This window comes from Bubalus bubalis, chromosome 14 (assembly GCF_019923935.1).
Source record: "Bubalus bubalis isolate 160015118507 breed Murrah chromosome 14, NDDB_SH_1, whole genome shotgun sequence".
Lineage (NCBI taxonomy): Eukaryota > Metazoa > Chordata > Mammalia > Artiodactyla > Bovidae > Bubalus > Bubalus bubalis.
Window position 1 is genome coordinate 81,871,795 of NC_059170.1, and position 1,153,433 is coordinate 83,025,227.

General features: G+C 39.5%; 2 protein-coding genes and 1 long non-coding RNA gene across 8 annotated transcripts in view; 2 read left to right on the forward strand and 1 right to left on the reverse strand.

Moving 5' to 3' along the window:
• Positions 1–72,287: 72,287 nt before the first annotated feature.
• PLCB1 (phospholipase C beta 1) lies at positions 72,288–922,145 on the reverse strand. Of its 6 annotated transcripts, none has more exons than XM_025264705.3 (33): positions 922,015–922,145; positions 895,641–895,718; positions 645,972–646,040; positions 370,665–370,802; positions 340,502–340,581; positions 338,178–338,231; positions 337,082–337,157; positions 328,193–328,293; positions 326,807–326,973; positions 293,737–293,883; positions 276,721–276,878; positions 264,054–264,136; positions 254,035–254,119; positions 252,573–252,750; positions 248,294–248,361; positions 245,855–245,951; positions 243,504–243,588; positions 241,605–241,729; positions 236,175–236,329; positions 230,865–231,029; positions 229,078–229,177; positions 228,178–228,282; positions 227,057–227,166; positions 210,277–210,409; positions 208,373–208,426; positions 204,690–204,909; positions 199,052–199,232; positions 176,206–176,282; positions 176,012–176,101; positions 175,544–175,601; positions 174,669–174,755; positions 163,711–163,837; positions 75,437–75,557 (listed from the first exon to the last, which is right to left on the reverse strand). In XM_025264705.3, the coding sequence occupies exons 1-32, from the start codon at positions 922,111–922,113 to the stop codon at positions 163,742–163,744; spliced, it is 3,519 nt and encodes a 1,172-aa protein (XP_025120490.1). In that variant the 5' UTR covers positions 922,114–922,145; the 3' UTR covers positions 75,437–75,557; positions 163,711–163,741. The 6 variants fall into 6 exon arrangements, with proteins under 6 accessions (XP_025120489.1, XP_025120490.1, XP_044784249.1 ...); XM_044928314.2 differs by lacking the exon at positions 75,437–75,557 and adding an exon at positions 162,406–162,451; XM_025264704.3 differs by lacking the exon at positions 163,711–163,837 and having other exon boundaries at positions 72,288–75,557.
• On the forward strand, positions 698,938–707,193 carry LOC123464911. The gene is made up of 3 exons (XR_006640015.1): positions 698,938–699,071; positions 706,495–706,637; positions 706,947–707,193. It is a non-coding gene; the product is annotated as an uncharacterized LOC123464911 (long non-coding RNA).
• Positions 922,146–1,110,167: 188,022 nt separating the features above from the next.
• TMX4 (thioredoxin related transmembrane protein 4) overlaps positions 1,110,168–1,153,433 on the forward strand; it is a 58,832-nt gene continuing 15,566 nt past the window's right edge. Inside the window, exons 1-6 of the mRNA XM_006059032.4 lie at positions 1,110,168–1,110,488; positions 1,126,577–1,126,692; positions 1,135,514–1,135,559; positions 1,137,311–1,137,439; positions 1,145,094–1,145,139; positions 1,152,638–1,152,739. Coding sequence (XP_006059094.2) covers positions 1,110,310–1,110,488; positions 1,126,577–1,126,692; positions 1,135,514–1,135,559; positions 1,137,311–1,137,439; positions 1,145,094–1,145,139; positions 1,152,638–1,152,739 — 618 coding nt within the window. The 5' untranslated portion in view covers positions 1,110,168–1,110,309. The remainder of the gene's footprint in view (positions 1,110,489–1,126,576; positions 1,126,693–1,135,513; positions 1,135,560–1,137,310; positions 1,137,440–1,145,093; positions 1,145,140–1,152,637; positions 1,152,740–1,153,433) is intronic.

Consider the following 1,153,433-nt stretch of genomic DNA (forward strand, 5'->3'; position numbering starts at 1 on the left):
TTCTAAAGGAATTTTTTAAAAAACAAAACAAAAACAAAACACAAGCACGACGAATTGGCTTTTTGGAGCTGTTGTTTAATCAACTTAATATATTTAAAATCTAATTTTTTAGACTCTAAAAATAATTTTTATACTTTTTCTAATGAAATTTTCTATTACACACAAACTGCAATGCATAGTACAACGAACTCCTATATACCCACCACCAGATTCAATGATTATCAAGATTTTGCCAAACCTGCTTCATCTATTTCTTTTCTTTTTTCTTAAGTTTTATTATAGATTTATTCCAGTATTCTTTCCTGGAGAATTCCATGGAGAGAGGAGCCTGGCAGGCTATAGTTCATGAGGTCACATAGAATTGGACATGACTGAGTGACTAACACTTGTATGTACTTGTATGAATTTTTTATGAAGCAAGTATCAGAAATGTCAATTTGTGCCTACACTGCAGTATAAACTGTAGTACTATGTACTATATATATGCATCCATAAAAATTACGGCCACTGGTTTCCACAGGATTAATGTCAGCTAATAATAAAAATAACCACTATTACATTATTGAGGAGTTATGATCTAGAAACTATGTATTGCTTCAGTCAGGGCATGTTTGTGACAAGAGACTGGAATTTCTTAGAACTAATTTTAAAAGCAGCATCTGTGCATCATTATCTCCCTGAACCAAGGGCAAAAGTATCTGGTCGAAACCCAAAGGCATGAAAGCAGGAAATGCAAAGTTGTCAGGAATAGAAGTTTCTCAGAGCCGTCATGTGTTTCTCTGACAAGTCTATAGCAAGAGAAATCTGGCCCCTCTGCTTTTGTTCTGTCTTATCAAATTTTGCATGTATCCACTACTCCTATACAGTCCTCAGAACTTGAGGGTGTGTGGTGAGGGAGTTGTTATAACAACTTCAGTCTGAAGCTCAGTTTTTAACAATGTGTTGCTGATTATACCATTCCTGAGATTCGCTGGTTTTGATGCTCAAGTTCCAAAGCTCTGGTTTTATGGGGTCATCTGTCTCTGGGTACAGTTGTTTTTTTCCCCTGTCTCATGTCTCTGATACTGGAGGATTCCAAAGGCAGGGCTCTGCAGTAAATGTTTAGCATAAATAGTAAAGCATAGGGAACGCTTTGTCTCCCTGGTTTCTATGGCTTATCCATAGAGGATGTGGATGCTTGAGGGACTGAGATGAGTGTGCAGCTTGGAGACAAGGGGAATGGTTCAACAGTGCTCCATCCAGCAGGAAGAGACTGCTTTCATTCTCTCCACATAAATATCTTGCTACATGTCTGTTCATTATCCAAACAGGTGACTCAATCTAAGTGCCTCAAATGAACGAACTAGAATTTCTGTTCCATTTTCAGTAATTGAGGGGGAAGGGTATGGTTGGCCCAGGACAGATTTGGCATTCAGTGTTCATGCTTTATGCCGTCAATTGTGGCCAGAGCAGAGAAGGTTGAGAAACCTGCCCCGGCTACCTCTGGAGCTGGGGGACAGTTCTCAGAGAAAGGACTTTGGGATGGGCAAGCACACCTAGAAGGTGTTTCTCGTCTCTAATTTAATCACCCTAGCATCTCACAAGGAAGATAATTTTATTCCCATTTTACAAAAAGTTTCACTGAGGCTCAGAGAATTGAAAAGACTACATGTGTAGAGGATGTGAATGAAGCTCTCCATGATGTCAAAGCTCACAGTCTTGCCAAACCCTAGTCTATATGATTCTCAATCTTTAATTTATTAATTCAATAATTGTTCCCTCAAGTCTGGAGGGCTGAGTACATTTTTAAAATAACCTCTATCCTATTAGAAAAGAGGAGTGACTATTTCTGTATTTCAATATGGGAGTCACAGAATCATTTTAACTATTAGGGTTCAGCTGAAAGGTTAGGAATATATTCCCTACAGATGGAACCCCAAGAATGATGAAAGTAACATTTTATCAAGGGATCAACAAACTTTTTTGTGAAGGGCCAGGTAGTAAATATTTTAGATTTTGTGGACCATAGGGTCTCCATTACAACTACTCAACACTATCGTTTTAGCAGAAAATCACTGAAGTGTAAAAATTTCATGTTACAAAGACAGTATGTGGGTGCATACTGTGTTCCAGGAAAACTTTCTTTGTGGACACTGAAACTTGAATTTCATACAATCGTCACATCACATGGTACCATTCTTCTTTTGATTTGTTTAAAGAAAGTAAAGAAAGTAGAAACTATTCCTAGTTCAGAAATAAAACAAAAACAGGTGGCAGGTTACATTTAGTTAGTGGGCTATAGTTTGCTAACCCATGGTTTAAATTATTCTCATCCTAATATTAGTTTATGCATACAATAAACATTGAGAAGACACCAGCTATATAATAGGCATTGTGGTGGGCACTGCATACATGATGAAAATAGATTTAGACTTTGCTTTTCTGGAACTCACCATTAGTGGGAATGCAATATTAGTCAAATAATCATGCCAAAATTTTTTTAAAATTCAGTAGTAATAAAGGCCACTAAAGAAAAGACAGAGGAACTTGAATATGATTTACAAAGGTAGGTGATCTAATTCAAGAGAGTCAGAGAAAGCCCTTATGCATTTAAGGTAATGTTTCTTGTCTATCCTATGGGCTCCTCAACGAAACTAACATTGCTAATTCCTCTACCGCACCGCCCCCCCACCCCCTCCATCACATGGTGCTATTGGCTCTGGGACAAATGGTTTATCTACTACGATTGTATCCAGATAGTCTTATCCACATTTGCAGCTACTTGGATTTTCACTGAGATAAGCTATCTTTACATTTGTTTCCACTGTTCAGTTCAGTTCAGTTCAGTTGCTCATTGGTGTCCGATTCTTTGAGGTCCCGTGAACTGCAGCACGCAAGGCCTCTCTGTCCATCACCAACTCCCGGAGTCCACCCAAACCCATGTCCATTGAGTCAGTGATGCCATCCAACCATCTCATCCTATGTCATCCCCTTCTCCTCCTACCCTCAATCTTTCCCAGCATCAGTGTCTTTTCCAATGAGTCAGCTCTTTGCATCAGGTGGCCAAAGTATTGGAGTTTGAGCTTCAACATCAGTCCTTTCAATGAACACCAGAACTGATCTCCTTTAGGATGGACTGGTTGGATCTCCTTGCAGTCCAAGGGACTCTCAAGAGTCTTCTCCAACACCACAGTTCAAAAGCATCAATTCTTCAGTGGTCAGCTTTCTTTATGGTTCAACTCGCATCCATACATGACCACTGGAAAAACCCATAGCCTTGACTAGATGGACCTTTGTTGGCAAAGTAAGGTCTCTGCTTTTTAATATGCTGTCTAGGTTGGTCATAACTTTCCTTCCAAGGAATAAGCATCTTTTAATTTCATGGCTGCAATCACCATCTGCAGTGATTTTGGAGCCCAGAAAAATAAAGTCAGCCACTGTTTCCACTGTTTCCCCATCTATTTGCCATGAAGTGACGGGACCAGATGCCACTGTACTTTATTTCATTTCTAACCAGCTGCTTTTTAATTTGTCCAGGATTATATTGAATTCTAGTCTTGTCCCTTGAGCCTTTTGGAACTCCATCTAGTTTCATCTTGCTTGCTGTTTTAATCCTTATTAATTCTCAATTCCTTCAGCTAGGCAATTGATAAAGATATTCTGCATCCAGAGTAAAATATTCTTCCCTCTTGGGTGCATAGTTCCAGTGCACAACCTAAGGATTGCTTATTCCATTTTCTTTGCTCAGAAAGGTAGCAAATAATTCATTTAGTTGGCACTAGTACAATGCCCAGCTTAAGCAAATGGGTCAGAATATCCCAGGATACAGTGCAAGGAAGTAAGATATCCTCATGTTCAAAGCATCTAGGGGCTTAATGCAGAATTGGTCACTGAAATGACTGATACTCATGTAAACTCTGAATTCACAGAATTGTAGCTATAAACATTGGATGTAGGGTCAAAAAACATAAGTTGAGATTTTAACCCTGCAACTTAACAGCTAGAAGACTGTGAGCCCTTCTAGGTTTTAGTTTCTTCAAATGGAGCAGTTAGATAACAATGCTTATTCTACATTATCAGATCAAGGATCTATTTTCATTACAGGGGAGCATCTTGTTACTTCTTTGATGATAAATATTGAAGAAATTTTGTTAGTTGTTTTGCATTTCTGTGACTACTTGTTGCATTCTAGATGCAGACCCCAGGGAACTTCAGTATAAGGAAGGAATCAGTTACATTTAACATAGTTATTGTTTTGGTCACATAGCATGACCAAAATGATTAGAAATTCATTGTTGTTCCTCCCCTCAAAAAGTGGGGTTTAACCCCCTCCCCTCTAACTTGGGTGGGGTTGTGTCTCACGTGTAACCAACAGAATGCAGCAGTAGTGATGCTGCACAGCTTCTGAGTCAGCGTCAGTTCTCCTGGGTTCTCAGGGAACACTCAAGCCAAGAAAATGGGTTCTTGCCAGAGTGCGACCTGGAGTGGGACTGGGCAGCTGCTCCTTTCATATGCCCTGTCCCACAGTGGCTGGAATGGCCCCTCTTCTTCACTCACACACACTGGGGAGCATTTGCTGAAAAATCCAAAGCTGCCAGTGCTGTGCTCGCAGGAGCATTGCTGCTGTGTTCACCTGTCTTGAGGCTACTGTAAAAGAAGGACTGAAACCCAGAGGCAAGGAGGCTTAATCCAAAACTTTAGAGAATCAGAGAATTCCTGACTCCAGAGACCATTAGTAAACAAGAGCTCACCCAAAAGTCTCCATACCTACACTGAAATCAAGCTCCACTGAAGAGCCAACAAGTTCCAGTGCAAGAAACACCATGCTAATTTTCCAGCAAAACAGGAACACAACTCTGAACATTAAAAGACAGGCTGCCCAAAGCCATGCCAAGACCATAGACACCCCAAAACACTACTGGACACTTCATTGAACTCCAGAGAGAAGAGATCCAGCTCCACCCACCAGAATGCAGACACAAGTGCCCCCAACCAGAAAATCTTGACAAGCCACTGGTCCAAACCAATCCACAGGAAGTAGACTCCACAATTAAGAGGAGCCATGAACTTCCAGCCTGCAGAAAGGGCACTGCAAACACAGCAATCTAAACAAAATGAAAAGGCAGAGAAATATACATCAGATGAAGAAACATGATTAAAAAACCCACCAAACCACATAAAAGAAGAGGAGATAGGGAGTCTACATGAAAACGAATTCAAAATAATGTTATTAAAGATGATCCAAAATCTTGAAAGCAAAATGGAGTTACAGATAAATAGACTAGAGATAAGAATTGAGAAGATGCAAGAAATGTTTAACAAGGACCTAGAAGAAATAAAGAAGAGTCAGTCAATAATGAACAATGTAATAACTGAGATTAAAAGCACTCTGGAGGGAACCAACACTAGAATAACTGAGGCAGAAGACAGGATAAGTGAGGTGGAAGACAGAATGGTAGAAACAATTGAAGCAGAGACAAAAATAGAAAAAAGAATGAAAAGAAATGAGAACAACCTCCGAGACCTCTGGGACAATGTTAAATACCCCAACATTCTAATCATAGGTGCCCCAGAAGTAGAAGACAAAAAGAAAGGGCATGAGACAATATTTTAGATAACAGTTAAAAACTTCCCTAAAATGGGGAAGGAAATAGCCACTCAAGTCCAAGAAACCCAGAGAGTCCCAAACAGGATAAACCCAATGCAAAACACCCCAAGACACATATTAATCAAACTAACAAAATTAAACACAAAGAGCAAATATGAAAAGCAACAAGGGAAAGTAGCAAATAACACACAAGGGCATCCCCATAAGGATAACAGTTGATCTTTCAATAGAAACTCTTCAGGCCAGAAGGGAATGGCAGGACATACCATGAAAGAGAAAAACCTACAACCGAGATTACTCAACCCAGCAAGGATCTCATTCAGATATGAAGGAGAAATCAAAAGCTTTACAGATGAGCAAAAGCTGAGAGAATTCAACATCAACAAATCAGCTCTTCAACAAATGCTAAAGGATCTTCTCTAGATGGGAAATATAGAAAAAGTTTATAAAAACGAACCCAAAATAACAAAGTAAATGGTAACAGGATCATACTTATCTATAATTACCTTAAATGTAAATGGGTTAACTACTCCAACCAAAGGACAAAGACTGGCCAAATGGATACATAAACAAGACCCCTATATATGCTGTTTACAAGAGACCCACCTCAAACATAGGGACACATACAGACTGAAAGTGAGGGGCTGGAAAAAGATATTTCATGCAAATGGGGACCAAAAGAAAGCAGGAGTAGTAATACTCACATCAGATAAAATAGACTTTGAAATAAAGACAATGATAAGAGACAAAAAAGGACACTACATGATGATCAAAGAATCAATCCAAGAAGATATAAAAATTATAAATATATATGCACCCAACATAGGAGCACCTCAATACATAAGGCAAATGCTAACAACTATGAAAGTGAAAACTAACAATAACACAATAATAGTGGGGGACTTTAATACCCCATTCACACCTATGGATAGATCGACCAAACAGAAAACTAGCAAGGAAACACAAGGTTTAATGGTACAATGGATCAGTTAGATCTAATTGATATCTACAGGGTGTTTCACCCCAAAACAGTGGATTTCACATTTTTTCTCAAGTGCGCAAGGACATTCTCCAGGACAGATCATATCCTGGACCATAAATCTAGCCTTGGTAAATTTTAAAAAATCAAAATAATTTCAAACATCTTTTCTGATCACAGAGGCAAGATTAGATGTCAACTACAGGAAAAAAAAAAAAAAAACTATAAACAACACAAACATATGGAAGCTAAACAGCACACTCCTGAAAAACCAATAGATCACAGAATAAATCAAAAAGGAAATAAAAATGTGCATAGAAATAAACAAAAATTAAAGCACAACCCCAAATCTATGGGATTTAGTAAAATTCGTGCTAAGAGGGAGATTCATGGCAATGCAAGCCTATCTCAAGAAACAAGACAAACATCAAATAAACAACATAAGTTTACACCTAAAGCAACTAGAAAAGCAAGAACAGAAGAACCCCAAAGTTACTAGAAGGAAAGAAATCATAAAAATCAGAGCAGAAATAAATGAAAAGAGAAACAAAGGAGACTATAGCAAAGACCAACAAAACTAAAAGCTGGTTCTTTGAGAAGATAAATAGAACAGAGAAATCATTAGCCAGACTCATCAAGAAAAAAAGGGAGAAGAATCAAATCAATAAAGTTAGAAATTAAAATGGAGAAATCACAACAGACAACACAGAAATACAAAGGACCATAAGAGACTTCTATGAACAATTATATGCAAATAAAATGGACAACTTGGAAGAAATAGACAAATTCCTAGAAAAGTATAACCTTCCAAAACTGAACCAGGAATAAATAGAAAATCTTAACAGACCCATCACACAATAAAAGCCATATATGACAAACCCACAGCAAACATTATCTTCAATGGTGAAAAATTGAAAGCATTTTCTCTAAAATCAGGAGCAAGACAAAGGTGCTCACTCTCACCACTACTATTCAACATAGTTTTGGAAGTACTAGCCAAAGCAACCAGAGAAGAAAAAGAAATAAAAGGAATCCAGATTGGAAAAGAAGAAGTAAAATGCTCACTGTTTTTAGATGGCATGATCCTCTACATAGAAAACCCTAAAGATACCACCAGAAAATTACCAGAGCTAATCAATGAATATAGCAAAGTTTCACGACATAAAATTAAGACACAGAAATCCCTTGCATTCCTATACACGAACAATGAAAAAACAGAGAAATTAAGGAAACAATCCCATTCACCACTGCAATGAGAAGAATAAAATACTTTGGAATAAATTTACCTAAAGAAATGAAGACCTATATATAGAAAACCATGAAGCACTGATGAAGAAAATCAAAGATGACACAAATAGATGGAGACATATACCGTGTTCATGGATTGGAAGAATCAATATAGTGAAAATGAGTATACTACTCAAAGCCATCTATAGATTCAGTGCAATCCCTATCAAGCTAGCAATGGTAATTTTCACAGAACTATAACAAATAATTTCACAATTTGTATGGAAACACAAAAAACCTCAAATAGCCAAAGCCATTTTGAGAAAGAAGAATGGAACTGGAGGAATCAGACTTCCTGACTTCAGGCTATACTACAAAGGTACAGTCATCAAGACAGTATGGTAATGGCACAAAGATAGGAATATAGATGAATGGAACAAAATAGAAGCCCAGAAATAAATCCATGCACCTATGGGCACCTTATCTTTGACAAAGGAGGCAAAAATAGACAGTAAAGAAAAGACAATCTCTTAAACAAGTGGTGCTGGCAAAACTGGTCAACCACCTGTAAAAGAATGAAACTAGAACACTTTCTAACATTATACACAAAAGTAAACTCAAAATGGATTAAAGATCTAAATGTAAGGCCAGAAACTAAGAAACTCTTAGAAGCAAACATAGGCAGAACACCCTTTGACATAAATCACAGCAAGATCATCTATGACCCACCCCCCAGAGTAATGAAAATAAAAACAAAAATAAACAAATGGGATGTAATTGAACTTAAAAGCTTTGCACAATGAAGCAAACTATAAGCAGGGTGAAAAGGCAGCTTTCAGATTGGGAGAAAATAATAACAAATGAAGCAACTGACAAAGAATTAGTCTCCAAAATATACAAGCAGCTCATGTAGCTCAATACCAGAAAAACAAACAACCTAATCAAAAAGTGGGCCAAAGAATTAAATAGATATTTCTCCAAAGAAGACATACAGATGGCTAATAAACACATGAAAAGATGCTCAACTTCACTCATTATTAGAGAAATGCAAATCAAAACCACAATGAAGTATTATCTCATGCTGGTCAGAATGTCTGCCATCAAAAAGTCTACAAACAATAAATGCTGGAGAGGGTGCGGAGAAAAGGGAACCCTCTTACATTGATTGTGGGGATGCAAACTGGTACAGCCACTATGGAGAACAGTGTGGAGAGTCCTTAAAAAACTGGAAATAGAACTGCCATATGTCCCAGCAATCTCACTGCTGAGTATACACTCTGAGGAAACCAGAATTGAAAGAGACACGTGTACCCCAATGTTCATCGCAGCACTGTTTACAATATCTAGGACATGGAAGCAATCTAGATGTCCATTAGCAGATGAATGTATAAGAAAGCTGTAGTACCTATAGACAATGGAATATTACTCAGCTATTAAAAAGAATGCATTTGAATCAGTTCTAATGAGGTGGATGAAACTGGAGCCTATTATACAGAGTGTAGTAAGCCAGAAAGAGAAACACCAATGCAGTATATTAACACATATATATGGAATTTAGAAAGATAGTAATGAAGATCCTATATGAATGGCAGCAAAAGAGACACAGTTGTAAAGAACAAACTTTGGACTATGTGGGAGAAGGCGAGGGTGGGATGATTTGAGACAATAACATTGAATCACGAATATTGCTATTTGTAAAATAGATGACCAGTGTAAGTTCAATGTATGAAGCAGTGCACTCAAAGCCAATGCTCTGGGACAACCCAGATGGATGGGGTGGGGAGGGAGGTCAGAAAGGGGTTCAGGATGGGCAGACACATGTGTATCCATGGGTGATTCATGTCCATGTATGGAAAAAATCACCATAATATTATAAAGAAATCATCCTCAAATTAAAATTAATTAATTAATTAAAAAAAGAAAGAAAATCAAGAAAACAGAGTAAGTCCCCTGCATATGAATGATTTCAATTCCAAGAGCACATTCCTAAGTCCAACAAAGTTAGCTTAGGTACCCAACTAACACAATTTTCTATATAGTACTGTAATGACTTATAATATTTTTCATACAAACATATAAAAAACAAATGCAAAAAATAAAGATAATGTTTTTAATCTTATAGTACAGTACCTTGGAAAGTACAGTAATCCAGTACAACAGCTGCATACAGGGGCTGGCACTGATTGAACAGGCAAGAAGAGTTGCTGACTGGAGGCGGGAGAGAAGGTGGGAGACGACAGAGCTAACAGACCATCAGCAATAGGAGGCAGAGGGCGAGCTGCCCTTTCACTCATGCCTGACATTGATGGCATAGATTCTGGTTCCTTGCTGGGTTCAATTCTATCTACTCTCTTGAAAAAATGTCCCAGTGATGTCTGGATAGTAGCTCTTTTTTTTCTCATCATAGATGACATGGTACCACTGGATTGCACTCTGAACAACTGCTGCAAACTTCATGTACCCTTTTACGTTTGGCTCCTAAGCCTCAAAAACCAACAGTGCCTCCTCAAATAAAGAAAATCCCATCGCCATTTCCTGCATATTGAATCTCCTCAGTTCTTCTTCCTCTTGTCTTTCTTTGTCCTTTCTCTGGGGTCCAATTCCATCAAATCTTCACTAGTAACCTCCTCATCTTCCATAGCAAGGAGTTCAATGAGGTTGTCCTCTTGCATATCTAGCTCCAGCTTATGTAATTGGACATGCAAACACACAGTCGCATCTTTGTAAGTTCTCAACTTGAAGGTTTTTATGTAGGAGACTTACTGTACCCAGAGACCGTCACACTGAGGAGGCATGTGTAAGTGCTTTGGTTACCAGCCCTAGCTGAGCCTGGCTGACAGCATGTCCCACTGGCCAGCCATTTGAGTGAGGCATCTTGGATATCCAGCCCAGCTGAACTTTCAGATGACTGTAACCCAGATATCACCTGATTGCAACTGCCTGAGAGACCCTAAGAAATAACTGCCCAGCTGAGCTATTCCTGAATTCCTGATCCACAAAACCAAAAACAAAAAAACTAAAGCTGCTATGTTTTTAACAGGGGGTAACCTGTTATGTAGCAATACTGTCAGCAGTAAAAACCAAAAATGCAGTAACAATACCAGATGGATATGATTGTAACCAACCAAGATGGTTGGTAAAGATGCTGGAAGTGATGGTGAAATAACATAGCTTTAAAATGTTACATTTACAGTTATTGATTGTGACTCAGTTTTGTCACCAGGGTAAACTCAAACAAAAAGCACGACAGAAGCACTGGGTTGAGGGCCAAGTCTTGGTGGCCTCCCATCCCCACTAGGGTGTTAGAGATAACATTTTATCCACAGTATTGACTTCTTTGAGCTTATAAATGTCATGACTGCTTTATACTGTCAAGCAAGGACTGGTTTTGCTTCCATGAATTATCTTTGAAACATAGACCACATTTGAACCTTAGTAACCACTTTAAAATGTGATGTTTGCCTACAAAACAAAAGAAAACTGCAATAGATGTGAAGGAAGAAGAGGATTCCAATTTCAAAAACATCTGTGTAAGCTCCATTTTTGTAAAATGGTTTTAATCTGGTTGAATTTAAAGATGACATATGACAAAACTCAAGATGCAATTTTTTTCTAAAGTATATGGGGAGTATCTGAGAGCTCATTCATTACCTGAGACCTGATTCATTACCTGAGATCTCTACAAGGGTCATTAAGTGTGTTGTTTGATTTTTGTTGTTTATTGAAATATAACATTTATATATATATATATATATATATATATATATATACTTTTTTTTTTTTTACTAAATATGGTTCAGTGATTTTTTTTTTTACTGCTCAACACTCCTAGGAAATTAGAGCCCAGGTATGAAAACAGAACATTGCCATTTCCCTAGGAGTCTGTCTGTATCTTCCTCCAGTTTCTACCTGTTCTAACTTTTAACACAATAAATTAATTTGTCTTGTTTTTGAACATCATATAAAAATGTCATAAATTATGTATTATTTTGTCTGGGTGTATTTTACTTGGTATTATGTTTGTGAAATTTGTACATGTGGTCAGATGCAACTGAATTTTGTTAATTCTCATTGCAGTATGGTACACCAGTATGCCAATATATAATACCATAATTTACTTACCCATTCTATTGATGGCCTCAATGGGTTTATAATATTTTATTCAGCTTAATGAAGAATTTTCTGCTTTAGCTGGAGTAAGTCCACTGAAGATCTTAAACATCCAATATGATAGTTTTTGGAATATGGGCTCACTATAATCTTATTGTTGATCTCCCGCCATGGAGAATTTCTGAATGGCAACCATTGTCTTTGATAATTTTTTTTTAATGGCAAAAGATGCAGAGCTGACTCTTTGTGTGCCATGTTAATGATCCTTGTTGAGTCATGGAAATCCTCTGGACCCAGCATCCATTAGTATACAGCTCTAAAAATGTCTATGCTTTCTGTTGAGGGTAAGTTTATGGCAAGAAAAAAATTGAACTAAGGAAATCATTGAGCTCATAAGGCTTCACAGGACCAACCAAATCAAAGTTCTGATTGCAGTTTACAGTGTTAGTGGACTCATGAAGAACAAGTTAATGTTAGCTTCAGAAGCCATGCTGTGCGGTAACTCTTTTTATGTGAAAATATCAAATGACACTACATTCATATTAGGAAATAGAATCCATGCAATTCACACCTGTTAGAAAAAAGCAAGCTCAATAAAACTTTCCAACAGCAATGATGATTGTGATAAACAAAGGAGATCTTTGGGGATCCATAAGGGTATAGGACGGAAACAGGCTGTGATGTCTCCCTACAACTTAGACCCCTATCTGACTAGTTGACTCTTCTTTTGTATAAAACTAGGGAACATTGTGTCAAACCTAAAGATTCTCTTTACTCAGACTCCTTAAGTCACAACTTTATGCAATGCTATTTTAGGAAGGATTCTACTTCTACACCCTCTAATTAATCTAGCATTAATTCTGCATGTTCACAATGTGAATCCATTTTTCCTAAAGTTAGTTTCTTAAAACCTAGACATTGCTTTTTGGCTTGGTTCATTTTGTGGTTTGCTGGGAGTGATTTTGTAATAACTGAGGGAATATTAACTGCTATTTCAAATAAGCCCCAAATATTAGTGGTTCAGACAACAGACATTTATTTCTTGCCCACACAGTAGTATAATGCAAGTATCCTTGGTCAGCAGATAGCCTTGAAGGTGACATCCAGGAGTCCCATTTGGTGCTTCTCCCTCCCCAGAGAGGAAGAAGTATAGAGACCTTTGAAATTTAGATAGCAAAAAAAGAGAGAAAAATAGAGAAGAGAATTGATTCTGGAAAGGACATACATCACCTCCATCCACAGGGAACTAATCATCTGGCCCTGGTGAGATGCAGAGGACTCTGGGAAATATAGTTTCTTTGTGGGAAGCTGCTTTTCAGTTAAGTAGGGAGCACAAATTTTGGTGGAGAGCTATCCATCTCTTCTATAGAAAGGATGGGATAGTACATTTTACCTTATTTTATAAGGAAAAATTATAAAAGCCAATGTGGGTTTTAAGTAAAGTATAAGATCTAAGACTTTAAAATTGGGTGTGCAAGTTGAGGTTTGACAGAAAACAACAAAATTCTATAAAGCAATTATCCTATAATTTAAAAATAAATAAATAAATAAAGTAAAAAAAATTTGGTGTGCAAAACTATATAATTTTACCTTTTATACTTCAGAATAACTTACATTTTGAAGCTTTATGCCTCTAGTATAGCACAATCATTTAATTTGGGGTGGGGGGCAGCTATCCAAGGTATTCCTTTTCCAAAATTATTTGGAAAAATTCTAGCATTCTAGAATTCTAGAGGGCAGGGAGCAGGGCAGGAATATTATCATTGATTCATCTGTTGACATAGGTCTTTGAGAAATATCCTCTATAGCAGAAAGTTTAGCTCTTCTCAGAGCATGGGGATTTTCATGGGTTTTCCCACAAATGAATCTCTTAGAAAAGAAATACTGAAGGGATGGCATTCTGTTCCTCTTTGTGCTCAGATCCCAGAATGCTCTCAAGCACTAATCTCCTAATCCTAATTCCAAATAGAGGAATTTAGTTAGAAATTTTAGCAAGAGAAATCCTTCTTCTTTCAAGTTTCTGGCCAAAATGTTCTATGTAAACTGAGATCCTCCCTTTTTTCCTGAAGTTTAGATTGTTCTTCAAACTTGCCAACTATATTACTGCCTTTGGACCTTCGCATTTTCCATCAATAATGGATATCCAGAACTTGAAAACAGTATTTGGGACCTAGTCATCAGTCATTAATTTGTGAGGAATGAATTACTTTCAAGACAGATCATACAATTTCCATTTTACAGAAAAATTCTGTGACTTCATAACGCTAAGAAATCTTCAAAAAAATTTCTAAAACTGGTAAATGAAAGGTCCAGAATTTTTTTAATTGAAGGATAATTGCTTTACAGAATTTTGTGGTTTTCTGTCATACATCAACAAGAATAATCCATAGGTGCAACTGTGTCCCCTCCCTCCTGAACCTCCCTCCCATCTCCCTCCCCACCCCACCCTTCTAGATTGTCACAGAGCACGTTAGGTTCCCTGAATCATATAGAAAATTCCCATTAGCTATCTATTTTACATATGGTATTGTAAATTTCCATGTTACTCTCCCCATACATCTCACCCTCTTCCTCTCCCACTATGTCCAAAGGTTGGTTCTCTATGTCTGTTTCTCCATTGCTGCCTTGAAAATAAATTCATCAGTGTCATCTTTTTAGACTCCATATATATGTGTCGGTATATGATATTTATATTTCTCTTTCTGACTTACTTTACTCTGTATAATAGGCTCTAGGTTCATCAACCTCTTTAGAACTGACTCAAATGTGTTCCTTTTTATGGCTGCGTAATATTCCATTGTGTATATGTACCACAGCTTCTTTATCCATTCATCTGTTGATGGACATCTAGGTTGCTTCCATGTTCTAGCTATTGTAAATAGTGCTGCAATGAACATTGAGATACATGGGTCTTTTTCAATTGAAGTTTCCTCAGGGCATATGCCTAGGAGTGGGATTGCTGGGTCATATGGTGGTTTTATTCCTAACTTTTTAAGGAATCTCCGTACTGTCTTCCATAGTGGCTGTATCAATTTACATTCCCACCAGCAGTGCAAAAGGGTTCCCTTTTCTCCACACCCTCTCCAGCATTTATTGCTTGTAGACTTTTTGATGATGGCCATTCTGACTAGTGTGAGGTGATATCTCATTGTGGTTTTATTTGCATTTCTCTAATAATAATAAGTGATGTTGAGCATCTTTTCATGTGTTTATTAGCCAACTGTATGTCTTCTTTGAAGACATGTCTTTTTAGGTCCTTTTCTCACTTTTTGATTGGGTTGTTTGTTGGGCTGTTTGTTTTTCTGGTATTGAGCTGTATGATCTGCTTGTATATTTTGGAAATTAATTATTTGTCAGTTGTTTCATTTGCTATTATTTTCTCCCATTCTGAGGTTTATCTTTTCACCTTGTTTGTAGTTTCCTTTGCTGTGCAAAAGCTTAGGTTCCACTTTATTTTTGTTTTTATTTCCATTACTCTAGGAGGTGGGTCATGGAAGATCTTGCTTTGATTTATGTCATCAAGTGTTCTGCCTATGCTTTCCTCTGAGTTTTTTATAGTTTTTGGTCTTACATTTAGGTCTTTAATCCATTTTGATTTTATCTTTGTGTATGGCATTAGGAAATGTTTCATTTCATTCTAATTTCATTCTTTTGCACATAGCTATCCAGTTTTCCCAGCACCACTTATTGAAGAGGCTAACTTTGTCCATTGTATATTCTTGCGTCCTTTGTCAAAAATAAGGTACCCAGAGGCACGTGGGTTTATCTCTGGTTTCTTTATCTTGTTCCATTGGTCTATATTTCTGTTTTTATGCCAATACCCTACTGTCTTGATGACTGTAGCTTTATAGTATAGTCTGAAGTCAGGAAGGTTGTTTCCTCCAACTCCATTCTTCTTTCTCAAGACTGCTTTGGCTATTCAGGGTCTTTTGCATTTCATTATGAATTGTGAAATTTTTTGTTCTAGTTCTGTGAAAAATGCCATTGGTAATTTGATAGGAGTCATATTGAATCTGTAGATTGTATTTGGTAGTATAGTCATTTTCACAATATTGATTCTTCCTACCCAGGAACATGGAATATCTTTCCATTTGTTTATGTCATCTTTGATTTCTTTCATCAGTGTCTTATAATTTTCCATATACAGGTCTTTTGTCTCCTTAAGTTTATTCCTAGATATGTAATTCTTTTTGTTGCAATGGTGAATGGGATTGATTCCTTAATTTCATTTTCTGATTTTTCATTGTTATTATATATGAATGCAAGTGATTTCTGTGTATTGACATTGCTGAATTCACTGATTAGCTCTAGCAATTTTCTGGTAGTTTCTTTTGGGTTTTCTATGTATAGTATCATGTCATCTGCAAACAGTGAGAGTTCTACTTCTTCTTTTCAGATCTGAATTTCTTTTATTTCTTTTTCTTCTGTAATTGCCATAGCTAGGACTTCCAAAACAATGTTGAATAATAGTGATGAGAGTGGACACCCTTGTCTTGTTCCTGATCTTAGAGGGAATGCTTTTAATTTTTCACTGTTAAGAATAATGTTTGCTGTGGTCTTATCATTTATGGCCTTTACTATATTGAGGTAGGTTCCTTCTATGCCCATTTTTTGAAGATTTTTTTTTATCATAAATTGGTGCTGAATTTTTCAAAGGCTTTTCTGCATATATTGAGATAATCATATGGTTTTTATCTTTCAATTTATTATATGGTGTATCACATTGACTGATTGATTGAGTATATTGAAGAATCCTTGCATCCCTGGAATAAATCTGACTTGATCAGCTTTTTAATGAAATCTGTTTGCTAGAATTTTGTTGAGGATTTTTTCATCTATGTTCATCAGTTGGAATTTTCTTTTTGTATGTGTTATTTTTGCCTGGTTTTGTTATCAGGGTGATTGTGGCCCCATAGAATGAGTTTGGAAGTGTTCCTTCCTCTGCAATTTTTGGAAGAGTTTCAGAAAAATAGGCATTAACTTTTCTCTAAATGTTTGCTAGAATTCCCTGTGAAGTCATCTGGCCCTCGGCTTTGGTTTTTTGGGAGATTTTTGATCACAGTTTCTATTTTGGTGTTTGTAATTGAGTTGTTTATGATTTCTATTTAGTCCTGGTTCAGTCTTGGGAGGTTGAACTTTTCTAAGAATCTGTCCATTTCCTCTAGATTGTCCATTTTGTTAGTATATAGTTGCTCATAATATTCTCTTATGATCCTTTGAATGTCTGTGTTGTCTGTTGTAACCTCTCCTTTTTCATTTCTAATTTTGTTAATTTGATTTTTCTCCCTTTTTTCCTTGATGAGTCTGGTTAGTGGTTTGTCAATTTTGTTTATCTTCTCAAATAACTGGCTTTTAGTTTTATTAATCTTTGCTAGTGTTTCCTTCATTTCTTTTTCACTTATTTCTGCTCTGATCTTTATGATTTCTTTCCTTCTGCTGACTTTGGGACTTTCTTGTTCTTCTTTTTCAAGCCACTTTAGATTTAGTTAAGTTGTCTATTCAATGCTTTTCCTGTTTCTTGAGGTATGATTGTATCACTATAAACTTCCCTCTTAGAACTGCTTTTGCTGAATTCCATAGACTTTTGGTTGTTGTATTTTCACTGACATTTGTTTCTAGGAATCTTTTGATTTCTGTTCTTATTTTTTCAGTAACATCTTTGTTATTTAGTAATGTATTGTTTAATCTCCATGACTTAGTGTTTCTCAGTTTTTTTTTTTTTTTTCCTCCCTGTAGTTGATATCTAGTCTCATAGCTTTGTGGTCAGAGAAGATACTTGAAACCGTTTCAATTTTCTTAAATTTAATGAGGCTTGACTTGTGGCCCAAGATGTGGCCTATCTTGGAGAAAGTTCTATGTGCACTTGAGAGGAAAGTGTATTCTGTATTTGGATGGAAAGTCCTGAAGATTTCAATTAGATCCATTTGGACTAATGTTTCATATAAGGTTTGTGTTTCCTTATTGATTCTGTTTTGATGATCTGTCTACTGGTGTAACTGGAGTGTTAAAGTCCCCCACCATTATTGTGTTAGTGTCAATTTCCTCTCTTATGCCTGTTAGTGTTTGCCTTATGTATTGAGGTGCTGCTATGTTGCATGCATAAATATTTACAATTGTTATGTCTTCTCCTTGGATTGATTCCTTGATTATGTAGTGTCCTTTGTCTCATAATATTCTTTATTTTAAAGTCTATTTTGTCAGAAATAAGGATTGCCTCTCTGGCTTTCTTTTGGTTTCCTTTCACATGGAATGTATTTTTCCATCCTTTTACTTTCCATCTGTATGAGTGTCTAGATCTGAAGTGGGTCTGTTGTAGGAAGTATATATATGGGTCTTGTTTTTGTATCCATTCCAGTCAGTTTGTATCTTTTGGTTGGTGCCTTTAATCCATTTACATTTATTGATACATACGCTCCTATTGGCATTTTCTTGGTGATTGTATTAACTGTGTTAAATGTTTCTTGCATTTTCTTCATTCTATTTTCAAGTCTTTAGAACATCTTTACTATCATTATTCTGAGTTCTCTTTCAGGTAGATTGCTTATTTGCTCTTGTGAGTTTCTACTTGTTCTTTCATTTGTGCTATATTTCTCTGTCTTTTCATCATTTTTATAACTTGCTCCACTTGAGGTCTCCTTTATCCAGGCTTTAGGGTTATATTCCTTCTTCCTTTTGATTTTTGCCCTTGGAGGGAACAGTTGGTTGAATGGTTTGTGTTGATTTCTTGTTGGGGTGGAGAAGGACATGGCAACCCACTCCAGTGTTCTTGCCTGGAGAATCCCAGGGACGGGGCAGCCTGGCGGGCTGCCGTCTGTGGAGTCACACAGAGTCAGACATGACTGAAGCGACAGCAGCAGCAGCAGCTTGTTGGGGTGGCTTGTGCCCATGTTCTCATTTCTGAGAGCTTAACCTGTCCCCCCTGGAGGCCTGGGGTCTTCTGCTGTCGCCTAGAGGTTGCTTTGTAGGAGTCGTTCCATATCTTGATGAATTTTTGACGTATTTGCGGGTAAGCTGGTGATCTCCCTGTCTTACTCCTCCACAATCTTCTTCTGCCTCTAGCTTCCACCTTTTAAAGGCAGCCACCACCAGGGCCAGTGTGATGATAATGGAGAATCAGGAGACCCACAATGCCTTCTTTCTGTAGTTCTGGGCTTTGTGAGGTTTTAGCTGAGTGTTGCTTTCTAGTAAGCTGATCTTGCTTCTGTCTTCAGGTATTTGCAGACACATCCACACACTAGCCTCTTACTCCCTCCTGAGAGTTCTAGAATTTTAACCTGGACAGTCAATCTGCATTCACATGTATTTTAAAAATATGTATAATATGTTGCTTTCTCCCAATTCATCTGCAGTGCCTTAGAGAGATTCCTGGACTTGGAATATGAAAAGTCTTTGTCTTAGTATATTTGTGATTTGGGGAAAATCACTTAGTCTTACTATGTCTCAGTTTCCTCATCTGCAGACTAGAAATAATGATGCATGTCTTACTGATGACTCGAAGGTTTAAATGGTTGTGCGTGCATGCATGCTCAGTTGTGTCCAACTCTTTTTGACCCCATGAACTGTAGCCCACCTGGCTCCTCCATTCATGGGATTTTTTAGGCAAGAATACTGGAGGTTTTGCCATTACCTCTTCCAGGTGGTGAGTTAAGGCAATTATGTCAGGTGTCTGTGGTTGCAACAATATATAACAGTGACAACCACACAGCCACAGTGGCATACAACAGTAAACTGATTGCTTACATATATGGGGTCAGCTGGGGTTCAGGTGAGCAACTCTGCTCTTGACTGGACTCATTTATGTATCTGGGGTTAGGCTAGCTGTCAGCTGATCTAGGCTGGCCTTGGCTGGGATGATTGATTAATTTGGTTCTGTTCCATTTATATCTCATCCTAGCAGGTTAGCCTGAAAATGTCATAATGGTGAGAACAAGGGCACAGAGGGTAACAGAAACAAGAAAATGCTCTTGAGCCAAGGCTCAGAAGTAGCACAACATTGCTTCTACTACATTCTGCTAACTGAAGCATGTCATACAGCCTAGTCCAGGCTTAAAGACTGGGGATATTGACTCTACTTCTTTAGCAAAGGGAATAGAATGGCAATTCACAAGGCCAAGGGCTTGTTTATACAGAGGAAAAACAATTGGGCCATTAACACAACATTTTCTGTAGTGATCAATAAAGTTTAGTTCAACCTGAGGGGCATTTGGGCACACTAAAAAACTTGGAATCTGTGGGACATTCATTCTGGAATCAGTTTCATTAACTCATTTAGCTTCTTCCTTTTCCTTTCCATAGGGTGAATTTCTAGCTACCTTCTGAAAGCGGAAAAGAGGATAGACACCTCTCAGTGGAAAAAGGCCCACTCATCTAATTGGAGACTGCCCCTTACTGCCAGAAAATCCACAGTGAGTAAATTACCAATGTCTATCTCACTCTGTCATTTCTCCCAGTGAAAGAAAAGTTGCTCTCTTGTTTCTAAATGAACTTAAAGCATTTCTATATTCAGAGGGCCAGGCAGAAATTCCATCAGTATAGTATCTAGGACAGTTAAGAAGCTCCTTCCTATACTGTCTCAGGGTCTAGTGAGCATGCCCTGGGTATTCTAGTGGACTTGCTCACTTCCTGACCCTTCTCTATTATACTGGCTCTGAAGACATTATGAGGTTAGGTGAGCTCCAAGCTCATGGGATAATGGAAGAAGCAATAGGCACTTCTACTCTGGACTCCTGTTTCTTCTCTTACAGAGTATATGAAGTAAAACACACCGCACCTTACAAGACTGATTTCCTTCTGAAATCTCCATCTGGTCTATCTGTAATCCTTGTAGTAACATAACTATGACTTTTTTCCCCTCAGTGAACAAATCGCCCTGACGCTGTTTGCTGAAAGAGAATTTGTCTCCTACCTGTTCTGGGCTTCATTGTTAAGTTTTTGTTACACTTCACCTGATTTTTCTAATTGTTTTGAGGTCTGTAGGTGAGTAGTGTTGATTTACAGGGTCGCTAAAAGTAATCAATAAGCAATCAGTAATAATAGAAAAGAGTTTTATCTGAGCCAAACTGAGGATTGTAACCTAGAAGCCACATTATCCCCAGATTACTCTGAGAAACTGCTCCAGAGAAGCATGGTTTTCAGTACAGTTTTGTATCTTGTCAGAACAAAGAACATTAAAATTGATGCAGCTACTGTGAAGACCAGTATGGAGGTTCCTTAAAAATTAAAAATAGAACTACCATGACCTAGCAACCCCACTACTGATACCCAGAGAAAACCATAATTCAAAAAGATACATGCATACCAGTGTTCATAGCAGCACTATTTACAATAGCCAGGACAATGGAAGCAACCAAAGCATCCATCAACAGAGGAATGGATAAAGAGGATGGGGCACATATATACACACAATGGAATATTATGCAGCCATTAAAGTGAGAGTTGCTCAGTTGTGTCTGACTCTTTGTGACCCCACAAACTATATAGTCCATGGAATTCTCCAGACCAGAATACTGGAGTGGATAGCCTTTCCCTTCCCCAGGGGATCTTCCCAACCCAGGGATTGAACACAGGTCTCCTGCATTGCAGGTGCATTCTTTACCTGCTGAGCCACAGGGGAAGCCCAGTGCAGCCATTAAAAAGCAACAAAATTGGGTCATTTGTGTAGACATGGATGGACTTAGAAACTGTCATACAGAGTGAACTAAGTTAGAAAGAGAAAAACAAATATTGTATATTAATGCATATATGTGCAATCTAGAAAAAATGGTATTGATGATCTTATTTGAAGAACAGCAATAGAGACACAGATATGGAGAACAAATGTATGAAAACCAAGGGAGCAAAAGGGAGTGGGATCAATTATATTGGAACTCACACACACACACACACACACACATATTTATGGGTGTGCTCAGCTGCTTCAGTCATGTTTGACTCTTTGTGACCCTATGTACTGAAGCCTACCAGGCTCCTTTGTCCATGTGATTCTCCAGTCAAGAATCCTGGAGTGGATTGCCATGCCTCCTCCAGGGGATCTTTGAGACCCAGGAATTGAACCTGAGCCACTGGGGAAATATATATCCCCTAGAGAAGGAAATGGATACCCACTCTTGTATTCCTGCCTGGGGAATAGCATAGACAGAGGAGACTGTTGGGCTCCAGAGGACTGGTGGACTACAGTCTATGGGGTTGCAAAAAGTCAGACATAACTGATCATCTTTCTCTTCTTTGATACTATGCATAAAATAGAAAACTATTGAGTGCCTTCTGTACAGCTCAAGGAATTCAGTGCTTTGTGGTGACCTAAATGGGAAGAAAATTCAAAAATGAGGGGTATTCGTATATGTATCCCTGATTCACTTTGCTGAACAGTAGAAACTAACTCAAGATTGTAAAGCAACTGTACTCCAATAAAAATTAGTTTTCAAAAAGAACAAAGAACATTAAATAAATCAAGGATATGTTCCTTTAAGATTAAAAAAAAAAAAAAAACCTAAAAAACCAGACTAGCACATATATACAGAGAGTCAGTATGGGCTTGGCACCTGAGAAGGGAGTCTTATTATTAAAGAAGTGCCAGAAATTCTTCCCAGGAAGGGAGGCATTTAATCTTTATTTTTAACATGGACATTATTTGTTTCTGGTCAATATGCCCTTTTGTTTAATAGTAAAAGAAGGTGTGCAATATATGTTTTCTAGGCCACAAACAGATTGTTCTAGTCAGTATAAAATTCAGTTAACTTGTGTGCAAGCCAAAATGGCTTCACCATAATTCAATGTATGAGAATTTCTTTTAACAATAACCCACTCCCTAAATCTCTTTCTGTACAGCAAGACCTCAATAGGTTAACTTCATCTTTTTTCCCATACATACTCCACCCATGTTATATATAAAACTATATTTTTATGAACCTGCTTTGTTGACTATATAATAATGAGCAATTTCCCTCTCCAATAAATTTTTGTCTATAATGTCCTAACACAACATCCCTTTGCACACATGGACAAAAATTCATTTAACCAAGTCTTTTGTTGAGGACCTAGATATTTTTTGGTTTGTCATGTTCATAAATGAAGGAGAAAGTTCTGAATGTCATATTTCTGCAACCAGTTCTTGCAGATGAGTTATTGTCATTGCATTCAATGTTTCCACTGTGTAGGGGATAGAGTTTAAAAGCTATTAAACCAGACACCTGGTTATTATCCCAGAGCTTCAATTTATCCTAATGAAGCCAGCCTGAAGTTCTCTACACAGGGAAGTCTGAAAACCTATATTCATGGGAAAAGATGGGTGGGAACTCTCCAGCCTCCTTCTATTCATCAGCATTTTCAATAATTGTGCTTCGCCCCCACTCCTCAGTAGTGTTATGGAAGAGGGAAGACAGATACTGCTATGCCCATCTTGGAGAAGGGGGTTCTGAAAATGTGAGTGCTTGGTCCAAGTCACACTCCTCAGAAGTCGTGGGATCTGTCCTCCAGCTCAGACTTTTTGACACTCAGCCTGCTGTTTTCCACTGCAGTGTGTTACAGGGACTTATTTGCAATAATAATTGTTGTAACAGGTAACTTTTATTAGACTTGTATTATATGCAAGATCATGTTCTCAGTGCTTTATATGTTTTAACTCCCTGAATATTCAAAACAATCATATGTAGTAGATGTTATTATTGTTGTTGTTATTTGCTGAGGTAGTGACTGGGAGAGATTAAACAATTTTTCAAGATCACATGGTAGATAGTAACAGAATGGCAATTCAAACTCAATTAAGAGATCAAGCTCTTAGCCTCTGTAACCCATGGATAAATATTGACTGTTAAATATAATTCAGGGTTATCATGAGGTTAGCCTGGAGCCTCACCTATCAATATTATTGCCATGCTAAATCCCAGGAAATTCCTCCTCCTCATCTTCTTTTCCCTTTTCATAATTCTCCTGTGAATACACGCACAATTGGAATGTTGCTTGAGCTAACTCCAGATCACAGAATGTCCTTTATCATCAAAACAAAGTAATCCCTTTTGGTAATCCTTCTACCCCCTACAAATCCCTTCTGGGCCAAATCTCCTTCAATCTTATTGCCTTCAGTTATAAATGATAAATTAATTGTTCATCTGTATTTTATTTCTTCTTGTTTAAAATATTATTTATTGTTTTCTTCTGATTGTAAAAGTAGTATACACTTACTGAAAAAAATATGAGAAACAGAAAAAGTATAGGCAATAAAGTAAAACCATCCAAAATCTCTCTGTACCTGAGAGATAACACCTGTTAATATTTTTTTCCTATCTTCTTCTGCACATCTTCCATAGAACTAGATCATACTGTAGTAGTATTTCATGCTGGCTTTTTTCACTTAATGTATCATGAACATTCTCATGTTTTATTAAGTACAATGTGGCTTCTAACAACTGCATAATATCCTATTGTATTAATTAATATAGTAATTTAATTAATACACATTGATGAGCATCATTTTACACACATCTGTGTCTTATTCCTGATAATTTTTTAAGGAATGATTCCTGGAAGTAAAATTGCTGGATCTAAAGTGCACACTTTCAGGTTCTCAGTGTACCAGTTGTCAAATTCTTCTCTAGAAACATGTACCAGTTGGCACATGTTTCCATATGGATTTAAAATGGTGCCTGGATCCTTTTTGAGTCTGTCTCTAAAGGACCAGAGCTCCTTGGTACTTTCTAGATCTACATCTGGCCAATCCAACCCCCGGGGATGACATTTGTGGTAACTATGGGGCCACATACACCCAGATCCCCACAGTCAGATAGACTCATCTCTGCTCACACTAAGGTTTTTATTGATCCCATTTCAAAATGACAAAAGGAGTCTAGCCCACCAGACACTTCTGTTCATGGGATTTTCCAGGCAAGAATACTGGAGGGAGTTGCCATTTCCGTCTCCAGACAAGTTCAGAAATACCTACAGACTTAGTAGGTAGAACTGGAACATGCATCATCAAAACTCTGCTAAAATAAAAGCTGAAAGTAAAGGTTTCAAAGTAAATGAAACCCAATCTTAACTGGTGTCTGTTCACTGAAATATTTATCAATATGTTAGATGCTGGACAGAAAGACACAGTGCCTGTCTTCAAGGAGGTAACAGTCTAAAAGTGGAAACAAAGAACTAGACCCATACAGAGAGTAAACCAGGGCATTTACAATAAGCAGAATAGTATCCAGGACTTTTCCTGTTGTCTTTGAATGGCAGATGGTAGGAGGTAAATACTACATAGACACTGAAGAGCTGCCAGACACATCTCACAGGGTCAGGACCAACTTTGCTTCAACTATCTTCTCATCCCTTCCCTATTGCAGCCTAAACAGTCTTAGTGGAATTTATTGGAGACACAAGGGTTGAGTTTTCAGTGGAAAACTACTCCCTCCTATGAGATGTGGGAAGGAGATACTCTTTCCTCCCCACAGCCAGGTGAGAAGGGCCTACGAGGCTTGTTACCTGGAAGCAAGAGGGACTTACTCGCTGTGCCTGACAGCTCCATATTGTGTAGTTCTGATCACTGACACTTTGCACAAGTGAAGGTAATTGGCAAGACATGGAGGGGAAGTAGAGCAGCCCTGCCTCCACTTTGGGCACAGAGAAGTTTTTAAGTTTTTGAATTTGGGTTATTTACCCAATGCGGGCCTGGTCTGGATCTGTCTTTCCATTACTCTGAATACTTGGGTGGCAGAGGGACCACAGCAGAAGTAGATTGTGAAGTGCACTGTGGGAGCTGGAGATGGGGAGATGAAGGGGTGTTCGATGAGCTCCCCTGGGAGCAGAGCCTCTTCCTGCCAGGGATCTGTGCCCTAGAAACAACTTCAAGGATGCCCCACCAGGAGTCGGCATTTGGACTACTAACCCATCAGGGCAGGATCACAGCAGCATCTGTGAAGATACCCTGTCTGCCATGGGTGTCTGGCTCATTGGCCATCCTCTCAGTCATTCTAAATGAGCAAGAATGACTCATCTAAGTGACATATTTCTATGCTTATGCAAAGCTGTGTCTGGAGACACTGTCCTGGCTGTAAATATGCAGACAAAAGTAGAGTTTGGTTCCTCAGAGGAGCTTGCCTGAAGAGGCGAATATGAGATCAGGTCATGAAACGCACACATTTTTCTTCCTCACAGCCAGTAACCTCAGGGTCAAGTCCTTGATGAAGGATGGTGATTACCCATCTGCTGTATCCAGGAAATTCAGCCTTTGCTCTTTCAAAGTGGCTTCAGCTATTTGACAATTTGCTTAGTTTTTCAAACTGCCTCAGGCTACTTTGTAAGTGTTGAGGCAAATTTCAGTTGTGTGTGTGTGTATCCCAGTTTGGGATGTGAAGATTTACACATGGACCGGGTACCTTAGATCAATACCACAGTGAGTGTGCTCTCATAAACAAATGACTACAGCTGGAGTGTAAGCTGACTAATCAGCAAGCATAGGTCAATGTTCAAGAAATTAACCCCAGTTTATTCTTATTCTTATATATAGATTTATGTTCTAAGGTCTCTGCAGTTAGGCAAAGCCCTAATTTGTAATGTCTATTTCAGCTATAAGCAGAAAAATTACCATCTGAAGTCAGTTAGGGAATCTCAGTAAACATTTATTTCTGTGATTTAAAAAGATAACCAAAGCTAATTTATTTTAAAGCACAAGAACAATAAAGCATTTTCCAAACTTATTATGGACATCTTCTGTGGGCTTGACGCTGAGGATACAAGGGGGAACAGAGTGGATGTGGTTTTGCCCTCAGAGAGCTCACAGTCTGGCAGAGCGTTTGCTTGCGGTGCTGATGGTCATTCCGGTAACTATTAACTCTTTCCCCATAATCACTATTTTGTTTCAATAATTCATGAATAAGTTGCCACAAAATGTGGCAGTCTAAAACAGTCACTTAATTTTTGCTCACCATCTTGTGGCTCAGAAATTGGGAAGGGTTCTCCTGGGGCTTTTCATATGGTTGAAGTCAAATATCTGGGGCAAGAATCATCCGATGGCCTGACTGATGTTTGATGCCTGATGGGTCTGAGGTCCATGGAGGCTCACGTGACTGTCAGCCAGAAGCTCATCTCAGCTGATGATGGGAGCAGCTCCATATGGCCTTCCCAGCATGGTAGTCTCAGAGAAGTTGTGTTTCTTGTATAGTAACTCTCTTTCCCAGAACAAGTGCCCTAAGAGAGGCCACAGAAGCTAGATAACCTTTCCTGACTCAGCTTTGGAAGCGGTATTCTTTTGATTTCAATCAAGTCACAGATTCAAGTGGAGGAGACGTAGAGCTCACCTTTTGATGGGAAGGGTCCCAAAGAATTTTGGGTCATGTTTTAAAACCACCACAATCATAATCTGAAAGAGAGATTTTTCAGGTGGTAAATGGTCTCCCAAGGTCTATATGACCATTTAGGGAACCTATTACAGCAGAGAAGGCTGAGACCATACTCACACAGGACTGGAATTTGAATCTACACCAAGATAGCCTCCTCCACTCTCTCTCCCTCTACAGTTTCTGCAACACTAATTGAAGCAAGTATTTCTCTACTTACTCCATTTGCTCTCAAGCTTCTTAACGGCTACTTTGGGACAGACGCCTGCGCCGTCACAACCAGTGCCGGCGCTGATGCTTGCAGCATTCTGGAAAAGGGGAATTTCACCCTGCTGAAACAAGAGCTTTCTTGTTCAGATTTGCCAATCAAAACCCAAATGAGCATATTTCTTCTTTGAACTAGTATAAAATTAAGAGCAGAGAAGTTAACAGTTATTAAGGACAGCAGGTGTCATATGCTTGTCATATTACACAAAACATCCCTGAGGTATATTCACCAAGTCAATCTATTTTTACCTATAACCTTTTTTACTTTCTAAGTGTAGACTTTCTCACATCTACCTGATGCCTTCCACTCTGGAAGGACTTTCCTAGGAAATAAGACATTCTCTGATGAAATTTTGAGGGTTCAGTTTTTTATGTAAGAAAATCTTTTATTACTAATATAACATTTTGACCTCATTGGAGGTAGAGATATTATTTAATATTATAGTATGTTCCCTACATATGAACAAGTTCTGTTCTGAGAGCATGTTTGTAAGTCCAATAAGTACAGAAAAGTCAGCCTAGGTACCCAGCTAACACAATCAGCCATATAGTAGTGTACAGTAATAGGCTTATGTTTCACACAAACGATACACAACAAACAAACACAAAAGATAAAGAAAACATTTTTAATCTTACATTACAGTACCTTAAAAAGTACAGTAGTACAGTACCAGCTGGCATTCAGGGGCTGGCATTGAGGAGGGAGAGGAGGTGGAGATGCACAGCTGAAGGAACGTCAGCAGTATGAGGTGGAGAGAGAGCTTCAATTTCACTCAGCGCTGACGCGATCGGACATGCGCATGCCGTTCACATCTTTGTAAGTTGACAGCCTGAAGGTTTGTATGTAGGGGACTTACAGGATACCACGTTTGCCACAGTCTCAGCAAGTAAGAAACTCTTGAGGCTCCTCTCTCCTTCCTGAATTGTCTAGAATTCCAGTGCAGATGGGTCACTAGCTCAGGTCAAGTGGTCAGCATTATTTCCCATGACCAAGCAGAGAGGGGTCCAGAGGACTTGGTCAGTTTAAGGCTTTTATGTGCTATCATGTGATGTCATTGCTAAACACAGCTCTTTGAACACTGCCCACTAATGTAGGATGGTGGTCTCAATCTTATAGGTGTTGGCATTATGCGCCACGTTAGTCTCTGAAAATCAGTTTTGTTTAGTGTTTATGCATGTATGTGCATGCTAAGTTGCTTTGGTCGTGTCCAATTCTTTGTGATCCTATGAACTGTAGCTCACCAGTCTCCATCTTCAAATATTATCACATTAGGGATGAGAGCTTCGATACGATTTTCAGGGGAACACTATTGGGTTATGATAGGCTTCCCAGGTGGCTCAGTGGGTAAAGAATCTGCCTGCAATGCAAGAGACGCAGGAGGTGCGGGTTCAGTCCTTGGGTCAGGACGATCGCTGAGCAGAGTTCCCTGTATCATACAGTAGGTCCTCGTTAGTTATCTATTTTGTACACAGTAGTGTATACATGTCAGTCCCAGTTTCCCAACTCATCCTGCCTCCTCTTCCCCCTTGATGTTCATACATTTGTTCCCTATACCTGTGTCTCTGCTTCTGCTTTGCAAACAGGCTCATCTCTATCATTTTTCTAGATTCCACATATGTGCATTAGTATACAAAATTTGTTTTTCTTTCTGACTTACTTCACTTTGTTTGACAGTCTCTAGGTCCATCCATGGAGGAGGCAATGGCACCCCACTCCAGTACTCTTGCCTGGAAAATCCCATGGATGGAGGAGCATGGTGGGCTGCAGTCCATGGGGTCGCAAAGAGTCGGACATGACTGAGTGACTTCACTTTCACTTTTCACTTTCATGCAGTGGAGAAGGAAATGGCAACCCACTCCAGTGTTCTTGCCTGGAGAATCCCAGGGACGGAGGAGCCTGGTGGGCTGCCTTCTATGGGGTCACAGAGAGTTGGACACAACTGAAGCGACTTAGCAGCAGCAGCAGCAGGTCCATCTACATCTCTCTTTACTTACTTAGATGTTCTTACAAAATATCACCACAATGCCAAGGAGTTTGGGTTTAGAAGATTTCCAAATACAGCCAGGCACAGAGCTAAACACCTACCTGCCTTTCACCAACTTCTAGATCATAGTTACCACCATATTAGGACTGTTCTGAAGAATTTGGTTTCCTTCTTTCTTGATAAACCCTGGTCAAGATCATCCTAGACTATTACAGAATCTTAGTGACTTAGAACTTCCAAAGACACAGGCCATCTCTAGATAGTTTGTCTTCTAGAATAGTTCTTGGTTCCCAGTGGAATCTTCCCAACGTTTCTAAGATAAACACAGTACAAACCAAAGGGCTGAGGAAAGGGCAAACTCTGGCCAAAAGGAAATAAGGATAATAGTGATGACAATAGTAACAAACAATACACCTTATGTGTTTACTATGTGCCAGGAAGCAACAGCTAGAACTGGACACGGAGCAACAGACTGGCTCCAAATAGGAAAAGGAGTACGTCAAGGCTGTATACTGTCACCCTGCTTATGTAACTTACATGCAAAGTACATTATGAGACACGCTGGTCTGGAAGAAGCACAAGCTGGAATCAAGATTGCTGGGAGAAATATCAATAACCTCAGATATGCAGATGACACCACCCTTATGGCAGAAAGTGAAGAGGAACTAAAAAGCCTCTTGATGAAGGTGAAAGGGGAGAGTGAAAAAGTTGGCTTAAAGTTCAACATTCAGAAAACTAAGATCATGGCATCCGGTCCCATCACTTCATGGGAAATAGATGGAGAAAGAGTGGAAACAGTGTCAGACTTTATTTTTGGGGGCTCCAAAATCACTGCAGATGGTGACTGCAGCCATGAGATTAAAAGACACTTACTCCTTGGAAGAAAGTTATGACCAACCTAGATAGCATATTCAAAAGCAGAGACATTACTTTGCCAACTAAGGTCTGTCTAGTCAAGGCTATGGTTTTTCCAGTGGTCATGTATGGATGTGAGAGGTGGACTGTGAAGAAAGCTGAGTGCCGAAGAATTGATGCTTTTGAACTGTGGTGTTGGAGAAGACTCTTGAGAGTCCCTTGGACTGCAAGGAGATCCAACCAGTCCATCCTAAAGGAGATCAGTCCTAGGTGTTCTTTGGAAGGACTAATGCTTAAGCTGAAACTCCAATACTTTGACTACCTGATGTGAAGAGTTGACTCACTGGAAAAGACTCAGATGCTGGGAGGGATTGGAGGCAGGAGGAGAAGGGGACGACAGAGGATGAGATGGCTGGATGGCATCACTGACTTGATGGACATGAGTTTGGGTGAACTCCGGGAGTTGGTGATGGACGGGGTGGCCTGGCGTGCTGCGATTCATGGGGTCGCAGAGTTGCACACAACTGAGTGACTGAACTGAGGCATTGTTCTAAGTGCTTTATATTTCTAACCCATTATATTCTCACAGGGATTTCTTATCTTAACAGATGAAGAAACTGAAACATAAGCAGGGCAGCAGCTTGTCCATGTGACATTGTTAGGAGTGTCACCAGGACATGGACCTACTAGGTATTTTGGCTCCAGAATTCAGGTTTTTACCTGGACTAAGCTGAATGGCATCCTTTAACAGTGGGCAAAGTTTGATCCATGGACCCACATCACCAGTAGGATCTGGGAGCTTGTTAGAGATGAGGAATCTCAGGCCCTTCCAAAAGCTGTTGATTCAGACCCTGTATTTTAACTCCAGGTGACTTTGATTTTGGACGTGCACAGCAGTAAATGGCAGCTTGCAGCAAGCAGCAGTGAGCAGTAGCTGGAAGTACTTTCCCAGACCAGGAGTCATAACCACTGGATCAGAGGGGCCGGCAGTGAGGGCTAGTGTCCCTAGTCCTTGCCTGCCTAGTCAAGAATGAATTCAGGTGAGGACGTACAAGATAAAGAGTAAAGTAAGCTTTTGAAAAGTGCATGCAGAAAGGTGCGTGGGCAGGCTGAGAGAGAGTCACACCTTTGGGAAGTTTAAATTCTTTAAAAGGGGCAGTTTTCTGGGACTTGTCTTCCCTCAGGTCCATCGTCTTGCTTTGTCCCCTCCCCTGGTTAATTTGCCTTAGGACCCTCGCTTGGGGTGTGCACACCCCTTAGCCAAGATGGATCTTGAAGTGAAGGCTTCTGGAAGGAGCAAGACTCCTTATGGCCTGGAATTATCCTCTGACTTTTGACTCCAAGGAGTGTTTCTGCATACGTGTCATGTCTCTCTTATCCTAGAAAGGGGGAAGTGGAGATCCCTTAATCCTTTGCTCAGACAGAGTTTTGCCTCTCTTTGTCCTTGCCATAATTATTTTCTTGAGATGCTTACAAGAGACAAAGACTGGCTATTTACCCTGTTTCTGCTATTACTTCCATTTCAGAGGGCAAACAGGAGACTGGTTGTAAATTCCTCACCTAGAGCCCACCTCTCTCTTGTCTCAGGAAATGCAAAGAAGAGGCTAGCTGATTGTAAATGTCCTACCTGGAGCCCATCTCTCTCCTTTGGGGCACATTCATGTTGGAGGAGTGCTGCTCCAGAGTGGTATTTGTCTGCTCACCTTAACTTTGCATAACTTAGAGTCATCCTAAACTCCCTTCCTTCCGTCATACCTGGCATCCAAGCCATTAGCAAATTCTGGCAACTGTTACTTAAAATACATTCAGAATCTAATACTCTTTCACCTCCCCCACTGCTATCACCCTATTCTAAAGCTCCATCTCTTCTCCCTGGATTTGTCAGTAGACTCCTTGTCTACTTCTGTCTTTCTGTTTGTCTCCCAACCAGCAGCCAGCCTATGAAGAAAGGGTGTCGTTCTACTTAGAACCATCATAGTTTCCTAGCCTACTCAGATCAAAACCCACAAGGCACTGCATAATGGCCCTTTGCTTTCTCCTCTGTGACCTCAGCACTTTACTCCTGCTCACTCTGCTCCATTCACACTGACTTCCTTACCCTTTAATATTGTAACAAACCACTCTGAAGTTCCCTTTTCACATGCACTGGAATCATCTTTCCTGCCTCTGTCTGCACAGCTTGTTCCCTCAGGGCTCCTGGTGCAGCCTTCCTCAGCTGCTTTGCATCAAGTAGCCAGACTCCCCCCATCCTAGCTTTTCTCTGTTTGCCTCTCCTCTACTGCACTTTACCAGCATCTGAATATTTTACACTTAACGTTTTTATTTATTGCCTCTTAGCTACACTGTAATATAAGGTCCACTCACTGCTACGCATGGTCCTGCGCACAGTAGGTGCTCAGGCACCTACTGTGAATGCGGTAATGAGTGAATGAAGGAGATACCTAAGTACTGAAGTGAGAGTTAAAGATAAGTAGGAAATGGCAGTTCCTATTTAAAAATTTTTTTAAAAAGTCATCCTTAGACCCTCCATAGGCTAAAATAGCAGATTTTGCTTTAGAGGATATTGTTGGTCCCATGGAAATAGCAGGCAATAATAAACAATTAAAAGTTCTTTTTGAGGCCAAATGAAGCAATGAAACAACTCTAAGTTTCTGCCTCCTAACCTAGATGGCTCAGAAGGTAGTACAGGGGTTTGGTTTGGTTTTTTAAAATTCAGCTCATCTAGGGAATGCTCTGATGGGTGGGGCTGTGGTGGTTTCATCTGGAACAGGCCAAGCAGCTGGTTGCTGGTTGACTGGCTGTCAGCTAGTCTTGGGTTCAGAATGTGCCAGAGACCATGTTGCAGCCTTCACGTGGTTTCCTTGTTTAGTCCTCATCACAGTTCGGTGGGGAACACGCAGTCTCTATGTTAAAGATGAATTAGCAGAGGGCATTGTGCATCCTGAGTCCCGTGGTTCTAAGAGTTAGGATTCCCGCTTCTGCAGAGCATTTCCCCTGGGCTCTTACTCAAGTCTTGTGATGCTCTGTGGGTGCTGGGGGCACGTTCCTTAACACCTGGTTGAAGAAGAGAGACCAAAGGTTCCTAAAACTTTAAAGACTGGGCTGAGATTTGGCACTGTATCAGGTGAGTCCTACTCTCTCACCTCCTCTCTCCACATTCTACCCCGTAACAAGAAGGTGACTAGATACTACTGGCAATTCTACGCTTCCAACAAAGAAGTAAATTCCAGCCACTCCCCAGAAGTATTGAATGCGAGGTATTCGTTACTTTGGAGAATTTAAAATGACCGTGAGATCTCCAGTGCAAATGAATCCACTCACCTGGGATTGGACTTAGCATAGCCAAATTTGCTAGTTTAAGAGGCACAGAAATCTGAATATCTCCTTTTTTTGCCGAAACTTGGCCTCTATTCACTGGTGCTGAATAGAAACATGGAGACAGTTTTGGGTGAAGTAGAAAAGAGTGACTTTTCTTGCTTTGCCCTACAAAGAGGGCCACAGTGGGCTAATGCCCCCAAGACTGTGTGGCCCATCTGGAGGGGGTAGTGAGTTTTACAGTGTTCAGGGAGCAGGGTGTGGTCAGCTCGTGGACAATTCTAGGATTAGTTGCCTTCAAGCTGAAGTTTCATGCATTATCAATCTCCTGGTTCCAACCAGTCTCGGGTCAATGTTCTTGTGGTCAGCAGTGTTCATCCAGAGGTCTGCTTCCTGTGAAAACAACTTAGGAATGTGTGTCTGCCTTTATCTATATTGTTCTGGAAACTGAGAGTTTGGTGGTTTGGCTATGTGGCAGAATTATGATCTAAACTGTTAGCAGTTTCCCAGCCCAAGAGCTATTTTGTTTCTACATCTTCAAATTTCCCAGCCATTAACTCTTGAGTCAGTCTTTTACTTCAATGTACATGGTTTCACTGTCTCCCTGTGGACAGGACCGGGGCTACATTGCTGGAAGGATGGAACGTCCCTGTGTGGTCCAGCTCCTATGGCGGTGCCCGGAAGCAGTTTCCCAGAATGCAGCGCTCACTCCCAGGGGTTGGCAAAGTAAGCCCAGGAAGCCAAGCCCAGCCGTGCCCATGCCTTTAGGGAGGGTTTAGGGCTGCTCTCTGCTACAAAGGGAAAGTTGAGCAGTTGTGACAGAGATCATAAAGCCCACAAAACTGAAAATATTTGCTGATTTTATAAAAATGTCCTACCTTCCCTTCAAACCTCAAAATGTCCTAGTAGATAGGACAGTGGCCACCTGGCTCCTCCTCCAAGGATCTGCGCCCTCCATAGGGCCTGCCCAGGGATCACTGCATGCTTACAGCTTTGATTGTGAGAAGTCCTGTCTCCTGCCTTCATGTCATCTCAGTATTCAGATTATGCTGGAGGACACATGCTTGCAGTGCAGAAGCTGTTCTTGCTGGGTCATTGTAGGGGAGGCATTTGGTGGAGGGGGAAGGGCTTTGCTTCCATATTAGCCCCAGTGCGACTCCACAGTGTTACAGCAACTGGGACAGTGGCCCACCTCTCAGCTGGGGAACCATGCAGGCAGCTCTCGGCCAAGCTGACTGAGGCTGCTTGGGTTCAACCCAGAGTTGGAGAGATGGGCCAGGATGCATGGAGGGCTCCCTGGGTTATTCAGGAACAGGGTTGGGGCTGGGTTGTGCACTGAATTTCTCAAGTGAAGACTGATCTCATCCTTGCTGGCAAAGCTGGCATAATTCTGGGTCAGAAGTGGCGGTGGTACCTAATTCTCTGTTGCCCAGCTTCAAGCTAGAGCTTGTGTTTCTCAGGGCAAGAAATACATGGGAGAGAGTATAATTCAAGTTAGAGATGATGGATGAATTTTAAGAATTTAACAAAATTCTATTCAACCCCCTGAATTCGTATGACCATTTCTTTAGGGACAGAGTTCAGATTTAATCAGATTCTTAAAGATATCAATGACCAAAAACCAGTTAAGTTTATAAGATTCTGTTTTTTTCCATAGAACCCATTGGATATGTTTTGTTGCTTCCTATATAAAATTCCTTAAGAATCAGTAAAATAGCCACAGAATCATATGGAACTTCTGAAAGTGATTTATCAGGCATTAGTTGAGTGTGTACTGAATGCCATTCATGGTACGCGTGTTTCAGTCAGTTTGGGCTGTTAAAACAAAGTACCACACTAGATGGCTTATAAACAACAAAAAAGCATTTCTTATAGTTTTGGAGGCTGGAAGTCTGAGATCAGGATGCAAGCTTAGTTGAGGTCTGGTGGGAACTCTTTTCTGGGTTTTAGAAACTATTTCTTTCTCACTGTATCCTCACATGGCTGAAAAAAAGCAAGCTAGTTCTGTGGCCTGTTCTTATAGAGGCACTTATTCCATTTGTGAGAACTCCATCCTTGTGACCTCTTCATCTCCTAAAGACCCTGCTTCCAAAAACCATCACACAGGAAGTTAGAGTTCAGATATGGAAGGGGGGCAGTATCTGCTACATGATTTGTGAGGTTCAGGGCAAAATGAAAGCACGGGAGCCTGTATAAAAGTTATTCAGAATTTTAAGACAGCGTCAGCAGTGTACTAAACCAAGCCTGGGCTTTGTGTGCCTACATGGGCTGAACAAAGTTTGAGCAAAGAATGCTCGAACTACTGCACAATTGCACTCATCTCACATACTAGTAAAGTAATGCTTAAAATTCTCCAAGCCAGGCTTCAGCAATATGTGAACCATGAACTTCCTGATGTTCAAGCTGGTTTTAGAAAAGGCAGAGGAACCAGAGATCAAATTGCCAACATCCGCTGGATCATGGAAAAAGCAAGAGAGTTCCAGAAAAACATCTATTTCTGCTTTATTGACTATGCCAAAGCCTTTGACTGTGTGGATCACATTAAACTGTGGAAACTTCTGAAAGAGATGGGAGTACCAGACCACCTGATCTGCCTCTTGAGAAATTTGTATGCAGGTCAGGAAGCAACAGTTAGAACGGGACATGGAACAACAGACTGGTTCCAAATAGGAAAAGGAGTACGTCAAGGCTGTATATTGTCACCCTGTTTATTTAACTTATATGCAGAGTACATCATGCAAAATGCTGGACTGGAAGAAACACAAGCTGGAATCAAGATTGCCGGGAGAAATATCAATCACCTCAGATACGCAGATGACACCACCCTAATGGCAGAAAGTGAAGAGGAACTAAAAAGCCTCTTGATGAAGGTAAAAGTGGAGAGTGAAAAAGTTGGCTTAAAGCTCAACATTCAGAAAACAAAGATCATGGCATCCGGTCCATCACTTCATGGGAAATAGATGGGGAAACAGTGGAAACAGTGTCAGACTTTATTTTTCTGGGCTCCAAAATCACTACAGATGGTGACTGCAGCCATGAAATTAAAAGACGCTTACTCCTTGGAAGGAAAGTTATGACCAACCTAGATAGCATATTCAAAAGCAGAGACATTACTTTGCCAACAAAGGTTTGTCTAGTCAAGGCTATGGTTTGTCCTGTGGTCATGTATGGATGTGAGAGGTGGACTGTGAAGTAAGCTGAGCGCCGAAGAATTGATGCTTTTGAACTGTGGTGTTGGAGAAGACTCTTGAGAGTCCCTTGGACTGCAAGGAGATCTAACCAGTCCATTCTGAAGGAGATCAGCCCTGGGATTTCTTTGGAAGGAATGATTCTAAAGCTGAAACTCCAATACTTTGGCCACCTGATGCGAAGAGTTGACTCATTGGAAAAGACTCTGATGCTGGGAGGGACTGGGGTCAAGAGAAGAAGGGGACGACAGAGGATGAGATGGCTGGATGGCATCACTGACTCGATGGACATGAGTCTGAGTGAACTCTGGGAGTTGGTGATGGACAGGGAGGCCTGGCGTGCTGCGATTCATGGGGTCGCAAAGAGTCGGACATGACTGAGCGACTGATCTGATCTGATCTGATCTGATGGGCTGAACACCCATGAAACCAGACTAAAGGAGGGAGATCTCACTGGATGGATTTTATTATGGAAATAGGAAGAAAGAGAAGGCACTGGAGTAGCTGAAATGTGGGAATGGGTGGAAATTTGGAATTGTCCTCAGGGGACTTGGAGATCATACTGACTATGGACTTGAAAGAGAGTTACTGGGCCGAGATAAAAGCCCAGCATTTGTCACAGAGCCCTACTTTGTAAGAATATGGTTGTGACTTTTCACTATTGGATTTCAGAAGATTAGTTATAGGGCTTTAAACAACCTGAATAGTAGGATGAGGCTTTTCTAGGTATATGTTATTGAAGATCAAAGGAACAAAAGAATAAAAGTTAGTAATCAGACTAGTAGGAATTACTAAATCCCTGATAATGGGTCAGGGGAATTACCATGCATAGAAGGTATTCATATAATGCCTGAGAGTTGAACAGCCTGTGGGTCAAGGTCTTAAAAAAAGATAAATAAATAAGTGTAGAAAAATGATGAAAAGGAAGGAAAATTGAAAGATTGTGGACTGAGATGGTGTCACTGGGATTTTAGATTGTAGGTGTGGAATTCTGAGTTTGATTAAGTCCAGGATCCAATTCTGTTGACTTGAGGCTGCTTGAAATGATAATGACTTGACTCACAGAACGTCAAACTTCAAAAAATGTAAATCTTAGGATCTAATTGAGACGAGTTATTCTCCTACACGGAAGGAGCGTCCTTAACTACATACAGCAAATTGGGTGTTGATAGATGCTGCTGCATATGGTGTGACAGATGGGAAAATCGGGGAATGTGTTCTTCCCTTGTCACAGACGTGTTTTCTTTTGATGGCTTTGCTCCTTTATGGGCACAGTTGTGCTTCTCACAGTTCTCATCTCCTCCCCTGTCTGCTGCGGAGAAAGGATGTGCCAGAGGGAATTGAGGAAGCTGGCTGGCATGTCACTGTGCAGGGAACCACAATACCATTTCTACTCTGATTTTGTAAATACATTTTTCAAAAAAGTGCTGCAGACCATGAGTTTACACACACTGGAGTCCATATATTAGGTCCTGAGGTCCCCTTCCCATTAAAACTCCTCCATAAGGCTAATGCTTTTCCTTGATTCTAACAGTGAAAATTAGTTTCTCCTGTTTTGTATTTTATAAGAAAGATTATGCAATATGTACACTTCTGTATTTGACTTCTTATGCTCAACGTTGCATTTATGAGACTTATCTATGTTGTTATATTAACTGGTTTATCCATTCTCATTGCTGTATAATATCTCCTTGTATAAATACACTACAACTTATTTGTCCATTCTTATAGGACACTTGAATTGTTTCTAGCTTGAGGCTACTAAGAAGAGAGTGGTTTCTTGTATGTCTTCTGTGAATTCTGTGAATACATTTCTTCCACCCCCTTCTTCTTTTGCCTTGAATCTTTCCCAGCATCAGGGTCTTTTTCTTCGCATCAGGTGGCCAAAATATTGGAGCCTTAGGTTCCAGCAACAGTCCTTCCAATGAATATTTAGGGTTTATTTCCTTTAGGATTGACTGGTTTGATCTCCTTGCAGTCCAAGGGACTCTCAAGAGTCTTCTCCAACACCACACTTCAACAGCATCAGTTCTTCGACACTCAGCTTTTTTACGATGGTCCAACTTTTATATTTATACATGACTACTGGAAAATCCATAGCTTTGACTATACAGATATGAATTTGAGCAAACTCCGGGAGATAGTGGAAGACAGAGGAGCCTGGCATGCTACAGTTCATGAGGCTGCAAATAGTTGGATATGACTTAGCAACTAAACAACAGCAACTTTTACATTTCTATTGTGTCTGTACTTAAAGTTGGCATTGCTGGTTCCCAAAATATACCTACATATTCAGTTTTACTCAATAATGTCAAATAGGTTTCAAAAATGATTGAGCTAATTTTCATTTTCATGGCACTGTAGGAAAGTCTCAGTTTCTCCACATCTTTGATGACATTGGTCTTATTTGTCTATTTAAACTTTAGTCAGTCTTTTCAGTTGTCCGGTATCACATTGTATTCCTTCCTATTTATCTGGTATGGGCCCAGGACTATGCTGGATTCTGAGGGATGCTCCCAATGTATTTGTCAGGACCTCTCTACTTGCAAGTGAAGGAAACTCAACTTGAACTGCTGTAAATAAACACAGAAATAGATTTTTTTTTGGTCTGAACTAAGCTATGGGAAGGAGGCTGAAGTGGAGACTTGAACACTGTCAGGACTCTTGGTCTTTCATCTTTGCCTTTATCTGAGTTTGCAACTCTAGTTTAAATAGTGTATGTACCTTGGGGGGATTTGGGGGCAACAGAATGACAAAATAAATGTAATTTTAAAAAAGTTTGGTAGTGATGTGTTGAACTGGGAATATGGAGACAGCAGGCTAAGGGGCTGGAGAATAGCCAGCCCCTGGATGTGGATATTTGGAAGACATTGCAAATATCAAGTTTCTGAAAACCTTGATAACTGAATGGTTCATCATTGTGAAAGTGGAGAAATTAGTCAAATTTGTTATGAGGGTAGAGTGATACTTGGCTTATAAGCATAAGCCTAAAATTAATAGCATCCATTTCTAATGGTGAATCACTTATTCAGGACAGAAAATTCAGTTGAGCACAGATCACAGCTTCTTCTGTCCTAATAAATATAGGATTGAGGGTTTGCTCCATTGCTGTGTAATATATAACCCCAACATTGGTGGCTTAAAACAACTGTAAAGATTTTCTGGTTATCTCTCATGATTCTGAGGGCTCAGAGGGCTCAGCTTGGCAGGGTAGCTCATGGGGCTGTGGTCATGTTGTCAGGGACGCTGATGTCCTCTGAAGACTTCCTTGGGCTTATATCTGGTGGTCAGAGACTGGGAGCTCAGTTGACAATGTCACCTGAGACACCTACACATGGTCTTCCCTTGTGGCATAGACCTCCTCACATCCTGGTAGCTGGATTCCAAAAGCAAGTTTCCCAACAGACCAAGGCAGAAGTAAGTGCCTTACTTATGATACAGTCTCAGAAGTCTTACAGTGTTACTCCTTTCTGTTCTGTTGGTAAAGGCAATCACAAAACATCTGTCCAGGTTCAAGGGGAGAGGAAACAGCCTCATGACTTGATGGAATGGATGCCACCATCACATTGTAAGAAGAACGTATGGGATGGGATTTGCTGGCCATCTTTGAAAAATAACAATTCAAAGGTGGAAGCAATTCCTATTTCTTCTCTTTTTTTGGTGTATTTCCAAGAATTGATAAGAACATGAACCAGAATGAGGGCAAAATGAATGGACAACAAAAGGAGAGATCAGAAGTATGAATTGTTGCCATAAGGATTTAACCAGATTTAAGATTCTGGACTGATATAGCTTTCTACCTCGGTAAAAGAAAAGTAAACTCAGAATGATGAAACTGCTGAGGTGAAGCAGGTCATTAGGGAATATCTAGCACATTCCCTCAACTCTAGACAAAACCAAGTGCAACACATTGCAAGGAGAGATTTTAAAATCACCCTGTCTGGAATGTACCCATACATGGAGATTCTATAGAATTTTTTGATTGTGTGTTGCAGGTTTATTAAAGAATTTGAAGCCTTTAAATTTTTTAAAATGCTATCAGTGTTTATATTTCCCTCACCATTATATCTCATGGTATCATTGCAACCTAGGTCTGAATCTGAAATATGCAAACAGATTCTGTCAATATCCATGGGGTGAAAAATCTGCTCTAAACCAAAATGTAGCTTTTCATTCTCTTAAATATTTCTCTTTCCTTTCCAGAAATATCTTACTGTTGCAGGAAGGGGAACCTCTTCCAGGGCTGGGGAGTGGGCTCTTGTCTAATGCTTGGGAATGAATTGTCTGAGGAGACAGGCATGTTGACAAAGATGCTTTATTGAGAAGGGGCTCCCCGGGCAGAAGGCACCAGGGTGAGGGAACCCAGGAGAACTGCTCCACCACATGGCTTGCAGTCTCAGGTTTTACAGTAAGGGGTTAGTTTCTGGGTTGTCTCTGCCGGTCATTCTGACCCAGGGCCCTTCCTGGTGGCTCACGCATTGCTGAGCCAAAAGGGATTCCAGCAAGTAGGATTCTGAGAGTTTGGTAGGACATGTGGTGTCTCCTTTTGATGTTTTCTGAATTCCTCCAGTTGGTGTGGCTTGTTAATTCCGTGTTCCTTTCCAGGACCGCCTGTTGTAAAATAACTCACGCCAGTGGTTTCTATGGTGCCCAGCCAGGGTGGGCGGTTTCAGTGTTTCCTCTAACACGAACGCTAGATATTCCAAGATCTGCTAACTATACAGCCACCACAATAATTGAGGCCGAAGAGGAGAATCTGTGTCCAGATAAAATTATTTGCAAAGAAAGTCTTTAATATAGCAAACTGATCATTGCCAAGATGCTCACTCATCCTCATCCTCTGGATAGCAGCCTCATTCTGTGGGGTTTGCCAAGCTGTCCAGCTGCCTCCTCTCCCATGTCTGTCTCCCTTCGTCTGTCTCCTCTTCTTCGCCTGTGTGACCGTAAGACCCTGGGCTCCACACAACTTGGTTTGAAAGTCATGGGTTCCCTAGAATTCTGAGCAGATGGGTAAGAATGATTAGGAGGGAGCTTTTGAAGTACTCTCCGCATGGCATCACCATCACTATCATCATCACTATTGTGATCATCTTTAGAAACACTAAAAACCTAAACCTGCATGTTCATAAGCTCCGTGCAAGGTCAAATAGAGAGGCAGTAAACAATTACCTCATTTGAAGAAAAAACAGCCCAGGCTGACAAGGCACAAAAAACAAAGCATGGGGGAAATAATTTCCCAAATTCAGAGTTAATATTAACACTTTTAATCTAGTCTATCCAAAGAACTTAATATCCCCAGTCAACAGTTCTAAGAGGGGGGAATGGGTCTGGGAGTGACCAGCTTTGCATTGATTTCAAATCCAAGAAGAGAGATGCAAGATCTGTGCTGGGCTATGGGAGTCTCCTCTTTGTTAGAAGTCCAACTTCCTCTTCTTAGGCCTAAGCTACCTCTCCGGGTATAGTGGGGCAGTCCATCACAGAGTCCTGTAAACTTCCCTGCAACCATGGCCTGCAGCCCAAAATATTGTTAAAAGGCAGATCCTGATTCAGTAGGTCTGGGGTAGAGACAACGTCCCATATTTATAATAAGCCCCTAGATGGTGTCCAAAGACCACACTTGGGGACAAAGTGTTTAGAGAGACATCCTTAGAGTGTTTGAATGCATTGATTTACCAGGTTACAACTACCTGAGCAAGAAAGAGAGTACTTGGAAATTTTTGGCTCATCAATTGGAAACAATGACAAATTACATCTACTTTCTAATACTTACTGGTGGCTAGACAAGGTTAATTACTGGTTATAAGTACTGATTTTAAAAAAATGAAAGAGGTTCTGTATATACTCCTGCATTGCAGGCAGATTCTTTACCATCTGAGGCAAAGCCTGACTCTATGCATACATGTATATATATATATAAAGAATATACTATATAATATTTAACATACTAAAGCAAACACACATATATGTGTAAATATAAAACTTATTCCATCCATCAAGAATTTGCCATTTAGGAATCTAGAAAGATGGTACTGATGAACCTTTATGTAGGCAGCTGTGGAGACACAGACATGGAGAACAGACTTACAGATGCTGGGGAGGGGAGGAAGGAGAGGGTGGGCTGTATGGAGAGAGTAACATGGACACATATACACTACCATATGTAAACTAGATAGCCAATGGAAATCTGCTGTGTGATTCAGGGAACTCAAACTGGGGCTCTGTAAGAACGTAGAGGGGTGGGATGGGGAGAGGGAAGGAGGTTCAAGAGGGAGGGGACATTTGTATACCTATGGCTGATTCATGTTGAGGTTTGGCAGAAATCAACACAATAATGTACAGCATTTATCCTTTAATTAAAAATAAATTAATTTTAAAAAGAATGTGCCATTTATACTTTCCTGTTAAACTAATGTAGAACAAGTTTCACAGTGGGCCTTGAAAAGAAAGACAAGGCAAACTAATTGCATCACTTTAGTCCCTTCATTTATGACATCAGCAAGAATGGATTGGGTATCTATTGTGTCTCAAGCATTGGAAGCCAAGTAAGATAATGTCCTTACCTTTGGGGCGGGGGATGGTGATTCAGAGTCTTGTGCAAGAGACAGATACCCGTTTCTAGGCAGTGTGGTACTGAAGTTCTCTCTCCATATGTCTGAGAAGACATTTCTGTTTACAAACTTGTTATTGAAACTTTCAACAAAGCAGGTGCAAAATGAGAAAGAATTCTTATCCTGGAAAGCATATGGCTGCAACAGATGACTGTTTTCTTAGTAGAGGAAACTGTCTAACAGTGAGAAAACGTCAGAAGCTTAAGTGAATGAAACGGAATCACAAATGCTTGACAACCTGCCAGATTGACTATCCTGTGAAAACTAATGTTTGTTGTTTTGAAATGATGTACTTTCTCTTTTTTTGAGGCCCTCTACTCAGTATGTGAGTTTAGTCTATGGCCAGTAGCTAAGCTTTCTCTCTCCTTGGTAGGTAATGACTTCTATGAAAAGCTCTGAGAGCTATTATGGATCGTGTCCACATAATAACTTCTTTCCTCTAAGAAGATTAAGTTTCGGCCTTTCTCTAATATCCTCAGATCAGTGACCAGAAAGTTTATCAAACTCTCCAGAACTGTGGCCAGCTCCTACAGAACTTCTGTGAGAGTTATTTAAAAATACAGGCATTGAGTTATGAAAATGACATCCCTTTTGCTGTGGTTATGACTCAAGGTTTCATTTTATCCTTCAGCACCCCTTCATTGGGTCCACAGATTCCATATGCTCATGCAGCTGTCCCGATTTCCTCAATTCAGAAAACCTCCTCTTGGGTTTGACACCAAGTTGGATAAATGGCAATCTATTCTAAAAATCCAGACATCTTGGTTAATGCTCTCCAAGGATCAGACATTTCAGGCATGGTTTTGATGGTCATATAAAGGAGGGAAAGACAAACTGAAGCTCAATGAAGTTCACAAGGGCCACCAACAGAGCAAACCTCCGAGCGGGACTTAGCAGGTGTATGGAGAGATTCAGACAGCTCCTTGGAATTTGCCCTTCCATCAGTGATGATCCAGGGAGTCTAACTCATCCCCCACTGTCTTTTTAAATTCTAACTGTACTCCTAGTACATGGGGAAGAACTCTCAACAATGGATGTCCTGCCTGTAGAAGTTGTGTGTGCATGCTTATTTGCTAAGTCCTATCTGACTCTTTGTGACCCCATGGATTATAGTCCCCTAGGCTCCTTTGTCCATGGGATTTTCCAGGCAAGAATACTGGAGTGGGTTGCCACTTGCTCCTCCCGGGGATCTTCCCATCCCAGAGCCTGAACCTGTGTCTCATGCATCTTCTGCATTGGCAGGCAGATTCTTTACCACTGAGACACTGGGAAGCCCTTTTCTCAGGGAGCTTTGATATTTCTTAAGTGTCAGGAGGAAAGTGAGGGAGCAAGTTCAAGAAATGATTTATCTACGTAATATTTCCCACCTGGACTGTCTCAGGATTAGCACAGGTTTATAGAGTGCCCACTTGTCTCCAGATTTCATGTTCACTATATCATTTAATTTTTTGTTACTTTTTAATGATAGATCCACTTTTGTTTATTTGCTTATTTAAAATTGTTGGTCATGCCCTACAGCATGTGGGATCTTAGTTCCCCGACCGGGGATCAAACCCTTGCCCCTGCACTGGAGATGGAGTATTAACCCCTGGACCACTGGGGAAGTCCGTGTATCACTTAATCTTGGCCATGATACTGTGAGGTAGGAACTTTTATCCCTGTTTTGTAGTTGAGGAAACAAGTTAACAAAAACAAAGGAACCTGTACAAATTCAAACAGCTAGTTAAGTGATGGGACTGAGTTTTGACCCAAGATCTTCAGGATGAAATTTTATTTTGTTAATCACAAATATGGCTTAAAATTTTTAAAAATTTTATATTGGGGTATAGTTGACTTACATTGCTGTGTTAGTTTCGGGGTACATACAGCCGAGTGATTTAGTTATACATATACATACGATACGGAGAAGGCAATGGCACCCCACTCCCATACTCTTGCCTGGGAAATCCCATGGACAGAGGAGCCTGGTAGGCTACAGTCCATGGGGTCACGAAGAGTTGGACACGAGTGACTTCACTTTCACTTTTCAGTTTTATGCATTGGAGAAGGAAATGGCAACCCACTCCAGTGTTCTTGCCTGGAGAATCCCAGGGATGGCGGAGCCTGGTGGGCTGCCGTCTATGGGGTCACATCGAGTCGGACACGACTGAAGCGACTTAGCAGCATACATATGATATTCTTTTTCAGGTTCTTTTCCCATGTAGGTTATAATAAAGTATTGAGTAGAGTTCCCTGTGCTATGTAGTAGGGCCTTGTTGATTATCTATTTCATGTAACACACAGTGTGACTTTAAATATGATGCTTGACCAAAGGGGCTTAGGGCCCAGCATAAAAAAGAACACTGGTCTGAGGCGTGGAAATTGACTAGAGCAAGTGTGCCCAGGACATACATTTCACGGATAATGTATCCATGGCCTCTGTACCTCCCAAGAAATCTCCTGTTTGTCCACTTAGGTTCTAGGCCTTGTGTGTGTGTGTGATTTTTGGAGAAATAGAAAGAATTGGAAGAAACACATATGGTTAAATAGTTGCTGGGATATTTAGGACTTCTAGAAACTGGTGATGGGGAGAAAACTGTCTCATGTGATAATATTTACCTCTACCTTGACACCTTTTGCCTCTTCTTGGATTCATTTAATTTTTTCTAAAAAAATTAGGGACTTGTGTTTCTTTGGAATATGATCACATACATTGATTGATAGCTGGCCATGGTCGTCCAGTTACCTCTGGGATCTACAGTGAATAGAGAATCGCTGAGGAGATCGGTCCTGTCTGTCAATCCACTCTGACTAATATTTGCTTCAAAGTTTTATTGTGCAGCTTGGTTCCAGGGTTCGCTATGAAACATTAGGGCAGCTCGGGGGGCGGGGCACTTCTGCTCAGGCTTGAATTCACAATAAGTTCACCTTGCTCCACAATTTCCTCAGAAAAAGATGTTTTAAAGGAGTTTGTGTCCTATCCCCTAGTCCCTTGACTCTGTCTTAGAGAAATGACACCATGAAAGTGGCTGACTTTTCTCCTTAGAATGCACAATGACAGTAGAATAAGCAAGCAACATTCATATCAAAGAACCTACTTTCAGATTTCTTCCATTAGGAGGACATCTCTTGATGAGCCTAAGAAGTTCTCCTGCACAGATTACATCTGTGAAACTGGCCAAGGATCACGTTCTGTGCAGAACAGGCTGCCTGGGAACAGAGACCAAGACAAAAGGAGGATGAAGACCTCAGAGGCAGGGACAGATGGGATGGGAAAACCTTATGGAAACTGCTCGTAAGTAATTACTTGAACATCTCATCTGAGGCATTTGAATGTCCTCACCAAGGTCATTAGCTGTGTATGGAGCAAAGTCTTATTTTTAAAGTTTGACGCAGTCCGAGGAATGCTTTGTTCCTAATTTAGAGCACTTGTACTGGGAGCTTCCAAGCCCCCGGCGTCCGCTGCCACCCACCGCGTGCTTTGCAGTGGGCCAGAGTCCGCTGGTGTTGAAGTCCCAGAGTTCGTCAGCCCCACAGGGAGCAAGCAAAGCCTGGGAGAGAGCTTATTTTGGGGAATTATTTAGAAAGAAAATGAGCTTTTGAAAAAGACCTCTTGGGTATTAGAATTTGGATTCTATTTCAGTAAGTATTCACTTCTCTCCCCTTTCTGTTGTGGGCAGAGGATTCTTTTTTGCTCTTTTAATTTTGGGATTGGCCTCCTAACTTACTTGGTTTATAACATGTTTGCAGGTAGGAGGCAGACAGAGGTCTTAACTGAACTTGTGCAGTTCAGCATGGCTCTTTCACCCTGGTGATTTTTCAGAAGAGCTTCTTTTGGGTAGCTGCCTCTCCTGTGAAGAGCAAATTTGAAATCAATGCATAGTCTAGTGGACCCACAGCCTAATGCAGAACCATGCAGCTGAATCCAGCCCAGATCTGTGATCTGTTAGGATGTTTATTACATAGCATTATGATAACGGTAGATGACTAATACATGGAGTTAATAATTTCTATTTTTTTTTTCTCTGTGGGGGTGGACGTTTATGTAGACTACTATGATAGAGTTAAAACTCCTTTCACACAAGGTATGGAAGGGAGCTTCAATTAGCTTCAATTTAGAATTCTGAGACCAAAGAAAGCAGAGGCTTGTGACACAGCAAGCCACACTCTAACACAAACATCAGTTGCCCTGAAGTGAGTCCACAGAGAGCCAGGGTTAGCAGACACTGAAAGGCAGTGTCAGAGCATTTAAGTTAATTTGGTCCATAAGCCTGAAAAATTCATCGAACCCCTCTGGCCCATACAGACTACCTTAAAAACTGTCTAAAGTGGGAACTTCAGTTGAAAATTTTAAAAAGTCAAATTTAAGTTGAAAATTTTAAAAAGTCAAATTTAAGTTGAAAATTTAACTTAAATTTTAAAATCTCTAGCATCTCTTAAAAAAAATCAGAATGCCAGAAAATGGTGAGCTCACATTTCTTGCCGATAACAAATGTGAGAGCTGAGTCGTTCCCCTTAGTTATGCTTTTCGGCTTGTGAAGTCCCTGCTGTGTTCTGTTACTCATTTTCAGCTGTCTAGTGTGATTCAGCTGCTTGTCTCATCCTTAAGGACTGGACATTGGGAATTGTGTAATCTCCTAACTCAACAACCCTCTCTTCCTTTTAAGGAAATCTACAGAGGTAAAGAAAGACCCCCTGTTTAGCTCAGAGGAGATTCTCAGTAGGGTGACCCTACATCAGTTTTGCCGCAGATAGTCCAGGTTGATGTCTCTTGTTCTGGGTTAGTTTACCAATTTGCATGAAAGGCTATGGAGGCCCATCTGGCAGGTGACACTGGCTTTTAGTACCTCAGATGCACCTCACATGCCTGTTCATTCAGTCTTTTGCTCACAGCATGATGGTCTCTGGTTGTTCAAAGTCTTACATGGTGCTCAAGGCAGAGGCTGTAACACCTAGCTGGCACTGGCCTCGGTAGTGATGTGCAGTTACTATCATCTCATTCTATTGGTCAGGATATCACCCAGATTCAGGGAACGGGACTTAGATACCACCCAGTGCTGAATGACTAGGCAGTTAGTGACCAGAGCCAAATCTGTTATTCCACTCAATGTGAATTCTTTCATTCAAAGAAGCCCTATCTGTCTCCATTCTCCATTTCACTTTTGATTTTTCCACTTGCATTACACATATTATATTATTAATGTATGAGCACCTGTGTATTCTAAGAGAAGTAAGCCAAGAATGGTCTTCTAAAGGTCTTAAAAAAATATTGGAATTATCTGCAAAAGTTGTTTGCACATAATTTGGACAGTCAGAGCTCTCTGTTACAGACATAGTTTAAGAATTTATTAAAGGGTTTAGATAGCTCATCACATCCCTAAAAGGGTCTGAGAACGAGGCTTGGAAACTACACAGCTAGGAACAACTCCAACGTTATAGCTCAGACTGCTCTGGGGAAGAACTCCTGCCTCTGCTCTTGGATGAACTCACCACACCTCACCAGCTGCCACGGAGCACAGTGCCAGGACCTCTACCCATGCTGTTTCTGAAAGCTCGCCATCTTTGCCTTTGTCCTAGCCAGAATGAATCTGGGACATCCCTGCTTCCAAATGCCTCGTACATTTGTACCTGAATGGTTGGTCCTAGGCCATGTGTCTGTACCATGGTTGCATCTATAGGAAGTGAATTTCTAGCTTCTCTTCTAGGGATATGCAGATTCATAAGGTGGAAAAATCCTCAAGCACAAAAATAGTGTTTATAAGGTACTGAGGAGGCAAAAAGCACAAAAAAGTCCACCATATGAATGTGTACATGCATGGACTTTTCTGAATCAAGGTTTCCTAGTTTTCATGCTATCTTCAGAGAGCGTCCGAATCCTTACCTAATAAGAATCACTGTTATATGGACTTCCCTTGCAGAGACACAAATCTGTGTGTTTGTGTCCATTTGTGTACATGAATCCTTTATACTTGTTAGAATTGAAGATTGTGAGGTTCAGTTTTCTACATCTCTCTACTCTAATACCATAACTCATTAGTAAAAGCCAGATGGATACAAGAGTGGTATTTTTGTTTATTGCTAAACCTGTTTTGTGTCCTCCTGTGGGATAATGGTAAAATATAAAGTTCACTAAAGCCTTGATTAACAAGAATGCTTATTTTAATAGATTTTTTGTTTAACTTTTACTTTGAGAACAGAATGGCAACATCAAAAGAAAACAAAAATCACAGACAGGATTTGTGCTAAAAATACCCTTTCTGGGGTGAGAGTAGCTTAGAATAAGATCACATTCAGCTCAGGTTTCTACAATTTCCAATACTTAATGCATAAGCAGATTCCTTGGAGGTGATTTAACTCACTATTTTAAAAAAACAATTAAAAAAAAAGTTGTTTTTAAAAAACAACTTTTCTACTATTAAAAAAAAAACAACTTTTCTCACTATTTTCTTGCTATTTAGGCAAAATGTAGAGTAAAACATTTTGGGAGATCCCAGACAATAGAAGTTAGATTCCAGAACATTAGAACTTAAAGAAACCACAAGTCTGAGACTTAGACAGGGTGAAGTGTTTTACAAGATTAGCCAGCTATGGCAGAGACTGAACTGAAACTGAAGACTTCTTATTCTCAATGTGGTATCCTCTCCTCTAAAACACCTCAGGAAGGTTTGTAACAAAGATTTTGTATCAGTTAGTTACTGCTGTGTAACAAACCACCTAAAAATTTAGCAGCTGAAAAAAAAATCATTTATTAATGTTTACAAGTATGCAGGTTGGCTGAGTGGTTCTGCTGCATTGGGCTCTCTCTGCCTCTTTAACTGGGCTCATTACAGGTCCATGTTCAGTGGTTGGTTGGCTTGGTGGCTTAGCCAGTCTTGGTTGGGCTCTATTACACATTATCTGATATAATGTCACATCTGGTGCTTCAGCTGGGAAAATTAGGTCACCTCTGCTTCATGAGGTTCTATTCTCCTGCAGGCTACACAGACCTTTTCTCATGGTGATCTCAGGGTTCCAAAAGGTAGAATCTAGTCCGTGAAATGGATTATTGGAATCATCCCTCTCCATTATCCAAAGCCCGTCTTAAAGCTTACCCAGATTCATGGTTGAAGATGAGACATCAGCCCCTTGAGGGCAGAATCTACTAAGTCACAATACCAAAACATAGCGAAGCTGTAAAAAATTAGTGCCATTTGTTTTCAATTTGTGTGTGTGTGTGTGTTTATCACTCAGTCATGTCAGACTGAGACCCATGAACTGTACGTAGCCCACCAGGCTCCTCTGTCCAAGGAATTCTCCAGGCAAGAGTACTGGAGTGGGTTGCATTCCCTTCTCCAGGGGATCTTCCCCATCCAGGGACTGAACCTGTCTCTCTTGCACTGCAGGCAGATTCTTTACCATCTGAGCCACCTGGGAAGCCCTTTAATCAATCTACCATAACTTAATTAATTCATTCAAACTTTATTGTCCTCTGTAATACTTTATTGATTGTGTCTGGCCTAGTGCTACAATAAGCATTAGGGATAATAAAGAATAAAGTCAATCCTCTACTTATTTCTTAGTCAAAAATATCATATAACCAAACCACTTGTTTTTTTTTATTTTATTTTTTTTAGGTAATTTGGTAACTCAGGATCAGTTTTGTTTGTTTTTTTTTTTTTTTAAATCACTGTCCTGAAAGTCTTTAGTCCTTAAATTTGATATTACACCTTCTATTAAAAATCATGCAAAAAATTCAAGAGTAAAATAGTGTGCATAAATTAAAATTGACTTTAGTGAGACTAATTTACTTCTCAGAGGTGCAGGCAACAGGGAACTGTCAGGCTAGATGAGTTTTTACACATCTCAGGGAGAAATTGGAGCCCTAAATGCTAAATTTAGCTTCCAGGGATATCATAGGTACATTTGACAATCTGAAGGTCTTTAGATTATATGGAGAGTTCTTGCCATTTCTATTTGATGTTTTACTATGTAATTGCTATTTCAGGTGAGATGTATGAGGAAGACTGTAGAACAACAAATGAGCCACTTAACTTTTAGACTCCGATTGACTAATACTAATTGGTTATTGGTAGCAATATTTTCATGTTATCCAGATGTAGGACCTGGTCTAGGCAGGACTGAGGATGTCCTTTAGGCAAATAGCTTAACATTTTCAAAATATACCCAAGAGAAACTGAGTAACTCTCCTGCAGAGAACAACTAAAATGTTAGATAAAGTAGAAACCAAAATATTTGCTTATAGGTAATGAGGAGATTGGGAAATGAAGAAATTTGGAAAGGAGTACGTCAAGACTGTATATTGTCATCCTGCTTATTTAGCTTATATGCAGAATACATCAGGAGAAATGCCAGGCTGGATGAAGTACAAGCTGGAATCAAGATTGCTGGGAAAAATACCAATAACCTCACATATGCAAATGATAGCATATTCAAAAGTAGAGACATTACTTTGCCAACAAGGGTTCATCTAGTCAAGGCTATGGTTTTTCCTGTGGTCATGTATGGATGTGAGAGTTGGACTCTGAAGAAGGCTGAGCACCGAAGAATTGATGCTTTTGAACTGTGGTGTTGGAGAAGACTCTTGAGAGTCCCTTGGACTGCAAGGAGATCCAACCAGTCCATTCTGAAGGAGATCAGCCCTGGGATTCCTTTGGAGGGAATGATGCTAAAGCTGAAACTCCAGTACTTTGGCCACCTCATGGGAAGAGTTGACTCATTGGAAAAGACTGATGCTGGGAGGAATTGGGGGCAAGAGGAGAAGGGGATGACAGAGGATGAGATGGCTGGATGGCATCACTGACTCGATGGACGTGAGTCTGAGCGAACTCCGGGAGTTGGTGATGGACAGGGAGGCCTGGCATGCTGCGATTCATGGGGTTGCAAAGAGTCGGACATGACTGAGTGACTGATCTCTCTCTCTCTGATGCAGATGATACCACTCTTATGGCAGAAAGTGAAGAAGAACTAAAGAGCCTCTGATTGAAAGTGAAAGAGGAGAGTAAAAAAGTTGGCTTAAAACTCAACATTCAAAAAACTAAGATCATGGCATTCAGTCCCATAACTTCATGGCAAATGGATGGGGAAACAGTGACAGATTTTATTTTGGGGGCTCCAAAATCACTGCAGGTGGTGACTGCAGCCACAAAATCAAAAGACACTTGCCCCTTGGAAGAAAAGCTATGACCAACCTAGACAGCATATTAAAAAGCAGAGACATTACTTTGTGACAAAAGTCCATCTAGTCAAAGCTATGGTTTTCCAGTAGTCATATATGGATGTGAGAGTTGGACTATAAAGAAAGCTGAGTGCCGAAGAATTGATGCTTCAGAATTGTGGTGTTGGAGAAGACAGTCCCTTGGACTGTGAGGAGATCAAGCTGGTCAATCCTAAAGGAAATCAGTCCTGAATATTCATTGGAAGGGCTGATGCTGAAGCTGAGGCTCCAATACTTTGGCCACCTGATGGGAAGAACTGACTCACTGGAAAAAACCCTGATGCTGGGAAAGATTGAAGGCAGGAGAAGGGGACGACAGAGGATGAGATGGTTGGATGGCATCACCAACTTGATGGACATAAGTTTGAGTAAGCTCTGGGAGTTGATGATGTACAGGGGGACCTGGTTTGCTGCAGTCCATGGGGTTGCAAAGAGTTGGACATGACTGAGCAACTGAACTGAACTATGTGGAGACAAGGGAGGTAACAAATAAGACAAATAGCAAAAAGCATAACCTTATAGCCTCAGAATTAGAATCTAACACATAATAAGAATAATTCAATATACTGAATGTTTTTTCTATGAAAAGAATGTACTCTTTTATTATTTCTGTTCACACCTGTTGTCTTAACTTTCAGTAATAAAATTCAATAAATTTGATTCCTTAATCAGAACAAATTGCTTTACACATTATTTACATTTTGCCAAAGTCTACAGCTTTGGAATAGAAAAAGCAAAGTATAGTATCAAGCATATTCAAGAGAAAATTCAGGTGTGGCCAGGTCTGGGTCTGCCCTTTGCTGTAGGTAACTGGGGAACCACTTAGGGAAGCAACTCTTGGAGGATCAAAAGGCATTAAATGCCATTTGATGCTGAGACCCTCTGTCCCGGTCTGGGTGAGTGTGAGTGCATATGCGTATGTGAGGCACTCACAATAAAAGGGAATTAAACCTTCCCTTTTTATCTGTACTGGGATACAGCCATACAATATGATTCATTTTTAGGAGATAACCTTAAAGATATACTTTTCTGGGAACAATTATAATCAAGAAAAAAGCTGAGGTTCCAATCCAATTGAATCTGGGGCAGAACTGGTTCCTGGGAACATGGTAGGTGTTTATTAAATTGTGTTAACTGAATGTTTGAAAAATGTTGGTACTGGAGTATTTAAAGCCTCTCCCAGTATAAGAATAATTCTATTTTTGCTCACTTCACTTATGAGTCTTTTTGGGGCTGAATTAAGCAAGACTGTAGCATTCAAGAAGGACAGGATGATTTACATTGGGAAGGTTAAAGGATTACTCAGAAGGTTAAAGAAAATAGGATAAATCCAGAGATGAAGGTATGGGGGAGAGAAAGCAAGAGCTTGAAATTTGGAGAGAAATACTTTTTCAATTTGAATTTATGTACATATACATATATGCATGTAGTTATTTATTTAATTTTTAAGCAGTGCCATGCTGCCTGCAGGATTTTAGTTCCCTAATGAGAGTTTGAACTCTGGCCATAGCACTGAAAACACTGAGTCCTAACCCCTAGACAACAAGGGAACTTCCAAAGATCCTTTATACCTGACAATCATATACAGAGAGACAAAAAGAAATGGGGAAAACAGTTTTAAGAGACTTTGTAGCATGTTATGAACCAAATCCTATTTTGGTATGTTTTATAGATATTTCACAACAAATTTATTTCCTTTGCAGCTATTTTTTGGATCTTGGACTGTTGCTGCTTTGAATGCAGTGCTCTCTGGAGAGTGAGCTTTCTAGCAATTTTAAATAAATGAAATGTACAACTGTCGGTTCTTATGAAGTAGAAATTTCTTTGAAATAAAGTGAAAGAAAGGAAATTATGATATCTTATTGATTCTAGAACACAGTTTTACGTTTTTAAAAATTGCTAACATTTTTAATTGAAGTCTCATTGATTTACAGTGTTATACTGCTTTCAGGTATGCAGCACAGTGATCTAGTATTTTTATAGATTGCTGCTGCTGCTAAGTCGCTTCAGTCGTGTCCGAATCTGTGTGACCCCATAGATGGCAGCCCACCAGGCTCCCCCATCCCTGGCAAGAACACTGGAGTGGGTTGCCATTTCCTTCTCCAATGCATGAAAGTGCAAGTGAAGTTGCTCTGTCATGTCTGACCCTTAGCGACCCCATGGACTGCAGCCCACCCAAATCCATGGGATTTTCCAGGCAAGAATACTGGAGTAGGGTGCCAGTGCCTTCAAAAGTTATTACAGGGAACAAGATGGTAGAGGAGTAGGTGGACGTGGAGTACATCTCTCTCCACGGATGCATCAAGAACACACCTTTAGACACAGAAGTTAATGCAGAACACCAGCTGAGAGTGGACAGGAGTACCTGACCAGCAGAAAAGAATATATAGAACCATGGAAAACTTGGTAGAATGAAGGAATTACGTATGGGGAAAAACAGGAGTGTTAGTAGGACTGGACCTGCCCTCAGTTGGGGAGGGGGCGGGGAACTGAAGCAGAGGTCCGATCCCCACATCAGGGCGGTTGTCTAAGTCAGAGGAGAAGTCATTTAAGGCTGAGAGTGAAACAGCTGATCTGTGGCAGCCTAAATAAAATGAGAATCAGACAGTCCTTGCTACAGCCCTACATACCCCAGACAGGGATGCAGGTCCCCTGGAAGGCGCAGTGGCTGGGAGCTGGAGTTTGGGGATTGTGGAGCGATCCCAGGGAAAGGGCTGCTGTTGACTATGGAGAGACGGATCAAGGGGATGTGAGGGAGGAGACTGTGGTGGGAAATGCCTGTGGAGGAAAGCCAGGCAGCCATGGAAGCAAGGCGCTACTGCTGAGTCACATGCAGAGGGTGGAGCCATCACCATAGCTTCTCTCTCCTCACACGCCAGCATCGGCAGCTGAACAATAGAGAGGCTGGCCCTTCAAACACCTGATGCACAGAACCACAGAGCAGGACCCCACCCTGGGTGCCCCTTTAAGTGACTGATGCATCGATCTGAAGGGTAGGGGCCCCAGCCAGGGGGCAAGCCTCTATGTTCCTGATGGCCTGAACAACAGAGAAGGACCCCAGGCAAGGGAGCCCTCTAAGTGCCCGAACTGGCAGAGCTATGGAGAGAGACTGGCCAAAGAGGCCTTCTGATGACCAGCTACAAGAGGCTTGAAAAAAGACTCTGAAAAGGCCGTAGCTCCTGTGGTGGAGGCAGTCCGTGTCCCTGCACACTTGGCGCCGCCAGAGTCCCTGCAAGCCAAGCAGCTGCACCACCTTCACACTCAAATCTCACTGGGCAGAGCTGCCACAGGCGAAAAAAAAATCTGTGTCTTCGTGCACAGGGTTGCTTCGGACGTGTCCAACTCTTTGCGACCCTGTAGACTGTGGCCTGCCTGGCTTCTCTGTCAGGGGGGTTCTCCAGGCAAGAATATTGGAGCATATTGGCCAATACTGGCTGTCATATCCTTCTAGAGCACTATGTTTCCTGCTGCCCTAGCCACCAACTCTCTTGAGTACCTGGTGCTGCCAGAACCCCTGTGACCCAAGCAGCTGCACAACCTCCACACCTGGACCTCAGAGGGGGCAAACCCAAGTCCTCCAGGGCAGCTTCAGGAGCAAACCCCATTGAATGATCCACATGCAGAGGTGGAAATAAAACCACAATTGAAACCCAGGGGCAGTGTGGCTAAGGAAGAAGACCCAAAACCTTCCCACCAGCTGTACAAACTGCAGATTAAAACCACATGATCAACTAGGCAGACTCTGTGTCTATGGATTATATAAAAGGGCATTGAGACAAAAGAAAAGTTCACACAAAAGAAAACACACTAATTCTGATAGCTGTGGACATTGGAGGCCAGAACACACAGGAGTAGGACCAGATTAGAACCTGAGCTGCCCCCACAGCAGGCAGAGATCAGCACAGTGTTGCAGGGCATCCTATGGAGGTGAGGTGGACTGTGACTCCCAGAGAGGGACTCTGACAGTGGTGACTCAAGAAAAACATTATTCTGGTGTTTTGACTTGTTCTGTAGATTTTTTGGATTTTTTTCCTTTCCCCCCCTTCCCCCACTCCCCGTGTTGTAGTTGTCGATTTTATTGGCACTATGAAATCTAATTAAGCTTTTGAGCTTTTTTTCCCTTCAGTCACATTTTATTATTGTTGCTATAAACCTCTGCCTCTACGTTGGGCTTTTGCCGTTCTGTGGAGTTTTCTCTTTTTTTAATCTTAATTTTTTAAATCTATAATTATTTTTCCTGCATTTATTCCTTTGTTTGCTTTTACTGCTGTTCTTTTCCTCTTGCAGTTAAACTTTAATGTATATAAATCTTCTTTATCTACCTCTATTTAACTTTGCATATCTATTCTTTCTTTCCTTTTCTCTCAACGTATTTGTTACTTTTGTTTTCATTGCTTTATTCTCCACTTGGCACCTTGCTCTAGTTTCTTTTTCCAGTTTGTGCCTTAGTGAGTTTTGTTCTTAACTGGTAAATATAATTTTTTATTTCCTTTGTTCACTGAGTCAATCTACTGTACTTTATTTCTGTTGGACTGTTTTGACTTTGCTTATGCGTGTATATGTATATGTGTATATACCATTACTTTAATTATTATTTGCCTGATTTTGTAACTGCCATTTATCTGGGGTTCATCTTTGGTTTATCATTTTTGGGTATTTGTTTTAATCTCACTTAATGCCATAACAAACCACTTGTGGAATCTTTGTTCCTGACCAGAGATCAAACCCTGAGCCTTTGGAGTGGGAGCACTGACTCCAAGACCCTAGACAGCCAGAGTAGTAACCTTAGGGAGTATTGAATAGTAAGAACTCACACAGAGACAAGACCCAGCATCACCCAATGACAAGTAGTACCCTGTGCAGGACACCTCATCTAAAGAACAAACAAAACAAAAATATAAACCAAATCATCAGGAGATAGGATTACCACCTCACTCAGCCTTGCCCATCAGAGGAAAAACAAACAAACAAATGAACAAACAAAAACTCAGCACAAATCTCACCCTATACAAAGCTTACACAAACCACTGGACCAATCTTAAAAGGGCAGAAATCAAAAGGAAGAAAGAATTAAACCTTGATGCCTGGGAAAAGGAGACCTAAAACACAGTAAGTTAAAAAAACAATGAAAAGGCAGAGAAATACTACACAAATGAAGGAACAAACTAGAAACACAGAAGTCCAAATAAATGAAGAGGAAATAGACAAACTAACTGAAAAAGAATTCAGAATAATCATAGTAAAGATGATCAAAACCCTTGAAAACAGAATGAAGAAAATGCAAGAATTAATTAACAAAGATCTAGAAGAATTAAAGAATAAACATACAAACAACACAATTACTGAAATTAAAAATACTCTAGAAGGAATCAATAGCAGAATATCTGAAGCAGAAGAATGAATCAGTGAGCTGCAAGATAAAATGGTTGAAATAACTTTTGAAGAGCAGAATAAAGTAAAAAGAATGAGAAGAACTGAGGATAGTGTCAGAGACCTCTGGGACAATATAAAATGCAGCAACATTCAAATCATAGGTGTCCCAGGAAAAGAAGAGAAAAAGAAAGAGTATGAGAAATTTTTTGAAGAAATTATAGTTTAAAACTTTCCTAACATGGAAAAGGAAAGAGTCAATCAAGTCCAAGAGGCACAAAGATTCCCATACAGGATAAATCCAAGAAGAAACATGCCAAGACACATACTAATCAAACTAACAAAGACTAAGCACAAAGAAAGAACATTAAAAGCAGAAAGGGAGAAGCAACAAGTAACATACAAGGGAAACCCCATACGTTTAACAACCGATCGTTCAGCAGAAACTCTGCAGGCCAGAAGGGAATGGTAGGATATATTTAAAGTACTGACAGGAAAAAATATACAACCAAGATCACCTTACCCAGCAAGGGTCTCATTCAAAATTGATGGAGAAATAAAAAGCTTTTCAGACAAGCAAAAGTTAAGAGAATTCAGTACCACCAAACCAGCTTTACAAAATGCTAAAGGGACTTATATAGATAAGAAATACAAGAGAAGAAAAAAGATCTACAAAATCAATCCCAAACAATTAAGAAAATGGCAATAGAAACATATTTATCAATAATTACTTTAAATGTAAGTGGATTAAGTGCTTCAACCAAAAGACATAGACTGGCTGAATGGGTACAAAAACAAGACCCATATATATACTGTCTACAAGAAACTCACTTTAGACCTAAAGACACATATAGATTTAAAGTGAGAGGATGGGACAATATATTCCATGCAAATGGGAAGCAAAAGAAATCTGGAGTAGCAATCCTCATATCAGATAAAATAGACCTTAAAATAAAGAATATTAAAAGTGATATGGAAGGACACTACATAATGATCAAGGGATCAATCCAAGAGGAAGACATAACAATTGTAAATATCTATGCACCCAACATAAGAGCAACTCAATACATAAGACAAATCTAACAAACATAAAAGGAGAAATTGACAGTAACACAATAATAGTAGGAGACTAACACCTTACTCACACCAATGGACAGATCATCAAAACAGAAAATTAATAAGGAAACACAAGTCTTACATGATACATTAGATGGGATGGAAGTAATATCTTCAGGACATTCCATCCAAATGCAGAAGAACACACCTTCTTCTCAAATGCACATGGAACATTCTCCAGGATAGACCACATCTTGGGTCACAAATAAAACTTCAGTAAATTTAAGAAAACTGAAATCATATCAAGCATCTTCTTCAACCACAACGCTATGAACTAGATGTCAATTACAAGAAAAAAACTGTAAGAAACACAAATACATGGAGATTAAACAACACGTTTCTAAATAACTAACAGGTTACTGAAGAAATCAAAAGGGAAATAAAACATTTTCTAGAAACAAACAACAATGAAAACATGACAACTCAAAGCCTGTGGGATGCAGCAAAAGCAGTTCTAAGAGGGAAGTTTATAGCAATACAATCTTAACTCAAGAAACAAGAAAAACATCTAATAGACAACCTAACTTTACACCTAAAACAACTGGAAAAAGAGGAACAAAAAAGCCCCCAAAATTAGTAGAAGGAAACAAATCAGAGCACAAATAAATGAAAAAGAAATGAAAGAAACAGTAGTAAAGATTAATAAAACTAAAGGCTGGTTCTTTGAGAAGATAAATAAAATTGACAAACTTTAGCCAGATTCATCAAGTAAAAAAGAGAGAAGAATCAAATCACCAAAATTAGAAATGAAAAAGAAGAGGTTACAAAAGACAATGCAGAACTATAAAGAATTATAAGAGACTATTATGAACAACTATATGGCAGTAAAATGGATAACCTGAAAGAAATGGCCAGATTCTTAGAAAAGCTCAATCTTCCAAGACTGAGCCAGGAAGAAATAGAAATTATGAACAACCCAATTACAAGCACTGAAACTGAAGTTGTGATTTAAAAAAATCTCCCAAAAAACAAAAGCCCAGGACAAGATGACTTCACAGAAGAATTCTATCAAACATTTAGAGAAGAGCTAACGTCTATCATTCTAAAACTCTTTCAAAAAATTGTAGAGGAGGGAACACTTCCAAATCCATTCAAGGCCACCATCACCCTGATACCAAAACAAAAGACAACACAAAAAAAGAAAACTACTGGCCAATATCACTGATGAACATAGATTCAAAAATCCTCAGCAAAATTTTAGCAAACAGAATTCAACAGCACATTAAAACTCTCATACACCATCATCAAATTGGGTTTATTCCAGAGATGCAAGAATTCTTCAATTACACACAAATCAATCCATGTGATACACCACATTAACAAATTGAAAGATAAAAACCATATGATAACCTCAACAGATACAGAAAAAACCTTTGACAAAATTCAGCACCCATTTATGATTAAAACTCTTCAAAAAATGGGCATAGAAGGAACCTACCTCAACATAGTAAAGACCATATATTATAAGCCTACAGCAAACATTATTCTCAATGGTGAAACAGTGAAAGCATTCCCCCTAAGATCAGGAACTAGACAAGGGTGTCCACTTTCACTACTATTCTTCAACATAGTTCTGGAAGTCTTAGTTACAGCAATCAGAGAAGAAAAAGAAATAAAAGGAATCCACATCAGAAAAGAAGAAGTAAAGCTCTTATTGTTTGCAGATGACATGATACTGTACATAGAAAACCCTAAAGATAATATAAGAAAATTATTAGAGCTAATCATTGAATTTAGCAAAGTTGTAGGATACAAAATCAATACACAGAAATCACTTGCATTTCTATATACTAACAATGAAAAATCAGAAAGAGAAATTAAGCAATCGATCCCATTCACCACTGCAACAAAAAGAATTAAATATCTAGGAATAAACCTACTGAAGGAGGCAAATTGTACACAGAAAATTGTAAGACACTAATGAAAGAAATCAAAGATAACATAAACAGATGGATAGATATTTCATGCTCCTTAGTAGGAAGAATCAATATTGTGAAAATGACTATACTACCAAATGCAATCTACAGATTCAATGCAATCCCTATCAAATTGCCAATGACATTTTTCACAGAACTAGAGCAAAAAATTTCACAATTCATATTCATTCACAAAAGACCCCGAATAGCCAAAGAAATCTTGAGAAAGAAGAATGGAGCTGGAGGAAACAACCTTCCTGACTTCAGACTATACTATAAAGCTACACTCATCAAGACAGAATGGTACTGGCACAAAATCAGAAATGTAGACCAATGGAACAAGATAGAAAGCCCAGAAATAAACCTATGCATCCATGGGTACCTTATTTTTGACAAAGGAGGCAAGAATATACAATGGGGCAAAGACAGCCTCTTTGATAAATGGTGCTGGGAAAACTGGACAGCTACATGTAAAAGAATGAAATTAGAACTCTTCCTAACACCTACACAAAGATAAACTCAAAACAGATTAAAGACCTAAATGTAAGACCAAAAACTATAAAATTCTTAGAGGAAAATATAGGCAGAACAGTCGATGACATAAATCAAAACAAGATCCTCTATGATCCACCTCCTAAAATAATGGAAATAAAAACAAAAGTAAGCAAGTGGGGCCTGATTAAACTTAAAAGCTTTTGCACAGCAAAGGAAACTATTAGCAAGGTGAAAAGACAACCCTCAGAATGGGAGAAAATAATAGCAAATGAAGCAACTGACAAAGGATTAATTTCCAAACTATATAAGCAGCTCATACAACTCAATACTAGAAAAACAACCCAATCAAAAAGTGGGGAAAAGACCTAAACAAACATTTCTCTAAAGAAGACATACAGATGGCTAACAAACCCATGAAAAGATGCTCAGCACTGCTCATTATTAGAGAAATGCAAATCAAAACTACCATGAAATATCACCTCACACTGGTCAGAATGGCCATCATCAAAATGTCTACAAACAATAAATGCTGGAGAGGGTGTGGAGAACAGGGAATGCTCTTGACTGTTGATGGGAATGTAAATCGATACAGCCACTATGGAAGACAGTATGGAGATTCCTTAAAAAACTAGGAATAAAACCACCATATGACATAACAATCCCATTCCTAGGTGAATACCCTGAAGAAACCAAAACTGAAAAAGACACATTACCCATTGTTCATTGCAGCCCTATTTACAATAGGTAAAACAAGGAAGAAACCTAGATGTCCATTGACAGATGAATGGATAAAGAAGTTGTGGTACATATACACAACAGAATATTACTCAGCCATAAAAAAGAACACATTTGAGTAAGTTCTAATGAGGTGGATGAACCTAGAATCTATTATACAGAGTGAAGTAAGTCAGAAAGAGAAAGATAAATATCATATTCTAACACATATATATGGAATCTAGAAAAATGGTTCTGAAGAATTTATTCACAGGACAGCAATGGAGAAACAGACATAGAGAATAGACTTATGAACATGGGGAGAGGGGAGGAGAGGGTGAGATGTATGGAAAGAGTAACATGGACACTTACATTACCATATATAAAATAGATAGCCAATGGGAATTTGCTGTATGGCTCAGGAAACTCAAACAGGGGCTCTGAATCAACCTAGGATGGGAGGGCGATGGGAGGGAGGTTCAAAAGGGAGGGTTCATATGTAGACCTATGGCTGATTCATGCTGAGGTTTGACAGAAAATAAAATTCTGTAAAGCAACTATCCTTCAATAAAAAATAAATTCTTAAAAAAGTTATTACAAAGTAATGAAGATAATTCTCTGTACTGTACAATATATCCTTGTTGGTTACCTATCTCTATAGATAGTAGTTTATATCTTTTTGTCCCATAGCCCTGTCTAGCCCCTCCTTCCTTTCATCTCCCCACTGGTAACCACTAGTTTGGTTTCAATATCTTTGAGTCTGTTTCTTTTATGCTATATGCATTTGTTTGTTTTATTTTTAGATTCCAAGAATAAGTGATATTATAGAATATTTGCCTTCCTCTGTCTGACTTACTTCACTAGGCATAATATTCTCTAGGTCCATCCACACTGTTGCAGATAGGAGAATTTCATTCTTTCTATGATTGAATAATATGCCATATCTTCTTTTCCCATTCATCTGTTGAGAGGACTTAGGTTGCTCCTGTATCTTGGCTATTGTAAATAAGGATGTTATGAACATTGGAGAGCATGCATTTTTTTTTAATTAGTGGTTTTTGATTTGTTCTGGTTATATACCCAGGAGTAAAAGTGCTTGAACATATGGAAGATTATATGATAGAGATCATATCGTAGATCATAAGGTGGAAAAGCTCTATACATTAGGCAAAAACAAGATCTGGAGCTACCTGTGGCTTAGATCATCAGTGCCTTATTGAAAAATTCAAGCTTAAATTGAAGAAAGTATGGCAAACCACTAGGCCATTCAGGTATGACTTAAATCCCTTATAGTCATAAGGGATTATACATTATTCACTGGAGGTGATGAATAGATTCAAGGGATTAGATCTGGTAGAGAGAGTGCTCGAAGAACTTTGGACAGAAGTTTGTAGCATTGTACAGGAGGCAGTAACCAAAACACTCCCAAAGAAAAAGAAATACAAGAAGACAAAGTGGTTGTCTAAGGAGGCCTCACAAATAGTTGAGAAAAGAAGAGAAGTGACAGGCAAAGGAGAAAGGGAAAGATACATCCAAGAAAAAGCAGAGGTCCAGAGAATAGCAAGGAGAGGTAAGAAAGCCTTCTTAAGTGAACAATGCAAAGAAATAGAGGAAAACAATAGAATGGGAAAGACGAGAGAGTTCTTCAAGAAAATTGGAGATACTGAGGGAAAATTTCATGCAAAGATGGGCACAGTAAAGGACAGAAGTGAAAGCCACTCAGTTGTGTCTGACTCTTTATGGCCCCATGGACTGTAATTCTCTAGGCCAGAATACTGGAGTGGGTAGCCTTTCCCTTCTCCAGGGGATCTTCCCAACCCATGGATCAAACCCAGGTCTTCCACATTGGAGAAGACTCTTGAGAGTCTCTTTCACTGCAAGGATATCAAACCAGTCCATCCTAAAGGAAATCAGTCCTGAATACTCATTGGAAGGACTGATACTGAAGTTGAAACTCCAAAATTTTGGCCACCTGATGTGAAGAACTGACTCATTGGAAAAGACCCTGATGCTGGGAAAGATTGAAGGCATTAGGAGAAGGGGACAACAGATGATGAGATGGTTGGATGGTATCATTGAGTCGATGGACATGAGTTTGCTCTGGGAGTTGGTGATGGATGGGGAAGCCAGGCGTGCTGCCCTCCATGGGGTCACAAAGAGTTAGACATGACTGAGCGACTGAACTCAAAGGGCAGAAATGGCAAGGATCTAACAGAAGCAGAAGAGATTAAGAAGAGGTGTCAAGAAGAACTGTACAAAAAAGGTCTTAATAACCCAGAGAACCATGATGGTGTGGTCACTCACCTAGAGCCAGACAGCCTGGAGTGTGAAATCAAGTGGGCCTTAGGAAGCATTACTGTGAACAAAGCTAGTGGAGGTGATAGAATTCCAGTTGAGCTATATAAAATCTTAAAAGATGATGTTGTTAAAATGCTGCAATATGATAGCAAATTTGGAAACTTCAGCAATGGCCACAGGACTGGAAAAGGTCAGTGTTCATTCTAAACCCAAAGAAAGGCAATGCCAAAATGTTCGAAATGTTTGAACCACTGTACAATTGTGCTCATCTCACATGCTGGCAAGGTAATGCTCAAAATCCTTCAAGTCGGGCTTCAGCAGTATGTGAACTGAGAAATTCCAGATGTACAAGTTGGATTTAGAAAAGGCAGAGAAGCCAGAGATCAAATTGCCAACATCCATTGGATCATAGAAAAATCAAGGGGAGTCCAGAAAAACATCTACTTCTGTTTCAATGACTACACTAAAACCTTTGACTGTGTGGATCACAACAAACTGTGCAAACTTTCTTAAAGAGATGAATATTAGACAACCTTACCTGCCTCCTGAGAACCTGTATGTGGCTCAAGAAGCAACAATTATAACCAATGCTCAGTGGGTAAAGAATCTGCCTACAATGCTGGAGACATAGAGATGCAGGTTTGTACCCTGGATTGGGAAGATTCCCTGGAGGAGGAAATGGCAACCAACTCCAGTATTCTTGCCTGGAAAATCCCATGGACAGAGGAGACTGGCAAGTTATAGTCCACGGGGTCACAAAAATTGGACATGATGAAACAAAACAATGGAATAATGGACTCGTTCAAAATTGAAAAAGGAGTATGTCAAGGCTATATATTGTCACCCTGCTTATTTCACTTCTATGTAGAGGACATCATGTGAAATGCTGGGCTGGATGAATCCCAAGCTGGAATCAAGATTGCCAGAGGAAATAACAACCTCAGAAATGCAGATATGAAAGAGCCTCTTGATGAGGGTGAAAGAAGAGAGTGAAAAAGAAGGCTTAAAACTCAACATTCAAAAAACTAAGATGATGATATCTTGTCATCAAGATGTCATGATGGCATCTTGCCATACTTCATGGCAAATAAAAGGGGAAAAAGTGGAAAGAGTGATTGGTTTTATTTTCTTGGGCTCCAAATCACTGCAGATGGTGACTGTGACCATGAAATTAAAAGACACTTGCTCTTTGGAAAGAAAGTGAAAGTCGCTCAGTCTTGTCCGACTCTTTGCAACCCCATGGACTGTATAGTTCATGGACTTCTCCAGGCCAGAATACTGGAGCCTTTCCTGCCAGAGTCCAGCCCCGGCTGATCCAGGGTATTCAAAGGAGAGACGGCTTCAGCGACCTATTCAAATGTTAATTAGAGATATAAAGAGTAATAGAATGAGGATAGCTCAGTAGGAAAATTCAGTGGAGAAAAGAGGCTGAGTAGCTTGGTTTACGCGGAAAATCAATATAACCTGTGACACCAGGTTAGCTCTGACCGCGGAGGCCGCAGGCGCCCTCTCGAATAGCGGAAGTTGCCCCACCTTAGACACCTTCTCGAGTGGGTCTTAGAAGCCCAGGCAAATAAATGGTCACAGAGGATTTCTGTGCTCCAAATGGAGACTCAGCTGGAAATTGAGGGGAAGAATGACATGGGGAGACCAAGCTTTGTTGAGCAAGGCCCGTAACTTTATTTTCAACAGGGGCTTTTACACCCTAAGTTACACATAGAGGACAATAGGGGATGCAAAGTCAGCAGTCTTTGATCCTTATCAAAAACCAGGGTTTCTGTCCTGCAAATTTATCGTATACAAATGGTTTAGGTGATTTACATCATCTTCTGGCCAGAAGGCCTATTAACATTTTATGACTCTTGACAAAGACTTACTTTCTCTAAGAGTAATTATTTTAAGGTTTGGCGCCATCTTCAGAAGGTGTTAGATAAAATTGCATTCCTATAGGGCAGATGTGTAATGGGTTTACAACAAAGGAAAGAATTTATTACCTTAAGGGTCTAAAGTTGCTAACACCAAGGCCACTACTTATTTTTTCTACATACCAACTATTAATTAATACACATTCAAGGATACAATACAGGGGATGTGAAAACTTGGCAGCAAGCATTGGCTCATCAATGAAATCTTTTACTATTTTTATTCTGACAGTTTCTAACTCTCTGAGAGGCTCTAAGCTATTTGAATATCTTAAGCTTCCCATGCCTCTCGAGGCTGGGAGACTGTAAAGAATCGTATGCATAGCTGTAGGAGTCCGGGTAAACTTGTCAGGCGAGTTAGAGAGCCATCTGAGGGGTTTGGATTTAAACACTCCTAATTGCCCAGGAACTTTATTTATTGGAGCTGTAAGTTAACTCTTTGACAGGGAGAGCGAGATGGTGGTGGCGGACAGCCCCCAGTAAAGTCAGAGGTGAGCGCATAAAGCAATAAAGTAGGCAGACTCTGGTTTTGGGGGGTAGATGCTCGAGAATATCCAGGGGGACTCCTGAGGCTCGATCCCGCCTTTGCGTATGCCGAGCCTCCTTCCTCATGACCTTTGTCACGAGTGGAATGCCTCACTGGCTCCCGGCACTTTCCCTTCTCCAGGGGAGCTTCCCAACCCAGGGATCGAACCCAGGTCTCCTGCATTGCAGGAAGATTCTTTACCAGCTGAGCCACAAGGGAAACCCAAGAATACTGTAGTGGGTAGCCTAGCCCTTCTCCGGTGGATCTTCCTGACCCAGGAATCGAACTGGTGTCTCCTGCATTGCAGGTGGATTCTTTACCAGCTGAGCTATGAGGGAAGCCCAGAAAGCTATGACCAATTTTGCTTGCTGTTGTTCAGCGGCTTAGTTGTGTCTGACTCTGTAACCCCATGGACTGCAGCATGCCAGGTTTCCCTGTCCTTCACCATCTCCCAGAGTTTGCCCAAACTCATGTCCATTGAGTCAGTGATACCATCAACCATCTCATTCTCTGTCATTACTTTTTCCTCCTGCTTTCAATCTTTCCCAGAATCAGGGTCTTTTCCAGTGAGTCAGCTCTTCTCAACAGGTGGCCAAAGTATTGAAGCTTCAGCTTCATCATCAGTCCTTTCAGTGAATATTCATGGTTGATTTCCTTTAGGATTGACTGGTTTGATCTCCTTGAAGTCCAAGGGACTCTCAAAAGTCTTATCCAGCAGCGCAGTTGAAAAGCATTAGTTTTTTGGCACACAGCCTTCTTTATGGTCCAACTCTCACATCCATACATGACGACTGGAAAGATCATAGCTTTGACTATATGGACCTTTGTTGCAAAGTACTGTCTCTGCTTTTTAATACGCTGTTAAAGTTTGTCACAGCTTTTCTTCCAAGGAGCAGGGTCTTTTAATTTCATAGCTGCAGTCACCATCACAGTGATTTTGGAGCCCCCAAAAATAAAGTCTCTCACTGTTTCCATTGTTTCCCCATCTTTTGCCATAAAGTGATGGGACTGGATGCCATGATCTTCGTTTTTTGAATGTTGAGTTTTAAGCCAGATTTTTTCACTCTCCTCTTCCACTTTCATCAGGAGGCTTTTTTGTTCCCTTTAGTTCTACCTCTACTTTCTTATAAATTCCATTTGCTTGAAATATTTTTCCATCTCCTCATTTTAATCCTCTGTGTGTCTTTACTCTGAAATTAGTCTCCTATAGCCAGCATATAGATGGGTTTTTTTGGTTTAAACCAATAAGCCACCCTTTGTCTTTTGATTGTGATGTTTATTTCATTGGCACTTAAAGGATTGATAAATATGTACTTTTGGAATTTTATTGTCTTCTCTTTGTTTTTGTAGTTCTCTGTTCATTTCTTCTTCTTTTTATTTCTTCCTCTATAGTTTGATGATTTTCTTTAGTAGTATGCTGGGATACACTTTTACTTTTAACTTTCTGAAGTTGGGGTGTGCCTTTATGTTTGATGATAAGTCATAGTTTTATTGGCAAGATTTTTCTAGATTATTGATATATTTCTTATTGACACATTGAGTTTTTTGATAACATAAGTTTGATAACATAAATTGTTAGCTTCAATTCTCAAAGGTTATGTGGTAAATATTTCCTTAGCAATATTCAAACTTTCACTTGTCCTTAATAAATTTCCTTCCATAAAAAATTCACTAAATCCCAGTGAATTCTGCCCATTTTTATGGGACTTAATTTTTAGTTTGTTCTTGAAAGGCAGAGTCAAATCTTGGAAAATAAACAAATACATGAGATTTCGTGAAAAAAAAAATAAGCAGACCAATTACTTTTTGGCTTCACATAGAAAATAACCAGGAGCATATTCCAAATTAACTCCAGGTATTCAGTAACCAAGGGAGGAATGATAATTGAGAGAGGCTTCTTAGATAAAGCTTTGGGATAGATAGGCACAAAAGCGATTGGAGGACAAAAATCAAGAAAGGGGACCCAGATTTTAAAATATTTACCCAATTAAAAACTCAAAAAGCTTTTGAATAGACATTTCTCCAGAAAAGATATGCATATAGTCAAGACACACAACATCATTAGTCATCAGGAAAATGCAAATCAAAACTGCAATGAACTACTTTTCACATCTACTAGAATGGTGATAATCAACATGACAGAGAATAACATGCATTGGCAAGGATGAGGAGAGACTGGACTCTTCGTACGTTGCTAGGGTTCTAAAATGGTGCAGCCACTTTGGAAAACTATCTGGCTGTTCCTCAAAAAGTTAAATGGAGTTAATATACAAATGAGCAATTCTACTTCTAGGTATATATCCAAGAGAACTGAAAACATTTCCATGCAAAAACTTGTACATGACTGTTTATTTATAAGTCAAAAAGTAGAAATAATTAAAATGTCCATCAAGGGATGAATTAAGGAATGAAATGTCTATAAAATGGTGCATTAGTCAGCTATTAGGAGGACATAACTACTGATTCATGTTGTAAACTGAACCTTAAAATTTTTGTGCCAAATGGAACAATCCAGACCCAAAAGGCCACAAATTATATAAATCTGATAATTTAAAATGTCCTGAGTAGATAAATCCACAGAGATAGAAGATAGCCTAATGATTTCTGGGGGTTAAAGAGAGGAGGCAGGGAAAAGGAAGAGTGGAAAGTGACTGTTGATGAAGATGGGGTTTCCTTTTGGGAAGATGAAAATGTTCTGAAATTAGAGTGGTGACTGATGAATAACTTTTGACTATACTAAAAGCTATTGAAAGGTGTACTTTCAAAAGATGAACTTTGTGTATGTGAATAAACTGCTAAATAAAACTGTAATTAAAAATATATGCAGAATGCCCAAAGAAACAACTGAACTGTACGTGAATTCCAGGGGACAAAGAATGGCTCCTGAGTTCACAGTTGTGGGCAAATTGGGGCTGTTAGTATATGCACTGGAATGCAAAGTGAGACTAGCTTTCTCCATCTGTGTTCCAGAATCTACTATTTGGTGACTGATGGACTTTCATCTGTCTCTCGCAGTGTTGTGTTTTGGGGTTGGTCTGGCAAGTAAGGGTGGTTCTGTGTGGTCTAGCCCTGTTATTAGAGAGCTGTGAATAAATAATACTGTAGCTTTGCATTAGTAACTCTTATTCTTCATATATAAATTGTTATTTTTTTCTACATTAGCACTAATAACTGGATAAGTAAACAAATTTATTCACAATAAATGAAAATTTACTGAGGGATTTAATTATGGTGTGTTTGGGGATGAGATGTGACGTCTGATATCAAAGGTTGTCAATGGAGGATGGGCCAGTATATTGCAGTTGGTACATACTCTATATGTGAAAGAAATTACATGGTTTTGATGGATTTATTGTGTCAGTGGCCACCCTGTGTCCACATCATTTTCTCTATAGCACCGTAGTATCCTTTTAATCTTAAACAGGACTGGTCTTGTGGCTTATGTTTACCAACAGAATGTGTTGGGTGTAATGGTGTGCTAGTTCTGAGTTTAGACTTCAAGAAGCCTTGAAGGCTTTTGAAAGGCTTTTGCTTGTTCTCTGGTTGCTGTCTTGGACACGTGAAAAACCCATTGCTAGCCTGCTGAAGGGTGAAAAAAATCACATAGAGACAAGCCAAAACAGTCTAGTTGTTCCAGCCAACATTCCAGACATGTACAATAGCCCAGCCAGGGTTAACCACCAGGAACTCATAGTTAACTGCAGGTTGACAGATGAGCCCAGATGAGATCAGCCTAGCCAAGCCCAGATGAGCAGAACCAGGTATGTATCTGTAGATTCACGATAAATAGAACATTTTTTAAAAAATATAACACTGAGTGTTGGAGGTGTTTGTAATGCAGCAAGAGATAACTGATAAAGCACAGATGAGGGGAAGCTTGGGCAGATCAATGAAAGCTTCCTAGAAGAAGTGAAATTTATTCTATAAACCTCAAGTTCAATTAGAGTTAGGGAAAAGAGAGAACTTGAGTGTGTGTATAAGTGTGTTTTCAGGAGGGTTCAAGGAAGGGAAACAGAAAGTACGAATCTAAGTAGTTGAGGGAATAGTATTTAAAAAGCCCAGAAGGTGATAAGGTAGGAGTGGAGAATTATGTACAAACCAAATCATGTAAGATCTTAAACATTTATTATGGGATTTAGACTTTATCCTGAAGACAGCTGGGGTTCTTTAAAGGCTGTTAATCTCAGTTTTGTTTCTATATGATCAGTCTGGCTCCAACATGTAGAAATGGCTACATGATTAAAAACTAGAGGCTGCAAACCATTTAGAACCTTGGCAGGTGGGAGGAGATGGAGGCTGAAACTAGCATTAGCAGAGGGGATAGAAAGAGAATGGATCCGCAGGCTATTCCACAGGGTTAGAACTGACCCAGGTTGGTGGATTATTGGAAAGGGGATGAGGTAGAGGGGACTGTCAGGGATGATGTCCACCTTTTGTCTTGGGCAACTGAATTGATAATGATTTTATTCTTTGATGTAGAAAACAAAGGCTATAAAGCAGGTTTGAGTGTAAAGAAATTCAGTTTGGTGCATACGGTATGTGGCAGGTTCAATTTTCCACAGATGGCTGTGCATATATTTTCATGTACTTCAATGTGAGTGACATTGCTCCCAAAGTGAAACGTGTGTGTGTGTGTGCATGCTTGCGCGCATGTGCTCCGTCTGACTTTTTGTGACCCCTAGACTGTTGTCCGCCAGGCTCCTCTGTCCATGGAATTTTCCAGGCAAAATACTGGAGTGAGTTAACATTTCCTCCTCTAGGGGATCTTTCCAACCCAGGGATTGAATTCACACCTCTTGCGTCTCCTGCACTGGCAGGCGGATTCTTTACCACTGAGCCACCTGGGAAGCATTTGGGGGTCTATGAGACATTCTCATAACTCATATGTATATTTCTTTTTCAAAAATCAATGTGGCAGACTCTTTTTTATCTTTTGTATAAGAAAATTTACCTCAAATACCCTGTCAGTGCTTGTCACATCCATTATTTGTCAAAAAATCCTTTGACAGTTTCGCCTTCCTTCCCTTTGGTCGAGGAAGGAAGGGAATAAGGGAGAGTCCTGAATGTAGGAGCAACTGGCAAGTTCAATGCCACTCCGGATGGAGGGGGTGGACTGACGGAGTGCTGACAACCAGGGCCTTGAGCACAGGCATTACAGCCCCTGGATTTCCTGCACAGGCACTAAAGCGCCCCATGAGGGTGGGCATTATGGCCCTAAAAACTGGCACCAGAGCTGCTCCCACCTTCCTGCCCATCAAAAGAAGCTTGCTCCCAACATCATGAAATAATAGCTGGGTTGTGTTAAGAAATTTTTATTGTTTCCTTTGGATTTGTGATGAAAGCACATAAAATTACAAGTGGAAGAAACATCATGCCACAAAATTGCATAGAATTATTACAAAAATGTGAATTATGCATTTTAAATAATTTGAGATAGAAGAACCAAAATATGTACATTTTAAGAGCTTCAAATATTTTGTCCTATCTTTTTTTTTCTTCTGAAAAGGCAAAAGTCACAATGTCCAATCCATCACAAACAATATTTATACAGTGCACAAGCGCAACATTAAATTCAAAGTAATGCAAGCAATGGCCCTTTCTTTTGGAATTATTTAACGACTGCTTATCTATCACAGGAGTATTAATTAATGTATGGTGATACTGAAATGTTATAATGAACTGTTAAAAACCAAAACCACATGGCATGTCATTAGAACTTTGAAAATTGGTTTACACTGCCAAAACCACGCTATTCTCAGTAGTGTAAAGGATCAGAGGGGCACAGTCTAATTTAATACACAGTTCTACTCTCTATTATAGGAAAACCACAGTACAGAATTTCACACATTCAACAAGGAACAAGGCAAATACAGAAAGGCACAAACTGCACACCATATAGACCCTTTTTCTTTATCTTACTCTAGTTCAAGTAATATTAATATTATTAAATGATAGTATCACTGTAGTAGTTTCAATGATGCAAGATGGACAGTGTTACACACTACCCCCACAACTGCAAAAAGTGTTACTGTACAGATTTAAAAATGTGATTACAGGAAATGGCCAAATACAAACGTATTGCAAAATGATTACAGTCACTAAGATAATGGAATCCAGCTACTAAAACAGTTTTGTGTAAGTTAAGGTTATTCAACTTCAGTCTATCTCTGGACTAAAATGTGATACGACATTCTGTAATAATCACCACTGTGTGTTTTGGTTATTAATGCTATTGTTAGTTCATTCTTCTGCAATTTTATACAGTCTGTAATTTTGTTTATAAAAATGCAGCATTCTATTTTGACCATTCTTGCTTCCTTATGATTAATGCCTTTCTTTCAAAGTGCAAAAGTTGAATGATTTACAAAAATGTTCTCATTCAGTAGAAGTGAAGCTTTATTAAGTGTCTAATTAACACCCCAAATCCTTTAGATCAAAATATAATCATCTCCAAAGGGGATGGGATTTTTTTTCCCCTTGTGTCTCCCTAGATGTGTTTTTTTAATCAAATACTCTTTCCTAATGTTTGAACTAAGCCTTCATTTTGATTAAAACTTAATTGTGATCCCTAGTTATTGCTTAAAGTTAAATAGAATAATTTTCATAAAAATATGAAATTCTTAAAACACAATTTTCAGGACACAACTAGCTTTTGTGTTTTAAAATGTTTTGCTAAGCTACAATCAGGCAGGTTTTTTTAAAGTAAAATAAAACTGAGCATCTTGCTTCAGGGCTTTAACTTCAACGTTACTTGTGTTACTCTCTTAATTATATTTTCCTCTATATAATTATTCTCTCTTACTTAAGACCTTTCAATAATGTTTTTGATCCATTTTATTATAATATAATTTGTTTCTCTTACACCACTTAACATAGGAACTTAATTAAAAAACTGTTAAGTGAATTAAATGTACACAGCAAATATATAATGAAAGATTTTTTAATGTGAGAAATAAGTTGAAATCTGTCAGACATAAAAGTTATGGAAAATACTAATACATTTCCATATTGCTGTCCTATATATTTTTGTATATTCTTACCATTAAAACAAGCTTAAAATACTTAAAATCCAGTTTTTGATCTTGCAAAATACACATCAAAATCATATTCTAAGTTTTCAATCTACCTCAACTTGCATCAAAATCTCTGTCAACTGTTTCTTAGAATTTTGATATAATTTAATATCTATATAATCGATATGTTTGACCATTTTCTTCTCTATATTGAATTTGGTTTTAAGTCTTGTGGAAGAGATTTGGGTCATTGCCAATTAAGAAACTCATATCCAAAGTCATATGAATGTGTGTGTGCTGTGTATGTGTATGCACTTATATGGCTGAGTGCATATATATATACATGGAGATTAACTTGTAACATTTATATGTAGGTCTGTGTAGTCTCTAGATAAATATTCAATCTTTATCTCTGTATTAAAATAAAGGAACCATAAAGAAGTCAGACAGCAAAATGACTGCTGGAACCTGTTCGCTCTGATTGAATCTCTGCTCAACAGACATTGGCTTAATGAGTTTTATTCAATTGAACAGATCTTTGCAGTTTTTAACGATTTTAGGCCAAGGACCAATGAATACCCAGACTCTGAGTGCAATAGTTGACTCAGATAGCACACTGCCTGGAAGTGTGCGGCCACCTTGCTCATGCAGCCAAATGTACAAGCCATGTTGTCAAGTCTGGAGATGGCTTCACTGAACATCAAGGCAGAAAGCCAGCTTATTAAGTCACTGTGGCATCCAATAAAGCCATATCAGCAACAAGTACATTGATGCCTCTATGATAAATAAATCAGCAAACAGCAAGCCACCAGTGCTTGCAAAGCAAAGGATGAAACAATTTAATACTCATGTCAATGCAAAGATATGGTAGCTGAGGGGCAGTTAGGGGAAAAAAAGCTCAAAGTTGGCTGTGCAATAGTGTTAAATAATGCTATGCATTTCTCAACTATTTCTATTACTTTGACATACTTTACACCAGAGCTTCAAATAAAAACATGAGCTTGCTTTTCTTCAAAGAAGACACTATCCTTCATTAAATGTTCCATGGAGCCTGGAAGTTACCTGCTTTGAATGTACTATTAGAAAGAAAACCAGAAGCCCACATACATGCACTCTTTACTAGCAGATCTGCAGTAGTTTCCACATGACACATGGAGCTTGGGCACAGGAAGCTGCATGGATCCTTCTGGAACTCTCCCTCCAGGTGGATTTTAATCTAAGGGATGCCTCTCAGGAAGATGCTCCTGGGCAGTGATCTTTGTAAGAAGAGAGAGTTTGATGGAGCTGAAGCGACAATGCGTGTTCTGAAGGCCTGGCAGGAATGATCACAGAGGGGTATCAAACTCTTTTCCTGGGTTTTCTCCTTCCAATTCTTCACTGGAAGGAGGCTTCTGGTTTAGTTTTCCAGAGTCTGAGGTCATCAGGGGAGGGGCAGAGCTGTGATTGCTGTCTTCACTAATCTTCCCTTTCATGGCTTCCTGCACAAATTCCAAAATCTCCAGGGGCAGCCTTTTGAACTTGTCTTGGTATTCCTGCTCCAGTTCCACCTGTAGCTGGGAGACAGCAAGAGACAGAGGGTGATTTTATGTCATTTAGGTTTCTATGAACACCCATGGAGGAGCTCCTTGAGAGATGGACAAAGACTGGGGAGGAATCAATTAATTTTAATGTCATCCACTGGTTCCCTACTATGGAAAATTCTTCAAGAGATGGAAATACCAGACCCCCTTACCTGTCTCCTGAGAAACCCGTATGCAGGTCAAGAGGCAACAGTTAGAACCAGACATGGAACAATTGCCTGGTTCAAAATTGGGAAAGGAGTATGTCACGGCTTTGTATTGTCACCCCACTTGTCTAACTTCTATGCAGAGTACAGCATGTGAAATGCTGGACTGGATGAATCACAAGCTGGAATCAAGATTTCCAGGGAGAAATACCAACAACCTCAGATATGTAGATGATACCATTCTAATGGAAGAAAGTGAAGAGGAACTAAAGAGCTTCTTGATGAGGGTGCAAGGAGAGGGTGAAAAAGCTGGCTTAAAACTCAACATTCAAAAAAATGAAGATCATGGCAACCAGTCCCATCACTTCATGGCAAATAGAAGAGGAAAAGCTGAGAACAGTAACAGATTTTATTTTCTTGTGCTCCAAAATCACTGCAGATGGTGACTGCAGCCATGAATTAAAAGATGCTTGTTCCTTGCAAGAAAAGCTATGACAAACCTAGATAGTGTATTAAAAAGCAGATACATCACTTTGCTGACAAAGGTCTGTCTAGTCAAAGTTATGGTTTATCCAGTAGCCATGTATGGATGTGAAAGGTGGACCATAAAGAAAGCTGAGTGATGAAGAACTGATGCTTTCAAATTGTGGTGTTGGAGAAGACTCTTGAGAGTCCCTTGGACTGCAAGGAGATCAGACTAGTTAATCCTAAAGGACATCAGTCCTGAATATTCACTGGAAGGACTGATGCTGAAGCTGATGCTCCAATACTTTGGCCAATTGATGTGAAGTCCCAACTCATTGGAAAATACCCTGATGCTGGGAAAGACTGATGGCAGGAGAAGTGGGTGACAGAGGGTGAGATAGTTGGATGGTATCACTGACTCAGTGGACATGAGTTTGAGCAAACTCCAGGAGGTAGTGAAGGACAGGGAAGCCTGGCGTGCTGCAGTCCATGGGGTTGCAAAGAGTTGGCCATGACTTAGCAACTGAACACCAGCAATAACAACTGGTTACCTATAGAGAAGATGTAAAACTGAGGTGAGTTGGACAAGTCATTTGTCCTTACCTAAAAATCAATTCTGAGTTATGTGTGGCAAAATAAAGCTAAAGGCCATTTATTTAATATAAATACATACATGCAGAGGTGGGTCTGCTGAAAAAGTTTACAGAAGTAATCTGCCATGATGTGAAGTTCTTAAATTTAGAGACTGGCAACTCCTGATAGCTGGGGGTGCAAAGTCAGCCAGAAGTCAGGCTGTGAGAGCCAAGGAGTCCACTGGAGTCGACAGATGGTCAAGGAGTGGGCTTTATGACGTGCAGCCTCACCCAGAGGCTGGGGAGCCAACACTTCTAAACAGGAGCTCAGTGCGTTTCACAAACCCAGCATAGTTAGGCAACCAACTTGAACTTCTATAGTGACTTCTTTTATCATCTCTTTATTCCTTTTTTAATTCTAATTTTTATTTTCCTTGTAAATTGTTTCAATTGCATTTTAAACTGCCTTCAGATTTATCTGTTTAATGTTCTGGAGAACTTTCAGTATTTCAAAATTATAGAACTTTTCTTCAAATGCAGATGTACAGTGGCCTCAGCCATAAAACAGGTAAAAGCCTGGAGTCTGGCTGAAATGGGGTGAGGGGAGGTGGGTGCTGCCTTCTGGGGAGCTCTGCTGAGCAGAGTTCAATTGAAACCTAGAATCTTGAATAAAATTCTCCTTGTTTATTGAATGGTAAGCAGGGAGCTTAATCTTAGAAGCCGCATGTGAGATCAAATGCTTTTTCTAAATGCCCAAGATCTTGCATTTCTCAGCAACTCACAGGTAATTCCCATGTGGATGTGGCTGATTGATCCCTGATTCAGACACCCTGATGATCTTCCTGTCCTGGTTCTACTCTGAGCTCCCAGTTTTGCTTTGGTCTTGACTTGGCTGTATGTCTTCCATCTGCAACTTCAGGGCAGTCTGAACCCTGGAACGCCGAGGGCACAGACAGTCCTCAGGGCACCTGCCCCACCATGTCCTGATTCCCTTTTCTCACCCACATTCTGGACAGCACCAGCAGCTTGAAAACATCCCCTTTAGTTCACTTGCTTTTTGTCCTTGCTTCTATGCCAGGGAAGTATGGCCAAACTTTGTTATTTAATACTGATCAGTAATCCCTTATCTGCAATTCTAAAATCTCCAAGGTTCTATAATTAAGAAGCTTAAAAATTTGTCACAAAATGGTCTTTGTGACACTAATTGATATAAGCCTATTTATCAGTTCAGTTCAGTCGCACAGGCATGTCTGACTCTTTGCAACTTCATGGATTACAGCACACCCGGCTTCCCTGTCCATCACCAATGCCCAGAGCTTGCTCAAACTCATGGTCATCAAGTTGGTGATGCCATCCAACCATCTCATCCTCTGTCATCCCCTTCTTCTCCTGCCTTCAATCTTTTCCAGCATCAGGGTCTTTTCCAATGAGTTGGCAACTTCACATCAGGTGGTCAAAGTATTGGAGCTTCAGCTTCAACATCAGTCCTTCCAAAGAATATTCAGGACTGAATTCCTTTATTATTGACTAGTTTCATCTCCTTGCAATCCAAGGGACTCCCAGATAGTCTTCTCCATCTCCACAGTTCAAAAGCATCAGTTCTTTGGTGCACGGTTTTCTTTAAGGTCCACGTCTCACATCCATACATTCAGTTGAGTTCAGTTGCTCAGTCATGTCCAACTCATGTGATCCCCAAAACTGCAGCACACCTGCCCATCCAATCATGACCACTGGAAAAACCATAGCCTTGACTAGGTGGTCCTTTGTTGGCAAAGTAATGTCTTTGCTTTTTAATACGCTGTCTAGGTTGGTCATAACTTTCCTTCCAAGGAGCAAGCATCTTTTAATTTCATGGCTGCAGTCACCATCTGCAGTGATTCTGGAGCCCAGGGAAATAAAGTCTGACACTGTTTCCATTGTTTTGCCATCTATTTCCCATGAAGTGATGGGACCAGATGCCATTATCTTCATTTTTTGAATGTTGAGTTTTAAGTCAGCTTTTTCACTCTCGTCTTTCACTTTCATCAAGAGGCTCTTCAGTTCTTCTTTGCTTTCTGCCATAAGGGTGGTGTCATCTGCATATCTGAAATTACTGATATTTCTCCCAGCAATTTTGATTCCGGCTTGTGCTTTATCCAGCCCAGCATTTTGCATGATGTACTCTGCATATAAGTTAAATAAGCAGGGTGACAATATACAGCCTTGTCATACTTCTTTCCCAATTTGGAACCAGTCTGTTGTTCCATGTCCAGTTCTAATTGTTGCTTCTTGGTCTGCATACAGATTTCTCAGGAAGTAGGTAAAGTGGTCTGGTATTCACATCTCTTTTAGAATTTTCTATAGTTTGTTGTGATCTGCACAGTCAAAGGCTTTGGCATAGTCAATAAAGCAGAAGTAGATATTTTTCTGGAATTCTCTTGCTTTTTTGATCATCTAGCGGATGTTAGCAGTTTGATCTCTGGTTCCTCTGCCTTTTCTAAATCCAGCTTGAACATCTGGAAGTTCACGGTTCATGTACTCTTGAAGCCTGGCTTGGAGAATTTTGAGCATTACTTTACCAACCTGTGAAGTGTGCGTTAGTTGCTCAGTTGTGTCCGACTCTTTGCGACCCCTAACTTGTGAGATGAATGCAATTGTGTGGTAGTTTGAACATTCTTTGGCATTGCCTTTTTTGGGGACTGAAATGAAAACTGACCTCTCAACTCCTGTGGCCACTGCTGAGTTTTTCAAATTTGCTGCAATATTGAGTGCATTCAGGTATGGCCTAAATCAAATCCTTTACGATTATACAGTGGAAGTGACAAATAGATTCAAGTGATTAGATCTGATAGACAGAGTGCCTGAAGAACTATGGATGGAGTTCATGACATTGTACAGGAGGCAGTGAACAAGACCATTCCCCAAAAAAGAAATGCAAAAAGACAAAATGGCTGTCTGAGGAGGCCTTACAAATAGCTGAGAAGAGAAGAGGAGCTAAAGGCAAAGGAGAAAAGGAAAGATATATCCATCTGAATTCAGAGTTCCAAAGAACAGCAAGAAGAGATAAGAAAGCCTTCCTCGGTGATCAACATAAAAGAAATAAAGGAAAACAATAGAATGGGAAAGTCTAATCTTCAAGAAAATTAGAGATACCAAGGGAACATTTCATGCAAAGATGGGCACAATAAAGGACAGAACCGGTATGGACCTAACAGAAGCAAAAGATATTAAGAAGAGGTGGCAAGCATACACAGAAGAACTGTACAAAAAGATCTTCATGACCCAGATAATCATGACGGTGTGATCACTCACCTAGAGCCAGACTTCCTGGAGTCTGAAGTCAAGTGGGTCTTAGGAAGCATCACTATGAACAAAGCTAGTGGAGGTGATGGAATTCCACTTGAGCTATTTCAAGTACTAAAAGACAATGCTGTGAAAGTGCTGCACTCAATATGCCAGCAAATTTAGAAAACTCAGTAGTGGCCACAGGACTGGAAAAGGTCAATTTCATTCCAATCCCATAGAAAGCCAGTGCCAAAGAAATGTTCAAACTACTGCACAATTGCACTCATCTCACATGCTAGCAAAATAATGCTCAAAATTCTCCAAGTGTGGCTTCAACAGTACATGAACCAAGAACTTCCAGATGTTCAAGCTGGATTTAGAAAAGGTAGAGGGACCAGAGATCAAATTGCCAACATCTGTTGTATCATAGAAAAAAGCAAAAGAATTCCAGAAAAACATTTACTTCTGCTTTATTGACTATGCCAAAGCCTTTGACTGTGTGGATCACAAGAAACTATGGAAAATTCTAAAAGAGATGGGACTACCAGACCACCTGACGTGCCTCCTGAGAAATCTGTTTGCAGGTCAAGAAGCAACAGTTAGAACTGGACCTGGAACAACAAACTGGTTCCAAATCAGGAAAGGAGTACAACAAGGCTGTATATTGTCAGCCTTCTTATTTAACTTATATGCAGAGTACATCATGGGAAGTGCTGGGCTGGATATAGCACAAGCTGGAATCAAGATTGCTGGGAAAAATACCAATAACCTCACATATGCAGATGACACCACCCTTATGGCAGAAAGTGAAGAGGAACTAAAGAGCCTCTTGATGAAAGTAAAAGAGGAGAGTGAAAAAGCTGGCTTAAAACTCAACATTCAGAAAACTAAGATCATGGCATCTGGTCCCATCACTTCATGGCAAATAGTTGGAGAAACAATGGAAACAGTGACAGACTTTATTTGGGGGGGCTCCAAAAGCACTATAGATGGTAACTTCAGCCATGAAATTGTAAGATGCTTGCTGCTTGCAAGAAAAGCTGTGACCAACCTAGACAGCATATTAAAAAGCAGAGACATTACTTTGCTGACAAAGGTCTATCTAGTCAAAGCTATGATTTTTCCAGTAATTATGTATGGATGTGAGAGTTGGACTGTAAAGAAAGCTGATTGCCAAAGAATTGATGCTTTAACTATAGTGTTGGAGAAGACTTTTGAGAGTCCCTTGGACTGCAAAGAGATCAAGCCAGTCAATCCTAAAGGAAATCAGTCTGAATATTCATTGAGAAGACTGATGCTTAAGCTGAAGCTCCAATAGTTTGGCCACCTGATGCAAAGAACTGACTCATTGGATAAGACCCTGATGCTGGGAAAGATTGAAGGAGAGAGGAGAAGGGGACGACAGAGGATAAGGTGATTGGATGGCATCACCAACTTGATGGACATGAGTTTGAGCAAGCTCCGGGCATTGGTGATGAACAGGGAAGCCCGACGTGCTGCAGTCCAAGAGGTCACAAAAAGTCAGACACTACTGAGCAACTCAACTGAACTGAACTGAGTGCGGCACTTTTACAGCATCATCTTTTAGGATTTGAAATAGCTCAACCGGAATTCTATCACCTCCAGTATTTTTGTTTGTAGTGATTTTTCCTAAGGCCCACTGACTTCGAACTCCAGGATGTCTGGCTCTACATAAGTGATCACACCATCATGGTTATCTGGGTCATTAAGATCTTTTTTGGTACAGTTCTTCTGCCACCTCTTTTTAATATCTTCTGCTTCCTTTATGTCCATCCATTTCTGTCCTTTATTTGCCCATCTTTGTATGAAATGTTCCCTTGGTATCTCTAATTTTCTTGAAGAGATCTCTAGCCTTTCCCATTCTATTGTTTCCCTCTATTTCTTTGCACTGATCACTTAGGAAGGCTTTCTTATCTCTCCTTGCTATTCTTTGGAACTCTGCATTCAGATGGATATATCTTTCTTTTTCTCCTTAGCCTTTTGCTTTTCTTCTCAGCTATTTGTAAGGCCTCCCCAGACAACCATTTTGCCTTTTTGCATTTATTTTCTTGGGGATGGCTTTGATCACCACTTCCTGTTCTGATGTCACGAAACACCATCTATAGTTCTTCAGGCACTCTATCAGATCTAATCCCTTGATTCTATTTGTCACTTCTACTTTATAATTGTAAGGGTATTTATAATCATAAGGCTATTTGTAATCATTGTTTAATCCCACTTCATGTGAATAGCCATACATGGTACTGTAGCTATATTAATTTGCTTGATTATGAGGGTGACCCAGGCCCCCTTGGGGTATATCATGCTTATGGTATATGCATCATATTCTCTTTCTAAAATCAGCAAATTTATGAATTTTGAAAAACAAGAGGCCCCAAGAGTCTTGAATTGTGGATATGTTTAAATGACCTTTTTTTTTCCTTTCATATCAAAAAGTACCTAATAAAATTGCTTGGCCTGAGTATTGAAAGTTCCCTATTCTCCTCAAATATTAAATGTCGGGCATTTATGAATATGTTTTGCTGGCATATGAATTCCAATCAGCCAGGAAGGAAGCGTGCTATGACAGTGATACCCACAGGGCCCTGAGGGTCACACTGCCATGATGGTCAAGTCACCTTCACACACAGCTCCACCCTCAGGGCCAGGGGACAAACCGTGGGAGGGTCAGACACAGACCATGGCCAGTTCCTCCCCAGGTTGGGGTTTTTACACTATCCCACTCAGGCATAAGTGAAATCTCAGTGTGGTGTCTGATGTTTTCCATTTACCTCCATCCTGACCTCATCATGGATTTGCCTCAGTTTTAGTTCAGCAACACAGACAATTGAAGTTTTGCTTCCAAGGAATGTAGGGAAAAGGAGAAAAGCATGGAGCCCTGTATTTAAGAAACAGCAGATTTCATTTAGGTTACTTTGGGCAGCTTTCAGCTATAAATATATTGTACCTGACCTAGCAACCAATTTCTCTTAGATGACTGGTAGACAAGACCCCATGGTGCCTGGTAGGCTGTTACTTTTTTTAATTTATGAAAAAAATAAAAATGACATGTGAGTAAATGCCAAATAAACACTTAAACTAACATTTTCTAATAATATTTTAATAATCTAATTTAATAATTATGATTTTGTACCCAGTTCAGATATGTGGCTATTTTTTCTCACACCACCAAGCAATTTTCTGTGACCAGCTGGGTGTCCTACAATTAAACTCAATTCTGACATGATTTACCTGGAGGTAGCATCAGATTGGAGAAGACAATGGCACCCCACTCCAGTACTCTTGCCTGGAAAATCCCATGGATGGAGGAGCCTGGAAGGCTGCAGTCCATGGGGTCGTTGAGGGTCAGACACGACTGAGCGACTTCACTTTCATTTTTCACTTTCATTCATTGGAGAAGGAAATGGCAACCCACTCCAGTATTCTTGCCTATAGAATCCCAGGGACGGGGGAGCCTGGTGGGCTGCCGTCTATGGGGTCGCACAGAGTCGGACACGACTGAAGTGACTTAGCAGCAGCAGCAGCAGCGTCAGAACACACAGTTTAGGGGCTCAGTCTACAAGACTGTGCCCTGCCCTCACCCCCACCCAACTTTAATGCCGATCTTAAGTCCAGGTTGCCACCTGTACTTCTTCCTGACCTGCTCTAGTTTGGAGGCTCCCAGAAGCCCCTCACTGGGATCCGTTTCTTTGAGAACTTAGCGAAACATTTTACTTACTAGATCATCAGTTTATTATAAAATGATTTAACTCAAGAACAGCCAGATGTACAGAACAAGGTATGGGAAAAAGGCACAGAATTTGCATGGCCTTTCCAGGTGGGCCCCTCTGCCCAGTCTCCACCTGTTCACCAACCTGAAGAGCTCTGAACCCAGTCCTTTGGGTTTGTGGAGGTTTCCTATGTAGTCATGACTGATGTCACTCCTTGCCTTTGGTGACTGAACTCCATCTCCAGACCCTCTTCTCTCTTCACAGGTTGAGAGGAAGTACCTGAAAGTATCAACCCTCCAATCACTAGAATGGTTCCCCTGATAACCAGTCCCATCCTTAGGTGCCTTCCCTAAATCACCTCCCTAACATAACAGAAGGAGAAGGCAATGGTAACCCACTCTAGTACTCTTGCCTGGAAAATCCCATGGACGGAGGAGCCTGGTAGGCTGCAGTCCATGGGGTTGCTAAGAGTCGGACACGACTGAGCGACTTCACTTTCACTTTTTACTTTCATGCATTGGAGAAGGAAATGGCAACCCATTCCAGTGTTCTTGCCTGGAGAATCCCAGGGACGGGGGAGCCTGGTGGGCTGCCGTCTATGGGGTCGCACAGAGTCGGACATGACTGAATCGACTTAACAGTAGCAGCAGAAGCAGCAACATAACAGAAGACACCTTTATTGCTTTTAATACTTAGGAAGTCCAAGGATTTCAGGAGTTCTGTGCCAGGAACTGGGATGAAGACCAAATGCATATTCCTTATTATAAATCACAATATCATGATAATAATAATAATCTAATTGTAATAATTTTTTAAATTTAAAAATTGATCCAATTGTGGCTAAACTATAATTTTGGTAGATTCCTCCTTTTATCATGGGTTAGTTTATTATGGGTTTATTATGCTCTAAACTATTGTAATAAATCCAAATGATTAATTTATAAGCTAAATTAAGTGTACATTAAATTGCCATATATTTCACTCTTTAAAAAGTCTTTTTATTTATTAGTGAATTACAAAAGTGCATTTATTATTGAATTCCAACTTAGAGCTTTTCTTTTTTTGTTTATTTTTCTTGTAAATGGAACACTTATTCATTGTAAGAAAACAGGAAAACTATGTAGTGCAAGATCTGGTTCTGTTTCCTAAAAGCCCCATCGATTAGGAATCTAGAGCTATTCTGGTCCAAGGGTTGCAAAGTCAGGTGTTTGGGGGAAAAGGCAAGTCAGGAAAAAGAGAGAAGTGGGCTGTGTGCAAGGAAGTGGGCACTGGGGAGGACACACCAGTCTAAAAGATCTAACAGGGGTGCCAGACCCTCAGCTCAGACAGAAGCTTGCCAGATTCTAATTTTCAAGAGAAGTCAGATATGCAAATTTTCATGTAAGATCTCCTGAGTTTTTATTACTGGCAATCAATTCAGTTCACACTCATGAGTCCTATTGTGGAGAGTTTCTAACTTCTCTCCCCATAGACTTAAATGTGACTGAGATCAAAGGACCTGAGAGTTTGGGTCCCACTGTGGAATTTCAGTTTGGATCCCTCTTCATTTTTTCTCCCTACAATCGTGAGCTCCACTGACCACCACCATTTGCTCTTGATTACTCCCTGCTCGTGACAAGGGGGATGATCTCCCATCTAATTGCCACCTTATGGTTCATGTACTCAAATACAGTGAGCTTCAGTTCTGTGCAACTCAAACTTTGTGTTCTGCATAGATGGACTGTACAAATGGGCAGCAATTCTTCACCCGTCCTTGTAGTCATAACCTTTGCAGCTCTTCCCACAAAAAGTGGGGCATATTTTTCATTTTCTGGGGGGGGGGGGGCTTTGTGATTTGCTTTGTCCAGTAGAATAAGCCAGAGACACAGTATGCAGTTCTGAGCCTAGACCTCAAAAAGCTTTGTGTGTTTCCACTCTCACTGCTGGAAGCTTATTCAGGTGTTGTGCGAAGAAGCGCAAGCTACCCTGCGGGAGGAGGAGACACATGGCCCAGTTATACTCTTTTCCATCACTTCAAACACCAGACATAAAAGTGGAGCTATTATAAACCAACCAGCCCTTAACTGACCCCTCAGCCAAACAGAGACTAGAGCCAGGCTACTGGGATCAGCTGGCCCAGATTAGAACTGCTGTGCCAGTTCACAGACTCATGAGCTCAGGAAGTGCTTGCTTTATGCCACTTAAAGTTTCATGGTTATTTGTTAGATGAACAGTATTATGACAATAACATAGTGGGGGGAATCCATGAATCACACACAATTTTATTCAGTTGGTGCCATCTTTTTATTGTTATGACCTCTAAACACATTGTTGAGGGAAAAATCACCGTAGAACAGACACATCGCCATGAGAAGGTTGATTTTGCAGGATATACCTTGGAGCTTGTCCATATTAGTAAACATGAGCTCCCTTGACCTTAGGTTTGTAAGCTCTATTTTTAGAAAATGGGAAAAAGAGGGAAGAACACTGTCAAATTTAACCTCCAATTTTAAGGCAAATTGTTACATTATACTCAGATATTAATACATAAAGGCATAGTCAGAGTTTGTTTTATAGACTGAGTTCTCCAATTTGACTATCTAGACTCAATTTCTACATTTCTTAGTTAACTTGATTTTTCAGAAGATGTTGCCCACTCATTGCTTCTGTGAACTCGGGAAAGTTAAGCGGGAAAAGGCAACACAGTCAAGTTCAAATGTGTTCGGTGCTCCCTGAGTACATTGTCCAACATTTTTAAATTCAGAGCTCTTCTGTCTCTGGTATTTTTTTCAGCTGCCTTAAGAAATAGAGATCTGATCTAGTTAAGCAAGGTTTTTAGATACATAAATATAAGTGAAAACCAAGGAGAAAGCAAAGTTACTCTTAAAGATTCATTTACAAATGAATTCAAACACTCAGTATAGCATAAATGTGTTATAAATAAAAAATAAGCCAGATGACTGAGTTATTAAAGTGATATAATCAAAACCAATTTTTTAAGGAAACAAATCAAAATCAGAGAATAATGAGCTACAATGGGATAATGAAGACAGAAGAACTACTGAAGCTTAAAAAAAATGCTACAAACAATTCACAGATATTAAGAAGATAGTCACAATTTGACCTCAAGTCCAACTCAAGTCATTTTACCCAATGAAGTATATCAAAGACCTTAACATAAAACATAAAGCAATAAGAATTTGCAGAGAAGACTTAGGGAAATAATTGTATAACCATGGGGCTTCAGAGGTGGCTCAGTAGTAAAGAATCTGCCTGCAAATCGGGAGCCACAGGAGATATGGGTTCAATCCCTGGTTCAGGAAAATCCCCTGGAGGAGGGCATGAAAACCCACTCCAGTATTCTTGCCTGGAGAATCCCATGGACAGAGGAGTCTGGTGGGCTACAGTCCATAGTGCTGCAAAGACTCAGACAAAACTGAAGCAACTTAGCATTCGTGTACACATAGAGACATTTTAAGCAAGAGAGAAAAATCATAAGCTACAAGTATTATAGGTATATTTATCTAAGTGAAAGTAGCCTTTTCTGGAAAATGGGCAAAACCCAAGCAGTTCATAGGAGAAGAAAAGCAAATATTCAATATTCAATATATATATGAGAAGATGTTCACTCTCACTAGCAATCAGGGATGTGCCATAGCCCAATGCCTTTTTAAAGGGCAATATACTGGTAAATTTTTTTTTTTTTTTTGAGATAAGCAATAACATCTAGTGGATAACTGACACTTTCAAACATTAGACAATAATCTGATAATATTTATAAAAAGGAAAAGGTACATAGCTCTCGACTCAGCACTCCACATTTGGGAATCTGGCCCAGAGAAATAAAAATACTAATTCGTAAGGATGGAAACACTAACATACTTACTGCAGCAGCTGCTGCTGCTGCTAAGTCGCTTCAGTCGTGTCCGACTCTGTGTGACCCCATAGACGGCAGCCCACCAGGCTCCCCCGTCCCCGCGATTCTCTAGGCAAGAACACTGGAGTGGGTTGCCATTTCCTTCTCCAATGCATGAAAGTGAAAAGTGAAAGTGAAGTCATTCAGTCGTGTCTGACTGTTAGCGACCCCATGGACTGCAGCCCACCAGGCTCCTCTGTCCATGGGATTTTCCAGGCAAAAGTACTGGAGTGGGGTGCCATTGCCTTGTCCTACTTACCGCAGCACTGTAGAGCCAAAAACTGAAAAAATAACAGCTAAGATAACAGCAATGAACACCCAGAAAAAAACTCTCAATAAATTTTTGCCACCTGTGTATTGTCATTGTTTATCATTATATTTTGGAGTGAATCATTTGAAAATAAATTTCAGACATCAAGGCACTTCACCCTTAAAAATAAAGACAATTTTCCTACCTAGTGGCAATATCTTAATCATTTAAAGAAATTAATAATTCCTTAATATTAGCTAACACCCATCCATGTTCAATTTTTCCATTACTCTTCCTAATTTTTTCTAGTTTTTTTTTTTTTAACTAAAATTCAAAGTTCATTTTTGCATTTGATTGTTATGTCTTTCTCATTCTTAGCACTTGAATTATTTATTGTTTTACATTTTTTTTATGACTTTAGATTTCTTTGAAGAACCCTCTTCAACTTCCTTGTGGAATTCCCACATTCTGAATTTGTCTGATTATTTCCTTATGGTGTCATTTAAGTTGATCCTAGAAACCCTAAATTCTCTGTAAACTGGAAGTTAAGAATCTAGGCTTGGTTAGAAGGAGATTAAACATTTGTTTGGGCAAGAACAGTCAGTAGGAACTCTTTTTGGGGTTGGCCAAAAAGTTCATTCAGGCAGAAAAGCCTAAAAGAACTTATTTAAAAAATTTTTTTTTAATTGGAGGGTAATTGCTTCACAAATGTGTTGTCCTCCGGGGTAAAACAAAGCAAATCGGTTGTAACTTCATCGAGCCTCCCTCTTGAGCCTTCCTACTAACCCCCTCCCCGTCCCACTGGTCATCACAGAGGGCCAGGCCAGGCTCCCTGGGTTATACAGCAGGCTCCACCAACTACCTGTTTTATATACAGCTGGGTGAGCTTTTTGTCCAGCCCAATATGTCTCGCGTTGCCTCAGGGCACCGAGTGCCAGGTGGTTGCATTATCTGGTTCTAAGACTGATCACTTGGCTAAAAGTAGTAACTAACAGACCTCAATTTTGTCTAATGTTTTTTCTTTTGAAATCAACACTTATTCTGAGGGGTAAAACTCTATCCATGTAAAATTTCCTTAGAGCCCTTTCATGAATGTGATGGGTCTTGCTTATCTCTTTGGAGGTAAACTCTTCCTTATTTAGCTAGCATTTTTCTGTAAGGAAGATGTGGAGATGAACTAGAATTCCTCCTCAAAAGGCAGGACAATCTTTTAATGATTTTTGTTTAATTACATATATTGTGGTTAAGGAGTTGGAACAATAATTATTTCAAAAGATGGCAACTGAGTTTTCTTTTTCTTTTCTTCCTTTGAAAATAACAGGAGATGATATTTTAATTTTTAATTCCTGTTGTCCAAATCAGTTGCAGCCATCATTCTTTCTGAAGCTCAAATTCTGCCACATGTGATCAGGGGGCTCCTTTCAGGCTGCCTCCTGGGTGCTTTTGCCATACACCCTCCCCTCTTAGTTTTTGAGCACTTGCTTGATTTTTTGAGGTTTAACAAGGTACCTCGGATATCGTGTGTATTTTCCTTGCCTCAGACCTGATGTCAGGCACTTTTCGAAGGAGCCTGTGCAGAAGGTAAGCCAAGCTCTGGGTGCTAAAACGTTGACTGCGACTGGATTGTCACTGTGTTTAGGCCATCTCAGGGGACAGAATGTGTATTTTGAAAAAATCATTAGCACATATTTCAAATTTAAATGTCACATAATAGAGTTTTTTCTTAACTTTGATTTTTTTATTTATGGTTTTAAAATTTTGTACTTTATTTGTATATTTGGCTTTCTGATAACATTAAGCTATTTACTTATTTGTTTTGAATAGAATACACTGAAATAGTTAGAAAATTATGATCTATCAACAAAATGCACATCTTTGTATGAAATGTCCCCTTGGTATCTCTAATTTTCTTGAAGAGATCTCTAGTCTTTCCAATTCTGTTGTTTTCCCTCTATATCTTTGCATGGATCCCTGAGGAAGGCTTTCTTATCTCTCCGTGCTATTCTTTGGAACTCTGCATTCAGATGCTTATATCTTTCCTTTTCTCCTTTGCTTTTTGCTTCTCTTCTTTTCACAGCTATTTGTAAGGCCTCGTCAGACAGCCATTTTGCTTTTTTGCATTTCTTTTTCTTGAAGATGGTCTTGATCCCTGTCTCCTGTACAATGTCATGAACCTCCATCCATAGTTCTTCAGGCACTCTATCAGATCTAGTCCCTTAAATCTATTTCTCACTTCCACTGTATAATGATAAGGGATTTGATTTAGGTCATACCTGAATGGTCTAGTGGTTTTCCCTACTTTCTTCAACTGAAGTCTAAATTTGGCAATAAGGAGTTCATGATCTGAGCCACAGTCAGCTCCCAGTCTTGTTTTTGCTGACTGTATAGAGCTTCTCCATCTTTGGCTGCAAAGACTATAATCAATCTGATTTCGGTGCTGACCTCCTGGTGAAGTCCATGTTTAGAGTCTTCTCTTGTGTTGCTGGAAGAGGGTGTTTACTATGATCAGTGCATTCTCGTGGCAAAACTCTATTAGCCTTTGCCCTGCTTCATTCCATACTCCAAGGTCAAATTTGCCTATTACTCCAGGTGTTTCTTGACTTCCTACTTTTCATTCCAGTCCCCTATAATGAAAAGGACATCTTTTTGGGGTGTTAGTTCTACAAGGTCTTGTAGGTCTTCATAGAACCGTTCAACTTCAGCTTCTTCAGCATTACTGGTTGGAGCATAGACTTGGATTACTGTGATATTGAGTGGTTTGCCTTGGAAACAAACAGAGATCATTCTGTCTTTTTTGAGATTGCATCCAAGTACTGCATTTTGGACTCGTTTGTTGACCATGATGGCTACTCCATTTCTTCTGAGGGATTCCTGCCCACAGTAGTAGATATAACGGTCATCTGAGTTAAATTCACCCATTCCAGTCCATTTTAGTTCACTGATTCCTAGAACGTTGATGTTCACTCTTGCCATCTCCTGTTTGACCACTTCAATTTGCCTTGATTTATGGACCTAACATTCCAGGCTCCTATGCAATATTGCTCTTTACAGCATCAGACCTTGCTTCTATCTACCAGTCACATCTACAACTGGGTATTGTTTTTGCTTTGGCTCCATCCCTTCATTCTTTCTGGAGTTATTTCTCCACTGATCTCCAGTAGCATATTGGGCACCTACCAACCTGGGGAGTCCCTCTTTCAATATCCTATCATTTTGCCTTTTCATACTGTTCATGGGGTTCTCAAGGCAAGAATACTGAAGTGGTTTGCCATTCCCTTCTCCAGTGGACCACATTCTGTCAGATGGGCTCGATAAAGGACAAAATGGTATGGATCTAACAGAAGCAGAAGATATTAAGAAGAGGTGGCAAGAATACACAGAAGAACTGTACAAAAAAGAGCTTGACGATCCAGATAATCACGATGGTGTGATCACTCACCTAGAGCCAGACATTCTGGAATGTGAAGTTAAGTGGGCCTTAGAAAGCATCACTATGAACAAGGTGATGTTCATAGTGATGAACATCACAAGGAGGTGATGTTGTATCACATTCTATCACAAGGAGGTGATAGAATTCCAGTTGAGCTATTTCAAATCCTGGAAGATGATGCTGTTAAAGTGCTGCACTCAATATGCCAGCAAATTTGGAAAACTCAGCTGTGGCCACAGGACTGGAAAAGGTCAGTTTTCATTCCAATCCCAAAGAAAGGCAATGCCAAAGAATGCTCAAACTATGGTATAATTGCACTCATCTCACACGCTAGTAAAGTAATGCTCAAAATTCTCCAAGCCAGGCTTCAGCAATACGTGAACCTTGAACTTCCAGATGTTCAAACTGGTTTTAGAAAAGGCAGAGGAACCAGAGATCAAATTGCCACCATCCACTGAATCATCAAAAAAGCAAGAGAGTTCCAGAAAAACCTCTATTTCTGCTTTATTGACTATGCCAAAGCCTTTGACTGTGTGGATCACAATAAACTGTGGAAAATCCTGAAAGAGATGGGAATACCAGACCACCTGACCTGCCTCTTGACAAATCTGTATGCAGGTCAGGAAGCAACAGTTATAACTGGACATGGAACAACAGACTGGTTCCAAATAGGAAAAGGAATACATCAAGGCTGTATATTGTCACCCTGCTTATTTAACTTATATGCAGAGTACATCATGAGAAACGCTGGGCTGGAAGAAGCACAAGCTGGAATTAAGATTGCTGAGAGAAATATCAATAACCTCAGCTATGCAGATGACACCACCCTTATGGCAGAAAGTGAAGAAGAACTAAAAAGCCTCTTGATGAAAGTAAAAGAGGAGAGTGAAAAAGTTGGCCTAAAGCTCAACATTCAGAAAACAAAGATCATGGCATCTGGTCCCATCACTTCATGGGAAATAGATGGGGAACAGTGGAAACAGTGTCAGACTTTATTTTTGGGGGCTCCAAAATCACTGCACATGGTGACTGCAGCCATGAAATTAAAAGACGCTTACTCCTTGGAAGGAAGGTTATGTCCAACCTAGATAGCATATTGAAAAGCAGAGACATTACTTTGCCAACAAAGGTCTGTCTAGTCAAGGCTATGGTTTTTCCAGTGGTCATGTATGGATATGAGAGTTGGATGGTGAAGAAAGCTGAGCGCCGAAGAATTGATGCTTCTGAACTGCGGTGTTGGAGAAGACTCTTGAAAGTCCCTTGGACTGCAAGGAGATCCAACCAGTCCATCCTAAAGGAGATCAGTCCTGGGTGTTCATTGGAAGGACTGATGCTAAAGCTGAAACTCCAATACTTTGGCCACCTCATGAGAAGAGTTGACTCATTGGAATAGACCCTGATGCTGGGAGGGATTGAGGGCAGGAGAAGGGGACAACAGAGGATGAGATGGCTGGATGGCATCACTGACTCGATGCACATGAGTTTGGGTGAACTCCGGGAGTTGGTGATGGACCAAGGAGGCCTGGTGTGCTGCGATTCATGGGGTTGCAAGGAGTCGGATATGACTGAGAGACTGAACTGACTGAATAAAATGACCAAGTGAAACTTGTAACTTTTTTGAAGTTCTTTTATTTTTTTTTCCCACGGAATACATCCCATGAAGAATGTAATTACATTACTCCTAAATTCACTTGAAACAATTATATTCTTTGCACAGTTGTGTTGCTTTGATACATACATCAGGTCATCGTTTTGGTTTGTTTTCTCATTAGACATTTTAGATTACTTCACTCTTTTCTTTCTTTGAGAGCCTCTGCTATATTTTAAACATTTAAGTGCTCAAAGCCTTTTTACCTTTTAAAAATATCTCTGGCCTTTTGGAAATAGATACAGTAATATGGTACTATAATTATCTTGCTCAAAGTATTTTGAAATTCAATGCTAAAAATTAGGAAAATGATAAAACAAGTAAACAAGCAAATAAAAATCGATGAAACTTAGAATCTATGTAAAATACAACAGAAGGCTTCCACTTAAAGAAATGTAATTTATCCAATAAATGTAAACCAATAAATTTTCCTGAAAACAGGGATATATAATTATGGTACTGTGATAAATGAAGAAAGTCGACATACAGGAGTATATGTATTGTGGTTATGAGAATATATTCTAAGAATATAGAATGATTTGGAAAGAAATCCTGATATATAAACTGTGGTGGGATTATGAATATTTTTATTTTTTACTTCTCATTTTATGATAATGTGATTATTTATTTTTAGCACAAAAATAACATTATAAAGGAAAAACAAAATTTTATATTTAAAAATACAAACTAGAAAAACACAAAATGCTGAATGTGGATGAGTGAACAGGAAAACCTGATGAAAAATTATTACAGAGACTATGGTATTTTAACTTTAACATCATCAATTAATTAGCGAAGAGGCTAGCAAAAACAAAAGCATAAAAAAGGGGGGTTCAGAGTGGATGGTTTCAAAATCAGTCTGAACAACCTTGCAAAGTTTTGTCTTATTTTTAGAATAATTGCATGAATTTGTACTTTGACCAAGAATAGAAATAACAGAATCACATAAAAATTACAGAGTGAGGTCAGTCAGGTTATCAGAGGATAGTCAGAAAATGGAATATAGGAAAATGGGACTACATTATATATCCCAATCATTCTTGGTTGTGTTTATTTGTTTTCCTCTAAATTTTTGTAGAATAAATTACAATGGGACTTTGAGTAAAAATGGCTGAGCAATTCCTTTTTCTGCTCCAAACAAAGGGAAATGCTAAATGAAACAGAGTATATTCATTTATTTAAATTTGTAAATGATTTCTTATATGAGAAAAGGAAACCCCAAAGTCATGGGGATACAGAGGAACTCAAAGCCAAAACGCTCATTGATGGCAAAGTAGATTGGCTATTTTGGGTGGTTTCATGTTCTAAGGAGATGGGGAGAAGGCCTAAGAACTTGGGATGTTGAAGTGCTGAAACTGAAGTCCCTGCAGAAAGCCTGGAGTCTCCACACTTGAAATGGGGACTCAGAAAACACAATCTGTAATCTTGGGGACAAGTTGAAGAAGCTAGTAATTCATGGGGCTCAATGGAGGAAAAATGTCAGCAACAAGAAATCAATAACCCAGACCATCACAGTAGTGAGAGAAATTTCCAAATTCACATTACCCCTGTGCAAGGGTACTCAGTGTCAATAAAACAAAGAAAAACTGTTCAAAAATTGAGACTTCTCAGGGGTTCATTGGCGAAGACCCTGAGCTTCCAGTGCAGGGGGCCTGGATTCCATCCCTGGTCAGGGAACCAGATCTTGCATGTTGCAACTAAGACCCAACACAGCCAAATTAAATACAATATTTTTAAAAAACTGTTCAAAAATTAATAAAACCCAAGAGTCTCAGAGCAGAGGCACAGCACGTTCAGACTATTTGGAGTCTCTACAACCCAAGATAGGAATAACCCCTGTAGATGAAGAATTCCCATTGAACTTGAACTCAAAGTTCAAAATTACAAACCACTCAGGTAAAATGCAGCATTTGTTCAACCTTGTGATTCAAAGTTGCTATCAGCAACGGAAATCTAAAGAAAACAAGTAAATGATGATCTGCTTATTTCTAGGTCAAAATGGAAAGTACTCCAGGCCAACATACAAATAAATGGAATAGTTCATGCTAATGTGGAAGAATACAATTAATTTATAATGGGTGTACATTTCTGATGCTTTTAATCAAGTGCTGGACTGTGGTGCATGCCTATATTTTTGGCAGATTTTTCCTAAATAATTACATCTTCTTGAAAATGATGTTAAAATGAATTTTCATCTTTTGAACAAATGCCAACAAACAATAGAGCCTGTTGCAAAGGGCAAGGAAAGCAACAACAAATTAAACTGATGTCATAGACCAACATAAGTGAATTCTTCATTGAGGGATAGATAAGATCCTCTGGCCACATAGGGTGGTTGCATTTTACTATTGACCTTGGGCAATTTATTTAATCTCTTGGAATTTGAATAGTCTCGTATATAAAATGTGAATAATAATATCAGTTTCCATAGACAAGGCTGTTATGGAAAGTTTAAATAAGATAATGCATGTTAAATAACTAGCATATTGTGCTTGCTTGTTAATTAATTTTGTGTAACTTTATCTCTGAAGAGAGAGAAAAGAACTCACAAATGAAAACATCCAGTACCCTGTTTACTAAGTGGTCTTTGTTGTTTCCATTTACATCATTTGAGTCATTATTTGGTCAATGCAAGATAATTATGGTACTTGTTAAATCTCTTTTTGGACTCTGTTCTGAGTTTCTGTTGATTTTTGAAGCATCTATCAACAAATAATATTTGTGAGCATCCTGATTGATGCAAGGTCCTATGTTTCATGCTGTGAAGAATGAAAACCTTAGAATCTTTCCAGAGAGACAAGCGATGTGGATGGGCACGTAAGTCAGGCTGAATGGCTGCCATGATAAGATGTGCTGCTGCTACTGCTGCTGCTAAGTCGCTTCAGTCACGTCCGACTCTGTGTGACCCCATAGATGGCAGCCCACCAGGCTCCCCCATCCCTGGGATTCTCTAGGCAAGAATACTGGAGTGGGTTGCCATTTCCTTCTCCAATGCATGAAAGTGAAAAGTCAAAGTGAAGTTGCTCAGTCGTGTTCGACTCTTAGTGACCCCATGGACTGCAGCCTACCAGGCTCCTCTGTCCATGGGATTTTCCAGGCAAGAGTACTGGAGTGGGGTGCCATTTCCTTTTCCATAAGATGTGCTATGGGTGTTAAACATGAAGAGTGGATCAGAGCCTTGAAGTGACTCGAGAAATACTTTATGAAGGAAGTGAAAGTCGCTCAGTCATGTCCGACTCTTTGTGACCCCATAGGCTATACAGTCCATGGAATTCTCCAGGCCAGAATACTGGAGTGGGTAGCCTTTCCCTTCTCCAGGGGATCTTTCCAACCCAGGGATCGAACCCAGGTCTCCTGCATTGCAGGAAGACTCTTAACCAGCTGAGCCACAAGGGAAGTGGAGCTTAAATTGTTGGGCTTTGTGGGAGTCTGCTAATACACTTGGTATTATCACTATCCTGGGGCAGAAGCTTTCAAACTTCTCCCCATGGGGCATATAATAGGTGAAATTTCCAGGATAGGGTACTGGAGCTCTCTAGCTATAACTTCTCTTCTATAAGTACAAGTTTATCTATATATGGATACATCTGTAAGTAGATATAGATATGTCTCTCTATATATCTATATCTTTGAGTCTGCTCTAATATATAAATTAAATCTTTACCAAATTTCTTTAGTGTATGTAATTAGCCACAGATTACAATGGAGGAGCCTTGTGGTCTGTGGTTGAGAACACTTTTTAAAAATATGGCTGCCTATTAGAAGCGACATGATAAGTTTCAGGTCAGTGCCTCTCAGAAGTTAATGTACCTACAAAGCACCTGATGATTTTGTTGAAATGCAGATTCTGATTCAGTAGATCTGGGGTGGAGGCATTGAGATTCTGCATTTCTAACGAGTTCTGGGGTGGTGCTGATGTTTCTGGTCTAAGGACCATTGTTTGAATAACATCACTTTAGACCAAGGATGTCCAACAAAGTTCTCTTTTTGGGTTTCCCTACTCAAATATTATTTCAAGATCTGGATTTATCTTTAAAAAACCCTCTTTTTGTAAATTTCATACCTCTGAATCTCTGAAGTTGGCCAGTGTTCAGATTTGGATTCAAAATATTTGTTGGTGGCTATTGAGTAAAGGCAGAATGAGGATTTTCCAGTCAATAGAAAGGAAAGATGGAGGGATCAAGGACAAAGTAGGCAACAGATCCAAGTGCTGAATCAGGGGTTTCCCTGGTTCACTGAATGTCCAGTGGTTAAGACTGTGCTTCCACTGCCAGAGGCATGGGTTTGATCCCTGGTAAGAGAACCCAGATCTCACATGCTGTGTGGCATGGTCAACCACCTCCCCGCTCCCCACCAAAAAAAACCACCACCAACAAAACTGAATCAAGCCATAGATCCAAACACTGAATCAATAAAAGAGGAAAGACAGGAGCTAGAGATCCCATGGTTTACTAAGCATAGTTCCTAACATGTATTTGCATTTTCAATTTTATTTCAAACCAAAAGCCAAATGAATAGCCTCTATGTGTTGTTGTTCAGTCACTGAGTCATGTCCAACAGGGTTCCTTGTCCTTCACTGTCTCCTGGAGTTTGCTCAAACTCGTGTCCATTGAGTTGGTGACGCTTTTGTGTGTAAACTCCTCTATACATACATATTCTCCATGAAACTGCCCATTGAGAAAAGTGGCTCTTCATACATCAAAGAAAATCAGATTCCTTTGACTTTTTTCCTAGCTCCAACCTCATTTCTTCTTCACTGTCCTTTCTGAAATAAATGTCTCTTGAAATGCTGCAATTTCCCAACTTAACCTGTAATTTATATCTTTTTGATTCTTAAAATGTATTTCATAATTTCTTTTGTAAGCAATTTACAGGTGTCTAGAGATTATTGTAGAAACCTTTGAAAGGGACATTAGCAATTATATAGTGAGCTCTTCTAAGATGAGGTAGTATTGGAAAGGAATTTTAGAAATTATATAGTCAAACCTTTTTTCCCCTTAGTACAAACCTGTGACTGAAAGAAGTTAAGTGGTTTTCTCAAGGACTTAGTTTGCTAATAGCGAAAGCAGGACCAGACCCTAGTTGATTCTCCTCTACAATAGACTGACTGGATTAATGGCCTGATGCTTACCTCTCCGTGTTTCCACCCACAGTCTTTGCCTTATAACTCTAAGTTTCTCTTAGGAAGGAGATAGAGTCTATTTCTCCACCACTTGAATATGAGGTGGTCAAACATCATTTTTGGCCAGTAGAATGTTAGCAGAAACCACCCAAGCAGACACTTGGGAAAGCAGGTGCACATTTCAGTTTTCACTCCTGTTATTCTGCCATAGGCATGGGAGCATGCCTAGACTAGTCTAGTAGAGGATGAGGCCTATGGAATAGAGCTCACCCCAGTCATCCCAGTCACACAGCCCAAAGATCAAAGAGCAGCTGACTGGTACCCGGAGGTGTGAACAAGTCTGGCTGATATCAGTAGAGTCACCTACAACCTACTTAATTAATCATAGATGTCGAACATGCCAAACTAAGACCAGCTATATTCAGCCCAGATCAGTTGAACTCTGAAAAGTCATGAATTAAATAAATATTGCATGTCAGTGAAGATTTGTGGTTTGTTATGCAGTGGTTATTGTAGCATTTCCCCATGACCCTCATAATTTCTCTGAAAAGTGTTCATGAAACTGTGGTGAAGGATACCAAAATCTGAGGATGTTTAAGTTCCTTATATAAAATGGTGCATATAGCATATGAGCATTCTCCCATATCCTTTAAATCACCTCTAGATTACTTTGAACAGTTAATACAATGTCAGTTCTATGTAAATGCTGTAAATTCAATGCAAATGCTATGTAAATTCTAATAGTTGCTGGCATATGGCAAATTCCAGTGTTGCTTTTTGGAAATTTCTGGAATTTTTTCCCAAAGATTTTCAATTTGAAGTTGGTTGATTCCACAGATATGGAACGCATGCATATAGAGGGTTGACTATACAAAAATGTAAGGCAATAATTATGACATTTGGTAAGCCACTTCATCCCAGCTAACCTGTGCATTCTAGACCTTGAAATTTTTGTGTTAGAATTGGAGTTGTTTTTGCTGTTCAGTCTCTAAGTCATGTCTGACTCTTAGCGACCCCATGGACTATAGCACACTAGGCTCCTCTGTCCTCCAGCATCTGGAGTCTGCTCAAACTCATGTTCATTGAGTCAGTGATGCTATATAACCATCTCGTCCTCTGACCCCGCCATCTCCTCCTGCCTTCGGTCTTTCCAAGAATCAGTGTCTTTTCCAATGAAATGGCTCTTCACATAGGTGGCCAAAGTATTGGAGCTTCAGCTTCAGCATCAGTCCTTCCAATTAATATTCAAGGTTGATTTTCTTTAGGATTGGCCAGTTTGGTCTCCTTGAAGTCTAAGGGATTCTCAAGAGTCTTCTCCAGCACCAGCTTGAAAATATCAATTATTCAGTGCTCAGCCTTCTTTATGGTTGAACTCTCATGTCTGTACATGACAACTGGAAGTACCACAGCTTTGATTAGATAGACCTTTGTCGGCAAAGTGATGTCTCTGCTTTTTAATATGCTGTTTAGGTTTGTAATAGCTTTTTCCTTCCAAGGAGCAAGCTTCTTTTAATTTCATAGTTGTCACTGTCCACAATGATTTTGGAGCCCAAGAAAATAAAATCTATCACTGCTTCCACTTTCCCCCTGTCTATTTGCCATGAAGTGATGGGACCAGCTGCCATGATCCTAATTTTTTTAATGTTGAGTTTTAAGCCAGCCCATTTACTCTCCTCTTTCACTTTCATCAAAAGGCTCTTTAGTTCCATGTTGATTTCTGCCATTAGAGTGGTATCATCTGCATATCTGAGGTTGTTGACATTTCTCCCAGCAATCTTGATTCCAGTTTGTGATTCATCCTGCCCAGCATTTCACATAACATATTCTGCATATAAGTACAACAGTTCTCCTTTCCCAATTTTGGACCAGGCCATTGTTCCATGTCTGATTCTAACTGTCACTTATTGCTCTGCATACAGGTTTCTCAGGTAACAGGTAAGGTGGTCTGGTACTCCCATCTCTTTTAGAATTTTCCACAGTTTGCTGTGATCCACAGAGTCCAATGGTTTAGCATAATCAGTGATGCAGAAGTAGATGTTTTTCTGGAATTCTGTTTTGCTTTCTCCATGATGTGACAAATGTTAGCAGTTTGATCTCTGATTCCTCTGCCTCTTTGAAACCCAGCTTGTACATCTGGAATTTCTTGGTTCATGTACTGCTGAAGCCTAGTTTGAAGGATTTGAATATAACCTTGCTAGCACGTGAAATGACCGCAAGTGTATAGTAGTTTGAACATGCTTTGGTACTCTTGTCTTATGGATGCCTGCTCTTAAAGCCTAGTGAAGTTGACTCTACCTAAAACAGAGTTCCCCTGCTGAGTTTATGATTAATCTCTCTATTCAAAACTTTTTTCCATTTCTTGTCCACCCTGGTTCCCTTTAAGACTGAGGAATACCAAAGAAAAGGGGAGATTGAAACTGAGCAGGACCCTGCTGGGCTCTCCTGGGTATAAAAGCCCCTCTTTGTCTCCTGTTTCTTGTTTGCAGGAAAAGCCTTTAGTTTTCTATATCTTCCTGAGTTCTAAAGAGCAGGCACAAGGAGTTACTAACTAGAGAAGTGAAGGAATGCAGAAACGAAGGAAACACATTTAAACAAGAAAAGAAATGATCATTTAAACAATAGTCAGTGACAAAACAGAGTCCTAGTTTCTGCTCAAGAGATATACACATGGTTTGACACATACCTGTGAGTTGTTCTGTAAAAAGTAAGATACCCCCACCCGGGGGGAGGATGGTGACTATATGCTGATCACAAGCACAGAGACTCCTGACTGATTGGAACTAGAAGGCTCATGGTTAAGATTCCTGTTAAGATCCCTGTTACCTCACCACCTACCAATCAAGAAAGTCACTTAACCTGAAGCCCTCACCTCAAATACTGTCTTAAAAAACCCTTCCTTGAAAGCCATTGGGAAGTTTGGGTCTTTTGAGTTTGAGCTGCACACTCTCCTTGCTTGGTGCCCTGCAAATAAATGCTGTACTTTGCTTCAGTACAACCCAGTGTTAACAGATTGGCTTTGCTGTGCAGCAAGCAAGTGGATCCCAGTGCGCTTGGTAACACTAGGAATTTTCTGTTTTCAGTTTGCTGCTTTCTGTAGGAAGACTCAACCAGGGCCTATCACAGCTGGGAATAAAAATGACTGTGAAAGAGAAAAACAATTTTGATTTTAACAAAATGATTAATCATGGTCCAGAGACACCCTGTCAAATGAAAGATGCTATTGTACTTAAAATACAGAAAGATGGTATAAATCTTTGAAGACCTGTGCTCCAAGCTATAGAAGCTAAGCAACTTGAATGAACACACATTTTGTACATTATTAACCATTATTTTTTAAATAAGGAAACTGAAGCCTACCATCTAAGCGGTCTAGGGCAGATTCAAGGTCTAAACATCAAATTCTTGCCTTCTAACTAAGGCTCCATCCCTACCATTCCAGGCCAATCTCCTCCTTCTGTAAAAACATGGTCTGTGAAGATTTTAATATTCTGCACGTTGAGAGAAGTATAACAAATAACTTCAGCATATTTCCCTTATGTGTCTAGGATTTTAAAGTTGCTGTCACAAATAACTGGGAAATGTCTTTTACTGAAAAGTGATGCTGAGGAGGGGTTTCATAGTATAGGGTCTAACTGATATGCTCTTTTAATAATAGAGTATACTGGGGAGAATGGATACTGGTACATGTATGTCTGAGTCCCTTCACTGTTCACCTGACACTACCACAACATTGTTAATTGGCTATACCCCAATAAAAAAATAAAAAGCTAAAAAAATAATAATAACAGAGTGTGGGCATACTTTGGAGATACTGTGGTTTCAGTTTCTGACCACCACAATAAAGTAAATATTGCAATAAAGCAGGTGCATTAACTTTTTGTTTCCTAGTATATATAAAAGTTACACTCAGACAATACTATGGTCTACTAAGTATACAAAAGTATTGTATCTAAACAACAATGTACATACCCTAATTAAAAATACTTTATTGCTAAAAATGCTAGCAATCATCTGAAACTTCCATGAATCAGAATCTTTTTGCTGATGATGCGTTTGAAATATTATGAGAATTACCAAAATGTGACACAAAAACAAAGTGAGCAAATGCTGTTATAAAAATGGTACTGATAGACTTGCTTGAAACAGGGCTGCCACAAACTCTCAATTTGTAAAAAAAATAAAAAATCGCTATTTGCAAAGACTGATAAGGTGATGTGCAATAAAACAAGGTATGCCTGTATGGGTTCATGGAAAATAATAACGGCTACAATCTGGCTGCAATTAGCCTGATTTATTTCTAAACCTTCACTGGGCTTTTCTGTTTGTGTCTGTCATGCTTGGAAGACACTGGATGTTCACTCCCCCTATGCAGTTTTTCAGTTTAGGATCTGTTTATTTGGTCAGCTGGTTATTTTCCTGTTTGCCATTAAGTGCAGTCTAATTTAATCAGACTATTTCTGTAAAGAGTCAGCTACTCCAAGAAAGGATAAGCAAATGGAAAATTGGAATAATGAAAAATTCTAGTTTAAAAGAGAAAATAAAGATCTCTTGGGATAGAACCTATCCAGTATATATAGCTAGTAAATTGCAATGAAATAGGGAACCACAAAATTAATGATGGTAACTCAGTGAAAATAGTAATTGCAGTTTTACTGTGTGTTTACTGTTTGTCATGCACAGTTCTTAGGACTTTTCATGTATGAATTGATTTAATACAGGAACATGAATTTCAAAATATCTAAATTCAGAAACAACATAAAGCTACATAAAGCAGTTTGGTATACAGCAATAGAGAAATACCAACACCTGTGGCCAAATGGAATTGTATTTCCTGTGTAAAATATTCAAATTAAAAAATGGTAACATGTACCAAAAGCCCAACAGAAGGCTCAATTTAGTCTGCAGTTTGTGGCTCCTGATTTAGCTGCTCTATAAAGAGCAAGGGCATGACAACAATGGGTGTTTTATGTCTACTGGAGGGATGCTAAGAAGACACCACCAGAAGAATCTCCTTCTCTCAACCACAGAAACCCTGAAAGAATCAATAAAAAGCCTCTGGTCAATGGAAATATAATGCCATTCAAGGACTAATTATTTTTAGATGAAGTGTGTACATTTTCTCCATCAAGTGGAATGCCACCAGCAGGGAAGAATTGAACTTGCATTTTGATTTCAATTCCTATGCTGAGTCATACTAGAAACAAATGTCTACAGTACAGATGGTGCTGTAATTGTTTCAGATAAGTGGGAGTCCCAGGGACTTGTCCTCCTGGCAGTCTTGGGATAGGAGCCCTTAAAACCTGCCAGAGTGGCCTCCCAAGGCTTTTTCTCAAGGAGGTCCTGCCCTGATGGGCCTCTCTTTGGATCAGTGTCCTCACCTGTACACACTTCTGTCTTAACTTCTTTTAATTCATAATTAGCCCCACTTGATCTCCAGCTAAAAATGCTCTTTCTTGACTCAAAGCCTGTGCATTTAAAAAGCAAGAGACAGACTGTGTCGAGCGTCCTTGAATGAACTCAGCCACGTCCCTGGAGAATGCTCTTCTCCTGATCACCTAAAATTAGTTTTGGTTTTTCTTTTTATAAATGTGTATTTCACAAGTGGTTAGCTGTACTTGGGTTTTATCAGGATAATTGATCTTGATGTTTAGGGAGTGAGTATTTTCTAGACAGTCACGCCTTCTAAACATGATGTTTATGTCTTCTGCCTAAAAGGCTGTGGTTTTAGGTTGACCATTTATAACTCGATCTGAGAGGAAACTAGACATTTGATCTCTTGGCCTCAGAGGGGTTTGGAGAAGTCTGGTTGTCACTCCTGAATTCTCTATCCAAGGTCAAGTTGGAAACTATGATGAATTTTCTTAGAGACAGTGAACTGAAACAAGGCCGAGAAGAAAGGTAAATGAAAGACTGGGGCCAGGCTATGATCACAGACAGTGGTCCTCGGGTCCTTGGTTACCAAGAGGAGCTGCCCAATCTTGCCAACTAGACTGCTCCATGTTTACTCAAAGTTGGTACATCTGATTTTTCAAAGAAAACTAGCAGTCTGGATCATCCTGTTAAATCTTCTGGTTTGTCAGTGTTAGCATTTATATTAGAAATTTAAAAAACACCTTGCAGGTCAATTTGCAATTTCTAGACTATCTGGGTACTATATTCTGTGGGTATGTCTTTGGACTTGATAGGTAACTACCTAGAAGTCTACCAAGGCCTCCCCACTCAGGAACTGGCTACCACCCTCTTTGCTGCATGAGTGGAGACATAACTGTATTGTGCTGGTGTCCTGAATCTGTGGCAGGATGCTCATCGTTGGGAAAAAGAAGCTCCTTATATATGAGATAAGCTTTTGACCCTATACTGCACCAAGCTCCTCTGTCCATGGGATTTTCAAGGCAAGAGTACTGGAGTGGGTTGCCATTTCTTTCTCCAGGGAATCTTCCCAACCCAGGGATCGAACCCAGGCCTCTCACATTGTAGACAGACGCTTCACCATCTGAGCCACCAGGGAAGTCCCTTTATATATGAGATAAGCTTTTGACCCTATTCTAGGCAGCTCCTCCAGAAGGAACTTGTTAAATAATTTGATGTCTATTTTCCTATTTCCTTCTTTATCAAAAGCTGGTGATATGACTACTAAACCCATGGGGTCTGGAATATGGAATCTGATAAAACTAATTGCAAGGTGTTTTTATAGAAATGCTCTTTCTAAAGTCTTTAAGGCCAGATTCTTTCTCTGATGGATCTCTTTCTTTTTTTGTTGTTCATGAAGTCTACAGAGGTGATTTGGAACACAAAGTGTTTGCTCTGCTGAATTTATCTTTGGGGTCTTACATCAAAAGCAAAAACTGAAAGTGAGAGTCACTCAGTCATGTCTGACTCTTTGCGACCCCATGGACTGTATGTAGCCTACCAGGCTCCTCTGTCCATGGAATTCTTCAGACAAGAATACTGGAGAGGGTAGCCATTTCCTTCTCCAGGGGATCTTTCTGACCCAGGGATTGAATATGGGTCTCTCTTATTACAGGTAAATTCTTTACCACCTGAGCCACCAGGGAAGCGCTTACATGAGTGGCAGTTAATTCATTGTCTACATTGTAGACAATGACCAGCCATCCCCTGAATTTACAGTCACCCTCCAAAGTGCTGTGCCTGGATGGCAGCTGCCTCGACAGGGACAGTGCTTATAGGTCCTCTTCACCATCTTCGCCCCTGGGATGGGGGGAGGCATTTGACCTGCTCTTGCAAATGAAATATCAGGATTGGCTTCTTCCAGGCACATAGGGGCATCTCTACTGTCTCTTTCCCTTTTCCAGCAGAGTCCTAGACAATGGAGCTACATAATGAAAAGGATATGGTTATCTAAATTACCACATGGAATCATGCTGTCTTCTATTGTTGAGAATCATTTATATATTTAATGATTAAGTCTTGCTAAGAAAGTAGCATCAGATTTGGAAACTATTTTGTAAACCTAAACACATTTGACGGTTGTCAGGGTACAATGTCAGATATAAGTACCAGATACAATACCATTGGACTCTGGATTATGGAGGCTGCAGCATTATAATCTTGGAAGGCAGGGACGCTTCTCATTCTATTCAGAAGTATGGATAACTGTAGAAGTGATTATACCATAGAAACCTTTGGAGTAGATTGCCCCTGACTCTCGGTCGGGTCCAAGCTGCGGCTCCTTAGTCCAGTCTAGGGTGGGGGCTGAGCCGGCCAGGGCCCCACCTCATCCCCAGTTCTGAGTTTTGCGTGACATATTTGGGACTAGGATGGCTCGCTGGCTGGCAAGGTCAACTGAGAACTAGAACTGGATTGGTAGAACCACGTAGCTTTCCCTAAATAGCCACTTATTCCTGTGTAAATAAAGATGCCCATGACCCATCAGAAGGGCTTTTAATCCCCTCAATTGGGTGATTTGAAGAAATCACCCAGGTTTTTGAAAGTAGCCTCAGGGTTATATACACCAGGAGACGGTTACCTCATGGGAAGGTGGAAGCAGAAAGTAAGATTTGGTAAATTAGCTCTGCTTGTTTTCCAAGCACATAAAAAAGGAATAATGTTTTAACATCGGTTTGCAATAATAATACTTAATTGGGAAGTCACCCAGTTCTGTCCTTACAAGCATAGCTTCATGATAGCCATAGACTGTATGTTCTGTATACATTTTAATACAGTGATAACAATGGAAGAAAATAGAGACTTCTTCACCCCCATAATTTCCTTGTAGAAGAGAAATAAAGATTGATGGAAAGTGATAATGCCTTTGGGATTCATAACATCAGCTCTTTCTTTTAGCTGTTAAAGTAGGTATATAAAGTACTCAAGATTTATTGTTAGGATTAGCCTCTAATTTTACTTTAAATGCAGAATAACCAAATATTTCCCAAGCAACTTTAAGAAGCTATCTTTACAGTATAAAATTGCCTAATAAATATGAATCATAAATAGGTGAAACATTTGTCATATCTATACATATTCCCTTAACCTTAACATAAATCATGCAACACAAATTATGTGAGAATGTATTAGTTAGCATAACACTGGCTGCTGTAACAAATTGCACCAAAATACGGTAGAATTCTATTTCTTTGTCATGTAACAATTCAGTGTGAGTGTTTCTGGTTGGTAGATAGCATGCTTCCACATGGAAACTTAGAGAACCATATCCTTTTCATTACATAGCTCCATCGTTGTGTAGGATGTCTAACTTGCTAACAAACACACACCCTATACTGCTACCTTCCTTTTCCCACCTCCCTTCCCTACATTCCACTAGTTTCCTGGAATCACTTCTCAGAATCACTGCATGTACTTAAGTCCATGTCTCAGGGTTTGCCTCTGGGGGTACCCAAACCAAGACATTAGCTCAGCTTTTGAATTACTAGCTGGCATATATTAGGTGGGCTTCCTTGGTGGCTCAGCGGTAAAGAATATGCCTGTCACTGCAGAAGATGAGAGTTAGATCCCTGGGTCAGGAAGATGCCCTGGAGAAGGAAATGGCAACTCACTCCAGTTTTCTTGCCTGGGAAATCCCATGGACAGAGGAACCTGATGGGCTACAGTCCATGGGGTTGCAAAGAGTCGGACATGACTCATTGACTAAACAACAAGAACAACATATAAAAATTGCAGGGGGTTTATTATAATTTTGAGATTGATGTGTCCCAATGTCTAATGCACATTGATATTATTTGACTTGCTTATAAACTACTTGAGCTGAAGATCTACCTTAAATCATTCAATGCCTAGATTTAGACTGAAAAAGCCATTCCTTTCTGAATCTACACAGATCTAACTGGTCTTGAAGTACATTATATTCAAGCAGATGCTTTTCCTGCTTTTTCCACTTGTGTCCCTGTTGAGGTGTATGAATTTTTTCAGTTAATCATTGGATTGCTAATGAATATTTATTGAGCACCTACTAATGTAAATGGTTGGCTCTGAGGTAGTTGGCTTGAGGAATCCTGAATAGTGTTTCACAGTTGTCTCTTAAGGGTTAGAAACTTAAAATATAATCGGTGAGCCAAGTCAAAGTTACAAAATAACATGAGCTATTCATACAAGATGAACTGCCCGTTCAGTATGTTTTATTGATTTGGGAGCTGTGAATCACTGTGGGGAGACCTGCCTCTGAGCTAATCCATCAAATTAAAGCTTCTAGTTACCATGAAAATGAACTAATCACCAGTGTCTTAAGCACAGAGAAGTTTCCTTTCACTAGGCCTTTAGCGATGTTCCTGTAATATTGTCAAATAACAATGACTTACTATGAATATTTATGAAGGTTTTATTATATGCTGGGTACTGGTTAAATGACTAACATGCATTATCTGCATCTATTACTTCTTTGAATTCGTACATTACTCTACGAGGTAAATACTACCATCAATTAGTGGCTATGTCACACAGCTGTAAATAATGAAGTCCGAATTCAAACTCTTATTATTACACTACGGTTTCTCTTATAATAACTGTCTCTTCTATTAAGCATGAGCAAGAAGCCATATATGTGTATTCCCTCAATGATTCACTAAAGCAGAAAGCTGGAAGGAGCTTTTTTACAGAATGGAGGAAGAATAAAGGCAAAATTGATATATGCTATCATGGTAGGTGGAATGGAGACAGGACATTATATTCTCTTTTCTTCCCTCTCCTGTTCCCACTGTGTTATCCAGGTCTTACCACAGTCAAGTAGATATTTATTCTGCTGAACTGTCCATAATCTTTGAAAAGATTTTACATGGTCTAATAGACTTCAACTTGGAGTCTACACTGGAAAAAAGACTTCAGTAAAAAACCAATACCTCAGAATTAGAGATTCTGCAAATAACCAGACAGATAAAGAAGAAGAAGAAAAAAAAAAAGCAGGTTCTTGAATTAATATAGGTCTGAGGTAAAAAATTCAAGAGGTTTTCCAAAGATAGCCAGAATGCCATCTCTAGAAGGAAAAGTTCTCCAACTCAGCTATGTGGGATAAAATCACCTTATAAAGCATTGCAACTCAAAGTACTTTTTTGCTTGTACTCAAAGTACATTGCTACTCAAAGTATCTTATCAAGCTTACCCCAGACCAAGAGAATCAGAATTTTTATTCTGAACAAGATCTCTAGGTAATTCATATGTATACAAAAGTTTGAGAAACATGGATTTAAATATATTTATTATTTTAAAAATATGGATATGAAGGGTTAAACTGAAAAATGTTTAAGTTGTGCTGTTTTGAAATATTTTCTATTTTTCAATAGATGTTATTTATAAGAAAGTTACAAATACAGGGCTTTTTTGAGATAAATTCAAGGTATTGAGCCAGTTAAGGATGAACCCTTTCTTCCTAAGTTCTGGCCTTAGAAGTGGATGAACCAACTAGGAATAAGAAGGGGTATCTTACCAGACACAGGGTGTTATGGAGTTATCGTAACCAAGAGGTCAGTTCAGACACACGGATAGACACGTTAACCAATGGAATGGGACAGGTGGCTAAGAAACTGGCCTGTGTATGTATGCAACTTTGATAATATGAACATGGTGACATGACAGATCATTGGGAAAAAGAGGAACTGATACATAAATATGTCTTTTAGAAGATAATATAAATAAATATAATTCAGACCTTGAGGGTAGTTAAGGATTGCTTAAACAAGCCTCAAAAGCTAACATTAAGCATTAAAACAAAAATTTTAACACTTAAACTTAAGAAATCTGTTAATCAAATGACCCTGTCAACAAAGTAAGAAACAAGTTATAAATTTGGCAAAGATGTTCACAACAGACACCTGACAAAGATGTAGTATTGAGAATATATAAAAATTTCTATAAAGCAATAAGATAAGAAAAAATAACCAGTTTTTAAAATGAGTATAAGAAAGGAATTTTACTTAAGAAACACATCTAGCCAAAACCAGAGTTACAGCAAAGAAACAGAAATGAGAATACATACGCTCATTCTCTTTACTCATCAGAGTAAGACAAACACCTCCATGAGATGTCATTGTATTCCCATCTTAATGGGAACTCTTTAGAAATCTGACTTGAATATTGACTGTTGGCAAGTGTCTGGATCAGGGTTCCTTATATACTGCTTAGGAAGTGTAAAATGATAGAGTTACTTTGGAAGACATTTGGCTTTGTCTTGTAAAACTGAAGATTCATATTCCTTGCTGCTAGGTCGCTTCAGTGGTGTCTGACTCTGTGCGACCCCATAGACGGCAGCCCACCAGGCTCCTCCGTCCCTGGGATTCTCCAGGCAAGAACACTGGAGTGGGTTGCTATTTCCTTCTCCAATGCATGAAAGTGAAAAGTGAAAGTGAAGTTACTCAGTCGTGTCCAACTCTTAGCGACCCCATGGACTGTGGCCCACCAGGCTCTTCTGTCCATGGGATTTTCCAGGCAAGAGTGCTGGAGTGGAGCAATTTCACAGTTTGGTACACAATCAAGAAAAAGTCTTGGGACTTCCCTGGTGACCCCGGGAATAAGAGTCTGCCTTACAGTGCAGGGGATGTGGGTTCAATCCCTGTTCCAGGAACTATAATCCCACACGCTGTGGAGCAACAAAGCCCAAGCCCACATGTGGCAGCTAGAGTCTGAGATTGGCAATGATGGATCCCACATACCGCAACTACGATCTGACATGCTCAAATAAATATATATATAAAAGAAAAACCTATATTAGGGTACAGGTGCAGGAACATTCATAGCAGATCTGGGTATCACAGTAATAAACGAAAAATCCCTAAAGTGCCCCTCAGAAGGAGAGTGGATAAACTGTAATATACCCATGGAGTAAAATGTTAGACTGCAAAACAAACTAGAGCCACATTCAACACTATAAACAGACATATTCAGATCTAATTAATTTTATTAAAAACTCTTATTATTACAAAAAAGATCTTCACGACCCAGATAATCATGATGGTGTGATTACTGACCTAGAGCCAGATATCCTGGAATGTGAAGTCAAGTGGGCCTTAGAAAGCATCACTACGAACAAAGCTAGTAGAAGTGATAGAATTCCAGTTGAACTATTCCAAATCCTGAAAGATGATGATGTGAAAGTGCTGCACTCAATATGCCAGCAAATTTGGAAAACTCAGCTGTGGCCACAGGACTGGAAAAGGTCAGTTTTCATTCCAATCCCAAAAAAAGGCAATGCCAAAGAATGCTCAAACTACCGCACAATTGCACTCATCTCACACGCTAGTAAAGTAATGCTCAAAATTCTCCAAGCCAGGCTTCAGCAATATGTGAACTGTGAACTTCCTGATGTTCAAGCTGGTTTTAGAAAAGGCAGAGGAACCAGAGATCAAATTGCCAACATCTGCTGGATCATGGAAAGAGCAAGAGAGTTCCAGAAAAACCTCTATTTCTGCTTTATTGACTATGCCAAAGCCTTTGACTGTGTGGATCACAATAAACTGTGGAAAATTCTGAAAGAGATGGGAATACCAGACCACCTGACCTGCCTCTTGACACATCTGTATGCAGGTCAGGAAGCAACAGTTAGAACTGGACATGGAACAACAGACTGGTTCCAAAAAGGAAAAGGAGTCCTTCAAGGCTGTATATAGTCACCCTGTTTATTTAACTTATATGCAGAGTACATCATGTGATATGCCAGGCTGGATGCAGCACTAGCTGGAATCAAGATTGCCGGGAGAAATATCAATAACCTCAGATATGCAGATGACACCACTATTATGGCAGAAAGTGAAGAGGAACTAAAAAGCCTCTTGATGAAAGTGAAAGTGTTGAGTGAAAAAGTTGGCTTAAAGCTCAACATTCAGAAAACTAACATCATGGCATCTGGTCCCATCACTTGATGGGAAATAGATGGGGAAACAGTGGAAACAGTGTCAGACTTTATTTTTCTGGGCTCTAAAATCACTGCAGATGGTGACTGCAGCCATGAAATTAAAAGACGCTTACTCCTTGGAAGGAAAGTTATGACCAACCTAGATAGCATATTCAAAAGCAGAGACATTACTTTGCCAACAAAGGTTCATCTAGTCAAGGCTATAGTTTTTCCAGTGGTCATGTATGGATGTGAGAGTTGGACTGTGAAGAAGGCTGAGCGCCGAAAAATTGATGCTTTTGAACTGCCGTGTTGGAGAAGACTCTTGTCACTTGGACTGCAAGGAGATCCAACCAGTCCATTCTAAAGGAGATCAGCCCTGGGTATTCTTTGGAAGGAATGATGCTAAAGCTGAAACTCCAGTACTTTGTCCACCTCATGCGAAGAGTTGACTCATTGGAAAAGACTCTGATGCTGGGAGGGATTGGGGGTGGGAGGAAAAGGGGACGACAGAGGATGAGATGGCTGGATGGCATCACTGACTCAATGGACGTGAGTCTCAGTGAACTCCGGGAGTTGGTGATGGACAGGGAGGCCTGGCGTGCTGCAATTCATGGGGTCGCAAAGAGTTGGACACGACTGAGAGACTGATATGATCTGATTATTATGCATAGCTGTTGTTCAGTTGCTCAGTCATGTCCAACTCTTTGTGACCAATGGACTGCAGCACGCCGGGCTTCCCTGTCCTTCACCATCTCCCAGAGTTTGCTCAAACTCATGTCCATTGAGCCAGTGATGTCATTGTATGCACAGAGAAAAGTACATATATCCTAAGTGTGATAGATTGATACTTTAAAAGGCCACACTTCTTCATTCTTCACCTGTGAATTTTATTTTTTGTCAATAGAAGATGACAAAAGTGACACTGTACTAGTTCTATTTCTCAAAAGGCCCCCTGTGCTTCCATTCTTGCTCTTTGAACACCATCACCAGCATATGAATAAGCTTGGGCTTGCCTGTTGTCAGATGAGGAGCTAGGTGGGGAGACCCTGAGCTCCCTGAAGCCGACCTAGACCAGCCTAGAGCCAGTTGACTCCCAATCCTGAAAGAGTGTCCAGCCAAGCTCAGCAGAGTTCAGCTGACATGTGAGTGACGTCGAGAAAGACCAGAAGAGTCCCAACTCTAAACCTTGTGACTAATGCTAAATGTTTATGGCTTAGGCACTGAGTTTTTGACTGATATTTGTTATGCAACCACAGATAATACAATAAGTCAATGGATTTATGCTTTTTCTTTCATAAAGTAAGCACACTCATTTAACCAGTGCCCAGATCAGGAGAACAAGAATAGCATTTGAGAAGTTTCCCTTTTACCATCTTTCAATTGCTAGTCACCCTGTCCCCCACTGAAAGTAACTATCCTTTTAACTTAATCTAAATGTAATAATATCATGTATGCTTTTGTATCTGGCTCCTTTCACATAATATATCACTTGTAAAAAGCATTCATTATGTTGTGTGCCATTGCAGACTATCCAGTCTCATGGCTGTGCAGTAGTCAATGATGTGACTATATTACACTCTATTTATCCATGTAACACTTGATGGACATCAGGCTGATTCCAACTTGGGACTATTACAAACAGTACAACTATAAACATTCTGGTATTTGTCTTCTGGTGACTATATGTGCACATTTCTGCATATATTATATTATATTGTATTATATTATAAACAGACCAGTGGGGCTTCCCTGGTTGCTCAGTGGTAAAGAACCTGCTTGGCAATGCAGGAGATGTGGTTCGATCCCTGGGTCGAGAAGACCCCCTGGAGAAGGCAATGGCAGCCCACCCCAGTATTCTTGCCTTGGAAATCCCAGGACAGAGCAGCTTGTTGGGCTGCATCTCTATGTGGTCTCAAAAGAGTCGGACATGACTTGGTAACTAAAAACAAAAACAACATATAGACCAGTATAGTCTTGTATGAACCACTGAGAAGGGTGTGTCGTGAACTAAGGATTATTATCAGGTGTACACAATTCTGTACACCTGATGTAGTATCAATTTAAAAATGTGTAGAGGTACCTAAATGAAGGATACAATTTGATCAGAAGGGCTCCCCAAAAGTCACCAATCTATGTGGCAATTTTATATTTGAAAAGATCGAAGACCATGAAGTTTAAATGACTTGGCCAAAGTCATTCAGATATTTTTCATGACATGAATCCACTGTGGAAAAACATTGTAAAGACAGTTTGGTTTTCTTTCTCTATGGTTTATGCATGGCATGAATTCTGTTTCCTTACAAATGCCAAGTTCTGATGTTGAAAATGTTGCCAACATAATGTAGCATTGGAGGTCTCAATTGCTTATTAAAATAAAATATTCCTGCTTTCTTCCGTTTGAAGTGTATTCTTACTTCAGATAAATTTTCTGAACTTTCTTATTGAACTTGCTGAACTTTCTTATCGAACTTGCTGGAGTGCAGAATGAGGAAATTATAAAAGTGGGCTTTTTGTTCTGTTTTGCCAGTAATGTCATTAATTGCATCACATTTCTTACATTTCTTAGAAGTTGGAGGCAATCCTGCCTGGGGAAGCACTGATGATTTGGGGTAAGCTCTGTTGCAGCTGGACAAACTTGGCCTTTATAGACTTCCCTCTTCAAGTTTAAATCAAGAGGAAGATTTGACCACAGAGTTTCAATGGAAAACTGGCATTGTTTTTCCATCACTTATTGCTTACCTAAGAGCACAATTCAAAGTATACTCTGGGCTTCATTTCTCTTATCAGACAATCGCCTAGAATTTGTGGGGGTGGATTTCAGGGAGGACCAGGCCTCTCTTCCCCCCTTTTCTGAAATGTCTGAATCTTTCTCTCTTCTAATCAAAAACTCAAGAATGTCAATAGAGAAAGATTTTCAGATCAATTTTACATTTTGATCACATTCCCTTCTTAATCTGATGTTTTTGCTACTTCCAAAGCAGAGAGAAATTCTAAATTTCACCACGCACACATCATTTAAAATCCCCCCCTCCCTGTTAGGTTATTTAAACTTTTCCTACATATCAATTAGTTTGAAATAATAAGTCTTTAGGCTATCCACTAATTGCTGCACTGTAGACACGATCTGTATTTAAAATTATGCCAGGAAAATTAAGCTGCAGCACAAAGGAGTCTTGGCTAACAGAGAAGGCGTCTTAGCCCTTCGGAGGAGCAGAGAGAGCTAACGGGGACAGGGAATACACAGGGGGCTCCTTTCCCAGTTTGTCATTCGCCAGGGTGAGATGTGAAAACAGACTGCTCCAGCTGTAGACTCCTCTTCCTTGCTTTACCGTTTGCATTTTGAATTCTTACTGTATTTGGTCATGCGAAGACAGAAGAAAACGGTTGTCAGCCAAATGTCCTTTTCTAGTAGAAATTTATTATAAATAGTCTCAAGGCAACTCGCCTTCATAATGAATTTCCCAACCTCTCCTCCCACTGCAAAAACAACACATCTTGGGCTGTGATCTTGGTTAATTTTGCAGGAGGTAAAGAGGATGGAGAGAGGAGAGGTGTGATAGCCAGCAGCCTTACCCATCAGTGCCTCGATTTTGGTAAACACGGTGGCTTTATTGGAAGAAATATCACTTACAAAGAAGAGGAGGTGGCAGGATTCCCTATAGCTGGCTGAAACCCCTGGCGCTTTGGGAGTTTCATAAACTTCCCTCTAACCCTCATCAAAGCTCTAAGTTGAGCTGAAAAAGGCCCGCTGACCTCTGTCCGACTCAGTCCCACCCTACTGAGCTGTAGTTTCAACAACTGAGAATTGTGGCATCAATTTTTAAAAAGGAGGATGGAAAGAAAGAAAATTAGAAGGTGACTCACAGGTGAATTTTTTCATACCCACCCCCCACCACCCCCAAAAAGGTTTCAGTTTATGGGTGTATATTTTGCCTTCAAGTGTTCTTGCCTGGAGAATCCAAGGGACGGGGGAGCCTGGTGGGCTGCCGTCTGTGGGGTCGCACAGAGTCGGACACGACTGAAATGACTTAGCAGCAGCAGCAGCAGCTCTCCCCTTTCCTCTCTGACTTCTTGTTTTTGCCTTGTTTTGCGATATATCATTTTGACTTCAGGTCTGGCAAAGGGAAGTGCTGCGGAGTCGTTCTCGCCCTCTAGTGGTGAAAGGCTACCTTAACGTGCAAGTCTCCCGGTTATCCTCAAAGGAGGATTCTATGAGATCTTTGTAAGCAGGAACGGCATACAGCGAATGAAGAAGCAAGTACATCTTGCTAACTGAGGCACAAAATAAACGGAGCTAGAGTACAGACATTCACAGACACAGTTCACGCCTCTGGCGTTTAGATGCTGAGTGTAGTTCCGTGAAGTGGCTTGGTGGTACCCCTCTCCTGAGTTGAGTTCTGCCGCAAAACAGATGCTGGACACTATTCTCCCCCTTTTTCAAAGTGAAAATCCTCTTTGAATTTCTTTAGGTTAGCCAAACAGGTCCTAATGTAGGTCTTTCATAAAAATGTAGCTGCATAAAGTGAACTTTGGAAAAGCGGGGGATCCTGTACTAGAAACAGTTTATGACAAGTAATGTTAGCACTTTCTTTGTAGAAGAATGCTTTTGCTGGACCCCACCCAATCATAATATGTCTCAGCACAGAAGATTGCTGAAGGGGCAGAAAACATCCCATTCTGGCTGTCATTGTTTAGGAGATTCACACAGAAGTAAGAGAATTTTTCCAGGGAAATTTCACACCCTTGCTTGTATTGAATTTATAACTTAGAGGCAGTTATCCTTAAGTCTTTACATTTTTCTCTGCTGTAAAGTGTTCAGAGCAGCACAACTCATAATAGTCCATCAAGAGTGAAATGGGTAAATAAATTGTGATGTATTCAAATACACCCAACTGTGGCTACATACAACAAATAAATGATGCCAGATGCAAAAGACTACAAACTTCATGGACCTCCCTGGTGGCTCAGATGGTAAAGAATGTAACTGCAGTGCAGGAGATCCAGGTTCTATCTCTGGGTCAGGAAGATTCTCTGGAGAAAAGAATGGCTACCTACTCTAGTATTCTTGCCTAGAGAATTCCATCCACAGAGGAGCCTCATGGGCTACAGTCCATGGGGTCATAAAAGAGTCAAACACAACTGAGCGACCATCACTTTCACAGACTGCATGAGTCTACTAATGTAGAGTTTCAAAACTTCAAAAAAAAAAAAAAATCACTAAGTTGACTGAAGTTGGAAAGATTACTTCACTATGGAGGTAGTATTGATTGGAGCTGAGGATAAAGGAGAGTTCTAGGACACTGATAATATTCTGATATATATTATAATATCAGAATTATAATATATATTATTTATTAATATATAATTATTATATATTAATAATATATTATTAATATATACCATATATATGATATTATATATATAATATCAGTATAATATCTTATATTGATATAAGTGGCAATTTCATTACCTTTTAAAAAATTTGTCAAGCTGTTCACTTATGGCCTGGACATTTAATGTTTCTTCCCATGTTTATTCCCTATGGAAATAAGTGAACATGGAAATACTCTATTTTACTTTTAATATGTCTGTCATTTATTTGAAATGCTTTCCCTGGATGAGCTACTTTTCAGAAACTTCAAAGTGTATACACATTTTTGTGCCATCTTGAAATGTGTCTGGTTGGTGGGGGTGATTATGAGGGCTACTTCCCACTCACCTGCTGAGGGAAGCTCATCTCTCCTTCCCGGTCCTTATCTCCCCACTGGTCTATGGATTGTTGCCCTGTTAAGGACAATGTGACTTCTGGTCACCACCCCGGGGCCATGCTAAAACCAGCGCTCACTTCCCGGACACTGGGGTGGCCCAGGGGCTGCTTGGATGTAATGCTGCCATATTAAGCATCCTCTGGGATATCTAGCACTAGGGAGGTAGAAATGACAGGCAAAAAGTATAAGAAAACAACAAACATTGCACAGAGAGGAAAGAGGGGAGGAAATCAGAAAGAAAACAATGCTTCTGCAGGTTTGTGAGGACTTCTGGTCCTTTCCCTTCTTAGGCTCTAAAAGTGACCCTTTTCATACTTAGCCAGTCAATCCCAGAACAAGGAATGCCTCTTAACTTGGGGTTCGTGATCTGTCTAGGACCGACCCCTTGATGATGTGCTTTCTGAGAGCAAGGGAAAGGTGAAGACCCACAGGCCCACCCTGAGGACGCTGAGATTCAGCCAGCTGTGCCTGCGTGGGTGAAGGTCCCCACTTCTCGGCCTGATGAGTCTCCAGAGGAAGGGGAAAGGGGCGATAGAACAAGCGGACAGGAGAGCTGGCGTCACTTCCGGGGAGCAGCCCAGGCCTGCCGGCAGCAGACTCTTCCCGGTTAGAGGGGGTGAGGGTTTCCGGGTTCTGGCCTGAGGATGGCTCTGTTGTCAATGAAGAGGTACAGCCTGTGATGGGGCAGTTTGCTCAAGCTCTTCAATTAACCGAAAAATAATCAACCTTTCTTTTGGGAGACCTAACGAGAAGATGCCAATGTCAGTAGTTACTATTTAGAAATGACGCTTGGTAATCGCAGGTGTGGCTGAAGTGACAATAATTGAGAGGCAGGAAAGAAGCACAAAATCAAGACAAAGTGCAAAGAGCTGATGGCTCTGATGGCAGAGCTGTGGTGATCATGGCAGACGTTACTAACCAACTGCGGCAGTCTCTCTGGGGGAGTCTGCATAGCCATGGAATCCTCATCAACATAAAGTGCCAGACGTCTACCACGATATGTTGGAGGTGGCAAGGAAGAAGAAACATGTCATCAGGATAAGACACTTGGGGACTAAAGGTTGGATGGGCACTTGGGGTTATTTGCCACCCAGTATAGCAGCAGCCAAGCAATGACTCTCTCTCAGGCTAGTGTGACCTGTTGAAGCAAGGTTCATATATAAGGAAATACTCATATCATAAATGACAAGGGATCTTGAACAACAGGAAACTTGCGGTTATTAATGATAAATACCTATAGAAGGAGGAGATGTAAAGTTTGGAGTATAAAGCAGGGGTGATGGTGGTGGTGGTATGTGTCTGTAAGGCAACAATGAAAGATGGTGATTTGGGCTACAGGGAGCGCATATGCTCAGCTAAAGTGGGAACCCACTGCTCTGGTCCAGCCAATCACTGCCAACTGGTGACATTGACTAAATGCAGCTGTGATCTCCAATATTTCAAAAGAAGTCAGAACATTTTAAAATAAGAAATCCCTTGATTTTTAGAAGTTAGAAATCAGTTCAAAGAGAAAATTATAGTAAAGAAAAAGTACTCTGACAACGGTGAGTCAGCTAAATTGTTTCTGCTGTTTATTTCAGCCTGGTTGTCTGTCTGCAACATCTGGCTCATGGATTTTGCTTGGAGTAGGATTTTCAGAGACAAACTTTGACAGCAGGCTGGGTAATTTCTTCAGATACTTAGGATGAGACTCACCAATCAATTGCCCTGGGGAGTTTAGCCTTTTATCTCTTCCTAACCAAGTAAAGGGAGCCTAGCCTTGTTTCTAAGGAACATTTGCCTCATCCATGATTCATGAGGGCTATTGATACAACTGCTGCTGCTGCTGCTAAGTCGCTTCAGTCGTGTCCGACTCTGTGCGACCCCGTAGACGGCAGGCCCACCAGGCTCCCCCGTCCCTGGGATTCTCCAGGCAGGAACACTGGAGTGGGTTGCCATTTCCTTCTCCAATGCAGGAAAGTGAAAAGTGAAAGTGAAGCCGCTCAGTCGTGTCGTGTCTGACTCTTAACGACCCCATGGACTGCAGCCTACCAGGCTCCTCAGTCCATGGGATTTTCGAGGCAAGAGTACTGGAGTGGGTTGCCATTGCCTTCTCCGATTGGTAAAACTACAGCCTCTTAAATGCCAAGCACATTTCTTAGCTCTATAAGCTCAGGGAGAAACTGTGTCTTGTGGGTGTTTTTGAGCAACTTGGTCCACCCTGAAGCTACAGGGTCTGCTCTTGCTGTGACAAACATTAACATTCACAGTGTCACCTCCTTTGGTATCAAGGGACAGAAACGCTGCTGGGAGTCACACAGCTCCCAGTTGAAAACAGTAGCACGTTTACTGCACATGTGAATTCTAGGAGGTCGTGGAGGGGAATGGTTTGGAGAAGGACTTCCAGGTTCCAGGTGCCTTGATTGACATCTCACCTCTGCCAGTGAGGAGCTGCAGGAGCTTGGGCCAGTAGCCAGTCTCTGAGTCTCAGTCTCAGTTTCCATGCATAACATGAAGATGCTGAATCAGCCCCACAGACAGAGTGGAAGGTCACAGAAGTCTCAGTGCTTAAGCCCCCAGAAAGAATTCATTCAAATAAGCTCTCTTTATTCAAAATCCTGAAGCCAAGGTGGGCTTTACTTTCCAGGGGAACATCCAGATGAAGGCAGTGCCCAGTTGGCTGTTTGGCTTCTCCTGTATTTCTAAGTCACATGTGATAAACAGCATTCTAGCAGAAAGAGCTCCCATAAACTGAGGGTGCAGCCCAGCCTAAATCTCTAATTTTCTCAAAGCTTGTGGCCACTCTCCTCAAATAAATAGTTTGGAAACTCTAGCTGTTTGGCTACCAAGCTCCCAAAACATGATGCATCTGCAAAAAGCATGATGAATTCCTGGTTTGACATTCCAAGTGTGGCCTCCTCAGTGTTGGGACACTCAGGTGGTGTGTCGTAAGAAATATAGTGGGTCTTTAGTTCTTACACAGTGCTCTTAAAACCCTTGGAATTTCCTAAGTGATTGGAGTGTCTTTATATCTGAGTTAATGCTGATGAGGTAACTTAGAGTAGGGCCCCTGGGTAATCTCAGAATGAGACTAATCAAAAGAAGGACCAAGTGATGACAGGGTTGGAAACTTCAGCCCCTAGTACCAATCACCAGGGAAGGAAGGAGTTAGCTTGAGAATGGTTTACAAAAACTTTTGAACAACTGTGTTCAGAAAGTTTCTGCATTGGAGAAACCTTGCTGGGAGGAGGGTATACCCTAGCTCCCAGGGACAGAAGGTCCTGCAGTCTGGATGCTTCCAGACCTTGCCCTGTGTGCCTCTTTATCCATTGTTCATCTGTACCCTTTTTAACAAACTGGTTAACGAAAGTGACATGCCTTTCTGAATTCTATGAGCCATTCTAGCAAATTGTCAAACCTGAAGAGGAAACTCCCAATTTATAGCTCATTGGTCAGAAGTATGGGGAGCTCAAGACTTGTGATGAGCATCTCAAGTTGGAGCAGACTTGTGGACAGAAACCTTAAGCTGTGGAGTCTGTGCTAACTTGGAGAAGTTAGGGTCAGAATTGAATGGGAGGACGCCAGCTGATCTCAGAAAATTGGCTGGTGTCATGAAACACATCACTGGGAAACCAGGCTTTCCTTCCCAAGTGGCTCTGGGTGCCCTTTCCAGGCCCACATAGTCTTCTTCCCTTAGTCAGTCCTCCTGAGGGCAGACCTTGCTGCCATTTTTCATATACCTAAGTCTGGGGCATCACCAAGGGAGGATGCTTGATGGGAATAAGGACGGATCTTGGACACATGTGCTGAGGTGCCCCCTCCTGTGGACAGAAGATCCTCTTGGATACAAGAAAATGAGTTGAGTGGGTGGTGAGGCATTCGAAGGGAAGGGAGAAGGCCATGGGTTGAGAGTCTCCTTTTGTCTTGGGTCCTGCCAATATTATGAAATGGGTGGTCTTGACCTTCTGAATCACAATCTAAGGATGGTGGCTGAGAACCTTGCTGGAGTGGTTGCTAAATTGATTTAAACAGAAGTACTTAACCTTGGCTGCACATTAGAATTGCCTGGAAGCTTTCAATATGACCAGGCCTTATCCCACACCAATGACATCAGGCTCTTAGGGGGTGGGTCCCAGGCATCAGCTCTTCTCAAAGCTCGCCTGTGATTGCAGTATTTAGCCAAGGGTGGGAGCCCTTGAGGTTAATAAGATTAGATGGATTGTGGGCCAGGGCTCAGTGTGACAGAGCTGGGGATTATTTTAGAGGGTAAATCATGGCATCCCTAAAAGTGTCAGCCTCCACCTGGCTTCAGCTGACTGAGGCCAGGCAGGAAGAAGGCTTGCTCTGGCCAGCTCATCCCAATTTTTAAGGGAAGCTCCAGGTGCTTACATGCGATTTCACACTTTGGATATGTTAGTAGCTAATTCTACACAGCAGTAGTGAAACAGCTACTGTCATGATTTGGTGTTTGGGCGTCTGAGTTAGAGTCTTCCTGCTCGCAGTGTAGTCCAAATAGTAGCATCGGTTTCACCTGGGAGCTTGTTATAAAGTCAGACTATAAAGGTAGACTTGTTATAAAGTCTACACAGACCTTGGAGAAGGAAACGGCAACCCACTCCAGTACTCTTGCCTAGAGAATCCCGTGGACAGAAGAGCCTGGTGGGCTGCCGTCTATGGGGTCGCACAGAGTCGGACACGACTGAAGTGACTTAGCGTGCATGCATGCCTTGGAGAAGGAAATGGCAACCCACTCCAGTACTATTGCCTGGAAAATCCCTAGTAGGCTGCAGTCCCTGGGGTCACTCAGAGATGGACACGACTGAGTGACTTCACTTTGACTTTTCACTTGCATGCATTGGAGAAGGAAATGGCAACCCACTCCAGTGCTCTTGCCTGGAGAATTCCAGGGACAGGGGAGCCTGGTGGGCTGCCGTCTATGGGGGTTGCACAGAGTTGGAAACAACTGAAGCGACTTATCAGCAGCAGCAGCTACACAGACCTACTAAATTAGAGCCTGCATTTTAATAGGATTGCCCAGGTGATTTGCATGCATGTTAAAGTTTGAGAAACACGGATTAGCAGGTTAAACAGTATGGTGGCAGCAAGGACCAAACTGTAGGAGTGCTTCCTTTATGTGCCACCCGTTTGCCTGAGTTTCCTGGTTGTAGAATTGTATACCTCCTGCTGTGTTACTTCAACAATCAGCGCCTGCCCCGGGAGGAGACTGGGCATCAGACGGCGCCTACAGCTCTGCTCTGTCTCCGCTGTTAACACCAATATTCGTGGTCTGTTGCTCATGTTGCTCTCCTACTTTTCTGAAAGGTGAAATGTAAGAGAAGCTCTTTTCCATCTTTAAAACATTCACATTTAGTTGTTCTTCCTTCCCTGCACTGTCCACTGAGGCACCTAGAAGGCTTTGTTTTAAACGTCCCGCTCCCTGCGCACAGCATGTTCACAGTTAGTGTTCACTTTATTTCCCGAGCATTCTTTCCGCTCTCAGCACCTTTGCTATCCGGATCATGCTCTTATTACGATTCAACTTAACTGATGAAAAACAGGCTTTCAGAAGCCTGGCGTAATGGAAAGAGAATTGACTTGGATGAAAGTTTAGCCAACTACAGTTTCAAAGTAAACTTCTTGGTATCTGGGCAACAAATGCAATTAAGTTCATTAGAGAGATATCAGTCTTGGAGTGGTGTGTTTATCAATTTTATTAAGCATGTTAGAATAATGAACCAACCCTTTAGCCTTGTGGACTTTCTTGACTATTGCTTATTTTCTATTTTGCTGATTCCTAGTTTCATTTTTTATATTTCCTTCCTTTTACTTTCTCTGGGTTTAAGGTGCTCTTTCCTTTTTACTTTCTTGAGATGGACGCTTAGAGTATTAAGTTTCTTTTTTAATACATACATATATATGTATGCATATGTATGTATATATACATGCATATATATACACATATATAGGTATACACACATACATGATGGAATATTACTCGGCCGTGAGGAAGCTGGCCCTGGTCATTTTATTCAGGCTTTGAGGATGTGGTAAAGTATGGTATTTGCAGTGGTCAAATTTCATTCTATTTTTACACTGATGTCATCATTTCCTTGTTTTGTCCTGATTTTATTACAGTTGGCAACAGTGGCCACACAAGCCAAGGTGCTTAAAACTACTGACAAAGGGTATTCATTCCAGCTATGAGAAAGGTTGGACGATGCTAATGTCTTATTTACATTTGCCCCCTTGTTACTCTAAAACAGAGACCATATCAGATAACTAGCTTTTGGCACCAAGCAAAAGAATCCAGTCAAAGCTGCTCCAAACAAGTTCAACATCCCTATAAAATGACTCCAAGATGTTACAACAAGCATGAATCACACATTCAAGGGCATGAGCTCAGTCAGTGGAGAACCTGAATTTGAAACTGCAGAACCTGAGAGCCTCCCACATATATATATACACAACCAACAGATATCATGACCTGCATAGTTCAGATTTATTTCCTTTAGTGACATTTACTCTGGAATCCTGCTCTTAATATATACTGGCACAGGTGTTAAGAATGGAAATTACAAACCAGGAGTGGCCTGCACACGTTTACCCAGAGCTTGCTGAAAAGCCCTTGCCAGCAAAGGATTTGTCTTATGGAAGAACAGAATTATGCAGGCAGAAAACACTCGGGATCCACCTGAACACAGAATCAACAGAACTGCTGATCCCAGGTACTATGATTGCTCTGATTTTTAAAAAATCAAGATTGGTTTTAGAAAGAAAAAGGTGAGAACACTAGCCTCATGATTCCCACAAGAGGAGAAATAACTTGTCTGTATTTATAACAGTAAGGAGAAGAGGTTCTTTTCTTTAAAATACAGCCATAGCTTAAGGTAATTAAGATAACATGATGGAGTGTATTGTTTGAGAAATCACTCCATATAGTGACTTAATTTCATTACTTACTTATTTTAAGGAAACTGCTCATGAGTTAACAACAGGCTACTTCTGCACATAGATTGCAATCCTAGAAATGCTGATAGAAAGGTTTTTATTAGTTGCTTTCTCTTTTTTTTTTTTTTTACTTATATTTGTGGATGCTATACCTGCATATAAAATAAAAACTGATTTCAATTTTAAAAAGAAGGGGAAGTCATTCAGTACCATGGGTGGCTCAGATCACATTATTCTTGATGAGATTCATTCTGAAGAGGTCTCTTACTAAATTAAAAAAGAAAATGAAATCAACTGAGGATTTCATGTTCAATTTGCTCTTACAGCATTTGTGAAATTATTGCCTCCAAAAAAAAAAAAAAAAAAGCATACTGACCAAAGTTATTGGGAAGTTTTGAAAGCCTGGAAGTTTAAAAGACAGAGTCCATGCTTTGCTCTGAGATAATTCACTCAACTTCCCAGTGCCTTTGAAGACTTCGCACCTTCCCTAGATGTTTGCAATATTCTTCTCCACCCAGCTTGCAATGCCCTTTCTCCTGTGCAGCTTCCATAGACTAATCACTCTTTCTTTTGCTGTTATTAAATTTTTGTCTACCGAAGGTCAGAGTCACACAGCCTGGCCCTTATCTCTTCTCATCATTTCACTTTGTTATATCACCATAATGAGATTACCAGCCAACTGAAAGCAGGGACCAGGTCCTTCATCTTTAGATGCTCACATTAGTTTTGGATTGGCTGATTGAGGTGCAGAGCTGTGCATGGGCTCAGACAGGAGAAGACCTATTAATGCTGCTTCAGAATAGTCTGCGAGATACTTTTGTGCCCTATGACAGCGCCGCAAATGCTGAAGAATTCTCAGCAGTGAAATGAGAACAAAACACTTGGCAAAGTATGTAAGAAAAACAACACACACATCGGCCTTGAATGTTTTGGAGTTCACAGCTTTAGCAGTTTCTTTTAGAAGTACTTAAAAAAAAAAAACTAATAATGAAAAGAAAGTAGGCTTTGGAGCCTGCTATAATCATGTCTGATGTCTTGTCCTACTACCTGTGTGTTGTGAGATCAGTCACTTAGCTGGTTTGAGCTTTTTGTTTCTTCATGGTGTGTGTGTGTGTGTGTGTGTGTGTGTGTGTGTGTGTGTAGTTGTGATAGTATCTATTTCCTGGGTTTACTGGGACATGACACATAATGTTAAATCCAGACCCCGCTGGATCATCCATTGAAGGCTGACCCTCCTCCAAGTAAGATGGAATTCTCCTGTCTAATGGTCTTTAAACTGAAGCATCTTCCTGGTTCTACAGCAACTTCTGGCTTTTGAATTTGAACTAGGACACCTACTCTGCAGATTTTGGACTTGCCAGCTTCCATAAGTGTGTGAACCAATTCCTTATAATAAATCCTTTTATATCTCCTATTGGCTCAGTTTCTCTGGAGAGCCACCTCCACCAGGTCACCCTCTTGGTTATGCCTTCCCCAGCCATCTTAGTAGTCAGGCTTCCCAGGTGGATCAGCAGGAAAGAATCTGCCTGCCACTGCAGGAGACGCAGGTTCAATCCTTGTTCCAGGAAGATCTCCTGGAGAAGGAGATGGCAGCACACTCCAGTATTCTTGCCTGAAAAACCCCATGGACAGAGGAGCCTGGAAGGCTACAGTCCATGGGGTTGCAGGGCTGGACACGACTTAGAGAATAGCAACAACAGTAAACCATCCTCGTAAGAATGGAGAACTTCCACTCCCCATCCCGTCTCTTCCTTTAATTTTGTCTGTAGTTTTTGTTTCCACCCATCATGTTATATATTTTGCTTCATTATTTTACTTATTACTTGCTTATGAGCACTTCATGGAAACAGACATTTTTGCCCATTTTCTTCCCTGCTGTATCCCCACCACTTAGAACTATGCCTGGCACACAGTAGATGCTCAATAAATATCTGTTGAATGAATGAACTTGAGAAAAAAGTACAAGAGTTGCTTTTTGCCAAATACTGTTTTTTGAGCTCTAGAGATTTCACACATACAATTTATAAGAAATGAGGTTGTAATGGTTTAGACTACTGCCACAGAGAATGTTCCAGATAAGAATGTGCAAGTGCGGGAAGGGAGAAGGACCTTCAAGATATCTTACCCAGAAAAGCAGACATTAGGAGAGGCTACCTCCTATAGGGTGGAGGGTAGTATCCCCAGATAGCATATTAGTTTCTTGTCATACATTAAGCGGGTTATTCTCTTACAGTTCTGGAGGCCAGAAGTCTGAAATCAAGATGTTGTAGGGAAGACCACACCCCTTCCAAAGGCTCTTGTGGAGAACTGGTTCCTTGACTCTCCCAATTTCTTGTGGCCGCCAGCTTTCTTTGACTTGGGCATTCAACACTCCAGTCTCAGCCTCTGTGGTCACATTGCCTCCTCCTCTTTTCTATGTGTCAAACCTATCCTTGCCTCACTCTTATAAGGACATGTACTAGTGGATATAGGTCCCACTTGGGAAATCTAGGATGACCTCTTCATCACAAAATTCTTCACTTAATTACATTTTCCAAGGGTCCTTTCCCCAAATAAGGTAATATTCATAGATCCAGGGAATTAGAATGTGGACATATCTTTTAGAGGACACCCTTCAATCCACCATAGTTTTGAAAAGAATTGGAGTTTGCTATGATTGTACAACAATTCTTTATTGTTTCCAGCTGCCAATATGGGGTGCTTTCTGAGGGATGTGAGTCTTTGTCCACATCTGCTTGGATTTCCCTAAGGACCCAGATTAATTCATGTGGTTAAATTTTAAACAACTACTTACTGAAGATCTTTGCTCAGGAAGCCATGTGTTGAAAGCATTATCAAACGTTTTCCTTAAAACAAGGAGTCAAGTGTGGGTCAGGCTTTCAGCCTAGATTCTTTCCACTCATTTCCCATAATCTTATGATAGGGATTCTTATAATCTGGCTCAAGAGCTATCATGTGCTTCAGTCCATGGAAAAGAAATACATTGCACTTTCCACTCAAGTTTACAAAATGTCAGTAGTCATCAAGATCATTTTTCAAGCCATGATACCATACAAGGACATGCAAAGAAATCCAAGTTCAGAATTTCTGGCTGTATTTCCTGGTGCTAGCCTTTATATCTCCTGACTGCATTTTCACCTTCCCCTGACATTCAGGAGACCTGAAACTTTTAAATAAAATTTAATTTGTTTAAAGTATTATAATGGACACTTTTTAGGACTAAGTGTTCCACAATTTACTTAAGTATCATATATAACTAACTCTCCACTTCTCTGATTAAGTATAAACAACTGTTCTATTTAAATTTTAAGACCACTAAATTTTATTGCAGCCAATAATAGTTTTTATTTTGCTGTTAGAAATGGAACCACTTAAGTCTTAGTCCACATCATCCCTAGGTCAATAACATGTTTATTACAAGGTCATATACAAATGGCAAGTAATAGCTACCAAGTGAATTCATTAGTCTGAACTTAACTTTCAAAATCCCATGAAAATTACATTTTAACTGGAAGAATGGGGAAGTATTTGTGAAACTTACTTCACAAAATTCATTAATCAAAAAATAAATTCCCATTTAAACTCTTTATTTCAGGGCTTAGCTTTTAAGAAAAAGAGGCACATTATAATAAAAGGAACTGGTGAGATTTACTCAACATCCCAATATCTAAGGTATGTCCTGAGGTCATTAGTGATGGACCTCACTCTTTTATAATGACCTGACCTTCATGCTGATAACCCGAAGGCACTGGAAGCCAAGGTCAAATCATGCAGTGATTTGTATAAACAGCAGGGAGAGTCTAAATAAGTCTTGAGAAGAGGAAAGGTCACTGGTTAGCCTCTGGTTGACATCTGGATGAAACCTGATGGGATGTCTTATCACGTGGCAGACAGGCGTGTGAGCCAGTGACAAAGCCGGGCTGCCCTCTCCCTGCGCAGGCTGTCCTGAACTTGAGCAGATGTCATACACTCTGAGTGCAGAGGGCCCCACCTTTGGAGAACAGCATTGCTTCTAAAGGTTGCATCTGGTCTCAGAGTCATCCCTGTGGAATCTGGACCAGAATATACCTTCTGCCTAGATATACTGATGCAAGCCTTTGGATACATTTGATTGCAATAACACATGGAGATTCACATTTAAGAGGTAACCATGAGACTCAAATATTTTTAAAAAGCAATTATACAGTTTTGTTTCATTTAGAAAGGGTGGTTGTTTTGTTACATAAAGGAACAGGGAAGTAATGAGTTAGCAGTCTGCTAATGTGTTCTTTATCTTTCTTCATCATTGGTTGTGGAATAGTCTTATTCTATAAAAGATATATTAGGTGACCCTTACTTCTGCTTTCTTCTCAAGAGCATAGACACAAATAGCCTTCTAACTAGTCTCCTGGTTCTCTTTTCTACTAGAATGGAAATTGGACCATGTATCTTCAATGGTTGCTATTGTCCTCTGAGTAAAATTCCAAAGCCCTTATGGCTTCTTACAGTGATCTGCCTGTTCTGGCTCCATGTTCCTCCTCAGCCTCATCTCTATCCTAATGGACTTCTTTCATTTCCGCCAGCAGTCCCCTCGCCTCTGGGCAGCCATACCTGCTCTCCCTCTGCCTGGAACCTCTTCTCACAACTTCTAGAGTCCTCACTCTTACTCACACCTGTTAGTGCCTCAGCATTCACATCCTCTAGGAATGACACATGGTGAAGCTAAGACTCTGTTTTATTATTAACAGGCTATTTCTTGCTACAGCAGTTATATATCAAAGACCACTGGTCCAATAAGCATTTAAAAAGAGACTTAGGGTTATAAACATAGACAATTTGAAATAATTATGAAAGACAGTTTGGCTTCATGATATTTTCTGACAAAGCCATCCATCTATCTGGTCTCAGGTACTGTATGTGGTGAAAAAGACCTAGTGCTTCCAAAACTGCCACTCTGTGCTCCAGTTCAATTCAGTTCAGTTGTGTCCGACTCTTTGAGACTCCATGGACTGCAGCACACCAGGATTCCCTGTCCATCACCATCTCCTGGCGCTTGCTCAAACTCATCATGGAGTTTGATGGACACATCAAGTCAGTGATGCCATCCAACCATCTTATCCTCTGTTGTCTCCTTCTCCTCTTGCCTTCAATCTTTCCCAGCATCAGGTCTTTTCCAATGAGCCAGTTCTTCGCATCAGCTGGCCAAATTATTGGAGTTTCAGCTTCAACATCAGTCCTTTCAGTGAATATTCAGGACTGATTTCCTTTAGGATTGATTGGTTGGATCTCCTTGCAGTCCAAGGGACTCTCAAGAGTCTTCTCCAACAACACAGTTCAAAAGCATCAATTCTTCAGCACTCAGCTTTCTTTATAGTTCAACTCTCAGATCCATACATGACTACTGGAAAAACAATAGCTTTGACTAGATGGACCTTTGTTGGCAAAGTAATGTCTCTGCTTTTTAATATGCTGTCTAGGGTTGGTTATAATTTTTCTTTCAAGGAGCAAGCATCTTTTAATTTCATGGCTGCAGTCACCATCTACAGTGATTTTGGAGGCCCCCCTCCCAAAATAAAGTCTCTCACTGTTTTCATTGTTTCCCCATCTATTTGCCATCAAGTGATGGGACCAGATGCCATGATCTTTGTTTTTTAAATGTCGAGTTTTAAGCCAAGTTTTTCACTCTCCTCTTTCACTTTCATCAAGAGGCTCTTTAGTTCTTTTTCACTCTCTGCCATAAGGGTGATGTCATCTGCACGTCTGAGGTTATTGGTATTTCTTCCAGCAATCTTGATTCCAGCTTGTGTTTCATCCAGAACAGCATTTTGCATGAAGTATTCTGCATATAAGTTAAATAAGCAGGGTGTCAATATATAGCCTTGACGGACTCCTTTTCCTATTGGAACCAGTCTGTTGTTCCATGTCCAGTTCTAACTGTTGCTTCCTGACCTGCATACAGATTTCTCAGGAGGCAGGTCAGGTGATCTGGTATTCCCCTCTCTTTCAGAATCTTCCACAGTTTATTGTGATCCACAAAGTCAAAGCCTTTGGCATAGTCAATAAAGCAGAAGTTGATGTTTTTCTGGAACTCTCTTGCTTTTTTGATGATCCAGCAGATGTTGGCAATTTGATCTCTGGTTCCTCTGCCTTTTCTAAATCCACTTTGAACATCTGGAAGTTCACAGATCACATACTGTTGAAGCCTGGCTTGGAAAATTTTGAGCATTACTTTACTAGCATGTGAGATGAGTGCAACTGTGCGGTAGGTTGAACATTCTTTGGCATTGCCTTTCTTTGGGATTGGAATGAAAACTGACCTTTTCCAGTCCTGTGGCCACTGCTGAGTTTTCCAAACTTGCTGGCATATTGAGTGCAGCACTTTGATTTGAAATAGCTCAACTGGAATTCCATCACCTCCACTAGCTTTGTCTGTAGTGATGCTTCCTAAAGCCCATTTGACTTCACATTCCAGGATGTCTGGCTCTAGGTGAGTGATCACACCATCGTGGTTATCTGGGTCATGAAGATATTTTTTGTATAGTTCTTCTGTGTATTCTTGCCAGCTCTTTTAATATCTTCTGCTTCTGTTAGGTCCATACTTTGTGCTCCAGTTTAGTTCAGTTCAGTCGCTCAGTCGTGTCTGACTCTTTGCAACCCCAGGAATTGCAGCCCACCAGGCCTCCCTGTCCATCACCAACTCCCAGAGTTCATTCAAACTCATGTCCATTGAGTCGGTGATGCCATCCAGCCATCTCATCCTCTGTCGTCCCCTTCTCCTCCTGCCCCCAACCCCTCCCAGCATCAGAGTCTTTTCCAATGAGTCAACTCTTCCCATGAGGTGGCCAAAGTACTGGAGTTTCAGCTTTAGCATCATTCCTTCCAAAGAACACCCAGGACTGATCTCCTTCAGAATGGACTGATTGGATCTCCTTGCAGTCCAAGGGACTCTCAAGAGTCTTCTTCAACACCACAGTTCAAAAGCATCTATTCTTTGGCACTCAGCTTTCTTCACAGTCTAACTCTCACATCTATACATGACCACTGGAAAAACCATAGCCTTGACTAGATGGACCTTTGTTGGCAAAGTAATGTCTCTGCTTTTGAATATGCTATCTAGGTTGGTCATAACTTTCCTTCCAAGGAGTGTCTTTTAATTTCACAGCTGTAATCACCACCTGCAGTGATTTTGGAGCTCCAAAAAATAAAGTCTGACACTGTTTCCACTGTTTCCCCATCTATTTCCCATGAAGTGATGGGACCAGATGCCATGATCTTAGTTTTCTGAATGTTGAGCTTTAAGCCAACTTTTTCCCTCTCCACTTTCACTTTCATCAAGAGGCTTTTGAGTTCCTCTTCACTTTCTGCCATAAGGGTGGTGTCATCTGCATATCTGAGGTGATTGATATTTCTCCCGGCAATCTTGATTCCAGCTTGTGCTGCTTCCAGCCCAGCGTTTCTCATGATGTACCCTGCATATAAGTTAAATAAGCAGGGTGACAATTTACAGCCTTGATGTACTCCTTTTCCTATTTGGAACCAGTCTGTTGTTCCATGTCCAGTTCTAACTGTTGCTTCCTGACCTGCATACAGGTTTCTCAAGAGGCAGGCCAGGTGGTCTGGTATTCCCATCTCTTTCAGAATTTTCCACAGTTTATTGTGATCCACACAGTCAAAGGCTTTGGTATAGTCAATAAAGCAGAAATAGATGTTTTTCTGTGCTCCAGGGATCTCAATAATAATTTCAAAATGGTTTCAGTAATAAAAAGTTTTATGCTAAGGTTTTTGTTTTGTTTTGTTTTATTTAAAAGCCAAATGGCTAAAATAAAGCCAAATAGCTTATACATTTCTAGTTTGTTCTACTCTCCCCATTCTTGAATATTAAATCAAGTAAATCAGATGCGTGTCAGTGGGAAATTTAAATGTCAAAATGGATGATATTTACAACTTCCCTTTTACTATGGAAATGCTGGATCAATGATTCCTTCCGGGAGTGCTCCTGTTAACATTCTAATGAATCAGGGACACTGGATATACCTGTTGGCTGGAGGATATAAAGAAAGTGCAAACTAAGGTAGGTATACAGGAATCAGGCTCTGAAATCTTAGAGACTGAAGTATAAGTGTTCATGTTCTTAAGCTGAATTCCCTCCAGCAGCCAACGACAGGTTGAGGTCAACTGACATGAGAGGTCAGTGGGCACACATTTCTAAGGGGAGACTTGTACACATGCCTGAACTTGAGTCATGCCCAGGAAAACCTAGACAGCAATCTTTGGGGTCATGGACTCTTCTTAATGATTTATTCCTATGAAGTCAATTAGGCTCAAAGCTAATGCTAAAGAATTAGAGGCTTAAACAAGAAATATATTTGCTGAGCATTTCCCCTGCCCCTCAGATACAATCTTGTCCAGCAACTTATCAAATGCGTAGGCTGGGCTCCCTATGGTGCTTTGTAACAGACCAGTCAACTCACAGATATAGAAGATACAATCCTACTCCTGCAGAAATTCTCGATAGCCTTGTGGCTATCTAAGAAATAGAGAATGACTTCATTAAGTTCTTGCATGGATTTAAGCCTGGCCTAATAAGAGACTACAAATTCGTCTTAGTGAATGTATTCTCAAGAGGTGGGAAGAGAGGATAGACTAAGAGCTGAAGGATACTGAGTTGGCTAGGTGCCACTGCAAACTAATTTTTCATTGTCTCAGCCATTAGCCTAAGAGAAGGTTAAAAAGATAATTGGCATTGCTGTCAAGAGGGTAAGCGAATTTCCTTGTTTCATATTGTCAAGCCTTTGAGAGAATATAATCTGCCTTTTGACAATGAGGAGGATAGTGGACCACAGAGAGAAGTGAGCTTTAGTCAGTATTTTTTAAAAAATTACAAAAAGACACTGAGAAAGCTGAGGGTTTGATGAAGCCCTTAGGATTCATGTTAAAGGTGACCTCCCAGTATTTCTGGAGGCTTAACACTCCAGTCACATCATAAAAGGCAGGGTGGTGTCCTACAGCAATCAAGTCAAGACATGGGTTCTGCACATGTGTTCTCTTCCTCTGATGTCCTTTTTCAAACCATACAGGTCAGCCTCTAGAAAAGCGGGTTGTGACACTGTTACAGGGAAGAATAAAACCTGACTACGTGTTGGATCTGTTTCTTTTACTTTAACCTTTTCTACTCATTGCTTCTGTTCACTGCAAGGACACTGTCTATACATAATGGCCTGTCTTAGGGAACCCTGCACTTCTGCCTGAAATGTTAAACCAAAATGCCTTTTGTTCAGGGAAACATCCTGACCCTGTACTCCTGTGAACGCATACAGGAAGTAGGAAATTAACATGTCTTTCCCTGAGGCCGGCCATTCCAGGAGATGTTTGCAAGACTTGTGACCTTTCTGCTTTACTGTCCCACTTCCTACCCTGCTGGATTCTATAAAAGAACCTGGCATCCAGACCCCAATAATGGTGATTTTGAGATGATCAGTCTACCATCTTTTCAGTCAGCCTGAAATAAAGTCATTATTCCTTGCCTCAATACCTCGTCTCCAGTGAACCGGCCTGGCATGTGGTGAGCAGAGTGAGTCTGGACTTGGTAACAACACTATTACCCTCCCTCCTTTAACTCAAAGGTGGGCAAACTTTTCTGAAGAGCCAGAGAAAATATTTTAGATTTTGCAGGCTTTAAGATCTCTATCATGGCTACTCAATGGGGCTGCTGCCAGGGGAAAAGTCAAAAACAGAATGAAAAGGATGGGGTTCAGCTGTGTTTAACAAACTTTATTTAATGACACTCAATTTTGAATTTCCAATGACTTTCCCTGCGGTCTAGTGGTTAAGACTCTCTGCTCCCAGTGCAGGGGCCCTGGGCTTGATCCCTGGCCAAGGAACTAGATTCCACATGCCACAACTAAGCATTCCCACGCCACAACTAAAGAGCCTGCCTGCATGCCACATAATGAAGATCAAAGATCCCTGCTGCAACTAAGTGCAACCACAGTAAATAAATACATATTTAAAAAAATAAAAGTTTCTTCCTTTGATTGTTTTTCAATCATTTCAAAATGTAAAACCATTCTTAGTTTGTGGGCTCTGCAAAAACTGGCAGCAGCCTGGATCTGATTCTTTCTTCAGTTCAGAGCTGTTTCATAGAACTTTCCGCAATGGTGGAAAAGTTGGATATTGGCACTGTCCAATACTGTAGACACTATTGAATTGTGGCCAGTATGATGGAATAACTTAGTTTTTAATTTTAATTAATTTAAAATTAAGTCACTATTTGTGGATTAGTGGCTTCCATGTTGGATATGCCGTTCCCTTATATTCTTTCCTACTATCTTGAAAAAACATTATTTCCTCTTACCTATATTAAAATGAACAGCAAAAGAAAGGAATACTACTTGCTGCTTAAGTTATATAGTTAGTGCTCCTTCTGGGGATATCACAGGTTGGTGTTTTGGTTTTAATTACACAGTAAATATGGGCAAACACACAGAGAACATGTGAATATCCATAGTGCACACAGGTACACATGAACACAATGCAGCTCTTTCTTGGCATGACATTACTACCATGTTCAGTGAATAAATAATCATGGAAAGAAAACCATGCTTATCAGTAAGGATCTTTCCATCTCATGCACTGCCTACTATGGAAACACAATATTGGACAATGAAAACCATTGTATAGCATGAACTTAAGCTTTTCTGTTGGTTTCTTCAATTATCTGTCACAAAATTCTATCCTTTCTTTAGCTATACTTTGCAATAATGAACTTGCAAAACTGACTGAATGGGTGTCCTCTTCTAAAATATGCAAAAGGATCATTTCTAAGTAAATGACAGTGAAAACTCCAGGTCATCTCAGATAAAATCTCAGAGCATCTCTGGGCAGCACCTTATGCAGATCTCACAGATAGATCAAAAAGAGAGTTGCTGCTGCTGCTGCTAAGTCGCTTCAGTCGTGTCCGACTCTGTGTGACCCCATAGACAGCAGCCCACCAGGCTCCCCCGTCCCTGGGATTCTCCAGGCAAGAACACTGGAGTGGGGTGCCATTTCCTTCTCCAATGCATGAAAGTGAAAGTGAAGTCGCTCAGTCGTGTCCGACTCTTAGTGACCCCATGGACTGTAGCCCTCCAGGCTCCTCCGTCCATGGGATTTCCAGGCAAGAGTACTGGAGTGGGGTAATTGACCCTTAAAAGACAAAAGCATAAAGTCACTAACATTTAAATGGGTTTGATAACAAGCAACATTTAGCAGGCATATAAAGTCCTATTCATGAAACTCTAACCCAATTATAAAATATCTATTTTGATTAAATCCATTTATGGTGAAACTTCTCCTATTATCCTTGGAAGAGGCAATTCATGGTTAACTAAGGAAATTCTAGAGTGAGAGATGGATGATAGTTGTCTATCCTTGGTAAAACAACACAAAACAAAACAAAATAATAGGAAAGAAGTGTAAGTTAGTTTTGGAAAAAAAAAGAAAAAGACTTGCCCCTGCAATCTTGCATTGTTTTCAGAATAACCCCAACCCAAGGAGCATCTTAAAATCTCTTCAAGGTTCCATCTGTGGTCTCTTCTCTCTTTTGATAGTCTTTCTCTTGGAAACTTCATTTCATGCTCAGGCATTCTTCCATTTTATATTATATATGATTTTCAAATCTTTTTTTTTCCTCCAGAAGACTTCTCTCAATTCCAAATGGATATATCTCACCATTTCCTTAACTTCTCTACTTAGATTTCAATCATACCATGTCCAGTACTGCCCTCTCCTCATCTCCAGCTTTTCTGTCTCCTGCCATTCTCTAGGCCAGTGTTAGATGACAATACTCTCCCAGTTGCACACACTATTAACCCACATCACTCCTTGACTTCTTTCTTGCACTACACTGTATCATTAACCCAGTACTAAGCTCTACCTCTCACATTCTTATACTTCTCTCCATCTCCAAGTCCATACCGTGAATGTCTCTTGCTTCATTGAGTCCTAACTAATCTCTTGCATCCTGTTTGACCTTTCCACCCTTCTATTTGTTCTCTACTTCAATCAGTAGAAACCTTTTCAAAACCTAAATCTGATCATATCACTACCTCTACCCAGGGTTAAGGCTTATTAGAATAAAAACCAACCTTGCTAAGGCAGCAACCAAGGTTGTATGGGTTTCACTTCTGTCAACATTTCTTTTCCCATCATACACTCTCCTCCTTGTTCTCTGTGCCCTACTGGTTCAGTTTCTTGAACACACTATGGTCTCTACAGCTACAATGTCTTTGCATGTACTATTTCTTATTTCTAGAAGGGCTTCCCTTTATTTTCTTGGGCTCCAAAATCACTGCAGCTATGAAATCTAAATTAAATTAGACAGTGACTAATGAAATTAAAAAATGAAATTAAAAAATGCTTGCTCCTTGGAAGAAAAGCTATGACCAACCTAGACAGCGTATTAAAAAGCAGAGTCATTACTTTGCCAACAAAGGTCTGTCTAGTCAAGGCTATGGTTTTTCCAGTAGTTATGTATGGATGTGAGAGTTGGACCATAAAGAAAGCTGAGCACTAAAGAAATAACACTTCTGAATTGTAGTTTTGGAGAAGACTCTTGAGAGTCCCTTGGACTGCAAAGAGATCAAACCAGTCAATCCTAAAGGAAATTAATCCTGAATATTCACTGGAAGGACTGATGCTGAAGCTGAAGCTCCAATACTTTGGCAACTTGATGTGAAGAACCGACTCATTGGAAAAGACCCTGATGCTGGGGAAAGGTTGAAGGCAGGAGGAGAAGGGGACAACAGCATCACCGACTCAATGGACATGAGTTTGAGCAAGCTCTGGGAGATGGTGATGGACAGGGAAGCCTGGCGTGCTGCAGTCCATGGGGTCATAAAGTGTCAACATGACTGAGTGACTGAACAACAACAGCAGCAAGGGCCTCCCTCCATCTATACACTCCCCCTCACTCCATGGATCTATAACATTTACTCAGTTATGTCCCACTGAGCTTCAGCTCTCAGTTCAAACATTACTTCAAGAAATTCCCCCTAATCTTTATCTTTCTATTAGATCATTCTGTATTTTTCTTCTTAGAACCATGTTTCTTTCCTACAGAGGTGTCTCATTCATTATGTGATTATTTTGTCTCATACATTTTTGTGATTATCTGCTTTTTGTCTATCTCTGTCACTTCTCTGAAGCTCCACTAGAGCAGGGATCATGTCTACCTTTACAGACCATGGTTTCCCAAGAACCTGACATGGTGCTGGCACGTCAATACATTTAAAAAATGTTTGAGTAGATGAGTGAGTGCAGCAATGAAGACCTGGAAGTAGTGTGATTGAGTCCGTGGAGGGCTCTGGATATGGGAAAGTGTATAATATCAACCTTCTTTGCAAGCCCAAAGTATTTCAAGGGGTTTTCTCCTCTATAGCTAGTTTTGACCTGTGACTCTGTGGCCCAACACCAATTAATATACAGGTTATTATGGTGTGTGCCAGAGAAGGCGATGGCACCCCACTCCAGTACTCTTGCCTAGAAAATCCCATGGATGGAGGAGCCTGGTAGGCTGCAGTCCATGGGGTTGCGAAGAGTTGGACATGACTGAATGATTTCGCTTTCACTTTTTACTTTCATGCTTTGGAGAAGGAAATGGCAACCCACTCCAGTGTTCTTGCCTGGAGAATCCCAGGGATGGGGGAGCCTGGTGGGCTCTAGTCTCTGGGTTCGCACAGAGTCGGACACGACTGAAGCGACTTTGCAGCAGCAGTAGCAGCATGGTGTGTGCTCTTGTGTACGGTTTACAAACTCAGTCCTTCTTGGCTCTAAATTACCTTTCTTATTTTCCCTTGATCTTATTTCCCTCATTTATTTTCTATTGATTTTTATCTTTCTATTCTGAACACACTATTTCAATCTGTATTCCATCTTATTGGAATCCTTTTATAAAATAACATTTATAATTATACTTATTAATCTCAGTCCTTACTGTACCAGTAAAGGTCTGAAGTTCAAATTGGGAACCAGTTCTGATGGTCAAAGGAAAACCCAGTAGCCAGTTGGATACACAAGCATCTCTGTCTTAGTATTATTATTATTATTTTTGTCCTTGAGGCTACTTGTAGTTTTTATCACACATTCTTTCTCATCTGCTCCCTGCTGTCCTTGAATGCCCCTGAATTTCTGGACATGCAACAAAATTAAGGTAAACGAAGCAGAGATAGGACTTACTCAGACTCATAGCATCCAATGAAAGTAATAGTGAAATCATACAGCCAGTATTTAAACCTGTGCTGTGATCTTTGGATTTACCTTCAATGCATTCTTCTGGGAGGGGGTAAATGTCCTAGGGTCTATGCTTGGTATATCAGCACTCTTTCCCAAGGTTCCCTCTCAGAGATATATTTGCATCCATCTGACATTGATTCATGTAACCAGATGGCAGAGGACAGAGCTGGATCACTTAACACAATGTGTGACCCACTTAGAAGTTGAACAATCTGTGATTTAATATTAAATAAAAGAATTGAGCTTTTGAGTTAAAAATGCAGATTGGTTTGTTGGTTATCTTATACTCAGCATGAATAGTCTGAATGCTGAGTGCATCGGTTTGACATAAAATGCAAAACTAATTCCCCAAGGATGGGTGATGGGATGTGTTGGTAGGTGTCATTACCAATCTAGTGCGGTGGTAACAAAAATCAATGAGAACCAAGAGTGCACATTTCAGCACCTAAGGGGCAAAAGGTCACTAGCAGACAACTGTGATAACCGATGGCATGGTCAATAGTGTCCTACAGTAGTTAGGAAGCACAAATTCCTCAAGGAATTTCTGAACTATCTCACAGAGATTGTAGAGGGTAACTGCACCCTTTATACCCTCTTGCTTTGAGCATGTTCTCTGTGGGAAAGGGTGTAAATAAAAAAAATATGAATGGAATCCGAGCATTCCATAAAAACAAAGATACAGTTGGGACGAGTGTCCCTACATCAACCAGTGAACCAGTTATGTTAAAAAATGGCCTTGTTCAAAACTGGACACAAATATGTCTAATCAAATGGTAACATTTTAGCATGATATAAAACTGGGTAGAGTGCATTGACTAGGAAGCTAATGTAGCATTGTATCAGGGATATTGCAGAAACTTCTTTGTTCTCCCCGGTCATTTCTCATCTTTCTTGCAACAGACCAAAAGTAGAAGCATGATTTCACTAATCAGTCTTGGAATTAAAAAGGGTTTTCTCAGCTGGGTTTTTCAATGACATTTATGAGGAAACATTTAGAGAGATATAGGACCATTATTTCAGAAACTGATGCAGTGACTCATGTTTTGTTGCCTCTTATTTTTTACTTTCTGGTGGAAGCTCTGGCATTTGGTGCTATGATGGCCTTTCTATCCTAAAGCTTTCGTTATCTCTGATACTCTCATCCTTTAATCTTCATGATGTCTTGAGGTGTCACTATGGAAATACCCCCAAATACCCTAAAACAGAAATACCCAGAATCTTGTCCTTAGTTCTTCAGTATCTTGGCCTCTAAATTACTCTGTTCTTGATTTTACACTGACCTCCACAAGCCCTTGCACCTAACAGCTGGAGCCCTGTCCATCCCCAGCGTGAGGTTCCTGGTACTACCTTTCTGTTCAACCTACATCCTAGCATCTAGTATAATGCCTAATAGATTAAAGATGACAAATACTTGTTGAATGAATGAAGGAAGGAAATGGCTCTTTGAAATTTAATGTTTCCCAAATTAAAAAAAAAAAATTATCCAGAGACAGACGAAATTATATGTAGAATCTAAAAACATGGTACAAATGACCTTATTTACAAGACAGAAATAGAGTCACAGATGTAGAGAAAAAACTAACAGTTACCAAAAGAGGGAAGAAGGGGTCGGGTTAAATTGGGAGATGGGTATTCATATATACACATTGCTATATATAAAACAGATATCCATAAGAACCTAATGTAAAGCACACGAAACTACTCAATACTCTATAATGACCTATATGGGAAAATAATCTAAGAAAGAGTGGATATATGTATAACTTAGCTGTACAGCAGAAACTAACACAATATTGTAAATCAATATACTCCAATAAAAATAAAAAGTGCTAAGATTTTTGCCCAAAATATTTAGCAAAAATATTAATTAATGCCTTTTTTTTTGAAGTATTTATTTATCTGGCTGTGCTGTGTCTTAGTTGTGACACTTGGGAATCTTTAGTTGGAGCATGTGGGGTCCAGTTCCCTGACCAGGGATCGAATCCAGGTCCCCTGCATCGGGAGCATGGAGTCTTAGCCACTGGACCACCAGGGAAGTCCCCATTATTTTTAATTGACAATCTATATGCCAACCTTAGTGAAACTGAAAGTTGATCAGTGAAGTCCGACTCTTTGCAACCCCAGGGACTATAGCCTGCCAGGCTCCTCTGTCCATGGCATTCTCCAAGCAAGAATACTGGAGTGGGTTGCCATGCCCTTCTCTGGGGATCTTCCCGACCCATATATCCTGCACTGAAGGCAGACTCTTTACCTTTTGAGGTACTCGGGAATCCGCCAAGTACTTAGGGCAAGACTAAAAGAGATGTGGCCCCTGTGCAGAAGTAAGGCCGCTAGCAAACACGTAACCACATGAACATGATAGGGGATAGTGCTGCAAATAAAAGGAAACAGACAGAGGCAATAAGAGTCTATTACGTAGTCTGAGAAGTTCTCTGTATGGAGTTGCTATTTGAACTGAGGACTGAAGAAAAAGGAGCAGCCATAGGGAAATCTGGAGGTGTGGTGGCTTGCAGCAGAAGGCACAGAGAGGACTGGAGTGTTGGGCTGAGCGGCACAGCAGGAGGGAGGAGCCAGACTGCAGAGGGAGTGAGGCGGCGGAGAAGCCCTCAGAGAAGGCGGACTTCATTCAATACTATCCGACACGCCCACAGGGAGGTTAGCAAAGGAGCGACTTGATCTGAGTGAGTTTATTTTCTCTTTCTACATGTAATCATGGCAAATCATTTCAATCCTAGGAAAAATACTAAAGATGGCAGCATATGAAGAATCCCACCTGTTAAATTGAATTTAGTGTGTCAAAACATCATGACTACTCTCTTTCTTTCTATTTAAAACTGATGTTTCTTAAATATTAAATAAATATAAAAGTGGGTAAAATACTCATAAGATATCAAGAACAGTTTATTACTAATTAATACCCATTGCTGCTGCTGCTGCTGCTAAGTTGCTTCTGTCATGTCCGACTCTGTGTGACCCCAGAGGCGGCAGCCCACCAGGCTCCCCCGTCCCTGGGATTCTCCAGGCAAGAACACTGGAGTGGGCTGCCATTGCCTTCTCCAATGTAGGAAAGTGAAAAGTGAAAGTGAAGTCGCTCAGTGGTGTTCGACTTCTAGCGACCCCATGGACTGCAGCCTACCAGGCTCCTCCGTCCAAGGGATTTTCCAGGCAAGAGTACTGGAGTGGAGTGGGTTGCCATTGCCTTCTGACCAGTTTATAAAACATTGGGCTTCAAGTTCTTATTGTGCCTCTCCACAATCTCATCTCTCTGACGACTCAGAAGGAAAAGCAGTCTAGGGTTTTGTTGTTTGTGTGCTTATCATTCCCACACTTAAAAAGTACTTTACCAAGTTTGCATTCCTAAGCAACATACTAATCTGCTTTGCAGGTTTTTAAACTCATAAAAGTGGAAGCATGTTCTCTGGCCACTTGCTTCCATTAAATACTGTGGTCCAGGTTGCTGTCTGTGGCTCTAAGTCAAATTTATTTGGTGGTGGTGGTTCAGTTGCTTAGTTGTGTCCAACTGTTGCCACCCCATGGACTGTATCCCCCCAGGCTCCTCCGTCCATGGGATTTCCCAGGCAAGAATATTGGAATGAGCTGCCATTTCCTTCTCCAGGGGAACTTCCTGACCCAGGGATTGAACCTGTGTCTCTTGCATTGCAGGTGGTCTGCTGCATTGCCAGCAGATTCTTTACTAACTGAGCCATCAGGGGAGCCCTTCATATTTATTTTGTTGCCATGTAATATTCTTGTGTACATACTATTAAAATTTCTTCATTCTATTCTTGAAGTATAGTTATTTCCAATTTTTGTTGGTATAAAGAGTATTGTTATGAATTCTTGCCCAGTTCTCGAGATGCATATAAGTGGGAACTTCTCTAGGGAGTTTCTACCCTGGTGAGGAATTTCCGGTCCTGGGAATGTATTATCTTCAGCTTTCTTAGATTGTGTCAAGTTGTTGCCCAGTGTATTTGGACCAGTTTACATTGCTAATGATAGCAATCTAGAACTGTCCTAGGCGTACCATTTTCTTGAAAATCACCTGACATCAGCAGACATATAACTTCTGCCAATCTGACAGTATACAGTAATATAACGTTATGGCTTAAATTTGCATTTCCTTAAGTACCAAAGAGGGTTTCCCTGGTGGCTCAGATGGTAAAGAATCCACCTTCAATGTGGGAAACCTGGGTGTGATCCTGGGTTGGGAGGATCCCCTAGAGGAGGGCGTGGCAACCCACTCTAGTGTTCTTGCCTGGAGAATCCCATGGACAGAGGAGCCTGGTAGGCTACAGTCCATGGGGTCACAGAGAGTCAGACACAGCTGAGAGACTCAGCACAGCACAGTTACCAGTGAAGTTCAGCCTACATATGTTACTGGCCATTTGTGCTTCTCAACCGAAGAAGCATGGAAGTTCTTGCATATTTTCCAATTGTTTGTCTTTTTCATTTTTTAATAGAAATTAAGTATATATTTTTATTTTTAAATTTTGAAGTAAGCACAAGCTGGAATCAAGATTGCCGGGAGAAATATCAATAACCTCAGATATGCAGATGACACCACCCTTATGGCAGAAAGTGAAGAGGAACTAAAAAGCCTCTTGATGAAAGTGAAAGTGGAGAGGGAAAAACTTGGCTTAAAGCTCAACATTCAGAAAATGAAGATCATGGCAACTGGTCCCATCACTACATGGGAAATAGATGGGGAAACAGTGGAAACAGTGTCAGACTTTATTTTTCTGGGCTCCGAAATCACTGCAGATGGTGACTGCAGCCATGAAATTAAAAGACGCTTACTCCTTGGAAGGAAAGTTATGACCAACCTAGATAGCATATTCAAAAGCAGAGACATTACTTTGCCAACAAAGGTCCGTCTAGTCAAGGCTATGGTTTTTTCCTGTGGTCATGTATGGATGTGAGAGTTGGACTGTGAAGAAGGCTGAGCGCCGAAGAATTGATGCTTTTGAACTGTGGTGTTGGAGAAGACTCTTGAGAGTCCCTTGGACTGCAAGGAGATCCAACCAGTCCATTCTGAAGGAGATCAGCCCTGGGATTTCTTTGGAAGGAATGATGCTAAAGCTGAAACTCCAGTACTTTGGCCACCTGATGCGAAGAGTTGACTCATTGGAAAAGACTCTGATGCTGGGAGGGACTGGGGGCAAGAGGAGAAGGGGACGACAGAGGATGAGATGGCTGGATGGCATCAATGACTCAATGGACATGAGTCTCAGTGAACTCCGGGAGTTGGTGATGGACAGGGAGGCCTGGCGTGCTGCGATTCCTGGGGTTGCAAAGAGTCGGACATGACTGAGTGGCTGATCTGATCTGATATAATTGTCATAATTTTTTCAATAGTAATTATATTTTAATTTTATAATTTATTTTTGAAGTATAATTGACATACTTTTTCTTAACCTATAGAAATCTTCTATATCTTATGGACATTAATTTTTGATGTTATATGCGTTGCTGTTACATTTTTCCACTTTCTTTAAAGAGTTTTATATATATATATATGTATACATATACATAATTTTACTTATTTATTTTCGGCTTTGTTGGGTCTTGGTTGCTGTGTGGGCTTTTCTCTCACTGCAGACAGTGGGGGCTACTCCCTAGCTGTGGTGTGTGGGCTCCTCACTGCAGAGTCTTCTCTTGTGGAGTGTGGACTCTAGGGCTTCAGGAGCTGAGGTGCTGGGCTCAGTATCTGTGGTTCCTGGGCTCTGGAGCACAGGCTCAATAGTTGTGGTGCACAGGCTTGGTTTTGCTCTGTGGCGTGTGAGATCATCACAGACCAGGGATAGTGCCCATGTCTCCTATAATGGCAGGTGGATTTTTCACCACCAAGTCACCAGGGAAGCCTTCCAGAGTATTTTGATGAACACAATATCTTTTAATTTAAGCCAAATTATCAATATTTCCTTTAATGTCCTGCTCTTTTTTCTTGATATTGTTAGAAAAAGCTTTCCCTTTCCCCAGTTCACAAACATACTCTCCGTTACCTTCTAAAAATTTATAGTTTTATATTTCATATTTAAGTCTTAAATGCATTTGGACTTGATTTTTGTGTATGATGTGAGGTAAGGATCCATTTTTTTTTTTTTTTGGCTTATCAATAACCAATAGCCCTGACAGCATTTCTCAAAAACCCTTAGTTTCTTAGATAAAATTTTGAGTGCCAATTTTATTATAAGTCACATTTTCACATCTCAGTACATTTGTTTATAGACCACCTATTGTGTCAATGTTCAAACTTGCCAAATTCCACCAATATATTAACTACTATATTTTCATGATGACTGTGTATGATAAGTCTTTATACTCATATTTTGTTCCTTTTAGGAGACTCAGCAACTTCTGGGCTTTTGCTTCTCCATGTAAATTTGGGAATCAGTTTGTCCAATTCTACAAATGTTGAGGGGACTTTTTTTTGGCATTGCCTTTAATCTATAGATCAATTTGGAAGAACCCATTTTTTATGCTATTGACTCTTCTAATTCATTAGCATATTATAATAGGTCTTCTTTGATGTTTTTCAACAGAGTGTTATATATTTTTCCATGATCTTTAATACATGTTGCTAAAATTATTATTGGGTACTGTATATCTGCTACAGTATTAGAAATTTTAAAATTATGCTAGCTGCCTATTGCTTACTTACAGATATGTAACTGGTTTTTGTATATTGATTTTATACACAGTAAATTTGCTAAACTCTTATTGATTAAAATAATTTTTATGGAAATCCTTTTTAATAGAGAATCATAGCAATTGCAAATTATATTTTTCTTCACATAATGTCTAATTGCTATACCACTTTTTTTTCCTTTTCTTTGATAGAAGGGAATAACAGTGGGCATCTTTATCTAAGAGGAATATTTTAAGTATGAAATTTCCCTTGGATTTGAGTTTTGTCTTGTTGTACATGCACATAAAAACATTATTAAAGTTTTCAATTGTGTTGTTTTATCTGAATTTTGTATATTTTAATGTTATTTTTGGACGGGTCTGCTTGAAATATTGATTGCTAAAAGAAATATGAATATTTTCTACTAGAGACGTAGATTCAATATTGCCAATGTTTTTGCTTTATCCATTGTAAGAGTGCACATTATTTTGTGCACAGAAGTTTAAAATTGTTATAGTCTGTTAGAGAACTGAAAATTTTACCATGACATAACAGCCCTCTTTCTTTTTGCCTTAAAATTCATTTTATTTGATACAAGTATATCCCAAACAGGTTTCTTTAGATTAGCATTTTCCTGGTATATTTTTTCTTTTCCTTTCCTAGCCCTCATTCTTCAGCTATGTTCTTATTAAACAAAATAACTAACTAAAAATAACAACAACAACAGTAACATAACAAAAAAGCTGAGCTGAAAATCTTTTATGTTTATAAATGGAAAAATTTAGCAGACATACTTATTTAATTCCTCTAACTAGGATATAGATTTATGATTTCCTTCAGAGAAGGTCCTCTTGTGGCAAACAGCCCTTCCTGCCACACTCTCACCCAAACATCTACAGTCATCTTGAGTTGGGTTGAAGGTGCATTTATTGCTTTCACTTTAAGTGATACTTTCCCTAGATATAAATTGCTAGATTAGCAAATATTTTCCTTCAGCACATTGATGATATCATCCCACTGTTTTTTTTTTTCTTCCATTGTTACTGCCAAGAAATCAATTATCTAATTTTCATTTCTCTTTAGTTGTTTTTAAGCTATTTCCTTTAAGATTTTAAACTTTTTCCTTTTCCTTCTGAAATATCAATGTGATGTATTTAGATATGCTGCTGCTGCTAAGTCACTTTAGTTCGTGTCCGACTCTGTGTGACCCCATAGAAGGCAGCCCACCAGGCTCCCGTGTCCCTGGGATTCTCCAGGCAAGAACACTGGAGTGGGCTGCCATTTCCTTCTCCAATGCATGAAAGTGAAAAGTGAAAGTGAAGTCACTCAGTTGTGTCTGACTCCTAGCGACCCCATGGACTGCAGCCTACCAGGCTCCTCTGTCCATGGGCTTTTCCAGGCAAGAGTATTTAGATATAGAAATGTTTAAAATGCTTCTTGATTAGGATTTCTGAATCTATGAGTTTGGGTCTTTCATCAATTCTGTCCACAACATATTTTGAATATTTTACTATCCTCATTTTTGCTCACCTCTTTTTCTCACTCTATCTTTCATGCCTCTTAATCTCTCTATTTTATTTTCTCTTTGACATTCTTCTATATTCCTGAGTCATATTATAGACCTCTTTTTAAATTGACTACTTTTCTCTCTATTGCTGGAACGATGCATTACATTTTAAATGTAATTATCTATTCAATTATAGAAATTCAGTTTGTTTTCAAACATACATCATTGTTTTCAGTCGACTGATCTTCACTCGTATTGTCAGTCTTAAACGTACTTGTTTAACATCGTGTTCTCATAATACCAAAATACTAAGTTTTTGTAGGGCTTGTTCTACAGTCTTCTGTTTCTGCTGTGGTTCTCACTCATGGACTTGCTCTATATTCATTGTAATTGCTTTGATGAGTTGATATTTCTTGGAACTTTAATAGCTTAAAGCCTGCTTTGAAAACAGCCTCTTTTATAGACAAACTGATTAGTTATGCCAGGAGACCAGAGGATTTCCAAGATGAGACAGATTTACACTAAATTCTGAATTTGTCAGGTGGTGTGAATTGAATTCAGGCTTCAAGTTCACATGAGGGAGAGCTTTTAATCACAAATTCTCAGGAAGGATTTTTTTCTACCTCTGTTTAAAATCCTAGTTGTGCGAGTAACAATTTTCTTGCAGTTCTTTGAGATGACGGCTTCTTTATTCATGCCGTCCCTGAGATTATGTGGCTTCTTGCAGTCCCAGGTTTATGTGGTGAGTCTATTACTAGACTTTCCACTTTCGCTTCATTTCCTGTTTTCCCATTCCTCATGCATCATGAAAAATCTAAGCTCAGTAACTGGCAGATAACTTCAAGGTGAAAGACAGCTTTACTGCTCTGTCTACCTCTCTGGGTACCTGCTTTCACTAGGAGCATGTTCTTTGAGCATTCCTTGATTTCTTTTCCATTCACTGACTTATTTAAACATATTTTAAAAATAATACAGAATCTTTGTTTTCATTGGAAACTCAGGACTCTCCAACTTGCTTTGGGACGTTTTTACATTTTAGATCCTATCAACAGCAGATGTAGGTTTTTATATGGCAGAGGAAAACAGGTGGCTTCAGGATTGCTTCAGAATCACTGTAATTCTACTAAAAACTAATCAAGTTTGAAGGGCTTATTATCAGAAATGCAGTGATATCTGGAAACCACCATGGCTCCTTTTAGTCTAAACCGGCTTTTTTAAAGCTAGAAAATGAGAAAAAGGGCACTATAAAGAAGTGGACCCAGATGGACACTTACAGAGAAGCTTAAAATTTCAAACAGTCTATTTAGAACTAACTTTTACCAGTAACGGAGTCTTTTACATTAAAATTCAGAATATTTTTGATAACCACATAATATATAGAGATATATTATTTTAAGAAATGCATGCAAATACATAATAGAGAGAGCATATAGCACCCTGCCCACCCTCTCCAATCTCAGCCCCTTCTTCAAGTTAACCACAGTTTAAAAGTTTGCTGTGTAAATGTCCAGAACTTCTATATCTATTCTTCATAGTCATATCTATACATATACACAGAAAGAAATACAGAGTTTGTTCTGCTTTTAAAAAATATATAGGTGGTGTCTGAACATATTTTAAAATTCTACTCTCTTGCTAAATGCCCAGATATATAATTCTGCATTAAATCACTTAATGGAGACTTTGCTTCACTCCCTCCAAACTTCCACTTTTTCTTAGAGAAGCCTGATCTCATTCTGACTTTCAACTTGTGACCTATAGTTTTCTTTCTGGAAACAGAAATTTCTCTGTTTTTGGTGCTCCAAAACTTCCCAGCTTTGGAACTTACTATAGATTTTTCCTTTCTTATTGTTGAGTCCTTCAATCTGTAACTAATGTCCTTCAATTGTGAAAATTTTTCCTATCATATTTCTTTGATAATTTGCTTCCCTTGGTTTTCTTTTTGGTTTCCGTCTTACAAGGGGGTCCTATGCTCTGGGTGCTTTGTTTTCTCCCTCTGTTTTTCTACAAAATCAGTTACCTCCCTTCTATTTGCCTTCTACCTTCCAATTGTATATTGATCTTCTAAACACCATTATCTCCTCCTTTGTATTCTTCGATTTTTTTTCACTATCATTTTATGAGAAACCACTTAAAATATCATTTCTAGGAATCTGTCCCACAGAAATATACAAGCCTCCTTAAGAATATTATACATAGTTTACATAAATATGTATGTAAAACCATATCTTATGGCTTCTGCTGTTTTGTATTTTACATGATTATTGTATGTATGTACATACATGTGTATGATTATTGCTACTACAGAAGAAAGTTGTTGACTTTTACTATTTAAATTGCATCCAGTGTCTGTCTGTCTGGATGCAAAAAATAATATTTTTTATGTAAGTTTTCATCTGTCCTCTGATCAACAGATAATTTAATATTCAAAATGTATAGGTCTTATTTCTTTCCTTGGGTCTCACTATAACTCGCTAAGATGCAACGTGATTGGGAGCAGAAAGGAGTGGGCTCAGGAAGACAAAGGAAGCAGGAGACTGATTTCTGGCCTGGTCCCTTCACTCCCTGTAAGTGGACCCTCTGGGCCTCTTTTTACATCTGCTAAGTGAAGGTGCCAGCTCAGCTTATTTCAAAACCCCTCGCACTTCTTGCTGTCTATGTAATTTTCTAAAATTTTCTACCTTAGGATCACCAGAGTTAGCAATAGCTCTGTTATCTCACCTTTGAATGATTATAAATTCAACTTGTCCACAGTCCATCAACACATTTTTCCATGAATAATGAGAACAGCAGAGCATGACACCAGAGTCTGAACACAAGATGTTGTCAGGTTGGTAGAAAAATCCTCTATTAAGTCAGGGCAGATAAATCAGATAAATCAATCAGGGAAAATGCTGTTCCTGGACACGGCAAGCAAGCCTTCAAGGTCATGTAATCAATTTTTCAATTAATGTGCTTCTCTGTCCTTTTAATTGTGTATAAATTAATAGCAGCTGAGAGTGAATAAAGAAAAGAACACAGAAGGAAGAAGAATGGAACAAACAACAAAATAGAGCAGAAATCACATTTATCTGATGTCTGCACAACAGAGAAGGGAAACGTGATCTGAAATCAAAGGGAGCTGGATTTTTCAAGTAGTGGGCATTATACCTGGGTATAATCAGGGTAGATACAGCTGTGTAGCAGGACACAGCAAGATGCGCTCATTTTAGAACATGTTTGCTGATGTCATAGTGGAAGTATGTGTATAATAACATTTACACATGTTTTTAAAAAGTCAATGGATTAACCAATTTAAGAGCTAGGTAATACACACGGTACAAAACCCAAAGTGAGTAAGAGGTTATTTAGGGGCACTCATACCCTCATTGTATTATAATACAATTTCACTGATAATAGGTCAGTAAGTTCTAACACAGGCTTCTTTAGATTAGAGATATGTACCCAAACAATGAGTAAGTCTGCTTCTGCTTACATATATTAATACATGCAATGTATGTAGAGAAAATATTTTAAATATATATAACATATTTAAATAAATAAATAAATATATGTATAAGTATGCATCATGGATGGATGGACAAATGGACTGCTTTAAAATCCACTGCCCTCCAGTTTCAAGAGATAAAAAAATATTAAAAAGAAAACGCATTTTCTATTTTACTCCTTGACATGTGAGTACTATAATTCCTAGATTAGAAATCTCTATGATAAAATAGTTCTCCATAAACAATTCCTAAGTTTTTCAACTAAATTAGCTCTAATCCTTAGAGAGAATGTTCCTGAAAGCCAGAATCCTGGTAACACAATGATAGAAGGCCGTTGAGGACCATCCCAAGTGTCTTTATTCTTCATCTTGGGCTCTTATAAAATCTCACATAATAGCTTTTACCCATGTTAGTTTGCCAATAGTATTTAAATACGCAGGAATAGTAAGTATGTAAATGATCATGATAAAACTCTGGCCAACACACTTTGTATATTTAGGTACAAAGCTTTAAAAAAAAGAAGTGATTATTTCTGAAAGTTGCAGCTGAGCCACAGTCCTGGGGATTGTGTCAGCATGGAGAGGAGACTGGCAGGCCAGACGGAAAGCTTTGCTGGCTTTGCGCCCTTGCTGGGAGGCACCTTCACCTATGGACGCATCTACAGGGTTAACCCGTTGAAATAACAGCAGAGAAGTGGCTGTCAAGAGCCAATCTTATTAATCTATTAGGAATATCTAATATTAGAGCTGCTTTTAACAGAAGGGTATTCTGAGCTCTTACATATGAAATGGGCATTAAAAATAAATTTCTTCAGAATTAAATTCAGCAGAATTGAGCATAATTTTCAGCCCCGAAACAGTAAACATTTATTTCTTCTTCTAAAAATAAGCATTTAAAAGGTTTTGACTAAAAATCTTGCTGAAGCATTTGAGCAGACTTCAATTTGGTAGAGAAGTTGATGGGCGAGAACAGGGAAAAGCTGGCGCCACCCAGGCAAGGATGCCTTTTGTTCCTGTGCGACCTAACCTTCATGAAACTGTCTGTCATTCACCTCACTACAAACATCTCTGTGTCACAGCAAGTGCTGGGTCAGGAGAGGACATGGTGTCCAGGGAACCTGCAAACAGGTTAGAAAACTCCCAGGTGGCCCATTCCTTTTCAAATGCCTCTGAGCGGCTGGCACTGCACAGCACAGTGCCTGAGCTCCCTGCCTGTGAAGTGGCTGTCATTTAAGTCACAGTGGAGGCACCTCCCCAAACCACTCTCCCTGGAGGTATAGGAGCTGTTCTTCCAATGACGGTGAGAGGAACTGTGCTGCTGCTGCTGCTGCTAGGTCGCTTCAGTCGTGTCTGACTCTGTGCGACCCCAGAGAAGGCAGCCCACCAGGCTCCGCCATCCCTGGGATTCTCCAGGCAAGAACACTGGAGTGGGTTGCCATTTCCTTCTCCAATGCATGGGAGTGAAAAGTGAAAGTGAAGTCGCTCAGTCGTGTCCGACTCCTAGCGACCCCATGGACTGCAGCCTACCAGGCTCCTCCATCCATGGGATTTTCCAGGCAAGAGTACTGAAGTGGTGTGCCATTGCCTTCTCCAGGAACTGTGCTAGCCTTCTATTAAAGGAAATGTCAGTTTCCTTAGAGTTGCTTCAAAATTCCAGTTCCCTATAGGGTTAGTCTTATGTTTCTTGCATGTATCACTCTCTTTAGCTAAAGTGCAGTCTTTCAAGATGTTCTTCCTATTTTCAATTCTCCAAGATGGTGGTTAAATCTCTATAGATCATGGGTCTTCAAAGTGGGGGAAGAGTTGGTGGTAGCTGAGACCCACTAGGCTTCCCTTACATTCCACAGGTCTCTGCTGTGAAGGGGCTGCTCTAGGTTTCTCCATGGACTAATGGCTACTGCCCATTTGGGATGATTGATTGATGGCTGCTGCTTTAGTCCATGGTCTGGACCAACTGACCTGGGGGAACTGCTTTGTCTTGTTCTTAAGCTTCTACCGGCCACTCCCACCACCACCATTTCCCATCACTGGGGCATTCAGAGACATCCCAGTCCTTCCAAGGCACACATGATATAGGAGCCAGGAGCTTTGCCCAGAATCTTCCAGATGCTGGCCCAGAGAGAGGAAATCATAGAGGTACATACACATCTCACCTCCTGCTCTATCCTCACTGCCCTTTCCTTCCCTACAATTCCTAGGGTTGAAAAAGGCAGGCCCTCCTCTCCCTGTGTCATATCCTGAGTCCTGGGGTGGGTGGTTAGTAAGGCTCTAGCCCTTCAGGCCTGGAATTAAAAGAAACTAAAGGAATTTGGAGAAATTCCTTTCTCTCTTGAAATCTCTCTTTTCCAAGATTTCTGGCCTGTTAATTAGGGTCTTCTTCCTTGCTGGCATCTGGTCCTATCATTTCACAGCAAATAGATGGGGAAGCAATGGAAAGTGAGAGACTTTACTTTTGGGGGCTCCAAAATCACTGCAGATGGTGACTGCAGCCATGAAATTAAAAGATGCTTGCTCATTGGAAGAAAAGCTATGACCAATCTAGACAGCATATTAAAAAGCAGAGACATTACTTTGCTGACAGAGGTCCATCTAGTCAAAGCTCTGGTTTTCTAGTAGTCATGTATGGATGTAAGAGTTGAACTATAAAGAAAGCTGAGCACAGAAGAATTGCTACTTTTGAACTGTGGTATTGGAGAAGACTCTTGAGAGTTCCCTGGACTGCAAGGAAATACAACCAGTTCATCCTAAAGGAGATCAGTCCTGAATATTCATTGGAAGGACTGATGTTGAAGCTGAAACTCCAATATTTTGGCCACCTCATGTGAAGACCTGACTCAATAGAAAAGACTCTGATGCTAGGAAAGATTGAAGGTGGGAGGAGAAGGGGATGACAGAGGATGAGATGATTGGATGGCATCACCAACTTGATGGACATGAGTTTGAGTAAACTCTGGGAGTTGGTGATGGACAGGGAAGACTGGCATCCTGCAGTCAATGGGGTCTCAAAGAGTCAGACATGACTGAGTGACTGAACAGAACAGAACTGAACTGAATTGATGTTGCACTCTCATTAAGATATCCTTCTTCTGCTGAATATTGATTCATCAGATGAAAACATAACCCTGCCAACCACTTCCCTGGAAGTCATTTATTTAGTAATCTCATGATAAACTAGCCTGGATCCTAGGTCACATGTGCTCACTCATCTCTTCTCAAGTGTGTCTTCCCTTGATTTCTGACATCCCTCGTTACTATTCCAGATTTCTGGGTTCCTTCAAGTCTGGGCTTTGAGAAGAGGGTTAGACAAGCTGTCTACTGTTCCTTGCCTCCAGCTCATCCCACTCTTGTTTCACTTTGCTCCCACCTTTCCTGTGATCCCTCACTCAAACCCAGGGCACCAATAACCTGGTCACTAAACTCAAGTGACACCTGGTCACTGAAGTAGCATCTACTCAGTTCTGTAAACACTATGGGTGCCTCCCTTCCTAGGGAGGCCTTTTATTTCTCTTGGTTTCCTTCCCAACTTACAGGGTGTACCTTTTTGTCCCTTTCAGGCTTTTTCTCCTCTACCAAACTTCTTAAAATGAAGAGTTGTCTGGAACCAAAGTCCTAGGGTATTTTCTCTTTTCCCTCTCTATGCCAAGGATCTTATCCATCCTATTCTTCAGTTCAATCTAGATTCACAATTCTCAAACATTTGCACATGTAGGTTATCTGAAGAAGTGAAAACTTCAAGTCACTTAATCTTTTCTGCTTGAATGCCTTCTTCTCTCATCACCCTCATAATAGCCTCATACAATATGCTGATGATAAAATAAATTGTAAATGAACAGGGTTGTAGTCAGAAAACAAGATGTACTGGGGTGTCAATTTGGAGTGAAAGACATGGGTAGGCACGTGACTCGGACAAACCACTTTTAACTCCTGGGCTGCAGAGTTTAGAGGCCATAGGTGTGACTTACTTTTAGTTTTAATAAAAGATTGAATGAGAATTGTGCCAAGTGACATTTCATTTTCAAAGTCTGAGCTACTTCTTACTGGCTTGGAAGAAAAGGGTAACATTGGAGTGAAATGTTTACTACAAAAAATAAAATTTCATCTGAAAGCTGTTATTTACCCCAGTAGTTTTCTATTTTATTTCATTTATTGTTACTTAAAATTGTTAGTAGAGACAAAAATGGCCTCTTTAAAATGAACAAGGCCAGTGTTGGCTTAGTATTCACTATGGGGTAGTATTAGCAGTGGGGGGGATATCGTTATAGCTGAGGCAGTTTTCCAGTGGAAGACATTGCTAAGTGGGTTAGAAAAATGTTGTCAATGCTTGGATTAGTTTTGAGGGGACTTTACTGTCGCTCTCCAATTTTTTTATATGTGCAGAGCCTGAGAGTTCACAGGTCAGAAAGCAGCATTGACTCCGGTGGAGGAAACATAGAAAAAAAGGTTTTAAAAGGTAATATATAAATATATATAAAGAAGGCTGAGTGCTTTCAAACTGAGTGCTTCAGAGTCCTTTAGAGAGCAAGGAGACCAAATCAGTCAATTCTAAAGGAAATCAACCCTGAATATTCATCAGAAGGACTGATGCTGAAGCTGAAGCTCCAATACTTTGGCCACCTGATGTGAAGAGCTGACTCATTAGAAAAGAGCCTGATGCTGAGAAAGACTGAAGGCAGGAGGAGAAGGGGATGACAGAGGATGAGATGGTTGGATGGCATCACCGACTCAATAGATATGAGTTTGAGCAAGCTCTGGGAGATGGTGAAGGACAGGGAAGCCTGGTGTGCTTCAGTCGAGTTGCAAAGGGTTGGACACGACTGAGCAACTGAACACCAACAACAATATCAATATTACATTTTAGTAGAAAGTTTAGTTTACAAAAGATGAGTAAGAATGTTTGCAAAAGGAACTCTGCATAATTCTGACAAAAACTTATGCCATAAACAGTTAAGATTTGTGTCAGTGGTATGCTGGTCAATATTAATAGGCCTTTCTCCTGGGGGAAAATAGCCTGATTTGTAGCATTTGTTGATTTGGTGTAAATATACCCCCTGTAGCCTATTTCAGGTGTCTAACATGATGCTCCTGAACTGCGAGTTAGGAAGAGGTGTGTGGTAGGGGTCCTTTGCGGTGACGCTACAGCCACCATAGATGTCACTTGACTCCAGGGCACATACGACAATGAAATGTCTTACCCAATTAGCAATGGTGACTTTGGGATATTTATTTGTTTTTTTCTCCTTTTCCTTTTTTTCTCTTTTTTATAAATTGAAGTACAACAATGTGTTAGTTTACAATATTATGTTAGGTGTACAGCAAAGTGATTTATATATATGTATATGTATATTCTTTTTCAGAATCTTTTCCTTTATAGATCCCTTTGTTTTTAGTATGATTTGTTTAACTCTAAATTTATATAATTTACTTTTTCCCTGGTGGCTCAGAGGCTAAAGTGTGTGGGAAACCCGGGTTTGATCCCTGGGTTGGGAAGATCCCCTGGAGAAGGAAATGGCAACCCACTCCAGTATTCTTGCCTGGAGAACCCCACGGATGGAGGAACCTGGTAGGCTACAGTCCACGGGGTCACAAAGAGTCAGACATGACTAAGCGACTTCACTTTTTCTTTTCACTTTTTAATAGTGTTTGTGTTTAACAACCAGCTCACAGAATCCCTGGAAAATTTTTAAATGAGTTCCTGTGAGCTAGTATAACCAACTCTAGCTCACCTCTAGTTTTTCCTCAGAAAAAAAGGAAAATCAATATTAATATTTGCTTAAGCAATATTGCTTAAGCAGTTCATCCTAAAGGAGATCAGTTCTGAGTGTTCATTGTGAGGACTGATGTTGAAGCTGAAACTTCAATACTTCGGCCACCTGATGCAAAGAGCTGACTCATTTGAAAAGACCCTGATGCTGGGAAAGATTGAGGGCAGGAGGAGAAGGGGACGACAGATGGTTGGATGGCATCACCGACTCAATGGACATGGGTTTGGGTGGACTCCAAGAGTTGATGATGGACAGGGAGGCCTGGTGTGCTGTGGTTCATGGGGTTGCAGAGTTGGACATGACTGAGAGACTGAACTGAACTGAAGCAATATTTAATTGCATTCAAGTTATGAGAGGTGGAACTTTGCTTTAGATTTTTTTTTTAACTTGCTAATTTTACAGAACCCTATATTATATGTTAATAGACCAATAAAATACAGGAATTAAAATCATGGTTTGCTAGATCAGTAGGTGATAGTTTTCTGCATACATATATTAACTGAGTGTGAGGTATGTATCTCCTCTCAGGGGAAAAAAAAAACAGAAAAAAGATATTTGTTTTTTGAATGATGTGTTTTATGAACTGAACTGTGTCCTCTCAAAATTCATATATTGAGGCCTCCGACACACTGACTGTATTTAGAAATGGAGCCACTGAGGAAGTGAAGTGAAGTGAAGTGAAGTGAAGTGAAGTTGCTCAGTTGAGTCCAACTCTTTGTGACCCAATGGACTGTAGCCCACCAGGCTCCTCGGTCCATGGAATTTTCAGGCAAGAATACTGGAGTGGGTTGCCATTTCCTGTACCAGGGGATCTTCCCGACCCAGGAATCGAACGCGGGTCTCCTGCATTGCAGGCAGACGCTTTACCGTCTGAACCACAGGGGAAGCCACGAAGGTTAAATGAAGTCATAAGGACAGGGCCCTAACCTGACAGAACCGCTGTTCTTATAAAAACAGGAAGATGTACAGAGTTTCTCTCTCTCTCGAGTGCAGGTCAAAGGCTGGGTAAGGACACAGCAAGAAGCCACCGCCTACAAGGAGACGAGAGACCAAGAGGCCTCACAGAAGCCATCCCTACTGGTACCTTGATCTTGGACTTCAGACTGCAGAATGCTGAGAAAATCATTTTCTCTTGTTTAGGCCACCCTGTTGGAAATATTTTGTGAGGACAGCTTAAGCTAAGTAATACAACATTAAATTATGAAATTATGTGCAACTCCACAGCAGTTGCATGATCCTTGCACTGCAGGCTTTTTCATGATGTCATGAGGAGTTCCTTCCCATCTGCTCCTCTGCTGGATAAACTCTGACTTCATCCTGTAGGTCAGGGATTACCAGCTCTGGGAAATTTTCCTAGCTTTCCCCAGGAAGAGTCAGCCCTTCCTCCGCTATAAACAGCTCTATTATAATGATGATAATAAGAGGTTGGTCCCAACACAAATCCTTTGTAGAAAGGTAGATTATACATTAGAAATCCAGATTCAGCATGTTACCATTCTGGGCTGTCCATATTTAGCCACTAGCAGCATGGAGCTGTTTATGATTAAATTTAAATAAAATTAAACATTCAATTCCTCAGTTACACTAATCACATTTTAAACATTAATTAACACCTGCGGCTACTGCACTGAACTCTGAGGCATGGAACATTTCCATCATTGCAGACAGTTCTATTGGACAGGGTTGCACTAGACTGTAAGCAATTTGTGGTGGGGCCACTGGGGGTGTGTGTGCTAAGGCTGCAATCTTATTACATCATTTTATTTCCCAGCACGTAGCCCAGTGCCTGCTAGGCAGTAGCATTCAATAAATAATTGAATTAAAAGAAAAAAAATTGATGCTATTTACATAGTTGTAGCCCCTTAAGCATTCATGGTTCCTAGAGACCAGAGAAATGAACACACATATAAACATTTATTTTTATTACTGACAAGTAAATGAAAACTAAGCAATTTCATTTTCCCTGGGATGAGAACACCCGTATGCAGCATTAAGATATAATTATAGAATTTCTCTCTCAGGTGTTCATATAGCAATCTATAGCTGTTAACTCAGAAGCCCAGTATTGATTCTAATTTCTTTTTTCTAGGTCATCTATGCTCCATTGTTCTATAACTGACCCTATGGACTCATTAAATCTTTCAGCACGATATTTATGCAAACCTATTTAATGAGTCCTCCAACACCTTGAATTCTCTGGATCTCATTATTTTAGTGCAAACTTCTGAGTTTAATTAACTGTATTCTTCATGGACTAAAGGAGACCATAAAAAGTCACACAGTTGGTACACAAGTTTCAGACAATCTCTTTGATGCCGCATTTAAAGATCCTCAAAAAGACACGGAATAACCCTTGGGAATCTCTTTGGGTATTTAGATATTCTACCTCTCAGAAACTTTTCTTTCTTGCTTAAGTCTTTCATTATTTAGACCAAAGCAGTTCTCCTCACTCTAACTCCAGAGCAAAAGGAAAACAGGGCCCCCCATCCTATGCTCTGGAGAAACCCCTTTCTGTGTTTTAACTCAGACATAAACATTAGACTGACCAAAAAGTTCATTTGGGAACTTTCTGGACAACCCAAACAATCTGAAAGGAGATACTGCTCTTCCAAGATGTTGCTTTGGATTTCCTAGTAATCTCAGGGTAAATACTAGGACTGAGTAGAAATATTATTTGAATGAAAAACTGAAAGCTGTAAAAATAATTCTTTAACAAATACAAATAGACCACAGAGCAGAGCCATGTGTGGACCCCAACTCCCTTCTCATAATCCAGGATGTGACTTTCCAAGTGGGAGAAGTAGGTAAGTTAATAAGGATGCTCTTCTAGAGCTGGGCAAAGAGGAGGATTTAAGAGGAGACAGTGTGAAGAGATGAGATGAAAGGTATTCTCAAGGGAAGCAAGCCCCCTCAGTCTCTGGTTGGTCTCAGCATCGACACACACAAGCTGGGTGTCTGTGAGTGGAGGCGCGAGGAGGAGGAGGAAAGACAAGATTGGGAGGAGGTAAGGATGTCTGACCTCAAACAGTGCTTTAAGGAGTGGGGTGGAGGGCGTTCACCAAGCATGGATCCTTTGAACGTACTCATGCAGGCCCCACCATGTCTGATTCCCTCCCACAATCCCCCCCTACCATTCCCACTGGATGCATCAGACACAGAAAACAGCTACCCATACCTCAAGCACAGGTTTCCTGGAGATGAGGCCTGTTTTCACTGGGCTGGAAGTTTTCTAACATCTAATCTTGGGAGAGGTTCTTCTCCAAGACATTTGTTAATAACAAGTGATTTTGAGAAACTTAATGTCCTGCCAATTCCTCTTGCTGTTGTGACCAATTTGGGGACTGAACCCCTGGCAACATTTGGTGGTGATTTGTAGATGCTGGGGTGTGCCACCAGCAAACAAGCTTTGTTCCATGTGACTGGTGTCTGGCCCTTCTAAACACCCAGAGACCTGCTTCCTGCAGCAGAGAGGCTGGGAGTCTCTCCATTTTACAGATGAGTATACTGAGGCACAGATGGTGTGCCCTTATTGCTTGCCTGTCCACGAGATGTTAGAAAGTGATATCACACCCCGACATCTAGATCACAAAATCATAGTTTCTGATATTCACTGCGGAGGCTGAAAGATTCAAAACATGGAGTCTCCAAGGCTTGACACTTCTTGTATGACTTTAATAAAGTAATTAAACTTTCCAAACTTTACTCAACTGTATAATGGCAAGAATAAGATGACACATGTGATACACTTTGAAGGTGTCGGCAACATAGTAAGTGCTCAGTAAATGCTGGTTGTTCTTGTTTTTATTATTTAAGTGTCAGGAAAAAATGTTAATGTGCTTCTATGGCCTTGAATTGCTCTTTTTTTTTTTTTAAGAGTGTGTAAGAACTGTGGTTTTTGTGTTCCCTATTAAAATAGGCATAAAGCAGACACTTAATGCAAATTGATGGTTTTCCAAAGCTTTATCATTGTCATTTTCAGAAATTAATTTTATTTACTTATTTTTGTTTTTATTATTATTGTTATTATTTAAATAGATCATTTTATAATTCTACCTAAAAGTTAACACATACATACAATGAGAAAACATCCTTTTTTGTTTTTAATCTTGCCCTATTTAGTGATTTATATTTATTAAAAAATAGTTAACTGAGTTAAAAAAATAATTAGTTGATAACAAGAAATATATTTTTTATTCCTGAAGGTTTGCATTCACAAATGAAAAGATGTGAAATTTCAAGTGTTTATATGATGAATATTTTTGGGATCAATTTCATAGCAAAAAAACCTCATTCCTTTCCAGCAAATGTGTGATAGTTTTAGGTACTATTACTTTTCATTATTCATTTTGTTTTTAACTTTATCAATGGAGATACATTTAAGGTGAAGAAGGGACATTTAGGGAAATATTGAACTTGGTCCTGAGAGACTTAGGTACGTTGATAAGTCCAAGGAAAAAGGGGTCTGGGGCTCTCAAGGAAGAGAAAAGGACAAACTTTTTTTCTACATTCACTCACCTTAGTCACATAGACATTTTTTTTTTCTTTAAGCCAAGAGCTAATGATTACACAACAAAACAACTCATCTTGCTCTCGAGGGTATGTTTTTCCTTAAACTCTGTACCAATGTATTCTGCTTGAGGACATGTTTCTCCTTAAGCAAGTGAAGTTGCTCAGTAGTGTCCTACTCTTCGCGACCCCATGGACTGTAGCCTACCAGGCTCCTCCGTCCATGGGATTTTCCAGGCAAGAGTATTGGAGTGGGTTGCCATTTCCCTCTCCAGGGGATCTTCCCAACCCAGGGATCGAACCTGGGTCTCCCACATTGTAGGCAGAGCTTTTACCATCTGAGCCACCAGGGAAGTCCTTCTTAAGAACCTTTTGACTAATCTTGTCATCTTAAAATGTAAATTGTAGGAGTAGATCTAGTAAGACCTTTACAAACTTGAGACATTCTTTTGATTTATTGTTAATAACTAATAGAAAAAGTATAGAACTCCCTTGCTAAGACCAGTGACAGGGTACTCTCCGTCCCCCTCTGACATCTGTGTTGGAAGCTTCCTCTGTCCTCTTTCACTAATAAAACTTCTGCCACACAAAAGCTCTGAGAGGTCAAGCCCGGTCCCTGATCCTGAAGTTAAATCTTCTTTGGAGACCATGAATCCGATACCCTTCACTGTAAGCTATCAGTACAAAATATACTTTCCATATACTGCTGTAAAAGAAGAAAATTTTGCTCTTTTGCAAATAGAAAAAGTGTAATTGTTTTAAATTTTAGCAATGAGATCTATTTTTCCATGGAAAGTGTGAAACTGGCTTATTTTTATGTTGCCTTTTTATATGTGGGAAGCTAAAGGGGTCAAACTAACGATGTGATTAGATAATTTTTTAATGTCCAGGTATTGTGGGAACCTCTTTCTCTTTTGAAAATAATTACTGTTGCTAAGCAGGAAGCTCACTCACATTCTGAAGGGAGATCAAATTGCGAACCAGCCATTACAAGTCTGATGGAGCACAGTGACAAAAATGTAACCTTTAAGTCTCTATTGCATTTGTTTTGAAAGACAAAACCCAAGTCATTTGTCTGTGATTCACTGTCATTCTGAGAGAATTCAGTACTCTACCTGGGGTATTAAATGTTTCACAATAACTCAAAAATACCAGGACCAGCAAGTGCAACAAAAAAGCAATCCAATGCTTATAATAAATGACTTTAAAGGCAGCCTAAACATTGATAACCCAATGAGGAAGACATCTTCAAGGTCTCCCTGACACCTTCCTGGGGAAATCTACTCACCCCTCCTACACCCCATCTTCCAATGCAAGCTTTATTACAAGGTCACTACAGGGACAAGATCATCACTGCTGGGAGGACATGGACAGAATTCATGGCCACGCTGTGGTTTGACTCTCAAATAACATTCTCTGCCCCTCTAGTGTCACAGTCAATCAGTTCAGTTGCTCAGTCATGTCCGACTCTTTGCGACCCCATGGACTGCAGCATGCCAGGCTTCCCTGTCCATCACCAACTCCCAGAGTTTACTCAAACTCATGTCCATTGAGTCGGTGATGCCATCCAATCATCTCATCCCCTGTCATCCCCTTTTCCTCCTGCCTTCAGTCTTTCCCAGCATCAGGATCTTTTCAAATGAGTCAGCTGTTTACATCAGGTGGCTGAAATATTGGAGTTTCAGCTTCAACATCAGTCCTTCAAATGAATATTCAGGACTGATTTCCTTTAGGATGGACTGGTTGGATCTCCTTGCAGTCCAAGGGACTCTCAAGAGTCTTCTCCAACACCACAGTTCAAAATTATCAAGTCTTTGGTGCTCAGCTTTCTTCACAGTCCAACTCTCACATCCATACATGACCACTGGAAAAACCATAGCTTTGACTAGACGAACCTTTGTTGGCAAAGTAATGTCTCTGATTTTTAATATGCTGTCTAGGTTGGTCATAGCTTTTTTTCCAAGGAGCAAGCGTCTTTTAATTTCATGGCTGCAGTCATCATCTGCAGTGATTTTGGAGCCCCCAAAAATAAAGTCTGCCACTGTTTCTCCATCTATTTGCCATTGAAGTGATGGGACCGGATGCTATGATCTTTGTTTTCTGAAAGTTGAGCTTTAAGCCAACTTTTTTACTATCTTCTTTCACTTGCATCAAGAGGCTCTTTAGTTCTTCTTCACTTTCTGCCATAAGGGTGGTTTCATCTGCACATCTGAGGTTATTGATATTTACACAGTCACAGTCAATAGTACAAAATAAAAAGATATCAAAGGGTCAGACTCTTGATTCGGCCAAAAAATTAAAACACAATAAAACATCATGAAGGCAGCGTAAAGCCTTTCCTTCCAGGTGCTTCAGCCAGAAGCATTAGATCCCTGCTATTCAAATGTGGTCCCTGGAGATGCAGCAGCCAGGATACCAATGGGAGTGAGTTAGAAATACAGATCTCAGATCCCATCCAGACCTCCTGAATCAGAATCTGCATTTTTTTTAAGGACCTCCAGGTAATTCATGATGCTCTGAGCTACAGCATCACTGTATGTGGCAATTGATGTAGAGGATGACAAAAAACTTATACCTCTTTCTCAGTAAAATAGCTGTTTCTCATTTATTCCTCAACATGTTTCTAAACTGCACTGCTTCACAGATCAACAAGTACTTGAAGACAAAACCATTATAAATCTCACTACAAATCTATTTTCAATGCATCAGAATAGAAGTTTGCTTTCTCTGTAATCATAACAAAGCCTCTTTTATCCCTGAAATGCACACCGATTGCAATGGCTTAGTTCATTTTCTTATTAGCAAATAGATATCATTATGTATTTCCTCTAGCAAGTTAAAAACCTCTTTAATTTTCAAGCTTCAATTTGTTCCACCTAGAAGTCCCTGGCCCAAGCTCCCTATTGGTGAGATAGTTACAAGAGTTCTTGGTTCTAAAGAATCAGTAAATCCTGAGATATCCCCTTAAGTCAAAGTACCATGCAGGAATACAACGACTTTTACTGGAGTTTTAAAAGGAGAGGTGTGATGAATTGAGTGGAGTGAATCAAGAAGATTTCCTGAGAGTTAATTTAACCCCATTGGATTTTAAGGTCATAAGATTGGAAACCAGTTCTTTGAGAAGGAGGAATTTAAAACATGTTTCAAAAGTGGAAATAATAGTGTGAGCGAGGAAAGATTAAGGACAAAGGGGAAGCCAGTATTGCAAAGAGAAAAACAAAAAGATGACAGAAGACAGCAATATGGAAGAAGGGAATTTACGACAGAAGAAGAGAGAACAGTGAGGAAGCAGTAAACACCCAAGGAAGACAGGCGAAGATGAGAGACACATCACCCACCCGACCACAACAGGAAAATGGTGAGAGTGTAGAGTGCGGAGCAGAGGTGCAGGGCCACGCACAGTGCCTGTAACCCGGTCGGCCACACGCCATCCTTCTCTTAAAAGTGCCCCCTCCCATCGTGTCCTACCTGGCCGGAAGGACACCGGTCTCACTGGTCATCACTTGAGAGCTTGAGGGTTGGGGGGAGTAAAGTTGGGGGAAACAGAGGGATCCTCATGGCAAGTTTCCGACAAGAATGAGGAGGAACCGTCCCCCTGTGTGGAAAAAAAGCGAGGCTGTCATTTTTACGACACTGAAACTGATTTCCGAGTCATCTGCTGTTTCAAATTCTCTGTCTGGGAGCTCTGTTAGAGTGCCTTCTAGAATGGAGATTTAAAAGCTCCAGTGCCTTTATGCTTCAACACTTCTGTCACAGATGCAATGGAATTGGCAATGGAATTTTCTTTGGTTCTTCCCTCCCTTTGTAGGGATTATATATTCACAACTACTGCTTTTGAGAAACTCTCCATGAAAGTCCACTACTGTCAAGAAACCTAAGAAAAGACTGCACTGAGTCACAGACAGTAGTTGAACAATACAGTCCAGTGAGTCTTTGCTTAACAGCTATACTTTTAGGGACTATACTTTCCTCTGGAAAAGACAGAACTATTTTTTAACATATGAAATTAGTTTCGTTATCTGTCAGCATAAGCAATTGAAAATTAAATTGAATTAAAAAAATATGCATTGAGCACCAGCTGTGAACCAGGCATTGTTCCTAGATGCCTAGAACTCAAGAGCATCAGTGAGTCAAAGCCCTGCCATCATGGAGCTTACTTTCTAATGGAGAGAAACCCATACTGAGTAATACACTAAGAAAGAAGTCGGTGAACTAAAGAGAGGTAATAAATGCTATAAAACCCAGAAAGTGTAGCAGAATAAAGGAGAGAGGTGATGCCAGGGATGGGAGGATGGACAAGGAGTGTAAACTTAAAGTGGTCACGGAAGGCCTCTTTGAAAAGACAGATTTGAGCCAAGACTTGAAAGGCAGGAGACAGTTGCCCAAGCAGACATGTGAGAAATGAATATTCTTGGCAGAAAGAATCTGTGCAGTAGTCCAAGGTGGAATTGGCCTGGCTTGTTGGGGCCCAGCGAGGAGCCCAGGATGGCCTGAGCAGAGAGGAGGTCAGTGAGGAGAGGCAGGGCTGCAGCTAAGTGGGGTCAGATCATGTCACACCTTGTCAATTCTGATTCTGAGATACAAAGGGAGCCGTGCAAGGATCTTGAAGAGTGGTCTGGTTTATGTTCCCAGAGGCTGACTCTGGCTGCTGTGCTGGGAACTGTCTGTGACTGGGCACGCATGGAAGCAGGAAGACCCCTTAGGAGGTTATTAAGAAATCCTGGTGAAAGATGGCGGTGACTGTACCGGATGATTGATCTGCAGTTGATAGCTTGATGGTTATAAACATGTCCTAACTGCTTTTATAATATTTTTCAAGACCTAGGGTTATTTTCATGTCATCAAAAACAGAGACTCCATAAAAATTTAAGACTTGAAACAGCTTATTCTGTATTTCCCCAACCTAGTGAAATCCTTTTCAACCAAAGCTAGAAGACAACATATTTATTTTTTAGTCACCAAATATATTACGTGCTATGCCTACTATCTTAGATATGATTTTTCCATTTATTAGCATAATTAGCTAGGTCAAAATCTGTTTTGATGACCAAATGATTAGGCACACTAAGCTTCCCCCTAAGTGCATCAAGTTGTATATGTGTGTGAGAAATGGCCATAAAGAGTACATAGTGGAAAATCCATCCAAACTATCAGAAACATGATAAACTGTTTAACTATTCTAGAGTCAGAAAAAGTTAAAACCAATTCTATTGATAAAACTCTTTGAAATATAAAATATTATTCGTCTTGGTTTCAATTACAAAATCAAAGATTTGTCAAATTCAAAGATTATTCTCAGCAAATGAGTATAGTAAATGCAGGAGCTTGTGTCAATTGCTTTTTGTTGACAGGAAATGTATAAGCAGGACTCTAAGTGGTAGGTAGATTTGTTATATTAATTTGGCCTTAATATGTGGAAAATAGAGAGAGTGACTCTTGTTCTGAGAAATTGCTTTCCTATCTGAATGGAAACTTTCTTCAGCATGTGCCCTTTTGCACTAGCCTTTTCTCTAGTTTCCACATACCACTTCATCAAAAATTTCAAAGCACTAACACATTTCCTTTTGGAACTTCTACAAGTAAATATTTGTCTTGGATTGAGTTTGGCCATTCTTACCCTGAAAATGTTGAAGGTCGTAGAAAGATCAGATATTGGTGTCCTGAGATCTATTAAATTTTACATTTAATAGTCTGTTTGATTATTTTTACTATGCTAGTTATATCAGAGCAGGGCTTTAAAAACAAACTGGAGCATGACAGAGGATGAGATAGCTGGATAGCATCACTGACTCGATGGACGTGAGTCTGAGTGAACTCCGGGAGTTGGTGATGGACAGGGAGGCCTGGTGTGCTGCAATTCATGGGGTCGCAGAGTCAGACACGACTGAGCGACTAAACTGAACTGAACTGAACTGGAGCTAAATTAGGAACAAAACATCTAATGACCATTGGCAAAACTCATATTAATCATGCACAGTGATAGGCACACAGTGTAGAAAGAAAAGTAAATCCAAAAGGTTCTGTGGGCCATCCATGGTTTTGGACTTCTGGTTTATGGCAGGTGGGTAGATGAAAGTCAGTGGAGTTGAAGTCCATCTTCTTTATTGATAGCATCTTTATTGATGCTAAACTCAGTGCCTGTTGGGAAGACTCAACTCCACCAATATAAATGTTATCTGTTATAGCAGGTGTTGAGTGTTGTCTTTGGATCCACTTTCCTCCATCCATTACACCCATCACCACACTCCCACACATTTTCTCATCCTTAGGAAAGGAAAATAAGGACAAAGGAAGGGAAAAGAAAGTTAATAGGGTGGAGGAAAAGGGGAGTAATCAATGGTGCCCAGGAGAATCTCAGTTCCAAATCTGTTTAAATCTCAAACTCAGTTGTCTTGTAGGGGGCAACAGATAACAGAGATGCATGCAGCAGCCTGGGGAATGCCCTGCAGGTCTGAGGAGCAGCTTCCTTTCAGTTCTAGAAATGTGTTTCCATGTTGGATCCCTGTAATCATATAATCCAATCTTTAAAGAAAGAAAAATTGAATAAGAAAAGTGCTGATTTAAAAATAATAGTGAGATGGTTTCATCCTGGCTTCAATCTGGCTAGGCTGGACATATGCCAGGGTTTCCTTTCTGTATGTTCCCAGTTAGAGTGGGTTGGAGGGCTGATTAGAAAGGCAGCAGCCACATAACAACACACATGCCTTGCAGCTGATCTGTTGACTTGTCCTGGGGTGAAGCAGCAACTGGGCCTGTAACCACTTTCTCTCCTGCTTGGGTCTTGCTTTAGTTGTTCTGACTCCTAGGCCAGCTAGGTGTGTGTGTGTGCATGTGTGTATTCAACCCTGTGACAGAATTTCAGCTTCTTCAGGTTATCCTGGTGGCCAAGCCCCACTGTGGTCTTCTCTTTCAGACTTCCTGCCAGCCAGGGTCCAGCATTAGACTGAGAGACGGCCTTGTGGAGACTGCACAGCCAGCCCCAAATTACATGAGCCAATCCCCTGTAACACATACACATAACCTCCTACTGGCTCTGCTTCTCTATTTGAACCCCAACTGGTACAGATGCTCACATGATGTCCAAACTGACATTAACCCCGATGCATTTTAGAAACACTATGTGGAAAATTTCTATTTCTGGTAATGGTTAGGTTATTTGGACCATTATTTTCATTGAAAAACAACTAGAAAAGCTGAATTTGATATTAAAACCATATTCTTTAAAGAAACTAAGAATCACAAAAATTTAAGGAATGATCAGGCCTAAACTCCAAGGAATGTCAAAACCTACACAGGTAATTTGCAGGGAAGTTGCTTTTTTCCTAAGAGGCTTTTGCTAATGTTGGAAATTTTGAATTTATCTTTTGACAGCCTTCTAGGATAAGGACAAAATTCAAAGAAAGCCTGTGGCTTGAAGGAATGAGGAATCTCACAGGAAACCTTTCCTACAATAAGCCAGACACACAAATCATAGATTTGAAAATAAAATAAATAGAATTTCTAGAATTAAATGAAATACAAAAGCTATAATTAACAGAGTGGATGAGTGAAATAGCAGTATAAACAAAGAATTAGGGAATTAGAAAAAGGACAAGAGATAAAATTGTCCACAGCACAAAGGATGGAAAATACTAGAAAGAGTTAAAAAAAGGAGAAAGAATAAGAAGGTCCATTCTATCTTATATGTAAATTATGTGATGGAAGGAATTTTTTAGAATACATATCAGAAATCATTTTACTGACATGATAGCTGAGATTTCACAGGACTAGTGAAATCTAACCATCCAGTCACCTCAAATGCTTATATAGATACATTAAAGGAATGTGCATAAAACATAAAGAAAATGACATAAAACATAAAAAAATATCTAAATGCATGCAAAGGAGGAAAAATACAGGTTATCACCAAAAGAATTACACTAAGATTTATAGTTAACTTCTCAGTAACAGGAGCAACTGGATGAATCTTATTTTCAATGTGCTAAAAGAAAATAACTGCCAACTTAAAATTTTATACCCAGTGAAAATTTTATACCCAGTGAAAGCTGCAGAATGAATGTCAAATGAAGACATTTACACACAGAAATGAAAACAAACAAACAAACAAACAAAAAAATCCAAGGAGTTTACCATGAGTAGACTCTATGAAAGGAATTTCTAAAGGATGTAGCAGATAATGATCCCAAATGGATGATCTGAGACACAAGTATCCAGCTAAGAAGTTTGTGAATATAAAGATAAATCTAAATGAATGCTGCCTATATAACACAAAATAATAATGTCTTGTGGGTGTAGAAATCTATATAATTAAATTTCAAAAATAAATCAAGAGGAGACAAATGGAGTTTAAAAAACTGTTTTAATGTTTGAATATTGCCCAAAGGATGTAAAGCATCCCTAAGCTTTACTTTAAAGAAAATAATGAATAGCTATATATATTTTTAAAAGGCAATTCTTCACATTGATAAAAATTAAAAGGAAATTTCTTCCAACCAGAAAAATAAAAAAACCAAACCAACGGACGGATCATCCAGTACTTGACAAAAAGTAAAACTGGTAAACAGCCAGTTTGCACTCTTTGGTCTGGCTTTTATGAGAGGGCCCAATGAATTCTGGCAGAGAGAATGCACATTTTTTCAGAGGATCAGAGAAGGCACAAATGAATCATGGAATATAGGAGCATCTACTTTAAATCCCTAAATTGGTCTTTCCCTGAACACTGGGAAGGCAGACTGAAATAACTGCGTGTAGGGTTCTACCTCAGGGCCCAGTGGTGGGTCTGACAAGACTAACTTCACACAGAGGGATGAGTTACTCACCCTGTTACAAAGATTTCAGAGGAGAAATGAGGAAAATCAGTCTATATTCCCCTGGTGAAGAGAGGGGGAGGGGGAAACAACAGTAGCTACATGATGAAATGTTCTTTGGGTAGAAATTAAAATGCCCTAAAGCTTCCTGGAATTCTCTCTTGCTGATGAGCTCAATTAAAACAGAAAACCTGTGTTCTAAGAAGCATCAAAGACAAATTAAGTGTCAGAGAAAAAGTAAATTACATATTTATCGACTTTTATGAGGTTATGGAGATGGTTCATTAAAAAGTCCCCTGAAAAGATGATTCTTCTCATAATGATAGCCCATAGCTGCAAAATGATCAATAGATATTGGAAGAACCACAGCAGATTCAGGGCAATTCCTGATTAATGATGCTTCAACGTGTTAAACTAAATCTCTTTGAAGTGTTCAAGAAAAAAGCAGATATCTTTTTCAGAATGAATCGATTCTGAGTCACACGCAACCACAAAAGGTGTTATTTCCTTGCACTGGCAGTTGGGTCCTTGAGTTGTTTCTAACACTGTTTGTACACATGAGCTCTTTCCTGCTGACTTTGGCAAACCCAAGTATGGACATCCCAAGGAAAGCAATTATGTCACTAAGTTGAAAGACTGGTTAGGGTTTATTGCATTCATCTTAAGAATTCTGAAGGTATAGATTTAAAAAAAAGAACACTTTGAATGAATCTAAAAACAGCAGACATTCAAAGACTGAATCAAATACCTGGCTGCAAATAAACATGCAGTTGAGCATATCTCCAGAATTTAGAACTCTATTGACAAGGAGCTGAGTATTCTTTCTTAAGAACTTAATAGATTTCCGTAGGATTTACGTACAGGAATGTACAATATAATGTTATGCCCAATTGAGGGCCAAAATGTTTCTATTGTATAAGTTGCCTTTAGGGATCATTTACTTCCAGTTTCCTCAACTCTCTCAAAAATTACACACAAAAGAAACAGACTTACTGAATCTCCTTTCAAATGTGAAAAATGGATTCTACACATAAGCTTTCACACTGGGTGGGGGCGGAGGAAGCTTGCTAAATTTGGTCCCTTACCAAATACATATCAGCAGGATGAAAGTTCTTGCCCATGAGTGGAAATGAAATGGATTTTTAACCCGGTTTTGACTGAGGCACCTTATTCTGTTCTGTTGTGCAACGGTAAAAATGTTTGGAACTTGAGTTGATCCTTCAAGATCGTAAGTACATGGTTGAATAAAAGGCTATATTTTCAATTAATCTACATCTGTTAACTAGCTCTAAATCTAGCCAGAATTCCTTGCCTCTGAAGAATGGTTGTTTTTGAGCAACTGGATTTTCAAATTTCTTTGGTTAAAAAAAATTTTAAACTTATTAGTTCACTTTTAAAGGAAATGTTTGGTTACCAAACACTTGGAAAATCACACAGATCGTGATTGTGGTTCAGGAAAACTGCAAATAGTGACACTTGGAGAAAAACAGGAATGGAAAAAGGGCATCTTCCTTGTTTAAGTGGAGGTTAAGAACAGAAAGTACGTGATCACAATCATTAGAAGAAGTGGATGAAGAGGAAGAAAATGATTGTGATCAACAGTCGGCAAAGGCCACTAATGAATGGGGAGAAATACGATGCCGTGTAGTGCATGATTTGCTGTAAGTGAAAGATTAGCCTTTCCTGCTTTCTAATTAAAAATTGTTTATCCCACCTGAAAAAAAACACTTGAAGGAGGAACTTTATTCTCTTCGGCAACTTCTGGCAAAGTTTGTCATCTTTCCTCTTCATAAAATTCAGTTCAGTTCAGTTCAGTCGCTCAGTCGTGTCCGACTCTTTGAGACCCCATGGACTGCAGCAAGCCAGACTTCCCTGGCCATCACCAGCTCCTGGAGCTTGCTCAAACTCACATCCACCGAGTTGGATTCATAAAATTGCAGCTATCTTACTATTACCTACTACATTGTCCATTCAATTTCCTTGTCCAACATTGAGTGATGAAAGTTTATAAATTTCTACATGTCATAAAATCACCCTGTCTTCTCATCTGTCTGACTGAATGGAACTCACTCAATTAACCTTTCTCTTAGATACTGTTGGTCACTGTCATTTCCTTGAGTTGCCCCTCTTTCTATTTTGTTTCTGCTTTTGTTAGTTTCCCTCCTATCTGTGTCAGGTTTTAAAGGGCATTCCAACACTGGATGTGAACAGGGATTATTTCAAAGCCAGTGCTCTTCTATTTTTGGTCCACATCCAGTAGTTACACGAGCAAGGAGGACTGCTCTTCTGGCCTGGCCTTTCACTTGCTCAGTTAGCCATCCTAGGTTTTGGTCCTCCATTTGACAGGCACTTGATCTTATTGTTTTATTCCACTGATAATTAGTGCTTCTTCTGGTCATGGTCATTTCCCTTTATTAGTCATTGTGTCCTACAATATTAAAAATCATGGTTTCTTATTACAGTGTGGTTCCAAAGCACATGTCATGCTTTCAAAGCACAAAATTTTTAGGCCCTGAAGAACACTTCTCAATAAATGCTTTAGTTGGACATAGAACCAATGATCTTCGAGGGCAACCTTCAAATCCAGACACAATAGGATGGTCATTAAGAGCAACCTCATGAGTGAAAAACAAAGAGAAACCATTATGGTACCTATTTGCAATAAAAAATAAAGACAACTGAATGACTAAAAATTCGTAAACACTTCAGATCTCTTTCTAAGGGGCCAAGAAAGAAATGGAAACTTGTTGTACATGTGGTAGGGCACATACAGTTAATTACCTACCCAACTGGTGTCTCTCCTCTTAACAAGAAAACATCAGTTTTGTTTAGGACCCTGGTGAGTGTGGAACTGAGGAGAAAGTGAACTTCCTCTCCCCTTCTGGGTAAGTCCTAATTATTTTAAGCCTATCATGAAAATTACACTCTCCTGCTTGTAATTAGTTTAGGAATGGGCATATGACACAATTCTAACCAATGAGGGGAGGCCTACTGAGGAGATTTAGGAAGTTTTCCTCAAACCTATAATCAGTTACAAGATGAAGACTATTTGCCTTTGAATAGTTTTATGTAAGGCTGTAATGCATGGAGCTATGGCAGCTATCTTGTAACTGTGGGTTTGCAGCCTGGGGATGAAAAGCAATAATATAAAATAAAACAGGTAAAATTCTGAAAATACTCTGATTCTTGATGAGGTTATTCAACCACTAAATTAACTATTCTTGAACTTTCATCACCTTTGAGCTTCCAGTAATATGATTTACTAAACATTATTGCATAATCCAGTTTTAACTGGGTTTTCTGTAAAGTTGTATGCACACTGACTGATGTATTATCCAACAGTTATTTGGTCTAATGTTTGGTTATATTAATGAAGACATTTACTACTGAAGTTGATTTTAATCATGGTGAACCAGAGCAGTAACATAAAACCTTTGTAAGGTTATTTATACTGAGATTTATGTAACTTAAACACATTTGTGATTGCATTTTATTTATGAGTAAAGTGGGCCTCTGAGGTGGTACTAGTAGTAAAGAATTTGCCTGCCAAGGCAGGAGGCACAAGAGACGTGGATTTGATCCCTGGATCAGAAAGATCCCCTGGAATATGAAATGGCAACCCACTCCAGTATTCTTGCCTGGAAAATTCCATGGGCAGAAATGTGCAAAGAGTTGGACATGACTGAGCACACACACACACACACACGTAGAGTAGTTGACATCTTTGGACAAAAATGAAAATGAAGCAAAACTGTGTGGGAATAACAACGTTTTCCAAGAGAGATTTTTTAGAAATATAAAAATTGGCTAGTGAAATATCAATCTTAAGCTAAGTATATCATACCAGTGTACAAAGCAATGACAAATTGGAATTCAGAAAACATGGATTGAAAATGTATGTATTTGAATATATCACTGGGTACTCATTATTGTTAAGGCATTTCTGAAATTTCAGTTGAACTTTGATCTCTTGTTCCAAACATTTGCAGTTCATGGGGTTGCAAGGAGTCGAACACACCTTAGCAACTGAACAAAAACATAAATATTTTTAAACATAAATTTTTTAACATAAATTTTAAACATAAAACATAAATATTCATGAACATAAGAATATTAAATATTCTTAGCCACCCTCTCAAGTTGATTATGCATTAGTAAGGTGGATACATTTTAACATAATTTTAGACATTGCAATGCTCTCTATTTAGGATTGATTTTATTTTTTAAAGGCTTAAATGTTTGGAGCAAGAGATCCAGGTTTGACTGAAATTTCAGAAACACCTTAACAATAATGATTCCCCAGTTATATATTCAAATACATACATTTTCAATCCTTGTTGTCTGAAACAGTATTAAATTGTATATTTATATAAAAATATAAAAATTAACAGCATGCCTCAGTAATTATTAATTCTTGGATTTTCCTCACAGTTAGAGAATCTATATTCCCAAGTCAAAAAACTTTGAATTAGCAACATTAAATAAAAGTTCTGTCCAACAAGTATGAAAGGATAAGAGCAGACACAACCACAAAAATGTATTAATATTTTAAATTAGCCACAAGAAACCTTTAAGAAGTAGACTGATGAATGGACTATTCAAAGAAACAAAAGTGACACTTGATCTTTGCAGGTGCTTAATAGCAGAGCCTGTTAAAGAAGGTATTTTAGAAGGTGTTTAGAAGAAGGTATCTTCTTCTGTTAAAGAAGAACAGGTATTCCTGTTCTTCCATCTATTTATGTAGATGGAAGAACAGGAAAACTGAAAAGCACACTTTTCACAAACAGAACAATAGTCAATGACAAATCAAAATTAATGGAATGATCTAAAACTGAGGTTTTGGCTGAGAGTATTTGATTTATATATATTTAGTTTAAATATATATATTTAAAGTTAATATTCATGAAACAATTGATTTTTACCAAATAAACATAAGGTAATTTTAAAGTGGAGCCCCAATAAACTATTATGGGGAAAAAATTATTTTCTTTCTGGTTTTTTTGTTTGTTTGTTTTGGCTTAAGAGAATATTTTGTTAGATTAAATACCAGGGTGATTTTGGTACAAGACATCCTCTGCTGGACAGAGCCTGACATTACAATATTACATCATCTGTTTAGAGCTACAGAGGCTTAGCTAACTTCTCTTTTCTTTCCTGGGAGGTAGGGGGTGAGGGGGTGGAGGGGGAAGGTGTGCTTTAAAAATATCTATGCCTGAGCTGCATCCAAGACTAACTAAAATCAAACTTCAGGATCTGAGTTTCATGTATTTGCAGTTTTTAAAGCTGACCAATATTGGGGAAGGAAATGGCAATCCACTCCAGTGTTCTTGCCTGGTGAATCCCAGGGACAGAGGAGCCTTGTGGGCTTCGGTCTATGGGGTCATAGAGTCAGACACGACTGAAGCAACTTAGCAGCAGCAGCAGCAGCAGCAGTGATGATAAATGCTTACTGAATATTGCTGTCAAGATTTTTGTCCATCATTGAGAAAGTTACATGACTTTCATGTGCAAGAACTGGTCTGAGACTGTGTGAGAGGGATATATGAACTAGGGAGGTTTTATTCTAATTAAATGGAAAGAAAATGAAGTTACTGTGTATGGTTATTTGGTTCAGTTTACCTTGGGCTTTTCATCCAGGATCTGCTGGCGGATTTCTTTGTGTTTCTCTACGAGTTTTTCTTGCCGTTTACTTTGTGCCTCTTCTAACTGTAAGACAGTTACAGAGAAAGTCATTTTCATCTAAACATTCAAGTGAATGTTTTCAGATCTCTGGCATGCATTTAACTATTTCACATCCTGGTCAAGAACTGTCCTTATAGGAGACATGTAAGTGTTGAAGCTGGGTGATGGGCACACAGGGGTGGCAGTGATATGACCATTGGATATACCATTTTCACAGCTTTGTTAATGTCTGAAAATCTCCATAATACCAATTAAAATTAATTAAAAACCTTCAGAAGTTGTCCTCTACCATTGGTGACAACTAAAGTTTCTCTGGGGCTTCCCTGCTGGCTCAGTGGTAGAGAATCTGCCTGCCAAGGCAGGAGACGTGGGTCTGATCCCTGATGTGGGAAGATGCTCTGGAGAAGGAAATGGTAACCCGTTACAGTATCTTTGCATGGGAAATCCCATGGACAGAGGAGCCTGGCGGGCTATAGCTCATGGGGTCGCAAAAGAGTCAGACACGACTTAGCAACTTAACAACAGCAGCAACAAAAAGTTCTTTTCAGGGAGGTCCCCTTGACATCATGTTTCTAGGTTCCTGACTCTAGAAAAGATTCTTAACATCTATCTTTAGATGAACCTTTTTATACAGAGGTTTGCAATTAAACTTGCAGAAACACTGATTACACACTGGCTGCTCTGGGCAGTTGCTCGGCTGGGTGCTGGTGATAAAGAATTACTGTGAAGCGTGGCATTTCCCTCCAGAGACTCACACAGTACTCATCAAACATGGTTTGCAAAAGAGAGAGGGATTCATGAACATGACATACCCTCTTGATGTACTGCACCACCTCCTGGATGTATGACCGGATCATCTCTGTCTTTTCCCTGAAAGTGAGTGACAAAGAAATCATTACATGAACTCATCCATCATCGGCAAACATGGGAACCGCAGGTTTCCAGATGAAAGTTTACGGAACTCTCAACTTTCTTCTTACTGCTGCAAGGAAGATACAACTTGTCAGCTCTGACAGAGGTCAGGTTCTACCCAAGGCACAAGCTCTATTTTCACTAAATGGCAGGAAGGCTGTCTGACAATATCAGAAGAGAAGATAGAGCTTTTTCCTTAGGGCCTGTGGGCACCTCAGTGCTTCACTGAAAACCCTTACAAAGTGGGTCTTTGGTAGGTTAATTTGAGGAGAAATTTCGCAGATAGGTCTTTGTACGGTTGAGCCGCTGTTATTCTGTATAGGACAATCCCCGAGTAAAAGGTGGGAGAAAGGGTTCTTTCTACTTACTCCTCCATCTGGCTTTTGTCTTTGGATTTTGCTTCTGTTATCTTCTCCTGCCTCTTTTTATCCATTTTCTTCTTTAATTCCTTCTTCTCTCTGAAGGCAAAATGGAAGCAAAAGGGAAAAATGCTCAATCCAACTGCAATTTGTACTTAATACATTTACATGTACAAATCCATTGTAAGAGAATGGAGGCTTACTTCTCACAGATTTCTTTGAGCTTCTTTAACTGATTATTCTGACATTCTTCAGCAACATCAGTCAATTTTTGAATAAGCTGTGGGGGAGGGGAGAAAAAAAACACGCCAGGTGGCTATTTTACATGATCACAAGCAAAGCACCCTTTCCCTCCCCCACCCCACATCAAACAGTATCTGAGGTTAGAAAAATCTGTGATTTTTCTTGATGTTTCTGTGCTATGTGTGCTAAGTCACTTCAGATGTTTCTGACTCTTTGAGACCCTGTGGACAGCAGCTCACCCAGCTCTTCTGTTCATGGGGTTCTCCAGGCAAGAATATGAGTGGGTTGCCATTTGCTTCTCCAGGTTAGCAAGAGTAACATCGTCAGACATTTTACAACACATAGGTAATAAGGAAATAATTGTAGACTATACACTATCTAGGTTTTAATACGTAATTCTTACTATTTCTTCTAATTAAGCAGGATTTCTTAGATGATTGGGCTTGCTTTTGCCAAGTGCGATGGCAGCTAACTGTGGCCGCAGGGACCGTTCCCTCTATGACTCACTAAACTATGACTGTGGCCATAGAGCCCACTTCCTGAACCTACATTTTCTTGGTTATAAATGAGATAGTCAATGCCTTTCTATCTTGGGGGTACTATGAAGTTTAAAATAAAAATGAGTGTGATACAAATGTAAGTTTGCCGAGGTCCAGCCCCGGCTGATTCAGGGAGTTCGAAGGGGAGACCGCGTCGGTGATTAATTTAAATATTCATCAAAGATATAAAGAGTAATAGAATGAGGATAGCTCAGTAGGAAAATTCAGTGGAGAAAAGAGGCTGAGTAGCTTGGTTTACGCGGAAAATCAATATAACCTGTGACATCAGGTTAGCTCTGACCACGGAGGCTGCAGGCACCCTCTCGAACAGCGGAAGGTGCCCCACCTTAGGCATCTTCTCGAGTGGGTCTTAGAAGCCCAGGCAAATTAATGGTTGCAGAGGACCTCCACGTTCCATATGGAGACTCAGCCGGAATGTGAAAAGAAAGAATGACATGGGGAGACCAAGCTTCGGTGAGCAAGGCCCGTAGCTTTATTTTCAACAGGGGCTTTTATACCCTAAGTTGCACATAGAGGATAATAGGAGATGTGAAATCATGCAAAGTCATCAGTCTTTGATCCTTATAGAAACCAGGGTTTCTTTCCTGCGAACTTATCTTATACAAATGGTTTAGGTGATTTACATCATCTTCTGGCCAGAAGGCTTATTAACGTTTTATGACTCTTGACAAAGGTTTGTCAACAGTAAGACTTATTTTCTCTAACAGTAATTATTTTAAGGTTTGGCGCCATCCTCCGAAGGTGTTAGATAAAGTTGCATTCCTATAGGGCAGAGGTGCAGTGGGTTTACAACAAAGGAAAGAATTTATTACCTTAAGGGTCTAAAGTTGCTAACACCAAGGCCACTACTTATTTTTTCTACATACCAGGTATATTAATTAATACACATTCAAGGATACTTGGCAGCAAGCATTGGCTCATCAATGAAATCCTTTACTAGTTTTATTCTGACAGTTTCTAACTCTCTGAGAGGCTCTAAGCTATTTGAATATCTTCCCGTGCTTCCCATGCCTCTCAAGGCTGGGAGACTGTAAACAATCGTATGCATAGCTGTAGGAGTCCATGTAAACTTGTCAGGCGAGTTAGAGAGCTATCTGAGGGGTTTGGATTTAAACACTCCTAATGCCCAGGAACTTTATTAACTGGAGCTGTAAGTTAACTCTTTATCAGAGAGAGAGCGAGATGGTGGTGGGGGACAGCCCCCAGTAAAGTCAGAGGTGAGAGCACAAAGCAGTAAAGTAGGCAGACTCTGGTTTTTGGGGGTAGATGCTCGAGAATATCCAGGGGGACTCCTGAGGCTCAATCCCGCCTTTGCGTATGTCGAGCCTCCTTCCTCATGACCTTTGCCACGGGTGGAGGTCCTCATGCCAGCTCCCGGCATAAGTTATAATCAACTGTGATTTATAATTCTTGGTTTCCAGTTATTATTCATTGCTTAATCACTTCAAGGATGATATGAGTTACCCATCTTGGAAACTGATGTTTTGCATCCTGTGTGGGCAACTTCCAAAGGGCACTGGAAATTCTCTTCTGTGCTACCATTTTGAATTTTGAATACATTGCTCTGATAGCAAGTATTTTGTCTTGCATTTATTTGCTTACCAGACTAAGCTTCAAGAGGGCAGTGGCTATGTTTTCAAATCCCCAGCTCTCCACAATTTCTAGCTTTCAGTAGGTGCTCAATAAAAGCTTGTCAATTATGGGAGAGTAACTGTGCCTTCCAAGCACTGCTCTTTCTTTATTCTACATGAAGAACCTATGGAACCTTCTGCCATTGCTTAGGCAGCAGTAGCACCTGGACTTAAGCCTTCTTACTGGTGCACCAAATAGATGGTGTGGACTTCCTGTTGAACATTCACCCTGTTCCCCAGAGATGGAGACTCTCATATACAGCTGCCACTTATATATATATATATATGGTAGCTACAACAGTAAAGGCAATATAATCATAACACTAGCAAACTTTCATTGATAATTTACACATGCCAGGCACAGTTTGATAAGTTTTAAATGTACTAACTTATAATATTTAACTTATTCAGTCCTAAGAGTTGTCCTATGAGGTCATATTGACACATGAGACTCAAATTTGGGGCTCAGGGCCACAGAGAGGTACTTGGCAGAACTGGGTATGTGTGTGTGCATGCATGCTAAGTCGCTTCAGTTGTGTCCAACTCTTTGAGACCTTATAGACTGTAGCCCATCAGGCTCCTCTGTCCATGGGATTCTCCAGGCAAGAATACTCGAGTGGGTTGCTAGGCCTTCCTTCGGGGGATATTCCAGACCAAGGGATCAAACCTGTGCCTCATTATTTCTCCTAGCAGGTAGGTTCTTTACCACCAGAACAACCACCTGGGAAGACCAGAACTTGGTACAAACCCAGATAAATTAGGCTCCCAAGCTTGTGGTTGTCACCACTTTCCCAAGCCACCTTTTTGTTATGATTTTAGAAATTGTTTTTAATAACCTCTTCTTATCTGAAGGAATAAAAGAAGCTGAGGGAGAAATTCTTTTACAGAATTGCCATAAAGAATCCACATTAACTTGACATTAACATGAAATTCAATGCACTCATCCGTGAGGCAGATTAAATCTGAACAAATATTAACTGGAGCTTGGGGCAGCAGAAAACCTATTTGATCATTCAAAAGACAGTACCTGATCATGACTGTCACAATTAAAGAAATCAAGAAATATTACATCCTGCTAATGCTATTTATCAAATGAGTTAGATGTAAAATCCCACTGTGCAGACTCTTGCCATTTCCTTGAGGATTCTCACAGCACCTCTATTCTAACTGAGAGGTACCCACAGGGCTTTCCCCTCGACAGGGGACCTTCCTCCTCCCCAGTTCAGCCCAAGGAATTACAGAGGGTAATCCAGGGATCCCCAACCTTGGTGGCAACAGCAGAATCTCTTGTGAGCAACTGCTTGAAAACACAGCTTTCAGGGCCTGTTCCTAGGCCTATTGCCACTACATGTTTAGGGACAGGGCCGGGGAATCAGTGTGTTCAAAGTCTCCTTCATTGATTCTGGATTCTTTGCCAGATATAGGGGGTCTCGGTGGTCTCTCATTTTATAGCCCCTGCTAAGTCTCTCAGCAGTGCTTCTGAATTCAGTGATATCCATGCTTCTGTTGCCATGTTCTCATCTCCAACGTTCAGCCTTGTCAAGGATCATTTCTTGATTTTGCCAGCTCCTGCTCACATTTACAGCTCCCTCCCACCCTCTTTCTCAGCAACATCAACATCCAGGCAGTTAAGCCACTGAGCCTGAGATCACTGAGCCCTTCAGCTCACTCAGTTCTGAGGTTGACTTCCATCTGTGTTCAGCGCCCCCACAGCTGCCAACACCAACCTCCCTCCCGTGCGCTGCACACCCTGGCCTTCCTCCTTGCTCCTCCCTTGGACCATCTGCGCTTGCTGCTTATTCTTTTCAGAGCTAGTTCCCACCTCCTGTGCTCCCAGAACACACACATTCATCTAAACTATTCAAATCAGCCACCATTCAGCAAATATTTGTCAAATGCTTACTTAATACCTGGCATTATTCTAGAAATTCTGAGCTATGCATTGGCTTTATAGATCCTGCTACTTGAAGTGTGGGACAGGATTCATCAGCATTGGCATTGCCAGGGAATGCAACAAAAAATGCAAGTTCTCAGCCCCTACCACTTTATATTAAATAAAGATCTGCATTTTAATAACATTCCCAGGAGATTCATGTGCACGTTATTGAAGAAGACGGAAACAGTGTAGAAACTGTTATGGACTGAATGTTGTGTCCCTCCCAAATATCAATAAATATATTGAAATCCTGACCCTCAATGTAAGAGGTGGGAACTTTGGGTGATTAGGAGCCTTCATGAATGGATTAGTACCCATAATTATAAAGCACCCCAAGAGCTCCCATACCCTTTCCACCACATAAGGACACAGAATAAAGCTCTCTATGAACCAGGAACTGGGCTCTCTCCAAACACTAAATCTACTGGCATCTTAATGTTGTACTTCTCAGCCTTCAGAACTGTGAAAAATAAATGTGCGTTGTTTAAGCCACCCAGGCTCTAAGGCACCCTTTCAAATTCCCTCTTCTCTGTCTCAAAAGAGCTGTGAAACTTTATCTTCATTGTCTTCATTACCCCAAACTCAGCTAGCTTCCTCAACCTCTGAGGCAGGGATAATGCTTTTTTCCTTGGTGGTCGTGAAAGCTGGAGACGGACATGCGATTCCACATGCACCACGTCACAGGTTCTTGGCCTGGTTTCCTTACCCCACCTTCCCTGAAAAAGGGGCTCCCCTCGCATTGCTTCCCATCTTCCCCCTCCTGCAGGAAGACCACCATTTCACTTTCTTCTCTCAAACTTTCTTCATATTGGACACATTCTTTCCTTTTGCCTAAAAACACATCTCTATTTTCTTATCCTCCAGAGCACTGAACTTTTGTTCCATCTTTGACTTTCCTTTTCTTTCTGTGCCTAAAATGGAAGACTGGCGGCTGCTTCCACAACTGTAATGCCCCACCCCACACCCTCCAACCCCACCATCTCGCTTCCACTCCAACCATTGGCATTTACCTGATTTCGCTTTAAGATTAGAAAAACTCTTTTGTTATTGAACTCATTGGCCAAGTCTCAGTAGTGAACTTTTTATTATTCTAGAGATCCACAAGTTTTTTTTAGTTCACAGTACCCTTAAGATCTCAATAATTTTTTCATGGCACCCCTGAGCCAAAAAAGAAGGAACAGTTCCATTTATCAAAAGATTAGGTTTCAATAACTTAATAGAAGTGCTTTGAACAGATTCCAATAGATGCTGCTGTTTCTTTCGAAAATGCAAACATCTCACAAGGCCCTTGTGAGTTCAACACGGTATCTCATGGTGCCACAGCACACGGTTTGGGAATCACGACTTTATCTTCTTGGTAGTATGTCAGCTGCCAACCACTCTCATAAGAAACTCTCTTCTCTTCCTTTACAGGATCTTTAACATTTCCCACATCAGTCTTCTCTGACTTTTAACTGCTTCAGTATATTTTTATGTCAATGGCCTTTGAGCATCTCTAGCTGAGGACAGCTCCCCAGCATCTCAACATCTCTCATAGAAGACGAGTCATCGTATTTTCCCATTAGGTATCATCACTCAGTTTAAAAAGTGTACATTACATTTGACTGGCCCCTTGAGTGATTACCCCATCTAGTGAGTCATGGGAATTTGTTCATTTATCTCATCATGAAGTATCTCTTAACTTTGTGTTCACAATACTCTATGCAGATTCTCATTAATCCTATCTGGACTTGGCAAGCATTCCCTCCTTGCCTTCAGTCTCTTCTGAATTTTTCTACTCCATACCAAATTGCATTTTTCGTATGTCCCAGAGTCTTAACTGGCTATCTATCCTCAAATATGTTATCTGTTGTTGTTGTTCAGTTGCTTAGTAGCATCTGACTCTTTGTGATCCCATGGACTGCAGCAGGCCAGCCTTCCCTGTCCTTTACCATCTTCCAGAGCTTGCTCAAACTCATATCCATTTTTGGATGGATGCCATCAAACCACCTCATCCTCTGTAATCCCCTTCTTCTCCTGCTTCAATCTTTCCCAGCATCAGGGTCTTTTTAAGGACTCAGCTCTTTGCATAAGGTGGCCAGAGTATTGGAACTTCAGCTTCAGCATCAGTCTTTCCAATGAATATTCAGGATTGATTTTTTTTTAGGATTTACAAGTTTCATCTCTTTGCAGTTGAAGGGACTCTCAAGAGTCCTCTCCAACACCACAGTTCAAAGCAACAATTTTTCGGTGTTCAGCTTTATGGTCCAACTCTCATATCCATACATGACTACTGGAAAACACTGTTTCCATTGTTTCCACATGTATTTGCCATGAAGTGATGGGACCGGATGCTGTGATCTGTTTTTTGAATGTTGGGTTTTAAGCCAGCTGTTTCACTCTCCTCTTTCACCTTCATAAGAGGCTCTTTAGTTCCTCTTCACTTTCTGCCATAAGGGTGGTGTCATCTGTATATCTGGAGTTACTGATATTTCTCCCAGCAATCTTGATTCCAGTTTGTGTTTCATATGGCTCGGCATTTCACATGATGTATTCTGCATAGGAAGCATCACTACAAACAAAGCTAGTGGAGGTGATGGGATTGCAGCTGACTTATTTCAAATCCTAAAAGATGATGCTGTGAAAGTGCTGCACTCAATATGCCAGCAAATTTGGAAAACTCAGCAATGGCCACAAGACTGGAAAAGGTCGGTTTTCATTCCAATCCCCAAAAAAGGCAATGCAAAGAATGTTCAAACTACCGCATAATTGCACTCATCTCACACACTAGTAAAGTAATACTCAAAATTCTCCAAGCCAGGCTTCAGCAATATGTGAACCATGAACTTCCAGATGTTCAAGCTAGTTTTGGAAAAGGCAGAGGGACCAGAGATCAAATTGCCAACATCTACTGGATCATTGAAAAAGCAACAGAGTTCCAGGAAAACATCTATTTCTGTTTTTTTGACTATGCCAAAGCCTTTGACTGTGTGGATCACAATAAACTGTGGAAAATTCTGAAGGAGATGGGAATACCAGACCACCTGACCTGCCTCTTGAGAACCCTATATGCAGGTCAGGAAGCAACAGTTAGAACTGGACATGGAACAACAGACTGGTTCCAAACAGGATAAGGAGTATGTCAAGGCTGTATATTGTCACTCTGGCTATTTAATTGATATGCAGAGTACAGCATGAGAAATGCTGGGCTGGAGGAAGCACAAACTGGAATCAAGATTGCCAGGAGAAATATCAAGAACCTCAGATATGCAGATGACACTATCCTTATGGCAGAAAGTAAAGAGAAACTAAAGAGCCTCTTGATGAAAGTGAAAGAGGAGAGGGAAAAAGTTGGCTTAAAGCTCAACATTCAGAAAACTAAGATCATGGCATCCGGTCCCATCACTTCATGGCAAATAGATGGGGAAACAGTGGCTGACTTTATTTTTTTGAGCTCCAATATCACTGCAGATGGTGATTGCAGCCATGAAATTAAAAGATGCTAACTCCTTAGAAGGAAAGTTATGACCAACATAAACAGCATATTCAAAAGCAGAGACATTACTTTGTCAACAAAGGTCCATCTAGTCAAGGTTATGGTTTTTCCAGTAGTCATGTATGGATGTGACAGTTGGATTATAAAGAAAGCTGTGCACCAAAGAATTGATGCTTTTGAACTCTGGTGTTGGAGAAGGCTCTTGAGAGTCCCTTGGACTGCAAGGAGATCCAATCAGTCCATCCTAAAAGAGATCGGTCCTGGGTGTTCAGTGGAAGGACTGATGTTGAAGCTGAAACTCCAATACTTTGGCCACCTTATGAGAAGAACTGACTCATTTGAAAAGACCCTGATGCTGGGAAAGATTGAGGACAGGCGTAGAAGGAGATGACAGAGGATGAGATGGTTGGGTGGCATCACTGACTCAATGGACATGGCTTTTGGTTGACTTCGGCCGTTGGTGATGGACAGAGAGGCCTGGCGTGCTGTGGTTCATGGGGTCGCAAAGAGTCAGACACAACTGAGTGACTGAATGGAACTGAACTGAACTGTTCCTGGGGTTCTCAAGGCAAGAATACTGAAGTGGTTTGCCATTCCCTTCTCCAGTAGACCGCATTTTGTCAGAACTCTCCACCATGACCCGTCTATCTTGGGTGGTCCCACAATGCATGGCTCATTGAATTTCATTGAGTTAGACAAGGCTGTGGTGCATGTGATCATATTGGTTAGTTTTCTGTGATTGTGGTTTTCAGTCTGTCTTTCCGAAAGAAAGGCAATGCCAAAGGTTGTTCAAACTACCGCACAACTGCACTCGTCTCACACACTAGAAAATTAATGCTCAAAATTCTCCAAGCCAGGCTTCAACAGTACATGAACTGTGAACTTCCAGATGTTCAAGCTGAATTTAGAAAAGGCAGAGGAACCAGAGATCAAATTGCCAACATCCACTGAATCATCAAAAAAGCAAGTGAGTTCCAGAAAAAACATCTATTTCAGCTTTATTGACTATGCCAAAGACTTTGACTGTGTGGATCACAACAAACTGAAAAACTCTTAAAAAGATGGGAACATCAGAACACCTGACTTGTCTGTTGAGAAATTTGTATGTAGGTCAGGAAGCAATAGTTAGAACTGGACATGGAACAACAGACTGGTTCCAAATAGGAAAAGAAGTATGTCAAGGCTGTATATTGTCATCCTGCTTATTTAACTTATATGCAGAGTACATCATGAGAAACACTGGGCTGGATGAAGCACAAGCTGGAATCAAGATTGCCGGGAGAAATATCAATAACCTCAGATATGCAGATGACACCACCCTTATGGCGGTGGTGAATGTGAATGTGAAGAAGAACTAAAGAGCCTCTTGAGGAAAGTGAAAGAGGAGAATGAAAAAGTTGGGTTAAAACTCAACATTCAGAAAACGAAGATCATGGCATCTGGTCCCATCACTTCATGGCAAATAGATGGGGAAACAGTGGAAACAATGACAGACTTTATTTTTGAGCTCCAAAATCACTGCAGATGGTGACTGCAGCCATGAAATTAAAAGACGCTTGGTCCTTGGAAAAAAACTTAGAACGAATCTAGACAGCATAGTTAAAAAGCAGAGACATTGCTTTGCCAGCAAAGCTCTGTCTAGTCAAAGCTATGGTTTTTCCAGTAGTCATGTATGGATGTAAGAGTTGGGCTACAAAGAAAGCTAAGCACTGAAGAATTGATGTTTTTGAGCTGTGGTGTTGGAGAAGACTCTTGAGAGTCCCTTGGACTACAAGGAGAGCCAACCAGTCAATACTAGAGGAAATCAGTCCTGCATATTCATTGGAAGGACTGATACTGAAGCTGAAACTCTAATATTTTGGCCACCTGATGCAAAGAACTGACTCATTTGAAAAGACCCTGATGCTGGGAAAGATTTTAGGCAGGAGGAAAAGGGGATGACAGAGAATGAAATGGTTGGATGGCATCACTGACTCTATGGACATGAGTTTGAGTAAACTCTTGGAGTTGGTAATGGACAGGGAGGCCTGGCATGCTGCAGTCCATGGGGTCTCAAAGAGTTGGGCACGACTGAGCGACTGAACTGAACTGTACTGACCCTGACCTTGGTGATAGTTCTGGTGCATCATGTCCAAGCCATGGTCTGTCTTGTTGAAAATACTTTTAAAACTACATAATTTTGATATTTAACAAGCTAAGCTTTGTTCCTTTAGGAACAAATGCCTTATTGTGAAATCCAGGCATGTGTTTTTTTTAATGTGGCTTTTGTATGCAATTAATGAAAGTAGTATTTCCCTAGCATCCCAAAAATGTGTTTTAAAAAGGATATCTGTGTTTAATATGACAAATGTCCTTCCACTCTGCCCAGTTTCCCTGTGTCTCCCCAACACTCCCATACTACAGACCCTTCCCTGTAACATTCTTCCTTTTCCAGCTGTTTTTAAAAACTCTTTTTTTAAAATTTTATTTTATTTTTAAACTTTACAATATTGTATTAGTTTTGCCAAAAACTCTTACTATAATTCTGCTCTTATAGCATTTACTGTTTTCATTTAAACTTCTTCTACTTAAATTCCAGGAGGCAGAGTGATTAATATTATAAATTTGTTAATAATACTGGTTTTCCAGTAGTCATGTACGGATGTGAGAGTTGGACTATAAAGAAAGCTGAGCACTGAAGAAATGATACTTTTGAACTGTTGTCTTGAAGAAGACTCTTGAGAGTCCCTTGGACTGCAAGGAGAGCAAACCAGTCAATCCTAAAGGGAATACATCCTGAATATTCATTGGAAGGACTGATGCTGAAGCTGAAACTCCAATACTTTGGTCACCTGATGTGAAGAGCCGACTCATAAGAAAAGGCCCTGATGCTGGGAGAGACTGAAGATGGGAGGAGAAGGGGACGACAGAGGATGAGATGGTTGGATGGCATCACTGACTCAATGGCCATTAGTTTAAGCAAGCTCCAGGAGTTGGTGAAAGACAGGGAAGCCTGGCATGCTGCAGCCCATGGGGTCACAAAGGTTTAGACATGACTGAGCGACTCAACAATCACAACATTGTCGGACTCACATTAAACTAGCAATGAGATTACATCTATGCATATATTTTCTGGTAAGGAGAAGCCTGTGTGCTGTTTTGGAAAGGAATAATACTAATATACAGGCTTCCCTGGTGGCTCAGCAGTAAAGAATCTGCCTGTAATGCAGGAGCGACAAGTTAGTTCCATGGGTCAGGAAGACCCTCTGGAGAGGGAAGGGCAACCCACTCCAGTATTCTTGTAGGGAAATCCCATAAAGAGAGGAGCCTGGCGGGCTACAGTCCATGGGGGTCACAAAAAGTTGTACACAACTGAGTGACTAAACAACAGCAACAATAATACTAATATACAGAGAAAATCAGGAGAGAGAGAGGTAGATAGGCAGACAGACATAGAAAGAGCTGTAAGTGATTTCTGGCAAGTGTCTGTCCACTCCTTCCCTCCTCCCTTGTCAGTCCTTTTAGGTCAGTCCTTTCTCACGTGATCTACTCTGTGTAATTTTATAGTACATACTCATCTTGTCCAAGTCCAATATAGGTTTCCAACACTTGCAACTGAGAGAATCTTGACAAAAATAAATAAACACATAAAAATTTCACCTCTTAAACCCTAAATAAGATGAAGGACTCTGAGTATTAGGCCTAGATTTCTATTGCATGAGGCATGAAAACTGAACCCAGAAGGATTTTTCACACAATAATTGAAGTGCTTTTTAACTAACCTAAGGGTACCCTCATTTCAATGTATTTTTAAGCAGACAGGCTCTACTCAAAGAGCCGTTACATCATATATTAGTCAGAAAACTCACCAAAGATAGAAAAGAACAAAGGATTAGTTTAGAATTCCTAGGGCAGAAAAATCAGGAGAGTACATGGTAAACTGAAATGCAGTAAATAACATTTAATTTTAACTTTTAATATGATTTTTTTTCTGACCCAAAGGAATAGACACATTTAAATCATTTTGCTTATTTATTTACCACTCATGACAACTCTCCTAGTTAAGTATTCCAAACCTTCTAAGGAATGAAAAAGAAGAGCCTTGGGGAATATAATGTCATGCTTATTCTCAGCTCCATGCTGAGTTTCACTTGGTTTAGTCATTTGAGGGTGAAAGAATGGTTTCCAAGGAGAATAATAATTCCTAACTCTAACTTGAAAGGGATTAAAAGAAAAAAGTATGTGGACAGAAATTGCCATGTTTGGAAACTCTTCTAAGAAGGATAATTTGGGGAAGTGGGCAAAGAGCCAACTATAGAATGTTCATGATTGCGTTCAGTTTTGTCCAACTCTTTGGGGCCCACGTACTGCAGCCCACCAGGTTACTCTGTCCATGGAATTTAATGCAAGAATACTTGAGCAGCTTGCCATTTCCTACTCCAGGGCTTTTTTTTTTTCCAACTTAGGGATCAAACCCACATCTCTTGTGTCTCTTGCATCACAGGTGGATTCTTTACCACTGCACCATCTGGGAAGCCCAATAGAATGTTCATCCTTCAGGCAAACTCATTTCCCTTCTCCTTCCACTCACAGCTGGAAGAGAGAGCACCTACTCTTGCTTTTTTAGAAACTTTTATTATTTTATATTGGAGTCTAGCTGACTAACAATGTTGTGATAGCTTCAGGCCATGGCAGACTGACCCAGCCATACATACACATGTATCTATTCTCCCCCAAACTCCCTTCCTGACCAGGCTGAGCAGACCTCCCTGGAGAGCACTTTCTTTTGTGCTAGTCAAAGCATCCATTCTGAGCTCTCATCATAATTTTTTTTCTATGAAGAATTAATTTATGTTGCTTCTAAACTAAATAACAATCTATGTATTAAACACATTATTGATAATTTTAAAACAAGGGGAATGTTTATACTGGGATGTAAATTGGCTTTTCAAATTGAGAAATATTCATTTATTCATTCCACTCATATTTTCTGAGCACCTATGATGTGCTGGATACTGTGTGATGCTCCAACTAGGAGCTGGTGGACAAGTCCTGTCCAGGTGGAGCTCATTTCACCCACCAGCTCCCTTCTCTTCTCCAAAGGAGGAGAAAGTCTTGGACTAAATGAGCAACCATCTTGATAATTTCTGAGGCAGTCTGTCATACCTATGAAATTAATTTCATTTTATATTTCCATAGCTAAACAGAATTTGGAGCTGCTCATTTGAATCTAAAGATTTAAAGAATCCTTGAAATTTCCTTTTTTACTTGCTGGGCAAAGCAAAAAATGAAAATCTGATCGCAACTCCTAATCAATGTCAATAAGTTGGCCTAATGAATCTATAACATTTAAAATTATTTTTCACTTTTGAAATATACCAAAGTAAATGTCAGTTTCTTAGTTTCTGGGAAATGTAAATGGGTCAATGTAGCATACTCCCTTGAATGATATTTCTGGTATTCTTTTATGAGGCTATCAACTGGAAATGCTTTGATGCATGAGACAGGGTGCTCAGGGCTGGTGCACTGGGATGATCCAGAGCAATGGGATGGGGAGGGAAGTTGGAGGGGGGTTCAGGATGGGGAACACATGTACACACATGGCTGATTCATATCAATGTATGGCAAAAACCACTACAATATTGTAAAGTAAGTAGCCTCCAACTAAAATAAATAATTAAAAAAAGAAAAAAAAAAGAAAAAAATCAAGAAATTTGGTAAATGAAACTCTGAATGAAGTTGAGATGTTTTATCACCGTAGATGATGCTTACATTTTGCTATCTTAACTCTTGAGCCTTGTTTCCTCATCAGTAAAATATGTCATCTAAATGATCTCTAAGATTCCTTTGATAAATTATAAAATTATGTTATTCTATCATTATAAATATTTTTTTTAGAATTCAATGATGATTTTAAAATGTCCTAAAATAATAAAAGTAGATATTTATGGCCATGAAATATTTATTTTAATGATAAAGGGAATTTATGTTATGATAAAAGTTTCATTAAAAATAATTTATATATAGCTTTAAGTAAAAATTTATAACAAGCAAACACTTATCCCTTTGTAATTGTAAAAGACTAATGAACTTACTTGTAAGAGTTTTGAAAAGTTGGTGAAACAACTATTTTTGATTTAATTGAAAGAAAAAGATTGCATAGGATCAAATCAGTTGGAATCATTACATCTGGTTAAACCAATTGGAAACAAAAATCCAAACCACCAAAATTTTAGGATAAGGCTTCACAATTCTGAAAGATGTCAAGACCATTTAATTTAGAATAAATGAAATAAACAAACATTGCTTATCAGTCAGATGTGGGAAAACAGCAATAACCTTTCAAACTGGAGGTTTTCAAATAATTAGCAAAGGAGACATGCCTAAAAGAAGCATGACTTGTCCTATGGATCATAACTGAAATAATGCAATAAATCAAGGGCTTAATATTTCAATGTGTGTATTCAGTCCCTCGGTTGTATCTGACTCTGTGACCCCATGGACTGTAGCCTGCCAGGCTCCTCTGTCTGTGGAATTTTTCAGGCAAGAATACTGGAGTGGGTTGCCATTTCCTACTCTAGGGCATCTTCCCGGTCCAGGGGTTGAACCCACGTCTCTGGCGTCTTCTGCATTATCAGGAGAATTCTTTAACACTGCACTGCCTGGGAAGCCCTTAATATTTCAGTAGTCCATTTGAAAGCTAGACCTAGAAGATCTGACCATGAAGATAAACAGCACAGCATGTTAGCTCCTTTTTTCCTTAATGCAAAATACATCATTTCAAACATCTCTCACTTACCAGATGGAGTGCAATGAGTCTTGTAATTCCAGAGAGCACAAACTAAATTATCAGACTTGTGGATTCTATTTTGGAATTATCCTTTCAGCAAAATTTCTTCTGTTCTCTAAGCTCCTTTAAGTTGGTACAAGACAAGACTATTATTTTCTTTGCCTTGGGGTGGGTTCTGTTTACTGACTTTTTCCCCTTCATCTTATCAATCAATCAATGTGTTATCAATTAACACAAAAAAATACACTAAGACATAGTGTGCATGCGCGCACACACACACACACCAACATTTGCTTATTGCTTTAAACTGAAATCCCTAATTATAATTTTAATAAATATGAGAGTTGAATGATCTCTGAAGTCTATAGAAGTCAGAGGGAAACTAGAAGTCAGAGGTAAACTTAACCACTATTCTTGTACAAACTTTTTCTTTTAGAAATAAGGATACAGACACTTAAAATGGTGAAATGATTTAGCTCAAGCTGCATAACTAAAAATGGAAGCCATGTCTTCTCACTGTAAATCTTGTGCAAACTGTCCTTTGATAAAGAATGGTGACTATGTTCTAGGCACGGTGTTAGGTTTTCCATGGATTATTTTATTGACTCTCACATCCAAACTATGAGGGCTATGTGTTGATTTTTGCAAAGAAAAGTGGCCCTAATTCTCCACCATTCCCTGAATTCACTCTTTGCAATGAGCTGCAGGTCCCCTGAAAAAGATAGTCTATTTCCCTACCCCTTGTATCTGGGTGAACCTTACAACTTGCTTGGAGGAAGACGTTATAAGACCTGTCAGGAACTTGCCCCCTTCTGCTTGCTCTCAATTAGAATCCTTTCCAATTTCCATACAGAGAAGCCCAGGTTAGCCTTGCTGGATGATGAGAGATGTGTGTCAGTCACCTGCCTGGACCAGCTGACAGTCAGCCAAACTTCAGGAGCAGAGCCTCTAGGTAACTGGCAACTGAACCACAGACACATGAATGAGCTCAGCCAAAAGTAGAAGATCCTTCCAGAAGAGTCAAGTTCAAATTGCTTCACAAAGAAACATGGACTAAATAAATAGTTGTTGTTTTAAGTTTTGAGGTGTTTATTATGCAACAAAGCTAACGAATATGGATGGGCATACTACTAGAAGGTTCGTCTGTCTTCGCAACTGTGTTCTTAACCATGGTGAGCCCCTGAGGGGTAGGGACTACATTTAGGCTGGGGCCATGGGAATCCCCCCACCAGTATAAGAGCTGTGGTAGGCCTTCAGTAACTATAGCTTATATGATTATATAAGCATATTTTACAGTCTCTAATTTGCCCAACTTCCCAAAATAATAAATTAAAAGACATAGCATAGACTCTGTAGGTCAAAAGAATAAGACAGTCCAACAGAAAAGTAGGCAATGGATATAAATTGTTTGTAGAAAAAAGAAATACAAATGGGCAATACACACAGGGAAATATGTTCATTTTTTATCATAATTAGATCAATAGAAATGACAATAAATATCATTTCTATATATTTATCCATATCTATCTATCTATCTGAGCTTCGCAGGTGGCACTAGAGTTAAAGAACCTGCTTGCTAATGCAGGAGACATAGAGACTCAGGTTCAATCCCTAGGTTGGGAAGATCTCTTGGAGGAGGGCATGGCAACCCACTCCAGTGTTCTCAGCACGCACTCACTCACCCACTCAATCTATCTATCTATCTAATCTAGAACAACATCAGTTCAATGAATTATGCAATGATGATCAGGAAGACTGACAAATAAGAACACATTCTGACAATTATTTCATTCTTTATTTCACTACTAAAGCCTTTTATTTATTTGTCATTTCTTTTTTGGTAGAGAAAGTAAAGTTTTCAGGAAAGCTAGATCATCTATTTCCCAAGAAAAATGACCTACATTAAAGTCAGAATATTGGAAGAAGACAGATCACAACACCACAGCCACAGTAGAGTAGTTACTTCCTGACACTGAAGTTACCCCTGGCACACATAGAACCAGAGACAGCAGAAACTCAAGACTGGCTTCCAGAAAGGCTGCAGCAACAAATGATGCTGACAGAAATCATCACAAAAGAAGATGCTGAGCTCCCTCAGTCTGTAACAGGACATCAAAAATTGCAATACAAGTTTATATTTGAATTCAAGCATTCCTAGCCAATCCATGTATTGTTAAAAAAAAAGGGGGGGGTGGCTTTTACTAAAAGCAGTGATTTGTGTACATTATCTCACTATTTTTTCTTAGAGTTCAATAAAGTGAGGATTATTCTTATCTCCACTGGACAGATGAGAAAACAGAAGCCCTGAGTGGTCACATAGCTACTCGGTATTTGACCCCACACCCCCACTCATCACCACTTACATCTTGATGGGCCGTTCCGTTAGCAGCTGGTCAGTATCCACCCAGGGCTTTCACTGTGAAACATAACTTTCATTCCCCAGAGTTGACGGGGAACTGGGGCACTCAGTGAACACTCAGCAGGTGCTACTGTGGGTTTGAGGCCTGAGACTGCTTGCTGATAGGATGGACAGGAGGGTATATGAGAATAATCCCCGCCATGAGATCCACGTGAAGGAAGGAGAAATGAACGGCTTGGAACACTTGGGATACAGAGTATGAGAAAGAGGAGGAAAGGTAGGGAGGAAAGCACACTAAGCCTCTGCAGAGGGTAAACAGAAGGGTGCTGTGAGAGGGGATGCCCCTGAAAGGGAGAAAGAGGAGGGAAGACAGAACAGTGGGTCTAACCCTGTGGCAACTGAGAAGCGACCCCATGGATGTCACTGTAAAACCTCTTTTCCTTGAGCTGTGGGTATTGTGCCTTGAATGTGATGCTGGGGCTGATTCTGAAAGTAATCAAGAACCCTCAGAGGGACGCCCTAAGAATTTCTCTTATCAAACTCACATTTAAAACTAAGACCTTATCCTAATGCTGTCAGGGTCATCCTATGGCAGCTGATGAAAAACAGGTAGGTTAGAGCAGATTCCCCAAACATAAGAGTTCTTTCCTGAACACAGAGCCTTCACTGGGTTCCACAAACCCCCAAGATATTTATGAAAATTTTTCAGAGGGTGCAAACACTTGAATGGGGTCAGAGAACTGACATCTTTATTTTCACTTACGCCCAACTGAAAGTGTTTGCTTCTATCATGAACACAGGCAGGAAATCACAGAGGGGATTTCTATCACATCTGTCCCCTTTATGACTAAGAGATAACCATTCAGCTTGATGGTCAAGGTGTGAGAAGTAGAGACATATTTTCTATCTCAACCTAGAACCTTATGCTTATTCTAAAATGCATTTTGAGCAAAGGCTCTAAAACCTGTTTCTCTAACTTTAAAGTATAGCAAGTCACCTGGGCTTCTTATCAAAATGCAAATTGTGATTTAGCAGGCCTGGGGTGGGACCTGAGACTCTGCATGTCTGCATGGCTTCAGGTGATTTGGGGATCGCACTGTGAGTAATTGGACTACAGAGCTGTTGGCACATAGAATTTTAAGGCTAATGATTCTTATTTGGACAGTAGAACAAGTCCTTTGAAGCTACAGAGTGTATCAACCTAGCCTGGTGTGCCTCCTACAAAAACATGAACAGTCACCTCAAAAATATTCTTTTGGTGTTTATTTTTATGGTTAGGCAAATTGTTCCCACACCTGTGTCTCTGTATCCGTTTGCTGGTATCTCTGTGGTTTCATTTCTCATGTGGTGTCATGACTGGAGTACACGTTCCCTGCGTGTGTGCTGATCACGCCTTTCTCCTCTGTATCTCCAGTGTCTATCAGAGGGTTTGGCAGATATTAAGTTGTAATGAATATTTGGCAGGGAGTTTATAGATGATGTGGTTTCTTTCTCAATCCTTGAACTGTGGGTTTACATTTGCATTTAATTCCCAAAGCAATTTTAGGAGATAAAATATCTTCTGCTTAATTTCCTCATCACCCAAATACTCCTTTTTACCTGCGGCCTACTTGCTGTTTAATTACACTTCCATTTGGCTCATTTAGCCTAAAAGGACAATTTTAATTCAGAACCATAACCAAAGATAGAATTGGCACTTCCAGGTGTCTTTCAATCAAAATACTTCCTGGTAGAACAATTTCTAGTTATTACAAATGGGGTTGATACAAAGTTCTAATCCACATGTCAGCTATAAAGACATGTCATATAAATTGAGGATGCTCTGAAATGGCTTTAAAATAAACTCTGTGTTGCTCTAAATCCAAGATATTTGGATCTGAGCCTTCTTAATAGCACCCACACAAGTGTGTTCAAAGGCACTGGGGCATTCTCTAACCCCAGATCCACAATCACAGTGGTGAAAGAGGCAGCATTTCAAGTAGGTTCCATACATTCGGCCTGAAAGGGCAGACTGGCTTGGACATATGCATTTGTTTTTCTGAAAACCCTTTAAAGCTTTCACTATGGACTCACTCATTCCTTCCTGGGGAGAAGGAGGCAGAAGCACATGTTCTGGGATTGTCACCTGCACTGGGCCCTTCCGGTGGGTTTTCCCACCTATAAGTTCAGCTTGGTCTTCTATGGCTCCCTGCCAACCTTCTCCTTCAGAGAAAAGTCTGTCCAGCAGCTTTCTATGCCCCATCTAGTAGTATCTGATGTGGTGTCAACACTCACGTAAAATTACCCCTGGGACTTTGAGCTCGTGTAGCTGTTTCTTGGGATTTCTGCACCTCATTTCTGAAACTCAAGTCTCCTTGTCCCCAGGAGGCCTTTCTGGAATGTTTGGGTTTCTGTTTCCACTCACACCCCTAATTTTTATTTCAGGAATCTGCTATGAATCCTGGGATTCCCTCTCATTCCACCATATCTCTTCTGAATAGCCATGTTTCTTTCCTTGGGGAAAGGATCCTGCTGTGGACTGGTGCTCTGAGGAAACTCCAAATGATTACGCCTGGATTGCTTAAGTCTTTGTGGTTCAAAAACTAACTAGTTCATCGTGGAAACTTGGGAAAGTCACTACATTTCTCTTAAGTTTTTAATCTGCAAAATGGGCTGACAATAGTACCAACTGGTAGTGTTCTGAAGATTAAATTGGATAATTTCTCTAAATGATTTAGAACAGCATATGGTTAATGGCAACCCACTCCAGTATTCTTGCCTGGAGAATCCCATGGACAGAGGAGCCTGGTGGGCTACAGTCCACGGGGTCGCAAAGAGTCAGACACGACTGAGCGACTTCACTTCACTTTACTTTACTATGGTCCCATGGGGAGTGTTCAATGCACAGTTGCTACTTTAATTTTTATGATTGTTATTATTTCTGGAGTCCTAGATATGGGGGACTGAGAAGACCAATGGTGGTAGACTGTAGCTCCCAAAGCTATTCTCTCCTGTTAAAATTCACTTGTACTTTCTCAGGTCTGGCAAGGCAATCTCTAGCTTATAGGAAACCGGACCTCTACCCAACTGTAATTTCACTGCTTGATCTTATTTCAATAGTTCAAAAATAAGGCAGCCCCTCAACAGCGTGTGAAGCTTTAAACATAAATCCTTGAGCCCACTGTTTGGATTTAGAGCAGTGGGTCTCAAAAGGGGGCCTGGGACCAGAAGTGTCAGAACTGCCAGCCCCACACTAGGCTTGCTGAACTGACAGTTCAGCACAGGGTCCAACAATCTGTGAGTTAACCACCCTCCAGGTGATTCTGATGCCTGCTCAGGTTGACACTAACTGACCAAGTGGAATCTGATTTTTGACAAGCTCCTCTTGTGGTTTTGACCTGCTCTTTCACATCCTATCATTGCAAGCTAGACCAGTGTTAGAACAAGAGCATTACCCTGAACCATCTAACACAGTCATGATGAAACCATCCATTGTTTACCACCTACCAGCAGAGAAAGCTTCAGAATTCTCTTACATGGAGAGGCCTCCAACAACGAAATGAACAAATCATATAAACACCTCTTAGAATCCATTTACCCTAGGTACACTAATTTCTATTACACTTACTCATTTGTTTTGTTTTTGGCATAAACTTATTTTCAAGGCTACTTTATTGCTTGATTCATTTAATTTACCTGTCACCAAACATTTATCATGTCCCTATTAGGTGTCAAGCCATCAACAGCAATGAAATGCAAGTTGATGCAGTCACTATGGAAAACTGTCTGGCGGTTGCTCAAAAAAGTAAAAGTAGACTTGCCACCTGATCCAGCAATACCGCTCCTGGGCATATATCTGGACAAAACTATAATTCAAAAAAATACATGCATCCATGTGTTCATAGCCAGTGGCTACTGGCTACTGGGGCTTCTCAGATGGCGTGGTGGTAAAGAAATCTGCCTGCCAATGCAGGAGACACAAGAGACGTGGGTTCAATCCCTGAGTCAGGAAGACCCCATGGAGTAGGAAGTCCAATATTCTTGCCTGGAAAATTCCATGGGCAGAGGAGTCTGGTGGTCTATACTCCAGGGGGTCGCAAAGAGCTGGACACGATTGAGCAGAGCACAGCACAGCACGGTGGCTATTGACAATAGCCAAGACAGGGAAGCAACCTAAATGTCCAACTGCAGATGAATGGATAAAGAAGATGTGGTACACATATACAAGGGAATGTTACTCAGCCATAAAGAAGTGAATTAATGCCATTTACAGCAAAATGGATTGACTTAGAGATTATCATACTAAATGAAGTTAAGTCAGAGAAAGACAAATACCATCTGATATCACTGATATATGGAATCTAAAATATGACACAAATGAACCTATCTAGGAATCAGACTCACAGACACAGAGAATAGACTTGTGTTTGCCAAGAAGAGGTGGGAGAGGGACACATTGTGAGTTTAGAATTAGTAATGCACAGTATTATGTAGAGGATGATAAGCGACAAAGTCCTACTGTAGAGCACAGGAAACTATATTTAACACCCTGTGATAGGCCATAATGAAAAAGACTTTTTAAAACATGTATGTATATATATAGTTGATGCTTTTGAACTGTGGTGTTGGAGAAGACTCTTGAGAGTCCCTTGGACTGCAAGGAGATCAAACCATTCAATTCTAAAGGAAATCAGTCCTAAATATTCACTGGAAGGACTGATGCTGAAACTCTAATACTTTCGCCACCCGATGTGCAGAACTGACTCATTTGAAAAGACCTTGATGCTGGGAAAGATTGAAGGCAGGAGAAGGGGATGACAGAGGATGAGATGGTTGGATGGCATCACCGACTTGATGGACATGAGTTTGAGCAAGCTCTAGGAGTTGGTGATGGACAGGGAAGCCTGGCATGCTACAGTCCATGGGGTCGCAAAGAGTCAAACACAACTGAGCAACTGAACTGAACTGATATATAATGGAATCACTTTGCTGTACAGCAGAAATTAATACAATATCATAAATCAACTATATTTCAATAAAGGGCTTCCCTGGTGGCTCAGATGGTAAAGAATCTGCCCACAATGCTGGAGACCCAGATTCCGTCCCTGGGTTGAGAAGATCCCCTGGAGAAAGAAATGGCAACCCACTCCACTGTTCTTGTCCATTATTCCATGGACACAGGAGCCTGGCAGGCTACAGTCAACAGGGTTGCAAAGAGTCGGACACAACCGAGCAACTAACACTTCACTTTCATTAAAGAAAAAAATGGAGTGTCACAATTACTGAGAAAACGTTTTGGAGGACAAAACTGATCATTCATGGAAATGGTGGCATTTCCTTTCATAGGGAGCCTTAGAAACTGAGTGGACAACATTCCATACTTACCACTTAAATATTGTCTTTTCTAAATCTAGGCAAGTGGATTGTATAAACTTTTCTGCTCTTTTTATACCACTGCAAAGCTACACTACTGCATAAAAAGTGAACCTTTATTTGCAGTATGTTCTTAATTTTCTTAAATATAACTGTTTTCCAATTCCTTGTAAGATTTTCAAAATATCCCCCCAAATGATTATAACCAAGAAATGAATTAGTGAAAATAAAAATAAAACATAGCCTCATTGGAGAATAGAGAGGAGTTCAGAAAAGATGTTAGAATAATGGAATTTACAAAATATTAGTATGGTGGATGCTATTTGTCTCATGTAATTTCCATTTCTAAGAAATGATGTCTTTGTTGCTTTTTAAAATCCAGCTCCTGAGTTTTGATCATGCTTTTATGTCAAGCATGTGTTAAATCACATGTCACAATATGGATCTGAGAAATGCATCTTACCTCTCTCTATAACCTGGTAACAAAATAAGATTATTCAATAAGGAAACAAAATGAAAGTGCCAGCCAAACTTGCTGCTGTCTCCTGTTATATTATCCAAATACATCAAACGTGTATACCTATGGCCAATCCATGTATGGTGAAAACCATCACAATATTGTAAAGTAATTATTCCTTCAATTAAAATAAGTTAATTTTAACAATATTCTTTATAGAGAAAAAGGTTTGGGTATAGACACATAAATCACATTTTTAAGGCTTACCAGTTTAATGTGTTCTCGCTTCTGGTATTTTTCGCTATAGTATTGCTCTTGTCGAAGATTAAGCAGCTGCTGCTGTTGTTTGTCCTTCAGATCTACTAACTTTTGGGTCATTTCGGCATCCAGGGCAGCAAGGTCTTGCTCAATTGTTGATGAGACGTGGTCAGGGCTACTGGGTTCTGATCTGCAGAGACAAAGAGCTCGGCTCACAAAATGCGCAGTTCAGAGCAAGGTAGAGAGAGGGCTGCTCACCAAAGTCCTTCCTAGAGAGAGGAATGTGTTTGGAAATAAATAGTCAATAAACCACTTGAGACAGAGGCTGATACCTCAAGGACAAGCTTAGCAAGAGAAGGTCTTCAAACAAGGAAAGTGGATGAAATTTGTGTTGCTCTACAAAGAGGTAGGGGCTGAAAAGGAAAACCAGGTATCTAGGGTTCCTCACGATGGTGCTGAAGAGGATAAACCTCCTTGGGAAAAACAATGTCTAATAAGGACTTTTTGAGGCTTTTGTTTTTTTAACATAGGATGTATAACACAATTCCCAGCTACATCTCTTCTATGCATTTCCTATACATTTCTCCCATACAGCATTGATAATGCTGTAGGGGAAGTTAAAAAGGTGCTGAATTTTGCTTCCAGATGATGCAGATTGACAACAGAGAGCATAGGCAGACAGCACGGCAACACTCCCACCTGACATGTTCTGTTTCTTGACATCTTTTAATAGCAAAGATTTGTCATTAACATTGTTTTCTCTGGGAGCTGAATCAACTTCATTGATATCTCCACCCAAATAGCACTTTGGTTCCAAGAGAAAGGAAGATGAATTGAGTTCAGTATAATATATTTGTCAAGAGCTCACTCTGTGCAAGGGGAGTTCCTTTGAGTTATTTATAGAGAATTACACAGATATTTAGAAACTTAGGACTAATGTTGAAACAAAACAAAGCAATTCTCACTAACTTATTATTGTGCTAAAGTATATAGTGTGGTTCCTTCAAATTTTGTGCTCTTACTTCTTTAGGTCAAATAGAAAGAGAGGCGGTGTTGGAAACAGTACTAAGAGCAGGTCTGTTCTTTTCATTTACATAGAAACCTCTGCAGGAAGAACCACCCAGAACATCAGATTCTGTCTCTGTGGTTTCACTTGTGACCAAGTGGAAGAGGTTTCTTGGATCAGCTGGTACTGATTCCTCTTGCTTTCTCTTTGAATTAGGCCAACACAATAGTGCCATATGGATAAGCAGTTGGTTGAAGCTAGTGTTAAGATCCTAATTTGTCCAATAAGGCATTCAGGATTCCCTCAAAGATCTAAACATCAGTATCGCATGGCAGCACTGAAGTGGCCCTCTATTCTGCACGAATATAAGTCTATTTATCAGCATCAGAGTGTTGGTGGGGTGACCTCCATCTTGGCACGAACATGAGATACATTTGTCATCTTCTGTAGCAGGAAGTTGGTGCAGCCAGAACAGAAAGGTGATGCTTGAATGAGTGACAGCCACCCCAGCAGAGGCACCAGGTTAACCTTTCGTGACCACTCAGCAGGTAACAGGGATGTTCTGCTTGGCTTCTGGCTTTCACAGTAAGCCAACTAGAAGGCACAACCACCTCCAGTTTGCATCTGAGGAAACTGAGGTTCAGTGAGGCAGCTTTCCTGAGGACACAGTACAAGGGAGCAGCAGTGCTGCTCACTATAGGACAGCCATCTAGAAACTGCAGTCTATGCTCTGGGAACAACACAATGCCCGATGGAAACTGTCTGAGTGATCTGCTCTTTGCATTAGGTGAAAGCTCAGTTGAGATGATGGGTATTTGAATAAGAAACTAATCTAATCTAATATTGCACACACGAAACTTACAAACCAATGTTACCGCAATAAAAAATACATCTCAAATGTAGTTATTAATTCATTTGAAAAGAACAAGCCCATTACATATTAATATGTATTAATTCCCTGAGCTTCCCTGATGGCTTAGATGGTAAAGAGTTGCCTGCACTGTGGGAGACCTGGGTTCAACCCCTGGGTTGCGGAGATGCCCTGGAGGAGGGCATGGCAACCCACTCCAGAGTTCTGGCCTGGAGAGTCCCCATGGACAGAGGAGCCTGGCACGGTTGCAAAGAGTCGGACACGACTGAGTGACTAAGCACAGCACACACACACATATATTAATATATTTTGTGAAAAATAACCATACTTTCTAAACACAAAGAAAGTTAGTGGGATTTTATGGACATTGCATCCATTTATTACTCTGAGGTGTTCTCAGGATTTTTACATGTATCATAGGGAGATGGACAATCAGATCTCAGTGGCTTTGCCTCTTGGAAAAAAAGTTTCTCCTGATGTATTTTCTGATGCTAGATGCTTAAGAATTTTTGTTTGTTTGTTGAAAGAAAGTATAGAAAAATAACCAAGGGATGATGTTTCTGCATCATCTTCAAAAACAAGGTTGAAGACATTATTCCCTGTTGCCTAATGTTGCCTGCATATGATCCAAGAGATGCATTGACTCTTTTTCTTTGTAATTTATTAGTGATACCAAGAAAATGTTTCTTCCTTTTAGAAAAGAAAGCAAGTTTCCTTTAACCAGATAAGGAGAATTATCTAACCCATATTTCCTTTTCTCAGAAGCTAAGAGCTAACTTCAGGGTTCAAGGACAGAAATTACATTAAAAGGTTAGTGCTGTCCAGTTGAAATATAATATGGGCCATGTATTTGATTTTTTTTGACATAGCTATCTTAAGAAGAAAAAAGAAATGAGTAAAATAAATTTTAATAATGTATTTTGCATAGCCTGATCATTTCAGTATAGAATTAAAGTAAAATCAATATATGTTAATTTTAAAACATGAGTTTTTTAGTGAAGTCTTTGAATTCTGGTGTGTATCTTGTACTTGAAAAACACTTTAATTACAGTGTCTCGCTGTTCGTGGCTGGTGACCCATGTACTAGGCAGCAGGTCTGGCAACTGGTAGACAGGCTGTGTGCATGTGTGTGTGTGTGCGTTTGGGTTTTTTTTCCTACTTTTATAGGATTTTTTTTATGTCTTCTATGATAAGTTACTTCAGTATTCTATTGGAAGTTTGCAGGATATTACTTATAAGTAAATAAATATAGGAATAAACAAATGCCTACATACATAGCACTAAAAGAGAAATTCAGGAGAAGTTTTAGGCCAAGCTTTGCTTGAACTGTTTGTAACTGTGGGTAAATGCCTTTAGTTTTCAGATTCCTCCTTGAAGAAGTGACAGCAGTTCACCTAGATGGCTTCTAAGGCTGCTCCAGGTCTAAAAAATGATGATTTTGCAGATTTTAAAAGCCCATGTACTAGATTTTGATTCTGTTAAAGTTAAGCACACGTTAAAACATATGTCACAAGATGCATCTGGAAAAGGCCTCTTACCTCCCTCTAACTTGGCATCAGGATTGGAATACTGAGTAAGGAAGTAAAAGGAAGGAATGGTACAGTCTGCCTGACTCAGTTTTTATGCTCTCATATTTTCCCACATTACCACCTTAGGCACACTGGGGTGATAACTGAATAGGTCATGTTCATTGCTATGTCCCCATTGGTTGAATGAATGTGTGAGAGATGCTTCTCCCCAGAACCATCTGAGTACCTGGAGCTGTGGGGCTTAGGCCCTGAAAAGGCATTATCTGGACAGAGGTTTGTGGGTTTCAGATAGGGCAGCAAAGGGTAGTAGAGATTCTCTTTTCAGTAAGACCAGTTGCCTCTTCAGTGAGGTTCTAGTCCACAGCAAAATGTCATATCCCCCAGGCTGCAAGTTGCATGCTCACTTGCTTCAGTTCAGTTCAGTTCAGTTGCTCAGTCGTGTCCAACTCTTTGCGACCCCATGAATCGCAGTACGCCAGGCCTCCTTGTCCATCACCAACTCCTGGAGTTCACTCAGACTCACGTCCATTGAGTCGGTGATGCCATCCAGCCATCTCATCCTCTGTCGTCCCCGTCTCCTCCTGCCCCCAATCCCTCCCAGCATCAGTCTTTTCCAATGAGTCAACTCTTCGCATGAGGTGGCCAAAGGACTGGAGTTTCAGCTTTAGCATCATTCCTTCCAAAGAAATTCCAGGGCTGATCTCCTTTAGAATGGACTAGTTGGATCTCCTTGCAGTCCAAGGGACTCTCAAGAGTCTTCTCCAACACCACAGTTCAAAAGCATCAATTCTTCGGCGCTCAGCCTTCTTCACAGTCCAACTCTCACATCCATACATGACCACAGGAAAAACCATAGCCTTGACTAGACGAACCTTTGTTGGCAAAGTAATGTCTCTGCTTTTCAATATGCTATCTAGGTTGGTCATAAGTTTCCTTCCAAGGAGTAAGTGTCTTTTAATTTCATGGCTGCAATAGCCATCTGCTGTGATTTTGGAGCCCCCCCCAAAATAAAATCTGACACTGTTTCTACTCTTTCCCCACCTATTTCCCATGAAGTGATAGGACCAGATGCCATGATCTTAGTTTTCTGAATGTTGAGCTTTAAGCCAACTTTTTCACTCTCCTCTTTCACTTTCATCAAGAGGCTTTTTAGTTCCTCTTCACTTTCCACCATGAGGGTGGTGTCATCTGCATATCTGAAGTTATTGATATTTCTCCCGGCGATCTTGATTCCAGCTTGTGCTTCCTCCAGCCCAGCGTTTCTCATGATATACGCTGCATATAAGTTAAATAAGCAGGGTGACAATATACAGCCTCGATGTACTCCTTTTCCTATTTGGAACCAGTCTGTTGTTCCATGTCCAGTTCTAACTGTTGCTTCCTGACGTGCATATAGTTTCAGTCATGTTCAAATCTTAGCAACCCCATGGACCGTATGGAACCCATCAGGTTCCTCTGTCCATGGGATTTTCCCAGCAAGAATACTGAAGTGGGTTGCCATTCTCTCCGCCAGGAGGTCTTGCTGACCCAGGGATGGAACTTGTGTCTCCTGCATTGTGTATCAGCTGCAATATAGCTAGTCAACCAGCTGGTCTTGGGCCTACAGGCTAGAACTCAAGGGTAGAACTTCCTGTGTATCTAGTCTCAAAATCTGGTCAAATAAAGAAATTCACAAGCAAAAGTGAACTGAGGGGACACCAGGGCTGTAGAGAGGGGAGGGGGTTGGGTGACTTTCCTTCTTGCAGTGGTATAGATCCAAAACATGGTACAAAACACTGAAAATTCATCAACTATATTCCAATGAAAAAAATCAAGTAAAAACCACAATATGACAATTTGCAAAGGAAGAAATATAAATTGACAATAAGTATACCAAAAATTCAACTTAATAAAGAAGTGCAGATTAAGATACTAAAACATCACTTTATCCTCGATCAGTTTGTACTTTCATATCTTGCTGATAGCTACAAACTGAAACAGAAATGTCTTTAAATTGATCTAGGGATCTCATTTCTAGAATTTTAAGAAAATAATTAAGAATATGTGAAAGATTTATCCATACATATTTATCACTACATTTCTTGCAATAGCAAATAATAAAAAACAACCCTTATGTTCAACAATAGAAAATCATTTAGATAAATTGTAGTTTGTCCATTAAAAAAAAAACATTGAAAATCCACGCAAATGACTCTCTTCCTTTATACTATAAAACAAGCAAAAAAGACCCATTCAACTTACTTTTTCTTATTGTCCTTTTTGGCTGTCTTTTCCAGAGCTGCTCTCCTTCTCAAGTAGTCGTTCTGGATTTCATTGTATTTCGTAGTGTGCTCTTTGATGAGGTCGGTGGTTTTCTTGTGGTGTCTCTTAACCAGGTCTTTCATTTCCTTGTAGTGCTTCTTTTGAAGTTTCACAAACGACTTCTGCTGCTTTAGCTCTTCAATCGTCTGCGCTTCTACTTCTGCAAAAAATGGGTATGAGAGCTGAGAGAGTGGGAGGGCTGGGCGGGCAGAGCCGCGGCTGCTGAGTAGTTATCTGTCTGACGCTGGCCCACAGGCTGGAGGGCAGGGCTTGGAGGTTGGACGGTACTCCCGGCTGCTGGCTATTGCTTGCTAACTTTGTGACTATGTTACCAAATTTCTCAGACTCAGTTTCTTTACTGTTAAGTTTTTTAAATGTTAGGGTTCCCCAGAAACAGAGCCCAAGGGAAGGATTCAGGCATGCGTGATCTACCGCGGGGGCCCTCAGGATGGGAGTGAGAGCAGCGGGTACAGAAGCAGCAGCAGCTGCTGCGATCTCGGCCGGGGTCTGCCTCTGCCTGACCCCAGGGGGCGCTCTGCAGCTGTGAACTGTACTACAGGGTCAGTTCCACCTTGAAGCAACATAATTGGCAATGTCAGTGGGAGAGGCATAAGCTCCCTGGAGAAGGGGCTTCCTTTCAGCTGGGGGCAAATTTCTTTCTTTTAATGAAAGACTTCCTACACAATCTTCATCTATCCCTGTGGTTTGCTGCTGCTGCTGCTAAGTCGCTTCAGTCGTGTCCAACTCTGTGCGACCCCAGAGACTGCAGCCTACCAGGCCCCCTCGTTCCTGGGATTCTCCAGGCAAGAACACTGGAGTGGGTTGCCATTTCCTTCTCCAATGCATGAAAGTGAAAAGTGAAAGTGAAGTCGCTCAGTTGTGTCAGACTCCTAGTGATCTCATGGACTACAGCCCACCAGGCTCCTCCGTCCATGGGATATGCCAGGCAAGAGTACTGAAGTGGGTTGCCATTGCGTTCTCCGTGTGGTTTGCTAATGTTTGCAAATAGCACTACACCAGCTTTGATACAAATCTTTGATGCCTAGAACATCAAATGCATCAGGGCATTGTCAGAGACACAGCTGTGTAACAAGTAGCTTAAAGGGATATAATGAGACATGCTGCATGATCGAGTACCTGACACAGCAGCTAGATATTTCTCAGATGAGAAATCCCTCTTCCGGATCAGTGTGCCTTCCGTGAAGGCAGTTTTCAAAAGCAGAGGAAGTTCTGAGCTGTTAGCAACCAACATTCACTACAGCTGGGAGCTGGGTGCACCAGATGGTAGAGGCAACTTGGGTGGGCACCAAAAGGATTCACTTCAAGGATCACACAATGTCTGTTTCTTAAGGTGGTTATGGTGATGATGAAAGAATTGATGCAGTTTTTAACAAATGTGTGCACAGGTTCTTGAGCACCATTTCTCAGGGGCACTATTCACAGGATGGACATAGTAGGTTTGTACGTTTCTCACAACACTGCTCCAGTATAAATCAGTAAGATGAAGGAAGGTCCTTACTGTTATTCGCCCAAAGGCACCATGAGGTTAGTGGCAGCTTACATAACTACATAGTGTTTTATTTAATGCCAAGAAAACACTTAATGTGACAGAGCTTGGTCTTAAAACAGTCTGCATTTTATTGATTTATTTAATCAATTTTAGAATATGCACTTAAAAATATGTTAACGTTTCTAAAACTAAGATGCATCATATAGTTAATAGATAGTCACAATTTGTTGGTGCTTTTCCTTCTTGGCACTCCATGAGTAACAGGATACCTGAAAATGGACGGTGCCTTAAATTCAATGAATTATCATTTATTTAGACCTGGACTAAGTCATGGTTCACATGTTTCCAATCCTTTGATGTGAACTTTCCACTTCTGGGAACAAAAATAAGTTATTATAAATATTTAGCACTGTCAAGAGATTCAGAGATAATATATGCCATGAATAACAACAGACCTAAATAGAAAATGGAATGTCTAGTGGATAAACATTGATATCAGAGTAATAATTTATGTTCTTAAATACTAAGGTCTTTAAGCAATTGAAATATGCTTCCCTTTTAATAATGGATCTATTCTCCTGACATTCAATTCCTTTTGAGAAAGAGGCCAGGGAGAGAAACACGTCCATTTGTTTAACAGTTTCCCTCAGGCCCGAGTGGACTTATTATGGTTGCATAATGACTTATTATGTTAAAATTTATAATCCTAAGGAATCACTGCCATTTTGGTGACATATTCAACCCCACTTCTTAAAAAATGATGTGCAATGTGTCAGCTGTGGCAAGTTTAGGAACAAGGTTCCAGGTGTTCCAATTTATGATTAAAAATAATCCCATTGAAAGTACTATTTTTTAAAAAATCTGTGGATAAAAGGCTACTTTTTGAATATGTCCTTAAACATAAAGATAATGTCCATTTATATAAGGAAATAGATAGCACTCATAAGCAAACCACCCTGATATAATCACTGCTAATATATCAATACAAATATCCACTTTTCATCTATGCATTTGTGTATTTTTAAATAATATTGCAATCATGCTCTGATTTATTTTTTCTCTTGTTTTATATGTGAACATTTTATTGTTTCTCATGGAATGAAGTCTATAAACACATGTTTTCTTTTCATACATTTCTAAAATAATTTTCATGCATATTTTATATGTTATTTTGGTGAAATCATAAATACACATTCCTTTCAATTTTCACAAAGTGAACAGGCTTCTATATCCACCACTTAGAACAAAATCAGGATATTATAGGACCCCAGAGGCCTCTTTGTGACTCCTGCCCTTGCGCCCACCCTCCATGTAGAATCCAAATCCTTGTTTCTAAGAACACAAATCACTTTTGCCTGTTTTTGAACTTTATGTAGCTGGGATCATAAAGAAAGTGCTCTTTTGTGCCTGTTCTCCTTTCTCCAACATTATGCTTATAAATTTTATCCATGTAGTTCTGTGTAATTGTAGTTTATATCTACAGATGAATCCTATTTTATTCTGTCACTAAACCACAATTTATTTATCCACTCTCCTGGTTATGGATATTTGGGTTGTTTACGGTTTGGGCTTCTGACCTGTAGTTCTGCTTTTGGTGTACATCTCTGTTGTATATTGGGCCAACATGCTACATAATGCTACACATTGCTCACTTTATTAAAGAAAGGTCATACCAATTTTAGTCCTACTAGTTTAAGAAACTTACTGACTATAAAGTAGTTGCAAACTGTATCATCATTCTTAAACACCGTGTATTCTATGGTCACAAATAGTCCATATTCTGCATTTCTAAAACATGCTTTATTGTGGGTACTTTGGGAAGACTGCATTCCTGTTCATTGGGTCACATTTCCAACATGAAACTATTCCTTGATTCCAAAATATATGAAAAGTATGTTATTTTTTATATCAATAAGGTCCTATCTACCAAGTATGGTTACTTCTCTGTGATTACATTATGTAACATGGGTTGAACCAGGATATATCTGTAGATGGTTTTAGAAAAGAAATACCAATCATGTTATATTTCAAAGATAAAATTTCCTCCCCTCTAAATACTTACACTGTGTAATATTCAGGTGCCTAAATCCATAGGGGGCAAGATGGTATTTACCTGTTAAAACACTCTGAATAAGATCTTCTGTTTTGGCAGGTGCCTTTACAGAACCTAAAATAAAAAGACAAAATAAATAGCCTCCTATAACTTTTAAAATTATCTTCTTCCTGTAAAACAACGTTTGGCTCTGGTCTCTGTTTCTTTATTACAGATTACAAATTCCTGAAGAAAATTATCCTAAAAACATTCTAAGACATGTCTTCATTTTGTAATTTTGTGTCAAACAAATTAAATGTGAACCTATATGCTCCATTTATAGAGAGAAAGGACATCTCTCCACTTTGAATCAAAACTCTGTCAACAAATTCAGTTTTGACAATGCTACTGCCACCTTCTGGCAAAATCAGGAGTGACACGTGAAGACCACTGGTAGGTCAGCAGGCAGGAACAAAGTTTCAGGCAAAACCTATTGGGTGCCAAAGTCACTGGTTAAAAGTTTAAGGAGAAACAGGATAGTCTCATGGTCTTGAAGTCTCTCCCCCAAGATATTTATTAACTATAAAGGGGAAAAGTACAACTCTAAGTGGAGGAATCAGGCAGGTGGCACCTTAATCAAGTGACCCAACATGAGGTACAGCAACATCAGGTATTCCTGACATGATGCTCTGAGAACAGCATCGCTTCTGTGACGTTCCTGTCACAAATGCACACCTCCAGTCTAACCGTGAGAAAACATCAGGCCAATCCAAATTGAGGTGCTGTCTACAAAATAACGGACCAGTACTCTAAAGGTACACAGGGCATGGAAAAATGAACAGACTGAGGGACTGTTGCAGATTCAAAGAGGCTAAGGACACATGACAATTAATACAGTGTGGGATCCTGAGTTCGAACCTGGAACAATAAAGACATTAGTGGAAGGCAGGTGAAGTTCAAAGTCTATGGTTTAATTCAAGGCATTATGCCAATGTTAATTTCCTGGTCTGACTCTGACCGATGTTAACACCAGAGAAGAGGAATCCATTTTTGTAATGTATTCTGTGTTATTTTGAAAATGATTCTAAAACACCCAGTTAAATCAAATGCTAAGTTTTATCCTACTCTCAAAAGCACAAGGTTATTCGCTATTTAAAAAACTTATTCATATTCTAGAAACACACAGAATGTTTGTATTTGGTACATAAAATCTTCATTTGAAAATATCACGTCTTGTTTATACTTGTCACTCTTTAATACTAATCTCAACAATCTCCTTTCTTAAGTAGCCTCAGTAGGAGCAGAGAAGCTAAAGGGAAGGATTTTAGGATCATGGAGAATGGTGTCAATTTTGCCTTCACTCTACATTAGCAATGTGGCCTTCAAGAAGTAACTTATTTCTGCAATTTAAAACTGCAATTTATTCATCTGTACTGTGGGGATGATGGTGGAATCAGTCCTCAGAGGCCTGGTCTGAGAGTGAAATGAGATAATCCATGTGAAAGGCTGAGCATGCTCAGCACGTGGTTGGCACTTAAAATTAGTGAAAAGTGAGTTGGAGAAAGATGGGAAGGAATTCTTGGTCGAGAGTTAATTTAGTGAAGCAGAACTAAGAATGTACTTCTAAAGCATAAAGTATAAGGTGTTTGAAGAACCCCTCACACACCCTGTCAGCAGATGGACCAACATCCATCACTAAATAAAGACATGGGGAATCTGGGTGATATTTTGTTTTGGTTTCACAAGTTATCAGCAGAGCCAGATGAGCACTTACGAGTCTCATAAAAAGGACTTACGAGTCCTTCTTTCTTTCCTCCCTCCCTTCCTTCCGTTATTCATCCCTCAGCAAACATTTCTGGACTGCCTCCTAAGTCCATGTGTCTCCCTAGCCTCATGATGCTAACTCAGTCATGCTGCCCGCTTTTAGTGTGGACACACTAGAGACTGCTGGTTACGTAGTGCAGCTCTTTCCTCGGAATGTTTACCTGGAGCTGGTTGGCTGTGCAGAGCCTGGGAGGGTGGTTTGGGTGTCAGGGACGTCGTGTGATTCACCCCGTTTTCTGCTGGAGTTGGCCTGGCTTCACTCGGAGCTTCTGATGGTGTTTCCCCAGGATCAGCCTAAAATCATAGACATACTTTCATTTTCCACACTTCTTACAGTTCTTTTGTTACCTTCTGAAACCCACAAAGTTACATTTGATGCCATTTCCACAACGCATTTGGACTCTGAAATTTCACATTTGAATCTATGTGGAAAGCAGGGTAAAAACAGCATGGTATTGAACCATGATTGTGGTAGGTTAATTGTATTAAAGTCCCAATATCTATGCCTTCCTGTGTTCTGGCCCTTGAGTGTGTCCTCCCACACTGACAGTGGAATTGAGCATGTGATTTGCTTTGGTCAAATGAAAGAGTAGCAAACTTAATGTAAGCAATGCATTGAAAAGCCATGTGCAAATGTTTCTTCTCTTTCTCAGACCCCTGCTATAGCCATGGAGCATGAGAATCCATGTGGAGGCAAGCTGAGTCACATAGGCAAGGACATCCTGAACCAGGCAGCCCCAAGCTGACCGTGGAAACTTAAGTGAGTCCAGCTCAGATGAACTGAGACTAGTCCAGATCAACAGAACTGCCCAGCTAACCAAATGACTCATGAACAATAATAAGCAGTTGATATTGTAAGCCACTAAATTGGAGGACTATTTGTTATGCAGCAGTAACCAACTGACAGTGGTTATAAGTGTTGATTTTAGAGTCAGACTTATCTGGGCTATAAGGCCCTGCCACTTATTAACGGTGTGATATTGAGCAAGTCACTTAACTGTGTGCCACTCATTTTTCTCATCTTTATTGATGAGGATATGTATTGGACTGGCCAAAAAGTTCGTTTGCATTTTTTGAAACACCTTACAAAAAAAACTCAAACTTTATGGCCAACTTGATATGTACTGGGGATCATATTGTCTACATTGTAATGCTGTTTAGAGAATCAAGTAAGTTACTATTTATAAAGTGCTTAGAATAATTCCTGGCACAGAGTATATATGTGCATGTTAAAGAGACAAAACATTTAAGCTTGTATAACACTACCAATGAATAATAGTAACAAATACATTAAGTGAAAGTGAAAGTGAAATTGAAGTCGTTCAGTCATGTCCAACTCTTTGCCACCCCATGGACTGTAGCCTACCAGGCTTCTCCATCCATGGGATTCTCCAGGCAAGAATACTGGAGTGGGTTACCATTTCCTTCTCCAGGGGATCCTCCTGACCCAGGGATTGAACCTGGGTCTCCCGCATTGGAGGCAGATGCTTTAACCTCTGAGCCACCAGGGAAGCCCCATTAACATGTATGAAATTTCAAGACTTCCCTGATGGCTCAGACGGTCTGTCTACAATGCAGGAGACCTGGGTTCGATCCCTGGGTGGGGAAGATCTCCTGGAGAAGGCAATGGCAACCCACTCAAGTATTCTTGCCTGGAAAATACCATGGACGGAGGAGCCTGGTAGGCTACAGTCCACAGGGTTGCAAAGAGTTGGACATGACTGAGCGACTTCACTTTCACTTTCTATGAAATCTCTACTGCATTCCCTATAGCAGCTAGTCTGCTATGCACTGTTCAGAGCAAACATTTAATGTTTGATGAATAAATGTTGATCTTAATAAAACAGTTGCCTCCATAATTATATACCATCTCAGTGGTGCTTTCTGGGGTTCTACAATTCTTTTCTCAGAATTACCTTCTGAGTTCAGGGCGGATTTTCCTGACAATGAGGCTACCCCAATGCTCTACTTTGTAGTATCATTAAAAATATAATTAGGAAATGGCCAGAAGTCATTTGGAACCCAATGTTATGACATTTTGTCATGTAATTACAGAAAGCAGGTTGTATTACAATAGCATTTTTAGAAAATGTAAGATGAGAATGAAAATAATTACTCTCATTGTCACAAGTGGCTTTTTTAAAATTTATTTTAATTGGAGGCTAATTACTTTACAATATTGTAGTGGTTTTTGCCATACAAGTGGCTTTTAATCTGTCCCCCAAAGCATCTTTAAAACATGTTCCAACACTACTTTTGGTGATGGATGGCGAACTTATTTTAATTCAGTGAACAATCCCTGTTTACCTACCACAGCCTGTTCTGCTCAGAGCTGTGACGCTGAGATGCAAGAGATAAGCTGGGGTCAGTGGTGATGGTGGGGCAGGGAGGCAAGAACCTAGGCCTGTGGAACTCATGATACAGAATGCTGGCTTCTGAAAGATGGCTGCTCCGAAGGGGGAAGTTCTGGTGTGTGTTATTCAGTTACATCCATCAGGAAAATTCTCCTTAAAATCATGATGCCCAGGAGGGGATTGCATATTTTTTGTTCAGCAAGAGACTGCAACCTGAAGGCTTATGGTTCCACTAGAGTGCATGGAAATGCTCACTAAGTGTTGCCAGATTTTAAAATGAAGGAGATTTTACCTTAATAAAATGGATTTCCTACTTCACTTGAAAAATCATATAGGGTACCACTGGACCTGCAATCTCACTCTGGATGAGAACAGAGGGGTTTCTGCTCCTTTAGCACAATTCCATCTTACTCATTTACCTGCCTTGGTCCTGTAGTCACTGGGTTTGCAGGAGACACTTGAGAAGAATGAACTATCAGAGATGTTTGACCACAAAATTCCTAAAGAAAGTATATTTACATTGCACAGAAGAGAGCTGAAGTAAAGGGAGTGCTGAAAAGAGGACTGGGTCATCAGCAAAGTTACCCCCAGCTTTGTCCTCTGGCTTGAATACTGGGAGGGAAAGTTTTCTACCTCCCAGTTGTAGGGGGCCTCCACTGTCATCAAACTCAGCCACCTGGGAAGTAGGGACAGAAGGTGCTCTGTTCCATGGGCAATCTGGAACCTGTTTATATCAGGCAGGTTTCTGTAACCATATGGGGAATAAACTAGATTCTTTCCGGTATGACAGCTGGCTGATACCAGCTGTCTGCAGGAAGACAGGGAAGAGGACAATTTTGATGGAGCAAAGAATGGAGGTGGTGGAAAGTCAGTTTCCATGAAGGCAATCATGTGTGGCTGCTTTTTGGCAATTAGGAGGAGTGTCAGGGGCCCTCAGGCTGGAGGCATATTCAAAATAAACACGGAAGGTTATTTCACCTGAATCCAGTTTTGCAGGTATTCCATGCAGATGTGTGCCCTTGGGAAATCAAGTTCAATCATTTAACTCTAGTTGAGATGCAGGAAATAGAAACCTCTGCTTATCAAGGGTGTATAAGACAAAGCCCTTACATTCCAGAAATTGATATAATGTATGAATTCAAAGACACTTTTAAAAAAGCAGATACATGTTGGCCTTCCCTTAAGAATCCACCTTGCAACGGAAGGGACACTGGTTGGATCCCTGATCTAGGAAGATTTCATATTCCTTGGAGCAACTAAGCCTGTGCACCGCAACGACTGAGCTCAGGCGCCCAGGAGCCGGTGCTCTGGGGAAGCCACCGCAGTGGATCGCAGACACAGGACAACAAAGCGAAACCCCCACCCCCCGCAACTAGAGAAAGCCCGTGTGCAGCAAGGAAGACCCAGCACAGCTGAAAAATAAATAGATTTTTTTTTTTAAAGCAGATTAACGTTGAGGAAATACAACTGGCAAAAATTTTGTAGTTACAACTGAGTATCAAGAGATCGTCAAAGCCTGGAGCTGGATTTGGGGCAGGCTCTGGATAAATGCTTGGTCCGGGGGTCCTGCTCCAGGAAGGGCAGGCTGCATCGCATACATAATCCCAGGGTCACGTGGGACCCCTCGCACTGTAACAAGCAATTGGTAGAAATGATGGAAATGAGCAAAGCAGACGAGATGGAATGTCACAGGGCGAAGCGAGGCTGTGCCCAGACCTGGAGAAGGAGCCGTTTAGAGCGGTGACTGCTTTCAGCCCGGGCTTCCAGGAAAGTTGGAAAACTGCGTTTTTGTCAGCTGTCTCCCATTTTAAAACCACTGAGAAGCCAAACAAAGCTCATCTTCAGAGTGCATTTGGCTGAGAAGCTGCGCACCTGGGCCCTGCGCTCGGAGGAGAGAGCTCGCCAGGATTTCAGTCGGTCCAGGCCAGCTGTGGACCCACCCAACGGCTGGAAACCGAGTGGGTGGGGCCACCTGCCTGCAGTCCCCGCCCACTTTCCTTATCGGGGCCAGCAAAGGAGGGCAGAATGCTGAACGCTAAGGACTCGGGGACCCTTGTGTAGACTGACCCTTGTCAGAGACCTCTTAGGATTTCCTGGAAACTGATTATAAGCTAGTGAGAATTTATAGTGGCATAAGCATCAGACTGATGCTTAGAATATGTTGCTAACGAAGGGCAGTATATACAGATTTGAATTGGCATCTCCCTGATGAAGATCACCATGTGCCAGACACTGTCACACATGCCAGCTTCATCTCAGCCAGCAGGGAAAGCAGTCACTCAACTCCATCAGACGGCGGAGATTAGTTGTTCAGTCGCTCAGTCGTGTCCGACTCTGCGATCCCATGGGCTGAAGCATGCAGGCTTCCCTGTCCTTCACCATCTCCCAGAGCTTGCTCAAACCATCAGGGGCATTAGTAAGTGTCTTTACTAAAGACTTTGTTAAAAGTCACTAGTAACTTGCTGGAAGCCACATTGTTAACAGGGGCATTAATGTTTGAATATATGTTACAGTCTAAAGTCTAGGTTTTTCTACCGCATTAGTTCACCCTCTATTCTGATAAGAGCAACTTAAGCAACCATAATGGTAACTTACTTTATTGATGAGATACAGAGATGTATAAATGTAAACATTATTCTCAAAGAGCTTACTCTGTTGCACTAAAAAAGCATTCGTGTATTAAAAATGAGTTAAATAAAGCAGCTAAACACAAGAATTTGTGGGAGGGAGCCCAATGCAATACTATAATTTCTAATATCATTGAAAGGTTGAATAATTCACATGAGATGAAATGCAAGAACCAGATCCCCTGCCCCACTCACAAGCATAAGTGGAAGGCAATACTTGTGACTTTATTTCTCCCCAGTCCAAATATTCTTTTTCATGAGTTAGAATAAAATAAACCTGCAATCCTTTCTCATTGCACTGGAAATTACAATAGAAACAAAAGAACTGGAAATATTTTCTCAATTTAATGGCAAGACTCTTGGGATCCAATTAAACAAATTTTCAAGGAAAGAAGTTTCAGAAGTTTATTTCACTTGCACTAAATTTTGCTTACGTGAGTAGAGAAAAATGAGTTACAACAGAAATAGTTCACTACTCTCCAGTGGCCAAGTGGAAGCATTACACTATTTTTCTTTCAAAACATGAAATAGTAGATGTTTTTAAAGCCAAGATTTTATAAAAAATATTTTTATCCTTCCTATTTCCAATATGAACAGAAAAATCTTAAAATATAACATAAGTGGATCAGTAAAAAATATAACTAGAAAGACCATTTTCACAAGTTTTAGAGAAGGAGGAAAGGCTACGTGGAATGCTAGCTAAAAAGACTTCAGTCCCAGGCATTAAAAATTGGGTCTGATGATGAAGCAATAGAGAACTAGGATTTAGGGAATTTAGTGAGGTTCATATGGTAAAGTAAAAGGTTTTCCAAATACCAGATGTGTGACTGGGCTATTGGTGGTGTTGGTGTTCTGCCTGAGTCATCTAAAAATACAAAAGTAATTACCCTCCAATTAAAATAAATCAATGAATTAAAAAATTAAAAAAAAAACCACAGTGCCTTCCATGTCATGGTTAGGATAATACTATCTTCACTCGGATTCCAGATGGGTGAGGGCAAGGGCAAAGTCATTAGTGTCTCCAGAATATTTAGGTCAAGGCTCATAATTTCACCATGTAGAGATCTAGTTCACTCAGGATTAATTCAGGCAGTGGAAGTGGCTACATCAAAACCAGCCTTTCCCTTAACAAAGAGCTTTCTTAAACACCTGTACAATTGGTACCTTAAATTTATATTACCTGAGTGAAATTAGATTATGTATCTGCCCCACATTTCTAAAAAATTTACATTTCTAAAACCTGTATCCTAATGTATGTGTTCTAAAGCACTGAGGGATGATGTATGCTAATATTTGCAGCCTACTTTTAAATGCATCAAAAATCAGATGGAATAATGAAAGAATAGAGGGGTTATATATGTGATCTATATATCCACATATAGATGGATATATACATGATAAAGAAAATGCATCAAAATTGGAATTGTGGAATCCAGGTGATATACGGGTGCTCTTTGTATAATTCTTTCAACATTAGTGCATGTTTGAAAATCTTTATAATACGTTATGACAAAGCCTCTATCTTTTTAAGAGTCCATCAGAGTGAGTTAGAAGCAAAAGACAGCTTTAAGGAGCTGAGTAAATTCATTTGTTGACTTCAGTTTTCGTCATCACATGTGTCATCAGCATTCAAAGAAACTATCAGCATTCACGAGGTATCTCTTTGATGAAGCCTTAGTGACAGCTGCAAGTTACATGCATATGTGTGAATTTTAATTAAAGTCAGTTTCTTCCTCCAGACTGTAAGGACTATAAAAGCATCTGATTTTTCTAATCATTATATCTCTATATTGCCCAGTATGGAAACTGACACAGTGTGTTAAAAAAAAAAACACAAAACTTTTATTAGAATGAATGCATGAAGAAATCGTTTGTTTCCTCCTCATGTATAATCAATAAATTATTAGTGACAGAGTCCTGAAATTAAAGAACCACTTAAATGTTATGATAAAAAGATATTTTTTGAATGAATGAATCAATGGGTGAAAAATATGAAGATGCTGCTCTTCCTGTTGTCTGTGGCTAGAGAATCATTTATTCACAGTTGCAATAATTTATTTAGAAGGAGATTAAATGATGACAGGACATAGCTCTGCTGAGTATTTTGTGTTGCATATGTTACTCTTTTTACCAAATTTAATTTATTGGAAATATTTTGATATAGTCTCCAAAGAAATCAGCAGAAACAAACTCTTTGAGTCAGGCAGAAATCATGGATTTCTCCTTTAAAGAAGTTGTGGACCAACCACACTTCACATTCATTTTTTTGTGTCTTTCATATTAATTAAGTGAAATCATTTGGCAATGACTATGGCCTATCACTCACAGAACATATTCTGGGTCTGTGATGACATGGAGGGTGGGATGGGGTGTGTGGAAGGGAGACGTGTATGCTTGTGGCTGATTCACATTGTTGTAGGGCAGAAGCCAACACAGCTCTGTGAAACAAGTATCCTCCAATTACAGAAAAAAACCATTCTGGACAATTCCCCAAGAAGAGTTTTTCCTGTCACCCTTCCCAGTTTCCAGACGACAGTTGAGAATGCATAGAATTCTTGACTTTGTAATTTCATTTTGATTCCATGTGGGGAGAGCCACGTGCTTGAGAGACAGATGTAGGGCTCCAAGCCAATGGTTCTCAACGTGTGGCCCCTGGACCAGCAGCATTAGCATTGATGCAAACTTGTCAGGATGCCAGTTCTTGGTCCATCCCAGATCTGTTGAACCAGAAACTGTGGGGGCAGGCCCAGTGATCTGTGTTTCTAGGAGCCATCCAGGTGATCCTGATTCACAATAATACTAAAGTCTGAGAGCTCTACTACTCAAGGTATGGTCCATAGCAGCACCGGTATCACCTGGAAGCTTGTTAGAAATGCATAATTTTGTGCCCTGCTCCAGACCTATTAAATCTGAATTTGCACGATAGCAAGATCTGTATGCAGATTAAAATTCGAGAAGTCTTGCTCTAAAGCAGAGTGAAAAACTGTCATTTTTTAAAATTAGTGCCAAATTCTTAAATAGTGGATAAAGTGTCAAGCTTCCATCTTGGAAAACTTAAATGACATCCAATGCCTTATTGAGTTTAAACACTATAACTTTTTGAGAGCACCACCTTGGACTTTTTGCTATTGGATTATTTTACTGCCGAAATTCACACCAGACCATAGGATATTTTTTGTCTTGAATAATTAAACCCATTGAAGATGCCCACTGTGCCACACACAGAACTAAGAAGTAAATGGTTTTAGATAAATTTCAGCTCACTTATAAGAGCATGCGTGAGAAAACTAAAAAAGTAGGCCTCTTGGAATAACCAAAATTTGAGTATTAGCAAATAGCTTTCTCTTTCAACATTAAAAGGACGTGAAGACCACTCACACACTTCACCTGTATCATGCACATACAGATGATAGAGGGCTAGCAGGCAGTGTACAAATTAACCTAACAGATACCACATATATAAACCTAACTCTTTGAAGAGTTAAGTGCTAATAATATCCAGTGATTTAAAGGAAGAAATCTTGACATTTGATTCAAAAGAAAACTGAATTCAAAGTATTACTATTTAAGGTAAATGTCTTATATTCCATACTCAGTCTTCCAGGTGACCTGCTAAAGGGGCCAGAGAGATGAATAAGGGCTAGTCCTTATTAAAGGTTAGTAGAAAACTACAGTTTTGTTATTGAGGTAGTGCGATGTGGTGTACCGTTGAGCTTTGCTACTCAAGGTGTGAGCCATGCAACGATGCTATCCCATCGCTGGGGCTTGTCAGAGATGCTGAGGCTCACATCCTAGCCGAGACACACTAAATCAGGGTCAGCATGTTGTCATGATGCCCTGCCCTGCACATAAACTCCCAGCAGTGTTGATGTAGAACGTGAGTTCTGGAGCCAGATTGCTTGGATTTCAATCTCAGTTCTGCTCCTTAGTATTTGTGTGGCACTGGGCAAGGAATAGAATCAGTCAGTGCCTCAGTTTCTTCATCTGTTAAATAGGAATAATAAATAATCATTAAGAAATATGGACATTTTAGGACTTAACATGTGTTAATAGATGAAAAGGGTCAGAATGGTGCCAAGTTCACAGTAAACACTCAGTAAAATATTTCTTCACTCCTTGTGCTAAAAAGAAGTCATGTTCAAATAGTGCATTTGGGATATTACATACTATTTTGCAGTCAAGCCACTGGATATTTACTTTATTCTCTTTAGAGGTTTATTTTGAAAAATAGAAAATAAAAGTGCTACTGATATCTCATTAGTGACATCGCTCAGTCATGTCTGACTCTTTGTGACCCCATGGACTGTAGCCTACCAGGCTCCTCCGTCTGTGGGACTTTCCAGGCAAGAGTGCTAGAGTGGGTTGCCATTTCCTTCTCCAGAGGATCTTCCCGACCCAGGAATTGAACCCAGGTCTTCTGCACTGTAGGCAGACACTTTACTGTCTGAGCTCATTAGTCATCTCTAATAACCACATTAAACTAGTAGAGCTGTGGAAAATTTATTTTTAATTAAGAACTTTTGTAAAGGAATACTATACATTCATAGAAAACATGCTAGAATGATGACCACCAAAAATGTTAATCTGATCTGCAAGATTACTGAGAGGCCTTTTTGTTTCTTTATTATGTTTTAAAATTTTTTACACCATTTTATCTAGAGAAGTAACTAAAAATATTATAAAGCCTTAGTAATGACTCAGATTAGGTAACATTCTATGACTTTACTAACCCACGATCCTGATTTATGACTTTAAAAGAGACAAAATAAATTCAGCAACTCAAATCTATTATTCCTTAATTTCTAATTATACACTGGAATTATATATATATATGTAACTATATATTTCTTTTCACATGATCTGAAACAAATGTCTATTGTTCAAAGCAATGGGGGAATTTTTAAATTTCCTACTTTTTTGGTTTGCCAATTACCTATGAAGATAATTTATTAGACTATTACAATTCTGGGAATATTTTGTAGTTCAATAATGTCTTTCATTTTCAAATAGAAATGACCTTTATAACTACCAAGTTAAAAGGATTATACTAAAAAAGTCTTTGCTGCTAAAATAGTGTCTCCAGTGTCTGCCATGTCCTAGATAGAATTTTCTTTTGAGAAAACCATAGTTACTTCTTTTCAGTGGCCTCATTCAAACAAACTTACATTATTACAAGACAGGATAAAGGGCATGCTGGTGTTCAAAGGTGTGAAATGCCATTTTTCTCCCAGCATTATATGGTAAGGGCAAATAATTTTTCTTCTTGAGTTTTAGAAATGAGGTCAGTTAAGGGTTTAGACATTTCAAAGGAAAAAATAAATGTATTTTCTACAGGACCATGTAAAATTTATGCGATTCAATGTGAAATTTATGCGATTCAATGCTTCTAAAATTATTTCTGAAACTGAAAATGTTCAAATATTATTTGAGTGTAACCAACTTTATACATTTACTGAAAATCCTTATGACCATCATTTTAGAGGAAGAACAAAAGTAATGTTGACCTAAAATTCTACTTCTGTATTTTTATATCCATTATTGTTATATTCTCCACAAATAGCTTTTATTTTTTCAAAAAATTAAAGTATAGTTGATTTACAATGGTGTTAGTTTCAGGTTTACAGTAAAGCAGTCAACTATATATATATTTCATATATATATTTCAGATTCTTTTCCATTATAGGCTGTTACAGTTCTGTTTGCTATGTGTGCTGTTTATCTATTTTATATATAGCCGTGTGTATCTGTTAATCCTAAACTCCTAATTTGTCCCTCCTCCCTTTCCCTTTGGTAACCATAAGTTTGTTTTCTACGTCTGTGGGTCTATTTCTGTTTTGGGAATTAGTTCATTTGTATCACTTCTTAGTTAAGTAAGACAGAGAAAAAAAATATCACATGATATCACATATACGTGGAATCCAAATAGCTTTTTGGTATGTGATATCTGCTTTGAAAGGACAGTGACATGAAAGATCTGCAGTCTCAAAGGCCTTAGGTCTCCTACTCTGCAAAGTGACATTTTTCTCATTAGAGAAACAGTCTTTAACTGTTTCATTACAAGGCTTTTACCTCTATTACTATATTATATAAGCTGCAATTGGTGGTGTCTTGAAATCTCTTCAAGTCAGAGCTTACTCCTTGGAGAAGATGGCCAACATCTAGGTACAAGTTGATGATATAGAAAGTATTGTTTTGAAATAGTAGCAAAACATAATTTTATCTGAAAATGCTTTCTTTAAACACCTATTTTTTTAAGAAAATAAATTGCATCCAGTTGATTAAAGAGATTCCTGTTTTCTAATTAGAGAAGGCTTAATAGTAATCTAATTATATCTCCACATATTATCTTTCGGAGAAGGCGATGGCACCCCACTCCAGCACTCTTGCCTAGAAAATCCCATGGACGGAGGAGCCTGGTGGGCTGCAGTCCATGGGGTCACGAAGAGTCGGACATGACTGAGCGACTTCACTTTCACTTTTCACTTTCATGCATTGGAGAAGGAAATGGCAACCCACTCCAGTGTTCTTGCCTGGAGAATCCCAGGGACGGGGGAGCCTGGTGGGCTGCCGTCTATGGGGTCACACAGAGTCGGACACAACTGAAGCAACTTAGCAGCAGCAGCAGCAGCAGCATATTATCTTTACCATGAATTATATTTTATGAAACATGTTATTAAGTTAAAGTCAGTAGAAGAGAAAAGAGTTTCAGAGCTTGGAATCCCACTGATATCTAAGGGGAGCCTTTAATTTCATATTGGTGTTTATATGAGTAAAACAAGAAATTCACTGAAATCGCTAGTCTTAATCTTTTCAAAGGCCATTACAAAGAAAAAAAAAAAAATCCTATCTTTGAAGAAACACTGAAATTAAAGATGTAACTATTGTCAAACATTTAAGTTCTAGTTCCCAGAAAAAAAAATCAGAAAGGGTATTCAATCTTTGGGATTCCTTATTAGCAGAATTGTACTTGGGATTCTTGTCTGCGTGATAAATTGAGAGGATGTTCTCGGGTGAAAACTGCAGGAAGTGAGGAAAACAGACTAAGACAGGGAAACAAGATAAAGCCAGAGTGGTTTGAGTTGGAGTCTAGCCTCGGCCTGACCCTGTAGCTGGCGGGCGGGGCGGGGCATGGGAGCTTGAACTGCAGCAGTGAGGGCGCCCATTCAGAAGCGAGAGTCAGAGGACACAGTCACCGCCTGGAAAGCACAATCTGCTAGACGTCTGATAGAATTGCAAGGCAGTTCCTATCAGCCTAGGCCAGGCTTCTGGAGAAGTGTGCGGCTGTGAGCTGTTTTCAGCCCACCCTGCAGCAGCCCTGCAAAGGAACTCTGGGCTGGTACCAGCAAAATCTGCTTACAGCATGGATGACATGCTTGCTCTCTGTGCCCTCTGGACCAGCCAAGCAGTGAGTGCTCAGACTAACTGCTCAAATTCAAGCAGTAGGCCTAAGTGGTGGTGTCTTTTTTTTTAAGTGGTGTTTTTTTTTTATTCAGTTCTTTTTAAAATTTATTTATTTATTAGATTGCAGGGTAATTACTTTACAATATTGTGATGGTTTTTGCCATACATCAACATGAATTGGGCTTCCCTGGTAGCTCAGCTGGTAAAGAATCTGCCTGCAAAGCAAGAGACCCTGGTTCGATTCCTGGATCATGAAGATCCCTGGAGAAGGGATAGGCAACCCACTCCAGTATTCTTGGGCTTCCCTGGTGGCTCAGACAGTAAAGAATCCACCTGCAATGTGGGAGACCTGGATTTGATCCCTGGGTTGGGAAGATGCCCTGGAGGAGGGCCTAACAAACTACTCTAGTATTCTTGGCTGGGGAATCCCCATGCACAGAGGACCTTGGCAGGCTACAGTCCATGGGGTTGCAAAAAGTTGGACCCAACTGAGCGACTAAGCACAGCAAAGCAACAACATGAATTGGCCACAGGTATACAAGAAAATGGAGAAGGCAATGGCACCCCACTCCAGTACTCTTGCGTGGAAAATCCCACGGACAGAGGAGCCTGGTAGGCTGCAGTCCATGGGGTCGCTGGGAGTCGGACACGACTGAGCGACTTCACTTTCACTTTTCACTTTCATGCGTTGGAGAAGGAAATGGCAACCCACTCCAGTGTTCTTGACTGGAGAATCCCAGGGACGGGGGAGCCTGGTGGGCTGCCGTCTATGGGGTTGCACAGAGTCAGACATGACTGAAGTGACTTAGCAGCACACAAGGAAAAGCTTTACAGACAAGTAAAAGCTAAGTGGCTTTTAACATATGAAAAAGAAACATATGCTAAACATAGGTGTCAAAGACACAACGTTGGAAGTAATTCATGTCTACTGTTAGATGTACTTTTCCAGGAGTGTAAAATTTCGCTAATACTCCATTTTCTGCATACAAAGAAAAACATTATTTATGAAACTTTCCAGGCCAACTTTAAATTTCATCAAACAGGACAGTATATTTATTGGTTCTATAGGATATGATGCTTGCAGTGTAAATAAGAGCCTGAAAAATTTTATTTTGACATTAGATATTTTTCTTTTTTTAAAGAATATTTATTTATTTGACATGCAGGATCTTCACTGTGACATGCAAGATCTTTCACTGTCGTGCATGGACTCTCTAGTTGTGGCACACAGGCTTAATTGCTCCTCAGACATGTGGCATCTTAGTTTTCTGACTACAGATAAAACCTGTGTCCCCTGCATTGCAAGGCAGATTCTCAACCACTGGACTACCAGGGAAAACCATATTTTTCTTTTTTCATTTCATTTTCTCTCACGTTCAATTAACATCTTAGATCACAAATTTCTAAAATTCTATACAAAAAACAAAGAAATAATCATAAATGTGCTAAAAAACATATGATGTTTGCTGCTGCTGCTGCTGCTGCTAAGTCGCTTCAGTCATGTCCGACTCTGTGCGACCCCATAGATGGCAGCTCACCAGGCTCCCCAGTCCCTGGAATTCTCCAGGCAAGAACACTGGAGTGGGTTGCCATTTCCTTCTCCAATGCATGAAAGTGAAAAGTGAAAGTGAAGTCTCTCAGTTGTGTCCGACTCTTCGTGACCCCATGGACTGCAGCCTACCAGGCTCCTCCGTCCATGGGATTTTCCACGCAAGAGTACTGGAGTGGGGTGCCATTGCCTTCTCCTATATGGTGTTTACTGAAGATCTATTTAAAATATTAAAGTATTCAAAATATCCAATAATAGAGATTAGAAAGATAATGTGCAGCTATGTAACAGAAGATTACAAAGTTATTAAAAGTCATGTCATAGAATATTTTATGACATGGAACTGTTTGCATTAAGTGAAAATAAAAGGTTAAAACACAGATTGTGAATATTATCCCGTTTTATGAAAAGTACTAATTGTGCATAAAAAGCCTAGCTGCATGTATACCCCTTATGTACAGTGCTGGGTGTCCCAGGTGCCACTAGTGGTAAAGAGCCGCCTGCCAATGCAAGAGACATCAGAGACGTGGGTTCAATCCCCGGGTCGGGAAGATCCCTAAGAGGAGGACATGGCTACCCACTCCGGTAATCTTGTCTGGAGAATCTCATGGACAGAGGAACCTGGCAGGGCTACAGTCCATAGCGTCACAAAGAGTCAGACATGACTGAAGTGATTTAGCACACATGCACGCACACATGTACAGTGTTATCTCTGTGTGGCTTGGGTGTTTGGATTAAAGGTGATGTATTTGGGATTTTTTTTCTCATTTCCATTTAAAAATTTTTCTATGACAAGCCTAGGTTTCTTTATTCTTTTGGAATAAGAAAAAGCTGATTTAATAATATCAACTTGAGTGGACTTGCTATTAAAGTCACCCAAACAAATTTCAAGGTTTTTTCCTATACTGATATTTCTCCAATTTTTCATCTGTTTTCCTGAATCTATCCTCTGAATATTCAAATGAAGTGTGAAAATAGCTAGTTTTTAATCACTATTTGTAATGTTTATGTCATCCCAATAATCATGAAATTCTATTTCAGCTTACATGGAAACTTCATATTTTTTTTTTAATAAACACATCAAAGATTTTATTCAACTCGTTGATTAATGACTAAATCAATCAGATGACAAGGCAAATTCACCAGGATTTTGAGGAAGCTTCATATTTTTAAACTTCACTTCTAATATTTCTAGGCCCTTTCTTACCTATTCTTTGCATTGTGACATCTAATTTAGAATAACACACCAATTATTTTGGGAATATGTATTATAATATATAAATATACAGTAATAATAGTTGACACTTTGTGACCTATACTACACAACAGGTACTGTGTTAAGTAACTTTTGTACTGTAAAAAATCACAAAAGCACTTTGAAAACCCTGTACTTTAAAGACAAAAGAAAACAACAAATGACTTGATGATCTGCCAGGAGCCGGCATATTGCATATTGAGTGAGGATCTGGAATAGCTCAACTGGAATTCTATCACTGCCGGGAGCCAGCGTGAGGCACTCCGCCCATGACAAAGGTCATGAGGAAGGAGGCTCGGCATACGCAAAGGCGGGATCGAGCCTCAGGAGTCCCCCTGGAAATTCTCGAGCATCTACCCCCAAAACCAGAGTCTGCCTACTTTCTGCTTTGTGCTTTCACCTACACCTCTGACTTTATGGGGGGCTGTCTCCCACTACCTCTCTCTGAAAAAAGAGTTAGCTTACAGCTCCAGTTAATAATTCTTGGATGTGACAGTGTTTCAACCTACAAACTCCTTTGGAAATCCTCTAGCCTGCCTGAATGGGTTTTTCTGGCCACATGTGATTGTTCAGAGCCTCCCAACTGTGAGAGGCAGGAGATGTTCTAAACTGCCTAAACACAGATTCCTTTGAGTAGTTAAAAGATTGATTAGAAATTGTATTGGTGAAGGGTTTTTCACTTGTTGGGCCAATGTTTGCTGCTAAGTCTCCATACTCCTTACCTACTGTGTCCTTGGCAGTGTATTGATTGATATAATGGGTGTATAGAAATGTAAAATCCAGCTTTGTCCAATGCTTTTTGGAAGGCTGGTGCCTGACTTTGGAATAATCACCTTTAGAGAAAAATAAGTTTCTTAAAATGTTAACAGGCCTCCGGGCCAGAAGATGATGTCAATCACCTGAACTTTTGCATATGATAAGTTTGAAAGCCTGGCTTACATTAGAACCAGGAACTGCTGTCCTTGCATGACTCCACCCCTTCCCCCATTATCCTCTATGCATACCTTAAGGTATAAAAACTACTTTGGAAAATAAAGTGCGGGCCTTGTTCACCAAAACTTGGTCTCCCCATGTCACTCTCTCTCCCAAATTCCAGCTGAGTCTCCATCTGGAGCGCGGAACCCACCATGCTTGCTAATTATGCCTGGGCTTCTAAGATCTGACCGGGGAGGCCTCAGTGTCTCCTCTCCTTCGGGAGAACGGAAGGACGCCTGCGGCCTACGTAAGTGGTACAAACTTCTTGTCTTGAAGTTTTATTGGTCTCCAGCGTAAACCAAGCTACTCAGCCTCTTTTCTCCACTGAATTTTCCTACTGAGCTATCTTCATTCTATTACTCTTTATATCTTTGATGAATAAATAATTAAATAGGTCGCCGACGCCGTCCCCGCTTCGAATACCCTGGATCAGCCGGGGCTGGACCCCGGCAATGATCATCTTCTTTTCTACATGTTTTATTCACCTTTAATCAACATGAAATGATCTAGAAAATTTCCCCTGAAACAGCAAGATGTCTACTGTTTAATGTGGTCACAAAAGAAGATGCTGGTGGTGGCCACAGAATGCCAAAAGAGAATGAAATATGAAAAATTCAGGGTATCTTCTAGATGTTTTGGGAGATGAGGCTGAACTCCACCAAAGTGGTTTTCCAGTGTTCTCTTTTCCTTTCCTGAGGGTGATGTTATGTAGGAAAAGCTAGCAACAAGATTTGGAAATCATGCTTCACACCATGCACAAGGCTAGAACAACCCTCTCACCTCTTTCTTCACTTCTTCTTCATCTTCCAGTGTTAAAGCAGCCAGTTGTTTAGCTCTCTGCTCCATCAGATTCACATATCGGATTGGATTTGACAAAGCTTCAATCACATCTAAATAGGAAAGAGACATTTTAGATTGATGGTCCTGGAGATACTGATTATCCACCATGCATCAATCTATCCATCCATCCCTTCATCCATCCATCCAGTCACCCATCCATCCATGTATTTGTTCATCATCTCTCTACTTGTCCATCCATTTACTGATTCACCATCCATCTTCCATCTTTCCATCTACCCATATAACTATCTACTTATCCAGCCAACACTTTGGAAATGGACAAGAGTCCACTGGCTGAACCTCAGGAAGAGAGAACTCAAAGGTCATCTCTGAGTCACACTGGACAAGCTCCAACTCAGGATGTGCCAGTGCTCCAAATTTTTAAGTTTTATTTGAGCATTTCATCCAATTCAGACATGGCCCACAAATTTGTCCTGTTTCCCACACTGGTGTTTCACAGGGGAGACATTTCCCATAAAAAGGCTGCTTTACAGACTGTTGAAACAACCCAGTGATTTGGCAATATGGGTATCATTTGAACATGATGCTGTCTAGCTGGAATGAGTTATGAGCTGCTGTCTTCAGATTGGACACCTGCTCCAAGACTACCATAGTCTCCACCACTTCCCAGGATCTTCCACTCAGGTACCTTGGCACCACAAGCATTTAAATGTATGATTCCAGGCTGACATCATCGTAAGTTAGTTTCTATAGTTTAGGATTTCACTCATAGAAAGGGTCAGGATTCTAAAACTGGCTGAAGGCAAATTCACTGCACAGACCTAGATAGACTGTATAGTATCAGGTAGCATTGGGTAGAAAGTACTGAACTCATGAGAATAATATTACCTATGGATAAAAATGCTCAATAATTTATTGAGATTTAAATTAAAATTTATTCACAAGGGTTTGATGAATTTACTTCTAAACATGCATACAAACATAAAGGTGATTCTGAGGTCACACTCTCTTGCCTTTGTTTAATCCAGTTTTCTTTCCACTGAGTCACAAAAATATGGATGACCCCAGATGGAGCTATCCTTCCGGGTTAGGTGGTTTACCTGCATATGTGTCTGGGACATAGTCCTTCACCTCTATGTAGACAAAGAGCGCTGGCAGCATCAGAGGCTGGTTCCTCTCGTTCCTCAGACAGATGTAGTGATAGCCTGGGGAGGGGGGTGACATGATACCGTGCATCACGGTTTCTTATAATGCGAAACATCTATTCGATCGGAGTACTTATTTCAGATGACTCTGGATGACCAACAGCTTACTTCTACCTCATTTTAATCATATGCTCTTGACTGATAGGGTATTATCTTTCTCATCAAAGAGGAAAATAATGTTGACTCTGATTTTTTTTCTCCCTTTCCAACCCTGTTTTTCCCCACAAGAGAATTTGAAACCATGTGTCACAGATTGAATTATCAGTCCAAATTTGTGCCCTGTACATGATTTCTTGGTTGGGGGGTTAGCCTGTTTGGACAATGGGATGTTAGTGATGTGTACAAGCAGAGGCTTCACACGCACTTGCAGATACAAGCGTGCATCCCACTGGGCTGCCGTGAGATGCCTGGGAGTGCAACTGCTTCTTCACCTGGAGCCCCTGCGTGAGCAGGCGTGGGAAGTCCACAGCCTCAAGCACAGCTTCACAGCCAAACCTCACCAAGCCCTACTACTCCACGCTTGTGAGCACGAAGATGAAACACCTTTTATAAGCCTTTTGATTTTCAGGTAGTTTGTTACACATAACATCTGGCAAGAGTTGACTGGCCTAGTAGTCATAGCGCATCACAAAAACATAATATTGCCAGATGAAATATATAATCTCATAATCCTTTTTACAGAGTGAAACACTAAAACAACAAATAGCTTCCTACATTGTTCTTTAATAACCTTCTAAGGCAGTGCTGATTTTCTTTACAACTTTGATAAAAAGTTTCCCACAATGCTAACCATACCTGGCCGAATTGCTTGTACTGGCAAGATTCGGTGACCAATAAATTTACCTCCTTCTTCATAAACTGCTATCCTCAGACAGGCTAGCGAAGGAAGAACCACCTATAGGACATTAAGAATACATGTGGTTACAAGAAGGAGTGACTCCCAGAAAGAATTAGAAAGGTAATATTCAAACAGGCCCTACTTTTCCAAATCCAAGTAGAAGTTTCTGCTGAGCAAATTGATAAAAAGTTAAGTTACTGCTCTATAATTTAGATTTTCAAAAAGAGAAGGATTACCAGAGATATGGCTTCATCTGTGTTTTATCACCTTTTCAAAATGAGGAATCTGTTCAACAAACAGACCATTTTCTTTTGACATGAACATTCTCAAGGCAGAAATGACAAAAGTTCTAGGTTTAAATACTGTGAGTTAATGGTTTAATTACAGTTTGAGCATTCACTATTATATTTTCAAAGCAAACTACCTTTGTACTTTGGAGCAAATGCAAAAATTATAAAGTAGCTTTCAAGGATAGCTTTCAGAATGAGATTGCTTTATTTATTTGTAAATTCCCAAATTAGCCATAAGTAGTACTCTTGCCTGGAAAATCCCATGGCTGGAGGAGCCTAGTAGGCTATAGTCCATGTGGTTGCAAAGAGTCAGACACAACTGAGCGACTTAAAAAAAAAAAATTGCTTACTTTTTTTTTTCTCTCAGTGTAAAACATCTGGAGTACATATGCAGCTATACTATATCAACACGTCAAGACCATGAAGCCAATTATACCTTAGATATGTATTTCTTTGGAACATAAGAAAACTAACATTTATTGACTACTTTCAATGGGTTAGATATTTTCTAAATGTTTTCAGTATATTTAGAAAATACTCATATAAGAATGCTATGATGTAGACAGTATTACTAAATCCAATTAACATAAAAAAAAAAGCTGGAGTGCAGAGATCTTTACCACAGATAGGATACCCTCTTTGCAGAAGACTGCCTTTGTAGATATTTTGGCCAGATAAAAGCAAAGTGATAAAGAGTGCACTCTACTTTCTACTGCACTTAATATCTTCCTTTTTGTTTAAACCATGTGTGAAAAAGATCTGTTTTTTGGTGAAAGCAGAGGGAAAGACAAGTTGAATGTAAAAGGTAACTCTATCAGATAGAATCCAGACAAGTTACAAAGACCAATGCCAGTGGTTGGAGATTCCAGGAGTTTAATTGCTATGCTTTTTAAAGGAAGCACGGACTTCCTTTATCTTGGCTACCGTATTACTCCCTATTTACCACTCTACTTCATTCGAATTATAGTGAAGATATATCATTTATCACTTGTATTATGAGAGGCTATGAGTTAAAATTACATGTTATTCTGGTCTTCCAAATGAGGTATCCTAGAATTAATTGATTCACAATTATGAAAAATCCAAACAAGCAATTCACAGAAATCTTGAGGTTTTCAAGATAGTTTTGAAAATGCTATTATATTATTAATGTGTAACTTCCCAAATGAAACAATAAGTAATTCCTCATTTCATATTTTTTCCAGTATGTTGCTGCTGTATAGAACACCTGAAATGACTCTTTGCGACTCCATGGACTCCTCTGTCCATGGGATTCTCCAGGCAAGAATACTGGAGTGGGTTGTCATTTCCTTCTCCAGGAGATCTTCTTGACCCAGGGACTGAACCCAGGTCTCCTGCATTGTAGGCAGATGCTTTACTCTCTGAGCCACCAGGTAAGTCATAAAACACCTAGAAGATGCATTAACATCTGACGTGAAGGACACAAGACCAACCTTTTTGAATACAATGGGTTCTTCTTCCCAGATGGGATTTACAGCGTTTCCTTGTGATGTTTTGGTCTTAAATGCCTTCCTCCTTGTGTCCACAGGCAAACCAAACATATCCACTTCCACATAAGTCCCGACTTTCTTATCAGAGAGAAACTGACCTGAAATAATCTAGAAAGTTTTTTTAAATTAAAAAAAAAAAAACTCTTAAAAAATGAATAACAATTATACAAGAGAAAACTTCAGGGAGGGACAAATGCTAATGATGAATGTTGAGCCATAATCAAAGTAAAACATAAACAACAGTACAATATTATTTCTTTTCTGGTTAAAGAATTGTTAGAAGAATAATGATAATGCCAGGATTAGGGGTTAATTAATAAGACAAAGTTGTATAGGGGTGAAATACATGAACAAGCATGAAAAGTTTGATGAGATTATGGCTTTTACATTTGAGAGATACTATCTATTAAAAGTTAAAAGTTGATTTTTAGAGCCAACTGAATATAAGGATTTTTCTAATACTTAATAACTTTATAAGAGAAAAAAATTCTCATTTTAGCATGATTCAGTTCAGTTCAGTTCAGTTGCTCAGTCGTGTCTGACTCTTTGTGACCCCATGAACTGCAGCACACCAGGCCTCCCTGTCCATCAAGAACTCCCAGAGTTTACTCAAACTCATGTCCATTGAGTCAGTGATGCCATTCAACCATTTCATCCTCTGTTGTCCCCTTCTCCTCCCGCCTTCAATCTTTCCCAGCATCAGGGTCTTTTCAAATGAGTCAGCTCTTCACATTAGGTGGCCAAAGTTTTGGAGTTTCAGCATCAACCTCAGTCCTTCACCATCAGTCTAGATCACCTGACCTGCCTCTTAAGAAATCTGTATGCAGGTCAGGAAGCAACTGTTAGAACTGGACACAGAACAACAGACTGGTTCCAAATAGGAAAAAGGAGTACGTCAAGGCTGTATATTGTCACCCTGCTTATTTAACTTATATGCAGAGTACATCATGAGAAACGCTGGGTTGGATGAAGCACAAGCTGGAATCAAGATTGCCAGGAGAAATATCAATAACCTCAGATATGCAGATGACACCACCCTTATGGCAGAAAGTGAAGAACTAAAGAACCTCTTGATGAAAGTGAAAGAGGAGAGTGAAAAACTTGTCTTAAAACTCAGCATTCAGAAAACTAAGATCATGGCAACCAGTCCCATCGCTTTGTGGCAAATAGATGGGGAAACAGTGGAAACAGTGGCTGACTTTATTTTTTGGGGCTCCAAAATGAAAATGAAAATGAAAATGAAATGAAATTAAAGGATGCTTACTCCTTGGAAGGAAAGTTATGACCAACCTAGACAGCACATTAAAAAGCAGAGACATTACTTTGCCAACAAAAGTCCGTCTAGTCAAGGCTATGGTTTTTCCAGTGGTCGTGTATGGCTGTGAGAGTTGGACTATAAAGAAAGCTGAGTGCTGAAGAATTGATGCTTTTGGACTGTGGTGTTGGAGAAGACTCTTGAGAGTCCCTTGGACTGCAAGAAGATCCAACTAGTCCATCCTAAAAGAAATCAGTCCTGAATATTCATTGGAAGGACTTATGTTGAACCATGATTGTAGATGAAATTAAAAGGTTGCTTAAGAGTACAACTTATCATCTCCCATAAATATTAGACTCTTTGATTTCAGAGCTAAAGCAAGAAAGAATCTCTGCTTTGTATTTGCTTGGTTGTTTTCTACCTAACTTTAAACCAGTTTAAATATTTTTAAATTTTAAACATATTTACTCAGCCATTAAAAAGAATACATTTGAATCAGTTCTAATGAGGTGGATGAAACTGGAGCCTATTATACAGAGTGAAGTAAGCCAGAAAGAAAAATACCAATACAGTATACTAACGCATATATATGGAATTTAGAAAGATGGTAACAATAACCCTGTATACGAGACAGCAAAAGAGACACTGATGTATAGAACAGTCTTTTGGACTCTGTGGGAGAGGGAGAGGGTGGGATGACTTGGGAGAATGGCATTGAAACATGTATAATATCATATATGAAACGAGTCGCCAGTCCAGGTTCGATGCACGATACTGGATGCTTGGGGCTGGTGCACTGGGACGACCCAGAGGGATGGTATGGGGAGGGAGGAGGGTTCAGGATGGGGAACACATGTATATCTGTGGCGGATGCATGTTGATATATGGCAAAACCAATACAATATTGTAAAGTTAAAAAATAAAATAAAATAAATTAAAAAAAAAGAAAAAAAAAGAGTACAAATTTAACACATAGCATAGTAGAAAGTCTAGGATTAAAAAAATCTTCTTGTTCATAAAATTCAATTTGACAGAGTAGTTATAATACCATGCTACTCCAATTCTGAAGATTGTTACACTTTAATAAAAAGCCAAAATAATGATAAAAGTACTAAAAACAAATACCAACTTTAAACTATTAAACTCAGTTTATCATCACTCCTAACTGCACTGGTTAACCATCCACATGATTGTGGTATCCTTTGCCTAGCTATAAAGCTAATGAATATTGTGGAATTAAATGAGGTTTTAAAACTACACGCTCATAATTTTCAGAATCTGAGGGGTTCTCGAATGTTATCAAGTTAATGGAGACAGACACGATGTCCTTCTGCTTTAACAACAGAGAGGGAAATGTGGAAAGCAAGTGTTGGTGGAACGGACTCAGTGATCTGTGTTATCTGATTGACAAAGCTTCACTTTCTGAGCTCCAGTCGGTGAAAGGAGACAGAATCACCAAGATGATGGCTGGGCTGGAAATGGACACAATGGCGGCCTGGGGATGGCCATGGTGACTGGGGAGGCCAACGGCAGCTGCATGCTGACGTGGTTAGAGATGCCACACAAGTTAGAAAGTTATGAGGAGGAGGCTGTTTACCCTGGGAATGCATTTACCCTGGGAAAATGCATTTCTCCTGAATATTCTCTGTGCCTGAGTGCATGAGACCTGCAAGGAACAATCTCTTTGTTTCCTTTGAGGTTCTACATGAGAACAACGTAGCAGACATTTTATAGTATGTTTGAAACTTCCAAGTTAAATGAGTCATGCTGGGAATTCAGATGCATCAAAGATGGTGTGTGCTTAAGATTTTTTTAAATGAGTTTTAAATTTTTTCTTTTCCTTTTTTTATCTTTATCTGCTCAGCATGTGGATCTTAGTTCCCCACCCAGTGATTGAACCTGCGCCCCCTGCATTGGCAGTGTGGAATCTTAACCACTGGACCCCCAGGGAAGTGACAATATGCTTAAGATTTTGATTAAAATAGACTTCTTAACTAAATGAATAACACTGAGCCTCAATGTTCTCATAAGTAAAATAGGATCATGGAACACCACCAGAGCTCAGAGGTCCACTCTGGCATTATAAAGTCTATGTCAGGGGATCAAAACAAAGGCAGTACTGGGTGGATGTGAGCTGCATTTTGGCTCCAGCCATCATGGTGAAGGCAGGATTCTGCTGCGGGGTCTCTGAGGCATTATGGCCTGTCCATTCAGAGGACACTGACATCTCCAGAGCAGTGTCTCCACTCTGGACTCGGGCAGCAGTGTACACCTGTCTGGGACTCAACTGTTTTCCCCAGTTTCTCTTTGTGTTTATTTATAATCACTTACACTGTCATGGTAGAATTTTCAAGAAAGAATAAACAACAAAGCAAATATATAAAACGAGATGAATGGTCAAACAAGGACAAAAGATTATTTTGATAAAATATCACTATCAGTTTGACCTGACTACAACTACAGTTAACAAAAATTCTACAACAGCATTTTATCCGCGAGTGATGTTTGAGTTTATCTTAATCAAACTTGACAGGAATTAAACATCCTTTGCTGAAAACAATTTCCTAAACTAAATATAATCTTGAAGCTCTAATTCTGCCAGCTCCACTTGGCAGATATATGGGGTGAAATAATTTCAAATGATATCATTGAGAAACACTCCAGTGCAACTTTATTTTTAATCTCTGGTGTAAATGACATAAATTTTAAAGTAAAAAAGGGTTCAACAAGCTTAGAATAGATATAAATTAGTGAAATTGTTATTGTTATTGTTCAGTCACTAAGTCATATCTCTTTGCGACCTCGTGGACTATATAGAGTACTTTTTTAACACAGTTTTTTATATGCTTTTGGTTTAGGGTCAATTGGAAAATTGCATTTATGCTTTATTAAAAAGGTTTCTTAGTGCTGCAATTATCCAGTTAAACAGAAAAGAAATGGAACTTTTAAAAAGTAAATGAAACTTAGCTGCAACAACCAATGGCTTATAGGGTTTTCATGTAAAAAGGTTTTTATAAAAATGATTTCCCATTTATAGTATTAAAAATATTTTCTCACAGCTAAAAAATACCTTGCATCTCCTGTAAAATCAATTTCAAAGACTGCAGAAATCATTTGCAATTAATTTTTTGAGGGTCAGATGTATGTTTAATGATATGATTCTTGTATTTAAGCCACCAGGGAAGCCCTTAATATCATTACTCACTATGTGTTATAAATTCCTGAATACTCTGATAGATTTTCAAAAGCCATGCTATGGTAACTGGAGGACTTTTATTCAATATTTAATAATTTATTTAGAGAATACCTTTATTTTCTCTAATTTTGCTCAGTGGCTAATTTTCCTAAAACTAACAGTGGGAGGCAAGACCACATTTCTCCAATATGAGTCACTGATTTTTGTGGTTTTGGCTTTCCTGGTGGCTCAGACAGTAAAAAATCCAGCTGTAATGCAGGAGATCTGGGTTTGATCCCTGGGTCGGGAAGATCCCTTGGAGAAGGGAATCCCCTCTCCATATTCTTGCCTGGAGAAACCCATAGACAGAGGAGCCTGGCAGCCTACAGTCCATGGGTTTGCAAAGAGGTGGACACGACTGAGTAACTAAGCACATACACACACACACACACACATACACACAGTTTTTGTGGTACATTTCTCTGTAGGATCTTTGCACCTAAAGAAAGGACTAGCCTTTCTTTAGGTGAATCTCAGCAACTTGCTTCACTGATTTTGGATCTAATTTTTAGCCCATTAAAAAGTGGGGCATCTTGTGCATATAGCTTTTGAAAACTTTTAAATAATTTTTAATATGAATATGAAAACTTTTAATGTGAATGAAAACTTTTAATATGAATATAACTTTTAATATTAAAACTTTTAATATGAACTTTCTGAAACTTTATTGGGAAGTAAACGCTTAATGACTAAATTACTTTACACAAAATAGGTGTGGTTGAAGACTTTTGCTGGGTACAGTTGTGTGATGGGGTGAACATACCTTAACAGATAAAGTGTTGGCCACTATGCCGTCCACGATGCCTTCTGTGAATGGATCAAAGTGCTTGTCAGGTCTCCTCATGAACTCCGGCTTCAGCCTGTAGCCACTCTTCCCATTGTATTCATACATCCCCATGTTTATCTGCATAGCCAGGTCTGTGAATAAAAGACACAAACCTTACTGGGACTGTATTTACACCTGGAGCAAGAACATAAGATTGTATTACAATACACTTCTGCTTCCTCTTTAAGAAGAAAGACTTATCATTATAGAAACTTAGAAAAAAAAAAAAAAAAAAAAAAAAAACTTAGGAAACAGACAAGAAAAAAAAACCAAGCTGTCATCTCCACACAGATTGGTGTATATTTTGTTTTTCTATTTAAAACATATTCATATATTTGAATATATAAATTATATGCAGTATGTCCATTTCATTAAATATTCATTTGCTTTAATTTTAACAACTGTATAAAATATTTTTGGATAGATATACCTGAATACACAGATTATACCAGGCCCCACTCTGGACATATTTATGTCTCTTCCAAATTTTTATCATTACATATAATGTTTTGATTTTACCACGTTGTTGTGGTGAAATCTTTGAAATCTTTGAAGACATCATTAATGATGCTTTTAGGAGTGAATTTTCTAGGTCAGAAAATATGTCTATTGCAAAAGCCTTTTGATAATTCTTACTAAGATGCCCTTCAGAAAGTTTAAATCTCCAATCCATGTTTTTGAGGATGGACTTCTTCATACTTAACCAACAGTAGATACTATAATTCTTTTTTTAATTTATAGGAAAAAAATTTTCTTTTAATTTTTTTTTTATTTGATTACTTACTACCAATATCTAATCACTCCTTGACTTGTTTCTAATGGACAAAGATTCCTGGTCAAAGTTTGCTAAGACTTGATCAATGTATGAAATAAATGTCTACATTATTTGCAATTGCTAGAGCTAAACAAACAAGCTTTAACGTCATAATGAATTTGAGAAGCTATCAATTTGTTCCAGATTGTCTGAGTTACAACTCATCTCTATTTAGACGGACAAAAAAGAATTTGATAGTAGAATTATTTCAAAGTTTCATGTAATGGAAAAGTAAGTGAATTTTTATTTATCATTTTGTAAGTTATTATGACTGTGATACCAAAATTGGATAAACTACCAAAATTATGCTTGAAAAAATTAACTTCAAAAGCCTAAAAATTAATTGCCAAGTCATATCTTCTAAAAAAACAATACATAAGCAAGTAGAATTTTTCTCAGGAACAAAACGATACTTACGTATTAGGAGATATATTAATAAAACATCACATTTCTCACAAAGAGGAAATGAACATATGATCATCCTGATAGATGCCAAGGAGACATTTAATAATACTCAACATAGATTCCTGAAACCGGTGCTGTCATTTAGGCCACGGGTAGGTCCCTTTAGTGTAAACGACTGTCTCAAGTCACAGCTACACCTACCCATAGGCATCATGATGCGAAATTCTCATTAGCGTCAAGATGAAGTGTCCACTCTTAATACTATTAGTCAATATTATTTTAGAACAGTCAGTCCAAGGCAAAGAAACACTGAACGGTAATAGAAAAGGAGAATTTCCTTTTCCATATATTAAACCATATTATTAAACATTATAGTAATAACAAGGTTATCGGCTCCAGGAAGGTGAAAAATTTATTAATGGAGAAGACTTATAAATTGAAAAAATGGACCCAAATTAACAATGACAAAGGCAACCTCTAGTATAAAAGACTGATCTCTTACCAAGATTATACATGAAAATTAAATCTGTGTAGATGAAAGGGTTAAATTACATGTGAAAAAGAAACTATGAAAGAAACAGGAGTAAGCATGGATTGATTTTCAGATGTGGAGCTTGTGATTGTGAGAGTAAACTAAGATTCCATAAAACGAAACATTAATCAATCCGATCTCATTTGTCCCATAAAATAAGACAACATGACTTTTATATTAAAAGTAGTGCTATAAATGAACAGAAAAATTGACAGCAGTCCTGAATCAAAGCACAAATGCAAAAATAAAAATCATATCATTCCATCATAGAGGATTGCAGTGCAGAAGTAGGAAGTCAAGAGATACCTGGAGTAAGAGGCAAGTTTGGCTTTAGAGTACAAAAGGAAAAGGGCAAAGGCTAAAAGAGTTTTGCCAAGAGAATACACTGGTCATAGCAAACACCCTCTTCCAACAACACAAGAGGATTCTACACATGGACATCACCAGATGGTCAATACAGAAATCAGATTGATGGTATACTTTGCAGCCAAAGATGGAGAAGCTCTAGACAGTCAGCAAAAACAAGACCTGGAACTGACTGTGGCTCAGATCATCAGTTCCTTATTGCAAAATTCAGACTTAAATTGAAAAGTGTAGGGAAAACCATGAGGCCATTCAGGTATGACATAAATCAAATCCCTTATGGTTATACAGTGGAGGGGATGAATAGATCTGGGATTAGATCTGGTAGACAGAGTGCTTGAAGAACTAAGGGCAGTAGTTCATAACCCTATTCAGGAGGCAGTGACTAAAACCATCCCAAAGAAAAAGAAATGCAAGAAGGCAAAGTGGTTTTCAGCAGGCTTTATAAACAGCTGAGGAAAGAACTGAAGCAAAAGATAAAGGAGAAAGGGAAAGATATACCCAACGAAAGGAGAGTTCCAGACAATGGCAAGGAGAGATAAGAAGGCCTTCTTAAATGAAGTATGCAAAGAAACAGAGGAAAACAATAGAATAAGGAAGACTAGAGATCTCTTCAAGAAAACTGGAAATATCAAGGGAATATTTCATGCAAGGATGGGCACAATAAAGGACAGAAATGGTAAGGACCTAAGAAAAGCAGAAGTGATTAAGAAGAAGTGGCAAGAATACACAGAACTATAGAAAACAGGTCTTAATGATCTGGAAAACCACGATGGTGTGATCACTCACCTAGAGCCAGACATACAAGAGTGTGAAGTCAAGTGGGCCTTAGGAAGCACTACTATGAACAAAGCTAGTGGTGGTAATGGCATCCCAGGTAAGTTGTTTCAAATCCTAAAAGAGGATGCTGTTAAAGTGCTGCACTCAATATGTCAACAAATATGGAAAACTAAGCAGTGGCCAGAGGACTAGAAAAGGTCAGTTTTCATTCCAATCCCAAAGAAGGGCAATGCCAAAGAATGTTCAAACTACTGTACTACTATGCTCATTTCACATGTTAGTCTGTTTATGCTCAAAATCCTTCAAGCTAGGCTTCAGTGGTATGTGAACTGAGAACTTTCAGATGTACCAGCTGGGTTTAGAAAAGGCAGAGGAACCAGAGATCAAAGTGTCAACATTCAATGGATCATAGAGAAAACAAGAGAATTCCAGAAGAACACCTACTTCTGCTTCAATGACTATGCTGAAGCCTTAGACTGTGTGGATCACGGCAAACTGGAAAATTCTTAAAAAGATGGCAATACCAGACTATCTTATCTCTTTAGAAACCTGTATGTAGGTCAAGAAGCAACAGTTAGAATCTGTCATGGAAACTCCCTGGTTCAAATTTGGGAAAGAAGTACGATAAAGCTGTATATTGTCATCCTGCTTATTTAAAGTATATGCAGAGTACATCATGTGGAATGTCAGGCTGGATGAATCACAAGCTGGAGTCAGAATTGCTGGGAGAAATATCAACAGCCTCAGATATGCAAGCGATACCACTCTACTGCCAAAAAGTGAAGAGGACCTAAAGAGCTTCTTGATGAAAGTGAAAGAGAAGACTGAAAAGGCAGGCTTGAAGCTAAGCATTCAAAAACTAAGATCATGGCATCTAGTCCCATCACTTCATGGCAAATAGAAGGGGAAAAAGTGGAAGCAGTGACATATTTGCTTTTCTTGGGCTCCAAAATCACTACAGATGGTGACTGCAGCCATGAAATTAAAAGATGCTTGCTCCTTTGAAGGAAAACTATGACAAACCTAGACAGCATTATTAAAAAGCAGAGACAGTACTTTGCTGACAAATGTCCTATAGTCAAAGTTATGGTTTTTCCAGTAGTCATGTATGGATGTGAGAGTTGGACCATAAAGACGGCTGAGGGCCAAAGAACTGAGAGTCCTTTGGACTGCAAGGACATCAAACCAGTCAGTCCTAAAGGAAATCAGTCCTGAATATTCATTGGAAGGACTGATGCTGAAGCTGAAGCTCTAATACTTTGGCCACCTGATGGAGGAGCTGACTCAATGCAAAAGACCCTGATGCTGGGGAAGACTGAAGGCAAAAGGAGAAGGGGAGCAGAGGAGGAGATGGTTAGGTAGCATCACTGACTATGATGAATTTGAATTTGAGCAAACTCCAGGAGATTGTGTAGGACAAACATGAATTTGAGCAAACTCCGGGAGATAACGGAGGACAGTGGACAGTGAGGAGAGTGGAGGACAGCCTGGGGTACTGCAGTTCATGGGGTTGCAAAGGGTTGCAGACTTAGTGACTTAACAACAACAAAAATAAGAGCGCAAACTTATAATGTTCAACTTCAACACTCAAAGAAATGAAATGAAAAAGAACAAGGAGATATTTGTCTGAATTATTACTATTATTTAATAATAATAATACTTAACCAAGAACACAAATGTGAGGGAAAAACATACCATACACTGCTGATTGAGAAGAAATCTCGTGCCACATTTTTGATGTACAATTTGGCATTGTACAAAGGCTCTTAAAACTTTCACTTAATTCTATTTTAGGAACTTTTCCAAAAGAACATTAAGAGATAAACTTGACAATTTATATTTCAGCCTGTTCTCAGGGCATTATTTATAGCAGAAAAAAAATGTCCTAAAGTTCAGTGATAGGAAATGTGCTTTAGTTAATTCTGAGATGTACTTAATATACAGCCATTAAAATTCATGTTTCCATATAATAAATATATATGAAGATATATATTTTAACAAGGTATTAAGTGAAAAAGCATGTATATGCATAGCCAAAAAACTTACAGATCACAAAGCCAGAAGTTAACAATGTTGAGAGAATCTCTGAGTGGTAACATTCTTGGAAGTTTTATTATTTTCTTTATACTTATTTTGAATTTATAATATTTTTTAGAATAAATGTGTATTACTTTTATTTTTTTATTTATTTTTTTTGTATTTTTGTTGTTTTTTTTGTATTAGTTTTAAAAGTGTAAACATTTGTTTGAAAATAAGTAAAACAAATCTAAATAAAGACATCTATAAACTATCAGAGATAATTCCTCAATATTCAAAATTTGCATTTTTTGTAATGATATTTTCTTTATGAAAATGTGTTTTGTTTGTTTTTTTCAATCCAGTCTGGCAGTCTTTCTCCTCCTTGGGATGATTTTCAGGCACTTGGAAATGTGGCTTTTATAGGATGGAAATGAATACTAACTGTGAGACTTACCCACTGTTTGGAAATTAAGGGCAACCATTTGGCAGCCTGCATTCCAGAAGAGCTGAGGCATATAGTTAGATGAATCCACGCGTGTTCCCTTTGGATATATCCTGCTAAGCTGCATTTTGTTATATCTGGGCCATCATGTTAAGTAGTGAATACAATTACAAATAGAATTAGCCAATAATACTAACTGAGAAGCTGCTTCCCATCTTTCTCTGAGGGGGAAATGAATTAAAGATGGATGATCTCATTGAACTAGTGAGTGAAATACGTAAAAAGCTTTCTGAACAAACAGAATAAATGTGCTTTTATAATACAAATGGAGCGTCATCTTTGCAGAGCCTTGTGGGTAAAAACTAATGAAGCAGCAAAAATGGTTGAGTCAATGCAATTTTTTGGAGATTATTAAGGACGGCTTAGTGATTAAGGACATAAAAGGAAATCCAAATGTAGCAAATCATGGGACAGGATGATATTGTGCTTGGCAGAAGCAGATAACATGAACTGTACAGCTATTTTTGAAATGCTCTCTGCTCATTTTCTTAACCTTCTCAGGAAATGCTCTTTGCCAAAACTATGGTACTCTTTATGACTGATAACAAGGTTAATATAGCACAGAAGATTTTGACTCATATTTTGATTCCTACCATCATCAATTTTCCATCCTGAGAACTTTTTAGTTAATGAATGATGCTATGTCTTTAAAACACAATTAACTATTGCTATTACCAAGCTTTAAAGACTGTTCCTGCCAATGCAGGAAATGCAAGAAACACAGGCTAGGTCCCTGGGTTGGGGAGATCAACCTGGAAATGCAACCTGCTCCAGTATTCTTGCCTGGAAAATCCCATGGACAGAGGAATCTGACAGGCTACAGTCCATGGGGTTGCAAAGAGTCAGACACGCCTGAGCAACTGAGCGCGCACACGCACACATTACCAAGTTTGGCAGAGGTTAGCTCAGGTTCTGGGCTTGACAGGGGACTTAGGCCAAAGAGGGTTTGAAATTTAATTCTGAAACTTGTTAGCTGTACGATCCAGGACAAGTTATTTCCCTTTTCTGTGCCTCAATTTCTTCATCTATAAAAGATATATGATTCCTACATCATAGGGCTGTTGTGAGGATTACATTAAGACATAACAGAGGTCTACCATGTAGTTGGTACTTATTGATTACTAATGATTATGTCTATTGTCACTTTGTTTATGGAGTTTACATCTGTTTCCTGTCCTATTGTTAATGAACTTTAAAGATGATATTTTTTCTTTTATATAACTAGGACATTTAATATTAATTTTATGAAAAAATTCTAATGTTTATGCCATTTTATTTTAATTCAGGAATGAAATTTAAAAATTGTCATCAGGAGTCTCAACAAAGCTGTTATTAGTAATATATATTTATTATATATATTATATATTATTAGTAATATATATTTATATTCTCATCATCCCAAGTATTTTCCAATTGGACGTCTATTACATGCAAGCATGTGGGACACCAGAAAGGTATCTCTATTATCTATATAATATTCTTTACGCACATCATATTTTATGTATGTATAAAGTACACACACACATTTTACATATGTGATCCCTAACCCAAACAGCAAGCCACAAAGCTGGTATCATCATTTCTGTTTACAGGTGAGAAAACTTGGAATTGCCAAGGGATAAAGAGCTTGATAGTGTGAAGGTAACCTTGAAATTGTCCTTTACTCCAAGGCCAGTTCTCTCCCACGGGCCAGACTATCCTTCTCACCACTGCATATGAAACCTGAAACTATTTATCACTCCCAAGTGACAGACTTTAGCCATTTCATGAAGCTTTTCCTTATAAAAGACAAAAATTAAACCAATAGCACAAGACTTCATTAATGTCAATTCAGCACACGTCCAAGGATACTCTACAAATTCCACCGGAGACTTTGTAAGTTGCTCAAGACCTTTGGTTTCCACAAAGGAAGACATCTCGAAGCTTCTATTTCTTTCTGTGTTAACGACAGCAAAAAAAGTGAGAAATAAAATTCAGTGTTATAAATAATAGCATATTAGAAGTAGGCAAATGTCCCATGAAACTGAGGGCAAAGACCCTCAAATAACTTTTATATTTAATTTTAATTTTCAGTCTTAGTTGTGTCTTCTAATATTTGCTACCTGGTTAAGTGTTGTGCAAGTTAGGGACACAGTGGCCTCAGTGTTAGAAGATGAATTTTAGATGTGGAGAGTGTGGCCAGGCAAGCTGATCTGTCAAAAGAGGACCTTTTGTTCTAAATCCATTTAGATTGGTTTCTTGAAGCCATCACTGAGAATTAACAGTACAGACCACAACCACATGTACATTCCTGCCAGATGTCAGCACTTGACTATACCCACATTGTCATCACCTCAAGCTTGTAGGTACCCTTTTGGTTGAAAGAACTAATGTGACCTTAGAATTTTGTTATTTTAAAGCAGAAGGATCCTTGAACATTTTCCAGTTGGATGGCCTCATTTTCAGATTACATGTCAGGGGCCACAGAGGTGAATATCCTAGAAGGTCTCAATATTCTTGGACACGGAGCAACATCTTGAAAGCGAAAGTCAAGCTTCCAATTAGAGTGAGAGAAACCAAAAGAAGTTATCTTAGTTTAGAAAGGCAAAGAGCCAAACAGCTTCTCTGACCTCTTTCCAACTAGAAATCACACTGCTACATATAAAGACATGTCACTTGGAGCTCAGTGATTTAAACCAAGTTACCGTCACGCATTGTTCCCTCTTTGATGCCCATTTTCCAGAATTAAAGCCTCATTTTTCTTCCCAGTCATTCCCGCATTCCTCCTTTATCCACCTCTTCACCTTCCCCAATTTAGTCAACTCTAAAGGAAACGCTTGCTTCTCTTGGTCAATCAAAATTCTACTTTCATATGACTATTTTAAGCACTGCTGTTAATTAAAATTAAGTTGCTTTAATAGGTTCTTTGTAAACTATGTGCAGTGTTCTTTTGGAAAAAGTGAGAAAATGGTGTAAAATATAAGGAGAAAGTACTTGTTTGTAAATCTTTGGCTGGTACTGTTGTTATCAGGCTCTTAAGGCCTAAATGTACCAGCTCCTTCCCAGTTTGGCTACTTGTCTGGGAGCTTTTGAATCATGAATTAAGCAAACATTTAGCAGCCAAAGACAGTCATAGTAATATAAAAATAACTACTTTATAGGATGTTGCACAGCTTGTGGTAAGAAGACTAGTAATTGTAACATCAAACAAACTGTTGAAATTTTTATGTCTAAACCTTATTGAAAGTTAGGCTTCCCTGGTGAGTCAGACAGTAAAGAATCTGCCTGCAATGCAAGAGACCCCAGTTCAATCCCTGGAGAAGGGAATGGCTACCAATTCACTATTCTTGCATGGAGAACTCAATGAACAGAGGAGCCCGGTGGACTACAGTCCATGGGGTCGCAAAAAGAGTCAGACATGACTGAGCACTTTGATAAAATGGCTCCTTTCTCTTGCATCCAGTATGAATGGGTTGTCGGATGAAGTAAAACATCAAGTGATGTGAAGTTAATTATATATTCCCCTAAGTATATAAAACATAGGCTGAATAAATGAAATGTGGGTCAACTGACTTGGTTCCATTTCTATTTATCAGGATCGATCAAGTCTCTGCTTCCTTTTAAAGGATGGCTAAATAGTTTATTTCAACACTGTCATTTATATAATTGCCCTGTGTGGTCACGAATGAAAAACAATGTAAAATCCTCAATTAACTGTACTCTGGTCAGGTATCTTTTAGATAATCATGTATAGCCTGTAGGTCTATTAAGAATTTTGGGAAAATATCATGGACTATGTTCTCATATGGTTATATAGATGTATACAATACATATAAATATATACTTATGTATATCTGGGGCTTCCCAGGTGGCCCTAGTGGTAAAGAACCTGCCTGCCAATGCAGGAGACTTAAGATACTCTGGTTTGATCCCTGGGTCGGAAAGATCGCCTGGAGAAGGGCATGGCAACCCATTCCAGTATTCTTGCCTGGAGAATCTCATGGACAAAAGAGCCTGGTGGGGTCTCAAAAAGCTGGACACGATGAAGCTACTTACATGTATGTTTATTTAGATATATAAAAATCAGATAGTAAAGACACGCATATATTAAAAACTTCATAGAATAGTTCTAATAAGGGTAATTTTTTTTGGTCTAATTATCTTGTGGGTATAAAATACTCATTATATACTACACCAGGGGTTTTTCTCCAGGGCAAACTTACTTTTTGAAATTTCAAATGACTCGAACTTGACTGGCTGGATATAGTTCACCAGATTAGACATCTCTTCTGTGGCCATGGCCTCGCTCCCTGCGGTCCCCTGAAAGCAGGAGTAAAAGCAATGTTCCCAGAGTCAGCATTATGTTAGTGAGGGTTGTTTTCCCAGGGCAATGATCAAATGACCCATGAGGGCAGAAAAGGATCACTCCTTTTCTGAAAACAGTTATTGCCAACAGAAAATGGATCAGAGGAGAAAGGAAAAGCAGCACCTCGCGTTACACAGTGAGGGGTGGGCCTGGGCGGCTCCCCGATCACCCAGTTCCAGCAGCGTCAGGACCACCCGAAAGCTCGCAGGAGGGCAGCCTCCCAACCCTCCTGAACCAGGATCTGTAATGTACTAAGGTGACCCAAACGCACAGCAAAGTCGAAGAAGCCTGGTGCTGTGTCCCGTCTGTCAAAGCAGGGAGTCTGCAGGTGATGTCTGAAGTTAATATATTGAGAATTCATTGTACAAGACATGCCGAGGGGTCACTGTGCCCGTGCCCCGCAACTACTGAAGCCCGCTCACTCTGGAGCTCCTGGATTGCAACTAGAAAATCTGTGCGCTGCCAGGAAACAGTCCCTCTGACACAACCAAGATCCTGCAGGCCACAACTAAGACCTGACACAGCCAGTTAAATCAATAGTTTAAAAAGAAGTCATCATACAATACGAAAATGAGCATGTAGGTGACCACTGGATGAATGGAAAATTGTTATTGAAAAGGGTCGCCAGTGAAAGTGGGTTGGGGTGGACAAACAAATATTGCTTTTCTTTAGAACCTTTCCGCTCGGCCTCCCTTCCTAGCTCCTGGGCGCCGATTAAGCAAGCAGCACAATGCATCTTTCCCGCTGGCTCAGTGGTAAAGAATCCGGCTGCAGTGTGGGAGAAGACAGGTTCGATCCCTGGGTTGGGAAGATCCCTTGGAGAAGGAAATGGCAACCCATTCCAGTATTCTTGCCTGGGAAATCCCATGGACAGAAGAGCCTGGTGGGGCCACAAAGAGTCAGACACGACTTAGCGACTGTACAACAACACATAGAAGGTCAGGAGCTCAGGTTCTAGAGCCAGTCTAGGGCAAGTTACTTAACTGTTCTGTGCCTCAGTTTGGTCACCTATAAAATCAGGAAAAAATTAGTCTCAATAACAAATAGAATTCTTGTGATTATTAAGTGTGTTAACTGATGTGAAAGAGCTCAGAACAGTGCCTGGCATATTAAAGCCTTATGTTACTTTAGCTAATATTAGCTATTATATAAATACCACTTTGATGAAGTTTTTAATAAAGAAGAAAGCCTACACTGCAGTACTGATATGGGCAGACCTCTTTAGGCTGATTTAACATTTTCTCCCACTTTTAGAAGGCAGAATACAAGGGAGACAAGGTTTCTTTTGAAAACTTCTGTAGCAAGATTAAGATTAAATGCTAATTAGGAAATAGCCATTGTAAATGGTTATCCAATTAGTAAGATAGTTTTAAAATGATCAAAAGTTACTGATAAAAAGTTTACACAATTGAAATAATTCTCAGGAAAAGCTACTTTGTAATAGTTTTTCTTCTGGGTATTAAGTTGAAATTTAGTGGGGAAAATATAATTAACAATTTAGGCTACATTAAGGAAATAATTATAAGAGGAAGAACACCATGTCAGAACAGCTTATTGTTATTTATCTTTATTAATTAAATTGTAAAGATATAATTACTGAGACATACTTTTCAATATATTTGAAAGCAGATTCAGTATAAATTTTTTGAACAGGACTCCTGCTAAAAGTTTTAAAATGTCAATTGACCTATCCTTGATTTGCTTCTAGAGTCTGTGCAATTAATACTTCTGAGTTATTTGGGGAATCTTGAACTTCTAAATATTAAATATACGTAAATATTCAGTAGAAATCTCTATTGGTTCCAAAATTATAAGAATGCGGAATTCCAAGAATGTCCAGTGGTTAGACCCCAGGCTTCTACTGTTGGGGCTTGGATTCAATCCTTAGTCAGGAAACTAAGATCCTACAAGCCAGGCAGCCAAACAAAGGTCAAAATCACCACGAGGAAATTAATGTCAAGTTTACAAACATTTTTCCAAACCTCATGTCTTCTCTGGACTTTGGACCATGACATCCATTTAACTGCCTCGAAAACTGAAGAGGGAAGATGGAGATCACAAATTTTGAATTCACCCTCAAGATACTACATTTGATGAAAGACAGCCTCAGCAAAACTGTTCCTTAGAACTTTGCTTAACACAATACTTGGTTTAGTGATCAATTTTGCATTTTTAGTTTTAAACTATTTTTACCACTAGATGGCAGAAGGTGACCAGAGCTACATTCAGAGTGAGCGGACTGGAATGGCAAGTTGGTGAAAAGTCTCTGACCAGAAGTCAAGCCCTAGAAACGTACCTCATCCATTGAAGACTTTTTACAGTCATCATCATCGTCATCATCGTCACTCTCTGTATCAGCTTCTCCTGTCAAATTTTAATAACAGATCATGAAGTAAACAAGCAATTACAGGTTTGAAGCACATGTGACATGTATATTTACCAAACATTTCCTTGAAAGTTGGCCTTTCACTAAAATTATCCTTTTGGATACTTAAATTTTATTAATTATAAAGCATTATACTGGGTTTGAATTTTTTTTCTAAATTTGATGTGTGAAATTTCCAAAATCTATAAAAGATGCTTGTCTTAGCATTTTTATCTATGTTTTGCAAAGCATATGGCATCTTTTACAGTTAGCTCTCTCTGGTACACATATCCTATCTTGATGTATACATCCTCTTTCAGGGTCTCTATGACCTAAAACAGAAAAACGATCACTTTTCCATCTTTCCCTTTTCTTCTCAGCCCTAACTCTTCATGTGATTCTTGGCCAGTGCTCAGTGACCTTGGCCAGAGAGGACCTCATGGGAGTGGAAGTAGAGGACAAGAGCTGGGACAGGAACAGGGGCTATAGCAGCAACCTGATTCTCCAGAACCATAAGGTACTGACTGTATCCTGTGATTTGCCTGCAGGCTTATTTGATGGAGGCACTGTTGTCTAAGGGTTTCCCGGGTGGCACTAGTGGTAAAGAACCTGCCTGCCAAAGCAGGAGACATGAGATGAAGGTTTGATCCCTCGGTTAGGAAGATCCCTGGAGGAGGGCATGGCAACCGACTCCAGTATTCTTGCCTGGAGGATCCCGCAGCCAGAGGAACCTGGCGGGCTACAGTCCATGGGGTCGCAAAGAGCTGGACACGACAGAAGCAACTTAGCAGGCACACAGGCATGAACTGTTGTCTAAACAGTGCATGTATCTTTGCAAATGGCATATTCTATTTAAAAGGGCAGAATGAAATGGATGAATCTTAAATAATTATGCATGGGAATCTCCCTCAATCAGATCTCATGCAGTTTCATATTTAGCCAATATGCTGGCATTTCAGTAGATTGTTTTTCTCTCCAAAGTTGAGGCGGATGTTTACATCCTTAATCATCATTACATACTTAAAGAGTCACATTGGCATGCAGCATTATGTTCTTCACAGCTCTGGGATTCAGTTAGACCCAGTGATATCAGTTACATAACAAGATTTTCAAGGAAAAAGTAATGAAAGCATACTTCTAAATTGTTTGATTTGACTTCCAGTGTCCAGACAGTGCAATAGCACAATAAACCCAGTAGATGGCAATCATGGCTCGACAACGAGGCAGCTTACATGGGCCAGCACCTCCCCTTCCTGCCATCTATAAATTAACTCCCCTGCTCGGGCTCTGTAAATGGCACTGCCACTGCCTCCAAGAAGCTTATTAATGTTTTCATTTGGCTGACAACGAGAGCAGTGGGCAAAGTATTCATGAAATAATCTTTAGAGGAAAAAGTTGTCTGGGACCAACATGGTTTATTATTTACGGCTTGTTTGTTAAAGAAAGCCACATATAACTGTTTATGAAGCTAATACTGTGTTAGTTAATAAGGGTGAATCAATTCCACTTTGAATAGAAAACACTGCTTATTCTATAGAGATACATTCTTTTAAGAGGTTGATGCAAAATTTCTTACAGTCAAATTTATTGTCTCAAGTTTTGGTAACCACTTTTTTTTTTTTTTAAATTAAAGAGGAGGTTCTTTTTATTGACTAATTTAAGTTGCTTCATGGTACAACAGACCAGAATTTCAAATAAGCATGCCATTCTCTGGTTTATGTGGGAAAGAAAGGATTTGTCATCCTTTACTCTATGAGTAGGGACCTGGTTTCTCCCTTAGATTTTGGAGGGAACTTGAAGGAATTCTGTTGCGTAATATTAATAATAATAAATTATCCTAGTTCTTTAAACAAGTGTACAGGCAAAGGGCTGGATCTCTTGGGGGAAGATCTCACCAATAGGTGCTAAGAAAAGTAGATTAGCTTTGGTATAAGAACTATTTCATTTTTCAAGTTACTTGATTTCCCAATACTGAGCACATCGACAAGCCAAATGGCAAATTAGTAGCGGTCTTTATTCAGGGGCCTACTTACATATATAAATGTCAAAAAATTTCCATCACAATAAATAAATATTGCACAACAGAGAATGGGGCTAGTTTAGGAAATCCACTGAATTACTAACAGATTGTGGCTCTTTCTCTGAATTAAGCAATAATGTTCATCGCCTGTAAAAATCGTCATTTGTGTTATGCATCCAGTTAATAAGAGGAAGAGAACTGGTGAAGGCAGATGGTAAAACAACAAGCTCCCACACACAAGGGAAGACTTGGTTTACTTGGTTTACTCAAGGGATAGAATCGTGCTGGGAAATCGGTGGCCTGTTAGTGACTTGCTTTCCAAAACTTCAAAAAGAACATTCTCACTGAGACTAGAAGTTATTTTTGAAAAAAGAATCAGAATTGTGTAGTTATGTTTTAAACACACTTTTAAAAACTACCAAAAAAATCTTTCTAGGAATTACATAATGTCTGTGGACAAGGATTTTAATGTAAACAATAAAAGTAATTGGTAACTATGATGGAAAAATAGAAGAAAAGATAAGTCAGGGTCTTGATGAATCTTTTTTTTTCTGATTTACCTAGAGTTTATATTTTAATTTTTTAAATTTATTTTTAAATCTTTTAATTGACATATGATAGATATACAGAGAAGTATGCATACCACATGTGTACAGTAATGGTACCCAGATCAGCAAACAAAATATAACCAGTGTTCAGAAGCCTCCTTGGGTCCCTTCCAGTCACCTCTTCACCAGGAGTAACCCTCTCTTGACCTCTAAAAGTCCTGGTTAGTTCTGCCATTTTTGTACTTTATATAAATGGGATCAGACAGTGGATACTTACTTTTGCATTTGACATCTTTTCCTCAACATTATATTTCTAAATGAGAGTCATCTATGTTGCTATGTGCACTGAAGACTGCTACACATTATTCCATGAGGTGAATATTGCACAATGTATTTATCTGTTGATGTGCTATTCTGAGTAGTGCTGCTTTAAGCAGCTCTTGCCCATACTTCTTGGTGAACATCTACATGTACTTCTGTTGGCTATATACCTAGGAATAGAATTCTCTGGGGTACAGGGGCTTCATATGCATCTGTTCAGTTTAGCTTCTGTAGACGCTGCCAAACCCTTTTCCAAAGCCACTGTCCCAATGTTAGCTAAATTTTTATTGAAGAACTTTCTAGATTCAAGCTTAAAGTTTGCTTCACATATTCAGCCTCCAATCAGGAGATCTTCATAATGCCATCACTTCAGATCTTTTCAGACTACCAAGATTCTGACTAGAACTGGAAAAAAACTTAGACTGAATGACAAATAATTCAAAGGAAATGGGTGACCACTCTGAATTCTTTTTTCATCAATCACAAAAGTCTATTTCAATTTAAATCTAATATGAAAATAAATGATACTAAACATCATCTAGTAGCTCTGGTAGATAATTCAAGTAACCTACCATTTACATTTTAAAAGAGTTCTGGAAAATATGGATGAACTGAATGACTCAGAACTCTTCAACAATGAGAATGCATTTGGTGACCATCTTGGGTCCAGATCTGCAGTTAATGTCAAGGGATCACTGTCCTGAGAAGCTTAAAAATCACCTGGCTCCTCCAGAGATTATTTGGCTTATATGGCGACCTCCCCAAAATGTCCATGTCCTGTGAACATCTCCTGTGTCCTGTGAATACACGGCACAGGGGACTTTTCAGATGAGATTAAGTTAAGGACCTTGAAGCGGGAGAGATTATTCTGGATTATCTGGATAGGTCCAGCGTAATGACGTGAGTTCTTAAAAGCAGAGGACCTTTTCCAACTGTGGTCCTAGGGAGACATGGTGACAGAAGAAGTGAAACGGGATCTTGCTAGCTTTGAACTTGGAGGAAGGGGGCCATGAGCCAACGGATGTGGGTTGCCTCTAGGAGCTGAAAGTGCAAGGAATGATTCCCTCAAGCTCCAGAAAGAGAAGCAGCCTTGCTGATGCCTGGAGTTTAGCTTGGTGAGGTCACGTGGGCCTCTGCCATGCAGAACTGGGGGCTCATATGTTTGTGCAGTTTTAAACCACTGGCTTTAAAACAGAAATAGAAAACCAACACAGTTTACTGTGCCCAGGTGGAAATGTTAAAAGTCCTTCTAAGTTACTTCCAGAGCAGCCGTTTTTAAACCCACACGTAACAGAGGAATGCGAGTCTACCAGCCTCTCACCGGCTCCTGGGGACGAGGGCTCAAACACACTGGAGGAGTCGCTGTACGTGTTGGAAGCTTGTTCTGAGAGCTTCTTCTTGCCACTTCCTTCTGACGACTTGTGTGATTTCTTCTTATTTTTCACCAAAATTTTGTACATTAAATCCATAGGACTTGGAAGGGGAACTCCAGATTCCAACTAAGAAAGAAAAACACATTCTTTAAAAACACTGACCTTTCCTTTCAGATTCTATCCCCAAACCCAAGGACTGCATTAGATACCACAAGCTTTTAGACTGTTCTTTACTACCTTCAACACAGCTCATTAAAGTATCTTATGTAGGGGCTGGTTCATAGCTCCTCACATGAAAGGTATATTTTAAATACTGTACCCTTTATTTTTCCACCAGAAATATACATGAATACAGCCACAGACATGTATTGAGTGATTTGGCCTGCTAACCTAAAGTTTCATGAGTTTTCTGTTGGGCATGAATCCAACCATCTTGATTTAGAACAGACTGGAAGGCCTCAGCTTGGATTATCAAAGGATGGAAACCTCTCACAGTGTGACTTCTGCCAGGAAGATGGCAAAGACAGGCAGGAGCTTCTGGGAAAGTCCTCAGAATCCACTTTTCAGATGATGCAGTTTAAAAGCAGCAAAGTCCCCATCCTGGCATGAGACTGTAAAGTGGCACATCTTCTTGGCCTTGGCAGAAGTGGACTGGGTGGCTTCAGATTTACCCACCGCCCTGAGATTCAAGCTGTTTGCAAGCCTTGGTTCTAGTGTATTCAGCTTGTACATCTAATGGGAAAAATAAATTTCCCATGAGAAGGATATTATATATCAGACAGCATGTGTGCAAGTCTCAAGACAGGTTATTTTTAGAAAGTCTATGGGCTTCTGTAAGCAGGTCCTCGATTCTTCACTTGCAACCAGTCTGATAACTGGTGTGAAAACAGGAGAGACGGGTGGAGACCGGGGCAGGGGCTGAGGAGGGAAGAGGCAACAAGACCATCTTTCTGCTGCTTTCCTTCCCAAAGCAAGGATACGGCCACACAACAGGGCGGCCTGGATTGTGCTGGGCACATGCGGGAAAGAGAAGCGTGGCCAGCAGGGGCAGGCTGGAATGTCCCCCACCGCCTTCAACGTCCTGTTTTCCTGGCCCGCGTCTTTCAGAGGTGAGGATCCTGGACGTGCTCAAGGCCTGCGCCCTGGGGCTCCCTCTGTGGGCGGATGCCCTGGTGGGGATTTTGCAGCCCCCGCTGGCTCTCGAGGGGCAGGGAGCGGAGCAGGGTGAGGGCAGAGGAGCAGTCAGACAGGGGTTTGCCCCCTCAGGGGCTCCCCGCCAGCCTCCCGAGGGCTCACGGTCAACTGCGTGACACACACCAAGACACAGACACACGGAGCGGGCTAAGGGAGCCCCCCTAAGCCGGTCATAGGGAGGCGTGCGCCCCTGCGGGACGGGCTCAGAACGCTTACCGGGTACTTGTCCAGCGGCTCCATGAGGAGGGCGTCGCCGAAGATGAGTCTGCAGTACTCCGCCATCTTGGCCTGCTGCTTCGGCCTGAGGGGAGAGAGGCGAAAGCGGGCGGGTGATGCAAGAGGCGCCTCAGCATGGCTGCACCATACCGGTCACAAGCAGACGGCATTCTTCCCCTTGCCGTCGGGACTGCTTTCATCTTTCCAAATTCCTGCTTGCAATTCCCACTTGTGTGGATGTGAATGCCACAGGCAGGTGGAGAGAGGAGGCTCTTCCACCGAGGACACAGATGGAGGGGACAGCAGGTCACCTGCCTATTCCTGGATGCTTGAATGTCCCAGGGTTAGAGACTCAGTCCCTTTTGGTTAATTTCCCAATTCTAAGTCAAATGCCAGATACTTGGGGGTAGAACTCATTCATGACTCTGTGAATTTTTGGGTGAGATTTGTCTAACAGATGGAGCTGCACTGCAAAGAGGTATTTAAAAGGAGGTGAAGAAACAGGGAGGAAGGTGGACAGAGAAAAAGAGAGAATCTAAAAATGCAGAAGTGAAAAGGCTGACAGGCAGAAGTGTGTCCACTTGGGAAAGGGCACTGAAGGAAAGACAAGTGAAGCAGGCATCTTGGGGAAGGGTGTCTGCAGCCCTTTTGTGCACAAGAGGGGCACAAAGGTGGTGTCAGCCTAATGAGGTGCCAGGGGAACTTGGTCTGATGGGAGAAGGCTGGAGCTGTTCAGTTGGTTGAGCTGAGTTCCAGGCTCTCAACCTCTCAGGGTCTATAAAAAATAGAGGAAAATAATTGTTCTTGGAAAGGGGCAGAGGATGCTGAGGAGATGAAGTGAAGTAATAGATGCAAACACCTTTGAAGAGGAAGATGATCCCAGTGCTGCAAGGAAGCCTCTGCCAGCTAGACCGGAGGAATGAGAGCTTGCTCATGTATAAACAGAGTTGATAAGAAGGAACATCCATAATCTTTCAAAACTGCTTCCCTTGACCTTTTAAAAAGCCATTCTCATTCTGTACGATGTTAAATATCATTATAAAGGTGTCCAATTCCATCAGGTTTTATGGACTGTGATTTTGATCTATAGGCTGTTGGACTCGATTTCCAATAGTTGTCTCTACGTGCTGCAATGTTAATACATTTTAGCAGAACTGGGGCTGTAGTAATAATAAGTAAGTGATAAAACTTCTTGACTACAGTTCAAATTGATTAACAAATGTAATTCTAATTTTCATTCCTTTTACCATGACTATTATACCTGGATCATGGACCGTGCTTTTTCCTGGGAAGGGGATGTTTTGGGGGTTCAAATCATATTGCAATGGATCCATAGGGAAAGCACTCTTCATATCCCCTTTCTAAAAAACATATATTTAGAGGACGTGTCAGATGAATTCTCTGGGCTTCACATTCAAGCCCAAGTTCACTACCTTCTTGAACTGCAAGGGGAGGCAAAGCAGAGCTTCACAGAACTTGCAAAACTCTACACGACAACTCCCAAATTCTTATGACACCTGTTTTGACCAGTTGGGGATTATCCTGTGTGACTCACGCAGCCTTTGGAATATCCTGCAGTTCTCCCAGCAGTATCACTGATGGAGGAAACCCTGCCAACTGAAGAACTGATCCTAAAAGCACTGGGAGTGGTTGTTAAAGGATAACGTGTTATAGTTGAGGGACAAGCAGAAGTGGCTGATTTGGCAGAGCATCCCTGGGCATTCACAGTTCAGATGCCTTTGCCCAAAAGACAGCTGGTTCCAGGGCTCCACCAAGCCAGTGGGCTCTGCAGCTGTAGATTAGAAAAGCCCATTGAGCCTGGGCCTACATGTTCCATGCTGCCCCAGGGTTCTCCAGGCGAGTGGAGTGGGTTGCCATCCCCTCCTTCAGTGAACCACGGTTTCTTAGAACTTTTCACTATGACGCGTCCATCTTGGGTGGCCCTGCACTGCCTGGCTCCTAGCTTCATTGAGTTACACAAGCCCCTTCACCACAGCAAAGCTGTGGTCCATGAACAACAATAACAATGTGAATAACAACAACAGCTACTTTCCAGGCTGCACAAAAGAAACTGTCCAACCCTTCCACTTCACTTTCATGGAATGATGCTCTGAAATGGAGTTTTTCTGTTCCAAGTGTGGTCCACAGATTAGCAGCATCAACAGGGCTTGGAGCTGGTTAGAAAAGCAGATTCAAGGCCTCCTGGGAAGACAGGCAAGTTCCATGTTGGAATCTCAGGTTCTGATCAGAAAGGAAGGAAAGAAGGGAGCAGGGCTCAGGGGTCTCAAGAGGCCCCCTCTGGAGGATTCTCATATACACTCAAGTTGGGGAACCACTGTGATGGGTGAACTGACTCACCAGGTTCCTCAAGGATGTCACTTTCCTTGAGGGTTGGAACTTGAGAGCCCCAAGTTCCTTTGCTCAGAAGCCTGGAGTGAAAAGGGAGGATTTATTCCCTAACACCCTGCTTTTGGGATTTCTAGTGGAGCTGTATCCTCACTCTTAGAGGAACTTCAGGATGATGTTCCAGGTGTCTCTAAACAGGTGGCAGGTAGACTCTGTCCTCTGTCATGCAGTCCCCAAATCAGACCCTGGGGAGGATTTTGCTAAACCAAAATCTTACTCGATTCCACTAAAGAATCAGCTCGGCTTTTAATGCTGCAGGTGCCAGAGCTCTGTCCCCAGGCCCCTGATTCACTGAGCTGGCAGTGGAGCCTTGGAACTTGCATTTGTAACAAGCCTGCAGGTAATAAACAGCTGGTTAATGAACCTCAGTGTTTAGAGCAGTGCTCTCACACTTCACCAAATCACCTGGAGTCTTAAGAAAATGAAGATTCCAAGGCAAAGACTGGGGTGAGGCCTGAGAGTCTGCATTTCTAACAAGCTCCCTGATCATGTAGATGCTGCTGGTCCATGGATCAACCACACTTTGGAGAGCAAGGATCTGTGTTTGACCTAAACTCTAAAACCTGCTTCACCATGAGCCAAGATGGGGATAACAAGAGGCAGTGTCCATGGATAAAGGAAGATGTGTTTGAAGATCAAACACACATGCACATCTAGAGGGGACCTAACTAGAACAGAAAGCAAACTAAGCAGAAGAAGTCAGAGGAGAACAAAGAAACTTTAATTGTGGGTCATAATTGCAGAAACAAGGCATTACATTTGCCATGAGAGAGCAAAAAAAAAAAAAAAAAAAAAAAAAAAAAAAAAATCCTAAAGCATTTAGAACATCAACACTGGCTACCATGGAGATACAGTGAGAGGAAAATATTCACAAATACATTTTGAGCTTCAGGCCACACCAGACTTATATGGACATGTTAAACATTGGCAAGGTGATCAGTTTTCTGACCAAGGAGCAAGCCCACATCATCCAAGGTGAACTAAACCAACCTCCGTCTCTATATATGAAATATATATGAAGGATATTTTTCATTGGACACATTTGGGCTCATTCCGGATTGCCTGGCCCTTTAAATGCCTTTAATGACTTGGCTGACTTGTTAACCAGAAATACAGTGGCTACTGTGATTGAGGAGGCCAGAGCCTCTCACTCACTTCATCATCAATACGCTACTGCCTTAAGATATCAATTCCAAATTCCCAGAGAGACTGCTCGAGAGATTGTGCGTTCTTGCTTACACTGCCCTACTGTTTCTAATAGTCTACCTATGGGAGTTAATCCTCGTGGTCTCAAACCTAACGTACTCTGGCAAATGGATGTAACTCATGTTTCTTCATTTGGAAAACTGTCCTTTGTTCATGTAACTGTAGATACCTTTTCTCACGTTATTATTGCAACTGCTCGTACCGGAGAGGCAGTTAAAGATGTGATACAACATCTCTTTACTTGTTTTTCATATTTGGGCCTGCCAAAAGCTCTGAAAACTGACAATGCTCCTGCTTACACTTCTAAGTCTTTTCAGGAATTTTGTATAAAGTTTCAAATTAAACATAATACAGGCATCCCTTATTATCCACAGGGACAAGCCATTGTGAAAAGATCACATCAAACATTAAAAATCCAAATTCAAAAATTAAAAGAAGGGGAGTTTAAGTATAGCTCTCCCCATCAAATCTTGCAACATGCTCTTTTCATAATAAATATTCTAAATACTGATCTGGCTGGAACTACTGCAGTGCTTTGTCATTGGTGCCTGGAACAATTAAATGCAAAACCATTAGTCAAATGGAAGGACCTCCTCTCAGGACAATGGAAGGGTCCTGACCCATTATTAACTAGCGGTCGAGGACGTGCTTGTATTTTTCCACAGGATACAGATTCTTCAATTTAGATTCGGGACAGGCTGATTCGCCATGTTGCAGACCCCCAGACATCCAGTTCCCCCATTGCTTTGATCACAAAAGAGGAGCCCTCCAGAAGGGGAGGCAAGATAAACATCGAGATCCCGGCGAGACCGACGGGGCTGCTGCAGCGCGAACTCCAACCAGAAAATAATTCTACTTATTCTGTTTTGGCTTGTCTACCCTCTCCTTATGTTTTTCTCTTTACCAACGATTCTGGAAAACTTAATGTACATATGACTTTCACTGGTGGACCCAATGTAGTGACTTGTGAACAATGTATGCTCTCGTCTTGTTTAAACCCTCAATATAATGTTTGCTCCTTTGTAGTGTTACAACGTCCACCTTATCTTATGATGTAACCACTTATTGATATAATGATAGTCTTGCTGTATTACAACAACTTCAGGATTTAATGCAATTGCAACGGTTTGTGGGCTTGATTATCCTGGGAAAAGCAGCTTTAATAACCACAACTGCTTCTGTTACTGCGGCAGCAATATCATTGACTCAACAAGTGCATACTGCCCAATATGTTGATACCATGTCTAAAAATGTTTCTTTAACTCTAGCAACACAGGAAGCTATAGATAGGAAATTAGAGATGAGAGTACACACCTTAAAAGAGGCAATAATGCATACTGGAACTGAGTTACAGGCTTTAAAAGTGAAAATGGCTCTGTCTTGCCACGCTAATTACTGGTGGATATGCGTGACATCTTTAAAGGTAAACGAGACAGATTATAAATGGGAGAAAATCAAAAATCATATCTCAGGTATTTGGAACAGCTCTGACATTGGCCTGGACTTAGGGAAACTTCATAATCAAATACAGACCCTGGAGCACTCTTGACTGGATTTTACCGCTGCTGGAGCAGCTAATGACTTTTTTCACACTTTCTCTAACTTCATTTCAGGAAAAAACATTCTGTCTAATATCTTTAGTTCTAATTTTGCTTCTCATAATCATTCTTCCTTGTATTGTCAGGATTCTTCGGCAGAACATTCAGAAGCTCGCGGCTGAGCTGCATCTGGCTGTTTTAAGAAATAAAAAAGGGGGAGATGCCGGGAGCTGGCATATTGCATATTGACGGCATATTGCATATTGAGTGCAGCACCTTCACAGCATAATCTTTCAGGATCTGGAATAGTTCAACTGGAAGTCTATCACTGCCAGGAGCCAGCGTGAGGCACTCCGCCCGTGGCAAAGGTCATGAGGAAGGAGGCTCGGCATACGCAAAGGCGGGATCGAGCCTCAGGAGTCCCCCTGGAAATTCTCGAGCATCTACCCCCAAAACCAGAGTCTGCCTACTTTCTGCTTTGTGCTTTCACCTACACCTCTGACTTTACGGGGGGCTGTCCCCCACTACCTCTCTCTAAAAAAAGAGTTAACGTACAGCTCCAGTTAATAATTCCTGGGTGTGACAGTGTTTCAACCTACAAACTCCTTTGGAAATCCTTTAGCCTGCCTGAATAGGTGTTTCCGGCCACATGTGATTGCTCAGAGCCTCCCAACTGTGAGAGACATGAGATGTTCTAAACTGTCTACAGATTCCTTTGCGCAGTTAAAAGATTGATTAGAAATTGTATTGGTGAAGGGTTTTTCACTTGTTGGGCCAATGTTTGCTGCTAAGTCTCCATATCCCTTACCTGCTGTGTCCCTGGCAGTGTATTGATTAATATAATTGGTGTAAGTAGTAGCTTTAATGTTTGTAACCTGGGACCCTTGAGTTAATTCTTTTTCTTGTTATAGCCCACCACACCTTTGCTCTGTAGGAATGCAACTTTATCTAATGCTTTTGGAGGGTGGCTCCTGACCAATCACCTTTAGAGAAAAATAAGTTTTCTAAAGAAAGTTTCTTAAAATGTTAACAGGCCTCCAGGCCAGAAGATGATGCAAATCACCTAAATTTTTGCATATGATAGGTTTGCAGGAAGAAAGCCTGGCTTACTGCATGACTCTACCCCTTCCCCCATTATCCTCTATGCATAACTTAAGGTATAAAAACTACTTTGGAAAATAAAGTGCGGGCTTTGTTCACCGAAACTTGGTCTCCCCACGTCGTTCTTTCTCTCACCTTCTGGCTGAATTATTCAGCCTCTTTTCTCCACTGAATTTCCTCACTGAGCTATCCTTATTTCAGCCTCTTTTCTCCACTGAATTTCCTCACTGAGCTATCCTTATTCTATTACTCTTTATATCCTTAATTAAAGTTTAATTAAGCAGTTGTTTCCTGATCCTCGCTGATGCCGTCCCCGCTTCGAATTCCCTGGATCCACCGGGGCTGGACCCCGGCAAAATCCCTTCCTATATATAAAGGATTTACAACTTCTGGCAATTAAGGACTTCATCCAAAATCTCACATTTCTCTGTGGCTGAACCAGGTGTGGTGGTTTCTTCACTTGAGTGTAGAGGAGAATTCTTTTAGTGAAAGTGCTAGTTTACAAATTACAAAGTAGGTGGCCCATCAGTTAACTGGGACTTGTAAAAAAATATGATTCAAAGTCTTACTATACAAATTCAAATACAGGTGTGGAGGTGAAGCTCAGGAATTCTGCATTTTATGGGGCTGTGACATGGCAGGGGGAGAACAGTAGTCAGCTGCTCACTGAAGATTTCTCCTTGTCTCATTGATAGGTAGTTTCAAATATTAGGAGAGAAAACCAAAAAAAATTCACAGGTTTCCTTCCTTTTTTTCCAATGTGGGTTTGTTTTGAAGGCATGGCTCAAGTGGGCTGGGACTAGGGTTCTGATTCTGGCATTTTGTATACACAGCACAAAGGAGAAAAAAATAACTGTTGCTAGAGACGGAGAAGGCGATGGCACCCCACTCCAGTACTCTTGCCTAGAAAATCCCGTGGAGAGAGGAGCCTGGTGGGCTGCAGTCCATGGGGTCGCTGAGGGTCGGACACGACTGAGCGACTTCACGTTCACTTTTCACTTTCATGCATTGGCGAGGGAAATGGCAACCCACTCCAGTGTTCTTGCCTGGAGAATCCCAGGGACGGCGGAGCCTGGTGGGCTGCCGTCTATGGGGTTGCACAGAGTTGGAGACGACTGAAGTGACTTAGCAGCAGAGATGGCATATAGGTTTCAGATATTTTGGGTGTGTGTGTCCTGTGTTGAGTAAGATTCTGTATCTGGTGTATCTAGTTCAGTGGAAAAGAGTGCTGTAACTGATGAATGGTATCCACCACTGGTTTGTTCAGCAATGAGGTGGGATGGCCCACGAGTCAAACATAACATTTTACCGGCAAAGGGGAAGCTTGTCAATTTTCTTGGGGTGTGTGACAGTCCTCCCAGGAAAGAACTGTAGCTGAATGATGTTGATATGTGTGTGAGGCTCAAGGACAATGGAAATAGGAAGCAAAAAACTTCCTCCCACAATAGAATTCAGCATCTCAGGATTTCACTGCCATTCCATCATCTCAGCAGTTTGGGATCAATATCATAGCATCCTAGGAAGGCTGTTTTCCTCATTTCTTTTGTTATTCATGCATTATTAATGAACTTTTAGCAGCTCAGTTTCTCATTTTTTTTTTTTTCCAACCTGAAAGGGCTGTATTAGGGGACAATCTTTTTTATTTTATGTCCACTGTAGATTTAGTTTTCATGCTCAGTTTTGCTCTCTGTATGATTGGGGTTGAAGACTAAAAAATATGCTGTGGTTAAGGTCATGAGCCACAAAAACATGACCACTTGCAGGCCGTTGCCTTGTGGAATGCTCTGCTTGTCTTTATCCATGTTTGGAATGCTCATGATCCTTTGGTTTAGGCTTGGGGGTGGTATTGCTTAAACAGATGAGTTTTGAAGCCACATTAGCCAAATTTAAATCCCCACTCTCACATTTTAGCTGCCTGGCCTTGGGCAAGTTACTCACCCTCCTTGGGATTCAGTTTCATCACTTGTAAAATATGGACAATGATAAAAATATTTATTTCTAGGAGCACCTGGGTTTGTGGTGAGGTTACATGAGCTAATGCTTGGAACCTTGCTTGGCACATAATATACAGTCAATAAACATTAGCTGTTGTTTAGTTTGTGGTGCTGGTGGTTGTTGATGCCTCTCTGGCTACATGGTAAAGTCCAATGACACTCAAGGGTGGACACTCAAGGATGGTACCAGAATTTTTCATTTTGTCTAACTTACATAGAAACATTTCTTGAAGAAAATGAGTGTACTAGACTTGGAGATATTTCCGCAAAAAGGAAAGGACAATCTTTCCAGGAAGTACTGTTCTTGAAAAAAAGGCATTGTTAGAGCCCAATTACAAATAGATGGGCCGAGATGAGGAAAGTCACATGCACATCAGAGTTGTCACGGCAAGTGAGGTACTAAATAGAGGAACTAAAGAGGTTCTCCTTTCATTAGAAAAGAAATTGCAATGAAACAGAACAAATGCTTTTCTCTTCAATTGCCCCTCAGGAGTGCAGGAGTGCTAGAAAAACTATGTGCCAAATGATTACATTATTCACTGGATGGTTGTTTCCTAATGAAATAGAGTCATGAGCTGGTAAATGTAGTATGGATTTCCTGAGGGCAAACTAGAAATACAAATAATTATAATTTGGTTACTTCTAAATAAGGTCTCTCTCCACATATATATAAACAAATGATTTAACTATTTTGAAATTGCTCAAGCTGAAATTCGGTCACTACCTAACTGGTTCTTTAAGGTTTAGTGAATTCTTTAAGAATTAGTGAATTGAAGCCTGTGTTGCAAATTAGTTGGACAAAGGGAATCAGTGGCCTGGAAAAGATTTTCTACTGAAAGGAGGATAAAAAGAGATCTAAGAAATCTGTGGGCCAACTTGGGATAGGTGTTGTAGGCTTTTAGTGGAGAAAACTGGCTTAGGTGGTAGCTTAGATGTTTGAATGAAACAGAGAGCCTCCCAAACGCTCTTGTGAGCAGTGACGGTCAGTACTAGTGACCATAGTGTCTGACTAGTCTTCAGACATTAATTCCAGAGACTAGAATTTTAGTTTATTGAATTTTGACTCAACGTAGATGAAAATCTTTCACTGTGAAGCTCTTTAGATTGAGTAACTGTATGATAAATTAATATGTACGTATCTGATGTAAATGTGCCCAACTCTGATCCTTTGCCTTAAAATGCATGAAAGAGGTAAGTAAAAATTACCTATTTTTTATGTGGCTCAGCAAAAAACTCACGTTGTTTTGAAATAAAATATTTACAAATATTAACAAATGGGAAACCAACAAAAATAGGAAGGAGGGAGAATTTGGTGGTCTGAGTTCTGTGTAAGTACAAAGTGGCAAAATATAATTAATATATTTAACTCACCTCCATCAGCTCTAGTGTGTACAGAACTGGCCATTTTAGGGTGGCAAAACTGACTATAAATTTGCACACAGTAGAAAGAGCTAATGGTTATAAGAGCAGCCACTGAAATAGAGACATGTATTATATAAGGAAATGGGTTTCATTTCATTGTAAAAAGAGGAGTCCTTAAATTAAAACCCTATCATGGCAAGAAAATAGATTCCACAAGTCCAATGGATCATTCTAATATTAATGAAATTTAAACCAATGAATCCCATCATATACAGATGAATATATGCCACTTAATATACAGCTTAATTGAGGAACAGCATTAATAATGTCAAATATCTTAAATCTGATGAACAATGATTAAACATGCTCTATCTGGAGAAAGGACTCACTACTGAATGTGCTGAATACTTACGAGTCGACATGGTTCTCAAATGAAAGCAGAATTGGAAAAGGTGAAGTCTTAAATGCACATTCAGCAATGGCTTCAATCACTTCCTAGAAATGAGAACATATGTATTCAATAAGCCAGAAGTTTAATGTGTCTATTTTTTTGAGTTAAACCCTTTAATGCCGTTGTCTTTTTCATTCATAGAATTGTATCAAATGGCCTAAAATAGCTAGAAGGGGTTTGCAGGCTGCTGGATTGTAAATTTTATTACTCTTATCTTAGCAAGATAAAAGAAAGAAAACTGGATTTGGGTGGAGGGGAGTCATAATTGTGAAGGGGAATGGTTCTCCTCTTTGGTAATTACATTTATTTTTTTCTAAATAATAAAAGAATTCGAATCTCATAAGAATTTTAGACAAAGAGAAGGCAAAATTTTTCATCCATAAATTCACCTGTTGAATCAAACCACTGCAGGCATTTTGTTATATTTATTTCTACAATTGTTTCTTGTGTATTTGCATAACTTAGTAAATATTTTATTTGTATTTTAATATTGTTATGAATATTGTTTATTGTTATGTTTATTGTTTATATTGTTATGAATATTTATTTTTATGTTTACTGTTTATATTGTTTAATATTGCTATGTATTGTTAATATTGTCATCCAAAGTATACAGCTGAAAATTGTTAATATTCACACTTTGCAATCATCTCCCCAGTCTAAGTTAAAACATTTACTCACCCCCCACAGAGCTATGTCCCCATTAGCAGTCACTCTACATTTTCCCAACCCCATCCCACACACTCAGACATAGGCAACCACTGATCCATATTCTGCCTCCATAGACTCACCTACTCCTAACATTTCAAATAAATGAATCATACGACATGTGGCCTTTTATGTCTGGCATCCTTCACTGAGCCTACTTTCAGGGTTCATCCACTCTGTAATATGTGTCAGTACTTCATTTTTCAATCTATTTTTTTTTTTTAATGTATAGGTCACAGCTTTAATATCTGTATACAATTTTAGGGAGTGGCAATATCATAATTTATTTAACCACTATCCAATTGTTGGACAGCCATATTTTAAGAGCTATCATTCAAATAATTCTCCAAAGAAACTCTTCATTTTCCCCTTTAATTTTGAATTATTTTTAAAGAATGAATTATCAGAAGGGGAATTACCAAATTAAAAATTAGAATATTTTTCTAGTCTCCTGTGTTTCTCCAAATTACTTTTCATCTTAGACTCCCTAGAATAACAGAGCAGCTTTCAATGCATATTCACCAACTTTGGACATTAGTTTTTCAAAATGTTTTCCTTGGTATTAAAGGATGGTATTAAAGGAGCTGGTATTAAAGGATGGATCTCATTTATTTTTAATTATATCACTGTCAATACTCTTGTGGCTTCACATCCTTTTTTTTTTTAATTTTGTTTACATTTATGCTTTACATCTTCTCCTTCCCAGTAGGAATTTTTACTCTGATTCCTTATGCCTGAGGCCTTTCCATTATCTTCTCTACCTTCTTTGAAGAATTCATAGCTTGCTTTCTATCCATGCCAGAAAGCTATTTCTCTGGCTGCAGAGTATAAATAAGGCTTTCTAATTCTAGACTGCATTTGCATATACCCTCTAAGAAGGAATTGACTGCATGGAGCAAAAGAATCACTCACTGTTTCTTAACAGTGAATTCACAGATTGCCTTTCATACATTATTTTAGTTGATACCATCAAAAATAAGTGTGCTATAAATAGCAAGCAATGGTCAGATTTTAAACTCTTTATTTGATTTATTTGAGTGTGGGCTTTGGATTCAAACAGGCTTGTATTTGAATCCTTCTTCTTAGCCTTACAAGCTGTGTGACCTTGAGAAAAATCACTTAATACCTCTGTACATTTAGCTTGCTGGCCTGCAAAGTGGGAGTAATAAGCCTCATTCCACAAGCCTGTGAGGATGCAGAGAGAGGAGATAAAGGACGCAGCATGTGATGGGCAGATAGTCTCAAGGGAACCAAGGTTACTTAACTTGCTGATGCCTCCCTCTCCATTCACCCTAAACCCAACTAATACAAACATAGCTGCCATTAGATGAGCGTTTACATTCCAGACAAAGATCTTATCTCATGTCATAGACATTCCCTAAGGAAAATACTGTATGTCATCTTACAGATTATAAAATGAAAACTCAAGAGATATTAACCAATATGCCCAAGATCACAGAGAAGAGAGTCCAAGAAACCCCAGGAAATTCTGTCTGACTCTAGAGTTTGTGCGCTTAACTATTTTGCTAAATCCCATGCAGCTAATTGGAGAGGGCAATGGCAACACACTCCAGTACTCTTGCCTGGAAAATCCCATGGATGGAGGAGCCTGGTAGGCTGCAGTCCATGGGGTCACTAAGAGTTGGACACGACTGAGTGACTTCCCTTTCACTTTTCACTTTCATGCATTGGAGAAGGAAATGACAACCCACTCCAATGTTCTTGCCTGGAGAACCCCAGGGATGGGGGAGCCTGGTGGGCTTCCATCTATGGAGTTGTAAAGAGCTGGACACGACTGAAGTGACTTAGCAGCAGCAGCATGCAGCTAATGACCTTAGACACCTAAGATCAAAGGCCTCGAAAGAATCACACAGCACTAGTCACAACAGCCAAGACATGGAAAAAACCTAAATGTCTGTTGACAGATGAATGGATAAAGAGGATGTGGTATATATGCTGCTGCTGCTAGGTCACTTCAGTCGTATCTGACTCTGTGCGACCCCATAGATGGCAGCCCACCAGGCTCCTCTGTCTCTGGGATTCTCCAGGCAAGAACACTGGAGTGGGTTGCCATTTCCTTCTCCAATGCGTGAAAGTGAAGTCGCTCAGTCGTGTCCAACCCTCAGCGACCCCATGGACTGCAGCCTTACAGGTTCCTCCGTCCATGGGATTTTCCAGGCAAGAGTACTGGAGTGGGTTGCCATTGCCTTCTCCGTGTGGTATATATATACAATAGAATATTACTCAGCCATAAAAATAACAAAATAATGCCTTCTGCAGCAACATGGATGCAACTAGAGGTTATCATATTAAATCAGAAAAAGACAAATACCATATGATATCACTTATATATGGAGTCTAAAATATGGCACAAATGAACCTATCTATGAAACAGAAACAGACTCACTGACATAGAGGTGAAACTTGTGGTTGCCAAAGGGGAGAAGAGAGAGAGAGGGGGCTGGATTGAGAATTTGGGGTTGGTAGGTGCAAACTGTTACTTATAGAATGGATAAACACCAAGATCCTACTGTATAGCATAGGAACTATATCTAATCTCCTGGGATATGCCATGATGGAAAAGAATATAAAAAAAGAATGTATATATGTATATATGTATATCACTGAGTCATATTGTATGGCAGAGTTTGGCAAAACATTATAAATCAACTATACTTCAATTAAAAAAAAAGAACTGCAAATAGATATCATAAGGGAAGTGGGTAGATATATGGGATAAAAGGGGGCTAGATTTTGTTTATTTCCTAAATTTGGCACTGTTTTATTGGCTACAGGCAAAGCACATGAGAGCCACTCTTGATTCCTCTTTCTATCACATCTTTTAATTCATATGTAATCCTGTCCAAATATATATTTGGAATATAACCAAATATTAGCACCTCCACCTCTATCATCCCAGTCAAAAATCCTTGTACTAACTGCTGGGATAGATTTTGTCGTCATCCCCACATAGTCACTCCCCTTCCTGTGATATCTGTTGATGGTGGGCATGGCCTTGTGCTTTGTTTTGGTTGTTTTGCATGTGAAAATGACACAGGGTTTTGTTGAACGGGTTTTAAAGAACCATCTTGGTTTTTGCCATTTTTCTTTTCTGATTGCAATGAGCCTGGTGATATCTCAGATTGGTGCTGCTTTTTCTGTATGGATTGCAGATAATATAGCAAGGAGAGATAAGAAAGCCTTCCTCAGTGATCAATGCAAAGAAATAGAGGAAAACAACAGAATGTGAAAGACAAGAGATCTCTTTAAGAAAATTATAGATACCAAGGGAAAATTTCCTGCAAAGATGGGCACAATAAAGGACAGAAATGGTATGGACCTAACAGAAGCAGATGATATTAAGAGAAGGTGGAAGGAATACACAGAAGAACTATACAAAAAAGATCTTCATGACCCAGATAACTACAATAGTGTGATCACTCATGTAGATCCAGACATCCTGGAGTGCAAAGTCAAGTAGGCCTTAGGAAGCATCACTATGAACAAAGCTAGTGGAGGTGATGGAATTATAATTGAGCTATTTCAAATCCTAAAAGATGATGCTATGAAACTCAATATGCCAGCAAATTTGGAAAACTCAGCAGTGGCCACAGGACTGGAAAAGGTCAGTTTTCATTCCAATCCCAAAGAAAGGCAATGCCAAAGAATGCTCAAACTACTGCATAATTGCACTCATCTCACACACTAGCAAAGTAATGCTCAAAATTCTCCAGACCAGGCTTCAACAGTACATGAACTGTGAACTTCCAGATGTTCAAGGTGGATTTATAAAAGGCAGAGGAACCAGCGATCAAATTGCCAACATCTTTTGGATCATCAGAAAAGCAAGTGAGTTCTAGAAAAACATCTACTTCTGCTTTATTGACTATACCAAAGCCTTTGACTGTGGATCACAACAAAATGTGGAAAATACTTAAAGAGATGGGAATACCAGACCATCTGACCTACCACTTGAGAAATCTGTATGCAGGTCAAGAAGCAACAGTTAGAACTGGACATGGAACAACAGATTGGTTCCAAATCAGGAAAGGGGTATGTCAAGGCTGTATATCATCACCCTGCTTATTTAACTTATATGCAGAGTACCTCATGAGAAATGCTGGGCTGGATGAAGCACAAGCTTTAATCAGGATTGCCAGGAGAAATATCAATAACCTCAGATACGCAGACGACACCACCCTTATGGCAGAAAGCAAAGAAGAACTGAAGAGACTCCTCATGAGGGTGAATGAGGAGAGTGAAGAAATTGGCTTAAAACTCAGCATTCAGAAAACTAAGATCATGGCATCTGGTCCCATCACTTTATGGCAAATAGATGGGGAACAATGGAAACAGTGAGAGGCTTTATTTTTTTGGGCTCCAAAAATCACTGTAGATGGTGACTGCCAGAATGAAATGAAAGGATGCTTGCCCCTTGGAAGAAAAGCTATGATCAACCTAGATAGCATGTGAAAAAGCAGAGACATTATTACTTTGCCAACAAAGTTCCATCTAGTCAAAGCTGTGGTTTTTCCAGTAGTCATGTATCGATGTGAGAGTTGGATTATAAAGAAATCTGAGGGCCAAATAATTGATGCTTTCGAACTGTGGTGTTGGAGAAGACTCTTGAGAGTCCCTTGGACAGCAAGGAGATCCAACCAGTCCATCCTAAAGGAAATCAGTCCTGAACATTCATTGGAAGGACTGATGCTGAAGCTGAAACTCCAATACTTTGGCCACCTGATGTGAAGAACTGACTCACTAGAAAAGACCCTGATGCTGGGAAAGATTGAAGGTAGGAGGAAAAGGGGACGACAGAGGATGAAATGGTTGGATGGCATCACTGACTCGATGTACATGAGTTTGAGCAAGTTCTGGGAGTTGGTGATGGAAGGAAGCCCTGGTGTGTTGCAGTCCATGAGGTCGCAGAGTTGGACACAACTGAGCAACTCAACTGAACTGAATTCCAGACCTGCATATCACCATTTAGGCCAATGAGAGGCCTGAAGGTGAGTGAAAACCCAAGGGCCTATCTCTCTTTGTGTTTGACCAATGAAATGCACACATTTGTAGAGTCCGTGTCCCCACCTGTCTGTCTTGTTCTCTGGGTGGCGTTCTCTCTATTCCCACAGTAGAGATTCTGGTGTGCCCTGAAATGCTGCTGAATTCTAGGTTTCCTAGACCTTCTTGACTCATGTATCCTGAGAAAGTGAAAGCGTTAGTCACTCAGTCATGTCCAACTCTTCACGACCCCATGAACTGTAGCCCACCAGGCTCTTCTGTCCATGGAATTCTCCAGGCAGGAATACTGGAGTGGGTAGCCATTTCCTTCTCCAAGTGATCTTCCCCATACAGGGATCAAACCCTGCCTTGGGGGTGGATTCTTTACCAACTGATCTACCAGGGAAGCCCTTTGTGTATCCTGCCTGCCCCTTTCCTGCCCCTGATATTGTACACATTTGGTCTTTGCATTTGACTGAGGGCCCCATGTTCACACTGAAGCCTCCAAACACACCAGTCACATCCTTCTCAGCTCCCACTGGGCCTCTTACCAAGACTGGGCTGAGTTTCATTTGCCACGTAGTGTGGCCTTCTGGCCTCTTCCTAGAGGTGAAGTGGAGGCCAAACGTTGTGTCTGGGCACTCCCCACATCCTCTATCATGACAGCTTTACAAATGACTTCATTCAACCCCCCACTTCACCCTGACTTAATAACGCCTTGCATATTTAATACTGCTACTATTTAAAAGTGTGGCTTTAAAAGTTTCAATTATAATGTCAGTAGCTAACATTTATAGAGCACTCACTATGTACCATGTATCATTCTAAGCCATGTTGTATATTAAGTAGGGTCACTGAATTCTTCCCTGGTGGCTCAGTTGGTAAAGAATCCACCTGCAATGTGGGAGACCTGAGTTCAATCCCTGGGTTAGGAAGATCCCCTGGAGGAGGGCATGGCAACCCACTCCAGTATTCTGGCCTGGAGAATCCCATGGACAGAGGAGCCTGGTGGGCTACAGTCTATGGTGTCACAAAGAGTCAGACACGACTGAACGACTAAGCACAGCACTGAATGCTCAGCACACCTCTAGGAGGTAAGCACTGTTATCACCCCCATATTCTACTGAGAAAGAGGCTGGATCTGTAAGGGAGCTTCCCCTGGTCGTGCAGGCAGTCAGTGCCGGAACCCCAGCCGGCAGCTCCAGAACTGCACTCTGAACCTCAACAGTCTCCTTGCTCTCTTCCTCCCAGCCTCGCCCTCCTCGCTCTCCCCATCTCCACCATAACTCTAGCCTTGGAAACCTTTCTGAACCTTTAAGCACTGCCGAATTTCATCTTACAATTTTACTAGTTATTTTTCAGTCGTTAACTCATGTCTGACTCTTCTTGTAACCCCATGGACTGTAGCCTGACAGGCTCCTCTGTCCATGGGATTTTCCTTCTGGGAGTGGGTTGCCATTTCCTTGTCTAGGGGATCTTCTTGACCCAGGGATCGAACCCGTGTTTCCTGCATGGCAGAAGGATTCTTTATACCTGAGTCACCTGGGAAACCCTAACAATTTTACTTGAGAGAACTTAAAAAACAAGTTCCCTGTGAGGGCTTTTGGTTTTTCATACCTTTGGAATACTTTGCATGGGGCACCTGAGGATGAGGATTCTGCTGAGGATGAGACCAGTCATAATTTTTAAGTTTGGTGCCAGGTTTGATCCCTCGGCCAGGAAGATCCTCTGGAGAAGGAAATGGCAACCCACTCCAGTATTCTTGCCTGGAAAATCTCATGGATGGAGCCTGGTAGGCTACAGTCCATGGGATCGAAAAGAGTCAGACATGACTGAGCGACTTCACTTCGCTTCACTTCACTTCTTTCACATAAGCTGTCCTTAGTGGACGATGGGCCTGAAAGTACCTTACTGGTTGATTGCCCCTTATTAAGCCAAAATCATTTTTTTCATAGATGTATAATACTGGACCAATAATCTATACACTATATGGCTCAATTACTAGCTTCCAGTGGGAAAAATTGCCCTTGAAATCCTTTATCCTTGACAGACAATAGCAGGGTGTATTTGGATATCCATTTTATGTGAGCATTTATGTAGCAGTTACATTGCATCCTAAATTATTATTACTTCTCTCAGAGAATGATGCTTTATTTCCAGAAATGCTCCATTTAACCACATACTCAAATTTAATATATTTTTATTATATACTTTATCACTTGACTCTGTTTTCCATCTTATATAATTGCTGGTTGTTACAAAGGAGCTGCCTGGGCTGGGGGAGGGGGGCAGGAGCAGCTTGGGGGTGGAGGAGGCAGGTGGGCGTCCAGGGTGGGAGGAAGGAGACTGCATGGGAACAGAAGGAATGCAGACCAAACTGCGAGTTACTATGTCATGACCATTGGAGAGACTAAGGCAGTGAGGCAAAGACATCAGTGGGCAGATATACGGGGTGTGTAATAAATGAATCCAGAATGCAAAATAAAAAGTCCTCCATAAAGAGGTTGAATTACAGCATGTCCACTTTCCCAGAACACACCTTTTTATTTTGGCCCAACAATAAATAGGCGGTAAATGCCAATAGGAACTTTTGCTGTGGGGATATATCATAGACCTCACAAAGCTTTCCAGATCACATAGACTTAGAGCAGATAAACTGTGTGACATAAAAATGATGGACTTTTGCACTTGGTTTATTCTGCTGCTGCAATAGACACTGTGGCTATAGAATATAGTCTAATTACACCATGCAGATCAGGTCCAAATATACAGGATAGCCCAGACAGGCAAACATTGAGAGAATTTTTTCACCACCTATCAACATATGGAATTTTACAGCAAAAATGGAGAAAAACAAAATTCATCTACCTGATGAACAGAGGCAAGAAAGACTAAAAATGAAGTCTCCACTATAATTTGTCTATTTGCTTGGGGATGGAAATAAAGTGAGAAAGTGTTAGTTGTTCATTTGTGTCTGATTCTTCGAGACCTCATGGACTGTAGCCCACCAAGCTCCTCAGTCCATGGAATTCTCCAGGCCAGAATACTGGAGTGGGTAGCCTTTCCCTTCTCCAGGGGATCTTTCCAAACCAGGGATCGAACCAGGTCTCCTACATTGAAAGCAGCTTCCTTACAGTCTGAGCCACCAGGGATGGAAAAAGTGGCAAAATTCTGTAAAGCAATTATCTTTCAATAAAAAATAAAAAATTTTATTGTTGCTCAGTTGTGTCTGACTCTTTGTGACCCCACAGCAGCATGCCAGGCTTCCTTTCACCAGTACCTATTATATGCCAGTTCTTTTTAAAAATTTTTTTAAAGATTTTTTTTCTGGACCATTTTTAAAGTCTTTACTGAATTTATTACAATATTGCTTCTATTCCTGTTTTGGTGTTTTGGCCACGAGCATGTGGTCTCTTAGCTCTCCAGCCAGGGATCGAATCCACACCCCCTGCATTGGATGGTGAAGTCTCAGCCACTGTACTGCCAGGGAAGGCCCTCTGCCAGACTCTTTTTAAAGTGCTTGGGAAAGATTAGAAAACAAAACAAAGATCCCTATTTTTATGGTGCTCAATGCTATTAGAAGGACACAGCTAATGGCGCTAATGGTAAAAAATCTGCCTGCCCATGCAGGTGATATAAGAGACACAGGTTTGATCCCTGGGTTGGGAAGATTCCCTGGTGAAGGAAATGGCAACATACTCCAGTATTCTGGCCTGGAAAATTCCAAGGACAGAGGAGACTGGTGGGCTACAGTCCATGGGTCACAAAGAGTTGGACATGACTGAGTGAACACACACACACAGCCAATAAAGAAGGAACTCAATAAATAACTGAGTAAATTAAGCAGAGTGTTAGAAGGTGCCACTTGGTAAATGGAAGAAATAAAGTGATGGGGAGCAGACCAGGAAGGTGGGAGTGGGTGTGATGGCTGGTCACAGTATTAAATAGGTCCCAGGAGGCCTCCCTGAGAAGGTGGCATTTGAGAAAGACTTCAAAGAGTTCCCTGGTGGCTCAGATGGTAAAGAATCTGTTTGTAATGCAAGAAACCCAGGTTTGATCCCTGGGCCAGGAAAATCCCCTGGAGGAGGGAATGGCAACCCACTCTAGAATTCTTGCCTGGAGAATTCCATGGACAGAGGAGCCTGGCAAAGAGTTGGACATGACCGAGCAACTGACACTTGCAAGGAGTTAAGTGGTGAGCCATGCAGATAACTGCGGGAAGACTGTCTCAGGCAGAGGCACAAACTGGCAAAGGCTGGGAGGTATCCCTGCTTAGCTTGGTCAAGAAATGGCACAGAGGCCCATGGAGCTTCAGCCCAGGGAGTCACAGGCAGGGGTACTGAGGGTGAGAGAGCACTGGGCCATGGCCCCGTTTCTCTTCTTACCCTTTATGAAAAGGTCACTGTACACAGTCGGTGCTGGAAAAGCAGGTTGCATGCTGATAATCAGGCAGAGCGGGGCTGGGACTTGGGTGAGGCAGATGAGGTGCCTAAGTGCAAAATTTAAAGAGATGCTCAATCTCAGGTGCCACCTCTGCATTTACACACCAGTGAGAATAGACACCTCTATAAGTTTTGCATGTAAGACATTTCGCTCACCTCCCTCTAGTCCTAATCCTGATGCAGAGAGTTCCTGATCTGTTTCTGCAAAACAGGCTGGCATTTCTATTCCTCAGACTCATCCCCACCCAGCACCACCACCAGACACTCACATCTCTGACAGAATTATCTATCCTGCAAACGCACAATAGCAGGAAGCAGAGCTGTGCCAATCAACCACCAGGATGACGAGTTTCCTGCTCTTTTTTGGCCGCACCTCACCCTCAACTGCCGTAGGCAGAGAGAGGAAGAAGAATTCTGAGCTAGATTTAGTTTTTTAGTCTCTAAATCTGTCAACAAGTGTGTGCATGTGGTTGAAAAATTGTGCTTCTGGAGCCCAGGAATAGATGCTCACCAGCCTGTGACTCTGGGGTCACAAATGTGATTGAAGGACCACTTGTAAGGTCAAGTGAACAGGGAGAGTCATTCCAAGCTGACTTGATGGCTGAGGCAAGAAGCAAAAGCTTCATAGAAAATAAATATGCCTTAGAATGTGCTTGGTGTTTATATTCCCTCTGTAGTCTCCCTTACCCCTAAAGGAACTCAAACAACCTTGAGGATTATAAATGTTTAAGAAAATATAATTGCTCCTCACATGGACTCATGAGTGGGTGGTGGGCAGGGCTGTGAGTGGCCCTCCTGGAGTGGGTATGTGCACAAGTCCATTGGTCCCCTAGCTCACAAGGCTTCCATCTGGATGTACTGTCTCGCATTGCATGATCCTCTTCATCCATCAACAGATGGATGAACCCAAATTGCATCCACTCCACACAATGGTTGTGTGTCCCCCACTTTTTAAAAAGATCCCAACAGGTTAGGGCTGGTATCTTAGCCGACAAGGGACCATGGCAGGAGATGCGAAGGTGGGGGACTACAGAAATGGAACCAAAACACATGGATCTTCCATTAAAGAAAAACCAAAAGACATTGAATGCTCACCCCATGAATGACCTGGTGAAGGTAATATTGTATCAATTTTACAGATGAAAAGTTAACTTACAGAACAATTAATATAATTTGTCTAAGGAGACCCAACTGATAAAAGCAAAGACAAGATTCAAACTTAGCTATGTTGATGCCCAAATTCATTGCTCCACAGTAAGATAGAATCAAATAGTTTTCTATTGCTTTTCTTTGATTACCAGCTCAATAAAGTCTGAGCAGTGAAATACAACAACAACAAAAAAAAAAGTGCTCAACTTCAGGAGCAGATAAAACTTCTAAAGATTTTCATCAGAATTAAGGTCAACCCCATATTAAACATTGATGTAAAATTTTGTGAAAGTGAAAGTCACTCAGTCATGTCTGACTCTTTGCGACCCCATGGACTATACAGTCCATGGAATTCTGCAGGCCAGAATGCTGGAGTGGGTAATTGCTATATAGTAACCTAAGTTTCAGAATACTTTGGCCACCTGATGTGAAGAACTGACTCATTGGAAAAGACCCTGATGCTGGGAAAGACTGAAGGCAGGAGAAGGGGACAACAGAGGATGAGATGGTTGTATGGCATCACCGACTAAATGGACATGAGTTTGAGCAAGCTCCAGGAGTTGGTGATGGACAGAAAACCTTGGTGTGCTGCAGTCCATGGGGTCACAAAGAGTTGGACACAGCTGAGTGACTGAACTGAAGTTTCAGAAATCATGAAAAGTCAATTTCATAACATAGTAAATACATTTTAAGGTGTAAATATTCCTTCTGAACATATATATGCTGTCAAGTAAAATATTAGGAAATCCATTTGTCTAAACTGAATCCTGGCTATCCCTTGAAAATCTTGGTTCTTTTTGCTGCCCTCTCAAATGATAGATGTTCATTTTATCACATCCCAAGTGTTCCAGGGCTAAAAGCTGGGAATTGGAAACTTTTTGCTCCCAATGCTCCCAATGTGGAGAAGGCAACCCACTCCAGTATTGTTGCCTGGGGAATCCCATGGACAGAGAAGCCTGGTGGGCTACAGTCCATGGGGCTGCAAAGAGTCAGACATGGCTGAAGCAACTTAGCACAGCAAATTCTTCATATATGTTGTATTTCACAATGACAAAATACAATTAAAAAAAGAGAATGTGCTAAATAGGCAAATAAATTGTTATTTCCTTTTATAAGACAGTTTCCTTAGATTTTGGTGATCAGTTCATCTGATGCCAATCACTCATGTGAAAACTGCTAAATTTTAGCCTCAGAAATTACAAATATGATTAATAGCCTATGGACTTAACTGTGATCCTTATACTGCTAAACCTGCTGAAACAGATTTTACCCAAAAAGGGGGTCAGGTCTCTCTAGCTTCTTCTCTTAGTAATATTCATTCACTCTACCTTGAAGGATATTTCTGTGGTCATGGTGAACCCATGGGTGATGACTGGCTCCTCTTCTGCAGTTCGTCCCTTCCAGCAGTCCAGCTCCACACAGCGACAACCAGACAGGAGCACTTGGCGATACATCTCAACGGAGGAGTTTCCAGCCAGCTGGCCAGCTGTAAAATGTCAATAAAATGAATCTCAGACTCCCACAAAGCAAGGAACACACTGATGGTTTCCTAGAAGAGATCTTCAACAATGGGAAAGCAAAGAGTTCAAGACCTTGAGTAGTTCTCAGCCTTTCTTCTGTCTCAACATACCAGAGGTAGTAACATAAACCCAAATGGAACTGTGGCCCCCTAGCAGGGGTTTGGAGAAGAGAGACTAGAAGGATATGTAACAATAACAGCAACTCATGTTTATTAACTGCTAACCATGTGCCAGCTATAATTCTTTGAACTTTATATATATTACTACATTCAATCTTCACAAAAATCTGCCCAATATAACTATCTTTGTTATTAAATGTCTATTTTCAGATAATAAAAATGGCATAGAACATTTTATTTGTCCAAGTTCCCAAAGCCTGTAAGTGGAAGATCAGGATTATAATTTCAAACCTCAGTCTTGTCATTCTGACCCTCCCTATGAATAAGTATTATTGACAGGCTCTTGTATTATACAAGTCAAACCTTCTGTCATTTTTGTCCAAGGCACAAATACTTAGCATAGCTAAACATTATCTTTGCAAAATGGAAATAACTTTGTAGAAATAAATTTAAATTTGACAAATGAAGTGTAAAATTTGTACTCTATAAGACACTGTTTAACAAAGTTAAACAAGACCTAGGTAAATGGAAATACATCCCATGTTCACAGAGCAGAAGACTTAAAATTGTTAAGGTAGCACTACATCTCAAGTTGATTTACAAATTCAATTCCCATAAAAATCTTATCTGTCTTTTTTGTACAAATTGATCCCAAAATTCATATGGAAATTTAAAGGACCCAGAATAGCAAAAATGATTGTAAAAAATAAGGACAAAGTTGGAAGGCTTCCCAGCTTCAAACTTAACTACAAACTCCAGTGATCAAGGCAGAGTGGTACTGGCATAAGATTAGACACATAGGTCAATGGAATAAAATTGGGACTCCAGAGATAAGCCCCCACAATTATGTTAAACTGACTGACATCTAGGGTTCTAAGACAATTCATTGCAGAAAATCATCTTTTTTAAGAAATGGTGCTAGGACAGCTGGATTGCCATATGGAAAATAGTGAAGTTGGATTCCTCTTACATCATACACAGAACACACACAAACACACACACACACACACACACACACACAATCAATGAAGCTCCTAACTGTATGGGCTAAAATAATAAAACTCTAAACAGAGAATGTAGAGGTAAATTTTTGTGACTTAGGTTAGGCAATTGTTTCATAGATATGACACCAAAAGTACAAATAGCAAAGAAAGAAAATAGACAAAATTTACCAAAATTAAAAACCCCTGGAAGCAGAACTGAAAATCTCTAGTAAAGTGATATGAATTGTATAGTCAACAAGCACCTGAGAAATCTGTGGGCAGGGGTAGAAGCCCAACTATTTCTGTTTCACTTAAGAAGTCAATGGAAGGTTGTAATTTCTTGATAAATGATTTATTTATTTATGGTTGCACCTTGCAGACTGCAGGATCTTGGCTCCTTGCCCAGGCCTTGAACTTGGTTCATGGCAGTTCAGCTCCAAGTCCTAACCATTGGATTACCAGGAAATTTCTTTGATAAATTTTTTAAAAGATTAATAATAAATAAGTTTTGAGGCAAGCCCACTACCATCAACACACAAATGGAAGTTTTTGGCTTTCCACATTAAGGATTTCCTGTGAGTTATATTCTATATGCCTCCATTTTTTCAGCAGTAATTTAAAAGTGATATATCAATGAAAACTGTCAAAAGGATTTTGAAATGGACAAGATCTTCTTAGTGGAGACACACAGGACAGAGAAAATGGGATTAAACCTATGGCTTAATTTTAGTTTTATATGCATCTCACAACATCCATTATCAGCATAGCAATAGGGTGACATTTTTCAGTTCTATAGAGCCCTAATAAATGCATGGAAAGGCTGATTAAGTAGGTTTGCAAAATCACTTTTCTTTACTGGAAAAAATAAGGCATTTTAAATACATAAATATTTGCAAAAGCAGAAATGCTGACAAAGTAACCTAGAAAGTTTCTGATGCTAGATAATTAATTTGCCATTTATAATAGCTTCAAAGTTTGTTGTAATAAAGATCTTTCTGCATAAACAAAAAAGGGAGAGTGGGAATGAAGGAAAAATGATGTTCATTTACATGTTAAACTTAAGGGAGGGCTACTTTAGCTAAAGAAGTGAAGAATTCAAATAATTAATCAGGTTAACTCATTAAAAATGCTAGCTCCTGCAGACAATTGCACAGCTATTCAAGAGTAGAGCAGATTTTCTTGTGTTCTACCTAGGATATTCTTTAAGTGTATTACTGACTATATCCAATACTGTTACATAATGTGCAATTTCATTAATATTTTGTTAAGTGTTACTAACTTTGGTAAGTAAGACCTAACAGAAAGACCTAACAGAAGCAGAAGATATTAAGAAGAGATGACAAGAATACACAGAAGAACTGTACAAAAAAGATCTTCATGACCCAGATAATCACGATGGTGTGATCACTGACCTAGAGCCAGACATCCTGGAATGTGAAGTCAAGTGGGCCTTGGAAAGCATCACTATGAACAAAGCTAGTGGAGGTGATGGAATTCCAGTTGAGCTATTCCAAATCCTGAAAGATGATGCTGTGAAAGTGCTGCACTCAATATGCCAGCAAATGTGGAAAACTCAGCAGTGGCCACAGGACTGGAAAAGGTCAGTTTTCATTCCAATCCCAAAGAAAGGCAATGCCAAAGAGTGCTCAAACTACCACACAATTGCACTCATCTCACACACTAGTAAAGTAATGCTCAAAATTCTCCAAGCCAGGCTTCAGCAATATGTGAACCGTGAACTTCCTGATGTTCAAGCTGGTTTTAGTAAAGGCAGAGGAATCAGAGATCAAATTGCCAACATCCGCTGGATCATGGAAAAAGCAAGAGAGTTTCAGAAAAACATCTATTTCTGTTTTATTGACTATGCCAAAGCCTTTGACTGTGTGGATCACAATAAACTGTGGGAAATTCTGAAAGAGATGGGAATACCAGACCACTTGACCTGCCTCTTGAGAAATGTGTATGCAGGTCAGGAAGCAACAGTTAGAACTGGATATGGAACAACAGACTGGTTCCAAATAGGAAAAGGAGTACGTCAAGGCTGTATATTGTCACCCTGCTTATTTAACTTCTATGCAGAGTACATCATGAGAAACGCTGGGCTGGAAGAAGCACAAGCTGGAATCAAGATTGCTGGGAGAAATATCAATAACCTCAGATATGCAGATGACACCACCCTTATGGCAGAAAGTGAAGAGGAACTAAAAGCCTCTTGATGAAAGTGAAAGAGGAGAGTGAAAAAGTTGGCTTAAAGCTCAACATTCAGAAAACGAAGATCATGGCATCTGGTCCCATCACTTCATGGGAAATAGATGGGGAAACAGTGGAAACAGTGTCAGACTTTATTTTTCTGGGCTCCAATATCACTGCAGATGGTGACTGCAGCCATGAAATTAAAAGATGCTTACTCCTTGGAAGGAAAGTTATGACCAACCTAGATAGCATATTGAAAAGCAGAGACATTACTTTGCCAACAAAGGTTCGTCTAGTCAAGGCTATGGTTTTTCCCATGATCATGTACGGATGTGAGAGTTGGACTGTGAAGAAGGCTGAATGCCAAAGAATTGATGCTTTTGAACTGTGGTGTTGGAGAAGACTCTTGAGAGTCCCTTGGACTGCAAGGAGATTCAACCAGTCCATCCTGAAGGAGATCAGCCCTGGGATTTCTTTGGAAGGAATGATGCTAAAGCTGAAACTCCAGTCCTTTGGCCACCTGATGCGAAGAGTTGACTCATTGGAAAAGACTCTGATGCTGGGAGGGATTGGGGGCAGGAGGAGAAGGGGACGACAGAGGATGAGATGGCTGGATGGCATCACTGACTCGATGGACGTGAATCTCAGTGAACTCCAGGAGTTGGTGTTGGACAGGGAGGCCTGGCGTGCTGCGATTCATGGGGTCGCAAAGAGTCAGACATGACTGAGCAACTGATCTGATCTGATCTGATCTGAACTTCGGTAAGGAAGTTCAGGAAACAACATTTAGAAGAATGACATAGCCCAAGGACATGACATAAACTGATTAGAACCAGTTCACGTCCAAAATAGTAGACAAGTCCACTTCCACTATACCTCAAACCTCAGAATACACTCATTGTAACACATGAGCAAGTTAAATGACACACCCACAGGCACCATGACAGCTCCAAGTAGTTGTTCAGTCACTCATCATGTCCGACTATTTGTGACCTCATGGACTGCAGCACACCAGGTTTCTCTGTCCTTCACCATCTCCCGGAATTTGCTCAAACTTATGTCCCTTGAGTTGGTGATGCCACCCAACCATCTTGTCCTCTGTAGTCACCTTCTCATCCTGTCTTCAGTCTTTCCCAGCATCAGGGTCTTTTCCAATGAGTCAGCTCCTTATATCAGGTGGCCAGAGTATTGGAGTTTCAGCATGAGTCCTTCCAATGAACATCCAAGACTGATTTTCTTTAGGATCTCCCTGAAGTCCAAGGGACTCTCAAGAGTCTTCTCCAACACCATAGTTTGCAAGCATCAATTCTTCGGCATTCAGCCTTCTTTATGGTCCAACTCTTACATCCTTACATGACTACTAGAAAAACCATAGCTTGAACTATACAGACCTTTGTCAGCAAAGTTATGTCTCTGCTTTTTTAAAAAAAATTTTATTTATTTATTTTTGGCTGACGGGTCTTCGATGCTGTGTGTTGGCATTCTTTAGTTGTTGAGGGGAGGCTACGCTCTGGTTGTGGTGCACAGCCTTCTCATTGGTTGTCTTGTTGCAGAGCACAGGCTCTAGAGAATGAGTTCAGTGGTTGGGGCTTAGTTCTCCATAGCATGTGGGATCCTCCTGGACCAAGGATCGAACCCATTTCCCCTGCATTGGCAGGCCAATTCTTAACCATTGGACCACCAGGGAAGTCCATGTCTCTAGGTTTGCCATAGCTTTTCTTCCAAGGAGCAAGTGTCTTTTCATTTCATGGCTGCAGTAACCATCCACAGTAATTTTGGAGCCAAAGAAAATAAAGTCTCTCACTGTTTCCATTGTTCCCCCATCTATTTGCCATGAAGTTATGGGACCAGAGCCATGATCTTCTTTTTTTGAATGTTGATTTTTAAGCCAGCTTTTTCATTCTCTTCTTTCACTTTCATTAAGAGGCTCTTTAGTTCCTTTTCCCTTTCTGCCATAGGCACGTTGTCATCTGCATATTTGAGGTTGTTGAGATTTCTCTCCACAATCTTGATTCCAGCTTGTGCTTCATCCAGCCTGGCATTTTGCATGATATAATCCAAGGTTGACCATCAAAAAATTGGGCAGTGGCCCAATTTCTGGAAATCTCTGCCCTTTCTCCCAAATAGTTGGAATAATCTTACCACTCATTAGCCCATGAAATTATCCAGCCCATAAAAATTAACCACACTACATTTTAGGGTTGCTCTTGCCTTCTGAGATGGTCTACACTCTGCCTGTGGAGTGTAATTCTCTCTAAATAAGTCCACTTCTTACCTATCACTTTGTCTCTCACTGAATTCTTTCTACAATGAGACATCAAGAACCAGAACTTCATTAAGTCTCGAGACCAGGTGTGTGATCTCAGTTAAAAGACTGTGGGCTCAATTCCATCCTGAGTTGCATGGTTTCACACTGAAGGTATATCTTACTTAACCCACAGCAGAGTGTTTGTCATAAAAGATTCAAAATGTTTCCAAAACAGTTTTTTTTAATTTGTTTGCTGCATATATATTTTTTATCATTCAAATAGAAGGGATTTGATATACTTTTTGAATGTTGATCAGTTAATATTTTGAAAGACATGGTAAGGCATGGAGTTGAGTTTGTGAGACAGAAAGATTCTGAGAAGAAAAACAAATCAAAACAAAGAAAGGGAAGGGGGAGAGTGTATATGTGTTTGTTTGTGTGTGAGTGTGTGTGTCTGTGTCGTGTTTACTGTTCAATATCTAAGACTCCCAAAATTTCTCTAAGGTAATTTGGTTCATTCTCAAAATGTACAATTTGTATTTGAAACGGAAACTTTTCAAAGGAAGCATTAAAAACCATACATTTATCCATAATTGTCTTATTGCTTGGAATGCATATTTGGTTCTCTGTGTTTTCCTTCATTTATGGAGCTTTTTTCCACATATATGAATTATTACTGATATTCTCCCCTACTCCATTTCTGCTTAAAGCCTCAAAGCTGGTTTATTGTTCTCTAAAATTTCTAACCCCTCATTATTATATTCCATCCACTCATTATATTTTCATTTGATTAGATCCGATAAATTGACCTTCTGGGGCCAGGGGATTGCTGTGGGTTAGGATTAATGATATGTCATGAGTCATTCAACCCTTGTTGTTTCTGAAACTAGTATCTGACATCATCTCTGCCTGGCTGTGAATATATTTTGGAGTACATTCCAAGCCCATGATTGAACTTTGGAACTGAAACTCTATCTCAGATTAATTCATAATACCACCCGGAGTCATAGCTCTGCACCTTTTCATTTGACTGCATTCATTTCGGGCAGCTGGTTCCATTTACTTGAGCTTTGTCTCAGATTATCCAAGGCATCCATAGTTGGAAGAGACCAAAAACTGAAAATAACAATTCATCCATTAACACAGTCTTCTGAGAAATTTCTCATCTTGTGGACTATGATGATTGATTGCCTATATTTACTATTATTTACTATCTTCTCTTCAACCTCAGGGAAAGAAGGTTATCCAATGTGATGCATTTGTTAATTCAGTGTCTTTCTTCAATAAACACTGTCTCCTTCAAAAAATAGAGATGGGATCATTTCTCCTTGCTTGAAATTCTGTGAAACCAACAGCTACACTTGAGAAAACTATTCAAAATACAGAGGATGTGTTGTTCATCCTGACCATCTCTAGGACTATTGGTTTGATCTGATCTCTCTCTTCCATATTTTCTCTCTGCCAACTTATACTTAAATTGAAGTATAGTTGATTTATCACGCCATGTTAATGGTACAGCAGAGTGATTCAGTTATACATACACACACACACACACACACACACACAATGTGTGTGTATATACTTTTTTACATTCTTTTCCATTATGGTTTATCACCATGAAGCTCTTTTGAAATAGACCCAATTGCCATGGGATGGCTTAGGCAAGGGGGAAAACAACTTTAAGCATATTCCTTATTGATTATAGGAGCCTCACCACTAGGGTCTATGCACATTCTCAACATTCTCCGTGGGAGGCAAATACTGGCGGCTTAGGATGCAAAAATGACACAAGACATCTTCCTTACCCGTACCATTTAGGCAGGGAGGTAAGTGTTGTATAAAGAAAGGAGAACTTTTTTTTTTTTAAGAGAACATTCTTATGTGTCAGGGAATTTAAACCCTCACCCCACTATCACACTTCTGGTTGTCATTTCTTCCTCTCTTTCCTTGGCAACAGAATAATCTGGTTAGGTTCTGATAAGCTTTAGGGTCTCCTTCCCAGGTCTGGGGTAAATCTCAATTCTTCTCAGCCAGTCATAGTCGTTCTGTGGCCCCTGCTAATGCTATTTGTAGGTCATTGCTATATGGTGTAACTCTGCTCTACATCCAGTAGGGAATAAAGGAAAGTCTACTGGATGGGGTGTGGGGAACCTCACTCACACAAAGGGCCACAAGACAGAGATGTCCCTGGGCCACACGTGGAGCTTATTTCTTAGGAGGCGATGCCCCGGGTGCACAGCCGTCTTGAAACTGTAAGAGGAGTGAAAAGATGCAAAGCATCTGAGTCTCTTACGACACCAACAATTCCTGATTTAATCAAACCTCAATCACTCTGCTTCTGGATTTCTTGTTGTATGAGGTAATACATTTCTTAATGTTTAAACCACTGAGTAATAGTTTCCTTTTACATAACCAGGTGGCACCAGTGGTAAAGAACCCATCCGCCAGTGTAGGAAACAGAAGAGACATGGGTTCCATCCCTGGATTGGGAAGATCCCCTGGAGGAGGGCATGGCAACCCACTCCAGTAATGTTGGCTGGAGAATCCCACGGGATGGACAGGTGACCCTCGGTCCATCAGGTCATGAAGAGTCAGACATGACCGAAGCGACTTGGCACACATGCACACACTTATCGCCTAAAACATACTGGCTGTTTCAACTTCCTTTCATTTTCTAAATGAAGAAGTTAAAGTTTATAAGAGTTCATTTACTTAAACACAAAATTAAACTTGGTCTGTTTATTATTTGCTAAGCTCAACTCTTCACATTCTACCACCCAACTTTCATTGGTCTGTGTGCTAACTAAAAATTGGCACTTGCCATCTGCCTCTACAAGACTTAGGTCACTAGTCACTGTAGACCTTCATACACACTGAAAGGAGTTCAGGGTGGAGACGACTCTATGCTCTGGGAAAAAACTGGCAGAACTGGTCTTCAGATACTTATATATCTTCAGGAGAAGATCTTATGAGCCCAATTGTTGCATCTTCTCATCCCTAGAAAAGCACTAAAATGTCTAACAGTGACATCAGCTCCTTGTGACTAGCAGCAAGCCTCTGTCAAAGCCTCCATAAGCCTCTGACCACACATACCCATCTTCACTAAAATCATAAATAATACTATCTTCCCTCTCTCTTTGGAGCAATTTCTCAGAGCTATCTGAAATGTTTCCCAGGCTATCATCCTGATTTTTCCCCCAATACAACTTAATTCACAACTTCAATCTTGTGCATTTTTTCAATTGACGTATGTGCTCTTTAAACAAAAAATAGATTATGAAAGGTTGCATATGCCAAGGACTAAATGAGTAGAAGAGATGAAGAGAGGGAGTGACAGTAAGCCAGGGTTGGTAGAGACTGACAACCAACCAAGGTTGGAATGACTGATTCTGACAAGAGTGAAACTATTTTAAAGGGTATAGGTATATTTTTAGAGCTTTTCTGCAGTCAAGAACATACATCTTAGGAGTCGAATAATCAGATAGTTTAATTCATTAGACTGATAGCTAAAAGCTCCAACGTAATGCTTTATTTCCTAAGCTGAATAAAAAATGTTAATTATTCAGAGATTTCCTAAGCTGAATAAAAAATGTTAATTATTCAGAGATAACATCACTTTGCTTTTCCTGAGTATCAGTTCAGTTCAGTCGCTCAGTCGTGTCCGACTCTTTGTGACCCCATGAATTGCAGCATGCCAAGCCTCCCTGTCCATCACCAACTTCCAGAGTTCACTCAGACTCATGTCCATTGAGTCGGTGATGCCATCCAGCCATCTCATCCTCCATCGTCCTCTTCTCTTCCTGCCCCCAATCCCTCCCAGCATGAGAGTCTTTTCCAATGAGTCAACTCTTCGCATGAGGTGGCCAAAGTACTGGAGTTTCAGCTTTAGCATCATTCCTTCCAAAGAAATCCCAGGGCTGAGTATATGGAGTATATGGAGTATATGAATTCCTGAGTATATGGAGCCATTATCTCCCACAAGCTGGAATCAAGATTACTGGGAGAAATATCAATAACCTCAGATATGCAGATGATGCCACTCTAATGGTAGAAAGTGGAAAGGAAGTAAAGAGCCTCTTGATGAGGGTGAAAGAGGACAGTGAAAAAGCTGGCTTGAAATTCAACATTCCAAAAATTAAGATCATGGCATCTGGCCCCATCACTTTATGGCAAATAGATGGGGGTAAAGTGGAAACAGTGACAGATTTTATTTTCTTGGGCTTCAAAATCACTGTGGACAGTGACTGCAGCCATGAAATGAAAAGATGTTTGCTCCTTGGAAGTAAAGTTATGATAAATATAGACAGTGTATTAAAAAGCAGAGACACCATGTTGCCGACAAAGGTCTATATAGTCAAAGCTATGATTCTTCCAGTAGTCCTGTATGGATGTGAGAGCTGGACCATAAAGAAGGTTGAGCACCAAAAAACTGATGCTTTTGAATTGCAGTGCTGGTGAAGACTCAAGAGTCCCTTGGACAGCGAGGAGATCCAACTAGTCAATCCTAAAGGAAATCAACCCTGAATATTCATTGAAAGGACTGATGCTGAAGCTGAAGCTCCAATACTTTGGACAACCGAGCAAAGAGCTGACTCACTGAAAAGGACTCTGATGCTGGGAAAGATTGAGGCCAGAAGGAGAAGGGGGGCAACAGGATGAGATGGTTGGAGGGCATCACCGACTCAATGGAGATGAGTTTGAGCAAACTCAGGGTGATAGTGAAGGACAAGGAAGTCTCAGCTGCTGCAGCCCATGGGGTCTCAAAAAGTCAGATATTACTTAGCAACTGAACAACAACATCTCCCAAACTGTTTGGAGTATGGAAAGATTTACTTAGAGCTGAAAAATTTTAGGTTGAAATGAATGGACACTCTTCAGTCCTGCTGCTGCTGCTAAGTCACTTCAGTCGTGTCCGACTCTGCACAACCCCATAGATGGCAGCCCACCAGGCTCCCCCGTCCCTGGGATTCTCCAGGCAAGAGTACTGGAGTGGTTGCCATTGCCTTCTCCAGTTCAGTCCTGAAACAATCTTGTTTTGAGTCATAAGGGTAGATTTCTCAAGGGAAAACAATAATTTAAACCATAATCACTACTTGACGTACTGCCAAGTCTATCCAAAACCCTAGAAAATGACCATTGTAATTAAAAATCTACTTATTTTGTGCGTGTATTTCTCTCAGTGATCCAATTTTATTTTTCCTTCTGGGTGTCTTGATAGTCAACAAAGGGGCAATAATGAGCAGGGAAATAGACATAATAATCAATAATGCATTGCTAAATGGATTGGTTTTTATACTGTATATTAATTTTTACACTTCCTTAGAATGCTCAAAAGAAAACATTTGAAATATTGAAATTCCCCTTTGAATTTAGACTGGCATTTCTCAGGAAATACTCCAAGGAGATAAGTTCTTAAAATGTTCCAAGGAAATAAGTAGTGTGGTCATGACTGGAGGGGGCAGGGGGTAGGATTGATCTTAACCTTAGTGAGAGTGTCTCTGTAAGTCTTTTTTCCTGTATTTGAAATATACTGCAGTAAGTGCCAACCTTTCTTTGTGCCTAGCATTTTAAAGGCTCATGTGAATAGAAAAACTTTTCTTTTTCCACCAAATACACCTTGTATGAAATAATGTTTCTATAGAAAATGTTTCTACTTCTTCTGGAACTGCTTGTAAAGTATAAAATCTAACTCATTTTCTAGATACTGATTTTAACATTTAACTGGATTCTATGGTGTTATTAAAATTTTATAATATTCATGATTGGCTTTTGGAAGTTTGAATTTCTATATTACAGATGTTCATATTTACCCAAAGATCTCTGAAAGATGAGTTGTACATGAGGTTTATCTATATAAAAACAAGGACACTAATAATATCATATGAATATCATACAAAGTAAAACCAAATTTTACCTCAAAAGAGGATTTCAGTCAAAATCTCAAGATCCTATATTAGAATTTATATGTCATTTTTATTTATTTATTTATTTATTTTTTAATTTTATTTTATTTTTAAACTTTACAAAATTGTATTAGTTTTGCCAAATATCAAAATGAATCTGCCACAGGTATACATGTGTTCCTCATCCTGAATCCTCCTCCCTCCTCCCTCCCCATACCATCCCTCTGGGTCATCCCAGTGCACCAGCCCCAAGCATCCAGTATCATGCATCGAACCTGGACTGGCAACTCGTTTCATACATGATATTTTACATGTTTCAATGCCATTCTCCCAAATCTTCCCACCCTCTCCCTCTCCCACAGAGTCCATAAGACTGTTCTATACATCAGTGTCTCTTTTGCTGTCTCGTATGCAGGGTTATTGTTACCATCTTTCTAAATTCCATATATATGCGTTAGTATACTGTATTGGTGTTTTTCTTTCTGGCTTACTTCACTCTGTATAATAGGCTCCAGTTTCATCCACCTCATTAGAACTGATTCAAATGTATTCTTTTTAATGGCTGAGTAATACTCCATTGTGTATATGTACCATAGCTTTCTTATCCATTCATCTGCTGATGGACATCTAGGTTGCTTCCATGTCCTGGCTATTATACACAGTGCTGCGATGAACATTGGGGTACACGTGTCTCTTTCCCTTCTGGTTTCCTCAGTGTGGATGCCCAGCAGTGGGATTGTTGGATCATATAATCACTCATTTGCTTTACTGGCAACACAATAATAACTGTAAGAAACTTGTTCAATATCAATGCAAGCAATAAAACTACAAAATACTGTTAACTTTTTCTCAGCAGCTCTGCTAAGTATTTTTAATCCAATTAATTTCTTCATTTGCCCTCCCTCTGATTAACTTGTTTAAGCACATATGAGGTAAAGAACTTGGCTTCTTTGTGTCAGTTGTGTTTGGGATGTTAGCATATTAATGGCCAATAGTTTTCAGAATTTAAAAATTGGGGAGAGTTGGTATACTTGGTCAGAAATCATGTATATCAGATGGTGGTGATATGAAATTATTGTTCAGAAATTTGGAGAGCGCTATTGGAGTTCTTTCTTCAATGAAAAATAGAGTGGACCCTTCACTTTTTTAGTAGCTGAAAGACCCACTTTCTGAAAACTATTGGCCGTTAATATGCTAACATCCCAAACACAACTGACACAAAGAAGCCAAGTTCTTTACCTCATATGTGCTTAAACAAGTTAATCAGAGGGAGGGCAAATGAAGAAATTAATTGGATTAAAAATACTTAGTAAAAAGCAGTTTAAAAAGCAGAGCTGCTGAGAAAAAGTTAACAGTATTTTGTAGTTTTATTGCTTGCATTGATATTGAACAAGTTTCTTACAGTTATTATTGTGTTGCCAGTAAAGCAAATGAGTGATTATGCATAATTTGGAAGGAATCAAGACTGATAAAGGAAGCACAGCTATAGAATCAAGAATTTAAATTGGAAGGAATAGAAATGGTTAAGTGAACTCTTGTGCCTTCACAAGAAAACAAAAAGTATCTTTTCTTGCTTTGTTCACTGAAATGGTCCAGAAACATTCCATAGCACAGGGTTCAAATTGCTGTTACCCATACACATATTTTTCACACACTAAAAGCAACAAGGACTCACTGAGGGTAAAGTCTGATTCCATGCATGGTGCAGGAAGGAACAAGGTGAGTCTGCAAGATCTCTATGTGCCAGAAAATAAGGACATCTTCAAAGATTAATGGGTCATGTGAAGAAGAGAGAGCAGCCAACCTAAAAAATGTTCCCACTGACCACAGCTGAGACAATCTAACATCAAAAGGAGAATAGAGGCTGTGGTTGAGTGAATCTACATAAACTCTGAAAACTTGAAGTCCATAATGATACACATTAATTGACACACCCAGTCAATCTTGCAACTCAATTGTTTTGGTACCATTGCCTCTTTTATTTTATGGCAAATAATATAGATACTAATGGACGTAAATATATTCATTTTTGGACTTAAAAGGGGCTATTTGTAAAATTACTGCATATTGTGACTTCTAGATGACCTGAACATACATTTTTATGAGTTTTGTGGTCCTAAGTATATGATGAATGCAAGATTCAATCATGTGTCAAAGTCTTCACAGTTACATTTCTTAGTATCCTATTAAGTCAAAGATCTAGACTCTTAACTTGAGCTTCCATGAAAGTGAAAGTGAAAGTCGGTCAGTCCTTTTCAACTCTTTGTGACTCCATGGACTATAGAATCCATGGAATTCTCTAGGCCAGAATACTGGAGTGGGTAGATCCTTTCCCTTCTCCAGGGGATCTTCCCAACCCAGGGATGGAACCCAGGTCTCCCACATTGCAGGCGGATTCTTTACTGTCTGAGCCACCAGGAAAGCCCAAGAATACTGAAGTGGGTAGCCTATGCCTTCTTCAGTGGATCTTCCCGGCCCACGAATTAAACCGGGGTCTCCTGCGTTGCAGGCCGATTCTTGAGCTTCCATAGACCTCCTTCTCCTTAGATGAGAAAAATGATTACATCTTTAACTCAAACCACCATGTGCAGCTTAACATTCTCTTCAGTTATGAATGTAGGTCACAAATCACTGTAGTATTAGTGGTACTATGACTTTGTAACTACTAGAAATCACAGACATTTTCATATCATATTTCAATTATTACAAATGTCACATGCATTATTTATGATTCTTAAAAATTGTGTTAATAAAATACATGTGATTTAAATGGTGCTAATAAAATATACACAACTGTATCACAAATTTGTTTTTTAATATTTGATAAAAATGTTTCAATGGAATTTATTTCCTCTTTAATTTTACATACATTATTTTATGTGTTTAACATCCTTAGAAGGGTTCATAGGCTTCACCAGAGTGCCATATACATCAATGGCACCAAATAAGATTAAGGATCTCTGAGAGGGAAAAAAATCCTTTACAAAGTCTTAACAATTTGAGTAGGAGCTGCAAAACTTTTGTAATAAGCCCAGGAAACTGAATCCAAGAAAGTGGGCTAAGTGGAGACTCTTCTTGAAGCTATGCAACCTGTAGTAATTTTAAAAGAAGACTAAAAATATTCTAACACTCCTCCTATTGAGGGTTGTGGTCTACGTCCCCTACCTTGAAACTGGGCAGGGTTGTGACTTTTTTGACAAATAAAGCAGTGACAGTATGGAACTTCAGAGGCTAAGTGCACAAAGACAATTAAGTTTCCTCCGTGTTCTTTGGGACACTTGCTTTGGCAGCTATAAGCTGCCATGTAAGATGCCCACCTAACCTGAGAAAGTCCAAGCTACACAGGGAGGACTTACAGGCAATTAGGTCAGCAGTCCTAACTAAGCCCAGCTATTGCGTTGTTAGCCCAAGTACCAGACATGCTTGTGGAGAAGCTTCCAGATGATACCCACAACCAAGGTGTTTGCATCACCCCAGGCATTGGCTTCCCAGCTAGAGCCCAAGACGACAGAGAACAGAAACAAACCATCTGCTCTGTGCCTTGTCTGAGTTCTTGACCTATAGAATATGGACCAAAATTAAATGGTGGCTCTTTTATGCCCATGAGTTTTTATGTAATTGGTTATACAAGAAGAGATGACCAGAATGGGTTTATGATGAGCCAAACATGAATCAATTAGTTTTATACCATGAATCTCTCTTAGTAGGCAATGTGGTTGAAACAAAACAGGCCACACAAATAGTCTGAGAGCCATCCAATTTTCAAGAAAATCATGCCGTTGCAGTTCAGTTGATGGTAGAACTCAGTATATGATTCTGACTAGATGGTCCAGGATCATATGGAACCATCCTGAGAGTGCCCATTCCAGCGGCCACATATCTGTCTAAGAGGCATTTCTACTCTAAGCTATTTTCACCAAGTATGGGCTACCAGGCCAATCCTGGATTTGATGCCAGCACAACATACATTTGTTTCTAGAGGAATGAATTCCTTTAAGGAATTTAGAAGAAAGAACTGCTTATTTGTCAGATGGCTGAGCCCTGTGAAAACCCCACAATTAAGTGCCTGGATCTCACTGCCATTACGTTCATGGCATTGCTGGTCTGTCTTGCTACACAAACCACATGTCCCCAGACAATAAGCCATAAACACATCTGAACCACCCCTAAGGCATGGTGAGCAGCTACTACTTACAGATACCAAATGAGACCCCAGACTTTACTTTGTTTGCATTATGGGTCTTAAGGTCTGACTATCTTATATCATTTGGATAATGGATTGTGTGAAGAAAGAGCATGCAAGGTTTTTAAAAGTCTTTTTTTTAAACTAGTAGGTCTTTTTTTTACAGTCTTTCCAAAGCTAGTAATCAGAGAGTATTCTGCAAGAAATATATTTTGATTATAAAAACATTTTTAGCTTATAGAAATTGGTATTTATTAAACTTTTAATTCTAAACTATGTAGAGATAATATATATGTATATATATATATGTTTTAATATTTTTTCTATTTAAAAATCTATTAAAAACTAGATTGTCAATCTACTCAATTTAGGGCCAAGTTAGGAAACATAGGGTTGCTTTTTTCCGCCTTTATTATAATATTTACAACAAAGTATAAGTTGTTGCCCACAAGAAATTTGTTTATGTCTAAAACCCTGTACCTTCCCTGGTGGCTCAGTGGTGAAGAATCTGCCTGCCAAGCAGGAGATGCAGGTTTGATCCTGGGTCGGGAAGATCCCCTGGAGAAGGAAATGGTAACCCACTAACCCACTCCAGTATTGTTGCCTGAGAAATTCTGTGGACAGAAGGGCCTGGTGTGATAAAGTCTATAGGGTTACAAAAGTCAGACACAACTTAGCAGCTAAACAACAGCAATAATAAAGCCCTGTCCACTTTGAGCAAAATTATTAATTTACCTTAAAGCCAAAGTTATTTAGGGTTTTGGAACTTTTCTGTAGATGAAAAACAGTCCAGAGAACTAGACAGGATAATAAATGGATTGAAGTCCATTGAAGAATGAATTCAGTTACATAAAAATTCCATTGGTCTGAAGATATCAGACATGGATAATTTCAGATGAGTTGCAAATGTAGGAAGTGTGTTACAGTATTCGCTGCTCAGTCGTGTGTAACTCCGCGACCCCATGGACTGTGGCCCGCCAGGCTCCTCTGTCCCTGGCGATCTCCAGGCAAGAAGGACATGTGAATAAACGATATTGTTACTTTTGGGAAGAATGTCTAGTCATGGAACCCCCAGTTCTCAGAGGATTTTTCACAGGAAGTGAAAGTAAATCCACTTCTGAACAACAGAAAGCAGAGGTTGGTGACATTCGATGAGACTGGCTACAATAATTGTCAAAGAACTATAAATTCATACCTGTGAGGTAGGTGTTGTGTGAGGAATTAATGAAATAGTGAGAAAGGGGCTGAGACATATCTTCATTCAAATCCAGTTTCTCAGGTGAAACGACTCCATTTTCTTCTCCACTCAGATAGCGCATAAATCCATCCACTGATATCTGTCCTAGAGGAAATCAAGAGTTAAGAGGAATGTGAATGTAATATTTTATGGGTTTCTGATATCATATTATTATTATTTTGCAGAAAACTCTGGTAGCATCCAAGATGGAAAACATTAGCCACAATTGCAATTTGATATGGATAAACAGTAGTCTAGGGTCATGCTGCTTTACTATACCTATCCCCAAATGCCAGAGATAATAGAGAAAAATGTAATTACAAGAGTCTCACAGACTTTCGGAGAATTTAAATACCTAAACATGGATCAACTGTTTTCAAAATATAAGAATGGTTACAATCCTATGCATGGACACCAAAATGTTTTTAGTGCTTACCTCTGCGTAGTAAAGTTAAGGGTACATTTCCCAATGTTCTCTCATAAAAACATGTTACTTTTATGATCAAAAGACTTATTCACACATGGTTGTATTATTTAAAATAATGTGAAAATGTTTTCAAATAATAATCTTTTTCCTCTGAAAAAGGAAATAAATATGACCATAACTGAGGAATAAAAATCTGAATGTTCATAAAAATGAAGGTCCTTAACATTTCTTATTTAGAATGACTTTTCTTCAAATGAAAGAAATATGACTCACACTTTAGTTTACTCAGATTCTATTTAGAATTTTTCTTTTGTTGTAATATTTCTGAGGTGACTAATACTAAATATTGAGATAATTCTTTATCATTACTAAAGTAATTTTTATATACTACATGGAGAGAACCATCATCACGGTTTTGGTTCATCATCATAGCTTGTTTCTTCAATATTAACAATCAAAGCCTCAAAACCCAACCAACCAACCAAAGAAACAAAACAAACACAACCACCAGTTCATTTGTGAATAGTGAAGATCTTTCTGGTAAATATTAGAGGATAGTATTTCTTTTTCCTTGTTGAAAAAGTTTTCTATTAATATAAAAGTAGTATATGTTTATGGAAGAAAAAATAGGAAATGACAAGAGCAGAGAGGGAAGAAAACTGAAATTTTTCTGAACATGCCTAACTCTTCATTCAGAGAGAATTCCTATTAAAATCTTAATATATACACTTCCAGAGGAAGAAATGTGTGTATGCATGTGTATGTATAGTTCTTTTATAAAGATGCAATCATATATATATATATACTGAAAAATATATTATGAACATCATCATATAATATTAATATTTATATTTTGAAAGTGAAGTTGCTTAGTCATGTCTGACTCTTTGCGACCCTGTGGACTGTAGGCCACCAGGCTCCTCCATCCACGGGATTTCCCAGGCAAGAATACTGGAGTGGGTTGCCATTTCCTTCTCCAGGGGATCTTCCCGACCCAGGGATCGAGCCCAGGTCTCCTGCATTGCAGGCAGAGGCTTAAACCTCTGTATTATAAAATATATAGAGCTATAACATGACTAACTAATATTCCATTATCTTTGGAGTTCTCATTTTTCACTAGTATAAATAATATTGTATTGAATACTCTGGTAGCTGAATCTCTGTATAAACTTTTTCCTCAGAATGAGTCTTCTGCAATAGAATTGCTGGTTCAAAGACTGCAAATTTTTCAGACTTTTAGTATACGTAACCAATTTGCTTTCTGTTAAAAGTTCTAGCAATTTACTCTTTCACCAGTGGTTTGCCTTCTCTTCATCCAGATGTCAAACTCAGAGGTAAAAACATGATAGCAGGGGGGTGGTACTAAGATGGCAGAGGAATAGGATGGGGAGGCCATTTTCTCCTCCAGAAGTTCATCAAAAGATCATTTGAATGCTGAGAAACTTCCACAAAACAACTTCTGAATGCTGGCAGAGGACACCAGGCACGCAGAAAGGCAGCTCATTCTCTTCAAAAGGATGTAGGACAAAATACAAAAGATAAAAAGAGAGACAAAAGAATTAGGGATGGAGACCTGTCCTGGGGAAGGAGACTTGAAGGAGAAGTTTCCAAACACTAGGAAACCCTCTCACCGGCAGGTCTCTGGGGAGTTTTGGAATCTCAGAGGGCATCATAACTGGGAGGGGGAAAAAAAATCCCCACAGACTATGTGTCTAACCACAACTCCCAGCGGAGAAGTAGCCCAGACACTCGCGTTCACCACCAGCGAGCTGGGGCTGAACAGTGAGGCACAGGCTGCATGCTTAGGGTAAGGGCTGGGCCTGAATGCCCTGAGGGCTGTCTGAGGGAGCTAACGTGAGATAGCAACCCAAACTGTGGGATAGCCAGAGAGAGAAACAAAAGAGAGAGAGAATTTTCCCACAAAAAGCTCAAATCTAAGGTACAGCCGGTCCACTCATAGAACAAAGGACTGAGAGATCACTACAGGAGAGCTAGCCAGCTACAGACCAGCCCAGCCCCCAACTCCCAACCCCCGGAGGCAGAGAGGCAGGCAGGCAACAGCCAGAGGCAGAAGGCAAGGGGCAATCTCGGCCCCAGAGATGGCATCCTCCACCAAACTGTGAGCAGGCTCCCAGTTGCTAACCACATCTTCCTGGGATTTTGGACAGTTGACATCCACCAGGAGGGGTGCAGTCAGAGATAAGTTCCTCAGAGGAGACACAAGGCACACCTGAGACGGCATTCTCTTGGCACACCCAGGAAACCAAGAGGCTGGGACAGGGGAGGTGCTAAAACGCCCTGCCCAGCTGGGAAGACTGCGCTCACCAAGCACCTGGTCGCCTGAGCTGCTCGGACCTGGGAAGGGGACAAATCGCAGGCCCAACCAAGTCTGTGCCTTTGTGGAGTACCTGAAAGTCTGAACCTGAGCAGATTAGACCTGGAAAGTGCATGCAACCCAGGGCCAACTTTAGACAGTTCCCTGCAGAGCAACCTGGAGCCTGAGCAGTGTAGACTGGGGAAGCACACATGCCGTGAGCAGCGGAAACCCAGTGTGGCCCAGACACTGCGAGCACTCCCCACACATGCCAGTATATTTGTTTGCAGTGCTCCTCCCTCCCCACAGCACAACTGAACAAGTGAGCCTAAATAAGTGACCACCTTTGCCCCCTTGTGTCAGGGTGGAAATCAGACACTGAAGCTACTTGTAAACAGAGGAAGCCAAAATAAACAAAGAAGAGGGAACCGCTCTGGAAGTGACAAGTGCAACAGATTAAAACCCTGTAATTAGCATTGACTACATTGGAAGGGGCCTATAGATCTTGAGAAGAAGTATAAACTGGAACAAGGAACTATCTGAAATTGAACTGATCCCACATTGCCCTCAACAGCTCCAGAGAAATTCCTAGATACATTTTTAATATTATCATTTAAAAAATTTTTAAGTTATTACTCCTTTAATTTTCATTTTGATAACCTATTACTTTGTAAAAAAAAAAGACTTTTTAAAGCAAATTCATATATATATATATTATAATTTTTGCAATTTTCTTTTGTTTTTTTATTATTGTATTTTTGAGAGTCTAACCTCTACTCTAGATTTTTAATCTTTGCTTTTTGGCATTTGTTATCAATTTTGTACCTTTAAGAATCTAATCTTCAGTACCCATTTTTACTTAGGGGTGTGATTACTGGCTTGATTGCTCTCTCCCCTTTTGACTCTCCCTTTTCTCCCCAGGTCACCTATATTTCCTTCCTCCCCCTTCTCTTCTCAACTCTGTGAATCTCTCTGGGTGTTCCGGGCTATGGAGAACACTTAGGGAACCTATTACTGGCTAGATCTGTCTCTCTCCTTTTGACTCCCCCTCCTCTCCTTCTGGTCACCGCTATCTCCTTCCTCCCTCTTCTCTTCTCTATGTAACTCCATGAACCTCTCTGAGTGTTCCAGACTGTGAAGAACAAATAGGGAATTGATTACTGGCTAGATTGCTCTCTCCCCTTTTGATTCACCCTCTTCTCCTCTTGGCCTCCTCTATCTCCCTCCTCCCTCTTCTCTTCTCCATGTAACTCTGCGAACCTCTCTGGGTGTCCCTCACTGTGGAGAATCTTTTCTCCATTAACCTAGATGTTTTGACATCTGTGCTGTTTGGATGGAGAAGTCTTGAGGCTACTGTAAGAATAAGACTGAAAACCAGAGGCAGGAGGCTTAAATCCAAAACTTGAGAACACCAGAAAACTCCTGACTCCAAGGAACATTAATCAACAAGAGCTCATCCAAAAGCCTCCACACCTATACTGAAACCAAGCTCCACCCAAGAGCCAACAAGTTCCAGAGCAAGACATACCATGCTAATTCTCCAGCAACATAGGAACATAGCCCTGCGCATTAAAATACAGGCTGTCCAAAGTCACACCAAACCCATGGACACTTCAAAACTCACTACTGGACACTTCATTGCACTCCAGAGAGAAGAGATCCAGCTCCACCCACCAGAACACAGATGCAGGCTTCCCTAACCAGGAAACCTTGACAAGCCACTAGTCCAACCCCACCCACAGGGAGCAAACTCCACAATAAAGAGGAACCACAAACTTCCAGCATACAGAAACACCACCCCAAACACAGCAATCTAAACAAAATGAAAAGGCAGAGAAATATTCAGCAGGTAAAGAAACATTATAAATGCCCACCAAACCAAACAAAAGAGGAGGAGATAGGTAGTCTACCTGAAAAAGAATTCAGAATAATGATAGTAAAGATGATTCAAAATCTTGAAAACAAAATGGAATTGCAGATAAATAGACTAGAGACAAGGATTGAGAAGATGCAAAAACTGTTTAACAAGGACTTAGAAGAAATAAAAAAGTGTTAATCAGTAATGAATAATGCAATAACTGAGACCAAAATCACTCTGGAGGGAACCAACAGTAGAATAACTGAGGCAGAAGATAGGATAAGTGAGGTGGAAGATAGAATAGAGAAATAAGTGAAGCAGAGAAGAAAAAAAGGAAAAAAAGATGAAAAGAAATGAGGACAATCTCAGAGACATCTGAGACAATGTTAAATGCCCCAACATTTGAATCATAGGAGTCCCAGAAGAAGAAGACAAAAAGAAAGGCCAAGAGAAAATACTCGAGGAGATAATAATGAAAACTTCCCTAAAATGGGGAAGGAAATAGCCACCCAAGTCCAAGAAACCCAGAGAGTCCCAAACAGGATAAACCCAAGGCAAAACACCCCAAGACACATATTAATCAAATTAATGAAGATCAAACACAAAGAGAAAATATTAAAAGCAGCAAGGGAAAAGCAACAAATAACACACACACAAGGGGATTCCCATAAGGATAACAGCTAATCTTTCAATAGAAACTCTTCAGGCCAGGAGGGAATGGCAGGACATACTTAAAGTGATGAAAGAGAAAAACCTACAACCCTGATTACTATACCCAGCAAGGATCTCATTCAAATATGAAGGAGAAATCAAAAGCTTTACAGACAAGCAAAAGCTGAGAGAATTCAGAACCACCAAACCAGCTGTTCAACAAATGCCAAAGATCTTCTCTAGACAGGAAACACAGAAAAGGGTTTATAAACTCGAGCCGAAAACAACAAAGTAAATGGCAACGGGATCATACTTATCAATAAGTACCTTAAATGTAAATGGGTTGAATGCCCCAACCAAACGACAAAGACTGGCTGAATGGATACGAAAGCAAGACCTCTATATATGCTGTCTAAAAGAGACCCACCTCAAAACAAGGGACACACACGGACTGAAAGTGAAGGGCTGGAAAAAAATATTTCATGCAAATGGAGATCAAAAGAAAGCAGGAGTGGCAATACTCATATCAGATAATATAGACTTTGAAATAAAGGGCGTGAAAAGAGACAAAGAAGGACACTACATAATGATCAAAGGCTCAATCCAAGAAGAAGATATAACCATTACAAATATATATGCACCCAACTTAGAAGCAATGCAAATATGTAAGGCAAATGCTAAGAAGTATGAAAGGGGAAATTCACAGTAACACAATAATGGGAAATTCACAGTAACACAATAATAGTGGGAGATTTTAATACCCCATTCACACCTATGGATAAACCAGCTTCCCTGGTGGCTCAGATGGTAAAGCGTCTGCCTGCAATGTAAGAGACCTGGGTTCAATCTCTGGGTCATGAAGATCCCCTGGAGAAGGAAATGGCCACCCACTCCAGTACCCTTGCCTGGAAAATCCCTTGGACGGAGGAGCCTGGTAGGCCACAGTCCATGGGGTCGCAAAGAGTCGGACATGACTGAGCGACTTCACTTTCACTTTAACACTTATGGATAGATCAACTAAACAGAAAATTAGCAAGGAAACATAAACTTTAAATGATGCAATGGACCTGTTAGGCCTAATTGATATCTATAGGACATTTCACCCCAAAACAATGAATTTCACCTTTTTCTCAAGTGCACATGGAACATTCTCCAGGATAGATCGCATCCTGGGCCATAAATCTAGCCTTGGTAAATTCAAAAATATTGAAATCATTTCAAGCATCTTTTCTGATCACAATGCAGGAAAAATAGATGTCAATTATAGGAAAAAAAATCTATTAAAAATACAAACATATAGAGGCTAAATAACACACTTCTGAATAACCAACAAATCATAGAAGTAATAAAAAAAGAAATCAAAATATGCATAGAAATGAATGAAAATGAAAACACAACAACCCAAAACCTATGAGATTCAGTAAAAGTAGTGTTAAGGGGAAGGTTCATAACAGTACAAGCTTACCTCAAGAAACAAGAAAAAAATCAAATAAATAACCTAACTTTACACCTAAAGCAAGTAGAAAAAGAAGAAATTAAGAACCCCAGGGTTAGTAGAAGGAAATAAATCATAAAAATTAGGGCATAAATAATTGAAAAAGAAACAAAGGAGATGATAGCAAAAATCAACAAAACTGAAAGCTGGTTCTTGGGGAAGATTAAAAAAATAGAGAAATCATTAGCCAGACTCATCAAGAAAAAAAGGGAGAAGAATCAAATCAACAAAATTCGACATAAAAATGGAGAAATCATAACAGACAACACAGAAATACAAAGGATCATAAGAGACTACTATCAGCAACTATATGCCAGTAAAATGGACAACTTGGAAGAACTAGGCAAATTCTTAGAAAACTAAAACCTTACAAAACTGAACCAGGAAGAAATAGAAAATCTTAACAAAGCTAATCATCACAAGCACAGAAATTGAAACTGTAATCAAAAATCTTCCAACAAACAAAAGCCCAGGACCTGATGGCTTCACACGTGAATTCTACCAAAAATTTAGAGAAAAGCCAAAACCTATCTTATTCAAACTGTTCCAGAAAATTGCAGAGGAAGGTAAACTGCCAAACTCATTCTATGAGGCCACCATCACCCTTATACCAAAACCAGACAAAGGTGCCACAAAAAAACAAAACTACAAGCCAATATCACTGATGGATATATGCAAAAATCCTTAACAAAATTCTAGCAAACAGAATCCAACAACATATTAAAAAGATCATACATCATGACCAAGTGGGCTTCATCCCAAGGATGTAAGGATTCTTCAATATTTGTAAATCAATGTGATACAACACATTAACAAATTGAAAGATTAAAAACCATATGATTATCTCAGTATATGCACAGAAAGCCTTTGACAAAATTCAACATCCATTTATGATAAAAAAAAAAAAAAACCTCCAGAAAACAGGAATAGAAGGAACATACCACAACATAATAAAAGCCATATATGATAAACCCACAGCAACATTATCCTCAGTGGTGAAAAACAAAGCCTTTTCCCTAAAGTCAGGAACAAGACAAGGGTGCCCACTCTCACCACTACTATTCAACATAGTTTTAGAAGTATTAGCCACAGGAATCAGAGAAGAAAAAAAATAAAAGGAATCCAGATTGGAAAAGAACTAAAACTCTCACTGTTTGCGGATCATGGCATCTGGTCCCATCACTTCATGGGAAATAGATGGGGAAACAGTGTCAAACTTTATTTTTTTGGGGCTCCAAAATCACTGCAGATAGTGACTGCAGCCATGAAATTAAAAGATGCTTGCTCCTTGGAAGGAAAGTTATGACTAACCTAGATAGCATATTGAAAAGCAGAGATATTACTTTGCCAACAAAGGTCCGTCTAGTCAAGGCTATGGTTTTCCCAGTGGTCATGTATGGATGTGAGAGTTGGACTGTGAAGAAAGTTGAGCACTGAAGAATTGATGCTTTTGAACTGTGGTGTTGGAGAAGACTCTTGAGAGTCCCTTGGACTGCAAGGAGATCCAACCAGTCCATCCTAAAGGAGATCAGTCCTGGGAGTTCATTGGAAGGACTGATGCTAAAGCTGAAACTCCAGTCCTTTGGCCACCTCATGCTAAGAGTTGACTCATTGGAAAAGACCTTGATGCTGGGAGGGATTGGGGGCAGGAGGAGAAGGGGACGACAGAGGATGAGACAGCTGGATGGCATCACCGACTCGATGGACATGAGTTTGAGTAAACTCCAGGAGTTGGTGATGGACAGGCCTGGCGTGCTGCGATTCATGGGGCCACAAATAGTCGGACACAACTGAGCGACTGAACTAAACTGAACTGAACCATCCTTGAATGGTAAGAGGTACATCACCTGTAAACGGAAAAACTGTTTACCCACAGTGTAAATTTTTTATATCCAATAAATTTCTCAAAATAACTGATGAGTACATTCCCTAATTCTGGAAACATTATAGTTCAATTGTCTTTTATATTTTACAGGAATTAATAAATAAATGAAAAGAAGAAATCTGGTTATTGGCTTTGAATGAGTGGAGCTACTTAAATGGAAATCTTAAATAGGAACAATTATCTGCACTACAAACTGCTTAAAAATCTACTCTTAACATGCACCTTGATTAATATCAATAATTACCAAAGGAAAAAGTGCTAAGATAGTTTCTCTTGCATTAGAAATGAGAAATGTGACATAACATTCCTTACACTGTTATATTTGTGTGACCAATTCCTAATAGAGGCAAAAGTTTATATCTTCAAATAACCATCACCTACCAAAGTGATCATTTCAATCATTCTGATTGATGAGTACTCTTCGGTTACTACCTTTGAAGCCTTCCTTTGAAATTCATTTACAGTGGAATGCCTATATTCTTTCAGACTGGTTTCAATTTTTGTAAGCAAACCAAAGTCAATGCCACTTAGGGCCAAAGTTATTTCAATAGGTAGTTTCCAACAATATTTTGAAACTTAAAACATGTAGCGGTAAAACATTTGTTAAAAAATTGAATTTCTTCCTAGTTTTCTATTTCATCCCTTTTATTAGTAGGAACAAAGATCATACAGCAGGAGTACAAAAGATGAAGATCTGGGATGCTTAAATTAAGCTTTAGAAGCCAGGGTGAAACAGCCTTGCTAGGATCAGGGCTACTAGGGCGCCAGGTCCTGGGTCTTTCCATGCTCTGCCTCATTGGGACTTTTTAAAATAGAAAAAATGGGTGTTATTTTTACTTATTTTTTTTTGTAAAGTGATTTTCAGTTTGTCATTTGAAGTTTGGGGTGGTCCTTCATCTGCATTGTGTACAATAATCATTTCACTCTGATTAATGCCATTTTGCCAGCTTCTTCTCAAATGAGTTTCCATTCCTCCCTCCCTCATCTCTTCCTTCTCCTCTGTCTGCTTACGTTCGACTCACTTAACATTTATTGAATCTCTGCAATGTAATGAATACATAGAAATGTAAAGCAGAGCAAAGCCTCTGCCTTCAAATAGATCATAATGTAACAGAAAATAAGACCATTCATCCCTTGAACAGCAGGCATGCACTACTCCAGAGCAGGACATGCATGTCTCTTTGTCATCCTTGGGAACTAACACGATTCTCTTTGCACAGTTGGTACAAAGTCAGCACTTACTTTGATGATTAGTGATTCAAAATAGAAGAGAAATGGTTTTGAAACTGGAAGATCACCAAGGATGGCATAATTTTGATTCTTTTTTTTTTTTTTTAATTTTATTTTATTTTTAAACTTTACATAACTGTATTAGATTTGCCAAATATCAAAATTAATCCACCACAGGTATACATGTGTTCCCCATCCTGAACCCTCCTCCCTCCTCCCTCCCCATTCCATCCCTCTGGGTCGTCCCAGTGCACCAGCCCCAAGCATCCAGTATCGTGCATCGAACCTGGACTGGCAACTCATTTCATACATGATATTTTACATGTTTCAATGCCATTCTCCCCAATCTTCCCACCCTCTCCCTCTCCCACAGAGTCCATAAGACTGTTCTATACATCAGTGTCTCTTTTGCTGTCTCGTACACAGGGTTATTGTTACCATCTTTCTAAATTCCATATATATGCGTTAGTATACTGTATTGGTGTTTTTCTTTCTGGCTTACTTCACTCTGTATAACAGGCTCCAGTTTCATCCACCTCATTAGAACTGATTCAAATGTATTCTTTTTAATGGCTGAATAATACTCCATTGTGTATATGTACCATAGCTTTCTTATCCATTCATCTGCTGATGGACATCTAGGTTGCTTCCATGTCCTGGCTATTATACACAGTGCTGCGATGAACATTGGGGTACACGTGTCTCTTTCCCTTCTGGTTTCCTCAGTGTGTATGCCCAGCAGTGGGATTGCTGGATCATAAGGCAGTTCTATTTCCAGTTTTTTAAGGAATCTCCACACTGTTCTCCATAGTGGCTGTACTAGTATGCATTCCCACCAACAGTGTAAGAGGGTTCCCTTTTCTCCACACCCTCTCCAGCATTTATTACTTGTAGACTTTTGGATCGCAGCCATTCTGACTGGTGTGAAATGGTACCTCATAGTGGTTTTGATTTGCATTTCTCTGATAATGAGTGATGTTGAGCATCTTTTCATGTGTTTGTTAGCCATCTGGATGTCTTCTTTGGAGAAATGTCTATTTAGTTCTTTGGCCCATTTTTTGATTGGGTCATTTATTTTTCTGGAGTTGAGCTGTAGGAGTTGCTTGTATATTCTCGAGATTAGTTGTTTGTCAGTTGCTTCATTTGCTATTATCTTCTCCCATTCTGAAGGCTGTCTTTTCACCTTGCTAATAGTTTCCTTTGATGTGCAGAAGCTTTTAAGGTTAATTAGGTCCCATTTGTTTATTTTTGCTTTTATTTCCAATATTCTGGGAGGTGGGTCATAGAGGATCCTGCTGTGATGTATGTCAGAGAGTGTTTGAGGCCACCATCACCCTAATACCAAAACCTGACAAAGATCCCACAAAAAAAGAAAACTACAGGCCAATATCACTGATGAACATAGATGCAAAAATCCTTAACAAAATTCTAGCTATCAGAATCCAACAGCACATTAAAAAGATCATACACCATGACCAAGTGGGCTTTATCCCAGGGATGCAAGGATTCTTCAATATCCGCAAATCAATCAATGTAATACACCACATTAACAAATTGAAAAATAGAAACCATATGATTATCTCAATAGATGCAGAGAAAGCCTTTGACAAAATTCAACATCCATTTATGATAAAAACTCTCCAGAAAGCAGGAATAGAAGGAACATACCTCAACATAATCAAAGCTATATATGACAAACCCACAGCAAACATTATCCTCAATGGTGAAAAACTGAAAGCATTTCTTCTAAAGTCAGGAACAAGACAAGGGTGCCCACTTTCACCATTACTATTCAACATAGTTTTGGAAGTTTTGGCCACAGCAATCAGAACAGAAAAAGAAATAAAAGGAATCCAAATTGGAAAAGAAGAAGTAAAGCTCTCACTGTTTGCAGATGACATGATCCTCTACATAGAAAACCCTAAAGACTCCACCAGAAAATTACTAGAACTAATCAATGACTATAGTAAAGTTGCAGGATATAAAATCAACACACAGAAATCCCTTGCATTCCTATACACTAATAATGAGAAAACAGAAAGAGAAATTAAGGAAACAATTCCATTCACCATTGCAACGGAAAGAATAAAATACTTAGGAATATATCTACCTAAAGAATCTAAAGACCTATATATAGAAAACTATAAAACACTGGTGAAAGAAATCAAAGAGGACACTAACAGATGGAGAAATATACCATGTTCATGGATTGGAAGAATCAATGTAGTGAAAATGAGTATACTACCCAAAGCAATCTATAGATTCAATGCAATCCCTATCAAGCTACCAACAGCATTCTTCACAGAGCTAGAACAAATAATTTCACAATTTGTATGGAAAAACAAAAAACCTCGAATAGCCAAAGCGATCTTGAGAAAGAAGAATGGAACTGGAGGAATCAACCTACCTGACTTCAGGCTCTACTACAAAGCCACAGTTATCAAGACAGTATGGTACTGGCACAAAGACAGAAATATAGATCAATGGAACAAAATAGAAAGCCCAAAGATAAATCCATGCACTTATGGACACCTTATCTTCGACAAAGGAGGCAAGAATATACAATGGATTAAAGACAATCTCTTTAACAAGTGGTGCTGGGAACTCTGGTCAACCACTTGTAAAAGAATGAAACTAGAACACTTTCTAACACCATACACAAAAATAAACTCAAAATGGATTAAAGATCTAAACGTAAGGCCAGAAACTATAAAACTCCTAGAGGAGAACATAGGCAAAACACTCTCTGACATAATTTTGATTCTTTTATCTGCTTAGGTCAAATCATATGAAATTGTTAAAATCTGACATTTTTAATCCACGTAAATGACAGTTTCATACAACTCAGTTTCTACTGCTATTCCTCAAAGCACACAGTAAATGCAGGTGTCTTTGGGGCCAACGAAGGAAGGTAATATGACTCCCGGAATAAAGTGTGCCCCAAGGAAAATTCACAAGTGTACACTTCTGGTGTGGCCAGACATATCACTGTTTATGGTGCTGCAGTGGACCCTGAGGCTGTGTATGTGTCTGGTATCTTGAGAATAAACATCCTTTGATCTGATCAGCAACTTGTAAAAGCAATTAAAACAAACTGTATGCCAATATGGTATGGGTAATAAGTTAATTTTAACTTTTTAGCCTCAATTTCTATGTATTGCTTCTAGTATCTTATGTTGAGAAAGGTTCTGAACCATGCTTGTGATTAATTTTGATGACAGTGATGGGTACAGGGTAGAAAAGTTATTCCCAAATGAGTATATTAAAATTATGGTCAATTTGTGCTCTGAAACATGCCAAAGAACATTTGTCAAAATTTTATTTACTTCATTAATGAGGAAATCAGGAACATGACAAATCCATTTCAAAAGAGGCTATGAAATATTGACACATACATATATGTATGTAAGCACCCCCCTTAAACAAACAAACAACACCAAAACCAAACTTATGAAAATATTGCTAAATTCAATATAAACCTGGTTAAAGTTCTATAGGTTAATTAAATGTATTATTTGGGTTATCTACTCTACCTTTGTTATTTCCTGGAAATTGAAGATTTTAACATAGTTTTTAGCATAGATTGACATCAGTAAAAAACAGAGTTAAGTGAGTCAGTGTTTGTAAAGATTATTTACAATTAATTGTATCAAATAATTTAAAAATCCCCAGTGAAGGAATTCGGAGAAGGCAATGGCAATCCACTCCAGTACTCTTGCCTGGAAAATCCCATGGACGGAGGAGCCTGGTATGCTGCAGTCCATGGGGTTGCTAAGAGTCAGACACAACTGATTGACTTCACTTTCACTTTCATGCACTGGAGAACGAAATGGCAACCCACTCCAGTGTTCTTGCCTGGAGAATCCCAGGGATGGGAGAGCCTGGTGGGCTGCCATCAATGGGGTCGCACAGAGTCAGACACGACTGAAGTGACTTAGCAGCAGCAGCAGTGAAGAAATTTGCCTTCACTGAATAAGGACATGTGAGTTTGGAGGACAGTTCAGAATATGATTGCAGACTGCAAGTAGGCAGACACCTGGGAGTAATTTTTCAATCCCAAAGCTTTGTCTTGCTAACTAAGGGAGCAAATATGCAAGTCTTTTAATGTGTCAAATGATTAGACAGGGATATGCTGAAATCAAGAAAAGCCAATGAAAAAGTAAAGATAGGGAGTTGGAGGTTTGTAAGTTACAAGGCATCAGCTAAAGGGGTCAAAAGTTCATTTGCAAAATGTAGATGTGTTTGGCATAATGAATTAGCCTAAAAATAAAGTTCTGACTAGCAAAAGCTTTCAGAAGAAAACACACCCTTTAGAGGATGTTCTTTCGTTGCATGTAACCAACAGCTGGAATATTGCTGTTGCTGTTGACTTAAATGCACCAGTACTTTTCCACCAATGTCTTAGTGCTTTTTGCAAAGCTGCTTACGATTTTTTCTTTCAGGTCCACTGAGGCATGCAGACAAAAGAAAAGCCTTGCGAATTAAGATGGGAAAAACAGTGTTTTTCTAAACAAATTTGTCAAAATTAGTAACAGTACAAGACATGTGGCTTCCTTTCCTGCCAGCAGTAACTGATCAGTGACAAATTCTTCAACTACAGGAGAGAAAATTAGATGGGCTCATATGTTTCTTTCAGTTCTAAAATTCTATGAATTCAAGTGGTTAACTATATTAGGGATAATTACCAGATAAAACAAAATGTCATGTATTAGAACGAGATTATGAAACATTAAACCAAAATTAAAAGCAATGTGATGATTTTCTGGAATAAAATCAACAGGAAAAGTTCAGAAGGATAATGCCGGCTGGCAAAGGCTAAAAATAAAGCCCTTTACATATTTTCTTAATAAAAGATTGATATGCTTCCAAGTGGACATGTCACTCTTATAATGGCACCTAAAGATCTTTATAAGCATATACATTATTTGAACTTCTTAGAACAAAGTAGGAAAAATACGTCTCTCACAGAATGTAGAAACAATGCTCTACGAAGCTTTTTGGTTCAAAAGAAGTTCTCATGTATATTGAGAAAAAAGGCTGGTGATCAAAAGTGAAAAGATCTGATTTCAATGGGGAGGAACCATCTTATAAAGGGATATGAGAGGAAAGTGGAATGACAAAATGATGGTCCCTAATGGCCATTTATACGACCTGTCATTTCTCAGCAATATCTTTACTGCAAAGAAACTGGCAAATGTCAGGTGGCTTTGGAATGTCAAATGCCAGGAACTGGACCTCTGCCTCCTTTGACCTCTCTGTCCCCTTATAGGTAGTGACTGAGGCTCCACTGGTGTCTTCCTGAACATGTCAGGTGCACTGGGACGACCCAGAGGGATGGAATGGGGAGGGAGGAGGGATGAGGGTTCAGGATGGGGAACACATGTATATCTGTGGTGGATTCATTTTGATATTTGGCAAAACTAATACAATTATGTAAAGTTTAAAAATAAAATTAAATTAAAAAAAAAAAAAAAGGAAGACAGAAATTTGAAATTCTGTTGTGACAAAAGGAGACCTTCCAGGGATGCTTTTATTTTTTTTTAATTAAAAAAAGTGTTTGTTTTTTTTTTTTAATTTTTGCTCTGCTGGGCCTTCGTTGTGGTGCACAGGCTCCTTGTTGCTGCTCTAGGGCTTTCTCTAGTTTCAGCAAGCACTACTATTCTCTAGCTGCAGGGCTTTTTTTAATGGCAGTGGCTTCTCATTGCAGTGTGCAGGCTCTAGGGCACAGGCTTCAGTAGGTGTAGTGTGTGGGCTCAGTAGTTGTGACTTGCAGACTCTAAAGTGCTGGCTCAATAGTTGTGGCACATGAGCTCAGGTGAGCCATGGTATGTGGGATCCCAGTTTCTGGACCAGGGATTGAACCCATGTCCCCTGCACTGGAAGGCAGATTATCAACCACTGGACCACCAGAGAAGCTTTTATATCTTACAGTAAATCTAGGACATTCAGTTGGATCCATTTCATGTTTACAAGTGCATGCCAAGGCCTTTAAATATATACTGGGGAACAAGCTATTCCATTGCCTTCTTTAAACCTGGAAGCATCCTGTGGACCTTTGGAACAATTAAGAATAGGAAGATCTGTGTCCAGAAAAGGGAGCTCTGGAGAACAGAATGGAACAATCTTTGCTTTGTGGACTTGTTTTCTTATTTTCTCAAGTCCTGACACTCACTATCTATTAATTTCTAGAAACCTACTTCTCACAGAACTTTCAAGCTTGACTTCCTGTTCCAGGCATCTAAGAAAAGATATTTCAGCTTAAGTCTCTACATCAAGAAGATACAGTTATCTAAACCTCTTTGCAATTTGTTCAAACATAATAAGTGTTCTCCCGGTTTCATTTTCAGTCACTTTTTTCCCACTTCTATTCTTTGTTGAATCTCTTTCATTTTTTCTAGACCATATCTTCCTCCTTCATATTTAGTCTTTTCATTTTAGTGTGAGCACATTTGTCAGTAGCTTCCTGGGAAAGGGTTCCTAGCTTTTAAATTTTTTGAGCCTTGGATGGTTAAAAATCGCTTCATGACTTTTGCATCCTTTACTGGATGGTTTAGTTGGGTATAATATTGTAGGTTGGGGAAAATTTTCTTTTAGATTTTTGACAGAAAATTGGCTTCATTGTCTTTTAACTTCTAGTATGGCTATTAAGAGATTTAAAGACTTATTGATTGATCATCCTGAAAACATATATGCCCTGTTTTCTTGGGGCTTCCCTGGTTGCTCAGAGGTTAAAGCGTCTGCCTGCAATGCGGGAGACCTGGGTTCAATCCCTGGGTCGGGAAGATTCCCCAGAGAAGGAAATGGCAACCCACTCCAGTATTCTTGCCTGGAGAATCCCATGGACGGAGGAGCCTAGTGGACTATGGTCCATGAGGTTGCAAAGAGTCAGACACGACTGAGTGACTTCACTTTCACTTTCCTGTTTTCTTATTTGTTTATTTTGTCTCTTTGGAAATTTCAAATATCTTATTCAGTCCCAGTTTCTTAAAATTCACAATGATGTGCTTTGTTATTGGTTTATCCCCTGTGCTGGATATTCTTGGAGCATTTGGAGTTGTAAAGCTATTTTCCTATTTGAAACATTTTTATAAATTATCTCTGTACTTATTTCTGTTCTTGCTATTCTGGAATATTTGATCAAATTATACATTTTTATACATATCCCTCCAAGTTTTCTTTTTATTTCCTTGCTTTACTCTCTAGGAGCTTTCCACAACTTTATTTCCAATTCTTCTTTGAGTGTTTTGTTTCTGTTACCCTCTATTTAATATCTAAAAGTCAGTTTATATTCTCTGACATTTCCTTTAAAAATAGCATTTTTTCCAATGGCTTAATATATTCTATTATCATTCTAAGCATATTAATGATATATGTATATTTGGAGTTTTCGTCTCACTACATATTCATTGTTTTCCCCAAGGTAGTTTTATTCCTACTTATTTCTACTTTTTAAGGAAGTTTTCCTTATATATCTAGTGATTTTTAATTGTCTGTTCATATTTAAAATTGGTGGACTAAAAAGTTAATTGGAATTTTCGTATCATCAATATATCTGAAAGTGAATCTTAAAAGTATGAGAGCTAATAAGGCATTATTGTAGAGGGATCATCAGTCTTTGTCTCTTTGGAGTAACCCCTAATTTCAGTACATTTAGGTCTTTCTTCTTGAGCTGATCAAGTCCTGAGAAATCTGTTTAATTACTTGCAGGGAGAATAAAAGCCTGGACGCCAGCCTTTCAGAGCCAAATGTGGGAAGAAGTAGCCAGTATGTTTATGATCCTTACATTGCTTTGCTTTCAAATGATAGGTAGCTCTGCTTTCACCTGGGGCTTTGTCTTCCCCAGACCCTCTGTTTTCTTGTCTCCAATAAGTGAGTCTTTAGTTTCCTCCCAGGTGGGAGTTCTGTGTGTGTGTGTGTGTGTGTGTGTGTGATGCACACATGCTTTGTCGCTCAGTTTTATTTGACTCCTTGAGGCCCCGTGGACTGTAGCCTGCCAGGTTCCTCTGTCCATGGAATTTTTCAGGCAAGTTCTGATTATTGCTTAAACAGCTGTCAATAGATTCTCCTTATTTTAGACTGTGGCTCTAAACCCACTTCAGAGGAAATTAACATGATCAATTTCTGAGACTTTTAAGGTTTTCACAGAATAACTTAGGTTGGTCCCCAAAGTCTCACACAGTAACCTATGATTAGTTTTCTCACATATGATATAGCTAGAAACCTATATGTAGCTGCCAAAATTATGAGGCTATTGTCTCTCATCCTATTATTATTTCCACCCTTGTTCAATTATGCCTTAAAATATCTCTTTTAATGCAATTTTTATGTAGTTTTAAGAGATAATTTAATTATATGAATATGTCTAGGCCATTCTATTTATCTTGATGTTCCATGATTTTTCTACTACGCCAGACTGCAAAATTTTGCTAATTAAGTTTAAAAAGTTAGATTTCATATGCTTTGTTCTTTAATCCTACTATTTTTAGGCAAAAAGAAATCAAATGAGAGAAACTGAAGGCTTTCTGTCATAGCCCTGCTTTACCTGGCCAGGGGTTCATGATGAATCTCCTTGGTTTTCTTTAATTCATATATTTTTGGTGAAAAGTATGCAGTGATTCATATCACCACAGATGGCATTGTATGGATAATTTGTCAGCCATATTTTCCATGCTGTATCTTTTCCCAGGCAGGAGGTCAGTCACAAAGGCAGTCTGAGCTCCCAGGTACTTATCAGGTGGGAGTATTTAATAGGTGAGATACTTCCTTTCTTCTAAGACCCTCTTACCCTGCTCTGATACAGGTGGCAACAAAGCATTATAACTTTGTCTCAGGGAATGGAGAGACAGAGGAGAAGTAAAACTAAAGAATACCTTTTCTATTTGGTTCTAAGGATACTCTATTGGGTTCCTTGTCCCCAAGTCTAGGGGACATCCCAAGTCCTAAGGGAGAAGCCTATGGATCCTTTCCCCAGAGATGCTCCAGAAATTTCCAAGCCCCCATATTCCCCATCAGCTGGAAAAACAGAAGACTTTTATTTTATTTTTTGGCCCTTTGGCATGGCGGTGACCTAGTTCCCAGAGCATAGATTGAACCTGCACCCCCTGTACTGGAAGTATGGAGTCTTAATCACTGGACCACAGGGAAAGTTTTATCTTTTTTCTTTCCCTCTGCCTAGCCCCTGAGGGAAGCACTAACAGTTCAGTTCAGTTCAGTTGCTCAGTCGTGTCCGACTCTTTGTGACCCCATGAATTGCAGCACTCTAGGCCTCCCTGTCCATTACCAACTCCCAGTGTTCACTCAAACTCATGTCCATCGAGTCGGTACTGCCATCCAGCCATCTCATCCTCTGTCGTTCTCTTCTCCTCCTGCCCTCAATCCCTCCCAGTATCAGAGTCTTTTCCAATGAGTCAACTCTTCACATGAGGTGGCCATAGTACTGGAGTTTCAGCTTCACCTTCGTTCCTTCCAAAGAACACCCAGGACTGATCTCCTTCAGAATGGACTGGTTGGATCTCCTTGCAGTCCAATGGACTCTCAAGAGTCTTCTCGAACACCACAGTTCAAAAGCATCAATTCTTCGGTGCTCAGCTTTCTTCACAGTCCAACTTTCACATCCATACATGACCACTGGAAAAAACATAGCCTTGACTAGATGGACCTTTGTTGGCAAAGTAATGTCTCTGCTTTTGAATATGCATAACTTTCCTTCCAAGGAGTAAGCATCTTTTAAGTTCATGGCTGCAATCACCATGTACAATGATTTTGGAGCCCCCCAAAATAAAGTCTGACACTGTTTACACTGTTTCCCCATCTATTTCCCATGAAGTAATGGGACCAGATGCCATGATCTTTGTTTTCTGAATGTTGAGCTTTAAGCCAACTTTTTCACTCTCCACTTTCACTTTCATCAAGAGGCTTTTGAGTTCCTCTTCACTTTCTGCCATAAGGGTGGTGTCATCTGCATATCTGAGGTTATTGATATTTCTCCCAGCAATCTTGATTCCAGTTTGTGCTTCTTCCAGCCCAGCGTTTCTCATGATGTACTCTGCATAGAAGTTAAATAAGCAGGGTGACAATATACAGCCTTGATGTACTCCTTTTCTTATTTGAACCAGTCTGTTGTTCCATGTCCAGTTCTAACTGTTGCTTCCTGACCTGCATATAGGTTTCTCAAGAGGCAGGTCAGGTGGTCTGGTATTCCTATCTCTTTCAGAATTTTCCAAAGTTTATTGTGATCCACACAGTCAAAGGCTTTGGCATAGTCAGCATTAAATGTCTAAAACCATGAAAATAGAAGCAGAGGACTAAAATAATTCACAGTAGAGTAAGTAAATCCTCAAACAATAAAAGAGTTGACTGTCCTGCCTGACATTGACATAAGTTACCTGCTCTATTAATACTTTCTCCTCCTAACTTCTTTGATCAGTATTGCTAGAATTTCTTTTGAAATTCACAAAAAGTTTATTGGAAAAAATCCATAGGCCCTTGCCTTCTACCCAGAAGCTTATAAAAGTGACTTTCAGTGACGTTAGATAACAAAAGCTGATGGTCCACCTTGAACTGATGAGGAGGCTGATGGCAAGTCCATAGCACCAGATTCACTCATGATACTTTACATGGGCTCTCTGACCAGGAGGGAAAAGGACAGCAGGGAATGGTTGTAAGCTAATCTCTAAACAAAATTCATGATTCATTACTAAGGTCCCCTGTTTTGAAAGTTCCTGGTCAGGCTCTTTCCTGTTCAGTGTATGTGTTTTACTGGGATGGCTACCTTGGAAATGACCTGATCATGGCATCAAAGCAGCAACATGGGACTGCTGCTGAGTTCATCCTGAAAGCAGACATAAGGGAACAGTGGCACAGTGCTAAAGTAAAAAACAATGATTATGCTGTGAAGGTCCAAAAAAAGATGATATGGTTGTCTATGTTAAAAAAAAAATGCTAAGAAAAAGAATGTATTCTTACTTGAAAGGAAATTACTATATATATGCGAGCAAGATGGTAAAGAAAAAGAGAACCAGCTTTTAAAGAGTTTAGTGAATTTAGTCTATTTCCTGTATAGTACTTAACAAATCTTTATATACTGTTTGTGTGCTTAGTCGCTTAGTCGTGTCTAGCTCTTTGTGACCCCATGGATTTGTAGCTTGCTAGGCTCCTCTGTCCATGGAATTCTCCAGGCAAGAATACTGGAGTGGACTGCCATTCCCTTCTCCAGGGGATTTTCCTGACCCAGGGGCTGAACCCAGGTCTCCTGCATTTCCAGAGGATTCTTTACAGTCTGAGCTACCAGGGAAGCCCATATAGTGTTTACTATAAGCAAATATTCATTCCATCCTCACAGTAACTCTATGAAGTGGGTGCTATTTTTATGCTTATTTTATGAATGAGAAACTCCAGGCAAGTAGCTTGCTCAAGGTCACATGGCTTACAAGTGAATAAAATGGGATTTGAATGCAAAGCCAGGTTTTGTGTCCCATGCCATTAACTACTATGCTATCCTGCTATAGAGCACATACTCTAGTACTGGAAAAAGGCATCCATAAATCATCACCATCATCATCATCCCAACAGGAAGGGCTAGCATTACCTGGGCAGTGATCATGTGCCAGGCGCAGAAATCCTATAAGAAAGGTACTTTTTAATTCCCATTTTCAGTTGAGCAAACTAAGGCTTAGAGAGGTTAGCAACTTGTCTAAGGTCACAGGGGTACTCAATTTGAGTGCTGGAGGCGGTGCCAGGACAACAGAAAGGCAGATGGTAGTGAGTGTGACTGACGATGTTTAATCTCCATAACTTTCCCAGCACTAGCCTGGATGAGAAACAAGGATGATGAAAAGGAGAGAACCCTGCCTCTGTAGCAGTTGGCGTCAATCTGGGCACCACAGATCAGTCCTAAAAATAGCCCCAAATGTGACCAAGGAAGCATTTTTTCCCATGATTTACTTATCTCTCCAAAACGTGTGACTTTAATCTTTCTGTTAAAAGAAGCTGGGCTCAGGCAGGACAAATGACCCATCTGACAGAGGCACAAGGAAGGATTAGCTCTTTGATTTGGCTTTGTCTATCAAGGTCTAAAATTCTTTTCCAGACTTAATTTACATTCTATTCTCTGCAAGTAATTTAGAGGCACCCGCTAGCATTTTTATTCTCCCAATCATGAGTCTAACTCTTAGAAAGAAAAATAAAACACAACAAAAACATGTTGTGCCAAGGCAAGGACACCAGAAGTGCTAAACAGAGGCTGTGATATTGCTTTGTGGGTTTTGAAAAAAAATATGCAGGTTACCTTTTAAAAGGAACAGCCAAATGCATGCAAATATTATCTTTCAAGGCTGGAAGCACAGAGAAATCTCTACAAATTATACTTTGGAAGACAGATGGCCTAAGAATCCTCACAGAGTTATCACACAGTTGAGATGGGCAAACTGGACAATATGTCTGTCAGCTAGCATGGCCACCAGCCTCACTTTTCGGAGTCAAATGCCAATTGGGCAGGATCTGGCATTCACATGTTTGGATGTCATTGGGATTAGGCAGTTGAAAATCCATTCATCATCATTCAAACCCTGCTCTTACTGTAATGATACCAGAGCATGTTGGAAAGTTACTGGTCCAACGGCTTAGCACCTCCTAAAACCACTTCCAAGCAGAGCCCTCAGAAGTAATTTCCTTGGCTCATATTGGTTCTCAGTGCTGTGACTGTGATGTGTGTCCTGCTAGACCAGCTAGGAGAAAGTAAGTGCAGATAGTTCAATATCCCAGGGCTCACCAAAATCTATTTGCCTGATTTCAGAAATAATCTATTAAATGCTCCCTTTTTAATTATCTTTTCTCAGGCACAAACTTTCCTATTATGTTTGCCAACTAGCTGTGTTTTTGTGTAGTATGTGAACTTTGCTGGCTTCTTTGTCTATTTTACCCATTTCTTTCCAATCCTGGAGTTACTATACTCTATAAATATCCTCACACATTATTATTTTATCTTAGGTTGGAAAGTGTCATGCATTCTTAATCTATCTTGATGGCAAAAACTGCTCGCTCGCTCGCTCTCTTTAGTCGCTCAGTCGTGTCCAACTCTTCCTACCCCATGGACTGTAGCCCGCCAGGTCCCCCTGTCCATGGGATTCTTCAGGCAAGAATACTGGAGCAGGTTGTCATTTCCTTCTCTCTATAACCGTAACTATATAAAAATACAAGCCCAAGATACCAATGATAATATGCATTAAATGGATATGCATTCTGCAGATCAACCTCATGACCCAGCTGTCATGGCTTCTGTGCCCCTGTATGTAGTTCTACTCGCATTCGGTTGAACTTGTTAATGTGGTTTGTATGGAAGTTCTTAATAATAACACCTCGTTTTGAATTAGCACTTTTCCTTTTTCAAAGTATTCTCACGTCTGCAATTTCTTTGCATCTCACTGTTCTACTTGGTAGGTAAGATGGCATTTTATTATTTAATAGGACAGATAAACTTTGACTGAGTGAGATTAAGCAGTTCTTTTAAGTTGACATGATTAGATAAGAACAAAATCCAGATTAAAACTCCACATTCTTTAACATGGGTTTGGAGTGTTTTTTTTTCACTAAATTTATGTAAGGGCTGATCGATCATTTAAAGATAGAGGTACACAGAGGGTAGGGAACCAGTCTATCACATTTTATTAGTGCACATCACATTGATCTATCAGAGGAGACCCTTCACAATGAATCTCAGTCATGTCCAACTCTGTGCAACCCCATGGACTGTAGCCTGCTGTGCTCCTCCGTCCACGGGATTCTTCAGGCAAGAATACTGGAGTGGGTAGCTGTTCCCTTCTCCAGGGGATCTTCCTGACTCAGGGGTCGAGCCTGGGTCTCCTGCATTGCAGGCAAATTCTTAACCATCTGAGCCACCAGGGAAGCCCACTGACAATAACACAAAGGAAGCCAAAATGTTCTAGATCCTCCACCAGGACGTCATGTTCCTTGGTTAAGATGGACATTGGTTTTGCCCAGGACTGAGATGATGATGCAATATTAATGGCTGCCTACTTTCTTCATTCTCACTTCCTATATTACTCTATTTGTGCTATCTGGGATCACATCTCAAATAAACTCTTTCGATTCTTCTCCCAGAGTCAGCTTCTGGAAGAATCTAAACAAAGAGAAATAACAACATGAATAAGAAGCATTTTAGGTTCCTTTTCTACATTTAAGGTAGAGTGTTAGGTGAGGAGTTTGATTTTTTTCAAACATCCTCATTTGTCTTCTTAAAATTGCGCTATCCCTACTCTGCAGGTAATTTTGCTTCTGTAACTGGAGTCCTACAGATGGCACTGGTTCAGAGAGACAGGCCTCCTACCATCTCTACAATGAATGAATGAAATTATTGGTCAGTCTCAGCTTCCTGACATTAATTCACCCTTTGCCATGGCATATATTGCAGCTTTTTTGTGAAGCATTAGGGTAGACAGCCTACATCTCACTTCATCTGGCTTTCTTGTGGTCATCATATATTTTCCATGGAGTTGATTCCCTTTGCATTCAATTTCCTTCCCGCTTATTTGGTATAAAATCAACTATCAGCCAAACTCAGCTGTGGCACATTTTGGGGCCAAGTGCCTGTGGCTTCAAGGCTTTTCTATAGCACAGTGCAACTGCTAAACTGTTTCTTCTAACTGAGTCATTGGCCTCCATCCCTACCCCTGCTGAGAAGGAAAAATGTGCAATACTGACTGCTAATGCTTTTTTGTGATGGGAGGTCTAGAGATCTAGAGGAAAACAGCCATTATCTGCTTTGTCCCAGTAGTTCTCACACGCAATGGCAACGCATCTTGGGAAGGCGTAATCTGATGAGGGAAAGACGTTTTAAAAAGACTTGGCAGACTGGGGTGGAATATGCTACCAATTCCCTTCCCCACCTCTTAAAACCTGCATTTGTTTTTGTCTTTTATCATATAAACAACCAGACTGGTTGTTTTCTGAACAGAGGCCATTTCAGCTGTGAATGAACCCAGTTGTGGCTTTCTGGCTAGAGCTGTGATTCTTAGCAGACACTGAGGTTACTGAGAGAAAAAGACCAGGACTCCTGGACCAGGCATTTGCCTTCCTCAAGCCCACTTCCTGCCTCCTGGGAAACAAGGAAATGCAATCAGAAAAGGAAATCCAAGGAAGTTACCAAGTGAACTAACAAACAATGGACTCATAATGGCTCTCTAGAAAAAAAAATATATTTTTTTCATTTCTGCCAATCTCAAATATTTCAGAGAAGTCTATGAACAGATGAAACACAGAGTTAAGAGGAGCTTGGAATATACTCACAGAAGCTAATGTCATTCTTCTATGACCTTCCACAGAGGTTAGAAAGTCAATAGGTTGGATTTAAATGGGCTCATAATCAGTAAAATACTAGAGTGGCTTTTCAGCAGCTTTTTCAGCATAGGAACTTAATTAAGGCATGAAAAGAACTGGCTTTATCACACAGCTTTTATCTGTCTTTGTCTTTTGGGAAGAAAACCTATCTTATTTGAGTTGACTCTGTTCATTGATTTCTGTTCTTTTATTTCTTGTATTACTACACAGATCATGCATATACAAATATTTAAGTGAATGCCACCTTAATGGTGAGACAGATCATTAGGCCAGTTAATATCTCCTCCAGATGAGTGGTTTTAAACTGAGCATCTTCAATCTCCTGGGGTTTGGCAGACGTGCCTTCAGAGGAAGGTATGGAGCAGAAGAGGAAACAGGAGTAGGGTAGCTATCTTCAGCTACAATTCATGGTCCCCAATTCAACCAAATAGTGCTTCTACTGGTTGGAAAAACCGAAAGGTTTTTCTTACACATTGACCAACGAGTGAGCCATTGTTAGAAGAAACAGACACAAATAAAAGTATGCTGTGTCAATGGCGGTCTGAAAACTACTGCTATGGATGCAAATTGCTAACTTCTAAATAGATGACACTGCCTTTTCTGAGCAAGTCCTAACAGAGGGCTCCACGTGGAGTCCAGAGTAGTGCAGAGAACTCTGCACTGGGACACAGAAAATACAGTTCTACTCTCAACATTGTTACTTCCTTAGCTGCCTCTTCTACGACCAGTGAGATAGGGCTAAACAGATAAGTTGCTTGTAGACAAGAGATCCTGTGATTTTGAGGCTTCCAGCCAGGACTTCAGGAGTGATAACAGCTAAGACCTTAGTGACAGGTGAGAAAGGATGAGCCATGAGCACAGCCCTTTATTTATTTTTTTCCCTCTCAGTGTTCAGCTACACTGACATTACCCATCTTTCACTTTAGATTCTGTTAAGGCCATTTGTAGAAAAGTGTTTGCTTTAGTTTAGGTTCTTCTAAAAGTAGGCTTTGAGATAAGGATTTGAGTGCAACAATGGAAGGTAACCTAGGAACTAATGGTTAGGGGAGTGGAGAAACAAGAAGGGAAGAAAAGACAGCTAATAAAGGGAATGTTATAAAGTAGGTTACAGTTGTTGGCAACTGGGTTTCAAACCTACTTGAGAGCTTTGGAGGATATGGAGAATACTTATTCAACTGTCCCACACCGTGGGCAAGGAAGAGAGGTACTACTTCCCGAGGGAAATTTACTCCTGGCGACATGAAGTCCTGGACACTTGGAGGCTGGCTGTAGTTGGGCTGAGAGAAAGACCTGGAGAGTTGCAGGAGATGCTGTGGACTAATTGGAACCATGAATGCCAAGGGATAGGGGATAAGCACTGATGTTTACTGGTGTTGGTATCATCCCATTTTACAGATGAGGAAACTGAAGTTCAACAAGACAAGTCAAAGTCACTTAACTGGCTTAACCATAACACAACACCAGCTTCTTTTTAAAATTATGGCATGTTTCACTTCTTGAGGATACATAATACACATTTATAAAAATAATCATCATTTTGATAACTTCTACCTAGTAAAGAGAAATGGTGCTGGGAAAATAATGATTTTTAAAATTCTAGTAGGAAAATTCAGTGTTAAAGTAAATAGTAAGATTCCAGTATAAATCTTTATACTTTAAAATATAATTATAATTCAACTTTAATAAAAATACACATAAAATATTTATTAAGTCAGAAATGAACATTTCTGCACAGAAATGACTTGCCATATTTTTTCAGGTTTCATCATCAAATGAGTCTAATTTATTATTAATTGCAATAAGTTAAATAAGCCTGTTAGCCAAGACATAGCAGCATTCAGGAAAGTCTTGTCCAATGTGCTGAATCTCACTTTTAGACCCATAAATGGGTTGAAATTATTTGGCATAAATACTAATTCTTATTTTTCATTAGTTCAGACCAACAAGAGTTCAATGGGCAACAGTTAAGATATGCAACCTTCTTATCATGAGCAACTTATTTAGTTCTTCCAGTAAATCTCTCAGAATATGTTCAAAGATGAGCAAAGTAGGGGGTGGAAACGGTCAAAGGTTTTAATGGCTTCCTAAGGTATCATAATAGGTGGATAAAGAGTGATGATAAGTTGTTGATTTCTGACCAGTTTTAGTGAGACCTGCTGTTTTATCTGCCTGGTGACTAGTCTTTTTTCCAGGTGGCACACCCAGGCTGAATTTCAGAGAACCACCTCTCTCCCACTCTCAGCCCAAGCAGTTTAGGTATCTGACTCTTTATTGGCTCTAGGGGGAGTCATGTGACCAGTGTTTGTCCAATTGGTATACTCCATCCTCCAGGCCACAGGGGTCCTAGTTCAGGAGTGGTCCTGGCTGGCTTTTAAACCATGCTCTGGTTTCTGGGATTTTGATGGAACTATGAGTAAGAGGAGTTTCTGCATACTGAGACTGGCAGGCCTGGAGCTGCTGGTGGCTTTCTTGCCAGGAGAGTCTGTCCAAGAATTACAGTCAGTACAGAGAACGTCACTGGGAGATGAAAGACGGGTCTTGAGGACATCATTTGAGCCCCTGGATAAAGTTATGCTGCAAGTCATTAACACACTCGCTTTTTGCCTTTATGCACCAATTATAAGCATATATGTTTATATGCATCAATTTCTTTCTGTGCTTCAGTTTCAGTTGTCATTTTTCAACTAAAGGAGTTCCACCTAATACTGCAGGCTGCAAGACTCCCAAACCCAGTGCCCAATCTAGCACACTCGGAGTGCTTCTTGCTGCTGATAATAATGACACAATATAGTTCACTTGTAGGAGTTTCTTAAAATGATATTGAAAATACAATGGGGTTATTTCTAGTGATGCAAATCATTATTCGTGTAGGTGGATTTGGAACAAAAATGCTTTCTATACCTGAACTTCTATTTGCTTGGTTTAAAACAAAATAGCTCTGCTATTATTCATTTTGAGTTCACCTATTAAACTATTAACTCACAGTATTTTAGTAATTTAATTTCAGCAAAGCAGGGAGGCTTTCATATGCCACACCTCGTAAAAATTTAAGGGAAAGAACATGTTAAAAAAGAAAATTACCTTGAAACATTTGCTAATATTATAATCTATTATATTAATTCAATTGTTTAACAAATAGTTATGAACACCTGCTTTTCACAGAAGAATTAAAGTATGAACAAATTAAACTGTTTTCTTTTGGTTTGGCAGCTTAAACAGTATTTGGTCTTCTTTCACAGACATAACTGCTGAATCTAGAGGTCTATAGGCTGTTACCTAAGGCACCAATACAATATTTCATTTTTCATATGAATTTTACTCACTGTCTTCCTTCTAAAGAGTTTAAGTGATAAAAAATTAACAGTTTAAGAAACATTAATCTTCAAACTTACATTCATGACTGTTCAATAGAGGCAGGGGTCATTGTGTAGCCCTATGTTAAGCATAGTTAGTCCTCAAGTGCAAACAACATGGTAAGGAAGAAACATTTGCTGACTTGGGGCCGCATGAATTTTTTAGTGTGTGATTTTAAATTGTAGAAATAAATCTAAAATCTAACTCCCTTGAGAACAGTAGCTTCTGCAACAAGATTCCAACTCAGTGCAACCCAAACACATGAACGTTTGGCCTTAGACAGCACAGAAACCTTCCAATTATTTATAAGCAGTGCATATCCACAGAGACCGAAACTCCAGCGTGGAGTGTGGGTAACACACTGATGGCAGCAGCTGAGAGCATCACCGATGCTCAGCTCTTCGGGCTTTCATTCCGTGCTTCCAGGTGCTGTGCCTATGCTCAGTCTTAGCCATTAGGCTTTTAGCTACATTAAAATTTTTTCACTTAAATGAAAATTACCTTCTATGTTAAAATTTTATAAAATGCACATAATACTAAACATTAGCATATGTCAAGTTTGTGTGTTGTCTATTTGTTTTACACCAGACTTTAGAATACGTTTCTTGATATCAGAGAGTATAAGTGCATTTTTGTTACTACATATGTATATTCTGGCTTCTCAGGTGGTGCTAGTGGTAAAGAACCCACCTGCCAATGCAAGATTAGCAGGAGATGTGGGTTTGATCACTGGGTGGGAAAAATTCCCTGGAGGAGGGCATGGCAGCCCACTCCAGTATTCTTGCCTGGAGAATCCCATGGACAGAGGAGCCTGATGGGCTGCAGACCATAGGGTCACAGAGTCGGACACGACTGAAGCAACTTAGCATGCCTGCTTGTATATTCTGTATGTATCTTATTCCCATTATTTTATATCAAATATAGGCAAATATGGAAGTGTTTTTCTCAGATTAATGAGACTGAGTTTGGGGGTCATTTTAATTAATGCTTGAACACATTTGAAGAACTAGGCAAAATGTAAAGTACAACAGAAAAAAATATAATATTAAATTTAACTACTTATTTTCTTAGGTGTTTATTGATTAAAATGGAAACTTACATTACCATATGTAAAATATACAGCCCATGGGAATTTGCTGTATGACTCAGGAAACTCAAACAGGGGCTCGGTATCAACCTCGAGGGGTGGGATGGGGCGGGAGATGGGAGGGAGGTGCAAAAGGGAGGAGATATATGTATACCTTTGGCTGACTCACGTTGAGGTTTGACAGAAAACAGCAAAATTCTGTGAAGTAATTATCCTTCAATAAAAAATAAATTAATTAAAAAAGATATTAGCTCATTGAAAATTAAAAACTGCTTTTTTGAAGAGTATCTTGGTATGAGATTTTTTTTTTTTTTAAACTTTACAATATTGTACTGGTTTTGCCATATATCAACATGAATCCGCCACAGGTATACATCTGATCTCCAAGACTTGGTTTCCTTCTTTGCAAAATGATAATGTATATTTTGAAAGTCATATAATAAATGAAAGCTAATTTCCTTGCATATCAATCAATGAAGCCATATAATAAATACTTTATTAAATTGTACTTTGTTGGACATATAAAGGAGTTCCTAAAAATACGTTAAAAGTCAAACATCAAATAATATGAACTGCAAAGTCAAAAAAAACTTTGAAAACATTTGGAAAAAATATCTCAAAGTCTTGGTTACTAAAAAATTGAAGTCTAATCCAACTATTTCTTATTACTACAAACACATATTTCAAAATTGTTATCCTTTTGACAATGTTACAACAGTTGCTAGAAAAACAAAACAATCTTCTCTAATCTTTGTTGTTCACATAAACAGAGCCAAAGCAGCAAACAAAATGACTTGGTGTGAGACATTACAAGTTCATCTTCCTATTGAAGTTTTGGGATTGAGAAATGAATACTGTGGTTAAAAAAAAAATCACATCAAGGCTACATGGAGACTTCACAATCAATTACCATATTAAGGTGTAGAAAAAATAAAGTTGTAGAAAAATAAATTAAATTGCTATTTTATGTCTTAAATATTATTTATTTATTTATTGGTTTTGTTTTGTAAGATCTTAATTCCCTGACCAGAGGTTGAACACAAACCCCCTGCAGTGGAAGCATGGAGTCTTAACCACTGGACCACCAGGTAAGTCCTCAGAGTTGCTTTATTAAATATACCTGAATTATATATGTCTGCATGATTATGGAATTTATATCTAGTATGGCTGTAAAACGGCACTAAACACTCTTGCATTTGCAAGAGTCTAATCTTAATTTCCATTAGAATCAAAATTGGTTTCTCGAGGATGACAGAGTTTTACAATAACCTATCAGAATATTTTCCTTTGTATCCTCTACTTTGTCTGAGTCATGTATGGGGTGTCACACACTAGATGAAGTACGGACCATCAGCAATGTGGTGTGAGGGGATGAGAAAAGGGCACAGTTTAGATTCTGAAGTGCCTCATTGGTTTCACAAGAGCTTTTTGTTTTCCTGGTGTCATGGGCTGTTTTTAGAAGTCTTGTCGGACTTGTTAAAACACTGTTAGTTATTTTTGGCGAAGTTTAGATTTCAGAAGGGAACGGTCAAGCTATCCATGAGAAATTTCCAAGGAGTCTCTAGTTTAATGATAGGGAGAAATCCCAACTCTATGGCACCAGGGAAGAAAGAGCATCAGATCTGAGGAGGCTGGAGGGCTGGCCTGGCAACACCAGCATGTGCTGTTGGGCCAGTCATTTCCTTCAATGTCAGCAATGGTAAGAATGATGCTACAACAAAGGCAAAGTGCCTGACAAAGAAGCTTAGACTAGAATGAACATATGTAAAGTAATAGAACTAAAAACTAAAGCAAATCATCTCTAAATTCTCAACTAATAACATGTAGAATAGAATTAATGATAAGATATTAGTTCGTTAGTGAAGTCGCTCAGTCGTGTCTGATTCTTTGCGACCCCATGAACTGCAGCCCACCAGGCTCCTCTATCCATGGGATTCTCCAGGAAAGAATATTACTTTGATATTAATAAATACTTCCATTTCTCATTTAGAGGACTAGTTCCAGAAAAAAATGCAATATGCTAAAATAACTTTTAAATCTACTTTTATGATAACTATTCTTATTAATGACCATAAGCTTACCAGAGCTGTTACTTATGAATTACTTGCATATTAACAGGAAATCTATTTCTTCTTAATAATTATTTAATTGCATTTTATTTTCTTTACTCCTTATGGAATATTGTCCAAGTTGGACAATATCTAGGCAATTTACAGTAACATCAGTAATAACATACTAATTTTCTCAGTGAAGGAATTTCAATCCAGATGAGACTTGGTCACTAGTGATAAAGGAAGAACTGATGATCCAGTTCAGAGACAATGATGCCACATATTAATACAATTAGGAACTCCTTGAAACTGAATTTTCATGATCTTATTTTTGCAAGTCTTTTCTCCAGAATCAAAGATATAAATATCTCAATAATTTTCAGGCAATTTAGTTCATCTATCTGATACCAGTTTTTTCCCCTTACAAACACTTATTTTTTTAAGCACAGAAGGACAAAGTTTAAAATATTTTTTCAAGTGGAAAAATTCAATAGTGTAAGCGAGAATAAGATAAGGTTCTAATGGATTGAATATTCTCTTCAGTCTTAGTGATTTAGAAATATCTGTGGGTCATGTCACAGAACTAGAAACAGAACCAAAAGGGTAATTTTTAAGATAGTGAGTTTCCTGTCTGAAGAAAGATGCATTCAGTCATGGGGAAAATTTAAAACAAAACAAATTATTAGATATTTAAAAAACAATATTGCATGCACGCTAAGTCACTTCAGTTGTGTCTGATTCTTTGCAACCCCATGGACTGTGGCCTGCCAGGCTCCTCTGTCCAGGGGATTCTCCAGGTAAAAATACCAGAGTTGGTTGTCATGCCTTCCTCCAGGGGATCTTCCCAGCCCAGGGATCAAACCCGCATCTCTTAAGTCTCCTGAATTGGCAGGTGGGTTCTTCACCACGAGCACCACCTGGGAAGTCCCCCAAATAATGTTACATACACATGTATACATAACAACAACACAAACATCACACAGTGATGGTGATGGCTTTGTCGCTCAGTCATGGCTGACTCTTTGTGACCCCATGGACTGTAGTCTACCAGGCTCCTCTGTCCATGGGATTTCCCATGCAGCAATACTGGAGTAGGTTGCCATTTCCTTCTCTAGGGCATCTTCCCAAGCCAGGGATCAAACCCAGGTCTCCTGTAGTGCAGGCAGATTCTTTACCAAATGAGCCACCAGATAAACATCACATACCAAACTTAAAAAAAAAAAACAAAACCCTAAATGACCCTTGGGTCCGTGACTATGAAGAGTGGCCCACTCACAATTAGAACTCGAGCCTCATTCTGGTGTGGGAAAAAGTGAACTGACCTTTTTTGGCGAGGCTGTTGTTAGGTTCATACTTCTCAATCAACACTTGGACTTGCTCTTGCTTTAAAGGTGGGTAAAGTATTTCATTTAGCCGGGGATCTCGCTGCTTGAGGTTGATAAAATCCATCATCTGATCAACTGTAAGGTATGGTTTGCTTTTGGCACCACTAAAAACAGTTAAACACCAGGAAATTAGCAGGTTTTTCTGTCAAGTCTCATGCATGTATTTGCATTTAGCAGCTCTGTAGAAATAAATGCCTGCCATACCTGGCAAGAGCATGCTATACTGGAATTCCTATCTTGCCCTAACACCCTGTGTTGCTCCATCACAACTGCTGTATCTCTGTGGGATGCAAACAATTTGCAATGACTGCCACCAAATCCCAATGCCCTTGAACTATACCAGATGCAAAAGAAAACCACAGTAGGGAACATGCGTTCTGTGTGTGAAGGTGCAGCACTCTAAAGAGAACACAGGTTATGGGTTGCTGTTTTGATTATGATGCTAAACTGGTTTAGTCATCAAATTCTCATATTCTGCTTAATCACCCTAAAGATGTATTTATTACTCATTACTAAAAAGAACCAATATGATTGGGGACATTTTCCTTTTCATTAAAATTATGTTTCAGCAAGAGTCAATAACTCTGAAATGTAGTGTGATTCAAACTTCCCATTTCAATCCTGTTGACAACCCAAAGACAAGTTCAGAGGTACAGATGTTGCAGATGTTCTATCAATTACTGATGGCAATGAACTCAGCAAAGTACTGTGCTTGATTTCCATATTAAAAAATCTTTATTTAGCTTATCAATTTTGGACTGGTCTGTCAGCATGTAGATTTCAGTATATCAAGAAAGTTAAATTGCTACTTCCCCATATTTGCCTTGGTGTTTTATTTGTTTCTTAAAAAAAATAATTTAAAAAAAGTAATGTCTGTATAATTTCTAATATAAAAGCAAATAATTTTTAGCTGGGGGGGGTTTAGTGATCTGAAATTCTCCTATCACTGATGCAATGCAGAGAAGTATGATGACAGGTTCCCGGTTCAGCATTCTTTCTACAGCATGAGTCTATCTGCAAAGACTCTTGCCTACATGCCACTCAGTTCTAGCCATAGTCTTCAAACCATGCAGAGACCCTCGAGAATATTAAGACAATGACACCCTGCAACAAGTCACAGCAAATTTCACTCATTACAAGCAGTGATTGAACCTCAGAGGTAGGAATGTGTGATGGTCTCCAACAAATGACTCAGAAACACTGCTGTTACTCATTGTACAAAGAATTGCTGACATCTCCCTCTACCACTCCGCTACAGCCACACTGAGTACCACTGAGTACCACTGTAAGCAGGAACAAATGGGTCAAAATGTATTCTCTTACAATTCAGAAAAGATGTTATCAATTTCAGGTCGAGGACAAAGGTTGTTCAGGAAAACTCTGTACACTTCAGGAGTGAAATCTTCTTGAGGTATCGAATCATTCTGGGGAATAAAATAAGAGGGTCAGTAAATGGTCTTTTTCTTCATTATCTTTCCTCCCTGTTTTGTCTCTCTTTCCTCCTTCCCTCCTCCTTTCCTCTTTCTTTTCTTTTAAGAGCTCAGGGTAAGCATTCAGAAAGCATCTATGGGCTGGCATTACAGGGACACTAGTTTTTGAGGTACCAAAAACTAATTTTCTGTTTTCTCATTATATTTTAAGCTTAAAAGTTTTCTCCTTCTGAAGGGATGTTAAGGCAATTTCTAAAGTAAGTTAGACCTAGTGAAACATGGTCTGTTCTGCAATTTTTTTCTTTTAGGTTGCTTTTCCTGATGACTTTAACCTCATTTTTAATTGTGATAAAATACACAGAACATAAATAAGTCATTTTCACCACTTTTTAAGTGTACAGATCAGTGGCATGAAGGACATTCACATTGCTTATGTGCTGTTTAGCAGACTTTTGAATGAATGTATTTCTCTTTCAAGAACCTGGAGAAAGATATTTTCAAAATGAAAACATAAAATTCCAATTTTGTGTCTTTTTTTTTTTTTCAAACAGTGTTCTTTCTTTTTTAAAGTAAACTGATAAGTTGCAACACAGTTTTCATAAGTAGGACACCAGTCATTATTGGTCACTGATTCCCCTCAGTCCTACTGTTTAGAAAGCAAGTCACTGATATAAAAACTGACTTCTGTGACTAAACTTTCTGTTTAGTGCGGCTGCCATGGAAACTGGAAGCATGTCTTCCAGCATTTGTTAACAGGAAGGACACTCTTCATGCTGCTTTTCCTATTTCGGGTATGTGTTTATATGATTATTTTTATTTTTAAGCCCTTAAATCAAAGAAAACATCCTTCCTTTTACCACATTCATATTTTTGTAAATATATTTTTATAGAAGTATCTAAAAATTATTGTCTGAGACTGCACTGCTTGCTAACAGATAAGAAAACTTAGCTCACCACTTGGCAAACAGCAGGAGCCCTATATTTGAGAAATGAATAAATAAAATAACATTTTCTTTACTAAATTGATTTATAGAGCAGGAAAAAAAGTCCATTTTGCAAAATAGCATTTTGAGACAACCAAACAACGCATATCATTTATATATAGCAAGAAGCATTAAATGATTAAGCTCAGTTATCTGGACACTAACTTTGAAATCATGAGTACAAGCAGCCAGTTCCAAGAAGGAAATTCCAACATATTGTTTCATGATGTTTTGCCACTCATAAAATGGGGAGAAGTTTAACCTATGAACAGGTTTCCAAAATTCCATTTAATTTACAAAGTGAGAGAAATCCTTTTGACTGGAGAATGTACACTTTTTTAACTGCCACACTCTCTGAGTTAGACACCCATGTCTCTTATAAGTAGCTTTGAAAATAGACAAAAATGAGCATTGCTATCATATTCTATGTCTGAGAGATACAGGGAAGAGAGATTTAAAAACAAATCTCAAGGAAATAATCAGTGCCTCATTTGGCCAACTCAAGCATCAGACTTTATTGGAGTTGATGAACTCCAAATTTGTTCTCTTATACTCCCCACTATTTCATTACTATTTAGAGCTCACTCTACTTCCCCTCCTCCTGATCTCACTAAAAGCATACAAGCAGATTTTGTCTAAGGTATCAATCATTGTCTTCCTTTTCTTACCGACTTCCTTTATTTTTCTCCTTTATTGTCTTAGCTTAAACCTCTTCCTCCTACACCAGGTTTTAATTTCCATTCTGTGCTACTCTCACACCATGCTTGTCTCCTGTTTCAGTTCTTATTTAACTTGGTTTTGTGCTTCCAGCTGTACAGTTTTCCGTGTTACTTGCTAACCTGCAGGCCGACACAAACTAGGACCTGTGTGCTGCTTGTTAACTGCTCAGGCTCTGTAGCATATAGCAGGTCCACAATAAATATTTACTAAATGAATGAATGTAATTTATGAAAAAGATGGAAGTTGATAGCAAATATGCTTCCCACAAGACATCAGATTCAACTAAAGCCATTTACAAAAGAGTCCATACACATCATTTCATAAAATGACATACTTTACTAAAACTCTATTTTTTTATTTACCAGCTATAAATTAGAACTTCTTACTAGAGGGGACACATTGATGAAATAATCTGAATAAACACAATATTACTTTTATTACCAGTCAGATGTTAGCACCCAGAAATGGAAAATGTTTCAATACAGTTTCATTTTTCTTTGGCCCAACTTGACTGATGAGGATACCCTTTGGGGTCAGTGGGTGAAAATGAGGGAAAAACGTTTTGGAGAAAAAAGTTGAAATGAGCATCACTGAAAGCTAAAGTGAAAGAATATGGAGGAGATATTGAGGAAAAATCTATGGTCAGTTAATAATTCCTTACATTTTAAGTAAGGCTGGAATGTGCAAAGATCATTCACATATTTTATTTTCCTGGATCTCATGATTTGGTAAAGTGGATAGAACAGACTCATTGTGTTTGAGCAGGACAAAACCCAGGGAGGATGCTCAAGAGCATACCAAAACGTCAGATACACTTCTGTGAACACTTCTTAACCAACCAGGTAGAGATGACACGTTCTTGTTTTGTGTGTCTGCAATCCACCTGCATATACCTTCTCTATAGCACCCACCATGCAGTTTCCTTTAGTTTTTATATTTCTGATCATTGACTAGACTGTGTGGTTTTTTAGAGCGCACTATCTCTTATTTAATTCCTTTGTGTCTCTAGAATAATGCCTGGCAGATAATATACACCTAATGGATATGGCACCAGACCTTAGGTCTGTCTTGTGGTCCAGGACTTCATTTACCTCATCATGCTGCTGCTGCTGCTGCTAAGTCGTTTCAGTCGTGTCCGACTCTGTGCGACCCCATGGACTGCAGCCTACCAGGCTTCTCCATCCATGGGATTCTCCAGGCAAGACCACTGGAGTGGGTTGCCATTTCCTTCTCCAAACCATGATTATTTGTTGCCATTACTATCAAACTTTTTTGGAGGAAGGATTAAGAAGGTCAATACAGTCTGAATCAGGCCCATTTATTCCAGAAACTACAAAGTATTTTCATTAAAAGTGGAGTTGCTTCAATTTGGTTGAATACAAAGAATCGACCTTCAGTACAATTTGAAGGTAGTACTGGTGGTGTTTACATTTCCAGATTCCAAAGACAGGTTATGAGATATCTACATGCCAAGTGAAAAATAACGAAGCGAGCCAGCCAGCCAAAGGCAAATATGATATCATTTATATGTAGAATCGTAACAAATGATACAAATGAACTTACATACAAAACAGAAATAAACCTGGAGGCATAGAAAACAAACTTATGGTCACCAAAGGAGAAAGGCAAGGAGGGGTAAACTAGGAGCTTGCGATTAATATACACACACTTCTGTGCGTAAAATAGATAACCAACAAGGACCTACTGCCTAGCACAAGGAGCTATACTCAATATTTCATGATGCTCTATAAGGGAAAAAAAGAATCTGGAAAAAAATACATGTACATAAAAAAGAGAGAGAAAGTCATGTATATGCATATAAATAATTCTCAGAGGATAATAAGAATAAATATTTATTGAGCACTTACTATATGCCAAGCATATAGTTCCAGGAGCTTTACTTGAATGCTTTCATTTAACTCCTTGTCAGCTCTATGAGGTTGGAATGGTTAGTGATCACTTTTACAGATACAAAGACTAAGGAGATGGGAGTTTACAAAACTTGTCTATGGCATCAAGTTGGTGGGGGCAGGTTTGCTATGTTTTAAATTAAGTTTTCTTGATTCCTCAACTCATGTTGTAATCCAGAAAACTAAATTTCATGCCAGTTTTTGAATATTATTTGTATTTTCTTATTTATATATTTATAGATTTAAAACACTGTAATAAATATTTAATATTCAGAAGTGTTATTGTAAACATATTCATTTCAGTGGACTCTAATGAATAAGGAGTCCACATGCACATTTTAGCTTGCCTAATAAATGAATCATTTTCCAGTAAATTTTGGATTTCAACCTGCTCTTAATATTTTTGTTCTAAAGAGATAAAACAAAAGTTATAACCAGAGAGGACATGAAATAATTACAAGTAAGCTACTGATAATGAACCAAATACTTAATGTGGTTCTAAAATGGAATTGTGTATTAGTGATTTTAACATTCACAGCTGAATAAGTAACTCTACTTCTAATTTACATTCTGGGTATAAGGTATAGGAGAAAGGCAACATATTGCAGTTATCCTGGGAGAAGTTCTTTTGTGAATTTCATTCATACTATTCTTTACTAAAATGTATCAAATTCTGTAAATCCAAAATAATCACTTTTTTGGGGGGGGAGTATTACATGTATGTTGATAGCTATAGTAAAATTTATTATTTAAAAAATACATAGATTTATTCCTATTTTCTTCATTAAAAGGCCAGTGCTATGCCAAGATTATAATGTGATTCCAAATGTCACTGAGCTTTTTTTCAAGTTAAAAAAGCCTTAAATCAAAGGGAATTTGGTGCAAGTAAATTATTTTCTGTTCTCAGAAAGCTTGTGGGCAAAGTACCAATTTTATGAATATGGAAAGGTCTCAAAGTTCTCACTGAAATATATATTTGGATTATTAATAGAAGACAGTCATTGTTTTGCCTCTCTTTTTACATACAGTACTACTTTTAAACAATTAAGGTAACTTTAACAAGCAATTGAAATAGCTAAAGGAGTACCCATTAAGGAGTGTGTTATTTCAATGGATCATGTTGGTCAGGATACAAGTTCAAGCACATTAATTATCCCTAACAATGTGCACAAAGATAATGTTAAAAAAAATCACAACAGGATGTCCACAGTATTTCTGGTAATGTATCTATTTACAGAACACAATTAAACCTAGTTGAACGGTTCAGTTCAGTTCAGCCACTCAACTGTGTCTGACGCTTTGCGACTGCTCTGTGACTGCCGCACGCCAGGCCTCGCCGTCCATCACCAACTCCCGGAGTTCACCAGACTCATGTCCACTGAGTGGGTGATGCCACCCAGCCATCTCATCCTCTGTCATCCCCTTCTCCTCCCACCTTCAACCTTTCCCAGCATCAGGGTCCTTTCAAATGAGTCTGCACGACCACGGGCTCTATGGGGCTCCCCGATATGTACTGCAATTAACACAATCTCCCATTTGTGTAACCTTTTCTTCTGTGAAGTGTTTAAAACACCCCTTGTCAGTATACCTTTGGTAATTAGTGGATATTTTCTAGAGCCAGTGTTCTGTAGATATGAAATTACAGCAAAGATTCAAAATATATAGCCAGTTCCAGGAAACATGTGTTTCCTAGCTCTGAAACTGACTTTGGTTTATAGATCGTTTCACAGCATCTAATTCTACCACTCCTCCAAGTAGAGTATACTTTACTGTGAATAATGAGTTTTAAAAATTTTATGATGGAGGTTGATTTTTTTTTTAATCTCCAATTTGTTTTCAGAAAATTGTCATAACATTTAATTTACTAAAGATAAATATGGTTTCAATTTAAACCCAACTCCTGCTATTTGAATCTCATTCTCCTTTAAAAATGTCTCCAGTTGACACCAGTTTGAAAGTGCAAACCTATAAATAAAAGACACAGTGGATTATAAAGACTCAATTTGTAATTATTGACTGAATTCTCAGAATCCAATTGTTTAGAAAGTTGTAATTTGCAGAGAACTGATTGATGGATTTGATTTTCTATTCAGTTTCTTCTATTCCTTTTTCCCTTAGCTAGATTTATAGTAACAAGTTAACATTTTTTATCTCCTCCCCCACCACAAGATGTTAGGTCAGATCAGGTAAAGGTCAAATCAGGAACAGCTACAGAGGAAACAAATTCTTTGCACATCTTTCTAAATGTTGCACGCTTCTTTTTTCATGCTTAAATACAGTGATATTTTTACAGTTACTTAAACTGGTAAACTTTTTCCAGACTCAGGGTGCTGCACACAGTTTTCTTTTTCTGGAATGAATTTCTCTTATTGTCAATAGCAATGCTCCATTCCATTTGTTCATGGCGTTTTCCCCAATTTACATGTGTCAGTTGAAATTTTTAACTGGCACCCCCAGAGAATGTATAGTCCTTGAATCCTGGGACTGGAATTTTATTTTTCTCACTACCATATTATCAGGGATGGAGGGCACACAGTAAGAGCTCAAGAGATACTCCTTGAGTCTGAATGGATAAAGAAGGTGTGGATAAAAATATAGTGGAATATATGTGGTGTATATAGTGGAATACCATTCATCCTTAAAGAAGAATTAAATAATGCTATTTGCAGCAACATGGATAGACTTGGAGAGCATCATGCTAAGTGAAATAAAATAGACAGAGAAAGAATACTATATGATTTTACTTATATGTGGAATATAAAATATGGCACAAATGAATCTACCTATGAAATAGAAACAGATTCAGAGATACCGAAAACAAATTTAGGGTTACCAAAGGGAAAAGGTGAGGTGAGGGGGAGATGAGGGGAGGGGTGGACTAGTGGTTTGGGATTAGCAGATGCTAAGTGTCAGACTTTATTTTTTTGGGCTCCAAAATCACTGCAGATGGTGACTGCAGCCATGAAATTAAAAGATGCTTACTCCTTGGAAGGAAAGTTATGACCAACCTAGATAGCATATTCAAAAGCAGAGACATTACTTTGCCAACAAAGGTCCGTCTAGTCAAGGCTATGGTTTTCCCAGTGGTCATGTATGGATGTGAGAGTTGGACTGTGAAGAAAGCTGAGCATCAAAGAATTGATGCTTTTGAACTGTGGTGTTGGAGAAGACTCTTGAGAGTCCCTCGGACTACAAGGAGATCCAACCAGTCCATTCTGAAGGAGATCAGTCCTGGGTGTTCTTTGGAAGGAATGATGCTAAAGCTGAAACTCCAGTACTTGGGCCATCTCATGCGAAGAGTTGACTCACTGGAAAAGACTCTGATGCTGGGAGAGACTGGGGGCAGGAGGAGAAGGGGACGACAGAGGATGAGATGGCTGGATGGCATCACTGATTCGATGGACGTGGGTCTGAGTGAACTCCGGGAGTTGGTGATGGACAGGGAGGCTTGGTGTGCTGTGATTCATGGGGTCGCAAAGAGTTGGACATGACTGAGCAACTGAACTGAACTGAACTATTATATTAATATATAGGATAAATAAATAACAAGGTTCTACTGTATAGCATAGGAAAAAACTATATTCATAGTGGAATTATTTTGCTGTAGAGCATAATCAACACACATAAATCAACGAATTTTCAATTAAAAGAATAAGAAAAAATACTACAGGTCAAATTTAAAAAAAGACATATTTGTTGAGTCAAGGACAGGATCTTAACTGTTACATCTTTCTGGCTCCAAAGCATGAAACAAAAGAGCAATAATAATAAGCTTGATCATTTTCTTTCGCTTATTAAAGTGACGCTGAAACATTTTGGGGAGCCCTTCCATAGTTCTGTCCTGTTTGCAGCATCAGCAACTTTTTCCACAGACAGCAAGAGACTGACAGCAAACAGTCACTCTTTCTTTCCTGTTACCTACAAAATCTTCATCTGTTTCATTTTTTTTCAAAAATATTCTCAATAAGAACTGGCCAACGCAACAGCTCTCGACACTTTTCATAACTTATTCACAATTTAAGAATGTTTTCTGAACTTCATTCAGTGCAACTTCAATGTTGCCAGTATGTTTCAAGAGACTCAGAGGTTCTTTCTTGGGTATAAGTGTTATTATTGCTTACTTGTTGCTTAGATACCAGGATAAAAATAATTTGTAAAAGAAAGGAGTGTTCTGCATAGAGGACAAGAAAAAGGTTTTATGTAATATACCCAGTTACCCCAGAAACAACAGTAAATTGTTTTAGAACCAAGTACGTAGAAATGCATTTAAATGAAGGCAAATTACTTTTTTTAGGAGGTTAATGTATACTGCTGCTACTGCTGCTGCTAAGTCGCTTCAGTCGTGTCCGACTCTGTGCGACTTCATGGACGGCAGCCCACCAGGCTCCCCCGTCCCTGGGATTCTCCAGGCAAGAACGCTGGAGTGGGTGCCATTTCCTTCTCCAATGCAAAATGCATGAAAGTGAAAAGTGCAAGTGAAGTCGCTCAGTCGTGTCCGACCCTCAGCGACCCCATGGACGGCAGCCCACCAGGCCCCTCCATCCATGGGATTTTCCAGGCAAGAGTACTGGAGTGGGGTGCCATTGCCTTCTCTGTAATGTATACTAAGTGCCTCGAATGCACTAGGCGAAAACCCAAAAGTATCTCACATCCTTGTCCTCTCATCTATCTGTCACTTAGGTGCAAAGTAGGCAATATCCAAAATGTTTTGATTCTGCACCCTTCCCAGACAAAGCCTTTTGAGCACTGCCCTGCATAGTATGCAAATAACATTTATTTATAAAAATGTACTGCCATTCTGTTTATTAACTTATCAGTCTTAAACCTAGCCTTTTAAAAGGAAGATAAAATGAAATTAATATTTTAAAATCCTCCTAATCATAATTCTTAATCATCAGTTAAATCTCAAGGAACATCAAGAAAGGATTTGTTATTAATGAGCAGCTTAAATTCTTGATAATGTTAATATTTTTTTGCCAACAAGGGGCTTTCTTATTGAAAATACTGGGATTACGGGATTGAAAAAGATACATAGAGACCCATATATTGTACATATTAACAAATAAGTCATATTTAAAAATGTTTGGATAATATCGGGGCATGATATATTTTAGTGTGATTATCCAGAGCTATTAAGCAGTGGTAATTTTAGGAAGGCATCATGCTCACCCTTGAAGATGGAAGACTACAAGCCTCTAATGCTGTCTCGACTCGCTTCCGGTCTGCTGAGAACAGGCGGTATATGCTGTGAAGGGAAAGCAGGCCAGGTGAGAGAGCTGCAGATGCCAGCCGCAACACCCCACTCACTCAAACCTCGGCATCCCTTACCTGTAAAGATTTAAAATATAACACTTGCTCCAGTATCAGCATCTGCGCTCTGAAAGATATATGTGTGTGCTTTCCAAAATCAAAGTGTCTAATAGAAAATTAATATTTTGAGACAATGATGACCCGATTAAAAACCATTGCATTAAAAATGCTTCTAGTATTAAGCTTTAAAATAAGTATCTTAACAATTTTGTTTCCTTGCTGCTACCCACTGCTCTGAAGGTGTACCTTGCTAATATTATTATTAATAAATAACTTTTTATGAGCAGAAGCTCACTGGTAGCTGTCAAAAGTTGAAGGCTTTTGACTGAATATGGTCTAGAAATGCACTTTTTTGGTCAGTGATTTTGCTTTAAAATATATAACTTAAATAATGGACAGTTTAATAATTTGGATTTATGGGTTCTATTGAAACATTAGGAAATCTATCACCCAGAAACCACCAGCCCCATGGGGAATCTGGTAGAGCTGAGTTATCCTTGTCTCTTTGAGACAGATTTCATTCTTCAGTTTTCCTTCTTGCCCCTGGCCTGCTTTGTCATGGATGTTCCCTGCCTAACTTCTGTTGACCTTTGAGTTTGCAACCCTTTTTTCAAGGCTAGTGTCATCTTGGAAGAAAGAGGCATCACAGTTGCCTAATTTCCATTCCTAGACTAGATCTGGGTCTCAGATGTTCTTTTAGGTTTAACAGCAAAGGTCTCCCATCCCCTCCACCCACTTCCTGCTTTGGAGTTCCTTGAAAGTGATGCCACGGGGAAGGAGGAAGCCCAGGAAGCCTCTGTGAGGAAAGCAGCTGCACCGATGCACATACAGCGCATGTGGGGCCTGGCGACCGCACAGCTCCAGGCTCCCCTGGACCAGAGCAGAGCCACGGCACAGATTCAGGTCTCTGAGGAAACAGAAAGAGAAAATAATGGGAATCGCTCGCACAGCTTACTTTTTGAGAGGAATGCGTCCTTCTGGAGTGACTTGCAGCTTAAGTTTAGTATACCTGTTGGAGAAGCAGAAAACAGTGTTTAATTTTTTTAAAAAAAGCTTTTTATTGAAGAATCAAATGCATAGAAAAAGGCTTTTTCATATGTACAGTTGGCTGAATTTTCAGCTATTGTCTAGGTTTCTGCAATCAGCACCCATATCAAGAAAAAGAATATTCTTATTTTAATAGAACCCCAGGAGCCCCTCTCATGCCCCTTCCAGAGCTGGTCCCCCAAGAGCAAACCATTATCCTGCCTTTAAACATTCACATTCATTTTGCACTTTACATAATAGAATCACACTCTTTTATGGCTTCTTTCACTCAATATTATGTTTTCAAGATCCATCCATATATTTGCTTTTCACTATGAATCTTTCCCTTTCATTGCTGTATGGTATTCCATTGTGTGAATATAAAACTGCACTTATCTCTTTCACTGCTTCTGGGCGTGTAGACAGAGAGAAGGCATAGGAAAGCTTCAGTTTGGTTCAGTTCAGTTCAGTTGCTCAGTCGTGTCCGACTCTTTGTGACCCCATGAATTGCAGCACGCCAGGCCTCCCTGTCCATCACCAACTCCCGGAGTTCACTCAGATTCACGTCCATCGAGTCGGTGATACCATCCAGCCATCTCATCCTCTGTCGTCCCCTCTCCTCCTGCCCCCAATCCCTTCCAGCATCAGTCTTTTCCAATGAGTCAACTCTTCGCATGAGGTGGCCAAAGTTTTGGAGTTTCAGCTTTAGCATCAGTCCTTCCAATGAACACCCAGGACTAATCTCCTTTAGAATGGACTGGTTGGATCTCCTTGCAGTCCAACGGACTCTCAAGAATCTTCTCCAACGCCAGAGTTTGAAAGCATCAATTCTTTGGCGCTCAGCTTTCTTCACAGTCCAACTCTCACATCCATATATGACCACTGGAAAAACCATAGCCTTGACTAGATGGACCTTGTTGGCAAAGTAATGTCTCTGCTTTTTAATATGCTTACAAACTCTATTGAGGAGTATATAACTGGGACACCAACTGCTCATGCACACAGCCATTCCATTCCTAGGTGTAGATGCAACAGAAATGCTTACAGCGTGTTCCCCAAAAGGCATGCTCTAGAATGACCATAGCAGCGATTCACAGGGAGATGCCTGTTGGAAGTGGACATCTGCAATAGGCATGATGAGCCAACTAGCTGTTTTACTAGCTGTAACGTGCTATGTCCATGTGTCACTTTACACCAACATTCTGTGTAGCGCAGCAGATTTTCCAGAAAGTCTGTTAGATGAAGAATGGTAAGGAGACAATTGAAACAACAACAAAAGCGGAATAAAGGGAGGAGGAGAGGGGAAGGCATGTAGGAATGGTCCTGAAGGTGACAAAGTAATGAGATGAGAGGATGACACGAAAGAGCATTCGAGTAAACCCGTGAAGTCCTGGTTAACAGCAAAAGAAATTCATGGAAAAGTATGAAAAAAATGTGGACTGGAGTCTTTGGTTTGGAATGATGGGTATGTCTTACAGAAGAGGGAAGACAGAAAGTTATTAAATAAAAATAGAGGACCACCTAGTAATGTTTCCATTTGTGGTTTTGATTTCAAGGCTTTCCAACCTCCTGAACATGCAGTGTCCAAACTGATCACAACCAGCTTTCCTACTTGCTCATCTGGCAGAAATCATTATTTTCCTTGGTCAAATAAATTTCAGAAAGACTATGTAATTCAAGAGTGACTGGGTACTCCTGATTTGCTTTTTTTCTTTTCCTTTTCATTCTGCTTTTTCCTTTACATTCTTTTTCTCCTTTCTTACTAACAGTTGCTATGATTGTCTAGAAGGACAGGAATCAGGACATCAGCTAACTGAATTAAGCTGCATCTATCAGAGATCTTAGACTCTGGAGAATTGAGTCCCATATGTTGTTCGTTCTCTTCCTCAGATTAATAATTGGTGCAATGCAGGCAGATGTAGGGCTGAAGACTCTCTGAGATGAATAATTTTTGATTCTGGGCATAGTTGCCAGGATTTAGAAGTATCTCCTTACTGAGTGTCAAAGGCATTGACATTCAGGCAAGCTCAGTGTAACACAGACTCTGAGTAGAGCTCAGAGGAAAGAGCAATCTTTACTGGAAGTATTCCAGTTCCAAGCAGTGAACCTATCAGTTCTCTAACAAGTCCCAGAGGGAAATTTATGTTTATCAATGTGAGAAGCCAGTGCAGTATAAACAAAAGACTCACAAAGGAGAAAGGAAACTGACTCAGATGAAGCAACACCCTTTGCAATAAAATTAGAGCTACTTACGCCTTTTCCAGAAATGCGTCCCTGGACATGTTTTGGGCCAGCAGGTTTGTTGCCAAACTGAAAACTTCATTTGTCCATTCCTGAAAAATGTGAATCACACTTTCATTAGCTTAAATACTGTGCAGTCATTAGACATATGTTTTTAGCGAGGCTACTAGGAAGACAAATTAGTTCAATTTGTATGCCTAAGGGTTTTTTTTCCCTTTTTTTCCCTCTGTTAAAATGACACAATTAAATTCAAATCACTGAATGACTACTCTTTTCCTAAGGAAATGTTATTTACCCATGAACAAAATTTTACCTGCTTTTTAAAATACCTACAGATAAAAAAAAACTGATATATTGCCTTTAATAACCAAGTATGTCTCACTCTTTTTCTTGCATTATTAACACATAGAGAATTTTAAAATGTAGTCAATTATATTTCCAACAGGGCTTCCCAGGTGGCGTTAGTAGTAAACAAGCCACCTGCCTATGCAGGTTTGATCCCTGGGTTGGGAAGATCCCCTGGAGGAGGAAATGGCACCCTGCTCCAGTATTCCTGCCTGGAGAATCCCATGGACAGAGGAGCCTGGCGGGCTACAGTCCATACGGTACCAAAGAATCAGGTATGACTGAAGTAACTTAGCACATATGCATATTTTCAACACATCTGCAAATAAGATCTTCCTATTTTACTACTCAAGTCAAAACAGCTACAACAGGGAATCTTTAAATGTTAATTACAGTTCTAGAAGTCTCTCAACTAGCTGCAGTCCCAGTGTCACACAATACTCAGTACTGTTCCCTCCCCTCAGCTCTGTCCATTCCTTACTGCTGCCCTAATCCCAATCCCTACCTCACACCATCCACCTCTGATTTCTCTTGGCATCCAAAAGAAAAAAAAAAATGCAAAAGAACAAATCTACAAAAAAAGCTGAAGTTCCATTCTGGGTGATGATTTGGAACACTCAACATTCTGGGCTGCAAAAAAAGTCTCTAAGAGAAGATGAGATAAGAGCTAAGTAATGTAATCATCTGATGTTGTAGTTGACTTGACTCCCTCTTCAATGTTCAACAGCTTTTCCATCTAATTTTGTTATTTCTACTATAGTTTTTATTGTTATTTTGTGTTTTGCCTCCTGGTTTATGATAATATGCAAATAATATGCCATCATGTAATACAGAAATAATAGAGGTAAAACTTGGGGTACCAAATGATGGGGGAGGGAAAGGGACACTCTAAGCAGAGTTTTGTGTGTTCGTTTTTATTTTAAAATATTGAGTTTATTTAGAAAAATCAGCACAATATAAACTGGCACACAAATAGTTATCAATGACAGATGCTCCTATCCATTCAAGTATAGATATGTAACTCCTTAAATTAAAGATCTTTAATTTTCTTGAGAGTCCCTTGGACTGCAAGGAGATCCAACCAGTCCATCCTAAAGGAAATCAGTCCTGAATATTCATTGGAAGGACTGATGCTGAAGCTGAAACTCCAATACTTGGGCTACCTGATGTGAAGAACTGATTCATTGGAAAAGACCCTGATGCTGGGAAGGATTGAAGGTGGGAGGATAAGGGGATGACAAAGGATGAGATGGTTGGATGACATCACTGAACCAATGGACATGAGTTTGAGTAAACTCCGGCAGTTGGTGATGGACAGGGAGGCCTGGTGTGCTGCAGTCCATGGGGTCACAAAGAGTCGGATACAACTGAGTGACTGAACTTAACTGAACTGAATTTTCCTTGACCATAAAGAAAGCTGAGCACCAAAGAATTGATGCTTTTCAACTGTGATGTTGGAGAAGACTCTTGGGAGTCCCTTGGACTACAAGGAGATCCAACCAGTCAATCCTAAAGGAAACCAGTCCTGAATATTCATTGGAAGTACTGATGCTGAATCTGAAGCTCTGATTCATATACTTTGGCCCTGTGATGTAAAGAACTAACTGATTGGAAAAGAACTGACTGCAGTGTGGTGTGCTGCAGTCCAAGAGTTGGCTATGACTGAGCAACTGAACTGAACTGAATTTTCCCTGAAGACTTTTAAATTCTGGGGTTATATAAAATTAAGCAAAAAACATTCCCATTAAGCACAGATCAATTTTGCACAAATAAGTGTGATCAAGCCACTTAAATTATCACCTGAAATAACTTGGACTTCAAAGAAAAATCTCAGATAACATTATACACCATATGTTCTGTAAAAAGATTCACATTATTCTGTGGGTTATAACTTAATGGCAGAATTTAGTTAGAATGGGGAGTAGCCTAAAATGAATTGGAAAAAAAGAAGGGAAGTTGTAACAAGAAAAGTAGAGTTGGGGAAAAATAAATTAAAAAAGAAAAGTAGAGTTTGGGGACTTCTGTGGTGGTTAACTGGTTAAGACTCCATGCTCAATTATGGGGGCTCAATTATGAAGCTGTCACAGTCCAGGTGAGAAGTATTGACACTCTACAGATTGTTAGTGGAGGGCTTGGGGAAGACAGTTCAGAAGAGCTATCAGTGAAGTAAATTTGATGGACACAGAGGAAAACTTTGGAATAACTCTTAATAGCTTTAAAATAAAATGTCCTCAGATTAGATTACTTTAAACTAAGAGTAATAACTACTGGCACTGATTTTCAAAATATGTTTCTGGTATAATACTTAATATTTTTCAGGTTAGGGGTCAAACTGTAGACTTTTCCAACTCCAAGGAAACCTTGAGTGTGTGTGTGTTAGTTGCTCAGTCATGTCTGACTCTGCAACCCCGTGGACTGTAGCCCGCCAATTCCTCTGTCCATGGAATTATCCAGGCAAGAATACTAGAGTGGGTTGCCATTTCCTTCTCCAGGGGATCTTCCCAACACAGGGATCAAACCCAGGTCTCCCACATTGCAGGCAGACTCTTTTTCACTATCTGAATCACCAGGGAAGTCCATGGCAACCTTACGCATTGGTAAAAGTATTTATAATTGAGGGCAGTGTACCATTTTGTATATTTACTGGGGGCCAATTGCACAACAGAAATAGGTACAGTGAAGGTATTATTAAGAGCTAGGGAGATTTAATTTGGCCTGACATTTAAGGTTGAAAGCTAAGACCTCTATTACATTCAGTTCAATAGAAATATAATGGGAGGTACACAAATAATTTAAAATTTCCAGAAGCCACTTTTTTAAAAGGTAGAAATAAACAGGTGGAATAAATTGAATAATAAATTTTATTTAACCCAATATTTCAAACATATTATTTGCCATATAATCAACATAAGATTATTGGGCAATTTTGTTTTCTTCTTATGCACTTGGTCTTTGAAATGAAGTGTCCATTCTGCACTTACAGCTATCTTAATTTGCACTGGCAACCTTTCAAGGGTTCAACAGCCAGACATAGTTGGGAGTTGTGGCTGCATTATTGGTCAGGACATGTCTTCTAGAGCCTTTGCTCTTTCTATGGGTTCTTTATAAAGCCAGTTGAAGGGCTGCATCATCACCACATTCACTGAACAGCCACAGCTCATTCAGAAAGTAAGGCATAACTTATTTCATCACATTCTCAGAATGTGAACATCTTAATTCCCAAGTATGGAATTCCTAGAATTCACTGATTTCCTGTAGCCTTTTGAGGTATGCAGAAGATCTGATCCAGCCTGAATCAAAGACTCAAGGTCTCAAGCAGTGACCAAGACAACTTTAGAAACAACATAATCCTTGGCTAGGTACTGGTGTCAGTCCATATTATATGGAGCTAAAACAGCATGGTATGTTGCAGTCCATGGGGTCACAAAGAGTGGGACATGACTTAGCAACTGTACAATAAAAAAACAGCATGTGTTTACTTTGGGCTCCCCAGAACCTGAGACAGGATTTAGGAGAAATGGGTTTATTATGAAGTGTTCTTGGGCAACATTATCAGGAAGTGAGCAGGAATGGGAAGGGAAGAGGCAGAAGGGTGAAGTACCAAGCAAACTCTGCAGATGGTAATTTTGGTGTAATTCTTCCCTGTGCAGAACACTATCAAAACTTGAACTTTCCGATGAGCAGAAAGGGAGCTGGAGTTTGAAGATCCCTGTGCCTAACCCTCTTGGAGGGCACAAACAAAATTTTGTGCACACCAGGACCCAGGAGAAAGGAGCAGCGACCACACAAGAGACTGACCCAGACTTGCCCATAAGTGTCCAAGAGGCTTTGGTGGAGGCGTGGGTCAGCAGTGGCCTGCTGCAGGGTCAGGGGCACTGAGTGCAGCAGTGCCTGGGACCTTTTGAAGGAGGTCGCCATTATCTTCATTACCTCCACCACAGTTTGGTCTCAGGTCAAATTACAGGGAGTGATCACAGCCCCACCCATCAATAGAAAGTTGGATTACAGATTTACTGAGCATGGCCCCACCTATCAGAACAACACCCAGTTTCCCCCTCAGTCAGTTTCTCTCATCAGGAAGCTTTCATACACTTCTTATCCTTCTCCATCAGAGGGCAGACAGACTGAAGACCACAATCACAGGAAACTAAGCAATCTGATCACATGGTCCACAGGCCTGTCTAACTCAGTGAAACTATGAGCCATGCCATATAGGGCCACCCAAGACAGATGGGTCATGGTGGAGTGTTCTGACAAAACGTGGTCCACTGGAGAAGGGGATGGCAAACTACTTTGTATTTTTGCCTTCAGAACCCCATGAACACCATGAAAAGGCAAAAAGATAAGACAATGAAAGATGAACTCCCCAGGTTGGTAGGTGCCGAAAATGCTACTGGAGAAGAATGGAGAAATAACACCAGAAAGAATGAAGAGATGGAGCCAAAGCAAAAACAACAGCCAGTTGTGGATATGACTGGTGATGGAAGCAAGGTCCGATGCTGTAAAGAGCAATATTGCATAGGAACCTGGAATGTTAGATCTATGAATCAAGGCAAATTGGAAATGGTCAAACAAGAGATGGCAAGAGTGAACATTGACATTTTAGGAATCAGTGAACTAAAATGGACTGCTGCTGCTGCTAAGTCGCTTCAGTCGTGTCCGACTCTGTGCAACCCCCTAGACGGCAGCCCATCAGGCTCCACCATCCCTGGGATTCTCCAGGCAAGAACACTGGAGTGGGTTGCCATTTCCTTCTCCAATGCATGAAAGTGAAAAGTGAAAGTGAAGTTGCTCAGTTGTGTCCGACTCTTAGCAACCCCATGGACTGCAGCCCACCAGGCTCCTCCACCCATGGGATTTTCCAGGCGAGAGTACTGGAGTGGGGTGCCATTGCCTTCTCCACAAAATGGACTAGAATGGGTGAATTTAACTCAGATGACATTTATATCTACTACTGTGGGCAGGAATCCCTTAGAAGAAATGGTGTAGCCATCATAGTCAACAAGAGTCCAAAATGCAGTACTTGGATGCAATCTGAAAAATGACAGAATGATCTCTGTTCATTTCCAAGGCAAACAATTCAATATCACAGTAATCCAAGTCTATACCCTGACCAGTAATACTGAAGAAGCTGAAGCTGAACAGTTCTATGAAGACCTACAAGACCTACTAGACTAATACCCAAAAAAGATGCCCTTTTCATCATAGGGGACTGGAATGCAAAGTAGGAAGTCAAGAAATACTAGAGTAACAAGCAAATTTGGCCTTGGAGTACAGAAAGAAGCAGGGCAAAGGCTAATAGAGTTTTGCCAAGAGAACACACTGGTCATAGCAAAAGCCTCTTCCAACAACATAAGAAAAGACAACCATGGACATCACCACATGGTCAACACCGAAATCAGATTGATTATATTCTTTGCAGCCAAAGATGGAGAAGCTCTATACAGTCAGCAAAAACAAGACCAGGAGCTGACTGTGGCTCAGATCATGAGCCAAATTCAGACTAAAATTAAGGAAAGTAGGGAAAACCACTAGACCATTCAGGTATGACCTAAATCAAATCCCTTATGATTATACAGTGGAGGTGACAAATAGATTCAAGGGAATAGATCTGATAGACAGAGTGCCTAAAGAACTATGAATGGAGGTTTGTGACATTGTACAAGAGGCAGTAATCAAGACCATCCCCAAGAAAAAGAAACACAAAAAGGTAAAATGGTTGTCTGAGGAGGCCTTACAAATAGTTGTAAAAAGAAGAGAAGTGAAAGGCAAAGGAGAAAAGGGAAGATATACCCATTTGAATGCAGAGTTCCAAAGAATAGCAAGGAGAGATAAGAAAGCCTTCCTCAGTGATCAGTGCAAAGAAATAGAGGGAAACAACAGAATGGGAAAGACTAGAGATCTCTTCAAGAAAATTAGAGATACCAAGGGAACATTTCATGCAAAAATGGGCATAATAAAGGACAGAAATGGTATGGACCTAACAGAAGCAGAAGATATTAAGAAGAGGTGGCAAGAATACACAGAAGAGCTATACAAAAAGATCTTCATGACCCAGATAATCACGATGGTGTGATCACTCACCTAGAGCCAGACATCCTGGAATGTGAATTCAAAGTGGGCCTTAGAAAACATCACTACGAACAAAGCAGGTGGAGGTGATGGAATTCCAGTTGAGCTATTCCAAATCCTGAAAGATGATGCTGTGAAAGTGCTGCACTCAATATGCCAGCAAGTCTGGAAAGCTCAACTGTGGCCACAGGACTAGAAAAGGTCAGTTTTCATTCCAATCCCAAAGAAAGGCAATGCCAAAGAATGCTCAAACTACCACACAATTGCATTCATCTCTGGCTAGCAAAGTAATGCTCAAAATTCTCCAAGCCAGGCTTCAAGAGTATGTGAACCATGAACTTCCAGATGTTCAGGCTGGAATTAGAAAAGGCAGAGGAACCAGAGATCAAATTGCCAACATCCACTGGATCATCGAAAAAGCAAGAGAGTTCCAGAAAAATATTTACTCCTGCTTTATTGACTATGCCAAAGCCTTTGACCGTGTGGATCACAACAAACTGTGGAAAGTTCTTAAAGAGATGGGAATACCAGACCACCTGTCCTGCCACCTGAGAAATCTGTATGCAGGTCAAGAAGCAACAGTTAGAACTGGACATGGAATAACAGACTGGTTCTCGATTGAGAAAGGAGTATGTCAAGGCTGTATATTGTCACCCTGCTTATTTAACTTATATGCAGAGTACATCATGAGAAACTCTGGGCTGGATGAAGCACAAGCTGGAATCAAGATTGCCGGGAGTAATATCAATAACCTCAGATATGCAGATGACACTACCCTTATGGCAGAAAGTGAAGAAGAACTAAAGAGTGTTTTGATGAAAGTGAAAGAGGACAGTTAAAAAGTTGGCCTAAAACTCAACATTCAAAAAACTAAGATCATGGCATCTGGTCCCATCACTTCATATCAAATAGATGGGGAGACAATGGAAGCAGTGACAGACTTTATTTTTGGGGGGCTCCAAATCACTGCAGATGTTGACTGTAGCCATGAAATTAAAAGACACTTGCTTCTTGGAAGAAAAGCTATGACCAACGTAGACAGCATATTTAAAAGTCAGAGATATTATTCTATCAGCAAAGGTCAATCTAGTTAAAGGTCTGGTTTTGCCAGTAGTCATATATGGATGTGAGAGTTGGACTAAAGAAAGCTGAGAGAATTGGACATAAAGAAAGCCGAGCACTGAAGAATTGATACTTTTGAACTGTGGTGTTGGAGAAGACCCTTAAGAGTCCCTTGGACTCTCCAAGGGTGAGTGATCCAACCAAGGTGATCCAACCAGTCCATCCTAAAGGAAATCAGTCCTGAATATTCATTTGGAGGACTGATGCTGAAGCTGAAGCTCCAATACTTTGGCCACCTGATGGGAAGAACTGACACACTGGAAAATACTGATGCTGGGAAAGATTGAAGGCAGGAGGAGAAGGCGATGACAGAAGATGAGGTGGTTGGATGGCATCAACGACTAGATGGACATGAGTTTGAGCAAGCTCCAGGAGTTGGTGATGGACAGGGAAGCCTGGCATGCTGCAGTCCTTGGGGTCGCAAAGTCAGACACAACTGAGCGACTGATATGAACTGAACTGTGCCTGTCAGTCTTGGGTCAGGGCTGCTGAAGGGGATGGCAATCCTCAGGCCTTTTCTGCTTTCCTTGATAGCAAAGGGGGTTCTGGCATCCAGAGGGCACAGCCAACAAAGAGACATGGGTGCAGGTTGTTGAAAGTTAAAGCCAGTCCCCACAGGGTGTTGTGTGTGAACTGGTGAAACGGTTGGAGGGGATCTGGGCAGGGCACTGCTATGGGCAGCAGCAGAATAACAAATTCCAGGACGTTTGTTTGTGTACCAGAAGAAACTACACTGTGTAAATGGGAGATGGGTAACCACAGGATCGGAGAACTGGTTCACACAGGTTCTGGAACCAGGCTGCTCAGACTTCCATGTGCATACAGATCACTTAATGATTCTTGTTGTTGTATAGATAGATGCTGATGTGGATGCTGGGGACTGGAGGCAGAGAATCCTCATCCCAGGGGAGGGCCATGCTGGAAGCAGGAGGATTTACAGCCCTGACCAAAAACTTGGTAGAAATGTTGGACTTTAAGCTCCACACCAAATCATCTGACTGAAACTCTGCATTTCCCCAAGAAACCTGTATATATTTCATGCATGTTAAAGTGTAAGCATTCTTCTGGGCCAGGGGCAGCACTTTGAGGAGCAACCCGCTCCAGGACCTGACTTAGGAAGCATTACTCTAATCTTTGTCTACTTGCTTCTCAGGCAAAGAAGGAAATAATTTTGGCTATTAGTTTTAGAATAACCCCAAAGCCCTTCCAGCTGTATTAAGAACAATGTGACTAAGAAGTGTGGCCAAAGCAGCTTAGAGCAGCCTTGGCTTATCATGAGATTATGACACAGTCTTAGCTTCAGGATAGATGGATCCTATACTGGCAGTGTTCTCATTTATCCAGTGCTGGGCCCTAGTTAGTATAGCTTTGGAAGGATGGCTTCTTATTTAATCTGGAGGATTTGTATTTCAACTTTCACAGGCAAAGTTCTGATGATTACCACTAAGCTGGGTTCAGCCCCTGCTGTCTAAATCCTGAAGCTCTTTAAGTTAAGTTTTCTGCCTTAGGATCAATCTCTTTTCCTGATGAGGACTACAGAGGCCTGAACTAGAGAAAACAGATCTAAAAATCACCTGTCATGGAATTTCATCTGGAGCTTAAATGCATGTGTTCTGTAAGATGACTTCGGCAATTCCCTCACCCCAGGGTCGTTACTGAGATCCCAGTCTTGACACTATTAAATTTTCCAGACCTGTTACAAAGTTGTTGTTCAGTCGATCAGTCACGTCCGACTCTTTGCCACATGGACTGCAGTGTACCAGACTCCTCTGTCCTCCACTGTCTCCCGGAGTTTGCTCAGATTCCTGTCCATCAAATCACTGATGCTATCTGACCATCTCATCCTCTGCTGCCCCTTTCTCCTTTTGCCTTCACTCTTTCTAAGCATCAGGCTCTTTTCCAGTGAGTTGTAGTCATGCTTCCTAAGGCCACTTGACTTCACACTCTGGGATGTCTTGCTCTAGGCAGATGACCACATCATTGTGGTTATCTGGGTCATTAAGACCTTTTCTACATCATTCTTCCATGTATTCTGGCCACCTCTTCTTAATGTCTTCTGTGTCTGCTACCTCCTTACTGTTTCTGTCCTTTACCATGCCCATCCTTGCATGAAATATTCCCTTGAAATCTCCAGTTTTCTTGAAGGGATTTTTACTCTTTCTCATTTTATTGTTTCCCTCTGTTTCTTTGCAGTGCTCACTTAAGAAGGCTCTCTTATCTCTCCTTGCTATTCTTTGGAACTCTGCGTTCAGTTTGTTAACCTTTCCCTTTCTTCCTTGCCTTTTGCTTCACAAAGTTACTCTACTTTTATTTCTAAAGTTATTTCAGTTCTGTCATTCTTGCCACAGGATTTATGTGTTTGGTTAATATTACTAACAATTGTTTCACAATGTTCAGTTACTCTCATTGGTATTGTTAAAGTATTTACTAGGCACCGAGGCACCGACTATTTACTATTAGTAGATACTTTGCATCCAACAACTTAATTCTCATAGTAATTCTCTGGGAGGCAGGTACTGTTATTAGCCTCATTTTACAGATGAAAATTTAAGGTTTCAAAGCTCTTATAAAACTTATTTATATCCTCAGAGCTAATAAAACAAGTTTGGGGTTAGATCACTGGTTTCTTAGGATCCTAATCCTATACTCTCAGATACTATGCTTTTTATCATTTTGTCCTAGATAATTCTAGGTTGGCTGAACCAACCCAGAGGGATGGAATGGGGAGGGAGGAGGGAGGAGGGTTCAGGATGGGGAACACATGTATACCTGTGGCGGATTTATTTTGATATTTGGCAAAACTAATACAGTTATGTAAAGTTTAAAAATAAAATAAAATTAAAAAAAAAAAAAAAGAAAAGTCCACTTTACTGTATTTAAAGCACTGATGTACAGTTGCTGCGGGCTAGGCACTGTTCTAACATTTTTGTAAGTAACTAACTCATTTAATCCTCACAATCACACAGTGAGATATTTAATGTTATTATCAGTCCATTTTTACCAATGAGAGAGCTGAGACACAGAGGCATTCAATTCAAGCGTAAAGTCTCACATCTAGTTACAGGCACACCTGAGATTTGAAACCAAGAAGTTTGCCTCTGGAGACTAAACACCTTACCACTATGTTACAGCAATGAAACAAAGTGCAAAGTTTATAAATACCTTACCACTATGTCATAACGATGGTAGAGGGGAATGACAAAAGGGGTGAGGTTGATCACAAAGTGTCAGTCCAAAGCCTTAGAACTTGGATAGAGGAAGTCACAGATTCAACTCAAACTTGACTGGACTAACATGAAGAGAGAGATTCAGTCCAAACTTTTGGATCTAGTCATGCCATGTCTACCAGTCATGCTGTTGTTCAACAAGTGTTCACAGCTCGGAGAACATTTCTCCTATTGGCAATTCACACTTCTTAACTTTTTGGCTCAACTTATGAACACAAGTTGATATTTCTGTTTGAAATACAGATATTTCTGTTTCCCATTGTTCTGATGCATGCTATCTTTAGTATTTAATGTATTTTTAATCTTTCCTTTTTTCAGCATTACATATCTCTGTTATACCTGAAAATGCAGAAAATAGTGTACCTAACACATATCCAATTTAACAAATGGTACTATTTTGCGATATTTGCTTTAGTGCTTTTTAACTGTTATATTCTTAAGACACTGGTGCAGACTTATTCTGTGTTGTTCTTCTGCTTGATTCCATTCATCTTGCTTTCCCAGGACCAAGCTCTATTTTGAAAAGTAGACATTAAAGAATATCTATTTTCATATGATATTCTGAGGACAATGGTCTTTATCAGTGTTCAACAAACCCCTGAAGGCTAAATCCAGCCTGCCATCTGTTTTTGTAAATAAAGTTTTACTGCTACACAGCCATGCTCATTCATTTACATATTGTCCATGGATGCTTTTGTTCTATAGGGGCCAAGTTGAATAGTTGCCAACAGAGACTCCCAAAGGGCAAAGTATTTACTGACTGGCCCTTAACAGAAAAAAATTTTGCCAGTCCTGGTATGGACTCCTATATGGCTATATAAAGTATTACATAAATCATATCAAACTGGATGCATCCTTTGGCCAGCTGCTATTTGCAATCAACATTATGTCTTTAAAATGTGTCCCTACTTCTTTAGATCAAAGTTATTAATTTTAACTACTAAACTATTCCACTATAAGAATGTGTGCTCAGTCGCTTCAAGTTTGACTCTGCGATCCCATGGACTGTAGCCCGCCAGGCTCCTCTGTCCATGGGATTTTCCAAGCAAGAATACTGAAGTGGGTTGCCATGCCCTGCTCCAGGGGATCTTCCCGACCCAGGAATTGAACCCATATCTCTGGCATCTCCTACATTGCAGGCAGGTTCTTTACCCACTGAGCCACCTGAGAAGCCCTCCAGTTGCTTCTTATATATATAAGAATATAAAATTTATTAATCCTTTCTTTTGTTGATGGACACACATGGTTTCTTTGCACAAACCAACTTCCTGCTGCCTCAAGCCACATCCAGAAGTTTCTCTCGGGTAACTACTATGGTGATATTTTCTTTGGATGTGGCATCTTCAGCAGTACCAGATGCCGCTGCTTGCTCAGCAAAGCAGTAAGGACCTTCTATGTTCCTTTTGGCAGTGTACAATACAGAGCTTGTATTTTCCTACATTTTAGAAAACACTTGCTATTATCAAGTGTTTGCAAATCTGATAGATGCAATGTGGGACCTTGGATTGGCCTTAATTGCCATCACTGATTTACCTGTCTGGTTGGCTTTGTTTAATTCCTGTCAGGGCTGTTCCACTTTATCTTTTCTGCAAATTTCCTGTTAACATTCATTTTTCTTTTGGTTATTTGTGCTTATTGTCTTTAAAAAGAAGAAAGTTTTGTTTGTTTGAGGTTTGTGCTCAAACACAGGGTGATAGTCATTCTCAGTCTTATTGAAAAAACAGAGACACATAGTGACTGTCTCGTAAATGCCACCTACGATCGTGTCATGCCAGGCACCCAGTTTACGGCTGTGACCTGATACCAAACAGCTGGAGTCACAGAGAAAAGGCAGAGTGTGAACTCTGTCCTCAGAAGCATGTATTTGTTCAGTGAGATCTTTGGGGAAATAAAAACATTCTAAAAGGAATACTGAATCAATCTCTCTGCATATATTGAATATAACCAATTATGAGCCAATGGTTACCCTAATGAAATAAAAGGAGTCACAAATGATAATCTAAAAGCAAGTATTTTCAAAGTACCTGATTTGGAAACCTCAATCTATGTTTTTTTTTTTTTTTTAAATAAAAGACTCTTGGAATAAATAATTTAAAATGGAATATTTTAATATTTGTGAGACATATGAAAGTCCTAACAATTTTAATAGCTTTCCATTATTTTTTAGTTTGTTGGCAAACTCCTATTGCCATAATTGATAATGGTGTCATTTCCATTACTTCTGCTCATCAGCAGGCAGCAGGTTGGGATTTGAGTAAGAAAGAACAATGCATGGCTCATTCAGGGTTGCATTGCCTGGCTGAGCATGTTTCTCTTACCTGCTGGCAGGCATCAGAATTCATCTTGCGATGCATTTGTCTTAATGGCACAGTAAAGAATGTTTTCATCATGAAAGATGGTATATGAGCTGCAAAGACTTTCATTAAAAGCAGAAAAGACTGAGTAGTAACCGAGTTTATGGGTCTATATTGAGTATTTAGAATTTTGGCAAAATTTCTGATACAGTTCCCCTGTTTTAGGTGGCAGTGCTGATCTTATACCTTACATTCAAAATGTTCACCTGATACAAATATAACATAATTACCAAAACAAAACAAAAACCAGGAAGCATATAACAACCCAATATTATCAGAGTTGGGATACTAGAAAAATCATATTACTCAAACGACATAATATCAGGAAAGGTGCATATTTTCAGACCATGTGATTCAAATATCTTTAGTCTATAGTTGCCAAAACCACAGCTCAAATTAGCCTAGGAAATATGAGAATTTGCCAAGGACACTGGATCATTCCTGTAACTGGAAGAAACATCTGACAAACTGCAGCAAAAAATTGTGTATTTATAAGATCATAAGGAGCCAGGGGCCTGAATGGCAGAAAGACTTTCTTCACTGCTTTTTCACTTCTCTCTCTTCCTGATATCACTACTTTCTTCCTGATTGACCAGCTTCTTCTCCATGGTCACCAATTGCACCAAGAATTGTCACATATGGCTCCTCTTATCACTAGAGAGAGTCTGACTGATTTCCTACTTCCAGTATGAAAAATCCTGGGAAAGGTCTCTGACTTGTTGCTCTGCCTCTAGAACAATCCATTTGGATGTCCATGAGAACCAGATCACTGGGCCTGGAAGAGAAGCAGTGAGTAGATGCATGAAGAGTATAGAAAACACTGCATATAGCCATTCATGGGAGTATATGAAAAAGCAGGAGGAAAAAAGGATATGCATTATCCCACAACCTGTGTGGGATCTCATAGCTCTGTAACCATTCTTTTTATATCCCAAGAAATAGATATGCACTTGATGACCTGAGTTGACAGCATGAGTGAATGAATCTGTAAATAAAAGGGAATTACATCCATGCTATATAATTTATGCTTTGTGAAATTCATTTTTATGTCTCCCTTGTTATAAGTATTAAGTCACCATGGTTTGCTCTGGTGTTTTGGATAATAGCTTCACACATTTCCTATTGTAATTTGAACTGTGCTAGAACAGGTTATAAGAACTCAGAGTCCTGTGCATGGCAATTTCCAATTAATAAAGTACAGAAGCTTTAGTTTTAGGGCCTAGAGCATCTACATTGGCTTCATAGATATGCTTTATGCTTTGTTCTGTTTGGGGCTGCTTTCTGAAGACTTGTTGCTCAATTATTTTTCCCTGGATAAGTGAAGCATGCTGTAATAAATGGTACCTGATGGTCTAAGGAAGAGTTCAGTGTTCAAGTGCAGTGTTCAAGATATGGATGCAAGAATCACACTTGGAGAGCTAACAGTCTAGTATATCCCTAATCCTGCTCTTACACCTTTTGACATTCTCCTGAGCAATGGGAAAAGCTTAATGTGGTAACAGCAAATTGAAAAAAATCTTGAGAGAATTCTTCAGAGGGGGGAGAAAAACCCCAGAAGAGCAACATACTTGGTACAGAGTGGAAAAAGAGAAAAATGTTTGCTTTGGTTATGTTTTCATGATGAGAGGTTTTCTGTTGTATCACTGTGAGTCTCATGTATTTTTGAGCATTAGCTGAGGTGACATCCACCTCTCTCTCCAGCTAGTTCCTGAGTCATTGTTTATTTGTATAACTGAGAAAATGTCCATCAAATGCCTCAGATGAAATTTCCAAAGCTTTGCTTCCATGGCGTTCATGTCACTCCACCATATTCTTGAAGTGGTTCTGTCCCAAATGCTCACCTCACTTTTACAAAAACACTTGCTATTATAAACCCTAAGCCTAGCAGTATCCATGCAAATTACTACCTTGATTGCATTTACCACGGTATTATGTATTATAGACAGTAAAAATGTATGTAACCAGGTTCTGAAATTATAATTGATACTATATTTTTTAAGCAAGTCTATTTGAGGAGATCAAATAAAAAAAATTTAAAAGAAAAAAAACAACAGCTAATTTCTTTAGTAAGATGCATATCAAAGCTGAAAAAAGAGGAGCAATCACAATTTCTTGGGAATTAAGTGGTGCTGCTTTTTGTTAAATGGAATTTGTTTGACAAAACCAAAACTGCAATCCATGAAACTGATTGGTAACTACACGCAGGTACTTGCTCATTAAAACTTAGTACACATAATTTTAAAATATAATTTTCTCAATTGGAAATCAATTTGTTTTAAATAAACTTAATTATGTCCACCTCCACGTTTATTTTAAAACTTTTTTCAAGCCAGATTCTTCTTTTTTTTTAATGAAGGAGTATTTGGCTCTTGGTAATTGACTCCACCTGTTAGTCCTTTCTCTCTGATAACTAGTCTTTGTCCTTGGTTCTGATGGCCTCACCTTCACTGCCTATGAAGGCAAAGGAAGGGTGAGTCTTAAACACAATCTGTGCTTGTCTTTTGATTTAAATTTACAATACTGATACCTGTTTATTTAACACTTCTCATTGACTCTTATATTGTTTATGCTTTTACTAGTTTATTTAAACATATATTTCATTGGGTTTCAGAACCCTACTCTGCCACTGCCTAGCTGTGGAACCCCTGCTGAGAGCTAATTTCCATTTTCTCCTTCTGTCCTGAATGAAATCTGACATTATTCAGGCCAGAAAATATAACTGAAAAATCTACTTTTTCCCAATGTCTCGAGCAGTGCGAGTGGCAAGGTGACACATGGTGAGTCTGGTGCCATCGGGAGTCTACTGGGAGGCTCTGAGAAAGTGTGGTTCCTGATTAGGGGTCCTGTCGTCTTACTGCTGGGAACACGAATAGCTGGAGTGGCAGAGGCATTCCTCTTAAATTTTGTGGGGTTTCTTTCATATTTATAAACAATATATTTGCAGTACTTTTTTTTAATTGACTGGTTTTAGAACTTAACTATTGATTTTCACTCTGGTTGATGAGGTTTTCTTAATTTATTTAATTGGAGCGTAATTACCACGCTGTGATGATTTTTGCCATGCATCAGTATAAATCAGCCGTAGGTATGCGTGTCTCCTCCACCTGGAAGCCTCCTCCCTCCCCACCCCATCCCCCTACACTGTCACGGAGCACAGGCTCCCGGTGCCCTGCTTCACACATCGGACTCCCACTGGTCATTTATTTCATGTATAGTAATGTATATATTTCAATGCTATTCTCACCCTCTTCTCTCACTGAGTCCAAAAGTCTGTTCTTTACATCTATGTCTCCTTTGCGGCCCTGTATGTAGGATCATCGGAGAAGGCAATGGCACCCCACTCCAGTACTCTTGACTGGAAAATCCCATGGATGGAGGAGCCTGGTGGGCTGCAGTCCATGGGGTCGCTAAGAGTCGGACACGACTGAGCGACTTCACTTTCACTTTTCACTTTCATGCATTGGAGAAGGAAATGGCAACCCACTCCAGTGTTCTTGCCTGGAGAATCCCAGGGACGGGGCAGCCTGGTGGCTACCGTCTATGGGGTCGCACAGAGTCGGACACGACTGAAGCGACTTAGCAGCAGCAGCAGCAGCATGTAGGATCACTGGTATCACCTTTCTGGATTCCATATATATGTGTTCATATATAGTATTTGTCTTTCTCTCTTTGACTTACTCTGCACTGATGAGGTTGCTGAGGTTTTAAATCTGTTACCATATCTCCCATCTCCCCTTCCTCCTTGGTCCTGATAGAATTGTCATCACTAGTTTTCTTTTCCCCATCACTATAACTTCAAGCCACATACTCAAACCACTTTGTAATCCACCAATTAAAGATAGTATCATTTGCTTCTCTGTTTGTGAAAGGAGGACATTTACCTGCAAATCTTTTCACCTCTGATTCTTGTTTAAATTTACTTTCTAACTTGTCAAAGTTGAAATATGTTTGTCTTATCCAGTATCCATAATTGACTTTAATATTTTGCATATAGATTGATTCTAAAAGTTTAAAACTAATAAAAATAAAAATTTACATGACTGTATAAAAAGCAAATGTACTTTTCTGTTGGGCCATATATTAGACTTTGATTATTTTACTTGCTGTAGTTACAACACAATGAACGACATGACTTTCAAAAGAGTACATTCCTAATACCAAGACAATATGGATCTTTTTTGACTGCTCTTTCTATTGTTGAAAATCCTGTATATTTTCAGCATGGTTTGAGTTTAAATAATGCATTTCTTATACATTTATCTCTTTTTCAACCTTAATTTTCTTTTAGGGAGAAGAAACTTAAGCCATTTGCATGTATCTTATATCTTCTAGCTTCCTACTCATATTTCCTGAACCTATTCCAATCCTACACTTTCTATTTCAGCTTCAAGACCAGCACCTTCCTTTAGCTCTAACTTATTTTCTTGTATTATGTTTTTCCTATTTTCCTCTCTTGTGCTTTCTCTTTTCATTGGCTACCACCCTAGCTAGACTGATTATACCTATATTTCTTATATCTTCACTTTTCTTATCCTTTTTTTATCTTTCACTTTCTAGTTGTTTGTTTGCTGCCTTCATTGTTGTTGTTTTGCTTGGTTCCACATTCTGAGACATTTCCCTCACCTCCTCTTTTAGTAGTGTAGTAGAATTTTTATTATTGTTCCATTATTTTATATTTTATTTCTAAGAGAACTTTCTTATTTTTGTTACCTGCTTTTCATAGTATCTTGTTCTTTTCTTAAGGGTAAAATATATTTAAAATTCTCTCTGAAGATACTTCCTAGTTTTTTTTTAAACTTTACTTAATTATACTAATGGGGCTTTCCTGGAAGCTCAGATGGTAAAGTGTCTGCCTACAATGTGGGAGACCTGGGTTCGATCCCTGGGTCGGGAAGATCCCCTGGAGAAGGAAACGGCAACCCACTCCAGTATTCTTGCCTGGAAAATCCCCTGGACTGAGGAGCCTGGTAGGCTAAAGTCCATGGGGTTGCAAAGAGTTGGACATGACTGAGCGACTTCACTTTATTATTACTTCTATTTTCTGTTCATCTTTTTGCATCCCTTATCAATCAGTATTGTAGCTTTTTTCAATAGCTTGTGGATATTTTATTGTCAGTTCCCATCTTAGATGGGGCAACAGAAGTGCTGGCTGGGAGCCCTGAGTATGGGAGTGGGGTTGACTAGCAGACTTCTTTTCCAGTGAGCATGTGGGTTCCAGCCACCATGGTGTGGTATCCACAAATGTTAGAATGAGAAGAACTTTACTCTGGACCCTGAATTCCAGTGCTACCCACAATGATACTTTTCAATCATTTATTCAATTTCATAAAAGACACACCACTCAAATTTTTGATACAGAAAGTAATTGGTTATTGATTATTCTATATGAGGATCAGGAGTAGGGAATGAAAGGCTGTTTTTTTCGCTCCCACTTCTTACTCCATGTTCTGCTGGGCTGGTGGAACTCAAGTCTGGAGCATCTCTTGATTGTTTCTGAGCAGGTCAGGGACTTTCTCATCTGTTACTCTCTATATAACCCAGACTGTGGTTTTCTCCACTATGACATCTCTTCATTTTTCTCACCCCCTGCAAACTTAGTGAAATATGTCATGTCCTAGTGACCTATCTTGTTCTCTGCATCATTGTGTATTTATGTTCCTTTATCATTATTTTCACAGTACCTCAAGAGAGATAAGATGTCATACCTGTGCTTGTTTTGCTGTTTTGGGCTAATACTATTTTAAAATTTGTGTCCAAAACCAAATTTCTGATCTTCCGAGATAGGAACATCTGGTTCTTTATTCCAATAAATTAAATTAAAAGAACCTCTGAGATCATCCTTAGCTCTCTCTCTCTCTTATGTCATATATCTGGTTCATTCAGTAAATCTTTTGGCTTCACATTAAAAATGTATCAGGAACCTAACCATTTCTCACCACCTCTATTCCAGGCACTCTGCTCTCCCTATCTCTGTTTCTATACCCTTACTTACAACTTTTCAACAGAGGAACCAGAACAATCCTGTCAAAATGTCACCCCAAATCCATCCCTTGCTCAAAACAATGTAATAGATACTTGTGTCATTAGAGTAAAATCATTCTCAGAGTGGCCACCTACCGCTATTTGGGTCACTTGCCGACACATCCAGCCTCTCCCTCTGCTCTCTCCCTGCTCATCATTCCCTCCACCAATGTGCTGGCTCATACCTGCCTCAGCACCACTCTCCTCTGTGATGACCACTTGACACACTCCATCATTTGCAATGTCTCCCTCATAGATCATCGTATCTTAGTGTGACTATGGCTGATGAACTGATTTATTTATTTATTTTATGACTCCATTTCATAGTCATTATTACCTTATTAGTTTTACCTCTGTATTATGTGCTTGTGTGTTTAGTGAAATATGTACTTATCACAGTCTGTGTTCAAATACTATTATACAATTTCAGGTAAAATGTGAGAACTTTACAACAGCATATTTCAATTTTCTCTTTCTATGCTTCAGACTATTGTTGGCACACGTTTAGTTCTAAATTTAAAATATACTACACAACATACTGCTATTATTTTCATATAGATTAAAAAAACTTTATTGAGATATAATTCATCCATCTAAAGTGTGAAATTCAGTTGTTTTTTTTTCTTTCTTTTTTTTAAATTAATTTATTTTAATTGGAGGCTAATTACTTTACAATATTGTATTGGTTTTGCCATATATCAACATGAATCCACCACAGGTGTACATGTTTCCCATCCTGAACCCCCCTCCCACCTCCCTCCCCATACCATCCCTCTGGGTCATCCCAGTGCACCAGCCCCAAGCATCCTATATCCTGCATTGAACCTGGACTGGTGATTCGTTTCTTATGTATCCCCCCAAATGCTTCCTATCTCCCTTCTCTGCTTTATTCCTTCCTAGCTCCTATTACCATCTTATTTATTTTGTTTATCATCACCCTACCCCCACCATTAAGTAAGCTTCATGAAGACAATCATTTTTGTTTATTTTATCCCCAGCACTCAAAACTGTGGCTGGTACAGAGTAGGCAATGAAGTATTTGTTGAGTGAATGATTATTATTATATAACCAATATATTAAAATGTAATTTTCAAAAAAAACTTATTCTTAAGGGCAGCCTATTCCTTGGGAGCATTTGATGCATTGGAAAGATAAACATAACAACCGATATTAAGGCAGTAGATGAAACAGATCAACCTGCCACTTTCAAAGGGTGTCAGGTATTTTTCCATAGTAATTAAGCATGGAAGCCAAGTTTTCTTAAATTTCTTCTTCCTTTCCAAAAATTATAGTTTTTTTAAAAAGTATTTTTGTGTCTTCTTTAAAGCTAGATACACAGGAAATACAATCAGGGCTTTCTCAGCTGCCAGAGAGGCAGAGGAATAAGGAGGAAGCAGCTTATTTCTGTTTTATTGGGTGACTGGAAAGAAAGGGAAGATGCTGCTGCTTAATCAGTTTCTGACTTCTTTCCTGGGGAAAAGCAGACTTGCATTCACAGTAGCCCACAGTCTGAAATCATGATTATTTCTGAGTCCTGGCATATATATCCTCCCTTAAGTTGGGCATTGATTCCTCTTTGTGGCACCCTTGAATCCTGCCTGGCTCAAAAGAAGCTCTCCTGGGGAAGGTGGGTAGGTATATTTTCTGCCACAACCAACAGAATAGCAATTGGTTGTTCTTATCTGGATGTAAGAAGAGATTAATTTCTGAATTGCCTTTTTTTCTTCTTCCTTTTTTAAAACGAATGCTTTTTTTTGGGGGGGGGGTGACTTTGAACTTTTAAACCTTTATATGGATGTTCCAGACAGGTGACATTTTCACAATTTAAAAGTTTAAAATATATATCCTTTATCTGCCCCATAATCATCTGAAATTCAAGTGCAGAATGTGGGGTGGATCTCATTTTCCAAAAAAGAACATCCACGACTATCAAACCCTAAGACTAACAGAGAAATATATGGACATGGTAAGAACTTGGGCCTTATTTATGATTGGATGAAGGAATATCCTAAGATGATATAGGTATGTCTTATTAATATGAGAAAGTGAGAATGCCAGTGAATGAAGATCTCATGAAACACAATAACCAAGAGGGCTAACTTTTCACATGTGTAAAAAGCAATATATATTCAATACAGTCATATTTTTGGCATATATATTCTACCTCCAAGGAGATCAGCACAGTTTTCCATTATGTTCCAAAGTATATTGCCGAAAAGAATATATGGTACCTTATTCTCTTTTTCTTCATCATTTTTTGTTTAAAAAGTCAAACTTACAGCCATTGTTCATCCACCATAAGTTGGTGCTAAATTCAAAATGAAAGTGAGATAAACTTAATTGTGTACAGAATACCTGTTAGTGTTTGAAAATTCTTATCTCAACATATATGTCCCCAGAATAAAAAGAAATATATGAACTTCATGTCTCTTGAGGTTATTTTTAAATATCTATACTATTAATTTGGAGGGAAGTCTAAGAAAAGTGGAAAGTTTTTGAGGAATCAAGTTCTGTATCAGGAGTGGTCAGAGGACTGAGACAGGACCATTCACTAGTCCCTCTTTCCCCTTTCTATTTCATTTAGTAGACTATAATTTCTTTTTCTTAAAAAGCGCCCCTTTTGTGGCACAATCTCTTATTCCCTTCCCTTAACCATCTCAATTATTTGGCCAGTTGAAGATATTTTTCCTTTTCTTCAGAAAAACGTGGTAACTGATGGGTAGAGGAGGAGGAGGACAATAAATGATTCTGGGTTGTGCTTGGAAGGATGAAGAAGGTGGAAGCCATTGGGCATCCTGGCAGACCTTGGAAGAGGCCCGTGTTCAGAGCAAGAAATCTGGAATAACTAGTTCAAGGGCCTCAATATTTTCAACTCAAAAACAAGGGGATTAGAGCACATGATGTTCAAAGCCACTAGAGCTCTATAATATTCCATGAGCTATTAACTGTTTTCAAGGACCCATCAGCTTTTTTCTTCCTTTCTTGGTCCTTCCGTTCCTGCACTCTGTCCTGTTTTCCTTTCTTCTTTCCTTTTTTAAACGTCCTCCTCTGCCCCCGCAGAAGACACATTTATTGGGTACCTATTATCAATTGAGACTAAGATAGATCTTGGGAACACAAATGACTAAACTATATTTTCTGACTTTGAGCAGCTCACAAATCCAGAATAGGGTGTCAGACATAGTGACAGATAATTATAGTGTGATAAATGCAATGGAAAATAGGCATGGGATGATCAAAGAAAAGGAAGAAACTCAGTTATTCATGGAAATCATGGGACAGAGGAGAGGCAGGTGAGTTGTATATACGATGAGTCCCTAAAGGAGGCTTGGAAATTCTGCTGATGGACAGAGTGGAGAAAGGATATCTAGGAAAGCACGTAAGTCCGAAGGCACTGGTTATGAAGGCAGGAGGAATCGCAAGTGGTTAGGAACTGCTGAGGCGGAATGGTGCTGGGTCCAGGTGGTGATTTGGCAGCTCCTAAGGGCACAGGCTATGCTTGTTTTCACCACTGGCAACTCCCTAGTGCTTGGCACATGCTAGGCCTTCAGAGAATATTTACTCACTAAATGAATGACAATGACATAGACAGAAAACTTCATTTTCTAGGTAATAATGCCACAGAAATGATTTGAAGTCTGATCAGGTTTGAGGCTTTTTAAGGATCATTGCTAACAGATAGACACGCAGAGTTGGAGAACAAGGAGAGAATTCTAGAAAAGGAGGTAGAAGGTAGTTACAGAGAAGACCTGTCATGGACTTGAACAAGATGGGAGAGGGTAGCAGGATGAGGAAGGAGAGGTGGGAGCTAATTAGGAAACTCAGAGAGCTTGCAACATATTTGGATGGAGGGTAATCAACTGGTGTGGATGAAGTTAAGGCAAGCTGCCAGATGATACTTCCCAAATGAGTGAACTAGACTCTCTATGATATTCATACCTGCTCAAGTAACAGGTGTTACCCCCAAATTCTAAAATATACCCTGAAGGCTGATGTCAGTATATAAAACATTTTTTTGGAGAGCTCATCTATTTTGTGACAGCTACTTCAATAGCTAACATTTGTGTGTGTGTGTGAATTGCTCTATTTCTTTTTTTTTAATTTTATTTTATTTTTAAACTGTACAAAGTTGTATTAGTTTTGCCAAATATCAAAATGAATCCGCCACAGGTATACATGTGTTCCCCATCCTGAACCCTCCTCTCTCCTCCCTCCCCATACCATCCCTCACCAGGTTCAATGCACGATAATAGCTAACATTTTAACAGAGATCCTCTATTAAACTTTTTCTTTTTTTTTTTGCATGAGTGAGTTAACATTTAAAAAACTAACTCAAACAGTTTGGAAAATTGGCAATATCCATCTAAGCTTTGGGCTTCCCTAGTGGCTCAGATGGTAAAGAATCTGCCTGTAATGCAAGAGACTCGGGTTTGATCACTGGGTTGAGAAAAATCCCCCGGAGAAGGGAATGGTTACCCTCTCCAGTATTCATGCCAAAGCTGAATCCTGTCTCTTGGGGTGATGGGCTATCTCGCTATCATAATGCACTGAACAAGGATCTGGGATAGGAACTGGGCAGGTGGATGAGTGTCCAGGGACCCAGCCATGGAAAGGGACCTGAACCCAGAGGAAGACATGCAGAAAATAATTTTAGATTTCTTAATCCAAATAGAGAAGGCTTCACCTCTGCTGCCTTTGCACACAGAGATTCTTCACTAATCATAAGACAGATTCCATTTCTTATTGAAACTTTTTGATGAAGAGAGGTTTCCCACTGGATCCTTGAGACTTGATAGCAAACACCAACATATTGCAATCCTGTGAATCCTGCCCCTGGTTCAGAGCAATCTGTTTTCCAACCCACACAATGGTGTTTAGGCTGCATGACTTCAGGAAGAAGCACAATTAGATGCCTCTGTGTCGCCTCCCACCTCAAAGGAAAGCAGAATATTAGAAAGAGGCACTAGAATTGGGCAGGAAGAAGAAAATTATTTTATGTTCAGACTCTTTGACCAATGGAAAAATTTGCATGGACCTGATAAATGGTTAACTTGTTCACATGATATAGATTTTTGGGTTGATTAAATGATCTGTCTTTTGCAGTCCATATTAACTTTACCAGTAAGATCATTTTTAAATATAATTTTATTTCAATTATTTATTTTGGCTGCACTGGGTCTTCATTGCAGCACCTGGCTTCTCTAGTTGCAGTGTGCAGGCTCAGTAGTTGTGACCAATGGGCTTAGTTACTCTGCAGGATGTGAGATCTTAGTTCTCTGACCAAGGATTCAACCTAGATTCCCTGCACTCGAAGCGTGCAGTCTTAACCACTGGACCACTAGCAAAGTCCTCACCAGTCAGCTCTTTAAAGAAATTCACCAACTGGTGCAGAAAAAGCTTTGAGGATTTAAAAGTTACTTAGGATACTTACTTACTTATGCTTAGCTACTGACTTCTATTCCCTTTGTCACCGAGAAAACAGAGGCAACCAGAAAACCTCCATCATTCCCTCTACCACAAGGACCGCCTACCAGCATCTCTACTGATGGACTCCACTTTTCCTCCTCTTATCAGTTAAGTGTCCTTGCTCCTGTCTGAGCCCAGTCCCTCTATTTGTGAACTAAGACAGATTCCACATTTTTTTTTTTTTTAACAAAGGACCAGAGAGTAAATATTTTAGGCTTTGTACTCCATATGGTTTATGTCATAATGACTCAACTATGTCTAGAGAAAGCAGCCATAGATAATATGTAAATAAATGGGTTTGTTGTGTTTCAATAAAACTATATGAAAACAAGTGATAGGTCAGGCTTGACCTCAGGCTGTACTTTCCTGAATGCTATACTAGGTCCTGCCACACTTGCCTACTTAAGGACACGCTCCAGCAGTTCTCCAACTCTCTTGTATTCTTTACCCTCCACAGGATCATTGCCACCAGCAGACATGCATGTTGTGGTTTCTCCCATCTTAAAACTATCTCTTGATCTTGCTCCCCTCTTCCAGCAATCTTTTCATCTTTCCCCTGCCTTTTACATCAAAACTTCCCACAAGAACAATCTCTTTTGTCTTCTTCATTTCTCTCCACTGATTCCTGAGCTGCTGCTGCCAAGTCGCTTCAGTCGTGTCTGACTCTGTGCGACCCCATAGAGGGCAGCCCACCAGGCTCCTCCATCCCTGGGATTCTCCAGGCAAGATTACTGAAGTGGGTTGCCATTTCCTTCTCCAAGGCATGCATGCTTGCTAAGTTGCTTCAGTCGTTTCCGACTCTGTGCGGCCCTATGGACAGCAGCCCACCGGGCTCCTCTGCCCACGGGATTTTCTAGGCAAAAATATTGGAGTGGGTTGCCATTTCCTTCTGCAGAGCCCACTCCAATAGACTTTTGATTCCATTATTCCACAAAGTTGCTCTAATCAAGGTCACCAGTGACCTCCATACCCTTGAATCTGACAGTCAGTTGTCAGCCTTCATCTTACTTGACCTGAGAGCAATAGCTGGCCCTGTTGATCACTCTCTTCTTGAAACACTGTCTTCCCCTGACTTCCAAACTCACAGACTTGCCTCACTGCCAGACCATTGACCACTCCTTGTCAGACTGCTTCTTCTGATTCTCTCTTATCCCCTCAATCTCTTCAAGTTGGCATATCAGTGACTCAGGCCTTGAACATTTTCTCTATCTACAGTTGCGTTCCGGCTGATCTCATCCTGGCTCATTAAATACTATCTATAACAGGATGACTTCCAAAATTGATGCATTCAATGCCAGGCTCATATATTTAACTGCCTACTCAACATGTCTGCTTGGGTATCTAATAATAATCTCAAACCAAACATAATCAAAGCTGAACCCTTGCTGTACACCACCAAATGTGCTCTACTTTAAATTCTCCCTTTGGAGTACGTGGTACTTCCATCCTTTCTGTCTGTTGGGTCAAAAGTCTAACATCATTCTTTATTCTTCTCTTTTTCTTACATGCAACATACAATCACAATTGTTCATGCTCTTGATGGTATCCTTAAGTAGATGTAGATACAGATACTCAGATTCCCTTCTTATCTCTACAAGCTCCCTCTTCCTTCAAGACACTAACAATCTAATTAAAATATTTCTATAGCTTCTTAACTGATCTTCCTGCTTCCATTATTGCCTCTTCCCTTGCCGTCAATCATTGACTGAAGAGTTGTCAGATCATGTCTATCACCTGCTCCAAACCCTCCAGTGGCTTCCATATCCCTCAAAATAAAGTCCTTCAAAAGCCTACACCACAAAACAAGAAATCAACTTCTATTGCCTTTACTAATTTCCTTTGCTGGTACCTCCAACTTTGCCAGGAGTCCTGTATTAATACCTGTGTGTGGAGTGTGTGGAGGACTGTTGGGAGTTAACAGTGGAGGGTAAAGGGAAGGATGATGATACCCTCCATCTCTCTGTAGCTCTGAGGAGGAATCAGGGCATCCCAGAGAGGGGGGCTGAAGTCAGGGACAACAAACACAGATGTGCTCATTGGTCCTCAAGGCAGTAGGAGATGCAGGAAGAAGTGTGAGACTCAGAGGACAGAGGTGAAACAAACCCCCTATTTTCCAAGTCTATTAAAGGGAGGTATCCTTTGAGGGAGCAGAGAGATCTGATCCTTAGGACACACAGGGTTGGCAAATTGTGCTGCACATCAAGAAGAATACTGTTGTTTAACTACAAAAGATACCACTTGTGTAGTCCAACCACAGAGGGAAAAATTTAAAGACACAGTTTTCTCCCCAATCCATCTTTGAAAGGAGTTACTTTGTCTAAAAAAATAAATAAAAAATTAAATCCCAAGTGATTTATGTAAGAAATAAAGCATGAAAATCTGGAAAAATATATTTAGGAAAGTTGAAGTCCTGGTTCTGACAAAAAAAATTAATTAACTGAACAGATTTCTCAGGAATCGATGATACTGTTGCAGTTGAGCAACTTCCTTCAGATTTTTGCCTTCTCTGAGCACTCCATCAAGAAATACTCCCCTTCCTCCACCATCACACACTCTTCTTCTGCTTTATCCCTCCACACAGACCTCCATCTGACCCACAATCAGTGTGCTTCATCATCACAATTTCTCTATTTTCTACAGAATGCTGTGTCCCTGACACTGGCACCGAGAAGGCACCTGGCAAATGCGTGTTGAATGAATGAATGAGTCCGAATCCCTTTGTCCACAATTTCTTCCAGAGACATCTGACTTTCAGAGAAGCTCAGGTTCCTGTTGGGCGTGCTATACAATGAGGTAAACTGTCTCCTTCGGTGCGGCCACTACACAAGGTACCATGTACGTTGGCTCCCGAGACGAAATAGAAGGTGTGATGTTATGAGACAGTACTGACAATTACAAGGGTGGAAATTAAGTTTTCAGAGCACATGGTGTTTGCAAATCTAAACCTTCTGGATGAGCAATTTCAATGGGGGAAAAATACCCTACAGAATATCACAGTCAGGGAAGGCAAAACATATTCTGTAGCTTCATTAATTATACCAGGCAAGTAGCTGCTGGAAAAATGTTTATAGATGTAGTTCTGACAGGGAATACTACAGGGCTTGCTAATCACAATCTCTAAAGGAAATTAATGAGCAGAAGACCACAGAGAGGAGAAAATTAAAATGTTTAGAACATAAGTGCACAAAGGTTTATTGTGACATAAAATATGCAGATTGGTTTGTAATATGAAATCTATATTCACTCATAGGAAAAGCCTCCCTGTAAGTTACTGTCATGTAGTAAATCCTTCTGACTGAGAGTTAATGAATATTATAAATTGGTCATTTTACTAAGAACTGAATATGATTGTGTTCTAGCAGTGATATTTTAAAATTATTATAGAAATATTTAGTATTTATTTATCTATGTTCATTCATCCATCCAATCATACATACATATACTGAGAAGTGAAGTGTATACACTCAACTGATTACCAGCTGGTACCGGAATAAGAATGATTGCAAAGCAAGTACAATGCGGCCACACAGACAGTGTTTCACCGAACTGAAGTCTCTCCAAGCACAAATTATACCATAGACGTAAACGGGTGACTTAGTACTTGAAGATATAAAATAGATTGAGTTTGTAAAACAGCCTCTAAAAAGTAGCTTCTCAAGACTTCAGAGTATCAAAACTAGATAGTATTTTATTCATTCCATTGTAAGAATTAAAGTTGCTATTATGCAACTTTTGGAAATAAACCTCTACCATATTCGGTAATTGATGCTTTAGAACTCTTGAGAATCCCTTGTACTGCAAGGAGATCACACCAATCAAACCTAAAGGAAATCAACTCTGAATATTCATTGGAATGACTGATGTTGAAGCTGAAGCTCTAATACTTTGGCCACCTGATGCGAAGAGCTGACTCATTAGAAAAGACCCTGATGCTGAGAAAGATTGAAGGCAGAGAAGAAGAGGATGACAAGGATGAGATGGTTGGATGGCATCACCGACTCAATGGACATTAGCCTGAGCAAACTCTGGGAGATGGTGAAGGACAGGGAAGCCTGGCATGCTGCAGTCCATGGGGTTGGGGTTGCAAAGAGTAGGACATGACTGGAGCGACTGAACAACAACAAATAATCACTAATAAATTAGAGGTCAGGACATATTATTTGGTGTATGTAGCTCAGAAAAATATCAGAGCACTGAAGGTCAAAAAATTATAGATCATAATGCTCAGACAATGAACACTGGCCTGACATGACCCCATAGTTGTCATCCATGAGGTGAGAAGCTATATAAGGCCACAGATATGACATTCAGATTTCAACTTTTACTTAGATTCATATACTTTTTTTGCCACTTAATTTATTTTTTAACTGAAGGATAATTGCTTTGCAGAGTTTTGTTGTTTTCTGTCAAACATCAACAATAATCAGCCATAGTTACAGCCATGTCCCCTCTTGAAAGAAACTGTATGTAGGGTTAGGATCAACATTGAAAGTGAAAGTGAAAGTCCCTCAGTCATGTCCAACTCTTTGTGACCCCATGGACTATATGGTCCATGGAATTCTCCAGGCCAGAACACTGGAGTGGGTAGCCTTTCCCTTCTCCAGGGGATCTTCCCAACCCAGGGATTGAACCCAGGTGTCCCGCACTGCAGGCGGATTCTTTACCAGCTGAGCCACAAAGGAAGCCCAAGAATACTGGAGTGGATAGCCTATGCCTTCCCAGTGGATCTCCCCAACCCAGGAATCAATCCGGGGTCTTCTGCATTGCAGGCGGATTCTTTACCAGCTGAATTACCAAGGAAGCCCCAGGACCATCATTAGTATCTTACAAACTATAATCATGGAAAAAGAAACCTTTCCCTTCAATATGTTCATTTCAAGCTCTTTTAATGGCAATTGAATAGTTTTAGAGAAATCATCAAATTACTTGAGTCCAAGTTGCCCAGAAGTTCATAGCTTCTTGTTTGATATACCCTGCCTTTCTTCTGATTATTTCTGTATTCGTCTGAAAGGCCCACTATCTTAGTAAATTAGAAACTCTTTAATGAAGAATCCTTATCTAATTCATCTTTCTAGTACATGGCTGAATAAATATTTTTTATTATTTTTTATTTAAATTTTTAAGAATTTTTCATCCTTTCTCATACTAATTGAGCAGTTACTATGTACATAATCATGGATTAGGTGCTGCCCATTGTAAAATAAATTGAATAGGTATTGAAAATGTCTGCCTTTGAGGAGACAGATGGAAAGAAGAAGGTAAGGCTAAGAGAAAATAAGTTGGGATAAGATGTTTAGATGAAATGGAATGTGGTTTCATCTATATTTTCTTTTGAAAAGAAATGATATCAAATGCCTAATTTCTAACGAAAAAATCCATAATTTTAAGTCAACGCCATTATTTGAAAGTATTTGAATCACACTTCTAATTGGCAGCGAGTTGATTTATAGATGGAATTTTAACACAAGATAAATATGATGAAAACTCAAAGTCTTTCAAAGGAATCAGGATAATATCATACGAATTCAGATTGAGGTGATCAGCTTCAAAGGTTTCAATCCACCATACCTTGGCCACTTCTTCTTGGAAAGCCACGAGGTTCAAATGGGAGATGTTCACTAAGTCAGGCCCATACACCACTGTGATCATGCGATGTTCCAGGCGCCCAATGTTCCCCACATCCAGAAGTTCACGTAATTTAGGGTCCTGGATAATAAACAAAGATGAAAAAATTAGTTAGCTAGAGATCCCAACATGGCAGCATAATTTCAGAAGAATTAGAGCTAGAATGCCCCCAAAACAAAGTTTCCTTTTATTCTTTGATTTTTTTAATTTTAAAATTTTTATTGAAGCACAGTTGATTGACAATGTTGTGTTAGTTTCAGGTGTATAGTAAAGTGATTTGGTTTATATATATATATATATATATATATATATATATGTAAAGCTTCCCTATGTAATATAACATTTTGGAGAAGGAAATGGCAACCCACTCCAGTGTTCTTGCCTGGAGAATCCCAGGGACGGGACCGGGCCTCGTGGGCTGCCGTCTCTGGGGTCGCACAGAGTTGGACACGACTAAAACGACTTAGCAGCAGCAGCAGAGACAGAGAGGGAGAGGGCAATGGCACCCGACTCCAGTACTCTTGCCTGGAAAGTCCCATGGATGGAGCGGCCTGGTAGGCTGCAGTCCATGGGGTCGCAAAGAGTCGGACACGACTGAGCGACTTCACTTTCACTTTTCACTTTCATGCATTGGAGAAGGAAATGGCAACCCACTCCAGTGTTCTTGCCTGGAGAATCCCAGGGACGGGGGAGCCTGGTAGGCTGCTGTCTATGGGGTCGCACAGAGTCGGACACAACTGAAGCAACTTAGCAGCAGCAGCAGCAGCAGAGACAGAGAGCGGAGAAGGCGATGGCACCCCACTCCAGTGTTCTTGCCTGGAAAATCCCATGGACAGAGGAGCCTGGTGGGCTGCCGTCCATGGGTCGCACAGAGTCGGACACGACTGAAACGACTTAGCTTAGCAAAGCTTCCCTGGTGGCTCAGACAGTAAAGAATCTGCCTGTAATGCAGAAGACCTAGGTTCATTTCCCGGGTCAGGAAGATCCCTTGAAGAAGGAAATGGCTACCCACTCTAGTATTCTTGCCTGGAGAATTCCATGGGCAGAGAAGCCTGATGGGCTACAGTCCATGGGTTGCAAACAGTCAGACATGACTGAGCGACTAACACTTTCACTTTTCATATGAATATATTCTTTTCCAGATTTTTTTTCCCTCATAGATTATTACAGGATATCTAGTGTGTATATGTTAATCCCAAGCTCCTAATTTATCCTTCCTCCCTCCTTTCTTCTTTGGTAACCATGTTTGTTTTCTATGACTGTGTTGTAAACAAGTTCTTTTGTATCATATTTTTAGATTCCACATATAGCAATATCATATGATGCTTGTCTTTCTCTGTGTGGCTTACTTCACTTAGTATGATAATCTCAGGACAAAGTTGCCTTTTATTCTTAATAGAAATTGGTATGACTTGAAGTCTCTCACCCCAGAAAAGCCCAGAGAGGTGAAACAACTTGCCCAAAGGTTGTGGAGAAAGGATTTCTGGATCAAGATTTATGATACTCATGGTATCATGGTAAGTGAAAGAAGTCAGAAAGAGAAAGACAAATACCGCATGATATCACTTACCTGTAATCTAAAAGTTCTGAAATCATAGTAAGAGAGATTATAGAGTGGTGGTTATCAGGAACTGGAGGATGGGAAAAAATGGGAAGATGTTGGTCAAAGGGTATAAATTTCCAGATATAAGGTGTGAACATCTATTGTCCAGCATGTGATTATAATTAATATTGATAATGTTATATTACATACTTGAAAAATAGGAGGGGAGTAGATCTTAAATGCTCTTACCAGAAGAAAAGAAGTGATAATTATGTGAGGTGATGGAGGTGTTAGCTAACACTCTGCTGGCAACCATTTTGCAATATGTAAGTGTAACAAACCAACATGCTGTGAACGTAAGCTTCCAAGGTGATGTCAGTTATATTTCAATAGAACTGGAAGGAAGACGTCTGCAGTGAAGATCATTCTGTCATTCAGTAACACATTTTTATGTGTCACAATTCTCCCTCGATTTCCTCCAATCAACCCATGAATTGAAATGCAAAAATCTCATCCCTCTCCTCATGGACACATTTTAAATGAAAAAGGTGGTTCTGGCAGAATCAAAGCATAGCAATGCCATCTAGGGCTGGGTCAGGAAATTAGCTGAGGGTGCAGCGCGGGCCACCTCCAGCATCAGCAATGGAGAAAGCGTGGCTGTGAGATGCAGCAAGATGCCAGCACAGGCGACTGCTGCTGTTCAGCTGCTCAGTCTTGTCTGACTTTTTGTGACCCCATGGACTGCAGCACACCAGGCTTCCCTGTCCTTCACCATCTCCTGGAGCTTGCTCAAACTCATGTCCATTGAGTCAGTGATGCCAGCCAACCATCTCGACCTTTGTTATCTCCTTCTCCTCCTGTCTTCTATCTTTCCAAGCACCAGGGTCTTTTCTAGTGAGTTGGTTCTTCACATCAGGTGACCAAAGTATTGGAGTTTCAGCTTCAGCATCAGTCATTCCACTGAACACCCAGGACCGATCTCCTTTAGGATGGACTGGTTGGATCCCCTTGCAGTCCAAGGGACTCTCGAGAGTCTTCTCCAACACCACAGTTCAAAAGCATCAATTCTTTGGTTCTCAGGCTACTTGATGGTCCAACTCTCACTTCCATAAACGAGATGGACTTTTGTTAGCAAAGTAATGTCTCTGCTTTTTAGTGCTCTCTCTAGGTTTGTCACAGCTTTTCTTCCAAGGAGCAAGTGTCTTTTGATTTCATGGCTTCAGTCACCATCTGCAGTGATTTTGGAGCCCCCCAAAATAAAGTCTGTCACTGTTTCCATTGTTTCCCCTTGTATTTTCCGTGAAGTGATGGGACTGGATGCCATGGTCTTAGTTTTCTGAATGTTGAGTTTGAAGCCAGCTTTTTCACTCTTCTCTTTCACTTTCATCAAGAGGCTCTTTAGTTCCTCTTTGCTTTCTGTCATAAGGGTAGTATCATCTGCATATCTGAGATTAGTGATATTTCCCCTGGCAATCTTGATTCCAGCTTCTACATATCCAGCCCAGCAATTTGCATGATGTACTTTGCATATACATTAAATAAGCAGTGTGACAATATACATCCTTGATGTACTCCTTTCTCAACTTGGAACCAGTCCATTGTTCCATGTCCAGTTCTAATTGTTGCTTCATGACCTGCATACAGGTTTCTCAGGAGGCAGGTGAGGTGGTCTGGTATTCCCAAATCTTTAAGAATTTTCCAAAGCTTGTTGTGATCCATGTAGTCAAAGGCTTCAGTATATAGTCAGTGAAGCAGAAGTAGATGTTTTTTCTGGAATTCTCTTGCTTCTTCTATGATCCAACGGATGTTGGCAATTTGATCTCTGGTTCCTCTGCTTTTTCTGAATCCAGCTCAAACAACTGGAAATTCTTGACTCACATACTGTTGAAGATGTGAGAGAATTTTGAGCACTACTTTGCTAGCATGTGAGATGAATGCAATTGTGCAGCCGTTTGAACATTCTTTGGCATTGCTCCTCTTTGAAGTTGAAATGAAAACGGACATTTTCTAGTCCTGTGGCCCCTGCTGAGTTTTCCAAATTTGCTGGCATACTGAGTGCAGCACTTTAACAGTATCATCTTTTAGGATTTGAAATAGCTTAGCTGGAATTCCATCACCTCCACTAGCTTTGTTCTTAGTGATGTTTCCTAAGGTCCACTTGACTTTGCACTCCAGGATGTCTGGCTCTAGGTGAGTGATCAGACCATCATGGTTATATTGGTCATTAAGATCTTTTCTGTATAGTTCTTCTGTGTATTCTTGCCACCTCTTCTTAATATCTTCTGCTTCTGTCAGGTCCATACCATTTCTGTCCTTTATTGTGCCCATCTTTGCATGAAATGTTCCTTTGGTATCTCTATTCTAGTCTCACAAATACTGGGATTTGGACATAGAGAAATTCTGCAGTCTTTGCAGAGCAGATGTTCTTTAGGAAATCAGAAGCATGTATCTTTTGGAGACCTAGACAGGCTGGGAAAAGGATGTTTCCAAAGTTTCTGAATTCATAATAAAATCTACCATAGTGCTCTGTTGGTTTGGCTGAATTTATTTTCCTTTCATAAGACAGGTCCTGAAGAAAATGAGAGGGTCATGCAGAAAACTAGCCTCAAATGAATCACTTAGCAAATTTGCAGCCAGCTTCTGAGCAAGGAATAACTTACATTCTTATTTATTTAACTACATGCTGGATCAACACAGCTTAATGACTTAGGCTGGCTATTCTGATCTCCCTTCTGAGGTTTTTATACACAGTACCCTTGTAAAGAAATAGAGAACTAGAAAAAACAAACAAACAAACAAACAAAAAAGAAGAAAGTACTATCTTTCTAGCTGAGCTATTTTATTTGGTGACATTAATTCTCCCTTTACTTAATAAACATTCTCCTCTGTTTGGCTGTATGAAGAGGAACCCTTTCAGGTAAGTTAGGAAGACAGAAAATCTCATTTCAAAGCTGCACTCAATATAACAGAAACTTCAATTTAACTAACACATTGATAATTTGTTAAGAACGTCAGGTTTCTGTGAAAGATCAAACGCTATCACAAAAACGTAATTTGCATGACCTAGAAAAGGAAAGGAATACAGTAAAAAAATACTGAACAAACAATCATAGCAAGAGGGGAAATTTTTATCATTTTACCATTAATGAAAAATTAAGGAAAAACGTTCAGGAAGAATGAACTTTTTCTGAAGGCTGATTAAAGAACGATACCAGCTGTTGTGTGAAACAATTAACTGCATCCCAGGTTTTGAACACCACTGAGGCAAGGTTCAGAGAGAAAGCACATTGATCAGTACTTAAATTTTTTTGGTGTACTTGAAGAAAATTATAATCCTCAGAAACCACCTGAAACTTGTAATTATAAAGCTCTAGTGATTATAGAGTTCATTGATATCCTTATTTCTACATTGAATGGGACGATTTGGGGGAAATGAAAAGGCTCTCTGACTTTGTACCGTTCCTTCCTTCCAGTGAGAGCCACGTGATCCATCCTCTGGCTCTTTTCTCTCTCAAGTATTTTCTCTTCCTTCTATACACTTTCCTGCCTGATTCACATGTCCATTAAAAATACTTTTGCCTACTTATTAAATCAATAGTTTAATATTGATTAAATCAATCAATAGTTGATTGATTCATGGATTCATTAGAATTTCCCTTGAGAAATAGGCAAGTAGAAAGCATCCAGAGAATGTGCCCAGAATAGAAAATAATTCTGGAAAAAGACTTCTAGAATTCTCACTCTCCCTAACAATACTGATAGGTACAGAATTTATAAGAAAGATGACTCTATGGAATTTCCATAAGTTTTCCCACTAATGACTGTTCATATATATTTTAAAAAGCTATTGGTTTTATGTAACTAAATTTTTGTAATGAAGTATTTAGGAGTGATATCTAGGATTGCGGGGATAATGCAGGCTGGCAAATGACAGTGATGATTGAACATGAGGGGTAGTTATTTGAGGATTTATTATTATATCCCTATGTATCTGAGATGAAAGTGAAAGTTGCTTGGTCATGAATGACTTTTTGTAACCCCATGGACTATACAGTCCATGGAATTCTCCAGGCCAGAATTCTGGAGTGGGTAGCCATTCCCTTCTCCACGGGATCTTCCCAACCCAGGGATAGAACCCAGGTCTCCTATATTGCAGGCGGATTCTTTACCAGTTGAGCCACCAGGAAACAAGTTAACAATTATACAATAAATGAAAAGATTATTGAGCATGAACTGGAGAAGCAAGACATTTGCAATGATTTTTTCAAGGGAAACCACACTAGTTTAGAGTTATGTAGTTCTGAAAGTAAACAGAGAAATCATTTAAATATATAAGAAGCAACTTTCTAATACCCTTTCTTGGTGATGGATCAGAATTTTTAAACTGTATCTTTCTTTTCCATCCTTAATGATTTTATTTCTCTTTAAAACTGACCCTTTTCTTCATCTGTTTCATTTTTATCAACACCAAACTTGGTTATATTAGAAATACCTTCCTGAAGACATGACTTCACTTTTCTTTTCCCCTAAACTCTAAGTTTTCTCATTTTGAACACAACAGCCCAATCCGATGTGGTAGCTTCAAGTCTCATTCTTCATTCCTGAGCAGATTGATATGTGAAGGGTATTTTCGAAAAAGATATTGATCCTTTCAAGTACCAAAAGTTGCCCTCTATTGTTTTCCGCAGAGGAAATCCTAGGAGAATAGGCAAAAGAGGGAAATCACCTGGAAGAATAAAGAGCAAAGGCACCCCGTGTTTGCAGAAACTTCTAAGTGGAAGGGCCTGAAAGTAAATGTGTCTAGGGAGTTCCTGGCAGTCAGTGGCTAGAACTTGGCGTTTTCACTGCCCGGCGTTTCAGTCCCTGGTTTGGGAACAAAGATCCGCATAGCACAGCCAACAAACAAATAAACACAAACAAACAAAAAATAAAATAAGCATGTCTAAACTATGGTTGTCTCTGGGGGACTGTTTCTCAGGTCTGGGGACATGAGTGGCTGCATTTCAAAAACAAACAAAATAAAACTATGCTGCAACAATAACACAAGTCTACAGACAATCTGCATAAACCCTCTCCCCAGAACCTATTCTACTAAGGAAATTTATATCTTGCTTCTCATTGATGGAATCTCCTGACCAGTTTTCAGAAAAGGATTTACCTACATGGGTTACTACGAGATTCAAACATATTTCTTAGTTCCTGAAATGATAAACATTCTTTGCAATTTTTACAAAGGAAAAAACAAGCTATCTCCACAACTCTATAAAAATATTAAATTTCTCTGTTGCAGAGCCTGAAAGAGTATAGCTCAGAAAAAAATCAGGTGAGGTGAACTTGGAATTTCTAGTTTCAGGAATCGGTCACTTAGGCCTACTCTCCCCAGAGAAGAGCCCTCATGTGTCTCCACAGCTGGAATTAGCCAGACCAACAAAGACTCCTGGCAGTTAAATGTACTTTTAAAGTTAAGTGCTGGATCATCTCTGTTGCCATAAAAGTTACAAAATAGAGACTGTCTGACTAAATAAACTCATTTTCTCTCAAGCATCAGGATTCATGATTAAATTACTTCAGTTCTACTGCAAAGAAAGCTAAACTGCTCAGATTAATGATTCCCATTTCTAGGAAAAAGGCAACTGAAAAAGTCAAGACTAGTCTACACCTGAGATAGTGTGTGTTACTATAATTATATCATTCAACATGGTTGAAATTAATAAAAGAGAGCATCACAAGCTAAAGGATGATTTTTAAAAGAGTCAAATTCCAGTTTCAACGTTCATTCTTTGATTTATATGACTTTTAAAGAAAAACTATTTGTAGTTCAGATATGCACAAAATAAAAAATCTTTTCAATACCTTTAGATTTCATTTTGACACAAGAAAACATTCTTGGTGCAGAAAACATACTTCACTCATTTTTTATCCCCATAAAATACATCTTGACTGGATGTTAGGCTTATGGAGGCAATTTACATATTAGGCTAATTTCATTCCTATCACTTAATACAGCGTTTTCAATCTGAATTACAGTTAAATGGATGTAACTTTAATCCATCATTTACATAAAAGCTAGGTATGTAAAAGTCTATTAAAACTCAGTACAGCAATCAGAAATGAAAGAGATAGATTAATTATTAAACTAAAGTGACGTTAGTATGTTTATGCTTTATTTAACTCTGTTGTGAAGGAAAGATATAAACTTATGCTGAGGATGGTTTTCCATAAAAGTCATGAATTTAATTTTTGACTTTCGGAAAATAAAAAAAATAGATGAATGAATCCTCTTGGAATCAGTACTTATTCTCACTGTAAGGTTTTGCTCTCTTTTCTACAAATGTCATGAGGAATACCATTCTCTTCTTAGGATGTACCAGTAGTTTAGCTCACACAGCCAGCAAGCCTTTTTGGATAAACACTCACCACGTGCGTGGACTGAACACCAAAATGCCGTGCCGTGAATACCCCCCTCCACAGAGGGGAAGACCTGGAGTACGTGCGAGCTGTGTGTGCACACCAAGTTGCTTCAGTGTGGTTGACTCTGCAGCCTTATGGACTGTAGACCCCCAGGCTCCTCTGTCCCTAGGATTCTCCAGGTAAGAATACTGGAGTGGGTTGCCATGCCCTCCTCCAGGGGATCTTCCCGACCCAGGGATCGAATCTGCATCTCTTATGTCTCCTGCATAGGCAGGTGGGTTCTTTACCCCTAGTACCACCTGGAAAACCCAGGTGGGTGTTGTTTATCCATTTTTTCCTGTAAGTGACAATGGGGGAGCTTGAATATTTTCAGCTCTTCTTTTAGATGGAAGGAAGAGTTAGGTGAGAATAGACTGACTATAGCAAAGGAAAGTGACTATCAGCAAATATTAGAAAGAAAAAGAGCAGTACCGACCTTCTTATCTTACAGAGGCATTATCATAGCAAGAATCCTTATGCTTGTTTGGATATAGTGGTGATGAAGTTGCATACAATCTCCACTGCACATGGGAGACTTCCATGTACGAGTAAAGAAATCTTTCAGTGGTGAAGAGAAATTTTAGTTGGCCTACCTATGCATATCCATCCAAAACAAAGTGCCTTGAAGATGCCGGATATTAGTTTATTGAGCTAAAAACTAACAAACTGTTGAAATATAAATATAAATACAACTTGATGGAGTTGATATAAAAATTGAGCAAATAGTTCAGATGGCAGAATAAACTTAAATAAACTGGCATCCGTTCAAGTCATGTTTCGTAGTGATAATTTAGGCAGCTCCTTAAAATACAAAATAATCCAAATGTGAAATTAAAATAGGAAAGAAATATGCTCTAATGGTGCCTCTTGTCTTGTTCAGAAAGAATGGAAGCTAAACAGCCAAGTTCAATCATTATTAGCACAATCATCTTTCAGTTCAGTTCAGTTCAGCCGCTCAGTTGTGCCCGACTCTTTGCGACCCCATGAACTGCAGCATGCCAGGCCTGCCTGTCAATCATCTTTATGGAATGTCAAATGCATGAAATATATAGCAGTTGTTTTTTTTTGAAAAGTCAGTGGGAAGAGTAGTCAGTTTCCTCCACCACATCTAGTCAGTATTTGTCAAACTGAAAAATTCTGAAGTATAGATAGCTTGTCATTCATTCCTCAAACTCTCCCCATGGCCTTCTTTGACACATGCAGCCACCACCTAACTGTCAGCTAAATTCATATGCACAGTCATTTCCACTCCAATGCATGAAGAGCCACACGTCCTGAGGGCTCGTGGTCTGTGCAAATCAGGCAATTAGCCCTCGTATCTCCCTTCCTGTTTAAAATCCACCATAGAAAGGTGACATGTAGTCCCCTTGAGCTTTGTGTGTGTGAGCTGCTTCTGGGTAAGTTTCAATATCACTGTGCCCAAGTTTTAGAATAATGAGGCCCGTTTGTTAAAAGAGTGCAGATAGTGTTTACTAAGTTGTCTCTAGGCCATGAGTCCTTTATTGGTTAGATTTTTTTTTTTTCCTATTTTGTTGTGGGATCTGCCTCCTTATATGGTATTTGACACAGTTAGAGGGCACCCACGGGGTTTCTGAAACCTCAGAATGTAAGTTAAAATTAAGCATATAAAAAAAGAAGGTCCAACAATTCCCTACTAATGACAAACACAAACAATACTCCCTTTGCCATTTCTGGAAAATCTGGGTGCTTAGCATAGATGCTAAGGACTTCTGACAGTTGGAGGGAGACCGTGGAAATTGTATCCTGTTTCACTGACTGAGTTTTGAGTGAGCCAGTTAAAAGTAATGCAACTTCTTGAGTTTTCTTAACCCTTCTGTGATTCAGTGTCTTTGTTACAGGAATAAATGAATAATTATATGTTAAGTGCTCAGGGCAGCACATAACAAGAAATCAATACTTGAAAAAGAAATCAATAGCCTGAAAATGAAATACAATATGGGGGCATCTACTGGATAATTTAATTTCTTAAGGGCACCAGAACATGTTAAAATATAGGTAGAAGCTGTAAATTTATAAATGTAAATATCAATATATGTCTTTCTTGGTAAGTCACAAAGTAGATAAATATATGTATACATTTATAAATATTTAGTTATAAATATATATATTTATATATATGTTTATTTATAAATATATATATTTATTTATCTACTTTGTGACTTACCAAGAAAGACATATATTTATATTTACATTTATATATTTACAGCTTCTACCTATATTTTAAACACACACACACTTAACTTTTATATTTTCCTTAACTTGCTCTTCCACAAGAAGCATAATTTAAAGAGTGCTAAAAGACACTTCTACAACTATTATGTTTCTGACTCCTATGTTTAACCAGCTTCAACTTATTTTTTCTGAGCTTCAGCTTAATTTTCACTCACATGCTTGATGATGATGCCTACTCACCTTAAAGCATTAGAGTGGTGATCACATTTAAATCTGCAACTGTACTGTGTCACATGTAAAGAAATAATTCATATATTTCTTATGATGACTGACATAATAAACTTATTTTAAGTATCACATGAAAAATAGCAGTGAAAAGACTGTAGGCTGCTTACCTCCTTCTCTCTCCTTATTAAAATTATAAAGAAATAGGAAGCTCAGGGGCTCCCCAGGTGGCACTAGTGCAGGAGACATAAGAGATGCAGGTTCGATCCCTGGGTCGGGAACATCCCCTGGAGGAGGGCATGGCAACCCACTCCAGCCTTGAGAATCCCATGGACAGAGGAACCTGGCAGGCTACAGTCCATAGGGTAGCACAGAGTCAGACATGACTGAAGCAACTTAGCATGCACGCATAGAAGTTTATAGGAGAGAAATTTTCCTGTCAATTTGTTATAGGAAAACTGAATGAGTTTGAAGTAAATTGGATAATTTATCTAGAACCCAAATATATTGGATTGGCCAAAATGTTTATTCAGATTTTTCCATAGCACCTTATAGAAAAATGCAAATGAACCTTTTGGCCAATCCAATAGATGGAATATGTGTCTATTAAAGATTCTAAAAATATTTCAAATTTTCAGATTTATATCCTAGTTTTATTCATATCTCTTTTCTTTTCCATTATTCTAGATAAATTAACTATATTCCATAATGAATAAAGATCAATAATATATTATTCATTCAGGAACATAGAGCTATAAAGCTCTTTATAATTCAAAGTCTGGAGGAGGTCTGATGCCTACTTTTACAAGAAATAACTGCTACTGCTACTGCTAAGTCACTTCAGTCGTGTCCGACTCTGTGCGACCCCATAGACAGCAGCCCACCAGGCTCCCCTGTCCCTGGGATTCTCCAGGCAAAAACACTGGAGTAGGTTGCCATTTCCTTATCCAGTGCAGGAAAGTGAAAAGTGAAAGTGAAGTTGCTCAGTCGTGTCTGACTCTTAGCGACCCCATGGACTGCAGCCTACCAGGCTCCTCCATCCATGGGATTTTCCAGGCAAGAGTACTGGAGTGGGGTGCCATTGCCTTCTCCGACAACAAATAACTAGTAGCATCTAAACAAGTCCTGTATTAAATATGCCTTTTAATGTACATGCTTCTCTTTGAAAGTAAGAAAATGTTTTCTAAAGCTCTTTGCTATCCATCCTTCAAAACAATTCAACATTTTACCTGAAGCCCAAAGTTGTCATCTCTAAGACTGCAACTTTCAATGAGAAAACAATTATCTTGAGAGTTATTTGAATGTTTCTAGTCAGTAATATTAGGCAGGTCAATAATATCTCCATGCCATTATGATATCACCAAGATTGTTAGTACATTTCTAAACAGGAATGAAATGAGAATTCAACGAGTTTGAAGCTCTCAAAACTTTACAAAAATTGTACAAAAAAGCAGTTAGGTATTCCCAGGACATTATTAGCCAATTCTTTGCATTTTACTTGTCCACGTGCACTTAGTTTTTTTAAATTAATTAATTAATTTTAATTGGAGGCTAATTAGTTTACAATATTGTAGTGGTTTTTGCCATACATTGACATGAATCAGCCACAGGTGTACATGTGTCCCCCATCCTGAACCCCCCTCCTACCTTCCTCCCCATCTCATCCCTCAGGGTCATCCCAGTGTACCGGCCCTGAGTGCCCTGTCTCATGCATCGAACCTGGACTGGTGATCTATTTCACATATGCTAATATATATGTTTCAATGCTATTCTCTCAAATCATCCCACCCTCGTCTTCCCCCAGAGTCCAAAAGTCTGTTCTTTACATCTGTGTCTCTTTTGCTGTCTCCCATATAACATCATCATTACCATCTTTCTCAAACCCGGGTCTCCTGAATTCCAGGCAGACACTTTAACCTCTGAGCCACCAGGGAAGCCCCATCTAAAGTCCATATATATGCATTAATATACTGTATTGGTGTTTTGCTTTCTGACTTACTTCATTCTGTATAATAGGCTTCAGTTTCATCCACCTCATTAGAACTGATTCAAATGCATTCTTTTTAATGGTTGAGTAATAGTCCATTGTGTATATGTACTACAGCTTTCTTATCCATTTGTCTGCAGATGGACATCTAGGTTGCTTCCATGTCCTAGCTATTGTAAACAGTGCTGTGATGAACATTGGGGTACACGTGTCTCTTTCAATTCTGGTTTCCTTGGAGTGAATGCCCAGCAGCGGGATTGCTGGGTTGTATGGCAGTTCTATTTCCAGTTTTTTAAGGAATCTCCACACTGTTCTCCAGAGTGGCTGTGCTAGTTTGCATTCCCACCAACAGTGTAAGAGGGTTCCCTTTTCTCCACACCCTCTCCAGCATTTATTGTTTGTAGACTTTTTGATAGCGGCCATTCTGACTGGAGTGAGATGGTACCTCATTGTGGTTTTGATTTGCATTTCTCTGATAATGAGTGATGTTGAGCATCTTTTCATGTGTTTGTTAGCCATCTGTATATCTTCCTCGGAGAAATGTCTGTTCAGTTCTTTGGCCCATTTTTTGATTGGGTCATTTATTTTTCTTGTATTAAGCTGCATGAGCTGCTTGTATATTTGTGAGATTAATTCTTTGTCAGTTGCTTCATTTGCTATTATTTTCTCCCACTCTGAAGGCTGTCTTTTCACCTTGTTTATAGTTTCCTTCATTGTGCAAAAGTGTTTAAGTTTAATTAGGTCCCATTTGTTTATTTTTGCTTGTATTTCCATTACTCTGGGAGGTGGGTCATAGAGGATCTTACTGTGATTTTTGTCAGAGAGTGTTTTGCCTATGTTTTCCTCTAAGAGTTTTATAGTTTCTGGTCTTACATTTAGATTTTTAATACATTTTGAGTTTATTTTTGTGTATGGTGTTAGAAAGTGTTCGTTTCACTCTTTTACAGGTGGTTGACCAGTTTTACCAGCAACGCTTGATCACTTTTAAAGTCATTTACTTTAACTTTGTTCTTAAATATCACTTACCCTCTTTTTCATCTTTTCTGCTCCTTCCCACTCTTTTCAGTCATCTTTTCTCTTCTCTATCAAAGTAGGCCCTGGGTGATTTTTTAAATCCTTTGGAAACTGGTAAACTAAATGTTTTGACATCATCTTAAGACGATTAACATTTAATGCATGGACTGTTTTAGGATGAATTTTAAAGTAACCCAGTTTCATATCAAGAGAAATCATCCTATTGTCAAGGATTAGCTCAAATTATTCCACTTCCTGAGTTCTCTAATTAATTCCTTCAAATATTTGCTTTATGATTAATTCATAACAAGCTGACTTGGGGGCTCAAAAATAGAGCAGTATATAAAATGGAATCAAGAGGATTGATTCATGCACTTTCGTTTTTTTTTTTCTTTAATGATTCCCATTCACTATTTTTCGTGCAAAATATGCTTTAGACAATACTGGAAGATTTCTTCAGAGTTTCATTTCAGTCTAGTGATTTCCTAGCATTGTTGGCAAATTTCAACAATTAAGGACAAAAATGGATTACACTGAACCATGAATAGGCTGGGCTTCCCAGGTGGTGCTAGTGGTAAAGAACCCGCCGGCCAGTGCAGGAGACATAAGAGACGCTTGTTCAATCCCCAGGTTGGGAAGATCCCCTGGAGTAGGGCATGGCAACCCACTCCAGTATTCTTGCCTGGAGAATTCCACAGACAGAGGAGCCAGGTGGGCTACAGTCCATAGGGTCAGAAAGAGTGGACACGACAGAAGCAACTTAAAACACACACGTGCAGAAATTGGTCGCCTCTTATGGTATGCTGGTACATATTTAAGGGTTTCAAAGGTAAAAAAGAAACAAAAACAAAACCCAAGCAAGCAAACAAGAACAAAGCCCCCACAGCCCTATGGGGGCCACAGTTGTGGCATTTCCTGCTTTTCATAGTGCGAATACTATCACCACAGCAAATGCGAGCTGCCTGAATAACATCACTGACGTCAGACGTGGAAAGAGATGTACAGCAGCACACTATTATATACTATTTCACTGTACAGATACAAGAGCTACGGGCAGCCTCGAGATCACAGATAATCATAAAATATAACACAATAAATAGAAAGCAAAGTTTTGAGCATTTATTACCTTTGTTTTTAATATAATTTCTTTGCTTGTAAATTCATCTTTTTGAATTTATGATAATGGCTATGTTTAATAACCAGGAACAAATTTAGGTCTGGGGGGGGAGTAGCTGGTATGGTCACGAACTGGGTTTTTAATATGCGAGTCTGAGGTGCCTTGGAGATCATTCCTCCTTGTGAAGGAATCTGATTGCCAGAGTCCTCTCTACCAGAGAATGGCTACAGAAAGAAAGCCCCTGACTTCAGGTTTACCCTGGATTAGATTCTAAATACAGCAAAACAACCTGCAGAGCAAGACGTCAAATGGATTTGTTACACTTTTCCTTCCATGGATTTCAGGTCATTGTTCTTTAACCTGTCAAATATATATTTTTTCCTTTGGTTCATATCATTAAAAGCATTTTATATTTATCACAATGTAGCCTAAGGAAGCCAAATGAAGTATATACATTTAAAGACCAATTTTTAAATGGCTTAAAGAGAGGTGACACATTTTGAATAGGTCTCCCCACAAGACAGATGATAACAAAGATTTCTGTGCATTGTTACATTTAGTTAGTGGAAGTAGATGATTGAATTATAAAGCACTTCATCAAACATACTGATTTCTAAGCCCATTATATTTTAAGAGGGTCATTTTGAATACTTATTTAGAATAAACAAAGCATCTTCAAAGTGTGATACATTAGATATTTATGTAACTATAACAAAAGAACTATGAATTAGTGTCTTTATTATGAATTTGATTTTACAAAATCCAAGTGATTTGCAAAACTCTTGAGTAATTTAGTGGTATTTCAAGTCAACATATAAAACAAAAATCACTTAAGCACATAGAATGGAATTTTATGCAGCATTTAGAAGTCATATTTATGATTCAATATTATATGTAAGAGCAACTCTAAGAAGTTATACACATATTAATAATGATCTCTGTTCATTTCCAAGGCAAACTATTCAATATCACGGATTTCCAAGTCTATGCCCCAACTAGTAATGCTTAAGAAGCTGAAGTTGAATGGTTATATGAAGACCTACAAGACATTCTAGAACTAACACCCAAAATAGATGTCCTTTTCATTATAGGAGCCTGGAATGCAAAAGTAGGAAGTCAAGAAACACCTGGAGTAACAGGCAAATTTGGCCTTGGAGTACAGAATGAAGCAGGGCAAAGGCTAATAGAGTTCTGACAAGAGAACACACTGGTCATAGTAAACACCCTCTTCCGACAACACAAGAGAAGATTCTACACATGGACATCACTAGATGGTCAACACTGAATTCAGATTGATTATATCTTTTGCAGCGGAAGATGGAGAAGCTCTATACAGTCAGCAAAAACAAGACCAGGAGCTAATTGTGGCTCAGATCATCACTTCCTTATTGCAAAATTCAGACTGAAATTGAAGAAAGTTGAGAAAACCACTAGACCATTCAGGTATGACCTAAATCAAATCCCTTATGACTATACAGTGGAAGTGAGAAATAGATTTAAGGGACTAGATCTGATAAACAGAGTGCCTGATGAACTATGGATGGAAGTTTGTGACACTGTATGGGAGACAGGGAACAAGACCATCCCCAAGAAAAAGAAATGCAAAAAGGCAAAATGGCTGTCTGAGGAGGCCTTACAAGTAGCTGTGAACAGAAGGGAAGAGGAAAGCAAAGGAGAAAAGGAAAGATATACCCATTTGAATGCAGAGTTCCAAAGGATAACAAGGAGAGATAAGAAAGCCTTCCTCACTGATCAATGCAAAGAAATAGAGGAAAATAATAGAATGGGAAAGATTAGAGATCTCTTCAAGAAAATTAGAGATACCAAGGGAATATTTCATGCAAAGATGGGCTTGATAAAGGACAGAAATAGTAGGGACCTAACAAAAGAAGAAGATATTAAGAAGAGGTGGCAAGAATACACAGGAGAACTGTACAAAAAAGATCTGCATGGCCCAGATAATCACAATGGTGTGATCACTCACCTAGAGCCAGACATCCTAGAATGTGAAGTTAAGTGGGCCTTAGGAAGCATCACTACTAACAAAACTAGTGGAGGTGATGGAATTCCAGTTGAGCTCTTTCAAGTCCTGAAACATGATGCTGTGAAAGTGCTGCACTCAATATGCCAACAAATTTGGAAAACTCAGCAGTGGCCACAGGAATGGAAAAGGTCAGTTTTCATCCCAATCCCAAAGAAAGGCAATGCCAAAGAATGCTCAACCTACCACACAATTGCATTCATCTCACATGCTAGTAAAGTGATGCTTAAAATTCTACAAGCCAGGCTTCAGCAATACGTGAACCATGAACTTCCAGATGTTCAAGCTGGTTTTAGAAAAGGCAGAGGAACAAGAGATCAAATTGCCAACATCCGCTGGATCATCAAAAAAGCAAGAGAGTTCCAGAAAAACATCTATTTCTGCTTTATTGACTATGCCAAAGCCTTTGACTGTGTGGATCACAATATACTGTGGGAAATTCTGAAAGACCACCTGACTTGCCTCTTGAGAAATTTGTATGCAGGTCAGGAAGCAACAGTTAGAACGGGACATGGAACAACAGACTGGTTCCAAATAGGAAAAGGAGTACATCAAGGCTGTATATTGTCGCCATACTTATTTAAATTGTATCCAGAGTACATCATGAGAAATGCTGGGCTGAAGGAAGCACAAGCTGGAATTAAGACTGCCAAGGGAAATATCAATAACCTCAGATATGCAGATAACACCACCCTTATGGCAGAAAGTGAAGAGGAACTCAAAAACCTCTTGATGAAAGTGAAAGAGGAGGGTGAAGAAGTTGGCTTAAAGCTCAACATTCAGAAAACTAAGATCATGGCATCTGGTCCCATCACTTCATGGCAAATAGATGGGGAAACAGTGTCAGACTTTATTTTTCTGGGATCCAAAATCACTGCAGATGGTAATTGCAGCCATGAAATTAGAAGATACTTACTCCTTGGAAGGAAAGTTATGACCAACTTAGACAGCATATTAAAAAGCAGAGACATTACTTTACCTAGAAAGGTCCGTCTAATCAAGGCTATGGTTTCTCCAGTGGCCATGTGTGGATGTGAGAGTTGGACTATAAAGAAAGCCAAGCACAGAAGAATTGATGCTTTTGAACTGTGGTGTTGGAGAAGACTCTTGAGAGTCCCTTGGACTGCAAGGAGATCCAACCAGTCCATTCTAAAGGAGATCAGTCCGGGTGTTCTTGGAAGGACTGATGTTGAAGCTGAAACTCCAATACTTTGGGCACCTGATGTGAAGAGCTGACTCATTTGAAAAGACCCTGATGCTAGGAAAGATTGATGGCTGGAGGAGAAGGGGACAACAGAGGAAGAGATGGTTGGATGGCATCACCGACTCAATGGACATGGATTTGAGTGAACTCCAGAAGTTGGTGATGGACAGGGACGCCTGGTGTGCTTCGGTTCATGGGGTTGCAAAGAGTTGGACATGACTGAGTGACTGAACGGAACTGAACTGATTGGGTTGGTGGAGAAGTTTGTCTGGGCTTTTCCATCACGTGTTTCAGAAAAACTAATGAACTTTTTGGCAAACCCAGTATTAGCAGTGCTCAGGCCTACATTGTGAGATGCTATTTTTTTCAAATGAAAATAAGTTTTGAATGTGAAGATGTTGCATACTCATAAAATGTCAACTAATTCAGAAAAGGGTAATGAAACTATATTAACTGTAAATTCCACCAGCCTGAGGCAACCACTAAAAATGTGTCAGAAAGCACCTTTTTAGATCAGTGTTGCCTAATAGAACTTTCTGTGTTGATGGCACTCTTATGTGTCTCTGCTGTCCAGTAGGGTTGCCATTAGTTACAATTAGTATTCAAGTACTGAATACTTGAGGCTTCCCTGGTGGTCAGTAAAGAATCTGCCTGCAATGCAGGAAACCTGGGTTTGATCCCTGGGTTTGGAAGATTCCCAGGAAGAGGGTATGGGAACCCACTCTAGAATTCTTGCCTGGACAATTCTAGAATTCCTGCACTGCAGGTGGGCTCTTTATCAGTGAGCCCCTGAGGAAGTGACCCCACGATATTCCATTATATAAATGTACCATGATTTATTTAGTATGTCTTTCATCACTGGATAGGTTTTACTTTTATAAGCAATACTTTAACAAACATCTTTGTATCTACATTATCATGTACTTGACTGAAGATCTGCTTGAGGTAGGGTCACGGGTATCTGCAATACCTGATCTGTACTGTGATGCATATTGCTAGATGCCCTCTCAAGTTTTTACTAATTTATAACTCCATAAATGCCTGATGAGGTCTCAAACGTGGGTTGTTGGCAATTTCATCTTTGATAGCTTACTGGAAGAAAGACAATATATTGTTATTTTGTTTTTAAAATTATTTGTGAGGATAAGTATCTATCTATGTATTGGCTATTCAGATGTCTTTTATAGTATGAACTGTTTGTCCAGGCTGTTATCTCATTCTAGTAGGATATTTCTCTTTCTGGTTAATTTATAAGAAGATTTTGCTTTTACTGACACTTTGCCTGGTATATATGTTGCAATATTTTTTTTTCCAAATGTGCCATTTGTCATAAATGCTTGTCATGATGCATTTTTCCTTGATAGAAAATTTTCAGATTCTGATATTCATATCTTTCAGTCTTTTCATTTATTTTCTGATATATTATCATGTGTGATATTACAGAAATAATTAGTTTATAAGAATTTATTTTTTCTCTATCCTTTCTGTAATTTGAAAATGTTTACAAGAATCATGCATTCTTAATACATTACTGTAATAACAAGAAAAATAAAATGAGGAAAACGCTTTTAAAAAAACTAAAAATCATGTTTTCTTTTAAATGGGAACTTGTGCTACCATTTTCTTTTCCATTGATAGATGGGGATTCACACATGTTAGACTTTGTAAGAGAATCTTATGCTATTGACTGAAGGTTACATATTAGTATAGAAGGGAGCAGTCTGTGAACATACATTCTGAATTTCCCCTTTGAGGTTAGTGCAATACCCATAGGGTTGCTTAATGAATACAGCTAATGTTCCTGAAGTCAGTACCCAAATGCCATCATTGTTGAATATACTTCTAGAAGTCCTTGAAATGGCTCTGCAATAATCATGCTCTAATACCTGAGTACTTGAAATATATACATGTATGCACATACACAGCTTTTAAGCATTAGATGGGATGCTGAAAAAAAATACTTGATAGTGGTCATTTTACATGACTGCTGTTTTTCCTATGTGTGTGGCACACAGCTTTTTCATGTTCAGGGGAGATTACAAATTCAACATAGTATTGGACATAACTTGAAGACCTTTAAACATCTTTTTTCTTTTAGACAAATAAAGATACTCATATTTAGATATGTAATACATACAGTAGAGCCAATATTCACAGTTTCAAGCTTCATTGCTTTATGGTTAAAAAGAAAGCAAATAGAATGGCCTTGCAGGCACCCACCTCACATCCAGATTCACTTCTACTTCTCTGTGAAGCCCTAACCTGTCTGGCTGACACACCATCCATGTAGGACCCACACATTTTTCCTGGAAGGTCTTTAACAGAAGGTAACTTTCTCCAGATCATCTCAGAAAATGCCCTTTGTTCAGAAGGAAGGGTGGCTTTTTCATTAATTGAGTTGGTAGTTTCCTTTTTGCATAATGAAGCTTTGAGAGGAAGGGGCTTAAAGCTCACAGGGCAGGCTACGGGGGTCCACAGATGCTGAGACCCAGCTGTAACTGGGGCAGAGGGGTCAGTGGTAACCTGCAGAGCTGCGGTATTCAGTGGGTCCGTGATAACCCAGGGCACTCAGGGAACACAGAGTGCTCCATGTAATGCTGCCAGATCTATAAGCAGAGGGTGATGGGCCTCCTCCAACTCTAGAACTCCGCTTGGTCATGGTAGAGGACAGGGCTCTTGGCTACGGAAAATAAGGCCATGAGAAGACAGGACCTGGAATGTATAGGGTACTGGGTTGAGTAGGGTCAGCTAGCTTTGGATTACACACCACCTTTTCTCTACTGTGCCCATCCAGTGAGCAACAAAGATGAGGCCTTCTGGTCAGCCTTCTTCAAGCTGACCTTCTGGTTAGCTTTTTGTATCTTTATATCACAGAATCCCAGGAAAACTGTGAATATTTACTTCTGGTGACCTTTAATATAAGAATTGATTCACCTATGTACAAATCAATATTCTGAGAGCTTTAAAATAATCACAAAAATGCTTTTTTGACCTATTCTTTCAGTTGTACTCTCTCCATTAATTTAACAAACTTTATGCTTCTATTTTCCTTCTCTATACTTTTGTTTTTCAGTCACTCAGCCATGTCCAACTCTGCAACCCCAGGGACTGCAGCACCCCAGGCTTCCCTTCCTTCACTATCTCCCGGAGTTTGCTCTGTATTAGTGCTATGTTAGCATCACGGCATACTCTTTGCTCTCAAAGTTCTGATAATCAGGTAGAGGAGAAATGTACATAGATGCTTAGCATGTAATGGGAGAAATGTTTTGGGAGCACTGAAGAAGGCCACTGACTGTATTTAAGGAAGTTAAAACCAGCTTTAAAGCTGGTTGGTTTTTCTTCTTTTTAAATTAATTTTTATTGGAGTACAGTCACTTTACAGTGTTGCATTCATTTCTATTATTCAGCAAAATGAATCAACTGTGTATACACACAACCCTCCCTTTGGACTTCTGTATATTCAGGTCACTACACCGCACTGAGTAGCGTCCCCTTGCTGTACAGTCGGTTCTCAGATCTATTTTATCCATAGTAGTATATATGTGTCAATCCAATCCCCCAACTCCTCCCATCCCCCCTATTTCTCCCTTGGTATCCATATATTTGCTCTCTACATCGGTGTCTTTAATTGTGCTTTGCAAATCAGATCATGTATGCCATTTTTTTCTGGATTCCACATGTATAAAGCTGGTTGGTTTATCAACAGAAAAAAAGTTGTCTCAAGACTATAGCTCTTAAGAGTTTGCAGACACATGAATAATGCTAAGGAACTGTTCTGAAAACATCAGTAGAAATACTTGGAATGCTGATCAAAGGGTCAGTGCTTTCTGCACACTCAGCCAATAAAGCTCCTTAAGCTGTGTTTGACAAATAAAATTACTTCCAGTTCATGTTATTAGCTTTCATGATAATCCTAGTCCTCATTAAAAAGTTGTTTTTATAGCTTCTACAAGTGAAAAATATATGGAAATCATGTTTTTAGGAATTGAGGAACTCATAATTTTGTTATTAAAATAAAGCGTTAATAGAGGCATCTAACATTTTCAGATAGACAACAAGGTAACTTGATGTGAATGAAATGAGTACATGGAACTCTTTCTTTATTTCATAACTAATAACTCAAGAAGATAGAGTCTGATGAGGCCATCTTGCATACATGTTCTCCTAACCTTTAAAACACAAGGGCTTTTACTTTAAAATAAAATTATGCACTAATATACAGCTTCACACACATACACATACATATATATATATATGTGTGTGTGTGTGTGTGTGTGTGTATATTATATATATATATTTTTTTTTTTTTCACCATCAGTTCAGTTCAGTCACTCAGTCATGTCCGACTCTTTGCGACCCCATGAATTGCAGCACGCCAGGCCTCCCTGTCCATCACCAACTCCCAGAGTTCACTCAGACTCACGTCCATCGAGTCAGTGATGCCATCCAGCCATCTCATTCTCTGTCGTCCCCTTCTCCTCCTGCCCCTAAACCCTCCAAGCATCAGAGTCTTTTCCAATGAGTCAACACTTCGCATGAGGTGTCCGATGTACTGGAGTTTCAGCTTTAGCATCAGTCCTTCCAAAGAAATCCCAGGACTGATCTCCTTTAGAATGGACTGGGTGGATATCCTTGCAGTCCAAGGGACTCTCAAGAGTCTTCTGCAACACCACAGGTCAAAAGCATCAATTCTTCGGCGCTCAGCATTCTTCACAGTCCAACTCTCACATCCATACATGACCACCGGAAAAACCATAGCCTTGACTAGATGGACCTTTGTTGGCAAAGTAATGTCTCTGCTTTTTAATATGCTATCTAGGTCAGTCATAACTTTCCTTCCAAGGAGTAAGCATCTTTTAATTTCATGGCTGCAATCACCATCTGTAGTGACTTTGGAGTCCCCCAAAATAAAGTCTGACACTGTTTCCACTGTTTCCACATCTAATTTCCATGAAGTGATGGGACCGGATGCCATGATCTTCGTTTTCTGAATGTTGAGCTTTAAGCCAACTTTTTCACTCTCCACTTTCACTTTCATCAAGAGGTTTTTTAGGTCCTCTTCACTTTCTGCCATAAGGGTGGTATCATCTGCATATCTGAGGTTATTGATATTTCTCCTGGCAATCTTGATTCCAGCTTGTGCTTCTTCCAGCCCAGCGATTCTCATGATGTACTCTGCATATATGTTAAATAAGCAGGGAGACAATATACAGCCTTGACGTACTCCTTTTCCTCTTTGGAACCAGTCTGTTGTTCCATGTCCAGTTCTAACTTGCTTCCTGACCTGCGTACAGGTTTCTCAAGAATATAGAGGGTTATATTCTGCCATAGCCCTCTATAAATTAAAATTAAAATAAAGTAAAAATTTAAGTATAAATTCCCTCAGTGATATGGAACATAGACTGATTTTTCTATAAAGCTTAAAAATATGATATATTTCTTAGATGCTTATAGTTTAGCTTTCATTTAAGGTTTTTTCTTTTTTGGTTGTCAAATTTCTTAAATTAAAATACAGTATTCTAAAATGAAACTTATTATCATGCTCATAATGAAGTTGTACCTAAAACTTACACTATATAAAAAAATATTAACTCAAAATAACTCAGAGATCTAAATGTAAAAATCACTAAATCCAAAATCACTGTATTTGGTAACTGCAGCCATGAATTTAAAAGACACTTGCTTCTTGGGAAAAAAAGCTATGATCAACCTAGGCAGCATACTAAAAAGCAGAGACATTACTTTGCCAACAAAGGTTCATCTAGTCCAAGCTATGGTCTTTCCAGTATTCATGTATAGATGTGAGAGTTGGACTATAAAGAAAGCTGAGTGCCAAAGAATTGATGCTTTTGAACTGTGGTGTTGGAAAAGACTCTTGAGAGTCCCAAGGAGATCCAACCAGTCCATCTAAAGGAAATCAGTCCTGAATATTCATTGGAAAGATTGATGCTGTAGCTGAAACTCCAATAATCTGGCCACCTGATGTGAAGAACTGACTCACTGGAAAAGACTCAATGAGTCTGGGAAAGACTGAAGGCAGGAGGAGAAGGGGCGGACAGAGGATGAGATGGTTGGATGGCATCACCAACTCAATGGACATGAGTTGGAGTAAGCTGTAGGAGTTGGTGATGGACAAGGAAGCCTAGTGTGCTGTAGTGCATGAGTTCGCGAAGAGTTGGACATCACTAAGTGACTGAACTGGACTGAAATGTAAAAGATAAAGCTACAAAAATCTTAGAAGAAAAATCTATGTGATCCTTGATTCAGCTCTGGTTTCTTAGACACTGAGAGCACAAGCAACAAAAGAAAAAAGAGATAATTTGGATTTCATCAAAACTGAAAACTTTGTGCTTCAAAGAACACCATAAAAGTAAAAAGTGATAGATGGAGAGAAAATATTTGTAAATTCTATATGATAAGAAATTTAATAGATACACTGCTGGGGCCATGGAAAATCCTGCAGTCACTTTTGAAAATAGCTTTGCAGTTCCTCAAGTTGCTAAACATAACATGATAATGTGATCCTGCAATTCCACTCCTATGTAGTCATCCAAGTGAAATAAAAACATGTACAAACAAAATCTTGTACATGAAAGCTCATAGTAGCAGCATTCAAAACAGCTAAGAAGTAGAAACAAAGTAAATGTCCATCTGCTGGTAAAACATGGTCTGTCTCCACAGTGAAATAGTATACTGCAATGAACAGCAACAAAGGATTTTACACAGAACAGCATGGGTGAATTTTGAAAATATTATGCTAAGCTAAAGAATCAGGTCACGAAAAACCATGTATTGTATGATTCCATTTACATTAAATCTCTGCTGCTGCTACTGCTGCTAAGTCGCTTCAGTCGTGTCCGACTCTGTGCAACCCCATAGATGGCAGCCTATCAGGCTCCACCGTCCCTGGGATTCTCCAGGCAAGAACACTGGAGTGGGTTGCCATTTCCTTCTCCAATGCATGAAAGTGAAAAGTGAAAGTGAAGTTGCTCAGTCGTGTCCGACTCTTAGCGACCCCATGGACTGCAGCCTACCAGGCTCCTCCATCCATGGGATTTTCCAGGCAAGAGTACTGGAGTGGGGTGCCATCTCTAGAATAGTCAAATCTATAGTGAAAGAAAGTAGATTAATAATTATCAGGGTCTGGTTGGAGGCAGGAAAGGGTGCGATTGTTCATGAGCACAGGAAAGGGTACAATTGTTCATGTTTTATAAGGTGAGAATATTCTTGGGGTGAATTAATTGGTGTGAGAATACAAATGTTCATCCAGGTGCCCCCTAAAGTATCTGTGTACCTCCATGATGCTGTGAAAAAATCGGCTCTATGTCTCAGACAGAAGACATGAGTAAATATGGAATTTAGCGTTTTTGGAGAAGGCATCAAAATATTGTTATTCTTGGTAAGTGAAGAGTTTTCTTGGACTAATAGTGAATTGAAGGGAAAGAAGATGCTTAAAACAATGGAGGCTAACTAGAAAGATGCCTTGTGGTCAGCATTTATAACAACCACAGCTTTTTTTTTTAAGCTTATTTATTTTATTTTTAAAATATAAATTTATTTATTTTAATTGGAGGCTAATTACTTTAGAATTTTAATGGATACTATTAGCCTTGCTCAATGACAACTCCTTTAGGCTAATCCTCACCATTCCCACTTTTTCCAAATGTTGAGGAGCTTCTAAACTGTCCATCTCCTCATTCTTAAGCTCTAAGCCACAGATAAAAATGTTCAAACTAGGACTAAATTCTTTGGGAAATATATAGTCACAGCCTGTGTCTATCTACTGGGAATATAATCCCCAGTAACCAACATTGTTTTTGTTCTACTGCCCAGCCTGCTCTGTAAATGAATGAAAAAATGCAAAAAAGTTGGAGGAAAAGAACACTTATCAACCAATAAAGTTTCTCTCATTGGGAAGGGAATCAGAGAAAGGTATTTAAATTTCCCTAAACTTAAAAGTCCTAGGAATGCTGAGGTCAGTTCTTTAGGGTATATTTAAAAGATTAGGGTGTCTATTTATATTTCAAAACATTTTAGGAACAAATATACAGTTCACCACTCTTGTGCAATTGATCAACAATTATGATTAAGTGAAATTTGAATTCATTCAAATATCTGAATCTTTAAATAAAACAAAGCTTTGTTTGGAGCCCCAAATAACTACCTCTAATTAAAAAAAAATTTTTACCCTCATTTAGTTATTTATTCAGAAAATATTTGAGTTTCTACAGTGTGCATTTCCCTATGCCAAATGACTCATATTTATGTTTTTATAAACTGTTTTTGAAGCGTCATATGAAAAGCATTAGTGTCTCATGCAACAAACCACTCTACTAATCAAAGTATCATTTTCTAAACATCAGGAAAATATTTCACTTGGATGTTTAGCAAATGTCACATGGTAATATAGAGCTATCTAATTTAAGGTGAGCATGATCAAGTCCTTTTGAGGCTGAAACAAGTTTGTCTTGTAGGTACCTCCTTTTATTTTAAGCTAGAGATGATTACATTTTGAAGCCCATTTACTATCTTAAGTAAGGTGAGGAATTTTGTATATCAACCTTATGGTAGAACCCCAAATCTTTACGAAATCCACAAGCTTATTCTCAAAGAAATATTTAATTTGCATGTGCTATCAGGTCTTCAGTACAGTTCAGTCACTCAGTCGTGTCTGACTCTTTGTGACCCCATGGACTGCAGCACATCAGTATTCCCTGTCCATCAGCAACTCCTGGAGCTTACTCAAACTCATGTCCATCGAGTTGGTGATGCCATCCACCCATCTCATCCTATGTCATCCCCTTCTCCTCCCACCTTCAATCATTCCCAGCATCAGGGTGTCTTCCAATGAGTCAGTTCTGCATATCAGGTGGCCAAAGTATTGGAGTTTCAACTTCAACATCAGTCCTTCCAATGAATATTCAGAACTGATACTCTTTAGGATTGACTGGTTGGAAATCCTTGCAGTCCAAGGGACTCTCAACAGTCTTCTCCAACACCACAGTTCAAAAACATCAATTTTCGGTGCTCAGCTTTCTTTATAGTCCAACTCTCACATCCATACATGACTACTGGAAAAACAATAGCTTTGACTAGATGGACGTTTGTTGGCAAAGTAACGTCTCTGCTTTTTAATATGCTATCTAGGTTGATCATAGCTTTTCTTCCAAGGAACAAGTGTCTTTTAATTTCATGGATCAGTCACTATCTGCAGTGATTTTGGAGCCCACCCAAATAAAGTCTCTCACTGTTTCCAATGTTTCCCCATCTATTTGCCATGAAGTGATGAGACCGGATGCCATGATCTAGTTTTCTGAATGTTGAGTTTTAAGTCAACTTTTTCCCTCTCATCTTTCACTTTCATCAAGAGGCTCTTTAGTTCCTCTTCACTTTCGGCCATAAGGGTGGTGACATCTGCATATCCAAGGTTATTGATATTACTTACTCCCTGCAATCTTGATTCCAGCTTGTGCTTCATCCAGTCCGGCATTTTGCATGATATATTCTGCATATAAGTTAAATAAGCAAGGTGACAATATACAGCCTTGACATACTCTTTTCCCAATTTGGAACCAGTCTGTTGTTCCATGTCTGGTTCTAACTATTGCTTCCTGACTTGCATACAGATTTCTCAGGATGCAGGTCAAGTGGTCTGGTATTCCCATCTCTTGAAGAATTTTCCACCATTTGTAGTGATCCACACAGTCAAAGGCTTTAGCAGAAGTAGATGTTTTTCTGGAACTCTCTTGCTCTTTCAATGATCCAGTGGATGTTGGCAATTTGACCTCTGGTTCCTCTGCCTTTTATAAATCTGGCTCAACATCTGGAAGTTCACAGTTCACGTACTGTTGAAGCCTGGCTTGGAGAATGTTGAGTATCAGTTTGCTAGCATGTGGATGCGGAGAAGGCAATGGCAACCCACTCCAGTACTCTTGCTTGGAAAATCCCATGGGCGGAGGAGCCTGGTAGGCTGCAGTCCATGGGGTCGCTAAGAGTCAGACATGACTGAGCGACTTCACTTTCACTTTTCACTTTCATGCATTGGAGAAGGAAATGGCAACCCACTCCAGTGTTCTTGACTGGAGAATCCCAGGGGCAGGGGAGCCTGGTGGGCTGCCGTCTATGGGATCGCACATAGTTGGACACGACTGAAGTGACTTAGCAGCAGCAGCAGCAGCAGCAGCAGCAGCAGCATGTGGATGAGTGCAATTGTGCGGTAGTTTGAGCGTTCTTTAACACTGCCTTTCTTTGGAATTGGAATGAATACTGACCTTTTCCAGTCCTGTGCCACAGTTGAGCTTTCCAGATTTGCTGGCATCTTGAGTGCAGCACTTTCACAGCATCATCTTTTAGGATTTGAAATAGCTCAAGTGGAATTCCATCACCTCTACTAACTTTGTTCTTAGTGTTGTTTCCTAAGGCCCACTTGACTTCACAATTCCAGGATATCTGACTCTAGGTGAGTGACCATATCATCGTGATTATCTGGTTCATGAAGATCTTTTTGCATAGTTCTTCTGTGTATTCTTGCCCCTCTTCTTAATATCTTCTGCTTCTGTTAGGTCCATACTATTTCTGTCTTTTATTGTGCCCATCTTTGCATGAAATGTTCCCTTGGTATCTCTAATTTTCTTGAAGAGACCTCTAGTCTTTCCCATTCTATTTTTTTCCTTTATTTCTTTGCACTGATCACTGAGGAATGTTTTCTATCTCTTCCTGCTATTATTTGGAACTCTGCATTCAGTTGGGTATATCTTTCCTTTTCTCTTTTGCCTTTAGCTTATCTTCTTTCCTAAGCTATTTGTAATGCCTCATCAGACAACCATTTTGCCCTTTTGCATTTCTTTACCTTGGGGATGGTCTGAAAATCCAGAGAGAATGAAGAGACAGAGCCAAAGTAAAAAACAAAACAAAACAAGAAAAAACACCCAGTTGTTGATGTGACTGGTGATGAAAGTAAAGTCCAAGGCTGTAAAGAGCAGTGTTGCATAGGAACCTGAAATGTTAGGTCCATGAATCAAGATAAATTGGAAGTGGTCAAATAGGAGATGGCAAGAGTGAACATTTGCATTTTGGGAATCAGTGAACTAAAATGGACTGGAATGGGTGAATTTAGCTCAGATGACCATTACATATACTACTGTGGGCAAGAATCCCTTAGAAGAAGTGGAGTAGCCATTATTGTTAACAAAAAAGTCCGAAATGCAGTACTTGGGTACAATCTCAAAAATGACACAATGATCTCTGTTCATTTCCAAGGCAAACCATTCAATATCACAGTAATCCAAGTCTATACCTCTACCAGTAATGCTGAAGAAGCTTAAGCTGAACAGTTCTATGAGGACCTAAAAGACCTTCTAGAAACAATACCCCCAAAAGATGTTCTTTTCATTATAGGGGAATGGAATGCAAATGTAGGAAGTCAAGAGCTACCTGGAATAACAGGCAAGTTTGGCCTTGGAGTACAGAAAGAAGCAGGGCAAAGGCTAATAGAGTTTGTCAAGAGAACATACTGGTCATGAATATTCTTCCAACACCCTCTTCCAACAACACAAGAAAAGACTCAACCATGGACATCACCAGATGGTTGATACCAAAATCCGATTGATGAAATTCTTTGCAGCCAAAGATGGAGAAGTTCTATACAGTCAGCAAAACAAGACCAGGAGCTGATTGTGGTTCAGATCACGAACTCCTTATTGCCAAATTCAGGCTTAAATTCAAGAAAGTAGGGAAAACCACCAGACCATTCAGGTATGAGCTAAATCAAATCCCTTACAGCGGAAGTGACAAATAGATTCAAGGGATTAGATCTGATAGACAGAGTGCCTGAAGAACTATGGAAGGAGGTTTGTGACATTGTACAGGAGGGTATTAGGTCTTAGAGTATGTGAAAATGGAATCTTCTGAGTTAGGCATGTTACTTATGTTTCGTGCTTTCTCTAACTATTTTAAGGAAATATTCATGAATTTATTTTAAGAGATAACCTACGCACATTAAAGAGTACAGAGTGCATTCATTTTAAGTCTACAGCTTGATATACATATTTTCTAGTCTCATTTATATCTATTTAAAAAATATTCTCATTCTTCAGTCTCTCAAATTCACTCATGTTTTATCATCCTGACTGCATTCATTCATTCAATGCATATTATTGAAGGCAAACATGTGCCAGAGACATGTAAACAACACATATAATGTTTATAGTATAGAAGAGCAATGGACAAACAACTATAATGAATAAGAAAATTCCAGAAAGAGATAACTCTATGAAGAAAATAAAGTGAGACGAGGTGAAATAGCAAGTAGATTGAGGTTACAGGGCCAGTTTTAAATGGAGTGCCAAGTGAGGGATCCATAGCAAAGCCCAGACTGCAGAAGAAGGAGCCACACAAAAGTCTGGAAAAGGATGTTCCAGGCAGTGGCGGTGCTCTGAGGTGGGAAAGCACTGGCTTATGCAAGGAACATAAAGATCAAAAAGGCTGGAATACAGCAGGAGAAGGGCACAGTGACCTATGGTGACGTTAATTGGGCTGGGCCATCATGTGGGCTCTTGTCAGGATGGAGTTTGGATTTGTATGCAAGTTCATTTGTGTGGAACACAGGAAAGCTGTTAAGCTTAATGCAGGGGGTTGACGTGATTTGATTTACATTTTAGGAAATTCACTTTGCCATGTGAAAAGCTGGAAACAGGAGGTCCATTTAGGAAGCTATTTCAGTCTATTTCATGGTGGTTGGATTAACGTGGAATAGGGATGGCAGTGGAGTCATTTTGGATGTGATCTGGACAAGAGGCAACAGGCCTTATTGAGGGATGGCATATAGTCACAGTGGCAGGTGGTGCTGAAGAAAGGAAGGAATTAGGGAGGTTTCCAGGGAGCCTTCTAATAGGGATGAAGGTGTTGCCATTTACCAAGACTGAGATTACAAAAAATGGATAAATTTAGGAGACAGGACCAATATTGCCTGAATAGACTGTTAGAAAAACTTCCTTAGTGATGTCTACCTTTGGGCATGTTTCTAGCAACTCATTCTAGACAAAAATCTTACTTACCAAAGCTGAGCTAAAAGAAAAGAAAATTTTTAACAGATCTCCAAATCAAAGCAAACTCTGAAATGGTTTTCAACTTCTTAAAGAAAGGTTCAGGGCTCATATAAGTTTGAGAGGAATTCTGTCAAATGTAATGTAAAATCAATTTTACATTAATAATTAGAAATAAAAATGAAATTACCAAGTTCCTTATTAAAAGCTTGACAAAGCTAGCATAAACAAAAACAGACCATTGACTTCTGAATATATAAATGTCTTAGAAAGAATAGTAGCATTTTGAGCTGGAGAGGGCAATAATAATTAAATATTACTTCTCATAGCAGTAGTGGTAATCTAATGCTGATCAAGTGTTTATTCTGCATCAGACATATTTTCATATAATATTCAGATAGGAAGACAACATTAAAAAGAATATTGGAAAAAATTGGAACAAATATTTGACAGATAAAGAGAAAGGTTGATATTTTTAGTGTAAACAGAGACCTTACATATCAATATAGTGGAAAAATAATCAGTAAAAGCACAAAAATGTAGGTATAAGGATGCTATGACAAACCTAGACAGCTAGACACTGTATTAAAAAGCAGACACATCACTTTGCCTACAAAGGTCCTTACAGTCAAAGCTATGGTTTTTCCAGTAGTCATGTACGGATATGAGAGCTGGACCATAAAGAAGGCTGAGTGCCAAAGAATTGATGCTTTCGAACTGTGGTGCTGGAGAAGAATCTTGAGAGTTCCTTGGACTGCAAGGAGATCAAACCAGTCAGTCCTAAAGGAAATCAACTCTGAATAATCATTGGAAGAACTATTGCTGAAGCTGAAGCTCCAACACTTTGGCCACCTGATGTGAAGAGCTGACTCACTGGAAAAGGCCCTGATGCTGGGAAAGACTGAGGGCAGAAGGAGAAAGTGGTGGCAGACACAGAGATGGTTAGATAACATTCCTGACTCAATGCACATGAATTTGAACAAGTTCCGGGAGATAGTGGAGGACACAGGAGATTGGCATGCTGTAGCCTGTGGGGGTCACAAAGAGTTGGCAATGACTTAGCAACTGAACAATGACAACTAAGGATATTAGTTCACAGTGATACAATGATTATATTCACTTGTGGAGAATTAATCAATTAATCTAGTAAATTAAATCTGTAGGCTGAAATACTAGGCAGCCTTTAAAGTGGTACTGCTAATATGGAAGAACACTTCCTGTCAAGGGAAATATGATATGCTAAGGGGAAAACAGGTTTCAAACTGGAATATGTTGTGCATTATTAACTGTAGTCTGTGTGGGCACATGTGCTCTGTGCTCACAAGATACAGTGGATGTTATTTCTTAGTTGTGACGATTCAGGAAAATTGTTTTCTATTTTTTATATTTGTCTGTATAATATTTCTAATATATAAATTATAATATTTCTAATATAAAATATATTTTTATATTAGAGATAGATAAATAGACAGTTGGGAGGTTTATATAATAAAATGTTAATTTAAGACTTAATCTTTGTTTTTCACTCTAAGTGAATCTTCATAAGATTTTTTTTATTTACTGAAAAAAATCTCCTAATGAAATTAATATATGTCCAGTAGCTAACAAATTCTTTACCCACAAAAGACAATACTTCAAGAATTTTATGATGCATAACTGTAGGGGACACTCTGAGAGCATATCATAAAAGATAACATCTATATTAGAGTCCTTAAAGACAATAAACAACAAGGTCCTACTCTACAGCATAGTGAGTGAACTATATTCAGCATGCTGTGATAAATCACTATGGAAAAGAATATTAAAAATTAAAACAAGTAGATTCCATAAGGAATAAAACTCTACTCATGGAATATATATAAATGTTTATATAATTGCTTTACAGTATCAGAAGGGGGGTCCTGTAGAACATTTTCTGAAATTAAATTTTTAAAGGCTCATTTTTATCCCTTCTGCCTCTTTTCTAATCCTCATGCTAACAATGATTAGCAACAAAAAATTTCCCCTGTTCTGTTTATAGTTCAAAATCCTGTTTGACTCATGAAGAAATTCTAGTAAGAAAATTTCCATGGCCAGCACTCAAATTAGTTTTATGAATACTCTATGTTCTACTGTATACTCAGAAAACTTCAGTAATCATGCAGTTAAACTGTACCACGTGTCTAGAAAAAATGTTAAAATTATGATATATCCCATATCAAATGATTATGGGTTAGAGAATTTTTTAATCTCTAGGTTTATGGTCTAGATTGGCATAACTAAGCAGTTGCATTTCAAAGTGCTTTCATTTTTATTGTATCTTTTAAAAACTGTGGTAAGAGTCACATAACAAAATTAACCATTTTTTAAGGTGAAGAATCCAGTGATATTTAGTACATTTGCAATGTTACACAACTGTTAACCTCTAATTAGCTCTAAAACATTTTCAGGACCCCAGAATAAAACCTAGTGTTCTAAGTAGTTGAAATTGGTCACTTTTACTTGTCCAACATAGATGGTCCTGAGGAAACCAAAACTGAAAGAGACACATGTATCCCTTTGTTCACTGTAGCACTATTTGCAATAGCTAGAACATGGAAGCAACCTAGATGTCCAACGACAGATGAATGGATAAAGAAGTCATGGTACATATACACAATTGAATATTACTCAGCCATAACAAGGAACACATTTGAGTCAGTTCTAATGAGGGGGATGAACCTAGAACCTATTATACAGAGTGAAGTAAGTCAGAAAGAGAAAGATAAATATCATATTCTAACTCATATATATGGAATCTAGAAAAATGGTACTGAAGAATTTATTTACAGGGTAGCAATGGAGACACAGACATAGAGAATAGACTTATGGACATGGGGAGAGGGGAGGAGAGGTTGAGATGTATGGAGAGAGTAACACAGAAACTTACATTACCATATGTAAAATAGATAGCCAACAGGAATTTGCCTTATGGCTCAGGAAACTCAAACAGGGGCTCTGTATCAATGTAGAGGGGTGGGATGGGGAGGGAGATGGGAGGGAGCTTCAAAAGGGAGGGGATATATGTATATCTACAGCTGATTCTTGCTGTGGTTTGACAGAAAACAGCAAAATTCTATAATGCAACTATCCTTCAGTAAAAAAAAAAAAATTAAAAAATACACACTGGATTTTGAAAACACTATAAAAAAGAATATAAAATACCCACTAATTATTTAAAAAATAGTTACATGCTGAAATGATATTTTGGATATGCTAGGTTAAATAAAATATTAAAATAAAAAAAAAAACAAAAGTGAAAGCTGCTAATTCTAAATGATGGAATTATTGGTTAGTATCAAGTTGAAACAAGTATCTATTAGTGCAAAAGTGGCTCTCAAACTTATATGTGCATCAGAATCACTTACAGGGTTTGTTAATACACATTGCTGATCCCCATTCCAGGAGTGTGATTCAATCAAGTGAGACCTGAGATCTTTCATTTCTAAGAATTTCCTAGAGGATGCTGGTCTTGGGATCAAAATTTGATAACCACTGATCTATGAATTCAGAAACAGTTGAACTGACAAACTTTGACTCTTGTTTCAGTGTTTAAGGCTCCCTTCTCTTTGTAGAGAGAGCAAATGGCCCAGTTGGAGCCAGTTGGTGATGCTAAAACCCACCATCAGGGATAGCTCAAAAACTATCTTGGGAGTTCCACTTCAGGGAAAGTGCAAATGTTAACTTGATTTTGGACTAGAGCCACTTTGAAAACCTTAAACATTGGGCTTAATCATAGATTTAGAGGAATGTATACCAAAAAAAAGGGCACTTGATTCTTGAAATGTATTTTTAGTGACAAGTTCCTTTCGTAGTGAGTTAAGTCAATGAGCAAAAATAATAAAAAATAAACAAAAGCATCTAGAATATTTCAGTTTTTCAAAATAAGTGAAAATTAACATTTCTTTCTTGCTAGAGCTGCTGCTGCTGCTGCTGAGTCGCTTCAGTCGTGTCCGACTCTGTGCCACCCCATAGATGGCAGCCTACCAGGCTCCTCCGTCCCTGGGATTCTCCAGGCAAGAACACTGGAGTGGGTTCTTGCTAGAGCACTTATCCTGTTTTCCATAGACAATAAATCTTTCATTCTTTATGGTTTCAGAGTTCTTAATACAGTTCAAATGATCCTACAATACAAACAATGTAGCGCTTTAACAGTGAGTTTTATATATCTGGGGTGTTTGAAGCCAAGGTGTGCTAAGGACAAAAAACAACACAAAAGCTATATGCTGGGCCTCTAACGGGGGATTTAACTGTTTTTGGAGCCCGGTTCTCCAATAGGCAAGCCTTTAGAAAAATTCTACTGCTTGGGAAGAGCAAGGAAAGATCTCAACTGAGATACCAGCTTTAAACTGTTCAGTTCACTTTTAGAAGCCATAGAAATTAAGCTCTTTTTAAAAAAGAAAAGCCTACATATTTGACACTACTGTAATTAATGTAGTGTAACTCACAGCACACAGGTTTTCTAAATCATCAAGAACAATAGATCAAGAGAACAATTAAGCATAATTTCTAAGCTTCTTTAAAGACTCTCTCTGTTTGCCCTTTCAGCAATGGAAGCTTTTCTGTTAATATTCTTTGACCTGAATGCATTCATCTATTAGAATCCTAAAAATTTTGATTTGGTTTCAGCTAGAATCCATGACCTCTGATTAATGGTTGTGTATTACACATTTTGTGGATAAAATACTTTTGGACAGGGATAGATAAGTCTATTCATGTTAATTCACCATTGACATTCAGTGTTTAATTCAATTTTCAGAAGTGATGATATTCCTGGCATTTCAGTAAACCCATTTTAATTAGTATCTCCAATCCTCTTTAAATGCCATTTTGTAGTTTATATACCTCCTTTAACTTAAGGCTGTTTAAGGTCTGTTTTAAGAAGCCTTCTTCTGGGATTTGCCAGTCAAACTTGCCTTTGTCTAATTAAAAAAAAAAAAAGGCCTCAAAACTTGGTATCAAACACTGTCCTTTATATAGAACATCCATATGGATATTAGAAAACTGTGCTTTGTCTTTTATGATCAGTTTTCAAACCAGTTTCATCAGACAAATTGAATTCTTATCTTAGAAAAGGTGATGCCCCACTTGAAAACGTGTTTACAATTTAAAAGAAATTTTTATGTGGACCATTTTTTAAATCTTCATTGAATTTGTTACAATAGTGCTTCCATTTTTTCTTTTTATTTGTTTTGGCTGTGAGGCATATGGGGTCTTAATTCCTTGACCAGAGAATGAACACATGCACCTTGCATTAGAAGGGAATGTCTTAACCACTGGACTGGCAGGGAAGTCCCTAAAATGTGTTTTTAAGAATGTGAAATTAGATGAACTTCAGGTCTCTTAAAGTTGAACTCATGCAGTTGTAGGAGATTAAACAGTAGCAATGGTGGTAGAGCTGGAAAAAGGGAAGGAGGGTGAGAGACATAAATAGAACCATGAAAGTAACAAGTTTTTCAGAACAAACCTTGTCTCAAAGTAAGGGGAGATCACACCAGTTAACATAAGGAGGTTTAGATGACTTGTCATTTCAAACTTGGCTCTCCATCAACGTCTAAAAGCTTTCCAACAAATATGGATGCCTCCACTTTACTCTGATACAAAGGAAACTAGCTCGAGTCATCTGGTTTAGAAATGACCCCCTGGGTGAGTTTGGCTTTGCCCCGTTGTTGTTGTTCAGTTGCTCAGTCATGTCTGACACTTTATGACCCCAGGGATGTAGCACACCAGGCTTCCCTGTCCTTCACCATCTCCTGGAGCTCGCTCAAACTCATGTCCATTGAGTCGGTGATGCCATCCAACCATCTAGACCTCTGTCACCCCCTTCTCCTCCTGCTTTCAATCTTTCCCAGCATCAGGGTCTTTTCCAATGAGTCAGTTCTTCACATCAAATGGCCAAAGTATTGGAGCTTCAGCTTCAGCATCAGTCCTTCTTATGAATATTCAGGATTGATTTCCTTTAGGATCAACTGGTTGGATCTCCTTGCTGTTCAAGGGAGTCTCAAGAGTCTTCTCCAACACCACAGCTTAAAAGCATCAATTCTTTGGTACTTAGCCTTCTTTATGGTCCAGCTCTCACACCCATACTTGACTACTGGAAAAACCATAGCTTTGACTAGAAGGAACTTTGTCCAAAAGGACAAGCAAATTTGGTTTCAATCGGTTTTTTTTTTTTTTTTTGAAATTATTTTGGTGGAGATTGAAGTGGTTATGTGAAATCTTACAATTTCAAAAGTGACTTGAAAAGTCACCTGATTCAATATTTCTGTTTTACAGCCATGGACTGGAACATTTAACAATGTTTAATAATCAGTCCATGGCCACCCTGCTTGGGAAAACTAGAACTCAGGACCTCTGACTTCATGCACAACTTGTTTCTTGGGTTTTAATTATTATGTTACATACACAAATGCCAGTATAAGCAATTCTGTGTTACTACTCCACTAATTTGAAAAATTTACAACCTCAGGTAAGAGTGTTATTAACTGGGACACAATGGTGACAAATGTCATTGTTGTTGTTCAGCCGCCCAGTTGTGTCCAACTCTTCCCAACCCCATGGACTGCAGCACGCCATGGGACACAATGGTGAAAATGTACAACTATGTTATTTCTCCCCCATGCAAGCTTGCAGGATGAGTGCAAGTACTCTCAAAAATAGAAAGAAAAATTAGAAAATGGAAAAACAAAAGACTCCCGAGGTCTTCAATAAGGGGTGTCTCTGCTGTCAGGTTTATTTTGCTACTTCATGTTTGGTTTTTTCTAACTCCTTGGAATGCCATGGAGTTCTCCCTTGGATGGGCTGGAATATATATATATATATATATATATATATATATATATATATATATTTTTTTTTTTTTTTCAGTCACACAGGATCTTATTTCCCCAACCAGGAATCAAATCCGTACCCCCTATATTGGAAGTATGGAGTCTTAACCATTGGATCTTCAGGGAAGTCCCTGGAATACATTCTTGTTGAAATTCCCCCTTACTTGAACCATAATGATATTATTATATAAGAAAGAATAGAATTAAACTACCACACTCCCTCTCGAGAGAGTCCCTGGCAGGGTACACAGTAAGAACAGTGCTGTGCATGGTCAGATAATTGTTTTAGTTTCTACCAAGTAATAATAACCCAACTCATTTAGTATAAGCTCTAGGAGAATTCTCTATTGGTAATGCTCAGAGCTAAGTGGATCCTTCATCATTTCCCTTTTGGAGTTCCCAACTGTTTTTATATTTTATAGCTTTGACATTAGTCTTCTAAAATAGCAAAGAAAGCAGATCACTTTTTGTTCTTAAGATTTTGGCACAGTTTTACAAACTATATAATGCTTTTGTGAAGTAAAAATACTTTCATCTACTAAAAGATATTTTTAGGCCTGCAAATTTAATAAAAATATCATCATTATATAACTTCTGAAAGCTCATCCTCTACACTTTTATGAACTCCTAAACTAAAACATACCATGTGATGCTGAAGACATATGTCTCAAAGATTCCACAGTGTATTTATATAAGGGTCTCCATGTTTATAGCTCAGAGTTTTGAGTTAATATCATGGTTCTGGATTTCTGGACTCACAAATTAAATTTGTGAGTGCTGTTTGCTTAAAAGGTATAGAGGGAAAATTAAATTGCTCTTAATCTAATTTTCATCAAAACAAATATTGCACAAATGTGAAAAGGAGACCTCTGGAACCTGCAAATTTAATATTACAAGTTTTTCCTATTTGAGAATGATCACTAGGGTCTATGGCACATTGGGATTTGTCATGGTGAGTATTAGACTATACAAGGCCATCAAGGAGTAGGGAAATTAGCAAGCCTGGCCTAGCCACTGGCCCATCATCTGCTTTTAAAGGCAAATTTCCTTTTCTACTATGTTTCATGTTGATAAGAAATCTTCCATCATTACATTTAGTTGTTTAACATGTTTTCTTTGTGAAAAAATGTGCCTAGAATAAAAGTCAAAGACTGAGATTGGTGAAATGATCCAGAAAGTTGACTCTTCAGACACATCTTCTGTGACATCAAGGACATGTCAATTCTGTAAGTCATACTGCTTTTCCAAAAGTCAGACAGTGGAAACAATATCATAAAATGTCTTTGACCCAGTTTAATTGACGTAATTAATCAATGAGGCATGTTTATTCACTAGGTCTGCATGCATTCCGGCGTGGGGGGGTGGTGGTTAACTGAATCTGGGGGTACTGAGCTGGGTGCTAGAGTGGATTGAAATACAGTATTGAATAGGACATGGTTCCTTCTCTCAAGGAGTTTTTACAATTTGGCAGGAAATATAAAATGTGAAAACCATGAAGAAGTATTAACAAACTGTCAAATTTGCATAGAGAGGAAGCAATAAATTTGATTCGATAGGAACTGGAAATAAGAGGTAGTGTCCAAATTTGAATTTAAAGAATGGAGAATATTGAACACATGGAGCTGTCAAGGAGCAGGAGATGTTAAGGAGCAGGGGTGCCCCAAGTTTGGAAAACAGTGGAAGTAATACTTAAAAAAATAGCATGAGGACTCAGAGGATAAAGACTTAGCTTGGCATTCTCAGGTCAGTTCAGTTCACTTGCTCACTTGGGTCTGACTTTTTGCTACCCCATAGACTGCAGCACGACAGGCCTCCCTGTCCATCATCAACTACCAGAGCTTACTCAAACTCATGTCCATCTAGTCAGTGATGCCATCCAACAATCTCATCCTCTGTCGTCCCTTCTCCTCCCAGCTTCAATCTTTCCCAGCATCAGGATCTTTTCCAACGACTCAGTTCTTCGCATCAGGTGGCCAAGTATTAGAGTTTCAGCTACAGCATCCATCCTTCCAATGAATATTCAAGACTGATTTCCTTTAGGAATGACTGGTTGGATATCTTTGTAGTCCAAGAGACTATCAAAAGTCTTATCCAACATGAAGTTCAAATGCATCGATTCTTCGGCGCTCAGCTTTCTTAATAGTTCAACTCTCACATCCATACTTGACTACTGGAAAAACCATAGCTTTGACTAGACGGATCTTTGTTGGTAGAGTAATGTCTCTGCTTTTTAATAGGCTCTCTAGGTTGGTCATAGCTTTTCTTTCAAGCTTCTAAGAGCAAGCATCTTTTAATTTCACCACTGCAGTCACCATCTGCAGTGATTTGGGAGCCCAAGAAAATAAAGTCTGTCACTGTTTCCACTGTTTTGCTGTCTATTTGCCATGAAGTGATGGGACTGGATGCCATGATCTTAGTTTTCTCAATGTTGAGGTTCAAGCAAACTTTTTCACTCTCCTCTTTTACTTTCATCAAGAGGCTCTTTAGTTCTTCACTTTCTGCCATAAGGGTGGTGTCCTCTGCCTATCTGAGGTTATTGATATTTCTCCTGGCAATCCTGATACCAGCTCATGCTTCCTCCAGCCCAGCATTTCTCATGATGTACTCTGTATATAAGTCAAATAACCAGGGTGACAGTATACTACCTTGACGTACTCTTTTCCCAATTTGGAACTAGTCTGTTGTTCCACGTCCAGTTCTAACTGTTGCTTCTTGACCTGCATACAGATTTCTCAAGAGGCAGGTCAGGTGATCTGGTATTCCCATCTCTTGAAGAATTTTCCATAGTTTGTTGTGATTCACACAGCCAAAGGCTTTGGCGTAGTTAATAAAGCAGAAGTAGATATTTTTCTGGAACTCTCTTTCTTTTTTGATGATCCAGCGGATGTTGGATCTCTGGTTCCTCTGCCTTTTCTAATCCAGCTTGGACATCTGGAAGTTCACGGTTCACGTACTGTTGAAGCCTGGCTTGGAGAATTTTTAGCATTAGTTTACTAGCGTGTGAGATGAATGCAATTGTGTGGTAGTATGAACATTCTATAAGGTTTTGTATGTCTTCATAGAACCATTCAGCTTCAGCTTCTTCAGCATTACTGGTTGGGGTGTAGACTTGGATTACTGAGATATTGAATGGTTTGCCTTGGAAATGAACAGAGATCATTCTGTCATTTTTGAGATTTCATCCAAGTATTGTATTTTGGATTCTTTTGTTGACTGGGATGGCTACTCCATTTTTTCTAAGGGATTCCTGCCCACAGTAGAAGACATAATGGTCATCTGAGTTCAGTTCACCCATTCCAGTCCATTTTAGTTCGCTGATTCCTAGAATGTCGACGTTCACTCTTGCCATCTCCTGTTTGGCCACTTCCAATTTGCCTTGATTCATGGACCTAACATTCCAGGTTCCTATGCAGTATTGCTCTTTACAACATCAGACTTTACTTCCATCACCTGTCAGATCCACAACTGGGTGTTGTTTTTTCTTTGGCTCCTTATCTTCATTCTTTCTGGAGTTATTTCTCCACTCTTCTCCAGTAGTATATTGAGCCCCTACAGGCCAACAGAGTTCATCTTTCAGTGTCATACCTTTTTACCTTTTCATACCAAGATGGAGGAATAGGATGGGGAGACTACTTTCTCCCCCACAAATTCATCAAAAGATCATTTGAATGCTGAGCAACTTCCACAAAACAACTTCTGAACACTTACAGAGTACACCAGGCAACCAGAAAGGCAGCCCATTCTCTTCGAAAGGAGGTAGGACAAAATACAAAAGACAGAAAGAGAGACAAAAGAGAGTCGGAAACCTGTCCTGGGGAGGGAGTTGTGAAGGAGAAGTTTCCACCCAGTAGGAAACCCTCTAACAGGCAGGTCTGTGGGGAGTTTTGGAATCTCAGAAGGCAACATAACTGGAAGAAAAAACAAAAAACCAATATAATACACAGCTAACCACAACTGCAGAAAAGAGAAATTTCCTGTGAAAAACTCTAACCTAACAACTTAATGGGCAGCCTGGCCCACTCACAGAACAAAGACTGAGTGACTACCAAAGAAGAGCTAGCCGGCTGGGTACTGGCCCCTCTCCGCAGAGACGCAGGCTTACAACAGCCAGAGTCAGAAGACAAGGGACTACTATAATCTCAGCCCCAGAGATGGCATCTTCCAGCCAACTGTGAGCAGGCTCCCAGCTGCTAACCGCGTATTCCTGAGATCCTGGATGGTTGATATCATCCAGGAGGAGAGCAGCCTGAGATCACTCCCCAGAGGAGACATACAGCACATCAGAGATGGTGCTCTTGCAGCACACTGGGAAACTGAGCGGCCAGGACCGGGGAGGTGATTAAGACACATGGCCCACCTGGGACAGTGTGCTCACCAAGCACCTGGTCGTCTGAGCTGCTCAGAGCTGGGAAGGCACAAAACGCATGCCCAACCCACAGAGACTGAGCCAAAAGTGTGTCTGAGTGCCTCCTGTGGAGGTACGGGTCAGCAGTGGCCTGCTGCAGGGGCTCCGGGTGCAACAGACCTGCAAGGGTATGGCATAAGCTCTCTTGGAGGAGGTTGCTGTAGAGCCAGCAGAACTTACACAGGACTGGGGAAATAGACTCTTGGAGGGCACAGACAAAACCTTGTGAGCACCAGGACCCAGGAGAAAGGAGCAGTGACCACACAAGAGACTGACCCAGACTTGCCCATGAGTGTCCAGGAGTCTTTGGCAGAGGCGTGGGTCAGCGGTGGCCTGCTGCAGGGTCAGGGGCACTGAGTGCAGCAGTGCATGCATGGGACCTTTTGAAGGAGGTCGCCATTATCTTCATTACCTCCACCATAGTTTGGCCTCAGGTCAAGCAACAGAGAGGGAACACAGCCCCACCTATCAATAGAAAATTGGATTAAAGATTTACTGAACATGGCCCCGCCCATAAGAACAACACCCAGTTTCCCCCTCAGTCAGTCTTTCCCATCAGGAAGCTTTCATGAACTTCTTATCCTTCTCCATCAGAGGGCAGACAGACTGGAAACCACAATCACAGGAAACTAACCAATCTGATCACATGGACCACAGCCTTGTCTAATTCAGTGAAACTATGAGCCATGCCATGTACGGCCACCCAAGATGAACGGGTCATGGTAGAGAGTTCTGACAAAATGTGGTTCACTGGAGAAGGGAATGGCAAACCACTTCAGTATTCTTGCCTTGAGAAGCCCAGGAACAGTATGAAAAGCAAAAACTTGGCATTCTAGGTTATGACAATTCACCCAAGACTGGAGGAAAAGGAAAAGAACTGAAGTCAATAAAGGTAAAAACTTGGTAGTTCTAAAAAGATGTATAATATGATTAAAGGTGTGGAGACATGAACCAACATGGTATACCAGAAATTAGACACTGCTGGGTTGTAACGGAGTAAAATGAGTATACAGCACCATGCAAAGAGAAGAGGTTGTAGTTTTTTCCCACTTTATCTCATCCTGAACAATTCTGCAAGAGGCTGGTCTAAGGATGAGTCAAACAGTGACGTCTTCTGAGGTGTGTGTATTTAAGTTAGTAAACTTGAGGAGTGGCAATGGAGTCTATCCCTTATGGCCCTTGCTCATATGATGGTACGGTGGCACTGGCTTGAGGTGTGACTTACCTCTGGCAGCTAAGAGATCCTGAAAGGATCTAGATTTGGGTCCTACAATTTGCAGATATGCATCCAGAACAGAAGTGCTAAGAGTCTGGGATGTGTTTTGCTCCAGAAAGTGGGCAAAATCTCCAAGGATCACATTGAGACTGTGACTATCATATGGGTAAGGGTGCCCAGTGGGGATGATGAGAGGGTGAGCTCTTCCAAGTAGCAAAAGGCTAATGAGTCTTGAGATAATGGTGGATGAAAGAGATGTTTGAAATAGGCAATGAAAGGTTACTATGACTTACTAGTCCTAGTATTAAGGGAAACAATTATTCCACAGATAAATGACAATCTAGGAAAATCTACAGTGTAAGGTCAGATGGTGGTTGCTTTTGGTGGGAAGATAATTGAGGGAGCTTTCTGGAGTACTAGATATGTTCTATCTCTATATAAGTGATGATTGTGTGTGTGTGTATGTGTCTATAAATTTATCAAGACATACCGCTAAGATTTAGTCACTAGACTCAATGTAATATATATTATATATATATATTATTATTATTATATATAGACTCAATGTAATATATATTATACCCTAATATTATACCCTAATAAAATATAAAATTTAAGAAGGTGAAGTCGCTCAGTCGTGTCCAACTCTTTGCGACCCCATGGAATGTCACCTACCAGGTTCCTCCATCCAAAATTTAAGACAGAGGAAACTAAAGATATGATATTCACAATTTCTGGTTCTGAATTCTACTGCCGATATGATTTATGTATTTCCATATTTATAGAATTCCTATTTGGAATGGATCAAGGCATCCTGCCAGTTACTATTCCTTCACATTTTGGATATCATCAAATTTTGCCACTTGTTTATAATCCTTATATGATCTATCCATGTTTTAAAAATACGTGTTACTTTTTAGAAAGTATTCAAAATGATTCTTATTAATAAACTAATTCCAGAAGTGTTCTTCCTGCAGTTAATTTACAAATGCAGATGGAAACTAATATTATTTTTCACTGCTAAAGTGCTTCATTTCATTTCTCTAAGGTCTTTGTATTTTGCCCCGGAAACACTCATTTAAATGCAGGTGTGAGGATGCATAAGCTTCTTAGCAGTGACTCATAGTGCTGACAGGCCCCTTTTTATGATTTTTCCAGACGGAGAGGAATGGTTCAGCATGTTAAGTAGCTACAGATGGTATAATTCAGCCCTTAATGGCTGCTCCATGTGATTGCCTATTGCCACTAAATTGCTCTACCTTAAATATCATGCGAATACACTGGAGTTTCATTTCTCCTTCTCTCAACTTGGTTAAACAAAGGAGGATCCAAAGTTCAAAATGCAAAATTGAAAACTCCCCTCAAAAACATTTTGAGGTTACTACTAGATATGTACAAAGGAAGGAGGGAGAATTACAAATGAGATTCCAGAAAGCTCAAGAATCAAAGGGATGCTCTTTGCTCAAAGGAAGGATGAAGATCAAAAGTTCTCTCGACAATTCATTAGTTAGCACATGAGATATACCAGGGATCATATGTTCATTCAATGGAGATTCTTCTGGACTGGGTATGATAAGTCATGTTCCCTAAAAGCAGAGCCTAAAATGGGGAGTCTCTTATGCTGTTTTTCAGATTCTCTTCCCTTCTAGGTTATTACAAAATATTGATTAGAGTTCCCTGTGCTATACTGTAGCTCCTTGTTGGTTATCCATTTTATATATAGGAGTTACATATGTTAATCCCAGACTCCTAATTTATTTCGTGCCTCTTTCCCCTTTGGTAACCATAAGTTTGTTTTCTATGTCTGTGGCTCTATTTCTGTTTTGTAAATGGGTTCATTTGTATCCTTTTTAAAAGATTTTATATATAAGTGATATCATATGATATTTGTCTTTCTCAGTCTGGCTTACTTTACTGAGTATGAAAATCTCCAGGTCAAGATGGGAACTCTTAAGCCAGTGATTTTTTAAAAGAGACTCTTGGGAAAAAAACACATAAGGAAATAAGAGAAGCAAGATGGGGAAGGGGAAGCAGGTGGGCAAGGATATGATTTCATCTGTGACTAGTCTCAGCATGATCCCAGAGGGAGTACTGGCACACACAGGGTACCGTAGTGTTGTCCCAGCTCGTGGCAGGAGGGCTGACCTTGGATGCTACTCCTATGAGTCAGTCTTTGGCTACAGGCCACCACTGGGTGCAGGATATTACCATCCATGCATTTCCAGGCAAGGCAGCTCCCATCAGCTGAGGACAGTTCTCAGATGAAGGGGGTGGCTAAGAGTTGTTGGCAGCCAGGACACACAGCATCTGGAGGATAGATGCACTGCCTTAGGAAAGGGATGGTGTGGAGCACCAGCTGCACCTCCATTGACTGAGCCCATCATGCAACGTCTGCCACACTTTTTCAACTCAGCTTTGGGCAGTGGTGTGCTTGTAAACATTTAAAACCCAGTTCTTGGGTGGCCCTGATTTGTAGTACTATTTGCCAATTTCTAGCATAGGAATTCTACCAGCATAGCCAATTCTGACCTATCAGCCTGACTCCCTAAATATGGAATTGGGAAGAAATGAGCAGAATTAGCTCTTGTGAGCTGATGTAAGTTGGTACCAGCATGACTCTGGCTTACAGCATTCATATTTTATTCCTTATCCTGCCAAATCAAGATTCATGGTCTTTGGAACTGAATGGTAGCTGAGATACCGAAGTTTGGAAGTCTAGATCTCTCTAATCCAGATTTCTGAATTCAGGTGGTATAGCAAAGCAGACCTAAGGGTGACCAGCCATCCTTGTTTACCTGGGCTATCTCAGTTTTGACACAGAAACTTTCTCTTGCATCCCAGGGAAACTCCTCAATCCTGGACAGGCAACCTTGGCTGGTAGGCCACTCTAGCATTCCCCATAAAGTGCTATATGTTTTAATATTGTTCTTTCTGATTGCCCATAGTAATTGTCTATATTATGCATTGCAACATTTAGCTCTGTTCTGATGAAAAGTTATTTGAACTCAAGATATCCAAAATGTAGCAAATTATCTTTATCCCCAAACTTATTCCTTATAATCATTTCCGAATGATCCGAGCAAGATTTTGAGTCATTCTAGGTTCATCTCTCATCTTCACCTTCCATATCCAAATGGTCACCAGATCACTTCTGTTAACAGTCATTGGCCAGAGCTAATTACAAGGCTCCAATTTAACTGCAAGGAAAACTGGGAAATGCAGGAAAGCATTTGGGACATGTAATTAGCACAGTGGTCTCAACTGCATGAGTGTGTACCAAGGACCAGGCGCTTCATTAGGTGCTGGGGAACGGATGTAGAAAAGACAGATAGAATCCCTACCCTAAGTAAGTACAGGATCCTCTATAGTAGAGCCCCCAAAACCTTTAAAAAATGAAGCTTTTTCATATTATTTTTCTGATTAAAACTCATAAATTGTCCCTTACTGTTGGTGGGGTAAATTCCTTAGTACAGCATTTAAGACCCTCCTTGATCGTGAACTTCCTGCTTAGCCTAATTTCTCACCACTTTTCCATAGGCATCCCAGGTTCTGGTCATACAGGAAGTGTTTTTAGCTCCTTATGACTAGCTCATTTCTACTTCTGTGGCTTTGAATATACAGTTCCCACTGCCTGAGATGTTACCCACACCCAAGCATCAAATTCATCCTTGAAGATCTATCTGAAGCTGTTTGTGACTCATTTCAACAGAGTTGACTTATAACTGTAGCTCAATCATTTGTTTTCCTATAATTTGTGCTCAGTAAATTGTGAGCCCCTTGAGAGTCTAAGTGCCATTTGATTAAAATCCCACAGCATTTATCATAGTGCCTGGCACATAGCAGGTACTAAATAAATCATCATTAAAGTGTATTTAGCTGACCCTTCCATCTACTTATCTGAGATAGCTTCTCCTGAAACATTTTTGTCCATTCAGAGAGTGTGTCATATATTTTTCATACACATTTAGCAGAATGCTAAGATAGGCCTGTGTTAATGTTGAACACAGGAAAAAAAAAAAATCCCAGAAAAAAGACAGGATAGCCAGAAGTCAAATGGGACTGAGAAATCCTTTAAAAATATTTTGAGAATGCTGTGGTCATTGTATCACCAGGGGGCCAGTTTACATGATTTTATGAAATAAAGTTGAGACTTACTGAACTCTCTCAGAACAGTAATATATTATTGCTTTAGGAATATAATTTTCAAATGGGGGTTGTATTAACCAAGCCTTTTTATTTTCTTCTCTTCTGATGTTTGACATCTCCTTAGGCCTTGATGACACTCAAGGGAGTGCCCCTTCCAGGGTTAACTTCCCAATCTAACTTCCTGGCCCCTTCCAGGCCTGTAGATAGTTTACCAAGAAGAGTAAACAGTTCATGCTGAAGGTTCATATACAAACCAACCAATTCAGAGCCACACCCCCAGTCCACCCCACTTCCTCTCTCGGGCCCTTCTACTCCCTGCCCTGATCACCCGGGCTAACGCTTACACCCCAGCTCCCACTGAAATTATTCAAACCAGCCAATCCTTGGCCTGCTGACCCCACGTTGCCCATTCCTTCTAGGAGAAGCCACAGTAATGGCTCTTGTCTACATTTTCCCTTTTCTTCTTTCTCCTTGTGACTGACCCTGCTGCTTCTCCATAAGGCCAATCGTGTCATGGTGTGTGCCCTCCTTTCAGGCACTATGAGTAGCAAACTGTCTTTCCAGTGGCAGCTGTCTTCTGATCTGTTGGTCTCACCATAACTATGAATAGTAAAACCTACATTGTAAAACAGGGGTGGGATCATCTTCCATGAGCCAGAATGTAGGAAGGACATATAGGCATGTAGGGTTCTAGTCCCCCATCAAGAAGATACAGGTGTGATATAAGAAGTAGATCATCTACAAAACGGCTGTCATGATTCTGCTCTCTGTAACAATGACCATGCAAGGTTCCCTTCCCTCATGTCTCTCCCACCCCAACGACTAACTCTGGGTTTGGCCAATGCGACAGCACTGAATGTGATGCTAACAGAGGTTTTAAAAGTTCCTGACCATTGGTCACACCCTCCCTTGCTGCTGGGAGCGCCTCTGCTACCATCTGAACAAATTCAAGCTGGCCCACTGGAAGACAAAAGATTTCTTGGCAAGGGGTCTCAGCTATCCCAGCTGAGAGCCTAGACATGTGAGTGAGGTCACTGCTGACAGGCAAGATGCTACCTCAGATTAGATCTGCCTCGTCAACCTGTAGAATAGTGAGAAATAATAAGCATTTATTGTCCCTTCTATTCCACGCAGCTGAGGAAACTGCCTTCCAGAGCATTACTAAAGTCTACTGTCATACCAGCAATTGGAAAAACTTCATATAATTCTAGAGAATTCAAGAGCAGGCCAGGTGCATTCCTCTGTATTTGTTCAATTCTTGTTATGGGAAAAAAATGAAGAGATCATAGTTTGAACGGTCTCAGAACTTACAAAAAAAAAAATCTATTGCATTTTTTACTTTAATTTGATACCATATCCTTAAAATAGAATCATGGACATATTTTAAGAATTTCTGTTCGTTGCCCAGGTGCTTTTATACTTATAATTAACAAGTGACAATTAATTATATATTTGCATATTGAGAAATCAAATTGTATCAGGTAGGAATTATCAATATTAATGCCATGGAATGAACTGCCCCAACAAACAATGGCTTAAAACAATAGGCAGCTCTTTGGTTCTCACTTCTGTGGGTGGGTTGTGTGGTTCTGCTGGTCCCGACCCGGCATGCTCACGTGCCTGCAGGTAGAACTGCTGTCAGCTGACTTAGGCTAGTCTTGGCTGAGACAGCTGTGGGTACCAGCTCTGTTCCACATGCTTCCTCTTCGAGCAGGTTAGCCTGGGCAAGTTCTTCTTATGGCATCTGAGGGCAACTCGAAGAGTAAGCCTGACTGCACTATGAATGCATGTCTGTGAATTTCACATTAGCCACCATTTCACTTGCCACTGTGAATCACATTGGTTGAGCTTGAAGTCAGAGCAGAAGGCAATTATAAAGTTACATGTCTAAGGGCATGGCTGTAGGGGGAGGAGCACATCACAGTGAAGAGCTGGGGCCAGGAAAGCAATCAATCTCCCAACAAAGCAAACAGCAGCAAGAATATCTAAAGGAAAATAGGTGCTCTGAAAACAAACTAGATTAATATTCTACCATCTGTCATGAATGCTTGGGAATGCAGACATATGTTTATTAAATTAATTGCACTGAACTAATATTTATTCCTATCAAGATGTTGTGACTGCTCCATTTTATTATTGATCTACTCACTTGTGATTATATATGAGAGGCTTAAAGAGAGCTTGAATCATTGCTTAAAGAACAGTTTGAATCAAGAGCTTCATTGCATGAAATTGTGATTTAGTTCTCAGGAATCCAGGTCACAGTTGAGTTCTTTTTTTGATGACCCTGACTGGTAATGGACATAGAAGAAAAGTGTACTGTTTAAAAATCTAGAGAAAACTGAAGAGTAAGAAAGGGATATTTTACCTAAGAATTTAATTTCATTTCTGCACTCTGGATAGTCCTTTAAACAATACTGGTTGGAACAAATTTGCATACAAGTTTGTAATATATTTACTCCTCTTATAAGTAACTTAGATATGTTCTCTATCATAACTTCTAATCATGATCCTTTTGACCATTCAACACATCCTTTGTTTCCATTGCTTATTTAGGAGAAGTTATTTCTTGTTGATTAATTTTTATGGGTCAGTATCTTTGTTCCCTTCACTCTGTGCCTCAACAGACTGAAGACTATTCAGTTCTGTTCATGTACAACCTTCACCGAAATATTGCTTTAATCATCCTGGAGAGAAAAAGGTATTATATAGAAGTGACTGTCTCAAGTCCATCCAAAGAAAGTTGGTTCATTCAGCAAAAATATTAATGGCAGATATAATATATACCAAGCACTGGATTGGCCTCTGGAAAACACAACACACACATGCACAATGTTGGCATTGTCCTTGCCTTGACTAAGCTATTCATCAGTGAAGACAAAGAAATGAGTACACCAAAGTAAATTACAAAGGCTTACAAAGGTTAGGATTATAGTTGTTAGTAAGTTTTATTAGAATAAAGAGATGAAAGAGCTCTCTATGGCCTAAAGGACCAGGTTTATTAGTTGCTGGAGCAAATTTTTAAGAAGTGATCACAAAGGCAGAGGCCTCACAGCCCACACTGCATGGACCCAGTTGTAATGAGAATCTGATATATATAAAAGCACAAGTGGTTTTCACAGGGCAGTTAAATACAGTTAGCAATAATGAGCTCCTTGGCATTTTAACTTTGAAAACAAAATCAAACAAAAATGACACAGGGAAAAAGCCAAAAGTAATTAATAACCTATAAATTAGTTTAGAGAAGAGAATTAGCATGGTTTTCTGTATATGCATTTCCTTTTAGTCTTTTTTTTAATTTAAATTTATTTATTTTAATTGGAGGTTAATTAATTTATGATATTGTATTGGTTTTGCCATACATCAACATGAATCTGCCACAGGTGTACACATGTTCCCCATCCTGAACCCCCCTCCCACCTCCCTCCCTGTACCATCCCTCTGGGTCATCCCAGTGCACCAGCCCCAAGCATCCTGTATCCTGCATTGAACCTGGACTGGCGATTCGTTTCCTATATGATATTATACACGTTTCGATGCCATTCTCCCAAATAATTCCACCCTCTCCCTCTCCCACAGAGTCCATAAGACTGTTCTATACATCAGTGTCTCTTTTGCTGTCTCGCATACAGGGTTATCATTACTATCTTTCTAAATTCCATATATATGCGTTAGTATACTCTATTGGTGTTTTTCTTTCTGGCTTACTTCACTCTGTATAATAGGCTCCAGTTTCATCCACCTCATTAGAACTGATTCAAATGTATTCTTTTTAATGGCTGAGTAATACTCCATTGTGTATATGTACCATAGCTTTCTTATCCATTCATCTGCTGATGGACATCTAGGTTGCTTCCCTGTCCTGGCTATTATAAACAGTGCTGCGATGAACATTGGGGTACATGTGTCTCTTTCAATTCTGGTTTCCTCAGTGTGTATGCTCAGCAGTGAGATTGCTGGGTCATAAAGCAGTTCTATTTCCAGTTTTTTAAGGAATCTCCACACTGGTCTCCATAGTGGCTGTACTAGTTTGCATTCCCACCAACAGTGTAAGAGGGTTCCCTTTTCTCCACACCCTCTATAGCATTTATTGCCTGTAGACTTTTGGATCACAGCCATTCTGACTGGCATGAAATGGTACCTCATTGTGGTTTTGATTTGCATTTCTCTGATAATGAGTGATGTGGAGCATCTTTTCATGTGTTTGTTAGCCATCTGTATGTCTTCTTTGGAGAAATGTCTATTTAGTTCTTTGGCCCATTTTTTGATTGGGTCGTTTATTTTCTGGAATTGAGCTGTAGGAGTTGCTTGTATATTTTTGCGATTAGTTGTTTGTCAGTTGCTTCATTTGCTATTATTTTCTCCCATTCTGAAGGCTGCCTTTTCACCTTGATTATAATTTACTTTGTTGAGCAGAAACTTTTAATTTTAATTAGGTCCCATGTGTTTCTTTTTGCTTTTATTTCCAATATTCTGGGAGGTGGGTCATAGAGGATCCTGCTGTGATGTATGTCGGAGAGTGTTTTGCCTATGTTCTCCTCTAGGAGTTTTATAGTTTCTGGTCTTACGTTTAGATCTTTAATCCATTTTGAGTTTATTTTTGTGTATGGTGTGAGAAAGTGTTCTAGTTTCATTCTTTTACAAGTGGTTGACCAGTTTTCCCAGCACCATTTGTTAAAGAGATTGTCGTTAATCCATTGTATATTCTTGCCTCCTTTGTCAAAGATAAGGTGTCCATAGGTGCATGGGTTTATCTCTGGGCTTTCTATTTTATTCCATTGATCTATATTTTTGTCTTCGTGCCAGTATCATACTGTCTTGATGACTGTGGCTTTGTTGTAGAGCCTGAAGTCAGGCAGGTTGATTCCTCCAGTTCCATTCTTTCTCAAGATCGCTTTGGCTATTCGAGTTTTTTTGTATTTCCATACAAATTGTGAAATTATTTGTTCTAGCTCTGTGGAAAATACCATTGGTAGCTTGATAGGAATTGAATTGAATCTATAGATTGCTTTGGGTAGTATACTCATTTTCACTATATTGATTCTTCCGATCCATGAACATGGTATATTTCTCCATCTATTAGTGTCCTCTTTGATTACTTTTAGTCTTTTAAATTTATTTTTTAAGCTTTTTTTTTAAAATACCAGCTCTTATCAGACTCTTTAGATACTAAACTAGGACACTGTATCATAAGATAATTTTAATTAATTTTTTCTTTTGCTAGAAGGTCATCAAAGAATATGTGAAACTGTCTTATGACTGAATGTGTTGCCTTCAAGACTGAAAAATATTTATCTGTGATACATCTACATATAATACATTATTTGATTGCTGGTATTTCCTTAACAGAATTTATTTTACCATTCATTCTTTATCCCCATCTCCTCTGTTAGGGTTCTCTACTTTCTTTCCATGACTTGATCTTATAGAATTAAGATCAATTCTGCAATATTATTTACTTCCTATAGTGACCTCTGTTTGGTCTTCATCTCAACTAGAGGTATCATTCACCATCACACATAGCTTTTAAAATCTCAGAAATTTAGGAGGTTTATAGAATATTATGTAGTTCTTTGAGGACTACCACTTAAAAAATTAAAACAAGAAATGGCAGGAAACATGATCCCACATTCAATTTTAGTTTGGCTAGATAAAGTTAAAAATGAGTGAATGCCTAAAAATATTACCAGGAAAAATGAGTAATGAATTCTTTCTAAGCCTTATATATCCATGTTATACAAATATTTCTAAAATGAATTTCCATTATTTAAGTGTGTGTGTATATATATATATATATACACACACATGTGTCTACTACTACTACTACTAAGTCACTTCAGTCGTGTCCGACTCTGTGCGACCCCATAGACAGCAGCCCACCATGCTCCCCCGTCCCTGGGATTCTCCAGGCAAGAACACTGGAGTGGGTTGCCATTTCTTTCTCCAATGCATGAGAGTGAAAAGTGAAAGTGAAGTCACTCAGTCGTGTCCAACCCTCAGCGACCCCATGGACTACAGCCTTCTAGGCTCCTCCATCCATGGGATTTTGCAGGTAAGAGTACTGTAGTGAGGTGCCATTGCCTTCTCCAATATGTGTCTATGTGTATACATATATACTTATGAAAGTAAATATACATGTACTTACATGAAAAACTGGGAAACTATAAATTTAAATTATTGTCTGGAAATACTGTTTGAAAGTATGTCAGTATTATGTTGTTTCCAAACCTTTTGCTAAAACTGAGAAAAGAGATTATTAATCTCTGTTTTAAAATTAAGAATATCTAGTCAGAGAGAGTTCTTTTATTCTCCTTGGTGTCTTATTTATTGTTTTATACTCTGCTCATCCCAGACAGAGGAATTGCATCAATAATGAAGATAGGTTCATAGGAAAGCCTTTAACAGTCTGTCACAGTCTTTGAACTCCTAAATAGCATTTTTAAAAATTAAGATATGAAATCAGGTTAAGTGCTTCAGGAGGACAAGCTAAGCTACTTGCCTTTCATGAAAATTAGACAGAAATCCCCAAACAATCAGATGTTTTTCAAATATTACAATTGTGAAGTAATTTATAAAATTAAAGCAATTATATTTCTTAAACAATTAAAAAAAAAAAAAAGCATTCTGCCCCTGAATATATGTGAGCATGTGTGATTTTAACTGGGATGATATTTTTATTGTATTGTATAAATTAGTCTAGTCTGTTAATGACCTAGTTATTATGCATATATTTGAAGTATGGGTATCCCCCATGAAGCAGAAAGACTTGGTCCTCACTCAATTTGATCAATCAGTTTCAAATGGTGTTTGATGTACATCTCTAAACTTGTTATTGGTGTAAAATAAAGAGATAAAACATAGCACGGACCATTTCTGAAGGTGGGTTGAATATCAACTCTTATACAATGTTGGGGGAAAGGCAAATCAAACCAAGATGATTATGGGTCAGAATTCCACCTGAAATCCAGCTTTAATTTGTAATTTCAAAATTTCAAACTGAAATCCTCATGTGCAGATGAACATGAGTCCCTCTGTGAGCACTCAGGTGAGTTGAGAAACAACCAAGAGTTTCCCCACTTATGGTCAATCAGTTCCGTCCACCAAAGTGATGACCAAAACACCAATCCAGGAGAATTTATTTCCAGATAATGTGCTAAGATGGGGTCACCACTTGGTCCAGGTCTAGTTCAAATGACAAAAGGAATGTTAGCCCCACTTCTTATAACTTTTCTTTGCCCAGTTTATGTCAGAGTCAAGAACAAAAACATGGCAGTCACAGGAAATCTATCTATCCCCAGATACATGCTGTGGGCACAATAGTCAGCTTTCATGGTAAGAGGAGAATGGAGAACTCCCCATGGGGTCCTGATGCTGTCTACTCAGGTCTCCGTGTCTGCTTCTGATTTTGGTTGGGACTAAATATAAGTTAAGCAGTTCCCACGTTGAATGCTTCACTTGAAAGTCCAAGACAGCTAATTTCTTAGACACACAATTCAATGATTTCCATAAGACTCATATATTAAAAATCAGGATGTCTGATTTCTCTATCACATCTGTGCATCTTGGAGCAAGTCACTAAGTGTTACTATGACCTCAATATGTTAATCAGTGATTTAGACTCAATGGCTGATTTTTTTTTCCTGTACTGGGTATTCATTTCAGTGCGTGAGCTCTCTCTCGTGGTGCATGGGCTTCCCTAGTTGTAACCTGTGGGCTCAGTAGCTGCGGCATGCATGGGCTCTCCATTTGTAGTGCACAGGCCTGGTTGCCTTGTGGCATGAGGGATCCTGTTCCGTGACCAAGGATTGAACCTGTGTCCCCTACATTGGCAGGTGGATTCTTAGCTACTGCACCACTAAGGAAGTCCCTCAGTGGCTGATTTCCAGTGGGGCTGTGGGAGGCCTCATCTGGACTATTAGCAACAAACACTGGAGGAACTCTGTTTTAACTTCCACATGTCTCCTTCCACCAAACCTGTACTGGCATCCTAATCATTCCCCCCGTTATCATTTTATTGTGTGTTTAGACTTGACCTCAACTGCCAGCCTTTGTATCTTTTTGGCTGGAGTGATTTTTTTGTGTCCAGAGACTGCTTAGTTTCTAGCAGCCTGGAAGTGCCACAGAATTAATATCCCCTAGAAATACCCTCAACCAGTGACTGAAGTAAGTTGATGGATAAATACTCTAGCTCCCTTGCATCTCAGGTGGGAAACCTGAGCTTTGTACTCAATCCCAATTTCCAGTTTCCAGTGGGATTGATTCTGGTTGCCCACGGTGGTAACTAGCTCAATAACACATCCTTTATTGACTATATTCCTTCCCTGTCTCACTTCCCCATCTCACTTTCCCAAACCTCCAGTGCTATTTCTTGAGAATTCCTTCAGAATAAACTATTTCCATTCAAATCCTTGACTAAGGACCTGCAACAAACTAAGATACTTTCCACCACTAACTGTTTTGCAGTGAAAAATAATTCAGAATCATAAATGTTTATTTTTCTATTTTCTATTGACTCTGACATTCTATGATCTGAAGATTCCCTTAGCATTTGCTGTGTACACTGATTGCTATTAATTTCTGAGATCTATTAATATATGCTTCAAACATGAATCAGACTATAAAAACAAAGTCTTAGAGGAAATTTAAAAAGATCCACATTTATCTTACTCTTCTTTTGCCCACTAAATGATGATCATCAACTACAGACAGCAAAGTGTAAGTGCTCAATTATCATGAAAAAATAGGCTTAAAAAGGAGTGGAATTCTTGGCTTTTTGCCTTGTCTACCTTTGATCATTCCCTGAAAGTCCTGACAGCAAATATTGCTGTAATGACCCACTGATTGGAGTATCACTCAGACAGAAACAATAAACGAACATTTTTTTAAAATAAAGGAAAAAAGAACTCATGATTTTGGGAGCTTGGAGCAAGGCTTGATTAGCAGAGATTGACATGACACTCAAAGTGAAACCATTTAGATGTTGATCATTTTACAGAGGGATCATAAGGATCACGTGGCCAGAGTCTAACACTCATGAATTAGACTGTGAATAATTGGGAATTCTTTTTGTTACTGATAGAAGTGTAAACTGGTACAACCACTTTGAAAAACAGATGTATATGTAAGCATCCATACATATATTTGTTTTAAAATAGAAAAATTATATTTAGAAATAGTCTAAATGTCCAATGGTTTAGAAAAGATTTATAAAATTTGAAGTAGGTTCAAGAGATCTTTTAAAGACATACACAGAGATTTGCCCTTCCCTGCTAGATATACTCCAGTATGTCTCACTGTTCTTTGCATGAAACTCAGATGAAATTACTATGCTTTCCAAAGTTCTACATAACCTGGTATCTATGAACTGCTCCAAACTCTTCTCGGCCCACACTCTTTTTCATACCCTATATCTTTGTTTCACAGGACTGTTGTTTCTCCAGAACCTCAGGATCCTTTGCATTTCTTTTAAAAATTTAATTGGAGGGTAATTACTTTACAATATTGTAATAGTTTTGCCATACATTGACATGAATTAGCCATGGGTGTACATATGTTCCCCATCCTGAACCTCCCTCCCATCTCCCTCCCCATCCCATCCCTCTGGGTCATCCCAGTGCACCAGCCCTGAGCACCCTGTCTCATGCATTGAACCTGGACTGGTGATCTATTTCGCATATGGTAATACACATGTTTCAATGCTATTCTCTCAAATCATCCCACCCTCACCTTCTCCCACAGAGTCCAAAAGTCTGCTCTTTACATTGTGTTTCTTTTGAACTTTAAGATAAGAGATCAGATAAGATATAGTTGCTCAATTGTGTTCAACACGTTGCATCTCCATGGACTGTAGCTTGCCAGCCTCCTCTTTCCATGGAATTCTCCATGCAAGAATACTGTAATATCGTACATGGAATGAGTCGCCAGTCCAGGTTCGATGCAGGATACTGGATGCTTGGGGCTGGTGCACTGGGATGACCCAGAGGGATGGTATGGGGAGGGAGGAGGGAGGAGGGTTCAGGATGGGGAACACAAGTATACCTGTGGCGGATTCATTTCGATGTTTGGCAAAACCAATACAATATTGTAAAGTTTAAAAATAAAATAAAATTAAAAAAAAATAAAAGACCAAAAAAAAAAAAAAGAATACTGGAATGAGTAGCCATCCCCTTCTCCAGGGGATCCCTTCCCAACCCAGGGTTCTAACTCAGGGTCTCCTGCATTGCAGACAGATTCTCTACTGCAACCATCTGAGCCACCAGGGAAGGCCTCTTATGCTAACAGACCTTCTTACCCTGCTATATTTAAAATGGATAACCAACAAAGTCCCCGTGCACAGGGAACTTGGCTAAATGCTATGTGGCAGCCTGGATGGGTGGGGAGTTTGGGGGAGAATGAATACATGAATAGGTATGGCTGAGTGGCTTTGCTGTGCACCGGAAACTATCACAACATTGTTAATCGTCTATATCCCAAAACAAATAAAAAGATAAAAAAAATACTAATGGACCTTCTTGAGCTATACCATGACTTTGTTTGCCTGGAAAGCTCTTCTCTTCATGAAGATCTCAACTTAAATGTTTTCTCCTTAAGAGTCCTTTAACCAACCTCTCCAAACAGAAAAAATTCATCTTGTTACTCTAACAGGCATCTTTCTTTAATTCCTTCACATCGTGTGTCTTGTTTATTCATTTATTTGTTTATTGTCAGTTTTCTCCCATGGAGATATCAGCTCCATGAGATCAGCAAGCTTACTTGTCTCATCTAATGCTGTGTATGTAGTAGCTAGAATAGTATCTGGAATCAGATTGGTACTTAGTGAATATGTATATACTAAATGTGTATGAACAAATGAAACAGCTTGGTGGCTCAGTTGTGCTTCCACTGGAGATGGGTGTGTATGTGTATCTATATCTGTGCATATATGTACCTACATGTATACATGTATATTTGCATACCATAGTAGGTATTGGCATTATTTCCTCAGCACTTATGCTCACTGTGTAATAGCCACCAATTTAGAATGGAATCAACCCATCTACAGTTGTAGAGCAGTCCCCTGATTGCCTTAAAGTCAGTCTTATCATCTGGCCATACTTTTGATTCAGTGATGGCCATGTTGTTGTTCAGTCACTCAGTCCTATCTGACTCTTTGTGACACCATGGACTGCAGCATGGCAGGCTTCCCTGTCCTTCACCATCTCCCAGAGTTTGCTCAAACTCATGTTCATTTGAGTCAATAATGCCATCCAACCATCTCATTCTCTGCGTCCCCTTCTCATCCTGCACTCAGTCTTTCCCAGCATCAGGGTCTTTTCCAATGAGTCAACTCTTTGCATCAGGTGGCCAAAGTATTGGAATTTCAGGTTTAGCATTAGTCCTTCCAATGAATATTCAGGGTTGATTTCCTTTAGGATGGACTGGTTGGATCTCCTTGTAGTCAAAGGGACTCTCAAGAGTATTCTTCAACACCACAGTTTGAAAGCATCAATTTGTTGATGCTCAGCCTTCTTTATGGTCCAACTTTCACATATAACTCAGTGGTGGGCATATAACTCAGAACTTCGGCATTTTGTTCAATGCTTGAGGAAGAGAAGTCCTATTCTGAGCCTCAACATGACCAAAACAACATCTAGTTCTAGTTTCTGCTGATATCAGAGTGACAACCAAGATAAGAGCCTGCTTGCATGTGAAGCAGACATTCCAGAAGGCAGAGTGAAGAGAAAGTAACCAACTAGATTCAACAAACTGACTGACATGCTGGATCAAGCCTGAAGCCCAACCATGGGCTTTCCAGTTACACAGGGCATTGGATTCATTCATTCACTGCTCAAGCAAGTACAAATTGGATTTTCTATTACTTGCAAATAAAACACTGTACTTGACAATGGCACTAAATTCTAATGTATATTTTCTTCTAGTAAATTTTAAAGCTGTTAAAACATAAGATAGTTGTAACCAGAATGCACATATAGCTTCATATAATTTTCTTCTAATTATTGTTATAGCATAAATATTGACTTTCATGCTAATTCTTATCTTCACAACCATAATCTTGTTGGTTATATAAATATCCACTGATTGCATATACTATAACTTAACCATTTGTCCATTTTTCAGACACAAAGGGTATTATCACTTATGCTTTAATTTCTTCTCAAAATTCTCCAAGCCAGGCTTCAACAGTACATGAACCATGAACTTCCAGATGGAAGCTGGATTAATAAAAGGCAGAGGAACCAGAGATCAAATTGCCAACACCTGCTGGATCATCAAAAAAGCAAGAGAGTTCCAGAAAAAACATCTACTTTTGCTTTATTGACTATGCCAAAGACTTTGTGTGGATCACAACAAACTGTGAAAAACTCTTAAAAAGATGGGAACACCAGACCACCTGAACTGCCTCCTGAGAAATCTATATGCAGGTCAAGAAGCAATAGTTAGAACTGGACATGGAACAACAGACTGGTTCCAAATCAGGAAAGGGGTACGTCAAGGCTGTATATTGTCACCCTGCTTATTTAATGTCTATGCAGAATACATCATGTGAAATACTGGGCTGGATGAAGCACAAGCTGGAATCAAGATTGATGAGAGTAATATCAATAGCCTCAGATATGCAGATGACAGCACCCTTATGGCAGAAAGCAAAGAGGAACAAAAGAGCCTCCTGATGAAAGTGAAAGAGGAGAGTGAAAAAGTTGGCCTAAAACTCAACATTCAGAAAACTAAGATCACACCATCCGGTCCCATCACTTCATAGCAAATAGATGGGAAAGCAATGGAAACAGTGAGAGACTACTCTTTTTGAGCTTCAAAATTACTGCCGATGGTGACTGCAGCCATGAAATTAAAAGATGCTTGCTCCTTGGAAGAAAAGCTATGACCAACCTAGACAGCATATTGAAAAGCAGAGGCATTACTTTGCCAGCAAAGGTCCGTCTAGTCAAGGCTATGGTTTTTCCAGTAGTCATGTATGGATGTGAGAGTTGGACTGTGAAGAAAGCTGAGTGCTGAAGAATTGATTTGTTTGAACTGTGGTTCTGGAGAAGACTCTTGAGTGTCCCTTGGACAGCAAGGAGATCCAACCAGTCACTCCTAAAGGAAATCAGTTCTGAATATTCATTGGAAGGACTGATGCTGAAGCTGAAACTCCAATACTTTGGCCACCTGATGTGAAGAGTTGACTCATTGGAAGAGACTCTGATGCTGGGAAAGATTGAAGGTGGGAGGAAAAGGGAATGACAGAGGATGAGATGGTTGGATGGCATCTCTGACTCAATGGACATGGGTTTGAGTAAGCTCTGGGAGTTGGTGATGGACAGGGAGGCCTGGCATGCTGCAGTCCATGGGTCACAGAGTCAGACACAACTGAGTGACTGAACTGAATTTAATTTCTTAATGCTTTTTTCTCAGAAATTTAATTATTACGTCATAATGTATGTAAATTGGTTTTCCTCTTGAAAGACAATGCCAAATTGCTCTTAAAAATGATTTAAATATTTAATACCATCAGCATTCTGCTTGTATTGGACTTTGTCACAATTTCACTTTTTAAAAAAATTTAAATGCATTTAATATTTGATTTCTTGTATATTTTAATTTGCATTTTCTCTGATTCTTAATGTTTGGATAATTTCTCATATATATTTTATCATTGATATTTATTCCTTTGGGAAACATTTGTCACTTTATAGTTGGAATTTATAGTCAGCTTTTCAGACTCACTGTGGCCAATGCTATCAGTATCCTAGCAATATCTTCTGAGTTCTCATCACTCCCATGTACCCAGATAAATGACTTTCACAGAAGACAACAGAAGCTCTTTGTTTAAGAGATTTGTTGCTGGTGCTCACTTGATCCAAGAATGGGATGAGCATGAAGTGCTCGACTCAAGTGCCCTTATACAAAGCACAAGCATCCATCATTCAAAATCTGATAGGAGTTGGCGTACAACTACCCCAGCTTTCTCTCCTTCATGTGGAAAACAGTGAGGCCAAGTCTTTACATTCTTGCTCAGAGCACCCCAGTGGGACTGAGTTCCAGTTGTCCATATTGTTAGTTTCTTGATGATTCATATCATGTTGGCTGCTTTCCCTTTCCTGCGTCATTTCTCACTCCTATATTGGTGCTTATTGACATCACCTTCCAAATAAATTCTGTGCTCAAAACCTTCTCCCAGTCTGTCTCTCTCTAGGGTATGCAACTTAAGACACACATCAGGTGAGATTTACTATGGTATAATAACTTAATACTTACAGATAATATAAAATCTTCCCTACTCTACATTAGAACTCAAGTTCAAAATGAAGCAATTCACTTTTCTTTAGAAATAAACAGAAGTACTTGTACAATGTACATTGGCTATTTAAAATTTCTTAAAACACATTCAAGAAAAAGAAGTAAAAATAGCTAATGATTTATTATGATTTTTAATCTAAAAGGAATATTTATTTGTTATATTGTAGCTTTGGGATTTGTTTGTTTGTTTGTTTTTCCCCTCTGGGGGAATTCTTAGAGTTTTTTTTTAAATTTTATTTTATTTTTAAACTTTACAATATTGTATTACTTTTGCCAAATATCGAAATGAATCCGCCACCGGTATACATGTGTTTCCCATCCTGAACCCTCCTCCATCCTCCCTCCCCATACCATCCCTCTGGGTCGTCCCAGTGCAGCAGCCCCAAGCATCCAGTATCGTGCATCGAACCTGGACTGGTGACTCGTTTCATACATGATAGTATACATGTTTCAATGCCATTCTCCCAAATCTTCCCACCCTCTCCCTCTCCAACAGAGTCCATAAAATTTCTTTCTCCCTAGGCTTTAGTCATCATGCTTTAAGGAAATCTTTTGAAAGGAAGGCAGCATCTGTTGCAATAACTAGGCCCTTTCATTAAATTTATCCTGTAAGAAAAACCCACACAGTAACTGATTTTTGACCTCAGTTCAAATAGAGCTTTGGCTAGGAAATTCTCAGAGGTAAAATAGCAAGAGTAATGGGAACTTTTCGTATTTTAAAGTTTTCCAACAATCACAATACACTTTTTTCCAGAATATATTTGGTTTGTGCTATTTGAAGTTCATCTGGGATTTAGGTGGTGTTTTACAGATTTTATGAAGAGTCTATTATTCAGGTATATATGACCTACTATTCTAAGGATACATAACATAAAAAGAAATTCTTCTTTCAAAAGATAGTTTGTTGCTAAGACAATATCACAGCTATACATGTGTATCCTTTCCAAATACTGCATTTTAGAACTTCTAACTTCTTCGGATATTTCAGTATGAGATCCATAATTCAACTGATCTTAAATTCCCTTTAAAGTACACATTTACTTCAAAGTCATGCCTTTGACTGCTAAGCCACAACTTCTAAATAATATTTTTAAAGACATTTTTACAACTTCAATGGGCATTTCAGCACTTGTTGCTTTTGAGGCAAATAGGAGCATGTACCACCTACAAATAATGATTATTGATTAACTTATTTCAAAGCATAATGAAATTGTTTCTGATGTGTACTAGTGATGTTACAGGCTTATAGACACCACAATACTCACTCAAAAGTATGAAACCTGTAAGGAAGATTTTGCCATTATAATTTAGAGAGTGTTCCATCCAGATCTTAACATTGTTGTAGAATATTGCACTTATGAACATCATGTGCTCAGGACTCGGGCTTTCTACAAGGCCAAAATGAGGTGTAAAGATTGGGATGTCTGAATAACTTAAGCTAAAAGCTGTTAGTATAATTGAGTGAAAGGGTTCAAGAGAGAGGGGGAGACTGAATGAAATCAGCACAGACCTCCACCAGAGCCGCTGTTCTAACAGTCCTCTTTATCTTGTAACTGAAATACTTGATCCCAGGTTTGGCCCATCCTAATCAGAGCTCAAGATTCAGAACACATCAATCAAGAGGCTTCCTGGAAACCTATATTAGCTTAGCTGGCTGAAAAGTCTACTCCCTTCCAATGTTTATGAGGCAAATTCCTAGGTCCATATCACATAATGGCTCCAAATACCAATAATACCCTCATTGTGAAAAACTAGATGTGGTCTGATCAAGTTACCTGATGCAGAGCCAGAGTCCCAAGTGCTGTTCCTGCTCCAGCTCTCCCGGCAGATCTAAACTGTCTGTTGCAGAGTAATCTGAGGAATCCCCAAGTACAACTGACACTATCAAAACTGGAGTATCAGCATATTCTGACTGGATCACAGAAAGGCTCTTCTATATAGATGCGATGTTTCCTGAATGTGTGGTTTTTAAACATCAGAAGTGAATTATACTCTCAAGATAGCTCAAGCTAGGTACCTGAGGTCCAGAAACTCTAAAACAGGCTCCAGCACCCTTAAGTACTATATAGTCACATATCATAGCTAATTGTGCACCAAATTTATGTCACATCACTGGGAATAGTCCAAGGAAACTCAATAATGCCTGTTTATTAAATTTCACGCTATGATTATCAAGCAAGCACAACAAAGCTAAAATATATTCTATGGGAACTTCAACTGCTTAAAAGGTGTCCAATGGAAATGTTATATTTATTTGGTGATATTTAAATAATGATCATCATCTCACTCATAGTCACATGATTCTGGAGAAATGTTATGTTTCACATTTCCAAAGATAAAGCACACATTATTCCATTATTTCTCAGCCCTGTTTGACTTTGAAGGTGCTGGGATATCTGTTGTCCTGTTTATTGTAAAAAGCAACTTTTAGGTGAAGTATGCACTTGATTCATAGACTAAAAAACACTGTAAGTGTGGGTTCACCCATTCACTTGGCATATATTTTTAAACTTATTTATTGTAATTGGAGGATAATTTACAATATTGTGATGGTTTTTGCCATACATCAACATGAATGGGCCATAGGTATACATGTGTCCGGAACCTCCCTCCTTCCTACCCTATCCCTCTAGGTCATCCCAGAGCACCAGCTTTGGATGCCCTGCATCATGCAGGGAACTCACACTGGTCATCTATTTTATATTTCAATGCTATTATCTCAAATCATCCCACCCTTGCCTTTTCCTGCTGAGTCCAAACATTCTTTATATATAATGATGTCTCCATCTATTAATGAGGTACAGGCTCATTTGAGGTACATTTCTCAAAGAAATACAGCTGACAAGTAGACAGTGGCTATTGTAAGGTTGTCAAATATACTGTGTAAAATTGGAAACAATTTGGAGGTTTAAAACTAATATAAAAATTAAAAAAGGAATTATTTAAAAATATCTATGTCATATTTAAATTATGTGTGTGTGTGCTAAGTCACTTCAATTGTGTCCGACTCTTTTGCAACCCCATGGACCGTAACCTGCCAGGCTCCTCTGTCCATGGGATTTTCCCAGAAAGAATACTAGAATGGGTTGCCATAACCTTCTCCAGGGGATCTTCCCAACCAAGGGATTGAACGCATGTCTCTGGCGTCTCCTGCCTTGCAGGCTGATTCTTTATTTAAGTTATGTAGTTGATAGCAAAAAATGAGGTGAAACTTTGGAACTGTTGAGTTTGTTTTTGTTTTCTTTCAATATATAAGAATTGATTTTCCTTCTTATGAAGCAAACCCAGAGTTGAGATCCAGGTTGATGTGGTGGCTTCATTCAGTAGGCATACAAATCTCTTGTAAATTTTGGCTCTACCATCCTTAGCAATGACTTCTGACTGCAAAGTCACTTCATGGTCCAAAATAGCAGTTGGAGCTTCAACCTTTACCTCTGTCCTACAGGCATCAGGAAAAACAAAGGGAGGACAAAGGGGACAACCTGGCCTTGGTAGACATACCCTGTTGGAAAAAACTTTAAAGTCCTACCTTATGCTTTTACCTACATCATGTTGATCATAAATTAGTCATACAACCAAACCCAGTCTTTCAGCTGATTACATTGCCACCGTGAATATTACTGAAAAAAAGTAGGGAAAGGATATTGGTTGAGCAAATACACTGTGTATTTGTGTATATATGTGTGCCCATTCAGACCAACTTTCCAGTCTTCCTCATCCTGCTATGGGCTCCAGGAGAGAGACCTCAATGATGTATAGCCACCAGCCTTCAATCTCTGGCTTCCCTTTGAGTTTGGACAATGAGACCCCCCAATGGGAGACTGAAAGTTGGGGGAGGGAAGTGAAAGAGCCTTTATTCCTTCTGCTCAAGCTAAGTCCAAACCCTTACAGATGGAAACTCGTTATTCTTCAAATGAGATCTTTTAACTCGATTTGTCTTCTTCCTTTGATAAAGTTATACCACCCCTCCCCATACTATTTTAAGAAAATCAAGTAGTTGCTTTTTAATTCTTAAGCAAAGTTTCAATTCATTGAGTGAATGCAAGTCTTATTTTCCAATTCACAGAAGGACTGTTACAACTGAAAATCATTTACAAATTATCTGCTTTCCTACCTTGTGGTTTAATATATTATGTACACTCCTTTTTTTTTTTTGGCTGTCAGCCTCAGAGGTCTACATTATAAGCCACCAGGAAGGTGCAGTTTCAGGCAAGTGGGAGAGGTAATGTCATTAATGGTCCACAGATTGGCCAGCAATGTGTCTCTCATAAAGGTGAGAGGATGTTTACTTTAACAATCCAGATCTCCATGCTGTACTTTTCCTGATTTAGAATTTATTCTAGTTAGTAAAAATAGAGTGTCACCCAAACTTAGTCATTTGAGATTAGAAATATTTTAGAAATTACTTCATTTCAGGGATTTCTAATATTAAGATTACCACCCCCCAATGTTGCCTAATTTAAATCCATGTTATGCTTATTAAAAATGCCACCCTTTTCTTTGAAGAGCTATTTCCTGTCCACAGAGGAGTCGGTGTACAATTTGGCTAAAAGACTGCATACCATTCTGTTGGGAGAGTTGGCTTCATACAAATTAATGCAGCAAGAGCAAACGAGATTGCTTTGGCATGGTCTTTGCTTAAATATGCAGCAAAAGCGAAAACTATTTCAATGAGCAGGGACACTTAGTCTGCTTTTTTGCTTTTATTGAAATAACTGCCTTTCCTTTCCCAAACTCTCAGATACACCCTTGCTTTACCAGGCCACAGATAAAGCACTGCTTTCTATAAAGCAGAAGTTCTCAAACACAACCATACATTTGGATCACTGAATAACTTTTCAGATTCCTAGTCCCTGGATTTCACTCCATCCCAAGTACATCAAGATCCTGGAGTGGGGCTGGACATTAAAACTTTTAAGGCACCCAAGGTGATTCCAACGTGCAGCCATGGTTGAGCACCACGGCTATAAAAGGACACGGTTCAAGGTGTGTGTAGAATGTGGGTTTAATTTATGTGTCCCACTCAGGCAGCCCTTCCTTACTTAGCTATGATGGAGTGTGGTTAAACAAGCTAAGAGCTAACTGAGCAAAGATCTTCTCCCTCCCCTCCATCTTTATTCACCCAGGGGAAAATCTGCTAAAAGGAAATCAGAAAGCATGCTAAGACTTTGTTTTATCTCATACCAGGGAGAATTTCTTGCTGCAAGGATATCAAATTGACTTAGCTCCATAATTTCAAGTGATGCAGTATGTGCGTGGGGGGTGACATATTAGCTCATGTGTGTTGACTGTAGTGAATGTTCTTCATTTTATACAAAAAATTCCATTAACTGTAGACTCGACTTTCTTTAAGGGATTTCTTATCAATTGCATTGATGACTTGATGTCAATTTGGTTACAATATAAAGCACGTTTATTCTATAAACTATAGTCTCCAATTGCATCTATTAATGAAAGTTAATCTTTGTGCAAACTGAGGCACTGAAACAAGTTTATGTACACAAACGAAAGGTAATGAGTAGAGGAAAAATGTTAAAAAAAAAAAAGAACACTTTACTTTTATTGACAGAATTAAGCCTTAGCAGTTATTTCAACATGACAGAACAGAAAGTGTTCTTGGACATCTACCTGAAATGTAAAACCTATTAGATTTCTAGTTTCCAGTGTTATGTGGGCTTGGTGCCAACTTGCGCTAACTAATAGACATATTTTCAAACTGCTTATGTCCCAACTGTCTTAGAAGTACAGACTAAGAATGCTGCTGCTGCCGCTATGTCACTTTAGTCGTGTCTGACTCTGTGCAACCCCATAGATTGCAGCCCATCAGGCTCTCCCTGGGATTCTCCAGGCAAGAACACTGGAGTGGGTTGCCATTTCCTTCTCCAATGCATGAAACTGAAAAGTGAAAGTGAAGTCGCTCAGTCGTATCCAACTCTTTGCGACCCCTTGGACTGCAGCCTTCCAGGCTCCTCCATCCATGGGATTTTCCAGGCAAGAGTACTAGAGTGAGGTGCCATCGCCTTCTCCAAGACTAAGAATGAGGGTCCCAGAATTATACATCATTCCACTGCTCAATACAAATCTTATTTACATGAGTCATAATTATATTATGTTCTAAGTTAAAGATACCAAATTTTACAATAGAAAATGTAAATCTAGTTCCATTACTTTAGGCTAGAAGATATAGTCACACACCACAATAAGATGGTAAAGTATACACAGAAGGCTCTCTAACTAAAAGATACATGAATAGGCAAATAATTTCTACCCATAGTGTTCAACACTCTACCTGAAACCATCCTTGACAAATCCCAGGTCATCTCTCCATGGCAATTTCCCCATCACTTGGCCTCTTAGACAGGACTCTGCTCATGTCTTCCCATAACTTGATTAATCCACACATTCATCTCTTGGACAGCTTAACTCTACTGACCATTAAGCTCTTTCTAGTGAAAAACCCTAATTATCCTGCTGATACGAGAGTTTATTCTTATTGTCATTCCTCAATGAACACAGTGAAAAGAAGACCATCCTGTGGCTTACTTAAAGATATTCTTGCAGAATTTGAAACTGCAAAATGTATGATTTGGATAAAACATACGCACATGGCCAAGATTGGATGGGAAAAAGTGTATGATTAGTTAGCTCTTTTTTTTTTTTAATTTTATTTTATTTTTAAATTTTACATAATTGTATTAGTTTTGCCAAATATCAAAATGAATCCGCCACAGGTATACATGTTTTGCCCATCCTGAACCCTCCTCCCTCCTCCCTCCCCATACCATCCCTCTCTTTTTTTGACCATGGTTGCTTTTATATTTTTGAGCATATTTAAAAGTTGATTTAAAGTCTTTTTCTAATACGTTCAACATCTGCTCTTCCTTGAGAAGAATTTCAGGTCATTTCTTTTTTTCCTGTGAATGGTCAGATGTTCTCGTTTCTTTGCATGCCTCCCTCATAACTCTTTGTTGAAAACTAAATATTTTGAATATTATGTGATGACTCTGAAAATCAGATTCTTTCACCTTCTCAGTGTTTGTTGTGGCTGCTTGTTATGGGCTGGAATTGTTTCTTTGTTTAGTGCATTTTATAAACCATTTATATTGTGGTAAAATATACATATTAAAATTTCCCATTTTAAGCATTTTAAAGCATATGGTCCAGTGGCATTAAGTGAACTCATATCGTTGTGCTGTGCTACCATCACTATCATCATCTCCAGAACTTTTTTATTTTCGCAAACCAAAACTCTGTCCTCATTAAGCAATAACTCCTCATTCTCCTCAGCAGCCCATGGAAACTACCACTTTACTTTTTGCCTTGAGAAATGGAATATTGCCTGCCATCTCAGTGAACCAAAGATGGCACATTCATCAGCAATTGCAGCCATCGCAGACGGTGAACTGGTGAGCCCTGAGGGAACGGGAAGGAAAGAACACCTGCCATCCAGCAGCCATCAGACTGCAGCCACTTCCTGAGGAGGGGGATGGGGCAAGGCTAGGTTAAATGTCACAGAGCTCTCATATAGTGTTTAAGTGGCGTTTGCCTTGATTTACCTTTTGCTTGGTTCCTTTAACTCTTTGACCATTTTTCATGTTTGATTATGATAAGTTTTACTGGTTTTATTGGTGTTTCTGTGGAGGAGTGGACCCTTGGAGTTCCGAACCTTCTATTTTTGCTGACTTTATCACTAAACCTCACATTTATAACTTTATACTTTTAATAGGGTTATTCAGTTCAGTTAAGTTCAGTCTCTCAGTCGTGTCCGACTTTGCGACCCTATGGACTGCAGGACGCCAGGCCTCCCTGTCCATCACCAACTACCGGAGTTTACTCAGACTCATGTCCATTGAGTTAGTGATGCCATCCAACCGTCTCATTCTCTGTCATCCCCTTCTCCTCCTGCCTTCAATCTTTCTCAGCATCAGGGTCTTTTCAAATTGGTCAGTTCTTTGCATCAGATGGCCAAAATTTTGGAGTTTCAGCTTTAGCATCAGTCCTTCCAATGAATATTCAGGACTGATTTCCTGTAGGATGGACTGGTTGGATCTCCAAGGGAGACTGGTTGCAGTCCAAGGGACTCTCAAGAGCCATCTCCAACACCACAGTTCAAAATCATCAATGCTTTGGCACTCAGCTTTTTTTATAGTCCAACTCTCAAGTCCACAGATGACTACTGGAAAAACTATCGCTTTGACTAGATGGACCTTTGTTGGCAAAGTAATGTCTCTGCTTTTTGATATTCTGTCTAGGTTGGTCATAGCTTTTCTTCCAAGGAGCAAGTGTCTTTTAATTTCATGGCTGAAATCACCATCTGCAGTGAATTTGGAGCCCAAGAAAACAAAGTCTGTCACTGTTTCCACTGTTTCCCCATCTATTTGCCATGAAGTGATGGGACCAGATGCTATGATCTTAGTTTTCTGAATGTTGAGTTTTAAGCCGATTTTTTCACTCTCCTCTTTCACTTTCATCAAGAGGTTTTTTAGTTCCTCTTCACTTTCTGCCATAAAGGTGGTGTCATCTGCATATCTGAGGTTAGTGATATATCTCCCAGCAATCTTGATTCCAGCTTGTGCTTTATCCAGCCCAGCATTTCTCATGATGTACTCTGCATATAAGTTACATAAGCAGGGTGACAATATACAGCCTTGACAGACTCCTTTTCCTATTTGGAACCAGTCTGTTGTTCCATGTCCAGTTCTAACTGTTGCTTCCTGACCTGCATACAGATTTCTCAGAGGCAGGTCAGGTGGTCTGCTATTCCCATCACTTTCAGACTTTTCCACAGTTTACTGTGATCCAGTCAAAGACTTTGGTATAGTCAAAAAAGCAGAAATAGATGTTTTTCTGGAACTCTCTTGCTTTTTCAATGATCCAACAGATGTTGGCAATTTGATCTCTGGTTGCCTTTTCTAAATCCAGCTTGAATATCTGCAAGTTCACAGTTCACATATTGCTGAAGCCTGGCTTGGAGAATTTTGAGCATTACTTTGCTAGCATGTGAGATGAACACAATTGTGTGGTAGTCTGAGCATTCTTTGGCATTGCCTTTCTTTGGGATTGAAGTCTTCCCTGGTGGCTTAGAGGTTAAAGCATCTGCCTGCAATGCAGGAGACCTGGGTTTGATCCCTGGGTCAAGAAGATCCCTTGGAGAAGGAAATGGCAACGCACTCCAGTATTCTTGCCTGGAGAATCCCATGGATGGAGGAGCCTGGTGGGCTACGGTCCACAGTGTCGCAAAGAGTTGGACGCAACTGAGTGACTTCACTTTCTCTGGGGTTGAAATGAAAACTGACCTTTTTCCAGTCAGTTTTAACCTTTTTAATAGGGTTGAATTGGATTCACACAGCAGGTCAAGCAGAGGATTATGATGTCAAGCCAGTGGTATGAGCTTTGAAGTAAAAGAGGCAGTTCTGATACAATCTGGACACACATCCCCTCTTTTTTCCTCTTCCTCTCAACTTACATCATATAATTCAGAAGCATGAGGTAAACACCAACTCACAGTCTAAGACCATCCACCACCACCTGGAGGGTGGCATCTCACTGAATGTAAGAACTTAGCTCGAGCTGTTTGAGGCAGGTTTTACAATGTAAGTACTTCTAAGACATACTTTCTCCCTCCTACTTGGTCTTAAGACTTCTCTGGCAAGGTCACACACTTGCATTTTCTATAAATTTCTGGCTGTATTTTAATTTTTAAGTGTTTCTCTCAAATGTGACAAGTTAAAAGCAAGTGGAAACAATTGCTTTAATGGTAAGTTTGGATCCAGTGTGTATATTAGGGTAGGTTAAGGTGCACGCTGTTATCACAAATGCTACAGGAGCTATTGGTTGTCAGGGCTTCATTACAAGCAGCAGAAAATTGCTTAAGTTGGAGGGGAATAGACTATAATTTCCATGTCTGCCCCAAATAATCAGTTACTGACAACTCAGACAATTCTTACCAATAAAGATAAATCCAACTTCCTCTATTCCATCAAAAATTAGCATATTATTTTCAGAAAGAATTTTCTGAGTAATTTCTAGACCCGACTAAAATTACACGAAAGAACAGTGAGTCAGTCATATGAATGAATTTTAAATAAAGAGAAATTTAATCAGTGACCATGACTGTCTGTGGATATGCTGAGCACCACATCTTTGCATGATCAAAGGTCTATCTGATAATAAGCAAAACATCTAGGTTAATGTTATGATTGAAAAATTCTTTGAATTAAAGATCTTTCTGTGATTTATGTCAAAGAGTGTTCTGCCTATGTTTCCCTCTAAGAGTTTTATAGTTTCTGGCCTTATTTTTCGGTCTTTGATCTATTTTGAGCTTTTCTGTGTGTGTGGTATTAGGGAGTAAATTTCATTCTTTTACATGTAGCTATCTAGTTTACCCAGCACCATGTATTGAAGAGACTATTAATGAAAATAAAAATAAAAACAAATGGGACCTAATTAAACATAAAAGCTTTTGCACAGCAAAGGAAACCATAAAATGAAAAGAAAACCCTCTGAATGGGAGAAAATATTTGCAAACAAAGCAGCCAAAAAGGGATTAATTTCCAATACATATAAATAGCTCATGCAGCTCAATATTAAAAAACAAACAAACCAATCAAAACTGGGCAGAGGATCTAAATAGAAATTTATCCAAACAAGACATACAGATGGCTAAAAAACACATGAAAAGATGCTATTCAGTTCAGTTCAGTTCAGTTCAGTCGCTCAGTTGTGTCCGACTCTTTGCGACCCCATGAATAGCAGCACGCAAGGCCTCCCTGTCCATCACCAACTCCCGGAGTTCACTCAGACTCATATCTATTCAATCAGTGATGCCATCCAGCCATCTCATCCTCTGTCGTCCCCTTCTCCTCCTGCCCCCAGTCCCTCCCAGCATCAGAGTCTTTTCCAATGAGTCAACTCTTTGCATGAGGTAGCCAAAGTACTGGAGTTTCAGCTTTAGCATCATTCCTTCCAAAGAAATCCCAGGGCTGATCTCCTTCAGAATGGACTGGTTGGATCTCCTTGCAGTCCAAGGGACTCTCAAGAGTCTTCTCCAACACCACAGTTCAAAAGCATCAATTCTTCGGCAGTCAGCCTTCTTCACAGTCCAACTCTCACATCCATACATGACCACAGGAAAAACCATAGCCTTGACTAGACGGACTTTTGTTGGCAAAGTAATGTCTCTGCTTTTGAATATGCTATCTAGGTTGCTATTAGAGAAATGCAAATCTAAAGTATGTGAGGTATCACCTCACACTGGTCAGAATGACTGTCATCAAAAAATCTACAAACAATAAATGCTGGAGGGGGTGTAGAGAATAGGGAACCTTCCTACATTGTTGCTTGGAATGTAAACTGGTATAGCCACTACGGAGAACAGTATAGAAGTTACTTAAAAAACCAAAAATAGAGCTACCATATGATCCAGCAATCCAATCCTGGGCATGTATCTGGAGAATAGTATAATTGGAAAAGTTACATGCACCTCAGTGTTCATTGCAGCTGTATTTACAATAGCCAGGACATGGAAGCAACCTAAATGTCTACCAACTGAGGGATGGATAAAGAAGATTTGGTACACATATACTTAGCCATAAAAAAGAACAACGTAATGCCATTTGTAGCAACATGGATGGTCCTAGAGATTGTCATACTGAGTGAAGTATGTCAGACAGAAAAAGATAAATATCACATAATATTGCTTATATGTGGAATCTAAGAAAAGAGTACAAATGAACATATCTACAAAACAGAAATAGAGTTACAGATGTAGAAAACAAACTTATGGTTACAGGAGGTAAACAGGAGAGGGAAAACTGGGAAGACTGTGATTGACTTATACACACTACTATATATAAGAGATAACTACTAAGGGTCTGCTGGGCTTCCCTGGTGGCTCAAGAATCTGCCTGCAATGCAGGAGACTCAGGTTCGATCCTGAGTCTGGAAAAGTTCTCTTCAGGAGGGCATGGCAACCCACTCCAGTATTCTTGCCTGCAGACTCCCATGGACAGAGGAGCCTGGTGGGCTACAGTCCATAGGGTCACAAAGAGTGGGGCACAACTGAAGGAAGTTAGCAGGCACGCATGCAAGGATTTAATTATAGCACAGGGAACTCTACTCAACACTCTGCAATGGCCTATATGGGAGAAGAGTCTAAAAATGAGTGGATATATGTATATAAATAAGTGAATCATTTTTCTGTACACTTGAAATTAACACTACATTATAAATCAACTATACTTCAATAAGGTTTCTTTTTTTTTTTAAGAAAAAAAAAGAAAAATTCTTTTAGTTAATGTGTCTAATCTCTTGGGTATCTGTCAGCTTCCTTCAACCTGACCCTGTGATCACATCCATCTCTCTTCTCCCAGTTTAATCATTTTGCTTTTTTCAAATCATAAACAATTCTGCCTATTCATTAATATCAAGCAATAGGGCAATAGGACTAGAGAAAGACACAAGTAAATGGAATTGTGGTATATTCCACATATTGGAAATCTTTCTGATGTATGAAATGTCTTAGTGTGTAGAACTTCCTCATCTGGCTACTTTGAAGGATATTAAAATGTGGGAAAATTTTTCTCAATGCAACTTTAGATATTCAATATGAGGCCCTATTTTAAAAGGGAACAAAATAAAAGCAATCACAGATTTTACCAAGAAACTGATTAAATTTTTTTTTTTTTTAACTTGGCCATTGACAGGGTAAGTTTCAATTTTCTGGAGAGTTTCTTTAAATGGAACAGTACTGATCCCAGTAATTTCACATGAATTAGATCATACCATAGGCTGAATTTGAATTTAGTTTCCAAGCTAAAGTAGAAAAAAACCCAAAACAGATAAGATCAGTATTGTCAATCAGGAACTCAGAAGCTGGGCAATATCTTTAGTTAATGTTGCTGCTGCTGCTGCTAAGTCGCTTCAGTCGTGTCTGACTCTGTGTGACCCCATAGATGGCAGCCCACCAGGCTCCCCCGTCCCTGGAATTCTCCAGGCAAGAACACTGGAGTGGGGTGCCATTTCCTTCTCCGACGCATGAAAGTGAAAAATGAAAGTGAAGTCGCTCAGTCATGTCTGACTCTTCGCGACCCCATGGACTGTAGCCTACCAGGCTCCTCCGTCCATGGGATTGTCCAGGTGAGAGTACTGGAGTGGGTTGCCATTGCCTTAGCATTCCTTTATTGAGATGTGATTGATATAAAGATAATGTACTGTGTTCGGTTCAGTCACTCAGTCGTGTCCAACTCTTTGCGACCCCATGAATCGCAGCACGCAAGGCCTCCCTGTCCATCACTAACTCCCAGAGTTCACTCAAACTCACATCCATCGAGTCGGTGATGCCATCCAGCCATCTCATCCTCTGTTGTCCCCTTCTCCTCCTGCCCCCAATCCCTCCCAGCATCAGAGTCTTTTCCAATGAGTCAACTCTTCGCATGAGGTGGCCAAAGTACTGGAGTTTCAGCTGTAGCATCATTCCTTCCAAAGAAATCCCAGGGCTGATCTCCTTTAGAATGGACTGGGTGGATTTCCTTGCAGTTCAAGGGACTCTCAAGAGTCTTCTCCATCACCACAGTTCAAAAGCATCAATTCTTCGGCACTCAGCTTTCTTCACAGTCCAATGTACTGTGTAGATCACAACAAACTGTGAAAATTTCTTCAAGAGATGGGAATACCAGACCACCTTACTTGCCTCCTGAGAATTCTGTAGGCAGGTCAAGAAGCAACAGCTAGAACTGGACATGGAATAACAGACTGGTTCCAAATTGGGAAAGAAGTATTTCAAGGCTGTATATTGTCACCCTGCTTATTTAACTTATATACAGAGTACATCATGAGAAACATGGGGCTGGATGAAGCACAAGCTGGAATTAAGATTGCCAGGAGAAATATCAATAACCTCAGATAGGCAGATGACATCACACTTATGGCAGAGAGCGAAGAAGAACTAAAGAGCCTCTTGATGAAAGTGAAAGAGGAGAGTGAAAGAGCTGGCTTAAAACTCAACATTCAAAAAATGAGGATCATGGCATCTGGTCCCATCACTTCATGGCAAATAGATGGGAAACAGTGGCTGACTTTATTTTCTTGGGCTCCAAAATCACTGCAGATGGTGATTGCAGCCATGAACTTAAAAGACACTTACTCCTTGGAAGGAAAGTTATGATCAACCTAGACAGCATATTCAAAAGCAGAGACATTACTTTGTCGACAAAGGTCCATCTAGGCAAGGCTATAGCTTTTCCAGCAGTCGTGTATGGATGTGAGAGTTAGACTATAAAGAAAGCTGAGCACCGAAGAATTGATGCTTTTGAACTGTGGTGATGGAGAAGACTCTTGAGAGCCCCTTGGACTGCAAGGAGGTCCAACCAGTCCATCCTAAAGGAAATCAGTCCTGAATATTCATTGGAAGGACTGATGTTGAAGCTGAAACTCCAGTACTTTGGCTGCCTGATGTGAAGAGCTGACTCATTAGAAAAGACCCTGATGCTGGGAAAGATTGAGGGCAGGAGGAGAAGAGGACGACAGAAGATGAGATGGCTGGATGGCATCACCGACTCGATGGACATGGGTTTGGGGAAACTCTGGGAGTTGGTGATGGACAGGGAGGCCTGGCGTGCTACAGTTCATGGGGTCACAAAGAGTCGGACAGGACTGAGCAACTGAACTGAATCTTGTTAGTATCTTTAAAAATTTAAGCCACTTTAGTGAATATATAGTTGTAGAATAGTTTTTTTTTGGGGGGGGTAGTAAATGATTTTATTAAGGCTCCTATTTTTCTCTAGATTCATTTGCTTATTTTTTTTGTTTTTAAAACATTTCTACATTCCCAAAAGCTATCAATAGTTGCACACAAGAATAAGAAAAACATTATGCACACAAGATTAGAAAAACAAATGTTTCATTGTTTATGTGTGCAAATATCAGAAGCAGGCACATGGCAGAAAGTATACCTGTATAAGAATCTGGAGTTGTTTTTTGTTTTTTTGAGGGGGTTGATTTTTTTTTTTTAATTTTCTTTTTTGGCTGCACCTCTAGCAAGATCCTAGTTCCCAGAGCAGGGATTGAACCTGCACTGCCTTCAGTGAGAGAGCAGAGTCACTAGGAAAGTCCGGTTGTTTTGTTATTTTAATAAAAAGCATTCAAAGACTGAGAACTCTGTGGATCTTAAAACAAGATTTCTAGGCATCAAATTCTTGTTTTATTTCAGGAAGTTATTTCGCTTTGAGCTTGCAGTTGTGTTGCCCTCATTTACCAACATTCACTAACTGAGATTTTTGGCATTCCACTAAAACTTCAATGGCAAATCTAAACAGTGAGAAACTGCCCACATTCTGCCTTACAGCAAAAACCCAAAGGAACCCTGAAATTGCCTTTTTTGTACTTGTAACAAGTGTGCCTTTTGAGTTTTGTGATTACTGTGTGTGTCATGAGAAACTATTGAATGCACACAGGTTATAAAATCACCCTGGTCCTGATATCTGACATAACTATGGCCTACACTTGGGAATTGGGCACAAAGCTCAGCTGCTGAAGCTTCAGCCCCACACCACAGAAGGCAGTTATGGATGCAAATAGGACTGTTTTTTGGGGTCCTTGCATCTATGAGTGTGCAGCTCAGGAAGAGCTTTCTTTAGACACATGCTCCTTGCTACCAACCCAAGATTATCCTGGATTCTTAGTAACTCCCCAAGGTGATTAACACATAATTACTATGAAATCAGCTTGAAAATGCTTTTCCAAGTATAAAACTTACAACCTGGATGGGGAACTGGGAGTGCTGGGCCACATGTGAAATGTCTGCTGCCTGGGGGTGGTGATGCGGGGAGTGGCGTCTGGCTATGCACCTGGAATTTAGTCCACCACACTCACCCGGTCAAAGAGCAAGTATTCACTATGGAATTGCACATGTACGTGTGTGGTGGCAGGGAGTGGCTCTGGCTTCTGGCTATGCACCTGGAATTTAGTTCACCACACTCACTTGGTCAAAGAGCAAGTATTCACTATGGAATTGCACATGTATGTGTGTGGTGGTTGTGGGTGGGGGGGGGGTTGGCCTTACATTTCTTTCCTAATGAACTTTTTAAATTTATAAAACAAAGAAGAGGCAGAAATGTAATCCCAGCAAAGTCCAATCCATTGTATTCTAGTCGGCATCCTATTTTTTGTAAGGGTAGTTCAACTCGAAATGCTGACACAATTTCCCAGAAGTTAATCAGGTATTGATTGTTTTCCCCATCCTTCATTCTCCTATTTCTCTCCTCTATCCACATCCCTAAAAATCTAGCAAATATGGTAGAACACCAAGAGCCAAGGATGTCTATTCAGAGAAGTAATAAATATTGAGTTAGGGAAACAGAACTTCAAAGTCTCCTCTACACAGTAAGCAAAGGAAGAAATCTTCTATTTTTTTTAATCACATTTACATTTTTAATAGTTATTTTATTGATTATTTATTTACTTATTTGGTTGCACCAGGTCTCTGGTGTGGCACACAGGATCTTCCCTGTGGCATGTGGGATTTTATTTCTATATTTAGTTTTTAGTCGCAGCATGAGGACTCTTAGCTGTGACAGGTGGGGACCGAGTTCCCGGGACTCCTGCATTGGCACCATGGAGTCTGAGCCAGTCACTGTACCATGAGGGAAGTCCTCAGAAGAAATGTACTTTGAATCTGGGTTGGGCAGGTGCCAAATTAATCACAAATAATATTAAAATATTTGGTAACCCACACAGCAGGCACACAGATCACCTAGAACAGTTGGTGTCTGTAACACAAGACGAGGGTCTTGGAATCTCCTGTTGTGGCCTTTGTCCACCCTCATTTGTGGAATCACGGGCAGGAACTGGTGCCAGGGCAGCGGCCAAGTCCTCTAGAGACTTTGGAGAAGCAGCTCTTTACTAACTGATATAAAAGTACTTCAATATTTTAACAATTAGTTGGACATAATAGTCTGATAAGCCTAGCCTTAAGCCTCAAATCTCAATTTAATCTCAGCTTTTCAAGAATACCAAGCCCTCTCTCTCAATTTGGATTGTTCTTTCAGAAGTAGACCTTCTTACAGAAATCCAAAGTCATTCCCTTTCACAGAAAAATCTAAAGCCAAGACAAGGATTCTAAGACAAGTAATTTATTCAGAAAATACTGGTGGGCAACGAAAGTGAGAAGGGAAGGGGGCGGTGAGGCGGTGGTGCACAGCAGTGAGCACTTGGACGACAGGCCTTCGTCACGGGGGCCCTCTGCAGACGCCGTGGCCAGCTGGGGCTGAGGAACCGAGTGTTAACTCCCGGAGAGCACGGGCTGCAGGCTGCTTCTGGGAGTGCTCACCCCCAGTGCCCAAATGGACTTTCCATCAGAGAAAGCCCAGGCAAAAATATCCAGTTACGGGGTGGGAGACAGCAGGGAGCGCAGGGCAGACAGGAAAGGTCACCACCACCCAGAACACCTCCCTCAGGCCTTTAGAAAACATGAGGCCCATGAAAGAGGAAAGCTGAGCACACATTTCAGATGGAACCAAGAAAAGTGACCAAGTGTTTAGAAATACAAAAAATGTTTCTCATAAATTAGAATAAAAGACTGAGAATATTTACTCTTTAAAGCAAATATTTATTTACTGCTCTGATCTACTCATTAAAAAAAATATTACAGTAGATCTCTTCTCATATAAAGATTTCTTTTTTTGTAGCGTTTGTTAGAGCCAACTTAAAGGTAAAATTTCTACCCTTCAGTAATACAAAACAAAAAAAAAACCCCAATTTAGCAAGAAAGGAATTTATGAGTGATTTGTGGTGAAATGCAGTCACTAATATTTTACATTCAAGACAATTTTGATATTACACTCAATTCAAATTATTCCTGTTAATCAGCCCAGATCTTATTTAATGCAAAGTCTAAATGTCTGTTCTTCGTCCACCCCACTTCTCTGTTTTAGAATCTAAATTGGTATAGCTCTTAGTCTGGTCCTGGTAAAAATTTCATCATTCAGAGAAAGAAAGAGAGGGAGAGAGAATGGGTAAGCTAGTAAGCTGGGATTCTCCAACATCTTAACTGCTCAGGGTTGTTCTTTTAATTCATTACACATCATGAATTTCATGTAAGGTTTGCAAAAAACCATAGAAAAAACTTAAAAGCAAAGCGCTGGTTTAAAGTTTGACACTAAGAATAACTCAAGGCACTGTGATGGTCCGGAGAACGAAGGGAGGTTTGGGAAGAGTGTGAGCTAGGGCTTACTTTAGCAGTCAGAGCTAAATGGTGTGTACAGTGGAATCACTTTGCTTTACACAGATTACACACTTAACACAACATTGTAAATCAGTTATACTTCAATAAAATAAATTTAAAAAGTTAAATGTCACTTTGCCATCTGGACTTTCCAGTGCGTCCTGGACTGCTCCGAAACTGTTTTTAATTACTAATTGGCTTAAAAAAATAAGAATACATAAAAGCAACCACTGACAACTGGGTCTAGATTTCCTTCTTTAATTCCACTTTCTCTCAAATATAAGAGTAGCTGAAGGAAGGGTTTCATTTTTATGTGCTTAATTTATCTCCTCATATCCCTTTTAATTTCTTTTGATCTTCAAGAAATATGTCTTCCTTTTCCTTTCTGCATCACTGAAGACTATTTGTTGAGAAATGGTAAAATACTTCACTTTCTTGGAATCCAATAATTTTCCAGTGGTTAAGTCTTCTTGATCAACATTCAAAGCACAGCAAAACACTTTGACTTATTCTACAACTATTCATGAGAACCCACATGGGTTAGATATTGAATTAGATATTGAATATATAAAGTTAAATAGATACAACCAATGTTCTTATGGAATTTACAGTCTAGTGGTGGAGATGGTGGACACAAATAAATATAAATTTACAAATGGAAATAAAGGTTCTGAAGTACAATGAGTCAGTCCCCTGAACATGCACATATAGGATAAATAGGGGATAGACAGACAGACACACAGATAAAGACTGATCCTAGAGGCAGAGTCTCGGTAGTTACACAGACTTCTCTGAGGAACTGGCACTTGAGATATAAAGGTGAAGGAAAAGAATGAACCAAGAGAAGAGATGGGAGATAAAATGCAGTCTTGATGGAGGGGCTCTCCTTCTCTTGAAGGAGAGGAGAGTAGTAACAGATTGTCTGGAGAAGTAAATGGGTCTAGAACAGGACTTTGGTCCTGGTACTTAGAGCAATGAAAGCTATTGAAGGGGTTTAAATCTGGGGCTCACTTGATATACTAGTTAATCTGAAAATATCACTTTGACTCTAATGTGGACAAAATGCTAGACAGGAGCACAAGTGAATGGTGGGTAGACAAGTTAGGAAGTCATTGTGAAACACTAACTGACAAAGCAGGGATGGTTGGAAAAGAGAAAATGAGTGCACCCACGACATGCTAGAACAGATTTCAGAGGTAATATTCAAGAACACTGAATGGTCTGGAAATGGACTGGAAGGACAAAGTATAAAAGATGACACGTAAATCCCCAGCCTACAAAACTGGACGGAAGGAGGGGACACCACATAAACCAAGGAGGAAGCACTGTTACAATGCCCTGGACACATGTCCCCATGCAGGAACCATTTCCTTTGAATCAACCTTAGGTTTCATAAGGAATAACTGTCTGGTCCAAATCTGTGATGGATAATTAGATCCTCTTTTGGGTGAAACCCAAAATTCAAAAGTACTGTAATTATTTATTTTTAAAAAGTGATCCTGAAATCAGCTATAGCGCTTCAGTAAACAGAAGAGCGAGAGTAGATACGGAATGAGCACAGACACAAACTGCTGGATGCTGACTGAGTAGCCTGAAGAGACAACGAGCTGGCTTTATTACAAGTTTAGGGAAATGAGAAAGTTCTGCGAAGTGACAGCCTGCCACTTCCGATTCTTCAGAGAAGAAATGGGTACATTTGTTTTATCAGTGGGGCATTACAGCACTAACTGCTAATTAACGCCGACTCTTGATTTACAACCCGGAGGTGCAGTTATACAGCTTCAGATACATATAGCAAAATATGTTCTGTGTAAACAGTGAAGTATACAAAGCCACTGCCAGCAGATAATATTAAGAAAAGCACAGGCAAATTCCAAAGAACTCATTTGCTGCGACATTAAAAAAATAAAAATCTCTTATTTGCAAAACAGAAATGTGATTTTGGCAGGAAGCTTTATGGTACTAGTTATTTCCTACAAACACACCACTTGAATAAGAAGCAGCCAGCCAACAACAATGGTAATGATGTTTATTAAAATATCATCAACTGCTAATTTCAGCCACAGATCTGAGATTTGTCATCCATGTTCTGAATATACTTATTTTTGTAGTTAGGTCTGTTTAGGGGGTGACTAAGCTTTGATACACAGGTTGCATTATATTCTCTTTCTCCCACATTGTAAGTGTATGATATGAGTTTATGTGTAGAATCAGAGTGGCATTCTTGGCATTATAAGAATGTTCTGAATCCCAGTGTTCTCTCAAAACACAGTTTAGGAACTAATTTGTGAATGTATCATATGTTAACAAAATACAACCAAGAAGTTCACTGGAATGATCTTTGATATCCATCCAAAGTGATCACTGGACCAGGAAATCATCTCTATGTTATAGATTGTGTAAGACTATGCAGATGTATTGAATAGATTTTCTAGTGTTTTGCACTGTGTCAGGAAGGAGAAAACTACATTTTCTCAATAATTTCCAGTAAAGCCACCATGTGGATTCCACATACAGCTGTCTGCTAGATTTTCTGCAATGGTGATATACAAAGAATGCAACATTTATATTTCTTTTTTTGATAATTTTGCCACCTTAAGTAGGTTACTTTAACTTGAGCTGAAATCCCTCTATCTATAAAACTGACATGACCTTACTCTTCTCACAAAGCCATCTTGAAGATTAAATAGGATAACAGATGCATATGTATTCAGTATAGAAAAAATACCCAATAATAATAGCTGTACCACTGGCAAAACTAACTTGGTATGTGTTAAAAATAAATATACTATCTTTCATCCAAAGCATTCTTCCAAGGATTTTCATTTTGGCTGGAAATCTGAACATCTGCTTTGATACTTCTTGTTTACCTCCTACACCCAGGAAGTTTTAAAGTCCAGCCCCTTTTTAATATCAATGTTACTTGTATTTGTGCTTATGAGACAGGAAATGGGCAGGGCACAACCATTAAAAAATATTATACAACCACTAAGAAAAACAGAATACCACAAAAACCAGTTACAACCTACTAGGCCCAAGATGGCAGAAGATTTGATTTCCAGGAGACCTTGGCCTCATTATGTACTCACTGTAATACATTAGAATCTAAATGATGCACCCACAAGGGCCATGATTATTTGGAGGCTAATCATAAAGGCCAAAAAAGTGCATGGTGGTCCAACTCCTGGAAATCCTCACCCTTTCCCCATAGAAGTTGTAATATTCCTCCCACTCTTTAGCCTAAGAAACAACCCAGCCCATACAATCCAATCACCCTTCTCCTTGGAACCATTTTCTCCTGCTGAGATGGCCCCCACTCTGTCTGTGAAGTACGTGTCTTCCCGAATAAACTTGCTTTCACTTTGTTATGACTCACTGTTGAATTCTTTCCTGCACTAGACCAAGGCCCCTCATGTGGTGGCCCATCCCAGGGACTCACCTGCGACCTGGGACTTGACCCTCCTCTGGCACCTCGGTTTCCCGCAGCACTGAGCTTCCTCTCCCTACCTACTGTACTAGTTCAAAGCTTCACTTTCTCTCCCCTTGATCATTGCATTAGTTTCCTAGTTGGCCTCCCTATTACTGGTCTCTCCCAACACAAGTGCACACACAGCAAAGTCGCCAAATTCATTTTCCACTGGCATACTTCAAGTCATACTTCTGCTCAGAAATCTCCAGTGGTTTCTCATTTCCAGCCAAGAAAGGCTGGCGCATAAAGCCTTCCAGGGTCCTGTCCTCAATTCCCCTTCTTCAGCCTGGTCTCCCGCACTAGTGCCCTGAACATCATTCTAAAATGCCCTGTATTTTTTGGACTCCATGGCCGAGCTCAATCTACTCTTCCACCAGAGCTTCCTTTCCTGTTCTCAGGGGATCCCTACTCACTCCTGAATGCTCACTTCAAACACCACCTCTCTCATGAAGTCTTCCAAGAAACAAGTGTTTATCCCTTTTCCAACTCCATTGTACAATGTTTTTTCTTCTGATATTTTCCACATATGGTTTTGCATTCAAATTACTTTTAGACATATATGATCCATCCTTCCAGATGACACTGAATCTGTGTTTTGTTTATCTTTTCCTTGACAGTGTTTTTGGAGAAGGCAATGGCACCCCACTCCAGTACTCTTGCCTGGAAAATCCCATGGACGGAGGAGCCTGGTAGGCTGCAGTCCACGGGGTCGCTAAGAGTCGGACACGACTGAGCGACTTCACTTTCACTTTTCACTTTCATGCATTGGAAAAGGAAATGGCAACCCACTCCAGTGTTCTTGCTTGGAGAATCCCAGGGACAGGGGAGCCTGGTGGGCTGCCGTCCACGGGGTCGCACAGAATCGGACACGACTAAAGTGACTTAGCAGCAGCAGCAGCAGTGACTGTGTTTTATTCATCTTTGTATATAATTCCAGGCCTTGCTCATGCTAGAATCTCAAAAAGGTCATTGAATACATGAATGTAAATATCTTTTCAAATCTACTTTGTGACTTTCAAATTTGTTACATGTGTCCTTTCTTTACTAAACACATTTTTGCCTTTCACCATTTTTTCTTTTATTGAGAAGAATCTACCTAAAATATGTATTAGAAGTGGGTTAGCACATGTATGGAGAAGGCAATGGCACCCCACTCCAATACTCTTGCCTGGAAAATCCCATGGATGGAGGAGCCTGGAAGGCTGCAGTCCATGGGGTCGCTAAGAGTCGGACACGACTGAGCGACTTCACTTTCACTTTTCACTTTCATGCATTGGAGAAGGAAATGGCAACCCACTCCAGTGTTCTTGCCTGGAGAATCCCAGGGACGGGGGAGCCTGGTGGGCTGCTGTCTACAGGGTCGCACAGAGTCAGACACAACTAAAGTGACTTAGCAGCAGCACATGTATATGAACATCCATAAAAGCTGACCATATCCTGAAATTGTCAGGGTCACTAGTACCCTATATTTGGAGTCATTTCCAGCTTCTTGGTCTCATTGACATGAATGTAAACAGGGATGGAAATGTTAGTAACCACTCACATGTATATCGTCACTTTGAACTTTCCAAGCACTTTCCCAGCTCTTATGGTACACTTGACCCTTAAGCAGTAAAGTGAGAACAGGGTTTCTGATCACTACTTGAGAGAGAAGAAAGTGTCTTCCCAAGGAGAGGTGACTCACCCAAGGTCACAAAGCTGGGAAACAGTAGAAGTGGAAACAGAAATAGAAACTGTCTTCTAGAGGCTGATTAGGTGTTTCTTCATTTCAGTATCTCATTGGATTCTCTCTTCTTTTATTCTGCCAACTCCTAAGCTTTTGGGGATCCAGGAATGATTTTTTGCAGCATACAATCTTATACATGCCACACATGCTGTTTCTCCCCAAGTTTGGAGGGAAGTGTGGCTTCAACTGTAACACTTCATAAAAGGTTTTATCTCACTGCTTTATTTTACATTATTTAAATTTATCCTTGGTAGGATGCGCCTGACATTTTTTTATTTTTAACTCTTGGGGATAATTTTTATAGAATGCATTCATTCTATGGATGCATAGATGGGTTTTGACAAACGGATATGTGTGTTTCTCCCACAGTCAAGATATAGACTATTTCCATCACCCTTTGTAGCCCATGCCCCATTTCCAGGCCAGCACTGATCCGCGCTCTGCCTAACATTTGAAGCTGTGCTTTGCATTTGCAACTGTAGGGCAGGTCAATCAGCTTTGGGTCTCAATGTCCTGATCTGTACAAAAGACACTGAACATCACCTCTAAGGACCTTTTGGTTCGAAGTATGTTATTATATTAAGTATATGAGAACAATAACTCCCTAGAATTTGAAAAATAATTTTCCAATCAAATCAGAAAGAAAGGCAATTTTGCTCATGTCACTGAAGTCTTTCTATTCTGTTGTTCTTTCCCCTGAATGCCACCATTTCTGGTCAAAAGCTTCCATCATGTGATTTCAGAACAGGTGTTTGTTGAAGATTATAAAAAGAAAAAGGTTCTAGACCATATTCACAGCCACAAGGATACTTAGGCAAATCTACATAATAGCCACTGAGACATTTGACAAGAGTGATCCATTAATGTGGAGAATGTGGGAAGAACACATCTGTTGTGTTCAAAACGATCAAAAGTGGCTGCCACTTTCACTAGCTCATTGTCAGTATTCCCACGGACGCTTGCTTTTGTGTTTTACTTGCTGGGGTTTAAGAAATATACCCTTTCCATTTAGGCAAAGATTAGGTGAATACCTGAGGCACAAATGGATTGTCACATGGTCAAATTCTTGTCTATGAAAGAAAATGTCATGAAGAAACAGAGAAGCCTGGAGACCATTCACTTCTGAAATGTTGACCTGGCCATTCATATGCATGTTCAGCGTGGCAGAAAGAAGAGGAAGGGGTCCATCTGAGACCACTATATGAGTTAAATGAACGAGTGCTGCACCGACAGGGCATCTTGCGTGCGGTGCTCCGGCTACAGAATGTGCTTTCAGTCTATTTAAGATTCTACCTCTGATTGGGAGGAAAATTGCTCACAGCTGGGTAACAAAGTCACATCTGTGTTCAGTAGCTAGCTGAAACCACCTCATTCCTATTTATCTGATCTGAACTGTACTGCTATTTCAAAATCTTATGCAAATATACAGGGAGGGAAATTTGAAGGGAAAATTACATCTCAGAAGTCTTTGTGGCTTCTGGATTTGAGACACTGCTTAAAGGTCAGTGTTGATTCAGTACTGAATTATTAAACCATTACATGAGGCATGGAGCAAATTATGTTTTTACTCAGCTACCTCCAAAAAAATGAATATAAATCATCCAAAAGAATAGTAGATTATAGACCTTGTCCTGAATGCTCATCAGTACACACCCCCATTTCATCATCTTTCCTTCTTCACTTGGATTTGCTGATTAATTATTCAATCATCACAATCATTTACAGCACTTTTTATTTGTTTGTTTATAAAATGAGGAGAACAACACTGCCAGAAATAGAGCACACTTGTGTGTCCAGAAGAGTGGGGCTTAGTGACCCTTGGCATTGACATCTCCCCTTTGCAAGTCATTGCAAGTCTTCCCTCTTAGCATGTTACTCTTCTGTCCCATGACCACCAAAGGCTCAGGTCTCAAGAAAGTCTAAACATCTTGGAATGACCTTCAAAACCTCCCTCAAGGTTTGAAGAGAGTTAGCAGTTTGCCAGAAGTCATATTACTACTAAATGATGGCGCCCAGATACCATCCCTCATGGGGTTGGTTCTAAAGCCTTAACAACTAATTTCTAGTCATACAGCTTACCATACAATCTATGTTTAATCTAGAAGTGCTTAACCGAGATAAGGGATCCATTAAAGTGGCTCAGATGGTAAAGAATCTGCGTGTAATGCAGGAGATGTGGGTTTGATCGCTGGGTCAGGAAGATCCCCTGGAGAAGGGAATGGCAACCCACTCCTACATTCTTGCCTGAAGATTTCCACAGTCAGAGACAGACAGCCTGGCGGGCTGGGGTCAGAAAGGGTCAAACACGACTGAGCGACTACACGACTGAGGCAAGAACCTCATTACTTAAAATAGAAGAGACGGAACAAAAACAGTGTCGGTGCACATTCCTTTTCAGTTTGAACGCAGGGTCTGTAATGCCTTTTCTTGTCATGTGTTTGCGCATATGACACACGTGCACTGTCCGAGGCCAGGCAGTCCAAATGATAAAAAATAGCATGCCTCACTGCATGCGCAGGAGAATTATTTAAAAAACAAATAAATATAAGGAATCAGGGTTCTAAATCATTGGCTTGTAACAGCCCTGGAAAAAAAGTGGTATTTTCATGAGCCAAAAACAAGTAATAACTTCAATAGCTCAATTGAAGGTGTAACAATGCTGCCTTTATTCACTGTCTGTCAACAATGTGGAGAAGGTGGGAATAATTCCAGTCATTAGAGTATCTGGCACAACCTCCATTCCACTTTTCATCAATGGGGGTTTATGACCAGGTGCGCTCCAGTGGTTTGGAAACATTTTAAAGGAAAACAGGCTTGTGGGGTCATGAAGGCTTGAGGTGTAACTTGAGAGATGAGAGGAAGGGAGTTGTCTGGAGGTTCCAAATGAATCAGGAGGAAGGTTTGTGTGAAAGGAGCCATTTAACCTGACAGGTACAAGGCACAGGCTTTCTGAGACACAATGTGCTTCTAATTGCTGGCTGAAAAGTTATTTCCTTTTCTGTCTTCTAAAATATGCAAGACTTTTTCCATGTGGTGATTTACAACTGGGTTAGGTTTCAACCACCTGTGGGCCTCTGCAAACTGTGGTGTGTGTTCCCAGTGAGATAACATGTTTTGACAGAAGCTTCATCACATCAAGAAAGCTAGAGAGATGAAAAATCCCACCCTGCTCTCTGGATGAGATGGTTATTGACACAGAAAGAGAATATCAAGGAATCGCTCATTCATTGGACCCCAAAGTTAAGTAAGGACTTCAATATAAGTGAATTTTTCAGATGAATGAAAAAATCTGTAAACCTTTTTCTTTTCTGCCTTGAGTAGAGTATAAAGAGCACTTAACATTTTAAAAAATAAACTAATATCATTCTATGAGCATCCATGAGTATGCTGTCTTAGATGGAAAATATATTGAATCATTCCTTTTACTATCAATTATTAATTGATTACTTAGTAGGGAATAAGACTGACATGACCTCGACTTCATCAGAGCTGCTAAGATACGGAAGACCATTTGGTCAACTCTCAGTCTGATAAGCTTGTTACATTCTTATCTTTGTGTATTTCCATTGGTGTTTGTGTTTTTAAAATGTCACTCAATTAAACAACAAAAAGAAAAAAGGACAAACAGAAGGAAAGAAAGAAAGATGGAAAGGAAGACAGAGAAGAAGAAAAGACCATTGTGAGCATCTGGTCTGTGTCAAGTATAATCTCAGGCACTGGCAATATAACAGCAAACAAGACAGGTGAGTCTTTTCCTGTTCTCCAAGGGAGAGATTGTAATTTATTATCTTTAGTTCTGTTTATCCTCAGCATGAGCATTGCACCTAAGATAGTTACTAAATATGTGTTCATTGGGTCCCTGAATAAATTAACATGAACTGGTATGGTACAGGCTGGGAAAACATATTTCACAAGTTTATTTGAAATGCATCAAAAATCAGAGAAATATGATTTCAAATTATTTTTCCAGAAGCATTTCTTTAGAGTCTTCATGACATCAGAACTAGCACTTAACTAAATGGTTTCTTTTGCCATAAAATTAACTAAAGAAATGGTTGTCTGTTCTTTGTAAATGGCACTTCTGCTTTATCTGTGAGAATTAAGAGTATGGTGAAAATATTTGATGACTTTTTTTAGAGTGAGGCAGTTAAGAAGTTAGCCATGAAATGAAATGGGGGACTGGTAAGGGTAAGATATTTTAAATTTATTCTCTTACAGTTCCAGAATTGAGGCACTGTCCTTTGATATCAAGAAATAGGATTGTTAGAGAGCTTTGACAAAATGTCAGATGTAGCGTGAAATATAGTACAAAGAAACGAAAATACAGCTAAGTGCTGGTTAATTTGTGGTGTACTTGCATGCTTCTCGGAGAAGGCAATGGCACCCCACTCCAGTACTCTTGCCTGGAAAATCCCATGGACGGAGGAGCCTGGTGGGCTGCAGTCCATGGGGTCGCTGAGGGTTGGACGGGACTGAGCAACTTCACTTTCACTTTTCACTTTCATGCACTGGAGAAGGAAATGGCAACCCACTCCAGGGTTCTTGCCTGGAGAATCCCAGGGACGGGGGAGCCTGGTGGGCTGCCGTCTATGGGGTCGCACAGAGTCGGACACGACTGAAGCGACTTAGCAGCAGCAGCATGCTTCTAATAAGTGGATTTAGTTTGTCCTTCTGTGTTGATACTTGCAAATTGTCTGTTTCACTTCATGTACATATTTTAATTGACTATTTGCTCATTAATTACAAGTAAGACTAACTGAATCCATGGAATATCAATCCCCAATGCAAACAAAATACCATTTACTCATACATTTAGACACATAATGCGAATCGCCAGTGATCCCACAAAGAGGAACACTAGTCGCTAGTCTTGATTGAGTCAGTGCTGATGCAGGTGGCCTTTGGTGAGCTCTGCTTCCTCACTCTCCCAGGCACTCCACAATCATGGAAAGACAGTGATTTTAAGGTTGAGAAACTTATCTTCAGTAGAAAATAATTTGTATCTTCTCTTTCAAAAATTTTCAATCCAAATATTAGGTTGCTATCCATTTAACTATATGTGTGTTATTATAAGTAAATATTTAAAAATTTCACCTAAATGCTATTGCTCTATTGTGATTAATTTCCATAATATAAAATTATACTGAAGGATTTCAGGAAGGTCCTTTTATTAGAGCATTCTACTTGGCAAAATGCTGCTTAAGAGTTTTCACTTTCTATAGTTGATGGTCAGATACTCTGTGTGTTTTAGGTATGGATGTTTTAAGTATGCCTTAAGTCATTCTGCTTATTTAACTTATATGCAGAGTACATCCTGTGAAATGCTGGACTGGATGAAGCACAAGCTGGAATCAAGATTGCTGGGAGAAATATCAATAAACTCAGATATGCAGATGACACTACCCTTATCGCAGAAAGTGAAGAGAAACTAAAGAGTCTCTTCATGAAAGTGAAAGAGGAGAGTGAAAAAGTTGGCTTAAAGCTCAACATTCAGAAAATGAAGATCATGGCATCTGGTCCTATCATTTCATGGCAAATAGATGGGGAAACAATGGAAACAGTGAGAGGCTTTATTTTCTTGTGCTCCAAAATCACTGCAGATGGTGACTGCAGCCATGAAATTAAAAGATGCTTACTCCTTGGAAGAAAAGCTATGATCAACCTAGATAGAATATTAAAAAGCAGAGACATTACTTTGTCAACAAAGGCCTGTCTAGTTAAGGCTATGGTTTTTCCAGTGGTCATGTATGGATGTGAGAGTTGGACTATAAAGAAAGCTGAGTGCTGAAGAATTGATGCTTTGAACTGTGGTGTTAGAGAAGACTCTTGAGAGTCCCTTGGACAGCAAGGATATCCAACCAGTCCATCCTAAAGGAAATCAGTCCTGAATAATCATTGGAAGGACTGATGCTGAAGCTGAAACTCCAAAACTTTGGCCACCTGATGAGATTCATTGGAAAAGACCCTAATACTGGGAAAGATCGAAGGTGGGAGGAGAAGGGGATGGCAGAGGATGAGATGGTTGGATGGCATCATCAACTTGATGGACATGAGTTTTAGGAAACTCTGGGAGTTGGTGATGGACAGGGAGGCCTGGTGTGCTGGGATCACAAAGAGTCAGACACAACTGAGCAACTGAACTGAACTGAACTGAACTGAAGTATGGATATGTCTTTTTAAAAACTTTTTATTTTGTATTGGAGTATAGCCAATTAATAATGCTTTGATAGTTTCAGGTGAACAACAAAGGGATTCAGCCATGCCAGGAGGTGCTGTATGTGTGTGTGCTCAGTCACTCAGTCCTGTCTGACTCTTTGGGACCCCATGGGCTGCAGCCCACCAGACTACTCTGTCCATGGGATTTTCCAGGCAAGAATACTGGAGTCAGTTGTCATGTCCTTCTCCAGGGGATCTTCCCGACCCAGGGATCAAAACTGGGTCTCTTGAATTGCAGGCGGACTCTTTACCATCTCAAAGAACAGGAGGAGACATAAGAGATGTGGGTTTGATCCCTGGGTTGAGAAGATCCCCTGGAAGAGCACATGGCAACCCACTCCAGTACTCTTGCCTGGAGAATCTCAACAGAGGAGCCCAGCAGGCTACCTAGCAGGGTACAGTCCATAGGGTTGCAAGGAGTTGAACACAACTGAAGCAAATTAGCACGCATGCACATACATGTATCCATTCTCCACAGACTCTCCTCCCATGCATATCTTGATACTATTTTTTTTCTTTTGAGACTGCAGTTCAGTTCTACATATAATTCATTATTCACTCTGAATGCCCAGGAGGATCTGCAATACCCATCAATCAAAATTCCTCACAAACAAGTGTTTGCACACAAACACTTGAGGAAGACAGGAACTGTGAACTTCAGTGTAAGACTCCTTTTTTCTTCTAATAAATCCATTGACTTTTAAAGATCTTCTCATATTTGATGACAGTATAACACAGCTTAAGAACAGAATCTTTAGGACTGGTATGAAAGGTGAAAGTCGCTCCGTCGTGTCTGACTCTTTGTAACTCCAATTTAAATACTTTTACTTGAAAATTTTCTTTCCAAAAATATATAACCATATGAAACACATTGCTACAAAGTCTCTAGGCGCTTTTAGAGGGGCTTGTGTAAAGGAGAGGCCCTATACATTCGGTTACACTTGTGCCGCATGCTCAGCAGCTCAGTCGTGTCCGACTCTTTGCAACTTCATGAACGGTAGCCCACCAGGCTCCTCTGTCCATGGAATTACCCAGCAGGAATACTGCAATGGGTGGCCCTTTCCTTCTCCAGAGGATCTTCCTGACCCAGGGATAGAACCCACCTCTTCTATGGCTCCTGCACTGACAGGTGGAGTCTTACCAACACATTCCATTATTCTTGTCTGGAGAAGCCTATGGGCAGAGAAGCCTGGGTCCACAGGACTGCAAAGAGTAGGACAGGACTGAAGCGACTTAGCATGCATGCACGTAATGAATACATACATATATTTATATTTTATTTTCTCTCATAGTATATATCAAAATAATTTTCCATGTCAAAGCCTAGCCTTTATGATATGAGCTTTTCAAGACTGAATATTTTCCTTTTGAGTTAGTGTCCTCTACTTGCCCTGAGGCAGAGTTTTTGAACCTTGTAACTATTGATATTTTCATTTGGGAGTGGGTAATTCTTTGTTGAGGTGGACAGTTCTGTGCATTACCAAATGTCTCCTCAGCGGCAAAACTGCCCCTCCCTTTGAGAGCCACTGCCCTAATAAAACTCCTACTTTGGTTACTTATATTATTTCTTTTTTTCCATTATAATTGAAGCATTTTCATGAATATAATTTTGTTCAAGTTTTAACTTTTTAAGTTAAACTCTTAGAAATGGAATTATTATGTTAAAGAGAATGGCACTAATATGGCTTTTGATGTATAGTGTCAAATTCCCTTTCCATTATCTTAATTATAGGGCAACACAAGTTAGTATATATGTAGGTTCATCATATAATTATATATTATAATGAATCACAAAATACTATGTTTAAGCTATACAATATAGTTATATGATTATATTTAAGTCACTTATCTTGCTAATAAATTCTAACTATTGTCTCATAGTCTACCCTCCTATAGAATGCTCAGCAAGGAAATTCTGAATTGACTCTTCCCCCTTTTCTTACTTTAAAAGTAAAAAAATTATATTTTGGAACAGAATCGTTCTACTTCTGTCAACCAGGAGAAGGGACTTGAAAACACCGTTCCAGTTTGTTGTTTCCCTCACTATCTGCCCATTTTAGCCCTTCACAAGGAAAGCCTGTATGTGAATTCAGAAAGCAGGTAGGAAAGCTGTTTCACTGTGACGGGCCTGCTGGATTGGGGACACTGTTGGCTTTTTGCTGGGCTCGCTCCCTGCACAGGGAAGATAGAGCAGGCTCACCAGCCTGGGTCTCCACCTCATGGTGGAAATGAACTGCAGCTCTGGGGTCCCCCTGCACCCCCAACCCCAGAGATCAACAAAGATTTCACTTTTTATGTGTCACTAAGAGAATCTAAAACATGGCTTTTTTGCTCTGATGCCTGCTGTGAATATCTGTCTCTGACAGAAATCTCTCAAGCCTGACTCTCTTTCCCACATGTTGGAAACATTACCTCCTGTTGCTTTATTACAGTTTACTAGTGTTTAAGGAGCTGGGCACGCCTCTCTGAGCTGCCTGGCCCAATGGGGTTTGTCTCTGAGGAGGCCACAAGCCCCTCCCACAGGCCTGCCTCACAGTTGGCTCCTGCTCAGCTATGATGGCCAAAGCCCTCAGCCACTGGGTAAGTGCTGTTGTTAGGTGAAAAGCTAAGTGGAGATGATGTTGTCATTGATCTAAAATATTCCTATAGGTGAATATTAGGTAAGAGTTCAAGGAATCAGTCTCTGTATTAAAGTAAGGCTGTGCATGCATGCTAAGTCACCAGCTGTGTCTGACTCTGTGTAACCCTATGGACTGCAGTCTGCACACAGAGGATCTGTTTAAATTTTAAGAGTGTGCCATTTACTTTTTAAGATGAAAAGATGACTGTTCATCAAATTTCTGACAAATACTCATAGAAGCAATAGATAGAAGTCATAAATATTAGTTAACATTGTTGATATCCAAGATACCAACATATTCACAGATATCCAAGAAAAGTATAGGTAATCCTTCCCTAAGAGATCACAAAATTAATGTACACTTCCAAATTTACTTAATGAATAGCCTCTGCTATGTAAACCATAAAATTCACAATTCTCAGATTATTGTATCAGAAGAATAAGAATGATTCTGTATTCCTGTGATCTGAATTTTGATTTAGGATCATACAGTGGATTGTGAAAGACTTTATTTAGACTATTTAGGAAATTAATATATGTTTATTAATAAAACTGAATGGCTTTTAATGTGTTTTGAAGAAAGGAATTGACATAGCACAGGTAGACAAGCAGCATAAAAGTCTGCACGTGAGTACATTCAACGGCAGTCCACACTCACATACAGGACCGATCAGGGTGGTTTGTCCTTCCATCTCCCCTGCCTTCCTCCCGCTTTTCCTTTCTTCTTTCCCCAAATCCCTCTTTTCTTTTTTTTTTCTTCTCTTCCAGTTTTTCCTTTTCTTCTGAAGACTTTTTGCCAAATTTCATGAAAATAGAAGTGAAACATAGATTGTCTTTAAATCTTAATATATTCTCATCCATACTCTCAAATGGAGAAGGCAGTGGCACCCCACTCCAGGACTCTTGCCTGGAGAATCCCAGGGATGGAGGAGCCTGGTAGGCTACAGTCCATGGGGTCACAAAGAGTCGGACATGACTGAGCGAATTCACTTCACTTCACTTCATAGGAAGTGGTAAAAATATAAAGAAAACACAGGGCATCATAAATAAACATTCAGGACAGTGCCTCTGTCTCCTGAGGAGGGAGGAGCGTCAGGATGGGTTTGGAGGGGTCCGTGGGGAGTGTGCAGGCGCCAGGGACATTCTCTGATAGCACAGAATCGCCCTACAGCGAGCATGGTGCCTGTGCGCACTGGTCGTGTCCGACCCTTTGTGACCCACGGACTAGAGCCCACCAGTTTCTTCTGTCCATGGGATTTCTTGGGCAAGAATACTGGAGTGGGTTGCCATTTTCTCCTCCAGGAGATCTTCCCGACCCACGGAGCAAGCTAATATCTACTAAAATCGCCAAAGCACATACTCTTATAAAACTAAGTACCAAAAATAACCCCCCACACATAGTGATGTGCATCTAAGGTAATTCACTGCAGCACTGTTTGTAACAGTAAAATATTGGAAACTTTCTAAGTCATATTCTAGAGTAGCTGGTTGACTCAGCTACGGTTCATCCATGCAATGAAATACAACGGAGCCAAAGAAAAGATCCTTCAAGTGCCTTATGACTTAGTGCATGAAGACTTCAAAGGCACTGTTGACAAAAGACTTACAGCATTGTATATAATATGTCAACAACATACTCATAAAATATGATGAAAAATATATATACTTGTAAATTTAAAATTATTTTAAAGTATGTGAAAAATCAAGATCATTGTTTGAAGGGAAAGTAACAGGGTGGATGGGAAACAGCTAAGAGTGGGCTTTTTATTCTGCATCATTTTATACATTTTTCCTTTTGTAAAAAGCATTTCACTTTATATTGGAATATAGCCTATTAACAGTGTTCTGATAGCTTCAGGTTGACAACAAAGGGATGTTGAACTATTTGAAGATGTTATTTCTGTAGAAGAGGACAGAATGGACTGGAGAAGGGTGTGAGAGAGACTCGCGCTTTTTATCATCCATCGTTTATTTGTTCCTTTTGAATTTGGTGACTGCAATACAATACTAATATGAACTATTGATAAAATAAAAGACCATGAAAAAATAAAAATAAAACCATCCAGTTCTCATTCACTAGGACTCTGTTAAGAGACTGAACCAAAAAAATCTGTCAATGATTAGCCAAATACCATAGAAATGGCACTTCCTTAAAAGATGGAACTTTTCCTGATCTATAAAAACATATCACAAGAAGCCACAGGGTTACTGAAAACCCCTACAAATGTTCCTTGGGCATGTGTCAGAAGTTGTGCAGGATGTGTTGTTGTTCATAGTGTCTTGGAGAAGGAGTAAAATATATTTAAAATAACTGGACAGAAAATTGAAATTATCTTTTTCTCAAAGATACAAGAAACTGTTAATATTGCCATAAAGAACACAGAGGGGCACGTTTGTGAATATTTTAGTCTTTTGGAAAATGATAAATGGAGATATAATTAAATAAAATCATGAAATTACTACAGATTTTCATAAATTTCTTGAAGAGAACACAATTTAAAATTTATCAACACTTCTTAAAATAGGCCAAGAACAAACAGGCAAAATAAATTAGTGAAAAGTAAAAACATCAAGTATGTGAGTTTGTTCGCGGGATTCTCAAGGCAAGAATACTGAAGTGGTTTGCCATTCCCTTCTCCAGTGGACCACATTTTGTCAGAAATTTCCACCATGACTTGTCCGTCTTGGGTGGCCCCACATGGCATGGCTCATAGTTCCACTGAGTTAGACAAGGCTGTGGTCTATGTGATCAGATTGGTTAGTTTTCTGTGATTGTGGTTTCCATTCTGTCTGCCCTCTGATGGAGAAGGATAAGAGGCTTATGGAAGCTTCCTCAGGGGACAGACAGACCTGAACATTCATTCATTGAAAGGACTGATGCTGAAGCTGAAGCTCCAGTACTTTGGCCACCTGATGCGAAGAACTGACTCATTTGAAAAGACCCTGATGCTGGGAAAGATTGAAGGTGGGAGGAGAAGGGGATGGCAGAGGATGAGATGGTTGGATGGCATCACCGACTCAATGGACATGAGTTTGAGTAAGCTCCGGGAGTTGGTGATGGACAGGGAGGCCTGGCGTGCTGCGGTTCATGGGGTCACAAAGAGTCGGACACAACTGAGTTACTGAACTGAACTGATGTGTGCTTGAGATATGATAAAAATCTATTATTGAAGAGACTGAACATGCAAATATCCACATGTGGACCTACCCGTGCCTCCACAATGAGAAATCATTAAGAGGTTGGTGTGTGGAGCTCTATTTTCACTGTCAAACAGTTACAACTTTAGCAGAATCTCCTCAAATTTTTTATCTTGTCTGTTGTAATCTTTTAGAGTTATATGAAAATACCCTTTCAGTTTCTATAGGAATTGTTACAGTTTTTAATCTCCTTTTTTTCTCATTAGGGAGATTGAGAATTGAATACTATATGATCTAATCTTGGCCATATGTGTCCACAAGGAAGACACATAACCTCTCTGGGTTTTAGTGTCATTTTCTGTAAATGATAATGTCCCTTCTATACCTATCATTCTATAATGCCAGAGTGACCGCTAGAGGCTTCTAGAATTCCTGCAACTCTCATTAATAACTCCTTTTTACACTGACACAAATCAAAGCAGCATTTCCATGAGTCTTCTCTTACAAGATGTTATCAGCTACAATGATTAAACAAATAGGACTTTATCTTCTTTTACATGAGAAGTATGAAAGAATATGGATTCTGTCACTGGTTTACCAGCTTAACAATTTCAGGACTGGCATCTTTACAGTTGTACTGGGCAGACCCTCAAGGTCACAATATGGCTGCGGCAGATGTTGCCAAACAAGATAAAGACTATCTGCATCATCAGGCAATTCTGCGCTTTCCAATTACAGGCAATCACTGTTCTAGTATCTATTACTATAGACTCACTTTGCCTCTTCTGGATCTCATATAAATGGAATCACACGGTATCTAATCTTTTATATTTGGCTTCTTTAACTTTTTTTGGAGATTCATTCACATGACAGTAATTGTTGAATAGTATCATATGGTATGAATATACTATAATTTCTTTATCCATTCTCCTATGGATAGGTATTTGGATTGTGTCCAGCTTTGTGCTACTGTTTGAATAAGATTGCTATGAACCTTCATGTGCAAGTCTTTGTGTGCACTCATACATCTACTGGGTAAAAATCCAGAAGTGGAAATGTTGGGTCATAGGTCCAACGTATGTTTAGGTTTACAAAATACTGCTTCCTCTAAAATGGATACAGCACTATTTTGCAATTATTTTTGATGACTGCATAATTCTGGAATTGATGCATTATCAAATATGTCATTTTTCTATACTGTTGGACAATTAATTTATATTGTTTTCAATACTATTTTCTTAAAACAAATAGAAAATGCTGTAATGAATGCCTTCGTGCAATTAATTTTTATCTGTTGCTGGAATATTTCTGCTGTTGGGATATTTATTTGAGACAACAGGGGATGAGTTAGTGTATTATCATCACATTTTACTTTACAAAAATCTGGAGTAATTTACACTGCCTCAAAATTTTGAGAAATCTATTGTTTTTAAGCCACTTCTTTCTATTTTAATGAGTTTTAAAAAGCATAGAACTTAAGTATACAGCTCAATGAATTTTTTACAAATATAAAATTCACTACCTATGGCCTAGATCAAGAAAGAATATTTTTAGCACCTTAGAAGCTACATCTCTCCTAGACTATGCCGGGGCTCACAGAAGCAACTGCTGCTCTGACTGATCCCGTAAAATGACTGTGCTTCTGTTTAAGCTTCATATAAGTTAAACCGTTTATCCATATTTATTCTCATATGCATGGTTTAAAAGACGAAGTAGAGCTTAATTTTTAATTTGATTGGAATGAGCTACCACCTAGTATTTCATCAAAAGAATGGTCCCCATTTGTGGAGCTCAGAGCTGCATACCAGGTGCTATCTAAGAAATTTACATCCATAATCTGCTTTGATCTTTTCAATAACCCAATAAGAGAGGGACAGTTATGTCCATTTCTGATAATAAATCTGAGGCTGAGTGGAAACTAGATTGATTGCACATCTCACAAGGCTAGTATGTGACTCAGCAAGAATGCATACCCAGGTGTATTTAACATCATCTAGCTGTTTCTGGACATGCTTGAGCGACTTCACTTTCGCTTTTCACTTTCATGCATTGGAGAAGGAAATGGCAACCCACTCCAGTGTTCTTGCCTGGAGAATCCCAGGGACGGTGGAGCCTGGTGGGCTGTCGTCTATGGGGTTGCACAGAGTCCGACACAACTGAAGCGACTTAGCAGCAGCAGCTGTTTCTGATATCCCTGTGCATGGCTTAACAATTACCTGAGATCAGTCCTTTAGAACTGCAAACGCTTGAGCACCAGGTAAAAATCTAAACAACTATCAGAGGATGATAGCACTAGCCCTGCTTTTCTCCACTCTTGAATAAAAGCTAAAGCCAAGGTGCCAGAGATGAAGGATCGAAAGCCAATTTAATGACAGATGTAATTACCAGGCATGATTTTCAGAATAAACTGTTTTCTTCAGTCACCACAAGCTTTACTAGAAAACTGAAACAGTGGGTGAATGATAAGACAACTTATCATATTACTGCTAATTGGGGCCATTTTTCATTAAAATGGCATTATTGCCCCTAAGACATCAGTATACAAAATTATTCAGAATGTAATGAATTGAGTATCCTGGAAGAGCAGCATGGATTCAAAAGTATACTTAGAGTAAAGACAACTCTCACACAATTTTACCATATTGGAGGACAATAAAGATGTTCATTACCCAGGAATGGATGATATAAAGAAAAATCAAAGCTAAGGCTTAGAGGTGAAGGTACCTGGAAGCTTGGGCACCATATAAACCAAGAGACTTTCTAATCCCAACTGGTAAGATGATATTAATTTGTATAATATATTGGAAATTGCAAATAGGTTTTGCATTACAGAAACAAGGCCCCAGTTTAAAAAAAAAAAACTGAGAAAATGTTAGAATACATTTGATAAAAATGCATGCACCTAGAAAACATGACATCATCAATTAAAATGAAGCAGCCAATACTTAAGTAAAATTTCAGGTCTGTGTAAAACTTCATTTATATGAATGAATACAGGAACCCAACTGGTTTTTCTAATAATTCCTTTAATTGACAGATGAATGGATAAAGAAAATGTGGTATACACACACACACACACACACACACACACACACACACAATGGAATACTACTAAGAAACAAAAAGGAATGAAATAATGACATTTGCGGCAATATGAATGAACCTAGACATTATCATACTAAATAAAAGACAAATATTGTGTGCTATCACTTATGTGTGGAATCTAAAAAAAAATTATACAGGTGAACTTATTTGCAAAACAGACTCACAGTCATAGAAAACAAATATGGTTACCAAAGGGGAAAGGAAGGAGGGAAAAATCAATAGTCTGAGATTAACCATGATGTGTGATCACTAACCCAGAGCCAGACATCCTGGAGTATGAAGTCAGTAGGCCATAGGAAGCATCACTACGAGCAAAATTAGCAGAGGTGATGCAATTCTAGCTGAGCTATTTCAAATCCTAAACAATGATGTTGTGAAAGTGCTGCACTCAATATTCCAGTAGATTTGGAAAACTCAGCCGTGGCCACAGGACTGGAAAAGGTCAGTTTTCATTCCAATCCCAAAGAAAGGCAATGGCAAAGAATATTCAAACTAACACACAATTGCACTCATCTCACATGCTAGCAAAGTAATGCTCAAAATTCTCCAAGCCAGGTTTCAACAGTACGTGAACTGAGAACTTCCAGATGTTCAAGCTATATTTAGACAAGGCAGAGGAACCAGAGATCATATTGCCAACATTGGCTGGATCATAGACAAAGCAACAGAATTCCAGAAGGACATCTATTTCTGCTTCATTGACTACAGTAAAGCCTTTGACTGTGTGGATCACAACAAAATTGTGAAGAATTCTTAAAGAGATAGGAATACCAGACCACCTGACCTGCCTCTTGAAAAAGCTGTATGAAGGACAATAAGTAACAGTTAAAACTGGACCTAGAACAAGAGACTGGTTCCAAACTGGGAAAGAAGTAGTTCAAAGCTGTATACTGTCACCCTGCTTATATAACTTACATGCAGAGTACATCATGTCAAATCCCGTGCTGGATGAAGGACAAGGTGGAATCAAGATTTCTGGGAGAAATATCACCTCAGATATGCAGATGACAGCACCCTTAAGGCAGAAAGCAAAGAGGAACTGAAGAGCCTCTTGATTAAAGTGAAAGAGGAGAGTGAAAAAGTTGCCTTAAAACACAACATTCAAAAAACGAAGATCATGGCATCCAGTCCCATCACTTCATGGCAAATAGATAGAGAAACAATGGAAACAGTGATTTTGGGCTCCAAAATCACTGCAGATGATGACTGCAGCCATGAAATTAAAAGACGCTTGCTTCTTGGAAGAAAAGCTATGGCTAACCTAGACAACATATTAAAAAGCAGAGACATGAATTTTCCAACAAAGGTCCATCTAGTCAAAGCTATGGTTTTTCCAGTAGTCATGTATGGATGTGAGAGTTGCCCATAAAGAAAGCTGAACTGAGAATTGATGCTTTTGAACTGTGGTGTTGGAGAAGACTCTTGAGAGTCCCTTGGACTGCAAGGAGATCCAACCAGTCCATCCGAAAGGATATCAGTCCTGGGTGTTCACTGGAAGGACTGATGCCAAAGCTGAAGCTCCAATACTTCAGCCTCCTGATGCAAAGAGCTGACTTTCTAAAAAACCCTGATGCAGGGAAAGACTGAGGGCAGGAGGAGAAGGGGGCGACAGAGGATGAGATGTTTGGATGGCATCTCTAACTCAATGGGCACGAGTTTGAGCAAACTCTGGGAGACAGTGAAGGGCAGGGAAGCCTGGCACACTGCAGTCCATTGGATCGCAAAAAGATATGACAGTGACTGAACAACAACCGTACCTACTTGGCAGGCCTGAAATGCAGCCTAATGTGTGCCTAGGAAGAGGAGGGAAGGATGTGAGTGCTGCTGGAGCTGCTGAAACTATTTCTGCAACACAGGAGTCACTGGAGCCTCTAACTTCACTGCTCTCCATCCTGAACTGGACCAACACCACTCATAAAAAGGTGAACTCTCACTGGTTGTCAGACCCCATGGCTCTAACCGGTGACCCTGTGGTCTCATCAGCCTGGCACTGGTTTCAGTTCCAAATGTAGACAATGCTTCTGAGAGGATCTACCTCTGTTTCAAGTCTTCCCATGTTCTGGCAATACTAGACTCCAGGCTTCTGACACAGGTCCCTTCAGGGTCTGACATCCTAGGGGCAAGATGCCAGGGAGAAGGTATCGCAGGGGTCCCCAGCCCTCGGTACAGGTCCATGGCCTGTTAGGAACCTGCCGAACAGCAGGCAGTGAGCGGTGGGCCAGGGAGAGATGCTTTATCTGCATTTACAGCCACTTTATCACTCACATCACCGCCTGAGCTCAGCAGGTTCACAAGATTCTCTTAGAAGCCTGAACCCTATGGTGAATTGAGCATGTGACGGATCTAGGCTGCATTCTCCTTATGAGAATCATCCCAAAACAATCTTTCCACCCCACCCTAGTCCGTGGAAAAATTGTCTTCCATGAAACCTGCCCCTGGTGCCAAAAAGGCTGGGGACCGTTAGTCCTAACAAAATACTCCTGACCCACTCCTTGCAGTTTCCTGAATGGGGTGTGATGCTATCTCTCTATGCAAATTGCCTAACTCCTCTAAGCTCCTGATGGATTTTTTTCTTCCTTTTCAATATTTGGATCCAGTCCCCACCCTTCAGAGGTTAAACTCACTCTCTGTGAGAAGTGGCATACACACAGTATACAGGGCCTGTCACCTTTTACTGAATGTGTTCTTCATTCATCTGTAACTGTAAGAATTCTGAAGCCTGGAACTGTGTCGAATTCCTCTCTGTGGCCATAATAAAGGGGACGTGGAAAAGCTTTGAGGAATGGTTTCCTGGTTAAATGAATGACCTGCCACCTTGACTATGACTTGACTATTACATCCATCTTGCCTGAGATTTTAGCTACCAGAGTTTTGAAATTTAAAACCCTTATTTGTAATTAGTAATATGGAAAATTAAACTAAAAAATAATGCATAAATGGATGTTAGGGCCTCAATTTCTTTCTGCCTATACAAACCTGAGATTCTTAAAGAAACAATTCAATCCTAGTGTTCCAAGTTGGCTAAATATAGCTATGGCTATTTGGCATATTATAAAATTAACTGACTCACAGACTTTAGACATGATTTGTACTTACACATGTGAAAGGAAAACTGCCCCTGGTGGGTTAGATTGTTGTCCTGAAAGGATCACTCATTATCCTTCAAATACCAAGAAAGGATGACATCTCTCTGCTCCATATAATCTGGGCGTGGTCATGAGACTTGGTTTAACCTCATCAGGAGCAGAGGGATTATACATTGGGCTGAACTGCGAGCCTGGCTTTGACCAATATAATAACAGGAGCAGATGCGGAGGAGGCTTGCAATGTGCCTGCGGGGTTGGAAGTGCTCTTCTATGCAACAGCCATCGCTAGGGCAAGGCTCAGAGGAGGAGCATGAGGAGCAGATGGCCCCCCAGTCCCCCCACCGAGCGGCCCAGCTGACCTGAGGAAAGTGAGAATAAATGTTGTTTACACCTCTGCACTTAGGGGTATTTGCTACACATTAACACTGAATATGTGCATTTTCTATAAAGACGTTTCTTTATATGGTGCCTCCCTCAAAGCCAAAGATATGTCCTGCTAGACGGTAAGTTGCTTCTGATTGAGGCCCTAAACACTGGCCTGATCCACACTGGGGGAAGTAGAAATTGGGAAGGAAGTTCTAATTAACTACTCTTTAAAGGGGTGATATAAGTTTCTGGACAGAGCATGCATCAATTTGCATAACTATGGGACACAGGAAAACAGCTACATTTGAAAGCTGGCCAACACTGACACAAATTCAGAGTGTATGACAGGAAGAAAGTTGTGGGAGAGGTAAATGATTAGGGTAACATTTCTAATAATTATATATGACCTGAGTATATTTACTGTCATAATTACAAATACAATTACAGTAATGGTGTCTTCATGCTAACAGTTATTAGCTTAATAAAATCACTGCTCTAATAAAGCAGATGCTAGTACTGAAACAGTTTTTTAATTGAAGGGCGATTATTACAATCACCTTAAAACGGAACATTAAAGAAGTGGTAGTACTGTTAGAGTGCGGGACTGTTTCTCCAGGGCGGAATATATTTAAACAGCTACCATTTTTTACATAGCAATACAGTTAACTCCTGACCAATGTGGGGGTTAGTGCACCCATTTGTGTTTCTGCATTCACAGATTCAAGGAACCAAGGATGTGGAACGATAGTGGCTATTCATTCATTGGAAAAAAGTCTGCGCATAAGTGGACCCCAAGCAGTTCAAACTCATGTTACTCAAAGGTCAACTGCATTTTCTGTCTTGACTAACATTTGCCTTTGGTTCTCCTTCACCGTCATTCCTGACTTTTATAAGTTAATTCATGTTAGTAAGTAGAAATATCTTTTAACCTAAGACCTAGCTAGGTGATCGCTAGGTCTAACCCAGAATTGCAGAACCAGAGTCTGACTACAGCAAGATTCATATGCACATTAAAATATGCAAAACTGCTGTAAAAATAGCTCCTTATCACAAAAATGTATTAAAATCCAATGTCCAAAATTACATGGTAAAATAATCCAGGGTTTATTTCTATATAATTGAATCAAAGTCAATAGTAACAATGTGGTCTATGCAGCAGTTTTAGCATCACCTGGGAACTGTTAGGAACCCAGCACTTCAGCCCATCCCTGCAGGACTGTAGAATAATCTCAGTTTTAACAAGATATTCAAATGGTTTGTATGAATATTACAGTTTGAGAAGCTGAGCTCTGTGTTTCCTTTCTAAAGAATTTCTTTACATCTGAAGCAAAATATAATACTATAGGAATATTCATTTATCCATACTATATGGGCTATATCATGAATAAACTAAAATTTACTGTTTTAATGTTTAACCATAGTTTTCTTTGTTAGGGCAGAAACAACATTATGGGAAAATAGGCACAATATTGCTTAGGGATAGGATTTCTTATTTTTATCTTTCTTCTTAATAATGAAATTATCTTTCTTTTTAATAATGAAATTTAAAATGATTTTTGCTTCTTCACCTCCTGTATCCTCTACATTCATCTGAAACTATTAATTTGGCCCTGTCTTCACCCAGTGAGTTTTAGGAAACACTATGCCATTTAATGACAGCAACTAGCAGTAGAGGGAATAGAATTTTTACAAGACTTTAATGGGGATGTAACTCTTGTTTTCAGCACTCGCTATAAGTACAGTTCAATTCAAACATTTTGAATTATTCAGGATATTCTAACACACTTGGTGCATTAAAACAAAGACAACTGTTTATATTTATAGAATGTAATTTGTCTTACTGAAACTTAACATGAAATGCATTCTGTACCCTGCTGTCATTTAATAGATTACTTTTCCTGCAGCAAATGAGTGAGTATACATGTATGCCCTTCATTACTGCCAGAGACTCTAATATTGAGTTCATGGCTTAAGAAATTTGTCCCCATCTATAGCTCATGTGACTTTCTCTTAGATGAAAAAATGTCTCTGGTCTCTTCTCTTTGATTAATTTTGCCTGTTCTTGTCCATCACATGCATAGAATAATACAGTTGAGTTCATTTCAGTCACTCAGCTGTGTTTGGCTCTGTGACCTCATGCACTGCAGCACGCCAGGCTTCTATGTCCTTCACCATCTCCCAGAGCTTGCTCAAACTCATGTCCCTTGAGTTAGTGATGCCATCTGACCATGTCATTCTCTGTTGTCCCCTTCTCTTCTGACTTCAACCTTTCCCAGCATCAGGGTGTTTTCCAAAGATTTGGCTCTTCTCATCAGGTGGCCAAAGTATTGGAGCTTCAGCTTCAGCATCAGTTTTTCCAATGAAAATTCAGGGTCAATTTCCTTTAGGATTGACTGGTTTGATCTCCTTGCAGTCCAAGGGACTCTCAAGAGTCTTCTCCAACACCACAGTTCGAAAGCATCAATTCTTCAGTGCTCAGCCTTCTTTATGGTCCAACTTTCACATCCATACATGACTAATAGAAAAACCATAGCTGTGGCATATGGACTTGTTTATGTCAGATTTATATATTGAACCCTTTTGTTTCAACATTTAAAGAAAGAAGGCACATAATAAAAAAGGGGAGAAAAGTTGATATAAATTCTTCAAAAATCTAAAACAATTCATTTAAAGAATATTTTGGAGAAGTTGTAGTAGGTTTATATTTACACAGCTTCAATACTTTCCCCAAACACAACCACAGCAAAGAAAATAAATTATTTAGTAATAATAACTTCTATGAAATAATTAAAAGAACTTAAAAGACCCCGATGCTGGGAGATTGAAGGCAGAAGAAGAAGGCTACAGAGGATGAGATCGTTGGATTGCATCACCGATGTAATGGATATGAACTTGGGCATATTCCGAGAGATGGTGAGGGACAGGGAGGCCCGGCTGCAGTCCATGGAGTCGCAAAGAGTTGGACATGACTTGGCAACTGAATAAACAACAAACTGAAACTATATCACCCATGTCTAAATTGTGATTTTTGTTATGAAACAGTAACTTATTTATAGTTTCTTTACATACTTTTCTGTAAATGCTCACACTATGTCAATGAATAAGAAATATTTTAAAAGTGGTGATTGCACTTTATAGTTTTGTGATTAGAACTTCATCATTCTTTTAATTCCAAAATAATCGATCACTTAACCACAAATCCAATAAAATTTAAGTCATATGGACTGAAATTTTAGAATACAAAACATTTTTTCTGCTTCTACTTAAAATAATGGTTGTTCTATCTAAAAAAAAATTAGGTGCAAACATGGTAAAAATCCTCTCCTTTAGAAGTAGTCCATCTGAGGTTTAATTAACTTCTGCAGAACAGTAATTAAAAATTAATTCTCTTCTTCTGTGAGAAGAGTAAATTTAAAAATTACAGATTAAAAAAGATCAGTATTATCTGCCAAAATACAATTCAGACAATTAATTTTGTTATGAATATAGAGGATTCATTTTGGCTAGTGAAAATTTCTCACTTGGAAGCAACCTGTCCCAGTTCTGAAGTCATTTGGTTACTAGAACAAACAAGATCCTCATTATACTCGACACTAAACTCCCTCTGATATCACCGAATCTTTAGGGCTCAGACATAGTAAACAAAATGATGACTTCTACATACCGAGAAAATCTTCACAGACTCTTTGTCCCTTGTTATCCATAAAAATCTTTATTAATCAATTAGTCAAATATTATTCAGTCCTGCACTGTGGATCATAAAATTATAGTCACTGTCAGAAATGATGGTGAGTAAGTGTTCCCTAATGTAGTTCCTCAAAAGAAAGCAGAAATATAAACAAAGAGATGAGCAACAAAGCAGATGGCAATGCTTCTTCATGCCTTCACCAGCCCTTAAGTGGCTTAATGGAGCAATGGTGTACCAAGCATTCACCTGAAAATGTACATTTATTCCTGGGTCTTCAGAAGCAAAGCTAGACTGAAGTCACCTCAACAGTCTAAATACTGACAAAACAACATTTTTTTTTTTAACTGACATCTAATATTTTTAATGGTTTTTCTCATGCCAGTGTCTTTAGGAGAGGGTGCCACTATCTAAAAACTAAACCAACTTAATGTTAGTTAACTCTACAGCTACTGTCATTTTTTCTTCATTATATTTTATAAGCAGAAAGAAAAATATAGTTCAATGAATAGCATTAACTAGCTTTCTGTTAGAATATAAGCAAGATGGTAACCATCAACTGCCTTTGATTAGACCTGACTGAAGGATTTTTCATTTGAATTTGTGTTTATTTACAAAGCACGTGGAAAATGCGTTCAATAACCTCCCTGCTTTCAGCTCAAAGTGATGACTTCATTTCCAGTTGTCTTATAAGGATTAGCGCTCGTTCTTGTAATTGTGTTTGGAGGCGCTCTGAAGCAAGTGCGTTGTCGTTGTCTGCCCAGACCCAGGCAGAGGATTCGTATGATGTTTCTGCTACAATACAGCATGAAGACCCCAAACATTAGTAATACCAGTGAAGTTTAAACACTGAATTGCTACTACTGAAAAAGTGCAAAACTTTGGTAGTCAATTAATTGTAATTTTTAATAGACATTAAAAGAAAATACTAAAATATAAATATTTAGGCAGTCATGTAGACAAGGGTGAATTGGAGGAAGTTGTCGGCCCCAGGAGCAGATAACGGAGGAATGGATTATCTGAAAGAACTTCTAAACATCTATAACTACAAGTTTTTTTTATTATTACTGTCATCCTTTCCTGGCAATTCTTAACAAAGTCAGTGATAAAATACTTCGCTCTCACCTCCTCCCTTCTCCCGCAAAAGAAAACTCTGTTGGCTCAAACAATTGCTGAGCTTCCTACTGAATTTTCATAAGACACATATGAAATACAATTCTGTCTATAAATGTAACTGTTTGTATTTATTTGGGTCTCAACACAGTGACAAAATGGTGACTTTTACATTCCTAGATAATCTTCTCAGACTCTTTGCCCCTTGTTAGCCATGAGATCTACATTAATTAGTCAATCAAATAAAGCATTATGCAGTTCTCAATTGTGGGTTGGAATTTATAATCATAGCCACAAATGATGGTGAACAGTGTTCCATAATGTGGCCGTAATATTTATTTAACTATATATTCTCATTCTACCTTGACTTTAATAATTGCTTACTATGGATTGCAGCATGTGGGAAAACATACTCCCTAACATTTTCACTATCCCAAAGGGTTTGCAACGTATTACTTACTATGATTTTGACAACTGTTACTTTCTCAGATCAACCTTGAAGTAACCTCAGATTTACTGAGGTCAACTAATTCCTACCTAGTATGACCATGATCTTATAATTTATTGTTTAAACCATGACACTTGTGAGACTAAAAGGATTTTGACTAAGGAGCAGGATTTATTATATTAATAGCCATATATAACAGCTGTATTGAAGATATTTTAGAGATAATATTTCAATAATAACATCCTATTTAAAATGATGCTGTTAAAGTGCTACACTCACATGTCAGCAAATGTGGAAAACTCAGCAGTGACCACAGTATTGGAAAAGGTCAGTTTGTATTCCAATACTAAAGAAGGGCAATGACAAAGAATGTTCAAACTATCTTACTAGCTCATTTCACAGGCTAGTAAGGTTATGTTGAAAATCCTTCAAAGTAGGCTTCAGCAGTACATGAACTGGGAACTTACAGATGTACAAGCTGGATTCAGAAAAGGCAGAGGAACCAGAGATCAAATTGCCAATATTTGTTGGATCATAGAAAAAGCAAGGGAATTCCAGTAAAACATCTGCTTCATTAACTATGTGAAAGCCTTTGACTATGTGAAAGCATCACAATAAACTGTGGAAAATTCTTAGAGATGGGAATACCAGACCACTTTACCTGTCTCCTGGGAAACCATAAGTAGGTCAAAAAGCAACAGTTAAAGACTTTCATGGAACAACCGACTGGTTCAAAATTGGGAAAGGATCACGACAAAGCTGTATGTTGTTATCCTGTTCTTTTAACTTACATGTAGAGTACATCATGCAAAATGCCAGGCTGGATGAAATGCTAACTGGAATCAAGACTGCCAGGAGAAATATCAACAACATCAGATATGCAGATGATATCCATCCACACACCAGAGTTAAAACTTATATCCAGAAAAACAAGTTAAATTCTCCTGCTGTGTCGAGTTATTCCCTCAAGAAAAATGAAAAACAGTGCTTTCCCAGTTGTCTGTTTTAACAGATTTCTCCAGTAATAATAGCAAGTAATTTGCATGTAATCTACCCATCTTTAATTAAGTTGTTATCCCATTCACTCCCTTAAAGGCCAACTTGTATCTCCAAACAGATGTGACATAATTACCAGCTCGAAGATTGCTTCTCAACTGAGCCCACTGTATTTCCCTTCCTCTCTTTTTTACATGCTAAAATTTCCATGGTTTCTTGGAGAAGAGTTAATGTCACTGAGCAATTTGATGATTTCAGAAAATTGTCTCCATCAAATCTAGCAAAACAGGATATATTTTACAGAGCATTTCACTTGATATCCCAGCAATGAGAAATTTGGTATTGTAAAGACTTTATAGGCTTTAAAATTTTTATCTGAAACACACCAAACAGACACCAAGGTTCTATTTCTTTATTCTTTCTACTTCTTTCTTCCACTAATTGGAAAAGGACATAAACACTTAATTTCTATTTTATTCACCAACAGCATTAATTCAAAATGTCTCTGGTGTGATAACTAAAATCAATATCTATTCCATACATCCCAGCCCATGTTTCCCTCATAGTCACAGAGGGTTGACACAGAGCAAGTTACTGAGCCTCAAGAGTGTCTTCTCCTCACTTAGAGAAGAGGCAACAGACACAAGAAAAAGAAATGACTCTGGAAGAAAGCATAGGGCAAAAATAATTGCCACCGGTCCTCCTTGAGTAAGGGCTTGTAGTTTCATCTTCGTAGTAAGAACTACCCTGTATGCTGCTTCTGGAGAGAAAAACTACAAAAGAGCAGAGCTGCTCAGGTCTCAATGCTGTTCTGGCAATACTGGACAATTCAGACTTTAGGGGGCCTCCAGATAGTATCATTTTATGTTGTTTTTTGTTTTCCTGGTGACTTATGGGAAAAACTGTTTTTAAGGTGAGGTCAAAGAAAAAGATAAGAGAAACTCAAAAGAAGGAGAATAAGAGAGGCAGAGGAGAAAGTCTGGAGCAGGGGCTGAGGCACAGGCATATTATTTTTTAGTTATGTGAATTTCATATGAAACCCCCAAAATATTGGGGCTCAGGAAACAACTAAATTAAAACTTAAAAGGACTTCTGCTTTTGATTGATATTCCTCAGAAAATATTTATCAGTGTGTTTGCCATCAATTTGATATTTCTGGACACATGGAAGAACTGCAAGTCTCCACCCAGGGTATGTCAACTGGAGTGGCCGGGGTCACTTCTGAGTGGACACTTTGAAGAACTATGACATGATTTGTCACTGGTCCTTTCCTTCTGCTACAGTAACTGGCAGAGTGATTTGATGCAACCGATGGGGGCTGCTCCGTCACAGGGTCCTCAGAGTGAACATGACGCAGAGCACAGCGCCTGCCAGTCCACAGGCAGAACCCGACTGCAGTGCAGCTCGTCTGAGAAATACGCTTTGTATTAAACTCTTCTGCCAAACAGGCAACTAAAACTATGCCTTTGCAGTAAAGCCTCATGTCCCTTCTTTCTCTCCTTGTCCCAGCTCCAGCCTTTTAGAGATGTCAGAGTGTCATCCTGCATAATGAAGGAAAAATAGACAAGGGTGGAAACAGGGACAAAACCAGCTACATTGTTTTCTCTCCTGCAAACTTACGAGTTTACAGGCTTTTTGAATGAATGAGTTTCATATTAGACTCCCCTGTACTTTTAAAATTTTACGTTAAATGTTTGTTATTTAATATTTAAATGAGAAATATACTCCCATGATTCAAAATTTTAAAAATGTAAACGATGAAGTCTTTCTCCAAGGCTTGATTCTATCAGCCCAATTCTAACCCTCAATTCCCTTTTATTTCTTTTTAAAATCTTATTGAATTTGTTACAATATCGCTTCTGTTTTATGTTTTGGTTTTTTGGTCAGGAGGCATGTGGGATCTTAGTTTCCCAATTAGGGATCAAATCTACGCCTCCTGCCTTGAAAAGTGAAGTCTTAACCACCAGGGAAGTCCTTGTTCATTTGTTTGTTTTAAATATACACATTTTTCCTTCCAGAGACTTTTACTCTTTATGTCTGTGGTAGTATCAGGGCTTCCCTGAGAGCGCAGAAGGTAGAGAATCAGCCTGCAGTGCAGGAGACCCCACACACTGTCATATTAAATATCTTTTTTAAGAGAGACTATTTGTAAATAAGCAATCTAAATCATTGTAATTTATGAGGAAAATAGGAAAATAAACCAATAGAGTTTGGTTAAAAGTTTATGAGATAAGAAATTAAGTAACTTTCTTTTCTCTCCATATTCATCCAAAAAGTTGTCCATTAGGTAAGAAAAGAGAAGGGACAAAACTGATCTTCTTAAGATTTGGTCTGTGGAGTATTTTTCATGTATATTGATGTAGCAGATAGAGTGTCTACTGACCCTTCAGGTAAGAGAGAAGTGATGTCAAGGAGGGGATGGGATTGAACTACATGTAGGAGTTGGACAGAAGCATCTTGCCAGAAATCCCAGGAAAAGGAAGAAGCTATAGTTTTTAGTAAAACTAAAGCTTTACTTCAAAGGCATAGTTTTAATTGCATGTTTCCCAGGGAAAGGTAGCATGTCTTAGAAATAAAAGAAATAGCTGATCTGAGCAGCTACCACCATGGTTAGAGAGTTGGATGTTGTTCTAGGAGTCTGGACACACTGTATTATTGGAGGTGTGTCGGAGGAAACATTTCATCAATTGGAGACTGTAAAGATTACTTCTTAGTATTCCTTTACTATTGGTGGCTTTCATGGTTAAGTGTCCAGTGTATCCTCTTCTCTATTAACTAATTTGATCTTCATATTAAGCTCTAAGGTGGATCTCATTTTCTCATTGTTCAGATAATGGTCAACTCAGGTTACAAGATTTCCCAGCACATAGCTGGTCAGTAAAGGGTCACACACTTTTTCCTGTTTAGCCCTGCCCAGGACTGTGGAAGTGTAGCGACTGACTGAAATTGAGTTGTAGGGGACATTGAATATGCCCAAGGTTTATGGATTTTCTATAACTTGGAGAAAGGAAATAGGAAAACATGAGACATGGTAATAAAATAAAATTTCATAGTTTTGTGAACGTATTCTAAAAATTACAACAAAATGGAAAAATATTGTCTTGGATTGGGATCTGTACACATTCACCAAGAAATAGTCCAAGAATTTTTCAAAATGCACACAGAACAAAATACTTTCTCCAAGGTCTGGAGAGTAGCACTTGAAAAACTACTCACAACAAACAACAGAGTTACTATTAACCAAAACTTTGCAAGTTTTATAATCTATGAGAATGCAGTTGTTCAAAGAATAATAAGAACTTGAAAATGTTCAGTGGATAAATGCACTTAGGTATGGAAAAACTAAATTAAATGCAAATCAGTGGGCCAAAAAATAAATAAACACTTTATTTCCTCTAAATAAGGACACGTATGCATGTAAAATACGATATATAACTGTAAATTAAAGATTTTCAAAGTGTAAACATATATATCTGCCTTGTCATTGTTAGAAAACTAGAAAATGTTAGAAATATGTTAGGAAATTAATTTTCAGAAAAATGTATGGCTCTTAATACTACCTTTGTCATTCACTGTGACAGAGCTGACAGGAGTAAGAAAAGATTTAAATGTCAGAACAGTTCATGTCAAGTATTTTTCCTTTTCGGAATACTTTAAATATATACATATATTCATAGTTACGCTATCTTTAGCATAAGCATTGTCAATTTTAGTTTATACAGCAGTATTTTTATGCAGTAGTCATTATATATATTTCAAATAGAGAGCAGTCAGTAATAAAGAAGATAAATGCGCAGATGCCTGAAACCCACTGTCACCCACATAGACCTACATCATAGCCAACCACTTAAGGATAATCCTGACATTTACATGTACACGTTTGACCAAATGCTGGGACATTAAACACATCTGGATACACATTAAAGGATGTATATCATTCAGATTATGATAAGATAAAAATATTAAACTATAAATAAATATCAAAAAGCTATCTAAGAAGATTCCAAAAAGTATATTAAATATAAAGAGCTAGGTTCAGGGTGGGGAACACATGTATACCTGTGGCGGATTCATTTTGATATTTGGCAAAACTAATACAATTATGTAAAGTTTAAAAATAAAATAAAATTTAAAAATTTTTTAAAAAGAAAAGAAAAACACAATTGATTTTTGTATAATCTTGAAAAAATAAAAATAAAGAGCTAGATTAAAAGTAAAAGTTTGGAACCAAGATATATGAATCAGTTCTAAGGAGGTGGATGAAACTGGAGCCTATTATACAGAGTGAAGTAAGCCAGAAAGAAAAACACCAATACAGTATACTAACGCATATATATGGAATTTAGAAAGATGGTAACAACAACCCTGTGTACGAGACAGCAAAAGAGACACTGATGTATAGAACAGTCTTATGGACTCTGTGAAAGAGGGAGAGGGTGGGAAGATTTGGGAGAATGGCATTGAAACATGTAAAATATCATGTATGAAACAAGTTGCCAGTCCAGGTTCGATTGACGATACTGGATGCTTGGGGCTGGTGCACTGGGACGACCCAGAGGGATGGAATGGGGAGGGAGGAGGGAGGAGGGTTCAGGATGGGGAACACATGTATACCTGTGGCAGATTCATTTTGATATTTGGCAAAACTAATACAATTATGTAAAGTTTAAAAATAAAATAAAATAAAAAAAAAAGATATATGATGCAAAATCCAAATGTAAGGAAGCTAATGGAGTTACATTCATATCAATCAAAGTTTGAGAAACAGAACATTACTAGAAATAAAGGACCATTTTATGAGAATGAAAGCATTGCTTAATCAAGGAGACATAGCAATCCTCAATATGTATGCAACTATTACCATATGTTAAAAATACATAAGCAAGAATTGATAGAAGTTAAATAGAAGTAGATGAAACTGCAGTTCAATTGAAGACTGCAATATTTTTCTTTTGGCATTTAATACAAGTAATCAAAAAAATAGAAAAGATCTCAAAGATCTGAAGGACACTGTTAACAAACTAAATTGAATTGATATTACAGATGAATGTTCTCAACAATGACTAAATAAATATATTTTCAAACTTAAAAAAAAAGAAGATAAATGTTAAATTTATTCAACAAAGGAAGGGAAGTCATTGACTATAAATTTTATATACTTTTATATTTGTTTATTTATTTTTGAATTGTATTTTTCATGCCTTAGAAGAAAGTACCAACCTTAGAAGAGGTAAAACACAGGCATTATAGAAGTAAGAGAAACCCAAAGGATATATATGTATAAAACTTGTCCCCCAAATAGTAGCATATGATAAACACTGCTGTTCTTTTTAATATCTTTTAGAAAGGAGACTGTCTGGAAATACTTCTTAAGACTGTAAGCATGTCCACTACCAAACAAAAAGCACTCGTGTAGGGGAAGCTCATCTCCACAGAAGACTCGTGGAGCAGCCTAGGACCGCAGCAGGGACATGACCACAGACGGACACTCCACTTGCCTCAGCCTGAAAATCTCGTGGGGCTGCGGTTGATGCCCCGCAGTGTAGGAGGGGCTGTGCAGCAGGCGGGCAGGGCCTTCTCTGCAGAGCAAGCCCAGAAGGCGGGCAGTGTCCAGAAGCCCTCGCAGGGGCACAGGGGAGGTGGCCTGGATGAGCACACTGTATCTGACTGCAGAGTGCACTTCATCTTGGTTTCTTAGCAGCACACTGAGGGCCTCTGCTAGGCACCTGCTGTGTACAAGTCACGTTCACTGTCTCTCCCAGGCTGTCTGACTGCCGAGAAGGGAGTTCCTGAGCAAATCAGTGAAGAAGTGAATTTTGAGTTGGAAATTGTGCCAAGTGATTTGGTTTGGCAAGGTTGGTCTTTGTCTGTCCCCGGCCCAGAAGGAAATATGCCCTCTGTCTGGTTGGTCCACGTTACATTTCTCTCAGAGCAGCTGGCCGTGTGAGAGAGAGAGGAGGAGGGCCTGGGATCAGCTCTAGGTATCAATGTGCTGTCTGGACCTAAAGGTTAGGATACCTTGGAATTTTTTAAACTGAGGTATAGTTAATTTACAATGTTATGTTAGTTTTAGCTTGTGATGCTCCTGGCCCTGTTGAAATAGTTTCAGGCATGATCTCCTTTAAGCCTCAAAATCACTGTACCAGCAAGTTAGAGTCAAGCCTATGAATTCCATGTTACAGAGGAGGAAGCTAAATCTTAGGGAGGTTAAGCCACTTGCCCACAGTGGTAATAATAGTAAAAGTGACTCCAAGACTTGGATTCAGGCAAAAAAACAAAAAACAAAAAAAAACATCTGATTTGCATACGGGCTTGTAATCACTAATAAGAGATATATAATAAAGGAATAAAGGATTTGGTGAAAGTTTACTCTCCTAAATTGACAGAAAAACCAGTACTTAAAGGCTATGAACTCTTTGTGCACATAGTGAATTCTAACTATGACTTCCATGATCCCTGTCATTTAGTCATTTCTACCATCACTCCTCGGGCTTCCCCGGTGGGGCTAGTGGTAAAGAACCCGCCTGCCAATGCAAGAGACATAAGACGTGGGTTCAATCCTTGGGTCCAAAAGATCCCTCTGGAGGAGGGCATGGCAACCCACTCCAGTATTCTTGCCTGGAAAATCCCATGGACAGAGGAGCCTGGTTGCAAAGAGTCGGACACGACTGAGTGACTTGGCACACAGCTACCATTACTACTCATGGGACAAGGATTGTGCAAAGCTCTAGATGTCAGCAACGACTGGTCTTTCATATATTTTAAATGTCTTTAAATCCTAAAGCCTAGAAGAGTACATAGAACCCATACCCAAACATTGGCTGTATTGGTGGTTAAGATATCTGACTTTTTGAACTCTCGAGAGAACAATCTGTATGATAAGAAAGAAAACTGAACAATCTCTAACATGTTCTGTGTAAATGCTTAGACTCTGCTTCTTTTTCCTTAGCTTCTTTATAGGTCATGGCCTGATTTTAATAGATGTTTCAGATCAAAGTGACCTTTTCCTAAATGAATAAACTACTTTTTAAAAAGCACTGGAATACTTGATCCAGCTCAACTGTCATGCAATTCCCTGGTAAATTTCTTATATGATGATTTTTGTTAAAAAAAATATCAATACCTTCTTTTTAAAAAGTAGAAAATCTGAGTCATCCACTTAATATCCAACTATCGGTAAGCTGTGAATGGATTGGTGATAGACGCAAAGTTCGATGCTGTAAAGAGCAATATTGCATAGGAACCTCGAATGTTAGGTCCATGAATCAAGGCAAATTAGAAGTGGTCAAACAGGTGATGACAAGAGTGAATATCGACATTCTAGGAATCACTGAACTAAGATGGACTGGAATGGGTGAATTTAACTCAGATGACCATTATACCTACTACTATGGGCATTAATCGCTTAGACGAAATGGACTAGCCATCATAGTCAACAAAAGAGTTCGAAATGCACTATTTGGATGCAATCTCAAAAACAATAGAATGATCACTGTTCATTTACAAGGCAAATCATTCAATATGATGGTAATACAAATCTATGCCCCATCCAGTAGTGCTGAAGAAGCTGAGGTTGAACAGTACTGTGAAGACCTACAAGACATTCTAGAACTAACACCCAAAAAAGATGTCCTTTTCATTATAGGGGACTGAAATGCAAAAGTAGGAAGTCAAGGAACACCGGGAGTAACTGGCGAATTTGGGCTTTGAGTATGGAATGAAGCAGGGCAAAGGCCAAAGGAATTTTGCCAAGAGAACGCACTGGTCATAGCAAACACCCTCTTCCAACAACACAAGAGAAGATTCTACACATGGACATCATCAGATGGTCGACACTGACATCATATTGATTATATTCTTTGCAGCCAAAGATGGAGAAGCTCTATACAGTCAGAAAAACAAGATCAGGAGCTGACTGTGGTTTGTATCATGAACTCCTTATTGCCAAATTCAGACTTAAATTGAAGAAAGTAGGGAAAACCACTAGACCATTCAGGTATGACCAAAAGCAAATCCCTTATGATTATACAGTGGAAGTGAGAAATAGATATAAGGGACTAGATCTGATAGATAGAGTGCCTGATGAAATATGGACGGAGGTTCGTGACATTGTACAGGAGACAGGGATCAAGACCATCCCCATGGAAAAGAAATGAAAAAAAGCAAAATGGCTGTCTGAGGAGGCCTTACAAATAGCTGTGAAAAGAAGAGAAGTGAAAAGCAAAGGAGAAAAGGAAAGATATAAGCATCTGAATGTAGAGTTCCAAAGAATAGCAAGAAGAGATAAGAAAGCCTTCCTCAGTGATCAATGCAAAGAAATAGAGGAAAACAACAGAATGGGAAAGACTAGAGATCTCTTACAGAAAATTAGAGTTACCAAGGGAACATTTCAGGCAAACAGAGGCTCAATAAAGGACAGGAATGGTATGGACCTAGCAGAAGCAGAAGATATTAAGAAGAGGTGGCAAGAATACACAGAAGAACTGTCCAAAAAAGATCTTCATGACCCAGATAATCATGATGGTGTGATCACTGACCTAGAGCCAGACATCCTGGAATGTGAAGTCAAGTGGGCCTTGGAAAGCATCACTATGAACAAAGTTAGTGGAGGTGATGGAATTCCAGTTGAGGTATTTCAAATGCTGAAAGATGATGCTGTGAAAGTGCTGCACTCAATATGCCAGCAAATCTGGAAAACTCAGCAGTGGCCACAGGACTGGAAAAGGTCAGTTTTCATTCCCATCCCAAAGAAAGGCAATGCCAAAGAATGCTCAAACTACCACACAGTTGCACTCATCTCACATGCTAGTAAAGTAATGCTCAAAATTCTCCAAGCCAGGCTTTAGCAATATGTGAACTGTGAACTTCCAGTTGTTCAAGCTGGTTTTAGAAAAGGCAGAGGAACCAGAGATCAAATTACCAACATCTGCTGGATCATGGAAAAGCAAGAGAGTTCCAGAAAAACATCTATTTCTGCTTTATTGACTATGCCAAAGTCTTTGACTGTGTGGATCACAATAAACTGTGGAAAATTCTGAAAGACATGGGAATACCAGACCACCTGACCCGCCTCTTGAGAAACCTATATGCAGGTCAGGAAGCAACAGTTAGAACTGGACATGGAACAACAGACTGGTTCCAAATAGGAAAAGGAGTATGTCAAGGCTGTATGGAGAAGGCAATGGCACCCCACTCCAGCACTCTTGCTTGGCAAATTCCATGGACTGAAGAGCCTGGTAGGCTTCAGTCCATGGGGTCGCGAAGAGTCGGACATGACTGAGTGACTTCCCTTTCACTTTTCACTTTCGTGCATTGGAGAAGGAAATGGCAACCCACTCCAGTGTTCTTGCCTGGAGAATCCCAGGGACGGTGGAGCCTGGTGGGCTGCCGTCTATGGGGTAGCAGAGAGTTGGACACAACTGAAGCGACTTAGCAGCAGCAGCAGCAGCAAGGCTGTATATTGTCACCCTGCTTATTTAACTTATAAGCAGAGTACATCATGAGAAACGCTGGGCTGGAAGAAGCACAAGCTGGAATCAAGATTGCCAGGAGAAATATCAATAACCTTAGATATGCAGATGACACCAACCTTATGACAGAAAGTGAAGAGGAACTAAAAAGCCTCTTGATGAAAGTGAAAGTGGAGAGTGAAAAAGTTGGCTTAAAGCTCAACAATCAGAAAATGAAGATCATGGCATCCGGTCCCATCACTTCATGGGAAATAGATGTGGAAACAGTGTCAGATTTTTTTTTGGGGGGGGGGCTCCAAAATCACTGCAAACGGTGACTGCAGCTATGAAATTAGAAGATGCTTACTCCTTGGAAGTAAAGTTATGACCAACCTAGATATCATATGGAAAAGCAGAGACATTACTTTGCCAACAAAGGTCCATCTAATCAAAACTATGGTTTTTCCAGTGGTCATGTATGGATGTGAGAGTTGGAACTCTGAAGAAAGCTGAGTGCCGAAGAATTGATGCTTTTGAACTGTGGCATTGGAGAAGACTCTTGAGAGTCCCTTGGACTGCAAGGAGATCCAACCAGTCCATCCTAAAGGAAATCAGTACTGAATATTCATTGGAAGGACTGATGTTGAAGGTGAAACTCCAGTACTTTGGCCACCTCATGTGAAGAGTTGACTCATTGGAAAAGACTGATGCTAGGAGGAATTGGGGGCAGGAGGAGAAGGGGACGACAGAGGATGAGATGGCTGGATGGCATCACCGACTCGATGGATGTGAGTCTGAGTGAACTCCGGGAGTTGATGATGGACAGAGAGGCCTGGTGTGCTGTGATTCATGGGGTCGCAAAGAGTCGGACACGACTGAGAGACTGAACTGAACTGAACTAAACCGTGAACTTCCAGATGTTCAAGCTGGTTTTAGAAAAGACAGAGGAACCACAGATCAAATTGCCACCATCTGCTGGATCATCGAAAAAGCAAGAGAGTTCCAGAAAAACATCTATTTCTGCTTTATTGACTATGCCAAAGCCTTTGACTGTGTGGATCACAATAAACTGTGGGAAATTCTGAAAGAGATGGGAATACCAGACCACCTGACGTGCCTCTTGAGAAACCTGTATGCAGGTCAGGAAGCAACAGTTAGAACTGGACATGGAACAGACTGGTTCCAAATAGGAAAAGGAGTATGTGAAACCTGTATATTGTCACCCTGTTTATTTAACTTATATGCAGAGTACATCATGAGAAACGTTGGGCTGGAAGAAGTACAAGCTGGAATCAAGATTGCCGGGAGAAGTATCAATAACCTCAGATATGCAGATGACACCACCCTTATGGCAGAAAGTGAAGAGGAACTAAAGAGCCTCTTGATGAAAGTGAAAGAGGAGAGTGAAAAAGTTGGCTTAAAGCTCAGCATTCAGAAAACTAAGATCATGGCATCCGGTCCCATCACTTAATGGCAAATAGAAGGGGAAAAAGTGGAAGTAGTGACACATTTTATTTTCTTGAGTTCCAAAATCACTATGGTGGTGACTGAAGCCACAAAATTGAAAGACAGTGACTCCTTGTAAGAAAAGCTTTGAGAAATCAAGACAGCAAATTAAAAAGCAGAGACATTTTGCTGACAAAGGTTCATATAGTCAAAGCCATGGTTTTTCCAATAGTCATGTACAAATGTGAATGTTAAACCATAAAGAAGTCTGAGTGCCAAAGAACTAATGCTTTTGAACTGTGGTGCTGGAGAAGACTCTTGAGAGTTCCTTGGACAGCAAGGAGGTCAAACCCGTCAATCCTAAAGGAAATCAACCCTGAATATTCATTGCAGGAGTGAGGCTGAAGCTGAAGCTCCAATACTCTGACCACCTTATGTGAAGAGCCAGCTCACTGGAAAAGACTGATTCTGGGAAAGATGGAGGGCAAGAGGAGAAGGGGCAACAGTATGAGACGCTGGATGGTATCACTGACTCCATGGACATGAGTTTGAGCAAGCTTCTGGAGATTGTGAAGGACAGGGAAGCCTGGGTGCTGCAGTTCATGGGGTCTCAAAGAGTCGGACATTACTTAGCAACTGAACAACAAATAAAATTTTTAAAAAGAGCATTGGATTTCATCATAATTAAGAAGTGCTCATCAAGAAAATATTCCCCAAACATAAATGTGATAATGAACCCTTTCCTAGAATACAGAAAGAAGTCCTTAAACTCCATCACAAGAAACAGGAACAATCTAATAAAAACAGGGAAAAGATTTGAGCAGACATTTCACAATGGAAGATATCCAAGTGGCTAATATGAGAAACCATGATCTGGGTGCTAGGCATGTTGCTGCTGCTGGAATATGATGATTATTTGACAGAACAAAGAAGTAATTTTGTTGTACATGAGTGAATATTGATACTTCTAATTCCAATGTAATGTTATAGTATTTTCCACATTATAGCATTTCCACACAATAAAATAAAGAATTTTATTTTACATGTGTTATATGAATTCAAAGAAGGACCAAAATAACTCTAAATTTTCTAGAGTGTATATATGATTCTTCCCCATATGATGATCTTCTGTTCCTTCTCTTCACTGAACACCTGATACGAAGTGTCTGGCACTGATTCTGTACAGGCATACCTCCTTGTATCTCAGTTTACTGCCTTTTTATACATTGAAAGTTTGTGATGGCCTTCTGTCAAGCAATTTCTATCAGTACTATCTTTCAACAGCGTTTGTTCACCTTATATGTTTGTGTTGCACTTTGGTAATTCTCAGCATTATTCTAAATTTTTCATTTTGAGTATATTTGTTATGATGACTTGTGATCAGTGATCTCAGATGTTACCATTGCAAAATAATTATGATTCACTGAAAGCTCAGGCAGACAGCTATTATATTTTGGCATAGAATACTTTAAAATTAAGTTATGTAGATTGTTTTTTGGATATAATGATATTGCACACTTAATAGACTATAGTATAGTCTAAGCATAACTTTTACATGCACTGGGAAACCAAAATTTTTGTGTGATTCACTTTATTTTGAATTTGGTTTATTGTGGTGGTCTGGAAGCAAATCTGCAGTATCTCTAAGAATATCTGTATATCTTTCTTGCTTCCCTATGATAATAAAAATTACATAGTTTTTTGACTTCTCCCAATGTAACTCCTGCTTAATGTTGTGTTTTTTAATATTGCATTAGTGTTTGACAGGCCAGGCAGATAGATGAGAAAGCATCTCACTGAGACAAGTGTAAGAGAAATATGTAGGAGAATACTATAAGAAGCAGTATCTGTATTTTCCCCCAAATTACTTTTTTTTTTTTACTCTTACCTGGAATATCACATAAGTCCCTGTTATTATAGACTTGACTCATTAGAGTGGTCATAGTAAAATAGTTTTTCTCTAAATAAAAATCACATAACTGGTTTGAAGTTCAACAAATGTACATCTTGGCACAAGGGTAGATTTCAAAAGTTCACTTCTACCACTCCCTCAGCAGATTGAGTCTTATTTTTCTCATGGGTTTTCAACCCTGACAAATGAAACAGGAAGATTTGTGGATAATCTGATCACTTTTATTCAGCATACACTCAGAAGAATGAAACTGAGGCAAAAATATTATTTTGCCCAAGGATCTCTGCTGCAGCTGAAACCCCTTTAACCACCATTATGTGAAAAATCTATTAGGAGAGACCATCAGAAGCAGACATGAACCATTTCAGTTGAAGAAACTCTTGGCCAGTCTCCAGCTGATCTGGAAGCTGAGAGCACTTTCAGAAGTTGCTCCAACTGAGATCAACTTAGCCCAGCCTCAATCAGCAGAGCCAGACAGCTAAGCCTAGCCACACTGCAACCAGCTGAAAATGAGCCTAAATGAAGAGTTGTCCTAAGTCACTAAATTTTGAGACAGCTTGTGACGCAGTAAAGCATAACTGAATTGGTCACTATTACACAGTCCTATGTCTTAACTATCCTCCTTCTGGATGTTTCTTCCCTTCAGAACATAATTTCTATAAGGGCAGGGGCCTTTGGCAACCTTATTTTACCATGTGCCCCAAAGTCTCAAAAGAGTTCATAATTATCAGTAGCTCAATACACATTTGTGGAGTGAAAAAAATGAATGTTTCATACAATTATTTTGAAGGTTAAATGAAATAACCTATAAAATGAACATTTCAATTCTTGGCATTTAGCTTACTATAAGAATAGATTTTTGTTATAGACTTCATGATCTTCCTAAAAGATAACTAGTGACCAAGGGGGAAAACACATACACACACACACACACACACACACACACACACACACACACACGACAGTCACTATCACATAAAAAGACAAATGCAGACAGAACTTACATGTTTGTGAAAAATATAATGCCCTAGATGAACAAATGAATGTAGTGATTAAAGAGAAACACTCCCTAAGAAATAAGACTAAATGTCTGTAGTTAATGATCTTCTTGCCTGTTTACTATTTATTAACTAATTTTAAAAATTCATAAGGAGCTTAGATATTTTCCATGCCTTATTTATTTAACTTTATTTATTCAAACATAGTTTGTTTACCAGGAAAAAATCTTATTAATCTTACTGGGTTGTTTTGATCATTCATACAGATAATTGGGCTTCCCAGGTGCTTAGTGGTAGGGAATTTGTCTGCCAATGCAGGAGACACAGGTTTGATCCTTCTGTCAGGAAGATCCCCTGGAGAAGGAAACAGCAGCCCACTCAAGTATTCTTGCCTGAAAAATCCCATGGACAGAGGAGCCTTGCGGGTCACAAAGAGTTGGACACAACTTAGTGACTGAGTAGGCATGCACAGATAATCATTGTAGTCATCAGGAAGTCAAAGTAATGCTTGGATCTTCATAAAATCATCTAAAAGTATAATCCACCAGTCACAACCAATCCATTTTATGGTCAAGTGCATGGTTGAATCATTTATAATTAATTGGCTTGTTACTGCTGTGAGCAGCCTTCCAAAATGGAAAAAAAAAAAATTGCCTTGCTTTTCAGAAAAGGCCAAGGATAAGATGGGTAATTTGGATAGTAATTTTCTCCTCAAAACATATTTAGTAACTGTTGCCAGAACTGTATTCAAAATATTATCTTCTAAATTACTTTCCAAAATTACTTTTGGACAGACAGTATTTGCATTAATCCTTACATATCATTTTTAAGTTCAGTAACATATGGGTATTTCAAATATCTGATAATGCATTTAATAAATTAAAATATTTTGCTATTAACATGTGAGCAGAAGGTATATACAAAGTAATATGCAGATTTTCTATTTGCTTCCAAAATTAAATGTTTTTTTCTACATAAAATGCATGAGCTTAAATAAAAATTTTGTAGACCTTTCCTTTTTCCAAGCAATTACCTTCATTAGCTCATCTAATGTATAATTAGGTATCAGATTCCTCAGAGACATATATATTACATATATATAATATCCCTGCAAACAGAATGGTCCTTTACAACCTTATGTCAAGTAAGCTTCTAATATCTTCAAAATAGTTCAGCCCAAGTACACAGAGATCTTGTACAGGCTAACATTTTTTTTTTTTTTTTAAGAGCTAACATTTATGTACCTTTTGCTTTGTGCCAGGCACTGTTCTTTTTCCACCTGGGGTATGGTTGCTTTGAAATGTTGTATTAGTTTCTGCTATACAACAAAGTCAATCAACTGTATGTATCCATATACCCGCTCCCTCCTGAACCTCCCTCCCCAAACCCCTGATCCCAGCCATCCAGGTCATCACAGAGCACTGAGCTGAGCTTCTTGCCCTCTACAGCAGGTTCCCACCAGCTGTATATTGTTTAACACCTGGCCAAGAACATGCGTCAATCTCAGTCTCTCAGTTCACCCACCCTCTCACCCTGCTGTGTCCACACTTCTGTTCTCTACATTGTGTCTCTAAATTGTTGCTTGGTCTCTAAGTTGTGCCTGGCTCTGTGCAGCCCCATGGACTGCAGCACACCAGGCTCCTCTGTTCTCTACTATCTCCAGGAGTGTTTTCAAATTCATGTCCATTGAGTCAGTGATTCTATCTAACCGTCTCATCCTCTGCTGCCTCATTCCCCTTTTGCCTTCAATCTCTTCAGTTTCTAGCCTAACCTTCAGTATTATTCTCAAAAATGAAGGATAATTTTTGAGGCATCCATTTGAGTATGAAGGTTTGGTATTAACAAAAGACTATACGTTGCAGGGTTCATTCTTTTACTTAGGGTCCACTCTACCACAGGCTGTCATTGACCAGTTTCCAAGTTACATCAATGTAGATAGCATTTAAAAATGTCGTTAGCCAACCCTGTGCCAAAAATTAACCCTGGAAGAAAATTTACTTCTATAAGTGGCCTTAAGGTATCTTTTGACACTGTTCATCAGCTTCTCCTTAAAAGGCCCAGAAGAAAGACAGAACTGAGGACATCTCTAGTTATTAATTATGGCAAAGTTGTGATACATATAAATGACCCCATATTTGTAAGGGTAAATTCTCCTTAAATGCTTTAAGTCTAGGACAAATCATCACTGCAGTGTAAAATACAAGCCTCTCAGTTTTTCATTCACAGTAGACATTTATTTGGAGAAGGAAATGGCAAACCACTCCAGTGTTCTTGCCTGGAGAATCCCAGGGACAGAGGAGCCTGGTAGGCTGCCGTCTATGGGGTCGCAGAGTCGGACACGACTGAAGCGACTTAGCAGCAGCAGAAGCAGACATTTATTATACATCAGGGATAATACTTGGCACTGAAAAGAAAACAGGAAGCAAAAAAGCAATGTCCAAACTCTGTAACACCCTCCTTCAGATGGCAGACAGAAGACAAGGAAGAAAATCTAGTAAATATAGATGATAATATCTTACTGTGATAAGTATTCTGAATAAAGCAAACCATGGAAACATGAGTGGTTGGTGGGAAGAGACTCTATTACTTTGAAGAGAGTGATCACAGAAGGTTTTTTTGGGAAAATAATATTTTGCTGAGCTGCAAAGATCTGGAAAATTTGTGGTGAGAATCAAATATATACAAAAGCTCTGAGGTAGGAAAGAAGTTGGATTTTGAGGCCAGTGCAGGTCAGTGGCATGACTGCTAAGAAAGGCAGGTAAGGCCTGACCGAGGAGAGCATGAGCACATTATAGAGACATCAATGCTACCCAAGCCCAGCTGAACCGAGACTGTAGGGTCTGAAACCAAAATGTCACATTCGACTCCACTCATTACTGGCTTATCCTCTCTAAAGTCTTGTTTCCTTCAGTATAAAACAGACAATGATAAAACAAAATTATGCAAGGGAAGGGCTTAAAATGGTGAGTCAGTGTTCAATTCTCAGTGGCTGGTGCTATTCTTTTCCTTCTGTTCATGGTTTCATACCTCTTCTTCTCCAAAACATTTTTTTAAAGATTTTGAACTAAATCTGAGATGAGGGGAAAAAATCGCAGAGCAGAGTTTAAAAACAAAAAAAAACAAAAAAAAGAAGAAAGAAAGAGAAAGAAAAAGGAAGAATAATATTTATTGAGTGAAGTGAAGTGAAGTGAAGTCGCTCAGTTGTGTCCTACTCTTTGCGACCCCATGGACAGCCTACCAGGCTCCGCCATCCATGGGATTTTCCAGGCAAGAATACTGGAGTGGGCTGCCATTTTCTTCTCCAGGGGATCTTCCCAACCCAGGGATCGAACTCGGGTCTCCTGCAGTGCAGACAGATGCTTTACCATCTGAGCCACCAGAAAAGCCCTACTGAGTACTAGGTACTAAATATCATGTTGGGCTTTCTCACTTACTGTGGCTCAATCATTATCATAAGAAATTTCTGACATAGAAAAGTATCACCTGTATTTTACAGATCAGGAGGCTGAAAGGGAAAAGTTAAGTTACTATTCAAGCTCCAAAAACCTAGTAGTAGAGCTGGTCTGTAAACCACAGGAGGTAGGGAAGGAAGGAAGGAAGGTATGAAGGAAGGAAAGAGAAAGAATGAAAGAAATGTGGGAGGGAAGGGAGGAAAGAGAGAGAGAGAGGAGGGAGACTGGAGGAAGGGAGGGCCAGAAAGCCAAAGGGGTGGAAGCCAATTGTCCTGGGGGAAAAGCATTATTGAACGCTGCCTAATAAAGAAAGAAGTAGAAACTTACGTAAAAAGTCAGCTAGGGGAGCACTGTGACACATTGAAACAACTCCCGGAATCACAGCCTGAGAACGGTCTACTTTACCTCCTCTCTTAGTTCCTAAAGTACTTCCTTCACTCTGGCAGCTGGCCTTTGTTTTCTGATTTAAGAGCAAGCTAGCTTCTGAGATGAAAGAAAATATTCAAGTACTTAAAATACATTACTAATTTTAAAATGTTATGATGGATCCTGGCATTTCCCCCACTACAACAATACAAGACCTATCTTGTCTCGAATGTATTCTTATATAATTTGAGTTAATTTCCTGATAATTATCATCTTAGAATTCCTTAAACATACAATAATTCAAACCAAAATACTTCTGAACATATACTGAAAAATCTAGAGAAAACAAAATAGAAACATTTAAAAAGTAGAAGGAAAACAGTTTTCCAAAATGCTATTAATTTTCCAGTGTATCAAATGCTCAAGACATTGTTAATTCATTTTCAGAATCTTCTAAAGTGGAAAGGCAGATCAAGGTAAGGACTACCTGATGTTCACCTTTTAATCATGCCAACACACGCACTACTCTGAAAACTGTACGAGAAATGAACTATCAAAAGCTTCTTATTTGCTAGGTCCTGAAAATCATTCAGAGATTTAAGAATTTATCCAGACACCCAGAATAAACCAGAGTCCTCCATCTATCCTAAACTGTGCCACAATTGGAAACTGCCATAAAATCAAAACATTAATTAAACTCTGCTGCTGCTGCTGCTAAGTTGCTTCAGTCGTGTCCAACTCTGTGTGACCCCAGAGACGGCAGCCCACCAGGCTCCCCCGTCTCTGGGATTCTCCAGGTAAGAACACTGGAGTGGGTTGCCATTTCCTTCTCCAATGCATGAAAGTGAAAAGTGAAAGTGAAGTCACTCAGTCATGTCCGACTCTTCGCGACCCCATGGACTGCAGCCCACCAGGCTCCTCCATCCATGGGATTTTCCAGGCAAAAGTACTGGAGTGGGGTGCCATTGCCTTCTCTGTAATTAAACTCTAATGATGCATAATCTTTGGATTAGATAAAAATTAAATTCATTGTACAACTTAAAGAGAAGATTTAATCAATGATATATTTACTTTCATTCTAAATTCAAAACTTGCTTTTGTAATAATCCAAGTTTGTGTTCCTTTTTTGCCACTTTCTCTTCCAAGCAATAGAACATGTAGGGCCCTTTATGATCAGAAACATCAAGAAATCAGTGAAAGATGAATGACATATAGAACTGACTGAAACAAAAAATCATAATGCAGGAACAGACTTTTACAAAAGAAGAGAGCTGCCTATGAGAATTCACACCTCAGAGGTGGCAGGTATGGATGAAGAATGGGATTTGGGGACTACCACTGGGAGTCATTCACAGCAAACTCATTTCAGTGTTGACTTCCTGGGAAAGAAAGATATTGGAGATAAGAAAATACAACTACCAATACAATATTGTAAAGTAATTAGCCTCCAATTAAAATAAATAAATTTGAATTATAAAAAAGAAAATACAAGGATACTGGAGATAAGAAAATACATTTTACTTTATTTGAATTTTTTGACTTTTTTACAATGAGAATGCTATTATTACTCATGTACATATGTAGTCAAAAATGTAATTCAAGAAATAAACAGAAAAATGAGCACATATAAAATAACCTTTGTATTATGGAAATTAAGGCATGAAAACAAAGTCCCAACTTAAGCCTAAGTTATTACATGAAAAAAATCTACCTCTGGGAATATCTGTGCTTAAATTTAATCCTATTATGTATTCCAAGGAGATATTCTTAGATCCTGACTTATGTCTACGTTATAATTTGAGCCCAGAGGAAATGCATCATTTTCCTCCTTTTTATCACACTGAAACTATACGCTGCTAAAATTATTCCTTAACACTGGTACAGGAGGAAATCTGACTAAAAAAAAAATTTCCTGCTTAAATTATTTACCGTTATGCCATGCTATTTTTTAAAAGGCAAGAAAAGACAGTTATGCCAAACATGTCCATAAAACTTTCTTTGATGCAAACTTTAAAAAGATTTATTTGAACAGTTTATCAACATCACCAGAATTCCATTTGGAATGACCATTTGGAAGATGCAGTTGACTATCCAAACTACACAAAAGTGAGTAACTCACACACGCAGTCAAATATGTTCTTTTTTTTTTTTTAAATTTTATTTTTAAACTTTACATAACTGTATTAGTTTTGCCAAATATCAAAATGAATCCGCCACAGGTATACATGTGTTCCCCATCCTGAACCCTCCTCCCTCCTCTCTCCCCATACCATCCCTCTGGGTCGTCCCAGTGCACCAGCCCCAAGCATCCAGTATCTTGCATTGAACCTGGACTGGCAACTCGTTTCATACATGATATTTTACATGTTTCAATGCCATTCTCCCAAATCTTCCCACCCTCTCCCTCTCCCACAGAGTCCATAAGACTGTTCTATACATCAGTGTCTCTTTTGCTGTCTTGTACGCAGGGTTATTGTTACCATCTTTCTAAATTCCATATATATGCGTTAGTATACTGTATTGGTGTTTTTCTTTCTGGCTTACTTCACTCTGTATAATAGGCTCCAGTTTCATCCACCTCATTAGAACTGATTCAAATGTATTCTTTTTAATGGCTGAGTAATACTCCATTGTGTATATGTACCATAGCTTTCTTATCCATTCATCTGCTGATGGACATCTAGGTTGCTTCCATGTCCTGGCTATTATAAACAGTGCTGCGATGAACATTGGGGTACACGTGTCTCTTTCCCTTCTGGTTTCCTCAGTGTGGATGCCCAGCAGTGGGATTGCTGGATCATAAGGCAGTTCTATTTCCAGTTTTTTAAGGAATCTCCACACTGTTCTCCATAGTGGCTGTACCAGTTTGCATTCCCACCAACAGTGTAAGAGGGTTCCCTTTTCTCCACACCCTCTCCAGCATTTATTATTTGTAGACTTTTGGATCGCAGCCATTCTGAATGGTGTGAAATGGTACTATTAGCAAGGTGAAAAGACAGCCTTCAGAATGGGAGAAAATAATAGCAAATGAAGCAACTGACAAACAACTAATCTCAAAAATATACAAGCAACTCCTACAGCTCAACTCCAGAAAAATACGTTCTTTACATGACAGAAAGGCTATTTTCAGAATTCTTAATAATGGAGCTCTATGTAAGTCAACAGGAAGTGGGCAACAAGTTTTTAAAAGAAAAAAAAAATCGAGAGGTGCTGGTTGGATAAAAATGGTTGGCAAAGCAATTATTCATTAGAAATGAGAAGGTTGGCTAGTAAATGGTGTGGCTAAGATAAAAAATACAATTTGGACCTATCTTTCATCCACTATATATGTATATGTATGGCTGAGTCCCTTAGCTGTTCATCTGAAACTATCACAACATTGTTAATTGGCTATACACCAATACAAAATATTTTTGGTGTTATAAAAATAAAATAAAAGACTATGTACTGATTTCTAAATCAATTTAGTTATTTGTACTTCTAAGCAGAATGGAGTAACAGAGATCAGAATAACCCTCCTACTTGAAACAACAGTCAAAATGCATGAAGCCACTCTTTTTAAGACAGAAAATCAAATAAAGAACAGTGGTATCTGGGTGATGGTAAACGAGTCTTATTATAACCCAGCTATTGTCTAGAGAGAGCTGGCAGTCTGTGGTGCAAGGAGAAAGGACCTACGCAGATTCCAGGGATTCTCTGAATTGAGGACATAGAGCTGAGTAAATAGGCAGACTAAGTCAAGACGACTGGAGAAAGGAGAGCTGCAGAGAGAAACAAAGCAAAAAGGTTTTTGTCTTGATAATAAGTATACCTGTGGCGGATTCATTTTGATATTTGGCAAAACTAATACAATTATGCAAAGTTTAAAAAATAAAATAAAATTTAAAAAAAAAATTAAAAAAAAATAAGAAATATCTAACAGTAGGTTGGATGAATACTCCTGCAGTCTAAAAAATCTTAAATGCAAGACCCACAAGGACTAAATCGTTTCTCAGTAACTTAATTGTGTCTAGAACAAAGCCATGGCCATTGGAATAGAAAAATTTCCAGCACCTAACAATGTAAAAATCACAATGTCTGAAATCCAATTAAACCTTGCCAGATTTTCAAATAAGTAGAAATATAAAATACACAAAAAGGAAAAAAAATCAAGCAATTGAAACTGACCCAGACCATACAAATGTTAGAAGTAACATACAAGGACGTATTAAACAGTGTTCATGACTATATTACACATGTGCAAAATGTTAAGTAGAGACATATTATTGAGTCACTAAGTTGTGTCCAACTTTTTTGCGACCCCATGAACTGTATCCTGCCAGGTCCCTCTGTCCATGGGATTTCCCAGGCTAAAATAATACTGGAGTGGGTTGCCATTTCCTTCTCCAGGGAATCTTTCTGATCCAGCAATCGAACCTGTGTCTCCTGCTTTGGAGGTAGATTCCTTACCACTGAGCCACTCAAGTAGAGACAAGGAAGATATTAAAAAAGACCCATACACAACATCATACACAAAGATAAACTCAAAATGGATTAAAGACATAAATGTAAGACCAGAAACTATAAAACTCTGAGGAAAACAAAGGCAGAATACTCGATGACATAAATCAAAGCAATATCTCCTATGACCCACCTCCTAGAGTAATGGAAATAAAAGCAAAAGTCAACAAGTGGAACCTGATTAAACTTAAAGCTTTTGCACAGCAAAGGAAACTATAAGCAAGGTGAAAAAAGACAACCCTCAGAATGGGAGAAAATAATAGCAGATGAAACAACTGACGAAGGATTAATTTCCAAAATATACAAACAGCTCATATAACTCAATAGCAGGAAAACAAACAACCCAATCAAAAAGTGGGAGAAAGACTTAAACAGACATTTCTCCAAAGAAGACATACAGGTGGCTAACAAACACATGAAAAGGTGCTCAACATCTACAATGAAATATCACCTCACACTGGTCAGAATGGCCATCATCAAAAAGTCTACAAGTAATAAATGCTGGAGAGGGTGTGGAGAAAAGGGAATACTCTTGCACTCTTGGTGGGAATGTAAATTGATACAGCCACTATGGAAGATGGTATGGAGATTCCTTAAAAAACTAGGAATAAAACCACTATATGATCCTGCACAATCCCACTCCTAGGCATATACCCTGAAGAAACCAAAACTGGAAAACACGTATGTATCCCATTGTTCATTGTGGCACTATTTACAATAGCTAGAACATGGAAACAACCTAGATATCCATCGACAGATGAATGGATAAAGAAGTTGTGGTACATATACACAATGCAATATTACTCAGCCATAAAAAATAATGCATTTGAGTCAGTTATAATGAGGTGCATGAACCTAGAGCCTATTATACAGACTGAAATAAGCCAGAAAGAGAAAGATAAATATTGTATACTAATGCATATGTATGGATTTAGAAAGGTAGTACTGAAGAATTTATTAACAGGGCAGCAATGGAGAAACAGACATAGAGAACAGACTTATGGACATGGGGAGAGGGGAGGAGAGGCTGAATGTATGGAGAGAGTAACATGGAAACTTACATTACCATATGTAAACTAGATAGTGAACAGAAACTTGCTGCATGGCTTAGGAAACTCAAACAGGGGCTCTGTATCAACCTAGAGGGGTGGGATGGGGCGGGAGCTGGGAGGGAGGTTCAAAAGGGAGGGGATATATGTATACCTATGGCTGATTCATGCTGAGGTTTGCCAGAAAACAACAAAATTCTGTAAAGGAATTATCCTTCAATTTAAAAATATATAAATTAAAAAAAAAAAAAAACTTCTAGAAACAAAATTATACTATGTGAGATGAAAAATCTTACAAATGACACTTGAAGCCCAGATGGCTTTACTGGTGAATTCTATCAAGCATTCAAAAAATGAATAATACTGTTAATTTACAAACTCTTATAGAACATTGAAAGAAAATTGAACACCCCAACTCATTTCATAGTCCAGCTTTACCCAAGTGCCAAAATCAGACAAAATCATGAGAAAAGAAAATCATATCCCACTAACTGAGCAGTCAGAAGAAAAAAAAAAAAAAAAGAAAATCATAGTTCAATATGCTTTATCAGTACAGATGCCAATTTGGAAGCAAATTGAATCTAATAATATATGCAAAAAACTATATTGAATGATCAAATGAGGGCTTTATTCTAGGAATGCAAAGGTGGACTTATTAATCAATGCATTTAATCATAAAAACAAACTAAAAAGAAAAATCATACACTCACCTCATGGATGCAAAAAAAATTGATAAAATCCAACATACATTCTTGATAAAAAAAAAAAAACCCTCAGCAAAATAGGGATTTTTGTCTCTTAAATAAAGGGCATCTACAGGTAATATCAATATTTAATCATGAAAATCTAAATACTCTCCCTTTAAGATCAAGAACAAGATAAACATCACCATTCTGGCCACTACTATTTAGCATTGTCCTGGACATTCTAGCCAATGCAATAAGGCAAGGCAATTGGATTAGAAAGAAACAATGACAAGATTGTAGAAAATTTACTGGAATCTATTAAAAACTATTATAACAAATAAATAAGTTTAGCATAATTGGAGTACTCATGACCTAAAAAAATCAATTTTATCTCTGTAAATTTTTTTTTCTGTATATGGGAACATATAATTGAAATAAAAAAAGCAAAAGCATAAAAGCATGGAATTTTCAGCAATAACTTGGGGGAAAAAAAGGGTGCAAAAAATGTGTACACTGAGAACTAAAAAAATCATTGAAAAAAATTAAAGAAAAACTAAATAGGGACTTCCCTAGTGATTCAATGGCAAAGAATCCTCCTGCCAATGCAAGAGACCAGCTTTCAATCCCTCATCCGGGAAGATCCCGCATGCCGTGGAGCAACCAAGCCAGGGCGCCACAACTACTGAGCCTCTGTCTGGAGCCTGTGAGATGCAGCTTCTGAGCCAACAGGCCACAACTACTGAGGCCTGAGAGCCCTAGAGGGCCAGTGCCCTACAATAAGAAGGGCCACCGCAACGAGAAGCCTGCAAAAGCAACCACAGAGTAGTCTCCACTTTCTGCAACTGGAAAAAAGTTAGCGCAGCAACAAACCCAGTGCAGCCAAAAATAGAGAATTTTTTGAAAAAGAACTAAATAAATGGAAAGACATACCATGTTCATGGGTCAGGTAACTCAATATTTTTTAAATTGTAAATTTTCTCTAAACTCATCTATATAGTTAGCACAATCCCAATCAAAATCCATGACCAACGGAATTGCATAGCTGAATCACTAATTGTCTCTTAAAACTTTTGTGAGAAAATGGTTTACACTGCTTCTCCTATATATCAGAGTTCAAAGCAAGACATGCGTTTCATCCTTACAGCAATGGGGCATGAAGAATAGTCCTTTAGGACTATTCAACAGGGAAGACAGATGGAAGGAGCAGTAAATATCTGACAATAATTTAACTCACCACAGTACTGGAATCCTCTCTTGCCTGGTTCAAGGCATTTTCTATAGTGTTCTCCCTGGATTCCTTCTATTTTTACCTCCAGAGGGGACTGGATCACTGTGAATGAGTTCTCAGATGCCAGCAAGGAGGCAAGACTCTTAATAAATAAGCCAAATATCTACCCCAATGGTAGCATCACCATTGGGGTTGACTCATTTGAGCTGACTCATTTGACTCAAAAGAGCTGACTCATTTGAAAAGACCCTGATGCTGGGAAAGATTGAGGGCAGGAAGAGAAGGGGATGACAGAGGATGAGACGGTTGGATGGCATCACCGACTCAATGGACATGAGTTTGGGTAAACTCCAGGAGTTGGTGATGCACAGGGAGTTGGTGATGGACAGGGAGGCCTGGCATGCTGCAGTTCATGGGGTCACAAAGAGTTGGATACGACTGAGAGAGTGAACTGAACTGAAATGAATTACCCCAGTGGAACTCCTGCAGCCCCATCTGAGAGTCCCAAATCTGCAGAGAAGAAAGGGCTCCTCTTTAGATTCAGATATTGAAGGTTCCAGGGTAAACATGATAACCCTACAAAATTCTGTTCAAACCAGTACTTCCCCAAAGTGAGAGCTTTTTGGAGCTACCCTGGTGCTGTTAATATGATCCGTGGCCTTGCATCTGTGCTCTGGCCAACCTCAGTTCACCCAGAACCCCACCAGTCCAAGGCTCAGACCCACCTGACTTCTGGAGGGGGTTATGGTTTTTACCACCTCCCTGATCCAATCCATAACTTGATACAATATAAACATTTTGAAAAACCTACTAAATCAAAGATAGCTTTTGAACTCCAAGAATTTATTGGAGGAAGAGGGTAAATAGAAAAGGTGTGCCAAGTTACGTGTTTTACAAAATGAGCAGCTATATAAAGATATGAAGACATTTTCATTTCCCATGACTATTTATCTTTCTAGGTCATTCAGCTGAAATATTTTAGTTATGTAATACTGATCTTGAGAAAAATAATATTCAGTTCATAGCAGAACTCTCCTCTGAGTTCCTTTTGCACTTTGCTCAGACTCTCTGTTTTGCCATGTTATAGACAGGTCTGATGTACAGATGTTTACTTATAAATTATTTACAGATCTGAGATCACCCTCAACCACCCCTCTCCCCTCCCCCAACAGACTGTGCGTTTCTTCTTGGGAGTAAGATCCATATTCTACTTCTTCTGGTTTCCCCCAGACCTTACCAGAGTGTACATACTTTTAAGGTATTCAATAAATATATGAGCACTAAATTATTTAATGTTGTAAACACTGCTCATCAGAACCATGTAAAATGAGGTATTTTATTTAGGAAAATGTTTCCTAATCTCCACCTGTCTTCTTAACATGCCACTGCTGAGATTAAACAGGACTATGAGTCTTCGTCATGTTGCATTTTTCATTATATGAGCTATCAATTAAACGTTCATATCAATGACAACACTGTTTAAAACAGAGTCATTAAATCTAGGAAATTTACATAGATTTACTGAATTCCTTTATTTGGAGGTTTACTGTGTTTAACACCAAAAATATAGTTACCAAATGCAGTTCAATAAATTTTGACACTATGTTATGATGAGAAGACAGAAAAACTGTAAAAATGTTCATTGGTTACTTACAGAACCATGAAGTTTTAAAAGATCTGAGGGGTCTAATTGAGAGCTGGGAGCACCAGCCTAGTGAAAGGGATGTGGGCTGGACACTAACACATTTGCTGCTTTTAAACAAATATTTCTGTTTATGATAGTGATGGTTTCAATAGTAAGGAACTATCAGCAATCTAAATCTCTAAAAAACATCCAAATTGAAGTATAGCACAGCTACCCAAAACAAGGCTTTACATTGTTTTACTATAGAAAATATCAAACTTATGCAAATGTCCAGAAAGGTCAAAGTTTTACTTGCTCAGTCTTGTCCGACTCTTTGCAGCCCATTGACCATAGGCCACCAGGCTCCTCTGTCCATGGGATTCTCCAGGCAAGAATACTGGAGTGGGTAGCCATTCCCTTCTCCAGGGGATCTTCCCAAGCCATGAGTTGAAACCAGGTCTCCTGCACTGCAGGTAGATTCTTTGCCATCGGAGTCACCAGGGAAGCCCACAAGTGTACAGAAGAAGCACATAGAGATCCCATAAGTACTTGCACTCAACAAATATCAACCAAGTGCTAGCCTGTTTTCTCTAGACCTGTTTCATTGGCCTCACTCCCCTTCTCTGATTATTCTGAAGAAATTGTCAAGCTGAATGTTTTCATCATAAACATTAATGCAAGATTTTTGAAGAATTTATGATGAACTCTTAAACTTTTAATGTTTTACATGAAAACTCAGATTACAAAAATCTATATAAAATGCTATCCCAATAACTTTTCATGTGTGTGTGTGTATACACACACACACATATAGTTTGGTAGAGAAAAAAAGTGGTGTTAATAAATAAAAATTTTAAGAGGGTATTATCTGAAAATTGTGAGTTTATATTTGTTTGTACTTTTCAAATTTTCTGTAATGAATAGGTTCTTTGAAGTCTTCAGTCCTCAAATGTTTTTACAAAAATGTGCCTAAATTATACCTTAAGAAAGCTGGTAAAAAAATAAATGGTTATCTTTAAAAACCACTCCACTTTTCCAGGCCAACCTCTGAAATGGGTCATCTATTGAAACAGATAATTTCATCAACGTGTCTCCTTTGTCCAAAGAGATGGGCCATGGGTTGCTGTAGAAACTCTCTGCAGCATGTAAGAAGAGCTCTGGCTTGGAAGTCCCATATGTCTGCTCATCCCCCTGCATCTGATCAAACCCGTTAAGAAAGACTTGGTGCCTATCCTATGTTGAAAAATGCCAGTCACCCCAGGGGAAGTGGAAGACAGCCAATCTCATCTTACAAAGTAGTTCTTCAAACCCTTCTGAATCTGGGTCATGACCACAGATGATGCAGGGCAAGTGCTGATCTCCTGGAGAAGTCCAGGACAAGAGTACCTGGAGTCTTTGCTATGTCTTCTGGAAGCACTGATAAAGGTGTAGCTGCAGTCCTCCACTCCTTTCTTCCAGAAATCCAATCAGATATGGCCAAATCAATACCCCAAAGGGGAAAAAAAATGTCATGCTGGACCTATTTTGCAATTTTGGGGATTTAGTCACAAAACATCTCTAACATGTGTTACATAAGTATTTCTACCTAAATTTTAAAAATATATATGAACAAAGAAAAAAAAAACCTGAGAATAGCAAGGACTCCATCTTCTGATTCTATTAATATCTTGTAACTGGATAAGATTTTGAATTCACACACACGTGTGCACATGCAAATGTATCCACATGCATACAAAGTCACATGGCTCATTTTTTAATATGAAAGAGAAGTGTTAGGAAGGACTTGAGAACATAAAGCACTTGAAATGCTCACATTTCTGTAAAGATGTCTACTGCTGCAAATGCAACAAGATTTCTTTCCATGTAGAGTTTAGAGGGCAAGGATTATATGAAATAGCAAACCCAATGTCACTTGCATCCAGTCCTGACGAGGATGCAATGATCTATTTCTACTGTTCATATCACAATGACAAAAGTGCTCTAGAAGGCACTTTGAAAGAGAATGTTCATAAACAGATACCATTTCTCCTTTATTAACATATAACTTCACAGGTGTCAGCAACTCTGGAGATTTTAGAATAGAAAAAATTGAGAGGAAAAAATGAAAAATGAATTTGCTATATGGCTATTTTATCTTTCTGAATCTCAATTTTTTTTTCACCTTGAAAGTCTAAACTAGGAAAGTAACTATCGCATTGAACAAAGGTATAGATTTGGATGGATTAGAATCACAGATATCTGAGATACTCGGTTGGAGTTTGCCTTTTCTCTGCTTTATCTTTCCTGAAAAGATTAAGATCCTTTTAAATTAGTGGACAAGAACAGCTTGATCAACTAATATGCCTCCTCATATCATAGCTAAATTGTAGAGTTAGAACAGGAACATTCAGATTTTGCCACTGCCACGACATTAAGTGTCATTCATCCAACAGATAATGGGCACTTACATGCTAGGAGTTTGTTTAGGTTCTGGAGACGCTACAGTGAAAACCCACTGCTCCCGGCCATCCTGCTTTTCTAGAATGTACGTGCAGTGGCTTGTTCCAAACAGGTTTGACTATTTATTTAATTTCATAACAAATTTCTGTGTTCCCAGAAAATACTCAGAAACTCAGAGTAATGGGTATACAGACAACATCAAGCTACTTCTCTTTTATTGATTCCTATTGAAATTAATCTTTTATTATTCATCAAAGGAAAGATTCTTCTAAATATGCCACTAATAACAAACTCTAGAACTAAAAGCTTATAGTTCCTTTAGTGTTTCAGAGGGATGGTCTTAATCATAATCCGATTGACTATTAAGTGCTCATGGTATGGTTTGATCAGCAAATTATATGTTATTTCCGTCTGTTACCATCTGGGAAAATAGTACATCTTTCAAGAACACCTTTAGTTTATGCCATAAGGGTGAATAATAACTGTTTACTTGGTTATTAAAATGTAACTGAAGGGGAAATAAACAATGCAAAAGATTTTGGATAAAATGGGGAAGCCAGTTAGAGAAAATGAATGTGTTACAGATAATAGCAATAATTTGAGCTCCAATATGGAACAATCAAGATCTTACTGTATTTGGCATCTATTTCACAGTGAGTCAGTTCACACTGACTCTTCCTAAATCCAAGTCATATGTCCTCGTTTAAAAAGCCATCTGTATTACCAAGTAGCACGCCATTTATTTCCAAATGATGAGAATTTGGAAATAATGTGTAGCCACTTTTAAACAGTATAGAAACTTCTCATAAAAGTCTACAACTATTGCATTTCCAGTGGAAGCAATGATTGTTTTTGTCTAACTCATATAAATAATCTACTTCAGTGTTTTTTTAATCTCATTCTAATCTCAAAACCACACAGGGAGCCTCTGCCAGTGACAAAACCATCATTATTCAAAACAAAACAAAACAAAACAAAACGAAACTACCATGCACCATAACAGTCACCTACAGTTAAAGACAGGAGAGGTATGAAAGCAGGGAGTCAGGCACTTAATTGGGAATTTCAGGGTGCTCTAAAACACGTTCTTAATGAAAGAGATGAAATATCATCACCAAAAATCAAAACAAAATCTCCCATTATAGATGACTAATTTGATAAGAGATTAAAGTGTGAGAAAGTGGACTAATTTTTAGTTACCTAAAGTGCAATGGCCAGGGAAACCACCCCTACTAAAACATCTTGCTGAGTTAAAAGTATCCTGCAAGTTTAAGACAATAAATGATTATTCATGCCTCTGAAAACTCTGAGTGTACAGGTTTAAGGGACAGGGAGGGGACTGGGTAGGACAGAAAACACAGGCAAGCAACACTAACATTCTCATTGGCCTTGAAATGTTTTGGCATTTTATTTTGAGCATAAAACACTCCAGAGTTTTTATGCCTACACTGAAATTAAATTTTCTAACTCCACCCAGATTATTTTTCCACTTGACACTTATACTATAAACACTGCATGTGTTGACATCTGCATTCAATTCAGTAAAGTTTAATTTCTATATTTTCTTTCCTCATAACAATGTAACATTTTTTGGACTTGAACAACAACTGAAAAAATCTCCTAAAATAGCTACTTTAACAAAACCTCTATTTCCTAACACAACACTGAAACATTTTATCTATCATTTAAATGGTCCTTTCTGTGTTACCAAGTCAAATGAAAAACTAATCTATAATAAATGAAAACAGGACTAATCATCCTACTAATCCTATATTATGTACAGTACAAAAAATTTAACAAACGTTTTAAGTCTAATTTTAACAGTGTCTGCAGTTCCACATATTTTAAGGTTTATGGTGTAAAAGCAATATTTTGTATTGTTAGAAAACTTTTCAGCTCCTGCTCTTGATTCAGTGAGGTGGAAAAACAAATGTCCTGTTAAAACTGTGAAGTCAGACTAAGGTTTCCCAAAGTTGTACTTGTTTAAGGTATCTGTGGTAGACTGAAGATCAGGAAATCTTTGACACTGCCCCCAAGGAGAGGAGGTGTTTCTGTTTCTCTCTCCCACCCACAGTTCTCAGTGGGCTCTGCTGTGACTAATAGAATGTAGTGGGAGTGATATCGTGCTAGTTTCTGAGACCGAGCTTTAGGAGACTGACAGCTTCCTCTTCTTGTCTCAGAACACCCTGAGCCAAGGGAAGTCAGACTATCTAAAGTTGCCATGCTGGGGGAGTGTCACCTGAGAAACATCTAGAGAGGTTTTGCTGCTGCTACTAAGTCATTTCAGTCGTGTCTGACTCTGTGTGACCCCATAGACGGCAGCCCACCAAGCTCCTCCGTCCCTGGGATTCTCCAGGCAAGAATACTGGAGTGGGTTGCCATTTCCTTCTCTAATAAATGCATGTATGCTAAGTCGCTTCAGTCATGTCAGGCTCTGTGCGACCCCATGGATGGCAGCCCACCAAGCTCCCCTGTCCACAGGATTCTCCAGGCAAGAATACTGCAGTGGGTTGCCATTTCCTTCTCCAGGAAAACAGTGATGCTAACCATTCCCAGCTCTTTCCACTCTCTGGCTCAGGATGCAACAGACACTGTGGAACTATGACAAGTCTCTACCCACAATACTCTGCCCACAGCCATGGCAATAACAGTAATAAAACAGTTGTTTCAAGTCTTAAGCTTTGGAGTAGTTTTTTTATGTGCAGTAGCTAATTAGATCCTTCTATCTAAGTTTCTCTACTTTTCCTAGATACTTTATCTATTTTCCTTGAATTGCAGTGTATTCCGCCAAGATCTGGAGAGAATTTAAAGGCTATCTCTGTACATCCTGCATCTGTGAATATAGAGTAGAGTCCAGACATCTACACTTTTAATGCTTTCCTTCTGTAACTTAGATGTACATTAACCTTGAAGAATCACTGATATTAAGTTAATTAAACAATAAGAGTATTAGATTGAAGTGACCTTAATGCCTTAGCAGCAAACCAAAAATCTAAGCCTGTAATGCCTCATAGTTAGGAAAGTGAAACCTAATTACAACCCACGACAAACACCAAATAGACTTTCCCAAAGAAGGCAACCACTCACACTAGAGCCAATCAAATAATTTCGCTTTGCTTCCATGTCTTCTCTATAAAAGTCCTTGCCCCAGCCCCTGTTAGTAGAGTACTCCTAACCATTTTCAATTGATGCTGCTGATTCAAATTGATTTTTGCTCATAAAATCTTAACTTTTTAAATATGTTCCAGCTTGTCTGTTAACCCTGGCATAGCAGAATGAGCCTGTCAATAACAAGTTGTGTTTGTTCAGGTCCAAATTCATTGGCTGAAGCCCTCTGGCTCTGAAGTTCTGTGCCCAACTCTGGCTCATGTTGTTTCTTAGAACTTGGCTTGAAAAGGTACAGATGATAAAATGTGTTTATGCATATAACAGATTTCTATGTGACTAATGAATGCATATAATAGCTAAAGCAAACCTTGATTCTCAATTAATACTGGTCAAGTATAGGGTCTATTTTATGTTCTAGGAATAAGAAGAAATATAAAATATGCTATAGTTTCTGCCCTTAATCAGCTTACAGTTTATCTGAGGCATTAAAATGAATCATGAGTGCAAGAAGAAAAGGAAACTTCAAAAAGTTAAATATTGAATAGCCTTTCTTTCGTTTCAGTTGTTATTGTTTGTTTTTTCTCCAGCTCCTGTTACAATTGCAGTAGTGAGAAAGGAGATTTGTGGAGGGTTAGCAGAGGAATATGCAATTATTTACTCCTTTAATCCAAGTTCTATGTTCAGACAAAGCCAACCTAGCAGAAAGTTTCAGATGCAGATATGTAAATTTGTCTCCAAGGCAACATTCTATGTGACAGTTGTTCCTTTCACATTCTATTTATTTTTTATTTGAAGAAACCTTAAGATATAGTTGGGAGGCGTCTGTTTCCATGTTCACTGTAGGAATCTAACTGCCTCACTCAGTTCCCCCTGAATGGGGTCCCACGCAACAGGAGCTCTGGGAAGCATCCTTCTCTCAATTTTGACTTCCAGAAAGCTTAGGGCCACATGACAGCTTCATAAGAACATTCCTTCACTTAACATTATTTACAAAGAATCCTCTTGCCCTGGGCACATTTTTCAAAGTTGGAGTGAGCAAGGCCTTTGCTCTCCTGGAGTTGGTATTTCAACTGTGGAAGAATGATAACAACACATAAACACATATGTGAACAAGAAACTACTTGATTTTGATGACTGCTCCAAAGAACATAAAGCAAAGGGAGGTGACAGAGGTGACTGAAAAGCTTATGAGGACAAGGGGGTCAGTGAGACAATCAATGAAAAACCGATATCTCAAAAGAGACCCACAGCACATAAAGGAGTGATCAAAAGATCTGGGAAACTGACTGGTGCAAGAATAGGAAAGAGCAAAAGCTCTGAGAGGTAGGCCAGTGTGGCTGTTAGGTCTGTGTATCTGGGTTTTGTTTGCCTTGCTTTTGGTTTCCTAATTTATTTTTTGGACAGGCTCTAATTCTTGTTTTATAGTTATTTTACTGAATATACTTTGCCTCAGTTGTCTTTGGTCCTTTATAGAATGAAGAAAGACTGCCAAAGGAGTTAAATGGTTTTGGCAAGACACAATTCTTTGTTCAAAGCCCTAGTACATTCTCTCCAACATTGTTTGCCCAGAATATTTTAAATTGCATGTGCAGTTGGCACTGAATTTCTATTGGACAGTATTATACTCAGTTCAGTTCAGTCGCTCAGTCGTGTCTGACTCTTTGTGACCCCATGAATCGCAGCACGCCAGGCCTCCCTGTCCATCACCAACTCCCGGAGTTCACTCAAAAATTCATGTGCACTGAGTCGGTGATGCCATCCAACCATCTCATCCTCTGTTGTCCCCTTTTCCTCCTGCCCCCAAGCCCTCCCAGCATCAGGATCTTTTCCAATGAGTCAACTGTTCGCATGAGGTGGCCAAAGTATTGGAGTTTCAGCCTCAGCATCAGTCGTTCCAATGAACACCCAGGACTGGTCTCCTTTAGGATAGAGTGGTTGGATCTCCTTGAAGTCCAAGGGATTCTCAAGAGTCTTCTCCAACACCACAGTTCAAAAGCATCAATTCTTCGGCACTCAGCTTTCTTCACAGTCCAACTCTCACATCCATAGATGACCACTGGAAAAACCTTTGTTGGCAAAGTAATCTCTGCTTTTGAATATGCTGTTTAGGTTGGTCATAACTTTCCTTCCAAGGAGTAAGCGTCTTTTAATTTCATGACTGCAATCACCATCTGCAGTCATTTTGGAGCCCCAAAAAATAAAGTCTGACTCTGTTTCCCCATCTATTTCCCATGAAGTGAAGTATTATTCTAACCTTACTCAAATCAAATGGCCCAAAGTTGCTTATAAATTTAAGGTACTAACTCCGTAACTTTAATCAGAAAGACGTCAAAAAACTATTGGTTCAAGTGCTTTGATCAGAAGCAGAGAAGAGTTGATCAGGAGAATCACTTGGCAGGAATTGAGAAGGATAATCTTGAACAGCAAATCACTGGAAAAAATGTGTTCCGCATTTTTGAGGACCAACTTCATATCACTAATGTTAACTTTAACAATTTGATGAAACAATTTAAGCTGGTATATTAGCATGTGGCATGTAATTAATGAAACTATGAAAATATATGAGTATGATATCACTTATATGTGGATTCTAAAATATGACACGAGTGAACTTATCTTGGAAACAGAAACAGATTCAGAGATACAGAAAACAAACTTATGGTTACCAAAGGGAAAAGGTTGGGGGAATGGATGGATTGGGAGTTTGGGATTAGCAGATACAAACTATTATATATAGGATGGATAAACAAGGTCCTACTGTATACCACAGGGAATCATATTCTGTATCCCATTATAATCTATAAAGGTAAAGAACATGGAAAAGAATGGGTGTGTGAGAGTATATATATATATATATATATATATATATATAAAACTGAATCACTTTGTGTAATAAAGCATCAAATAGCACAATATTGCTGTATAGTAGAAATCAACACAAAATTGTAAATCAACTATACTTTGATACAATAAAATTTAAAAAATAAATTATATGTATATTTATATAATGTTTGTGTGAGTGCCACATTATGGAGCAGGGAAGATGAAACAGTGGGAAAGGATGGAACAAGAATAATTAGGAAATGCTATGCTGACATAGAGGGTCAATCAGTCATAGAGCCCTACTATACACCAGGTACTTTGTACCCATTATCTGCAATGCTCACTGCAGGTGAAATTTATTATCCTCATTGTACAGTTGAACAGACTGAGGTGGGAGGCTGGTTAAATGCTCAGAGGTACGCATTTAGGAAGAGTAAGATCAATAATCTCAGCAGAAAGTATTTCTGGAGAATCTTCTGTGGATAAAATATTGTATCAGCTGTTGGTCAAGAGGACAAAGTAGAAGACTTTTTATCTTGAGCTTACAGCAGAATTAGAAAGAGAGTACACATGCTTCAGTGTGTTTGAATTTAATGTATATTAGATGAAAAAAGAGGGCTGGTGCAGAAGACTGTGCTCTCAAAGAATACTGGTCTGGTTAATCAACTAAAGTTTGATTTAGCCAGTCTCATTTCTCTTTGTTTGTGTAGATGAATACCATGTTCATTTCCAAGGCAAACCATTCAATATCACGGTAATCCAAGCCTATGTCCCAAACAGTAGGGCTGAGGAAGCTGAGGTTGAATGGTTCTGTGAAGACCTACAAGACCTTTTAGATGTAACACCCAAAAAAGGTGTCCTTTTCATTATAGGGGACTGGAATGCAAAAGTAGGAAGTCAAGAAACACCTGGGGTAACAGGCAAATTTGGCCTTGGAATACGGAATGAAGGGCAAAGGCTAATAGAGTTTTGCCAAGAGAATGCACTGGTCATAGCAAACACCCTCTTCCAACAACACAAGAGAAGACTCTACACATAGACATCACCAGATGGGCAACACCAATATCAGATTGATTATATTATTTGCAGTCAAAGATGGAGAAGCTCTATACCGTCAGCAAAAATAAGACCGGGAGCTGACTGTGGCTCAGATCATGAACTCCTTATTGCCAAATTCACACTTAAATTGAAGAAAGTAGGGAAAACCTTTAGACCATTCAGGTATGACCTAAAAAATTCCCTTACAATTATACAGTGGAAGTGAGAAATAGATTTAAGGGCTTAGATCTGATAGATAGAGTGCCTGATGAACTATGGACGGAGGTTCGTGACATTGTACAGGAGACAGGGATCAAGACCATCCCCATGGAAAAGAAATGCAAAAAAGCCAAATGGCTGTCTGAGGAGGCCTTACACATAGCTGTGAAAAGAAGAGAAGCGAAAAGCAAAGAAGACAAGGAAAGATATAAGCATCTGAATGCAGAGTTCCAAAGAATAGTAAGGAGAGATAAGAAAGCCTTCCTAAGCAATCAATGCAAAGAAATACAGGAAAACAACAGAATGGGAAAGACCGAGATCTCTTCAAGAAAATTAGAGATACCAAGGGAACATTTCATGCAAAGATGGGCTTAATAAAGGACAGAAATGGTATGGACCTAACAGAAACAGAAGATATTAAGAAGAGGTGGCAAGAATACACAGAAGAACTGTAAAAAAAAAGATCTTTATGACCCAGATAATCACGATGGTGTGATCACTGACCTAGAGCCAGACATCCTGGAATGTGAAGTCAAGTGAGCCTTAGAAAGAATCACTACAAACAAAGGTAGTGGAGGTAATGGAATTCCAGTTGAACTATTTCAAATCCTGAAAGATGATGCTGTGAAAGTGCTGCACTCGATATGCTAGCGAATTTGGAAAACTCAGCAGTGGCCACAGGACTGGAAAAGGTCAGTTTTCATTCCAACCCAAAGAAAGGTGATGCCAAAGAATGCTCAAACTACTGCACAATTGCACTCATCTCACATGCTAGTAAAGTAATGCTCAAAATTCTCCAAGCCAGGCTTCAGCAATACGTGAATCATGAACTTTTAGACGTTTAAGCTGGTTTTAGAAAAGGCAGAGAAACCAGAGATCAAATTGCCAACATCTGCTGGATCATTGAAAAAGCAAGAGAGTTCCAGAAAAATATCTATTTCTGCTTTATTGACTATGCCAAAGCCTTTGACTGTGTGGATCACAATAAACTGTGGAAAATTCTTCAAGAGATGGGAATACCAGACCACCTGATCTGCCTCTTGAGAAATCTGTATGCAGGTCAGGAAGCAACAATTAGAACTGGACATGGAACAACAGACTGGTTCCAAATAGGAAAAGGAGTATGTCAAGGCTGTATATTGTCACCCTGTTTATTTAACTTATATTCAGTGTACATCATGAGCATCGCTGGGCTGGAAGAAGCACATGCTGGAATCAAGACTGTCAGAAGAAATATAAATAACCTCAGATATGCAGATGATACCACCCTTATGGTAGAAAGTGAAGAGGAACTAAAAAGCCTCTTGATGAAAGTGAAAGAGGAAAGTGAAAAAGTTGGCTTAAAGCTCAACATTCAGAAAACTAAGATCACGGCATCTGGTCCCATCACTTCATGGGAAATAGATGGGGAAGCAGTGGAAACAGTGGCTGGCTTTATTTTTGGGGGCTCCAAAAAATTACTGCAGATGGTGACTGCAGCCATGAAATTAAAAGACGCTTACTCCTTGAAAGGAAAGTTATGGCCTACCTAGATAGCATATTCAAAAGCAGAGACATTACTTTGCCAACAAAGGTCCATCTAGTCAAGGCTATGGTTTTTCCAGGGGTCATGTATGGATGTGAAAGTTGGACTGTAAAGAAAGCTGAGCACCTTAGAATCGATGCTTTTGAACTCTGGTGTTGGAGAAGACTCTTAGAGTCCCTTGGACTGCAAGGATATCCAACCATTCCATTCTAAAAGAGATCAGTCCTGGGTATTCATTGGAAGGACTGATGCTAAAGTATTGAAACTCCAATACTTTGGCCACCTCAGGCAAAAAGTTGACTCATTGGAAAAGACTCTGATGCTGGGAGGGACTGGGGGCAGGAGGAGAAGGGGACGACAGAGGATGAGATGGCTGGATGGCATCACTGACTCGATGGACATGAGTCTGAGTGAATTCCGGGAGTTGGTGATGGACAGGGAGGCCTGGCATGCTGCAATTCATGGGTTGCAAAGAGTCGGACACAACTGAGCGACTGAACTGACTGAACTGAACTTGCTTCAGGCAAGTGGAGAGAAAGCTTCTCCCACACTGTTCCACCACCATTTCCTCAGCCTAGATAACTCCACTCAGTAGAGAACCTTTAGAAAAAGAGGTAAGAAAGAAAGTTAAACATCCTGTTCTGTTTACATCGGCCAGATATCTATTTTCCATTTATAGCAGTTTCACACTGTGTGACTTTCTGATTATGTTTTGAACATAAGTTTTCAAAACCCACTTTATTATGTACAGTCCCATTTGGCAAGCAGTCACACACACACATATAATATATATATATACACATACAAATATATTTATAGAAATGTAATATATTACTATATATCTATATATCTCAATATATAAAATCAAGCCCTTTGTAATTAAATTGCTTTCTGAGTGTAAATTATATCTGCAGGCAGTATTCTCAAACATTTCTCTACAATCAAGACTATATGTGCCTGACTGGATAGCTAAATAATTTTGAAAATATTGCTCTTATCACTTTCAATTAGGGGGATTTAAAAGAATGTTATACAAATATATTGAGAAATAACCTTTTAAAATTCACTGCTATAGGTTAATGGCATACTGCTTTGTGAAGCTTGATAAAAGACACACATTTCACCCTCAGCTTACAGAATCACAGTTTTAAAATCATTTCCTTCAAGCACAAAATAAATTGAGCTGCAGAAAAACATAGCTTTTATTGAACTGTGAATAAATGACATACTTAAATAATTTCTTAGCTGAGGCCGTTCATGAAAATTTATATCACTATTAAGCTTTATTTTTTTCTTTTAATTCTAAGCCAGAAAGATTTCCTGATATTTAATGTTTCCTCTTTCATAAGAGAAGGGTATATAATAGACACCAACTCTTACTTTACTAAAGTAAAATATTATTCACAAAAGCACTGGCTTTCAGTTGCTTTTCTTATCTGTAGATTTCAGATCAAGGAACCAATTCAAATTATTTGTTTAGTGCCTACTACATCAAAGTAATATTATCAAAATAAAGGACGAAAAAGGACAAATAAGGCACAATCTAGTGGGGGAAAAAACAAATAGAATGAAAAATAGTTCCATCCAAAATAGTAATTAAGGACTATTACATATAGGGATTGGGGGCAGGAGGAGAAGGGGATGACAGAGGATGAGATGGCTGGATGGCATCACTGACTCGATGGACGTGAGTCTGAGTGAACTCCGGGAGTTGGTGATGGACAGGGAGGCCTGGCGTGCTGTGATTCATGGGGTCACAAAGAGTCGGACACAACTGAGCGACTGAACTGAACTGAACTGAACATATAAGGTGGGCTTCCCAGTGTTGCTAGTGGTAAAGAATGTGTCTGTCAATGTAGGAGAAGTAAGAGACATGGGTTCAATCCCTGGAGGAGGGCATGGCAAAGCATTCCAGTATTCTTGTCTGGAGAATCCCCTGGACAGGGGAGCCTGGAAGGCTACAGTTCATAGGGTTGCAAAGAGTCAGACACGACTGAAGAGACTTCACATACATGCACGTATAAAGTAGTCTATGATTCCATTTGAAAAAATTAACAAAAATGAACTAAATTCATTGCACAGCCAAGAAAGAACAATGTAAAATGCTTACTAAGGATTCACTTTGGTCAGACTAAATGCAACCCCTGTTAGCAGCAACTCATTACGGCTTCCTAAATCATTATCTTTTAAGTATAAGGCAAACAGCATGCAGTAATCAGCTACAAATGAAAGATAAGGTGAATATTGAGTGTTAGTATTATTAACACTAACAAAGGAAAGAAAACAATTCTTTCAAAATAAAATATACATATCAGAAGTCATCCAAAAATCCACAGTATTTAGTATTTTCAAATTTGTTCAATTTCATTAGGAATTTGTTAGCAATTAATATCAGAAGATGCCACAAGACTCTTTGAAAGCAATATGTATGGATATTTTTGTTGTTTGCCTGGTGATAACATGTACAAAACCTTAATACGCTAAAATTTAATTTTTTTAACTTTTTATTTTATATTGGGATATAGTTGATTATCAATACTATGTTAGTTTCAGGTATACAGCAAAGTGATTCAGTTATACATGCATAAGCATCTAATCTCTTTCAACTTCTTTTCCCATTTAGGTTGTTACATGGTATTGAGCAGAGTTCCCTGGTTTTACTTTTTATTTATTTATTTACTTTTTTTAAATTTTATTTTATTTTTAAACTTTACATAATTGTATTAGTTTTGCCAAATATTAAAGCCAACCTTAACACAGTTCCTGTTGTGGTTCTCAGCTATCTTCAGAAGCTTCCCTCCACCCAGCCACTGTTCCACTCCTGGGACCATTGTCCAGTTAGAATTTGGGGGACTTGATAGGAAACCCCCCTTGTATAGCAGTTATCAGTGGATATGGAACCTTCCCCTTTCCGCTTGTGACAGAGGTTGTACACAAAGACTGTAATCTGTCCACACCAAAACTACTGTAAAATTGCAAGGAGGCCCCAGAACACTCCTTCGAGGATAAACATGCCTTTCTCAGTAATCTCCTTAGGAACAGCTCCTCTCCACCTCCTCCACCTCCAGTTTCTGGACTAACCTTTTCCCAGTGCTTAAAGTTTGTTCCTTATCCCTTGAACTACCAATTGTCAGCTAAACTTATATTGGTATTTTTCTGTTCATTTTGCACTGCTGAATGAACAGCACTTGATCTCATCCCTGAGTTTTTACCCTCGGCCCAGCTTGGGCGTTGGACAGGGACTCTGACTTGCCACCCACTCAGGCACCAATTCACAGCTTGTGGAATCTTCTGGTAGCAAGTGCTTGACCCCAATGTTTTCCCTTTGTATCACTGAGTACTTAGGAGCCCCAGAGATGGGGAAGGCTGCTGCTGGCCTGGCTGATTTCCCCTCTGTTTCTTGGAGACTGTCTCACTACACATAAAACCTCTAGAAACCAGTATTTGGCTATTTCCCTACCAGCATCACATGCTAGAGCTCAGCTTACAGGATGCCCATTCACAGAAATCCCAGAACCATGACAGCATGCAGGTGCTTTTTGGGTACAGACTGGTGTCTGCAGGACCTGTACTATGGTGGGATCTGCTACTATTTATTCCATCCATTCAACCACAGCAAAGATGGGGAGCAAAAGAATTGTGAACTCATGACGCTGTTTACATGGGTGTTCAGGCTGTGAGAGTAAGAAGCATATAAACAAGTCTGTTCTGAACAAGCCTGCAGTCTAGTGAGCCACCGTGTACGTTCTGTAGCATCTTCTGTGAGTGGAGGCAGAGACACAGCACACAACGATTTTCCTCCCACAACTTTCCACTGCCAGTTTATAGTCACAGATTTTTATAAGATCAAAGCTGTTCGATCAAAGATCAAACATAGAAATTATTTCATGTAAGCCAGCATTTTACAAGTTCTTGTGTGTTTTAGTAATCCTGTATCTCCTGAAATACATTTCAGCACTCTTATTGTTGAGAATACACTGCATTTGCATGAGTGCTAAGTTGTTTGTCGTGTTTGACCCTGTGTAACCCTATGGACTGCAGCCCGCCAGGCTCCTCTGTCCGTGGGATTCTCCAGGCAAGAATAGTGGAGTGGGCTGACATTTCCTTCTCCACACTGCATTTTTCTACAGCCTAAATAAAAGTGTTTGCATGTAAATACACAATTTGCTGGCCTTCATCTATTCTATAAACAGTATACTTTGTTACTGTTAGCATTCTAAAGTAGATAAGGTAAAACAAGTACAGTTGATAATAAAAAAGTAAAGATATGAAATAAACACGTGAATTTATTCAGCATATCATTCTGCACTATTTTGAATATTATTATTAACACGTTATTACCCCAAAATAGAGAACACTTATTTATATCAGAATTATAAATCCCATTTTCTACATGGGAGAGTTGAGAACAGGGATTCCAAATAGCATCTATCTAAAGAATTAGGCATGACTGCCAGACTGCAAAATTGCCTCTATAAACCACATAGTGAAGATTTTACAAGTATAACAGAATGAAGTTCATGAAATATCAGCCTATAACATCCAAGCAATCTTGAGCAATTTTAATTTATATAAAGAAACTACTCAAATTAACATTTGCAGTTTTTTTAGATCATTACTAGAGGAAAACTTTTTAAAAAAATTAATATTTCATTGAATCTTTATACTTTCATTTTGAAGTTAGCAAAAATTACCAGGAAACACCATAATCCATACCCTTGAGGAAAAAATAATGAAAGTGATAACTATTGAAAATATGTTTAATTTCAGAACTAACTCCCTTCCTTAATAAGAATTAGAAAAACACCTACAATTTTCCCAATATGTGTAAAATTCTGCACCCACAATTAAAAATGCAAGCTCTAAATTAATGTTACGAGTTTAAGAGTAATTTCTCATACTATTTGTTCCCTATCATCATGTGCTGCTTAATTCTTTTGCCTTTGTTAAAACTGTTGCCTCTAAATGGAATGTCCTCCACCCTGTATTTACTCAAGTCAAGGCCCACCAGCTCAGCTCAAACTGACATCGCCCTGGACTTGCCTGGTGGTCCAGTGGTTAAGAATCCTTCTGCCAATACAGGGCACACAGGTTTGATCCGGGGCCCCTGGAAGATTACACACGCCACGGGCAGTTGAGCCACAACTGCTGAGCCCGTGCGCCCTGGAGCCTGTACTTGGCAACAAGAGACAAGTCACTGCAATGAGCACACCCAAAGCAGACAAAAAATTTAAAATAAAAACAAAAAAACCTGACATTGCCTTTCTCTATTTTTTTTTTTTTTTTTTGCTCAGACTATCTATACTCTGCTGTTAAGCTTTTCCTTGATGCTTTTTCACTACTTCAGAACTTAATAATGCACTATTTACATATTGTTTGTTAGTTAAATACTCATGACTTCAACAAGTTTCAAGCAGGTGACTATTCCCATTCATCTCCATCATCTTTAGCATGATGCCAGGCATAATGTAGTTCCTCAGCAAATACTCAGCAAATCACTCTTTGCCTCTCCTGGGTTTTAGCCCAGGGACAGGAACTGCCTCCCTGCAAAGTAGCAAGAATATGAGCATAGCTGTCTTTATGGCCAAGAAATTCCAGACTTCACCTGTCTATTCAGTTTCCTTCGGATTAGCTTATACTCAGTAGATTTGAAGCTGAAAGCAAGTGATGAAAATGTCTGTGAAAAAGTTGAGGAAAAATCATGAAAAACAAGAGCTAAAAAGAGATGGATTGCTGATATAAAGCACTTGTTACAGTGACCTGGGTGCACTTTCCGGACCTTCTTCCTATTATTTTACAGCATCTCAGAAGCTTCAGGTTAGGTCGAAGTACCATTATGTCCGTCTGTCTTCTTTTAGTCTTAGTATCAGGCAAGGCCCAAACTATCAGACAGGAAAGGAGGAGTTTAATACCTTACAATTATGTTGCTGTGGCAACTATCCACGTTTGCCTCCCTCTCAGTAGTGTCTCTGGAAATTGAACGTGGATTAGAATGCTTGGGGGACTGTTTGAACTGTAGATTCATGTTCAGTAGATCTGGATGGGGTGTGAGAGTCTCTATGCGTGATAAGCTTGCAGGTGCCACTGCTGCGGGTCTAGAGCTGACTTCTTAGATCCAGGCCCAAAGATTCTGAATTAGAGGTCTCAGGGGGGCCCTGAGTGTCTACACTCTTAGAACATGCTGAGTGATCTAAAGAAGATCTTGAACTGAGAAAAACTGGAACACACTCTCATCTTACTAACAAAAATCTTTTTTTGTAACACTGGTATTTGAACAGTCCTTCATGGTAAGAAAATATTGTGATTGTGAAACTTTTGATCACTGCTCTGTGTGATAAGGAGGATGCCTCCCTTCTAACATTTCAAACTATTTGATAGTATATAACTTCTTCACCACTTTGAATACCTCACAAATACACATATACAGATACATGAGTCATTTTAATGCAAGACAAGGTCAAGTAAGGCCTCTCTACTCATAGTGACCCAAGGCTCTACGGTGTTAGCCTTATCTAGGAGCTTCTAAGAAATGCAAGATTTCAGTCTCCACCTCAAACCCAATGAATCAAAATTTATATTTTTAATCAGATTCTAAGGTGATAGGTTTGCTCATTAAAATTTCAGAAACAGTGCTCAAATGAAGAAATTCTCCTGCATGTTTTCAAACGATTCACATTAATTCATTTCACAAATGGGATGACTTTAACATAGGAACCAAAGCAATTAAGAAAATTAACTTTAGCATCCAGCCAGAATGAGTAATATGAGGGAATGCACTGTTGGCTTCTTCTTGTCTTGCTTCAGCAAAATAAAACTGAGGTGACAGCAAAGAGCAGAATATTCATTCCTCAAGGTTACATACAGCTTTTCTACCTAAGGGCACATGTCTTCAGATCAGCTGTGCTGACTCTCCTAACAAGGAGTAAATGATTGGGGTGTGGTTGCTTCAGGAGTGAGGTCCAGCTTCCTTTTGTACATTTACACCTTTTCTTTTAACCCTTTCCCATTACTCTATACTCTCTTCAAATTTCAGAAGTTGCTCTACTGGACAGTCTGCCCAGTAAATACTCTTGCAAAAGTAACCAGTGGAGGAGATGGGGACCCAGATACAGCTTCTGGTTGGTGCCATAAATGATTGTAACCACCTTAAGCTTAAAGTGTCCAGACCATTGCGTCTGTGTCACCTGGGAGCTTGTTAGAAATTCAGAATCTCAGGCCCCAGCCTAGTCCTGTGAATCAGAATCTGCAGTTTAACAAGATCCCTAAGAGAGTCATAAATATCTTAAAATTTGAGAAGCAGTGGTACATGATATGGTGTTAGATACTGTCCAGGTAGAGGTGAGGTGAAGCAGCCATATGTATGATTGTGAGTCACAGAATTAATAGAAGCTATCACAGGGGGATGAAGACTTGTTCTTAAAGAAAAAATCATGTATGCTTTTCCATATATCCCAGTATTAATTAATTCTGTGTGAGCTGATTCTACTTGTTTTGGATTATCCTGTATGTTTTTATACTACATATAAACAATGCTTCCAAACAGATGTTAATTGTATCTTCTTAGATGTTATACATCCATCCAAATATATACCCATTCCATATTTATAGTGATATTTCACAATGCCAGTTATCTCAAAAAATCAAAATTAGTGCAAGTATCTGAACTTTTTTTTTTTTTTTCAGAAGAAAACATGTAGAAAAAATGGCATTTGAGTTCCAACTCTTCATTATTAGCTCTGTGGATTAAGTACAGATTGAAGTCCTCCAAATCTCAGTTTTCTTGTTTGTAAAATTGGAAGAGTCAAGCCATACTTTGTGGTGTGATACAAGCACCTTGCTTTTGTTCTTTATTTCTTCAGAAACTCAGGTAAGTTCCAAAAAATGGTTTCCTTTTTCACCACTTTGTTTTTTTAATTGAAGAATAATTGCTTTACAGAATTTTGTGGTTTTCGGTCAAATATCAGCAAGAATCAGCCATAGTTATACCCATGTCCCCTCCTTCCTGAACCTCCCTCCCACCTGCCTCCCCGTCCCACCTTCTGGATGGTCACAGAGGCCCTGCATGTGTTCCCTGAGCCATATAGCAAGTTCCCGTCGGCTGTCTATTTCACAAGTGAGATTGCAAGTTTCCACGCTGCTCTCTCCATACATCACACCCTCTCCCCCCTCCCTTCTCCCCATGTCCACAGGTCACAAAATGATTCTTGAACAAATCAAAATGTAAGGAAAAAGCCTGCCTGGCACATCCTAGGTACTGAGTAAATATTAGTTTATCTTAATAATTTCACATTTTCCATGTAAGATCTTTTGATTCCAAATAAAATATATATGTATGTGTTTGTGCATGTATGTGCATGTGCATATAGTCTTCTTTTTTTTAAACAACTATATGTTGTTGTTAGATGTCTGGAGGCTTTTGTTTAGTCAATGTTTGATTATGACAGGAATCTTCAGGAGAAAGCAGTGATATACCAAAGGCTGAGGGGAGATGGCGGTGGTCTGGCCCTGAGGGGAAGAGTATTTTATCCCTGAAATTGTTCAAGCATTATGATAATAAAGAATAGACCAACTCTAAGAGCACTTATAATTGTTTTAAATTCTTCATGGACGATGTATGTCCTTACTGCCTGAACCCAAGCCCTCTCCACCTTCTCCAATCATCCAAGGCCCAGAAATGACAAACTGTAGTCCTCAGAGAAGGAAATGGCTCCACTCCAGTATTCTTGCCTGGTGAATCCCAGGGATGGGGAAGCCTGGGGTGGGCTGCCGTCTATGGGGTCGCACAGAGTCGGACACGACTGAAGCGACTTAGCAGCAGCAGCAGCCCTCAGCCATGTCAGCGCAAAGTATCATCACTCCTGGTATTCCCTCATGAAAGAGAGGCCTCAGTGGGGTAGCATTGTGGGTCTTTACGGCAGTCAACAGCAGCACCTACGGGCTTTTTTGCGTCCCGGCTCACCCAAGCAGACTCCCCACCCCTCTCCCTCTCCTTCCCTGCTGCTGCTCTATAAACTTGTCAAGCACATTGAGAGCCCACGGAGTTGTCTTCCGGCTGTTCCCACCACCTGCAACCTTCTCCCCCTAGACTTCCGCATAATTTTCCCCTCACTTCCTTGCTTCTCTCTCTGCTTCAATGTCATACACTCAGACCACTTTTTCTTCCCGTCATGTACCTCCGACCTGGCATTAGACAACAGCTTTATTTGCTTATTATCCATAAGAAGAGAGATTTTATTTTATTCCCTTCTAAATCTCCAGCACTTAGGTTACTATCAGACACATAGCAGGTGGTCAGTATTGCTAAATATGTAACTAAAAACCATCTCCATATTCTGTCCTTCCTTGCCACTTGGGATTGGAATGAGAGGAAGGCTGTCATGATGTGCCTACCTAGTCTCCAATATGTGCTCAGGTGAGACACTGACCAGAGTCAGCATCATAACAATTTTTCAATCCAACAAATTCTCTTAGAGGCATCAGTGGTGCTCTGGAGCACATTTCCTGTGTTTAAAAATAACCCACCATGTTTCTGTAATCAGTTCAGTTCAGTCGCTCAGTCATGTCCGACTCTTTGCAACCCCATGAATCGCAGCACGCTAGGCCTCCCTGTCCATCACCAACTCCCGGAGTTCACTCAGACTCACGTCCATCGAGTCAGTGATGCCATCCAGCCATCTCATCCTCTGTTGTCCCCTTTTCCTCCTGTCCCCAATCCCTCCCAGCATCAGTCTTTTCCAATGAGTCAGCTCTTCGCATGAGGTTTCTGTAATAGGGAGGAACAAAATCTAACTACATGTTGTATGTTTCCTTTACTTTAACCTTTGCTTTTCATTGCTTTTGTTAATACAGTCACCAAAAGGATTCTGTCTATAGCTGTAAGCATATAATGACATGCCTCAGGAACCCTGCCCCTCTGCCTGAATGTTAAGCTAAAGTGCCTTTGTCCAGCTTACAGGGAGACATTCTGACCCTGCTCACCTGAGAATGGCTGCAGAAAAGAACTCAGCATACCCTCTTCCCCAGTGCTAGCCAAGCCAGGAGATGTTTTGCAAGATTTATGGCCTTTTTACTTAATAGTCTCACCTTCTCACCCTCTCTGTCTATGAAACAAACTGTCATCCAGAGCCCGGTAAGATGGTGCCCTAGGCCACTAGTCCACCATCTTCTAGGATATCTGACTTTCTGAATAAAGTTACTACTCCTTGCCTCAACACCTCATCTGATTATTGGCCAGTCATGTGGTGAGCCGACAAACTGTGGATTTGGTAACATTTCCGTTTGAGAAAAAAGTCACTACATTATACAAAAGAGATTAAAGTTCTTCACCAGGTTTATGTACTGCTTCTGGCTCCAAGAATCAGGCTGCTGAGTGCCCAGTCTCCCTGAGAATCTGCTTTGGGAATAATGACATCATGCCTTAACTCCTCAGAATCACATTTTCAGCCACTGGGCAGTTCAGACAAAACCAATTACATGACATCATTTTCTATTTCAGAAAGGAGGCCAGGGTGCTTGGGTAGGTCTTTACTTCCATTAGCACACTGGAGATATGGCAGGTGGTGGGATCTTCCTGCTAATGGTAGCTATTTGAATGATCATAACAAGGCTGGGCTGTCAAAATCCATTCTCCAGTCAGGTGTGATGCTCAGCTACTCAGTCTGATGTTGTAAAGGATTCCAGAGATATAAAAATGAGCCAGTTATTGGTTTGTAAATTGAAACTAGATCCTTTGCTCAATAAAATTTGCCTTACCAGGAATGCCAAAAAAAAAAAAAATCTTTGAAGCAATTTGAAAAGAACTTATTTAGGAAATTACTTAAAATGATGCATATTAATTATTAGGCTGAATTTTAAATGCATAATTAATGTGTATGTTTTATTTCCTTTGTAGATAACTAACTCCTTTTCATGACTCAAATTAATTTTAACACCATGAAAAAATACAAAAAAGCAAACATCCAGCGAGAGTTGTGGCAAACACAGCTGCATTTCCTCTTTTAGGAATCCCCAAAGGGTACATATTCCAGAGGGAAGATGTGGTCAAGTGACCGACCTCTAGCTGGTGGAATAAGACCTAAAGTGTGTGCTCACAACCAACTTCCATTGGTGATCCTCCATGTTCCTTTCCCTTTTGGCCTGCTGCAGCTTAGCAGGGTAAACTGGAAGTCTCTATTTGAAGATGATGAGCTATAAAATGTAAGAATCCTGGGTCTGTAAGTCATGGCCTGAAAAGAACAATCCACCATCTGGAGCAATTTGTAAACAACACATGTAGAGTCAAGTTCCTGAGATTTGGAGGTTCATGTTTTCTAGCATCTGGCATCAGAGAGGACAATGGATTCCCTTCTTACCCTTCTTCTACCTACATCCTGTCTTTATAATCTAGTGCTTTGATGTCATTCTTTAATCATCCAGAATAATTGAGTGATCACTATAAGATCTGTAAATGAAAACTTGCCTGCCATAACAAAGAATGTCACCACCATCAATTCACTACAGTTTCCTCCAGAGTGAGCCCTGAGGGGACTCAGGATGGAGACAAATGGGCTGCCAGCTGCCAAGCCCTCAGCCAGGGCACCTGCCCCCACTGGTATACCCTGGGGGATTCAGAATGAGAAAGAACGAGATCTTAGCCCCAGACAGCTGAGGCCCAGATCAAAGCAACGATTTCAAGGAGCCCAGACTCTTGCATCTTCCCAGACACAGAAAAGTGCTAAATTCATCAACTTGAGATGTCTGGTTTCTTTAATCTTAATGTTTTGATCTTCCAGCTACCTGGTATTTGTTGCAAAACCCCCTACACATTCTGGTTCCCCTCTTACATCTTTGGAGCAGTCTCTCAGAGCTATTCTAGAAGCTGTCTCCGGGGCTTAACATCCTCAGAATGTCCACCAAATAAAACATGATTTTCAAATTTCAGGTTGTGAATTTTTTTTTTTCAATCAACAAATCTCAATGATTAAGATAACTTTTTATTTCAGAGAGTCATTCTACACAATGATGGTATTCCTGGCATCAGTGTAGCTGGTTGAGATGGCTTTAACTATTATGTAAGAGCTTGGTTTACACAACATCTACCTTCTACCTAATAATAAAACTAATTACCAGAACACCATCACTAGTACCATGGGCACAAAAATAAAATAAATAATACATGAAATAAGCAAAATGTTAAAATTAAATGAAATAAAATAACAAAAAGAGAAAAAAAAAATCTTTTCTGAGTTATATGCAGTAATTTATTTTGGCCGAAAATAAATTCCACAGAGGTTTGCAAACAATAATATCTTTAGAATCAAGTTATCTATGGTTAATTTGTCTTGAAACAAAAATTCAACTACTTTGCCAAAAATCAAACAAAAATTAAAAGCCGAATTTCCTAAGGAGCACATCACTAGTATCCTTAGGGGAAATCTGTTAAATGATCATTTTTGCATGTATTATGAACATTGGATCATTTAAAAATCTTTTATATCTTCAACCCAAAGCAACAGTAACTGGCAAAAGCTATTTTTTGTGGTTTGGGTGAGGGCAATAAGAGAGTCAGGAACAAATAAACTCTCAATTCCTATTTCCAGAAATAGCTGTATTCCCTACACATTTATGAGAAAATTTCAGGTTCACCAAAATATTATGTAAATGATATTTCCCAGAATTACATTGGCTTCATTAAAAAGAAGATTTTGGTTTAATTTAATAGGGACAGAGAAACTTTCCCAGCTAGACCTACAGCCCATAAGTGGAAGGCTGGTAAAAGCTCACACCTTGAAAATCAGCATGTGTTGAATTTCAAGCTCTTTGAAATACCTAACAAAGTAGGCCTGCAAATTCCAATTCACTTACCAGGAGGTCAATCATGAACTTTAGTGAAAAATCAACATAGCAGCTAGCAGAGAGGAATCACAAACTATTTGTCTCAAAAATTCCCAGTTGTTTTCCTTTCTGCTTAATTAATATTAACTTTCATTTGGTAAAGTCTCAGGCTCCTTCCAATATTAATTATGATAATGTAACAGGTAACTTATCAATTGCTGCTTCTCCACCTGGCTGTCATCCCTGTCCTATCATCACCATCAGAGCTCCCAATAGCAAGTCCCTTTCTATCACGGAATCTAGTATCTTTAAGGGCTGCCTTGGTGGCTCAGATGGTAAAGAATCTGCCTACAATGCAGGAGACCTGGGTTCTCTCCCCCTGTTGGGAAGATCCCCTGGAGAAGGAAATGTCCACACACTCCCGTATTCTTGCTTGGGAAACCTCATGAACAGAGGAGCCTGACTGGCTACAGTTTATGGGGATCACAAAGAGTTGGACACGACTGAGCGTTTCACTTTTATGCATTGGAGAAGGAGATGGCAACCCACTCCAATGTTCTTGCCTGGAGAATCCCAGGGACAGAGGAGCCTATTGGGCTGCCATCTATGGGGTCACACAGAGTCAGACACGACTGACGCGACTTAGCAGCAAGAGCAACTAACAGTTTCAGGTTTTAGGAAGATATCTACTACCTGTGATACTGTGAACAAGGAAAAACAAATATTTGCTAATTTTGCTGTAACAATGCAAAACTAATAGCCACAATGCCTGGTCATTGCATAGTTAAAAGAGAAAAGGGATTAAATTTGGACAATGAGATATTTCGTGAGAAAGACTGCATTCTCATAACTTTTATTACAATATATTGTTTTATAATATATTGCTTTGTCATATTTAATTATTAGTTATTCTTGTTAGTCTCTTATAATGTATTATTTATAAATTACACCATAGGTATATTTATATTTGTCATATAATTTATATATAAATTATATGGTAAAGTGCTTCCTTTACATGCAAAGGTATTAATAAAAATTTTTGACTTCCTAAAGAAAGGGAAAAAAATATGTATGGTGAAGTTGCTAAGATCTACAGTAGGAAATTATACCTATGGTATAATTTATAAATAAGACATCATAAGAGACTAACAACTCTGATGTGTATATATAGGAGAAAAGAATACATATAACTTTCAGGTATCTTTGGGGGTCTTGGAACATATTCCCCAAGATAAGGGGAGACTATTGTAGATGCAAGCCCAACCCCCACTGAAAACACTTACGATGCTCATTTACATATTAAAGTTTCTAGGAAGCTTTTTAGCTAAGATACTGCATTCTATTTACTGAATCTAAGGTTCTACAGACTTTCAAGCTACAGAATTGCTATTAACACCTAGGAACATTCCTTCAGATATACCCATCTGAATGCAGAGTTCCAAAGAATAGCAAGGAGAGATATGAAAGCCTTCCTAAATGAACAATACAAAGAAATAGAGGAAACAAATAGAATGGGAAAGACTAGAGAACTTTTCAAGAAACTAAGAGATAACAAGGGAATAGTTCATGCAAGGATGAGCACAAAAAGGACAGAAAAGGTATGGACCTAACAGAAGCAGATGATTTTAAGAAGAGGTGACAAGAATAAACAGAAGAACTGTAAAAAAATGATCCTAATGACCAAGATAACCATGGCGGTATGATCACTCACCTAGAGCCAGACATCTTCCAGTGTGAAGTCAAGTGGGTCACAGGAATCATCACTATGAACAAAGCTAGGTAAATCATACGTAAATCATAAAGATGACGCTACGAAAGTGCTACACTCAATATGCCAGCAAATTTGGAAACTCAGCAGTGGCCATAGGCCTAGAAATGGTCAGTTTTCATTCCAATCCCAAAGAAAAGGCAATGCCAAAGAATGCTCAGACTACCACACAATTGCACTAATCTCCATGCTAGTAAAGAAATGCTCCAAATTCTCCAGTTCAGGCTTCAGCAGTGTGTGAACCAAGAACTTTCATATGTACAAGCTGCATTTAGAAAAAGCTGAGGAACCAGAGATCAAAATTACCAACATCCGTTGGATCACAGAAAAAGCAAGAGAATTCCAGAAAAACGTTATCAGTTCAGTTCAGCCACTCAGTCGTGTCCGACTCTTAGCAACCTCATGAACCATAGTATGCCAGGCCTCCCTGTCCATCACCAACTCCTGGAGTCACCAACTCCTGGAGTCCACCCAAACCCATGTCCATTGTGTTGGTGATGCCATCCAAACATCTCATCCTCTGTCATCCCCTCTGTCCATCCTCCTACCCTCAATGTTTCCCAGCATCAGGGTCTTTTCAAATGAGTCAGCTCTTCGCATCAGGTAGCCAAAGTATTGGAGTTTTGGCTTCAACATCAGTCCTTCCAATGAACACCCAGGACTGATCTCCCTTAGGATGGACTGGTTGATTTTCTTGCAGTCCAAGTTACCCTGAAGAGTCTTCTGCAACACCACAGTTCAGAAGCATCAATTCTTCGATGCTCAGCTTTCTGAGCACCAAGTCTCACATCCATAATGACTACTGGAAAAATCATAGCCTTGACTAGACGGACCTTAGTTGGCAAAGTAATATCTCTCCTGTTTAATATGCTGTCTAGGTTGGTCATAACTTTCCTTCAAAGGAATAAGCGTCTTTTAATTTCATGGCTGCAGTCACCATCTACAGTGATTTTGGAGCCCCAAAAAAGAAAGTCTGACACTGTTTCCACTTTTTCCCCACCTATTTCCCATGAAGTGATGGGACCAGATGCCATGATCTTCATTTTCTGAATGTTGAGCTTTAAGCCAACTTTTTACTCTCCACTTTCACTTTTATCAACAGACTTTTTAGTTCCTATTCACTTTCTGCCATAAGGGTGGTGTCATCTGCATAGCTGAGGTTTTTGAGATTTCTCCTGGCAATCTTGATTCCAGCTTGTGCTTCTTCCAGCCCAGCGTTTCTCATGATGTACTCTGCATAGAAGTTAAATAAGCAAGGTGACAATATACAGCCTTGATGTACTCCTTTTCCTATTTGGAACCAGTCTGTTGTTCCATGTCTACTTCTAACTGTTGCTTCCTGACCTGCAGGTCAGGTGGTCTGGTATTCCCATCTCTTTCAGAATTTTCCACAGTTTATTGTGATCCACACAGTCAAAGGCTTTGGCATAGTCAATAAAGCAGAAATAGATGTTTTTCTGGAACTCTCTTGCTTTTTCCATGATCCAGCGGATGTTGGCAATTTGATCTTCGGTTCCTCTGCCTTTTCCAAAACCAGCTTGAACATCTGGAAGTTCACGGTTCACATATTGCTGAAGCCTGGCTTGGAGAATTTTGAGCGTTACTTTACTAGCATGTGAGTTGAGTGCAATTGTGTGGTAGTTTGAGCATTCTTTGGCATTGCCTTTCTTTGGGATTGGAATGAAAACTGACCTTTTCCAGTCCTGTGGCCACTGCTGAGTTTTCCAAATTTGCTGGCATATTGAGTGCAGCACTTTCACAGCATCATGTTTCAGGATTTGAAATAGCTCAACTGGAATTCCATCATCTCCACTAGCTTTGTTTGTAATGATATTCCTAAGGCCCACCTGACTTCACATTCTGGGATGTCTGGGACTAGGTGAGTGGGAGTTATCACACCTTTGTGATTATCTTGGTCGTGAAAATCTTTTTTGTACAGTTCTTCTGTGTATTCTTGCCACCTCTTCTTAATATCTTCTGCTTCTGTTAGGTCCATACCATTTCTGTCCTTTATCGAGCCCATCTTTGCATGAAATGTTCCCTTGGTATCTCTAATTTTCTTGAGATTTGTAGTCTTTCCCATTCTATTCTTTTCCTCTATTTCTTTGCATTGATTGCTTAGGAAGGCTTTCTTAACTCTCCTTGCTATTCTTTGGAACTCTGTACTCAAATGGTTATATCTTTCCTTTTCTCCTTTGCCTTTCACCTCTCTTCTGTTCACAGCTATTTGTAAGGCCTCCTCAGACAGCCATTTTGCCTTTTTGTATTTCTTTTTTTGGGGGATGGTCTTGTTCCCTGTCTCCTGTACAGTGTCACAAACCTCCATCCATAGTTTATCAGGCACTGTGTCTATCAGATCTAGTCCCTTAAATCTATTTCCCACTTCCACTATATAGTCATAAGGGATTTGATTTAGGTCATACCTGAATGGTCTAGTGGTTTTCCCCACTTTCTTCAATTTAAGTCTGAATGTGGCAATAAGGAGTTCATGATCTGAGCCACAGTCAGCTCCTAGTCATGTTTTTGCTGACTGTATAGAGCTTCTCCATCTTTGGCTGCAAAGGATATAATCAATCTGATTCCGGTGTTGACCATCTAGTGATGTCCATGTGTAGAGTCTTCTCTTGTGTTTTTGGAAGAGGGTGTTTATTATGACCAGTGCATTCTCTTGGCAAAACTCTATTAGCCTTTGTCCTGCTTCATTCTGTAATCCGAGGCCAAATTTGCCTGTTACCCCAGGTGTTTCTTGACTTCCTACTTTTGCATTCCAGTCCCCTATAATGAAAGGACATCTTTTTTGGGTGTTAGTTCTAGAAGGTCTTGTACGTCTTCATAGAACCATTCAACTTCAGCTTCTTCAGCATTACTGGTTGGGGCATAGACTTGGATTACTGTGTTACTGAATTGAGATTGCATCCAAGTACTGCATTTCAGACTCTTTTGTTGACTATGATGGCTACTCTATTTCTTCTAAAAAAAAAGTCTACTTCTGCATTATTGACTACTTTAAAGCCTTTGACTGTGTAAATCACAACAAACTGTGGAAAATTCTTAAAGAGAAGGGAATACCAGACCACCTTACCTGCCTTCTGAGAAACCTGTGGGCAGGTCAGGAAGCAACAGTTAGAACTGGACATGGAACAGTGGAGTGGTACCAATTTGGGAAAGGAGTATTTTAAGGCTGTATATTGTTACCCTGCTTATTTAACTTATATACAGAGTACATCATGCAAATGCAGACTGGATGAAGCCTAAGCTGGAATCAAGATTGCTGGGAGAAATATTAATAACCTCAGATATGCAGATGATACCATTTGAATCACAGAAATTGAAGAGGAACTAAAGAACCTGTTGATGAAAGTGAAAGAGGAGAGTGATAAAGCTGTCTTAAAATACAACATTCAGAAAACTAAGATCTTGCAGTCCGGTCCCATCACTTCATGGCAAATAGATGGGGAAACAATGAAACAGTGAGAGATTTTATTTTCTTGAGCCCCAAAATCACTGCAGTTGGTGCCTGTAGCCATTAAATTAAAAGACGCTTCCTCATTCGAAGAAAAGCTATGGCCAATCTAGACAGCATATTAAAAAGCAGAGACATTACTTTTCCAACAAAGGTCCATTGAGTCAAAGCTATGGTTTTTCCAGTAGTCATGTATGGATGTGAGAGTTGGAGTATAAATAAATCTGAGCACTGAAGAATTAATGCTTCTGAACTGTGGTGTTTGAGAAGACTCTTGAGAGTCCCTTGGATTGCAAAGAGATCCAAACAGCAAATTCTAAAGGAAATCAGTCCTTAGTGTTCACTGGAAGGACTGATGCTGAAGCTGAAACTCCAATACTCTGTCCACCTGATACAAAGAACTGGTTCATTAGACAAGACCCTGATGCTGGGAAAGACTGACAATAGCTATTTCCATACAATGATCAATCTTATAATCGATGCTTTTGAACTATGAATTGGCACTGAAGAATTGATGTTGTTGAGCTCTGGTGTTGGAGAAGACTCTTGAGAGTCCCTTGGACTGCAAGGAGATCAAACTAGTCAATCCTAAAGGAAATCAGTCCTGAATATTCTTTAGAACGACTGATGCTGAACCTGAAGCTCCAGTACATTGGCCACCTGATGAGGACTGACTCACTGGAAAAGACCTTGATACTGGGAAAGACTGAAGGCAGGAGAAGGGGATAACAGAGGAGAAGATGGTTGGATGGCATCACTGACTCAGTGGATGTGAGTTTGAGCAAGCTCTGGAAGATGGTGAAGGACAGGGAAGCCTGGTGTGCTGCAGACCATGGTGTTGCAAGGAGTCCAACACAACTGAGAGACTGAATAACAACAACAATCAATCCCACTGGCTCCAGAATCATTATCAAGTGTTTTGGGCATCAATAGAAGTTCTCAAAATCTAAACTATACAATGGAATTTTTCTACCTATTTTGTTCCTTTATTTAAAATCTTGTAGATTTTCTAAAGACTCCTGAAGGAAGTTTTGTACAAAAATCACAAGCTTCTTATTTGGGGATGATTAAAAATAAGATATATGGAATATTTATTTCCCTTCTAGATAATGACATTAAGTAAAACCTGCTTCTTTGCAACTGATGCTGTGATATTACCTAAGTGGAAGTTTAAACACTGCAAGAGTAACTATACAAAAGTTCTCAGTTTAAAGATTCCAAGACTACAGTTATGAAAATGAAAAAATTCTCATGTGTTAAACAGTAGGTCATATTAATGTTGTCCTGAATATAGCATAGAAGTGAAAAAAAATAAAAGATTGAGGGCAGGAGGAGAAGGGGTTGAAAGAGGACAAGATGGTTGGATGGCATCACTGACTCAATGGACATGAATTTGAGCAAGCTCCGGGAGCTGATGATGGACAGGGGGAGCTGGTGTGCTGTAGTCCATGGGGTCGCAGACCAAAATATGGGACCATGACATTCTAAATATTTTAAATGAAAGGAGTTTATAAATTAGCATAAAGAGGATGGTAATTCTGACTTCTCCTCAGCTCTTCTTCTGTGAAACAGGTTATAGAACCATCCAGAAGGAAGTGCCCTCCTCCTGGAGGAAAGGAGCATCCTTATGTCCGAAGATAAAGAGATGTCCAGAAGATTCTGAACAAACAGGCCTTCCTAAGTTTGCCCCAGTTTGTAACACTTACCTGTACTCCTGGATCTATCATATGTCTTTACACCTGTCACTCTTCAGCAATTCTAGCATAAAATACTAATCAGCTATTTCTTTGGGTCTTGTTTTTTTCCTATGCAGGTTCTTGTGTCATGTAAAACTTGCATTAAATAAATTTGTATGCTTTTCTCCTGTTAACCTGTCTCTATCACTTTAATTTTCAGATCTAGCCAGGGACTCTAAGGGGATCAAAGAAAACACTTTCCTTCCCTACTCTAGTAAACCAAATATTGACCTGTTGTTACTAATTGGCAAATCTTAGTTATCATGATTTAGATTAAGAAGAGGTGACAAGAATACACAGAAGACTATACATAAAAGATCTTAATAACCTGGATAACCACAAGCCTGACATCCTGGAGTCTGAAGTCAAGTGGACCTTAGGAAACATTACTTCAAATGAAGCTAGTGGAGGTGATAGCATCCCAGGTGAGCTATTTAAAATCCTAAAAGATGATGCTGTTAAAATGCTGCACGCAGTGTGTCAGCAAATTTGGAAAACAGCAGTGGCAACAAGACTGGCAAAGTCAGTTTTCAGTCCAGTCTCAAAGAAGAGCAATGCCAAAAATGTTCAGACTACCATATAATTGTGCTCATTTCACATGCTAGCAAGGTTATGCTCCAAAATCCTTCAAGCTATGCTCAGCAGTACAGGAACTGAGGACTTCTTAATGGCAGAGAAACCAAAGATCAAATTGCCTACATTGGTTGGATCATGGAAAAAGCAAGGGCAATTCAGAAAAACATCTACTTCTGCTTCAGTGACTACACTAAAGTCTTTGTGGGAGAAATTCAATAACCTCAGATATGCAGATGACACCACCCTTATGACAAAAAGCAAAGAAGAACTAAAGAACCTCTTGATGAGAGTGAAAGAGGAGAGTGAAAAAGTTGGTAAAACTCAACATTCAGAAGACTAAAATCGTGGCATCTGGTCCCATCACCTCATGGCAAATAGATGGAGAAACAATGGAAACACTGACAGATTTTATTTTGGGGGCTCCAAAATCACCTCAGATGGTGACTGCAGCCATGAAACTAAAAGATGCTTGTTCCTTGGAAGAAAAGCTATGACCAACCTAGACAGCATATTAAAAAGCAAAGACATTACTTTGCCAACAAAGATCTGTCTAGTCAAAGTGATGGTTTTTCCAGTAGTCATGTGTGGGTGTGAGGGTTGGACTATAAAGAAAGCTGAGTGCTGAAGAATTGATGCTTTTGAACTGCGGTGCTGGAGAAGACTCTTGAGAGTCTCTTGGACTGCAAGGTGATCAAATCAGTAAATCCTAAAGGAAATCAGTCCTGAATATTCACTGGAAGGACTAATGGTGAAGCTGAAACTTCAATACTTTGGCCACCTGATGTGAAGAAGTGATTCATTGGAAAAGACCCTGATGCTAGGAAAGATTGAAGGCAGGAGGAGAAGGGGACAACAGAGGATGAGATGGTTGGATGGCATCACCAACTCAATGGACATAAATTTGAGCAAGCTCCGGGAGCTGATGATGGACAGAGAGAGCTGGTGTGCTGTAGTCCATGAGGTAGCAATGGGTAGGACTCGACTGAGCAACTGAAATGAACTGAACTGAACTGAAAGTCTTTGTGTGGAACACAACAAATGGTGGAAAATTCTTAAAGAGACAGGAGTATCAGACTAACCTACCTGTCTCTTGAGAAACCTGTATGTGGGTCATGAAGCAACTGTTAGAACTGGGCATGGAACAGCTTACTGGTTCAAAATCAGGAGAGTAGTACGACAAGCCTGTATAATGTCACCCTACTTATTTAACTTACATGAAGACTATATGAAGTGAACTGCCAGGCTGGACGAATCACAAGCTGGAATCTAGACTGATGGGAGAAATATCAACAATTTCAGGCATGTAGATGATACCACTCAAATGGTAGAAAATGAGGAGAAACTAAGGAGCCTCTTGATGAAGGTAAAAGAGAAGAGTGAAAAGGCTGGCTTGAACTCAACATTCAAAAAGCTAAGATCATGACACCCAGTTCCATCACTTCATGGCAAATAGAAGGGGAAACAGTAGAAGCAGTGACAGATTTTATTTTCTTGAGCTCCAAAATCATTGTAGACTGTATCCATGAAATTAAAAGATTATGGTCCTTGGAAGGAAAGCTATGACAAACCTGTGTGTATGCTAAGTCGCTTCAGTCATATCTGACTCTTTGCAACCTTGGACCATAGCCCACCAGGCTCCTATGTCCATGGAATTCTCTAGGCAAGAATATTGGAGTGGGATACCATGCTCTCTCTCCTACAGGGGATCTTCCTGACCCAGGGATCAAACCTATGTCTCTTGTGTCTCCTGCATTGGGAAACAGGTTATTTACCAGTAGTGACACCTGAGAAGCCCCAACCCTAAAAAGCATATTAAAAAGTAGAGACTTCACTTTGCTGACAAACGTTTGTATAGTTAAAGCTATGGTTTTTCCAGTAGTCACGTACGGATGTGAGAGTTGGACTATAAAGAAGGCTGAGTGCCAAAGAATTGATCCTTCGAGTTGTGGTGCTGGAGAAGCCTCTTGAGAGTCCCCTGGATTGCAAGGAGATCAAACCAGTCAATCGTAAAGGAAATCAATCCTGAATATTCATTGGAAGGACTCATGCTGAGGCTAAAGCTTCAGTACTTTGGCCACCTCATGCAAAGAGACAAATTGCTGGGAAAGACCTTGACTCTGGGAAAGACTGAAGGCAAAAGGAGAATGGTGCAGCAGAGGATGAGACGGTTAGATCACATCACTTACTAAAGGGACATGAATTTGAGGAAGCTCTGGAAGACAGTGGAGGACCAAGGAGCCTGATGTGCTGTAGTCATGGGGTCTCAAAGAGTCGGACATAAGCCAGCAACAGAACAGCAACAAAGATATCCTGCTTGCACTTGTTCCACACTGTTTAGTCTCTCTCCTCTCCCCTTGGTGGTGGTGGTTTAGTTGCTAAGCTGTGTCCAATTCCTGTGACCCCATGGACTGTAGCCCCCCAGGCTCCTCTGTCCATGGGATTCTCCAGACAAGAATACTGGAGTGGTTGCCATTTCCTTCTCCAGCGGATCTTCCCAACCTAGGAATCAAACCCGCGTCTCCTGCCTTGCAGGCAGAGTCTTTACTGGCTGAGCTACAAGGGAAAACTCTCCCCTCCCCTTACCTCTTCCTTTACTCTTTCACTGTGGTCATTTCATTAATTAATCACTTTCAAACAAAAGCAAATGGTTAACCAGAACAAAGTAAACAAACCCACAAAAATCATGACTCAATTTTTCCAACTCAATTATAAAGATACATAACCCAGTTCTAAAAAAAAATATGAGAAAAGGATCTGAATAAATATTTTCCAAAATGAGAAACAGAAATGACCAACAAGCACATGTAAAGATGCTCACCATCTCTAAGATTGGGTAAATGCAAATGAGACATCAACTCATATCTAGTATAACAGTTATAAACAAAAAGATAAATAATCACAGGTGTTGCTGAGGATAGGGAGAAACGAATTGTAATGCTCTGCTGATGTGGGTGTGTGTTAGTCACTCAGTCGTGTCTGACTCTTTGTGACCCCACTGACTGCTGATAAGAAAGTAAAAAATGCAACTCTTTGTGTACACAATCTGGAGCTTCCTGAAAATTTAAACTCAGAGTTACCATGTGACACTTTCCTTGGTATATAGCAGAGAGAAATGACATGGGAGAGAGGCAGCAAAGACACCACAGATGTAAATGCCTCAGAACTGATTGACCCATCCTCATTTTAGGAAGGTGAACAAATCCTGAGGGATACCTAAAAGAAAACCCACATCTGGAGACATAACAGTGAAACTGGAGAACAAGCAAGACACTGTAAAAATGTTGTTTTTCAGTCACTAAATTGTGTCCAGCCCTTTGTGACCTTGTGGACTGCAACATACCAGGCTTCCCTGTCCTTTGCTATCTCCCAGAACTTGCTCAAACTCATGTACATTGGATCAATGATTCCATCCAACTATCTAATCCTCTGTCACCCCCTTCTCCTCCTGCCCTCAATCTTTCCCAGGACAAGTGTTTTTGCCAATGAGTTGGCTCACTGCATCAGGTGGCCAAAGCACTGGACCTTCAGCTTCAGCATCAGTTCTTTCAAGGAATATTCAGGATTGATTTCTTTTAGGATTGACTGGTTTGATGTCCTTTCTGTCCAAGGGAGTCTTCTCCATTAGCACAGTTCAAAAGCATAAATTCTTCAGCACTCAGCCTTCTTCATGGTCCAATTCTCACATCTATTCATGACTACTGGAAAAACCATAGCTTTGACTATACAGACCTTTGTTGGTAAGTGATGTCACTGCTTTTTAATATGTTGCCTAGGTTTGTCATAGCTTTTCTCCTAAGGAGCAACCAGAAGAAAAGGTAACTTCAGGTAGAGTAACTGGACTGACAGCCAACTTGTCAACAGCTTCAGTGGGTCCCAGACTGTGGGAGATCCTTATCATTGTGCCAAGAGGCAACCAGTGTCAACCCAGAACCAGAGCCCAGTGAATCTTTCAGGATAAAGGATAAAATTAAGTTATTTTCATTAAAAAAAAGGTAAATGTTTAACAACAGATCCTAACTAGAGAAATTTGCACAGAATGCTCCAGGCAGAAGGAAAATAATTCCAAATGCAAATGAAAAATCAGAGACACATCATAGAGAGGCAAACTAAGAAACCAGTAAACATACAAGTGAGTTTAAATAAGCATTGATACGGAGAAGGCAATGGCACCCCGCTCCAGTACTCTTGCCTGGAAAATCCCACGGACAGAGGAGCCTGGAAGGCTGCAGTCCATGGGGTCGCTGAGAGTCGGACCCGACTAGGCGACTTCACTTTCACTTTTCACTTTCATGCATTGGAGAAGGAAATGGCAACCCACTCCAGTGTTCTTGCCTGGAGAATCCCAGGGATGGGGGAGCCTGGTGGGCTGCCGTCTATGGGGTCGCACAGAGTCGGACATGACTGAAGCAACTTAGCATAGCATAGCATACTAAAATACCTATTTGTGTGGCTAAAGAAGATAAAAATAAATAAATATTGGATAATAGCTGAAATTTGAATGTTTAACATTTGTATTATTTAAGACAAATATAAAGATGTTGATTAAATAAGAATTAAGTATTAGGTTAAAATTTCCAGGATAACTAAGAGATTAGAAAAAAGAATACAATATGCAAATTTAAACTAACTCAACAGGGAAAAGAAAAAGAATAAACCTGGAAAAACTGTGACAAATATAGAGCAGTGAAACATGAATGATTGTAGCTAATTGCATCAACATAAATAAATTACAAGTAGCACTACTGAATGAAAAATCAAGTTTCACAGTAATGTATACAATATGATTTTGTTTATATTCAGTGTGATTTTTTGTCAAAGGCTCCTAAAAGCATGTAGAATTAAACAACATACTTTTAGAGCTTTTTGGTTTGTAGTACAACTATAAAGAGAAGGATGGGAAAAATAAGCATGGAATTCATAACAGCGGTTATTGCTGGGGAAGAAAAGCTGGAGATAGGGTGGAATACACAGACAGCTTCCAAGATAGGGCAAGTTGGTGGTGTTCATGAGTGTGCTGATCAGTCACTCAGTCGTTTCCAACTCTGTGACCCCATGGACTGTAGCCTGCCAGGCTCCTCTGTCCATGGAATTTTCCAGACAAATATACTGGAGTGGATTGCCACTTCCTTCTTCAGGGGATCTACCTGATTGAACCCACATCTGCATCTCCTGCACGGCATGTGGATTCTTTACCACTGCACCACTTGGGAAGCCCCATTTTATTATTATTCTTTGAATATTTTATATGCATTATAAACATTTCAGTATATATGCAATACACAATTAAAAGCATGTGTGTGCAAGTACAAACACACACAACACACACACTAATATGCTGTTCTGTGCCAGGTCAGATTGTTCCCGGAAAAAAAATGCCTTTATTTGTAGAAACCTTAGTTTAAGGAGACAAATGAACACAATCTGAAAAAATAAAAGTTATCATGTCAGGGAGGTGTCTAGAAATCAGAGGGCATTGGAAATATCATTACATGAACTAACGGCAGTTTTTCCATCAAAGAATGGAGAAGTTAAATGGCTTCAGGACACTTTTTATAGCATTTAGGTGCTTTTTATAGTCAACTGGTTAGACGGATCCATGGAAAAAGTTAGTATTGATCCATGGCAATTTATGAAGTCATATAGATTCGGGTTTATTAAAGGGCAGACATTCTGCTTTCTATCTCAGACATGGTCCAGAGCTGAAATTTGGCAACACAGGAAGAGTTAAAATATTTGCATAAGGACAGATTTAGCCTTCTTACGGGATTTCTGGTGTTAGATAACGTTTGAAACACCTTATAGTCAGTCTTTGGAGAAGGAAATGGCAATCCACTCCACAATTCTTGCCTGGAGAATTCCATGGACAGAGGAGCCTGGCGGGCTACAATCCATGGGGTCTCAAAGAGTCGGCGACGACTGAGAGACTGAGCACATAATCAACGTTCGGGCTTCCCAGGTGGCACTGGTGGTAAAGAACCCGCCTGCATATTCAGGAAATGTAAGAAATGTGGGTTTGATCCCTGGGTCAGGAAGATCTCCTGGACGCAAGCATGGCAACCCATTTCAGTATTCTTGCCTGGAAATGCCATGGACAGAGAAGCCTGGAGGGCTATAGTCCATGGGGTTGCAAAGATTGGAAACAACTGAAGCGACTTAGCATGCATGCTGCTGCTACTGCTAAGTCACTTCAGTCGTGTCCGACTCTGTGCAACCCCATAGACGGCAGCCCACCAGGCTCCCCTGTCCCTGGGATTCTCCAGGCAAGAACACTGGAGTGGGTTGCCATTTCCTTCTCCAGTGATGGAAGTGAAAAGTGAAAGTGAAGTCGCTCAGTCGTGTCCGACTCTTCGCGACCCCATGGACTGCAGCCTACCAGGCTCCTCCACCCATGGGATTTTCCAGGCAAGAGTACTGGAGTGGGGTGCCATTGCATGCATAGCCAATCTTCAGATATGAAAATTTCCCTTTGGGTCACTTTATACTTCATGGAAACATCTCTCTTGCTTTACAGATATCAGGCTTTCAGAGGCTGTCCAGAACTATGTTTTACATTTTTATGGTTATGTTTTATACCCATATGGTCATTTTTCACATGATATTTCTAAAATAGCCTGCAATTCTCTGGTTTCCTCTTTGATAGTGGAACTCCTAATTATGGATGCTTGATGCAGAAAAAACAGCAAACATATAAGGTTTTCTTTTTCTTACATAACAATGTCTGCAGGTTTGTAGGGCTGTTACAGCTGTTTAGGGTTCTGGGTTTTAGGTTTTTCTGCTCTGATATTTTCACACTGTGGATTTTGTGTCCATGATCACAAGATAGTTACCAGACCTCAATTTTTCATTTGAATGAGACTGGAATAACACAGAAAGGTATTCTCAGAATTCTTTGTTTTTTTCATTCATGGAAGGAGGTTCTCCATAGTGTTTTCTGCTTATCGACCAGTGGTAGTTCATGGTCTATCACATTTGAGACATGATTAGGAAAATAAATTATTTTTCATCCAAGTCTTACTGTGGAGGGACGTGGAAAGAAAACACACTGCAGTGATGAGACAGTTAGAGTTTGGGTCCTTTTTCCTGCCCTAAAAACTCAGACCAAAGACAGCATTGATTCAGTCTTGAGAAATTGTTAACAGTTAACACACCATGTTGGTTTTTACTTTATCCAGACTGGCTGATTTACTTTAAAATGTAATGTATAGTGAAGGTAAAATGTCTGTAAAGAAACACTGATGAATGCAAAGAGGAAGATGGATTTTGCAATATCAAGTTTTAAACAAAACACTTAAATTATTTAATAAGGTCTAGGGGCTTCCCTTGTGGCTCAGCTGGTAAAGCATCTGCCTGCAATGTGGGAGGCCTGGGTTTGATCCCTGCATTGGGAACAACCCCTGGAGAAGGGAAGGGCCACCCACTCCAGTATTCTGGCCTAGAAAATTCCATGGACTGTATAGTCCATGGGGTCGCAAAGAGCAACTTTCACGTTCACGTTCATGGAGCTTATTTAAGAATATATAAAATCAGACAGCTGCATTATAAGCTATAAACACTTTAACTGAGAAACATAAAATCAATCCATCCTATTTCAGAAATCCCTTGATTTCTCTTAATCAATCATTCTTAAATCATTCTGATGAAGCTCTCAGTTCAACGCATTTATAAAGCATGATTGTAGAAAGGTCACTGGATGGCTGCTCCACGCCACCACCAGTAGTAAGAAGGCCATCAATATTTTCAGGACTCAACACATTTGCAAACAAAAAAAAGAGCTTAAAAAGTTTATTCAGTCTTAATGGCAACTCAATGTGTTTATACACGTAAAGTGTTTCAAATAGTCTGTACACTTGCTAAATGTTAGCTATTTTGATTTTTCTTATGCTCATGAAGCAAACAATGCTTTATCAAAAAAGGATGTGAAAAAAAAAAAAGGCTATTCCAAAGCCAATCTGCTCAAGAAAATATGTCTGTTGTTCATTTCACCACTATAAACAAGTGGGACATTAGGTTTTTGGCAAGTTGGAGTGGGGTATATTTAAGATGAAATGGATTCATACAATTCCAATTACACTTAGCAAGACATTTATGACCCATATTTGTTAGCAAATTTAATCAAAGAGCACACAGTTCCCAAGCAAAAATACTACATCCATTTCCACAAAAAAAGCAATGCAATGCCATACAGTGAGAGAAACTTGTAAAAGCCTTCCTCCTTGACCATCTGACCTGTTTTTTCCACATGAAGAAATATACAAACTGCACATGAGTTTGTGGTATCATTTCACTTTCCAATTAAGACTGCCATCCTGTCCACATAAAGCATCTTTCTCTATTAGTTCACCAGAAATAAAAATATTTAGGGGACAGAAAGAACGGATGCTAATGTAACAACAAAAACTAGCATTTCCAGAACAAATATCACTTGAAAAAGTGATTTGACAAAAATTCCATGTGAATAACACCTGTGAATAGCAACCCTATGTGATAGGTATTACCATAATCATGATTACTATTTTGAGATGAGTAAATTGAAGCTTAGAGGGATTAAGTGACTTGTCAGAAATTATCCTGTAATTGGTGGAGGCAGAACTACCTACACGCTATGCCATGTAGCTTTAAAGTAAAACAATTTTTTGTTGTATGACAGTTCTATGAACCTGCTTTCAAAATTGGAAATAGATCTCTCACTAGGGATGCTGTTTACATGGACACATAATGTTCTTAGCCCTATGCAAGATTCTGGAAGTTCAGAGATCAGTTCAGCCGCTCAGTAGTGTCTGACTCTTTGCGACCCCCATGAACCACAGCATGCCAGGCCTCCCTATCCATCACCAACTCTGGAGTCAACCCAAACCCATGTCCATTGAGTTGGTGATGCCATCCCACCATCTCATCCTCTGTTGTCCCTTTCTCCTCTTGCCCTCAATATTTTCCAGCATGAGGGTCTTTTCAAATGAGTCAGCCCTTTGCATCAGGTGGCCAAAGTACTGGTGTTTCAGCTTCAGCACCAGTCCTTCCAATGAACACCCAGGACTGATCTCCTTTAGGATGGACTGGTTGGATCTCCTCACAGTCCAAGGGACTCTCAGGAGTCTTCTCAAACACCACAGTTCAAAAGCATCAATTCTTCTGTGCTCAGCTTTCTTTATAGTCCAACTCTCACATCCATACATGACCACTGGAAAAACTATAGCCTTGACTAGATGGACCTTTGTTGGAAAAGTAATATCTCTGTTTTTTAATATGCTGTCTAGGTAAAAAGCCCTCAATCTTGAGATCACCCTTCTTGAGACTGGGTAAAATCAATGAACTGTAAAGACCTTATTGTAAGTCCTCTGATGTAGTCAAATATTGTGGGCAGCTATTAAAATACAGACTAATTAAAATTCAGTAAAATAAAATTTCAGTTTCCCAGTTACACTAGCCACATTTCAAGTGCTCAGTACTCACACGGGGCAGTGGTCACTGTTTTGGACAATACAGATGTGGAATATTTTAACTGCTGCAGAAAGTTCTATGAAAAGGCACTGCTCAAGGGCCTTGGGCCTCACAGTTGCTCTGAGCACTGTCTCATCACCTGGGAGCTGGTTAGTCATGAAGAATCTCAGGCCCCAAACTAAACCTACTGAATCAGAACAATTGCAAAAGCCCCCAGTGATTCCTATGAACGTTCAAATCTTAAATGAAGTGTTTTATAGAAAAGCTTAAAGCTTTCCCCACTCAAACCAAGTAAAATATGTGAGATGGTGAGTGGGTGGAAGAGGGCAACAGTGAGGAATATTTAGAAGACTATAGAGGATTTTATATCCAGAACAAACACTAGAAGGTCAATAACAGACGTCCCTGGTGGTCCAGTGGCTGATAATCCACCTGCCAATGCAGGGGACATGGGTTTGACCCATGGTCCAGGAGGATTCCACATGCTGCAGAGCAACTGGGCCTGTGTGCAAAAATTACTGAGCCTGTGAGCCACAACAACTGAGCCCACACACCACAACTACTGAAGCCCATATGCCTAAAGCCCATGCTCTGCAACAAGAGAGGCCACCACAGTGAGAAGCCTGAGCACCTCAGTTGGAGAGCAGCCCCCCTCTCACCACAACTGGAGGGGCCCATGCTCAGTAGTGAAGATCCAGCTCAGCTAAATAAATAAATAAATTTTTTAAAAGGTCAATAAAAATAATGGTCATCAAATATGGATAACCTACATATCAAGCAGCAAACAGAGACTTTGCTCTTGTTAAAAGCAATCACTTCTTGTGGACAGAATTTTGAACTGTGCTTGGTGCAGACAGTACATTCACCTTGTGTTCTGATAAATGTTTGAGAAGAGGGACTGTTTTCAATGGAACTTGAGCAAGCAGAACAATCTCCAGGAGGCATCCGCAGGGCTGTGAGCAGGGTGTACTGGAGGTAGATGCACTGAGGGTCAGCAAGCATGTATCTAAAAATTATGCTCGAAGCCCTGAGTAAGAAGAGGATCACTTCCCAGCTCTGAGGGAAGGCCAGGAAAGTAGTTGTGGGGCCCCTTCTGATTGTTCTTGGGTGATCTCAACATGTGACTATAGCCAAGAAGTCTAGAAAATGCTGTGAATCCTGTGATTAAGAAGGATGTACTGGAAATCAGAACCCACCATGATAATGTCTCTGCTATTGCCTCATTCTAATCTTGAGTATGGAAGACAATCTCTACCACTTTTCTGTTAACAAAGAAGATCTGCACAAATAAGTCTTTTCTATCCATAGATACCAAACTGGCTTAGGAACACAATACATTAGTTCACAAACATCTTCTAAACTAAGAATTACCAATGAAATTGGCATAATATGAATGTAATTCAGTTGTCTGCTATTTACAGTCATTAAACTTGGGGAAGATATTACATAGTAAGTTGATTACATGTCTTTCACTAATTCTAGGAAATCCTATTGGTGAATGTACTCTCATTCATCACTCCAAGGTAAGTTTTAGAAACCCTGATTAAGAGTTGTACCATTCAAAGTAGTGGTTTGTGAAATAACCTTGAATATAGTGGGGGCATGTAGAAATGTTGTGACCTCCAGGGAGCATCATGGCATGCAATGGTTTCAATGATCTGAGGTCATCTGAGGTTCCTGGAACAATCTCAATAGATAATTAACATGGTCACATTTTTCATGAGCATCATGGTAGTCACATTAAAAATGTTAGTATCACACACCTATTTCATAAAAGCATACTTAACTACCATTCTCTTAATACTTGAAACCTTATACTATATAAGAGCATTTATTAGTGACCCTAAATCAAGTCTGCACACAAAATTCAAGTGACCAGAACCTGGTAACAACAATAAAGGCAGCTGCAACACATAACGGACTAGAGTCTCAAGCATCACATTACAAAGGACCAAACCACAAAAGTAAGTACTCAACGTCAATAATTTACTATATAATGATTCTCTAGGAACTATATTAATCCCTGTCCAAAGAATATGATCAAAAAGTAAAGGATGACTTCCAGACAGATGCACATTCAGATCCAATATAATTACTATGCAAATACCTTATGATAAAATTAACTTGCTTAGCCAAAACTTTTTCTTGGAGATAAGTAGACAGATTTCCTGCATAAGGGTTTTTTTTGTTCACCTTGTAGCCCACTGTTTTCCTACAAAGATGGATATGAATAAATACCACTGTCACCTCCTTCCCTTCAAACCAATCACATTCTTCAGAGATACTGCTAGACTTCAGCTTTGACACTGTCTAATGCTGAAGCTGAAGCTGAAGCTGAAGCTCCAATACTTTGGCCACCTGATGCCAACAGCTGACTCTTGGAAAAGACCTTGATGCTGGAAAAAATTGAGGGCAAGAGGAGAAAGGGGTGACAGCAGATGAGATGGTTGGGTGACATCACTGATTTGATGGACGTGAGTTTAAGCAAACTCATGGAAATAGCGATGGACTATCTCTATATGGTGTGCTGCATGCAGTTCAGGGAGTCACAACGAGACACGACTTAGTGACTGAACAACAACAACAACATCAATGTAGCCTTATGCCTCCATGTAAAATCTTGACAAGCAATTTACATTTTATCCTACATTGACTTTTAATTCTGTTGAAATAGAATCTAAACACTTCATAGAGTAGGCACCATGTTATTAGAATATTTGGTAGAGTGTCAAGCTCTATACAAACATTTCATGCATCTGAGTGATCTTTCTGGAGTGGATGACACATTATTATCACTATGTTTAAGTAAGAAGTTATTTTTGAAGGTCAGATTCTTTATCTGTAAAGGAAGAAGTTACATAAGAATCAAGAACTGCAATCTTACACGTCTTTCATCTCAGGCAGGTTACGTCAGTGAGGTCATCACTGACCAAACGGGACAAGAGGCAGTAATGGACCGTGGAAGTCAAGTTCCCATTCCACCTGAGGATGGTGGCGTCATCTAGTGCTTAAGGGTAAAAGCTTTGGACATTTCTTTGGACAAGGAAATCTCCTTCCCCTTGGAATCAGCATGTCCAGACCTATGTGGAAGGTTTCCTTTCTATACATTAAGCAAAGTACTTATAATTGTTGACAGATAAAGAAGTTGGAACACTTGAATTTATCATTAAGTTGGAAGTAGAGGGAATGAACACTTAATAAGCTAAAATGTTCATCTGCTCATTCAACAGATATTAATTGACCAGAGAAATTGAACATATAAACAGACAACGGCCAGACCATATATGACAAGACAACTCTGACCATGACCTCTGTGGTAACCAGACCATGAAGGAAAACCAAAAGCTCTGCAACAACTGGCTACAAACAACCATTATTTGGTCAATGACTTTCATCTTTCCTACTTAAGTCCCCACCATCCTTCCAACTCAGGACAACCAGAGGAAGCCAAGTATGCCTCCTCAAGCACATCAGATGCCCACTTCTAATCAGCTGAACTTCAGCTTCCCCATGCCCAAATCCTTCCAGAAAACCCTACCTGAAAACTTCTTTGTTTTACTGTAAAGGGTTCCTATTCTTCTGCCTGCCTTGGAGTCTATGCCAAATACAAGTAACTGTTGCTTACACCCTTGCCAGGTCTAAATGAATAGTCTTGTTAATTCACATTTGCATGGTCTTCATTTATTTCCACAAACACATATTTAAAACAACTTTAAAAAGTGATCCTGAAAGCGAATGAAAAGAGTGATTTTACAAAGAGGGAAGGCACTCAGAGTGACACACAGGATGGCATGCTAAGGACAGTACTGACAGGTGAGTGCATATGGAGGGTAAAAAGATGTATAGGGGTGTGTGTGTGTGTGTGTGTGTGCACGCTTGAGAGTATAAGCATGAGATGACTTTGAACAAAGAAGCCAGGAAGATCATGAAGGACTTTAATGACAAACTTGCAAGTCTGTATACATTTATCCTCTAATTATAAGAACAGTCAAAACATTTAAATAGGAACCAATGGGATTTCATTTGAATTTATAAAATGTTACTATAGCAACAGGATGGGGGATGGATGGATGGTAGGGAATCCATGAGGTGAGTATGCCTAGGAAATCATCACTGTGGTCCAGATGATAGATGCTAAAGACCTAAACATTGGCAGTAGTGATAGAAATGATACTTATGTTACAGACACACAATTGCCATGGTGCAGAGTGAACCAGAGAAAACCGAGAATTACTCCAGGTTTCTAGGCCACGTGCTCATGGAGAATAAAAACTTAGGAAGTAAATCCCAACAATAACTAAGAACATCTGCTAAGTGGTAGAGGTGGGGCACAAGGTCAAGATGATGGAAGCCTGGAAAGCTCACGTCACCCCTGAACATGCTACATCCCAGGTAGACTTAGATGCTGAATGACAATGGGCCGTGCTCTACACTTGAACTCTCTTTCCCTTTGCTGGTGGAGGTGACATATACATAAATACATGTTCTTGTATAAAAGAATAATCGGTTAAGAAATCTAATGACCTCTACCAAGTCCAAGGAAGATAATTCTGGATAAAATGCACCATATATAAAGATAGTAAGATGTTTTTCTTTCCCTTCTATGCATGTTAATTCTTTTCTTTCATATTAGAATTTATTTAATTTTCCCTGTGTGAAGTACATGCTTTTAAAAGCAGAAAAACCTATTCCTTAACTGCTACTTCAAAGTGGGTGATCAGGTAAAAAGAAAATCAACAATGCAACTTGTGAAGATAAGGCACTGGCACCAAACTAACAACACTGTCACATCCAGAAAGAAGCAAAAAATTCACCTCAAATCTTTTGCTCAAAAAGCACAGCAAAGACAGGAATCTACTTAACACTGTGAATAAGCATATTAGCCATTTTATCTCATGCCTGTATCATTTCACTTGTAAAGAACTTTTTCTGCCCTGGGGGTGCAGGTTATTCTGTAAGAAACTAAGTAAAGGCAGATACTAAAAGTTTTTTTGTTTTATGGATTTTTTGGGGGGGTCCCATGTTTCAAAGGAGAAGGATAGTATGGTAAGACATACATCAAAATCTTTCTTTCTTAAAAACAAGTCTTAATAAGCTAAGATTATGAGATAAATTCTTTATACTTTCCTCTTGGCCGCTCTTAAACCTAATCTTTGGTTCCTTCTGCATCAATCATGAAAGCAAGATCACAGTCATTGATTAAACTATAATATGTATTCCTCTAATTTACCATGCAATTTTGATTTTGATGTAAAAAGCCTTGATTTTTATGTACACATCATTTTGATTACTGTCCTGTCTTGATTACAGTCCTTGAACACAGATGAGAATTGATACTCAGCACAAGGATGAGCTTATGAAGGAAGCAGGCAATCTGCATATGCATCCATCTGCGTGACGGTGGTGAGGGGGGGCTGCCCAAGGACAAAGACCATCCACAGCCACTTCCCTCACCACTTGCTTCCCCACCACATACCACAGAGCCACAGAACCAAGAGTTATAGGTCTGAGATAAATTCAACCAGAATGCAGTCAGAGGTGGATACTGCGGGCTTAGAAATATTTATTCTCTTTGGTTTTTTCTGCCTCTTCATCTTTGTACAGAAACAAATGCTACTCTTCCAGGGTTCACTGAACTGTGTTAACAGAGCTTCCCACTGTAGAAGCTGGCTGTGTTCTGGCACATAAACCATTATTTGTTTTAGCTCAGACTCTCTTCTGTGATATTCCTGAAATATACCACCTATATGTTAATTCAACTCACATCTTCAGCATGCCAACACGTGCTTAGCACTTTTGAGAAACACCATGCTGCTGCTGCTGCTGCTAAGTCTCTTCAGTCGTGTCCTACTCTGTGCGACCCCAGAGATGGCAGCCCACCAGGCTCCCCCGTCCCTGGGATTTTCCAGGCAAGAACACTGGAGTGGGTTGCCATTTCCTTCTCCAATGCATGAAAGTGAAAAGTGAAAGTGAAGTCGCTCAGTCGTGTCTGACTCTTAGCGACCCCATGGACTGCAGCCCACCAGGCTCCTCCGTCCATGGGATTTTCCAGGCAAGAGTACTGGAGTGGGGTGCCATTGCCTTCTCCAGAGAAACACCATAAATGCTTGGAAATTGAACTTCAATTTCCAAATGAGAATCTTGATACTTGCCCAAGATAATTAACTAATAGCAGAGCTGGGGTATGAATCTAATTCCTCTCCCTAAAATTTCAATGTTTTTCCAGTAGGCTACATTGCATCTTTTTAAGTCATTTCAGCATATGTTCTCACAGGGCTAACAAATTCCCAGGAGGGCCCTACTCACCTTTTACCTTGAACTTTCGACTTTGGCAAAGACGGTTAAGAGTTAAGTGAAAATCATCTTCATAAAAGAAAATTTAAAAAGAATAATCTCTTTCTATCAGAGAATATTTATTTCCTAGCAGAGGCATAAGAAAAGAGAGTTAAAGTTAAATGGAATGATGTTTTGCAAATTAATAACCATCTGAAGTACAGTTGTTTCATGAATATTACCATTTAAGCAAAAATTCACCATAGAAATGGTTTCAAATTTTCCTAGTAGATCTCATTATACTTGGTAGAAATTATAAAAAATATGACAGAACTCTAAAACTGAGTTGCAAGGAACTTTGCAGAGGATGGCAATCCCCCCAAACATCTATATCACAGGGTTTTTTTTTAGATGAGGGAAAGAAATAAGGAAAGAAGGAAGGGAAGAAATTGCTCATAAGAAGTATAAGCTTTTTTAAAGAAGGCAAGCTCTTGCAGGTTTATAGGATGAGTCAGAAATAATCAAGTCCACTTAAAATTTGTATCTAAATACAAATGGCAATTGTTTCTTGTAACTAACTCTTTTATTTCTTATCACAAGGTTAGACTGCATTATTAAAAGGAAAATAACATTTGATATGAACACAAAAAGATATAGCTGAATACAGAATCCATGAATGAATACCGTGTTTCAAAAATGAAGACTGTGTTACCACTGATGAGAAGCAAGCTTATGGTTTCTGTATTATTGCAAAGTTTAGTATTCATCCAACTGCTGGGATAGGTCTAGAGCACGGCGGCATGAGGACCTTATCTCAGCTTGCCCTTTGGTACACATCTCCCACAGCCATCGCATCCAAATCTGTAAAGTATTTCCTTTAGGTACAAACTCTCTCTTTACAACTTAGCAGTGAAGTGATGAAGTCTAGTGTGGGGGCTTCTATTAGTTGGGGTTTATTCTAGTACCACAGTTCCTTCACAAAATGTTTGTCAACTGTCTGAGGTAGCATAGATACCAGGAACCAGTTCTTATTTTTACCCACTCCAGTATTCCTGCCTGGAGAATCCCATGGACAGAGGAGCCTGACAGTTCATGGGGTCGCAAAAGTAGGACATGAGTAGCGACTAACACTTTCACTTTCACTGAGTCATTAGTGGAGGATTAGTGGAGGATGGTAGAATTTCTCAAAGAAAATCTTCCAGCTGGATTCATTGTTGGCACACAATGTAGAATCTCTGGTGGCTGCTTTACTAAAAACAGAGTCCTTAAAAAGAAGCACGCTTTCTAAAGGCTAAGGGAAAAAAGTATGCATAATCCAGTACTCTTCTTGAAGCATAAAGCAAAGTCTCCAGATGCCAGAGGAGCAGAGACTAAAGAAAGAAAAGATGAAAAGAGTGGTACATTTGTAGAATTCTGATGTGACAAATGTGGACAAGCTTTATCACTCCAGAATTGTACTTTTTTCATGTAAGGAAAAAAAAAAAATCTAAAAATGGTCCCAATGCAATGGAAGATAACACAGAGCCCAGAAATTTAAAAGAAAATAAATGGTCCCAATGGATGCTTCTACCTGTTCATTAATTTCAGAGATTGACAAGAAATTGAAAGAAAAATATATGTGATGATTTTGTTCACTACTTTCAATAAAACTTTTTGTAGCTGTTTTAATCCATTAGATCTAAATATTAGGTTTGAAGTATGTGGAAAGAGATTTGGCATGCAATTTTTCAAAAGAAATGAGAACACAATCATTTCACCTACAATCTCTGACTCATTTAAGACCACAGGAAATAAACAACAGACACTTTCGGGAGGGGGCTGGTAGGAAGCCTAGAAAAATGATCTTGAAATATTCCTGCTAAATCATTAGGCTTTTTCAAGACTTCAAAGGGTAAAGATTCTCTTTTATTTTATTGAATAATTGAATTGCACAGAGCAAAGTTCAATATATTAACTATTATATAATTAGAGATTTGATGCCACAGAAATAATCCCCCATTAACTTAGGTTTTCTGAAGTCGACACCACGGCGCAGTGGACGTTGTAGTCCATTAGTGAGGTGGCTGTGACCAATACAGCAGTTCCATGTAATTAGGGTATGTCTTAGTTTTTCACCCAGAACAGCATCTTCACTTTGGGATGTGAGTGCAGGAAGTTTATTTGGGAGATGATCTCAGAAGTAGAAAAGAGGGCTGGGGACAATGAGATAGGGAAGGAAAAATTATTGATGAAGGATACAAGAATGAGTTTATTACCACTGTGCATTGAGGGGTGGCTCAGTCCTGCTGGTAACATTCTCAGAAACTGTGCCTAAGAAGTATTCTCTTGGGGGATAGACTGCCTGTGAGTTGACCCAAAAGACATCTCCTATCATTCCACAAGTTGAAGGCTGTCCCTCGAGGACGTTAACTTCCTTGTATTCTATGTTGCACCTGTCCACTGACTGGTCTCTGACCTCCCACATGCACTAGAGGTGAGGGGCTGGTGGCATCTGCCCCAATGTCTAGGGGCCAAGGATGAATGGTGAATCACCACCATCAGTTATAGAGATGAAGGATGAAATAGTAGTGAAATAGTGTTTGTTTAGTGTCAGTTCCATGACAGTTACAGATAATCTATACTCTGCAGTTTCCTCATCAATAAAATAGTGATAATAATAGAGTCTACAATGCACATAGAGTGCCTGATAGAGGACCTAGCATGTAGGAAGCATTCAAGGGAAATGAATTGCTTTCATTGTCCTAAAGAAATATTTCTAAACATCTTTTTTGATCACCAGAAATGCTCACCAAGCCAAGAAAATGTATCCAATTTCTTTTAGTCTTTTTACTTTAATTTTCCCTGAAGTCTATGCCACGCTCCTTTTCCCTTTAGTTGGCATTTGAAATAGCCTATTGATGGGTTATGAAATGTCACACTCCCTGGAAGTTGCTATGCTATGGAATCAGAAAAGATTAGAAAAGAAAGGGAGCTCCAAGACCAGCCCATCCAGAGGCTTGTGCCCTGCCTCTCCACAGATGAAAATTCCTTTCTTAACTAGAAGCCTGTTGACCTTAGTAATTAAGACTGATTTGGGTGAGAGCCATTTCTTTACTTTGTTTTCATCACCTCTCATACAAACAGCTAAAATCCAGACAGGGCAGCAAAGCACAGTTTGAAAAGCTAAAAATGTTCTTCCAAAAAGAAGTAGTCAGTAGAAAGGACACTCATTTTTCAAAAATGAATTACCCTTGAGATATTACATTGACATTTTCTCCAGATTTGATCAGAAATGGTAGCCATGCTATTTCCACCCGGATGATGAAACAAGTTTATATAAGAAGGGTTTTCACGGTCTGGGGGCACTGCTTGTCTTCAGCGGTGCCCTAGTACAGCGCTTACTCTGCCAGCTCAGATCTCTTCTGCTGCCTCCTAAACACAACACATCTACAGATTTGCTTGAAAGTATATTAGCCACTTTTCCACACAAAAGCTCTACTTTCATCAAAAATATGTCGTGTGTTGTGTATCTTTGAAAAGCTGTAATTATCCATTCCTAATGGTACAAACAGAAATAGACACAAGACTGATGTGTGCCACAGGTTTCCAGAGGCTGCTCCGTCGGGGTAAAAATACCAGGTGAGGCCAAAAGGAAAACATAAACACTGTGAGGTGTTTTTCCCACTCAATACATTTTTCATTCTGGTCAAGAAAAGAAATCCCTTTTCAAAGGGGTTTGTTCCAAGTCAGTGAGATATTAGCACCAAATACAATTTCTTGAAGAAGTCTGCAAAGCTGGTGAGACATAAGCCATTGTGTGCCACCCAAAGGCAAAACTGAGCAGGCAAAATCCTCTTCACAGGAAAATATAACTGGGACTGTCAGGCCTTGTTGGGACAACATGTCTCAGGACAACCGCCAAAGGGCCCATGTGAAAAAGGCAACATAAATATAAACAAAGGTTGCAGCCATTTTCCTGATATTCTGTCCAACACACTAGACTCATAAATCACAGAGTCCCAAAGGGAAATTAAAGGTCATCTTGTCACCTTTTCCTTCTGTCATGCTGCTCCCCCATGCCAGCCTTTATTACAGGTTCAGTTCAGTTCAGTAGCTCAGTCATGTCCAACTCTTTGCAACCTCATTGACTGCAGCACGCCAGGCTTCCCTGTCCATCACCAACTCCCGGAGTTTGCCCAAACTCATGTACATTGAGTCGGTGATGCCATCCAACCATCTCATCCTCTGTCATCCCCTTCTCCTCCTGCCTTCAATCTTTCCCAGCATCAGGGTCTTTTCCAATGAGTCAGTTCTTCCCATCAGGTGGCCAAAGTATTAGAGTTTCAGCTTCAGTGTCAGTCCTTCCAATGAATATTCAGGACTGATTTCCTTTAGGATGGACTGGCTGGCTCTTCCTGCAGTCTGAGGGACTCTCAAGAGCCTTCTCCAGCACCACAGTTCAAAAGCATCAATGCTTTTGGTGCTCAGATTTCTTTATAGTCCAACTCTCACATCCATACATGACTACTTGGAAAGACCACAATTTGACTAGATGGACATTTGTTGGCAAAATAATGTCTCTGCTTTTTAAAATGCTGTCGAGGTTGGTCATAGCTTTTCTTTTAAGGAACAAGTGTCTTTTAATTTCATGGCTGCAGGAACCATCTGCACTGATTTTGGAGCCCCCAAAATAAAGTCTGTCACTGTTTGCATTGTTTCCCCATCTACTTGCCATGAGGTGATGGGACTAGATGCCATGATTTTAGTTTTCTGAATGTTGAGTTTTAAGTCAACTTATTCACTCTCCTCTTTCACTTTCATCAAGAGGCTCTTTAGTTCTTATTTGCTTTCTGCCATAAGGGTGGTGTCATCTGCATATCTGAGGTTATTGATATTTCTCCCAGCAATCTTGATTCCAGCTTGTGCTTCATCCAGCCAGTATTTCTCATGATGTTCTCTGCATATAAATAAAATAAGAAGAGTGACAATATACAGCCTTTATGTACTTCTTTCCTGATTTGTACTTCTTTCCTGATTTGCTGTTCCATGTCCAGTTCTAACTGTTGCTTCTTGACCTGCATACAGATTTCTCAGGAGGCAGGTAAGGTGGTATGGTAGTCCCATCTCTTGAAGAATTTTCCACAGTTTGTTGTGATCCACACAGCCAAATCTGTCTGATTTCAGTATTGACCATCTAGTGATGTCCAGTGTAGAGTCTTCTCTTGTATTGTTGAGAGAGGGTGTTTGCTATGACCAGTGTGTTCTCTTGGTAAAACTCTGTTAGCCTTTGACCTGCTTCATTCTGTACTCCAAGGCTAAATTTGCCTGTTACTCCAGGTAGCTCTTGACTTCCTACTTTTGCATTCTAGTCCCCTATAATGAAAAGGACATCTTTTTTGGGTATTATGTCTAGAAGGTCTTGTAGGTCTTTATAGAACTGTTCAGCTTCTTCAGCATTACTGTTTGGGGCATAGACTTTGATTACTGAGATACTGAATGGTTTGCCTTGGATACAAACAGAGATCATTCTGTTGTTTTTGAGATTGCACCCAAGTACTGCATTTTGGACTCTTTTGTTGACCAAGATGGCTACTCCATTTCTTTTAAGGGATTCTTGCCCATAGTAGTAGATATAATGGTCATCTGAGTTAAATTCACCCATTAATCCATTTTAATTCACTGATTCTTAAAATTATGTTCACTCTTGCCATCTCCTATTTGACCAGTTCCAATTTGCCTTGATTCATGGACCTAACATTCCAGGTTCCTATGCAATATTGCTCTTTACAGCATCAGACTTTACTTCCATCACCCGTGACATCCACAACTGGGTATTGTTTTTGTTTTGGCTCCATCTCCTCATTCTTTCTGGAGTTATTTCTCCACTGATCTCAAGTAGCATATTGGGCACTTACCAATCTGGGGTGTTCATCTTTCCATGTCCTATCTTTATTACAGGATTTCCTGCTAAAATCATATTCCACATAGTAATTATCCAGTTTTACTGACAATGACAAAAAGGCTTTCATTAGTCTGTTTCCTGTAGGACATCAGGAAACTAGAAAGGTATTTGTGATGACAGGCAAAATGACATTCCCTGTAATTTCCACTGTGTCTTCTTCTGACTCTCTAGAACATCTTTCCTATTGAACAATCTTTCACATTTTCATAAAGCCAATGTCACTCCTCAGTATGTCTTTTCAACCAGAAACAAAACTCTCCCCAATATCCTGGACTGTTTCTCATGTAACTTGGTTTGCAGACCATCCACACCCTAGTGATTATCAGTAGTTTTCTAGGTATAATTTGTAGAGTATGTGGTCAGCACAGCTTTATGTAATTTTTTTCTCATTGAATAATCATTATGTCTTGGGATCTTCAGAGAAGAGGAATATGAGGTATCCTTCTGCCCCAAATTTCACAGCCAGTAAGTGAAGGAGCTGAGAGTAAAACCTAGGCCACTAAAATCCAGCACTCAAATTCTCTGCTTGGAACATTTGCTATACAGCTTTCTTGTTTGTTTACCTGTTCATGGGAGTGTGCCAAACTAGAAGTATGTCTCCAGCTGTGGTCTGGTTGGTACTGTGTATAGTTGGCTTTTGATTTCTTTTAATGCTGCCTAGAATGTGATGAATACTTTTATACAGCCAAACCACAGTTACCTGACACTGGATTTATGATCAAAACAATTCACTCAGTATGTTGCCAGTCATATATGCACATTGTAATTTGTGTCCAATTTCAATGCAACTCCAATTCTATATATCCAGGATTCTAGATCATTGAGACCTCTTTGAATTATCATTGAATTAACTGCATCTCCAAAATTGTGTATCACATAACATTTGAAAATAACATCTTCCATGATGGCTTCATAGACTTTCTTGGTAAAAATAATTGATCAGAAGAAGAAGGTTATATTCCTGAGATATCAGCCATCATAAACACCCATTTATTGGGGATGACTATACAAAGAGATACTAATTTACTTGGCTAAATGACCTACTCTTGCAGTCTCTTAATGCTGATCTTGTTCTTGTCTACGTATTCGCAAGCAAGGGACTTAAAAACCCCATATCAGTCAAGATTCCACCCACTCATGTGCCCCTCCCGATTTTAATCACAATATACATGAAGTGAAGAGACTTTAATGAAGGTATAGAACACAGTGTTCTAGGCAGGTTAGGACAGCCAATAAGGGAAGCTGGAATAGGCAGGATGAGCCCCTGTGGGGAGCTGGGTCTGAACAGATGGGGTGAAGTGGAAGGAGAGGTGTGATGGGAAAAGAGGGACTGTATGTGGTTAGAGCTGCAGCCATAAAAGACAGGCTGCCTTTGGGGAGATACAGGTGAGGAGATATTCCACCAGTGCCATAAATGTGGTGCTGAAGGAGAGAGGAGTAGATGATAAACACCCTGCATTTCCCTCCCCCTGCCCTCCAATAGCCTGATGGGTTTCCTCCTGGCCAAACTCAAACTTTCCCCAAGAGTCACCGTCCCAGGGCAAGCAGCTGAGTAGATAACGGGGGAGACTTGACCTCAGGGGAGGCAAAATGAGTGGGAGGAAGCAGAGTGAAAAATCAGCATCTGTCCCTTCTACAGTTTGGCTAATGGTCAAAAACTTTCTTGCCAATTTCTTTATCACATTGGTAAATGTGATTTTTAAATTGATACTGAATGACATACTCTTCCATTACCAGGTAAAAATCAGGGGTCTCACCCCATCAAGATGCAGGAACTGGCCTCTTCCATACTAGCCAACAATTCTAGAGAAAAATAGAGGCTAAGGCCAGGACCCACCATCAAGTGCCATTTGCATTAAACTTCACAATGCACTTTTAGAATCAAAATGTCAAATGCAATTTTTTCCTGTTCTCTGGAAAACAGCTTTATTGAGTCGTTTTGGGTGGTACTAATGTTCAAGAAAATAAAGATGACTCAGTAGCTATTTCATAATTAAATAGTATTATCCCAGAACGCTTGGTTTTTTATGTTTGGCTGTTTTACTAGTTTTTCTATAGCATGGCAGAAGTACTTGAATCTCCTGGGTTTCATCAATAAAACCAAGAAGAATTGAAAAGATAATATTATATCTTGATAACTGATGTCAAGAAATATCTACTGAATTAGTTGCAAAAGAAGATAATTTTGATTTGGGCTTTCACTAAACTTTTAATATAGCTATTCATTGAACTGGACTTTAATTTTTTTAAAAAATCAAGAAATTATTTAAAAATAAAGAGGAAAAATAAGTATTTAAGATACATACAGACTTCTTTAGAAAACTCTCAAAATAAAATTCAGTTATACTCATTGTGTCTTATCTTATTTTCTTCTACATGAAATCAGAACTAGAACAAAGTGTATTTCTTAAAACCAAATCTTTATTTCTTTCTACATTCATTTATCCTGATACAGTGCTTCCTTATATTAATTGTATAACAGGTAAAGATAAGGTACCTTAATGCTACTGCTCAGCTAATCCTCCTGTACTGATAATTAAGTTGGTTTAAGAAAAATTTCCTACACAAAGAGCTTCATAGTTGAGCAAGCCAAGGGGAATGGTCCTTCTTCCTAACCAGAATTTGAAGACGATCGCATCCCTCACCTCCCCTTTAGGAATTCTTACTCCCACTGGAAACATGAATATTTTCAGAGCCATCTTCTGTCCTGTTTGGTCATTGCTCATGTTTCATATCTACTTGGTTCATTAATTAGTAAGGAAACATACTTCCAAGTGTTCATGCATAACCATCTATATTTACAGAAATGTTAAGTTACTCAGCAAACCTCCAGATTAAAGAGTATTTATTATTTCCTATTTTCATGAGTTGGAATTACACTGATTAAATTCCTTACTCTGTGATCAGATTATCTTGCAACCAGTACACTGCAGGGTATCAGAAGTGTTGGTTAGAAAATGAACTCAAAGCAATTCTTTCTTATAGCCAATCTCTCTACCCTTTAGAAATTTATGTCATATTCAGGAAGTCTTTGGTTGATGGCCTTTATTATCAGGCTCTTCTGTAAGTATCCTATTATGGTCTGTAAGCTTGAAATTGATACTTTCCTATAGATTTCAACTACTACCATCTAATTCTGAATTTATTCTTTTTATTAAAGAGAATCACATGGGTAAAAATGTTTCACTCAAATTCGGAAATAACCATGCTCGAAGCCAATGAACAAATGGTGATACTGCCTTAACTGCATCATCAACAGTTAGAAACAATGACTTATCTTTGGCTTAAAATTCAACATTCAAAAAACTAAGATCATGGCATCCTGTCCCATCACTTCATGGCAAATAGATGGGGAAACATTTTCTTGGGCTCTACAAACACTGCACATGGTGACTGCAGCCATGAAATTAAAAGACACTTGCTCCTTGAAAGAAAAGCTATGAACAACCTAGACAGCATACAAAAATGCAAAGACATTACTTTGCCAACAAAAGTCCATCTAGTCACAGCTATGATTTTTCAAGTGGTCATGTTATGGATGTGAGAGTTGGACTATAAAGAAAGTCAAGTACAGAAGAATTGATGCTTTTGAACTGTGGTGTTGGAGAAGACTCTTGAGAGTCTCTTGGACTGCAAGGAGATCCAACCAGTCAATCATGAAATCAGTCCTGAATATTCATTGGAAGGACTGATACTGAGGCTGAAGCTCCAGTACTTTGGCCACCTGATGCGAAGAACTGACTCATTAGAAAAGACTGTAATGCTGGGAAAGACTGAAGGTAGGAGGAGAAGGGTATGACAGAGGATGAGATTGTTGGATGGCATCACTGATTTGACAGACATGAGTTTGAGCAAGCTCCAGGAGTTGGTGATTGACAGGGAAGCCTGGCATGCTGCAGTCCATGGGGTTGCAAGAGTTGAACACGACTGAGAGACTGAACTGAACTGTGTACAATAATAATAACTGGAACATGGTAATCAAGAGATGTAGCTATTTATTTGCAGAGATACAATCAGATTTCTTGTATCAGATGCTTTTTCTGAAAAGACTATTGAATGACAGCAAAGACTTTTGAATTTGTCCTGTTTAAAGTCTCTCTACTGTAAAATAGTGCAACTGTGCTAATTTTTTAGCTGTGTGCTAGCTCTAATACACAGACTTCCCAGATATTTGCAAACACGAGTAAGCCCTGAAGAGACAAGTATTTTACTGGTTAAAAGGGTGAGAAGAAACAACAATAGCAGTCAATTCCTGTGGAAAGTCCAGAAAACAAGTAATCTCTGGGGACGCCTTTGCTCTGAGTTCGCCTTCTCTTTTCAGTGAACCAGCTATAACTGTTAAGCAGTTTTCTTAGACAAAAAAATGTGAATAAAATAGTTCAAAGTTTTTTGAAGAATGAAAACTACAATAAAAATGATAAATTCTTATTTATCATCATCTATAACAATATTAACTATGGGATTCTCAAATGTTTAAGGCTTTCTTTCCAGCAAAATATTGGTCACCATTAAAATGATTTTCCAGCTTTAGAGATAAGTTTTCCAGTCATTGATTGATTGCTGGCTTTCAAGTACAAGGCATTTCTATCCAAATACAGCTAATTTAAATCATACCATTTCATGGTGACCTTGATGTGATCAGCTTGTATTTCAAATGCTCTAATGAAAGCTCTGAGTATGTGAAATTCTGCTTTTCAGGATCCCATTGGTTCTTTAGGACAAAATGCTTTGAAACTAACATAATCCTTTATATGAATCAGTCCTATACACTTAACAAGATAATATATATGTCCCTACAAATAAACTAGCAAATCTCTCAGTTCAGTTCAGTTCAGTCGCTCAGTCGTGTCCGACTCTTTGCGACCCCATGAATCACAGCACGCTAGGCCTCCCTGTCCATCACCAACTCCAGGAGGCCACCCCAAACCCACGTCCATCGAGTCAGTGATGCCATCCAGCCATCTCATCCTCTGTCGTCCCCTTTTCCTCCTGCCCCCAATCCCTCCCAGCATCAGAGTCTTTTCCAATGAGTCAACACTTCGCATGAGGTGCCCAAAGTACTGGAGTTTCAGCTTTAGCATCATTCCTTCCAAAGAAATCCCAGGGCTGATCTCCTTTAGAATGGACTGGTTGGATCTCCTTGCAGTCCAAGGGACTCTCAAGAGTCTTCTCCAACACCACAGTTCAAAGGCATCAATTCTTCGGCACTCAGCTTTCTTCACAGTTCAACTCTCACATCCATACATGACCACAGGAAAAACCATAGCCTTGATTAGACGAATCTTTGTTGGCAAAGTAATGTCTCTGCTTTTGAATATGCTATCTAGGTTGGTCATATCTTTCCTTCCAAGGAATAAGCGTCTTTTAATTTCATGGCTGCAGTCACCATCTGCAGTGATTTTGGAGCCCAAAAATATAAAGTCTGACACTGTTTCCACTGTTTTCCCATCTATTTCCCATGAAGTGATGGGACTGGATGCCATGATCTTAGTTTTCTGAATGTTGAGCTTTAAGCCAACTATAAAATAGAAAGTAAAGGTCATGATAGTTTCAAAAGTGAACCAGGGATGATTTAGTCAAAGTAATTTTTAAAACTTTAAGAACTTTAGTACATGATACATAAAAAAGAAAAGAAAAAATATCTAGCCAGTCAAAAGAAGTGGGGAAAGATTTAAATCAAATATAAGGCAGAATTTAGAAAACATAGTAGAAGAGGATAATATCAGAAAAGATTCAAGTCTTATTTACAGATCTCCTATCCACATATCATCTACCTAAATATCTAAATGTCATACATCCAAATATCCAAATGCCAAGTTGTGATTTTAAAGAGTAATAAAGGCCTGCTTGGGATGTGGTCTGAATAGTATGAGCCATATATGCTTTGAAAAAAAATTCTGACAGAAAATCCAGCTTCCTTGGTTAAGTATCTGAGTATTTATGTAGCACAGTTTTTCTTTTGAAATGGTAAGCTTATGTTGATTGTATTTATGTATTTAGGGAAAAATTACATCCTGCCATCTCTTGAAGGCTATAAAAGAAGAGCTTTCTGTTTTAGGTATTGTTCGGAAAGGGTCAGTAAAAGAATTCCTTGGTCATAAGAAACACACCAGTGTGCTAATGTCCACCTCAAAGCCCGACATCTCTACCACAGTTACTTCAGCCACTGACTCTGAATCCTGTGGATGGAAAAGACAGAGGGAGCCGGCAATTTGCTCTCTGTTAAAGGTTAAATTGTTTGCTCAGTCTTGCCAAAATATTGACTGCATGTCGGCTCTATGCAAAGCACTGGGGATGCTAAGGTAGTTTAAGGGAACCTTACAGGCTCTCAAGAGATGCTCAGAAATTACTGCTGAGAGGGGGATCTGAAGAACATGGTCTTCTGAGAGTGTGTTCTGACCCTCTTTTCTCTCCAGTTTTCTTTCTGGAGTGAAGTCAACAACCAAGAGCAAACAGCCAGTGTCTGGAGGGCACACGTAAGGTCAGGAGTGCTGTGCCAAGTTCCTTAGGAAGAGCAGGGGATTTGGTTTCCTTCACCTCGGGGCCAGATGAGACAGCCAGCGGTCACTGAGTAAGCAGACACTCTCCTTGTGGTTTGGGGTGAGGCCTGAGAATTTTGTGGCTGCTTAAGAAGCAAGGAGATGAGCTGGGTCCCAAGGATCCTCTAGGAAGGATTCCTGTACAGAAGCCATGGAAAGGCAGACCTCAGAGCACCCAGCCAGAGGCAGAAGGAACTGATTGCTGAAAGAGAGACAGGAGAGACTGGCCAGGAGACAGTGAGGCTTGCACTGAGATGCCCAAGAACCTCCTTTCATGTTGATATGAGCCATATACATCTGTATCTATCTATATATTTCATAAGGTTTTATTTCAATCTATAACTTGTCTTTTACCTTTGTCTGCATCTTTGGGCTTCCTAGGTTGCTCAGTGGTAAACAATCTGCCTGTTAATGCAGGAGACGATCTCTGGGTTGGGATGTGCGTTTGATCTCTGGGTCAGGAAGATTCCTTGAAACAGGAAATGGCAATCGACTTCTGTATTCTTGCCTATAAAATTCCATGGACAGAGGAGTCTGGCAGGCTGCAGTCCAAGGGGTCACAAATAGTTGGACACAACTGAGCACACGACTGAGCGTGACTGGGGCCAAAGATTCAACAGTCCTAAACAGACAGCCTGTCTGCGTTTTCCTTTCGGATTTCTGAGTTTTATATTATGTCTAGAAATGTCTGCTTCCCCTCCACAAATATAAAGCACATTTTCTACATATTCTAGTAATTTAGATTTCCCTCAATGTTTTAGACATTTATTCCTTCTGGAACTTATTTATTTACACAGTGTAAGGCAGGGTGCCAAAATGAATTGCATTACATATAAACACAACAAAATACAAAGGTTTTGCCCAAAACCCTTACAGAAGATACAATTTCCCAAATAATTGGAAATGTCACTTATGTTGTTGTTGTTCAGTTGCTTACTTATGTCCAACTCTTTGCAACCCCATGGACTAAAGCACACCAGGGTTCCTGTCCTTCACTGTCTCCCAGAGTTTGCTCACACTTGTGTCCATTGAATCAGTGATGCCATCCAACCATCTCATGCTTAATTACCAAAACTAAACATATATGAAATTATGCATACATATGTTGTGTTAGTCACTCAGTCGTGTCCGACTCTTTGTGACCCCATGGAATGTAGCCCACCAGGTTCCTCCATCCATGGGATTTTCTAGGCAAGAATACTGGAGTGGGTTGCAGTTTCCCTCTCCATGCATACACATATAAAATACTAATATATACAAAATAAAATGTAACATAGAGGTATAAAATACATAAACAAAATAATTCTATAAATAATAAATAAATATATGAAATAAAAGATATTTATAAATATATAAAGTGTATAAAATTATTCATGTAATTTACTTATGTTTGAATGGATGACATTCAAACATTGCATAGTTTGTATAGTCTATAAAGAGATGTGATCTCAGTATTCCTTATGGGTAATTTCTTTTCCCCCAGCTGTCAATCCTCTAGGGTTGCAACAATGTGTACATGACCTACTAAGTTCTCAAATATTTTTCCTAATACCTAATAACTATATAATTGGTAATTTTACCTAATATTTCCTGATAATCATCTTGAGAGCACTCAAGGGCCCAGTAAAAGTGGTATTTAACATCAAATTGGATATTTTTCTTTTCCATTTTTGTGCACATTGCCACAGCTAACATATGCACATTTTATTAGCCATATTGGCTCAAAAATGTTCATGATAATACAAAAATACTGTTAGAAAGAGACACCACATCAGAGAGAATAAATCGATGTGAATTCAATAGGCTTTCACTCTACTAGATGACTGGCTATTTGAGAAGTATATATTAAATGCACTAAGGACAACAAGATGTGTGTTCATATGTCTGTATATAGTTTATTAAAAACATTTCTAAAACAATAGCTTTATAATGAATTAGCATTCAATGCAGCCATTCTAAATGAGTCATGCCTATCTGAATAGTTTCTAATCTCTTCTACTCCACTAATCTAGTTTTCTCTTCCTATACTAGTAAGTGATATTAATATTTTAGTAAATAGGCTCTTTGGAATGTTCTTTCTTCTAACCCTAACTCCCTCAAAACCTTCAGATGATTCTAAATATGTTTTCCAACTTCCACTCCTTGAAAAAACTTCTATTTTTTTGAAGTCTTTTCAGTAAAAAAAAAAAAGTTTCATTCATTTCCCTTTATTTGCAAACAGAACTCCAGTCCACATGATTTTGATTAACCAACCTTACTTCTGGCTACAAGGAAGGGATTGGATTTCAAGCCAGGCTACCAGATCATCAAAGCCCATGGCCAGAGTGACTAGGTCAAGGGTTGGCCCATGACATAAAATGGTCCAAGGAAAGGTACACCAGGGTTCTTGTTGGAGCAAAAGGAACCAAGGCTCTTTCTTGAATTTGGAGCTAGAAGTATGTAAGTCTAGAACTGGGGAGGACGGCATGGAGGGGAGCTAACAGATATTAAGATCTGAGAGATGATGGGGGAGGGGAGAGAGAAGAAGGGGAGAAGGAACAGAAATATATTAGATGATAACAGATGTTTTTAAAATTACAAACCTCTTCCCATGTAATAACAAAGCAAAAGCATTGCCTTGAAGTGCTAGCTTGCTTGTTTTTCTGAACACAAAGTGAGGTTTCTAGATTTAGTGAAGCAGAAATAGGTATTGATCAAAAAAATTAATGTATGTACTCACATATCAATATTCTTAATGAAGGAGCTTTCAAAATAAGTATAGAAACACATCATTATCTTTCTCATATGGAAATGAAATTTAACCCAACTCATCTAGGGATCATCTAGCATTTTTTTAATTTATCCTTAGAGATGCTTGAAATCTTATTATAGTCCATCTTTTCACCTGGGGTTAGTCAACCACAATAATGGTATTTCAAAATGCACAGCTTCAATCAGAGAAGAAAAAGAAATAAAAAGAATCCAGATTGGAAAAGAAGAAGCAAAACTCTTACTGTTTGCAGATGACATGATCCTCTACAAAGAAAACCCTAAAGGCACCACCAGAAAATTACTAGAGCTAATCAATGAATATAGTAAAATTACAGGATATAAAATTAATACACAGAAATCCCTTGCATTCCTATACACTAACAATGAGAAAACAGAAATTAAGGAAACAATCCCATTCACCATTGCAATGAAAAGAATAAAATACTTCAGAAAAAATTTAGCTAAAGAAATAAAATACCTATATATAGAAAACTATAAAACACTGATGAGGGAAATCAAAGATGACACAAATAGATGGAAAAATATACTATTTTCATGGATTGGAAGAATCAATGTAGTGAAAATGAGTATATTACCCAAAGCAATCTATAGATTCAATGCAATCCCTATCAAGCTACAACAGTATTTTTCACAGAACTAGAACAAATATTTCACAATTTGTATGAAAACACAAAAAACCTCGAACAGCCAAAGCAATCTTGACAAAGAAGAATGGAACTGGAGGAATCAACCTTCCTGACTTCAGACTATACTAAAAAGCTACAGTAATCAAGGCAGTATGGTACAGCCACAAAGACAGAAATATAGATCAATGGAACAAAATAGAAAGCCCAGAGATAAATCCACATACCTATGGACACCTTATCTTTACAAAGGAGGCAAAAATAGACAATGGAGAAAAAAAATTCTCTTTAATAAATGGTGCTGGGAAAACTGGTCAACTACCTGTAAAAGAATGAAAAGAGAACACTTTCTAACAACATACACAAAAATAAACTCAAAATGGATTAAAGATCTAAATGTAAGACCAGAAATTATAAAACTCTTAGAGGAAAACATAGGTAGAACACTCTCTGACATAAATCACAGCAAGATCCTCTATGACTCACTTCCCAGAGTAACGGAAATTTAAAAAAATAAACAAATGGTTTCCTTTGATGTGCAGAAGCTTTTAAGGTTAATTAGGTCCCATTTGTTTATTTTTGCTTTTATTTCCAATATTCTGGGAGGTGGGTCATAGAGGATCCTGCTGTGATGTATGTCAGAGAGTGTTTTGCCTATGTTCTCCTCTAGGAGTTTTATAGTTTCTGGTCTTACATTTAGATCTTTAATCCATTTTGAGTTTATTTTTGTGTATGGTGTTAGAAAGTGTTCTAGTTTCATTCTTTTACAAGTGGTTGACCAGATTTCCCAGCACCACTTGTTAAAGAGATTGTCTTTAATCCATTGGTGGATGAAACTGGAGCCTATTATACAGAATGAAGTAAGCCAGAAAGAAAAACACCAATACAGTATACTAACGCATATATATGGAATTTAGAAAGATGGTAACAATAACCCTGCGTACGAGACAGCAAAAGAGACACTGATGTATAGAACAGTCTTATGGACTCTGTGAGAGAGGGAGAGAGTGGGAAGATTTGGGAGAATGGCATTGAAACATGTAAAATATCATGTATGAAACGAGTTGCCAGTCCAGGTTCGATGCACGATACTGGATGCTTGGGGCTGGTGCACTGGGATGACCCAGAGGGATGGAATGGGGAGGGAGGAGGGAGGAGGGTTCAGGATGGGGAACACATGTATACCTGTGGCGGATTCATTTTGATATTTGGCAAAACTAATACAGTTATGTAAAGTTTAAAAATAAAATAAAAATTAAAAAAAAAAGCACTTAAAAAAAAAATAAACAAATGGGATTTCAGTTCAGCTCAGTTCAGTTGCTCAGTCATGTCCAGCTCTTTGCAACCCCATGGACTGCAGCATGCCAGGCTTCCTTGTCCATCACCAACCCCCAGAGCTTGCTCAAACTCACTTCCATCGTGTCAGTGATGCCATCCAACCATCTCATCCTCTGTCCTCCCCTTCTCCTCCTGCTTTCAATCTTTCCCAGCATCAGGGTCTTTCCAATGAGTTAGTTCTTTGTATCAGGTGGCCAAAGTATTAGACCTTCAGCATCAGTCCTACCAATGAATTTTCAGGACTGATTTCCTTTAGGATTGACTGGATCGCCTTGCAGTCCAAGGGATTCTCAAGAGTCTTCTCCAACACCACGTTCAAAAGCATCGATTCTTCAGCGCTCAGCTTTCTTTACGGGCAAGTCTTACATCTATACACAACTATTGGAAAAACCATAGCTTTGACTATATGGACTTTTGTTGGCAAAGTAATGTCTCTACTTTTTAATATGCTATCTAGGTTGGTCATAGCTTTTCTTCCAAGGAGCAAGTGTCTTTTAATTTCATGGCTGCAGTCACCGTATACAGTGACTTTGGAGCCCAAGAAAATAAGATCTGCCACAAATAGATATTTCCCTATCTATTTCCCATGAAGTGATGGGACCAGATGCCATGATCTTAGTTTTTTGAACGTTGAGTTTTAAGCCAGCTTTTCACTCTCCTCTTTCACTTTCATCAAGTGGCTCTTCAGTTGCTCTTCACTTTCTTCCTTTAGGGTGGTATCGTCTGCATATCTGAGGTTATTAATATTTCTCCCTGCAATCTTGATTCCAGTTTATGCTTCATCTAGCCCTCCATTCTGCATGATGTACTCTGCATATAAGTTAAATAAGCAGGGTGACAATATACAGCCTTGACCTACTCCTTTCACAATTTCTAACCAGTCCATTGGTCCATATCTGGTTCTAACTGTTGCTTCTTGACCTGCATACAGGTTTCTTAGAAGGCAGATAAGATGGTCTAGTATTCCCATCTCATTAATAATTTTCCACAGCTTGTTGTGATCCACACAGTCAAAGGCTTTGACAGAGTCAATGAAGCAAAAGTAGATGTTTTTCTGGGATCTCTTGCTTTTTCCACTATCCAATGGATGTTGGCAATTTGATCTCTTGTTCCTCTTTCTAAATCCAGCTTGAATATCTGGAAGTTCTTGGTTCACATACTGTTGAAGCCTGGCTTGGAGAATTTTGAACATTACTTTGCTAACATGTGAGATGAGTGCAATTGTGTGGTAGTTTGAGCATTCTTTGGCATTGCCATTCTTTAGCACTGGAATGAAAACACACCTTTTCCAGTCTTGTGGTCACTGCTGAGTTTTCCAAATTTGGCATATTGCATGGGGCCTATGGGACCTAATTAAACTTAAACGTTTTTGCACAACAAAGGAAACTATAAGCAAGGTGAAAAGGTAGCCTTCAGAATGGGAGAAAATAATATCAAATGAAACAACTGACAAAGGATTCAACTCCAAAATATACAATTATCTTATGTAGCTCAATACCAAAAAATAAATGCCCCAATCAAAAAATGAGCCAAAAAACTAAACAGACATTTGTCCAAAGAAGACATAGAGATGGCTGACAAACACATGAAAAGATGCTCTACATCACGCATTATCAGCGAAATGCAAATCAAAACCACAATGAGGTACCATCTCACCTTGGTCAGAATGGCTGTCATCAAAAAGTCTACAAACAATAAATGCTGCAAAGGGTGTGGAGAAAAGGGAACCCTCTTACACTGTTGGTGGGAATGCAAACTAGTACAGCCACTATGGAGAACAGTGTGGAGATTCCTTAAGAAAATAGAATAGAACTGCCATACGACCCAGCAATCCCACTGCTGGGCATACACACATAGGAAACCAGAATCGAAAGAGACACATGTACCTCAATGTTCATTGCAGCACTGTTTACAATAGCTAGAACATGGAAGCAACCTAGATGTCCATCAGCAGACAAATGTTTAAGGAAGTTGTGGTACATATACACAATGGAATATTACCCAGCTATAAAAAATAACACGTTTGAGTCAGTTCTAATGAGGTGGATGACACTGGAGCCTATAATACAAAGTGAAGTAAGTCAGAAACAGAAACACCAATACAGTATATTAACACATATATATGGAATTTAGAAAGATAGTAATGAAGATCCTATATGCAAGACAGCAAAAGAGACACAGATGTAAAGGACAGACTTTTGGACTCTGTGGGAGAAGGGAAGTGTGGGATGATTTGAGAGAATAGCATTGATACATGTATTTTCACCTTAAGTAAAATAGATGACCAGTGCAAATTTGATGCATGAAGCAGGGCACTCAAAGCTCGTGCTCTGGGACAACCCAGAGGGATGGGGTAGGGAGGGAGGTGGGAGGGGGGTCCAGGATATGGGACACATGTACACTCATGGCTGATTCACATCCATGTATGGCAAAAACCACTATAATACTATAAAGTAATCAGCCTCCAATTAAAATTAATTAATTAAAAAGAAAAACAGCTTCTTTGGGAAAAAAAAACTGTTTGAATTTTAGTCTATCTGATAGGGGGTAATGGAATATTAACTTCTCTGAATCCAAAAGCTTACCTGTGATAAATAGAACCATAGGAATAAAACCAGTGACATAATGGTGATATTTGCTAACCATAGTGGATTACAACTGATGTGCCACTAAACCACAATTATTAGTTTTTCATTGCTATGTAAGAAATTACCACAAATCTTGCAGCTTACAACAACACACATTTTCTCTGTTTCCATGTCTGAGCATGAGCAAAAGCTTTGCTGAATCTTCTGTCAGAGGCTCACCAGGCTGCATCTAAGGTATCAGCCAGGCTAAATTATGAAGAAGAGACTTGACTGGGGAGTAATTCTGTTCTGTGATCATTCAGGTTGTTGGTCATGTTCCATTCCATGACCTGTGTGCTTGAAGGGCCTGGATTTTTTTCTGGCTTCCATAGATCCCAGGGGCTGCCCATGGTTCCTAGAATCTGCCATGTCCTCGCCATGTGGACCCCCTGCAACATGGCCACAATCTTCATCAAGTCTCTAAGGCCAGTCTATGAACTTAGGGATGGCCCAGTCTCTTTCTTAGGGGCTTCCACTTAAGTCAAGCCCACCCAGTGTGATCTGCATTTTAAATCACTCTAAGTCAGCTGATGTGGGACTCTAATTATGTCTTCAGAATCCCTTCACCTTTGTCATATTCTACAACCAAGTCCTTAATTCTGCCCACCCTCCGGGGGACAGGGAAGAATTATGGAAGATTTGGAAACAGAGGGTGGGGGACCAGGGGGCTATCTAGAATTCCACCTACCATATCTATGTTCTACAGTTTTGTATAAGAATACAAAGTGTATTACTGTTTAGAAGATAACTACACAAGAGCTAAGCAGAGTAGCAAAGGGTGACCAATTCAAATCAGCAGGTAGCTTGTAAGTTTCATGCCGAATTCCATCCCCGATGGGTTAACTAGCTTAATTCAACAGGTATCCTACTGCAGACATGTCACATGTCATAGGATCAAGAGCTGTGACTACATGACAAGGTCCCAGTACAATGTGTACAGTTTCACTAGAATGTGTGTGTGTCTACTGTCCAAGTGCTTAAGAGGGCTAGGTAGATAGAATGGAAAAAGTGCACATTTGGAGTCTTGACATTGTCAGTGTGAACATCCTTTCCACTAAACAGTCCTGCCTTAGGAAGTCTCAGTTGCATTACCTGTAAAGGGGAGGGGACAGTCCCTCCACCTCTGTGCTATTAGGATAAGACAGTGTGAAAGATGGCAGTACTGGTTAAGGCTACAGACTCTGGAACCAGGAAGTGATATCTGGTTCCTATGAGCTGTATGACCATGCGTGAACTATACAGCCTCTCAAGACCTTGATGCTCACTTCTGTTTTATAACTTTAATAATGGCTTCTGATTCATAGTACTGCTGAAATGCAATGTACAGTGCATAGTGTATAGATATGAACTGCACAATAAACGTTAGCTCTTATATTTTTAATATATACAAAATGTTTGGTATAGCAATTTATTAAAGAAATATTAATTGAGCATCTGATCTATTCAAGGCACTGTTTTAGGAGTAGAGATAAAGTAGTTAATAAGAAAGAAATGCCCACTCTCCTGATCCTACATGTTCATACAGAAAGTATAGATATTATTGCTACTATTTCTTTTAACTGTGTCCTCTGCTACATGCTAGACCATAAAAGATAGAGGCTTGGTACTTCATTACTGTGCAACCTTAGTGTCTAGTGTTTTGAATAAATTCATCCAAATTTCATATGAATGAAAAAATTTTTTAAAAACCCACAAGATAAAGACCATGCTTTCAAAAATGTTTACATTTCAGAAGGAAGTGCAGACACTAACTAACTGGAATCAATTCAGGAATTAAAAAATTGTCAACTAACTTTCTGTCTTTTCGAGGGACACACATTTTAGAATGTGTGTGCTTTTTAGTTGATGAATATAAAATCAAATTCATAAGAAGGAAAAGAAATAAGCATGTTAATCACAGAAACTAATAGTCACTGTGATTGAAGATCATCTTGTAATTTTCTGGTAATAAGGGCAAGAACAAAAAACATGATGGGCTGACTAATACATCCTTTTCAATAGAAGGAAGTTTGCTATTCTTCCAGAGAATCAGCTTGTCCCCTGGTGCCACCCACAATTATCCTAGATTCATAGAGTTAGAACTAAACACTTTTAGCATCTATATACAGGTTCTTTCACACTATTTCCTGGGAAAATTAGCAGTGGAACATTATAAGATGGATACAACCATTATCATCTGATAAAACCCACCCATTACAATAATGCTGATGATGCAGAAGGTGATGATGCTGGTGCTGGTGTATTCATCAGTTACTGAACACTCACTCAGTGCCAACTCCTCCTCTATGTTCTTTGTATATTTTCTCATTTAATCCTTGCAACAATCCTGGGAGACGGTTGCTTTTACTACTTGCATTTAAAAGTTAGGAAACTGAGGCACAGGTGATTAGAAAACTTGCCAAAGTTCACACAGACAGAATACGACACCAGCAAAGTCACTCCACACCACCTGTGCTTGACTTTGCAATTAATTCATAGGTCCTCTCTTTTCGAGAGACCTTCAGAAAGCATGTGCAAAAATGTATTCCATATTGCAAATCAAAATAACCATATTCTCCCCAAATTTAAAACCATCAGCACTTTAACAATTAATTTCCAGGCAATTTTTCTAGAATCCATTCTTGCTCCACAGTTCTTAGAAAGTTAGATTTTCCCTTACAGCTACTAGAAAGTTTATAGTTAAAATTTTACAGTTATTAAAAAGTTAAGTTCCCAGATGTTAACAATTGCACTCCTTATTCTGAGGCCTGAGGTTTTCTCTCTTGATCAACTAACACTGTGTAAAAAAAAGGAGAGTATGTTGCAAGGAATTTACTTCCTATTGTAACTGTCCTCCAGAAAGTTAATTGTGTTAATAAACCATTCTGGGTCTATTTAGAACTTTGGTTAACCTCAGCTGACTGTACCCATGATGCTGAATCCATTCATTTCAGGAAACTGGTTCTAGCCAGGGCTGGTGAACGGATCCCATGTGTGATAAGAAAAGCCCGCAGACGGCACAGGCAAGGGGAGTCACACCGCACACCCCTGCGGACACTCTAGGGAGAAATCAGTCAGAAATGGTGGGTTCAGTACTACATTTAACTCAGGACAGGAAGTGGTTTCCATGCCAGCTGAATTTTTGTGCCTCTGTGCTGTGAATTTAGGAGGCTGAGTGATTATCTTTCCTCCTTTTTCTACTGAGAGCCAGGCGCCATCCATCACAGGTTTAATGTTAGCAACTTCAAATGACACTTCTGGGTTCCTATCTCTTTGATCATGCAGGAAATAGATTCTTAGAAAAGAAGCAAACATGGAATTGAAAGAAAATAGGATTTTAAAAAGACTACCATTAACCACAGCCCCTAATCATCTGACAGTGAAAGCCACTTCTGAATTTTAGCATACGCTACAGACTGATTTGTGACTCCCCAAAATTACACATTGAAGGCCTAACCGCCAGCATGATGATAAACTGGGAATTAATGAAAATCAAATGAATATAAGAGTGCAGTATTGGGGCTGTTGGACTAGTGGTCCTATGTGAAGAGACACCAGAGAAGGCCCTCTTTCTCTGTCTGTATTCACAAGGCACACACACGAGACGGTGGCCATCTGCCAGTCAAGGTAAGGAGCCTGCAGATGAACCTCACCTTGCTGGCACCTTGAATTTGGGTTTCCCAGCCTCCAGAATATGATAAACGAATCTCTGTTTTTAAATCATCCATCCTCTGATATTTTGTTATGGCAGCCCAAGCAGACTAATTACAGCATCCAAGCCCTTTCAAATCAAACTGTTAAATTAAACTTCATCTAAGAACTTGTTCTTTGTGAAACCTTCACATGAAAATTTGAACTCCAAAGTAAACTTTACTGAGACTGTTATCAGGAGATCTTCATAGCATTGTGCAGAATGTGCCAACATGGAAAAAAATCCAGAAAGGAGACATTGCAAAGAACACTGAAGCCCTCCCCACACTGCACATGCCAAATACAGATCTGAAGTCCACCACTAAAAATTTGGAAATTCTAAAATCCCTGGAAACCACAAATATGGCCGTGAGTTTGCAGTAAATTCATTTGGTGGCAAAACTTATCAAGAAAGAATGAAAAACAATTTATGGTACTTAAAAATCACACTTGGATCCATACATCTGTTGCATTTGGTTGGAAATATTTTTTTTCTTTTTTCTCCTCCCTCTCCATCTGCCTTTCCATTGTTTCTTTTTACAAAAGTAAAAAGCAGTGACATTCCCACTCAGGTAAACATTCTTCTAGTATAGCATTCTGATGATGATTATAACCCTCTGTTCATGTCTATCCGATGACAGTGAAAATAGCCTAATGATAAGAATCGTAGAGGTTTTGTTATTCACATTAAAGAACTTAAACATTTGGAAGAATGCTTCAAACTGAGTAGGATTTTTGTTTGGTTTTCTTTTCTACCTCATTTGGAACATAGAATTAAGTAAACTTAAAAATATATAAGCTTAATATTGAATAAAACAATATATATTAAATCAATATACAATTATATAAACTGACTTAAAATTCAACATTCAAAAAACTAAGATCATGGCATCCAGTCCCATCACTTCATGACAAATAGATGAGGAAACAATGGAAACAGTGACAGACTATTTTCTTGGGCTCCAAAATCACTGCAGATGGTAACTGAAGCAACAAAATTGAGACACTTGCTTCTTGAAAGAAAAGCTATGACAAACCTAGATAGCACACTAAAAAGCAGAGACATTACTGACAAAGGTCTGTCTAGTCAAAGATGTAATTTTTCCAGTAGTCATATATGGATGTGAGAGTTATACCATAAAGAAGGCTGAGCACCAAAAAATTGATACTTTTGAACTGTGGTGTTGGAAGAGACTCATGAGAGTCTCTTGGACTGCAAGGAGATCCAAACAGTTGATCCTAAAGGAAATCAGTCCTGAATATTCATCGGAAGGACTGATGTTGAAGCTGAAGCTCCAATACTTTGGCCACCTGATGCTAATAGCCAACTCATTTTAAAAGAGTCTGATGTTAGAAAAGATCGAGGGCAGGAGGAGAAGGGGATGACAGAGGATAAGATGGTTGGATGGCATCACCAAATCAAAGGATGTGAGTCTGAGTAAACTCAGGAAATAGTGAAGGGCAGGGAAGCCTGGTGTGCTGCAGTTCATGGGGTTGCAAAGAGTTGGACAACTGAGAAACTAAACAACAACAATCAATAAACAATGAGAAATTGTGGGAAAATATTTTCCCCTGATTTCCACTTTCTCATCTTTCTTTCGATGAAAAAGTAAAATAGAAATTTCCCTCATCAGCACTGCTATAGTTCTGTTAGCTTAGTTTTTGAAAAGTAAATTCTTCCATCGAGTCACTTTGAGTCCTAACATCCTTGGTGCCCTAATGCTCTCAGTTAGCTTCATCAAACATGTTACCTGCAACTTGCATTCTCAGCCCAGCTCTGCATCCATTCTGTTCCCCGGCAAGGTGGTCCTGAGGTTACTGTGCACAGATGCACCAGCTCAACCTGCTCTAGCCATGTGCCCAGTTTTCCTGAGAAGTATAATCTCAGCCTTAAAAGTGATCTGGGAGAACCTCCTGTTTCCTTTGTCTCTATGTCTGGTTTCAAATCACCTGCAGCCTCTCTCCAGTGATCTAAACCTTTGCTGATCACCTCTACCCTCTCTACTTTAGAAATGCTTCCATCTTGAATCCAACTTTGCTCTTTTGCAAATTTAACTGAAAACACATTGCATATTTTTCTGCTTCTCCCATGGACTTACCTTCTAGTTTAGACCTGTCTTCAGATTCACACTTTTAATTGCCCAATCACAAAGTAAATAACCCTTGGCTTTACTCTAGGTTTCAGACTCTCACCCTCATCAAATGCTTCCAGTTTCTCAGTCTGATCTGTGCTTCTGTTGCCCAATCTTGAACTCTAACAACCGATTTACTGTGGCTAATACAGATCCATGTTCGAATTCAGGCTCTGACAAAAGCAACAAAGAGACTAAAGTTAACTTAGTTTTTTAAGCCACAGACATCAATTCCCCTTTATAAGCCATTAAGGGTTCACCCATAAAAGTAGTAAAACATAATACCTAATCAGTTCAGTTCAGTTCACTCGCTCAGTCATGTCTGACTCTTTGTGACCCCATGGACTGCAGCACATCAGGCCTCCCTGTCCATCACCAACTCCCGGAGCTTCCTCAAACTCATGTTCGAGTCGGTGATACCATCCAATCATCTCATCCTCCGTCGTCCCCTTCTCCTCCTGCCTTCAATCTTTCCCAGTATCAGGGTCTTTTCCAATGAGTCAGTTCTTCACATCAGGTGGCCAAAGTATTGGAATTTCAGCTTCAACATCAGTCGTTTCAATGAATATTCAGGACTGATTTCCTTTAAGATGGAATGGTTGGATCTCCTTGATGTCCAAGGGATTCTCAAGAGTCTTCTCCAACACCACAGTTCAAAAGCATAAATTCTTCGGTGCCCAGATTTCTTACAGTCTAAATCTCACATCCGTACATGACTATTGGAAAAACCATAACCTTGACTAGACAGACCTTTGTTGGCAAAGTAATGTCTCTACTTTTTAATATGCTATTTAGGTTGGTCATCAGAGAAGGCAATGGCACTCCATTCCAGTACTCTTGCCTGGAAAATCCCATGGACAGAAGCCTAGTAGGCTTCAGTCCATGGGGTCGCTAAGAGTTGGACACGACTAAGCGACTTCACTTTCACTTTTCACTTTCATGCATTGGAGAAGGAAATGGCACTCCACTCCAGTACTCTTGCCTGGAGAATCCCAGGGACGGGGGAGTCTGGTGGGCTGCCATCTATGGGGTCGCACAGAATTGGACACGACTGAAGCGACTTAGCATCAGCAGGTTGGTCATAGCTTTTCTTCCAAGGAGAAAGTGACTTTTAATTTCATGGCTGCAGTCATCATCTGCAGTGATTTTGGAACCCCCAAAAATAAAGCCTGTCACTGTTTCCACGGTTTCCCCATGTATTTGCCATGAGGAGATGGGACCAGATGCCATGATCTTAGTTTTCTGAATGTTGAGTTTGAAGCCAACTTTTTCACTCTCCTCTTTCACTTTCATCAAGAGGGTCTAGTTTTCTTTGCTTTCTGCCATAATGGTGGTGTCATCTGCATATCTGAAGTTATTGATATTTCTCCCAACAATCTTGATCCAGATTCCAGCTTGTGCTTCATCCAGCCCAGTGTTCCTTAGATGTACTCTGCATAGTTAAATAGCAGGGTGACAATATACAGCCTTGACGTACTCCTTTCCTAATCTGGAACAAGTCTGTTGTTCCATGTCCAGTTCTAACTGTTGCTTCTTAACATGAATACAGATTTCTCAGAAGGCAGGGAAGGTGGTCTGGTATTCCCATCACTTTAAGAATTTTCCACAGTTTGCTGTGAACCACACACTCAAAGGCTTTGGCATAGTCAATAAAGCAGAAGTTGATGCTTTTATGAAATTCTCTTGCTTTTTTGATGTTGGCAATTTGATCTCTGGTTCCTCTGCATTTTCTAAATCCAGCTTGAACATCTGGGAAATTCACGGTTCATGTACTGTTGAATCCTGGCATGGAGAATTTTGAGCATTACTTTGCTAGTGTGTGAGATGAGTGCAACTGTGTGGTAGTTTGAACATTCTTTGGCATTGCCTTTCTTTGGGATGGGAATGAAAACTGACCTTTTCCAGTCCTGTGGCCACTGCTGAGTTTTCCAAATCTGCTGGCATATTGAGTGCAGCACTTTCATAGCATCATCTTTTAGGATTTGAAATAGCTTTCCTGGCATTCCATCACCTCCACTAGCTTTGTTCATAGTGATGCTTCCTAAGGCCCACTTGACTTTGCATTGTAGGACCTCTGGCTCTAGGTGAGTGATCACACCATCATGGTTATCTGGGTCATGAAGATCTTTTTTTGTATAGTTCTGTGTATTCTTGCCACCTCTTATTATTATCTTCTGCTTCTGTTAGGTCCATACCATTTCTGTTCTTTATTGTGCCCATCTTTGCATGAAATGTTCCCTTGGTATCTCTAATTTTCTTGAACATATCTCTAGTCTTTCCTATTCTACTATTTTCCTCTATTTCTTTGCAATTATGACTGAGAAAAGCTTTCTTATCTCTCCTTGCTGTTTTTGGAACTCTGCATTCAGATGGGTATATCTTTCCTTCTCTCCTTTGCTGTTAGCTTATTTTCTCAGATGTTTGTAAGGCCTCTTCAGACAAACATTTTGCCTTTTTCCATTTCTTTTTCTTGGGGATGGTCTTGATCATTGCCTCCTATACAATGTTGAACCTACATCCATAGTTCTTCAGGTACTCTGTCTACCAGATCTAAACCTTTGAATCTGTTTGTCACTTCTATCTGAATGGTCTAGTGATTTTCCCTCCTTTCTTCAATTTAAGTCTGAATTTGGCAAAAACTGTTCATGATCTGAGCCACAGTTAGCTCCTGGTCTTGTTTTTGCTAACTGCATAGAGCTTCTCTATCTTTGGCTCAAAGAATATAATCAATCTGATTTTGGTACTGACCATTTGGCAATGTCCACGTATAGAGTCATCTCTTGTGTTCTTGAGAGAGGGTGTTTTCTATGACCAGTGCATTCTCTTGGCAAAACTCTGTTAGCCTTTGACCTGCTTCGTTTTGTACTCCAAGGCCAAATTTCCCTATTACTCCAGGTAGCTCTTGAGTTCCTACTTTTACATTCCAGTCCCCTATAATGAAAAGGATATCTTTTTTTAGATGTTTGTTCTAGAAGGTCTTGTAGGGCTTCATAGAACCATTGAAGTTCAGCTTCTTCAGCATTACTGGTTGGGCCATAGACTTGGATTACTGTGATATTGAATGGTTTGCCTTGGAAATGAATAGAGATCTTGTGTTGTTTTTGAGACTGCATCCAAGTACTGCATTTAGGACTCTTTTGTTGAATATGATGGCTATTCCATTTCTTCTATGTGTTTCTTGCCCACAGTAGTAGATATAATGGCTATCTGAGTTAACTTCACCCATTCCAGTCCATTTAGTATTTATTAGGTATTATCTAACAATCACAGGTTAAGAGGATTAGAGAGTAGAGGTTAAAAGGACTGTAGAAGATCCTTCCTTTTACTCTAAAGAGGAGCATTTAAAAACCTTCCTAACTGAGATACATTGATGTTTGTCAGAGGTTTTACATTTTTCTGATCATCCCTCTCAGTCAAAATGCATGTCATCACTCAGTACACTGATATGTATAGAAATATATGTATGTGAAACATACACAAATTAGCCCTTAACCTTATTAGCTGTGTTACACTGTGTTGTTTTCTGCTATATTATACTCCATTGTATTCTATTTCATTTTTAAAAAGACAACCCTCACAATTGAATTCATAACCCACAGATAGGTCAGGATCTGAAAAGCCCTGACAGATAACCTCATTGTATGACTTTAGAGATGGATGGCACTGAAATCTATGATCCTACTTCAGAAAAGCTATAGAAAGTCTTCATACCTTGTCTTCATACCTTGAGCTATTTCGTGTAGTTATTAAAGAGTTTAGAAAGTTTAAAAAAATCCAAGAGAGTTGTTCCTCCTCTGGAAATTAAAATTGAATGAGTAAGTAACTCGGTAGCTACTCGATGTTCCTAGCAAACTCCTAAAATGTTGAAGACAAGCAGGAAGGTATATCCAGACATCTCCTATCTGAAGCATGCTCCCAGGTCAGAGAAGGAAAGGACACAAATGAGTAAAGTTGTTTACAACTTTGATCCACAGACAATGCTTGTATAGACACGGAACTCCTCTTTTCTTACTGGGTGTCATGTCCTGGAGGCTTTTATGAATGTTTCTCTTTTAGGAGCCACTGATGGCTGAATCAAAAATCTAACCCACAGTACACAAATTCTTTATCAACTGCCATGGCACAGAATGAAAACTTTTTCCACTTTAATTCTAATATTTTTGAGAACTGTTTGACAAAGATGCCAAGCAAAATTCTAGATGGAAGTCAAAGAAGCTCCTAACTTCTGACACACTCCTATTCTCCATCATTTCTCAAAGACAGTATGGACTGCCTGAGTCTGCAATCACCCCTTCATTAAGATTTCTGAACTCATCTTTAATATTTAATGTGTCACACTTCCCTCTTCATAATGCTTAGTATGTCTTTGCAGTTTAAGTGTTTTGGGAGGATACAGAATACAAACCAGAGGTTAATTATCCCACTGTCCATTCTACTGACACTACACATTTCTTTACTGTGCAATTTCTTTCTTTTTTAAAAAATATTAAACATAGTCATAAAAACCTTTACCATTGACCTCAGATTTACTTTTTGAGACTCAGGCTATGAAAGCTTCAGCTGAGTATGACCATCTGGGCCCACCTCTGGTCTTATCTTCCTGCCTCAGTTTTATTTCAGTTTTTGTTTTTTTTTTTCCTTTTTTTGGAATCTGTTGCTTTTTTTTGCCACTAATTTTTTTTTTTTTAATTTAAGGATAATTGCTTTACAGAACTCTGTGATTTTATGTCATATATCAACAAAAATCAACAAGAATTTTTTTGGAGAAATGTCTTTTTTTAGGTCTTTTCCCCACTTTTTGAATGGGCTGTTTTTTTCTTTTTTTGGAACTTGTTGCTTTCTTTTTTTTTTTCCCACTAATTGTTTTTTTTAACTGAAGGATAATTACTTTACAGAATTCTGTGATTTTCTGTAACAAATCAACAAGAATCAGTATGTCTTCTTTAGAGAAATGTCTTTTTTTAGGTCTTTTCCCCACTTTTTGTTTGGGCTGTTGTTTTTTTTTTTTTTTTTTTTTTTCCCCCTGGTATTGAGTTGTGTGAGCTGTTTGTATATTCTGGAAATTAATTCTTTGTAAGTTGTTTCATTTGCTGTTATTTTCTCCCATTCTGAGAGTTGTCTTTTCACCTTGTTTGCAATTTCCTTTGCTGTGCAAAAGCTTTTAAATTTAATTAGGTCCCACTAGTTTATTTTTGGTTTTGTTTGCATTATTTTAGGAGGTAGGCCATAGAAGATTTTGCTTTATGTTTATTTTGATTTATGTCATCGAGTTTTCTGCCTATTCAAACAGTTTTTAAACCCTTCCCTCTTCAGACAGCTCTCTGTGAATCCCTCACTCCTCAAGCTCCATCTGACCCCCGTCCCCCTTTATTCTCTAACTCAGTGAAGATCAATTATGATTAGCGAATCAAATTTCAAGGTGCTTAGATGCCAGGTTTCCTTTTAGACCCTCTAGTTGGGGGAACAGACTAGACTTTCATCTTTCATGAGTCTACACTGGGAATCTGGGTGTATCCATGTTCCTGGTCTTTATTATTCTCTTGTGATAATAATCTTTTTTTCCACTTTGGGCACTTTCTCATCCTCATTATTTTCCTCTGTGTTCTGAGTATCTCAGCCTATATGAGAGTCTGAAGCTTAGAACTGTAAATGGGCTTATCTTTAAATTCCATTTTCCTTATTTCTTTTTTGAGCTTCAAATTTGGAGTGTGTGTGTGTGTATAAATACACAAGCATGTGTGTGCACAAAGGAAACTAGTTAAATTCTTTGGTTTTCATGAATGGAGTGAAAATCAAATTGCATAGATTTCCTATTTTCTTAAATACCACTGGAAAGAAATAGACCTCTTCCTGCCTTAGAGTTATGATTTATTTTAAGCCTTGTCCAGAAACTACTGAAAGTTAAAGAAGCGCATAGCTCATGGCCTTGGTCCCCAGTGAAGAATGATCTCTGTGCTGTGTTTCATTTTCTCCAATCATCCTTCCACATTTCAGGGAAAGAAATCACATCGTCACCAAGCCTCTTGCTTTTCCAGACAGAGAAGCAGCAGCACTTTCCATGGTCTTTTCAACTTTGCATAAAAGCAGGATCTGCTGACAGTGGTGCCAGAAAAGTGTCACCAAATTCAAAGCGAAAGAGGGATGAGCTTAAGCAGGTTTCCCCACTGCTTGCTGGAAGATACCAGAAAAATGAGAAGGAAGTTTTAAAAACAGCACAGAGGGGCTCTCTCTTGAAAAACTTGCAAAAAAAAATTTTTTTTCCCTAAACTTGTGTAGTGTAGACATAACACACCAGCTCAGTGGAATGAAAATTCTAGAAATTAAGGGCTCAGCTCTTCTGGACATAGCTGCTGATGGTTTGTAAGATTTTGCATACATTGCATAGCAGGTTTATCCTTCCATTTCAGAGGCAAAGGATATGCAATGATGTTTCAAGGATGAAGATGAAATTTCTTTAAAAAATGAAAAAGTAAAAGGGATCAGCTCCAGATAAGTGACAGATGTATTTCTTTCTAGACCTTTGCATTCAGAGTATGGTCCATGGCATCACCTGGGAACTTGCTAGAGATACAGAATCTCAGGTCTAGCCCAGACTTGTGGAAGCAGAAGGACCTTTTAAAAGGCTCTTCAGGGGATCTGGATGCACTTTGTAGCTTGAGTAGCTGGATACACTTTGTAGTTGTCCTAGCTGACTACAGTGGGTCTCTCTGAGTGTTGCTAAGTATACAGGTGGAAGAGTTCTGCTAAACTAAACTATCTGTGCTTAACTCAGGCTATTAAAAATGATATTGGTGAAGCTGGAAGACAGCCTAGAGGGTTAATGTATTCTTACCATAAAAATACTCAGAAATTCAGGTCAGAGGAGAGAGTCAAAAGGGAGATTTTGTCTTATATCAAATACTTTTTTTCTAAAACATTCGACAAATGCTAAAAACAGCCCCCCTCCACCTCCTGTACTAAAACAATGCTGTCACAGTGAAAATCAGAGAAATTAAGTTCATCTCAACAAAATAATAAACGTGTTATAGAACAAATATCTTGTTGTCTTTCAAACATAAGTGTGTTATCTGAGCTCCGTGGAAATAAATGTTTGAGTTCCTGTTCTTTGACTCAAACATAGATCTTCACAATATATTCTGCCGTGTTGTAAAATCTTGCCTCTAGCAGCTTATCTTATAACTCAGCTGTGGAAGCAACTCCATGCTCATTACTGTGTTCAGTCGGTGTTTTGAGAGTAGGGGGATAAACCGCAGGCCAAGCAGGGTCAATAAGAAAATTGTAAGCTATAAGGAGTGTGTCTAATTCCTGGATTGTGGGTGACCCCTCTGATCTCCCAGAATCTTAGTAAAACACTAAACCTTTCTTTGTAAATCCTGGGTCTCAAGCTCTTGGGCCTGTGGTCTACATTTTCAAATTCAATTCATGCACGTTCATTATATATTAATTGTGCTTATGATGTACAAAGCACTTTGGGAAGTTTCTAAAAGGTACACAGAGGAATGACCCTTGGAGTCTGAAGCCAGGTGCAGAGATTAATGGAAATATAGCACTTGCCAAATTTGAAGGTCAAAACTTTTTTGTTGTTAGTTTGGCTTTACTGCCAATCATAATATAAACCACCTAATCTTAGATGATGTATTATCCTAAAGGGAAAAAGGTAAATCTAGCATAACTAGATGCTATAATAAATGTCTTGGCTAAGCTTTTGTGTATTCTGAAAAGCAGAAGTTTTTGTTTCTCTGAGACAAATAAAATCTTATTCTAAATATTGATAAACACAATTTCTTCAGATTCTGGAATGAGCTACTACCACTGGAGATTCAGGGCTTAGCAATGGCATTTCCCTCTACTTGAAATGCTCATTTCTTGGCTTTTCCAAATGTTGCCTCTTTCATTAATGACGCTTTCTTAATCTCATCAAAACAGACTCCTCAGCTTCAGGAAGCTGTTATCACTAAGTACGTGTGATAGGTCCATAATAATTTATTCACTATTGAAGAAAATGAGATTACATCTCAGAATTAACTTCTTTAAGAACTGGTTTGGTTTAAACTTTATTCACATATTCATTCATTCAATATGTCATTTAGCATTTACTATGTGGCAGGCATTGTTCTGTGCTGAGTTGTGGTGACAGGGGATGGGGCTGGTAGGTACAGCAATGAACAGTACAGATTGGTTCATTGTATCTTGAGGCTCATGGACTAGCTGGGTGCATACCTGACAATAAACATGCAAAAAATTTCACAAAAAGATCATTTTAAACAATGCAAAGTGCTGTTAAGAAAATAAAATTGGCGAAGATGAGAGAAATGGTGGTTATAGTAGCTACTTTATTTGAGCCATTTTACTTACCTAGCATATACAACCTTCGCTATGTGCTAGGATTACTCTTGCTCCTTGGAAGAAAAGCTATAACAAACCTAGAGAGTGTATTAAAAAGCAGAGATATCACTTTACCAACAAAGGTCCGTATAGTCAAAGCTATAGTTTTTCCAGTAGTCATGTATGGATGTGAGAGTTGGACCATAAAGAAAGCTGAGCACCAAAGAATTGATGCTTGCGAATTGTGGTGCTGGAGAAGATTCCTGAGAGTCCCTTGGGCAACAAGGAGATCAAACCAGTCAACCCTAAAGGAAATCAACCCTGAATTGGAATTCATTGGAGGGACTGATGCTGAAGTGGAAACTCTAATACTTTGGCCACCTGATGCAAAGAGACAATTCACTGGAAAAGACCCTTATGATGGACGAGATTGACGGCAAGAGGAGACAGGGTGACAGAGGATGAGATGGTTGGATGGCATCACTGATTCACTGGACATGAGTGTGAACAAACTCAGGGAGATAATGAAGGACAGGGAAGCCTGACATACTAGAGTTCATGGGATGGCAGACAGTTGGACACAACTTGGCCATTGAATAACAACAACAAGGACTACTCTAAGTTCTTTAAAAATATTAAATCATTCATTCTTGAAAATATGACTACCAAAAAATACATTTATCACTGCCATTTTATACATGAACTCTAACCCCTAGGCTTGGCTTCCCTGGAGATCTGGCACCCCACTTGGCCTGCCTATAACATTAACATAAACCAGCCTACACAACCCATGTGGCTATGCCCTGCAATGAAATATTTCCCCTACACCAAGTAAAGGGTATTACCAAATGCACATTTTCAAGGGAAAATGCATTGCTGCATCTAATATCAACTGTATTTAAATTTCATAAGACAAAATCTTTTACTTTTTTATTTAAGAGTAATTAAAATATAATAAAATATATAGGTCTTAAGTGAAACAAGTTACCAAATCTGACAAATACATATACCCATGGAACATCTATCAAGATGCTATCTCCATCATTCAAGAAGAGTCCATTCTGTCCCGTCTCAATCAACTGTATCCATTTTAGTTGCTTCTGTTGATGTTTTGCATCCAAACAGTGTTTAGATTTCTCATCAATGTTTCACCTGCCAGTACAAGCCAATAGTCATATTTGAAAGTTACAATATCCATTGCAATTTTAAAAAGCAAGCTGAAATTCTGTATTTCTTGCCTTTTGTGTGCGTATTAGTCAATTCAGTTGCTCAGTCATGTCCAGCTTTTTGCGAGCCCATGGACAGCAGCACGCCAGGCATCTCTGTCCAACACCAACTCAGAGTCTACTTAAACTCATGTCCATAGAGTCGGTGAGGCCATCCAACCATCTCATCCTCTGTCGTCTCTTTCTCCTGCCTTCAATCTTCCCAGTATCAGGGTCCTTTCCAATGAGTCAGTTCTTCACATCAGGTGGCTCAAGTATTGGAGTTTCAGCTTCAGCATCATTCCTTCCAATGAATATTCAGGACTTATTTCCCTTAGGATGGACTGGTTGGATCTCCTTGCAGTCCAAGGGACTCTCAAGAGCCTTCTACAACACCACAGTTCAAAAGCATCAATTCTTCTGCCCTCAGCTTTCTTTATAGTTCAACTCTCGCATGCACACATAACTCCTGGAAAAACCATAGCTTTGACTAGATGGACCTTTGTTGGCAAAGTAATGTCTCTGCTTTTTAATATGCTGTCTAGGTTGGTCATAGCTTTTCTTCCAAGGGGCAAGAGTCTTTCAATTTCATGCCTGCAGTCACCATCTGCACTGATTTGGGGCCCCCACAAAATAAAATCTGTCACTGTTTTCATTGTTTCCTCATCTATTTGCCATGAGGTGATGGGACCAGATGCCATGATCTTAGTTTTCTGAATGTTCAGTTTGAAGCCAACATTTTCACTCTCCTTTCTCCTGCCATAAGGGTGGTGTCATCTGCATATCTGAGGTTATTGATATTTCTCCCAGCAATCTTGATTACAGTATGAGCTACATCCAGCCTGGCATTCTGCATGATAATCTGCATATAAGTTAAATAAGCAGGGTGATAATATACAGTCTTGACATACTCCTTTTGTGATTTGGAAGCAGTCTGTTTTTCCATGTCCAATTCTAACTGTTCGTGCCTGACCTGCATACAGATTTATCAGAAGGCAGGGAAGGTGGTCTGGTATTCCCATCTCTTCAAGAATTTTCCACAGTTTGTTGTGATTTACACAGTCAAGGGCTTTGGTGTAGTCAATAAAGCAGAAGTAGATGTTTTACTGGAACACTGTTGCTTTTACGATGATCTAACAAATGTTGGCAATTTGATCTCTGGTTCCTCTGCCTTTTCTAAATTCAGCGTGAACATCTGGAAGTTCACCGTTCACGTACTGTTGAAGCCTGGCTTGGAGAATTTTGAGCATTACTTTGCTAGTGTATGAGATGAGTGCAATTGTGTGGTAATGTGAACATTCTTTGGCATTGCCTTTCTTTGGGATGGGAATGAAAACTGACCTTTTCCAGTCCTGTGGCCACTGCTGAGTTTTCCAAATTTGCTGACATATTGAGTGCAGCATCTTCACAGCATCTTCTTTCTGGATTTGAAATAGCTCTGCTGGAATTCCATCACCTCCACTAGCTTTGTTCATAGTGATGCTTTCTAAGGCCCATTTGACTTCGCATTCCAGGATGTCTGGCTCTAAGTGAGTGATCATATCATCATGATTATCTAGGTCATGAAGATCTTTTTTGTATAGCTCTTCTGTGTATTCTTGCCACCTCTTCTTAATATTTTCTGCTTCTGTTAGGTCTGTACTATTTCTGTCCTTTATTGTGCTCATCTTTGCATGAAATGTTCCCTTGGTATCTCTAATTTTCTTGAAGAGATCTCTAGTCTTTCCCATTCTATTAAATTCCTCTATTTCTTTGTACTGATCACTGAGGAAGGCTTTCTTATCTCTCCTTGTTGTTCTTCAGAACTCTGTATTCAAATGAGCATATCTTTCCTTTTTTCCTTTGCCTTTCATGTCTTTTCTTTTCTCAGCTCTTTGTAAGGCCGCCTCAGACAGCCATTTTGCCTTTTTGAATTTCTTTTTCTTGGGGATGGTCTTGTTCACTGACTCCTGTAGAATGTCACAAACCTCCGTCCATAGTTCTTCAGGCACTCTATCAGATCTAAATCCTTGAATCTATTTGTCACTTCCACTGTATATTCGTAGGGGATTTGATTTAGGTCATACCTGAATGGTCAAGTGGTTTTCCCTACTTTCTTCAATTTAAGTCTGGATTTGGCAAAAAGGTGTTCATGATCTGAGCCACAGTCATCTCCTGGTCTTGTTTTTGCTGATGGTATAGAGCTTTTCCATCTTTGGGTGCAAAGAATATAATTAGTCTGATTTTGGTATTGACCATCTGGTGATGTCCATGTGAAGAGTCTTCTCCTGTGCTGTTGGAAGAGAGTGTTTGCAATGACCAGTGTGTTCTCTTGGCAAAACTGTTAGCCTTTGACTTTGAATTTTGTACTCCCAGGTCAAATTTGCCTGTTACTCCAGTAACTCTTGACTTCCTACTTTTGCATTCCAGCCCCCTATAATGAAAAGGACATCTTTTTTGTGTGTTAGTTCTAGAAGGTCTTGTAGGTCTTCATAGAACCATTCAACTTCAGCTTCTTCAGCATTATTGGTTGGGGCATAAACTTGTATTACTGTGATACTGAATTGCTTGCCTTGAAAACGAACAGAGATGATTCTGTCGTTTTTGAGATTGTACCCAAGTATTGCATTTTGGAGTATTTTCTTTACTATGATGGCTATTTATTTCTCTTGAGGGATTCTTGCCCATAGTTGTAGATATAATGGTCATCTGATTTAAATTTATCTGTTCCAGTCCATTTTATTTCACTGACTCCTAAAATGTCAATGTTCAGTCTTGCCATCTCCTAAGTAGATTCATGGGCCTAACTTTCTTGGTTTCTAGGCAATATTGCTCTTTACAGCATTGGACTTTACCTCCATCATGAGTCACATCCACAACTGGGCACTGTTTTTGCTTTGGCTCCGTCTCTTCATTCTTTCTGGTGTTATTTCTCTACTCTTCTCCCATAACGTATTGGGCACCTACCTACCTGGGAAATTCATCTTTCAGTGTCATATCTTTTTGCTGTTTCATAATATTCATATGCATATCTTCTTCAGAAGTGTTAGTTGCGCTTTGATTTTGGTTTAATACATCTGTTTCCATACACTCCACCTGCTGACATGGTGCTTGGGCAAAGGCTTGGGCTCCATTGTCCACTGTTTGTAATCTAGACAATTGTCACGCACAGCCCACTGATTATGGAGCAGGTCTCTGAAGATGTGTCCTACCATCCTAAAATCTAGAGAGAAGGTACATACAGATACTATTTGGGTTCCACACCTTCCCTGAAGTTCCCAAACTATTTAGAATCTGCACAGGAGGTTCTCAGCAGATCTTTAACTCATGGAAGTTCAGTTCAGTTCAGTCACTCAATCATGTCCGACTCTCTGCAACCCCATGAACCGCAGCATGCCAGGCCTCCCTGTCCATTACCAATGCCTGGAATCTACCCAAACCCATGTGCATTGAGTTGGTGATTGCATCCAACCATCTCATCCTCTGTCATCCCCTTCTCCTCCTGCCCTCAATCTTTCCCAGCATCAGGGTCTTTTCAGATGAGTCTTTTTGTATCAGGTGGCCAAAGTATTGGAGTTTCAGCTTCAACATCAGCCGTTCCAATGAATATTCAGGACTGATCTCCTTTAGGATGGACTGGTTGGATCTCCTTGCAGTCCCCTTGGACTCTCAAGAGTTTTCTCCAACACCACAGTTCAAAAGTATCAATTCTTCAGTGCTCAGCTTTCTTTATAGTCCAATTCTCACATCCATACATGACCACCGGAAAAACCATAGCCTTGACTAGACAGACTTTTGTTGACAAAGTAATATCTCTGCTTTTTAATATGCTGTCTAGGTTGGTCATAACTTTCCTTCCAAGGAGTAAGTGGCTTTTAATTTATCGGCTGTAATCACAGTCTGTAGTGATTTTAGAGCCCCCCAAAATAAAGTCAGCCACTGTTTCCCCATCTATTTGCCATGAAGTGATGGGACTGGATGCCATGCTCATGTAAGTGAAGGTGGTAAATCAGAATGAAAATAGGCCTGTGCTTCTCAATCTTGAATGTGCCAATGGATTATCTGAGGATCTTGTTAAAATGCAAATTATCATTCAGCAGGTATGGGGCTGGGCCTGTGTCTGAATTTCTACAAAGTTCTGGGTGATGCTGTTGCTAGTAGCCCAAAGACCACAAGTTGACTCAGGACAAATTTAAGGTCAGATTAAATTAACATTTACCCATGTGCCAAAGTTCTAGGGCATAAAAGGGACTCTGCTAAAATAAATTTAGGGGTTATTGGGTTAACTTTAAAATGGTTTCTTTAAGATAGGACTCATAGAACCCATAACAGGCTAATGCAAATTGTTACTTATGGTAAATGAAGTTTTCCATGTTTATTAGATCAAGGAGCACTTTTTTTGAAGAGCATCGGATAGGTCCACTGCCTATCCAGTAGGGTGAAGGGACCTTGTAGATCCTTCTGAACCTAAACTTCTAGTATTTCTAAGGAAGCTCTCTCAAGCATTTGATTATCTTGACAAAGTAAATAAAACACAAAACTTCCCATTGTTTCATATTCGTTATTTCTTTTTCTACCTTTTTGAAATTATAGAGTCCACGAACTTTCAGAGCCAGAAGGCTAAGATTCTACATTATTGGCAACGTAATGCCTAAAAACAAACAAAAGTGGGTACCTTTAAAGCTGTGTAACATATACCCTATGAAAGTAAATTATTGGCATCAATGAGCTTCACAAATAATGGTTAGCTTATAGGATTCATTTTTCCCACATTGTAACAATGCTGTTCATTCCTCTCACTAGCTTAACTGGGAAACTGAGTCCTCTGCCATTTCTCTAAATAGTGACTTTCCCTCAGTATGCCTCTTACTTAGGACATGATATTTGTCTGACAGCTGAGTTTTTAAATTTCTTTTAGAGTGTCAAACTGGTCTATCTTATTGAGGTATTTAAAACACAAACAGACTTTAAAAATATGCACTTCTAGTAAGCTGAAGAAATTCAGAATGCTGATGGCAAATTCCTCTTCTGAGTGGAATCTTTCCATTACTCTCACAGACACACTTGGATTTCTGAAGTACAGCCTTGCATTGTCTTATGACAGTATTGTTTTAGCTACCTAGGTGCACTGATTTAATGTACAGGCTTTCAAAATTGTGTTTACTGAAAGTGAAAGTGAAGTGAAAGTGAAGTTGCTCAGTCGTGTCCGGCTCTTTGCAACCCCATGGACTATAGCCTACCAGGCTCCTCAGTTCATGGAATTTTCCAGGCAAGATTACTGGAGTGGGTTGCCATTTCTTTCTCCAGGGGATCTTCCCAACCCAGGGATTGAATCCGGGTCTCCTGCATTGCAGGCAGACGCTTTACCGTCTGAGCCAGCAGGGAAGCAGTATTTACTGAAGATAACATTAAAAACATCACTAAAGCTATTCAGTAAATTCTGGTTACTCTAAGATTTCATATTTATATTTCAAATACTCCCAAACAAACCTGGAGGAGGGGGTCACAGAATATTTAAACATTATAAACTGGAGTCATGTCCTCTGCAAGGATCAGGGGCAGGGATAGGACATGCAGACCAGCGACAGTGACCAGTGACGGCCCAATACCTGCAACTCGGCTCTGCTCGCTTGTTCTCATTGAGCTAATTCAGGAACCTCTCTCATTTTCATTATTATCCATAAGGTAGATGTTATTACCCATTCTTTACAGGCAAGGAAATGAATGGCATTTTCTGTTATGAAAATGTATATTTATAAATGTCTTAGCGGTATCCTCAGAGCTGTCAAGAGTCAGCTCCATTAATCAGAATTACTGCTGTGACCTTATTAAATAATGGAACTTCGACAGGCTCATTTCTAATATGCAAATACATTCATAATAATTTCAGATACAAACCGATGCTCACATAGATACCCAAGGCCTACAAATCAAAGACAATGACAAACCTACCACAGTGTTAAGAGAATAGTTATCTCAGAATTTTCAAATGTTATAAGCAAACTGGATACATAAATATCTGAGTTACAAATAAACTGTACTTTTGAGCAAATAGTCCAATTTCCTGCTATTACTTCCCTGTGAAATTACCCTAACAATCACGAACATTTTTGGATGGTTTTTATAAGGTAAGCACTGTCCCAGGCCTATTTAAGTCACATTTCTGAAAATATAAGCATACTTAGTAAAAAGATGTTTCCCATGACAAACACAAAAGCCACAGAAAGGTGTTACAGAAGCACCAACAGGCTCATGAAAAAGTACTCAGGATCACTATTAGAGAAACACACTTCAAAACTACAATGAGGTATCACCTCACACTGGTCAGAATGGCCATCATTGAAAAGTTTACAAACAATAAATGCTGGTGAGGGTGTGAAACGAAGGGAAACTTCTTACCCTGCTGGTGGGAATATAAATTGAGGAAGCTACCGTGGGAAACAGTATTGATATTCCTTAAACAGCTGAAATAGAGTTATCATATGATCCAGCAATCTCACTCCTGGCATATATGTGGAAAAGATGGAAAATCTAATTTGAAAAGATCCCAACTTCATGGCAGCATTATTTACAATAGCCAAGACAAGGAAGCTACCTAAATGTGCAACAAGAGAGGAATGGATAAAGAAGATGTAGATATATACAATGAAATACTGTGCTGTGCTGTGTTTAGTTGCTCAGTCATGTCTGACTCTTTGTGACCCCATGGACTATAGCCTGCTAGGCTTCTCTGTCCATGGAGATTCTCCAGGCAAGAATACTAGTGTGGGTTGCCATGCCCTCCTCCAGGGATCTTCCCACCCCAAGGATCTAACCCAGGTCTCCTGCACTGCAGGCAGATTCTTTACCACCTGATCTACCAGGGAAGCCCACAATGGAATATTATTCAGCCATGAAAAGAATGAAATAGTGCCATTTGCAGCTACATAGATGAACCTATTTAACATCATATTCAACTTATATGCAGAGTACATCATGAGAAATGCCAGACTGGATGAAACAAAAGCTGGAATCAAGATTGCTGGGAGAAATATCAATAATCTCAGATATGCAGATGACACCACCCTTATGGCAGAAAGTGAAAAACTAAAGAGTCTCTTGATGAAAGTGAAAGAGGAGAGTGAAAAAGTTGGCTAAAAATTTCAGAAAACTAAGATCATGGCATCTGGTCCCATCACTTCATGGCAAATAGAAGGGGAAACAGTGGAAACAGTGACAGACTTTATTTTGGGGGGCTCCAAAATCACTGCAGATGGTGACTGTAGCCATGAAATTAAAAGACGCTTGCTACTTAGAAGAAAAGTTATGACCAGCCTGCTGCTGCTGCTAAGTCACTTCAGTCGTGGCCGACTCTGTGCAACCCCATAGACGGCAGCCCACCAGGCTCCCCCGTCCCTGGGATTCTCCAGGCAAGAACACTGGAGTGGGTTGCCATTTCCTTCTCCAATGCATGAAAGTGAAAAGTGAAAGTGAAGACACTCAGTCATATCCAACTTTTAGCGACCCCATGGACTGCAGCCAACCAGGCTCCTCCGTCCATGAGATTTTCCAGGCAAAAGTACTGGAGTGGAGTGCCATTGCCTTCTCCGTATGACCAGCCTAGACAGCTTATTAAAAAGCAGAGACATACTTTGACAACAAAGTCTAGTCAAAGCTATGGTTTTTCCAGTAGTCATGTATAGATGTGAGAGTTGGACTATAAAGAAAGCTGAGGGCCGAAGAATTGATGCTTTTGAACTGTGGTGTTGGAGAAGACTCTTGAGAGTCCCTTGGACTGCAAGGAGATCCAACCAGTCCATCCTAAAGGAGATCAGTCCTGAATATTCATTGGAAGGACTGATGCTGAAGCTGAAACTCCAACACTTGAGCCACCTGATGTGAAGAACTGACTCACTGGAAAAGACCTTGATGCTGGGAAAGATTGAAGGTGGGAGGAGAAGGGGATGACAGAGGATGAGATGGTTAGATGGCATCACCGACTCAATGGACATGAGTTTGAGTAAACTCTGGGAGTTGGTGATGGATGGGGAGGCCCAGCGTGCTGCAGTCCATGGGGTCTCAAAATGTGGGACACAACAGAGACTGAACTGAACTGAACTGGATGAACCTAGATATTATCATACTAAGGAATTTAAGCAAAGAAAGATGAATATTATATGATATCTCTTACATGTGGAATAAAAAAATGATATAAATTAAGTTATTTACAAAGCAGAAATGGACTCACAAACATAGAAAGCAAACTTATAGTTACCAAGTGGGTGAATGGGGCAGGCATAAATTAGGAGTTTGTGATTAACAGATACACACTACTATATATAAAATAGATAAACAACAAGGACCTACTGTACAGCACAGGGAACTATTTAATATATTCAATATCTTATAATAATCTATAATGGAAAAGAATCTGAAAAAAGTACATATACACATATATGTAACTGAATAACTTTGTTGCATACATAAACTAACACAACACTCTAAATCAACTGTAGTTCAACTTAAAAAAAAAGAAAAAGTATTACAGAAGCTGCTAAACATTGTGTGAAGTTCAAAATAAGTGTCACAAGTTTAATTTTATACATCAAAGACATGTTAACTTTGATTTTAAAAGATTATATGAAAAAGCTTTCAAAACTTAGACATCTTATAAACAACCATTACTTACTATCACCAATGTCAATATTTTACCATCTTTAATTTTCCACATGATCAGGGATGCTTACATAAACAATAGCTGCAATAATCATGTGAAAATTACACTAATGAGCTTAACTGCAATTATCATGTGAAAATTATATTAATGAACTAATGGAAACATCCTAAAAGTATTTCATACTGATGGGGATTTTAAGGTTCGTGGGACCCTTAGAAAGCTCAGTGTTGTTCCCTCTTCTCTGTGTAGGCAAGGTGGCTTTGGGGGTTTTGGGGAAACCCAAAACCATTTCTTCCAGTCTCTCTCCAGGATGGCTAGGTTAAGATAGTCAGAATCATCAGTGTGTTTGAGTCAACCCAGACATCAAAAATACTTAGTCATTGTATGAAAATTAGACTATAATTAGAGAAGAAGGTCACAAAGTAGTTATCCTTTTTCTAAAATGTAGATTTTTATTTTCTCATTATAGCCTACTTTTTCAAAACCCAAAGATCATCTTTGAAAAAACAAAGAAAAAGAACAAAGAAAGCTTTCAGAAGGTGTTCCACTAAGAGACTGCCCTTAATCACTCACCACAGATTTCAACAAAGTAAGAACTTACATATGCTCATTTCTAAGTTCTTTTTAGGGCATGTGAACAGAAGCCATTATCTATATGTTCTGAAGATATTCAATCCCAGAGTTGGTCAGTGACTTTGTAAGTTCCCTGATCACATGATGCTTTAAAGCTTGGAGGCAGCCTGACAAGTGGGATGGAGGGATCAGATGCTAATGCAGCTGGCACAAGATCCAGGAGGCAGAGCCACTCAGAGTGACAGGGAAGCAGGGTTACTAGAGCAAGTCCATCTCACAAAACTGTGGGAGCTGGTGAAGGGGTCTATGGAAGATTGGTGCTTTTGCATTTACTGGTGGGACCCACACGGCTGTACATCAGGCAACTTGGAAAGACAGATGGGAATGAAGCGGGAAACAGTGAGGGCAACCAGGTCTGACTCCCAGCACCTTCAACCTTACATTCAGCGGACCTGCAGAACACCCATGAGCTTCAGGCTTGAACCTGATGAAAAGGATCCACCCTGAGTTCAAGGACGGCAGGTTGGTGCCCACTCCAACCGGTCAATTGCACACGAGTGACACCAAGTATAATGCTCGTGGGCAGCTTGGCTTTCCTAGAAGTAGGTGTGCAGGCTATTTAAGCATGCCTCAGAACATCCTTCTAGAAGAATTATTATGCAAGAATAAAAATGGTCTTTTAGTATCTGATGAACTGGATTTTCTCTTGCAAGATTTTCTGCTCAGACATTCTGTCTTGTTACAAAGTATGTGGGATTCCATTGAAAATAGAAATTAAATAACAAATCAATTAGAGAATCTAATTAGGCTGTATACAGTTTCATGGACATTTTTTTATTTAGGTTTATTGCATTGAACTGAAATCATTTGTCAACCTGTAGGGTGAGGTCTTCTGTTCAGTGTTGCAGTTCTAATTCAAAGACTCAACAAAAGTAATAAATGGATGAACTCTTTAACGAATAACCCCCAAACACTGGTCTTATACAGGACAAAAAAAAAAAAAAGAACTACTGGGACAATAACGTCCTATTGCCATGATCAAGTCCACCTTGCAAAAACTACATGTGTAGTGAGCCTGGTCCTTTCAGCTGCGGAAGAGGACCCTAGGATTACAGCACTCGTTATACTCCTGGCACTCATGCTCCCCCTGGCATGTTCAACTTTCCCTTTTCTGCCAAATAGTCTCCTTCGTCAGTCTACTTACACTCAATCCTCTAAACCCAACACAATCAAACCCAGCTCTGTTTGCATGAACCTCCTGGAAGTCTCTATATCTATTTCTAATTCTTCAAGCATTGGTTCAAACGCTCCCATGTCCAGAAGAGTCCTTACTGAGACAGCTTTGGTGCTCCCCTTGGCTTTCTCACACACACATTCTCCCAAATATCCACAGAATCTCCTTCTGGTCCTACTCATGTGATTGTGGGTAAAATATATTCACTCAAAGGTTATGTTTCTTCTTCTTAGGGATATATTAATATCTTACCTCCCAAAGGGACAATAGGTTGCTTAAAGGAAGTGAATGTATCTTTGCAATTAGTAGGACTACTTGTCCTGGGTTTTATTTTAGAGACTTCAGAATTGTGTTTTATGTAGGAAAGTCAACCTGATAATATACAACTAAATCTGATTTTATGCAATATTTTTAAATCTAAAGGACTTCTTTTCCTATAAATACTTGCCCTTATTTTCTACCCATTCAGAACTTATTGTACTAGGAACTTATGCAAATGGTTTTCAGTAATTTTTGAGATAAACATAAATGAAGGCACACAAGGAATAAAGAACTCCTTTACCATACCATGCATGTCCATTCTCTTGATTCTGCAAGTATAATTCAAATATGGTATCTTGAACTTAGAAGTAGCTAAACACACACAGACCAAATGGAACTTCAACCCAAATCATGCCTATGCCTTATGACATTCATTAGCATCTAGGTTGTTTTGTGTTTCTGGAGGAGTAGGGAAAGAGATAGAAAGGGTTAGTCTCAGTAAAACAGAGATAACTGATGGTTATCTCAGATAACAGATAACAGATATCTCAGATAACAGATAACACAGTTATTGATGAGGAAGGTTACAGAAGAATAATGACATTAGAGCAGAGAATACTGTCTCGGGTTACAAAAGCTGCTTTACTCTGGGGCCCAGAGCAAGGTACCTAAGCCAAATAATTAAAGACTAGGAGACCTAGGTGAGATTCAACTGTCCTGGTTCTTAGTCCTCACTCCCCAGTAGCTCTCATTATCTTTCTCCAGGGTAAGAGCCTATTACAGAAGCAATGTCCACTATGGTCAAAAATCTGCAGGCCCCTCCCCACCATCATCACCACTTAGGAAGTCACCAGAATCTGAGGCTGACAGTTCCCAGATACGCTGATGTCTTCCTCCCTCGAACACCCACAGCCTCTCAGATGTTCCCCAGAGGGACTGAACCCCAGCTACCCACATCTGTGACCCAGGAGGCAGTGTGCCCTGCACTGCCCTCCTTCCTATCCCTGCTTTGCTCTCACCACTGCACTCACCGTGGTTCTCGGGATCACTGGCAAACAGACGTCCCCAAGTTCTTGTCTCAGAGTCAGATTTAGGGGAAATCAAAGTAAGACATATAGTAAGGGCTCAAATACAATAAACTGTTTAACCAACATCATTCTCCAATTGTAGCTCTCAGGACATTGTCTTACTTCGAATTTTTTAATGATAACTTTAAAATCTCAGTCCCAAGAATGAAACTGGCAACCTGTTTATCCCTCCCGCCCTTTCCCTTCACTTCAGAGAAATAAAGAACATGCTCAGATTTAACTGAAGATGCTCAGTAAATATCAGACAGCACCTCCTATGCAAGGACTTTGTGTTTCTCTCATAAATGGATGAATCAACGGATCATTCAAGGGGACACATTTTATTCACGTTTGGAAAAGATTTAAAGTAAGCAGTTCCAGCACTATTATAGCTCACCGCTACGGCGTCACTCTTCTGTGGGTAAAATGAGCATGTTCCGAATGTGTCTTAGCCCGTGGTAAAATAAAAAACAGAGTTTCTTTCTGAATGAGTGATTATAGCAAAGTGAAAATTGCTCCAGGGCAGGGCCTTTCAAGCTTTCATACTACTTGCCTTAGGATGTTGTTAAAATGCATATTCTGGATCAGTAGGACTGAGTGGGAGCCAAGATTCTGCACTTCTAATAAGCTCCCAGATGTTGATACTTCTGATGCAAAGACCACACGTTGAGCTGTAAAGCTGTGAACCTGATCCTTCCCCTAAGGCAGCCACTAGCTACATGTGCTTATTTAAATTAGAAATTAAATAAATTAAAAATTCATTTCCTCAGTCACATTAGTTATGTTTTTAAAATTTACTTATTTATTTTAATTGGAGGCTAATTACTTTATAATATTGTAGTGGTTTTTGCCATGCATTGCCAATGAATCAGCCACGGGTGTACATGTGTCCCCCATCCTGAACCCGCCTCCCACCTTCCTCCCCATCCCATCCCTCAGGGTCATCCCAGTGCACCGGTCCTGAGTGCCCTGTCTCATGCATCAAACCTGGACTGGTGATCTATTTCACATATGCTAGTATACATGTTTCAATGCTATTCCTCAAATCATCCCACAACATTAGTTATGTTTTAAGTGTTCAGTAGCCACATAAGGCTAAGTGGCCCTACCATACTGGAGAGCACAAACAGAGAACATTTCCAGCTGTGCAAAAAGTTCACTGGATACATTACTTTAAACACTGGAGAGATGTTCTCAGATATCTTTTGTTTATTACTCTTTTAATCTTTCTCTCCTACCTTCCCCACTCCCTACTCCCCTCCAGTTCTCTACACTGTGGAGTTTTTGTTCTTGTTTTTTATACTTTCATAAAAATTCTGCAATGGGGGACTCACAGGCATTCTCTGAATACATTTCTTCTCCAAGAATTGGTTGAAACTCCACAGGCCATCTAAACGATGGGCCCTCCATAACTATCCTATTTCTAGTCTGTATTTTAAGATTTAGTGAATGACATATTCAGTTAGACAGTTTGGGGCAAACACACTAAATGTGATATGGCTTAAATGTCCTCTTAGAATACTAGCCACAGCAATAATCTTTCTCAGTTTTATTAACCAAAATACAATATTTGTACAAGTCATTCATGTCTTAGTGTCAAGACTGAGAAAATAAAGCACTTCTAATAAAAAAAGAAAGATTTCTGCCTTTGTCCTGATAGTGCTCTCTCAAACTACCTTTTCATAAAAATGATACTTCTGATTGACTCATGTTGTAATTTATCTCCCTAGGCTGAAAACACTTCCGAAACATACTTGTTTGTTTCTTGGTTAATCTGTTAATGTCTCAGAAAGTTAGGATTGGCTGTTGGATAACAATTTTTCTAGAATATATAGATACACCCAAAGTTCAAATGCAGCATGAATTGCCTGATTATAATGAAAAGCACTTAGATTTAGAAAACTATAGCAGACAGCAGAATATGCTGTAGGCAACTCTTCTATGGAAGGTGCCAGAAATGGCACCAGTTCAATCCTTCTAGCTCTTGAGTTCTAAAATCAAATTTGAGACAGGGAGGGTTTAAAAAAAAAAAATTAGAACATAATATTTCTGATCCTCAAAATAGAGAAGGATCTAGAACTGGGCTGTCTCCTGGTCGTCCTTAACCTTCATGGTCAAACAGCAGTGGTGGGAAGCTTCCAATGTTAGTCCTTTCATTTTTTTTTATTTTTTAACTTTACAATATTGTATTGGTTTTGCCATATATCAACATGAATCCGCCACAGGTATACACGTGTTCCCCATCCTAAACCCTCCTCCCTCCTCCCTCCCCGTACCATCCCTCTGGGTCGTCCCAGTGCAGGCTAACAAACACATGAAAAGATGCTCAACATCACTCATTATCAGAGAAATGCAAATCAAAACCACTAAGAGTCCTTTCATATTTAGTTAGAGTACTTTGAAAGAGCCTGTGAAAAGTAGCAAGTAGGAATCAACTCAACTCCAAGACCTGGAGCAAATTCAACAAAACACTCAGCCTATTTCAAGTGTTTGATAAACTTCCTGCACATTAATTACGAAGACTGGTAGTGGAAGCAGAACCTCATATTTTCAAAGGTCCTAATTTATTTATATTGACAACTTGAAAAAAAGAAAAACCCAGGCTGTTCACTGTTCTGTGTTACTGCTGTTAAATTAACAATTAAAACAAACCTGAGAGTATCTGCTTATAGTAAAGGTTTACTGTGGCAGTAAACCCATCTTTGCCCAAGAGAGGGAAACAAGTAATCCTGTACCATTTTAAACAAGAGGGTAAGGCAAGAAAGAAATGGATGATATTACTGGTTACACAGCTGAAAAGATGTAATATAAAGTAAACTTTGCATAAATTATTAGAAATCAAATTCACATATATATGTACATAATAGAAGTTTTCTAGGGAATCCAATGTACGAAAACAAAAAAAAACTTCAATGTTTGCACGATTATCTACATAATTTGGTGAAATTCTTTAGGAAATAAACAATATTGGAGCTGGAATTCCCCCATGTGATTCAATACACTGGGTAAATTATCTGTTAAAATGTATATAGATCACTGTGGAAATTGTTTAAACTACCTAAATTCATAAAAAAAAAATCATTATGCCAAAACCCAAATATAGGCACTACTAACATGCTAGTGTATTTCTTCTATATTGGTTTTCTTTGAAAAGTTCATCAACATATACATATATCTCATTATTTTAAATTAAGGGCAAACTAGTTAGCTAAGTGGACAAGAAAACAGATGCAGACAAGAACTATGATCTTTGTTTCAGGTGCTGTGCACATTCCTCATAGGTCTAATCACATGAATCTTCTGATAACTTTATAAGACAGGCACGGTGTTACCTCTGTTTTAAAGATGAGGAAGCAGAAGGTGTTATATAATGGGCTTGTATTCTCCAAGGGAACATTTCACACAAAGATGGGCAAAATACAGGGCAGAAATGGCAAGGAACTAACAAAAGCAGAAGAGATTAAGACAAGGTGACAAGAATACACAGAACTATACAAAAAAGATCTTTATGACCTGGATAACCACGATGGTGTGGTCACTCACCTAGAGCCAGACATTCTGGACTGCAAAATCAGGTGGGCCTTAGGAAGCATTACTACAAATAAAGTTAGTTGAGGTGATGGAATTCCAGCAGAGCTATTTCAAATCATAAATGATGATGCTGTGAAAGTGCTGCACGCAACATGTCAGCAAATTTGGAAAACTCCGCAATGGCCACAGGACTGGAAAAGGTCAGTTTTCATTCCAATCCCAGAGAAAGGCAATGCCAAAGAATGCTCAAACTACAACACAGTTCACTTCAGTTCAGTAGCTCAGTAATGTCCGATTCTTTGCTACCCCATGGACTGCCACACACCAGGCTTCCCTGTCCATCACGAACTCCCGGAACTTGTTCACACTCATGTCCATCGAGTCAGTGATGCCATCCAATCATTTCATCCTCTGTTGTCCCCTTCTCCTCATGCCTTCAATTTTTTCCAGCATCAGGGTCTTTTCCAAAGAGTCAGTTTTTCCCATCAGGTGGCCAAAGTATTGGAGTTTCAGCTTCAGCATCAATCCCTCCAATGATTTCCTTTAGGATGGACTAGTTGGATCTCCTTGCAGTCCAAGGGACTCTCAAGAGTCTTCTCCAATACCACAGCTCAAAAGCATCAATTCTTTGGTGCTCAGCTTTCCTTATGGTCAAACTCTCACATCCATACATGATTACTGGAAAAATCATACCTTTGACTAGATGGACCTTTGTTGGCAAAGTAATGTCTGCTTTTTAATATGCTGTCTATGTTGGTCATAGCTTTTCTTCCAAGGGGCAAGCATCTTTTAATTTCATGGCTGCAGTCACCATCTGCAGTGATTTTGGAGCCCCCCAAAATAAAGTCTGACACCATTCCACTGTTTCCCCATCTATTTGCCAGGAAGTGATGGGACCAGATGCCAAGATCTTAGTTTTTTGAATGTCGAGTTTTAAGCTCATTTCACAAGCTAGTAAGGTAATGCTCAAAGTCCTTTAAGCTAGGCTTTAGCAGTACTCTAACGAGAACTTCCAGATATACATGATAGATTTAGAAAAGGCATAGGAACCAGAGATCAAATTGCCAACATCTGTTGGATCATAGAAAAAGCAAGGGAATTCCAAAAATCATCCACCACTGCTTCACAGACTATTATTTTCTTAGTCTCCAAAATCACTGCAGATGGTGACTGCAGCCACAAAATTAAAAGATACTTGCTTGCTCCTTGGAAGAAAAACTATGACAAGTATAGTGTATCAAAAAGCAGAGATACCACTTCATCAACAAAGATCCATGTAGTCAAAGCTATGGTTTTTCCAGTAGTCATGTATGGATGTGCGAGTTGGACCATAAAGAAAGCTGAGCTAAGAAATTTGTCTCAGCTGCCACGCTTGGTAGTGGCGCAGCTAGAAACAGACTGTAACAAAGCTGTCATTTTTACAGTGTGATTTCAGCTACTTAGATTAAAGTGCTAATATGCTTCAAGGTGTAAAGCTTCCCCAAATTAAGCATCATTGTATTGAGGATGTCTTATCTACTACCCACAGATTTACACTACACTTAACTTTCAAATTGAACAAGATAATATATCCAAACATCTTTAAAATATAAGAACATTTGGTATTGGAAGCCTAGCATTTCTGTCATTGCAATTTTAAGAAATATTTATTTGTTTACTCTGGTTGAGTCACAGCTGTTGCACGTAGGCTCTCTAAGTCGTGGCACGCAGGCTTAGCTGCCCCACGTCATGTGGGATCTTAGTTCCCTGACCATGGCTTGAACCTGTGTTCCCTGCACTGCACGGTGGATGCCCAACCACTGAAATACCATGGAAGTCCCATATGTCATTGTAATTTTTTAAGAAAATTTCCTTCAGAATTTATAGGTATTTCAAATAATTAGGCTATACACCTAAAACTAATAACATGTTATATGTCAATTATACATCAATAAAATAAAAATAATAAATTTCCAATTTGGTATATTTTTACAGCAACTATGTTAGATTTCTGTCAATGGACACACAAAAACTGTTGCCAAGATGGTTGAGAAAATCTCACTAAACCCCACATAAAGTTTTCCCAGTTGTTACTATCTTATAGGAGAAGGCAGTGAATGATACATTTGTTACAACTAAAGAACCAATGGGCTTCGCTGGTGGCTCAAATTGTAAAGAATCTGCCTGCAGTGTGGGAGATCTGTGTTTGATCCCTGGGCTGGGAAGATCCCTTGCAGAAGGGAATGGCAACCCACTCCAGTATTCTTGCCTGGAGAATTCCATGGACAGAGAAGCTTGGCGAGCTACAGTTCATGGGGTCACAAAGACTTGGACATGACTGAGCGAATGACACACAGAGACACAAATAACAAATACTGATGCATTTTTTTGAACTAACATGCCTACTTCAGTGAAATTTTCTTAATTTTTATCTACTTTTTTTTTTAATCTGTTCCAGGATTCCACCTAGGATACTAGATAATCTTCAGCCTATAAGTCTCCATAGTGTACTCTACTGTGACTGTTTCTTAGATTTTCCTTTTTGTTGATGACTTTTACAGTTTAGAGTACTGTTCAGGCATTTTGAAAAATATGTTTTGTTGATGTTTTGCTCATGACTGGACTGAAACTGTTAATTTTAAAGAGAAAGACCACTAGCTAAAGTGTCACCTTTATGACATCATATAAAGGTTACATATGGCAGAAAGTGAAGAGGAACTAAAGAGCCTCTTAATGAAGGTGAAAGAGGAGAGTGAAAAAGTTGGCTTAAAACTCAACATTCATAAAACTAAGATCATGGCATCTGGTCCCATCACTTCATGGCAAAAGATGGGGAAAAAAATGGAAATAGTGACAGATGTTATTTTCTTGGGCTCCAAAATCACTGCAGACAGTGACTGCAGCCATGAAATCAAAGGAAGACACTTGCTCCTTGGAAGAAAAGCTATGACAAACCTAGACAGCATATTAAAAAGCAGAGACATCACTTCACTAATGAAAGTCTGTATAGTCAAAACTATGGTTTTTCCAGTAGCCATGTACGGATGTGAGATTTGGACCATAAAGCAGGCAGAGCACCGAAGAATTGATGCTTTCGAACACTGGTGCTGGAGAAGACTCTTGAGAGTCCTTTGGACAGCAAGGAGATCAAACCAGTCAATTCTTAAGGAAATAAATCCTGAGTATTCATTGGAAGGATTTATGCTTCTTCAGCCACCTGATGCGAAGAGCCAACTCATCAGAAAAGACCGTCATGCTGGGAAAGCTTGAGGGCAGGACGAGAAAGGGGATAGAGGAAAAGATGGTTGGATGGCATCACTGACTCAAAAAGACATGAGTTTGAGCAAACTCCGGGAGACAGTGAGGAACAGGGAAACCTGGCATGCTGCAGTCCAGGGGGGTCTCAAAGCGTCAGACACAGCTGAGTGACTACAGAACAGCAGTCATCAACCTGATTCAGTGCTGATAGCCTGACCCTGACTACTTTGAGGCAGTGGTTGGTGGGTTGCCCTAACGTAAAGTTTCTCTTTCTCCCCCTTTCCATAGTTTTCTCTTTGGAATGCAGGTAACATGTGAAGCCCACACTTAGAGTCTTAATATTCTACCATATTAAGGGATCATTATTTACATCAATTATTTGGACTCTTCTCTATGGGAGAGTTTTCTATTATTATCTATTATTTCCCATTTTAAAATTTTATTCAATCATATAGTTATATACTCATAGAAATTTATTTAATACATTGGGTTATAAGCCAATATTACATTATTTATTTTCTTGCTCACATGGTTCCAGCATGACCTTTGGGAGCTATTTCAGATTGCTCTAGTGTTCCTTTGATACACCCTTACTGTTTAATTTTTTGACTACTTACTTTATGGACTCAGAAATGAGCCAAGCTTATCATGTCAATTCTCTGTCACAGCTCCAGGATCAGCCACTTCTCCACAGAGCCCTGTTCTTGTTATTAGAGAATGGTATTAGAAACCAAGCTCTGCGAACTTGATGTTCTTATTGCTTCTGGGGGGTATTATTGCTCCTAAGTTTTGTTAGGGGGCAGAGCTTGAGAATATATGTGTGTATGTGTATACATATAAATACAGATGTGTTGTTCTGGTGGTTGTTTAGTCACTAAGTTGTGCCTGACTCTTTGCAACTACATGGATAGTAGCCCACCATGGAATTTCTCAGGCAGGAATACTGGAGTGGGTTACCATTTCCTTCTCCAGAAGATCTTCCCAGCCGTGGGATCAAACCCATATCTCCTGAAATGGCAGGTGGATTCTTTTACCACACACACACACACACACACACTTGTGTGAAAGTGAAGTCGCTCAGTTGTGTCCAATTCATTGCGACCCCATGGACTGTAGCCTACCAGGCTCCTCCATCCATGGGATTTTTCAGGAAAGACTACTGGAGTGGGTTGGCATTTCCTTCTCCAGAGGATCTTCCCAATTTACATTTATATAAAACATATATATATATATATACTTGTTTATGTACACATATCTATATTATTTACCTATTATCATGTGTATCTATATTAAGCTGAACATGGGTTCATACCAATGTCTCATTCTAGTATCACAAGATTCATTCTACCTTTTAGCTGTTGGCTATCTGTAACAATTGAAATATTAGGAGATTATGGACTGAAAGTTAATGGCTCAACGGTAAAGAATCTGCATGCAATGCAGGGGACACAGGACATGCAAACTCGATCCCTGGGTCAAGAAGATCCCCTGGAGAAGGAAATGGTAATCCACTCCAGTATTGTTGCCTGGATAATCCATGGACAGAGGAGTGTGGTGCTCTACAGTCCACAGGACTGCAAAGAGTCGGACATGACTGAGCAAACACACGTGATGCAATGGATTTAAAGTTAAGAAAACGACCTTCTTAAGAGCTATTAGAGGCAGAAACTGAATCTTGATTCTTTACTTAGTTACCAGTCTATTATTTTCCCACTCTAAAACATCATATCATTTATCCTAAGTTCTCACCATGCAATACCATAGTCCAACAATTCATCAAAGCACTCTTAATAAAAGGATTTTTAAAAGAATGTATAGCCCAGTGAAGCTGATCCTCACACAGAACGGCTGCAATTCTTGCTTTTTCTGGGAATTCACAATGAAGTTAATATAGCCAAACTACAGGCCTTGAGTAGCCGTACTTTTGTATTTTATCTGTTTTCCAGTGCTTCTTCAGTGAGCTTTCTTTCTGAAAAGGCTTTCTGCTTGACAGGCTTTGTGTAGATGGAATGACCTTTTGCCGTGTGGGAATACTGGAAGGCAAATGTCAACTTGGGAAAATAAATAAGACCTGGTCTCTATTCACAAGGAGATAAAACATAGTAACTTGCTTTCTGTTGATTCTTAAGGCATAAAGCTCATTCTAAAATAATGTGTTGAAAACACTTAATATAAGGCAATTTTCTCCTGCATGTACATATATACCCTATGCTATGACCGTGGCTATCATGTGACATAATGCCACCTTATTCCTCCACACAACCTTAATGTTAGGCTTGTACCTTAGTAACTTGAATTAATTTATGTTTTCATTTCTAAACATTAGAGTTCATCAAAGAAAGACAAAAGCAGCTTTTCCCACTATGGTCCTCATTGACTTTAAACTGCACATTTAGGACATTTAGTTTCTGCAATTACTCTGTATTTTTGCTTTCTTAAATTGAAGCAATAGAACATATAAGAATAACTAAGGTGAATTTGTGGCAACATGGGTGAACCTTGAAGGTATTATGCTAAGTACAGTAAATGAGACAGAGAAAGTCAAGCACTGTATGTGATCTCACTTGTATTTGTAATCTAAAACAACAACAACAAAACAAAAGCCCGACTTAGAAAAAGTGATCAGATGTGTGCTCACCAGAGGTGGGTGGTGGTGCTGGGAGGTGGATGACATGGGTAAAGAGGGTCAAATGTACAAACTTCCAGTTATAAAATAACTAAGTCATGGGATTATTGGAGAGGATAGTTAATAGTGTTGTATTGAACATTTGAAAGTAGCTAAGAGATAATCTCTTACAAGTTCTCATAACAAGAAAAATATTCTGTAGCTACATGTGGTGATGAATGTTAAAAAGACTTACTGCCATGATCATTTCACAATACATACAAATATTAAGCTAATATGTTTATATCAATTATATCTCAATTTAAAAAAAGAATAGATAAGGTGAATTTGTAACTCATGCTACAAAGGAAGGACTTGACTTAAGCCTCCAAATCCTCCATCACACTTACAGTCACTGATGTGTTGATAAATGTTAAAAAGCATGTATGAAAAAAAAAAGGGGGCCCTGATTAGTAGTGTCTGTCAGTTCTAGAACTGTAAATACTTCAGTGGCCAATTTCAAGCTATCAACATGAGGTACAGATTTGAGCAGTGATATGCAATGGTGATCCATTATATAGCATTTCCACTATCTAGATATTATAATTGTAAATAACACTGAGAGCATAGATAATAATAAAAATAAGCAGGACATGGTAGGGGTATTCAGTAATTTTACTTTTTTTTAATTTAGTAAATTTGCCTACTTTCAAGGTAATGCATTTTCTTTAAAGTTGATACAATTTAATAGCTTGTGAAAGCTAAGACTTGCTCTTTAAGAAATACCACTAGTAAATACTAGTATTTCAGGGGAAGGGTAATTAAAAGCATATATATTTCTTAAATTGGGGTACAGTTGCTTTACAATGTTGTGTTAGTTTATGCTGAACAATGAAGTGAAAGAGCTCTAAGCATAAAATATCCCCTCCTTCTCGGACCTCCCTCCTGCCCCACCCTCCCCCCAGCCATCTAGGTTGGCACAGAACACTATGAACAAAGCCAGTGGACATGATGGAATTCCAGTTGAGCTATTTTATATCTTGAAAGATGATGCTGTGAAAGTGCTGCACTGAATATGCCAGCAGATTTGGAAAACTCAGCAGTGGCCACAGGACTGGAAAAGGTCAGTTTTCATTTCAATCCCAAAGAAAGGCAATGCCAAAGAAGGCTCAAACTACCGCACAACTGCATTCATCTCACAAGCTAGTAAATAATGCTCAAAATTCTCCAAGCCAGGCTTCAGCAATATGTGAACCATGAACTTCCAGATGCTCAAGCTGGTTTTAGAAAAGGCAGAGGAACTAGAGATCAAATTGCCAACATCTGCTGGATCATCAAAAAAGCAAGCGAGTGCCAGAAAAACATCTATTTCTGCTTTATTGGCTATGCCAAAGCCTTTGACTGTGTGGATCACAATCAACTGTGGACAATTCTCAAAGAGATGGGAATACCAGACCACCTGACCTGCCTCTTGAGAAACCTATATGCAGGTCAGGAAGCAACAGTTAGAACTGGACATGGAACAATAGACTGGTTCCAAATAGGAAAAGGAGTATGTCAAGGCTGTATATTGTCACCCTGCTTATTTAACTTCTATGCAAAGTACATGATGAGAAACGCTGGGCTGGAAGAAACACAAGCTGGAATCAAGATTGCCAGGAGATATATCAATAACCCCAGATATGCAGATGACACCACCCTAAAGGAAGAAAGTGAAGAAGGACTAAAGAGCCTCTTGATGAAAGTGAAAGAGGAGAGTGAAAATGTTGGCTTAAACCTCAACATTCAGAAAACGATGATCATGGCATCTGGTCCCATCACTTCATTGGAAATAGATGGGGAAACAGTGGAAACAGTGTCAGATTTTTTGGGGGGCTCCAAAATCACTGCAGATGGTGACTGCAGCCATGAAATTAAAAGACGCTTACTCTTTGGAAGAAAAATTATGACCAACCTAGATAGCATATTGAAAAGCAGAGACATTACTTTGCCAACAAAGGTCTGTCTAGTCAAGGTTATGGTTTTTCCTGTGGTCATGTATGGATGTGAGAGTTGGACTGTGAAGAAAGCTGAGTGCTGAAGAATTTATGCTTTTGAACTGTGGTGTTGGAGAAGACTCTTGAGAGTTCCTTGGACTGCAAGGATATCCAACCAGTCCATCCTAAAGGAAATCAGCCCTGGGTGGTCTTTGAAAGGAATGATGCTAAAGCTGAAACTTCAGTACTTTGGCCACCTCGTGCGAAGAGTTGGCTCATTGGAAAAGACTCTGATGCTGGGAGGGATTGGGGGCAGGAGGAGAAGGGGACGACAGAGGATGAGATGGCTGGATGGCATCACTGACTCGATAGACGTGAGTTTGAGTAAACTCTGGGAGTTGGTGATGGACAGGGAGGCCTGGCGTGCTGTGATTCATGGGGTCGCAAAGAGTCGGACACGACTGAGCGACTGAACTGAACTGAACTGAAGACTTCTTAGATTTTCTTCCTATAATACACGTTTTCTTATCGTTTAGAGTATTCAAAAGGAAAGGGAAATAAGTAACAAGTGATTTTAATTGATCACAAAGAAGATTAATTGTCTTAAGCTTTGAAATAAACAGTCTGATGAGGAATAAATTCAAATATCTAACAGCAAAGTCATAGAATACTCAAGCTCCCTTCTATGATTGATTTTTGCAGATTCTTATGCATTGTCTTGCTAAGACATTTTTATGGAAATGCAAAGTATGTCTTGAACAACACTAAGAGACTTAAATGGATGGTATTGGGGGTGGAAGGGAAGTCCAAGAGGAAGGGCATATACATATACAAAAAAAACTGATTCACTTCATTGTAGAACTGAAACTAACACACACTGTAAAGCAACTATACCCCAATTAAAAAAAGAAAAGTACTAAGAGATACAGGTGCTGTGGAGAAGATTGTCATGTGTACGATAAACTGAGGTTTAATAATCTGTCAAAACATTTTAACTTCCCAAAGAGCTTAATACCTTGTTTCTGGGAGGAGTAAGGTAAAAAGCAAAGAAGGACGATAACAGAACATAATCCTGGGAATCGTCCTTTTATCCTTTGTACAGGTTCTTTTCAATCTCTTATATTTAGGTCAGCACCAGAACTTCTCTATGCATTTCTCTGCATAGAGAAATACAAACCACTGGACGTACAAGGCAAAATCGGGGTTGTTTAAAACCATTCAGGAGAGAGGAGACCTAGGAATGTTATGATTCCATATCTTGATTGAACACAATAGGAACCTGATGGCAACTGGCTTCATGCCGACAGATACTTCCCTGAAATAAAAACTTATGCCAACAAACTCTTAGCACAGAGTATTCTTTCCATAGAATCATAAAACTCATTGCTTTTAATGATGGTAGACTGGCAATATTCCTTAAACTAAAATTTGTCTACAAAGAAAACAACAATTTTACTCGTACAAAATGAATGTTGCCCTTTTCACTTACTAAAAACAGGCAAAAAGTAGAAAACTTCTGTTCATACATAAATATCTACGAGACCAAAATCAGCCTGATTTACAAGTCAAAGTTCAGGATGGATTCTGAACAACAAATGAAATTATAGACAATCTCTGGCTCTCAATTAATGAAAAAGAAATTATTCTAATTTCCAATAGAATGGACATCCAAATTAAGAAAAATGAGCTACTAGTGCCTCATCCCCACAGAGACGCAGTCTCCAGATGATCTTGAATGTGCACTGGCGGACTGTCTCTAGGTGCTGAATAAAATTATCCTTCAAAAATGAGTCCTGATTGACCTCTGGACCTAGATTGGCCACCACAGCAACGCACCCCTGTCTCCTTTTCAAACATCTACTGAGATTCCATTTAAATGCTATGTTTGCAGCGCAGCCTTGCCTGCTTTCTCCCACTCCTGCCATCTCAGTTCCCAGCCCCAAAGGACAGAATTAAAATCGTGTTATCCTTGAATGCTTTCTTTGCCTTCCTATTTTATCACTTTCCACATCTGAATTTGAATTATAGACATCTGCATACTACCTGCTGCTCTCTTGTTTCAAGTATAAGAACTATGAGAGCAAGGACTTTGTTTCATTTCTCTTTTTATATCATTTGGGACAAATCATAGGGATTTTCCAGTGGGAGGTGTTTAAAATTTTTATTGAATTGTGTGTGTGTGTGTGTGTGTGTGTGTGTGTGTGTGTGTTAGTTGCTCAGCCATGTCCTACCCTTTGTGACCCCATAAACTGTAGCTCACCAGGCTCCTCTGTCCATGGAATTCTCCAAGCAAGAATACTGAAGTGGTAGCCATTCCCTTCATCTAGAGATCTTCTTGACCAAGAGATCCAACCCAGGTCTCTTGCATTGCAGGCGGATTCTTTACCACCCGAGCCACCAGAGAAGCCCTTTATTGAATTAGACAGTTTTAATTCAAAAAGAGTTTAGAATCTAGTGAAATATTGGATACAACATTGATTAATTTTTTTCCCAGCAATAAAGGGAGGAGAACTTTATCAAATCATCAAAATACATACTTAAGTTCAAATATAAGGAAAAATAGATATAAAATTTGAAAATGAGGAGACAACATTATCATTTGTTACATATGGTGTGGCTATATACATGTTAGAAAGAAAAACATCAAGTGAAAAAGACTGCAAAGAGTTCTGTGAAGTTCCTGGATATGCAACAATATACCCCAAATCAGTTTTTCTTCATTAAATACAAGGCACTTAGAAATATGAATGAAAGCTCTACTTAGAACAGCATCAAAGTGATGGAATATCCAAGAAAACAACTTAAATGTGTATGTTCTATGGGCCCCCAGCCTCTGGGATCTAATGCCTGAAGATTTGAGGTGGAATTGATGTGATAATAATGGAAATAAACTACACAATGAGTGTAATGCACCTGAACCATCCCGAAACCACCACCCCGCACCTGCGGAAAAACTGTCTTCTACAAAACCAGTCCCTGGTGTCAGAAAGATCGGAGACCACTGAATGAAGCCCTGAGAACATTAAGAAGGCACGTAACAGAAAACCTGAATAAAAATACAGACATGCTCTACTTGAATGGAAACAGTATGCTAAATATATAAACTGTTACTGTATTAATCTAAGCATTTAAGTAATACCAATAAATAATCTTTACTTATGGTTTAAGTGATAAAGAATCTGCCTGGAATACAAGAGACTCAGGTTCAATCTCTGGGTCAGGAAGATCCACTGGAGAAGGAAACGGCAACCCACTCCAGTATTCTTGCCTAAAAAGTTCCATAAACAGAGGAGTCTGGTGGACTACAGTCTGTGGGGTTGCAAAAGAGTTGGACATGACTGGTGCAGATGCAGACTAGAACAGAATAAATAATCAATGGGAATTTTAGGAAAATAATATAAATTGATCTTGAAATTCATATGAAAATAAAAATAAGTGAAAAAAAAACTTAATGAAATAGGACTAGCTCCATTAAATAATAATATGTATTAGAAAGCTATACAAATTAAAACACTTCAGTATTAGTCTAAACTATATAGAAAGTTCAAAGATACCAGAATATAGAGAGGCTTTCAGAATATAATCAGGATAGCATTTAAAACCAGTGAGAAAAAGAGAGATTATGCAATAATTAACGTTGGACAACAAGGTAGCCATGTAGAGTTCAATAATATTGATACTGTAGTAGACATTACGAGGTCAGTAATACAGTAAGTTCCCTGCAGATTATACAAATGAGTTCTGTTTCAGTTTGCTTGTAAGTCCAACAAAGTCAGCTTAGGTACCCAGCTAACACAATTGTCTACATAGTTCTGTACTGTAACAGGTTTATAATAATTTTCACACAAATAATACATAAAAAACAAACACAAGAATAAAGAAAACATTTTTAACTTTACAGTACAGTGCCTTGCAAAGTACAACAGCTGGCACACAGGGTCTGGCACTGAGTGAACAGTCAGGAAGAGTTTCAGCCCAGAGGAGTGGGGGAGGCGGGAGATGGTGGAGCTGAGAGGTCAGCAGCAATAGGATGTGAAGTAAGCTGGGGTTTCACTCACACCTGACGCTGACGACATAGGTTCTGCTGGATTCAACTGCATCTACCCCTTTGAAACAATGATCCAGTGATGTCGAGGTAGCAGCTCTTTTTTCTTCTTGTCATAGATGACACAGTAGCAGTGGACTGCATTCTGAATGGCTGCTGCAACCTTTGTGTGTTGTTCTAAGTTTGGGTCCTGTGCCACAAAACCTAACAATGCCTCCTCAAATAAAGAAAACCCCCTTGCCATTTCCTGTACCATGAATCTCCTCAGTGCTTCAGTTACTTGTCCCTCTTGTCTCTCTTCTTCCTTTCTCTGGGCTCCAATTCCATCAGGTCTTCATTCGTCAATTCCTCACGTTGCACAAGTTCAGTGAAGTTGTCCTCTTGGAGGTCTAGCTCCAGCTTCTCACTGGGGGTCACTAAGCTGCTGAAGACTTCTTTGGACTCCTCATCAATCTTTGCAAATCCCTGAAACTCATGAACAAGCTGCAGGCAAAGGTTCTTACACACTCCAGTCATGGTGATGGCCATAACTTCACACCAAGCAAAGCCAATGTTTTTTATAGCCTTGTAGATGTTACAGTCCTTCCAAAATTGTTGCAAGGCTATTCCTGATCTGTCGCTCACCTTTACTGACTGATGAAAAGTATGACATAAATAATATTTCTCAAAAGTCACTATAATTCCCTGGTCCATAGGTTGGCTGAGCAATGTAACATTGGGTGTTAGATGTACTGCTTTGACATTGGAATGAAAGTCAGCCATGTGTAGGGAGTGTGGCCCATTTGTCAGGCAGCAAAAGAATGTTGAATAGGATGCTCTATTCCAAGCAATATTTCTCTGTCTCTGGGATAAAGTGGTGGAAAAACCAGTCTTGGAAAATGGCCTATGTAACTGAGGCTTTGGGGTTACTCTTCCCCACAATAGAAAAATAGCCCATGGCTATATTTTTAAGGGTTTTGGGGTTCTCTGAATGATAAACTAAGACAGGCTTCAGTTTTACATTGCCAGAAGCACTGCCACCAAACAGCAGATTGAGCTTATCCTTTGCTGCTTCATACCCTCCCATCAACTTTTCCTCCTTACTGATATAGATTAACTTTGGTCTGGCACCCTCTTTCAGTACAGTCTTGTCTCACCACATTAAAAATATGCTTGGGTAAATACATGCCTTCATCAAAAATTTCTTGAAGCATTTCAGGAAATTCCCGGGCAGCTACCATATCTGCACCTGCTGTCTTGCCACTTACTTTTACATAATGAAGTCTGGTTCTAGCCTTGAACTGATGAAACCTACATGGCTCATATTAAAAGGTGCACACTCTGATTCTTCACCATGTTTCTTCTTCAAGTCTTTGCAAACGCTTTTAGCTTTCTCTTGAATCAGCATTAAGCTGAGCAATACTCACCGGTGACGCTGGTCCTGCCTCCACACATGAAGAAGCTTCTCCATCTCCTCCATCCTTTTCCATGATTCTTCAGTATTATTACTGACATAATCAGCACGGAAAACTTCACATGCTCCATGATTTTGTCCCTGTTCTTTAGAATCATGCCAATGGTTGAAAGATTTATGTTATGAGAACAAGTAAAGCCTACCATCTTTTTGCCTCACTTCAATCTCTCAATTATTTTCACTTTTTTATATTATTTTTATTGAAGGATAATTGTTTTACAGAATTTTTCTGTTTTATGTCAAACCTCAACGTGAATCAGCCATAGGTACATGTATTGCTTAGCAGTACCGGTTACATCAAAGCTGCTTTTATGCTTGCTTCTGGACATCCTGGGCTTGAAATAAAGATACTGCACTACTGTGTTGTATACAGTACTGCAAAGTAGACGAAAGCACAACCACTTGTACAGCATGCACGCACGTGATGTTTTGCGTGAGACGCATGAACTAACTTACGTGATTGGACATGCCAACACAAGGTCAGATCTTTGAAAGTCAGCAACTTGAAGGTTTGTACATACTGGACTTACTGTATTTGGTCTTCCTTTCTTCTCTGGGCATATTGGAAACTATACTGCCCAGTCCCCATGCAGTTGAGCTGGACCACGTGACTAGATCCAGCCAATGAAATGTGAGTAGAGGGACTATGGGTCACTTCTGGGCTGACCCATTGAAAAGTCTCTGTTGATTCCACAGCTGCTTCTCATCTCCTTACCCAGCAAAAGCAAAGGCCTTCTGTTGAGATGGCAGAGCTCAAAATAGAAGTAGCCTATATTGCTGAGGGTAGTTTGGAAGGTTTCAGACCTCCAGCACACAGAGGAAGTGAGAAGTTTGTGATGCGCTATTCCACTGACACTGAGCAGTTGCTTGTTTTCAGCGACTCCCTTAGCCTATCCTGACTAACGACGGTCCCTGTGTCACTGTCATAAAATAAGGTCCAGAGGGCTTAAAGGTACAATCATAAAGAATTAAAACATAAAAAAATCAGAAGAAATCACAAAATTATCTTTATTATTTTAGAATGGATGACTCTTACAAGTAGCACTCCAAATTGGAAGCTCACAAAGAAAATGACGAACAAATCTGATGACCAAAAAAATCTGGAAAGCAAAAATTCCACAAAATCAAATTAAAAAGTTGGAAATAACACAGGACAGACAGCTCTTAACATATCAAAATATAAAGCAATTAAAAAAAAAGTAAATAATCCACTGGAAAACGGGCAAAGGTTCAGTTCAGTTCAGTCACTCAGTCAAGTCCAACTATTTGCGACCCCATGGACTACAGCACACCAGGCTTCCCTGTCCATCACCAACTCCAGGAGCTTACTCAAACTTATGTCCATCGAGTTGGGCAAAGGTTATAAGAAGACATACAAATATACTGCATAGAAGAAAAAGTTCTTCACTTATCATGGGAGAAACATAAATTTAAATAATAAAGAGCTATCAGTGTTTGATCTATCATATTTACAAAAATAAAAAAAGGTTAGTAAGACACTATTAACAATGTAAATAAATAGGTAATTTGAATATGTTATTGATGGAAGTATAAATTGATCCAATTTCAAAAGCAAATTGGTAATATGTTTTATAATTTAAAACACATGTGGATACAAGAATTTCAGTTGTAGGAAATTCAAATGTACACATATTATATCCCAAAATATATTTAATAAATCCATATTGAAGCATTATTTGGAGCAGAAGAAACTTAGAAATAATAAAATACTTATTAAGAAGTAACTCAAAAAATAAATGCCGGTGCATCTATAAAATAAAATAGAGTTCCGAATGAAGTAGATATATGGCATAATTTCTGAGACATACTGTTGGAGTTAAATAACATTTGATAGTAGGCCATCATTTATATAGAGTTTAATGTTTTTAATTGGGCTGGTAGATGCATAGATTTCCTGGGCAGTGGGGTGTGGCGGAGCAGGGGTGGGGTGGAGGTGGGGGTGGGAAGGAAATAAGTATGAACTGTTGCTTCTGGGAAGGGAGCAGAAGAAATAAGGGTAGAATGTATACTTTTTAATTATAACCTTTAACATTGTTAGAATTTATTTTTTTAGTTAGATGCATGCATTGCTTTTTTTCCAAAAATAAAAACAATTTAAATACATTAAGCTAGACCAATTCTCCTGTTATTCAAATAACTAATATCATTTGAATGCTCACATCTCAAAGGTTATAAATGGTAAGAATGGTTATGTTCCTGGTGATCACTGTTAAGAAAAATTCTGACTCAAATAGACAGGTCACAGACCTGTCTACTCCTATTATTCTTTGAAAAGAAAACTTAGTCACCCTAGAACATCATTTTAACTGTTAGAAAGGGAAACTGACAGCTCTCACCTTCCTTAGATGAAAATCCAATCAGAAAATGTGACATTTTCACCTACATAATGCAGCTCCAGTACTTCCCTGGGCCACCACAAGCAAAAGGGCATATAAAAAAGACTTTATGTAAGATTTGTATTCCATAAAATTGACAGACTTAAAAAGCACAGGGCAGATGCAACATTAATCTGCTCCCACGTGTTTTATGGCTATTTAAAGGGCTTGCCAACATGAATAATGCACAGGAGTTATTTTTACATAAAACATGCTCAAAAATTATAGAACGGACAACTCGAGGATGGCATAGTTTTCTAAAAGTCAAAATTGTAAGGCAGAAAACCACACATGTTCTCTTGTTTTTATTTCTTGCATCTCATGGTTAAATTTACAAGATGTTAATATCAATTGCTTATCTGATAATGATTTTGTTTTTGATTTCTAGGGATTTAAAAAAATAAAATTAAAAAATTAAACATTTTTAAATTAGCAAAGTCATGTCATAACTACATAAAATACATAAAACAAACAAGAATTGCCTTAGGGCAAGATAATTTTTCTATGAGAAGTTTCAAGTAAAGAAGAGAATAGTATTGAGAGCAAAATTCAGCAGACCTATGGGTTGATAAAAAAAAATTATAACTTCCTTTTTTTTTGTCATTTTGGACTAATATTTCACTTTTCCCTTCTAGAATCCAAATTTAAAGTACTCCAGTATATATTAACAGTCCAACTGAACAGTGAATAGAATGTAGTCCAGAAATAAGCTCAGGCACATGTCAAAAGATTATATTAATATATGAAAAGAGGAGAACCTCAACTCACTAGGACAAAAGTTAGACCGCTAAATAAATTGTGTAAAATGTGGACTTTATAATAAATGGTGTTGGCACCAGTGCACAACAAGTTGAAAAAAGATACAACAGGATTCTTAAATGGTATTGAAACACCTTGACACCAGGTTAACGCAAAAGATGGACTTAAAAAAATAGTGTTGTATGGCAGTTCTATTTCCAGTTTTTTAAGGAATCTCCACACTTTTCTCCATAGTGGCCGTACCAGTTTGCATTCCCACCAACATTGTAAGAGGGTTCTGAGAATAGCACTGAAACATGTATATTACCATATGTGAAATAGATCACCAGTGCAAGTTCGATGCAAGAAACAGGGCACTCAAAGCTGGTGCACTGGGACAACCCAGAGGGACGGGGTGGGGAGGGAGATGGGAGGGGGATTCGGGATGGGGACCCATGTGCATCTGTGGCTGATTCATGTCGAAGCATGCAAAAACCACCACAATATTGTAAAGTAATTAGCCTCCAATTAAAATAAATTACTTAATTTAAAATTAAAAAAATAGTGTTTTAACAAAAGGATATCAAGTTGGAAGAAGACAAAATTGGATCCATACCTCAAAAAATACAACATAAAAGATTTCTAGATGATCTAAGATGTAAACGAAAAAACACGAAACCATCCTAGGAGAAAACTACAGGTGAATGTTTTTAGATACAGAAAAAGACTTTCTGTGACTCAAAATCCAAAAGCAATAAAATAAAAATTTAGCAAGTTGACTACATAAAAATAACAACTGAAGACTTACTTGCATGGCAGAAAATCATAAGCAATATCAAAAGGCAAAAGATAAAGCAGGAGAACATTTTTGCAGCTTTATGATAGATAGAGGTAACTATCTTAAGGAACTGTAACAAAAACTAAGGAGGCTAAAAGAGCAGGTAGAAAAATGCAAAATATATGAACAGAAGTTGACAGAAAAAATAAATATGTTTCTTAAACACAGGAAAGAATGCTTAATTTCAAGCAGAGTAAGAAAAATGCAAGTTAAAACTGTATTAATAATATATCTTATCAAACTGACAAAAATATAAAACTTAAAAATATACCTTGTGTTAAGGTTGAGGGTAAGGGGGGGGTGAGATATTCTTATACATTACAGGGGGAATAAAAGCAAATGAAACAAAGCAAAAATCCTATGAAGGAGAGCTTAGCAAAATAATCAATCCTAGGAATTTATCCTGAAACTAAACCTCTGCATATGTATGGCAAGACATACATAAAGTTTTGCGTGCTTGTTGGTTTTGTTTTTGAAATTGCAGCTTCATACAGTAAACTATTGGAAACAACCTCCATGCTCATCCGCAGAAGACCAGTTGAGTAAACTACAGTACACCATGCAGTGGAATGAATGCATGCACCATGCACCATTCATATACAGGAACGAGAAAGACCCCAGGACCAACACAGAGCTCCCTCCTTGCTTGTACACCAGGGGGTGTGGGTACCCACAGGGCACCCTTAGGAAACCGAACTGCCACTGTGAGAAAAAAGACACACGCACGTGGACCGAGAGAAAACGAAGAACTCCATGATAACAGGTGTGATCAGATGTATCTGAACAAGTAATTCCACTGTGAGGACTACAATTTAAGGAAATAACAATAAAGACACAAAATAATAGAGGTTTGTTTCAGAGTTATTTATAACAGATATAAAATGGAAACTGTGTAATTATTACATAGAGAATTGATGGTAAATATTTCGCATTTCAATGGATTATTATTCAGCCATAAAAGTGGTAAGTATGAAAAAGTATTTAGCACCGTGCCTGCACTTATCATGTTAAATAAAAGGACTTTACTGTGTCATGTATGCAAATGCGTAGATGGACAGACTGTGATCTTTTGGAAGATAAACACATGATTGGGTTTTTCTTTTAACATATTTGGAATTATTCAAGCTTTAATGTAACTTAAGTTGTTTTTTTTTTTTAATACATTTTTGTAATAGCTCCAGTGTTGCCAAAATTGAAGACAGAATCTCCTTCCATCACTCTCTCTAGCTTGTTCTTAAACTATTCCTTATGCAAGTTGTCATTGTTGGTGACTGAGTCTTTATTAAGGCAATAATTTAGAACTGGCTCCTAAAATAATTGGCTTTCTCTCCTCACTCAGAGCCAAGAGGATTTATTTAGAGTCAAGGCAGCATAATTCTAGTGTTTCAGTGTACTGCTAGAATTAATGGCGCATGAATTTTTTGCCTCATGCAACTAATAGCAACAAATTCTATTAAAGCAATATGTTTTGTTATGGTTAAAGAAAATATTGTGATGGACTTTGATTCACCAGTCTGAATTTCTGCCCTTGAGTTAACCAGAGCACAACTTACTCATTGTGGCAGACACCATCAACATAAGTCAAGTAACAGCCCTGAACTTCCTGCTCCTCCCTGCCTCCAAGACTGCATGGTTTTGATACATTATTTATCATTTAACATCTTGTTGCCAGATAAGCTAGCTCAATTTACAAAGACAAGGCCTGGTTCAGCACAACAGATTACTTTTCTCTTGCAACTTCATATTTTCTCAATTCATAATCTCAAATTGGGCACGGATATTGGTAAATTAAAACCAAAACATTTTAAAATCTAATTAAAAGAAGCTTGATAAACTTCTCAGTTCTTGGAGCATTTCTGAAAATTTAACTCAATAATTTGGGGTAATGTAGCAAAGCTAAGTATCAGTCAAAAATTTTACAGAGAATCAAACTATATGACTTCTTGTAATTTATGCACTAGAATAATAATTTATTTGCTTTTTTTTTTTCATGGAAAAAATAAGAGATCTTGTTGTACATTTCCACTATGCTCTACAGTATCCTTCAAACAAATTATGTGACTAAGAATTATCAACTAGAAACATGAAATTTTGAGCAGCTACCCATAAAATTAGATATCCAATCTAGTTTGCTATTATTGACACAATTTATTCTTTAACATACTTTCCAAAATATCCATCAATCATTAATTCATGAAATGTCTCATGCAATCATCTTTCTTGATGTTTTAAGAACTTTTTCTCTTTCAATATTGGGCACTGATAATTTATTTGAAAGCATCACTAACTATTAAAATGTGTAAAGAAAGAAATTTTCTTTCATTGTTCAGCTATTCCACATTCGTAGGTGTATGTGTGAGACAAAACTAACATGAGATCTTAATTTTACTTAATTTTCATCTGGTATCCATATTTGTAAGCAAAAATATATAGAAAATGACTTCTAAAGAATCTTTAATCTTCAAATAAAATTACATGGGTAGAACTAGATTAATACAGAAGTGTGTTTTCAGTACAGTTCACTTCCGTCGCTCAGTTGTGTATGACTATTTGTGACCCCATGGACTGCAGCATGCCAGGCCTCCCTGTCCATCACCAACTACCAGAGCTTACTCAAATTCATGTCTGTCGGGTCAGTGATGCCAGCCAACCATCTGATCCTCTATCAACCCCTTCTCTTCCTGCCTTCAGTCTTTCCCAAAATCAGGTCCTTTCAAATGAGTTATTTCTTTGAATCAGATGCCAAAGGATTGGAATTTCAGCTACAGCATCAGTTCTTCCAGTGAATATTCATGACTGATTTCCTTTAGGATAGATTGGTTGGATCTCCTTGCAGTCCAAGGGACTCTCAAGAGTCTTCTTCAACACCACAGTTCAAAAGCATCAGTTCTTTGGCACGCAGCTTTCTTTATAGTCCAACTCTCACATCCATAAATGACTACTGGAAAAACCATAGCTTTGACGAGACAGACCTTTGTTGGCAAAGTAATATCTCTATTTGTAATATGTTGTCTAGGTTGGTCATAGCTTTTCTTCCAAGGAGCACATGTCTTTTAATTTCATAGCTGCAGGCACCATCTGCACTGATTTTGGAGCCCCCCAAAATAAAGTCTGTCACTGTTTCCACTGTTTCCCCGTCTATTTGCCATGAAGTGATGGGACCAGATTCCGTGATCTTAGTTTTCTGAATGTTGAGTTTTATGTCAATTTTTCCATTCTCCTCTTTCACTTTCATCAAGAAGCTCTTTAGTTCTTCTTTGCTTTCTGCCATCTGGGTGGTGTGTCTGCATATCTGAGGTTATTGATATTTTTCTCAATAATCTTAATTCCAGCTTGTGATTGATCCAGCCTAGTGTTTCTCATGATGTAAGAGAAACATTTCTCTACATATAAGTTAAATAAGCAGGGTGACAATATACAGCATTGTTGTACTCCTTCCCTGATTTGGAACCAGTCTGCTGTTCCATGTCCATTTATAACTGTTGCTTCCTAACCTGCATACAGGTTTCTTAAGAGGCAGGTCAGGTTATTCCCATCTCTTGAAGAATTTTCCACAGTTTGAGGTAATCCACACAGTCAAAGACATTGGCATAGTCAGTAAAGCAGAAGTAGATTTTTTTCTGGAACTCTCTTGCTTTTTCGATGATCCAGTGGATGTGGCAATTTGATCTCTGGTTCCTCTGCCTTTTCTAAATCCAGCTTGCACATCTGGATTTAGTTCACATCTTCAGAGTTCACGTACTGTTGAAGCCTAGCTTGGGGAATTTTGAGCATTACTTTGCTAGTGTGTGAGATGAGTGCAATTGTGTGGTAGTTTGAACATTCTTGGGCATTGCCTTTCTTTGGGATTGGAATGAAATATGACCTTTTCCAGTCCTGAGGCCATGGCTGAGTTTTCCAAATTTGTTGGCATATTGAGTGCAGCAGTTTCACAGCATCATCTTTTAGGATTTGAAATAGTTCAGCTGGAATTCCATCACCTCCTCTAGCTTTGTTCATAGTGATGCTCTCTAAGGCCCACTTGACTTCGCGTTCCAGGATGTCTGGCTCTAGGTGAGTATTCATACCATCGTGATTATCTGGGTAGTGAAGATTTTTTGTATAGTTCTTCTGTGTATTCTTACCACCTCTGCTTAATATCTTCTGCTTCTGTTAGGTCCATACCGTTTCTGTCCTTTATTATGCTCATTTTGCATGAAATGTTCCCTTGGTATCTCTAATTTTCTTGAAGAGATCTCTAGTCTTTCCCATTCTATTGTTTCCCTCTATTTCTTTTTTTTTAATTTAAATTTATTTATTTTAGTTGGAGGCTAATTACTTTACAATATTGTATTGGTTTTGCCATACATCAATATGAATCTGCTACGGGTGTACACATGTTCCCCATTCTGAACCCCCCTCCCACATCCCTCTGGGTCATCCCAGTGCACCAGCCCCAAGCATCCTGTATCCTGCATCGAACCTGGACTGGCGATTTGTTTCTTATATGAGAAGGCTTTCTTATCTCTCCTTGCTATTCTTTGGAACTCTGTATTCAAATTGGAATATCTTTCCTTTTCTCCTTTGCTTTTTCTTCTCTTCTTTCCACAGCTATTGGCATTGAACTTCTTATTGCCAAATTCAGACTTAAATTGAAGAAAATAGGGACAACCACTAGACCATTTATGTAGGACCTAAATCAAATCCCTTATGATTATACAGTGGAAGTGTTTTCAGAGTCTTCAATAAAAATAAACTTTTTGCAATTCCTATTTTAGACAGCAGGGATTTGCCTATGGCAAAGATAATCATTTTAATTGAAGAAAAATAATCATAATAATTGAAGAAATTAGGGAAAACCAGTAGACCAGGTTTGATCTAAATCAAATCCCTTATGTTGATACAGTGGAAGTGACAAATAGATTTAAGGAATTTGATCTGATAGACAGAGTGCCTGAAGAACTATGGACAGAGGTTCATGACACTGTACAGAAGAGGCAGTGATCAAGACCATCTTCAAGAAGAAGAAATGCAAAATGGTTGTCTGAGGAGGCCTTACAAATAGCTGAGAACAGAAGAGAAGCAAACGTTAAAGGAGAAAAGGAAAGATATACCCACTTGAATGAAGAGTTCCAAAGAATAGCAAGGAGAGATAAGACAGTCTTCCCCACTGATTAATGCAAAGAAGTAGAGGGAAACAATGGGATGGGAAAGACTAGTGATCTCTCAAAGAAAACTACAGATACCAAGGGAATATTTCATGCAAAGATGGGTGCAATAGAGGACAGAAACGGTATGGACCTAACAGAAGCAGAAGATATTAAGAAGAGGGGGCAAGAATACACAGAAGAACTATACAAAAAAGATCTTCATGACCCAGATAACCACAATGGTGTGATCACTCACCTTGAGCAAGACATCCTGAAATATGAAATCAAGTGGGTCTTAGGAAGCATCACTATGAACAAAGCTAGTGGAGGTGATGGATTCCAGTTAAGCTATTTCAAATCCTAAAAGATGATGCTGTGAAACTGCTGCACTCAATATGCCAACAAATTTGGAAAACTCAGCCATGGCCTCAGGACTGGAAAAGGTCATATTTCATTCCAATCCCAAAAGAAAGACAATGCCCAAGAATGCTCAAATTACCACACAATTGCACTCATCTCTGCTAAGTCACTTCAGTCGTGTCCGACTCTGTGCGACCCCATAGACGGCAGCCCACCAGGCTCCCCTGTACCTGGGATTCTCCAGGCAAGAACACTGGAGTGGGTTGCCATTTCCTTCTCCAATGCAGGAAAGTGAAAAGTCAAAGTGAAGCCGCTCAGTTGTGTCTGACCCTTAGCATGGACTGCAGCCCACCAGACTCCTCCATCCATGGGATTTTCCAGGCAAGAGTACTGGAGTGGGGTGCCCTAGCAAAGTAATGCTCAAAATTCTCCAAGCCAGGATTCAACAGTAAGTCATCCGTGAACTTTCAGATGTTCAAGCTGGATTTAGAAAAGGCAGAGGAACCAGAGATCAAATTGCCAACATCCGCTGGATCATCAAAAAAGCAAGAGGTCCAGAAAATCATCTACTTCTACTTTATTGACTATGCCAAAGCCTTTGTCTGTGTGGATCACAACAAACTGGAAAATTCTTCAAGATATGGGAATAGGAGACCACTTGACCTGCCTCCTGAGAAATCTGTATGCAGGTCAGGAAGCAAGAGTTAAAACTGGACATGGAACAACAGATTGGCTCCAAATCGGGAAAGGAGTACATCAATACTATATATTGCCACCTGCTTATTTAACTTATATGCAGAGTACATCATGTGAAATGCTGATCTGGATCAATCACAAGCTGAAATCAAGATTTCTGGGAGAAATATTAATAATCTCATATTTGTAGATGACACTACCTTTATGGCAGAAAGGAAAGAAGAACTAAATAGCCTCTTGATGAAAGTGAAAGAGGAGATTGAAAAAGTTAGCTTAAAACTAAACCTTCAGAAAACTAAGATCATGGCACCTGGGCCCATCACTTCATGGCAAATAGATGGGGAGACAATGGAAACAGTGAGAGACTTTATTTTTGGGGGCTCCAAAATCAGTGCAGATGGTGCCTGCAGCCATGAAATTAAAGGGTGCTTGCTCCTTGGAAGAAAAGCTATGACCAACCTACTCAGCATATTAAAAAGTAGACACATCACTTTGCCAACAAGCTCTGTCTCGTCAAAGCTATAGTTTTTCCAGTAGTCATGTATGGATGTGATAGTTGGACTACAAAGAAAGCCGAGCGCTGAAGAATTTTTTATGCTTTTAATCTGTGGTGTTGGAGAAGACTCTTGAGAGTCCCTCGGACTGCAGGAAGATCCAACCAGTCTATCCTAAAGGAAATCAGTCCTGAATATTCACTGGAAGGACTGATGCTGAAGCTGAAACTCCAATCCTTTGGCCACCTGATGCAAAGAAATGACTCATTTGAAAAGACCCTGATTTTGGGAAAGATTGAAGGTGGGAGGAGAAGGGGATGTCAGAGGATGAGATGGTTAGATGGTGTCACTGACCTGATGGACATGAATTTGAATATTTCTGGGATTTGGTGATGGACAAGGAAGCCTGGTGCGCTGCAGTTCATGCGGTCACAAAGAGTCAAACACCACCAAGTGACTGAACTGAACTGCACTGAAAACTAATTGTCAATAATTAATTAATTTCTCAAATCAGTATATCTGTCCTAACCCGGGAAACTTTATTAAATTCACATGAAGATATTCTAATAATGAAAGCAAATGTAGTTCATGCACAGATAGAAAATGACAATTTCTACTAAAAATGGTGAATTTTAATTTTTAGTTAATATTTGTAAAAAGAAAATTTATGCTTGTTTTTTTTTTTCTTTTTATTAAACTGTTTTTTGTTTTGGAGTATAGGCAATTAATAATGTTGTTATAGTTTTAGGTGGATAGCAAAGGGATGCAGCCATGCGTATATATGAATCCATTCTCCCCCACATTCCCTCCATCCCGGCTTCCACATAGCTGGAGCAGTACCCTGTGCAATACAGTAAGGCCTTGTTGGTTATCCATCTTAAACACAGCAATGTGCACCTGTCCATCCCAAACTCCCTGACGATCGCTTTCTGCCATCCTTCCCCACAACAGTTTGTCTTTTAAGTATGTGAGTCTGTTTTGGAAATAAAGTTTTTTGCACGATATCTTGTTAGATTCCACATATAAGGGATGTCATACAATGCTTCTGCTTCTCTGTCTGACCTACTTCACTTGGGATGACAGTCTCCAGTTCACAGGTTGGACGTGACTGAGCAACTGAGCACGCGTGCACGGGAGCAGAGGCTCAACTCCTGGACCGCAAGCGAAGGCCCTGTGCTTGGCAGTGTTGGACCAGACGTTTAAAGCCCGAAAACTTCTTGGAAGGATATGTTTAATTTAAAAATTAAATATTTAAAATATGAATAATGAGCGAAAATTATTTTTAAAAAATATTTTTCAAGATATGATTAAAACGAAAACTGCTAGAGAGGGGAAAGCCTGTGTAATGTGGACAGCAAATGCAAGTATCTAAAGGAACATATTGAAACTATAGGTGATCAAGCAAGGAGTCTAATTTGTCAAATAATAGCCCTGACCTCAATTCTATTAAATGTATATGCCAAAGACCTTTAGCTTTTGGAGTAAGGATAGCTGCAGTTACAAAGTCCCAACTGTGAAACATACATCATGTTCTTTAATCCTCACAACAACCCTGAAAAACAGTATTATGAGCTTCATTTTTATGAATAAGGAAATCAAGACACAGAGAAATTGATTTCTGACTGTAGCCCCAAAGATAACATTGACTGGGGCTCTGAATCACTGCTGTCCCTTTAACAGGAGGTTAACAGAATTAAAGTCTCACTTCAAAGCATTAAAGTCAATTTATGTGACTAGATAGTCATCTCACACATAGACAGACAGATTCACTCACTCACACACACACACACACACACACACACACCCCCCCCTATAAGGGAACCAGAAGAAGAGATGATTTGAAAAATTATTGGTCCCCAAGTAATACTTAACTTACTTTTACTTTAACCTCAATTCAAGCTTTATCTTGATTTCATATCCTTCCCAAAATCTAAGCGGTGTCAATTTTAAACAAATGATAAGATATAAAGCTGTAGGAAACTGATCTCCAGAATTATCAGCAGACCTGGAATACCCTTCTAGCAGTACACAAGCATTTGTCTAAATGCCAAACCACATCCCAAATACCGTGGAAATAAATTGATTCTTTTGTCCATTTGATACTGGTAACGCTGATGACTTTCTTCTTTAATTTTATCTTATTTTTGGCTGCTCTGGGTTTTCGCTGCTGTGCTCAGGCTCTCTCTAGTTGCACGAGCCGGGGCTACTCTAGCTGTGGAGCACCGGCTTCTCACTGAGTGGGTTCTCTCTTGCGGAGCAGGGGCTCTCAGCGCGGGCTCCAGGAGTTGTGGTGCACGGGCGCAGTGTTTGCAACTCCTGGTAATTGTGGCACACAGGCTCAGTGGGGCACGTGGGATCTTCCCAGATCAGGGCTTGGACTCTTTGTCTCCTGCAATGGCAGCTGGATTCTTTACCATTGAGACAAGGGAAGCCCCGCTGATGACCTTTTATCATAAGCCAAGGTCTACATTTTTTCATAAAATGAGGAGGATAATGCTAATAAAGTTTAAAATCAAAAATAACACATGATATAGTACAAGATAAAATTCAGCTGCATATCATCAAGGGATATTTACCTATAGAGAGACTTATCTGGTTTAGATCACTCAAAAACTTGATCTTTAAACGTCTCTAATTAGGTATCTACATTACTGAATAGGAATAAGCACCACTCTTAAACTAGTGTTTCAGCCCCAATATGGAGTGTGATTAACTTCATAAAAACCAACTATTAAAATATTCACCAAAGGTAATTCAGCAAGAACACTACACCTGTGAGATATACTTGACGAAGAAGCCTGTTGTCAAAACAAAACTAAAAAGGATAATGGCCCCAATCCATGTCCAATACATCAAAGGCTCTGAGAAGTCCTGTAATAATAGAGAAACCCAACATTTATGAAGCTTATCTGACATTTTTTACTCATAACAACTGCTAGTATTCCAGAACTCATGTGGAGAAATACGGTCCTATTTTTTTTTTTTTTTAATTTTCTGTCTAAGAAAAATAAAATACATCATCTTCACAAAGTTACATCTATCCATTCACGGCCAACAGTAATCAACAAGTTCTTCCAGCTCTACTGGTCTTCCTAAAGTCTGTAAAGCTTGGATGCAACTTACAGTATCAGGAAACAACTGGATGCTGAAACATGAGCACTGAGAAGATGTGCTGGTGTGAAAATAAAAGGTGAATTTCCTGACCTCTTAGGACCAATGGTGCTGTTTCACAGGTAAACAACAAATATTTTGCTTAATAGTTAGGCTGCTCTACCTTCTATAAATCTCTATGGATGTTAATTTCAGTAGCCTCTGGAAAGCTCATTTCTGCCTTTAACAAGGATCTGTTAAGTAGCAAATAGTTCACTATGCTATTTTGTCTTTTAAATGTCACTTTTTACACAAAATCAAGGCTATTTCTTAGGGTACCTGAAATTTTATATTTTAGATAGCAAGAATGTTAATTATGTTCATATTCAGGAACAAGAGAAAACTACAGCAAAAGCATTTTTTCATCCCTGAAAATACCTTTGTGTCAGCTATCTCATTCTCAGGAAGGGGAGGACACATGTATACCTACGGCCGCTTCATGTTGATATATGGTGAAATCCATCACAGCACTGTAAAATAATTATCCTCCCGTTAAAATAATAAATTAAAAAAACCTGCCATCTGGGATTTCGTGCTATTGTGGTAGATAAAAGGAATTAAGGAATTTTCAGTCATTTTCCAATGAAGGGTAATAAAAATGAATTTCTACTATATATTCTTTTTTATTTGTATTTATTTTCATTGAAATATAGTAGATTTACAATATTGTGTTAATTTCTGCTGTGCAGGAAAGTGATCAGTTATACATTTATATACATTCTTTTTTTAAACTTTAGGATGACTTTCCTAAACATTTTTATTTTATACTGCAGCATAGTTGGTTAACAATGTTGTGTTAGTTTCAGTTGTACAGCCAAGTAATTCAGTTATACATATACATATTCTTTTTCAAATTATTTACCTACTAGGTTTCTATATAATATTGAGCAAAGTTCCCTATCCTATACACAGAGAATTCCTTGTTGGTCATCAATTTTAAATATAGCAATTTTCCATTACGGTTTATCATAGGATAGTCAATATAATTTTATGTGCTATACAATAAGACCTTGTTTATCTATCTTGTATACAGTTTCAAATTCCTTCCATTATACCAAGCTGCTCGTGACTGTGGCTGGCAAAGTCATTTCAGGTATATGCATCATTTAATTCTCACAATGACTCCGTGGTAGTCATAAACATTACTTTCACTTCCCCAACTTTGTCTTCTCTTACATCATGGGTCAAACTACATTCCACTTTTTCACCCTGTTTGTGCACATGTTAAATTACATGAAAAGTACATTAGAAGCTAATCTCCAACAAGAAATTACCCATCAGATTCACTGAGAATTAAGAAGAATAAACCAACATTGAACCCAAGGCAGACAGGCAGTTAAGTCACAAGGAGTGAACTCCTAGAGTGTATTCAACATTAGGATGTGTATCTTGTTACCAATGATAATTTAACTCACCAGACAACCTTAAATCTAACTGGTATTATTCTCACAGAGAAGCTAAGACACCTTCTCAGGATCTCTCAGTTAAGATGACGCACTGGGATTTGAATCTGAGTCTCTTTAAATAACTTTGGTCTTCCCTTTCCAAACAGTGCTTCCAATTTTACTTCAGTGGTTTCAAAGTGCAGAAAAAGATACCAACATGTTCTTAACTGTTCTTAACTGAAAGTAAATTTCTCTAATATCATGACAGCAGCCATGAAATTAAAAGACGCTTACTCCTTGGAAGGAAACTTATGACCAACCTAGACAGCATATCAAAAAATAGAGACATTACTTTGCCCACAAAGGTCCGTATACTCAAGGTTTTTCCAGTAGTCATGTATGGATGTGAGAGTTGGACCATAAAGAAAGCTGAGTGCCAAAGAATTGATGCTATTGAACTGTGGTGTTGGAGACTCTTGAGAGTCCCTTGGACTGCAAGGATATCCAACCAGTCAATCCTAAAGGAAATCAGCCCTGAATATTCATTGGAAGGACTGGTTTTGAAGCTGAAACTCTAATACTTGGGCCACCTAATGCGAAGAGCTGACTCATTTGAAAAGACCCTGATGCTGGGAAAGACTGAAGGTGGGAGGAGAATGGGGATGGCAGAGAATGAGATGGTTGGATGGCATTATCGACTCAATGGACGTGAGTCTGAGTAAGCTCCGGGAGTTGGTGATGGACAGGGAGGCCTGGTGTTCTGCACTCCATGGGGTTGCAAAGAGTTGGACACCACTGAGCGACTGAACTGAACTGAATATTATTTTGATTGTTGAGAAAATCTATTTAACTCTTTACAAATCTAGGCAGTTTTCTAAATAAGAATTTTAAGTCTTAGCACAACGAGTTGCTGTGATGGTCCACTACAGACAGGTGTTTGGCTGCAAGGATAAGTATGCTTCAAGTTCATTTTTCCACAGTTAATATATAAAACTAGACGCTTACAGATAGGTTTAAGTAGAGCTGCTGCTGCTAAGTCTCTTCAGTCGTGTCCGACTCTGTGCGACCCCATAGACGGCAGCCCACCAGGCTCCCTCGTCCCTGGGATTCTCCAGGCAAGAACACTGGAGTGGGTTGCCATTTCCTTCCCCAATGCATGAAAGTGAAAAGTGAAAGTGAAGTTGCTCAGTCGTATCCGACTCTTAGCGACCCCGTGGACTGCAGCCCACCAGGCTCTTCCGTCCATGGGATTTCCCAGGCAAGAGTACTGGAGTAGGATGCCATTGCTTTCTCCAAAGGTATAAATCTCTCATGTGGAGTAAGCCATAGCAGTACCTGAATTTTACTGTAAACAGGTAACTAACTTGCTTTTGCCTGCTACAATACATGGCATGAGCATCAGTTATACATTTTACTTACTAAAAGTCACTAAGGGTGAAGGCTAAAATGTATTTAACGTACACGTGGACATGGGAGTTGTGTCAAGTGCTTCAGATGCATTTAACCACTGAGTCTTTACATCAATCAAATAAGATAAACATAGAGATTATTTTCATAATTCGTATGGGGCAATTAAATCTCAGAGATGTGGAACCACTTCCTGGGTTATATATAGCTAGTAACTGGATTTGGCTTGACCATTTGACCCAAAGCTTGTACAAGTAATGACTATACTATAGTGGGCACTTAGATGTGCAAAGACACATGTTGGGGGCCTGGGGTACAGAAGAATGGGCACAAATGTAATGATGATACAAAAATAATATAAGCTGCAATATGGATCCTCTGCAAAAGCAATAAATAATGTGTATTTCTGAAATAATTCCAACTACACATTTCTATCCACTTTAACAATCAAATTGATTATAAAGAATCTAATTATTTATATGAGATCTATTGTGAAATAATCCTTTGCATGTAGTGAGGAAATATTGTTATGGGCTGAACTGTGTCTCCCACCCTTCCCCTGTATTCCTAACCGCCCGCACCACAGATATCTGTTAACCAGAATGCAGAGAGTAGGGAGTGTGCCTGCAGTGCAGGAGACCTGGGTTCGATCCCTGGGTCGGGAAGATCCCCTGGAGAAGGAAATGGCAACCTACTCCAGTATCCTTGCCTGGAAAATTCCATGGATTAAGGAGCCTGTACAGTCCATGGGGTCGCAAAGAGTCGGACACAACTGAGTGACTTCACTTCATTAAAGTCCTGAATACTTCAAGGAAATCATGATAAAATGAGGCCATTAGGGTGGGCCCTAGTCCAATACACTGACTCCTTACAAGAAACGGATCAGGACACAGTTAAGTACAGGGAGAGGCCCGTGTGAAGACAGAGGGAACAGCCAGCCATCTACAAGCCGACAACAGAGGCTTCAGAAGAAACCATGCCTGCCAACACCTGATCTCAGGCTTCAAACATCCAGAACAATGAGAATACAAGTTTCCATTGTTTAATTCGCCCCATCTTTGGAACTTTGTTAGGCAGCTGGAAAACACTCCTACAAGAAGAATACTTCTTGTTATATTAAGTACAGCTGGGAAAGTTGAGGGAAGACTAGACTGAAAACTAGACTTTTGATGAGGGAATATTATAGGAAAGTTCTCAGTACCTTACTGTGTAAAGTCCTTATTTTAAAAAGAGAAACATCTATTTAAGCCGATTTTTTTCTTTTTTTTTTTTTATTTTAATGAAAGCAGTGCAGACTTTAACCAAGGAAATTTAAACATGGGAATCTCTGCTGCTGCTGCTGCTGCTGCGTCGCTTCAGTCGTGTCCGACTCTCTGCAACCCAATGGACGGCAGCCCACCAGTCTCCCCCGTCCCTGGGATTCTCCAGGCAAGAACATTGGAGTGGGTTGCCATTTCCTTCTCCAATGCATGGAAGTGAAAAGTGAAAGTGAAGTCGCTCAGTCGTGTCCGACTCTTTGCGACCCCATGGACTGCAGCCTACCAGGCTCCTCTGTCCATGGGATTTTCCAGGCAGGAGTACTGGAGTGGGGTGCCATTGTGGGGAGCTTTAAAGAAACTATCAGTGCTTGAGCCCCACATAAGATATTCTGATTTAATTTATCTGGGTGAGGCCTGGACATTGAGATTTTTAAAACTTCCCCAGTGTTTCTCATATCTCTATATTAGAAACAAAGTTTGAAAACCCTAGTTTAGAGAGAAATTCCCTGTGTAGAATTAAAGTATTATCAGCTATATCCACAAGGTGGCGTATTATGGCATTTCAAAGAATTAAAATTGAGAAATGTTTCCAAAATGCAACTCTGTACCATTGCATGCAAAGCAGACTGCATTTAGGTTGAAGTTACACAAGACAGGAGCAATGATGGAGTGGGTCAGAACCTTCTAAAAAGACCTGAAGTTGAGTTAACGCGTGGTACTAATCCTGTCACCCTGCTTTCAACAGGAGGTCCACCCTGGCCAGAAGGAGAATGCTCCTAGCTGTCAAGTCTTTCACCCACTATTAACCTCTGCCAAAACTGTGACCTCTCCCTGGCCCCTCAAGAACTCTTCAGGGGCCTTTTGAACTCTTTGGCAGTAGATACTAAGACAGAGGCTTGCTATTATTTTTTAAAAACAGAATCTTTCCTCAGCCATACACATATTTAGTTCACCATGTTTTACAGATGGACACACATGTATGTACACCGAGTAATGGAGGCATCACTCAAATATTCAGATTTAATTGTTGATAAGAGACACACCAACCCCTTCGCAAATTTAGTGATTTATACCAACATCCCAGAAGAGACTTATCCTATCTGTGACTGGTTATGAAGAAGTTAAAAACTTGTAACCATTAGAGAAGATATTCTATAATTTAATGGTAGCTTTAAAAGCCTTCACTTATTCATTATAGAATGTCCATGAGGTTGAGGGGCAGGTGGAAGAGACCAAAGAGTTTTAAACACAAAGATCTACCAAAGGAACCATTCCTTACCCTTCTTAGCATCCTGATATTTCTGCTACTAAATCTCCAACTAGTTACATAAAGGTTTTTGTTTCCAAGGAAACCACTGACATCTATGGAATTTAATGAACATGAAAAAGGAGCTATGCCATATAATTTACATCTGGAGATAAATGTGATTAGCTGTCAAAACGATAAAGCACACATTGATAATTCTGTGAATTTTTAACCCCTTTTTTCTCCATTTGGTAAAGATGTAAATAAACATTTATGTAAATAAAATGACAGAAGAAAATCCTGTACCCCTCTTACCCCAAATCAGCTGTGGCACCATGTCGGGTAAATTGCAAAACTGTTGGAACCAAGATTATGGGCCAAAGGTAAATCTCCTCAGCAATTGAGTGGAAAGAGAGAGACCTTTATCTTGTATAAAGGGTTTTCTTATTCTTTAGTAAACCTCAAATATCTACATCAAATTATGACTGTGGTTTCACATAATGGTGGAATCTTCAAAAATCAGGGAAATAGCTTGTAATCAGCAAAGGGAGACAATAAAGAAAGCACAATTCCAGGCCTCAAGGATGATTCATTAAAACCACTGTTGTATAACAACCAAATAACAGCTCATTATGAGATTTTATATATTGGCATCCAGATTCTATGATGAGCTATTTAAGATTTGACAACCCTTAAATAAATAGCCTATTTTGAATATTAGCAAGGAATGCTGATCATATAGGGAAAATATTAAAAGTGTATATAAAATTTTATCTTCAATAAAGTTACAAGAATGCAAAACTAAAAAGAAAAAGAGTAGCAGGAAACTACCACTTTATTCAAACGATGACTCCTTCCTCGTTTTAAACACTCTTAGGCTTCCAAGGTATACCTTCCTCTCATTCTCCTTCCTTCTCAGTCTCTATTTTTATTATTGTAGCAAAATACACATACCATAAAATTTATTATTTTAGTGATTGTCAAGTGTTGCAGTTTAGTGACATTAAACAAATTTACATTGGTATACACTATCACCACCATTCATCGGCAGAATCTTTCATCTTCTCAAACTGAAACTCTGTCCTCATTAAACAGGAACTCCCCAAGCTCCCTCAATCCAACCCCTGGAAACTGCCAATGCTACTTCTGGACTCTCTGAATCCGACCATTCTAGGTACCTATTCTAAGAGGGATCGCATGATGTTTGTCATTTTGTGTCTGGCTTATTGCACTTAGCATACCTTTTCCTAGGGTTATCCTTACTGTAGCAGTTAAAATTGCATTCCTTTTTAAGGCTGAATACTATTCCCTTGTGTGTATCTAGGGCATTTTGTATATCCATTCATCTTCTGATGGACATTTGGGTTTTTCCACCTTTTGTAAGTAACGTCACCATGGACACTGGTATCTAAGTACCTTTATGGTTCCTGCTTTCCATTCCTTGGGGAATAAACCAGTTTCAGTCTCTCTCACTGTTCCTCCTCATCCCCTTGAAGCCTAAATGCTGGAGATAGCATGGTTTAGATATCAGAAGTTTCTTTTATACCTATAATCCTTAAAGGCCTCCCTTAAAGTCTCTTTGAGTTTTGAAGAATCAAAGTTATTAACTCCATGGCCAACATTACCCCACTTCCAGATTTGTAGATTCAAATACGATACCAGGTAGAAGCCTGATAAGCATCTCAAGCTTTAAATATCCAAAAACCAAAATAAATTTTTCTGTTTAAATGAGCTTCTTCCTTCCCATCTGCATGAAAACCCAATTCCCGCACTTTCCAAAGTCAAAACGCTAAAAGTTGTTCTTGAATCCCTTCTTTACCCCATCCCTCACACCCAAGGCACTGGCAAAACCTTTTGTCTTTAAAACACATTGGACTCTGGTTTTCTCTACACCTTCCAGTCAAAAATCATCACCAACACTGCCCGCGCACTGGCAACAGCCATTTGGTTGGTATCCTTCTTCCTTTGTCCTCTGTGGTCTGTTCTCAAGGCTGTGGCCAGTGATGCTTTTTTAAAGCTAGGTCAGATCTTTGTCACTCCTTTGCTCAGAACATTCAGATCCTTGCTCATGTCTCTCAGAGGAAAAGCCAAATCATTAGCACGGCCTATGAAGCCCAAAATATGTGGCCCCCAGTCACCTACAGCCACCTATCTGACTTCTGCTTTTCTTTGCTGTACTTCGCTGTAGCCACACTGCACACAGAGTTGGTTCCTCAAACATGCCAAGCTTTCCTATTTCAGGGTCTTTGCTCTTATTGCACCCTCTGCCTGGAATCCTTCCCCTTCCCTTAATTCATGTCTCTGCTCACCTGATCTCAGCAAGAGAGCCTACTCTGCTAGGGCTCAGAAAACCAGCAATCCTCTCTGCCACTCACGATCTGTGGCCCCTTATCCTTGCTTGATTCACTTCAGTGGGACTTATCTGCCATCTGTCTCCCGACCCCGAGGGGTGCTGGAGGGAGCCTGCTTACAGGGCTCTAGGCTGTGTGCACATTGCTTTCGAGCTCTAGGTGATGGCAGGATCTGGTTTGAAACTCCCCAGGTTTGGAATATTCACCCAAAGGAAATGAAGAAACACAGCAGATCAGGGATCTCCTCCCCACTTCCTCCCTTCTTTCCTTCCTACTCCTCCCTCCCTCCCTCCTTCTCTCTCTCCCTCCCTGTCTTTCTTTCTTTTGCTTTTTTCCTGGAAAGCCAGTTTACCACCACCACCTGTTTCCTGCTCCTAAAAAGTATGTTATATGAGAACAGAATTGTTTTTTTCCTAGTGCCCAGAACAGTGCCTGGCAGAAGCAGAAAGTCAATGGTCATGTGTCAAAGCAACAATGAAATTGAAAAGGCATCATTCTGCTATAAGGATTAGAAAAACAAAACCCGATCAGCTTTTTGTATTTAGTTTTACCCTAACCTGCCTTATGTGATTGTGGTGATATATACACAGGATTCCCTCATTATCCAAAAGTAGACCATTCCTGTGAAAGTTTCGATAAGCTGAAATGGCATAAAGTAGAGAAGCAGTTGCCTTCAGACACATCTTGCTAAGCCAGGCACAAAATAAGTCAAGATAAAGCACCGGTGCTCACAGAGGCAAGGCAAAGCTTGCTGAGTTGCTGAGGACAGTTCCCGGGGAAGGAGCTTGGTGGTGCCCCCTCAAAGCTCACAGTATACTGCCTCTGTAAGGGCTCCTCTGCTGCAAACAAGTGCTGAGTGTCATTTTCCCACTTTTTGCTTTTATTCTTTTTTGTAAAAGTGAAAATCCTCTTCAGATTTCTTTCACTGAGCCAAAGCAGGTGCTAATGTAGGTCTTTCATAAAATGAAGTGGTGTACAGTGAACTTTGGAAAAGCATGGGGCACCTATACTGCTGCTCTGTGCTGGACCACTTCACTGCTGTTCTGTGTTACTATACCACTGCACCCCACTACTGTTCCCCTGTTCTGTGCCATTGTCCTGTGACCGTGCTGCCGTGTGCCTGAGCTGTGCTCCGGTACCACTGCACACTGCTGCTGCGCCGCTGTGCCGGCACCCGCTGTTCCACTTAGAATTTAACTGCAACCTGGATACATACAAGGTTCTGCTGTGCTGTGCTCAGTCGTCTCCGACTCTTTGCAACCCCATGGACTGTAGTCCACCAGGCTCCTCTGTCCATGGAATTTTCAGGCAAGAAAATGAGTGGGTTGCCATTTCCTTCTCCAGGGGATCTTTCCCAACCAGGGATCAAACCCACGTCTCTTGCATCTCCTGGGTAATTATCCATTGAGCAAGAGAAACAGTTTACTTTGCATAAAGCACAGTTTGAAAGTACAACCATGGAAATCCTTGTCAGTGATACTGCTGCATATGTATCATGAGACCTGAATAAACCCGGGAGCGTGTAACTGTGGTGTTGCTCCTTCTGGAGTCCAGGGCAATCTTAGAACTGCTTCCAAGAAGACATGTGCAAAATTTGACATGTCTTTCTTCATTTTAAGTTCATGATTTGCTATGACCAGGGTAGGAAGTTTTACCTCAGTTTTATAAACTGTAAGATGGAGTGCCTTGGCTTGATTAACTGCCCTTAAACATTGGAATAAGCAGCTAACAAAACTTACATGCATAAAATCACGTGCTCCCCTGACACTGCTTTCATCGATGAGAAAGCAGAGGCATGGAACAACCTGAGCTCGTTAATGGCAGGGCAGGCATCGGAGACCACAGCTCCACTTCCCTAGGCCCATCTACTTTTCAACACTCCTAAGGATGAGATACTTCCTAAGAGGTAAAGGAATTACCTTTTTTAGCAGCATTTCTGAAAACTTTCTGGGACAAGTAAAGAATCCCCCAGGAGATGCAGGTTCAATCCCTGGGTTGCGAAGATCCCTGGAGAAGGAAATGGCATCCCACTTCAGTATTCTTGCCTGGGAAATCCCAGGGACAGAGGAGCCTGGCCGGCTATAATCCACGGGGTCGCAAAAGTCGAACACTACCGAGCATGCGTGCAATGAGGATTTGGGGTAGCCCATACAAAAAATATACTTTTTGTTCTGTTCCAGAGCATAAACTCACACATACAAAAAAAGTATCACAAAATTTGCTCTGCACAAGACTCTGATCTTTTTCATTCTAGTCAAGCCTATTTTATTTAATTAATGCTATACAACTAATAGATCAGAAACCATAGTGATACACACTCCTTTAAAAATCAAAGCTCCTTTTGAAATGAAGATCCAGTGAGTGTGTGTATATGGCAATGATAAGATGCATGTAACATAGACTCTTTCTCTTACATGTGCTTCATAAACCTGGGGGTACAGGGGACAGGAGGGGAGGCGAAAGGGAGCGGAGGGAGAGTACAAAAAGGGAAACATAAACACGTTTTATATCTCAAAAAATAAGGTACTTTTAGTTTAGCTTTTCTATTTGAATAAACATTTCCTAATTTCTCTCCAATGAGAAACTGCAGACCTGCTAACCTGAACAAAAGCTGTATACAGCAAAGCAGATCTGGAATTGAATGCATTGTGTCGGGAGTAGACATTTAAAATTCATTAACACATAGAAGCTTTTTCATTTCCTATAAATGTTATTTCAAATCACAGCAGGCATAGGAAATAGTCATCTTCAACTAGATTGTGAATTTTTCTATAATGAGATGCTGTGAAAAAACAAAAATAATAGGACTACATGGATAAATATCTGTGGGGTGCTTACGTATTTTGATAAACACTCTCTGCTCCACACATGTTCTGCCTTCCTCTGATCTTAGTCCCCACAGAAAGCCTTCCTCTCAGTTTGTCTCCATATTGCATCACCTTCTTGTCCTAAGCTTCCCAACTTTTCTCACTAATCGTCATCCTGCTGCATCTAGTCTCGCCAACACAATGGTCCCCTCCTACTGAGCTTTCCTCCTCCGGACCAGACGCCTCCTTCTATGAGGCGGTTATACTTCAGTTTTTTTGGACTACTCTGTAGGAAGCTAACCTCTCTTTTGGTGCCTGCTACACAGAATTGCTGTAGTGTGGGAAGCCGGGTGCTGCCAAGGGTGGTGTGCAGAGATGGCCACCATGAGGACCCTGAGGATGAAAGAGGAATTCCTTCCAGCACCTTAGAAGCCAGTTCAGTGAAAGAAAAAGACACATATTCCTCGGTAACAGTTCTTGAGCAGCTGGCTGAGACTCAATGCAAACTCAGAAATTTCATTGAATTGTTCAACACATTCCAATCATTTTTAATAAATTAACTTTTTATTTATTCAGTTCAAGATAAGATTTTCTTTTGCAATTTAAAGATCTTAAATCTGGTATTAATAACCTACTTCTTTCTTGCCTGTCTATCCACCAAGTCCCTTTTAGCCAAGCCTCTGCTCCAAACTGTTTTTACAACATAAGCTTTTCTAGTTTGAGTGAAATGAAACTGATTTCTGTACATTTGAGATTTAAATAATGATAAATAAAAAATAATGATGATAATAGTGATGATAATGGTTACTATTTAATGAGCGCTTATTATATAGTAGTGATAACTTCAGGCAGCGGTGTTCAAATTTTGTGACAAATTTACTTTTCAAAACCCAATGTCCACACTACACATAGTAACTAGATTCTTGTAGCATTTCTAGGAGTAGAAAACAAGGGTCAGCATTTTTTAAAACTCCCCAGGAATTCTATAAGCACTTAAATTTGAGAACTCTGCTGCTAGTAGTTTGCTAATGAATTATTTGATTTAACCCTTACAACAATGATATGAAGTATTCATTTTTATTATTATTATCTAGTGTCTAAGAAACAATGCCCAGTTGTGGATGTGCTGGTGGTGAAGGGAAAGTCCAAGGCTATAAAGAGCAATATTGCATAGGAACCTGGAAGGTTAGGTCCATGAATCAAGGGAAATTGGAAGTGGTCAAACAAGAGAGGACAAGAGTAACACTGACATTTTAGGAATCAGCAAACTAAAATGGACTGGAATGGGTAATTTAATTCAGGTGACCATTATATCTACTACTGTGCGCAAGAATCCTTTAGAAGAAATGGAGTAGCCTTCATAGTCAACAAAGAGTCTGAAATGCAGTACTTGGGTACAATCTCAAAAATGACAGAATGATCTCAGTTTGTTTCCAAGGCAAACCATTCAATATCAGAGTAATCCAACCACTGTGCTGAAGAAGCTGAAGTTGAACGGTTCTATGAAAATGTTCTTTTCATCATAGGGGACTGGAATACAAAAGTATAAAGTCAAGAGATACCTGGAGTAACAGGCAAGTTTGGCTTTGGAGTACAGAATGAAGCAGGGGAAGGATACCAAAGCCTAGAAACAAAAAGGGTCCGATGGAGGGCAGGCAACTCCTTTAGCCAATAATTACCATGAAACTTTAAATTAGGTCAATGAATTTGCATTAAAAGACAACATTTGTAATTGTTATCAATATAATTCTTGGAACTAATAGGCTTATGTGAAACCCGTCTAAAATCTTGGGAGAAGAATAAAATGTCCACCCTGAAAACTGAACAATTCTGAGTCAGGAACAAAGCATTAAAGACAATAAGCTTGATACAAAAATGAAAGACCAAACTATTGAAATGCCATTGTATTTCTAAGTGAGTGAGCGAGTAAGTGAAAGTTGCTCAGTTTTGTCCGACTCTTTGTGACCCCATGGACTATACAGCACATGGAATTCTCCAGGCCAGAATACTGCAGTGGGTGGTAGCCTTTCCCTTCTCCAGAGGATCTTCCCAACCCAGGGATCGAACCCAGGTCTTCTGCATTGCAGGCATATTTCTAAGTGATTGATGCAAATAATGGACCATTTTCAGGTGAAACACAGAAACCTTTCTGAAAATAATTTTGATTTTTCTTTCTTTTCATTTACCACATTTTCCTGTAGGTCATTTTAACCTCTTCAGCAATAAAATCTGTATTGTATTTGGCTGTTTGCTCTATGACAAAATTTGCCAGCAACTACCACACTGTTAGGTATCTGAAGACTATCACTCTACGTGACTTTCCTCGCCGCATCTCCACAGCAACAGATAATTTTTGATGTCGAAGTATATGTTTTGACTTTTAAGGAATAAAGCAAAACTTGCAGGTAGATACTCAAATAGAAAATCGCTGGTTTTATATCAATTATGGAAGGAGGCGAGTCCCTGAAGGGCACCTGCACTTCCCTATTTGCCAACATTCTCTCTGTGCTACAGAAGAAGTCCTTAAAGTATTAAAATGTAAATACACTAAAGCGTAGTTTCCCAGTTTGATAACAAGTTAATACATCCTGCTACTATACCCTACCAGATAACCTAAATTTTTAAAGTATGTGTAATGTTTTATTCAACATTTTTGGGGCCATACCACATGACATGTGGAATCTTAGTTCCCTGACCAGGGATCAAGCCTGCACCCTCCTCAGCGGAAGCATGGCGTCTCAACCACTGGACCACCGGGGAAGTCCTATATTCAACACTTTAAAACAATCTTCCAAAACTAAATTGCAAACACTGCTTTAGATGTTTCTTCACTACGTTTTTCAAATCCAAGTAAGCTGACATTCCATATAACTGATCCCAATATCTGTGAGTGTTCACTGGGAACATTTGCAAAAAGATTTGACACTCTGGCTTCAGGGATGAAATGACTCCAACTGCAAAACATTTGAGCTAAAAGATCCTGTTTATCTGTCTAAAAGGTAGGTTCACGTATGCTTATAAGGCTCAGGGAATTTTTCAAACACTTTAAAGCACATTTTGAGTATTTAGAATTACCCAGTAACTTTTGCATTATTATTATTTTTTTTCAAAAAAAAAAAAAGATCCAAGGGCATAAAGCAAGTCCTATGTCCACTGATTGTATATTTGCTCATCGTTTCCATCTTTTATCAAAAATGGTACTGTTTGGACATACTGGCTTCTGGAAGGACTGGCTGTTTTATTGCATTTTATATCATTCTACAACAAAGAAACTTTTAATTGGGGCAATTAATTGATATCATGACACAGCTAAATAATCAAGGCAGCATCTGGTGTGTATAGCATGCTCCACTTCCTACCTTGGGCGCCTTGGCATGTTTCCCACATCTGGCGTCTTTGACAAGGCTGAGATCTAACAGCTCCGTCTCCTGGAAGGCAAAAGTGTGAGATCGTTAAGCATCCACACAGATCTTTTTTCTTTTGTTTCATTGCATTGACATCACTTTAAAAATAATATTATCTTGAGACTTGCCTGAAAATTTCCCTGCGGTTGGGATATTTTTCTCCTCTTACAGGCACTGCCTGTCAATGGAATGGGAGTGGAAACGAAAAGACAGCTACCTACTAGTTCCCAGCTTCATATATCATAATGCATTTTGAAAGTACAATGGTTTGGGTCCCCAGTCTATCCTATAAGCCATTCCTAAGTCATGATGAGTCAGGCCTTCCTGTTCCCTTGTTGAAATATAATCCTGAGAGTCACTCTGAGTGTTTTGAGGATTTGTGAATGGGGTCAGGTGTTAGGGTGGTGCCACCCCCCAGCTCGCAGCATACCCAGCCCACATGGCCAAGCTAAAGAGATGGGTATGCCTCCCATACCTGCACCCCAAGCCTTTTGCACACACCCTTTGGGCCTATCTTTTCATTTATTCATTATATATTATTGAATGTCTATAATATTCAAGTTCCTCCAGGATATAAGACACATAAGATACGGCAGCTTCTCTGAATGGACTTGCAAAGTAAAGAAATATATATACGCATAAGACAAGGGAGAGTGTGTTAATGCCAACTTTAAAGTTAACTGCTATGATGGAGGGGAGTTAAAAAGAAAAGATTACTTTTCCCCTAGAGGCTCAGAAAAAAAAAAATTCTGTGGAGGTGTCATTGAGACTGGAGAAGAGAAGTGAGGAGATAAAGGTCTCCCCCATCTGGAGGTCCCTCATGGGCAAACATCCAGCCAAGAGAGGACCAGAGGTTTGAGCAGAACCTTGAGGTCTTCGTGACTCTTAGTTGCTCAGAGAAGGAGGACAGTGCGTGAGAAGCAGATGGGAGGGGGAGACGCAAAGGAAGAGAGGGATGAGAGGGGATCTGTGTACACCTACGGCCGATTCATGTTGAGGTTTGACAGCAAACAGCAAATTTCCGTAAAGCAATCATCCTTCAATTAAAAAAATTAAATTAATTAATTAAAAAACGAGTGAGTGAGGGAAGGCATAAGGGAAGACACAATGGTGGTGCAGGAAGGGGCGCACACAGGCGGCATGCAGAATTCCGATGTGGGCACAGAACACATAAAAGGGAGCAAGAAGATCAGAATGGATTTGGGTAAAAGGATGGAAACCCTAAAAGTCTGGTGAGGGACACTGAGCCATGGAGTCTGGGATATGCACGTCACAGAGTTACACAGAGAATTCTTCCACCAGCCAGATGAGACTGGTGCAGTGAGCAGAGACATCCAAGGTGTTTGCTAGACAAGGAGCCATTGGGATGGCTCCTCTGCACCCCTTCTCCCAGCGGGAGGTGCTGCACCCTCACAGGAGGGGCGGTAATTTCTCATAGGCCCCGGCTTTTACGAGGACCAGCACCTGGGATTCCCAGCCAATCCCTTCAAATAGCCGCCCCCGACTCCAAATGTTTGGTGCAAAATGGTCTGATTATTTTCCCGAACTGCACTGAACTGAAGGTTGATTTCATGATTGCAGGACAATAAGGGTCAAAGATGTGATGGATTCTACACTGGGGTGCAAACCCCACAGCAGGTACAACAGAACCCCGGGCCTTGCACAGCTCTCCACGAGCGGAAGGGAGAACAGCAAACAATGCCTTTTCTGCTTTTGCTCACACTGGCCTTCGCAATTTGCTTTCCCCCATTTTAGTGAATTCCTTAACCCATTACTGTGCATGACTCTGTGGAGACCCCCCAAACCCTGGTGTGTGAAAGGAAGCAAAACCAGCAAGAATCTTGCAGGACGGAGTAGCGGGCATCATGCTTCCTCCAAGGATGCACCGTCCACAGTATCGAAGGTCACCTGGTGAGAGTTAGGAACCAACGGCTCTCAAATGCGGAAATTAAGACTTCACCCAGGCAAAGGCATGCAGAGGATTCAGGAGATAGGAGGTGGGGCAACTGGCCCAGGTTTCTTCATCTTCATGGCAACAGCAGCCAAAACATTTACTGAAAGAGAAGAAACAGGAAGAGAACCTAGCTTGAAGAAACTTAATCTAAAAGACAAGAACTGAGTGGAGTGTTGAGAGACAGAGACCAGATGAAGGTCAAGGGTTAGGAATAAAGACAACAGAGGATGAGATGGTTGGATGGCATCACCGACTCGATGGACCTGAGTTTGAGCAAGCGCTGAGAGATGGTGATGGACAGGGAAGCCTCACGTGCTGCTGTCCATGGGGTCACAAAGAGTCAGACACGACCAAGGGACTGAACTGAACCAAACTGACGATAGGAGGTAGAACTGACTAAAGTAAAGAGAGAAGGCATTGACAGCTCTAGGGATTCCAGCTTCCTCACTGGGACTCGGAAGTTTAGGCAAAAACGACAGTGCCTAGAGGAGATGCTGGTTTGAGGACTTTATCCATTTGGAAATGCCCGTCATTAATTCACGGAAGCATTATTTATTGAATCCTGCAATGTGTCAGGTACAGACTAGATACTGAGGAATGACTCCTCAAAGTATAGAGAGACACTCATGCACAAAGCTGATGATTATACTCTAAAGGAGACATTTCAAAGTGCATTGCAGACGTGGACCACAAAGGGCTAAGGCATCTTTTCAGCCAACACATAAGGATGAAAAGGAGTTTGCCAGCCTTCTAATTCTGTGTTTTGTGGGGAAGGCTCCAGGGAAAGGAAATGGCAATTGCAAATGCAAAGAGGTAGGAGTCCTGAGCAGAAAACAGGTCACTCTGAACACACAGCAGAAGTGCGTGGAGAGTCACCAATCACTTCCAAACTTAGCAGTTGTTATCTGCACGTTCTCTTTGTAATTATTCATAAAATACTGACATGTTTTTCAAGCTTTTTTTTTTCCCATAAACGTAGCATCATGTTTTATATATATGCAGAATAAAAATCACACCCAAATACATGGTACATTTACCTAATTGCACACTAACATCTTCTATTCAAGGAAATTCCTCCTAGTTGAATAAACAATAAACTTAAACTTTACTTATTTGTTTTATGCACAAAGCCCAAATTGAGTTTGCAGAGAAACAGGCCTCCGCAGGCAGCGCTCTACAGACTCTCCTATTACAGATAATGGCCACTGTTTTCTGCTTTCAGCTCAAGAGCAAACACTCATTTCCCAAGTCACAGAGGGGTAGTTAACATTCATTTTGATACCACAGCAACTTAGAAACTTCTCTGCAGCGTGTGTAAAATTGTGTGTGCAGGAAAACCACCACAGGGCACTCTGAGCATGGGTAATGTGGTGTGCGAAAGGCCCTGGTGGAAATCTATCCACAGACTCATTGGGCTAGGAAGACATGATTAAAACAGCCTCCCACTTCTATTAACATGCAACCGCCACCCCTCTGGGATTTAACTACATCCTATTTGCACTCCACTAAAAAGAAAATGAGGAACACAATGGAGGGACTGCAAAAATGTTACTTGCGCCTTTAAAACTCTTTCTAGGTTAATTTTCTAGTGTTAATAGTTTTAACAACCCACTTTCATGATGAGAAAGCAAGGAAATGGCCCCTTTCTCAGTTCATTTAAGAGTGACTGTTTTCCAGGTCTATGGAATTCACTATTTCTTTATTATTTTCTTTAAGAGAGGGAGGCCCCATGATTTTTAATACCTGGGTTTGAGGAAGGGCCCTAAAGTGAACTAGCCATGTATTTGTGCAATCATCAGACCACAGTGAGCATCAACTGTATCATCTCTACACTGAGTATGATAATACTTTCTACATCAGTGGTTCTCATAGACTACACTGGAGTCGCCTAGAACACGTGTGAAACACAGACCGTTGAGCACCGTTCATCAGCATTTCTAGTTCAGCAGGACTTGGGCTCACCTAAGAGTCCACATCTCTAACCCGCTCTCCTGTGATGCTGTTCCATGGACCATAATGGAAAACGCGGATGTACTCATTCACAGAATTGCTATTATAAGGCTTTTTAGGTGAACATGACAGATAAAACTATGCATTCTATGTTATATTATATTGCATGAAAATTTTAAAATGCTTACTTCTTTATATACGGAATGGGCAAATAAAAATTTACACTTATTAAAAGCAAAAGTGTGACTAATGGTACTAACCTAGGCTCAGATCTTATTTATCGAAGATAAACTACTGAATGACAAAAGCCAGTATCTCCTATTCTAATGTGTCCTTACCATTAGATTTTACTCCACAGAATAAATGTCCCTGTTTGTAAATTTAAGCAATCATTGATTTTTGATGAAAACTGCTACACTATACAACTTTTGTGTTACACTTTGTAACATTAAAGACATTTAGCAAAGTAAAAGAAGGAAATGTGTCTCTCTCACCTCTAAGCTCACCCAGCAAGGAAAGAGGGTTGGGGTGCCCAAAGGCCTGTGATCAACCTGGAACAGTCAATGAAGAATGAACTAATAGACCCCCTTTTATTTCCAAGGCACACGATGACCCCTGCAGAGCTTAGAGACCACATCCTTAGCACCCCCGGTACATACAGTGACACATTGAAAAACGTGCCTTCTCTCTCAGTCAGAATGGATAAAAGTCAATTAACAGTAATCAATGATTTATTTTTGATACTTTGAATGAATGATGAGAAAACCGAGACAGAAAAGCTAGGAGAAGACAAACTGTCTCTGATGTTTATTATTCAGCAAAAAGACTTCAATTCGTCAGCCACCAACACACTGCGAGGTAGATGAGTCATGAAATGCACTGCAAACTCAGGGAAGAATACAATTTAAAACTCAGCCCTCTTCCAGAATACCAATTTCTATGCATTGTCACCAAATTCTATTAGTCATCCAATACATGAATGTGCTTCAGGTTCACACAATATACAATCAGAGCAGCAATTACAGTCGTAAATATTACCCAGGGAAGATATTAATGGCTGGGTATGTATACTTCCCCATGTGTTATATTCATTAAGTTGTTCAACCTCGATTTACCAAAAGTAGAAGACATTAATATGTTTTATTAGCTGCCAACCCCCTAAAATGTCCAATGTTTAAATAAAGCAACTTGAGCATCATTTAATGAAGTGTTTTAATTTAAAGAGAAGCAGATAAAATAGACTCTGTGTTCTTTAACTTGATTTCACCCCTGAGGGAGTGAAAATCTGTTTAGTATACCTCTCAAAAAAAAATCCCCTGCACCCACCTTCACCTGGTCTCTTGCTTTCTTTGCTGCCCAGCCTCAGATGTCTTTCCCTCCCCAGTCTGCAATGGAGCCTCAGTAGGAAATACACAAGGAAATGAGATGCCCAGGTCACCAATACTAGCCACAGCAGAGGAAAGAGAAAGATGACACATCTGGATTTCTTTATTTAAAAAATTCTTGGTTTAATATCGTGCAAATTTCATAGAACTAGAAGGCAGAACACTTAAGCTGTCTCTTGGAATTACCATTTGTAATCTGTGTACTGTTAAGTCAGTTACTACAGATGCCTGTTCCTTAAATCCTTGTGTGTCAAACAGAGATGCCAATATCTTTCTCAGTGTGCTGCTGTTTAATCTACTGAGATATTAAACTGAGATCTCCACTTAGCTAGCAGGGACTCCCGCATCTATATAAATTCTTATGCTGGCAATAGTTGCCACGCCAAGAGAAAGGGAAAGGACCCCAGGAGCAAACAAGAAAACAAACAAAAATGAAAATCTAGTACTTGAGATATTTCATTAAACGTTGAGTCAACTTGGAAAGGAAGTTGGTTTTACTTTCAGTGTCACAGTTAAATGCAAAATAAAATTAATATTTGAAATCGAGAACACGTGAACTAGCATGTCTTATGAATTTTATTATAAATATTGACATAGTTTTCAGCCAATCAAATAAAACTGAAAAATTATTGAATGAGACAAAAAGAACCAAAATCAAGTAATATAATTAATATGACAACAATAATAATAATTTTAACTAATAATAGAGAACCGACAATGTGCCAAGAATTGTAAAAAATTTGCACATATTATCTCTTTAGTCTTGACTGCACCACTGTAGCATCGGTACCATGTTCCTCTACTTTGAAGACAGGAGAACTAATGGAGACCTTAAATGACTACTGCTCATCAGCTGAATAACTGCATCACGCATCTCAACTTTTCGCCCACCTGTAGCAAGCCGAATTCCAAGCTGACCACCAGGACTCCTGCCGCTGACTTTGATGCCTTGTGGAAACCTCTCTCACTGACTGTGGTCAGAACCTACAACTTGCTTCAAGGCCACAGAATACAGCAAAGGCTATTCTTCCCTCCCACGATTATGTTACCTTATGTGGCCAATGTGAAGGAATCTTGCAGGTGTCATGAAATCTCTGAACAGATAACTTAAATTTAATTAAAACAAAGACATCCTGGTTGAGTCCTTCAGAAGTGACTGGCAGTGTCAGACTCGAAGCCATAGAGATGCTCACGTGCTGGCTTGGTCCTGGATTGTCTCTGGAAAAGGAAGGCCTCTAAGAGCTAAGGGCCTCAGTCCTATGGTGACAAAGAACCACAGACCTTTGTCAGCTGTGGCAATAACATGAATGAGTTTGGTAAAGGAACTCTAGCTCCAAATGGAAACACAGCCCAGTAAACACTTTCATTGCAGCCCGTGAGACCCTAAGCAGATGAGACCCTGACCCACTTGAAACTTTGAGATACTATTAATAAACGTGAGTTGCTTCAGGCCACTAAGTTTGTGGTCATTTCCTATGCAGCAGTGGATAACTAATACACTATCCCATTGTTTCCACGTTCTAAGGCATTTAATTAAAATGTAAATGACTTTACATATCTTGGCACTCTCCCCAGCATAAAAATGACTGCAAAGCTGTCATCTTTTTTGACACAACCAACAGGAAACAATGACTGTAATGTAACCATAGACTTTTGGTACTGGAGGAGATCATAGGTGAGGAAACTGAGTTTCAGAGAAAAATATATCCATTGCCAAAGATCACTGAGACTGAATACAGGATGGGAAAAGAATTCATTTTCCCCCAGATCTATTTTTTTTTCACTAAAGAAATCATTTTCAGTATTAAAAAATAGCAGGAATATTAGCAGAATAATACAAGTAGAAAAATGAACATGTGTCTTTATTCATGTACAAAAAAAAGAATCATGATAAATGATTCTTTATCATGATTCTCATGATAAATGTCTTTAATGTAACAGAAGTTTAAAGAGGCTGTGAAACTGGGTCACAATATGTGAAGTATACTGACAAATACCTACTTAACTTTTCCTTTGTACATAGCCAGAAAGATAGTTCAGCCCCTTATCATGCAACAGCCAAACTTCCTCCTTCTAACTTCCTTCTTCAACTCTCTGAAAAATTTTTATATATTCATCTAATAATAAAAAAGCTGCTTAGGTTGAAAGTTAATGCAACTGAACATAAAATTATATCCAGGGCACCAAACCTATTATTACAATATAACATTAATAAAACTTAATTCTAACAGCATACATGGTTATAACGACACATGTATAAGTCCATGCATGTAAGACTATGGGAGAAAAGAGATCTAGAGCATATAATATCAGAAAATATATTTTAGCAATTTTTTAAAATGATGAATGAAAACCTGGAGAGACCTAAATGGATAGTAACTGGATTTACTTTAAACTTATTTGATTATTATTTTAAAAACTGAGAAAAAGACTATAATCAACAAGGAAAATCTATACATATACTAAAGATATATTCAGGAGTATAATGAAAGTTTATGAAAATATGTTTTATTTTCCCTAGCTCATATCTATTAACAGGATATGTATCCCCAAGGAGGGATTCATGGCATGTTTATGGACAAATAATGATATTGCATTTGCTAAAGACTCAGGGTTTTTTAAAAATTGTATTACAGTGATAAATATTGCACTGTCAAATTTTTCTATTATGCCCTTTCTCAGCAAAAGTCCTAATTTCAGGCTAATCAGATGAACTAGAAACAGCATTTATTGGCAAATAGTTTCATAAATGTAGAAAACTATCTTTATGGATATTTAGGTGAGCATAATATCCATTCTCCATAAAATGTCTCTTAAAAAGAAATATGGAAATGATATAGATTAATCAGGCAAACAAGCTGTTTCCACTTGAAAAGTCCAGATAATTTAAACATAGTCAGATTTTCCCTTTAAATCATCTAAAATGTTATCTCTGGTCTACACCTATTTCTCTATGGCTGAACAGCCAGCCAAGTTTTTTTATCTGGTAGTTCAAGCTGCTTCTAGTCTCTTAATCTTACCATACTAGAATATTTGAGCATACCATTTATCTGCTTCCATGACCTAAACTCTTTCATTTCCCTAAACTGGTAGTTCTTAAAATGTGGTTCCTGGACCAATAGGATCAGCAACAACATCACCTTGGAATATGTGCAAAATGCAAATTCTTAGGCCCTACCCTAGACCTACTGAATCTTAACCTCTGGGGTGGGGCCCAGAAATCTGTATTTTAATTAAGCTTTGGGGTGATTCAGAAGCAATCTTAAGTTTGAGATCCTCTGTCCTAGATATTAAATAGAGACAACAGCTGCCCATAGAGAAGGCTACTTCACCAGGGCTGGAACTTGTAAAACATTCTGTAGAATGCTGGACAAATTGCCTATATCCATGTAATATGAAATAACTGCATCAGAGTCCCCAGAGCAATGAGACAACTGATAATAAGACTGTTTGAGAAAAGTCTTCAGACTACTGAGTTTATCAATAGCATCAGTATCATTACAGACTAAAGCAGTGATTTCCTTATCATGCCCTAGAGCCTGGACAAAGTCAAGGAGAGGTTCTAAAGATGCTTGGCCTATTGTCAGATGTTGTGATTCAGCCCTGTAGCCAGGTTGGTAACCGAGATACTTCCTTTTTTTTTCAATCACACAGTCATGGCATGTATGATGACTTTTAAATTTTCTGAAGTATACAAAAACGTCATTTGTCCTTGCTTTCCCTGGTAATCACACTGTATTAACAATATCACATCAGAGTCTCATGTTTTCTCCCTCAGCTATTCATTCCAACACATTATCACAAATGTTTCTGTCCAAAAGTTTGCTTTTATCTTGCCATGACTCTCCCAGCGTTCTCGCAACCACACATCTGTTTTTTTAAGATTTAATAAAACTTTTATGGCTTCATGAAGGATATTCTAAAGCCTTTTTAAATCTGTGATTCATGGAAATTAAACAACATACTTTTGAGCAACAATTTAATCAAAGAGAAAATCAAAAGTGAAAATAGACAATATCTTAAAACAAACAGAAGGAAAACACAACATATCAGCATGTATGGGATGTGGGAAAAGGAATAACCCTAGGGTTTTGGTGATTTTTTAATCTCATGTGACATCCTGAACATGCAAGGAGTTAATGTAGCTTCTAAAATGATATATTTGAAGTTGACAAGTATACAACATGTCATTTTCTTTTCAAAGAAGACTTCCTTCTTAAGATCACTTTTCATTTTCTGGCAAGACAAAAGCCAACAAAGCTCTTTCCAACGTTCATGTGTAGGGATAAGGACTGGGTATATGTCCAATGAGGAGTAACATGCTTAATTAATTGTCCCTAGAAGACGAATAGTCATTGAGTCAGTGAACACATCATTCCTAAGGTCTTGACTGTGTGCTCTAAGCTCATCAGAGGTAAACTCCTTTCTATTTGACTGTTGATCAACCTAACGCAAGGACACATGAAAAAGCCAGCTATTCATACCGAGAACTGTAAATAACAGAAAAAGTTCACTAAACCCAGGGTCATGTCCTGCTTACCAGGACATTCTAGTAAACTTCCTGTAGGAAACTTTATTGATGCCCACCCTGATGCTGCCAGTTCCCTTTCCTGACTGGACACCGTTCCCAGTGCCTGCCTGATCCTCTGTTAGGCACTGACCCTGACTGCCGTTGGCCTCCTGGAGCACTCAGCCCATTTGCATAGACTTGGAAGAGCCTGGGGGGCAATGCAGCAGAGGGTTCAGGAGGGAGGGGAGCACCACTGCTCAGCCACCTTGTCTCGGTCGAGCACATTCCCAGGCCAAGGCTCCCCTTAGGTTGGTGTCTGCTCTTTCATGGTCCCGTTTCCCTCTCTCTTCTTGTTGTCTCGGGGAAGCCCTACCTTAATAAAATCTCTTGCTCACTACCACTTATATTTGGGTCTGTTTGGAGAATATGATCCAAGATAGCTATCATTTCCAAATAATCAACTTAGAAATTAATGTTAAACTCAAAAGCATTCTGAATCATGTGCATACAAATTTTAAAATCACATTTTTATATTTATTATTATCTTTGACTTTTGATATATTCTGTGTACTTTTGGAATTCTTAAATTTTCTTTGAAGAACTATTATGATACATCTACTAAAATGAGCATTTTTAGAGACAGTGAGTTTTTGGTCACTGTACACTATATTTTATCTTGTATCATCCTTAATCCAGTGTTAAAATATTTTGATTATTTCCTGGAAATAGTTATATGAGTATATATCATCTAATCTAACGTGTAAAAGTTTTCTCTTTTTCCTAGTGAGAAAAAGATTATAAAAAACATCAGCTTACCTAATTTCCAAACTAGAGTTTCCTTTTGTCATATTTAGGGCTGAAAAGAAATATGTTCATACCCACTATATTTTAGGTCATTTTCTTTTTGGTAAAGATTTATTCTATTTTCAACCACCTACTATGGTTTCCCTTCTTTAAAAAATATACCCCTAGGGAGAACATACACACTTTACTCCAAAGGTGAATAAAAATAATTCATTTTATAATTTTATTAAAACTTTAAATGTGAATAAAGATGACTTAAAAAAAAACCTTTCTATAAACAACATCACTTTTCTAGGTATTTTTCACAAACCCTATTATTTTGGTATTACTACTTCTCTATAAATGGTGAGGGAGTAAGTGAGAAGCAAGCACAGTAAGACCTAGTATGGGGCAGATTTGAAAGACGATATAGGGAAGACTGTTAAACTGAAAACTTACAGCTCTTGAGGGGAGAGTCCTGCAGGAAGAGGGGAAAGAAAAGACCGAACTACCATTAAGGGGTCAGACAAGGATAAAGATCAAGAAGAAGGCAAGTGGCTGCATGAAGTTTATCACAGGAATTTGGGGATAACATGGAGATAGCACAGATTTAGAAGAGAGATAAAATTGGAATTTACACATTTATAGGAATCAGACTTTAGTGGCTAACATGGAAAGAGGGAATTCTATTAAGCATAAAGTTTAATGAACTCTAAAAGGTCACTAAACATTAAAATGTTTTAAGGAGGAATTATAGAATTTTAAATTACCAGAGTAAGATGTGGACAGCAATGGGAGGTGGGAAGTAGGCTACTTGTTCAAAGGAAGCTTGAGTGAATGAACTTGCTGGACCTTTTCAGCTTGGAGCAACACATCTGTATCCTCCACATTTGCACTCCATAAGATAAGAAAGGTACTCATACTTTGTAAAATGTCTTTCACAAGGCCTAATGTTTACTCCAATTACAGCTTCAGAACAGCAGGTAGAAACAAGACAGAAGGAAAATTAATAGAAGATACTGTCTTTTTCCAACCCATCCTTGTCTTGACCTTTACATGAAATTCATGCGGCATTTCATCTCAGGAGATCAGATATGCTGGGGTCAGCTCCCAGGCTGGCCATTACCAGGCAGAATCAAAGCAGAATGGGCAAACCCAAGACTAAAATCGGGAAGGAGGAAAGAAGCAGGAGGCCCAGGACAACCTCGCTGCGTGATGAAGCTGCGTGATGACAGTCACCGGCAAGTGTGCCAATGTGATTCCCTGACAACTGACTCTGAGGCACAGAGGGGCACTGGACCCTGGGTTTCTGTCCATGCTTAGGCATGAGGTGCACGTCCTCAAGGCAGAACACTCTGAATACTCAGAGGACGTGTAGAGTCATGCCAAGAAAAACAACCATAAAAACCCTTCCTGGGATAACCTTCCTGAAATGTTAAATCAGGTGATAAAAGAAGAAGCAAGGGAGAATGGAATAGATCCCAAATAAAACTGGCAAAAGGCAGGGCAGAATTTCTTTGTATCCTTTCCTTCCTTCAAATCAAGACATTTTCCTAGCTAATGCCTCTTTTGTAAATATAATTGAGATAATTACATAAAAATTTTCATTTTTTTATGAAAAGAAAAAAGTCCGAAGAAATATTCTGACTATCCTTGGCTGCTTGAATGTTACGTTTCTGGTGTGTAAATTGTCTTTTTACTCCAGATCATCTCCTTGAAGAATCACATATTGATCGTCATCACTGGTCACCTTTTGAAGTGAGTCCTATATGCTGACTTTAGGCAGGCTCCATACTTAAAAAACCAACCCAATGTAATTCTTATTCTTTCATTCCACAGTTTTTCATATTAGGTTAAACTACTCTATTCTGTAGAGTATAGAACAATTGAATTTTATAATCTTCTATGCATGCATGCTAAGTCACTTCAGTCATATCTAACTCTTTGCAACTCCATGGAATATAATCTGCCAGGCTCCTCTGTCCATGGGATTCTCCAGACAAGAATACCGGAGTGGGATGTTGTGCCCTCCTCCAGCCGACCTTCCTGACCCAGGGATTCAACCCACCTCATGTCTCCTGCGTTGGCAGGCAGGTTCTTTCCCACCAGCACCACCTGGACCATGTTCAGAGCCCCTGGGTATATGATTTTCCAAATAAATAACTTATGAATCCTTAACAGAACTGTTGAACATCCAGAGAACAGAGCTCTTTTTCTTTTTTCATTATTGTACAACAGATTTATTCTTTCTTAGGTGAAAGCCTTAAAAATAAATTGTCTTCAGAATTACTTAAGAAAGTAAATGCCTAGGAGAAAATTCTTAAATCTGTATAGCTCAGACCCTGCACTCATGCTTATGGAAAATATTGTAGCTTGCTTGTTCATAAAATTTGCATAATTTTCTGATTATTTTGCTTAATGTCGGAGCAACTTACTCACCTGTAGCTTTGGCCCAATCACTCTTACAATTCTAATAACCAGATTGTCTCCTTTTAGGCCCCATAATAAAAATATATTGCGTTTTCCAACCTAGCTTATTTGGGTTTTCAATTTTAAGTCAGATGAATCACATTTGTTCTATGTGGGTCAGTCAAAATTAAGTACAGAAGTCTCCATGTACCGAATTTGGTACTGTTCTACCTTATGATTATGGAATTAAATTAACTTGAGTCTTAAGCACTGTATGTCTTTTGGCATTATTATTATTATTATTATTTTTTAGTACAAAAGCTGGGACATATCAAATATTCCAACCTTCAAGAAACTGTATAAATTCAACAACTTTATCCCTCCCTTTGATATTACTTGATAGAAAGATAATTTTACTTAAAGTACTATCCCTAGGCCAGCAGCAGCATCACTTGGGAACTTGCTAGAAAAAGAAATCTGTGGGTCCCATCCCAGACTCACTGAAGAGGAAACTCTGGCAGTGGGATCCAGAAATCTGTGTTCTAACAAACCCTCCAGATGATCCTGATATCCTCTGAAGTTTTAGAAACACTGTGACATGGACACATATAAAGCAGAAACAAACAGCATGTGGCTTTCTTGCTTGTAATTGCTTTACTTATAAAAGCTCATATGCAAATTAAAGCACACAAATTAAAGAAAAAGTACCTCACGTTCTTTAAAGAAAATCATTGATGTTAATAATGATCAAATGCTATTTTAAAATAGAAATATGTGAATAATTGAAAATTGAGATGCCAGGGAAGACAGGAAGTGAGAGAAAGAGGGAAGAAAATCTACCAGTTCAAGTACAAAGGGAAGTATGTTACAGACACGACAGTCCTCATTTATCTCATATCCATTCTGCAAGTCTGTATTTAAAAAAGAAAAATATAGCACAAAGAGGTTCTTTGTTACATAAAATATCATTTGATGCTGAGACTGGAGTGAGTGATTTCCTTAATATTATTTTAGTAATATGAAAGCATTCCCAAGAGCTTTAACAACACTTTCTGATAGAATTATTATTAAGTCATTTACAGGGCACGGAACTAAAGGGTTAACTGCACCATGGCACTTGGCAGTTCTGAAGGACCGTGTTCTCATAGTGCCAACTGCTCCCTGTACCCAGGTGGGTGGGCTCCTGAAGATCAACATTATGGCCAGTGCAGGGTCTAAGGAAGCGTGGAGAACTGTCCACTGAAAGTCTGCACTCTGCCTTACAAACTGCAAGGAATTGCAGGAATTTCACCACCTAATCATAAATCACATTTCAGAGCACCCTTTTAATTTAAGGAGGGTCACATGAGAAGTTTTCATAAGCAGAACATAAATGGAAGGGATGAGGACCATTTCTGAGCCTTTCGTCCCCCTTCTTACATTACACAGAGGTCAAAGAGAGTCTAAGAGATACTGGAACCACAAGATTGAACACAGCCTATGTCCCTGGTCATCGGTAGAGAACAGGCATCTTTAGACCAGATACACTGACACTGAACTCTGAAGTGAATAAGAAATACTAGAATACTTACGGTAATACTTTGACATTCCAGATTTTATATTTTATAATAGTACCCAAGTGAAGTGAAGTGCTCAGTCGTGCCCGACTCTTTGCAACACCATGGATAGTAGCCTGCCCCAAGCTCCTCCGTCCATGGGATTTTCAAGGCAAGAAGTACTGGAGTGGGTTGACATTTCCTTCTCCAGGGAATCTTCTCAACCCAATAGTACCCAAACATCCACCCAAAGATGGAGAAGCTCTATAGAGTAAGCAAAAACAAGACCAGGAGATGACCGTGGCTCCAATCATGAACTCCTCACTGCCAAATTCAGACTTAAATTGAAGAATGTAGGGAAAAACACTAGATCATTCAGGTATGACCTAAATCAAATCACTTATGATTATACAGTGGAAGTGACAAACAGATTCAAGGGATTGTATCTGATAGACAGAGTGACTGAAAAATTATGGATGGAGGCTCGTGACATTGTACAAGAGGCAGTGATCAAGACCATCCTCAACAAAAAGAAATGCAAAAAAGCAAAATGGCTGTCTGAGAAGGCCTTACATATAGCTGAGAAAAGAAGAGAAGCTAAAGGCAAAGGAGAAAAGGAAAGATATACCCATTTCAATGCAGAGTTTCAAAAAATAGCTAGAAGAGGTAAGAAAGCCTCTTATGCAAAGAATGCAAAGAAATAGAGGAAAATAATAGAATGGAAAAGACTAGAGATCTCTTCAAGAAAATTAGAGATACCAAGGGAACTTTTCATGCAAAGATGAGCACAATCGACCTAACAGAAGCAGAAGATATTAAGAAGAGGTGGCAAGAATACACAAAAGAACTGTACAAAAAAGATCTTCATGACCCAGATAACCACGATGGTGTGATCACTCACCTAAAGCCACACATCTTGGAGTGTGAAGTGGGCCTTAGGAAGCATCACTACGAACAAAGCTAGTGAATGACAGAATTCCAGTTGAGCTATTTCAAGTCCTAAATATGATGCTGTTAAAGTGCTGCACTCAATGCACCTGCAAATTAGGAAAACTCAGCAGTGCCCACAGGACAATTTTCATTCCAATCCCAAAGAAAGGCAATGCCAAAGAATGTTCAAACTACTGCACAATTGCACACATCTCACACGCTAGTAAAGTAATGCTCAAAATTCTCCAAGTCAGGCACTTATCTCACACACTAGCAAAGTAATGGTCAAAATTCTCCAAGCCAGGCTTCAACAGTACATGAACCGTGAACTTCCAGATGTTCAAGCTGGCTTTAGAAAAGGCAGAGGAAGCACAGATCAAATTGCCAATATCTGCTGGATCATCAAAAAAGCAAGAGAATTCCAGAAAAACATCTACTTCTGCTTTATTGACTGCACCAAACTCTTTGACTGTGTAGATCACAACAAACTGTGGAAAATTCTTCAAGAGATGGGCATACCAGACCACCTGACCTGCCTCCTGAGAAATCTGTATGCAGGTCAAGAAGCAACAGTTAGAACCAGACATGGAACCACAGACTGTATCCAAACTGGGAAAGGAGTACATCAAGGATGTATATCCTCACCCTGCTTATTTAACTTATATGCAGAGTACATCATGAGAAATGCCAGGCCAGATGAAGCACAAGCTGGAATCAAGATTGCTGGGAGAAGTACCAATAACCTTAGATAAGCAAATGATATCACCCTTATGGCAGAAAGTGAAGAAGAACTAAAGAGCCTCTTGATGAAAGTGAAAGAGGAGAGTGGAAAAGTTGGCTTAAAACTCAACATTCACAAAACTAAGATCGTGGCATCCGGTCGCATCACCTCAAGGCAAATAGATGGGGAAACAGTGGAAATAGTGAGAGCCTTTATTTGGGGGGGCTCCAAAATCACTGCAGATGGTGACTGCAGCCATGAAATTAAAAGACGCTCGCTCCTTGGAAGAAAAGCTATGCCCAACCTAGACAGCATATTAAAAAGTATCGACATTACTTTGCCAACAATGGTCCATCTAGTCAAAGCTATGGTTTTTCCAGTAGTGAAGTTTGGATGTGAGAGTTGGACTATAATGAAAGCTGAGCACTGAAGAATTGATGCTTTTAAACTGTGGTTTTGGAGAAGACTCTTGAGAGTCCCTTGGACTGCAAGGAGATCCATCCAGTCCATCCTAAAGGAAATCAGTCCTTAACACTGGACGGACTGAGGCTGAAGCTGAAACTCCAATACTTTGGCCATCTGATATGAAGAACTGACTCATTGGAAAAGACCCTGATGCTGGGAAAGATTGAAGGTGGGAGGAGAAGGAGACGACAGAGGATGAGATGGTTGGATGGCATCGCCGACTTGATGAGCTGAGTAAGCTCTGGGAGTTGGTGATAGACAAGGAAACCTGGCATGCTGCAGTCCGTGGGTTGCAACGAGTCAGACATGACGGAACAACTGAACTGAACTGAACTGAACTGAATAGTTAGGATACTCCAGGTAATATAAGGCTCGTGTGTACTTTTTTATCTGAAAAAAGTAAAAGACAAACCCAACCATTTCAGATCAAAAAACATCAGAGACACATTGTAATTTTAATCATATGTGCTGTCAACTTGACCAGGCCATGGTGTACCTGGATACTGGCCAAACATCTGGGTGTGTCTGTGAGGGTATTTCTGAAATGACATGAGCATTAGAATCAGTAGGCAGACCTAGTGGCTCAGATGATAAGGATCTGTCTGCAGTGTGGGAGACCCTGGTTTAATTCCTGGGTCAGCAAGATCTCCTGGAGAAGAGAATGGCAACCCACTCCAGTACTCCTGCCTGGAACATCCACGGACAGAGGAGCCTGGAGGGCCCCGGTCCATGGTGTCGCAGAGTTGGACATGACTGAGTGACTAACACACACAGGCTGAGAGAAGCAGACTGCACTCCCCATGTGGCTGGGTATCACTGAATCCTCTAAGGGCCTGAAAACAGTACCAATGATGGCCCAACTGAAGAAGAAGAAAATTGGTGAATTAAAAAAAAAATAAAGAATTCAGATTGTCTTTACTCACAAATGACAATATATTTTACACAGGAACCCCCAAAGAAGCTATGAAAAAACTACATCTGGATAAGGACTCCAGTAAAATTGTAGCATACAAAGTCAATGTATAACAAGTCAATCACTTTTCTATATCCCAGCAATGAAAATTGGAAGTTTAAATACATATATATATAAAATTTATAATCACACCAAAAATTTAAACAGTTCAGTTTAAGTCTGACAATCTATGTCAAGGATCTTACATGTGAAGAACTGCAAAATACTGATGAATGAAGTCAAAGAAGTTGTAAATAAACTGGGAAATATTTCATGCTCATGGATGGGAAAATTCAATATGGTAAAGCTGAAAGTTTTTCCCAACTAAACTACAGATTTAATGCAGTCCCAACTAAAAATCCAGAAACCATTTTTTTTAAAGGTATCAACACACTTAAAAATGTTTATGGAAAAGCAAAGAACTGGGAATTAGCGAACACGACACTAAAGGAAAGAATAAAGTTGGAAAATTCACACTGCCAGATTTCAAGTCTTACTATAAAGCTATAGTAATTAAGACACTGGTATCAGAGAACACGTGCCAAAGCTTCAATGGTACTTCTTCCATTGACCAGCAACCCCATATTTCTCCTCAGAGTACTGTTTCTCCACCTGGTCCCCTCAAACCAGCTTGTCACATTTTTCCATCTTAATTTGTTCCTCTCACTTGGGTCATTTTAAATGCCCCAGCTTTCCAATTTCCATGAGAAATCCCGCCAACCCCCACCAAAGCACCCTGCTTCACTTTTCTGCTTTGCAGATACAGTCATCACACTGCAATCATCCACTCATTTCTTTGACCACAGAATTGCAAGTTGAAATGCAAACAGTAAGGTTTGTTCATAGAAAGAATCCAGACACCAGTTGCAAAGTTTTCCTGAAAATACCACCAGGGGAACTACATGGTCTATCATGGCAGTATGACACTCCATCAAGAGCAGCCGAAGGAAATGAGCATTAGCAAAAGATCCTTTACCAGGATGCCTTCGGAAAACATGTCATACTAAGATAAACATCTAAAATCCCTTCATTCTGTTGACAATATATTCACTGTATCCCATTTCCTCTTTTTGTCACCTATCTAATCTTTCCTTCTAATCTTCAAAATCTAGTTCTCTGCCCAAACTCCCTGGTCTCTTTCAGTCTTTTTCAGCTGTTTCCTCTGAAGGGCTGAGGATTTCATTTCCTGTGCTAATCTTTTGCTCTTTGCTCCACTGGTTCTATTGGATTGAACTGTTACACAATGGGATGCTTTCTATTTCTTTGTGTGTGAGCGTGTGTGTGTGAGTATGTGTGTGTGTGTGCGCATGAACATTTTTCAGTGCTTTTTCACCTTAAACAAAATCTCTTAAAGGCCAAAACTCCATTTCACACTTCTTTTCAATCCATATACAAATACATTTAATTGATAATATCTGTTTCTAAGCAAAGATTCTGCCCTAATTTTAGCATGAACTGGGAAAATCATGTAAATTTCTGAATATAAATGTCATTTAATCCTACCTATAATCATAGTGAATGTATGTTCAGATAAGTTAAAAAAACTGGTGAAAATAACAGTAGCTTAGACAGGCTAGAGACTCGCTTCTTTCTCAGGTGAAGAAGTCCTGCAGACAAGAGCACAATCTGGGAGGGCTGACCGCAAGGTGGCTGGTGTCCCACCTTTTCTGACTGACAGTGTCTCTGTCCTCAGCGTGTGACATAGACCTCATGGTAGAGATAGCTGCTCAAACACAATTTATATTGGGAACACTTCAGCCAATATGTGATGGAGTTTTCAACCCTCCCACTTCAGCAAAGAGGGAGGGTTAAACATGCTGTTAAACATGCCCTTTCTTCTAAGAAAATATCCGCAAAGGCTCACAGGCTTCTGCTTACACCTCTGAGCCAGAATTTACTCTCATGGGCACACACTAGCTGCTAGGGACATCGGGAAGAGTGAAGAGCTCAGTTACTAGCTGACTTCCTCTGTCTGGAAGAAGGACATTTCTGCACATGTGTATATTAACACAACTTGTGTGTTCAACAGTAATGAAATTAGCATTTGCTAAAAGACAATAAAGTCAGTGCATGAACAATCCCCCCTTTCTCTGGGATTGTCCTATGACCTTCTCAAGAACATGATCTCTCAGAGATGACTGCAAACACCTCTTTTCCAACAGAAACTTGCAATATGCCTACATCCCCCCCCAGAGTACTCCCAATCTTTTTCTCTTGGGTGAAAAATTTACCATCTTAGTACCTGGCTTCTTAAGGATCTGTGACTTTTCTGTCTTTGAACCACGTGAAACTAAAGGAAACTTGAGATTTTATAAATCTCTCATCATAGAATTAAGTGGAAATTTAACTTAAAAAAATTCATCATCCTTATGCTTTCTTAACTCTAATGTCTAAGTCAGTCCCTTGTAATAGTAACACTGTCAGTAAACACTGGAAGAAGCTCTAAAAGAAACACTAAGTGTAACAATATTTTGAGGAGCTGTTCTATTTATTTTTCAATCATTCCAACTCCCCTAAAATAGCCACATTCTCAACTAACAGCAAATAAAGAAGTGCCTGTATCCATTATGTACCCAGTATCATCCAACTAATGAAAATTTCCATGAAAACCAATCCAAGGCAATAAAAAAGCGCTCAGGACATGTACTTTAGACTCATCGTCTAGCTCCAGTTAGATTCTCCCTTTAGTCCTGCTCCACCTGCGGGTTTGGTTTCAGTCCTGCTCCTCAGAGTTCACAACCATGGTTTCTTTCCTGGTCAGCACAGATAATTCAAATAAGACACCTAGTCTTTTGGAACAAATTGCATAATAGACATTTCAAGACAATGGACAGTATGCTTTTACCCTGCATACACTAGAATTTTCATTGTACAAAAACACTTGCTTGGACGTTCTTGCCTTTTATTTAATAAATAGCAAAATTCAAAGGTAAGACATATTTGCTTTTCTTAATCAGCATATTCTTAACCCTTTCCTATTTGTAGCTTTACACAGGAACCATTCAGAGTTGTTTTACTGCTTAACATCAAAGCTAAGACTATCCAGGGAGCATAGACTATTTATTTTCATAGTTTCTATATTTAGAGTCTTGGCTTTGTTTATAGTTTTCTCTCCTCCACCCCACAAACACTTGAAAATTCCCTTTTCTCTTATAATCCTGTATCTTCCCTCTGTCTCTCTTACTGGCCAGCTTTTTACCAAGCTGTGCATTTCCTATTGAATCCTCTTCCAGATGATTCTTGCCTTTCCTCTTTGATTTCTCTCTGGAGAGGACAGAAGTTGCCTTTTGGAACTGAAGAAGTGTTCCAAGGACACAAATCCTGCTGTTGTTTGTCTCCTTGGGAGAAGGAACCCATTCCAAAGGCAACTGTCAAGTACAATTGGAGCTCCCAAGAAAGAATACTTTTCACGCCTCAAATCAGTGGATATGTTTAATGGCTCATTTAAAAAGTGAACATCAGTTTTATTTTAAAGCAGGTTAGGATGTGGGGACAAAATTTTGCTTGTTACTGCCTTGATTAATGTAACAACATAATACAAAATGACAGACGTGCGTGCTTAACAGTTCAAATAATAACTAATGATTACCTTGGGAAAAGGCACGATGTGGGCAGTGCAAACCAAAAAGAACACCAGGAAACAATATAAACTGAATCTTTATTATGCGAAGGGCCTTGCTCTGATGCATATCTCTTAATTTTCACTACTGAGCAAAGTACAAGGTCAACATCACAGTCTTAAAATGTCAAATTCATAGTAATTAATTATTCAAGCCTTGAAAATCAGATTGGCTTAATTATCTCTACCACGTGTAGGAAGGATAAATGTGAAGGACTGAGTTGCAGAGGCAGATGAAAACTAAGGAAGAACATGGAAGGGTGAAATTTATCAGCAGGAAAAGGTTAAGATTAGTTTAGTCAGGCCCATGATTTGGGGCTAACATATTGAATAGTGTGTCTCTGTCTTTATAACATCAGGCAATTATATTCAGTAAGTTCTTTTCTTTCAAAAAATATTGTAGACGTCTGTGACACTATTAAAGCTCTTTTACAATTCTGTACCCTGCCACAATCTAACATAAAACATGAATATCCTTGGCCTCCCTACTTTATATCAGGACCATTTTTAACCTCTTTATACTCATCAAACTAGAAAGCATCTCATCTTCTCTCTCCAGTCATTTTGAATGTGTGAGGAAATCATCATTGCTAAAGTTTGGTTAAAATTGAAGAGGAGAGAAATTGCAGACTATCTCTTCTGTCCTTCGTTCTTGGAAAAATTCTAGGGAAAGACCTGGCTTTTGTCCAGCTCACTTTTAGATTCTCAGTAGACCAATGGTTCTGCATGGTGGTGGTGGTTTAGTTGCTAAATCATGTCTGACTCTGTGCTACCCTGTGGACTAGAGCCTCCCAGGCTCTTCTGTCCATGGGATTCTCCAGGCAAGAATACTGGAGTGGTGCCATTTCCTTCTCCAGTGGTTGTCCACAGGGAACAGTTTTGCTGCTCACTGCTCCCCCACCTTGAGCTCTGGGCATTTAGCAAAGCCTGGAGACAGTTTGGTTGCCACTGTGGTAGCATGATACTGGCATCTCTGGATAAAGGACATGGGTACGGCTGCCCTTCCTCAGATGCCCAGGCCAGAACCTGTACCAGCAGGGGGATGGTGTACTGACCCCAAAGGGAGACTGATGCCACCAGCTTCTCAAGGCTTCCAAATTCATAGTCCTAAAGAGTGAAGATGCTACTCATTCCTATGTGCATAATCTAAAAAATACTATCTCAAAACCTCAGATGTGATGATTTTTAGCTCCCTTTTTGGGGTAAGGACATTCTGCTTTTTTCACTAAAAACATCAAAATCCTAAGCACATAGTCTGTTCCCTGACATGAACAATATATAATATTAATCAAGGGTACTGATGCTTTCAAATTGTGGTACTGGAGAAGACTCTTGAGAGTTCCTTGGACTGCAAGGAGATCAAACCAGTCAATCCTAAAGGAAATCAACCCTGAATATTCACTGGAAGGACTGATGCTGAAGCTGAAGCTCCAATACGTTGACTACCTGATGCGAAGAACTGACTCATTGGAAAAGACCCTGATGCTGGGAAAGACTTAAGGCAAAGGAGAAGGGGACAACAGAGGATGAGATGGTTGGATGGCATCACTGACTCAATGGACATGAATCTGAGCAAATTCCGGGAGACAGTGGAAGACTGAGAAGCCTGACGTGCAATACTCCATGGGTTGCAGAGTCAGACACGACTGAGAGACTGTATGACAAGGCTACTGATGGGCAAAAATGCAGAAGAACATAAAGAGCAAAAGAAACTCAAATTTCAACCTGCAATTCATTTCAAATCTTTCAGTTGCATCTGTGTCAACGCCTAAAACACCCAGAACAAACACCCAGCTCTTCCCTTTTTCCTTCTAAGGCTCAGTGAAGAGTAAAGGGAGAGTCAGCTCTTAACAGTTTTCAAGCTTTTTACTTTTCAAAAACTCTACAAAATATGGAGAATGAGTATACAGTGTACCACATATACTGAAAAATAAACTTCAGTTTGGTTAGAGCAGTTTTCTGCTTTTAATTGCCTTAGGTCTTACAATCAGAACGTGGAGATCATTAAGGGGCAGACGTTCCTCTCGGTGTGCCAAGACATCCTGCTCCCCTCAGTCTGCTGATGGTCAGACATTCGCCTGCAGCGAATACCTCCTCCCTCCCTCCCACATTCCTAGGAAAACCAGACCAGAGAAAAACGGGGACACGTCAGAGGCTATTGCCTTTTGGGGCAAAGCACATGATTTCCAATGGGCTTAGAAAGACCAGCGTCCTGTCCGAGGAGGTCTGCACGTGTGGGTGTCAGCAGGCTGGGGAGGGAACCAGAGCAGAGGCAAGGGAGGTATCAGTCTGTGACATCTCTGGGGTCCCAGGAAGCAGACCCCCAGTGCCAGGGGCTGGAGGAAGACCAGGGCCACCAAAGGCTCAGATGCTCTCAGAAGCCAGAAGAACTTGGCCGTGAAATGGAAACATAGCAAGGAAGGTCACTTGACACAGACAAAGCCAGAGCATCACGCCATGGGGAAACCAAATTTTAGTACAGCTCCATAAATAAAGGGACTCTTTCCACCCACAGGAAAGAATAACATGTTCCCTTTTACCTGTGTGCGAAGAAGAAGGTGGACCGAGGACAGGGTGCCCAGTTGGCATAGACTGCAAGACCAAACAAACCCACGAAATCCAGCTCTCTGGTAGGTCAGGAAAGCTGGAAGCCTGCATCTGGCAGTGCATTCTTGAGGCCAGTCAAGCCTCTTTATGGGCTGCATTTGGAGTATTTACAGATTCAAAGAAAAGGAATTAGGACCAAGATCCCCACAACAAAACAGGCAGTGGTGGCAGCAACAAATAAGCCTCACATCTAGCAGTCTGGAAAAGAAATAGCTGGGGTCTCACAGGACAGAACTGGCAAAACTACTGCAGAGCACAGAACAGCTCAGGTCAGGAGACAGGGACGAAGTGTCTCTTGCTGACACTTGTCAGTTTCCCAAGACACTGGACTCAGGCTTGACAGGAAAATTCTGATGTGTGGTCTGATGAGCCCATCATTGGTATTATGTTTTTATTACAGATTACTAAAAAGTTTACAGATATCATTCTTTACTGTATATTTATTCATTCTCAACAAAGGCTTCTGTTGTCTGCAGAAGTCCCTGAAATAAAGAATTGCCTGAGGCCCTGATACATACAGGCATGGATGCCCAGCAGACAGTGGCTACCGCTGCCAATAGACAGCCCAAGAGGCAGGCTTCTGACAAAATCCCATCTCAGGATGCTTGTCCCCAGACATATGTGACATCACGCTGAAGTGTCTAGAAATGCATTCAATGGCCCACTGAGTTTCATTGGCAGTTGTATAAACAAGGTGAAAAAATCCTCATTTTTAGGATTTTAAGGAGAATTCTGGTGATTTGATAAAGAAAGTAGAGGGGGCAGAGAGACAAGTCAGGGGCTGCTACAATAATTGAGGGCAGTGGCTCTCAGTGTGTGGGCTCCAGTCAGCAAGATGGTTAGAAATGGGGAATCTCAGGCCCTACCCCAGAGATGATGATGAGTCATCATCTCTGTCTTATCCAGAGTCCAGGTGCTTAGTTGGTCTATTAGTTTGAAAACCTGGACCAGGTAGTAAATAAGATCCTAGAAGAAGGAGTCGCTGTGGGTGTGGGGAGGACGTGCAGATTGGAAGAATGCCTTGGGGGGTTAGTGAACAGCACTGATATTTCATTTATAATCTAATCCAATACAAAATATAAAACTACCCCTCAGATACCCATGAGGACTAGGTTTGCTGGCCTGTTGAGACTTGAGGGTCCCCAGGGTCTACCACAGCTGAATGACAGCGATTTTTCCTCCTGTGGAATTCCACAATCAGCCTTTCCAATTGTCCTCTTTGCCTCAAACGCAAACATTTTGGGGTTGGGGGAAGTTACATATGAATTCATTAATACAATGCACCTGAGTTTTTCGTCTCTTTTTTGGGAAGCACAGGCAGAAGGTGAGGGTGCCATGAGGAGCCACCAGAGAGGCAGAGATGGGATTTGCTGTGATCAGGTGAGCCCCAGTTTTGAGGTTTTTGGGTGCCAGCTCAGAGCTCTGAGCCATGACTCAGAGCTACCTTCGCTTCCCAGCCACAGGTCAACAGTTCACAGGAGCGTGAACAAGCCAGGGGAGTGTGCTGCAGATTCGGGTAAAGAAGGCAAAGTCCAGCCTGGGAGACAGAACCCGACGGGGGAAACACCTGCTCTCTCTCACCACAGAGTGTCTTACAGCCAGCTGCTCCATGCCAGTAATTCACGGACAGCATGGATTTCATGATTAACTAGAGTCAGAGGGAAGAAAATGGAGATTGGCTCATCTTCCTCTCTTTGCTTTAATTAAAAGCTAGTTCCAGTTCATCCTAGATTATTGATTCATTCACAAGTAAACTCATATATACCTTGTAATTGATAAGCTGCAAGTTTCACAGATGCATATTCTTACTTGAAAACTTGTTACAGGACTTGTAATGCACTGCCTCATCATGTAATGGTTCTTTGCCACACTCAGATGAATGTCTCTCGGTGTCTGATATATTCCTTTTTGAGTCACTATAAAGCCAAACCTTGAAATTCTCAGTGCTTACTTCCTGCTGCTGCTAAGTCGCTTCAGTCGTGTCCGACTCTGTGCGACCCCATAGATGGCAGCCTACCAGGCTTCTCCGTCCATGGGATTTTCCAGGCAGAGTACTGGAGTGGGGTGCCATTGCCTTCTCTGTGCTCACTCTCAAGGAAACATAAAATGTTGGTTCTCCCCAGTTGCTGTCATAGAAGATGTTCTGACCCACCAAGTCTTCCCCGTCCTCTCAGAAAGCACGCGAAAGCAGCGTGATGCAGGGATTTTCTCTGCAGCAACTCTGCTGACAGATCCTGGAGTCAGAATGACGAGATGGGAATCTTTGCTCTGACATCTACAGTTATTGACAAGTACAAGTTACTGAACTTCTCTGTACCTCCGTTTCCATATATATAAAATGAAGATAATAGTTCCTACTTCCCAAGGTCACTATGACTATGAAATAGATGAAAGTATGCAAAGTGTTAAGAAGAGTAACCAGCATGCAGCAGGTCATAAATGTCACCTATCAGTATTGCCAGATATGCAATTTGACAGAAAGTGTGCCATGAAATGTTAGCGTGCATATCAATGCGAGTGTCAAGTACAGATAAATGCTGTTTTTTTTATAGGTAGAAAGTGAGGCAAAGGAACAACAGAAGCTGCTTTGGTTAGGACAGTCCAGAACTAAGAAAGCCTCCGCAAGCAGGTTAAATCCACGAGAAGTAACATTGCCATGATGATCTGGGAGAAGAGAATTCAGGAGGAGAAACTGGCAAGGATGGTGCTGCAGAAATGATAAAGAAGAGAGAATTTCATGGAAGAAGTAGGTCCCTGAGCCACATCCCATGTCAAGTGATGTTAAGGCGTCAAGTGAGATGAAAACAGATGACAAGGCGTAGGAAAGGGTGACTGTGAAAGGACCTTTTCAGCAGAGTTGGGAGGGAAGCAGAAGGGGAGCAAGAAGAAAGGGAGAGACGGGCACACTGGAGTCCTGTCATGACAGATACGGCAAGTCAGCTGACTCCAAGACGGTGAGAAGGAAGCACTAACCAGAGATGGGGTGAGGCGACCTAAGGCACAGAGACAAGAATCACAGGGCTGGACTGTGTCCCCGGGGCGGGGGATCACAGGGGAAGGAGGGAGGTCCACAAGCAGGCTCCGGGGAGCTGAAGTAGGAGGCAGCAGGGAATGAGCACATGAGCCAGACTGGGGACGGGCCTCTTGCCTGAACACTGTATGATGAAGAGCTTGGGTAAGTGAGCAGCTGTTAGATGGAAGAGTTTAACATAAAAGCCATGACCTCTCTGTCTCCAGGACTCACCAAGTGCCCTCTGTCATCTGTAAGGCAGCCTTGGCATCTGTGTGATCCTAGGATGATGATAATGTAGGGTAACCGCGGGCATGTGCTCAGCATGTGCTAACAAGTTTTAAAGGGGAGGCACTCTTTACATGTCAAGAACAGAGTGAACCAATGTATTAAATCCTAGAAAATGCAAAAGAGGGATCTATATTTAGCCTAAGGTACTTAAAACTTAATCCTTATCCTGAGAAATAGGGAAGAGGAACTCTGAAGGGCCCCAGATCAAACAGGCAGGACTTGAAAGTCTGCAGTGGAAATGGTTCCTGTTTTGTCTTATTTTTCAGAGTAAGTTTCTGGCTGAGCCTTGAAAAGGGAAGGGACCTGGATAAGTATTCATAGAGCAGTTCCAAGAAGGGCTTTTGACAGGAATGATCATTAAGGAGACCCAGGGGACTGGAGAGGCCACACATAAGAAACAGAGCAGCAGGGGTCAGGCAGGGACCAAGGCCTTCAGCACTTGCTGAGCAGAGGCTGTGTCACCAGATCCGGCGCAGCACCCCGGACCCACTGTCCGTCACACAGCATCCTCATCCCCGTCTCACAGGTGAGGCACAGAACCACTGAGATGGTCAGTGACTCCCCCAAAGCTACACGCTCCTGTGAACATGTGACTCCAGCGCTTCAGGGTTAAAGGGCCAATGAACTTAATCACCAAAAATAGAAGGACAGGGATTTTGTGAAGCTGAAAGAATGCAATGTGGGTGTGGAGAGAGGACAAGCAGAGATGAGGTCAAGGTGCAAGTGGGATGAAAACCAGTCCCAGAATTAATTCTGTAACACAGCCAGTCTGCCAATGGTGTCATTTTTAATGGAAGGTTGGCAGGCATCACCGGGCTGCACAGAGATTACGTCCTGATGATGGGAAAGGGCAGCTACCTCTCCTGGGCACTAACTCTCATTCCATGTCTCCCATCCCCAGCCTTCTCTCTTTCCTACTCTCTCCAGCTCAGGGATACATAAGGCTGAGGAGCTGCCCACATTAGGAGCTGCTGCTGCTGCTAAGTCACTTCAGTCGTGTCCGACTCTGTGCGACCCCATGGACTGCAGCCCACCAGGCTCCTCTGTCCATGGGATTTTCCAGGCAAGAGTACTGGAGTGAGTAGCCATTGCCTTCTCCCACATTAGGAGCAAAGGGAGCTTATCACTGTGATCAGGACCATCCTTGTATGTTCACACCCTACTGGTGAGAATACAAGTGACGCAGACTCTTTGGAAAACTAGGAGTTTCTAATAAAGTTAAATAGACCCCCACCCTATGACTCAACAAGTCCCCTACCCAAAAGAAGTGAAAATGTATTTCACAAAAAGTATGTATATATTGTTTATGGCAAATTTCCTCATAATAGCTCAAAACTGGAAACAAACCAAACATCCATCCACTGGAGAATGGATAAACTGTGGTAAAGTTACACAAAGGAATATGACACAGCAATAAATATGAGCAACAGAACATGAAGCCACATGGATGAATCTCGAAAACAATGTGTGGAGTGAAAGAAGCCAGACATAAAAATATGCTGTGTGATGCCATTCAGAAGAAGGGTTAAGAATCAGTAGAACGAAGCTGGGTGGTTATTAGGAATGTGTGGGAGCAGTGGGAGAGACACTGCCTGGAAAGGGCAAGATAGAAATTTCTGGGGTCAAGATAGTCTTCTCTCTTGAGCTACTCTATGGTTACGCAGGTGTATACATTTGTCAAAATTCAGTGACATATTTGAGATTTGTGCATTGTACTATATATAAATTATGTCTCAAAGAAGGACCATTAGCATGCAAAATAAAAATATTAAAAACTGTCCTTTTTCAGAGAACTGGGGAAAGAAAACCTCTTCCCTGGTGACTTTTAAGTGACTTTCCTGTGACTTTATAATCCTTTTTCAGGTCTGCTAATCAAGTTCATAGCATCATCACACATCACAAAATGCAAAGAAAACCAACGCATCAAGGAACCTGCACCAGAGCGACTCAACAACTAATCTTGCCTTGGATCATTTTATCGGTTTTTCCCTATATGACGATATTGATAAAAACGCATATGTACCATTAACATTAACAATCGAATTATCATGCTGGGGCTCCATTGGCGGGTTACCCTCCTGCAGAGAAAAAGGACGGTACGTGAGCTTTCCTGAGAATGTGCCAAGTTCTATGAACAATTAACATGCCTCTCATTGTTAAAATCCTGCCTTAAATGGTTTTGGAATCATGGGAATGTATTATCTGTTATTAAAATTTAATAAACTTCAGTATTCGGAAAATAGAAACAAACAGCCTCCGCTAATTCCTAGAACTATGACTCACTCACTCCACAAGGAACACCGATGTCCCCATGTCAACAGCACTTCTGGGCATCAGAATCTTCGTCATGGGCACCTTTGGGGCATTGGCCTTATTCCACTTCTCATCTCTCTCTCCAACTTTTAGCAGTGGCCACAACATGTTGAAATGGGTATACTTCCTTGCTATGGACACATTTGTGGCTTAAGATATCAGGGGTGCGTGCTTGGTCACTCAGTCATGTCTGACTCTTTGCAGACGCATGAACTATAGCCCACCAGGCTCCTCTGTCCATGGAATTTTCCAGGCAAGAATACTGGAATGGGTTGTCATTTCCTACTCCAGGGGATCTTTCCAAACCAGGGTTCAAACTTGCGTCTCCTGTATTGGAAGGCAGATTCTTAACCAGTGAGCCACCTGGGAAGCCCTATGATACCAGGAACTCACTCTTATTTAATTACTCCTTTTCATCTTGCTTACAGAAAACAACAACAACAACCTTAAAGAATGAATACTAAATTTTAAGCATAGTTAACTTACTAAGAAAATAAGCCTCTTTGGAAAAAAAATTGCATATCTGAATTAACTTCTTTCTTAAAGATGATATAGAATACTTCAGGCATTATGTATAATTTTGCAAAAAAAAAAATTAAATTACTCAAACCAATGCTGAGTTGCAGATGTCCTTTAGTTTTAGCAAATGTCATAAAATTATATCTATAAATTTACAAAAGTCTAATAGGCATCCTACAAATGCTATTTTTAAGTTTTATTTCATGAACCATTAGTCCAAAAGATCCTATGCATTCAAGACATTTCCATCAATAAATCAGAATTTACAAAACACATCACAGATCTCTTAAAGGCTAAGCAAAGTATATTTAAAAGACTAAGTTATTATAAAAATATACTCTATGGATAATAAAATGAAAACCCACACTGTGATACAAGTTTAAATTACTATCTTATTTCAGATCATCCTAATGAATTATCCCAGTGTGGTTATAATAATTGAGATCACCAGCTGTGGAACTAGCTTTCTTGGGTTCAAATCCTAATTCTGGAACTTAGAGCTGGGTGACCTTGGGCAAATTATTAGTTTCTCTCTACCTCACTTTATTTTGCTACAAAATGGGATAATAGTGCTATTTCACAGATCCATACATTAGGTTAAATATATTTTGTGTATATATACATATAAGTAAATAGATGTTGAGTGCCGAAGAATTGATGCTTTTGAACTGTGGTGTTGGAGAAGACTCTTGAGAGTTCCTTGGACTGCAAGGAGATCCAACCAGTCCATTCTGAAGGAGATCAGCCCTGGGATTTCTTTGGAAGGAATGATGCTAAAGCTGAAACTCCAGTACTTTGGCCACCTCATGTGAAGAGTTGACTCATTGGAAAAGACTCTGATGCTGGGAGGGATTGGGGGCAAGAGGAGAAGGGGACGGCAGAGGATGAGATGGCTTGATGGCATCACTGACTCGATGGACGTGAGTCTCAGTGAACTCTGGGAGTTGGTGATGAACAGGGAGGCCTGGTGTGCTGCAATTCATGGGGGCACAAAGAGTGGGACACGACTGAGCGACTGATCTGATCTGATCTGAAATAGATGTAGGTTAAAGCTTATGTAAAAAAAAAAAAAACAAAAAAAAAAACAAAAAACTTCTAGAAAGATATCACCCAACTGTTGCTGCTAGTAAGTAACTTTTAAATATGCTGTTTGAATCTCTGACTGTGACTACACTTAGTTCTTATCCATTGGAAAATTCAATATCAGTTTTCTATTAATTCTTCCTCAGAGAGCTAAAACAACTCCCTGCTTCCCCTTGGACTTCTTCTCTCCAAGCTAAAGGTTCCAAATGTTCTCAGTGGCTCCTGCTGTTGCAACATCCTTACCTCCCCATTCTAGATCCCTCCATGCTGAAAACAGGTCTCTTAGAAGCAATGCCAGAACCCAGGTCTCTTAGAAGCAATGCCAGAACCCAGGTCTCGTTGACAAGCACTAGCAATCAGCTGATCTCCAGGAGTGCTTTCTTCTTAGCTAATAACTTCTTCATTTGGAAATGTCATTTTTAAAAGCCATGATAGAAATTAGTCCTAAATAACATAAATGATTAGAGTCATTTTCATTTGAGATGCTCCAAATGTATTGTCAATGCTAGGAAGAGCCCTAGAATGCATTAATTTTGTGGAATGGAAGCAAAAGAATAATTGTCTTGTGTACAGTCCTTGAAGGAAGACAATATAGGGGCACCTTGCAATTTTCAAGACAGGAAGAGAGCAAGAATTGGGGTGTCATGGGGGGGTGGAGATCTGGTCATATGCACACAGAGATACTCAAGGTTAGCCAACAGGAACAGTCGAGAACATTTAATTGAGTTCCTACAAATAAGGTGACAATTGATGTAACAGCCTAGAAAATATAAACCAAGAAAAGAACTTTAATAGGAAATAGTTAGGGGCCAAGGGTTAGAAGTGGGTATGTAGAACTTTGTGTGAAACTGACTTTTCATAATTCAATGTCGAAGAAATCTAGAACAAGTCAGCGTGACACAGATGGGCTGTGACAGGTCTGCCTCTTGGCATAACTGGGTGAGGCCTGGTCAGTTGAAGACCCCAGCTGGTCACCTCTAGCACCAAGGGAATTGCAGACACATTATATTTTTCCTGTGTATGTTGATCCACCTTCCCCCCCACAAAAATATTTATTCAGAAACCCTGGTATAAAAAGATATTTTTTTTTCCTGTCAACTTTCAAGGCTATTTTGAAAACATATATTATAGCAGTGGAGCAAAGAAAATATTCCCCAAGCAACAGAAAGACACATGTATAGTGCAGCCTTGATGTGTAGACCCTTGTTCATTAAGGCCTGTGTTAGTCGCTCAGTCGTGTCTGACTCTTTGCGACCCCATGGACTGTAGCCCGCCAGCCTCCTCTGCCCATGGGATTCTTCAGGCAAGAATACTGTAGTGGGTTGCCATTTCCTTCTCCAGGGGATCTTCCTGACCCAGATCAAACCCAGGTCTCCCGCATTACAGATGGATGGTAACATCTGAGCCACCAGAGAAGACTCATTAAGGCCTCCTGCTGCTGCTGTCGCTTCAGTCACGTCCAACTCTGTGCAACTCCAGAGACGGCAGCCCAACAGGCTTCACCGTCCCTGTGATTCTCCAGGCAAGAACACTGGAGTGGGTTGCCATTTCCTTCTCCAATGCATGAAAGTGAAAAGTGAAAGTGAAGTCACTCAGTCATGTCCGACTCTTAGTGACCCCATGGACTGCAGCCTAACAGGCTCCTCCGTCCATGGGATTTTCCAGGCAAAAGTACTGGATTGGGGTGCCATCGCCTTCTCCCATTAAGGCCTAGTACTGTGTTAATCTGGGCTGACACCACTGGGTTCAGAAATAGCAATGGCTGTGGGAAACAGATGAGGATTCTAACCCAGTGTCTGAACTTGGAGCCCCTGAAAAGAGCACCCGGGCACAGTCTGCATGGTCTTACCAACCATGATGTAAGAACAGGAGCAGCCATGCATGGAAAAGCATGGAGCAGAGTGATGCATGGGCACAGACTAGCTTAGGATGTGAATGAGAAACGAAAGAGCCAGAGCCCACAAAGAACAAGAAGGACCACAGGGGAGTGGGCAGGATAGCAACATTTTTCCAAGTCACTGCTGATAGAGGGTTTCCTACTTCTTTGTCAAGGGCCTGGAATAAAAACTGGAACCATATGAGTTGCAGCTGAATATTAAGTTTAATTTAGTTTTTCTTTGGAAAGAAATACGCTTCTAAAACTGTCTCAGTCTCAGCACTACTGACCTGTGGGCCGCATGATCTCTCTGTTGTAAGGGGCTGTCACATGTGCCGTGGGGTGCTGGGCAGCAGCCTTGGCTCCCATGACATGCCTTCCCTCAAGTTGTGACAACAAAAAATGTCTCCAGACATTGCCAAATACCCCTGCAGAGGGAAGGAGAGGGCAAAATTGCTCTGATTGGAGAAACACTGCCCTGAAGACACGAAACAAACATTTTCTTTACTGAAGAGTAACATAAGCGAAAGTGTTGGTCATTCAGGTGTGTCCTACTCTTTGTGACCCCTTGGACTATATCTCACCAGGCTCCTCTGTCCATGGAATTTTCCAGGCAAGAATACTGGAGTGGGTTGCCATTTCCTTCTCCGGGGATCTTCTCAACCCAGGGATCGAACTTGAGTCTTCTGCATTACAGGCAGATTCTTTACCACTGAGCCATCAGGGAAGCCCCTTCTCTACGAAGAGTGGCACAAGGCATTGCTAAATTCAATGACTTGCTCAGCAATGTAAAGGGTGGACAATAATAGAATCGTTGGTTCTTGAGTCTGAACCTAGATTAAGGCAACAGCACCCTTGTCTTGGGCCTTCATAGAAGATAGACTAAGTGACTCCAGCTGCTATAACAGACAAAATCTCATTATCTTATCTCATTGCAAGATTCGTCCTTATAATCCAGTGAGGTGTGCCTGTCAGATGGCGTTCAGTGAGGCCAGGTGCTCACTCAGGACCCCCATCTTCAGATGCCTTTGGTCCCATCATCTTTAATGCGTGACTGGAACCCCCTCCATTCTATTTGGCCAGTGAGAGTGAGCAGGGGATGATGAGAAGGGCATCTGTAACCACATGAACCAGGACGCATCCACATAGGCTCTCACATCTTTAGGGGAAAAATGGTCAGGCAGTCCTGCAGTATTGGAAAACTTTTTCCAACATCGTGAAAAGGCATGTGTATTTTTAGTGTTTTCCTAGCCATCTGTGCCACGATTCTGTATTTTCCAAAGGCAGCTACATAAATACTCCAGCCTAATAAGAACCCTGTAAGTTAGACAAATATGATTGCACTTGTATATGTCTTATTTCTCCATTTTATATATGGTGAAGTTTAGACATGGGTAGTTCCTGTGACTTGAGGGTGATATCATAGAGACAGAACCCCAGAATCTGAGTCTCAGTGGAGGGGTTCCAACTAGAGCACAGGTGATGTGTATTAAGAATAACAGAGAGTGACATTAGCTAAAAAGAGGAACGGCGTTACAGTCACTGTCAATGGGGTCTGATTTGTCTGTGCCATTAACAGCTACATGTGCCATCAGACAAGTAATTTAGTCCCTCAGACTTCCATTTCCACATCTAAGGATAATCATAGAGGTGGAGATGAACTTTAAATGAGATGATATATAGAAAGTACTTAATACAATGTCCAAAATTTTGGCTGTTGATTTTATGCCACAAGAAATAATACATGATGTATAAATTTACAGAAATGTCTACCCAATACACATCAACATTAGTTCTATGAATTTGGAAGTCTATTTAGGTTTGCCCACAGGGCTTCTCTACTGTAGCTCAGCTGGTAAAGAATTCCCCTGCAATACAGGAGACCCCAATTCAATTCCTGGGCCAGGAAGATCCCAGGTGGAAGGGACAGGCTACCCACTCCAGTATTCTTGGGCTACTGTGGTGGCTCAGATGGTAAGGAATCCAAGAATCCACTTGCAATGTGGGAGACCTGGGTTCGATCCCTGGTTGGGAAGATCTGTTGGAGAAGGGAACGGCTACTCACTGCAGTATTCTGGCCTGGAGAATTCTATGGACTGTATACCCATTGGGTCACAAAGAGTCAGACACAACTGAGTGACTTTCCCTTTCACTTTTTAGGTTTGCCCACATTTACAAAGAACAAGTAAAGGCTCATTGACTTTGGCAGATTTGCTAGTTACAGTAGAAACCAGGAGAGGAGGCAATTGGGAAAAAAAGTGCAGATTAATCAGTGCAAATCCACTCCCCACACCGGAATGCAGCCCAGAGTGCAAGCCCCACTGATGGCAAGGCAGTAGAATCATGTTCATTTAAATACCAAGGGCAGCACTCAGCATTATGAAAGATGCAAGCAAGATAAATGCTTTGCGTGTTCTTCTGTCAATTCATTGGCCAGCAACTCTAGGGCCGAGAACAGAAACTCCACACCCAACCTCGCTTTCCAGTTCGTGGTTTTGAATTATCTTATTTTGCAGATGAGGAAACAAAGGCCCAGACAGAAGGGTGGTTAAATAAGAGACACGAATCCCAAACTCACGTTTGCTAATTCTTGGGCCAACTGCCCTATCTATGCTGCTTTCATATCTATGTTACTTTATATTCCATGTTCTACAGAGGGAAGTTATATTAAGCCACATGAGGCAAATATAGAAGTCTACAGAGTAACTTTGCAGAAGCTGTCAGTTTTTCCCATACACAAACACCTCTTCCAGTTTAAGAGATATTTCTCCCAAATTGACAGTAAGTCCCCACCTTCTGTGAGCATTTGACCTTATTTCTTTAATAAAAACAAAACAAAACAGAAACCAGCAACTTTACTCCAATAACAACCTCTTTGTTAAAGATCAAAATACTCCAAAGCCCCTCTTTCCATTGGAGGCTTGATAATGAAAGATGAAATGGTTTGCTGGATGTGGACATCACACCTCAGTAACTTCTGTCAAAAAGATGGACATGAAAAACAGCTCTCACCAGTTTGGCAAACATATTCCCCCAACCACAAAACCTCATGAACAGCATCAGCCTGCCAAGAACAGAGGCTTCATCTTCAGCAGAATAGTATAAAAAAGAAAAATCTCAAATGTCAGCTCTGGGTAATATGCTTCCAGTGATTTTAATAAGAAAAAAATTCACATGGATTGAGTCTCATTCTTGTAAGGTGTAAATCTGGCCTTGATAATATGACAGCAACATAACATAACAAAAGCAAGTCTCTATGTCAAAAACATTCTTTTCAGATAAAACCCTAAGAATTGGTTCTCAGGGCCAACTCCTAATTTCAGCTGTGCAAGATTTTAATATCATCTGGAAGTCAAGCAAAATCCCACTAGGTATATTAGAGCTTTGTTTATTTGTTTTATTGGCTGAGTTTACATTACAAATATCTTTTGATGTGTATGTATATGTGGGTCTGTGTATATGTGTGCATGTGTATGTGAGTGAAATTTCTGCTAGTCCACTGTTTTTTGAATTACAAAAATGGCTATTTCTTAGGGCTCAACCCCACATATTCAAGAAATGCCTAATATATATGAAAAATGCAATGTACACTGAAAACCTACTTCATGCCCTAGAAGAATATGACATCATACTTCCTACTTCTCTCCTTCATAGTTCATTCTATTTTACATCCATACTTGATGACACAGCAAAGAACTTAGAGGTTTTTTATCACAGATCCAGGTAATATTCCTCAAACTCAACCAATAACAAATGCCATCAAAATGCCCAGACACAGGCTTTCAGAATCTGTTACATGACAATGAGCTTATCCTTAAAGTAGGCCTCCAGAACGCTCTGCTGACTTCAGGAAACTTGGAACACTATTGAGAAAATAGAAATCCGAACCAGTCTCTTCTACAGAAACAGGAAAGCTCTAAACAATGCCATGTTCCTCAGAATCACAGAACTTAGAGCTAATCAGTGGATATAAGATATGAGCATTGGTCTGATGCCACTGAACCAATGGAAGGAGCTTGGATAACCCCATCCAGTCACCTAGAGCAACACTCAAGAGGCTTCTGATGAACCCTCTGTACTAAGGCAGCATGGCTCTTCTATGGCTATAAAATTCATCCTCTTGAATATTTACATGCAACAAGAAAGAACTATGTCCTTGTTAAGCATATAGGCTCAGGAATTAGACTGTCTGGGTTCAAATATCACCTTTATAGTTGTAGCTGTGAGACTCGATGCAAGTTACTTAATCTCTCCTTTCTCCAGTTTCCCATCTAAAACCGAAAATGAGAGTAAGGTATGCCCCCTCTAGTTGCTGCACTGATGAAGTGAGTTAGTGTAAAGTTCTCAGAACATAGCCCAGCACAGGGTAACAACTGACAAATGATAACCATTACTAATGATTTAATATCACTATTTCCATTCATTCTAAGGCCCCAAATTGAATCCTACATTTTTTTTAAGCAGGAGTTAAAGAGAGTCTTTAACTAAGTGGGTTTTACAACCAAGAAAGAATTATTCTTGAAGACCTTGTCACCTATTTTTCTATTTTAAATACAAAAAAAGCATTTAATGACAAGAAAGAAATCTGAAACACAGTTCCTTTACAAACACTGAAGTAATGCTTATTTTAATGCCTGTTTCTGCTGTCAGAGGTTTCATGAAATTCATAATGTAGGGTCCTAATGACATGGCACTATGTTGAGCCAGCCTAGAATTAAAGAGATCTAACTCTAGTGTATATGCTGGGACACAGCTCTGAGTATTGTTCAGGTCAAGTCTGAGGCAAACTCTGTGAGTGAACCGCAACCCAATCAAATGGTGATTTTCACAAAAGAACGACGCTAAACTGTCTCACTGCAAATGTAGCTTTGGGCTCCACCAGCAGAGAAAGATGTCTTTGCCACTGGTGGCCTTATCATTGTATATATGACCAAATATGGTAGCTTCAAGAGGAAGCTGGATCACTGAGATTTTTCTTGCAGTTGAAAGAAGGGAATGGTACTGTTGTCTGCATGCAAGGTGGAAAGAAAACAATGGCTGCAAATGTGGCTGATAGAAATGAGTCTTTATTTTAGGCTGGTAGGACAAAATGCTGCCTGACCTCACATCTGGCATCTCTAGTAGAGAGACTTCCAATCATTTCCAAAAACATCTGGTAGAAAGGCAAGTAAACATTCTAGAAGTCATCTCTGAAAGAAGCTGATATTAACAGGGACACATGTAAAACCAAACTTCTCCCTTATAGAATACTGGCTATAAGTGCAGGAACACAGAATTAAATGTTATTTAAAACATCCCAAAGCTATCCAACTGAGCTATCCTACTGTATTGAGTGAGGATATCACTTGAATGTTGCATTCTTACTTGACTCTGGATTTTGAAAATATTGGAGCCATTCAAGGTTGACTCTGTTGATCACAATAAACTGTGGAAAATTCTGAAAGAGATAGGAATACCACACCACCTGACCTGCCTCTTGAGAAATCTGTATGCAGTTCAGGAAGTAACAGCTAGAACTGGACATGGAACAACAGACTGGTTCCAAAAAGGGAAAGGAGTACGTCAAGGCTGCATATTGTCACCCTGCTTATTCAACTTATATGCAGAGTACATCATGAGAAAAGCTGAGCTGGATGAAGCACAAGCTGGAATCAAGATTGCTGGGAGAAATGTCAATAACCTCAGATATGCAGATGACACCACCCTTATGGCAGAAAGTGAAGAACTAAAGAGCCTCTTGATGAAAGTGAAAGAAGACAGTGAAAAACTTGGCTTAAAGCTAAACATTCAGAAAACAAAGATCATGGCATCCGATTCCATCACTTCATGGCAAACAGATGGGGAAACAATGGAAACAGTGACAGGCTTTATTTTGGGGGGCTCCAAAATCACTGCAGATGGTGATTGCAGCCATGAAATTAAAAGATGCTTATTCCTTGGAAGGAAAGCTATGACCAACCTAGACAGCACATTAAAAAGCTGAGACATTACTTTGCCAGCAAAAGTCCATCTAGTCAAGGCTATGGTTTTTCCAGTAGTCATGTATGGATGTGAGAGTTGGGCTTTAAAGAAAGCTGAGGGCCAAAGAATTGATGCTTTTGAGCTGTGGTGTTGGAAAAGACTCTTGAGAGTCCCTTGGACTGCAAGGAGATCCAACCAGACCATCTTAAAGGAAATCGGTCCCAAATGTTCATTGGAAGGACTGATGTTGAAGCTGAAACTACAATATTTTGGGCACCTGATATGAAGAACTGACTCATTTGAAAAGACCCTGATTCTGGGAAAGATTGAAGGCGGGAGGAGAAGGGTGTGACAGAGGATGAGATGGTTGGATGGCATCACCAACTCAATGGGCATGAGTTTGAGTAAACTCCGGGAGTTGGTGATGGACAGGGAGGCCTGGTGTGCTGCAGTCTATGAGGTTGCAAAGAGTCGGACACAACTCAGAGACTGAGCTCCACTGAACTGAAGGTTGAATGCGTTTCCTGATTTTGCACTCAAGGCTGAGTTATTTGTATCTAGTTAGTTAGTTGAATTGGAGAAGGCAATGGCACCCCACTCCAGTACTCTTGCCTGGAAAATCTCATGGGCGGAGGAGCTTGGTGGGCTGCAATCCATGGGGTTGAGAAGAGTTGGATACGACTGAGCAACTTCACTTTCACTTTTCACTTTCATGCATTAGAGAAGGAAATGGCAACCCACTCCAGTGTTCTTTCCTGGAGTATCCCAGGGACGGGGGAGCCTGGTAGGCTGCCATCTATGGGGTCGCACAGTCGGACACGACTGAAGTGACTTAGCAGCAGTTAGTTGAATGCATGCTGTGTGCTAAGTCATTTCAATCATGACTGACTCTTTGCAACCTCATGACTGTAGCCCACCAAGCTGCTCTACTCATGAAGTCATCCAAGGAAGGATACTGGAGGGGGTTTCCATGCCCTCCTCCAGGGGATTTTCCCAACCCAGGGATCAAACCCTCTTCTCTTACATCTCCTGCATTGGTAGGTGTGTTCTTTACTACTACTGCCACTTGGGAAGCCCAATTAGTTGAATAGATGTCCATTATTAGTTGGTGATATCATAATATAATATTATGCTTATGGCTCATTTTTCTTTCTAAGCAATCTCCCTGCTCCTTCCCCAGGGAGTCTTCTAGGAACACTGGAGCAGCAAGAACTCTCTTGAGATATTTTATTTTGGGAAGTCTACCTCAGAGCATATTACAATTCAAAATAGCATCAACTTTAACATGCCTATGGTAGCAAAGCAGAACTGTAGTAAGCTATGGTTTTACATGTCTATGTACTTATTTAATTCATATATTATATTATTCCTATATAATAATGCCTAAATATATACATCTTCTTCAGTGGCACAGTGGTAAAGAACCTGCCTGCCAACGTAGACGACACGAGAGGTGCAAGTTCAATCCCTCGGTCAGGAAGATACACTGGAAGAGGAAATGGTAACCAATCGACTATTCTCGCCTGTGAAATCCCATGGACAGAGGAGGCTGGTACCCTACAGTCCATGGGGTCGTGAACAGTCGAACATGACTGGGCACTGGGCACAAAATATATGTCCTCCTAGAATAAAGACATAAAAAATAAAGCAAACCAAAAGAAATTATGCAGAACATCAAAAATTAAAATGGAATGGCTAGGACCACTATCAAGCAATGCACCAAAAAAAAAAAAAAAAAAAAAAGAAAGAAAGAAACACGAGTCATATGCTTCAAAATTAAGATAAGAAAAGCCAACACAGTGGCAAGAAAGGCTGCCTGCAGACACCAGCAATTCCTGCATCTGCCTCCTCTTTCCATTTTGAGCACTCTGCATAAGCAGCAGAATTCAGATTTTAGCTATGACAAAGAAGTTTAGCAAAAGAAATGAGAGGAACAGGGTTTTGGTGACCAATATAAGAAAATTACCCCTAATTATGTTCTCATGTGTGTGTTTATGTGTGCATGCAAGTGTATTATCACATATACATATATATACTAGCATTTATGTATCATATATAATATGTATTAGTGAAATGAATTAAAGATAACTGGTTTTATATGGTGAAACCTAGAACACAATAACCTTTTCAACTATCTATTAAATAATTTGCTGTTGTTTAGCCGCTAAGTCATATCTGACTCTTTTGCAACCCCATGGACTGTAGCCTGCCTCTGGCCATGAGATTTCCCAGGCAAGAAAACTGGAGTGGGTTGCCATTTCCTTCTCCAGGGGACCTTCCCAACCTAGGGATTGAACCCACGTCTACTGCATTGGCAGAGAGATTCTTTACCACTGAGCCAAGAGGGAAGCCCACAGAAAAGCCTCAGAAAAGTATCTGGAGGCCTAAGTATTCCACAAGAGCATTTCAAAATTGGAATATAGAATTGCACATGAAGCCAAATTAGGAAAACTCTTTCATCCACCAACCTAAACTATGATGGGAAAGCTTTCTCTGGTGGAGACTGCTAACTGGTCTCCAATACTCAGGCTGCTTTTCTTCCTTTTGGTAAGTGCAACGTCTACTGTTGGTTAGACTCTTGGCCATTGATCTAGAGACTGCATTTCCCATCTTTCCTTGCAGCTAAGCCTGGTGACAGAGAAGGCAATGGCACGCCACTCCAGTACTCTTGCCTGGAAAATCCCATGGACAGAGGAGCCTGGTAGGCTGCAGTCCATGGGGTCACGAAGAGTTGGACATGACTGAGGGACTTCACTTTCACTTTTCACTCTCATGCATCGGAGAAGGAAATGGCAACCCACTCCAGTGTTCTTGCCTGGAGAGTCCCAGGGACGGGGGAGCCTCGTGGGCTGCCGTCTGTGGGGTCACACAGAGTCGGACACGACTGAAGCGACTTAGCATCAGCAGCAGCAGCAAGCCTGGTGATTTGACTCTATTTTTGATGATAGTATGTGAACACCATGATCTATTAACACTCTAAATCACGCCTCTAAAAGACAACCACTTGTCTTCTACTTTCTTCTCCCTTCCCACAGCTGGAACAAGCATATGGTGCTGTGACCCATATTCAGCCACATAACTACTCCAGCACACATAGGGCAGAATCGAGGTAAAAGAACGCAGCATATCTGTACTACTAGGGGCAGGGTCACCTTCAACTGTCCATAGGTTCACACATGGGAAAGAACGTGGAAAAGAAAGAAACCTTCCATCTTGTTTACCTCTTTTGTTTGGGTCTCATGAAAGTATCCATGGCAACATTCAACATTTGAAAAGTGAAAGTGAAGTCCCTCAGTTGTGTCCGACTCTTTGTGACCCCATGGACTATAGCCTACCAGGCTCCTCTGTCCATGGGATTTTCCAGGCAATAATACTGGAGTGGATTGCCATTTCCTTCTCCAGGGGATCTTCCCAACCCATGGATCAAACCCAGGTCTCCTGCATTGTAGACAGACACTTTACTGTCTGAGCCACCAACATTCAACGTTTATCCAATATCAAATATTAACTTTTGCTTCAGTGTATGTTTCAGGCTTGATAATCTGGTATACTTTTGAGGAACTTCTGGAAATGCACAGAAGCAAATAAAAATAAGATGTGACCTGGTTATTGATTTCTTTTTAAAATTTGTTTTTAAAAGGAGGAGACATTGAGGGTTACCTGGACAGAAGATATGTCTAGTAACGGGTACTCTGTGGTTTCAAAATGTCATTGTTTGGTAGCTGAATTAAGTCAGAGTAGAAATTTGAAGTAAACAGCCTGTACCAAGAACAATTTTCTGAATCATGAGAAAGAAATGTATTTTTAAAGACTGGTTAAATCATAGGCCAAGGAAAACCATAACCTATTATTCTTAGAAAGCCTTAGAACACTTGCAAATTACCAGCTCTGGGCATCATTCTGCTCTGCTTCAGGAGCTGGTCTGGAATGCACATCTTCCAGCACTGGAGTCTTATTCTTGGTACATGGGTGAACATTTATAAGCTGACAAATGAGCAATAATACAAAATTAAAACCACATAAATTGCTTTGTATTGAAAATCTATTACATAGAGGTCAATATTTACTCCACCATTTCCAGAGAATTAATTCTTAGTGTCAAGAGTTTTAAGAATATAGCTTAGGAATCTTTCTGAAGTTAGAGAGGCCCATGTAAACACATACGGAGATATTTACACTTCCAAGTAGGAACACGTAACAGAGAGCAAAATATTTACTTACACTATCCCAAAAGGTAAATCTCTTTTAAAAGAATTAACTTTTAATTACTCTTAACTAGAGTAGAAAAGCAAGTAGAAGTACTTTATAGCTTCATACAGATTTTAAATATATTCTAAAATGATTTGTTCCCTGGAAAAAACAGCTTCTTTAATAAACTGCTCAGTTCAGTTCAGTTCAGTTCAGTCACTCAGTCGTGTTCGACTCTTTGAGACCCCATGGACTGCAGCACGCCAGGCCTCGCTGTCCCTCATCAACTCCCAGAGCTTACTCAGACTCATGTCCATTGAGTCGGTGATGCCATCCAACCATCTCATGCTGTGTTGTCCCCTTCTCCTCCCGCCTTCAATCTTTCCCAGCATCAGGGTCTTTTCTAATGAGTCAGTTCTTCACATCAGGTGGCCAAAGTATTGGAGCCTCAGCCTTAGCATCAGTCCTTCCAATGGATATTCAGGACTGATTTCCTTTAGGATGGACTGGTTGGATCTTGTTGCAGTCCAAGGGACTCTCAAGAGTCTTCTCCAACACCACACTTCAAAAGCATCAATGCTTTGGCACTCAGCTTTCTTTATAGTCCAACTCTCACATCCATACATGACTATTGGAAAACCATACTTTGACTAGACTTTGTTGTCAAAGTAATGTCTCTGCTTTTTAATAAGCTGTCTAGGTTGGTCATAGCTTTTCTTCCAAGGAGCAAGTGTCTTTTAATTTCATGGTTACAGTCACCATTTGCAGTGATTTTGGAGCCCCCCAAAAATAGTCTGTCACTGTTTATATTGTTTCATCTATTTGCCATGAAGTGATGGGACTGGATGCCATGATCTTAGTTTTCTGAATGTTGAGTTTTAAGCCAACATTTTCACTCTCCTTTTTCACTTTCATCAAGAGGCTCTTTAGTTCTTCTTTGCTTTCTGCCATAAGGTGGTGTCATCTGCGTATCTGAGTTTATTGGTATTTCTCTCTGCAATCTTGATTCCAGCATGTACTTTATCCAGCCAAGCATTTTACATGATGTACTCTGCATATAAGTTAAATAAGTAGGGTGACAATATACAGCCTTGACATACTCCTTTCCTGATTTGAAATCAGTCTATTGTTCCACGTCCGGTTCTAACTGTTGCTCCTTGACCCGCATACAGATTTCTCAGGAGGCAGGTAAGGTGGTCTGGTATTCCCATCTCTTTAAGAACTTTCCATAGTTTGTTGCAATTCACACAGTCAAAGGCTTTGATGTAGTCAATAAAACAGTAGTTGTTTTTTCTGGAATTCTCTTGTTTTTTCTATGATCCAACACATATTGTCACCCTGCTTATTTAACTTATATGCATTACTTCCTGGCAAATAGGTGAGGAAACAATGGAAACAGTGACAGACTTTATTTTTTGGGGCTCCAAAATCACTGCAGATGGTGTGTCCTTTGCAATTCAGGTCAAGGGTGCTGTCCTTCCTGGAGCTCACAAATCCCCAGGCAAAGTCAGCCTCCCATCCTCTGCATTTTCAAGGTTTTTCTGAACATTATGCTATACCACTTAATTGTGTGATTATTTGTTTGTCCACCACCATCCCGTTTAACTAGGACCTCCTTGAAAACAGCTCTAGATGTTCAAGAGCATGAACTTTTAAGACAACCAGCGTTCAAATCCTAGCTACATCAAATCATATGCATGTGACTTTAGGCATGTTACCTTACCTTCCAGAGCCTGATCTCTAAAACAGGTGATATTATTAAACTGGCAAGCAAGTCTGAGGGTTAAATGAATTAATAATAAATATCTCAGACAAATTACTGGCACATGGTAAGTGCCATATAAGTGTTTTTTTCAAATCAGTTCCTGATTTCATAAATGCCTAAAAACAACTTAAAGGTAGATTAACACTATAGCAAGCTAGCTTCAAGGATAATATGAATCTCACAAGCAAGCATTGCTGTTCAAATATTCAAAACTTTTCCAATGGAAACATAACTCCATGAAATGCTGGGATGGCCACAACCTAACAAAATTATCTCAAGAGTAGATTCCAGAAGGATGGTCTGAAATGCAAAATCTTAGCTCAGAATGTCTGTCCTTCCTTTGAAGACCTGTGATTGAAATCTAAAAGACTGCTTTAAAGAATATATCTTTAAAGCATTAATATATCTAACCAAGACATTAAGTTGTAGTAGTTTTAAGTCATTTACTTATTAGAGAGAAAGTCTGAAATCTCTCTTCTTTTTCGCCTCACTTGTTAACTCCCATGACTTCCACTTCTATGAATAGTTAGTGAATAGTGATCACTGTGCCTTCTAACTGCTTGTATCATGACTGTTACATGAAAAACTTCTGTTTAAAGGCAATGTTTCACAAGAAAAGTAACTGAAAGCATGTCTCCTTATTGTGTCAGTGTCTAATATTATTTTAAAAAATTGGTATTTTCACTCTCTGAAAATCATTAAGAAAATTCTCCTTATATAGATAGTCCCTATGAGTACCTGGCAAATATCTAGCACCCCAGTCATAGCATCGCAGTTTGGGTTTTCTTCTAGAAGCAGTGATTTTGACAAGGATTTGAGCACAGTCATTTTTTTCTTGGAATGTGAAGAGAGAGAGAGGGAGGGAGGGGCTGAAAGCCAATAAATGTGTGATATCAAGAAAGACTGGTTCTGCAGACCTTGGGAAAGATCTCATTAGAACTCTCAGAGCCAGAGTAAAACATGTGTCAAATTGTCATGCCCAAGGCTGGAGGGAGCCAGGCACTTGCACATCGATTTACAAAAGTTCCAGTTTGAGGCCAGCTCCAGTGGTTATCAACACTCAGTGGCACATCCGGCTGCTACACATTGTAGCAGAGCAATTCAGAATTTTGAGAAAAAATAAAAGGAGCAGAATTCAGACACATGTTGTATATCCGAGCAGCTGGAAAGGGACTGAGCACACTGACAGGTTTGAGGGGAAAGGGAGCGGGTGCTGACGGCATCCACTATGCCTGGTCAATCCTCTGTCCATTTACAAGCTCCAGAAGGAAAAGAACCTAAATAATTGGGAGAAAGAACCTAAGAAATAAACACAACCTGCGTCTGCTCATTGAGAAAGTGATTCCAGAAATGGATTGGGATACTGATGCCTACCCACTCTTGAGACCAAAATAACACCGAAGACCAATGAGAAAATGCCTCTTCACCTCAATTACACTTTAATAAAATAAAGTGAGAGGAAATCAGTGCTCTTATTCTCTTGCAACACTTCTCTCTCAAGAGATCTCAGGACTCCTTGGTCCCCAGGTAGAAGACCTGTCAATGGCAGATTTTGTCCAATAATACTAGGCAAAGTTTCACTCATTCAGCAAACATTTGCATATTTGTGATACATAAATTATAATTTACAGGACAGAAACATATCAGCCAAGTAATTGTTGGCTGATGTGATTAGCCTTTTTCGTACCCTCTCTAACAAAGTCTATTGTTTAGAGCATCCTTTGGGTTGATAATGGATTTGGGAGAATGTTGGGAAGTTTTCCCTGGTGCTTCTACGGGATATTAAGACCCATTGTTCTGTAATATTCTGTTAGTGTGACTTCTGCAGTGATGAGTACATAATCTTTGTTAATGAGCTGACAAACAACTGTGAGCTCCTGAAAGACCTTGGACTACGTCTATTCATAATTTTATTTTATTTTTATTTGTTCTTTCTGTTTCCTTAGTCCTCACCAGCATTCCTTTGTGTTTAATTCCTCTATATTATAAATGTTCTTTGAGTTAAAACATTATTAAGGTATTGATTTACAGTGTTAGATAGCTGTCTTCATCACAGCAGCCTAGCACAGTGTTATGCTTGTAGCACCCACTGCAGATGTCAGCTGAATTCAAGGGAGAAAGCAAGAATATGTGTTTCTTCTTGATTTAGAAGTCAACATCTTCCTTCTGAATCTCCAGTTTTCCTGTTTAACACTGCCCTCTAGATAAATACATTTAAAAGAACAGCTAGACACCACATTCAAATTAGCAAAAGTACTGCTGTATAATAATTTTGATAAAGTAGCCATTTTTTTTCCAGCAATGACCAAGCACAGTGTTAGGCCAGAGGCAATGGGATTGCAAAACTGATGAGGCCCTGTAATGATGAAAGAGCACTGCACACATGGTTCTGAGAATCTTAAAATTCTTTGATAATCCTTTCCTCAGGATGTGGAGTCTCAGGCTTCCCTGGTGAGTCAGGGGTAAAGAATCTGCCTGCCAATGCAGGGGATGCAGATTCAATCCCTGATCCTGGAAGATTCCACCTACCATGGAACAACTAAGCTGTATGTCACAGCTACTGAGCTCGCTCTGCGGAGTTTGGGAGCCGCCACTATTGAACCTACGTGCCACAAGCGCTGAAGCCCGAGGGCCCCGGGGCCTGTGCTCTGCACAAGAGAAGCCACCGCAGTGAGAAGCCTGAGCACGGCAACTGCAGAGGAGCCCCCGCCCTTGGCAACTAGAGGGAAAGCCGAAGCAGCAATGAAGACCCAGCACCCCCCAAAATAAATAATTTTTTTTTTTTTAAAGAAGTGGAGTCTCTTCCTTACACATGGGGCTTTAATGATTTGCTTCTAACTGACAAAGGCTGAGGTCATAAATCAGCTGGTTGCCTGGTTCTCTCTCTTTTTCTCTCTTGACATTGCCCCTTTGGAACACTGGGGCCCCGGGTGAGAAGCCCAGCTCTCCTGAATCCACGCTGCTCAAAGACCACATGGAAAGAACAGACACAGAGATGCTCACGCCCAGGAGCCCCAGCTGCTCCACACCCCAGCTGCCGGCATCTTCCCTGCCAGACAACCAATGTTTGAGTGGAGGGTCTGCTCTGGCAGTCCAGTGGTTAAGACTCCCAGCTTCCAACGCAGGGCACACGGGTTCAATACCTAGACAGGGAACTAAGATCCTACATGCTGTATGCCACAGACAAAAAGTAAAGACTTTTTAAAGATAAATAATAACAAGTAAATAAAAATGAGTCATGAAAAATGTATGAGTGGAAAAGGAGGCCTTTGAGGTAATTCGGGCTCCAGGCACCTTTTGAGTGAGGATTCCTTAGAGATTTCCTATGATTATTACCATCTTGGACCTGGAATCATAATAAATAATAGTAACAAATGATTGTTGCTGTTTTACAGAACTACATTTGAGATATGTTATATATCTATATACAATACAACAATTATATACCCATAGGTCACTGTTACATTATGTGTTGTTGTTCAGTGGCTAAGTTGTTTACAACTCTTTGTGACTCCATGGACTGTAGCATGCCAGGCTTCTCTGTCTTTCACTATCTCCCAGAATTTGCCCAGGTTCATTTCCATTGAATCAGTGATGCTATCTAACCACCTCATCCTCTGCTGCTCCCTTCTCTTTTTGCCTTCAACCTTTTCCAGCATCAGGGTCTTTTTCAATGAGTTGGCTCTTGACATCAGGTGGCCAAAGTATTGGAGCTTCAGCTTCAGCATCAGTCCTTCCACTGACTATTCAGGGTTTACTTCCTTTAAGAGTCACATTGTGTACTTGTAAATAAATTGTCCTACTTTAAAGTACCCATGACTATATTTTAGAAAGGATGCCAAATATCAAAAAGAAAAGAATGGCCAGATTTTTTAAATGCGTGTGTATCAAAGGTAATTCTGGCATTGAGTCCATCTTGGGACTCAGTTTCCGAAGCAATTGGTGATCTGGTGTGGACTGGAAACTCTTTTCACACGGTGGGATGGACATTTGACTACCGCAATAAATTTTTCAGAAAAGCTTCACTTCTCTAATGAACACAAACAGTTCCCTTCAATTCTGACACATCACAAGGTATATTTTTTATGTCAGGTCTGTCGGACTTTGACATGCAGTCCAGCCCCAAACAATTCAACATCTGTCTGGTCAGTAGCAGTGACTCCCTCTCCTCTGACAGACCATGGAGGCTGCCCACCCTACTCAGTGTAGGAGAATTCTGAGGAAACCTTCCCGAGTGTTCTCCTTCATCTGTCATTTTTCATTCAAAACACTGGAAGTAAATTTATGGGCACTTCCACTTTCTGAGAAATACCAAGTGTTGATTTTAAGTATAAGTGTTTTTCTACTTTATGTCTGATGACATAAAAGCTCTTTAAAAGTAATTTAAGAAATGCTTGTAGAATATTTCCTACTCTTTATTCTATTTTTATAACCATCTTATCGGAGAAGGCAATGGCACCCCACTCCAGTACTCTTGCCTGGAAAATCCCATGGACGGAGGAGCCTGGTAAGGTGGCACTCCATGGGGTTGCACAGAGTCGGACACAACTGAGCGACTTCACTTTCACTTTTTACTTTCATGCATTGGAGAAGGAAATGGATATCCACTCCAGGGTTCTTACCTGGAGAATCCCAGGGACGGGGAAGCCTCGTGGGCTGCTGTCTATGGGGTCGCACAGAGTCGGACACGATTGAAGTGACTTAGCAGCAGCATAGCCATCTTATAATTTAATGAGTTATGTTTCTTAAGGGCATCATCCACAAGAATTATTAAGAGTCCAGAGTCACATTCTACATACATACAGCACTGTATTCTACCTGCCGACTGTCTCAATTTATACATTATTCCTTCACTGGTAGTGTTCTTACGCATTATCTCAGTGATCTTTACCTTATAGGATGAGGCTATGTAACCTCAGAATGCAAGGGAAATGGAGAAAAGGAGAAGGGTTGACAGAGGGAAAAAAATCATAGAAAAATTAACTGAAAAATTAGGATGGTTTACTCATTTAATTGTTGGAATCTTATGGTAGATGTCTTCAGTAGGGCTCTCTATGAAACACACCTAAGATAAAGGCTAAGTGCCAGGAGGTCGTCGAGGAAAGTGGGGCCGTGAGGCAGGGAGGTAAAGGAAGCCAGAAGCCGGTACTTATTAAACAGGGACCGTTACTGGTGATGGGTCTCCATCCTGCTGTGGAGAAGGCACCACGGGTTTGCCCAGCTGAGAGCCTGGGGACTTGGGCTTCGACCAAACCCATCCGTACTGGCAGAGTGCTGCTTCCAGGTGATTTAACTCTACACTTTCAGCCTGCCCAGTACATGCTGAGAACATTCCGGAGGCCAGAGAGATCTCTTAGCTAGGAAGTCACAAGTACCTACAGCAAGAAGAGGTGACACTGCCAAGGGACCACGGGCTGCGCAACCAACACCTCTGCTGCAGCAACGCTTTTCCTCCCCAACCCCATATGCAAGGTAGACCAGAGGATGGTGGTGATTGTTAACTAGGAATTTTCACTTCCACGGAGACATCTTGATGACTTCGTTAACATAGCTCTATTGTTACCAATGGAGAAGGCAATGGCAACCCACTCCAGTACTCTTGCCTGGAAAATCCCATGGACAGAGGGGCCTGGTAGGCTGCAGTCCATGCGGTCGCTAAGAGTTGGGCATGACTGAGTGACTTCACTTTCACTTTTCACTTTCGTGCATTGGAGAAGGAAATGGCAACCCACTCCAGTGTTCTTGCCTGGAGAATCCCAGGGACGGGGAGCCTGGTGGGCTGCCATCTATGGAGTCACAGAGTCAGACACGACTGAAGCGACTTACCAGCAGCAGCAGCAGCATTGCTACCAAAGTCAGTCTAATTTTATTGCTAATCCAGTACCAATGGAGTATATTTTAAGTGATATTCTAAGAACCAGCGAGTACTGATAAAAATATTTAAAGGATCCCTTGCCCTTTTGGCTTATTATCAGAAGCCTACTGTCTCTATCCCAGGACCCATATCACCCCTCCAATTGCTTCAGAGTCTCTCCTAACCTCCAGGGAAGCAAAACTGTTTATTGAAAAGTTTATTTTTACTAACAAATATGCCAAACACACAGGCAGCAGAATATAAAAGTTTATATGAGGAAAGCAGAGGACTGAAAAACAAATTTATGAAGTACTTAGAGAATAACAATAAGGGGTTTGATGAGTAACAACCGGGAGCAGGCAAAGGGCTGCCTGATTTTAAATCTGTTTTAAATTGCAATTTTTTCACATGTGTTTACATTCTGTTATAAAATGAAACAAGTACAGAACCATAAAAACAAAATAAACCAAGGAGAATACTTTTGCAAGTTGCAAGATCATATACCATCTTCTTTTGAACATGGAAAAGCAGTTTACTACCTAAATAATTTATTTCAATGATGTGTGCTTTTAGAGCACCTCAGAGTGATGAGTGGATGAACCCCAAATGGTGGACAATAGAAAAACACTGAAATGCACTCTACTTGCTTTTCTTCTCTTGTCTTTTCCTCTCCCTCCGTCTCTTCCTCTCCTTCTGTCCTTTTATTTTTATTTTCTTCCTTTTCCCCTTATTTCTTTCCTTTCTTTCTTTTTAATGGAGAATACCAGAAATTAGGAGGCAGGGGAAAAGAGAAAGTGTGGATCAAGAGATATAAACTTTCAGTTTCAAGAAAATTGCATTTCTTGGAAATTGCAAAAGACCTACTGCATGCATGGTGACTCTGGTCAATACTAACCTATACTTGAAATTTGTGAAGAAAGTAGATTTCAAATGTTTTCACCATAAAAAAAGGCATATGAGGTGATGGATTTATTAATTAGCTTGATTATGGTAAACACTTTTTTGTATATCAAAACATCATGCTGTACACTAAAGTATATTTAATTTTTATTTGTCACTCATAAATCAGTAAAGGTGAAATAAACTATTTCTCATTAAAATTCTTTTCCATTTCATGATAACATGTGAATGGATGGCAAAGGAAAGTCTTGTTAGTTAGGTACTGAGCGAGTAACAGGGTAGACTCAGAGCCTGGTGAACAGTGCCAATGGAATCAGCTGGCAGTTGTGGCTGGGTTTTCCTGAGCGGTGACCTAAAGGAAAGCAGCCAGAACAGCGAGGCGACCACATGTGGCAGTCCTCCCTGGAGCAAGGGCTTAGGGCTCTGAGCCTGGAACAATCCTGTCTGAGAGTATATCTCGCCACTGCCATTTATGAGCTGTGTAACTTGGAACAACACAGTATCTATGAACTTCAATTTCCTCATCTGCAAAAAGGGGACATTCATGATGCCTGATATGTATCTTCTAAAACTCAGATGTGCTAATACAGGGGTCTCCTAGAACAGAGCCTGGCATATAACAGATACTCCATAAGCATTAACTGTTGTTGTATGGACTTTCAGATATTTGTGGTTGATTCCTACAATCCTCAGTTTTGTATGTATGTGTGTCCATGTTCCTCTGAAAGATCCTAAAGTGAAAACTTATTTACTTTATTAATAACAACACAATAATAATATAAAGAGAAGCACATTCATTCATGCATTGTATACCTCTGAGAAAAGTTCCACGCACTGATCTAAAGCCAGGTGCACACAGGCAGCCAAAACACCAAGTCACACATCTCACCCTGTCACTGCAAACCTGGTGCTAATACTTTCAATAAGCTGCTCCTCCCCTCATCACATCACATGGGCAGTGACCCTGGGCATGGGGCTCACTCTGCGCCTTAGTGGTGAGGGAGAGGGTCTTTATTTCATCAAAGTAATGCATTACCATGACAGAAAAGCACCACTATATGGAAAAGAAAAGCATTAACCATTCCTCCTTACCCAGAAGAGGTGTGAGGACATTGCTCCAACTGGCTCATGAACAGCTTGGCAGACTGCACACATGGCCCCAGGTCAGCAGCCTCTCTGTTCCCACACCTTTGGCCAGCAAGAAATTGGGTCTCTTTCCAACAGTTCTTGAATCTGGCTAGCTTTGTGATGTTCTTTGGTCATGAGAATGCACCAGAAGTGACAGCGTGTCATGTGGAGCCTAGACCTGCAATCTTCCCGTGTCTCTGTCTCTGCCTCTCTCCCAGAGACCAGCCTAGACAATGTGTGAACGTCCCTGGACCAACCTGCTGAAGGATGAGACCCATGACTCACTCACCCCTGCCACTGTAGTCAGCCAACTGCTGACAGACAGAGGACAACAGCCAGACACACAGGTAAGCCACACCAGAAGGCCAGAGCTGCCCAGCTGGCCTCTGCCCACTCCAACCCGAACGTACAGGAGCTAAGTAAATGCTTATTGTTTAAAGCAACCAAGGTTTAGAATAATTTGTCATGCAGCATTATTTGGCAATAGATAACTGATAAAATAGTGAAGGTAAGATCCCAATAGTAGCTTTTATAACTCTAAGACCTATGTTCTTGAAGCTGTACAAAAACAGTCATTGCATAATTAAAATATATATGTACGTGTATGTATATATAAAATACATTACATTACAAAATTATATATTGAGTAGACACAGACAATGGCTTCCCCAGTGGCTCAGGGGTAAATAATCCACCTGCAGTGCAGAAGCCATAGGAGACATGGGTTCGATGCCTGGATAGAGAAGATCCCCTGGAGGAGGGCATGGCAACCCACTGCAGTATTCTTGCTTGAAGAATCCCCATGGACAGAGGAGCCTGGCCAGCTATAGTCCAAGGGGTTGCAAAGAGTCGGACATGACTAAGCAACTTTACACACATGCAGATAAAAATAAACTACCAGACAACTAAACAAAGCCTACTTTAAGTGGGCTAGCTATGGGAAGGAGAATAAAAATATATCACTTTGGGCAAACAAAAAATAAGTGACAATTTTTAAAAAATGAGAGAGCATAACTCTCACTTTTAATACTTAACAGATTATAAAGCATTATATTTAAGGATTTTACTATTTGACTCTCAATATTATTTGAAAATCAGACCACAGAATTATATACAAAGATAAGCATTTTATTGGTTTATCAAAAACATCATTTTCCTAACTTTTTATTATCTGATTTTCAAGGAACATAATACTGTCATGCAAACCCACAAAATACATACATAAGAAAATGCATTGCCCTTGGGTAAAGCAATAATAATGAAACTTTGTTAATGGCACCCATCACACACTGACCATGCATTTACCATGTGGAAGGCACCTTGCTAACCCAGGGATGAATAAAACAGCCTTAGTCCTTTCCTGATTGTTCTGTGCAACTGAGTACCAACATAGAAGCTACTTTAAAAAAAAAAAATAAAGGGGAGTTTCTAAAAAATAACATATAGCCTAGTACTTTAAAAATATTCCAAAATGAAAGGTTCAGAAGATCTGCTTTTGACTAGTCAAAATGGTCTTAATTCCGATGCACTGTATTCAGTAAAAATTTTCCCCAGGAACATCAAAGGAGGAGTTAATAATGAACTTGAGTTACTGTCAAATACAAATACTTATCTTTGATGTGATTAAAGAATTTTGTAAAAACCCTGAAGGTCTTATAAACTGTACAAAAAATTAGAAAAAAAATTTTTTTTATTAAGTCCTAGAATGAATACTAGGATATATTATGATAGAGCTCAGGCTTTAGAGAAATAATGCCTGGTTATAACTGCCATTTTATTTATGAATTCCAAGGTCACTGTTGGCCTGTGCATTCTGATATAGAAGTTGAGATACCAAATTTAAAAAGAAGAAAACAAAAGAAATAACTCTTAATGTATTCTCCTTGGAATAAAAAAAATGCTAATAATGCTTGAGAGGAAATAAGAAATGAGAGTTTCAAATAGACTAAAAGAGAACAGATGAATGAGTTATTAATAATTATCTTTAAAACATAGTTTTATTGTTACAAGGTGAATACTAACATTTTATGCTTTATGTCTTCAATGAACAAAATAACCAAAATTAAACTGAATCAAGATGGGTAAACAATTAACAGTAAAAGCAGGTACCAGAAGAGGCTGAGGATCCTCTGCTGTTGTACAGCTTTAACAATAACCTGGGTTGGTTTTTAGCTTTTATATATCAATTCTGGGAACAAATGGGGTATAGGAACCGTTATTTTAATTTTGTGATACAAAGGATTTGCAATTTCTCTAATTTCACATACTTGCATGTGTTTGGGGGGAGGGTTGGTAAAACCGCTCACTCAACGAATACTTACCCCAAGCATTCCAGGAGGTACCAGGAGACAGAGTGTGCTAAGCATGACCGCCCCCGCCACCATGGAGCTCTTAGTCCATGATGGTGGACTTTCCTTAAAGACATCATTATTGAAATGAGGTCGTGATTACAGAATGCCTATTGCAGTGACTCACAGAAGGTCTATTCTAGTCTCAGAGGCTCAAGAAGGCTTCCCAAGAACTCCCCAAGTGAGCTGAGATCTCAAAGATGGGAAGGTCTCAAAGCCAAAGGAAGATTAGCAGACACAACCTCTGCCAAGTGAGAACACTGATGAGTCCAAGGAACCGGAAGAAGACGTTAGTGAGCAGAGCAGGGTAAGCACAGCGGACAAGAGCAGAGGGCAAGGCTGGAAACCATGGGGGAAGCCAGAGGCCAGCTCTCAGCCAGTGTGAACTCAGACCAGCACAGTAACCTCACCTGGAAAGGCATCAGAAATGAAAATCATCAGGCTCCACCCAGACCTCTAGAATCAGACCCTCTGGGGTGGAGCCCAGCAAGCCCTCCAGGGGAGTCGGATGCACCTTAAAGTTGAGAAACTGAGGTTGTTTTTAAAGCTTTTCTGTGTCCTCTGCATGTGTGCTGGTTGCTTAGTCATTCAGTCACGTGCGACTCTTGCGACCCCATGGACTGTAGCCCACCAGGCTCCTCTGTTCAAGGGATTCTCCAGGCAAGCATACTGGAGTGGGTTGCCATGCCCTCCTGCAGGGGATCTTCCCGATCAGGGATCGAGCCCACGTCTCTTGTGCCTCCTGCTTTGGCAGCTGGGTTCCTTCACCAGTGCCACCTGGGAAGCCCTGTATGTACTGTACTTCCCCCAAATCCTCAGAGACTTTCTGCTTTTTCTCATTTCCATTCTCTTGTGTCATTCAGCCTCTGTGGCCTCTCCCCTATTTTGCTATCACAGTCTCACACTGCCTCTTTTTACTCAGTTATTCATTCATTCAGTATTTCTCGACACCTACTATGTGTTTATAACATATTATCAAACAAAACAAAGATCTTTGTCCAATACCTGAGCAAATTAGATAGGCTTGAACGTGATAAGTGTTGTGAGGGGCTAAAAGGAGAGTGTTTATAAGCAGAGTGCTTGTTTAGTAAGCAAGTGGCCTTTAAGCCTCTCAACAAAGCCAGTTTATAAATGGGAGAAGAAACTCAACATCCAGGAACCAGGAGTTACTAGGTAGCTTCCATCCCATGTGTCTCTGCCTCCCCAACTTTGATGTCTCTCCATGTTACAGCAGTTGCAGCTTTGCTTACTTGGAAAGCAGACACTGAGATAGAGACTTCTACACAAGTATCTATTATGAGATACCTATGGGATCAGCACCTACAGAAGGGAGGGGAAAGGAGGAAAAGTAGGAAGGGAAGGAAACAGGTCCAGGAAGGAGAACTTAGTCTGTGATGCAGATGCTAAAGAAGTCTCAGCCAACCCTACTGGAGCTATGAACTGAGATGACCCTACAGAGTTGTCCTGAACTGGAGAGGGGGGTAGAATCCAGTACAGGTTGATTCCTGTACTGGAATCAACACTTACTGGATGTCTGCAGCAAGAAAGGATGTAATGACGAGCAAGACAGCTCTCTCTGGACAACACCAATCCCCAGAGAGGGGACTGCCAGGGGGAGACTGTGAAACAGTACCTAGGACTGGTTAACTCACCAGTTTGGGGTGAGAGGGGAAAGATGTAAGTAAAAGCCCCCAAAACAGTTCCTTTCAGCTTTCCCAGAATCTTCTGCTCCACAGTATGCCATGATAGCATCTTCCCCCAGAATGCCCCCAGCGCAGTTCTGTGGTGAGAACACTCTGTTGAGTTCATCTCAGAACTTAAGCGAGCATCTGTATGGAGGGCACCAGCCCTGAGGATGTCAAGAGGCGCGCCAGTGCTTACTCGAGGAGTAAAACTGCCAGGATGATCACTGCTTATAACTGGAGAGAGGCAAAGAAATTAATGGAGATGAATACCATGCAGTCTCCTGAGAGCTGGCAAACTGAGTCAAGACTGCTAATCATTAGAAAAACCGGAGGGAAACATTTCAGTCAATATGGTCAGTTTTCCCGGAAATCCACCAGTGGTCATGGTTAACGCAGTAAATATTTAATTCCAGCACTGACAATTGCCCTCTGACCCCACCATTTACCTCAGCGGCTCTGAGAGCTTAGACTAACACCTGGGCTCCTTCCATTGTTCTTATCTGGCTTTCCCTCTGGCTGAGCTCACAGAATTGCAGTAAATGTGGAAGCAAGACTGACAGACACAAGAAACGGAACAAAGGCAGGATGACAAAAGTATAGACTTAGAACTGGAAGGGGCCTTGAGGGTTGAAAAAGTCACTCCTGCATTCCCTATTACACATGAGAGTATTAAGACCTAAAACCGAGACAGAGAGGTTATGTGGTTGTACCTAAGGTCACACAGACAGATCTAAGCTGCAGCTGGTTCTCTTCCTGTTGTCGGACAAGGTGACTAGTGGCCACTCCGTCATGCGTCAGCTTAGCTGAGCTGAACAAAAGTCCCAGTTTCCTTCCCTGCATATCTCTGATGAGGGTGGGTCCCAAGAGATGCTGTGCAGAAGCTGGAAGAAGAAGTGAGCGACAACCATATTGTTCCTCACACTCAGAAGGTCACACACACCATGTTTCTAGTTCAAATCCATTGCCACTTATTTGATGGATCACTTAATGGACACGCAATGACTCTGCCTTTTTCTGCTCTTACATTCTATGCCTCCTGGTCAGTCATGTGTCTAGCTCCATGAAGAGGCTTCTCCTGGATATCTGCCTGTCAAGGTCAGAGGAAGTGAGAATTGTCACAGGTTCAGTCTGTTTTGGTGGCATCTGTCCCATTCCTGGTCATGAGTTCCAGCCTGTACTGTTCTTGCCCATGTTACACTTGTCTTCCCTTCCTTGTAGGTTTCAAGTTCCAGCTTCAGATGTGCAAATGACAGACCAACAGACACTGTTTAGTAGCCCCCACAACTGTCTAAGTTACAATTGCTAAAAATCCCTGTAACAAATCTGAGTTGGTGGTGCTCCATCTGGAATTAAACTTGACTGAAATTAGGTGCTGATGGAATCATTGCTCCAAAGTAGTTCCTGGTATCTTGCAAGTGGTTTACATGTCGTTAGCATCATCTAAGACTTCCAACCTAGGAGTTGTATTTATTTTCATTTTAATGTATATTTGCCTCATTTGCAAATTTTTCTGCTGCTTACTAATAAATTAGTAGCTAGTATTTACTGAGTGCTTACTAGGGACCAAGAACAACCCTATTCATCATGTGTCATATAGTGTTATTTCTTAGTACATGAGCAAACTCCAGAAACCTAAGATTATATAGTTTTCCCAAAGACACAGAGTTAGAATCAGCAAAACCAGAATCTATAGTCAGGTTGGTCAACTGAGGCCCCACCCTTAGCTCTTTACTGCCTCTTATGAAGATACTTTGCTTGAATGAATTTTTTTTTTTTTAATGATTATCATCACTACTTTCCTCCAGAGCTTAGAAAATATAAGGCCACTCAAAGAAGAACTGAGAATTGCTTTGGTACCAAATACGAATGGCTCATCTCCTTCTTGTATCCATAACAGATGTTAGTAATCAGTGTTGATGCTCATCCCAGCTCTTTCTGGTTTTACTGTAGTTGACTTTAGTCAGTCGCTCAGTTGTGTCTGACTCCTTGCAATCCCATGGACTGCAGCATGCCAGGCTGCCCTGTCTATCATCAACTCCTGGAGCTTGCTCAAACTCATGTCCATTGAGTTGGTGATGCCATCCAACCATCTCATCCTCTGTCGTCCCCTTCTCCTCCTGCCTTTAATCTTCCTCAGCATCAGGGTTTTTGCCAATGAGTCAGTTCTTCGCATCAGGTGGCCAAAGTATTGGAGCTTCAGCCTCAGCATCAGTCCTTCCAATGAACGTTCAGAACTGATTTCCCTAAGGATGGACTGGTTGGATCTCCTTGCAGTCCAAGGGACTCTCAAGAGTCTTCTCCAACACCGCAGTTCAAAAGCATCAATTCTTCAGCGTTCAGCTTTCTTTATAGTCCAACTTTCACACCCACACATGACTACTGGAAAAACCATAGCTTTGACTACACAAACCTTTGATGGCAAAGTAACATCTCTGCTTTTTAATATGCTGTCTAGGTTGGTCATAGCTTTTCTTCCAAGGAGCGAGTGTCTTTTAATTTCATGGCTGCAGTCACCATCTGCAGTGATTTTGGAACCCCAAAAAATAAAGTCTGTCACAGTTTCCACTGTTTCCCTGTCTATTTGCCATGAAGTGATGGGACTGGATGCCATGATCTTAGTTTTCTGAATGTTGAATTTTAAGCCAACATTTTCACTCTGCTCTTTCACTTTCATCAAGAGGCTCTTTATTTCTTCTTTGCTTTCTGCCATAAGCATGGTGTCATCTGCGTATCTGAGTTTATTGATATTTCTCCTGGCAATCTTGATTTCAGCTTGTGTTTCATCCAGACTGGCATTTCACATGATGTACTCTGCGTGTAACTGTAGAGTTGTTCTCAATATCATAGCTAAGGCAGCTGGTACTGACTGAAGGTGATACTCAAGAAGCTAACTTAGAAAAGGAATATAATGTAGGTAGAGACAAGGAAGAGGAAATCGGCATTGAATTTGGAGAACAGACCTCCAGTTAATCAACATACTTATTAAGCTCTTACTATAGTTTGAGCAAGGTCCCAGGGATGGTGAAGGGCAGGAAAGCCTGCTGTGCTTTAGTCCATGGGGTCACAAAAGTCGGATACGACTGAGTGGCTGAACAATAACATAGAATAAACACATTTTGGGGACACAAATAATTATAAGACACGGACCCTGAATTTAAGAAACTTACTGGAACTTATATTGAAGTAATAAGACATTTACACACATAAACATGATCATTAATATCAGGTAGTATGTCAGTGTTGAGCAATGATACTGACATTTGGTTTCCAGGAAAGTGTGAATTTGACCTGGGTTTTGAGAACTACTTGGGGCTTGGGTAGATAAACAGAAGAGGGGGAAAAGATATTCCAAGAGGAGAAATGATTTGTGCTAAATTTCTAATGGTAAATGAAAAAGATTAAACTGAGTAGGAGCCAGCTGTCTGGAGAGGAAAAAAAAAAAAACAAAAACATAGAAAGAAAATATGAAGTTAAAATTTGAGCTTTAAGGTTCCAACTAGGGAGATTTGCATTTCACTTGATAAAATTCTAGAGTTGTGTAAACCTGATGCATCAATGCCTATAAATCTTAGTCCCTCCCAGTATTCATACCTTTGCCCACTCATCTTGCAGGTTCTCCTACAGTAACCCTGGGCCTGATTATGTTACATAGCTTGGCCAGTGGGATCTCATCAAATGTGACCCAGGCAGAGGCATGAAGAGTGGATAGCTTGCTTGCTCTCATCCTTGTTTTTCAGGAGAACATGATCAGGCTGGCTGCTGGAGAATGAGAGAGAGACGGTTCAGCCGTCCGGATGGCTCCAAACAATAACCAGCTGACCACCAAGCACAGGAGTGAGCCCGCCGGGACCGGAAGAACCGCAGGAAGAGAGTCCTCCCTGTGAGTGAAACACGGACGCCGCAATCATCACTCAGCGCTGTTCTGTAGCTATTTGAAACAGTCTTTTACTGTTCTTGTTGATTCTCCTTACTTAAAAAGAAACTGCTAGGGTTTCTGCTTTAAACAAAATTCATGCTGCAAGTAGGCTGAGAAGCCCTCCAGGGCACCCCAATTTTTTCTCTAGAGACAAAGAAATAGATTTCCCGTCCTTTCACATTTCATTAAAATGCAAATGAGCATAAACATTATTTTCAATGTAAAGTAAGCAGAGTAAACAGTTAAATTTTTTCCATGACTCTATCATCACAGTTACTTTGAAGAGAACAGTCACTTTGCAACAAATGGTGGCCCTTTCAGACACAGAAGAGGTGACTGAAGGATGAAGTCATTTTTCCCCAGGGAGAAAACATAGAGGCTCTTGGCTCCCAGGAGTTACAAAGTGTCTGGAATGAATATGCTAATGACTCAAGGATTTATACTTCTGTATGTGTCCCTCCTGTTGAAAGTTCTACAGATGGAATGAGTGTAAATGAAGCCTTTTCAGATGGTGTAAGGAAGCAAGACAAGTAAAATGTTGAAAACATGCTTTTCCTGTTTTTCTCTCGTATATTATTAATAATATGTGGGAGGGTGATTATTCTTGGTTCTGTTTCATACAAGAAAAGTCACTCTCCCCAAGCATAAGATGCAGCTGGTTTCAGGGCAGGAAAACATGAAAATGGCCAATACCTAATTACACGCACTTAAGGACCACATGTAAATTCATATTAGAGGCAGTCAGCGCTGCTGCATTAAGGTGGGTCCCTTGGTCCTGAGACAGGCTGGGACCTGGGACCCTTGGCTGCAGTGCCTGCACCCGGAAAACCATCTCCTCAAGCAACAAAATACAAAGAAACTACAAGGGACTAAAAATGACTGTGTGTTGCACATTTGGGACAAATTATGGACAATAAGATACAAAAGGACCCAAAAAGGCCAACTGCCACTTCGGAAGATCTGGGAGCAAAAACGGTGCTGGGAGCAAAAGCAGGGTCTGCACACGCACCTTGACTCAACACCACCATAGAGCTGGGCAAACCACCCAAGCACCCCTTCCCGATCTGACCCCTGGACACACCTCTACCTCACCCCATGTAAGGAGCTCTCCCACGCCTGCCTTGGGTAGCTAGGAAAGGAAACGACTTATTTTTACTCCCTCCTGTGGATGCAGGAGCCCCAGTAAAGCCCTGCCTGAAGTTCCTGACTGGCCTCTGGTCAATTTATATTGACTGGAGAAGGCCAAGAAGTATGGTTAGTATCAGTTCCCTTAGAGTTCCTTTGAGGCCCTTCACCATTCTCATGGGGAAGATAAATAGGAAGACAAGTGTCTGAGCACAGCCTTTGCCCTGATCCCCAAGGGAACTCTGGAGCTGGACTACTTTTAACAGGCCTGTTGGCTGAGGGGAGAGGGGTGTGTGTGTGTGTGTGTGTGTGTGTGTGTGTGTGTGTGTTGGGGGTGGATCTGTATTTCTCTGACAAGACAGCTCCATCAGACAAGGGTAATTCTCTGTGGAGGGAGGAAGCCTCAGAAAGCATCACAGCTGGGATGGAAATGCACAGCCTTGTGTAGGGAACGTGGGTGAGCTACCCTGTGATTTCTCCAGCAGCATGGAGTTAGAGGAGAGAGAGGCATCAGCAGAGGAAAAAATCCACCAAGGAGATAGATGCAGAGCGAGGAGTCCTTCTCTCTGCACCTAGACATTACTGAAGGTGTGTTCCGTTGCTCACTTTCCTAGCCCTCATCTGTGCATTCACGTTTCTATCAACTGTGTAATAAGGACCGACTGTAACTTCAAGGCAAGAACTCAGAGCCAACTTCCATCAGACCCATCTGCCTCATGTCCCACTTCCTCAGGTTCCTTGCCAAGTTCAAGTGGCTTTTTTTCAAAGCCAAAGCACTGGTAAAAGCAAAAGATCACTCCAGAGTTATAGTAGCATTTTAGAAAGCCAAGATTTTCTGAACCATCAGTCAGCTCACTGTCTGAGAACTGATGCATTTTACAGAGATTAAAAACTAAGCTTTCCCTGAGAAACAGGGGTAAGGAAGATGGATCAAAACGAAGGTCAAATGGTCCACTTTCCAATCCAATCAAATCATGGTTGAGCACATAAAAATTATAAACCAAGGTAGTGTTTCTGGAAGCAGACACCTTTCTACAGGGATCTAGAGATTCAGGTAAATAACAGAACAGGTAAGTAACAGAATGAACATATGCACACATGATTTCCAAGTACTGTTGATTGAACTGCCACTAATTATGCTACTTTAGTTCAAAGTCCAGTTTTTGTGTGTTAAGTACTGCATGCTAACCAACTGCACCATGGAGCTCTTAGTTTTTCTAAATATCTAATACAATAACCCCAGATTTTGCAATAAAATATTTTATTAATTCATGGTGGTGGTTTAGTCGCTAAGTCATGCCTGACTTTTTGCGACCCCATGGACTATAGCCTGCCAGGCTCCTCTGTCCATGGGATTTCCCAGGCAAGAACACTGGAGTGGATTGCCATTTCCTTTTCCAGGGGATCTTCCCAACCAAGGAATTGAATCCAGGTCTCCTGCATTGTAGGCAGATTCTTTACCAACGGAGCTATGAGGGAAGCATACTTTTGAGATAAAACTGAACTGAATATACATTATATAGTGAAACATACAAATCTTATCTATACCTTCCTGAGTTTTAAATGTACACACGTGTAACTCAAACCCCATCAAAATATGAAACATATTTATCACCCCAATCCTTGCCCCCACCACTGAAAAGCAACTACTGGTCCTTTTTTTAAACCATCAATTAATTTTCCTTGTTCTAGAACTTCACTTAAATGGAATCAAACAGTATATACTCTTTTGTCAAAGCTTCTTTCACTCAGCACCATGTTTCTGAGATTCATCCATGTGGTTGTATCAGACCTTCAATCTTTTGTGTTGCTAGGTAGTATTCAATAGAGACATTCCAGAACCAAACATTTTCCAGCTATAGTCCTGATGATTAAAGCTGATTAAAAATGCTGATTCAGAGAATTTGGAAAATTTCTAAAAAACATGTCTTTTAAGAAAATATTTCAAAGTGAACAGGGCAATATGTCTCCACTAGAGAGACCCACAGCCAAAACAACAAACAAAATCTTGAAAGTCAATCTTCCAGAAATCCACTCCTGCTCCACAATAAGACCACACACACACACACGCACACACAATCTGTTTTAATCATTTGCAAATGGCTTAAAACATACAGTAAGAAAAAACACCACTCCAGATCTCGCTGGAGACATTTTATCTTTAAGACTCAGGGCTGGCCTAAGAAAGCCAACCGACCATTCTTCTGTTCTTGGGCATAACAGCAGTAATATAACTTGAAGAATAATTCCCTGGGTGCTTTATTTCTGGCATACTCTCTTAATTGGCTAGCACGCTAATCCCTTTCTTAGAAGAACACTTAGCACTGGAAATGTGTGAGGCAAACACAAAAATACAAGTCCTGGTTTGGTATGCAAATTAGCACCATGGAAACCAGCCTGGCAATGCTGAGCTCAGGGCTATCTATCTGCAGGGAGCAGATGAGCTCTGAATCGGAGCCTGAAGCAAAGTGCTGTCAACACGATTAGGGACACAGATTGCTTCTCACCCTGTGGCTCCCTTAATTCTGAACTAGGAAACTTAAACTTGACACTTCAGTGGACTAGATCATCATGGGGCCTCTATTTCTCATTTGTAGCCTCAGCTGACAAAATTTTTAGTCATTTAGAATACAGACATCAAAGTGTGACATTATTTTAGTTACTATTTCCAGATCTAAGGAATATATTTGTAGAAATATAATGTTATGCTTTGCATTCAAACAATAAAATAAATGCTTTTCTATGTCAGCTGTTATGTGGGCAACAGGAATTCTCTTGTCCTTGGTTCTACTGGCATGACCCTTGCGGTCTAAGAATGTCTTGGGCATTCTTCTGGGGGCAGAGAGAATTTCTCTCTTAATGCCTCATGAAGGGATAATTCCAAGGACTAATCATTGCTCTCTTAGAAAACCATTATGTGACCCTCTTGTTCACAAAAGTATTTCTCTTATCCCTAGTGCCTCCCCAAGTCCACTCACCTAGACCGCACGGGCAGCTTACTGCTGCATGAAACCAGAGGCCTGAACAGACCTTTTGACTAAAAGCTACCATTCCACACGTAAGAGAAGATTGGTGCAGACAGTTGTCCAGCCCCCAAAGACTGTATTAGAGATTTCAAAGGCCAAAAAGACAGTGACAGGAATGGTGCAGCCAAGACAACCAGCACATATAACAACCATGAATCACCAGGGTTTACAGCATGCTGTCCATGGAAGTCAGGGGGCCCATGATCAGGAGGGCAAAACAGCTTTCTTTTTACTAGCCTCTAACAAAGTAATTTCTTTAATTAAGGGTGTAGATAATAAACCACTTTAATATTGGTAATATTTGTTATTTTGCTACCAATAAAACCATGACAGATGTTTTCATATGGTATTACAGATATGCCAGATGTCCATCACACATGCTCAGGGCTACTTCACGATTACAGTAGTTACTCGACTATTAGACCCATGGCCAGAGCTTACTATTAATGCATTAATAAAGAGGCATACATACCAAATACATACCAGATGCATTAGGAAAGAGGCATAATTACCAAATATTACATAATTAATATTTTCCAAAAATATGCTGACAACTGTATTTCAGAATAGTTTCCTGTTCGTGTATAAAATTATATACTTAAAAATCTTATTTTAAAAATCTTATTGAATTATGCCATAATAAAAACAACAAACAGCTATATGCACAATAACATGAAGAAGCCCAAAAACATTATAAGGAGGGAAAAAAGCTACACACAAAAGACTGTAGATAGCATGCAGTTCACAAGTATCTTTGGTGGTAGAAATCAACAGTGATTGCCTCTAAGATAGGGAGGTGATTATGCATACATTTGTCACAACTGCACATAACATATGTTCATTTTACAATATGAAAATTTACCTTAATAAAATGCTGACAACAATATTATTCCAGGGGCTTTATCAAAGGAGCCAACAACTCAGAAGAGGTTCAGTTCAGTTCAGTCGCTCAGTCGTGTCCAACTCTTTGTGACCCCACGAATCGCAGCAAGCCAGGCCTCCCTGTCTATCACCATCTCCCGGAGTTCACTCAAACTCACGTCCATCGAGTCGGTGATGCCATCCAGCCATCTCATCCTCTGTCGTCCCCTTTTCCTCCTGCCCCCAATCCCTCCCAGCATCAGAGTCTTTTCCAATGAGTCAACCCTTCGCATGAGGTAGTTAAAGTACTGGAGTTTCAGCTTTAGCATCATTCCTTCCAAAGAACACCCAGGGCTGATCTTTAGAATGGACTGGTTGGCTCTCCTTGCAGTCCAAGGGACTCTCAAGAGTCTTCTCCAACACCACAGTTCAAAATCATTAATTCTTTGGCACTCAGCTTTCTTCACAGTCCAACTCTTGCATCCATACATGACCACTGGGAAAACCATAGCCTCGACTAGATGGACGTTTGTTGGCAAAGTAATGTCTCTGCTTTTCAATATGATATCTAGGAAGAGATTAACAACCCCTAATCTCCCAACAGTGTCTTGGAGCTGCAGGAAAGCCACATCAGCATCAAACTGGCCCTTGAGTTGCCCAGACCTCATAAGTGACCCAGGGTGAGCATCCACAGCCCTGCCCAGAAAGTCTCTCCAGGCCCCCATCCAGTTAGCCCACCCTACATGAACAATCTTCAGACTCAGTGTTCCATGCACTCCCCAGCCCAAGACAGATGGGAGCAGATGCTTGGACACCTTGCAAGGCCATGGTGGATTGAGAGAAAATCCCCTCTCCAACTAAAGCACGTGACATCCCACACTGAGCCCTGGTGCAGCGGACCCCCAATGCTGCAATGATATTCCCACCTCTGGAAAATGGTAAGGGACACTGATAATTGTGTTCCACCAAAGGGTGTCTTCACTCTGGCTTTCCAAAATCAAGTATCAGTCAGGCTTACTCTAGAAGTTCATCTGACATCATCATTGATAGTTGAGAAAACTGAAATTGAACCACGTTAAAAAACTCATCACTACCCTTATTCCAGAAAGCAAAGAAGAACTAAAGAGCCTCTTGATGAAAGTGAAAGAGGAGAGTGGAAGAGCTAGCTTAAAACTCAACATTCAAAAAACTAAGATCATGGCATCCAGTCCTATTCAGTTCAGTTCAGTTGCTCAGTTGTGTCAGACTCTTTGCAACCCCATGAATTGCAGCATGCCAGGCCTCCCTGTCCATCACCATCTCCTGGAGTTCACTCAAACTCATGTCCATCAAATCGGTGATGCCATCCAGCCATCTCATCCTCTGTTGTCCCCTCTCCTCTTGCCCCCAACCCCTCCCAGCATCAGAGTCTTTTCCAATGAGTCAACTCTTTGCATGAGGTGGCCAAAGTATTACTTCATGGCAAATAGATGGGAGAACAATGGAAACAGTGACTGACTTTATTTTCTTGGGCTCCAAAATCACTGCAGATGTTGACTGCAGCCATGAAATTAAAGATGCTTGCTTCTTGGAAGAAAATCTATGACAAACTGATAGCTTACCGTGAACGGTGTCGGATTCGCGATCTCTGAAGAAGATTTAGCTTTGGGACCAGGGATCAGGCTTGATCACTTAAGACCTTCTGTGTAGCAGAGTTTTATTAAAGTATAGAAAGGGACAGAGAAAACTTCTGACACAGAGACAGAAGGGGGGCAGAGAGCTCCCTCACTAGTCTTATCAAGGCCTTATACACTTTTACCAACCCACTCCCACAACATACATTTTAATTTAACAAAATTAGAATTAGCAATAGAAAGGTTTTATCAGACCCATTCTCACAACATAGTCTTAAAATAACAAGATTAGTCAGAAGGTTCCTGTAAAGAAAGAGAAACATGTCCTTGAGCAAGATACATGGCTATATTGACTAAGACAAAGCAATGTAGCAAAAATGTTTGTCCTGTTCTCCCTGAGAGCCCCAGACCCCTTTCTCCTCCTCAGGGACCCCAGACTTCTTATCAATCTACCTAAGAATTGACTCTCTCAAAATTTAGACAGCATATTAAAAAAGCAGAGACATTACTTTACAGACAAAGCTCTGTATAACCAAAGCTATAGTTTTTCCAGTGGTCTTGTATGGATGTGAGTGAAACAAAAAGTCACTCAGTCATCTCCAACTCTTTGTGATCCCATGGATTATACAGTCCATGGAATTCTCCAGGGCAGAATACTGGAGTGGGTATCCTTTCCCTTCTCCAAGGGATCTTCCCAACCCAGGGATAAAACCCAGGTCTCCCGCATTGCAGGCAGATTCTTTACCAGCTGAGCCACAAGGGAAGCCCGTGAGAATGGACGTGAGAGTTGGACCATAAAGAAGGCTGAGCACTGAAGAATTAATGCTTTTGAATTGTGGGGTTGAAGAAGATGCTTGAGAGTCCCCTGGACAGCAAGGAGATCAAACCAGTCAATCCTAAAGGAAATCAGTCCTAAATATTCTTTGGAAGGACTGATGCTGAAGCTACAACTAATACTTTGGTCATCTGATGCATAGATCTGACTCATTGGAAAAGATCCTGATGCTGGGAAACATTGAAGGAAGGAGGAGAAGGGGATGACAGAGGATGAGATGGTTGGATGGCATCTTCAACTGAACAAACGTTAGTTTGAGCAAGCTCCAGGAGTTGGTGAAAGACACAGAAGCCTGGCGTGCTGCAGTCCATGGGATCACAAAGAGTCAGACACGACTGGGTGACTGAAATGAACTGAAAACACTCATCATCAATTAACAGAAGACAAATCCAGGTGATAATCACCAGTTGTTCATCTTTTCAAAAGATAGATGTCTCCTCAGTGCCAAAGAGCCAGACAACCTGTGCACCTGGCATACATATTGTTCTAGATTCTATGCAAAAACTGTTAAACTGCTTGGAGAATATGGAAAAGACCAAGGGCATCTGTTGGATTCAGACTTCAGCATGTCTTTGATCTGTTTTCTGGGCTGTGATGTCTGAAGCTATTTCAGGAGAATGGTCCAACAGAAAGGCTGGTTTAGGAGCTGGAAGTCATGTGTCCAGATGGAGCTCTGTCACTAGTGGGATGTATGACTCTGGTTCAGTCACTCCCCCCTCCCTACCTCGGGTTCTTCATCTCCAAAAATAAAGGTTAAAAAAAATACTGAGCCTCCAGCCCCATCAGGTGATGATCCCAAGGGCCACACTAGTGACCGTGTCTCGCTGTATCTCACTGTTTATGAACTCTGGGTAGGCAAGGCATGAGCGGGGAAGCTGAAAGAAAACCTGTGGAGTCATAGGAACCGCAGACATGTTTATTCTCTCCAGGCTGGCACAGGAGCTGTAGTAGAAGCAGAGATGCTATATTCTCTCACGGTTGACCCATCGGACACATAGCCATAGCACAGCCACAATGCGGCCATAACGTAGCCACAAGGGCTTTTCAGCTGGTGCTTACACATGTTTACCGAGTGAAAGTGGCCTATGGCCAAGCAGGTACATCTGAGGTGCATCGCAGTGCGATAAGTGATCTCAGCTGTTACATTACCATGTATTTACAAATCGTGGGTCGAGAGAGCCTGACTACGGCCATCTTGGCCAATCTGTTCTTTCCCTACAGATCCAAACATAACGCTTTTCCCAAAAACACTCAGTTCTAAGTCTACAATGTTTTCTTCCAATACTACTTGCTTTTAGGTCCACCTTTCCAAAATTTCCTATTTGGATGTTTATTCAAAATCATCAAATTTGATGTTATTTTCATATCAAAAAGAAAGCATGGATGAGAATTTGTATATGGGATTCAAAATGAACAGCATTATAAAGGCACAAGAGTGACAATGTTTACATTGGCAGGCTTTATTACTGTGATTATTGTAGCTTTTATTACACTAAATTTAGAGGTGTGAACAACTCAAGAGTGCTGACTGAGCTCATAAACACTGCCTGGGTTCAAATCCACTTCTTCCACTTAGTACCTGTACAATTTTGGACAAGTTACTCAGCTTCACTCTGTGTTTTTGTTTTCCCATGTGTAAAACAGGAAAGTTTACAGTGCTTTATTCATTTAATCCTTATGCAGATTAAATGGTATTTGCAAAGAATAGAGATTACTTGGAAGATGGTAAGTGCTATATATACATGCATGGAATAATAAATTAAAAGCAAATGTTTTACTCAGAAAAAAAAAAATTGATATGGCCTTCCTATCTCATGTGGCTTTTCATTGTTGGCTGTGAAACACTGTCCCCTTTTTGAAAGAAGGTCTCATGCATAAAGTAGTAATGTATTTTGCTTGTTCAATCAAAGCAAAAGTTTCTGGATTAACCACTTTTATATTTAAAGCTCCCTATAAAACAGACAATAAATAGCTCTACTGTATAATTTGTAGAAAAGAAATAAAGCACCGTAAGTCGACTACACGTGTTCTTAACTAACAACACAATTAACAATGAACAGGACAGTGAGGGGAGTCTGCTAAACACACACACACACACACACACACACACACACACACAACAAAAAACCAAAACCTTATTAACACTGAAATACTGTCTGAAGGATGAAGGGGAGCAGCCTTGCCTTTGTAGTCAGGTCTTCAGTGGACTATTTCAATTGATAATTGGTAGTAAAGCAATGGATTGTTCAATTCTTCCACTAGATTTACCTCTGCAGATTCAGTCCATAATTCATTTGAAGATGACATCGGAGAAAGAAGAAAGGCCAGTTTTACTTTATTTTATCCAATTAAAGTTGAATCCAGAGACTAAGAACCTTTTACCTGACGCATCGGAGTGCCCCTGCCTGCAAGCACATTCGCCCAGACCCACGGGCACCCACGTCAACCCTGAGGTCTCCAGGCACACTGCATTTACAAGAAACACTATTTTTAACCACTAAATGTGGATGCTTTGTTTATTCTATTTACAGATCATTGCAGGATGCCAGCTAAATGTCCCATTTTACATCATCCCTCACCAGACCTGACAGTTGGAAACACTTAGTTCTGCTCTGCTTCCATTGTGTTTCTGAAGTCATTTGAATGATTTAAATCAGAGATAAGTATTTGCAAATGAGGTAAAAGAAAAAAGATGTGTCTGAAAACTCCAAACTTCCTTGCTAAGAAACCACTCAGTTCTAGTTTAATTCTAGAGGATTGGTTAACACTTCTAAACTGCAGGGGCAGTTCTCTGATGTACCATTTCAACATAATTTTTAGGGATTCTCTGTTTCCAAATCAAATATTTATTTAAATTGAAAAGAAAACTATGTAAAAGGAGAACTCTTCATTCACTTTTCAATAAATACACAATCTAATATTCAAACAACAATAATTGTAATGGTATTGTATTTTACTGAGCATCTACCACGTGCCAAGCATTACTCTGACAATGTAAGACATTAGCCCAATTCCCAAGTCTCAAAAAGTCGGTATTATTGGTTTCACTTTCAGAAGAAAACACTGTGGACTGCAGACACTGAAGAATTTGCCCAAAGTGAGAAACTGACACAGCATTCAATCCAATACTTGGGTAAATTTGATCAAAAGATAATGAGTGTCTTTCTTACACTTGCCTTATGTACAAGATTCCACAGGTTGGCGTGACCAGTGACTAGTGACCTGGACCTAAATGTGTCCAGGAATCCAAGTGGGACCTTCTAGACCTAATGATTTATAATTAAGATGGAGAGGAAAGAGCTGGAGAAAGCCAAGAGAAGACAAGCCTGAGACACCCTTTGATCTTTCCACCCTTTCTGATTCCTCCTTTTCCAACAAATCACTTATTCCCCTGCAGTCTGTCTCTGTAAACTGTAGCCCAATAAAGCAACTTATTCTATGAGATTTATCCACTTGCTTTATATCCTCTAAGAGTGTTTACACCTCAAAAGAGAAATGTGTTAATCTCAATAAACCCTTATCCAACCTGTTGGTGGTAGACATGGAAGAATAGGTCCTCACTTAGACTCCTGGGGTTCACTCCAGGGAGCATCCCTGCCCACTGCTTCTGGGCCTTCATCATTAGGGGGCTACTTGCATAGACCCAAGTCACTTTAGCAACACACAAATCAAGATTCCTACATTCAGATTTTCTCTTTGTAAGCAGCTCTATAAAAATCAAAGCTAGCCATCGCACTGGTATAGAAATGAGCATTTCAGTAAATGATTTGGACAGCTTCTAAAAGCTGAATCTACATGGCAGTGCATGTGAGCTGAGGACCTCAGGATTAAGGAAAAGATAAATAGCAAGGCTGAAGGAGGTTCAGGTAACCAGTTTTGGGGGTGATTTTTCCTCTGAATGCCTGAGAACAAACCATAAACCAGAAAGCCCCTTGCCCCATTCTCATACCGCTAGGGGTCACTAGTCATGGGGGGCCTGGCTGTGCGATGTAGGAAGGGGCTCCTTATTCATTCACCACAGGCAGTTGGAGCCCAGGGCAAACCTCAGTAGAATGGAACCTCCACGGTTTTGACCCAGAAGTGCCTGATTCAAATCTTTTTTTTTTTTTTTTCTCTCTCTACTGAATTGTTATTCTTTAATCACTTTGAGTCTATTTCTCAGCAGGACAGACAGGGCTGATAGTGTTTGCTGGGTGTTGAGAGGCTTAATCAAGACAACACATTTCAAGTTACAAGCACATGTTCATGTGGAACAAATTTAGAAACATGAATTTCCCACAGGAAATTGTAAATGGCTTCTGTCTTCTGAAAAGGTATGGCTGAAACAGACAAATAAGAGCACAGGAGATGTGTGCATTCTGGATTCAAATCCTTGTCTCATTTTTCCTCATCTGTAAAATGGGATAATCCTAGTAATCAGTTCAGAAGATTGCTGTAGAGATTTATATGAGCTCTTAGAACACTGCCTGAACCAATGCATGTACTATTTATGATAATAATAGTGGACACACACACACACACACACACACACACACACACACACACAATCATGCCCCATGAAGCCTGTTTGAAAGATTCAGGGATGTTTTGCCCATAGAAGAGGGAGAGTGTGAGACATGCCTTCCCTTTTATTAAAGAGCTATTGGGCATAACAAGGGTTTTGATTCATTGTGTTTGGCCCTCAGGGATAAATCAGCCTCAGTGGATTAAAGCAGCAGGGGATTCATTTTGGCTCCAGTTTAAGAAAAAAAAAAAAAAGTAAACTGGCCTAGCCACTCAGAAATGAAACAGGCTGCTCCTGGAGGGGGAGTTTCAGGTCACAGGAGAATCCAAGCAGCACTGGGTACGCCTTTGGCAGAAATGGTCCCTGCAAGCATCAACCGAGTGATGGGAATAGACAACTTTCACAAATCCTCCCGAGCCTGAGGTTTATGACGATATAAGTAATAATGAGTTCAGGAACATAGATGCTCCACAAATACGCCAGTGATTAATGTTGGAGACACTGACAAAATGCCTTTGAGCCCGTCAGATTTGTTCCCTCTTTCCTGCTGCAACCAGAACCTGCTTCTCTGTGTCTGCTGGTACTTACCGCTCACCCATCAGAGTTGGGGAGCTGGCGTGGAAGCTTGCTCACCTCTCTGTCTGAGACGATCTTTCAAGAAAACAGCAAGAAATGCTATTCATTTGAGATGAGAACCTGGCCTTCGGTGCACCATTCCATTTTAATTCATGGCTTATTGGCAATCGCTCATCTCCTGCTGGAAATTAATTAAAGCTGGTGTTCCACAGGAGTGGTATTTGCTTTGACTACTAGACCCCACCATTGAAAGTTTGAAATGACAAAAACATGTCTCCAATTTAGGGCTCAAAGAGGCATTTCAAGAGCCCCCTGTCGCTCGCAGCTATTCTGTTCCGAACAATGTGCTATAAATGTTCTCAGCGACAATGCACAGGGTGGATTTTAGCCATCTGGAAGTTCCTGCTGATTTTGCCAGGAAAAAAAAAAAAGTCTACCTAAGACTGGACATAAAAGGCCAATTTGGAGGACAAAATATGAGAACATCCCGTTTGCAAATTTTAAAATGACCCTCTTAATATTATGCTTCTCTAGTTCTTTTATGAAAGAAGTAATGTACCATGTATAAGAAGGGTAGTAAAAAGTTAATGATTTATCTGCTTTGAATTTCCCTCATTTCTCTCCCAAACCCCTTTTAAAATTTATGTGCATCTGCTCAGGAGGAGAAGCCCAGCCCTCCTGGCAGGGTCAGGAAGCAGCAGCTCCCCTTGCTGCAAAGACAAACTGACTAAGAGACAAAACAACCCAGGAAATAAAATCATGATCTTTCCTCTGAAATCCCAGATCTATACAAAGAGTTATGTAACATAAAGGGAACAGGAACCCTTCTTTCAGCCCAGACACTCTTCTATTTTCAGGGGGTGTCTATGGAAGCAGACCTTCCACTTTAGGCATGTTCCCAGGATACTGAGATGGGTCAATCCTGCCTGGTCTAGGAAAGAATATTTTCTATGTGTAGAGACCACTGACTCTCTCCACGTGTACCAAGCCATGTGTACCCACCTCACAATATAATGGTGAAATCCAAGTAATCTGTTATAATTCTATACATCTGTTTATCCTTTTCATCTTTTGATACCAGGCCTGTCTCCTACCACTTTCAACCCTCTATCCCTTTGTCCAGATACTATATTAATGACTTAACATGGTATTTGATCAATGAAATTGTTGCTTGGGGGAAAAAAAAAAGACCCTAGGTTTTTTACCTGAAAGAGAAGAGAGAAATAATTTGTCTTAAAGAGTTCATATTTGGTTGGCCATAAGTTTAGGGTTTATTTGGAAGACATTCCAAATATTGGTGCCCATATAGCACCAATCCTATATATGAATAAACAAGAGTTTATGAAATGAAAGTTAAAAATTGAAAGAGTCATTAGAGCATGCAACTATCAACTTCTGTCAGCAGCTGTGATTTGAATGCTCTTTAATGGAAGGAGGAAAAAAACTAGAAAGCTATATTCTGCACATGCAATGAGAAGATACAATGCATTGCTATTACATTTCTCATGGAAAGCCAAAGTTTCAAATATATAAAGTACATCCCTGACTTCTCATGTTAGATACAGTATAATTAAAAGGCTAATTTTGACTTAACGTACCCTGTTTAAATTGGACTCATAGCTTATTTAAATTGATTACTTATCTGGGCCTTAATTTCAAGTTACCAGGGCCTTGAAAAATTGTCATAAAATCTTCAGATGCTACCATAAAAGAGAAGATAAGTCCAGTTCAGTCACTCAGTTGTGTCCGACTCTTTGCCACCCCATGGACTGCAGCAACTGAGGCCTCCCTGTCCATCACCAACTCCCGGAGCTTGTTCAAACTCATGTCCATCGAGTTGGTGATGCCATCCAACCATCTCATCCTCTGTCATCCCCTTCTCCTCCTGCCCTCAATCTTTCCCAGCATCAGGGTCTTTTCAAACGAGTCAGTTCTGCTCATCAGGTGGCCAAAGTATTGGAGTTTCAGCTTTAGCATCAGTCCTTCCAATGAATATTCAGCACTCATTTCCTTTAGGATGGACTGGTTGGATCTCCTTGCTGTCCAAGGGACTCTCAAGAGTCTCCTCCAACACCACAGTTCAAAGCATCAATTCTTCGGCGTTCAGCTTTCTCTATGGTCCAGCTCTCACATCCATACATGACTACTGGAAAAACCATAGCTTTGACTAGATGGACTTTTGTTGGCAAAGTAATGTTTCTGCTTTTTAATATGCTGTCTAGGTTGGTCATAGCTTTTCTTCCAAGGAGCAAGTGTCTTTTAATTTCATGGCTGCAGTCACCATCTGCAGTGATTTTGGAGCCCAAGAAAATAAAGTCTGTTGCCATTTCCATTGTTTCCCCACCTATTGGCCATGAGGTATCAGACTTAATGCCATGATCTTCTTTTTTTGAATGTTAAGTTTTAAGCCAGCTTTTTCACTCTCTTTCACTTTCATCAAGAGGTTCTTTAGTTCTTCTTTGCTTTCTACTATTAGAATGGTATAATCTACATATATAAGGTCATTGATATTTCTCTCTGCAAACTTATTTCCAACTTTTGCTTCATCCAGTCTGGCATTTCTCATGATGTACTCTGCATATAAGTTAAATAAGCAATGTGACAATATACAACTTTGACATACTCCTTTCCCAATTTGTAACCAGTTCATTGTTTCATATTCTGTTCTAACTGTTGCTTCCTGACCTGCATACAGATTTCTCAGGAGGCAGGTCAGGTGGTCTGGTATTCCCATCTCTCGAAGAATTTTCCACAGTTTTCTGATTCACACAGTTAAAGGCTTTGGCATAGTCAATAGAACAGAAGTAGATGTTTTTCTGAAACTCTCTTTCCTATGCTCCAACAGATGTTGGCAGTTTGACCTCTGGTTCCTCGGTCTTTTCTATATCCAGCTTGAACATCTGGAATTTCTCAGTTCACTTCCAGATGTGAACCAAGAAGCCTATCTTGGAGAATTTTGAGTATTACATTACTAGTGTGTGAGATGAGTGCAATTGTGCGGTAGTTTGAACATTCTCCGGCATTGCCTTTCTTTGGGATTGGAATGAAAACTGAGCTTTTCCAGTCCTGTGGCCACTGCTGAGTTTTCCACATTTGCTGGCATATTGAGTGCAGCACTTTCACAGCATCATCTTTCAGGATTTGGAATAGCTCAACTGGAATTCCATCACCTCCACTAGATTTGTTCGAAGTGATGCTTTCTAAGGCCCACTTGACTTCACATTCCAGGATGTCTGGCTCTAGGTCAGTGATCACACCATCATGATTATCTGGGTCATGAAGATCTTTTTGTACAGTTCTTCTGTCTATTCTTGCCATCTCTTCTTAATATCTTCTGCTTCCATTAGGTACATATCATTTCTGCCCTTTATTGAGCCCATATTTGCATGACATGTTCCTTTGGTATCTCTGATTTTCTTGAAGAGATCTCTAGTCCTTCCCATTCTGTTGTTTTCCTCTATTTCTTTGCATTGATCGCTGAAGAAGGCTTTCTTATCTCTTCTTGCTATTCTTTGGAACTCTGCATTCAGATGCTTATATCTTTCCTTTTCTCCTTTGCTTTTCGCTTCTCTTCTTTTCACAGCTATTTGTAAGGCCTCCCCAGACAGCCATTTTGCTTTTTTTTGCATTTCTTTTCCATGGGGATGGTCTTGATCCCTGTCTCCTGTACAATGTCACGAACCTCATTCCATAGTTCATCAGGCACTCTATCTATCAGATCTAGGCCCTTAAATCTATTTCTCACATCCACTGTATAATCATAAGGGATTTGATTTAGGTCATACCTGAATGGTCTAGTGGTTTTCCCTACTTTCTTCAATTTAAGTCTGAATTTGGCAATAAGGAGTTCATGGTGTGAGCCACAGTCAGCTCCTGGTATTGTTTTTGCTGACTGTATAGAGCTTCTCCATCTTTGGCTGCAAAGAATATAATCAAACTGATTTCAGTGTTGACCATCTGGTGATGTCCATGTATAGAGTCTTCTCTTGTGTTGTTGGAAGAGGGTGTTTGTTATGACCAGTGCATTTTCTTGGCAAAACTCTATTAGTCTTTGCCCTGCTTCATTCCATATTCCAAGGCCAAATTTGCCTGTTACTCCAGGTGTTTCTTGACTTCCTGCTTTTGCATTCCAATCCTTGCCACCTTTTCTTAATATCTTCTGCTTCTGTTAGGTCCATGCCATTTCGATCCTTTATTGTGCCCATCTTTGCATGAAATGTTCCCTTGGTATCTCTAATCTTCTTAAAGAGATCTCTAGTCTTTCCCATCCTATTGTTTTCCTCTATTTCTTTGCATTGATCCCTTAAGAAAGTTTTCTTATCTCTCCTTGCTATTCTTTGGAACTCTGCATTCAGATGGATGTATCTTCCCTTTTCTCCTTAGCCTTTCACTTCTCTTCTTTCTTCAGCTATTTGTAAGGCCTCCTCAGACAATCCTTTTGCATTTCTTCCTCTTGGGATTATTTTGATCATTGCCTCCTATACAATGTTAAAAACCTCCATCCACAGTTCTTTGGATACTTTATCTAACAGATCTAATCCCTCCCTTGAATCTATTTGTCACTTCCAATGTATAATCCTAAGAGATTTGATTTAGTTCATACCTGAATGGTTTGTAGGGAATGACCTACTGTCTTCAGAGAAAAAGCACTTTCTTCAATTTAACTCCGAATTTTGCAATAAGGGGTTCATGATTTGAGCCACAGTCAGCTCCCGGTCTTGTTTTTGCTGACTGTATAGGGCTTCTCCATCTTCGGCTGCAAAGAATATAATCAGTCTGATTTGGGTATTGATCATCTGGTGATGTCTATGTGTAGAGTCATCTCTTATGTTGTTGGAATTGGGTGTTTGCTATGACCAGTGCGTTCTCTTGGCAAAATTCTGTTAGTCATTGCCCTGCTTCATTTTGTACTCCAAGGCCCAACTTGCCTGTTACTCAGGTATCTCTTGACTTCCTACTTTTGCATTCTAGTCCCCTATGATGAAAAGGATATCGTTTTTGGTGTTAGTTCTAGAAGGTCTTGTAGGTCTTCATAGGACCATTCAAAAAAAAGAGAAGTAGTTTCCTCAAATTAGAGAGTTGGCATGCATTCCTCTAAGAGAAATTAGTTTAATTTTAGACCTTCATTATTTTTCTTGACAAATTAAGAATTATTTGTGGAACATCTATACTAGCCAAAGCCCCAGGTAAAATGTTTCACAGAATACGAAAAGTAGGATGTAATTCTGTTAGTAGTAGCAACTGCAGCAAGAAAAAAAAGTAGAAAGATCCACAAATAATGAAAACACATCTGAAAACAATAAGTATTCACATGTGCAAAGTTTCTTATTGTGTACCAGGCACCATTCAAAGTATATCATGTTTACTGACACGTCAAATATTCCCAACTACTCCTGGGAGGAAGGTGCTAATATTAACTTCATTTTAAGTATAAGATATTTGGGGCAAAAAAGTTAAGTGATTTGCCCAAGGTCATACAGCTAGCCAATAGCAGAGCCAGGATTTGAACCCAGGAAATCTGATGCCAAAGTCACATCCCTGGTCCACAGATTTCCACTCTGGAAATGACAGAAAAACTGCTGATGTTCTGGAGTCTTAACCATGAAATCTCAAAGCAACAGACTCAATTCTATCCTTCAAAACAAATCCACTGGCTCAAAGCATATGCACAAAATTTTCATAATATCTGGTGCTTCCTGTCGCATAGACTAGGAAGGGAGGGAGAGGGTATTCCAGATGGCGGAAACAGCATGAGCAGCAGGATGATGGGGCTCAGGATCCAGCAGCAATAGGCGGTTCATTTGCTCAGTGTACAGAGGGTGGAATGGGATGCGTAGTGGCTGGTTGGCAGAGCAGTGGATGGGGCTCAAGTACCACATTTCTCGATGACTTTTTTCTCAAAGGATTTAGATTCCTCTTGAATTCATGCAACTGCTCAATTGTACTTGTGAAGTTTGCACTAGTTATTTGTTTTAAAAAAAAAAGAAGAGTATTATGCATCTTTCAAGGGCTTCTTAGTTCTTAATGAATTCTTCTGAAAACCCTTTACAACAGACAGAGGATGACTTAACTATTAAATTGTGAGTTACCAAACTCAGCTCTTGGAAATGGCTTGCTTTTGAACTGCAAGAAAGTTTTACTAACAAAAATGTTGCCCTTTCAGTGGAAGATGATACTGCCTCAGTCACCATTAGCAGGTTGTACATTCCTTAGGATACATTCCCTGAAAGGGGAGTTGAATTTCCAGGTAACAGTAGGGTTTCTCCAGCTCCCTTGACTGGTTCCTGTGATTTTAGCCAAGAGTGTAACAGGCAGAAATAGACAGGGAAGACTCCTCTGAGTTCAGTATTATAGTACTGATTCCTGCCTGCATCTCTGGTCCAGGGAGAAAAGACATCACAGTTACAGCCACAGGAAGTGGGGCATTTGTCAAAGGCTCACGATGAAGGGTCTCATGGGAAATGCGCCAATTCACCATGGGCCTGAAGTCCTTATCTCTAGCTGTGGATGTAACAGCACCCTACTCTGGGGCACACTGAGACCCACGCCTCACTGCTGATTCTGTCCTGTCACATATTCCACGTCAACAAGCACTAACCATGAACCAGACATTGTGCTAGACTCTGAGATGGAAGAAACAAAAGGAAGCTCATCTCTTCCCATTATCTCAGGGATAATAAATGGAAGTAGTAAACAGGAATTTTAAAATAACCACTTCCAATTATGATGTAATTGAAAGGGTGCCCTAGAGAGGTAAGACTCTATTTTGGGGGGAAGGGCATCTCTGACTTTGGTATGGCAGATTTACTGCGTTAATGGGTCCATTTCATCCTCCTCCCTCCATCCATGCCTCTCGCCGTGGAATCTGCAGGTTTTACACAGGAAGCAAAGTCTGATACCCTGCCCTTTGATCCCAAATTCAAAAATGTGATTTGCTTTAAGGAATAGGATGCTAGGAGATGTGATAACCCAGAGTAACAGATTTGGGGTCTCTACTTGAGCTCTGCTATCCACATGGAGAATATTCTCCAGCTGGGCTGCTGGAGGATGAGACATAGATTAGGACCAAAACAACCCAGCCTCCTAGCTGATGCCATCCTAGATCGGCCAACACATCGCTGGGCACCAGACAGGCGAGTGAGCTCAGCTAAGCCTGGCAGAGTGAGCAGGGCAAACACCACCCCCAAAATACGTGAACAACAAATGCCCACTGTTGTACTGCATGCCAGGTAGGCTTCATGGTTATGAAGCATTAATGCAAAAATATGAAGTATTAAGTGACAAGAGGTCACTGACATACAAGGTTACATTGGTGCTGAGCTCTAAGGAAGGGGCAGCCAAGAAAATCCACCGGAAGTCCTTGGCCTTGAGAGAAAGTGCACATGGAGGGCCATGTGTGGATGCAGGACGGATATTGGATATAAAATCAGCAGGACGTTGTGATAGATCAGATAGTGGAAGACAAGAGTTCAAGAGGCACCCAGGGATGACCCTATGTATCCAGGGTAGGCCACTCAGGAGACAGGTATGGAATTTACTAGAAGGGGGATTGAGGAGCAGCCATTTGGGGTGTGTGGAGACTACGGGTTCAGCGCAGATGTGGAGTCAGGGAGTGCGGCAGACAAGGGGCGGCAGTGTCGGAGCCTCGGGATCAGGAGGCCCGAGAAGGAAGGCGCTACGAGTGTGGTTGCGAGAGGACAGCAGGTTTATCTCCACCTGTGAGACCGAACGACACGCCTCTGAGCAAGACTGCTGGCTGAAAATAAAGGAACGTCTGGGCCTGAAAGAAGTGTGTGTGTGTGTGTGTGTGTGTGTGTGTGTGCACGTGCGCGTGCACTGTTGTTGTTCATTTGTATATTGAGGTACATTGAGAAATATGTTTTATTGTGACTTCAATCAGAAACAAAACCCCCAAACTCAAAGACACCATTCTAAGGCCCAGTTACTGGGTTGCTTGACTCCTCCTAGCCATTACAGTAGGTCAGCATAATGCAAAGCATAGTCTAAGAAAAGATTCCAAACAGATGTCTTTCAGAAAAGTCACAGAGACACTCCTGGAAGAAAACAGATCTAGAGAGCCGTGGTGGTGTGAATGAATCAGGGGAAGAACAGCTGCTGTAACACTGGGACTTTGTCTAAGATAACTGATGAACTTTTACAGTCTCTTTTGCTATTTCTTCAGTAAAAAGTTAATGAATAAATGCGGTTTGTCTACCCTCCCCTCACCTTCCCTCCTTTCCTGCCTCCTTCGCTCTCTCTTTTTATTCTTTCTCTCTCCCTGCGTTTCTCTAATTGTAATGAAGCATGTTTATTGTTAGAGTGGTACTTCAGATATCTCTTTCTTTTAGCAGAACATATGCCCCATGCATCTGTTGGGTCCTTTGGGATGCTCCACTGCATTTAAATTTCCATGCTTGGAATACAATTAGTGCTGAATAAATACTTCTGAAATTAAAGAAGAAATGGTTTTACATGCAATTATTTATTTTTCTGATACAGTGCCTGAAGAACTATGGACAGAGGTTCATGACACTGTACAGAAGGCAGTGATCAAGACCATTCCCCAAGAAAAAGAAATACAAAGAGGGAAAACAGTTGTCTGAGGAGGCCTTACAAATAGCTGAGAAAAGAAGAGAAGTGAAAGGCAAAGGAGAAAAGGAAAGATATACCCATATGAATGCAGAGTTCCAAAGAATAGCAAGGAGAGATAAGAAAGCCTTCCTCAATGATCAATGCAAAGAAATAGAGGAAAACAATAGAATGGGAAAGACTAAAGATCTCTTCAAGAAAATTTGAGATACCTAGGGAACATTTCATGCAAAGATGGGCACAATAAAGGACACAAATGGTATGGACTTAACAGAAGCAGAAGATATTAAGAAGAGGTGGCAAGAATACACAGAAGAACTATACAAAAGAGCTTAACGACACAGATAACCACAATGGTTTGATCACTCACCTAGAGCCAGACATTCTGGAATGCAAAGTCAAGTGGGCCTTAGGAAGCATCACTACAAAGAAAGCTAGTGGAGGTGATGCAATTCCAGTTGAGCTATTTCAAATCCTAAAAGATGATGCTGTGAAAGTGCTGTACTCAATATACCAACAAATTTGGAAAACTCAGCAGTGGCAAAAGGACTGGAAAAAGTCAGTTTTCATTCCAATCCCAAAGAAAGGCAATACCCAAGAATGTTCAAACCACCACACAACTGCACTCATCTCACATGCTAGCAAAGTAATGCTCAATATTCACCAAGCCAGGCTTCAACAGTACATGAACTGTGAACTTCCAGATGTTCAAACTGGATTTAGAAAAGGCAGAGGAATCAGAGATCAAATTCCCAACATCTGTTGGATCACAGATAAAGCAAGAGAGTTCCCAAAAAACATCTACTTCTGCTTTATTGATTACACCAAAGCCTTTGACTGTGTGAATCACAACAAACTGTGGAAAATTCTTCAAGAGATGGGAATACCAGACCACCTTCCCTGCCTCCTGAGAAATCTGTATGCAGGTCAAGAAGCAACAGTTAGAACTGGACATGGAACAACAGGCTGATTCCAAATTGGGAAAGGAGTACATCAAGGCTGTATATTGTCACCCTGTTTATTTAACTTATATGCAGAGCACATCATGGGAAATGCTGGGCAGGATGAAGCACAAGCTGGAATCAAGATTGCCGGGAGAAATATCAATAACCTCAGACACTCAGATGACACCACCCTTATGGCAGAAAGTGAAGAGGAACTTAAAGAGCCTTTTGATGAATGTGAGAGAAGAGTGAAAAAGCTGGCTTAAAACTCAACATTCAAAAAACTAAGACATAATGGCACCCTGTCCCATCACTTCATGGCAATAGATGGGGAAATGGAAACAGTGACAGACTTTATTTTTGGGGCTCCAAAGTCACTGCAGATGGTGACTGCAGCCATGAAATTAAAAGACACTTGCTCCTTGGAAGAAAAGCTATGACCAACCTAGACAACATATTAAAAAGCAGAGACATTACTTTGCCACAAAGGTCCATCCGTCTAATCAACGTTATGGTTCCAATAGTCATGGATGGATGTGAGAGTTGAACCATAAAGAAAGCTGAGTGCTGAAGAATTGATGCTTTTGACCTGTGGTGTTGGAGAAGACTCTTGAGAGTCCCTTGGATTGTAAGGAGATCACACCCATCAATCCTAAAGGGAATTACTCCTGAATATTCTTTGGAAGGACTGATGCTGAAATTGAAACTCCAATACTTTGACCACCTGATGCGAAGGACTGACTCATGTAAAAAGAGCGTGATACTGGGAAAGATTAAAGGCAGGAGGCAAAGGGAAAGAGATTCCATGCAAAGAGGATGAGATGGTTGGATGGCGTCACTGACTCAATGGGCATGAGTTTGAGCAAGCTCCTGGATTTGGTGATGGACAGGGAAGCCTGGTGTGCTGCAGTCCTTGGGATTGCAGAGTCGGACATAACTGAGCAACTGAACTGAACTGAATTGATTCATTTTTCTGAGCAAAAAATCATAACACATACAAAGAGTAAAAAGACCAAAATTCAAATACTTAAATAAAGAATCAGTGGTTCACACTGGTTCATGCCATGGGGAAAAAGAAACCCAGATTCCACACTTCTAAATGGAAGTCCCTGTTCAGTCACTGAATAAAGCCTTTTCTCAGTACTTTAAAGTATATCAGTTTAAACAACAAATATTATGACTAAGAATGAGTCCTATCTCTTAAAATAATGAATACTTTGAGGAACAGGAAAACAATATGTACTTTTTCCTCAGTACCTGTGAGCTTCAAGGACTGCTGAATGGAAAACAGAAGCTATTAGTGACTCTTCTGTGTTTTCAGCTTTACAGTCTTGATTCAAATTCTTACTTCACCTTATTAAAGAAAACCGGAGTTTGGTGGGATTGTGATTCAAAATGACAAATTAAGAGTGTGAGAGCCTGCCAAATCACACAGAGAAAGCTTTGGGCTACAAAATGAAAAAGGACACCCCTAGGTAGTGAGACAGCAAATGCCCGTGGAGGTTAAAAATCAAAGGTGGCCCCATATGGGAGCTGCTCATATAACACCGGCAGAATGCACTGAAATTAACAGGTCTTTACTGACCAGAATGCCTCAGACCTTCCTGAACAATGTCAAAACTCCTTCCCCATGGTCATGTACTAATGATACCGACATCCTGAGTCCCAGGAAAGCTTTTCTTGGCCAATCAATACCATCCTCTCTCAGCCATCCCTCAGTGGCCATCATTATTATGATTTGCCTTTAAATTGCTCTTCCCCATCTTCTCCCATTCCTCTTTGGAATTTCTTATCAATAAACAATTAAAGAGAACACATTATTTAGCATACTTTTTCCTACTACTTTGGTATTGATAATTTCGAACATCAGTATACTCATTTGATCTCTGTATATTGGACATTATTACCACTCACATGGCTATTCTCCTTTTTTGAATTTAGCTTCATCTTTCCTTGCAGATAAGGAAAATGGCTGATAGTTTTCAATATAAGGAAAAAATCCTCAAGTGATATAGTTCAATACCAGGGCCATCTAATCCTTGATTTTACATGTAGATAAATAAATTTACTGTTACCTTTCAAACTAAGGGAAAAGTTGGTACAATAATATAACACAGGCTATAGCTGAATAAAAATTATTTTGTATCAAAAAGTAAATGTTTCCACAAATGGGAACCAATAAGGTGATAACTATATTAATTAGCTTGATTGTGGTAATCATTTAATGATTTATACACATATTAAATCATCATACAACTAAATATATATAATTAAATATTAAATATACACATTTTTACTAAATATGCACAATTTTTACTTGTCAATTATACCTTAATAAATCTGGGGGTAGAGGAAGTCAACCCAAGAGACAATAATCATAAAATTAAAAGAATAGGACACTTCTAACTGGTTCCCAAATCAACAGAACTGCTATACAAAAAAAGTAAACATTTAAACCCTCTCATTTTCTATATAAATGGCTACTCAAACATATGATACTTTCATCACCTACAGCTCATGTCTAGATGAAGCTGGAGCATGTGCAGTTACTACACACTCTTACAACCTCTCTCTGCACCTGCCCCACACTTTATGAAGAGCGGTAACTACTCCAGAGACCTTCCATCTGTGCCATGATTGGTGGCAGAAGAACAGGATAATAAAGGCTGGACACACCTTGGCTGACTTAACAAAATACCCAGAGGAAGGAACACAAAACAAGGAGACGTAATTCAGGAGAAAATGACTATTCATGTCTTCCCTCCATCCTCTCCCTTGTTTCCTTAAGCCACCTTTCCTCCTAACCTCAAGACTGGTCTTTATAACTCTGAAGTTTAACGGGTAAAAGGACCTAGGAGAAATTTGCTAGGCAAATAAGCTTGTGTTATTGCCTCAGCTGGACAAGATGTAGAGAACTCCTGGTTCTTGGTGAGTATGTATTTGTTTCTATGCCCCACCATCCTTACTGTATGACAGTTAAGAAGGCAGGATACAGAGGAATGAGGACACTGATAATCCCTATGATGCCTGAATAACACTGATGGGCTTGGGGAATGACTGCAGATAATTTTACCAGATAGCTGGACATGCTACACATATACACACATTATTTAAGATACAGCATTGCACTAAATAAACCTGTGTATTTCTCACATCAAGCCACACGAAGGCTTAGCGGATGCAATTAGATTGACATATTGAATGGCTGGTTACTATAACACATATTCGTTTGTAAAATATGGCATTGTTCTGACAGATGGTCTTACCATGAAAACAACTATAGTAACTATCTTAGCATAGATGTCAATTCCCTAACTTAGTTGGTCAAGGCAAACTTATTCAGTAAATAGTCAAAATCAGTTCAGCGATCTTTCTCCTATTTAAAAAAAAATGTTAAAATTTATTCATTGTCTCAGTAGGTTGAGCAACTATTTAATAGTATTAAACCAAACACAAAGAGACATTCCTTCTTATGTGAATGCATGTAAAATATAACCCACAGAATATTTAGCTGAAATCCTACGTGGGGAAAATATTTGAGGATTTTATATATATTCTGAATATAGCCAAATGATAGCTAATGTCTTTAGGTCAAAGACATAATTGAAAAATCAGTGAATTTTGTACTTACAGATCAACCCAGAAAATGTGTTAGATTTATTTATTTATGTATACTATATTAATTATTTCTGGTTACAAACAGATTTGGTGTCTTATATATCCTAAAAATATTTTTTATTTTAAGGCAGGATATAAACATGACTAAAATAAGGTCACATTTTGCCCTGGAAGCTCTGGAAATTATCATGAAATATGCAGATAAACTCAAATTCACAATACAATGCAAAAAACACAAAATGACTGAATAGTGAGGGACAACCTTAATAAGCAAACTTTTCTTTTTTTACATGTTAATACTATTTTGTTACTATATATATATTTATTTGAAATGACATATTACATGATATAATGGTGGTTTAGTTGCTGAGTCCAACTTTTGCGACCCCATGGACTGTAGCCTGCCAGGCTCCTCTCTCAATGGGATTTTCCAGGCAAGAATACCAGAGAGGGTTGCCATTTCCTTTTCCAACATGATGTAATATTGTGTTACAAATATATATGTATAAAATTTGTATATGTTTTGTTATAAATATATATGTATTATATATATGCATATACTCTAAATAATTAAAATAAACACCCATTTATCCACCTCCCCAATTGAAAATGTAGACGACCAATACCATTGCATGACCTATATTTGCCTTCCATATCACATCTTTTTGTCTACACAACTGCCAGAAGAAAACATTTCCTTAAAATTCTGAGTTGATTGCAGGCCTGTGTTATTTCTTGTACAGTTTTATCAAATAGGTACATATCCATAAATAGCATACCTAAGTTTTGTTTGCTTTGAACTTTATAAAAAGTGTATCTACAGTATGTAGTTTTCTAGAATTTTCTTTTTTTCAAGTTTGTATTCAATTTACAGATATTATAGCATTTAGCAGTTCATTCGTTTTCTCTGTAGTATAGTATCCTGGTGTAGGAATATACCACTAATCTCTAACTGAGGGTCATTTAGATTTTTACCATCTCTTTTTCTGTTGCCATCATGAGCATGCTATTATCCATTTTCTTGTAGTTATCTTGGTGAACCTGTGCCAGACTTTTGGTAGTCTATCCCTGGTGGATTTTGTGGATTGTACAAAATATAATGTTCAATTTCACAAAATGTTATGGAACTGTTTTCCAAATTGCAAGAGTGATCCCCTCACCCAACTGGAAGACTAAAAGCAGTCTTGATAATGCACACCATCTTGGGATTGACCACCTTTTACATTTTCACCAATCTATTGAGTAGACAGCATTTCCTGGGATATTTGCATTTCTCTGACTAATGATGAGATTAGAATGACTACATATTGATCTGATTAGAGACAAAGGAGGGAGGAAAAATTTACATCACTGAGGGGAGGTAGGGAGGAGAATGTTGTCTTTGGTAAACTGGGATACTTTGTCATTGCCTTGCACCATGATCAGGTAATAATTTTTTTTCCTAAATATATAATTTAGGTCATCCTCTAAGGAAGCTTACAATCTCACTAAGAAAATGACTCCTGCATGAACAAAGTTCAGAATGAAGTACATTCTTATTGTCCCCAGCACCACTGGCTGCTCTATCATGAAATCTTTCATGAATGAACACTTGCATAAGATGCCCTAAGATGAGCAACTCAAAAAGGATATCTTCCAACCACCTCATGCTCCAAAGTGGAAATGATCTTTTCTACCCCAAGCCTTTGCTTTTCTCCCTCTAGCCTTTGCTTTCTCTGCGGTGCTGTGCTGACACACATTCTCAGAATGGAACAGTAAGTCACCCTTGACTCTGTTATACCTTCCATGCCTTTCGTATACCTTTCATATAACCTTGACTCTGTTATACCATTTATTAAAGGTAGAATCCTGACAGTTTTACCTCCTGACTGTATCTGTAGCTCAGTGAGTCTCAAAGCATGGTCCACAGATACTCGGTTATCCTAGGACCCTTTTGGAGCATCCCTGAGGTCAAAAATATTTCCTAAGGATCCCAAGAGGTCATTCCTTTTTTTCAATATGTTGACAGTCACACTTTTTACACAAAAGCAACAGCAGATAATACTGTGGCAACTTCACATGAATCAAGATGATGGCACCAGCTTCTAGGGTATCAGAAGCCATTGGATTCTTCTTTCTCACACACTATTAGAAAATATGTCCTTCTTGAAGTAGTAACACTTACCAATTTTATTACAACTTGACTCTTTAAAGCATGTTTTAAAAAATATTTTGTGTGGCAAACAGGAAGTATGCAGAAGTATTACTTCTGTAGGATACTGAAGCATAATGGGGTTGACTGAATTGCAAAATAAAGCTGTTCTTCCCATGTGAAACCTTGCTTTTACTTGAAAAAATGCCTGACAGGAAAATCATGGTTATTCAGACATGGGGACATAGCAGACATTTTCCTGAAAATGAATGGAGTCTGTCACTTCGAGGTAAATAACCAACAGTATTTGTTGCCAGAGATAAAATGCAAGCTTCTGAACAAAAAGTATTTTGAAAAACTTGTATCCATCACCATGAGCTTCACAGCTTTCAATGCATATACACTTATCTGATGAGATCAGTGGTAGTAATAAATATTAATGAATGGGTTCATATATGAAATCCGTTCATGCAAAGACCAAATAATATGTCCTGGGAACTATGGCAACAACCAAAGAATATACTTTAATATGGAAAGCTCATCTCTACAGTGGCTATTGACCATCCATTCGTTATTGAGCACCTACGCTGGGCTAGGTCCTGGTATAGATTAGTAATAACAAAAAGACAAAAATTCCAGACACCTCAGAGAAGTTCTGTATATATTAATTAAGTTAATGCTTAAAATAATGTTACGAGAAAAGCAGTATTGATGACCTCATTTTACAGTTGGGGAAAATGAGCCATAGGGAGGTTGAGTATCTTGATTAGGTCACAAGCTTGCAAGGAATGGAAACAAGAGCTTATTAAGTCTATTCATCATAGTACTATTATGCAGGACAATATGATACAGTTTAATCTCATTACAAATTCTTTAAATTACCCTCTGACTTTAGAAAAACAATAACACCAAACATTCAGAGCATCCTTAGTAAGTTCTAGGCACCCTTTAAACAGCTTAATGGAAGCTAATCCTAGGAAGTTAAGTGTAAATTATGTGCCCATTTTACAGACGAAGAAGTGAAAGTGAAAAGTGAAAGTCGCTCAGTCGTGTCCGACTCTTTGCAACCCCATAGACTATACAGCCCATGAATTCTCCAGGCCAGAACACTGGAGTGGGTAGCCTTTCCCTTCTAAAGGGGATCTTCCCAACCCAGGGATCAAACCCAGGTCTCCTACTTTGCAGGCGGATTCTTTACCAGCTGAGCCACAAGCGGAGCCCAAGAATACTGGAGTGGGTAGCCCATCCCTTCTCCAGCAGATCTTCCAGACCCAGGAGTCGAACCAGGGTCTCCTGCATTGCAGATGGATTCCTTACCAACTGAGCTATCAGGGCTTGGAAGCCCTGATAGCTCAGATGAAGAAACTGAGGTTTAAAACTTTATGTAATTTGTCAGTGTTAAATACCTAAGAAGAAGATGAGCGTTAAATTCAGCCCTTCTGCCCTTTGAGATCCTTTTGTTAACCATTAGACTATACTTTCAGAGACGGCAATGGCACCTGACTCCAGTACTCTTGCCTGGAAAACCCCATGGACAGAGGAGCCTGGAAGGCTGCAGTCCATGGGGTTGCTAAGAGTTGGACACAACTGAGCGACTTCACTTTCACTTTTCACTTTCATGCATTGGAGAAGGAAATGGCAACTCACTCCAGTGTTCTTGCCTGGAGAATCCCAGGGATGGGGGAGCCTGGTGGGCTGCCGTCTCTGGGGTCACACAGTCAGACACAACTGAAGCGACTTAGCAGCAGCAGCAGGCTATACTTTCTTGTAAAGTCCAATTGTTCTTGGGTTCACATTCTCAGAAATGACAAACCAATTACCAGTTATTAAGATTTGAGAAGCTTGATGTGAAAATAGAAAGGAATCAACTTGGTAGGCAAGCAAAACCTTTGTTGATTCATTCATCCAACCTTCATTGATACTTATGGATTTGATGGTTATCTTAAAATTCGCTCATCTGAGAAAGTCAGCAAAAGTCTCTCTAGATTTTCTTTTTGTTCCTTTCTTTAGTCAAGCTTTGTTGTTTTAGAGCTTCAGCATGTCCTAGAATTACTGCAGAGGGTTGTGCACTTAAAATTACATAGAAATGGCTTGGAGACATTTGGGAGCACATTCAAGGGCAATTTTGACTATGTGGCATTTTCTCCCCTATGGACTGACTTTACAATCATCCTTCACTGTAACTAAATCAGAGCAACATTTTTTCTTACAATAATCCAGAGAGAACACAGAAAAACCCTCCAATATCTATAGCAAAAAAACACTTCTGAAGCCATATAGGGTGGCAGCAAGGAGGGACAGAGGATTAACCTAGGAGTCAAAATGAGTTAAGGGCTTCCCCGGCAGCTCAGTGGTAAAGAATCTGCTTGCTATTGCAGGAGACATGGGTTTGATCCCTGGGTCAGGAAAATCCCTGGAGGAGGAAATGGCAAGACACTCCGGTAATTCTTGCCTGGGAAATCTCATGGGCAGAGGAGATTGGTGGGCTACAGTCCACAAAGAGTTGGGTTCGACTTAGAGACTAACAACGACAACAGAATTATTTAAAACATACATTTCATCAGTCATAATGCTGTTTTCATGACATACAAGAGTGCTGACTTCTCAGTGCTTCAATTTCCACGACTGTAAAATGGGGGTAAAAACAGCACCTACATCATGGCAAAGTGATGAAGATGAAATGAGGATAATTTGACAAATGCTTGGGATATTTGTCTGGCATATGGTGAACAATTGTGCTTTGTTGATTAAAATATAATGAAAATGAAATTGTCTTACTGAATTACATAATGAAGCACACAAAAATGAACATACATTTCTCATATCTCAGAGTAAACCAGAGAGAGGTCATGAATCCCTCGGGTCCGTCAGGCCCATCAGGAACGTGTTCTTAGGGGGTGGCCGAGCATACAGGTCAACAACAAGTGCTCCCTGGCTTCTCTGAGTACCTTCACAGTGGGGACAATACAGTCAGAGGAGAAAGACTTTCCCGAACCTTGAGTCTGGTGTCAGACCACACTGCTTCTGTTTTATTTTCTTCCTGTGGCCAGGACGAAGGCACACAGGTGAGCAAACAGCAGCTGGGTCTGAGAGGTGGCAAGAGGTACCATGCCCACGTGGTCCCAGTTAGGAGAGCCGGTAATGACACCGCAGAGCTGGCAGTCCCTAGGAATGAGCTGAATTTATTTCTCCTTGGCCTGGAATGTACTTTCTTCTTCCTCCTTCTCCTCTGACAGTGCTAAACATAAATGTTGCATTTGCAAGATTAATTTTTAAACCCATTAAAAATATTACAACATAGAAGCTTCTATTCAATTTTCACTTTGGCTGGAAATACTTTGTTTTTTCAAGGGTCCACTTGAAGCCAAGTTGCCATCATGATAGCTTTCTGAATAAACTGATGAAAAAAAATCCCAAAGCACTTTATAGTCTGTATAATCTCATCCATAGACAGTCTAACTCTGTTATTCTAGACTGGGAGACAGAGTTGTATTATAAAATGTAAGATAAGTAACAGCCCTAGTTAAATGTCTCCGAGTCAGTGACACAGTCAGACTCTGGGTACTATGCAAGGTTAGGTGCAAGAGACTGGGGACTGGTAGGAGGCGGGGCACTGCTGATACACAAAATAAGATCAAAGCCCTTGATACATCAACACTAACAGATGCCGCAGGTGCCCAGCCCACACCCCCTCGACACTGACCATTCTCAAGTCCACCCAAGGCCACTGCCCTAAAGTGCCAAAGCACTTCCATCTCTTCGACTGATGGTTTTCTCTGGCTGCCTTAGCTTGCCAGGCCTGTGCGCAGAAGGGCTGGGGGTTCATGCCTTTCCCCCAAGGCCTACCCCTCCACACATGGCTGGTGGGAGCGGTGAATGAATATCCTAGCTGACTTGTTCCTTAGTTGGAATCACTCTAAAGTAGAAGACCTATGCTGTCCCTCAGAGAAGCCCAGAGATGGAGGTCCCATAGTGGTAACTAGTTTGACAATGAACCCACCATGAATGAGTGTTACAGAGTCTTCTTTCCCTTTCTCTCCTCCCATCACCTACAGGGGTTTCCTGGCACTGCCTTCCAAAAAAACTACACGCACAAAGATCCTTATCTCAGAATCTCCTCCCCCTCCACCCTGCCAGAGAAACTCAAACCAGGATGGGGTAATCCAGAGTGCTCTGTTGAGGTTTGGGAGTCAATTTTCTTCCTTTCTGTCTCTACCTCAACAGTAAAATCAATTTCTACTTACCTATCAAATAAAAGGCAAGTCTCAAATTTTCATAACTGTTATTATATAGCTGCCTTCTAACAGCTTTCAGGAAGCCTACTGCACCATTTTAGGTACACAGAAAAAGTTAATGAGACACAAGAAGCCAAGAAATCAATTAGAGTGAATCAGGCTATAAATCTCCAGTTGCCTGCTGTTTAACATTACACGTTGAAATATCACAAAAGACAAATCAAATGATCTTGGAGAACTTATTTATAACTGTTATCATTCACCTCTATTAGGCACTGGCACTCACTCATTCATTACTTTTAAGCAGCTGGGAAACACTATCAGAACCCAGCACCTAATGGGTTCAAATCACAGAGGCTGGAAGATACAGTGCTGGAAATCCTTTCTTTGAGTCCCACACACTCAATGAGTCGGAGCTTCCTGGGGCTGTATCAAGGCTTCATTCATCTTGAGATCAGACACATAGGCTTCACTTATTGGCCTGATCAACCCTACTCAGAACTTCATCTTTCAGCAGAGACTTTCCTTTTAATAGCATTTAAGATGGCATATTTAGGAGTCAGTATGCCTGGGTTCAAACCCTGGTTCCACCTCTAACCAGCTGTGTAATTTTGAGCAAATTACTTAACCTCTCTGTGCCTTACTTTTCTCATCTATAAAATGGAAATAATAATAGAATCTACATCATGGAGCTGTTATAAAGATTAATGAGTTGAGCTACATCCAGCAGGATTGGCAGTAAAGAATTGGATAGAAATACAATTCCTCAAGCCCCACACCAGACCATCTATACCAGAGGCTGCATTTTACAATCATGAGGGGACTGTGTACACATTAAAGCCTGAGAAGCACTGACTTAACAAACGTCAACTGCTTGAAGCAGAGCTCAACAGGTTAAAAGTGCCCAATTTTCACAATTATTATCTCAGCTAATGAGATGTTACCCTAGGAAAGTCTTTGCTGCTGCTGCTGCCAAGTCGCTTCAAGTCTTGTCCGACTCTGTGCGACCCCATAGATGACAGCCCACCAGGCTCCTGTCCCTGGGATTCTCCAGGCAAGAACACTGGAGTGGGTTGCCATTTCTTCGTCTAATGCATGAAAGTGAAAAGTCAAAGTGAAGTCGATCAGTCGTGTCCGACTCTTCGCGACTCCATGGACTGTGATCTCCAGAAACTATGTCAGTGCTTCTATGAAACCATTCTTTCATGGCACATGCTACAGTCACCCTTTTACATATTTTCCATAGTTACTTGATTCACGTCTTTCTCATTAACTTATTAGCTCACGTCACAGATCCAATTTCCTAAAAGGAAATCCTTGAGGGGAAGGTACTTGGATATGTGATTTGTTGACTTAAAGGGGAAATAGATAGTGGAGGGGGGGAAATACAGGATATAGAAGCCAAGTTGAGTTTGCCTCTGCCTGATCCTATAGGGAGCTCCAGAGTGTAGATTATATCAGTGTTTCTACCCTTGAGGCGAGGAAGCTGAACATTCATCTTCATAGTCCAGTCAATTGCTGGCCAACAACGTCCCCAGGAGGAAACTCCCAGGCACTCCTGGCACATTTGAAGAGGAGTCAAGGGCTGTCTTCTGAAAAGGGAGCAGGTGTTGGGAGTGAAGCATGTGAAAGGAGGGGGATGGGAACCCAGGACCAAGAAGCAGGGACCCAAGACCATCTGGGCACGAAGCTGACACGGTCCAATACAGCCAGGCACTACCCAGACGTCGGATGGTCCCAAATGGGCCCCTTTGACACCCTACCTCGCCCCACCCCCAGGCACTCATTCGTGTAGTCAACAAATTATGTTCCGATTATCTACTAAGTGCCAGGTACTGTTTTAGAAACTGGTGATAGAGTGGTGATGAAATATGGGGCTTATGAAATCTAATGGAGAACAGACAATAATAAGCAGTAAACACACAGATGTGCAAGATACTTCCCACCACTGATACCTGCTAAGATTGTATATGCAGAGTAATAGACTGACTTCTGGGGCCTGGAGAGGAAGTGAAGCTGGTGACTGCAGCTGGAACTGCAGCATCCCATGCGGATCCCCTCTGCTGGACAGGAGCCCCAACTCCAGAGACGTGGCAGGTTTTTGCTGCCAGCCCCACCCACACTCTGCTGGGGAGAATGGTCCCTTTCTGAGGAGTACACCTTGGCAGAAGAGCACCACTCTGGGAAGAGGCAGCTGGAACCCACCCCTGGGCCAGAGGGGCTGTGGGGAGCCAAGGATGGGCTGCAGTCCATGAGAAAGAACTCCTACTCCGGAGCTTGCTGAGGGATCAGGCTGAGGCGGGACCCTTTTCACGCTTTCCTCACTTGCTTCCAGCTCTACTTTGTTCGGATTCCCTCACTCTCTTTCCCCTGAGAGCATCCCCTCAATACACAGCTTGTGGGGGAATCCCACTCTGCTTTCAAGGGACCCGACATAAGACAGCCACTTCTCTTCTCCCCAGAATTCTCTTTCCCTACACAGCCCTGGGCAAGAGTCCCAGCCGTAAACGAGCAGCCACTGCTCTCATTTGCTTACGGCCTCCAGGCCCTCCAGGAGAGGAATCAGGGTAGCAAAAGGCCCCACTTCCACTCGCACTGGCCTCCTGATGGAAAGGCAGGAGTGGAGAAGGGCAGACCTAAAAGACAGACCTCAAGGTCTGCCAAGAATTCTTGATATCCTGGTTGGGAGGGTGCCCTGCTGTCCAGCTTACTGGCGACCAGCCTGAGGCATGGAGAGACACACGACTGAGGATCACAGTGTGAACAGAGGAATCCTCTAGCTTACGGTGTGCTTAACACACACAGGTGCCAATTATACATATCAAAATGCCAAAGGCAGCACGTACCTATGGCCCTCTTCTAGAAGGATGAAAAGATCTCAACCCTTAATGCTTAAGATTCACTGGTCACTAACAAGTTTTTAACTGTCCAGAATACTTTAGGTTTCTGAGGCAGCTGGGAGGCAAAACTCGTGGTCATATATCAATGCAATAAATTTCTTGATCAATTACCAGTCTGTATAGGTAATGCTGAGATGATGAACAGGTTGAAAGGGTCCAGGCTGATTTTCTGTACATCCATCAAGCAGATACTATGATTCTGTTGGCTTATTACACCTGGTGGAGACAGGGAACATGCTTGTCTTGCCAGCAGCTTCCCAGGGCACCAGTGCTGAGGGATTGCTCTCCACCCCATAGGGATCAGCAGCACGGAACCACGGCTGCCACCTGGCTCCCTGCCCTCCCCACACGCCCAGCAAGCCTCCCTGGACAGATGAAGCATTTTGGGTGGCTGCTGCTGCTGCTGCTAAGTCGCTTCAGTCATGTCCGACTCTATGCAACCCCAAAGACGGCAGCCCACCAGGCTCCCCCGTCCCTGGGATTCTCCAGGCAACAACACTGGAGTGGGTTGCCATTTCCTTCTCCAATACATGAAAGTGAAAAGTGAAAGTGAAGTCGTTCAGTCATGTCTGACTCTTAGAGACCCCACGGACTGCAGCCCACCAGGCTCCTCCGTCCACGCCCAGCAAGCCTCCTGGGACAGATGAAGATTTTGGGTGGCTGTGCTCATCAATAAGCTGGGGACACCCTATCTCCTTCTTTATTCACATCACAAATTTTATATTATTAAACATTCCTGACACCTGTAACACAATGCTAAATATATATATACACAAATTTATAAATTTATGTTCATATTACATCCAATAATATTATATCATAGATATATTACATGTATTACAAATAATATACAAAAATATGCATAGTGTATAGTGTTAGTTGCTCAGTTGTGTCCAACTCTGCAACTCCATGGACTGTAGTCCATGAGGCTCCTCTGTCCATGGAATTCTCCAGAAATATATGCATACATAAATATAAATATATATATATAAAATATTGAAGTGTGAGTCTTTGGAGTACAGGATAAAGAAAGTCACACATGAACAGTAAAAAAATTTTTTTTTCTTTTTTTTTAAAAAAAATTTTCTTTTTTTTTTTTTTTTAAAAAGAAATAGCACAGTAAAAATTGGCTACTGATTTCTGAAGAAAATACATTCATCTGAATCTTACTTATCACAAAAATGTAATAACGTCCTGTCGAACTTTTTTAAAGGTAACTATTAAAACAAAAGATGAAAAATACGGATCTGGGTATATATCAGTCTTATAGGTCACTTGAATATTTTTTTCATACATAAAACAAATGGAAGAATTATAAAGAAAGCCACGGATAATTTCAACAGGAAAAGATTTTTCAAATTCTTTAGGCTAAACCATCGTATGTCTTAAAAAGAAAACAGGAAGTTAGGAAGATATTTCACTACAAATCTAATAGATAAAAGTATTATGATTATTGTGAAGAGATCCTCTCAATATAAAGAGCTCTGGACCTCTGGAGTTGCACTGAAGTAAATCTCTTAGGAATATTCACAATCTCTAACATATAATAGGTACTATATACTTATTTTTTCAATAATTAACACTTAACTAACAAACAGGGAAATGGGTAAAGAGCACACACATACAATTTACATGGAAGGCAATGTGCAGGATCCACATATGGGGTGCTGTGGGTGCCCCTGCTGATCCCCATCACCCAGCTCTTGAATGTTGCCTGCTAACAGCTCCTAGTGGCCCTTTCTTAAAATTGCCTTCAAGCAAATGTGAGCTGCCTCACCCAGAACTGACAGAACCTCAGCTAATCAGTGACTCTCTTGGGTGAAAGATGTCTAGGCAACAGGAGGAGGTAGAAAAACAATGTATGATACTTTGACAGACTAGAAAGAAATCATTCAAATAATTTTTGCCAGAATACCAAATAATATAGAAATATGGTCATTATAGGGCTTCCCTAGTGACTCAGATGGTAAAGAATCTACCTGCAATGTGGGAGCCCCTGGATTGATCCCTGGGTCAAAAAGATCTCTGGGAGAAGGAAATGGCTACCTACTCCATCTAGGAGTATGTAAATAGAGTAAATGGAGTATGTAAATGTATTCTTGCCTGGGAAATCCCACGGACAGAGGTGCCTGGGGGGCTACAGTCCAAGGGGTTGCAAAGAGTTGGACATGACTGAGTGATTAACACTTTCACTTTTCACATGGTCATTGTATAATATGCAGGTCATAAATATATTTATAGTTTAAGTTAGTGACACATATATAAGGCAATCTGAGAAAACACACTTTATTATCTTATGCTATGCCTCTCAGATCCCATCTAAAATCACCAATGGACTATAACAGGCAGGAAATAATAGATCAGCCCTGAAACAATACCAACAATATTAAAAATTAAACTTACACTACACATAAAAGGAAGGGAAATTGAAGGAAAACACCAAGGGCTACCTTGCATGTTTCCATCTTGAGCAACAAACACAACATAATCGAAAGTGATCTTTGCAGGATCTTAGGAACACATCCCTAGAAATGGTGGATACAAGTGAGGAGGCCACAAGAGCAGCCTACCCCAGTGGAGAGTCCCCAGCATTATGAACCATCTACTCAAACAAAATTTTGATTATCTTCCTAACTTGCAGTATATTTCGATGATGCAGCAAGTAGAACGTCAAGTCTGGACCCATTGTGTGCCTGACAAGGAGACTAGTCCAGGAGAAAAATTAAATACAAGAAACCACCATGTCCTTTGTGTGGAAATTAACAAGACGGGTCAGTCAGGCCCTCTCACCCCAGGCTCTCACACCCTCTCACCCCATGTTCTATAAGCAATGACTGTGCACAGCTGTGCAACGGCTGAGATTGCTTATGGCATTACACAAGCACGTCCCGAAGTGCTCACCTGGTCGCAGGCTACTTTGTGCAGCTCGCCTCTATGGGCACCGTCTGGGAAAGCTTTGCTGCGGCACTGGGGCTACATGGGGGCGGCGTCATGGTTATGTTTTGTGAGGTTATGTTATGGCTATGCTATGGCTATGTTATGGCTGTTGCTACGGCTGCTGAGTCAGCAGGAGAGAGGCTGTGTTATGGCTGTCATGCTAGCCAGGAGAGAATAAACCTGTCTGCAGTTTCTATGGCTCCTCGCGTCTTTTTCTAGCCTCTTAGCTCAAGCCTTGCCTATCCTGGGTTCAGCAAACAGTGCGGACAGTGGGAACAGCAAGACAACTGGCATCATGAACAGGATCAGCAATAAACCTTCAAATAGCTAAGTCACTGAACTAGCAATATAAATATATTAATATAACACCCAGAAAAGGATTCCTTTTTTAAAAATTAATTTTTTTTTTTACTGTAAACATAGGAAAGGATCCAATCATCACTATTTCAGTGTTACAGACAAATGTCGGGTCTATATCCAGATGACTCTTTGTTCAAAGACGGAGAAATAGTAAAACAAATAATAATGTTTTAAAAGTTTGATCCCTAAAGACACTGCATTTATGTGTGTGTGTATATATATATATGTATACATATAAAACAAAGAGAAGGAACGTATATTTGGGGAAACACTAACAGAGCAAAACAAGTGAAGCATCTGCTTTATGGCACCGATAAAATTCCTTGAAACAAGAAGTATATAAATAATGAAAAGACAAGGCCAGAGGATGAGATAAAACAGGAGCTAAGACACAGGCAGAAATAATATCAGAGCTGAATAGCCAAAGAATACAGAAGACAAAATCAAGAAAGAAAAATACCATAGCAACATTAGTCTTTGCTAGAAATACAGTGCCTAATTGTCAGAGCAAAAAAACTGAACCACTGATACAGAAAAAAAATATTTTAAACTCAGAGTGTTTTTATTTTAAAAAGATAAAATCAATGAGAAAGAAGATAACACATATGTCCATCTAAAAAAATTCCTCTTTTGCTGTCTCGTACACAGGGTTATTGTTACCATCAGAGACACTGATGTATAGATCAGTCTTATGGACTCTGTGGGAGAGGGAGAGGGTGGCGAGATTTGGGAGAATGGCATTGAAACATGTATAATATCATGTATGAAACGAGTCGCCAGTCCAGGTTCGATGCACGAAACTGGATGCTTGGGGCTGGTGCACTGGGACAACCTAGAAGGAAGGTATGGGGAGGGAGGAGGGAGGAGGGTTCAGGATGGGGAGCACGGGTATACCTGTGGCAGATTCATTTCAATGTTTGGCAAAACTAATACAATATTGTAAAGTTTAAAAAAAAAAAATATATATATATATACACAAATAAAAAAATTCCTGAGATTCCAAGTGAAAATTATAAAATATTATCAATGTCAATACATATGATAATGACTTGATTTTTAAAAAATACTTCAAGGGGATAAAAAAAAAAGTGCTTAGAACATTCAGGAAGATAAAAGCAGCAAGAATTTCTTACAAAGAAATAAAAATCAGGAAACCTGGACTTCTTTTATCACATACCAGGTCAACAGAGTTTCAGAGAAAAATGCCTGTAATGAAGGAGTCTATACAATTATCCTAGTACTTGGGTAAAATTAATAGAATGATATTTTGATATGCATGAGAACATCAAGCTTAATATATATGAAATATTTCTCAAAAGTATCACTAAAATGTATATTCTAGTCAACTAGATACAAATCAAAATTATAGCTTCAGAATGGGGGAATTGTGATAAAAAGATGAAAAACTGCTATACAGCAGAAATTTAACACAACACTGTAAATCAACTATATTGAATAAGATTTTAAAATATAAATGTTCATTTAATGAAAGGTTGAAAGAGTAAGCAATTAGATTTATTACCAGATTTTATGTTACTTGATTCTACAGCCAAAGTGACTCAGTTATACATACACACATATATATGTGTGTGTATCAGTTCAGTCGCTCAGTCGTGTCTGACTCTTTGCGTCCCCATGAACCGCAGCACGCCAGGCCTCCCTGTCCATTGCCAACTCCCGGAGTTCACTCAGACTCATGTCCATCGAGTCGGTGATGCCATCCAACCATCTCATCCTCTGTCATCCCCTTCTCCTCCTGCCCCCAATCCCTCCCAGCATCAGAGTCTTTTCCAATGAGTCAACACTTCGCATGAGGTGGCCAAAGTATTGGAGTTTCAGCTTCAGCATCAGTCCTTCCAAAGAAATCCCAGGGCTGATTTCCTTTAGGATGAACTGGTTGGATCTCCTTGCAGTCCAAGGGACTCTCAAGAGTCTTCTCCAATACCACAGGTCATCAGTTCTTCAGCGCTCAGCTTTCTTCACAGTCCAACTCTCACATCCATACATGACTACTGGAAAAACCATAGCCTTGACTAGACGGACCTTTCTTGGCAAAGTAATGTCTCTGCTTTTCAATATGCTATCTAGGTCGGTCATAACTTTCCTTCCAAGGAGTAAGCATCTTTTAACTTCATGGCTGCAGTTACCATCTGCAGTGATTTTGGAGCCCCAAAAAATAAAGTCTGGCACTGTTTCCACTGTTTCTGCATCTATTTCCCATGAAGTGATAGGACCAGATGCCATGATCTTAGTTTTCCGAATGTTGAGCTTTAAGCCAACTTTTTCACTCTCCTCTTTCACTTTCAACAAGAGGCTCTTTAGTTCGTCTTCACTTTCTGCCATAAGGATGGTCTCATCTGCATATCTGAGGTTATTGATATTTCTCCCGGCAATCTTGATTCCAGCTTGTGCTTCCTCCAGCCCAGCATATCTCATGATGTACTCTGCATATAAGTTAAATAAGCAGGGTTACAATATACAGCCATGACGTACTCCTTTTCCTATTTGGAACCAGTCTGTTGTTCCATGTCCAGTTCTAACTGTTGCTTCCTAACCTGCATACAGGTTGCTCAAGAGGCAGGTCAGGTGGTCTGGTAGTCCCATCTCTTTCAAAATTTTCCACAGTTTATTGTGATCCACACAGTCAAAGGCTTTGGCATAGTCAATAAAGCAGAAATAGATGTTTTTCTGGAACTCTCTTGCTTTTTTGATGATCCACCGGATATTGGCAATTTGATCTCTGATTCCTCTGCTTTTTCTAAAACCAGCTTGAACATCTGGAAGTTCACGGTTCATGTATTGCTGAAGCCTGGCTTGGAGAATTTTGAGCATTACTTTACTAGCGTGTGAGATGAGTGCAATATATATATACATATATTAGTGTTAGTTGCTCAGTCATGTCTGACTCTTTGCGACCCCATGGATTATAGCCTGCCAGGCTCCTCTGTCCAGGGTACTCTCCAGGCCAGAATACTTCCCTTCTCCAGGGGATCTTCCCGACCCAGAGATCGAATCCAGATCTTGTACATTGCAGGCAGATTAATCTTGGGTTTGATCCCCTGGAGAAGGGAAATGCTACCCACTAGTATTTTGGTCTGGAGAATTGCATGGACATATAGTCCATGGGTCACAAAGAGTCAGATACGACTGAGCAACTTTCACATATATATATATTATGCATGTATTATTCATATATATACATAATATATATGTATTCTTTTTCATATTCTTCTCCATTGTGGTTTACCATAGGATATTGAATATAGTTCCCTGAGCTATAGAGTAGGAACTTGTTTTTATCCTTCCTATACATAATAGTTTACCTCTGATAATTCCAAGCTCCTAACCCTTCCCTTCCCCACCACCCCTTCACTTTGGCAAACACAAGTCTGTTCTCTGTACCTGTGAGTCTGTTTTGTTTTGTTTTTTTCATCAATATGGTGATTTGCATTGTATTTTAGATTTCACATATAAGTGATATATGGGTGTTTGTCTTTCTCTTTCTGACTTACTTTGCCTAGTATGATAATCTCAGGTTCCCCAGGTTTCTGCAAATGGCATTATTTGTAAATAAACATTTATCAATTGCTTACTAAATGTGAATAAAGACTTATAAATATGGTAACAAAACACATTTCAAAGAATATAAATATTTGAAACAAAAGAGCAACTGAAACTGGGAAATTATTTGGACATAATTAAAGACATGTTAATATCTTTATTATACAAATAATTTTCATAAGTATGAAAAGAGATATGGGCCATAAAGAGGAAATTTAAACTAGATTCTCAAATTACCAAGAAAAAGTTCAGTGTTGTTCACTATCAAGGCATTTGAAATTAAAACAATAATAAGAGATCACTTATTAACTTTCAATCTTAAAAAATTATACTAGTTAGTAGTAGGAAACACTTGGTATAATATGTACTCTTAGATATAACTGTGAGAATCTAACTTTGTATCACAAGTATGAAATTATTAATTAATTTAAAATGGTCATTTCATCTCTAAGTTAATGATTTTGACATGAAAAGACTTATAAACATGGATGATTTTAAAAAATATATTCAAAAGTATGATTTCATTTAAATATATGATATATATTTATCATATCTGTATGTAAATATCATGCAGTCATTAAGAGAATATAGTGAAGTTCATTAAATTTGGGGAGAGGTGTTCATAGTAAGCTATTATAAAAAAATGAACACAGTATATTTTAACATGTAGTACAGTTCTGCTTTACAATATCGACTTCATTAAAGTAATGAAAGGAAATGTTTCAAAAGTTAAGGGCAAGATTATCTTTAGGTGGTGAGTTTATGAGAGATACTTATTTTCTTCTTTATACTTTTATGAATGGTGGCAAAGATCACCAGCTGTTCCTGTAGTAATAGAACAACTAATTGTACCTACTGCTATGTCACTTTAGTCGTGTCCAACTCTGTGCGACCCCATGGACAGCAGCCCACCAGGCCTCCCGTCCCTGGGATTCTCCAGGCAAGAACACTGGAGTGGGTTGCCATTTCCTTCTCCAATGCAGGAAAGTGAAAAGTGAAAGGGAAGTCGCTCAGTCGTGTCTGACTCTAGCGACCCCATGGACTGCAGCCTACCAGGCTCCTCCGTCCATGGGATTCTCTAGGCAAAAGTACTGGAGTGGGGTGCCATTGCCTTCTCCGAATTGTACATGACTATCTGAAATTAAGACTAAATTGTCCAGTTTCTGTTGTGTGACTGAGCATATATTAATGAAATTTACATGGAAGCAATGTATAATACCTCTAAGAATGTCCAGAATATTCTTCTCTCTATTCTACTCCTCGCTGAAAGGTAACTGTGAAGGCTGGAGTGGAAGCAGCCATATTAGATCATAAGCCAAAAGCAATGTTTCATGAGGGCAACATAATACACGAGAGGAGTCCAGGTCCTCAGTGCCAAAGGCACCACGTCAGCTCTTGACTGTTCATCTCAGACTAATGTGGGACAGAAATAAACTCTAATTATAAGACACTTGAACCTTTGTTACAGTAACTAGATGATATTCTAACCAATATTCACACTTTTTAAAATTTCTACCATAAAACCCTATTAATTTTCTGGGATAAAAAATAGTATAAAAATAAAGAGAAATGGAGGTTTAATTGAAAGCAGCTTGTCTGACAACTTGGATGCACACAGTCAAAAAATAAAGCAAATTATAAACTTTTGATAGATTATTTTCCCTTACTTTGCTTGTTTATTTTTTAAACAAGTAGATTTGAGGTAATAAAATCTATCTACATCCTGCCTCCATATCGCTGCTGTCATTTTCTTTCCTGGATATAGCAGAAAATAAAGGTTATTTCATTGATAACCAAAAATCTGAACAAAGAGTTGACAAAATAGCTTCCTGATGAAGAAAGGAAAAGAGAATATGAGTTATACTTCTTGATTGTTTCTCAATGCAAATTTAAAATATCAGATGACTTTAAAGCTGAGAGCCAAAGAGCTCTCTTACCCAATATGGCTAGCTGACCTAACCTAGGTCAAAGAGCCTGGAGATATATATATATATATAACCTTGTCCCCAAAAGAGGCAATAAAAACCAAGATTAGGATCATAAGGGAGAAAGCATGATTTACACACTTTAGATTGCTTATGTTTCATCTTTATCCTCTTCCCCCTTTTATTATAACTAAAAACAGCAGGAAGGACAACATTAATGCTTGACATACAGCTGATTCCCACGGTAGGTATTATCTATGCTGCCAGAGAAACTGCTGCATAAAAATGATACATTCTGATAGGAGATCACAGCAACTCACATCAAATGAAAACCAATGTACATAACAGTTACAAGGTATTAAATATGAAACGAAAACCTGAGCATTTGAACACAAAATTTTTAAATGGCTTTTTAAAAGTTCCTGGTTAGAAGTCCAATGCGTACGAGGTGGGAGGAGGGAGTGGGGTTCAGGCTGGGGAACACATGTATACCTGTGGCGGATTCATGTTGATGTATGGCAAAACCAATACAATACTGTAAAGTAATTAACCTCCAATTAAAATAAATAAATTTATATTTAAAAAAAGAATATAAAAAAAAAAGTTCCTGGTTAGATTTTACTATGATAGTTTACCTAAAATTTTCTTTTTAATGAAAATAATTAGTGGCTGTACAACAAACATACTAGGAAAACACAAAAATAAAGTGAAAAATCAAACATTTCTAAATTCTGAATTACTAAGTTGACAGCATTTAGAATACTGCCTGTTACAGTAATATATATACAATACCTTCCACAATTAGAACTGTAAATGATAAAAGGAAGGGAGTATTCTAAATGGAGATAAGCATATAAGTTATTATTTGTTAACTTAAAAGAAAAATAGGACAAAAGTAAAGGGGAATAATTGAAAACCACCATACCAAGAGAAAAAAAAATAAATAAAAGAAAATAACAGCAGGCAATACCTTCATCCAAATTCTACCTATATTTTTGAGAATTTTTAAGGCCAAAGACACAGTCAATTTGGAAATGAAATAAGGGGAAAAAAGAAAGGCTACCTAATCGAAATCTCTGTGTAGATATTTAATTTGGATGTGTGAAGATTTATTGGTAAAATGAGTCTGACAGTTTAAAACTACCCAGTAAACAAGCATCGTCACTTCACATTCACTTTTAAAAATCTGATATTTGCTGTGGAATTATTTACTGAGTAGCGTTCATGGTGTCTACAACAAAATGATTTTCAAAAATAATTTAATCAAACACATAGCACGGGAGAAAAACAGGAAGAAACTGCTTTTAAAAGATTCCTACAGAGAAAACAAACTTATGTTTATCAAAGAGGAAGAGGGGGAGGGGCTAAACTAGGAGTTTGGGGTTAATAGACATGTACTTCTATATATATATATAATAGATAAACAACAAGGACCTATTGCATAGCACAAGGAATGATATTCAATGTCTTGTAATAATCTATAATGGAAAAGCATCCGACAAAGAATATATACATAAAACTGAATCATTTTACCTCAAACACTATAAATCAACTACACTTAAAAAAGAAAAAAAAAAAAGAGTCCTAGGTTTACTTAGATGACTTTTTTAAAAACATAAATAAAAAGTCCCAGTGATTTTAAGAATGGCTTACTACATATAACCCTTGAACTTCCTAAATACCGCATCTCTTCTTAAACTGACTGTCCATGATAAGCTGTCCATGATAACATTTCCAATAGGATGTTGCTTTCAGAGCTAAATGTATATTTTCAAAAGAAACATGCTAACATTTTTTACCCTGATTTTTTGATTCAACTTTCAATGCTGTCTTACTGCAAAATGAGACATTTTCAATGGAGAAAATGACTTTATTCAGAAACTTAACATGTGATCCAAACAAAGAAGTCAATTTGGCTTGCTGTGAGGCCTGTCTGTGGGGAGAACTGCTATTCTGGTTCAGGCCCTGGCCAAACAGTGTTCAGTCTGAAAAAGAAACAATGAAATCCATCTTCCTTCACAGTTTTTTTTATTTGTAATACTTAAATGCCCAGTGTTCAAGGACCTAGGTCAAAAAGGGTCTCCAAGGGGAACTTAATACAGAAAGTTGGATTCTGAAGAAAAATAACACTTAACATTTATAGTTGAGATACATATTTTTTTAATATTTGCACAATTGTTTATATTTTCTGGAAAGTGATAGAGATTGAATATGTAAAATCAAGATTTTTTTTTTGCAGTTATCTAATTCAGGTTATTGATAGCTTATTGATATACTATTTAAATTTTTAAGAATTAAACATAATAATGACATAGCTAAAATATTAAACAGAATGGAATAAAATTAAGAAAATCGCACTCACTCCATCCAGTTCTTCCACTACTATCTTTACCACATAACCGCTTTTATTATTTTTAAAAAAAAATTATTGTGAAATATAACAACACAGAAAACTGGATTCAAAATGTACAGTTAAAATTTTATAAAGTGAGTACCCAGAGAGACGGAGCACCGCCAGCACCTCGGAGGACCCCTCATTCGTGCTGACCCTATCCCCTCACAAAATGCAGCCTCCACCCTGCTGCTGCTGTAACTCCTGCAGAGCCTGCGTTACGCTCGTCACTTGACTTACACCCCTACACTCTGCAGTTTAGCTTTGCCCGTTTTATCATTGATATAAATGGCCTTATGTACATTTAACATTATGCATTATGTCCTGTAGACGTCCCTGTGTACAACATTGGGTTTGAGAGATTCATCATACTGAGTGCAGCTGTAACACCTTTATTTTCATCTCTGTTCTCTTCTATGAATATATTGTAACGGGTTTTCCTATGGTAAAAACATACACACTATAACACTGACTATTTTAACCATTTGAAGTATAAAATTCATTATGAGCTTCTATGTCATAGATTTAAGTCTTTTATATCCAGGTTTCTTTTGAGTGATGTGACTTCCCTTATCAAAGAACATCTAGATACATGGGAACTATAATATTGAACTTATAATATTGAAGTATAATATGTGAATTTCTCATGAATCTTGGAAAAATGAAAATTCTGATTCAGAATATCTAGGCTGGGGTGTGAGCTTCTGTATTCCTGACACACTCTCAGGAAGTGCTAACACTGCAGATCCAAGCGCCCAGCTGAGTAGCGTGGATGGTACAAAACATTCAAAGCAACTTAGAGAAGCAAATCAAGTAAAACAGTCATTCATTTAAAATAATCCAGATTTAAGATGCTGCACTCAAAATTTTGTTGTTTAGTCACTAAATCCTGTCTAATTCTTCTGTGACCCCAGGGACTGTAGCTCCCTGCCCCGCCCCCAAGCACCTCTGTCCTGGGATTTCCCAGGTAAAAATATTAAAGCGTGTTGCCATTGCCTTCTCCAGGGGATCTTCCCAAACCAGGGAAGACCACACTCAAAATACCTTCTCATTTTATGTAGCTAAGTATGACAGCATCCTCATAAAAAATGACTCCATGTATAATTTCCGTGTGAGCAAAGGGAATAAACCTCTTGGAGAAATGCAACATAATGAACAGTGAGCTATGCTTAAGTGAGGCTGAGATCAAGTCAAGGATGTAGCAATCCAAATCCTCAACTCTAGTGACCTTTCATGGAAGGGCCATGGGTGTGTGGTCACATATGGGATTTCCTTACTGCCCTGGGCCTGGACACAGGTTGAGAAAACTAAACCTGTTCCTGGGGACCACTGTACTGATAGAAAGTGCATCTGAGGTCCGTCCCCAACAGAATCCATTGACTTTACTTACATCATGTTTTAACCAGTGAAACCAACATGTTCCAGACAAAAGTTCAAATGGAAAACCTATAGAGTTTACACTTTAAATATTATGCAAAATCTCATTGAAGGCCAAAACTCCTCAAAGAGAATGTTTTTATTATAACAAAGCCAAATGAGGAGACTTCAGTTGTTGCAGCTGTAGATAATACTCAGAAAGCACTTACCAAGTGCTTTCTATGTATTTGCTCACTTCACTCTCATAGCTGCAGTATGCGGCAGGTTTCTCAAGCAGCGCTCTACACAGAGTAAAAAGAAGAGAAGAAAATCTAACTGTACCCTGTTATTCTCACATGTAAACAAGATGGATACTCAATGGAAAAAAAAAAAAAAAATCAATTAGTATTTGAACGTACAGAAAGTCCTAGCTCTTCACCTGGAGATAGTAATCCAATGTCATTCTGCCTTTCAAATCAGTGAGAATTCCTGCAGAATATATTTCAGAAAGAAAAAGATCTTCCAATTTTAGACATACTTTATTTTAGCTACTTCTTTTTTAACGTTTTGCTTTCAAAGCATTAAAGATACTGGAGTTTTAAACAGTCTTGATAATGTATCTTATCTGACTGCTTACCATTTCCCTTTAGGTTTATAAATCTCACAGCAAAGAAAAATAAATCAAGAGAAAAAAATAAGAATTTCCAACCACAGAAAAGTCAAGGAGGTGTGAATTTTCTTTCTTATCCAGCTTCTTAGTGGTAACAACAATAAAAAAAATAAAAAAAGGAATTGGAAAAGATATGAGACCCTTGACACTGTCAAGAGCTAAGAGTAAAGATATGAAAGCGGCTGTTCAGTTAAATATCCTTCTCAGAAGCTGAGCTCACACAGGAGACTCTACTCCTCCAGACTGCCTCCCCACAGAGACAACACACCACCTTCAAAGGCCAGAGAAGCAGCTTTCTGGGCTTAGGTCAAAATCCTGTACTGATTTTCAGGTTAAGATGAAGGATGAAAGCTGCTTTGCAGAACACATTTTTTAAAAAGAACAAAAACAGATAAACACAAGATACAACCAAAGCAAATAAACAAGAAATGAAGCTTGACCCAGTGCAACAGCTCAGACAGCTAAGAAAATAAGAGAAACTTCTGGTGCAGTGTTGCTGTGAGTCACTGTTAAACTTCAAACACCAATCCTTCCCACAAGCCGATGAGGGAGTCCAACTTACTGGGAGTTTGTGTCCTACCCACAAATCAAGAAAGAAATAGGCTGAGTAAGTTTTCCTTATAGTTTCCCTTGTCTGAGAAATACAGACATGCCTCTGGGTAAGGAACATGATAGAGAATGATTCTCCCTGAAATAAGGGAGGAATCCATCAAGTGTTGCAGAATGAATTGAGAAAGCTATCTCAAGACTAAGGATGCCTGCCTATAGGAAAGGGAGGCACCCCTCGTCCTTGATACAGGACACTTACCAAAATGTCAGAAGGGAAAATAAACCCTAGAACTCAAAGAAAGAATGTACAGGCCCCTCAGTACTTCGGCCAACCTTCTTTTTGAAGAAAACCAGAAAGAACTCACAACTCTCAGCTCTCAAACCATAGCCTGTGAAGGGAAAACACTCTGGTCTCAGATAAAGGAAGGAAGTCCAGACATCACCAACACTTTATTCGGAAAAAAACAGAATGTCTCAAAAGGACCATTCAATGAAGAAAAGAGCAAAGCAACTATGCAAAATATCCCAGGATAGAGGTAAATAAAGAAAAGAATGTTTAAAACATCTGGGCATCAAAAACAAATACTGTATCCTTTTGCCAGGGAAAATCAGGTTCTCCTTAGACTCTTTGCCAGGCAACATCTAGTGCTAGAAGATACTGGAATAACGGCTGCAAATGTGACCCAGGAATTTCACATCAAGGTGTATTTTAACATAAAAGAGTGATACTGGCAAAAATGGAAGCCCTCATGAAACACATCTACTGCTGAACCCCTCTGAAATGTATCTTTACATAGACTTTGACCATGAAACAGAGCCAATTTAGAGAGGACTGTAGACAGTTTAGAAATGCAAAGCCATGGTGAATGGTGGATGGACAATATTGACTTCACTGAAATACAGGATTAAAACTAATCAAACATGGAAATCATAGTTCTAGGACAACGTGATTTTTTAAAAATCTGATTGTTTTAATGTAAACATGACACAAGTAACAAATACGGAGGGATGGGGCCAGGTGGAAAGGGAAAGACACACTGGGGGGTGAATGTTTTCATGCTTCATAGACAGGGATTCAGTACAAGGTCGAAATTTTAAGACTCCATGTTAAAACAGTTTCTTCAAAATTATCCTATTTTTATACATCTATTTTAATCCTTCTAGCTATATTTTTATCTATATATAAATGCTTAGAAGTATATTTGGAATGACATTGACCTAATGTTAATGATGGCTATTTCTGGGCATTAGGATTTCAGGCGGTATTTGAAATTTTTATTTTTGTCTTATTTTATTATCTGTCAAACATATACATATATACATATATGAATATATGTGTGTGCAATACAAAAATAGTGCCATGTTTTAAAAAAGGACTGAAAGTAAATATCAGTTCAGTCGCTCAGTCGTGTCCAACTCTTTGCAACCCTATGGACTGCAGCACGCCAGGCCTCCCTATCCATCTCCACCTCCCGGAGTTTACTCAAACTCGTGTCCATCATGTCGGTGATGCCATCCAACCATTTCATCCCCTGTCAACCCCTCCTCCTCCCACCTTCAATCTTTCCCAGCATCAAGGTCTTTTCAAATGAGTCAGTTCTTCACATCAGGTAGCCAAAGTATTGAGTTTCAGCTTCAGCCTCAGTCCTTCCAATGAATATTCAGGACTGATTTCCTTTAGGATGGACTGGGTGGATCTCCTTGAAGTCCAAGGGACTCTCAAAAGTCTTCTCCAACAACACAGTTCAAAAGCATCAATTCTTCGGCACTCAGCTTTCTTTATAGTCCAACTCTCACATCCTTACATGACTACTGGAAAAACCATAGCTTTGAGTAGATGGACCTCTGTTGGTAAAGTAATGTCTCTGCTTTATAATATGCTGTCTAGGTTGGTCATAGCTTTTCTTCCAAGGAGCAAGTGTCTTTTAACTTCATGGCTGCAACCACCATCTGCAGTGATTTTGAAGCCCCAAAAATAAAGTCTCTCACTGTTTCCAATGTGTCCCCATTTATTCGCCATGAAGAGATGGGACCAGATGCCATGATCTTAGTTTTCTGAATGTTGAGTTTGAAGCCATCTTTTCCACTCTCCTCTTTCCCTTTCATCTAGGGCCTCTGTAGTTCTTCGCTTTCTGCCATAAGGGTGGTGTCATCTGTGTATCTGAGGTTATTGTAGAAAGTTGTTTTTTTCCACAATGCTGGCTCTTTATCATCTAAAATAAATTTTTATATTAAAAATCTCAATCAGTTTCTCCTGTCTTCACTCATCACATCTATTAATATAGGATTTTTTGTCCTGTATTTCCTTTTCTATCACTTTCAACAGTGTTTATATATGGAGATACCTTTCCATCTTCTATGTTGTTACCCCTTGAACTGTTGTTATCTGAATGTCACAGATCAGGAAACAGGTCTGTCCAAGTACATCTTATACAGAAGAGGTGACATCAGAACCCAGATCTATCTCGGCCCATAGTGTTTATTATGGGCCGAGACATAATATTATGGGCCCATACCATATTATTTTAGAAATAATTTATTATCTTACTCTATTTTTTTAATGAATCCATGTAGAAAACTAATGCCTTTGAAATCTACTGAAAATCAAATCATGAAATAAATGGAAAATTTTAATATTCCTAAAATTCAATATTTTGAAGGAGCTTTGAAAAATTCATTCAGAGGGAGCACATGGGAGGCAATTCTTTGCCTCGGCTCAGCCATTAGGCAGTTTGCCTGTTTATAAACATTCTTAGGGCTTCCCAGGTGGTTCAGTGGTAAAGAATCCACCAGACAGTGCAGGAGACGAGGGTTTGAACCCTGGGTCAGGAAGATCCCCTGGAGAAGGAAATGGCAACCCATTCCAGTATTCTTGCCAAGGAGATCCCATGGACAGAGGAGCCTGACAAGCTACAGTTCACGGGCTCAGAAAAGAGTCAGACATGACTTAGCAAGTCAACAACAACAACAAACATTCTCAGTCTGGATGCTTTGAAGCATCAAAGTGGGAGCATTTCACTGATGCAGGGCCTCCCTACATTACCACCAAGTTGGTAATTTATTTTCCACTGTGAAAGTTTAGCAGCAAATTACTGTTGCCAAATGGCATATATGGAAAATATAGCCCCCATTTTGAAATGAGTCAAATTAACAATCAGAAATGAGTTTAAAAAGCAATTCATTCTTGCCAGTTTCAATTTCTGAGACATTCAGATTGAAGTTCATTGGAGCCAAAAGTAAGTAGCTGTTCATTAATATTAATGAAATAAAAAGCCAAGTCATAAAATGAGAGATAAATACTATGAAATGATTATATTACCCACCAATATCTTTAAATATGAATTTGGTTATTTGCAAATTAACCTCCCTTATTAAAATTTAGTTCATCCAACATTAATGATGGTAATTTCTAAAGGGTAGAAATTGAAGCAAGTTTTCTTACCTGTTTATTCAACTTTATTTTCTATTTATTACTATCTCTTTAGCTGGTTTCAGGAACTGTTTTCATGTATTTATTGTCACTGCTTAACTCTTATTTGTTCTCCTTTGAGTTTCAAAATTCTGTCAATGAGTGAATAATTCCCTTGAAAACAGGGAAGTCAGAGATGCATTGTATCTTCATCACCAGATGTTTGGCATTCAGATGAGCACAAATGTAGAAGGTAGCAAAATGGCTATGTATGAATTACAATGCTGTCAATTTCAGCAATTACATTTAATTCATCAGACACTTTAATTTTTTATTTCTTAAACTAAAAGTTGTCACCCAAAATTTGAGGCAAACAAAAGGCACTAAACTCCTGGTATCTGACAGAAATGGTATCGGGACATATTTCTAGATGGTTCATTGCTGTCAACAAACTCTGACTTTGGAGAAAACAGTAGGAAAAAATCTAGAAAGAGGTTCAGATTTTTCCAACTTGAGTGTACTCAAGGACTATTAGGAAAACATCTTCATCAGGAATTACTGTTGTTTCTGACTTAATAGCACAGGAGAGAGAAAAGTCCTATTAAGACTGCTACTGAACAGGAGAACTATGAACATGGCAGTTGGAACGATTCTGCTGTACCAATTGCCCCTTAGAACCAGGACCGCTGATTCCTACAATAAAACCACTTATTATCATCTTCCTTTTTTCCCTCTCTTTTCTATCTTCCCAACATGCTGTTTGACTAACAAAACATATGCCATTACCTGTGTTATTTTTAACTGTGCTAATCATATATTAGTCCAATTTTCTAGCTCACACATCCCAAGACACAATAACATGCTCTCCATATACCTAGTACCTCTCCTTCCCAATACAAAAATCAATCTATCCAAATAAAATATATTCTTAGGTAGAGATTCTTGCTTTTCTTCCGTAGACTCAGATCTTAAAGGGCAAGTATTGGGTGTTTCTCAAATCACTGAGCTCATTTTTTTTGGTTGTTTCAAAGGTTGTCTTGATCAAGGACTTTAAAGAATAAAACCATAGATCACCAGGCAACTGACTGGTATTATGCAGGATACCAAAAAAAAAAAAAAAAGTTTGAAAGAAACCAAGGCACATAACAAACTGTTCTTAGTCATCATTCCTTAGAAATCCTTCCCTATCCACCTCCTCCATCTTCAGAGCTTAGGTAGGTGGAACGGGCTGCTTGATAAATGTAGACTAATTATATAACTACACTTCTTCTTTGACAAGATGTTATACCAGAGTCACCTCATTTCTCCCCTGTTTTGTAAGTGGGTTGTAGGATATGTAAGCCCATAGCAGTGGCAACAGTGTTAAGTCGCTCAGTCGCGTCTGACTCTGTGGGATCCTGCAAAGTGCAGCCCGCCAGGCTCCTCTGTCCATGGGATTCTCCAAGCAAGAATACTGCAGTGGATTGCCATTCCCTTCTCCAGAGGATCGTCCTAACCCAGGGGTCGAACTCAGGTTTCCTGAACTGCAGGCGAATTCTTTACCATCTGAGCCACCAGGGAAGATCTACTTAAGCCCATACACCTACATTAATATTAGTTTTATTTCTGTCCTTTGATTCCAAGGCTTTCAAGCTCTAATTTTACACTTTTAAGGACAACTTTCTTTGAGTACAAGACACTCTGCCCTGCCTCTTTTTCTATTAATCAAACAATTCATAAGCCAAGCTCTCTTATGCCCCAGCTATTTTATACGCTATAGTTCTTAAATAATCTTACACAGAAATGTCTCTACCTTAGATCAAATGAGTCAGAAAGTAATAATAATGTAAGAAACAAGGACTAACCATAGTTTAAGGCAACATGCATTGTTTTAAAATAATTTAACCTAATTTTCAAGTTTTAATTAATTTTAGAATATGGTTAATTCTCTCAAGGGTGGCAATAAAACAATGTGATTTTGTGATTATACTGGGGAGGGATGTAGCAAAAATCTTCATGAAAGCTCAAGAAATATACAACAGATGGCCAGAAATTTCAATCATATAACCTGCTATTGAATGCCTTAAATGTTAATGTTATACAATCAACAAAAAAGGATGAGGAGATTAGACCAAATCCCAGGGGGGAAATGGGAGTTAGCCAGAATGTTATTATTTCTATCTCTCTCTCTCTCTCTTTATTTTCCTGACATTTCTTCTATGCAAACCAAAGCTTCAAAGGGAACGATTCCTACCACCTTCAGTGAAACTTATTGTAAAGAAAAAAATTTAAATAGCAAACAAAACACAATGGCATGGCAAGTAACACATGGTCCTGGTTGAAGAATGTTCAGTATTCTCATTTTGAGTTTAGGTACAACAATGCATTCTATTGTGTGGCACAGGGGTTGGTGTCCACTGTGGATAATTTCTTCCATATTTGCGTAGGTTTGTTTTGCTCTATCAGCAGAAGTGGTGCAAGATGAGCCTGAAGTCAGTTATATAACAGCAGTTCTATAAATTTTAAATGACTGAGGCATTTCATCCAAAAACAGATGACTTATTCCAAACATTATTGACAAAGAAACAAAAATCTTCCACCAGTGTTCACTTTCAAAAAGAAGAAGAGCAACATTGGGTTTTAATCATAGACATCAAGATTAGCACACACCAGAGAGCAGATTCAAGGAAAAAGAATTTTAAAATCTTAATCTTAGTAATTCTCAATCCAAGGTTTTCTTTGCAAAATTCCATTCTCTTGTTTTTCCCCAGATTAATCAATCTATTGCTTGATCTAAACATATATCTTTCCTTCATTAAATGAAGATGCAGTACTACATGTGGACAATTGTGTCCAAAGACCCCCATATATTAACCAGTATCAACAATCTTGGAGATTTTCAAGCCCATTTATGTCATATCCACCATATCCACCATTATGTCATAATCAGCGGCAACCTTTTTTGGAATCTAAGTCTGCCAACACTTTTCTCTTCTCTTGAACTTTTCAAATTTCTGAAAAAAATATTTTTGAAAAAAAAGGTATTTAAGAAAGGACATACACTGTGTATTTCACCAAGTAAAAGGAAGGAAAAAGAAAGAATGAATAAGTCAATGCAATGTGATTAGAAAAGTGATTTTAACAGGAGATCTGCTTGCAGACACTGGTACTCTGAATATGTAAATTTGGTGCACAGTGTTTTGAAAAATCCCCATTAGCATTTGATTTTCATGAAGAAGAAACAATTGTTTTTAGTAAATTGTTTACCAATCATTCTGGCCACAACCCTAAAGATTATTTTCAATTTAACCCTATTTTGACTCAAAATACACATAAATTTTTATCACTGATGTGGTACCAAGAAAAGTGCCAGGCTAGGCCATGTGAATGCCTAGCCAAGTTCAATGACACCACATATTAAGAGCTAACCTACAGCTGACTGCAGACACTTGCATGTATGCTGTTAGGACATGCTCAAATAAGCAGGACCACCACATCTGGACTGCAAGAAGCAACAAGTAGTTGTTGTTTTAAGCCCTGAGTTTTGGGGTAGCTTGTTACACAGCATTACTGAGGCAATAGCAAACTAATACACAATTCAACTGCCAACACACAAAGCCTCAGCATTGGCTGACCAAGGAGAATTCAGAGGTTTGTCAGCATGTTAAGACAGCATTCAATAAAGTAAGGAACTTTAAAAGTTAGACAATCTTATTTAAACTCTACATAAACATCCAGGTCAATGCGGCTATTTTTACAATTAAAAAATGAATTCTCCACTCTAATCTTAATGACTTATTTTTGCCATGACACTCACATGATTTCCTAATGGTGATTGTAGAAAAAAATAAAACCATGGTTCAAAAATCACTAAAATCTGTTACTTCTGTCTTGGCACATGCTCATCCTGTTAAGACACTGTTATGGTGAAAAGTTTATGATTTTGTTAATAATATTGTGATAACATAGCAACATATTTGAAAATTGTATTTATGCTCCAAAATTCTCTATTTTAGAAATTACTGAAGTATAGGCAGTACAGAACCAAAAAAGTTTAAGTACAAGATAACATTAAGATGTAAACCTGGGCTTTACCAACAATAATAGGTGCTCTGAAAATATTTTTGAAAGCATAGATGAAAGGATGAAAATACTTATGAAAGATCTAGCTCTACATTCCATCAAAGATTCCTGGTACTAAAAATCATGGCATGACCTCAACTTAGAAATTATCAGTGATATCATTATTGGATGTTAAACAGCTCCCCCACCCTTTGGCAAATCTCAAATGATATTTAGTCATTCCCTTTTAAAATGAAAATGTTTTAAATTAGATAATTCCAACAATAACTACCCTAGTCCCACCATATGCCAGATTCAGGACCAATTGTTCTACATGCATTACTCTTAATTTTCACAACTGTCCTATAGGCTAGGCACTGCTATTCCCATTTTATGGATGAGAAAAGTGACACTGTCCAAAATCACACAGCTAATAACTGGTAGGATTTAACTCAAGTATGTTTGCTCTTAAAAAACATTCAGAATTATGTACAAAGTTAGACAAATGAAAAGTTTTTGACAATTCTTGACATGATTTTGATATTTTGAATTTTGGTAATTCTTGACATGGCCAGGTCCTGGCCTTATGAAGAGTTTCTGCTCAAGGAGTTGGAGAACCTGGATCCACATTTCAAGGTTTTCCTATTAATCATTTCTCATAATGCATCCCAATCATAGATGTTGGCGACTCATGCAGAACTGATAGATTTTCCTAGGGAAATATGAAGGAAATACCAAAAATCTTTAGCATGAGACTTCAAATCTGACTCCTGTTAAGATGAAACATCCTTTGATGCCAATAAATATTAACCTTCTATATAGTAAACCATGAACTTTCAGATGTTCAAGGTAGATTTAGAAAAGGAGGAGGAGCCAGATATCAAATTGCCAACATCCGTTGGCATCTTGGAAAAGCAAGATACTTCCAGATAAACATGTGCTTCTGCTTTACTGACCATGCCAAAGCCTTTCACTGTGTGGATCACAACAAACTGTGGGAAATTCTTCAAGAGATGGGAATATCAGACCACTTGACCTGCCTCTTGAGAAATTTGTATACAGGTCAGGAAACAGCTAGAACTGGACATGGAACAACAGACTGGTTCCAAATCAGGAAAGGAGTACGTCAAGGCTGTATATTGTCACCCTGCTTATTTAGCTTATATGCAGAGTACATCATGAGAAATGCTGGGCTGAGTGAAGCACAAGCTGGAATCAAGATTGCCAGGAGAAATATCACAACCTCAGATATGCAGATGACACCATCCTTATGGCAGAAAGCGAAGAAGAACTAAAGAGCCTCTTGATGAAAGTGAAAGAGAGTGAAAACATTGGCTTCAAACTCAACATTCAGAAAACTAAGATCATGGCATCTAGTCCCAACACTTCATGGCAAATAGATGGGGAAACAGTGGAAATAGTGATAGAGACTTTATGTTTTGGGCTCCAAAATCACTGCAGATGGAGACTACAGCCATGAAATTAAAAGACGCTTATTCCTTAGAAGAAAAGTTATGACCAACCTAGACAGCATATTAGAAAGCAGAGACAGAGTGAAGTAAGCCAGAAAGAAAAACACCAATACAGTATACTAACGCATATATATGGAATTTAGAAAGATGGTAACAATAACCCTGTATACAAGACAGCAAAAGAGACACTGATGTATAGAACAGTCTTTTGGACTCTGTGGGAGAGGGAGAGGATGGGGTGATTTGGGAGAATGGCACTGAAATATGCATAATATCATATATGAAACGAGTCACCAGTCCAGGTTCGATGCACGATACTGGATGCTTGGGGCTGGTGCACTGGGATGACCCAGAGGGATGGTATGGGGAGGGAGGAAGGAGGAGGGTTCAGGATGGGGAACACATGTATACCTGTGGCAGATTCATTTTGATATATGGCAAAACCAATATAATATTGTAAAGTTAAATAAAATAAAATTTAAAAAAAATAAAAAAAAAAGAAAGCAGAGACAAATTCACAAATTTTCCAACAAAGATCCATCTAGTCAAAGCTATGATTTTTCCAGTAGTCATGTATGTATGTTAGAGTTGCACTATAAAGAAAGATGAATACCAAAGAATTGATGCTTTTGACCTGTGGTGTTGGAGAAGACTCTTGAGAGTCCCTTGGACTGCAAGGAGATCCAACCAGTCCATCCTAAAGGAAATCAGTCCTGAATATTCATTGGAAGGACTGAGGCTGAAGCTGAAACTCCAATACTTTGGCCACATGATGTGAAGAACTGACTCATTGGAAAAGACCCTGATGCTGGGCAAGATTGAAGGTAGGAGGAGAAGGGGACAACAGAAGATTAGATGGTTGGATGGCATCACCGACATGATGGACATGAGTTTGAGTACACTCCCAGAGTTGGTAATGGACAGGGAGGCCTGGCATGCTGCAGTCTGTGTGGTCCCACAGAGTCAGACATGACTGAGCGACTGAACTGAAGAAATATATATATATATATATACACACACACACACATACATATTATATATTTATAAATGTAAAGTAAGAATTGAATTCTCAACTTTGTGTTATAGAGTGTATGCAGTCAAATTTCTTCTGAATTTATTGAGTCAACTGATGTTATATTTAAGGAAACAATCTCAGGATATTTAATGTCACAATTTGAAATATTAGATCAACTGAATATTTTGTTGACAATATGATGTCCAGCATTTCCTTATAGATGAAATAATTGTTATTAATATTCCTCAGTTAACTACTCCAGGGTTTAATCTAAGCTAAACAACAGGGCTTCCCTGGTGGCTCAGTAGTAAAGAATTTGCCTGCCAATGCAGGAGCCACTTGAGATGCAGGTTCGATCCCTGGGTCAGAAAGATCCCCAGGATAAGGAAATGACAACCCACTCCAGTATTCTTGCCTGGGAAATCCCATGGACAAAGGAGCCTGGAAGGCTACAGTCCATAGGGTCGCAAAAGAGTCAGACACAGCTCAGTGACTAAATAACAACAATAATATTGAATGTTTAGCATGTGTCACACACAATTTTAGTTGCTGTAGACATTTACTAATTCTTCCCCATTTAACAGAGGACGGAATCAAGTCTTAGAGAGATTAACTTGTTCAAGGTCCTCAGGTAGTCAATTTACGACTGTATGATGTATATGATTGGAATGCTGACTCTATTATTTCTATGCTGCATTAGAACCAGAAATACAGGGGAATATAAGAAATTCACAAAATGAAACTGGGCTTCTAGGTATCTAAGAGTATCAGTTACACCAAGGGTTTTCCAATGATTGGAGGCAATTCTAAATTTGATTCTCTTCTGCTCAGTTCTGTGCTCTAAACTGTCTTCCTGATTCCTTCACTGAGGTTTTCATAAAGCAAGGACTTTATGGTTATGCATTCCCCACTCTTTCTTTCCTCCAGGTGTCTGGGTATTTCTTCTGATAAGAAAGGAAGGAAAAGATCCAGCTGCTATCAAGAAGAGAGCAACCAAGAGCACCCTGTCAGTGACTGTAATTAATAATGCATCATTGTACACTTGAAGGGTGCTGGGTAGACCCCAAGCATTCTCCCCACACCCACAGAGTTCCCTGTCAGAGGTCTCTGGGTCTTCCAGGATGACCAAGGCATAGAGACTTGTGTGTTTGATAGAATATATATCACTGATAATTAATGTTAGTACTAATTAGAATACTCATACCCTCTGCTTAAGAAGGAAAGCAAGTTGTGTGCCTTCATCTGTCAGGGTCCAGCAATTCATTAGACCCGTCCTTTCAATTATTCCAGGGTAACAAGTAACCAAATGGTCAAGATTCACTTTTCCCCACTACCTCCTTAAGTGAACAGAGGGAGTTGGTTATTCTCTTACTCCTCGATGAAAACTTAGGCAGACTCCATGGATTTTTCAGTTACACTTTCCAAGGGCACCCAATCAGTACCTCGGATCATAAAAATGTCATGCTGATTTCATGTCAAGGCTTCACCTCCCATGGTACAAGGCCAGTGACAAAACTGGAATCTTGGAGGAAGGAGAGGTTCATAATGCTCTCTTTCCCTGAGCAGCTTGGTCAGGTACTGCCTTCTTGCCTTTCCATTGTGGTTCCTGACAACTGAGAAACAGTGAAGAGTTGGGGGTGGCAGGACAGCTCTTCCCTCACTGCTATAGTAGTAAGCTGAAATTAACTTCTGTAAACTGCACATGTTCAAAACACACAATCCACATCTGTCTGTCTCTCTCATTCTCACTTTCTCTCTCATGCTTTTGTGGATTCTTCAGAGATCCCGATTGTAGGTTAGGTGCTCTAGATGTAGAGCCTGAGACCGGGATTCTTGTGCACAAGATTTTCGAGGGAGAGCTCTCAAAAGAAACCTCTAAACAAGATGAGTAAGATGAGACAGAAGAAAGAGGTTGGTAAAGAGCTTGTTTCAGCTGAAGTTTATTATCAGCCTGGTCCCTGGAGAGCTCTGGAGCACGACTCTAATGCCTTGAGGCAAAGATGCTGAGTTTTTACACTGTTATATTTTTCAGTCAATGGCCATGGGCAGCCTCCAGATTGATGGGAGCCATAAACCACAAGGCACTTCTGGGCAAGGAGGCTCCTGTCAGCCAGGGCGGTCCTTTAGAGCATAAGAGCAACTATGAATTGCTAGCAGCTGGCACCCACAGTCACCTGCCGATGCATGCAACTCCTCAGATGAGGCCAGAGCACCATCACATGCTAACCTCTCTCCCCTGCCCAGGGCTCTTCTACCTGCAGCTCTGTTGATGGGCTCGACATATTATCTAGCAGCTCATTTTCTATTCCCTCCTTGACATTAAGCATAGACATGCTGTGTTATACTTAGTTCTTCAGTCAAGTCTGACTTTTTGTTACCGTATGGACTATAGCCTGCCAGGTTCCTCTGTCCATGGGGATTCTCCAGCAAGAACACTGGAGTGGGTTGCCATGCCCTCCTCCAGGGGATCTTCCCAACCCAGGAATCAAACCCAGTCTCCTGCATTGCAGGCAGATTCATTACTGTCTGAGCCACCAGGGAAGTCCCTAAGCATAGATAATCCTAGCTCTTTTCTGCTGGGTTCCAATTGCCCCTCCTGACAGCCCCCATGGAAAAGATAGAGACAGACCCCACGTTGGCCACAGGTTATTCTGAAAAAAGCCCAACTGAATCCTGTCTCATGACACTAGACGTGTATGATTGGAATCAGAGAACATTAAGAGCTCTAACACAAATTTTCTTCCAAGCTCTAGTCTCTACTTTCTCACCCTTTCCAAGCATCTGGGCTATTCCTGGTGATCTACATGAACCAATGCAGCAGGCATTGTTTTTACACCTTGTTTTTTACATTGTTACATTTTTCATATTGTTTTTACACTGGCTTACAAGAAGTCAGTCACTCAGTCATGTCTGACTCTTTGCAGACCCCATGGACTGCAGCTCACCAGGCTTCCCTGTCCATCACCAACTCTGGGAGCTTGCTCAAACTCATGTCCATTGAGTCCATGGTGCCATCCAACCATCTCATCCTCTTTGCATGAAATATCTTTCCCTTCGCCTCCTGCCTTCAATCTTTCCCAGCATAAGGGTCTTTTCCATTGAGTCAATTCTTCCAATCAGGTAGCCAAATTTTTGGAGTTTCAGCTTCAGCATCAGTCCTTCCAATGAATATTCAGGACTGATTTCCTTTAGGATGGACTGGTTGGATCTCCTTGCAGTCCAAGGGACTCTCAAGAGTCTTCTCCAACATCACAGTTCAAAACCATCAATTCTTTGGCGCTCAGATTTCTTTATAGTTCAACTCTCACACCCATACATGACTACTGGAAAAACCATAGCTTTGACTAGACGGACCTCTGTTGGCAAAGTAATGTCTTGGCTTTTAATACTGTCTAGGTTTGTCATAGGGAGAAGGCAATGGCAACCCACTCCAGTACTCTTGCCTGGAAAATCCCATGGATGGAGGAACACGGTGGGCTGAAGTCCATGGGGTCATGAAGAGTCAGACAAGACTGAGCGACTTCACATTCACTTTTCACTTTCATGCACTGGAGAAGGAAATGGCAACGCAGTCCAGAGTTCTTGCATGGAGAATCCCAGGGACGGGGGAGCCTGGTGGGCTGCTGTCTAGGGGGTCACACGGAGTCGGACACGACTGAAGCGACTTAGCAGCAGCTGCAGGTTTGTCATAGCTTTTCTTCCAAGGACTTCCCTGGTGGCTCAGAGGGTAAAGCATCCGCCTACAATGTGGGAGACCTGGGTTCAATCGCTGAGCTGGGAAGATCCCCTGGAGAAGGAAACGGCAACCCACTCAAGTACTCCTGCCTGGAAAATCCCATGGACAGAGAAGCCTGGTAGGCTACAGCCCATGAGGTCACAAAGAGTCGGACATGACTGAGTGACTTCACTTTACTATTTTTTTTTCTTCCAAGGAGCAAGCATCTTTCAATTTCATGGCTGAAGTCACCATCTGCAGCAATTTTGGAGCCCCCTAAAATTAAGTCTCTCACTGTTTCCATTGTTTCCCAATCTCTTTGCCATGAAGTGATGGGACCGGATGCCATGATCTTAGTTTTCTGAATGTTGAGTTTGAAGCCAACTTGCTCACTCTCCTCTTTCACTTTTATCAAGAGGCTCTTTAGTTCTTCTTTGCTTTCTGCCAAAAGGGTGGTGTCGTCTGCATATCTGAGGTTATTCATATTTCTCTTGGCAATCTTGATTCCAGCTTGTGCTTCATCCAGCCCAACATTTTGCATGATGCATATAAGTTAAATAAGCAGGGTGACAATATACAGCCTTGACGAACCCCTTTCCCAATTTGGAACCAGTCTGTTTCATATCCAGTTTTAAATGTTGCTTCTTGAGTAGGTCAGGTGATTTGGTATTCCCATCACTTTAAGAATTTTCTACAGTTTGTTGTGATCCACACAGTGAAAGGCTTTGGTGTGGTCAGTAAAGCACAAGTACATGTTTCTCTGGAAGTCTCTTGCATTTTTGATGATCCAGCGGATGTTGGCAATTTGATCTCTGGTTCCTCTGCCTTTTCTAAATCCAGCTTGAAGATCTGGAAGTTCATAGTTCACAAACTTTGGAAGCCTGGTTTGGAGAACTTTGAGCACTACTTTGCTAGTGTGTGAGATGAGTGCAGTTGTGTGATAGTTTGAACATTCTTTGGCATTGCCTTTCTTTGGGACTGGAATGAAAACTGATCTTTTCCAGTCCTGTGGCTACTGCTGAGTTTTCCAAATTTGCTGGCATATTGAGTGCAGCACTTTCACAGCATCCTCTTTTAAGGATTTGAAATAGCTCAACTGGAATTCCATCACCTCCACTAGCTTTGTTCGTAGTGACACTTCTTAAGGCCCACTTAACTTCACATTCCAGGATGTCTGGCTCTAGGTGAGTGATCACACTATCATGGTTTTCTGGGTCATTAAGATGTTTTGTATAGTTCTTCTGTGTATTCTTGCCACCTCTTCTTAATATCTTCTGCTTCTGTTAGGTCCATACCATTTCTGTCCTTTATTGAGCCAATCTTTGCATGAAATGTTCCCTTGGTATCTCTAATTTTCTTGAAGAGATCTCTAGTCTTTCCCATTCTATTATTTTCCTCTTTTTTTTTTTGTTTGATCACTGAGGAAGTCTTTCTTTTCTCTCCTTACTATTCTTTAGAACTCTGCATTCAAATGGGTATATCTTTCCTTTTCTCTTTTGCTTTTCACTTCTCTTCTTTTCACAGCTATTTGTAAGGTCACCTCAGACAACCATTTTGCCTTTTTGCATTTTTCTTGGGCATGGTCTTGATCACTGCCTCCTGTAGAATGTCAAGAAACTCCATCCATAGTTTTTCTGGAACTCTGTCTATCAGATCTATCCCTCGAATCTATGTGTCACTTCCACTGTGTAATCATAAGGGATTTGATTTAGTTCATACCTGAATGGTAGAGTGATTTTCCCTACTTTATTCAATTTAAGTCTGAATTTGTCAAGGAGTTCATCATCTGAGCCACAGTCAGCTCCCAGTCTTGTTTTTGCTGACTATATACAGCTTCTCCATCTTTGGCTGTAAAGAATATAATCAATCTGATTTCAGTATTGACCATCTGTTGATATCCATGTGTAAAGTCTTCTCTTGTGTTGTTGGAAGAGGGTGTTTGATATGACCAGTGCATTCTCTTGGCAAAACTCTATTAGCCTTTGCCCTGCTTCATTCTGTATTCCAAGGCCAAATTTGCCTGTCATTCCAGGTATCGTTTGACTTCCCACTTTTGCATTCCAGTCCCCTGTAATGAAAGGGACATCTTTTTTGGGTGTTAGTTCTCAAAGGTCTTGAAGGTCTTCATAGAACCATTCCACTTCAGCTTCTTCAGCATTACGGGTTGGGGCATTGACTTGGATCACTGTGATATTGAATGGCTTGCCTTGGAAATGAACAGAGATCATTCTGTCATTTTTAAGATTGCATCCAAGCCCTGCATTTGGACTTTATTGACTATGAGGCCTACTCCATTTCTTCTAAGGGATTCTTTCCCACAGTAGTAGATACAATGGTTATCTGAGTTAAATTCACCCACTCCAGTCTATTTTAGTTCACTGATTCCTAAAATGTCCATGTTCTCTCTTGCCTTCTGTTTGAGCCCTTCCAATTTACCATGATTAATGAACCTAATATTCCAGGTTCCTATGCAACATTGTTCTTTACAGCATTGGACCAGACACATCAGAAACTGGGTGTTGTTTTTGCTTTGGTTCCATCTCTTTATTCTTTCTGGAGTTATTTCTCCAATGATCTCCTGGAGCATATTGGCCACCCACAGACCTGGGGAGTTCATCTTTCAGTGTCTTATCTGTTTGCCTTTTCATAGTGTTCATGGGGTTCTCAAGGCAAGAATACTGAAGTGGTTTGCCATTCCCTTCTCCAGTGGACCACGCTTTCTCAGAACTGTCCACCATGACCTGCTGGACTTGGGTGGCCTGCAGGGCATGGCTCATAGATTCATTGAGTTAGACAAGGCTGGACTACAAGACAGCAGAATAAAGGATGTGTGCTCATCTCCCGCTAGAACTCCAAAGTTACAACTTGCTGCTGAAAACCACTGAAAGGAGAATGTTGGACCTCAGCAAAAAAAGACACCCACATCCAAGGGCAAAGCAGAAGCCCTAGCAAGATGGTTCAGTTCAGTCGCTTAGTCGTGTCTGACTCTGTGACCCCATGAATTGCAGCAAGCCAGGCCTCCCTGTCCATCACCAACTCCCGGAGTTCACTCAGACTCATGTCTATTGAGTTGGTGATACCATCCAGCCATCTCATCCTCTGTTGTCCCCTTCTCCTCCTGCCCCCAATTCCTCCCAGCATCAGGGTCTTTTCCAATGAGTCAATTCTTCACATGAGGTAGCCAAAGTATCGGAGTTTCAGCTTCAGCATCAGTCCTTCCAATGAACACGCAGGACTGGTCTCCTTTAGGATGGACTGGTTGGATCTCCTTGCAGTCCAAGGGACTCTCAAGAGTCTTCTCCAATACCACAGGTCAAAAGCATCAATTCTTTGGTGCTCAGCTTTCTTCACAGTCCAACTCTCACATCCATACATGACCACTGCAAAAACCATAGCCTTGACTAGACGGACCTTTGTTGGCAAAGTAATGTCTCTGCTTTTCAATATGCTATCTAGGTTGGTCATAACTTTCCTTCCAAGGAGTAAGTGTCTTTTAATTTCATGGCTGCAATCACCATCTGCAGTGATTTTGGAGCCCCAAAAAATAAAGTCTGACACTGTTTCCATTGTTTCTCATCTATTTGATATGAAGTGATGGGATCAAATGTCATGATCTTAGTTTTCTGAATGTTGAGCTTTAAGCCAACTTTTTCACTCTCCTCTTTCACTTTCATCAAGAGGCTTTTTAGTTCCCCTTCACTTTCTGCCATAAGGATGGTGTCATCCACATATCTGAGTTTATTGATATTTCTCCCCGCAATCTTGATTCCAGCTTGTGCTTCTTCCAGCCCAGCATTTCTCATGATGTACTCTGAGTATAAGCTAAATAAGCAGGGTGACAATATACAGTCTTGACGTACTCCTTTCCCTATTTGGAACCAGTCTGTTGTTCCATGTCTAGTTCTAACTGTTGCTTCCTGACTTGCATATAGGTTTCTTAAGAGGCAGGTCAGGTGGTCTGGTATTCCCATCTCTTGAAGAATTTTCCACAGTTTATTGTGATCCACACAAAGGCTTTGGCATAGTCAATAAAGCAGAAATAGATGTTTTTTTTTGGAACTCTCTTGCCTTTTTGAGGATCAAGCAGATGTTGTCAATTTGATCTCTGGTTCCTCTGCCTTTTCGAAAACTAGCTTGAAGATCTGGAAGTTCATGGTTCACGTATTGCTGAAGCCTGGCTTGGAGAATTTTGAGCATTACTTTACTAGCGTGTGAGATGAGTGCAATTGTGTGGTAGTTTGAGCATTCTTTGGCATTGCCTTTCTTTGGGATTGGAATGAAAACTGACCTTTCCAGTCCTGTGGGCATTGCTGAGTTTTCCAAATTGATGGCATAGTGAGTGCAGCACTTTCACAGCATCATCTTTCAGGATTTGAAGTAGCTCAACTGGAATTCTATCACCTCCACTAGCTTTGTTCATAGTGATGCTTTTTAAGGCCCAGGAGGGATGAAATTGCATTTAGAATCAAATCCCATACCCACCAGAGATACTCAGAAGGCTTAATCAAAACCTTTTGTGTGCCAGGAGATCCCACAGAGACTGAGCCAGACTGGGCTTTGGGTGTCTCCTGTGGAGGTACAGGTCAGCAGTGGCCTGTCATAAGGGCAGAGGCTCTGGGTGCATCAGACCTGAGTATGGCACAAGCCCTCTTGGAGGAGGTCACCATTAACCCACCAGAGAGCTGACAGAACTTACACAGGACTGGGGAAACAGACTCTTGGAGAGATCATACAAAACCTTCTAAGCACTAGGACCCAAGAGAAAGGGGCAGTAACTGCACAAGAGACTGAGCCAGACTTGTCCATGAGTGTCGAGGCGTCTCCGGGGGAGGTGCAGGTCAATGGTGGTCTCTGCAGGGTTGGGGCAGTGAGTGCAGCAGTGCATGCATGGGACCTTTTGAAGGAGGTGCCATTATCTTCATTACCTCCACCATAGTTTGGCCTCAGGTCCAATTACAGGGCGGGAACACAGCTGGCCCATCAGAACAAGACCCAGTCTTACCCACAGTCAGTCTCCCCCTTCAGGAAGCTTCCATAAGCCTCTTATCCTTCTCCATCAGAGGGCACAAGAGTCCTATTTTAACATCCTGATGAAATGGAATATTTTGCATACGACACCCTCTTTTTTGGGGGCAGAGCCCCTGGCAGTTACATGATTATGTCGTTTACCCCCAAATTCCACGATGCAACTGCAGGAAAGCCAGTGCCATGCTACTGTGTCAAACCTGGTATCATTTTATGTGCTGTTAAAGACAAAAGCATTTCACATAATTCATTAGAGATACACTTAAGATTTTGAAAATGCAACATTTTAACTACATTGTGAAAATCAGAAAAAGAGAAGCAAATTTTGAACTTAAGCAACAAAGGAGCAGTGGTGATTGTTAGGCACAGTTTGAGAACTGTTGACGCGCCTGATTACACCAGCTGGCAATATACACTGTTCTTATAACTCCTTTGGACTAACACTTCCTCACCGCAACCCTCACTCCCCACACAAAAAGTATTAGTACGTCTTTTATCATCTTATTTCACTGCTTCCAAAATGAGTAAAAACATAATTGAGAATACTTATTATTAGCAGAAACTAGAAACAAATAACAAATGTCCCTCAAACGGGAAAATGAATGAACCAACCATGCTGGATCCATACAATGAAATACTACTCAGCAAGAAAATGAATGAATTACTGACAAAAGCAATGATATAGATGCATTTCAAATGCCTTATGCTTTATTAAAGGAGCCAGATTCAAAAGGCTGCATACTGTATGATTCCACTTATTCTAATTTTGGAAAAGGTAAAATTATGGGGAAGTAAAACAGACCGGTTTTTGCCAGGGGCTGGGGGAAAGGGCTAATTGCGAAAGCGTCCATGGGAATTTGGGGAGAGGGATGACAGAACTGTTCAATATCTTGGTTGTGGTGACAGTTATAAGCCCTTAACATTTAGTATTTTATTTTATTTTTTTTTAACATTTAGTATTTTAAAACATACAGAAATGTAGACTTACAGATGTAAATCTAACTCTATGCAAATTATACCTAAAATTTTAAGAATAATGCACAGTTTACCAATAAATTCTTTGTTATATAAGCAAAAAATAATTAAAGTAAAAAACATAATTCATTTACTTATTTATAGCCTTAAGAATCTCTGCCCGTTTTCAATTTGTGAGCATCAGAATCTTGAATTCTAAGAGAAATTCGAAAACACTAGGTCCTCAAAAATTACTTTTAATTTATAATGAATATTTCTTCATAATTAACTAATCCTAATCCATTGCATATCAGATTGTTGGAGTATTTATTGAAAAAACATTTAAAGTAGTCCTCCAAAAAATCAATCCCATCTAAATATCTGTTTCACTATATCTCTTTGACAAGGAAGTTGTTCAGACACTGCTTGCTGTTCTCATGGACCAGGAGCAGATAAAAGCCAAAGTCAACGCATCTTTTGATTTCTCCACAGGCATGGGGTACGGGAGGTCTTTGTCGGCTCTACGTTTTGGGGACTGATGCAGTGACTGGGTATATGGCAGGAAAAGGCTGACCTCGAGACCCATTTCTTCAAACAGCAAATGAAAGTCATGCTCCACAATTTTTCCTACCACATAGCTCACCACTCTCAAAACAAATCCACAGCAGGGAAGGGGGTGGAACCAAATCAAGAGTAGCAAAGTCAGTAGTAAAAATCTTATGGTATTGACATAACCTGTTATCCAGGCCAGCTCCACAACCAACCAATGCATTTTATGGGGTCGAAGGATCTATGAAGAGAATTATAATCACTTCCTTTTCTTTGTGGCAGAGTTCAGTCAATATTAAATTTGGTATGGAGGGCTCATTTTCAGGGGATAATTAGAAACCACCAAATGAAGATTAAAGTCCTTAAACACTGAAAGAGTGAAGAATGAGTCACATGTCCAAGGCTTAATATACTCTATGTAAAAAGCATGCCTTATATAATATTGGGACATTTCTGTATAATGATTTAAGATACTTAACAATATAATATTTAATAATATAATAATATACTTTTTGTATATTTCTGAGAAATATAGAGGCTGAGTATAAACTTCAATAAATCCAGCTAACTCAATATACTTTAGTTAACAGCTAAGAGTATACACCTTGGTTCAGAGAACTGTATGTGTGAAATCTTTTTTTAAAAAAGAAACAAGTTTCATGGACATTCTCAATGACCTTCAAGTTAACAACCCCTTTATGGGCGGCAGCACCACGCGTGCGTCTGTGTTGGGGCGGGGGCACTCATCGAAGGCTTCCAGCTCCTTGGGGGAATACCTTTGTTTTATGTTTCTGTCTCTCAGACTCCTGATACAGGACAGAACACATGAGTTCAGGCAAGTCTGGAATGAATCAGTGAAAATGCATGAAGGTTGAAATAAAAATGATAGTGAGAACTAACATTTACTGAATGTGTATCACACATGGCCACTGCACTGTTCCTTATTGAATCTTCACAAAAACTTATAAATCAGGTAGCAGTATAATCCACATTCTACTGAGAGGTGTATAAGACAATGTCGGACACACAGGTAATGCGTGATAGGATTCACATTCAAATCCAAGCAGTCTGTCTTTGGAATCAGTCACTTTCCTCTATTTCATAAGACTAACTTGCTAATTATATTAGACTACATACAATACAAGTATATACAAATGCCATATTTTGCTTAAGTTTTCCTTATAAAATTATTGCCATATAAATAGGCATTTAGCACCACCCTTTCTAATTCCCTTCTAGTTGCCTCTAATTTCCTTTCTAATTTGTTCAAAATGAAACAAATGATTATGTAAAAATCGCTCGAGTACCTAGTTATTTCTAGACTTAGTTGATGAAACTATTCTCAGCAGATTATATTCATTTTATCTGCAAGTTTTAAATGACACATTAGCCTTTCTGGCCCAAGTTTTGGGCTAAATATAGCAATTATGTTCAACAGGTGAAGGTCACTTTGGAGAACGTGTCATTGCAAAAACTAGGACTTCCAGATACATCTGTGGGAAGAGAACATATGTAAAAGGACCTCTTTAAATTTTAGCCTCAATATCAAAATCTGGTTTGACTTACAGTCCTATTTACCCACACTCTTTTAAGAAAGCATTTATTCAGTAAGGCACACTTTATAATGTTCTGAGAATAAACACAGTTCTTCCATTAGAAACAGTCAACTTTTAAAGCATAGTATTTATTGCGATCAAACTGAGAGAAAAACTGACCAGTTAAAGTAAATATTCTACTTATTAATGCATCAATTACATTTTTTGAGTGAACTTTTATTTTTTTAATTTAAATTTATTTATTTTAACTGGAGGCTAATTACTTTACAATATTGTATTGGTTTGCCATACATCTACCTGAATCTGCCAAGGGTGTACACGTGTTCCCCATCCTGAACCTCCCTCCCACCTCCCTCCCCGTACCATCCCTCTGGGTCATCCCAGTGCGTCAGCCCCAAGCATGCTATATCCTGCATCGAACCTGGACTGGTGATTCATTTCACATATGATATTATACATGTTTCAGTGCCATTCTCCCAAATCATACCACCCTCTCCCTCTCCCACAGAGTCCAAAAGACTGTTCTATACATCTGTGTCTCTTTTGCTGTCTCGCATACAGGGTTATCGTTACCATGTTTCTAAATTCCATATATATGCGTTAGTATACTGTATTGGTGTTTTTCTTTCTGGCTTACTTCACTCTGTATAATAGGCTCCAGTTTCATCCACCTCATTAGAACTGATTCAAATGTATTCTTTTAATGGCTGAGTAATATTAATTTCCACATTTATCTTCTTTTTACTAGAAGTTCAGACAGAAGCAGGAAAGATGGTCCTTATGGACATTTATCTGAAAATCCGTTTACCTTGCTCCGAAGAAGAGGACAGCAAGAGAAAAACAATGTTAGGTCGACTGCACTGATGGTTCCGATTAATGACGCTCTGTATCTCTGTCCTTTGCCCTCTGACCACTGTGCCATTTCTCTTACCAGGAGGTAGAGTCTATTTGCTTTTCCCTTAAAACTGGCTGAACTGTGACTTGCTTTAGCCAGCAGGATGTAGTCAAAGCAATTCTGTTCCAGATCCAGTTTAGCCTCAGCATGCTTTCCATTATTTCTCTTCCTCTTTCTTTCTCTCTCATTCACAACCCTGTCTCTGACTTCTGAACAGACTACTCGAGGATGAGAGGCAACTGGGGTGGGTAAGAGCTGAAGCACCCCAGTCAACAGCCAGCCAACCCTTAGAACCAGAGCTTAACAGGCTCAGGGCTGACTACACACACAAGGGAGCCAATCAAGACCAGAGCAACCCAGGATAGCAGAGGTTAAAGCACAGCCCTGCTGAGCTGGTACTAAATAAATGGCTGTTGTTTAAGTTGCTTGTTTTGGGATGGTTTGTTACACAGCAATAACTGACACAGGAAAATACATGTAAAAATAATTCAAATGATATTTCAAAATCTGTAACAGCCTTTTAAATATCATCTATTTATGAGATATTTATATCTCACAGAAGAAGCTAAATTATCATTTTACATATAGTATATAGGGGGGCTTCCCAGCTGGCACTAGTGGTAAAGAAACTGCCTGCCAATGAAGGAGACATAAAAGACACAGGGTTGGTCCCTGGGTTGGGAAGATCCCCTGGAGCAGGGCAAGGCAACCCACTCCAATATTCGTGCGTGGAGAATTCCATGGACAGAGACCTTGGCAGGCTACAGTTCATAGGGTCACAAAGAGTCAGACACGACTGAAGTGACTTGGCATGCAAACAATTATATAATCTCAATTTCATTTGCTTGATGTAACTTTTATATATATTTAATTCTCAAAAAATGTGTTGAACTGAACTGGATATCTGGTTGTCAATCACTCAATGATTTATGAAAGTGAAAGTGGAGTCAGTCAGTCATGTCTGACTCTTTATGACCCCCTGGACTATAGCTTACTAGGCTCCTCTGTCCATGGGATTTTCCAGGCGAGACTACTAGAGTAGACTGCCATTACCTTCTCCAGGGGATCTTCCAAACCCGGGGATCAAAACTGGGTCTCCTACACTGCAGACAGGCACTTTAACATCTGAGCCACCAGGGAAGCATGTTGATATATGGCAGAACTCAACAAAATACTACAAAGCAATTACTCTTTAATTAAAAATAAATTTGAAAAAGGTATAAAACCAAAGACAATAACCTTTATTCTGGATTCAGAAATAATAGGCTTATGACATACAAATACCTTAAGATTTTTTGTCACAATTTACATTTAATAAAATAATTACCTAAAAATAAAAATTTTTAAACAAAGATTAAGGCAGTTGTATTCATTGGTATTGGGTTTGTTTTGCTTTGCTTTTGAGCAGTGATTTTCAATAAGGATATTTTAATTTCCATCCAGTGTTTGGGTAAACATATATATCTTTACACAATCTATATATATTTATATAAATATGTCTTTTATGTCTCCTGCATTGGCAGGAGGGTTCTTTAACCACAGGTGCCAGCTGGGAAGCCCCCCTATATACTATAAGTAAAATAATAATTTAGTTTCTTCTGTGAGATATAAATATATGTATATAAATATGTATATATCTCTCAAAACAATATCTATACTTAAAATCTCTGTTATATATGTATTCTATTCTACTGTTCTTTTTTTTTCTTTCTTTTAATCCTGATCTCTAACCAACAAACTGATTTTACAACCTACTCAAGACCTCTGGTTTGAAAAACATTGTCTCAGGAGTCAGTTTCCATCTGCTATGAATCATAGTCATTGAAAAACATTTTCATGATAAAGTACTTGCCTAAGGGTTAAGCTGTTCTTTGCTCACAATTAAGACTTTTTCTCTATTCTGAGTGGCCATGGGCAGTTTTTTCAATACAGTAATGACAACGATTAACAACTGCCTAGTGGTTTTGTGATTACAAAACATTTTCATATATATTACTTCAAACCTCAATTGGGTTAATTGGCAAATGAAACACAATATTCTGCCATTAAGTTTAACTGTGGTAGATCTTGTAATTTTATTATTCAAGATAAAGTGAAGCTTCAGCAAGTAAGATACCTCATACCATTTTCACATGCCACAGTAATTTAGATTTGAATGTGTGATGCATAGGGATTTTCTAGAAGAAATACACAGTCTTTGAACCAAAATGCCTCTCTTCAGTTCAGCTCAGTTGCTCAAGCGTGTCTGACTCTTTGTAATCCCATGAACTGCAGCATGCCAGGCCTCCCTGTCATTACCAACTCCCGGAGTCCACCCAAACCCATGTCCATTGAGTCGGTGATGCCATACAGCCATCTCATCCACTGTCGTCCCCTTCTCCTCCTGCCCTCAATCTTCCCCAGCATCAGGGTCTTTTCCAATGAGTCAGCTCTTTACTTTAGGTGGCCAAAGTACTGGAGTTTCAGCTTCAACACCAGACCTTCCACTGAACACCCAGGACTGATCTTCTTTAGGATGGACTGGTTGGATTTCCTTGCAGTCCAAGGGCCTCACAAGAGTCTTCTCCAACAACACAGTTCAAAAGCATCAATTCTTCAGCTGTCAGCTTTCTTTATAGTCCAACTCTCACATCCATACGTGACTACTGGAAAAACCATAGCCTTGACTAGACGGACCGTTGTTGGCAAAGTAATGTATCTGTTTTTGATATGCTGTCTAGGTTGGTCAGTGCTTTTCTTTCAAGGAGTAAGCGTGTTTTAATTTCATGGCTGCAATCACCACCTACAGTGATTTTGGAGCCCCCAAAAATAGTTTGTCACTGTTTCCACTCTTTCTCCATCTATTTGCCATGAAGTGATGGGACCAGATCCCATGATCTTCGTTTTCTGAATGTTGAGTTTGAAGCCAACTTTTTCACTCTCATTTTTCACTTTAATCAAGAGGCTCTTTAGTTCTTCTTCACTTTCTGTTTCTCATAGCCATATTAAATAAGTCAACCATGTTAGACTGCAGTTTTCAAATTGTTTAGAAGTTACTACTTTGAGCCATGGTCTAAAGAATTCTCAAAGTCAAAGACCTATAGTCACAGGCTGTGTTTACCAAAGTGGAGGGGGATAACGGAGGGAAGGACTGGCTTTGGGATTAGCAGATGCGAACTACAACATAAAGGATATATAAACAACAAGATCCTACTGTGTAGCACAGGGAGTATATTCAACAATCTGTGATAAACCATAATAGAAAAAATAAGAAAATTATTTTTCAGTGAACACAACTGAATCACTTTGCTATACAGCAGAAACGAACACAACACTGTAAATCAACTATATTTCAATAAAGATTTTTAAAAAGATCTGTAATGAACATTGGGAGGCAGCAGGAGGCTCATGAAAGAGGGGATATATATATATATATATATATATATATATAATTATGGCTAATTTGCATTGTTGTACAGCAGAAACCAATACAACATTGTGAAACAATTATCTTCCAATTACAAAATAAGTCTGTAGTTAGAAAACAATTAATAAGCCTAGATATAAGCGGCAAATTTTTTCTTGACAAGTGTCCCTCAGAAACAAAGGGCCTGCTTTATAGTCAAGTCCTAATAAGCTGTGGAAAATTCTGAAAGATATGGGAAAACCAGACGACCTGACCTGCCTCTTGAGAAACCTGTATGCAAGTCAGGAAGCAACAGTTAGAACTGGACATGGAACAACAGACTGGTTCCAAACAGGAAAAGGAGTACGTCAAGGCTATATATCGTCACCCTGCTTATTTAACTTATATGCAGAGTACATATACATATTACATAAGAAATGCTGGGCTGGGTGAAGCACAAGCTTGAATCAAGATTGCTGGGAGAAATATCAATAACGTCAACTATGTAGATGACACCACCTTTATGGCAGAAAGCGAAGAAGAACTAAAGAGCCTCTTGATGAAAGTGAAAGAGGAGAGTGAAAAAGTTGGCTTAAAGCTCAACATTCAGAAAACTAAGATCATGGCATCCAGTCCCGTCACTTCATGGCATATAGATGGGGAAACAGTGGAAATAGTTAGCTGACTTTATTTTTGGGGGCTCCAAAATCACTGCAGATGGTGATTGCAGCCATGAAATTAAAACACACTTACTCCTTGGAAAGAAATTTAAGACCAAACTAGACAGCATATTAAAAAGCAGACATTACTTTGCCAACAAAGGTCTGTCTAGTCAAAGCTATAGTTTTTCCAGTAGTCATGTATGGATGTGAGAGTTGGACTATAAAGCAAGCTGAGTGCTGAAGAATTGATGCTTTTGAGCTGTGTTGTTGGAGAAGACTCTTGAGAGTCCCTTGGACTACCAGGAGATCCAACCAGTCCATCCTAAAGGAGATCAGTCCTGGGTGTTCATTGGAAGGACTGATGTTGAAGCTGAAGCTCCAATGCTTTGGCCACCTGATGCGAAGAGCTGACTCATTTGAAAAGACCCTGATGCTGGGAAAGATTAAGGGCAGGAGGAGAAGGGGATGACAGAGGATGAGATGGTTGGACGGCATCACTGACTCAATGGACATGGGTTTGGGTGGACTCCGGGAGCTGGTGATGACAGGGAGGCCTGGTGTGTTGCAGTTCATGGGGTCGCAAAGTGTCAGACACAACTGAGTGACTGAACTAAACTGAACTGAATAAAGTCACTAATGCTACCATGGTTTCTTAACTACTTTAATTCGAGTAACAGTACAATATATGGGAATGATAACTTAGCCTGTAATTGCCTCTTATTAATCCTAGTTTTGATACCTTTAGAGGTTTCTCTAAATAGAACTAGTATAACAGAAAGTAAGGGGATTAGTCCTAGGTGGGCATGATGTGACAATTGCAAATACTGTATGTAATTTAAAGGGACCTTCTCAGGATCATTTTGAAAATAAATACATAAAGTAAGTTCACAGATCTCCTCTAATATATGCAGGATTCTTGGCCAAAAACATCTATCCTAATTTTTGCAAATGATATTTATGGCTTGGGCTAAAATTTCCAGTGGCTGTATCATTTGAGGTTCCAAAAATTGCTGCATTTCAAACAATATAAAAAGAACTGGATAGATTCACCCCGGAAAACTTGATTGCGTGTGTGTGCGCTCAGCCGCTCAGTGTCTGACTCTCTGCAGCACCGCGACTGCAGTCCTCCCGGCTCCTCTCCCCACAGGGTCACCCTTGCAGGAATACTGCAGCGGGCGGCCGTTTCCTCCTCCAAGGGATCTTCCCAACCTAGGGATCGAACCTGCATCTCCAGCAGCTCCTGCATTGACAGGTGGATTCTTACCACTGAACCACCTGGGAAGCTCAAAACTCAATTAGAGGACTCCAAAAGATGCTCCAGTGGCTTAAAAAAAAAGGGCTATGTTCCCAAAAGGCATGTGACAATTTGGGGGGTGGGGGAGGTTCTACAAAACAAATAAAAGCATTATACATAACATTTTTTTCTTAAATACAACCTTTGATTTAAATATATATGTAGCAGTCACTGTTATCTGTCAATTCAATATCCCTACTTGGTGAATAAAATCCCAATTTCAGTTAGATCAGCAATGCATTCTGCCATAGGCAATCAGTCATGACTTGTCTAACTTTGATGGCATATTATAGTCCTGTGGGGATAAATACAGTCATCTTGTATCAGTGTAAAAGACACAGATCAATATAATAGAAGGGAGTGCATAAACTCACACATATAAAGTCATTCAAATGGGACTGTCCCCAATAAATTTAAATATGTGGTCACCTAAATACAAACAAATACAAACAAGCCAAACGAAAACTACAATGGCACCATAGATACTGTTTTATCTCACACCTATTGAATTGATACTAATTTTCTCCTTGAGAGGAAGATAGGATGTAGACAAAGTGCATTCCCTTCATGCGCTTCTCCATCAAACACTCGGTGTACTGGCTCGTGGAATTCTAACTCAGAGCTTTGTACTGCAGACTTAAATGAGGGGTGGTGGGAGGGTTAATCAAGTGAGAATTCGATCTGCCTCGGTGTGTCAATGAGGTATAATTAAAGGAATCTCAGGAATAGTGTGATCCAGCTGCATTGCTTATGCATGAAAACAGCTATTGAATACATCTGAAATGTCTTCAAAATGAAGCTCATATTTACTCTATCGATACATGAGATCACTAGATCAGAATTAGCCATTACCGATTTGTAAGACCCACTTATCATCCTATTTTCCTCAACACTCTTCAGGCATAATAGAAAGGAGGTACCATATAAGATGGAGGAGGAAACGGTAACCCACTCCAGTATTCTTGCCTGGAGAATGCCAGGGACAGAGGAGCCTGGTGAGCTACAGTCCATGGGGTCACAAAGAATCAGACACAACTGAGCGACTGTGTGTGCATGCGTGCACCGTATAAGGCGTTCTTGGTGTTAGTAACCCTAACACTTGTGTTGAATTAGACATAGTTTTTCCCAAATGAAGCCAGTTATTTCATGCCATCTGCAAGACCTGGATATCACTCCTTACAAACTGGAAATACTGTGTTCCCATTGGACATGAGACCACCAGATGCCTGATTCCAAGTATTGCCCCTTGGGAGTTAAGCTTGGCCAAAGACAGCATCTCCATGTTTATTTGAGCAGCTGTATATGAAGGCCCCAAGTTGTTTTTAGGTTTCTTTTTTCCCTTTCCAGTCTACGGTGGATGTGTCACTCTACCCTTGTTCTCTCATCATCAATATTTTGCGGACCACCTTCCTCTCTAGCCTTGAATGTGAAAGTGAAAGTGAAGTCGCTCAGTCGTGTCCGACTCTTTTCGACCCCATGGACTGTAGCCTACCAGGCTCCTCCATCCGTGGGACTTTCCAGGCAAGAGTACTGGAATGGGCTGCCATTTCCTTCTCCAGGGGATCTTCCCGACTCTGGGATAGAACCCAAGGATCAAACCCAGGTCTCCTGCATTGTAGACAGATGCTTTACTGTCTAAGCCACCAGGGAAGTCTTCAATAGTGACCTCTAATTGAGCCCTCAAGCAACATCATCCAGGTGCTTCAGAACTTCCTGCCTTTTCAAAGGGCTTACAAAGAGCAGTTGTCAGTGTTGACCCAACAATGAGAAAGCACTCATACCATGATTCCTACATCTAGGGCAATAAACACCATTCATTTATGGCCATTCTCAAATCCAATAATTGCTATTGAAACAAACAAATGAGCTCAGACTTCATCATCACAAAATCTGTTCCACCTCTAAAGGTTTGGGTTTGAGTATAAGTCACAAGTATGTAAGTTCCGCTACTGGCACATTCTCTTTCCTGTCTGAATCATAACAGATGCCTTCCAGAAGGAGACACATCCTTCCAATACCTGCCAGGCAATGAAGATAGGAACCACTTTGAACAGCATTTATAGCTCTTTATGATCTGAGCTCCACCCACTCTCAACTACATCTATTCTTTCTTTTATTTTTTTAGATTTGCTTAACATTTTTTTTGGAGCTGCTCCTTGACTTACACTTCATTCTCCAATAAAGCGGAGTCACTGGTAGCTATGGCGGCTCTGGAGGGTTTTGTTCTTTCGACCTGGTAGGGAAGGTGTTGCTTCCCTACCTGAAATGCCCCCCATGCTCTTATCCACCTGCAGAACTCCTCTACATCTACCAAGTCTCAGCTCCAAGCCTATGTTCCTACTCTCCCTGACAGATACAAACCTTCCCTCATGAGAATTTCACTGTACTTGGCCTAGCCCTTCATCAGAGTATATACCTTAAGTCTACATTGTTTTATCTTTGTCTCTGCTATAAGTGACTAAAAGGAACTGTGTCTTTCAAGTTCTGAATCCCCAGCACCTAACAAAGTCCCTGGCATAGGTTAGGGCTCAATAAATACTTGAAGACTGACAACCTCAAAGTAAGATGAAATGCATCAGTGTCCAGCAATGCCTACAGTATATTGTTGGGTTCAATAAATATTTGTTGACTGACACAGAAAAAGGAAGATTAAATTGATCAGTTCACTGAAAAAATTTGAACCGAACTTCTGCAAGTGTATTTTATTGGTAGTTTTTCCTAGTTTGCATAGACTATGGATTAAGGGATTTTTTTAAAAGAGGATTAAAAAGACATTCAAAGATGGCAAAAGCTATAATGCTGCTGCTGCTGCTAAGTTGCTTCAGTCATGTCTGACTCTGTGCGACCCCATAGATGGCAGCCCACCAGGGCTGGGATCCCTGGGATTCTCCAGGCAAGAAACTGGAGTGGGTTGCCATTTCCTTCTCCAATGCATGAAAGTGAAAACAGAAAGTGAAGTCACTCAGTCATGTCCAACTCTTAGCAACCCCATGGACTGCAGCCTTCCAGGCTCCTCCATCCATGGGATTTTCTAGGAAAGAGTACTGGAGTGGGGTGCCATTGCCTTCTCTGAAAGCTATAATGAAGAGTATATAATTACTAATTATGCTACAGATGCAAAGGCAGTTGGAGCACTAGGTTACAAAAGCCAACAGACCACAATCAGTTCAGTTCAGTTGCTCAGTTGTGTTCGACTCTTTGCGACCCCATGGACTGCAGCCTTCCAGGCTCCTCCATCCATGGGATTTTCTAGGAAAGAGTACTGGAGTGGGGTGCCATTGCCTTCTCTGAAAGCTATAATGAAGAGTATATAATTACTAATTATGCTACAGATGCAAAGGCAGTTGGAGCACTAGGTTACAAAAGCCAACAGACCACAATCAGTTCAGTTCAGTTGCTCAGTTGTGTTCGACTCTTTGCGACCCCATGGACTGCAGCACACCAGGCTTCCCTGTCCATCACCAACTCCTGGAGTCTACCCAAACTCATGTCCATATGTAGATGATGCCATTCAACCATCTCATCCTCTGTCGTTCCCTTCTCCTCCTGCCTTCTGTCTTTCCCAGCATCAAGGTCTTTTCCAATGAGTTGGTTCTTTGCATCAGGTGGTCAAAGTATTGGTGTTTCAGCTTCAGCATCAGTCCTTCCAATGAATATTCAGGACTGATCTCCTTTAGGATGGACTGGTTGGATCTCCTTGCAGTCCAAGGGACTCTCAAGAGTTTCCCTCCACACCACAGTCCAAAGGCATCAATTCTTGGGTGCTCAGCTTTCATTATAGTCCAGCTCTCACATCCATACATGACTACTGGAAAAACCACAGCTTTGACTAGACAGACCTTTCTTGGTAAAGTAATATCTCTGCTTTCTAATATGCTGTCTAGGTTGGTCATAACTTTTCTTCCAAGGAGCAAAAGTCTTTAATTTCATGGCTGCAGTCTCCATCTGCAGTGATTTTGGAGCCCCAAAATTAAAGTCTCTCACTGTTTCCATTGTTTCCCCATTTATTTGCCATGAAGTGATGGTACTGGATGCCATGATCTTAGTTTTCTGAATGTTGAGTTTTAAGCCAACTCTCTTTTTCACCCTCCTCTTTCACTTTCATCAAGAGGCTCTTTAGTTCTTTTTCACTTTCTGCCATAAGGGTGGTGTCATCTGCATATGTTAGGTTATTGATATTTCTCCTGGCAATCTTGATAAATACAATAATAAAGTAAAATAAATAAGACTGTATCACAGAAGGTGAAGTATTTATAGTGGTGATTTATGCTATATGCTAGACAGCATACTAAAAAACAGAGAAATTAGTTTGCTGACAAAGGTCCATCTAGTCAAAGCTATGCTTTTTCCAGTAGTCATGTATGGATGTGAGAGTTGGACCATAAAGAAAGCTGAGCGTCAAAGAATGGATGCTTTTGAGCTGTGTTATTGGAGAAGACTCTTGGAGTCCCTTGGACTGAAAGGAGATCCAACCAGTCAATCCTAATGGAAATCAATCCTGAATATTCATTGGAAGGAGTGGTTCTGATGCTGAAGCTCTAATTCTTTGGCCACCTGACGCAAAGAGCCAACTCTTAGAAAAGACCTTGATGCTGTGAAAGATTGAAGACAGGAGGAAAAGGGGATGATAGAGGATAAGGTGGTTGAATGGCATCCCTGACTCAATGGACATGAGTTTGAGCAAGCTCCAGGAGTTGGTGATGGAAAGGGAAGCCTGGTGTGCTGCAGTCCATGGGGTCGCAAAGAGCTGGACACGACTGAGTGACTGAACAGAACTGATGCTATATGATTAGTCAATAATTTCCTTTTTAATAAACTAATGAATAATTGCCAAGTATTAAATGGGGAACACAAAGCAGTAAGACAGCCTTTGAGACATACCTTGAAACCTCTGTCTAAGCCTGCATGTCACAACCCTGGCTTCAGATCCTTACATATACAGGGCGATGCCCATCAGATACAGAATAATAGGCTTAGACCTAAATCCTAGTTTTCAGCAATTCCTGATTTGTTTGATTTTCTGGTGTATAAGAGAAAATGCACTCTTTCTTAGATCATTCTACACAAAACGTACCCAGCCAGAAATTGGAGTGATTTGTCCTGTTCGTACTCTGCACCGAAAACAATGACGGTAACTCTCTGGCAGCAGACTTAAGCCTCAGTTCCTCAGGCTTCTAATCCACTGTCCTCATTGTCATAAATTTTGAATGGGTAACACTGGAAGCATGAATAATTAGGGAAGGCATAGCTAATACACTCAAGCAGTCACATCAGAGAGATGGCACAGACAGCAATCTGCCAATAATCAAAAGAAACAAATTGAAGCTTAAGGCCTTTTGAGTATGAGAACTGATGGAGTCAGATACTTAGACAAGCCATCTCATCATTGTTGTTTCAGACTGACATACCTGAAGACGTAGCTTCCATGGAGGCTCAGATTTCAGGGTGGCTGCTGCTGCTGCTAAGTTGCTTCAGTTGTGTCCGACTCTGTGCAACCCCAGAGACGGCAGCCCACCAGGCTCCCCTGTCCCTGGGATTCTCCAGGCAAGAACACTGGAGTGGGTTGCCATTTCAGAGTGGGTGAGACCCAAAATCACAGGAAACAAGGGGAAGTGGAAAATGAGCTCTCCATTTGTGATACCTTTTGTCAGTCAAAATAGGTTGAAAATGCCACATCATTTCAATAGCCTTCATAATTAATTTTGGAATCTTGCCACCATTCACCATTGAAGATTCTGATTCCAGTTCTCAAGCAGCTTTAGACAAAGTATTTTTTCCAGCTGCTTCCAGTGATAGACGAGTCCTTAATTCAGACAAGAATAATGTACGAGGAATAAAAACCATGTTGTTGTTGTTTAGTTGCTAAGTCATGTTTGACTCTGCGACCGCAATGGACTGCAGCATGCCAGGCTTCCCTGTCCTTTCCCGGAGTTTGCTCAGACTCATCCAGTCAGTGATGCTATTTAACCATCTCAGCTTCTGCTGCCCACTTCTGCTTTTGCCTTCCATCTTTCCCAGCACCAAGGTCTTTTCCAGTGAGTCAGCTCTTCACATCAGGTGGCCAAAGTATTGGAGCTTCAATTTCATTAACAGTCTTTCTAATGAATATTCAGGGTTGATTTCCTTTAGGATAGACTTGTTTGATCTCCTTGCTGTCCAAGACTCTCAAGAGTCTTCTCCAGCACCACAATTGGCAAGCATCAATTCTTTGGCGCTCAGCCTTCTTTATGGGCCAAAAGCCATGAGTCACAGATAAAGTGTTTTACTAACTTATCTCCAAAATTATCAAAATTGGTTATTGGCAATTTCTAATTTCTCATGAGACCCAAACATAAGGATCATTGGAAATAATTACATCTTAAATAGCTCATTTTTCACAAATATAAGTGCCTTTTTAAATATGTCAAACACCATGAGCAGCTTTTTGGCAATTTCCTATTTCTAATAATTCTCTTATTTAAATCAAGTCCTCAGATTTTTTTATTATTTAATTTTCTCAACTAAAAGACTATAATGGAAAATTTCTGTAACTAGAATATTTCATTTTAATAAATATTTATGAAACTTATTATTTCATTTTCTAAAAGAGGAATTTTAGAACTCCTTCTCAATCCTCAAACTTTCTTTGCTTTCTAAGCTGCCCATTCCTAAAAGCTCTAGTTAAAAGTTCACTCTTTTAGAAGTAAATCTCTTAGGTTAGCCATTCTTTTAGGAGGAAGAGCCCAATATGACCTGAAAACGAATCACTAGTTATTTCCATAAAAGGAATAGTAAGAAAGCTGATTCTTGAACACAATCTTCCTTAATCTCTAATTCCCTCATCAAATATCCCTAGCCATACTCAGATGACACCTTCCAGAAGACTAACAGGGGAGACTGAAGCTTGACACTGACTTCCTGGGTGTTTGATATTCAGAGATGGACTTGTTCCTACTGATTGATATTGCTTTAGTTGCTGCTCCCCAGAATAATGCGTGACTTTGACCTAAGCAATAGCCTTGTCTTTGCTACCGGAGGGCCACCATCTAACCAGACATTTGTCTTGCTGTTCCCTAGAGAGGGTGCAGTGAACACTGCTGTTGCCCACCAAGATCTGCCACCTCCATCCTTTCTGTAACTTCCACATACTTGCCTCCAGCTTCTATCTGCTCTGTTCCTAAATGCTTGCACCCATAGCCTTCCTCACAGGTTTCCCCAGGGCCATTAGGGCTGCCCATGCAGTATGAAGAGCTGGAAGGGCCTGGAAGTTACACCAGGATGACCCATGACCAGTAGAGACTGGTGCAGGAGAATGAAAAGAGGCTCTCTCACCTCAAGGCAGGACACATTCCAAGACACATTTACACTCTAGAGCACCCCACAGACCATGCTGAGGCTCAAACTACCCCTGAAATGAAGCCCTTATTTGGCTTCTTCCCCACCCCTGGCCTGTTGCCACCACACTTTTGCACTTTTCCTGGGATCCTTCCCTGATATCCCCTGCACAAAACCCACATCTCGGAGTATGAATCTGGGGAACCCAAACCAATACAAAAGGCTGATGTAAGGGCTGTTCAGTTGCCAGGAGGAAAGGGAGTAAAAGAGAAAGAAAGTCAGTATTTATAGACCCTGTACTAGGTGCTTTATATGCATTATTTCATTGGATCTTACCAAAATATGATACATGGAGTGTCTGGACACTTAAAAGAAAACTCTAAACCTAAGATAGAGAAGCACAAGAAAGTGTGCACAGGCGATCCACTGTCCTGTGGCCTCCATATCTGACATAAGAAGGGCATACCTCTATTCTGCTCCTTGTTTTCAAGAGTAAGACTAATAAAGATATACAGATGGAAATAGGTACATGAAAGGATTCTCAAAGTCACTAATCATCAGGGAAATGCAAATCAAAACCACAATGAGAGATCATCCCATACCTGCTATCATCAGGCAGACAACAAATGTTGGTGAGAATGTGAAGAGAAGAGAACCCTTCTGCCCTATTGGTAAGAATATAAATTGGTTTCCTTTTATTTCTTTTTCTGCTCTGATTGCTGTGGCCAAAACTTCCAAAACTATGTTGAATAGTAATGGTGAAAGTGGGCACCCTTGTCTTGTTCCTGACTTTAGAGGAAATGCTTTCAATTTTTCACCATTGAGGATAATGTTTGCTGTGGGTTTGTCATATATAGCTTTTATTATGTTGAGGTATGTTCCTTCTATTCCTGCTTTCTGGAGAGTTTTTATCATAAATGGATGTTGAATTTTGTCAAAGGCTTTCTCTGCATCTATTGAGATAATCATATGGTTTCTATTTTTCAATTTGTTAATGTGGTGTATTACATTGATTGATTGGCGGATATTGAAGAATCCTTGCATCCCTGGGATAAAGCCCACTTGGTCATGGTGTATGATCTTTTTAATGTGTTGTTGGATTCTGATTGCTAGAATTTTGTTAAGGATTTTTGCATCTATGTTCATCAGTGATATTGGCCTGTAGTTTTCTTTTTTTGTGGGATCTTTGTCAGGTTTTGGTATTAGGCTGATGGTGGCCTCATAGAATGAGTTTGGAAGTTTACCTTCCTCTGCAATTTTCTGGAAGAGTTTGAGCAGGATAGGTGTTAGCTCTTTTCTAAATTTTTGGTAGAATTCAGCTGTGAAGCCATCTGGACCTGAGCTTTTGTTTGCTGGAAGATTTTTGATTACAGTTTCAATTTCCATGCTTGTGATGGGTCTGTTAAGATTTTCTATTTCTTCCCTGGTCCAGTTTTGGAAAGTTGTACTTTTCTAAGAATTTGTCCATTTCTTCCACGTTGTCCATTTTATTGGCATATAATTTTTGATAGTAGTCTCTTATGATCCTTTGTATATATAGGTCTTTAGTTTCTTTAGGTAGATATATTCTTAAGTATTTTATTCTTTCCATTGCAATGGTGAATGGAATTGTTTCCTTAATTTCTCTTTCTGTTTTCTCATTATTAGTGTATAGGAATGCAAGGGATTTCTGTGTGTTGATTTTATATCCTGCAACCCAATGTTCATCGCAGCACTGTTTATAGTAGCCAGGACATGGAAGCAACCTAGATGTCCACCAGCAGATGAATGGATAAGAAAGCTATGGTACATATACACAATGGAGTATTACTCAGCCATTAAAAAGAATACATTTGAATCAGTTCTAATGAGGTGGATGAAACTGGAGCCTATTATACAGAGTGAAGTAAGCCAGAAAGAAAAATACCAATACAGTATACTAACGCATATATATGGAATTTAGAAAGATGGTAACAATAACCCTGCGTACGAGACAGCAAAAGAGACACTGATGTATAGAACAGTCTTATGGACTCTGTGGGAGATGGAGAGGGTGGGAAGATTTGGGAGAATGGCATTGAAACATGTATAATATCATGTATGAAACGAGTTGCCAGTCCAGGTTCGATGCACGATACTGGATGCTTGGGGCTAGTGCACTGGGACAACCCAGAGGGATGGTATGGGAGGGAGGAGGGAGGAGGGTTCAGGATGGGGAACACATGTATACCTGTGGCAGATTCATTTTGATATTTGGCAAAACTAATACAATTTTGTAAAGTTTAAAAATAAAATAAAATTTTAAAAAAAATTAAAAATAAAATTAAATTAAAAAAAAAAAAAAGAATATAAATTGGTGTAGCTACCATGGAAAACAGTATGGAACTTCCACAAAAAATTAAAAATGGAACCACCATCTGATCCAGTAATGTCACATCTAAATATTTATCTGAAGCCAAAAAACCCCACTAGCTCAAATAGCTATACACACCCCAGGTTTGCTGCATCATTATCTACAATAGACAAGGTATGGGAAACAGCCTAAGTGTGGACTGATGGACGAACAGATAAAGAAAATATGGCACTGATATACAATGGAATATTATTCAGCCATAAAAAGGAAATTGTGCCCTTTGTGAAAACATGGATGGACCTTGGAGGGTGTTGTACTAAGTGAAATAAGTCAGACAAAGTAATATAATACACTCTAACATATTTTTTCTGAAAAACAAAAATAGCTCATAATTACAGGGAACAGATTGTTCTTTGCCAGATACAGTGGGAAGGGAGTGGGAAAAATGGGTAAAGGGAGCCAAAAGGTACAAACTTCCAGTTATAAAAGTCATAGGATGTAATGTGTATCATGGTTAATATAGTTAAAACTGCACTGCACATTTGAAAGTTGCTCAGAGTAAACTGTAAAAGTTTTTACCACAAGAAAAAATTATTAACTATATATAGTAATGGATGGACTTACTATGGTGATCATTTCTTAGTATATACAAATATTTAATCACTATATTGTATACTGAAACTAATATGTTATACATATATATATATATATAAAATTAACATAGTGTTACATATTATAATGAATAACATTAACTATTCCTCAATAAGAAAGAGTAATAATAATAAACATTTACTAATTTTTTTTTTACCACAATGTGGCAGACTAATATGTGTGTGTGTAGCCTAATGTCACACATCTTATAAGTGGAAAATCTGTAATATGAATCTCAGTCTGGTCAATTCCTGAATCCATACCTTTATCTACTATACCATGTGACTAAAACAAAAAAGGAACATTTACTAAAACAACAAATTTTACATGGTTTTCTACGCCTCCATCACTTCACTTCAGCTAGTAGAAATATCATGTTGAAAGGATGAGTTAACAAATATCTCATTTTAAGCTTCCAAAAGAAAAAGAGAGATGGTTCCTAGAAAATCCTCAAACAACGTGAAAATCAAATCAGACAGTGTATATGGCCAACAACCAAGAAGTGAGAAAATCTTGCATCCCAGTCAATGAATGCTGTATGAAACTGACATATTTTCCTATGCCTCAGGTTATTTAACTATTAAATGCATGCCCTTCTTTACCACAGTGGGGCAAGGATGCTGGGAACTGAGAGTATTACGAGAGGATGCTGAAGATGTAGGAACGGTACCTGTCTTCTAAAGAAAGAATGACAGTGCTCTTTGGGAAATGCACAACTTACGTACATTATAAGCCGCATGAATTAGAGAATTTGGTTGTGATACAATGATTATGTAGCCAAATAGTCACATTCCTTTGAAAAGCCATAAATAATGGCATGTCCTCTGGCTTCCTGAGAAATAGAGATTAAAATCATTCAATACAGAGGAACTACAATCAAGAACACGAGAACGGCTCTAAAGCCTGAGAGATTTAATTCAGCTTAGACATACAGACTGAGCCAAAAGAAAACCAGCTGTTTGCAAGCCAAAGAATACACATCTCATTTTCAGCAGAAACACAAACACGGCACTGATAAGAAATCAGTGCCAAGTTCTATGGGATAAAAGGAGTAAAACTTATTTTTCCCTTTTTTTCCCCATTTTGGATGAGAGAAATTTTTCATCATCCTAGATCTTCCTGCACTGTGAGTTGGTGGCAGTTCCCACCAAGTGGCTGAATCTGGGATAGGCTTGTGACTTGCTCTGATTTAGAGAATGTGGAAGAAACCATGGTGATATAGTTCTAAGTGTAGGCCTCAAGAGTTTGTGTTTCCATTCTCCCTCTTGAAACTGCATTGTAACTGTTTGCATACACCTAACAAAGTCTGATACCCCATGGACCAGTTGTCCCCACAGTCCCAGTTACAGTCAGGAAAACTCCAGGCTGCACTGCTCAGCCGACCCAGCAGCTAACACAGATTCTTGAGTGATCCCAGATTAAGCCAGAAGAACCATCCAACTAAGCCCAGCCCAGATTGTAGACTCACAGAATCATGACCAATATAAATGGCTATTGTTTTAAGCCACTGAATTTTGGATGATTTCCTACACATAAATAGTTATCTGATACAAACCTCTGCTTTTATTATGAACATTGACAACTGACAGAGTAATTCCAATGTTTTTTTGAAAGGCATTCTATTTTATGTTTTCTGTAGATATTTATATATAAAATAAAATGTCTAATGAACATTACATTTGAGAGGCAGTGTTGCATGGCAGCTAAAATCATAGGCTCTCAAAATGGGACATGCACAATTCTAATCTGACATCTCCTGTTGACCTTGTATAAATTACCTCAACTTTTTTCATCTGGAAAATGGGAAAAATAATAACATAGAGCACCTCACTTGGTGCTCACATCAAACATGTATACTCCTATCTACCATGTTTTTTATTCTTTTATCTTCCCTGTATTGTTGGGGGGGGTAGCTATAAATGTATCCCCCTTTGATGGATGAAGAGACAGGCTCAGACAATGTAAGTGACATAATCTGCTCACTGCTTTTGAATTCAAGACTTTCTCACCACAGTGCACAAAAGACCTTGCCCAACCAAAGCCCAGACACACAGGATTGTTTGAGTAAATTATGGCATATCCACCCCATGGACAATTAGGCACCATGACATATCACTTGATTTGCTGGCATTTTCATGGAGTTTTATTGGGAGGATTAAAGCAAGATGTAAGAAAATGTATATGATATTATACTATTTTTGCAGCATAAGGACAAAGAAATTTGTACCTATGGGCATATACATACATATACACATCTAAGTATATATATAAAATAAATGTGCCTTACAATATAAGCATAAAAAAATTAGGTAAGATACACAGTAGATTATGACACCAAATGAGGAAGTGACATAGGGAGAAGAACCACTTCAAATAAACTGCACTAAAAAAAATCCTACAAGTAAGCATATGATCCTATTTACATGACATGGTGTATATATATGTATGTATGCATGTATGTGTACATGGATACATAGATATAAAATTTTTAAGTAAAAATATACTGAAAATTGAAAATATTCTTTTATTGAATATATATAATATGGTATAAAATATAAAAATATTATTACTTATTCTACAGGCCAAAAAAATTATATCTCCAAAGCCACATCATTTTGCTACTTTCCCAATAGAACCAATGTACTTCTTTGCAATAAATACAAGGAATTTAAAGCCACTTGTATTTGTCTCAATACTTCATTTGTACCCATCTCCTCCTCAATTTAGCCAAGTAGCAACCTTCTGCATTAGAATTAACTTGTCCATGCTCACCGGAATTGGAAAGAGGAAAACGCAGCATGAATTCCATACATTTACTGAGGTATAATATGCATGTGGTGAAGTTCTCTAAGGCACAGCTGGATGAATGTTTACATATGTTTATACTCATGGAGACACCATCTGAACTGAGATCTGCAGCATCTCTATATCACTCCCAAATGCTCAGGTGCCACTTTCCAACATTATCTTCCCCAGAAGGAAAGTAAATCACTATTTTGATCTCTATCACCAGAGATTAGTTTTGCCTCTTCTAGAGCTTCATACAAAAGGAATTTTCTGTATCTTTTGCATCTGGCTTCTTTCATTCAATATGACATTATTTAGATTTCATTCATAATATAGCATGTATTAATAGTTCATTCTAACAATGTGTTTATCCTTTCTCTTATTGATAGATGATTAGGTAGTTGCAGCTTGGGATTATTGCAAATAAAAAATTTTATGAACATTCTAATAACTGTCTCCTTAAGAACACATATGTTCATTTATCTTAAATTCATATGGTAGACACATTCTTTCCTTTAACAAATACTAATAAAAAGTTTTCCAGTGTGGTCCTAACCAATTTACACTCCCACTAGCAATGCATGAGAGTTCCAATTATCCACATCTTTGCAAAACTTGGTAATGTTGGTGTTTTCAATTTTTTTGCCATTTTGGTGGTCATGCAGCATATCTTTATACTGATTAAAAATGTATATCATTATTAGTTTGCTATATTAATTTTTACCATACAAAATCCATACAAATCTCAGATACAAAGGATAAATCTGATCTTAATCAGTAAAAGACTACTGTTTTAATTCTTCAAAAATTAGAGAACTAAAGCATTTACCACATTTAATTTTGAGGTAATGCATAAAAATGTTGAAGAAATTGAAATTTATTATACAAATAAATGATTAGCAATACACTGCTCTTTGGAAACTAGATGACATTTGTTTTCAATTCTAAGAGAACAGCTAAAAACAATTATTATAAGCCTTTAGTGTTTGACCTTATTACAAGTTTTGGGGAGGAAAATATTCTTGGTTTCTGATTCTACAGCCAAATTACAAAGCATTCCTATGTGCAATCATATTCTTAATGAATAAAATTGAGTGGTTTTAGGAATTAAAGTGATTGTAAGGCAGATCTGTAGTTAAATAAGGTAACCACTACAAAGCATATGGCTTGTCTCCGTAAAGGTTCTATTTATACACATCGGATGACAACCATTAAGCAGTACATAGTCCTCTTAGCTCGAGTTATAGAGATCTAAAAATACATTTCCTGGCTTCCACCAGGAACTGGCAGAATCTCAAAAAGGAGTTCGTGTCTTGGCCAAAACACGATCATTTTTTGAGACCAATGTTATCTGCATTAGGCTAAGTCCCACTAGTAGAAGTGGAAGAAATGTTTATCCCCATATTTGAAATTTAACCATCTCCTGTTTGCCTTTGTAGTCTAAGACACAGTTTGGGAACCATTGGACATAAGCCTTAGCACAGGCATGAAAGCAGATTCCAGCATCAGTCTTTTTTATTGTAATTGGAGGGTAACTGCTTTACCCTGTTACAAACTGTGTTGGTTTCTGTCGTAGAACAATCTGAATCAGTTATAAGTATACATATACCTCCTCCCTCTTGAGCCTGCCTCACATCCCCACCATCTCACCGTCGGTCTTATTCACAGTAACATTGGGCTTGCTTCTAGATTTTTCCCGACTGAAGGGACCTCATTTATCACCACTGTTTCAGTACAATATTAGGTCATGATATTTTTCAGGTGTTTCAAGACTGACCTGTCCACCTGGAAGCTCAGTCAACAAATGCAGAGATAGCACAAAATGATGCAAATTTGGATGGAAGGCAATTGGCCACTAATTCAGTTCCTCATTGTCCTCCAAAACCCATCCCCCATCTCATCTCATTAACTTCAAATTACTGTGGCTTCCCACCCCTTTGCCCACTGCACTTGTAGCCTATGGGCAGTGTTCACCCACCACAGACAGATCTGAGACCACATTCCCCTAAACAGATGTGTTCTCCCTGTCCTGAAAAAAAAAAAAAAAAAAATTGCATTCCTTCTCCTCCCTTATCTCCCAAAGGCTCACGACTTTGTCTAATACTTGGACCTGAAAGCTGCCTTTTCTTTTTAACCAGTCAATAATCCTGCTTGTCCTTTCCAAGTAGCTTCTGTCTGCTTTGCCATCCCTGCTCCACTCCCATCTCTCCAAATCTAGTCGCCACAGCCTATTCTGTTATCTCTTAGCTCATCTCTGTACCAGTCTCTCCCTTGTGACTTACCCTTCACTAAACCCCTTCACCTTGCACACTTTCCTCTCTCAATTAGACAGCCAGTGCATGTTTTCACTGGCTTTCAAGATACTCCATAAGTCTGACCACACTGACCTCCCATCTCTCACTCCTGTAGTTCAAATGCCTTCTTAGAGAAGCTGCCTGTGCCATGATATACAAGATCCTGCTCCCAGGCCAAGAGAAGTGAGCACTGAAAGCTGACTGCACTCGAGGTGGACCTCTGGCCCTTGGAATCTGGCACCGCAGCCCACCGATGCTAGTGCACCTCTGCTGCAGTGGGGCAGCCATACTCTGGGCAAAGCAAATGAGCTCCCCTAGAGAGACAAAGTAGAAAGTAGCAGGAAGGTCAGAAGGAGGGAAGAGACACTAACTTCCCTCGAGAGACACAGGTAGTCGTCTGAGCTCTGCACTCTGCATTTCTAGCTGCTATTTCTCATCAGTCCCACTGGGTTTCTCGCCAAAGTCCTTTATCCTCCAAAATCATGCTGCCCAAAGCCAGGTGCACAGGGTTCTGATCCTTGCTGTTAAATGTGAGTAAGCCATATTTGACACCATACCTGCTTGCAGCTGTGTGTCCCTGTAAAGACTCCTCCTCTGCCTTAACTGCTACCCACCCCTCTTCATCAGACTCTTAACATCGCTTTTTCAGACTTAACTCAAGCTCCACTCCACTTCTTCCTAGAGGCTCTCTTTGCTCCAGCTTTCACTGATTTCTGTTGAGATGGGAGGCAAGGTGGTAGAAAGAAGAGGCTTAAGAACTTTTATATTTACTTGTTATATATTCCTTTCTTCTCTCAGACTCTATTTCCTAATACAGAACTTGAATAAAATAAAATTCCCTACATGAATCTCTTGTGAGCCTATATTAGACAACATACATGAAAATGTCTAGTCAGTTCCTGGTTCTATTCAGGGTCTACTGAAAAGTTCATTGTATTTCTTGCATTTTTTTGGTTCCTATAGAACTTTTGCTTCAACATCAAGCTGCCACTAGGCAGCAACAAAGACATATCAGTTCTTCAGAAATATGTATGATGCAGGCCCAATATTGGAAAGGTCAAGTGATATATTCTTCCACGTCAAGAAGTGAAGAGAACCCAAATGAGGTTGACTGAATGCCCATCCTGGATCACTAGGTGGCTATGACCCATCCTGACCCCAGGATATGAAAGGACTTCTGGAGAGTAAATCCTCACTCCATTAAAATGATTTTTTTTTCTAGAAGCTAAAGATTTAATTTTTCAAGTATATTACTTGTTTGTATTTTTCCCATCAACTCACTCTGCAGATTTTCTTAGAAACATATCAAGTGAAAAAATAAAGATGACTTGGTTGAAAAGTATATGAAAATAAAATTTCTAAACCAGAAGAATTTCAATTACATTAGGAAATACTCCAACCATGAAAATTTTAGTAGACACAAGATTACAGGATCACACAACCTGGAAAACATAAAACCAATAAGTAAAGAATCTTGTTTTTAATAGTTTCCCATAACTCCTAAATTGAAAACTATAATTATATTATTCTTCAACTTGTTGATTTAAATGACCAATCAGAAATGGTTTTACAAGTTAGCAAACAATAAGACAAATATAGAGCAAAGTTTCAAGGAGGCTAGCTTAATACATTGGAGAAGGAAATGGGAACCCACTCCAGTATTCTTCCCTAGAGAATCCCATGGACAGAGGGGCCTGGTGGGCTGCTGTCCATAGGGTCGCACAGAGTCGGGCACAACTGAAGCGACTTAGCAGCAGCAGCTTAATACATATTAATAATTTCATATACACATTTCCTACAAACATTAATAATTCCCTACATACATTGCTATAATAATTTCATACATACATTCCTTCTTTTACAGATGAACTAATGCTTTTGAACTGTGGTGTTAGAGAAGACTCTTGAGAGTCCCTTGGACTACAAAGAGATCCCACCAGTCTATCCTAAAGGAAATCAGTCCTGACTATTCAATGGAAGGACTGATGCTGAAGCTGAAACTCCAGTACTCTGGCCACCTGATATGAAGAACTGAGTCACTGGAAAAGACTCTGATGCTGGGAAAGATTGAAGGCAGGAGGAGAAGGGACAACAGAGGATGAGATGGTTGGGTGGCATCACTGACTCAATGGACATGAGTTTGAGTAAGCTCTGGGGGTTGGTAATGGACAGGGAGGCGTGGCGTGCTGCAGTCCATGGGGTCACAAAGAATCAGACACAACTAAGCAACTGAACTGAACTGAACTGAACATACACTTACATTAATAATTTCCTACATACATTCCTATAATAATTTCATACATACATTTCCTCTTTAATAAACTTGGAGGCAGTTTGGTGCACTTACTTAGTGGTTCAGATCATAAAGAATCTGCCTACAATTTGGGAGACCCGGGTTTGATCCCTGGGTCAAGAAGATCCCCTGGAGAAGGGAATGGCAACCCATTCCAGTATTCTTGCCTGGATAGTTCCATGGACAGAGGATCCTGGCAGTCTACAGTCCATGGGGTCGCAAAGAGCAGGCACAGCTGAGTGACTTTCACTTTCACTTTCTTTCGCTGGTGCAGGCTTTAAAAATCTATCAGGGAGATAGGACACCTGATTCCTATTCCTTAGATTTTTTATTTGCCAAGTTATATAATATCTGCGCCTCATTTTCCTCATTCGTAAAATTAAAAGATTGCTGGTGGGAGAGAAAATTAGCAGGCAGATTCTTTACCAGCTGAGCCACAAGGGAAGCCCAAGAATACTGGAGTGGGTAGCCTATTCCTTCTCCAGCAGATCTTCCCAGCCCAGGAATCAAACGGAGATCTCCTGCATTGCAGGCACATTCTTTACCCACTGAGCGATCGGGGAAGCTCTGTAAAAGGTAATTGTTGCTGCTGCTGCTAAGTCGCTTCAGTCGTGTCCGACTCTGTGCGACCCCAGAGATGGCAGCCCACCAGGCTCCCCCGTCCCTGGGATTCTCCAGGCAAGAACACTGGAGTGTGTTGCCATTTCTTTCTCTAATGCATGAAAGTGAAAAGTGAAAGTGAAGTCGCTCAGTCATGTCCGACTCCTAGCCACCCCAAGGACTGCAGCCTACCAGGCTCCTCCATCCATGGGATTTGCCAGGCAAGAGTACTAGAGTAGGCAATGTCTATTATAATGTAAAGTGCATATAAACTTCTTACATTTTAATACCAGCATCTTCCTTCTCTTTGCTGTCCTAAAAAAAGCCAGTGCAAAGAGGCTTGTGCATTCCAGCACTATGCATAACAGGGGAAATTCTGAAACAAGCCAAATATCCATCTGAGAGAGTGACATGAAACAAACTATGGGGCACCCATATGATGAAATATGGTGTTAAAACATGGGGTAACAGTTGTCACCACATCTGATAAAACGTGTGAAACAGCTCTGTCTGTTAATAGGCAGAGTTAATGTCTCTAAGACATATCATTAAATATAAAAAGCAAGTTACATAAAACATGGTGCTATTTATTACACACACACTAAATGGTAATATGTATTTTCTGTAGATACACATATTTGTATCTCAATGTTCAAGACAAGCTCAGAAGGTTGCAGAGTAGACTGATCACATAGCCAGTGCCTCTTTGGGAAGCTGAGAAGTGCCAAAGTGGACACTGACTTCATTTTGTTGCTTTTGGTTTTTAGACAGAGAAGGCATTCATAGATTCTATGAATAATTACAATTTTTTTTTTTAATTAAAGTCTTAGTCTAGACAATCTCAAAGCCCTTTCTGAGTTCCATGTTTGTTGAGAAAGTATGAATGATTTCTTAGCTGGAAATCTTAACATATCTCACATCTTAACATACCTAAACTTCCCTTGCTGCTCAGATGGTAAAGAATCTGCCTGTTATCTAAGGACCTGGGTTTGATCCCTGGGTCGGGAGGACCCCCTGGAGAAACGAACAGCTATCCACTCCAGTATTTTTGCCTGGGAAATCCCATGGATGGAGGAGCCTGGTGGCCTACAGTCCACGAGGTCACAAAGAGTCAGACACAGCTAAGCAACTAACACCAAACTTAACTAGTCCTTAATATCTGTTAGTCTAGTATTTTGTAAAACCATATCTGATTTATAAGCAAATAGTTGCAGATAGTTACTTGTCATTTCAAAAGGAAGTGACATAAATGTGAAATAGTTTTATAGATTTGTAACCAAATTCTTAGAGCCTTGGGCAGGATTTTTAACACAGGTTCCAAGTCAGCGTCAACAAAGGACCCACTTTATAGCATATTAGTGGCTGCAGTGTTGGGCTCTTCTGGACTGAAAGAGCTCAAAGTACACTGGTGTTGCTAATTCTGTAACAAATTACTAACACAGAGAATGAAACGCTATTTTGTGTTTAATAAAAAAGACTGCTATAACACATCATATCTTTCTAAAGTATTAACCAATCAACTCAATAATCCAATCAATATTCTTTTCTCAAGATTCATCTCAGAATATACCTAACTTGACTTCATCTTTCTTCCCCAAGTATTAGAAAGAGGAAACACAATTATAGAAAACTGAAGCACTATTTGGTAAAACTAAGTAGAACTTACTGGAGGCAAAATTAAGACTTTTGCAAATTACCTTTGGCACAATCTCCAATGTTTCCATGCCCATTACCGGCTCATTTGTAAAACTCTCTAAATTGGTCCCCTATGTCTTACAGCCGACGATGGTGACACTATGAAAGAGTGTTATTAGTGCTGCAAGCAATGGCTTTAAAGTATTTCTGCATCTATCACAAGAAATTTAAGTGTCTGAGAACTCGTGAGAGACCTTGTTCGTGATTTTATTTCACATTCCAACTAGGTTTTAAGTTGGATTCCATGACCTAACTGATTTCTTTTCTGGAAGAAGTTAGCACCTTGTCCCTCTCAGTCTCATCCTGAGAAAGGAGAGTCTCTCCTTTTTTCTAGGTTCAATACTGAGCTTGACATAATAATCCAATCCCATTCCACTTTCCTCAGGACTTTAATTATGAAACTTCCTTTCTTTCTCACCTCCAATTTCCCCTTTCCCCTGATTCCTTTTGTTCTACATGGAAATGCTCAGGCTTCTCTAAATAGAAATAAAGGCCCTTCAATCAAGGATACTCCCCTCTGAACACAGCGTCCTTCTCCCTCCCCAGGGACTGGCTTCTGCTCCCGGGTGCCCTGATGGCTTCTTTCCTGTTACTCCGTAGACTCCACTGTCTCCAAGATTGTCCATTTCTTTATACTTTTAGGCCCAGCGGCCTGTCTCATTCCTTACTGCCTAAAATCATTTGACACCATGGTGCTAACAGTCCCTGAAATTTGCCCCGTTTCCTTCTTCGCAGGAGCTCACTGCCTCCTGTCTCCCCCGCTCTCATCTCTCATGTAATGGGACAGTCCTTACACATCTTCTGTCTTGCTCTGTTTAGAGAACTCATCTAGTATGTGCCACCTTGCATGATGAAGGCATAAAGCAAAACACTGATCTTACTATAGCTTATATGAGTGGCTTGCCCTCGAGCATACCCTCAGAGAACAGAATGAGAAGAGCTGTCCTTGGACTTGGACTTGTGCAATCAGGAGTCTCTGAACCCACGTGGAACCCTTGCTTTCCCAATGAGTCCACTGTCACTTTTGACAACTGGTTCCCACATCAGGATCATCGCCCTGTTACTTCTGATTCAAGAGCAATTCCATAATCCCAAATGCCTGCTGGATATTTCCACCTGGGTAGTCTGCCAGCTCCTCAAGTCAACTTAACTGAAATCCCAGTCTTGCATCATTTAGTCCTCCCTACACACTCCAAGTCACCTTTCTTTTCAATAAATTTCTCAAGAGCACAAAACATCACTTATTCACTTCATTCAACTCACTCCTACCAGGGCCATCCTGAGGGCGTAACTCAGAAAGTATTTTGTCAAGTCTTCGGACCATTCACTTTCTTTCTGAGAAAGATTTTATGTCCTCAGAGAAGGAGCAAATACTGAATTCAAATCTACAATGCTGTCAAATTTAACTTGCTTTTTGTAGATTCTACCTTTTATTGAATAATCTACTATTAACCAACTGATTTAATATCTTTACTATGTATTAATTTTGTTTGTCTATTTGTTTTATAGTTGTTAGGTGTGTTTATGGACTTTCTGTTTTGTTTTACTGATGTGTTGATTTCCATTGTCAATAAAATGCTGCATTATCTGTCTTACACTGTGTTTGAAAATTTAATCAGCAACATTCCCTCTTAGTGTTTCTCAAGTAGCTTCTCCAAAAAATTTCATGTTCACTTGAGCTGTTTTTCAAATTTATAAAATAACTTTTTAACTTTGAATTTGCATTCATTTAATTTTGGGAATGGTGTGTATCTTTAGCATTTTATTATATCTATAAATATGGTATCCCTATTTAAAACTGTTTTTTATTCCTTTGAAAATGTTTTAGTTTTTGTTTCTTTTTTTAATGTATAGATTCCATCCACTCCATAAGATTTTTTTTTTAATGTAGGTATTTTATTTTTTGGGTTGGGTTGCTGTTTTGACTATCATCTTCACAAAATTTTCATTACCAAACACAAGGACGCTTCTCATTTCATAAATTTATTTTGGAAATATTCTCTTTACTGAATTCTTCATTAGCATTAATCTTTTTAGTTCTTCCTGTAATCTTAGAGTAGACAATCATACTATATGTAAATTATAAAATAGATTTTTTTCTAATATTTATAGTTTTCAATTTCATTTTATTGGCCAATGTTCACTAATATGAATGACAGTTAAAAACTTGGCTCCTTATCAATTTAATGGGAATATGTCTCCAGAATGTTACTATCACATATGATGGTTGCTAGTTTGACATAGAATCTTACCATTCTTAATTTGCAAGATCTCTTAAAGATTATCAGGAGTAGATGTTGAATTTTATTCCATCTTTTTGTCACTTTATCAGTATGACCTGTGTTCAATCCCTAGGTTGGGAAGATCTCCTCAATGAGGGCAAGGCAACCCACTCCAGTATTCTTGCCTGGAGAATCCCCATGGACAGAGGAGCCTGGCAGGCTACAGTCCATGGGGTCACAGAGAGTCAGACACGACTGAGCGACTAAGCACAGCACAGCACAGTATGCTCTCATCATTTTCCTCCTTTCGACTGTTGAGGTAGTGCTAATATGGATACTTTTTCCAGTATTAGAATATTCTTACACTTCAGGATCAATCTCTACTTTATTATGTCGTATTTTTCTTATCCTGCTAGATTGTATGTATAGACACATTCAATCTTATTCACCTAATAGACTAATTCTGCATCATGGTTTATAAATGAAATACATTATATGAATGAATAGGAAGTAATGCAGGAAATATTTTCATTTCCTCAATGCTCCACATATATTTCAACATTGTTGGAACAAAGGCTTTAAAATTATCATAGGTAATGATTTCCAAGAAAATCATAAATAAAGTACATATTCAGAAATGTCCAATAACTAGTCTCTTAGCCCCAAAAGAAGTTACACAAACTGGACTTGGTGAAATAGCACTAAAGGAGTGCTCCCTTTTAGGGGAAATTAACTTCTTTTTTAAATGACTACCTCAGAAATCATTATTCATCTGACACATTCACAAGGTAATTTTGAACCTCCCAAAGATAGATTCTAACAAAGAGAAAAATAAGTTCTAACCATGATATCGTAGACAAAAAGGGGTTAAGCTGTCAGCATTATGTTCCTGGTGATTCTTAACATCGTGGTAAATAGAGACAGACACTCACTCACACTGTCTCTTGAGACACTGAGGATCAGCCAAGAGGTCTATTTTTAGTAAAATACTGCTTTCAACCTAATAAATCGCTACTCCAAAAAACTTTACCAATTGTTGCCAGAGCCACAAAGTCAAGGCAATAACAACAGAGGCCAAAAAAACCCTGGATTTTCAAACAAAAAACTTCACATTCACTAGATCCTTCCATGACAATGAGTATGTGTATGTCTTTGAATGGAGTAGCATTGTGAAGCATTATATCAGGCTCCAGGAACAAGATTTAATAAGATGTGGAAATTTTACAGTTGACCTTTAATGTAGTACTATGTTGAGAAGGAAGAGATTCAAAAAGAGTGAAGTGTTACATTCCATTATGGCTGGAAATTTCAGGCCAGAATAAGCAAGGCAAACTCATGGCAGGATTTCAAATTCATGCACATGGCTAAACCAGTAACAACCAATTTTGACAATCATACACTGTGCATTGCTGGAAAACTCTTCCCTGTTTCCTTTTTAACCCTATGGCTCTTACTTGCTTCTTGAAAATGAGCACTAGGTAAAACCACTTTGGAAAACTGTTAATATTTACTGAAACTGTACGTATGCACAGTCTATTTATTAGTGGTGTGCGGGCTGGCATCCACCAGCTCATGAGCACACTGTACACATGTCCTCTCCATTCTACGTTTGAGTACATGACTGCTTATAACTCAGTAATTTCACTCTGAGTTACAGACATGCCCAGAAGACATGCTTTCTCCACATGTGCAACATAGATATTCACTAGGAAATCCACTGTAATATTATTAACAACAGCTCCAAACTAGATCTAGCCAAATGCTCATAACTTTACAATGGACAGATGAATATTGGATCAATCACACCGTGGAATACTTTTCAGCAACGAGAATTACAATTGCATATGACAATACGGATTAGTCTTACAGAGAGTATGTTGAGTGAAAGAACCCAGAGCAAAAGAGGCCCTGCCTTATGTTTCCATTGATATAAAGTATGAAGCAGACACAGTTAATCTATGCTGTGCAAGGCAGGAGGTGACCCTTGTGTGGAGGGGCAGGAGCATCTGGACGGGAGCAGGGTAAGGAGGGCAGTGGTACTGAGGGTTAGGTTGGGAGTAAGTGAGGACTTCTGGGATGCTGGGAATGTCCTGTTCCTTAATCTGGGTGTCAGGGTGCAGATTACATGGACATACTCATGTTGTAAAAGTTCAGGAACTGTGTACTTTTCTAACTGTATTTTGTATCTCAATAAAATATATATAAGAAAGAAAGAAGAAAGCTCAGACAGATATCAATTTCTCAAGGGAGTTTCCCCTATCTCAGACACCTGTCCACCTACCAAAAGGTTGTGAGACTTTAAACAGAAGTGTAAATATTGTATAAAATAACTAGTACAGACCCTGGCATAAAGACTGCCCCTCCAAAGTGTATTTATTCTTATCATTCTCTAACTCGCACCTTATCTGTGTTACATATCACTTTGTATTATTATTTGCCACTGTGCTGTAATCATGTTTTTACTTCATTTCCATTCCCACTAGATGATCAGCAGCTTGAAGCACAGGACAACATCTTAACCATACCCTCAGGGGCTAGAACAGAGTGGGTATCTAATAAATATTTGATGGGATAGAATGAAAGTCTGTAACACAGCTCCAGGACTGCTTAGCAGGTCCCAGGTGACATGTGAGTTATTTTCTTAGTCCATTTAACTGACCATGTAGTTGAGTTACAAAGGAAGCAAAAATTGCCATCCAGAAATGAAAGTGTGTTCAGGCTGAGAAAGGTACGTCCTGGGTTGGAGAGAGTTCACTTTGCTATAAGGAAATATATACACATTTATAAATGTGTATACAGGTAAGGAAATGTATACACATTCCCTCAAGATAGTGATTTTATTTCCTTTCGATCTCAAAGCAGTGTGTGCACTGTCATATTCATTGCCATCTTCACAATAACCAAGATACAGAAATAACCCAAATGTCCATTGACAGATGAATGGATAAAGAATACACACACACACACAGTGGAATATTATTCAGTCTTAAAAAAAGAAGAAGAAGAAGGAAATTCTGCCCTTTAAAACAATGTGGATGGACCAGGAAGATATTCTACTAAGTGAAATAAGCCAGACATAGACAAATACTGACTGATATCACTTACATGTGAAATCATTAAAAAAAAAAAGAGTTAAATACAAAGAAATGGAAAGTAGAACAATGATTTATTAGAAGCTTCATCGACTACGCTAGAGCTTTTCACTGTGTGGATCAAGACAAACTGTGGAAAATTCTTAAAATACAGGAATACCAGACCACCTAATCTGTCTCCTGAGAAACCTGGATGCAGGTCAAGAAGCAACAGTTAGAACTGGACATGGAACAACAGACTGTTTCAAAATTGGGAAATGAGTAATCAAAGCTGTATACTGTCACCCTAGCTTATTAACTTCATGCAAAATGTTGGGCTGGATGAATTGCAAGTTGGAATCAAGACCACCAGGAGAAATATCAACAACCTCAGAAATTCAGATGACACCAATTTAATGGCAGAAAGTGAAGAGGAACTAAAGAGTCTCTTGATGAAGGTGAGAGAAGAGAGTGAAAAAGCTACCTTGAAACTCAACATTCAAAAAAGAAGAAGATAAGATCACAGCATCTGGTCCCATCACTTCATGCAAATAGATGTGAAAAACTGGAAATAGTGGCAGATTTTATTTTCCTGGGCTCCAAAGTCACTGCAAATAGGGACTGCAGCCATGAAATTAAGACACTCGCTCCTTGGAAGAAATGCTATGACAATCCTAGACAGCATATTAAAAAGCAGAGACATCACTCTGGTGACAAAAATCCATATAGTCAAAGTTATGGTTTTCCCAGTAGTCATGTTCAGATGTGAGAGTTGGTCCATAAAGAAGGCTGAGAGCCCCAAAATTGATGCTTTCAACTGTGGTGCTGGAGAAGACTCTTGAGAGCCTCTTGGGCATCAGGGAGATCAAACCAGTCAATCCTAAAGGAAATCAACCCTGAAGATTCATTGGAAGGACTGATACTGAAGCTGAAGCTCCAATACTTTGGCCATGTGATGCAGAGAGCTGACTCTTTGGAAAAGACCCTGATACTGGAAAGGTTGAGGGCAGGAGGAGAAGGGGGCACCAGAGGACAAAATGGCTGGATCGCCTCATTGACTCAATGGACATGAGTTTGAGCAAATTCTGGGAATTAGGGAAGGACAGGGAAGCCTGGCATGCTGCAGTCCATAGGGTTGCAAAGAATCAAATAAGGCAGCGACCGAACAACAATACCACTGAACTGAGGATAAAGATAGTAAGTTATACAGTATGTGTACTTTACCCACCATACATGAAAAAGAAATGTTGACACATTTCCATTAGAGCTCTGACCATAGCATCAAGGCAATGTCAGAGCGAGATGCTAACACAAGCTGCTGCAAGGGGATCCCAGAGTCTGCTAGGATCAAATATGATCAAGTCTAGACAGGCAGTGGCAAGAGTGATGAACTAAGATGGGAAGAGGACTTCATCACCTTCCCAGTCCAGAACAAGAGAACAGCAATGTCGTGCCCATCAGAGCCTGGCATAAAGACATGAGAAACCTCTGGGGAGAAATAGTGCCCAGCCTGAAGGGCAGATATTATAAAGCCCAGGTTTTCCGAATGTTGAGAAGGGCTGATTCAGTCTTCTCAGAGGATTCTAGAAAGAAGAGTAAAGCAGAAAAGCAGACCCCAGTGATGGTGGAGACTTAGGATATAACTCCTGGGTCCTTTCTGCTTGGCTGGAGCACAACCAGAGAGCTAAGCTGGGTCACCATCCCATAACCCTTCTCCAGTGCCAGGGTCCTTCCTGGAGAGCAGAACAGCAGAAGAATACAATGCTTGGGACTTTCAGATCATGAATTTCACTGTTCTGTAACTTTGTATTATTTAGCTATAAATGATGGAGCCACAAAACTCTATGTTCATCTAGGATGCTATTGGTGACCAGAGTAGGACCTAACAAAACATCCATACAGCCATAGATAAAATGAGGAGACTGGAATGCATAATCTTTGAGGTTCCTCCAAATTCTAAATTCTTTAGCTAATAGATGCTTAAAAAGCTAACAGATATGCCAATACTGGATCACAGTTAAAACAATAAAACTGAGCATCACAGGGGGACTGTCACCTCTGATTCACTCCCAGGCTATGTCTTCAGTTTAGGAGACTGATGACTGTCCATCTTTCTACTGGGGATCAGCCAACCAAATTAACTGACTCTGGGAGATACATCTGACCAGAGACGATCCTTTCTGTGGGACCCTCCCTCTGGGTTGGTGAGTTCACTCAGGATATCAAATTATAGACATGAAAATACATTGCTTACTGTGCAAAGAATGGAATAAAAGAAAAAGGAAGAAGGGGACAGAGGAAGAAAGTAAAGAAAGACTTGATGATAGATTTTACAGACAATCATTCATTCAATATTTGTACCAACATAGCATCAGCTGTGTACAGAAACTGAAGTGTTATGAATTCAAAGTATCACATACACCTTGAGAACTCCCTTTATAGAGTTTATAGATCTAAGTAGTGCTTCTCAATCATTGGTAATTTTGTCACTCAGGAAACAGACAACAGTGTTTGGAGATATCTTTGGTGGCTGCAACTGGGGGTATTACCCAGCACATGGTGGGTAAAGGTCAAAGACACTGCTAAACATCGCACAATGCACAGAGCACCTCCCTACTTTTGGCTCAAAATGTTAAAAGTATCAAGACTGAGAAATGCTGATCTAAAGGGAGAGAATAAATCAACCACAACAAAGAATGAACACATGCATACATAGCCTTATACCTAAGAAATGAAGGGGGCAATGTAAAATTGTGCATGTGTGTGGGGGTATATGGATGGCTTCTAGAAAAGCTTTTTGGAGCAGTTTACCCATGAGATGAACATACAGGTTAATTGAAGAATATGGGGACTTTGGTAGAGAGAAGTAAAGGAAACAATTGTGTTCAAGACAAAGGATCAGCAGGTATGAAGACACAGGAGAACTCAACTATTAACACACAATCATTCATGTCAGAGAGAAGGCCAACCTGGGGCACTGTAGGATGTGGAGCTTGAGAGGTAGGCAGGGGATAGATGATGCTGACCTCTGGATGCTGAACTAGAGATTATACTAGCACTGTCCAATCAAAGTTTCCTCCACAGAGTGGTCTTCTCCAGCGAGCATTTGCAAATCACTAGCCCTGAGGACAAAGGTGGAGGAAGGGATGCAAACAGAAGTCCAAGGGATTTTTAGAAGCCATTCCAGAAATCCAGGTGGACAGTGAAGATAGAGAAGCAAGTGCAGTTCCAAGAGGAATGGAAGGGGCATAATCCCCAAGATTTGGTGACTGAGTACATGAGTGTGGGTGGAGGGCATGTGCTTGTATGGTCACTGAACCCAGCATCCTCTACAGGGGCAGACTCTGTTTTGTAATTAGAGTAATACCTCATTCATAAGAGATGTGGGGCTTCCCTGCTAGCTCAGCCGGGAAAGAATCCACCTGCAATGCAGGAGGCCCAGATTCAATCCCCAAGTATGGAAGAGAGGGAAAGAGCAACCAACTCCAGTATTCTTGTCTGGAAAATCCCATGTACAGAGTCCATGGGGTCGCAAAGAATTGGACATGTCTTAGTGACTAAACCACCACCACCAGATGTAGCTGACTGACTTACTGGAGTGAAAGTAGCTCAGTCATATTGAAATACACTTAATTAGAATTATCACTTTCATATATCATCGTATCTTATTTTTAGATAAGGATTAATCCAGTCTCATCCTTCTATTGATAAATCATCTTTTTGAGTGAGTTAAGAAAGTTTGCTAATACCATATATTTTTCTTGAATTTCTGGGAGTGTTAAAGTCAGTGACTATTTATTTTTTTTTATTAAGTTTTAGTAGAGTTTTGTTGCTTTACACTGTTGTGTTAGTTTCTACTATACAGCAAAGGCAATGGCACCCCACTCCAGTACTCTTGCCTGGAAAAATCCCATGGACGTAGGAGCCTGGTGGGCTACGGTACATGGGGTCGTGAAGAGTTGGACACGACTGAGCGACTTCACTTTCACTTTTCACTCCCATGCATTAGAGAAGGAAATGGCAACCCACTCCAGTGTTCTTGCCTGGAGAATCCCAGTGACAGAGGAGCCTGGTAGGCTGCCGTCTCTGGGGTTGCACAGAGTCGGACATGACTGAAGCGACTTAGCAGCAGCAGCAGCAGCAGCACAGCAAAATGAAGCTGCCACACATGTACATACAATCCCTCCCTTTTGGTCTTCCTGCCCATTCAGGTCACCACGGTGCATTGGGTAGAGTTCCCTGGGCTGCACAGTAGAATTAGTTATCTATTTTATACGTAGTTAAGGGACCGCTTCTGACTTCTAAATCCTTGAGGCACTCTTCATTCGAGCCCTAAAATTTCCACTTTTATTGCACAACTTCAAGTTCTCTATATTAACTCCCAAACGCTGCATAATGAAAACTTCTCCAAGTGTGGCTGTATGAACCTTAAACCAAAAAAAGGGAAGGTACAGAATAGGGAATCTAGGGTTAAATAACTAAAATGACTCATTCAGAAGTCAACTTAGGCAGTGAAAACACCACTATTCTAATTGTTTCATTTATCTATTGTTTGTTTTTCTTTTAAATTATCTGGAGATTTTCTAGGGGACCTTGGGTCACCTAAACCATGGCTGTCCAATATGGTGGCCATTAGTCCCGAACGCTGCTGGTCCAAATTGACATTTGTCATATGTGTATAACATACACACTGGAATTCAAAGACTCTGTTCAAAGAAATGTAGAATACTTCAATCATTTTTTATATTATTTACATGCTGAAATTATAAATACTTTAGATATGGAGTTGAATCAACAATATTTTTATATTTGTTTCACTTATTTCCTTTTATTTTTCATAATGTGGCAACAAGAATATTTAATATTACCTATGTAACTTGGTGGTGAAGAACCCACCTGCCAATGCGCAAGACACAGGAGACGTGGGTTCAATCCCTGGGTCAGGAAGATTCCCTGGAGAAGGGCATGGAAACCCACTCCAGTATTCTTGCCTGGAGAATCACATGAACAGAGGAGCTTGGCAGGCCACAGTCCATAGGGAAGCAGAGTCAGACACAACTGGAGCGACTTAGCAAACACATGTAACTTTAAGGAAAGCACCAAATCAATCCTGAAAGACTTAAATGCACAGAGTTTAACAGTAAGCCCTGGAGAAAGAAGTAGGAGGCTATAATGTAAAGAAGATAAGGAGGAAAAAGCTCAAAGAGTCCTGGGAACTTTTCCAAGTATAACCTAGAAGATGTGAGAGAAGCACTCAATTATGGTTTATTGCTATATATATATATTCACTATATCTATATATACACTATATATATAATACACACTATATCTATATATACACTATACACACACACACACACACACACACACACACACACACTGCTTCTCCACAGTGTAGAGTCTAAGTGTATAATCTAAGTAATAATGTGTATAATAATAATAATATAGTATAATAATAAGTGTATGATCTAAGTAATAATGTGTATAATCCACAGTGTATAATCTAAGCTTAGTCATCTCCATCTACTTATGCTTCATTGACTACGCTGAAGCCTTTGACACTGTGGATCACAACAAACTGGAAAATTCTTCAAGAGATGGGAATACCAGGCCACCTTATGTGCCTCTTGAGAAATCTGTATGCAGGTCAAGAAGAAACAGTTAGAACTGGGCATGGAACCACAGACTGGTTCAAAATTGGGAAAGGAGTACATCAAGGCTGTATAATGTCACCTTGTTTATTTAACTTATATGCATCATGTGAAATACTGGGCTGGATGAAGCACAAGCCAGAATAAAGATTGCAAGGAGAAATATCAATAACCTCAGATATGCAGATGATACCACCCTTATGGCAGAAAGCAAAGAGGAACTAAAGAGTCTCTTTATGAAAGTGAAAGAGGAGAGGGAAAAAGAGTTGGCAGATGGTGACTGCAGCCATGAAATTAAAAGACACTTGCTTCTTGGAAGAAAAGCTATGACAAGTCTTGACAACACATTAAAATCAGAGCCATTACTTTGCCAACAAAGGTCCATTTAGTCAAAGCTATGGTTTATCCAGTAGTCATGTGTGGATGTGAGAGTGGAACCATAAAGAAGGGTAAGCATCAAAGAACTGATGCTTTTAAACTGGGACGACCCAGAGGGATGGAATGGGGAGGGAGGAGGGAGGAGGGTTCAGGATGGGGAACACATGTAAACCTGTGGTGGATTCATTTTGATATTTGGCAAATCTAATACAGTTATGTAAAGTTTAAAAATAAAATAAAATTTAAAAAAAAAAAAAAAAAAAAAAAAATAAACTGTGATGTTGGAGAAAACTCTTGAGAGTCCCTTGGACTGCAAGCAGATCAAACCAGTCAATTCTAAAGGAAATCAATCCTAAATATTCATTGAAAGGACTGATGCTGAAGCTGAAACTCCAATACTTTGGCCACCTGGTGCAAAGAACAGACTCATTGGAAAAGACCTTGATGCTGGGAAAGATTGAGGGCAGGAGGAGAAGGGGATGACAGAGGATGAGATGGCTGGATGGCATCACCGACTCGATAGACATGAGTTTGGGCAAGCTCGGGGAGTTGTTGATGGACAGGGAAGCCTGGTGTGCTGCGGTCCACAGCACTGCAAAAAGTTGGACACGACTGAGTAACTGAATAACAGCAACAAGCCATCCGCATGACAGTGTTCTCAGCATGACCCAGGCACAATCTAATGCAAAGGTGAGAGAGATGACTGGGCCAAAGGGTGACCTCACAGAGCCCAGCATACTACACAGGGAGAGGCAACAACAGCCAAGAGCACACAAGTTCCAAGGATCAGTGCAAAGATGAAGGACTGGGGTTGGGGAAGACCAGATCAGGAGGGGAGCTTGTGACTAGAGGCAACTGAGAAGGTCATTAACAACAGGGGCCAGGGCGACCTCCAAAAGATGCTGAATTCTCAGTGACCACAGAAGACTTGGCTTCACATCAAACAAGATGAGAGCCCTCCATCAACCTGTGAGCATTATTAAGGGCAAGATGCCCCTCCCTGTGCACCCAAGTGCCATCTTGTGATGGGAGGGACAAAAAGCCAAATTCTCACACAAGTGACAGGTGATGAAGTAGAAACTTTAAAAGACCAATGAGTGAGCTGAAGTTTAAACTAGAAAAAAACTGAGAGATATTTACCTGGAAACTTCAAATGTTTTCTGTGTTCAGGAATATTAACAGCTTGAAAATAAGATAAAATTTAATCAGGTTTACTTTTAAATTCCAGCCCCACTTGGAGAAGTGAGAACTTGAGGTGTGAACACATTGGCTTTCTCTACAGAGCTCCTTTCAGGGAACCTTCTCAGGGATCAGTAAAGAATCTCTTTAGACAAGTGGAGCTAAAATAGCCCATTGTACTTATCACTTTGTAGGTAAATCAAAGCAGTAAAACAGCAGGAAAAAAAAAAAGGACTCTATAATACCAAAGGCAAAAAAAACCAAAACAAAACAGATCTGCCTAAAAGCTCACCTCCAAAGCTGAAGAGGTATCTAAAGTATGCAAAGACATAAAATATCAGGAAATTAAGGACCTGCTCAATTTTTAGGACTCCAAGCTACTGTAAAGCCCAGTAACTGATCTAATACGACTAGATTAAAATTTTTTCTCTCTTTATTATGTGTCAAAAAGCACCATCAGTTCAGTTCAGTTCAGTCGCTCAGTCGTGTCCAACTCTTTGAGACCCCATGCGTGTAGCACACCAGGCCTTCCTGTCCATCACCAACTCCCGGAGCTCACTCAAACTCACGTCCATCGAGTCCGTGATGCCATCCAGCCATCTCATTCTCTGCTGTCCCCTTCTCCTCCTGCCCTCAATGCTTCCCAGCATCAGAGTCTTTTCCAATGAGTCAACTCTTCGCATGAGGTGGCCAAAGTATTGGAGATTCAGCTTTAGCATCATTCCTTCCAAAGAACACCCAGGACTGATCTCCTTCAGAATGGACTGGTTAGATCTCCTTGCAGTCCAAGGGACCCTCAAGAGTCTTCTCCAACACCACAGTTGAAAAGCATCAAGTCTTTGATGCTCAGCTTTCTTCAGTCCAAATCTCACATCCATACATGACTACTGGAAAAACCATAGCGTTGACTAGACAGACCTTTGTTGGCAAAGTAATGTCTCTGCCTTTGAATATGCAGTCTAGGTTGGTCATAACTTTCCTTCCAAGGAGTAAGTATCTTTTAATTTCATGGCTGCAATCACCATCTGCAGTGATTTTGGAGCCCCCAAAAATAAAGTCTGACACTGTTTCCACTGTTACCCCATCTATTTGCCATGAAGTGATGGGACCAGATGCCATGATCTTAGTTTTTCTGAATGTTGAGCTTTAAGCCAACTTTTTCACTCTCCAAATGGTTCTATGAAGACCTACAAGACATTTTAAAACTAACACCCAAAAAGATGTCCTTTTCATTATAGGGGACTGGAATGCAAAAGTAGGAAGTCAAGAAACACCTGGAGTAACAGGCAAATTTGGCCTGGGAATATGGAATTAAGCAGAGCAAAGGCTAAAAGAGTTTTTCGGAGAGAACACACTGGTCAGAGCAAACACCCTCTTCCAACAACACAAGAGAAGACTCTACACATGGACATCACCAGATGGTCAACACCGAAATCAGTTTGATTATATTCTTTGCAGTCTAAGATGGAGAAGATCTATACAGTCAGCAAAAACAAGACCAGGAGCTGACTGTGGCTCAGATCATGAATTCCTTATTGCCAAATTCAGACTTAAATTGAAGAAAGTGGGGAAAACCACTAGACCATTCTGCTATGACCTAAATCAAATCCCTTATGATTATACAGTGGAAGTGAGAAATAGATTTAAGGGCCTAGATCTGATAGATAGAGTGCCTGATGAACTATGGACTGAGGTTCCTGACACTGTACAGGAGACAGGGATCAAGACCATCCCCATGGAAAAGAAATGCAAAAAAGCAAAATGGCTGTCTGGGGAGGCCTTACAAATAGCTGTGAAAAGAAGAGAAGTGAAAAGCAAAGGAGAAAAGGAAAGATATAAGCATCTGAATGCAGAGTTCCAAAGAATAGCAAGGAGAGATAAGAAACCCTTCCTCAGTGATCAATGCAAAGAAATAGAGGAAAACAACAGAATGGGAAAGACTAGAGATCTCTTCAAGAAAAGTAGAGATACCAAGGGAACATTTCATACAAAGATGGGCTCGATAAAGGACAGAAATGGTATGGACCTAACAGAAGCAGAAGATATTAAGAAGAGGTGGCAAGAAAAAAAGAACCATACAACCACTCAAATATTCAGTGTATATAAATAAAACACAATTCCCAGCCTTACACTGGGCATTTAAAAAAAAGGTTTATGCACACTTTATTCAGACCCTGTTGTGAAAAATCCAACTGGGAAAAAAAATCACTTCTGAGACAATGGGGAAATATTTGATTCCTAATAGGATACTGATATAATGTAATTACTGCTACATTTTTAGGTGTGACAAAAAGAATCCTCTTCTTGTGACACATACTGAAATATTTATGGATGAAATGATAGGGTAGTTCAATAAAGTCATCTAGTGCTTTGGGGCAGCAGAAATTACGTGGCTGTTCTGATGAAACAAAGTATTTATGACTTAAATTTGGGTTTTAAAAGGTAGTGAACAAATAGATGGGGAAACAGTGGAAACAGTGTCAGACTTTATTTTTGGGGGCTCCAAAATCACTGCAGATGGTGACTGCAGCCATGAAATTAAAAGATGCTTACTCCTTGGAAGGAAAGTTATGACCAACCTAGATAGCATATTCAAAGGCAGAGACATAACTTTGCCAACAAAGGTCCGTCTAGGCAAGGCTATGGTTTTTCCAGTGGTCACATATGGATGTGAGAATTGGACTGTGAAGAAAGCTGAGCATCGAAGAATTGATGCTTTGAACTATGGTGTGGGAGAAGACTCTTGAGAATCCCTTGGACTGCAAGGAGATCCAACCAGTCCATTCTAAAGGAGATCAGTCCTGGGATTTCTTTGGAACGAATGATGCTAAAGCTGAAACTCCAGTACTTTGGCCACCTCATGTGAAGAGTTGACTCATTGGAAAAGACTCTGATGCTGGGAGGGATTGGGGGCAGGAGGAGAAGGGGACAACAGAGGATGAGATGGCTGGATGGCATCACTGACTCGATGGACGTGAGCCTGGGTGAACTCCGGGAGTTGGTGATGGACAGGGAGGCCTGGCACGATTCGATTCATGGGGTCACAAAGACTTGGACACGACTGAGCGACTGAACTGAAGTGAACTGAACATGTTAGAGTTTGTTTTGCTTCTCTTTTCGGGTACATTTGAAACTTTCCATAATAAATAAGTCTTTAAAAATAAATATCAGAGAATGGATAAACAACAAGGTCCTATGGTACAGCACAGGGAACTATATTCAATATTCTGCAATAAACTATAATGAAAAAATATGAAAAATATATATATATAACTGAATCACTTTGCTATACAGCAGAGGCTAATACAACATTGTAAATGAACTATACTTCAGTAAAAAAAAAAAAAATTTTAATAAAAAATATCAGAAACATATGATACCGAGCTAAAGAAGCCAGACATCAGAGAGTACACATGATATGATTCCACACATATAAAGTTGAAAAACAGGAAAAACGAATCAATGTAAGAGAAGTCACAATACTCTTGGTGAGGAGAAGATGGAATGGAGGGAGCAGACAGGGACCCTGGTTGGTGCTGAGAATGTCGTATTTCTTGATCTGGACAGTGGTTACAGGATTTGTTCATTTTGTGAAAATTATCTTGAATTGAGCATTCATTACCCACATACTCTTCTGTATGTATAACTCCATATCTTTATGTATAAAATGTTTTAAAATTTCCTCAAAAAGCTGAAACATTGAGTATTGGCTACCATTCAATCCATAAACATACATTTATGGTTTATGTGGGCTTGCCGGGTAGCACTAGATGTAAAGAGCCCACCGCCCAATGCAAGAGACATAAGAGACGCAGGTTCAATCCTGGTTGGGAAGATCCTCTGGAGGAAATAGCAACCCACTCCAGTACACTTGCCTGGAGAATTCCATGGACAGAGGAGCCTGGAGGGCTACAGTCCCTAGGGTCACAGAGTCAAACACCACTGAAACAACTTAGCATGCACAAGGTTCACTAAGAGATTTTAATATATAGTCTCAGTTGTTTCAACCTAACATCATAACTATGAAAACAAAATAACTTAAAAAGTATTAGTCATAAACAAAATGCTTTCATGTTCTGGTCTTGTCTATTCCCAATAATGATAGCATTTATTGGAGACCCATTGGGTGCTGGTTGAATTTCTAACCCCTCAATCCATCCTAAGAGGTGAGCATCATTTTTCATGTATAGAAAAGGAATTTGTGACTCAAAGGAGTTAAGTTACTTGATCAAAGCCACAGAGCTAGTCATCCAGAATTCAAACCCACACTTACCTGGCTCAGAAAACTATGTGACTATTTCCATTTCACCACAATGATTTCCAAAACAAGCATCCATCAAATGTGAAAAGTAAGTTACATGTTTATTTTACATCAAGCAGAATGTTTATTTAAATTTGGGTTTCTGTTTTTAAGTGAAATAACTCAAAATGAAAACAATTTGAAACTGTAAGCAATAGTTTGGTTTTAAAAATTCCATCAACCTCACACATGCGAATCACACATGCTGAGTCTCCCGAATTCATGTACTGACTCTATGCCTCTTGTGATTTCTAAAATTTAATTGTCTCTCTCCAAGCAAGTACTTTAGGGTTGATGCTAATTCCCTCACCTGAACTGAACATGCATTTTATTCTGAAGAATGGAGTTCTTTGAATCACTCTTGGAAAAGTCACTTTTAAAACTATTAACACAATATGCCTCCTTGAAAAGGAAGTTTAATCTACATGCATGTGTTTGAATTGAGTCACTGTTAAGAATGTATGCTCTTTTCAAATTTTACAAGTATCTGAATGGATGTTTATATATCCAGAACTTAATCCTTTCCCATGGAATTTAACCAAGATTTTATGCCCTGGGAAATGAAGAGACCTGGACGTAATTCAACAAAAGCAAATGTGCACAGTAAAACAAGTTTAATGCTCAACTGCTGAATTTTAAAAGTTGATACACATTATAATCAATTGTAAGCAGTCATTTTTCTATTTCCTTAAGAAAAGAAAGACTGAAAGGTCAGTGTTGGGACTTTACCCAGCCTTCAGGCTTGAAAGCTCAACTCGGGTTCCTCCAAATGGCTGGCCTCCAGGCTATTTGCCAATGTGACGGTAAGAATGAATCTGTAAGTCTTGTTCAGAACAGTCTTATAGCCTCCTTCTAAATAGAGCTGTGAGACAATACAAATGTTCAAAGAAGACATTTGACTTGACTGACAAGTATCCTAAAAGGGTAAGTCTCCTGAGAATTGCCTTATGTTTTCTACAGTAGAAATGCAACTAATTCTGTATATGGAACATAAACAAGAAAGCTTAATAAAGATGGAGTCGAACAGAATGCCACTTAAAAGAAGCACTGCTCAGTGCTCCAGTGAGACTGGAACATTTACCTATTAGTGGAAGCTTGATCATGTAATTGAGTGAAGCTGCTTGAGAAAGTCAATAAATATTGAGTTATATATATTGCTCATGAGTAAAGTGGTAATTTAGCTGGTTTATATAAATGACTGGTCACACATACTTGTTGGACAGTTGAACAGTATTTTTTAAAACAAACAAATAATAACCCAACATGAAAAGAATATAGTGAAAGCAATGAATTTATTTCACCAAGAAGGCTAGAGTAACCAAGGTTGAGAAAGACCGTTTTTTTGTATCTGATTACAATATTGAAGATATAAGTTAAAAAAATACTTAAAATAATGTAAGCTGGGGCAATATAAAAAAAGTCCAACATACATTCAATTGGAGCCCCAGAAGGAAAGGAGCGAAAGAGAAGAATCAATATCAAAATATATATATAAAAAAAAAGGCTAAAATTTGCCAAATTTGGTGAAGTTATGAATTTGCAGTTAGACACTCAACAAAACCTCAATAGAATTAATACAAAGAAAGATACACCTAGACTCTCTTAATTTTTAAAAAGCTGAAAAGCGGAGATGGGGTGGGGGGGAAACCTTGAAGCTAAAAGAGTAAAACAAGATACTACCTACAGATGAACAATGATTTGAATTACTATCATGGGGACAAGAGCTGGAGAAACACCTTTAAAGTGTTGAAAGGAAAAAAAAATGTCACCCTAGAATTCTATATCCAGGAAAAGTATTATTCAAGAATGAAAGGAAAATAGAGACACTCCAAAGCAAAAACACTAAGATTTTTTTCTTCAGATCTTACTTCAAAAATGTAATGAAAAGACATCTAGAACTGAAATGGAAAGTTAGTCATCAAATGAGGTTAAGTGACCAGTTCTTGTTATTGTCAATATGACAAAGGCTAATTCTGATGTTTTGAGGATGAATCCTAACGGAAGCTCTTCAGAGTGAAGGGATGTGACACAAAACGTAAAACCTGAATCTTCAGAAATGAATAATGAGCATTGGAAGCAGTAAATACGGGGGTAAATTCTTTTAAAAGATAATTTTTCTTTGAATTTCTTTAAAATATATAATACTGCTCAAGAAAAATTATAACATTATCCTGTTGGGATCAGAATGTATGTAGATGTAATTATCACACAAACAACTATTAATACTAGGGAACCAAGAACCACATGAATGGGCCTATAGGGTTGCATGGGAATCTATACAACATGGCACAATATTAAAATAATGAAAAAAATTTAAGCTAAGCCTAAATGTCCAGATATTTGATCTTTTCACTTCAGTCTAACAAAACAAGCAAACAGATGTCTGAGAAGTATTGATAAATATACAAGCCTGTGGAATATGGAATTTTCAGGTCTCTTTAAATATTGAAACTTTTTGTGAATCTGAACTTTGACTTTGATCTCCTCTATAAGTTTCTCATAATACTTATTTTGTAAATGCATTTAGGTTGCTATTTGAGACTTTACTGCTGTTTGAGAACAATTCATTGACAGAGAGATGGAAGAGCCTGGCCTGACTCACAGAAGGTAGTGAGAGTGTGTGAGGAGGGTCTGGCTTGCTCCTCTCTCAATCAAAAATGCTGGAAAAAGCCACTCTGGGAGCTGACATTTAAAATCTTGCTTTTATTTTGAAACATAAACCCAGACTTCAAAGCAACTGCAAGGTCAAGGACTTTTTCAAATGCCTCCTAACTTCTATTCCTGGGTTCCTACTCAATAAATGGCAAAAAGCCATTGCAATTACTTTAAAAATGTAATGAAAAATACATCCAGAAATGGAAGTCAGTCAAATGAGTTTAATTGACCAGTTTGGGTTATCATCCTCACAACAAAGGCATATTCTGATGCTTTGAAGGCAAGGTGATCAAGAACTCTGAAATCAAAATGGAAAATGTCATTTGTTTAAGCTCTTTTTTGATACCTTGGTAGAGAATAAATATATGGAATTGGACTATTGGGCTTCCCTGGTAGCTCAGCTGGTAAAGAATCTGCCTGCAATGCAGGAGACCTGGGTTCGATGCCTGAGTTGGGAAGATCCTCTGGAGAAGGGAAAGGCTACCCACTCCAGTATTCTAGCCTGGAGAATCCCATGGACTAAATAGTCCATTGGATCGCAAAGAGTCGGACACGACTGAGTGACTTTCACTTTCATTTTTGTCTCAAGTTACCTAGTATAGTAAATAACCAGCAATCTTCAACAAATATTCCAAATGACATGTACACATACATACCTTCCAAGCCTCATTTAATCTTCAGATCATTTAATAGGATACAGCTATTACCACCTGGATTTTACAGCTGAGAGGTGGAGTATACCCAAGCTCCCACAGTATTGCCAGTGGTAGAAACCAAGATCCCATCTATGTCAGTCTCAAATGCTCATGCTTTTAAACCTTATGCTTACTGCTTCTCTTTCCATGAACGTCTGGTTAATGATAATGGTGCTGAAGACGCTAGGCAAACTTCCAGAAGCATGAAGTCACCTCTGGTCCTGCCCCATTCTTCACAGGAGGAAAAAACCACCGCACCTTGTATCAGTTTCCTAGAGCTGCCTTCACAAAGTACTGGGTGACTTTACACAGTTCTGGACGCTAGTGGCCCAAAGTCAAGGTGTCAGTAGGGCCATGCTCCTCTGAAGGCTCTAGAGAGGAAGTCGTCCTCCTAGCTTCTGGAGGTCAGTGACAACCTTGGCATTCCCTGACTTGTAGCTGAATCATGCCAATCTCTATAATGTCTTTATATGGGACTCTTCCCATGTTTGCTCTCTCTTCTCTTTATAAGGACACCAGTCATTAGATTTAGAGCCCATCTAAATCCAGGATGACCTCATCTTAACTAATTAATCTGCAAAGAACAATAATATTTCTATATAAGGTTAGAGTCTGAGGTTACAGGCATGTGTGAATTTTGTAACTATTAAGCCCACTACACCCCTTATGAATGCACCATTCCTCTGTGAATAAACCCAAATTCGATTCCGTGCTTTCTGTGGGAATTATTAAACTTTATGTTTGGTTAGACCACTTTACCTGTCTCATGAGAAATCTAAACACAGGTTAAGAAGCAGCAGTTAGAACTGGACATGGAACAACAGACTGGTTCCAAATTGGGAAAGGAGTATGTCAAGCCTGTATATTGTCATGCTGCTTATTTAACTTATATGCAGAGTAAATCATGCAAAATGCTGGGATGGATGAAGCACAAGCTGGAATCAAGATTGCCAGGAGAAATATCAATAACCTTAGATACACTTCAGTAACCTCAGTGGACACCACCTTTATGGCAAAAAGCGAGGAGGAACTAAAGAGCTTCCTGATGAAAGTGAAAGAAGAGAGTGAAAAAGCTGGCTTAAAACTCAGTATTCAAAAACCTAAGATCATGGCATCCTGTCTCATCTATTTCATGGCAAATAGATGGGGAAACAATGAAACAGTGAGAGATTATTTTGGGGGGGCTCCAAAATCACTGCAAATGGTGACTACAGCTATGAAATTAAAAGACGCTTCCTCTTTGGAAGACAAGCTATGACCAACCTAGACAGCATATTAAAAACCAGAGACATCATTTTGCCGACAAAGGTCTATCTAGTCAAGGTTATGGTTTTTCCAGTGGTCATGTATGGATATGAGAGTTGGACTATAAAGAAGGCTGAGCACCGAAGAATTGATGCTTTTGACCTATGGTGTTGAAGAAGACTCTTGAGAGTTCCTTGGACTGCAAGGAGATCCAACCAGTCCATTCTAAAGGAAATCAGTACTGAATTTTCATTGGAAGGACTGATGCTGAAGCTGAAACTCCAATACTTTGACCACCTGATGCTAAGAACTGACTCATTGGAAAAGATCCTGATGCTGAGAAAGATTGAAGGCAGGAGGAAAAGGGGATGACAGAGGATGAGATGGTTGGATGGCATCACTGACTCGATGGACATGAGTTTGAGTAAACTCCAGGAGTTGGTGATGGACAGGGAGGCCTGGCATGCTGCAGTCCATGGGGTCACAAAGAGTCAGACATGACTCAGCGACTGAACTGAACTGAATGTTTGGTTAGGACTTCATGGTTTTCAAGTTAGGTTAGGACTTTATGGTTTATCTGATTTCTCTCTTTTGATTTTAAAAATAAACTGGGCAAGAAACATATTTAAATATATATACCTCAGCTTTTAGATGATGAAAACAAAATTTTAAGTCACTCAAAGTCCAACACTCAGTTCAGTGTCATATCTGGAAGTGATACCTATAACATATGACTCCAACTCATTTTACCTTCCCAAGCCCACCAGTGCCCCATGCAAGGGTTCATGCACTCCCCAAAGATAAACTACATTCTTATTCTACCTCAGGCACTGTTTTAATCACAAGATGCACAATGATATTCAAAACTGACTACTTGTCTGCAAACAGTTTGCAATCTAGACAAAAAAAAAAAAAATCATTTGTGAAATCCAGATTGTTTAAGCTGACCATATACACGTATTAGAAGTAACAATGTATTACACTTGTTAAAGAGTAAGTTTCTAACATATAACGATTCAAATTCTTATCTATCTGTCTAATGTCACACTCTTAGGCAGAAGGAAAGTATCTAGGGAAACAATCTTGTGTTAGCAACTGAGCATAAATACAGAAGTGTGTGAATATGTGAATGGGTTTAGACATAAATTCAAGCGTACTTTAGGTGAAGTGCCTATTCTCCACCAGACACTAACCTCTACCTTTTTTATGAAAGTTCAGAGAGAATTATCAACATCATCCTCAAATAAACAGAGCTTGGCAAGCTAAGACGACATTAAATCCCTCGTGGGACAATTTGTGCCCATTTAACAAATACCTTCCTCATGGACAGAGGCCACCGTCCAGCCTCTAACAATTGCCCAGGCTCCACACCTCTCACAGACGCTTCCCCAGGGCACTTGATTGTACCAGTGGATCCCACCCATATAAGTCCCAGTTCTGCCACCATCTAACAAATATTGGCAATAAAATAATATTTGTTTAGAATGTAACCATTATCTAGCCATCCACTTACAAATGGCTTAAGAACAAAGAAAGAAAAAGAAAGTGAGTTACTCTGAAAGCACATGCATTTCAATATATCAGTGCTTGGCACAGCTTCACTAGAAGACACGGGAAGTCTTTGGATTTTTGTACAAATAAGGAGATCCACACTGAGTGCTTCAGGCTGATGGGGCTGCCTTGCATCGGGATTCATACGCTGGGATTGATGTTGCATTAATGACATTCTGAAATGGTGAATAATTCCTGGTAATGCTCTGAACCAAATAAAGTATGATCATCCCTCAATTCGCAAGGCAGTTGCAGTCCTGGAAAGCTCAGTGTGTAATGAAACTCCGTAACACCTTACTCTCGCAATTATATGTAAGATGGAGTTATATGTAACTTCAGAACATTCTAAGCTTTTTTTTACCTACTTGCGTGTCTGCTAGGAAACTTGAAAACTGTACAGGATATGTTAGCCCTTTCCCATCATATTCCCCAAGCAATAGAACAACCACCCTCCACAAAATCCTGAAACACATTCTAGACCAAGGTACTATCTCAGACCCACTAATTCACACTCTGTGTTTTCTATTATTTTCCAGATTTTGTCTAGCTAACTACCTATTGTTATTTACCAATACTTACATTGTGCTTGCTATGTGCCAAGACATTTTTATAAACATCAATACTAATTCATTTAATCTTCAAAACTCTATGAAATAAGTATTATTGTTCTTGCCAGTTTAGGTAAGGGAAAAAAAAGATTTAGAAACCTGACAAAGACCACACAACTAGTTAGAATTGGAAGCTGAGATTTGAACCTAGAATCAATACTCTGTACCAGTGTTGCCCACATTTAACATTCATTGAATTGCCCATCTTTTACATCCTCCCAAGGAAGCAGATGCTGCTCATCTGTTCATTAGACCTGGAATAGCAAGGTACCACACCACATTCCCCACTGATGTCAGCAAAGACTACACACACGTGCATTGTTCACCATGTGAGCCCCTCTGAACCTTGGCCATACGATGCACAATCTAAATACTGCTGAATGGATGGGGGAGTAAATGGGAAGAAGTTCATCTCTTTCAGCAATTAATCCAACTCTTTCCCACTTTCCTCAGAATCCTCAATTTTATGACTCATGCTCTGGTCAGATGTCTTTATCTCTTACTTTGGTAAGAAGCTTGGGGTCATTGACATCAAAAGCCCATAAACCCTTCCCATCACCTCCAGGTTACTGTGTAGCTCCACCCACTCCCCCACCTGCAGGTCCCTCTGTGCTGCTCTCTTTCCACCCAGCCTCTGTCCACCTATTTCCTTCTGGAACCACATCCCTTCAGCCTCCTCTGAGCTTTCTTCCCTGTCAACTGATCAGTCAGCTTACTGTTTGTCAACTCTTTCCATCTCTGAACACCATGACCCAGTCTCTTCACCCCCACTTGTGGTGGAGACCCTCTGCTAATAATAATCCTAGACCAGTTGCATCAGAAGGTGTCTTTACTCAGAATTACAGAACATACTTTAGCTTCTGGGTCAAGGTCCCAACTACTTTAAAAAGGAAATGTGGATAAGGGATGTGGTCTGGGAATCACTGCGAATAATGTCACCTTTAGTAAAGCAGAGTGTATTTAAAACAAGGTTTAGGAGAGGTAGACCAAGGCTGCACAGCAGTCACTCACCATCATGTGGACATGATTAGAGAGGTTATGTTGAGAAAGGGAGTGAGGCAAACCACACTGGAGGCAAGTTGTGTACAAGTGACACGTCATGAAGAATGTCTCTGGGGAGGGAGGAGGATGCGGAGGTTCCACTCCTAATCATGGCAGGTCAGAGAAACTGGTTGACTTTAACACCATTTCATTTTGTTGTGGCTTCTGAATGTTCCACTAGCAGAGAGAACTCCAAGTATGTGCATACTCATAACATAGTTTTGTGTTCATGTATAACAAGGGGGATCATCTCAATTTCTCTTTTATGCTACATCTTTTGTATGCATGGTTCTATAGTATACATTGACCTCTTTGATAGTAAGGATCTTCTACTTCCCAGAAATCTGTCTTGAGCAGTGGGCACCATAAATCTTGATCAGATTTCTATTCCTACTTAAATATACCCACTTCATATCTTTTCTCCAAATTTTTTTTTTAAACTCAGATGCATCTCTGAACTCTAACCCAGTTTTAGAAATACCTCTCAAACTGTGGAGACCAAAACAGAACACAATAAACTCTGCTTTGGCTCTTTGGAAGACAGTTTCACCATTCCAGTGTAGCCTCAGGTTCCTATCTGTTTCAAGTGTCAAGAAAAAGTCCTACAGCCTCATGCTGAGCTTGAGACACACCACACCCTTAGGTCTGTACAGTGTTCAAGTTCTCTAACCTCAAATTCTATCTTCCCCAATAGATTTTCTATATTCATCCTCTGGCTAGAAGTCTATGTACAAAATATGGACTTAGCTCCATTATAAAGACTCCCGGGGTCAAAAACATACAGTTTACATAACACTTTGTAAGAACTCCCAAATACAGCAGCTCTGTGACTGTGGGAGCCTTCCAGCTTCTCTGAACTTATGTCCCCATGTCCTAGAATTATGCAAAATGTCAAAGGATCTTAAAATATCAGCTAATTTGAACAAACTCTTCAAAATCATGTAAATAGCTGTTTAAATAAGAATAAAGGACAGTCCAACACTGAATTATTGAGTGCTTAGAGTATCATCACATTAACCATACATAAAGTAGATATTTCTCTTATATTCATGGTGTGTGTATTACTCACTTATATAAGTGTAAATATATCTATGTAAGCCTACACTACATATAAAATTTAAAGTACAGCAGACTATTCAATATTTTGCCCCATTTAAGTCCTTCTCTAAGATTTTCAAACTTGTTTCCAGGGTTGATCATTTTGTGCAAGTTTTGGATCTATGCCCAGAGCACTTGGTCTATATAATCAAAACAAGGCTGACAGTCACAGAGCATCCAGCAAATTCAAGTTTGTCAAGACAGGCCCAGATCTCTCAATGTTCACAAGCCTGCCTGAGCCTCAAACTAGAATTCCAAACAGATTGCATAAGCTGTTGAAGTTTTCAGATTTTTATGGCCTTTTGAGATTCACAAGATTCATAAATGTAAAAAGCCTATGGGCTGGCTTCTACTCATAATCTGGTTGTAGTAGGTGGAAGGAAAAAACTGGGATGGGAGCTTTCTGGGAGTTAAGAGATCACAAAAACAAAACGGCTGTCTAAGTGGCCTTAAACGCACAGGGCAAGCACACAGCTTCTGCACTGAGTGTGTGCTCAGTCACTTCAGTCATATCCAACTCTTTGCGACCGTATGGACTGTAGCCTCCCAGGCTCCTCTCTCCATGGGATTTCCCAGGCAAGAATACTGGAGTGGGTTGCCATGCCCTCCTCCAGAGGATGTTCCTGACCCAGGGATTGAACCCACATCTCCTTCATCTTCTGCATCACAGGCGGATTCTTTACCACTGAGCCACCAGGGAAACCCTAGCTGCTGCACTAGTCCTAGTAGATTAGATGTAAATAGTCCTGCAGAAGTGGAAGTGCAGTTGGAGACACAAAAGACTTTATTAGCTAGTAGTACACAAATAAATTAAATGGTGAGAGACATATTTCATCCATAACTGCACCATTTCCAAATTAGCTTAGTTTTTCTTTGAAGAGGCTTAGCATTCCCACAGACACAATCCTCAAGCAAGAAAGTGCAAAGAGTCTCCAAAATAATTCAGAAGCAGTGCTGGGCCCTTTGTATCTGAGAAAATAAAAAACAATGTAAATAGCACGTTATCCCCAAACCACCATCCAAACCCCATAATCACTTAATTGTCAACACAAAGGCCACATCAGAGAATATTAGAAAATAAAATAGGAATGAGGCTATTTTAGTCCTTAAAACAAAAAACATTAGTCCTAAATTGGGGGAAAGCAATACTGCAAAATGATGTACAAGGTACATTTCAGGAGCTCTTAAATGAATAAAGACACAGCTACTTTCATCAGCAGATATTGGACCTATTTCTACCAATATTATTTGCATATTGTTCACAGAGTTGAAACATTCCATACAAAATGGTACTTTCCTCCCACCACCTTTGCTTAACTTTTGCTTTCTAACAGCCTTAATGAGGAGGATTTTAAAAACACGGTTACCAATGTCCTAGCTTTGGTCAAGTACTTAAGGATTAAATTATATTGACACTGTTAGTTGTAGACACTAAATTGGACTGGGACTCTCTGTCAAGTAGGAAATTGATGTTAGTATTATTTCTTTGCTTACCTCTGGAAAATTACTGCATTGTTGAAAAGAGCTACTTCGAAAAGAATTATGAACTATCAGCTAACATGAGTAACTGGGACAAGTTGAGCAAGATAGTAACTTTTTAAACTTTAAGCATTATTTTCATATTTTATTACAATTTATATGTTAATATATATCTAACCACTAGACCATTCAGGTATGACCTAAATCAAATTCCTTATGATTATACAGTGGAAGTGAGAAATAGATTTAAGGGACTAGATCTGATAGACAGAGTGCCTGATGAACTATGGATGGAGGTTCGTGATATTGTACAGGAGACAGGGATCAAGACCATCCCCATGGAAAAGAAATGCAAAAAAAGCAAAATGGCTGTCTGAGGAGGCCTTACAAATAACTGTGAAAACAAGAGAAGTGAAAAGGAAAAGAGAAAAGGAAAGATATTCCCATTTGAATGCAGAGTTCCAAAGAATACCAAGGAGAGATAAGAAAGCCTTCCTCAGTGATCAATGCAAAGAAACAGAGGAAAACAACAGAATGGGAAAGACTAGAGATCTCTTCAAGAAAATTAGAGATATCAAGGGAACATTTTGTGCAAAGATGGGCTCGATAAAGGACAGAAATGGTATGGACCTAACAGAAGCAAAAGATATTAAGAAGAGATGGCAAGAATACACAGAAGAACTGTGCAAAAAAGATCTTCACGACCCAGATAATCACAATGGTGTGATCACTCACCTAGAGCCAGACATTCTGGAATGTGAAATCAAGTGGGCCTTAGAAAGTATCACTACGAACAAAGCTAGTGGAGGTGATGGAATTCCAGTTGAGCTATTTCAAATCCTGAAAGATGATGCTGTGAAACTGCTGCACTCAATATGCCAGCAAATTTGGAAAACTCTGCAGTGGCCACAAGACTGGAAAAGGTCAGTTTTCATTCCAATCCCAAAGAAAGGCAATGCCAAAGAATGCTCAAACTACCGCACAATTGCACTCATCTCACACGCTAGTAAAGTAATGCTAAAAATTCTCCAAGCTAGGCTTCAGCAATACATGAACCATGAACTTCCAGATGTTCAAGTTGGTCTTAGAAAAGGCAGAGGAACCAGAGATCAAATTGCCAACATGCGCTGGATCATGGAAAAAGCAAGAGAGTTCCAGAAGAACGTCTATTTCTGCTTTATTGACTATGCCAAAGCCTTTGACTGTGTGGAATTCTGAAAGAGATGGGACTACCAGACCACCTGACCTGCCTCTTGAGAAACCTGTATGCTGGTCAGGAAGCAACAGTTAGAACTGGACATGGAACAACAGACTGGTTCCAAATAGGAAAAGGAGTACATCAGGGCTGTATGTTGTCACCCTGCTTATTTAACTTATATGCAGAGTACATCATTGAGAAGCACAAGCTGGAATCAAGATTGCCGGGAGAAATATCAATCACCTCAGATATGCAGAGGACACCATCCTTATGGCAGAAAGTAAAGAGGAACTAAAAAGCCTCTTGATGAAAGTGAAAGAGGAGAGTGAAAAAGTTGGCTTAAAGCTCAACATTCAGAAAACTAAGATCATAGCATCTGGTCCCATCATTTCATGGGAAATAGATGGGGAAACAGTGGAAACAGTGTCAGACTATTTTTTGGGGCTCCAAAATCACTGCAGATGGTGATCACAGCCATGAAATTAAAAGATGCTCACTCCTTGGAAGGAAAATTATGACCAACCTAGATAGCATATTCAAAAGCAGAGACATTACTTTGCCAACAAAGGTCTATCTAGTCAAGGCTATGGTTTTTCCAGTAGTCATGTATGGATGTAAGAGTTGGACTGTGAAGAAAGCTGAGTGCCTTAGAATTGATGCTTTTGAACTGTGGTGTTGAGAGTCCCTTGGACTGCAATGAGATCCAACCAGTCCATTCTAAAGGAGATCAGTCCTCAGTGTTCATTGGAAGGACTGATGCTAAAGCTGAAACTCCAATACTGTGGCCACCTCATGTGAAGAGTTGACTCATTGGAAAAGACCCTGATGCTCAGAGGGATGGGGGGCAGGAGGAGAAGGTGACAACAGTGGATGAGATAAGTGGATGCATCACCGACTCGATGGACATGAGTTTGAGTCAACTCCAGGAGTTGGTGATGGACCAAGAAGGCCTGGCGTGCTGCGATTCATGGGGTCGCAAAGAGTCGGACACGACTGAGCAACTGAACTGAATTGAAGTCAACTGAATCATGTTACTTGCTTATGAAAACATACACAGATACGCATCAACCCCACCTTGACTTCCACCTTTGCTTACATTCTTCACTGGCTTCCTACTGCACTGAAGAAATAAACGTGGCCAACCAGGCAGTCTTTATTCTAGTCCCTGTTCTGGCTTGACCTTGCACCAACCTTCACCTGGTGTTCTGAGCTCAGTCCCAAGCATGCTTTCAGCTCCTCAGACTCACTTGGCTCCCTCCTGCCCCAAAGCCTTTGCACATTCAGTCTTCTTTGATTACAGATCTCTTCCCAGACCCACCACCATGATGGGCAATTCTCTGTTAAGGCATCTTCAGAGGTAGGATCTGTACCCAGCGAGCCCTTCCCCGCCAGTCACCAGCATCAGACTAAGCCAGCTCCTTCTGTACTCCCAGGCCTCTTCCCACAGGTAAGAAATGCACACGCCTTCCTTCAATTTTCTCCATAGGATCTGTGTCCCTGACCACATGGACTGTAAGTTTCATAAAGGAAGCGAGGGAAGATACTGCTTTTGTTCACAGCTGTGGTTTCAGCCTTCAGTGCAATTCTGGACCCAATAAATTCTTGGGTGAATTATTGAATATAATTTTGATCACTACCCAGTTTTGAGATAATATAGAGTCTTTGTGTGCCAGCAGGAAACATGGTATCTGAAGGGCAGCTGAACAGCCTTTAGAGAGTGGGGAATGGAAGACAAGAAGTGACTTGCTTTACAATTTTCAAATTTGCAAACAATAAAAAGTTCATAATGTTGATTTTTAGAATGGCTTTTGTGGCAGCACAGGTAAAAAATTAAATTCTCACATACTCTGATGAAAAAAATTCACATAAGAACTCCAAACAATATAAAAGAATGTTCTTTAGGAATCTCTGCATGTGGGGTGTAATTGAAACTTAAAAGTGCTCTAAATGTCTTTTCTTAGGTAAATAAGCAATGGTGTGTTCATGCAAGGACACATCTATCTGTCATAAGCAAAGAGTGAACAACTTTTTTCCAAGGTTAGAAACTGTAGAGATATTTTGCCTTTTGTGTTATATTGTCTATATGGTTTGTGTTTTCTTCTTGATATCACTTTTATAATCCTAAATATAGTCCTATGTATAGATGTGAGAGTTGGACTATAAAGAAAGATGAGGCTGAAGAACTGATGCTTTTGAACTGTGGTGTTGGAGAAGACTCTTGAAAGTCCCTTGAACTGCAAGGAGATCCAACCAGCCCATTCTGAAGGAGATCAGTCCTGAATGTTCATTGGAAGGACTGATGCTGAAGCTGAAACTCCAATATTTTGGCCACCTAATGCGAAGAACTGACTCATTAGAAAAGACCCTGATGCTGGGATAGATTGAAGGCAGGAGGAGATGAGGATGACAGAGAATTTGATAGTTGGATGGCATCACTGACTCAATGGACATGAGTTTGAGCAAGCTCTGGGAGTTGGTGATGGACAGGGAGGCCTGTCGTGCTGCAGTCCACGGGGTCACAAAGAGTCGGACACGGCTGAGAGACTGAATTGAACTTATAAGCCTAAGACACAATAATAATTAAAATTGCTACTCCATGAGGTCCTAAAATACAGAACTTGGAATAAGAATAATCACCATCATTCAATCATTTCATTTTATAAATTGAGACACAGAGACTCAGCAAACCGACATAGAGATGGATTTGTTGGGCAAAGGCCACAAAACTGAGAGAAGCTGGACTCTCACTCCAGTGGTCTTTACACCAATCATATCTTCTTGATATAAATTTTGTTTAGAATAAAATATATTTAAAATGTATAGATATTCTTTTTGAAGAAACTACATATCAATTAATATAGTGAGCCAAAAAATCAGATGCTGTTCTAAACTTTGTAAGTTGCTTCTCATTTATGTATGCTCAAGGTTTTGATGTTCTTGAACATAAGTAGGGTAATAAAATTGCAGCTTTTTCTAATGTACCCATAATTAAGTGTCTCTGTAACAATTCTAAATCTTGCTCTCATGCAAATTATACAAGAGAGGCACATCCATCATCAGAAGTTAAATAAAAGCATGGGTCAATAAATTTAAAAATGGTTCAGTAAATAAAAATCTTGTACCTGTGCATACCAGACTGAAGGCTGCTAACATCAGGGCAAAACTGCTGAAAAGGATTCAAGTCCCAGTTAATGCCCAAAGCAACAACATTCATATTTCAGCAGCTTTTAGTTGCTAATAAAGGAAATAAAAAAGTCTTATAATATGAAAAGGATATTAATAGCTTAATGAAGATTGACCTAGAAAGCAGATTTTTATTTTAACTCAGGATAGAATTATAGATAATGAACTGCTTTGAATAATTTATTTTAGGAAAATTGATACAAAAGAGTCTTCAATGTTTCCCAATAATAATTCATGGAAGAACTGCAATAGATTTCAGTAAGAACTGGAATAAACATATGTACCACTATAAAATACAAACTTAAGAAAAACTTAAAGAATTTCAGCAAGCAAAGACAACTTGGTCAATATTTTCCTAATTTATTTCATCATTAATATTCACAGTTCTGCATCTTTTCCTTTTTTGAAGACTTTTATGGCAACCCACTCCAGTACTCTTGCTTGGAAAATCCCATGGGCAGAGGAGCTTGGGTCCCATGGAGGAGTGCGGTCCATGGGGTCCTAAGAGTCAGACATGACTGAGCGACTTCACTTTCACTTTTCACTTTCACGCATTGGAGAAGGAAATGGCAAACCACTCCAGTGTTCTTGCCTGGAGAATCCCAGGGACGGAGGAGCCTGGTGGGCTGCCGTCTATGGGGTTGCACACAGTCGGACATGACTGCAGCGACTTAGCAGCAGCAGCAACAGCATAGACCAGTCCACACCCCCTGACTATTTCATTTGAATATAATTATGTGTAGGGAATCTGAAAGTTCAACTTCAAGAAAATATATTAAGGCTCATCACTGGCATTCTCCTCTTAATAACCAACTCTTCTGACATGTGAACACATGAACATTTTCCAAGAGAAACACACTGTTTACCAAGCAAAGCCTGCCCCTCATCCAGTCAGAATCTTACTAAAAGGTATTATCCCATGGGCACCCAAATAAAGGGATGATAAAAGGCTCCTGCATCCAAGACATCATTCATAGGCTTGTAACGGTGCTTTGGACAGTCCGTCATCAGTACACTCTAAGCTCAGATATGTTGTCAAGTAAGGCAATTTGAGGGCTACAATATTCATTTAACACATGTGTCTCTCCCATCCCCTGCCCAAGGGAATAAATGCACCTATCCTGAGGGGGCATCCCATGAGAACAAATGGAAACAAAGTGGAAATACGTCTAAACAGCAGCATAGGGCCCCTTCACCAAGACAAAAATGCACAGCAAAGCTTCAAGCCTCTTCTGTCTCCCACTCAGAATTCAAAAATTAGATGCATATCATGGCAGTTTGTATTAACATGTTTATTTGAATTGTAAAATTAAATCAGGCTTTTTCTGACAATGATGGCCAGGTTTCTGAATTAAATTACATGATGAACATTTCCCATAAACTGAATGAGTTAAGACTGTAGTACCAAGCTTTGAGTAGAAATAAAATATGATAAAAGCTTTTCTCAGAAAATATTATATATTCAAAGTGTATTGAGATTACCAACAAGCTGATTTTCCAAAACCTGTAAAGGTTACACTTGCTGCCTTTAGGTGAAAGACTAACTGGCAGAGAGAATTATCTCTTGATGTCTTTCCCTTAAATTCAGAAAGTAAAAGACCTTAAAATTGGCAAATAAATCATTTTACAAGTAAAATTGTTTCCAATAATTTAACAAAATTTAGAGAGAGTCTTATTAAGAGTCTGTCAGTCAACAGAAAAATAAAATGACTTTTAGTGATATATCAGTAACATTTTTTTGATATATAGCATAGGAGTCCAAAGAATCAAGGGGCATTGCTATAAGAAAAGTATTTCTATTAGCATCCATCTATGAGCATACTTATCAGTATGTATGTTAATAAAAGGAATACTCTTGATGCTGAAGCTTACTTCATTTTAACAATCATAATTTTCACCACAGATACATGAATTTTTTAAAGATAGCATTGTTTGTCTCACTAATAGATATAATTACAATAAAGTTTTACTTTTTATTTTAGAATTATTATAATATATAAATTATAGATATTTAATCATTTATCAAGAAATAGCTGTGTTTGTCAATTATAACTAATAATAATTAAACTATTCCATCCAGTATAATGTTTTCAACACTTGGAGACTATGTTCACAGAATTTTTTTAATTCATATATAAATACCCACATATATATATACCTTTGCTGCAGAAAAAATAATAAAATAATCAATACAAGTATTTCAAGTATAAATATCTTAGATTAAAATTCTACAGGAGTGGTATAGAAGTTCAAGTTAAAGCAGAAACCAATCATAGATCTCTTCTTAGAAGGGGACTTTGATGTTTTCCATCGTTTAGTATTATTATTTATCTATCTATTTGGCTGCACCAGGTCTTAGTTACAGCACATGGGATCTTCAATCGTCACTGTAGGCAGGTGGGATATTTAGCTCTGGCATGTGGGATATAGTTCCCTGACCAAGGATTGAACCTGGGCCCTCTGCACTGGGAGCATAGAGTTTTAGCCACTGGACCACCAGAGAAGTCCCAGCTTAAGTGTTTTCTAATTGGATAATATTGGCATAAAAAAAAAAAGTTTTTGGATTCCAGGGGAGACAGCAGGAGGGTCAATTTTGGGGAGATGAATTTTTTTAGTATTTATAATAAAGGTGGAATTTACATCCTTTTACTTAAGCTCAGATTTTAAAATGTAGACATTACTGTAAACACTTGTAAAGAGACAAACAGATTATCAAAGTTATTTTCAAGGGTGGTTGTAGTTGTTCAGTTGCTGTTTCACATCCAGCTCTTTACAATCCCATGGACTGCAGCATGCCAGGCTCCTTTGTCCTCCACAATCTCCTGGAGTATGCTCAAATTGATGTCCATTGAGTCTGTGATGCTATCAAACCATCTTATCCTCTGCTGGCTCTTTCTTCTTTTGCCTTCAATTTTTCACATCATCAGGATATTTTCCAATGAATAGGCTCCTTTGGGTATTCCCTGGTGATCCAGTGGTTAGGAATCTGCCTTGCAATGCAGGGGGCACAGGTTCAATTCCTGGTGTGGGAACTAAGATCCATCCCTGGTCAGGCATGAAACTAGAGCAGATTCTTGAGAGTCCCTTGGAAAGCCAGAAGATCAAACCAGTGAATCCTAGAAGAAATCAACCCTGAATATTTACTGGAAGGACTGATTCATTGGAAGCTAAACTCTAATACTTTGGCCACCTACTGAGAAGAGTTGACTGAAAAAGACCCTGATGCTGGGAAAGACTGAGGGCAGGAGGAGAAGGGGCAACAGAGGATGAAATGGTTGGATGGCATCATCGACTCAATGCAAACTCCAAGAGACAATGAAGGACAGGGAAGTCTGGTATGCTGCAGTCCATGCGGTTGCAAAGAGTCAGACATGACGGAGTATCTGAACAAGAAGGCTCTTTCAAGGGTATGTTAGCTGAAACACTTGGTCACCTTGGATCTAAAAGATCAGGCAAAGTGGAGCTCAAGTCTCTTCTACCAATGATGGTTGTCTCTAAAGTAGGTCAAAGTTAAGAGACTGTGAAACATCATTAACTATGGACTGGCTTTCCTGAAAAAATTGCCTGTGTCAGTTTGACTATATTTCTGCCCTGTGTAAATCAGAAGTTTCCAGGCAGAAAGAATCATGTTTTGTTCTTCTTTGACAGTACTCTTGAATGCATGGCATATGAGTCAATTAACTTATTAAATAAATGATTAAATTTCTCTTGGATGGTCCTTCCTACTTTATTACAAACTGCCCTTTGGTGACAGTGTAAACTGATAAAGTATTTAGAGTATCTTTCACAAATTTCAAATCACCACAGTTTTTTATAATTGATTTATTTGGCTGAGTTGAGTCTTAGCCGCAGCATGCAGGATCTCTCACTGTGGAACACAGACTCTCTAGTTCTGGTGCATAGGCCTAGTTGTTGTGTGGCATACGGAATCTTGTTCCCCAACTAGGAATCCAACCCATGTCCCTACACTGCAAGGCAGATTCTTAACCATGAAGTCCCTCAACACAGTTTTTGACTCAACAACACTACTGCTAAGAATCAGTACTATAGCAATATCTCCACTTGAGAACCAGTTCAGTTACTTCAATCCCTCAGTCGTGTCCAACTCTTTGCGACCCCATGGACTGCAGCACGCTGGGCTTCCCTATCCATCTCCAACTCTCAGAGCTTACTCAAACTCAAGTCCATCCAAACATCTCTTCCTCTGTCATCCCCTTCTCCTCCTGCCTTCAATCTTTCCCAGCATCAGGGTCTTTTCCAAGGAGTCAGTTCTTCATGTCAGGTGGCTAAAGTATTGGAGTTTCAGCTTCAGCAGCAGTCCTTCCAATGAATATTCAGGACTAATTTCCTTTAGGATTGACTGGTTTGATCTCCTTGCAGTCCGAGGGACTCTCAAGAGTCTTCTCCAATACTACAATTCAAAAGCATAAATTCTTCAGTGCTCAGCATTCTTTATGGTCCAACTTGAGCACCAGGATGTATATTAAAAAAAGAGCCCGTCACTTTTTTAATAGAACTCAAAGAGAAATAACGTAGGTGTCTTAAAGAAAGAGCAGATCTCTAAAACAAATTATAGTGTATACCAACTATGGAACTATTAAAAAGTCATAAAACTTTTAGGAACAATACAAATAGAGCTATATATACAAACATTGGAAAGTTGGGCTTGACTTATTGTAAAATAAAAAAAGGAAGATGCAGCCGATGCACTTAAGGACCATATTTTTTTTTTACAAAAACAAATATTATACAGCTGGACATACATAGCTATTCAGTTTATTTTTTTAGGGTTCTGTGTCATAGTTAAGTGTTTTGACTTGGTATACATACTGCCAGGTTCGGATTCCAATTCAGGCTTTCACCATGTGAATTTTCACAAATTACTTTTAATTTCTCCCTGTCTTGTTTTCCCCTGTATATTATGGAGGTTTATAATAGCACCTATATCATAAAAGGTTGTAAAATTTAAATGATAAATGTTTACAAAAGCATTCAAGTAGAGGCAGGGCTAGGGTAAACACTCATCAATGTTAAATATAATGATTATATGTATTTCTAAGTTTTACTCTTACTTAAAATAAAATATTCTGTAGAGCAACACACCAAACTGACCCCAAACATGACTTCTGGAAAGGTCAGGAAATGAAGACAAACTATACTTTTATATCACATATAGATACATTTGATTTTTTTTTCCAATAGAGATTTTGACTTTGGAGTTTGACTATCATCAACTACTTTCATTAAGCAAGTACTACATTTGTAATTTTTAAAAAATGACAAAAGCATTTTTAAGCTTATAGAAGTAAAATAATACAACACATCACAGTAAAATTACCATAAAATGACACATCCCTTTTATTTTCCAAAATTACATTTTACATACACCCATTGTTTTAAGACAATAACTAACTCCTCTGAGAGCAAAGGCTACATTTGCCAAGGAAATTTCTTTCCTACTTTTATTTAGAATGGAAAAGTTATTTGGTTGCTGAACTGAAAAACTGCATACTGGTTCCTGAGAACTGTTCATTTTATTCTACAACTGTTGACAAACCTCAAGGTTAAACACATTGTGTAACCTCAATACTATTTTTTTAAAGGTTCTTTTCTTCTGCCCTCCAAGTTTAATTAAAATAACAATCAAAGTTCCTATGGTCAAGGCGGCTGCCCCTCAAAGACCATCTGTACAGTCCATAGAACAAGTTTTTCTTTAATATTATCTCTGCCAGTATTAATCATCCGCTCCAAATATAACCGCCAGCAAAGCACTTTTAGAAACAAACACATAAATTCAATCTCGACTACCTGATCATAATCTTCACTGAAAAAGCCAAGAAAAGCTGAGGAAAATGTTCATATCAAGCAGGACCAAAATCTCTTGCATATTTTACTTAATTGATCTGTGGATTTGGTTAAATAAATTAAGTTCATGGATAAAAATGTTTATTTTGTACACTAACTTATCTTAAACAGTATTTTCATTTTTCCTTATTTTCAACAATCTCATGAAATAAATTTTAAAAATTGCTTTAGTCCTCACTGCTAATTTGATTTGCATATTTTTTATATTTGATATCTATACAACAACCATATCAAAAAACATGTATGAACTCCTTGGGACACAGACCATACTTTTATACCTGAAGAAGAGTACACCCTAAAATGGATATAATGATGTTAAGTCTATGTTTTATTAAGACTTCTATGTGTGTAAGTGGGCTCACTCAGTTGTGTCTGATTCTTTGAGAACCTGTGGACTGCAGCCGACCAAGCTCCTCTGTCCATGGACTTGTTCAGGCAACAGTACTGGAGTGGGTTGCCATTTCCTTCTCCAGGGGATCTTCTTGACCTGGGCATTAAACCAGAGTTTCTTGTGTCTCCGACATTGGCAGATGGATTCTTTACCACTGGGCCACCTGGGAAGCCCTTCCTGTATATTAGTGAAATAATGCCTGTTAAATCTTTCATTAATTTTTAAAATGCATACATAAATAAGAGACAGGGAAATATTTGCTTCCTAGCAGCAATATGTGAGTGGCAGAATGAACCAAGCATGTCTGTGTTTGTAATATATGGGAAAATGACACCTACTCCCTTCCCCTTCCATTGCCAACCCTTATCAAAGGTTGTATCTATAATTTTCATTTAAAATACAGCTGGTTTTTCAGAACTTCTAATTTTAAATTAATTGTACAGTAAAAAGGAATTAGCTAAATGGACATGGGGATCGGGGGAGAGGCTAAGATGTATGGAGAGAGTAACATGGAAACTTACATATAAAATAGATAGCCAATAGGAATTAGTTGTATGTTTCAGGAACTCAAACAGGGGCTCTGTATAAACCTAGAGGGGTGGAATGGGAAGGGAGATGGGAGGAAAGTTCAAAAGGGAGGGGATATATGTATACCTATGGCTGATTCATGTTGAGGTTTGATAGAAAACAACAAAATTCCTTGTTATCCTTCAATTAAAAAATAAATTATTTTTTTAAAAAGGTATTAGCCAAAGAAACACTCCAAAACATGATCTTGCCTTATGATCCTACATTCCAGGAATTTCTTTAAGTCAATGGAACAAGCCACTGGATCCTAGGACAGCACCTACAGTGTCTCAGAGGGAAAAAGAAAGAAAGACAAAAAGAAAAATACTTTTCTACAGTTTGGTTCCAATGTATGTCTATTCTTTGGGATCCTGACAATAGGAAACAAACCACCAAATGTTCTGTAAATGCCAGGAGTACAACGCTGCTGCTGCTGCTGCTAAGTCGCTTCAGTCGTGTCCGACTCTGTGAGACCCCACAGACAGCAGCCCGCGAGGCTCCCCCGTCCCTGGGATTCTCCAGGCAAGAACACTGGAGGAGTACATAACCCCCAACAAAAAGCCAAATCCCTCCCCAACCTTTTCCATCCATCAGCATTGCAAATACTCCTCAAGACTATGGGGAGAGTAGGACTCAAATGTTAGCACTTGAAAACATTATCTGCGATTCCAAAGTTGTAATGTAGATGAAGAAAGAATGCAATTATTGAAAAAGGAATGCAATTTTAAACAAAAATAAAATATGACATTGTTGAAGAAAAGACTGCTTCTGGGAAGCACTGACTCTGAGAGGCAAGGCCTCAAAACCAAGCTTTCAACCTCTCCACTAGTGTTCAAGTGCCCACCTGGGGTCAGATGTTGTACTGGGTCACTGCAGAAGGGGAAATGGATCGAATTTATCTTTATAGTGATTCAGTGATTCATTCAGAGTACAAAATTTGCAGAGCATTTCCCTTTCTATTTAAGGCCAGAGCCATGTATTACAAGTCCTGCATTGTCTCTTATAATACAAACTAGATTTAAAACCCAGCCAGTCCATTGCAATTTATGTATTGTATTTCTTAGTGTTAAGATTAATCTTCCATTTTCTTCCCTTTAGAACTTTATTTGCAAAACTTAGAGATTTTCATGGCAGAATTTGTTGTTTTATGCACATTTTTTTCACTTCAACTTTTTTTCATTATAACAACAGAAGGGAATTTTAAAGAAAAAAATAAATCATTCTTAATACCACAACTCTAATGCAAAAGCTGGCTTCATTAGTAAGTATATCCTCCCAGTCTTTATCTATAAATGAACATATTTCACATATTTATTATCAGGGTGAAAGCACAATATTTCTTCTGCTTGTCTTTTCCCCTCATTTCATATCTAAATATTTCCATATTGCCTCATTTTAAAAATATATTTCTCACAGTAGTTCACTAATTAATTTTGCTGAAATACCATGAATTACATTTACTTTTTGCAACTTTTTACTATTCAACTCATATCTAATTATTTTGGTCTTGAAAATACTATAGTGACTATCTTCATGTGTATTTACATTTTTTCTTTTTTGAAATATTTTCTTGGGATACATTTATATGATTCAGCATAGCAATTCTGATAATTTTGCATACTTACCATACTTAGGACTAAAAATAATTTAAAACTGTGTTAATGAAGACATAGTACAATGCATTATTTATTTTGTATCTCATATTTTAGGTAGAAGCAAAATCTAGATGCAGCTCCAAAAATAAATTATATTAATTTTGGCAAATTGCTCTATTACACAAGCAACTGTAACAATTTCCAACTCAAGCTATGGGCATTTCCTTTACAAATGTAACAAAGATTTCTACATTCTATTATTAAACTACCCAACATCCAACATTTCTACCTCATTTTATTGAACTTGGCAATTCTAAAACTAAGCAAATTTAATGGAAGGACAATACATAAGATTTAAACATCTTATTCAAAATACTGGCAACATATAATAATGATTAAAATATAAAGAAGGATAACAGGAAGATGGGAGAGGGATGAAATACCTTCAGGAAAAAAAAAAAAAAAACCAACTCACTGTGCTAATATCTATACAAGCCATGAGTAGGGGAAAGAACATGTACCAATGTGTTCTTTTCATATTCTTTTCTTCTGTGAACACAGGTCAAAGCTGGATTTCCAATGAAACATCATAGTATGATTTTAATTGATTCTTGAACTACTTAAAATTATTTCTATCAGAGAATTTAAAAATCCATGGTATCATATAATAAGACATTTTTCATAGAAACATAATATTAAAGGTGATTTATTCTTATAGAATTAATTTAATTTTCATGTTATAATTTTCAACATACACAAAAGTACACAGAACAGTATAAGGAACACTCATAGCCATAAACCATCCTCAAATTACCAACCATGGCCCATCTGTACCATATATACAGATCATCCTCTCCCCCAACTGCTCTACTCTGTTTTAATTATATCCCAAATATCATGTAATTTTATCTGTAAATAATTTAAGATGCATCTCTAAAGGTGTGGACTCTATCCTTTTTTTCACAATTATACTTTAATTTCCAGCTTCTTTTTTTCTTTTTAGTTTTTTTAAAATTAATTAATGTATTTTAATTGGAGGATACTTTACAATATTGTGGCTTTTGCCATATATCAGCATGAATCAGCCACAGGTGCACATGTGTCCCCCCATCCTGAACACCCCCAACTCCCTCCCCATCCCATCCCTCTGGGTTATCCCAGAGCACCAGCTTTGTGTGTCCTGATTCATGCATTGAACTTACACTGGTCATTTGTTTTACATATGGTAATATACATGTTTCAATGCTATTCTCTCAAATCATCCCACCCTCACCTTCTCCCACATAGTCCAAAAGTCTGTTCTTTACATCTGTGTCTCTTTTGCTGTTTTGCATATAGGATTGTCATTATCATCTTTCTGGGTTATATGGCAGTTCTATTTCCAGTTTTATAAGGAATCTCCACACTGTTCTGCATAGTGGCTGTACCAATTTGCATTCCCACCAATAGTGTAAGAGGGTTCCCTTTTCTCCACACCCTCTCCAGCATTTACTGTTTGTACACTTTAAAAAAAATGTATTTATTTATTTTAATTGGAGGCTAATTACTATATAATATTGTGGTGGTTATTGCCATACATTGACATGAATCAGCCATGAGTGTACCTGTGTCCCCCATCCTGATCCCCCCTCCCCCCTCCCTCCCCATCCCATCCCGCAGGGTTGTCCCAGTGCACCAGCTTTGAGTGCCCTGTTTCATGCATCGAACTTGCACTGGTCATCTATTTCACATATGTTAATTTATGTGTTTCAATGCTATTCTCTCAAATCATTCAACCCTCTAAAATGCTTTGGGTAAAAAAAATAAATAAATAAAATAAAATGCTTTGGGTAGTATACTCATTTTCACTATATTGATTCTTCCAATTCATGAACATGGTATATTTCTCCATCTATTTGTTTCATTTTTGATTTCTTTCATTGGTGTTTTATAGTTTTCTATGTATAGGTCCTTTGTTTCTTTAGGTAAATTTATTCCTAAGTATTTTATTCTTTTCATTGTAATGGTGAATGGGATTGTTTCCTTAATTTCTCTACTATTTAATTGTTTGTGCATAGGAATGCAAGAGATTTCTGTGTATTAATTTTATATCCTGCAACTTTACTATATTCATTGATTAGCTCTAGTGACTTTCTGGTGGAATCTTTAGGGTTTTCTATGTAGAGGATCATGTCATCTGCAAACAGTGAGTGTTTTACTTCTTATTTTCCAATCTGGATTCCTTCTGTTTCTTTTTCTTCTCTGATTGCTATGGCTAGGACTTCAAACCAATTTTGAATAGTAGTGGTGAGAGTGGACACTCTTGTCTTGTTCCTGATTTTAGAGGAAATGCTTTCAGTTTTTCACCATTGAGGATAATGTTTGCAATGGACTCTATCTTTTAACATAATAAAACACCATCAAATTAGCAATAATTCTTATATACCATCAAGTATTCAATGTTCAAATTATCTCATAAATGTCATAATTTTCTTTTTAAACTACAGTCTAAATAAAGGCTATGCATACAGAGTAGCCTAGTAGGCTACAGTCCATAGGCTCACAAAGAGTTGGACACTACTGAGCAACTTCACTTTCCTTTACTTTACTTTAAGTACTTTAACCTATACTTTCTCTTTCTGTCATCTTTCTTCTTGAAATTTATTTGTTCACTAAGCCAGGCTGATTGTCCTAAAGAGTTTCCTATTTTCTGTAGTGTGTATTGTGCCTTTGTATCCCCCATGGACTAGTCACATGCTTCTCCTCTTAGTAGTTCCAAAAAAATCAATAGTTGGACCTAGAGGTGTTACAAATATCAGGTTTGATTTTTTTTTTTTTTTTTGGCAAGACTACTTCAAAGGTGGTGTATCAACAAGTCTTTTAATTATATAAAGGTAACATGTGTATGCTAATAACGTTAGAAGTCAGAGAAGAACCAGATAAGAGAATCAGACAAGAAAAAAAATTCATTTTTCTTTATTTTGGCAAATTTTAGAATATTAATGCCTTCTATGGTCCTGCTATATTTCACAGCAACACTCCTAAATCAACTATTTTAAATAATTTAATTTTTTAGTTTTGTCTTTCCTGATTATTATGATCAATGGATCTTAGTACAAAGAATTTACAGGAAATTCCAAGAGGGATATTCAATTTAAATGCAAAAAATATTTCCAAGATAATACTTTATTATCATAGGTGGTAAAAGTAGAGAAAGTTGAACTGAGTTCAGTGTCAGAAAAGTAGAAGCAACCAGTGCTATCAGATAAATGGTAAGGAAAAGAAAAAAGATGGAAAGGGAACCTGTCTCTTAAGCCAGAAAATCACAAGTGTGTCACATAGTGTGCGCTTTATAAATAGTATTTGTTGAATGAATAATAATCATACACAAAGGATGAATAGAGTATCCTGGGGTATGCTCAATAAACAAGTCTGTCTCTTTCTGTAGGAAATAATAGAATAAATGATCAAGAATGACCACACCTCAGGAATTCTCTGCTGGTCCAGTGATCAGAACTCTGTGCTTTCACTGTCCAACACTAGGGTTCAATCCCTGGTCAGGAAACTAAGATCCCACAAGCTACATGCAGCATGCCCTACCCCTCAAAAAATAATGATCACACCTCCACAACTTAAGTGTGACCTGTATCAGCTTTTCACTTTTAGGAAGAAAAGAACCCTTATTTCCATTTTGTTTTAGGTTTGTTGCTCTCCAGAAATAGACTCTAACTCAAGGATTTGACTGCAAGTTGATTATCCGGAGGTGACCACGAGGAGGGGAGTTGAGAAGTGAGTCATGGGAGGGAGGAAGGTGATGAAAGGTGAGTTCTAATGAACAACTGATTTAGTGGGGCTGAATCTTGCAGGAAGATACTTGAACTCTGTGGAATTTGCGTTAGTGTGGTACCAAAGGAAGGGCAAAGAACCAGGGGATTTATGAAGCAACTGCTGCCCACAGTCCTCTTGGGCATTCCCCCTGGAAAAACTTGTTCTTCAATTTTCAAAAAATATTCTCAAACTTTTCTCCCCCATCTCATTGACTGTTCTTTAGCAAGAGGCAGGCTGGCTCCTTCTCATTATAAGCTTTAAAAGTTTCTGTTGATCAGATAGCTGGTCTCTTTGTGCATCTCTCTCTGGACAAGGTCATCTTCTCCCTTTGCTAGAGTCATTACCCATGTCCTGCTGATATGTACAGCTCACTCTTCTGAACTCCAAACTCACTGCCCCCATTGCACACTGGCATCTTCACCTAAATAGACAAGCTCCTATTCAAAACTGAATTCACTATTATTTTTACTCATCACCACACTGGAAATCACTTAAAATAAAATAATAAACTTTTTTTTCCTTCCCAATTCTCCATTCCAGTTATAATTTTCCCTCCTGTTTCTCAAACCAGAAACCTCCAAATCATCTCTGCTTTTTCCTCTTTCTTATTCTCCACATTAAATGTGCCATCAATTTCATCTGTCTCCCACATTCCTAGTACTAATACCATTGTTTAAACTATGAACTGAATTCTCAACTAGGTAGCAATTTTTAACATTTTCCAGACTGTACATGATTCTCCATACAACTACTGGATCAATCTATACAAAAAAACAACACAATACATAAACCCTTTCAGCATAAACTTCTCTGGTCCATAATTGACATTCACTGCGCTCCACATACCCCTATATAATCTGCCCTTCCCCAAAGAAGCAAAGAACATTCATGATTCAATGCTTTCATCCCCTTCTAGCTGAAAGACACCTCCCTTCCAGGCCTAGACCAAATTCTACTTTCTCTGTATGTCTTTCCTCATCTCTGCTCTGACATCCACCACCAAACCTTTGAAAAACTGACTGATTTCTCTCCTGTGCTATTTCAACACATTTTTCACGACATTAGATTCCCAGTCATATTATCTGATGTGATTGTTTTTGTAAACAATCTCCTCTCTCTGCTGCTGCTGCTGCTGCTAAGTCACTTCAGTCGTGTCCAACTCTGTGCAACCCCATAGACGACAGCCCACTAGGCTCCTCTGTCCCTGGGATTCTCCAGGCAAGAATACTGGAGTGGGTTACCATTTTCTTCTCCAATGCATGACAGTGAAAAGTGAAAGTGAAGTCGCTCAGTTGTGCCCAACTCTTAGCGACCCCATGGACTGGAGCCTACCAGGCTCCTCCATCCATGGGATTTTCCAGGCAAGAGTACTGGAGTGGGGTGCCATTGCCTTCTCCACTCTATTATAAACCTTTTATTTGTATGTGAAACCTCAGAACACAATGCATTGCCTCACACACAATGTTCTCTCAATATATGTTACTGAGTTAAACAACAACCTCCTATGTATGATATCAGAATAATTTCGTCCAAAAAGATAAACATCTTCTGCATTTGAATGTCTGCAAATATGTTGCAAGTATCCACAGAGAGATACATATCACTGTAGAAATAGATTTTGTAATAATGTGAGCATTATGCAGGTATACAATGGCTAAAGTTCTAAACATTAACAAGAGTGAAAAATAACTAACCAAATACCAAGAAATAAAGAAAAACATTCCAAAATACTGCCTTTCTGAATATCCTAGTTGGGAAATAAAATTAAGATCAACCATGTTGGAAACTTTCATTCTAATATATGTATTAAATACTAGGAAGAATCAAGAAGGACCTATAGAATAATTTCAGTTTTTCATCATTGAGAATAATTTATCATTATTAATAATTTACCATTATTCTCAATGGTGAAAAACTGAAAGCATTTCCCCTAAGATCAGGAACAATTCAAGGCTGTCCACTTTCACCACTATTATTCAACATGGCTCTGGAAGTCCTAGTTACAGCAATCAGAGAAGAAAAAGAAATAAACAGAATACAGATCAGAAAAGAAAAAGTAAAGCTCTTCTTGTTTACAGATGACGTGATATTGTACATAGAAAACCCTGAAGATACTGTCAGAAAATTACTGGAGCTAACTAGTGAATTTAGCAAAGTTTCAGGATACAGAATCAATACACAGAAATCACTTGCATTTCTATACACTAACAATGAAAAATCAGAAAGAGAAATTAAGGAATCAAGTCCATTCACCATTGCAACAAAAAGAATTAAATACCTAGGAATAAACTTACCCAAGGAGACAAAAGAGCTGCACACAGAAAATTATAAGACACTAATGAAAGAAATCAAAGACAACAAAAACAGATGGAGATTTATTACATGTTCCTGAGTAGGAAGAATCAATATTGTGAAAATGACTATACCACCAAATGCAGTCTACAGATTCAATGTGATTCCTATCAAGTTATGAACAGCATTTTTCACAGAACTAGAACAAAACATTTCACAATTCACATGGAAACACAAAAGAACCAGAATAGCCAAAGCAGTCTTGAGAAAGAAGAATGGAGCTGGAGGAAGGAACATTCCTGACTTCAGATTATACTATAAAGCTACAGTCATCAAGACAGCATGATACTGGCACAAAAACAGAAATATAGACCAATGGAACAAGATAGAAAGCCCAGAAATAAACCCATGCACCTATGGGCACCTTATTTTTGATAAAGGGGGCAAGAATATACAATGGGGCAAAGACAGCCTCTTCAATAAATGGTGATGGGAAAACTGGACAGCTACATGTAAAAGAATGAAATTAGAACACTTCCTAACACCATACACAAAGATAAATTCAAAATGGATTAAAAACCTAAGTTTAAGACCAGAAACTATAAAACTCTTAAAGGAAAACATAGGCAGAACACTCGATAACATAAATCAAAGTAAGATCCTCTATGACCTACCTGCTAGAATAATGGAAATAAAGACAAAAGTAAACAAGTGGGACCTGATTAAACTTAAAAGCTTTTACACAGCAAATAAAACTATAAGCAAGGTGAAAGACAACCCTCAGAATGGGAGAAAATTATAGCAAATGAAACAACTGACAAAGAATTAATTTCCAAAATATACAAGCAGCTCATACAACTCAATACCAGAAGAACAAACAACCCAATCAAAAAGTGAGAAAAACACCTAAACAGATATTTCTCCAAAGACATACAGATGGCTAACAGACATATGAAAAGATGCTCAACATCGCTCATTATTCAGTTCAGTTCAGTCACTCAGGCATGTCTGACTCTTTGTGACCCCATGGACTGCAGCATGCCAGGCTTCCCTGTCCATCACCAACTCCTGGAGTCTACTCAAACTCATGTCCATCGAGTCAGTGATGCCATCCAAACATCTCATCCTCTGTTGTCCCCTTCTCCTCCTGCCTTCAATTTTTTCCAGCATCAGGGTCTTTTCCAGGGTCGTCTTCACATTAGGTGGCCAAAGTATTGGAGTTTCAGCTTCAGCATCAGTCCTTCCAATGAATATTCTTTAGGATTGACTAGTCGGAGCTCGTTGCACTCCACGGGACTCTCAAGAGTCTTCTTCAACACCACAGATCAAAAGCATTGCTCATTATTAGAGAAATGCAAATCAAAACTACAATAGATATCACCTCACACTAGTCACAATGGCCATCATCAAAAAGTCTACAAACAATAAATGCTGGAGAGCATGTGGAGAAAAGGGAATGCTCTTGCACTGATGGCGGGAATGTAAATTGATACAGCCACTAGGGAAGACGGTATGGAAATTCTTTTAAAAAAACTAGGAATAAAACCACCATATGACCCAGCAATCCCACTCCTAGGCATATATCCTGAGGAAACCAAAACTGAAAAAGACATACGTATTCTTATTGTTTGTTGTAGCACTACTTAACAATAGCTAGAACATGGAAGCAACCTAGATATTCATCAACAGATGAATGGATAAAGAAGTTTTGGTACATATACACAATGGAATATTACTCAGCTATAAAAAAATAATACATTTGAGTCAGTTCTGACGAGGTGAATGAACCTAGAACCTATTATACAGAGTGAAGTAAGTCAGAAAGAGAAAGATAAATATTGAATTCTAACTCATATATACAGAATCTAGAAAAATGGTACTGAAGAATTTATTTACAGGGCAGCAATGGAGAAACAGACATAGAGAACAGATTTATGGACATGGGGAGAGCGGAGGAGAGAGTGAGATGTATGGAAAGAGAAACATCGAAACTTACATTACCATATATAAAATAGATAGCCAATAGGAATTTGCTCTATGTCTCAGGAAACCCAAACAGGGGCTCTGAATCAACCTAGAGGGGTGGGATGGGGAGGGATGAGAAGGAGGTTCAAAAGGGAGGGGATACATGTCTACCTGTGGCTGATTCATGCTGAAGTTTGGTAGAAAACAACAAAATTCTGTTATGCATTATCCTTCAATTAAAAAATAAACTAAATTTTTAAAAAAGAAGGACCTATAAAACCCAGTACAGGTAAAACTGAGTTTTTATTCATGCTGTAGGTAAACTGTGTTCCTCACGCATCTGCTCTTTTTTTTTTAAGTTACACTTTTCAATTTATTCAACATTAATCTAAAATAATGTCACTGGTGTCATCGATTGCAAATCCTTAAAGTAAATGCTGCTCTAGATATGCAAAACATCACTTTTTTTGAGCTATTCACCTTGCTTCTGTATACTTGGGAATTCTAACTGCTTGCAAAGTAAATCTTTAGCTCTACCTGAGTAATAGTTTGTATGAGTTAGGAAGATTCCTGAAGCAAATTTTCTTGTCTGTTTTTAATATATTTTGAGATGAAGGCTTACTTCTGTGTTAAGTACGGAATCGTATTGTTGAATTAGGTAGACACCTACATTTATTTTAAGCCTGAAACTATAGCAATTCTCTTGGGCACCCCAGCTGGTGCCATGAAGAATATATTTGAGGCTTCTGCTAAAAATGGCTTTGGACTTTTTCTCTGGTTTTAAAATAAAAATTGCATAACCTTGTCTTGGTCATGTATATAAAGAAGGAAATTCTATAACAGATAAGAAGCAAAGCTTATTACTTAAAATTTAAAGGTCAGTATGCTTCCCTAGTGGCTCAGCTGGTAAAGAATCTGCCTGCAATGCAGGAGACCTGGGTTCAATCCCTGGGCTGGGAAGACCCCCTGGAGAAGGGAAAGGCTACCCACTCCAGTATTCTGGCCTGGAGAATTCTGTGGACTGTATAGTGCATAGGACCACAAAGAGTTGGATACGACTGAACAACTTTCACTTTCTTTCAAAGGTTAACACAATAAAATACAGTATCTAAAATATAAGAAAAAGGGAGGTGACTCTTTATCATGTTGGCAAGGGAGCCCTTTCTTAATAACACTCAAACCAGGGGCTAAAAAGTAAATAACTGAGAAGATTTGGAAATATTTTAAAAACAGTAAACAATGAATAAAGAAACGAATAAGAAAATATTTCAAACATTTTATGAAGCTATATTATCTTGATATTGGAAAAGGACAGTACAAGAACGAATAATTCTATGTCTGTCTCACTTGTGAATATAGAAGCAAAATATTAGCAAGCAGATTTTAGCAGTGAGCAGTAGAGTTTATCCTAACATATAATAAAAGTTGATTTTAATACATGCAAAGAAGTCTCTGACAAAAATTAACACTAAAGCCCTGAGCAAATCAGATATAAAAGGGAATTTCTTTAACTTGTTAAGGAGTATCTCCTAAAAATCTAAAGACATCATGCTTAACAGTAACCATGAGAAGTGGTTCCTCTAAGGCGAAGGAAAACACAGATCCAGGCAGCTCTGCCTTTACTCAGTATTGTGCCAGAGACCCAAGTCGAGAAGACAAGAAAAAAATATGGTAAAAAGGTTTGGAAAGAAAAATGTTGCTATGTATAGATTATATACTTATTACTTTCCTACACAGAAAATCCAAGAAAATATTCAGAAAAAAATTATTAGAATGCAAAAGACAATTGATCAAGATTAGTAAAGCAACATTCTTAGACTTTATAGCATTTCCTACACACTAGAATAACCAATTTGGAAAGGTAAAAAACAAAATGAGTTCATTTTCTGTAACAAGAAGACTTTAAAAACACCTAGAAATAATAAATAATAAAATATGAGGTCTAAGACCTTTATAAAGAAATTAGATTAACAAATACTGCTGAAACTATACTTTGTATAACATAAGTGAAATGATAAAATTCCTGTCTCATACCCAATAAAAAATTAATTCCATGTTGATTAAGGCTCTGAATGTTAAAAAATAAATATTATAGATTTTCTGAAGAAAGTATTGGAATCTATCCTCATGATACAAGAGCTGGGATGGATTTCTTAAGCACGTCACACAAAAAAAGCATAATCCACCAAGGGAAAGATTCATAAAACTCATCTCATTATTATGATCATACAATGATTAAAAGATACTACTTCATGTCAAAAAATAGCATAAACAAAATTAAAAAAGAGACTTGCAAATGGGATAAGATATTCACAGTACAAATGATTCAACAAAAATTAGTATCTATCATAAATGAACATATTTTTAATTAATAATAGAATACAGTGGTAAAATCATGAACTTTAAAAACAACTGTCTGACTTTGAATTTCCATGTCTCCATCCAGTAGCTATGTGCACATAGGCAAGTTATTCAGTCTCTCTGTACCTGAGTATATTGATTTGTAAAGTGGATATAAAATCAGGACCTATCTTAAAAAAGTTTTACAAGGATCAAATAAACTAATATGCATAAATTCTTGGAGAAGTACCTGCCACAGTAAGCACAAGTATTGCTTCATTATTACATGTTAAATATGAGTCATAGGTACAAAGATGTCTGTCATTTATGTTTTTAATTTTTCTGTAAGTAATATTTAAGTAATTATGAAGTTAAAAGATAAGTTACAAAATAGAAGATTTTTGACAATATAACTGATATATCACTAAAACATAAATCTATAAACTTTATAAGAATAAGATATACAACCTAGTTAAAAAATTAGTAAACTATAACCAACACTTTATGAATGATAATAGAAGGTATAATATATACAAGGAGGTTCAACTTCAAAGTAATCAAAGAAATAAAATGAAGCAATGAGTTATTTTCATTTTGTTGAAATTTTCCTATTACAGCAAATGTCCACAGAAGTGGACAATTTCCTATTGGTGGGAGTTAAAATTGAGAAAATCTTATTGTGGAAGCCAATTTAAATATATGCAACCAAAGACTCAAACATGTATATGTTTGCATTAATATCCAAGCCTAGAGTTGTATCAAAAAGGAAATATACGGGCAGAATACAAAATCAACATACAAGGATGCCAACTGCAACAGTGTTGAGAATGGTGACATTTTCAACAACATGAGACCAATTCAAGACAGTATGGAATACAGAATACAGAAGGGAACATTATTGAGCCTTGAAAAATGATCTATTGCTCTGTATTCATAGTCAAGGAAAATATTTCTATTAGTAAAAGCAAATAAATAGTGTGGGTATATATAATTATCTCACTTTTGGTAAATGTAATTGTATAAACAATTACATAAACACATAGAAAAAAATCTCAAAATATACTGAAAAGTTAATGTGTTTCTGTCCAGACAGTGGGTTCTAGTGCATCTGTCTGTCTGTGCCTGTCCATTTGTCCATTACCACTGCTTCCTCCCAGGGGCCACAGTCTTGGCAACCCAGGATGGATAAAGGAGTCCATGAAAAAGGAGAAAAATGCTCTGACCTACAGCAAGACTACAAGGAATGTCTTGGAGGCTGTTTGCAAAGGGAGGTGCACTTGAGAGGCAGCCCCTTCCCCAAGCCCACTTCCGAGCAACTGTCTTTATCCCTCCTCTTACCTAGCTTATAAGAACACTTTGCAGTATTTGGGTATGAAATTTTAATTTCCTATTTCAACATGTATAGGAAAAAATATCAGACTAAAATGCTAAATTGTAATTCCATCTTTCCTCCCTTATGATTTTGTGAGTAAAATAGAGAGTAGGCAGCTAAAATTACAGGTCACCAAAAGCTTGCTCAATGATGATGCAGAACTTGAATTAGAGGAAAATTGGTCAAACAGCCCCTTGTCAAATGATACTGCAAAAGATCATTTTCTCCCTGATTATGATGAGAAGGGCACGTGATCACTTCTGTGATGTTCTTGTCAAAAACACATAACTTCATCTAATCATGAGAAAACATCCCAAATCTCCAAAGTCAAATGGAGATACAGTCTACAAAATAATTGACCCATACTTTTCAAAAGTGTCAAGGACCTGAAAGTCAAGGGAAGACTGAGGAACTGTCACCGATTGCAGGAGGCTAAGGAAACCTGATAACCAAATGCAACACAGGATACTGGATTGGATTCTGGAACAAGAACAAAAACAAAAAACAGCTGAAATACAGCAATGTTCAAATTAGGTCTGTAGATTAGTTAACAGTATTGAATCAATGTTAATTTCCTAGCTTTTAAAATTATACTATGAGGATGTGAGATGTAACATGAGAGCAAGTTGTACTACCTTTGCAACTTTAGATCTATGTAGATCTAAAACTACGTGCAAGTAAAAGGTTACAAAATATATAGGGTTGTAGGATAAAGAAGGAAGTCTTTAAAGCTCAGTCTCTCTTTCCCTCTTTATCTCATTTGCTTCTTCCTCTTGCTCTCTAAGCTCTAGCCTCATTGGCCTCATACTGTAAGCTCTACGTGTGGCAAAAGTAAAGCTTCCCTACAAAGCAAAGATCCACAGGACTCATCTGCCTAGAACATGAGGTGCACCCCACCTCGAGCCACATTTCACCTAGACTTCAGCTCCCACCTGCTAAATGCTTTCTGAGCCCACAGACTCAGGGTCCTTCGCCATTCACTCTTATAGTATGGTCTATCATCCCTAACACCTACCTATCTCAGTCTATAATCACCAGTATTTATTAAGGAATTCATTCACTGAATGAATGACTTTATCACTGAATGATAAAGACTCCTTTACATAGCTCTAATGACATCAGAGACCAACTTTGTTATCTCCAGCTCCAAGGTTCTGGCACAGAGTAGATGATCAGTAAGTACCTTCAGAATAATGAATACAGAAATGAATGAATAAAGAATATACTTGGTATAAAGATCATATCACCTCTATCTGTGTAAGTTATTGTGTTATAATGAGAAGAAGCCTTATCTACAATGATATAAAGACAAATGACTGAGATATCTTCTAAACTTCTTTCCCCAAAACTATTTTCTTTCTGTATATTTTCTTCTTTACTTTCTTAAAATATTTTTCACTTAATAGCATGTGGGAAAGCCCATCTCCATAATGTAGAATAATTATGTAAAAATGTGTTGTAGAATATTTTTTTCTACTTAAAGCAGAGAAAGTGGCTTCTAAATTGTGTGTACAAAATAGAATCAGTATAATGGCCCCAGAAGAAGTCATTCAAGGTCTATGGAAAATTAGAAATTATGAAATACCAATTGAATCTGTTTACTTCTTCAATCTATTAGATTTCTCTTTAGTGAAGTTATTGCAACACTTTTTAGTGAGCAGTTGATTTAGACAAACGGTACTATGCAACCACTGACAGAACTGCCTGTCCCTTCTGATATGAAAAAAACTATGAGTTTTCCAGCAATGAGATAGCAATATATCTTTAAAAAAAAGGTTAATGTTTACTTAATAATGTTTACTTAATAGATATTTAGTATCATTAACAGATATCTTGGTGAAAACAGATCAGTCCTTCCCATCATCAAACAAATATTCCATGAATCAAAGAAATAAATTTCATCCATGTGTCCATGTATTTTTATCATTCACTATACTTTTTGCTTGAATTATTGGTATGCAATAACACAGACATGTCCCTTTCCAAAAATCAATGTATTTCCACATCCTTAAGTCCATGATTGAGAATCTGAACATTTATTCTGACATGGCAAGCACGGTTATTTTAACTGCCATTAAATATTAAAAATGCAGCTGTACATTTATATTTTAAAAAATGACATGAGGCACTTATGGGAATCTTTCCAAGACCAGCACTTCAGTAAAACACAATGATAGATAGGAGAGGGTGAGATGTACAGAAAGAGTAACACGGAAACTTATATTACCATATGTAAATTAGACAGTCAACAGGAATTTGCTGTATGTCTCAGGAAACTCAAACAGGGGCTGTGTATCAACCTAGAGGGGTGGGATGGGGCAGGAGATGGGAGGGAAGTTCTAAAGGGAGAGGATATATGTATACCTATGGCTGATTCATGTTGAGGTTTGACAGAAAACAACAAATTCTGTAAAGCAATTATCCTTCAGTAAAAAAATTTTTTAAAAAGAGTCACATCTCATGATTCTCTGGAAAGATTTATCACAAACCATATTATTTCAACCCAAAGAGGGACTAAATTTAAAAAAGGAACAAGGGCAGAGACTGAGAGTGCCCCAGTGAAGTTCACAAAAGAACAGATCTTAAGGGAAACGTGATTTTCCTACATTGAGGGTGAATACTGGATTAGATTGTTACATATGTTCCACAACATAATGGTCAAAGTAAGAGTGATGCACACAAGATAGAAGCTAGTTTTTAGCTCTGATGTTTTTTCTTTTGCATGCAACATAAAACAGGAAGCAGCTCATATGCTGTTGGCCCCACAGCACCCACAGGGGTTCATGATTCTATCTTTCTGCTCTGCTGGCTTAGCGTATGGTTTCTGATTTCAAGGTCATCTCACTGTCCAAGATGTCTGTTGAGGCTCTGGACACCAAACCTATATTTAGGAAGAAAAAGGCAAGGGAGAAAGACCCTCCCTCATGGATAAAGAGATCCATGTAAAAATACTAACATGTACACAGCAACTCTAATGATATCTTACTAGTCACAGAACCACAGCTAGCTGCAAGGGAAGCTGGGAAAACATTTTTTTAACCCTAGAGGACAATGTTCTGATTTAAAATCAAAACAATCAGAATAGATATTTGGACGGAAAATCCGCAGTTTCTGCCATTCCTATAAGAATCCAATAGTCCTCTTTTTAAATTTTTCTCAATAACTAGTATGTCAACACAGTTCAAAAATTTGAAAGTATAAGAAGGTTTACACAGTGGAGACTTTCACACCCACCCCTGGCTCCATCTGCCAGTCTCCACCTACCACACAACACTTTTATTCATTTTTTATATTTACTTCCAGTTTCTTCATGCAAGTACATGCAAATGAGATTATCCCTGCCTTCCCTCTAGGAGCTATTTCAAAATCTGTACATAATACATGTCTTCATTCCTTCTCTTTGAAATTTTCTTTTACAACCTCATAGTATTGCATGGCTGGATCTACCAGGGTTGATTTGTTCAGTCCTCATTTTCAAACTTTAACTTAGTTTGAGCTGCTATCTTTTTCTGTTACAATGGACTACAGTGCAGTTTTTCTACACTGTGCATAAGTGAATCTGCAAGAAAAATTATAGAAGCTAGACTTCCAGCACATAGGGCATAGTTGTAATTTTGATGGATATCACCAAGGTGTTCTCCATATGTTTCATTATGATTCACTCCCACTAGCAACATGTGAGTGTCTGTTTTCCCACAGCCTTTTCTACAAAATATGTGTCAAATTAACAGTCCTCTTTATCCTGGATATTTTTTGTCAGCATCTTACTGTATCCTGTTATTATATCATAAATTCTATATGCAAAAGCAAAAATTCCAAAGGCTGGACATCACTTTGGTAATGGGCATGAACAAAAATCTTAGCAGAGTTACAGATATAATAAAATGTACATACATAAGGTACTAAAAATGGATATTTGGAAGTCACACACCCATTAGGGATAATCTATTATACTTATAGACTTCCCTGGTGACTCAGATGGTAAAGCAACTGCCTACAATGCGGAAGACCCAGGTTCAATTCCTGGGTTGGGAAGATCCTCTGGAGAAGGAAATGGCAACCCACTCCAGTACTCTTGCCTGGAAAATCCCAAGGACGAAGGAGCATTATAGGCTAAAATTCATGGGGTCGCAAAGAGTCGGACACTACTGAGAGACTTCACTATTATACTTATAGGATGTTAGGGACCACTTCCTTTTCCACCCTATTTTCATTAGAACTGACAGCAAACTGGAGATCTCCAACATATGCATTCATCCCCAGTTCCCATGGTATTTGGCTATACTCAGTAGCTACCTGCTTCTTTATAGCTATATCATTTTATTTACACTGTTTCTTAGAAAGTTTTCTTCCCACCTTTGTCCATGTCCAATTCCTCCCAAGTCTTCTCTGTTTGTCTCTAAGACACTCTCTTCACCCCCTGAACCCTTAGATACTGCACTGGTGCTAGGCAGGTGGCATTTCCACCAGTCCCTGATATGAGTTCTGCTTTCGTACTTGCCTTGGGACTGATGCATGTCATATCTCCATAACCCACCTGATCATCCAGGTGACACTACACTTGTTTTTCGAAAACTCTGAATGCCAACTAAGAGGCTTTCATGTTAATTACTCTGGAGGTACAGCTGACGGTGAGCCCTCCTCCTGCACCTCTAACCCATCCTCACAGGTGGGTAATCCTCCCGGCTGTGCTGGGCTTAGTTGCTCAGTCATGTCCCACTCTCTGTGACCCATGGACTGTAGCCCACCAGGCTCCTCTGTCCATGGGGATTCTTCAGGCAAGAATACTGGAGTGGGTGGCCATGCCCTCCTCCAGAGGATCTTCCCAACCCAGGGATCAAAACAGTCCTCCTGGCTACACCTGCCCTTTATGGGATTCTGCAGTGTTCATCTTAACCCCACCACTTAGCGTCTACACTCCAGTCATATGGTTTTTTTTTTTTTTTTAATTACTTTCTAAGGCAAAAGACCTCCACTTGGCATAATACCATTTCTTGAAACACAGACTTAAAAGAAATAAACATGAGAGAGTCAGTAGAAACATATGATTCTAATGGGCAGGCATCTCCCTAAAGTTATCAGGTAGAAGGATTTAACCTTCTTTATTACTACTAAAATAGTGCTACATTAGAAAGTCTAAATACATTTGAGACATTTAAAAAAAACTGATTTCCTAAAAGTTAGTTTGTATTACTTAATATTGCTACACTGACTCTCCCACAGGTTGTATCGTTAAGTGAGGAATGTTCTTTATTTTAGATAGATTTTGCCAACTTTTTATTGTATCTTAATTGTATTTGCACTAAATTCCATACTTAAAATTAGAAATCCAATATGGTGATCAAATTCCAGGACACAGGCAATGAAGTTCACCTGAAAATTCAGCTTCAAAGAGGAACAACAGTTATGGCTGGATATTAAGGTCAAAGTCAACCTTCCTTGATCTTTAATTCAAACCTGCTTTACAAATGCGTATAAAATCTGTGCTTGACTAAGTGCCAATAATCATTTCCTTGGCAAATCACTGGGAAAAAAGAGGAAACTTCTAAGTGACTAAGACAAGCAAAGGAGTTATTGAATAAGTGACTCTCATCTAATGAGCTTTTGGACCATTTAGCAAGTTTATAACTGAAATTTAGCCTAGTATGTGACCATTAAACAATTAAGTTCACTTTATTTCACAGTGATGTAGCATAACAATTTGTCCCAGTACAACTAATGTCAGAATTGAAGCCATTCACTTGCATTTTCTTGTTTCTCTATATATCATATTATTTAAAAAACACAATTAGATATGTATCATCAAATTTCCTGATTTTTAAAATTATACACTCTAGTAATGTAAATATATATATACACATATATGTGTGTGTGTGTGTGTGTGTGTATATATATATATATATATATAAATGGAATCATTTAGAGGTCAAGAGGTATTATGTCTTTACCTTACCTCCAAATGGTTCAGAAAAGAAAAATATGTGGATTGATAGCTTGGTAGATAGAATGATGAAACCAGTGGGAAAAATTATAAAACATCATTGAATATGTATGAAGGATATAGAGCTGTTCCTTGTTTTAGTCTTGCAAATTTTCTGTAAATTTGAAATATATCAGAATTAAAAGTTACCCAAAAAGATATTCAGCTGGAAAGGAATTCCTTCAAAAGATATTCAGTTCAAAAATTCTTATGTGTGTATATACTCTAATCTAATGAGTTTGCTGTATTATACCTTAGATTTATTTCAGCCTCTCTGAGGTTCTATTTCATCCGATGATCAGCTTTTCCCTGCCAAATTATTACAGTCATCAACTTGATTTGCTGACTATGTACTGGCCGGCTACGAATAAGCAATCAACCAGCTTGTCTATCAGACCTGGGTCACTCACTTGGGAAAGAACATTAAATATTTGAAACTGTGGAATGACCTTCAGTGAACTGCACCTTAACAGAACCTGGGTATTTAAAGAACTACATGAACATCTCCAGGTCTCTGGTTACTTATTAAATGGTTCTGTGGTGAACCTGGAGAGTTCATGCTCACCCTTAAATATCCAACTTCCACCAGCCAGGGACTCAGGCACTGAGAACAGAAAACCATCGGAGTTTCTGTACTTAGCAGGCTGTTTGTAGGTCACCCAGTGTCCAGTTTGGTTTGCCTATAAACATAGCGGCCAGCCAGCCCAGAGGCCTTACTGTCAAGATGATTGTCTGAAACCTTCACTTTGCTGTGCCTTCATAAACACAGAGCTATATGTGGGCATTGAGCTCATTGAGCACAGAATTTGTACATGACAGGGAGGCCCAGGGTGTTTCAAACTTCAAAATTATAATATTAGTAATCAGGAACAATTAGTTCAAAAAGACAGTATAAAAGTGAACCATTTCACAGAATCAAGCAAAAACTGCTAACTTTTTAAAACACTAAATGCAAAAGAAATATTAAGAAATGACTTATCTGAGAATTTCAAATAGTGTGTACACTCTGACCTATTTAATAATTAACTAGGTTTCACAAAAAGGGGATTAGGAATATGTGTTATGAACAAAATGGGGAATGCAGACCATACTTCACGAACACAGCAGTACTAGTGTCAGCTGCCATTCAGAATGTAGTTTTTAAGAAAAACTAACTTACATAAGTACTCTGACTTCACTGCTTGGTATGGGGTCTATAGTTTTCATATATTTATATATCCATATATGGGGAAAAGAAGATCAGTGAAGCCACTTCTTCATATTAATTCAGGACATGCTACCTGGTTTTCACATCATGACCCTTTCTTAAATATTGGATAAAATTTATATTTTCTTCTATTCCACACCTGTACAACTCTTTTCCTAATAAAACATTCCATGAAAGCACAGTAAACAGTTACGTATTGAGGCTAACGGAAGAGGAGAATGACAAATATCAAAGAGGTGTGAAGTTGTCACTTCTTGAATCCTTCTCATTTAAAAAAAGGTAAGTTTATTGAATGAATTTCACCATGAATAATATGACTGAAGAAAATCTGAGTGAAAATTAATGACATTATCATATTCATGTTTCATAAGAAGACACAGATGAAAAGGTACTGCAATTCTGACAAATTTCATAGCTTAATAGAAAATTCTAGCACATTCAACCACAAGTTCATTGTGTCTCCTATGACTGGATAAAAGTATACCTGCCAACACTTCTGGTATAGAAGGAAGAGATACTTTCTATGTGTAATGTCTTTCCTTCCATATAAAATGCAAATGAAAGTGTCTTTTGCCTACAAAGAAAATTAAAATTCTTCCTAATACTTGTAATAGGAAACTTAAATCATGCTCAGTTAGGCAACCTTATTTTTAAATATTACAACGACTCACCTCTTGGGACACATCTCATTTTAATTTCTAAATCATTTGATGCGCAGAGTTTTTCTCTGAAACACTTAAAAATATTTTAATTACCAATCAAATCACAATCACACTAGTTGTATACTAACTGTAACAGTTAACCATATAATACTTTAAGAATTATGAGTTCACCTTCTGAGAATCCATTTCCTGGGAATCAATATCCAATGCTTATGTGTTAATGTTTGACTATTTATCTCACTTTCTAAGACACTAACATAACTGGCTGAGACTAGTTTGAAAAGTGAAAAACATCATATTATCAATCAATTCGATCTCTGAATTGGTCTGGGATTACAAATGTGAATGAAAATGAATGATTCCCAGGAAGTTTCCACAAGAACTGTGAAACCAGTTTGTCATTTGATGGCTATTCTTATCAGAGAATTAGCATGTAATAATGCCATAAATCTATTGTATAAAAACCTAAATGACATGCTTTTAGTTTTCAATTTAATTTTCACAGGAAAATTAATCTCTTCTCCTAATGCGATTAAACATATAGCATGAGAGGCATGTACACACAACAGAGTCCAGGTTTTTTATAAATGTTTTCTTTTTATGGAAAGCAATAATTATAATTGTGTTAGACTGCATTATTGTTTCCTGTACTTCACCCCTCCCTGTCTCTTTGCAGTTCCTCTCACTAGACCCTCTAGGTTGGGTCTGTCATGTAATGTGCTTTGGCTAAAGGAATGTTCGTGGACATGACAGAAGGAGAGACTGCAAATGTACTTGTTTGGTGGGTTGTGCTTTCACCCTAAGAGCCTTCTTTAGATGTCTGTGAGCTTGGGCTCCACAGTGAAAACATGCAGGAAAGAACAGAGCCTAACCCACGGCCAGAGCTGGGAGTGGACTTGAAGTCAAGGCTCGCTGTGAGTGCGTGTGAACGTTGCTCAGTCGTGTCCGAGTCTTTACAACCCCATGGACTATACAGTCCACAGAATTCTCCAGGCCAGAATACTGGAGTGGGTAGCCTTTCCCTTCTCCAGGGGATCTTCCCAGCCCAGGAATTGAACCCAGGTCTCCCACACTGCAGGCAGATTCTTTACCAGCTGAGCCACAAGGGAAGCCCAAGAAGACTGAGTGGGTAGCCTATCCCTTCTACAGCAGATCATGCCAACCCAGGAATAGAACCAGGGTCTCCCGCATTGTAGGTGGACTCTTTACCAGCTGAGCTATCAGGGAAGCCCCGGGAGTGGACTTGAAGTCAAGCCTAGCTGAGTCAAGCCTAAATCAGCTAAACTCCAGCAACCAACAGATAAGAGCTAGAAACATTGATTGTAGTTGTCTGCAACAAAGAATCTGTGGTTGTTTGTTACATAAATACCTTATTAATACAGTAATCAATTATGTAATGCTTTATCTTGTCCATATATTTATACACAGGCACAGTACCACGATAACCATAAAATGTGTAACAGTACTATACATTTACTGATTTAGTTACCTACTTTTGATATTTTCTGTATTTCTACATATGGATTAGGCACTGTCAGCTCTAGCCCGGGAACTTTCTCATGACACACAAAAATTATCATTCACAACAACATGACAGGTAGAAAATCTGCCACAACTCTGCCTCATTCATCATTGCAGATTTTGGCCTTCATTACAAACATGAAGAATTGTCAAAAAGGAGCTGATCAGCTATAGAATTCTAGGAAGAGGAGAGATACACTTGTCAATAACCTACAAACCCCATTACTGGGCATATACCTTAAGAAAACCATAATTCAAAATGGCATATGCACCCCAGTGCTCACTGCAGCACTATTTACAATAACCAGGAGATGGAAAAAACCTAAATGTCCAACACAGGAATGTATAAAGAATATGCAGTACATATATACAATGGAATATCACTCAGCCATAAAAAATACCAAAATGAGATCATTAACAGACCTAGAGTTTGTTATAGAGAGTGAAGTAGTCAGAAAGAGAAAAACAAATACCAAATATTAACACATATATGTGTAAACTAGAAAAATGGCACAGATGAATTTATTTCCAGGGTGGGAATAAAGACACAAATGGAAAGACCAGATATGTGGGCACAGGGGAGGGAAAGGGGATGGTGGAACCAATTGGGAGATTAGGATGGACGTATATATACACTAAAGTGCTGCACTCAAGCCAGCAAATTTGGAAAACTCAGCAGTGGCTACAGGACTGGAAAATGTCTTTTCATTCCAATTCCAAAGAAAGGCAATGCCAAAGAATGTTCAAACTACCGCAAAAGTGCACTCATTTCCCATGCTAGCAAAGTAATACTCAAAATTCTCCAAGCTAGGCTTCAACAGTACATGAACCAAGAACTAACACTTCCAGATGTTCAAGCTGGATTTAGAAAAGGCAGAGGAACCAGAGATCAAATTGCCAACTTCCATTTTATCACAGAAAAAGCAAGAGAGGTTCAGGAAAACATCTATTTCTGCTTCATTGACTACACTAAAGCCTTGGACTGTGTGGATCACAGCAAACTGTGGCAAATTCTTAAAGAGATGGAAATACCAGGCCACCTTATCAGCCTCCTGAGAAACCTGTATGTAGGTCAAGAAGCAACAGTTAGAACCAGACATGGAACAATAGACTGGTTCCAATTTAGGAAAGGAATACACCAAGGCTGTATATTCTCACCCTGCTTATTTAACTTATATGCAAATAACATCATGTGAAATACCAGGCTGGATGAATTACAAGCTGGAATCAAGATGGCTGGGAGAAATATCAACAACCTCAGATACACAGATGACTCCAGCCTTGTGGCAGAAAGCGAAGAGAAACTAAAGAGCCTCTTGATGAAAGTGAAAAAGGAGAGAGAAAAATGTGGCTTAAAACTCAATATTTAAAAACCAAGATCATGGCATCTGCTCCCATCACTTCATGGCAAATATATGGGGAAACAGTGGAAATCGTGACAGACTTTATTTTTTTGAGCTCCAAAATTACCGCAGATGGTGACTGCAGCCATGAAATTAAAAGACACTTGCTCCTTGGAAGAAAAGCTATGACCAACCTAGACAGCATATTAAAAAGAAGATACATTACTTTGCTAACAAAAGTCTGTATAGTCAAAGCAATGTTTTTTCCAATAGTCATGTATGCATGTGACAGTTCGACCATAAAGAAGGCTGAGAGCCCAAGAATTGATTCTTTTAAACTGTGGTGTTGGAGAAGGCTTTTGCGAGTTCCTTGGACTGCAGGGAGATTAAACCTGTCAATCCTAATGGAAATCAATCCTGAATTTTCAGTGGAAGGACTGATGTTGATGCTAAAGATCCAATACTTTGTCCACCTGATGCTAAGAGCTGACTCATTGGAGAAGACCCTGATGCTGGGAAAGATTAAAGGCAGGAGAAGAAGGAGATGCCAGTGGCTGAGACGGTTGGATGGCATCACCGACTCAATAGGCATGAGTTTGAGCAAGCTCTGGGAGATGGTGAAACACAGGGAAACCTGGTGTGCTGCAGTTCATGGGGTCGCAAAGAGTCAGACAGGGCAAAGCAACTGAACAAAAACAAACATACATTACCATGTGTAAAATGGATAGCTGGTTGGAAGCTGCTGTATAAACAGGGAACTCAGCGGAGTATTCTGTGATGACCTAGATGGTGGGATGGGGAGGTAGGAGGGTGAGTCAGGAGGAAGGGGATACATGTATATAGCTGATTCACTTTATTATACAGCAGAAACTAACACAACATTGTAAAAAAATTATATTCCAAATAAATAAAAGAAATGGAGTGGCAAGCCCTATCCATTCAATTCTATTCACTTAAGCAATTTTTTGGGTAATGAAACATTCATAAATCCTCCTTTAAAATTAGCTAGATGACAAAAGTCTAGCTTACCAAAATTTGAATCAAATTACTGAAATTAAATTAAGTTAAATCTTTTTAATCATAAAGAGAAACTTGTAGACTACATCAGCACTGTTACAGAATAAATGGAAGGAGGAACCAAAATCTAGAATTTTGGTCATGACAAAAAAGGTCCAGACAGCTGGTTGGATAGTTGAGATGAAGAGCAGGAAAAGGTGACGATAACTCTAAGGTTTTAACTTGGGAAGGAAAATAAGATAATGCAATAAACTGAAACAGGGATATAGGGACACAGAATGGGGGAGGGGTGAAGGAATATGAGTTCATTGTGGGGGGTTGAGTTTGGAGGGCCTGCAGGGCAGCAGAGTGGAGATATACAAAAGGCAATGGGAAAATAAATTTGGCATGTGATCAAAACTACAGACTGAGACTAAATAATGACTGTCCATGTGCTAGCAATGGAAGAAGTCATCCAAGAACAAACACTAAGGGAAGAGGCCCAGTGTAAGCCTGGGACAGATGGACTCAGCCTGCTTAGCTCCTCTGAAAACCATCCACACTTATGCTAAGGCCACAGCCCCAGCTGGTGCTCCCAACCAATGCCTGAGCCTAGAGAGAGATGGATGCAGACCCTTTCCTAGGAGAGGAAACTCCTCTTGCCTTTGACTCCTTCAAGTTTGTTGTACCTTCGTTAAAAGCCATGCCAGTCTAGGATACTTCCAACCAACCCCTTCTCCCTCTCTCTTTCACTCAGGGTCAAACTTACACCACAGGCTGAAGGGTCTCCCAACCTCCCCAGCTCTCTGCAAGTTTCACTCACAGAGGTGTTTCCCCTAATTAAACCTTTTCAGGTTTAATCCCATCTTGGCATCTGCTTCTCAGATCATCTGGGCTACTGCAGGCACGTGGAGGCACCCAGGCGACTTTCCTCCCCTTGTTGTTTCAGTCAGGCTGTTGTAGCATCACACAGGCAAAGAGGTTTGCAAGACATTTTGTACCTTCTGCACACAGAAAAAAAATTATCTACAATGCTTATATCATAGTCAATAAAGAATAAAGTTATTAAGTGACCTACCTCTCTATTAAAGAGCATTCATACAATTCAAAACTTAAACAATATGGTTAAGAGTTAAGAATATTAACATCAGTTTCATGATGCATGCAATACAAACAAGTACAAAAACTCAGATTACCCTTGCAGTTCATTCACATACTCATGGAGTGTATATATATATCACTAAAAATGGTTCATACCCTTTAATTTTACCCAGAAGTTTGGATTTATTTTTTAGGGTGTCTAGTATTGTTTCTTTATTTTGTGAATCTTAGTTTTAACTTTTGAATATGAAATTTATTCATGAAGGAAGTTTAGTTCTCAAGTGGTTTAATTAATATATTCTTGAGAACTAAAATTCCTTTGTGAATCAAGTTCCTATTCAAAAGTTAAAACTAAGAATCACAAAATAAAGAAACAATACTAGACAGCCTAAAAAAGAAATCCAAATTTCTGGGTAAAATTAAAGGATATGAGCCATTTTTAGTGAATTCTTTCATCTTTAAAAAAGTCTCCAAAGCTACAAAAGAAAAGTAGAAGGTTAAAAGAAAAAAAATACAGTTCAGTAAAGACACCACAATCTTATTCCAGAAGAAAGTGAAATGATGCTAACAACATTTTGAGGTAGAAACAAGTGAGACCAAAGGATTTTAAGTGTTTTCAAGTAAGGATTCACAAACAAAATTGTGATAGGTAAATATTCTCATTCATGCAGCAATTTAAGACCTAGAATCCTTATGAATCCTCCTTTTAAATTAGCTGCATGACAAAAATGCAGCTAACCAAAAAGTAAACCAAATGATAGAAGTCAGGAAAGAAGAGTCTGAGACAAAAGAAGTGATGCTGAGAATTGAATCCATTCAGCTAACGCTTTAACTTCCTTTTGAATAACTAATGGTCACTGACTAATAAATCACAATGATTTTGAAGAGCTAGAGTCCACTAGTGCCTCTCCTGCCCAGCCATTCACACACCAGGCAAATACTTTTACTAATGTCATATAACTGTCTACATGCAAATACAGACAAGGAACATTCTAATCATGTCTGTTTATTGCACACTTTCTGAACATGAACATTTTACTGATCAGCATATCTCAGAGATCTTTCTACATAAATACAAAGAGCTCTCCTTGCTCCTTTCCCCTCCTCCTATCTCCTCCTTCGCTGCAAAACATGAAAGAATAAATTATGTCAACTAGTCCTTTATGGTTGAACACTTGGGATGTTTTAAGACAGACTTGTTAAGCAACTATGAGATGAATAACCTTGTACATATGTCATTTTGTACATGTACAGATATACATGACTTCCCATCTGGTGCAGCGGTAAAGAATCCACCTGCCAATGCACAAGAAGCAAGAGACACAGGTTTGATTCCTGGATCAGGAAGATCTCCTGGAGAAGGAAACGGCAACCCCCTCCAGTATTCTTGCCTAGAAAAGCCCATGGACAGAGGAGCCTGGTGGGCTACAGTCCATGGGTCTCAAAGAAGTGGACAAGCCTGAGTAACTGAGAACACATACACACCAGAGATATACAAAAAAAGGTAAACACCCAGAAGAGAAATTACTGGATTGAAAGATCAATGCACTTATAGTTCTGGTAGATAGTACTGAATTACACTACATGAGAGTGGCACTTATTTGCACTTTTCCCAGCAATACATGATAAGGCCTATGTCAGACTTTACAATTATTGACAATCTTGATTATTGACAATTACCATATTGACAATTGGTAAAAAATGGAAATCCACTGTGGTTACAATTTACATTTCTACTATTATGAATATGTTTGGGTTTTCTTTGTCATATTTAAGCACTTTTTGCATTTCCCATTTTAATTTGATTGCTGGTCTTTAATTTAACTTTAAATAATTTCAGGAGTAATGACCATGGAGTACCGTGGCATGGTAGAAGCCTTAAAAATATAAGAATTAATATTATAACTAATACAGTTGGGGATTGTGAGAGTAAAGTGAAAAAGATGCAACATTTATCTAATTTCTTAACTGTTCATGGCAATAATTACACACGGTTAAAGGGCAAAATTTTGGTAACATAAGTACTGACTTGAACTTCAATTTCTTTCATAACATTTTTTCTTTAATTTTAGAGAGATCCTTTAGAAACAACTTACTTTACAGTGAAATTGTTATCTGGAGTTCAACCCTTTAGGTTATATTCAGATTATTTTTCACGCAACTTTGATGTAAAATGAAATCTAACATGTTAATTGAATTATAATTACCATATTTTCCATTTTTTCTAAAAGAATTTCTATTTATGTGTTACTTTTCTATATGTATAAATGTATAGGTCAATATCTGAAATATATTCTCCAAAAGTTAATGTGTTTCTGGGTGAAGGTATCTGAAGAAAATTTTCTTTTATTGTATTATTTTATTATTATTTTACATTTTATAATGACTCTATACCATTATTCAAAAAAAGTTGTTATTTAAAACTTTAAACTTTATTGTTTACCATTATTCGAAAAAAGGTATTATTTAAAACTTTAAACTTTATTGTTAAACCATTATTCAAAAAAAGCTGTTATTTAAAACTCTAAAAACCTAGAAGTAGTCAGAATTTTCAAGATGATATATGCAAAATATGTAATTTATGGTCAAACCAACAAAACCATCTTTCTTTCTTGGAAAGATATAGATAAAACAGTAATTTTTTTATACTAATAAATAAATTAAATTAATTAGAATAAAAATTTATCTTAAAATTTTATTTAATTTTTATTTAAAATAAATTAAATAAATCAGATACCAAGAGTCACTTTTATCTATGTGGCTACAAATAAAACAACTGAATACTGTTTAGATTTAATTTGAGAAATTATTTCCTGTACTTCAAAATCATACAGTGATCTGTGAACCATGAAGCAAAAAAACTAAAATGCATTTTTAAAAAGCCAATTATAATTAATTCTCTCTTTGCACATGCCATTACCTGACTAGAGCATGCAAATTTTACCCTAATGTACCTGGAGCCTGATAGTCATATTTCTCATTCTGAACTAAAAAGTAAATCAAAGTTTATTTTGTTTCATTTTATTTAAAGGCCCCCTTCTGTAAGCCATATTTACAAAAACTACAAAATTTTTCTTCTCTAGCTAACTTCATATTTGATTAACAGTATATCAAAACATGGAGAAGGCAATGGCACCCCACTTCAGTACTCTTGCCTGGAAAATCCCATGGATGGAGGAGCCTGGTGGGCTGCAGTCCATGGGGTCACTAAGAGTCGGACATGACTGAGTGACTTCCCTTTCACTTTTCACTTTCATGCATTGGAGAAGGCAATGGCAACCCACTCCAGTGTTCTTGCCTGGAGAATCTCAGGGACGGGAGAGCCTGGTGGGCTGCCGTCGAAACATACCTGCATTAATTTAAAACTGATTGGCATGGCCTTAAATACTCTCTATGCTTGTTTGTTTTATTTAGCAGGTGAAAGATCAACTGCATTGGAGAAAATTTAGACATGGTGTACATATAAGCGTAGAGTACAGAATTTCAAGTTAACCTAAATTTGAATTGTAATTCACAGCTACTAAATTCTTTGACAAATTCTTCATTTCACAGTAGAAATTTTGTGAGTTAAATCTTTTTTTCCCATTTTACATATGCCAATCAGAGATATTAAAATATTTGCTGAAAGTCAAATATCTAGTTAAATGGAGAACTAGAACCCCAAAGGCTATACAGTCCATTTCTTTGTCTGTAATGGATAAAGACAGCTGTATCCATTATCTGCAATAATGCTGCATAAGAAACAACCATAAAACCTCAAGGCAACAGAATATATATCTAACTTTGCTAATAAGGGTATAGGCCAGATGAATGGACCTACTGATCTGGGCCAGCCTCAGCTGAGCTCAGCTGTCTTGCTCACACACATGCAATCAACTAGCAAGTCACATGGTTAGCCAACAGTCCAGCAGGACTCACCTCTGCTCCACGTGGTCTGCTGGTTTCTTTCAGGCAGGCCTGAGCTTGTTCTCTTGACCAACAAAGAAGCAGAAGCACAAAAGAACTCTTGTAGTCTAGGCTCAGATATAACACTGCATCACTTCTATCACATTCCACTGGACAACGAGAGTCACAATGCTAGCCAAACTCCAAGAGGTGAGGGAATAATCTCCACTTTTTTAATGGGAGAACCAACAAAGTGAAATTACAGAGGTGTGAAGACAAGGGAAAATTTGACGCTACATATCCTCCACAACCCAGTGTAGCTGTTGTATACATGGTTTCACATGCTTTATTTCTCAGAGAACTGCTAGTGCTGAGTAGTTTTTGACCTACATTTCAGAAAGATATGAGTGAATACTCATATTTACTGTGAGTAAATACTGCTGTGAATACTACTGCTTCTGTGTCTTACAGAGATTTCACTGCAGGTATCACTCACTAAAAAAGAGATGGCATGATCTTCTTTATAGGGACACACTTGAAGAAAACACTTTTCTCCATTGATATGGAGAAAAGTCCAAACCAATGGCAGTGATATTATTAGCTACGGTCACCATACAGCTGAATGGCGAGTCTACTGGCTGTAATCAACACTGAGAATAACTGTATGTCCTGCTTGGAAACCAAGTAAACTGCAAAACGGTAGATTTCTTTGAGTCACTGTGCAGGTGCTCTTTGGTGTACCAGCTATACCTTCAAATTCATCTTTTTTTTTTCCCCATATCCTAGTTTTCTGTTTGCTCTGACATTTTCCTTTAAAAGAAAACCCTATTTATTGTATTAGTTTCTGTTTTCAAAAGTAATACATAGTCATCATAAGAAAGTCTGAATATGAAAGGCATAATAAATAAAATAATTCCACCCATATTCCTATATTCCTTCCATGGAAGGAAGACCCATGTTTCTTCTAGAAGTAGAAAATATTAAGAAGAGTTGGCAAGAATACACTGAAGAACTATACAAAAAAGATCTTCATGACCCAGATAACTATGATGGTGTGATCACTCACCTAGAGCCAGACATCCTGGAATACGAAGTCAAGAGGGCCTTAGAAAGCATCACTACCAACAAAGCTAGTGGAGATGATGGGATTCCAGTTGAGCTATTTCAAATCCTAAAAGATAGATACTGTTAAAGTGCTACACTCAATATGCCAACAAATTTGGAAAACTCAGCAGTGGCCACAGGACTGGAAAAAGTCAGTTTTCATTCCAATCCCAGGAAAGGCAATGCCAAAGAATGTTCAAACTAAAGCACAATTACACTCATCTCACAGGCTAGCAAAGTAATGCTCAAATTTCTCCAAGCCAGGCTTCAACAGTACGTGAACAGTGAACTTCCAGATATTCAAGCTGGATTTAGAAAAGGCAGAAGAACCGGAGATCAAATTGCCAACACCCATTGGATCACAGAAAAAGCAAGAGTTCCAGAAAAACATCTATTTCTGCTTTATTGACTATGCCAAAGCCTTTGACTGTGTGGATCACAACAAACTGTGGAAAATTCTTCAAGAGACGGGAATACCAGAACACCTGACCTGCCTCCTGAGAAATCCGTATGCAGGTCAAGAAGCAACAGTTAGAAGCGAACATGGAACAATGGACTGGTTCCTAATTGGGAAAGGAGTACGTCAAGGCTGTATATTGTCACCCTGCTTATTTAACTTATATGCAGAGTACATCATGCGAAATGCCGGTCTGGATGAAGCACAAGCTGGAATTAAGATTGCCGGGAGAAATATCAATGACCTCAGATATGCAGATGACACCACCCTTGTGGCAGAAAGTGAAGAGGAACCAAAGAACCCCTAGATGAAAGTGAAAGAGAAGAGTGAAAAAGTTGGCTTAAAACTCAACATTCAAAAACCAAGATCATGCATCCGGTCCTATCACTTCAAGGCAAATAGATGCGGAAACAGTGGAAACAGTGTCAGACTTTATTTTCTTGAGTTCCAAAATCTCTACAGATGGTGACAGCAACCATGAAACTAAAAGACACTTGCTCTTTGGAAGAAAAGCTATGAGCAACCTAGACAGCATACTAAAAAGCAGAGACATTACTTTGCCAACAAAGGTCTGTATAGTCAAAGCTATGGTTTTTGCAGTAGTCATGTATGGAAATGAGAGTTGGACCATAAAGCTGAGCACCAAAGAATTGATGCTTTTGAACTGTGGTGTTGGAGAAGACTCTTGAGAGTCCCTTGGACTGCAAGGCGATCAAGCCAGTCAATCCTAAAGAAAATGAGTCCTGAATATTCACTGCAAGGACTGATGCTGAAGCTGAAGCTTCAACACTTTGGCCACCTAATGCAAAGAACTGACTCAGAAAAGTGCCTGATACTGGGAAAGACTGAAGGCAGGAGGAGAAGGGGACGACAGAGAATTTGATGGTTGGATGGCATCACTGACTCGATGGACATGAGTTTGAGCAAGCTCCAGGAGCTGGTGATGAACAGAGAAGCCTGGCGTGCTGCAGTCCATGGGGTCGCAAAGAGTCAGACACAACTGAACTGAACTGAACTGAAGCATTGAGCATTTACTCTGTGTGCTATACCAAGCATTTCAGGTGTGTGATCTCATTTAATCCTCACCAGATTCATATGAAGCAGCAATATTATTCTCCTTGTGGAGAAGAAGAAACTGAAGCTCAGAGTGGTTAAATAGCTTCCTCAGAGACACACACAATGTTGAGATGTGTTTTGAACCCAGGGGGTTGGATTTCAGAGTCCATTATCTTACTCAGGGCATCTTTTCCAAAGAACACTTCCAAAGATCTTACTCCAAAGAACAATTAGGGAGATTGTGAACTAATTTTATAAAGTACAGATAAAGAGATGGCAATAAAGTGAATGTTTTAACCTCAGTGGCTCCCAGCCCAATATACACTCACTGGATAATGGCCTTCCTTGCCTTTCACTGCAGGCTCTGTTGGCTCAGTTGGATACAAATATGCTGATGCCTGCGTCTTCCCAGAGCACACTCAGCTTAAAAAAAGATGAGCTCAGAGTAAGGACTGATCCCTTCTCATGCTTCATTGACAAAACCGACTAACTCGTCCTCAGTCAAACTCATGTGTTTCTCATTCCAGAAAAATGCATTTGCGGCCTAGGACAGAAGAAGAGATCTGGAAAGATTTCCACCTCTCCACTATGGAAATTTCCCCACAATCATTTTCCAGCAGTAAAGAACCCTGAGGTTTAATTTCCACTTCCCCAGGGTTCTTCCAGATTTTGAGAGCTGTCACTAACAGGGTGCTGCCCAAGTCGTCATGGGTTGACATGTGGCTCCACTGCCCCATCACCTCACAGGGATCCCTTCATCTCCAAACATCAACGGCAGACCCAAAGTCTAGGGTATGAAGAGAGACTTCCACCTCACAGCAGTATAGGATTCAGTGCTGCATGCATGCAGTCAACACAACAGTCTGGCTAGGGTATTCAGCACTGCCTCAATATCTCAAGAAGCCTTGGAAGCCATTTGTCAGTTCTGCCCCTCTGGGACACTTCAGTATTACAGAGTCTCCTATGATTTGAGGAAAAGATTCCTTTTCTGTACTTGATTGCAAAAACTATTACAAATCATCCCCTTCTGTGTTTCAAGGCCTCTTTGCAGTATGGCTTTGCAGACCTTGATATCAAGAGCTGGCATCTATTTCCTCACCCTATGAATGATTTTATTTCACACATAAGTTGGGGCAGAAGTACCTATATAGCAATTTTGACTCTAGGGTCTTGCAAGTTCCATTCTCTCTCAGAACTCTGCCAACCCACCACAAAAACAAGATGAAGGATCAGGGACCACCGGGATCAGATCCGAGTCAGCAGCATCCTAGCTGCAGCCTCAGACATGAGGCAGTCATGATCAACAGTTTCATACCCATCCAGCTTCCTGCAGTTGCCAGAGAAGCCTGGGTAAACCAGAACAGGGGTCTGCCTGAGCCTATACCACACTGTCAGCCCACACAGCAGTGGCTGAAAGAAAGGCCAATATATTTTGGAGTGGTTTACTGCACAGCAAAAGCTAACTAATATATTTAATCTGTATATAACTACAAGAAATAATTAAGGGGGGAATGATAAAGGGGAAATCTCTCTGAACAGACAACTTAAAATTTAATAAGAATGATCAAACAGTGCCTTTTCTTTTGTAAAGTAGGTTTATTTACGGTATGTTCAACTCCGCCACTATATAATAACATGACCTGAATTAAATCACTTGTATTATAAAATTGTACTTCTTTTGGAAGGAATGCACATTGGTAATTAAGAGATGTGCACTTTAACTTGAGTTACTTTACTAGCTAGTTACATGATTGTGCCAGATTCCATTCTCTGACCCTCAATTACAAGAGACAAAAATGATGGGATTAGCTGTAATAGTTTAATTAAGGCCAGGTCCAATTCTAAAATGAAAGATTTTATGCCGTTTTGTCTGAAATATTAGCATTTTTACCACTACATTTCTATGATGACATAAAGACACTGCATTTAACCCTCCAATCACTATCAACCCTCCAAGTCACTATCACCAAGGTGCCTAGCACAGCCCCAAGTCATGATGACATGCACAGCAGTGAAGAGCATGGCCACATCCTAGTGCTATGCTAGAATTTTCTTTTAAGCTTATGAGAGGCAACTGTGTCCTTCTCTTCCCAAATTTGCATCCAGTGGTGATGTAATGGTAGCTTAAAATCAGACACAGTGGAAGAATTTACACCATGGAAATCAGCAAATGCCAACAAATCATTTTTCCCAGCAGGAGAGCCAGTTGTTAAAACATTTACCAGGACAACATGGACACTTCTCTCACTGAGTCAACATTCTAACAGGGGTGCTAGACGCCATATAACTTTGTGCAAAATATTTTGTGACAACTGTGAGGAGTGTGGCAAACAAGGCAGGGAGTGATGCAAACAGCAAGAACACACCCTGCAAGCAGAGGGGAAGTACTGTGACGGCTCCAGGTGGAAGGAAGTGGGAAGGCGCAGTCTCACCAGTATGGCTAGTGTGACTGCAGCACAGAAAGCAAGAGGCCAAGAGCTTGACTGGAAGGTGCAGAAGGAGGGGGAGAGGACGCTCTCCAGGGTCCAGATGGTGCAGGTCTAAGGGGGTGGCACCTTCAGTAAGGCAGCAGGACCAGATCAAGGGTGAAGGGAGGGAGAGATCACTGACCGCCTTAGAAATGCTGTCTTCTGGGTTTCAAGGGGACAAGATATTGGATGGTGACATAAATCTGCAAGTCTTTGTGTCCAGATGGTAAATGAAGCTGCAAGTACAGATGTGATTCTGGGAGTAGAAAAGAATGGCAACCTAGAGCCAACCATGAAAACTGAGTGGGGTAGAGGAAAATATATGAAAGCAAAGAAGTCAAGAAAATCAAATGTTTCATAGAAATGTGGCAATCAACAATACTAATAATATTCTCATAAAAGTTCAAGCACAAAGAGCTAAAAATGGCCAATATATGCTGACATATGGTTTTTCCATATGGTCATGTATGGATGTGAGAGTTGGACTGTGAAGAAAGCTGAGCACCGAAGAATTGATGCTTTTGAACTGTGGTGTTGTGGTGTGTTGGAGAAGACTCCTGAGAGTCCCTTGGACTGCAAGGAGATCCAACCAGTCCATTCTGAAGGAGATCAGCCCTGGGTGTTGTTTGGAAGGAATGATGCTAAAGCTGAAACTCCAATACTTTGGCCACCTCATTGGAAAAGACTCTGATGCTGGGAGGGATTGGGGGCAGGAGGAGAAGGGGATGACAGAGGATGAGATGGCTGGATGGCATCACCGACTCGATGGACATGAGTTTGAGTGAACTCCGGGAGTTGGTGATGGACAGGGAGGCCTGACGTGCTGCAATTCATGGGGTCATAAAGAGTTGGACACGACTGAGCAACTGAACAGAACTGATGCTGACATAAAGGTCACTGGTAGCTTTAGAATGAACAGTTTGGAGTGATGGGTGCAGAATCCAGGTTGCTATGGACAGAGGAGGTAGTGAAAGGTAAGCAGAGAATACAGGCAAGTTTTTAAAGATGCTTATGTGAATGACAAGGAAAAAGAAAAGCAGCCAGTTGGGGTAAAGAGAGTGCCTAAAGCTTTCTTTAGAGGTGGGACAGGCTTGTCATGCTTAAGACTGATTGTATGGATCTGGTGAAAGAGGGAATATTGATAATACATGAAATAAAAGGGATAAATATTAGTTCAAAATCTTTGAGAAGTCAGGGTCTAGGACCAAAGAGGTAGGAACTGCCTGGGAAAGAGGAGGGAAATGGGAGGAGAGAGCAGATGAAGGTGAAGGTGGGTTTTGGGGCTCACGGCAGGAAGGAGCTAGAGAGAGACTCCCCCTCCCACCTCCTGCCGCCACACTCCCTCTGTCTTCCAGGAAGCTGGTCACAAAAACTACTGGGGTTGAGGCAGCTGGACAAGGTGTTAATAAACAAGAAAGAGTCAGGAAAACCACTGGCTTTGGGTCCTGACAGACTTGGCTTCCCACCCCCTGGCACCCTGTGATCCTAGGTGAGTGGAACGGCCTTGCTAGACCTGATTGAGCAATTGTCGTATTCTAGCAGTGGACTAGACATGCCAACCGTACTGGATAAAGCACTTAAATTTAAAGACTTCCTGATGTATTGCTGCTGCTGCTGCTGCTGCTAAGTCACTTCAGTCGTGTCCTACTCTGTGCAACCCCATAAACAGCAGCCCACCAGGCTCCCCTGTCCTTGGGATTCTCCAGGCAAGAACACTGGAGTGGGTTGCCATTTCCTTCTCCAATGCATGAAACTGAAAAGTGAAAGGGAAGTCACTCAGTCATGTCGGACTCTTAGCGACCCCATGAACCGCAGCCCACCAGGCTCCTCCATCCATGGGATTTTCCAGGCAAGAGTCCTGGAGTGGGGTGCCATTGCCTTCTCCTCCTGATGTATTAGGCAAGTATAATGAATGAGACACAATTAGCAGAGCATGATGACAGCTAAGCTGAAGGGGATCACGAGGCACACCAGGAGGGCCTAGGAAGGGCCCCGTTCTAGGCTGGCAGCGTGGGATGCCTTCTTGGGGCAGCCACCCTGCCACAGCCTCGGCTTCCCAGTGCAAAATGGGGAAAACCAACCGAGTAATTAACAACACAGTCTACAGAAGGCACACAGGCATGATGCGTGCAAAACAGTGGTTTACCAATAAGCTCTCCTTTCCTTCCCTAGAAGTCCTTCTGGTACAATTGAAACCAATTACAAAATCTAATTTCTATATTAGACTAATATACAAAGTTCCATTTGCTGCACAAATTTCCACATTCTCCTTGTTTCTCAATATGTATTCTTCTCTAATTATGCATTACAACCATTCCTGAGAGCTATAGCTCCACACAGAAAAATGCACAAAACAACATACAATGATGTCTTGCACAGGGGATTGTAGAGAAGATTGCAGAAGTGTTGTCTTCTCTTTCCTCTTTCACATTTATGGGCCAGATGCAACTGGATCCTAAATATCTGAGTCCCTGCCTTCCTTCAAATACATGAATGTCCTATGATTCAGTTAGCAATCTTGACTGAAAAGGGACAATGTCCCATCTGAAACCAGCTTAGACAATGAAGGAGATTCACTCGCTCATGGATTTGAGACGGTCTGATTTATGTCTCAAATGACATTGCTGAGGATCTGGTCCTTCACTGGTTTGTCTTCTGTGGGATCAGCCTACCTGTTAGGCTCCCAAAGAGGTATCCAAAGCACCCGAACGTCTTCATCCAAGGGAACAAAATATGAAAGTCATGTCCACAAAACATCTTTACAGGACATGATTCAACAAAAAAGAAGAAAGGTCTTTCCCCATAAATTCAAGGAAACTTTCACTTTTCACTAGCTTTGACTAGACTATTCCTGACCCAGTCTCTATGCAGTGACACCCAACAGAACTTTCTGTTAGTGATGGAAATGTTCTTTAACTTTACCTGCCCACAGGTGGCTATGGAGCACTTGGAATGTGGCCAAGTGTGGCTGAGGAAATGCATTTCATATTTTAATTAAAATTCAAGTGTAAAACTCAACATGCCACTTTATGGGACAGTGCAGATCTACAGTGGGGAATGGGTGGGTGTAGCTGACTTAGCTACTCAGTGCCCACTGCCTTGAGCTGGTGATGGAATTAACCCCCATTCCACAAAGGAAAGTCATTCTACCTGGTGTCCTATAGCCCACCATTTTTATTTCCAATAGATTAATGGCTTGACTCAACAAGAAATCTTTTGCCAAGGAGTTACTGATAAATCTCACACAGCACAATGCCATGTGAAAGTCATTTTAGAATAATAACCTTTTAAAGCTCAGAGTGAGCTCAGAGCTCACACACTTCAAATCCATATCTCATAGAGAAGAAATGGGCTTGGGGCATCAATTACTTTGCTCTGGCAGTTATGAGTAAGGCCTGGATTTGCTGACCTTCAGCCATTTTCTACTGTAAAATCAGTCTCTACACCACAGCAATCCAACAAGCCCACTGTAGCAGAACTGACTGCATTCCACAGGAGCCTTCATAATCATTAGCTTATTGAAGCTTCCAGTAAAGGATATTGCCACAGACACCTGATATTGTACACTCAAAAGCCGAAATGAAAGAGGCCGGATCCGACAGGCCCTGTCTGATGCAGGTAGCCACATGTGGCCGTGGTGGTATGGTGACCAACGTTGCCAAGCCTTCTGATTTTCTGAGAAATTCAGATTTGCATATGAACTCTCAGATTTTTTAATGCTGGCTTTTACATTTTAATATGTTATGCAAACAAAGCAGGATCTATCTGTCCATGAATTGTCTGCACCCGTGGTAGAGATTTTTTAAGTCTCACTTAAAATCAAAGCCTTCAGAGTAGTTACTGCTGCTGGTGGCCATGTATATCCATGCATGCCCACTGACAGCTTCCAAAGGCAACTTTGTCTGAGAACTTTCTCGAAGTCTGGGGACACAAGTCTGAAGGCTCCTTGGCCACAGAGAAGAGCTGGCAGAGGTGCTGCGGACAGAACAGCCCTGGGCAAAGCTGTCTTCAAACAGAGAGACACGGGAACTGGTGGTAGATATCAAGCTCTCTTACCTCAATCGAGATAATTCTGGGGTGTGCTCCATGCCCAGAGGTCCCAGTGGGATGGAGATTTAGTTGCCCAGACTGTTAATGGGTATCTGGTAATTCACCCTCTATCGCTGCCTTCCTTTGCCTGTCTCACTTCCCCACTGCTCGGTCCATGCTTCGGGAGCTTACCTTCCAAATAAACTACTTGAATCTTTGTTTTGAGGTCAACTTCTGGAAGAACTCACCCTACAAACACCAAAAAGCTGAAACTGTTTTAGAACTTTGTTTAGATTTTTGTTTTGTTTATTGAAGTATAGTTGATTTACAATGTTGTGTTAGTTTCAGGTGTACAGCAAAGTGATTAAGTTATACATATATATTTTTACAGATTCTTCTTCTTTATAGGTTTTAGAGAATATTGAATATAGCTCCCTGTGCTATACAGTAGGTCTTGGTTGGTTATCTGTTTTATATATAGTAGGGTTTATATGTTAATCTATTTTGTTTTTAATTTTTCCCCCAGTCATGAAATATGTTAGGCCTAAAATAGATGAAAATTTCACAACCTAAAGTCCCATCTCCTCTGATCATCTAAGTCTCAATATTCACAATGTGGGGCTGAAACTGCTGGCCTCTTGCGTAAGGAAGCCAGGCTATAGGAACATATGTTCATCTAAAAATAGAATCCATTATGTATATTAGTACAACACTTAGCTTCTTAGTATAGCAACTGGTTCTGCCCCATAAAACTTTTCATTGAGGCATTCACTTCACCAGGTGCATTGTTCACCATGCACAACACTAAAGAGAAATCTCATGCAAAATCTTTCTCATAACAATGCATATTGAAGACTAAAGTAAAAACCAAATATTCTTATGGGAGAAATATGGATTTTTACCACTTAAATATATTATTTAGAACTGATTACATCACAGCTTCCTATCACCCCTGCATACGACCTCATTGTCTCTGGTTTCCCTGCTGGGCTAATGTGTCAATAAAGAAATAATTTCTACAAATTAATAAAAAATGACATGATGTCATAATTTACCAAGATGATATCTGCTTTGTATCCATAAAACAAGTTTAAGATATAATATAATCATATAAAATCATTTTTGAAACCACATTTGCTCATTCAAAAGTATAACTAGTTTAATTAAATATGTTCAAATAGCAACTTGGTTTAACAGAAGATCTAGAAAAACATAAAGGTTAATAAACAGACATGAATGCTGATGACATGTTCAGCAAAAATAAAACGAATACCTAGTACTTAGAACATCCAGGGAATGGAAAATTAAATGAATTTTAATCAACTGAATATAACAAAAGTATCTTTTGATTCAATCTTGGATACTAAGACTCCTTCTAAAAAATGTTAGTAATTTCCTGCCTTCCTAAGCACAGTATAGGGAATATTATTCAATTGTAGCTAAATAATTCAGAGTCTTGTAGGGCCTCTGGGTGCTTAAGCTGAGTCTGATTTTTGATAGAAATGAGGCCACAGAAGGAAAGGCAGAGTGAGCACAACCCCTCAGGAACTTCACTGAATTGATTTACAATGTCAGTTTGCTTCCTATCAGTGTTCACCTTGGCTGCACGTTAGAATCAAACAAGGAGCGTTTAAAAAAAAAAAAATCCAAGGTCCTGACCGCACCCCAGAGCAATTAAATCAGATTCTCTGGGGATGGGACCCAGGCAGCAACAATTTTTGAAGCTCCCCCAGTGATTTTAATGTTTCCCTGTGCAGCCCAAATTGAGAACCACTTCACAATGTTTGCCTTTTCCTTGCACATGCAATATGCCTACTGAGATTTCTTTTAAGACAGATCTAAGGGGGAAAAAAATCTGAGAAAAACAACTTTACACATTAAACAAGATCTTTAAAAAGCAAGAAGTTAAGGGTCAGGACACACAGCCAGGCTACCTGGATTCTATTCCCATCTCTATTCATGAGCTGTGTAATGAGGGTCAGCACTCATGTACATGTCAATGTCCTCACCTGGAAGCGGGAGTGAGAAGAGGCCTGGCCTCACAGGTTCGTGGAAACGACTGAATGTGTATGTGCGTGCACACACACACACACCGGCATGCACATGCACACATACACCACAGCAGTGACTGGGGTGCAGAAAACTCCATATATGTGCTTGCTATGATTGGTGATGATGATAACAGTAATAATAACAATAGATAAAAGGTGTGTGCAAAGTGAACTAGTGCGTATGAAAAGTGATACCAAGTTCCTAATAATCAGGTTGTTTAACCTTTTAAAATAATTTAAACAAAGTAAAGATAAAATGTGAAAAATGGAAAATTTTTATTTTGGTCTATTTTGGGTAAATACTTAAATGACAATTTAAGTATAACAATTTTCCACCTCTATTTATTTTACCAGATGGAAAAAAGAGGCTTGCCATGCTGATTAAATATGGAAAGAGTTTGACAAGAACCCCATCAGTAGACTCAAACAATTCTGCATTTGCAAGAAAATGAACTAGAGGACAACCAAACATGCTCACTCTATCTACAACATCTATAATTCAAGCAAAGAAGCATGACAGTGGGTCAGTACCAAGTGTCTGGGAATTCTGTTCACAATAAGGGCAAATGGGTTTTCCACATAACAAGGAATAGAATTATGAACAATACAGATGTATTTCCTCTATCCATTCCTTTAATCTGGTGTCTCAAACTAATTTTTATCAAAAGGTACAAATAACCCATCATAATAACTTCATAGCATGGAAAGCATCCAATTTAATTGTTACTACAAGACTAGGAAGAGCTAAATATAAGCAACACATAAAACTGAGGCAAAATTTTGTAATTAAATTATTTTAGGGGTGATGAAGTTTGAATTAAAGCCAGGGTGCTATATATTTCTAAACTCTGGTTACAACATATTCAAATGAGCACTGCTGTTGTTATCGGCCTGATGAAGTGCTGTGATAGAGACACGAAAATCAGATTAATTCACTAACACCCTAAAAACGATTCTAAAGAAAGTACAATGATGCCATTTCATAATAATCAGCTTGATTTCAAAATACATTTACCAAAAGACCATGAATCACAACCCGGTAAAGGCTTCCATTCTAACAACATGTTCTTCTGTTGCATCTACATAGGCTAAGCAATCATAACACCTGGCTGTCCTACACTAGCTCGAACTCATTGAGGCAAAAACTCTGGGACTTGTGGCAGTGAAAGAAAGGTTGGAAATAAGTAAAGCTTAATCTGGAAGCAAAATTGATGAAAAGTGGCTTGCTCCTCAGTAATCCAACAGACCACTATCTAAATTATACTCACAAATAACTGCAAGCTTACTCTCTCAGGATCTTATTGGAATGGAGAACGAGGAGCTGCCTGGTGCCAATACAGCAATGAAAATCCCAAAGTGATTATCTTAGGAAAAAAGATACAGACAACCATGGTGGAAGCCAAGTCTGCTTGTGAATAATAGCATTTCTCCTACCCAGGACTTTTAAATCATCTTTAAGTTCATTCCACAAGATGCTTCCAATTCCTGAGGGTCAAAAACCTTTCACCTATGATGCAGTATTTATTAGTGGATTACCCTCAGCGGGAAAGTCTTCACAATGATAAATCCCTTCTTTTGCCTTCTGTAGTTCTGCTCCTGAAATGTTATGAAATATATAAACATCTTGTTTGCTCAAACAGACCTAAGGCTCAATGCTTTAGATCAAAGACCACAACCGAGTCTAAAGAGGAAACAATCACTATTGCCTTCAAGAAGAAAAAATATTTTTAAATATATGTAAACAGACAGTCACTTGGCTTTCAAAACAGAATGTTTGTAGTCCCTAAAAATTAGTTAGGAACTAACTGTTTAGTCAGAGACTGTTAATTATATACCAATAATAGAAACTACTACAATGGACCTTGAGGACATTATGTCAAGTGAAATAAAGCCAAATAGAGAGAGATGAATATGACATGGCATCACATATATGTGAAACCTTCAAAGGTGCGGAGGTGTCAGACTCACAGGAACAGAGAGTAGAAATGTGGGTGCTGGGGCTGGGGCACAGTGGGGCCAGGGGGATGGTGGTTCAGACACTGAGCCATGTCCGACTGGAACCCCACGGACTGCAGCCTGCCAGGCTCCTCTGTCCACGGGATTTCCCAGGAAAGAACATAGGAGTGGGTTGCCATTTCCTTTTCTAGGAGACCTTCCTGATACAGAACGAATCCATGTTTTCCTGTTTGGCAGTCAGATTCTTTACCACTGACCACCTGGGAAGCCAGGGGAACTAGGAAGAGGTTGGTAAAAGGCTATGAATTTTCAACTACAAAATGAATAAGGGCTGAGAATCTAATGTGTAATATGGTGAATATAGTTGATAATACTGTATTATATGAATTAAATTTGCAGAAAATAGAACCTACATGTTCTCATACAAAAAAAGAAGAAAATAAGTGAGGTAGGTGATGGATGTGCTAATTAACTAGATGCAGGGAACTCTTTCACAATGGATACATATATTAATTTCTTTATTTTTATTTTTTTTAAATCACCACGATGCATACTTTAAATATCTTACAAGTTTATTTGTCAACCATACTTCAGGAAAACTTATATTCAAATTTTGATTTAATTTAAAAATTAAGTCTTAAAAAAGCCACCACAAAGACTGAGTCTACAAAGCGGTATACATTGTTCTTGGACAGAGGAGCCTGGTAGGCTACAGTCCATGGGGTCACAAACAGTCAGACACAAACTGAGCAACTAAACAACAAAGCATTGTGCTACACGCTTCGTGTATCATATTTAACAGCAACTCTGAGAAAGTTAACACTCAGTCTTACAGCTTCCCTGGTGGCTCAGACGGTAAAGCATCTGCCTGCAATGCAGGAGACCTGGGTTTGATTACTGGATCAGGAAGATCCCCTGGAGAAGGAAATGGCAATCCATTCCAGCACTCTTGCCCAGAAAATCCCATGGATGGAGGAACCTGATAGGCTACAGTCCATGGGGTCGCAAAGAGTCGAACACGACTGAGTGACTTCACTTACAGATGAGGAAATGGAGGCTCAGATGGTTGAAGAGGTTCATTATATATGACTCACTGGACATGAGCTAGAATTAGATCTCCAATCCACATCAGTCAGACTTCAAGTTCTGGCCTCCCATATGAAGACTCAACTAAAAAATCTCCCTGGCTTAAAACAAAGTATTTACCTAACAGGTTCCAGTTACGGTGCCTCTTAGTAAGAAATCCTTCTAACTCCCTTAATTATGGGGCATCTCCATTAAGTTGTTAGACATTAAGAATCCATGTTAGGTAGTTCCTAAACTAGGATTCTACTAAAATGAGTTTATTTTAGAGGTGTCTCCAGGACACATGTGGAATAGAGACAGAAAAGGAAGGAAGTCCATGAAGGGTGTGTTCTCAAGCCAGTTACCTCTGAGGGTAAAGGGGTCTATTGCCCCTGGAGTGCATGAGGATAAAACAGAAAGCTTGCACCTTCAGGTTATGCCACCCAGAAGTTTATGGTATCTGCCCATCAAACTTGTTTGCTCAGGTGGGTGTTAGTTAGTTCAGTCACTCAGTTGCAAACCATGGACTGCAGCATGCCAGGCCTCCCTGTCCATCACCAAATCCCAGACCTTGCTCAAACTCATGTCCATCGAGTAGGTAATGCCATCCAACCATCTCATCCTCTGTCATCTCCTTCTCCTCCTGCCTTCAATCTTTCCCAGCATCAGGGTCTTTTCTAATGAGGTGACTCTTCACATCAGGTGGTGAAAGTATTGGAGTTTCAGCATCAGTCCTTCCAATGAATATTCAGGACTGATTTCCTCTAGGATGGACTGGTTTGAACTCTGTGTAGTTGCAGGGACACTCAAGAATCATCTCCAACACCACAGTGCAAAAACATCATTTCTTCGGCACTCAGCTTTCTTTATGATCCAGCTCTCACATCCATACATGACTACTGGAAAAACTATAGCTTTGACTAGACAGACCTTTGTAAGCAAAGTAATATCTCTGTTTTTTAGTATGCTGTCTAGTTTGGTCATAGCTATTTTTCCAAGGAGCAAGTGTCTTTTAATTTCATGGCTGCAGCCACCATATGTAGTGATTTTGGAGCCCGAGAAAATAAAGCTTGTCACTGTATCCATGTTTCCCCATCTATTTGCCATGAAGTAATGGGACTGGATGCCATGATCTTTGTTTTTTGAACATTGAGTTTTAAGTCAGGTTTTTCACTCTCCTCTTTTACTTTCATCAAGAGGTTCTTTGGTTCCTCTTCACTTTCTGCCACAATGGTGGTGTCATCTGCATATCTGAGGTCATTGACATCTCTCCTGGCAATCTTGATTCCAGCTTGTGCTTCAATCGGCCTGGCGTTTTGCATAATGTACTCTGCATATAAGTTAAAGAAGCATGGTGACAATATACAGCCTTGAAGTACTCCTTTCCTGATTTGGAACCAGTCCATTGTTCCATGTTCGGTTCTAACTGTTGCTTCTTGACCTGCATACAGATTTCTCAGGAGGCAGGTAAGGTGGTCTGGTATTCCCATCTCTTGAAGAATTTCCCACAGTTTGTTGTGATTCACAGAGTCAAAGGCTTTGGTGTAATCAATAAAGCAGAAGTAGATGCTTTTCTGGAACTCTCTTGCTTTTTGAACCAGAGATCAAATTGCCAACATCTGTTGGATCATAGAAAAAGCAAGATAGGTCCAGAAAAACAATGCCAAAGAATGTTCAAAATTTTGAGCGTTATTTTGCTAGCTTGTGAGATGAGTGCAATTGTGAATTAGTTTGAACATTCTTTGGCATTGCCTTTCTTTGGGATTGGAATGAAAACTGACCTTTTCCAGTCCTGTGGCCACTGCTGAGTTTTCCAAGTGTGCTGGCATATTGACTGCAGCACTTTCACAGCATCATATTTTAAGATTTGAAATAGCTCAGCTGGAATTCCATCACCTCCACTAGCTTTGTTCGTAGTGATGCTTCCTAAGTCCCACTTGACTTGATATTCCAGGATGTCTGGTTCTAGCCAAGTGATCACACCATTGCAGTTATCAGGGTCATGAAGATATTTTTTGTACAGTTCTTCTGTGTATTCTTGCCATCTCTTCTTAATATCTTCTGCTTCTGTCAGGTCCATACCATTTCTGTCCTTTTTTGAGCCCATCTTTGTATGAAATGTTCCCTTGGTATCTCTAATTTTCTTGAAGAGATCTCTAGTCTTTCCCATTCTATTGTTTTCCTCTATTTCTTAGCACTGATCACTGAGGAAGGCTTTCTTACCTGTCCTTGCTATTCCTTGCAACTCTGCATTCAAATGGGTATATCTTTCCTTTGCCTTTGGCTTTTCTTTTCTCAGCTATTTGTAAGGCCTCCTCAGACAACCATTTTGCCTTTTTGCATTTCTTTTTCTTGGGGGTATTCTTGATCACTGCCTTCTGTGCAACATCATGAACCTCCGTCCACAGTTCTTCAGGCACTCTGTCTACCAAATCCAATTCCTTGAATCTATTTGTCACTTCCACTGTATCATTGTAAGGGATTTGATTTAGGTCATACCTGAATGGTCTAGTGGTTTTCCCTGCTTTCTTCAACTTAAGTCTGAATTTGGCAATAAGGACTTCACGATCTGAGCCACAGTCAGCTCCCGGTCTTGTTTTTGCTGACTATATAGAGCTTCTCCATCTTGAGCTGCAAATATAATCAATCTGATTTCGGTATTGACCGTCTGGTGACATCCATGTGTACAGTTGTCTCTTGTATGGGTGTCAGCTCCCAGGCAGTGTCATGAGCTCCAGAGGTCAAAAAAAGCAAAGGAATGCAAATGCCACTGGGATCTAACTCTCAAGCCACAGGAGAAGTAAGGACTTGGGTTTAGATTTGGGACTGTGTTGCTTCTATTAATTTATTTATGTGAAGGAAACCTGGTGAAGGTGAAGGAAAGGACTTAATCCATAGATGCTGCTGCTTATTGGCAATGACTGGCGTCCTGCTACAGGCCTAGCAAAGATACCAGCCTTCCAGCAGTGATACGCACATGCTCTGCATTGTTTTCTGAGATAAATCAGCTGTTGTTTCAGGGTTCGGTGGAAGCTACCAAATAAAAGTGTGTAGAGCTGATATTTTAATTTATAATCACACTGTTGTACTCAATGGACAGCTAAGTGTCCTACCCCAATTACCATAGACAAGAAAGTTCAAAATTGATGTTTCTGGTATATTCTAGAGAAGTGTGTGTGAAAGAAGAAGTGCTGTTGATAAACAATGATTAATAAAATCTGTGGTGCCTGGTGGTTCTTTATGGAGCCCAGACTATTTTTTAACACAATATTACTAGCTTTTTTTATAGAGGTTTATGATACAACAGTTTAAATATTTACAAACTCTTGACTTCTTTGCTGAAAAATATCACCATGGAATATGTAATTTCTGAACTTTGCATTTGAACTCAGTATAGAAATATAAGGTTACTATAAGAGAAGGCAGTCTATAGTTTTAATTAACAGAAACTTACCACTTTGCAAGGATCCCCAATGACTGTCTCATGCAAAATAATAGGCCAGAACAAGACAACAGATGGAACAGATGGTGGAGTCCTCCCATGTCCTGTTCCCTAGAAATGACTGAATACACAGGTGTAAACGTATGTCTATAATCTAGGATCATGGGTAAACAGAAGGTGTTGTACTTCTTGAATCAGAAAGCATGAAAGGCAGAAGATAAATGGAATAAAAACCAAGTAGGAGGTGACACCCCAGAAACTCACAGGCATTAAAACAGGAATAGATCTGGACCACCCAAACCAGGTGGTGGAGGTGTCAGCACTGGGAGTGAAGAGGGAACACCTAATCAGGACAATCTGCCATCATAGTGCACACTTCCCATACCCTCCACACCCCAGCCAAAAGAAAATTACATGCCAGATAGTGATACCAGGGCCAGTTCCAACCAGAAAAAACAGGGACCACCCAAAGACAGGACTAATCATTTGAAGAAATTAGATTTCTGAGATCATCAGTCCTCAAAATACATGATATCATTGCTATGGTCTGAATGTTTATGTCCCCACACTCCATGCCAAATCCTTATGTTGAACACCTAATACCCAAGGATGGTATTAGGAGATTGGGCCTTTGGCAGGTGATTAGGTCCTGAGGGCAGAGTCCTCCTTGATGGGATTAGTACCCTTATAAAAGAAGCTCCAGAGAGATTCTCAGACTTCCCTGGTGGCTCAGTGGTAAAGAATCCACCTGCAATGCAGGAGACTCGGGTTCAACCCCTGGGTCGGGAAGATCCCCTGGAGGAAGAAATAGCAGCCCACACCAGTATTCTTGCCTGGGAAATCCCATGGACACAGGAGCCTGGCAGGCTACACTCCATGGGGCTGCGAAGAGTTGGACACGACTGAGCGATTAAGCACCAACCCAGAGACCCTTAGCCCTTTCCACCATATGAGGACACAAGAAATCTGCAGCACAGAAGAGGGGTCTCTCTGGGCCATGCTGATACCCTGGTCTTGGACTTCAAGCCTCCTGAACTGTAAGAAATATGTCATTTATGAACTACCCATTCTACGGTGTTTTGTTACAGTGGCCCAAATGGACTAAGACAATTTTACATGAATTAAAAGTCTGAACTAATAAAAATGATGGGTAAGAGTATAATGAATAAGAAAAATCTTAAATAAAGCAGAAAGCAAAAAAAAAAAGTTGGAATGTGAATATATCAAATTTGAAAATGTCAAGTCATCTTTTGTCATGTATAAAAGTTAAGAAATTCAAAGATAAGCCAAGCCACAGACAGGAAGAAAGCGTTTGAAATATCCCTAACAGCTAAAGGATTAACATCCAGAATAAATGGACAACTCTCAACACAAGGCAAAGAATTTAAGCAGGTTATTGATGTAAGAGGAAACAGAAATTGCCCATAATGCTGGAAAATGTACACAGTAGCAAATCAGGCTCAGCAGCAAATCAGGCAACAGCAAATTAGAGCAGAGATACAATGGTTGCATCAAATTGACAAAAATTAAAATGTTTCTTAATAGTGTTGGTGGGAATTGAGGAAACAGTTCCTCTCACACAAGACTGGCAAAGCTATAAAATGACACAATCATTAACTAAAATTTAGGATATATATAGCCTTCAATCAGCAACTGTACTTCTCAAAATTTACCTCAGGGATGCCTGACCCATATACTCAGAGAGAGATACATAAGACGAAGTATTACTCCAAAGTACAAGATTGTTTTCGTGTAGCCCCAAACTAGAAACAAATACCAAGAGTCCACCAATGAGAATATTTTATTGTTAAATAAAATTTGGTCATCCATTCCCTGGGCCTCTCAGGTGACACGGTGGCCAAGAATCCACCTGTCAATGCAGGAGACGCAAGATACCAAGGTTCAATACTTGGGTCAGGAATATCCCCTGGAGTAGGGAATGGCAACCCACTCCAGTACTGTTGTCTGGAACATTCCCTGGACAGAGGAGCCTGGTGTGCTACAATCTATGGGGTTGCAGAAAGTTGGACATAACTGAGTGACTAAACACACAGCCATTCCATGGGATATTATAGAGGTATAAGAAAAATAAAGTGGATACACATGTACTTACATGGAAAGTTCTGTAAGACATACTGTAAAGTGAAAATCAAGTGTGTGGAAAAGTAAAAATAGAATGATGTTATTTAGGATACAGATGGATATAAACAAAACAAAATATTTCCATAGTTAATACACACACAAATTCATTAAAGAGAGACCTGGAAATATACCATGAAGTTGTTCCCAGCAGTTGACTTCACACTGCACTGCACAGTTGGTGGGATTTTAGTTGCCTATTCAGGGATCAAACCCAGGTCCTCTGCAGAGTCTTATCCACTGGACCATCAGGCAAGTCCCACCAGTAGTTGACTTTGGACAAGGCCAGGATTGTGGTCAAAGGTGGGGAGGAGTCAAGGACATCAACAGTGCTTTACTCTCTTACAAAAAGAACCTATTAATATTTGCAGGTCAGAAACAAAAAGAAAAATAAATATCTGTAACAGAAAAAGATCAAGTAGTAGGAATGCTTCCTTTAAAACGTGTATCTCTCCTCCTCTTCCTTTTTAATTTCATTATGTGATCCTCTTTCCCCTTCCCCAAGTTCCTGTTTTAGGGATACAAGGAAGAGTTTACTAAACTATACTGAACTTCTTGTATCTGAACTGGTAGTGACTAGTTTTATTTTTACACCAATCTTGGCCCAGGGTCAGGGCCTCAGGTTGCAAGGCAGAGGTCTACTTTGTTTCATATTCTAACAGACTATGTTTGGGTTCACCTTTTACATGGACCCCCCTTTTCTTCTTTGGCTCCCATACAGATTCTTCTTATAGTTCACACATTTTTCATGGATAACGCTTCCTACCTTGGTTTCTGGTCCTGACATGGCATAGCTCCAAAGAAAAGTCATAATTTAATTCAGGAAACCTCTTCCATACTCAGCCTGTACAAGAGGCCCTTCTCACTCATGATCACAAATAAACTGATCCTCTTCACATGACACGCACTGACATAAGAAAACACCCATGCTTAAGACAGTCATATTCAGAATCTCGTTTCTGCTAATTACAGTCAGTAAAATTTACAGAGCCAACATTAAAAGGGAAAGAATGATTAGAATAAGCCCAGAGCTGGTACCAAGTATGAACATTTCCCTTAAGATGATGTTCATGTTTATCTGCTCCCCACCAACCCCCAAACATGCCTTCAATGTTTCATCAGAAGCACATTTCTGCTACCTAAAGTTATTAGAAGCACATTTCTGCTACCTAAAAGCCAGCTCTGGTTTTTTACGTTCTTCAATCTGTTATCTGGGTTATCAATCTTCTTTGCCACCTACCAATTCTATGGTGGCAAATCAAAGGCTGGGTTACAGGACACGTGTCAAGGTTCACAGACAGCAAAATCAGTGGCTTCAAATCAGTGGTCCATGGTACAGTGTGGTCAGGACAGGAGAGAGGATCTGGATAAGAACCCATCAAATGTGAGGATTCTCCTCCAGGGCTATAAAAAGAAAATCCTGTAACAATATTCTTTACTTCTTAAGCCACTCAGCTCACCTCTGAGCAGACTAGGCTTCAACTGATCACTAATCAAAGAGCTTCATAAAACAGGGAGCTCAGCTGGTGCTCGGTGATAACTTAGACAGGGGGATGGGGGAGGTGGGAGGGGGCTCCAGAGGGAGGGGTCTATGTATATGGAAAGGTGAGTCAGCAGAAATCAATGTTTGTTGTGCAGCAGAAACCAATACAACATTGTAAAACAATTATCCTCCAACTAAAAATAAATAAAATTTTTAAAAAACAAAGGACTTTGGTACAGGCTTCATGGACCAAGGAGAAACACGGACAAAGACGAAAGAAGAAGCTCCAGGGAGAAGAGGTGAATCACACAGATACCAATGCAAGCTTTCAAGCAGAAGTGAGGAGGGAATCGGGGGATAAACTTTAAAAAGTATCATATTTTTTCTCCGAGATGTAAACTCTGTAGTACATGTGATAGATTCACATCACGAAGACTAACTGTCAATTAAAATATTTTAAAGAAAGTGGGCCTCTAAGCAATATCATGATTGCAACATTCAACCCATCCCTTCAAATAATGTTATGCAAAAACATGGACTTCAAGCTTGCTTGCCACTGCTCACCTGTGAGCACCATCTCTGCTCACATGCATTTAAGCTGCTAATACATCACTCACAGGGGTCCATCTCCTAGAAGTGGACTCATCACTCTCTCTGGCTCTAGAACTGGGCTTAAAGCCAGAAGACTACAAACTTGGAATCATGTAAAGTTTCATTTTTTCTTAAATTACCTCATCTTTTAGATATTAATATATGATCATTAAAAAAAACAAACCTCCAAACTCTGATATATGACTGATGGTTGACTTAGAAAGTGAAAAATGAAACTACCATCTCTTGGCTAGAACTGAAAGATTGATGATCATGAAAAGAAAAGTAATAAAAAGACAGAAGTATTGCTACCACAACATCTGTTTCATCTGGTCATAAACTGCATTACAACCAAGAGAAAATGGTCTGTATTCAAAAACTGAGTTTTTTTCCTACATTTGAAAATAAGCATTAGTCAAAATACTGGGTTCATGGAACAAGAGATGTACATCAAAGAGCCTCTGGTTCTAAACACTTTCTCTTTCTCAAGCAAAGAAATATTTATGATTGGTTTTAAAGGGGAGCTTAACTGAGTTGCTATGAATTATTTAAAATCCCCAAAATATCTTCTGCTGCTTTTGTAGAAGCTTGATTTACAAGCTGAAAAATCAAACTGACAGTCCAGTCTCTTGTACAAATACCCAACTTTAAAAATGCTCTAGGCATTATAAATATATCTTTCATGAATATAGCTTCAACAGTTCTAAAAATAGCCTTTAGGAGGAAAAAAAAAAAAGAAAAAGAACCCTTTCAAGCCATTGTTTTATACATAACAGCAGGAAACCAAACAGAATGTCAAAGCCAAAGTGATTAACACACCCAGTAATAAACATGAACAGTCAGTATGAAATCTTACTCAAACGCGGTTTTTGACATTAGCTTGGGGTCTATGTCTGTGGCCCCACGTCTATCGCCAGAGGTGACTATAGGGCACCCGTATTCAGAAAGCAACTCCAGGACAACAAAGGCAAAATCTGTCCTTTGGAAGATATGTTAAAGAGACACATTCAGGACTGACCCTGAGGGCCATATATTACTTTCCAGCCCCCTAAGAATTCCCCTGGGCTCCAGCCTGACCCCAGACGAGCCACTCACAGAGCAGTCTCTGTACCATTACTCACTGATGAAGTCCAGGTCGCCCCCACAGGCAGAAAGCTAGGCTGACAACCAACAACCCTGGCTAAAGAGGCGTAACACCAGGATGTGAAAAGGTTAATAGTGCCTCACAATTTGGTCCAGATATTTTATCGTTTCAGTATCACTTTGGCAAATCTCAATAATACCTGCCCCATCTTTCCAAATATCAGAACTTACAGGACCAAAATATTCTGTGGTCAGTCGCCTTGGAGGTTCAAGTGCAGAACCACAGCATTGTCTATTGAAATAATAACCACTTTCTATGAATAGTCTGGTCTAACTGCCTGTTAAACTCCAAATAAATTTTATGATCTGCAGACATTCTACTTTTTAATAATTCAATATGGAATCAGCTCAATTGGTTCCATAATAAATGAGAGTCTAAATTTATGATATGGCGGACAGAAAGCTAAAACAGGAAAAAATTCCCCAAAATGGGAAGACTTTTATTCCTGATTTTCTAATGTGAACCAATTATCAAAGCCAAATTCCTGACGAGGCTGGGAGGCTGCCTAAGCAACAAAGCGCAGAGGAAGCGAAAGGGAAGGTCACAGTCACAGTCACGGGCCGCAGGCGCTCTCATCCTTTTCTTCATTCCCTATGGACAGAGCTGGGGGAGACTTACAGCAGTAACACCCACTAACTTCCCTCTACAACAAATGCAATTCACGGTTCCATGCTCTTGTCCTGAAAAGTGCCAAATGTTCTAGGATTTAGCACATCTAATACTTCAGGCTACAGTCCTTGGAAACTCTCCAGACATTTCCATTTTAGGCATTCTTTTTAAGTAGAATCTTTAAATAAATTACAAAGAGTCATCCATGAAACAAATAGAAACCTGAATACTTTGCAAATCAACAACTCACTGGAAAATGTAAAAGAGACATATCTCACTTCTTACCTTGTTTTGATCTGTCCAGTAAAAGAAAAATCCCTGAGGGTCAGTCCTCAAAATAATCGGAGTGACAATAGTGGAGTCCTAGAAGTGTAAGAAAACACATGTGTATCAATATATGCCACAGTAGAAAGTCTTACCTGGGATGACTTAACAAGGTAGTAATTAAGAGTTTCTCCAAGGCCATCGATATTAGTAAAACTCTCAAAAAACTAAACATGATATCTTTAACATCAGAGGATTATTAATTACATAACTAGAGATGCTCTCCTCATAATTAGAATACTATTTAAAAAGTAAAAGCTCAGTGATGCAGGTATTTATTCATTGAGGCACGTTTTTAAAGGCATTGGCATGTTTTCTATTAAAAAGCTATATTTAGTTTTCCAAATATAACACTAAACATTACATACTTTATATGATTAAAATTAATTAAAATCCAGGCTTGAGGATATTATTTTAAACTACATTTGCTCTATAAAATGATCTTAATTGTACCAAAGAGAGTTAACACAGCATTTAGGTATTGCTATTTCCAAGGTAACAGTAAATAAGGCTATCTTCTGCGTTTTCAGAAAGCTATACACAAAATTGTTTCAAATTTAAATTTCACACAATAAAAAAACATCATAGACAGTCTTTTGAGTTTAAAACATGCGTATTACAAAGCAAAAACTGCCTGCATTGTAATTACAATATTTAGCATTTCTAAAATACGTGTTCTTTTCTTTCCGCAATTTTCACAGAGGCATACCATCTGCACAAAAAAACACATGTCACTGGATATGGATTTTTATACTGAAACACTGAGGTCTTTGCAGGGATTGCATTTTTTTTAAAGAGATATAAATAACCAGTTTATTCCAACTTTTTCATACACATTATAACTGTGGTATGTCATATCCTCTTGATCAAAAAGATCTGTAATAAATTTAGAACTTGAAGAGATAATTTTGGAATTTAGAGTTATCTTCCTGATGGGTAGAGTGGATCTAAGGCTTTGTGCACATGGTAAGCTTTACTCTAAGAGTCAGGTCAACTCATAACTGCAGGCCAATACCTTGGGCTCAAATCACAGCCTGTGCCCTCCCTGTGCCTCAATGTATGCAACAAAAACTGGGGGAAAAGATAAGATAATAATCATACCTCCCTCAGAGGTTTTAAGTTAGAATTAAATTTCATTCCAATCCCAGAGAAAGGCAATGCCAAAGAATGCTCAAACTACCACACAATTGCACTCATCTCACATGCTAGTAAAGTAAGGTTCAAAATTCTCCAAGCCAGGCTTCAGCAATATGTGAACCATGAACTTCCAGATGCTCAAGCTGGTTTTAGAAAAGGCAGAGGAACCAGAGATCAAATTGCCAGCATCTGCTGGATCATCGAAAAAGCAAGAGAGAGCCAGAAAAACATTTATTTCTGCTTTATTGATTATGTCAAAGCCTTTGACTGTGTGGATCACAATAAACTGTGGAAAATTCTTCAAGAGATGAGAATACCAGACCACCTGACCTGCCTCTTGAGAAATCTGTATGCAAGTCAGGAAGCAACAGTTAGAACTGAACATGGAACAACAGACTGGTTCCAAATAGGAAAAGGAACATATTAAGGCTGTATATTGTCACCCTGCTTATTTAACTTATATGCAGAGTACATCATGAGAAACACTGGACTGGAAGAAGCACAAGCTGGACTCAAGATTGCCGGGAAAAATATCAATAACCTCAGATATGCAGATGACACCACCCTTATGGTAGAAAGTGAAGAGGAATTCAAAAGCCTCTTGATAAAAGTGAAAGAGGAGAGTGAAAATGTTGGCTTAAAGCTCAAAATTCAGAAAACAAAGATCATGGCATCTGGTCCCATCACTTCATGGCAAATAGATGGGGAAACAGTGGAAACAGTGTCAGACTTTATTTTTCTGGGCTCCACAATCACTGCAGATGGTGACTGCAGCCATGAAATTAAAAGACACTTACTCCTTGGAAGGAAAGTTATGATTAACCTAGATAGCATATTCAAAAGCAGAGACATTACTTTGCCAACAAAGGTTCGTCTAGTCAAGGCTATGGTTTTTCCAGTGGCCATGAATGGATGTGAGAGTTGGACTGTGAAAACAGCTGAGCGCCAAAGAATTGATGCTTTTGAACTGTGGTGTTGGAGAAGACTCTTGAGAGTCCCTGGGACTGCAAGGAGATCCAACCAGTCCATTATAAAGGAGATCAGTCCTGGGTGTTCTTTGGAAGGAATGATGCTAAAGCTGAAACTCCAGTACTTTGGCCACCTCATGCGAAGAGTTGACTCATTGGAAAAGACTCTGATGCTGGGAGGGATTGGGGGCAGGAGGAGAAGGGGATTACTGAGGATGAGATGGCTGGATGGCATCACCGACTTGATGGACATGAGTTTGAGTGAACTCTGGGGGTTGGTGATGGACAGGGAGGCCTGGTGTGCTGTGATTCATGGGGTCGCAAAGAGTCAGACACGACTGAGCAACTGAACTGAACTGAAATAGGGTAATTTGGGTAAAGCACCTGGATCAATTCTTGGCACATAAAAATATTTATTATTATTGTAGTATATTATTGTAGTAACTTTTAAAAGTTGAATTATTAAAATATTAAATGATTATCACAGTATTATTTTTTATTGGGGTAAATATATATATATATACACAAATATATATATATTTATATATACATATATAAAAGTCACCATTTTTAAGTGTAAGGTCATTAAGTTCATTAAGCAAAGTATTTAATGTACTTTCACACTGCTATGCAACCATGACCACCACCCATCCCCAGAACTTTTTCACCTTTCCAAACTCAAACTCCACACTCAATAAACACTAACTCACCATTCCCTCTTTGCCCCAGGCCCTGACAATCACCATTTCTGTATCTATGATCAGGCTGCTCTTTGATAACTCATATAAGTAGCCTGGTAGGCTACAGTCTATGGGGTTGCAGAGAGTCGGACACGATGAAGAAACTAACACTCACGCATAAGTAGAATCATACAAGTATTTTTCCTTTTGTATCTGGTCAATTTCATTCAGTATAATGTGCTCAAGCTTCATCCATGTCACAGTAGGTGTCAAAATGCCCTTCCCTTTTAAGACTGAAGGGCCTGGAATGCAAAAGTAGGAAGTCAAGAAACACCTGGAGTAACAGGCAAATTTGGCCTTGGAATACAGAATGAAGCAGGGCAAAGACTAATAGAGTTTTGCCAAGAAAATACACTGGTCATAACAAACACCCTCTTCCAACAACACAAGAGAAGACTCTACACATGGACATCACCAGATGGTCAACACCGAAATCAGATTGATTATATTCTTTGCAGCCAAAGATGGAGAAGCCCTATACAGTCAGCAAAAACACCACCAGGAACTGACTGTGGCTCAGACCATGAACTCCTTATTGCCAAATTCAGACTTAAATTGAAAAAAGTAGGGAAAACCACTAGACCATTCAGGTATGACCTAAATCAAATCCCTTATGATTATACAGTGGAAGTGAGAAATAGAATGAAGAGCCTAGATCTGATAGAGTGCCTGATGAACTATGGAATGAGGTTCGTGACATTGTACAGGAGACTGGGATCAAGACTATTCCCATAGAAAATAAATGCAAAAAAGCAAAATGGCTGTCTGGGGAGGCCTTACAAATAGCTGTGAAAAGAAGAGAAGCAAAAAGCAAAGGAGAAAAGGAAAGATATAAACATCTGAATGCAGAGTTCCAAAGAATAGCAAGAACAGATAAGAAAGCCTTCTTCAGCGATCAATGCAAAGAAACAGAGGAAAACAACAGAATGGGAAAGACTAGGGATCTCTTCAAGAAAATCAGAGATACCAAAGGAACATTTCATGCAAAGATGGGCTTGATAAAGGACAGAGATGGTATGGACCTAACAGAAGCAGAGGATATTAAGAAGAGATGGCAAGAATACACAGAAGAACTGTACAAAAAAGATTTTCACGACCCAGATAATCACGATGGTGTGATCACTGACCTAGAGCCAGACATCCTGGAATGTGAAGTCAAGTGGGCCTTAGAAAGCATCACTACGAACAAAGTTAGTGGAGGTGATGGAATTCCAGTTGAGCTATTCCAAATCCTGAAAGATGATGCTGTGAAAGTGCTGCACTCAATATGCCAGCAAATGTGGAAAACTCAGCAGTGGCCACAGGACTGGAAAAGGGCAGTTTTTATTCCAATCCCAAAGAAAGACAATGCCAAAGAATGCTCAAACTACTGCACAATTGCACTCATCTCACATGCTAGTAAAGTAATGCTCAAAATTCTCCAATCCAGGCTTCAGCAATACGTGAACCGTGAACTTCCTGATGTTCAAGCTGGTTTTAGAAAAGGCAGAGGAACCAGAGATCAAATTGCCAACATCCGCTGGATCATAGAAAAAGCAAGAGAGTTCCAGAAAAACACCTATTTCTGCTTTCTTGACTATGCCAAAGCCTTTGACTGTGTGGATCACAATAAACTGTGGAAAATTCTGAAAGAGATGGGAATACCAGACCACCTGATCTGCCTCTTGAGAAATCTGTATGCAGGTCAGGAAGCAACAGTTAGAACTGGACATGGAACAACAGACTGGTTCCAAATAGGAAAAGGAGTTCGTCAAGGCTGTATATTGTCACCCTGTTTATTTAACTTATATGCAGAGTACATCATGAGAAAGAATGTTTCTTCCAGTCCAGCTGGAAGAAACACAAGCTGAAATCAAGACTGCCGGGAGAAATATCAATAACCTCAGATATGCAGATGACACCACCTTCATGGCAGAAAGCAAAGATGAACTCAAAAGCCTCTTGATGAAAGTTAAACCGGAGAGTGAAAAAGTTGGCTTAAAGCTCAACATTCAGAAAACGAAGATCATGGCATCCGGTCCCACCACTTCATGGGAAAGAGATGGGGAAACAGTGGAAACAGTGTCAGACTTTATTTTTGGGGGCTCCAAAATCACTACAGATGGTGACTGCAGCCATGAAATTAAAAGACGCTTACTCCTTGGAAGGAAAGTTATGACCAACCTAGATAGTATATTCAAAAGCAGAGACATTACTTTGCCAACAAAGGTTCGTCTAGTCAAGGCTATGGTTTTTCCTGTGGTCATGTATGGATGTGAGAGTTGGACTGTGAAGAAGGCTGAGCGCCGAAGAGTTGATGCTTTTGAACTGTGGTGTTGGAGAAGACTCTTGAGACTCCCTTGGACTGCAAGGAGATTCAACAAGTCCATTCTGAAGGAGATCAGCCCTGGGATTTCTTTGGAGGGAATGATGCTAAAGCTGAAACTCCAGTACTTTGGCCACCTCATGCGAAGAGTTGACTCATTGGAAAAGACTCTGATGCTGGGAGGGATTTGGGGCAGGAGGAGAAGGGGACGACAGAGGATGAGATGGCTGGATGGCATCACTGACTCGATGGACGTGAGTCTGACTGAACTCTGGGGGTTGGTGATGGACAGGGAGGCCTGGCGTGCTGCGATTCATGGGGTCGCAAAGAGTCGGACACGACTGAGCGACTGATCTGATCTGATCTGATCATTTTTATTTACTCATCCATCAATGGACATCTGCATTGTTTCCAACCTTCTCTTATTGTGAACTATGCTGCTATGAAAATGGTCTACAAATAACTGTTTGAATCCCTGCTTTTAATTCTTTTCCATATATACTCAGAAGTGGAATAGCTGGATCATATGATAGTTCTATATTTAATTTTCTGAGGAACTGCCATTATGTTTTACCCTGACATTCTAAAATTCGTACTTAATGTGCAGTCTGAAAATATCCTTTACAAGGCTTGTGCTGCTGCACAGAACTTCATCTGGAATTTTAAAATTCCAGAATTATTTCTAAATGTAAAAAAAATAGACATTTGGAAACAAATTTGATATTATAATGCAAGAATAATTTTTAAAACAGTTTAGGCTTCTCCTATGAGATTACATGCATAAAAGTTCAGAGCAATATTTCCAATAAATCATAGCAATATTTTCAGTTCCATTATATCACCTCCTCTTCCAGAGTTGGGCGAAATAAAAGTTTCCATCAGGCTTCACAGAACACACAACCCCATTTCCAGGTAAATTTGCAATTAACCTGTAGATGTAACTTGTCATTCTCATGTCAGTTCTTTTTCTTATCAGAGTGTTTGACAAGAGTATTGGATAAGATTCTAATCAAAATCTTGATGACAGTTCACTGCCAGGATCCCAGACAATCAAATACTTAAAGTCAGCAGAGTAAAACTGCTCAAATTTATATGCTGGAACATTGTGTTAGGCTGTCTTGGTGTTTCTGATACTACTATTCCTGGCTTATTCCTTCTCCTCCTCCGAAATTAAAGTTCCTTTGTTCAATATTGTTTTGACCCCACTCTTCCTGCCACAGTTCTTCTGCTAAATGATCATTTATCTCGGCTCTCTGCCTACTTCCTCCATAATCACCTCTAACATTCCAAGATCAGCTGGGACTTGGCATTCTTGCCATGCAAAGGAGGCTCTTACCCAGAAATACATGAATATCCACTTTCAATTCCACTGGTTTTTTCCCCACCTCCCACATAGCAGCAAGTGTCTATTTTCTCCCCCCACTGAAGTAGCCACTCAACCCAGACCTCAAGCATTCCTTTTTAAATTAATTTTTATTGGCACATAGTTGCTTTACAGTGTTGTGTTAGTTTCTACTGTACAGCAAAATGAATCAGCTATATGTATGTCCTCAGCTGCTCGGTCATGTCTGACTCTTTGCAACCTCCTGGACTGTAGCCCTCTAGGCTCCTCTGCCTGTGGGATTTTCCAGGCAAGAATACTGGAGTGGGTTGCCATTTCCTCCTACAAGGGATCTTCCCAACACAGGGATCAAACCCACATCTCCAGCATCTTCTGCACTGCAGACAGATTCTTTACCATTGGGTCACCTGGGAAGTCAACGTATGCATATAACTCCTCCCCTTTGGATTTCCTTCCCATTCAGGTTAACACAGTACATTAAATAGAGTTCCCTGTGCTATGGAGTATGTAGCCATTTCTCCAAAGAAGACATATAGATGGCCAATGAACACATGAAAAGATGCTCAACATTACTCATTATTAGAGAAATGGAAACCAAAACTAAAATAAGATATCACCTCACCCTGGTCAGAATGGCCATCATCAAATGTCTACAAACAATAAGTGCTGGAGAGAGTGTGGAGAAAATTGAACCCTCCTGCACTGTTGGTGGAAGTAAAAATTGATACAGCCACTATGGAAAACAGTATGGAATTTCCTTTAAAAATTAAAAATAGAACTATCATATGACCCAGTGATCCCATTGAAATGAATAATTCAAAAAGATACATGCATCCCAATGTTCATAACATCGCTATTTACAATAGTCAATTTAGGAAGCAACCTAAATGTCTATAAACATTTAGGAAGCAATCTAGACATTTAGGAAGACAACCTAAATGTCTAGCAGCAGAGGAATGGATAAAGAAGTTGTGGTACATATATACAACAGATTACTCAGCCATGAAATGGAATGAAATTGTGCCATTTGTAGAGATGTGGATGAACCAGGACAGTGTCATACAGAGTGAAGTAAGTCAGGAAGAGAAAAACAAATACTGTACATTAATGCATACATACATTAGAAGAATCTACATGGGATCTAAAAGAAATGGTATAGATGATCTTATTGGCAAAGCAGAAATAGAGACACTAGACGCAGAGATCAAATATCCTTAATTGTCAGAATATCTGCTCTAGTTTGAAGTTTGAAATACATGGCCATCCTTCATTTCCAAGGCAACTGCAGCATTTCACTGCAGAATAACAGAGATAACTCTCATATGGTCTAGTTTTTATTCTTTCTCTCTCCATCAATATCTATGTCTATTCCATAGGACAGTGGTTTTCAAACTTTTGGCGCATCAGATTTACAGGGGGGACTTGTTAAAACACAGACTCTTGAGCCCTTTCTCTGAAGTTTCTCATTTAGGAGATATTCTCAAACCGGAATAGAGTTTGAGAATCTGCATTTCAACTTAAGTTTTCAGTGATGTCAGGAATACAATGATGCAAATGCCAAGAAACACCAGTAAGCTTAAAATGTAGACGTCCCTATTTCTTGTAAGTAAATGGCTTATATCTAGGAATTCAACTTCAATTTGCTTATTTAAAGTTATAAAGTATTTTTCCAATAAACTTCCACCTTGAAAAGAAGAAAATTAATAAACACACTGTCTTAAGTTAGTAATTGTGGATAATGTAAACTTTTATGTACCTCTCTTTCCTTCTAGAAACCATTTCACTCTCAACTCGAACGCCTCAAAAGTGAAATGTATTATAATGATATAAGCTGCTGTTTTGCCATTTACATGAGTTCCCAAAAAAGATTTTAGGTCAAATAAAAGACAGTCAAGGAACAAAGTAAAAGGCCTCCATAAAACCTCAATTTGGGGGGGGGGGGGGGAAAAAGAAAGATAGTACAGCAAGAAAAAGTCACTGGAATCAATATTACAATCAACAAAATCCTATGACAGCTTTATTCACTCATGATTTGCTCATCAATGTGCTGATATGAGGGCTTCTCAAGTGGCTCAGCGGTAAAAATCCACCTGCCAAAGCAGGAGACATGGGTTCAATTCCTGGTTTAAGAAGATCTCCTGGAGAAGGAAATGGCAACCCACTCCAGTACTCTTTCCTGGAAAATCCCATGGACAGAGGAGCCTGGTGGCCTACAGGCCACGTGGTCACAAAAGAGTCAGACCTGACTTAGCGACTCATGCTGATATAAAGCAATAATAAATGCTAATATAATGTTATATGACAATCATATCTCACTAAAATGATGAAACATGAAAATGAATAACTATAAAATAAATTACATATCCTGGGATATGATCTATAAAAATACTGAATCAATATGCTGTACACCTGAAACTAACATAATAAATCAACTATACTTTAATAACAAATAAATAAAATGCCCTAAAGACACTGGTAAGCAGTGACAAAATAGTCCAAACTCCCTCCTGATAGCAGAATATTCTTTACAAAACTCCCTGACCAAATAATAACAGACATATCCTAAAAATTTTTATCTGAGTTGCGTTTAAACTTTAAATGGATTTTCTCTTTTGGTATTTATAAAATTTTAAGAGGTAGACACTATTATTATCCCCATTTTACAGATAAATAGACTCAGGTTTAACTTAACTAACTTGTCCAAGGAAACCTAGCTAAGCTAGTAAGGGTGGTACTGGGATTAAACCTTTAGGATAGACTCTACACCACTGCCACTCAGTGATATTTCATTATTGACCTGCTGAAGAGCTTCTTTTGAAATCTAGTTTTCTAATCATCCTCCATGAAATGTTAATATCACAGATGTTCTGAATATTTATTTAGACATTGTGTGTATACTGTGCTTTATATAAAATAAATAGAGTTAAGCTTTTTATCCCTCAAGAACCATTTTTCATTTCTTTGGAGATGATTTGGTCCCAATTGAGAAGGCATGCTCTCTACCTACGCTGCTGAATATGGGCTCACCTGAGACCACAAAGCATTTGAAATGTGACAAGTTTGGCCAAGATGTATTATTATATTGATTGTACATTTAAATCAATGAAAGTGGGAAAGCACTAGTTGCTCAGTCATGTCAGACTCTTTGTGACCCCACAGACTGTAGCCTTCCAGGCTCCTACGCCCATGGAATTCTCCAGGCAAGAATACTGGAGTGGGTTGCCATTCCCTTCTCCAGGGATCTTCCCAACTAGAGTGGGTTACCATTCCCTTCTCCAGGGAATCTTTCCCTACAGAGGGAAAATGACGTGAAACACAGGAAGAAGTCAGCCACCTACAATGCCAGGCTCCTATTCCCATGGAATTCTCCAGGCAAGAATACTGGAGTGGGTTGCCATTCCCTTTTCCAGGGGATCTTCCCAACCCAGGGAACGAACCCGGGTCTCCTGCATTGCAGCCACATTCTTTACTGTCTGAGCTGCCAGGGAAGCCCATGAAAATCAATATATTGGGTTAAATAAAGTATATTGCTAAAATTAATTTCACCTGTTTCTTTTTACTTTGTTTAATATGGCACTAGAAAATTTTAAATTTCCAGTGTGACTTATTTTATATTTCTACTGGGCAGAGCAGCTCACAGTAAGTATTCTCCTTAATAGGGAAATCTTTTTCACAGCAAACTTGGTCAGATAATTCTAGCTAGAAAGTTTCAGTACTTTTTTCTATGTATGCAGCTACCATTCAGTTTTAACATCTAAGCAGTCCAAAATCTAGTTGCTTCCAAGTGTCAATTCTTCAAGTATCTGAATAGAACCAATACACTGCTGCTCTCTGAGCTCTCCTTTACCAGGCCAGGGGCATAATGAACTGAATTGTCCCTCTCCAAATTCATATGTTCAAGTGCTATGCAGTGCTTCAGAGTGCAACCTTATCCAGAGACAATCTTCACAGAGGTGATTCAGTTAAAAGAATTTATTAAAGGTGGGCCCTAATTCAGTAGGATTGGCATCCTTATAAAAAAAGAAATTTGGGCACAGACGCATACAGAGGGCAAATGACGTGAAACACAGGGAGAAGTCAGCCACCTACAAGCTGAGAAGAGAGGCAACAAGTCCTTCCCTCAGGGTCCTCAGGAGGAGCCAACTCTGTCAACACCTTATCTCAGACGTGCAGCCTCCAAAACAATAAGAAAATACATTTCTGTAGTTTAAGCCTCTCAGTCCATGCTACTTTATGGACACCTCAGAAAACTGATACAAGCTGTAACCGGAAGGCCGTCACCCATTTCGCCTTTTGTCGAGGGCCAGCCCACAGCCCCACAGCCCCACAGCCCACACTGTCAGAAAGCCCACCCACCGACCGAGGCTGACCGCGGTCCTGACTCCACGGTGAGTCCACGTCCTCGTGCTACTGAACAAGAGAACACAAGCAGCAAGAGATGTGTGCTTCTCAACTAATCAATGTTTCAGAGTCAACAAGGGAAAAGAACCGGCCGTGCTCTAAGGGATTACCCTAGACTTGCCTCAGACAAGCAGCAGAGCCAAAGATGGAAAACACATATATGATGGGGAAGAGTCGTGTGAGAGAAAAAGAATTCCTAGGGTCACAGAAAATCAGATGTGATGCCCAACAAATGTCAGCAACACAGCCCTGACTATGAGATACACATGCGTGCGTGCACACACACACACACACAGACAACAAAGGTGGTCTTAGATGTTTGAGTATGAGACTAGGATCAGTGAAGTAAACCTAGGTGCAACAGCATGCATGAGAAGCTTTTCCCCAGGGTCTGTCCAGTCTGAAATTTCCCGAAGAACAGGAAAGTGGAGGAGGGAAGAAAGTCCAGGATGGAGCACGCAAACAGTGGAGAGAAGCGCCATTAAAATAACTGCCGTTTACTGACAAGTATAAAAATCTCTTTTAACAAAATACAACAAACAGTTGAAAGCATGCGCCTTCAAATACTATACAAGGTACTGCAGGTCTGTACCAGGGATTCAAATGAACATCCAGATCCCCCATCACCCAAAGTGCTCATTGTTTAGTGGGGGCATCAGATGAGTAAACCAATCATTTCAGGAAGATACAGATGTAGGTCTGGTGGCTGTAAGGTGGCATCTCGCTGTGGTTTTATCATATTAATGCATTTCCCCGATGACTAATGACAAGTGATAAACATCTTTTCACATGCCTCCTAGCCATGTGCACGTGCATGCACATACAGTGGCCCAATACTTTTTGTATATGATAATGTCTTCTTTCCCTCTCTCTCTCTCTGTCTCTCCCTCTCTTTGCCTATGCCATACAGCATGTGGGATCTTGGTTCCCCAACCAGGAATCAAACCTGGCCCTGCAATGGCAGCACAGAGTTTTAACCATTGAAGTATCAGGAAGGTCCTGGCTCAACACTTAATCAGTTAAGATTTAAATCAATGGCTTATGTTTTAATCAAGGATTCTGAACCAGGGCAGTTTTGCTCTCCAGGGAAATGCTGGCCATGCCCAGAAACAATCTTGGTTGTTACATTGGCAGTTTTTTACTGGCTTCCAGTAGGTAGATGCCAGGGATGCTGCTGAACATCCTACAGTGCACAGGCCAATCTCTTTAATAAATAATCATCTGGCCTCAAATGTAAATAGTGCTGAGGTTGAGAAATTTAACTTAGTAGCTTCACATCGCCTTCATGATAAAATCCTGCAATGGCCTAAGCAGCATATATGCAACCCCTTGCCCTCTCTCCTCATTATCCGAGCCATTGAGCTCCCCATTTGCTTATTCTTCTCTGTCCTTCAAAGTCCCCTGTGCCCACCCTCCTTGGGATGCTCACCAGTGCTGTTCCTTCGAACTCACACACTTCCATCCTCTTGTTAGCTGAAGAACTACTTATAACTCAGGTCTTTCCCTACACAGAATTTCTCTAGGGACTCCTTCCAAACTTCTTACACTCATTTGTATTTTTGCACTTTTTTCTGTAGTACTTGGCACAATTAGAGTGACATCCCTTACCTCTATTTGCTGAGCATCTATCTCCCCTAGCAGAATATCAACTCCATGAAGGTGGGAACCAAATCATTTATCATCATCAATCTACAACACTAGCAAAATGTCCAGCTTATAAGAGGCATCAATACACATTTAAAGTAGGAACTCTGAACAAAAGGGTGGATGGAAGGAAACTGCAGAAAAAGAAGCAAGGTCGATTCTGAAAAATATCAGCTGGCAAAATATCACCCGCCAATAGCATTGGCAAGAGAAACCAAAGCAGTGGCAAAGGCAGAACAAGGCTCTGGAGGACAGGTGGGAGGGGAGGAGAGGGTAGGGGGAGCTGCATCTCCCTGCAGAGGAAGGGAGGAGGGGGAGGGCGGCAGCTGAAGAGGAAGGTGGGCGGAGGGCTCTGCTGGAGTCTACGCCTGCATTTGTGGGACTACAAGGCGTATTTCCATGTTCTTTGAAGAGCGTCAGCAGAGAAGAATCTTTCACAGACACTGTCAAAGGGGAGGATAATTATGAATCCAGGATCCAGAGAAACCAGCAGGCATGGGCCCCCGGACACGGAGAAGGTACGCTGCTTCCCCAGAAGAGAAGGTATGTTTCCCCAGCGTACCCCAGCTTCCCCAGAAGAGAAGGCAGGACCATGGAGGTGATCCAAGTACCTTGAACTAGGAGTGGGGAAGGGCATACATCAATACTATTGTCCTGGTAACTTCCATTCCCTCTATACAGAAGAAACAGTGTAGGTGGAATTTTTAGTATTAATAATATTTTAAAACTATATGTCTTTTACTTGCTATTTTTCTCATTTTGGCAATAAAACTCACATATTCGTTTTTCTCCTTGTGAATCATTATCCTGATAGAGAGGATGTTTTCACAACCGTCAGTCTTTTGTTCATCACTCCCAACACTTCTGAGTTTCTTTAAGGGCAATTTTCCTTGCAAAATCTGGGTAAATGTGTATCTTCAGAAAACAGAAGTCACTGGTAACATCCAGAATAAGAGATGTAAATACACTAAGCAGCATAATTTTCAACCAATATTGAATCACAATTGAGTGCACACTCAACTTCAAGCCGTATTTAGCCGTCACAGGAAATGCGTGCCTGTGACAGCAATCTACGTGCTGACAGTAAACGTTTTGCTTCTGGAACTCAAACGGAGAAACCAAAGTTAAGAAGGCCACAGAGTCCCTCAGACTCCGGGAGATTTCACAGCAATGGAAGGATGGACCCAGCACCACATGCGACATGGCATGAAGGGGTCTTGGGAGCGTGACTGTTCTCCAAGTCTCCCTAAGACTACCTGCCTCCCTTCCCAAGAACCCACTATGAGGCAGGCACACACTAGATGATTCCTTTATTCTACAAACATTCCCTACCAGGATCCTCCACCCATGGGATTTTCCAGGCAAGAGTACTGGAGTGAGTTACCATTGCTTTCTCTGAGCACCAAGTCAGTGCCAAGCCTCTGCTTTGTCCTAGGGAAAGAAGATGAATAACACAGAAGCCCTGGTCCAGTTAAGGTATCACCACCTCCCTGGAGGTACCTTCCTGTCCTGGCAGCTTATATCTGACCTCTCAGTTGACACCACCTTGAATTCCTGCCTCTTGCCTGGGCTCATGGGGCAACTTCTACACTTCCGTCATGCCCACCTTATCTTCCATCTTCCAAGATCAAAAATTTCTTATAGGAAGCCATGGGATCAGTCTTAGGGGAATCCAACAAAAGACAGCATTTGCAAGTATGTTCAGAAGAGAAAAAGATGGAAAAACACGTGTAATGAGTCTTGTTAGATACAAAAGTGTCACTTATTAGGTAATGAAAAAATGACCTTTGCTTTAAACACCATTCTTAAATATCTTTCCATAAGCATGTTTTATACTGACTAATGTAGAACATTTGAAGACTAGACTGTCTTTGTGCCTCAAAGCAGCAATGAAGTTTTCCTACATTTCCAAGTCCTATGTTGTATAACAAAAGTGGACTTTGTGTGTACATCATAAAAATATTGCAGCATAAAAATATAACACTAGCAAAGAGGGATGAGTTTGCAAGGATCTCAGCCTCATTTGTATGAATCCTAAAATCAGGGGGATTCTTTGGAAAAGTCAGTGAAGCACTTTCAGCTTGTATTCATTTGAATTCTATTAAAAGTGTTTTGTTACCCAAAGGTTCCTGTTTCGAACCTGTTTGCCACAGTAGACTGCAAAGTGAAGTCGCTGAGTCGTGTCTGACTCTTTGCGACCCCATGTACTGTAAGCCGGCCACACTCCTCTGTCCATGGGATTTTCCAGTTTAGAATACCAGAGTGGGTTGCCATTTCCTTCTCCAGAGACTGGAAGAGGCCCATAATTTAACCTAAAGACCCGACTTTGCCTCTAACTAGTTGTGGGCAACTTGGGCAACTCACCACCCACTAGCCCCAGCTGACATCTACATAAAATAGGAATAGTAACACTTGATCCAGAGAAAGCAATGGCAACCCACTCCAGTACTCTTGCCTGGAAAGTCCCACGGGCGGAGGAGCCTGGAGGGCTGCAGTCCATGGGGTTGCGAAGAGTTGGACACGACTGAGCGACTTCACTTTCACTTTTCACTTTCATGTACTGGAGAAGGAAATGGGAACCCACTCCAGCCTGGAGAATCCCAGGGATGGTGGAGCCTGGTGGGCTGCCATCTATGGGGTCGCACAGAGTCGGACACAACTGAAGCAACTTAGCAGTAGCAGCAACACTTAATCTTTCCCTACCACTTGAGGTGGTCTTGATGACTGAATGGGCATGACTATAAATAAATAATGGCCTTCCCAATGTCTCAATGGTAAAGAATCCACCTACCAATGCAGGAGACATAAGAAACAAGGGTTCAAACCCTGGGCTGGGAAGATCCCCTGGAGAAAGAAATGGTTGCCCACTCCAGTACTCTTGCCTGGAGAATCCCACAGACAGAGGAGCCTAGCGGGCTGCAGTCCATGGGGTCACAAAGAGTTGGACACGACTGAGACAACTTAGCATGCATAAATAAATGATAGTGGTTTGTAAATATCAGGGCCTGTTACTAGGACTCACTCTCAACACTGAACCCAAGAGGTAGTATTATAGCAAAACTCATTATACTCAAATGTAATATTGAAGGAGAAAATTACATAGGCTGTGTGGATAGTTATTGCATCTCAGGACTGAAAGTCATAGAATCCTAAAACCGTAAAAGGCCATGTTGGGCAGGTATTAATGAAGGAAACAGAAACCTCTCTGGAAGCTTTGTGCACAAAAGAATTTAATCACAGGCACTTGATGGCATCATTAAAAGGACCGGAGAAGTAGACTTCAGGTTGGGTCTCTGTGAATGACTCCGGAATGTGATACACTGACCCTGGACTGGAACCGCTGCCTCCACTCCATTCAGAAAGGTGAGAAATCAAGACGAAACTCCTGAAGTCACACACACAGCAGCTTAGCTGAAGACAAAGGAAGAGTAATCCGAGAACAGGGAGCAGCCATGATGGCCACCACCTCTCTGCAATCAGACACAGGGAAAGGACACAGAAGACAGCACTTCTTCCTGCAACAACCCACGTGTCTGCAGAAACAACTCAGAGACGGCAGAGAAGGGGCCTCCTTCACAGATCAGCCTTCCACAGCCCATACAAGTGCATCTCATACTAGTGGGGCTGAATTTACAGCCAAAATAGTAGATGCTTCCAGGAAGTCCAGTAAATATGGCTTTAGATTCCCAGACTCTGTATTATAAAAAGTCCCACAAAGAGGATGAGGGGGTGGATGCTAAGTGACATTCAACCAAACAGCACACTTGACAGAGAATCCTCGTCAGCCTCCTTCATCATTTTTTAATCGACTGGACCACTTGCTGACTTGCTCTGGGATCTTTCTTTTTCAGCTTTATTTGGCTTCTTCTACAAAACAAATCAAATTAACTCTCCTTTACCTATTTTATAAACAAGTTTCAAAGAAAAATTGATTTTTAACAGCAAAAAAGATTTTTTGCTGAAAATAGATTTTATTAATCTATGTATCAATGTTATATATTAATAGCCACCATGACTAGTTTAGATAAAAGCACTTTGCTAACTAATTTGTGCTCCTTGAACTTGTTTATAAAACTTCACTGTGATGAAAAGAAAAAAAAAAAAAAAGAGCAAATATTGTGAACTAAAAAAGTCCTTGCTCAAGAGGGAGGGGATATATGTGTATTTGATTCACGTCATTATATAGCAAAAACATAACATTGTAAAGCACTTATATTCCTATTTAAAAATAACAGTAAACAAAAGCATACTTGGAATTGGGCTTCTCAGGTGGTGCTAGTGGTAAAGAACCCGCCTGCCAATGCAGGAGACACAGGTTCAGTCCTGATCAGGAAGATCCCCTGGAGGAGGAAATGGCAATCCACTCCAGTATTCTTGTCTGGAGAATCCCATGGACAGAGAAGACTGCCAAGCTACAGTCCATAGGATCGCAAAGAGTCAGACACAACTAAAGTGACTTAACACACACACACACACACACACACACACACATTTGGAATTAAGAAGAAAAAAAAAAGAGTCCTTGAAATGAAAACCACATGTAGGATGCTTTTAATTGCCCTTTAACACTAAATTTTTCAAAATTTTATATAATAATGTTTCTCCATTGATAATAATTTTGTTTCTTGATAAATACATATAGATTTAATAAACATCAATTATACTTCAGCATTATACCTAAGCATTTTTCAGAACAAAACAAAATAAAAATTTCCCCAAATTGAAAATAACATGTGAAGAAAATAATAAAATCAAATCTCAGAGCACAAAGTAGTCAGAGGGGAACCTGAAGAATTCTCCAAGAGTCTAGCTTTCTTTATATTCTATTTCATTTACTTTTTTTTTTTAATTACAGAAATCGATGGCATCCTTAGGGTCTCATGTGTAAATCTCAGAAACACGTCCTAGTTCCTTACCTTAGCGCAATACAGGGGCACTGGCTCTGATTGTGGGGTCTGATAAGGAATAGATGGGGAAAGGGGAGCATTATGAAATCTATCTGAGCAGATGAATTTACAATAGGATCCAATGCCTGAATAGACCTTCTATTAGCTCCAGTAACAGGAAAACTAAGGTCTTCAGTTACAAAAGATTTGTCATTTAGGTGGAGACCCAGAGTGTTAGTTAACAATTCACAATCAATCCTATTCCATTTTCTACCGGCACTCCTTGTTCATGATAAAGTGAAATGATCCTGATAAGAAACACGTAACCATAGATAACAAAGCTTGATATAAAAAAAGCAAATTGTTCCTGGCCCATTTAAACAGTCATTGCAGGTAAACATCATTTGAAGGTATTTACTGATAGGATAAAACTTTCCTGGGAAGGATTGGAGATATGCTAATAGCCAGAGTAAATTATCCTAATGTGCCACAGATGGGAATATCGGGTCAGGAAAGATAAGAGAAAAACTACTAGAGAAAAACAGATTCCAGAAACAGCACTCTACTACTATGCTTTGCTATGCCAATAAAAGCCTGTAGGCATTATATTTCCTTGCTCAATTACCAGAGTTTTGTTTAACTGTTTTCTCCTTGGGGGCATTTACCTGCTTCACTTCCCAGGCTTTAGGACAGATAGATAAGGATCTAATCAAGGTCCATCTAAACCCAGGATAAGTCATTTTTGTTATTGCTGAAGAAGGTCCTAAAGCAGTAATAAAAGTGCTTTAGGTTTTTGTTTTCATTGAAAATAAAAAGAAAATAGCTTTCTTAGATCAAAGAGAGGCAACACCAACCTATAGAGTATATGTCAAAAGAGCGGGTATGGGGGCTGGAAGGCAGCCCTCAGGACCTCATAGGGGAGGGCTGGCAAAGCAGTTTATCTCGATCTGGTGCTGATCACAGCATTCATTTGGTGAAAACTGATCCAGCTGGACACAAGATTTGCAAGTTTAACTTCATGAATGTTACACTCTGATCAACAGCTTGAAATAGGTTTATTGGCTCACTTTGGAAAAGTGATATTCTTACACTTAAGGCTGCAGCAATCACTGTCAATGAAACATTCACAAAAGCTCTTTGGAAATGAAAAGCGGACGTATCTGAGCATATTTAAGTGACAGCTGAGAGGGCTTCCCTTGTGGTTAAGCTGGTAAAGGATCTGCCCACGATGTGGGAGACCTGGACTTGACCCCTGGGTTGGGAAGATCCCCTGGAGAAGGGAAAGGCTGTCCACTCCAGTGTTCTGGCCTGGAGAGTTCCATGGACTTTTCATGGGGTGGCAAAGAGTCCGACACGACTGAGCAACTGGGGCTACCTTTGGATCCACAATCTACCGACCAGCACTGTTTCTCCCCTTTCTCTCACGCAGCTTGCTCCAAGTGAATGCTGCTGACTGCCCACCTCAGAAACCTTCCCATCTCCTTCCTCATTAATATTGTCAGTGCCATCTTGTCACCACTTTGGAAACTGCAAACTTCAGATTCTACATAATCCGAAAGTTCTAACTGAGCTTTTGTGTAGGATGTTGGGAAAAGCACGATATACTACTAAGGTTTTTTATTATTATTACCTGTTTTAGCTGTGGGTTTTCTGGTGCAGAGGGCAGAGTGGTGTAGAAAGGAGAGGGCGTTACTTGCTTCAATTCTTCAGCCTTTTTCCCAAACAATGTACCCAGTCTAGCAATTATGACATTCCAATGTCAGATTACTCTTGTGACATACAATGTACAATGCGAGATTTACATGTATCTATTAATATATAACTTTTTCTTGCTAAATCACAAGAATGTTGTTCACTGTTTCCTCCCCTTTCCAGGCATCAAACCTGTGTATTTATTCTGTGTGTGGGTGTGGGGGGGTATATATTAAGGTTTTTAAGTAGAAATAAAAATTTAGAACACTTTGGAAACTGACTTGCTTTAAAGAGAAAGAGTGCTGATTTTTATATATTTTTATATATTTATATATTTCTCTGAAATACATTTTTTAAAAGGGTAAAAAAATGGATTTTTTTTCCTTTTCAAATTATAAAGCATGAGAATCAAAATATACATTAAAGGAAATGGAAGGAAGGTCTAGCTCCTCCCACTTGGAGAATAAAACTGTCATCCGACACATACTGACCACCTTGATAAAGTTCATGGCCCTCTGATTATTGGGAGACCATCACTTTTCCCAGGTGGCACTAGTGGTAAAGAACTTGCCTGCCAATGCAGCAGACACCAGAGATGTGGGTTCGACCCCTGGGTTGGGAAGATCCCTGAAGAAGGAAATGGCAACCCATTCAAGTATTCTTGCCTGGAGAATTCCATGGACAGAGAAGCCTGGAGGGCTACAGTCAGGGTCACAAAGTCAGACACAACTGAAGTGACTTAGTATGTATGCATCACTTTAAAAAGATGGTTTAAGAACCTACAATATAGCACAGGTAACTGTACCCAAAGCTTTGTGGTGACCTAAATGAGAAGGAAATCAAAAAAGGAGGGGTAATCATTGAGAAAGTCCCTGATGCTGGGAAAAGATCGAGGGGAGAAGAGGGTTTCAGAGGACGAGATGGCTGGACGGCATCACCAATGCAATGACCATGAACTTGGGCAAAGTCCAAGAGATGCTGAGGGACAGGGAGGCCTGATGTGTTGCAGTCCACGGGGTCACAAAGAGTTGGACACGACTGGGTGACTGAACAACAGCAACAACATGTGTAAACATAAAGCTGATTCACTTTGCTGTACAGCAGTAAACACACAAAATTGTAAAGCAACTATATTCCAATAAAAATTAATAAAAATAAAATAAAGATTAAAACATACTTTATTGAGTGTTGTGTGTCAGGCACCACACAGAGCAAGGCATTTACCTTTGCTCTTTTAATGGTACCAGCTACTCTGTGCAGCAGGAGATACTACAAGCCTCACCTTAAACATGAGGAAAATGAGGTTGCAATGCATTAAGCTATTCATCCACAACTGAGCTCTGAATTTGGAGGGTGAGAGTAGAGAAAAGGAAACAATCAAATGAGCAGCCCTCCATGCTCCAAAGTTTGTGGAACAAAGAGACACAGATCTTTAAGAGGAAGAATGGGCAAACTTAGAAAACAGATTTTCAATGACCCATTAGAAAGCATAATGGTGCACTTAAAAATGATGAGCTTGGGGCAAATCCAGGACTGGGAAACCTTTGTCTTTTCCTCCATATCCTGTCCAACATGGAGAAATGAGAGGAGTCAAGCTCATAATCTCCCAAATTCCCTAGGTGTGATGGGGAAAGTAACTCATATCTCACAGACCTCTCTCAAATGCCCAGTCCTGTACACACACCTCCTACCACCAGAGTCTGATCAGATACAAATGCAAAATAAAAGCAAGGTACATCCTTTCAAAACACTGATGAAACAAGTCGCCACCGTAGGTTAGTTCCTTATCTACTGGCCAAGCTCTGGACAGCAAGGCCTGGCCTTGATGTTCAACTAAATATACCTATACACCATTATTCGTTGTTCAGCTGAGCTATTTAAAATCCTAAAAGGTGATGCTGTTAAAGTGCTGCATTCAATATGCCAGAAAATTTGGAAAAATCAGCAGTGGTCTCAGGACTGGAATGGGTCAGTTTTCATTCCAATCCCAAAGAAGAGCAATGCCAAAGAATGTTCAAACTACTGCACAATTGCACTCATTTCGCATGCTAGCAAAGTAATTCTCAAAATCCTTCAAGTTAGGCTTCAACAGTATATGAGCTTAGAACTTCCAAATGTACAAGCTGGACTTTTAAAAGGCAAAAGAACCAGAGATCAAATTCCCAACATCCGCTGGATTATAGAAAAAGCAAGAGAATTCCAGAAAAACATCTACTTCTGCTTCACTGACTATGCTGAAGCCTTTGACAGTGTAGATCACAAAAAACTGAGGAAAATTCTTTAAGAGATGGGAATACCAGATCACCTTCCCTGCCTCCTGAGAAACCTGCACGCGGGTCAAGAAGCAACAGTTACAACCAGACATGGAACAACAAACTGGTTCAAAATTGGGAAAGGAGTACATCAAGACCGTATACTGTCACCCTACTTATTCACCTTATATGCAGAGTATATTGTGTGAAGTGCCAGGCTGGATGAATCACAAGTTGGAATAAAGATTGCCAGAAGAAAAATCAACAACCTCAGATATGCAGATGATACCACCCTAATGGCAGAAAGTGAAGAGGCACTGAAAAGCGTCTTGATGAAAGTGAAAGAGGGGAGTGGAAAACAGTGGCCTAAAATTCAACATTCAAAAAGTAAGATCATGGCATCTGGTCCCACCATTTCATGGCAAATAGACAGGGAAAAAACAGAAACAGTGAAAGACTTTATTTTCTTGGGCTCCAAAATTACTGTGGATGGTGACTGCAGCCATGAAATTAAGACGCTTGCTCTTGGAAGAAAAGTTATGACAAACCTAGACAGTGACATCACTTTGCTGACAAAGGTCCATATATTCAAAGCTCTGGTTTTTCCAGTGGTCATGTATGAATGTGAGAGTTGAACTATAGAGAGAGCTGAGCGCCAAAGAATTGATGCTTCTGAACTATAGTGTTGGAGAAGACTCTTGAGAGTCCCTTGGACTGCAAGGCGATCCAACCAGTCCATCCTAAAGGAAATTAGTCCTGAATATTCATCAGAAGGACTGATGCTGAAGCTGAAACTCCAATACTATGGCCACCTGATACAAAGAACTGACTCATTTGAAAAGACCCTGATGCTGGGAAAGATTGAAGGCAGGAGGAGAAGGGGACAACAGAGGATGAGATGGTTGGATGCCATCACTGGCTCAACGGATATGAGTTTGAGTAAGCTCTGGGAGTTGGTGGTGGACAGGGAGGCCTGGAGTGCTGCAGTCCATGGGGTCACAAAGAGTCAGACATGACTGAGTAACTGAACTGAAATGAACCGATTCATTGGAAGGACTGATGCTGAAGCTGAAGCTCCAATACTTTGGCCATCTGATGTGAAGAGCCAACTCATTAGAAAAGACCCTGATTGAAGGCAGGTGGAGAAGGGGATGACAGAAGATGAGATGGCTGGATGGTATCACCGACTCAATGGACATGAGTTTGAGCAAGCTCTAGGAGTCGATGATGGACAGGGAAGCCTGGTGTGCTGCAGTCCATGTGGTCACAAAGAGCCGAACACGACCTACAGACTGAACAAGAACAGTTGTTCAAAAATGGAAATATTTCCATTTGCCCCTGGAGACACTGGGGACCCCCAGGCCTTCCCATGATAGGGCAAAAGAAAGGTTAATACCTGGACTTAATGGAACAGGATCTCTCCAGGACCCCGTTCCAGCTCCACCCTCACTTTCTGTTTGCTGTGATTGGTTAACTCCAGTGTCAAAGCTTTAAACTACCACTCTTAAGAGTGTCCACAGCCTCACCATGACACTGGTAGGTAGCCAACAGACTATGTGGGCACTGCACCCTCTGGGTGACATCTTCTGTTCTATATGGGGGTCAGGACAGCAGGACTGGCGACTACGGTGCTTTAGCCACTCAAGGAACAAGGGAGAGTCTCTTCACAATTCTAAACAGCCCCAAATGCATCATTTCCAAATGTACCATTAAACTTTCTAATGGGTTATTGAAAATCTGTTCTGAGTTGCCCATCCTCACTCTTAAAGATCAGAGAAGAGGGTTTACAATTTTTAAGTGAGGTCAGATATTTGAGGTATTTTAAATTATTTCCAGAATTTACTTTTCCTCATTAGCAGATGGGGCACACCCTTGGGGCAAGGGGGCAGCAGGTATTTCCCAAAGTCAGAGCCAAAAGGAAAAACACAGCAGCCTCCCCTGCTCAAAGGCAGGAAGTCAGACTAGACAGCCTCTCAAAACGTTTCTCTGCTTCCTTTCCTTTTCTAACACTCCCACTAGAAGCAGATGAAAATGCTGAAAATGTTTCATTGACTGTAAGAAATTCAAAAGAAATGCATGAATGTGAGTTAAGTCAACCTGGGCATCAGAGACTGTTCCTAAAATATCCCAGAAGATCTAAAAAGATTATCCATGATTATGTTACTGAGGTTGTTCTACCTCCTAGGTAGGCAGAAAGGTAACAGTTGAAGAATTCTCAAAATGCAAACAGAGATAAAATGAAATCAACAAACCAGTGGAAATATATGCAAGCCAACAAGATTATGCTCTCTACCATACTTTCCAAGTTTTGGGTTTTTTTCCCCCACAAATCTTATCTCAGTGGTTTCAAAGTGTGGTTCCCCAAACCAGTAGCACCAGATCTCAAGATCTGGTGAGAAATGATCCTATTCTCAAGATCCTATGAGAAATGCAGATTCCCAGACTCCAGACCTTCTGAATCAGAAATTGAGGCTGGGTCCCAGTCGTCTGAATCTTATAAAGCTCCACAGATGTTTCTTAAGTATGCTCAAGTGTGAGAAGTACACTATCAGCTACTGTCAACTTTCAGAAGAAACAGGAAATGTAGCATTCTCAGACTGTGCAAAACACACCGAAAATTCAGAGAGGTTAAGTGACTACGCTAAAGTCACACAGCTGACTGGTAAAAGAATCAGAAGGTACTCATGGACTGAAAAATCTAGTTCTCCATCGTCTTCAACACACAGTCTCATGAATATGCAATATAATTAGCCAGATAATCAAAACTGGTTTGATCCCAGAAGAACAAATATGAACTGGGAAGAGGAGAACGGTGACATCGAGGGAAGAAAAAAACCATCCTAAGAAAGTCTGCGTTCTCTCACTCCACAGATCACCATGGAGACCAAGAAGACCAAACAAGGAACTTGAATTGCATTCTAGATAACTTGACTCCTGGGTGCAGCCTGGGTTCTCGCCTTCGAAAAATCTGAGATTCCACCAGCTCTCTCCTTAGTCCCCACAGTCCTCCTACAGGGCTGTCCCAGAAACTCAGTGTTCAATGCTCAGAGGGAGCCCTTCTTAGCGTCTGCAGGCAGCGTTCAACTAGCAGGCTCTCCAACACTCTCCCTGCATCCCTCATACTTTCTATATCACTGGTCCTCTAGAAAACATTTTTTCTCCTTCACCTAGGCTATAAGGTCTGCTATAAGGTCAGCAGAAGGGTTACTGCTTTCTGTATCACACCAGGCTCTAGTCCAGGGCCTGGCATTAGTAGGTAAGAAAGAAATATGTGTGACATAAATGCACATAATAAAAATTATCTACCTGGATATATCAAAATGTGTTTCTAGGGAAGACCGTCACTTCCAGTGACACTCATATTTTCTTCCAAACAAGACATTCTGGATCATTACTTAAAAAGCAATTTAAAAACATGGCTGTGAATAAATCCAGAGCTTATACTGGAATATCCTTCTCTATCCTGCAAAGTCTCTCTCTCTCTTTTCCTTCTACTCTTCATTCTTTTTCTCACTAAATCCATCATCCCATCAGCTCTCTATCTAAGGATCTCCAGAAGAGCAAGACTGTTTTATTTGTTAACTGCATTGTCTTTGTTTCTCCTTGACACAAATAAGCCTTTCATCTGTGGCTGAACTTATTGTTTAGATTCTACTATATTCCATTTATACAAAACATCCAGTCATTAGACTAGGACAGAGGAGAAAGGTGTAAAGTCCATAGTAAAAGGTTGCCTATAGCATTTAATAATTGGTATGAGCTTTCAGGGAAGCTGTGGACTCAGCCTCTTAAGTCCCGTTGGCACTTCCAAATGGATAAAATACAGACACAGACCAGCTCTGCTAAGTAATTGGATTCTCTACCTGGAATATTTAAATTGTTTTCAGACACTGGAAAATGTCTTAAGAAGATTAAAGAAAAATACTCTGGAGAATAACAGACTATAATTTACTAGGTAGAAAATCTTTTCAACAAGAAAAGATTCTCCTATAATTTCTCCTGTTTAAGAGATGCCTTAGTCATTTGGACCTAACTATCCTTTGATCCAGCGGCTCAAGGATCTAAGGACTGACACCTTAAATGACACCCAAGACATAAATTAAGAACTTATTGTTCTCCATCTGAAGATCCCCATGTATACAACAAAATTATTAACTTAAATGTTTGAAAGCAATGGGGGTATTCATTTTAAGTCCTAGGGTCCAGGGTCACTGGAGATCCGGGGCTGGGCTTTTGCCCGTCCTGGCAAAAGATAAAGGTAAATCGAAGGAATGTCTCGTGTTCTATGTCTATTTCGAACTGAAGACTCAGCCAGCTCAGTTCTCAGAAACTCGCCTTCCCATAGCCTGCAGGCCCAGCGCGCCCCGCTGACCCCTCAGTGACCTCCTGTGCCCTCCCCCGGTGCATGCTCCCGACCCTTCTCTGGGCCCTTCCCTGCGGAGCCCAGAGCTGAAGTTTGGCATCACCAGCCACCTGTCGGCTGGGCCGCCGCGTCCTCTTGCCTCTGCCGCGTGGGCACCCAGAAAAGCGCTAAGAGGTGAGCCACCACTCAACAGTTCAGACTCCGAGGCAGCTCCTTCTCCAAAGGGGCCAAAGGAGGTGCCGGTCGGGGGCGGGGTGTGCATCTGCCTACGGAGAAGGGCGCTACTTGTCCACATCCCAGCGATTTCCAGCGGGTGCCAACTTCACCCTCCCCACTTTCCAAACTCTCAGGACCAGTCACCGGCAACACCGGCCCCTCCTGCGCTTCTGCTCCACTGGCCCCAAGATCCCAGACCCTCAGGGGGCGCGGGTCAGACCCAGCCCGGACGCCCACTGCCGACCTAAGGGCCCAGGAGCGGGTGCCCAGCGCCGCCGTCGCGCGCCCCGAGGCCCCGCGCCCGCCCGGGCGCCCGTTGCGTAACTCGCCCCCGCCCCGCCCCCGCGAGCCGCCCGCCGCCCGCGCCCCCGCCGGCCGCCCCCACTTACATCCTCCCACTTGACGAATTTGGTGCCCTTCTTGAGGCTGTCGGACACGCACACCGGCTTGAGTTGCAGCGCGTGCACTCCAGGCTGTGCCCCGGCCATCAGGGCTCATCGGGGCTCCGGGCGACCCGGGCGCGCGCGGCAGGGACGGGGCGCGGGGCACGGGCTCCTGCCCGGCTCCGGGGTCGCTCGCCTCCGCTCCGCGCCGGCCTCCCCGGCCTCCCGGCCTCCGCACCGCCTCCCGCGAGACTCAGCAGCCGGGGCGCGCGGGGGCGAGGCGCCCGGCCATGCCCGGGCGGGACGCGGGATGTGGAGCCTCGGAGGGCGGAGAGCCGCCGAGCGGCAGCCCGGGCTGCCAGCCGCCGCCGGGAACGGCTCCTCGGCCCCCGCCGGGTACGGCTCCTGGGCCCCCGCCGCCTCCCGGCGCCGCGCTCAGCACATCCTCCCGACTCGGAGGGAGCGCGCGAGTGACACACGCCCGGCGCCCCCCCGCCCGGCTCCTTCCCCTGCCGCCTCCCGCCCCCTTTCCCCGCCGCCGCGCTCGCTCCGTCCCTCCTTCCCCTGGCGGCTTCCAGCCCAACTTTGCGCGCTGGGTCAGGCGCCGGGAAGCGTGGACGCAGCGGCACCTCCCGGCGCCCGGGCCCCACTGCAGCCGACGCCTGCGCCGCCGCCCTCTGAGCATGCCCGGTGCCCGGTGGCGCGGTGCCCGCGCTGCCGGGGGTCAGGGGGCCCGGGTTCCCGGGGGCTGGCTGAGGAGCGGGCGCCAGAGCCCGGGGTGTCTCTGGGTCCAAACGGGGTGGAAAATGGAACCGTGGGGAGGGAGCGGAGAGGCAACCCGCAGCGTTCCTCTCGAGCTGGAGCGCTCCAGCGCTGACCACACACCAGCTCTTTGGAAAAGGCAATTATGATTTATTAGTAGAGAAGGGAGCAGTTGAGAGGCTTGGAGTGAGAGTTCTTTGGGGAAAGCTCGCTGCGCCTGAGAGTTTGCAGCGCCCTAGTCTTGAAGCCCGGCATCCGGTTGTTGTGCTTCTGAGAAAGCAAGCCCTTTCTACAAGAAACAATGGTTTTATTTCCCAGGATGACAGAAGGCCCCCGAGTGAGTGTGTTTGGGGGGTGTGTCTGTGTCTGTGTCTGTGTCTGTGTGTGTCTGTGTGTCTGTGTGAGACAGCGGAGGAAAGAAAGGTGTCTTACAGATAGAAACTTGCTCATTTAGAAAAACAGGGGGTAAAGATGCTTTTTGCACTCATTCAACAAACATTGCTTATTTCTTTTAAAACAAAGAAAGAGATACCCCCTTCAGAACAGATCAGATTTAAAAGACATGTAATACCAGTGGTTTAGAGGGTGAGGAGCAACTGGAGATTTCATCCATTGCTACAGAGAATATAAAATGGTAAATCCACTTGGAAAAACAATTTCTTATGAACTTAAACATTTACTTATCACAAAACCCAGAAGTTCCACTTCTAGGCATTTGCCCGTGATAAATGAAAATGTATCTTCACACAGACTTGTTCAATAATGCTCATAGCTAGCTTTCTTCATCATACCCTAGAACTGGAAATCACAAATGTCAGTCAACAAGTAAATGGATAAACAAAATGTGGTATGTCCAACTATGGAATAATATTCAGTAATTAAAAAAAAAAAAGAAATGGGCATACAACCACACAGACAAATCACACAGACTCTAAGCCTAGTGAGAGAAGCTGGACACAGTAGTCTACATACAGTGCAATTCTATTTGAGGGATTCCAGAACAGGCACTCTCTGTGGCCAGGAGTGGGCAGAGATTGACAGGGAAGGGAAACCAGGGGACTTCTGAGAGTGAAGGAAATGTTCCATATCATGTGTGTACACAATACAGAATTGCAGAACTGTACACCTGAAATGAGTATGTTTCATTGTAGGTAAATTATATCTCAATAAAGTTAATTTTAAAAAACAAGAAACAGAATATGAACAAAGAAGGAGAGCAACAGTCTTTTCTCTTAAGTATTTGTTCTTTATTCCTCTGCCCCTGAGGCTTCCAAGGCCCAGTGTTTACAAACTTGGTCAAAATATTACCCAAAATATGATGGGGAAATTTGCTATTAAATACATCAAAGTATTCAAAAACTATGCATTGATTAGCAGCTGTATGCTAGACGCTATGATAATCACCAAGAATAATCTGGTGAACGAGTGTCCTAACTCCTGCTCTCTTTTGGGTGTTTTGGCTGATCCTTGGAAGCCAATTGATGAAAGTGAAAGAGGAGAGTGGAAAAGTTGGCCTAAAGCTCAACATTCAGAAAACTAAGATCATGGCATCTGGTCCCATCACTTCATGGGAAATAGATGGGCAAACAGTGGAAACAGTGTCAGACTTTATTTTTCTGGGCTCCACAATCACTGCAGATGGTGACTGCAGCCATGAAATTAAAGACGCTTACTCCTTGGAAGGAAAGTTGTGACCAACCTAGATAGCATATTCAAAAGCAGAGACATTACTTTGCCAACAAAGGTCCGTCTAGTCAAGGCTATGGTTTTTCCAGGTCATGTATGGATGCGAGAGTTGGACTGTGAAGAAGGCTGAGCGCCGAAGAATTGATGCTTTTGAACTGTGGTGTTGGAGAAGACTCTTGAGAGTCCCTTGGACTGCAAGGAGATCCAACCAGTCCATTCTAAAGGAGATCAGTCCTGGGTGTTCATTGGAAGGACTGATGTTGAAGCTGAGACTCCAATACTTTGGCCACCTCATGCGAAGAGTTGACTCATTGGAAAAGACTCTGATGCTGGGAGGGATTGGGGGCAGGAGGAGAAGGGGATGCCAGAGGATGAGATGGCTGGATGGCATCACTGACTCGATGGACGTGAGTTTGAGTAAACTCCGGGAGTTGGTGGTGGACAGGGAGTCCTGGCGTGCTGCGATTCATGGGGTTGCAACGAGTCAGACAGGACTGAGTGACTGAACTGAACTGGAAGCCACTTGCTAAAAAGAATCTCTTTAAAGACTGACTTGTTTCATTTTGATCATATGTTCCTGAACTGAAACCTGAGTATGTTGTCCAAAGACCCTCTGTCAGTGGCCTTGGCTTGCTACGTGCAGAAAGCCCCATCACATTCTCACATTGCTCCTCTCTGCTCTAGAAAACAGCAACACAACTCCACTCGCAGCATTCCTGCCCTTCTCAGTTGTGCTTACAACTCGTCCTACCAGTCTTGTTCTTCTCTCTTTTCTGTCTATTATTCCTCCACTGACTGCCACAATCTCTCAGTTATCTACTGCAAAGATCAGTGGTCTGTTAGGCTTTACCGGAGAAGGCAATGGCACCCCACTCCAGTACTCTTGCCTGGAAAGTCCCATGGATGGAGGAGCCTGGTGGGCGACAGTCCATGGGGTCACTAAGAGTCAGACACGACTGAGCAACTTCACTTTCATTTTTCACTTATATGCATTGGAGAAGGAAATAGCAACCCACTCCAGTGTTCTTGCCTGGAGAATCCCAGGGACAGGGGAGCCTGGTGGGCTGCTGTCTATGGGGTCCCACAGAGTTGGACACGACTGAAGCGACTTAGCAGCAGCAGGAGCAGGCCTTACACCAGAGTAACACAGAAGGTAAGACAGATCAGAAATATGCCCTCTAGAAGAGGGATTTGGAGGATTAGAAATAGACTCTAGGCTAAGTGAGAAGATAGACTCAGCCTCTTCGTGGTGGCCGATTGCATCATCTCTCTGTATTCCCTGTCCCTCCCCCTTTGTCATGTGACCTTATAGTGACCTGTGTATTTATGCCACTGATATCAGCCAATGAGATGTTAGAAGATGTGACCTAAGAAAAGGTTTGAAATATGCTCGTGAGGATGGGCTGAAGTATACTTGCCCTCTTGGATTTCTGATTATTGCCATGAGATAAATGTGTCTCAAGGAGCCATATGGGGCAGATATAGGCCCGACCTACAGCCTGGAGGCAAATCCAGCAGAACCCATCTTAGGTCTGCCAGAGCCCAGCCACTGCAGACTTGTGAACATGACAGTATATGCTCACTGTTGAGTCTACCGAGCTGGCCAGGGACTATGGGATCATTTGTTATGCACCGTTCCTGTGGAAGTAGCTGGTTGAGTCATCCAGCTAGTATTCCTGATCTTTCCCAGCTATTGCTCATTGCTGAGAATGTAAGGAGAGTAAAGCTGTAGAATTCTGAACAGTGTTTGGCTTCAAGACAGACATGGACTGTGGGAGCTTCCTCTGCCAGCAGAAGGATGTAGTTTGATCCAGGAGAGCTGTGGGATAACCTTCTTCAACATGTAAGATGAGGCTTGAGGCAGCTTGTTTCAACTCCTTCATTTTCCACACCTCTGCTTAAGATACAAGACAGAAGTAGTTCTAAAGGTGGGGACTTTTGCCATGCAAAAGGTTCGGCAAGAACATCCAAAATTGTGTGAGCCAGGCCTGTGATCCATCAAGTTCAGTGCTCTGTTCTGTTTTTAAAACAAGAGACAGGTCTGTTTTATGTGAGAGCACAGAATTGCCCTTGGGAACGCTCGCCTTCGGGAGTTGGCAAAACTAACCATTATTGAGTATTCTCCATATGCCAGGGCACTGGGCTAAGCACTTCCCAGATACCCAACAGCATAACACTTACTGTGCAACAGCAGCCTCCCACCCTCTTTTCCTTGGTAAGCAAACCATGATTTGGTCAGGTAGCAACGTGTTCAGGGGAGGGGGCTCCTCCTCTTCCCAGAAAATGAACTCTGATAGGTCTGTTGGTCTAAACCAATTATAGAATCACATTTCTCCTTCTCTATGGTTGGTTTAGAAGGCCATTAGGAGACCCTGGTATGCCCAGTGGATTAAGGGAGATAGAGTGTGTTCCACTCCCTGATCCTATCTGTCTCCATCACCCTGTAAAGAGGACAGCCAACTAGAAACAGGCAAACAGCCTGATCAGTCCTTCATGAGAGTGTTAACCCTTTCAACATCTCTAGAATTCCTGATAAATGAGGCACTAAATGTCTTTATTGCTTAAGCCTGGGGCCATTTTATTGTTATAAAATTGAGACTTGGAGAAGTGATTTGACATGCTTAAGGTTACCCAACTTGGATCCAGGTTTGAGACCTATGATATCTGACTTGATAACTTAACTCTTAACCACCATGCTAGGTACCTCTAGAACTAACAACTCAGATCTGAGTAGTTTTCCCCTATTGAACTGCAGTGTAATGTAAATAACCCCAATTCTTCTAGAAAACTAGTATGTAGCCCAATCTCTCGGCAGTTCATCACTCACTTGAGGCATGCCACCGTGGGAAGGAAGGGTGTTTTGATTTGAACAGCTGACTCTTTCTAAAAGCCAGCTCTACCAATGACTAGCTGTGTGACAATGGGAGAGTATCTTCCCCCTTCTGAAATACATAAGCCTTACATATTAATAGTAATTAATAATGATGATGAAGGCCTACTATGTGCCAGGCACGCTTCTAAAGTTTTACACTTTTAATGCATTAATCTTCACATTAACCTCAGGAACTGGGTTATCATTATCATCTCCACTTTATAGTAGAGAAAATTGAGTCAGAGAAGGGTTAAGTACATGTACAAGATTTTTCCAGCTAGTAAGTGGAAGAACCAGAAATAAATCCCAGGTGACTTGGCCCTGGAGGAGACATTTAAATACCACACTATGCTATCTTGAAGAGTTATTGTGAATATCAAATGAAATCATGTATGCTAGTCTCTATCACACAGTGCTAATCACTAACAGTTAATGCACTTATAATTATTCTAAAATTGTACTATATTGCCTTTGTGTGCTCTAGAATAATGTTTTATGAGCATTATTCAAAGACAGCATCCTAATTCTGTGGTCTGTGATTTAGTCAACTTATTTCTCCCTGCACTGATTCTATAAACTTTAATCATATCCATTTTCATCTCTTCTAAGTCACTTCAGTCGTGTCCGACTCTGTGTGACCCCATAGACGGCAGCCCACCAGGCTCCCCCATCCCTGGGATTCTCCAGGCAAGAACACTGGAGTGGGTTGCCATTTCCTTCTCCAATGCATGAAAGTGAAAAGTGAAAGTGAAGGCACTCAGTCGTGTCCGACTCTTAGCAACCCCATGGACTGTAGCCTACCAGGCTCCTCCGTCCATGGGATTTCCCAGGCAAGAGTACTGGAGTGGGGTGCCATTGCCTTCTCCGATTTCATCTCTAACCTTCTATAATTCAAAAATTCTTTTCCATTACCAATAAATGAGTTCTAATTGCATCCAAGCATCAGGGTTCCTCTCAGTTCAGTTCAGTTCATGTCCGACTCTTTGAAACCCCATGGACTGCAGCTTGCCAGGCTTCCCTGTCCATCACCAGCTCCCAGAGCTTGCTCAAACTCATGTCCATCCAGTCAGTGATCTCATCCAACCATCTCATCCTCTGTCATCTCCTTCTTCTCCTGCCTTCTATCTTGCCCAGCGTCAAAGTCTTTTCCAATGAGTCAGTTCTTCATTGGGTTCCTCTATCTTTTTGGAAATAACACAGAGATATGGAGGAAAAAGTGGCCAGAACCAGCTTTCTCATAATCACATCTGGGTTACATTAAATAGTCTTTGGTATGTAAAACCTTCCATCTGTGCTGCTCCATGCCCTTCCCCTGCCTGCCTGTCTGGAATGAAGATGACCCCCACAGTGACCTTGAGGATCATGTGTTGAAGAGACAGAGCCTCAGTCAGCCTGGTCCCTGAAGGATGCAGGCTGAAGGTCATGCGACCACTTGCACAGTACAATTCTGTTATCAAGAGTTAAACTTTTATAGTACTCAAGCTAAGAAGTAAATGTCATTCCCATCATTATTACCATTATTAAATTTCACATCAATATGAGATAAGATTTGAACATCCTAGACGGTAGATAAGAATGGGTATTGTGATGAAATCGCCAGGTTCTGACTCAGTGAGTTCTATTATCAAGTAAAACCCTAAGATGGGGCAAGGACTCAAAAAAAAAAAAGAAAAAAAGACAGCTTAAAATTATCACCAGTGTCTGGAGATACGCTTTTCCTTCCCCAGGGGCTCTAGCTTGAACCCTTTCTTAATAGCACAATGCATTTTCTCTAAATTCTATCACACAAAAGAAAAAAAAGCTTTAAGATTGCTTTAGTTATGTTACAAAAATGGTATGTTTTTTTCCTTCTTGAAAAACAAGAAAAATGACCTGATATTCATTTACACTCTATTTTATCCTTCATTTAAAGTAAAAGCTTTCACTGAAATCTGATCATCTTAAACAGCATTTTGGGGGAAAAAATTAGAAGCACAGATCCAAAAATATCTAAAGAGAGACAGTCTAAGAATTCAATTTCACAGAAGATGCAGGTGTTAGAGTGCATGGCCCACGGAAGCAATGCCTCAGGACAGGAAGCATCAGAGAAAAACCACTGCACCTCACCTGCTTCTCTCCTGCCATCTCCAGACCCCCCGATAGAGTGGTGAGACACCCAGGTCAAGATATAATCTTCATGAATCATTTTATCTTCTCTGTTCTATAAAGTAATGTCAGAACCCCCCCCCCAATCCTCTCTTACTTCAAATATCAACATAACCAGCAATCTTTAGGTCCCTAGGGATACCTCACCAGAATTTAAAGGAAATGTGTTACTTTTGAGCTTTTGAATATATGAATGAATGAATTCACATTAAAAAAAATATTTTTTCCTACTGACTAGTTTCAGATAATAATTCTCCACCTAATTAAACTGAAGTTAAATTCTCTAATTTTGAGCCTCTTCTTACGGAAAGATTTCAATCACCATTTACTGGTACACTGACATACATAATATATGGATAACCATCTTTTTGTATTTTCCCAGTCTTTTAACAAACAAGAACATGACTTTGGTTCCCATCTGGATTTCTCTTTTCTGGCATTCTCTCATTTCACTATGGTTGCTCCACATTAGGGGTCTAGAGCAACCTTTTCCATTATAATCAATCATACAATTATGTAAAACATAAAAAAACAGTGGGGAAAGATGCTCCTCATGGAGTCTCTGTTAGAGTCTGATTGCCTATCCAGTATCTATTTTCCTAGAGATCAAAAGCAGAAGGATTCCTTCGGCTCCAAATTTCAAAAGTTTCCAGTGGCGGGGGGTGGAGGAGGGGGTGGGTTGAGGGGTAGGATTTGAAACCAGAGGGCAGGAAGAGACCAAAGAACGAGGCAGACACTCCAGATTGGTAGGTGGCAGGTTAAAAAGCAAGGGAACCTATTGGATTGGCCAAAAAGTTCATTTGATTTTAAGTAATAGACATTTTTTTCACCAAGAACTTTATTGAACAACATATTTACTAACCAAACAAAATTTTTGTCCAATCCACTATATACCTGGTTTGTCTCCGACATTGGAAGAAGAGTGGATCTCTCCACCGGCCCACCAGAATCGTAAACTTTATACTTAATGGGGTTCAGTCATATGGCCCATCCAGATGGTCTCAACAACTCAGTCCTTCCGGGGCTGCATTCTTGACAACTGCTCCCACTGTGAAAGTTGGGCAGAATGTACATTTCAGGGACAGGAGATGGGACAGGTAAAAAGTCTCCTATTGCTCAGATTCGGCTTGTGGCTAAACAGGTCACATCTTCTTGATGACCTCCTGCAACAGACTCCCATAGAATCAGGGATGGCTGTGTGCTTTGTTCACCTGCCCTCCTTTCTGATTCTTGCTGCGTTGAATGCCTACTTGAGGGCTGAACTTGCAGCCATGAGGTGACCTTGAGAATGGAAGTCAGAAAATAGACAGGTAGATCAAAAAGATAAAAGTCCTTTGTTTTTCCAACAATCACATCACCAAGACCACCAAGATATTAACTCAGAAAAAAAACATTCTATCTTGTTTAAATCCCTTCAATTTGGGGGGTGGGGGGGTGGGGGCATGTGTTTCCGCCTATGCAGCCACAACCAGCCCTGAATGATTCAGAAGCAAACATGAACACTCTAGTAGCTTCTGATGCTGTAGTTTGGTTCCTCATCAGTTTTCTAAATGACTTTCAGTGCTCTGTGCCAGCAGGTTATAAAAAATGTCTTTTGTTTTTTCATATATTTCCTCGGGGTTTCTGTTCCTGAAGAAATGGTTTTCAGTCATTCCACCAATTCAGGATGAGGGTAGGAACACTGGTTTTCATGGAAAAGAATTATACTAAGAGTATTTGTGAAGTTAATAAGAGAGATGGCATAGTGATGCATTTTATTAAAAATAAGTCCCAATGCTACTATAGCAGCTACATAATTAGAGATGGATGTCTCCATGTATGTCAAGCTATGATGATTTACAGAGACTGTGAACTTGTGCTTTTCCTAACTTGCATACCATCTTTTACTTTAACGCTGACATTATAATATGCTAGGGAATTGACAGGGCTTCCTGGGTGGCTCAGCAGTAAAGAATCTACCTGCAATGCAGGAGACATAGGAAACACGAGTTCAATCCCTGGGTTGGAAAGATCCCCTGGAGAACCACTCCACTATTCTTGCCTGGAAAATTCCATGGACAGAGGAGCCTGGCAGACTACAGTCCACAGGGTTGCAAAGAGTTGGATACAACTGAGCACACATACAGGGGATTGACAGAATAAGGGTTTCATTCTTTATCATACTAAATAGCATGACTGAAAGGAAAGAAATACATTTCAGCTTCCTTTTAATTTTAAAGACGTAAATAAATAAATAATCCCACATCTTTGTCGATCCAGCTTTGTAATGCCAAACTGAATCATAGATTAAGAATAATGTTGAGCTGAAATTTTGTATTCACAAAATGAGTACCAGGCTAGCACTTTAAGGCAGATAAAAAATTGAGTCAAATTGTACATGTATTTATTGGTTAAATACAGATATTTTATGAACATATATGCATTTCTCTAATATAGATTACCTCCACTGGTACGCATTAAATAGCAGATTCCCTTATACAAATGTGTACAAAGAGCAGAGAACAGCTAAGCCAAGGAACCGATGGCAGTGACTATGTCACAAATTTTAAAAGAAAAATAACTTGGAACATGTTTTACTTAAAATTCAGATTATAAATTTGAAGATGCAGAACACTCACTTTACTTGACTACAGAGAAAAAAATGAAAATGCCCTAAAAAGAAGTAGTCACCTTTGTTTGGGAAAACAGTTAAAAAGAAAAGTTAACTTGTAAATAGACAATGGAGGAAACTGCCCCCTTCCAAATAAAATGCATATTTTGTTATTTGAGCTATGTTGTTGCCACTGTACCTTCCAAATGTAAGATTTGCAATCACCCTGTATGCTAATTCTAATCTTACCAACTGAAGATAGTAATATTCTCTCCTGTCACCTAGTCAAATTAATTTATTAGGAAGACTATCTTTAGTTGTATGGCAGGATTGATGGGCAAATATTTTAAGGTCAAAGAGTAAATATTTTAGGCTTTGTGGGTCACATGATCTTATCACTATTCAACTCCATCCCTGTAGACTGAAAATAGCTATAGACAGTATGTACATAAATGGGTGTGTCTGTGTTCCAATAAAACTCTTTTTACAAAACAGGTGGCAGGCTGGGTTTGGCCCATAGGCTGTAGTCTGCAAACTTCTGTTCTATAGGAAGAAAAATATTCAAGACTTCTTGAACCTTTCCCTGAAAGTAATTGAACATTTATTGCATCATAAATGTCCCATTTATTTCTCTGTGTCATGGAATGTGTAGCTCCAATAAATTCTACTAATAAACTATAAAGAAGTAAGCCCACATAATATAGCAGATCAAAACCAAAATATATTCTATACATGAAGACAAGCAACTGTCTGAACTAGGTGAATATAAGTGAATATAAAATGTGGCCCATAACAACCCCTACCAACAAAAACAGACTGGCAATAGCAAAACCTGCAGTAATGAAAATCTAAGGAAATCATCTTGCAAAATCGTGTTTCCCGTAAAATGTTTGGTATATCTAATTGGTAATTATTCAGATTAACCCTTCTTGCAAATATGTGAGAAATTCAGTTGTTAAAATAGCACTTCTCAGTGTTATTAAATAAATTTGAATAAATATATGCACCCAGCATATAGAAATACAGAGTTCAATTCTCACTAAATATGGCTAACATACGTTCTCTGGGGTTTCTCTTCAACTCCATACTTACCCAAGGATAGCACAATCTCTTAAAAGATATAAACTGAGTTCCTGCTGTGTGGTAGGTAATCTATTAAACTCAAACTCTATACTTATTTTTCTCTCTTTTAGGGCAACATAGGAAACTTAGCTATCTAGTCAATGAGAATCTTATGAGATCAGTTAGCACCTAACTATTCAATTTGTATTCTACAGACCAGCAACAGCCTTGGGGCACTGTTTAGAAATACAGAATCTTGGGCCCCACCTCAGACCGCCGTATCATAGTGTGCTTTTATCCAAAGCCCAAGGGATCGGTATGCATGCAGGACATGCATGCATGCTCTAAAGTGCCTCTGTAGTGTATCAGTGTCATAGGCAAGCGATTGTCCAGTATCCTGAAGTCCTGATTCCAACTTCCTAAGTAACCAATTTCTTCCCAAGGAATATCTTGGCATTGAGGAGAATCTATTTTATTATACATAAAATACTAAATTGTAGTGCCTTCCAGGCATACATCTTTAGCCTCACTTCCTGAGATATTTGTTCTTTACAGAATAGCTGAAGTCAACTTCATATAATGTCACACTTTAAACTTTGATGGACTGTTAAAGTTGAGCAACATATCCATGTTGACTCCACACTCCATGGGCAACATATCAACTGGCTAATTGCAGATGTTAGGATATGTTTAATGGTGCTATTGCGGAAAACTAAGGTTGCACCACATGAGAAAGCTAACATGCTGCTTAATTTCTATGGTCAGAGAATTATTTGTCTTGATGCAATCTCTCTTTTTCATCCCTGAGCATGGGAGTATTGATTTTTTCTGATAGTAAAACAACCAGTGCTACTCCAAAAAATGCACTACTTGCTAATAGTTGATATTTGAATTTTTAAATATTGAGATTTTCTGTTTACATAATGATTTGTCTCCTTTGTATGCATTTAATTTCTGATCCTTCATTTAGGCAAAGGCATATAAATTTTGATGAGATCAATTATTACCTTGCTTCATTTTTGGAAGCATTTTTTAAATAATAAAATATGTTCTATATTTGCATAATTGTTTTTTATTCCAGAGAAATGGCAAAAAAAGGTTGGTCACTGCTTCTTGGGGACAGCCTTAGCTATAAAGTTGCTTGGCAGGTTTGGGTTCCCAAGAGTGTGAGATTAAATCTACAGACAAAAGTTAGACAAAGAACTGTAGTGCTCACACATAGGGGGAATATATGTTTCATGACTAGAAAATACTAGTAATTGCTTGGTGATAGTGATGAATATCTGTGTGTGTGTGAGAGACAGAGAGAATGTTCATGTTTAAAAACTCTCAAAAACCTGCTTATTTGGGGAAATATTTGTCTTCATTTTCCCATAAAAGCAATGTCATGGATACATTGCTTTTACTTAGATTTTATGTTCATCAAATTACACAAACTCTGTTTTTAAGTGCCCAGTGAATTTATAGAGCTTCTCATAGACGCAACTTCCTGTCCCAACCCCACCCAATTTCCCTCTCTTCAAATGTAAGTACTTTTAGTCGTGTCATCTGATTCTTTTGACAGTTAGCTGCGTATCATTGAACAGTACATTTTGATCATGACTAATTGATTCACTCTGTCCCCTATCTGTTGACTTCTCAGTATGGAAGATAAGGAATTTGCTTTTTATCATCCTTTCCTCATCTTTCCTCTGCCGTCATTATCCCACTATAAATGTAGGTATATCTTAACTTTGGTTAGCTTTATATTTCATATTTATGTTATGAAATATGTTATATTCATGTTTATGTTATGAATACTAATCATACATATGTGAATGTATATATATATATACATATTATAATCATAGCTGAGTCAAGCAACTGTCATAATTGCTTTTCATTTCCTGCACAATATTATTTTCCCTATACCTTGTTTTATCATTTGGTCAGATTGTTTTTTTACTTATTGCTAACTCCATATAGTTACAGCCTCAGTTGCTGACATCTCATGACATGTGGAAACATGTTGACAGTCTTACAATCTTTTTCATGAAAATGTTGTCCCCGGGACTTCTGACCCTCTCCAATCTGAATCCTCTGTCCAGATCTTTGTTCCACTATCTTCTCCGGCTTCTTCTTCAGAAGGTTGAGAGTGGATTACCTTTGCCTTGTTACTGTGCTGGAACTTCCAATTCTTTTCTTCCTCATTTTTGCTTAACCCTTTGGTTTCAAGAATTTTATGTTTATGCGCTTCCTGGGAAAGTATGGAAGAGAGATATATTATTTGGGACCTGATATGTACAAACATTTTGATGTTTTCATTCCACCCTTCAAACTTAATTGATATTTTGGCTGAACAGAAAATTCTAATTTAGAAATTATTCCTCTCAGAATTTGGAAGGGTTTGTCTTATAGCTTCCAGCATTAAAAGCTAGTTCTCTTTCTTGATTTTCCTTATGAATAATTTTTTTTTTTCTTTCTTAAAATTTGTTGGACTTTCTCTCTGCCCTCAATGTTCTGAATTTACAGGAATTTTGGACTTTGGTTTGGGTTATTTTTATTCACTACACTGGGCATCCATTGAGTTCTTTCAATTTTAAAAACGGTGTTGTCATTCTGAGAAATGTTCTAAATGTTTTTATTTATTACTTCCACATCTTAATTTCTCTCCTTCTGAAACACCTCCTATCTTGAATATTGCATTTTCTGGGTTGTTTGTGTAATTTTCTTATCTTTTCTCTCTGCCTGCTTTATCTTTTTGTTTTACATTCTGTGGTATTTTCTAACTTTACCTTCCTTCTCTCTTCTGTTCCAGTTTTCCTCTTGCTATCATTTTGTGACTTTTAAGGAGCTCTTTTTTTGTTCTCTGAATACTCATTTTTATAGCATCTTGGTTTCGTTTCCAATTCCCTCCAGGGTATTAACTGACTTTTTATTTTTAAAGTCTTCTGGTGGCTGGTCTTTGTTCCTGCCTGGTTATTTCTCCTGCTTACTTTGTGTCTGTCTTTCATAACAGAAACTTCCCACAAATATCTGGTGATTTCTGGCTGTGGTCTATTTAAAAGAGAGGAGCAAAAAGTTGAAGCAGTGACAGATTTTATTTTCTTGGGCTCCAAAATCACTGTGGATGGTGACTGCAGCCATGAAGTTAAAAGAAGCTTGCTCCTTGGAAAGAAAGCTATGACAAACCTAGACAGTGTATTAAAAACCAGAGACATCACTTTGCCAACAAAGGTCCGTATAGTCAAACCTATGTTTTTTTTTTCAGTAGTGATGAATGGATGTGAGAGTTGAACCATTAAAGTAAGCTGAACAACAAAGAATTTATGCTTTTGAATTGTGGTGCTGGAGAAGACTCTAGAGAGTCCTTTGAACTGCAAGGAGATCAGACCAGTCATCCTAAAGGAAGTCAACCCTGAATATTAATTGGAAGGGCTGATGCTGAAACTCCAGTACTTTGGCCACCTGATGCAAAGAGCCAACTGATTGAAAAAGACACTGATGCTGAGAAAGATCGAAGGCAGGAGGAGGAAGGGGGCAACAGAGGGTGAGATGGTTGAATGGCATCACTGACTCAATGGATGTGAGTTTGAACAAACTCTGGGATATAGTGGAGGATAGAGGATCCTGGCTTACTGCAGTTCATAGAGTCACAAAGAATCGGACATGACCTAGCAACTGAACAATGGCAGCAGCAGCAAAGAAAAATAAAAACTAATTAAGACTTCCAAAATCACAGGCAAAGCTTAGGAAATGTGGCTTGCTCTGTAGGGTGATCAGACTGCAATATTTCCTTGTGTAACTTCAGTATCAATATTTTTAGTCTTTCCTCTTATGTTAGTCAGATTTCTAAGCAAAAATTTCTTCACAAGTTACTATGAGTGTATTTTAAACAAAGCATAAATTCTATATATCGTCATTTATTGAAAGCTCACTATGACTTTACGTATATCACTTCATGTATTATTATAATAATCATATTAAATAAGTAACATTATTATCCCCAATTTAGATGTGAGAAGATGAGGTTTAGAAGGTGAACTACTCCCTTGTGTTTTCATGCTTAGTCACTTCGTGGTGCTGACTCTCTGTGACCCCATGGGCTGTAGCCCGCCAGGCTCCTCTGTCCATGGGCTTCTCCATGCAAGAATACTGGAGTGGGTTGCCATGCCCTTCTCCAGGGGATCTTCCTGATCCTGGAGTCAAACCCGGGTTTCTTGCATTGCAGGTGGATTCTTTACCAACTGAATCACTGGGGAAGCCCACCCCCTTATCAGTGTCATCTAATTAGCAGCATAGGAGCTAGGACTTAACTCTTAAACTCAGCTTTCTCCTCTGCATCCTTAAAGGTTATTATTGTTTTAAAATGCTACAGATATCTCACTCAATACATGAATTCAGTGAACAAAAAGTTACAATAGACAATCAGTTAATGTTCAGTAAATAAAAGCCAAACAGAACTCTGAAACAGAAGGCTACACAAGATTTTAATCCCCAAACATAGTCTGTAGATTGTCACAGGCCTTTGAGTTCAAAGGCAGTTCAACAAGCTGAAGAGATGGAAAATTTGAGAGAAACAAGAATTCCAATTAGAATTTTGGACAGTGAAATATTAGAGTAACAGTAGTTTCCTCATACAACCCACCAAGTGTATGTTATATACACTATCTGACATTTTTAATCCTGACTAGAATGAGTAAAAGCCCTGTAGGTTGAAGAATAACATGAAAGTCTTATTCCTACTTTATATATTTTATTATACTATATTTTATTTTAATTTATTATATTTACTACTATATTTTATTATAATTTCAAACTCTCTCTTAGGAATGACCATGGCCAGGCTGTATTTTGAAATATCTAAAACCATCAGTGGGGTTATAATCACTGTTTTCTCAATTATATAATTTAAAATTTTCTGCTTTGATTTGTTTTTTTTTATTTCATTGAAGTATAGTTGATTTACAATGTTGTGTTTAATTTCTGCTATAGAGCAAAGTGACTCAGTTATACATATATGTATTTTTTCATATTCTTTTCCAATTATGTTTTATCACAAGATGTTAGACATAGTTCCCTGTGCAATACAATAGGACTTTGTTGTTTATCCATCCTATATATAATAGTTTATATCTGATTTAGCTGGATTTATTATAATTATCTAGTTTTACTTTCCTAATAATATTTTTACCACTTTATTTTTTAATAAAGGATAATAGCTTTATTATCCTTAATGTAATAGTAATAGCTATTATCCTTAATGAAGGATAATAGCTTTACAGAATTGTGTTGTTTTCTGTCAGACATCAACAAGGATCAGCCATAGGTACACCCACGTCCCCTCCCTCTTGAGCCTCCCTCCCCATCCCACCCCTCTAGGTTGTCACAGAGCCTCTGGTGAATTCCCTGAGTCACACAGAAAGTTCTCACTGGCTATCTAGTCTACATATGGAATTGTAAGTTTCCATGTTACTCTCCCCATCCATCTCACCCTCTCCCTCCCCCACCTCCTCGTGTCCATAGGTCTGTTCTCTCTGTCTGTTTCTCCACTGCTGCTCTGAAATAAATTCATCAGTACCATCTTTCTAGATTCCATACATATGCATCAGTATATGATATTTATATTTCTGTTTCTGACTCACTTCACTCTGTATAATAGGCTCTAGGTTTATCCACCTCATTAGAACTGACTCAAATGTGTTCCTTTTTATGGCTGAGTAGTATTCCATTTCTACATGTACCACAGCTTCTTTACCCTTTCATCTGTAGATGAACCCTAATAATATTTTTAATTTTATTTTGTCCATATTTATGAAGATACAGGCAAAAAACTATTAACAAAGGCCAAGCAAAAATATGTTATTTCCATTGATCTAAATTCCTCTTTGAAGCTCCATATTTAAATGAAGAAAGTGTCTACACTGAAGAAGCAAAGGCTTGCAAATAATCCACCAGCTTCCCCGTCTACACACACACCTTTTAGTGTTAAGCTATGAATAATTGCACTATATAGCCACCCTTTGTACAAAGGCCTGCATTTCCAAATATGATTAAGTAAAGATAACTTTCCTCCCTCTAAAAAATAAGCAAGTGAGATGGAAGTTTTCAGAAAATGACATATGTTTATTCTGAAAATTAAATCCAATACATAAAATAAATAGTCTTAAGAATTATCCTGTCATAAAGGTGGCAGAGAAAGGTGTCACACCACCAGTTACTGTATCTTATTTGATTGCTTAGGTTGCACAAGTGAAATATTCCAGATGTTAGAAAATGTAAGTCAGCCAAACTTGTACATCCATAAAAATAGATGACATGTTTTATCCCTCTAAGTACAAATTTGGCTTTGTGCATGCAGATCGCTTGTTGCAGTGGCATGTTGGCATAGCAATGTCCAAATTCTGAAACCTTCCAGATGTTTATAAGCCCTTAATTATTGCTCACAAGACAATTTAGGTTGAGTAGTATGGAAGGCCGAATGCCAAAATGGCCCCAATTCTCTCACTCCCCCTGTGTCTGTACACTGCAGTGTGATTTTGGAGCTTCTCCCATCCAGCAGTGGAGTCTTTATCTACCCCTCAAATCTAGCCTGGCATTGTAACTTGCTTTGCCCAAAAAATAAAATATGCAGAAGTGGCAATAAACCACTTTTGAGCCCAAGCCTCAACCCTGTCTAGCCATGATGAAAATAAGCCCCATTTAGCTGCTAGATGCATGGAAGAAACCAATGAAGAAAAGCTTAATCATTCCAGCTGAACCTATCCAAAACAGCTTAGAGCCAGTCCACCTCCAAACATGCATTAGACCCCTGCCAAGGTCAACACAGTTGCCTCCCAACCCATAGCTGACTGCAGACATGAGTGTGTCCAGCCAAGCCAGCTGACCCCATACTCAAAAGCAATCATAAATGTCTGCTTTTTTAAACCACTGGGTTTTGAAGTGGTTTATAACACACAATTGTAGCAGCAATAGATAAATTATGAGTACACATACCCCTAGCTTGTAAACCAAAATTTTGCTAAACTTATTAAAAACTTATATATATATATGTCTTTAGTATTCTTTCTCTTTGCAAATCCAGGTTTCTTCCACTTGACCAAAGTCACTTAGGTCATGAATTTCATATTTTCTTTTTAGAAATGCTGAAAGATTCCATTTTCACTGATTAGAATCCTGACTCTAATATTGATCAACAGTAACACAACAGTACTTAACGCAACATGAAAATAAACTGATGTTTCAAATATTATGACTCATCATCTGCACTAACCTAAAAAGTAACTTTCATTTTTATGACTTAATTTTTTTAAAAGCACTTCTGGTTCTAGAGAAAGTTCAGGAAATAAATTCTGATTACCTTTATTTCTCACATAGAAAGAAAGTCTAAATCTTAAAAGTAAAGTAATTTTCCTTTATCATGTAACTTTCATGACTGGTTAAAATAAAAGTACATTTCCTTTATTTTAATTAAGACATTGCTACTTCATGAACCCCAGGCAGTATTCTGGAGAAAACAAAAGGCAAATGTAAACCCTTTCAAATATTTAAAATTGATGTTTAATAACTATAGATTATTTAATAACTATGTATTATGCAGTTATATTATCTTATAATTAGGTAGCACTTTAGAGACTTCCAAACCCTGGGGATGCAGGAATGGAAAATAAATGTTTCCTATCCATAGATAGAAATACCCAACTTTGCAGAGGTAACAAGTTCACAGGTCATACAGTGGTGGAACCAGATGTATTTTATCCCACTTTTAGACATTGTTACCAGAAGCTTGAGTCTGACCCTTTGTTTGAAAGAGATTTATTCAGATCACTTCCTTAATATTCTGTGTGCACACGTTGCACACCAACACAGCTGAGATCATCATGGTCCAAGAGGAAAAGTCACGCTGAGTAAGTTAAAGGGGAGACTACTGCTGGATGAGCGGTGTTGAGAATTTTCAAGCTCAGACTCATTTGGACACACCACACAGAAGAATCTATTCATGAAGCAATAGACCAAACTGATTCATTGGCTTCTGTGGTGTGTATTGTTTGGAGTTCATCGTCAGAACAATCTTTGAATAAGTATTTTGTTCTCTCTAAAAAAGAGGGGTAAATGCACTGTCATATTCAATTAATGAAGACTATCCTTTGATACTAGTAGTGTGGCTAGATTGTGCCTGTAGTTACTGGGCAAAGAGTATGCCAGTTGTTCTTTGGAAGATCTGCAGTGCAGATTACGGCCTGCAACTCTCTGGAACCCAGGACTGTAGCCGCAACTGACAGCCGCACACCATGGAAGTGGTGAGTTAAACCGCGGACCCCATCTGTTTATGCTCCTCGACAAGAACGAGTCACTCTTCCAAAGCGTGGCACCAGCCTCGTTAGCACAGCACACCCTTCCGAGTACACTGGCTTCCCCAGTCTCCAGCAGGCGGAGGCTGAGTACTCATGACAGCTTCACTCTGTCCCGGAAGACTGGGGGCGACAGGTGCTCCGCGCTGTCTTCTGTTGACCTCCTCGGACCCCCTCCCCATCCTCCTTCCTGCCCTCCGCCCTGGCCCTCCGGGTGTTAATCAGGACAGATTTATCAACAGAAAGAGGTAGATGAAACTGGAGCCTATTATACAGAGTGAAAGAAAAACACCAATACAGTATACTAACGCATATATATGGAATTTAAAAAGACGGTAAGGATAACCCTGTATGCGAGACAGCAAAAGAGACACAGATGTATAGAACAGTCTTTTGGACTCTGTGGGAGAGGGCGAGGGTGGGACGATTTGGGGGAATGGCACTGAAACATGTAAAATATCATATAAGAAACGAATCGCCAGTCCAGGTTCGATGCAGGATACAGGATGCTTGGGGCTGGTGCACTGGGATGACCCGGAGGGATGGTACAGGGAGGGAGGTGGGAGGGGGGTTCAGGATGGGGAACACGTGTACGCCCGTGGTAGATTCATGTTGATGTGTGGCAGAACCAATACAATATTGTAAAGTAATTAGCCTCCGATTAAGATAAATTTAAATTAAAAAAAAATACCTTTTTCTTCATTTTCTGGCTTCTGCCGTGGTATACACCAGGATGCAATGCGAGGAAGAAAGGAAAGTGAAGTCAGGGCGTTTATTCTCCTGTCCCCTGCCTCCTAGATCTCTGTGAGTTAGCTGGCTCCATCTCCTGAAGAGCCCACTCCTGCTTAGTTGCCCTTATGTGATGCTCTCCCCATGGGTTCCAGGAGCTCCTCTTTACCTCTCCAGGTCTAGGAGTGGTAGAAACTCCCAGTTCTGATCACTTGGCCCAGTGTCCTGCACTCTCCTTTGTTTTCTTCCTTGACCTTTATAATAATAATGTAATAATCCTTTTATCAGCCCTCCCCATTTACTCAGCTTGAGTGTGTCATCTACTTCCTGCTGGGACCCCTGACTCACTTTGTTGCATGGCATCTCGATAGACCCACTCAAGGTTATTGTGTTCATTTATTTTGAAACATATGTGACATTGATTGCAATTTAATGAGCCATTTACATGCTGTACTGAAAAGCACAAAAACTTGGTTTTCATCCCAGTCTTATGTGACTTAGTTTTGTGACCACAGGCAATTAAATTCTACTTTGAAAATTTTTTTCTAGTCATCTGACATATGCCAGGCACTGGCTAGGATCTGGGAATACAAAAATAAATGCAAGATATCCACCCCTGTGAAGCTCATAATCCAAACAGGTGAGGTAGAGACATAAAGATCTTGACTACAATATGAGCAAATATGTGATGGTTTATATATGTTATGTTTACCTACGTGACCTTCAGTATCCTTGTTCGGTAAACGAACACAATGATATTTGTCCTGCTGATTTCATGAGATGAGAAAACAAGTTATTTGGTACTATGAGTGAAAACACTTTGAAAGAATTAAGAATATTCAACAGTAAAGTTATTAGTAGAAGTATTACTATCATGTTATCATTATGTCATCTGCTTTACTCCTTATCCTTTTATGACTTTTTATGACCTCCTGTACTGTAATCCACCAGGCTCCTCTGTACAGAAGGTTTTCCAGACAAGAATACTGGAGTGAGTCATCATTTCCTATTTCATCCTGATCTTCTTGACCCAGGGATCAAACTCACACCTCTGCTGTATCTCCTGTATTGCAGGCAGATTCGTTACTGCTGAGCGACCAGCGAAGCCCTATCCTTTTAAAATGAAATAATTATAGTGTTAGTTCCTCCCCATCTTTATCAGAAACTTAGGTATTACTTCTCTCCAGGAAAAATTTTGACTAGCATGAAGTAAGAATAAGTAAGAATTTAAAGAAGTAAGAATAAACATTTTGAACGGCTAAACTTATGACTTTAGTCTCATTTTTAGCAAGCAGTATTTATGATAGATGATAAAAATTAACTCACAAAGTAAATGGAATCCTGTTGAGCCACAAATAAATCTGCCCAGATAGGAGTTGAAGACATTGCTTAAACTAATTTAGAAAGTAATTAATAAAATAGTTTGCTGGTTGTACTCAGGTGGCTTTCTATGCAGATAAATGATCTTCTGTAACTTTAAACTTCTAGATGAACTATTTGACAAAAGAATTAAGAATCAGTTGTTTTCCTCAAAATACACAGATGTTAGGTCTGATGCACAACTTTTGTCTTCCCTTTCTTAAAGCAATATTAGTATCTCTTTGAGAGAACTTAATTCACATAGTTTAGGTTAGGGTGCTCATCTTTTACCTCTTTTCACCTGGGAACACATGATCCAGGTCTAAAAGAGTCAGAGAATCTCAAATACATGGCCACAAAGTTTGGCTTAAGATTTGTCATGTGACCTGAGGCAAGACAATCAAATCTTCACTGAAACGATTCTGCTGCAATTACTTGGAAAGACTCCCATGTACCCCGGGCATCTTGCTCCTGTGAATAGAGAGTGTTCAGAAGATGGAGAGTGAGATAGATGATTCATCCATAAATTAAGCCAAATAAACACATGGACTTTTCAATTACATCAGCAGGAAGAGCAGAAAAACCCTTTCTTTGCTTAAGCTAAGTTGATTTACATATCTGGCAGTGACAATCAAGTCTTGATTATTGCATATCACCATATAACTTAAAATGAAAATAACTGAATTAATTGGAAATTAAGATCCACCTTTTTGCTTAAAAAATTTTGAAGAAAAAATAACTTTGAAATATTTTATTTACTATTTTCAAAGCAATATGAGATGATTTTGCAGTTGTAAAACAAACATAGGAAACTATGATCAATGAATAATTTGAGAAAAAGAAAGGATCCATGTAAATTCAAAATAAAGCTATTGAATGAAATGTTTCATTGAGGAACTGGAAGAAAGAATCATTTAATTTTCTAAGACACATTCAGTCAATGACTATTTATTAAATATCTACTATGTGCCTCGTTCTGATAGTACATATTAGGTTCTTCAGTTATACTAGTGGACGCAGATACAGATCACTGTCCTTCAGAACTGACCTTCTAGCTGCTGGAGAAAGACAATAAATATAAACATAATAAATAGATAAACATCAGAGTATTAGGCAACAAATAAGAGCATGGAAGGGCTTCCCTAGTGGCTCAGCTGGTAAAGAATCCACCTGCAATGCAGGAGACTCTGGTTCGATTCCTGGGTCAGGAAGATTCACTGGAGAAGGGGATGGCTACCCACTCCAGTATTCAGGCCTGGAGAATTCATGGACTATACAGTCCGTGGGGTCGCAAAAAGTTGAACACAACTGAGTGACTTTAACTTTCAAGAGCATGAAAACAAACTTGGGAATACTGTGGGAAGGGGGAAGATTTTACAACTTAAACAGGACCACTGGGGACAGCTTACTGTTTAATTAAGATATAAGCAAAGACTTGAGAGAGTGTAGAGAGTGGGGCGGGATGAGCTTGCACAAAGTCTCTAAGGCAGGAGTGTGCCTTGGAAGGTAGAGACAGAGCAAAGGGGCTATGTAGCTGGATTAGGGTGAACAAGGTGAGAGTAGCAAGATGTGAAGCCGGATACCAGAGGAAGATCATGTAAGATTTTATTGGCTATTATTGACTGCATTGATCACCGCCTCTTCCAAGTGTCACAAACCTCCATGCGTAGTTTTTCAGACACTATCAGTGATCCAGGAGGCAGTGATCAAGACCATTTCCAAGAAAAATAAATGTAAAAGGCAAAATGGTTGTCTGAGGAGGCCTTACAAATAGCTGTGAATGGAAGAGATGTGAAAGGCAAAGGAGAAAGGGAAAGATATACCCATCTGAATGCAGAGTTCCAAAGAATAGCAAGGAGAGATAAGAAAGCCTTCCTCACCAATCAATGCAAAGAAATAGAGGAAAATAATAGGATGGGAAAGACTAGAGATCTCTTCAAGAAAATTAGAGATACCAAGAGAACATTCCATACAAAGATGGGCACAATAAAGGACAGAAATGGTATGGACTTAACAGAAGCAGAAGCTATTAAGAAGAGGTGGCAAGAATACACAGAAGAACTATACAAAAAAAAAAAGGTCTTAATGATCCAGATAACTGTGATGATGTGATCACTCACCTAGAGCCAGATCCTGGAATGAGAGGTTAAGTGGGCCTTAGGAAGCATCACTACGAACAAAGCTAGTGGAGGTGATGGAATTCCAGTTGAGTTATTTCAAACCCTAAAAAGTGCTGCTATAAAAGTGCTGCACTCAAAATGCCAGCAAATTTGGAAAATTCAGCAGTGGCCACAGGACTGGAAAAAATCAGTTTTCATTCCAATCCCAAAGAAAGGCAGTGCCAAAGAATGCTCAAACTACCGCACAACTGCACTCATCTCACATGCTAGCAAAGTAATGCTCAAAATTCTCCAGGCCAGGCTTCAGCAACACGTGAACCATGAACTTCCTGATGTTCAAGCCAGATTTATAAAAGGCAGAGGAACCAGAGATCTAATTGCCAACATCTGCTGGATCATAGAAAAAGCAACTAGAAATACATCTACTTCTGCTTTATTGACTATGCCAAAGCCTTTAACTGTGTGGATCACAACGAACTGTGGACAATTCTTCAAGAGATAGGAATACCAGACTACCTGACCTGCCTCCTGAGAAATCTGTATGCAGATCAAGAAGCAACAGTTAGAACTGGACATGGAACAGACTGGTTCCAAATTGGGAAAGGAGTGTGTCAAAGCTGTATATTGTCACCCTGTTTGTTTGACTTATATGCAGTATATCATGCAAAATGCCAGACTGGATGAAGCACAGCTGGAATCAAAATTGCCAGAAGGAATATCAATAACCTCAGATATGCAGATGACACGACCCTTTTGTTAGAAAGTGAAGAGAACCAAAGAGCCTCATGATGAAAGTGAAAGAGGAGAGTGAAAAAGCTGGCTTAAAACTCACATTCAAAAATTGAAGATCATGGCATCTAGTCCCATAATTTCATGGCAAATAGATGGGAAAACAATAGAAACAATGACATACTATTTTCTTGGACTCCAAAAACACTGCATATGGTGACTGCAATCATGAAATTAAAAGACACTTGCTCCTTGGAAGAAAAGCTATGACCAACCTAGAGAACATGTTAAACAGCAGAGACATTACTTTGTCGACAAAGGTCCTTCTAGTCAAAGCTATTGTTTTTCCAGTAGTCATATATGGACATGAAAGTTGAACCATAAAGAAGAGTGAGCACCAAAGAATTGATGCTTTTGAACTGTGGTGTTGGAGAAGACTCTTGAGAGTCCCTTGGACTGCAAGGAGATCCAACCAGTCCATCCTAAAGCAAATCAGTCCTGAATATTCATTCCAAGGACTGATGCTGAAGCTGAAGCTCCAATACTTTGGCCACCTGATGCAAAGAACTGAATCACTGGAAAAGACCCTGATGCTGGGAAACATTGAAGGGGACAACAGAGGAGGAGATGGTTGGATGGCATCACTGACTCAATGGACATTAGTTTGAGCAAGCTCCAGGAGTTGGGGATGGACAAGGAAGCCTGGCTTGCTGCAGTCCATGAAGTCACAGAGTCGGACATGACTGAGTGACTGAACTGAACTGATTGACTGTGTTTGCTTTCAGAGAAATGGGGACCCACTACAGGGTTTGAGTAAGAACATCATGACCTGACTTATGCTAAGCCTAGTTCACTCTGGCTACTGTATTGGGTAAAATGCTAATACTAAAACCATGAATGTAAAGGAGAAAAATTATTTTAAAGCACAGTTAAAAGCATCAAAGTTCAGTTTAGGAAATATAACATCTACATAATAGGTCTTCCTCCAAAAAAGAAAACAGAAACTGAAGATGAGGAGTTGGAGCCACAGGGTAAATAAATAATCATAGAAATCATAGCAAAAACTTCTCATTGCCAAATGAAAACACAAGTCTTCTACCTGAAAGCACCCTGGAGATCTGGATAAATTAAAAAGATCAATAGCTGAAATCAAGTTAAAAAAATTTTTTTTAAACACCAAAAATATTTCGTATTGGGGTATAGCCAATTAACAATGCTGTGATAGCTTTAGGTGAACAGTGAAGGGACTGAGCCATATACATTCATGTATCCATTCTCCCCCAGACCCTACTCCCAACCAGGCTGGCACATAACATTGAGCAGAGTTCCATGTGCTATACAATAGGTCCTTGTTGGTTATCCATTTTAAATAGAGTAGTGTGCACATGACCTTCCCAAAGTCCGTAACTATCCCTTCCCACACAGCAACTATGAGTTTGTTTTCTAAGTCTGAGTCTCTTTCTCTTTTGTAAGTTCATTTGTATCTTTTTAGATTCCACCTATAAAGGATGTCATATGATATTTCTCCTTCTCTGTCTGACTTACTTCACTCAGCTACTTCACTTACTTCACTAGGTCCATCTATGTTGCTGAAAATAGCTTTATTTCATTCTTTTAATGGCTCAATAATATTCCATTGTGTATATGTGCCACATCTTCTTTCAGTTCAGTTCAGTTCAGTCGCTCAGTCGTGTCTGACTCTTTGCGACCCCATGAATCGCAGCACCCCAGGCCTCCCTGTCCATCACCAACTCCCGGAGTTCACTCAGACTCACGTCCATCGAGTCAGTGATGCCATCCAGCCATCTCATCCTCTGTCATCCCCTTTTCCTCCTGCCCCCAGTCCCTCCCAGCATCAGAGTCTTTTCCAATGAGTCAACTCTTCGCATGAGGTGGCTAAAGTACATCTTCTTTAGCCATTCATATGTCGATGGACATTTAGGTTGTTTCCATGTCTTGGCTATTGTAAACAGTGCTGCAATGAACATTGGGGTGCATGTATCTTTTGGGGCCATGTTTTTCTCTGGATTGGGACTGGGATTGCAGGGTCATATGGTAGCTCTATTTTTAGTATTTTAAGAAACCTCCATACTGTTCTGCATAGTGAGTGTACCAATTTGCATTCCCGCCAACAGTGCAGGAGGGTTCCCTTCTCTCCACACCCTCCCCAGCATTTGTTGTTTGTGGAGTTTTTGATGATGGCCATTCTGGTGAGGTGATGTCTCGCTGTAGTTTTGATCTGCATCCTATGATAACTAGTGACACTGAGAATCTTTTCATGTGCCTCTTGGCCATCTGTATGTCTTCTTTAAAGAAATGTCTGTTCAGGTCTTCTGTCAGTTTTTGTTTGTTTTGATGCTATTAAGTGTCATAAGCTGTTTGTAAATTTTGGAGACTGATCCCTTATCAGTCACATCATTTGCAAATATTTTCTCCCAATCTGTGGGTTGTTTTTTTGTTTTGTTTATTGTTTCCTTTGCTTTTGCAAAAGCATCTGAGTTTTAAGGAAGTCCCATTTGTTTATTTTTGCTTTTGTTTCCATTATTCTTGTCAATAATTACTTTTCATTTGCACTGTAACATTGTATTTAAACTTTTGTTTCTATATATATATATTATTTTTATAAGAAATAAACAAAATTTAAATTTTTGGTTTTCTGTTTCTCATTTTCACTGAAACTTAAAGAATAAAGTAGAATGTCTTGAAAAGATATCCAAGAAAACTTTCACAGGTGATGTGCGATATCTAATGTATGAACACCAGGAATGTTATCTGTTATAATGCAACACAAATAGAAAAGTCTGTCTATGAAAAAGGCAACTTTTCAACTTTCTCCCAAGTCAAGTTGCAGTATAGAATATAATAGGCAATCACGGCAGAAATAACTAGTTATTTGAACCAATAACAAAACTTTAATTCTATAATTAGTCTATGAGTTTGCAACTAAAACAACACAGGTTTAAAAGATACACACAATACTCCAAAACATACTTGTCACGGTTAATTGTAGAAGATAATTTCATTGAGTATAACTCTAAACATTATTGAGTACATATAAGATCAGGAATAGAGAAGATAATGAGTAGATATATAAGAACATATAAGTACAGGAATAAATCCTTGTTCATAGAGAATTTCTTCATGTTTTCCATTTTTCCAAATAGTTTATAGTATAATTTTTTATTATAATATAAAACATTATATTTTGGAATATTTATAATATAAAATACTTTTATATTTTATAGATGAGGAAGACTGGGCTTAGAAATAAATTTACTAAAATAGCTAAAACAAGATATGAATACCGCATGAGTATCTGGAGTGCGAATGTTGTTAAAACACTTTCTAATTTTTCTCACTGAACTCCACCCTAAAATCATGAACAGAGGAACCTGGTAAGCTACAGTCCATGAGGTCACAAAGAAGCAAAGCCCCAACAGCCTGTGTGCACTGCTTAGTGAAGGAACTTTTAATAAGGTATGCTAGTTCAAATGCCCTTGCAAAGTGTCTTCTACCAATAGCATCCTAAAAAACCCCCTTGAAATTTCATGCTTCCTTTGCAACACTTTTCTTATTGGCCATTCTCTTTGAGAATGACTGCTCTTTCTGTTCTGTGTCTAAACCCTGTCATTTAAGATCAGAAGGGCTTTTGTTGTCCTCATGTGGTTAGCTATTGGGGACTAAAATCTACTCTGTTTTCGCTTTGCCAAGCTAAGTGTCCCAGTGGGTTGCATCATAAGAGGAAAAAATTTGTTTTGTTCGCACAAAAGCTTTGTACCTGTGAGGCTGAAAGGTTAGTTCTTTTTTCTCCTTTACTTAATGAGTTGTATAGTGACAAGCTGACAAGCATCGTATCATCCTGACGCTATCATGATCGAATCCAGGCTCAATTGTCTTGCAATTCTTCAACTAAGAATGTCAGTTCCATCTGTATATTTTTTTAATTTAACTTTTTGACACCATTGTAGATTTATATCCAGTTTTAAGAATAATATAAAGAAACCCTTTGTACATTTTACCCAATTTCCCCCAAAGGTAATATCTTAGAAAACAGTAATGCAGTATCACAACCAGAATACTAACACTGATACAGGGAAGATACAGAGCTCTTCTATCACCACAAGAATCCCTCAAATTGTCTTGCTGTAGACACACTTGCTTACCTCCTAACTCCACCATTTCCTTAACCCTTGCAACCACTAATCTGTACTCCATTTCTATAAATTTTTTTCAAGAATATTATATAGTAGAATCATATCATATAAAACCTTTGGGGATTGGCTGTTTCCCTTCAGCATGATATCATGGAGATCCACCCAGGTTGTGACACGTATCAGCGTGTGCTTACGTGCTCGATTGTCTCTGACTCTTTGCAGCCCCATGGACTATAGCCCCGCAGGCTTCTCTGTCCACAGGATTTCTCAGGAAAGAATACTGGAGTAGGTTGTCATTCCCTTCTAGAGGGTCTTCGCTAAGCAGGGATCAAACCCACATCTCTTGCATTGCAGGCAAATTCTGTACCATGGAGCCACCTGGAAAGGCTGCATGTATCAATAGTTTAATTGTTGAGCAGCATTTCATAGTGTGGATATATAACAAAGTATATAGCCATTCACCTGTTGAAAATCTGCCTTGTGTTATGCTATTATGAATAAAGTTGTTATATGCATTTGTGTACAGGTTTTTGTATACACATAAGTCTTTTCTTTTCTGGGACAAATACCAAAGAATAAAATTGCAGGATTGTATAGTTGTTGCATGTTTGGTTTTTTACAAAACTAACACACTCTTTCCATGAGTAGATACACTATTTTACATTCCATTCAGCAACAGCTGAGTGATCTAACTTCTTTCCATTATTAACAGCATTTGGTGTTATCAAAATTTTTTATTTTAGTCATTATGATAGTCCTCTAATGACAGTCCATTGGATTTTTAATTTGTATTTTCCTAATGGCTAGTGATGTTGAACATCTTTTTATGTGCCTATTTGCCATCTGTATATCTTTTTAATTCAATGCCTGCTGGAGGAGGTCGCTAAGAGGACATGACTGCTAGGTCAAAGTCACACTGGACCGGGCTGCTTACTCCCTCCTTTATGCTTATAGTGTGTTTCACCCACCGTTTCTGCACTAGAAGCCACTTCAAGGTCACAACCTTAAGAGACAAACATGTCATTGAGACCATTAGGGCTGGATACATGAATGAACTTGGTTAAGGCATCTACACAAATTCTTAAGATTCTGGCAGGCAGGTGCAGACCTACTTATCTTGTGATGGTCCAAGAAATCTTCATGTGTAAGTTCTTTGCTTATTAAACACAAACACCTACTTGAACAGAGTGTTGAGGGAAAAGCAACCTCTTATACTGTTGGTGGGAATGTAAAGTAACACAGCCACCACTATGGAAAACAGTATGCAGATTCCTTAGAAATCTAAAAGATAGAGCTATCATATGATCACACAATCCCACTCTTGGGTGTATATCTGGAAAAGGTGAAAAGTCTGATTCAAAAAGATACATTCACCCCAATGTTCACTTATTTACAATATCCAAGACATGAAGCAACCTAAATGTCCATCAACAGATGAGTGTGGTATATGTTTGTGTGCGTGTATATACACACATACACACAATGGAATATTACTCAGCCATAAAATGAATGAAACAATGCCATTTGTAGCAACATGGATGGATCTGGATATTATCCTATTACATGAAGTAAGACAGAGAAATACAAATATCATAAAATATCACTTATATGTGGAATCTTAAAAATGATGCAAATGAATGTATTTACAAAATACAAATAAAGACAGAAAATAAACTTATGGCTACCAAAAGGAATAGCTGGAGGAGGGAGGGAGACCTAAATTAGGGGTTTGGGATTAACATATACACACTACTATATATAAAATAGATAAACAATAAAGACCTACTGTATAGCACCTCAGATACGCAGATGACACCACCCTTATGGCAGAAAGTGAAGAAGAACTAAAGAGCCTCTTGATGAAAGTGAAAGAGGAGAGTGAAAAAGTTGGCTTCAAACTCAACATTCAGAAAACTAAGACCATGGCATCCAGTCCCATCACATGATGGCAAATAGATGGGGAAACAATGGAAACAGTGAGAGACTTTATTTTGGGGGGCTCCAAAATCACTGCAGATGGTGACTGCAGCCATGAAATTAAAAGATGCTTGCTCCTTGGAAGAAAAGCTATGACCAACCTAGACAGCATACTAAAAAGCAGAGACATTACCAACAAAGGTCCGTTTAGTCAAGGCTATGGTTTTTCCAGTAGTCATGTATGGATGTGAGAGTTGGATTATAAAGAAAGCTGAGCACCAAAGAATTGATGCTTTTGAACTGTGGTGTTGGAGAAGACTCTTGAGAGTCCCTCGGACTGCAAGGAAATCCAACCAGTCCATCCTAAAAGAAATCAGTCCTGAATATTCATTGGAAGCACTGATGCTGAAGCTGAAACTCCAATACTTTCGCCACTTGATGTGAAGAACTGACTCATTGGAAAAGACCTTGATTCTGGGAAAGGTTGAAGGCAGGAGGAAAAGGGGATGACAGAGGATGAGATGGCTGGATGGCATCACCAATGAGATGAACTTGAGTTTGAGTAGGCTCTGGGAGTTGGTGATGGACAGAGTAGCCTGGCGTGCTAGAGTCCATGAGGTTGCAAAGAGTCGGACATGACTGACTGAACTGAACTGTATAGCACAACAATTATATTGAATATAGTAGCCTATATTATAGTAGCCTATATTTTAGTAGCCTATAATGCAAAAGAATCTAAAAAAGAATATATATGTGTACCAGCACACACACATATGTATGTGTACATGTATAACTGAATCACTTTGCTGTATACATGAAACTAACAACATTGTAAATGAATTATGCTTCAACTAAAAAAATGTTTTTAAAAAATCCACAAACCCTGACACCTACGAATCTAGAGTAGTCTGTCTCTTCTCTTTGATCTCCTAGAACAGGAGCCAGTTTCAAATTTCACTGAGTAAACCCCCAAGGCTGCAAAGCACCAATGTTTCTTCATATCTTTAGACTATATTCTAATTGGATTGCTTGGTCTTTTATTTTTGAATTTTTAGTGGTCTTTATATAGTCTAGATATGTGACCTGACTATACTCTACTGGTCCCCTGATCTGAGACTTTCAGCCTCCAAGATTATGAGCAATAAATTTCAGCTTTTTATAAGCCATACAGTCTGTGTTTTTCTTATAGCAGCCCGAATGGACTAAGATGTATGATTTACAAATATTTTCTGCCATCCTATAGCTTAACTTTATATCCTCTTAGCACTGTTTTTCAGTGTTTAATGAAGTCAAATTTATGATTTTTTTTTTTGGTCTAAGAACTCTTTGCCTAGCCCTAGATCCCAAAGATTCTCTCATAATTTTTATCTAAAATTTTATAGATTTACATTTTATATTTGTCTGTGATCAGTTTTGATGCAATTTCATAATAAAATGTGAAGTTTAAATTAAAGTTTTTATATCATTTTATTTTTCTTTTGCTTATGAATGTTTTGCCTATGGCTTTAACAACATTTATCGAAAAGGCTTTTCTTCTTCCACTGAACTGCTTTTACAAGTTTGTCAAAATCAAATTCATATTGTATCTCTCTTCTGGCCCATTGATCTATACATCTATTCTTCTGTCAACACCACAGTCTTGACTACTGTACCTGCATAAAAAAATGTTAAAACCAAACAGATCAATTCCAGTTCTTCCCACTTTAATATTTTCAAAGGGTTTTTTTGTGGGTTGGGGGCAGGGTATGATGAAAATATTCTGGAATCAAATAGTGATAACAATTGTACAACTTGTGAATATACAGAAAACCACTGAATTGTACACTTTTAATGGGTAAACTTTATGGTGGGTGAATTGTCTTAATACTTTGAAGGAAATGTGCAGAGTCGGAGGAGAAAGTAACAGGTCTCTTCTGATCAAGAAAATCCTAACTTAGTGCTGACTTTCAGTCCTCATTTCCAGTTTGGTGCATTCACTACTGACTTCCGCTTCCTCACTGGCCTGATGTTTATTTCTACATTTCTACCCTAACAGACATTCCATGGGAGCTCTTAATGGAACTGAAATTTTCCTCTAGGTCTCCAGGTCACCTCAAATTATCTGAAATATTTTGCCTACTTCACCTATGTAATTGCATTTATCTAAACTCTATGGAGACTTTGATTCTTACATTTGTCCAGTTTGATTTCTGACCACTTATTTGACCAATTTACTGTATTTTCTCTTTGCTGTTCAGCTCTGTAGTTGGATCAAACTAGACTATCTGGTTATGCAAACTTCTTATCTTTAGTGTCTGTATGCCCACGATCACTATCTAATGTCTAGCTTCAGTAATCTTCAAATATTTTGGCCTTGAACTCCATCAGTAAAAATTGTTTTTTTTTGTTTGTTTGTTTTCATATACCATCACAACATATCTGTCTATGTACTAATATATTTATACATTTTTATTCAGATCAGTTATTGCATTAAAAACTGTCACAAAAAAAAAATAAAAACTGTCACAAAACCTAATAATATAAGATAGCATTTTTTTATGCTCTTGTACCCTGTGCATCAGGAACTTGGATGGGGAATGATGGTCTCTCTTTGCTCTGTAATGTTTGGAGTTTCAATTGGGAAATTCAGTTGCCTGTGTCTGGAATCATCAGAAGACTTCTTTAATCATACGCCTGGTGCCTTGTCTGAGCTCAGCTGATACTTTTGAAAGATCAGGGTGTTTTATAACTTGGGCTCCCTCATAGCATAGTGGTTTCCACAGTGGCTCAGGTTTGCCAGGGCAAATGTTTCAGCAAACTAGATATAAGCTGCATGGCCTTTTGTGACCTAGCCTGGGAGTTGCATAGTCTTCCCTCTGCCACGCTCTATTAATGTAAAGTAAATTCAAATTCAGAGGAGGGGACAAGGACTCATCTCTTCACAGGAGAAATGTCAAAGTACTTCTGGTTTTGCTTTAACCCTTCTGCACGTGACATTACATACACTCAAAAAACAAATTTAAAAACCATGAGATAAAAATAAATACCAACATAAGCTGTAATATTTCCTTTTTGCCCCTTGAATCATCTTGCTCATGTCTTTGGGTACGGACCCCACATTGGAGATGCATTGGTCTAAGTAAGTGAGAACACTTGTCTGCTGAAGCCTTAATGAGGCTGATGTTCACATAAGGAGCACACTCTCATGGATGTACCACTTTTATGCACACATCTCAACATACTTGTTGCGACTCTACCCCTCTCTCTCCCACTCTAGAATTTATATTACAATGCAAAGAACTAAGAATGATATTTTTTGCAGAAGTAATCTTGAATCCATCCTCACTTGATAATAAATATTATTCACAGTACAATAGTAAGAAATTACTTGCTCTCACTTCACAATAGATTGTGACACCTCAATATAGTGACACAAGGATCAGTTCAGTTCAGTCTCTCAGTCGGGTCCGACTCTTTGCGACCCCATGGACTGCACCACACCAGGCCTCCTTGTCCATCACCAATTCCCAGAGTTTACTCAAACTCATGTCCATTAAGTCAGTAATGCCATCCAACCATCTCATCCTCTGTCGTCCCCTTCTCCACCCACCTTCAATCTTTCCCAGCCTCAGGGTCTTTTCAAATGAGTCAGTTCTTTGCATCAGGTGGCCAAAGTATTGGAGTTTCAGCATCAGCATCAGTCCTTCCAATGAGCATTCAGGACTGATTTCCTTTAGGATCTCCTTGCTGTCCAAGGGACTCTCAAGAGTCTTCTCCAACACCACAAAATTTTGACCACAGTTCAAAAACATCAATCAAAGACATAAGGATCAACAGTTGTTACATCAATTATTGTCAGGTTGGTCTCGTCTTGGCCCCCCCTCATACTGTAATCCACGTCTGAAAAATTTGCCCAAGATAGTGGTTGGTGGATGGATAATCTTGAGACAGACTGACATATCATTTTAGTGAAAAGTCAGAGACATCTAAGAGGAAATTCGGCTCTGAATATCTAAGACATTCAGTCCTTAGATAAGGACTAAGGGAATCTAAAAATAAAGATCACAGGATAGCAATATTTAATTATAAATATCTGCTCTTCTGTGCTGTGATGTAACACCCTCTTCAGTTGTTACAATTGTGTCCTATGCTAGTGACCCCTATCCTCCCCTGAGGGGCACAAGGTGAGAGAAGAGAAGCCCTGCTGAGTTACAAGAGTAAACTCTAAGACAGAATTTCACAAATAAGAAAGTGGCTAACTGCTAACTGTGAGGCTATAAACCCTCCCTGGAAACTTGTGGAAATATTAGGGAGGGAAAGAACATTTACATAAGACTCGGAGTGGGAATTCAAGCCAATTTTGTAAATCTCGAAGGACACGATGTAATGTTTGATTAGAAAAGTATAAAGCCAACAAAAGAGTTGGCTGGTCCTGGGCCAAAAGTCCAGTTTCCTCCAGTCCTTGTTGACAAAGTAAAGGAACCCGACTCAGCTGCCTGTAAAATGAAGTCAGGAGAACCTGCCATGCTGCAGGTATGGCTGATAAAAAGCAATGCTAGTCTCCAGCATCCACTGCCCTGTCTCATGCATGCTCCACCATGGGGCAAGTTGCAACAAGCAAAGCAACAGGTCTCACACCACATGGAAGGCACACCAAGGACAGCACAGGATGATCTGTTGGAACTTGGCAAGAAAAGGCCTGAACTCTTGTCCCGGAAAGAGGGACCCCATTTAGTGCCTGAGAATGGGCTCTTGTCTAACACTGGGAAATCAACTGTCTGGGGAGAAACAGGTGCTGACAGAGCAAGAGACTTTACTGGGTAGGGCACCTGGGAGGAGAGCAGCAGGGTAAGGGAAATCAGGAGGGCTGCTCTGCCATGTGGCTCACCATCTTGGGTGTTTGGTGACAGGATTAGTTTCTAGGTTGTCTCTGGCCAATCATTCTGACTCAGGGCTCTTCCTGGTAGCATATGCAAGCTCAGTTCAGTTCACTTCAGTCACTCAGTTGTGTCCAGTTCTTTGTGACCCCGTGGGCTACAGCATACCAGGCTTCCCTGTCCGTCACCAACACCCAGAGCTTACTCAAACTCATGTCCATTGAGTCAGTGATGCCATCCAACCATCTCATCCTCTGTCACACCCCTCTCCTCCTGCCTTCAATGTTTCCCAGCATCAGGATCTTTTCCAATGAGTCAGTTCTTCACATCAGGTGGCCAAAGTACTGCCCCGCATCAGTCCTTCCAATGAATATTCAGGACCAATTTCCTTTACAATTGACTGGTTTGATCTCCTTGAAGTCCAAGGGACTCTTAAGAGTCTTCTCCAACACCACAGTTCAAAAGCATCAGTTCTTCAGCACTCAGCCTTCTTTATAGTCCAATTCTCACATCCATACATGACTACTGGAAAAACCATAGCTTTGGCTATATGGACCTTTGTTGGTAAAGTATTCTCTACTTTTTAATATGTTCCCTAGGTTTGTCATAGCTTTCCTTCCAAGGACCAAGCACTGCTCAGTAAAGATGAATTGGTAGAAAATGTGGACTGGCATCAACTTTTGATCTTTTCCAAATTCTTCTAGTTAGTGGTGGCTTGCCATTCTGTGTTCGTAACCAGGACCTCCTGTGCTAAAATCACATACGAATGGCTGCTGCGGTGCCTGGCTAGGACGGGTGGTTTCAATTAGTGTTTCCCCCAACACTTCCATTTCACTTGTTTTTTATCTATGCTTTAAAATGTGTGTACTGTGTTAGTATGAAAGAGCATATATGTCATTTACAAATAAGTTTATTTTAAAGATGGTATGCACAAACTGTTTTACTGATTTGGGCATCAAAATGTTGAATATTGCAAATTTTGAGGATAGGGTATGGTTTTAGGACCTGCTAGAGTTGAATCAGAGCATGCTTCTAGGTAGCCTAGCAAGATTCGAAGTATCTGCTAAGCTCTAGTTCAAGGAATAGATATGTTTTTTTCCCAGTTTTTCTATATGTACCACAGCAGTTAGTTGCTTTTAGGACTGTGATGGGTGAGAAATACTAAGATGAATTATACAAGTTCCTTGGGAAAACATCTACTAAGAGAGGACAATATTCCTTGTAATATTAAATTAGCCTATACATCACTTTAAGTCATAAATCTGGGAAGATATGTATTGATACTTCCCTGATTCTTCCACCACTGACAGATAACATGATTCAAACTCACAGTATGTGCTTTACCATGAAAACAGAAGGAATTGATGTTCATTCTCAGACACTGCTGCTGCTGCTGCTGCTGCTAAGTTGCTTCAGTCGTGTCCGACTCTGTGCGACCCATAAACGGCAGCCCACCAGGCTCCCCCGTCCCTGGGATTCTCCAGGCAAGAACATTGGAGTGGTTTTCCATTTCCTTCTCCAATGCATGAAAGTGAAAAATGAAAGTGAAGTCTCTCAGTTGTGTCTGACTCTTCGTGACCCCATGGACTGCAGCCTACCAGGCTCCTCCATCCATGGGATTTCCCAGGCAAGAGTACTGGAGAGGGGTGCCATTGCCTTCTCAGACACTACATGTGTTAATTTATACATTCTCAGGCACTTTACATGTTCATCTAATCCTCATTGCAGCTCTAAAAAATAGCCAGTTACATAGGAACCAGAGACTACGCAACTTGCCTATTATGTCACAGCTAGGATGGAAAGAACTGAGAGTCAGATCTAGTTTTTCTTGATCTCAAATGCCATGTTCTCAAATGCCATGTTCTCAGTGGTTCTTCTCATCTCGACAAAGATATAAGAGTTCTTTGAAGCCATAGGATTTAAAGCTATCTTTCCCTTGTGTTTTTGGAATAAATGAGAGGCACTGCCCACTGCCCTGATATTTTAAAAAGGAAGTAGGCACATTAAAAGATTATCAAATTCATTTTAAAAAGAGAAAGTGATATCATTAAAACTCTAGTCACGGAGTTTAATTGTTGACCCCTGAATGATTTGTGGTGCTCCCTTTGACACTCAGCAACCAAATGTTGAATTAGAGAAATGATAATTGGAAAAAGTTAATTGTCATCTCATTCCCTTTAAACCAATTTTGTGAGACAATTCAAGAGAGTAGATGGCTTTGCAATTTCCATGCACCATTTGTTTGCTAAGTCACTCAGCCCTGGATACCATTTATTTTCCAATACAGAGTCAAATACATCTATGATTTCTTAAAAAAAAAAAATGAGTTTAGAAAAAGAGTGGATGTTGGTTTGATGGAAAAAGGTCAGTGGGGGCCCTTTCAGCACTAACCCCATTGGACAGACAGCGTATCTCCCCTTAAAGTGTATGCACTTCAAAGCATGCTATTAAATGATAAGAAGGAGGAGGAAAATGTAATTTCTCCAGAATAATTTTTGCAACCACAGAAATATCTTGCTCAAGTGGACACTCAGTTCACTCCTAAATGTGCATTGGTTGGGACTGTGATGAAATACTTAGAATATCTAAGGAACTGTGTCTTCTGGGAGTTACAGATAACAAAACCATTGCCTACAAAAATCATATTTCTATTTCCTGAATAGGTGAAAAAAAACACAAAAGGACTACAGATGTGAGTTAAAATCCATTCAGTACAGTGGGCTTGCAAATGAAACTAGTAATAAATTCCAAAAGAAAGAGTGAATCTCATCTGAGGAATCATGAGATGTTGATACAAAATATTTGAAAGTAGTTCTTTTTTAAAGAAAAGGAAAAAGTAATAGAAGGTTTATGCTCACTGCATAAAATTGTCTGATAAAATATGTAGATAGTCCTTTAACTATTTTGAGTATTTTACATACTCAATTCCTGTTTCAGTGATGTTAAATATGCAAAACATTTTTTTTTAAAGCATTAGTAAGTAAATTAGAAAAAAAAAACCAAAACCCCACACATTAGAGTCACATAGAATCACCAAAGATGGGGAAGGCATCTGTTGTCCAAGCCTGACCTATCATTTATCCAGAAATATCTACTTTTTAAATATAATTATCTCTCCTTCAGGGCTTCCCTGGTAACTCAGACAGTAAAGAATCTTCCTACAATTCGGAAGACCCAGGTTCAATCCCTGGATCAGGAAGATCCCCTGGAGAAAGGAATGGCAACCCACTCCAGTATTCTTGCCTGGAGAATCCCATGGACAAAAGAATATGGAAGTCCATGGGATCACGAAGATCTGGACACGACCAAGCGACTGCACTTCCACTTTCATCTCTCCTTCATGCTCCCCAATCCTGTTGAAATCTTCAGCCTTGCATTGCTTTTCTTGATTCAGTAGCCTCCAAAGTAGTTTGAAAATAAAGATTGTCCTGTGTGTCAGTTGATATGGTGGCTAACCATGCTTATTAAATATTTCCTTCCATTTAGGGTTTTTGGATAAGTTGTTAACTTGATCCAAAAGGAAAACAGATTCCTTATATTCTCCACTGTTTTATCTATACCTTCTGCCTGTTTTCCTGTTTCTGAGTGAATGCTAAATTATTCGGAGCCCACGGTACACTGTCCTCCCTTACTCTTTTCCTTTCTCTCAAATTTCACATTATACTCTCCTCCAGTAATATTCTTATCCCCTCAAATGTTCATTTATAGAAACATAAGGGGTCAAATATTAGGCACCTAGCACCTACTCTGTACCAGGCACTAGGCAAGCTTCTCTAGCTATATGGAGGCAACAAGGGATGAAAAAGAGGAGCTATTTCATATACTTTTCTACTTCAAGGTTTGCAATAAACATCACTTTATCAGCTGGTAAATGCAAAGTATTAGCTGTCAGCTACAGCAAGTTATGAGAAATGGTTAGAATTAATCAGATAGAAGCGTAGGGCTAGAAGAGATTTTAAGATGCCACTTCTAGGTTTATCAGCCTTTTGTGGTTTGGGAAATGTAAGTACTAATTCAGTACAAACTTTTATATACATGCTTCAGAAACAAAATGATAAAGATGCCCATTTTTAAAAATAAAAAATATGTGACAATAGATTATTGGTGATGTCTACCTTCTTTTTTCCTCTTAACTCTGATAATCACCAGGCCCTCTCATTCACATATTTCCCAAAACTGAACTAATCAGAAATGTTGGCCCATTTCTCATAAATCAGTTCTGATAAGATTAAAAACAGTGACTTTCAGCAGAAAACTAATTGGAGAAATCCATTTTAGATCTCTTTCTATATATATACGCATACATATATATATAGAGAGAGAGATCCCGGATTCACAACTTTCAGTAACCCAAGAGTTCTTAAATGTTCAAAAATAAAAATTTCTTAAAGTTTAATCTGAACCCATTGTGCTAGGATTTAGATCTATTTCTTCTTGGTCAAACTTAGCTATTTCAAAACAATTTTTTAAAGTCTACACTTGAATTACTTACTTTTTCACAAATTTCACATAATTTGTTTATAAGATCTAGAATCCCTTGCCTGTATATAACGAATCTGATCCTTAAAATCATACTTCTGGTTCCATTAAAATTTTTTACTTCAATGTAATAGTTTTTGTTATTATATTAAAATAAGGACTACTTGTTGAGTGCTAACTAGGTGGCAAGCTCTGGAATACTATTTACATATTTTGTAGGGAGTAGGGGTCAAGAATTAATGCTCTGGAGTCTGAAAATCTATGTTTGAATTCTGGTTTTACCACTTGAAGAAATTATTACCTTTGTTTCAGTTTATTCATTTGCTAAATTATAATAAGAAATTACTTATTCCTTATTCTGCTTCTAGCAAAGATGAAATAAAAGGACTAGATTTATCTTTCCATCAGAAATAATGAAACAACTGGAAAAAATAGACAAGTGATGGTTTTCAAGACAGTGGCATCAGAAACCCAACAATGGTAATCCTCATGAGACATGAAACAAAACAACAAAAAAATATGAGCCTTGTAATGGGCCAGTTTACAGCCTTGAGAGAATTTCCATATTCTGGCACAGGGAAGGAGAAACCCAGGAGGGTCCAAAAGATTCTGTGAATTGGCGAGATAGCTGAGAATAAGTTGGCTTCACATCTCTTGACAGAGCACTGTAAAGGGGTGAGCTGCAGAAAGAGAACAGAAAGAGAACCCTGGAGATATGTAGAGGACCTCCCTTGAATATTCAGCAGAGCATCAATCAATATGTGCATAAAAAGGAATTACCCAAGGTCAGGAAAAAATTCATAGGAAAGGGTTAACATTAACCTTGTTTGGCGTTCATTCAGGACTGGTAATAGTAGCTGTACCAACTACCTCCAGCTTCACAGGACAAGATATTGGGTTCAGTACTTAGAAGGTACTCAGTAGTAGGCCTTAGTAGTCGGGAATACTTAGCCCTAGACTAAATATCCCATGAATACACAAATTATAAAAGCAAGATCCTAAAAAAATAATCTAACTGATTTCAAGTAACTTTCTTCCAGAATAAAATTCAAATATATTTCAAGTAATATAAAACATTTTAGCGTCCCCAAAAAGGTAAAATTGAAATCAGTATGAAGCATCCAATTAAAATTCCTAGGTAGGAAATTAACCAGGAAAGTAATATTCATCATAAGAAGAAAAATTAATCCATTGAAATGTATCTAGAACTGATACAAGTGTTAGAAATAGTAGAGAAGGACATAGACATAGTTCCCATACATTTGAAAAGGTAAGTAGAAAAATAAAAGATGTAAAAGATTAAATTAAAAATCCAGGAATAAAAACTATAGTGTCTGAGATGAAAAATACACTGGATGAGATTAACAGCAGATTCAACATTGCAGAATAAAATGTTAGAGACTAAAAGATATAACAGTGGAAATTATCCACAATGAAATACCAAGAGAGGAAATAAAAACAAACTTGAAAATAGCATCAGTGAGCCATGGAACAAAGTCAATTGCCCTACTTGTATGTGTGAACAGAGACTCCAAGGAGGGCGAGGCTATTCAAAGACAGAAAAGTTAACATTTTTCCCAACTTGAAGAATACTAAACAAAACACATCCAATAAGCTCAGTGAACAAGTTCAAGAAATATTTTTAAAAGTATACCTAGGTACAGCATAATCAAATTGCTCTAAATCAGTAATAAAGATAAAACCTTAAAAGCAGCAAGAGGAAAAAAAAAAAAAAGAACATGTTCTGTGTAAGGAAACTAAATTAACTTAGCAGATGTCTTGTCAGAAACAACACAAGAGGGAAGACAATGGAGCAACATCCTGAAAATACTGAAGCCTCTCTACCCACCCCAATCCCCATGCCAGAAAAGGAAAAAAAAAAAGGAAAGAAAAATCCTATCAACCTAGAGTTTTGTACATAAGGAAAATATTTTTCAATGATGAAGGTAAAATAGTGATATTTTTTCAAATAAACAAAAGCTGAAAAAAATCTCTTGCAACTTATCCACACTATAGGAAATCTTAATGAAATTCCTTTAGGTAAATAAAAAATGACTACAGACAGAAATATAAATCTATAGAAAAGAATGAAGTATCCTGGAAATCGTAACTACATGTGTAACGATATGGTGATTATCTTTCTTATTTATTTAAACATCTTTTTTCTTTTCTATAAGCAAGAACTTTTGCTGTGTTTTCTTTTAAATTTTATTTTATTTTTTATTGAATTATAATTGATGCACAAAATTATATGTTACAGTTGTACAATATAGTGATTCTCTATTTTTAAAGGTTATGCTCCATTTATAGTTGCTGTAAAACACTATATACTGTTGTATAATATATATTTACAGCTTATTTTATACCTGATAGTTTGTACCACTATACTGTGCTTCTCCTTTCCCATTCCCTACTGGTAACCACTAGCTTGTTCTCTGTACTTGTGAGTATGCTTCTTTTTCATTATATTCATTAGTTAGCTGTGTTTTTTTTAGAAAACACAAATAAATGATATCATACAATATTTGTGTTTCTCTGTCTGAGTTATTTCACTTAGCATAATACCTTTCAGGTCTATCCACATTGCTGCAAATGGTAAATTTTTCATTCTTTTCATGGCTAAATAGTATTCCACCACTTCTTCTCTATCCATTTATTCACTGATGGATATAGATAGGTTGCTTCCGTACCTTGACAATTGTAAATAATGATGCTGTGAACACTGGGGCTCATGTATCTTTCTGAATTAGGTTTTTTTTTTTTTTTTCAGATATATGCACAGGATTAGAAGTGCTAGGCCATATGGTAGTTCTATTTTTAGTTTTTGAAGAAAATTCCATACTGCTTTTTACAATGGCTGTACCAATTTACATTCCCACCAATAGTAAATGAAAGTTCTTTTTTCACATTCTTCAGAATGGGAGAAAACAATAGCAAATAAAGCAACTGACAAAGAATTAATCTCAAAAATGTACAAGCAGTTTATGCAGCTCAATACCAGAAAAACAAATGACCCAATCAAAAAATAGGCCAAAGAACTAAACAGACATTTCTCCAAAGAAGACATACAGATGGCTAACAAACACATGAAAAGTTGCTCAACATCACTCATTATCAGAGAAATGCAAATCAAAACCACAATTAGGTACCATTTCACGTGGGTCAGAATGGCTGCTATCCAAAAGTCTACAAGTAATAAATGCTGGAGAGGGTGTGGAGAAAAGGGAACCCTCTTCCACTGTTGGTGGGAATGCAAACTAGTACAGCCACTATGGAGAACAGTGTGGAGATTCCTTAAAAAACTGGAAACAGAACTGCCACATGACCCACCAATTCCACTGCTGGGCATCCACACCAAGGAAACCAGAACTGAAAGAGACACATGTACCCCAATGTTCATTGCAGCACTGTTTACAATAGCCAGGACATGGAAGCAACCTAGATGTCCATCAGCAGATGAATGGATAAGAAAGCTGTGGTACATATACACAATGGAGTATTACTCAGCTATTTAAAAGAATGCATTTGAATCAGTTCTAATGAGGTGGATGAAACTGGAGCCTATTATACAGAGTGAAGTAAGTCAGAAAGAAAAACACCATTAGAGTATATTAATGCTTATATATGGAGTTTAGAATGATGGTAATGATGACCCTATATGAGAGACAGCAAAAGAGACACAGATATAAAGAACAGTCTTTTGGACTCTGTGGGAGAAGGTGAGGGTGGGATGATTTGAGAGAATAGTATTGAAACATGTATATTATCACATGTGAAATAGATCACCAGTGCAAGTTCGATGCATGAAATATGGAACTCAAAGCTGGTGCATTGGGACAACCCTGAGGGATGGGATGGGGAGGTAGGTAGGAGGGGTTTCAGGATGGGGGACACATGGCCGATTCATGTCAATGTATGGCAAAACCCACTACAATATTGTAAAGTAATTAGCCTCCAATTAAACTAAATAAAAATTTTAAAATCTATCAATATTAATAGACTAAAAAAGAAGAGCTCCATTTTCTTCTCTATAGAGGGAGAAAAAGCATTGATAAATTCTGTAAATTTGTACTCAGTTCAGTTCGGTTGCTCAGTCATGTCCGACTCTTTGCAACCCCATGGACTGCAGCATGCCAGGCCTCCCTGTCCATCATCAACTCTCGGGATTTACTCAAACTCATGTCCATTGAGTCAGGAATGTGATCCAACCATCTCATCATCTGTTGTCCCCTTCTCCCCATGCCTTCAATCTTTCCCAGCATCATCCCAGCATCCTGAATCCTGGCATGTGAAGTCAAGTGAGCCTTAGGAAGCATCACTATAAACAAAGCTAGTGGAGGTGATGGAATTCCAGTTGAGCTATTTCAAATCCTGAAAGATGATGCTGTGAAAGTGCTGAACTCAATATGCCAGCAAATTTGGAAAATTCAGCAGTGGCCACAGGACTGGAAAAGGTCAGTTTTCATTCCAATCCCAAAGAAGGACAATGCCAAAGAATGTTCAAATTACTGCACAATTGCACTCATCTCACAAGCTAGCAAAGTAATGCTCAAAATTCTCCAAGCCAGTCTTCAACAGTATGTGAACCATGAAATTCCAGATGTTCAAGATGGATTTATAAAAGGCAGAGGAACCAGAGATCAAATTGCCAACATCCGTTGTGTCATCAGAAAAGCAAGAGAGTTCCAGAAAAACATCTACTTCTGCTTTATTGACTATGCCAAAGCCTTTGGCTGTGTGGACCACAACAAATTTGTATTAGATAAAATCTAAATCAGGAAACTAGGAATAAAAGGTAAGTTTTCTAACCCAGTAAAGAACACTCATGACAAAACTATAGCTAACATCATAATTAATGGTGAAAACTGAATTCTTTCTCCCTTAAATTAGGAGCAAAACAAAGATGTACACTCTCATCACTTATATTCAACACTGCACTGAAGAATCTATCTACTGAATAAAACAAGATAAACAAGTTTAAGTCATTCAAACTGGACGGAATGAAACAAAATTGCCTTCATTCTGAGATCAGCTAATCTGTATTGAAAATTCAAAGGAATCTATAAAAAAACTTCTCAAACTAAATGAGTTTAACAAAGTTGCAGGATATAAGATCAAGGTAAACATTAATCATATTTCTATATACTAGTAATTGGGGCTTCCCTTGTGGCTCAGAGGGTAAAGCATCTGCTGCAATGCAGGAAACCTGGGTTTGATCCTTGGGTTGGGAAGACCCCTGGAAAAGGGAATGACTACCCACTCCAGTATTCTTGCCTGGAAAATTCCATGGATAGAGGAGCCTTTTGGTTGTTGTTTAGTCGCTAAGTCATGTCCAACTCTTTGTGACCTCATGGACTGCAGCATGCCAGGCTTCCCTGTATTTCACTGTCTCCCAGAGTTTGCTCAAACTCATGTCCATCGACCAGTGATGCCATCAAACCATCTCTTGGTCTATTGCTCCCTTCTTCTCCTGCCCTAAATCTTTGCTAGCATAAGGGTCTCTTCCAATGAGTAAGTTTTTTGTATCAGGTGGCCAAAGTATTGGAGCTTCAGATTCAACATCAGTCCTACCTGTGACTATTCAGGATTGATTTTCTTTAGGACTGATTGGTTTGATCTCCTTGCTGTCCAAGGGATTTTCAAGAGTCTTCACCAGCACCAGAGTTCAAAAATATCAATTCTTCAGCATTCAGCCTTCTTTATGATCCAACTCTCCCAACTCCAGTATGTGACTACTGGAAAAACCATAGCTTTGACTGTATGGAACATTGTCAGCAAAGTGATGTCTCTGCTTTCTGGTACACTGTCTATGTTTGTCATGGCTTTTCTTCCAAGGAGCAAGTGTCTTTTAATTTCATGGCTGTGGTTACTATCCACAGTGTTTTTGGAGCCCAAGCTCCAAAATAAAATCTGCCATCTTTTCCATTTTTTCCCCAACTATTTGCCATATATGTTGGGACTGGATGCCATGATCTTAGTTTTGAGTTTTAAGTTGAGTTTTAAGCCATTATTTTCACTCTCCTGTTTCACTTTCATCAAGAGACTCTAGTTCTTCTTCATTTTCTGCCATAAGGGTGGTGTCATCTGCATATATGAGGTTATTGATATTTCTCCCGGCAATTTGATTCCAGCTTGTGATTCATCCAGCTTGGCATTTTTCATGATGTACTCTGCACAGAAGTGAAATAAGCAGGGTGACAATATACAGCCTTAATGCACTCAATTCCCAAATTTGAACCAGGCCACTGTTTCATGTTCTGTTCTGTTTCTTTGGACCTGCATACAGGTTTCTCAGGAGGCACGTAAGGTGGTCTGATATTTCCATCTTTTTCAGAATTTTCCAGTTTGTTTTGATCTACACAGTCAAATGGCAACCCACTCCCGTACTCTTGCCTGGAAAATCCCATGGGCGGAGGAGCCTGGTAGGCTGCAGTCCATGGGGTTGTGAAGAGTCGGATACGACTGAACGACTTCACTTTCACCTTTCACTTTCACGCATTGGAGAAGGAAATGGCAACCCACTCCAGTGTTCTTGCCTGGAGAATCCCAGGGACTAGGGAGCCTGGTGGGCTGCCATCTCTGGGGTCACACAGAGTCAGACACGACTGAAGTGACTTAGCAGCAGCAGCAGCACACAGTCAAAGGCTTTGATGTAGTCAATAAAGCAGAAGTAGATGTATTTCTGGAATTACCTTGCTTTCTGTATGATCCAGTAGAGTTGGCAATTTGACTTCTGGTTCCTCTGCCTTTTCTAAATCCAGCTTGAATATCTGGAAGTTCTTGGTTCGTGTACTAGTAAAGCCTACCTTGAGCTAGAGTTTTGAGCATTACCTTGCTAACATGTGAAATGAGTGCAAGTGTACAGTAGTTTAAACATTCTTTGGCATTGCCCTTCTTTGGGATTTGAATCAAAATTGACCTGTTCCAGTCTTGTGACCACTGCTGAGTTTTCCAAATTTGCTGACATATTGAGTTCAGCACTTTAACAGCATCATCTTTTAGGATTTGAATAGCTCAGCTGGAATTCCATCATCTCCACTAGCTTTGTAGTAATGCTTCTTAAGACCCAGGTGACCTCACACTCCAGGAAGTCTGGCTCTCAGTTCGGTTCAGTCACTCAGTCATGTCCAGCTGTTTGCGACCCCATGAATTGCAGCATGCCAGGTCTCCCTGTCCATCACTAACTCCTGGAGTTCACCCAAACTCATGTCCAAGTCTGGCTCTAGGTGAGTGATAACAGAGGAACTTGGCATGCTGCAGTCCATTAGGTGGCAAAGAATCAGACATTACTGAGTGACTAAGACTAACATGCTAGTAATTAATAATCAGAAATTGAAATTAAATAACACCATTTAGAATAGCATCAAAATATTAAATTCTTGGGGATAAGACTGACAAAATATGCAGAAATCCTAATCACTGAAAACTACAGATTTAATTAGAAAATATTCCTAAGTGAAATTAAAAAGACCTAAATATATGGAAAGACAGACATCCCATGTTAATGGATCAGAAGACTCAATATTGTTAAGATAATTTTTTTTCTAATTTGATGAATGGACTCAATGCAGTACCAATATAGCAGACTTCTTTGGAGAAATTGACAGTGACTTTAAAATTCATATGAGAAGGTGTAGAATAGTCAAAATAATGGAGAAACAAGAGCAAAATTAAGGACTAACTCTATATTAATACTCATAAAGCTATAATAGTCGACAATGTCTTGTGTTAGATCAATGCATTGGAATAAAAACTGCATAAAGACATCCATACACATATTGACAACTGATTTTAGGAACAAGTGAAAAAACAAATCAGTGGAGAAACTTTTTTTTTAACAAATAGTACTGGCTCAATTGGATATGCAAACACTAAACTTTGATTCATATCTCTTACCACATATAAAAATAAACACAAAATGAACTGTAGACTGCAATGATAAGCTTAAAAATTTTAAACTTGTAAGAGAGACTATAGGAGGAAATCTTTATGCTTTTAGGGTAGGCAATGAGTTCTTAAATAATATACCTAAAGAATAATCTATTAAAAAATTTATAAATTGAACTTTACCAAAATTAAAATTTTTTGTCTTCAAAGGACAGTTTTAAGAGAATAAAAAGATAAACCACAAGCTGTGAGAAAATGTTTGCCAATCATATATCTGATAAAGGATTTGTATCTAGAATAAGTAAATGATCCTGAAACCCAAACTATAAAACACCTAACCAAATTAAAGTGGGCAAATTATTTGAACAGACACCTCATCACAGAAGATACATAGAACGTGCATGAAATAAGCATATGGAAAGATGCTCAACGTTATTAGTCATTAGAGAAAGGCAAATTAAAGCTATAATAGGATAGCACAGCACACTTGCAAGAATTGCTGGAAATAAAAAGTCTAATTATACGAAGTACTGGTGAGAATGTGAAAAAACTACAATGCTCATACATTGCTGGTGGAATATAAAACACAAAATAACCTTTTATTAAACTATGATACATTCATTTGTCATACAATACACTATTCCAATCCTGATTATTTGCCCAAGAGAAATGAAAGCATAAATGCATATAAGATATTGTACATAAAAGTTCACGGTGTCTCAGATGATGGCAGAATAGAAGAACATATGATCATCTTCTGTAAAAACACCTAAATCACAACTAGCTGCTGAATAACCATCAACAGGAGAATGAGATTGTTGGATCCCACCAAATAAAGATACCCCAAGTCCAAGGGCAAAGCAGAAGCCCCAACAAGATGGTAGGAGGAGCACAACTGCATTTAAAATCAAATCTAATACCCTCCAGAGACCCTCAGAGGGAGCAAACAAACCCTCGTGTGCACCAGGACCCAGGGGAAAGAGCAGTGACTTCCAAAGAGACTGAGCCAGATCTTTGAGATCTGAGTGTCTCCTGCAGAGGCACGGGTCAGCAATAGCCTTCCAGGGGGACAGGGGCTCTGGCTGCAGCAGAGCTGGAGATGCAGCAGGTCATGAGCTCCATGATACAGCCTCTGAGCAGATGACCCAGAAACTGGAGAACAATTATACCAAAGAAGTTCTCAGAGTATTAAAAAAGTTCTAGGGCACACAACAGATTTCCCAACCTGGGGGTCTGGCAAAGGGACTTAGAATCCCCAGGGAATTTGACTTTGAAGGTCAGTGGGATTTGATTATAGAACTAATACAGGACTGGGGAAACAGACATTTGGAGGTCACAAACAAAACCTTGTGCCTACCAGGACCCAGTAAAAAGGAGCAGTGACCCCACAAGAGCCTGAACCAGACTTACCTATGAGTGTCCAGGAGTCGCTGGCAGAGGTATGGATCGACAGTGGCCTGCCACGGAGCCAGGGGCACTGATTACAACAGTCCTGGGAGCCTCAGTGTGCTGGCGTAAGTCCTTTTGAAGGAGGTCACCATTACCGCCATTACCCCTACCAGAGTTTGGCCTTAACTACAGGCTATGAGGAAACACAGCCCCACCAGTCAGCAGATAATTGGATTAAAAATCTACTGTGCATAGCCATGCCCACCAGAGCAAGACCCAGTTTCCCCTAAAGCCAGTCCCTCACATCAGGAAGTTTCCACAAGCCTCTTATCCTCATGAATCAAAGGGCAGGCAGAATGAAAACCACAATCACAGCAAATGCACCAAACTGATCACATGGATCACAGTCTTATCTAACATTAATGAAACCATGAGCCATGCTGTGTAGGGCTACCCAAGATGGATGGATCATGATGGAGAGTTCTGGCAAAACATGGTACACTGGAGAAAGGAATGGCAAACCAGTTCAGCATTCTGCCTCAAGAACCCCATGAACAGTATGAAAAGGCAAAAAGATATGACACTGAAAGATGAACTTCCCAGGGCGGTAGGTGCCCAATATGCTACTGGAGAAGAGTGGAGAAATAACTCCAGAAAGAATGAAGAGGTTGAGTCAAAGCAGAAACAACGCCCAGTCGTGGACATGTCTGGTGCTGAAAGTAAAGTCCACTGTTATAAAGAACAATACTGCACAGGAATCTGGAATGTCAGGTCCATGAATCAAGGTGAATTTGAAGTGGTCAAACAGAAGATGTCAAGAGTGAACATCTACATTTTAGGAATCAGTGAACCAAAATGGACCAGAATGGGCAAATTTAACTCAGATAGCCATTATATCTACTACTGTGGGCAAGAATCCCATAGGAGAAATGGAGTAGCCCTCATAGTCAACAAAAGAGTCCAAAATGCAGTGCTTGGGTGCAATCTCAAAAACAACAGTTTGCTTCCAAGGCAAACCATTCAACATCACTGTAATCCAAGTCTATGCACCAACCGCTAATACCGAAGAAGGTGAAGCTGAACAGTTCTATGAAGACACACAAGACCATCTAGAACTAACAACAACAAAAAAGGTGTCCTTATTATCATAGGGGACTGGAATGCAAAAGTAGGAAGTCAAGAGATAACCGGAGTAAGAGGCAAGTTTGGCCTTGGAGTACAAAACGAAGCAGGGCAAAGGCTAACAGAGTTTTGCCAAGAGAATGCCACTAGTCATAGCAAGCACCCTCTTCCAACAACACAAGAAGACTCTACACATGGACATCACTGGGTGGTCAGTACCGAATTATTATATTCTTTGCAGCTGAAGATGGAGAAGCTCTATACAGTTAGCAAAATAAAGACTGGGAGCTGACTGTGGCTTAGATAATGAACTACTTATTGCCAAATTCAGATTTAAACTGAAGAAAGAAGGGAAAAACCACAAGGCCACTCAGGTATGACCTAAATCAAAATTATAGTGTGAAAGTGACAGATTCAAGGGATTAGATCTGATAGACGGAGTGTCTGAAGAACTATGGACGGAAGTTCAAAACATTGCACAGGAGGCGGTGATCAAAACCATCCCCAAGAAAAAGAGAGGTAAAGGGGCAAAATGGTTGTCTGAGGATGTCTTACAAAAGCTGAGAAAAGAAGAAAAGTGAAAGGCAAAGGAGAAAAGGAAAGATATATCCATCTGAGTGCAGAGTTCCAAAGAATAGCAAGGAGAGATAAGAAAGTCTTCCTAAGTGAACAGTGCAAAGAAATAGCAGAAAACAATAGAATGGGAAAGATTTCATGTAATGATGGGCACATAAAGGATAGAAACGGTAAGGACCTAACAGAATCAGAAAGATTAAGAAGAGGTGGCAAGAATACACAGAAGAGCTATACAAAAAAGGTCCTAATGACCCAGATACTCACAGTGGTGTGGTCACTAACCTAGAGCCAGGCATCCTGGAGTGTGAAGTCATCTGGGCCTTAGGAAGCATCACTACCAACAAAGCTAGTGGAGGTGATGGAATTCCAGCTGAGCTATTTCAGATTCTAAAAGATGATGCTGTGAAAGTGCTGCACTCAATATGCCAGCAAATTTGGAAAACTCAGCGGTAGCTAATGGACTAGCAAAGGTCAGTTTTCATTCCAGTGCTAAAGAAGGACAATGCCAAAGAATGTTCAAACTACTGTGAACTTGTGTTCATTTCACATGCTAGCAAGTTAATGTTCAATTTCTTCAACCTAGACTTCAACAGTGTGTGAACCAAGAACTTCCAGATATATAAGCTGGATTTAGAAAAGACAGAGGAAGCAGAGATCATATTGCCAACATCAACTGTGTCATAGAAAAAGCAAGGGATTCCAGACAAACATCTGCTTCATTGACTACACTAAAGCCTTTGACTCTGTGAATCACAGTAAACTGTGGAAAATTCTTAAAGAGATGGGAATACTAGAATACCTTACCTGCCTCCTGAGAAACCTCTTTTAGGCCAAGAAGCAACAGTTAGAACAAGACATGGAATGATGAACTGGTTCAAAATTGGGAAAGGAGTACATCAAGGTTGTACTTGCTTACTTAACTTATATGCAGAGTACATCATGCAAAATACTGGGCTGGATGGAGCACAAGCTGCAATCAATATTGCCAGGAGAAATATAAATAAACTCATATATGCAGATGACATGACTCTTATGGCAGAAAGTGAAAGGGAACTTCTTGATGAAGGTGAAAGCTGAAAGTGGAAAAGCTAGTTTAAAACTCAACATTCAAAAAATAACATCATGGCATTCAATTCTGTCAGTTCATGGCAAATATGGGAAAACAATGGAAACAGTGAAAGGCTTCATTTTCTTGAGCTTCAAAATTGCTGCAGATGGTGACTGCAACCATGAAATTAAAAGATGCTTGCTGTTTGGAAGAAAAGCTATGGCACACTAGAGAACATGTTAAAAAGCAGAGACATTACTTTGCTAACAAAGGTCTCTATAGTCAAAGCTATGGTTTTTCCTGTAGTCATGTATGGATGTGAGAGTTGGGCCATAAAGGAGTCTGAGCACTGAAAAATTGATGCTTTTGAACTATGGTGTTGGAAAAGACTCTTGAGAGTCCTTTGGATTGCGAGGAGATCAAACCAGTCAATCCTAAAGGAAATCAGTCCTAAATACTCATTGGAAGGACTGATGCTGAGGCTGAAGCTCCAATACCTTGGCCACCTGATTCAAAGGGTTGACTCACTGGAAAAGACCCTAGATTGAAGGCAGTAGGGGAAGGGGACAACAGAGGACGGGACGGTTGGATGGCATCACTGACCCAATGGACATGAGTTTGAGTAAGCTCTAGGAGTTTGTGATAGACAGGGAAGCACTGGCATGCTGCAGTCCATGGGGTCACAAAGAGTCAGTCATGACTGTGTGACTGAACAACAACATAAACGCTCCCATTTGTAATATCTAACAAATGTGCTAACAAAGGTGTGTCTAGTCCAAGCTTTGGTTTTTCCAGTAGCCATGTATGGATGTGAGAGTTGGACTATAAATAAAGCTGAGCACCGAAGAATTGATGCTTTCGAACAGTGGTGTTGGAGAAGACTCTTGAGAGTCCCTTGGACTGCAAGGAGATCCAACCAGTCTATCCTAAAGGAAATCAGCCCTGAATATTCATTGGAAGGACTGATGCTGAAGCTGAATTGAAGCTCCAATACTTTGGCCACCTGATAAGCAGGACTGACTCATTTGAAAAGACCCTGATGCTGGGAAAGGTTGAAGGTGGGAGGAGAAGGGGTTGATAGAGGATGAGATGGTTGGATGGCATCATCAACTCAATGCACATGAACCTGAGTAAACTCCGGGAGTTGGTGATGGACAGGGAGGCCTGGCATGCTGCAGTCCATAGGGTCGCAAAGAGTCGGACATGACTGAGGGACTGAACCCAACTTAACTGAATATCTAAAGCTGGAAAGAGCTCAAGTATCTTTCAATAATGAACGGACAAACATATTGTAGGATATTCACATAATGGATTAAGCTCAGCAGTGGAAAGGAAAGAATTATAGATATACACAAGATATGAATGCATCCCCAAATAGCCATAAGTGAAAGACATCATGTTGTAAAATAATATATTCTGTATTATTTCATTTATATAAGATTCTAGTAAATGCAAGCTAATCTATAGTGACTATTTTCTGAGGAAGAGAAGAGGTAAGGAATGGAGAAGGAAATAATCCTTATAAAAAAGGATTTTTTAATAATCCTTATAAAAAATCTTGAAGAAACTTCTAGGGATGTGGGTATCTAGGTTGTGGTAATGGTTTCATGGATATATGCAAACTTAAAATACTGCACATTGTAAATATGTGCAGTTTTCATGTAAACAGTGAATTTATATATTAAAAAAAAAGTCCAGTAAGAACAGTATCTAGAGTTCAAGACTTATTAGCCATAGAATAAGTAATCATATATAAAGCACTTAGCATGTTTCCTGACTCATGTAAGTTTTTAGTAAGTTAGATTTTTTTGTGTGTTGTGAACCATGTTTTTGTCAATCCGCAGTTCTCTTGGGTTGAGGAATCGTATATTTACCCTCAGTTTCATGCAAGTTTAGAGACCATGCTGGAAATCTCTGCTGAAGCAAAAACAGTTGGCCTTCTGGGATCACCTCAAAATTAAAGATAGGAAAGAGAAAATGTATCAAAAATTAATAAATACATCAAGGTGACATACCGAGTCTGAATTTGGCTCCTAAATGAAGAAAACTTACAGCTTTTTGTACGCCCTATTTTGAAACATTTCAGAGGGTTTAAAACTTCCCCAAATTCTTTCAGAATGTAGAATCTGATTTAAGCGTGCAAAATTGCCAAATAAGGTGTCAGGTTGGGTTCCTGAGATGTGATTTGAATCCAACCAGCAACTGAACCTGAGACATGGAGTTGAGTCCAGATATGGATGGCCCCAGGAACAGATTGTTATTAGATGTTATCTCATGGCACCCCACTCCAGTACTTCGCCTGGAAAATCCCATGGATGAGGAGCCTGGTAGGCTGCAGTCCATGGGATCGCTAAGAGTCAGACATGACTAAGCGACTTCACTTTCACTTTTCACTTTCATGCATTGGAGAAGGAAATGGCAACCCACTCCAGTGTTCTTGCCTGGAGAATCCCAGGGACGGGGGAGCCTGGTGGCTGCCGTCTATGGGGTCACACAAAATTGGACACGACTGAAGTGACTTAGCAGCGGCAGCAGTAAACACTGATAGTGGTATAGGGAACTGACACAGAGTGGGAAATCAGGCAATAAAGTTTACATCATCAAATAAGTTACCACTGTGGGTAACTGTTTCTTCAGTGTAGCTGGAGAACTCTTGGAAACAGCGTAGAATACATATTAGAATTATGCCAACAGAGCGGCAAGGGAGATTGTGCATCTGTCTTCCAATCTCTGTGCCAACATAAGTTGGACTTTGCATCCAGAACATTATTCTCCCTCTGGCATTTCTGGCTTGCCAAGAGCATGGGCCAGAAAGAAAGCTAACAGGCAGAGAGCAGCAGGTGTTTGCACTAAATAGCTTTCCTAGTGTAGAGTTGAGTACCATGGGAGAAAAAGCAGGCTCTCAACAGCCTCAGCTACATAAATCAAGCAGGAATGTGGCCTTCCTTCAAGTGTCCTTCCCAGTTAAATTATCTTTAGAGTCTATTTAAGCTACCAATCTTTTCCAGCTGCTATTGAATGAATTGCTTTACCACATTTGGTGTATGACTTCAATTGGTTAGTAATGTAATTGGGAAAAGCTGTAGGAATCCAAGATGCATTGCAGCTGTCTGAGGCTTGTTATTAACAAGGACAAGTTCATTGAATAGTCTGATCTGGATTACTATTGTATAAATTTTCATCCTAAAGAAGCAAAATCATTGACATGTCTAGGCAAACTTATCACATATGTTTTGTCTGTTTTAAAAAATAGTTGTGGGTATTTATTACCATTCTGTTGATAATTCATTTTTTACTCTCTATCATGTTTTTCAGAGCATGATTATGTTACCGTTTTCCATTTCCATTTTCTGGAAGGGACATGTTTTACACAGGAAACATGACTACAGAAAAACTCATTAGACTTTCTCCTAAATAGCATACTTTTTCTATCAGCCTTAATCAATAATATAATTTGCTTTATCCCAATAACAGTTGATCACAGACATATGAAATTTTATCATTATTACAGGGGAATTTCCAAACCCAACTGAAAATCATACTAAAATGCTCAGAACAGGGGAGGTATTCAAGTGTGCTTTAGCCATCATTAGCAGAAATTTTATAGAGATTCTCAAACATTTAATGGGGCATGGAGCTAGTTGATTTCAAAGTATTTTCCTATCCCAAGATTCTGGATACTTTACAATACCCACAGAATTTTCCACTGTGAGGTGGCCTGTGTTGGTTATCTATGCTGCATAACAAATTATCCCCAATTTAGGTAATAAGTCTTTAGGCAATAAACCTTTATTATCTCACAGATTCTGTGAGTCAGGAATCTGTGTGTGGTTTAATTGGTCTTCCATCTTAAGGTTTCTCACAGGGCTGCAATCCTGTTATGAGTCAGAGCTCCACTGGGGGAGAATTTGCTTGTATGGTTGCTGATAGGATTCTGTTCCAGGTTGTTGGACAGAGTCCTTCTTGAGTTCTTCACTCAGGCTTCTTTCTAGGGCAGCTGACAACGTGGCATTGGCTTGCCAATGAGAAAGAGAAAGCCAGAATGGATAAGCAAGTTGAAACTTAATCTTTTGTAGCTAAATCTCAGAAGTGATATCCTGTCACTTATGCCACATCCAGTTAGTTGCAAGCAAGTCACTGAGCCCGGCCCACACTCAAAAGAAGGATTACATCAGTCATGAAACTCCAGAGAGAGTGGTCATAAGGAGCCATGTTAGAGGCTCCTGTAGGACCTGAAATTCCCCTAAGACAAAAAGCATCTCTTCTCCCAGGCTGCCCCAGAAGCTGATATTGTCACATACTTTCTAGGAAAGGGTTTTCTATCTCTTGATCCCCAAATTATGTGAAATGCAGTGTGTTTTACAGGAGAGTGACTTTCAGGAGCAGACATGAGAAGTCAGGAGGACAGATCATCTTTAGGTTCATTATACGTGTGACAGAGGCCATTTTGCTTTTCTTTAGGGTTGAAAAGCAGAGAAGAATAGTTAGTATTTCTAGAGGGATCAAAATATGGAAGGCCACTGTGCAGGAGAAAAGGTTGGCCCAGTAACATGGAACACATTGAGGAGAAGAAAGGATTTCAACTTTCTCAAATGAAAGATGAGTAAAGACAGTCTTTTGTCTTGGGCAGTCCTGATTTCAAGATTTCCAGGTATATCAGTTTATGAAATCACAAGGGGAACAAATTCTCCTTCTGCTTAAAAGTTTTCTCTTGGTTTCCCTTAATATATATAACATATGACCAGCTTCTTAGCTATTTATTTATTTTAAAAAATTTAAAAAATTTATTTATTTTTAAAATCTTTTGGCCACACCACATGGCATGTGGGGTCTTAGTACCCTAAATAGGGATCAAACCCATGTCCCCTGGATCGGCAGCACAGAAGTCTTAATCACTGGACCACCAAGAAAGTCCTTTCTTAGCTGTGTAAAACTCTCTCCATCTATATACACTGTTTTTTTCGGTCTTTTCTCTAATAACACATCCTCCATTTATTCTGTTTCAGATAAACTGACTCAAGGGATCGAGGAGCCCCCCTGATCGGGAACCGCATGCGCATTGTGTCTGCGTACTTGCCTTTCCAGGGCTACGGTCAGAGTTCAGAGTCTAGCTCAGTCTTTCCACAGCACAATAATCTGCTTTCCCAAACAGGCATGGTTTTTAAGGTTTATTCTATTTACTTGAAAATTAATGCTGTGCTGTCTTGAAGCTGCTCATTCATTATTACTTTTTTCTATTTATGTCATATCATTTTTCTTGTTTATATCTCATGTCTCCCCAGAGTTTAAGTTGTTTGGGGACCAAGAACTTGCCATGGCCTTTTCTTTTTTTTTTTTTTTGTAGTTTTAGAGTTTTGCATATTGCTTGTTACTGATGTGAAGTTTAGATGTGGGGTCATTAAAACAAACGAACAAACAAACAAGTATCTTACATAGACTTTGGTGTAGCTAGAATGGATCTATATTGTTAAACACTACCTGAGAGAAGGTCACCACTTTTTAAGCTTGACCTCTTGCAGATCTGCTGTGTCATCAGCCACTGGCTTTGTGGCGTCTTTGGGCACCCTGACCCACCCAGAGCACTGCAGCCAGAGTGCAGGGATTTGGCCGGTTTCAGTCACTGTTTTCTCCCAGGGCTTAGGAGAGGGTGACTGGCAAATAATAGGCACTCAGTAAACTCTGTTAAATGAACGAAGAACATAATTAATCATTGCCAATCTAGGGATTGGGGGCAGGAGGAGAAGGGGACGACAGAGGATGAGATGGCTGGATGTCATCACTGACTCGATGGACGTGAGTCTGAGTGAACTCCAGGAGTTGGTGATGGACAGGGAGGCCTGGGGTGCTGCGATTCATGGGGTCGCAAAGAGTCAGACACGACTGAGCAACTCAACTGAACTGAACTGAACTGAATCATAATTAAATTCCTAATCCTTCTGTGGGTTTGATCCCTGGAGGAGGGCATAGCAACCCACTCCAGTATTCTTGCCTGGGAAATCCCATGGACAGAGGAGCCTGACGGGCTACAGTCCATAGGGTCACACAGTTGGACATGACTGAAGTGACTGAGCATGCACGCATGCAAACTAGAGAGTCAAGAATACGTATACATCTATGAGAATTTCGTGTATTAATTAGGTGATATCTCTCATCAGTGAGGAAATGAAGTAGTCACTAAATGATATTGGGAAATAGATTTTTCATCTGGAAAAAATAAAGCTGGAACCCTACCTCCTACTCACAAAAGTTATTTCCAGCTGGGTTTACATCTAAATATATAAACAAAACATAGCAAAAGTGACAGAATATGTTTAAGACTTTGGCAAAGTGCTGAAAATGCTATGCAGAGAAAGTTTGATGAATTTTAATCATATAATTTTAAAGTTAATTATTAAAATAATTATAAAATATATGATGATTAAAGTTAAAAGAAAAGTCAGAAAATAGGGGAAACTATATCACACAAATTAAATAGATATTCAGGATATATAAATGATTTTTACAATTAGACAAGAAACTACTTTCATAAAATACAAAGAAACAGTTAAATAAAACATTTCCAATCTCTCCTCCGAAACAACTCTACATGGTGGTTAAAAAAAGATGAACAGTTCTTTATGTTCTGACAAGGCAAGAACTCTGAGGCATTTCTAAGTAACCCAGATAGAGATACAAGTATATTAAATTATTCATATATCAAAAATCCCTATATATTTATATTTCTATAAGGTCTTCCTTTGAAATTCATAGGAAATAGGAAATCCATACACAAGGAAATGCAAATGGCCAGTATGTGGAAAATAAACTCAACTGCACTTGTTTTCTATATTTTTATAAGTGTCTGAATGTATTCACAAACATCCACACACTCTTATGTGCCCACATACAAACATCACAAAACAGAAGAGAGGGTACATATATGGCGGGAATGCTGGTATTGGTGACTACTCAAAGTGCTCTTGAGAGTTCCTTGGACTGCAAGGAGATCAAGTCAGTCAATCTTAAAGGAAACCAATCCTGAATATTCATTGGAAGGACTGCTGCTGAAGCCAAAGCTCCAATACTTTGGCCATCTGATGCGAAGAGCTGACTCATTAGAAAAGACCCTGAACCTGGGAAAGATTGAAGTCAGGAGGAGAAGGGGATGACAGAAGGTGAGATGGTTGGATGGCATCACTAACCCAATGGACATGAGTTTGAACAAGTTCTGGGAGATGGTGAAGAACTGGGAAAGCCTGGCATGCTGCAGTCCATGGGGTCACAAAGAGTCAGACACAACTGAACTGAACTGAATTGAATGATTTAATTCCCAATTTTCCTATTGTTTGCTAGAATAAATGTATCAAAACAAAACAAAATTTTCATCCTGGAAAATTACCATATTCATTTTTAAATACTTTTAATATGAAATATCAAACCATGTGTTCAAAAATGCCTCTAAAAATGCAAGCCAGGTCTTCCCTGGTAGCTCAGAGGTAAAGAATCTGCTTGCCAATGCAGGAGACACAGTTCCATCCTTGATCCTGAAAGATCTCACAAGTCTCAGATCAACTAAACCCATGCACCACACTATTGAGCCTGTGCTTCTGGAAACCACAACAACTGAGCCCATGGTACTGCAACTACTGAAGCCTGCGTACCCTAAAACCCATGCTCCACAGCAAGAGAAGCCACCACAATGAGAAGCTGCACACCACAGCTAGAGAGTAGGCTCCACTCCCTGCAACTGGAGAAAAGCCCGCATAGCAACCAAGACGAAGCTCATCCGAAAGTAAATAAACACATAAAATTAGGTAGATGTATTCCTAAGTATTTTATTCTTTTCATTGCAATGGTGAATGGAATTGTTTCCTTAATTTCTCTTTCTATTTTCTCATTATTAGTCTATAGGAATGCAAGGGATTTCTGTGTGTTGAGTTTATATCCTGCAACTTTACTATATTCATTGATTAGCTCTAGTAATTTTCTGGTGGAGTCTTTAGGGTTTTCTATGTAGAGGATCATGTCTTCTGCAAACAGTGAGAGTTTTACTTCTTCTTTTCCAATCTGGGTTCCTTTTATTTCTTTTTCTGCTCTGATTGCTGTGGTCAAAACTTCGAAAACTAGTTGAATAGTAGTGGTGAGAGTGGGCACCCTTGTCTTGTTCCTGACTTTAGGGGAAATGCTTTCAATTTTTCACCATTGAGGATAATGTTTGCTGTGGGTTTGTCATATATAGCTTTTATTATGTTGAGGTATGTTCCTTCTATTCCTGCTTTCTGGAGAGTTTTTATCATAAATGGATGTTGAATTTTGTCAAAGGCTTTTTCTGCATCTTTTGAGATAATCATATGGTTTTTATCTTTCAATTTGTTAATGTGCTGTATTATATTGATTGATTTGCAGATATTAAAGAATCCTTGCATTCCTGGGATAAAGCCCACTTGGTCATGATATGTGATCTTTTTAATATGTTGTTGGATTCTGTTTGCTAGAATTTTTTTAAAAACACAGGCCTAATTCACTATTAAGCATCCTAAGAGTTACTGCTTTTTCTGACCATATAAAGTTGCCGATGGTTGGCTGATCTCAGCCTTTTTCTCTTTTTATTTTTTAAAAATAATTTTTGCCAAGTGTATTATTAATTATTGGGGGAAAATTTATACCAGTTCACAATTCTTTACATGTTGAAATCAATTCCTTAAATATTGGGAACTGATTCTGCTTTGAGTTGCATTTTGTGTAATGTCTCATGTTTTCTAGAAGTATTTGTATATGCTTTTAAAGGACTGACTGCTGCACTTCAGTCCTTTAAAATAATGGTAATGTATTTTTTTCCGTATATAAAGGGTCACTCAAGAGAGTAGGAAGAAAAAATTATTTGGATCCATGTGTTTTCTCCCTAATGGCTGCTTCTAGTTGGCATTTGTAAAATCTACCAAAGTAGAAGACATAAAACTTATACTTCATGATAAAATGTTTCAAGGTTCTGTTGGTTATTTATAACTTTGGCAAAATCACAGTCATCTGAATTATATCAAATGTAAAAGCCAGAAGCTGACTAACCTTGGTTATCTCTTCCAAGTATGCAATAAGGCTGCTTCTGATAAATTCTGTCCTGAAACTCTTATTTAAAGAATCCTTGTAGGCCTACAAACCATGTTTGATTTGTGAGCTGCACATAAATTATCCATGTGCTTACTCTCAGTAGGGTTTCCTAGGGTCTTCATCAAAGAGCAAGCCTATCTCCAATATTCTGAGTCTAATGACACCTGGAGAAAATGTTTGAATAAGGACACCAATCCTCCCAGCAGGAGCTCAGTTCAATCTTGAGGAAAATGTAGCACGGAAGTGTAACCCCACCAATCATACTTGTTTCAAAATTGGAAGTTGGAACTTCTACTGACAGCCAGCATCCCTCCAACACATAAGGCCAAAGTGGATAGGACTACTTTCTCCCTGTCTGTTTGATATTTACGAACAGTAGATTCCTGGAATTGTGGAGCTGGGTAAACTCACTTCAGAGCTTCTATTATTAACAGTGGGGAATAAAATGTAACAGTCCGGGAACTGAATAAAGAATGTTATTTGTACCACAGATAACATAGAGTCACAAACTGAATAATAATAAAATGGTTTTTGAAGTTGACCAATTTAGTAAATATTCTTATAAGGCTACAAGAAAAACCATGAGTACTTATAAGCATGTATGGTAGATGGGTCCTACTAATATCCTGAAGTTTTCACACTTCCTCGCGTCTGTGGTAGTGCTTGCCTCCACTGATTGTAGCTTTGGACAGGTAGTTATTGACCCAAACAGAGCTTTGAAAAAGCACTTGGGTATTTCACTTTCTTTCTTGGACCCCTGCACAACCTCAAGAACACGTGTGGATTAAGCTGCAGAGGATGAGACACGCGGCTAGACCTGAGCTGTCCTGCTGAAGATATGTTGCATCATCCAGTACTCAGCCAACCCAGAAGTTGACATCAGACACATGAGTGAGCCCAGCCAAGATCAGCAGACCTACTAAGATGAATGCTACATCCATGCAAAGTGACAAGTGATTATTGTTTTAAACCACTAAGATTTGGAGTGATTTGTTAGCCAGGAATTTGTGATGCTACATGTGATCAGATTACAGCAATGAACTAGAAAGCTATGAGTTAAATTAAAAAAGCTGATAGTGAGGATTATATGTCTTTGAGTTTCTTCGTTTATATATAATGTGAAGAGAAGCGGAAAGTGTCAGTCACTCAATTGTGTCCAAGTCTGCAACAAATAGTCCAACTCACATAAGCTTTCCAGCCTGAGATGTGACATGTGATAAGACTTCAAAGCAAGGAGATTTCATCATAGACATTTTTACTGACAGCAGTGAGAAATGTTGTCATATATATTAATTTAGGCAGTTTTCTGAAAATCTTTGTTGCTCTCTTGGAAGAAAGTGAAAGTTTTAGTCACTCAGTCATGTCTGATTCTTTGCTCCTCTGTCCATGGGAGCCCTTCAGGCTCCTCTCTCCATGGAATTCTTCTGGCAAGAATACTGGAGTGGGCTGTCATTCCCTTCTCCAGGGGATCTTCCTGACCCAGGAATTGAATCTGGGTCCCCTGAATTGCAGGCAGAACCGAGCCACTAGGAAGCCCCAGTTACTCTCTTGGGCTAATATTATTCACAGAGAACACAATTGCCACACAGAATCCTTTTTATTTTTAATTTTGAAAAATAATATAAAAATAGAAGGATAATAAAAATGTTTACATCATTCACCCCACATCTAAGCATGATTATATTTTATATTAATAATAATGTGTTTAAATAAATAAAAACAGGCCTAAAAATAAAATAATAAAAATTTTACTGGTTTCTCCTGGAATCACTTTCTTCTCTCCTTTCCAAGGTGATGGAATCACTTTCTTCTCTCCTTTCCCAGGTGATGGTTATCATGAATTTAGTGTATATTTGGTCATTTTTCAAATAATAATAATAAAGAATTTACTATTATATATTTTTATTTATCTTAATATTTTTGATGTTTTAACATATAATTTCAAAACATAACTATAACATTTGGCTATTGATGGACATTTGGGCTGTTTCCTATTTTCATTATTGCAGAAAAGCCCAAAATATGTACCTTTGTTCATATCTTCTTGAGAATATACCTAGAAATGGCAATCCTGTTTCTTAGCTATGCATCTTTTAATTTTTATAAAATGGTACTAAATTGATTTCCACAGCAGTTGTGATAACTTACACTTTTACCAACAGAGCATATGAATTCTCATTTTCACATATTCAGGCCATACTTGATTTTATCAAACTTGTAAAGATTGTGTCAATCAAATAGGTATATACTTGTTCTTTAAGTTTCATTTATTTCCCTGAATGTTAGCAAAAATAACCAGTTTCATTTGTTCACTATCAATGCAGGTTTCTGTTCTGTAAAGTACCTGATCATTTCATTTGCCCATTTTGAGTGATTATTTTTATGTTAATTGATATAACTTTCATATGTACTATGCTTTCTGAATACTGTATTAAATCTTTGACTTATGTGTGTTATAATGTCTTGTCTCACTCTGACTCATGTCTGTTTGTTCATGGTATCTGTATTAGTTATCTATTACTGTAAAACAAATGACCACAAACTTAGGTTAAAACTACACATGTGTTTTATCTTACAGTTTTTGTGGGTCAGCAATCTAGATGTGCCTTAATGCAGAACTTCTGACAAAGCTACAATCAAGACGTCACACAGGGTCAGGGTCTTATTTGAAGGACCAGCCAAAGAAGACTCCCCCCAGATATGATTTTTGGCACTATGCAGTTCCCTTTGGGCTGGACTAGGGGACTAACTTCTTTTCTGGCTGTTGAAAAGGCAGCATGGCAACTTGTTTCATCAAAGCAATCAAGGGAGAGAAGGTACCGGCAAGATAGTTGTCAGAACATTTAGTAATCTAATCATAGGAATGAGTTGCCTGTATCTTGGGGGTTACTGTTGGTTAGAAGCAAGCTACTTCAGGGGATTACCCAAAATCATGAATATCAATATATGGGGACCCTGCTAGAGATTACCTACTTCAATGTCTTATTTGTACAGAAGCTTTTAATTATGATGTAATTCAACCTGTCAATCTATTACTTTCAATAATGACTTGTTTACGGTTTAAATTTTCCTTTAAGTCTATATTAATAAATCATTCTATATTCTGAGGTAGAAAAGATAATACTGTTATAGGTTCACTTTTTTTCAAAGTTAGTCTTTACCCACTTAGCATATTTTATGATATGAATTTTGGATTACATTTTCCATATAGGAAACCAAATATGCTAATTCATCTGCCACTCTGAATTTCAAATCCTTACTTTTTCTCATATCAATGTCCCATGCATGATTTTGTTTCCTTTTGTTTTATTCAGTTTATTTATTTATTTAAGTACCACTACTACACTTTTTTTTAAAAAAAATTATCTTAGTTACGGTATCTTTATCATGCATCTTGATAATTGGTAGGAAAGTAATCTTTCTTCTACTTTTTCAAAATGATCTTAGTTATTCCATTACTTTTCCTCTTCTATACATCTTAAAATAAGTTTGTCAAATTATTTGATAAATTGTGTTTACTGTTTATTGCAATTGACTATATTCTCTGTTATGGCTAGACACAAAAAGAATGGAAATCTTTTTATATTGGATTATTTCATCCAGGATATATTTCACCATTTCATAAGGTCTTTCTTTTGTTTTTTTAATTTTTTAAAACAAATTTTCTCCAAAAAGGGCTTATACAGCTTTCATTTCAGATTATTTATTCAAATTTATTTAGACATCTAGTAATTTTTATTACCATTTTGAGTTACCTTTTACATAGATTTTATATATATATATATATATTTATATACACACACAAATACACACACACACACACACACACATATATATATATATATAAAGTCCAAATCTTCTGTTTGAGTAAATCTGGGTTTTCACAATATTGGTTTACAAAAATGGAAAAAGGACATTGACTGTATAAGGTATCTGCTCTCTTCAGTTTGACCCAGTTTTCTGGTATGGGAAGACTGAGTCAGCATAATTTCTCTTATTAACTGGACAGAAACAGATAAGAATTATTCCATGAAAATGTAAGTACAAGGAGTCTCATTTTAATTTATTGTTTAAAATTAAATTAGAATGTGTGTCAGGCCCTCTCTAGTGAAGCTATAGAATCAAATCCTTGTGGCTTCATGAACATTACAGAGCTATGGAGCTCAAACTTCCTCTCCTGTGTGGGTAGGAATAATGGGACCTTAAACTCTAATTTGCTTCTTGCTGGTGTTTGTTCTTAGTGGAAAATGCACCAATCCACTGAGCTATGCTGTGCTGGGATTCTCTTGGTCATGCAAAGGCTTATACTATATTCTTCCCATGTTCAGATTGATGCTAGGATCTCTTAAGTTGGTCTCCAAGGATTCAACCTGCAGCATGTGCCCACCTCTTGGGACTTTCCAGGTGGCTCAGTGGTAAAAAATCCATCTGCCAATGCAGGAGATGCAGGTTTGATCCCTGCATGCGTGCACGCACACACACACACACACACACACACACACACACACTCATACATTGAGTTCTTGCTGGGTCTTCTGTCACAATTTTATTTTTCCCTATTATTGCTAATGATAAGTAATTTAAACCATTTTATAAAGAGGACCTAAAATACTCAAAATTAGATGAAATTTTAGAGGTAATAGACCACAGTCCCAAATGCTTGTGGAAGGTGCTTTTTCTTCTACCCAGAGATAACCATTCTCTGTCCTTTTCTATTTGGAAAACTTTTATGAAATATTTGGGGATCAGTGGCATCAGTGATCTCATGTTCCTGTTTTAAATCTCAAACTAACATAAGACAAAATTTTGGATACCCTTTTTCCAGATGAGGAAACTGAGGCTTTAGAATTGGTAACAAACTAGCATCCTAGGTTGAAATAACAAAATTAGAATGTCTTCTTGACTTTGAAGTCCATGCTTATAAGCATTGTATGGTTATAATGTTTCCTTTGCTCATATACTCTGAATTATAAAGCATAAAAATATTTAAAATGACAACGTATTATTTTTTGTATTAAGACCTTGATTATTTAGAATTGGATTAATCACAAACCCTGGTTTGTGACACTCTCATGTACAGCTTACCATTGTGGCTATATTGTTTACTTAATAATAAATCAACCAACTACCAAAAAAAGAGGGGTTTCCCTGGTGGCTCAGATGGTAAAGAATCTGCCTGAAACACAGGAGACTTGGGTCCAATCCCTGGTCCAGAAGATCCCCTGGAGAAGGAAATGACAACCCAGTATTCATGCCTGGAGAATTCCACAGACAGAGGAGTCTGGGGGGCTATAGTCCACAAGGTCACTAAGAGTCGGACACGACTGAGGGATTAACACACACACTAAAACCAAAGCTGAACTTAAAAAAAAAATTGCTTATTTGTTTATGATTCCGTTGGGCTTTTCTTGCTGTGCCCAGGCCTTCTCTAGTTTTGCTGAGCAGGGACCACTCTAGTTGCAGTGCTCAGGGTTCTCACTGTTGTGGCTTCTCTTGTTACAGAGTGCGGGTTCTGGGGCACACAGGCTTCAGGAGTTGTTGCCCATGGGCTAAGGATTTGCAGCTCTTGGGCTCTAGAGCATGACCTCAGTAGTTGTGGCACACAGGCTTATTTGCCCTACAGTATGTGAAATCTTCTCAGACCAGGGATCGAACTCATCTCCCCTGCATTGGCAGATAGAATCTTAACCACTGGACCACCAAGGAAGTCCAAAAGCTAAACTTTTGATCATGCTGCTGCTAAGTCGCTTCAGTCGTGTCTGACTGTGTGCGACCCCATAGACGGCAGCCCACCAGGCTCCCCCGTCCCTGGGATTCTCCAGGCAAGAACACTGGAGTGGGTTGCCATTGCCTTCTCCAATGCATGAAAGTGAAAAGTGAAAGTGAAGTCGCTCAGTCGTGTCCTGCTCTTAGTGACCCCATGGACTGCAGCTTACCAGGCTCCTCCATCCATGGGACTTTCAAGGCAAGAGTACTAGATTGGGTTGCCATTGCCTTCTCCGAAACTTTTGATCATAACCTTTCTAAATAGGATCCCTTCCCTTCCCACTTTTATCTCTCATTGCCGTAGATAACTATTATCCCAAATCCTATGTTCATACTTTCCTTTGATTTCCTCTCCCTGACCCAATATTTAAAACATAGTTACTGATGGTTTTAAAACTCTCAACCTTTTTCAAACATTCAAGACTTTAATCCAGCAGGAGTTCATTTTTTTTAATATGATATGAGATAGAAATTCAACTTCATTATTTTCCAAATAACCAACCACTTTACCTGTGTTCTATTATTGAATGATCCATCCATTTTTGACCTGTTATAGACCAAAGTTCATTGCTTACTAAGGCCTCTTTCTGCATTTTTGTTAAATTTCATCATTTAATATTTCTCTTCCTGTGTCATTACCTCCTTGTTTTAAATTCCATAGCTTCAAAATATATGTGGATTCCTGGTACGGCAAGCTGGCTCTTTCAGCTTCAGAAGGAATTTTCAAACAAGTCCTGAGTATTCCCAGCCTATTATACTTCCCTGTAAATTGAAGCTTTATCTTATCTGTTTCTAGGAAAAGCTCTGTCAAGATCTTAACTGGAATTTCATTAACTCTATAGGTAATTGGGGTGGGGGATGGATTAGAATATTTATAACAACAATTTAATCATAAAAATCTCTCCATTTATTTATAATTTCTTTGGTTTCAGTTCAGTTCAGTTTAGTTCAGTCACTCAGTCATGTCTGACTCTCTGCGACCCCATGAACTGCAGCATGCCAGTCCTCCCTGTCCATCACCAACTCCCGGAGTCCACCCAAACTCACGTCCATCGAGTCAGTGATGCCATCTAGCCTTCTCATCCTCTGTCGTCCCCTTCTCCTCCTGCCCTCAATCCCTCCCAGCATCAGTCTTTTCCAATGAGTCAACTCTTCGGTATTGGAGTTTCAGCTTTAGCATCAGTCCTTCCAAAGAACACCCAGGACTGATCTCCTTTAGGATGGATTGGTTGGATCTCCTTGCAGTCCAAGGGACTCTCAAGAGTCTTCTCCAACACCACGGGTTTATCTCAATGCAATTTTATAATTTTCTCTGTTGTGGTCATGCGTATTCTCTGTTTGATTTATTCCTAGGTCCTTGGTATTCTCTGATATTATTGTATATGGTATCATTTTCTTTATTTATGTTTCCTAGGTATTTAAGGGCTTCTCTTATAGCTCAGACAGTAAAGAATCAGCCTGCAATGCGGGAGACCTGAAATTGAACTAGGGTCTGTTACATTGCACGTTGATTCTTTACCAGCTGAGCTGCAACTCTATTACATCTAATAATATGTTTGTGAATTTTTTGTGGTTTCTGTGACCCATGCAAATAGTGAAACAAACATCCCATGTAAATAGTGAAAAATGCAATTCTTAACTTTTCAAATCCTTATGTGTCTCATTTCTTTTTCTTCTCAACTGCACTAGACAGGACCTCCAATATAATATGTAAAAGTAATGATACCAGAGATCATTATAATTAATTTTAAGAGGGTATTTTAAATGTTGCTTCATGTAGAATGATGTTTAATCTAGTTTTAGATTTTGTTTTTTAATTTTTGGCAGAACTTAAAATTGTCTTCTACTCCAATTTTAGTGAATTGTTTTCTTTAAAAATCATGAATGGGCACATATTTTGTAAGTGCTTATTTTCTACAGCTTTGAAACTGATTATGTATTTTTTCTCTTAACGTGACATAGTGACAAAGTCACTGAGTCAAGTGTCATTACCTAATTCATTTCTGTCCCAGGGCTCAGTTTTTGGCCCTCTGTCATTTGTTGATACCATAGGCAATTTGATACATACTCCTGAGTAGAGATACAAGGATCTTTTTGACTAGTCTTCCTGTCACTAGGGGGAAGAAAGTTACCCGGAGAGAAGACCTACATAATTGTTCCTACTTTAAATGATTTAAATACGCTTCTTTCTTTGACATGGGTGTAGCTCCTGCTAGACAGAGTTACCTGAACTTATGAAAATTTTGATATAGCTTAATCAGTAAATTTGGCACAATTTTACTACTTTCAACAGAAGTAGCTTTACACAAGAACTACATAATATCACTAAAGATTAAAAATGCATTCATGACTTGTTCCTTCCCAGTTACTTATATTTCAAAGACATAGACAAGTATACAGAAGAAGAATGGGAACTAAATAAAAATATGAGCTATGGTCCCTTTTGATGACTATTTATAGATGTCATAACAGTTAATTCATTAACAGAGAAACTGCCATATGATCAGATGAGATTTTTCTTTCAAGATTGACCTAAGTAATGAAAGGTTGAAAAAGAATTGAGCAGAGTTTCTGGAATGAGATTCCCTTCACTTGTTTGTGTTTCCCACAAAATATACATATTGGCTCCAGAACAAAGACACAGCAAAGGAAGTAAAAACACTTATATTCTCAAAGTCTAATAGCAATGTCTGTTTTGAATTTTTATTTTTTTGGTAAATTGGAGAATAGTACATAAATTATGAATATTCTAAAGAATTTAACACTAGTTTCTTCTCTGTTCAAAAATGTTGCAGCTGCTTATGAGGGCAGAGCTTCAAGTTCTCAATCTCCAGTTTTTCGAATAAACAGACCTTAGGTCACATTTGTCCTGGGTCCTATTTCTCCTTAGCCATCCCATAATGGTAAAGGGTAGTTTCTAGATCCAGATTTATCAGTTTTGAGATTTTAGGAGAGCTTCTTAATTTCATTTTCTGTAAAAATTGGACCTCTGACAGACTCAGCTTACTTCTAAAGGTAATTTGTTTAATTAGGTTATGCTATGTAAGAGTCACTAATATTTACAAATTGTTTCTTTACAATTTGATTTGAGGCAGGCATTACATTTTACAGCTAAGGAGGAAATCAATCCAGTTTTTGACAGGAATATGTTCCAGGGAAAAAAATGAAGTCATCACACTTTTTATAGATCATCCTTCTCCTCCTTCCTTTTTTTGAGGGCAGAAGTCACATTTTACTTTTTTATCATCTTGGTCATTTGAATGAGGGATTTGTTTGCCAGCACTTGGTCTGTTCACTGTATACTACTTCTGTGTGTGCTAATGTCAAGGGAGCTGCAAAGGGCAGGTAATAAAAGTGACTTGAAATGAATATGAGGTAAGTAAATATAATTTGGGAATATAATTTGATAAAAGTCTATTTTCTACCTGTTGTGTAATCTATAACCCTTAGGTTATAACTAAGTAAGACCACTGAATATGCCTTCTCAGGTCGGCCCCTGTAATAGCTTCTGTCTTTAATTCTACTTCCTTTCTTCTAACATGAGATGAGAGAATTATTAGCATTTCACCAAAAATATATAAACCTAATAATGTTACTAAGTGGAATCTGATATCATTCTTATAAAATGAAATTTGTGATTATCTGGAAATCCACTGGAAAAGATAAAGACTATGAAACAAATTATACACAGGGGAAACGGCCTTCCCTTCATGTTAATGGCTCACTTACCACCAAATATTATCACCAATAGTATTATCCTTCTGTCACATGTTCCACCTTAAGCTTGTATTGTCTGGACCAAAAAAAAAAAAGGAATACAATGTGAATTGTATGTTTTTTTCAGATTACATCTTTTTACATTTTAAAATCACTTTTAGTAGGCTTCAATTTTAAGATAATGAGATAAAATGAAATATCCTTGACCCACAAAATATAATATTATTCTAAATTTATTGGTGAAGATAGAGCAGAGCACTTAGCATCTTAAGAGAGAAAGTTAATAAAAGTGATTGCATTTCCGTAAGTTGTTGTTTAGCAATTTATATCACTTACATGTATACGCATGCACAGTTTTTGGCACTACTCAAACATGACTCCATCAGCTAATACTAAGTCAATTAAACATAACCTATCCCATCTCTCTGCATCTGGGTTCCTGCATTAGCAGTCAGTCAGTTCAGTCGCTCAGTCGTGCCCGACTCTTTGCGACCCCATGAATCGCAGCACACCAGGCCTCCCTGTCCATCACCAACTCCCGGAGTTCACCCAGACTCACGTCCATCGAGTCAGTGATGCCATCCAGCCATCTCATCCTCTGTCGTTCCCTTCTCCTCCTGCCCCCAATCCCTCCCAGCATCAGAGTCTTTTCCAATGAGTCAACTCTTCGCATGAGGTGGCCAAAGTACTGGAGTTTCGGCTTTAGCATCATTCCCTCCAAAGAAATCCCAGGGCTGATGTCCTTCAGAATGGACTGGTTGGATCTCCTTGCAGTCCAAGGGACTCTCAAGAGTCTTCTCCAACACCACAGTTCAAAAGCATCAATTCTTCAGCGCTCAGCCTTCTTCACAGTCCAACTCTCACATCCATACACGACCACAGGAAAAACTATAGCCTTGACTAGCAGAGTCGATTACAAAGATTCGAATACAAGAAGTATATTTGGAAGATGATCCAGGAAGTAACAGGGTACTGGTGACATCTACTCCACAATCCAGTTGTGTCTCAGGATGTCCTAGAATAAATACAAATGAGAAATAATGTGATTCACTGAAGATTTAATCCTACAAGACCTCTCTTTATCAGTGATGCCAAAACTCTTATATGTACCACTATCACAGAAAATTGTCACAACATATTTTAATTATTTATTTTCTCTTTAGTTTCTGCTTTCTCTCCCACCCCATAAAACCTTCTCTGACTGCCTACCATCAAGAAATCTGTCTCCTTTAAATCCACATAGTGCTTATTGTCTGTACCAGTTATTAGCAATAGCCATGTTCTCCTTTGTAATATACATTTATGCACCCATTTTCTCACATCTTGATGTATATATCTACAGCCCAGTACCTAACACTTAGTGAACATCCAAAAATACTTTGCTTATCTTGCTTGCTGTAAATAAAGGAAATGGATGATTCCCAAAATTTAACACCTAAGAATTACAAATTTACTTGCCTTTAATTTTAATAAAAAGAGTTGGGGTCCTTACAAAATAAGAAGGAAGCCAATATAAAATGAACAATAAGTAGTAGCATTACAAACTTTTCTATTAGAAACAATAATTTTTAAAAATTAAGAATGCAGAAATGTATTTTTGAGCTATGCAATATTTACCAAAAGCTTCTAAAAGCTTCTAATGCATCCATGACCATTCACTGAATTTTACCTATGTTGCCATTTAAAAACTGAAAATGTTTCTTTTGCCTTGGTAAAAAGCAAGTCTGAGAGTTTCTGTCATTGTTATACATCTCAGTTTTCTCTGAAAATAGAAGTGACATTTCCCTGTCACCACTTCCCATACCCAGCTGAAAGCCTGTAAAGCTTCTCCAATGATGCAAACTATGGAAATAAGTAACTGGATTGCTACTGATCTAGGTTGTGCAGCCTCAAAATATGGTGGTCTTGCAGGAGCCATAAACTAAGGAACACCTTCCTGGCAGCTTTGGTCAATCAATCTGATTGTTTACAAGACTAGGATAGATTTAAAAGTGAAAGTGAAGTAGCTCAGTCGTGTCCGACCATTTGCAACCCCATGGACTGTACAGCCTTCTAGGCTCCTCCGTCCATGGAATTTTCCAGGCAAGAGTATTGGAGTGGTTTGCCCTTTCCTTCTCCAAGAGATCTTCCCCACCCAGGGATTGAACCTGGGTCTCCCGCCTTACAGGCAGACAGACGCTTTACCGTCTGAGCCACCAGGGAAGCTAAAAGGATGGTTTTAGCTCACTATTAAAATCCCAAGTCATGGCCAAAGCGTACGTGCCTCAATATTTTTCAGTTATTTTGAACAACACATGAAAGCCACTTGTTTTTGAAGACTATGGAAGCTCTATTCACATGATTGACTTTTGCTCAAAGAAATACCAAAATGTTGCTCATCTCCACTGCACTCTTGGCAGTTAATTTTTTAAAAGATTTGTTTATGTCTTGCAGTCTTCAGTTGAGTGACAAATAAATTCAGAACTTCAGTAAGGTGAGAAATGAACTTTGAACTCCAGTAAAGAGAGAGAAACTGTGCATACCATTCCTTTAATCAAAACCATTCAGTATTTTTCTTGAAACAATCACATCTAAGCCTCTAAAGATACACTTAGTGTGGTGTTAAAAATAAAAGTGCAGATAAGCCAACTTAATCATGTGTTTTGAAAAATTAAGCCAATACTCCAAATAAAATCTTGGAGGTATAATGTATAAAAAGATTCAAGATCTAATCTGAAGATTGTGGATTACATAGTGACAAGGAATAGATTATATAGTTAATGTATGACTAACACACTATAGAAGAAGCTTTTCATGCAAAATAAATTTAGCAAGCTATCTTATTTATAGTTTTATTTTATGATTTCCCCTGCTGGAACCTTTTCAAGAGAAACTAGTTGGCATTAAAAAAAATAAAAAATCTATTCATCCCTTTTATTTTTTTAAACTTCTTCACATAGATTTTTTTAAACTTACTTTTTCAAGACTTCTGGTAGATATTTAGCTTTCTTTATATTCTCTCAGAGTAAAAACACATATTTCAAGACATCTGTAAAATCTATAAATACAATGAACAGAATCTTTGTACTCTAAAATAGTGCTCATTCAAGGTGAGAATATCCTCTTAAATTCTGAATTTCTTTCAGATGGCTATTTTGAAATGTTTTGTCTTATTTCAGTTGCATTTTAGTATTTTAGGCAACTTTTACATCTGTGAGCTTTGAACTGTGTTAATTAAAGCAGCCCAAAATAAGTAGCAATAATAATGAATTTCAAGGCAAGATTTACAACACACAGAGGCCATAGTTCAACTAGGATAAAAGTATGTCTGAATATGATTTTAAAATAAGTATTTACTAACATCCTGTTTGTAGATATTTTGATTTTTAGTCACAAATTGAAGAAAGTATATATTTACTTTCAAATCCTGGGAACTTTTCCGGGGCTAAGATAAAGCATCAGCCAGTTTTAATAGTGTGAATCAACATTATATATGGGGATTTCTCACAGTGAAGTGTCCTCAGTGCCTTGTATTTTATGACAACTATGTAGAATTCCAGAATCAAATTCAAAGGGGAAATAATAGTAAAAAACAGCAATGCAGTTTATTTAAAGTATAACATCCTAACCAATCACCTAATGACATCCTTCCAGTAGGAATTTTCTCTGTCTTAAGGCTATGAAATTGGCTGAGTGTGTGTCTGTGCTCAGTCACTCAGTCGAGCCTTTGTGACCCATGGACTGTTCCCTGCTAGGCTCCTCTGTCCGTGGAACTTTCCAGGCAAGAATACTGGAGAAGGTTGCCATTTTATACTCCAGGTATCTTCCTGAACCAGGAATGCGTGCCCTGCATTGGTTGGCAGATTCTTCACCACTGAAACGGGCTACTAGCCCTCGAACGGGTCTGCTTTCCCTTGAGCCAGCCCGCTGTTCTAACAACAACTCTCACGCTAATGAATTCTGTTCTCCTCTCAAACAAACAAACAAAATATGCCTTTTATATTTTTGTAAAGGACACCACTTAGAATAAGATCCAGACTTAAAAGACGGAAGTAAAGAAGAGAAGTGAGCCAAAGCCTATTAATACAATGAGAACATCCAAATTTTCACAATGACAGCAGAGCCAGTTCACTCAGAGGTTAGTTAAGTAATTGTTTTAAGGACTCACTGTCCTTTCTGAGAAAATGAACAGTGTAAGGTTAAAGCTCTCACGATGCGAACAATTGGAGCAATCATGCACATAGATTAATACGTACTCACAAAATACTGACTTCATTTACTGAATCACTGGAGGCACTTTAAATGTTTATTTGCATTTTACAGTTAACATAGTTGTACTGAAATCTCACTACTAATTTATCTCTATTAGATATCACACAGCCCATGTGATTGCCAAGTCCATTGCAGGTTGTACATTACAATTGTGGGTGTATTTGGCTGTGGTTACCTTTGATAATGGGAGGAAGAATATAAACAAACAGATAAGTTAATGTTAATTTTGGGGGGAGGAGGGTTACTTTTTGCATAACCAACTGCACAAAGGTTCTTGAGAAAGATTAAGATTTGAGGTTGATTGTATGCATTCCTATATCCAAGTGCTTAGAACAATCCCTGAAACAGTTCAGAAATTTAAAATTATCTTCCAGAGGAATCAACTACAGTGATACAGCACTATATAATAATAAAAAGACAACTTATTTGGAAAATCTCTTTTCCCATATCAGTTCAGTTCAGTTCAGTCACTCAGTCATGTCTGACTCTTTGCGACCCCATGGATACAGCACGCCAGGCCTCCCTGTCCATCAACAACTCCCGGAGTTTGCCCAAACTCATGTCCATTGAGCTGGTGGTGCCATCTAACCATCTCATCCTCTGTCATCCCCTTCTCCTCCCACCTTTAATCTTTCCCAACATCAGGGTCTTTTCTAATGAATTAGTTCTTCGCATCAGGTGGCCAAAGTATTGGAGCTTCAGCTTCAGCATCAGTCCTTCCAATGAATATTCAGGACTGATTTCCATTAGGATGGATTGGTTGGATCTCCTTGCAGTCCAAGGGACTCTCAAGAGTCTTCTCCAACACCACAGTTCAAATGCATCAATTCTTCGGTACTCAGCTTTCTTGACAATCCAACTCTCACATCCATACATGACTACTGAAAAAAACCATAGCCTTGACTAGACGGACCTTTGCTGACAAAGTAACCTCTCTGCTTTTTAATATGTTGTCTAGGTTGGTCATAACTTTCCTGCCAAGAAGTAAGCACCTTCTAATTTCATGGCTACAGTCACCATCTGCAGTGATTTTGGAGCCCAAGAAAATAAAGTCTGACACAGTTTCCCCATCTATTTCCTATGAAGTGATGGGACCGGAGGCCATGATCTTAGATTTCTGAATGTTGAGCTTTAAGCCAACTTTTTCACTCTTCTCTTTCACTTTCATCAAGAGGCTCTTTAGTTCTTCTTCACTTTCTACCATAAGGGTGGTGTCATCTGCATATCTGAGGTTATTGATATTTCTCCTGGCAATCTTGATTCCAGCTTGTGCTTTCTCCAGCCCAGCGTTTCTCATGATGTATTTTGCATATAAGTTAAATAAGCAGGATGATAATATACAGCCTTGACGTATTCCTTTTCCTATTTGGAACCAGTCTGCTGTTCCATGTCCAGTTCTAACTGTTGTTTCCTGACCTGCATATAGGTTTCTCAAGAGGTAAGTCAGGTGGTCTGGTATTCCCATCTCTTTCAGAATTTTCTACAGTTTATTGTGATCCACACAGTCAAAGGCTTTGGCATAGTCAATAAAGTAGAAATAGATGTTTTTATAGAACTCTCTTGATTTTTCAATGATCCAGCAGATGTTGGCAATTTGATCTCTGCTTCCTCTGCCTTTTATAAATCTGCCTTGAGCATCTTGAAGTTCATGGTTCAAGTATTGCTGAAGTCTGGCTTGGAGAATTTTGAGCATTACTTTGCTAGTGTGTGAGATGCGTGCAATTGCGCAGTAGTTTGAGCATTCTTTGGCATTGCCTTTTTTTGGGATTGGAATGAAAACTGACCTTTTCCAGTCCCGTGGGCACTGCTGAGTTTTCCAAGTTTGCTGGCATATTGAGTGCAGCACTTTAACAGCATCATCTTCCAGGATTTGAAATAGCTCAACTGGAATTCCATCACCTCCACTAGCTTTGTTCATAGTGATGCTTCCTAAGGTCCACTTGACTTCGCATTCCAGGATGTCTGGCTCTAGGTGAGTGAGCATGCCATCATCATTATCTGGGTCGTGAAGATCTTCTTTGTACAGTTCTTCTGTGTATTCTTGCCATCTCTTCTTAGTATCTTCTGCTTCTGTTAAGTCCATACCATTTCTGTCCTTTATTGAGCCCATATTTGCATGAAATATTCCCTTGGTATCTCTAATTTTCTTGAAGAGATCTCTAGTCTTTCCCATTCTGTTGTTTTCCTCTATTTCTTTGCATTGATCTCTGAGGAAGCCTTTCTTATCTCTTCTTGCTATTCTTTGGAACTTTGCATTCAAATGGATATATCTTTACTTTTATCCTTTGCCTTTCATTTCCCTTCTTTTCACAGCTATTTGTAAGGCCTCCTCAGACAGTCATTTTACTTTTTTGCATTTCTTTTTCTTGGGGATGATCTTGATCCCTGTCTCCTGTACAATGTTACGAATCTCCATCCATAGTTTGTCAGGAACTCTGTCTATCAGATCTAGTCCCTTAAGTCTATTTTTCACTTCCAGAGTATAATCGTTAGGGATTTGATTTTGTTCATACCTGAATGGTCTAGTGGTTTTCCCTTTCTTCAATTTAAGTGTGAATTTGGCAATAAGGAGTTCATGATCTGAGCCACAGTCTGCTCCCAGTCTTGTTTTTGATGAGTGTATAGAGCTTCTCCATCTTTGTCTGCAAAAAATGTAATCAATTTGATTTCAGTGTTGACCATCTGGTGATGTCCATGTGTAGAGTCTTCTCTTGTGTTTTTGGAAGAGTGTGTTTGCTATGACCAGTGCATTCTCTTGGCAAAATTCTATTAGCCTTTGCCCTGCTTCATTCTGTACTCCAAAGCTGAAATTTTCCTGTTATTCCAGGTGTTTTTTGACTTCCTACTTTTGCATTCCAGTCCCCTATAATGAAAAAAACATCTTTCTGGGAGCTAGTTCTAGAAGGTCTTGTTCAAGGTTCTTCATAGAACCGTTCAAGTTCAGCTTCTTCAACATTACTAGCCAGGGCATAGACTTGGATTAATGTGATATTGAATGATTTGCCTTGGAAATGAACAGAGACCATTCTGTAATTTTTGAGATTGCATCCAAGTACTGCATTTCAGACTCTTTAATTGACTATGGTGGCTACTCCATTTCTTCTAAGAGGTTTTTGCCCACAGTAGTAGATATGATGGTCATCTGAGTTACATTCACCCATTCCAGTCCATTTTAATTTGCTGATTCCTAGAATGTCAACGTTCACTCTTGCCATTTCCTGTTTGACCACTTCCAATTTGCCTTGATTCATGGACCTAACATTTCAGGTTCCTATGCAATATTGCTCTTTACAAGCATTGGACCTTTGTTCCATCACCAGTTGCATCCACACTGGGTGTTGTTTTTGATTTGGGTCTGTCTCTTCATTCTTTCTTGAGTTATTTCTCCACTGATCTCCAATAGCATATTGGGCACCTACTGACCTGGGGAGTTCATCTTTCAGTGTCCTATCTGTCTTTTCATGCTATTCATGGGGTTCTCAAGGCAAGAACACTGAAGTGGTTTGTAGTTGCCTTCTCCAGTGGACCACATTTTGTCCGTACTCTCAACCATGACCCATCTGTACTGGGTGGCCCTACACGGCATGACTCATAGTTTCACTGAGTTAGACAAGGCTGTGGTCCATGTGATTAGATTGGTTAGTTTTCTGTGGTTGTGGTTTTCAGTCCATCTGCCCTCTGATCAAGAAGGATAAGAGGCTTATGGAAGCTTCCTGACAGAAGAGACTGACTGAGGGGGAAACTGGGTGTTGGTCTGATGGGCGGGGCCAAGCTCAATAAATCTTTAATCTAATTTTCTGTTGATGGTTGAAGCTGTGTTCCTTCACTGCTGTTTACCTGGGGCCAAACTATGGTGGGACTTCCCTGGTGGCTCAGACGGTTAAGCATCTGCCTACAATGTGGGAGACCTGAGTTCAATCCCTGGGTAGGGAAGATCTCCTGGAGAAGGGAATGGCAACCCACTCCAGTACTCTTGCCTAGAAAGTCCCATGGACAGAGGAGCCTGGTGCCCATGGGGTTGCAAAGAGTTGGACATGACTGAGCGACTTCACTTCACAAACAATGGTGGAGGTAATGAAGAAAATGGTGACCTCCTTCAAAAGATACCTTGCGTATACTTCTACACTCAGTGCCCCCAACCCTGCAGCAAGCCATCACCAATCCACACCTCCACTGGAGACTCCTGGACACTCACAGGCAAGTCTGGATCAGTTTCTTGTGGGGTCACTGCTCCTTTCTTCTGGGTCCTGGTGCACAAGGTTTTGTTTGTGCCCTCCAGTTTCCCATATAAAAGCATTCCAAAATTGGAAATTACTTAATATGATTTCCCTTAAATACTCATTTTTTTCGGTGTTGATGACTCCCCATTCAATTGGGATTTTGGAATGAAGATACCATGAAGGAGAATTTTTGTATTCACAGAGAAATCTATAGTATGTTTTAGATGTCTATCATAAAACATGTCATCAATGTAGAATCTCTATTGTTTCAATGTCCAGATTTGTTTGTCTAACAAAGTTACCCCATATTTTATGTTTACTTTTCTGCTTCTTCCTATGTTTTATTATTTCCCCCACAATGCTCTGATCTTGGTAATACATTTTTTTATCAGTATTCTCATTGCATTAATAAATTCAAAGGAATTAAATTATCAGATTAAAAAGTCTCACAGTAAACTCATTGTCTTCTTCCCAAATTTGGACCATCCAGTCCTATTAAGACTTTGTAAAATTATAAAGTACTAGTTCAGTTCAGTTCAGTTCAGTCACTCAGTTGTATCCAACTCTTTGCAACCCCATGAATCACAGCACGCCAAGCCTCCCTGTTCATCATCAATCCCTGGAGTTCACTCAAACTCATGCCCAACGAGTCAGTGATGCCATCTAGCCATCTCATCCTCTGTCGTCCCTTTCTCCTCTTGCCCCCAATCCCTCCCAGTATCAGAGTCTTTTCCAATGAGTCAACTCTTCGCATGAGGTGGCCAAAGTATTGGAGTTTCAGCTTCAGCATCAGTCCTTCCAATGAACACCCAGGACTGATCTCCTTTAGAATGGACTGGTTGGATCTCCTTGCAGGCCAAGGGACTCTCAAGAGTCTTCTTCAACACCACACTTCAAAAGCATCAATTCTTCAGTGCTCAGCTTTCTTCACAGTCCAACGTTCACATCCATACATGACTACTGAAAAAACCATAGCCTTGACTAGATGGACCTTTGTTGGCAAAGTAATGTCTCTGCTTTTCAATATGCTATCTAGGTTGGTCACAGCTTTCCTTCCAAGGAGTAAGTGTCTTTTAATTTCATGGCTGCAGTCACCATCTGCAGTGATTTTGGAGCCCAAGAAAATAAAGTCTGACACTGTTTCCACTGTTTCCCCATCTATTTGCCATGAAGTGATGGGACCAGATGCCATGATCTTAGTTTTCTGAATATTGAGCTTTAAACCAACATTTTCACTCTCCTCTTACACTTTCAGCAAGAGGCTCTTTAGTTCCTCTTCACTTTCTGCCATAAGGGTGGTGTCATCTGCATATCTGAGGTTATTGATATTTCTCCCGGCAATCTTGATTCCAGTTTGTACTTCTTCCAGCCCAGCGTTTCTCATGATGTACTCTGCATATAAGTTAAATAAGCAGGGTGACAATATACAGCCTTGACATACTCCTTTTCCTATTTGGAACAGGTCTGTTGTTCCATATCCAGTTCTAAGTGTTGCTTCCTGACCTGCATACAAATTTCTCAAGAGGCAGCTCAGGTGGTCTGTTATTCCCATCTCTTTCAGAATTTTCCACAGTTTATTGTGATCCACACAGTCAAAGGCTTTGGCATAGTCAATAAAGCAGAAATAGATGTTTTTCTGGAACTCTCTTGCTTTTTCCATGATCCAGTGGATGTTGGCAATTTGATCTCTGATCCTTCTGTCTTTTCTAAAACCAGCTTGAACATCTGGAAGTTCACAGTTCACATATTGCTGAAGCCTGGCTTGGAGAATTTTGAGCATTACTTTACTAGCGTGTGAGATGACTGTAGTTGTGCGGTAGTTTGAGCATTCTTTGGCATTGCCTTTCTTTGGGATTGAAATGAAAACTGCCCTTTTCCAGTCCTGTGGGCACTGCTGAGTTTTCCTAAAATGCTGGCATATTGACTGCAACACATTCATAGCATCATCTTTCAGGATTTAAAATAGCTCAACTGGAATTCCATCACCTCACTAGGTTTGTTTGTAGTGATGCTTTCTAAGGCCCACTTGACTTCACATTCCAGGATGTCTGGCTCTAGGTCAGTGATCACACCATTGTGATTATCTGGGTCGTGAAGATCTTTTTTGTACAGAAGTACTAGTGATAACCTAAAATCTTCAGTGTAATTTTAGACCACTCTTCCATTTTCTTCATTCAACAGGTCATCAAATTTAATCAAGCTTGTTTCAAAAATATACTTCAAATGAATCAACCCTTTCAGATTTTCTCTCTCACCAGCATATTAAAAAGCAGAGACATTACTTCACCAACAAACGTCTGTCTAGTCAAGGCTATGGTTTTTCCAATGTTCATGTATGGATGTGAGAGTTGGACTATAAAGAAAGCTGAGTGCAGAAGAACTGATTCTTTTGAACTGTGGTGTTGGAGAAGACTCTTGAGAGTCCCTTGGACTGCAAGAGGATCCAACGAGTCTATCTTAAAGGAGATCAGTCCTGGGTGTTCATTAGAAGGACTGATATGGAAGCTGAAACTCCAATACTTTGGCCACCTGATGCGAAGAGCTGACTCATTTTAAAAAACCCTGGTGCTAGGAATGATTGGGGGTAGGAGGAGAAGGGGATGACGGAGGATGAGTTGGTTGGATGGCATCACCGGCTCAATGTACATGAGTTTGGGTAAACTCCGGGAGTTGGTGATGGACAAGGAGGCCTGGAACGCTGTGGTTCATGGGGTCACAATGAGTCAGACATGACTGAGCAACTGAACTGAACTGAGCCTATGATCAGGCTCACATCATATACCAACTCTTGCAAAAGTCTTTCTGGTTTTCTTGCTACCAAACTTAATGTGATTTCATTCATTCTTTTCAAGGTTTCTAAATTTACCTTCCCAGATTATAAGCACATCTTTTTTTCAATTCAAAATCATTTCCCTAGTCCCTAAAGGCTACAAAACAAAATCCAGAAAGACAGTCAAGATCCACCATAATCTTTGCAGCCTGCATCCCTCTACTACCTTTTGTGTACCAGTGTTTCCAGATCTTATGATCCTCTGAACTTACATGTACAATATTTTGTCAATTCTTTCATTGTTATTTTTTAATGACTTGATATGCTCTTCTTGCCTTCAACTCCAATGTATCCTACTCATCCTTTAAGGTTTATATCATATGCTGCTGCTGCTGCTGCTGCTAAGTCACTTCAGTTGTATCCGATTCTGTGCAACCCCATATGCTAGTTCGGTATTAAAGTTTCTCCATGTCGATTTTTATTTCATCTGCCTATACAGTAGACTAGTACAGTCCAGACTCCACTTAATGGTTCAACTGATATCAAAAGGTGATAATTATGAAAATAAGCCTCGGTTTAATTGTGCTGAGTATTATCAGTGTATCTTATAGATATTAAAAGATCATTCATTCATAGACCAAAGATAAAAATATCTAGGTCAATGAAATATGTCAAAAATCAAATTACAGTACATATACACTGTCAAAGATAAAACCTTTTAATGTCATTATTTTGACCCTCACTTTGACATTTAAAATTATATTTATCATTGAAACAAAAATAGTACAGTGTCTTAAGTGACTTTGATTAGTTTATTTCTATTCCAGTGCCTGTTCATTTTTATTGGCTCTATGAAAGTGATTCATGTTTGTTTGTTTTTTTCACTCAGCAGTGACTCTGGATTTCATCTTCAAATGAAATCAGTTCAGTTCAGTCACTCAGTCGTGTTTGACTCTTTGCAACCCCATGAATCGCAACATGCCAGGCCTCCCTGTCCATCACCAACTCCCGGAGTTCACCCAGACTCACATCCATCGAGTCAGTGATGCCATTCTGCCATCTCATCCTCTGTCGTCCCCTTCTCCTCCTGCCCCCAATCCCTACCAGCATCAGAGTCTTTTCCAATGAGTCAACTCTTGGCATGAGGTGGCCAAAGTACTGGAGTTTCAGCTTTAGCATCATTCCTTCCAAAGAAATCCCAGGGCTGATATCCTTCAGAATGGACTGGTTGGATCTCCTTGCAGTCCAAGGGACTCTCAAGAGTCTTCTCCAACACCACAGTTCAAAAGCATCAATTCTTCAGCGCTCAGCCTTCTTCACAGTCCAACTCTCACATCCATACATGACCACAGGAAAAACCATAGCCTAAGAAGAGGTGGCAAGAATACACAGAAGAACTTTCCAAAAAGATCTTCACCACCCAGATAATCATGATGGTGTGATCACTGACCTAGAGCCAGACATCCTGGAATGTAAAGTCAAGTGGGCCTTAGAAACCATCACTACAAACAAAGCTAGTAGAGGTGATGGAATTCCAGTTGAGCTATTTCAAATCCTGAAAGATGATGCTGTGAAAGTGCTGCACTCAATATGCCAGCAAATTAGGAAAACTCAGCAGTGGCCACAGGACTGGAAAAGGGCAGTTTTCATTCCAATCCCAAAGAAAGGCAATGCCAAAGAATGCTCAAACTACCGCACAGTTGCACTCATCTCACACGATAGTAAAGTAATGCTCAAAATTCTCCAAGCCAGGCTTCAGCAATACGTGGACCGTGAACTTCCTGATGTTCAAGCTGGTTTTAGAAAAGGCAGAGGAACCAGAGATCAAATTGCCAACATCCCCTGGATCATGGAAAAAGCAAGATAATTCCAGGAAAACATCTATTTCTGCTTTATTGATTATGCCAAAGCCTTTGACTGTGTGGATCACAATAAACTGTGGAAAATTCTGAAAGAGATGGGGATACCAGACCACCTGACCTGCCTCTTGAGAAATTTGTATGCAGGTCAGGAAGCAACAGTTAGAACTGGACATGGAACAACAGACCTGTTCCAAATAGGAAAAGAAGTACATCAAGGCTGTATATTGTCACCCTGCTTATTTAACTTATATGCAGAGTACATCATGAGAAACGCTGGGCTGGAAGAAGCACAAACTGGAATCAAGATTGCCGGGAGAAATATCAATCACCTCAAATATGCAGATGATACCACCCTTATGGCAGAAAGTGAAGAGGAACTAAAAAGCCTCTTGATGAAAGTGAAAGTGGAGAGTGAAAAAGTTGGCTTAAAGCTCAACATTCAGAAAACGAAGATCATGGCATCCAGTCCCTTCTTCATCACTTGATGGGAAATAGATGGGGAAACAGTGGAAACAGTGTCAGACTTTATTTTTTTGGGCTCCAAAATCACTGCGGTTGGTGACTGCAGCCATGGAATTAAAAGACGCTTACTCCTTGGAAGCAAAGCTATGACCAACCTAGATAGCATATTTAAAAGCAGAGACATTACTTTGCCAACAAATGTCAAATGGAATATTTAGTAGCAAAGATCATCACATTTTTAGCTATTCTTTATCAAATAAAATACTGACATTAATATATAATGTTAATTTGTGCTCTTACTCTCTGCCAGGTGTCATATTGAGTGAACATGGATCCTTTCATATAATTATTGCCCCCTCTGTGTTATAGATACTATTATTATCTTCATTTATAATTCCCCTAACTACTTGTAGGATGAATTATTAGCAGCCTTTAAAACATAAACAATTAATTGCCAATGGAAATATAAAATGCTAACTTCATTAATCACCAAGGGAATAGAAATGAAAACTACAGTTCAATACTTTGACATAAAATGGCTAAAATGAGGTTTAAGAGGGAGGAGATGTATGTATAGCTGATTTACTTCCTTGCACAGCTGAAACTAACACAACATTGTAAAGCAGCTATACTCCAATTCCCCAATTAAAGACAAAGACATTGTCAGTTGTCTGATATGAATCAGTAGAAATTCTAACACATTGCTTTAGGGAGAAAAAAAAAATTGTTCCATCACTCTGGAAAACTATGTGGCAAAATCTACTAAAGCTAAAAAATAATGCCTTTTCTTTAATCTAGCAATGCAACTCCTAGTTAAATAGACACAAAGATGTGTACCAAAAAGATATAAAGATGTTCATAGCAGCACTATTTGTAGTAGTCCAAAAAAACTACAAACACCCACCAATATCAGAATGGATAAATGAATTATAGTTTGTTCAACTCAAATAATTTACACCCAGCGAACAAAATACAACTACATTCAATGACACAGATGCATCTTACAGAATAATGTTGAACAAAACATATCAGATACAAAAGAATACATATTATTTTATCCCATTTATAGAGAGTTCAAAAGAGATAAGCAATAGATAATGCTAAAAGTTAGAATAATGTCTACCTTTGGGAAGTTGAGTCACATTTTATTTTTTCAGGTGGCTCAGTTGGTAAAAAGAATCTGCTTGCAATGCAGGAGATTGCCTGCAGTGCAGGAGACCTGAGTTCAATCCCTGGGTCAGGAAGATTCCTCAGAGAAGGAAATGGCAAACCACTCCAATATTCTTGCCTGAGAAATCCCATGGACAGAGAAACCTAGTGCACTACAGTCCAAGTTGCAGTGAGTAGGACACGACTAAGCAACTAACCACCACCACTGGATGTTTATTGCATGGATGTGTTCAGTTCATGAAAATTCATCTATTTGCAAACATGATCTTTAAACTTTTCAACATGCTCGTCATTTTTCAAATGAAATTTTATGTATAAAAGTAAACATTTGCTGTTTTTCCTAACTTTGTGGCCTGAGGCTGGAGGACAGCAGCCATTTTGTGACCATGAAGCAACTTCATCATACATTCACTCCTCAATTAATGCACGATTGTCAAATTAATTGACTTGAGGTCAAATAAAGATAATTTGAAAATAATGGAGAGTTTCATTCCACACCAGAGGGTCTTTGTTCTGTCTCTTGTCCCCCAGAATCTCACTATCCATCCCCCAGACTCAAGTCTTCTGGCAGCTCCTTAAACTTGCCAAGCAGGAGGCATGACTTCTGCCCTGAGCCTCATGGTTTCTGCCTGGAGCTGTCCCTCAAAGGTATCTGCAGAGCTTGCTTCCTCGCTTCCTCTATGCTTCTGCTTAAATATCTTCTCATCAGAACGACCTGCCCTCACCCCCACATGTAAAACACAACATTTTTATCCACAGCCTCTCCAGCATTTATTGTTTGTAGACTTTTGGATCACAGCCATTCTGACTGGCATGAAATGGTACCTCAGTGTGGTTTTGATTTGCATTTCTATGATAATGAGTGATGTGGAGCATCTTTTCATGTGTTTGTTAGCCATCAGTATGTCTTCTTTGGAGAAATGTCTATGTAGTTCTTTGGCCCATTTTTTGATTGGGTCGTTTATTTTTCTGGAATTGAGCTGCAGGAGTTGCTTGTATATTTTTGATATTAGTTGTTTGTCAGTTGCTTCATTTGCTATTGTTTTCTCCCATTCTGAAGGCTGTCTTTTCACCTTGCTTAGAGTTTCCTTTGTTGTGCAGAAGCTTTTAATTTTAATTAGGTCCCATTTGTTTATTTTTGTTTTTATTTCCAGTCTTCTGGGAGGTGGGTCATAGAGGATCCTGTTGTGATGTATGTTGGAGAGTGTTTTGCCTATGTTCTCCTCTAGGAGTTTTATAGTTTCTGGTCTTATATTTAGATCTTTAATCCATTTTGAGTTTATTTTTGTGTATGGTATTAGAAAGTGTTCTAGTTTCATTCTTTTACAAGTGGTTGACCAGTTTTCCCAGCACCACTTGTTAAAGAGATTGTCTTTTCTCCATTGTATATTCTTGCCTCCTTTGTCAAAGATAAGGTGTCCATAGGTGTGTGGATTTATCTCTGGGGTTTCTATTTTGTTCCATTGATCTATATTTGTGTCTTTGTGCCAGTACCATACTGTCTTGATGACTGTGGCTTTGTAGTAGAGCCTGAAGTCAGGCAGGTTGATTCCTCCAGTTCCATTCTTCTTTCTCAAGATTGCTGTGGCTATTAGAGGTTTTGTATTTCCATACAAATTGTGAAATTATTTGTTCTAGCTCTGTGAAAAATACCATTGGTAGTTTGATAAGGATTGCATTGAATCTATAAAGGGAACCCTCTTACACTGTTGGTGGGAATGCAAACTAGTACAGCCACGGTGGAGAACAGTGTAGAGATTGCTTAAAAAACTGGAAATAGAACTGCCTTATGAGCCAGCAATCCCACTGCTGGGCATACACACCGAGGAAACCAGAATTGAAAGAGACACTTGTACCCCAATGTTCATCACAGCACTGTTTATAATAGCCAGGACATGGAAGCAACCTAGATGTCCATCAGCAGATGAATGGATAAGAAAGCTGTGGTACATATACACAATGGAGTATTACTCAGCCATTAAAAAGAATATTTTGGGGGGCTCCAAAATCACTGCAGATAGTGACTGCAGCCATGAAATTAAAAGATGCTTACTCCTTGGAAGGAAAATTATGTCCAACCTAGATAGCATATTCAAAAGCAGAGACATTACTTTGCCAACAAAGGTCCGTCTAGTCAAGGCTATGGTTTTTCCAGTGGTCATGTATGGATGTGAGAGTTGGACTGTGAAGAAGGCTGAATGCAGAAGAATTGATGCTTTTGAACTGTGGTGTTGGAGAAGACTCTTGAGAGTCCCTTGGCCTGCAAGGAGATCCAACCAGTCCATTCTGAAGGACATCAGCCCTGGGATTTCTTTGGAAGGAAGGATGCTAAAGCTGAAACTCCAGTACTTTGGCCACCTCATGCGAAGTGTTGACTCATTGGAAAAGACTCTGATGCTGGGAGGGATTGGGGGCAGGAGGAGAAGGGGACAACAGAGGATAAGATGGCTGGATGGCATCACTGACTCGATGGACGTGAGTCTGGGTAAACTCTGGGAGTTGGTGATGGACAGGGAGGCCTGGTATGCTGCGATTCATGGGGTAGCAAAGAGTCGGACACGACTGAGCGACTGAACTGAACTGAACTGAAAAAGAATACATTTGAATCAGTTCTAACGAGGTGGATGAAACTGGAGCCAATTATACAGAGTGAAGTAAGCCAGAAAGAAAAACACCAATACAGTATACTAATGCATATATATGGAATTTAGAAAGATGGTAACGATAACCCTGTATGCGAGAGAGCAAAAGAGACAGAGATGTATAGAACAGTCTTTTGCACTCTGTGGGACAGGGAGAGGGTGGGATGATTTGGGAGAATGGCATTGAAACATGTATAATATCATATAAGAAATGAATAGCCAGTCTAGGTTTGATGCAGGGTACAGGAAGCTTGGGGCTGGTGCACTGGGATGACCCAGAGGGATGCTATGGGGAGGGAAGAGGAAGGGGGGTTCAGGATGGGGAACACTTCGGAGAAAGCAATGGCACCCCACTCCAGTACTCTTGCTTGGAAAATCCCATGGATGGAGGAGCCTGGTAGGCTGCAGTCCATGGGGTCACTGAGAGTCGGACACGACTGAGTGACTTCACTTTCACTTTTCACTTTCATGTAGTGGAGAAGGAAATGGCAACCCACTCCAGTGTTCTTGCCTGGAGAATCCCAGGGACGGGGGAGCCTAGTGGGCTGCTGTCTATGGGGTCACACAGAGTCAGACACGACTGAAATGACTTAGCGTAGCACAGGAAGCTTGGGGCTGGTGCACTGGGATGACCCAGAGGAATGCTAAGGGGAGGGAGGTGGGAGGGGGGTTCAGGATGGGGAACACGTGTACACCCATGGCGGATTCTTGTTGATGTATGGCAAAACCAATACAATATTGTAAAGTAAGTAGACTCCAATTAAAATAAATAAATTTAAATTAAAAACAACAACATTTCTCCCTACTCTCTTACATTTATTTTCATCACTGAAATTCTTATCTATGCTGTTTAAAATGTTACTTATTGAACTGCCTCTGCCCACTCAAACTTTAGCTCTATCAGACCAAGAGTTTTTTGCTGTTGGTTCATGGCAATAACCTCAGAGCCTAAAACATTTCCTGGGAATATACAATAGGTATATGATAACTATTTTTTATTTTAAAAAATATTTATTTATTTTTGGCTATGCTGGGTCTTCATTGCTATGAGCAGGCTTTCTCTAGTTGTGGTGAGTGGGGGCTACTCTCTATTTGCCATGAGTGGGCTTCTCATTGCAGTGGCTTCTCTTGTTGCGGAGCACAGGGTCTAGAGCACATCGCTGTGGTGCATAGGCTTAGTTGCTGCTTGGCATATGGAATCTTTCTGGACCAGGGATCAAACATGTGTCTCTTGCATTGACAGGTGGATTCTTAACCACCAGGGAAGTTCATGATAACTATTTTTGAGTGAATGATAGTAACATATGACTTTATTAAAGCCACTGATAATCTCCAGGTATCCAATTGTCCCTTTTCCTCTCTAATTGAGGCAGGAAAAGTTTGGTGGAGAAATACCACAGGATGATGGTGGAGTACGAAGTTCCTAGGTCCCCTGATCCATGATCCTCACTCCCTCCCATGTAAGTGGACCTCTCTTACAAGGTGAGTGTTCAAACAGCCTCTTCTCTCTCAGAAAAATCCTCCTCTGAAAAGTCATATCAAATCCTCAGACACATTTCAAATATCAACTTAGAATCCCCTACATTCCCCACTGTTCTTTCATTTCCTCTGTATGGTTTTGTTTTCTCTTCAATACTTAGGCCCCAAGCAATAAAGAACTTTTTTCATATTGGGAGATAGGCAGATCCTAGGGTCAACGACAAAGCCTCTTAATATACAAATCATGTCCCACAGCATAGACATGCATACAAATGTAATCCCTTATTATTCAACAAATATCTATCTTGAATTTGAGATGGGGCATGGTGAGGGGTTTGGGGTGTGAATATAATGAGAAATAGTTTCAGGTGTTTCCTGCTTTTAGTGAGGTTTGTATTCTGCTTTATGGAATGTTTTAGGTTGGATGTCTCAGAAATAGATCTGAAACAAGTACATGGGATGAATGGCCTACGTGAAAGATGTTAGGTGGGAAGGAAAGCAGGCAAGGGTACATTGAAGAGCTGTTAGTGCTCTGGGCAACTGAGGCTGAGTGCTGCTCTGTCTTTCTATGCTCTGTCACAAAGTACAGCTCAAAGCGGTCCCACCCCATGGCCCATCAACTTTCAGCCATCATTGGTTGAGGGCTGCTCATAGGACATGAACACATGGCACTTTGGCCAGCTCCTTTGTGCATGCTGAGCATGATTTGTAGCCAGAGGAAGACCCAGACAGAAAATATTGGATTCTCAGAGTGTGAATCCCACAAAGTGGATGACATGGGAAGGGGGAGCCATTAGAGGACCCACCCCTGCTGCAGAGGACTGGCAGTACATTTAGGAAGAAAGGAAAATTCAAGAGAAACAAAAAAGAACTAGAGTGAATGGGTAGCTCTGTTCAGTTGGCAAAGAAAAGTCGTTCTCAGTGTGTGATGCTCAGCTGAAATATTCAAGACATGAAGGGGTTGGTGCCGCTTCTATCAGAGGAAGAGCTTCCTGGGGTGGAGGGCATCCAGGGCAAAGACCAGAATGAAGGGATTAGTTTGATATGTTTAAGAAACTAAGAGGCCTGCAGGTCAAAATGAAGTAAGCAAGTGAAAGAAAGGAAGGGACAATGTCAGAGACCTGCAGGTACCATGAGTCACTAAAGGTTCCATAATGGGAATCCCACAAGCTTACATTCATGTCAAAAGTTATACAGACATTATGCATTATACATACACATATGTATGCCCGTACATCTGTACATTCATTAGATAAACATTTTAAAATATCAATACATATTTATATAATTATTCACAATTGGGCTTCTGTGGTGGCTCAGATGGTAAAGAATCTGTGTGCAGTGCAGGAGACCCGGGTTCAATCCCTTGGTCGGGAAGATCCCCTGGAATATAAAATGGCAACCCACGCTAGAATTCTTGCTTAGAATATACCATGAACGGAGGAGCCTCGCAGCCTACAGTCCATGGAGGACAAAGAGGTGGACAAAATTGAGCGACTAAAACTTTCACTTCCACTTACACACAATTAGTAGTAGTTGCTGTTCAGTTGCTAAGTCATGTGTGACTCTTGGTGACCCCATTGTTCGACAGGCTCCTCTGCCTTTCACTGTCTTTCAGATTGCTCAGATTCACATGCATTGACTTGGTGATGCCATCCAACCATCTCATCCTCTGTCACTCCTTCTCCTGCCCTCAATCTTTCCCAGCATCAGTGATTTTTCCAATGAGTTAGCTCTTCCCATCAGGTGTTCAAACTTTTAGAGTTTCAGTTTCAGCATCAGTCCTTCCAAAGAATATTAAGGGTTGATTTCCGTTTGGATCGACAGGTTTGATTTCCTTGTACTTTTTCCATATCTATTTGCCATCAAGTGATGCGACCAAATGCCATGATCTTTGTCTTTTTAATGTTGAGCATTAAGGCAGCTTTTTCACTCTCCTCTTTCACCCTCATCAACTCTCCTCATTTCACTCTCCTTTTTCACCTCAACTAAAGAGGCCCTTTAGTTCCTCTTTTTTGTCTGTCATGCAGATGACACCACCCTTATGGCAGAAAGTGAAGAGGAACTAAAAAGCCTCTTGAAGAAGGTGAAAGAAGAGAGTGAAAAAGTTGGCTTAAAACTCAACATTGAGAAAATGGAGATCATGGCATCTGGTCCCATCACTTCATGGGAAATAGATGGGGAAACAGTGGAAACAGTGTCAGACTTTATTTTTTGGGCTCCAAAATCACTGCAGATAGTGACTGCAGCCATGAAATTAAAAGATGCTTACTCCTTGGAAGAAAAGTTATGATCAACATAGATAGCATATTGAAAAGCAGAGACATTACTTTGCCAACAAAGGTCTGTCTAGTCAAGGCTATGGTTTTTCCAGTGGTCATGTATGGATGTGAGAGTTGGACTGTGAAGAAGGCTGAGCGCCGAAGAATTGATGCTTTTGAACTGTGGTGTTGGAGAAGACTCTTGAGAGTCCCTTGGACTGCAAGGAGATCCAACCAGTCCATTTTGAAGTACATCAGCCCTGGGATTTCTTTGGAAGGAATGATGCTGAAGCTGAAACTCCAATACTTTGGCCACCTCATGTGAAGAGTTGACTCATTGGAAAAGACTCTGATGCTGGAAGGGATTGGGGGCAGGAGGAGAAGGGGACGACAGAGGATGAGATGGCTGGATGGCATCACTGACTCGATGGACATGAGTCTGAGTGAACTCCAGGAGTAGGTGATGGACAGGGAGGCCTGGTGTGCTGTGATTCATGGGGTCGCAGAGTCGGACACGACTGAGCGACTGAACTGAACTGAGAGTAGTATCATCTGCATATCTGAGATCGTTGATATTTCTCCTGGCATCTTGATTCCAGCCCGTGATTCATTCAGCCTGGCATTATGAATGATGTACTCCTCATAGAAGTTAAATAAGCAGATTACAATATACAGCCTTGTACTTTTTCCCAATTTGGAACCAGTGAGTTGTTCCAAGTCCAGTTCTAACTGTTGCTTCTTGACCTTCAGATATGGTGGTCTGATATTCCCATCTCGTTAAGAATTTTCCATAGTTTTCTGTGATGCACACAGTCAAAGGCTTTAGCATAATCAATGAAGCAGAAGTTTTTTGGAATTCCCTTGCTTTTGCTATGATCCAACAAATGTTAACAGTTTGATCTCTGATTCCTATGCCTTTTCTAAACCCTGCTGGTACATCTGGAATTTCTCAGTTCATGTACTACTGAAGCCTAGCTTGAAGGATTTTGAGCATAACTTTACTAGCATGTGAAAATAGAACAATTGTATGGAAGTTTGAACATTCTTTGGCATTACCCTTTTTTAGGATTGGAATGAAAACTGACCTTTTCTAGTCCTGTAGCCACTGCTGAGTTTCCCAAATTTGCTGCTATATTGAGTGCAGCATTTTAACAGCATCATCTTTTAGGATTTTAAGTAGCTGAACTGGAATTCCATCACCTCCACTAGCTTTGCTGGTTGTCATGCTTCCTAAGGCCCAGTTAACTTCACACTCTAGTATGTCTGACTCTAGGTGAGTGACCACACCATCCTGGTTACCCAGGTTATTAAGACCTTTTATGTATAGCTCTTCTGTGTATTCTTGCCACCTCTTCTTAATCTCTTCTGGTTATGTTAGGTCCTTACAATTTCTGTCCTTTATCATGCCCACACTTGCATGAAATGTTCTCTTGATATCTCTAGTTTTTTTGAAGAGATTTCTAGTCTTTCCCATTCTATTGTTTTCCTCTATTTCTTTGTTCATTTAAGAAGGCCTTCTTATCTCTTCTTGCTATTCTCTGGAACTCTGCACTCAGTTGCGTTTATCTTTCCCTTTCTCCCTTGCCTTTCAGTTCACTTTTCTCAGCAAAGCCTCCTCAGACAACCACTTTGCCTTCTTGCATTTCTTTTTCTTTGAGATGGTTTTGATCACTGCCTCCTGTACAGTGCTATGAACCTCCATCCATAGTTCTTTAGGCACACTGTCTACCAGACCTAATCCTTTGAGTCTATTCATCACCTCCACTATATAATCATAAAGGTTTTGATTTAGGTCATACCTGATTTGCCTAGTGGTTTTCTCTACATTCTTCAGCTTAAGCCTGAATTTTTCAATAAGGAGCTCATTATCTGAGATACCATCAACTCCAGGCCTTGTTTTTGCTGACTGTATAGAGATTTCCCATCTTTGGCTGTACAGAATTTTATCAATCTGATTCTGATATTGACCATCTGGTAATGTCCATGTGTAGTCTTTTCTTGTGTTCAAAAAGGATGTTTGCTTTGACCAGTGTGTTCTCTTGACAAAACTGTTAGCCTTTGCCCTTCATTTTGCTACATTTTGTACTCCTAGGCCACTCTTGCCTGTTACTCCATGCATCTTTTGATTTCCTACTTTTGAATTCACATTCCCTGTGATGAAAAAGACAGATTTTTTTGGTGCTAGTTCTAGCAAGCCTTGTAAATCTTCATAGAGGCAGTCAACATCAGCCTTCAGCATTAGTGGTTGGGGCACAGACTTGGATTGCTGTGATGCTGAATGGTTTGCCTTGGAAAGGATCTGAGATCATTCTGTCGTTTTTGAGATTGCACCAAAATACTGCACTTTGGAATCTTTTATTGATGATAATGGCTACTCCATTTTTTCCAAGTAATTCTTGTCCACAGTAGTAGATGTAATGGTCATCTGAATTAAATTTGCCCAGTCCTGTCCATTTTAGTTTACTGATTCCTATGATGTTGATGTTCATTCTTGCTATCTCCTGCTTGACCATGTCCAATTTACCTTGATTCATGGACCTAACATTCCAAGTTCCTGTCCAATATTGTTCTTTGCAGCATCAGGCTTTACTTTCACCACCAGACACATCAACAACCGAACATCATTTACACTTTGGCCCAGCTGCTTCATCTTTCTGGAGCTATTTGCAATTGCCCTGTACTCTTGTTCAGTAGCATATTGGACACCTTCTAACCTATGGGGGTCATCTTCTGGTGTCATATATTTTTGTCTTTTCATACTTTTCATGGAGTTCTGTGGAAAGAATACTGGAGTGGTTTTCCTTTTCCTCTTCCAGTAGACCACGTTTTGTTGGAACTCTTCACTATGACTTGTCTGTCTTAGGTGGCCCGGCACTGCCTGGCTCATATCTTCATTGAGTTATGCAAAACCCTTCACCATGACAAAGCTGTGATCCATGAAGCAATACATTTGGTTAAGTACTTATTTATAAATACCAGTCTAGTAGATGATGAATATAATAGAATCTGCTTTCATTCCCAGTCATTGTGCAAAAATGAACAGTGCATACCATGTGTAAAATAGATAGCCAGTGGGAAGCTGCTATAAAGCACAGGAAGTTCAGCTCGATGCTGTTTTGACCTAGAGGGATGGCCTGGGGAGGGAGAGGGAAGGTCAAGAGGAAGGCTATGGGTATTCATATGGCCGATTCACTTTCTTGTACAACAGAAACTAACACAACATTGTAAAGCAATTATATTCCAATTAAAGAATGAACACTGTAGACAAATAAGTGTGTATTTTGTGGTCCCTGGTTGAAGTCTTTGTGGATAACTCTGAATGTCTAGTCACATATAACCAGCACACTGCTGATGAGAGTTACTGAGACAGTAACAGTGGGAACTAGTTGGGAGAGAAAAACAGAAAACAGATGGATGACAGGTAAATCTAAGTTGGGACTCATTTCAGGGTTTTGATTGAAACTCCTTAAAGCAAAGAAGTATTATAAAATGAAAAGGACTGAAAATAAATTTTAAAAACCATCTAACTTGAAGCTTTAAGCATGATGGTAACATTTTTCTTTTCCTATTATTTTTATTCTTTTTAGAAATATTGGCTGTCACAAAATCAGAGAGCTTGAGTAGTGAGTGACTCACTCCAGGACTCATCTCTAATTTTTTAGGTCTTGTTTTTTTTGTTTTTGTTTTTAACCAGATTCAAAGTTAGTGGGAAAGGCATAGGTATGAGTTAACTTAAATTCAGCATGCATTGGCATTACTTACAGTGATTTGGAGAGCCTTTGAACAAAGGAGAAAAGATTACTTCACTGATAGTGAAATTAGAGAATTGGGCAAGCACATTGTGTGGAGTTGATAGGGAAATGTTTGTGCTACCCCTATTTTATGCAAATGGTACAGTAGCAGGAGAAAATCAGTGAGGCAGCATTGTGCTCAGTTGTTTTAAAGGCAAGGGGTCATGGAGACAATGTAGATACAGGCTCGTTTTTAATGGATTTAAAATTCATTTCTAACCTATTGAAATCTTGTACACCATGTGCAATGACTCACTGAGTTATTGCTGAGAAGGAGCCGGATAATGGAAAAAGCAGAAATATTCATGTTCTTTCTCCAAGGGGCCTCCCACTGCCCTTGACTGTTCACTATCTGTCCTGCAGAAAGCTCATGATAGCGTAATCAACAGCATCATCAAGGATTGAGCCTTAAACGTCAGCCAGAGAGGGTGTTCCATCCCCAAATCTGACTTCTGGCCCAATTTTTACAAATTATACACTTGGATAATCCCTTTGTCATCCAGTTGCTATGAGGCCAGCTGTTCTTCATTGAAACATAATCATCCTTCGATGTTCTCCATAGACACACTGGTTGGGAAGCAAGAGCAATTGCATTAAACCAGAAGGAATTCAGTGAGAAAATGATTGATTAGAAAGAGACCACTGATCCCCACCAAACTTGCATGGTTTCCATCAGATTGATTATTTCTAACTTTTGTTAGTAAAAAACTCAAAATGACCTGGAACTATGAAGACAGTTGAGAAATTTAAAGACTCTATGGCAAGATAGATTTTTACTCTTTTCTGCTATTTTTTAAATGTTGTATATTGAAATCAGCCCAAGTTTTCCTCATTAGGTGAATAGATTTTTAAAAATGTGGTATATGGTTCATGGAGTTGCAAAGAGTCAGACACGACTGAGCAACTGAACTGAACTGATAGTCTTACAGTAGAATACTACACAGCAAAAGAAGGTAATGAGCTATGGATAAATACAACCTGGATGAACCTCAAATACATTATGGTAAGTGACTCCGCATATATGACCTGCTCTGAAAGATTATGGGGAAATGGGATCAGTGGTTGCCAAAGGCTGGAAATGGATGAAAAGAGCTGACTATAAAGGCACAGTAGATTATCATTTGAAGTCATGGGATTATTCAACAACATAATTGTGGTAGTAGTTATCTGACTGGGATCATATATTTTAATTTGTCAAAAATCATAGAATGGCATATCAAAAAAGAGTGAATCTTACTGTATGTAAATTATACATTAATAAACTTATCAATAGGGCTTCCCTTGTGACACAGGGGTGAAGAATTCACCTGCCGATGCAGGAGACACCAGAGACGTGAATTTGATCCATGGGTTGGGAAGATCCCCTAGAGTAGGAAATGGCAACTCACTCCAGTATTCTTGCCTGGAAAATTCCATGGACAGAAGAGCCTGATGGGCTACAGTCAATGGGTTTGCAAAGAATCAGACATAACTGAGCACACACAAACCTTATTTAAAAATTGTTCTTGGTTGAAAAGTACGTTTTGTTTTCACTTTTTAGAAGAACAGCACACCACTCTTGCTTTCCATAGCATGCCGCAATGCACATGGTGCATACTATGAGGTGGTATGGGTCAATGGTCTTTCTGAGTTTACAGGTGTTATATGTTGCTTTGATTTACTGATGTGGGTAAGAGGAAATACATAGTCTTTTTCTTTCATCAGTAAAAGGCAGTTTTGTTGAAGGCCCTCCTGCTTGCTACCAACACAACCTACTTAGGATTCAATGTAATTAAAATTTTTGAAATATGTCCCTTATTGTTTAACTCTTTTAGAGCCCTTTTAACTTAACTAACCAAAACCTGCTCCAAACTAGAATTATGAAAGAAAAGTTGAGAGCTAGAATTAATAGCACAATTTGCAAAAGAATCAATATGTCATGATGTTAGAAATGCATTTAAGCAGTTTGGATTCTTCAAAGAGATTAATGATATTCTGTTGGTTTAAAACACGGTCTAAATTCTTTGACACTATTCCCATTAAAAGGTAGATAATCTGTGTACCTTCTTCTGTATTAATCAGTACAGTAGATCAGAAGTGACACTATGTGGCTTCTGAGGCAAGGTCACTGAGGGCTCTGCAGCTTCTACAATGTAGTGCTAGAACACTTGGTGTTAAGTCCGGAGCTTAACTCCTCTGAGCCTGCCATGTTGTAAGGGAGGCTAAGCAACATGGCAAGGCCACACGTAGGTGTGTCAGTTGACAACCACAGCTGAGTCGTCTTTGAATCATAACAGTTCAAGTAGCAGATGTATGAGTGAAGAAGCCTTCAGATGATCCCAGCTTTTAGCCAGATAACTGATGAGACATCAGGCATCACAGAGCCTAACCCTAACCCTCTCTCCTGTGCAATGTCACAAACCTCCGTCCATAGTTCATTAGGCAACCTGTCTATCAGATCTAGTCCCTTAAATCTACTTTGCACTTCCAGTGTATAATCGTTAGGGATTTGATTTTGGTCATATCTGAATGGTCTAGTGGTTTTCTCCACTTTCTTCAATTTAAGTGTGAATTTTGCAATAAGGAGTTCATGATCTGAGCCACAGTCAGCTCCTGGTCTTGTTTTTGCTGACTGTATAAAGCTTCTCCATCTTTGGCTGCAAAGAATATAATCAGTCTGATTTTGGTGTCGACCATCTGATGATGTCCATGTGTACAGTCTTCTCTTGTGTTGTTGGAAGAGTGCATTTGCTATGACCAGTGCGTTCTCTTGGCAAAACTCTTTATTAGCCTTTGCCCTGCTTCATTCTGTACTCCAAGGCCAAATGTGCCTGTTACTCCAGGTGTTTCTTGACTTCCTACTTTTGCATTCCAATCCTCTCTAATGAATAAGACATCTTTTTTAGGTGTTAGTTCTGGAAAGTCTTGTAGGTCCCCATAGAACTGTTCAACTTCAGCTTCTTCAACGTTACTGGTCACGGCATAGACTTGGATTTCTGTGATATTGAATGGTTTGCCTTGGAAATGAACAGAGATCATTCTGTCGTTTTTGAGATTGCATCCAAGTACTTATAGTCCAAGCTATGTTTTTTCCAATAGTCATGCACAGATGTGATAATTGGACCATAAAAAAGGCTGAATGCCAACGAATTGATGCTTTCCAACTGTGGTGTTGGAGAAGATTCTTGAGAGCCCTTTGGACAGCAGATGAAATGAGTCAATCCTAAAGAAAATCATCCCTGAATATTCATTGGAAGGACTGCTGCTGAAGCTGAGACTCAATACTTTTGCTACCTGATAAGAAGAGCCAACTCATTGAAAAAGACCCTGATGCTTGGAAAGATTGACAGCAGGAGAAGGGGATGATAGAGGATGAGATGGTTGGATGGCATCATCAACTCAGTGGATAGGAGTTTGAGCAAACTCCAGGAGACAGTGAAGGACAGGGAAAAGTGCTGTGCTGCAGTCAATGGGGTGACAAAGAGTCCAACATGACTTAGCTACTGAACTAAATTATACTGAAAGTAATCTGACAACTAAATGGAATACATTACCTTCATTACATCTTTGGGGGCAAAAACAACCTAAAGAAAATATTAGGGACAAAGAAGGACTTTTCAAAATAAAAGCTTGGGGAAAAGAATAGAGTAAAAAGTTAAAAGAGAGAGAAAGAGAGAGCACACTTAGGCTCTGGAGTCATTCACCTGGGTTAACATTGTTGCTCTTCTCTTTGGGAGCTCTGAGACCATACATAGATAAACTCTTTTTCCATTTGTAAGGTTGCTAAGAGTATTGGGTCATCTTATGTTATGTGAATTGAAAGAAAGAGGACATGATGTGTAAAATAGTTAGAACAACTGCCAGCTCAGTATCACTACAGAAAGTGAAAGTGATAATCGCTCAGTCATGTCCTACTCTTTGAGACCTCACGGACTGCAGCCCACCAGGCTCCTCTGTCCATGGAATTCTCCAGGCTAGAATACTGGAGTGGGTTGTCATTCCCTTCTCCAAGGGATCTTCCTGACCCAGGTATTGCACTCAAGTCTCTTGAACCTCTTGCATTGTAGGCAGATTCTTTACCATCTGAGCCACCAGGAAGTCCAGTATCACTATTAACAGTGATTATTTCTAACACAAGGAAAATCACTATGAACCCAGGCAACTGTTCTCTATTTCCCTCTCAGCCTCTCTCTGTGTGTCCACTTTAATCTTACCCTTGTCTTTGCAGAATGTTTTGCCCTCTTTCTGAATACATGTCTTACTTTGTTGTCTCTCTTGAGCTTCTCTGTCCTCTGTTCAAGCAACCGGTCCAGAATCTCCTGTGTCCCTCAAGTTCACTCATGAAGACATAGTCTGATTATAGATCTTGGGTCATTCAGATTCAGTCAACTTTAGAAACAGGTTGAACAGGATCCTGTAGTAAAAACATGACTGTGAGGCCCAGGATCTCTTAGAAAACAACTCTAAGAAGGGAGAAATGAGCTCTACAGACCTTTCTTAATTAGAAGATGGTTTTAACATAGAGCTGAGTGCCGAAGAATGGATGCTTTTGAACCGTGTTGTTGGAGAAGACTCTTGAGAGTCCCTTGGACTGCAAGGAGATGCAACCAGTCCATTCTAAAGGAGATTAGCCCTGGGTGTTCTTTGGAAGGAACGATGCTAAAGCTGAAACTCCAGTACTTTGGCCACCTCATGTGAAGAGTTGACTCATTGGAAAAGACTCTGATGCTGGGAGGGATTGGGGGCAGGAGGAGAAGGGGACGACAGAGGATGAGATGGCTGGATGGCATCACCGACTCGATGGACATGAGTCTGAGTGAACTCCGGGAGTTGGTTTTGGACAAGGAAGCCTGGTGTGCTGCAATTCATGGGGTCGCAAAGAGTCGGACATGACTGAGTGACTGAATTGAACTGAACTGAGCTGTCCATTTTAGGTCTATAGAAACTATTTTAATTGTGGAATTAGAGTTGTATCTGATATTTATTTTTTAATTGGAGAATAATTGCTTTACAGTGTTTACTGGTTTCTGCTGTACAACAATGCAAATCAGTCATAATTATACATACATCCGCTCCTTTTGAGCCTCCCTACTCCCTCCCATCCCACCCTTTTAGGTCATCACAGAGTGCCAGACTGGGCTCCCTCTGTTATATGGCAGCTTCCCATTAGCTATCTATTTTGCATATGATAGTGTATGTATGTCAATGCTACTTTCTCAATTCATCCTACACTCTCCTCACCCCACTGTGTCCACAAGTCTGTTCTTTGCATCTGTGTCTCCATTCCTTCCCTGCAAATACTTTCACTAGTACTGTTTTTCTAGATTCCATAGATATGAGTCAATGTTTGATATTTTTCTCTTTCTGACTTACTTCACTCTGTATTAGAGGCTCTAAGTTCATCCACTTCACTAAAATGGACTCAGATTCATTCTTTTTGATGGCTAAATAATATTCCATTATATAAATACATCACATCTTCTTTAGCCATTCATCTGTTGATGGGAATCCAGGTTGCTTCCTCATTCTAGTTATTGTAAATAGTGCTCCAATGAACACTGGGGTACATGTGTCTTTCTCAGTTATGGTTTTCTCTTGGTATATATGCAGTAGTGGGATTGCTGAGTCATATGGTTGTTTTATTCTTAGTTTTTTTAAGGAATCTCCATACTGTTGTCCATAGTGGCTATATCAATTTACATTCCCACCACCAGCGCAGGAGAGTTCCCTTTTCTCCACAGCTTCTCCAGCATTTATTGTTTGTAGATGTTTTGATGATGATGGCCATTCTGATTGACATGAGGTGATACCTCATTGTAGTTTTGATTTGCATTTGAATGATACTGAGCATTTTTTTCATGTGTTTATTGGCCACCTCTATCAGGTGTTTATAATCTTAAGACAATATAGGTAATGGCCAAGTGAAATTGGGAAACCTACTGCGCTTAAAGAAATGTCTTGCTTTTCTAATGCTTCTATTTCAAAAATCATTTGCCTGCAATAAAATGATTGTGAAAAAAAGTGTTGTTTATCTTCTCTGAAGCCAGCAGCCTGGAAAAGAGCAAGAGTGTACTGATACATCATTTATGTCTTATGAAATAAATGTTGAATTTGTTGCACTTAAGTTATTGTAAAATAATAATAAACTTTTATAATCTCTTAAAATATTTTAAGTACATAGTATTACAGGAATACATTTTTATAGAAACTTCAGTAAAGCATACGCTACAGCCAGAACTTTGATAGTAACAAATTAGATATGTATCCTCAAAAAAATCTCTTTTATGCTCTACATATTTTCCTGATCTCTGATAATCATTTTCACTCATTATTGGGAAAACTTAATACAGTCACTTCTGATATAATTGCTGCATTGAAGGTTATGAGGGCTTAAAATTTAAATAATCTAGTAAAATTGTACTCCATATTTTAATAATTCTTGTCAAATTGACAATTCATCACTGGTATAAATGAGAATATTCATTCTCCTACATGTTTGTCAAGCTAGATGCTTTGAATTTCTTTGTTTCTGATAATCCAAGCATTTGTTGGGTTAAATTCTATTCTGGTTATTATCAGTGAGTTTGAGAACCTTTTCTTCCTTTAACTGCCCTTTTATATTTGTCTTCTGTAATTTGGTTGATTTGTAGATGCTCTTTATATGTTCTAGAGTTAATCATTTTTCTATTATGTACTGTGAAGGGATGTTTTCAAAGAGAGTCCATTTTGAAACACATGCACACAACCTCATCCACAGGGGTTGAGAAGATGGGCAGAGGTTTGTAAGGGATTTCTTAGGAGAGCCTCTGATGTGAGTTCCATCCCTGCCCAACCCTGACCCTGGGTAAATGGTCCTGTTTTCTCCTCACATCTAAGTGAGCAATGCTGCCTGTAAGGTTGCAGTTGGGGAAAATCTGACTGCTGTTTGTCTCCTGCTCAAAATGTACAGAAGGTGAGAGATGGAAAAGAGAGAGAGTATAAAGGGCTGCATTGGAAGAATAACTTCTTCCCACTAAGGGGTACAGGGAGGTGGGAGTTCACCTGTGTGACCCCTGAGGAGGGGTCTGCCAGTTACTAGAAGTATGGACCAGAGAGTGATTAAAAGTATGGTTGGGGCTGGGGAGGATCATCCTGGTTTCCAAAGACCACACCAAATTTCCCAGGAGGGTCTCCTTCAAACACATGAGACCCAGAGTACAAGACATCAGCTGTGACAGAGGCCACCCCTAGCTAAACAGGAACTTCCCTGCTCTATCCTTTTACCATTCCTTCCTTAATTATACACTTTACCATCAGGCAGGGTCTAAAACCACAACCATATTCCCTTCCCTAAGAGCTGGGGCTCCATAAAGGCAGAGGAGGAGCAGGAGAAATCTTATCTAAGAGAGAAGTTTGAAGTGTTAATTAATACCTTGGACCAAAATAAGAATGTGTTTCTGACTTAACATGAACATAGTACAGAAAAGTCATGATACCTATTAAAGCTTCTCCTATTTAAATCATCTTTAATATTTCCACTGGGAGACACAAGTAGTGTTACTTTTTGTTATATCCCTTACACCATGCCTTCATTAAAACACACTGCAGATGTTTTTCCCTAGTCTGTCCTTTGGTTTTCTTTGTGTTATAATACATTTATAGACATTCTTGACTCTAAGTCAGCTAATCAATCTATCATTAGAAAGACCTTCTTACCCTAGGATTATAAATATATTCTACTTAAAAAACTTCACATTCCATATTTTAGCTTCCTACAGATAGTTTTAGATACATCTGGAATTCATTTTGTGACTATTGTGGTGTCAGCTCTCCATGGAACACTTGCCCTCAGCTGGGCAGAGCTGCCTTGCTCAAGGTCACGCCCCCTTCCCAGGGGCAGCATGCATCCAACGACTGATCCCTGTGCAGTACACTTTCTTCTGACCTCAGTGCTGCATACTCAGCTTCAGAGGCTCCACTTAGGGTTGGCCAAAGCCACTGAGACTAAATTGCAACCCAGTTTCTCTCTTGCCCACTGCTGCTTCGTTCTCATACCCCTCAGGTACTGATTCAGAGAGCAAATCCTCAATAAACTTCCTGCCAACAAATCTGTCTTGAAAATTGCTTCTTAGGGAAACTGATCTCCAACAAATTTGAAAAAATTAACTGAATTTATTTTTCTTCCAAATGCAAAATTAACAATCTCAGTACCTTTTACTAAACAATTAATCCTTTTGATTTAATGTCATATTTATTATATATTAACTTTCCCATTGAAAACAGGTTTGCATTTGGATCATTCAGCCTATTTGATTTTTCTATTTGTATTTTCTGAAAGTATTGTCACATTGCTTTTATTCTGTAGATCTAGAGTAAACTTTGTTATCAGGCCAGACAAGTTACTAATTACTTTGTTTGTTTGTTTAAAGAAAATAATACATTGGCTTTATATCACTTTGTCAACAAAGGTTTATATAGTCAAAGGTATTGTTTTTCTAGTAGTCATGGGCAGATGTGAGAGTTGGACCATAAAAAGGCTGAATGCCGAAGAAATGATGCTTTTGGAGCTGGAGAAGCCTCTTGAGAGTCCCTTGGATAGCAAGGAGATCAAACCAGTCAAACCAATGAACCCCAAATGTTCACTGGAAGGACTGATGATAAGCCTGAAGCTCCAATACTATGGCCACCAGATGCAAAGAGCCAGAAGAATACCCTGGTGCTGGGAAAGACTGAAGGCAGGAGGAGAAGAGGGCAGCAAAGGATGAGATGGTAAGATAACATCACCGATTCAATAGACATAAACTTGAGCAAACTATGAAAGATAGTGGAAGACAGGGAAGCCTGACGTGCTGCAGTCCATGAGGTCACAAAGAGTTGGACACAATTTAACGAATGAACAACAATAACAACATATATTAGCTAGGACTTCCCCAGTGACTCAGTGATAAAGAATCTGCCTGCTAATGCAGGACATGTGGGTTCGACTCCTGGATTGGGAAGATACCCTAGAGAAGGAAATAGCAACCCACTCCAGTATTCTAGCACAGGAAATCCCATAGACAGTGGAGCCTGGTGGGCTACAGTCCATGGAGTAGCAAAAAGTTGGACATGATGTAGCAACTAAAAAACACAAAAATTAATTATAAAGATTTGGAAATCATGATGAAATCAAAAGCTGTTTGAGTACCACCATGGATGTTTTAGTATGCAATTAATAAGAACCCCAAATAGAGATAAAGGAAAGGATGGAGAAGAGGTAACAACTCAATAATAGGATAAATTTTCTCTTAGTGGAGGGAAGATAAATTCTTCACAGTTAAAGGGGTGAATAAGTTCCTCACAGGGCTGATAAGATGAGTCTTAACATATCCTGGAAAAATACCTGAACTTCAAGCATAAGTAGCAACTTATACCAGATCTAAAAAAGAAAGAAAATAATTCCTTAAAAAAAAAAGAGAGAGAGAGAGAGAGAATTGGCATGGTAGCTCCAAGGTAATCAAAACTAAAAAGAACATAAATTTTGTAATAACAATATAAAGAAGGAGAATTTAAGATTGAAAGTGCTAACAGGATAAAGGAACATTATATACAAGAAAAGGTACAATTACTGATGAAGATAAAAAGTTATAAACTAATGAATATGACAGCTAAATCTGCCAAACAAAACCAGTCAGAGGTGCAGAGAGATCTTAATAAAATAGAACTATGGTGAAATATTATAAACATCATTTTAAGAATCAGTAAGCTCTTGAACAGGAAATGAGGAACAATCAAACATGGATTTTATGATATAGCAAATATTTATATGTAGAGCATATGTAACTTCCCCATATACATGGAACATTTATAAAAATTGCTTATATAATTGACAACCCAGAACACAAAAAAATCAATTTTATAAGCCAAATCTTCTGATTGAAATCTCTAAACATAATAAAATACACCCCCAAACTAAAGAATTCCAGCTATTAATATAACACCAAATGACCTTTGAGTTAATTAGAAAAACAAAGTTAACATGAGAAGCTACATATAGATGACTATAAAGTTCACACCAGTTGAGACATAACTAAAGCATAATCTCAGGAAAACATAGTTTGAATGTTTTTACTTAATAAAGAGAAAGAGAATAAAGAAGAAAACAGTACTTAAGATGCTTAGTATATGCTAGATAATGTTCTGTGTTTTTTATCTATATCACATTATTTAATTCTCACCAAATTTTAGGAGGGAAATATTATCCCTATTATTTAGATGAGGAAACTGAGGCACAGAAAGGTTAAATAGCTTGATGAGTGTAACATAGTAAGTGGTAGCATGAATCTTCAAAACTAGAGAAGTCTGGTTCCATTGTACACCCTGAATCCCTATGTTAAAACTCATCTTAAGAAGTTGAAGAAAGGAATTCCCAGTGTTCCGGTGGTTAGGACTAGCTGCATTCACTGCCCCAGTCAATCCCTGGTCTGGGAACTAAGATCCTGACAGCCACAAGGCACAGCAGAAAACAAAAATAAAAGTTATTTAATATAAATGAAAATAGAAAGAGGTAATGGATAAAGATATATAGTGAAAATTTAAAACTAGAAAATAAAAAAGTAACAATTGATAAACAAATCCTAGACCTAAAATAGATAAAAATGGTTAGTGAATAAAAGAGATAGTAAAAGTGAAGAGATGAAACAAATGAAAAGGAATGATTATATGGAATTCTGTGACATAAAATTAGAAAGTTTAGAGAAAATATATATTTTCTTAGAAAAATAAATATTTTCAAAATTGACCCCCAAATTTGTAAAAAATATGAATTCTTTTGCCTAAGGACAGAAGGAAAACAATTATTCTTTTAAAAAAAAGATGAAAATAGCACTAAAACCAAATGAATGATTGCTATGTTTTTCAGAAAAATATGTTTAATATTAACTCCTTAGTGGAGGAAAAACTTGGAAAACTACCCCTCTTCATTATATAAAATCAGAATATCAAAAATAATACATTGGGAAAAATAAGGTGGATACCAGGAATATTTTGACAGTAAAATATCAGAAAAATCTTTCCATTTATGTTGTCAACAAATCATCAGATCTCATAACCTCTGGATGGACGTTCATAACATTGTACAAGAGGCAGTGACCAATACCATTCCAAAGAAAAAGAAATGTGAGAAGGCAAGGTCATTGTAAGAGGAGGTCTTACAAATAGTGAGAAAAGAAGAGAAGCAAAAGCCAAAGGAGAAAGGGAAAGATATATGCAACTGAATGCAGAGTCTAAGAGAATAGCAAGGAGAGATAAGAAGGCCTTCTTAAGTGAATAATGCAAAGAAATAGAGGGAAACAATAGAACGGGAAAGACTAGAAATCCCTTCAAGAAATTGAATATATCAAGGGAATATTTCATGCAAAGATGGGCATAGTAAAGGACAGAAATGGTAAGGACCTAACAGAAGCAGAAAAGATTAAGAATGGGTGGCAAGAATACACAGAAGAACTATACAAAAAAGTCTTAATGACCTGGATAACCCTGATGGTGTGGTCACTCACTTAGAGCCAGACAGCTTAGAGTGTGAAGTTAACTGGGCCTTAGAAAGCATGACTATGAACAAAGCTAGAGGAGATGAGGAATTCCAGCTGAGCTACTTAAAATCCTGAAAGATGCTGCTGCACTCAATGTGCCAGAAAATTTGGAAAACTCAGCAATGGCCACAGGACTGGAAGAGGTCAATTTTCATTTCATCCCAATCCCAAAGAAGGGCAATACTAAAGAATGTTCAAACTACTGTGCAGTTTTGTTCATTTCACATGCTAACAAGGTAATGCTCAAAATCCTTCAAGCTAAGCTTCAACAGTACAGGAACCAAGAACTTCCAGATGTACAAATTGAATTTTGAAAAAGCAGAGGAACTACAGATCAAATTGACATTAGTTGGATCATAAAGAAAGCAAGAGTTCCAGAAAAACATCTACTTCTGCAATAACTACTGAGAATCACAACAAACTGTGGAAAATTCTTAAAGACATAGGAATATCAGATCATCTTACATGTCTCCTGAGAAACCTGTATGCCGGTCAAGAAGCAACAGTAAGAACCAGACATAGAACAATGGACTGGTTCAAAATTAGGAAAGGAGTAAGACAAGTCTGTATATTGTCACCTTCTTATTTAACTTATATGCAGAATACATCTTGCAAAATACCAAGCTGGATGTATCAAAGCTAAAATCAAGATTGCTAGGAAAAATATCAACAGTCTCAAATATGCAGATGATACCACTCTAATGGCAGAAGGTGAGAACTAAAGAGCCTCTTGATGAAGGTGAAAGAGGAGAGTGAAAAAGCTGGCTTAAAACTCAACATTAAATATATATATATATATATATATATATAAAACGGCATCCTGTCCCAGGACTTCATTGCAAATAGAAGGGGCAAAGATGGAAGCAGTGACAAATTCGGTTTTCTTGGGCTTCAAAATCACTATGGATGGTGACTGTAGCCACGAAATTAAAAGATACTTACTCCTTGGAAGGAAAGCTATGACAAATCTAGACAGAATATTAAAGTCAGAGACATAACTACCAATAAAGGTCCATAGAGTCAAAGCTATGATTGATTTTTTCCAGTAGTTGTGTATGGATGTGAGAGTTGGACCATAAAGAAGACTGAGTGCTGAAAAATTTGTTTTTGAATTGTGGTGTTGGAAAAGATTCTTGAGTTCCTTGGACAGTAAGGAGACCAAACCAGTCAATGCTAAAGGAAATCAGCCCTGAATATTCACTGGAAGAACTGATGCTGAATCTGAAGCTCCAATAATTTGGCCCCAGATGCAAAGAGTCAGCTCACTGGAAAAGAACCTGATGCTGGGAAAGATTGAGAGCTGGAGGAGAAGCGGCAAGAGAGGATGACATGGTTGGATGACATCAGGGACTCAATGGACATGAATTTGAGCAAACCCCGGGAGATTGTGAAGGACAAGAAGCCCGCTGTGAGGCAGTCATGGGGTTGCAAAAAGTCTTAGCGACTAAACTACAACAAGTTAAAGAAAAAGCAAAAACACAACATACAGACATTAAAAAGGAATTTTAGAAAATTCAGCACCATTTGCTATACAAATGTAAATAAAATAAGGAAAATAATATTCTCCCACTTCAAAAAATAATTGCCACCATTCTGATTAAGAATCACTAAATCCATACCCCCTAAAATAAAAAATAAGAAAGAGATGCCTACTATTGTCACTAATCACCACTACTTTGAGACTATCTGCTGTATAGGGAAAGAGATTTGTAAATGATATGCCTTATAAGGGGTTAATATTGAAAATATATAAACAACTCATACAACTTAATATCAAATATACAAAAACCAACCCAATCAAAAAGCGAAGAAGAGCTGAATAGACATTTTCCCAAAAAGACATACAGATGGCCAATAGGCAAATGAAAGGATGCTCAGTATCACTAATCATTCAGTTCAGTTCAGTTGCTCACTCGTGTCCTACTCTTTGTGACCCCATGAACTGAAGCATGTCAGGACTTCCTGTCCATCAGCAACTCCCGGAGTCCACCCAAACCCATGTCCATCAAGTCGACTGATGATGCCATCCAACCATCTCCTCCTCTGTCGTCCCCTTCTCCTCCTACCCTCAATCTTTCCCAGCATCAGGGTCTTTTCCAATGAGTCAGCTCTTCGCATCAGGTGGCCAAAGTATTGGAGTTTCAGCTTCAGCATCAGTCCTTCCAATGAACACCCAGGACTGATCTCCTTTAGGATGGACTGGTTGGATCTCCTTGCAGTCCAGGGGACTCTCAAGAGTTTTCTCCAACACAAGAGTTCAAAAGCATCAATTCTTCTGCACTCAGCTTTCTTTATAGTCCAACTCTCACATCCAAACACGACTAATGGAAAAAACATAGCCTTGTCTAGACAGACCTTTGTTGACAAAGTAATGCCTCTGCTTTTTAAAGTGCTGTCTAGGTTGGTCATAACTTTCCTTCCAAGGAGTAAGCGTCTTTTAATTTCATGGCTGCAATCACCATCTGCAGCAAATTTGGAGCCCCCCAAAATAAAGTCAGCTATTATTTGCACTGTTTCCATATCTATTTGCCATGAAGTGATGGCAGCGGATGCCATGATCTTAGTTTTCTGAATGTTGAGCCAACTTTTTTACTCTCCTCTTTAACTTTCATCAAGAGGCTTTTTAGTTCTTCTTCACTTTCTGCTATAAGGGTAGTGTCACTTGCATGTCTGAGGTTATTGATATTACTCCCAGCAATCTTGATTCCAGCTTGTGCTTCCTCCAGCCCAGCACTTTTCATGATGTACTCTGCATATAAGTTAAATAAGCAGGGTGACAATATACAGCCTTGACATACTCCTTTTCCTATTTGGAACCAGTCTGTTTTTCCATGTCCAGTTCTAATGGTTGCTTCCTGACCTGCATACAGATTTCTCAAGAGGCAGGTCAGGTGGTCTGGTATTCCCATCTCTTTCAAAATATTCCACAGTTTAAGGTGAACCACATGGTCAAAGGCTTTGGCATAAGGAATAAAGCAGAAATAGATGTTTTTCTGGAACTCTCTTGCTTTTTTGATGATCCAGTGGATGTTGGCAATTTGATCTCTGGTTCCTATACCTTTTCTAAAACCAGCTTGAACATCTGGAAGTTGTTCATATATTTCTGAAGCCTGGCTTGGAGAATTTTGAGCATTATTTTACTAGTGTGTGAGATGAATGCAATCGTGTGGCAGCTTGAACATTCTTTGCATTGCCCTTCTTTGGGATTGGAATGAAAACTGCCCTTTTCCATTCCTGTGGCCACTGCTGAGTTTCCCAAATTTTCTGGCATTTTGAGTGTAGCACTTTCACAGAATTATCTTTTAGGATTTCAAATAGCTCAACTGGAATTGCATCACCTCCACTAGCTTTGATCATAGCGATGCTTCCTAGGGCCCACTTGACTTCACATTCCAGGATGTCTGGCTCCAGGTGAGCGATCATACCATCGTGATTATCTGGATCGTAAAGATCTTATTTGTATAGTTCTTCTGTGAATTCTTGCCACCTCTTCTTAATATCTTTTGTTAGGTCCATAAAATTTTTGTCCTTTATTGAGCCCATCTTTGCATGAAATGCTCCCTTAGTATCTCTATTTCCTTGAAGATATCCCTAGTCTTTCCCATTCTATTGTTTTTCTCTATTTCTTTGCATTGATCACTGAGGAAGACTTTCTTATCTCTCCTTGCTATTCTTTGGAACTCTGCATTCAGATGCTTATATCTTTCCTTGTCTCCTTTGCCTTTCATTTCTCTTCTTTTCACAGCTATTTTTAAGGCCTCCCCAGACAGCTGTTTTGCCTTTTTGCATTTCTTTTCCATGGTAGGGTCTTGATCCCTGTCTCTTGTACAATGTCACGAATCTCCATCCATAGTTCATCAGGCACTCTGTCAGATCTAGTCCCTTAAATTTATTTCTAATTTCCATTGTATAATCATAAGGGATTTGATTTTGGTCATACCTGAATGGTCTAGTGGTTTCCCCCACTTTCTTCAATTTAAGTCTGAAGTTAGCAATAAGGAGTTCCTGATCTGAGCCATAGTCAGCTCCTGGGCTTGTTTTTGCGGACTGTATAGAGTTTTCCATCTTTGGCTGCAAACGATATAACCAATCTGATTTTAGTGCTGGCCATCTGGTGATGTCCATGTGTAGAGCCTTCTCTTGTGTTGTTGGAAGAGGGTGTTTGCTATGACCAGTGTGTTCCCTTGGAAAAACTCTATTTGCCTTTGCCCTGCTTCATCCTCTACTCCAAGGCCAAATTTGCCTGCTACTCCAGGTGTTTCTTGACTTCCTACTTTTGCATCCCAGTCCCCTATAATGAAAAGGACATCTGTTTGGGGTTTTAGTTCTAAAAGGTCTTGTAGGTCTTCATAGAACCATTCAACTTCAGCTTCTTCAGCATTACTGGTTGGGGCATAGACTTGGATTACTGTGGTATTGAATGGTTTGCCTTGGAAATGAACAGAGATCATTCTATCATTTGGGGGTTGTATCCAAGAGCTGAATTTCGGACTCTTTTTGTTGACTATGATGGCTACTCCATATCTTCTAAGGGGTTCTTGCCCATAGTAGTAGATATAATGGCCATCTGAGTTAAATTCACCCATTCCAGTCCATTTTAGTTCTCTGATTCCTAAAATGTTGACATTCACTCTTGCCATCTCCTGTTTGACCACATCCAATCTGCCTTGATTCATGGACCTAACATTCCAGGTTCCTATGCAATTTTCCTCTTATAGCATCAGATCTTGCTTCTATCACCAGTCACATCCACAACTGGGTGTTGTTTGTGCTTTGGCTCCATCCCTTCATTCTTTCTGGAGTTATTTCTCCACTGATCTCCAGTAGCATATTGGGCACCTACCGACCTGGGGAGTTCATCTTTCAGTGTCCTGTCTTTTTGCCTTTTCATGCTGCTCATGGGGTTCTCAAGGAAAGAATACTGATGTGTTTTGTCATTCCCTTCTCCAGTGGACCACATTCTGTCAGACCTCTCCACCATGACTCGTCAGTGTTGGGTGGCCCCACGGGCATGGCTTAGTTTCATTGATTTAGACAAGGCTGTGGTCCATGTGATCAAACTGGCTAGTTGTCTGTGATTGTGGTTTCAGTCTGTCTGCTCTCTGATGTCCTCTCTCAGCGCCCAGGGAAATACAAACAAGACCACAAGGAGATATCACCTCACATGAGTCAGAATGGCTATCATGAAGATGAACATAAATAGCAACTGTTGTCAAGGATGTGGTGAAAAAAGGCCCTTTGTTCACTGTTGGTGGGTTTGTAAACTAGTGCAGCCATTCTGTAAAACTGTATGGAGTTTTCTCAAAAAGCTGAAAACAGAATTATTGTATGGCCCAGAATTCTACTCCTGGGTATATATCCAAAAAAACTGTGAACACTAATTTGAAAAGACAAAAGCATCACAATGCATTATTTATGATAGTTAAGATATGAGAGCAACCTATGTACCTATCAACAGATGAATTAATAAAATGATGTTAGATACACATACACATGCACACACACATATACACAGTGGAATACTGCAAAGCCATAAAAATGAAAATTTTGTTATTTGTGACAACATAAAACTTGGAGGATATTATGCTTAGTGAAATACATAGAGAAAGACAAATACTGCATGATATGTGTGGACTCTAAAAGTTAAAAAATGCTAGTGCATATAAAAAAAGAAAAAGAATCACAGATATAGAGCACAAACTAGCTAGTGGTTACCAGTAGGGAGATGGTGGGGGGAGGGGCAAGATTGGCATGGAAGATTAAGAGACACAAACTATGTAATAAATAAGATACAGAGTAACAAGATTAAGATTAAGTAGTGCGCTCATTCTTGCCAGAGCACCAAAAATGCAACTAGTTGTTGAACAGTCATCAACAGGAAAACTCTGGAACCCAACAAAAAAAGATACCCCTCATCCAAGGACAAAGAAGAAGCCGCACTGAAATGGTAGGAGGGGAACAATTATGATAAAATCAAATCCTATATCCAACTGAGTGGGCGACTCAAACTTGAAAACAATAATACCAAAGAAGTTCTCACATTGTTGTGAAAGTTATAGGCCCCACATCAGGCTCCCTAGCTTGGGAATTTGGTCAAGAAACTGGGAATCCCCAGGGAATCTGACTTTGAGGGCCAGGAGGGTTTGATTACAGAGCTTCCATAGGACTGGGGGAAACAGAGACCCTTGGAGGACACAAACAAAATCTTGTGCACACCAGGACCCAGGAGAAAGGAGCAGTGACCCCCACAGGAGACTGAGCCAGACCCACCTGTGAGTGCTTGAAGGTCTTCTGCAGAGGCTTGAGCTGGGAGTGGCCTGCCCTGGGAGATGTGTCTCAGCATTAAGTCCTCTTGGAGCTCACCAGTAGCCCTACTGTAGAAGCCTATAGACTTAGGCCAAACAAAAAACAGGGAGGGAGCACAGCCCTACCTATCAGAAGACAATTGGATTAAAGTTTTACTGAGCAGAGCCCTGCCTACCAGAGCAAGACCCAGTTTACCCCACAGCCAGTCCCTCCCATCAGGAAGCTTGAACATGTCTCTTACCTCATCCACCAGAGGACAGACAGAAGAAATAACCATAACCCAATCAATCTCTAGAACTAATACCACAATCACAGAAAGCTACCCAAAATGAAAAGAAATAGGATTGTGTCCCAGATGAAGGATCAAGATAAATCCCCAGAAAAATACCTAGATGAAGTGAAGATAGGACACCTCCCAGAAAAAGAATTCAGAATAATGATAGTGATGATGATTCAGGATCTCAGAAAAAGAATGGAGGCAAAGATTGAGAATATGCAAGAAATGTTTACCAAGGACCTAGAAGAACTAAAGAGCAAACAAACACAGATGAACAATACACTAGAAGGAACTAACAGCAGAAAGCTGAGGCAGAAGAACAGATAAGTGACCTGGAAGACAGAATGATGGAAATCAATGCTGCAAAACAGAATATAGAAAAAGGAATGAAAAGAAACGAAGACAACCTAACAGCTTAACCTCTGGGACAACATTAAATGCACCAGTATTCACAGTATAGGAGTCCCAGAATGAGGAGAGAAAGAGAAAAGACCTGAGAAAATATTTGAAGAGATAATAGCTGAAAACTTCCCCAACATGAGAAAGGAAATTGTCGGCCATGTCGAGGAAGCACAGAGAGTCCCAGGAAGGATAAACCCAAGGAGGAACACACCAAGACACATGGTAATCTAATGGACAAAAATTAAAGACAAATATAATTTATTAAGACATATTAAGACAACAAGGGAAAAAAATACAACATACAGGGGAAAACCTATAAGATTATCAGTGGATTTCTCAACAGAAACTCTACAAACCAGAAGGGGATGACATAATATATTCCAAGTAATGATAGGGAATAACCTATGAACAAGAATACTCTATCCAGCAAGACTCTCATTTGGATTTGATGGAGAAATCAAAAGCTTTCCAAACAAGCAAAAGTTAAGAGAAGTCAGCACCACTATACCAGTTTTACAACAAATGCTAAATGAAGTTCTCTGGACAGGAAACACAAGAGAAGGAAAATATCTACAAAAAGTAAACCCAAAACAATTAACAAACTGGTAATAGGATCACACATATTGATAATTACCTTAAATGTAAATGGATTAAATGCACCAACCAAAAGACATAGAGTGGCTGGTGGATACTAAAACAAGACTTATATATATTGTCTACAAGAGATCCACTTCATACCTACAGACACTAACAGACTGAAAGTAAGGGGATGGGAGAAGGTATCTCATACAAATGGAAATTATAAGAAAGTTGGAGCAGCAACACTCAAATCAGATAATATAGACTTTAAAACAAAAGAGGGACAAAGAAGGACACTACATAATGATCAAGGGTTCAATCCAAGAAGAAGATATAATAATTATAAATATATATGTGCCCAACATAAAAGCATCTCAATATGTAAGGCAAATACTAACAAACATAAAGGGAGATATTGACAGTAACACAATAATAGTGGGGGACTTTTAATAGATCATCAGACAGAATCATCCAGATCACCCAACAGATCATCCAGACAGAAAATCAATAAGGAAACATAGGCCTTCAGAGACACTTTAGATGAGTTGGACTTAATTGATATTTATAGAGCATTTCACCCAAAAGCAGCAGATCACACATTTTCCCCAATATTTTTGGAAAATTCTCCAGGATTGACCACATGCTGTGTCACAAGGCAAGCTTAAGAACATGGAAATCATATCAAGCACGTTTTCTGAATACTATGTTATGAGATTAGAAATAAACTACAAGAGAAAAGCTCTAAGAAACACAAACATGTAGTGGTTAAACACTATGCTACTAAACAATCATTGGATCACTAAAGAAATCAAAGAATAAATAAGACAAATATCTAGAGACAAATGAAAACAAAAACACAATGGCCCAAAACTTATGGGATGCAGCAAAAGCAGTTCTAAGAAAAAAGTTTATAGCAATACAATCTTATCTCAAGAAATAAGAAAAATCTCAAATAAACAATCTAGCCTTACACCTAAAAAATTTAGAGAAAGAAAAACAAACAAAATCTAAAGTCAGTAGAAGGAAGGAAATCATAGAGATAAGGGCAGAAATGAAATAGGGACAAGGAAAACAATTGCAAAGATCAATGAAACTAAAAGATGGTTCTTTGGAAAGATAAGATCGATAAGCCTTTAGCCAGACTCATCAGGAAAAAAAGGGAGAGGATTCAAATCAGTAAAATTAGAAATGGAAAAGGGGAAGTTACAAATGAATCCACAGAAATACCAAGAATCATAAAAGACTACTATGAACAACTATGGGCTTCCCTGGTGGCTCAGATGGTAAAAAGTCTGCCTGCAGTGCATGAGACCCAGGTTCGATCCCTGGATCAGGAAGATCCCCTGAAGAAGGAAATGGCAACTCACTCTGTATTCTTGCCTGGAAAATCCCATGGATGGAGGAGCTTGGCAGGCTACAGTCCAGGGGCTCGCAAAGAGTTGGACACAACTGAGCGATTTTGCTTTCACTATAAACAACTGTATGCCAATAAAATGGACAACCTAGAAGTAATGGACAAATTATTAGAAAGGTACAGTCTCCCTAGACTGAACCAGGAAGAATAGAAAATATGTACAGACCAATCACAAGCACTGAAATTGAAACAATGATTAAAAACCTCCTAACAAACCAAGGTCCAGTGCCCGACAGCATCACAGGCAAATTTTATCCAACATGTGGAGAAGAGTTAACACCTATATGCCTGAAACTGTTCCAAAAAGTTGCATACCAAGGAAAACTTTCCAACTCATTTTATGAGGCCACATCACTCTGACAGAAAAAGTAGATAAAGATACCACAAAAAGAAAATTACAGGCCAACATCACTGATAAACATAGATGCAAATGTCCTCAACAAAATACTAGCCGTCTGTATCCAACAATACATTAAAAAGGTCATACATCCCAGGGATGCAAGGATTTTTCAGCATCTTCCAGTCAGTGAGTGTAATTAATTGAAGAATAAAAATCATATAATCATTTCAATAGATGCAGAAATAGCTTTTGACAAAATTCAGCACCTATTTATGATAAAAAAAAGAAAACACTCACCAGAAAGTGGGCATAGAGAGTACAAACCTCAACATGATAAAAGCCATATATGATAAACCTACAGCTAGCATCATAATCAATTGTGAAAAGCTGAAAGCATTACCTCTAAGATCAGGAAAAAGACAAGGATGTCCACTCTCACCACTTTTATTCAGCATAGTTTTGGAAGTCCTAAAAACAACAATCAGAAAAGAAAAAGAAGTAAAGGGAAACCAAATTAAAAAAAATTAAACTGTCACTTTTTGCATATGACATGATACTATACATAAAGTAAATAGCCTCCAATTAAAATAAACTAATTTAAGAAATAAAAATTAAAAAAAAGAAGATCCTAAAGATGCTACCAGAAAACTACTAGAACTCATCAATGAATTTGGTAAATCTGCAGATTGGAAAATTAATACACAGAAGTCTGTTGCATTTCTATACACTAACAATGAAAAATCAGAAGGAGAAATTCAAGAAGCAATTCCATTTACCATTGCATCAAAAAGAACAAAGTACTTAGGAATAAACCTATCTAAGGAGACAAAAGACCTGTACTCTGAAAACTATAAGATGCTGATGAAAGAAATCAAAGAAGACATAAACAGATGGAAAGATAGACCATGTTCATGGATAGGAAGACTCAATATTGTAAAAATGACTGTATTACCCAAGGCAATCTGTTGATTCAATACAATACTTATCCAATTACCAATGACATTTCTCACAGAACTAGAACAAAAAATCTTAAAATTTGTATGGATATACAAAAGACCCCAAATAGCCAAAGCAATCTTGACAAAGAAAAATTGAACTAGAGGAATGAGGCTCCCTGACTTCAGACTATACTAAAAAGCTACAGTCATCAAAACAGTATGAAACTGGCACAAAAACAGAAATTAGTTCAATGGAGCAGGTTAGAAACCCCAGGAATAAGCCCATGCACCTGTGGTCAATAATCTATGACCAAGCAGGCAAGACTACACAATGGTGGAAAGATGATCTCTTCAACAAATGATTCTGGGAAAACTGGGCAGCACATGTAAAAAAATGAAAGTAGATCATTCCTTAACTCCATACACAAAATACGCTTAAAATGGATTAAAGACCTAAATGTTAAACCAGACACTATAAAACTCTTAGAGGAAAACTTAGGCAGAATACACTCTGACATAAATCACAGCAACATCTTTTTAAATCCATCTCCTAGAATAATGGAAATAAAAAGCAAAAATAAATGAATGGGACCTACTTAAAGTCAAATGCTTTTGCACAGCATAGGAAACAATAAACATAGCAAAGAGATAACCCACAAGTTGGGAGAAAATATTTGCAAATGATCTGACTGATAAGGGATTAGTCACAAAAATTTGCAAACAGCTTATGACACCTAATAGAATCAAAATGAACAACCCACTCAAAAAATGGGCCGAAGACCTGAGTAGACATTTCTCTAAAGAGAACATACAGATGGCCAAAAAGCACTTGAAAAGATGCTCAACATTGCTAGTTATTAGAGAAACGCAAATCAAAACTACAAAGAGATATCATCTCACACTGGTCAGAATGGCATCATCAAAAAAAATCCACAATAAATGCTGGAGAGGGTGTTGAGAAAATGGAACCTTCCTGCACTGGTGGTGAGAATGTAAATTGGCACACTCAGGAAGAAACAGTTAGAACTGGACATGGAACAACAGACTGGTTCCAAATAGGAAAAGGAGTACGTCAAGGCTGTATATTGTCACCCTGCTTATTTAATTTATATGCAGAGTACATCATGAGAAACGCTGGGCTGGAGGAAGCACAGCTGGAATCAAGATTGCTGGGAGAAATATCACTAACCTCAGATATGCAGATGACATGACCCTTATGGCAGAAAGTGAAGAGGAACTAAAGAGCCTCTTGATGAAAGTGAAAGAGGAGAATAAAAAAGTTGGCTTAAAGCTCAACATTCAGAAAACTAAGATCATGGCATCCGGTCCCATCACTTCATGGCAGATAGATGGGGAAACAGTAGAAACAGTGGCTGACTTTATTTTTCTGGGGTCCAAAATCACTGCAGATGGTACTTGCAGCCATGAAATTAAAAGACGCTTACTCCTTGGAAGGAAAGTTATGACCAACCTAGAAAGCATATTAAAAAGCAGAGACATTACTTCGCCAACAAAGGTCCATCTAGTCAAGGCTATGGGTTTTCCAGTGGTCATGTATGGATGTGAGAGTTGGACTATAAAGAAAGCTGAATGCCAAAGAATTGATGCTTTTGAACTGCGGTGTTGGAGAAGACTCTTGAGAGTCCCTTGGACTGCAACTAGATCCAACTAGTTCATCCTAAAGGAGATCAGTCCTGGGTGTTCATTGGAAGGACTGATGTTGAAGCTGAAACTCCAATACTTTGGCCACCTGATGTGAAGAGCTGACTCACTGGAAAAGACCCTGATGTTGGGAAAGATTGAGGGCAGGAGAAGGGGATGACAGAGGATGAGATGGTTGGATGGCATCACTGACTCGATGGACATGGGTTTGGGTGAACTTCAGGAGTTGATGATGGACAGGCAGGCCTGGCGTGCTGTGGTTCATGGGGTCACAAAGAGTTGGACATGACTGAGTGACTGTACTGAACTGAACACTCACTATGGAGAACAGTATGGAGGTTACTTTAAAAACTAAAAGTAAAGCTACCATATGACCCTGCAGACCCACACCTGGGCAGAGAAAACATGGCCTGAAAAGATAACATGCACCCTAATGTTCATTGCAGTACTGTTTACAATGGCAGCAACTAAATGTTGGAAACATTGGACATGGAAACAACCTAAATGTCTATTGACAGAAGAATGGAAAAAGAAGATGTGGTATATATACACAATGAAATATTACTCAGCCATTAGAAAGAATGAAATAAGGCCATTTGCAGCAACATGAATGGACCTAGAGAGAGTCATGGAATGAAAAAGTCAGACAGAGAAGGAGAAATATCATACAATATCCCTTTTATGTGGGCTCTAAAAAGAAATGATACAAATGAACTTATAAAACAGAAAGAGACACACAGACTTAGAAAACGAATTCATGGTTTGCTGGGGGGCAGGGATAGCTAAGGACTCTGGGAAGATCATGTGCACTGCCATATTTAAAATGGATAACCAAGAAAAGCCTGTTGTATAGCACATGGAACTCAGGTCAATGCTATGTGCCAGCCTGGATGGGAGGGGTGTTTGGGGGAGAAAGGATGCATGTGTATGTTCACCTGAAACTATCACAACATTGTTAATTGGCTATATCCCAATACAAAATGTTTTTGTGTTATAAAAAACAAAATTTAAATAAAATAAAATAAGATTCTAAGATATATTGTATACTACAGGGAATATAGCCAATATTTTATAATAACTTTAAATGGAGTATAATCTATAAAAATATTGAATCATCATGTTATAGACCTGAAACAAACATAATATTGTGAATCAACTACACTTTAATTAAAAAAATAAAATGTATGTAGTTATACATAATACTCAATGAGCTATAACAAATTAAAGAATTATAGGAAAATTAGACTCTATGAAAAGTTAGTCTATAGAGGAAAAAATACAAATAAGCAATAAACATGTGGAAATAATGCTCAATTTTCCCAGTCCCTTAGAGAGTAGAATTATCAGTAACAGCAGATAAAACTTTATATCTTTCAGACTGGAAAAGAATCACTACACCTGCTTCTGGCATAGTTGTGGAAGAAGGGTATCCTCTCCCCTGGCCGATGAGAATGTGTACTGTATAAGGGGCTTTTGGAATGCAATCTGCAATACTTGTTCAAATTCAAAATATGCATGTTCATACTTCCTGAAGTCCTTTGAAAATATATCCCATTGAAATAAAAAGTTTGGTCCATCTGTGTATATAAAATGTGCATTATATATACAAGTATTTTTATTGCAGCACTCTTTTAAATACTAAATGATTGAAAACAAAAATTTCCATAACAGGAGTAACTGATCAAACTGAGGGACATCTATGCCAGCAAATGTTGTGCAGCCATTAAAACAACTAGTTAAATCTCTAAGGTGGACTTGGAGTCAGAGCCACACTATCTTAAATGGCAGAAGCAAATGAATAGAATTATATGTGATACCATCATAGTTTTTAAACAATACTAAACCTTGTAATGTGTGCTTTGTATAAAATTAGGTCAGTTGGAGAAAATAGGTATTTTTGTTCTGTCCACTGGGAAAGAGATGTTGAGATGGGTTTAAGACTGCAAGAAGTTTTGTGGTGGCTAGTGTCTGAAAGATTGAAGGGGAGAAAATGCAGGATAGGATAAAGCAAGCCATAGATTATAATTCAGCTCTGTCAAAGCCTTGACCAGTACAATGGGAAGCCCTGAAACTAAAATTGCCCACTGAAGAAGTCGCACATAGGGCACAAATGGCCAGTCATTGGCTGACTTCTGTCCCAAGCTGTGCAGCATCAACTCAAAAGCTGAGGGGGAGCTTGAAGTTCATGGCTTTTAACTAACTGTGTTCCTTGCAGCTCAGTGTCCAGTTCTTTCTTGAAAGGAGATCCAAGCAGCACATTTCCAAGGCTGAACATAAACTGGGATTTTGGTAGGGGTGAAAACATAAGACTAGAGGGTGAAGGTGAGGTAGAGGTGACGAAACAGGAGAAGACTGTAGTGCTTTATCGTTCTCTTGCTTTTGTTCACAGATTAACCACATATCCCTAGATAAAGTTGACTTTCATTTGTTTATTATCTTCATAAGAATGGAATTATGTGCATTCTTTTGTAACTTACATTTTTTTCCTTTAAAACTTATATTCTAAAATTCATGCAAATGAGGAGTCTAGTCTATTCATTTTCACTGCTACATAATCTCTTAGTTATGATTATACCACAGTTTATTTTTTCTACCTCTGCGATGAACAATTGTGCTGCTTTCTCTCTTTGGGAGTCTATTACAATCATCTCAATCTATGTCTGCTGAATTTCCCCATCATGTATATACCTAAGGCTTGAATTGCCAGGCTATGCATATGGTTAGCTTTACAAGATAATAACAAATAATTTTATAAAGTGGTATTTTAAAAGTTTTTATCATAGATTTTACATAAAAGTATGTAAATTAATAGTGAGGCAGAGTGGTGAGATTTCAGATGATCTTTACTTTTCTATATGTAGCATTATTTATGTAATCTGGGGGGAAAGCTCAATAAAGGTATCTGCTTGAGAAAAACCTTAAATCTTCAAAAATATAGTAGCCATGGTAACACATACTGTAATAAGAAAAGCAAGCCAGGACATCTCATTAAGAAAACTAAACAAAACTGAGCCAGCTCTCCTAGTCCGCTATCTGGGAAATGTTACAGATAAACAAAAGCTATCAAAACAGATGAGAAATCATAATCCTTGCATCTTAATCCAGCTCATTTAACTTTCCTTTGACAGAATTCCTTCCCAATTAAACTGGGGCTGCCCTTTGAGAAAGGCATGCTGTTGAATGAAAATGAAATATCTGAATGGTTTCTTTTGACTCTGAGAAGCAAGAAGATGTAAAAAACACAATGGGTTGAGGTAACTTTGTAGACAATGTAAAAGCCAGGATTACAAACATATCCAGTTTTCTTTTACTGTTTTACGGATACTGATGTTTCTGTTTCAGGGTCAAAGTATGTTCCCCATTTTTAAAGTTGTTGAACTGTAATTTCCCAGTCAGTTTAAGTAATAATTGAATTTTCAAAGATGCTTTTGTTGTAGAATCCAAGCATATACTTTGCAAAAATAGCATCTTTGCTAGATGCCTCTTTGGATTTTTTTTCTATATTGCCATAAGCGATATCTCTCATTTTCGTTTTAGAATACAGATGAAAGTTTGCTAAGTGTTAATTCATGTCTCATTACCCTGGATGAGAAATTTACCAAATTTTCAACAGGGAAGATTTGAAATATGCTTCCAACTGACAAAAGGGTTATTGGTCAGTGTCTATTCAGGGAACAGAAATCATGCCAGTTCCGTTGTCAGTGAGAAATCAGTACAAAGAATGATTAATGCAACAGAGAGAAAAGAAAGAAAACTATTTCTCAACTTAAAATTGCAGGAAACAACTAGCACTCATAGGGCTAAGGGAAGAAAAGGGAAAGTGTTGGACTAATCAAAACTAGACATTTAAAGAAGGGGTTCTGTAGACCTGAACCTCGGGTCTCTGCATAGAAGATGCTGGTGAATTGCACTTGGAGGAGGGGTCCTGTGGGCCTGCCACTCAGACTTGTGTGGAGGAACAGGGCAGCTCGTGGTGGGGTCTCTGGGCTCAGAGGACGGTCCCCAGAAGGTGAGAAAAACTTGGGTGTATATTAAAGTTCACTCTAAAATTCAGGACTGGATCAGAAATGACCTGGTCTCTGGGGCGGGGAAAACAATGTAGGGAAAATATAGCCATTGGCTGAACATATTCTGTACGTCTCTCATCTTACTAAGTGGACCTATTCTATTATATGGCTATTATGTCACGTGGAGTAACTTTTCCAAGTTACACAGGAAGAGCCAAGCAGATGTGGAATTCAGTCTGTCTTTCGTTTATAGTCACGTGGTCCGTTTCAGCTGCATTTGATTTTGGACCCTCTAAGAAGGATAGTTCCCCTGCCCCACCCCGTATGTTGATTACTGTAACAGGGAAACTTTTAAAATAAGCGTAGGAAAATACGATTGTTTTAGGAGATGCAACAAAGTGTTGTTTGACTGTAGTAACTGTCCGCTGTCAAATTCAATAGTCATTTAACTGTGATTTTAAAGAAATAGCATATTTTTGAAGTGATATTTATTAGTTTAGGTAGAATGAAGAAGATGCAAGCCAAGTGACTACATTCATTCATTCAACAAATATTTATTAGGTTCTTGCTGTTTTCAGACTGAATAAACAGTGTGAACAAAAAATTTCTTCTTCAAATATGAAAGCCAGCAAGTCCTTATTTATATGACAGTAACAAAGGAGTGTGGGCTTCTCTGGTGGCTCAGTAGTAAAGAATCCGTCTGCCAATGCAGGAGAGGTGGGTTTGATCTCTGGGTCGGGAATTTCCCTTGGAGAAGGAAATGGCAACCCACTCCAGTATTTTTCCATAGGAAATGCCATGGACAGAGAAGCCTGGTGGGCTACAGTCCATGGGGTCACAAAAGGGTTGGACATGACTCACAACTAAAACAACACAACAAAGGAGCATATATTGCTATTTAACACCTGCCTTTATGTTACAGATTATATATTTATATAATATGTGGCACATATAATTTACATACTTAATATTTTGTTTTGTTTGTTTAATCACACAGTCATGTTTAACTCTTTGCAACCCCATGGACTGTAGCCCACCAGGCTCCTTTGTCTATGGGATTTCCCATGCAAGATGATTGGAGTGGGCTGCCATTTCTTTCTCCAAGGAAATCTTCCTGGACCAGTGATGGAATCCAAATCTTCTGCATTGGAGCTGGATTCTTTTCTCCTGGGCCACCAGGAAAGCCCATAGTAAATATTGTTGTTCAGTTGCTCAGTCGCATCCAGCTCTTTGTGGCCCCCTGGACTGAAGCACACCAGGCTTCCCTGTCCTTCACCATCTCCCAGAGCTTGCTCAAACTCATGTCCATTGAGTTGGACTGCAAGGAGATCAAACTAGTCAATCCTAAAGAAAATCAATCCTGAATATTCATTGGAGGGACGATGCTGAAACTGAAGCTCCAATACCTTGACCACCTGATTCGAAGGGCTGACTCATCAATATGATTTTGGTATTGAGCATCTGGTGATGTTCATACGTAAAGTCATCTCTTGTGTTGTTGGAAAAGGGTGCTTACTATGACCAGTGTGTTCTCTTGGCAAAATTCTGTTAGCCTTTGCTCTGCTTCATTTTGTTCTCCAAGGCCAAATTTGCCCATTACTCCAGGTATCTCTTGACTTCCTAGATTCCAGCCCCCTAAGATGAAAAGGACATCTTTTTTGCTATTAGTTCCAGAAGCTCCTGTAGGTCTTCATAGAACCGTTCAGCTTCTGCTTCTTTGGCATTAGTGTTTGGGGCACAGACTTGTATTACAGTGATGTTGAATGATTTGCCTTGGAAGCAAACCGAGATTATGCTGTTGTTTTTAAGATTACGCCCATGTACTGCATTTCAGACTCTTTTGTTGACTGTGAGAGCTACTCCATTTCTTCTAAGATTCCTACTAAATATATGCTATTTTAAAAAATATATACTACCGAGGTGAAGTACACAAAGCTATAGAGACAATAGGACTTCCCTGGTGGCTCAGATGGTAAAGCGTCTGTCTACAATGTGGGAGACCTGGGTTCGATCCCTGGGTCAGGAAGATTCCCTGGAGAAGGAAATGGCAACCCACTCCAGTACTCTTGCCTAGAAAATCCTACGGATGGAGGAGCCTGGTGTCCATGGGGTCGCAAAGAGTTGGACATGACTGAGCAACTTCACTTCACTTCAAAGACAGAGACAAGGCTTCTGTCATCTAGAAATTCAAGTATCTGAGTAACAATTATGCTTGTATTATAACGAGTAATCTAAAATAAATAAATCAAATGCAAGAATAATGGAGCTTTGTAAAGATCCCACAGCAAAGAAAGGACTGTATACTTATAGACTCTATTGCCATCTTGTGGCGCAAATCTTAAAAGCTGGCTAGAACCAATCCACAGAACAGTCAGGTTGCCACCTGCCTGGGAGCACAGGGCATTGTTCTCAAGAACCAAATGCCCTAGAATATGATCTTCTTTTTTGCTCCCAGCCAGTATGCAGGTTTGGAGAGTTACCATATGAAGTATAGGTTCCTTATTTAGATTCTAAAAGAAGGATTCAGAAGGAAATTGTATCAATGGAATACAAGACATGTTTGCACCATTTCACTTAGCATAAAAACTAAGTTATCATTTTAGGAAAACTTTTATTTTTCCTCTTATATGAAAGGTACATGTGGCTTCAGAAATAGTGCTTATAGTATTTTCTTTTAAATAAAGATATGAGAATTATCGATGATTTTTATTTAAACTGTTTGAAGGTATGACCTTTTTTCTAAACTTTGTTTTCCTGACTTTGATAACAGATGAAAATCAGATTCAGGGAAATGATCAACCTGAAAAAAAAAGGTAAACTCTTTGTTTAAAAGGTTAGTGTAGCATTGTATTAAGAAAACAAACCAATTAAGCTTTGGAAGACCCATAACTTGACCTTGGGGGAAAGGACATGTGCGTAACTGAATAAATATGTCTCAACCTGGGTTTCCTGATTTATGTAAAAATGACAAGCACTTGGATCAATGATTACAGTAAAAATAATTTAAATTTTTTTCTGAGTGTAAAAACAGGAGATGTATAAGATATAAAAGCTTGTTTGGGTTGGGCTATGGCTTTAATGTTTACTTACCACGTGGTGGTGGTGATTTACTTCTAATTCATGTCTGGCTCTTGGACACGAACCTAAGTCATGTCCCAAGAACTGTAGCCCGCCAGGTTCCTCTATCCATGGGATTTCCCAAGCAAGAATACTGGAGTGGGTTGCCATTTCCTTCTCCAGGGGATCTTTCCAATTCTAGGATTGATCCCAAGTCTCCTGCATTGCAGGCAGATTCTTAAACCAACTGAACCCCAGAGAAGCCTGTTATCTATCAATCATGTAGACAGTGGAAGAAATAAGATATATTACATATCTGCAGTGGAGAAAACTTCAGAAATGTTTGCTTTTGCTTAGCTAGTTGCACAAGCACAGTTCTTAGGATGCTATCATTATTTCATGCAAAATTTCTTTCTCATTTTATTTTACTTTCCCCTCTCCTCACACCACAAGTATCGTGCTCCAGATATCATTCAGTTCTTCTTTTCACCCCCAAGCTCTTTTTAGAATCCTCCTTTTGCTGTTTCTGCTATAGCTCTTTGCATCTAATTACACAGTATCCATCACTTTTTTGTCTCCCTGTGTTTCTAATGGTAGCCAATAGGATTGCCTCAATGCTTGGTACCACAAGTAAGACATCACTAAGACCTTAGACAAGTATCCTTTCATACGACCTTTATGCAGGTTTTTCTCTGATTTATATTTGCAAGGGTGTTTCATAAAGATTTTGCAAGAATAATTTCAGAAAATTATTATCTTTCTTCTGAATGTTGCACTGTCTGAAGGTGTACCTGAAGTCCAATATGACTCACATTTTCCTGTGGCCTTGCTATCACTTGGTATATCACTGGTGTTTTCTTCTTCTTTTTTTCAAAAGGATAGGGCCATTATTGTAGCATTCCGTTAATCTGATCTCTTGGGTGATAAACTTCATAGTCTTTCTAGTCATTTTTGTTTCTACTAAGAATGCCTCAGTCTTACTTTTTGCCTATTTTTCTATGGGTTGCCCATTCTTTTTCTAGTGTCCTTGTATATTATTGATATTAATAACATAGATTTTAGTGCACTTCACTTCCCCGACTTTGTCTATGATTCCTACACTGAACAGGAATTCTGAATTGTGTTTGTAAAGTTAATCCATCCATAGTTTTGCCTTATGATTTGTGCTTTTTTTAGTGTGTTTTTTAAGACATTTTTACCCACCCCAACACTTGTTGAAGGTACAATGTGAGAAAGGTTTATTTTTATTTGTTTATCCAGTTTTCTCAACACTACACCTTCTAGTAAACAAGTCATCATTTCCCTACCGATTAGAAGTGCCACCTCTATATTATGCCAAGTCTCCATATACACATGTGCTTGTTTTCTGACTTTTCTATATGGCTCCAGAATTTTGCCTTTACTACAATAGCTTTGTAGCATTTCTTCATTTCTGGTGAAACAGCATTTTGCTCACAGACCGGAGTCCTAGCCCTTGGGAGGCCTTTGATCTAGAATGGGGCCTTTTTTGAAGCTTGACATATGGCTAGTTTAGCAAACTCTCCCTCATATATCATATAAACATAATCATTTATATGTGTCTGTTCCCACGGCTGGGAAGAGAATATCAACATCTGTGTCATCAGTTCTTGGTGACTGGGATCAATAACAGCTCCAGAGCTTAGAACTAGAGCTTCAAGGAGAGACTGAAAGAGAAATCGGGGAAGGTGGCAGCTAACCAAGCTTAGCTTTGCAACTGATAGGAAGAAATCTTGTCCCCTGCATCATGTTTTTATGAAAAAATTTTAAAAGTAAAAAAAGGAATCAAAGTATGTTCTATCTCAGAGAAGAAACTCCACAAATTTATAAATCTTACACCAAAAGAGCTTGAGCAATAAAAGACTGGAATTTAGTTTCCTAAATTTTCATAAGAATTTTATGCAAAGTATTTAAATTTTTTTAAACCGCAGATTTTCTATTTTATTGTGTAAGATAAATAATGATGTTTAAGTGTTTAATTTTAATATTATAAAGTGACAAAATGTTATATAAAGTCAAATACAAATTACTTAAAAAAAAAAACAAACCGTCATTACACCTCATGTTTTCATTTACTTTCTCCATATTTACTGTGCTTTAGAGTCATTTAAATTTTTTAAAAAGTCTTTCTCTTTTTTCCACTCACTTTGTTTCTCTTCTCAAGTTTATTTGTTTTCTTAAGTATCATTTACATTGCTCTTCTGTATTTTCCTTCCTTCCTTTTCTCTTACAACCTTCCATCTTTCTTCTGTATGGAGATTAAATCACTTTTCTTCCAGGATAATTATTTGGCTTTTGTAAATCCCAGTCATTTTTATTAACTGCATGAAAATTGTTTTTATTTTAAATGAAAAAAGGAGAAATTCTCATTTTAAAATTACAAAATTACAAAATGAGCTGAGAATCTCCTTTAGTGCCAAAAAATTAGAAAGTGATCAGAAAAGGATGTGGACATGTCGAGAGGACCTAGGCTTCAACTGAAAGAGGCCAAAAGTTACATCATTTTGAGCAAAAAAAAAAAAAAAATAATGAGAATATGTATTGGCTTCTAATCCACAGAATAAAGGAAATGTCCATGTATTCCTCCTGATAGAACAAATAGCGGAATAAATAAATATGTGGGAGAGAACAGAAAGCTCTATCTATAGAAAGACTCTAATATAGAAGGAATGAGGGAATATATCATGACAAGGCAAACACCAGAGAAATAATTATTGCAGGCAAGAGTCACCAACATAAATTCTGAAAGAAGTAGGCAAAGTTTAAGAAGCAGGCTTTGTGCATAGTTTCAAATCCTCTTCCCCAGGATATTAATTTTAAAAGGAAAATGGTAACTTTATGGAGCAGAAACCTAGCAGACAACACCTTTACAAAGAGAACAGGAATAACTGATAATAAGACATATTTTCATCTCACCCTCCTGATAAGATGCCCTGAGCAGGGTACAGCATCTCTTGTGTGCTGTTTTAGACACAGATGCAGAACTTCAAGATAATCCTGAGAAAATACCAAGTCAACCCAAATCAAGAAATATTCTGCCTGCCAAGGTCATGAAAAACAAGGAGAGACTGTAGTACGGTTACAGATTGGAGAACAAGCAGACATGGCAGCTAAATAAATATATTCTAGTGTTTTGAATTAGATCTTGGAACAGAAAAATGGACATAAGTGGGAAAAGTGGTGAACTTCAAATAAAGTAACATAGCAAATAATATTGTACCAATTGTTTATATCCTGGTTTTGATGGAGGCCCAGGGGAAAGCTTGCTTGCCTCCCATGTCTGCAAGTGTCCAGCCCTTGGTTTGGATGCTGCCAAAGTCAGGGTATCTGGAGTCCTGTCAGTGCTTGAGGTGGCGAGGACAGAATCATCTGTGATGGGCTTCATGTATGAAAAGCCAAGGGGTGGGAGGGCCCATTCAGGTCTGGGAGCTCAGGGATGTCATCAGGCTCAGTGCCCCTTCCACCTCTGATTCAGCTTTCCTGAAGTGACCTCCTTCTCAGGGGACCCCAGAACCTTTAGACTCCTTCCCTCCTCTCCCCAGCTCAGCTACAGAAAAGAATTGTCTCATAACCAAGTTCCATTCAAGGGGCTTCCCTGGTAGCTCAGATGGTAAAAAATCTGCTTGCAATGTGGTCTACTGTCCATGGGGTCACAAAGAGTCAGACATGACTGAATGACTAACACACAAGTTTGATCATTGTTGGAGGAGCCTGGTGGGCTGCAGTCCACAGGGTCGCTGGGAGTTGGACACGACTGAGCAACTTCACTTTCAGTTTTCACTTTCATGCATTGGAGAAGGCAATGGTGACCCACTCCACTGTTCTTGCCTGGAGAATCCCAGAGACAGGGGAGCCTGGTGGGCTGCCATCTGTGGGGTCGCACAGAGTCGGACATGACTGAAGTGACTTAGCAGCAGCAGCAGCAGGTGTTAACATCAGGGAAATCTGGGTAAGGGGTGAATGGAAACTGTCTTCTTTTTTATAATTTTTCTTCAAATCTAAAATCTTTTCAAAATTAAAAGTTATACATTTTGATGTACTATGTGTATGTGTCTATATTAAACATTAGTTTTCTCTTTCTTGGACTTACATTCTGTGCTTGTGTTAGTTCATATTATTTTTTATTTACTAAAAAGAAAAGGCTCCTCAGTTTTCTATGTACCTTAAGCTGAACTTCACATTTGTATTTTAAAAGCAACAGCAACAAAACACAGACTTTCTAAATAGCTTATATATTATCCATAAATGCGCAGTATGTTTTTTTGCTTACACCAGAGAACCAAGAGGTTATTGTTTCGAATTTTTATGACTGCCTTGATGTTCTATTGACTTCTTAGAAACTGATAAGAAAAATAATGAAAGAAATTACCCACCTCTCCCTGAGCAGGGCAAACTGCATTCTCTTCCCAGGGTGATTTATTCTATGACAGTGGTACTGTTGTGTTGCTTGGTATGATGGGAGAGGGATGGGACTAAGAAAGTGAAACTAGAAATTAGAGTACAAAAGCCTCCAGGGAGGGGGGGAAATCTTCACCTAATCACTATTCAGTGGCTCTGCTTGGTGGCTCTAAAGGCTACCTGTGTTGTCAGGCACCTGCTATATACTGCTGCACTTAGGCTAACTTCTTTGTTCCCAGTAGTTAAGCATTTCTCCTTAGCATTTCTCAAAGGCAGTAGTTCAGTTATGTAATGATGAGAGCTCTACTTTGAATACTATGTACATTTATTATTATAAATGAGTTAAGATGTACATACCTGTGTATACAAGCAAGGGTTCTCGAGCAGAGGCAATTTTGGCTCCCAGGGAACATTTGGCAAATTTGGAAATATTGATGATCGTCAGCACTGGGGGAGATGGTACCAGCATCTAGTGGATAGAGGCTGTGGATGTTGCTAGATGACCTACAGTGCACAGGACAACCCTGCCCACCCCCCCTCCCCCCGCCAAAAGAATTGTCTGGTCCAAAATGTCAATGCTGTTGAATATGCTAAATGTATGTTTTTTTAAGGAACTGTTTTAAGTACCAAGTCAGAATTCTTAAGTCATACACCCAGCTAGTTTTACACACATTAAAAAAAAATCATCATACTTCTTCCTTCTTAACATGTTTATACTAATGATGTAAGCTGATTGACTACTCAGCCTTATTGTATCATAATAATAATAATAATAATAATGAATAATTTTTATACAGAACTTTAAACTATTCTCAAGATTTTTTTCACACATTACACCATTTGAATCTTGGCTTCGGGGTTTTATAATGTGAAGTCATTCCAGGATAGAGTCCATTAATCTTTGCTGGCAATATCCAAATTCATATATCTAGGGGGTCTTAGCAACAGTCTGTACTACCACAGAGGGCACGGGGGTATCTAAGTAAGATAGATCTCAGAATCAACCTTCAAAAGCCCATGGTGTTCTAGAATAAATAGACTATTAATGATCATGGATTATGTATCTAATTAAACTTTTGGCAGTAATCAAAAGAAAATCAAATTAGGTTGTTGCTATGAAGTAGTATAATAATATTCACTCTGATTTTTTCCATTCTGAGAACAGTTGAGAAAAGAATTATGATTGCCATTAAGAAGGAAGCTATTTTCTATTCATTTTTTTCCCCAGTAAAATGTAATAATATTTATTAGACTAGAAGAGAAGCTTAAATTTTCATGAAACTGTCTCACGTTTTAATTATCATGTTATTTTTCTCAGCTACCACTAAATAATAATGATTTCCAAATAGTCATTTCTCCACTGTACCATCTCAAATTCAGCATCATCAAAATGCCAGATTCCATGTCATTTTCACAATTCCATCCGTCTTCTTTCTATGGGTTCAATTTTGACAGCATGAGTAGCCTCACATCCCATGAAATCGTAGGGTGATCACCAATTCCTTCCCTTTATTCACTTCCTAAAAACCAATTTTAAGAACTGTATTAATACTTTTTTTGGTTTTTAATATATTTTAAAATTATAATAAAATATATTAAAAATTTTTGTACTTTAATTGTTTTAAAGTGTATAATTCTATGCTATTAGTAACACCTACAATGTTGTACAATCACAACCATTATATATTTCCAAAACTTTTCATCATCAGAAATAGAAACTCTACCCATTAAACAGAAGGTTATGCACAAAATCCTCCAAGCTAGGCTTCAACAGTATGTTAACCGAGAACTTCCAGATGTACAAGCTGGATTTAGAAAAGGCAGAGGAACTGGAGATCAAATTGCCAACATCCGTTGGACCATAGAAAAAGCAAGGGAATTCCAGAAAACATCCACTTCTGCTTCATTGACTACACTAAAGCCTTTGACTGTGTGGATCACAGCAAAATGTGGAAAATTCTTAAAGAGATGAGAATACCAGACCACCCTACCTGCCTCCTGAGAAACCTGTATGCAGCTCAAGAAGCAACAGTTAGAACTGAACATAACCAACAACAGACTGATTCAAAACTGGGAAAGGAGTGTTTCAAGGATGTATATTGTCACCCTGTGTATTTTAGTTACAAGCAGAGTACATCATGTGAAATTCTGGGCTGAATGAAGCACAAGCTGGAATCAATATTGCCAGGAGAAATGTCAATAACCTCAGATATGCAGATAACACCACCCTTATGGCAGAACCTGAAGAGGAATGAAAGAGCCTCTTGATGAAGGTGAAAGAAGAGAGTGAAAAAGGTGGCTTAAAACTCAACATTTGTGGGGAACAAGATGGCGGAGGAGTAAGTGGACGTTGAGTACATCTTTCTCCACAGATACATCAGGAACACACCTTCAGGCACAGAGGTGCATGCAGAACACCAGCTGAGAGCAGACAGGAATACCTGACCAGTGGAAAATAATACATAGAATCACGCAAAACTCAGTAGGATAAAGGAATTGGGGGAAAAACAGGAGTGTTAGTAGGACTGGACCTGCCCTCAGTGTGTTGGGGGAACTGAAGCAGAGGTCCGATCCTCACATCAGGGCAGTTGTCTAAGTCATAGGAGAAGTCATTTAAGGCTGAGAGTGAAACAGCTGATCTGTGACAGCCTAAGTCGAAATAGAAACAGACAGTCCTTGCCGCAGCCCTACATACCCCAGACAGGGATGCAGGTCCCCTGGAAGGCGCAGCGACTGGGAGATGGAGTTTGGGGATTGTGGAGCGATCACAGGGAGAAGGCTGCTGTTGACTGTGGAGAGACAGATCGAGGGGATGTGAGGGAGGAGACTGTGGTGGGAAATGCCTGTGGAGGAAAACCAGGCAGCCATGGAAGCAAGGCGATACGGCTGAGTCATGTGTAGGAGGTGGAACCATCACCATAGCCTTTCTGCCCACACGCCAGCATCAGCAGCTGAAAAATAGAGAGGCTGGCCCTTCAAACACCTGATGCACTGAACCACAGAGCAGGACCCCACCCAGGGTGCTCCTTTAAGTGACTGATGCATCGATCTGAAGGGTAGAACCCCACTCAGGGGGTAGGTCTCTATGTTCCTGATGGACTGAACAACAGAGAAGGACCCCAGGCAAGGGAGCCTTCTAAGTGCCCGAATTGGCAGAGCTATGGAGAAAGACTGGCCAAAGAGGCCCTCTGATGGCCAAAGAGGCCTTCTGATGGCCAGCTACAAGAGGCTCAAAAAAAGACCCTGATAGGGCTGTAACTCCTGTGGTGGAGGCAGTCCGTGTCCCTGCACACTAGATTCCGCCAGGGTCCCCACAAGCCAAGCAGGTGTGCCACCTTCAAACTAAACCCTCACTCGGGCAGAGCTGCCACAGGCAAAAAATGTCTTGCATCTATGTACACAGGGTCTCTTCAGTCATGTCTGACTCTTTGTGACCCTGTAGACTGTGGCCTGTCAGGATTCTCTGTCAGGGTGGGAATTCTTCAGGCAAGAATACTAGAGTGTATTGGCTAATACTGGTTGCCATACCCTTCTAGAGCACTGTATTTCCTGCTGCCCTAGCCCCCAACTCCCCTGAGTACCTGGTGCTGCCAGAAATGCTGCAACCCAAGCAGCTGCACCACCTCCACACCAGGCCCTCACAGGGGCAAACCCAAGTCCTCCAGGGAAGCCTCAGGAGCAAACCGCAGTTGACGACCCACATGAAGAGGTAGAAATAAAACCACAACTGAAACCCACTCCTGTGGTCGCACCGTGGGAGGGGCGGCTTGCCCCTCCAAACCTGGTCAAGGCCAGGTTATACCCGGGGGTCCCCATGGGGATTGCCCCTTCGCAGGAATGCCCCTGCAGGGGTGGGCACCAGGAGGAGGGAGAACGTGGCAACAGGTCTGGCTCCCTCAGCCCCTGGATTTGGGGAGTGCTGCTGCCGGAGGCTGTAACACTCGGGGGTTGGCCCGCCCACACAGTACCCCGCCCTCACCTCCAGAGATAGAGGGGGACAAGGGGATGACAGGGCACCTGAGCCACCTTCCTTGCCGGCCTTCCCAGCCGTCCCGGACTGTGGCTAAGGAAGAAGACCCAAAACCTTCCCACCAGCTGCACAAGCTGCAGATTAAATCCACATGATCAAATAGGCAGACTATGGAATATATAAAATTCTATGGAATATATAAAAGTCATTGAGAGCTCCCACAACAGAAAACGCAGTAGTTTTGATAGCAGAGGGCATTGAAGGCAAGAACACAGAGGAGTAGAACCAGATTAGAATCTGAGCTGCCCCCACACAGCAGGTCCAGAGACCAGAACAGTGTTGGAGGGCATCCTAGGGAGGTGAGGTGGACTATGACTCCCAGAGAGGGAAAGGACTCTGACAGCAGTGACTCAAGAAAAACCTTTATTATTCTTATGTTTTGACTTGTTCTGTATATTCTTTTGCATTTTTTTTTTCTTTTTCCCCTCTATTATTCCCCCTCTGTTGTAGTTGTCGATTTTATTGGCAATATGAAATCCAATTAAGCTTTTAAGCTTTTTTCCCCCCCTCAGTCACATTTTTTTTATTTTTTTAAATATAAATGTATGTATTTTAATTGGAGGATAATTACTTTACAATATTGCAATGGTTTTGCCATACATCAACATGAATCCGCTACGGATGTATACGTGTTTCCCATCCTGAACCACCCTCCCACCTCCCTCCCCTTACCATCCCTCTGGGTCATCCCACTGCATCAGCCCCGAGCATTCTGCATCATGCATTGAACCTGGTCTGGTGATTCGTTTCACATATGATATTATACATGTTTCAATGCCATTCCCCCAAACGATACCACCCTCGCCCTTTCCCACAGAGTTCAAAAGACTGTTCTTTATATCTGTGTCTCTTTTGCTGTCTCACATACAGGGTTATCATTACCATCTTTCTAAATTCCATATATATGCATTAGTATATTGTATTTAGTGTGGGCAGCTGTGACCAGTGAATTTAGCACGGGCAGCAGCTACCCCAAGTCCAAGGTCGAGGGCAGAAGCCAGGAGCACCCCATGCCCAAGAGGAGGCGGCCAAGAGGACTTACCCCACGTCCAAGGTCAGAGGCAGAGACTGAGAGTGCCAGGCTGTGATGGCGCAGGAATGGCCTAGAGGAGTTACCCCACGTCCAAGGTCAGGGGCAGTGGCCGGGAGGAGCTACCCCATGCCCGAGGCCAGGGGCAGCAGCCGGGAGGAGCAACCCCACCTCCAAGGAGTGGTGGCTGCACGGGCACAGGAGGGCCTAGAGGAGCTATTCCACTTTCAATATCAAGAGGGGCGGTGGTGAGGAGATACGCCTCATCCAAGGTAAGAGAAACCCAGGTAAGATGGTAGGTATTGCAAGAGGGCATCAGAGGGCAGACACTTAAACCATACTCACAGAAAACTACTCAGTCTAATCACACTAGAACACAGCCTTGTCTAACTCAATAAAACAAAGCAATGACTGTGGGGCCACCCAAGACGGGCGGGTCATGGTGGAGAGATCTGACAGAATGTGGTCCACTGGAGAAAGGAATTGCAAACCACTTCAGTATTCTTGCCTTGAGAACCCCATGAACAGTATGAAAAGGCAAAATGATAGGATATTTAAAGAGGAACTCCCCAGGTCAGTAGGTGCTCAATATGCTACTGGAGATCAGTGGAGAAATAACTCCAGAAAGAATGAAGGGATGGAGCCAAAGCAAAAACAATACCCAGGTTTGGATGTGACTGGTGATAGAAGCAAGGTCTGATACTGTAAAGAGCAATGTTGCATAGGAACCTAGAATGTCAGGTCCATGAATCAAGGCAAATTGGAAGCGATCAAACAAGAGATGGCAAGAGTGAACGTCGACATTCTAGGAATCAGAGAATTAAAATGGACTGGAATGGGTGAATTTAACTCAGATGACCATTATATCTACTACTGTGGGCAGGAATCCCTCAGAAGAAATGGAGTAGCCATCATGGTCAACAAAAGAGTTCGAAATGCAGTACTTGGATGCAATCTCAAAAACGACAGAATGATCTCTGTTCCTTTACAAGGCAAACCATTCAATATCATGGTAATCCAAGTCTATGCCCAAACCAGAAACGCTGAAGAAGCTGAAGTTGAATGGTTCTATGAAGACCTACAAGACCTTTTAGAACTAATACCCAAAAAAGATGTCCTATTCATTATAGGGGACTGGAATGCAAAAGTAGGAAGTCAAGAAACACCTGGAGTAACAGGCAAATTTGGCCTTGGGATACGGAATGAAGCAGGGCAAAGACTAATAGAGTTTTGCCAAGAAAATGCACTGGTCACAGCAAACACCCTCTTCCAACAACACAAAAGAAGACTCTACACATGGACATCAGCAGATGGTCAACACCAAAATCAGTTTGATTATATTCTTTGCAGCCAAAGATGGAGAAGCTCTATGCAGTCAACAAAAACAAGACCAGGAGCTGACTGTGGCTCAGATCATGCACTCCTTATTGCCAAATTTAGACTTAAATTGAAGAAAGTAGGGAAAACCACTAGACCATTCAGGTATGACCTAAATCAAATCCCTTATGATTATACAGTGGAAGTGAGAAATAGATTGAGGGGCCTAGATCTGATAGATAGAGTGCCTGATGAACTATGGTCTGAGGTTCGTGACATTGTACAGGAGACAGGAATCAAGACCATCCCCATGGAAAAGAAATGCAAAAAAGCAAAATGGCTGTTTGGGGAGGCCTTACAAATAGCTGTGAAAAGAAGAGAAGCGAAAAACAAAGGAGAAAAGGAAAGATATAAGCATCTGAATGCAGAGTTCCAAAGAATAGCAAGAAGAGATAAGAAAGCCTTTCTCAGTGATCAATGCAAAGAAATAGAGGCACACAACAGAATGGGAAAGACTAGAGATCACTTCAAGAAAATTAGAGATACCAAGGGAACATTTCATGCAAAATGGGCTCGATAAAGGACAGAAATGTTATGGACCTAACAGAAGCAGAAGCTATAAAGAAGAGGTGGCAAGAATACACAGAAGAACTGTTAAAAAAAAAAATCTTTACGACCCAGAAAATCACAATGGTATGATCACTGACCTAGAGCCAGACATCCTGGATGTGGATTCAAGTGGGCTTTAGAAAGCATCACTACGAACAACGCTAGTGGAGGTGATGGAATTCCAGTTGAGCTATTTCAAATCCTGAAAGATGATGCTGTGAAAGTGCTGCACTCAATATGCCAGCAAATTTGGAAAACTCAGCAGTGCCAACAGGACTGGAAAAGGTCAGTTTTCATTCCAATCCCAAAGAAAGGCAATGCCAAAGAATGCTCAAACTACCGCACAATTGCACTCATCTCACACGTTAGTAAAGTAATGCTCAAAATTCTCCAAGCCAGGCTTTAGCAATATGTGAACCGTGAACTTCCAGTTGTTCAAGCTAGTTTTAGAAAAGGCAGAGAAACCAGAGATCAAATTGCCAACATCCGCTGGATCATTGAAGAAGCAAGAGAGTTCCAGAAAAACATCTATTTCTGCTTTATTGACTATGCCAAAGCTTTTGACTATGTGGATCACAATAAACTGTGGAAAATTCTGAAAGAGATGGGAATACCAGACCACCTGGCCTGCCTCTTGAGAAATTTGTATGCAGGTCAGGAAGCAACAGTTAGAACTTCACGTGGAAAAACAGACTGGTTCCAAATAGGAAAAGGAGTACGTCAAGGCTGTATATTTCACCCTGCTCATTTAACTTATATGCAGAGTACATCATGAGAAATGCTGGGCTGGAAGAAGCACAAGTTGGACTCAAGATTGCCAGGAGAAATATCAATAACCTCAGATATGCAGATGACACCACCCTTATTGCAGAAAGTGAAGAGGAACTGAAAAGCCTGTTCATGAAGGTGAGAGAGGAGAGTGAAAAAGTTGGCTTAAAACACAACATTCAGAAAACGAAAATCATGGCATCCGGTCCCATCACTTCATAGGAAATACATGGGGAAACAGTGGAAATGGTGTCAGACGTTATTTTTTGGGACTCCAAAATCACTGCAGATGGTGACTGCAGCCATGAAATTAAAAGATGCTTACTCCTTGGAAGGAAAGTTATGACCAACCTAGATAGCATATTGAAAAGCAGAGACATTACTTTGCCAACAAAGGTCCGTCTAGTCAAGGCTATGGTTTTTCCTGTGGTCATGTATGGATGTGAGAGTTGGACCATAAAGAAGGCTGAATGCAGAAGAATTGATGCTTTTGAACTGTGGTGTTGGAGAAGACTCCTGAGAGTCCCTTGGACTGCAAGGAGATCCAACCAGTCCATTCTGAAAGAGATCAGCCCTTGGATTTCTTTGGAAGGATGACGCTAAAGCTGAAACTTCAGTACTTTGGCCACCTCATGTGAAGAGTTTACTCATTAGAAAAGAGTCTGATGCTGGGAGGGATTGGGGGCAGGAGCAGAAGGGGACGACGGAGGATGAGATGGCTGGATGGCATCACCGACTCAATGGATGTGAGTCTGAGTGAACTCCGGGAGTTCGTGATGGACAGGGAGGTGGATTCACGGGGTCAAAAAGAGTTGGAGATGACTGAGTGACTGAACTGAACTGAACTAATATTGTATTTGTGTTTTTCTTTCTGGCTTACTTCACTCTGTATAAATAGGCTCCAGTTTCATCCACCTCATTAGAACTGATTCAAAAGTATTCTTTTTAAAGGCTGAGTAGTACTCCATTCCATATATATACCACAGCTTTCTTATCCATTCGTCTGCTGATAGACATCTAGGTTGCTTCCATGTCCTGGCTATTATAAACAGTGCTGCGATGAACATTGGGGTACACGTGTCTCTTTTCCATTCTGGTCCTCAGTGTGTATGCCCGGCAGTGGGATTGCTGGGTCGTATGGCATTTCTATTTCCAGTTTTTATTTTTTATTTTTTTTAAACTTTACATAATTGTATTAGTTTTTCCAAACATAAAAATGAATCCGCCACAGGTATACATGTGTTCCCCATCCTGAACCCTCCTCCCTCCTCCAGTTTTTAAAGGAGTCTCCACACTGTTCTCCATAGTGGCTGTACTAGTTTGCATTCCCACCAACAGTGTAAGAAGGTTCCCTTTTCTCCACACCCTCTCCAGCATTTATTGCTTGTAGACTTTTGGATAGCAGCCATTCTGACTGGCATGAAATGGTACCTCATTGTGGTTTTGATTTGCATTTCTCTGATAATGAGTGAAATAGAACAGTTCTACGGATGGCATCACTGACTCAATGGACGTGAGTCTGAGTGAACTCTGGGAGTTCATGATGGACAGGTAGGCCTGGCGTGCTGCAATTCATGGGGTCGCAAAGAGTCAGACACGACTGAGCGACTGAACTGAACTGAACCTAACTGAGTGATGTTGAGCATCTTTTCATGTGTTTGTTAACCATCTGTATGTCTTCCTTGGAGAAATGTCTATTCAGTTGTTTGGCCCATTTTTTGATTGGGTCGTTTATTTTTCTGGAATTGAGCTGCAGGAGTTGCTTGTATATTTTTGAGATTAATTCTTTGTCAGTTGCTTCATTTGCTATTATTTTCTCCCATTCTGAAGCCTGTCTTTTCACCTTGCTTATAGTTTCCTTTCTTGTGCAGAAACTTTTAATTGGGTCCCATTTGTTTATTTTTGCTTTTATTTCCAATATTTTGGGAGGTGGGTCATAGAGGGTCCTGCTGTGATTTATATCGGAGACTGTTTTGCCTATGTTCTCCTCTAGAAGTTTTATAGTTTCTGGTCTTATGTTTAGATCTTTAATCAATTTTGAGTTTATTTTTGTGTATGGTGTTAGAAAGTGTTCTAGATTCATTCTTTTACAAGTGACTGATCAGTTTTCCCAGCACCACTTGTTTAAGAGATTGTCTTTTCTCCATTGTATATTTTTACCTTCTCTGTTAAAGATAAGGTGTCCATAGGTGCATGGATTTATCTCTGGGCTTTCTATTTTGTTCCATTGATCTATATTTCTGTCTTTGTGACAGTACCATACTGTCTTGATGATTGCAGCTTTGTAGTAGAGCCTGAAGTCAGGCAGGTTGATTCCTCCAGTTCCATTCTTTCTAAAGATTGCTTTGGCTATTCGAGGTTTTTTGTATTTCCATACAAATTGTGAAATTATTTGTTTTTAGCTCTGTGAATAATACCATTGGTAGCTTGATAGGGATTCCATTTAATCTATAGATTGCTTTGGGTCAGTTCAGTTCAGTTCCATTCAGTCACTCAGTCGTGTCCAACTCTTTGTGACCCTATGAAATGCAGCACACCAGGCCTCCCTGTCCATCACCATCTCGGGGTTCACTCAAACCCACGTCCATCTAGTCAGCAATACCATCCAGCCATCTCATCCTCTGTCGTCCCCTTTTCCTCCTGTCCCCAATCCCTCCCAGCATCAGAGTCTTTTCCAATGAGTCAACACTTCGCATGAGGTGGCCAAAGTACTGGAGTTTCAGATTTAGCATCATTCCTTCCAAGGAACACCCAAGACTGATCTCCTTTAGAATGGACTGGTTGCATCTCCTTGCAGTCCAAAGGACTCTCAGGAGTCTTCTCCAACACCACAGTTCAAAAGCATCAATTCTTCGGTGCTCAGCTTTCTTCACAGTCCAACTCTCACATCCATACATGACCACTGGAAAAACCATAGCCTTGACTGACGGACCTTTGTTGGCAAAGTAATGTCCCTGCTCTTCAATTTGCTATCTAGGTTGGTCATAACTTTTCTTCCAAGGAGCAAGCGTCTTTTAATTTCATGGCTGCAGTCACCATCTGCAGTGATTTTGGAGTCCCAAAAAATAACGTCTGACACTGTTTCCCCATGTATTTCCTATGAAGTGATGGGACCGGATGCCATGATCTTCGTTTTCTGAATGTTGAGCTTTAAGCCAACTTTTTCACTCTCCTCTTTCACATTCATCAAAAGGCTTTTTAGTTCCTCTTCACTCTCTGCCATAAGGGTGGTGTCATCTGCATATCTGAGGTTATTGATATTTCTCCTGCCAATCTTGATTCCAGCTTGTGCTTCTTCCAGCCCAGGGTTTCTCATTATGTACTCTGCATATAGATTGCTTTGGGTAGTATACTCATTTTCACTATATTGATTCTTCCAATCCATGAACATGATATATTTCTCCATTTATTTGTGTCCTTTTTGATTTCTTTCACCAGTATTTTATAGTTTTCTATATATAGGTCTTTTGTTTCTTTAGGTAAATAAATTCCTAAGTATTTTATTCTTTTCATTGCAATGGTGAATGGAATTGTTTCCATAATTGCGCTTTCTGTTTTCTCATTATTAGTGTATAGGAATGCAAGGGATTTCTGGGTGTTGATTTTATATCCTGCAACTTTACTATATTCATTGATTCACTCTAGTAATTTTCTGCTGGAGTCTTTAGGGTTTTCTATGTAGAGGATCATGTCATCTGCAGTGAGAGTTTTACTTCTTCTTTTCCAATTTGGATTCCTTTTATTTCTTTTTCTGCTCTGATTGCTGTGGCCAAAACTTCCAAAACTATGTTGAATTGTAGTGGTGAAAGTGGACCCCTTTGTCTTGTTCCTGACTTTAGGGGAAATGCTTTCAATTTTTCACCACTGAGGATAATGTTTGCTGTGGGTTTGTCATATATAGCTTTTATTATGTTGAGGTATGTTCCTTCTATTCCTGCTTTCTGGAGAGTTTTTATCATAAATGGATGTTGAATTTTGTCAAAGGCTTTCTCTGCATCTATTGAGATAATCATATGGCTTTTATTTTTAAATTTGTTAATGTGGTGTATTACATTGATTGATTTGCGGATATTGAAGAATCCTTGCATCCCTGGGATAAAGCCCACTTGGTCATGGTGTATGATCTTTTTAATGTGTTGTTGGATTCTGATTACTAGAATTTTGTTAAGGATTTTTGCATCTATGTCATCAGTGATATTGGCCTGTAGTTTTCTTTTTCTGTGGCATCTTTGTCAGGTTTTGGTATTAGGGTGCTGGTGGCCTCATAGAATGAGTTTGGAAGTTTAACTTCCTGTGAAATTTTCTGGAAGAGTTTGAGTAGGATAGGTGTTAACTCTTCACTAAGTTTTTGGTAGAATTCAGCTATGAAGCTATCTGGACCTGGGCTTTTGTTTGCTGGAAGTTTTCTGATTACAGTTTCAATTTCCGTGCTTGTGATGTGTCTGTTAAGATTTTCCATTTCTTCCTGGTTCAGTTTTGGAAAGTTATACTTTTCTAAGAATTTTTCCATTTCTCCCATGTTGTCCATTTTATTGACATTTAATTGTTGATAGTAGTCTCTTATGATCCTTTGTATTTCTGTGTTGTCTGTTGTGATCTCTCCATTTTCATTTTTACTTTTATTGATATGATTGTTCTCCCTTTGTTTCTTGATGAGTCTGGCTATTGGTTTGTCAATTTTATTCATCTTCTCAAAGATCTAGCTTTTGGCTTTGTTGATTTTTGCTATGGTCTCTTTTGTTTCTTTTGCATTTATTTCTGCCCTAATGTTTAAGATTTCTTTCCTTCTACTAACCTTGGGGTTCTTTATTTCTTTCTTTTCTAGTTGCTTTAGGTGTAGAGTTAAGTTACTTTATTTGACTTTTTTCTTGTTTCTTGAGATATGCCTGTATTGCTAAGAACCTTCCCCTTAACACTGCTTTTACAGTGTCCCACAGGTTTTGGGTTGTTGTGTTTTCATTTTCATTCACTTCTATGCATATTTTGATTTCTTTTTTGATTTCTTCTGTGATTTGTTGGTTATTCAGCAGTGTGTTGTTCAGCCTCCATATGCTGGAATTTTTAATAGTTTTTCTCCTGCAATTGAGATGCAATCTTACTGCATTGTGGTCATAAAAGATGCTTGGAATGATTTAAATTTTGTTGAATTTACCAAGGCTAGATTTATGGCCCAGGATGTGATCTATCCTGGAGAAGGTTCTGTGTGCGCTTGAGAAAAAGGTGAAATTCATTGTTTGGGGGTGAAATGTCCTATAGATATCAATTAGGTCTAACTGGTTTATTGTATCATTTAAAGTTTGTGTTTCCTTATTAATTTGCTGTTTAGTTGATCTATCCATAGGTGTGAGTGGGTTATCAATGTCTCCCACTATTATTGTGTTATTGTTAATTTCCCCTTTCATACTTGTTATCATTTGTCTTACATATTGCAGTGCTCCTATGTTGGGTGCATATATATTTATACTTGTTATATCTTCTTCTTGGATTGATCCTTTTTCCTTCTTTGTCTCTTTTCACAGCCTTTGTTTTAAAGTCTATTTCATCTGATATGAGTATTGCTACTCCTGGTTTCTTTTGGTCTATACTTGTGTGAAATATCTTTTTCCAGCCCTTCACTTTCAGTCTGTATGTGTCCCTTGTTTTGAGGTGGGTCTCTTGTAGACAGCATATGTAGGGGTCTTGTTTTTGTATCCATTCAGCCAGTCTTTGTCTTTTGGTTGGGGCATTCAACCCATTTATGTTTAAGATAATTATTGATAAGTATGATCCCATTGCCATTTACTTTATTGTTTAGGGTTTGAGTTTATACACCCTTTTTGTGTTTCCTTTCTAGAGAAGATCCTTTAGCATGTGTTGGAGAGCTGGCTTGGTGGTGCTGAATTCTCTCAGCTTTTGTTTGTCTGTAAAGCTCTTGATTTCTCCTTCATATTTGAATGAGATCCTTGCTGAGTACAGCAATCTGGCCTGTAGGTTATTTTCTTTCATCACTTTAAGTATGCCTTGCCATTCCCTCCTGGCCTGAAAAGTTTCTTTTGAAAGATCAGCGGTTACCCTTATTGGAATCCTCTTGTGTGTTATTTGTGGTTTTTCCCTTGCTGCTTTTAATATTTGTTCTTTGTGTTTGATCTTTGTTAATTTGATTAATATGTATCTTGGGGTATTTCACCTTGGGTTTATCCTGTTTGGGACTCTCTGGGTTTCTTGGACTTGGGTGATAATTTCTTTCCCCATTTTAGGGACGTTTTCAACTATTATCTCCTCAAGTATTTTCTCATGGTCTTTCTTTTTGTCTTCTTCTTCTGGGACTCCTATGATTCGAATGTTGGGGCATTTAACATTGTCCCAGAGATCTCTGAGATTGTCCTCATTTCTTTTCATTCGTTTTTCTTTTTTCCTCTCTGATTTATTTTTTTCTACCATTCTATCTTCTACCTCAGTAATCCTATCTTCTGCCTCCGTTATTCTACTATTTGTTCCCTCCAGAGTGTTTTTGATCTCATTTATTGCATTATTCATTTTATATTGACTCTTTTTTATTTCTTCCAGGTCCTTGTTAAACCTTTCTTGCATCTTCTCAATCCTTGTCTCCAGGCCACTTATCTGTGATTCCATTTTGTTTTCAAGATTTTGGATCATTTTCACTATCATTATTCGGAATTCTTTATCAGATAGATTCCCTATCTCTTCCTCTTTTGTTTGGTTTGGTGGGCATTTATCCTGTTCCTTTACCTGCTGGGTATTCATCTGTCACTTCATCTTGTTTATATTGCTGTGTTTGGGGTGGCCTTTCCGTATTCTGGCAGTTTGTGGAGTTCTCTTTATCGTGGAGTTTCCTCGCTGTGGGTGGGGATGTACAGGTGGCTTGTTAGGGAAACTTGTGTTGGTGTTCTGTTGGATAGAGCTGGATTTCTTCTCTCTGGAGTGCAATGAAGTATCCAGTAATGAGTTATGAGATGTCAGTGGGTTTGGGGTGACTTTGGGCAGCCTGTGCTGCTGAAGAATTTGTGTGGTATGTCTTGCTTTGGAACTTGTTGGTCCTTGGGTGGTGCTTGGTTTCAGTGTAGGTATGGAGGTTTGATGAGCTCTTGTTGATTAATGTTCCCTGGAGTCAGGAGTTCTCTGGTGTTCTCAGGATTTGGACTTAAGCCTCCTGCTTCTGGTTTTCAGTCTTATTTTTATAGTAGCCTCAAGACTTCTCCATCTATACAGCACTGTTGATAAAACATCTAGGTTAAAAATGAAAAGTTTTCCACAGTGAGTGACACCCAGAGAGGTTCACAGAGTTACATGGAGAAGAGAAGAGAAGTGGGAGGAGAGAGATAGAGGTTACCCTAATGAGATGAGGTGGAATCAAAAGAGGAGAGAGCAAGCTAGCCAGTAATCAATTCCTTATGTGTGCTCCACAGTCTGGACCACTTAGAGATGTTCACAGAGTTACACAGAGAAGAGAAGAAGGAGGAAGGAGACAGAGGTGGCCAGGAGGATAAAGGGGAGGGAGGAATCAAAAGGAGAGAGACAGATCCAGCCAGTAATCAGTTCCCTAATTATTCTCCACCGTCTGGAACACACAAAAAGATTCACAGAGTTGGGTAGAGAAGAGAAGGGGGAGGGAGAAGATAGAGGCGATGTGGTGGAGAAAAAGGAGAGTCCAAAGAGGGAGAGAGCAGTCAAGCCAGTAATCTCGCTCCCAATTAAAAATGGGTACTGAAGATTGGGTTCTTAAAGGTACAAAATTTATAACAAATACCAAAAAGCAAAGATTAAAAATCTAGAGGTTGGATTTTCAAAAATACAATATTAAAGGAAAAAAAGTCACAAAAATTATAAAATATGAAGTTTGCTTTAAAAAATAACGTCTCTCTCTCTTTTTTTTTTTTTTTTTGCAAAGTAATAGTAGGTTATAAAAGTTAAAATTAAAGGAGTAATAGAGGACTTAAAAATTAAAAAAAAAAAAGAATGATAGTAAAAATAGTAGAAATATATCTAGGACTTTCTCTGGTGTTGTTGTGGGCAGTTGTGGGGTGAGTTCATTTTCGGATAGTTTCTTGGTCTGGCTTATGTTTCTCAAGATCTATAGGCCCCTTCCCATGTAGTCGGTACTAACTACAGGGTTTTAATCTATTGCACCTGTCACTTCCAAGGATGTTCCCTCTGTTTTAGCTTCTTCTGTTTGCTTGTCTCTTCAGTGTCTAATTTCTACCCTGACACAAGTGGGTGGTGGTGGACACTTTTTTAGGCTGACTTGTTCAGTTGTGCTGTGGGGAGGGAGGGACACTGCAAGCAGATATCACTGGCATCTGTGGGGAGTGCTCGCAGTGTCTCGGCCACAGTGGCTTTGCCCCCTGCTCACTGCATGTGTGCTTTCCCTGTCTACACTGCTTAGGCTCTAGGTTGCTCTGCCGGGAACCGTCCGAAGCCGGCCCTGGGTTGTATGCACTTCCCAAGTCTAAGCTGCTCAGGTTCAGGTACTCGGATGCTCCTCAGAGGTGCAGACTCTGTTGGGCCTGTGTTTTGTGCCCCTCCCAGATCCGAGCAGCTCAGGTGACCAGGTGTTTGGCGAGCATGGTCGCTGCGACTTATCACCTCCCCCATCCCTGTCACTCAGTTTTCTGGGTGTACAACCAGCGCACCTTCTCAGGTGATTGTTGACTGTCCAGAATCTCAAGAAGTCTTAGTTAGCAATGAAGCCTGCTTGCAGCTTGGTAGATAATGCCGCTCTGGGGCTGTGATTGCCCCCTTCTGGCTCTGGCTGCCTGTCACTGGAGGGGGATGGCCTGCAGCCAGCTAGCTCTGCTCAGTCCTTTGTTCTGTGAGTGGGCCTGGCGGTGTCTTCGGTTAGGGCTTTTCATGTGGTATCTATCCCACAGTCTGGTTTTCTAGCCCAAGTTAGGTCCCTCAGATTGCCCTTGGGGCATTCAGGCCCAGTCCTTACTCTAAGCAATGCAGCCAGTGCCTCTCTGCCCAGCCCCCGTTTGCTAGTGGTGGATGCAGGCGTCTGCTCTGCTTCTCCGCTGGGGGCATTACCATTGGGCACGTAATCTGTGGGTTTTAATTATTTATTTATTTTTCCTCCCAGTTATGTTGCCCTCTGTGGTTCCAAGGCTCACCACAGACTTGGTAGTGAGAGTGTTTCCTGGTGTTTGGAAACTTCTCTCTTTTTTAAGACTCCCTTACCGGGATGGAGCTCCATCCCTACCTCTTTTGTCTTTCTTTCTGTCTTTTATATTTTTTTCTACCTCTTTTTGAAGACAATGGGCTGCTTTTCTGGGTGCCTGATGTCCTCTGCCAGCATTCAGAAGTTGTTTTGTGGAATTTACTCAGCGTTCAAATGTTCTTTTGATGAATTTGTGGGGGAGAAAGTGGTCTCCCCATCCTATTCCTCTTCCATCTTAGGACTGCCTCTCAGTCACATTTTTTATTTTTGTTATAAACCTCTGCCTCTACGTTGAGCTTTTGCAGTTCTGTGGAGTTTTCTTTTTCTTTTCTTTTAGCTTTAATTTTTTAAACCTATTATTTTTTCTACATTTGTTCCTTTGTTTGCTTTTCTTACTGTTCCTTTTACAGTTAATTTTTAATGTATATAAATCTTCTTTATCTAACTCTATTTAACTTTGTATATCTACTGTTTCTCTCTTTTCTTTCTTTCCTTTGCTCTCAACATATTTGTTAGTTTTGTTTTCAGCACTTTATACCCATTTGGTACTTTGCTTCAGGTTTGCCTTCCCGTTTGTGCTTTAGTTAGTTTTGTTCTTAACTGGTAAACACAATTTTTGATTTCCTTCGTTCCCTGAGTCAATCTACTGTACTTTATTTTTGTTGGACTGTTTTTACTTTGTTCATTGGTATATATGTATTTGTGTATATTCCATTATTTTAATTATTATTTGCCTGATTTTGTAACTGCTATTTGTCTAGGGCTCATCTTTGATTAGTTGCTTTAATCTCACTTAATGCCAAACAAACCACTTGTAGAATCTCCGTTCTTGACCAGAAATCAAGCCCTGAACCTTTGGAGTGGGAGCACTAACTCCAAGACCCTAGACTACCAGAGAACTAACCCTGGGTTGTATCAAATAGTGAGAACTCACACAAGGGAAACCACTTGAATACAAAACCCAGCATCACATAACCACCAGTAGTACCCTGTGCAGGATGCCTCACCTAAACAACAAACAAAATAAAAATACAAGTCCAGTCATCAGCAGATATGATTACCACCTCACTCAGCCTTGCCCATCAGAGGAAAAACAAACAAAAACCCAGCACAAATCTCACATAATACAAAGCTTACACAAACCACTGGACCAACCTTAAGAAGGCAGAAACCAAAAGGAAGAAAGAATTCAACCTTCTTCAAGGAAAGAATTAAACTTTTCTTGAAGCCTGGGAAAAGGAGACCTTAAACACAATAAGTTAAAAAAAATGGCAGAGAAATACTACGCAAAATGAAGAAACAAACTAAAAACATAGAAGTCCAAATAAATTAAGAGGAAATAGGCAAACTACCCGGAAAAGGACTCAGAATAATGATAATAAAGATGATAAAAAAAACCTTGAAAACAAAATGGAGAAAATGCAAGAATTAAATAACAAAGACCTAGAAGAATTAATGGAGAAGGTAATGGCAACCCACTCCAGTACTCTTGCCTGGAAAATCCCATGGATGGAGGAGCCTGGAAGGCTGCAGTCCATGGGGTTGCTGAGGGTCAGACACGACTGGGTGACTTCACTTTCACTTTTCACTTTCATGCATTGGAGAAGGAAATGGCAACCACTCCAGTGTTCTTGCCTGGAGAATCCCAGGGATGGTGGAGCCTGGTGGGCTGCTGTCTATGCTGTCTATGTTCTTGCCTGGAGAATCCCAGGGATGGTGGAGCCTGGTGGGCTGCTAACTCTGTCACACAGAGTCAGACATGACTAAAGTGACTTAGCAGCAGCAGCAGAAGAAGAATTAAAGAATAAACATACAGGCAACACAATTACTAAAATTAAAAATACTCTAGAAGTAATCAATAGCAGAATATCTGAAGCAGAAGAATAAATCAGTCAGCTGTAAGATAAAATGGTGGAAATGACTTCTAAGAGCAGAATAAAGTAAAAAGAATGAAAAAAAAAAAAAAACCAGGATAGTCTCAGAGAGCTCTGGGAAAATATCAAGTGCACCAACATTCGAATTATAGGGCTTCCCTTGTGGCTCAGATGGTGAAGAATCTGCCTGCAATGCAGGAGACCTGGGTTCGATCTCTGGGTTGGGAAGTTCCCCTGGAGAAGGGAAAGGCTACCCACTCTGGTATTCTGGCCTAGAGAATTATATGGACTGTATAGTCCATGGGGTCACAAAGAGTCAGACACAACTGAGAGACTTTTGCTTTCCTTTCACTTTCAGAATAAGAAAAGAAAAATAAAGGGTATAAGAAATTTTTTGAAGAGATAATAGTTGAAAATTTCCCCAGCATGGAACAGGAAATAGCCAATCAAGTCCAAGAGGAACAAAGAGTCCCATATAGGATAAACCCAAGGAGAAACACAGATAGTAATCAAACTAACAAAGACTAAACACAAAGAAAGAATATTAAAAGCAACAAGGGAAAAGCAACAAGTAACATACAAGGGAAACCCCATATGCTTAACAGCTGGTCTTTCAGCAGAAACTCTGCAGGGCAGAAGGGAATGGCAGGATATAATTAAAGTAGTGAAAGGGAAAAATCTGCAACCAATATTACTGTACCCAGCAAGGGCCTCATTCAAAAATGATGGAGAAATAAAAAGCTTTTCAGACAAGCAAAAGTTAAGAGAATTCAGTACCATCAAACCTGCCTTACAACAAATGTTAAAGGGACTTATATAGTCAAGAAATACAAGAGAAGAAAAACGATCTACAAAATCAACCCCAAACAATTAAGAAAATGGCAATAGGAACATATATATCAATAATTACTTTAAATGTAAATGGATTAAATTCTCCAACCAAAATACACACACTGGCTGAATTGATGCAAAAACAAGACCCATATATATGCTGTCTACAAGAAACCTACTTCAGACCTAAAGACACATAGACTGAAACTGAGAGGATGGAAAGATATATTCCATGCAAATGGGAAGCAAAATAAAGCTGGTGTAACAATCCTCATATCAGACAAAATAGACCTTAAAATAAAGAATATTACAAGAGATAAGGAAGGACACTAAATAATGATCAAGGGATCAGTCTAAGAGGAAGACATAACAATTGTCAATGTCTATGCACCCAACATAGGATCACTTTAATACATAAGACAAACACTAACAGACATAAAAGGAGAAACTGACAGTAACACAATAATAGTAGGAGAATTTAGCACCCAACTCACACTAATGGACAGATCATCAAAACAGAAAATTAAAAAGGCAACACAAGTCTTAAATGATACATTAGATGAGATGGATCTCATTGATATCTTCAGAACATTCCATCCAAATGCAGAAGAATACACCTTCTTTCAACTGCACATGGAACATTCTCCAAGATAGACCACATTTTGGGTCACAAATCAAACCTCAGTAAATTTAAGAAAATTGAAATTGTATCAAGCATCTCCTCTGACCACAATGCTATGAGACTAGATATCAATTACAAGGAAAAACTGTAAGAAACACAAACATATGGAAATTAAACAACATGTTTCTAAATAACTGATAGGTTATTGAAGAAACAAAAAGAGAAATTAAAAAATTTACAGAAACAAACGACAACAAAAACACCACAACTCAAAACCTATGGGATGCAGCAAAAGCAGTTCTAAGAGGGAAGTTTATAGCAATACAATCCTACCTCAAGAAACAAGAAAAACATCAGATAGACAAACTAACTTTACACCTAAAACGATTGGAAAAAGAACAAAAATCCCCAAAATTAGTAGAAGGAAAGAAATCATAAAGATCTGAGCAAAAATCATGAAAAAGAAATGAAAGAAACAATATTAAAGATTAATAAAACTAAAAGCTGGTTCTTTGAGAAGATAAACAAACTGATGAACCTATAGCCAGACTCATCAAGAAAAAAATAAGAGAAGAATCAAATCAACAAAATTAGAAATGAAAAGAGAGCAGTTACAACAGGCAATGGAGAAATACAAAGGGTTAGAAGAGACTATCATGAATAACTATATGGCAATTAAATAGATAACCTTGAAGGAATGGACAGATTCTTAGAAAAGTTCAATCATCCAAGACTGAACCAAGATCAAATAGAAATTATAAACAAAACAAAACAAACAAACAAAAAAAATCAGAAAGGGAGAGAAATTAAGGAATCAATCCCATTCACCATTGCAACAAACAATTAAATATCTAGGAATAAACTTACATAAAGAGACAAAAGAACTGTACACAGAAAATTATAAGACACTAATGAAAGAAAAAAATAACATAAACAGAGGGAGAGATATTCCATATTTCTGGGTAGGAAGAATCAATGTTGAGAAAATGACTATACTACCAGACGCAAATTACAGTTTCAGTTTGATCCCTATCAAATTGCCAATGGCATTTTTCACAGAGCTAGAACAAAAAAATTCACAATTCTTTTGGAAACACAAAGACCCTGAATAGCCAAAGCAGTCTTGAGAAAGAAGAATGAAGCTGGAGGAATGAACCATCCTGACTTCAGATTATACTACAAAGATAGAGTCATCAAGACAGTATGATACTGGCACAAAAGCAGAAATATAGACCAATTGGACAAGATAGAAGGCCCATAAATAAGCCCATGCACCTATGGGTACCTTATTTTTGACAAAGGAGGCAAGAATATGAATGGGGCAAAAACAGCCTCTTCAATAAATGGTGATGGGAAAACTGGACAACTACATGTAAAAGAATGAAATTAGAATGTGTCCTAACATGATACACAAAGCAAACTCAAAATGCATTAAAGACCTAAATGTAATACGAGAAACTATAAAACTCTTAAAGGAAAACATAGGCAGAACATTCGATGACATAAATCAAAGCAAGATACTCTATGACCCACCTCCTAAAGTAATGGAAATAAAAACAAAAGTAAACAAGTGGGACTTGGTTAAACAGAAAGCTTTTGCACAGCAAAGGAAACTGCAAGAAAGGTGAAAAGACAACCCTCAGATGGGGATAAAATAATGCCAAATAAAACAACTGACAAAGAATTAATTTCAAAATATACAAGCAACTCATACAACCAGAAAAATAAACAACCCAATCAAAAAGTGGGAAAAACACCTAACAGACATTTTTTCAAAGACATACAGATGGCTAACAAACCCAGGAAAAGATGCTCAACATCACTCATTATTAGAGATCAGATCAGATCAGATCAGCCGCTCAGTCGTGTCCAACTCTTTGCGACCCCATGAATCGCAGCACGCCAGGCCTCCCTGTCCATCACCAACTCCCAGAGTTCACTCAGACTCACATCCATTGAATCAGTGATGCCATCCAGCCATCTCATCCTCTGTCGTCCCCTTCTCCTCTTGCCCCCAATCCCTCCCAGCATCAGTCTTTTCCAATGAGTCGACTCTGTGCAAATCAAAACTACAATGAGATATCACCTCACACCAGTCAGAATGGCCATCATCAAAAAGTCTACAAACAATAAATGCTGGGGAGGGTGTGGAGAGAAAGGAATGCTCTTGCAGTGTTGGTGGGAATGTAAATTGATACAGTCACTATGGAAGACTGTATGGAGATTCCTTAAAAAACTAGAAATAAAACCACCATATGACCCAGCAATACCACTCCTAGGCATATACCCTGAGGAAACCAAAATTGAAAAAGACACATGTATTCCATTGTTCATTGCAGCACTATTTGCAATAGCTAGAACATGGAAGCAACCTAGATGTCCATCGACAGATGAGTGGATAAAGAAGTTGTGGTACATATACACAATGGAATATTACTCAGTCATAAAAAGGAATGCATTTGAGTCAGTTTTAATAAGTATGGATGCGAGAGTTGGACTGTGAAAAAGGCTGAGCACCGAAGAATTGATGCTTTTGAACTGTGGTGGTGGAAAAGACTCTTGAGAGTCCCTTGGACTGCAAGGAGATCCAACCAGTCCACCCTAAAGGAGATCAGCCTGGGTGTTCATTGGAAGGACTGATGGTAATGCTGAAACTCCAATACTTTGGCCACCTGATGCAAAGAGCTGACTCATTGGAAAAGACCCTGATGCTGGGAGGGATTGGGGGCAGGAGGAGAAGGGGACGACAGAGGATGAGATGGCTGGATGGCATCACTGACTCGTTGGACATGAGTTTGAGTAGACTCGAGGAATTGGTGATGGACAGGGAGGCCTGGTGTGCTGCGATTCATGGGGTCGCAAAGAGTTGGACATGACTGAGCGACTGAACTGAACTGAATGGAGAAACAGACGTAGAGGATAGACTTATGGACATGAGGAGAGGGGAGGAGAGGGTGGGACGTATGGAAAGAGCAACATCAAAATTTTTGGAAACATGGAAATCTATTTCACATTATCATATGTAAAATATATAGCCAGCAGGATTTTGCTGTATGGCTCAGGAAACTCAAAGAGGGGCCCTGTATCAACCTAGGAGGTGGGATGGGGAAGGGATATATGTATAAATATGGCTGATTCATGTTGAGGTTTGATAGAAAACAACAAAATTCTGTAAAGCAATTACACTTACATAAAAAATTAATTAATTAAAATTTTTTTAAAAACTTAACATTCAAAGCCTAAGATCATGGCATCCAGTCTGATTAGTTCATGGCATATTGACGGGGAAATAATGGAAACAGTGAAAGACATTATTTTCTTGGGCTCCAAAATCACCAAGGACTGTGACTGCAGCCATGACATTAAAAGATACTTGCTCCTTGGAAGAAAAGTTATGACAAACCTAGGAGTGAAAGTCACTCAATCATGTCTGACTATTTGCAACCTCATAGACTATACAGTCCATGGACTTCTCCAGGCTAAAATACTGGAGTGGGTAGCCTTTCCATTCTCCAGGGGATCTTCCCAATCCAGGGATTCAACCCAGGTCTCGCACATTGCAAGTGGATTCATTACCAGCTGAGCCACCAGGGAGGCCCAATGACAAACTTAAACAGTTTATTAAAAAGCAGAGACATTACTTTGCCAACAAAGGTCCGTCTAGTCAAAGCTATGGTTTTTCCAGTAGTCACGTATGGATGTGAGAACTGAACCTCAGAAGGATAAATGCCATAGAATTTATGCTTTTGAACTATGGTGTTGGATAAAACTCCAGAGTCCCTTGAACTGCAAGATCAAATCCAGTCAACCCTAAAGGAAATCAACACTGAACAGTATAGTAAGGACTGTTGCTGAAGCTGAAGCTGAAGCTCCAAAACTTTGGCCACCTAATGCGAAGAGTCAACTCATTGGAAAAGACCGTGATGCTGGGAAAGATAGAAGGCTGGAGAAGGGGATGACAGATTACAAGATGGTTGGATGGCATCATTGACTCAATGGACATGAAATTGAGCTATCTTTGGGAGATGGTGAAGGACAGGGAAGCCTGACATTCTGCAATCCATGGGGTTGCAAAGAGTCTGACATGACTGAGTGACTGAAAAACAACAACCCATTAAACGATAACTCCCTTCCTTCCTCCTCTGCTTCTGGTAACTTCTAATCATTTCTGTCCTTATGAATTTTCCTATGTAGGTATTTCATAAAAGTGAAATCTTTCAATATTTGTCCTTTTGTGTCTGGGTTATTTCACTTGTATATCCATGCTCAGTTGGTCAATCACGTCTGGCTCTTTGTAACACCATTTACTGTACCCTGCCAGGCTCTTCTGTCCCTGGGATTTTCCAGGCAAGAATACTGGAGTGGGTTGCCATTTCCTTCTCCTGGAGATCTTCCCGACACAGGGATCCAACGGCCGTCTCTTGAATCTCCTGCATTGGCAGACAGATGTTTTTTTTTTTAAACCACTGAGCCACTTGGGAAGTTTATTGCTTTTAAAGTTCACAGAACTGCATTCCTTTTATGGCTGGAGAATATTCTATGGTAGGTAAATGCCATTTTATGGTTATATATTAATCTGTTGATGGACAGTTGGGTTGTTTCCACCTGTTGATTATTTGAATAATGCTTTTGTGATAATTTGCATAAAGATCTATTTTAGTCCCCGTTTTAAAATCTTTTGAGTATATACCTATGAGTGTAATTGAGTTATCTGATAATTTTATATTTAACTTACTGAGAAACCACCCAACTGTTTCTCACACTTAAAATTATTTTACATTCTCAACCATAATGTACATGTGTTCCAATTTCTTGGAAATTGCATTTGTATTTATGTCATATAATTATTTAAATTGTGATAAAATACATAGAACATAAAAGTCATCATTTAAAAATTTTAAGTGTGCAGTCCTGTGCATTAAGTAGAGAATTTTCATCTAGCAAAACTGAAACTATGCAGCCTTAAACAATAACCTCCATTTTCATTCTCCCCCTAGCATGGACAATCACCATTCTACTTTTCCAATCTATGAATTTTACTGCTCTAGGTACCTCATATAACTAGAATCATACCAATTTGCCTTTTTGTGACTAGCTTATTATCACCCCCACTCACCTAGAGCCAGACATCTCAGAGTGTGAAGTCAAGTGGGTTTTAGGAAGCATCACTATGAACAAAGCTAGTGGAGGTGATGGAATTCCAGATGAGCTATTTCAAATCCTAAAAGATGATGCTGTGAAAGTGCTGCACTCAATATGCCAGCAAATTTGGAAACAGTAGAAAAAGTGTCAGGCTTTATTTTTTGGGCTCTAATCACTGCATGTGATGGTGATTACAGCCATGAAATTAAAAGATGCTTACTCCTTGTAAAGAAAGTTATGACCAACTTAGATAGCATATTAAAAAGCAGAGACATTACTTCATTAACAAAGGTCCATATAGTCAAGGCTATGGTTTTTCCAGTAGTCATGTATGGATGTGAGAGTTGGACTATAAAGAAAGCTGAGTGCCAAAGAATTGATGCTTTTGAACTGTGGTGTTGGAGAAGACTCTTGAGAGTCCCTTGGACTGCAAGGAGATTCAACCAGTCCATCCTAAAGGAGATCAGTTCTGGGTGTTCATTGGAAGGACTGATGTTGAAGCTGAAACTCCAATACTTTGGCCACCTGATGTGAAGAGCTGACTCATTTGAAAAGATCCTGATGCTGGGAAAGATTGAGGGCAGGAGGAGAAGGGGAAGACAGAGGATGAGATGGTTAGATGGCATCACCAACTCAATGGACATGGGTTTGGGTGTACTCCAGCAGTTGCTGATGGACAGGGAGGTCTGGCATACTGTGGTTCATGGCATCGCAAAGAGTCAGAGACGACTGAGAAACTGAACTGAATTTTTCACTTAGCATAATATCCTCAAGCTTCACCCACGCTGCATCTTGTGTCAGAATTTACTTGTCTTTTAAAGCTGAATAATATTTCATTATACTTACACTACACGTTATGTTTATCCATTTATCCATTTGATGGACACTTGGGTTGTTGCCACCTCTTGGCTATTGTGAATAATGATGCTATGAACATGACTGTACAAATATTTTTATAAGACCTTGCTCTCAATTATCTGGATATAGAGCTGGAAGTGAAATTACTGGATCATATGGTAATTCTATTTTTAGTACTTGGTTGTTGTTCAGTTGCTACGTCTTGTCTGACTCTTTGTGAACCCATGGACTGCAGCATGCAAGGTTCCTCTATCCTCCTTTATCTCCCAGAATTTGCTCATATTCATGTTCACTGAGTTGGTGTTGCTATCTAATCATCTCATCTTCTGTTGACCCCTTTTCTTGCCTTCAATCTTTCCCAGCATCAGAGTCTTTTCCAAAGAGTTGGCTCTTCACATCAGATGTCCAAAATATTGGAGCTTCAGCTTCAGCATCAGTCTTTTCAATGAATATTCAGTGAATATTGATCTCAATGAATATTCAGTGAATATTGATTTCAATGAATATTCAATGAATATTGATTTCCTTTAGGATTGACTGGTTTGATCTCCTTGAGGTTCAAGGGACTCTCAAGAGTCTCCTCCAACAGCACAAATCAAAAGCATCTAATCCACAAAGAAAAAAAAAGAAAAAAAAAAGCATCAAATCCTTGGCACTCAGCCTCCTTTATGGTGGAACTCTCACATTTGTACATGACTACTTGAAAAACCATAGCTTTGACTATATGGACCTCTGTCAGCCAAGTGATGTCTCTGCTTTTTAATATGCTGTCTAAGTTTGTGATAGCTTTTCTTCCAAGGAGCAAGTGATTTTTAATTTCATGACTTCAGTCACTGTCTGCAGTGATTTTGAAGCCCAAGAAAGTAAAATTTGTCACTGTTTCCACTTTTTCCCCATCTATTTGCCATGAAATAATGGGACCAGATGCCGTGATCTTCGTTTTTGAATGTAGAGTTTTAAGCTAGCTTTTTCACTCCCCTCTTTCCCCCTCATCAAGATGCTCTTTAGTTCCTCTTTAGTTTTTTGAGGGGCTACCATACTTTTTATCCACAGCGTCTTCATCTTTCACATTCCCACAAATAGTGCATAAAAGTTCCCATTTTTCCACATCTTTTGAACACTCGTTATTTTGTTTTCTTTGACAGTAGCCCATCCTAATGGAATGAGATGCCATCTCCTTATAGTTTTGATTTGCATTCCCCTAATGATTAATGATCACTTCATGGCAAATAGATAGGGAAACAATGGAAACAGTGACAGATTTTATTTGGTGGGGGGGGGGGGCTCCAAAATCACTGCAGATGGTGACTGCAGCCATGAAATTAAAAGACGCTTGCTCCTTGAAAGAAAAGCTATTACCAACCTAGACAGCATATTAAAAAGCAGAGACATTACTTTACTGACTAAGGTTCATCTAGTCAAGTCTATAGTTTTTCCAGTAGTCATGTATGGATGTGAGGTTTGGACTATAAAGAAAGCTGAGCACCAAAAAATTGATTCTTTTGAACTGTGGTGTCTGAGAATATCTTGGGAGTCCCTTGGACTGCAAAGAGTTCCAACCAGTCAATCCTAAAGGAAATCAGTCCTGAATATTCATGGGAAGGACTGATGCTGAAGCTGAAACTCCAATACTTTGGCCACCTGATGTGAAGAACTGACTCACTGGAAAAGACCCTGATGCTGGGAAAAATTGAAGGCAAGAAGAGAAGGGGATGACAAAGGACAAGATGGTTGGATGGCATCACTGACTCGATGGACATGAGTTTGAGCAAGCTCTAGGAGTTGGTGATGGACAGGGAGGCCTGGCGTGCTTCAGGCCATGGGATCACAAAGAGTCAGACAGCCTGAGCAACTGAACTGAACTGAACTGAATGATTAATGATGTCAAGCATCTTTTCTGTGCTTATTGTTCACTTGTAAATCTTCATTGCACAAATATCTATTAAAGTTCATTTTTCAGTTGCATTGTTTTTGTTGTCATTAAGTTGTAGGGATTGTTTATATATTTTTGACATTAACCCCTTACCAAATATATGACTTGAAAATATTTTTCTCCCATCCTATTGGTTATCTTTTCACTCTATTGATTGTGTCCTTTGCACACAAATTTTAAATTTTGATGTAGTCCAATTTATCTATTTTTTATTTTGTTGACTATGCTTTTGGTATCATATTCAAGATATTATTGCCACATCCACTATCTTGAAGCTGTCCCTGTATTCTTTTAAGGCTTTAATAGTTTCATCCCTATGTTTAGTTCTTTTTAATTTGCTTTGAATTAAAAAACAGAGTAAGGTAAGAGTCCAACTTTATTCCCTTGCATATTATGTATCCAGTTTTACCAATGTCATTTGTTGAAAAGATTTTCTTTTTCCTATTGAATGGGATTGGCCTTACTATTGCATTTAAACCTTTTAAAAATATTATTTCCTCTTCATCTTTTCTCACTGTTCTTGTGCTGAGTTAGTCTTGCTGCTGGTGCTGCTGCTAAGTTGCTTCAGTTGTGTCCGACTCTGTGCGACCGCATAGATGGCAGCCCACCAGGCTCCCCTGTCCATGGGATTCTCCAGGCAAGAACACTGGAGTGGGTTGCCATTTCCTTCTCCAATGCATGAAAGTGAAAAGTGAAAGTGAAGTCGCTCAGTCGTGTCCGACTCTTTGCCACCCCATGGACTGCAGCCTACCAGGCTCCTCCATCCATGGGATTTTCCAGGCAAGAGTACTGGAGTGGGGTGCCGTTGCCTTCTCCGGAGTTAGTCTTGAAACATAGCTATATGACTTGGGCTACCTCAAATGTTTAGAAAGAAATGCTATGTGTATATATAAATGGTATGCATATATATATATATATATATATATATATATATATATTTAGAGACAGAGAGATTGAACTTTTCAGCATTCTAATGGGATGAAATCTATTTTAGAGAAACAAGAAAAAATGTGTATTCAGTCAACTATTTCGAAATAGCTTAAAAATATAGCAAAGTATTTATGAACTGTTGAGAATGATTATTTTAAAATGATTTTACTATTTTAAAATAAATCATAGCAGACATTTCTTATTCTTCAGAGATAACTAAGTTAATGGATAGACAAATAATTGAAAGAATTACATCAAAGGCCTACATAAAAACTTGAAAGATTTTAATTAATAGTTAATTTTTATAGAACACAGCTGGGCTGTGAAAATGTATAGATATTGGGCATAATTATGATGGTAAAGCTATAGGTTTTTTTGATATAATCAAATAATATTTCTCTCACAAAACACTGAATTTCGTATCTTATCTGACTTGATGTAGGAGAATTGAGAATAGATATCTCCAAAAAATATAGCCTGTGATGAAATATATAATTTGTAGCTAAGCAGGCCATCTAAAGTTCTGATTCCTGCAGACACTTGAGGATTTTGATAAAATATTACACCACAGGACTTGGGCTACAGAATCCTAAGAGGCAGCTGAAAGGGCCAAATGATGCCACTTGGCAGTGAAGGGGATTGAAGTCCATTTGATGGGAACTTTTTCCTGTGGGAAAGAGGAGAAATGTGACACCTAGCCAAAACATTCCCTCTTTTTCCTCCTTCTGAAGAACTCATCTGGTGCAAGGATACTCTTTCCTGTTATCCAGGATGTCTGTGCCAGGTGGATACATCTGCTGATGACTCCATACTTTCTGACTCCATACCTCCATGACTCCGTACCTCCTGACTTTGTACTGTCTCAGACTTTCATGAACCCAACCCATTAAGCATCATTGCTTTCGACCTGGCCTCAGGCTGTTTTCTAAGGATCTGGGCTGAAACAGTTGTCATTGATTTCCCCATTTTACAGATGGGAAGAATATTAGTGAAACCTGTAGAAGCTGAATAACTTTGAAGTTATATAAGTAAGAAGTGGCCCAAATTCTAGGTCTGTAACATATTACATCTGCATCTAAGACAAAAAAGTTATGCCTTGCTAAGGCAATAAAGTAACGAGGACAGGGCTAGTACAATGTCCTGAAGCCTCACCATTACTTAAGAAAACACAATAAAATACAATGGTCATCCCTAAAAATTGGAATGCCATTAATCCACCAGAGTGCCCAGAAAATCCACTAACGTAGTTTAGGATGAAAAAATAAGCTATTATTAGGCAAAGCTTCAAATCCAAACACAAGGATCTGTACTGTTCTTAGCCAAAAGAGTTTAATCTTGTTACACTTTCTTTCTTATTCTCAAATTTTTCTGTGCCAAATATTCCATTACCAGAATTAAGTTAGTGATGTTTAAACATAACATAGAAATATTTTCCATGAGTACAGACAAAATAAAGATCCAGAAATATCATATTCTCATGGTTATAAACTGGATGTTTCTAACTTACTATTTTTGCTATTTGTATTTATATGATCATTTAATAGGTAATACATTTATATGGACAAAAAAGATATTCAGATTAAAACCTCCATCTCACCCTATTCCCAGCTATTCAACTTTTTAAAGGCACTCTACTTTATCCTTCAGGAAGAAAGAGTTAAATCAGTTGCCTGAGATCTGCTCATGTCTTTACAGAGGATTTACCCCCATGGGAAAGGCAGATAAGGGACCTCCGTTCATGGACCTCCAGGTAAGCAGAGTCACTGATTCCTATTGGAAGGCAGAGGCACTGTTTCTTAAAGGCCCTTGATGGGTGGTCCTGGCTAAAGAAAGCCTATAGTAAATGTAATCCAGCTTCATAGACATGGGCATTTAAGAAGAATGTCAGGTGGGCTATATCTAGGTATAAAATGGAGATGCTTTCTAATTGAATGCTCCCACTGTGGGAGGGGATCCCACAGTGAGAATGAAGCTCCAGCTGATGTGGGATAGAAGGGGAGGCTCCGTAACTTCACAGACCTCTCTCGGCTTCATCTCAGCATTTTGGTTCTGTATGCCCTTGACATACTTAACAAAGCTCAGGACTAGGAAATAACTCTTTGATTCATGGGAATTTATGAACTATTTCGACTTCTAGGGAACTTCTCTGAACATACATAAATATACAGTAATATAATTTTTCTAATATTTTTATACACATGGTAGCATATTATGCATACTCTTCTGTAGCTTGATTTTTTTTCTTGTTAATTTGAAAATCTAAGAAAAAAGCAAAGCAAAAAATGGGGGGTAGGTGATCATTTATAATACCATCCAAAGTATTTATTTGTCATGTAGCTTTAATATTTTCTGCATTAAGCAAATTTTGGGGAGTGGGGAACAGAATACAAACAAATCTCATTGACTGGAAAGTACTTTCATACATACTGTGATGTGGAAACAGGTACTTTTGTGTATTGCTTATGGGAGCATAAAATCGAAACTATCTCTTTGAAAGACCATTGGGCCATGGCTGTTAAAGATACAAATGCATACATCCTTAAGTCAGCAATTCTATTTCTAGGAAACTCTTCTATAGATAGACTTGCACTCAGGCAATACATTATGTGTAAAAGATTATTCATTGCAACAATGTTAGGAGGGTAAAGTTTAGAAATAAACCAAATGTCATCAACAGAAAACTGAAACTATACATAAATACTGAAGTGGTAAAAAATCAAGGAACTCTTGATTGTTCTGATTGTTCCTATATACTAATATAGTACTATCTATAACTAGACTAGTTGTAGCTACACACTATTCATTAACAGCTAGAAAATCACTGGTGAGTATATATTCAGTTTTTTATGAGTGCATGAACATGCTTGTGTATTTTTCCAACATGGTATTATATTACTGTGGTATTTTATAACCTACCTAATGTATTGATTTTCCAACATGATCAACATTGTCATATGTTAAACAAACTCAAGAATATGAAAATTTCCAATACTTTAGGTACTGTAATACATGCATATATAAAAGTATACAGGGACTTCCCTGGACATCCAGTGGTTAAGTTTCTGCATTTCCAGTGCAGGAGTATTAGTTTGATTCCTGGTCAGGAAATTAATATCCTGCATGCCACATAGCATGGCCTAAAAATAAACAAATAAAACAACAACAACAACAATAAAAATGCCATGAAAAAATAAAGGGGGAAGAAAATGCAAGTAGATACTTAAATAAACATTAAACATTACATTATATATATATATATATATATATATATATATATATAAAGCACATGAAACAGAAGTGTATAACCCAATAAATTATCATAAAATGAACAAACTCACTTTACAAAACCTGTGGGAGTCTCTACATCCTCCCTCCTGACTTGCTTATGAATTCAAAGTTGGTCATTCTGGAATAAAATCCCATTTTAACAAATAGAAGTGTTTGTATATGTTACAAATTTTGTATTTTAAATATTGCAAAATATTTCCCATCTGCAATATAGGGTCAGGGATAACTTTCTGATAACTAATTAACTGAAAATTACTTCACTGTGTCCTTCTTAACATCAGCTGCTCACTTACAAATCTGAGCTTGTGAAGGGTTTATAATGTAATACGTGTGAGGTTGAAACTATTCTATAAATGCACATGGCTCAATGTGACAATGGCCTCTAATAAATTAAAGCCACAAACTGTTTCTAAGTGTCTTTCAGATGGTTGACAACAGGCTATATGCCACACCTACTGATTTTAGTATTTAGTACAGTTTAAACAAGAACATGCCCTTCATGGAACACAGTCTTGTCATGGCAAAGGGGCTTGCATAACTCAATGAAACTATGAGCCATGCCTTGCAGAGCCACCCAAGACGGATGGGTCTTAGTTAAGAGTTCTGACAAAATGTTGTCAACTGGGGGAGGGAATGGAAAATCACTCCAGTATTCTTGCCTTGAGAACCATGAAAATATGATAAGGCAAAAATATATGGCACCAGAAGATCTGCCTTCCAGGTCCAAAAGTGTCTAATATGCTACTGGGGAAGAGCTGAGGGCAGCTACTAACAGCTCCAGAAAAATGAAGCAGCTGAGCCAAAGTGGAAACAATGCTCAATTGTGGATGTCTCTGGTGGTGAAAGTAAAGTCTGATGCTGTAAAGAGCAGTATTTCACAGGAACCTGGAATGTTAGCTCCATGAATCAAGGTAAATTGGACATGGTCAAGCAGGAGACGGCAAGAATGAACATCAACATCATAGGAATCAGTGAACTAAAATGGATAGGAATGGGAGAATTTAATTCAGATGACCATTATATCTACTACTGTGGGCCAGAATCCTTAGGAAGAAATGGAGAAGCTCTTATAGTCAACAAAAGAGTCTGCAATGCACTACTTAAGTGCAATTTCAAACATGAGAGAATGATTGTAGTTTGTTTCCAAGGCAAACCGTTTAATATCACAATAATCCAGGTCTATAACCCAACAACTGATGCTGAAGAAGCTGAAGTTGAATGGTTCTATGAAGACCTACAAGATCTTCTAGAGCTAACACCCAAAACAGATGTCCTTTTCATCATAAGGAACTGGAATGGAAAAGCAGGAAGTCAAGGGATACCTGGAGTAACAGGCAGGTTTGGCCTCGGAGTACAAAATGACTCAGAGCAAAGAGTTTTGTCATGAGAACATACTGGTCATAGAAAACACCCTTTTTCCAACAACACAAGAGACTACTGTACACATGAACATCACCAAATGGTCAACATTAAAATCAGATTGATTATATTCTTTGTAGCTGAAGATGAAGAAGCTCATACAGCAAAATCAAGACATGGAGCTGACTGTGGCTCAGAGCATGAACTCCTTATTGCAAAATTCAAGCTTAAGTTGAAGAAAGTAGGCAAAATCACTAGGCCATTCAGGTATGACCTAAATAAAATCCCTTATGATTATAGAGTAGAGGTTACAAATATATTCAAGATATTAGACCTGATAGAGTATCTGAAGAAATATGAACAGAGGTTCATAACATTATTACAGAAGTCAGTGATGAAAACCATGCCAATGAAAAAGAAATGCAAATGGTTGTCTGAGGAGGCTTTACACATAGCTGAGCAAAGAGAAGAAGCAAAAAGCAAGGGAGAAAGGCAAAGGTATACCCAAATGAATGCAGAGTTCCAGAGACAGCAAGGAGCAATAAGAAGGCCTTCTTAAACAAACAGTCCAAAGAAATAGAGGAAAATAATAAAATGGGAAAACCTAGAGATCTCTTCAGGAAAATTGGAGATACCAAGGGAACATTTGATGCAAAGATGAGCATGACAGAGGACAGAAACTGTAAGGACCTAACAGAAGCAAAGAGATTAAAAAGAGGTGTCAAGAATACACAAAAGCACAATACGAAAAAGATCTTAATGACCCAGATAATCATAATGGTGTGATGACTCACTTAAAGCCTGGCATCCTAGAGTCTGAAGTCAAGAGTGCCTTAGGAAGCAGTAATAGCTCCAAGCTTAATGGAGGTGATATAATTCCAGCTGAGCTTTTTCAAATCCTAAAAGATGACGCTGTTAAGGTTTTGCACTCAATATTCCAGTAAATTTAGAAAACTCAGAAGTGGCCACAGGCCTGGAAAAGTTCAGTTTTCATTCCAGTACCAAAGACGAGCAATGCAAAAGAATGTTCAAACTACCTGTATAGTTGCTCTCATTTTGCATGTTAGTAAAGTTATACTCAAAGTCCTTCAAGCTAGGCTTCAGCAGTACATGAACTGAAACTTCCAGATATTCAAGTTGGACTTAGAAAATGCAGAGGAACCAGAAATCAAATTGCCAACATTTGTTGAATAATAGAAAAAGCAAGGGAATTCCAGAAACACATCTACTTCTGCTTCACTGACTACACTAAAGCCTTTGATTGTGTGGATCATTGTGATCCACACTATCAAACTATGGAAAATTATTAAAGACATGGGAATAACAGACCAACGTAGCTGTCGCCTGAGAAACCTGTATGTGGGTCCAGAAACAACAGGGAGAACCTTACATGGAACAATGGACTGATTCAAAATTGGGAAAGAAATATGACATGGCTATATATTGTCACCCTGTTTATTAAGCTTATATGCAGAGTCCATCATGACAAATGATGGGCTGGCTGAATCATCAATTGGAATCAACACTGCCAGGAGAAATATCAATAACCTCAGATATGCAGATGATGCCACTCTAATAGCAGAAAGTGAAGAGGAACTAAAGAACCTCTTGATGAGGGTGAAAGAGGACAGTGAAAAAGCTGGCTTAAAACAACATTAAAAAAGCTAAGATCATGGCATCCAGTCCCATCATTTCATGGCGAATAGATGAGGAAAAAGTGGAAGCAGTGACAGATTATTTTCTTGGCCTCCAAAATCACTGTGGACAGTGACTGCAACCATGAAATTAAAAGAAGCTTGCTCTTTGGAAGAAAAACTATGACAAACCTAGACAGAATATTAAAAAGCAGAGATATCACTTTCCTGATAAAGTTACGTGTAGTTAAAGCTACAGTTTTTCCAGTCGTCATGTACGGATGTGAGAGTTGGACCATAAAGGAGGGTGAATGCCAAAGAATTGATGCCTTCGAATTATAGTGCTGGAGAAAATTCTCAACAGTTCCTTGGACTACAAGGAGATCAAACTAGTCAATCCTAAAGAAATCAACCCTGAATATTCATTGAAAAGACTATGCTGAAGCTGAAGCTCCAATACTTTGACCACCTTATGCAAAAGGCTGACTCATTGGAAAAGACCCTGATACTGGAAAAGATTGAGGGCAAGAGGAGAAGTGGACGACAGAGGATGAGATGATTGGATGGCATCACCGACTCAATGGACATGAGTTTGAGCAAACTCTGGGAGATGGTGAAGGACAGGGAAGCCTGGGGTGCTGCAGTCCATGGAGTCATTCACAAGGAGTCAGACAGGACTTGGCCTCTGATCAATAACAACAAGAGAAAAGGACACATGTAAGTCACTCAAAGGTGCTGATTATAATATATATATATATATATATATATATATATATATTAGAAAGGTATTTAAATACTAAATTATACTTTAAAAAACAGTGTATTTTGAAAAAATTCCATAGACAAGTACTCCATAGAAAACTGATAGGTCTACCACTGAGAGAAAACAAATCAAACATGGGAAATTTTTCTTAGAAAATTTCAAAAATGTAAATTAAAATTACTACATATGTACATATAGTTGCTCTTGTTAGCAGATTGTCATTGGCTTTTATAAATAGCAGGGTCTCTCAATGCATATCAAGAAGCCCACAGTTTATCACTGACTTTCTATTTTTCTCTCCTTTTTTTGCTGCTGTGAAGTCGGCCATGTCTCCTCCAGTCTCACTTTCTTTCTCATCTACGACTGAATCTGTAACTGTAGGGGCCCTTGTTGAAGGAAGTGAGGAAGCAAACACCCTCTTCCAACAACACAAGAGAAGACTCTACACATGGACATCACCAGATGGTCAACACTGAAATCAGATTGATTATATTCTTTGCAGCCAAAGATGGAGAAGCTCTATACAGTTAGCAAAAACAAGACTGGGAGCTGACTGTGGCTCAGATCATGAACTCCTTATTGTCAAATTCAGAATTAAATTGAAGAAAGCAGGGAAAACCACTAGACCATTCAGGCATGACCTAAGTCAAATCCCTTATGATTGTACAGTGGAAGTGAGAAATAGATTGAAGGGACTAGATCTGATAGACAGAGTGCCTGATGAACGGAGGTTCGTGACATTGTACAGGAGACAAGGATCAAGACCATCCCCATGGAAAAGAAATGCAAAAAAGCAAAATGGCTGTCTGAGGAGGCCTTACAAATAGCTGTGAAAGGAAGAGAAGTAAAAAGCAAAGGAGAAAAGGAGCATATAAGCATCTGAATGCAGAGTTCCAAAGAAGAGCAAGGAGAGATAAGAAAGCCTTCCTCAGCGATCAATACAAGGAAATAGAGGAAAACAACAGAATGCGAAAGACAAGAGATCTCTTCAAGAAAATTAAAGATACCAGGGGAACATTTCATGCAAAGATGGGCTCTATAAAGGACAGAAATGGTATGGACCTAACAGAAACAGAAGATATTAAGAAGAGGTGGCATGAATACACAGAACTGTACAAAAAAAGATCTTCATGACCCTGATAATCATGATGGTGTGATCACTCACCTAGAGCCAGACATCCTTAAATGTGAAGACAAGTGGGCCTTAGAAAGCATCACTATGAACAAAGCTAGTGGAGGTGATGGAATTCCAGTTGAGCTATTTCAAATCCTGAAAGATGATGCTGTGAAAGTGCTGCACTCAATATGCCAGCAAATTTGGAAAACTCAGCAGGGGCCACAGGACTGGAAAGGTCAGTTTTCATTCCAATCCTAAAGAAAGGCAATGCCAAAGAATGCTCAAACTACTGCACAATTGCACTCATCTCACACGCTAGTAAAGTAACGCTCAAAATTCTCCAAGCCAAGCTTCAGCAATATGTGAACCGTGAACTTCCAGTTGTTCAAGCTGGTTTTAGAAAAGGCAGAGGAGCCAGAGATCAAATTGGCAATATCTGCTGGATCATAAAAAAAGCAAGAGAGTTCCAGAAAAACATCTATTTCTGCTTTATTGACTATTCCAAAGCTTTTGACTATGTGGATCACAATAAACTGTGGAAAATTCTGAAAGAGATGGGAATACCAGACCACCTGGCCTGCCTCTTGAGAAATTTGTATGCAGGTCAGGAAGCAACAGTTAGAACTAGACATGGAAAACCAGACTGGTTCCAAATAGGAAAAGGAGTACGTCAAGGCTGTATATTGTCACCCTGCTTAGTTAACTTCTATGCAGATTACATCATGAAAACCACTGGGCTGGAAGAAGCACAAGCTGGAATCAAGATTGCCGGGAGAAATATCAATAACCTCAGATATGCAGATGACACCACCCTTATGGCAGAAAGTGAAGAGGAACTAAAAAGCCTCTTGATGAAAATGAAAGAGGAGAGTGAAAAGGTTGGTTTAAAGCTCAACATTCAAAAACCTATGATTATGGCATCTGGTCCCATCACTTCATGGGAAATAGATGAGGAAACAGTGGAAACAGTGTCAGATGTTATTTTTGGGGGCTCCAAAATCACTGCAGATGGTGATTGCAGCCATGAAATTAAAAGATGCTTACTCCTTGGAAGAAAAGTTATGACTAACCTAGATAGCATATTGAAAAGCAGAGATACTACCTTGCCAACAAAGGTCCGTCTAGTCAAGGCTATGGTTTTTCCAGTGGTCATGTATGGATGTGAGAGTTGGACTGTGAAGAAAACTGAGTGCTGAAGAATTGATGCTTTTGAACTGTGGTGTTGGAGAAGACTCTTGAGAGTCCTTTGGACTGCAAGGAGATCCAACCAGTCCATCCTAAAGGAGATCAGTCCTGGGTGTTCATTGGAAGGAATGATGCTGAAGCTGAAACTCCAATACTTTGGCCACCTCATGCGAAGAGTTGGCTCATTGGAAAAGACCCTGATGCTGGGAGGGGTTGAGGGCAGGAGGAGAAGGGGATGACAGAAGATAAGATGGCTGGATGGCATCACTGACTCGATGGACATGAGTTTGAGTGAACTCCGGGAGATAGTGATGGACAGGGAGCCCTGGCATGCTGCGATTCATGGGTTTGCAAAGAATTGGACATGACTGAGCAACTGAACTGAACTGAAATATAAGATAGCTCTCCCGAAGAATGAAAGGTTGCTTTCATATTCACATGTCAGTTAATACAGTGCTACATGATAATTTTTGAGGAAAAAATTCTGTGATATTTTTAAAAGGTGAAGAACACATGTTTGATAAAATTCAGCCTCTATTTTAGTTTTCTTTTTAATTTTTAATTTATTTTTTAATTGAAAGATAATTGCTTTATAGAACTTTGTGGTTTTCTGTCATACATAAACAAAAATCAGCCATAGGTACACCTACCTCCCCTCTCTCCCGAACCTCCCTCCAATCTCCCTCCCCATTCCACCCTTCTATATTGTCACAGAAACCCTGTTTGAGACTCCTAAGTAATACAGCAAATTCCCATTGGCTATCTATTTTACATATGGTATTGTAAATTTCCATGTTACTCTCTCAATACATCTCACCCTCTCCTTCCTCCCTTCCCCCTGTGTCCATAAGTCTGTTCTCTATCTCTGTTTCTCCATTGCTGCCCTGATATAAATTCATCAGTATCTTTTTAGATTTCATATATATTGTAAGTATACAATATTTATATTTCTCTTTCTGACTTACTTCACTCTGTATAATAGGCTCTAGATTCATCCACCTCATTAGAACTGACTCAAATGTGTTCCTTTTTATGGCTGACTAGTATTCCATTTATATATGTACCATAGCGTCATTATCCATTCATCTGTTGATGGACATTTAGGTTGCTTCCATGTTCTAGATATTGTGAATATTGCTGCAACGAACATTGCGGTACATGTGTCTTTTTTCAATTTTGGTTTCCTGAGGGTATATGCCTAGGAATGGGATTGCTGGGTCAGTGAAATGAAAGTGAAAGTTGCTCAGTCATGTCCGACTATTTGCAATGGCATGGGTTATACAGTCCATGGAATTCTCCAGCCCAGATTACTGGAGTGGGTTGCCTTCCCTTCTCCAGGGGATCTTCACAACCCAGGGGTCAAATCCAGGTCTCCCACATTGCAGGTGGATTCTTTACCATCTAAGCAACAAGGGAAGCCCAAGAATACTGGAGTGGGTCATTTCAGTTCAATTCAGTCGCTCAGTCATGTCCGACTCTTTGCGACCCCATGAATCACAGCACGCCAGGCCTCCCTGTCCATCACCAACTCCCGGAGTTCACTGAGACTCACGTCCATTGAGTCAGTGATGCCATCCAGCCATCTTATCCTCTGTCGTCCCCTTCTCCTCCTGCCCCCAATCCCTCCCAGCATCAGAGTCTTTTCCAATGAGTCAACTCTTCACCTGAGGTGGCCAAAGTATTGCAGTTTCAGCTTCAGCCTCATTCCCTCCAAAGAAATCCCAGGGCTGATCTCCTTCAGAATGCACTGGTTGGATCTCCCTGCAGTCCAAGGGACTCTCAAGAGTCTTCTCCAACACCACAGTTCAAAAGCATCAATTATTTGGTGCTCAGCTTTCTTCACAGTCCAACTCTCACATCCACACATGACCACAGGAAAAACCATAGCCTTGACTAGACGGACCTTTGTTGGCAAAGTAATGTCTCTGCTTTTGAATATGTTATCTAGGTTGGTCATAACTTTTCTTCCAAGGAGTAAGAGTCTCTTAATTTCATGGCTGCAGTCACCATCTGCAGTGATTTTGGAGCCCCCAAAACTAAAGTCTGACACTGTTTCCACTGTTTCCCCATGTATTTCCCATGAAGTGATGGAACCAGATGCCATGATCTTCGTTTTCTGAATGTTGAGCTTTAAGCCAACTTTTTCACTCTCCACTTTCACTTTCTTACATTCACACACCTATATTCATATAAAGTATTTTAAAGTTTTTACATCCACATCTATAGTATTCAGAACAACAAAGGATAAGCATTGTATTAAGTGGTAGCATAGTATTATCAGTGCTTGTAGTGGGCTTCTGGAGGCATCTTGCCTGAGATTGTAAGAGCCAATTGATCAATTTTCAGAAATGCTACTAGTTCTTGGACATCAAGTTGGCAGTTTGAAATCAATCATGTGGGAGTAGTTACCACACAGAAATTGGCAAACTCAACTAATCTGAGCTTCTCAGCCTCAGGGTTGTGGGTTGTTAATCCCACAAGTGATTAGTAGTATCAGTGATCCAGCAAATCACTGACAATTGGGCTAAACGGTGTTACACAGAATCTATCCTACCACGTCTGTAATTCTGAAGTATCTCCCTCCTGCTCGCTGGTGAGGAATATCTGAACGCTGGCAGGCCGAGGTTGGGGAGTTGGGAAGTGCTGTGCCCGCTGCACAGAGTTTGATTTGAGGATTGGTGTGGGCGCCATCCAGCGTGATTCTATCTCGGGTGGGAGGTGCCTTTGTGCTCGGCCCTGTTCTCGCCAACAAACTGCTGTGGCTCCCAGCACTGCATAAGTGTGTCTGATTCAGACTTGACATATAAGTGATATCATATGATATTTGTCTTTCTCTGTTTGACTTACTTCACTCTGCATGACAATCTCTATGTCCATCCTTGTTGCTACAAATGGTATTATTTTGTTCTTTTTATATAGCTAATAGTCCACTGTATCAGTTCAGTCACTCATGTGGTCCGACTCTTTGTAATTCTATGGACTGCAGCACTCCAGGCTTCCCTGTCCATCACCAATTCCTGGACCTTGCTCAGTCTCATGTCCATCGAGTCAGTGATGCCATCCAACCATCTCATTCTCTGTCATCCCCTTCTCCTCCTGGCTTCAATCTTTCCTAGCATCAGGGTCTTTTCCAGTGAGTCAGTTCTTTGCATCAGGTGGCCAAAGTATTGGAGTTTCAGCTTCAGCATCAGTCCTTGCAGTGAATATTCAGGACTGATTTCCTTTAGGATTGACTGGTTTGATCTCATTGCAGTCTAAGGGACTCTCAAGAGTCTTCTCCCAACACCATAGTTGAAAAGCATCAATTCTTCGGGGGTCAGCTTTCTTTATAGTCTAGCTCTCCCATCCATACATGACTACTGGAAAAACCATAGCTTTGACTAGAGCAGACCCCTGTCAGCAAAGCAATGTCTCTGTTTTTTAATATGCTGCCTAGTTTGGTCATAACTTTTCTTCCAAGGAGCAAGCATCTTTTAATTTCGTGGCTGTAGTCATCGTCTGCAGTGATTTTGGAGCCCAAGAATGTAAAGTCTGTCACTATTTCCATTGTTTCTCCATCTACTTGCCACGGAGTGATGGGAACAGATGCCATGATCTTCAGTTTTTGAATGTTGAGTTTTAAGCTAGCTTTTTGCCTCTCCTCTTTCACTTTCATCAAGGGGCTTTCTAGTTCCTCTTCACTTTCTGCCATAAGGCTGGTGTCATCTGCATATCTGAGGTTATTGATATTTCTCCTGTCAACCTTGATTCCAGCTTGTGTTTCATCCAGCCTGGCATTTTGCATGATGTACTCTGCATATAAGTTAAATAAGCAGGGTGACAATATACAGCCTTAACATACTCCTTTCCTAATTGGGAACCAGTCTGTTGTTCCATTTCTGGATTTAACTGTTGCTTCTTGACCTGCATACAGATTTCTCAGAAGACAGGTAAGGAGGTCTGGTTTTCCCATCTCTTTAAGAATTTTCCACAGTTTGTTGTGATCTACACAGTCAAAGGATTTGACATAGTCAAAAAAGCAGGAGTAGATGCTTTTCTGGAACACTCTTGGTTTTTTGATGATCCATTGGATGTTGGCAATTTGATCTCTGGTTCCTCTGCCTTTTCTAAATCCAGCTTGAACATCTGGAAGTTCAAGGTTCACATAGTGTTGAAGGCTGGCTTGGAGAATTTTGAGCATTACTTTGCTAGTGTGTGAGATGAGTGCAATTCTGTGGTACTCAGAACATTCTTTGGCATTGCTCTTATTTGGGATTGGAATGAAAACTGACCTTTTCCAGTCGTGTGGCCACTGGTGAGTTTTCCAAATTTGCTGGCATATTGAGTGCAGCACTAGTACAGCATTGTCTTTTAGGATTTGAACTAGCTCAGCTGAAATTCCATCACCTCCACTAGCTTTGTTCATAGTGTTGCTTCCCAAGGCCTGCTTGACTTCGCATTCCAGGATGTCTGGCGCTAGGTGAGTGATCACACCACAGTGGTTATCTGGGTCATTAAGGTCTTTTTTGTGCTTCCCTGGTGGCTCAGATGGCAAAGAGTCTGCCTGCAATGTGGTCCCTGGGTTGGGAAGATCCCTTGAAGAAGGAAATGGCAACCCTCTCCAGTATCCTTGCCTGGAAAATTCCATGGATGGTGAAGCCTGGAAGGCTACAGTCCATGGGGTCAGAAAGAGACATGACTGAACAACTTCACTTTCTTTCTTTATGCTAATGCTTTAGTGGTACTACTAGTAATTTTTGTGAAATGTGAACTTTTGCTTCAGTCAAATTTTAGTTGTATTTTCTCCTATAGAATGTACCCTGTTTTCTCAGGTCTTATCAGTAACATATAAATTACTGCCTAGTAAATATCCTAGGGGCTACCCTGATAGCTCAGTTGGTAGAGAATCTGCCTGCAGTGCAGGACACCCAAGTTCAATTCCTGGGTCAGAAAGTTCCCCTGGAGAAGGGAAAGGCTATCCACTCCAGTATTCTGGCCTGGAGAATTCCATGGTTTATATATTCCACGGGGTTGCAAAGAGTCAGACACGACTGAGTGACTTTCACTATCATCTTTCAAATATCCTAGATTATTTTGTTAGGTAAAAAGCAAAACATTCAACACCTGGCCTGCATTATCAAATATTTTAATGCCTATCTGTATTTAATTTTAAAAAATATTTAGTAATTTATTTAGCTGTGCCTGATCTTAGTTGTGGCACGTGGGATCTCTTTCCCTGACCAGGGACTGAACCTGGACTCTAGATGACCAGGACAGTCCCTGCCTGTTTCTAATTTTGGATTTTGAAATTGTGCATAATGACAGAGGGAGAGGAGTTTGAAATAAGGGTAAAAATTATGCTTAGGAATATAAAGTTTATTAACTGGTGAACAGTTGTCTCTTTACCTTCACTGAAATGTAAACAAAACAAAAGGAAACACTGTCTAAATACATTAATTAAGTCTTTGGGAAATATCTGGTTCAAATATCAAAAATATTACCAAAATGAGATCTGTAAAGTGAATTCTTGTATCGATACCAAGAACCGATGATTTAATTAGCAGGTTTTCTTGCCTTGGAGCCAAACAATAAACTCAAAGGACATTTTTGCTGCTTTCCAATTTCTTCTTCAGAATAAAAACATATCTTGACTAAATGTGTTAAGTGCATGCATACAATTAGTTCCTGATATCCCAGGTTTCAAATACAAAAGACAACAGATATTTGTTCACAATAAACATGGCTTAGATTTTTAGCTTTTCTCTTTAAGTTTGAGAGTTTGGAGGTTTTAATAGTTTCTTATTATCAGGGCATTATCTCCATCTGGAATTTTCTGTTTCTTTTCTTTATCTGTTCCCTGTCTCCATATCCGAGTAGCTCTAAAGTGCAATATGGCATATTCTTAAGTCTTCCTATTACAAAATGCTCCCAATTCAGTTCAGTTCAGCTGCTCAGTCATGTCTGACTCTTTGTGATCCCATGGACTGCAGCACCCCCGGTTTCCCTGTCTATCACCAATTTCCAGAGTTTGCTCAAACTCATGTTAATCAGGTTGGTGATGACATCAAACCATCTCATCCTCTATCATCCCCTTCTCTTCCTGCCTTCAATCTTTCCCAGCATCAGGGTCTTTTCCAATGAGTCAGTTATTCGCATGAGGTGGCCAAAGTATTGGAGGTTCAGCTTCAGCATCAGTCCTCACAATGAATATTCAGGACTGATTTCCTTTAGGATTGATTGGTTGGATGTCCTTGCAGCGAAAGGGACTTTTAAGTGTCTTCTCCAACAACAGAGTTTAAAAGCACCAATTCTTTGGCACTCAGCCTTCTTTATGGTCCAACTCTTACATGCATTCATGACTACTGGAAAAACCATAGCTTTGACTAGACAGACGTTTGTTGGCAAAGTAACAGCTTTGCTTTTTAATATGCTGTCTAGGTTGGTCATAGCTTTTCCTCCAAGGAGCAAGTGTCTTTTCATTTCCTGGCTGCAATCACCATCTACAGTGATTTTGGAGCCCCCCAAAATAAAATCTTTCACTGTTTCCATTGTTTCTGCATCTATTTGCCATGAAGTGATGGGAGAAGATGATATGATGTTCGTTTCTTGAATGTTGAGTTTTAAGCCAGCTTTCTCACTCTCTTCTTTCAATTTCATCAAGATGCTTTTCAGTTCCTCTTTGCTTTCTGCCATAAGGTGGTGTCATCTGTACATTTTAGGTTATTGATATTTCTCCTGGCAATCTTGATTCCAGTTTGTGCTTCATCCAGCCTGGCAGTTCGCATGATGTGTTCTGCATAGAATTTAAAAAGCAAGGTGGCAATATACAGCCTTGATGTACTCCTTTCTCAATTTGGAACCAGTTCATTGTTCCATGTCTGGTTCTAACTGCTGCATCTTGACCTCCATACAGATTTCTCAGGAGGCAGGTAAGGTGGTCTGGTATTCCCATCTCTTTAAGAATTTTCCAGTTTGTTGTGATCTAGACAGTCAAAAGCTTTGGTTTGTTCAATAAGCAGAAGTAGGTGTTTTTCTGGAACTCCCTTGCATTTTCGATGACCCAATGGGTGTTGGCAGTTTGATTGCTGGTTCCTCTGCCTTTTCTAAGTCCAGCTTGAACATCTGGAAGTTCTTGGCTCACATACTGTTGAAGCCTGGTTTGGAGGATTTTGAACATTACTTTGCTAGCATGTGAGATGAGTGCATTTGTGTGGTAGTTTGAACATTCTTTGGCATTGTCTTTCTTTGGGATTGGAATGAAAACTGACCTTTTCCAGTCATGTGCCCACTGATGAGTTTTCCAAATTTGCTGGCATATTGAGTGCACCACTTTCACAGCATCATCTTTTAGGATTTGAAATAGCTCAACTGAAATTCCATCACCTCCACTAGCTTTGTTCGTAGTGATGCTTCCTAAGGCCCACTTGACTTTGCATTCCAGGATGTCCAGCTCTAGGTGAGTGATCACACCATCATGATTATCTGGGTCATGAAGATCTTTTTTGTATAGTTCTTCTGCATATACTTGCCACCTCTTCTTAATATTTTCTGCTTCTGTTAAGTCCATAAAATTTCTGCCCTTTATTGTATTCATTTATGCATGAAATGTCCCCTTGGCTCTAGGAGAGGGATCACATCATCATGGTTACCTGGGTCATTAGAGAGGAGAGTAAAAAACCTGGCTTAAAACTCAAAATTTAAAAAACAAAGATCATGGCATCTGGCCCCATCACTTCACGGCAAATAGATGGGGAAACAATGGAAACTGTGACAGCTTTTATTTCTTGGGATCCATAATCATTGCAGATGGTGACTGCAGCCATGAAATGAAAAGATGCTTGCTCCTTGGATGAAAAGGTATGATCAACTTAGACAGCATATTAAAAAACAGAGACATTGCTTTGCCAACAAATGTCTATCTAGTCAAAGCCATGGTTTTTCCAATAGTCATGTATGGATGTGAGAGTTGGACTATAAAGAAAGCTGAGCTCCGAAGAATTGATACTTTTGACCTGTGGTGTTGGAGAAGACTCTTGAGAGCCCCTTGGACTGCAAGGAGATCCAACCAGTCAATCCTAAGGGAAATCAGTCTGAAATATTCATTGGAGGGACTGATGCTGAAGCTGAAGCTCCAATAATTTGGCCACCTGATATGAAGAACTGACTCATTGAAAAAGACACTGATGCTGGGAAAGACTGAAGGCAGGAGGAGAAGGTTGGTTAGTAGAGGATGAGATCATTGGATGGCATCACTGACTCAATGGACATGAGTTTGAGTAAGCTCTTTGGATTGGTGATAAACAGGGAAGCCTGGTTTGCTGCAGCCCATATGGTTGCAAAGAGTCAGACACAACTGAGTGACTGAACTGATAAGATCTTTTTTTGTATAGTTCGTCTGTTTATTCTTGCCCCTCTTAATATCTTCTGCTTCTTTTAGGTCAACGCCATTTCTGAGTAGAAGGACTTGCACTCATCTCCTCTTGGGAGAACTCCAAAATTGCAGCTCTCTGCTGAAAAACTATTGACAGGAGAAAGTTGGGTCCCACCAAATAAAGATACCTCATGTCCAAAGGCAAAGGAGAAGCCCCAACAAGATGGTAGGAGGGGCAAAATCACTTTTGGATCAAACCCCATTCCCTCCAGAGATGCTCAGAGGGCTTAAACAAAACCTTGTGTGCACCAGGACCCAGAGAACACACAGAGACTGAGCCAGACCTGCCTTTGAGTGTTTGAATGTCTCCCACAGAGGCATGGATCAGCAGTGGTCTGCCACAGGGACAGAGCCTCTGGCTGTAGCAGACCTGGTACACGCAGAGTGTGGCATAAACCATCTTGCAGGAGGTAGTCATTAGCCCCTCCACAGAGCTGCTAAGCAGATGACCCATTAACTGCTGAACAATTATACCAAAGAAATTCTCACACTGTTCAGAAATTTCTAGGCCCCACAACAGATTTCCAAACCCGGGGATCCAGCAAAGGTACTGAGAACCTCCAGGGATTCGACTTTGGAAGCCAGTAGGATTTGATTACATAATTTAGGCAGGACTGGGAAACAGACTCTTGGAGGGCACAAAGAAAATCTTGTGTGCACCAGGACCTGGGAGAAAGGAGCAGTGTCCCCACAAGAGATTGAGCCAGACTTGCCTGTGAGTCAGACTCCAGGAGTCTCCAGTGGAGGTGTGGGTCAACTGTGGCCTCCTGTGGGGTCAGGGGCACTGAATACAACAGTGCATGGATAAGTCCATTTGAAGGAGGTCACCATTACTGACATTAACCCTACCATAGTTAAGCCTCAGGACAAACAACAGAGAGGAACACAGTACTCCCCCCACTCCCATCAACAGAATATTGGATTGAAGATTTACTGAGCATGACATCGCCCGTCAGAACAAGACCCCTACAATCAGTCTCTCTCATCAGAAAGCTTCCATAAGCCTCTTGTCCTTATACATCAGAGGGCAGACAGAATGAAAACCACAATCACAGAAAACTAACCAAACTCATCACATGGATCACAGACTTCTCTAACTCAATGAAACTATGAGTCATGCCAGGTAGGGCCACCCAGTACAGATGGGTCATGGTGGAGAGTTCTGACAAAATGTGGTCCACTGGAGAAGGGAATGGCAAACCACTTCAGTATTCTTGCCTTAAGAACCCCAGAAACAGTATGAAAAGGCAAGAAGATATGACACTGAAAGATGAGCTCCCCAAGTCAGCAAGTGCCAATATGCTACTGGAGAAGGGTGGAGAAATAACTCCAGAAAGAATGAAGAGATGGAATCAAAGTGAAAACAACACCCAGTTGTAGATCTGACTGGTGATGGAAGTAAAGTCTGATGCTGCAAAGAGCAGTATTGCATAGGAACCTGGAATGTTAAGTCCATGGATCAAGGTAAATTGGACGTGGTCAGTCAGAAGATGGCAAGAGTGAACATCAACATTTTAGGAATCAGTGAACTAAAATGGACTGGAATGGGCAAATTTATTTCAGATGATCATTATATCTATTACTATGGGCAAGAATCCCTTAGAAGAAATGGAGTAGTCCTCATAGTCAACAGAAGAGTCCGAAATGCAGTGTTTGGGTACAACCTCAAAAACTACAGAATGATCTCTCTTCATTTCCAAGGTAAATCACAAGGTAATTCACTATCATAGTAATCCAAGTCTATGCTCCAACCACTAATGCTGAAGAAGCTGAAGTTGAAAGGTTCTATGATAACCTACAAGCCCTTCTAGAACTAATACCCCCAAAGGATGTCCTTTTCATCATAGGGGACTGGAATGCAAAAGTAGGAAGTCAAGTGATACCTGGAGTAACAGGCAAGTTTGGTCTTGGAGAACAAAATGAAGCAACGCAAAGGCTAACAGAGTTTTGTCAAGAGAAGGCACTGGTCATAGCAAACACCCTCTTCCAGCAACAAAAGAGATGACTTTACACATGGATGTCACCAGATGGTCAATATCAAAATCAGATTGATTATATTTGCACCTGAAGATGGAAAAGTTTATATTGAGTCAGCAAAAACAAGACTGGGAGCTGACAGTGGCTCAGATCATGAACTCCTTTCTCTCTCTGGCTATCCCACAGTTTGGGTTGCTATTTCACATTAGTTCCCTCAGATTGCCCTCCGGGCATTTGGGCCCAGTCCTTATCCTAAGCAATACAGCTCACGCCTCCCCGTTCAGTCCCCACTTGCTGGTGGTGGCTCCGAGCACTGGGAGTTGCTGTTAGGCATGTAATCTGTGGGTTTTATTTATTTATTTTTCCTCCTGGTTATGTTGCCCTCTGAGATTCCAAAACTCCCCACAGACCCGCTGGTGAGAGTGTTTCCTGGTGTTTGGAAACTTCTCTTTTAAGGCTCCCTTCCTGAGACAGATCTCCGTCCCTACCTCCTTTGTCTCTCTTTTTATCTTTTATATTTTGTCCTACATCCTTTTGAAGACAATGGGCTGCCTTTCTGGGTGCCTGCTGTCCTCTGCCAGCATTCAGAGGTTGTTTTGTGGAATTTGCTCAGTGTTCAAATGTTCTTTCGATGAATTTGTGGGGGAGAAAGTGGTCTCCCCATCCTATTTCTCTGCCATCTTAGGACCGCCTCCAGATCATGAACTCCTTATTGCCAAATTCAGACTTAAATTGAAGAAAGTAGGGAAACCACTAGGCCACTAGGTATGACCTAAATCAAATCCTTTATGATTATACAGTGGAAGTGACAAATAGATTCAAGGCATTAGATCTGATAGACAGAGTACCTGAAGAACTATGTATGAAGGTTTGTGACATTGTACAGGAGGCAGTGATCAAGACCGTCTTCAAGAAAAAGAAATGCAAAAAGGCAAAATGGTTGTCTGAAGAGGCCTTACAAATAGCTGAGAAAAGAGGAGACGCTAAAGGCAAAGGAGAAAAGGAACGATATACCCAAAATGCTCTAGACTGTTGAATATTTAATGTTTTCTGAGCATTATTTCAATCATTACTATTTAATGTTATTAATACCTCGCTCCTTAAGAGTGGAGACACACTTTTACTGATCTCATGGAACCTAGCACAAAGCCTACACACAATACATGCTCCACAAAATTTGTTGACTGAAATGAAGACATCAGCTGGTTTACTCCAATATCTAGGGCCTGATTATTATTAGAGACTACCTAACATCACACATGATATCTAAACTTGATTCATGACAGTTTTGTTTTTTCTTTTCATGTACAATTTGCCAGATTTGTAGCACACAATTGCTTTGAATAAAATTTATGCCCCCTCATTTCCAGTTTCCACTTAACCCTACTTTAAAACTGACATGCTTGCCAGGTTCCCAAATATCATGTAATCAGAGAATATAGTCAAACAGTGAGGGGATAAGTAGTTATAGAAAGGGAGCTATTGTATTTAGAGTTCACTGAAGAATTTTCATAATTTTGGGGTGGCTGGTCTTCATCACAGCAGTTTGTACTCCAAGGGAAATCACGGGGAATCATCAAATAAACTGCATTTGCCACTATAAAATGTCCTTTTTCTGACCTGCAGTGAGTATCTATGGTTTTTCATATTCATCTGGCATTTGGATTTCTTCTCTGTATTTATATTCTTTTCTGTTTTCCTTATTAGGCTATATATCTTTTTCTTAATTATTTGTAGAATTTCTTGAATTTCAGGGATACTAAACCTTTATGTGTTGTAAATATTTCAGGTCATTTTACAGTTTGGCTTTACTTAAAATTGTCTAACTGGGTAGCAAATTTACCAGAATCCCTTTATGGATTTAGTGTTTCTTTTGTTACTCAGGAAGGCTTTCCCCATCAGATGATCATAAAAGTATCATCCCAAAACTTTTCCAAGAGCATTTACTATGGCTTTTTTAACTAGTGGATCTGAAGATTATTTTGGTATATAGATTGAGTCAGAGGTATTTATTTTTTTCTCGAAGGAGAGGAAATTGTCTTAACATTATTGTGGATTCATCAAATTGCTCCTACAGATTTGAGATGCCATTTCTGGATATTAGTGTGCATCAATATTCAAGCTCTCATGCATGACCACCCTTAGTATAAGTGCATGCTGAGATGCTTCAGTCATGTCTGACTCTATGTGACCCTAGGGACTGTAGCCCACAAGGCTCCTCTGTCCATGGGGTTCCCCAGGCAAGAATACTGGAATGGGTTACCATGCCCTCCTCAAGGGCATCTTCCTGACCCAACGATCAAACTTGCAGTTTCTTACATGTCTTGCATTGGCAGGCAGGTTCTTTACCACTAGCACCACCTGGGAAGCCCATCCTACAAGTGAGGCAGTCATAATTAATTCTGGCCAGTGAATCATGAGCTGAACCAGGATGTGCTACTTCTGGACTAAGGAAGCCAGAAGCCCCTTGCAGCCCTTTTCTTTTCCCTTTCCCTGATGTAATCACGGAGAAGGCCTTGCATTGAGATGGCAGAGTTGTGAGAGTGAAGCAGCCTGAATTGTGTAGAGCCTGCGTAATGTTTAGTTTCCCCAGAGTCTCTTAGACAGAAGTGGGTTTTACATGACATAGAAAGGAGCTTTCTGAGTCAAACCTTCGAAATTTGGGAAGTTTGTTATTTGTTAATGCAACCTAAGTCTACCTTATCTTGTTAACTATACCACCTTTAACATATATAGATATCCATATACACATAGTTTCATTTCTTGAGTCTTTACTCTGATCCATCTATCTATTTGCTTGTTCTTATACAAACCTCCCTGCTTTACTGTAACTTTATAGCAGATTTAATACTCAGGCAAGACCTACATCACTGTTTTGTTTTGTTTTTTAAATTCTGTTAGCTTGACTTAAGCATTAGCTTTTTAAAATAAATTTTTAGAATGCTATGTAAAAGAACTTGGTTGCATTTTGAATCCTATTGCATTGGATTTATAGATTAATTTGGGAAAATTGACATAACCATACAAAATCCTCTAGCTTTCTTCATATGTCTTGCATGTTTCTCTCCCTCTCTCTTTAGGTAGTTTTATAGATTTTGTTGATGAGATGTTTGTCCATATTACATTTTAAAACTAATTCTTACTGGTATAGAAGAAGAGAATTGATCTGTGTCTATTTCTATTGTATGCAGCTTTCACTGAACTCACTTATTAGTTCTGAAAAAAATTAATTGATTTTCCCAAGAGGTCATCCAGGAGTTGCTGTTTCTTAGAGGCCTATCAAGGCTCCTTATGGGTTCATTTCTAGTCACTAGCTTGGGACAACTCAGCTTATTTGAATCATCTATGGCTTCTTCTACCATCTGTTCTAGGAAGTGTCCTATTTAATAATTCTCCCTCTTGTTCCTATAAGACATTTAGCAAATCTGTTTGTGTAATTCAATTCCTGTGCTATTATTACTTTATGGACTAATTTTTACAGCACTGTGTAGCTTATTTAATATTTCCATACCAGTTTCCCCATCCTCTTATGAAAACCATTGTGCGTTACTTCTATGCCCTATTATTACAGAGTTTACAACCTAAATACAATCTCCTCAACCCTCGTTGATTATCTTCATAATATTAAGCCCTATACTACCAATTTTACCTTTTACCAACGTCTTTGTTCATTACCATGTATTTGAACTTTCTACCATTGGACTATTTGTTACCTCACTTTCTTTTCCTATTAGGAACCATGCACTTTTGTATAACCATAGCTGCCTCATAGTGCCATCATTGGAAACTACCCTAGGGACAAAAACTCTTTTTCCCATTACCATGTACCAATCTTCTATAAACTGTGATCCCATGCTTTAAACGCAAAGAAGGATTGAACACTGGCATTTTATTTATCTCATTTAATCTTACAGCCACCATCTGCAGTAGGCTCTATTATTACCTGCATTTAAACAGAAAATTGGTGTTAAATGATTTTAGCCCCAAGTCACAAAGGTAAGAAGGGTCAGGCCAGTGCCATCCCTCATGTATGCCACCCCACCACATTCACTTGCCCACACATTCTTGCTAGACGCCTTCCTACTAACTCTAGTCTGAAGGCCATTTGTGTTAGAAATAAGAAACAGCTTCAGCCATGATACTCTCTTTCACTTTGCAAATTTTCCAGCCTACACAAAGGTAGAGAGAATAGCAAAAATGAACTTAGATTCAGCTTTGATTAATGTGGTGCCACTTTTGTTTCATGCATCTTCCTTCCAACCCCCCAAATTTTATTTCTGCAGTACTTTAAAGTGAATTCTAGACATCATATCATTTTACTTATAAATAATTTACTGTCTGTAACTAATAAAGACTTGATAAAATATAGTCATAACACTATTACACCCAACAAAATTAATAGTAATTTCCTAATATCAGATTCTATTTTTAAGAAAAAAAAATATTTTGCCAATCATGTACATATACAAAAGAAAGAAAGTGAAATCACTCACTCGTGTCTGACTCTTTATGACCCTACAGACTATAGCCTGCCAGGCTCCACTGTCTTGTGGATTTTCCAGCAAGAATACCAGAGTGGGTTCCATTTCCTTATCCAGGGGATCTTCCCAGCCCAGGGACTGAACCAGGTCTCCCGCACTGCAGGCAGACTCTTTACCGTCTGAGACACCAGTGAAGCCCTTTACATATATAAGGGACACTGAAAAGAATAATAGAATTTCTGTGTATGCTATTTCTTTTTAAAAACAAAATATTTTCCACTGAGTTTATAGGATTGATCTGTAAAAGATAACTGATTCTTGGTAACATTTATTTCAAGGACTTCATCCAAATTTACAATGGTTTGTAAATTTGGGTCCTATATTTTGAGGATAAGGACTGATTCCAAATAGAATTGAGCAACTACAATTAACAACTAATTCAGGTATGATATCTTGACTTTCTACTTTTTCATTCCAGTCCCCTATGATGAAAAGGACATCATTTCTTTGGTGTTAGTTCTAGGAGGTCTTATAGGTCTTCACAGAACCATTCAACTTCAGCTTCTTTGGCATTTGTGGTTGGGGCATAGACTTGGATTACTGTGATACTGAATGGTTTGCCTTGGAAACGAACAGAGATCATTCTGTCGTTTTTGAGATTGCACCCAAGTATTGCATTTAGGACTTTTTGTTGACTATGATGGCTATTCCATTTCTTCTAAAGAATTCTTGCCCATAGTAGTAGATATAATGGAATTATATCATCTGAATTAAACTCACCCATTTTAGTCCATTTTAGTTCACTGATTCCTAAAATGTTGATGTTCACTCTTGCCACTCCTGCTTGACCACTTTTAATTTACCTTGATCCATGAATCTAACATTCCAGGTTCCTATGCAATACTGCTCTTTACAGCATCAGACTTTACTTCCATTACCAGTCACATCCACAACTGGGTGTTGTTTTCACTTTGGCCCCATCTCTTCATTCTTTCTGGAGTTATTTCTCCACCCTTCTCCAGTAGCATATTGGCACTTGCCGACTTGGGGAATTCAACTTTCAGTGTCCTATTTTTTTGCCTTTTCACACTGTTTATGGGGTTCTCAAGGGAAGAATACTGAAGTGGTTTGCCATTCCCTTCTCCAGTGGACCACATTTTGTCAGAAATCTCCACCATGACCTGTCTGTGTTGCGTGGCCCTACACAGCATGACTCAGAGTTTCACTGAGTTAGACAAGGCTGTGGTACATTTGATCAGTTTGGTTAGATCTCTGTGATTGTGGTTTTCAGTCTGTCTGCCCTGTAACGAATAAGGATAAGAGGCTTATGGAAGCTTCCTAATGAGAGAGACTGACTGTGGGGGAAAACTGGGTGTTGTTCTGATGGGTGGGGCCATGCTCAGTAAGTCTTTAATCCAAATTTCTTTGATGGGTGGTGCTGTGTTTCCTCTCTGTTTGTTGGCCTGAGGCCAAATAACCCAGATAACCACAATGGTGTGATCACTTACCTAAAGCCAGACATCCTGGAGTCTGAAGTCAAGTGGGCCTTAGGAAACATCACTAGGAACAAAGCTAGTGGAGGTGATGAAATTCCAATTGAGCTCTTTGAAATCCTAAAAGATAATGCTGTGAAAGTGTTGCACTCAATATGTCAGCAAATTTGGAAAACTCAGCAGTGGCCACAGGACTGGAAAAGATCAGTTTTCATTCCAATCCCAAAGAAGGGCAATGCCAAAGAATGTTCAAAGTACCACATAATTGCACGCATCTTAAAGAAGAAAAGTTAAAATTTTACATAACCTCCCACTGCTTCTGCTTCTATAACTCAGCCTGCTCCTTGCAAAGTCTGGATCACATAGGTCTCAGAAAATGGGGGCTCACAATACAAGGAACTAGAGCTTATTTCACTCACCATTGTCCTGCTCTTTGCAATCACCCAGACCCTGCAGACCCACAAGCCTGCTTAATTATGCCTGTTCATGTGTAAAAACTTTATAACTCCTTTGTTTGGGGCTCAGAGCTTGGAGTGTTAACTCCTCTGGGCCCGCCGGCATAATAAACCTGAGATCTCCAACTCTCCAAGTGTGGTGCTTGGTTTCTCATAGTACTGGTTTCTGCAACAATCTCACATGATAGCAAAGTAATGCTCAAAATTCTCCAAGTGAGGCTTCAAAAGTCTGTGAACCAAAAACTTCCAGATGTTCAAGATGGATTTAGAGAAAGCAGAGGAACCAGAGATTAAATTGCCAACATCCATTGGATCATTGAAAATGCAAGAGAGTTCCAGAAAGATATCTACTTCTCCTTTATTGACTACGCCAAAGCCTTTGACTGTGTGGATTACAATAAACTGCAGAAAATTCTTCAAAAGATGGGCATACCAGACAGCCTTACCTGCCTCCTGAAAAATCTGTATGCAGGTCAAGAAGCAACAGTTAGAACCAGACATGGAACAGTGGACTGGTTCCAAATTGAGAAAGAAGTACATCAAGGCTGTATTGTTGCTGTAAGGAGAGTGCAGAGAAAAAAAGAGCGAGCCGGGCAGTCAGGCAAGAAAAGGAAATTTATTAGAGAGAAAAGAGAGGGTGACTGGCTCTAAAGGAGAACCAGCGTTCTCCCTTTATGACGGAGTCCTTCTTATACCCCACCAATGAAAAATTATTTGAAGGGATGGTCACATAGCCAGAGGTCTGGAATCTGGTCCTCTCGCAGCTTTGAGAAGTTAGGCACCAACGAAATAACATGATGCCATTTGGACAATTTGGTCAGTCTCACAGAACACTGTGATTTATTCTTTGTTTGAGAGGTTGACATAATGAGCTATTTTATCAATGAGACCCCATGTGGGTCCTATCAGTCACCCTGCTTATTTCACTTATATGCAGAGTACATCATGAGAAACGCTGGGCTGGATGAAGCACAAGCTGGAATCAAGATTGCCAGGAGAAATATCAGTAACCTCAGATATGCACATTACACCATCCTTATGGCAGAAAGTGAAGAGGAACTGAAGAGCATCTTGATGAAAAGTGAAAGAGGAGAGTGAAAAAGCTGGCTTAAAACTCAACATTCAAAAAATGAAGATTGTGCAATCCGGTCCCATCAGTTCATGGCAAACAGATGGGGAAACAACAGAAACAGTGACAGATTTTATTTCTTGGGCTCCAAAATCACTGCAGATGGTGACTGCAGCCATGAAATTAAAAGATGCTTGCTCCTTGGAAGAAAAGCTATGACCAACATAGACAGCATATTAAAAAAAGAGACATTACTTTACTAACAAAGGTCCATCTAGTAAAAGCTTTGGTTTTTCCACTAGTAATGTATGGATGTGAGAGTTGGACTATAAATAAAGCTAAGCACTGAAGAATGGATGCTTTTGAAGAAGACTCTTGAGAGTCCCTGTAAGGAGATCAAACCAGTCCATCCTAAAGGATATCAGTCCTGAATATTCATTGGAAGGACTAATGCTGAAGCTGAAGCTCCAGTACTTTGGCAACCTAATGTGAAGAATTCACTCATTGGAAAAGATTCTGATTCTGGGAAAGACTGAAGGCAGGAGAAGGGGATGACAGGGAATGAGATGGTTGGATGGCATCACTGACTCGATGGACATGAGTTTGAGCAAGCTTCAGGAATTGGTGATGGACAGGAAGCCTAGCGTGCTGCAGTTCATTGGGTTGCAAAGAGTCAGACACAACTCAGAACAACTCAGCTGTTGTTGTTATGTCAGCTAAGGTATGATTGTCTCTGCCGGCAAAATTCACCTTTCTCTTTCTCACCTGTAAGTACAGATTGGATACTGATCTCATGTTCCTCGCAATACTCTTAGTTGTATAGTTGTCTTTAAGTCCAGGACAGAAATGACTGTTTTTCATGATAAGTGGACCACACTATGCTTTACATATGTAATAAATTCTTTTAAACCACACTTTGTAAAAGCACACCCGGCCTCTAATGGTAATTGTCATACATTCTTGGGTGTGGTAATCTCAAGGTACAGATGCATCAAACGTGTATCTGGAAAGAGATTTGCAAATAATTTAAGGTTACTCTCATTTTAGAACTGACAAATGTGTAGCCAAGAGGAGCTCGAGGTCCATTTTATTGCAACTGGCACTATTCCTATAAACTGATTCATTTTATCTGTTAGCATCCATGCTTTAAACAATATTTTTTTGTGTGAAATTAAATTCATTTTTGTAAAAATTAAAATTGCACGGTCTGGTTTCATTATTTACTATTAGGCAGTGCTACTTCGTTATACACATGCAAAAAGTACTTAAAATTTCCTCTCCTTTTCAGTAAGGGATGCCCAACGCATCCCTTCTTTTTCATTACAGTAAAACAGTTTATTTGCAGTCCACTGTTGCTATTTTTGCTATCATTGAATAGAGGATGCATATTTTAATTACTGGCCACTTTTCTCTTTAGAAAGAAACCAAATGCGCCAACCCGTTACTTGGCAGTAGCCAGTGAGGCTCTGATTATGCAACATTGGGTCACTGCTTATCTTAAACACTGCCGTCCGTCCGGAAGAAAGGACGGCCGTTGCCAAGGCAACCGACGCCCCCGGCAACGGCGAGTCTAGGCGGAAGGGGGCGTGGCCTCGGTGGCCCGGGCCTGTAAGAGGCGGGCCGCCGCCGGCGCAGCGGGCCGGGTAGGTCTGTGGGCCGGGCGGGCCTCTCGGCGCACCATCTGGGAAGGCCGGGTCTGCGAGCCCGGCGCGCCCTTCTCCGTAGCTTCGGGAAGAGCCCGGCTCCGCGGCCCGGTATGGCGGGCGGGCGCCGCGGCCCGCTGTTCGCGGCGCTCCTGGCCGCCTGGATCGTGGCGGTGGCGGAGGCGGAGGCCGACCTGGAGCAGGCCGCGCGGCCGCCGGAGCGGAGCCTGGTGCGGCCCATGACAGCTTCCAACTGGACGCTGGTGATGGAGGGCGAATGGATGCTGAAATTGTGAGTGTGCCTGCCCGCCCCCGCCACACCCTCCCAAGCCAGCACTGCCCAAGGTCTCGACCTGGGCCCAGACCCACGCAGACAGGGACTTGCCTGGCCTGGCTGAGCCCAACCTCCCCGCTGCGCAGGCGTGTCTGGCCTGCCCCATGAGGGCCCTGGGTGTAGGGCGTCACCCTGCCTGGCTTCTCCGCTGCTTTGGGAGGAAGTGTTTTATGGCCGGGGTGGGTAAGCGATTTACCCAGGGGATGAAGGGGAACAGAAATCCTAAGGGGTTTGGATTTAGGTCCTACCTGAATTGTCTAGTGGTTTTCCCTACTTTCTTCAATTTAAGTATGAATTTGGCAATGAGGAGTTCATGATCTGAGCCACAGTCAGCTCCCAGTCTTGTTTTTGCTGATTGTATAGAGCTTCTCTATCTTTGGATGCAAAGAATATAAGCAATCTGATTTCTGTATTGGCCATCTGGTGATGTCCCTGTGTAGCATCTTCTTTTGTGCTGTTGGAAGAAGGTTTTTGCTGTGACCAGTGCGTTCTCTTGGCAGAGCTCTATTAAATAGACTTTGCCCTGCTTCATTCTGTACTCCAAGGCTAAATTTGCCTGTTACTCCATGTATTTCTTGACTTCCTACTTTTGTATTCCAGTCCCCTATAATGAAAAGGACATCTTATTTGTGTGTTAGTTCTAGAAGGTCTTGTAGGTCGTCATAGAACTGTTCAACTTCAGCTTCTTCAGCATTACTTGTCAGGGCATAGACTTGGGTTACTGTGATATTGAATGGTTTGCCTTGGAAACATTGAGATTGCACCCAAGTACTGAATTTTGTACTCTTTTGTTGACTATGAGGGCTACTCCAGTTCTTCTAGGGATTTTTGCCCACAGTACCTGAAGAACTATGGATGGGGGTTTGTGACATTATACAGGAGGCACTGATCAAGACCATCCCCAAGAAAAAGAGATGCAAAATAGGTCTTACAAATAGCTGTGAAAAGAAGAGAAGTGAAAGGCAAAGGAGAAAAGAAAAGATACACCCCTTTGAATGCAGAGTTCCAAAGAATATCAAGGAGAGATAAGAAAGCCTTCCTCAGTGATCAGTGCAAAGAAAGAGGAAAACAATAGGAAGGGAATGACTAGAGATCTCTTCAAGAAAATTAGAGATACCAAGGGAACATTGCAGGCACAAATGGGCACAATAAAGGACAGAAACGGTATGGACCTAACAGAAGCAGAAAATATTAAAAAGAGGTGGCAAAAATACACAGAACTATGTAAAAGAGATGTTCATGGCCCAGATAACCACGATGGTGTGATCACTCACTTAGAACTAATACAGTTATGTAAAGTTTAAAAATAAAATAAAATTAAAAAAAAAAAGGTTAATGGTAGATATTTGTACCACTTTTGCAGAATTTATTTGTTTGATATTTTATCAAATTAAAAATTTATAAAGTAAAAAAAAAAAAAAAAGAACCAGACATCCTGCAATGCGAAGTCAAGAGGGTCTTAAGCATCACTACGAACAAAGCTTGTTGAGGTGATGGAATTCCAGCAGAGCTATTTCAAATCCTAAAAGATGATGTTGTTAAAGTGCCGTACTCAATATGCTAGCAATCTTGGAAAACTAAGCAGTGGCCATTGGACTGGAAAAGGTCAGTTTTCATTCTAATCCCAAAGAAAGACAATGCCAAAGAATGCTCAAACTACCACACAGTTGCACTCATCTCACACGCTAGCAAAGTAGTGCTCAAAATTCTCCAAGCCAGGCTTCAACAGTACGTGAACCGTGAACTTCCAGATGTTCAAGCTGGATTTAGTAAAGACAGAGGAACCAGAGATCAAATTGCCAACATCTGTTGGTTCATCAAAGCAAGAGAGTTCCAGAAATATATCTACTTCTTCTTTATTGACTGTGCCAAAGCCTTTGACTATGTGGATTACAACAAACTTTGGAAAATTCTTAAAGAGATGGGAATACCAGACCACCTTACCTGCCTCCTGAGAAATCTGTATGCAGGTCAAGATGTAACAGATAGAGCTGGACATGGAGAATGTTTGGGCTCTGATTCAGGATGACACTTGTAAGCTATATAGACACTTGAGATCTTTTTAGAAGTTCTCTTTCCATCGAGTTCACTTCAGAATAGGTCAATACAAAGTGAGGCTATAAAGGAAAGAGGATTTAACCATTATGTATATCCAAATTCAAGAGTCTGTGTGCTTATCCTGAAGAAAATTTGGCTCTTTGTGATACTCCTTTGACAAAATTCAACATTTAAAAAATAAAATTTAACTTCAGTACTATTATAGACCTACTATAAATTTCTAGGAATTTTTTCAAACATCTAATAAGTTATCACTTTGTTTAGATGAACTGGTCATAATAAATGGAGATTGTTAAGTATCCACTGGTGATATATTTAATATCTCTAAAGAAGAAAATTAGGAGGCTTTCTGATAATGTTGGGTTGGCGAAAATTTTGTTCAGAATGACCCAACCCAGTATTAAAATTTTAACATTATTTTGAATGACAGTTCTTCATTTGTTCATTTGTTTATATGCTACCTCTCCTCTGGGAATTTTTTCTTTTCTGTCCCAATTCGTACCAAGCTCCTATAACACAATTCTTGGTTAGATCAGTGTCAATAATTTATTTTTAAGGACTTAGCAGTGTTTGTTTTCTCCAAGACCCAAAAAAACCCTATTGTAAAATTTAATTTGTTGTGTTTTCTTTGTCTTTCAAACACTCAATTTTTTGTATCCTTGCAGTTGAATTTTCAATTTTTAAAAAAGCACTTCTCTGTTACAGAAAAATATCAACTAAAACTATATTTGTTGTATTTACCATTTCTGTTCTGAAACCTTTTTTAAAACCTGAAAAATTCTCCCATTAATATATATACATATATATATATATATATTTTTTTTTTTTTACTTTACAATATTGTATTGGTTTTGCCATACATCAACATGAATCCACCATGGGTGTACACGTGTTCCCCATCCTGAACCCCCCTCCCACCTCCCTCCCCATACCATCCCTCTGGGACATCCCAGTGCACCAGCCAAGAGCATCCTGATTCATGCATGGAACCTGGTCTGGCGATTCGTTTCACATATGATATTATACATGTTTCAAAGCCATTCTCCCAAATCATCCCACCCTCACCCTCTCCCACAGAGTCCAAAAGACTGTTCTATACATCTGTGTCTCTTTTGCTGTCTCGCATACAGGGTTATCGTTACCATCTTTCTAAATTCCATATATATGCGTTAGTATACTGTATTGGTGTTACAGATGGCTAACAAACACATGAAAAGATGCTCAACATCACTCATTATCAGAGAAATGCAAATCAGAACCACAATGAGGTACCATTTCACGCCAGTCAGAATGGCTGCAATCCAAAAGTCTACAAGCAATAAATGCTGGAGAGGGTGTGGAGAAAAGGGAACCCTCTTACACTGTTGGTGAGACTGCAAACTAGTACAACCACTATGGAGAACAGTGTGGAGATTCCTTAAAAACCTGGAAATAGAACTGCCATATGACCCAGCAATCCCACTGCTGGACATACACACTGAGGAAACCAGAATTAAAAGAGACACGTGTACCCCAGTGTTCATCGCAGCACTGTTTATAATAGCCAGGACATGGAAGCAATAGATGTCCATCAACAGACGAATGGATAAGAAAGCTGTGGTACATATACACAATGGAGTATTCAGATCAGATCAGATCAGTCACTCAGTCGTATATGACTCTCTGCGACCCCATGAATCGCAGCACGCCAGGCCTCCCTGTCCATCACCAACTCCCAGAGTTCACTCAGACTCACGTCCATCGAGTCAGTGATGCCATCCAGCCATCTCATCCTCTGTCGTCCCCTTCTCCTCTTGCCCGCAATCCCTCCCAGCATAAGTCTTTTCCAATGAGTCAACTCTTCGCATGAGGTGGCCAAAGTACTGGAGTTTCAGCTTTAGCATCATTCCTTCCAAAGAAATCCCAGGGCTGATCTCCTTTAGAATGGACTGGTTGGGTCTCCTTGCAGTCCAAGGGACTCTCAAGAGTCTTCTCCAACACCACAGTTCAAAAGCATCAATTCTTCGGCACTCAGCCTTCTTCACAGTCCAACTCTCACATCCATACATGACCACAGGAAAAACCATAGCCTTGACTAGAAGAAACTTTGTTGGCAAAGTAATGTCTCTGCTTTTGAATATGCTATCTAGGTTGGTCATAACTTTCCTTCCAAGGAGTAAGCATCTTTTAATTTCATGGCCACAGTCACCATCTGCACTCAGCCATTAAAAAGAATACATTTGAATCAGTTCTAATGAGGTGGATGAAACTGGTGCCTATTATACAGAGTAAAGTAAGCCAGAAAGAAAAAACACCAATACAGTATACTAACATTTTCTTTAATGCTGTGGACTTTTTGTACATTCAGTTTTTCTGTTTGTATTTAATTTCTTATATTCTTTTATACATTTTACTCCTGTTTCTGCTGTGTCTCTATGATTGGCTTGCTATTTCTTTCTCTTAACCTCTTTTGAAAAGTTTGTTCTTTCTTGGGTTATGGAAGATTATCTAATATTTAAATGCTCTTCTGATGTTTTATTTTCTCTATTCTCATTGTTTCATAATATTATTCATTCAATTGCCTTGTTCAGTTCAGTCGCTCAGTCATGTCTGACTCTTTGCCACCCCATGAATTACAGCACCCCAGGCCTCTCTGTCCATCACCAACTCCCGGAGTTCACTCAAACTCATGTCCATCGAGCCAGTGATGCCATCCAGCCATCTTATCCTCTGTCGTCCCCTTCTCCTCCTGCCCCCAATCCCTCCCAGCATCAGAGTCTTTTCCAATGAGTCAACTCCTTGCATGAGGTGGCCAAAGTATTGGAGTTTCAGCCTCAGCATATGTCCTTCCAATGAACACCCAGGACTGATCTCCTTTAGGATGGACTGGTTGAATCTCCTTGCAGTCCAAGGGACTCTCAAGAGTCTTCTCCAACACCACAGTTCAAAAGCATCAATTCTTTGGCCCTCAGCTTTCTTCACAGTCCAACTCTCACATCCATACATGACCACTGGAAAAACCATAGCCTTGACTAGACGGACCTTTGTTGGCAAAGTAATATCTCTGCTTTTAAATATGCTATTTAGGTTGGTCATAACTTTCCTTCCAAGGAGTAAGCACCTTTTAATTTCATGGCTGCATACACCATCTGTAGTGATTTTGGAGCCCCCCAAAAATAAAGTCTGACACTGTTTCCACTGTTTCCCCATCTATTTGACATGAAGTGATGGGACCAGATGCCATGATCTTTGTTTTCTGAATGTTGAGCTTTAAGCCAACTCTTTCACTCCGCTCTTTCAATTTCATCAAGAGGCTTGCACCATAAGGGTGGTGTCATCTGCATATCTGAGGTTATTGATATTTCTCCTGGCAATCTTGATTCTAGCTTGTGCTTCTTCCAGCCCAGCATTTCTGCCTATAAGTTAAATAAGCAAGGTGACAATATACAGCCTTGACGTACTCCTTTTCCTATTTGGAACCAGTCTGTTGTTCCATGTCCAGGTCTAACTGTTGATTCCTGACCTGCATATAGGTTTCTCAAGGCAGGTCAGGTGGTCTGGTATTCCCATCTCTTTCAGAATTTTCCACAGTTTATTGTGATCCACACAGTCAAAGGCTTTGGCGTAGTCAATAAAGCAGAGATAAATGTTTTTCTGGAACTCTCTTGCTTTTTCAGTTATCCAGCGGATGTTGGCAATTTGATGTGTGGTTCCTCTGCCTGTTCTAAATCCAGCTTGAACATCTGGAAGTTCATGGTTCACGAATTGCTGAAGCCTGGCTTGGAGAATTTTGAGCATTACTTTACTAGCATGTGAGATGAGTGCAACTGTGTGGTAGTTTGAGCATTCTTTGGCACTGCCTTTCTTTGCGATTGGAATGAAAACTGACCTTTTCCAGTCCTGTGGCCACTGCTGAGTTTTCCAAATTTGCTGGCATATTGAGTGCAGCACTTTCACAGCATCATCTTTCAGGATTTGAAATAGCTCAACTGGGATTCCATCACCTCCACTAGTTTTGTTCATAGTGATGCTTTCTTTTTTTTTTTAAATTTTATTTTATTTTTAAACTTTACATAATAATATTAGTTTTGCCAAATATCAAAATGAATCTGCCACAGGTATACATGTGTTCCCCATCCTGAACCCTCCTCCCTCCTCCCTCCCCATTCCATCCCTCTGGGTCGTCCCAGTGCACCAGCCCCAAGCATCCAGTATAGTGATGCTTTCTAAGGCCCACTTGACTTCACATTCAAGGATGTCTGGCTCTAGGTGAGTGATCACACCATCATGATTATCTGGGTTGTGAAGTTTTTTTTTTTTTTTTTTTTTTTGTATAGTTCTTCTGTGTATTCTTGGCATCTCTTCTTAGTATCTTCTGTTTCTGTTAGGTCCATACCATTTCTGTTCTTTATCGAGCCCATTTTGCATGAAATGTTCCCTTGGTATCTCTAATTTTCTTGAAGTGATCTCTAGTCTTTCCCATTCTGTTGTTTTCCTCTATTTCTTCACATTGATCGCTGAGGAAGGCTTTCTTATCTCTTCTTGCTATTCTTTGGAACTCTGCATTCAGATGCTTATATCTTTCCTTTTCTCCTTTGCTTTTCACTTCTCTTCTTTTCACAGCTATCTGTAAGGCCTCCTCAGACAGCCATTTGCTCTTTTGCATTTCTTTTCCATGGGGATGGTCTTGATCCCTGTCTCCTGTAAAATGTCACGAACCTCTGTCCATAGTTCATCAGGCACTCTGTCTTTCAGATCTAGTCCCTTCAATCTATTTCTCACTTCCACTGTATAATCATAAGGGATTTGATTTAGGTCATACTTGAATGATCTAGTGGTTTTCCCCATTTTCTTCAATTTAATTCTGAATTTGGCAATAAGGAGTTCATGATCTGAGCCATAGTCAGCTTCCGGTCTTGATTTTGCTGACTCTATAGAGCTTCTCCATCTTTGGCTGCAAAGAATATAATCAATCCGATTTCAATGTTGACCATCTGGTGATGTCCATGTGTAGAGCCTTCTCTTGTGTTGTTGGAAGAAGGTGTTTGCTATGACCAGTGTGTTCTCTTGGAACCTTTTACTATTTTAAACACTTGCTTGCCCTCATCAAATAAGTTCTTGAGAATACTACTTTTGTTCTTTTGTGAAAGTATGCAATATAATACAATTTTCCATGCTCTTCTGGTGGCTTTTTTCCCCAAAGACATCAATAGACATCCATAAAGCTTAGTTTTGGCCCATATACTTAAACGGATATCCAGAGGAGAAATGAGTCTTTGTGTTAAATTAACTTATGATCATGTTTCAGAATGGAAATTAGTGAGTCTGGTGATGGAGGAAACCCTCATTTATTTCCCTAGGATCTCTTGGATTTACCATTGTTTCTCCAGTATCCTTCTTATACTTGGTCAGAACGTTGTTGCCTTAACTTACCCATGTTCAGTTCAGTTCAGTTCAGTCACTCAATCGTGTCCGACTCTTTGTGACCCCATGAATCGCAGCATGCCAGGCTTCCCTGTCCATCACCAACTCCCGGAGTTCACTCAGACTCATGTCCATAGAGTCAGTGATGCTATCCAGCCATCTCATCCTCTGTCGTCCTCTTCTCCTCTTGCCCCCAATCCCTCCCAGCATCAGAGTCTTTTCCAATGAGTCAACTCTTCACATGAGGTGGCCAAAGTACTGGAGTTTCAGCTTTAGCATCATTCCTTCCAAAGAAATCCCAGGGCTGATCTCCTTTAGAATGGACTGGTTGGATCTCCTTGCAGTCCAAGGGACTCTTAAGAGTCTTCTCCAACACCACAGTTCAAAAGTATCAATTCTTCGGTGCTCAGCCTTCTTCACAGTCCAACTCTCACATCCATACATGACCACAGGAAAAACCATAGCCTTGACTAGAAGAACCTTTGTTGGCAAAGTAATGTCTCTGCTTTTGAATATGCTATCTAGGTTGGTCATAACTTTCCTTCCAAGGAGTAAGCGTCTTTTAATTTCATGGTTGCAGTCACCATCTGCAGTGATTTTGGAGCCCAGAAAAATAAAGTCTGACACTGTTTCCACTCTTTCCCCATCTATTTCCCATGAAGTGATGGGACCGGATGCCATGATCTTCGTTTTCTGAATGTTGAGCTTTAAGCCAACTTTTTCACTCTCCACTTTCACCTTCATCAAGAGGCTTTTGAGTTCCTCTTCCCTGTCTGCCATAAGGGTGGTGTCATCTGCATATCTGAGGTTACTGATATTTATCCTGCCAATCTTGATTCCAGCTTGTGTTTCTTCCAGTCCAGCATTTCTCGTGATGTACTCTGCATAAAAGTTAAATAAGCAAGGTGACAATATACAGCCTTGACATACTCCTTTTCCTCTTTGGAACCAGTCTGTTGTTCCATGTCCAGTTCTAACTGTTGCTTCCTGACCTGCATACAAATTTCTCAAGAGGCAGATCAGGTGGTCTGGTATTCCCATCTCTTTCAGAATTTTCCACAGTTTTTGTTTGTGTCTATCGTGGCCTTATTTCATAATTCATAAATTAATTTATATGTTTTTGTACTTGATTTTTTTCTTATTCTTCCTGTAGACGATAAGCTTTTAAGTAGAGGAACAGAGTTTTTCTTTTTCCTGTTTATCTACAAAACCTTAATAACTGTCAAATTCTATGTGTTCAGTAAATACTTTTGACTCAGTGAATGAACAAATAATATATTTTAATCTTTAATCAAGAGCTAGTGTATCACTGAAGGAACAGTGGTTTCCTGGTATCCTTGGTACCCAAGGATATTCACTATCATCTCCCCTTTGTTCATTGATATAATACATATTTGTTGTGACCTGGAATGCACCAGGCTCTGTTTTAGGTTACAAGCAAGGCACCAGTTGCTGCCTTTGTGGAGTATTAATTCTAGTGAAATTATTAAATTTCTCTAGCAGGTGTCATGGTTTCAACAGAGCTTTCAATTTTTATTTTTTCTCTACATTTTATGATAGCATGTCTTAGAAATGATCTAAGAAAGAGAATTGAGCATAATACTTTTAACTCTTGGCTAATAAGAGTTTATCCAGATTTTCCAGAAAGAAGAATAGCACTTATAGTTAAGGCATTATTTGTTGACATTATGATTTGGTTTTATATAGAAAGATGAACCTAGTATACGGATGTTGTCTTCAATGTTATAGATTCTTCTGAGTATGTTGGTCAAAGTAAGTTCAAAGTGAAAATTAACTGTATCTGTCATGGTTCACGGAGAAGGCAATGGCACCCCACTCCAGTACTCTTGCCTGGAAAATCCCATGGATGGAGGAGCATGGAAGGCTGCAGTCCATGGGGTCGCTGAGGGTCGGACACGACTAAGCGACTTCACTTTCACTTTTCACTTTCCTGCATTGGAGAAGGAAATGGCAACCCACTCCAGTGTTCTTGCCTGGAGAATCCCAGGGACGGGGGAGCCTGGTGGGCTGCCGTCTATGGGGTCGCACAGAGTCGGACACAACTGAAGTGACTTAGTAGTAGTAGTAGTCATGGTTCATCTCATGTCTACAAGGATAAGAAATGAGAATGTATTGGGAAACACTGGTAAAGTTTAAGTCAAGACAGAAGAAAAATTGACCATTATTGGGGAATAAAAATTATTTTTATGAGATTTTATTTCTAGAAAATATATTTAATTCTTTCTCTTGAAATGTTTAGTATGCTTAATGAAATCTCAAACAAAATGCAGTGAGTTCATGTAGTCAGAGACTCAAGGGCCTTCAACCACCTTACATGTAGCAGATGTACATGTGTGATTTGTACATGAATACCAATATAGAGAACAAAAGCTCGCTGTTGAATTCTGTTTCCCAGTAATGGTTAAAAACACTAGACTGACACCTAAGTTCATGGATTTAGCAATATTTTGCTTTCTGGAATATATAATACTTCAAATGTCTTTATGAAGCGTACTAATTTTACATGCCACTGTCACCTTCAAAAAGTTTAAAAATGCTCTTTTCCAGTTTCCATGACTATAAAGGTACTAATTCCTCTTGGAGAATTTTAAAGGATTAATTTATATGTAAAAGACAAAATTAGAGCAGGTCAACTCTATTATAGTTCTTAGAAGACTGCCACTATGACCTGTTTTTTAATATAAATGTGTTCAGTCCATTGTAATTAGTCTTATTCATGTATATGTACTTAAAACAAATTACATTTATCTATGCATAATGAGGGAGAGGAAGGGAGGGTGGGAACGAGGAAGAGACACAGAAGAGGGGAGGGGAGAAGAGGGAGAGGGAGAGAAAAGAGAAACATCATTAGAATCATGTGCTTTTCCTTCTTTTTATTCTTTTGGGCCCTGGAGGTATTTTACTTATACTTCAGTTCAGTCACTTAGTCGTGTCTGACTCTTTGCGACTCCATGGACTGCAGCATGCCAGACTTCCCTGTCCATCACCAACTCCCAGAGCTTGCTCAAACTCAAGTCCATGGAGTCGGTGATGCCATCAAACCATCTCATCCTCTGTCATCCCCTTCTCCTCCCGCTTTCAATCTTTCCCAGCATCAGGGTCTTTTCAAATGAGTCAGCTCTTCACATCAGGTGGCCAAAGTAATGGAGTTTTACCTTCAGCATCAGTCCTTCCAATGAATATTCAGGACTGATTTCCTTTAGGATTGACTGGTTGGATCTCCTTCCAGTCCAAGGGACTCTCAAGAGTCTTCTCCAATACCACAGTTCAAAAGCATCAATTCTTCAGTGCTCAGCTTTCTTTATGGTCCAACTCTCACATTCATACATGACCACTGGAAAAACCATAGCTTTGACTAGATGCATCTTTGTTGGCAAAGTAAAGTCTCTGCTTTTTAATATGCTGTCTAGGTTGGTTGTAGCTTTTCTTCCAAGGAGCAAGCCTCTTAATTTCATGGCTGCAGTCACCATCTGCAGTGATTTTAGAGCCCAAGAAAATAAAATATTATAGAATCTTGTAGTAGATTCTAAACTCAGCATTCAGAAAGCTAAGATGATAGCATTGGACCCCATCACTCCATGGCAAATTGAAGAGGGAAAAGAGGAAACAATGACAGATTTTATTTTCTTGGGCTCTAAAATCACTACAGATGGTGACTGCAGCCATGAAATTAAAAGACTCTTGGCTATGACAAACCTAGACAGCGTCTTAAAAAGCAGAGACATCACTTTGCCAACAAAGGTCTGTATAATCAAAGCTATGGTTTTTACAGTAGTCATGTATGAATTTGAGAGTTGGACTATCAAGAAGGCCGAGCACCAAAGAATTGGTGCTTTCAAACTGCACTAGAGGAGACTCTTGAGAGTCCCTTCGACTGCAAGGACATGAAAACAGTCAATTCTAAAGGAAATCAGTCCTGAGTATTCATTGCAAGGACTGATGCTGAAGCTGAAGCTCCAATACTTTGGCCACCTGATGTGAAGATCTGATTCATTGGAAAAGACCCTAATGCTGGGGAAGACTGAAGGCATGAGGGGAAGGGGACGACAGAGGATGAAATGGTTGGATGGCATCATGGACTCAGTGGACGTGAGTTTGAGCAAGCTCTGGGAGATAGTGAAGGACAGGGAAACTTGGTGTACTGTAGACCGCACTGTGGTCCTTGGGGTGGCAAAGAGATGGACAAGACTTAGCAACTGAACAATGAACAACAGACTCTAAATGGGATCATTTAGATACAAAGCAATATTAGTAACTTTAAAAGTTGCAACAACAATAGACCAGTCCCCTCATCTAAGACTCAGGGATGGTTTATCTCCATTAGCAAAGAACACACTTGGTTAATGGATGACCTTGGTACATTCCAACACAATAAACTGATTAAATCTAAGAAATAATAACATTAAAGTGTCACAAACCACTGGGTAGCAGCTACAAAGAAAATGGAGTATCTAAAATTATCTCAATGGTATTTGTATATTTGAGGGTCAGTTTCACCCAAATCCTGATTTATATAATAATTTATCTGGAGATTAGGTACTAGGATTTCATTAGATGATGAAATTTGTATCATTTAATGATTACTGATATAGCAAAGGTGTCCATGAGTTGTATGCAAAAAGAGGTCTAGGGAAACAAAGCAAAAATATCTAGAGTTCATTAAATTGTACTTCAGAATTTCATATATATATATATATAATGTGTATATATATAAGTGCCTATGCTTAGTTGCTCAGTTGTGTCCAACTCTGTGACCATATGCACTGTAGCCAGCCAGACTCCTCTGTAATGGAGTTTCTCAAGCAAGAGTAGTGGACTGGGTAGTCATTCCCTTCTCCAAGGGATCTTTCCAACCCAGGGATCAAACCTGTGTCACCTGCATTGCAGGCAGATTCTTTACTGTCTGAGCCACCAGGTATGTCTTATTCCTGCTGTCTGTGTGTCTGTCTCTCTGTTGGATCTTATTTTCCTTGAACACTTTTATCACAGGAATACCTCCATCTGGGTTCTTGCTCTGTGTGGTCTTAGTGACCTTCAGCAAGTCTCTCTGAACCTGTCTTGTGGCCTTACAGCAGTGAAGTTGTAAGGTTCAGTGAGTTCAGTCATTCAGTCATGTCTGACTCTTTGTGACCTCATGGACTGCAACATGCCAGGCTTCCAAGTCCATCAACAACTCCCAGAGCTTGTTCAAACTCATGTGCATCGAGTCGGTGATGCCATTTAACCATTTTATCCTCTGTCATCCCCTTCTCCTCCTGCCTTCAAACTTTACCAGGATCAGGGTCTTTTCCAATGAGTCAGGTCATCACATCAGGTGGCCAAAGTACTGGAGTTTCAGCTTCAACATCAGTCCCTCCAATGAACACCCAGGACTGATTTCCTTTAGGATGGACTGGTTGGATCTCCTTGCAGTCCAAGGGACTCTTAAGAGTCTTCTCCAATACCACAGTTCAAAAGCATCAATTCTTCAGCCCTCAGCCACCTTTATAGTCCAACGCTGACATCCCTACATGAGTACTGGAAAAACCATAGCTTTGACTAGATAGACCTTTGTTGGCAAAGTAATGTCTCTGCTTTTTAATGTGCTGTCTAGGATGGTCATAGCTTTTCTTCCATGGAGTAAGCATCTTTTAATTTCATGGCTGCAGCCACCATCTACAGTGATTTTGGAGCTCCCCAAAATAAATCTGTCTCTGTTTCCATTGTTTCCCTATCCACTTGCCATGAAGTGATGAGACCAGATGACATGATCTTTTTGAATGTTGAGTTTTCAGCCAGCTTTTTCCTTCATCTCTTTCACTTTTATCAAGAGGCTCTTTAGTTCTTTGCTTTCTGTCATAAGGGTGGTATCATCTGTGTATCTGAGGTTATTAATATTTCTCCTGGCAATCTTGATTCCAGCTTGTGTTTCATCCAGCCTGGCAGTTCGCATGATGCACTCTGCATATCAGTTAAACAAGCAGGGTGACAATATACAGCCTTAACGTACTCCTTTCCCAATTTGAAATCAGTCTGTTGTTCCATGTCTGGTTCTAACTGTTGCTTCTTGACCTCCATACAGATTTCTAAGGAGGCAGATAAGGTGGTCTGGTATTCCCATCTCTTTCAGAATTTTCTATAGTTTGTTGTGATCTACACGGTCAAAGGCTTTAGTGTAATCAATAAAAGAGAAGTAGATGTTTTTCTGGAATTCTCTTGCTTTTTCGATGATCCAGCGGATGTTGGCAACTTAATCTCTGGTCCCTCACATTTTCTAAATCCAGCGTGAACATCTGGAAGTTCATGGTTCACGTACTGTGAAGTCTGGCTTGGAGAATTTTGAGCATTACTTTACTAGCATGTGAGATGAGTGCAATTGTGTGGTAGTTTAAGCATTCTTTGGCATTGTCTTTCTTTGGGATTGGAATGAAAACTGACCTTTTCCAGTCCAGTGGCCACTGCTTAGTTTTCCAAATTTGCTGGCATATTGAGTGCAGCACTTTCACAGCATCATCTTTCAGGATTTGAAATAGCTCAACTGGGATTCCATCACCTCCACTAACTTTGTTCATAGTGATGCTTCCTAAGTCCCAGTTGACTTCACATTCTAGGATGTTTGGCTCTAGGTGAGTGATCACAACATCATGGTTATCTGTGTCATGAAGATCTTTTTTGTACAGTTCTTCTGTGTATTCTTGCCACCTCTTCTTAATATCTTCTCTTTCTGTTAGGTCCATACCATTTCTGTCCTTTATTGTGCCCATTTTTGCATGAAATGTTCTGTTGGTGTCTCTAATTTTCTTGAAGAGATCTGTAGTCTTTCCCATTCTATTGTTTTTCTCTTTCTTCTTCTATTGTAAGGTTCAGATGAGCTTGCTAATGCACCATAAAAATGTCTCTGAAACCAAACCGCTTATTACAGATGTCATTTACTCTAATGATTTTCTTCATATGTGTCGGCTTTACATGCATCATCTAATCTCTCAATAACCTTCTAAGGTAGCTGCTGTTACTATCTCATTTAACATTTGAGAAAGCTGAGGCATGGAGGGATTATTAACTTGCTCAAAGTCACATGCTTAATTTGTAGTTGGTCTTTCTGATTCCTTCAGCAGAATTCTTATCCAATATATTGAAATCCCTCTTGAAATGGACTTAATAATAAAATGCTCCTTTTCACCCTAGAGTTTACCCATTGTTTACCCCAATCTAGTCTGCCATTTGGATATTTAGAAAATAACAAAGTTTCTCAGGTGAAGAATATAACATTCTTTAAAGTTGGCTCATTTGCTTATTCTGTAAACATTTATTGAGTACTTACTGTATACCAGGATGTATTTTGCCTTGGAAATGTAGGGATAAAAGTGCCTATAGAAAAATCCACGTGCAAAGATGTCATGTCAGCAGATTGTTCCTTGGACTATGTTCTCTGGTCCCTGTCGCCTAAACATGAGGGCTTGGACAGTGAGCTGTAATAGCATGATTAGTGACTTTTTAGAATGATCTTGGACTTGGCTATTCTAGTCTTTTTTTTAAAGATGGAACTACACAGGGCTGGCCTTCTACCTCTTCTCTTTGCTTCCATCTTATTCTTCCCTGATCCATTATCCACAGAAGTGCTGGGTGAGTTTTACAAAATGTAAATCCGATCATAATTCTCTTACCTCCTTAGGGCTAACCAGAGAGCTTCAAATAGAGTGCTCACCCCTTATACAACTCTTAAATGCTCCTTTCTCTGCATTTTCACATATATTGTTTACTCTGCTTAGATGAGGACATTCCTGATCCCTCTCTGGCTGCTAACTCCTACTTTAGCACAGATGTTCTTTTTCTTTGGGCCCTTCTGAGGGTCTCTACAGCATCTTTTCTGTACTCACATTTGCCTCTTGGATTCTAATTACCTCTTTGAGCTGTAAAATCCATAAGGAGAGGAGATGCATTAGTCTTCTCCAGAGTTGTAGCCTCAGCTTCTAAGGTGGTGCTTGGAAAAAAATAAATGTAAATAGCAGAGTTCTCATTAAAGACACATGTTTTTCTAACTCTTTAGTGTCAAGAGTTGGTTTAGCTATAGCTTATACTTTCTTTCTCAAAATGCTTTTCAGAACTGCCACAGAGCTTTGGAAGTGACTCACGTTCTGGGGACCCACTAGCAACAAGTCTTCTGGTCTTTGCTCATCACATTTATAGCTTTGATGGATTTGAAACTGGTTTAGCTAGTTTACGGGTATCCTTTTGAAAATTATCCTTCTTTAGTAGCACTTTCAAAATAATGTTCATCCTCAAATATCAAAAAGTATCTGTAAAGTGATAAAATTTGTGTTGATTATAGCAATAACATTGAAATAATGTATTTTAAGTGTATAATAATTGTGAAAAATCTTAAACTTGGTGAATTTTTCCCTAGGAAAGTGATATTCATAACATTAAATTCTAGGGGGGAAATATACTTCTGTATCAAGTAACTTTGGAAAAACTTGCTTTTGTGCCTCCTTTTAGTTAAGAATTTGTCAGTTTAAATACTCTGTTTCTCTGTTTTGTTTTATTGATGTTTTTATGTGTATTTAATAGCTATTATTCTTTTATAGTTATGCCCCTTGGTGTCCATCCTGTCAGCAGACTGATTCAGAATGGGAGACATTTGCAAAGAATGGTGAAATACTTCAGATCAGTGTGGGGAAAGTAGATGTCATTCAAGAACCAGGTACTGTAAATGTTGAACATTAAATACAAAAGTGTTTTGCTTTTAATTTGAATTTTTTCACACATGCAGAAAAGTTGAAAGACTAGAATATTGATTACCATAAACTGACTACCTAAAATCAACAAACAGTATTTTAGCATATATGTATCTGTTTGTGTATTCATATTTACACATACAGATGTGTGTATATATTTTTATGTTTTTTTTTGCTAAGTCATTTGAATATAAGTTGCAAACATCGTGAGACTTCACCCTTCAATACTTCAGCATATTAATGTGTCCTTAATTATTTTCCATGTCTTTTTATAGTTTTTTAAACCAGGATCCAGTCAAGATTCAGCAGTTACATTTCATTGTTAAGTGTTTTTAGTCTCTATCAATCTAGAATACTCCATTTTTTTTCCATGCCGTTATTATTCTGAAGAGAACAAGCTAGGGATTTTCCTAGATGTTTCTTTATTGGTGACATTTAACTTGCTCTTATATTTTCTGCATATTCTGTAAACTTGAACTTCTGTCTAAAGGGATGATTTGAGTTAAACACTTGCGGAGGAGTGATGCTGTGACTTTATGTTGTATCCCGTCAGAAGACATGTGCTGTCACTGTTAGTGGTGTTGAGTTTGAGCACTTGGTTAAGGTGATGACACTACACATCTCAATTATAAAGAAAGACCACACCTTATAGCTGGCAGGGAATCTATGGGGTGATACTTTGGGGTTTTAAGATCTGCGATGATCTTACCTGAACAAGATATTTTATTAAGAGTTCCAGAATGGTAAATTTCTAATTCTTTCACCATCTACATTCATTAGTTGTTAATGATGAAAATTAAATAATAATGAAATAATGAATAATGGAAATGATTAATAATGAAAAAATTATAGTGATACAATTTTTAAAAAGAGGGAGATATAGACTTGAATTCTGAAAAAATACAATAAATTTGTATTTATAGTTTAAAAATAACTGTGTAATATATGTAAATTTAGAAGAGTTGGGTTTTTATGATTTAAATCTCAAATTTGACAGTTTTCAAACTGTATAAGTAATTTTTTTCTATCTACATTTAATTTCTACCTGGTGCATCCTTTCACAGGAAAGAAAAAGATAGTAGATGTGGAAATATAGCTCTTCCTTCTCTGTAGTAGCTGTGAGTCTAACAATCACAAAATAATGAATTACCAGTTACATGGACAACAAAATGAATGGTGTCAGTTAATATCTATGTGTTGACAAACCCATGGAGAGAGATTTCTGCTACAAGCTCTGAGTCCTTAAGCCTCCGCCTTTTTAAGCATTTAATCCAAAACCACAAATGCCTATCTGCTATTTAGAGATGGAAATTACCATTATTGGGCTTCCCTGGTGGCTCAGACAGTAAATAATCTGCCTGCAAGGCAGGAGACCTGGGTTTGATCCCTGGACCAGGAAGATCCCCTGGAGGAGGGAATGGCTACTCACTCCAGTATTCTTGTCTGGAGAATTCCTTAGATAAATTAGCTTGGCAGGCTATAGTTCATGGGTTTGCAAACAGTCGGCCACGACTGAGGGACTAACAGTTATCATTATTAGTTGATGGTTTGGGCTATTATATGGGCTTCCCTGATAGTTCAGTTGGTAGAGAATCCCCTGGTTCCATTCCTGGGTCAGGAAGATCCACTGAAGAAGGGAAAGGCTACCCACTCCAGTATTCTTGGGCTTCCCTTGTGGCTCAGCTGGTAAAGAATCAGCCCGCAATGAGGGAGACCTGGGTTCGATCGCTCAGTTGCGGATCCCCTGGAGAAAGGAAAGGCTACCCACTTCAGTATTCTGGCCTGGAGAATTCCATGGACTGTATAACAGTCCATGGGGTCACAAAGAGTTGGACATGACTTTCACTTTGACTTTCTGCTATTTTAATGAGTTTTTATATTTGGAGATCAAATCATTACAATTACATATCTGCTGTAAACGTGTTTTTGTGTTTTTAAAAGTTTGAGTCCAGTGAAGTCAGGTGTAAGTCTTGTTAATTTGTGAGTACCAGACCCATTTTATGATGAGTTTCTTAGAAATGCAGCATTTGGCCTATTCTTTTTTTTTTTTTTTTTTTAAATTTTATTTTATTTTTAAACTTTACATAACTGTATTAGTTTTCAGCCTTTTGGGTTACCTGCTGGAAATTCACAGCATAGTTTGAATTAAACAAATTAAACAGCTTTGTGATGAATTCATAGATCTAAAACCTAACTATTAATAAATATAGTCTTTCCTTCTAAAATGTAGACTTATCGCTATTTTTCCCTTATGAATGGATTAAATGTATAATGAAATAAGAGAAATTGACTATGACAAAATATTTTAAAAGCAAATTTGTCATTGACTCATAGTATTAATATAAATATGATACATCTTCGGAGAAGGAAAAAAGTCACTGGTCTAGTGTTCCATGAAAATAGGGAAGAAATAAAGACCAAAAAAATCAATATGTGGTTGTTTTATGTCTTTGTTTTTTTTAAAGTAGAAACTCTAGAATTTTTTTAAATGGTAGCTACTGAACCTGTAACTGATTAAAAAAAAAAAATTAGGATACAAAATTCACACACATGACTGTGTGGCCTAGAGAATATATCACTTTAGATTATATTATTTTATGCTTGTAATTGTACTTTATTGTTTCAGGTTTAAAAATAAAATAAAAAATTACAAATGTAATGCTTTCAAATAATATTTTAATAGAGTTTAGAAATAATGTGTTTCTTCAACAAACTTTTGAGTTGGTATCATGCACCAAGCCCTGTTCTGTATACCAGCAATAAGATCAATGATGCAGGTAAATAAAGATGCAAATGAATAAGAAGGAAAAACGTAGTTCCGCATTGAGTTTACATTCTAGTGAAGGGGATAAACAGTCACAAAAGTAAAATGGGAAATAATGTCTGGGGGTGGTAAAGGGCTGTAATGAAAAAGAAAGCAAGGTAAAAATGTAAAAAATGGCGGGAGCCACTGTTTTAATCGGATGTCCAGGGAAGGACTTTTTAACTGTAGGTCTTGACAGATTAATGAAATGAATTTCAATGAGGTTTAGGAGAGGAGCATTCCAGGTGGAGTAAACAGTATGTGCAGGTAGGGGTACTTGGCTTATTTGAGAAACAATATAGCCAGTGGCGTCCTTGAGACAAATGGGACTGGAGATGTAGCTAGAAACCAGATCATGTAGGCTCTGTTGGCCATGGCAAAGTGTTTAGGTTTTATATCAAGTATGATAGAAAGGAAGCTAACTGGAAGGTTTTTAGTGGGGGAGTTACATGATTTAATTCATGTTTTAAAAGTATTCATTTGGCTGCTATGGGAAAATTTGTCTGTAAGAGGTTGGAAGTATAAGCCAGAAGAAAAGTTCAGAGGTCAGTTCAGTAGTCTAGAGTGGAGGGATGGGGGCTTGGATGGAAGCAGCAGTGTTAAGTGGGTGGATTGAAGATACACATTTGGCTGGAATACCCAGAAGGATTTCCTGATAGATTGGTTGCAACACTTGTGAAAAGAGTGACAATGGAAGAGACTAAAAGAGGGTAAGGTTTGGAGCGGGGTTTAGCTTTGAGATGTTTAGTAGAAATCCAAATAGAGATGAGCTAGAGAAAGATATTTAAGAATTATCAGGTAGATGGTATTTTAAGCAAAGGGTTGAATTGAGATTACCTAAGGAATGTGTGCTTCTCTGGTGGCTCAGTGGTAAAGAAGGAAACTTGAGTTTGATCCCTGGGTCAGGAAGAGCCCCTGGAGAAGGAAATGGCAACCCACTCCAGTATTCTTGCTTGGGAAATCCCATGAACATAGCAGCCTGGTGGGCTACAGTCCATGGGATCGCAAAGAGTCGGACACAACTGACTGACTAAACACCAACACCAGGGAATATGTGTAGAGCAGTGTTTTCAGAATTGAGAATTGGGGCACTCTGACATTTAGAAGCTGAAAGGAGAAAAGCTGAAAAGGAGAGGCTAGTGAGGTAGGAAGGAGATGGAGAAGTAGGCAGTCCTGGAAGCGAAATGAAGAGAGAGCGTCTTATGTGGTACTGACTCATGGGCAAACCTCCGGGACATCTTGTCTGTATTCTTGGAAGCAAGTATTTGCTTCACTTTTAAAAAATCTTACCTCTGGAATAGGCAGTGGGAAACCATTGCAATGATATTATTTTTCCCACAATTGAGGTGTTTATTGGGTATTTCTGTGTACAGTTGAAGAACTGGATGCAAATCTGCATTAGTGTAACTTTCACCAGGATTGTCATGTGCAGGAATGCTAGTAAGGGATAATTTCATTCTTTTTTAAAAAGAAGGGAAAGCAAGAATTTTTGAAGTGTTCATGCATACTCTTTAGCTATGCCTGTAACTCAACTATTGGTGTTTTTAATAAGAGATTTTTTTAGGCAGTTTAGGTAGAAAGTAAGATTTCAGGATTATAAAGACTGGAGATTATAAACACATTGCATTTTTACATCTGAGATGTAGAAGTCAAAGAGAGCACAGGCCTTAGATTACATATGCTGCCTCTTTAATACTGTGTAGACCAGGTGATGTTTCAATTGACTTTGGAAAATTACATTTAATGAGTGTCTACTTGAACCTTCTGTTTTATATGGATGAGCTTAGTTGCCCAAGACAGAAAACAGCAGCTGCTCAGAAAACATCCATGGCTGTTGCACTAGATTAGAGGTAAAACCATGGCCAAGAGTAAGCATTGTCCTCAAAATCACTAGTTTATTATAGAAACTAGTTTACTGCACTTTAGTTAGTGTTGACATTTTAATTTTATAATAATAAAAGTTATTTATATTCTATTATATTGACAACTTCATTTGAGTTTTGAAAGTAAGATTAGTTTTACTTAAAAAATTTTTTTTCCTTCTACTTTTCTCTTTGGTGATAATAACTAACATTTAGTAAGCATTTACTTCAGTCTGTAATTGTGTTGAGCACTTACATACATTTTAGCATCATTACAATCCTAGGAAGAACAAACTATTTCTATATTACTCAGAAACAGGCTCAGTGAGGTTAATTAACAAAAGCTAATAGCTCTCCCAATCTAATCACATGGACAACAGCCTTCTCTAACTCAGTGAAACTATGAGCTATGCCATGTAGGGACACTCAAGAAGGATGGTCATGGTGGAGAGTTCTGGCAAAACGTGATCCACTGGGGAAGGGAATGGCAAACTACGTCAATATTCTTGCTTTGAGAACCTCATGAACAGTATGAAAAGGCAAAAAGATAGGATACTGAAAGATGAACTCGCCAGGTGGTAGGTGCCCAATATGCTACTGGAGATTGGTGGAGAAATAACTCCAGAAAGAATGAAGGGACAGAGCCAAAGCAAAAACATTACCCATTTGTGGATGTGACTGGTGATGGAAGTAAAATCCAATGCTGTAAAGAGCAATATTGCCTAGGAACTTGGAATGTTAGGTCCATGAATCAAGGCAAATTGGAAGTGGTCAAACAGGAGATGGCAAGAGTGAACATCAACATTTTAGGAATCAGTGAACTAAAATGGACCGGAATGGGTGAATTTAATTCAGATGACCATTATATCTACTACTGTGGGCAATAATAATTTAGAAGAAATGGAGTAGCCATCATAATCAACAAAACAGTCCAAAATTCAGTACTTGGATACAATCTCAAAAACGATAGAATGATCTCTGTTCATTTCCCAAACAAACCATTCAGTATCACAATAATCCAAGTCTATGCCCTGACCAGTAATGCTGAAGAAGCTGAAGTTGAATGGTTCTATGAAGACCTACAAGACCTTCTAGAACTAGCACCCAGAAAAGATGTCCTTTTCATTATAGGGAATTGGAATGCAAAAGTTGCAAGTCAAGAACTACCCTGAGTAACAGGAAAGTTTGGCCTTGCAATACAGAATGAAGCAGGGCAAAGGCTAATAGAGTTTTGCCAAGAGAACGCACTGGTCATAGCAAACACCCTCTTCCAACAACACAAGAGATGACTCTACACATGGACATCACCAGATGGTCAACAATGAAATCAGATTGATTATATTCTTTGCAGCCAAAGATGGAGAAGCTCTATACAGTCAGCAAAAACAAGACTGGGAGCTGACTGTGGCTCAGATCATGAAATCTTTATTGCCAAATTCAGTCTTAAATTGAAGAAAGTAGAGAAAACCACTAGACCATTCAGGTATGACCTAAATCAAATCCCTTATGATTATACAGTAGAAATGACAAATAGATTGAAGGGATTAGATCAAATAGACAGAGTGCCTGAAGAGCTATGGACGGAGGTTTGTGACATTGTACAGGAGGCAGTGATCAAGACCACTGCAAGAAAAACAAATGCAAAAAGGCAAAATGATTACTTGAGGAGGCCTTATAAATAGCTGTGAAAAGCAAAAGGCAAATGAGAAAAGGAAAGATATACTTATTAGAATGCAGAGTTCCAAAGAAGAGCAAGGAGAAATAAGAAAGCCTTCCTCAGTGATCAGTGCAAAGAAATAGAGGAAAACAATAGAAAGGGAAAGACTACAGATGTCTTCAAGAAAATCAGAGATACCAAGGGAGATTTTCATGCAAAGATGGACACAATAAAGGACAGAAATTGTATGGACCTAACAGAAGCAGAAGATATTAAGAAGAGGTGGCAAGAATACACAGAAGAAATATACAAAAAGATCTTTATGATGCAGATAATCATGAAGGTGTGATCACTCACCTAGTCATTCATCCTGGAATGAGAAGTCAAGTGAGCCTTAGGAAGCATCCCTACCAACAAAGCTAGTGGAGGTGATGGAATTCCAGCAGAGCTATTTCAAATCCTAAAAGATGATGTTGTTAAAGTGTTGCACTCAATATGCCAGCAAACTTGGAAAACTCAGCAGTGGCCACAGGACTGGAAAAGGTCTGTTTTCATTCCAATCCCAAAGTAAGGCAATGCCAAAGAATGCTCAAATTAGCACACAATTGCACTCATCTCATAGGCTGTAAAGTAATGCTCAAAATTCTCCAAGCCAGGCTTCAATAGTACATGGACTGCGAACTTCCAGATGTTCAAGCTGGATTTAGAAAAGGCAGAGGAACCAGAGATCAAATTGCCAACATCAGTTGGACCATTGACAAAGCAAGAGAGTTCCAGAAAAACATCTATTTCTTTATTGACTATGCAAAGCCTTGGACTGTGTGGATCATAACAAACTGTGGAAAATTCTTAAAGAGATGGGAATACCAGACCACCTTACCTGCCTTCTGAGAAATCTGTATGCAGGTCAGGAAGCAACAGTGAGAACTTGACATGGAACAACAGACTGGTTCCAAATAGGAAAAGGAGTACATCAAGGCTGTATATTATCACCCTGCTTATTTAACTTCTATGCAGAGTACATCATGAGAAATGCTGGGCTGGAAGAAGCACAAACAGAAATCAAGATTGCATGGAGATATATCAATAACCTCAGATATGCAAGTGACACCACCCTTATGGCAGAAAGCAAAGAGAAACTATAGAGCCTCTTGATAAAAGTGAAAGAGGAGAATAAAAAAGGTGGCTTAAAACTCAACATTAAAAAAATGAAGATCATGGCATCCGATCCCTTCACGTCATGGCAAATAGATGGGGAAACAGTGACAGACTTTATTTTCTTGGGCTCCAAAATCACTGCAGATGATGACTGCAGACAATGACTGCAGCCATGAAATTAAAAGACGCCGTTCCTTGGAAGAAAAGCTATGACCAACCTAGACAGCATATTAAAAAGCAGAGACATTACTTTGCCGATAAAGGTCCATCTAGTCAAGGCTGTGGTTTTTCCAATAGTCATGAATGGATGTGAGAGTTGGACCATGAAGAAAGCTGAGTGCCAGGAATTGATGCTTTTGAACTGTGGTGTTGGAAAAGACTCTTGATAGTCCCTTGGACTGCAAGGATATCCAACCAGTCAATCCTAAAAGAAATCAGTCCTGAGCATTCATTGGAAGGACTGATGCTGAAGCTGAAATTGCAGCACTTTGGCCACCTGATACGAAGAACTGACTCATTGGCAAAGACCCTGATGCTGGGAAAGATTGAAGGCAGTAGGAGAAGGGACGACAGAGGATGAGATGGTTGAATGGCATCACTGACTCGATGGACATGAGTTTGAGTAAGCTCCGGAAGATGGTGATGGACAGGGGGGGCTGGCATGCTTGCAGTCCATGTGATCGCAAAGAGTCAGACACAACTGAGCAACTGAACTGAACTGAGCTGAATTGTACATAGAATTTCTTGAGTGTACTTGCAAAATATATGAATGTGCAAAGATTATACATGATTTTATTATGTCATATTTGTTATTTTTAAATATATGGCTGATTTAATATGTATAATTTATTGAATAATATAATGATCTAAGATAACTTCAGAACAATTCAGCTAGGCTTTTATATCCCCATTTTATATATGAGGTAACTGATAATCAGAAAGATTAAGTCACTTATCTAAGGACACAAAGCTAGTAAGTGGAGAATTTAGTTATTTAATCCAGGTTGCATGTCTTTACAACCTATTCTTTCAGCCACCATACAGTTCTTAGTATTATATAAGCCAGAAAACTCCAGTTTAACACGTCGAAGATAAGCAAGTTTTATGTCAGTGACTGGAGAGTATTGGGTAAATAAAGATGGTTAAAATTTTATTTTAAAAAATAGCAAATGTGATTCAGTAATGGGAGCGATTTTACTTATGTGGTTGTAATAACAAGATCAAGGCTGCTTGTTCTTACAACCTAAGTTAGATGCTTGTGTTAGTCTGAGTTTGGCTTATAACTTTTTTGTTTCTGCTTCTTGTAGGTTTGAGTGGCCGCTTCTTTGTCACTACCCTCCCAGCATTTTTCCAGTAAGTTCAAATAATTTTCTGGTCTTGTAATTTTTGGAAATTAGTAGGTGTGTGTGTAAAAAGTGTGTCCGGGGATTCTTATGTTTTTGTCCATAACCTTCATTTGTTCAGCTTAGCATTTGAAGGGAGAAAGACTGGTCTGCACTGAACAATAGTGATTAGAAGAGAGGGGTGTCCAGGTGCTACAGAGAATCTAATTTCAGGTAGCAAATAGGTGAGGAGGTCAAAGAGGGTTTTCTGATGATACGAAAGATGGGATGATTCTTAATAGATAACAGGAATATGTGAAGCAGGTAAGGTAGAGATCTTTCCAAATAGAGGATGTATCATGGAAAAGCCCAGGAGAAAAGGAGATACCTTCTGAGAACTAGAGCTATTTCTCTGTGGCTGGCCCGAGAGGTACAGGTAGATCATCCCAGGTGATGATGCTAGAGAGGCTCAGGTTGTGAGGGGGAAGGAGACAGGCAGGGCTGGTTTCCAGAGATGCTGAGGAGGTGGGATCATTGGTGACTGGTTAGCCATAAGAAAGGGAAAGCCTGTGCTGACTATTGTTTAACCTAGCAAAGCTATTGAGAAGTTGTTAGAATAAAGTGCAGTTTGGAAGATAGAGACCAGAATGGAAAAGATAATGTGAAGGGTTTATGCTAATTCCAAATGAGAAGTTTAGGTGATAGTTTAATTTCAGGATCATAAGAAAGGTCTAGACTGGAGGTACATTCCTAGGGATTAGATAACAGTTGAAATATATACGATGGGAGAATAGACACAGTGGGAAAAGAAGCAGGCTAAGGATCGGTGACCACCATTGGGACATCTGCAAAGGAACACAAGGAGCATGGAACTGAGAAGGATTGGAGAGCTCATGTCAGAAAAGCTGAGGGAAAGGAGGGAGGAAGGGACAGTGTCCAGGACACACCCAGGAGAAATGGCGGAAGAGTGCTCCAGGGACACTGCACTGAAGAGTCATTGGAGACCCCCAGTATGAGCAGTTTCCATGTAGTCATGGAAACAGGACCCCTAATGGCAGGAGTAGTGAATGAGTTAATGTAAGAGGAAAAAGTGTAGACTCCTCCCTTAGGAAACTTAGCTAGAAAGAAGGTGAGAGGGAGGGAAGACTGGAGGCATTTGTTGTTTAGTCACTAAGGCATGTCTGACTCTTGCGACCCCATGGACTCTAGCCCGCCAGCCTCCTCTGTCCATGGAATTCTCCAGACAAGAATACTGGGGTGGGTTGCCATTTCCTTCTCCAGGGGATCTTCCCAACCCAGGGATCAAATCCAGGTCTCCTGCCTTGACAAGCGAATTCTTTACCACTGAGCCACCAGGGAGATTCAGTTTTCAGGGGAGGGACTTGGATGATATTGATTTGGAAATGTGGATAGAGTTTTTTAAAACTTAATAACAACTGCTGTTTTGCTGATGTAGGAGAAAAATTGAAATAATTTGTAGCAAAATTAATAAAAATTAACTTGTCAGATTAGCCACTGCCAAGGACTTTGCTTACAGTTGCAAATTGTGTAGTGATAAAACAGAATGTTTAATTCTCTCTGCTTTGGAATTTCTCATTTGTAATAAGTATTTGTGCATGCTTTTTTATTTATGCCTAACTATAATATTTCTGTTTTTTTTTTTCATTTGAGTGAAATTAAAATTCAGAGCAGAGTTCACATGTAAAACCAGTACTTATTTTCGTTTTTATTATCTGTAACACTTATTTTAATTGGTTTATTTTTTGTTTTTATAATTTATAGTGCAAAAGATGGGATATTCCGCCGTTACCGTGGCCCAGGAGTCTACGAAGACTTGCAGAACTATATCTTAGAGAAGAAGTGGCAATCTGTTGAGCCTCTGACTGGCTGGAAATCCCCAGCTTCTCTAACGTAACTTGTTTTTTTAATGACAGAGTGTTACTAATAGAACAGACAGTCTCAAGTTAACAACCCATAGATCTTGAAAGCCTACATTTCTTTTTGTATTCACTTCTGATTTCCCGGATGACACATGCTTCTGCTTGGCCCATGTTGTGTTTCTGGTTTTGTGACCCCGTGTGCTTCAGCTGGTTGGTAGGATGCTAGGGTTTAGTATCCAGATTCAGGTGGGTTACAGAGACCTCTCCTCCAACTTTTGCACCGTCACCTCTTTTCTTTTTACTAAATATGGTATTGAACACTATTTACCATGCCTCCTTCCTTATAAATTATTGAGAAGGTAGAGGAGAACCTTTTTCTTGAATTAGAGTTCATGAAGGAATTGCTAAAGTATCTATCTGTGTGGAGAGTAAGACCTATGGTGTCTTTGGCTGCTTAGCAGAATACTGCTGGGGTAACCTTTGGCCATGATGGTAAATTATATAATGCTTGGTGAGGCAGATAACATCAAGCAATAATACCTTGTTCACAGTTTTCATTTGGAATGAATTGTGGTATTTGTAATTGATTTTATGTTGGTATATATAAGCATAAGGAATATCCCTGCTGAAATAGGATCAAATCATGTTACATTTTAGGAATAAATGATCTGATAGCATCTATAGGAAATACATGGCTTATTCTAAAAGCAGCTCACCTCTGACGTTTCGTTCTACAAATTTTCATTCTTTAAAATCAGTGAGCATTGATTTTATGCAGATACTATTCTCGGTGCTAGATGTTTAGCAGTCAACATGACAGATGTGACCCCTCTGGTCTCCTGGGGTGACTTACAGTAAAATCGATGATGAAAAAATTAGGGATGTAAAGAATCACAAAACAACAGAAAACAAACCCTTACCAAGTCAGGGCTTGACTGTGGGAGCATGGGCCTCCATTAGATTGGTACTAGGAGAGCTGACTCTGAGGGGTACTGTGGATGGGGTCTGCAGGGCCGCAGGGCTTGGCCAGGTGAGGAGCAGGTGAGGACCGTTCCAGGAATGGAGGTAGCATTCGCACACGCCCCTCACTGGAAAGAGCTCAGTGTATTGAGGAAGAGTCAGATGGCCAGGGTTAGGCACAGTGAAAGAGAAGGGGGAGCAGTGTAAACAGAGGGCAGAGAGGGCAGGGGCAGACAGTCAGGCCTGTGGCTGGTAAGAAGCCGGGGTGTGAGCAGTGCAGGCCGTGAGCAGAGGCTGGAGGGGACTGTGGGGAGTGGCTTCACCCAGGGATGCTGGTATGGACCAGGCTGGTGGCCGTGGGGATGCAGAGCATGGGTGGATTTAAAATAGGTTTAAACCTCAGTTCCACATGCTGGAAGCCAGCTTGTGCTGATGGCAGGGCCCCTGCCACTCTGTGTCCCACCCCTCGGATCCCCGCGGGGTCATTGTGAGACCAGCTCGCCTAAACTTTGAGGGAAATTTTGAGTCACTGTATTTTGCAGAACTTGCTGAAAAGCAGCCATGGTGGCCCAAGGTGTTTGGACAGGAATCTGGGCCTTCAGCCGAAAAGTGTAGCATGGCAACCCAGCTGTTATTGGAGGTGTCACTGGATGATGTATAGGTATCATACTACAGAAGGTTAGAAAGTGAGCTGGAAAAGGGACTGATCCACAGGATTTTTGAAACTTTATGAATTCTGAGGGTGCAAAGAACTTAGAATTAATTCTTAAACTTGCAGGTGATCCCTTGCAAAATGTATGGTTTTAAGGCATTCCTTTAAAAATGTTTGTCTTTTAATTTATCTTGGGAGTGATGTATTGAATTTGGAAATTGTAGCTACTAGTAGATGTGCATGGCACCCCACTCCAGTACTGGGAGCCTGGAAACTCCCATGGATGGAGGAGCCTGGTGGGCTGCAGTCCATGGGGTCGCGAAGAGTCAGACATGACTGAGCGACTTCAGTTTCACTTTTCACTTTCATGCATTGGAGAAGGAAATGGCAACCCACTCCAGTGTTCTTGCCTGGAGAATCCCAGGGACGGGAGAGCCTGGTGGGCTGCCGTCTATGGGGTCACACAGAGTCGGACACGACTGAAGTGACTTAGTAGCAGTAGATGTGTGGAAATTTTAGAAATTCATCCATTTGCATTTTCTCCTTATTACAGTAGTATTTTAAGGGAGCATGTTATTTTGCTTGTAAAATGTATAAATCATATGAAAATCATAATGGTATGAGCCACTTTGTTCCAAATTTTTGTACAAGAACTCAAAATTTTTTTTCACTTTTTATTACAGAAACTTTCAAATATACATAAAAATACAGAAAATAGTACAGTAAACCTCCATGTACGTATCACACACCTATTATGATCATCAAATTATAGCTTGTTTTATCAATTGTTTTGAAACAAATACCAAGTGTGTCATTTTATTATATTTTGGTATGTGTCTATAAAAGGTAAGAACTCTTTTTAAAAATCGTAAATATAGTACCCTATTATTATGCAATCTGACCCTACTCACGCCAGCGGAATGAAGGCTGTGAAACCTAGCTGAAGTGCCCTGTGCCCCTGTGGGTTGCAGGTGGAAGGGCGTGACCGCTCTTGTGCAGTGGGCGTGGCCTCTCTCGTGGTGTAGGCGTGGCTTTTCTCCATCAGTTCTTCCTGTGACTATTGGTGATGCCAACAAAGATGAGATGTTGCTTTAAGCTGCTTAGAGTGGGTTATAATAGATATTAATACTAGACTGAAATAGGATTCTAGCTTCCTCCTCAGGGACATGGTTGAGGGCAGTAATGCAGATTGGCCTCGTCCTATTGCAGTGAGAGTGGCTTTGTGTTCTGCCTGCTGAGTAGGGCCATTGCTGGTGGCAGTGCAGAGTGGGTGCTGAGCTTAACAGTGGCAGTACTCTGTTGCACAGCACTGGTGGCCCTTAGGAGAGCTTCCTCAGGCGTTAGGGAAGCCTCTTAATGGAGGCCCTGTTGCCCTGTTGCAACTTTGCTTCAGGTGGTGAAGTGAGAGAGATTCCCCACAAGTTGCTGCCCTTCCTGCAAAACTGAGATACCAGGAGCAAGCCCCACACCCGTGTGTGCTTCGTTCTCCGACTGGAAAGGCATACATTTAACAAGGAAGGCGTGCATTTCTTTTTCCAGTACCGAGAATCCAGTAACATACTGGGCCTCCTTCTTAGTCATGGAGGCTGAAGAGACAGTGACTTCTCGGATGGAGGGATTAAGTGGTTTTAGTCTTCACTCTGACTGTGTTCAGGGGTCAGCTTCCCTTGCTCAGGGCTTTGTACCTGTGGTTTGGCCTGGAGACCTCTGACAGCTTCTTGTCAGAGCACCTTTGAGGCTCTTCTGCATTTTCACTCCTCACCCAGAGTCTCCCTGTGCTGCTCCAGCGTCCCTGCCACTCTGAACCCTTGGATCCAGTGTCTCCCCAGTACCCTGCCTCGTGATGGCCCTGCTAAGGGTGGGGAGCTGTGAGCAGAGGAGTGGAGAGGGATCCAGGGCACTCTCACTTTCCAGCTGCTGCCCACTCAGGCCCACAGGTAGACTCCTGGGTTTTTAATCTTGCTGAGACCGAAATGGTTCACATGAGCAGCTCCACTGTCATGAGTTCACTGTCATTATTATAACAAACTAGACTTCCCTGCCCCTGCCCTTGTCTGCTCCCACCTCTCACCGCAGCCTCACGTCTCAGCCTCAGGGACGGTCATCAGTAGGTTGGGGGTGTGGAGTGTTGACTCTTGCACCTGACCTGCCAGCTGGGCGAGAGTCCTCCCTGCTGGACCTGCAGAACACAGGACTAAAGGAGTGAGCCTTACATAATTCTAGTTAACATACCCTTGTGGTATGGTTTTGAAATGCCCAACTATTGTAAAGATATTTGTTGGACATTGGCCAGAAAGATGGGCATGACTAATGCTTGGGCTTTCATTTGAAACTTTTACATATGTATAGTTTGGAAAATGGAGTAAATTTCCGGTTGAAAAAAAAATGGTGTAGGGATATATTTGAACTGAGTATCATTAGTGTTTCATGATGATGTCAGTTTCCTCTCTGAGGGAAATTTACTTAAGGCCAGTTTTAGACCCTGTAGGCCAAATTAGAGCTGTCTCTGCTCCCTCCACAAACTAATCAGCTTTATTTCTTAGTCATGGATTCCAGGTCTGGGGCCTTCTTATTCACTTATACAATATTAGTGTGATCTCTTTGAGAACTGGGCAGAAAATATACCCTATTGTGGACCTGATTTCCCAGAAATCATACAGTGTGGCTTACATCTGTGATGTTGGATTCTTCTTAAGGAGGCATGAGTATCAAGAGCACTAGTTTTCTAGTGAAAACTGACAGTGTTGCACTTTCTTCACATTTTCAGAAAACTCTAAAGTCAGCTTATTGATTCACCAAAACTCTACCTCTCTGAATTTGAAATGGTGTGCGTGTGTGCGCATGCTAAGTCACTTCTGTCATGTCCCGGTCTTTACAACCCTATGGACTGTAGCCCACCAGGCTCCTCTGTCCATGGGATTCTCCAGACAAAAATACTGGAGTGGGTTGCTGTGCCCTCCTCCAGGGGATCTTCTCCACCCAGGGATCAAACCTGTATCTTTTATGTCTCCTGCTTGGCAGGCTGGTTCTTTATTACTAGTGCCACCTGGGAAGCCTTTTGAAATGGTAAGAATTGCCATTGTGATGATTGAGAGCAGTGATTTGCATCCTCACTTGCCCAGGGGAATTACCTGTGGACTTTTGAAAACTACCCATACATGGCTACTGTCCTAGAGACTGCGCTGATACTGGTCAAGCAGCCTCAGGTGTTTCTGTGAAAGTCACTCAGTTGATTGCAACCCCACAGGCTATATAGCCTGCCAGGTTCTTCTGTCCCTGGAATTTTCTAGGCCAGAATACTGGAGTGGGTAAGCCGTTCCCTTCTCCAGGGGATCTCAACCCAGGGATCGAACCTAGGTCTCCTGCATTGCAGGCAGATTCTTTACCATCTGAGCCACCAGGGAAGCCCCAGATGTTTCTGGGAAGCAGCCAAAGTTGGGAACCACTGAACTACAGATTCGGAAGTGAAGTGAAATGAAAGTCTCTGTCGTGTCTGTTTGTGACCCCATGTACTATACAGTCCATGGAATTTTCTAGGCCAGAATACTGGAGTGGGTATCCCTTCCCTTTTCTAGGAACCAGTGAAGTTGCTCAGTCGTGTCTAACTCTTTGCGATCCCATGGACTGTAGCCTACCAGGCTCCTTCATCCATGGAATCCCCTTCTCCAGGGGATCTTCCCAAACCAGGGATTGAACCCAGGTCTCCTGCATTGCAGGCAGATTCTTTACCAGCTGAACAAGCTCCTGCTAATAAAATTACAGTTCTGCTGTTAACAAATGACTGCTGAACAGGCCTTTAAAGCTTTTAAAGTTAAATGCCATACAACTTCAGAAGCCTTCTGAATACTGAATATAAGCACAGTTTTCCAGTTAAGTGTTATAGGAACTGTGTGGATTGAATATGTAAGAGTAGCCTGATGGCAGACCAGGGCTTTTGACATTATGGATTTAAAACTCTTAAAAGATTGTGGAGTAATGGGGCATTCACATGGTGCCAACGTATCACCCCATGAATGACCTAGCCATTATCAAGCGAAAACCACCTTCCAGTGGAGAGGTCTGTCTCAATCACTAACCAAGTGACTTAGCATCACTCAGGCTTCTTAGTCTCTATATGGAGATGAGATCATAGTCCTCACCTTCCCAGCTCTTTCCTGAAGACTGAGATTCAGTGCTAGTCATGGCCCCAAATAAAAGACACTTGATAAATGTTAGGCTTCTTTGATGGCTTTTGTTTCCCTGTATATCATAATTATAGCTAAGAAGAAAAAGATTGAAACCAATGTCTGTTAATAGATGTTGAATTAAACTGAGACCGGACTGAATTTAAAGATAGGAACAATTGTTTGAAGCTTTAGGAGCCCTAAAGAAAGGAATATACCTAGGGAAAAAATTAAAGCATTCTGAAACTTGAGTAGTTAATAAAAATAAATTTTGTAATAAAGCACAAGAAAGCAGTCTCTTTGATCATGTAATGATTGCTAATGTGAATCCAAAACCACTATCAGTTGATACTTTTAAATGAAATTTAGATTTGTATATGGTATAAATGTAGTTGTTAAATGTTTTAATAATTGTTTCACTGTTAAAAAATAAAATAGGTTTTAAAGGTAGACTGTCCACTAAGGTGAAGGAAAGGGAAGATCCATACACAAACAGACACACACTCCAAATATGCACACACACACACAACTAAACTCCTGGGTTTTTGGTTTGAGAACTTGATGGTCTTGGTACCAGTTACTGGTTTGAGCAAAAGAAAATCAGGGGTTCAGCATTGGGCATATTAAGTTTGAGATGCAGACTTCTTTGTAGAGCTTCCAGGTTGGATGCATGGAGATAGGTCTCCATGGAGAATTCAGGAACACAAAAGGCATATAGATGGTATTTTAAGTTTTAGAAGGAAGGGGGTCACCTGGAGAGAGAGAAAAAGAAAAGTGCTTGGGACTGAGCCACAAGACACTCCAGAGGTAAGAAGCTGGGTAGAGAAGGAGTCAGCAAAAGAAAATTGGAAATGAGTGCCAGGGAGGCAGGAGGGCAGGCAGGGGTGTGCGATTTCCTAAAAGGCAAGTAGAAGGTGCACAAAGGAGAGAGTAGTCCCTTGTGTCTCATGTCTACAAAGAGTTAGGGGAGATGAAGTTTGAGACAGGACATTGAGTGAAGCAATGTGATGTCATTGTGGCCTTAACAGGGAGTCAGGGAGCGCAGCAGTGAGGACAGAAGCCGGATCTGAGTGGGTTAAAGGTAAGGTGAGGAAGAAGGAGCAGCAAGTGTAGGCTCCTCTTTGGAGATTGAGAAGCTGAGTTGGAGGGCCATCTGTGGTCCAGTGATGCTCCTTTCAAAAGATGAGTGAGAGTAGAACGTGTTTTCATGCAGTGAAATGGTCCATCAGAGAGGGAGAAATTGCTGATGCAGAAAATGGGATGAAAGGAAAAACCAAGTCATTAGCAAGACAGAAGGGATGGGATCCAAGGCACAAGTGGAGAGTTTGGACTGTGGTTGGGGGGGTAGTTTCCTCCGTCGGAACATAAGAAACTGGATGCAGGTGAACACCAGGCTAGATGTGCTGCTGAGACGGTGAGAAAGGCCACCTGCCAGCTGCTGGCTGCACAGTGACAGATGAGTGTGTGTTAGCTGAGGGCACGGGGTGGAGAGGGTGTGTACAGTTTGAAGGGAGAGAAAGGACATGAGCTCTCATCTCTAGTATGAGCCTAGAGGATTCTAGCCGGACGGTGCCCTCAGGTGCCCACTGAGCTTGTGGCCGTGAGGGCAGAGCGTGTGACTTTTCCCCTGAGACCTGCAGCTGCTCAGTGTTAGGAATGTTGCCAGGCATGCACCATGCAGCAAGAAAGGACCAGCAGACCTGACTGTGTTTACTCCTGAGTAATCCAGAACCTGGCCCTGGGGTCTAAGCTCTGTCAGAACGGAAGAGAATCCAGGAGAGAGCATGATGTCTTGCACAAAGTGGAGGAGGAGTCCTTGTGACTCAAGGTTTTGTTTTGTTTTGTTTTTATTCTTTATTATGCTATCCATCACCAGTGGTTCTCCTTACCTTTATTTTTTTTTTTTTTAGGATGTCTGGAATGGCTGGTCTTTTTAGCATCTCTGGCAAGATATGGGTGAGTAAATAAGGCCTTTTATGATTATATCAGCAGAGGGGTTTTTAAGAGTGAGAAGGTAGCTTCTAAATAATAGGAAAATGAATACTTATAAATGGTTTCATAATTTCACTTTTCTTCTTAAGCCACACAACTACTCTTACCTGGAGTCATAGTGGGAATGTGTCTTTGTGTAGAAGGACTTGGACAGGGACCAAAAGACCAAAGTCATATTTTCATAGATCAGTAGTGAATCCCTTTGTCAAAGCTGAAAGGGCTTCTGTGGTTTCACTTGCTCTTATTTCTCATTGTCATGCGGCTAAGTCACTTCAGTCGTGTCTGACTCTGTGAGACTCCAGAGACGGCAGCTCACCAGGTTCTCCCGTCCCTGGGATTCTCCAGGCAAGAACACTGGAGTGGGCTGCCATTTCCTTCTCCAATGCATGAAAGTGAAAAGTGAAAGTGAAGTCGCTCTGTCCTTTCCGACCCTTAGCGACCCCATGGACTGCAGCCTACCAGGCTCCTCCGTCCATGGGATTTTCCAGGCAAGAGTACTGGAGTGGGGTGCCATTGCCTTCTCTGTGTCATGATCTCCCTACAAATCAAAGATCCGTTGGGGATCAGCAGACTTCAGTTTGTGGGCAGCCTGGGCTGCCTGTTTTGTTTAATAATGTCTTGTTGGAACATAGTCACATTCACTTATTACCTATTTTCTGTGACTGCTTTCACAGTACAGTGGTAGAGATGAGTTGTTTTGACAGAGATCATATGGCCCACAAACCTAAATATTCATGATGTAGCCCTTTAAGGAAAAATTTGCAAGCCCCTTTTATGTGGCTCAGACAGCCTGACTTTTTGTGACCCCATGTACTATAGCAGTCCACCAGGCTTCTCTTTCCATGGGATTCTCCAGCAAGAATACTGGAGTGGGGTTCCATTTCCTCTTCCAGGGGATCTTCCTGACCCAGGGATCAAACCCATGTCTCACATCCCCTGCATTGGGAGGCAGGTTCTTTACCACTAGCGCCACCTGGGAAGCTGCTATGTGTGATTGTATCATTTTACTGAGTCCTCTCAGTAACTTAGAACTGTTATTATGGTTAAAATGCTGAACTTGTACATAATACTGAATGTGTCACGTAACCTTTGCTCCTCTCTACATGTAGGATGATCTAAATCCTGCCAGATTTGACAAAATTGTCAGGGAATTAAGTATATATTTTTAAAGTATTTCAAAAGATCTTTAGATCTGATTACCTCCCTGTATTTGTCTTTTCTAAGTTATGATTATACATCATTTGTCATATTTGGAACTTAATATTCAAGGAAATATTAACAAGACATGGCAAGAATACACAGAAGAACTATACAAAAAAGATCTTAATGACCCAGATAACCATGATGGTATCATCACTCACCTAGAGCCAGACATCCTGGATTGCAAAGTCAAGTGGAACTTAGGAAGAAGCATCACTGCGAACAAAACTAGTGGAGGTGATGGAATTCAAGATGAGCTATTTCAAATCCTAAAAGATGATGCTGTGAAAGTGCTATACTCAATATGTCAGCAAATTTGGAAAACTCAGCGGTGGCCACAAGACTGGAAAAGGTCAGTTTTCATTCCAATCCCAAAGAAGGGCAGTGCCAAAGAATGTTCAAACTACTGCACAATTGCACTCATTTCACATGCTAGCAAAGTAATGCTCAAAATTCTCCAAGCCAGGCTTCAACAGTACGTGAACCAAGAATTTCCAGATGTCCAAGCTGGATTTAGAAAAGGCAGAAGAACCAGAGAGCAAATTGCTAACATCCATTGTGTCATAGAAAAAGCGAGAGAGTTCCATAAAAACATCTGCTTCACTCAGTGTGCTAAAGCCCTGAACTGTGTGATCACAGCAAACTGGGGAAAATTCTTAAAGAGATGGGAATACCAAATCACCTTACCTGCCTCCTAAGAAATCTATATGTAGGTCAAGAAGCAACAGTTAAATCCAGACATGGAACAACAGAGTGGTTCCGAATTGGGAAAGGAGTACATCAAGGCTGTATATTGTCACCCTGCTTCTTTAATTTATATGCAGAGTACATCATGCAAAATGCCAGGCTGGATGAAGCACAAGCTAGAATCAAGCTTGCCAGGATAAATATCAATAACCTCAGATATGCAGATGATGCCACCCTTTTGGCAGAAAGCAAAGAGGAACTAAAGAGCCTCTTGATGAAGGAGAAAGAGGAGAGTGAAAAAGCCGGCTTAAAACTTAACATTGAAAAAATGAAGATCATGGCACCTGGTCCCATCACTTCATGGCAAATAGACAGGGAAACAATAGAAACAAGTACAAAATCACTACAGATGGTGATTGCAGCCATGAAATTAAAAGACGCTTGCTCCTTGGAAGAAAAGCTATGACCAACTTAGCATATTAAAAAGGAGAGACATTACTTTGCCAACAAAGGTCTGTTTAGTCAAAGCTATGGTATTTCCATACAAAGTCATGTATAGATGTGAGAGTTGGACTATAAAGAAAGCTGAGTGCTGAAGAATTGATGCTTTTGAACAGTGCTGTTGGAAAAGACTCTTGAGAGTCTCTTGGACTACAAGGAGATCCAACCAGTCCATCCTAAAGGAGATCAGTCCTGGGTGTTCATTAGAACTCATGCTGAAGGTGAATATCCAATACTTGGGCCACCTGATGCGAAGAGCCGATTCATTAGAAAAGACATTGATGCTGGGGAAGTTTGAAAGCATGAGGAGAAGTGGATGACAGAGGATGAGATGGCATTACAAACTCAACGGACATGAGTTTGAGCAAGCTGTAGGACTTGGTTAAAGACACAGAAGCCTGGTGTGCTACAGTCCATGGGTTCGCAGAGAGTCGGACACGACTGAGTGACTGAACAACAACAGTTCATGAAGCTCATGAAAGCTCTGCTTTTTGTGCATATTAGTATATGTTTGGAGAAATTTAAAAAGAACTTTTATATCTCAGTTTTTCAGTTGTATTATATTTTTTGCTTTTTGAGATATACCTACTTTAGGTTTTTTTTTTGTTTTTTTTTTTTTTGTTTTGTTAGCAACAGAAAATAAATTGGTGACTTGAACTTAATCTTTTTTGTTTAAATTCTGTTAATTGTCTTTTTTTGACATTTGTATATCATATTTGGAGAAGGCAATGGCACCCCACTCCAGTACTCTTGCCTGGAAAATCCCATGGACGGAGGAGCCTGGTAGGCTGCAGACCATGGGGTCGCGAAGAGTCGGACACGACTGAGCGACTCCACTTTCACTTTTCCCTTTCATGCTTGGAGAAGGAAATGGCAACCCACTCCAGTGTTCTTGCCTGAAGAATCCCAGGGACGAGGGAGCCTGGTGGGCCGCCGTCTATGGGGTCGCACAGAGTCGGACACGACTGAAGCGACTTAGCAGCAGCTGCGGTATATCATATTAAAAAATAACTAGCATTTGTCTTCTTTTCATATAGTTTCAGTTTCATTTGGTTTTCTTCTGATATTTTCTTTTATTGGTGAGAAGTTTATTCAAAGGTTGAGAATTTTGCATTGCAAACCAGGAACTGAGAGTAAGGATTCAGCCTATTGCAATATTTTGACACTAAATATATTTAGGAGTCATATATTTTGATAGCTATCTGAAAACCTTAAGACATATACTCTCTAAACCAACAGGATAATTATAATCGATGTCAGGAATCTTCAAAAGCTTAGCAAAGAATCTGTTACAACTGCAGGTCAGGAGAGAATTTGTTCTGAGGGTTAAGAAGAGATTGTGAAATTTGCTCAGTCGTGTCTGACTCTTAGCAATCTCATGGACTGTAGAATACTGGAGTGGGTAGCCTTTCCCTTCTCCAGGGGATCTTCCCAACCAAGGGATCGAACCCAGGTCTCCAGCATTGCAGGAGAATTCTTTAACAGCTGAGCCACATGAGAAGCCCAAGAATACTGGAATCCCTTCTCCAGTGGATTGTCCTGACCCAGGAATCAAACTGAGGTCTCCTGCATTGCAGGAGGATTCTTTACCAACTAAGCTATCAGGGAAGCCTTAAAAAGAGATTAGATGGAAATTAATTGTGACCCTCACACATTGTTATAAAGTAGTTTTCTTTTCAAAGACAGTACCAGGGAAAATAAATAATTGTTCAAACCTCTGACAGCTTGAGAAGACTCTTGAGAGTCCCTTTTTAGACTGCAAGGAGATCCAACCAGTCCATTCTAAAGGAGATCAGTCCTGGGTGTTCTTTGGAAGGACTGATGCTAAAGCTTAAACTCCAGCATTTTGGCCACCTCATGCAAAGAGTTGACTCATTGGAAAAGACTCTGATGCTGGGAGGGACTGGGGGCAGGAGGAGAAGGGGACGACAGAGGATGAGATGGCTGGATGGCATCACCGACTCGATAGACGTGAGTCTGAGTGAACTCCGGGAGTTGGTGATGGACAGGGAGGCCTGGCGTGCTGCAATTCATGGGGTTTCAAAGAGTCGGACACGACTGAGCGACTGAACTGAACTGAACTGAACTGAACTTATAGCTTGACTGATAACAAGGAGTTGCCATTTTTCATTATGTCATGCAAATGATTTCTGTGTGTGACATTTGGAGCACATGAAGGCCAGGAGTTGATGTTTTACCTCTGTAGGCACAGGGCACAGCCTTGGGCAGCATGGATGGATTCTGTGTGAATGCATTGGACTGCAGAGAAAAGGCTGTTTGAAGAACAGAACATGATCCATCTCTGAATAACCAGTTAATATATTCTTATTAGTGATTGAGAAGTACAGTATATATGGTATATATATGTATATTTGGACTTTCCAGATTTTTTTTTAAAGAACAAAAAGTTTTATAAGAAATTGTAAAATTTGACACTTAGCAATTGGATTTACATTCTATAAGGTCATTTTTTCCTAATATTAATACTGTAATTTTTTCTTTCTGGTTAGTGCCTACCTGGAATTGTTTTTTTCAACTTTCAACCTTTCTGTTATGTTTTGAGTGAATCTTATAAAAAGCTCCACCTCTGAACCTTGAACACATTATCCTGGCTCCATTCCTCAAATCCATCTGACCACTGGTTGGAATGTCCTCCTTTTTTTCTGCTGTAAACAGTGTCTTCATGTAGTCCTCTCATTCAGATCTGTTCATAGCTAAAAATTAGCTTTAATTCAGTCACTTATTACAAAAATATAATATTATAAGGTATTGGGCCCAGCAGGTGACATTTGCATGCATTTTAAGGAAATAATATGATGCTTCCTTGTAATGAGCACATATAATATTGACCTCGGGTCAGTATTTTCCACAAGTGAAGAGTTACTTTGCCTGGCAAAGAAACACAGAAGTCTAAAACTGAAATAGGTCGGTTTTAATCAGTTATTACTTGGAAACATGTATACAGAAAACTTCATGTGCCTAGTACAGGGACTCTAATAGTCTTAAAGGTATTCTGAAACCGTTGTGGACTCAGACAAAGTAAAAGATAAAGATTTGTGGCTACAGTTTTGAAAACAAAACTTGATTAATGAGGCTTTAGTAATTTTTTAGTAATCACCTAAAAAGACCACAAGATGGCAGAGTTTCTCTAAGAAGCTCAAGCAAATTCCTTAGAGTATGACAGTACAAGAAAATTGAAGTGGAATCTGTAAGAGGATGATTTTGAATGCACTGAGAATATGACTTAATGCAGTGATTCAAAGGCACATCATTTACTGAATTCTAGAAAATAACTTAAAAAATTTCTTAAGCATTTCTTAAATCATTTATTTTGCAAAAGGGCTTAAGACACTGTCCAGATGGACTTATAACTGGATGTGTTATTCATTCCAACTATATGGGCAGATACTACTTATAAAGCAAGTTCCAGAATTCATATATCCATGGGTCAGCACATATGCACACTGGCTTTCCGTGTCTTCTAATTCCTTGGCCCATTTCAGAGTTCAATTTTGATGATGACATTGAATAATCAAGACAAGCATAAATAAGCTATGTTCAATATGCCAAATTTCCTAGAGAACTGTACAATGCATCTTAAAACTTCCACTGAACAGAGTTTGAGCAAAACAACCTTTTATATCCTAAATATCTCTTTTGCCTACATGGGCTGCAGAGTACTAGATTATTCTTAGATAGTTGCCCTGAAGATAGAGCAATGACCAGTGCCATCAACAGAAGATGGATGACAGTTTTATAAGTCAGGAGTTGTATGCATTCCTGTGAATAGTTTAAGGATTTGCTAGTGTATTTTATTTATTCAATAAATATTTATTGAACACTTTAATTACATGTGTCAGTATTTAAAAACTTGAGGAGTCTTTAGATGTGTCTCTATTGCTGAATAAACAATTGGAGAGAAGAGATCTCAGACTATTCTAGATGAGTTAACAATCTGTTTTGTTTATTCTAAATTAAGCCAGAAGCAGGTATATTATCAATTGTATTGACAGTTACAAACTGAGAAGCCAATGGGAGATACTTGAGTAACTTCAGTTTTGAGAACTATTTAAATAGAATCTTGGACTAGTTTTCATTGACCTCATCAGTTCTGAGCAAGTCATTCAGTCATTATTTCTGTTTGCTGGTGGCATTTAGTTTGGAGCCATTTCATCCTGTGCTCAGTAATTTTGTAGATAAACTATCTATAGACATAAAAATATCATAAAACCATTGGTTTTTTAGTGAATTTTTTTGAAGCTGAAAGGGCCTAAAATAGATGATTATAAAGCTGTCATGAGGCAACAGGTCTCCTTCAAGTCCATGTCTAAAAGGGCTTTGATTCCACACTCGCAAGTTCATATCTGTAATTCCTGTATGATTTAGCATGTGATACTTCTAGCTCAGATTGTATCTCCTCACTCATTTTTTACTGTTCGAGTGAAAAATAGAGTCCCAGGGGATAGTAAACAAGAATGAATGTGCACTTTCTTCAAAGGCTGATGATATCTTATTTGCTCATAATGAATTAACTGAAAAATGTCAATTTTATGGTGATTAGGAAATTTGTAAAGGATGGCTGGGTGTCGAGCAATAAGAATATGACTAGAAAAAGAAAGTATGGAAACATTTAAATGGTTGATGTTCCATAAGCAGTAATTTAGTTCTACTTAAAAATTGATAAAGGCCCAATTAAAAAAAAAGTTTAATTTTTTATGGCTATCATATTATTAGTAATCATTAAGGTATATAAGTTGTTAGGGGATAGTGACCAAAAAGAAATCTCATGATGGAAGAAGGATAAACAATCCTACCAGAGTTCTGTTTGGTCATTAACTTCAAAGAAGTATAACTCTTACTAGATACGACCTTGATTTTTACTCTCAGATTCTCAGTGTTATAAAATCTGACTTGCTCTTGAAAAATAATATAGATGCATAATCCGCTGGATGATCTTTGTGGGAACTCATATAAATAGAACTGTAGACTTGAGTAAAGTGGTAAAGAGGGAGATTCAAACATTTTTAGTTCTCTTTATAAATTTTTTTTTTTTTCTTTTTTCTTCTGTTTACAGCATCTTCACAACTATTTCACAGTGACCCTTGGAGTTCCTGCTTGGTGTTCTTACTTCTTCTTTGTGATAGCCACCTTGATTTTTGGCCTTCTCATGGGTCTGGTAAGAGATAACATGAATCTCTTTTCTTGTCTTTAAAACCAGTTGGTTTCATGCAAAACTAGAAAGCAGCCAAGAAAGAAAAAGCACATAAACAAACATCATTTTGTGTATAATCTAAGCAGTTAAATAACATTTGCTTGTATGATACTACTTTCAATGGAAATTTGAGATATAATGGAAAATTCATTAAATTATTATCCCCAGTCCCCTCTCTTAAATATTCTGAAGATATGTGCCACCCAAAATATAGGCAGTATTGAAGAGAGAAATAGAGACTTAACTTGAGTTGATAAGTTAGTTTCCAAGACAACTGAGTCAGCTGTGAATTCACACATTGCCTACTTGATTAGAACACTGTTGTGATAAGGCCAAAGCTGTGAATTTGTTCCTTGGATGAGCAAGATGATTTTTCCTATTTGTATCCTCAAATTGAAAATCTAAATGTGACCAGCTTATTATACTCCAGTTTTCCCAAGGTAGATTTTGTAAGATAACGTGGATTTAAAAAAAAATCACAATCATTGTTACATGAAAAAATTAGATGCAAACCATATCACTATGTCTTCTTTGGATTTGAAAATCCCTATCCATTAGGTATCTGTATACATTCTTCCTAGAGTTTTAGATAGGGCTTGGAATAATTTTATGCTTTATACTTAATTATGTGGGAAATGTAAATGCTTGAGTGTGTTTT

What these genes read in the sequence shown, in the direction of transcription:
- PLCB1 (XM_044928313.2), bottom strand. Translation starts at nt 922,113, where the DNA reads ATGGCCGGGGCACAGCCTGGAGTGCACGCGCTGCAACTCAAGCCGGTG. An exon ending in TGTCCCAGACACATATGCAG is followed by an intron (nt 227,167 to 228,177) that starts GTAAACCACCTA and finishes TTTCCTATTTAG; the next exon opens with ATGTGATTGAAGCTTTGTCA. An exon ending in TCCTGGATGAAAAGCCCAAG is followed by an intron (nt 166,507 to 174,668) that starts GTAAACTGAACC and finishes TCCTTTCCTAAG; the next exon opens with GATGAGAAAATGTGTGGGAG.